Genomic DNA, 1,148,083 nt, shown 5'->3' with positions numbered 1-1,148,083 from the left:
CTCTGCCTCTCTGTCTCTCTCATGAATAAATAAATAAAATCTTTAAAAAATAATAAAAAATTAATTTCTCCTGTATCTTTTTACTTCTTAAACTGTGACTCTGTGGCTTACATGACATTCCTATTAGACAGTGCTGCTCTGACCTTTTCATTTTGTATATAACTTCAGCAACTACTGAGAGTGCTCCAAATCCCATCCATGGGCCCTTGCCCCAAATTAAGAATCTCTGAGTCAGAAATGTCATTGTTTCTACTAGGCTCAGGATCAACCACATTGTCACTGTGCAGATGGGGAAACTGAGCCCCAAGCTCTCCTTCTAGTCCAATCAGCTGAGTCCTGGGCCCCGGGCCTCTGGGGATGTGGGGGTGCCTGGCCCTACTGTACATGTGTGAAGGGCTGGGACTAGGGGTTACCTCATGGAAGGTGATGCAGCAGCTCTGCCTCTGTAGCTTCCCCCCGACAAGCTGGTGGTTGGTTCCAGATGAGGCCCCCATCACTTCAGGAGACGTTAATTCACTCCTCAGCAAGAAGTATTTCTCAGGACTCCTGCAGTCCAGGATGGCTCTGAGACTGGCCCAGGCCTTGGAGGATGGGCAGGCTCCAGGCTAGGCTAAGCCCAAACTAGGGAAGGGGACACAGACTTTTAGTCCAGAGAGCGTAATCCGGGGCTTTGCCACTCACCAGCTGTGCAACTCTGTGCATTGCTTCATGTATGCCCCACTTTGAAATATGCTGTTCTTCACAGTTTTCTACACTTTACATCAACTTGTTCATTAGATTTTACAGCTGGTTCATGCAAATTGGAAATATTTCCCATTCAATGATTTTTCACTTTTTCATAGACTATTACTAATTTTTTGTTTTTGGCCAGTTTTGTAATAATACTTTTTAGATCTATTTGTACTAATTCAGTTTCATTTGCCTTGAAAAACAAATCCTATTGTTTCACAACTGAATTCATGTCATTTCAGGAGAACCCTTAAAGTTGTTGTGGATACTAAATAGTTTAAACAGGTAACTTCACAAAGTTTTCTTCTGTAATATTCATAGTCTAAAAGTTCCCTGATTGGTCTCTGCTACATTTATTACAAAGTTTGCCATTTGAGTCTAATGGAAATCCTCTAAACTCCTCAGATGAGCCAAAGGGAAGGAGTGAGGGTATAGTTGAGGGTGAAAGGCTTAGAACCAGAGAGTCTAGAGCCCCCCTGTACTCTCCAAGTTCTGGTCAGGACATGCCACGGTGACTGCCTTTATTATGATACCCAGGATCCTGGCTGCAGAGAGCTGCCAAGGTCAGGCCTCTTGTCTGCTCTCATATGTTCAGCCCTCCTCACTAGGAGGCTTGCCTGGCTCAGGCTGGGGCTGGGCTGCAGGGTTTCCACAGTTCTGCCCCTACCCTGGCCCAGACCTTCAGCCTCAGGGGAACCAGCTTCCTGCCACTGCTCCTAGGCCTTGTCCCCTCTCCTTGCAGCATCTGCAGTCCTGATGCCCCATGTCTGAAAGGGGTGTTCCACCTGCGGGTCCTGGAGCCCTGCCAGGAGTTTCTGGAGATGCTGGTTGGCCCAGCCTCTTGGGGAAAAGGAGAAGATGCTAGGCTAAGGGAGTGACCCAGGGGTGGAGCTCTAACCTGTTTATAGGATCGTGGCTCCTCGGAGGCTGGCAGAGTCACAGTCCTATCCCATTGGAATAGTTGCTTCCAGCCAGCCAGGGAGCTGGCAACTTGGCAGGAGCTGGTCCTGGAGTGGATCCAGAGGGTTGGTATGGAAAGACTGACAACTAGGGGACCACCTGGCCATCCTCACCAGGTAACAGTGTCGCCAAGCCCATGGGCATCACTCAGGGCAAGGCCTGGGGCTGGGGTGCATTATGGGAAGCGTGACACAGTTAAAACCAAAGTGATTCTGGCCTCTGCAGAAGGCCCGGGTACCAGAGCTGGGGTCTCTGACAAGGCAGAGGTCAAGATGGGAGGCAGGGGATAAAAGAGTCTATGCTTGGGGATGGGGAGTGGGTGGGGTAGGTTGATGACCAGCATCCATAGAAGTGAGGGCCTGGGAGACCAGAGCCTACCCTCTCCTCTATGAGTGACCAGCCAGCCTCCCCCTTAGAGCCTCTCACCCTCCTCTCTGCAAAAGCTCACATGCCGCGTCAGAGAACACAGTGGCTGCGTGTCACACAAGGACGCCCCACCAGGCCCACAGTTCATCACTGCAGGTAGTAGACTTTCTGGAACTGGCTGGGGCCAAGGAACCACCCTGTGTGTCTCAAGAGTTTTGCCAGGCCAATTCCCTATCCACAGCCAATTACTTACTGGGCCAAGAGATGAGGCTGCAACCAGGTCAAATAAGTCTACAAACTGCTAACCCCACTCCTTCCACATGCTTCCTCTCAGCCCAGATTTCTCATCCTCTGCTATGGACCCCGGCCAGAGGGACTGGCTCTTCAGGTCTCTCCTGATGCCCTACGCAGTGCCATGAAAGAGGCTAAGTGTATCAAGCTCACTATCCTCATTCTCAGACTTTGCCAGGTTTCTGGAAACCCAGGCCCGAGTCAAATCCAGTCAAGCAGCTCCAGACTGGTGTCCCTGGAGAAGACTTGCCTGGCTCAAGCCAGGTACCAGGCAATCCTAGGAAATATAGAAGGGACCCCTCCATTGAAGGACAGCACCTGCTGCCCCAGCCCCTATCAGCCTGAGGTCTAGAGGATGCCCCCACCCTCCCTGCACGGCATCCACCCACCAAGGTGGACACCAGTGAAAACGCTCTGATGGGACTCTGGGAAGAATCCAGGGCTGCAGGAGCAGGGTAGTGGAAGGGCTGGACAGCTCTGGCTCAATCTGCTCCTCCCATCAGGGCTTTGAGCCCCAGAAGCCAGCTGTGGAGGTTTCTGCAGTATCTGTCTTCATCCTCATCTTCCTGGAGAAGTCTGGGCATCATTTTCCTGCTGCCCTCTGCCTGCCCTAGACCCAGCCCAGTGGCAAAACTGAAGCCTATGGTGCAGTGACCCTGGGAGCTTGAGTCTGCCCATAGGCCTGGAAGGTACCTTGTCTCCAGCTGATGTTGTTGGGACTGGTTGAGTCTCCAAGATCAGGACTTAACCCTCAGCCTTCAAGTGGGTTCCTAGGGCAGCCTCGGCAGTGGCTTCACCCAGCCCTTTCCTGCTGGAGCTGGGCTGGCAGGGCAGGCCTGCCATCTAGGACTTGCTCTGGGACAAGCCTGCTGTGTGATCCAGGACCATCAGCTCAGCATGACTCAGGAGATATGGGGCCTGAGGCTGTTCTTGAATTTTCCACTCCTCCTCCCTCCAACTTCCCCTACGACAGTGGGCCAATGGAGGCCAGCAGGCCGAAAGGCAGCTTGCTCATTTTTCTCTTTCTGGTGAAGACCCCATGGTACAGAGCCCATGGTCTGGACTCCTGTAAGGGGACTCCAGCCCTGTCATACTTGCTTGGGTCCCATCCCCTGTGATGGGCAAGAGCCAACACTGAAGCTCTACACAGGGAGGAGGCTAGAGGAGGCTCTGGGGTCCCTGCATTGGGAGAAAAGTAGCTGAGACTCTCAGCAGGAAAGTACTCTCAGGATCCTACAGGAAGTGGGGGGGGGGCGGGGATCCATGTTGGAAAAGCCCTCCCTCCATAGCATATAACATTCAGGATCAGTCATCAATTAAGGCAGTATTTCAGATGGGGGAGGGGCATTTCAACAGAGAAAGGGAAGCCCCAAAGCCTTCAGGAGAATCATATTAGTTAGTTCAATATTCATATTGGTCTAAAACAAAGCTGTGAAATTCTACTGTTTAGATATCTCCAGGGCACTGGAGGAAATTTGCCTGCTTTTACAAAGGAGCAAAATCCTGGGAAGGTAGAACAGCATAGGAGATGTGAGCTCTGGCCTTGACCTTTGTGACCTATGGCAAGCTGTCCTTTCTGAGTCTCAATCCTCTCATCTGTAAAATGGGAGGAAATGAGAGTATCACTTGTATGTACCACCTTAGGAGGTTGTCAGGAAGATAGATTAAGTTGGGATATGTAATCAGCTTAGTGTGGCTCCTAGAAATATGACAAGCACTGAATAAATAGTAATAAGAGCAATTATCTAGAAACTGCTTTTTTTTTTCTTTTTTTTGCTAAGCATTCTATAGGAATTAATACATTTCGCCTCTATTAACTAGTCCCACTACATTTGAGGAAATGGAGACACTGACAGGTTCAGTGACTTGTCAGGGTCACACAGCAAGTAAGCAGAGTACCAAGGTTAAGGTCCAAATATCCTGGCTGGGAGCTTGCCTTGCCCACTCCACTCCACCTCCCTGAGTAATGACCTGACATTGTATTTATTGTCACAGCCCATCCTGTGGTGCTCTGTGCTAGTGATGGTTTTAGAGGTGATGAGAAATGGGGCTTCACCCTGGGGAAAATATCCTGCCAGGGGACAATGGGTTTCCTAAGGTTGAGAGGCTTTGGTGACCAGACAGAGAAATGGACAATGATGCTCAAACTGGGTATGGTGACTGGCTGGGTAGGAGCAGCCGGGTGCACTTGGTAGCCCTGGGTGGCTCTAGAGCAGCCCACAGGCTATGGTCTGGAGGAGGGGGCATCTGGGCTGCCTCTGTCCTCCACCCTCCCCACCTCCAACCTCCCACCCCCACCCCACAGCTCCCTCCCTCCAGGGCCACAGGATCCTGGCCAGCACTTTCTCTGTGGCAGGCAGTGATGGAATCTGGGTGCAGGGAGGAAATGGAACCAGGGGTCTAAAAAGCCGTCTCTGCCATTTATGAGCTCTGGCTTAAGGCCTGTAGAGTCAAAACATTGCACTGGAGTTAATCCCCAAGAGGGGAGAAACGAGAATACTTTTGAGGGGCAGGGGGAGGATGCAGAGGGTTGGGGCATCACTAGTGCTCTACCAGAAAGTTGACAGGAATGATAAAGACACTCGGCAGGAAGGCGCAGGAGAGTGAGGCGGGGACCCACAGGGCACTAGTCCTGAGTGCCTCTGCTGGGGCCCATCGTCCTTTAAATTTCTCTATGGGAATAGAGAGCTGGTCGTGCAGACTCAGCCAGCCCTGTGCAGAGCCCGGGAGGGTTCCTGGCAGGAGACTCTGGGGCCACAGGCACGGAGGGGACCAGTGATTGGAGGGCACAGGGCAGAAAAGCTCTTTGGTTTAATCACAACACCGTGTGATGAAACCCCACGAGGCCCCAGGAGGCCACAGGTCTGTCCCACAAGCACAGTGCTACCTTGGTCTCTGATCACAGGGGTTTTCCATAAGAAACGTGTGCAGGGCGCCCAGAAAAAGCTACATAGCTAGGCCTCAAGAACAGAAGCCCAAGGCCCCAGAGTTCCAGGCAGTGGCAAGGGCATCAGCAGTAGGGATTTGAGGAGAGCCCCTTTGTGCCTGTCCCCAGAAGGACTTGGCACTCCCCGTCTGCCTTCCTTCTCCTTCAGCACCTCTGCTCCGTCTGCCCCCATGAGCTTGTGCCCTCGCAGTTTCTTCTTCCTCCTTGTCAGGCCTGTCAGTGGGCAGATGTGGCCTCCAAGGTGTCTGAATACACAATGGCTTCCTGTTCACCATAGTGGCCTGATGCTCCTCTAGTGGCCTGATGCTCCTGCGGTTTCCTGTTTCACACCCAAGAGAGAGGGAGTAGCTCAGCTTGCCTGCTAGTCCCACCTCCCTCCAGGGCGCTGGGGGGTGCAGCAGAGTCCTGTGCTTCACCAAAGGGCTGCCTTCCTTGGGAGCTCTGGGGGTGGGCAGGCCCAAACTGACATGTCCAGTGTGGTGGCCACTCCTTAGGCCCTCGTTTCCCTGCTTTCACCACCATGCTGTCCAATTCTGTCCCGGCAGGGGAGGGGAGCCCCACAAATTCTACCCCTGATTGGTCTGCCATGCCCAGAACCACGGCCCTGAGGACAGTGGTGGCAAAGGCTGGTCCCAGAGCTCCTGGCAGCGTTACTCAGCTCAGAGTGGTGGGCCCTGTCATGAGTAACAGGAGGGACTGAGCCGTCTGTTATTTCTCTACAGGGGGAGGCCTCTGCCTGCTGGCAGCTCACTGTGAGGGTCCTGGAGGCACGGAACCTGGGCTGGACTGACCTGTGTGAGTAACTATTTCTTGGGCTCCAAGGGTATAGTGACAACCCGGTCCTATGGGAAAGGCCCACCAGAACCTGGCGGCTGGGCTGGGCTGCCCACAGGGGCTGCCAGGGTCGTGGTAAGAACCTGGTGAGGCCCCTAGGAGAGGAGTGTAAGGATTTCTCTCTCCCCCTGGTCTCTTGACGTTGGCAGTGAGCCAGGCAGACCCCTATGTGACCCTGCAGTTGCCAACCGCACCTGGAACAAAGTTCAAGACCAAAACGATCACCAACTCCAGCCATCCTGTATGGAATGAGACCTTCAGTTTCCTAATCCAGAGTCAGGTCAAGGTAAAGGCCAGGACCCTACACTCAAGGACAGGCTGTACCCTTCTTTGGGAGCACACTCCCCTCCCACCCCCAGCTTAGAGGCCCTGGGGATGAGTGTCTCTGTTCCCAGCCTGGGTGTGCCGTTTGGGAAAGAATGTGGGACCCACTGTGTGGTTGTGAGCCTAACCTCTGGCAAGTTCCTGGTCCTCTCTGTGCCCATTTGTGGAATGGAGACAGTAAGAATACCTTTCTGATGGGGTTGTTATGAGGTTAAATGACATAATGCATGGAAGACTCCTAGTACAGTGCCCAGGACATGTGGTGCCTTGGGAGCATGTAGGGTACAGAGGTGAGGGAGGGCTGAAATAATGTTATTTTTATAAAAACAAAAATTAGCAGGGGGAGATTAGGAACTCTGCTGGATTTCTTTCAGTGCTTTTAAGTTTTACTATTATTTTTATTTTGAAGTACAAAGTGTGCAGGCCTAATGATCTTTTCTGACCCTGGGTATCAAGTAAAGGCTCAACAGGTATGAAGTATAGTAATGGGTAAATGAGCTAAGTTGCTGTTTGCGGGTCCCCAGAATGTTCTGGAGCTAAATGTCTATGATGAGGACTCAGTCACGGAGGATGATGCCTGCTTCAAGGTTCTCTATGACGTCTCAGAAGTCCAGCCAGGTGAGCTGCTCCGGAAGACCTTCTCCCTGTGTCCCCAGGTAAGTGGGGAGGTCCCACCCCTCTGCACCCCACCCCTCTAGGCCCCAGGCTGAGGAAGTCACACAGCTTCTCCCTTCCGGTGGGATGCTGCAGCCTAGAACTCTTCCTCAGCAAGAGGGAAACCCCTCCCTGAAATATTTGCATTTTAATAGGAAAGGAGAAGCCTTTACTAGACTGTTAAGGACTGAATCACTCAACCGAGAGCTTTTAGCCAACTGTGGGAGGAAGGTTTCTAGTGGTGATGAACTTAATGTCAATGGAAACACAGCTCAGTGTAACTAACCCTTGGGGCAGTTGGGACATGGCTCCATCTCTCCTGCCTCAGTGCCTGAGGCCACTCTATGAAGGTCTCTGCTCCTTCTCCAGCAGGTGAAGGCTAGGGAATGGGAGGCAGGGTTCTGGGGTCAGGTCCCCCCTCGAGAAGAATGGGAGAGATGGGCCCTGGGCATCCTTCAGCCTCTTTTGGGGGCACCTGGGTGGCTCAGTGGTTGAGCATCTGCCTTCAGTTCAGGTCATGATCCCGCAGTCTTGGGATCGAGTTCCACATCAGGCTCCCCTCAGGAAGCCTGCTTCTGCCTTTGCCTGTGTCTCTGCCTGTGTCTTTCATGAATAAATAAATCTTAAAAAAAAAAAAAGCCTCTTTTGGCTTGTGCTCTTCATCTCCTTCAGCCCTGCCAGAGGGAGACCTGTTCTCTGCAGACTTCTCAACTTGTGGGTAACCTGGGCAAGTAGCCCATCTTCTCCCCACTTCTCAATCTCCGCGTCAGCGAAGTGGGAAGAATCGTAATACCGCGCCCGCCCCGGGGACTGCTCGAGATGAGACAGTGCCTAATCCAAGAACTGTCAGCTCCAAAGATATGTGTAAAAGTTGATGACTTGCTCATCTTTGATTTCAGGGACAGGAGGAGCTGGACGTGGAGTTCTTGCTGGAAAAAACGTTAGTAATCATCACACAGCCCAGGGAGTGTCTCAAGACCCAGGCTTTACTGAGGGAAATGTCTTTGACCCAGATTCTCTGTCCCTTGTGTCTCCACCACTGGGGGGTCCTCTTGCAGGGATGAGGAGAAGGGGGTCACTGCTTCCTTGGCCCCACTCTCCCCCTCTCTCCTCACCTTGCACTCTTGAGAAGTACTTCCCTCACCCTGAATGGTATCTTAGGGTCCCTCAGCATCACCCAGGGAGGCCCTATGGGTGCTGGGGGCAGCTCAGTGCAAGCAGCATTTGCTGAGCTCCAGGTGTTTTTATTTTTCCAGGTCAGACTGCCCAGAAAACCTCATCACCAACAACGTCCTTGTGGTAACCACCCCCCCACCCTCCCCAGGCTTGTGAGAGGGAGCAAGGGACAGGGCCCCAGAGCACCCACTGAGGTGGGCGGTGCAGAAAGGATAGGCGGGGACAGGACTTTGTGGTAAGACCACCCCCGGGCCTCCCAGCTGGGTGGTTCCCTGGGGCTGGGGCCTGTCAGAAACATGGAGGGGGGGAGGCCCAGTCTCTACTGGGAGGAGCTTCTGGCCCAAGATCCAGTGGCTGAAGGACTGTCGGGGCAATTTTAGGTGCTCCTGATAGTGTTTCGTCACCTGTGATGGACTCCTAGTTCTTAGACTCAGAAGGTAATGAGGAAGCCACGCAAGCCGGGCCCAGCTGGGATGATAGCACTAAAGTAGCAGAGGCTCAGAGGGAGTTTCCAGGGCGCTGTGCTTCCAGCCTGGGGACTCTGGGTAAGAGGCAGGGGGTCAGTCAGCTCCTCCTTGAGATGGTAGAGAGTCTTGGTCAGCCCTTCTAAAACAGAGCAAACTCACAAAGCTGCAGTGGACAGGAATGGGTGATAAAGAATGCACTAGAAGCTTTCTACTCAGAGGTCGGCCAGCATCACAGGCATGATCTGGGGGAGCAGAGCCAGTCTTAATGTGAGATAAGTCACCTAGAGCCCCAAACTGCAGGAGGCCTCTGCCCTCAGGGTCGTACCCATGCCTGTTTGATGAACTAGTATTAGTTTCAATAAATGCACATTAAAATCGTCATACCTATGGCAGCTGCTTTTTATCTGAGATGATGAAGACCAGTGGTGGGTTGATAAACTCAGCAGGTAGATGGGAGAGAGTCAGTCAGGAGCTGGGTGTGCTCGGGCATCAGATGACATGCATTGCAGCGAATGCAGCAGGCTCACTTGGCAAGCTGGTCAACGGCAGGCCAGCGGGAGATACTCCCGTTGCTAAAATGTTAAGGGCTTCCCTAATCGTTCCATCATCCCGTAGACCCATGGTTTGCATATTACTGTTCTGGGAGCAGTTGTAAAAGGCACCCTCCACGCTGAGTCCACAGAGAAATGCAAGGAAGGCCAAACGGTGCCTGAGGGTTGGGTGGCCTTCAGAGATCCCTGAAGTTTGGCAAATCTTGGAAAGATTTGCTGGGGGTGTGCACGGGGTGGAGGTAGGGGTTCTCCTGGCTGCTCCAGAACATCTGACCTAGCAGTCGTAGCAGATTGGGGGTGGAGGGTGGTAATTCTGCCTCCCATCCCACTCTGGCCCCCACTTCCTGTTCTGTGTGTGGTGGATTTGGGACAGTGGGACTCAGAGGGTGAATTTGAGGGGACCTCAGCTTTCTCTGCAGAGCCCCTTGCCCATGATTTGGTCTGCCCTAGGCCCGAGAGCTGTCATGCCTGGATGTCCGTCTGGACAGTGCCGAGAGCACAGCCCAGGTCACAGGTGAGGTCTGCTCAGAACCAGATCCGGTCTCTGCTAGATGGGGTGGCTGGGAAACCTGTGCAGGGCAGAATGTGAGCAGCAGAGCTCAACCTCTTTCTTCTTGCTCACACAGCACAAAGGCAACAAGTCTCCTCTGGGCAGGAGGGTCCCCTGACCTGGGGGAGGGTGTGTTGCAGGAGGTGGGAGTCCAATGGGGGTTGTGGGAGGGCCCTTTCCAGAATCAGGTCTACCATGGTCCAAGCTTCTAGGTCCCAACCCTGTTGGAGTAGTGCTGCCAGTTTCCTGGGGTCTGGGCTCAGAGGCCTGGCTCTCATTCCCCTCAGGCTAATCTGCCCACTTGCTATGCTACCTAGATGAGGAGCAGCTGGAGCTGGAGCTGGTGCTGAAGGGGTCATATGAGGACACGCAGACATCTGCCCTGGGTACGGCCTCTGCCTTCCGCTTCCATTACCTGGCAGCCCAAGAGACAGAACTGAGTGTGCGGCTGAGGGTAGGTCTTGCCTTCGGAGCTCTCCTACTTAGGGCCAGCTCCAGCTGTCATGGCCCCTCTCAGGCCAACGCTATCTCCCCAAGTTAGGTGCTAAGCCCTTGGCACACAGGGAGACTCACTAGGAGCCCAGAGCGGGCACAGGGGCTGCTGTGCCTCGTCAGCCTCTGTTTGAACCTTTCAATGGCTCCTGCATCAATGCTCTTCGGATAAATGCCCTCTCTGTGCCTGCCAGGCTTTGCATGGCCTGGCCTCTGCCCACCTCTGCTCTGCTGCCTCATCTGATTCCACACTCCCCCCCTTTCACGATGCTCCAGTGTTTGTCTCTTTCCCAACATGCCAAGTGCTTTCTGTGTTCTGTCTCTCCTCCCAAGGCTGCCAGCTCCTCCTCCTCCTCTTCTCCTTCCTCCCCTTCCTCCTCTTTTAGATCTCAGCTCAAAGGGGGTCTCTTCAGGGGGGCCCTCCTTGACCTCCCACACCCCACCTTTGGTTATTGTATCATATCACACTGCTTATTTCCTTTACAACATTTTTTTTCCTTTGCGACATTTGCTAACATCCATTCGTTACCTATTTTGTTATAAATTCATATACATACCTCAGAACAAAAATATTAGCAAGTATTTTAATAATTAGCTATTATAATAATTAGAATTATAAAAATTGTAAGTGTTGTGATTATTTTTCTATTATCAGAGAGGGACTCTGTCCGGGTCACTGTCTAGATACTCAGTAAGGATTGGTTGAATGAATGAATATTTCCCTCCAGAGCTCTGAAAACAATGACTGGAATTCAGACAAGTCAGCTGGGCACCTCACTGTGCCCCTGAGGTCCTTGGCCATGGGGAAGGAGGTGACTGTTAACGTTCCTGTTATAAATGTAAGTGGCCTCAACTGCATGGGAAGTGCCAGTGAGAACAAAGATGGGGAGCCCAAGCCCCCAGGGGATACCCACATTGCCCCCAGGGTCTAGAATATTTTAACTTGATCTCTTGCTTTGATTTCAGACCCCAGGAGTGAGGCTGCAGCTCAAGGCTGAGGGCTGGTAAGGGACATCCCTATCTGTGGGGGACCGTGCAGGGTGGTCCCGAGGCAGGGGGGTGCTGTGGAAAGGATGGCCCCTGGGGTTGGGAGCAGGGAGGTAATTTGGCAGCTATCGTGGGCTTGGCCAGTCAGCGGCTGAGCTCTGTAGTGCCCCCTGACCCTTGGATCGTCTACTGCCCCAGCCCTAAGGAGCTGGCTGTGCGCCTGGGCTATGATTTGTGTGCCGAGGAGAAAGCTTTCCTGAGCAGGAGGAAACGAGTGGTGGCCAGAGCCCTCAAGCAGGCCCTGCAGCTGGACAGAGACCTACAGGAAGATGAGGTTTGGGGGTACAGGGGAATGTGGGTGCAATACCTTGGAATGGCCTTAAGGAAGTACCTGATTCCTCTGCCCTCTCCAGACACTCTTGTCAGCAGAGATGGCAGTGGACATGTGGGGGTGGGGGTAAGCTTTGGGGTTCTCACTCCCTTTCAGGTCCTGTCCAGGGATAAGAGCTGTCACTTGCTAGGGAGGATTGGGGTGCTATGTCTAACCCCGACTCCATCAGGCCTGACCACAAGGTCCCTTCCCTGGAGCCAGGAAGCAGCTCCATCCTGGTCCTTAAGCCAACCAATGTCTGTGTATGGTCCAGGTCCCTGTTGTGGGCATCATGGCCACAGGAGGAGGTGCCCGGGCCATGACCTCTCTCTACGGCCACCTGTTGGCCCTGCAGAAGCTGGGCCTCCTGGACTGTGTGACCTACTTCAGTGGCATCTCAGGCTCTACATGGTGAGGGCCCTGGGGACTGGAAGAGTAGAGAGATCAGGTCTCAGAGGAGATGGGGTAGACACTAGAGGAACCCTCTATGGTGGAAGCCAAGTGGGTGTGAGCAGTACGGTTTGATGGGTGCCAAGTGGCTTTCTCAAAAGGGAGGAAGTATATATCACAGAGGTCCTCCCGTGAGAGAGGCATTGTAGGACATCCATTCCACACGACAGAAGAGGTGTGAGTAAGGCAGCTGATTCAGAAGGAGCTAGGGTTTGAGTTTCTGCAACAGCACTTACTGGGCAACTTTATTTCCTCTGATTCTCAGTTGACTCATCTCCAAAATAGGTGTGATAGTAGTACATACTCCATAGGATCGTAGTAGGATAGCCCAAGTAAAACACTTCTACCTTGTCTGACATGTACCAGGAACCCCAAATTGGTAGCTCTTTTTTTCTTTAATCATTATTACCTCATTTAAATCCACATAACACTCTCTAGGGTAGTTTATTATTTACTGTCCCTATAGTATAGATGAAGAAATTTCGATGAAGAGATGCTATCTTACCCAAAGACAACACTGCCTCCCTATACCCGACCCTGATTATAATGAGGTGGGACTTTTCACTGTTAGAGATTCATTCCTTTGAGTCTTATTGAGATGTGACTTTAAGTAGTAAAAGAGGAGTAAATTCAGGGGACTTTAGGTGATGGCTATTGACAAGCAGAGTCTTTTTTTTTTTTTAATTTTTATTTATTTATGATAGTCACAGAGAGAGAGAGAGAGGGGCAGAGACACAGGCAGAGGGAGAAGCAGGCTCCATGCACCAGGAGCCCGATGTGGGATTCGATCCCGGGTCTCCAGGATCGCGCCCTGGGCCAAAGGCAGGCGCCAAACCGCTGCGCCACCCAGGGATCCCGACAAGCAGAGTCTTAAAAGGCTTCTTCAGGACAGGCCCATGAAGATGGGTGTAGGGTCTAGATCTGCTCTGTACAGTGGAGTAGCCGCTAGTCACATGTGGTTATCAACAAACTGAAATGTGGCTAGTCCAAATTGAGATGTGTTACAAATATAAAATTTGAAGACTTAGGTTGAAAAAAAACACATTTATGTTAATTTTTTATGTAGATTACATGTTGCAATGAGAATTTTGGATACATCGAATTAAAATATACTATTAAAATTAATTTTTATAGCTCTCTTCTTGCTTTTTCAAAATGTGGTTACTAGGAAATTTCAAATTACATATGTGGCTCACATTATATTTACATTGGACAGAGCTGATCTGAGAGAAACCCCCAAGACACATTTTCCAGATGACAGGGCCTGGGCTGCAGGAGCACCATGTTGGGAGAAGAGGGACAGTGGCAAGGAAGAGTTGCAGCGACCCAAGCTGGGCCTCTGTCTCCCACCATACTGTCCCTTTATTCTCCCAGGGCCATGGCCCACCTCTACGGGGACCCTGAGTGGTCACAGAAGGACCTTGAAGGACCCATCAAATATGCCAGGGAGCACCTGGCCAAGAGCAAGCTGGAGGCCTTCTCCCCAGAGCGCCTAGCAAGCTACCGCCAGGAGCTGGAGCTGCGGGCCAAGCAGGGCTACCCCACAACTTTTGTGGACCTGTGGGCTCTCGTCCTGGAGTCTATGCTACATGGCCAGGTAGGGCACCGATGCTTGCACAGCAGGATGTGAGCACACCAGCCTCGGGGCTAAGGCAGTTGCACCCTTAGCTATTGTGCGTGCGCATATCCTGCAGGGTGCAGGAGGCTGGGATCTGTGGGGAAAGGACATGGGGACCACAGTGTCTCAGCATCTGCTGTACTTTGGGATGCTGCCTTTTTGTGTCAGGCTATTTTTCACTTCATTGCCGTGAAATAGAGATTTCTGGATCTCTCAGGAGCTTAGGGATGAGTCAATGCCTGAATCAGTTAAGTAAACAAAACTTTCACATTTTGTCAGTGAGATTGCCTGAATATTTTTAATTTTATTAATACTGCAATATAGAATGTCTTCTTCTATATCTTCATGGTAGTGTTAAAAGCACAGACTCCAGGGGCACCTGGGTGGCTCAGTGGTTGAGCGTCTGCCTTCAGCTCAGGTTCTGATCCCGGGGTCCTGCCTGCCTCTCCCTCTGCCTCCCTTCTCTCTGTCTCTCATGAATAAATAAATAAAATCTTTAAAAAAAAAAAAAAAAAGCACAGACTCTGGAGCCAGATTCCCTGGATTTAATCTCAGTTCCTCTTACTAGCTATGTGTTCTTTTTTTTTTTTTTTAATTTTTATTTATTTATGATAGTCACACAGAGAGAGAGGGAGAGAGAGGCAGAGACACAGGCAGAGGGAGAAGCAGGCTCCATCCACCGGGAGCCCGACGTGGGATTCAATCCCGGGTCTCCAGGATCGTGCCCTGGGCCAAAGGCAGGCGCCAAACCGCTGCGCCACCCAGGGATCCCGCTATGTGTTCTTTAAGTGACTAGTTACAAGCTACTAACCTCTTCCGGACTCAGTTTTCTCATCTGTTCAGTGGCAATGAGTGAGAATAGTACTTTGATCTCACAGGCTTATTATGAGCATTCAGTGGAGCTTTGGCTTAGAGTTAGCATTGTTAGCTATTATATTTTTTTACTGTTTATTGTAACACGATGAAGACCAAACTGAGCAGAAACATTTTTTACAAATTGCTTCTTTAAGGAAAGTTTAGTAAGTCAATTGCTAAATCTTATATTAACTGATAGAATTATTAAAATCAGTAATTTTTTCTAGTATTGTTTTACCACATATAATTATCTGAACCTTTCTTTTTTTTAATTTTTATTTATTTATGATAGTCACACAGTGAGAGAGAGAGAGGCAGAGACACAGGCAGAGGGAGAAGCAGGCTCCATGCACTGGGAGCCTGACGTGGGATTTGATCCCGGGTCTCCAGGATCGCGCCCTGGGCCAAAGGCAAGCGCCAAACCGCTGCGCCACCCAGGGATCCCCTGAACCTTTCTTTTAAAGCATTTGGAACAATTAAAATGCAAAAAAAAAAAGTATCTTTAACATGCATAACAAATTAACAAATATATTAGCAGAGAAAAATATTCTTACCTTATCTTTGGGTGTCAGGAGTTTGACCAAGAAAGATTATCATGTAAACTAACCAAAACTGAATTTACTTTGAATTTTTTTTCTTTAAACTTTATTCTTGAGGCACCTGGGTGGCTCAGTCAGTTAAGCATCTGCCTTTGGCTCAGGTTATGATCTAAGGGTCCTGGGACAGAGCCCCACATCAGGCTCCCTACTCTGCAGGGAGCATGCTTCTCCTCTCCTTCTGCCCTCCCCATTCATGTCCTCTCTTTCTCTCAAATAGATAAATTTTTTTAAATCTTTTTAAAAATTTTATTCTTGCTGGTAAGAACAATGCTACTTGAAAATTACCAACAATTCTTATTTATTAGTTTAAAAATATTTGTTATAAAAGTAATATTTATTATTAAATGTTATAATAATCTTCAGATCTAAGAAAATGCATAAAGCGTAAAGAATAATGTAACAAATATGCATGATCTTACCAACCAGCCTAAGAAATAGTATCTTACAGAAAGAATTGAGGCCTCCTGCGGATGCCTCCCCAGTCCCATTTCCCTCCCATCCCCAGAAGTAACCACTACCCTGAATTTAGGTTTATCATCACATTCATATCTTCAGTCTATATACATTATCATATTATATAATACATAATGTATAATTATATGACATGCTTTATTTACCTTTATTATATATTTTATTATGTATACCTTTTATTATACATCCTTAAGAAAAATATGTTACTTGTACAAATGGTTTTGTACAAGTCTCCTTGTGCACAACTTTTAGAGATTCTCTGAGCCTTGAAGATACATACCTGGCAGTGGAATTGTTAGGCCATTGGGTACACACATCTTCAGCTTTCCTATCTGTTGCCAAATTGTTCTCCAAAAGGTTTCATTAATTCACACTCCCACCATCAGAGTTTCATAGTTTCTTTTTCTCTACACATGCTTCAGACTTAATTTTTTGTTCATTTTATGGGTGTTATACAAAATTTTATTGTAGCTTTCCATTTCCTTGATTTTTAGTGAGACCGATCATATTTTCAAGTATATTTGTCATTGGGACTTCCTCTTCCATGGATCACCTACTCAAATCCTTTTCCATTTTTCTATTAATTCATCTTTAAGATTTTCTGGAAACTCTTTGTAGAGTCTGGATATTAATCCTTTATCTGTTCTTCTGGATTTCTATGTATAATTTTAATATAATCCAGTGTATCATTCTTTTCCTTTATGGATTGTGCTTTTAGGGTCTTCTTAGAGAAATCTTTTCCTCTCCTAAAGTTATAAAATATCTTCCTATGTATCCTTATAAATGTTTTAAAGATTTGTTTTTCACAGGACTTCACTCAGAATATATCTTCAAATATTATGTTAACACAAATCCCAATTTTATTTTTTTCCATATGGATAGCAAACTTTCCAAATGTCACTTATTCTTTTTTCTCTACAAATCATATTACTACTTATGTCATATGTCAGGTTTCATATATTCATGGGACTTTTCCTGCGCTTTTTTCCATTCTAATGGGACTGATTTTCTGAACACGTGCCAATACTGTACTGGTTTAGAGACTCTACGTTTGTAATATATGTTGGTATCTGACAGGGCAGATTTAACCCCATCTTTCACCTTGGTTTTTCTCAGAATTATGTTGGTTCCTTTTGGCCCTTTGTTCTTCTATACGTGTAATGGAATCCACTAGTCAAGTTTCACGAGACATGTTAGAAATTTTATTCAGGGGCACCTGGGTGGCTCAGTTGGTTAAGCATCAGACTCTTGGTTTCTGCTCAGGTCATGATCTCAGGGCCCTAGAATCAAGCCCCTTGTATAACACCCTACTCAGCAAGGAGTCTGCTTGTCTCCCTCTCTCTCTGCCCTTCGCCCTCCTCGTGTGCTCTCTCTCTAGATTAAATAATTTTTAAAAAAATTTTTATTGAAATGGCATTTAATTTATAAAACCAGTTAAACTACTTGAAATGTTGTTTGTCTTGTTAATATATCCTATGTATTCTTTTGATCTACATTTTAAGCTAATGATGTTCATTTGTGAGGATATTGTGTTTTGTTAACGCCTTTTCTGCGCAGTGGAGGCAATTAGTTACTATAGAGTTGGGAGAAGCTTGTTTTAACTGTTTACTTTATGAGGTGCTAAAAAATCAGTTTGATCTGAGGCTATAGAGAAGACTTTTTATTTAATTGCAATCTGATCCTTCAGGTAGGACTTAATGCATGGTGTTATGCATAAGATTTATAGTCATTTTTAAAAAGACAATAAGGTTTTGATTCACAAGAAAAAAATCTTGTATTATTGAACAAACAATACATCCTTAAAGATGAATGCTCACATGGTTTTAAAATTTTTGTCTCAATATTAGAGCTTTTCAAATATTCTTTAAGCTATCATGCTTTATCTCTTAAAGCTAACATTCATTGTATGCTTTTTAAAATAATTCTTAAATCAGACAAATTTAGTGAGTATTTCCAATTAGTTTTCAGGTAAAAGCATTTATTATCTCTATTTTATGCTATTGAACAGCTCCAAAAGTCATTTTAAATGTCAGAAAATATAACTCCATAAGAAATCACAATGTTATTAATATTATTAGAAAAATAGTATACCTTGAACTTTACACAGAACCTTATTAGTCTACACCCTTCTATAATATTGCTTCAGTTTTTTTAAAAAAAATTGTTTGTAAAATATACCAGTTCTAATCAATGGTTCTCAAACTATGTCTTTGAAACTTTTCTTTAACCTTTTGCTGGCAAGTACTAAACTGCTTAGAAGCTGCTCATCATGCCTCAGGAAGAAACTTCTAGTTTTTCTCTTGTCTTTTCCTGAATTAAGAAGGTCTTACATGTTTTCCTTCAATTCTGGCCAGAAAGGTTTTGCCTTTTGCCCCCCTGCCCATGTAATGCCTAGACCTTGTCAAGGCATCGCCAACACTGCACTCAGCTTCTACACCTCAGGGAGTCCCTTGAGTCATCATAGTGGTACTCTGCAGGATTGTGCAGGGTTGGGGATGCTCATTTGGAACAGGACGGGGGGCTGGGGCTGGGGATCCAGAGGCCTGCCACCACTGGCGAACTATTAAAAGGAAAAAAGAAAACTGGGTATTATTTCAGTAGATGGAGGGGTGTGCTGACCCTTTACCCTGGGTCAGAAATGGTGCATCTGGAGTAAAAGGACACATTTAACCTCATCATATGTGTCAAAAGAGCAGGTAAACAGGATTCCTGAACAAAAAGACTTTGAGAAGATAAATTGCAGTTATTAATCAGGCTCCCTCCCTCTTCAGCACATATACACATTCATACCTGCGAGACTGACGTGTAGCTGACACAAGGTGCCAGGGGCTTGAGCAGTTGGGGATTTTTCCTGTAGGTACCACTGTAGAGCTGGCGGGCAGGATGACACATCAGTGACAGAGGGCTGCAGGAGGAGGAAGGATACTGGGGGATGCTGGGGCCTTGCCACCGCTATGGGAGGGGGACTCCTCATTGGAAAGGTGGGGCTAGAATCCCGGGACATACACTTGGCTGATCATCAGAATCACCTGGAGAGGTTGAAGAAAAAAATAGATTCCTCAGTGGCTTCTGCTGATTCTCAGGAGAAACCTAGTAACCTGTCTATAGCACATTCTATAGGTAAATCAGATAATAAGGGCTGATCGGGCAGTTTGGGAACCCCCTAGGTCTAGCTGCTGAGTGAGGTGCCTTCCAGTTGAGAGAGCCCAAGACAGGGATGGTGCATGTGTGGTCCCGCTCTATCTGAAGCAGCCAGGATCTGTGGCAGGCTCCTTCCCGAGGCAGGGCTCCAGGCAGCCACCACCATTAACCCTGCTGATGCTGGAAATGAACCCTATTGGCATCTCTGGTCCGCATAGAATGAGACCTTTCTGTGCCCCTAGAACTCTGGGAGGCTCTCCCAAAAGGCAAGTCATAGTTCTTGCCATCAAGGCAGAACCTTGAGTTTTACTGAAGAGAAAATTGGAAAGACGGGCAAGAATAAAACAATGGGGTACAGCTTCATACTGTGCAAAGCAGGAAAGGGGGGGCAGGCGAGGAGGAGGCAAGGATGCCTGGAAAACATTTCAGAGGGGTTGAGACCTGGACTGCATTCATGTGAACCTAGAAGGGGCAGCCCATCCCCTGACAGAGCTTACAGCGTATACTAAAAGGGGATTCTTGTCCTTTCTGGAAAGCGATACGTGTGTGTGCATGTGTGCCTTTGTGGCTGTGCATCAGGTTCCACATCCCCTCCACCCTTCAGCCCCAAAAGATGGGCCATGCACCACAGGAACAGAGGTGGAGTGTCACTGTTGACACTGTAGTCCTTGTGAATGGCATTCTCTTGAGATATGCAGTGTGCAACCTCTGTAGGCCTACATGGTGACCCTGCATCTGGTCAGAATATGGGGGTGGGAGTGGGAACCGGATGGGTGCACCCACCCATGCCACCCAAATTCCAATGGTGAGCTGCCTCCTCACGCTCAGCCTGTGTCCCCCCCCCCCCAAGTCCTGGTAGGGTTGCTGCCTCTAGGGTGCTCCCAACCACACCTAGAGCCTCATGCCTCCCACCCCAGGTGATGGATCAGAAGCTGTCGGAACAGAGAGCAGCACTGGAGCAGGGCCAGAACCCTCTGCCCCTCTACTTGAGCCTCAATGTCAAAGAGAACGATCTGGAGACCCTCGACTTCAAGGGTACAGTCTTTAGTCCCACCCACGTAACCCTCCAACACACACATACTCATATGGACACCCACACATACATGCCTCCTGTGCACCCCACTGGTTTTCAGAGAATTCAAGCAGCAAACTCCTGACAGATCGCTCAGCCTTCTGGAAGGGAGGCAGTTCTGATGGACAGATGAGGCAGGCAGCAGAGCTCACTGTCCTGGTGGTGTGGGTGCTAGGGGGGAGTGGTCAGCCCAGGAGTCAGCCAGGCAGGGAGGAGGCTGGGGCCTGCGGGGGTGGGCAGTGTCTTTGGCCCCTGTCAGAGCTGGAGCTCCCCCCAGCCCACTCTCCTCTCATCCTGCCTCTTGCCTCTGGTCCATAGAGTGGGTGGAGTTCTCCCCCTATGAGGTCGGGTTCCCGAAGTACGGAGCCTTTGTCCCTACGGAGCTCTTTGGCTCCGAGTTCTTCATGGGGCGGCTGATGAGGAGGCTCCCGGAGTCCCGCATCTGCTTTCTGGAAGGTGAGTGGTGGTTACTCCCAAGATTCTGGCCAGTCCTGAGCCAGGCTCCCTTGACTGCGCACGGTTCCTGCTCTCCGGTGCGGCAGGCCCCGGGGCAGGGGCCTCTGGGCCTGGGCGCTGCTGGGGTTGGGCCTTGGGGAAGAGCCATTGCAGGAGCAGCCCACCTGCCTCCCATCTTCCACCCGGCCCTCGGCCCTCGGGGGTGATGGGAAGTGGAGTGCTGAGGCCTGAGGTTGACTTCCGGGGGTGGTTGGCCTTCAGGTATCTGGAGCAACATTTTCTCCCTGAACTTGCTGGATGCCTGGTACGACCTCACCAACTCTGGTGACACCTGGAAGCAGCACATCAAGGACAAGATCAGGAACCTGGGTAAGAAGTGGGTTGGGAGGGGAGCCTGGAATGAAGCCACTTCCTCTTCAGATGCTTGGGGGAGGGGCGCTATCAGAGGGGAGGCAGGCCCAGGCATTTCAGGGCCTTTCACTGGACCAGTGTCTTTCTCTGAGCCCAGAGGAGTCTCCTGCCTCCTTGACGACCTCCTCATGGCTGTCGGCCTCATGGCTGGAACCTGGAACGGCCCTGGCCAAGGCATTTAAGGGCTTCCTGACAAGCAGGCCACTCTACCAGCACAGCTGCAACTTCCTCCGGGGCCTCCAACTGCACCAGGATTATTGTAGCCACAAAGATTTCTCCACTTGGGCAGGTAAGGGCCCCTGTCCTGTATCCCTAGGTAACAAGCTTGGGCTCCTGGTGGGGGTTGGGGGATGGACCATGGTTAGGACTGGCAGAGGACTTGGGGGTGCCAAAGCATCCCCTTCTGGGTTGGCCAGCAGAGGGTCTTGGGAGGGGCTGAGTGGCATGTGCATGCAGAGAGTGACACCAGAGGTCAGAAGGAGACTTGGAAGCAAATGCAGTCGGAGTCGTAGATGATCTGTGGCGGAGTGGCTGCCCCTGACTGCCACTGCCTCCTCCATCAGACTGCCAGGTAGACTCCACCCCTGGCCAGCTGACCCCTCAGGAGCCCGGCTCTGCCTGGTAGATGTTGGCTACTTCCTCAACACTAGCTGTCCCTCCATGTTCCGGCCAGGCCGAAGGCTGGACCTCATACTCTCCTTGGATTACTCCCTCTCCGCACCCTTTGAGGTGGGTCTGGTTGCCCCCTGGGAACCCCAGACATTCTGCAGGCCAGGCCATGCTGCAGGGCTCTTGGGTCCCCACAGGGAGAGAAGGGAGACAGGCTCCTGTCAGAGTCCTTGGTTGGGAGGAGTTGTGGGAATGCTGGGGCCCTGGGCTTCCAGGACAGGTGGGCAGGGAGGAAGCAGGACACACCCACCCCAAGAAGAACTGCTAGATGAAGCTGGGAGGAGCCCCTGGCTTGCCCACATCCATCCCCTCAAATCTTCCCTGGGGACTTAGGAGCCAGGGCGGTGGGGGTGGGGGTGGGCAGTGAGGGGAGGATAGGGTCCTGGTACAGAAGTGGGTCCCCTACTGAGGCCCTCTAGGCTATAGGATTTGAATAACCTAGCAACAGAATCCCAAATGGGAGCAGGAGTGCTAGGTCTGTACCCCTCACCTAAAGATTTTGACCAAACAACATTGCAGACCACTGGAATCCTTCACCTCCCTCTGAGGCACCGTGTATCTTAGCTGGTCACACACAGGTCAGGACCACGTTGTCTCAACACTGAGCAGTCAGTTTGGGCTAGAGCTATCGTAGCACTTTCTTTCTTTCTTTTTTTATATAAATTTATTTTTTATTGGTGTTCAATTTGCCAACATATAGAATAACACCCAGTGCTCATCCTATCAAGTGCCCCCCTCAGTGCCCATCGCCCAGTCATCTCCACCCCCTGCCCACCTCCCCTTCCACCACCCCTAGTTCGTTTCCCAGAGTTAGGAGTCTCTCATGTTCTGTCTCCCTTTCTGGTATTTCCCACTCATTTTTTCTCCTTTCCCCTTTATTCCCTTTCACTATTGTTTATATTCCCCAAATGAATGAAACCATATAATGTTTGTCCTTCTCCGATTGACTTACTTCACTCAGCATAATACCCTCCAGTTCCATCCATGTCGAAGCAAATGGTGGGTATTTGTGGTTTCTAATGGCTGAGGAATATTCACTTTCTAGAGCACTGACCTGAGATGACCAGGAAGTAGCTGGTTCTCTCTGGGCTCCCCTCTCCCCAACCAGGCCCTGCAGCAGACTGAGCTATACTGCCGGGCCCTGGGACTGCCATTCCCTCGAGTGGACCCCAGCCCTCAGGACCAACGCCAGCCGACAGAGTGCCACCTCTTCTCGGACCCCACCTGCCCTGATGCCCCTGTCCTGCTGCACTTCCCGCTGGTCAACGCCTCCTTCAAGGACCACTCAGCCCCTGGTAAGGCGTCCCCTCCCCTCCTAACAGCCTGGCAGCTTGGACCTTCAGAGGCACTGGCTGCACCCTTCCCAGAGCTCCTGTGGCCAGCAGAGGGAAGAGGTCCGCAGGCTAGTCCCACCCCATTGGGACACATCCGTTGGGGATGCCACATCCCTGCAGGGACTCTCTGCTGGCAGAGTCACTGTGCTGCTGGCCCAGGTCAGGACCCCAGGCTCCTTTGCCACCCCCCACCCCCTGCCGATCCCCTGCCCGCACACCCCAACTCCACCCGGGCTCCTCTGCTCTCCTGTTCTGGGGTGGTGTGTGGGAACCCTGTATCCAGAGGCCCTCCTGCGTTGTGTCCTGTCTATAGACATTTCTACCCCTGCCCGGGCACCGTGTGGTTGGAGGGCTAGACAGCCAGGGCAGAGTGGCCCCAGGCCCCTGGCTCTCAGGTTCTCCTGAAGCTACCTGGGATTGCAGTTGGCTTTTACCTTTCCACCCTGGCCCAGCTTGTGGTCTTTTCTCAGGAAGCTGGGCCTCTACTCTGTAAACCATCATCACATGCATTCCAATCCTTACCTCCCGCCAACTGCTCAGGCCCTTTTGGTGGGAAAGCCTATTTTCTGTTTTTGTATGTGATTCCTGGCTTTCTGGTTCCCACTCTAATTCCAAACCTTCCAGCTTTACCCTTAACAAGCTCAGCCCACATCTTGGAATTCTCTGTCTCTATCTCTGTCTCTCTCTTTTGACCAAAACTGGTTCTTACAAAACAAAGATCCCTTTGGCTTTCAAACTCGTGTTTCCATCATGAGATTTCAGAAATCTTCACTAGCCTGAATGATTTTGTTGTCCAGCTGTTTCTACCTTGTCCCTGAAGGTGATACAGAGAGAGATCATGGGGTCGCCCACGTAGTGGAAGTGCATCTGCTACAGGGAAGTGTGGGGAGCAGCCAACCCTTCATATCTCCGAACAGTACCCTGCTATCCACATTTATATTTCTAGGCAAAGGAACAGAGGGCTGGGTGGTGGGGAGTGAGGAGCCCCTTCAGGGAGGAGCAGCCCAACCCCACGACCAGCCACGAGGCTTCCTTCTACTCAGCTCAGGGAGCCTCTGGGTCCTACCCCTCACCCCTCTCACCCTTGGGCAGGTGTCCAGCGCAGCCCTGCAGAGCTCCCAGCCAGCCAGGTGGATCTCACTGGGACCACCTCACCCTACTACCTGTTCAACATGACCTATAAGGAGGAGGACTTTGATCATCTACTGCAGCTTAGTGACTACAATGTACGGAACAGCCAGGGCGCCATTCTGCAGGCCTTGAGGACTGCCATGGAGCACCGGGCCCTGGGCACCAGGCCTCCAACAGCGAGGAATTGAGGCTGCTCAGGGACCCCAGCGCTTTGATGACCCTCCAGGGGCTAGGGCCTTAACCCAAGCACAGCTGGGTACAGCCACAGCCCTCACTGGGCTGGAGTTCCCGGGCTGTCCAGGCCTTGGCCTCTTCTGCAGTGGGTCTCACGGCCCAGACGGGCTGCTTGGTACCCCAAGTTCTCCCTTACTTTCATCACTGGCTTGGGAGGAGCTGAAAGTAACTCCTCACCAGATCAGTGTGTAGAATATCTGGTCCGACCAGACAAATGTTTACATGTGATTACTTTCCTGCCAGGCAAAACAGATTTGGGGTACAAGCTGCAGGTGTCAGACCAGGAGTGGGGGCAGGCAGGGCAGGGCATGGCCTGACCGAGAGGTGGCTCCAGACATCAGGCATCATCATGCTGTGTCCTGAGAATCTCCTCTTCATCCCCTCCTCCTCTCCTCGCTCTTCTATTATCTTTAAGCAACTTTAGTGACGTGTAATCCACATACCACATAATTTGTCCATCTATAGAGTACAACTCGATTGCTTTTACTATGTATTCACAGAGTTGTGCAAACCTCCCCACGGTCATTTTGAGATTTTCATCACCCCAAAAAGAAACCCTTCACCCCTTAGCTGTCAACCTCAACCCTCCCTCCCGAGCCCTAAGCAATGACTAATCTACCTTCTGTTTCTATAGATTTGCTTATTGTGGACATTTCCTATAAATGGAATTATACAAACATACAGCCTTTTGTGTCTGGCTTCCTTCTCTCAGCATGATGTGTTCAAGGATCATCCATGTGGTAGCAAGCATCAGTACTTCATCCTTTCTATGCCTGAATAAAATTCAGTTGTGGATGGCCCACATTTTACCTTATGGTCATTGGGTTGTTTCCATTCTTTGTTACAAATAGTGTGGCTATGAACATTCACGTACAAGTCTGTATGTGGACAATGTTTTTTGTCCTTTTGCACGTCTACCTAGGAGTGCACTTGCTGGGTTATAATAATTCTCTGCTTCTCCTTTTGAGAACCTGCCAACCTGTTTTCCAAAGCTGCTGCTCCACTCTCCATTCCTGTCGGCATTGCAGGAGGGCTCCAATTTCTCCATGTCTTTGCCCACATTTGTTATTGTCTGTCTTTTGATTTTAATCATCGGAGTGGGTATAAAGTGATATCTTATCTGCATTTCCCTAGTGGCTAATGATGTTAGGGATCTTTTCACATATGGTAGGCCTTTTATAGATCTTCTTTAGGGAAATGTCTATTCAGATCTTTCGCCCATTTTCATTGGGTTATGTCTTTTTCTTATTGTTAAGAATGCTCTATATTTTCTACATACAAATCCCTGATCCAATATACGACTAGCAGTTTTTCTCCTAATCTGTGGGTTGCACAAAAGCTTTCTTATTTTGATGGTGCCATTTATATTTTCTTTTGCTACTTGTGTTTTTGGTGTCATATTTAAAAAAACATTGTCTAATCCAAGGTCATGAAGATTTACAACTGTTCTCGTTTAATAGTTTTATAGCTTCAGCCCTTACATTTAGATCTTTGATCCATTTTGAGTTGACTCTTGTATACAGTGTGAGATACGGGGTCAATTTCATTCTTTTGCATGTGGGTATCCAGCTCTTCTAGCACCATTTGTTGAAAAGGCTGTTCTTTCTCCATTGAATTATCTTGACGCCCTCACTGAAAATCAATTGCCTGTGGTTGGGAGGGTGTATATCTGGACTTATTTGATTGATCTATTTGTCTATCCTTATGTTATACCACACTGTTTTGATTACTATGGTTTGTAGTCAATTTGGAATTCAGAAATTGTGAGCCTTCCAGATTTGTTGGTGGGCAAGAACAAGGGATAAGCAACTTGTGCAAGATCACTAAACTCAAGAGTGGCAAAGTCAGGACTGGAACTGGAGGCTTTAAAATCAAGCCAGACTTGGGGCGCTTGGGTAGCTTAGTCGCTCAGTCCCAAGTCCCCATACTTGGGATACTTGGGCTCAAGTCATGATCTGGGTTCCTGGGATCAGGTTCCCCACTCAGTGGGATGTCTGCTTCCGTTCTGCCTCACTCTGCCCATCACCTTGCTTTTCCTCTCTGTTTCCCTCCATCTCTCTGTCTCTCTCAAATGAATAGATAAAATCTAAAACAATTTTAAAATATTTTTTTACATCTAGCCAGGCTTCTAGCTGTCACACCACACTGTATCTTTGGGGACTTACTTTATAGCATGCCCTATTATACAATGAAGAATTAACCTTACCTAAAGAGAGGTCTGGCCTTTGCTCTGGACTACCGAGGAGTGATCTCTGTGCCCCTCGAATGGCGTGCCTGACAGGAGTGTCCATTTGCCTGGGGCTCTGGCCACTGGACAACCTCACAATGTGATTTGCAATGGGAACTCTGGAACAGTCTGTATCAGCTCCCACCTCCAGGTGAACTAGAACTAAAGCCATGAGCCTGACATCCCAGAAGGATTGTAGACCCACAGTTCAGCCACATGGGCAATATGTGATTGAGCCCCAATAAAAACCCTGGACACCAAAGGCCCAGGAGAATTTCCCTGATTGGTAATATTCTGTGGATGTTGTTGCACACCGTGGCTGGATGGGGGCAACACTGCCCATGACTCTAAGGGGTGAGAATGACTAGAAGCTCCCCGTTTAGACCCTCCTGGACACAGCCATGTGCATCTCTGTATCCTTTCATTATAAATTTTCATCAGTAATCCTAAGTACAGAGCTTTCCTAAATTCTGTGAGTTATTCTGGCCAATTATCAAATCTGAGGTCCTGGGGGACCCCAGAAATGGCAGCCAGCTGGCCTGAAGAGAGGGTCGTCCTGGGAACCCTGAAGGTGTGGCTGATGTCTGAAGCCAGGGCCCTATTGTTTAGGGGCTGTCCCCCCAGGCGGTAGTTTGATAAACAACTTGTAAGCAGGGTCAGAAGTCCTGGGCAGACTTGGCAGTGTGAAGGGACTCTGCCCTCAACTTTGCAGTTTGGCTGATTCAGGGCCCCTCTGAAGTGAGAAGGGCACAAGTAGAAAAAAACAAAGATGTGTTCCATTTATGACTTTCCCTAAAGCCAGAGAGAGGGCCGAGGAGTTCCATGCAGCCCCAGAGTGGGCAGGGCTGAGGCTCAGGGCCACACCTGGTGCATGACCCCAACCCCTTGACTAGCCAGCCACTGATCCGCAGGTTCCCTGACAACCTGAGGTCTCATCCTAGTCTGAATGGGGACTGCAACTCAGGCAGCTGTTAGGCCCACCTGGGCTCCACAGAGATTGTGCAAGGCTTTTCCTGCAGCCTGTGGCCCCCTCCTAAACCCGGCCCAAAGCATGCCTGAGGGGCAGGAAGGCCCTCCAACTCCCTCATCACTGCTCCTGGGCCTGTGCTGGCAATCTGCTCTGTTCAACACAGGTGGTGGCAGTGGGAACAGCAAAGAATGAATTGAAAGATATTTCATTTTCCTGTCAACTTTTACTTAACAATGTGTAGACCAAATGAGAATAATAATGTAAAAGTAACTGCTTGTTAAAATTCAACATAAACTCAAGATTTATGAAAAGTTCTTCATAAATTAGAGATGGAAGCACATTTACTTAACCTGATAAATGGTATCTGATGGTTAATTGTGTCAACTTGGCTGAGTCACAATGCCCGGATATTTGGTCAAACAGTATTCTAGACGTTTCTGTGAAGGTTGTTTTTGGATGAGATTAACATTTAACGGTGACTTTGAGTATAACAGATTACTCTCTACAATATGGATGGGTCTCGTCTAATCAGTCGAAGGCCTTGATAGGACAATGACTGACCTCCCCTAGCAAGAGGGAATTCTTCCAGCAGACTGCATTGAAACTCTTGGACACCTTGAAACTCTTCCCTGAGTTGCCAGCCTGTCAGCCTTCCCTGCAGATTTTGGATTCACAAAGACGCCATGACTATATGAGGCAATTCCTCACAGTAAATCAATCAATATCTGTCTCCCTCTCTGCCCTCCTCTTCCCCCCATATATATTTATATACGTATCACCTGTTGGTTCTGTTTCTCTGAATAATGCTAATACAGTATCTATTAGAAAAAGAAAAAATGCCTTGTCATTCTGAATTGTGAAATCTTAGACTCATTTCCTTACAGTTCAGGAACAAAATCAGGATGCCTGCTATCTCCATTTCTTGGTAACCATTTCCTGAAGCTCATTCTGTTTCTGTTGAGCTGGGAATCCAGGCATGATGTAGCTGGGCCCCTGCAGTCAAGGTGTCAGCTGGGCCATCACTATCACTGGTATCAGCTCAAGGCTCAGCTGGGGAAGACTCTGCCTCCCAGCAACACATGTGGCTGCTGGCTGGACTCAGGTCTCCATGAGCTATTGGCCTGAGGCCACCCCCAGTTTCCTTTTACTAGGTCTGTCCACAGGGCAGGGCCCAACATGTCAGCTGGCTTCATCAATGTGAGCAAGCAAGGAGAACCACAGAGAAGCCTGAGGGACATTCTAGAGAAAGAAAGTGACCAAACTTTACAACAGACCAGATTCAGGGACGTAAGGCCAGTAAAGATCTACAGAAGAGGCTGACGGAATTTGTAGCCTGAAAGAATGGTGGTGATGAGCATGATGAGGTGCTATCTAAAGACTTCTGGCCTTGTGGTGGGCTTGGTTTGAGAAATTGTTGTGTGGCAAGCTACTTCCGAAATCATATTGTCTGCCAGAGGAATGTGCTTAGAACCACAGTCTGGCATTTTTGAACGTTCAACTTGGGAAATGCTCTGGAAGACTGGAGCAACAAATGCTAACACAAAGTTCTAAAGAGGTCAGGCCCAGCTGTGGGTTTATTTGTTTATTTATTTATTTTTTAAGTAGGCTCCACACCCAACATAGAGCTTGAAATCATGACACTAAGACCAAGAGTTGCATACTCTACCAACTGAGCCAACAAGACACCCCACCAGCTGTGGTTTTAAATGGCCCAAGAGTAGCAAGGAGTCACAATGACAAGGCAGCCAGAGCCCACAGAGAGTCCATAGGCCTCTGTCATCAATCATCACTATCACCCACAGATAAAAGAAAGTAACACCTGATGATGTGATTTAAAAAAAAAAAAAAAGCCTCTCATCGAACTACTATCTCAACCCAATAGCCCTTGGACTCTCTCTCTTTATGGCTAAGGATGTCCACCAACAATAAAATGGATAAATAAATCTGGGTGTCATCATGCAATGGAATGCTATGCAGCTATAAAAATGAGCACTGTGCCTTTACACACAGCAATATGGATGGATTTCATCAACATCATGTTGAGTGTAAGAAGCCAGGCATAAAAGAAGAATACTGAATGACTGCATTTATATAAAGTTCCAAAATAGATGAGATGAATTATGTTATTAGAAATCAGATTACTGGGATGCCTGGATGGCTCAGTAGTTGAGTGTCTGCCCTTCAGCTCAGGGCATGATCCCAGGGTCCTGGAGCCTTCTTTCCCTCTGCCTGTGCCTCTGCCTTTCTCTGTGTCTTTCAGGAATAAATAAATAAATCTTAAAAAGAAAAAAAGAAATCAAGTTACTATGTACCTTTGGAGTTCAGGAGAGCAGTGCATAAGGAGGGTCTCAAGGATACTGGTAATGTTCTGTCTCTTGCTCAGAATACCGATTCTGGGGCAGCCCAGGTGGGGCAGCGGTTTAGCGCTGCCTTCAGCCCAGGGCGTGATCCTGGAGACCCGGACATTGAGTCCTGTGTCGGGCTCCCTGCATGGAGCATGCTTCTCCCTCTGCCTATATCTCTGCCTCATTCTCTCTGTGTCTCTCATGAATAAATAAATAAAATCTTTAAAAAAAAAAAAAAGAATACCGATTCTGTAGGTGCGATCAACAGTGAAAATTCACTGAACTGCACACATACGATTCATGCACTTTTGTGTTTGCACACAAAGCTTCAAAGGAGAGTTTATTTTAAACACTGGGGATACCAGCATCTGTGTAGCAAACTATGTTCTACTCTTCAATTTGTGCTCACCTAGTAAGTGTTCCCACCACACTTCCCTGTCAACAACCCCTGCCCAGTGGCCTCAGGTGAGAGGGTGTAACCAGGACTGACCTATCACAGTATGTCTTCTTGTTGACACTGGGATTAGCCAAGGGGCTGAGACTGAACTAGAGCCGGCTGATCAGAGTCCTACCCTAGGATAAGGGTGCCTGGTGAAAAAACTTCTCCCCTGATGTGGGGCTTGCTAGGTTTGGACTGCCAAGACTGTATCCCCCACAGGCGGAAGGGGACTGTCCACATTAGGAGAGAATGAGGTCAAAGGGAAAGAGAAGCAGAGGAAGAAAACATGGAGGCAGGACAGAGATAGAGTTCTATTGCTTCAAATCCTGCATTCTATCCTTCCTCGGCTTCTAAGGTCTTCATTTCCCAATTTTGTGAGCTAACCCAGTTATCTCTCCCAGTTTAGCTGAGGCAAGAAATTGCTCTTTATGCTTAAGCTTGCTCCTGATACCTACAACTGAGACAGTCCTGACTAATCCATTGAGCAACTAGGTGAGTGACAAAGCATCTAGCTACTGGAGTAGGTCACAGGAAGAGGAGGGGCACTCTCTCGCGGAAAAAGTATGAGCATCATGAGTCCATCTCTTCTGGGAAGGCGATGAGAGCACTTCTGGATGTCAGGAAATTTTCATAACTTTTTAAATGATCTTTATCTAAGGAGGGGTGATGATTAGTGCCCAGAGTGATAGCATATAATCACTCTCCTAGCTGAGATGATATTCTTTATTTTTATTTTTTAAATTTTTAAAAAAGATTTTATTAATTGATTTGAGAGAGAGGGGGGGAGCACAAGTGGGGGGGCATGGAGAGAGAGAGAAGCAGGCTTCCTGCTGAGCTGGAGCCTGACATGGGGCTCAATCCCAGCACCCTGGGACCATGACCTGAGCCGAAGGCAGATGCCTAACCAAATGTGACAGGCTGAGGGAGAGGGAGAAGCAGGCTCCCTGGGGAGCAGAGAACCCCCCATGGGGCTTGATCCCAAGACCCCTGGGATCACAACCAGAGCTGAAGGCAGAGGCCACTCAGGAGCCTGTATATTCTTTTTAACTATCAAGGTAGTTGACTTCAATCCTTTACCTAGTCCAGCTTAGAAATATGTCTTTACTGAGGGCACCTTCGTGGCTCAGTCAGTTAAGCATCCAACTCTTGATCTCAGCTCAGCTCTTGATCTCAGGGTTGTGAGTTCAAACCCCAGTATATGGAGCCTGCTTAAGAAGAAAAAAAATGTCTTTCCTTCCTGGATTTCTCCCATCAGTGATAACCACAAAATCACCAGGGATGCTTGCTGGTCCAAAGGTGGGGGCGGGGGGAGGGTCTTGGCCATTAAAATCTTGAGGAGAGGGGTACCTGGGTGGCTCAGTGATTGAGCACCTATCTGCCTTTGGCTCAGGTCATGATGTCTCTGCCTCTGTGTGTCTCTCATGAATAAATGAATAAAATCTTTAAAGAAAAAATCTTGCAGCGAGGAAACTGGACAACCTCATTTTAGTGAAGATTTTCAGCTTTTTTTTCTCTCAGTGCCACATGGTGTCACTGTGGAAGCACGGGCAATCCCAGCTCAGTCTATGGCCTCCTGCTCTGGTCCTGCAGCCCTGATGGTGAAGTACCAATGCTGCTCTGGGGTTGTCCTCCTTGCCCACAGCCACTTTCCCTAAGGCCTGATGTGCCAGGGTGGCAGGGTTCAAAAGTTTTTCTAGACCACAGCTTTAGGCACACACCACCCTGAGCTACCATCCTTTCCCTCTGTCTGCATTCTGGCCCCTGGAATGAGGGAAATTTTAACTCAAGCCAAACTCTGTCCCATTTCCTGCTCATCAATCAAGAACTCCTCATCAGACTTCCCGCAAGGAGCCTGCTCTCCCTCTGCACCTCTCTCTCTCTCTCATAAGTAAATAAAATCTTTAAAAAGAAATAAAAATAAAGCATCATTATATTAGGAGTCTCAACAGAACTGTAATAGTTCTATGAATCAATTCTGGTATTAAACTGGGTTATCATGACGTCTGGGTGGCTCAGTGGTTGAACGTCTGCCTTCAGCCCAGGGTGTGATCCTGGAGTCCTGGGATCGAGTCCCGCATTGGTCTCCCTGCATGGAGCCTGCTCTCCCTCTGCCTGTGCCTCTGCCCACCCACCCCCCTCTCTCTGTGTCTTTCATGAATAAATAAATAAAATCTTTAAAAAAATAAAAAATAAACTGGGTTATCAAAGCTGCACTTTCCATGAAGGGAAACTGGACAGAAAAGGGACTGACATCGATGGCAGCCTACTCTTTGCCAGGTGTCAATTCTCACACTTCTCTGAAGCTGGCATCATCATTATTATCCTGTTTTATAAATGAAGTGACCAAGGCTCAGAAAGGTTGGGAGCTTGCCAGTAGTGTGTTCTGGAGCTGTGGGAACTTCTTCCCTAACCTCATGCCAGCTTCTTACAGGCTTGCTCCATCCAGTTTGGCACCAAAGGCTGCAGGAGAAGCAGCAAGCCTTTTGTGACTTTCCTGATGTCACCCAATACTTTTTCTATGGACCTGTAAGGAGATATTCTAATTGATTATTACTTTCCTCTTTCTGTGGCTGAAGACAAATGATCTCCTTTTGATAAAGTCTTTTCTGAGCCAAATGAAGTGGGCTTTTGTTGCCTGAAACCAAAATAGCTTCCAGAGTGCCAGCTTCCGGAGTGCCAGCAGCCCACTGCTAAGGGCAGTGGCAGCTGCTGTGCTCTGGGGGCCTGCCGGCCACGAGCTCTACGCTGTACCCTTTACAAACATAGCCAGCTCCTTTTGGGGTAAAGAGGAGATAGTTATTATTTTTCCCAATAACTGTCCCAATTACTCTGTCAAATTTTCCTTTCTTGATAGATATAGATATTGGAGAAAAGACAGTCCTCCAGACAATATGAGATGACCATTGTTCACTTCAATAACATGCCTTATTAGGTGTTATGTTTCTATTTGTGAATTTTTTCATTTCCCTAAAACCGAAGAGCCCACGGGTAGATGCAATGCTTATTAAGTAAGTCCACTGCTCTCCAAACCTGGACATACAATATTGCCTACACAATTAATTAGTTAAATGTGTCATGAGCTAATTCCAAAAATTTTAATGTAAACACCAGTGGGTCTAATTTTAACACCATGGATTGACTTGATATCACTGGACTGTTCGACAACCCCTTTCTTTCTTTTTTTTTTTTTTAAGATTTTATGTATTTATTCATGAGAGAGAGGGAGTGAGGGGGCAAAGACACAGGCAGAGGGAGAAGCAGGCTCCATGCAGGGAGCCCAATCCCAGGACCCCAGGATCACGCCCTGGGCCAAATGCAGGCGCTAAACTGCTGAGCCACCCAGGAATCCCCTAACAACCCCTTTCTCTACATGGTTTTCTCCCTCTATATCCCATATGGGGGCTTTCTTGTTGGAAAATTTCTTTCTGGGATGCCTGGGTGGCTCAGTGGTTGAGTGTCTGCCTTTGGCTCAGGTCCTAATCCTAGGGTCCAGGGATTGAGTCCCTACATTGGGCTCCCCGCAGGGAGTCTGCTTCTCCTTCTGCCTGTGTCTCTCTGTGTTTTCCTCCTGTTAATTTGTCTATTACAGAGTTCCAGTCAAGAACTTAAGACAGTCATCAAGAAAAACCTTGTCCTCCCCTCCACTATAATAGATACAATTTCATGGTCCATGGAAAAGACTTGATTCCAATGAAAATAAGTGGAAAAACAGCACAATGTTATTCTATTGAAAATCAATAAAGAAATTCAACTGGCTTCATTGAATTTGCTCTGGAAAGTACTTTTCCCCCTTTCTCTCTTATTTTAAATTTAAAAAATAGGACCCCGTGGGTGACTCAGCGGTGGAGCTCATCTGCCTTTAGCTCAGGGCATGATCCTGGAGTACCAGGATCGAGTCCCACATCAGGCTCCCTGCATGGAGCCTACCTCTCTCTCTGTCTATGTCTCTGCCTCTCTCTGTGTGTCTCTCATGAATAAATAAATAAAATCTTAAAAAAAATAAATTTAAAAACACATTCCCATTATAAGCAATTGGAACAGAACAAGAATATACAGCTTCCCCCTCTACTCTGATTCCCATTTCCCATTCCTATTATCAGTTTTATGCTTTATTCCTAAAACCGTTTCTAGATAAAAATTCGTCAACAGGGCAGCCCCGGTGGTACAGCGGTTTAGCGCTGCCTGCAGCCCAAGGTGTGATCCTGGAGACCCAGGATAGAGTCCCACATTGGGCTCCCTGCAGGGATCCTGCTTCTCCCTCTGCCTGTGTCTCTGCCTCTCTCTCTTTCTCTCTCTCTGCATCTCTATGAATAAATAAAACCTTTTAAAAAATGGTCAACATTAGTATACCTCTCATTAAAATGCTTATATTTAACAGGGCAAAGTCAAAACTTCCTCCACATTGTAAAGCAGATGCATATTTTATTAAAATTTTTTTTTAGGATTTTATTTATTTATTCATGACAGAGCGAGAGAGGCAGAGACACAGGCAGAGGGAGAAGCAGGCTCCATGCAGGGAGCCCGATGTGTGACTTGATCCCGGATCTCCAGGATCATGCCCTGGGCCAAAGGCAGAAGGCATAGGCTCCACTGCTGAGCCACCCAGGGACTCTAAGCAGATGCATATTAAGGCCATGCATAGGGGTCAGATGGCTGTCCCTGGTAACTGCCTCAGTTCATCCTTCCCCCTCTCACCGTTAAATGCTTTTACTTCTGTGAATCCCCCTCTGTCTTCCCACCCTGCCCTTTCTCATTAGCACTTACCAAGCCCAGGCCAGGGATTTTGCTCCAACACAGCCTCTTCCCCCGGGTGAAGGAGCCGGCTACACACGCACACACACACTCACATACACACAGAAGTGAGCACAGCCAGACTAGCACTGTCGTGGGAGCCATGATAAATATTTGATTGTGTATATTTAAGTTCAGAACACACTTTTGCTTAGGAACCACGCTTAGGGACTGACCATGCTGCAGCCATCGGTGGAGAGGGGGCTTTCTGCAGGCCTGCCAGGGAGGGGTCTCTCAGGGATTTGGGGGCACAAACTGCCCAGGGAAAGAACGTATGTTTTGGCTGAGGTTGAAGTTCATGTGCAGGCCTTTCATTTGTAATATGCAGCAAGTGGATGTATCAGGGGACTAAGCTAGAGGAAGCCCGGAGACATTCCTCACAAACATTTCTTTTTTAAAGATTTTATTTATTTATTCATGACAGATACAGAGAAAGAGAGGCAGAGACACAGGCAGAGGGAGAAGCAGGCTCCATGCAGGTAGCCTGACGTGGGACTCGATCCCCGGCCTCCAGGATCACACCCTGGGCCAAAGGCAGGAGCTAAACTGCTGAGCCACCCAGGGATCCCCCAACTCACAAACATTTCTAAAGCAAAACACACTCAGATACTCCCTGACACAGATCTGGGATCCAGTCTGCTCACTAGGTTGGGGGGGTGGTGAGAGACCCTACCATTACTATGCCCCTGAGGGTCTGCAGCGGTGCCCCAGGACTCAAATATAAGCCACCATAGAGGCTGTTTCAGCTACTGTGACACCAAGGACACTGCCCAATCACCTTCTGCCTCATTTTTTTTCCAGCTTTGTGGAGATGTGATTGACGAATAAAAATTGTATATATTTAGGTAGTTTGATATTATTGTTAAAAGGTGTACAATGTGATGATGTGATATAGGTACACATTGTAAACCGATTACCATAATCAAGCTAATTAATGCATCAGTCACCCCACATAGTTACCATTGTGTGTGTGGACGTTCATGGATGAGACAGGATTTATTCTCCTAGCAAATTTCAAGTACACAATACAACATTCTTTACTATAATTGCCATTTTCTGACTTGTGTCTCGAAAAGTTAAGAACCCATCTTAATTTCACCTCCTCTCCACAATTGCTTCTAATAAAAGTGTTCTGGCCAAGATGACACTCTGAAAAACAGACCTACGTCCCAGCCTCCTCCCTGACCCACATACCCCTGCAGCAAATTGCATGCAGGAATTGTAACTCCTAAGGTCTGGGCTCCTGGAGACACAGATGCAGGCACAGAAGGCCGAGCCTAAGGAAATGTGGTCAAATTGGCTTCATCTGCCTCTGTCTTTGAAGAAGAGCTGTTTTCAGCATTTCCTCCTGGGAGCTGAAGCAGTGTGATTCAGTGAGAAGCTGGTGTGGGCTGCAGTGGATGAGGCTGAAGCCTTCTAGACCTGGAGAAAGGAGAGGAAGGCACCGTGAGGGGAGGGTTCCCCAGGATGTAGTTCTGGAACTACATCCTTAGTGAGTTCCGGAGCCGACGGCCAAGAAAGAATTCTTAAAATGTCTTTGGTGCAAAAGATGATTTTATTAAGGCACCAGGACAGGACCTGTGGGCAGAAAGAGTTGCTGCTTTGGTGTTGTGAGGAATGGCTGATTATATACTTGGGAGTTGAGGGCGGTAAGGAAGAAGAAATGTGTCCAGGAGGGCTTTCACATGCTAGAGAAGACTTTCTGGGTACTGAAGGCTTGGCTACCATCAAGTTAAGGTTGTTTTTGCTTCTAGTAAGGTATTAACATGAAGACAATTGGGAGCTTCCTGGAGGAATGTTACACTCTATTATTAAAGTCCTGTCAATAGGCTGCGGGTCACAAAGAAACTCAACTCCCTTTACATTTTCTTCTGCCCCTTTCTTTTCCCACATCACTCTTGGAAGGGAGGGTGATGTTAGAGCTCCAGGAAATTGAGTGATGGGTTAGGCTATTGATAAGAATGCTTTTTCCTTGTAAATCACTGTCATCGGTACACTCATGTCTTGCAGGACTGTGAGCTCTATGAGTTGACCATTTGTTTTTCTTTTCCCTAAGTTTTAGGGCAGCCAGGAGTGCCTGAGGAATGTCACACAGATCCCATGGGGGTGCAGGGGGTGTGGGTGTCAGATTGTGCTTCGTCCTCAGTTTGCCTTCTGCTCCCTCATCATCCATCTCCTCCCTCACCTCGTCTCTTCTGTCACCATGTTCCTCCCTTGGAGCAGCCCTGAAGTTAGGACCATGTAAGGAGAAGTTCACCAAGCAAGGAGAGGGTCTTTGAGCGCAAGAGGAAGGGAAGTCAGGGTAAGGGAAACCTCGGATCTCCTCTCTGCAGCCCCACACCCAGGCCTCTGAAAAGGCTGCTCTCTCTGCTAACTTTTCAGTGAGCCACAGCTTCTACTCTGCTAGGCCCTCAGCTCTGTAGAAGCTCAGCCCATCAACTAGCATCAGGTCAGCCTCAACCCAGGATGTGACTGATCAGCTGCTTAGAATCAACACCCATTCTGGGTCTCACTCCATGGATGGGAGCCTTGGATTCATGAGCCATAGCAGCCCCTTCCAGGTACCCTCCAGGATGCTCTGGGCAAGGCAGAGGGCTCTAAATGGCTGTGCCTGGGCCCTCCTTTTGCCTTGACTAAGCCTGAAAAATATTGACCAAAAAAAGCTTTAAGTTATCTCATTCTAATATCTATATTTATCTTTAAAATTTATAAATTGTAGGGTAAGATTAAGAAAATGAGAACAAGGGGCATTTGGGTGGCTTGGTCGATTAAGGGCCTGACTCTTGGTTTTGGCTCAAGTCACAATCTCAGGGTCATCAGGTGGAGCCCTGTGTTGGGCTCCATGATGGGTATGGAGCCTGCTTGAGATTCTCTCTCCTTTCCTCTGCCCCTCCCTCCCTCAAAAAAAAGAGGGGAGGCACCTGAATGGCTCAGTGGTTGAGCATCTGCCTTTGGCTCAGGCTCAGGTCATAATCCTGGGGTCCTGGGTTGGGTCCCTCATCATACTCCACGCTCCCCACTCCCTGGAGGGAGCCTGCTTCTCCCTCTGCCTCTGTCTCTGCCTCACTCTCTGTGTCTCTCATGAATAAATAAATAAAATCTTTAAAAAAAGAAAGAAAGAAAGAAAATGAGAAACACACATACAATTAGGTATTTAATTCACTAATCTTCAACTATCATCTGCCAGTACCTAATCTAGTCCAGGCTTCTCCCTGGCATTCTAAAAGTTCACCTACAATCAGAAGTTCTTTTTGGGTCACACAGACGGCTTTCTCTTGGACATCAAGGAAACTTGGCTTTAAATGCCCTTGTAGACTCTATCTCTATCCACAGAAGTTTTTTTCTTTCAGTCTTGAGCTTCCTCTCTTTTGTGACAAAATGAAAAGTAAAGTATTATAGTCATACCTGGCATCTGCACCCTTACTCTACAAATAAATGCTTTTCCCTCAACCATTTGCTGGCACTGGCTTCTAATACAGATTTCCAGAAATGAGGCCCCTCATAAGCGGGCCCTGCTTAGTAACTTGCTGAACACCATGCTGGGAAGAGATCCAGCGACTCTGCAGGTCACTTCCCAGCCGCCTCGTTTGTAAAGGGACCCGTGAGTGTGCTTGCTTTTATCATTATTATTACTGCCGTTCAGGCTATTATTTTCAATTAGCACAGTAGTGGACAAAAAAAAAAAAAAAATCTCTTCCTCTACCCATCTCCGGTTCTCTGCCTGGTGTCCAGTAAATCCTGTAAATAAGACTGACAAAAGACAGATTAACGAGAAAAACTAATAGAAGTGCATTAACGTGCGTGTGGTCAGGGAACACTTGGGGCACGTGGTCAGGAGTAACTCACTGGGTGCTTAGTGTTTAGGCTCACATGGCACCTTAGCAGAGGAGCAATACACGTGGGTGTTTTTTTTTTTTAAGAGTTTTTATTTATGCATTGAGAGAGAGCCACAAGCAAGGGCGCGAGCTGGGGCAGGGGCAGAGTGGGGAGGGGCGGGGGGCGGGGGAGGGGCAGAGGGGGGAGGAGAAGCAGGCGCCCGGAGGAGCGGGGAGCCCGAGGCGGGGCTGGATCCTCGGACCCTGAGACCCTGAGACCCTGAGACCAGGACCGAGCCGGAGGCAGAGGCTGCACCGCCAGAGCCACCCGGGCGCCGCGAGCAGCACATTTCTAGAGAAGTGACAAGACAAAGGACGGGGACCTTGCATTGCGAGGGTGGCACCCGGCGGGCAGACAGACGCGGGGGGGACTAATGGAAGGTAAGGGCCACGTAGTCAGTTCGTTGTGAGACTTCCTCTGGGCCGATGAGGGTGGTGCTGTCCCCGCTGATGGACAGGTGGGGAGGGGGACACCTTTGTGAAGGTACGTCAAACGGGGGTGGGGGGGCAGCGAGCTTTTCTGTGACCTGCTTCCTCTCGGTTGCCTTCAGCCTAACACCCCCCTGCCGAGGGCGTGCGGGGCGCGGGGGCGCGGAGAGCTGCGCCAGGAGGGCGCCGGCCCCGAGCGCAGGCGGAGGAACCTGCTTTCCGCGCGCGACCTTCTGCTGCGTGGGCCGGTGGGTTGCTGGGCCCCTGACAGGCCGCGTAGGCCAGAGACCGTGCCCCCTGGAAAACCACAGCCTCGGGGAAAAGAGACCGAAAACACACGGGGCGCCCCCACCTAGGGAGGATGCTGGTTCCCCCAGAGCCGACACCTAGAGAAACTAGAAAGATGCACATTTGAACGGACATTTAAAAAAAATTTTTTTGTTTAGGTTTTATTTATTCATGAGAGACACAGAAAGAGAGGCAGAGACATAGAGGGAGAAGCAGGCTCCTTGGGGGGAGCTTCATGTGGGACTCGACCCTGGGACCCCCCGGATCATGACCTGAGCTGAAGGCAGATAGATGCTCAATCACTGAGTCACCCAGGTGCCCTTTGTTATTATCTTTTTTTTAAATTTTTATTTATTTATGATAGTCACACACACACAGAGAGAGAGAGAGAGAGAGAGAGAGAGAGAGGCAGAGACACAGGCAGAGGGAGAAGCAGGCTCCATGCACCGGGAGCCCGACGTGGGATTCCATCCCGGGTCTCCAGGATCGCGCCCTGGGCCAAAGGCAGGCGCTAAACCGCTGCGCCACCCAGGGATCCCCCCAGGTGCCCTTTGAATGGACATTTTAAAACCCTCGACAACAGGACACACGGAGTGTTTGGGTTTTGTTTTTAGTTGAGCGTTTTAGTTTTTACCATGAAGCTATGACGCATTCTCTCTCAGCTGCCAGCATCTATTAAACTAAAAAAAGAGCTCAAATGAGAGAGTAAATTATTAAATTCTATTCTGGCCCATGGTCCCCCCATCAGCCCTGAATGGCAGGCCAGGTATTTATTTTCAGGGCTCAATGGAGAGATGTGGGGGTGTCAGCTAAGAGCCAGAGAGTGGCTTCGCCTCGGTCAGGGCCTGGACAGCCTCAGCCACCTCACCTCCAGGCCTGCCTCCTCCGGCCCTCCACACTGACATATTGAGTTTCACGACATTAAAAATAGCTGCTGAGCCATGAGGAGCTATCTCTGAGCCTGGATCCAGCTCAGAAATGCAGGCAGGCCTCCCTGAACCCGGAGCCATCCTGGGTGAGCGTAATTCTAGCTCCCTGCTTACTTTTCACACAGCACAAGAATGTTCTCTTCACCAAAATAGGTCCAGATTGTTTGAAATATTCACAGAGATATGGGACTCCTTTAGCTAAGCCCTGACTTCTATCACCTCCTTAATAATTCATCAGGCTTATTTCTTTTCCTGGAGGAATCCAATGGCATTGTTCCACATTTTTGCAGAACTCCCTTGAAATTTCCCGAGGATGTCCAGATGCCTCACTCTGAAGGACCAGCCTCAGCTCCACAAGGGCTGTCCTGAGCCCCAGATAGGGGACACAGCCAGAATGACTCTCCAGAGCTCGGGAGGCTATCCTGGCCTGGGAACTGATGCATTCATTCCACAGAGCCCACAAGAGGCAGAAGAAGAAGGCAGGTCAGAAAGAAATGTCAGTGAGTTTGAGCATACACAGGACCTGGAGACTCCTAATCTCCCACCTCTGCTTCCGATGGCCCTTTGGGGCTCTCAGGTATGTCTGCGTTCCTGGGGAGAGGGCTCCTACCCCTTAAATTTTACCCCCACTTTGCTAATTTAGAATAAGATCACCTGCATTGCTGTAGAGCTAAGAGGTTGTGTTTTTGTTCATTCTTCCTTTCCCAGAGGAATCCCTTCACTCAATCCCTTCATCCCCATCACCTGTCCTTACCTGTCTCCTTGACCCAGTGACCCTGTTGCCAAGGGCATTCTAAGTGCCTGACACTCTGCTGCGGAGGGATTAGCATCTCTGTTTGTTGAGAAGACTGAGGCTCAGAGGGTTTAAGGTCACCCAGCTAGTCCGTGGAAGACCTGAGTTGGAAGCTCTTGCTATTAATACAATACTGAGAAGAGTGGACAGGACCTAGCAGGGTGTCTGGCACACAGAGCTGCTGAAACCATGCAATCTAGCGTAGTGGTGCGGCAGGGGTATAAGTGCTGGGGGAATGCACCCAACCAGCCTCCCTCAGGAACTGTACCTATTGGTCAGTGAAGAGAAAACCTTGAATAAGTAAATTCCATGGGTAATTTAGTGGGCTACAAAAACTGAATAGTGTCTTTAGGTAATTATCAGCAGACCCGGATCTACCCATGCTTCTACTTTGGGGGCATGTGTGAGCTTGTAGGTGCCCGACAATTGGAGAGGAAACAATGTTCCTGTGTCCCTCTGGCAGCTATGGGCTCGGCAGTGGTGCCAGGCTGATTTCTGCAGGGGTAAGCCTCTTCCTCCTGTGGGCCTGGGCCTCGCTCATAGGGAGCACTGGTCATGGTCCCTTTGCCTCCTATGGACCCCTCTGTCTGGCCCTGGATTGGTGGGTCTATCCTGGGCCTTGACCATTAGGTTCACCTTGCCTGACCCTAGTAGGTCCCACTTCATAGCTGTGGTTGTCAACCAGCATCTACTACCACAAGGCACCTGAGGGCTATGGGAGGATGACCAATCCTCCCAAAGACACAACTCTAGCTCTTGACGGGGCTGACTGCCCCATAGAATCACCAGGATCCCTGCTAGGGACTCCTGTCAGAGTTGGAAGTGAAGAGTGATCAAGGGTCCCACCCCCGTGCTTCCCTCAGCCTCCCTGCCCCACACTCTCTCATTCTTCCTATAATCTCCCAAACCTCAGTTAGCAGGCTTTCTTCCCCTACCTCTTCCTGACTCTACCTCCTTTCCAGAAGTCTCTGGTCCAATAGACTACCCCTGCTAATATGCTGCAGTGGGAGGAGATACGCCCAGCTCTTGCCCTGACAGAGAAGTCAGGGCCTGCCTCTGCCTCCCCTGGTATCAGAAACCTCCTGAGGACTCACACTTACAGGTGGCTGGCCAAAAGGTTACAAAAGCCATCAACACATAATGGTTCAATATTTGTGAGAATGCTGTCCTCACTGGTGTGGTGTAGAGCATGGGCTGTGGAGTCAGACTGGGGTTTGATACCTTTCGCTGTCCTTTGCCAGCCCTATGACCTTAGGCCAGCTCCTTAAGCTCTTGAAACTTGAGTTTCTTCACCTAAGGGGAAAAAATTATGCAGAGTAAATAACATGCTTAGCAGAGTACTTGGAGCCTATGAAGTTGGAACAATTTGACCATTAGCGACTTTATGATTCTTTGTTCCTTTCTGCTCTCCTCATCCCCATGCCTGACATGGTTCAGGAATGAGGCTGCACTCATGGCACCTCCTCTTGTTCTAGCTGCTTGAGGGAAGAATAGAAAGGCCTGCGAAAGAACCAGCCACACAAAGACATTGTATTTAATCTTAATATTTTCATTTTTGTATATATAAAATAATTTCAGAAAGTGTTTGGAAACATAAAGGAAAAATCCATCATAATCACTGAATACAACAACTGTCTCTTATAGTCTTTTTTCTTCTTGGATAATGTTGACATAGTAGTGCTTATAATATTTATACCAGACCTATGTCCTGGGCTTTTTTTCTTAACCTAAAATTATAGTCAAATAATTTTTAGGTTGATACTTAAATTTCCCAATTATCACTTCAATGCCTAAAAAGTATTTCACTGTGTGCCTATACTATAATTTATTAAGATTTATGGTGAAATGAGTTTTTAAAGGTGCTTTATTTTTGCAAACTTCTGTGCAATCTCTCAGAAACTGGTCAGTTGGTCATTCCCTAAGGCCTTCTGAACTATCTAAACAAGATAAGAAGTAACACAGCTCTGCAAGAGGGGGTTTAATGTTAGGGAGTATATGTATGATGAGGCATGTATGATTGGGGAGGTTGTTTGTGCATTTGGTGACAAAGAAGTCCTTGATGACTTACATGATAAATTTAGAGGGAACCAGAAAGACCCACCAGTCTTTAAATAGCTTCTCATCTGCCCTCTGTTTTGGTCCTTAAAGTGTTTCCCTCCAGGACTACCATGTGAATTATGCCTTTGTCTTTCTAGGGTCCCATTAGAGGCCAGCATTACTGGGTAGCATATTGTCATCCAGCAATACTTCAGCCAAAATTGGTTTATCAGATTAGCTGTAAATCAGTTTTCAGAGTCCCCATTTCCTGCACTGCATTCTTAGGTAACTCTTCCTGTGGCTTGTTACATATCTCTCATCTCAAGAAGACCAAGAACCACATCTAGAGCATTTATTCATTCATTGAACAAATATTTATTGAGCTCCCACTGTGTTTCTCGTATTGTTCTAGCAGTAGGAAATAAAGCACTGAGCAGGTCAGACAAGATCTAGCTCTCTTCGAACTTATATTCTAATTGGGGAAACAGACAATAAGTAAATAGATGACTATTTCTGTGTCACAGATAACAGAATAAAATATGTGATTGTGAGGGACTGGCAGCAGGAAAGAGACCATTAATAGGATGGTAACATCTGAACCAAGACCTGAACGATGAGAAGACTAATGAGAAAACGTTCCAGAGAGAGCAAACTCTAAGTGCAAAGACCCTGAGGAGGGCATAAGGTTGAACTGTTCTGGAAACAGAGAGAAAGCCAGTGTGTCTGCGGAGCAGACAGCAAGGAAAGAGATGAAGGAGCTGGTGGTAGAAGCGGAGGTCAGACACTTGCTTATGCTGGGCCGATGCTACAGAGGCAGCTTTTGTGTTGTTCTGAAGCAGTAGTGAGCCAGTGGAGAGTTTTAATCCGAGGATTGGCTTTATCTGATTTGTGTTTTACACAGTTCACTTCGGCAGGTCTGTGAAGACTGGGCTGGCTGGCAGACGAGAGGGGACACAGAGAGACAAGTGAGGAGGTTTTTACTGTAGTCCAGGAGGAAACAGCGGGGGCTTAATTGGGGTGGTCATGGTGGACAGCAGAAGTGGACAGATTCTGGATTTTTCTGGAGGTAGGGCTTACGGGCTTATTGTTGCTTGGATGTGGAATGAGAAATCAGTGATGCCCTAGGTTTTGCTTTAATACGTGGGAGGACCCTTACTTGGCTGGGAAACACCAGGGTAGAAATGGGTCAGGGTGGAGGGGACTGGAGGTGTCTGTCTTGGACATTTTAAATTTGAGATGCCTGATATATACCTAAGTAGAGATGTTAGATGGGCAGTTGAAAATACAAGTCTGGAACTAAGGAGCTAGGATAGGGAGATAATCTGTTTGAATACATAAAGCAGAGTATAGATGGTTTTTAAAGCCATAGAGCTGGATGGGATCCATTTCCAAAGGTTGGGATGAAGAGACAGAAGAGAAGAGGCATAAATCTGTGCCCTCCTGCTCCCTACCATCTGGATCCTTGATGGAGGCAAAAGAGCCATCAAAGGAGACTGAGAAAGAATAGCCCATAAAGCTGTAAGAAGCCAAGGAGGTGGTTGTCCTGAGAGCCCAGAGACTTTATAAGTGTCCTATACTATTATAGGAGCAGGTTGTTAGTTAAAAGCACAAGCTTTGTGCCACTTGTTCATGTCTTGTCTATCACAGACCTGGAACGTTGAGAGATGGGCCGTTGGCTGGCTGGCTGCTGGCAAGAGCCCACAGGCTCCCATTTTATCTCTGACATCAAGGCTGTTATCTCCAGTTGGCTCCAGAGGCCTGTCGAAATCAGGCCCCACCCCTGGCACTTCCCTACTCCTGTCACACACCCTGTGGCCTGGTGCCCTTCTTTTCTCCTGGCAGGGCTGGCTCCCTCGGTGCCGCCTACATGGCATGAGGCAAGCTCGTTCCCACCTCTTCTCCTGGATTCTGCTGCTTCCCCTCCCAGAGAACACTTCCATCCTCCTGCGGCTTCTCCTTTCAGGCCCAGCTCAAGCCTCAGTTTCCCAGTCTCTCCCCACCTACCCTGCACTTCACTAGGTGGTGGACTTCCTTTCAGAACCACCCCTATGGCTACACCTTTCCTTGCCAGGTGACTGAAACCCACTGGACATCGCCACCCTGCCCTTCATATCCAATCCGTCTTCCTACTGTGTAGGTTCTGTCCTGAAATCCCTCTTGAATCCCACCACTTCTCTCCATCTCTGCCCCTCTTGCTGGCCCAGTTCACCATTTTCCATCTGACCCACTGCAACTCCCCTTCCCACCTGCAGTCTTGTCCCCTCCATTCTCTACACAGTAGCCAGCGATCTTGTTCATGTCGCTTCTCTGCTTAACATCCGTTAATGGCATCCAGTCCCTTAAGATAAATACTCAATCCTTACCAAGTCTTCAAGGCCTCATGTGATACAACCAACTACCCACCTTTCCAGGCATTTCTCACCTCTCACCTACATACCATGCCCCAGACACACCTGTTCCGCTCCTAAATGCACCAGCTTTTACCACCTCTGGGCACCTTGTGGGGCTAACTCTGATCTTTCTTTAGGTTTAGCTTTTTAAAGTCTGCTTCCTCCAAGAGCTCATCCTTGATTCCTCCCCCAGTTGAAATTATGTACCCTCTGCTAGTTTGTTTGTTTATTTATTTAGCCTAGTATCTTTAATAGCACCCTGTGCTTTTCCTTGACTAGACTATCAGAATTTATTATTAGAAATTTCTTATCACTTATTTGTTCATTGCCTAGCAACTGTACTTCACTGCTCCACAAGAGCAGGTGCCACGTCTGTTTTGATGCCCAGAACCTACAGTATAACATAGCATCTAGCACTAATAGGGGTTCATAGGTCATTGTCATTAATAAACAAAGCTTTCCTTGACTTCTCTTACTCAAACTGACTTTTAGGTTCTTTGCTGTTAGTTCTTCCCAATTTATTTGTCTCCAAGCAGAAACATTAAAAATAGCAATAGCTACAATATATTAATAGGTTTATTATATGCCAGACTCTGTGTGCCACTCATGTATGCATATGTGTGTATGTGTGTGTGTATCTTTACAATAATCCTATGAAATAGATACTATTAACCCCATTTTACAGATTAGGGAAATGAGTCTCGGAGAGATAAAGTAATTGCCTAATGCTACCCAGCTACACTTAGCCAATGTAAGTGTCACTGGCAAGATATGAATTCAGGCCTCTCTGACTCCAAAACTCTTAATCTTTTCTCTACGTTTGTCTGTGTGGGTGTTGTTTCCAGCTAGTCTGAAATTTTGTTGTTGCTGTGTTTTGTCAGTGGCCTCTTTGGTTTGTGGTTGTTGTTGTTTTTTTGTTTTGTTTTTGGGTATCTTCCATCTCTGTGCAGTGGGTCCCCATAAGTACCTGCCACTTATGAGGGTGTGTCACCGGGCAGGTGAGAGCCACCTGTGTGAACAGGAGTTCCGTATTTCTGTCAAAGCCGCCCTGTAAGGGGAGTGCTAGGGCTAGATCTAAGAAAGGGAGGGCAGATGGCCATCTACAGAACCTGACTTATGGGGGCCCAAAGGCCCACCTTCTCCTAATATGTCTACAACCAGGCCAGGCTGGCTGTGTCCCACCCTCTCCTCCCTGCCTGGTGAAATTCCCATCACGAGGGTTGCTTATGTGTTAGGTGACAAAGGTTGGCCTGATCTTCAGAAGGCCTCTCATAGGCGTTTCAAGCAGCTGAAGGGATTAGTGAACTGTCTCCTGGATCAAGGGCCTGGATGGGTACAGAGTAACAGAATCTCAAAGCTGAAGCAGATGAGCTAGATTTTAGAGCAACCTCCTGTGTAGTAGAGGAATCTCTTCTGTGGCCCCCAGGCATGTACCCCTTGCATAATTCCAGTAATGAAAATTTAATACCTCCCATATGACCAAGTTCTTCTTACACTGAGGTCAAATCTACCCACCCATAAAGGCCCATTTCCACTGCCGGCCGTGACACACATCAGTCTAATCCTCTTCTGGACCCAACAGGCCTTTATGTACTCTGAGTTAGTTTACATACTTGGCAGTTTCAAGACTCTGCTATCCTAGACTCCGCAGTGTACTCCAGTCAAGTTTTCAAGGAGCTGTGGCTTGGCTCCCTGCCTCGTCCCCTTGTGGGTGTTCCAGCTGGGGAAAAGAGGAAAATCCAGATGCTGAGCAGTAGGCCAGCTGCCTGGTGGGAGGAGGAGAGGACTCTGAGCACTTGAAGAAAAATTCCTCTCTGACCCTGTCCTTGCTCAATGCTTCCTGCTGCTCTCAGGGAAGAGGCACAAAGGAATACACCTGTGTACTCTTTACAATTAACATGTAAACATCTGGTATGATGACAGCACATAGTTCGCATGAAATCCAGTAGTTTTCCTTCCCTGTCTCTTTATTTACTTAACATATAATAAGTTATTTAACACACAACCACTTTATCTATTTATTTAACATATAGTAATTCTACTTTTTTTTTTTTTTTTTTTGGGATGTCTGCCTTCGGCTCAGGGTGTGATCCTGGTCTGGGGATCGAGTCCCGCATTGGCTCCCTGTGCAGAGCCTGCTTCTCCCTCTGTCTGTGTCTCTGCCTCTCTCACTGTGTCTCTTATGAATAAATAAATAAAATCAATTTATTTATTTTCAATGGTATTTATTTATTTATTTATTTATTTATTTATTTATTTATTTATCAGGCACAGAGAACCTGATTTTGGACTCGATCCTGGGACCTCAGGATCATACCCTGAGCCGAAGGCAGAGGCTCAACCACTGAGCCACCCAGGTGTCCCAGTAATTCTACTTTTTTAAAAAATTGGTTTTCTATCAAGAACATGTAAGATATTTTCAGGATTGATACTAGAAAACTTTTTTTTAAAGATTTTATTGATTTTATTTATTTATTCATAAGAGACACAGAAAGAGAGGCAAAGACAGAGGGAGAAGCAGGCTTCCTGCAGGAGAGTCCTGATACTGGACTCGATCCCAGGACCCCAGGATCGTGACCTGAGCGAAAGGCAGATGCTCAACCACTGAGCCACCCAGGCATCTCAATACTAGAAAATTTTTTAAGTATAATAAAGAAAATAAACATTCACAATAATCTTATCATTCAGAGATAACTTCTTGAGCCCTTAATATATTTCCTTTCAGTTCTTTTCTTCTAGGCACATATATACATAGAAATCAGTTTTATTTATATATACATGCAATATTGAGCTCATATTGTAAAAGTTTTTTACCAATCAGCAAATAGTAATCGTTTTCCTTTGCCATTAGAAAAAAAGGTTTTAATCAATGGCTATAATTATCATCACATCATCTAAGTGTAGATGTAGTGTAAAGCCTAGAAAACCTGTCATTAATCTCCAAATTACAATAATTCCTCTCTCCTCTTTGCCAAGTTGGCAGAGATTTCAGTATTTCCCCATGATTTTTCTCCAGGCAACTCAGAGAATTCCCAGGCTGCTGTCCTTGTCCATGAGGCAGATCCCCTATCACTTTTCCACTGACTCTAGAATTCTCTACAGAAGAATCTCTGCTGATTTCCCCAGGTGAAGGAATGTGCCTGCGTGGTCAGGATTAATGAGGAGAATCCCCCAGAAAAGTTACTGGGTTACAGCTATCACTTGGTAATAATAAGGCTCTGTCAACCCATATATGCCGGGAATTAACTGCCCCTTAGAGAGACCCATGGTAGCAAGGTAAGCAAAGAAGTTTTAGCATTATTCCTATACCTTAGAATCCAATAAACTAAGCCCTAATATTGAGTCTCAGACACCAGTCCAAACTTCTCTCATCTTTATGGGCATTTCCTCCCTGGGACTACTCCCATTGTCCTTCCCTGTCACCTGACCTCAGTGGGTGTCTTGAGGTCTCTTCAGTTCATCATATACATTTCAATAATTTGAATCCCTAGTGTGAAGGGGTCAGGATCTCTACCTCCTTTTTCTACCATAAGGCTTCTCCGCTCCTATACAAGTTTATGGAGGCAAACTGGATTCCTGAGAGGGTGCTACCCAACTCTACTCAGCAATGCCCAAGGCCCAAATGTCATGGATGTATTAAGAAGCAGATGACTGCTACCTCTGTTCATCAAAGACTTCTAAGCCATAGCCCCTGTTAACCTAAATAAACAACAAAAATGAAAAGCAGTTACAGGAACAATGCTACATCGAACATCTTTGAAGATTTGTAGAAGAGTTTATGTACAGTCAATTCCTAGAAATAGAATTGCTGGATGTAAGTTCATGCAAATTTTAAATAAAGATTACCAAATTGCCCTCCAAAAAGTTTATGCCAATTTGCATTTTATCAACAAAGTCTCCTAGAGTCTTCCCCACACCCTGACCAACGTGAAGCCTTATCAACTTCTCATCCTTGCCAATCTGATAGATGAAAAATAGCATCACTGTGTTGTTACAATTTACATTATTATTATTAGTAATAATATTTTACAGGCTTATTGCATATTCCAATGATCCTGACGTTGTTGAACATCAGAATCACCAGAGAAACTTTTTATTTTTAAAAGATTTTATTTATATATTCATGAGAGACACAGAGCGAGAGACAGAGACATTGGCAGAGGGAGAAGTAGGTTCCCTGCAGGGAGCCTGGTGTGACTCAATCCCAAAGCCGTGGGATCAGGACCTGAGCTGAAGACAGATGCTCAGCCACTGAGCCACCCAGGCGCCCCAATAAGGATTTCTTAATTCAGAGATTTTTAAATGTGAAAAAAGCATGCCTTAGAATGGAAGAAATATAGTAATAGCAAAAATTTAGACACAACTTAAATGTCTACCACACAAAACTATATAGATAAACTGTGGTATACTTTACAGCTCTGAAAATGAATGAGCCAGTTCTATATTTATCAACATTAGCAAATTATATAAACATAATATCTAGTGGGGGAAAAACTAAGTTTACTGTAGAATACACATCTTTTTTTTTTTTTTATAAATTAATTTTTATTGGTGTTCAATTTACCAACATACAGAATAACACCCAGTGCTCATCCCATCAAGTGTCCCCCTCAGTGCCCGTCACCCATTCACCCCCACCCCCCGCCCTCCTCCCCCTCCACCACCCCTAGTTCATTTCCCAGAGTTAGAAGTCTTTATGTTCTGTCTCCCTTTCTGATATTTCTCACACATTTCTTCTCCCTTCCCTTATATTGCCTTTCGCTATTATTCCTATTCCCCAAATGAATGAGAACATACACTGTTTGTCCTTCTCCGGTTACTGTGGCCAAGTTCAAAAAGGGTGTTGCCTGAGTTCTTCTCTGGGATTTTGATGGAATCTTGTCTCACATTTAGATCTTTCATCTATTTTGAGTTTATCTTTGTGTATGGTGCAAGAGAGTGGTCCAGTTTCATTCTTCTGCATGTGGATGTCCAATTTTCCCAGCACCATTTATTGAAGAGACTGTCTTTCTTCTAGTGGATCGTCTTTCCTCCTTTATCGTATATTAGTTGAGCATAAAGTTCAGGGTCCACTTCTGGGTTCTCTGTTCTGTTCCATTGATCTATATGTCTGTTTTTGTGCCAGTACCACACTGTCTTGATGAACACAGCTTTGTAGTACAACCTGAAATCTGGCATTGTGATGCCCCCAGATATGGTTTTCTTTTTTTAAAATTCCCCTGGCTGTTTGGGGTCTTTTCTGATTCCACATGAATCTTAAAATAATTTGTTCTAAGTCTCTGAAGAAAGTCCATGGTACTCTGCGCCTTTTGATGGGGTCATTAAGCCCATTCACGTTCAGAGTTACTATTGACAGATATGAGTTTAGTGTCATCATGATATCTATTTAGACCTTGTTTTTGTGGATTGTTCCACTGACCTTCTTCTTAAAGGGGAGTTTTAAGAGTCCCCCTTAAAATTTCTTGCAGAGCTGGTTTGGAGGTCACATATTCTTTCAGTTCCTGCCTGTCTTGGAAGCTCTTTATCTCTCCTTCCATTTTGAATGAGAGCCTTGCTGGATAAAGTATTCTTGGTTGCATGTTCTTCTCATTTAGGACCCTGAATATATCCTGCCAGCCCTTTCTGGCCTGCCACGTCTCTGTGGAGAGGTCTGCTGTTACCCTAATATTCCTCCCCATGAAAGTCAGGGACTTCTTGTCTCTTGCTGCTTTAAGGATCTTCTCTTTATCTTTGGAATTTGCAAGCTTCACTATTAGATGTCGAGGTGTTGAACGGTTTTTATTGATTTTAGGGGGGGATCTCTCTATTTCCTGGATCTGAATGCCTTTTTCCCTTCCCAGATTGGGAAAGTTTTCAGCTAGGATTTGTTCAAATACATATTCTGGCCCTCTGGCCCTTTCGGCGCCCTCGGGAACCCCAATTAAACGTAGGTTTTTCTTCCTTAGAGTGTCATTTATTTGCCTTAATCTGTCTTCGTGGTTCTTTAATTGTTTATCTCTTTTTTCCTCAGTTTCCCTCTTTGCCATTAACTTGTCTTCTATGTCACTCACTCGTTCTTCCACCTCGTTAACCCTCGTCGTTAGGACTTCTAGTTTGGATTGCATCTCATTCAGTTGATTTTTAATTTCTGCCTGATTGGATCTAAATTCTGCAGTCATGAAGTCTCGTGAGGCCTTAATGCTTTTTTCTAGAGCCACCAGTAGCTGTAGAATAGTGCTTCTGAATTGGCTTTCTGACATTGAAGTGTAATCCAGATTTTGTAACTCTGTGGGAGAGAGGGCTGTTTCTGATTCTTTCTTTTGAGGTGAGGTTTTCCTTCTAGTCATTTTGCTCAGTGCAGAGTGGCCAAAAACAAGTTGTATTGGAACACGGGGGAGTATCACTGGTCCGTCCAGCTGGTCTTCTGGGGAGGGGCCTGCTGTGCTGATTTTCAGGTGTTAGCACTTGGGGGAGCTGCTCTGCCCCTGCCTGCTGCAGGGCTCAGCGGGGGTTGTTTACCCCGCCAGGCCCCAGGAGGAACAGCAGCAGTTGCTACGGCAACTCTGGAAGCCTGGATTCAGCCTCCGCAGGAACTACCGGGCTCGGGGCTCTCGGCTCTCCTTCCGCAGGGCCTGGAGGCTCCGGGGCGGGGCCGCTGATCTGCTCAGCTCGGGGCAGGAGCGTCCTCGCTGTCTCGGGCCCTCCCGGCCTCTGCCTGTCCCAGGGGGAGGCCGGATCCTGGGCTGTGTCCCGGCGCCCTGTGCCCCGGGGCCTGCGCTGTGGGATTCGCGCTCCCGCCCCGCAGCTCCCTCCCTGGAGCCGCTCCCGAGCCCCTCCGAGCTGCTCCGGTCGGTCCCCGCCGTGCGCGCTGCAGCCCTTAGGGAGCTCGGAGCACTCCCCTGCGCTCGCAGGTGTCTGTTAGTGTCCCCGGGAGCCCGAGGGCATCCCCGCCCTCCTGGGTCCTGCTCCAACTCCCTGCGAGCCCCTTTCCGCCCGCCCGGGAAGGTTGGTGCAGCTGCTGCTCCTCCGGGACGGGGCTCTCCTGTCCTGGGGACACTCGCCCCGGCCTCAGCCCGGCTCCTCGCGGGGCCCCTCCCCCTTGGAGGCCTTTTGTTTCTTTATTTCTTTTCCCCCCGTCTTCCTACCTTGATAGAAGTGCGAACTTTTCTCACTGTAGCATTCCAGCTGGTCTCTCTTTACATCTCAGGCCGAATTCGTAAATTTTCCGGATGGTTTGAAGGTTATCTAGGTAATTTGGTGGGGACAGGTGATTTGGGGACCCTGCTCTTCCGCCATCTTGCCCCTAGAATACACATCCTTTATGTGATAACTCTTATATGAATTTTAAAACATGTGAAGTCATACAAAATGGAGCTTAGAAATAAAGACATATTTAGAAAAGGAATAAAGAGATGCCGCCAAATGATGGCTAGAAATGCAGGGTTGTGGTTACCCCCAGGAGAGGGAAAATGACCATGTGAGGGGCACACAAGAGGACTTAACTCTGTTACCACTGTTTTATTTTTACTCTGGGTAAAAAGTTTATGGATGTTTACTTTATTATTCTCTATACATTTTGTATGTCATAAAATAGCTTAATACTTTTTTAAAAGAAGAAATCAGAGGGAAAAATAAGATAATCAGAGAGGGAGACTCTGAAACAAACTGAGGGTTGCTGGAGAGGAGGTGAATGGGGGGTGGGGTAACTGGGTGATGGGTATTAAGGAGGGCAGGTGATGTAATGAGCACTAGGTGTTATATGCAACTAATAAAACACTGAACTCTACCTCTAAAATTAATAATACACTATATGTTAATTAAGCAAATTTACATAAAAATAAAATAAAAATTTTTAGAAAAAGAGGAATTCAAATTAGAAGCTAAGCCAGGAAGATGTGCTTTGTTGGGAGTCTGTTTAATATGGGCAGGACAGCAATGTTTTCCTCCCTCCTCCCATCCTTTCCCAGCTAGATGTCTCTAGGTTAGAAGGTCATCCTGAAGGTCAAGTGTTGAGCTCACTGTGAATTCTTATCCTGACTTGCTTAGGCTGTGATTTCCATTTCCTGTGGTTTTGTTGCCATCTGCTTCTTCCTATGCATTATCTCTGTGCCGGCCCTGTCTTGCCTGCCTTCCCCTTCCCTCAACTCAGCCTTACTCACTGGGAAAGGATGGCTGCCTCTTTCCACTCCCAGACGGAAGAAAGAGTGAGGCTCCTCTACCCCAGCTCTAGGCAGGGACACTAACCAATGCTCTTTCTCCATCCCAGTTTACCCTGTGTTGAAATGGAATGACGAAGACAGTGGTTGGTCCTCCCATGACTAGGAAAGGCTTTATCTATGCTAGGATGTCATAAAGGCAATAGGCATGTGAGTGGGAGGTAGATGTATTATAGGGTTGACTTCCAGAGTCGAGGACCAATAAGAGATCTCAATAGATCCTTGAAAACATGGGGAGGAGTGGGAGAAAATGAGAGAAAGAACTTGGAAGAGCTCTTGCTTCATTACCCCCAAAAAGAGACCCCTGAAGATAAGAGCACAGACATGTACCTCCCATCCTAGATGTTTCCTAGGAGATATGGTTTTCCTAATCTAAAGACATAAGGGTTGCAATTCAGGAGACAGAAGAGGACCCAACCTTGGGTAGTCCTCCCCTCCCCTTTCCCCACTGGAGACCCCCAAATAGAATCCTGCCACAGAGGTGGTGGCCAGGTGTATTAGTCAAAACCCCTTCAACCACAAGTGGCAGATTAATGGAAACTGGATTCAAGAAAGCATAAGGTGTGTTGGGTCAGGGGTTGCCTTTATCATCTCATGTAATTGATAAGTCCAAGAAATATATGGGCTTTGGGCATAGCAGGATCTAGTGGTCCAGACCGCATCCTCAGAACTTTCTTTTTTTCCCTGTCTCTTAACTTTGCTTTTTTCTATATCAGCCTAGTTTCTTATGCTAAGCAAGCCCTTCATGTGGTGATAACTCAAAGCTTACATCTTCCTTAGAGTTCATAATCTAGAGAAAAGAATAGTGTCTCTCCCTCTCACTGATTTTCCCCTCCTCTCTTATAATCCTAAAAAGAAAAAGCAGGAAAAGATCTAATTGTTCATGAACCAATCACTAAATCTAAGCAGATAGGAATGCTGACTAGCCTGGTTGACCAGGGGCCCACCTTTGAGGAAGGAGGAAGATTCCCCATGATTGACAGCTCCATAGGATCCCAAGCGCTCTCTTTTTAGAGGAAGGGGAAAAGAATTCTGGGGGTCATTATATCCACATACCAGGATCCCACACACTCAATTCACCCCCTAACCTCAGAATTGACTTGAATGCATGAAATTGTTCCATATAGATTTGTTGTTGTTCATATATTCCAAAATAAAATCATAATACAATCAAATTATTTCATTTCAAATAATTATAAAGCCTAGGAGTAATTATAAATACCCATAAGTACGAATAATTACAAATTGCAGGTCTAGCATGCCAAGTATGTCTCTGCTTTAAAAAATATTTTCAAGGGGCCCTTGGGAGGCGCAGTCAGTTGAGCTTCCAATTCTTGGTGTTGGCTCAGGTCATGATCTTGGATTGTGGGACCCAGCCCTATGACAAGCCCCCTGTCAGGTTTGGGGGCTCAGCTCAAGGCTCAGTGAGGCAACTGCTGAAGTTTCTCCCTCTCTCTCTGTTCCTCCCCACATGTTCTCAGGCACATGCTCTCTCCCTCTCTCTCTATCAAGTGGATAAATAAATCTTTAAAAAAATTTTTTTTTCAAGAAGAGTTTGAAATAATGTAGTCAATTATCCCACTTGGCCCAGGATTCTGTTTTAGCACTGAAAGTCCCTTGCCCCAGGAAACCCTTTGTCCTTTGGCCAACTGCACTGTTTGTATACCCTAAATGAGTCTTTAGTTATTGTTTGCAGCAAACGGGAGCTAAGGGCTCCACGCCAGGTACAACAGGGGCCTGGTTGGCACTCTTGGAGCCCAAGTCCTTCTCTCTGAGGATTTGCATCACCAGAAAGAGGACATCACCAGAAAGGGGTGCACCTACTCCCATCCATTGCACCCCTACAAAGGCATGTACACAGAGGGAGGACAGAGGTGTCACCTGCACTTGGCAGAAGATGGCTGTGATGCTGTCAGCTCCCACACACTCGGAACATGAGGCCTGAACCCTGCCCCCTCCAGGGCCCGCTCTGGACAGAGCTGGAGGGCCCAGCTAGCCACAGGAGGCAGGCAGGGAGAGGGCTCCCACCCCTCTATGCTTCTCACAGACCCAAGTGTCCCTTCTGCTTGCTGTGCTTGGGTCCCATATCTTCAGGCTTGCCCAGGCACAGCCTAGATTATAGCAACCCAACTGCAGAGTCAGCCCCAAGTGCCAGCCCTACCCGCCCCACTGCCCAGAATGCCCTTGGCCTCAGTGCATGCTCCTGCAGCTCCCCTCTGCTCTCCAGGCCCAAGTGCTGCCACCAACCAGCCAGAGCTTGTATGGAGCCTGGGCGGGGGCAGAGGAGGGCAAGCAGCCAGGGGGAAGTGGGCCTCCCAGAAGTCACTGCTGTGTCAGTTACCTGAGCCACTCACCACTTCCTCGGTGCAAATTCTCTCTCTCTCTTTTTTATTTATTTATTCATGAGACACACACACACACACACACAGAGAGAGAGAGAGAGAGAGAGAGAGAGAGAGAGAGAGAGAGGCAGAGACACAGGCAGAGGGAGAAGCAGGCTCCATGCAAGGAGCCTGATGCGGGACTCGATCCCCGGTCTCCAGGATCACGCCCTGGGCTGAAGGCGGCGCTAAAACACTGAGCCACCAGGGCTACCTTGGGTGCAAATTCTTTAGCTCAAACCTTGATTGCTATGCAAAAATCAACCAAATATCACTAAAAAAAAACCCTTAGTGTATTTTGCCTGAACCAGCTACAAGGCTTATATGAACCCTGAGTCTGGCAGAGCAAGCAGGGCTGAGGCTCGTGGGGACAGTTGGAAATGGATCTTTTTTATTTTTTTAAGACTTTATTTATTTATTCATGAGAGAGAGAGGCAGAGACACAGGCAGAGGGAGAAGCAGGCTCCATGCAGGGAGCCCGATGTGGGACTCAGTCCGGGTCTCCAGGATCACAGCCTGAGCCGAAGGCAGATGCTCAACCCCAAGCCACCCAGGTGTCCTGGAAATGAGTCTTTAGGGTCACATTCCAGGACTCCCTGGGGCTGATGACACTAATCCAGTGGCACAACAGGACCGTATTCTCCAGTGAGCGCTCAGGGATGCCCCCACCCCCAAAAGAGCACATGTGTCTCCCCCTCTTGAACCTGTACACACACACTCATACGCTCACACACACACACACACACACACACACACACACACACACACACACAACTGGGGATGGAGTTGGTAAGAGGAATCACCAGCTCTGGATCCTGCTGGGTATAGGCGATAACCTCTGTTTTCACTCACCATCCCCAATGCCCCAGCCCCCCGCCCATGCCCTCCTCATAAGGTCTCCCATCACTCTCACCAAATGTCAGCCAATTTTTAGTCACTTTGAACTCCTCCCTGGCCATACTTTGGCTGCTCCTCTTTTCTGGCATCAGACACACCATTTTTACAATTTGGTGTGTCTGTTGTATCTTATTCAGAAGAACCTGCAGAATCCCCCATTTATTTTCATTCTGAGCTGATGCCCCAGCATAGTGAGGCCTCAGTGGGCAGTACGGCAGGCCAGATGCCTGAAGGCACAGCAGTAAAAGACTCAGAAGATTCCCAGTTCTGTGGTCTTGCTGTAACTGTGTCTCACACTTACCTGAGATGATGAAAAAATACAGATGCCAGGCCCTGTTCCTGGGATTCTGGACTCACCTAGTCCAGCCTTGCATTGTACAGAAGGGGAAAGTGAGGCCCATCCTGCAGAGTTGGAACTGGAGCCCACGACTCCTGACTTCCAGGCCCGAGCTCTGCCCAGCACACCACAGTGCCTTCCTGAACATGAATGGGCATTGACCTTGAAACCAATAAGGAGCCAAGGCATTCCTCAGCTCTGCTGGGCTCTGTCAAACCCAAGGCTTGATATGAAGGCATCTGCTGCTCACAGACCTCGCAGGCCAGTACCACCCCAGCCTTCATCTCCTCTGCCTTGAGACCTGCTGGGGAGCAGCTCTCAGGAAGTGACTGCAGAACCTTGGCTCAGGGGCTTGAACCAGATGCAACCAGTGGGAAATTATGGTTGTTGTTGTTATTGTTCTTTTGTGTGTCAGTTTCCACATATAAGTGAATCATGTGAATTTGTCTTTCTCTGTTTGACTTACTTTATTTAGTGTAATGCCCTCTAGATCCATCTATGTTGTTGCAAATGAACATTCCTTTTTATGGCTGAGTAATATTCCATTATATATACACACACATACGTATACATATACATATACACAGCACCTCTTCTTTATCCAGTCATCTAGGGATGGACACTGACGTTGATTCCATAGCTTGGCTATTGTCAATCATGCTGCCATGAATATAGGGGTTCATGTATCCCTTCTGACCGGTGTTTTCATTTTCTTTAGATAAATACTCAGTAGTGGTATTACTAAATCATATGGTAATTTTATTTTTAATTTTTTGAGAAACCTCCTTACTGTTTTCCACAGTGGCTGTGCCTATTTACATTTCCAACAACAATATATGAGGGTTCCCTTTTTTCCACATCCTCACCAACACTTGTTATCTTTTGTCTTTTTGGTAACAGCCAATCTGACAGTTGTGAGGTGATATTTCATTGTGGTTTTTATCATCATTTTTTTTTAATTCCTTGGTAAATCTTTGGTTCTCAGGAGAGCATAGTTCCTAATCACAAAGTCCCTTCCTTTGCAAGCAATGTCTGTTCAGAATCTGTCTTTCCAGAATCAGAGCCCAGTGCAGAGCGAATGTTCTCCCCCAATGTAATGTCATCTGTTGCAGGTACCCAGGGCCATGTGGGCTCCAATGGCCAGGTGACTTTTACCCAGCGTGGCCTCCATCAATATCCAGCCTTGTGTTCAAGAGGCCCTCCCAACCCTGTAAAGCAGCCATAGGGAAAGGCAGTGTCTGCCTGTGTAGACTTAACCCCTACCTAACCACAGATGGACAGGACTCAGCTCTGGCCTGGCAGGGCAGACTGAAGGCAATGGAATGAAGGGAACCTACAACCCCACCTCCCACCACCTTCCTCTGATACTTACAGCCCTGCCTGGAGTCCTCCTCTCCCTCCACAGATGAGCAGATCTTTATCTTTCCCAAGCCCCAGCCCCTTAGGTCCAGAGTGACAGCTAGAGGATCTGAAGCCATCTGCAGGCACTGGAGCCACTAGGGCATGTGGATAAGACAAGACCCAGAGCATTCTTCACAGGTGAAGAGGAAGAGGTATATAAGAGGCCTTTTGCAGACCCTGGCCTGCCCTGAGGGTCCATACTAAGCTAATAATGGTGGCACACCTGCCTTCCAGCTCACCCACACTACACAGTGAGGATGGTCACCCGTTCTACCCCTAGGAGGGGAATTTGCTATCTTTCTCAAACTGCCAACAAAAACCATGATTCTTAAACTTGATACCCAGGACTTCCTCTCATCTCCTTTCTGAGTCTTTGTACCCTTGCTCATGTTTTCTCACCTGAGACAAATGCCCCTTCCTGCTTTATTCATCAGGCTCTACCCTTCAAAGGCAAGTGCAAGTTCTTCCTATGCCAGGCAGCCTCTTCTGACCTCCCAGGCCCTGGGCGGCCGTGTTTTCTGAATGGCATATTTTTCACACCTCTCCTCAGATGTGACAGGTTCATCCTGAGACCACTTGAGTGACCTTCCTGTCTCACCAATAAAACAGGAGGGAGCTCCTTGGACAGGAATGATGTCTAGGTGTCTCTGATAATCCTGCGCATCACACCTCTTTGGTGAAACCATTGCTAACTGAAGATGAGCCATGTGCTGAGCGCATTATCTCCTTTAGTGTCTGTAACCAACCCATGAGGTTGAAATCCTTATGCTTTCCATTTTACAGATGGAGAAACTCAAGTTCTCCAATCTTCAAGTGTACAGGGATAAATTGACCCAAGTTCATGCAGCCAATAGGTAGCAGAAGCCACGCTCAAATCCAGGTCTATGAAACTTTAAAGTCTAGACCCTTAACCCTTAACCCTACCGTGTTCAGTCAAGTTTGAGACAATGGCCACATCATTCTCACTGACGTGACCAGGGACAAAGTGTGAACGCAGTGTGCAAAGTCTCCAGCCAATCTTGCTCTGTGGGAGAGAGTCAGGAGCTGGAAAATAATAAACATCTTGCTATAAAGGGGAAGAATGGAACATATTTGTGAGCCAGATCTACTGTCAACACTAAGAATATAAGGATTACCTACATTGGGATGAGGGTGCTTTCTTGTCATGTTTATACTTATTTTGTATTTCCTCATCATCCTAATGGAATCATGTCTAGCTTGTTGGCCAGAGGTTCTTACACATCTGGACATACTAACATACATCTCCTGATGCATGTGTTTTTAGAGCCAGAAGTTCTGAGGTCAGACTGACTTGCCTCCCAAACCTGTCACTTACCATGGTGACCCTAAGCCACTTACTTCTCCTCTCCATGTTTTAATCCTTATTTTAGGGGCACCTGGGTGGCTCAGTGGTTGAGCATCTGCCTTTGGCTCAGGTCATGATCCTGGGGTCCTGGGATCGAGTCCTGCATCAGACTCCCCACAGGGAGCCTGCTTTTCCCTCTGCCTGTGTCTCTGCCTCTCTCTGTGTGTCTCTCATGAATAAATAAATAAAATCTTAAAGAAATCCTTCCTACCCCCGGATCAAAACTAGATTCTCTTATGTTGTCTTCTATTAACTTTATAGTTTTGCATCTCAGGTGTTGATCCCATTTACAGCCCATTTTTCAAAAATATGGAATTAAGTGGGGATACTGTTTAATTTGTTCTATTTTGTGAGCCACTCATGTCCATATCATCTGTTAAATATCTATTCTTTCCCTATTGATTTGTGGTGCCGACTTTATCATTGATTCAGTTTTCTTAAATATAGGGCATGTCTCTGATCCCTCAATTCTATTCCATTGGTCCAGTTCTTGCCCCAACAGCATACTGTTTGCTTAAGTGTAGCTTTATAGTTTATCTCAGAATCTGGTAGGGCAAGACTCTCCTCTTTACCATTATTTTTTTAAGGGTGAACTTGTTACACATGGATATTTATTAAGAGGAGGAGATTTAAGATGTATTTTGCATGTAGCAGTGTGCTTGTGGCATCTTTTGCTTTACTGAAATTTTATGTTTCTGTATTTCAAATCTGGTGATATATCCTTATTGGCTTATTTAGTAAGATTCTCTTCATCCCAATATTATATTAATATTCTCCAATATCTTATTTTAAATCTTCTCTAGCTTTATTTTAATCGTTAGGTATTTAATCTGTCTGGAATTTGTGTAGTTATCAAGTTAGGAGCTAACAATTTTATTCCAGTGGCAAGCTAGCTTTTCCAATAATGAATAGTCCACCCTTCATCCCTATTTGAAAGATTTCCTTTATCATATACTAAAATGCCACATACACATAGGACTGTTACTTGCTTTAAGGAACTTGTTGGCAAAGGATGGCTAAGCATCGGATGCATTTGAGCAGGAGAATGGCAGGTTGGAGGGGTGGTTACAAAGTTCACTGGCCAGCCAGGTGTGTGGGGGAGGAATCCCGGGGAGTCAGAGGAGGCCAAGAGACAGATGCCACTGACAGGATGGGCATAGATACCAGAGGCATCTTGAAAGAAGAAAGGGGAGGAATTTATCCTTGCTGAATTCTCGGGGGAATGCTGTCAGTTGAACCACTGGAACAAATGTACTTTTCAATGCTGGATTACCTGAGGCCAAGGGGGCTGCTGGTGAGAAGCAAGTCCAGGTCACCCTGGTCAATGGGAATCGGTGAACAAGGCCCCAGACTCCGCCACAGGCAGAGGCCTCCAAGGACACAGGTTGAGGGCTCTGTGGAGATCTCAGGCTCCCTGCTCATCAAGGAGGAGAGGGGTGGGATGGGAAGGAGCATAGTCCTTTCCACTTTGTGCAGCAGCAGCTTTGGAATTTCCACCCAAAGTGACTCTGGGACAAGGGGAGAATGGGAACCTGGCTTGGAGCATCAGCTGTTTAGCAAGAGCTTAAGTTTTAGCTTAAATTGTATGTTCCTTAGAGGCCTGTTAGATGAGAAGAGGAGGTTTATGCGCTCCTTCCCCAGTCACAGGGACTGGCACTCATTACCTTCCCAGCACACTTCCCACCATCCCCACGGAGTCCTCTTCCCCTCCTGCCCCACACTGGACTGGTTACCCCTGAGTTCAGCTCCCTCTTCTCCCCTCACTAGATCATACATTCTTCGTTGTTTCCTTCTCGACGGCCCTGAGCAATGAGTGCAGAGCTGGGCACACAGCGGGCAGTAAGTAAGTGCCTGCTGGGAGGTTGGTCCACTCAGTTTGCCACTGCACCAGCTCCCACCTGGGTCAGAAGCTATGCAGAGGGTGCAGAGGAAGACACTCCAGTTCACCTCCTGTGAGCCTCCTATTCAGTTTGATTCCATTCAGCTAAAAATGAGGCCCTGTTCTCAAGGCATTTATGGACGAGGAAATACAAGGGTTGGAGACCTAGATTTTTCCATGTATTACCTTGGATGGATGGAGAGGGGCATGGCTGGGCTTCTTCAGTGAAAAGAGGATCAAGTACCAGGCTTTAGGGAATGCTCTGGAGTTTGGGGCTTGCCCTGGGCCTATTTGATAGGCAAAGATAAAGGAGTGGAGGGAGGAGAGACAGGAGGGAACCCCAGTGAGGAGGTGCCCCAGAACTCACCATCCCTTCATCCCTCACTTTCAGGGCACTGTAGTGCTGTGGGTTGGGTTGCCCACAATAGCAATCAGTGTTGCCTTCGTAAAGTTCAGCTCTGATTGCATTGCTCTCATGCTCAGAAACCATCTATGGCTCTTCATTGCCTACAGAGTAAGTTCAAATTTAAAGCTTGGACTTTGAGGGTCACAACTATTGGGCCCTAATGTATCTTGCCAGATTTGTTCCTTCACAAAGCGTCCCTTCTCTCTGCTCAACTTCCACCATTCCCTGTATCCCGCATTCCACCCCCACATCTCCTTCCACACCTTACTACTCTGACACCAGAGTACTTGCATAGCTGAGCATACCCTGCTTTCTGGCCTCCCTGCTTTTGCTCATGCTATTCCTTCCTCCTAGCATACCTTTCCCACCTCTCATTAGCTTTTGAAATCCTAGCTGTCCTCTAAGACCCAAATCAGGTGCTACCTCATCCATGAAGTCTTCCCAGATCTACTCTTTCACCTCCCAGCCAAATCCACCTCCTATTTTCTGGGCCCCCTAGCCAGTTATTAGCTAAGTGACAGCTCTGTAGACCATGGATGTTTACAAATGTGAAGGATTTGTATTACTTCTTCTAGGATGTATTGCTTCTTCTCCGTTACCATAGGAGACTTGGACCTCAGCCTCTGAGGGGTTGAATGCATTTGTCCCACCCACCCCCACCCACCATCACCTGGACTATCAGCAACTTCAGGCCTTGAATTTCCTTTCTTAGTAGCATGTATACAGTTGGTACTCACTAAGTGTGTGAACTAAATTGAATTTAATGGATTCCACTGAGGGGTTGGGTACTGAGTCTGTGTCCTTGGCAGTGGGGTAGATGGGAAGGGAAGGGAAGGATGCACACTAAGAGGGGTCTAGGCTAAGGCCCCATCTACCTTCTGGAGGGCCTGACAGGCAGAGGGGAGCAGGGTGGAGGCACCTCTGCCTGGCACAGGAAAGGGTCCCCCAGATACCACCGATTGGGTTTCATCCATGCATTCGGGCCTAGTCAGCCCTGTGTTCAGATCTCACCCTCGATTTCACAAAATCGCTTTAATATGTGGGCCAGAAAAGCCGGTTGTAGGGCCTCGGGCGATAGCTCAGGCAGGAAACTCCCAGTGTACCCAGCTGGGCAGCCAAGCAGGCGAAGTCACCTCACCAGGCCTCTGAGTGAGCCAGCCATCAGGCCGAGATAGAGATCAGTTGGGTGGAACAGGAGCATCCTCTAAGCTGCCCTGATATAGGCAGAGGCTGGGCACACCCTCTCTCCACTTGGCCTCCCAGGAGGGAGAGCTGGGGACACTTGCACTTGACCCTTTCCTCACCAAGGATTCAGGCAATTATTTTTTCTTCTCCCTCTAACTTTGGGAGCCCTGACCTCCCTGCCTCCCACGAGGTCCCTGTCCACAGCTCCTGGGTATGAAGCTGTGGGACTAAGTGGAATTAGGAGGGAGCATACCACCCCCCATTCCCCCAGATGCCCAGAAGGGCATCTCTGAGCCATGATCTTGATAAGCTAAAGAGGGAAAGCTTTCCCAAATCCTTGCTGGGCTAACCTGAAAACTGTGAAGGTTCTGCATGCTGTTCTCACCACCCGTGCCCTTGGACAGCCAGCTGGCTCTGAGTTTCTGGGGGCCAGCAGACTGCTGACCCCAAGGGCCAGGACCTGGGGAACCCTGCTGGTTCCTGCATTTCCAAGATCTGAAGGCCTCTGAGTCCCTTGATACTAAAGAGTTGAGGCCCCCCACACCCCCCATCCGCCTACCCACCGTAACCCCTCCCCATGCAATCCCAGCCACAGCAGAGAGGTGTCCAGAGGGCGGAGCTCTGAGTCAGAATATAAATTCCCAATCTTGCCACCCAGCTGGAGAGCTGCCACGATGCTCCAGAAGCAGATGCCTGCCTGGCTCTCCCACTACCTACCAGACCTATGCCAAGCAGAAGATGGCAAGCCTTCAGCCCCCTGTGCCTTGGAGGTGAGGGAGAAGTGCTGGGTGGGTGGGGCTGGCCGCTGAGGGCAGGAGGCAGGCACGGGGAGGGCTGGGAGAACTGTAGACTCCAGACACGGAGCACTTAGGCTTGGGCAGCCCCCACCTAGCACTGGGGGTGTGGGCTGGTCCAGTTGGGGCTCCTGGATGGATGGCTCAGCTGAGGGTACCCACAGACTCGACAAGGTGCTGTGTGTGGCACAGGGCCATCTGGGGCCAGGTCAGCACCCGGGTAGACGGTGCTCGGAACTGCCAGGGGTGGATCCATGCTTGCCTGAGCTAGCGGTGAACGGGCATTTACCCTGTGGACATCCTTGCCATGCTGTGCAAGTGTGCGGCATGGTGTCTCATGAGGATTGGTGGCATTGCCAACCTGTCATATCAGCCAGGAAGTTCAGCTGGATCTGTGGTCAAGACTCCTGGGCCCACCATCTGACTCCTGAGGGCCTCCTAGAGAGACTCTGGGTTCAAGGCCAGGATTCCAGGGCTCCGGACCAGCTCTACCTCAGCTTTCTCATTTACCTCAAGCTTCCAATTTGCCATGGGCATGCCATGGCCAGGACTGTCAGCAGCTACTTCTTCCCGGTTCTCCTCTCCGGGCCCTTCCCCCAGGCCACACTGACTCACTGAATGAGATGAGCAATGGCCTGAAAGTGTCTTGTCCTTTCGGGGTGGAAGATGGAGACCCCACTCAGCCTCCAATGAGCCCAAGGAGGAGAGCTCCGAGCTGCATGGTGCCTGGTGCCCTGCTGCCATGGTCAGGACAGGTACCACCTTCGGGGGGCGCCCACGTTTCCCCACAGCACTCAGGGGACTGGAAGAGCCTTTGGTCAGCTGTTGTTCCTGCCTCCCCAGTCTAGTTGAGCCCCTGGAACCTGGGCTGGGGGAGAGCTTCCAGAGAAGCGATAGAGCATCTGAAGCAGGGAATGAAGCAGCTGAGAACAATGCCTGTCCCTCTCGGGTCCCAGAGGGTCTGTGACTCAGAGCTGGACTTCTTGCCCTGACCCTCACCTAGCCTGTGTGATGCAAAGGGAAAGAGCCATGGTAGCTCCTCCCAGGAACCCCCTGGTCTGGGATGTTGCTCAGACAGCTGGGAAATGTTCTGAGGTCCCATAAAGTCCTCATCCCAGTGATGTCCTTTGAGGGAAGGCCCATACATACTGGAAGCTATCACCAGGCTATTCGAAGCTCTGACACAGATGTTGCAAGGAACTGGTGGGATGTATATACCCAGCTCTCTGGGGAGGAGGCGGCGGCATCACCAGCCAGGCCTGCCTCGAGAAGCCCTGAGGAGGGAGTTCCCACAGGCTCCCTGGGAGCTGTCTTGCCCTCTCCTGCACCCAAACCTTGTGGGCTGGTTTGGTTAGGGTCCACCTGGCCTGGGGGTGGGTATCACACCCACCACTTCTGAAACATGATTGTCAGACCCAACCTCCCGAATTCCCACCCCAACCTGGGAGCCTGCCCCTGGAAGCCCATGGCTAACTTCCAATGATGGATTTGTGGTGACAGCTAGACCTGGGGTGCAGGGAGAGCCCTGAATCAGCAACGGAGGGCTTACTCCTGCCTCTGCTGTTAAGTAGTCCAGTGCATGACCCAGAGCTAGCTTTAGCCAGTTTGGTTAACTCACTATGAGTGCCCGCGCCCCGGATGCCACCCTGCTGTCAGGTAGATCTGCACCTGAGTCCTGGCCCTGCTGCTTCTATACTGTGCCCTTGTGTGAGATGCAGTCTCTCTAAACCCAGGCTTCTCCACAAAGTTGGGATAACACCACCCTCCTCAGAGTGTGGTTGGGGGGCTAAATGAGAACAGATGTGGTGCGCCTGGTCGGGCCCAGGGCCTGGTGCATAGGAAGAGCTTAGGCAGTTGCGCTCCCCGCCCCCACCAAGGTCCTACCTATAATTATGGGGATAGGAAGGGGGACTATTGAATTGCCTAATAGCCAGTCCTGAGGGTCAAGGCGGGACATCTTTTCCATGTGAGCTGGCAAGATCTGCCTGTCCTGAGTAGGTCTCAAGGGGAAGTAGAGTCCTGGAAAGATCAGCCCCAGGAATCAAGGCCAGGGAAGAGGCGGGAGCCAGAGCTGGGTGTGTCTGTGGCCTGAGCTGTAGAGCCCTTTCTCCCACGTGGCTTCCCTGAAAGCCGTCAAGCCCACCCTTCCACGCAGCTGTATTGGTTATTACCATATCTGAATACACTTCTGTACTGTTTGCCAAACAGTCCCTGCCTGGAGCTCCAAACCCTGAGTGCTCCCTGGTCCTTACCCAGGACCCTCTGATGCCCCATGAACTGAAGGATCCTCATCCATCCCATGGCTAGGCATCATCCCAGCTGGCATGATGCCTAGCCATGGCTGTCATCAAATATTTTGATTTTCTCCCTGATAACCAGCCAAGGCCTCCCATCCTAGGGACAAGCTTGTCTGAGTCCTTAAAGTGGCTCCCCTTACCACACGGTAAACTACCCCATAAGTTTGGGTCCCGTAATATTGCTGGTTTCTGGTTCCCAGCTGTACAGCCACAGACACTGTGCTTTGTTCCTTTGGATCTTTTTACTGTATCAATTACCTCTGGGGCCATGAAATTTCGCTTATCTCTAGCACCACTTCAGTTGAGCTGGTTATTTATATCTGAAGCAAAATGGGTACATTCATTTCTATCCAAGATGGCCATTTTTCACCAACCTGGTCATCGGAATCATCTGGGCCCAAGACTTGAGTCCCATGTTCCCACTGCCTTCCTCCCAGCCTGACCCCTCTGAGCTATCTCTCAACCCCCTTGCTGGCAAGAAAGCACTTTGGAATTGGGTCTCTCCTATAAATTGCAGAGCTAGAAGCTGTGATTTGAGACTCAAGGTAGACCACACGGGAGCCTTCTGTGGCTCCTGGGAGTGGAACTCCTTCAAAAACCCTTAGGCTCTGGTGGGACTCCTTAAAAGAGGGAGGTTGTGGAATATGTTGGCAGGAATGTAGCCAGTGAAAGCATTACAAGTAGAAGGGCTATCAGAGTTTGGGGGTTATTTTGGAGCCTGGGGGGAATTCAGAGTGAAAAGAAGGAAAAGAGTTTCTAAGAGGAAAAGCTGGAGGAGGAAGAGGACATGAGGGGCAAGCGACACCTGTCATTGTGTTGAAAGGTAAAGGTCATTTTCAAGTAAAGTGACACCATGGTCGTGGTTATGAGCTTGAATCAGAACTAGATTCACACTTAAGGTCCTCTTGATTCTAGCTGAGTTTCAGACGTCGAGAACTCAGGCTCAGATTCGCCATCTGTGAAGTGAGGCTAATAACTGCTTCGCGGGTCATTGTAAGGACAGAGCAAGATGGAATGTAGAGATTATACTCAACGCCCAGCATATAGCAGACGCTCAACAGGTCATGGCTGAGGTGGTTAGCACTGCTGGGTTAGAGTGGGAAGAGGTGGGCAGCCTCACTGGAGGGCACCTGGGCTACGTGGCAGCAGCAGACTCTTCCTGGAGGACAGGAGGACCTCGAGTGAGGTCCTGCTGGAAGCTGTGAATGCTCCCTTCCAGACTAGACATAAGGGGGCCAGGCAGAGCAGCCCCTCTGGGAGGCAAGAGAGGGACGGTGATGGCCGAGAGCCCCTCAACACTAGGAAATGCCCTGAGGCCTCTGGCGGCCCATGTGAACTGTCGTTGCCCTCTGAGAAAGTAGGCCAGTGGGAACAGGCTTTGCCACAACTGTTCTCCTGGGTGAAAACTGACACCTGCTTCCTCACCAGATCAGACCAGGACACCAGCTCTGCCAGCTCGGGAGTGAGAAACGAGGAGCCCATTATGCCCAGAGTGGGGTCTGGCAAAGGCCTAGCCATGTTTCCAGAACCAGGAGAGAAGTGGTGTGCGTGGCCTTTGACTTGATCACATAGCTAAACAGAATCCTGTGAGATCAAGTTATTAATTGTGAAGATACCCAACATTTCAGAGCTAACCTCACCAAAGGATTCCTCAGGCCTATTTATAATGTCAGTTTGGCTTTGGCTCTGATTCTGAGGAAACTGTTGGGGATTGAGGAAGAAGAGGCCCTAATTCTATCTCAGGGTCTAGGTAGCAGCCTTTCCAGGTGTCGTTCTATTGTGGCTGTTTAGAAGGAAGCCCCAGAAGAGGCTGCAAGGATAGACATCAACATGATGACAGTTCTCATGACAAGAAGAAGATCATTTTCACTATAATGTTTTCACTATAATGAGTATTAACTAAACTCATTGTGGTAATCATTTTGCAATATCTGTATATCAAATCATTATGTTGTACACTTAAAACCAATATAATTTTGTGTGTCAGTTTTATCTCAATTTAAAAAGATTAATATCTCAGGCACCTGGGTGGCTCAGTGGTTAAGCTTTTGGCTCAGATCATGATCCCAGGTCTTGAGATCAAGTCCCACATCAGGTTCCCTGCAGGGAGCCTGCTTCTCCCTCTGCCTGTGTCTCTGTGTCACTCATGAATAAATAAAAATCTTTTTAAAAATTAATATCTGTTATAAAGATCTTATGAAGATTTAAAAATGTAAGAATAGTGTCTGGCAAATAGTAAGTGTTCAGTAGATGCTAGCAAACTATTGCAATGTTGTCTCTGATAATAGCCAAAACAGATGAACTATCTGTGTACAGTTTGAGTTGAAAATAAAAATAATTATAACATTAAAAAACAAAAACAAAAACAAATGATAATAGTGATCATCAGTAATGGGATGCTGGAGACTTTTTCTTCCTGCTTTTATGGTTTTTCCAAAACCCTAATAATACTTTTTTAAAGATTTTATTTATTTGAGAGAGAGGGAGAAAGAGGATGAGCAGAAGGAGAGGGAGAAGCAGACTCCCTGCCCAGCAGGGAGCCTGATGCAGAACTCGATCCCAGAAACCTGAGATCATGACCTGAGCCAAAGGCAGACTCTTAACTAAGGCACCCTCCAATAATATTTTAAATAGAGAAGAATTGCATCCTTTTAAAAAGTTGTAATGTGATTTTGGCAACATAGGGTGAACTATGTGGAGTGTAAAGGGTTCTATAGTTCAAAGGCCTCTATAAATATGGTCTTTTGGTCAGCTGGAGGAGTCCAGTGTCGTCTGCCATGGGTACAGGCTGGAAGTGGATGGTAAATAGACTCCTCTAAGCCTGGGTCAAACTTTCAGGGAAGGGGCTTCAAATCCTGAGATTCAAACAGATGAAGCGTGAACAGAACAGGCCTGAAGCTGTCCTCTTCCAAGGTGTGTTGGCTCCTAGCAGTGGGGCGAGGAGAAAGCCCCTCACCTCGCAGCCTTGGGGACCAGTGATCCTCTGGGGCCCAGAATGCGGATTGAATGGGAGGAGACTTCTTGGGAATGAGCAGTGGGAGCCCGTGGCTCTGGAGCTGCTGAGTAGTCATAGTCTGAAGAGTGTCCCACTATCCTCTCCAACCACAGGGTGGGCTGTCTCCATGCCATCTCCTGACCGTGAAGGTCATCCGGATGAGAAATGTCCGACAGGCTGATATGGGTGAGTATCCTCCTGTCTTCCTTCTTTCTCTGCTCATGGGACCTGGATTGAGTCAGGCCCTGGCTGGAGAAACATCAGAGGAGTGGCGGTGGGGGTGGGGGTGGGGGGTGGGGGTGGGGGTGATTGCTATACTCGGGTAGTATTCCAGGCTTTGGGGTTTATATCATTTTTCCAGGCCCCTCCTCTCACCTGCTACTTTGGCACTACTGGCCCCTGCAGACCACCTGGGTCTGAGAACCGTGTTCACCTCACTCTCTCTTCCTTACTCCCCCTCCTCTAGCACCCATTGCTAGGAGCAGCAGCTTCTCCCATGGTGGGCCCCTCTTGCTTCTGCATGAGTTTGTGGGCCGCTAGAGGTGGAAGGAGAGGCCCATCTGTCAGCCTAGTCCCAATGCCCCTTCTCAGTGCATGGGTCCTAAATTGGGTTCTGGGGTTCGTGGCAGAAGCCACATAGCACCAGCTCTGCAGTGTAGCCCCATGGATATGGTCGGACTCACCAGGGCTGTTTGTGCAGTGCTTTCTTGTAGACTTAACTTCACTTTCAACCCAGTCTTGCCTGCATTCCCAGATTATGGGGGCCCTGGGAAGTCTTTGGCTTAAGAGAGAAGTGAAGGTATCTGGGTGGGCAGGATACTCCCCTCATGCTTATCTTTCGGATGGAATTCGAGAAATCAGGAGAACCCAGATCTCCTCCCGATGCTGCTCTCAACTTGCTCCATCCAGAGTGAAGCTTGGCCCTCAAGAAGGAAAAAGCTCTGTGTCAAAGCCCCATGGCTTAGGTGTCCCTACTGACTGGTGACTACACAGGCATGGCCTAAGAGCCACCAAGCTCCCCCAGAGTTCCATCATTTTCCTCTTGCCCTCACCCTGGGATTCAGCTAGGTAGAGAGAGCCTCGGGGAGACAGAATGCAGAGAGCCATGTTACCAAGTGTGCATTTAACCCAAAGCAATTATAGACTAGTAAGAGGAGATGACATTCTGAACCTACCACTATAGAATTTAGGACTGGGGGCCCTTGGGTGGCTCAGTCAGCTAAGCAGTTAAGCAGTTAAGCATCTGACTCTTGGTTTGGGCTCAGGTCATGATCTTCAGGTTCTGAGAGCGAACCACACCAGCACTGGGCTATGTGCTCAGCGAGGAGTCTGTTCGAGATTCTTTTCCCACCTCCCTGCTCACTTTCTCTCTCTCTCTCTCTCTCTCTCTCTCTCTCTCTCTCTCTCAAATAAATAAGTAAATAAAATCTAAAAAAAAAAAAAAAAAAAAGAACTAGAGGAGGACATTGAAAGCCGAGAGTAGCTAAGGAAGGCTTCTCTGAGGGCCTGGGGTCTGACAGGGGCAGACCAGAGGTCCTGGGCTCCAGATCTGCGGGAGAGGCCATGTTGAGGGAGAGAGAGAGAGGCCACAAGGCATCTGTGTGCACGGCCAGGGGCAGGCCTCCAAATAGCACTTGCTCCTTTGAACAACCCCAGGGTAATGCTGAGGCCCATTCTGCACACTGAGGCTAAAGATTGCCTAAAGTGGAAGCAGTGTTTGATCCCAGTGTTTGGACTCTGGGAAGGGGAGTGAGGTAGAGGGGATAAGCAGGAGAAGCAGGCTGGGGCCAGGCAGAGGAAGATTGGGAATCCAAGTGATAGGGTACCTGAGTTCCTAAGGAAGGGGTTGCATGACTTCCTGGGGTGATAGGCATAGGTGGGGAGAGGCTGACAAACTGTTGCCACTATGCCAACAGAAGTGAGAGGGCCCTGGGGCTGAGGGAAAACCAGGGCGTAGGGAAGGACTCCAGCTGGCCCCCCTGGAGGCCAAAGTGTTCAGAGCCCATGCCAGCCAGTGTCAGTTTGAGCCTGGCTCTGCCAGGAGGCTGGCAAGAGACCAAGGGACTTCTCTGGTTTCTCGGGGCCTCCCAGGCCACCAGAGAGTGATCTGAGAAGTGTTCCCTGGGCAGGGCCTGGCCACTTCTTTTGCCTTTCTTGCCCATGCCACAGTGGGTCACACAGATACTTCACTCACCCCTGGGCAGAATTCACTCACTCCCCTCACCCCTAGGATACCCACAGCTTGCACTCCTCTGCCTCCACCCCCCCCCAGGTGTGTCTGTCCCAACCCTGTGGGTCACCCAGGCTGCACACTTGTGGCACGCCTGCACCTGTGTGTGCAGACCTTCCCTTTGTCCAAGCTCCTTCTGTCTTCTCCAGCCACACCCATCCCCTGTGCATCCCAGAGGTTGGGGTGGGGGGTAGGGGCACAGGCAATCAGACAAATGGGCTGAGGTCTGGCCCCCCACCCTCCTCTTCCCTTTCCCCACAAGCCCCTCTGGCACAGAGGCTGCCTTTGGGAGGTTTCCAGATCCCCTTTGGGAATCCCCTCAGCTGAACTCTGTTGTTGCCTTGCCTGATGAGATTGGCAACTATCCCAACGTCTTCTGGGTCCTGGGTTACTCCTGCCCCAAACTGTTCCCTTCTAGCTTCGATCAAAAATGAGCTCCACACTGGTTCAGTCCCCAAGTGTGTGTCTGAGTTTCCCAAGATTTCAAGGAGTCTGAAAGGAATGAGATTTGGGGATGACTCCCTTGTCAAGGAGTGCTCCACCCAGCCTGGGGCCAGGACAAGATGGAGCCCTGGAAACCTCCCAGGGTCCAAGAGCTTTTATTCCTCTTGGGAAAATCAAGTTAAAACTCAAGCCAGTACCCCAACAAATGTGAGGCAGGTGTCTCCAGAGGTATTAGGAAGATAGTGTCCTCAACATCTATAGATCTCACTGAGTCATCTTTGCCACCCATATTCTGGGAAAGAAGGTGTGTCATTCAATGACCAAGCCCTCTATCACTCCAAGAGGAACAAGGCTTAGAACCATCTGTGCCTAGGAAATCCCCTGTAGTCTCCGAAATCCTCAAAATTGGGTCAGCATTGCTTAACCGTTCATCATAGCCAACATGCCGATCTCTCTCCTTCTAGCTAATGATGCCTGCCCCAGAGTATCCTCTGGGCCCCTGCTGGCCTCACTCCGTCAAGTGATCTCTCCCTCTCCCAGGATTTCCCCCTCCTTCAGCTGTACTCTCCTTCCCCTTCCCAACCTTGTGGATAGAAGTGGGACCAGGTCTCTTAGAACTGAAAAACAAATCAATGCTGGAACTGTGGGTATCCGATTCATCCCTCTCTTCCAAGTCACACCTTGCCTAGAGATTTAAAACTTATGCCAAAAATACTGAGATTTTATTTAATGGGCTTAATGGGAGAATTTTAGGCATGAACTGATAATAGGAAAGGGGTTTTAGAGGCAAAGGGGCCTTCTCAGGGCCAAATTATGCTAAGCAAATGGGTAGAGAGTTAGCGGGATCCCTGCCTGCAGGTTCCCTACCATACAGGAGGAAGACCCTAGGAAAGTATTTCAGGTTGAGGAGGAATGGGGGTTGTCCAGGAGGGGTCCTGGGAGATCCCTGGGGAGTATCCCTATAAGCAGAGCAAATAGAGATCTGAGCTGCTTACCTATGTCTGTGGTGACCCAGCCCAGAATTTGATACAGTGCTCTAAAGCAGGAAGTTGGGCTTTTCCATTCAATTCATCTATTCAACAAATTTTTAGCAAGTGCTGACTCATGGTCTCCAGGCCCTCTCAGCATTTGGGGCACAGTGGAGGCAGGTGCTCTGACCTGCACTTTGGTCCAGTATAGCCAGTGCTCTGCCAAGAGAAGAGCAGAAGTTCTAAGCTGTGTGTGTGTATAAGGGGGACACCTGGCCAAGACTTGGGGGCTCAGGGAAGGCTTCCAGAGGAAGTTCCTTTTGACACCTGAAGGGGCTAGCCAAGGGAAGGGTGGGGTGAAAGTGGAAGAGAACCATGTTCTAGACAAAAGGAATGGCAAGATAGCATGGCACTTCTGAGACCACACATGTTTGGGTTTGACTGGAATGTAGAGGGTGAGTACAAGTGCTTGTGTGTGTGTGTGTGTGTGTGTGTGTGTGTGTGCATATGTGTGTGTTTGGGGGCAGGACAGGGGCTGGGTGATAGGGAGGTAGAAGAGGAGGTTCAGGCTGGGGAAGTGGGAGAGGCAGCCATCTTGAGTGCTTGGGACTCCTTCCTGAGGGCAGATAGCAGATGTTGAAGGATTTTAAACTGGGAGTGACATGGTCAGCTCTAAAAGGATCCCTCTGATTTCTCTTGAGAGAAAAGATTAGAGTAGGGCAAGACAGGAAACAGGGTGCCCAGTCGGGAAGTAGCAGCAGAGGTGATGGTGCCCTGCACCAAGGCAGTAGCAGTACAAGTAAGAAGTGAATGAGCCAGAGAGCTCAATGGAATTAAACTGATGTCATGTAAGAGCCAAGGGTGATACTTGGCGTCTGGCCTGGCCACCTGAGTTGATGGCAAGCAGGAGCAGATTGGCCATGGAGGGGATGGGTGGGGACAATGAGGTCATCATTTTCTGTAGATTACTCTGGGTTTTGGTCATTCTTTGTGTCTGGATTAAGCAATTATGACCCCTAAGAGGCAATGCCATCTTACCTTTATTCAGTGGGAGGAGGGCCATGAATTCCAATTCCCTTGAACGTCGAGCCCTCAAAGATTAATCAGACATCGGAGAGGAAATCAGAGGCTAGGGATGCTTATGATGCAAACCATGGGTGGAGAGTCAATCCCAGGGGACAGCCCGGGTTTACTCTCACCGGGCATTGCTACTAATAACTTGAACTAGTAGTTTTGGTCAGGCCTATTAGAACAAAACTCCTATCTTCACACCAGTTCCACCATCTAGAGGATTCTCTGACACTGGAGACTGTATTGACTTTTACCATTTTCTACCTGCCTGCTGTGTACCCTGGGAATTACCCCAGCACATTGTCAGGAGAGTGACAAGGGCCATCATGGCACCTGTTTCTCTCTCCTCCCAGGTAGAATGGAGGGAGAGAGCCACACTAGGCTGCTATTTTTTTTCACCTCTATGCCTTCTGCTGCTCCAGCCAGAAGATCTGAGAGTCCTTCCCCTACTTTGGGAGGGATTTTTAAGAACAAAGCCTTTGGGACACCTGGGTGGCTCAGCGGCTGAGTGTCTGCCTTTGGCTCAGGTTGTGATCCCAGGGTCCTGGGATGGAGTCCTACATCAGGTTCCCTGCAGGGAGACTGCTTGTTCCTCTGCCTATGTCTCTGCCTCTCTTTCTGTGTTTCTCATGAATAAATAAAATATTTTTTAAAAAAGAACAAAGCCTTTGTCCCTTCTCCGGAGCACATCCCACAACATCACATTGGAGTTGTTCATTTCAAGAGAGAAAAAAAAAAGTACATGGCCTTAGATGTGAGAGGGTTTCTTGGGTCACATGCCTCATGCTGGGAGACTAGTGTAGGTATGAAGAGCCTGGCTAGGTGCAGTAGAGACATTAGTTCTATGTAAATGGTGGTCCCTGCTTCTAGATTCTCCTAAACTCTTGTTCCACCCAAGTCTTTTCCCATCCTGACCCTCTGGGCAGACTCACAGCAGACTATGTCCCCTTGCTTCTCAGCAGCCCGAAGGAAGAGCAGTACCTTACTGTGGTTTCCCTGGTATCTTGGGCTAAGGAAAGAGTTGGACTGGACCCTGTGGAGCTTGTCCTCCAGATATTCCCCTGGCAGAGGAAAAACCGTATAGTCAGACCTTGTTCCAATTTAGCAGGTGTTAGCTCAGAGAGCTGGGATGCTTCTGAAAAGAGCCAGAGGCTATCTGTGTCCTTGAGAGTGATCAGTGGGACCTGAATCCCCCTCTGAAAATTTTCTAGCCTGCAAGCTCTAGCCTTCTCAGGGGTTCTGGGAAAAGGTCTCTGGAGAGTCAGATCCATGAGTCAGGAGGGGAGACAAAGGCCTGAAGACAAAGGCTTGCTCTGAAAGTGACCTGCCTGAAGTTTCCTTCCGACTCTCTCCTTCCTGGACCCAGGCTGCTTCCTCACCCTTCCCCACTCTTGTCTTCCTTGGACAGTGAGCCAGACAGACTGCTTTGTGAGCCTCTGGCTGCCTACCGCTTCTCGTGAGAGGCTGAAGACTAGGACCATCTCCAACTGCCCAAACCCAGAGTGGAATGAAACCTTCAGCTTCCAGATCCAGAGCCAAGTGAAGGTGAGACTTGCAAGACACGCTGTGTCAGCCATGCTGACATTTCCAATCCCACCCCATGCCTGCTTTTCCTTCTGTTTGCCTATGTGTCCTTCTTCTATTTGTCTTTCTTTCCACCTACTTCTCCTAGTGACCCATCTTCTCACTCACCCACTCCTTCATTAGGCCTGCCTCATGTTTGTCCCTCTAAGTCTATTCATCCTCTATCGTCTTTCCTTTCTCTCTCACCTTCTACCTAATTGTTGCTGGAACCTGGTGGTTCCAGCTGCAAAAATTGAGCATGCTTGCAGAACATGCTTCTAGTAAGAAAACACATGGAGGGGAAGGGCCATTCTATTCACTAGGTCCAAGGCCAGTCTAATTCCAGCCAGAGGATTTTCCCTATCTTAACTCCTTTTTAGAAGGCTTTATTATTTCTAGCTCCTTGAGTATCTGTTCTTTCATTTGTTGGGCTGTTGTTTCATGGTGTTGGCCTTCTTCAGATTATGGTGACTCCCCTGTGGGAGAATTCTCCCTCAGACATGCTGAGCTATAACCTCAGCAGAGTGCTCTTTTTAATTTTTCTTTTTCTTCGCCTTTTTTTTTTCTCCATGCCCAGCATTCCAGCATAGGACTGGAACTCATGACTGTGAGATCAAGACCTGGGCTAAGATCAATAGCTGGATACTTAACCAACTGAGCCACCCAGGCACCCCCTCGACAGAGTGCTCTTTAAACAAATTTGGCCTCATCATGGAGGTATCAATCCCAGTCTTGGGTCACTTGAGGCTTCACATCTCCAGCTTATTGCTTCCATATTTTAGAGTGATTCTTTATTTCTGGTTCATGATAAGTCCTTTTTGCTTTCAAGAAGGGCTTTATATTGGTTACTAGAAAACTATCTCCTCTATCATATGTATCATTTTGGTGAGGAAAGGGGATCTTGACTTGGGCTCAGACTCCATCTTGAAATCAGAATTTGGACTTCCTTTGTCTAAAGATCTATGGGGCTGCTCGTACGAATCTATGCAGTTGGTTCTGGGGCACGTCCATGTTTCTAGTTATTACAAGGTCAACAGATCTCATTCAGCAAGGAACCTCCAGCTATCTTTTAACCACCTGATAGGGACTAAAGAGGCAAACCCGGTCCTAACCCACATCTCCTAGGATCCTTGGAATAAGAGACCTCAGAGGCTAATCCACATCACCTAAAATCACTGACTTCAGTGTTCAGTTAGATGTTATAGTAGCCGCCCAACTCTTGCCATGCAGCTTTGGGACCACCCATGAGACTTCCTTAGGGGCTGATGAACCAACGGGTAGAGTTCAAACACTTCACTCCAAGCTCATCAAGTATGAGAATCCTCATAATTTGCCACATCACTCTCCTGGAGCTTTAAGATGTTAGCTTCCCAGAATTGGGTTGTCTAGCACTTAATGGGCTCTCTTTAGCATCTAGGGCCCCAGTGCTGAACAGCCTATGACTTGGCAAGGGTCTTGCTCCCTCTGCCCTTCCATCATCCCCCTAGAGGGTCAGGAAGTCTTCAGAGAGTTGGAAAGTAGAGTATAGACACTATACCCTCTGAGCTCATTTTTCTACAAATGACTCTCATACCTGAGCAGGGACCTCTGTGCTGATCTCATACCCAGACCCACATCCTTGCTAGGGAAATGAGTCCATGTAAACAAAGTAACCAGACTTGTATCCTCTCTTCTCCCCTAGAATGTGCTAGAGCTGAGCGTCTGTGATGAAGACACACTGACACCAGATGACCATCTCTTGACAATTCTCTATGACCTCAGCAAACTCTGCTTCCGAAAGAAAACCCATGTGAAGTTCCCACTCAACCCAGAGGTGGGTGCAGGTATCCAGACCCTCAGCCTCCTGCCTCATGAGGAGCAGCTGGTTATTTCCATGGCTCCACTCTAGGGGCTTTTCTCTATGTCACCAAGTCAGGAAAAGATAGTACTGCTGGTTCAGTCCTGGTGCTATGCTTATTGGCTGTGTAACCTTGCAGAATCTATTTAATTCTGTGTTCTGTTTCCTTATATGTCTAAGGGCAATGATGATACCTGGCAGGGTTGTTGTGGCACCAAAATGGGAAAACATAATTAAGGCACTTAGCACCGTTCACAGTACAAAATAGGGATGGAGTATGTGCTGGCTCCTTTACTTCCCTGACTCCTGCTGCTAAGATAGCCCAGGGGACAGAGGACAGATGAGGGTAAAGAAGGTAAAGTCTGCAAATCAGAGAAAACCAGAGCTGAAAAAGACCAGGATGTTATCAATTCGATCATTCAACAAATGCTTGATTTCCTACTATGTATGAGACACTGTCCCAGGCCCCGGGGACACGGCAGGGAACAAGTATTCCTGCTCTTGCCTGGCTTACATCCTGGCAGACAAATTAAATTCCAGTGAAGTCACAGCTTCCTAAAATTGTGCGACAAGAGGTATGAAGGAATAGATGAGGGAAGGGGCCCCCATTCTTCTAAGTTGAGCTGGCTGGAGATATTATCTCAGATCTTTGTCCCAGGTGCTGAGCCCTTTGAGAAGGCAGGAGAGTGATGGGAAGCTGGGGTGAGGGTAGACGCTGGGGTGAGGGTGACATGTTTTGGGGCCAACAGGTGCAGCCCCAGCACACAAATGCTTTCCCTTTATCCACCTGCCAGGGCATGGAAGAGCTGGAGGTAGAGTTCTTGCTGGAAGAGAGGTGAGTAGGCCACAACCCCCTAGGACCCCCCCAAAGTCCTGATTCCCAAATGGCTCTGGGCAGGCATTTCAGAGCCTGATCTTCCTTTTTGCTGCCCTCCTCTCTCCCATTCTTAGCCTTGGCACCCCATCAGGGGAGGGAGCTTCTAAATACTGTTGGTGCCTCGGCCCCACCCCTATTCATCCTGTTCTCCTGACATCAGAATTGCTTCAGAGATCTAGAACTCTGGCCAAATTGCATTCCTGAGAGTAGCCTCTGGGAAGAATTCCTGCCATGTGGTGATGGGGCCTTGTAGAAGCCAGGCTGAGAAAGAGGTCAAGACAGAGGATCACCTCTTTGACCCTGAACTGTTAAACTCCCCCAAACCCTGGCCTGAAGTAGCCTGTCCCCCTCTGTAGCCAACTCTGAACCATACAAGGAGATGCTCAGATCCAACATGTGGGGTTATTAACCATCATTTTCAATTAAGAAAATAACCTAGGGTCCTAGGGATATGACTAGGCTGGGTACTCAAGTAGAATTGAGCCCCCAGAGCTGGAGGATAGGAAGGAGAGGAGAGAAGGAAAGGGGAGGGTAGAGAGGGGAGAACCCTGTTCAGGATGGTTAGTGTGCCTTGTGATTGGGCAGCTGACTCCTCTCCATAGTCCTCATAGGGCTGAGCCCCTGGATTTAGGATAAGCCCAGGAAAAGGGGGAGGGTGAGGGGCAAGAGCTAGAACAAGAAAGCATGTCAAACTCCACTCTGAGAGAGTCCTCTACCTAGGGGCTCTTGGAACTCTTTGGGGTGCCTCATTTTCCATCATCAGCTGATTAACAAATTAAAATCAATTTTATCTCCCACTGAGGAACATCTGGGCTCTCTCCTCCAGTTCTTGATTCATCAAGACTTAAGGAAAAATTCCTGGTAGCTTGCAAAATGAAACATGTCAAAATTGGTAGTAAGTGTTGATCTGGAGATATAATCATCTTAGGCCTAATTTTGGCATGGGGGGCTGTGGACTCCCCTAGGCTAATTGTAACCTTGAGGGCTTATATTCTTGACTATATAACATGAAGACATTTTCTATATACCAGTCTCCTCTCTGGCTGGGTCAGAACTGTTCATTAAATACATGAATTAAATAAAGCACAGAAAGGAAAACGGGTCATTTCTGCCACCAGAACTGTTTATATCTGCTGCAAGTGGCAGGCTCAGGCCTTTCTCTGCCACCTGTTTATCTTCAGAGCTCCTTACAGTTGGGCATAGAGCACAGGTGGGCATCTGATTGGGCATAAAAAACAGTTATCCCTTTTTTAAAAAATGGCACTCTTCTCTTCCTTCCAACTTCTATATTTTTTCCCTATTCTATTTAAAATGTATGCCACTTTTTTCCTTGACAATCCATAGTTCTAAGGTTTCATTATTTTTTTTTAAGATTTTATTTATTCACTTGAGAGAGAGAGCATCAGGCGGGAGTGGCAGAGGGAGAGGGAGAAGCAGGCTCCCTCTAAGCAGGGAGCCCAATGTGGGGCTTGATCCCAGGACCCTGAGATCATGACCTGAACCGAAGAAAGCCACTCAAACGCTCAACCAGTGGAGTTACCGATAGCCCCCATGCTAAGGTTTCTTAAGCTGCTATTTTTCATAAGTATCAAGGAGGCCATGCTACCTCATTATTGACCCTATACAGGCTCTTTAACACCTTTGTGAGAAATCAAGCAAGAATAATATAACTGACCAGGCATTCTCATTTTGTTTTCCAGTCCCTCTCCACCTGAGTCCCTCATCACCAATGGTGTGCTGGTGGTAATTGTCCTTCCGGATTTCCGTAGTTCCAGAGGCCACACTTGGCTGCTGCTCTCAGGGGAACAGAACCATGGGAGAGAACATGGGCTCACCTGAACCCCTGTCCTGAAGCATGCCAGGAACCAGGCTAACTAAAGCAGGCCAATGGGGAGCTTGGACGGGTGGAGCAGGGGCTGGGCCCCTGCTTCTGGGGCAGAGGGAGCCGGGGCATCTATCGCCCTGGATCCCGTACCCCACAAGGACGACCTCTCCCCTTGGGAACCTCCCCAATTAAAGTACCTCCTTGGGAACAGCCTCCTCTCTGATTCAGCCTCTGTCCCATTTCCCTTCTATAAGCACAAATCCGATGTTTAAAAGATTTTCATAATTCAGCTATCGGTACAGATATTTCAATTAAATTCATCTAAAGCCTCAGGATTTGAGATCTCTCCCCCAGAAATCAGTCGTAGGGAGTTTGTGGTAAAAGAATCTGACTTCTAGAAGACTATTTTGTTGAAAGTTCTCACTTCCAAAGCTCACAGTGGAATGTTCTCTCTTTTTTTTTTTGTTTTGGACCAAATCACTCAGCTTCCATCTCTGACCTGTAGCTGAGAGCATGACCCCTAGTAAATGGTGACCATACATCCTAGATTTTTCGGGATGGATTCCTTTTCACAACCATCTCTTAATGAGATGATAAGCCTTGATTGGGTTCAGAAAATGTACTTGGTACACCCCAGAGTCGGCCCAAAATCAGACCAGCGCTGAATTTATGCCCTCATTCATCTCCTCCATTTGGCCTGGCAGAGGGAGGGGGCAACTGGTGCTCAGACTGACCCTCCTGTCCTTTTTTTTCAGGCTCGTCAAGTCTCCTGCCTAGAGGTTCACACAGAATGCAGGCAGCAGAAGAAGAGCAGCAAAGGTAAGTCCTGTGACCTCCTCTGCTGCTGGGGACCGAACTGCCACATGGCTGCCTTGGGCTCAGTCTGGATTTAGCTTGGCCAGGGCTCCTCAGGATCAGCTCACCTTCAGGGGTCATGAACCCCTGGTCTCCCTCCTGCTCTGTAAGGAGCATGCTCTTTCAGGCACCCACGTGACCCTCAGAACCTCTCGGGCCTGACAAGCACTGTGGGCAGGGGCCTGTGGTACAGCACTGCCCACCTGGCCCACTCGGGTCTGCGCTGCACTCCTGGTCTGCTGCAGTGGCCAGTCTCAAGGCAGGTGGGCTCTGACAACACCCAGGGCCCCCCTACCTGTGCCTGTTCCTCTGGTCGGATTATAATTCATAGAGGGTCCTAGCGTCTTCTGGCCGGTGGGGACCTAAGAGATCCACAATTACAAAACTCTTCAGTTCACCGCTCCATCCCATCTTACTCATGCAAGGCTTCCAGCCCTGGCCCAAGAGAAGAGAGCAGCATAGCTACACAGACGTGGGAGAGGGAGGGAGGAAGAACCCACGCCCCCAAAATCTGGTGGTATGGTGAAGGCCCATTTTCAATGCAGCAGGAGGATGACCTTAGGGCACCTCCTGGAAAAGCAGAACCTAGCAGGGCTAGTCCAGAGGATTCAGCATCTCAGGGCTTTCTAGGGACCTCATTTGTCAGCATCACACACAGCCTTGTTAAATACAGATTCCTGGACTCTGCCTGACCCTATGGAATGAGACTGAGGCATTTTAACCAGTACCCTAGGTATCTGCTTCTAAACCCCTGTCCTGGGTTCTTCCAGCCTGGCTTTTTCCTGGTTCAAGTTGGGGTGTGGGGGAGGTCAGAGGCTTCTAGGGGCTCATCCCTCTTGTCCTCTATCCCAGTGAAGGACCTCCTGGTGACAGTGAAGGAGTCCTTCGAGCACACCCAACGCGTCTCACACTGCCGGGAGCCGTGCTGCCCAAACCCGGCCTGCTTCCACTACCCCAAATACTTCCAGCCCTGGATGCACACGGAAGTGCCCAAGAGCCAGTGGAGCCATGGGGTACAAGACAGTGGCAGTGGGGGAGTATAGGGGACTGGTGCAGGCGGGGCTGCCAGAAAGCCCCTCACCCCTCACAGAACCCATCCATCCTTCCAGCTTTGCTGCTGCTGTGCACACAAGAAGAACAGCCTTGTCTGCCAGCCCCTTGATTGCCTCCCTGATGGCCAGACGGTGACCCTGCCAGTGGTAAGGGCCTGGGAGTGAGAAGGAGCCTGGGAGCAGCTTAGCCCCAAGCTCCCATGGGAAGGAGATGGGGAAAGCATGGGGGAGGTGATGCATGGGGGTCTCTCAGGCAGGTCAGGGGAGTCTTGTGGGGTAGGAAACTGTGGGCTGTGGTGTAGAGCCAAAGAGAGTGTGTAGAGGCTGAGTTGAGGATCGTAAAGGGAATCCAGAAGAAGGAATGAAGGGTGTGTGTGTGTGTGTGTGTGTGTGTGTGTGTGCGCATGCATGTGGGCTGTGTGTCCTGAGTCGAGTCAGGGTGGACAGTGTGGTGAGACTCCACTTCTTTGGTTAGGACCACTTGGCTCTAAATTGTCATCCCTGAAAAGCTGTTCATCTTTCAATTCCCAGGGTGAGAACTGCGCATTACACATGAAGACTACACCCTGGTAAAGCACCCTCTTTCTGTCTTTCTAAGTCAACTGAGGGAGTGATATGTCATTTTGATTTGCATTTCCCTGATGGCTAATGGTGTTGAGCATCTTTTCATGGGCTTATTGGCCATTTTTATATCTTTTTTTGGAGAAATGTCAATTCAAATATTTTGTCCATTTTTAAAGTGGGTTATTTGCCTCTTATTGTTAAGTTGTAAGCATTCTTGTTATACTCTGGATATAAGTCCCTTGTCAGATATATGATTTGAAAATATTTTCTCCTATTCTGGAGGTTGTCTTTTTACATTCTTGATAATGTCCTTGGAAGCAAAGACATTTTTTTAAAGATTTTATTTATTTATTTTTATTTGAGAGAGCACAAGCAGGGGGAGGGGCAGAGGGAGAGGCAGAAGCAGGCTCCTTGGAGGGAGTCCAGTGCAATGTGGGGCCGATCCCAGGACCCTGGGATCACAACCTGAGCCTCTGAGCTGAAGGCAGATGCTTAACTGACTGAGCTACCCACCCCGGCACCCTGGCAAAGACATTTTAAACTCTGTGAAATCTAGTGTATATATATTTTTTCTTTTGTCACCTGTGCTTTTCATATCATATTTCAGAAACTATTGCTTAATCCAATAGTTGTGAAGATTTACTCCCATGTTTTCTTCTAAGAGTTTTATGATTTTAGCTCTCACATTTAGGTCTATGACAGATTTTGAGTTAATTTGTGTATACAACGTGATATAGGGATTCAGCTTAATTCTTTTGAATGTGGATATCCAGTTACCCCAACACCATTTGCTAAAAAGACTATTCTTCCCCCCTTTGAATTGCCTTGGCACCCTTGTCAAAAATCAAGTGACCATTTACAATTTGATTAACTATTTGTCCTTGGACAAGTTATTTAGCCTCTGTAGGTCGGTCGCAGTTTTTCTCATCTGTAAATTGGAGCAAAACCAAGAGTACGTGTTGCCCTGAGGATCCAGTGTGAGAACACATGGGAAGTCCTCAGTGATCTGCAAGAGGGACACTCAGTAAATATCAACCAGTGTTATTACTGTTGTTTTATTATTTATTTTTTGTTGAGGCCAAGGAAAGAGTTATTTCTTCATAGTTGTGTCTGTAGGCCCATGTTCAACCTGGAGGGAACATGATGGCAAGGCTGCCAGGCTCTGGTTTCAAGGACATGTGATCTGGTTGGGGGTTCGGGCCACTAAGTAAGACTCAGGTCAGAAATTTGTCAAAGTCCATTCACCTGGAGTCCCTGGGGAACTGAGCCTGGAAGGACACTAGGGATGTACGTAGGCAGAGGGAGGAAGCTTCTGGTGAAGGCAAGGGCTGCGCAAAGGCTTGGAACTGAGACTGCTTCTGGGCTCTGAGAGCTAACATGCCCTTCCGAGAAGTAGTGAAAGATGAGGCTGGACATATCATGTAGGGTTTTGGCTGCCAGGCCAGGAGCCTGGACTTGTCCAGGGCAAGGATGTGATAAAAAGAAGACACGTGTTGGACACACTATGGCAGCTCCTGCCCACCTGCCTTGCAGATCTATGGAGATGAGAGGGTGATGACATCAGGAATATGAAAGGTTTTTGTCAATTGCACAAACACACAGAGGAGTATTTACTCCAGGACCAAGAAGAACTGGCTAGAGAATGTGAACTCCACAGAAGAGCCCTTATTGTAAAGCCTGGTCCAGAGAGATTGACCCAAAGGATCCCAGGGCTCCTTGTCACTGCTGTCTAGCCTCGAGTTATGGAAGATACCTGGAGGAAGCCTTTCTGGACTTTCCAGATAAGCTGAGGATGTAGAGGATTAGATTAGTCCCTGATTTTGTTGAGGCTCTGCTGAGAGTATGTCATCTAAGGCTTTAGGGGCTTTCCATTTGTCAATCTCATGAAGTGCTGAAGACAGTGCTGAGAGTTAAGCACAATTAGCCCCATTTTACAGATGAGAAAGCTGAGGCCCAAAGTCTTAGAAATGGTATATGGCAAAACCAGGCTTCAAGCTGATGACCAACTGACCCTAAAACCTTATCTTCGTGGTGGTGAAGCCTACAGGCCTACTTATCAGGCTCCTCTGTCTGCTTAGCCCTCAGACGCTGGATGTGCGGCTGGGCTTCAGCCTGTGTGCAGCAGAGCTGGAGTTCCTGCAGAAGCGGAAGGTGGTGGTGGCTCAGGCACTGAAACAGGTGCTGCAGCTGGAGGAGGACCTGCATGTGGATGAGGTGTGTAAGCAAAGGACTGCCAGCCTGGGAGTAAGTCCCCCTCTGAGCCGAGCTTGTCCTTCAGACACTACATCCTGCCAGCCACCTCCAAGTCCTACTTTGCCCCTGGGTGACCTCGCCACTACCTTTCCTGGGTGCCCAGCTGAGGGCTGTGCTGGATGTGATTCAATCGTGGGTTTGCAAGGGTAGGGAAGGGCAAGGTAGGGAGTGAAAGCAAGGAGCCGCAGCTGCTCCTCCCCATGCACTAAGGGATCCTGAGACGTCTTACTTACACAGGGACAAAAGGGCCTGCTCTCCCCAGCCAGGAAAACATCTAAAGCTCTACCGCCTTTATCCAAAAGGCTGTGGGCTCTTCTTCAATTATCTCTTCCCCCAAATATGCACACATACACAACCCCCCAGAAAAAACATCAGTTGGAAACTATAGAGAAGCAGCTTCCCCTTGTAGGGCCAGCTTTTTCCCATAGGGCAGAAAGTGTGCCTTTGTTAGAGCCCTTTGTCACCTCCCTGGTACCGACTGAGGCCCACACCCCCCAGGCAGCAGATCACTAGTCCAGTGCCTGCCTCCTGAGGCTGACCTTGGGCGAGAGGTTGGAGACCTCATGCCTGAGGAGGACTATGATGAGACTTTAGCTGATAGAAGGATCTTACTGTCCCTGCTCAAATAAAGAGAGTACATCTTGGCAAAGGTCCCTCTCCCCACTCTCCTGTCTTGACGGGAAAACACCAAGGACATCTCACACCTATGTAAATCTAGAGGTGACATCTCTACTCCTTCCCACGTCAAGAATACAGTGATTCCTGCTATTGTTCATATGGTATATATTGAGCACTTATCATATGCCAGGTCTGGGCCTGGTGCCCTAATATCATATCCTTGTACAGAAGGAACCATTAGGGAATCACACACTAGCTGGGTTCTCGAGGGAGTTTCTCAACCCTCTGGACCCCAGTGTCATCATCTGTTAACTGTGGGCTAGGCTAAGAACTCTTCCAGCTATGGTGTTCTGATTAACCAAGCCATGTAAAGCTTCAGAGCCATTTACCCTCCCCAACTGTTGGGTTTGGAGCTAAGATCTAATTCTAGACCTACCCGATGGCCCATCACTCTGGGAAAGGCAGTTTTCAGGTCATTCGACACCTCACTATCTATGATCAGGTCCCTCCTCCACCGTTCTTTCTGAGCATCTATATGCCAGTCCATGTCTTCTCCTACCCAGCACTACTCCAACAGCTCTGTATGCTCCCAGGTACCACTGATAGCCATCATGGCCACTGGGGGTGGAACAAGATCCATGACCGCCATGTATGGCCACCTGTTGGCGCTGCAGAAGCTGAACATCCTGAACTGTGCCAGCTACATCACGGGCCTGTCAGGGGCCACCTGGTAAGGAGCTGGATGCTGCTGTCTGGTGGAGCCCAGAGCAAGCAGTAAACAGGCCAGCCTGGGGTCTCTGGTGAACCTCTCTCTGTCCTAAGTTAGAGTGTCTTGCAAAACCTGGGCAGCTCTACCACTTACAGCCGTGTGACCTTGGGCAGCAGCTTCACTTCTCTGAGTCTTTAGTTTCAGAATCTGTAAGTAGTTAACAATGGCACTGCCCCATGGGGTCATTGTGAGAGGCTCTCCCAGTACTGGGTACCTTGGGGCTGTGGCCGGGACCCAGGAACACAGTGGCTAGCACTGAGTGAACCACTCCTGCCATTGACCCATCCTGCCCAGAAGATGCCTCCCTCCGCTCTGACCACACCAGCTCTCCTAGGGTGGGTAAGCTGGCCCAGCTGCTCTGGCTGCCCACGCTCCAGCCCACCCCCATCCTGCCCCTCCCTCTGCCCTGGAGGCTTCCTCAGGCTCCCACCTCCTTGCTCCCTGCCGGGGAGCAAGGAAAGTGAGCCCCCCAAGGTGATGCCAGTGTGAGGCCAATGTCTCCATGGGAACCACTGTGCCTAAGGCCCACAATGCTTGTAGAGGCCCACAAAAAATGTTTTACTTTCTCTTAAGAGTGTGGGGGGGGGGGAAGAACGTCTAGGTTGAAGGAAATGTTTTAATAAATAGCATGATCATATTTGTTTTTATACAATAACTATAAAACATACTTTTTAGTATTTTTATGGTGGAAGGGGCCCACTGAGGTCATAACACAGCTTGGTCCAGGTTGGCAGGGGCCTCTTGACCACCAGGGCTGCATCTTCTTCTGTCAGGGGCTCTGGTGGGCCTCTGAGCCTTGGAGGTCCCAAGCTGGGCCCCTCATCCTGGAGGAGCTCTAGGTAGCTTATATTTGAGCAGTGGACATGAACTTGCCCTAGGAAGGCTAAGGGCTGCTGGTGCATCAGGAAATCCAAGGCTTCAGCCCAGATGAGACAGAAGGATAGCTGACGTTTATTGGCATTGCCCATGGATGGTACACTAAGGAGATAAAACTTGCTTCCATCAGGGCAGAGGGGTGCCTGCATCCTGGCAGTGCTGGGCCCAGCAGGAGACTGGGAGGAGCTGAGGGGCCCTGGGGGTGGGGGGAGGGAAGGGGATCTCCTGGCCTGGGAAAGCACTGGAAGTATTCTTTTAAAATCAATCATTTATAATGGTTTTGAAAGCTCTTTCAACATATAAAAGTAAGAGTGAATCTTATGGAGAGCAGGGTGCTTTTTGTTGATGAAATCTCTTGACCAACCCCCACCTTCCCAGACCAGAAACAAAGCCTGTGAAGGAAGAGGCCACTTGTTCAGACAACAGGGACATCGCAGACTGTGGAGTACAGGGTTCCCGGGTGCTTTCCCGGGTGCTGTTCTGACAGAGACAGAAAAGCTGGGTCCAGGCCAACAAGAGGCAGTGATCCAGGGCTAGAGGGATCTCCGTCTTTGTTCTACTCCTTCCCACTGCCCACATTTAAGCTAAGAAGAAAAGGGGGAAATCAATCTTTACCCAGCATCATTATTGTGGGAATTGTGGCAGAGTGGAAAGAGTCCAGGATTTGGAATCAGCCAAGCCTGGGATCAAATGTTGGCCTCGCCATGCCACGACCCAGCAATTACTTTGCGCTGGCTACTGTTCTAACCACTTTAAATTGCATTAACTCATGTAATCTTCTCAATAACTCTTTGAAGTAGGTATAATTATCATTTTCCCCATTCTACAGATGGGAAAACTGATATGAAGAGCGGTTAGATAACTTGCCCAAGATTACACAGCTAGTGAGTGGCAGAGTCTGGTTTTGAACCCAAGAAGATCTGGGTCCAGAATCCTCACTCTTGTTTTTTTTTTTTTTTTGTTTTTTGTTTTTTGTTTTAGATTTTATTTATTTGAGAGAGAGAGAGAGAGAGCATGAGCTGTGGCGGGAATGTGGGGGGGACAAGGGGCAGAGGGAGAGGGAAAGCAGATTCCCCACTGAGCAGGGAGCCTGATATGGCTCCATCCCAGGATCCCGGGATCATGACCTGAGCCAAAGGCAGACACTTAACTGATTGAGCCCCCCAGGCACCCCCAGAATCCTCACTCTTAAGCAACATGCTATACCTGGCACGTGGTAGGCAGTCAAGAAATGGTGGCCACTGTGACTCTGAATAATAATGCCCCCTCTTTCCCTCCAGGCTCTTCTCCTGGTGGGTTAGGGTCTCCCATGATCTGTCCACCCTCTCTATAGCCAGATTCCCGTGTTCACTGGACCAGGGCTGGCTCAGTTCTATCCCCATGCGTGTCTCTCTCTAGGACCATGGCTACCTTGTACCGTGACCCCAACTGGTCCTCCAAAAATCTGGAGCCTGCCGTACTTGAGGCACGGAGGCATGTGGTCAAGGACAAGATGCCTGCCCTGTTCCCAGACCAGCTCTCCAAATTCCAGGAGGAGCTTCGGCAGCGCAGTCAGGAAGGCTACAAGGTCACCTTTACAGATTTCTGGGGCCTGCTGATTGAGGCCTGTCTGGGGGATGAGGTAAGTGCTCAGCATCTTCTGAGGTCCAGTGTGCCCCATGGATGTCCAGCTCTCTTTCTTCATTGGGGAGGGGGTGGGGGTTTAGACTTACTTCTCAGAAGGAAGTTAGCTTAGATCTGCAGATTTACTTGTGGACTGTAGGAGGCGTGAAGTGCCCAAGTGCATGATGGAGGAAGATGGTGGAACTGTCTCCCCACATCCCTTTAGTGACTGAGACCCCTGTGGTGGGGATGGCTTAGATGCTGTCCTGCAGAGTGGCAGCGTGTCCTCCTTGGCCAAGACACCAGGAGAGAACATGGGGAGGGAGCTGGAGGAGACTGGCAAGGCATTAGACTGTGATACAAGTCTGACCTCAAGTGGAGGAGAGAGGGAAGAAGGGCTGTGAGAAGCATCCTAGACTGCTGGTCTAGAAGGTTCAACAAGGCCCTTGGAGAATCCTCTAAACAAGTTGTCTGTCAGGAGTTTGGTGACCTCCGTGGGCATGAATGGGCCTGCCTCAGGATCCCTGCTGCTCAGTCATGTGCTGGGAGCTGCCCAATGGGAAGTGTGACCCCAGCGCAAATTCAGCCATGGATTTCAGAGCACAGCAGCTAATGCCCTTGAGTCGATCATACTCCTTGCAGTTGAAGGTCTGTAGGGCTCCTTCTCATGGCCGCCTCACAGAGGATGGGCCCAAGGAGGTTCCTTTCTGCTCTGAGATCCAACAATCTGCATACTACGTGCCCAAGAAGAAAAGCAGTCTGTGCTGGTGCTCTCAGCTGCTGTGAGCACCATGTGGGATGTGGGCAGCAGTGGCATCTGCAGGGGACGCCATGGTCCTGGACATCAGGGTGAGCTCAGCAGACACCCAGACCCTTCTAGCTGCACAGGCCCCAGGGAGGACCGACTTTAGCTGTTGCTTGGCCCCAAAGCAGAGCATCCCACCTAGTTTCTGTCCAGACCTATCTCTGGATCTCTGCCCCACTCCCAAAAGTATCTGAGGAGTTCTGAACTCAAAACGGAACTTGCCAGGAGACGGACGGTAGCAAATTATTTTCTAGGAGGTCCCTAGATGAAGTCATCCTGAAAATGAAAGATGACCTGAACCTCATCTTCAAAGTGCATTCATTCCTTTATTTTTTTTTCTTTCAAAAAAAAAAATTAAGTGCCTCCCACATGTCAGAAAATGCTAGGCAATAGAGATTCAGAACTGAGGTACTCACAGCTTTCAATGGATCCCACCCACTCTCCCCTTCTTCATAACCCACCATCTAATCTGTCCTTATGATGAAGCAAGGCAGGCAGAGACTGAAGGTGTTGGCTTTTGGATTCAGGCAGGTTGGGGTTTCAATTCTGGTCTTGCTCTGTGCTATTCCTTAAATTACAGCAATAAGTGGTAGTTAATATTTCTGATAATATTTAGTGCTCCGTGTGATGAGGAAGAAAGCACCAAGGCTTTTGATAACAGAAATCTGAGTGTTGCCTGGGGTTTGATATGGGGAGGGACTTTGGCTGCCATCAGGTACACATTTCCAAACCTTTTGTTTGAATTTTTTAAAAAGCAGCTTTTTCTCCCCCTCCCAAGTAAATTTTATGATGGAGCCCAATGTGCAAAGCGGATAAGAAAAATGGACCTGCTCTAATGTATGCGGGGTGGAAGATGATGGGGATGAAGAGGGACAGTGGTGGCCTTTTCCACCCCGACCTTTTCATTCTATGGTCCTTGAGACATGGGGAGATCCTGGGACTCTGAGGGATAGCCCTAAACTGCAGATTCGGTCCCACTCTCATCCATATGTCTGGGACGGTGAAGAGCCCAGGGATGAGTGAACATTCTACAGGTACATTTTAAGAGCAGGTTTGACTGGTATTGCCTGGGACCTACATAGTGACCTGGTGAGCTCAGGATGCAGGAAATGGCCTGCTGGAGGTCCAGACTGTCCCCTAATTCTGCTCTCCCTCTAGGCTGCTGCTTCTCCTTCACCATTTCATTTCCCCACAGAGAAATGAATCCAAACTATCAGATCAGCGTGCTGCTTTGAGCCAAGGCCAGAACCCCCTGCCCATCTACCTCACCATCAATGTCAAGGATGATGTAAGCAACCAGGATTTCAGAGGTAACACTGGTGGCTAGAAATTTATAAGGGTGTCCCTTCTCAGCAGGCAAAGGTACCCAGTACCCCAGCACACACACAACCCACCACACACTTTTGCCGACCTTCACCTTGATTTTGCTACCTCTTCTTTGTGGGTGGACTAGGCTGGTGGGGTTTCATGGCTTTTCTAGGAGCAGAGATTTGATGGGACAGAGGTAATCAAGTTAAGAAGGGAAGGGGTTCTAGATATTTCCTAAGGTACCCAGAATGAGGGACTCTGGATACCTATCCTGCTTTAAAGTCAAGTGTGGTCTCTGTTTATCCAGTTTGTGGAGCAAATGAGCCATGAGGGTTGCAAAGCGGTGTTTTGTCTGGCAGCAGAAGCCAGTTGTGGGCGCCCCCATGTGTCCTGTGGGGGAACTGTGGCCTCCCTGTGCCAGGCACCCCCAAGGCCCAGGACCTGTAGGAGCCCTGAGGAGGGAGGGCTGGGCTGTCCAGGCCTGAGCCTGACACCCTGCCGTGCTGCTTCATGTGCAGAGTGGTGCGAGTTCTCTCCCTACGAGGTGGGCCTGCAGAAGTATGGGGCCTTCATCCCCACAGAGCTCTTCGGCTCCAAGTTCTTCATGGGGCGGCTGATGAAGAGGATCCCAGAGTCGCGGATGTGCTACATGCTAGGTGACTCCTGGCCTGGGAGGCCTGTGGGAATCCTTTCAAGTAGAGGAGTAACAGGGAGGCATGCTCTATTCCCCCACAATCCTGTGCTGGTGCTGGTTTGGGTTACCCCTTGAGCAGGTGACCCTCCTGCATTTGCCAGCATGCCCTCATCAGTCATGGGTGTCCAGCTGCACAGTGGGGAGGGAAACCAAAGTCTGTCTCACCCCCTGAGCAGCCCAACTTGGAGGGAACATCAAGACCAAGGTAGAAGCAGTCGATCTTTGGGGTCTGGGGGCTCTGGGGCAGAGCTGCTCACGGCTGGCCCTGCTCCCTAGGCTTGTGGAGCAGCATCTTCTCCCTAAACCTGCTTGATGCCTGGAATCTGTCCCAAAGCTCGGAGGAGTTTTTCCACAGGTGGACGAGAGAGAGAGTACACGACATCGGTGGGTGACCCCACTGGCTTCCCCTCTTGGTTGGGCAATGCGGGGAGGGGCGGATCACAAACACAGGACCAGTCCACCTGCCACATGTTTCAACGTCATCTCTGTGGTTCAGAGATGACACAGTAGCTAGGGTTAGATAACCCTTGCCTGGAGAGGAGGGTGACTGGAGGTCAGTCACAAGCTTCAGGGGCCAGCTCCGGCTGACTAGGGGTTGGGGAGGGCTGGTAGAGGGCACAGTGCCGAGGAGAGCTAAGGGGGTGGGGATCTAGGAGCACAGTTACAGGTGGCTGATTCCCAGTCCAGATTCCCTGTCCTCTCTGGGACTCCCCTTACCTGTCATCACCCCTCTTCTCCACCACCCTGTCCCTGTTCTCTCACCTGAATCCTCCTGACTCCAGTGCCAGGATCTTAAAACCTAGGCAAGGAAGGTATGAGCGGCACTCACAGTGGCTGGCCCTTGGGTGCCAGGTAACAATGCAGTGCTTCACCTGGGCAATCTGGGGACCCCAGCTCTTATGACTTGCCTTCCATCCTCCCTCTCCCCCACAGAAGATGAGCCACTCCTGCCTGAAATCCCCAAATGTGATGCCAACGTCTTGGACACTGCGGTGGTGATCCCAGGGTCATGGCTGTCCAATACTTTCCGCAGCATCCTCACCCATCGGGCCTTTGTGTCTCAGTTCCACAACTTCTTGTTGGGACTGCAGCTGCACACAGACTATCTCCAGAACAGCCAGTTCTCCATATGGAGAGGTAACCCTACCTGGCTGCCTGCCTCTGTTCCCATAAAGGGGGAAGTGCATGTTGAGGCTGCCGTGGAGAAAGGATGACAAAATTCCTCTGACCATGTTCATGGGTCAGAGTGTATCCCATGGTGTATTCCATGTTTGGTGAGGTTCTGAATGGCAGATGGAACAGTGTTAATATTTAATTAATTGAATTTGTACAACAATCCCAGCAGGTAAAAGTTGGGACCCTGGTGGGGAAATGTGGGTGCTGACTTTCTTTAATTATACTCTGGGGGCACCTTTTAATGTGAATGGTGCTCCCTAGAATTGGGCAGGGATGACCCAGCTCAAGAACTCCCAAATAGTAAGTGGCAAAGCCAGGTCTTAAACTCAGTACCTCCTCCCCATCCTGCTGAGGCTTGAAGGTTGACTTGTTGCCATCTTTGGTATTTCCCTTGACCACAGCCTGTAAATGGCTGCTTTGGCCTGGCCTAATGATCCTCATGCTCACTGTCTGGGGATGAAAGGGCAGGGCTCTGGGCTTAGGGTTTGTACTAATTTATGATATTCTTACAACCCTTTTTTTAAAAAAAGATTTTATTTATTTATTCATGAGAGACACAGAGGGAGAGAGAAGCAGACGGAGAAGCAGGCTCCACGCTGAGAGCCTGATGTGGGAGTTGATCCCGGGTCTCCAGGATCACGTCCTGGGCTGAAGGCAGCGCTAAACCGCTGAGCCACCTGGGGATCCCCTCTTACACCCCTTTGACCCCACAAGCTCTGTGGCTGAGTCAGAGTGGGTTTTCTATGTGTGTTCCATTAAAGACTTGCTACAACCCCAAGATAACGCTGTTCTTCATCAGCACACCCCAAGGGGCACTGGGACTCACTGGGCATCCTGGCTAGAAGGGGGAAGGATCGAGGCCCAGGCCCAGGTGAAGGAGCTCCAGGCAGAGCATTGTGTCCACACCAGCTGCCTGTGACCATCCGCTGAGATCTGGTCACCAGGGCATGATAGTAACTGGAAATCTTGGCTTTCAGACACAGTGCTAGATGGTTTCCCGAACCAGCTGACAGAGTCCGTGAACCATTTGTGCCTGTTGGACACTGCATTCTTCGTCAACTCCAGCTACCCGCCCCTCCTCAGGCCTGAGAGGAAAGTTGACCTCATCATTCACCTCAATTACTGCGCTGGGTCCCAGACAAAGGCAAGTGTAACAAAGAAGGTCTCCTGCCTGAGCAGGAGCACAGTGCCTCTTCTGAGACAGGCCACTGACCGAGCCCCACAAAACTGGGAAATGGGAGAACATGCATTCCCCGCAGGCCCCAAGACTTAGCATCAGAGAAACTCAAGCTGCTTTACTTGATGTGAGGTTAGCCATTCAAATCTCAGGGGGCAGCCATCTGGCCCTCACATGGGCTTTAAGTAGTCTCATGGAGCAAATTCTAGTTTTATTTCTGGGCAATTTTATTATCTGAGCATTTGCTGTATTTGGCAATTCATCAGAAGAAAGAGAAAGAAAGCAGAAAGAAAGAAAGAAAGAAAGAAAGAAAGAAAGAAAGAAAGAAAGAAAAGAAAGAAAAAAAGAGTTTTAGAAAATAACCTTAATAGAGTCCAGTCAATTCTAAAGTTTTGTACCACTTTGAGATCTTATAATGTCCTATTTTCAAAATAATCACATTACCCCTTTGCCCAGGAAGTATGACCCTCTGTGTGATTACATTAAAAACCAGGACCAGAGGTTTTTATTTTTTATTTTTCTCTATTTACCTTTGAAAAGTTCTGGTCTTTTAAGGGGAAGAAATTCTTTTTTGGTTTCCTTTAATACAGTCCTGTCCTGAAGCCCAGGAAAGGGGAGTACAGACCAAGGAGAAGCATGACACCAGTGATAATGACTCAAGTTCATAAATGAGTGACAACGTGCTTTCCTACACATGCTCTCACTTGATCTTTACACCAGCTCTTGGAGGTAGATGGCCCAACTGCTATTATTCCCGTGTCACAGGTTAGGAAACTGAGGCACAGAGATGGGAAGTGGCTTGTTCAAGATCACTAGTGAGCTTGCAACAGAGGCCAGAACTAAGGGGATTCTGACACTCTCAGTCCACAGCTCTTTCTGTTAATGTCACATTTATAAAGATGCCCTTTCAGAGTCCTTTCCAGCCTTGTGGCCCTCTGGCAGTTCCAAAGGCCATGCACCTCCCGTGGGAGCCTGGCCAGACATGGCTCTACGCAGCATAGCTCCAGTCACCCTCAGGCTGCCACTCACATCTATCAGGTCTGTGTTTGGGTGAAGTGTCATTGAAAGGGCTTCTGTCTACCTTCAGGAGCTTGCAGTGGACACACACCAACCTATTGCCTCAGGCCCTTTGTTCTAAAATTAGCGCAAACAGGCAAAGTAGTTGCAGACCTGAGACTTGGCTGGGGAAATCAGGAAGCTGCTTCTAAGAGTCCGGGTTTCTTACCACCACCACCACCCCCAATACTCAAACATGTCCTGTGATATTCCAGCCCATGAAGCAAACATGTGAGTACTGCACCATGCAGAACATCCCCTTCCCCAAATACGAGCTGCAGGAGGAGGAGGACAACCTCAAGGAATGCTACTTGATGGAGAACTCCCAGGAACCGGATGCCCCCATTGTGATTTTCTTCCCACTCATCAATGACACCTTCCAGAAGTACAAGGCCCCAGGTATGCGGCCTCTGAGCTCTGTTCCCACCGCCTACCCCCACTCCTGGCCTGGGGCCGACAGCTCCTATCGTTAGACTTGTGCAGTCTTCTGACTTTACTAACAGGGAAGCCAGGCTTAGCTCTAGTTTGAACCAACCTGGGTTTTGGGAAGAAAGCAAAGCCCTCCAGCTTGCATTAGCCAGTAATGTCCCCCTCTACTGTTTCAGTCACCCACCATTTACTGACATCCCACCATGGGCCTGGTGCTGTGTCATGCTAGGGAGGCCCCACAATGGGCAAGCTGCATCCCTGTCCTGAGGAACTTGGAGGTGTGCATGTGCATGCGTGTGTGTGTGTGTGTGCATGTGTATGTGTGTTTTCATGCAGATGTGTGTGTCCATGTGTGCTGGGACAGGCCACGGGGATAGATACAGACACAAGTCATTACAACCTTCCATGTATAGCAAGTCCTTCTGCTGCCTCCAGGTGTGGAGCGAAGCCCTGAGGAGCTGGAACAGGGTCACGTGGACATTTATGGCCCTCAAACTCCATATGCTACCAAGGAGTTGACATACACAGAGGCTGCCTTTGACAAGCTGGTGAAGCTCTCTGAGTACAACATCCTGAATAACAAGGACAAGCTCCTTCAGGCCTTGAGGCTGGCGGTGGAGAGGAAGAAACGCCCGAAGAGCCAGTGTCCATCCTAAGTCCCAGCCTCACTAATCCCATCTGCTTCTAAGGTTGGGGGCGAAGAGCCCATTAGGGCTGACCGGCCTGCACAGCCATCTCTGCTCTCTGGCAAGGGATGTAGGCGGGCTGACCTGGGCTTTCTATCAAAAAAAAAAAAAAAAAATCAAAAATTTTTAAAAGTTGAGGGAGATAAAAAGAGAAAAAGGAACATAACACAAGCATGTGTCAGAATTATATAGCCACAGGTATTTTTTTAAACCTTTCCCTAAAGGGAAGGGGGTCCATTAGCCACAGGGTCCCATGCATGCCCAAAGTGTGGAGAATAAAAATGTGGCTCAACGAAGAGACTGGTTCCCCAGAAACCTCAGCCTATGAGCTGGAGCTCAAAGCCCTCTCGACTCTACTCCTCTCTGCCTCCTGGAACAGGGGGCCTCCAGGAATAAACAAGAGGACCTGAGGAGGATTCTGGGTTCTCTGGGGGAAAAAATGCCTTTGTTAAATTTAAGGCAATTATGTTCTTGTGATTTTTATAGGCTATTATATTTTGTGGTTTTCATTTTTATGAATCAGGGTATCGATAAATAGTATGAGGCTAGAAGGTCCAGGCAGAGCATTAGACCGAGCGCTAGTCTCATCAACAACAAAGCCAAACAAGTGACTGATGGGTTTCAGCAGGCCCTCCCTAGCCACTCAGAGCCCCAGGAATGGTGATTCCCTGGGATCTCCATCAGGCAGCCTCATCTGAGCACCCAGATCCAATGAAATACCAGGCAAAGCCCAAATCTGCAGCTCAGGTTCACTGAACAAGGATCTGGGATGTAGCTCAGGGACATCTGAGCAGGTAAATGGAGTCAGGCATCAGGCCAGTGCTCACTGACCAACCTGCTCCAGGGGCTCTCCTCAGTTCTCTTCTCACCTTCTAGATGGTTTCTCTGCCCTGCCCTGAGGGTTTCTAGATGCGATTATTTATTTCTAAATGGGATTCCCTTATTTATCATGTAAGCACTGTGGCCAGTACATCCCACCTCTTGGAGAGTTGCCCCAAGAGAAAAAAATAGGAAGAATCAACCCTTAAAGGAGTAGGTTAGCCTTGAGGAGGAAGCCCATCCTTGCAGAAGGCTTGCAGATAAATCACTGGGGACACAGAGAAGCCCCGTCAAAGTATCCAGGTCTCCCATCAGGCTAGGAACTTGACTAAAGAAATATATAACCTGAGCCACTGAGATGCCCAGGCTGATAGAAGGTGTGACCAGAATGGCATGTGGTTCTCATGAAGCCCAGCAAATCTGGAAGACTTGGCCGTCTTTCTTGGCCTCTAAGAAAGGCCGTGTTTCTTGCCTCCCTAAGCAGCCCTTTGGTTGTTAGGAAATGAGTGGTGACAGGTAATGAAAGTTCAGAAAAGTCAGCTTCCAAAATCCATCCTTACTACACAAAATATGTGGAGGTGTACTGGTTAGTAATGCAGAACCTCTGGCCCCACCTGAGGTCTGCATTTTAGGGAGATTCCTACCTCCTTTGTGCTAAACCTCCTATCCCATCCTCAAGATGGCTACACATACTAAATTTAAGAGGTATGGATTTATGCCATACTCTCCTATAAGCTTGGAAAGCAGGACTCAATCAACTCCCCTAAGCTACTGGTAAACAGGGCTCCTGGACCTGTAAAACTGGTCCCCACCCTCAGATAATGCCGACCTGGGACGCCACTCACCCCCTCCATTTGAGCAGCCAACAGCTTCCACTTCAACATCTTTTCTTTCCATCTGCAAAAACAGGCTCTCCTTAAATTAGAGTGAGCCACGCTGTAAGACCTGTTTGCTGCAACAGTGAAGACAGCCCTGCCTTGGATTCATCCAAGTGCGTACAATGAGGCTCATAAAATCATTGTATTATTTGAACACAGAATAAAATGGCCATGTGGGGTAAATGCTGTTGACTCATCTTTATTCATTATCCAATGCTGCAAAACCAGCCCAACTCCTGCCCTCATCCTGCCTGGGCTTCTTGCACACCACTGCCAGCAGTATGCAAAGGCTATTTCCATCCATCCCCTTCCTCCTCTGCTGTCTTGTGGTGGGGCGCTCCTCTGTTTTTATGAAGCCGTGTCAGCCACCAGTAGAGCACCAGCTCTTGCTGCCTGATGCTGTTTGAAGCTCAGATGGTTTTCAGGACGCCCTGAGTGAGAGGAAGGATGGGCAGCCAGCACCAGCTGAGCACCTATGGAGCTCGGCAGTCGCCAAACATTCTCTGCTTTTCAGGAACTTAAATTTGAATTGGGATGGAGTGGGGCGAGGTGGGGGGACATGAAAAGATTTGTATATGAATTTGAGAAATTAAATAGCGACTTAGCTTCTAAAACAATGGTGGCAATGTCACAGAGCAGGAAAGGAGCAGGGGGCACACAAGGGATAAGGACAGAGTGTTATCAACTCTGAGAGGGCAGGGGCACAGTCCTGGGGAGGTCAGGGAGGCTCCCTTGTCAGCTTCCCTGCTCTCTGTCTCTAATATAATAAAATAGGAAAAATTAAATTCCTCTCACCCTCCAGTGTCTCTTTGCTCATTTGCCCTTTCCTTCCCAAGAGAGCAGCCAACATGCCACCCTGCCACATGGCTCAGTCACCCTGCCCCCCAGCAGATGTTTTCTGTCCCTACATCCCCATGAAAACACTTCTCCCCAAGGTTACCAATGTCCTAATTGCCAGATACACTGAGCCAAATGGCACCAGTTCTTTACAGGCTTTATCTTATTTGATTGTTCTCGATATTTGGCACTGTGGACCACTCCTCCTTCCTGAAACCCTCCCTTCCCACGACTTCCTTGCCAACAGCAGTTCAATTCAACTCCACCTGCAAATATTTCTTGCCTTCTCACTACATGCCAATCACTGTTGTAGGCACTGGGACAACAAAAATGATTAACAATTGACCCCATACTTCAAGGAGCTTCCTTCTGGTCCCACGTAGAAGGACTTCAGAAAAACAGAGCCTTGCAAAAACAAAGGGAAAGTTCCATACTAGCTGTGTACACATGGGGAACGCATTAGGGGCTGCCAACTAATCTCCCCCTAGAGGGAAGGGGCTGAGTTTGCTGGACACCATCCATCCTGGATGTTTTCCCACCTTCCAGTCCTTCCTGTGGTCTCACTCTGCTTTCCATTAGCTGCTAGTATTCCCTGAGGTTCTCTCCTTAGCTCTCCTCTCTTTTCACTCCATACTCTCCAATCTCATCTACACTCAGGACTTCAGCTACCACTCCTATCTTGAAAATTCTCTAGCCTTTAGCTCTAGACAAGCCAGTGTCCTAAGTTCTCAATTAATGTATTCAAATTCTATACCACTTAGCATTCCTTCCTAACAACATCAAAAAGATCAAAAAGTTAGAGTATCTTGAAGAAGATAGAAGAAGTGTATTTCTCTATTTGATACCCAGCCTCCTTTCAGCTCTTGTTTCTGCCATCATCAAGTTTGCCTTCTGGACCAATATGGCTGCTGGAGTTCCACCCATCATGTCCACATTCCAGGCAGCAGGAAGGATAAAGGGATCTGAATTCCTCCTGACAATGAACACACCAGACTAGCCCTGTTCTGCCTAACTCTGGATTTCTTTTCTGTAACAGAAAACTAAACTTTTACCTTAACCAGATAATGAGAATTGTCCCAATTGTCTATGAGCAGACAAACCCCAAATATAATGGCATAAAATAACCACCATCTGATTACGCCTACAGATTCTATGGGTCAGGATTTAGAAAGAACACAGCAAGGACAATTCTTATTCATGTGTGGGGCCTCTGCAGAAATGACTTGAACTGCCTGGGGAGGACTCAGATGCTGGGGGTCTAGAATAGCCAGAGCCAAAGGATCTACCTCTGAGATGGCTCTTTCATTCACATGTCTGGTGCCTGGGTGAGAAAGGCCAGGAAGGATAAAGGACAGGCTCAGTTTGATTGACTGTCACAGCACCTTCATGTGGCCTCCCCAGCATGGTGGCTTCAAGATAACCAACCTTCTTAAATGGCAGCTCAGGGCTCCAAGAGTAAATGTTACATAGTGGCAGGTGCGTGGTATATTATGATCTAGTGTCAGAAATCACAGACATCACTTCCACAGTACTCTTGGCAGAAGCACTCACAAGCCAACCTAGATTTAAGTGGATGGGACCAACATCCCATCTCAATCGGAGGCATGTCAAAAAATATGTGTGGCTATATTTCAAATTCCAGCCTGATGTAATTGAATCCTTTTTTTTTTAATGTTACTTATTTATTCACGAGAGACACACAGAGAGAGAGGCAGACATAGACAGAGGGAGAAGCAGACTCCTGACAGGGTGCCCGATGTGGGACTCAATCCCCAGACCTGTGATCACAGGCAGAGGTTCAATTGCTGAGCCACCCAGGCATCCCAGTAATTGAATCTTTAATGTTGACCTTCCCTCTCTTACACTACATGAATGTCACATTTTTGGTATCTGTTACTGCAGATTCCATTTCTGGTAACAAATTCAGTGTAAGTTAGGAATTCCTTTTCATCTCTGATAGCAGAGACCTAACAAATAGGAGCTTCAAAACATTCATGAAAAAGAGCCCACAGGGAGGCTGTCCAAGACTGGCATGGCACTTCCCTGATACATCAGGGATTCTGTTCCTTCCAGCTCTGATTTACCATCCCTTGTGTATGTAGTCCTTGGCCTCGTGGTCCGAGACAACCCTGGATGCTCCAGCCATCATATCAACATCCCAGACTACAAGAGACAAGAAGGGGAAAGCAAGATGGAACTCTTTTCTTTCTAAAGAACACTTCCTGTAAACCTCACACATCCTTCACATATCAGCAACCAGAACTTGGCCTTATGATCACACTTAATTGCACAGACACTGGAAAATTTTGTTTTTACTTGGGTGGCAATGCGCCTGGCTAAAAATGAGAGTTCTGTTGCTGAAAAAAGAACAACTTATAGGCAGCTGGCAGTTTTACTGCAAGTACTTACTAGACATATTCACCTGCATGTGCCATAAGCTACATCTCCAAGTGGCAGCAGTGACCTGGGTATGTGGCCACAGAGAAAGGAGAGGTGTGTCTGAAAAGGAAGGGGGCCCTTGCAAGAACAAAGTACCTCTCTAATCTCTTTAGTATGTGTCTCTCAGGCCTTTAACCACTCTGGGATTTAAAAATATCAGAATATTTGAGTGACCCAGTCAGTTAAGCGGCTGCCTTCAGCTCAAGGCATGATCCCCAGGGTCTTTGAATCGAGCCCCATATCAGGCTCTCTGCTCAGCGGGGCATCTGCTTCTCCCTCTCCCTCTCCCTCTGCTGTTCCCCCTGCTTATGCACTCTCTCTCTGGTAAATAAATAAATAAAAATCTTTAAAAAATAAAATAAAATATGAGAGTAAGACAGTGAACTTGGTATGCATTTAGAATCAACCACTGAACACAATTTACTGCAAACCTTATGAGAGGTACCTGGGTGGCTCAGTCATTTAAGTATCCAACTCTTGACTTCAGCTCCAGTGGTGATCTCAGGGTTGTGAGATGAAGACCCATGTTGGACTCCATGCTGGGCATGGAACCTGCATAAGAGTCTCTCTCTCTCTCTCTCTCTCTCTCTCTCTCTCTCTCTCTCTCTCTCTCTCATTAGAAGGTCTTATAGAGGGCAGCCCCGGTGGCCCAGCAGTTTAGTGCCACTTTCAGCCCCAGGTGTGATCCTGGAGACCCGGGATCGAGTCCCACATCAGGCTCCCTGCATGGAGCCTGCTTCTCCCTCTGCCTGTATCTCTGCCTCTCTCTCTGTGGGTCTGTCATGAATAAATAAATAAAATCTTAAAAATAAATAAATAAAAATTTCTATATAGCGAATATGGTTGTTGAGTCTTATTATCAAAATACTTATTTCAGGAATTATTTAATCTAACAAAAATCCAAGGAACTAATGGCACTCTCTGTAAAACTGCCTGAAATAGGATTTAACTTGAAAAAAAAAAAAACACCAATTGGATTCAGATGAAGAGGTGACTGCAATTGGGATAGTTGAGGCTGAAGAAAGAAAACCAAAAGAGGATCACATCTTGCAAATGGATGCAAGATGACTATCCTCAGGAGCACCAGTCACTCCCCTGCTCCACTAAGGACAGATCAAGAACAGGGAATCGGCGACTGCAATTGTATGAAGACAGAGAAGGAAGAAAAGTAAGACATTATGATGTGTCCTCTGGGCCCGGCTCTTTCAGGCATTTCACTGGATTTGAAGACTAAAGACAATTTTTTTCTTCCTTCAAATTTTTTTCTGATTATAAAACAAGAACACGATTATTGTGTAAAATCTGAAAAATGCTAAAGCGCATAAGGAAGGAAACTAAGATCATTCCTCATGCCAAAACCCAGAGATCATTACTTTTTTGGGGTTTATCTTTCCCATGTTTTCATTTCCTTAGATACTTTAATTCTTTTTTCAAAAGTACAAAACCCTATACATTCACTTTTTAAAAATTGTGGTAAAATATACATAGTGTAAAATTTACCTTCTTAACCATTTTAAAATATAGTCCAAGAGTGTTAACTATGATCACATTGTTGTGATTGCCTGAATTTTTTCATTTTGCAAAACTGAAACTCTATACTACTGAACAACTCCCCATTTCCTCTTGTCTCCAGCCCCTGGTAACCACCATTCTACTTTCTGTTTCTATGAATTTGACTACTTTAAGATACTTCATATAAGTGGAATCAGATGCTACTTGTCTTTTTGTAACTGGTTTATTTCACTTAGCATCATGTTCTCAAGGTTCTTGTAGATTGTGGCACGTGACAGGATTTCCTTCCTTTTAAGTCTGAATGATATTTCATTGTACGTATATACCACGTTTTGTTTATCCATTCATTCATCAATGGAAACTTGGGTAGTAGCATCCATCTCTTGGCTGTTGTGAATAGTGCTGCTATGAACATGGATGTGCAAATATCTCTTAGAGATCCTACTTTCGAGTTTTTTGGATGCATACCCAAAAGTAGGATTACTGAATCATATGGTAGTTCTATTTTTAATTTTTCAAGGGATTGCCATACTGTTTTTCATAGTAATTGCATGTATTCTCTTCTGGAATCTGTCTTTTTTCCACTTAAAAATATATCCTGAGTATTTTCCCAGGTCATTATCATTCTTTTTATATGACTACAATTTTCAGAGACTGCATGGGAAGCCATTATCTATCTAACTAATCCTCCATGGGGGAACTTCTAATTACAGCTTTTCTCTATTGTAAGTGTTATACTGATAAACATTCTTTAGTTAAAGCTTTACATTGATTATTTCCTCAGGATAAAAATTCCTGAGTCTAGAAGTATGGGCACTTCTAACAACTAATTGACACACAATAAACTACACATATTTAAAGTGCACAATTTGGTAAGTTTGGGCAGATGTATACAACTGTCAACCATCAACACAGTCAAGGTAACGAACAAATCTTTCACCCTCAAAACTTTCCTCATGCCCTCTGTAATTCTTCCCTATACTCTTTCCCTACTGGGTCATATGGCAGGTGTATGCTTTATTTTTTAAGAAATTGCTAAACTGCTAGGATCGAGCCCCGCGTTAGGGCTCCCTGCTCAGAGGAGAGCCTGCTTCTCCTTCTGCCTCTCCCCACCACTTGTGTTCTCTCTCTCTCTCTCTCTCTCTTTAACTCTCATTCTATCTCAAATGAATAAATAAAATATTTTTTAAAAAATGAATTGCCCCCCCCCAAAATGAATTGCCCAATTGTTTTCTGAAGGAGTTGTCTAATTTTACGTTCCACTATCAATGTATGAGAGTTCCAGTTGTTCCACATCCTCACCAACGATTGGTATGGTCAGTCTTCTAATTTTAGGCATTCTAATAGGTATGTAGTAGCATCTTGTTGTAGTTTTAATTTGAATTTTCCTAATGACTACTGATGTTGAACATCTCCTTATGTGCTTATTTGCCCATACATCTTCTTTGGTGAAGTATCTGTTCAAATATTTTTTTCCATGTTTTCAATTGGGTTGTTTTCTTATTATTGAATCTTAAGAAGTCTTTATATATTCTGGATACAAGTCCTTTATCAGATAGGTAATTTGAAAATATATTTTCCTAGTCTGTGCCTTATCTTTTCATTCTCTTAACAGTATCCTTCCAAGGTCAGAAGTTCTTAATCTTGCTGAAGTCCAATTGTTTTTTCTCTTATGGATCATGCTTTTGGTATCACCTAAGAAACTTTTCCTTACATAATGTCCAAAGATTTTCCATTGTCTTCTAGAAGTTTTATAATTTTAAGTTTTACATTTATGTCTATAGTCATTTTGAGTAATTTTTACATACAGTACAAGGTATGGATCACAGTTTATACTTTTGCATATAAATATCCAATTGGTCTAGCATTATTGACAAGATTTTTCTTCATCCATTGGGTTGCCTTCACACTTCGTCAAAAACTATATTGACTATATGTGGGTCTATTTCTGAACTCTATTTATTTCATTGATATATTAGTTTATCTTTATATCAATTAATCTATCTTTATACCAATACCTCACTATCTTGATTTCCATAGCTTTATAAGTCTTGAAATTAGGCAGTGTAAGTCCTCCAACTTTGTTAATTTTTTCAGTTGTTTTGGCTATATTTTTTGCATTTACATGTGAATTTTAGAATCAGCCTGTCAATTCTGCTGGAATTGCACTAAAACTATACATTAGTTTGGAAAAAATACATTTAACAATATTGAGTCTTCTGATACATAAACATTGTAGATGATATATATATCTCCATTTATTTACACCTTTTTTATTTCTCTCAGAAATGCTTTATGGTTCTCATTGTATAGACTTTATACATTTTCTTTTTAATTTAATTTAATTTAACTTAATTTAATTTAATATAAGATTTTATTTAGTTATTCATGAGAGACACAGAGAAAGAGGCAGAGACACAGGGAGAGGGAGAAGCAGGCTCCATGCAGGGAGCCCAATGCAGGACTAGATCCCAGCACTCCGGGATCACACCCTGAGCCAAAGGCAGATGCTCAACTGCTGAGCCACCAGGCGTCCCTACATATTCCTTTTATGAGAGAGAGCACACACATGAACAGGAGGACAGGCAGAAGGAGAGAGAGAATCTTAAGCAGGGGGCTCAATTTCATAACCCTAAGATCATGACCTGAGCAGAAATCTAGAGTCGGACGCTTAACTGACTGAGCCACCCAGACGCCTTTAGACTTCGTACATTTTTTATCCATGTTTTATCTGATTTATCCTTAAGTATTTCATATTTTTATGCTACTGCAAATGACATTGATTTTTTATTTCACTGTCCAATTGTTCATTTCTAGAATATAAAGATGTAGCTGGTTTTTCTATATGTGTATTGTATCCAACACCCTTGCTAAATTCACTTATTAGCCGTAGTAGCTTTTTTTTGTGGGCTCCATAGAATTTTCTACATAGATGGTCATATCTTCTGCAAATAAAGGCAGTTTTACTTATTCCTATCGAATCTGGATACTTTTTCTTTTTCTTGCCTTATTGTACTGGTTAGAACTTCTAGTATGACATTAAACAGAAGTGATGAATAGATATCTTTACCTTGTTCCTGATCTTAGCATTCAGTAATTTCACCATTAAATGTGATGTTGCAGAAATCTTGAATGTGCATTTCAAGATTTTTGATAATTATGGACTCCATTAAGGTGGCAATTTACACCATATCTAGCATTGTGTGAGATGGTAACTTTTTCTACATTCTTGCCAACATTAGCATTATCTTAGAAAGATAAAAGTCTGCCATTCTTAATGTTACCTATTCATTTTAAATTTATGTTTTTTGATTATTAATGGAGGTTGACATCATTTAATGCTTATTGGCCAACTGTATTTGTCTTGTTAGTTGTTTATGTCCTTTGCTTATTTTCTAATGAAGCATCATTTCTTTCTTAATAATTTTAGTGGCTTTTTAAAGGTCTAATATCCTTAATTAAATATATCTATTGTATATGTCTGTCAATATTTTCCTCAATTTGTCTTTTGCCTTTTACCTTCATTTACAGATTTATTTTTTATATATACTATTTTTAATAGAATGTTTTAGAGCAGTCTTAGATTCACAACAAAATGAAGCATAAAGTATAGAGTCTCCATGTACCCTCTACCTTCCCAATACATAGCCTCCCACTATCAATATCCCGTACCAGCAATATTCTGCACCAGAGTGTAATTGATTCATTAAGATCAATGAACCTAGTCTACACTGACACGTTATCACCCAAATTCTACAGTTTACATTGTGGTTCACTCTTGATATTATATGTTCAATGAGTTTGGACAAATGTATAATGACATGTGTCTACCTTTACATTATCATAAAGAATTATTTCATTACCCTATAAATCTTTTTGCTCCTCCTGTTCATCCTTCCCTCTTTCATAACCCGTGGCAATCACTGATCTTTTTACTTTCCCTCTAGCTTTACCTTTTCCAGAATGTCATATAGTTACAATCATACAGTATGCAGCCTTTTCAGATTGTCTTCTCTCACTTAGTAATATGAATTTAAGGTTTCTCTGTGTCTTTCGATGGCTTGATAGTTCCTTTCTTTTTAGCACTGAATAATATTCTATCATCTGGCTGTATCACCCCAGAATGTATCTAGTGAAGGACGCAGGGTTGCTTCCAAGTCTTGGCAATTATGAATAAAGCTGCTATAAATCCCCATGTGCAATTTTTATGCAGACAGAAGTTTTCAGCTTCTTTAAATAAATACCAAGGGGTACCATTTCTGGATCATATGGTAAAGAGCATGTTTACATGGATTTGTATTTTTCAGCTGCATTTTTTTTAATTTTTATTTATTTATCATAGTCACAGAGAGAGAAAGAGAGAGAGGCAGAGACACAGGCAGATGGAGAAGCAGGCTCCATGCACCAGGAGCCCGATGTGGGATTCGATCCCGGGTCTCCAGGATCGCGCCCTGGGCCAAAGGCAGGCGCCAAACCGCTGCGCCACCCAGGGATCCCTGGATTTGTATTTTTTTAAAATACACTAAAGCTTTTACTCTTTTGTTGAAAAACCTGTCAACCTTTTCCTTCATAATTTCTGTCTTTGGTTTTGATCAGAAAAGCTTTTCCCTTTCAAAATTTTGTAAATCTTCACCTGTAGCTTCTTCTAGTAGCTCTATGTTTATTTTTATTTTTTTATTTTTTTGGGGGGTATGTTTATTTTTATATTTTAATCTTTGTTTTATTCTGACATGAGGCAGATATCTAAGTTCATGTTCCTTTGGGTTTCTTTTCACTTCCCTAGTTACATACAGCTTCCTCTAAATATTTGATCCACACAACTTCCAAGGAGTTTCCATTTTTACAAACAAGGAAACTGAGGCAAAGGGGACACTCATTGCATTTAAGGCCACATAGCCATTAATTTATGCAGTCAGGATTCAAACCCAGATCTTCTCTGCCAAGTCCTATTCTATCTTCACCACAGCCCTGACACTGAAAGTATAGTCCATAGTCAAACAGCATTGGAAACACCTGAGAACTTGTTAGAAATGTAGTCTGGGGTTCCAACCCACACCCCTGAATCAAAATCTGCATGGCTATCAAGTTAGAGAAGTATTGTTGTGCATCATAGTTCCCCAAATTTAGGGTACATCAGAATCACTGGGGAGTACTTGTTGAGCTCCATTGCTACTCAATATTTTAACTCAGTGGGCTTGGGGTGACAACCAGAAATCTGCATTTCATTATTTTTTTTAAGATTTTATTTATTTATTTATTTATTTATTTATTTATTTATTTATTTATTTATTTATTTATTTTATTTATTTATTTAATTCATGAGAGACACAGAGAGAGGCAGAGACCCAGCAGAGGGAGAAGCAGGCTTCCTGTGAGGAGCCTAATGTAGGGGACTCCACCCCCCGACCCCGGGATCAGGCTCTGAGCCAAAGGCAAAGGCTCATCCTCTGAGCCACCCAGGCGTCCCGAAATCTGCATTTTAACAAGCATCCCAGGTTATTCTTACCCAGGCGACTTCATGGATCACACCTGAGAAACGGTCTAAAACAACTGAGACATATTCTCAAACTATTAACTAGAATACCAGAAGTGGTGGCTGATTATTTTCTCCCGGTCTCCATTTATACCTGTCCTTTTAACCTGAAAAAGAGAGAGCTAGGAGGTAATGATAACTCCTTTGCGTGTCAACGTGTGGTAATAAAGTTGTAATAATGAAGATGAGATTAAATCTTCAATTTTGCATTAAATCAAATAAAGAAAAATACGGGCAAAAGGCCTTCCATCGATCCAGAATTTAGCGGAGGCCGTGCGAAGTAGAAGTACCTCCCCGAGTAAATTGGAGTCTCCTTCCCCTTATTCAAATCTTGTCAGTCGGTGAGTCAAGGTCTCTTCACTAATAAAACGAAGGTAAATAGCAACCTGCCAGCAGGTAGAAAGAACCTGCCTGTCAACTTTCTGCACTTTTGTCCCCAGCCCCATAAGGCTGGGAGGAGTAGACTTCCTGGGAGACTAAGCAGGAGCCTCCGGAGGCTCATTTTGCCAGCTCCGATTTGCCCGGAAGGGGACGCCACCTGGACAGAGGCGGAGCCCCGGCGACCTAAGTGGGCCCCTCCGGTGACCCGGCGGAGCCACGCTCGGGAGTCACCCTTTCCCCCGCCCAGTCCCGCGGAGAGACTCCGTCATCAATAATTCATTAAGAACCTCCTCTCCATTGGCTGACGCCACCACCCGCGCTGGCCGCGGCCCAATGAGGAAGGACTTGAGCGAGCCTTCTGAATAGTGAACGAGCTGCCGTGACGTCCCGCCCAGCGATTGGCTGCGACGGCACGAGGCGGGGCCAGCTCGGGCGGCGGCGAGTGCGGCCGGGACAGCTCAGTGCGAGCCGGGGAGGGCCGAGCCCGGAGCGGGGTCTGACCGCGGAGGCCGACTCGGAGAGGGCGGGCGCCGAGCGCGGCCCGGCTGCAGGATGTTCAGCTGGATGGGGCGGCAGGCGGGCGGGCGCGAGCGCGCGGGCGGCGCGGACGCGGTGCAGACGGTGACCGGCGGCCTGCGCTCGCTCTACCTGCGCAAGGTGCTGCCGCTGGAGGAGGCGTACCGCTTCCACGAGTTCCACTCGCCCGCGCTGGAGGACGCCGACTTCGAGAACAAGCCCATGATCCTGCTGGTGGGCCAGTACAGCACGGGCAAGACCACCTTCATCAGGTAGCCCGCCCCCGCCCCCGCCCCCGCCAGGACCCTGCTCGCACCACCTGGGTGGAGGCGGCCCTCCGCAAGCGTGCGTGGGCTCTCACCAGCCTCCCGCAGCCCTCCGACATCCTGCGGCCCCGCTCCCCACCCCCGCCCCGGTGCGGAATCCCCTCGCTGCTGATTCCGCCTCCAGCACCCGCGTGACCTCAGGTGGTCGGGTCCCAGCGCCGGGAGCCCGCAGCCTCGCCCCGGGGCGCGGCAAGCCCTAGAAGGGGCTGGCCCTCCCGACGCAGGCGGGCAGGTCTCCGGAGCCCTGTCTCGGGTACTCGGAGCCCTCCTTCTTTGCTCTTGGCGAAGGACTCTTCCGACTGGGTTTGTCCTGTCACCCTGGCCTGGGGACCCGGGGAAGGGAGGGAGGAAGAGGGAGGCTATAATAAGCATCTTCTTGATGAGCGAGTGAGGCCTAGGGCTAGAAGTGGGGACGGAGGTGTGTGGGATCCGAATGGGCTATTGAGTCATAGTTGGAGAATTAAGCCCCGAGCGCATGACTATTGAATGAATGAATGAATGAATGTCGACAGTAGAGGGTGTTTCCAGTGCTCCCTTCCCTTGAGGTGGGTCCTCGTTCGCCACCCCCAGCACAGTGCTGGGGGGAGCCGGTAGAGAGGCCGCTTTTATTCAGCTCTTGCACAGCCCCGCCTTTATATGGCCATAGGAAGTTTAACTGTGTTGCAGCCCCAGCCGGCGCCCTGTGGAACTAAGGGGGAGTGTCGTATTACTGTCCGTTAGTTTCCATTTCTTAGGTGGGTCATTCCCTCCTCCCTTGACAACTGAAAATATTTGTCAGGCTTCCTCTGTCTCCAAAAGCAAACGATTACCGTGCATTTACTAGGGTTCAAATCATATAGTTTCCTCTGAAGTGATTTTTGTTGGGAAATAATTTACATTGAAACAAAATGCTTTTTGAAGAAACCCTGTTCCTTTTCTAAAGCAGAAGTAAGGCACTTTGAAGACTCTCTTTCTTTCGTTAGGAGACTTATTTTCCTGGATTTAAACCCTGTGTCAGTTAAAGTGACTAATCATTAAAGGTTTTGGTCTAGGGCTTGGGAAATTGTAACGATCTCTTCATCATTGATGTTCAACAGGTGTTCAGAAAACTGCATCTATATTTGGATATATGCCATTTCTATTAAGCAGCGTCCTCCTTTTCTCCATCCTAGTGACCTAAATAGTTCCTACAAATAGAGTAGTTGTCATTACAGGAAATGTGTTCAATCCAGACGTGCAGATACACTATGAATGAATTCAGCAAAGCAAACACACTAGATTAAAATATAGTTCCAGATAGTGAAGTGAATGTGAAGGAAGACTGAGAGAAATAATTTTTAAATTGACTGATTTGGTGCTTATTAATTAGGTGAAAAAAGTATTAAATATATTACCCCAGATACTCAAATCATAGAAATGTTACAGTAACTGGTACCGTGAAAGATGACAGTACCTTTAAGGTCTCAGTAATAACCAGTTTTTAAGTACATGGGATAATGGAGTATTGTGACCAAGTGGTACAAGAATGGGAGGTGGGCCTTTTGAAATACACAGATAAAGGATAAGAAGCTGGCATTGTCATATTTATTTGTTTATTTTTAATTTTGTTTACTTATTTGAAAGTGCACAAACTGGGGAGGGGGGATGGCAGAGGGAGAGGGAGATGCAGGCTCCTCACTGAGCAGGGAGCCCAACATTGGGCTCTATCATGATCCAAGCCCAAGGCAGTCACTCAACTGACTGAGCCGCCCGGGCATTGTCATAATTATAATCACTGCAGACATTAGCAGTGGCATGCTCATAGTCCCTTGGGCTGTTCCTCCTGTCTGTCTTTGCCACAGGGCTTTACTGTGCTATGTGTGATTAAGGAGTGTTGTTGCTGCTTTACCCACCTGGATGTGATGTGGCCATCTCTGCTCACATAGCCTCACTCTTCTCCCTTTTTCATCATTTGTGGGCAGCTTTGTGGAATGGCTAGGCGTACTTTTAAAAAAGATATTGAGATTTGACTTCATCCAAATTGACCATTTCTCGGTAGGCACTGGAGCCATGGGCAAACTCAGGGTGAGGGAGGAGTCTCCTTACCAAGAAGTCACTTGCCCTTGAGACCTTCCCTGGCCTAAGTGATTTGTCCTTAGGCAGTGGGGCACAAAGTGGACCTGTTAGGTTAGAAGGAAATCAAGGTGGACAGGAAGCTTGGTGAGCCGCCAGAGACCAGAGTTTGGTTTCAGAGTGGAGCTGGGAGGAACAGACTTAATTCCTAAGAGGAAAGCCCCAAACAAAAAGGCAGCTACCCTCTAGAGCCTGCCCTGAAACTGGAAAGCAGTGGAGTTAGCCCAGGTTGCTGGCCATTCTGGATTCTGCCTGCATTTCTCTGAAGCTGGTTGGTGCCTTGGTTGTTTGTTTCTAGGCACTGAGCACTAGAAGTTCATACTTGGCTATGGGGTGACTTACATAGTCAAAGATTCCCATCCACCTGGCTTCTTGTTTATACCAAGAGGTCACTGGTAAAACAGTCTGCACTGATAGGAAGGAAACTTCTCTCATTCTAAAGCCAGTCAGCAAGGCCTTTTTTATGCACTGCATACTTTTTAAAATATTTATTTATTTATTTGAGACACAGAAAGAGAGAGAGAGAGAGAGGCAGAGACACAGGCAGAGGGAGAAGTAGGCTTCATGCAGGGAGCCCGATGTGGGACTCGATCCTGGATCCCCAGGATCAGGCCCTGGGCTGAAGGCAGCACTAAACCGCTGAGCCACCCAGTCTGCCTGGCAAGCTGATTCTAATATTCCCTTGGAAACGTGAGGGATCTAGAATAGCCAAGACTGTCTTGAAAGAGAACAAAACTGGAGTTCTCCTACTTTCTCATTTCAAAGCTTGATACAAAGCTACAATAAACCAGACAGTGTGATAGTAGCATAAGAATAGACATAAAGACAGAATAGAATTAAGAGTACAGAAATAAACCCATATGTCTGGTAAACTTGTTTTTCCAAGAGTTCCAACACAATTCAATGGGGGAAAGAACATTCTTTTCCACAAATGGTGATGGACAACTAGATATCCACATTGCAAAAGGAATAGAGAAGGACAACTAATGGGTACAGAGTTTCTTTGGGGGATAATGAAAATGTTCTGAAATTACTAGAGGTATTAGTTGCATGACTTTGTGAAAGTACTAAAAACCACAAAAGTGTACCCTTTAAAAGGGTAGGTTTTATGAATTTTGTCTCAATTCAAAATATAAAACAATTCAGCCTTCCAACAGTTCAGCATCCTATGATTTCTTTAATCTCCATAATTCTGCAGTTAGTGCCAGTCAGATAATTTCTGCATCTGTATCCAATAATTTAAAATAAAAAGGATTGCCAGAAAAAAAGGCAAACCAAAAATCATGGAAATAAGCCAAAAGAACCCATGGACAAAAGGAACTAAGGAGTATAGCTGAGGGAGAAAGGGAGTACAGGAGCACCTGTTAAGTGTCTGACTGTTGGTTTCAGCTCAGATGGTGATCTCAGGCCATGAGATCGAGCCCTGTGGCAGGCTCTGCTCTGAGTAGAGTCTGCTTAAGGCTCACTGTCCGTCTCCCTCTGTCCCTCCCCACTGTTGGATTTCTCTCCCTCCCTTTTTCTCCCTTCTTTCTCTCTAAAATAAATCAATAAATCTTAAAGAAAGAAAGAAGGAAGAAAGGAAAGGGGAGTACAAATAGCTATCACACAATCCCTATATTTTCCCCCCGTATATTCTCGTCAATGTATAAATAAGTTCATTCTTCCTGACACTCAAATTAAGCTAGTAAAATCAAAGTATAATATTTTCCTATAAAATACTTGATAAAAGGGATCCCTGGGTGGCGCGGCGGTTTGGCGCCTGCCTTTGGCCCAGCGCGTGATCCTGGAGACCCAGGATCGAATCCCACATCGGGTTCCCGGTGCATGGAGCCTGCTTCTCCCTCTGCCTGTGTCTCTGCCTCTCTCTCTCTCTCTCTCTATCTCTGTGTGTGTAACTATCATAAATAAATAAAAATTTAAAAAAATACTTGATAAAGTAATTGTGTTTTAAAACTTTAAATATCAGGAAGTCTGGCTGGCTCAGTGGTTGAGTGTCTGACTTTGGCTCAGGTCATGATCCTGGGGTTCTGGGATTGAGTCCTGCATCGAGCACCTGCTTCTCCCTCTGCCTATGTCTCTACCTCTCTCTGTGTCTCTCATGAATAAATAAATAAAATCTTAAATAATAAAACTTTAAGTATCATTTAAATATAGTGTAAATGGGGGGAAAGAGGACACGAGCTCCGTATGCAAGTGTGGAAACAAGGCTTATGGACAGTATGGAGTATTAAGAAGCTTGTAAGCAGGTTGGGAAGGTGAAATTGCCTCAGCCAAGAAAAAGGCCTTTTCCGGTTTGAGCAGAACAAGAAAAAGAATCAGGAAGTGATAGGCCCACCGCTCCAGACTCTTGCTGTAGCCTTTCCAGGAAGCGAACTACTCAGCTAGTATCATCGTCTTTTTCCTTTTCTCTCAAAAGCAAACAATCCAGAGATGTGAAAGGGACCCCAGCCAGGTGGGAGGGTGGATCCCAGCCCAGTGTATGAGAAACCCCCCAAGGGCTGCGCAGGCATGGCCCAGTAAATACCTGGGTATAGGGTGGGAGTAGATGGCAGGGCCAGATAGCAAGAACTTATACTTGTGCTCAGAGAGTTGTCTGGTGATTTTTAAGAAGTGATGAGAATATGAGGAATATCAGAAAATTTGAAGCAGGCCAATGTCCCACTTTTCAGAAAAAAAGGGGGAAATAGATTCTATTAAAGAACAAAGCTCCACTTCATTCCTTTGGTAAGCCATAGACTCTGTTATTAAAATGACGGGAAGCAAGGGTACTCACCAGGAAGCAGCCTGGTTTACCCATTAAAGAAAATCCCATTAAGAAAACACTGTGGGCCCAGTTGGGTGGTTCTCACTGTCAGCCTGGCCTTGGAGCCCCTGAAAATGATAGTCTTCTCTGCCAAATACCATGCCCTTTGTAGATCTTTCTGAAATGTTGAAATACTTAATTTTTACAGAAGAATGGACTATCTGTAATATGCAGTATAAGATCATACTAGTATAACCCAGCATCTGTTTATTCAAATAATAATTGATTTCTGGGAAGGGTCTGGCTATCCCAGAACTTAGAGTTTCATGGGGAATATGGATAAGAATTCACAAGCCAGTAGGGCTCTGGGTTTCAGGAGCTGTGACCCTAGAAGCACAGGGTGGGATGGGGGCATAGGAGGGACCATTCCTTCAGTCTGGAGGGTGGAAGAGTCCTCCCTGATGACACAACCTAAAAGCTGATCTCTGAGGAATGAGCCAGAATTAGCTGCCCACATGAGACCAGGAAATGAGGGCAAGAAGTGTCATGATGAAGCCCAGGTTTCTTGGGTAACTGGGTGGGTGGTGGAGCTATCCACTGAGATGAGGGACACACAGAGAGGAAGAGTGGGGGCATAGTTATGAGTTTAAATTTAAGCCCATGTTTGAGTAGACACTCAGGTGTAAAGTCCAAAAGGGGTTGGATATACAGGTCTGGAGTGAGAGGAAGATGAGCTTGTGGAGACCCAGGGACAAGTCACCAGAGAGGTGCAGTAATGTCACAGGAGGATGGTGATTTAGAGCCATCATAGGGCTCTTTTGGTTGTAACAGAAACTCAACTGAAGAAGGCTTAAGGAGAAAGGTACATTTTCTCATGATCAGACCCTGATCAGACCGGGGTGTGCTGGCTTGAGGCCTGGCCTAGGACCCCCAGTGGTGCCATCTGGTCTCTGTCTCTCAGCTCTGCTGCCTTCCTCATGTTGGCTTCCTTCTCAGGCAGTTGCATCTCATGGATGGGCAGGTGGTCATCTCTGACTCCAGACTCACCTTCTGCCAGCTAAGCAACCCCAGTGGGGAAAAAAGAGAACCTCTTCCCAACCATTTCCGCAAAAGTCTTAGGTTTGAGTCTCAATAGTTAGACCTTGGCCGTTTACCCATCCTGAACCAATTCCTTGAGCCAGGGGAATGGAATACCCATGCTTGCAGTGGGTGGACAGCCCCCAAGCCATGTGGTAGCTCCTCAGGGTGCTGCTATCAAAAAAGGGAAAATATTTGCTAAATAGGTGAGGCATCAGGTAGCCCCCACAAAAGTCAGGGAAAGAGGGGGCATGGTCAACAGGGCCAGATACTTCTGGGGAAAAGGTTGAAATGGATCCAGTAGATTAGCCATCAAGAGCCAGGATGACCTCAGCAAGAGCCATGCCAGTAAGTGGTGGTGATGGAAGCCAGGTGGCAGTGGGTTGAGGAATGAATGGGAGGTGAAGCGTCAAATATAGAAAACTCTTAGCAGCTGGTTACTGAAGGGAGGTACTGTGGCCTGGTGACAGGCGTTCTGGGGAAATGGGGAAATGTTGATGGAAGGGGCCCGTAGACAGTGAGCAGCTTTTTAACCTAAGAGGCAGGCCTCGGAGCAGGGGTTTGGGGGCTCCAGGGCCAGGTGGTACAGTGTGCGTGGCAACAGTCACGCAGAGAGACCCTGCAAGGCGACCTCTTGTCCACATACTACATCACCTGCCTGATGGATGGGAGTAATGTCACAGGATTAGTAGAAGTATAAGGGGAGATAGGTTTGTGTTGGTTGTTTTTTTTTTTTTTTTAATTATAAAATTCTCTTCTTTAACTCACATCTAGAAGTTTACTTCTAAAAGTTTACTGAAGAAGTTACTTCAGTATACTTTTCAAAACCTTGGAAAATTATGAACTAGAAAGCCATGGTTCCTGGATCTGGCTGTAGGTCAGAATCACTGGGAGCCTGAAAACAGATTTCAAGGCCTCAATCCCAGACCTCCTGAACTGGAATCTCTGTGGGAGAAGTTCAGAAATCTGGTTTTGGTTTGGTTTTTATAAACCACCTCCCAGAATCATTCTTAGGTAGCCTCCCCCAGGAAGTATTTGGGAACGATTGATAGAGGAAGGTTCATGATAGTTGAATCTTTTAAGCATGAAGCGGGTCGGCCTCAACCCAGAAGAGAAAGGCTCGCTTTGGTGGCTCTTCCATCACATGTGGTCCAAGCTCCATCTGTTCACATTCTTAGTGAATGACCTAGATGAAGACATAGAAGTCATGCTTACAAAACTGGGAATTATGCAAAATGCAATTTAATAAACAGCTTTTTTCATTTAATATGATATGATGAACTTGTATCATGAAGTAATCTTCAGAAATAGCTTTCATGACTGTATCCTAGTCTATCCTGCAGCTTGGAACATTGTTTCTAATTTTATGCTGTTATCTATAATATTGCAGTGGACATTCTTGGCTGTAAACCTTTGTCTCCTTTTTTTCCTTAGAATAGTATGAATTACTGCATCAAAAGGTATAAGTATTTTTCAAGTTTATGTATATTGCTGATTACATATATACATACATATGTATATATTTTTTATATAAAATAAAACATATATTTTATCCTGAATATGTATATACACATATAGTCCTTTTCAGAAAAGTCATTCCAAATTAGATTCCTACCACAGAGTCTAATATGAGGATCATGATTTCACAAACTGTCAGTAAAACTATGTATTATTATTTAAAAACATAAGTGTGCAGGAAAAAATTTCTTTTAATTTGCTTTTCTTTTCCCTTTTACTGTGAAGTTGAACTTATAAAATATGTAGCTGTCATCTGTTTCTTTGTGAGTTATCTGTGAACTTTGTCCCAATTTTCATTTGGAATATTAGTCTTTATGTTGTAGGTGTTTAAATATTTTGCTCAATAATGTTTGTCAGTCTTTTGTCATAATTATTATTTTTCCAGTTTGAGGTTTGCCTTTTTAATTTTTATGATAATTTTTTGTCATGGAGATATATTTAATATTTGTGAGCAACTCTTAATATTTCTTTCCTCTTGGATGATGTCTTTTATGCCTCTAGAAAATCCTTAAATATTACGGAATCCTTAAATTTAAAAAAATCTTTAAAATAGTTAACTTTTGGGGGCACCTAGATGGAGCAGTAGGTTGAGCATCCAACTCTTATTTTCAGCTCAGGTCATGAACACAGGGTCATGAGATCGAGCCCCTAATCAGGCTGTGCACTGTGTGGAGTCTACTTGGATTTCTCTCTCTCTCTCTCCCTTTCCCTATGCTCTCCACCTTTGCATCCCCCCCCCCAATATATAAATAAATATTTAAAAAATAAAATAAAATAGTTAACTCTTTAATCTACTTAAAATCTCTTTTGAAAGCATTCATTTTTTTTTATTTTTTAACACTATTGAATAATCCTACTTTTTCCACTACCACATGAGGCTTATTCATATGCTAACTTATTAAATATTAGAATCTTTTGGAACCTTTCTCTCCTGTCATATTGCTCTGTTGGTAGATTCTTATGCCCACATCATACTCTCTTAAGGACTGTCACTTTAAAACATTCTTTAATTCAATGGTAACACAGACCCTTCTGATCTCACTTCTCTTTATTTTGCAAATTCTGTCAATCATCATTTCCTGTTATTCTTTCAGAGGAACTTCAAAATTACTTCATTAGATTCTTCTCAGAAAATACCATTCGGATCTGTTTATATTGGAATTGCACTGTATTTTGGTATTTGTTCTTTCCAAGCAGGAACACAGCATGGCTTTAACTCAGACCTCTTGTAGACCTGAGAAAGGTGTTTGATTTACTTACATAGGTTCTATATACTCATATTAATGTTTTTCCTAGATATTTTATAATCCTTCACTCTTGTGAATCAGATTTTTTTCCTTTTTATTTTCTAGATGGATATTGCGAGAATGTGAGATAGCTAATGATTTTTAGGCATTTCCATTTTGTATCTGCTCATTTGATTCAAGTTACTCTGAGAGCTTTTCAGTATTCTTTTGGATTTTCTAGATAGATAGCTATATCAATGACATTCATGATCACTTTGTTTCCTCTTCTGCTTCATATTTGATTGTACTGGGAAGTGATCATCTACATCAAGCTTTTAATTGTGACAACAGTGCTTTTGTTATTTCACCTTAAGATATATTACCTGCTAGTTTAATATTTTATAAATTAATCACATTAAGAAATTATCTTTTTAATAGTTTAGAAGAATGTCATTGGAAAAAACTAGAACAGATGTTGAGCTTCATTAAATGCCTTTTTACTTTTTCCTTTAACCTGTGTTCTGTGGAAGGTAATTCTGGGAGATTGTTAATAGATGTTTAAAAAGGGTCCTATAGTTAAGGCACTTGGGGAAATGTGTTCTGTAGCCTTATCATGACGCTTGCCAGTGTTCCCAGATCAACCTAAATTCTGTTGTCTGGTTCATAAATTACAAGTCCTCACTTAATTAGATCTAAATTGCATGAGCAAATGAATGATTAGAGAAATTAATGGGGCTATAAAAAATTGGGAAGCATATTGCCATGGATTCCAGTGAACTTCCTCCCCCTTTCATCTCCTTCCTTTCCTTTCTCTTTCTTCCGGCCTCCTTCCAGAATAGCATGGAAGGCAGAGTGGAGCAGCTCTTGGTACTGGCACAGGTTAGACACCACTGTGCCTTAAGCACATCTCAGCCCTGCATGATTTAAATGCCATTCATAGCTGGAAAAATAGAGCTGTGAAAAGGCTTTATCCAGCAAATTCCAGTTTCTTGATCCCACAGGCTAATGTAGATTCCATAGTAGGCACAACAGTTTCAAAGGCGATGTCACTTGAACAAGCAGCCATGGCCATAACATGTCTGTGATTTAACTAAGGGAAAAATAAAAATGAAAATAAAAGTTAGGTTTCACACTTAAGGAAGACATTGAATTTAAAATGCAAGTGAAGCTTGGCCTTAGTTTTTCAGCAACTCAAAGATTAAAATTTTAAAGAAAGTGAGATATTTGTGATATTTATCTCAACATTATTTATAAGAGCAAGAAATGGGAAGCTATTTAAATGCCCAAGAGTAAGGAAGTGGCAAACTAAGTTATTAGATATTCATCTTAGAATAGTCTGCAGCCACTAAAAATTGATTTCAAAGAATTTCTGATGGCCTGAGGAAAAACTAATGGTGGAAAATCTAGATGCAAAATTATTTAAACATTCTGATCCCAATTTTATAAAGAAAAAAATTATCCTCACAGAACAACGACAGATGGAAATAGATCAAAATGTTGAAAGTAGTCATTTTCCTGTGCTAATGTGGTTTAGTGCTAGCTGCTTACCTTGTCCTAAGCAGGGATAAAATCTCTGCTCCAACAACAGTGAGGGCAAAGTGATAAAACGTGTATGAAGTGCCTTATAGGGACACCTGGGTGGCTCAGCGGTTGAGCATCTGCCTTCGGCTCAGGGTATAATCCCGGAGTCACAGGATTGAGTCCCACATCGGGCTCTTCGTGTGGAGCCTGCTTCGCCCTCTGCCTGTGTCTCTGCCTCTCTCTCTCTCTGTCTGTCATGAATAAATAAATAAAATCTTTTCTAAAAATGCCTTATAAACTGTACAGTGTGGTTTCATAATAATCTATTGTTCGGTGGTGTCCAGAAGGGGTAGTGGTGGTGGTGGTGCTTACTTGCTAAGAAATAATTATATATTCTTGACCATTTTCTAAGACTTTAACGATAACAAATGTTCGATTCTTCTCCCACTTGCATTTCTTGGTATTAAACACAAGGATAAACAAAGGACACTGCTTTAAAACATCATTTCTAGATTCAACACAAATCAGTTGAAGGACTAACCCTTTCTTTTCATTCACTCTCCTAGTGAAATAGTGGATCAAGTACTAGAAGTAAAAAGTACATTCTGTAAAGCTTTCCAACACTTTAAAATGAAGTGTATTTAAACTCTTAGCCCTGGATTTTAAAATAAGGAAATATAACTGCTTCTCCACTGAACTCAAAAGTTGTACCTTATATATTTCTTTCACATCTTATGACTTAAAACCTTAGTAACTAATGCTCAAAAGAACAAAATGACTGTTTGAGATAGTTAAATGCTCTTTTTTAAAATATCCTACTCCATATCAATGAATTGAATTTTCAATTGTTCCATTGCACAGATGCCAATGTATGCACAAACATTTCTAAAAATTTCATCGTCACACAAGCCATTTCTCTAGATTTGGGCTTGAGTATTAAAAAATAATGCTCATAAAACACCCCGAATTATATGTGCCATATTACTTTTTAGAGTGCTGATGTAGTTATTGAATACCTACTAAAAAGTCTGAGATCTGTATGTTTGTTATGATTCACAGAATGCATTCCTGTAAACGCTTCTGTTGCAGGCTGATAGCCTCTCAAGCTATGATTTAGGGCAGGTAGTGTTCTCACAGGACGGGTAAGACATTTAGGTTCTAATAAACCACTTAATTTATGTGAACCTTAGTTTTTTTTCATTTGTAAAATGGGGATAAAAATAGTACCAACCCCATAAGGTACTTAGGATGAAATAGATTTATTCATATAAAGACATCAGCACATAACAAATCCTACGAAGTCAGATATACAGTAGCCGTCCCTTATCCGCTCTTCTACTTCCATGGTTTCACTTACCTACCATCAACCGCAGTCCAGAAGTAGATGATTCTCCTTTTGACATATGGTCAGAAGGTCAGTAGTAGCTAATGCTACATCACAATGCTTATGTCATTTTCCTCACCTCATCTTGTCACATAGGCATTTTATCATCTCACATCACCACAAGAAGGGTGAGTACAGTAGAGCAAGATACTTTGAGAGAAAGAGAAAGACCACATTACATAATTTTTATGATGGTATATTTTAATTGTTCTATCTTAGTTATTTTTGCCATATATTGGCAAAATATTTTTTGCTGAAGATTTTCCTCTTAACACAAACTACATTTTTTGCTACGATGTTAAAAAAAAGTTTTTTTTCTAGCCTAAGCAACGGAAGAAAAAAGATACTGTCCACATATACCCTTGCATGCAGTCAGCTCCCTGATCTGAGGCTGGGCAAGTGTGTCCAGGAGCCACCTGGACGAGGAAACGCCATGGCCTTCAGCAGACAGGGACAAGCAAACATTGGGTCTCCCATCCTCCCCACCAATCCCTCTGCCCCGCTGCTTGAAATCCTAGATGTCTGTCTGTTTTTTACGTTGATGGCTTAGAGCAGTCACCCCTGGAAGTGGCAGCCCTTTCTGAGAACACAGGAGAAGGAGAACAAGGTGGAGCCAGGGACAAAAACCCTTTCTAACACACAGGATGCCTGTGCAGTGGGCTCTTGGCTCAAAACTGTGGCGATGCTCTTCTGTAGTCTTCCTGTGGCCTCTTGGTCCTTTGAATTCTTGTTATTGTGGATAACACCACAAACTCTCCAGGACTCGTAGCTCTGGGAAAGCCTCTGGTACGGCCAAGTTTAACACAGTTGATCAGCCTGGTGCCTATAGGTGACCTGTTTTTGTATGTCGAAACTTGGGATCTGCTCAGACTTTTCAAGGTTGCTGGTTTTGAACCTCGTCACTTTCTTCACACTTTGTTCACGTCAGATACTCTGTGTCCTGGTTTTTCTTAGTTCCTTAGTGCCTGCCCACCTGGCAGTGTGACCTAAGCATATCTGAATTTCCCCATCCCCCCATGTAAAACTTTTCTGGGCAGTCAGCTTAGAGCATTATATATTAGCTCATATATCCAACGGGTCCTACTTAGGGCAGACACCAGCAGCTGGGGGCTACATGGGACCCCAAAGCTACAGGGCTGAGCTTGATGTAAAAGCAAAAGCCTCGGGCCAAGAGAGAGGAGCCCTGGGAAATAAAAGCCTTGCATGGCCAGTAGTTAGTCTGACCAGCAAGTCCTTGATTGCCTGCTCGAATCCTCAGTCTCTTCACCTGTAAAGACATGGGTTTGAGCCAAATGGTTCCTAAGAGAGTTTGGGACTCGTGTGTGGATTGTGCCCTGCCGGAAATGACAACCTATCAGAAAAGAGGAGATCGGCCCACAAACAGCACTAATACCGGGTGTTCCTGAGAAGCTCCACAGCAGAAAGTGGTCAGAAAAAAAGGTCCTGGAGTGCTCAGGGAGGGAGGACTGCCCAAAGGAGGTGACACTTTGTAAAGTGACTGAAAGAGCGGGTAGGCTAGATGGTAGAGATCATGAGACATGATTCCCCACCAGACAGAGGGAATGAAGTAAGGGAAGTCAGGCGCAGGAATTTCAGGCCTGGAAGAGACTAATCAAGGAGGGAAGAAGGCCTGCAATAGGTGAGGAGCAAGATCCCAGAGTGCGAGGCAGAAGAGGGGTGCTCCTGGGGTCCCGGAAGGGAAGTCATCTGGGAAGGACTGGGTGGTTAGTGAGGGCTGTCTGATTAAAGCTTTAGAAAAACAGTCTCATCCTGCAGGGCAGATGGGGAAGAAGGAGGCTGGGAGGCAGTTGGACAGGACCAGAGTGACCCACATGAGGTGGGATGAGGAGGCAGAAAAGTGAGGGAGGGAGGCCAGGGCCAAAGGGCCACCTGGATGAGGGCTCAGAGAAAGCCAGTCGGTCCCCAGACACTGGTTCCACACCTACTATGTGCCAGATGCTGTGTTGGATTCTACGGTACAGTAGTGAGCCAGACAGACCAGGGCCTGTCTCAAGGTGCTCCTAATATCCTGGGACGACATGCCAACAGGAAAGTGTCAGCTATTGGATAAGTGCTCTGCATATGTAATGAGGGGGAGGGACAGGGAACCAGACTGGAGAGCCTCCTGCGTCAGGGTGCTCCCCAAGGAAGTGCCGTGTGACTGTGCAGGGATCTGGGGGAGGGCTTTCCAAGCAATCCCCAGGTGGGAATGGCCTTGGCCTATTGAAAAGGTGGTACAGGGCCTGGGTGGCTCAGTGGTTGAGCATCTGGCTTCGGCTCAGGGCATGATCCGAGGTCCTGGGATTGAGTCCCGCATCGGGCTCCTGCTTCTCCCTCTGCCTGTGTGTCTGCCTCTCTCTCTCTCTGTGTCTCTCATGAATAAAATCTTCAAAAAAAGAAAAGAAAAGGTGGTACAGAGGCCAGTGTAATCACTCATCCACTCATTATTTCAACAAGTATTTATTGAGCACCTCAAACATGTACCAGAGATTGTTCCAAGCTTGTGGGAAGCATTAGTGAACGGAAGAGAATGAAAGCCCTGCGTTCCTACACCATATACCCTACCAGGTGGAGGGAGCAAATATGTCATAAATATAATAAGTGCATTTTATATTATGGTAGAGCCATGGGAAAGAGAACACATTTTTTTTCTAAATTTTTTGCTGTTCTGGATAATGCTGCAATGGACATCTTCACACAAAAATCTTTTTCACATATCTAGGATTTTTGCAAAGGACCGATTTCAAAGAGAACTACCTCCATTTTAAAGGCTTTTAACACAAAGTATCAAACTGCTTTTCAGTGAGGTTATACTAACTGATTCTCCCGCTGATATATATAATATATAATAGAGTGTGTATTTTACTACACCCTTACCAGAGTTGGGTATTAGGAGCTCTTTAAAGTGTTAATACATTATGCCTTTCATTGGTGTTGCTTTGATAATGAAATTGAACGCTAAGTTTTAGCTTTTAACTGTGGGAGAAAGTATTACTAAGCAAATTAACAAGGTAAGCAAGCTACAGGATAGCCCTTCCTAGTTCTACTTCTCTTCTATGTCTGGGACCCAAAAGTGAAGTGATTTATCAAAGTCACAGTTCAGAGGCACCTTTTACTTCAAACTGATTCACATTAGCAACATACTTGAACAATTATTTGTCAGATGTAAACCAAAATATATTTAAGTATGCTTTTTTTTAAGATTTTATTCATTCATTCATTTGTTCATTCATTCATTCATGAGAGACACACAGAGAGAGGCAGGCTCCATGCAGGGGAGCCTGATGTGGGACTCTATCCCGGGATTCCAGGATCACACCCTGGGCCAAAAGGAAGCACTCAACCACTGAGCCACCCAGATGTCCCTATTTAACTATGCTTAAAAAATAATTTGTTAAAATTCTGTCTGGCAGGGTTGCTACCTAGGAAGTTCTAGCTTCAATTATATTATGAATTTGAAAATAAGAAACACCTGCTCCTCTTTAAACAATTTCATATTTTAGGTTTTTCACTGAAACCTCTGTTATTCCAGAATTAGTGGTGTTTGTTGTGCTTTTATATAAACCTATATATATTTATATAAACATTAAGAAGCAATTCGGGCTCTCCTTGGCAGTGATGGCCTGGCTTACACACCTTTACATGTGAGTTACTTCCCTGCTGGGGACTCACCACTGAACCACCGCATCCACAAGCCCCTCCACCCCTGCCTGAGCCCCATTCTTACCTCCTGACACCTGGAGCAGAAGGGTCCTCCTCCTGCCCAGGCCTGGGAAGGTGCTGAGAAGGGGCAAGATTGCAGAGAGCCACCCAAGGTGGTACCCAATACTGGGTTTTCGCCCAAAAGGTAGTGCTATGGTTCTTTTCTGGTTTGTCTGTTTTATTGGCGTGTGTGACCTTTGTAGGCTATCTTGCAAGCCAACCCTTGCTGTTAACATTGATTCCATGGGACAATGCCGGTTAAGTTTCAAACCAGCACTTGGACCTAACCCTTTCATGAGAACTGCATGTGCTGCAGGGAGCCTGGTGACACTGCTGTTCTTCCAAGCCCAGGCCCTGCTCCTCAGTGGTCCACCTTCTGCACCCTGGATCTCCTGGCATAGCATCAGCCAGGCAGGCCACAGGGAATGAAAATCAAAGTGGACTCAGGAGGGGTGTGATGTGGACTTGAATTCTAGCTTTGCAGATGAGTGGTTTCAGACTTGAGACCGCAAGTGGCTGTACCACCTAAATTCATAGATGTATATGAAATCCATGCACTCTGCATTCAGTCTACAAGCGTTGGTGTTTCACAGAGCATGAGATGCTGTTGTTGCTGGCTTCTACCAGTATTTCTAAGATTTGTGTGGAATTTCATAAGAATTTGTAAACATGAACATTTCTGCTCCCAAGGATATTTACGAGTCTACTCAGTACCTGAAAAAGTTTTGAATTTTTTTAAAAATTAAATTTGAACATGTTTTGAAAAGTAGCTTCTTCTCTCCCCAGCTTTCTCTAGGGAAAACGGAGAGAGCTGTCCCCTTGTTGTTAGGGCAGCCCCAGGATCATGCAGGAAGGCAGTGGGGAGAGCTCTTCTCCTCACTTTTGAGGAGATACAGGATTGTGGTGTCTATGGCCAGTGGCACACCCTGCATGAGGCCCATGAACTCCCCTTGTGCTCCTCATCTCTGAGCAAACCACCAGCTCAAACCCAGGTTTAAAACATTGTTTGGAGGGGCTCCTGGATGGCTCAGTGGTTGAGCGTCTGCCTTTGGCTCAGGTTGTGATCCTGGGATCCAGGGATTGAGTCCCATATCAGGCTCTGCTGGGGAGGTCTGCTTCTCCCTCTGCCTGTGTCTCTGCCTCTCTCTGTGTGTCTCATTAATAAATAAATTAAATCTTAAAAAAGAAAAGAACATTGCCTGGAGACAGCGCAAGACCTAGAGTCCCACTGCCTGCATTCCATTTCCACTGAAGCATACTTATTGTATGACCTCAGGCAAGTTGCTTAGGCTCTCTGATGCCCCAGTTTTCCCACCTATAAAATGGGAATAATGTTACACCCACTTCAGAGTATTAGGGGGATTACATACATGAATAGTTGTGCATGTGGAGGGCTTTGTGCTCCAGGGAAATAATGAGCACTTGGTAAATGCTGGGTGTTATTAGCTGATTGTTTTGTTTTGTTTTGTTTTGTTTTGTTTTGTTTTCACATTCCCTCAAAATTTAGGGGACCTATTTAAATGTCATCTATTCTGGTGCTCCACAACTTCAGAGAAATGTAGAAACTTTGGATGACACTAAAACTAGTGATGAGATCCATTAAATATTCAGAATACAGCCTGCTAAGTTTTCAGTTGTATTGGCATAGAAAACGTAGGTGTCAGGGATGGCCTAATTTCTTATTCTTAGAAAGATGGCAAAATTGTGTTGGACAGTTGATAGTGCAGGTCGTTCTGTCCCAGAAAATAAAATCAAAATTTTGATTTTATCAAAATAAAATTTCAGGGCTGAAATTTGATCAGTTCAGGACATATTAGAAATAAACAAATAGCTTGGTACCAAATCGGTTGTTAGCTGCAGGAATGGGAAGCCAGAGAACTATGCACATTTCTGCCCTTGAGCTTCTTTTCCAGGGTGAGAGCTTAGCCCCTGGCGGGGTTGGGACCTGGGACCTCAAAGAGGCATTTCTGTTCACTGCTCCCCACCTCCAGAACCTGCTCCCAGTCACTGTCAGGCATTCTGTGAAGGTGTTGCATTTCCACCTGCTCCTTGGTAATGAGGGAAATGTATCCCAAAATATGCCTTTCTTCATGTTCCCCTTGGCTGCAGAGAAGGAGGGAGGAGTCTTTGCCCTGCCCCTCCCACCATATATATGCATAAATACACGGAAGTGTGTTCCTTCTTGGAAAGGAAATCTTGGTGGGGAGGGAGGGGCTCTGAGTGCCTTTAGCTGAACAAAGTGCTGGTGGAGAGAGGGGTGGTGGAGAGGAGCTATGTTAGGGGCTCAGCCCTTTGCCACAGAAAGCAGACTTTCCCCACTGCTCCACCTCTGGCTGCTTTGCCTCACCCCAGCCATATCACTGAGCCAGTCCCATATCAACTGGCTTCCTCAGCCCCCTGAAGAGGAACCCTAAGTGACATTTGCTAGGCCCACGTGCATAGTGGTGCAGGTTAAACTACACGAGGGCACAGGGCAGGGGAGTGTGTTGGGGGGTAAAATCTAGCTAGCTTGCTAAGCTGTAAACCCCGGTGCAGGGCTGGGTCTAACTGGAGAAAGGGGCATCTTTTTCCAATCTGCACATAGAGCTAATTCCTGGTGGTATCTAATCTGAACCTCTCCACCTCCTTTGGCCCCCACCCCCCCATAGCAACCTCTGTTGCTGCTCAGTTCTTTGGAGATGGTCTTTCATGGCCATGACCTCCAAAAACCCGAGGGAGCTGTAAAGTGTGCAAGGGATGATGTGCGGGCCTCAGTAATCACCAGTAAGAAGAAGAGTTAGTTCATTCTAACATTCACTACACTGAGTGCGCTCTGTGGGCAGGCACAGTGCTGGATGTGGGGGGCTATGCATCTGGCTGTAGGCATGGGCCTGCCCGCGAGGGCCCACAAACAGAGAAGTGCAGTGCCCCTGGTGAGCACCATCATGGCTGCAGGTACCAGGTGCCCCGGGCCCACAGAGCAGGTGTGCCCAGCACCCTGGAGGGAGGGGGACACTTCCCAAAAGGAGGTGGGCCTGAGTAGGTTCCAGCAGGATTGCACAGGAGCCGGCTGGGTACACTTCCCTGGGATGGCATCTGTGGTGCCCAGATCAGGAATTGTGCTAAGCAAAGGTACCTTTTCAAAAGATCCAGAAAGTCTGCAAGATGCTTGACCTGTTACTAGGCCTCAGAGGGTGGCGGGGGTGGGAGTGGGGGGCACCATGCTTAGGTCTGTAGATTTTAAGCTTCGAAAATTTGCAGGAGAGTAAAATGCCAACCATTCTCCTTTTCTTGGTGTTTATATTTCTAGGCTCTTAAATGTTTATGTTAAAAATTGGTAGTCCCAGAAAGCTTTCTGGCCTCTTGCTTTGTGATAACTTGCTAAGTTTCTTTTCTTTTTCCCACTCCCAGATACTTACTGGAGCAAGATTTCCCAGGCATGAGGATTGGTCCAGAGCCCACCACGGATTCCTTCATCGCTGTGATGTATGGAGAGACTGAGGGTAGCACCCCAGGGAATGCATTAGTTGTGGATCCCAAAAAGCCATTTCGAAAGCTTAGTCGCTTTGGAAATGCTTTTCTGAATCGGTAAGCACGAGCAACCTGGCATTGTTGGTCAGGTTGTTTGTTTGCATGTTTATTTTTAAGAGTTTATTTATTTATTTGACAGAGAGAGAGAGCACAAGCAGGGGGAGCAGGAGAGGGAGAAGCAGGCTCCCCACCAAGCAGGGAACCCAACATGGGGCTTGATCCCAGGACCCTAGGATCATGACCTGAGCCAAAGGCAGACGCTTAACTGAGCCGCCCAGGCGCCCTGGTCAGATTTTCTTTGAATTCTTCTTTGAATTCTTGCCAATTACATATAAAGTTTCAAAAACAGAATGGAGTATGTCTGTTTTAGAAGAGAGAAGCTATAGAGAATATGCTTATTGTGTTCAAATATTTGAAAAGATTATTATAAAAAATGATCAGTTATTACCTATTCTGGGCGGCTTCAGAGGATAGAGCTAAGGCCTGGGATTGGTCATTATAAGGCCACACAGTACAGGGAATACATTTCTAATAATTTCAGCAGTCCAGAAATGGATCAAGTTGCCTTGTGAGGAAGTGTGCTTCCCGTCACTGACAATGTGAAGTGGTGACTGGATGGCCACCGCTCAGGTGTGGTATGCTGAGGACTCCTATACAGGGAACTCAGCCCAGAGGACCCCTGAGGCTTGTCTGACCCCCAAATTCAGCCTGTTGATATTCCTGCTTGGCTGCCCCTTATGCTTCTCACTCCCATGCTTTGAGCTATCTCCTCATTCATTAAGGCCTGTCAGGAGAAATAGAGGCAAAACCACACAAAAACTTAAATTGGTTATTTGGTTGTTCTGTTGCAGAAGTGAAGTTGTGGGATAGCTGAGGTTCTATCTTAGGTGGAGATGTGTTTTGTCTGTATTATCCTCTCCCCTTTCTCCAGTGCTCCCAATGAAACAGAGGGCTGCAGATGAAGCAGGTCTGGATGCAGCTTTGCCCTCTTAGACATGACCTGTTGTCCCTTCCCTTGCCTTCCTCCTCTTTGCCACTTCTAGCTTTTTTTAAACCCCTTTTCTTTTTCTTCTCTCCTGCCATATCCCTCACCCCTCTACTCCCCTCTTTTATGAGTCTCCTGATTTAGACCAGTTACTCTGGGGGGTGGACTGTGGGGGTGCAAAGCCAAGGAGGGGTCATCCAAACAAAAGAAACTGTACTTCTTTTTAGATGGTTTAAAAGATAGGAACAGATCCTCCCAGGCCATTGCCACCCTCCCAAAGGCTGAGATGTCTCATTGCACAACTCTGGGGAGTTCCATTCGCAAGGACTAGCGGAAGGATGATGTGCTCAGGTACTGAGCAGTGACTCTGCCAAGGGCAGCCCATGCAACCTCCAGAGATGCCTCTGAGAAAAACTGGACTCTAAGGGCTTTTGTATGCTCTCATCACAAATCAAAGGAGGCATCCAAATGGCAGCCAGAAAATGTGGCAGTAGGAGAAATAGAAATGCATAGATGATGTAGATGGAGTCACAGAGAAATCCTGTCTTTTTGCTGACAGTGATTTGCAGAATACTGTCCAGATGATTTTCTCCACCTGCAGGATGCTCTCAGGGAGGAGTTTCCTCCTCCTCTCCAGAGCAGCCTTGGTTGGCACCAGAGCCTCTCCTGTGGGAGAAGTAGGGGTTGAGCCCATGTGGGAGAGCACCAGAGGGTCTCCTGAGACAATTGAAGGGCAGTGGAACAAGAAACTCCCCCATCAGGGCCTCTTGGGGAGCCCTGGTCATGGAGCAGGCAAACAGCCAGGCTTCCTGTCCCAAGATGGGCCCTGGAAGGTTCCGGAGGCCTGGAAAAGTGCAGGGCACAAGGTCCTTCTCCATGAAAGACTGCCTGGAAATCCCATGGTTTCATTACCACTGCCTTTTTGGCTTTCTTTTTGCCCAACAAAGGCTTAAAAAAGAAATAAGCTGCCACTTTTTTCAAATTCCTATTTTGTGAAGTCCATATTCACAAGGGGAAACCCAGGAAGAATGGCTATCGGCTTCTTTTGAACAGATGATTTGCTTTCCTGACAAATCTTTTCAAATGCCAAACATACAGCAGATGAGTATGGAAATTTTGAATGGCAAGTTTCATTATCTGAGTTTTTTTTTTAAGATTTTATTTATTTATTCATGAGAAACACAGAGAGAGAGGCAGAGACACAGGAAGAGGGAGAAGCAGGCTCCACGCAGGGAGCCCGACGTGGGACTCGATCCCGGGTCTCCAGGATCACACCCCGGGGCCAAAGGTGGCGCTAAACCGCTGAGCCACCCGGGCTGCCCCATTAGCTGAGATTTAAAACTTGCTGAAAGTCATCCATGTATTATGTAATCAAGTGTTAATTAAGTTGAGAATACATAGAAAAATGTTAGCAAATATTAGTATAGCCTTTACTGTGTGTCAGATACAGTTCTTGACTTTACTTGTATATTAGCTCTAAATCCTCATCAAGTCTCTGTGACCTACATGCTACTATTATCCTCCACATAGACAGGAGGAGTTGATGCATAGAAGTTCATTTGACTTCCACAGGGCCACTCAGGTGAGAAGTGGCAGTACTGGTTTAGGAACTCAGGCCATCTGGCTCACAGTCCCTACTAGTGCCCAATATACTGCCCAATGGCATGAATGACACTTGGACTGAGGATCGCTCCTACTGTCCCCGATCTAACTTTGCAGGCTGTCCTTAATAAGGCCCCTGAACAATGAATATGATTATGTTCCTAGTTAATAGATTAAAAATTTCACATACACTACTTTTTCTGGGTTAATAAGACAGTGCTACTATGGCCATTTTACAGATGAGAAAGCTGAGAGCAAAGTAAAATGATTTACCCATGAAAAGGCCAAGACAGTGTTAGAATTCAGCTTCCTCTTCCCTTCTGTCCACCACCTTGTACCTCATGAAGCAGTCTCAGAGAAGAGTTTCTGTTCCAGTCCTGCTGGTGGCCATGTATTTGTGAGGGACACACTTCATTGCACTTAAGAATAAACAGCATGTCTAAAGTCATATCCATACAACAGTGCTCTTGTTTCACCCATTGCTTGGGTAAGAAAAAAGTCAATTAGTGTAGGGCACTCAAACATGTGTATGTAATTATAATGTCCCTATGGGAACACCAGGTGGGCTAGCTCTAATGCCGGGCAAACTCCTCTTTACATAGCATACTTCCTGCGAACAAGGTCAAAATAGAATACTTAGAGGAATGGGGATTGATTGTCTGCAGGGAAGAACTTTCTCCTCCCCACCCACCGAGCAACCACCAGTCACCCTTGGGATAGGTCTGGCTTATTACCCTGGCCTTCTCATTGTGGAGCATTGGCTTGAGGCCCTGCCCCCAGGGGCGTCTTTAAAAGTGGTTACTACTTCATGAGGTGGTACCAGGTGACACCTGGTGGGTGTCAGCCTAGAAGCATTAAGCAAACCAGTGCAGCCTGAGTTTTAACACGTAAGGCTGGTTGCTGAGAAAGTAACAGAGGCTCTGCGGTGCTGTTCTGAGAAAAGAAGGCAAATTCCCAAAAAGGCAGCTCCAGATTATGGACATTCCACACTTGAACAATCAGAGGAGTTGAGTCTAGAACAAAAAGAGTTCTATGGAAATAACTTTAATTCTATTCCATTCTGAAAGTCCACCATGCTACCTTGCTTTGGAGAGGAATTCGCAGTTGGGCTCGTCTTGGGAATGTGGTTACTGAGGCTCCAGTCTGTTACCAGGAGACAGTTCTAACTCCCCCAGGAGGAGATGGGTGACCAGCAGGACCCGAGGGCATGTGGCCTGGGAGGCTCAGCATCTTGGTCAGTTCCAGAAGTGTCAGGATTGACTCTGACATTTCCACTCCCTTTACCCCCTGGTTTTGAACTGGATGTTATGTTTTTCCCTCAATCTCCTTTTTTTTTTTTTTAAGATTTTATTTATTCATTCATGAGCGAGAGAGAGAGAGAGAGAGAGGCAGAGACACAGGCAGAGGGAGAAGCAGGCTCCATGCAGGGAGCCCAACATGTGGGACTGGATCCTGGGTCTCCAGGATCAGGCCCTGGGCTAAAGGCAGCACTAAACCGCTGAGCCACCCGGGCTGCCCCTCAATTTCCTTTTCTAAACATGGTAGTCTTTTGTTTGTTTGTTTGTTTTGTTTTTAATCCAGATAGCTGCAGGCATTGTGTTTAGTTTAGGATCTAGTTTAATTTTAAATCATAGTGATCCACAGAAGAAATTCTTTTTTTTTTTTTTTTTTTAAGATTTATTTAGGGGATCCCTGGGTGGCGCAGCGGTTTGGCGCCTGCCTTTGGCCCAGGGTGCGATCCTGGAGATCCGGGATTGAATCCCACGTCGGGCTCCCGGTGCATGGGAGCCACAGGCAGAGGGAGAAGCAGGCTCCATGCAGGAAGCCCGATGTGGGACTCGATCCCGGGTCTCCAGGATCACACCCTGGGCCGCAGGCAGCGCTAAACCGCTGCGCCACCGGGGCTGCCCATGAAATTTCCTCATTGCCTCTGTTTACTTTTGAAAAAAAAAAAAAAACTTTAACCAGTAGCCCCAGGGATTGAAATTTGGAAACTTTCTTTCAAGCTAAAGGAATCTAAATGCTGCTTCCAGTGCACCTGTCATTTTAGCCAGGCCTGAGAATAGTGATGATAAAATACAAACCCATTCTCATGTTGGTGAGATGATTTAGCAATAATAGAATACATATGTGCATTTTGTGGCTTATATTCTGTTCGTCACCTCTCTGTAAGTAAATGAAGCTTTAATAATAGGCTTTTTAAATATGAATATTACAGTCACTTAGTACCATAGGGAATATTTTTCTAACTGACTTACTACAAGTATACAGCATCAGTCTGGACACATACCGGCTTCATCAGCTAATTTAGATGCATAGATTAAGGAAAAGAGGCTTCTGCCAAGAATCACCAGCAAATTTGTTGTTTTCTTTTTAATCTGAGTGATGAACTGGTATTGTTTGTTGATTTGTCCATTTTGTGGTGTGCTTATTCATCATAAACGTATTGAAGCTCTTCCCATTAGTCTAACCTCAGGATTTGTGGTGGCTGCCAAGTCATTAACCATTGTTCCTCCCTGGCAGCCGCCTGTACGTACGGTCCTGGTCCTGACATTCCAGAAAACCAGCTGTGCTCCCTGGATTCAGGCAGACTTTCCCAGCACTGGGTACACTGCTGTTCCCCACTCTGGCAGTCAGGAAAGAGAGGCTTGAAAAGTACATGTTTAGGTTGCACGCCATGAAATTGCCAACATTCAGCCATCCTTTACTTGTAAAAGTGGTAATTCTGTAAGATTCCATCTAAGCAGGTAACTGTGGCCTTTTTTATAGGCTGGATGTGAAATTAAATTTCTCCTGGGCCGTGCAAGGTTAGATCAGCCGTTTGTGGCAGGACCATGTAATAATTATTATCAGGGGTTGGTTGTCAGAGGCTTTTTGCATATCGTGTGCTATTTATGATGGCATCTTAGGAAGTCATGTCATCTCTCTGGTCTCCCTCTAATCAGCATATGAGTTGAGGTTAAAGGAGGTGCTTTGAAACTGCACCATACTCTGTCCACCATAGGCATCCGCTGTTATCTGAACCTGAAGACACCGTGGGAGTTCTCAGGCTGCTAGAATTGCTCAGATACCTAGAACTTGCAGAGTTAGTAAGTGAGGTCTTCTGCCTTCTGGCACCTCTGCCCTCCAGTAGTAGGCTGGAACAAGTCATGAGGGAGCCTCTGGTGGGGAGTTCCAGGGCTGTGGCACATCACTCCCTTGTTTTGGGATGTTGCCGTCTGTGACAAGGTACACAGTAGTGGTTCAAATGCACTAAGTGGTGGTAGCAGCCTAGTAGTCAAAAACCCCAGGCCCAAGTCTGAACTGCTGGGTTAGCATCCCAGCTCCATCACTTACCAGCCACGTGACTTGGCAAGTTATGGCATGTGCCCCTCTGTGCCCTAGTCTCCTCCTGTGTAAATGGCAGCACACATCCCCTACCTTTCAGATTTTGATGAGGATTAAGTGATTTAAAATGTATACAGAAAGTGTTTAGGGATGCCTGGGTGGCTCAGTGGTTGAGTGTCTGCCTTCGGCTCAGACTCATGTCGTGATCCCGGGGGTCCTGGGATTGAGTTCCGCATTGGGCTCCCCACAGGGAGCCTGCTTCTCTGTCAGTCTCTGCCTCTCTCATGAATAGATAAATAAAATCTTTAAAAAAAAATCTTTACTATATGTGTTAAGACATATAGTAATTGGGCAGTAAATATGCCATTTTATTATTGCTGTAACTACCAAATATCACTACATTGTTAAAATCAAACAGCATTAAAGTACCACCTGGTTCTTTCAGAATGTTGGTCATCAAATTGGAATGTTAGCATTTAGAGGCAATTTTAAAATCCCTAATCTTCTCGCCTCCTTGTTTTACTATGTAGCAAGACCTTACACCCAGACTATTCCTTCACCCAGCCCCTTTTCTGCTACCCCTGAGCCTTCTTTGGGTGTGGGGGTGGCAGGGAAGGGGGGTGAAGTGCAGAGTTGGCGTCCTTCTTCCGCTCCTTTTATCAGACAATGAGATGCATCAGGTCAGCCCTGGGCGAGAAGATGCTTCGTAACAGCTTCTGTGAGGCTCCTGGGCTTAACGGGCACACGTCTGTGATTTTCATGGGAAATGTAGAAGGCAAGGCACAGGTACACTTTTATGTTAGTCACTCTAAAAAGGAGGAGGAAGTCCATCTTGGCACAGCAAACCTGTGCTTGGAGACATTTCAGCACGCAAACATAAGCAAGAAAAGCCTGACCTAGGGCTGACTGTAATAGACCCAATAAATAACCTTGCCTTTCACCTTCCTTTCTTGGAGCCTAACAGTAAGATAGGTTTGCTGTAACAGCATTGCATTAGGGTGTTTTTCTGATTACAATATAATTACTTAAGAAAACATCCATGGGGGCCTGACTCCTCCTGTATGAGGCCTGCCCCCACACAGGGGTCTGAAAGCTGACTTGTGCTCTGTGCTCCCCTGCTGCACCCCTCCCTCCACCCCTGCACACCCTCACTCCCCTACCTCACAGGCTTTCTTGCTTTCCTTCATGGAATGTAGCCAGGTTTTGCACATGCAAGCCAACCACCCCCTCCCAGGGTGCACCTGGAGAGCTCTCTCCTTCTCCCCCTCCTCCCTTTTTCTGCAGTTATCCTTGTGGGCCCCTCTGGTGATCCCTTGTCTACTGTGTGGGAATGTGGTTGTCACCACATTCACCACATCTTGTTTTGTGGCTCACAGATTTCACCTCTGCTGTTGTGTCAGAAGGCATGGGAGTTGTTGGAAGTTTATCACTCTGCAGAGAGGGAGTGGACAATTTATATATTTTGAATCCCTCTGTTAACTCCACACTAGAATCCAAGGTTTTGTGTTTTGGAAAAATTGATATCGAGTGTGAGCTTGTGGTTTTGGAGACAGGTCAGTCTCTCAGGAATACTTTACAGTGAATAGTTTCACCCATGTGCAATATTTCAGCATTGCCGAATGTCTCAAGCCATCCAATAAAAAGGATGGGACTGGAATAAGAGACAGAATCATCACTGACAAGAAATGCAGTCTACCACAGATGCATTCAGAACTCTTCCTCGCTCAGTTCTAGAGCATTGAATGGGGTGGTTTGTTTCTCTGTGTACTTACAAAGAATGAATGCTTAGTGGTCTCTGTGTACTTTATTCTCAGAGATCTGCTCTCCCAACATTGAGCAGTGGGGTTTATTTAAAGGTCTGGAGGGTGCGTGAGGGGTGAGAGAAAATCAGAAATAAGTAGTTCTCTTAAATTAGCTTGTCCCTTTATTTTTAACGTGGTGAGATTTTTAACTTTATGGATTGAGTTCTACTCAGCTGACATCAGAAATTCTAGATTGTGGTCTTTGGCCAGCCATGCATTAATGGTGTGACCTCAAGATGTCATAACTACTCTGTGCTTCATCTTTTCCAGCAGCAAAATGATCATAATATCTTTTCCTACATCTCCATGGGCTGACTTAAAAATATAGGAAAGAATGTGTGGGAAACTTGTCCTGAGCACTTCAAAGATGGCTATTTTGAAATGTCAGTAATTGTATCTCTTGCTCAGGACTGCCCACCCCTGGCCGTGTGGCCAAGCCCCTACCCTGCCTGTGGGGCTATGCCATCCACATGTGTACTGTGAGGGCTGGCATCGCCTCCCTGTCTTGCATTCCCAGCATATTTACTTTCTGAGTGATCCCACCAGTTCCACTGAATGGAAGAATTGAGCTTTTACTGAGAGTTTTCCAGCTTTCTGCCCACACCAATACAGAAGTTAGCCATTTACAATAGAGAAGAGGAGAGACACTCTATAGTTTTCGCCTTAAAACAGACACAGTGCCTACCAGGGATCCACCTTGGGGTCTGCTGCCTGGGTGAAAGTATCAAAGTGTTTCCCTCTGCTACTCTAGAGTTACTTACCATAAAAGCTAAAAAAGACCTCACTGGTCCCCATCCAAGTGTCTCCATTTATACATAAGGACATAGGCCCAAAGTTGGGAAGCCCTTGTCCAGGGTCCCACAGCAGATTATTGGCAAATGTCAAGCTGAACCTGAACCCAGTCTGCTGATCCACAGGTCAAATTTTCCTCCCATTCCACGCTGCTTCCGTGAGGCTGATGCCAGGACAGCTGAAAGCAGGGGGATCAGGATGAGAAGGAAGAAATGGTATCAGGCAAGTGAGGGCCAAGGAGGGAGGCTTGAGATGCCCAGCCAGGACTCTCCCCTGCCCCTGCTACTTTGTCCACTTTTAGGGTACACCTCAGATTCTGAGGCACCTGGAGGATTTGGGGTATTTCTCACAGGTGCTTGCCCTGTGCTGGGTCTGAAACCACATGGGCACCAAACTAGATGCTGAGTCCCCACGGCATCAGTGAAAACAGGCCCTGGTATTTCCACCATCACACCAGGGAGTGGGCAACACGGCCAGACAGGGAGCTTAGGATACTCCAGCACAGGCATCCCTGGGTGGCTCAGCGGTTTAGTGCCTGCCTTCAGCCTAGGGTGTGACCCTGGAGTCTCAGGATCAAGTACCACATCAGGCTTCCTGCATGGAGCCTGCTTCTCCCTTGCCTGTGTCTCTGCCTCTGTCTCTCTCTGTGTGTCTCTCATGAATAAATAAAATCTTTAAAAAAAAAATGATACTCCAGCACAGTGGGGCAGTGACCCTGAAGGAGGCATGATATTCCCTGGGAGAAGAAGCCCAGGACGCTTGGCCAAGGAGCAGTATAGGGAATGGGTAGGCAAGGCTGATGGGCTTTGGATTGGGCTGGCCTGGGTTTAAGGCCCAGCTCTGAGTGATGCTGAGTAAGTTACTTCTCTGACATTAATAGGAATTTCTTCCTCAAGGGGTTCCTATGAGGAACAAATGCGATGATGTTTGTAAAATATCCGAGTATTCAGGGGTGCCTGGGTGGCATAGTTGGTTAAGCATCTGATTTCGGCTCAGGTCGTGGTCCCAGGGTCTTGGGATTGAATCTGGCATCGGGCTCCCTACTCTGGTGGGGAGTCTGCTTCTCACCTCCCTCTGCCCCTCCTCTGCACTCGTGTGTTCTCTCTCCCTCTGCTCTCTCCCTCAAATAAATAAATCAAATCTTTAAGAAATATATCTAAGTGTTCAGTAAATATCAGCTAAAATCAAAATTAATGGGTAAGGATCTGGTGGCAGGTAGCAGGCAGGTGCCAAGGTACCTTCCCATACCTGCCCCATGGTCCAACATATAATCCCCATGGCACCAGTGGAGGTGCTGTAAATCCCCTGCAACCCCCCACTTTACAGACAACGTCAGTAACCTTGAGAGGCCAGGGAGCTCCTCAGAGCTTGGAGATGTGTAGTTCCTGATCCCGCCTTTGATCCCTTTTTTCAGATTCATGTGCTCCCAGCTGCCCAATCAGGTCCTGAAGAGCATCAGCATCATCGACAGCCCTGGAATCCTGTCTGGGGAGAAGCAGCGCATCAGCCGAGGTCAGTGCCCACCCCAGGCCCACCCCTACTCCGGGGCTGCTGAGGCTCACTGTCAGGCAGCAGAGGATTTCTGTTTCTAGGAGATTCTATCCACCCCCCAGGATGCCTTCAGCGGCCCTGGACAGCCTGGGGGTCCAGAACTGGAGGGGCCCCGAAAAACAATCGGGAGGCATAGATAGCATCAGAGGTTCTGCATTTCAACTGAGAAACTTCTGGAGTGTTAGCTAAAATCTCTTAGTCCCTTTAAACGCTGCCGTCTGGGATCCCTGGGTGGCGCAGCGGTTTGGCGCCTGCCTTTGGCCCAGGGTGTGATCCTGGAGATCCGGGATCGAATCCCACGTCGGGCTCCCGGTGCATGGAGCCTGCTTCTCCCTCTGCCTGTGTCTCTGCCTGTCTCTCTCTCTCTCTCTCTCTCTGTGTGACTATCATAAATTAAAAAAAAAAAATAAATAAATAAATTATAAACGCTGCCGTCTGCCACTAGTACCCACCTCAGATAATTCTTGCGAGTTTAAGAGGTGACATACATATCGCTACTAACCATTCCCTTGGACATGTATGACAAAAAATAAAGGAGATGAGTAGTCACTGCAAAGGAGAGAAGCCCTGCCTCCCACTCTTCCCCCCTCCCCCGTCAGCACACATCCCACTGTCCCACACCGGGGCCTCTGCAGCACCCTTATGCATCACCCTTTGTTGTGGTGCCAGACACTGTGCTGTATGCTGGGGATGCAGCAAAAACAGGCCTACTTTCTGCCCTCATGGAGCTCTTGTTCTAATGGGGAAGACAGACACCAAGCCAGTGATCACAGGGAGATAGAAAGTGAGAACTGAGATGGAGCATATGTTAGGGTGGAAAGGGGAACTAGCCTGGCCCTGGGATGTTGGGAAAGACTCCCCAGTGGAAGTGACATCTGAGCCAAGACCTAGCGTATGAGTAGGAATTACCTGAGGGAGGCCCTGCAGTGGGGAAGGAGAGACTAGAAGGCGTTCAGAGGAGATCTGCGGAGAATAGAAAATGCTTGAAAAGTGACATCTGGGCTTCTTTGACCTTCAGAAAATGAGGCTGAGCCATAAACAATATCTAGACCTGTAAGCCATGGTTAAGCAGATGAGCCTGCTGTCTCCTCCACCCACCCTGGTGAAGGGGCCATTGGGTGGCCTGGAGGGCACAGCTTATTCAGAGTGAGGATGCCTGACTGGGAGGACACTAGGGTGGATTCCTGCAGTCACAGAGGCAGGTCAGGTTCCCCTGACCCTTGAAACAAAAGACGGTCCTTTGAGGCTCTGCTGGGAGGGAGAAGATGGAGCAGATGAATTGCTGCTGTCACTTGTCCCTGATAAGTCTTCACGACCCCTTGGATAGCAAGTCCATAGAACTGTGTCTAGAAGTACCAAGGTTGAGCAGGGATGTGTCTGGGGTCATGGCCTCTGGTTCTGGCCAGATGGTGAACTCCCCCGGCACCCATGGAGCAGAAGTGCAGCTACATAGGCCTTGGGGACACTCCCAGGAGCTAGAAAGCAAGGTCCTAAGATGGGTAAAGAAAGGCCAAGGCCTATAGGCCCTCCTTTCTCATGGCATTTCAGGAATGCTGACTTTGCAGCCTCCATGGACTCAGATTGGTGGAGAGCTGAATCCTGCCTGTGCCTTCACCTATTCAGTCAGGGACTCTGGACCATTAGGCCACCCTGAGGCCTCCGAGAACATGCTTATAGAAAAAAGCATAATACTCTTCTTCTCTCATAAATATATGTTAGATTTAGTTTCAGTTATAAAAATAATGTTTGTTGTAAAAGATCCAAGCAATGACTAGGGGTGTACAAAATCTGTCACAATTAACAATTGTTAATGGTGTTCTCCCCAGCTCCTTAGAGACTTTTTCCTGTGTGTGTAAAATTTTTAACAGAAATACAATTTCCTGACTACAACTTGATTTTTTTGCCATAATGGTCTGTCACAGACATCATTCCATGCTGGTATTTTCAAATTACTTTATTCCTCTTAATAGGTGCTTAGTTTCCATCAAAGGGACCTCACATAGTTTATTTAACTAATTTGTGGAAATTGTGATGGTGAGTAATTTTTTACTGTTACAAAGAGTGCTACAAATAGACATCATTTTTGTATCTTTACACTTCATTGCCAATAGATTTTTTTCAGAGCCAGTTTAGGACCACTCATCTGGCCCCATAAAAGTTGCTCTGCAGAAAAAAATGTTTTGTTTTAAAAGGAAAATAAAGCAACCCCACTCCCCACAGCTTTTCTAAGCTCTCCATGTTTTATTGCTGCTACCAGTTGGCCGATTCTAATCATCCATGTTCTTCAGGGCTTCTCCTTTGCCTAGTAATTAGAAGTCTTTCAAACTGTAGCTCCTTTATAGTAGTGTCGCATAGCATGCTGCTTTCAGGATGCTTTGAAGACCAGTTCTTTTTAACACTATATAGTAATCTGACTCATATCCTGGTCCGACTTACTAGGGCATGTACTTACTCACATCCTCTGCACAGAAATAGTACACATGGTGCCAAGGAGTCGGTGCTCCGGCAGTGCCTGCCACCCTGACAGCTAGAGCAGCTGGTGGGGAAGGACCTAGAGCTGCAAATGGTGATGGCGCTCTGCACCGGAGCTGATGTTCCCAGGCTTCAGTACCAGGCTGTGTTTGGGACAGTTGGTGGCAGGAGTCACTTAGCTGTCAGTTTCAACATGTTAACTCCAAAGAGTCTATACAATTTTAAAGCTGCTTCTGCTTAAACTGTTGCAAACAGTGCTGTGTTCCCACTCACACCCTGCTTCCTCCTTCCAGCTTCATAAATTACAGCACCACCTTCACCAGGCCCTTAGGTCAACACTGGATGAGGGAGTAGGTATGAATTGTGACCCCGCTGAATATTTGAAACATCTGCCACTGACTTTATTATTAGGACTCTGACTTCCTTATGGGTGTTCTGTCTATGAAAGAGAGAAAAGATGCCAGCTGCTGTGCCTTTCCTTGTCCCTTGCTGCAGCTGATGGATTAGCCCTCAAGAAGCAGAATCTCATCAGGGAGATTCCTCTTACACATCTGCAGAGTCTTTTTAGGTGTGTATCCGCAATAGCAGTATAAGAACAGCCACCATATATTGAGTCCTTGTTATATGTCTACACTGTGCTAATCACTTGGGATTTGCCATCTGTGTTAAACCTGTTATACTCATGCACTGACATGAGTGCTCAGTGCCAGTGCTCAGCCCTGGCAAGTAAACCCCACTTGCCCTCACTCCCCTGGGAAAGCAGAGCCTTCCAACGACTATGAGAGCTCTTTCCCCACCTGCTAGGCAGATGAGTGACTGAGCTTGACAGAGTAAACACTATTGACAGGGTGCCACTTCTGGAGAATAGGTTCTGAGGACGAGTGCTGGACAGGCAGGCAGTGCAGCTGCAGGAGGAGGTGGTGACGGGTTGGCGACTGCTGAACACCCCAGGAAGACCTGCTGACTACACCACACACTCAGATCTTGGCCCATTAGCATGGGACAGGGAGGTGACAGTGGGATCGTGGAGCTTTGTGCTGTCTTGCTAGGGATCGAATGGGGAAGGAGGGACTTGAACTGGGGAGCTGGCCTCACACCATCACTGACATCCCCCAAGCACCCCTAGGGCATTGCCCAGGTGTCCAGAGCTCTGAGGACCAGATGGTCAGTGAGGGTGTAGCTCCAAGAAGGAATCCTGATGCCTTAGTGGTGAGAGCAAAAATGGGGACTCTGAAACATGGGGTTCAGTACCATTATCTTACCTCCCCCATGGCTCCATTCTTCCTGACACATCCCTCTCTCTCATGACATCATAAGCCTGGTTCCTTTTCATCTGGTGCTGAGGAGAGAGGTAAGTGTGATTACAAGGAGGACATAGTGTTCAGTCATGGCTCTTCTCTAGGCCAAAGTCATAGGGGATGGAAAGAAACTTGACATTTCTAAATAATAGTTCATAGTTTTTGGTGTCGGGTTTGAGGGATAACACGGCAGACCCACTCTTATGTTGGAAGCACATTTACCAGACAAGTGTTGGTGAGGATGTGGAGAAAAAGGAGACCTGTAGCATGTTGGTGGGAATGCAAACTGGTGCAGCCACTGTGGAAGACTGTATGGAGGGTCCTCAGAGAATTAAAAAGGAAGCTACCTTACAATCCAGTAATTAATTGCACCACTGGGTATCTACCCAAAAAATACAAAAACACTAATTCAAAGGGACACATATACCCCTATGTTTATAGCAGCATTATGTACAATAGCCAAATTATGGAAGCAGCCCACCTGTCCATCGATAAATGAATGAATAAAGAAGATGTGGTGTATATATGCGATGGAATATTACTCAGCCACAATAAAAAATGAAATCTTGACATTTACAACAACATGGATGGAGCTAGAGAGTATAATTAATGCTAAGCAAAATAAGTCAGAGAAAGATAAACCATATGATCTCACTTATATGTGGAATTTAAGAAACAAAACACAAAGAAAATAAAAAGAGAGAAACCAAGAAAAAGACTCTTAATTATAGAGAACAAACTGATGGTTACTAGTGGGGAAGGAGTGGGGGGATGGGTGAAATGGGGGATGGGTGAAATAGGTGATGGGGATTAAAAAGAAAAGAAAGAAAGAAGTGACCTTTACCAATTAGGATAGGTAATTTTTCTCAGCAGACTCTTAACATTGCCCCTAGAAGTCAGATCACTGGACCCCTTGTCTCTCTGCTCTGCTTCACAGTGAAACAAGAAAAGAATACATAGTGAGAGCATTTGGGGAGAGTATTACCTAAATTTACTTGGGAGCTCTATAAATAAAACCCACCAAGGTGATTGATTTTGGAATAATTTTTAGTATATTCCATATGGAAACCCAGTACCCTTCAGATGTTCTTTAGTTTAGTTACAGTTAGCAAAAAATCTTTAGGAACAAAGGATTGAGCTTAGTTACAAAACTGTAGGTTTCTTGGCTGACATAAAAAATATCAAGCATGGATAAAAATGTTCTAAATATTTATAATAATAATTTTATTCTAATCAAGTAATAGCTAACAAAAAAATAGCTTCCTAATTCTTGTAGCCAATAAAAGAATGTTTGGATTCTTAAGATTTTCTAAATTATTTTCTTGAGAGTTGCCTGGGGGGTGTCAATGATGATGTGAGGCCAGCACCCCAGTTCAAGTCCCTCCTTCCCCATTCGACCCCCCAGCAAGGCAGCACAATGCTCCACCACCCCACCTGCCATCTGCATTGTCCCATGCTGACAGGCTGAACTCTGGGTGTGGTGCAGAAGTTACCTCTTCTCATACTTTCTAAATGTGAGTTGGTTCACTCTTAATCCTTTGCCCCTGATGACAGCATCCAGGTTTTTTACTTTCTACGATGAGAAAACAGAGCACATTTACCCGCACACCCTTATTTTCATTCCTGCTCTTTTATTATTCTGGTTCGTGGCCTGTTTACTTCCTAAAATACTGTTTATTCATTCTGATCCTAACCATTATCTGGGTCTGGACCATTATTTCTGGACTCCGGTATTAACACAAGTATGTTCCCAACTCCTAGTATGAATGAATCTCTGGCCTCTGGCTCTAATCATAATGCGCTGGTCTGACAAGGAGAACTCTGAAAAATTCTAATGTGGCAACTGGTATACTTGTCCACCTATTTAACATATAAGCATGTGGAAGGCACTGTTTTAGCAGTGAATAATTATTCCTGTGGTTTCCTGAAAGGATGAGGCTTTGTGTAGCCTTCAACAGACTTCACTTTGATAACAAGATTAGTATAATTTTTCTCTCTTAAAAATTTAAATAACTCCAAAAGAAAAAAGTCGTTGTGGTCTGAATTTTCTGACAGCCATACCTCTTCCTCCAGAACCAGGACCTTGTCAGTTAAAAATCCGAGAACAGCTTCTTCTGATGTTTAAGTCCTTTATTTTATAGGTCCTTCTCATTTTAAGTCCATAAATGAAACTGGGAAGATAGAGAAAAATAAAAAAGCAGAAAATGTCCTGCTAGGAAAAGCAGTAAATGATAGTAATGCATGCAACAGAAGGATCAAAATATGCTTCAGGTAACATAACAATCACAGCTTCAAAAATCATCAATTTGTGTTTTAACATTTATATACTGTCATCCTTAAGTCTTCTTACTTCTAGCAACATTGAGGAAAGCCTTCAAGAATAAAAAGGGTGGATAGGACACCTGGGTGGCTCAGCGGTTTAGCACCTGCCTTCCGCTCAGGGCGTGATCCTGGAGTCCCTGGACCGAGTCCCATATCGGGCTCCCTGCATGGACCTGCTTCTCACTCTGCCTGTGTCTCTGCCTCTCTCTCTCTCTCTCTGTTTGTCTCTCATGAATAAATAAATAAAATCTTTAAAAAATAATAACAAAAAGGGCGGGGCGCCTGGGTGGCTCAGGTGGTTAAGTGTCTGCCTTCAGCTCTGGTCATGATCTCAGGGCCCTGGGATTGAGCCCCACGTTGGGCTCCCCGCTCAGTGGGAAATCAGCTTTCCCCTCTCCCTTTGCTGCTCCCCACTGCTTGAGCTTGCTCTCTCTCTCTCTCTGTCTTAAATGATTAAAATCTTTAAAAAAATATTTTTTTTAAAAAAAGGGCATCTGAAGACATGACAGGAACTATGAACAGGCAGTTTCAAGGGTCTCCCAACTCAGCAAAAGTGCCCGAACATAATACCACATGAGAACTGACAGACCTGGGGAAAAGGGCTGTGCAACTCCAACCTGGAATTAATAAAGCTGCAGAAAAATAGAAAAGGTACAAACAAGCCACAATCAAGGAAGCATAGGCACAACCACTTGAAAGACAAAAGGCCAGAGTTTGAAGGCTGCCCAAGAAAGGAGAGAGAACATTTAGAGGTGTCCTGATAAGAATGACTTGCCCTCTTGGGCTTTGGGAACCACAAGGCCTAGAGAGGAAAACACACATGCACACAAAGAGGAAGGAGTCTTCCCCCTAAAAGACCAAGAAGACTTGAAGGAAGATGTTAGCCATGTTTGACTGCAGCAAAGACCCTTCTAAGAAGCTTGGGGAGAGCAGAGAGCTGAAGAGACTTAGGAGGCCAGCAACATCCTCCCCAGGACAGTGATGGCAGGTGGATCCTGTCTTTAAGGTGGGCTGTGCAGTCTCGGCCGTGGGTGTGAGCGTGGAACTTCATGAAGACTTTCTGAGAGGGGCCTCCTAATGCCTGCCGAGTACCCCTGGAGCAAGGATGTTCAGGCTTTACTTGGATAGAAATAATAATTCAGTAAAGAGGGGGGTGGGTGTGGTAGCATTATCCTCTCCCTCATTCTGGTCACCACCCAATTACTGATATAGCTCAGGACCATCCCAGTTTTTCTGCAGGACCAGAGGCTGCAGCCACATGAGCTCACTGGGCATGTGGCCCCCAACTCCCCATCGTGTGGTTGCTACAGGGTTTCTTGACGTTTTGTTTTGTTTCTTGGGGTTTGGGCCTAACCATAGTTCATGCTCTCTTAGCTCCTCTCCTTGTTTCCTGTGGCTCCTCCCAGCTTCAAGGCATTCCTAGGCTTCATCAGCATCCCATTGACCTTTACCCTTGGATCCAGAAGTTGGGTGAACAGAGCCCAAGGGCAAACCTTGAGGCATGCCAGTAGAGACTGCCCTCTGGGTTGATAGTATCTCATTAAGGAACAAGTTCCATTGAGGCGAATTGAATTCTTATGTGCCAGGTGCCAAGCTAGAAACTGGGAGCATAAAGATGATCAAGTTACTGCCCCTGCCCTGGAGTGGCTACAGCCTAGTGTGGCCATCCAGCCAGTCACTGATGCACCAAATTGTTATATAAGAAAGGTGTCACCTCAATAAACTTATTATCTGGTCAACAAACAGTAGGTTAAAAATTGGACATGGTCACTGCCCTTATGGAATTCATGTTCTAGTAGGAGAGTCAGGGCAGGTAAACGAATGAATAAATCATTGTAATTAGTGGTGAGGGCCAGGAAGGAAACAGATGAGACACTGAGCTCCATGAGAGGAGCTGAGGTGGAGCTGCCCGCTCCCGGGAGGTAGGGAAGCCTGGGGCTGAAAGCCCAGAGGGACCCGGCCTTCTCAGTGGTGTGGGACAAGGTTTTGCAGGTTTGGGCTGCATTGTCTATTCAGATATTTCCCACTTGATATGAAAAGGATACATAAAATAATAGGTACTCAGTTGTCAGATGGATATGCATGGATTTCAGTTCCTGAAGATTCGTGTTTTCTTTCTCCCCACACCCCATCCCCCAGGTCTTTTCTGTGACCGACATCAATCAGTCTGTAGACCCAGAATCAAACAAATTGCTTTCCTCAGTCCAGTCAAGGGATGGAAATCCTGAATGTAGTATAGCGAGAAGCATGGGCAATAACTTTGGATTCCCTGGGTTCAACTTACCCGTGTGCTGCTTGCATGGCTTCAGGGAAGCTGTGAGTCTGTAAAAGGAGGGAAATAATAGTACCTCATGAGTTCATATTGTTGTAACTGAATTAATACATTGAAAGCAGAAAACGATGCCCTGCCTAACACACAGTAAGTGCTCAATATATGTTAGCTCTTCTTACTATTTTCATCATCTCATTGTATCATTGTTGTTATTGTTGAAGGACAAAAGGTTCTCAAAGGCTGAGTTTTTGGGGTTTTTTTTTAAGGTTTTATTTATTCATGAGAGACATAGAGACATAGGCAGAGGGAGAAGCAGGCTCCTTGTGAGGAGCCCCATGTGGGGCTTGATCCCAGGATCACAACCTGATCCGAAGGCAGACGATCAACTACTGAGCCACCTAGGTGCCCCTCAAAGGCCGAGTTTAATCAGCCTTTATATTGGTTTCTGGCTTCTTAAAGTCTTCTGTCTCATAGAGTAGGAGCAATTTTAGTCAAGTTATCTGCAATGTAGTTTGTTGCTCAGGGGCTGTATATTCTATTTTTATTTTTTTAAAGATTTTACTTATTCATGAGAGACAGAGAGAGAGGTAGAGACACAGGCAGAGGGAGCAACAGGCTCCATGCAGGGAGCCTGATGTGGGACTCGATCCTGGGACTCTGGGATCATACCCTGAGTCAAAGGCAGACACTCAACTGCTGAGCCACCCAGGCGTCCCTGATGGAAAGAATTTTAAAAGAAACAGACATTGTGTGCATGTGCGTATGAGTGTGATCTTTTTGGTATTCTTTTATTTTAGAGGTGATGGTATAAAAACGTGATGCATAGTGTTAGAGGCATGCTAGAGACTATTCTTCAACACACATTTATGTTGCTTATCCACTGGACAGTAAGCACTTTCCTGGATGCCAGCGTTAGAAATGAGCTAGACACAGGCCTTGGCCAGGGCGCTCATACTCAGTTGGAGTGGATAGACCTGCAAACAAGCCAGGTCTATCCTGTGTGTTATAGAGGAGTTCTGATCAAGAAGTATAATGAGCAGGGGACCACCAGGCCCCAGTGGGAAGTGGGAGGTAGGTGATCAATGAAGCTACTAAGAGAAGAGGTTCTTCTTCCCCCTCCTTTTTTTGGGAGGGATTTGCATTCTCTCCCTCTGTCTCTCAACAATTTAGTAGGTTCTTTATATATTTACAAAATCATGTAACCATCACCACAACTAATTTTAGAACATTTTCATCATCCTGAAAAGAAAGTTTATACTTATTAGCAATCACTATCAGTTTTTCCCCAACCCCCAGACCAACCACTAATCTACTTCCTGTCTCTATGGATTTGCCTATTCTGGACATTTCATATAAATGGAATACATGGCCTTTCTATCTGGCTTTTTTCACTTAGCATAATGTGTTCAAGGTTTATCCATGTTACAATAGGTATCAGTACTTCATTCCTTTTTATTTTTTTTTAATTTTTTTTCATTCCTTTTTATGACTAAATAGCATTCTGTTGTATGGCTCTGTGACATTTTATTAATTCACCAATTGATGGACATTTGGCTTTCCACTGTTTTGGCCATTTTGAATAATGATGCTGTGATCATTCATGTACAAGTTCTTGCAAAAATATACATTGTCAGTTCTCTTGGGTATTTACCTAGGAGTAGAATTTCTGGGTCATGTGGTAACTCAGTGTTTTGAGGAACTCCGTTTTCCGAAGTGGCTGCATCATTTTACATTCCCACCAGCAGAGTACAGGCATTCCAATTTCTCTACATCCTCATCAACACTGTCATTTTTATTAAAACCATCCCAGTAGGTATGAAGTGGTATTTCATTGTGTTTTCAATTTGCATTTCTCTGATGGTTAATGATGTTGAGCATCCTCTCGTGTGCTTTGTTAGCCATTTGTATATCTTCTTTGAAGAAATGTATATATAGATGCTTTGCCTATTTTTAATTGGATTATTTGTCCTTCTATTGTTAAGTTTTAACATTCTCTATGTACCTCTATACTAGTCAGATATATGCTTTGCAAATATTTTATCTCATGTCCTGGGTTGTCTTTTCATTGTCTTTATGGTATCATCTGAAGCACAGACATTTTTCATTTTACTGAAAGCTAATTTATCAATTTTAATTTTTGTCACTTCACCTAACCCAAACTCATGAAAATTTAATCCTATATTTTTTTCTGAGAGTCCTAGTACTTACATTTAGGTCATTGTTGCATTTTAAGTTAATTTTTGTATATGGTGTGAGGTTGAGAGTGCACCTTGTTTCTTTTGCATGTATATGTCTGGTTGACCCAGTACCATTTGTTGAAAAAGACTGTATTCTCCTCCACTGAATTGTCTTGGCACCCTCACTGAAAATCAGATGGCTATAAAAGTGAAGGTTTATTTCTGTACCCTCAATTCTATTTCGTTGATCTGTATGTCTAACCTTATGAAGCAACACTTCTTGATCAGGGCTTCCAGGTAAATGAGTGAGTTCATTAGCCAGCAAACTCAAGACCTTATCAGATAGGGTGAGAATGCAGTAAGATGATGGTATGAAGCTCTTACCACAGCACCTGAGTGGTACGTAGTCAAGGGAAAGATAACCATGGCTGCCTTTAGTATTGCCTGGAAGAGGCATCAGAAAGGGTATGTTCAAGATGTGTGAGCTGGGGCCCTTTGAAAGAACGTACATTGTGCAAATGGCTGGAACATGGACATGTGATGGGTGGGCACTTGTGACAGGAGACTGGGTTTTGTCCTTAGGGCTGCATGGAATACTGAGGAGTGCAAGGCAAAGGATGACATGGTAGAGAATTCTGTAGAACAGAATGTATGTCTTGAGGCTCAGATCCCGAAGCCATTTTTATATTTAGAGCTTGAGCTCAATGCTTGTTTCGGAGCTTTGTTTGAATTTGGCAGCAACAGAAGTGTCTATCCCCAGGGACTGGGGCTGAGTACCGATGATTTGTCGGCAGATCCTGTTTTCTGTCAGTGTTAAGACCAGTTGGAGTGTGAGGTCCTGGACACCACTCACTTCTTGGGCCTCCAACAGGAAATCCTGGTTCCTTTTTGTTTTGGGGAAGTTTGCTGACAGACGCATTCATGGCTCCTTTTCCGCCACTGCCACAGGAAATTCCACACCACAAGTGTGGCTTCTGTCCCTGATGTGAGCCCGTCATCGCCATGACTCAGAATGGTATTCGCCAAGCCCTGGCAGTTATTTTTAGTTTTTGTCAATATTTAAATGCATACTTGATCATGAGGAATGACTGCTTCTACTCAGACTTTAAACCTACCTAGACTTTTAAATGAAAAACAATTTTTTTTGGTAGAGAGAATATCACTTATCTTACTGTCCTCTATGGAACACCTCATGACCATGTAACATTTCATAGACATTGGGATACAGAGATTAGTCAGAGAAAAATTTTGCTCCTTACTCTTGAGTAAGTAATAATAATAATAGCTAATACTTAACACAGCGCATTGTGAGTTGCTTTCCATATATTTTTAACTCATTTGCTTCTCACAGGAGCTCTATGAGGTAGGAACTATAACTACATTTCATAGGAAAGAAGACTGAGGCATAAGAGGTTAAGTAACTTGCTCACAGTCCTATAGAAGTATGGTAGATAATCTCAAAAGATGCCTCCTACTCACACCACCATGTACAGTGCCTCCCAATATTTATACCCTGGTGCAGTCTCTTCCCCTTGAATCTCAGGTGGCCTTCTGATTCACTATTTGATGAGTAGAATTCAGTAGGAGTGATGCTTCATGACTTGCCAAGTCTCAGTCAGAAGAAGTCCTGAAAGTACCAGCTGGATCTATGGGCAGCCAGCCAACTGACACCTAAAAAGTCCAACTACCTGGAGACCAACATACAGTGAGGGAAGCCCAGGCTGGTCACATGAAGAAGCCAGGAGGCACAGGCAATCTTTAGACTAACTGAGGTGTGAGTGAAGAAGCCATCAAGGACAATCAGCTCCACTGAGCTCTCAGATGGTTCCAGCCCCAACTACCATCTGATTGTCACCTCATGATATTCCCTAGTTGAGAACTACCCACCTGACCCCAGTCAATGCTCGGACCAGAGAAAATAGTAAGTAATTATTTAAGCCACTAAGTTTTAAAGTGACTGATAACCAAAGCAGCTAGTAAGTAGCTGAGTGGGATTCAAACTACACAGCCTGGTTCCAGAATATGTGCTGTTAACCACCAAGGGACAAGGACACAAACCAGGAAAATCTCTCTTTGTCTCTCTATCACTTTCTCTCACTGTCACTCTCTCTCTCTCTCTCTCACACACACACACACACACACACACACACACACACACGGCAGCACTGGGCAAGAGGTACCAGTTAGGCCAGGTTTCCATGTAATTGACGCTCTCTGCCTTCACCACCAAACTTCCTGGGTTTTTTACCTTCAGCAATTGTTGATGGTTGCCTTTGGGAAAGACCGTATACAGTGCCCTACATTCTCATTCAAAAGGTAGCAGAAAGGAGAAGTTTTCTTATATAGAATATCTGCCATGCACCAAACTCTGCTATGTTCCTCCTGGTCCATTTCTTGTGTCAGGTATTAGGTACTTCTTTACTTTTAACAGAATGAGATAGACTCTGTCACACTTTACTGGAGTATACACTGAGGCGGATGATGGATGAGCAGAAATACAAAACAAATGCAAGTTGAAACCAAGACTTGGAGAAAGTAATTGCTGAGTCCCACAGCAGGGGCAGTCCTACTTTAGATAGGGCATCAGAGGAGGTGTCTCTGAGGAGATAACATTTAAGTTAAGACCTAAAGAATAAAAGGACTAGCCTGGCAGGGCATTGGGGGAAGGACGTTGTAGACAAAGGCTAAGGGTAGTTAAGAACTGGCAGGTCCAGGGAAGGCTAGAAGCTGGTGAGTAGCTGGGAAGTGGTGAGCAGTGAGGTCGGGAGAGTTTGCTGGGGGGAGCTGTTGGCCTTAGGGAAGGACATGGGCTTTATTCGGAGAGGAATAGAAAGCCACTGAAGGATTCTTTTCTAACTTTTTCTTGATTATCCAGAATTATTGCTGTTGAGCATCCAGGGGTTCTTGTACTGAACAGTAACAGAACGAGCCCTGGGTCTGCCACTCCGCTTCTGTGGGTTTGTTTGGTTGGTTTTCTCTTCCCCGGTTGTTGCTGTCATGTCTTCTTCTGGGGGACCTGTTCTCAGGTCACCCTCTCTCCGCCCTCCTTCTGCCCTGGAGTTGATGAGTCTCTGAATGAGGCCATGAAGCCCTACTGCTGTGATTCTCCAGCAGGCAGACCCCCAGCAGGGAACTTGTTAAAACAGGCTACTTCCTGGCCTCAGCACAAATAACATGGGAGGTGTGAGGTAGAGCCCAGAAAGCAGCCGGTCCAGGGTGCTGCAGCGCACTGGTCCCCACTTGGAGGAATCTGGGGTGGTGCTGAGTCTGCTTTGGAGCCTGCCCTTTCCTGTGCACCCTGCCATCCCCAAAGCCAAGTGAAAGAAGAGATGATTACAAATTGGGAAACCAACCAAAATGGTGTGCCCCATATCTCTGTTCTGCCAGCGTGAATGCTGCCCTCTTGGAGGCCAGGACAGAAGATGTAAGGGGGTGGGGGGGGTCTTTGAATGGGGCAGGAGCAGCCTGGCTGGGCTCTGTGACTAACCAACATCCTCCCAGGCGAGGGCTTTGAAAGGAAGGAGAGGTAACGGTAGTTACCATAGTGGTCCCTGGGTGACCCAGTAACTGCGGTTGTGTTAGCTCGAGAGTGTCTGATAGGGAGTACTGGCCTGACGGTGCTGTCCTCTGCCTGGGCCTTCAGCCCATGTCAGAACACCCCCAACATTTTATTTTTTTAAGATTTTATTTATTTATTCTTGAGAGACACACTCAGAGAGCGGGCAGAGACATAGGCAGAGGGAGAAGCAGGCTCCATGCAGGGAGCCCAATGTGGGACTCGATCCCAGGACTCCAAGATCACGCCCTGAGCCGAAGGCAGACACTCAACTGTTAGTCACCCAATAGTCCCAAAAGAAGGGATTTTTAAAATATTTCTCATTTACATTTCAGATGTTTAATAAGTTCACTGCTATAATGAGGACATTCTTGTTATATAACCTCCATCTCCGTCACTGTGCACTGGACCCCCAGACTGGAGAGTGGGAGGGATAGATTGAAAATGCAGGATTCTAGGTGGAGATGGAGCAGGATAGTGCCGAGCAACACTGACCTGCAGCATTTTTCTATTTCTCGAGTGCTTCTGCTTACCAACTGGGTGACCTGGGCCACCCACCTTACTCCGCGTCTGTGAGCCTCAGTCTCCTCCTCTATAAATGGGGAGAAAAGTGCTTTCCTCAGAGAGTTAGATCTTGTGAGGATCTGAGTGATTGGTGTAAATGCCTAAGTGCTCCACAGACGTCAGTAATGAAGCATGCATAGAGTGAGAGGATCCAAAGTGTCGCCAGAAGTCAGGTCTCATGTACCCCAGCGCTGCATGGCTAGGCATCTCGAGCCAGTAGATGTAGATACGTGCTGAAAATAGCAGCACTTTCAGGGCATCTTTGCTTTCCATGGAAGCAGAGAGGGAGGTGGTGAGATGCAGACAAGCTCACTGTGAGTCCTGGAGGAGGCTGACATGAGTTCAAATCCCAGCACTCCCCTCCCACCTACTGTGGGAGCCTCAGTTCACAGTTTTATAAAGGTACAGGATAAATTCTCCCTCCCAGGGTTGTTTGAAGATGAAGTGACGTAACAGGTATTAACCATTTGGCAGGGAGTCATGGTGGTTTAACTTCGTTCACTTCGTGGAATTGGATGGTCCCAGAATAGGTGGCTCAGGATTGCAGGGTCAGCTCGGCTAAGGTCTCCAGCATTCCCCAGGGAGAGCAGATGGTGGCAAGTCCTGGGACCTAGACCAACAAGAACCTGGCTCTTCCAGGAACCCAAAAAAAGGAGAGGGGAGGATAAAGAAAATATGTGGGCTTGACAATAGACCTGTGCCAGGAATGATGTGAGAATGCAGCCCAGGAAGGAAGCTGGAGGAACCTGCTAAAGACAATGACCCAGAGGAGGTGTTCTCTTGTGGCTGAGGCCCCAGCTCTTGTCACTCTTCCACTTCTTGTTGCCATTATCTTCTTTCTGGTATCTGGGGATATTTCTCACATGTGCCGTGACGCAGTTTCCTTTAGAAACCTCCACGTCGCCTGGTTTCTTTTAGTCTCATTCTCAAAATCACCTCCTGTTTGAATCCAAATCACAGAGTAAAGCACAACCCAGACCATTATTTAGCATTTCATCTTTCCAAAGTCTACTTCCGTCCTACCACCATTTTGCACAAGTGTGTGTACATACTTGAGATGAAAAATTGAAGTTACAGAAAGATGGTGAAGAGTATCCCAGCTGCACACCCAGTTCCTCCCCCAGAGGAAACCCTGTCGGCAGTGTCTCCCAGAGCAGGAGGGTCCCACACACTGCCTTGCACCCAGAGTTTTCCACTTAGCAGTAAATCTTGGAGTGAGTCTGTGTCAGGACCTTAGAGCATTCCATCATACAGGTCCACCCAAATTAACAGCCAGTATCCTTTTGATGATTTGCTGTTCCAGACTGTGCTACAGAAGGTAGTTTTGTACACAGTGCAAACACGTACAGTTTGCACACTAGGGTGCAAATGGAACTCTAAGATACAAAACAAATGAAGAGAGAAACAAAAAATCAAACAGACTGAGGGTCTGTTTGCCAGAGGGGAGGTGGGTGGAGAATGGGGGAAACTGACAAAGGGAAGTGAGAGGTACAAACTCCCAGTTATAAAATGAATAATTCACAGAAGTAAAAAGTACAGCATAGAGAATATAGTCAATAATATTGTAATAACATTGTATGATAAGTGCACTTAGTGTGGTGAGCATTGAGTAATGGACAGAATTGTCAAATCACTGTGTTGTACACCTGAAACTAATATAATATCGCATGTCAGTTAAAAAAAAAAAAGATGCAGGCCTAGTAGTGAAATTACTGAGTCAAAAGGAACTGTGGTCTTTTTACTGAGTTAACTGATGCCAAAATGCCTTTTCTAGAAGATGTTCCTACTTACATTCTCACCAACAATAGAGTAGTGCCTGTTTGCACACATCCTCCCCAACCAGGAGCATTACTGATTTTTTCCCCTTTATCTTCACCTTATCTTTGATAGGTGAATGGCATCTCATTCAAATTCAAATTTTCATTTTTATTATTAGTGTGATTGAGCACCTTTGCATATTTACCAATATTTCAAAGTATTTCCTCTCTGGAGTTATTTGACCATTTTGAAATGCTGTTGGTAACTATGTGAACTTTAATTAAATAAGTGAGTCATTTTTTAAATAAGGAACCCAGTGTGGATTCACATGGTCCCCATTGACTTGATCTACCTCTCCATCTGTGATATAGACCCAGAAGTAACTATCTCTGGGTAATAGTTTGGCTTTAAGAGCAGATTAGCTGATAACTTAGTGGCTGGCACTGGTCTTCATGACTGGCTGTTGTCCAAATGCTCACAGAACACTCACGCAATGCTGGGATTGTTTAAAAGGAGCACTAGGGCAGGGCAGGCCAGAAGTTGCTTGCAAGCTGTTTGTTGATTCCAAAGTTGTCATCTTGTTTTAACATTTCTCTTTAGAAAAGTGTAGCTTGAAGAAATATTGTCTTTTTGCCCTTCTGAACCACAGAATGACAGAATGTATTGTCAAGGTAGAAGCCTTGATTGTAAACATTTAGCCTCATCACACTTGGGTGGAGACTGTGTCTCATTGGCCTTTTGCCTCAAGAAAATCCAATACAAGTACAAACTGACTGTCTGATTTATAGATGTATTGTGAGAGACTTTCTTGCCTGAGATACACAACACCCACTCGAAAACAAGAAATGGGCTATCTCCATAGGCATGACACTTGATTTCTGGATTTGCTTACTTCTATTATTATAAGTTTGGGTCTGATGATCTCTTGAGCATTCTGAGACTTTTCCTTGGGTAATTTCTTTCAGCATAGACTTGCAGTTGGGTGACAAATTAAACTTCAGGGCAACTAGAGACCCTTGTAGAAATATGCAAGGACCTTCAAATCAGCTCTATGCGCCATAGTTCAGGAGTCCAATGGAACAAATAGAGTAAAATTAGACTTGTTACTTGATCATTTTTCCCCCTTAGATTTAGTCTTTGGGTATTCCTATAACCACCTGATTTATTCGTTTATTTATTTATTCATTTTTTAAGATTTATTTATTTATTCATGAGAGACACAGAGAGGGAGGCAGAGACATAGGCAGAGGGAGAAGCAGTCTTCCTGTGGGGAGCCCAATGCAGAACTTGATCCCAGGATCCCGGGATCACAACCTCAGCCGAAGGCAGATGCTCAACCACTAAGCTACTTGGGCATCCCTGGTTTTATGTTCTTATGCTGGTATTGTAGCCATCTGATATCTACTATAGTTAATTTAAAATCTGTTAAAAAAATTCTTACTGATCATCTAACCCATCTGATTTATTTGGAAACTGAGGCCCAGCAAAGCGAAATGGCTGAACCAGGCTCCAGAACCTGTGGGAATTTCTTGGTAAATTCCCACCAATCTCTCTCTCCGGCAAGGAACACACAGGGGTGCTTTAGCTAGGGTCAGTGCTCTTTAAATGGACCTGCTTCTTTTTTTTAACATTTTTTTAATTTTTATTTATTTATGATAGTCACACACAGAGAGAGAGAGGCAGAGACATAGGCAGAGGGAGAAGCAGGCTCCATGCACCGGGAACCCGATGTGGGATTCGATCCCGGGTCTCCAGGACCGCGCCCTGGGCCAAAGGCAGGCGCCAAACCGCTGCGCCACCCAGGGTTCCCTGGACCTGCTTCTTAACCTAATTTTTAGTCTGAGTTGGAAAATGAGATATGAAACCCAATTTCCCCTTTGACATAGTCATGTGACCAGAGGCCATGGTGTTCATCAGGCTGAATATTCAAATGGAGCCTTTCTCTGTTCCCCACCTATGTGCTGTACGGTGTGATCCAGTGATGTAAGGGGCCTTTGGGGTCACATGGCCCCCATCTGCCCCAACGTTATCTTTGCAGCATCCCCAGAGGGAAGAGAGACAGGCTGTGGGTTTAGCTTGTTTATTTTAGGAGGAAACAGGCAACAATAAATTCGTTCACAGAGTTTGGACTAAATTCCAAAGGAAGAAGGAGTTGGGAGAGGAAACAGAAGATAAACAACACCAAGCCCATCCAAGGACAGATTCAGTCCTTGGTTTTATTTCAACTATGGTATGTTCAGTGGCTGAACCCCCTTCAGGCCAGGCACAGTGAGACAGGGAACTCTGTAATCATGGGAATTTTCTTGTAGGCAATTACACTCTAAGAGGTGGCCACTAGCAACTGAACACTTCGAGGCAGACACACACTGAACCTCCATAGTGTGTGCCTACATGGAGGCCACTTTTCTTCTCTGGCAGTCTTATTCCATCTCCAGGACAGGGTTTAGTATCAGTGCCTCCCCATACCCACCAGGAGCCTGGACCCATGCCCCCCCCCAACTGCTACCCCCACCCACCCTACCTATGCCTCTGATCAGCTTGGGGCGACACGAAGTAGAGAGGGCAGCAGGAGCAAAGTGTCTGTGACTCATCTCCATACCAGCTTGTACCTGTTGCTCTGGCAAGTGTAGCTGATCAAGGGCTGACTCTTCCCCCAGAGGTTATGTGTAGTTGCAAAGACACTACTTCACCCTCATGGTTTCTTGAGATGGTGATAGGCTAGAAAATGCTAGAAATCTAGACCCTAGCTAAACACCATTATAGAAGCAAAGGAAAGCCTTGCTCAGTAATATTGTTAGCCCAGTCACATGTGGACCAATAATTTTTACAATATGCTTATTATTTTTTATTACAAAAATATGTTTATTGTAGAACACTTATAAAACTACTTTACTTTTAAAAAGTTCAAAAAGAAGAAAACAAAAATCACCTCTAATGCTACCACCCTGGTGTACATGTGGTGCCGTGCAGTGGATAAAAGCACGGGCTCTGGGATGATTGAATCCTGGCTCTCCTAGGAAATAGCTGTGTGACCTTGGGTAAGTTATTTAACCTCTCTGAGTCTCTATAGCCTCACCCGTAAAATTGGTATGATAATAATACCTGTTTCTTTTTTTTTTTTTAAGATTTTATTTATTTATTCATGAGAGACACAGAGAGAGGCAGAGACACAAGCAGAGGGAGAAGCAGGCTCCATGTAGGAAGCCCAATGTGGGACTCCATCCCAGGACTCCGGGATCACGCCCTGAACCAAAGGCAGATGCTCAACTGCTGAGCCACCCAGGCATCCCACAGTACCTGCTTCCTGGGGTTATTGTGACGATTACACGAGATTATGTTGATTAAAAGTGCAGGAATGTTGAGAGAACTTAGTAAATATTTGCTGCCATCATTTATTTTGAGCAATCATTCCACACCCAACCCCAGTCATATTTTCAGAAACAACCTTTTCCAGCTGCAAAGTAAACTCCACCTGGAAACAATACAAGGACTCCTTGCACATGTTTAACTGAAGTGGCTGTTATTGTTAACTGAAGTGACTATTTTTGAAAATGTATATTTAATACCTGAGTAATCCCAGATATTTGATGTTTATTTTGAGATTATTTGTACTTCCTATTATTAGTAACAGCTCTTTTTTTTTTTAGAAACTCACAGCACTATTGAAGCCTTGCCCTCTAACTTGCAAAAAATCAGTTATACTTCTTGTTCAAGTCAATTCACTTAATTAATCAAATTTATTTTATTGTTTTAGATTTTACTTATGTATGTACATATGCAATACATATGTATATGTATTATAGTAAAAACACTTAAAATGCAGTCTATCCTCTTAAATTTTTAAAAAAGATTTTATTTGTTTATTCATGAGAGACACAGAGAGAGAGGTAGAGACATAGGCAGAGGGAAAAGGAGGCTCCCTATGGGGAGCCCGCCGTGGGACTCGATCCCGGGTCTCTAGGATCACGCCCTGGGCTGAAGGCAGCGCTAAACCGCTAAGCCACCCGGGCTGCCCTAAACCACATTTCTGTTACTCATTTGTCTGCCAAAGGACATTAAGGTTGTTTCCATATCTCTGCTATTGTGAATGGTGATGCAGTAAACATGGGAATGCTAATACTTCTTTGAGATTCTAATTTAAATTCTTTTGAATTTAATTCTTCTGAATCCCCAGAAGTGGGATTGCTGGGATCATATGCTAGTTCTATTTTTGGTTTTTTGAGGAGTAACCCAAATTTATTGAACATCCTCAATTGTAGGTACCGAGTACTGGGTATACAGTGGTAAACAGAATGAGAGATGGAATCTCTACCCTCACAGAGTTTCTGTCTTATAATCACCAAAAAATATAGCATTGGAAAGTGTACGTGTTACCAAAGAAAAATTGTTGGTGGTCTAAGAATAATCCATCACAGGGAACCTGATTTAGATAGTACAAATTTCTGTGATGGGCTTTTGGAGGCCAAGTATGATTAAGATTTGCCCCCTGCTCTCAGGCTGCTTATAGTTTATTGACTGAGCTGTGGCTCCTGAGAGTTCTCCCTCTCAGGAGTAAATAGGGAGGGAAGGTCTATTCTGCTCAGGTGGGGGAAGGCCTCTTGGAGGGAGGTGACCCCGAGGGATGCGTAGTTGGAGATGAAGAGAGAGCAGGGCATTCTGGGCTGGGCAGAGGTGCAGAGGCACAAGACTACAGGATGCTTTTGAAGAGGGGCAAAGAGCCCCAGCATGGTTTATGGGGTGGAGTAGGGTTTAATAAGAGACCTTGAGAAAAAGCTGAAGAGGTAAGGTGGGAGCTAGTCACAGAATTTATAAACAATTATTCTAAAAGTAATCAGGGCACTCAGAATTCTGGAGGTTATCTCCAACTCCTGAGAAGAGGTGGGGACCATTTGAGGGCTAGATTGGAGAGGAAGGAGCCTGGAGACAAGAAGTGCAGTTAAGAGGTACTGTTCACATACTCTTAATGCCTGTCTGGACAGTCTGCATTGGACAGCCAACTAGGTCCTCGAGGGACACAAAGATGGACATGATGCCCGGAGAAAGGCTGATGATACCCCAACAAACAGCACAGTCAGAGCTGTGGTAGGGGAATGAGTGCCCTGGTATGGACAGGAGCTGCAAGCTCTAGAAAGGCCAGGCCAGTGCCCCACCAAAGATGGGAGGTCTGAGCAGAGTCCTGGTCCATGTCCAACTGGGCAAGTGGCTTCCCCCACCCCAAAGATGGGGCCAGAGGCATGGACAGGGAGAACCTGGCCTCTGTTCTGGCCGTCCTCCATTATCTTGCATCCTTTTATTGACACATGTCTTGTTTAAAACTCATGTAATTAGCAACTTGGCTCTGGGAAGAAATTTAAGCATTTTTTTCTGTTCTATTAAAAACAGACTGCCAAATTTGTTTTCTCAAGGCCCCCACCCTATATTTACCCGAGCCAGGGGGCAACTGTTCTAATCTCAGATGTCATTTCCTGGTGGGTCCCTTTGGATGGAGACCACAGCTTCCATGGAGGCTGTGATGAAAGCTCCTGATTGGGTAGAAGGCGCCCCTTCCTTCCTGCCCCCTCCCTTTGTTCCCAGAACGTGGAGCCAGGATGCCAAGCTGGGATCTTCCACAGGACAAATTCTCTTTCTCAGCTGCCAATGCTATATAACTTGGGCGGGGAGGGTCCTTTTGTGAAGATAGAAACTACATTTTTAACCAGTTGGGCTGATGACAGTTTTATTCTAGAATAATTAAAGTTCCATTAGAAGGTCTTATAGAGGGCAGCCCCAGTGGCTCAGCAGTTTAGCACCGCCTTCAGTCCAGGGCGTGATCCTGGAGACACAGGATCAAGTCCCGCGTCAGGCTCCCTGCATGGAGCCTGCTTCTCCCTCTGCCTGTGTCTCTGCCTCTCTCTCTGTGTGTCTCTCCTGAATAAATAAATAAATAATCTTTTTTTTTTTTTTTAAAAAAAAGGTCTTATAGAATTGAAATGTCTATAATAGAATGAATAAATTTTAAAAATACAGGGCACCTGGGTGGCTCAGTTGGTTAATTGCCTTCAGCTCCGGCCATGATCCAGGGTCGTGGGATCGAGTTCCACATCGGGTTCCCTGCTTAGCAGGGAGTCTGTGTCTCTCTCTGCCTTTTTTTCTGCTCATGTTCTCTCTATCAAATAGATAAATAAAATCTTTTTTAAAAAAAATTTAAAAATACATTGAACACCATGGGGCAAGTCTGTCACGATACTGGTTCCTATGCCTTCCATAAATACTCATTAATACATACATGCACGCACTACCCCCACATGCGTGTACACACACACACACACACACACACACACACACACACACATAGGTTTGTAAGTGCCCTAGGCTCTGGTACATTCTGCCTAGCTGGAATGGATTCTCATAAACTCAGAGCATCCTCATCCCTGACCCATCACTATGAGAGACTCTCTTATCACCTTAGCCAGAAGGTATGAATCTTACGAAATTACACCACTGTCAAAGTTCCAGTGGATGAGCCAAATTTTACATTAACCTCTTTGATGAAGACTGATTTTGGAAAAAAAAAAAAAAAAGACTGATTTTGACTAAAGCCTAGGGCTCCTGCTTCAGCTCCCTTCAACTCTGTTCCCAGCCAGATGAGCCATATAGTACTGTTGATGAGCAGATTTCAACTTCTTGGTCCACCCAGCAGTTTGTGGAGATGCATAGCTTGAAGCAAGTTAAGCAGCCTTGAGTCCATTCTCTTTCCTTCTTTCTTAATTTTTTTTATTTTTAATGCTAATCTTATTGAAGTATAATAACATAATGCACTCATTTTAATTGTACGGTTTGGTGAGTTTTGACCAGTGCACCTTAGTGTAACCATCGCCATCAAGAAGTAGAAACTTTCCATCTCCCTGAGAAGTTCTTCCTCTGTCCATGCCACTTTGCAGTCAGGCCCAGCCCCACCTTCAGCCAGAAGCAACCACTGACCTGCTCCGGTCACTGTAGCTTGGTTTTGCCTGTTCTAGAATTTTGTATAAATGGAATCCTACAGTGCATACTATTTAGCCTCAGGCTTCTCTCATCACTCAGTGTGGCATTTCTGAGATGGCCCCATGTGGCTGCGCATGTCAGTAGCTCATTCCTTTTCTTGCTGAGCACTATTCCACTGGTACAGTTTATCCATTCACCTGTTGCGGGACATTTGGATTGTTTCCAGTTTGGGGTTAGTATGGATCAAGCCAGCAGCCTTTGTTTTATAGATGTCCCTCAGCAACCATTCCAAGCACATCCTAGGCATTTGGTAATCATTAATGAATCCCTTTTTAACTTTTGTATTTGAAATGTATTGTTGAATTTCAAAATGTTTAGTGTACTTCTAAGTTTCAGAGACAGGTGTTCCAGAAGGTTGTTTAACGCCAGTTCTGGGAATTGTGAACACAGTTTTCCACAGAAAACACTCAGGCCTTCAGGAAGTATTTATGGAGGCCCGCTCTTGGTGAGCACTGCCTTGGTGCTGTAGGGGTAAAAAGGGCCCCTCCCCTGGGGCTTCAAGGCCCCCTGGGGGAACCGCTGTGACCTCAGATGGTACAGTTTTGTGGGGAGCTATAAAACCTGTGCGGGGGCCGGGACCTGGGAGTGGCTTTTCAGAGGCAGAGTTGGGTCGAGTCAGAGTTGTGGTATTTCCACTCAGAAGGGGGCACCAGGTGGAAGAGGCTATCTGTAAGAATTACAAAGCATGTTTGGACCAAAAACAGGCAATTCCAAGTGTAAAGACACTTGTATAGGCCAAAGAGAATAGCAGCGGAGGGCCCATTCTGTGTCAGGGCCCCTTGTTTTCACTTCGCTTCAAGTAGTTCTGTCACAGACCTCCTTAGCATAGTGAGGCTGAACTCTATTTGCTAATGGGGACCTGACCACCCTCTGTACCAGAATCTTTGGGAAAATCCATTACTCTCCTACTGGGTACAGTGGATGCCCTGATTATCCCGGCCAGTATGACTGCACAGCACTTGCATAAGCCAGGGTGTATATGCAATTAGAATCATAGCTTTAGGGGCACCTGGGTGGCTCAGTGGCTGAGCATCTGCCTTTGGCTCAGGTTGTGATCCCGGGGTCCTGGGATCAAGTCCTGTGTCAGGCTCCCTGCATGGAGCCTATGCCTATGTCTCTGCCTCTCTATGTCTCTCATGAACAAATAAATAAAATATTTTTTTAAAAAAAGAATCATAGCTTTATTTTAGGAGCAACCCTGGGCCTTTAAGACCGGCTGGCAGAACTCCATCTGCTTCACAAGGAGAAAAGAAAGGCCTCTGGACCTTCAAGGGCCCACTAGCTCTATTTATAAAATATGGACTGTTCTCCGCTAAGTTGTATCTTCTATTAGCTATCTTCTGAGCACTGATTCTTTCAATTGGCTCAAGCATCATATCACTGTCACCTTTACCCTTATTCACTGTGTTTTCTCCATGGCTGCAGACTATACTTTGCCCCAGCCATGCATCCTTCAACATTTATTGTGCTCCCACCATGCAGCAGTTGCAATGGCTTTTTTGGGTTTTTTTTTGGGGGGGGGGCGGGGTTAATGATTGTATTTATTTGAGAGAGAGTGCAAGAGAGAAAGATTGAGCGGGGGAAGGGGAGAAGGAGAAGCAGACTCTCTGCTCAGGGAGCCCGATGTGGGGCTCGATCCCAGGACCCCAAGATCATGACCTGAGCTGAGAGCAAACACTTAACTGAGCCACCCAGGTGCCCCTGCAAAAGTTTTTTGAATAACCAGTAGATAACATTTCAGAGACTTTCTAGATGTCAAGATGACTCAAACGTTTCTCATATGTTAACTCCACAGCCCCATGTGATATGTGGATGCTATCATTAGCCCCATTTTACGGATGAGGATATGAGGCAGAGAGAGGTTAAGTAACTTGCCCCAGCTCACAAAACTAATAAATGATGGAGCCAGGATTAGACCCAAGGCAGGCAGCCTGAGTCCAAATATACTTTTTTTTTTTCCTGAGGCATAATCGACAAATAAAAATTCTGTATATTGGGACGCCTGGGTGGCTCAGTGGTTGAGCGTCTGCCTTTAGCTGAGATCCTAATACCAGGCCCCTGGGATCAAGTCCCACGTCGGGCTCCCTGAGCCTGCTTCTCTCTCTGCCTATGTCTCTGCCTCTCTCTCTGTGTCTCTCATGAATAAATAAATAAAATCTTTTTTAAAATTCTGTATTTTGGAGGTGTTATGACATGATTTAATGTACATATACAGTGAAATGATTCCTACAACTAAGCTAATTAACACACCCACACCTTACCCAGTTACCATCTTGTTTCTAATTGTGTATAATTTGTATTAACTTTACACAGTATAGAAATATGTATTTGCAAAACCAGTGATGTTGAATGAAACTATAATAATACCTACCCCAGACTTGTTGTGAAGATTAAATGAATTAATGTGTGTACACTGATAAGAACAAGGCCTTGGTAAGCATATTATTAGCATTAGCCATTATTATTGTTATATTTAATTTTCCAATTTTGATCGCCCTTATACTTACTGTTAAAACAGAATTACACTTGGCCCTCTTTACAAGTTGATCATAAAGTTTCCTATCATTAGTAATGTGCTAACTTACATCACCTTAAATAACTGATAATGTACTCACGAGCTCAGGAAACAAAACCACTAGATTATTTTTGAGTTTATGAGTAATGATGTGATAGTAGAATACCATGTGTATAAGTGTATAGAGTTCTCTTAGAAATTCTAGAATGAGGAAATTCATATATGCTACCATCAATACACTTCACTGCAATTGTCTCCTTTGTTCTTTCTCCATTCTTTGTTGGAGGCTTGATCTTTCCTAAAGGAAGATAAGAATGTGTTAGGCAGGTAAGCCTCAAAAATCTTATCCTACGTGGACAACAGTAAAAGGAAAAATCTGACCACTGCTTTCCACTAGCTTCCTGTGAGGAAACTGCTTCTGACTCAGGGTTTGTTGGTTTTGTTTTTGTTTTGTTTTTTTAATTGGAAGCACTTTTTCAAGAATAGATCTCTTTGAATACCTGAAACTATTACAATGTCCTGTGTCAATTATATTTCAATTTTTTAAAGCCTTGAAAAAAGAATATCTATGTCCATCTCTAATGCAAGAATGAGGAAGACATGGTCCCTGCATTTAAAGAAGTTATGATCCAATGAGAGAGACCCATTTATCCGTCAGATTATAATATACTCTGTAAAGTATAAGCAAAGGGCTGGGGGTGGGGAGTGGTCAGAAGAAGGAGCTTTTAAGTCCATGTATAGCAGGGGTTGGGGGGACAAATAATAATAAAAGTTTATATTTATTGGAAGTTTACTAAGTTTCAACACTATATTGAGCATGTTAAGAGAATTTTCTCATGTAATCGCTCAATGGCTCAATTTTACAGATGAGAAAATTGGGGCTTAAGAAAGTTAAGTGACACGGAACTGAATCAGGGTCTGCTCAGGTATTTTGAAGAATGATGAGAATTAGGCCAAATTTCTGGGTCCTAAGCCCGAGGGGAAGGGCTTGCCAGGACTTGCTAGGCTGAGATCCAGCATGAGCAAAGATGGGGAAACTTTAATAAATTTAAAATTCCATCTTCAAATAAGCAGATTTAAATTCCACGTTTCCTCAGTTCTATGATGTGCCATCTAAGCATCTATTGGTAACTTTTTAGAATAAAAGGAAGCTATTTTAGATGCGTTTAGACCGGTAATAAAATAGATCTATCTGTGCCATCCTATGAGTTAGTATTCAGTCTAGAGTAGTGGTCCTTAAACTACCAGGCATTCCCGACTATCTGGGAGGTTTAAAAAAAAAAATGCAGATGACCAAGCCCAGCCTCGGAGATTCCGATTCTGTGCTTCTAGGGAGAGGTCTGCAAATCTAAACTTTGGCGTGCACCTTCTTTTTCTGAGTCTAACACGAGACCATACTTTGAGATTGAGTGATCTGAATCTCAGGATCAGTAGGTCCTTCTGAGTCAGTTTTCCTTCAACAGATAGACTAAATAACATCATTAAATTAAATAATTTCTTTAAAATCAGATGGAACTTTTCAGTAGATAGGTACTTTTCGGTAGATAGGTACTTGGTGCCTGTCATATAGCATGAAGATATAAGAATTGAGCAGACCTATTCAGCCTTAAAAAGAAAGGAAATTCTGACAAATTCTACAACATGGATGGACCTTGAGAGCATTGTGGTAAATGAAAGAAGCCAGTCACAAAAAGATAAATACCCTACAATTCCAGATGTATGAGGTACCTTAGAGTAGGCAAATTCATAAAGACAAAATAGAATTGTGGTGGCCAGGGTTGGAGGGGGCAGGGAGAAATGAGAAGTTAATGTTTAATGGGTACTTAGTTTCAGTTTGGAAGATGGAGAGTTCTGGAATGTATGGTGGTGATTGCACAACAACGTGAATGGGCTTAATGCCAATAAATTGTACCCTTGAAAAATGGTGAAAATGGGGAGCGTCTGGGGGGGTCCAGTCAGTTAAGTGCCTACCTTTTTTTTTTTTTTTAATTTTTAGGATAGTCAGAGAGAGAGAGAGAGAGAGAGAGAGAGAGGCAGAGACACAGGCAGAGGGAGAAGCAGGCTCCATGCACCGGGAGCCCGACGTGGGACTCGATCCCGGGTCTCCAGGATAGCGCCCTGGGCCAAAGGCAGGCGGCAAACTGCTGCACCACCCAGGGATCCCCAGTGCCTACCTTCTGATTTTGCCTCAGGTCTTGATCTCAGAGCTGTGAGACATGAGCCCATGTCAGGCTCTGTGCTCAGTGGACAATCTGCTCCAGATTCCTCCCTTTGTCCCTCTCCCCCTCTAAAATAAATAAACCCTTTTAAAAAATGGTTAAAATGGTAAAATACTAATAACAACAACTGTGTATGAAAAAAAAAAAGACCAGATCAATCTATCCCAGCTGTGGTAATTCTTTGCTTTCTCTTGAGACACTTGGTGATTTCATCTCCTTTGTTTATACTCTATAAGGTATAACAAATCATCATTTTACACCTGCTGAGTGACAAACAGATGGAACACAAATTCCATCTACCTGTACTTCTTAAACCTTAAGTTTTCCTGGTTACTTTAAAACAAGAAAATATGGGATCAAATTTAAGTGAAAGTGTAAATATGGGTACTGTCAAGGTCAACCATTCAACCTGGATGGTCCTTGGAGAAAGAGATTCGTTTCACCGTGACTGAATTGACACGTGTGGGTAGTGACAGCGATGGGGGTGCCAAATTTCTTTTGGCACTATTTATAAAAGTATTGTGGGGAAAACTATTTACCAATCATGATTCCTGGTAGCAAATCAAGGAAGCTGATTCTGATGTAAGCAGAAAAGGAAATTTTCGGAAAATCAAGTTATTCACAGAATTAATGGATAGGTTGGAAAGCTAGTCTCAAACACTAGGTTAGGAAGCCATCACCACTGTACTCTCAGTTTAGCACTTCTGCCATGAAGAAATTCTCATTTTCCCTGTGTCTTTCCTTCATTCCCTCAAGATTCAACACCCCACTCTGGTGGAAGGAGATGATCCTCTGGTTCTAGATCACCTGTCCATACCCAACCTGACAATGAGTCAGGTAAGGGACTGCCTGTTACACCTTCAGCTTCTATGGCCCACATGGAACCCCTCACCCAATAGGAAAGGTGTTCAGCAAAATTCAACTGCTTTCCCCTCCAGTGTCCACACACACGTCCTTTTGGTGGTCAGTTCTAAAACATCTTCCTGGCTCCCAGGGCACAACACCATCATTCATCTGCTGAGATCTGCTACCCAGTGTCTGGGGCTATCTGACTGACCCAGGTCAGGCTGGAAACAGAACCACCTTGGGAGGCAGTTTGTTCTGGCCCTGCAAGGACAAAGCTGAGAGTGAAATCTTGAGGCTGAATCTTTACGTACTACTGTACGACCCCATTCAACAGGTCTTTAGTTTTCCTCTGTTCTCACCTGACTGCTGATCACAATGAAAATAAACTCTGGCTCACATTCCCACAACTATCTTTGCCCTCCTTGTCCCTAAGGAATCAGGGAGTGCCATCATGAGACAGAAGAGAGAAGTGAAAAGTATGAACAGGAAATACACAAACGTAATGATATAAACACCACGTTCAGGGCAGTGCTTTCCTCTGGGGAATGTGCTTGGTCCCCAAGCACACGGGGGTGGAGGGTAGCATTTTGGAATGTTTTGTTTCCTTATTAAAACTGTCTAAATCCCTTTGTTCTTCGTCTACTCCCCTTACACCTGTTCTTCAAATTTATGGGAAGTTTAGTTCATCAACTACCTTTATTTTTGAAAATAGATCATCCTAGATGTTTTCCCATCTACCTTAGATCCTTCAGAGTTCATATCCAAAATTAGCGTTAATATTTGTGCTGTAGTCTATAATCTGTTGGCTTTTGAGTATTGCTTTGTTTTTTAACATTTTATGTGAGCGTTGTCATGCTGTACATATCTTTTTTTTTTTTGTACATATCCTTTTGAAACTGATTTTTTACTCCCCAGTCTTTTGGAGATTTGCTGGTGTCGACAAGTGAAAATCTAATTCATCCTCACTGATATATGAGATTTTGTTATATAAAGAAAGAACACTTAAATTCCTTAAAGTATCTGAGGCAAATAAGGCCAAGAATCAAAATTTATTAAAGTTATGTGATGGGGGGGCAGCCCGGGTGGCTCAGCGGTTTAGTGCTGCCTTCAGCCCAGGGCCTGATCCTGGAGACCCGGGATCGAGTCCTGCATTGGGTTCCCTGCATGGAGCCTGCTTCTCCCTCTGCCTGTGTCTCTGCCTCTCTCTCCCTCTCTGTGTGTGTCTCTCATGAATAAATAAATAAAATCTTTTAAAAAAAAAAAGTTATGTGGTAGGTATATCAGCATTCATCATATTATTTTCTAGACCTTTATGTCTGTTTGGAAGTTCTCAAAATCTATAAAAAGAGATGATAGAACTAAAGTAGGGGGTCAGGAAAGGTGCCATCTCAGCTCTAATTGGGCTGTACCTACCCTGAGCCCATAGCTCATCAGACTGAGATTAAAAATAAGCCTTGTGGGACTGGTACTCTGTTGTCTGCTTTTCATGGGCCTCTTCCTCCCCAATGGGGGTGCCCAAAACAGGCCTTGACCACGGTCTGCAAAGAATGTTTATGGAGCTGCATGATTTGGAGCATATTGGCGCACAGCCAGAGCAAGCTCAATAATTTGTTGTGGGCCTAGCAAATTTTACAAAAGAAACTGGCAAGAGACCATCTCACACAATGGCTGTGAGACGTGGTTTTTAAAAAATATTTACAACTTACTTAAGATATAAATAGCTCAAATGATAAATATTGGTCACAGTTTTGTGACCAACCTTTGGCCTCCTTAACACTCTTAAATACGTAGGATAAGGGAAGATAATTCATCTTGTGTTGTGCGTACTGGGCACCCCATGGGACCTTGAGCGGCCCCTGGGTTTTCTTCCCTCTGCACCTCTGCTACTTTCAGAATAGCAAGCCTTTTATTTTTTATTGGTGTTCAATTTGCCAACATACAGAATAACACCCAGTGCTCATCCCGTCAAGTGCCTCCCTCAGTGCCCATCACCCATTCACCCCCACCCCCTGCCCTCCTCCCCTTCCACCACCCCTAGTTCGTTTCCCAGAGTTAGGAGTCTTTATGTTCTGTCTCCCTTGCAGAAGGGAGAGCTTTTGACCAGAGGTCTTTGGTTTTACAGAGCTGTTGATCCAATTTGCTGTCAATCCCAAGAGCCATACCAGGTGAAGTAAGGGGCTTTATGAGGACTGCATGAAATCACAGGTCTGGGAGTGAGCGATGCCCAGTCAGAGCGATGCCCTTCTCGGGCCCTGTTTCTTTCTCGGGAAGGGCTCCTGGGACCCTCCATGTTAACTCCTAAATGCGTCCAGCCCCGGAGGGGCTCCTTTGAAGTGATATTCAGGCTGTGAAGCCTCGGCTGCCTCCCTGGAGGTGGCACTCTGTCCTTGGCCGCTGCCAGGGACCCAGCGAGTCCCCAGCCCCAAGCAGCCAGCCACACTAACGTGCCCTTCTCTCCACCTAGGCTACGACTTCTGCCAGGTGCTGCAGTGGTTCGCGGAGCGCGTCGACAGGATCATCCTGCTCTTCGATGCTCACAAACTGGACATCTCAGATGAGTTCTCGGAGGCCATCAAGGCCTTCCGGGGCCAGGATGACAAGATCCGTGTGGTGCTGAACAAGGCTGACCAAGTGGACACACAACAGCTGATGCGCGTCTACGGGGCCCTCATGTGGTCCCTAGGCAAAGTCATCAACACACCCGAGGTGCTTCGCGTCTACATCGGCTCTTTTTGGGCACAGCCCCTACAGAACACTGACAACCGCCGCCTCTTCGAGGCAGAAGCCCAGGACCTCTTCAGAGACATCCAGAGCCTTCCCCAGAAAGCGGCCGTGCGCAAACTCAACGACCTCATCAAGCGAGCGAGGCTAGCCAAGGTGAGCCAAGGAAACACCCCGGGCAGCAGGGGACCCTTCCCTCTGTCTCCTCTCTAAGGGAAGGTGGGCATGGGGGAGGCTCCATTCACATGCCCTAGGGAATGGAATGTGGAAAAGCATAAGAAAAGAGCCTTAAGATCAGAATGCCTATTTTTAGATTCTGGCTCCTACTCTGTGATCTTAGGCAGATCCTGTTTCCAGTTTCCAAACCTGTTTTATAATCTATGAAATGGAACCAATAAGAGCACATCAGAGGATGCTTGTGGAGATCCGGTGTGACCTTACCTGGAGGGCACACAGGGAGGGATCAATGCACCCACCACCTGGAGCTGCTGTTTTCTTAGGACAATGGGAATGTAGCCAGCTGAACCAGAGTGGGGTGCTCAGATGCCACCACCAGTCATCCCATGCCTAAGGCACAGAACCCGATGTGTGATATCACTGCCTGGAGCCAGAGTCACCCTGGGAGGAGGTTGGTTCAGCCTGATGCACTGAGTGTGCTGCCCTGAGGGCCATACCACATCCCCATTCAGGGTGGTGGCCTGCAAGCATGCACACTGTGGCTCTGGGCTCCTCCACCTTGTAACTGAGCCGTTTGGCAGGCAGCCCCAAGGCTGTGTATTACCCGACAGGGTAAGTGGTCATCTGCTAACCATCCTCAAGTACTATAGTGGACTCTGTCACATCTCTGAAGAGAGAAAAGTGCATGACTCCTCTAAGAAAAAATAAGAGGGAAAAGGTTCTCTAAAAGCTGTGTGCACATTTCATAAAATCCTATTCCTCAAATGCTAGAAGTGCCTCCAGAGTTTCTCAAGTGTCCGTGATCATGTAAATGTAACCTAACCAATGTATAAATTCCCAGGCCCTGCCCCAGAGCTTCTGATTCAAGTGTGTGTGTGTGTGTGTGTGTGTGTGTGTGTGTGTGTGTGTGTGTGTAAAGCTCCCCAGGTGATTCTGATAATCAGCCACATTTGGAAGCCAGAGGTCAACCACTCCCTAATTTTAGAAGGACAAGCAAGGTCTTGTCCAAGGTCACCTAATCCAGGAGTAACAAAACTAGGACCAAAAGATGGCCCTCCTGCTCTCAACCTAGCCCTGTCATGTCAGCTAAAACCAGTCCACAGGCCTGCCTTGCCAAATCCACTAGTATCCTGGTTGGGAAGGGAAGGCAGCTTACTTCCCCTTCGTCTTCTGGTGGCAAAGAAACCATGCCCCCTCCCTTACCTTCTAAGTGCACAGAAAGTGACTTCTGGTCTGGCCTTGGGGGTCCAGCAGGCCAGCCTTCTGGAATCTACCACCTCTTGGCCTCATTCAGGCAGCATTTGCTCAGCACCCCTGGGTCAGGGCCGGGGAGCCTAGCTGGTGGAGGAGGAGGTCCCAAACGCCCTATTACAGAATGCTGAGTCATGTGCAGAGTCGGGTGTGGACACCATGCTCTGAGGAGGGGACCTGGCCGGGGGAGGCAGGGAGTAAAGGCACCCTTTACTGAGGGTGACTGCTGGGCAGGCTGTCAGCCTTCTCACAGTCCATCATCACTGCCCAGCAACCTCCGTCTTCATGCCCACATGTTCACCCAGCAGCTGCCCTCCTGTATCCTAAGAGATGCCTCACTGCTGCTGCGGCCCCATAGTTAGGACCTCCATCCGCTCTTTCCCCCTCTGCTCAACCTTCTGTCCCAGTGTATGCTCACACATACTCCCATCTTGCTCAGCTGATCTGTAGTCCCAGTGCCCTGTGAGGCACCGTTCTTTATCCTGTCTCCTGGTCCAGGCTGGTTCCTTTCTGGAGCTACAGCCACCTTTATTGCATTTCCACAAGGCAGTTGTGCTAACCAGTTTGTAAATCCACTTATTTGCAGCTTTCCTGATTTCTTTCATGTGCCAGTCCCAGGCCTAATGCTCAGTGGCAGGAAGTCTGGTTTTACCCCTTTAGTAGTCCCTTGGCATGTAGTGTTTCTCTTCTTCAGCTGATTCATCTGAACTTACACTTGAGGGCACACAGTACCCAAGAGTATTTCATAACCAAGGCTGGTAAATCACGTACTAGCATTTGGAGATCTCAGGATTGTTTTGGAACTATTAATAAATGCCCATGGACATTTCTATGTTACCAGCCCCTGCTGAAGGCCCAGTGACCCAAGACGCAGCTATATTCGGTCAGATAAATAAATAAAGAGCCAAGAGTTCCCTGGGAGCACCAAGTGCCTTGGGACTCCTCTGCCCTCCTTGAGCATAATTATGCCCTCTGAACGCGTGGCCCAGCCTGGCCACAGAATGCTGCTCTGTCCTGACACTGGGAATAATGAAAGCCCTTGTATCAACGCAGGGGGTGGGGGGCCAGAGCAGCCAACTTGCTGAGCTTACTTCTAGGAAAAAAAGCTTGTCTTTTTTTTTTTTTTCTTCCTAAGAATAGTATCTGGCTTGTTCCTTTTCATAAAGGAAAACATTTAAGAATGGATGTTTCCAGCTTGAGCAAGTCAGTGCCAGTGTGCTCCCGGGGCAGTACCATCCCGCGGAGGGGACAGGAAACGGGCTCAGGCAGAGAAAGAGCAAAACTCAGCACAGCAGCCTTAGCTACCAACCAATGGCATCTGCTTTACACCATCTGCAGTCTGATGGCCCTTTATGAACTTGTTGCTTAAATGGGCAAGAAGTCACCCGAGTTCTTCTCTTTGCGGTGTTTATATTTCATGAAAATGCTCTTTGATTTTGGTGTATTTGTCTTCTCCTTTTGCTTTTGCAAGCCAATCCTTACTGAGGGTCTGCAGTGTTCCAGAAACTCTAAGATTTGCATTACATGTGCTATTTCATCTGAGCCGGTCCAGAACTGCACAAAGTTGGGCATTATCTTTGTTTCTTGTGTAAGGGAATGGAAGCTCAGAAAGGTGAAGGTAGAGTACCTGGGTGGCTCAGTCGGTTAAGCATCTGCCATCAGTTCAGGTCATGATCCCAGGGTTCTGGGTTGGAGCCCTGCATCGGGCTCCCTGCTCAGAGGAGAGTCAGCTTCTCCCTCTCCCTCTGTGCTCTCTCTCTCAAATAAATACAATCTTTTAAAAAAGAAGAAGAAGAAAGAGAGAAAGGTAAAATATCTTGCCCAAGGCCTCACAGTGTGTGAGTGGCCAAATATAAACCCAGACCTTAGTTGGTTTGACTCCTGAGTCTGGAAAGCATTCACCTGAAATGCAGAGTGGACAACATCTATAGCTTCCCACAATGTCCTTGCTTTTTGCGTTTATCTGTCACTCTGTGTAGTCTATAAAATGGTTTATCCACCGGAACCTGCAAAGTTTAGAGGTTTATCAAGCTGACATTTTGAAAACATGCAAAGGATAAATTTTCAGATGCCACCTAGGAGGTGTCAGATCTGAGTTGGGGAGTGGAATGTGTCTATTTATAGAATACCTTCCTTAGACAAAATTCACGTCCCATCCAGAAGTAAAGCAAGCATGTCCTGTCATTAATGTCCTGCTGGGTTCTGCAGTGATCAAACTCAAGGTACCATAAAAATGACACTTTACTAGAAAAATGGCACCAAGGATCTCTTGAACTTTAATGATTTCCTTGCTTTTTCCTATATATATATTTTTTTCAACAACTGTATTTCAAGGAACAAGAAAACTTCAGAGTGGGTTTTTTGGTTAACCTCAAAGATTGCATCTCAGTGATATCAGTAGTCATCCTTTTTTGAAGACTTTACAATCTGAGATGCTAATCATGGTTCATTTCATAATTCTTTAAGCTATTTTGGGAAAGCCCAAAAAAGTGTTTAGAAAATATGATTTAGTTTCACTCAGCTATCATTAGAATAGCCAAATTGAAGATATTAGGCTCTTACAGACCAACCCCAAATAATAGTACTTTAATGGAATAAATGAACAAAAAAAAAAGTGAGGACTCCACCCTTTATAAATGTTGCCCAAGAGTAGGAAAGGTTCCCACCCCTTTAGTAATCTTCACTCAACAGAAAAATGAGTTAACATTTGAGGAAGGAACAGCTAAAAATGAGAAAGAAAAGGAGAGGTCAGTGATTTTTCAGCATCCACCCTAGGTTTGTGGCATTTAGTTTCATCTTCAAAGAGTATTGGTCTCTAGTCACGTGTAAAGTGCAGAACTTAGTTTTCCGGTCTGTCTGCACTGCAGTTCCTTCTGTGGAGAAGTTAGATGTTTTACAGTTCACCACCAAATGGACCCAGGCTAAGGTGTGAAGATCCTTCTACAGTGGCTGATGACACTCCACTAATGCTTAGCCCACCAAGGGGCTTTTAAAAGGAGCTCAGTCAGCTGTGGATATGTGTATCAGTTTTGCACCCATGTGGGGAAGCCTGTCTCTTTGAGGGTTGAACTCACATGAATAGGTGGGCCCCCTTGAGTCTCCTTTAAGCTCTTCAGAATTACATGCAATGGTGGGTGCCAGCTTTGATTTCAACAGAAGAACAAGACCCTGCTTGAGAGGGAACCAGTGAGCTGCTTTTCTCTGCCTCTTAAAGTCCATGGTCTTTAAATCTGATGGGTCTACCTTTTAGGTCTCTAGTTCATTAACTGACTTTTTTTTATATATCATCATATAAACTCTCCTTTAAAATGTGCTGATCGCTTGATGTTTAAATGCTATATGCAAGTTTTTAGCTGGGCCTACAAAGATGCAGGTCTCCGACAGATTATGTTAGCTAGCAGATGAGGTTGCGTAGTTCTTCCAGCCTGAATCCCCCCCCCCCAAAACTACTCCCCAATATCCAGATTCCATGAGGATTTCCACTCCTACTGACCATGAGCACTGGAAGCTTCCAGCACTCACTACCTGGGCTTACCCTCCACGCCCAAGGTGAATACATCCATCATCACCCTGAGTACATGCCTCTCTTCATCTTGGATATACATGAACATTTGTCACTGGACACAGTTCATGAAATTGTCGCAGAGTATATATGTTAACTAGATATAAATTCATATTCATTTAAAGGAAAGGACATCTCTTTCTGCTCATTGAGTTATTAGCCCAGAGAGAAACTGACATTGTGATTCATTTGACCTCTCCCAAATGATCAGTATTGGGGCTTTCCCAGTTTTATGCAAAGGAAAGGGTGAATTGAACAAGATTAGAGCCCCCAGGGTTCAATGTCACATACTTGTGAATGAAGGGCTTGAGGCCCAGATTCATCATATTACTATTCAAATACATAGAGCTTACTAATTTTTTCAATAACTACTAATGACTCAGTAAGAGTTTATTCCTTATTCGGAAAGAACTAAACAACCACAAGACTTCTCTGGCATACTAACCCTCTGACTGTTGGTCTTTGGCTGTTAGGTAATGACAAGTAACATTCTTACTCTGCTTTTTTAGTACAACCAAATACACGCCCTCTTTTGATTCTCATACTAACAGCCCTGTGAGGTAAGAGCTAAAATTTCCATTTTGCGCGTGAGTAAGCCGAGGTGGGAGACTAGAGTCGCCTGGCATTGCTCAATAAATGCAGTGGTAGAGGGCTTGAACCTGGCCTTCCAGCATGGGGTCTCATCATGCCTCCTCCTTCTCCTCTTTCCCTTCCCCCTTGTCTCTCCTATCTCCCTTCTTTTTGATTAGTTTTCTCTCATTATAAAGAACAAAAATCTTAGGCTGTGTCCACCTCCCTCCCCAGGGACCATCGCCTGGTCTGGCCCTCGGTCTTGTGTTTATCTGGAAAGACTTCTCTGATACAGAAGGGCAAAAATGAGCCTCCGGGCTGTCCCCTCCGTTTACCAAGAGTCTTTAGAAAGTTATCTTATAACTTATGCCCACCTGCCAGAAGATTGCTGTCTTCACCCTCATCCTACATGGTGCTCATAATGTCGTGTGCCATAATGTATGTGTTTTTTGTGTATGGGAAAGGAGGCTATATATGACTTTCCTGAAGCATCCCTGGGACTGAGGGACAATCAAAACCAAAAACTCAAGTCACAGTTTTCCACAGGATAATGGTTCATTTTCAATTCCAGATTTCAGCAGCTTTAGTAAGATTTGTTAATGCATAGACACAGATAGCAGTGGACTCTAATGCCCTGTAAGGACAGGAATGAGGCAATTGAATGCTGATGCCAGCTCCACACCTCCTAACTGGCTGTATGACCTTGAGTTAAGTCACATAAATTTAGTGGGAGTTCAGTTAGATACAGATCCCAGATGTAATGTGCCGCAATGCTAAGGATTACGATTTACCTTATAATTTGATAAGTTTCCTAAAGGCAGGGTCCAAACATCGTATCTGACCCTGGGTTATTGTCAGGATGTCCATGGAAGGGCAGGAGGGGGTGGTCATGCAGAAGCAGCACAACAGGGATCCCTGGGTGGCGCAGCGGTTTGGCGCCTGTCTTTGGCTCAGGGCGCGATCCTGGAGACCCGGGATCGAATCCCATATCGGGCTCCCGGTGCATGGAGCCTGCTTCTCCCTCTGCCTGTGTCTCTGCCTCTCTCTCTCTCTCTGTGTGTGACTATCATAAATAAATTAATTAAAAAAAATTAAAAAAAAAATAAACCAGCTGAGCAGCTGCTTTAAAAAAAAAAAAAAAAGAAGCAGCACAACAGGAGACTCCCACAAAACAGGCCAGTAGAACTTTCTGAAAGTGGAGGTTGCTGCTGAGAGCAGCCTGCAGCATGAGCAGAGTACCTGAGGGTCATGACTCAGATAGTGCCAGGCAGGGTGGAAGGATGAAGGAATTGAGGCCCAGTTTCTGTCAGGGCACTAGATGCCTGGTATCCAAGGACAGCCCACCATCCAGCAGTCTTGGTCACCAGCCAAAGAACACCAGGAGGGCCAAGATGAGGAAGCAGATGCCAGGCCATGGGTGGAGAGCAGTGGCAGGTGCATATCACCTGCAGTCAGGCCAGGTAAAGCAGGCCCCTGGGCATCAGGCAGTGTTCAGAAACCGGTGCCAATCCTAGTGGGGAGTCAGGCTTCCCTGAGCAGAGGCCTGGCAACTCGAGGGATCCACATTAGTGAGGGAGCCTTGGGAGCCCTGCAGGGGTCTGGCAGCTGCCCCAAGCCTGTGCTCTGAGGGTGAGGCTCAGTAACAAAGCATGTAGATAGTTAGACTAAGCAGCTTGGGAGTTCGTTTCAGTTGGGGTGGCTCCAGCTCAGGGCAGACCTGCTCATGAATGGGAGAAGTATCCACAGGCCTAGTCTAGAAGTTCCGGGAAGACCTGGAAATGACACAAGGACAGCTAGTGAACATATGGTTCTCCCAATTGGGTACGGCAGTCCCCCTAAGTGCTTCCTTGTGATACAGTGCCCTCTTTCAGCGCCCCCAAACCAAGCCAGGCATTCACTGTCCAGGGCAAGGAAATTACTAGTCTTAGCCACTTAATCATCATATCCTCAGGAATGCAGTTAAAGTCTGACACTCAAACAATTCCCAAATTTGGGGTTTCTCTATATCAAAGAATCAGTTTTAATTTGAAAAATAGGTAAATAAGTTTACTAGTGACAGAGAGGCTTAGACACCTCTGTCCCCATCCGTACCTGTAGCAGTAGCCAGGCAGCACAGTGTGTGCTTATGTTGAATGACCTTTATGTAGACGGAAACGTTAGTGTTGTCTGGTCCGAGGCCGTCAGCATTTACATTATGCACTTATGCACTTATTTTAGTATTCAGATCTTAGCAGAATGTTTTGGGTTGTACCCAGTGTGTATCTGTACACAGAGGCTCTCAGCTGAGGTAGAGGATGTCTCTGCTTACCCCCTTTAATCAATTTCCATTTTTCCACAAGATTATAGGAGTCTGTTTTCTTCAATAAAAGATTTTCCATAACTGCACAGTCATTTTCTTTCTGTAATCACTGTTCTGCTTGTCATCCATTCCTATTTTATTTTCTTGACTTCTAAATGACTCTATAGAATTCTGACATACAAAGAGAACTTTTGTAACGAACGTTTCTTCATGTCCTAAAGTTGGAAATCAGCAGAAGAGTGGAAATGTTAAGGAAGGGGTTGACACAGCCAAACAGAACCCCCCCCCCCCAGCAGGGTTCACCAACCCTCAGGTGACGGTCCCAGTCCTGCTACTGCCAGCTGATCGGGGTTTCTGGAACTTCCCCTTCATGTACCAGGGGTCCCTCTCCTAGAGGGAGCTTCCGCCATCCAGCCTGGTCCCATGCAACCGATCTCATGCAGAAAGAGCTTCAGTGCCATCTCTAGAGATCCTGGAGTTCAAACTCTCCACAGGGAGATTACAGGAATTTTCATCTCTCTGTTCACTGGGCACAGATTTCCATGCAGATTAGCCACTTACGTCAGATCAGCCATTTCCATCAGCCTCCAGTTTCGTTTCCTGGTGCTCCCGGGCACCAGCCCTGCTGAAACTTTCTTTAGGTCTTCTGGTTCATCACCAGAGCTAGGTCTTTATGCCCAGGCCTCACCCACCCTGCTCACTCCCTGCGCAGACTCAAAACAGCAGCTCACAACTCAGCGCCACAGACCCCCCAGGTCTGTCTGCCCACCCCAGCCCACTTTGAAAGCAGGGAGCTCACGGAGCTCCCTGCACTATTCTGACCTCTGGTCTCCCAGACCTTTCATCAGCACTGCAGGAGGTTAGCGGAGGCTCAATCTAGTCCTGCAGCGGCTCCTGGCACCCACAGCAGGCTGCCTTCCCCACCTGAGATGTGCGCAGCCACCCACGGCACTGCCCCAAATACGGCCCCCCAGTGTGTTACCTCCCCTCCGCTGTCCCCGCTTTCCTCTCTCCTGCCTGGCCACAGCCCTCCCTAACATCCTCCCTATCTACAAGGCCCAACTCAGGTGTCCCCTCTCCCTGGCCCTTCTCTCTCACAGCCTTTATCTATCACTGTCCACACCCCAAGGTCTTTTTCTGGCTCCTCCTCCTCCTCCTGGTCCTTCTTGGGAGCGGTTTTCTCTGCTCACTTTCCCTTGGTGGTCTCAACCACTCCTGTGGCTCTGGCCACCACCTCAGCTCCAGCTCTCAAACCTGACCCGCCAGGCCAGCTCTCTCTCTGGTGCTCAGAGCTGGAGGAGGGCCTCTCCCCAGACACCCATAGACAGCACCATCCAGAGGTACTTCATATACCTCACATTCTACACACCCAGAGGCAGGCTTGTAATGTACTACCCAAACCCCCATCTCTGATCCTCACCCTTCTGTCTCAAGGACCATGACCCTGCATGGGTACCTGTTATGTGTTATGATACCTTTAAGATGCCATCCTGTTTATCTTTCTGGTGCAGTTCTAAATAGCATATCCTTTCTATAAACCCCTTCAGGTCCATGCCTACATTATCAGCTACCTGAAGAAGGAGATGCCAAGTGTATTCGGAAAGGAAAACAAGAAGAGAGAGCTTATCAGCAGATTGCCAGAAATCTACCTTCAGCTGCAACGAGAATACCAGATTTCTGCTGGGGACTTCCCAGAAGTCAAGGCAATGCAGGTACTGGAAGCCCATCGTAGCATCATGGGCAAGTGATGGAGAGGCAATGCCACCTTGTCTGGCTGGTTGCAGGGTATGCATGAGGGTTTCATGGTTTAAGGAGAGAGAACACAGGGCACTGTGGTGGCTCATTCAGTTAAGCGTCCAACATTTGATTTTAGCTCAGGTTATGATCTCAGGGTCATGAGATCAAGCCCCATGTCAGGCTCTGCACTGGGTGTGGAGCCTGCTTAAGTCTCTCTCTCTCTCTCTCTCTCTCTCTCTCTCTCTCTCTCTCCCTCCCTCCCTCCCTCTCTCTCTCTCTCTCCCTCCCTCTCTCTCTCCCTCCCTCCCTCCCTCCTCCCTCCCTCCCTTCCTCCCTCCCAAATACACCTTTAAAAAAAGGATAGAGAATGCAATGAATGCATCTTCCTGATGGTAATCCATGATAATAGGCTTCTATGAATAAAGCAGAGATTGCCTGCCTCCCAGAACATTTAACCAAAAAGGGACACATTTCAAGAAGTAAATTTATCCAATGGAATATTACTCAGCCATCAAAAGAAGGAAATCTTGCCATTTGTGATGATGTGGCTAGAACCAGAGGGTATTATGCTAAGCAAAATCAGTCAGTCAGAGAAAGAAATTTACTAGATGATTTCACTCATGTGGAATTTAAGAAACGAGAGATGAACACAGAGAAAGAGAAGGAAAAATAAAATAAGATGAAAATAGTGAGGGAAACAAACCATAAGAGATGCTTAATTCTAGGAAACAAACTGAGGGTTGCTGGAGGGGAGAGGGTGGGGGGGATGAGGTAACTGGGTGATGGGCATTAAGGAGGGCATGTGATGTGATGAGCACTGGGTGTTGTACACAACTGATGAATCACTGAATTTTACCCCTGAAATTAATAATACACTACGTGTTAACTAAATTGAATTTAAATAATGAATTTTTTAAAAAGAAGTAAATTTAGGTCATGTCAAAAAATCAGATGAGCGGCCCTCTTAGGCTGTGCTCAAAGTTGTTTTGGCATTAAGTGACACCTGTTTTTTGGATTCCCAGAACCTTAAGGGAATTGGAGCTGACAGTGACCATGGAGGTCATTTCAGGTGGCCTCCTCGGGCCTGCACTGCCAAGCAGTATGGGAGTATATACTCAGGCAATATTGCGGTTGCAGCCTCAGAACCCTAATCAGAATCCATGGCTGGACTCCACTGGGCACAACAAGTTGTGCTCACTAAAGATTTTGCTTACGGGTTGCCATTGGTCAACTTTTGGCCTGATGTTAGAGTCTCCCGAAGTGTGTCTGAGCAGCCCCAGATAAGCCCAGATGGGTGCTGCATGTAGCCACCCCGGCCTGACCAGTATGTCTATGTCTACCGCCCCACAGTAGTGTTATTTAAGGACATCAGTGCTGACCATGTCTTCCCAAGTGAGGCTACGCCACCTGGCTCCTCACAGAGCCAGACTACCATCTTTTTGTCCAGAGCAAGGACCCATCTGCACTAGAGGCCACAGTCTTCCCTGGAAAGCAGACCACCCAGACTCAGATGCCGGTGGCTCATGAGGCAGGCCAGGCAAAGCAAAAGCACATCTCCCCCTTAGACTCTCTCTTGTCTTCCCACATTTGATGGAGATGTGGGTTTTGAGAAATAATGATTCTCCTAGGAGGAAAACAAGTCTGCAAGTACAGTGAGAACTTATGAGGGCCCACTTTGGGGCAGAGCAGGGAATCTGTGCCCCACTTCAGTGTGGCCACTACCTTGAGGGAACACAGGCCTGGGTGATTTTTGCAAGAAGCTGCAAGTCTAGATTTGCGTGTAAAGTCCTCTGGTTTTCAAATTGTAGCTCCAACTTTCAAAGAGCACTAATTAAGCTGGACAGAGCATCCTGCAATTTTGGCCACACCCTGGAGGCCTCCAGGGACCATCCTCTGCCTTGAGCCACAGAGGAGGAGGGGGCAAGAGGAAGAGAGGTCGAAGACATGCAAGTTGCCTGGCTGCCTCAGGAGGGCATCGTAGGAGGAGAGATGGAGCAGTGGAGGCGAGGAGCGACAGGCAGCAGGAGGGGAAGCTTCAGCCTTGGCAGCTTTTTAATGCAAACTTTCCGTAAAGGATACAGTAACATAGGAGTGAGTCATACTGTCGTGACAGCAGGATTCAGGCTGATAAGTGCATGTGGAATATATGATGTGGTCACACATGACTTAGCTGGCTTCAAAATAAATCCAGAACATCTCTTTTCTTCCAGGAATGAAATAGGTATTCTTGTACTCAGTGAACAAATTGTGGGGGCAGCGAGCCATTCGGATCCCACCATGGCTAATTGGAGGGCTACTGGGCCTCCAGAGTAGTCTTCCTCAGCAGGCCCAGCTTCACGCCCTTGGGCTGTGCCCTGCACCCCATGACCAAACTGAAGAACAGCGGTTTCCTTGCAGCCTTCAGATATTTTTTTTTATGGAAAATTAGTTTCTTGACTGAAACGAAAGCTCTGGATAAGTACACAGTGCACACGATGGGCTACTGGGGCTTCTGTGGTGGCTCATTAGGCTAACGAGCCACCACAGTGCCCCACCCACAAGAAGGTGCCCCATCCCCAGACCCGAGGCACCACTCAGCCCAGCAGAAAGCCACCGTAAGCCTCCTTTACAAGACCTGCAAACCTGTCCTCAGGTGAACTCCCATAACTCAGGTAGCACACTGTGACCAGAGGTGCTCATGGCCATGTTAGCTTTGGCCCAGCCGTGTCAGAGGAAACCCAGGCCTCTCAGAGCTGGAGCAGAGGGGCAGTCCCTGAGGAAGATGACAAGGAAGCCGCGTGCCCCACTTCTAGCATCTCAGGAGAGGCCTGAGTGCCCTAGCACTTGGAACAAGAAGTGCCACCTGCTAGGTACCCTCATTCACCTGTGTGCATTTACTCACCAAGAAATATGAATTGAGTCTGCCATGCCTGGCACTGTTTTAGGTCCCTGGAATAAATCAGCGAACAAACAGCAAACATCCCTGCCCCTACGGAGTGTACATTCTGGATTACAGTATCTGCCACAATGACTGTGGCTGGCAGTGAAGTTTTGGCAGCAGAGCCTGTTGTTAGGATGTATGCTCTTCATTACACTAGTGCTGTTGTGCTTCAGCATAACTCATTTATTTATTCAGTGGCTCTCTCCCTCATAAGGCTCCATGAGGCCAGCCACCCATGTCCTGTGCACTGCCGTACCCCCAGCACCTGGGATGTGGCCCAGTGAATTGTTAGATGAGCTCATTGGTAAATTAGTGTGTGTTTATATCCTAGCAGCTGTAGGGTTGTGAAATTCTCAGATCCTGACCTAGCCCTGATGCCCACACAGCTTTTAAGAGACCAGCAGTTTTCAGAGCAAGTCCCAGGAAGCTGGGTAGGCCCTGATCACACCACCCCAGTCCCTTCAGGAAATCCCCAAAGAACAAGGCAGTCCTGGATGCTTGCCATCACCTGATACTTCAAGCTAGTTTGCTGTCACCTAGGAAGTTTTGGGGGCTTGAGGCTGTGGGCCAGGGCCTCTGTCATCTTGGAATCTGTTGAGCATCTGACATCCCCCCCAACACAGGTGTTCAGCCTCACGTCAACTATGCTTGGGACAGCAGCCGGGACATAAGTTGGGAGGTAACTTTGTTCTGATCATCACATAGCTCAGAGAGCTCCCCGATGCCAGCTTAGGTCTCTGCTCTCCCTGTGTGCTCAGAGACCAAGCTGGTTGGGGTGACTCTGCTCTAGCAGTGAGCTGAATGTATTTTGAAGGCTTTTGCCCAGTGCTGGGAGAGGCCTGTGACCTACAGGTGAAGCAGCCTGTGTCTGCCCTGCATCCTCTCGGGAGGGCATCTGACTTACTACACTGATGTGTTCAGACCAGAGAAGGAGGACACCAGCAAGGTCCCCTTTATCACAGACTCAGTTTCCCTCTTCAGAGAATTTGCCCCCCTCTTCAGCTGATGAGTTGGCAGCATTTCAACAGCAAAGGGCAGCAGAGCCACCCCCACCTGCCCAGCCCAACTGTAAATTGAAAAACTGCTCCCGGTGAATGCTGGGAGTGGGCAAGAGATAGCCCAGAAAAGACTGGGCTTGGAACTGACCTTCATAGCTTGGGAGGGAGAAGTTCCAGGATCCCCCGCATGGTGGTTTTGATGGATAGAATTGTTGATGGGTAAATCTTTAAATTCCCCAATGTGTATTCATCCCAATACAAAGATTTCTTTTCGGAGCAAACTTGATGGAAGGCAGGGGCAGCAGTGGTTTAACTTGTACCCCGCATTCCCTGGTCAGGCCTCGGCATCAGAGTGTAGGGTTTACTTCCTCTGTGCCCTCCAGGCAAGGGTGGCTGCTGCTCTTACTTCCTGTCCACCCCTGCAAACATGTGGCCGTTTCCCCTGCCAGCTTCCCAGAGGTTTGCAGTCTGAATCCACGTACCCTGCAAGCGGATGGAAAGTTCGGGCGGACACCGCCCTCATTCGTCTGCATGGCCAGACACAGCAGCTTTGTGTGTGCTCAGAGCTCAGGCTCATTCACGAGGAAGCAGGGTAGGTGTCTGTGCACCCAGGGGAATCCAGACTTGTTTACCCCAGCAGCACTTGGATTTTTGTGTAGGCTGCCTGGTCTCCTCCTGGGCTTTCTTGTCCCAATCCCCTCGACTGACTGAAATAGTGGCAGGGGGAGCCCAATGTGTTGGCAGTGTTGTTTAGTCCTGGTATTGGAGTGGCCCGTGGTGACTTGGCACGCAGTGACTCTGCTCTGTCAGTGAGGATCGATGACACGCAAACCAGAATGGGTTTAGAAACCAGGCCCCCCCCACCCTGCAGCTTCCAGCTGAGCACAGGCTGCCCACCAGGTGTCAGCCCAGCCCAGCCCAGCCCAGCCCTGCCCTGCGTGGTTTGAGGGCGTCAGAGTTCGCTACTGAGAAGAGTGTTGGAGGTACCTCTCTAAAGATCCATCAAGCTGTTTAGCTTTTAGCTCTGTCCCTCCATCTGAAGCTCAGGGCCCCACTTCTAAGTGATAGCACAGAATGTCTGCCCTGCTGGGACCCTCTAGAGACCCACATTTGATGCTCTATTGGAGACACGTGCAACCACATGGGATAGGGTAGAGGAAGAATGGCCCAGCTGTACAGTTTAATCTTACACAGCTATTAAGAATAAGGTTGCATAAAAATTATCCTCAGGGAAAGATGTGATACATTTTTTTTTCTTAAAAACGCAGGTTGTCAAACAGTGTGGTCTTATTTCAGTTTAAGTGTGCTTGTGTGTGTGCATGTACGCACATATTTATAGAAATGGCTAGTAATGGGTGCCCAAAGAATATTAGCAGAAGTTATTGCTAGGTGATAGAATTATAAGTGATTTAAATTTTTTATGTTGTCTTTCAGTTTTTCCCCAAATTTTTACAATAAAGATGTGATATTATGATTACACAAAGTTTTGCCCTTTTTCCCCCCTGACTGTCCATGACATTACTTCTGCCAAGAACAGTCAGGTCTGTGGGGTATATGAAAACCTCCTTTACTTAAGGATCTCCCTACTTCATCTCCAGATAATTGCACATGTGGATGACCCCTTGCTGGCCTTCTAGAATTTTCCTAACAGAAATATTTCACATAAAGCCCATATAAGAAATGAGAGGTAGTAGCCTACTTTCAAGAAGGGTTTGACTTAGCTTACAGTGGAAAAATGATAACATGAAATAGAAGAAAGTCATTAGAAAAGGAAAAGTTACATAACTAAGAGGAAGAAGAAGGAGACCATTACATCAGACATCTAAGGTAAGAAAAGCTACTGCTCCTCAAATACCCTGCCTGGGGTGCTGGGGCTACACCCTCTCGTTGTCTAAGGGAAGAAACCACCTGTTCATTGCAGGAGACAAACTTGTTCTGAATTGTGAGAGTTACCTGGGGCCTTTTATGACCTTTGGAAAATGTCTTCAACAGCAGTTTTGCCATATAAATGCAGATAATTCCAAGTATGGAAGTTTTTATATGGGCTTTATGTGTAATATTTCTGTTAAGAAAATTCTAGAAGGCCAGCAAGAAGTTGTATTCCACGCATCTCGTTTCTTATTCCTAAAGCTGCTCCTGGATCTGGTGAATTCAGATGTGGGAACCTTACCAAAGAGAGAGCTCTGGAGCGGCCCAGGGATGGGATGGGATGTCTGCCTATGGAAGAACTCTGCCTCCAGCTCTTCCGCTTCCTGTCTGTTTCCTGAAGCGAGAGCACGTGACCAAGTCTGTGGTTTCTCCTTTTGCAGGAACAGCTGGAGAACTATGATTTCACCAAATTCCACTCGCTGAAGCCCAAGCTGATCGAGGCGGTAGACAACATGCTGAGCAGTAAGATCTCATCCCTGATGAACCTCATCAGCCAGGAGGAGATGAGCACGCCCACGCAGCTCGTGCAGGGTGGTGCCTTCGACGGCACCACCGAGGGCCCCTTCAACCAGGGCTATGGGGAGGGCGCCAAGGAGGGCGCCGACGAGGAGGAGTGGGTTGTGGCCAAAGACAAGCCCGTCTACGACGAGCTCTTCTACACCCTGTCGCCCGTCAATGGCAAGATATCAGGTGTCAATGCCAAGAAGGAGATGGTGACATCCAAGCTGCCCAACAGCGTCCTGGGTAAGATCTGGAAGCTGGCCGACTGTGACTGTGACGGCATGCTGGACGAGGAGGAGTTCGCGCTGGCCAAGCACCTCATCAAGATCAAGCTTGATGGCTATGAGCTGCCCAACAGCCTGCCCCCACACCTTGTGCCCCCGTCCCACAGGAGGTCCTTCCCGAAGGCCGACTGAAGGGTGGGCTACTCTTGGGGCAGGCAGTGGGCAGGAGGGATTGGGGGCCCTGGGCCTGAGGCCCGTGCTGCCGCTGACTCACTGACCCTGGCCATGGCCTCAGTTTCCCCACCTGTGGAATGAGGAGGGCAGACACTGGACACTAGCTGAGGTTCTTTCACCTCCAAAATTCCCTGAGTTTCTATTAATATTGGGAGGAAGGAGTGGATAAGGAGATTAAAGGGTTGAGAAAAAAGAGGAATTGACCAAAGAGTACTTGGAAGCCTGGTAGACGGAGGTGGGCTGTGTAGAACCCCACAACCAGAGGGGGTAAGCTGGGGGCTCTTCCGGAGCAGGCGAGCCTGTGCTGCACTGGACCACACATCATCACGCACCTGCCTTGGCTCCTGTCTGTCCCTTAGAGGGTACGAGGAGGGAGCAAAGTTAATCTTATTTATTTTGTTTCCTGCTGTAATGAGAGTGGAAAACAATAGAGCACAGAAGGTTTCTGTTCTCTCCAGACCGTCTACCAAAGAGAAGACTGTTTCCCCTAGGTTTGAAAGGAGGGCTCACTGTGCCTTTGTATGCACCCATTCCTCCTGCAGGCTCAAACAGAACAGATAGCCAGGCCAGCAGAGAGCATCTGTGACACCCAGCACCCCCCTGACTAACCCACCCAGAGCTCCCCCCACCCTGACCCCTCCCAGCAAAGTGGTATTTGGTTAGGAATTTGGAAGTCAGAATCTTTATTGGCCCCTGGCAAAATTTCTAGTATTCAAGTCATGCTGAAGTCTTGAAGGTCAGCTTTTCTCACTGGCCTACCCAATAATGTGTAGCTAAGTCTATTTATCATATTCAACCTACAGTAAAGGAGAGAGGTGGTTCTCCACAGTCGTCAGTGTGGTGACATGTCCCCAAGGCTCCTTGGTCAATGGCAGGATTTAAATTCAGCAAAGCCGTCCCTTGGTAGCTGCAGTGTGCTGAGCCTAGGGACACAAGGAGAAGGAGAGGCAAGCCCGCCCCAAGCTGTCAGGGAGAAAAGGTCACTTTCTAGCTTTAGACACTATTTTTATTTTTTTTAAAGGCATTTTTATTATGTCCAGCTTTTCTTTCTTATAGGAAAAGCCTTTATACAGAAACAGGATGGACTCTTTCATATGAAACCTTTTCTTCACAAGGCAGGATTTAGTGCAGGACAGAGATGCTTGAATAAAAGTCACTGATGAAAAAATAAAAAGAACATGGCAGGATTTTGGTAGATACCTGCCCATTGATTCCTGAGTGTTCTCTTTCTGAGTCTTGGTATAAACCTCTCCAGTTCACTGGCTCAAATGCCCGTCAGGTGGAGGTGGTTAATACTCATTGTCACTGCCCCTCCTCTGTGCGCTGCAGCTTAGGGATTCATTTCATTATTATTTATGCAATACAAAAGAGAAGTACAACATGACAATGGCCACATGGCACCAAAGTGAATCAAATCAGAACAGTGCACCCTGAGCCTTCCAAAAACCACTTTTTTTTTTCTCTCTGATATCACCTGTGAGTGACATCAGGGTCAGAAATGCAGACTTGAGAAAATTTATATTTGGGAGGAAGCTTTTGTCCAGATGCCAGCCCTCACGCTCTCTGGTTTACTTCCTAAATAATGTCATTTTAAGAGAAGTAAATTTGTAATACGGTTTTTAATCTTAATGAGCACTTTTAAATTAATTTCAAATTAGTTACAAACACAACAAAGAAAGGTTTATGTCAGTGCTGTCATATAAACAGATGGTTTGGTGAATGCATGAGGACTGCCCAAGTGTGTACCCACCAGGGGGTCCACTAAAGGGCAAAACAGAAGAAAAGAGAATTCATTGCTCCAAAGGTTTAGAGATGCCAGGGTGAGCTGATTTTCCATTCAGAATTATCCTGCTCCTTTAATTCTTCTCAATCATCATATATAAAGATATACACACACACACATACACCACATGAGTATGTATTCTTGACACTTGTCAATGTGTAAATATGCAGATATGGCCAAGCTTTGTCTATGCAGAGATCTATAGGAAAACTTTTATTAGAGGGCCAGCAGACTGAGGTTTCTGCCTTCTACATGGAAGGAAGCTTCTCAGGGCATTGTGATCACTACCCCCATGCAGTCAGGTAGGAGAACATCTGGCAGCTGCTAAGAAAGAAAAAAAAAGAGAGAAATCACATGCCCATTTTTCTTAACGTCTTTTCTTACGACATGAAGTCATTCATTTTGAAAAGTGGATTGGAAAGAAAAGCACTAGAAAACATTAGGGATCACTGCCGAGGATGAGGACCCTTATCTTCCCAGGGTCCACACAAAGCTCCTTGAGTCTGTGTCCACAACACTCATTATCCCACCTCCCTGTGCCACGGGGCTGGGGGACAGCAGAGCCCTCTAGAATTCTGTTCGTATTGCCCGACCACATGGTCCTCCCACGCTGCCCCAACTTTCAAAGCACCCCATCCCGCGCATGTTTACAGGTGGGCAGGAGGGTGGAGGTAGGTCAGCTCTAGGACTGTGAAACGAACTCTCCATGCTCTCCACAATTCCACAAAAGAAAATCTAAAAATCCTGAATCTATTTTCCATCCAGCATGTGATACATGCAACAAACCTCCGCAGCCTTGAGTTTAGGGGGAAAAACAATTTTGGCCTCCTCCCAAAGTCAGTTCCAAGCCATAAGCCTGCTCATGAGGCCCTGCTGACCCTACCTGGCAAGAAGTGTTGCTCCAAGCCCTATGGAAGCCATCCAGCTCCGTGGCGACATGCAGGCATCCAGCGCTCACTGCACCCAGGAATGGCCTGGGGGTCACCCTGCAATGGGGAGGGCCGTTCACTTGGCCGACTTTCGCCTGTCCAGGGCTGGACTGGGTCCTCCTCGAGATGTTTGTCCTGCAGCGAGAGCATCTTTAGATCTGGAGCCGTGCTTCCTCCCTCAGGATGGTGGGCCTTTGAGGAGTTGAATTCCGTATCACGGGACTGGGTGTCCAGGTGGGTCGGAGAGCACGTGAGGAGACGCCAATGCCTCCTGCCCTCCCCTCGACCCCTACCCCGATGACCAGCCCGCAGGGAAGCCTCCGAAGAGCCCTGGCCCCACTGCCCCCGACCACCCCTTCCCCGTTTTCTGCTGAGTCTCCCGAGTTGCCGCCTGTCCACCACACCACACTGCCGTCCCCCGCCCCGCATGGGGTTCACCGCCACTGGGACCTCTCCACTCTGCGCCATTGCACTTCTTCATTATGCCCAGACCGATACCCGGGGAAATTGCCCTGAAGATAAGGAAAGCGATTTATTTCCTCTGTGGAATGTAGCAGAGGAATAACATTCTTAGGACAGGTAACCGCTGAGTTTATTCAGGTAAACATGGGCCTAATTTGAGAGTGTATCAAGTTACATGTCAATTAGCCAATGCCGTTAATACACAATGCTTCTATTTTTTTGTAATCTTGTTTAGAAGTGTCAAAAAAAGACACAATCTATTGATCAATAAATTTCTGAAAATATTCACTACCTTTCCTCCGTTGGCTCTGGTTTTCCAGTGACCCAGTTGTCTCAAGGAGTAAAGCAGGGATCTGTCGGCTCCCTGCTGAAATGAGGCCGAGGGGTTAGTGGGGAGGGCGTGCCCCTTGTGCGGTGACCATCCCGCACGGTGACCCCCAAATCTTTGCAGATCCTCTAGGCTGGGAGACTCCCAAAGTGGGGCTTTTAGCTGGCAAGTAGCTGCATCTGCTGGGGGCAGAGGCCAGGTCTGGAAGCAGTCCCCAGCTGAGGATGACTGGAAACCAGGATAGAAGAGGGGGCCCTTCGGAGGCTGGGAAGGGCATCACTGAGCGTGCTCAAAGGAGATGGGTGCCTGCTGCCTGGTGCTCTTCAGCACGGAGGCAAGTCCCCGTGCCTGATAGTGAAGTGGCGCTAAGGTTGGAGCCCCCTACCTGGCTGGCATTGCCCCTGCCTCCTGTCACACACACACCCCCACCCCCACCACAGCAGACATCTGGGTTTTCCCCACTGTCCCCCATCTACCCTTGTGGTGATCCAGACCCAGAATTTCCTTTGCAGAATGCTCCCTACTTCCCCACCCTCCATCTGAGCCATGAGGTTAAGGGTGAGATGGACACTTCTCCTGACTGGCTTGAACCACTTAGAGTTATTTCATTCCCCAGGTCACAAAATTGGTTTAGGAATGGACATGTGGTTTAATTCAAGCCTGTGAGAGTCAAGCCCCTTGGACTTCTCTTCTAACTCTTGAGAGAGACGTCCTCTCTCTCTAAAGAAGTGAAACTATTGCTACCACATGAATGGCATTGAGAGGAGTGCCCAGAGCAACTGGGGGCTGAAGATTGAGGTTAGACTAACAGCAACCACCTCCTGGGGCATGAAGGTGAAGGAAGCATTGAGGACAGAGTCCAGGCCTGTGGTGGCATCATTTGAACTGCTGGATCAAACTTCCCCTAAAGTCCTCTTCCTGCCAGACATTTCAGTCCTCTGGATCAAAACATTCCTTTTATATTGTTTATGTTTGTTTGACTCAAGATTTTAGTTACTTGCCACATAAATAATCCAAAACTGTATTGACTAGCAAGGGATTTTCATTTCAGCAGGGGCTGCAATCAGCCGCAGCAAAAGAAGAACCAGTCCCTTTGCCACATGTGCAATGGCTTTAGCTACATCTGAGCTAAGGAGGAAGAAAAGCAGTTCCCCAGCCCCACTCAGCAACCTAATACAATAATCTCTGTTGAGGTTTGTGTGCAAAGCATCATGCAATTCATCATAAAAGATGCCCTGGGCCAAGGTTATTAATAGGAGGAGAAATAAGCTGGGAGCAAGGGGCGAGGAACCTGCTAGAAGGAGCAAGATTTTAACTGGGGCTGATAGGATAGGAAAATGTGGACGATGAGGAACAGAGAAGACATTCTAAGCTGAAAGAACAGCTGAAGCCCCAGTGTGGGCAGGTAACCTCTGGTCGGGGCAGCCCAGGTGGCTCAGCAGTTTAGCGCCGCCTTCAGCCCGAGGTCCTGATCTTGGAGACCCACGATTGGTCCCACGTCGGGATCCCTGCATGGAGCCTGCTTCTCCCTCTGCCTGTGTCTCTGCCTCTCTCTCTCTCTCTCTCTCTGTCTCTCATGAATAAATAAATTTAAAAAAAAAAAAAAAGGAAAGTTCTGGTCCTGTTCAGGCAATGAGGAGTCTTCATAGGCATGAGCAGAGTTGTGCTCTGAGAGGTTAACTGGTGGGCTGTGCATAGGCTGATGTGCGGGCAAGACGTTGAGTCGGGGAACCGTGATGGGGCCGTGCAGGAGCAGTGCAAGTAGACCAGGTGGGAGGGTAGACCATGGAGTTTTGGGGAGCAGGTAGCAGCCGCCACTGAGGACTGACTGGATCTGGGGTTATGAGCGAGGAAGAAGCTTGAGCTCACTCCAACTTTAGGAATCCAGCCAGGGGCAGGAGGGACCTAACAGGGAGAGGGCAAGGGGAGGATGCTCCTCTCAGATGCAGGGGAGCTACACTACCCCAAGGGCACCATGACCCTCATTCCCAGCCTCGGGCATGGAGTTCTGGAGTGCTTTGTCCTGCCCAGCTCTGGAGGGCAACCTGCGGCCTCCCCTCCTCTCACCAGCCTTGGCTGTCAAGGACACCTGCCTGAGGAGAGCTGCATCTCCTCTCAAGAGTCTCCGTGGCTGCCGGGTGAACCTGCAGTACCGAGTTTAGCCAGAACATTTTGTGAAGCCACCCGAGTTAGAACTGTCTCCGGCATGCAGTTCCAGATTGCTCAGGGAGGGAGAGCGAGTTGCCTGCAGGCTCCCTCCACAGCTCCTGCCCTGAGCCCCGAGACCCAGACAGCTCTCTGGAAGCACAGGTGCTGGGGGCCTGACCGCAAACCCCCCAAAAGCGAACACCACATCTCCAGCTTTGGAGGAGACTCTCATTTCCACCACCTTTGCAGCTCCAAGTTACCCCTTCCCAGGGAGACCCCCCTTCAGAAAGTGGTCCCCGGGCATAAGGGAGCACCCACTGTGGGTGCGCCTGGGCCAGGTCAGGGCCTGGAAGGCCGAGCGCAGGGCCCAAGGACTCCCCTCCGTCTATGCGGCATGCCCCTGGGCAGGATGAGAGGGCATGCTGCCTCCCACCCCCCAGCCCACCCCCACCCTCGGTGCTGCAGGGGTATAGAAGAGCAGTCCCAGACTGGGAAGGGGGTACAGAAGTTTCTGTCCAGAGGCTCTGCCATGTAGGTGCCTTTTACGTGGACTGCAGCACCCTCGTGGCACCCCCACCCAGAGCCAACCTGAGACGCATCCCACAGGCCTCTGTGTCTTGACAGCCAGGACCCCCATCTGATGCTGGGAGCATGGGAGGTGGGGGGAAGATGAGGAGGAGATCCTGGAGCCATAGGCTGGCACATTCCAGAGCCACCCCCTCCCAGTCTGGGCCAAGCCCTCTGGCAGGTGGGAGGACAATGTCCGGCTGTGTGCGGTCACCCCAGCCCCTCCAGCTCAAGAGGAGGGCCTTGGCCTCTCCTGTGGTTCTCTCCCTCCCAGCACAGCCCCTGCTATCTGCTGCTCCCTTCTGTCCACTAGGGTCTCTTTCCAGGTACAGACATCGCCAAGGTGAGCAGTTTCCTGTTTTCCTTCTGCCCATCCTTTCATCCCAAGGAGCAGGGGCCAGTCCTGGTGTGGGGTGGGGCAAAGGGCTCTGAGGGCACCAACGGGAGCACCAGAACCTTACCTGGCTAGGCCCCGAGCCACAAACCCCCCACCAAATATGAGGACCGCTCGCCCCTGCCCCAGCCTCCACACCCCTCAACATCTCCAGCTCAGGGAAGCATCCGGAGGCCCCTCGTCCCTAAAGGGCTGCAGGCCCGATGGCTGGTCAGCCGCACAGTCCCCAGCAGCTCCTTGGGGCTACAGGGCACCTGAAGCAAGAGGCCAGCCGCAGAGCTCCGGGGCAGCTCTCCCAGGCCCGTCCCACCATGGACTCTGCCTACGAGATGAGCCTCGTTCGCAAGCTGCAGGCGCAGCACACACAGATGCAGGAGAAGACTTTCACCAACTGGATCAACAACATCTTCTGGCATGGCCAGGTGAGTGTGCCGGCGGCTCCCCACAGCCCACCTCTACTGTCCCCCTCACTCCCCGGCCAGCAGACTCAGGGCCAGCTGTGAGGTCACCTGGCTGCAACTTCGTGCAGACCCCAGAGCCCAGCTGAAGCCACTTCTATTGACCCTCCGGCACAGCTGAGGCTGTGCTTCCCTGAGGAAGCTGCTCTGGGCTGTACCTCCTGGGTCCTGGGATCCACCAGACGTGTGGGGGGTCGGGGGGCGCTGACCCTGTGCCTTTACCCTACCTTGCCTAGGTGGGCATCAAGATCCAGAACCTGTACAGAGAGCTGGCCGATGGTACCCACCTACTTCGGCTGCTGGAGCTCATCTCGGGGGAGGCCCTGCCACCCCCCAGCCGGGGCCGCATGCGGGCACACTTCCTGGAGAACAGCAGCCGAGCTCTGGCTTTCCTTAGGGGCAAGGTGGGCACCGGGGAGACCGCTTCTGGACCGGGGCAGGCAGCCGGGATCGGCTGGAGTGCTAGGTCATCCTTCTGGGCTGGCCAGGGCAGAGCAGAGGATTGGGAGCCTGACTCCAGGAATAGCAGCTGGGGACAGAGGTCCAGAAAGTACAGCCTTTCCTTGAACAGCACTCCCAGGTTAGAGGGCACCAAAGTGGCTGCAGTGGGGGGGACAGCCTTCGTATGAAATGCGCAATTGCCTGCAATGAGAGATTTGCAGGATTCTAAGCTGTAAGATTCAGTGTACTCTTTTTTTTTAAGATTTTATTTGTTTATTTGACATAGAGGGAGAGAGAGTGCACGCATGAACAGGGGGAGGTGTAGATGGAGAAGCAGACTTCCCGCAGAGCAGGGAGCCCCAGTGGGGGCTTGATCCCAGGACCCTGGGACCATGACCTGAGCTGAAGGCAGGCAGTTGACTGAGCCTCAAGGCGCCCTGATTCCCTTTTAACTTTCTCCTTTCCTAAATAAGGAAATAATTTACCAGGCAAGACACATGGTCAGTGGGCCAGCAGAGTCTGGATGCAGGGTTGTGGGAGGCAGGCTGAGGGTAGGACACAGGAGAAGAGCCCTGGATACTGAGCCACACAGTGGAGGGAAAAGAGGCAGGTCTGCCTTGGAGAGGTGCTTCGGTTAGCAGGGAGGGGCTGGAGGAGGGAGCCACAGTCTCCTGAAAGAGATTGGCCAAAGAAATAGTCATTAAAAGAGGCAAAAACCCCAGGGACCTGTAAGGACCTAATAGCCAGTGTTGGAGCAGGTAGGCAGGGGTCATTTTACTGACAGCCAGTATTTGAGAAGCCCACAGGGCACCTGGCCTCAGGTCCTGAAGCCATGAGGTGGCTGTTCCTGGAGGCTGCAAAATCACTGAGCTGGGTGGAATTGGCTGGGCTGAACCTGTGTGTGCCTGTCACTTACATCCTGGGTTGGAAGTCACAGCCCCCGGGACCCTGGCATGCTTGAGAGGGGCTGGGAAGCTTAGAAGCCAAAGCTAGGGATGGTGGTACCGTGGTCCCTGAGCAGAGGGAGGAGTAGAAAGCTGACAGCCACAGAATGCCAGGCCCTTTTTGGTCCCAGGTACAAGAGCCTGTGAGCCAGCCACCTGTCCTCCAGGTACTTGGAAAGACCGGGAGCCCTGTGGCCCTTGTCAGAGGCTTTGCAGCTCCCCTCGAACTTTGATACACAGCATGTCACTGATACATAGTCAATGATAGTGACAGCCTTGTCTCCTCTCTACTATACATACTGTTGCCCCCACACAGGGTTAAGGAGTAGCAGAGTGTGGAATGCACTCATTTCTGGAGACCTTGTCATGTGCTGGATACTCCATGCCAGGCTCTGGGGACCACACTCAGCAAAGCAAGGCACCTGCAGTTTCAGGGAAGACAGTTGATTTGAACCCAGATCAGCGTGTGCTGCTAAATGTTTAACAACCAGCTCTGAGAGCAGAGGGAATAAAAGCCCTCGTTTGTAGCATTTGCTAATTTCTGCAGCATCAATACCTCCACCACGGCTGATTCCAAGCTACCAGTGAGATATCACTAAACACAAAGTGGGAAGATCAGCCTTCGCAAGCCAGTCTGAGCAGCCTCCAACACTCCACTGACCAGCTGCTCCAATTACAAGCTGGGGAGAATGCCAAAGGGCTCTGATGTGCCAGGAGAGGAAGGCTGAGCACGGAGTAGATCCTTCAGACCCCAGGCAGATAAAACAAAGGGTACCCAGGGACAGTACCCAGAGGTGTAGCCCCATCCACCAGGCAGGTGGTTGGCAGAAGCCAGCTTCCCTCCAGGTCTTATGGAGAGACTTCGCCCTTCTTTCTCCATTCAGTATGTACTTATCCACTACCCATTATATGCCAGACGCCTGACTAAGGAGACATCAGGGAACAAAACCGAGATCCCCACCCAAGCAGGGTGAGGGGGTCAGGCAGGTGTGTCTGAGCGGAACAGTCCTTGGGCTTGGATTTTAAATAAGGTGGCTAATGAAAATACTATTGAAAAAGTGATTATTTGAGTAAAGACATAGAAGAGAGGGATGTAGCCATGTGGCTACTGGGGGCAATATTTTCAGACAGCAGGGACAGCCAGTACAAAGACCCCAAGACCTACACTTAGAATCCCAAGGAACTCCTAGAATCCCACAGGCCTTGGAGCCCTGTGATCCAGGAGAGGAAGATGGAGCCCAGGGGTGAAAGGGCTCCTGTGAGGCTTTGATGTTTATTCCGTTCCTTTCTCCTCTCATTCACTCCTCCTCCCTGTCCATGTGGGCAAGATCTAGGGCAGCAGGTTTTCAACTTTAGGGCCAGGAAAACCGCTTGAGGACTTCATCCAAATGCAAAGTCCCAGGCCCTGGCCCAGGAGAGTCTGATTGGGTGGAGCTTGGGAATCTTCCTGTTTAACAGGAGATGGAACACTGATGAAGAGGGCTGAGAGTGAAGTGGGAGCCAAGGACCCAGGCACTCCCTGGACATTCCAAGATGCCCTGTGAGATGGAGGCAAACAGTTGCTGTTATCCATTGAGCTCATACATGGACTGTTATGACCCCTCATTTCCAACCCCCAGGGCAAAGCCACTGATTTTGACCCATGTTTATCTATAGCCCACATACAGGGAGCTCCCCACCCCAGCAGTCCAGCCCCTCCCACCAGGCTGGGGTTTTGCCCGGGAGGACCTGAGTCTGAAGCTGCAACCACTTAGAAAGGCTTCACCTGCTTGGCATTGTGCCCTGCCTTCTTCTCCGCTGGGTACCTTGGAGCAGGATGGATTCCAAGACCCTCCCATCTGGCAGCAGACCCCCTGGATTTTTGGTTACTCTGAGTCTTCTCTGGCACATGGGCTTCACAATTGAGTCCAGCCCACTGTGCCCACAGGTGCCGATACCCTTCATTGGGCCAGAAAACATCGTGGATGGAGACCAGACACTCATCCTGGGACTCATCTGGGTCATCATTCTGCGTTTCCAGATTTCCCACATCTCCCTGGACAGGGTATGTCCCAGCTCCCAATTGCCCAGCCCAGCCCTGGCCATGGATCTGGGACAAACCCAGGAAGACCCTAGAAATCCATCGTATGAGTGTGAGCCCCAAGACAGGGGCTTTGCCCAGATGTGTCCCCAAAGCCTAGCATCTATGCAGTGGATGAAGTGATGGATGAATCTCATTTTTTTATTTAATTATTTATTCATAAGAAACACACACAGAAAGAGAGGCAGAGATACAGGCAGAGGGAGAAGCAGGCTCCCCACAGGGAGCCTGATATAGGAATCAATCCCGGATTCTGGGATCACGACCTGAGCCGACCTGAGCCGTAGGCAGGCGCCCAACTGCTGAGCCACCCAGGTGTCCCTGATGGATGAATTTCTAACTGGCCTCAAGTCCTTCCATGCAGCTACACTTCCTTCCTTGGTCCCCTAAGCCAGTCCCAGTTGACACATCTGCTTTCTCTTGGGAGCAGTAGGTGTGTCATCCCCTGACCAGTCACCCTGCTCCTTGACTGGCTCAGGCTCTGCTCCCTGCAAAACAGATGCCCCCACTCCCATGCTCACACCCCAGACCCTCTTCTGGTTCGTGTCTGCCAGCCTCGCCCTGCTGCTGAGTGCATGTGCTCTGGGCCCCAACACTCCCCCTGCTCTGCTGCCCCCAGGCCGAAAGGACAAGGGAGGAGACGCAACCTGCCCTATTCTGACATTTTGGGTTTATAAGCAGGAATTGGTGGAAGGTGGAGCAAATAAGAGGAAGCACAGAGTTGGGAAGGAAGAAGAAGAGGAGACTTTGGGTTGGGAAGGTGAGGGAGGGAGTGGGTGGAAGGAGAGTACCACTGAGGGAAGGACAGGGACCAGGAATGGAGACTGGAGGAGGGGGAGTAGCAGGGAGGAAGGGGGTGGGGAAGGAGCACTGAGGGGGAGGAGAGAGAGCAGGGCAGGGTGGAGGCAGGTGGAACAAAGAGTAACGGAATAAAGGAAATTCTCAGTAAGAGAAACATGGAGGGTGGAGGGGGTTGCAACCAAATGAAAATGTCCTTGCCCTAGCCTGGCCTGAAGAGGCAGCACAGGCTCTGCCCTCAGCAGCTCTGTGAGCCATTAGGGTGGTAGACAGGTGGGCTCACCAACTGGAGGTGGACTGTCAGTCGGTCCTGGTCAGGGAAGTCCCTGCCCTATTGGTGGAGGGACACTGAGCAACCTAATTGCTCCTCTGTACCTCCTTGCATCATCCCTAGAAGGTAAACAGTAACAGGGCCACCTCCTAGGGCCGCAAGCATGCACGGGCCCTGTGCCTGGCTGGCAGACAGCCCACGGGGCCCAGGAGCCATTCTAACAAATCCCAGCCTCAACTCCCTGAAGCCCATTGATAGCACAATGCCCAGCCCATCAGAAGGGCTGGAGAAACAGGAGCTCCTGCTCCTGAGGTCATCAGCTGTGACTCAAAGCCAGCTGCTCAGACGTGGCAGCTTTCAGGCGCCCCACTTCTCTGGAAGGACCATCTCTCTCAGCCCCAGTCCCCAACCACTACAAATGAAATCCAGTAAAAGCAGGTACTCTGAAGAGAGAGCAAGCTGCACCTGCCTCCAGGTGGGGGAGAGGGATCACAACCCGGCCCAGCCCCCCTCTCCCACGGCCTGCCTGCGGGTTCTGCTGCCTTCACAGCTGTGCCTGCATGGTGACGTACTGTCCTGCCCTACCAGGAGGAGTTTGGGGCCAGCGCAGCCCTGCTATCTGCCAAGGAAGCTCTGCTGGTCTGGTGCCAGCGGAAGACAGCCGGCTATGCCAACGTCAACATCACCGACTTCTCCCGCAGCTGGAGTGACGGGCTCGCTTTCAGTGCCCTCATCCATGCACACAGGTGCGCACCAGGGAGCACGGCCCCAGCACCCTCTCAGCCCCGACCGGGTCTGGGGCCGGCCTCAGCCTCCCTCTCAGAGGCCCCCACCACTGACCAGGGAGAATAGGCTGGGGTCCTCAACCTGCCCATCTCCCACATCCCCCTGGCCCCTGCACCCTGGGCACAGAAGTGGAGAAGGCTGAGAGCCGAGGCCCTCCCCCTTCACTAGGAAATCCCATGGAATCAGCCGTGGACCCCTGCCTTTCTCCACTTTCTGTGTCCCTGACTCTATTCTCAGTCCTCTCCCTGCCAAGTACCTGCCCTTTTGGAGCTTTTCCCCCATAAGCCTGGTCCCTGAGGAGAAATTAACCCTCCCCTCTCCATCAGAGCCCCATTCCTTCATTAGGGGCTCAGACTACCGCCAGGGGAAACTAATGTGTGGGTAAGATGTGAATGGCCAATAGGGCCTGGTTTGCCTTTTTTTTTTTTTAAGATTTTATTTATTTATTCATGAGAGACACACAGAGGCAGAGACACAGGCAGAGGGAGAAGCAGGCTCCCTGCAGGGAGCCCGATGTGGGACTCAATCCCGGGATGCCCTGAGCCAAAGACAGATGCTCAACCACTGAGCCACCCAGGTGCCCCTGGTTTGCCTTTTTAACAAGTCCCTTAGACTGAAGCAGTAAATTACTCTGGCGAAGAGCTCTGCTTACCTTCTGTCCAGGCCAGAACTGCTTGACTACTGCTCCCTGCATCCCAAGCGCCCACTACACAACCTTGACCTGGCTTTCCACGTGGCTGAGCAGGAGCTGGGCATTGCTCAGCTGCTGGACCCCGAGGACGTGGCGGCCCTCCAGCCTGATGAGCGTTCCATCATGACCTATGTCTCCCTCTACTACCACCACTTCTCCCGCCTACACCAGGAGCAGACTGTCCAGAGGAGACTTGCTAAGGTTGGTGACCAAGGGAAGGTGGCACCACAGAGAGGTACGGTGAGCACGGGTTCTGGAGGCAGACACATCTGGCTTTGAAGCCTGCCTCTGCCACTTTCTAGCTGTGTGGCCTTGCCCGTGTCCCCTAACTTCACTGTGCTTCCTCTGTCATATGGAGCCGATAGTACCTGGGGTAATAGAAGGCTGCCATGAGTGTTGTGCCCAATGCCCAGCACAGGGCCTGGCACACAGGGAAAGCCAGGTGAGCATCATCCCCTCCTGTCCCCACCCCTCCCCCCTTAGGTTGTTAAGCTCCTAATGGGATTGAAAAGCTCGGACAGTCAGACTCTAACAACAGTGCACAAGCAGCTCTGCTGCTCAGTCCATGTTTTAGGGGGCTCCCTTACCCTCTGGGCACAGTGGCAGATGTGGAGGCCTGGGAAGGCTGTTCTCAGGGTTGGTGTCTCAGTTGGGGAGGGGAGAGATGATCGAGGCCAAGGGCTTGAGCTGCTTTAGGGATGCCGGGGCCTTAGGGAAGGGAAAGGTGGCTCACAAAAAGGACAGTATAGACCTCACCCAGAGGTGAGGCCTAATGGGGTAAAAGAAAATGGAGGAAGGCAGGATGGGTGTTCCCCCACTCTGGGGTCTAACGTGCAATGCAGGCAGACACGCTTCTCGGGGGGCTGGGAGAACCCCCACTTTAGTGCAACTTCAGGGCGGGAGGGAGGAAGCTACCACCACCCCCCCCCCCCCCCCCCGGCAACCCTGGCAGTCACTCAGCAGTCAACAGGGCCATGCTCCACTCCAGGGCCTGCTCCAAGGTCCTGCCCTGCACCCTTCTCTTGCCTCTTCCAGATCCTGCTTCAGCTGCAGGAGACGGAGGAGCTGCAGACCCAGTACGAGCAGCTGGTGGCCGACCTGCTGGGTTGGATTGCAGAGAAGCAGGTGTGGCTGGAGGCGCGGGATTTCCCAGACTCCTTGCCTGCCACGCGCCAGCTGCTGGTGGCCTTTGCCTTCTTCCGCACCCAGGAGAAGCCCCCGCGGCTGCAGCAGCGAGGGGCCACAGAGGCCCTGCTCTTCCGGCTGCAGACCGCGCTCCGGGCACAGAACCGCAAGCCCTTCCTGCCTAAGGAGGGCCTGGGCCCTGCAGAGCTGTCCCAGCGCTGGGCAGGCCTGGAGCACGCAGAGGCCTCACGGAGCCAGGCCCTGCTGCAGAGGCTCCTGCAGCTAGAGCGGTTGGAAACCCTGGTCCGGCGCTTCCAGCGCAAGGCAGCCCTCAGGGAAAGCTTCCTGACAGACACAGAGCACATGCTGGACCAGGCCGCAGCCGCAGCCCCGCCAGCCAGCCTGGCCGCAGTGGAGGCAGCTGCCCAGAGGCTGGGAATGCTAGAGGCCAGCATCCCGCCCCAAGAGGCCCGCTTCCAGGCCCTGGTTGAGATCTCAGACATCCTCCAGCAGGAGCAGCACCATGACTGGGCAGATGTGGCCTGCAGGTGAGCCCGGAGCATGGAAACCATCCTCAAGACAGGCTAAGGCCTTCCTGTCATACCCCTATCTTTACATGTGCCCATTCCCAGCCATAGAGGTATGATCTATAGGTTCGAGGCTCCCTTTAAAAGCTGTGCCTCCCACCAATGCGTGAAGTTCCAGCATCCATAATTGACCCCTTTTGGTAAGGCACTGCCCTGTCTAGATATCTCTTATTAATTCTTTCACTAAACAAACATTTATGTCCCAAACCCTGTTTGAGGTGCTGGAGATTTAGTAGTGAAGAGGGCAAACAATAATCCTTCTGCTCACAGAGCTTACACACTACTAAGGAAAACAAAATATGCATATGGTACCTGAGATAGTGATAGAAAAAAAATAGTAATAAAGCATAGAGGATTATGAAGTGCCAACATGGGGGGAAGGAGTTAGATTGGGTGGTCAGAGGAAGTTCACTTTTGAGCAAAGACCAGAAAGGAGTGAGGGAGTCAGCCATGCAAATGTGGGAACAAACTATTCAAGGCAGAGAGAATGGCTAATGCAGTGTGCCAAGGTGGGCACATGTCTGGCATGTTTGAAAAATAGCATGGAGGCCAGCGTTGAAAAACAAGAAGTCTTAGAGGTCAAAAACAAAGAAAACAAGTAGTCTTAGAGGTCAAAGAAGTACAGGGGCAAAGGGTAGAGGCAGATAACATGCTATGATCTGTAGGGCACAGTAAAAACTGGATTTATTCAGAGGAAGATGGAAAACCAATCACAGGAGGCCTTCAGCAGAGGAGTAGCACAGTCTAACTCCTGTGCTACAATGATCATTCTAGATGCCATGTTGGGAACAGACTGAAGGGGCAGAAGCAGAGAGACCAGTTATGAGGCTATTGTAATCACCTAGGCCAGAGAGAAGCAACAGAGGCCATGAAAAATGGTGGGATTCTGGATATATTTTGAATCCAAGAGGATTTACAGACAGATCAGAGATGGGGTGTGAGAAAATGAGTTCTTGAGATCTTAGCCCAGGCTCCTAGAAGGATAGAGTTGCTATCTATCATCTGAGATGGGGACTGGAGAGAAGGCTTGGGGCCCCTGAAGACCTGAACCCCACAGACCCTCCTTCTGGCTTCTCTGCCTGTGTCTAAGAAGCCAGAACACAATGTCCCAAACCACCCCAGGCTAGGATGCTCCAAGCTCCCAGCCACCAGGCACAGGATCCTCCATGACCGCCAAAACCCCCTGTCCACCAGCTGCAGACCCTGAGGTGGCTTCCTCCCCGCACTCCCCCCACCCCACCAGCCCAGTAAAGACCACCCTTACTCTCATGCCCTCCAGGCAACTAGAGATCAGTGGGCGCTGGGAGCAACTCCTTGAGCGTCTCCAAGGGCAGAAGAAGCAGATGGCAGATCTGCAGGCTGTGCTGAGCTTGCTGCAGGGGGTGGAGAGCACCTCCAACCAGCTCAAGGAACTCCAGGTGGGTCCTGCACCAGCAGATCCCGAGGCAACACAGCAGGGTACACCTCCCTGGCACTCACGGGGCACTCTGGGACCACAACGATCACCTGTCCATCCCTGGCCAGGTGCTGGCCAGCTCCACAGCCTGTGGGCAGCAGCTGGCAGAAACAGTGGAGCTGCTGCAGAAGCATGACCTGTTGGAGGCCCAGGTCTCGGCACACGGAGCCCATGTGCACCATCTTGCCCTCCAGACGGCCGAGCTGGACTCCTCCACGGGCGCTAGTGTGGAGGTGCTGCAGGCCGAAGTCCAGGCACTCGCCCAGCTCCACCAAAGCCTGGTGTCTCTGGTCAGGGCCCGGTAAGAGCTCCCCCCCTTTTACCTTCTCCAGAACTTTGTGAGCAACCCACTGTACCTCCTGTCGGGGTTAAAATACTGCTGACTTGGCAACTCCCTCCACACTGACCCTCACCCCTGAGTCTTCTGGGTCCCCCATTCAGTTATCCAGGAAAAGAAAACTGTTTAAGGGGAGGTGTCTGAGCCTGGTGGGGAGCGCGCGCGCGCGCGCACACACACACACACACACACACACACACCCGCCCCCCGCCACCAATGTCTTTGGTGCCCCTCGCCATCCCTCAGACGGACCCTGCTGGAGCAGACCCTGCAGCAGGCAGAGTTCCTGGACAGCTGTGAGGCGGAGGAAGCCTGGGTGAGGGAGCACGAGCGGCTGGTGGAGGGTGAGGCCCTGGGCAGGGACCTCAGCACCCTCAGAGCGGCCCTGCGGAAACACAAGGTACCTGCCGCCCCGCGCCCTGCCGTCCCCACCTTGCCGCCACCGCTCTCTGCCCTCGCACCCAGCGGCGACTGTGCCCCCCAACCAGGCCCTGGAAGCCGAGATCCGCCACCACCAGGCTGTGTGCGCCGACCTCGTGCGGAGGGGATGCGACGTGGGCGCCCCCGGACTCCCCACGCGGCCGGGTCCCCGCGAGAGGGCCGAGGCGCTGCAGGGCGCGGGGCAGCGGCTCCGGGCCCGGGCGGCCAGCTGGGGGGCGCGGCTGCAGGCGGCGGCGCTGGTCCGGCAGGTAGGGGCGGGCGGGGGCGGGGGCGGCGGGGGGGGGGCCGGGGGGGCGCGGGCCGGTGCTCAGCCTGCCCTCCTCCCGGCAGTACGCGGCGGACGCGGCGGACGCGGCGTCGTGGCTGCGGGAGCGGCGCCTGGCGCTGGAGGGCGCTCCCCGCGGGCGGGCCCGGGAGGCCGCCGAGGCCCTGCTGCGGCGCCACGGGCGGCTGGAGCGCGCGGTGCACGCCTTCGGGGCCGAGCTGCGGCGGCTGGACGAGCAGGCGCGGGCGGCCGCCACCCAGGTGTCACTCACGGTGCGCGCGGCGGCGGGGCCCAGCCCTGCTGCCCTGCTGCCCTGCTGCCCTGCTGCCCTGCTGCCCTGCTGCCCTGCGCACACAGAAGGTGCCAGTGGGAGGGCTTCTGCGGCGCCTGACCTGGGCATCGTGGCCTCCCCCCACCCCGGGGCTTGGGGGCGCCCCACCCTCCTCAGCCGCATCCTACCCACGGCCACGCTTACGGAGCTCAGCCGAGGACGAGGACGGTTTGGCTTTGCTCATTTTGCCCGCCCGTTCCTCCTGGAACGCCCCCTTTACTCTGGGTAGCCCAGGTACAACCCCGCGCCCCCCGAGCCTTCTGTGCCTAGGGGAGCCCCCTCTGGACATGCTGCCCTCTGTTCTGTCAGCACAGGTGGTGTCTGCCCTGAGCTCTCTAAAGAAAGGCCGGAGGAACCCGGGGACCTGGAGTGAGGTTTCCTGCCGCTCTGGCCCCCTGGGAACAGAGGAGATGGCCCTCTCTGCTGAGCTCGACCCTTACTTTGACCCTAACACCATACTCCAGACACAGGACTGCTTGAGGCGGGACTACGAGGGTCTGCGGGTCCAGGCAAAGGTAACACTCTCGTTCTAGAAAATGTTCATGGAGCAGACCCTGAGCTATGAACCCAGGGACAGAGCAGTTACTGGACATGCACGCTGCCCTCAAGGAGCTTCCGTCATGGCAGAGAAGATGAGAAGTCATTAGGTGGCTGTGGGCCTGATGGGAGCCCAGGTCAGGCTGTGAGTCAGGGAGGGCATTCTGAGGGGAGGACATAGGCTGAGCCTGGAACAAGGAGAGGCTAAGAGCAGGGAAAGCCAGAGGGAGGGCAGGGGAGACTGGGGCGGGGGGGTGTTCTGGGGAAAGACCATGCCCTAGGCAGGACCTATACCAAGGCAGGAAGGAGGCCCTGAAGGAGTTAAGGCCAGAGTGCCTGGAGCCCAGGAGTGAAGCCGGGAGTGGTGGGTGGTAGGAGAGCCTGGAGGGATGGTGGACCAGGCCAGACAGAGCCAGGTCCCACAGAAGTAAGGCTGTCCCAAACAGCCAAGCTAGATCAAAAGGGCACACTCTGCCAGGGCCCTTGACCTGATGCTAAGCTCTTGTGAGCTCCGTCTCCTGGGCCTCTGACCGAGGGCGCTGGGCCCAGCAGTGGGGCGGGGACCCTCTCTGGCCCTGGCTCTGAGCTCTGCTGGTGAGGGAGTCAGGATGATGGGACTGCTCTGAGGGCCCTATGGGGAAGCTGACCCTCACCCCAACCTCTGGGCCGGCCTCTCCTCAGCACCGCAGGGCACATCTGGAGGAGGCAGTGGCCCTGTTTGGATTCTATGATTTATGTGGGGAGCTTCAGTCATGGCTGGAGAACCAGACAGCACTGCTCCAAACGCTGCAGCCCCAGGCCGACGATAACGTGGAGGTCGCGCAGCTCAAATATGAGGTACCGCCCCTGTGGACCCGAAGTGGGGGTCTTAGCTGCTTGATCCTTCTGCCTTTCTCATTCCTATCCTCCTCCCTCCCTGCCGGCTCCTGCCTCTCTGTTATTTGCTCCTGTGCCTGATTGTCCATGTTAGTTGGCTTCCTGTCTGGGAAGAAAGAGCAAGGGATCTGGCCTTGCATTTTTAATGAGGTATAACTGATATGTGACATTTTATCAGTTTCAGATATGCAACATAATGATATTTGTATATATTGTGAAACGATCACAATAATTTTAGTTAAAATCAATGTATTATATTATTAACATAATGACTCAACACATGTGTATGTTGTAAAATGTACACCACAGTAAGTCTAGTTAATGTCCATCACCCCACGTAGTTACAGAATTTATTTCTTGGGATGAGAACTTTTAAGATGTACTCTCTTAGCAACTTTCAAACACTGCAACACGGCATTATTAATTGCAGTCCCCAGGCTTACCTTATATCCCCATGGCTTATTTATTTCATTTTTTTAAGATTTTTATTTATTTATTCATGAGAGACACAGAGAGAGCGGCAGAGACATAGGCAGAGGGAGAATCAGGCGACTCTCAGGGATCCTGATGTGGGACTCAATCCCAGGACCCTGGGACCACCCCCTGAGCCAAAGGCAGATGCTCAACCACTGAGCCACCCAGGCGTCCCAACTTATTTATTTTATAGCCTCATTACCCGTTTCACCCACCCCTTAATTCCCCACCTCTGGCAGGCACCAATGTGTCTTCTGTCTCTATCTGGTTTTATTTTGTGTTTTTAGATTCCCCCATACAAGTAAGATCATCCAGTATTTATCTCACTCTACCTCATTTCATTCAGCATAATGCCCTCATGGTCCATCCACGTTGTCCCAAAGGGCAAGATTTCATTCTTTTTTTATGATATGAAAGAAATATTTATTTCTGTTGTATGTGGTGTGTATATATACCACATTTTCTTTGTCCATCCATCAGTGGACAGTTAGGCTGCTTTCATATCTTGGCTATTGTAAATAATGCTGGTACAAATGGGAGGGGGGTGCAGATACCTTTTCAGATGAATGTTTTCATTTTCTTTGGATAAATACCCAGAAGTGGAATTGCTGGACCATATATTAGTTCTATTTTACATTTTGTTTTTGAGGAACCTCCATATTATTTTCCATAGTACCAATTTACATCCCTAACAGTGCACAATGGTTTCCTTTCCTCCACATCCTCACCAACACTTACTTCTAGTATTTTTGAGAAGAGCCATTCTCACAGGTGTGAGATGATCTCTCGTTGCAGTTTTGATTTGCATTTCCCTAAAGATTAGTGATGCTGCGTATCTTTTCCTATGTCTGTTGGGCATCTGTATGTCTTCTTTGGAGAAATGTCTATTCAGGTCCTCTGCCTATTTTTCAATCTGATTATTTGCTTTTAGTGTTGAGCATTTTGAATTTATTGCTGTATATGGTGTAAGGTAGGGGTCCAGTTTCATATTTTGCATGTGGCTGTCCACTTTTCCCAGCACCATCTATTGAAGAAACTGTCCTTTCCCCATTGTATATTCTTGGCTCCTTTCGTAAATTAATTGACCTTGTGTGCATGGCTTTATTTCTGGGCTCTCTATTCTGTCCCACTGATCTATGTATCTGTTTTTATGCGAAGACCACACTGTTTTGATTACTATAAATAATTACTGTAGTTTAATATAGCAAACTATATAGTTTGAAATCAGGGAGTGTGATGCCTCTGACTTTCTTCTTTCTCAAGATTACTTTGGCTATTCAGAGTCTTTTGTGTTTCCATATAAATTTTAGGATTGTTCTATTTCTGTGAAAAATGCTATTGGAGTTTTGATAGGGATTATATTGAATTTGTAGGTTGCTTTGAGTAGTTTGGACATTTTAACAATATTAATTCTTCCAGTCCATGGGCATGATAGATCTTTCCATTTGTTTGTGGGTTTTTCCTAATTTCTTTCATCAGTGTCTTAGAGTTTTCAGTTCAGTATCTCATCTCTTTTGGTTAAATTTATTCCTGGGTATTTTAGTCTTCTTTTTTTTTTAAGATTTTATTTATTTATTCATGAGAGGCACACAGAGAGAGAGGCAGAGACACAGGCAGAGGGAGAAGCAGGCTCCATGCAAGGAGCCCGATGTGGGACTCAATCCCAGGTCTCCAGGATCACACCCTGGGCTGCAGGCAGTGCCAAACCGCTGCGCCACCGGGACTGCCCTATTTTCTTCTTCTTTTTTTTTTTTTTTTCCTATTTTATTCTTCTTAATGCAATTGTAAATTAGATTGTTTTCTTAATTTCTCTTTCTGATAGTTCATTATTATTGTATAGAAATGCAAAATGCTCTTATAAATTGATTCTGTGCCCTGCAACTTTACTTAATTCATTTATTCTAACAATTTGTTGGTGGGGTCTTTAGGGTTTCTGTGTATAATACCCTATCATTGACCACTAGTGACAGTTTTGCTTCTTTCTAATTTGGATACTTGGCTTTGAGTTTTTAAAGGGCCCTCCAGGGGGCCCTTTAAGGACAAAGATCTCAGTCCTTTGAGAGGGATGAGGCTCAAACACTTATGCATCAGAGCATGTCTGAGGTCATTTGTAGTCTTGAGGGCAGTATGGGAAGAGAAGCTGCCTCAAGGCCTGGGTCTTCCTTTCCCCAGAACTTCCTCACTGCCCTGTCTGTGAGAAGGGGCTGTTGGGCTGAAGTCAGCAGCTCTGCTGAGCAGCTAAAGCAGAGATATCCTGAAGACACCCCCAAAATCCAGCAACAGCAGGAGGAACTGAGCTGGAGGTAAGAATGAGGGAGTGCAGGACAGTGGAGACAGATTGGATGCAGCTCCTGGGCCTGCGCGCCTGCTTACCTACATCCCGAAATGCCAGGAGGAAACACTGGGCATGTCAGATACAGGGAGCAGAGGGTATGGGGTCAGCCAGCCTAGTGGCAGCTATTGTGTGAGCCCCTGGCCAGGGCCCCAGGATGGATGGGGATGTCCCTTTGATGGAGACATCGCTGCTCCCTCTGCACAGGTGGGGGCAGCTGGAAGCCCTGAAGATAGAGAAGGAAATGCAGCTGGCACGCACCACAGATGTGTGCAGTTTTCTGTACCAGTGCAGATCCACACAGGTCCAGCTGCAAGACCTGCTACTCCAACTGGAAACCCTAGAGCTGGGGCAGTCAGAAGACAGCCACCGTACCTTGCAACTGGTCCAGCAGAAGATGCTAACACTGGAGAGGAGTGTCCACTACTTGCAAGGGGCAGCCATAAAGTACAGCCTGGGTTTGGCACAGCGATGGGGCCCTGGGAGGCAGGGAGGACCGATCAGGGCTGTGGAATGAGGAACAGGACAGGAATTGGAAGATGGGCAGGATGCACTGTGTGGCGGGCAGGGGTGCAAGTGGGGGAATGGCATGAAGAAATACTCACAGGGAAAGGGTGAGCCATGCAGGCTTGCTGTCCCCAGGCAAGGAGGAGGTGGGAGGGCAGGGTCATTTTCCCTGGGGGAGTTCAAGCCTGGACAGCAGGCCTGGGCAGGGCACTGACTAGGCGGGGGACCCCATCTCCCAGAGCCAAGGAGTCAAGCCCTACCAAGAGCCAGTCCCTGCAAGAACAGGTGGAGATGCTGCAGGGGCTGCTGGAGCGGGGACAGCAGCATGTGGCCCAACAGGCCAGGGCCCAGGCTGAAGCACAGGCACGGCAGAGCTTCCTGCGGGAGAGCCAGCAGCTGCTGCTGTGGATGGAAGGTGTCTGGGCTCAGCTGCATAGCGAGGAAAAGGTGGTGGACATGGCCTCAGCCCAGCAGCTGCTTCTGGAGCACAGCAATCTGCTGGAGGAGATCCGGCTGCAGCAGGAGAGGTCAGGGTGGGAGGACATACAGGGTGTGCTCAGGCTGGCTAAGGCCTGTGGGGACAGGCCACCAGAAGGGGAGAGGCAGGAAGCAAGATGTTACCCAGGGTATTGGTCCAGGCTGGTTTCCAGCAGGTGCTTACACAAGGTTTTGAGGAGGATGTAACTAAGAACTAGTCAGGCATCCTGCATATTTGGGGGGTGGGGGTTGTAGGGCACAATCTGAGTTTCCTGAAAAGTTTTGTGAGTTTGGGCTTGGCTATACCCCATCCAGGTGAGCCTGGTGGATTGCTTTTTGTTGGGGCAGCCTAGCCTTCCAAGCCATTCTGGATAATGCAGATCCTGCAGGCTCCTGGAGTCAGATGGCTCACCCTATCTCCCCGACTCCCCCCCCCCCCCCCGCCACCTTGTAGGACTAGGACACCTACCTCCTCAGTATGGCAAGACCTCTCCTCCTGCAGGGATGATGGTACAGGTCCATCAGGCAGGCAGTGTCACCATGCACAGACTATAAGCTGTGCCCTGTACAATGGGGCCTGAAGGCAGCCGAGTGGGCAGTGAATCCATCTCACCCTCTGTTTGCCAGATTCTACTAATGCTTCAGGGCCGCCTCACCTCAGAGGAAGTGGAGCCTTTTTCTGATCCACACAAGGGTGTTACCTGTCCCCAAGCTGTGTGCCTGGGCGCTCAATTCGCTGAAAGAGGCACCCTTCCTAAATGCTCATGGGCTGGCACTGGCTTTTCAGGCAGGCATGTATGTGGTTTGAGGGATTTTTCTACTTGCCTGGGCATCAACCAATAGGACAGTGTTCTGGAGCAGCGGTGTGATGTGGCAGGGAGCATGACAGCTGTTAAGTAGTGTGCTAGGCCCATTACATTCTGTGTGTCAGTAGTGTGCCAGGGCACAGTTCTTCTATGGGGCCAGTGAACCTGCAGGGAGGGGCTTACCAGCCTCAGGCCCCTGCCAGTTACCCTTTATCAGAACTCCAGAATGAATGAGAAACTGAGAGGGGAGGAAGGATGGGGTGAGAGGAGTGGGTGGGGTTTGACCTTCTGCCTGTCATTGTGGACAGGCTGCAGCAGCTGGAGGCTCGGGGCCAGCCTATTTCAGCCCTGGACTCCCCAGACTCCCAAGAGGTGGCCCATGCTCTGGGGCTCCTGAGCCAGCAAGGCCAGGGCCTGCAGGCCGCCTGGGAGCAGAGACAGCAGCGGCTGCAGGAGGGACTGGAACTGCAGAGATTTGGCCATGATGTAGATTGTTTCACTGCCGCCTGTGCCAGCCGCGAGGCCTTCCTGGAACTGGACAACCTCGGGGTAGGGAGCCAGGGATACGGGGCTGCAGTGCCACTTCCCCACCACTGGAGGGGGCTCTGAAGCCAACAACCATGACTCCCCATCTCTGCACCCCTAGGAAGATGTCGGGGAGGCCCAGCGCCTGCTGCAGCAGCACAAGGAGTTTGGGCGGCTGCTGAGCATCCTTGGCCATCGAGCAGAAGCTCTGCAGGCACGCGGGGAGAAGCTGGCCCTGAGCCAACACCTTGCTGCGCACAAGTGAGTCCAGGCCTGTCTGGGCAGCACCTGCCCCCCTCTCTCGGCCTGCACAACCTGCTCCTGGAGGCTGGGAGAGAGTGCGGGGCGTGGGGCCGAAGCGGGCACACCATGGGCGGCAACAGGCCTTGGGCAGAGGGGAGCCTCCCTGAGCCTTCCCTGATCCGGCCTCCAGGGTCCTGGAGCAGCTGCAGAGCATCCAGACACAGTGGACCAGGGTCCAGGAGAGGAGTGAGCAGAGGAGGAGGCAGCTGCTGGCTTCCCTCCAGCTCCAGGTGAAGGGGGGCCAGCCCAGGGGCACGGGGCCTCCCCAGCAGGACTGCCTTGGAGTCTACTGCTATGCTCACCCTTATGCACAATGCAAAGCTCTTTACAGTTTGCAAAGGTCTTTCCCATGTGTTATATCATGGACCCTCATCACCCCTCTTGTGAGACAGACATTCTGGCTCTGAATTTTCCAGATGAGAACAGGCTAAGGCCATACTGTTCAGAGGCAGGACTGGACCTGAAGTCCTATAAACCCCCTTGCCCTCCCTCATCCGGCAACTTCCCTTCCTCATCATTTCTGGCCACGCTCTAGGTTTACCCATGGGCACCAGCTGCAGACCTCGGCTTTGTAAGATATTTGTTCAGCCCAGGCTCTGAGCTGGGCCTAAGTAGCATAAGCCTCTTTGGGGAGAAATGGCTGGACATGATTTAAGGTGGGTTGGAGTAGTGGGAATGGACCAAGTGCTCTTCTTCTCTCGGCACAGGACACCATGGGGCCAGGCTGTCACTCCCTGGGCTGCCTCCTACTGTGAGGGGGAAATCTTTCTCTACCAATCTCAGCTTCCCTGTCCCTACTTGCAAGTGGTCACCCCAGGCCCCACCTTGCACACTAGGATTGGCTCTGGCTCCTGCTCTTTCCCATGGGGGTCCATGAGACCCCCTCACCCCTGCTCGTGAGACCCATTTTCTTCTTGTTCTTGGGCAGAAATGGAAGCAGGATGTGGCAGAGCTGGTGCTGTGGATAGAGGAGAAGGGACAGAGGGCAGCAGATGAGCCTTCCCGAGAGCCCAGCAAAGTCCTGCAGCAACTCAGGCAGCACGAAGCAGCTGAGCGCGAGTTGCTGGCCACCCTTGGGCACGTGGAGGGCCTGCAGCAGGTGGGGGCACAGGCCAGAGGGTGCAGGGCCTATTCCTCTTCAAATTCCCAGCCCTGGTGTATGGTGTGCTTTCATGGAACAAACTCCCTGAAGGAAGAATCATTCTTCATTATCTCAGAATTAGGATCCCACAGACTCCTCCTCCACTCAGCTGGGTACCCCTCTGCCTTGGTCCCCAAACAGCCCAGAATGTTTCCATTGGCTCTCCCCTCCCCCCACCTGCCCCCAGCTCTGAGCGCGGTTCCAGTGCCTGCTGCCTCCACCTGAACAAAGCCTTCCCTACCGCAGTCTGCTGCCCGCTCACCTGGCTCTACCTGGGGGCATCAGAGGAAAGCCCGCCCACCTCTGCCCACAGATTTGGGGCCATATGAAATGCTCAAGTGCTTGCAGCCTGTAGAAAGCAACCTGTAGCCAACTACCCCCGCCCACCTCTGCCACTTGAGTCCAGCCTGCTATGGCCACTCACGGTACCAGCAACTCAACAGAATTCCCTTGGTCTTTGTGTCCACTCCAGGTTGGGAGACAGCTGTTGAGCAGCAGGCCCCAAGCACAGGAAGATGTGCAGAACAGCCTCCAGGACCTGAGGAACAAGTGGGAAGCAGTGAAGCGCAAGATGGCAGAGCATGGGGACCAGCTCCGGCAGGCGAGGCAGCAGGCCCCGCTTCTGGGGCTGCTGCAGGTGGGCCGAAGGGAGGGGTGGGGCACAGGAGGGAGACTGGGGCTGTGCTGGGCTAGGCTGGGTGGGAACAGGCAGGAAGGAAGGGGAGGGGAAGAGTCTGGGTGTTCTGCTTACTCTGGAGTAGCCCTCTTTAGAGGCCTCTGGCCTGTGGCGAGTTGAGCCTGGCTTTGCCAACTTAGAACTGTCTCCTGTGTGTGCAGTGTGTAGTCAGCACAACTTGAATCCCCACAGAGGAAAAAGCACAAGGGGATAGGAGTGTTGGCGAGGCTCGGGGGGAAGGTGGTAGGTGGACAACAGCAAGGTTAACAGTCTCTAGTAGGTCCTCCGTGAATCCGGTGAGCTGCAAGCAGTGTGGGCTGCTGTACTGCAGAGCCTAATCCATACCCTGCGCCTTCCCCAGGATGCCAAGAAGAAGATGGAGCAGCTGGAGGGGGCCTTGCAGAGTGCAGAAACTGGGCAGGACCTGGGCTCGAGCCGGGGGCTGCAGAGGCAGCACTGCCAACTGGAAAGGGAGAGCCAGGCACTGGCCAGCAAGATGGCTGCTCTCGTCTCCCAGGCCCACCAGGGGCTCACTTCCCAGACCATCATGGAGGAGACCCAAAAGTACCTACTGAGGTACCCACCTGCTTTTCCATCTTCACCCCATTGTGTGCCACCCCCAGCACATGAACATTAGGATGGTTTTTACCCAGTGAGCCCAGCGGCAGCATCCATAGGACCTGAGGTGGTCCAGACCTCCTTCTCTTATGAGTAAAGTCATTCCCAGAACAGGAAGGCCAGAGACCCCAACCAGGCTTCCTCAGCACCCCACAATCTGAAGTCAGGCAGCTTGTCTGGGTGAAAGGTTGGGCCCCAGGCCAGCTGCCTGCCAGTCATCAGATGAGGCTTTCCTCTGTCCGCTACTTTGTTCCTCATGGGTCCCTGGTTGGGCTGTGGAAAGCCCCACCAGGGGAAGCCACCTGTTCCCAACCACCACCATCTCTTCTGCCTCCACCCAGGTTCGAGTCCCTGCAGGGCCATCTGGCTGCCCGGCGCCTACAGCTGCAGGCCTCAGTTGGGCTGTACCAGTTCTACCAACTGAGTAACCTGGAGCTCACTTGGGTGACCGAGCACATGCCCAGCGCCAGCTCCGCCAAATGCTTGAGTGGTGCCCAGAGCCTTCGCCACAAGCACGAGGTAACGGCCCCCTTTTCAACTCTCCAGATCCCTGACATCCCACTCTAGACCTCAGAAGCCTTCTGTCATGGAACGGTGTATCCTGATTTCTAAGTCTCTGCCCCCAGTTATTCCCTGCCCAGGAGTTTTGCCCCTGTGGGAGCCAGAGCCGCCTCCATGGCTCTGTTCTAGTCTCCCTGTGACTGAGGGCGGCAGCCCCTCATCCTGTCCTGTGGCAGGAGCTCCGGGTGGAGGTGAAAGCCCACCAGGGACAGGTGCAGCAGGTGCTGGGTTCTGGACGGAGCCTTGCAGCCTCAGGGCACCCCCATGCCCAGTGCATCGTGGAGCAGTGCGAAAAGCTGGCAGGCCGCTGGGCAGAGCTGGAGCAGGCATGTGAGGTGCAGGCCCAGTGCCTGCAGGAGGCTGTCGTTCTGCAGCAGGTAGGATGCAGCGAGCACCAGGATTGGGGGGAGTGGCGAACGTCAGGCAGCCGCCATGAGTGAGGCGTGCAGGGGCTGGCACTCTCAGAGCAGTGGGTCAGTTGTGAACACCCGGGCCCAGGACCTGGCTAGTATCCAGTAGGCACAGAAACCTCTTTGTGCTGGCTTCTGGGGAGCTTCCCATGATGTCCCCAGGGGGTGGTGGAGGATCCCATCTGACATCATCAAGGTGAGGTGTCCTCATTCTTGGCAGTGTTTTCTGGCTGCATCCGAGCTGGAGGACTGGGTGAAGGCAAAGCAGCCACTGGTGAGCAGTCAGGACTGCGGTGGAGACCAGGGAGCCACCATCAGGCTCATTGAAAAGCACCAGGTACCATGTCCTGGGCAGCCTCCACACATCCTGGACTGGGATGACGATGATCCACAAGGGAAAGGCTGTCACCCTCCCAAAGGGCACATCCTCCTTCTCAGAGCCCCACTTTTTCTTCTGGAAGACATGGCCAGCTTCCTTTCCTGCCAGCCCCCCAAGTCTAGCAAGGTACCCTGCCCATCCGCAGAGCTCCCTTTCTGCAGAGACAACCCTTTGAAGAACTCCTGTCCCTTTCTTTTGTCTCTTGACCAGTTTATACCCCTGTGACCTCAGGATTTCTCTGGCTTCTTCCTCTCTTGTCCAGCACTTTCTCCTCTCTTGGAGTCACCTATTTTAACCCACTCCACATTTTCCACAGGGTTCTTCCTCTCACACTTTGAATGTCATCCTTCAAATTAATCAAGTGCTCTCCTGAAACCTACCTCCCCCCACAAGCAGCCCCTAGTTAAAGAGCGGGAGGCCTGGAGTACCCTCCCCTTTCCGGAATTGGACTCTCAGGACCACACAGCTCTGGGCCCCACAGCAGCTCCAGTTCTGGTTGGCACTGAAGCATCCTTGTCTGGATATGGTTTTCTGTAGAGCCTTAGTGGTTGGTATTTCCATGTCTTGTGACTGAGGACTCTCAGCCATTCCTACAGGGTGTGCCTGGAGCTATGACCTTGTGGTGCTCTGGTATTCCAGACATCCTGGGCAGCTCGCTTAACCCTGGCCATCTCTGTCTACTCTATTGGGAGGGTCTATGCAGTGCCTCTAGTACCTTCCTTTCCCTGGCCCCAGTTACCCAGCATTTACCCTTCCTTGCTAAATAGCAAGCCCTCTGAGGGCTATGTCCTCACTTTTCTGGAACAGTAAGAACTCCATCAGTTTTGGGTAGGTAGATGATGGATGGACACATGGATGGGTTAAGGATGAATGGATGGGTAGATCAATGTATGGGTAGATGGGTACATGGATGGGTCTGATGTTCAGGGGTGAATGGATGGGTGGGTAGGTGAATGTAGAGGTGAATGAGCCACCCAGTCTGAGACTGGCCTGGGTCCATGTGTACTGGCAGGCCCTACAGCAGGAACTAGCTCTTCATTGGAGCTCCTTGGAGGAGCTTGACCAGAAGGCCCAAATCCTGGCTGGCCCTGGGACCGCTGAGCAGCTGGGCGTGGTACGAGAGAGGCTCCGGGAACAGCTGCAAATGCTGCAGGAGTTGGCCGCCAAACGGTAAGGAGCACTGTACCCACTCTGGGTAGGGGGGCCTAGCCACAGTTGACTGTCCCCATACTGTGACCCTGAGTTGGAAGGACACTATGGCTCCAGGCCTACAGAGATGTGTCAGATGAGTCCTTGCTGGGTGATACCTCCTTCTGTCAAGTCCTGAATGAGGCCCACTGGCAAGAACTCAGCCCACCAGATCCCAGCTCCCATTTCTTCCCTGTAGATGCACCCGCTGCCCTGTACTGTCCTCTTTGGGTTTAGTGTTCCCTGAATCCAGAGCCACAGGCTTATGCAGACCATGAATAAGCTCCTTCAAGGTGCCCCCTCCAGTTGGGCCAGCTGTCCCCAGGGGAGTGGGCAGCTCACCTGGGCGAACTGGGCTGTCCCCACAGGGGCTGTGAGCTGGAGGGGACACTGAAACTGCACGAGTTCATGGAGGAGGCTGAGGAGCTGCGGTGCTGGCTGGCTAGCCAGAAACAGGCAGCCAGGCCAGAGCAGAGCCTCGGAGAAGACCATGAGCACATCCTGGTGAGAAGAGAGCTGGGGCTCTGAGGATACCCTCAGGTGGAAGGCTGGGGACAGTGGGCCAGCCTATAGGGCCATGGAGAAGGGGGCTGTGGCGGTCACGAGTGCTGGCTGAGGACAGGCCCTCTGAGTAGAATGTGGAGGCACAGCGGTTGTCCCACCCCTCATTGCCCAGACGGTCAGGAGGCACCTGCTCCCCAGGCTGCTTCCTGCCCTGCCAGTGGGGAGCCATTATGTCACCCACTCCCCTCTTCTCTTCAGCACCTCCGTTCCAGGTTTGCAAGGTTTCAGCACCAAGTGGAGCTGGGTGGCCAGCGGGTGACCACCTGCCAGCAGCTAGTAGAGAGCCTGCTGGAGCTTGGGCACAGTGCGGCCCCCAATGCCCGTCAAAGGCAGCAGGACCTGCAGTGAGTACCCAGTGGGCTAGGCCAGGGGTGCAGATTTGGGAGAGCAAGCTGTGCAGGCAGCTCCTGGGATGTTGAGAGGGCAGGATGCTCTGAGGGCCACACTGGCTCTGCCTGCCCACCAGGTGTCTGGAGAGGGTGCTGGTCCTGGGAGGCGGCTGGGTCAGCCTCTGGTGACCACGGCGTGTGCAGGGAGGCAGGGCTGGGTGTGCAGGTCAGGGAGTCCTGCCCAGCCCCCCCCCCCCCCGGACACTTTTCCAAACACTGGTTCCTGGACTTGGGGAAGGAGATGTGTAAAAACTGCCTAGCTGCCTCCAGGCTGCTGTGGGCACCCCCAGCCTGTGCGCTCTCAGGCCAGGCTGAACTTGTCTGTGGAACCTGGCCCGGTAGAAGTCTTAGAAGGTCAGTGAGACTTGGCTGAGTAAATAAGGAATGGAGAGAAGATGCGGCTTCTGCCCTTGAGCGTTTGTAATCTGATTGACATTTGAGACTGGACTACATAAGCTGGAAGAAATACCACAAAGCGTAGAAATCAGGCGCTGAGCAAGAGAGTGGTGAAGGACTGAATTCCTGGTAAAGGCGCACAGGCTCCAGGGAGGAAGGTTTGCAGGCAGGCCCCGAGGCAGGACAGGGGCTCAGAAGGGGAGCTTTGGGCCCGTCCTGGATGCAGCCCGGAGAGGAGGAGGCTGATGAGACTAGCGAAGGGTGGACTGACCTGTCGGTCTTCCACATGCCTGTGGACAGGGCTGCCTGGTCGGAGTTATGGGAGCTGACCCAGGCCCAAGGCCACCTGCTCCAAGATGCCGAGGTCACCCTCAGAGTACACAGAGATCTGTTGGAAGCCCTCACGCAAGTCCGGGTATGAGCCTAAGGGGGAGAAAGGGGATTCTTTCTAGAAGTGGATCCACCCCAGGCTCAGGTGCCCCACCTTCGATTCCTCAGGAGAAAGCCACAAGCCTCCCCAGTGATGTGGCCCCAGACCTGCGTGGGCTGGAGGCCCAGCTGAGAAGACACAAGGAACTGGAGCATGAGCTGGTGGGCACTGGGTGGCAGGTGAGCCATGCAGGCCCCTACAGGCCCCCTCAGGCCTGCCCGTGTCTTCCTCTGGGTCTCCCACACTCCCACAGGGCCTCCAGTTGGACCTATTGTGCCTGGCAGGGCATGGCTTAAGGAGAGGTCTGTGGGATGGGAAGGCCCTTCAGCCTCTAGGAAGACATGACCCTTCCCTCCCTATGCTCCACCCTGACCCCAGCTGCAGGAACTGCTAGAGACTGCAAGCACAGTACAGAAGCTGGGGCCAGGGCCCCAGGCCCAAGCCGTACAGCAGAGGCAGCAGACTCTGATGCAGGCCTGGGAGGCCCTGAAGCTACACGTGGAGCAGCGCCGGACCCAACTGGAGCGGGCATGCCTCCTGGCCCATTTCCACAGAGCAGTGAGGGCTCCTTCCTCTTGGGCAGCGTGTGTGCGTGCTTGTGTGCGTGTGTATGTGTGTGTGTGTGTGTTTACCATGCAATGCACTTGCATGTACTAATGAGGCCCTCAAGCTCTGGAGGGAAACCCAGTGTGGACATGAATTAGAAGAGCGTGGGTACGCCTGCATATCTGGCTGGCTGGTCACAGCACTGAGCACATGGGATGTAGCAGTGACTCCTTAGGTTTGAGTCAACAGCAGCCCAGGTGAGTAACAGAGCAGTCAGGAGACAGGGGCCCAGCTGGGCCTGGGGAGGAAAAATAGCCCAGAAGTTAGAGATCCAAATGTTCTAGACAGTGACGTCAGGATCAGCTAGCATCTATTTAACATCTGTGTCTCACCATCTACTGGGTCCCATGGGTAGGAAGAGAAGGCTGATGACAAAGCTGCATTAGATGGACTTGCTGCCCTCATGGAGCTGATCTAGCCAGGAAGATCAGCCTAACACTCCAGAAGTCAGATTGGGATGGGGGCCCTGGCCACAGGCTATCCCGGGAGCCCCCAGATTTCAGTGCCTGGTGAACCAGGAGGCGCAAACTATGACACCACGAATAGGCTCGATTTGAGGGATCTACCTCTGCTACTTTCTAGCAGCGTCAGTTTGGGCTAGGCACAGAGTCTGAGTTGTCGCCCTCTGTGAGGACCTAGAGCTTGCAAACCTCCTTCATACACATTGTGACCCTTCTTCACTTATGCAACGAGGTGTTTGGACAAGGATCCAAGGCCCCTCCAGCTCTACCATGCATGTGTACACAAATCAGCAGAAGACACTTGATAAGTATTAAAGTAGAAATCCCGAGGACAAGGTGACAGATGTCACAGTGCCAGGGAAGCCTTCAGGATGCAAACAAGGCTTGGCCGTTGAGGAGCAGATAAGCTTGGAGGAGACAGAAAGGAGGAGAAGGAGCTTCTAAGCAGGAGCAGCCCCAAAAGCAAAGGGTGATAAGTCTCGGTGAGGGTGCTGAGGAGGCTGCAGATGTGGAGATTTCGTGGGCCTGGAAGGATGAGGCTGGATGAGAGCAGAGGAACCAAGAACACAAGGCCCCAGGAGCCTCAGCTGAGGCTCTGACCTGGGACAGCTCAGTTACTCCAGTGAGCGAGCAGATGGGGGCGGGCTGTCCTTGGGCCTCAGAACCCGGGTCTCTGCCACCCAGCCCTGCCCTCACCCAACTCTTTCCTTCCATCTCCTGGGGACCCAGGTGCAGGACTACACCTCCTGGGCGGCCGCTGTGCGGCGGGAACTGCAGGGAGAGGAGAGCTCCCGGGAGCCCAGTGGGGGCCTTCTAACGCTCGGCGCCCACCAGCAGCTTCGGGCCGAGCTGGAGGCCCGTGAGGACCTGCACCAGAGGGCTTCCCAGCTGGGCCAGCAGGCGCTTCTGGATGTAGGGACACCTATGAAGGAGGTGGGCCCATTTGTTGGTGCCCCCCGAGCCTGCCCTGCCCTAGTCTGATCCTGCCCCACTCTGCCCCACTGGCTGCTCCACGGGGGGCTTCCCTCGGGATCTTTCACCTCGTCCACACGGCTCTCCCCACTGCGGGCTCCCACCTGCCCATCCTCAGGTCCAGGAATGGCTGCAAGCCCTGCAGGATGAGCGGGAGCAGGTGTTCCAGGCCTGGGAGTGGCAGGAGGAGAAGCTGCAGACTGTGCACCAGGAGCAGCTCTTCCTGAGAAAGTGTGACCACCTGGAACAGATCCTCACAGCCCAGGAGGCAGGTCCCCCTCACCCCACAACATACATCCCCGTGCACACGGTCTACTCCCTTTCTTCTCTCCCCTTACTCATTTACTTGCCTCCTGGGATTCTGGGTTGTTCCCTGATAGGCACAGAAGCTGTGCGCTTCTGCTCAGCACAGATGAGGCAAATGGGGGTGGGGAGGCCCAGCTGTCTGGGTAGTCCCTGATGGCCCCTCTGACTTTTCCATGGGTGATCCAGGCCTCCCTGAAAGCCGGTGCCTTGGGGAGCTCAGTGGAAGAGGTAGAGCAGTTGATCTGCAAACACAACACTTTCCAGAAAGTTCTGACTGCCCAAGATGAGAAGGTAATAGGCTCTGAGAGAACTGGGCATGGTCAGGAATCTGGGATGGGGTAGGGGAGAATTGGGCGGAGTCTAGGAACTTTGAAGAGTTCGGAACAAAAGATGGAGTGCTTGGTGCGCACTCACAGGTAATGGTGTCATACGGTGACAGCCTGTGGGAATAGGGGTGCCTGGTTGCAGCTGACTGAGCAGAGTGGGATGTATAGCTCAAGAACAGGGCCACAGGGCAGGGATGCCAGGGCCACTTGGCTCCACATGATGAGGTCACTGGGGAGCTACGGGTTTGGTTCTGGCTCTCTGGGAGGACCAGCCAGCCCTGGGCCGTGCTGGGCTGAGGGAAGGGCTTCCCTGTGGGCCCTGCTCCAGCCTCCTGGCATGGGGGAACAGTAGACTCTGCCCCTGCCCCCCAGGAGTCAGCTCTGTGCGAGCAGGCAAAGACACATGGGGACCCCAAGGTGCAGGAGCGGCTCCACGCAGTGCTAGAGCATCGGGCTCGAGTGAAGGAACTGGCAGAGGGCCGGAGACAAGCCTTGCACACCTCACTGCTGATGACTGGCTTCACCAGGGCTGTGACTCAGGTCAGAGGGCCACCCCCAGCCCCATGCCTTCTGCGTGGGCCACCTTTTACGGTGTACAGATGACCTTAACCTTCACAGGCGCCTTCAGGCCTCACCACACCCCTGTGATGAGGACACTGAAGTCTGGAAGGTTAAATGGCTTTCCCAGAGCCCTCGCTGGGACCCACAACATTTGATTCAGAGATACAGTGGGCAGAGACCTGACTGCTTACTGAGCCTGTGAGGGCCAGGCCTGAGAGAAGTGGGGAGGCAGAGGGACGGAGCCAAGCTTCTAGGGCCTTGGAGCAGGCCAGCCTCACCTCCAAAGGCCCTGCCAGCCCTTCCCTGTGGCTGGGGGCCAGCTGGCCCTGGCACACGTCCTCCTGGGCCAGAAGCACTGGATCTCATCTACCTGGCACTGCCTTGCCCAGCCCTTGGGGCTGGCAGTCAACTACCTGGGCACAGCAGAGAGTGGGTGCGTGGGACATTGTCACGGGCTGAAGCAGCATCGGCATCATGGGATTCGTGTCCCCACCCCCACCAGGCCCAGGACTGGATGGAGGAGCGAGTCCAGCAGCTAAAAGAGCCAATCCCTCCTGGGGACCTGAAAGATAAGTTGAGGCTCCTGTGGAAACACCAGGCCTTCGAGGCTGAGGTCCAGGCCCATGAGGAGGTCATAACCTCTGTCACCAAGGTAACAGCCAGGCCCTCGGCCCCCGTCTTGCCTCAGAGTGTGGGCTCTCAGGTGGCCAAGGGGGAAGGTCTCAGGTGGGGTGGGATGGGGGCGGTGACAGGCAAGATCTCCCGGCATCCTGTCTCCCAGGATGGCGAGGCTCTCCTGGCACAGAGCCACCCTCGGGCAGGAGAGGTCTCCCAGAGGCTACGGGAACTGCAGGAGCGCTGGCGGAAGCTGAGGCAGGCGCTGGCTCTCCGGCGCCAGGACCTAGAGGACGGGTGGAACTTTCTGGAATTTCTGAGGAGAGCTGACCTTGCAGATGCCTGGATCCAGGAGATGGTAAGACCCAGCCAGCAGAGTCAGGGATGGGGCCTCGGGGCTGAGATATGGGGGCAAGGAGCCCTGGGCCTGTGGAGCCCTGGGCCTGTAGCTCCCCGGATCCCTGACAGGTGGAACCCCAGCAGGAACTTCCCAAAACTGCCCCCTGCACCCGGTGCTGGGTGCCCCCGGTGCTGGGGCTCAGACACTGCCCCCAGGTCCTCACCCCTCGGCCTCCACAGGATGCCATGGTGAACGTAGGCAACCTCGGCCGGGACCTTGAGCACTGTCTGCAGCTCCGCAGGCAGCTCCACCAGCTCCGAGGAGTCTGGGCCCAGGTAAGGGGGCCCTGGGGGGAGAGGTTGGTCAACAGGTCCCCAGCGGAATCAGGACTGATCAGAGAAGTGATGAGCGAGGCTCAGGGAAGGGATCCAAACTGCCGCTCCGTGCTTACCACCTGCGTGTGCTCGGGCCCCCTCATCTCGCCAAGCCAACTAGTAGTTACTTTAAACTGGGGATGAGGCCTGCCTCCTAGGTAAGGGACAGGGACGTGTGGTGGTGGCTACATGAATCTGCATGTGATAAACCTGCAGAGAACTGTACCCCCCGCCAACACACACAGGGGCACACATGCAGAAACTGAGCAACTCTTAAGCCTGTTGTCTCGTTCATAGTGATAATGTGCTTTCCTGGTTTTCATTTTGTGCACCAGTCATAGAAGACTTTACCCTCAGGGGGAGCTGGGCGGAGGGTACAGGGGACTTTTCCCTACCACTTTTGCAATTTCCCGTGCATCTGTAATTGTTTCAAAATTTAAAAAAAGAATGCACGTATGCCTGGATGTAGTGGATAATCTATCTGCAAACTGCAGCTGCCCGTAACCCTCATCCAGCCTCTCAGCTTCTCATCACCACACCCCCACATGCACCCCCCAAATCCCTTTCTCTTTATGCTATAGATGAAAGAAATAAGACCGACGTAGTCATAGTCAGGTGTTAGAGACAATACACACTAACCTCCTCCCTCTGGGGGAAGCATGTACGATTTCTGCAAGGCTGCAGTGCTCCACCCCAGGCTCCCCTTTGCTGGTAAAGGAATTCGCAGCCTCCGCCAGGTGCTGTGGTAGAAGAAACCAGAGAGACTCAAGGAGCGAGGCTCAAATCCTGGCTCTGCCACACGTTAGCCCCGGTAGCCTCTGACTGTTCTGAAGAACGTCTATAGGAGAGGAACCCCCTTCCTTGCCTAGCTCGTATGCGACCCTCCTAGGGAAGCGCTTTGGAGACTTTAACAAGCCCTAGGAACACAGGCTGCTTTTGCTAGTGGTAGGACCCCCACACTCCCTCCCACTGCCAGGGGCCCCGGCTCATGGACCCAGAAGCCCCTGTCACTAAGCAGCCCCAGCCTGTGACTCCTAGGGGTGCAGACACTCAAACACCAGGAGACCCAAGCTCACCACTTGCTTTACTTTTCTTGCCAATTCTTATTCTCAGTTCTTATTCTTGCTTTCTTATCAATTGCTTTTCTGAGCAATTTAACTTGAAGGCTTCCATTAATCCTTGCCGGCCGGCCCTGCCACCCTGCTCAGTTTTGACCCAGGAGCATTTTTCTAGCCTTAGAGAGGACGCTGGGGCTGCAGGCCTTGAGTGTCTCTTGCTCACTGCCCCCGGCATGGGGTGCAGCTGCTTGCACTCCCCAGTCACACTGCTCCTCACCCTCTTTCGGGCCCGGCCAGACCCTCCGTGTGCTGACTGCTCGGGGTGGGTGTCACAGGTGCCTTCACCCTTCACCCTCACAGAACACGGTGGATGACACCCACATCAGGAGCATCAGTGACTTGTCCCTGAAGCTCGAGAAGCTGGACCCTGAGCAAGTCAAGACCATCCACCAGCGGCGACATGAGCTGAACAGCAGGCCAGTCCCAGAGTGGGAGGCAGTGGGGCCAGGAGAGAGGGGGCTGGAGGGCCGCCTCACCTCAGCCTTCCACCCTCCTTGCCAGATGGAAGAGTTTCCATGGCAACCTACTCTGGTACCGGCAGCAGCTTGAGGGAGCCCTGGAGATGCATATATTGTCCCGAAAACTGGATGAGCTCACTGAGCGGCTTAGGGAGAAGGTAAGCAGTGAAAGGCCGTAACGGCCAGCTGGGTGCCCTCACCCTGAGTTTCCCAGGTGTCTTGCCCCTAGGCCTCCTCTCCTCCTCAGCTGGGGGACTGAAGATAGATGCCACTAGGGGGTCCTTCAGAGCTGGGGAGAGGGATCTGCCAGGGGCTCTCAGGATATCAGCTTTGATATCCCAGAAGCCCCCATGCCAGGCTTGGAGGCTGACCCACCTGGCTTCCAGAAACACCCAGCCAGAGGCCAGAGCACTGTTCCCCCAAGCACGCTTCCCTCCATTGTCCCTGAGCAAGCCCAGAGCACACAGGAGGCTTGCCCTGGACCATGTCAGCAACCACAGAGAAACGTGCTGGCAGAGGTAGAAGTGAAGAAACTGCCCCCCAAGAAGTCCCGCATGACACAGACAGGGCCCTGTTCTGGCCATGCAGGGGGCTGTGGCCTCACTGTTTTCACTCCTCTGGTTCCTGCTGCAGCCAGAGGCTTGGCTGTCAATGCTCGGTTCCCCCCAGAGGAGTAAGAGACAGACCAGACGAGGTGTGTGGAGGCACCACACAAACAGATCACTGTGTGAGAAGAAACTCTGTCCCCAGGCTCTCCTGGGAATCTTCCTCCTTCACAGAAGGAAGGAGCCTGTGGTTGGTGGGGGGCATGGGGAAGGGAATCAGGTGGGGGTACGTGCTTCTCACACAGAAACCAGTGGCTGGTGATTCCTCTGCAGTGAGGGAGGAGTGGGGGCAAAGGCAAAGCCAGTAATGCCGCATTCTTTCCCAGGCTGCCCTGGTCCAGGCCCTGGACCATGGGAAAGATCTGGAGAGCGTGCAGAGGCAGATACGGAAACACAAGGAGTTGGAGCGGGACATGGGCCTCCTCCAGGCCCAGGTGGAGGTGTGCAGCTGGGTGTGGAGGTGGGCCCTGCCCATGATGCCTCCTCTGGGGTCCCCGGGCAGGCACATAGGGCAGGCCGGCCTTGTGATCTCGAGAGCCGCAGGGCCCATCCTGCAGTACAGCCCCTCACAGGCCAGGGGCCCTCCTGCAGCCCTGGCCCCCCTGAGTACATACAACCTGCCTCCTTCCCACAGCCCCTGGAGCGAGAGGTGGGCCGCGTCTGCCAGCAGAGCCCTGGAGCAGCCAACAGCCTCAGCCCCAAGCAGCGGGAGATGATGGACAGTTGGTGGCAACTCTGGAGGGAGGCCCAGAAGCGGTAGGAACCCCTGGGCCTCCTTCCCTCCCTGCCTTCACAGACTCCATCCCTGTGGCGTCTCAGTCTCTGCACTTCCCTTTGACCCCAGTTTCCCCTGAGAGCCTTTCTCCATCCTTCGAATAACCGTTGGTATTATCCAGCTATTAATTCCCAGCCCAGAGGCCCTTCTTTGGCTAAGGGGGTTCAGGGACAGAAAGCACTGGTTGGGGGTGGGCAAGAGGATGGTCTCAGAGCCCCTAGGACCAGCTGATGAACCCTTTGGGCAGGAGGGAGTCACTGGACGCCTTGCACCGAGTTCAGACCCTGCAGGCCATGCTGCAGCACTTGTTGGTGTGGGCGCGGAAGCTACGGGTGGAGATGGACACCCGGAGCGCCCCCCGAAACCCCGCGGAGGCCCAGCGCAGGTTGGAGGAGCATCAGGAGCTCAAGGTGAGGGCTGGGCCCCTGGGGCCTCGCCTCCTCTCTGCGCTGCCCCCTAGGTGAGCCCAGGGATCCCTGGGCGCCTTTCTCCTCTGCCTCCGCCCCCCATTTGTCTCTGTTCCCCCTCCCGCTGTGCCTCCTGTCCCTGAGGAGCCTCAGCCCCGGGGATCTGAGGCCAGCCTTGTTCCAGGCCGAGCTGGACTCCCGAGCAGACAGCATCAGCCTGGCGCGAAGCACCGGGCAGCAACTGCTCGCAGCCAGGCTCCCGTCCGCCGCCGCCACGCGCCAGGCCCTGGCTGCTTTAGACCAGGAGCTGAACAGCCTGGAGGGCGCCTGGCGGTTGCACCAGCGTCAGCTGCAGCAGGACCTGGAGCTCCAGGCAGGCAGCCTCATCCTGCCCCCATCCTAACCCCACCGCTAAACCCAGGGAGGCTGCCGTCTCGGGGTTTGCCCACCGCTCAGCCTGTCCGCAGCAAGTCTTGCCCGCTGCGGGCTCATCCTCTAGAGCCAGGTGTCTCGGTCTCCGGTTTCTCCTCTGGACCCAACAGTCACTCCACCTGCAGCGACGGGACCCTCCGCTCATGTCCTCTGCCTTTTCCTTTCTTGACAGCTGGTTCTGAGTTCTGTGGAGCAGATGGAAAGCTGGCTCTGCAGCCAGGAGGCCTGCCCAGCTGGCGACGGTCTGGGGGTAGGTGCCGATGAGGGTTTTACAAAAGCAGCAACCAGCGCTGCCTGGGCTCCCCCGACCCAGGAGGCTCTCCCTGCCCTCTACTACATCGGTCACTGGTCTCTCAGCCGTCCACAGGTGGCTCTTGTGCACCCAGGGCTGGGCCCCACAGGGGATGTCCCGGGGGCTTAGGGGGGTGTGCGTGGCCTTTGACCCCCCCTTGCCTCCTTCCCACAACTTCCCACCTCTGTGTTCCTCACTTCCCTGCACGGAGGTTTGCTCCAACCACTTTCCCAACCCAGTGGCAGGCTAGCCTAACTCAGGGGAGACCTCAGAGAAAGCGGGGGCTGGCTCGACCTGTGCTGACGCAGTCTGACCGGAATGCAGAGGAGGGGGTAGTCCTATTATGTGAAAAAGCTCCACCTGCCTTGAACATTCTGACATTGACCCTTATCCCCAGTACCTTCCCTGGCTAAGATCACTGTCCTGAAGCCAAGTGCAGCCCTGAGAAACTAGAGGGATGTGTTTGGGCAGAGCACTCACCATGTGGGTGAGTGAGTGGTGGCACAGCTGTTCGGCAGGGCGAGCAGATAGCCTGGGATGGGAGGGGCAGCCCTGTGGACATATCGGCTTCCCTACTCCTGCCAGGACTCTTTGGCCAATGTGGAGACCCTCCTGTGGAAGCACAAAGGGCTCGAGCGGGACCTGGAGGCACAGGCTGAAAAGATCAGCACCCTGGAGGCCGCAGCCCGCAGCCTGCACCAGAGTGGGCACCCTGATGCCCAGGGTGCCCTGGGTCGGTGCCAGGCCATGCTCCTCAGGTACCTCTGGCTCTGGGCTGTGGGCGGGATGGCCACACTCACCAGCCTTTCCGAGGGCTGAGGTCAGTGCCAAAACCCCAGCACCCCTGCCCAGCACAGCGTCTACCAGCAAAGTGAAGGAGAGGTGACCTAGTGGAATGACGGTGCCAGAGCACAGCGGCTGGCCACTCATGGTGGGACTTGGGGCAGATGCCTCTCAAATGCCAGGTCTACAAGGAGGAGGTAACAATACCTGCCTCCTCGGGTAGTGGGGAGGATTGAGAAGGTACCCTTAATGTCTTAGCACATTTCTCATGCTCGTTTAAATGAAGCTGGCACAGCTTACGAGATACCAGGCTCTGCCTTTTTTCCTCATAAAAGCCCATCTGGTTCAGCTGCCTCCCCCAGCTCTTCTCAGGCTCTTACCAAGGCAGATTTAGCCAAAAGCCGGGTCTCAGACTGGCGGGGGTCCCTGTCTTCCCCAGAGAGCCCATCAGTGTCCTTGTGTGGGCACCGTGGCCGGGGCAGGGTGGGGCCATTCCCTCCTATTTTCTGCACGTGGGACCCCACCTGGCCACCAGGAGGCCTGTGGGGGGACAGATGACAAATGTTGGTTTGCTGGATTCCATCACACCCTCCTTGCCTGACCCCCAATCACCTTAAGTGGTTGGTGGCCAGCCTGGCTGTCCCTGAGCATGGTGCCACGTTGAGCCCTCCCTGCTGGCTTCTGGCATCCTCTGTGGGGGGCGGGGCAAGGGGGTTCCCTTTCCATCAAGCCTCTCTGCATCTCCTCCTCCCCCCCACACCGTTTGGTCACCCCAGCAAGGGTTTCCACTCACACCGGTGTGGAAACTGTATAGATGCGGGCAGTGTAGGTGATTTTTTCCTATTTATTTATTTTTTAGATCACATTTCTAATTTCTATTTTTGTGCATATGGCAACGTACCTGATACAGTGGTACAGAGGTAGGCGCATATACAAATCAGTAGACACCACACAAAAATACGTGTGTGTTTTGAGTGGACACTGCTCGAAGTTCTTCCTAATAGCAGCATGTGATCAAAGAAGTGGGTTTAGATGCTGTACTAGTTGGTGAGCGCTGCCACAGCAAAGTACCACAGATGGGTGGCTCCGACACCAGAAATGTATTCCCTCACAGTTCCGGAGACCAAAAGTCCTCAATCAAGATATCGGCAGGGTTGGTTTGTCCCAAGGCCTCTCTCCCTGGCCAGCAGACGGCCGTCTTTTTCCTTCTTCACATGGCTGTCCCTGGGTGTGTGCCACCTGCTGGAGCACGTTAAGATGTACCCTCATGATCCTTTTTAAACTGAATTCTTTAAAACCCTGTCTTCAAATACAGTCACATTGTGAGGTACTGTGGAGGCAGATTCGACATAAGGATGGGGGGACAGAGTTCAGCCCATCACAGGCACTAGTGACAAGGGGGAGTAGAATGTCTCTCCAGTTCAAAGGGACCCCCAGACTCAGGGTGTGCTGATGCAGAAGGGCCGTTGCCGGCTGGAAGGGCACACACATGCACACCCCCTGGAGCAGCCCCAGGTCCAGTGGGGGGAACTGAGGGCCCATGAGCCCCTCCTTCTGGCAGGAAAGAGGCACTGGTGGAAGGAGCCGGGACCCGCCGCTGTCAGCTGGAAGAGCTCCGGCAGCTGCAGACTCTCCTGCAAGAATCCTTTGAGGTTCCCCTTGGCTCAGGGTGTGGGTAGTGGTTGTGGCGGGAAAGGATCTGCTCCTGACGGGGCCACCCTTGCTCCGGGCAGCCCAGGGGTTTGGGGGAATGGGAGGCCCTGAGGTAGCCAAGCCTGGTCCTCTGCATACATCCAGGTGGCCATGTGGCTGAGGGAGAAGAACTCAGTGGCCCTGGAAGAGGGCTGGAGGGACCCAGCTCTGCTGCAGGCCCAGCTGTGGAAGCAGCAAAGTCTCCAGGCTGAGCTAGATGCAAGTGTCCACAAACAACAAAGGCTGCAGATGGTGAGCCCCTCGGGCCTGTGGGACAGTCCTGCAGGCCAGAGCATGGGGAGACCCCGCAGAGCCCTAGTAATGGATGGCCAACATTCACTGAGTACCTTCTGTATACAGGCACCATGCTAAGCACCCAAGGGTAGTGAGAAGCAGTAGCTTTCCTGGGGACCCTCTCCAAAAACAGTACCTTTTCAAGAATCTTAAAGATGACATTTTGACGGATAGCTTTTAAAGCCATCTTGGAAAGATATTAGGGGATGGAGGAGGGCATAGCTAGCAGTCCTGTGGGTAAAGGAGTCAAAATGTCACATCTTTTAAATTTACCCTCTCCTACCTACAAAGGGCAGGTCCTGACCCCAGGCTGGCTCCAATATAAATTGTTCTGAAAAAAAAAAATTTCTTTTTAAGATTTTATTTGAGAGACAGAACAAGCAAGATGGAGAGGGAGAAGGAGCAGTAAAAGCAGACTCCCCACTGAGCAAGGAGCCCAACATGGGGCTCAATCCCAGGACCCTGGGATCGTGACTGGAGCTGAAGGCAGATACTTAAGCAACTGGGCCACCCAGGCGTCCCTAAAAAATTGTTAATGTTTTATCTCATTTAAACTAAAGAACCATTGTTCACTCCATTATATAGATAAGGAAAATGAGCTCAGAGAGGTTAAAGAATTTGAGGTCACACAGCTAGCACACAGGCTGGTGGGCAGAGCCGACACTAGTCCCCTGGCACCAGCAGTCCTGAGTCCATTGCACAGTATTTGCTGTAGGAGGGGCAGAGGCTGCTGCAGGAGGGCCACCCAGCCTCAGAGACCATCCAGGAGCAGCTGCGGGAGCTGGGAGAGCTCTGGGACGAGCTGCAGGCCAATAGCAGGAGGAAGGCAGCTGCGCTACAAGAGGCTTGCAAGGTGGGTTCTGTGTGCCATGGAGCAGGCTGGAGGCGGTGCTGGGCCTCTCCTTGGTGCCCACCTCACATTCTGCCCCAGGCTCTGCGTCTCCGGCGGAGTGTGGAGGACCTAGAGAGCTGGCTGGAGCCTGTGGAGATCAAGCTGAGAGCCCCCATCGGGGACCAGGCCCAGCCTGAGCTGGACGAGCTCATGGGGGCCCAGGGGGAGCTGGAGGCAGCGGTGGACCGGCAGGCCGGGCAGGCACAGTTGCTGCTGGGCCAGGCCCAGGTCCTTACAGGGGAAGGCCGCTGCCTTGCCCAGGATGTGGAGGACCAGGCCCGGCGGCTGCTTCACAGGTAGATCTGCCCCTGTGTATCCCCCTTGCCCTCTTCCTCCCCGCTCTCCAGCTTGTGTCCTCAGGGCTCCCCCTTCCCTCAGGATGAGGGGCACCCAGCAGGTGAGCTCCGGGCCTGACACCGATGGCTGATGGCCCGGGGCGCCTGCCCTGGTCCCACCCTCCACTGCTGCAGGTTTGAGGGCCTGCGGGCGCCCCTGCGGGAGCGCAGAGCAGCCCTGGAGGCCCGGAACCTCGTCCTGCAGTTCTTCAGGGACGCCGATGAGGAGCTGGCGTGGGTGCAGGAGAAGCTGCCCCTGGCCACGGCCCGGGACTGCGGGCAGAGCCTGAGCGCCGTGCGCCGCCTGCAGGAGAAGCACCAGGTGTGGACCCTCCCGCCTCCAATGGGGAGCAGGGGCTGGGGAGCCTCAGGTTGAGCACGAGGCTCTGTGAGCCAGTGGTGCTGGAGGCGCCGTGCCCCCGGGAGGCCGCTGGCATCCCCGGCCCTGTCTTCCTCCGCCGCTGCAGAACCTGGAGCGTGAGCTGAGCAGCCACGAGGCCCTGGCCCAGGCCGTGGTGGACACGGGCCGCCGGCTTGTGGAGGCGGGTGCCGGCCGCACCGTGGCTGCCCGCGCGCAGCAGCTGGAGGGCGCCCTGGGCTGCCTGCGGGCCGAGGTGGCACAGAGGTGGCGGCGGCTGCAGCAGGCTCAGGAGGCCCAGCAGTTCCTGATGGAGGTGAGGGGCGGGAGGGGACGCGGGGCTCGGCAGAGGACGAGGGCCCCCAGCTCTGTGCGCTCTGCCCCGAGCTCTCCCGCCAGGGAGCACGGCCCCTCCCTGGGGTCAGTATTCTTTTGTTTTCCTTTCCTTCTTCTAAACCGGTGGTTGTCAATCATCACGTTCCCGATGACCTGGAACTTTCTGGAAATGCTGATACTCCCTTTCCAGTCCAGGCCAGGCCAGAGCCCGTAGGGCGGAGAGCCAGGCACAGGGAGCGAGAAAGCTCCCCGGGGGGCTCCCGAGCTCGGCCACGGCGGAAACCCCTGCTCCCCGCTCGCGGCCACCACCTCCGAGCGGGAGCCCTGGAGGCCTCCTCCCAGGGAAGACTGTCTGCTCTGCCCCCCCAGCTCCTGGAGGCGGAGTCCTGGCTGCAGGAACAGGGCTGTGCGCTGGACATCAGGGATGGGGCCCAGAGTGCTGAGGCCGTGCGCGCCTCCCTGCGGCGGCTGGAGGCCACCAGGGGACACCTAGAGGCATTCGGCCCGCGCATCGAGAGCCTGCAGCAGAGGGCCACCCTCCTCGAGGGCAGGCAGCTCCCCGGGAGGTGGGTGCGAGGCGCGGGCGGGCTCTCCCCACAGAGGCGGGGCTGTCCGGCCTAGCGGAGAAGGGCGGCGGCTCGGTTGTCCTTCCTGCCACAGCGCCCAGGTGCTGGCCCGGCTGCGGGCAGTGGGGGAGGCCCATTCGGGGCTGCTGCGGACGGCGGAAGGCCGAGCCCGGGGCTGGCGGGAACAGCTGCAGTTCCACCGCGTGGAGCGGGAGGCCCGGCTTCTCGAAACCTGGCTGGCCGGCAAGGTGGCCGCCGCCGAGTCCCAGGACCATGGGCAGGACCTGGAAGCTGTGGAGGTGAGTCTCCCCTGGGTGAACCTGGGGAAGAGTGGACTGCGGCTGAAAGGAGCAAAGGAAGTGTGCGGCCCCGGGCGGGAGGAGGTGAGGGGGTGAGCAGAAGGGAAGTAGGGGGCTCTGGGTGGGTCCCTGCGGTATGGAGACCGAGCCCAGGACCTCATCCAGTACGGACCAGGGGACTGTCAGGGACCAGGGGACTGTCAGGTACAGCGTGCGTGAGCACGAGCTGCGGGACTCCACCGCCAGAGTGCCCCTCGCTGGCCCTGTATCCTCGCAGATGCTGGAAAAGAAATTTGAGGCTTTCAGAAAGGAAGTTCAGAGCCTGGGCCTGGCCAAGGTGGAGGCCCTGAGGGAGCTGGCGGGCTCCCTGGAACGGATGGCACACAAGTACAGTCCCCAGATCCAAGCCCAGAGGAGTCGCATCGAGGCCACTTGGGAGAGACTGGACAGGGCAATGAAAGCCCGCACACAGGTAAATGCCCCCAGGCCAGGCCGGGGCAGCCCAGGGGCTGGAACAGCTCTGCCTTCTGCCTGGGTCCAGGACAAGCAGACACGCCGGTTGTGTGTGTGTGTGTGTGTGTGTGTGTGTGTGTGTACACGCATGCGCGCAGGGGGAGATGGCTGCCTCTAATTCCCAGCATGGAGCAAGTGGGCAGTCTCAACACCTTGCACTTCCACCCCACCTCAGCCCTCTCCTCCAGTTTGGATTCCTGCTGGTGCAGTTCGCACCTCCAGGGAGAAACAGGAAGCATGTCTGGCCAGCTTCTGAGCCCCTCGAAGCCTCCCCTAAATACAGGCCTCGGGTTTTAAGATCCACCCTGTTCACCTCTCCTCGACCCCACTCGCTTAACCGGCTCCTTCACGCCACTGCCTCGCTCTTCTAACCCCGGGCCCTGCGCGGGTGGCTTCAGTGCTGCTCCACAGCCTGTGTTCGCAGCCCTTTGCTGGTTTCTGTTAAAGCAGGCTGCTCCCTGAGCCCCTGGCCTCGTAGGCAGCCTCCTGAACCCACCCAAACCCAACTCTTCCCTCACGTGGGCCCCTCCCCTGCTGCTTCATCGCCTCCTTTCTGCTTTTCTCGAGACTCACACATCAAAGACTCTCATCACAGAATGCCCCCCTGAGGCCCTACTGCATCATCAGTAACATCCCACATTCAGAAGCACCTGCCACACCTGGCGCATTTTATGTACCTGCTGGTCACTACCAAGTCACTGAGCCCCACGGTCCTCGTTATTTAAAAGGAGGTGGCCCACAAGGTCATGTCTCCAGGGAGAAAGGACCCTAGGAATGAGCTCAACCCAGAGCAGGCCCTCCCCCCTCTCCCAGAGCCTGGCCACAGCCCGGGAGGTCCGTGGTTTTGAGCAAGCAGTGGCCTGGCTCCAGAGCTGGATGCAGGAGAAGGCCACCCTGATGGCGAGAGACGTCTGTGGCCACAGCCCGTCATCAGTGCAGACCTTGGAGCAACAGCACAGGTGCCTGGAGGTGAGGGCTCATACCCCATGGTCTGCCTGTCGGAGCCCCTCCCTGCAGGTGGTAGGTAGCACCACCACCACCCCCCGCCCCGCCCCACCCCAGCCAGGTAGGGCTGGTCCAGGCCGTGGAGCAGTGGAGTTGGCTTGGGAAATTCTGGGAAACAGATCAGAACCCCTCAGAGAGGACTGGATGCTCCCAAATGAGGGGTATGTGTCAGGTTGACGGGGGTGAGACCTGATTGTGTGTTCTGGTGGCAGAGGGAACTGGCGGCAATGGAGAAGGAGGTGGCACGGGTGCGGATGGAGGCCTGCCGGTTGGGCCAGCTACACCCCATGGCTCAGGATGGCCTGTCTGAGCAGCTGGCTAGGGTGGAGGAGGCCTGGGCCACCCTGGAGGTGAAGGCCCGGGAGCAGGGCCAGAAGCTGGAGCAGGCTGCCCGGGGCCACGCCTTCCTCGGTCGCTGCAGGGAACTGCTGTAGGTGGCCTCCTGCCCTGGCGTTGGCTCAGCTCCACCCTGTGGGGTGGGGGTCACCCCAGCACATCGGAAGCCTGACCCCCCTTCCCTGTGCACATCTCATGCCCCACCTCCCAAGGCTGCTCCCCACCCCCACCCTGACGGCAGTTTTGTCTCCGTCCCCAGAACATGGGCTCAGGAGAAGCAAGCTGTGGTTTCGTCCGAGGAGCTGGCCGGGGACCTGGTGGGAGCCGAGCGGCTCCTGGCCCAGCATGACGAGCTGGGGCGAGAAATCAAGGAGCACTGCCTACAAGCCCAGGATGTACAGAAAGAAGGGCAGCAGCTGATAGACAGTGGCCACTTCATGTCCCTGGAGGTACGAGCACGAAAGTGGACCTGGGGTTGAGCTGGGGATGGAGCTCAGCTACCCAAGGCCTCAGAACACAGAAACCCTCAGTGGCAGGCCGGCAAGGAGCAGAGACAGAGAAGCAGAGAAAGGAAGGGCCTGGGCCTTCCCTGGACCCCTCTGCTGGGCACTCCAGCCCTGCCCTGCCTCAGTGCTCCTGCTCATGCATGTGACCCATAGCACCCCTTTCCACCAGGTGGCAGGGTGTCTGCAGGAGCTAGAAGGGCAGCTGCAGGCACTCACAGAGGCCTGCATCCTACGCCGGGAGCGCTGCGAGGAGAACTGGGGCCTGCAGAAGCTGCGACAGGAGCTGGACCAAGCTGAGGCCTGGCTGGCCTCCCGGGAGGGTCTACTGCTGGACCCCAACTGCGGGGTGAGCCAAACCCCGCCGCCCCCCACCCCACCCCCCGCCCGCCATTAGCCAGCTGTACCAGCCCGCAGCTGCAGCCGAGGGTAGATCCTGTTACTCCTCTGCTGTCTGACCAGCTAAGCGGGTTGGGGACCAGGATGGGGAGGCTCTCCACACCCCCATGGAGCTGGGCCTCACCCTGGCTTTGCTTCCCCGCAGCACTCTGTGCCTGATGTGGAGTTGCTGCTCAGCAGACACCAGGACTTAGAAAAGTTGCTGGCAGTCCAGGAAGAGAAGTTTGCCCAACTGCAGAGAAAGACGGGAGTGAGCAGAGGCCGGAGGAGGATTCCCTAGCGGCGAGGGGCCCGAGGGCTGGGGGTGGGAGCATCCTGGTCTCAACCTGAGACTGGGGCCTCCCCAGTACATGGAGCCCATGTGTGACCCCTCAGGAGAGCCCTGTTCTTTGCCTGGCAAAGCTGCTGGGGCCTATCCCCCCCCCTTGTCCAGGTAGGCCAGAGCCCCACTATGGACTAGGATGACAGGGGAAGTCTCTTAAGCAAGCTGAAGTAGGAGGAGATAAAGAGCAATGAGGAGACAGGGATTCTCTCCGGGTGGAAGGGCTTTGGAGAGGAGAGGCAGGGGCATGGAGCCCTGCCCTGGCTCACCTTCCTCCCCTCTCCAAGGTGGAACAGAAGCTGCTGCAGCCGGGGACAGGGTTGACACCCAGCAATGCTGGCCATGGGCTCACCTCCCTCCAGCAGAGGCCCTTCAGAAGCTGGTGGCCAGGAGTACAGCTGGCTGAGACAAGGGACCTGCAGCCAGGTGGCCCTGTCAGCCCACACATACCCTCTGCCACCACTGTCTCCCTGGAGCGGGCAGCCAGGCAGCAGGAGCCCAGGGGTGCCAGGGCCATGGGGGTAAGGCCCACACCCTGGAGCCAGCACTGAGGCCCTGGGGGTTTGGGGCACTAGGGATAGGAACTGAGAGTCCTCAGGAATGAAGTGGTTGGAGAGGGGTAGATTCCTAGCGCACCTTCCAGAGGGGGCCTGTCCTCTGTTGCTGGATGTTTCCTGGGCCCCATCTGGCACTTGCAGGATACAAAGGGTGCCTTCACCACGGAGGGATTTTTGGAGCTCAAGCAGCAGCTCCTGCCTGCAGGGAGGCAGGTAAGTATGAGGAGATTCCTTCTCCAGGCACCTCTCCTCCACAGAACCACTCAGCTCAGAGGGACTATCAGGGCCTGGCATCCTGACGTGATGATGGATAGCCCCCCCACCCCCAGCCATTCTTAAGACAGTCTCCTTTTTTCTTTAAGTAATCTCTACCCCTCAATGTAGGGCTTGAACTCACAACCCCGAGATCAGGAGTCACAGATTCTACTGACCGAGCCAGCCAGGCGCCTCAAGATAGTTTCATTCTTTACCTACCACACAGCTTCTGCCCCCAACCCAAGTAGGGTGGGGGGAGGGTGAAGGCCCTCTTCCTCCTCTTGCTGGTCTCCCCGCACATCATCCCCTGGCTCCCTCTTCCCCGTGGACACCTCTGTCCAACCCAGGACTTGGCCTGAGAGCCTCTCAAGACACAGGCCTTCCCAAGGCCAGGCTGCAGCCTCCCCTCCATGCCTAGCTGGTGCAGCCTCACTGCCCTCTCTCCACAGCCCTGCTCAAGCTCCGGGGATGGCTGCCATGGCACCTTGGGGGTTAGCTCCCTGAGCCTCCTCTGGGACAAGAAGACAGCAGCAGAGGTACTAGGCAGTGGAATATGGAGGGGGGGGGGGCGGCTGAGCACAGGCCCACAGAGAAGAGCGGACATGTTCATAGTAACCCCTTGCTCATCTCTTCTCAGAATATGGCCCCAGTGGCCACCCTTGACCTCAGAGAAGCCCAGTGTGAGAGGCTGGGCCACCAGCATGGCAGGAAACCCACTTTCTCCTTAAAGTGAGTGCTACTGCAGAGGGAGGCAATAGCCCCAGGACATACTGACCCAGTAGGCACAGCCTCCCAGAAGCAGCCACCTGGATGGGGCTGGATGCAGGGGTTCACCCATGTGGGAAGTGCAGAGATTTGACCCGTGGCTATCTGGGTGGCAGGTTGAGCAGCGAGGTGGAAACCCTGCTTGCAGCACCATCAGAAGGGCAGGCTGAGAGCCGGCACCGTGTCCTGAGCCGCACAGCTGGTAGGCGCCACCGGAACCTAGGGAGGGACTTGGGTGTGAGCCCCTGGGCCCCAAGCCGCTGTTTCACACACCCTCAGCAATCTCGCATCTAGTACCTCTAGAGCCTGAGGTGTAGTTGGGACTTAGTGTCTTCTCAAAGAATTTAAGGCCCAGAAAGGGTAAACCACTTGCCATAGATCACACGGCTCATCTAATTAGTACCAGAGGTAGGGCCAGGCTTGCCCCCAGCTGCTGCCTGGTCCCTTTGGAGTCTGTCTCTGTGACTCCCCTGAGTGCTCCTAGGCTTTGTTCTGTAACCCTGGGACCTTCTCTAACCTTCCAGTCCTCAAAAAGTTCTGAATGCACTGCCCTTGGGTATCTTGTGGACAGTGGTCAAACCCAGTTCTATCAGGAGGGATGCCTGGGAAGCACCCCTGCACCAGGTATCTGTCGGTGTGGTCGGACAGGCTCCACCTGAACAGCATGTTCAGGTCATGTCCTCAGGCTGCCGGGAGCCCAGGTGGGAGTCCTTTCCTGTTCCTCCCAGTCTCTCTGGGTTCTTGGCTCCATTCCTTGCACTGTCTCTGGTCCCCTCTGAGCCTGTCCTTCCAGAATCCCAAAGGGATCTGAATTTCTTCGGGATCTCCTCCAGACTGAGCCTTTCTTAGCCTGCATTCAGACTTCTAGGAGGCAGGGTGCACTGGGGGGCCTGCCTGGGGGCTGGGCCTGTGTCACACCTCCGCACAGGCAAGGCTTGGTGCATACAGAGTCTCCTGTGGTGGGCACATCTGTGTTTGGGCCGCTTTTTTTTTTTTAATTTTTATTTATTTATGATAGTCACACAGAGAGAGAGAGGCAGAGACACAGGCAGAGGGAGAAGCAGGCTCCATGCACCGGGAGCCCGATGTGGGATTCGATCCCGGGTCTCCAGGATTGCGCCGTGGGCCAAAGGCAGGAGCCAAACCGCTGAGCCACCCAGGGATCCCTGTTTGGGCCACTTTTAATAAAAATATCAGACTGGGTAGGTTATAGACCAGAACCATTTATTTTTACAGTGCTAGAGCCTGGCAAGTCCAACATCAAGGCACCAGCAGATGGGGTGTCTGGTAAGTCTGAGTTGTGCGTGACACCTGCTTACTGTGTCCTCACTTGGTGGAAGCAGTCAAGTTGTTCTCTGGGATCCTTTTTGTAAGGACTCCACCCTCCTGACCCCATCACCTCGGGGTTAGGATTTCAACATATGCATTTGAGGGAAGACACAAACATGCAAGGAGGCTGCTGTCTTCAGAGGGCCTAGCACCTGCACCAGGGCTGACCACTGAGCTCCCTTTGCTCTGCAGCCCAGAGTCTGAGCCTGGAGCTCAGAGCCAGACCTGTGGGCTTCCCAGCTGAGCACACTGCTGAGACGGTGTCCAGCCCCGCTGCTCCGCTCAGGTAGGGCACCTGGGTATGTGGGGGCGGGGGGGGGAGTCCTGAGCCCCCAGGACTGATATAGCTGCTGCTGTCTTAAGCCAAGATCTGGAGCCTCAGACCTATGCTGCTAGGGTATGGGGTAATCCCCATAATGGAGACCCTCAGCAATAGAAAATCCTAGCACCCCCCCCCCCACTGCGTACAAACCCCTGCTCAGTGTCCAGGTCCTGAGACTCCCTTTTCCCACAGGCTCCATGGCTGTCCCCTGACTTCCTCACTGAGGGGTATGCATGTGAGTGCCGATGGCCAGCTGCAACCCTTGCAGTTCCTGCCGGCTGCTGGCCCTACCCAGGCACCTGCCCCTGGCTCCTCATGCCTTTCCTGCCCAGGCCGGGCCCAAGGTGCAGACTCCCTCGGTCTCCCCATGTCACTCACTCCATGGCCTCTTCTTCCTAAGACAGAAGACAGGTTGCAAGCCAGCCCCCTCTGACCTGCCCTCTGCCCGCCACCTCTCCTGCTTTCCCCTGCTCCAATGGGAAAGGGGAGATTTACTGTCCTAGAGCAGGCCAGCTATCAGGCTGTCACCCACAGACACACACCCACAGACTCAGGCACAGACAGAGCCCTTGCAGCACACCTGAGGGCAGCCACGGCTGCACAAGCCTGCTGCACAGGACCCACGGGCTCCACTTTAGGATTCAGATGACCTGTTAACTTATCCTGGATGGTGGCTTCTAAGGCGGCCATTTCTTCCACTGTGACGCTAGCCACATGCCCAAGGCAGGGCCCAAGAATTGGTGGGCCAGAGCAGACAGGTAGGGGGAGTTGAGTCACAAGAACCTGTTTCCTCCCACCCACTAGCCTCTTCACACCCCAGTCAGACCTGCAGCTACCTGTCAGCAATCAGTATCCAAGTAGCACAGCAACATTAAAAGAAGGTGGAATGTTCGAAGGGAGGCCAGGCCCTGCGTTCACTCTGCCTTCCTGTTACCCCCAACGGATCTAGGCCCTGAAGCAAATCCTGAGCTGGCACCAACCAAGGACAACCTCTAGAGAACCAGAACAAGGCTCTGCTACCCAGCTACTCAGGACCAACTTCTGGAATAGACTGTTCCTTGTTAAGAGGCAGCCCTCACCAAGATCACAACTTACTGAAGTTAAGCCATTGGTGCTTGTCCCTTTGGCTGCTCTGATCCCACCCCTCCTGTGGAACAGGAAGCAGCCCTTTGACAGGGAGAAGGACAGGGGTGCTGGCGCCACTCCCTGTGCATCCAGTCACCTGCACAGGGCCAGGATCCAGCAGCAGCACCCCCCAGGCCATACTGGCCTCCTCCCTACTTGGAGAGTGTAGCCCCAGTGGGGTATACACAGCCTGTTCTCCCTCTGCTAGCTAGCTCTGTAAGGTGCCTGGGGGGAGGTTTTTTCAAACCAGTCCTTATTATGTGTAACCAAGAGCCCAGGGTGACCTGTCCTTCCTTGACAGCAATGACAACCCGCTACCACCGAACCCCTGAATGTTCTTGCTTGAAGAGGACACGTCTCTGGCCTGAGGAGACCAGGCCCAGCCCTGTTAAGCCCTCAACCCCCATGCCTGTGTAGGTGGCAAGGCTGTGGGGGCCTGTCAGGGTGGCGCTGGGCACTGACCCTGGCATAGCCATTCAGAGGATGAGAGGGCCGGGGCTGGGCCACTCAGGCCCCAGAGGCTCTGGATGATCTGGCGAGTTGTCTCTGCCCCAACTCACCCAGAAGAGCCAGGGGGCCAGGGAGTGAGTCTACCCAAGTGGCAGGGGAGGGGCGGTAGGAGCCCGGGCCAGCCGCCCTCCTGCGCCCTCACTGGGGGTGGTGCTGCTGCTGCCTGCGCTGCCGCCTCCGCTGCACAGCTGCACGCAGGGCCTCTAGCAGCTGCTCCCGGTTGTTGCAGATGTTATAGTGGGTCAGGCGCAGCAGCTTGTCCGTGTCCTCTGGGCTGTAGGTCACCTTGGAGTAGTGGTAGGGGGAGTCGGAGGAAGATAGGTTCACCTCCCCCGCCGCCTTTTCCTCTGGTGTCCGCCGGATGCCTGGTGAAAGTGGGGAGCTTGGCAACGGGGCAGCCAGAAGGTGGGGGGGAGCAGGAGGAGGGGTGGGGGGCTCACCAGGGGCCGAGTACTCCTGGAAGGAGTCATCCACCAGAGGGAAGTGCAGCACAGCTGGGGCCTCGGGGCAATCTGGGTCCAAAAACGAGTGGCACTCTCCTGGCTGCTGCTGCTCTCCAGTGCTGGGTGAGATGGGCGGGAACGGGATGCCCTGCTCCTGGCACCACCGGCCCAGGAGCTGCAGTTGCTGCAGGGCAGGCACAAGTGCCGTCAGGGGCAGGGCCCACGGGGCTCTCTGAATGCAGAGGCTGGCTGAGACCCCTGGGAGTTAGAGCCCGGTTGCCAAATCTGACCAAGGTCCACATCCAGGGCCAGGCCGGGGAAAGCGCCATGACCCTGACCACCCCTCTGCTGCGGCTCCTGGGAGCTCCATGGCCCAGGGCTGCTGATGGCTTCCAGCTTCCACAGCAACCTTCACTGGACCAACACAAAAACTCACAGCACAGGGTTCCCGAGGCCCAAATGAGGACAGGTGCCCCAAGTATAAAATACACAGAAAACATCCCCCCCCCCCCGAAGCAGTTTGGGAAGCAAGACTAAACGCTATACCAGCTACATCTCCCGGGCTTCCTCCCAAGCACTCTTGATGGAATATTCTCCAGGATTATCTATGACCATCTGCAGTTATTAGGCCCTTCAGGACCCCTTAGGACTCATTGCTTTGCTTTCCAGCTACCTTAACTCAGAACCTTATTTATTGTGAGATGATAAAATCATGCACGTGCAGGTATTGTCTTAGCCATAAAATGCTATTATTGCTGGTCCCTAAATGTAAATGACACAGGAAAGCTATTTCGTAATGACAGTAAATCTAATGTCTGTGTAAATCAAGAACCAGAAATCTGAACTCTACCTTTTGGCTAACTCAAAATTGTTGTCATTGTGATAATCAGAACATGGTTTTTATGCTTTGTCTTATTACAGTAAATTTTGCTAACAGTTTAAAAAAGAAAACCTCTCCCTTGTCACTTCAACTTCCTGAGCAGAGTAAGTTCCCCTGGTGGTAAATTCATGGGATCCATATTCACATGATGTCACTGTCTCAGCCCCTAATGGATGCTGGACCACATACTGGACTCGAAGGTAGATCTCCCCTAAAGCCAGAGCCAAGATGCCAGGCCCAGCTGGTGTCACCACTGCCTCCCAAGCCTGCCCCTTAATCCACCTGAAAGGCTCCTTGGAGGTTGTAATCCAGCGACAGGATGAGGTCCACATCCCGTGTGGGCCGCAGAAGGGGCGGGAAGCTGGTGTTGATAAGGTAGCCAACATCCAGCAGGCAAAGGTGGGGCTCTGCAGGTGTCAGCTGGTTGGGGAGCCCATCCAGTTTGGTGGCTGGAAAGGTTAGGCGGGTGGGGTAGAAAAGCAGCTGTCATTGGTATGGAGCACAACAGACCCCTCTACCCTAATGCTAGCTCCTTGCCGCTGGCAGAAGCCAACTCTGCCCTCTAGTCCCTGATCTCTCCTGCCAAAGTAGCCCTGCTACTTCCCAAGACCCCACAGATGGGCCCTGATCCACAATAAAAAGGAGAGGAAAAGGGTTGCCAGTCCAGGCAGCCCAGTGAACTAAACTCAAAGGAGCTTAGGGCCCAGGGGTTGGGTGTCTGGACCAGGGATCTAAGGCTCAGGTGGCCATAAGCAGACCTTGGAGTGCTGGGACCAGGGAGAGAAAAAGATACCTTTCCAGGTAGAGAAGTAAGGATGTTGGAAGTAGTCCTTGTGGAAATGGAGGCCATGCAGAAAATTGTGGGTGGCCTGGGCCAGTGGGCGCCGCGTCAGAAGGTCAGTGAAAAACTCAACAATCCTGCCAGTCCCAGTGGGAGGCTCTTCTATCTTTAGAAGAGGGACCTGCTCCTTGTCTGCACAGTCAAGAAAGGGGAAAGCGGAGTATCTTTTAGGAAATGGGGACCCCTGAACTTTTACTCCAGCTTCTGTGGACTGCCAAAGGCCATCCCACCACCCCCAGACACCCCAGTGGCTGCCTCTGCACCTCCTTACAAGGAACCCAGGCACCTACCCAGGTTGGCCTGATCCTGTGCCCAGCGGTCCCAGAACTGACTGGGGTCTGAGGCCCAGTATAAACTATCCTGGAGGTTGGCTGCATATAGGTTGCTCCAGATACCTAAGAGAGGGAACATAAGGGGAACAGAGGGGACACAAGGGGGAGAGTCCCCCACCCCATCACAATCTGACCTTTTCCCACAACCCATCCTAGACCAGGACATGTCCCCGTGAGCTGAGAGGTGGAGGCCTGCCGTCTTCCCCAGGCCCATTCTCCCCACTACATTAGCTTCCCTAACCTTCCAAGCTCCTCCCTCTCACCTTCGAGGAAGCAGATTCGGGACTCAGGAAGCCGCTTGGTCAGGCGCCCCATGAAGAACTCAGAGCCGAAGAGCTCAGAGGGGATGAAGGCACCATACTTGGGAAAGCCAACCTCATAGGGGGAGAACTCACACCACTCTGTGAGGAGACCATACAGCTTCACTGTGGGGTTCAGAACCCCAGGATCCTCTATCACCACCGGAGGCTCAGGCTGGTCACAGTCACCCTGACCATGGACCTATAGATCCCAACCCCATCCCAAAGCCTGAGTGACTCTGGTAGGATGACAGTCTCTGAAAAGCATGGGACCTGGCCCAGAAGCAGTGGGTATAACACCCACCTCCTCCACAGAGGCCCCACTCCCCCTCACCCCACCAGCCACAAGAGCGCAGCTCTCAGCTCCAGGGCTACTCACCTCCAAATTCAAAGGTGCTCAGCTTCTTCTCCTTGGTATTAAGGGCACAGTAGATGGGCAGAGGGTTCTGGCCGTGACTCAGGGCCTCTCGCTGGTCTGAGAGTGTGTGGTTATGGGGCTGGTGGTAGGAGAGGATTTGAACCTAAAGCTGTGGCTTTCTGGTATCTGAGACCTTTCCTCCTTGCTGCCCAGGGCAGCTCCCCATCTCCAAACCATACCCTGGCCCAGCAGTCCCCACACCTCATCGTGCAGCAGTGCCTCGCAGATGAGGGCCCACAGGTTGGTGAAGCAGGCTGGATGGCCCAGGCGGGCACGCTCCCCCAGCTCCCGCTGGTACCGCTGCAGCTGGCTGGGAGCGAGTACACCCAACTTGCTCTTGGTCACCTGTGTCTTCAGTGACTCGGTCGGCCCTGCCAGGTCTTTCTGAGACCATTCCGGGTCCTCGTAGAGGTTGGCCAAAGCCCTGAGAAAAGCCAGAGCCCGGGCGTCACAGCAAACCATGGGCTCTCTGTCCTAGGACAAGAGTCTAGTAGGCACCTTCCAATGGTCCCACTGAGTGGCTCTCCCTCTGGCACGCCCTTTCTCCCAGCTCTCCCAACTGGGCCAGAGGCACCTATGGATTCTACAAGAGCCTTACCACTGCCACCCCCGGACTCCTGCACCCAACCTGCTGCTCACCAGGTGGAGCCTGAGGCCCCTGTGATATAGGAGATGCAATCCAAGAGACCCAGCTCCCTCAGTCCAGCCAGCTGTCCATAGAGGGAAACCATTGCCCGGATGCCACCGCCAGTGGCCATAACTGCTACCACTGGAATCTGAAAGCGAGAACAGCCACGTCAATCAAGACCTGGTCAGGGCTCTTGGAACCAGTTCTTGTCAGGCCTACTGAGGAGGATCTAATCAGAAGTAGCCTCTCAAGGGTTGGGGCTTGTCTGGTTTTAAACACTCCAGGAAAAATGGGCAAGTTACAGGCCTCATCTCCTCGCCCCTAGCCCCTGAGGAGTGTCATGATCACTTTCTGGAAGCCCCACAGCCACCTCAAGTCTCCCACACAGCCACCCTTTTTCCTCTTGAAAGGAGAAGTCATTTCCTTAGGAAATTCCCCAGGCTGATCTGAACCTCCAAGGACTGCCCCGGGCCAGCGGGCAGCCCTCACTCTGCATGTCTCATGGACCGGTCAGGTTGGACCCAAGTCCCAAAATATGGACCAGGCCAAGAATCAAGAAACAACAAGAAGGAAAGTCAGCCTGGTGGGGCAGAGCTTACAATCAACCACCAGGTGCCTAGTGCAAAGCTCTACATTTGATGGCATCAGGCTCCTGTAAACATCAAGTGAGAGGGAAGAGGAGCAGGGGCAGAGAGACAGCAGGCAGGGCCAAGCTCTGGCCTGGTGAAGATACAATCATTCAGCTAGAGCAAGCCTGAGGAAGCCTATCCAGTGCAGTTCAGTCCACAGACCTCGTCCTCCTGCAGGTCTTCACCCAGCTGCAAGACCTGCTTCAGGGCTCTGGCCACCACCCGCTTCCTCCGGCTCAGGAAGGCCTGCTCCTCGGCACACGGTCCGCAGCCTAGACGCACGGCCAGCTCCCTCGGTCTGGGACGAAGGAAGGGATCATGAGGCAGCTCTTGGCCTCATCACAGAAAAGGAAGCTGGGTCTGCTTGCCCTGAGAAACCCACTGTCAACCCTCACTCCTCTCCCCACCCCTCACTCCTGCCTGGACCAAAGTGTGACATGTGTGGATGTAATGGGGAGAAGGTGAACCCAGACCCACGTGGGAACACTTGGGAATGCAACAAGGACCAGAAATGCTGGTGCCTAAAAATGCACCTCCAGGGTCCCAGGTAGGCTCCTTGGTGAGTCTGACCACCACAGATCTACTTCCCCACTCTGAGCTTTTCTGTCTTCCCCCACCCAAAAACGACTCCAGAGGAGACAAGAAACTCTTGTCTCCCACCTCTTTGTGGTGAGAAGCTGGTCTCCCAGGCATGTGAAGGGTGGGCAACTCCTCTCCCGTCTCATGAAGGTTAGCTAAGGCCCACCCACGATGACTGCCACCTAAAGGGAGCGCAATTTCTCTCCTCTGATAGTTCCCTTGCCCTATCTGTGCCTCAACTTCAAGCACAGGTGGTGGCCCGCTCCCTCCCTCCCTGCCCTCTCCCAGCCGGCTCTCACCCTTCTTCTTTCCTCAGCTCCACCCTCATCAGGGGCTCCTGGAAACCATAAACACTTCAGTCACAGAAGTCTGCCATCATGTCCCTCTCATCTCATCCCAAGCCACACCCTATGATGTCCCCCATACTCCCTTGGGCCTCTAGCCATCTCCACAGGGGCAAGGCCTGAGGCTCAAAGGCAGGGCTGCTCAGAGGACCCCTCTCCCCAGAGCCTAGCCCAAAGACCCAAGCTCCTACCAAAGCAGGCTGGCCCTGCAAGGCCTAGGGCCTAGCCCTGCCCACACTTCTGACATTCTTCCTCCGGGTGATCAAGTACCTGGGATGTAGGGAAGACAAGCCTCACCACTTGGCCAGAGGGCAAGGCCCTGAGGGGCACCTTCAGTTGCTCGCGAGGGGCATCCTGCAGGGAGGATGAAAGAAGACCTCAGAATCTCTACCCTTCTGTTCCAGCAAGGACCTCAGCCATGGGAGTGAAATAAGCAGCAGCAGGAAGGGAAACAGGAGGCTAACGTTAACCCTACCTTTGATCCAGGAGGCCTGATTCTGCCAGAGAGTGATGGGGCGAGGGACTCAGCACGAGGAGAGGGACAAGCTAGGAGGAAGTGTGAAAGGAAGGAGGGAGAAAGACCCTGTAGGCTCTGCCTCATATGAGGGAGCAGCGCACTACCTGCAGAAGAATACCCAGCTCCTGCTCCCAGCAGGCTGGGCAATGGAAGCAAAAGGAGCCAGCACCCACGGAGGCATCCTGTGAACCCTCACAGGACCCAGGAACCACAAGTTGAACTCTGCCCTCTGACTCTGGAACAGGAACCGGAACAGAAAGGTTAGGCATAAGGTCTTGGCCCACAGAGGCCCAAGGCTGTCTTGCATAAGGGGTCTGGGGGGCACTTTCCTCCGCCCACTGAGAGGGAAGACTGACATGGGCCGAGGCCGAGAGATGGAGCCCCAGCATGGATTTGCCCCAACTTCTGCTGCCTATGACAGCAAAGGGCAGCTAATGTTAAGGTCCCTTCCAGGGTCCCCTTAGGAAGGGGATGACAAGGATGGAGGACTGGGGGCTATCCTAGTAGGTTGGGGACTTACGTTTCTGGTTCCCTGCCTCCTCCAGTCGAACGTGCAAGCAGGAGAGCTCCCGGGCCTGAGTCATTACGAAAGCCCCTCAGACTCGCACTCTTCCCCTGTTAGAGCCCCACCCACCCACAGTACCCTGGTTTTGATCCTCAGCGCTTTATTACATTGGCCCTGAGTCACCAAACATTTGCTTGAGGTTGTACCCTCTTGAACTGAAATCCCAGGGGCCCCCAATTCAGCTCTACTCCCGAATCCCCGATGGGGCCCCAGGCTTCAGGCCCAGGAAGGAGAGTGGGAGGGAGGGGTTCTGGACTCACCACCAGGATGCCATTGCTGACAAGCTGCTCGGCACAGTCTGTCCTAGAAACAGCCCCCAGTGACCCTCGGTATAAGTCCCGCTTTCCATGCTCTCACCCCTCAAGGACGACAGGACATTCCTCCACCAATACTGGATATCTCCCAGGGTATACTGGGCTCTGTCCTTCCCCCAAAGAAGCACTGCCACCAAAGGAAGCATTCCCCAAAAGGAATTGCCCCATGGCCCCGACTCACAGTCTCTGCAGCCAAAATTCAACTTCTAGCCGCTCCTCGCCCTGGAGAGATAAAGCAGCAAGTTAGAGGGGTGAGGAACGTGTGTGTAGGTTCCAATGCAGACGCCATCCTGGGGAAAGTGGAGAGAGCCAATGGCCACCTCCAGGGTGCCCTGTCCACCTTCTCTGGGTGGCTCCTAGAAAACTGTTACTGGCTTAAGGGCCAAGAAAGAGGGTCAGAGATGGCACTGTTCCTCTAAGGACAGCAGGGGCCTCTGGGATGCCAGGGAAGCCTGGCCCACACACTGCAGAAGAGGGCCATGTACCCAGCTCCACTCCAAAGCATTTGCCCTCCCTGGGTTCAGGCTCACTGCTACCCTGTTGCACAGCCTTGCCTGAGGGTTCAATGAGAAGCTCTCTCGGCGGAACTCCCCAGCCTGCAAAGTCCCCACGTCAAACAGCACTGACAACATGGGGTCATCACTGGTCAGAAGGTCCTGGTCAAAGACTTGCAGCTGTAAGACATTCTGGAAGGGAACAGAGTAAGGGGCTGCAGGACAGAGGAGTGGAAAAGGAAGGTGAGCAGAGCCAGAGCAGGGAAGGAGGGCTGGCAGGGGCAGTGGGCAGGGCAGGGGCTGACGTCCGGCCCACCTTGAGCTGGCTATGGATTCGAAAGCGAAAGCTCTGATTCCAGATGGGATTTCTGCAGTTCTTGACTGTGCGAGTCTGGAGCCTGTGGCTAGAGGCTGTGGGCAGCCAAAGGCTTACGTAGCAGTCAGAGGGGGTCACTGCAGGAAGAAGGAACAAATGGCTGCTGATGGCCAAGAGCCCTACCCAGCCCAGCTGCCAGTGTCCACGACCTTCCATCACAGGCAGCCCTGTGCAACTTAGAGACCCGTGCAATGGAGCCAAGTTGGGAGGCAGGAGGAGCAAAGGCTGAGGTGCTAGGAGACATTCCACCCAGCACCTCCTCTTGGCCCCCTCTCCAGGACCCCCTGCATGCCCAGTCCTAGTGTCTCTTCCCACTGCCCTTCTCCCACTCTGAACCTAGCTACACGGCCCTTCCTGGGCCCAGCACTCACCTAAGTCCTTCGAGGGCAGGCCATGGGCCTGTAGGACACGAACGGTGAGCAGGCAGGTCCCAGGAACCTTTGCCTGCAGAGGAGGGAGAGGACAGGCCTGCTGCAGGCTGCTGAGTCCAAAGGGACAAAGGCCAAAGAAGAGGCCAGGGTCACCCCTCCAGGAATAATCCTGAACCAAAGGGCCCAGCCCTGCCAGCCACCTGGCTGCACTCCACCCCGTCAGAATCCTGAATGGAAAGGCAGCTGTGGTAGCTCCTGATGATCCTGCCGACACTTACACAACACTTTGGGCCAGCTCTGGTCCAAGGGAATAATGAACGCCTTTACACACATTAATTTGTTTAGTCACACAGCTACCCTGTGTGTAGGGACTACTTATTATGAGCGATCCCACAAGGAAACAGAAGCACAGAAAGGCTAGTCACTTGCCTGAGGTCCAGGGCCAGGACTGGACCAGGCTGGCTCGATTCATGCTCTCTTAATCCCACCCTTACCTACTTCCAGTTCTTGCTATGGTATCTTTTAGTCTTTCCACCCCACATCCCCAGTTAACCCTTGCTAAGCAGTCTTGAGGTGGGTCTTGGGTGGCAGGACACCTCGGGGATTAGACGGCTACAGAGAGAGAAGAGGCATGTTAAGACCCAGCCTGGCCTTGGGTGCCTTGGTGGGGCTGCTGTCTGGTTAAACAGCTTAAATGGAGACATGCTCCAGTTAAGCAAACTATTTGGAGAGGCAGGAGCGAAGAGCACAGACTTGGTTTTTAGACAGCCTCTCCGACCCCTGGCCAGGAATCAGTTCTGGATTCGGGCCCTCTACTTGGGAGTAGGAACAGTAATTAGCAGCTCAGACCACCCACAGGTTTTCAAGTCCTTCAGGTGCTATAAAGTCAGGCTAAAGAGGGTCCCTAGGTGGATCCAACCAAACCCACGAACATGGGTCTGGGGATATAAACCATGGCAAGTGTGCCAGAGAAGCCTGTATTAACTAATCTTTTCTTTCTAGCCTTCAGCCCTGCCTCCAAAGGGTCCTGATGGATGGAATCTAGGGACAGAGCTGAGGAAATTCATCTATCAGTGTCTACCCTGGGGGCCCCCACACTCCACACAACTGAATCAAGAACATTGGAGAAGCCACTTTCTGGGAGCCTGAGTTCCCAGGGCCCAAATCCATGGGGCCAGGGAACTCTGTCTGGAGCCCATCTCTAGGGCAAGAACTCAAGACAACCCCTAACCCCTAGACCCCACCTGTTCCCTAGTTACTGCTCACCACTCTGATTCAGTGATGGCCAGCTCTCCTCTCTACACCTGGAGAAACTCATCGCTCCTCTTAAGAAATAGTATTAACTTGGCAGGCAGGGGCTGGGTGGCTCAGTCAGTTACGCATCTGACTCTTGATTTCGGCTCAGGCATGATCTCAGGGTCATGCAATCAAGCCCCATATCAGGCTCCCTGCTCAATGGGGAGTCAGTTTGGGATTCTCTCCCTCTGTCCCCTACCCCACACACAGATGCTCTCTCAAATAAACAAATCTTTAAAAAATAAAAAGAAATAACATTAACCAGGCCCCAGGGTGATCAAGGGTCAGAATGGGGGCCCAGCGGCCTAGCAGGTCTTACCAGAGCCATGAGGCTGATTGTCCTCAAGAGCCACAAATGGCAGGCAGTGGGTGCAGGACCAAGGACTGCGGGCTTTTTAATCCAGAGCCAGTGATGTACCAGCAGGCCCCAAGCTCCTCCCTGGTCCCTCCCAACTGCCTCCACTCCACCCAAGCTTCACACCCACTCCGGGACAAGCCACCTGCAGAGTAAATGAGGAACCTTAAACCTATATGAAGACCCAGACACCCCCCTGATGGGGGCCTACCACCCAGAAAAGAGCCATTCCCTCCAGCCGTTGCCAGCAGCACCTATTCCACCCAGCCCTGCTCTTGTGCCTGGACCTAGACGGGCCAATGACATCTAGAGAGCAGGGAGTGGGCCCAGGGAAGCAGCAAATGGAAGAACCTTGTCCCCTGTCACAGGGTCTTTCACAACCTTCAGTGCCAGTAGGACAGGAATGCCCAGTCCTGACTGAAGTGCTTGGCCAATCTGAGGGGAGTGCCCCAGGCCCATCACAACCTGGCAGGGGTGTGGTTTGTTCTGTGAAACAGCCCTCTCAAGCCAAGTGCACAGCTGTCTCCACCCTGGGAGCTGGGTGGCTGGGATGAGGAGGCCTCCGGGTGGCATTCAGGAAGGTCTGGGTTGGTGCAGGGAGGGAGGGAGTCTGAATGTGGAGACCCCTGTGGAGGTGAGGGGCAGGGGTTTCTGTCAACCCCCACAGCCACCTGTCCTTGTTGTGAGAGAAGCAGGGCACCAGACCCCAGCAGCTGCCTGGAGCTGGAGGTCAGCAAACAAGGCCAGAGCAAAGCTGGGTACAGCTGTATGGGCCGAGTCAGTGGGGCCCGCCTGGAAGGGCTGCGATTGCTCTCACAGATACAGGGTCTTAGCAGCAGAGAGCTCCTCAATCCTGGGTCTGGACCCAGGCCTCAGCCACAATCAGAGGAACACTGAAATGTTTCCAGCCCTCACCAGACCACAGAAGGAAACTTCGAGAAGGAGTCTTAGCACACATGAATCACAGTCATCTTTTATTATACATTTCCCTCCATGCCAGCCCTTATGGTCCTTAAAGATCTTTCTCCAAGCCTCACAACCGTGGGGTAGGATCCACCATTTTCTCTGTTCTACAGACAGGACACCAGTGCTCCAAGGTGGCAAGTCGCCCAAAGCCACAGTGTTGGTGAGAGGCAGCACTGCACCTGAAGCTCCACTCCTCCTCCAGGAGAGGCTGCTGCCTCACCAGTGTGGCAACTTCCTGGGAGCCCACACCCAGACCTGTCTGGCCCCAAATTCCCCAGCGATGATCCCAAGGCAAGCTGGGCTGGCAGCCAGCACCCTCTGACTCCAGGTTGCCTCTGGAAGTGACCTGGCCAGGGAGGGCCACGACCTTTCCCACAATTGTCATTGGCAATGTTCACCAGAGCTCCATCAGTCGAGGCCGGAGGCCTTAGTAAGGGAGTCAAGCAGCTGGAAGTAACTGTACTTAAGGTCATACTCCATGTCATACCAGTAGTTCACTGTGGGGGAAATAGAGACCTGAGCATGAAGGTACCCCCCAACCTACTGCCTCCCCAACCCATCCCCCAGCTGCCCTCTGGGCAGCTCCTTACCAGCAATGCAACCATGGGACTGCTGGACGTGGTGGAACCACAGGGCCGGCAGGTAGAGCATCTCACCGGCCTGCACCGTGCAGCAAAGGGCCCGGGCCTGACTGTAACTGGGGTACCGGGCCAGATCTGGAGCCAGTGGGTCCAGTGGGATCCAGGGTACCTGGGGACATGATGGATGCCAGGGAATAGGCCCAAAGGCCCCAGGCCCTCCAGCTCTATCCCTTCCAAAGGTAAACACCACAAGCCCTGCCCTGTTAGCACCAGGAGAGCCCAGACTTCGGGGTCTTTCAGAGCCAGGTGCCATCTCCCCAGCTCTATTGTAACTGTTTCTCCAAGATCAGACTCCTACCCTCCCCCTACCCCAGGGCCCGGGAAGGAGGCAGACACCTTCTCCATGGCTTCTTCATCCACCATCTTAAAGGAGCCCTCCTGGGTTAGCTGGTATGTTGCTGGTGTGTACAGCTCTGAAACCAGAGAGAGAAAAGTATGGGGACACTCAAACAGCCTGCAGCTTGTCAGCTCCTCCCACTCGTTCTCTGAGCACAATGGCAATGCTGTGCCCACACCTCAGGCCTGGCGCACCAGCCTGCCCAGGGCCCCCACTGCCCTCCCTCTACCTTGGGCCACCAGCTCTCCAGCACTTAGAGGCTGAGTCCCCTACCATAGGGGATGAAGGGCCGGTCGCTGGGTGGATGTAGCAGGAAGCGTTTCTCCCCTGAGACCACACAGTAGAGGTTTTCGTAGTGGTCCTTATGTACTGCCAATACAAAGAAGCCCCAGTGGGCAGGGTTAAGAGGGGGCAAATGATCGCATCCAATGCCCTGCACTTAAGACAGATGTGACAGGGATCCCTGGGTGGCGCAGCGGTTTGGCGCCTGCCTTTGGCCCGGGGCGCGATCCTGGAGACCTGGGATCGAATCCCACGTCGGGCTCCCGGTGCATGGAGCCTGCTTCTCCCTCTCCCTGTGTCTCTGCCTCTCTCTCTCTATCATAAATAAATAAAAATTAAAAAAAAAAAAAAGACAGATGTGACAGATAGTATAACAGAAGAGCACAAAGCAGGCTCCAGGGGATGCTGAGGAGCTGGGCAAGCATTTGGCATTTCCGATCTCTGCCTGCCAGCGACTGGATGCTCACCAGATCCTGCGCTCATTACTGCCAAGAGGGGAAATTCAAGCAAACAAGGTTCTCCTGAGTTTACCCCTGACCTAGCTGGCCTATGGAGGGCTTTCTAGAGACCTAGAAGAAACAGTGCCCTCTACCCCAGTGCCATGGGACCTTCCCTAACCTGAGCTACAGGGAAGCCCTCTGTCATGTCCAAACCCCAGAATTCCAAAAGAAATCTCAGAGAATAGCCCATCTAACTTCCATCCAAACCCAACCTTCCACTCTTGGCCTCCTCTTCCCTCCTCCCCCACCTCTGTATTCCTTTGACACCTACAAGATGTCACTGCAGCCGCCTCTCCTAGCCAGAAATTCACAGCATCAGGCATCTTTCCTGCAGGTCAGAGGTAAGAGACAGAGTTAGGACGGGTCATTCTCAATAGTCAGGCTGGGAATAACTACCATACGGTGATGCCGGACCAGAACCGGGGGGCCGGGGGGTGCTGAAGGGAGAGAGAGAAGGAGCAGGCACCAGAAGCTCACAGGGAGGAGCAAACAGGGAGAAGGCACAGAGGAGGGTGAGCTCCAGGAGGAGTCTCCTCCCCTGGGGTAGAAAGGAGGGTAACAATGTTCAGTAGTTCAATACAAAGTTGTGGCCTGGAGACTTGAGCATTTAGTGCACAGCACTTGACCTTGAGGGCCCGAGTTTGGCCAAGTCATCACCAAAGGGAGAAGCAGCAAGCAGAGTTGACTCCTTCCTTCCCATTCCTTCCCTGCCTGGCCCATGCCATGCCTTCACTCACCTAGTGCCTCAGAGGCCCAGGGCACGTGGGGCTCTAGATCAGACAGCAGCTGGGGCAGCTCAGTGGGCAAGTTGGAACACTGCTTCTGCACATAGAGGACTCCCGGGTGCTGGGCCTGGCCCTCGAGCACATCCAGCACGCAGCTCAGGGGCAAGCGGCGCTCAGCAGGCATCACAAAGCGATTCCCTCGTACAGCATCTGCATAACCATCTGGGGTCACAGCCACACTCACCTCTGTGGAGCCCACTGTGGCTCTGGAAGAAAGGACTTTCAGCCTACCCAGAGACCACAAAGTACCACCCAACACCCCCCAGGGGAGCCCCCACCTGAGATAAGGGAAGGACCACTTCTGCAGGGCTGGCCAGTGCTGCAGGGCGTTACGGATGATGCAGGGCCTATTGGGGCAGACCCAGTCTCGGTAGAAGTGCAGTGGAGTGGGGGGCTTGTCCAGGTAGGGCACAGCAAGAGGCACACTGAGCTCTGAGAGAAAGAGGAGGGTTGAGGGGCTGAAGCCAACAGCACCCAGTTGCTGCCCCACTGCCTACATAAGAGATGCATTCCCTGGGCAGGACATGCTGTTACCACTGGATAATGCCCACTGATGACCAAGGGACCCCAGACAACCAGGAATTGAAGAATGAGGGAAATTTAAGGGAGAAAGCATGAAGCACCCACAAACACATCGAGCTGGGCTATAAGAGTCCACAGGGCCAGGGGATGCTGCTTAGCCTAAAATCCCAACCGTCCTTGAGACCAGCCCTGTACAGTGAAACCTCGGCTTTCACACCCTGCAGTGCCCAACCTCCTGCCAGCCATCAGGAGATGCAGCCAGTTAGACAGTGCAGGGAGCTCCCGAATGAGTAGCACTGAGGCCCCAAGGCCACAGGCTGATGTGGGTGAGTCTAGACTTTAGAAAGCACCCTCCAACACTGATACTGAGTACCTAGAATGTACTCAGCACTTGGTTTAGCCAATGTGGAGGTAAAGTGATGATCCTAGTCATCTCAAGAAGATTACAACCTAAGATTGGCACACAAAACCGTAAGAGGGAAAGCAAGGGCTGAACTGTGTCTCTGATCTTCCTAAACAGCATCAGCGTCCTCAGACACTCAGCACTACCACATGCATTTATGCAGGTCACGCAGTATGCCATCTGCGCAGATGTCTACAGTGGCCCTGTGTCGATTCTCTCAAATCTTAGTTCTTCTTTCTCCCTCACTCCTGTCACTCTACTGATGTTCACGAAGTTCTAGTGATTCTACCTTCTGTCTCTTAGACTATACCCTCCTTTCCTCTGCCAGTACCTACCTTTAGATTACTTCCTCAGGTCCTCAAATATTACTTCAACGAGGCTTCCTTCCCTGACAACCCTTTTAAATCGGAACCTGTCCCCAACAATCCTATACCCCTTGCCTTTTTTCCCTTCTCTACCCCTTTTGTTCATCACCATGTAGTGCACTATGTATTTCACTTGGCAAAACTGTCCATTAGTCTCTCTTGCTGGCATCAAATATAAGCTCCATGGAGGCAGGGATGCATTTCTTGTTCTCTGATGTATCCCTAGGACCTAGAAAGGTCCCTAACATACAGCAGGTGCTCAGTAAATATTGGCTTTCTGGTTCAAAGTCTCTAATATCTCCTGGCTGGCTGGTTGCTGTAAAGAACTGGTTCCCTTGGCTCAATTCCACTCCCTCTCAAAGCATCCCTCACCCTGGCCCCAGTCATCTTCCTAAAATACAATCTCATCTTGCCATACCCCTAGTTAAAAAAAAAAAAAATCCTTTGATGGTTTATAAATTATAGTCCACTCTGGCATGCATTCAAGGTGATACATGATCATGATCAGGCCCAACCTACTTTTCCAGTCTGGTTTCCTCCTGTCTGGTGCCTGCCCCTTACCACACTCTCAGGTGGAGCCAAACTTCGTTCCTGCTGCTCAGACTGAAATGCCTTTCTCCTAGCGTCTATAAAGGGTACACAGGGCTTGACTTTTAGTTTCATCTGTGAGATCCAGCCTGAATCCCTTGGCCCCAGTGGGAGGCCACTGCACTAATTTTCACCTCTGAGGTCACGCTCTCTCTCTCAAGTCAGTCTGCACACTGGTCATCTTTGCTTTGCAGTTGGAAAGGAAATGTCTTTAGATCAAAAAGTGGGAAGTGGGGAAGTCTTCTCCAAGTGGGAAGATGCTGGTGGACTCAACAAAACTGAAAAGGAGAGAGATGGCACATATACTTACTTCACCGGCCGGAAGGAAAAGAGAGAACCTGCCAAGCTGATAAGGGAGCAAAGGACCAGCCCAGTCAGGCCAGCCCATCAAAGCAGTCACATTGGGAAGGTGATTTGGGGTGCTATAAATCTCCCTCTTGTTCTCACTGGGATTCTTAAAATATGCGGAAACTTCCACTTTTTTTTCACCTTCTGTATTTTCTGCAATTATTTCAGCTTTACTACCTCATCAATGAAAAGACCTATAGAGAATGGCTACTGCTCCCTTCAGAGGCTTCAATGTGAGAGAATTTCAAAAGGGACCCAAACAATTCCTTTGGCCTAACAATTCTTCTGCTAGAAATCTAACCAACAAAAATACTCATACATGTACACACTGGCCTTTTCACTGTTCCGTGAACACACCAGGCACACTTCCACTTCAGGAAGTGGGCCCGAGTGCCCTCTATCTGCAATGCTCTTCTCTCAAATGTCTGAGTGGCTCACTACCTTCCTCTCCTTCTTCAAGCCTGTGCTCAAACATCGCTTTATCAAGGCAGCCTACCTACCCTGACCATCTTACTTAAACTTAGAACCTGCCCCCTAGGGGATCCCTGGGTGGCTCAGTGGTTTGGTGCCTGCCTTTGGCCCAGGGCGTGATCCTGGAGTCCCAGAATCAAGTCCCACATCCTGCTTCTCCCTCTGCCTGTGTCTCTGCTTCTCTCTCTCTCACGAATAAATAAAATCTTAAAAAAAAAAAAAAAAAAGAACCTGCCCCTACCCCATCCCTGGCATGAGACCTCTTATTCTGCTTTACTTTTTCTCCCACATTTATCTTCTAATCCATCTCTTCAACTGTATAATTAACTCATTTAGTGTGTCTAGCGCTGTCTCACCTGGAATGTAAGGTCCATAAGGGCAGAGATTTGTTCACTGATGCATCCTAAACACATTGAGGTGCTTACTATGGAGGTGCTCAAAGTATTCATTGAAGCATTAGTAAAAAGAAAGACTGCAAATGACCTAAATACCTGTCAATAGTAGGCTGATTCAGTAAGTTACCACACTAGTACACAGGTGTGAAAAAGACTGAGGAAGAGGGATATGGGGTGGTCTTCAAAATACATAGTGCAAAAAAGTGTTTAGCAGGCTACCATTTGTATACAAAAGGAGATACACAGTTGTGCGTGTGTGTAGATTTGGAGTATTTCTGCTTCTGGGAGGATGCAAATTGGAGCCTAGACCGGGAGGAATGCTTACATCACAAATACGTTTTTTTAAACCACGTGCCTGTGTTGCCAATTAACGGTAAAACAAAATTGGGAAGGAGGGAGAGGGGGAACCAAGGAGAGAGAAAAATAAAACGAAGCAGGGGAAGAGCCAGGGATTACTTGTACAGTTGCCTACGATTCTCCTAAAGCTCTGCACCGACTCGGAGAAGTCCGCTCCTCAACAGTGTTCCAGCAGGGGTTCAGACAGGGAGCTGGAAAGGCTGGGAGGGGCAAGAACAGACCGCCCCATTATCCGGGCCCCGACTGTGGGAAACACAGCAGGGGGAAGACTGGCCCGGGCCCTGGGGGTAAAAGCGAAGAGTCACCCCAGAAAGCCACAAGGACATGCGAACACGGGAGCAGGGCCGCTGAGGGCCCAGTGATCGCAGTGGGCCAGCAAGGGGTCAGGTGCCCGAGCTTCTGCGCTCCTCGAGGGCACCAACTAGGCGGACCGATGGGGTCGGCGGCCCAGCAGGGTCAGGGCGCACCCGCCTCGGGGCCCCGGCTCCCGCAGCCCAAGGTCCCGCCCGCGTCCCGAGGCTGCCCTGCGCGCGCCCACTCACCCCTTGCGGCGGCCGGGAATTCTCGTAACTCCCTCCGCACCGCGTCCAAGGCCGCCTCCGCCATGACGCCGCCGCCGCCGCCGCCGCCGCCGCCGCGGGGCCACGCGTCGGCCCTGGAAGCCCCGCCCCCGCCGAGGCCCCGCCCCCCGCGCGCCCGGGTTCTGCGAACCCCAGCGAACCCCGCCGCCGGCGAGAGGCCGCGCCTTCTCCCGCCCGCCCCACTCGCGGGCATCCTAGAGTTAACAAATGATTGTGTTTATTGACGAGTTCATACATCAATACAAACGGACGAGTTAAAAACGGCTCCTGCCCCGTGAGACCTGGGGAAGAGGGAAGCGCCAGGGCCTGGACAAAATATAAAAGTTATAAATAAGGGGGGTAAGGGTTCAAAACTGGATCAGGGCAAATCTGGTTGGGGGGGCGGCAGTTGCCGGTGGCCTCAGACATGCAGAAAGGGGCGGGCGTTGGCCGACCACAAGACCCCCCTTCCCACCCAACGCTCAGCCGTGGGTGGGGAAGGGCGGCCACCTTCTCACAAACCTTACCGGAGTGTATCTCCCTCCTCTGAAGGACTGGCTGGCTGAGGTTCAGAGAGAACCCAGCCCGAGGGCCAGGCCTGAGCCTTTTTGGGCTGAGCTGTGACTAGCGTGCCAGTGGGGGGAGTGGGAGTAGACTTCCAACCCTCACCAAGGGCAGCTGTAGGACTTCTTTGCAGTTTGGCTATGCAGGTGGTGGTGTGGTAGTACCGAAGAGTGAAGGTGAAACAGGTTTCATCTGTGCTGGGGCATGCCTGGCTGATGCAAACAAGAGCTGGGCACTCTACAGAAACCTGTTTCTTTCTAAGCTTCTACCTATAGAACCAGCAGGGATGGCCTGTCCGTGGAAGAATAGCTTTTTCTGGCCCAAATCTCCAGGAAAGCTACCCAGACTTACCTGAGGCAGAGGGAAGCAGTAGGGCCCAGAGACACATGTTCTTCAACCCAACAACTGCTCCACTACTTGGTCCCACTCTACCTGCCCTCTGTGCCCTATATCCATCCCCTTACCCCTAACAACTGCCCTTCTAATTCTAATCTACCCCCTTCCCCTCTACCACGTACCTGTCCCACCTACCACCTTTCCTGGTGTCTCTTGACCCCTTCTGCAGTCCCATGTGCCTCTCCCCTCCCCTCAACTTCCGGTATCCAGAGTATCCTGGGTGCCCAGCACTGCCTTTGAGGAGGTTCCTTCCACCCAAATCAGAAACCCACAAGCCATCTCATATTGACTAGGTTGTGGACACCAAGAATCCAGAATTCGGGCTAGCATCCTTTTTGTGTTCCTTGATAATTCCACATGACCCAGGGTGGTAAAGCAGGAGTAGTACAAGAAGGGAAACCAGGCACACATCAGCCAGCCAGGTACTCTAGCCATGAACACTCAAGTGTGTGTGTGTGTGTGTGTGTGTGTGTGTGTGTGTGTGTGTGTAGACTTCATCTGTGGCCAAGGTCCTTAGAGGTGGGCTGGTGCCCTGTAAACCTTGAGGGAAGTTCTAACACAGTCATCTCTCAGGATGCAAGCAGAAGGTAGCCTCTGGGTCTAACAGTCTGCTGGGGATCAGGACCGGGCAGATAGGGAAGACCAAGGGGCTGAGAAAAAGAGGCCAGGGCTTTGTTTGCCCAGCAGAGGGCTTTACTGTCCTGCAGCAACATCCCACAGCTGTCTCCACAAGTTCTGGCCAGGAAAGAAAGGGGGGTGGTACAGGGAGAGAGATAATGCTAGGGCTCTCTTAAAGGGAGAATGGGAGTGGAATGTGGAGGCTCAGGCCTTGATACCACTCAAGCCTCCTGATGGCTGGAAATGCCCTGGAGGGCTAGAGGGCTTTGCCTTTGGGAACTGCCAGGAATTGGGGAAAACAGATAACCCCTGCTCTGGCAGTCAGGGGAGTGCAGCTGGTATGGGAGGGGAAGTGGAGGTAGAGGTGAAGCTCCGCTGTTGGCTGAAGGGCACTGATACCACATGGCCTCTCACTTCCACCCCACTGAATACCCTGTGTGTGCTCCACCCCAGGGAGCTGATCCCTGCAGTAATTTCAAATGGCTTCTAAGAAGAGAGGGCCAGCCCTTCCCAATTTCCCCCAGATGGGGCAGGCTGCCCTCCTACTCCTCACAGCACCAAGATGACAAAGATCCAAGACCTACCCTGCATGAGCCACTAGACGGGCTGTGGAGGCAGGATTTCCAAAAAAGTGAGGCAACAGTCAGGGAAATAAATTAATAAATACAGGGGCCCCATGAGAAGTAGCTGGGAAAGCTGCTTCCCCTCTGAGCACTGATCCCTGCTTTCCACTCCAAGTATCCCCACGGGTTCTGGAGAGTGGAGCAGGGGTTACAGTTTGGAATAGGGGGAGCATTCACTTGGAACAGGATTCTGAAACTAGAGTCTGCGTTCCATGCGCCGCTCCACAGCCCGAAGCAGCAGCTCTGAGTATTGCTCTAGCAAGGCCTGTGTTTGCTCAGCCCCCACAGCCCCAGGGCTCCCGCCTGGGCTGCATAACACTGCCCCGGCCAGGGCCTCTAGCTCCTGCCGTACTGAAGAGAAGGTGTTTCTGAGGAGCTGGGTGATGCGACTTTGCTCTGCCGAGGGTGTCTTGCAGCCAGCCACCTGTAGGAGGACCCAGGAAGTAAGTCAGAGGAACAGTGGAAGAACCTCCTGTCAGTGGATATACAGAGGGGAGGGGCCCACTCGGGTCTAGCCTGCCCCCAAAGAGGGCCCTGCTGGACTGTCCCCTATGTCTACGGTGGCCAAATCATTTTTGAATATGACAAGGGCTACTATTAATAATTATACTGGGACAACAGGCATAAACTGCGATGGTCCTAGGACAAACTAGGACCTATGGTCTCTCCACTTATACCCCTCCAGTCAGGAAGTCTCCAGCTCTTAGAAATGACCGATAGGTGCTCAGTTCAAGAGGCCTGGCCTGACTTCTAACTCCCTTGCCTACTCTGCCCAGGATGTTCTTGATTGCTCCACCCACCCATCTGTGGAAGAGCCTTATCATGGTTGTTCTGGGTCGTCAGCTAGCACTCCTGACATGCTGTCTCTCAGACGGTGGGCACCCAACACGTACCAAGTGGTAGAGCCGCATAGCCTGGCGCATGTTGCCCTGGAGCTCTGCCACAAGTTGTTCGCACTGCTCCAGGCTCACTGCTGGCTCTGGGAGGGACACGTATAACTCAGGCCCAGCAAAGCTGCCCTTTCAGGCCTCCCCTCACAACCCAGGGGCTACTGAGAGCAAGAGAGCCCTACCCCCAGGATGATACCCCCTCCATTTACCCACAGTCCCTTTTTCCCAACACTGCTCCCCACACCACACAGAAAACAAGGTTCAGAGGGGAGGGCCAGCCAAGAGGCCAGAAGGCAAGGGAGCAGGAGGTCACAAGGAGATCATGAAGATTGGTGGGAGTGTCTCACCATCAGGGGTGTGACTTATGAACCAAGACAGGAGCAGACAGGACGAAAACACCAGAGGCTGGACGCACAGAAATGGGATGGAGCCAGAGAGCAGACAACAGAAACAGGAGAAAGAGGACGGGGTGGGAGATGAAAGCTGGGGAGCTGTGCACACCTGAGTCCTGGCTCAGGGCCCCTGGCCTGGTGCATTCCATGGGGCTAGGAGTCTTCTCAGGGGGTGGGGGCTGCAAGTTCTCAGGGACTCGGAGGAGGCTGCTGACCGGCAGTTGCTGGGCACAGGGGCTGTTGGGCCCAGGCTGAGCCTGGCACTCTGTCCTAGGCTTGGCACCCTCCCCCAAACAAGCCCGCCTCTCAGATGTACTATGAGCCTTTCCTAGGCCCATTGAGGAACCAGGCTGTTCCACCTCACCAGGGGCCCTGCCCTTGGTAGCAGGTGAGAATGTGGCCAGGGTAGGACGATCCGGCAGTGGCTTTGGGATGTCCAAGACCAGGTGAGCCCTGCTGGGCAGGGCTAGCTTGCTGAGCGGTGAGACTCGAATGGGAGCAGGAGCCTGAGGTTCAGCTGCCAGGCCCAAGTTCTCCCCAACAGAGATGCTGCGGGAAATCTTGGCCACGGAACTGGTGGTGGGGTTCCGGTAGGACTGAGGCTGAGACAGATGGCTGTCAGCCTGTGGCAGGGAGTGCAGGCCCCCCTGGGCCTCTGTCTCCCCTAAAAGCAATGGGCCTGGTGGTGGGCCCTCATCTGCAGAGAAGACAGACGGACACAAGTCAGATGGTGAGGAAGGCATCCCAGGTGCTAGGGCCCAGCTCCCTAGGAGTTGCTGTGCACTGCGCATACCCACTGAGGGACACCCAGTGGCAAGCAGAGTGATACATCAGGGCTAAATCAGGCCCTCCTTCCTCTAGCATGCTCATGTGCTCCATAATCCCCACACCCTGGAGTTGGGCCCACCAGGCTCCTCACCCTGCAGCACCAGACTCTGCACAGACCGGGCTTTCTGGAGTCCACCTAAAGGGCTGCTGGCTGCAGCCACTCTCTTGGGAGCCCAGCTACTGTCCAGGTTGAGACGGCGTCGTGGCAAAAGCACAGGAACTGCCTGCTGGGGGCCGGCATTTCCAGAGGAGGTCTCTGCCTCTGGGGGTGCTCCTGGAGGACTGGCACCACTGCCTCTTAGTTGCTCACCCGAAGCCTGCAGCATCTGGACTGGTCTCGATGTCAGTGCCAGGCTTGAGGAATATGGGGACAGTTCCCTACAGGGAGGAAATGTGGAAGAAGGCCCAGAGAAGGCTGAGGAGTCCTTCCTGCCAAGACGGGGAAAAGCTCTCACAACACCAGAAGCTCTGGGAGAAGGGCAGGCACAAAGCCAGGCACAAAGCCACTTGTCCCAAAACTTGAGAGTGCAAAATACTCAGCATGCTGCCTCGACTAGCCCTTTGGAGAGTGCTGTGAGGTCAAGTGAGCCACAGCTCCTTGTAGAAGAGTGAGAACTGCTGTAGGGAGAGGTACCTGAGCGGGGGAGTCTGTACTTGCAACAGGAATCGTGAAGAGATGCTCTGAGACTCTGTCCTCTCTGGTACCCGGACTGGGCCCCCTACCAAGAAGACAAAAACCATGAATTGAAGCAAGCCCTTGCCCCAGATTCAGCCTCCCCTAGAAGGAAACCCTAGGGCATGGCCTGCCATTAGACCCTCCCTCTCAGCCAGGCAAGGAAGGAAGAAGGGCAGACAAGAGTGACCATATACTGGCCCTCTGACCACACCTGGAGCATCCCCATTGGCCAGAGTCTCAAAGTGCTGTTTTAGAAACTGCTCCTGGTCTGGGGTATGGGGACTGCCCTCCTGCAGTCCATAGGAGCCAGTGCCTCCCTCTTCTTCCTCCTCTTCCTCATCACCATCAGCTGGCTCTTCGAGGTCTGAGGAAATGCCATCCACACTCAGGGGCTCCGTGCTCTCAGAGTCTGGATGTGGGGAGGGGAGAAAAGCATCATGCTGCACCCACCCATTGCCAGAAGCTCCACTCTCACCTCAGTCTACTGACCTCCCTCAAAGCTGCGGCCTCACCTTCATTGGGGTGCTCAGGACTGGAAAGCCGGCTGCTACTATAATCCACAGAGCAGGCACTGTCAGGACTGTGCTTCTCGGAGCCCCTGCTGCCTGGATACACTCTTCCCAGGGTCCCTCGGGATGGAGCCTGAACCTGAAACTCACTTCCAGGAAGGCGAGCAGAGGAAAGAAGAGGCAGTTAGCAGGACTGAGCAGCCTCACTAACACCTGGCTTCTTTCTTCTCCCCAACCTGGAAGTGGGACTGGAGATGTGGCAGGGGCAAAGTGGTGAGCGAGCCCTGAGGAACCTGAGCCAGTCCTCCCCTAACTAAGGAACACTCAGGGAAGGGAAGTCTGGGAAATACCGCATGGCCCCTGAGGTCTGGTGAGGGAAGGACCCTTGCCTGGTATCCAGGGTGGGGCTGTCACTCGGCTCCGGGTAGACAATACCATCTTCGATGGGTGCAGGCTCCAGATCTTGGGCAAATACCCCTTCCTCTTGGGACAGCAATCGAATAATGTGGGGACAGGAACAGGGTTGGGAGGCCTGAGGCCGAGGGGGCTTTTCGTTCTGGGAACACACAAAGAGGCGTTAACTGAGGTTGCTAATGGGAAAAGACGTGGAAGTGGGCAAGGATTTGATGTGCATCAATTCTGGAGGAAGCTGAATATTCCAACCCTGAGGAGAATTCTAGCTAATGTTCTTGAGTTTCTCGTATAATAATCTGTCATACACCAGGCTACCAACCTCTAGCCACCACTTAATATGATGAGCCCTGCAAGAAACCTGGCCCAGGACAAAGGGTACCACCCCAATCACCAGACCATACAACTTAGCCAGTGTGAACCTTTGCAATCCAGGTTACCCATGTGCCACAGGAGCAGAGCAAGCAGAGCTGGTCCAGTGCTCAGGCCCCAGATTTTGGTATAAGGCTGGCTAAGGCTGCTTGGAGATCTCTAGGCTGCTAGGAGAAAGCTGGCTCACCTGGCTAGTATGTGAGGTCTCAGGGGCCTGCTGACCATGCTTCCCAGGACAAGATGGGGTCATCGCCAGCAAGTCTTGGCTAGCGCCTCGAGGGCTTGGGGCCATTGTCTCTAGCTGCCGCAGGTCCAGCATGGAGCGGACACTCAGCTCCACACCTGGCTGAGCCCAGCGGCCCCTTCTTCTGGGTCCTTGGTTGGCTGCAGGCACTGGGGCCAGGAACTCCACCGTCTCCTGTGCCTGATGTGAGGCAGGGGTGGGGGAGTGGTCACAACCACCATACAGTAGTATCAGCAAACACTAATAGATCACTGTGTGCCATGCACCTTATGTACACATATTCACTCATTTAATCCCCACAACCCTATGAAGTAGGTTTTATTATCCTCATTTTTATAGCTGGGAAAACTAAAGCACAGTTGGCTTAGGTAATTTATCTAGTCCCACAGACAGTGAGTGGCCTGCTTGTTTGAGGTTACAACTCAAGTAGTCTGGCTCCAGAGTTCATGCTCTTAGCTTCAGTCTCTGCCCTTAGACCTTCCAGTCTCAGCCTTCACCTGGTGTCACAGACATCTCACAGCTGGTAATCTCTAAAACGTCCCTTTTTCTGAGGACAGCCCCAGGTCTAGTCACAGCATCAAGGACAAACCAGTAGTCCAACCTTGAGTCCCTGGCTTGGTCAGAAGGCACTAGAGGCCCCACAACACCACCAATCCACAGAACTGCTACTGACAAGGAAGGTGTTGCCATGTGAAGTCTTGACAAGGCACAAGTGAGGGCTGGACTGCTGTGGGACTTGCACAGACAGCCTTTATCCTCCTTCTGGCTGCTCTGAAGTAGCAGCCCAGTTACTGGTCCTCTCATGGCCCTTTCCCTCTAAATAACTGCTCTGGAAGTTCTGACCTCACCACCAACCTAGAGTCTTTAGAACTACAGTTTCTCAAGATTTCCACTCTTTGAAACTTTGATGTTCTCGAACTTCAGGTTTTTAAAAATATTTTATGTATGTGTGTATATATTTATTTACTTATTTGAGAGAGTGTGCACACGTGCATGCATGGGCACAAGGGGGCGGGGCAAAGGAAGAGGGAGAGGGACAAACTCTCCTCTGATCTAGTGTGGAGCCCTAAGCAGGGCCCAACAAGGGGCCCAAAATGGGGGCCCTTGGGGCTCGATCCCATGACACTGAGATCATCACAAGCTGAAACCAAGAGTCAGACGCTTAACTGAATGAGCCACCCAGGCGCCCCCCTTGAACTATAGCTCTGTTTGGCTCAGGCCCCCCTTGTCCACTCCTTATCTCAACCTGTTCTTCATTCACATTTACTCCCAGGCCCCCCAGGCAGCTGAATAGATGGAGCACTTCTTCTAGTGGTGACTAGCCTTTGCAGGCCACCCCACCTGGCCCACAAGAAGGAGACTCCCGAGGCTTCATCATCCCTAATCTGGGACCAGCCAAGCTGCTCAAACTCTCCCACAAGGCCCTTCCTTGGACACGAGGGGTACAACATGCAGGCAAGCTCAGAGAGACCTGCTTTTACCCTCCTCCAGCCCTGTGACCTTGGAAGGGCATTTTTAACAATGGTGACTCACCCGACTCATCTCCCAGTGGGACAAGCTTCGGGGCAGGGCTGGGCTGGGCACTGAGGCTAGACAGAGACAGGCAAAGCAGTCAGAGAGAGTGTCTCCTGCCCACACACCCAGAGCCCTGGCACTGCACCAGCTTATACCCCTGGGTGGCCACAGTGATGTTCTGGTTTCCGCGGCTAGCCCTGCTCTCCACCCCCGGCCCCAGAAAGGGCATATGTAGCTACTGTGCCAACTGGTGCCTATCTGGCCCTACTCCAGACATCCACACACCTGGCTCTTTTTTGGTACCCTTGGCAAGGATGGGCAGAGCTGGAAGCTCTTCTTCTTCGGTGCCCTCATCTTCTCCCTCCTTGTCACTGTCTGATGACAAAGCTGGTCCAGGAGATAGCATCGATGGCGCCTCGTGCCTGAGTCCAAGACAAGGAAGGCCATGGAGAGAGGAAACTCAATGCAGGAAGAGGAACAACCTTCGTGGGTCTTCAGGTAAGAAACAGGTGTTGGGCGATCCAGGAGTCAGGAGGTACAGGTGAATGGCAAGTCCAGAGCAAGAAGGGGAAGCACTGAGGCAGCAAGCAGTCTGGATGACCACCCACCACTAGCCCATATCCATACTCTGTTCTCACCTGTTGGGTCCTGCAGCTCTTTGGGGAGAGGATGGTCCCTGCTGCTTGCCTCCACGCTGACGCTGGCGCAGTTCAGCCAGACGCTGCCTCATACTGATGGTCATCTCAGAGCTCAGGCGCCACACAAATATACAGCTGGGTAGAGCCACAGAGGCGGGTGAGGGAGAGAGAGGTTAGGCCTCTGGAGTGGAACACCACTAGTTCCCCTTCTCTATGGGTCAGCAAGAAGACCAGAGCCACCCTCCAGTGCCACATCAGGCCCAACCAAGAAATATCCCTGCTCAGCCCTATTTCCAAGAGACATCACTAATGCAAAGAGAGGGGAGGGGGAAGAGTGTGTGTGTGTCTCAGGAAAAATCTGTATGTCAGGGAAGTGGGCTTCTGCTCACCTGTCTCCTGACACAGAGATGAGATGTTTGCAGTCATTACTAAACTTCATGCCAGTGACAATCTCTGTGAGGAACAAAGAATATGGCCTCTGAGCTTCCCTAAAGTCCCAGCCAAGCCCTGTCCCAATAGTGGAAGTGGATGGTTGGTTGGAAGGGAGGGGCAGACAGCTCTGCTAGCTCCCAAGAAAGTAAAAGAAGAAAGAGTAAAGTTCCAGCAGTAGAGTACTGGGGCAACGACACTCACCTGAGTGGCCAAACATGGTGGCCACGCACTCGCCTGAAGAGAAGTCGAAAATGGAAAGGTTCTTGTCAGAACAGCTGGTGGCAATGTAGATCCCCGAGGGGTCTGTCTGCACCTAGGGATGGGACACACAGCTGGCAGAGGACAGGGCAGCACCAGTCCCTTTCCACCTAGTTTATCTGTCATTCCTTTCTCTGGCCCAGGGCAATTCCTCCTGGGCCCTTACCTTAATCAGAGTGCCGTCCTCACCCTGTGACCCTTTAAACAGCTTCTTTTGCTTCCCACTGCTGATGTTAAAGATCCTGTAAAGAAGCATACTCTTGCTCACATGAGGAGGCCATGATCAAGCACAGCTGGGTGGCAGAGACCCCTGCATTCAGTCCCAGCCCTGTTTTCTCTGGGAGCCACTCCCCAACACCAAAGGGGCTACACCACCTCTCAGGTATGCAAAGTGCCCTGTAGGTTCAAGGGGGCACAAAGACCTGGACAAAAAAGATAGAAGTGGGGAGAGAGCTGCCTAGAGCTGACCCCCTCGGGCATGAAGGAATGCAATCAGATGGTTGGAGAAGAGGATGCCCACCGAATATTTCGGTCCTGGCAGCCAATGGCTGTGTACTTCCAGCTGGGCTCCACATCCATATCATAGAGGGTCGTCTTCCGTACCACATGGTGTGTCCGTGTAAACTGTACTCCATCTCCAGACTGCAAGGGTAGAGCGTGTGGGCCCAACAGGCCCAGAGAGCCCTGCTTTCACCCCCCCTTCAACTCTTACAACCTCAGCTGGGGAAAAGGTAGAAACCCCCACCTCCCAACCCCTCCCCATTTAGGGAAGCCCCATACCCTCACCTTCTGTGCAGTGCGGAAGTAAATGCTCTTGTCTGCTCCACAGCTGATCATGCGGACTTGCCCATCGCTGGCTATGGAAGAGGGGGTCCTAGCTCTTCCCACTGCTTTCACCACAAGGGGGCCAGCCCTTCCTCTATTACCCCACTGCTGAGCTTTCTACATGACCCAGACAACTAATTAAATCAGGATGCTTCTCTCCAAACCTAAGCTAGCCATTCTCTATCCTCAGGCAAGCTGTCTGCCTGAGGGTTCCCTAGACAAAGAGTCTACATTCCACTCGCCTTCCTGGCCCCAGGCCTCCTAGCTGCTGTCCAACACCCCCCTGTGACCTGCACACCCTCTTCATGGAGGCAGGAGGCTGGGGGCACTTGGGGTGGGGATGGAGGATGTTAGTGGTAGGTGGCAAGATGTATCTCAATTGCCCTGCCCCCACCTGCAAACTTGACAGCAGTGATGGAGGATGAGTGCTCATCCAACGTCTGCTGCAGGCTATACTCACGGCCAGCATCTAACACATGGATGAGCCTGTCCCGGCTCGCTGATGCCAGCAGCTTCAGACCTGGGGATGAAAGAACTCCATCAGCCTGTGAGTGCCCAGAGCAGGCCTCCATCTGGGCCCAGCAAAAGGCCCACAGGACCTGAGCCCCATAACTCTAAGCCAAGTGAACCATGGAACAGGAAGGGAGCTGTCCTCCTCTAAACCCACGAAGACACCCAGTGCTTTAAACAATGTTCAGTCCTACATTCAAGAGCCAGGACAGATGCAAGTGGCACTAGCAGGACTAGAGGAGCCCTGTGCCACTCTGGGCTAGATACCAGGCATCCTTCTTACCTGTGTCTGGCTTAGAGTACTCCAAGCACAGAATTTCTGAGTCATGGGCCTCTACCTTTAGCATCTCACTCAAGGACTGCAGCTCATGCACCCTGCAAAGGTGAGTAGAGGGAAGAGGTCATTGCCAGATTACAGCAGGAAAGACTCACCCTCCATCCTCTGCTCTATCTTCTCCCTCAAACCTGTTTTTAAAATTACATTTTTATTTATTTTCGAACTGTTAGGCATACAGAAGAGTGGCATTGAGTACAGAGATTTTCCATGTTAACAGTTCAAATATCAGAACCAGGAAATTTCCGTTGGTACAGTGCTATTAATTAAAATTTTATTTTAATTTCACATTTTTCCACAATCTTTTTTCCTGAATTCAGGATCCTATCAAGAGTCCAAACTGTACTTAGTTATAATTTCTCCTTAGTCTCCTGTAGTCGGTGACAGTTCAATCTTTCCTTATCTTTCATGACCTTGATGCTTTTGAGGAGTATTGCTCACTCTCCAATACTCTTTGGAACAGTACTGATGACTCTGTCTTCTGAGTCTGCCTGGTGTTTCCCCATGATTAGACTGAGTTTATGCATTTGGGACAAGAAAACCACAGAAGTCCTATTACGTCCTTCTTAGTGAGTCATATTATGTACAGGCTTTGTGATCCTGATATGGGGATGCTAAGCTTAATCACATGGTTAGGATGGTTTCTGCTGGGTTTCTTCATCATAAAGTTATTATCTTTCCCTTGTATATAGACATCTTGTTCCCCAATCATTTTGAGCCAATGTTTCTAAAGCTCTGTCCTTCAGGACCTCACCCCCTCCAGCCTGCGCTGTGGGAGGCAGTCAGGACCACTTCAGGCCTGGCATTACCTAAGCGTGCCTACACGGTCCCCAGAAGCTAGATGCTGTCCGTTGGGGCTGATACACACAGAGCGGATGCCCACACGGGGATCCATCAGGGACGTGTCGGCTTTGTCTCCTCCAGGCAGCTCAGTGTCCAGCAGGGCCTGAGTGTTCCCATCCACATAGATGATCTTAATGAGGTCCTAGTGGAGCAGGCCAGGAAGGGAGGTGGATAAGGCAGGCCTGACCTAGTACAGCTGCAAGGGGGAAGAATGCTGGACAAGATAAACCCCTGGCCCGAGGAGCCCGGCCAAATCCAAGCTGGGTAGATCAAAATCTGGGGACCCAGTTCCTGAGAAGGAGGTATGAAGGCTGAGGGGATATGAGGCCTAAGTATGGAGTTGGTGCCCAAGGCTCACATTGCTGAGGATGTTTCGGTGCAGGGTGGAGCCGTGCACTCCGGAGCTCTCCATATTCCACAGGCGGATGGTATTGTCTGAGGAACAGGTGATAAAGGAACTTGGGGGCAGGCAGGCCTGGTTACTGTCCTTCACTTCAGGGTAAACCTGAGGGCCAGAGGGAACAAAGTCAGCTCTCCAGTTAGGGGGCAGTCCTTTACCTGCCTGAAGACATGGAAGAGAGCGAGGTTAAAGAGAGAACACTGGCTGGCACTTAGCCCAGTGTTTGTCACATGGTAAACAAGCCATTATATCAGATACTCTCTATAATCACTACAGGCAAACCACTTAGCCAAGCATCCTTCCACGTCTCCATTAATATCATTTCAATTAATTCTTAGGACAACTAGATAAATCAGATACATCAATTTATAGTTCAGGAAATTGAGACTGAAGTCAGTAACTTGTCCAAGATCAGCCAGCTTAGGATGAGGCAAAGCTAAGGAGAGACAGGCATACAATGGAAGAAGCCTGAGATACATAAGCACTAAAATTCAAGCTCAATCCATGGCACCCATCTGAAGATTTGTGGATACACAAGAATGTTGCAGGAGAAACAAGGAGGCAGCAGGAATATAACTTTATGCTCAGGGATCCCCAATTCCCACCTCACATAGTACCCCAGCAAACCTGGTCAGTCCCAGGCCAAGCCAGCCCAGCCCACATACATACCTCCACACTCCAGACGCAAGAGGAATGATAGAGAGCCGAGTACACCTTGCCCACTTTTTTGGGGTCCCTCACATCCCAAACATAAATGCTGTGGTCGTTGTATACACAAGACAGCCACTGATTGGTAGGATCAAAGGTCAAGGCAATGGTATCTGGATACCTGGCGTTGGCCACCCCAGAGAAGAGGCGACTGTGGGGAAGAGAGGACAGGGCAAATAATGAGTAAAGAGCTGATGACATGAAGGATTGGGGGTGCCTGGGTGGCTCAGTTGGTTAAGTGTACATTTTTGGCTTGGGTCATGATCCTAGGGTCCTGGCATCAAGCCCCGCATCGGCTCCCTGCTCAGCGGGGAGCCTGCTTCTCCCTCTCTCTCTCCCCTCCCTCCTGCTTGTGTGCACTCTCTCAAATAAATAAATAAAATCTTAAAAAAAAAAGAAAAGAAAAGAAATGAAGGATTGAAAAGAATGAAACAAGCCAAACCACAAAGGAAGGAGAGTGAGCATGGCAAGCCCTCTCCAGACCTGCAGGGGGTAGTAACTGCTTGAGAAAGAAAAAAGCAGCCTCTGACAGCTGTCAGTAGGGAGCTAATCTGACACTGGCTGTTGGACCATCGTGTTCTCATGAGAAACACAAACAATGCCAAGAACACCAAAATCAGACGAGGTAACTCTGCGGCCATGACAGTCGAACAAAAGCAAGACACCCCCCACCCCATAATCGTGTCTGAGAGTGAAGATAAATGCACATCACTGTACAACAAACCACTAAAATGACCAAACATTTCCATTCCCATCTATCGTGATTGACTGCTGCTTCTTTACCAATTACAGCTCTAGCCCCACACCTTCCCTTCTACCTCGTAGATAAAGATTATTAAGATATCCAATTGTGGAACTGCCTCGACTTCCTGACAGCACCTAACCAGAGCAAAACTTCAGTCCCTGGAACCATTCCTAAAATCACCGAATTCAAGTCCAGATCATACAATAAGCCCTAACACCCACTTACTGAGAAACTCCCTGGTTCCCCACAGTGTGAGGTCTCCTCAGTGGCAAACAGTATCCATTAACCAAATTTGTAGGTCTACAGAGGTGTTCCTCTGGCAATCACTGGGGCACTGATACACTCTTCACTTTGTTTCCTGAAGCACAACCAGGGAAGGCTGGGCCCAGAGTGAGGATCTGAGTGGAGGCAGCAGACCCACATAGCTCACCTGGCCTCAGTGACGCTGGCAATGTCTGTCCCCAGGGCATGGGGCCGGGGCAGTGTGCTGAGGAAGTGCAGGTTAGAGGGATTGAAGAGGCGCACGGTGCCATCAGCACAGCCACAGAAGATGTAGTCTTGGCTCACAGAGATGCAGTGTGCCACAGTGGTCTGCAGGCAGAGGGGCTCAAGTCAGCAAAGGTCACCTGCCCAATCCCTCCATAACAGTCGCCTGCCAAGAGGACAGACCAGCCGAGGCAGGAGCAAGGAGAAAGCTGCCCAGCTGCTCTGGCCTGAGCCCCTCAGCTGTTATCTAGAGATGCCCCTCCCTCCAGCAGCAGGTGGCCAGAGGGCCCACAGCCACGTGCAGTTGGGGGATGAGGGCCAGGGACCCTTCTAAGGCACAAGAGGTTTTGACAAAGAGGACAAAGTAGAAAGAGACCAGCAAAGAGAAAGAAACAGCATGAGAAAGACAGGAGGATCTAAGCACCACTTACTGTGAAGCTGTCTGTATTCTGAGCAGAAGAGGGAAGCAGGGAAAAGAAAGGTGGAAAGAGAAAGCAGAGAGGAGGGAGTTATATAGATCTCCATGGAACTAGGCCAAGTTCTGGCTCCCCCCAAACTCCTCTCTCCTGCAGTCTCCTGCATGCATGAGGCATGAGTCCCCTGCTACAGAGCCAGAAGCATCAGATCTCCCCTGAGCTGACAAATGGGCAGCCAGCCCCTACCCATGGGGCCAGAGGTGCTTACTCTCAGCTCCACCCACTTATCCAAAAGCCTCCTGTCGCTGAACTCGCACAGCAGCCCCGAGGATGTGATGCAGAAGGTGCTGTCAGCCTTCTTCCCTCGGCCACACGCCACGTCAGTGAACAGGTTGTTCCGAAGCTCTCCCAGCAGCCCCGAACGGCCTAGCAGAGGCACGGTGGCATTCACCTGTGGAGATGCACCACTGCTGCCGCCCATCCACCCCGGAGCCTGCCCCAGCAAGCTAGGCCCTGGGGAGAGGGAGGAGGAACAGCGAGCACCCCCTCTCTCTCTTTGAGACCACTCCTCAGCCCACACAGCACCTGGCTCACCCAGAACTTCTATACAGCTGCTGAGAGGGGCCCAAGTGATCCAGGGTCTCCCGGGAAGGGCCAAGCAGGCTCTGGCCCTGTGGCTCCATCCAGCTTCAGCAGCTCACCTTTGAGGTCTTACTGTCATCAAGGTACCAGAATTTGATATGCCGGTTGCCTGCAGTGACGAAGTAGCTGCAATCTTCAGAGAAGGACACTGCTGTCACCCGACTGGACACCTTATTGGAGGCCACCACAATGTTTTTCTGGAGAGAAAGCCAAAGGAACAATCAAAATTGTGCCCCTTGGGGCTAAGAAGAAAGAGGCCCAGAGGATGGAGGAGGGGCTAGATAGGATCTGCACTTTAAAAAAATGGTCCTTGGGCAGCCCAGGGTGGCTCAGCGGTTTAGCGCCGCCTTTAGCCCAGGGTATGATTCTGGAGACCTGGGATCGAGTCCCACGTCAGGCTCCCTCCATGGAGCCTGCTTCTCCCTCTGCCTGTGTCTCTGCCTCTCTGTGTGTGTGTCTCTCATGAATAAATAAAATCTTTTTTAAAAATTTAAATAAATAAATAAATAAATAAATAAATAAATAAATAAATGGTCCTTTCGGGCAGCCCGGGTAGCTCAGTGGTTTAGCACCACCTTCAGCCCAGGGTGTAGTCCTGGAGACATGGGATGAGACCTGGGATTGAGTCCCGAATCGGGCTCCCTGCATGGAGCCTGCTTCTCCCTCTGCCTGTGTCTCTGCCCCTCTCTCTGTGTGTCTCTCATGAATAAATAAATAAAATCTTTAAAAAATAAAATAAAATAACCTTTCCAAGATTTTTTGGTCAGAAAAAGAAGGGAGAGAGAAGACTTTCTTTCTAGAAGAATTGAAGAGATTCCTTTCCCCTGGAGATCCTCAAAGACATAAAGCTAGCCAGCTCCCTTCTACCAACACACTTGGCTACACAGTTGCTTTTTTCTGCTTCAGGCTATTTTCTGGAATGAGATCAACAGAGTGAAGGGGTTCAAATCAGCAATTTCCTGGCTCCCCAACTGGCCCATGAACCCCCATGAGGCTGTCAGGCCAGCCCACCCAGTCCACTCACCTTCCAGGCCCAGACATTGACGATCATGTCGTGCTGGTAGCCCACAGAGACAATGTACTTGGCGCTAGGGGAGAAGGCCACACAAGCCACACCATACTTATGCTCCTGCAGCTCTGCCACCTGGCTATGCTCAGCCACATCCCAAACACGCACGGCAGGCATGTGCCCACTCTGCAGGGAAGCAAGAACTAGAAGTGAGGGCAGACGCATATAACCTCCCCAGGCCTTTCAGAGTGAGGGCCCTTATCTCCCCAACTACTACACACAATCTCTCTAATGACCCTTGGCCAAGAGTCAAGAACAGAGTGCTACACAGGGCAAAGGTTTAAAAAAAACAAAAAACATGATAAATATCTCAGGACAACAATGATTATCTGGGGGAAAATAGCCCCAGATTTTGTTCAATATCTCTGTTTCAGGGTGTGTACCTCTGTATTTGTTCAAAACTCCTTGAGTGATTCTGATAACCACTACCACTCAGGCCTATTTCTCTGCCTCTGCCTCCCCGCAAAGCCTGAGAAGGTAGAGGTAGTCCTCATGTGCCCAGCAGGGGGCCTCCGGGGATAAGGAACATTTTAAGGCCATGGTTTCCAAAGCCTGCTTTCCAAACCAGCAGAGTCAGCATGTGGGAACTTGTAAGAAATGCAAATTTTGTGGTTCCATTGCAGACCTACGAATCAGAAACTCTGGGGGTAGGCCTGGCAATGTGCACTTCACCAAGCAATCCAGATGATTCTGGTGCTCAGTAAAGCTTAAGAACCACTGTTTTCAGGTAGAGCAAAAACTAGAATTTAGTATCTGTCCAGGAAGCCAAAGCGGCAGCACTCCTAACTAGGCAAAGAACCATATAGCTCTCTGCTGAGGCCAGGACACCCACCCTTCTCAGAGGACTGCAGCCTCCTTTCTTCACTCACCTCTCCAGTGACCAAGTACTTGCCATCAGGGGAAAAGGCGAGGGCAGTGATGGTCTTCCTACAAGACATGAGGCAGGCTCAGAAGGGCATTGACAGCCTGGCCTAAGCCTGGCTCCCGCAGAATCCCCTCAAAAGGCAAGATCAGCAAACATCAATGTACATGTGCCATTTTGTTATCAGTCCTGGGGCCCAACCAGGCCCCAGTCCACAGAGCTACAAAGACCCCAGAGAGTACCATTCTCACAGCTCCCAGGGAAGGGAGGTACTCCCTGAGGGCCCAGACCCATTTACCTGGAACTGTTGAGGATGTGGTGCTGTTTGTGTTTCCGGGGATTGAACAGCACGACCACACACCTGGGAAGATGAGTGAGACAACAGACTTAGCACCAAACCATAGCTCCCTGGGAGCACCCAGGGTACCTGGGAATTCCGGTCACTCAGCACAGGGAGCTGCACAGAGCAAGTTCAGAGGAGCTCTGCTTGCCACCAAGGGCAACTGATTGCTTTCTAGCAACCTATTCTTGCTTCTCTTCCCCACCCACCAGGGCCTATCTCTGCAGCCTCCATCTGCAGGATGGAGGCTCCCTGGAAGCCTATCCCACTAGGTCCCTAAGCACCAGCACCATCTCTGGTCATACCCACAAATGGCAGCAAGGACTCCAGCTGCCCCATAGACCTTACACAGAGCTCAGGAAGGGGTGCAAGAGAGAAGAGTACATGTGTTTTGAGCAAAGCAGGCCACAGGCATACAGCCAGTTCACAGGCTTGGAGCCACATGTATGACAAGCATTTGTGCTCCAAGGAGGGGTTAGGCCTCTCAGGTGTGCACCCACATGTGTACCTGGCAGGAGTAGACCCCACACCCTCTATGTGTCAGATGAAGAAGGGGTTGGAAGGCAGGAGGCTGGAACTGCAGGGAGGCTCAGTAAGACTAGGAGGAAGGGCAGAGAGAGCCCAAGAGGGCCTGAGGAGGCCTGTTCAGTGCCTTGGAACTCCTGAGCCCCGCCCTGAGAATCCCATAAGGGCCCTCTAGACTACCAGAAGACAATCAGAGACTTCACCTGCCTGCCTGCCTGCCTGCTTAAGGAAGTACCCTCTCCAACCAGGCAGCAAGAGTGGACAGGATCAGGTTCAGACTGACTTTCCAGAGGCAGTTCCAGGTGGTAAGAGCCTCCAGAGGAGGCCAGGTGGTAGGAGTCATGGCCGGAAGTCCAAAGCTGTAGCCAGGCAGTGTTCTCCCTTAGGCTCCGTGGCTGTTAGCAGGCCTGGGCCCATTGCCCCTCCTGCCTCACTGCTTCATTTACTAATGAAGTAGCTGACAGGAGCAAGCGTGGGGCCTGCTATGCCAGGTCAGGGGATGAGGACAGAATGAGCCGAGGGCAACATCCCCCAGACCAGTCTTGTTTAACTGGAAACCCACTGCCTGCTAGAAGCTTGAAGTTTGCTTCAAGTACAGCAAGTACTTGGCAAGTACAGCTGCTGGTGAGTGCTTAGCGTATTAGGCTCCGTAAACCATTTCAATATGCACAGTCCACAGGTAATCTCCGGAGACGCAGGGATCTCAGAGGTACACTAGGTATGTATGCCCAGAACTGCCAGGCTGAGCAACAAACAGCTTTGGAATTCTTGAGTCACATCTCCTCTAACCCCTCCCCAAATCCGTCCTGTTTCCTTTCTTCTCTCTCCATCTGCTCATCTTTCCTTGTTCTCCTTTCTCTCCTTACACCAACTTCTAGTCTCCTGCTTCCCTTAAACATACAACAAAAGTCAGATGGCCTTGGAAACCCATCACTGGGTTTCCCAGTGCCCCATCACTGTCCCTCCCCCTTCCCGAACACACACACCCCCATGCACACTTGCCCAGCTTCTGTTAGGGGCAGTCCAGGATACAAGGAGCCTAATTCCTCCAAACAGATAGACTCATAGAACCTTAGAGCTGGAAGGAAGGACGGAAGGAATCAAATGCACTTGTGCTAGATGACTAAATTTCACCTAGTCCAACCCTCCAGAATTTTGAGATGAGGAAGTCTAGGCTCAGAAAGTTCCTAGAAAGAGCAGAGCCAGGACTCCCAGACCTCCTCCTGACTTCCAGTGCACTTCATATTAAACATACATGCATGTCTGATCTGATTGCATCACTCCTGGAAGATGAGCCCTAGGGGGCTTCTAAAACCAAACTCCTTCAAGTACTCATGAAGGCCCTGGGTGGTATGACCCCTGGCCACCCTACGGCTTCACCCTGAACCATGCTCCAACCAGTCTTTCGCTCTCTTTAACCTGCCATGCCCCTTTACAGGAACTGTTTCCCTTATCTAGAACATTCTTCTCTCCCTTTTCCAACTAGTTAATCTTTAGTCCTCCTTCAGATCTCAGGTCAAATGGCCTCAGTATATTATAGCTCTCATAACAAGCACAGTGTATCAATCTTTTGCAACCTTTATCAGAGCTGTAATTTTACATTTATTTTTGATGACCCTCCCACCAGACCATGCCTTTTGCAAGAATGGGAACTGGGTCTGGTTCTCCTGACGGCTTTGCCTCTTGTGCCCAGCAGAGGCTGGCTCACTGCAGTTGCTCAAGAACCATTTGAATGGGAAAATGCCTCCCTTGGTCCACTAGCTTGGTCCTGTGGGGCATCAGTAGGCCCAGATCTCCCTACTCCATGCCCCACTTGTCTTCTTTGGAAAGAGGGACTGCAGACCCCTGGATCCTCAGAGGCACTGTTGGGGCAGTAGGGATACTGTACGCTTCAGAGGCAGAGACCAGGGTTTGAGCCCTTGTTTTCCTATGTACAGCTCGGTGACCCTGGATATGGCACAAGCATGCTGACTTATATCTATAATAAAGGAGACACTCAGATCTAGCTCTAGGACTTCTGTGATGAATAAATGATTTTTTCTGATACATAGTAGGAGCCAAACAAGTGGCAAATCTTAATATTACTACTACTTAAGCATGGAAAGGAGGCTGTAAGGGCCCCTGGAAGTGGGGAACGAGGTACTAAGGGACTGTCAGGTTTTTCCTTTGGAAGAATGGAGGTAAATCCTGTTAGGACCTCAATAATGGTAAAAACTTCAAAGGAGGCTTTATTTTTTGTTCTGGGAAGGCAGCCAAGGAAAGGAGAGCTAGATTAAGCTTAGGAAAAGAAAATATCTGCTTTTTCATTCTCTCAAGGTAGCAAGGAAGAGATGGGGGGAGTGCTGAAGAGAGAAACTAAGTGTCTAGGACAGCAGCAGAGAAGCACAGAAGGAAAATGGAAGTGCCATCTCCTAGCTAAGTTAAAAAGCACCACATAAGAGTTCCAGTGAACTCTAGGGCACCTGGGTGGCTCAGTCGGATAAGCGGATAAGCGTCTGCCTTCGGGTTCAGATCATGACCCCAGGGTTCTGGGATCAAGCAGGCTCCTGGCTCAGTGAGGAGTTGTTGCTCTCCCCCTCTCCTGTTGTTCTTCCTCCCCACTGATCATTTTCTCCCTCCCTTTCTGTCTCTCTCCCTCTGTCAAGTAAATAAATAAAATCTTTCTTAAAAAAGTTTCAGTGAATTCTAAACATGAAGGCTTCCAGTTCCTTTAGTAACCAATCCTCTGCTCTCGCTCATGGGGCTTGGTAATAAGAGTTACCATTTATCAAGCACTTTCTAGGTAGCAGACACTCTGCCAAGCAGCCTGGATGTCTGGTTTTAGCTAATCCTCAACAATAACCTTGTGGCTCTTAGTACAATTATCCCCACTTTACAGATGGAGAACCGAAATCAGAGCAGTAAGGTAGCTGGCTCAAGGGCACTTAGCTAAAGCCAAAGGGAATAAGGATTCCAGAAGCAGTGCTCTAGGGAATGCGGAGTAGAGTGAGTTGAGGGAAGAAGAGAAAAGCAAAGTTGGAGATGAGAGACGTGAAACACACTTGACCTAACATGCAGGGTGCCGGGCCAGGAACCTGTGAGAAGAGGGAAAGAAGATTGGGGCACTTTGAGGGTAAAAAGGATTTGGGCTACAGGATTTGGAAATCAGAACAGGGCAGATGAAAGCGATGGCTGTTATAATCCCAAGGTCATAGATTTTGATATTTAGATTTTAATACTTTATTCAGTGTATGAAAAATCACACACACGCACGCACACACCAGCCTGCCACCACCATGAAGTTTTTGGGCCAACTGATGTTTTCTAGCTTTCTTGTTATCTGTGCCGGCCTCCGTTTCTACAGGCTCATCTCTCTAGCAGTGACCTCTAGTCTGAGTGGTTACAAGTTACCTAACTTCCTGAACAGCTACACACAAACCATGGCACGGGGCTTCAGCTGAGAGCTGATCTGACTCAACCCAACCTGACACAAATTCCAACCAGCCAAATTCCAAATCCAGAAAAATTGGTGATAGGCTCTATAATACACTTTTGAGTTTTCCTTTAAGCCCATCATCCCGAACCAGCATCGTGACTTTCCAAGGGTAGTGCATCAGACTGCTTATACACTTTCTAAGTCACTGCACACAAATTCTGAGTCTTGCTGGACTACAACATCTTGTTTCAACCTCCTGGTACGTTCAGCTCCATGATGGGAGGAGGAAGGAGAGCAGTGAGTGTATGTAAAAATACGGTGTAGAGAGGGAGATGACTGGCTGTAAGGCAACCCTTCCCTTCTCTGACTCCCTCCCTCATACACCTCCTCCAGAATAGCCTGGAAAATTCTCAGGTACTGCATGGAGGAGTCACACAAAGGAGAGAAATGTGCAAAGGAGGGAAACACACAGACATAGATCTCTAAGCTGAAATTTTTACTTTTAATTATTCAAATATGGAAACCTCCCAACACAGAGGAAGAGGAGGAAAGAGCTGTATCACAGCTCCACTTGTAGGGACAATAATGCAGATGCCCACCCAAGTGAGGACAGAACTTGGCAAAGACATCCAAGGTTCCCACTGTGCCCCGCTGGCTGGGGTTCTCCCAAGAGAAGAGACCTCAACGACCCTGATAGAGGAGCCACCTCAATCTTCTCCGACCTTGAGCAAGCTCCCCAGTCTACTGGGGAGAGGAGGGTGGGGTACAGTTTCATCAGTCTTTGGCCTTCCGCCTCAGTGCCCCCACCCCAGTGTACCCCCCCTCCCCGGGGGACTCTTGCCCTCACCCAGCACTGCAGGCAGTCATTTGCACGTGTGCCCTGTAGCACTGCTGGCCCAAATCCATGACAAGGGCTAGGCTGGCCCAACCGGCTGAGTCCTATAATTCAGAACCCCAGGGTGCAGGTGCAGAGAGACAAGGAGGCCTCAGTCCCCCGGGGCCTCAGCCCGGGAGTCACGTGGTGGAGCCCCAGTACCAGGTGCTGGGCCCATTGCCCAGGAGCTCCTCTGAACCGGGAAGGGCCAAGCCCTCAACACACCCCTTCCATGGACAGGTCCAGGCCTGCTGCCATCACCAAGAGCCCAGCATTCCCACAGGATCTGCCTCCTACCACTCTCCATCTTCCAGAAGGCAGAAACAAAAGGAGCATGGGATGAGCAATGAACACAGCAGCACGTATTGGCAGCAGGACACAAGAAGTTCAAGTGGAGACCCTGTGCCCTGGAAGTTCTTCTTTCATACCAGGTAAAATCAGGTGACTCACACAGGGACAAGAGGTCCTTCAAACCTTGCTCAAATGTCACTCTCTAGCACGATTTAACATTACAACCCCATAGCCTAGTGCCATTCCCTAGTCCCTCTAGCTGTTTATTGCTTGTATCTTTTCCAAGCACACATCAACTTGCAATATTCTATAAAATTTACTTTTGGGGAGAGAGGAGATCTATCTTTATCACTAGATTGCCAGCCTTGAGCAGGCGGTACCTTTATCGGTTTTGTTTACATCCCCAGGGCCTACAAGATAGGCACTCAATAAATACTTGTGAATGGATGAATAAATCATTAAGTCACTAGCCACCAGATCTCAAAGTCAAGGAACCTCCTGATCAGCAGAACTGAGAACAAGGGCCCCAGGATAGGTGCATGGTCCTCCCCTACCTTGGGCTTTTAGGACTCACTGACACTTGAGGACAGTATGATGATGAAAAGAACAAGAAAATGGGCCAGCCAGACCTAACTGCTAGCATACTGTGTCATCTTGGGCATATTCCTTAACTTCTCTGAATCTCAGCTTCCTCATCTATAAAACAGGAAGAATAATATCTACCTCACAAAATTGGCTGTGGGGACCGAAGAAGACAATGTGCAGAGTAACCAGCATGGTGCTCCAAGCTATCTTCTTGACAGGTACTCTGCTACACCACTAACAAGGAAAGCGCGATCCAGGGGCTCAGCATATACAGCACGAGCCCCAACTATGGCATCCCATACATGACCTGCTGGACACCACTGACTCATTAGAATCCTCACCCAGATGTGGAATTATAAACTGTCCCTCTGGACTAACTCCCAAAAAGGAAATCTTATAGCTTTAATTATTCTAAGAGAGAATAAGTCTAAGATGTTTCCGAGGGCAGCCTCGGTTGTGGTCCTCTTTAAATGCCTACAATCTAGGACCTTCCAAATAAGTAATCCTCTTAGGCAGGTCATGGGACCCACTGACATTTCTGTTTCTGGGATGTTTTACAAGTCCCTCTTCAAAAACATAAGAAAAGGCAGAGAGTAACATGGGTTCCAGTGGAGAGCTACTAGTACTTCTCTCTGCCCAGAGGGCTCTAAACATATTCCCTTCGAGAATAAGAGATGAATCTCTGTGGGCTGCAAGACTTATAAGCCAGGTCAAAATGCAGTGCCTGGGCCCCCATCCTCTCACTTATTCTCTAGCCACCACCACCACCGGTTAGCCCCTCAAACGAATGAACCGATTCTTCGTCTCCTTGGCACCCTTACATTTGAGGCTTCCTCCACCTGGGTAACTTTGGAGTCAGATTCTCACCAGTTTGTTCCTCTTGACCATTCAGATATCAGCTGAATGCTACCTCCCTCTAAGTCTTAACTACCCAATCCTAAAGTAGGCCTCTCGGGCCCCACCCCCACCATGCACCCCACAAGTTACTCATTTACTCTCCTTTCCATCACTTGGTTTTACTTTCTTCAGAACATTTACCATCTCTGATATTATCTTGCTCATTTATGGACTTACATGCTTATTGTCTGCTTGCCCTTCTTGAACCTAAATCCCACAAAAATGGTCACCCTTCCTGTCCTGTTCACTGCTACATATGATATGCCTGAACAGTGCATGTTTTCAACAAATAACTGTTGAACAAATGAAGGCATCTATGACCAAATAATCTGAGGAAGAACTCAGGGGCCTCAGTTTCAGGTATGAGACCTGCAGAATAACCAGAAGACAGGCACTGAGGGGACCGATGCTTGCAAGTACCCCTGCACATGACTCACACCCACCAGAGCACAAAGTCCAAGCATCTTCTCTCTAGTCCACCTGCCGTCTCCACAGACCCACACGCTCCCTGGCAAACCCACCACACAGGGCTTGCCACAGACAGTAAGAAGGCAGTTCTGTGCTCCTTTAGCTCAGATGGCACCAGAACACAGTTCAGGTTGAGATACTGTGATTTCACACCTGGTCCAGTGCTTTGGACTGGGGGCCTCAGCATAACTTCTAATATGCACTGAGTAAATGGAGAGCCTTCTTGGGAAATCTTGGTTTCCCCTCCTCCTCCCTAATTCCCTAATTAAAGCAACCAAGAGGTCTCCTCTGGGCTGCTGGCTAGGGGTCAATACCTTTCCAGGACACCGCCCACTCTAGCAGCTGCTCTACCCAGAGCATTCACCCAGGCCAGGCCCTACACTTTGGCACTCGGGATCAAGAGAAACCCATTCTCAGGACGGACTAGCTCCACTGTTGCAATGGGGGCTGTGCTGGGTTCTACAGCACCTGAACTCCTTACCAAGCCAACTACGGAAGGGGCCCAAGTCAACTACAGATGTTCAACTAAATTGAGTTCTTCAAAGAGGCTACCTGGGGACCACCTGGCCTCCTGGAGCAGGGAGCTCAAAGTGTGACAGGTGAGGGGCAGGCTTTCTGTGGAGAGAGCAGCAATGGGGGAACTATGGAGAAGAGACGCAGGAGCCACTAAAACCGAGGGGTCTCTGCTCAGAGACTTCACCCACCTCGGCCTGACACACATCTCCCTCTACCCCACCCTCTCGGAGCTGTTTCATTTCCTTTCAGAAAACTTTGTTTTGGTTTGATATTTGCCTCTAGGCCTCCGGGAGTCTTTTCTGAGTTTTGTTTTTCTTCTTGTTTCTAGGATACCTGAGCCGCTCCTAGAGCAACAAGCACAGTAGGAACTAGAGAGTGGGGGGTGGGGTTAGGATCACCAGATAGGAAAAGAGGAGGGAGAGAAAGAGCCTGCTTGGCTCACACAGACTTCAGTGGTCCCCAGACACCTCAGAGGCACAATGGGGACCCCTAGCACAGAGCAAAGTGAAAACACTCAGAAAGGGGCCATTTGCAAAGAGGGAACTTGAAGTTCTAGGAAATCAAAAGGTCAGGGAGTAGATCATGTCACTGCCCAGGGCTCACCCAAGCCAAGCACACTGAGGGAACCTACTAGATGACACAGAAGAGAAGCTTCCATATACCACCTGGAAGGCTAATGACTCCCAGGCACATGTGCCAGGCTGGGACCTGCCCACAAACAGAAACACATATCCTTAAAGCACCAAGCCTGGGGTCAGGGGCGTGAGGGGAAGATGCAAGGAGCACAGCTCCACAATCCCTAGGGCAGGCACACTAGGCTCAACACATACCAAGCAGCATCCCAAGTCTTTCCTGCCCATCTCACATCTAGTCCTAGTCCCAACTCCAACAAGAAGGAACCTGGCTTTCCCAGGCAGAGGCAGGCACGAATGGAAATCCCCTGAGGCGGGCTGCACAGGGTGTCCAGCAACAGAGGTCATTCATCAACTCGCTTCTGGAGTGGGAGAAGGAGGCCAACTTGGCCTCCAGAGTAAAGCCGGTATAGCTCTCATAGCACCCCACCACAACATTCAATGCCAAAGGGGCGTTCAGGAAAGGCACTGACCCCAGAATCCAGGGGCAGAAGTTTACCTGGTATAGATTAAGATGCCCATAAATTGGGCTCTTCTCATTCACATGGCAGGTAGATAGCTACACAAAAAGGAGCTTTTCAAAATAAGCAGAAAGTCAGGTTTTCCCCCATCCCACACCATTTTAAGATTAAGGAGCTTTGTAGTCAGACTACTTGGGTTAAATCCCAATATAGACAGTTACTAGCTGTGTGACCTTGAGCAAACTGCTTAACCTCTTTATCGTAGTTTCCTTCTCTAAATGGGATAGTAATAGTACCTGCCTCACAGGGTTGCTCTGGGTATTAAATAAAATCATTCCTTGCAAAATACTTAACAATGTGCCTGGCACAGAAGAAGTTCTTGATAAAGGCAGATTTTTGATGGGATGATAAAACTAAGAAAATCATATACTGGTACAAAAACTACAAGAGCTGCTGTGGAAATCACACTGGGAAACTTGGCATTCCCAAGCTGACAGCGGGGGAAGGAAGGTAGAGCAGTGCAGACTTCCCATTTTTGTGCTCTCATGCCCAGGAGCAAAGTTGACAGAGAGAACCAGAAGCAGCAAGAGCACCAAGCCTCCCAAAGAAACACTTCTGCAGAAACCTAAAGAAACTACAGCTGGGGGTTTCTCATCTGCAGAACAGAGGAGTGAAAAGGCAGCAAGGGATAGATGAACACCAGTTCCAGAACCCTACTTTTCTTCCATGGCACGGACATGTTTCCAAGTGATGAGACTAGGCAAATGTTCAGAGTGGTATTTTTTATAAAATAGCCAGAAAGTGGAAACAACCCACATGTCCATCAAGTGATGACTAGATGAAATGTAGGACATCCACATAATGGAGTATTATTCAGCCATAAAAAGAAGTGAAGTACTGATACCTGCTATGACATGTATGAACATCAAGAACATTATGCTAAGTGAAAAAAGCCAGTCACAGAAGATCAAATATTCTACCTATATGGAATGCCCAGAACAGGTAAATCTATAGAGACAGAAAGTAGATTAGTGATTGCTTGGGGCTGAGACTCTTGAGGGGAAATGGGGAGTGCTGCTAATAGGTATGGGGTTCTTTTTTCAGGGTGATGAAAATGCTCTAAAATTGATTGTGGTGATGGTTCCACAACTCTATGGAAATGCTAAAAAAAAAAAAAACCACCAAACTGTACATTTTAAATGGGCAAATTGGTACATGAGTCATATTTCAATAAAGCTGTTTTTAAAAGTGACTAGGAGGTAGACATTAAAGATGGTGTTGGGAAGTATGTGTAATATAAAGTGTGAATCTGTATGTATGGGTGGCTGGCCACAAAACAGGACAGGATGGCAACAAGGACAACATTCAACAAAAACCCTTGACCTGACCCTGTATCTCCTTTACAAAAATGTTTACCAAAACATTAACCTGAAGATATCAGAAGAAACCAAAAAACCCCTGCCCATCCCAACTGGTTTTGCATGGTTATAAACTCCCATGCAATAAGCCTTCTTCCAACGTACTCACCCGGCAGGGTAGGCAACTAAACCCGATCGAGGGTCACAGGCAAGTCCTCTGCCTCCAGACACTGTTATTCCAAGGACCTTCTCCAAGGTTACCTGTTAGAGCAAGACAGAGAAGTGACATATGGACAGAGTGGGCAGGCCTGGGAAGAAGTGCTAAAGGTAGCCACGACCATCCAGCAAATGCTGACTACTTTCTTCAGGAAAATGGGGTTATTGACTTCTCCAGAACCTCCAGAACCTGGCCACAGGCCCCTTGATCACACAGGAAAAAGCCACTGTCTGCCGCAGGCTTTTAACAGGGCTCAATCTGTGGGGACCCTGGGAAAGAAAATGAAGAGTAAAAGCTCAGAGAAACTTCATGGCCACAGAGAAACAAGTACTCTCCCACAGTCCAGGAAGGCTCAGTTTACAAGATAAAGCCTTGGGTCCCCAGACTGGCTTCTTGGGTCTCTGAGAGTCAGGGGAAGTCACTGATCTTCGTGCCTCGGCAGGCATAAAGAAAGGCTACTCTGATCTACCAAGAGTCAGAGGAATGTTAGGTATTAATTAGGTGACTCATAATATCTCTGATCTTTGCATCCCATCACGTTCTTCCCCTCCATCAGAGAACTCTACCCACCCCAACCATCTGTCAGTTCATGCAGACCATGAGCCTAGGAGACAGAAACATGGCTTAATGTTGTATTTAGCATAGCACAGATGCTCACAGTACCCTAATTATGATGATTAAGCCCCACTCCCACAGAGATGAAAGGGAAACTTGTGTAAAGTGCTCAGAGATTCTGAGAGGACATGTCCACATGCAACATTCACCATCACTCTCCCCATCAATATTGTTACCCCACACTGGATGCAGCCCCAGGGCACACATTGAACTAACCTCAAATTAGTTCACTGGCCTTTCTGCTAGATGATACCATGGGAGATTCAAACTGCCCTGGAACCTCTCCTCACTCCACTTCACTTCTGATACAGAACATCTTGCTTGCCACCCCAGGTCCAGTACCCTCAAGTACTGTCTGGACTCTGTACTGGCCCTCCTCAGAGATGTTCCTGGTCTCTCCGTTGGCTCAGAGAGAAAGACATCTGAATGCAGAAAGGTCATATAAATAGGCTAGACTGTACTCTGCTTAGAGTCTCAGAGGCCCAGGGTGCCTGGGTGGCTCAATTGGTTAAGCATCTGTTTTCAGCTCAGGTCATAATCCTGGGGTCCTGGGATGGAGCCTCCATCAGGCTCCCTCCTGGGCAGGGTAGCCTGCTTCTCCCTCTCTCTCTCCCCACTGCTTGCACTCTCTCTCACTCGCTCTCTCTTTCAAATATATAAATAAAATCTTACCAAAGAGAGAGAGAGAGAGAGAGAGAGAGAGTCTCTGAGGCCCTAGGAGGGTGGTGTGAACCAGAAATACTTCAGAAGTATTCATGTCTGTGGCAGGGTGGTCTACTCCTAGTTCAGTTTCTAGAGAGGGGAAACCCAGAATCAATTAGGGTGATTAGGATCTCTCCTACTCTCTCCTATATCTCTTACTGCCCCAGTTGGAGAATTCAAAGTCCTTCTAGAGGGCTGGTTTAAATTCTTCTCTCCTAGAACCATTTTAGCTTGAATTAGGTTGGAAAGAAATGCCTTATGGTGGCCAAAGACCATGATAAATCCCCTAGGACATGACAGTTAAAACCTATTCCCCAGAAAGGCCCCCAAGAGTCTTCTGTGCTTCTTGGGGATGTGCAGCAGCAATTCCAACATGTGTCCTCTCGTTGACAGACGTGGTTTAGTCCCATGGCCAACCCACAGCCACCTGGCAAGCACCAGACATGCCAGTTACCCTGGAGACTACCTGAGGCACTAAACCTAGTGTGGGATAAACTAACTGTAGCCTACTCTCTGTGTTCTTGGTAGTTTGCCCTAACTAATGCCTCCTTCTTCACTTTTTCTTAGCCACATGATGCCTTGGCACCCAGTCACCTTTCTGAAAGGCCCAAGCACCAGACACACTGACTGGAGAGCACAAAATACCCCCGGGGAAGTCCTGGGGATACTCAGTTCAGTGCACTGCTCCCCATCCTGGCACTGTGCCTCCAGCTCTCCCAGAGGGAGGGGTGCTTGGGAACATTCATAGTGCACTAACTGCCTACTGCAGATGAGAGACAGAAAGAGAGAGAGTGAGGAACCCAAGGCCAGCATTACCCACATAGATGGGAAAGGTCACAGAATCAAGTGCAGTGAGCTAAAAGGCTGCTCAAATCCTATTCTCTTCCAGTGAATCATTTTGGGCAAATCCTTTGGATTCAAATTTGCTTCAATCCCTCGCATATGCTTCAGCTTTGATCCCAAAGAATCAGACCAGTCTGTTCCTTCTCAGCTTTCCTTCTCTCTGACAGAAATTTGGGTAGGTATTTTGTGGACAGATCAACTAGTTCCATAAAGGATTCATTCCGAAACTAGCCTGGACTTTTCAACAGCAAGCTAAAACAGGAAAGGGATGTGAATTACTCGTACCTTTAAGACCAGTTTTTGGTTGAACATTTTTGACCATGACTCATTGTAAGAGTGAGAGTTTATAAGTTTAAATCATGAGTCTGTATAGAGATACATGTACACATGAATGTGTATGCATGTGCATAAAACTGAAACAAAAGTTTCACAAAATAATACTTATTCTTACTGCATGTGATATACTCTGTTTTTTATTATGTTCTGTTTCGTTAAAAAATGATTTTGGGGGGATCCCTGGGTGGCGCAGCGGTTTGGCGCCTGCCTTTGGCCCAGGGCGCGATCCTGGAGACCCGGGATCGAATCCCACGTCGGGCTCCCGGTATATGGAGCCTGCTTCTCCCTCTGCCTGTGTCTCTGCCTCTCTCTCTCTCTCTCTGTGACTATCATAAATAAATAAAAATTTTAAAAAAAATGATTTTGGTCTTGGCCCATTTTGTTGATTTCATTACCTACAAATGGGCTGGAAGCTCATTTTGAGAAACTGCTACAGACCATCTTTTCCTGCTATGCTTGGGTTCCAGGCTCTGATCTCTGGCAACTTTGTGTTCCTCAGGCACTTTCCTCCTAGGACTCTTGGCAGGGGACAGACATCCGGGCTAGGAAACCCCACGGGCAGAAGTTTGCCTGGGCTCAAAACCTGGCTTACTTTCAAAGGATTTATGGGTTTTGGCTTTTTCTGACTTTCTGCACAACTATCCAAAGACAAAAAAAAAAAAAAAAAAAAAAAAAAAAAAAAAAAAGGCAGTTTCCTTTGGCTCTGTGGAGTGGGAGGAGCAGAGAAAAACATTCAGGGGCATCAGCTGGTTTTTATTTTATGTTCTAACTCAAACCAGCTTCCTGTTTGCAGGGAGGTTTGGGGCTGAACTCCACTTTCAAAGGATCTGAGGGAGTCCAAAGCTCCTGCAAGGCCTCCAACATCTAGGCTTATTTTGAAAGGCCCCAGTATGATGGAAATTATAAATGGACTCTCTCCCTGACATAACCTCCATTTCCTCTCCTTCCAAAAAAGTGATGCAAAAAAACAAAACAAAAAAAACAAAAACAAAACAAAACAAAACAAAAAACACAAAAAAGTGATGCAGCTTCCATCCACCATAGAAAATGGAGACAAACTTGAATGCCCCCTGCAAACACATCACTGGCTAAACACCCAAGGTCAAGCAATGGTTTGCCAAAGCTAGCTTCCACTGGCTCATGACAGCTGACTGTGCACTTCCTTTCTCACCTCCTCAACTGGTGGCTTGAAATCACCACAGTGGGAGTACTTACCATGGAAATCACCAAATGCTACAAATCAGGGCCCTTTCTTGTCCCTGAGAGAGCCTGTAAACATCCAGCAACACACCAAGTTCAGACCACTGTTGTCTCTCACTTGGACTATACTTCCCATGTGTTGTGTCTGCTTCAGACCCTAGCCCCTTTAGTCTTCTTCTCAACATGACAGGCCACAGTGTTGTTGTGGTGGTGTTTTTTAAAAATGTATATGAGATCATGTCATTATTCAGCTCAAAACCCTCCATGGGCTTCCCATCCTTAAATTCAAATTCAAATACTTTACCCTGTTTACAAGTCCTTAAATCATCTGGCCCTCTGGCTCCCTCTCTGACCTCATTTCCTACACTCTTCCCCTCTTCCTCCACCTCAGCTACCATGGCTACCTCAAGCACCTCAAGCAGATTCTAGCTTCAGGTCCTGCATATGCTATTCCTTCAATTAAAATGCTCTTCCCTCAGCTATTCACATAGCTTTTTTTTTTTTTTTTTTTTTTTTTTTTTTTTTTTTACATAGCTAATTCACTCAGATCTTTGCTCAAAGTTCTCCTCCTCAGAGAAGGGTTTTCAAACTAGCTTTACTGTTATCATTCTATACCTACCTTACCTTGTTTTATTTTTCTTCATAGCACTTAGATGCAGATACTGACCCAACACTGATCATATTTCCATCCACATACTTACTGTCTTACTGCCCACATGAGGATGAGCACAAAGGGAGCTTAATGGTACAGGTAACATTTTTTTTTTTAAATCAATTTTAATTTTTTTTTTGCGATAGTCAGAGAGAGAGAGAGAGAGAGAGAGAGAGAGGCAGAGACATAGGCAGAGGGAGAAGCAGGCTCCATGCACTGGGAGCCCGACGTGGGATTCGATCCTGGGTCTCCAGGATCATGCCCTGGGCCAAAGGCAGGCGCTAAACCGCTGCGCCACCCAGGGATCCCAACATTTTGTTTCTTAAGCTGATAGCGGGCACCCCATTGTTTATTCTATTTTCCATATATCTTTACTGTATGTCTTAAAAATTGCATAGTAAATGTTAAAAAGAGAGAAAAGATACAGTCTGGGATGTGGCATGGGGCTCAGTACCTCATGAGCAACATCTTTCTATAATTTACGCCATGGAAATCACCAAATGCTACAAATCAGGGCCCATCTTTCTATAATTTACACCCCTAATTCTCTCTTCATCCTTAAGCAATGGCTTTTTACACTCACTGACCCAACAATGTTGGGGGAAAGGGTACAAAGAACTCAAGAATGTGAGTTTTTGTTTGATTAGGTTTCTCACTTAAGTGCTTCTAAAACTGCACATTTTTATGATGCTCTGACATGTTGCTTCCAGTGGAAGCTTTCAAGAACCACTATCCCTTCTCCTGACTACTAAGCATGGCAACAGGTAATGAGATAGAGCCCCCTCAGCCTGGGTCCCTGAGTAACTTTGATGAACAGAGCTCCTGTGCTGACCCACACTGAATATGAGCATGAGCAAGAAATAAACTGTTAAGTCAGGGAGATTCTGAGGTGATTTTGTTACCACAGCATGACATAACCTGGCAATTTTCATACTTTTTGGTCTCTTAAACTTTGGTTTCTTTACACTCAGAAATTATCAAGGACCCCAAAGAGCTTTTGTTTTATCAGTGTTTAGAAATCACAATGTAAATAGCTTAAAATATTTGTTAATTCATTTAAAAATAACAATAAACTCATTCATGTTAATGTTTTTGATAAAAATAACTCTATTTTCCAAAATAAAAAAAATTCAGTGAGAAGAGTGGCACTATTTAACATTTCTGCAAATCTCTTTAATGTCTGGCTTAATAGTAAACAGCTGGATTCTCCTATCTGCATCTGCATTCAATCTGTTGTGATATGCTATTCTAATTGAAGATAAAGAAAACCTGGCCTCATTTGGATATGTAATTAGAAAAGGGGGGAATTTCATAGATCCCCTAAAAGGGGACTGTAGTGAGAACAAATGACCTAGCCTCTCCTGAAAACTATAGCATTTTTCCACATAAGGAAGCAAACCAACCAGTGTGAGAGTTCTGGCCTCAAGCATCGTTGAGGAAACTGAGGCAGAGAAAAGGTTCTATGAAAAAAATAGCTGACCTCAAAGTCTGAGATGGGACCCAAGGTACTGACCGGAAAGTCAGTTATAGACTCTCACAGCCCGAATGCTGGTGAAACCTAGCCCAAAAGACAACCAGACCAGGTAAGTGATTATGTCCAGTGACTTGGGATACAACTACTACAGGCAGCTGGCACCCTGATATAGCCACACAGTTCTAGGGAACATCATTTCACTCAGAAGTGAAAACAGAAGACAGCACCCACATCGTACTCTGCAGTGATCTCCTCCACAACCAAAACACAGCCTAGAAGCAGAGAAAACACTCAAGGTGTAACCCAGCCTTGGTTTTGGCAGATGGAGAGTGTTGAGATGGAGGAAAGCCTACACCAGCCTGAGAGAAGGTGTCATTTGTCCCCAGAAGCGAGGCTGTAGAAGGGCATAATTACTATGATATACTGTGAAGGAGGGCTTGAATAGCCACCACTCCCAGCATGCACTAGGCAGGGCAGGATTGTACCCTCCCTAGAGAAAGAAGGAGAGAAAAAACATCCCTCACCTTAATGAGATAAAGGGATAACTTCATAATAGCCTATTTCCAAGAGAGAAGGAAAGAATAAAGTCAACTGTTTAAGTGCTCTTCTGGCTCTCATTAAAGTAGATGGAAAAAACAGGTAGCTCAGGGGCAACAGATAGGACAACTCACTTATACTACGTAGAATAATATTTTCCAAGCATGCAGACTTCAGTTTATTAATAGGACTTGAAATTGACTGATTTAGTGGGAAATTAATAAATAGAACAGAACACAAAACAGATCTCATGGCACATAGTAAGGGTAAGTACTGACCATGAAATTTTGTTTAGGGAGATGTGTATTCTGCGTCACAATATAAAATGTATTTCTTTTCTTCTTTTCTTTTAAATATTTTATTTATTTACTCATGAGAGACACAGAGGAAAAGACACAGGCAGAGGGAGAGGGAGGCTCCCTGCGGGGAGCCCGATGTGGGACTCAATCCAAGAACTCCAGGATCACCCCCTGAACTGAAGACAGACGCTCAACTGCTGAGCTGCCCAGGCATCCTTAAAATGTATTTCTTAATGTGGGTCATTCTCAAAGAAGTTTGAAAATCACCAGGATGTTATAGGAGATCCTAAGACAAAGAATACACAGACTCTATCCTCTATTCTCAAAATCCATTAGGGAAAATGAATGTTATATTACAAAGCGATCCAGTATGTGATAAAGATCATAAGAAAGATATAAAGTGCTCAAAGAGAAGGAAGAGAAATGATTTCTGAACAGGATCAGGAAAAGAAAGCTTTCTTGGAGGGTGAGATGGTATTTGGGCTGGGCCTTACAGTGAGGATAGGATCTTGACAGGTGGAAATAGAGAGAGAAGGGAATTCTCAGTAGAAGAAGCTGCATGAACAAAAGTTGGGCAGAAGGAAACAACAGAGCAGGTGAGCAGTGGTGAAAGCTGACAGTGTTAGGAGAATAAGTAGACTGCAACCAGACCAGAAAGGGTCTTGAATGCTTAACTAAGTGGGGGTCATCTATAGGCTCTGGGTGGCCACTGAAGGACTTCAAGCTGGAGACACAAAGCTATGTTTTGGCGGTGATGTATATGAGAAAAACAACACAAGAAGGGAGCCCAATCAGGAGGCCATTATAATAGTTCAGATGAGAAGTAATGAGGATCTAGACCAGCATGAAGATAGTAAGAGTAGAAAAGATATGATGGATTCAAAAGTAATAAAGCAAATAGAATTGGCAAGACTGGGCACCAAACAGCTGTGGAGGAAGAAGACAGAAGACTCAAATTTTGAACCTCAGAGATAGGGAACATGAAAAGAAATGGTGTCAGGATCAGAAAGCAGACCTGGGTTTGGACAAAGGAGGAAGGATGGGAGCCAGTGATGTCTGTTTTATGCATGCTGAATCCAAGATACTTCAGCGATATTTAGTAAGAACCACAGAACATTCACTTTAGCACCATAAACATGGAATAAATGCTTGGGAAAGAGACCAGGGCTAGAAATAGGTATCTAGGAATTATTTGCATGGAGGCGAAAACCACCACTGAAAATACAAGAGAAGATGGGAAGGGAGAGAGAGGCTGAGGACAGAACTATGAGGAATACCTATTTTTAAGTATGGAGAAGATGAGATGCCAGGCAATTAGAAAGAAAGGAGGAGACCCAGGAAGCCAGTGAAGAGGAGAGCTCCCAAAAGGAGGGGTATTTGATGTAAGTGCCAAACAGAAGTAAAGGAGGCAAGGAAAGGACTCTCCAGAGTCCAGAGCCAACACGGGTGGCACAGCACAAGATCCCAAGCAGTCCCAGACCCCTAAACACACGATCCCAGGAAGCCTGGGCTGGGCTGTCTAAGCTTTTCTAGTCTCTCTCTCTCTCTCTAGTCCCTAGATCTGATCAGTCCCTAAGCTAGAGTAGAGGCACCAGAAAGTGAATGAAAGATCCAGTCTGTGGAGCCAAGACAATGGCCTTGCTAGAGAACGGCTTCTTTTTTTTTTAATTTTTTTTAATTTTTTAATTTATTTATGATAGTCACAGAGAGAGAGGGAGAGGCAGAGACACAGGCAGAGGGAGAAGCAGGCTCCATGCACCGGGAGCCCGACGTGGGATTCGATCCCGGGTCTCCAGGACTGCGCCCTGGGCCAAAGGCAGGCGCCAAACCGCTGTGCCACCCAGGGATCCCCGAGAGAACAGCTTCTTACTTAAGTCCATGATATAGCTGGTTTGGATTTGCTCTTCCTTTCTTAGTGTGAGGTGCCACTACAGGGAGTCTTCAATACCAACTCAGACTAGCAGCTGCTCCCTTGAGGAAGAGAACTAAGAGGCTGGAGCCACAAAAGGCCATGGTCATTTAGGATTCAGCTGACCTCAAAATGGTAAAGAAACCCCAGCAACTGGGAGGAAGCCAATCTCTGTTTTTGTTGCCACAAGTTTATTTCTTCCCCCTTCTCCCTTTCCCCACTTCTCAATCCCACTAATACAAGTTATAAATACCTGAGTTATAAGTCATTCCAACCAAACCATGGGCTTGCTATTTCTATAAACAAGCATGTCAGAGACCTGTCCACAGCAGAGCACTCTCCGCCTTCCCCTCCCTTCCTGCAGGTTAAGAATAACTATGCTTGTCTCTTACCCACGCACTACACTCTAATCTCACAGAGCAGATTCTCCAACAGATTCTGAGAATTGCCACTTATGCAAAAGCCACAGAGGAAGCCCAAGGCCAGCAAGCTTTATAGCAGAGACTTAGCCAGCTGGGCAGAGACCCAATGCCTGGCCTGGGGAGGGGGAGGGGAAAGGCGAGTATCATGCCCAAGCTCACTCCCTCCTGCTCCTTCAGAGTCCAAAGTGCCATTTGGTCAGAGACAGGAAGGGATACGATGGCCACTCTAAGACTGTTGAACAGAGTTTGCCTCTCCATTCTGCTCCTGTTCTCTATCCTATCCAGCTGATTTACAGTTCTACTGTCTATACCATGAAGGCTCCCAGAAACAAATAACTTCCAATATGACAGAAAAACTGGGCTCCCAAACTTAGAGAACAGCATTAGTTGGAGCTGAGCCAATTCTCTGGTGCTGGGATTAAAATAGCCTCAGCTTCTAGGAAGGTAAATCTGCCACCACTTGGGAGGAGGTGACCTTAGAGATCCTCAAGCTATAAACCCCTGGAGACTAGAGAACAAAGGTTCTCAATCCTGGCCTACCAATGGAATTAGAGAATTTAACAAGTTTTTTTCAGATTATCAGTTCTTACTCTATCCCCATCCTTTGCCTCCACAAGGTTCTCAATCAACAGATATGGAGTGGAGTTCAAGAATCTGCATTTAGGGCAGCTCCGGTGGTGCAGCGGTTTAGCGCCGCCTGCAGCCCGGGGTGTGATCCTGGAGACCCGGAATCAAGTCCCACATCAGGCTCCCTGCATAGAGCCTGCTTCTCCCTCTGCCTGTGTCTCTGCCTCTCTCTCTCCCTCTCCCTCCCTCTCTCTCTCTCTCTCTCTCTCTCTCTCTCTGTCTCTATGAATAAATAAAATATTTAAAAAAAAAAGAATCTGCATTTAAAGCTCTCCAGGTGGTCTAATGATTAATCAGGTAGGGAACTACAAAATTAAAGCATTTTGCCTTTTTATTTCCAAATTTCACCCCCTCCTGGGACTAAGGAGAAAAAAATGCTCCAAATGTTCTTATAAGACTATCCAGACCCATGGGATACAAAAGGTCTTGTGCAGAGAAAGGATCTACAGCTATAACAACTACCACTTACTGAATATGTACTCTGCTAAGAACTGTGCTAAGCACTTACAAAATTAGCTCATTTAATACCCTTGGCAACACTTTTTTTTTTTTTAAGTAAGCTCTATGCCCAATGTGGGGCTTGAACTCATGACCCTGAGATCAAGAGTCACATGTTCCACTGACTAAGCCAGCCAGGTGCCCTATACCCTTGACAACTCTAAGAAGGACAAGTATTATCTTCATTTTACAGAAGGAAACAGGTAAGTAGTGTGTGAAAGAACCAGGAATTAAACCTAGGTCTGTCTGCCTGGTTCCAGAAACTTTGGCAACCTAAGGAGGGAGTTCAAGTTCTCCAAAACCATCAGAATGGTGCAGTTTGTGAAAGAGCATATGGGGAAATCACCAGGCCTTCATGGGAGCACCAGGGACAGGTCTGAGAACCAAGATAGAAGGCAGAGGGCCCAGAATGAAGTAGTGGGACAATATACAGTCATCTCCTGCTAGTTTTAACATTTTTTTTAAATTAGCAGGTCTTATCAGTAGCTGAAATGGGTCTAAAAAATGGGTTCTGACCTCTCCTCACTGAATGGTTGCAGAGAAAAAGAAATAGACGGTCTTCTAATGCCAGAGTATTCCCCCTGGCCAGAGCTTGCTCATGTCCAACCAACACTAGAACCTATAGTCCACATGGACAGCTGACACCCATTTCCAAGGCAGATGACGTTATAGTGTCCAAAGCAGCAGAATCTGATTTCATGTACAGATGGAGAAAGAGGTGAGGACAGCATCAGACGTCAGACCAAAGTTCTGGAAATCACAGGCCTGTAGCTAGAGGACTCAGTTATGATACCACCATCGGCATGCAACACAAGTCCAAAGAGCAGCTTTATCAATACAGTGCCTGGTACAGAGGAAGTACTTCTACTCTCTCTCTTCCAGCTACCAGAAAGGCAAGGATAGGCGGTACCTCAACTTAAGCAACCAGAATAAGAGAAAAAATTTTTTCCTCTCTAGCATCAGTTCTCCCTACAACAAGATGAGAATCACAAACAATGCTTTTATAAGCAAAAGTCTAATTATAAAGAATGGTCTGATTCCTCCTCATTCACCAACTCCACATGCCTGAGTTTTCTTAATCTCTTAGCTTCCAAACTTTGTAACCAAGGAGAATACTAACTATTCCTTATCTGGACTAAGTGCGCGATGTGAATGTGTGCTCTTGGACAAAAAGGAGAGTGGTGGGAACTCTTGGTACCCCTGTAATCATGCCAGCTTGGGCCAGGAGACTCCCCTGGTAAGAAAGGTTTCTTCAACTGTTATTCTCTATAAAATGCTCACTTTCTTTCCATTCTGAATGCCAACACCCTGGATTAGGCCTTCAGCACCACATTCCTATATATAGCAGTAACTTTCTAACCAATTTTCTTACTAGAGGACCCTGTCCTCCCCTCCCTCAACCTGTAAGAATAATCTTGCCATAGCACAGCTTTGATCACATCCCTCCCCTGCTCAAAAACTTTCAATGGCTCCTCACTGCCAACTAAATAAATTATGAATGTCCTAGCCTAGCAACTGCAGCTCTCTGTCAAGTGATCCTACCTTTCTTCTACTTCCTACTACTCACCTATATGAATCATGTGCATTTGTCAATCTGGATTATTCATTATTCTGGAAAGGCACTTTGGGGCTTTAGTTTATATTCTCTTCTACCAAGAAGTCCTTCCCTTCCTTGAAATCCTTCCATTCCTTTCAAGGATCAGCTCAAATATCACATCCCCTGTGATTCTTTTCATGATCACCCTAGCCAGGAATGACTTGTCCCTCGTTGGTACTCTTATAGCAGCACTTATTTGCATCATTCACATGTCATATGCTACTTAGTATCTCGTATAGAAGTTCTTTATGGATCTGTCATTTCTATCCTACTAGTCTCCTAAAAGGCAGAGGCTGTATCTACAACTCTATGCTTATAGCACAAGGCATGGTGTTTCATAAATATTTTTTTAATGTTTTAAAAATATTTGTGAATACTCTGGCTCATTGTACCCAGTAAGTTCTTTAACCTCCTAGAGAATTCTCCATCTACCACAGCCAACCCTAGAAGTTGGAGCAGGAAGAATTTTGATGCCTTTCCAGAAAGAATGGAGAAAGCCTGAATAATCCATGTACTTTAAATGATTACAAAAAACCTGTTTCATCCTTGACTTTAGTAAATATATGTATAGCGTGTCTCTTCAGAAATCTGACTTAAATTATAATTAACAACTAAGTCTAAAATGATCAGAGGTTTTACGTATGTATGTATGTATGTATGTATGTATTTAAAGTAGGTTCTATACCCAGCATGGAACCCAATTCAGGTCTTGAACTCACCACCCTGAGATCAAGACCTGAGCAGAGATCAGGAGTTGGACATTTAACCAACTGAGCCCCCCAGGCACCCCACTGAGGTAACCTCTTAAATGAAAGTGACAATATTGTTATTTAAAAAGAGCTTTACTTGTCCTTTATAATCAGAAATGGATGTGGCTATAAGTAGTTATTCTAAATGTTGAAATTATGAATGACTTTTCTTCTTTATGTTTCTCTATATTACTTGTGTAAAAAAATCTTTTCAGAAAGCACATGTACTTCAGAAAGTATTTTAATTTTTTTTTTTTAATTTATGATAGTCACACAGAGAGAGAGAGGCAGAGACACAGGCAGAGGGAGAAGCAGGCTCCATGCACCGGGAGCCCGACGTGGGACTCAATCCCGGGTCTCCATCCCGGGTCTCCAGGATCGCACCCTGGGCCAAAGGCAGGCGCTAAACCGCTGCGCCACCCAGGGATCCCCTCAGAAAGTATTTTATTTTATTTTATTTTTTATTTTTTTAGAAAGTATTTTAAAATGTTGTTTACCAAAGCTAACCAAGACAATATTTCTGAAGATGCAAAAATGAATTATCTCAAATTCAACAGTAATGAATTTGTGAGAAAATATTTTTGTGTCCTATTATTACTAAATAAGAAACCCTATTTATCATTTCATATATTTTTCAACATTTGTACCTAACTTTGTGCTTCAATGAGTATAGATTCTTAAACATTTTAAATTTAAATATGAAATACACATGTTTAAATTGGAGACTTTTATCTTTATTTTTTCTACTTACAAAAATAATACAGACTCATTGTAAAAAATTCCAACATTACAGAAATATAGAAATGTAGACAGCGAATGTCCACCATGATCTACTAGCCTTCCCTGAGGTGACCAATATTAACAACAGTTTGGTATTTATAGCTTCACTTTTTTTTTCTACGCATATACATATACTAACATACAGGTTTTAACAAAAATATAAATAATCATTAACATAAAAACACTTGTATGGTTTGCTTTCTGTCACTTAATATATCTTGTATACCCTTTCATATCAGTAAATATAGATTGACCTCATTCTTTTCAGCAAGTACAATGTATTTCATTTTATGGATTTATCCCAATCCCCTATTGATGGCTACCTGGATTACTCCAAAGATTTCACTCTTGTGAATAACATAAAAAAAATTTTTTTTCAAAAAAAATATTTCAGTTATATACACTTTTATGTGGTGTGAATGTTTGCATAGAACAGATCCCAGAACTATAATTGCTATATTAAAAGATATGAATATATTAATGCTTCTTCTAATTGATATCACCAAATTGTCCTCTATGAAGGCTGGATCAATATATAACAGTATATAATACCACATCCCATCAACAGTATAAGGGTATGAGTGCACTTGTTTCCTCACATCTTCGCAGATATCTTCTTTAAGCAAACATTATTTATATAGAATATTTTACCCTTCTTAAATTAGAAACTTAAAACAATAGGTTATAAAATTAACACGTTCTCACTCTGCCTTTAAATTCTTAGTCTGAAAGGAAGCTCCCAAATTATTTCTCAATACAAGTGAATTGGCCCCTAAAAAAAAAAAAAGCATGCACATCACTCCAGTGATTTCTATCAGACACAGTAAATTAGGATTCCCCCCTCACCCCTGGTTCACTGGTTTGACATTTTAGTTCCACAAAATCATATTCATGGCCCTGAAATAATAAATTACACAGTATTACTATAAAAAATACTTGCTAAGCCTTCCTCTTGGTCAGTATTGTTTACATAAGTTACAATACTGGCAAGAAAAAGGTACTGAAGATAGGTCACAATAAAAAGCTGCCCGAGGAGGATGATTAAAGGTCAGAACAGAAGAAGCTGAACCTGCAAAAAACGACTTCTCACAAATGGAAACGTGAAGGAATAAAATCTTGCCAGCAAATTAGGAAAAAATTCCTGAATGTTCTAGAAATCTATGGACTCTGATAACATTAGCAACCCCTTAACAGCTTATAAACTTATTTAGACCTTACAGTGTGCTTTCACATTCATTAGAGCTCCTTTAATCCTCACAACAGCCCAAGATGCTAATTTTATAAATGAGACAGAAGCCAGCTCGCGCTCTCTCTCTCTCTCTCTCTCTCTCTCTCTCTCTTTCACACATACACACACACACACCTGACTACTCAATGTAGAGCCCAAGGAAATGCAGCATGGGCATCACTTGAGAGCTTGGCTGAACTGCAGAGTTCCAGGGTAGGCCTGAATCTGAATCTGTATTATTAATTATTATTATTATTATTATTATTATTAAATATGTATTTTAACAAGACCACTGCCTCTTTCCCCTACCCACTAATCTGCCTACACACTCACTCTTAGAAACCCTGTTCACGGGCAGCCCAGGTGGCTCAGGGGTTTGGCGCTGCCTTCTGCCCAGGGCATGATCCTGGAGACCCGGGATTGAGTCCCACTTCGGGCTCCTGGGATGGAGCCTGTTGTTCCCTCTGCCTCTGTCTCTCTGTGTCTCTCATGAACAAATAAATATAATCTTAAAAAAAAAAAAAAAAGAAAGAAAGAAACCCTGTTCACCAGCCAGTTCTGGGTTTGCTATGAGGAGTAAGAAGACTCTAAGACAATTGCTGGGGGTTGCCTCAAGAGACCAAAGCAGCCTGGGGAAGGAAGGACAACATAAGGACAAAGGACATGTTCAGAAAAGTCTGCAACAAGTTACTATGTCATAAGAAAACAATCACAGATACTGTAGACTTTCCCAAATAGAAGATAACCAATGAGCATCACAGTAACTAAGAGAGGGAGGCCTACAGCCTGCCTGTTGCATGTTTAGTTCTGACAAGCAGCTGCTTGCTTTTCTCCAACAGTTGAGAGGTGGCAAGGGTCAGAGTTTCTGAGCATGCTCTGAGCTCCTCCCCCATAGTCACAAACTGCCTGTGGGCTGCCCTCCACCCAATCCACCTGGCTTGGGGCTTCCTCTCCTCAGACTAACCCGGGCAGCTGCAGGAAAGCATGTATTAAGATCCCATGCTTTTGCACCCATAACGTCATCATCATTGCCTATTTGACAAAAGAAATCCAAATAATACAAATCTGAGATCGGGGAGACAAGACACTTGCTCAAAGAACTGAACAACCTTGGAGCCTGCCCAACCACACTTAGTCAGGTGGGCAAATGACCTCATTTTTGCTTTTTTTCATGTTCACTGAACTCCAGCTGTCATCATCCAGATAGGCTCTGGCACAGGGCATTTTAGGCCCAGTTTTTTTCCACAGAAAATAGGCATTTTAACTCAGCAACTCTGCACAGCTTCAAAGACAAGGTCAGTTGTGAGGATGGACAGGCACAGAAATAACAAAGAGGTGGAATACAGAGATAAACAAGGAGAGCCCCAGGGCAGGTAGAACTAGCAAGCAATCAAGAGTGTGAGCTCCACCACCAACTGCCAATCAAAAGCAAACCCATAAAGGCCCATGAATCTCACACACCAAAACAAGCAAGGCATCTGCTGGTCTCCACTCCCCCCCACCTTACTCCAACCCCAGAGAGAAGCAGCAACTACTTGTGGCTTACGGTCATCTGACACCACATAACTGCACCCTGTCAACTTGACATTCACGTACCCACAGAACCACAAGTTGTACTGTACCTAATGGTACCACAGGGCAAGGAGTTGGGGGTGGAAAGAAAAGCAAGGATGTAGAGGGAAAGGAAGGTTATCAAATGACAGCTCTAAAAGACTCTGAGAAATCATCAAATCAACTTTGATGGGGAAAAGTATGTTTTTCAAGGTACTGTGTTTTTCCAATCTGAATGCACACTGTAGCTCTTGGCTACAGCAATGCTAGGCATAAACTGTGTTCAGTGTCACCACTGTACACAAGAAGACTCCCTGGAAGGAGTAAAGAATCAAGATTAAGCGTGGGCTTTGGAGTTAAGATGGCTGATAAATTAAGGCAGTCTAAATCTCAGCTCCACCATCTACTGGCTATGTAACGACCAGCTACTCACCTGACCTCTTACCATCAGTTTTCTCATCTACAAAATGGGGACAGTAACAGTATGGATAGAAGGGTGGTATGAAATGTGAATGAGATGATATATGTAGAATGTGTAGCACAGTACATAGCAAAAGCCAATAAATGTTAGTTATTATTAACACCACAAATATTATTTCTAGTATGATTTTAGAGATTAACATAAGGGCAGGTAGCACTAACAGCAAAAATTGGAAAAAGTGAGAACACTGCCTGAAAATGTTGAATGGCACAAATCCATATTACATGGAGAAAAAAAGAAACTTGAAAAATAAAATAACAAATAGTCAAGATCAAGTCCTTGGAGATTTACAAAAACAAAAACATATAATTACCTAAAACAAAACCTCATCTCCATCCTCACTCACTTTGATGACACTGTTAGCATCATATCCTTCAGAAACTACCAACATCTTGGCAGTGTTCTATTTCTTGACTTCTGGTGGTGATTATGAGAAAAACTGTGTTATAATTAAAGTATTATATTTCATAAGCTTTTATATATCTGTTATATTTCATAATTTTTTAAAAATCTGTTTTGCTTTTTAAGTACCAGCACCTTTCATGAGGTCAGCTGAGCATTCGAGGAAATGATCAGAGGCACCACTAAAGGAATACAGATCTCAAAGCCTGATGAGAGGTGTGACAGGAAGTCAGAAACTGTAGTTCACTCAGCATGAATGAGAAGCAATGCTCAAATTCAGAAGAACCTTAGAAACGTCCTTCTCAGGATTCCTCCAAAAGAGAATCTGACACAGTGAACAAAAAAAAATCAGCCATGTGGTTTCACCAAGTGTTCCAAGATCTTCAAGCAAATTTAAATCTCAGCTATGAAAGAAGGGGCAGGGAGGGGGAAAGATCTTTAGTTTCATTCCAGTTTTAGGAAGAGAGATAAAGTATATAAACTTAGAAATCTAGTCTAAAAAAAAAAGACTGTTTTACAGACTACAGAAGCAGCAAAAAGCATTATAAACATTCTCTGTGATAAAAATGAGAGGGGGTGGAATTTACTCCCTAGAAGTCTATGAGGAGATACTCATCCTATGATGTGAACTCATTCTTTTGTAAGTGCCCTTCAAAACCAGAGGAAAATGTTGTAGCGACACTGCAGACTTGGTGGGAGGGAGGAAACCAAGATGTGGAAAATGCGAACACTCAAAAATACCAACCCTAAAGATCCACACTGCCCAACCTGTCTGTCATACTCACTTTATTTCTTGCCCTCCCCTCCCCTTTCTTTTAACTTTAAGAGGTTAACAGAAGTTAAGGTAAAACCCACAATGTGGATTTGATACAGCAAACATCCAAGCCAGGGGGAAGCTCTACATTACACAACTCCACTGAGAACTGCTGCAGGAGGAAGCCGACAGAAAACCTGGCCTTCTCCCGCATTAAACAATGGAGCCCAGAGGAGAGGCGTAGCTTGTAGCAGTGGGAATGTGATGTATAAGACAACAAATCCTACTGAAAACACTGTAGCTTTTTTTCTAACCAACACTGCAGTGGGCCCCTGAAGTGAAACCAACAGATACTCCAAGAATAAGGGTGCAACAGACCATGTTCCCAGATAAACTTGGTTTGTATAAACACAGTTCCAAATTTCAAGCCTTGGACTGTTTTCCCAACAAAGGGGCAGTGGTAACAGCCACAAGCCCAACTTAGATTCAGGAGGTTGACAGGTTGCAGAAGTCAGGCTGAAGGCTCCCTTCTACCAATGTGTTTTCATTAGTTAAGAGATGAAAAACACACAAGCGACAAATAGAAGAGAGAAGAATAAAGAAATGCCAAGGGCCCCAAAGATATTCAAAAATACAGGCAGGAAATAAGACAGTGACTCAAACTGACCCAACAGGGGAAACTTGCCTTAAATTACAAGCTGAGGGAGGGAAAAGAAACTTGGAAAGCCACAGGGCTGTTAGACTCTGAAATGAGGGGGACCAAGTAGATGAGGGAAGGCTTGCAAGACAACTCAAGAGGTTGAGCTATTTTAGACAGCAAAGGAGGAGTTGCACTGGGAAGACAAGAACCCGCTCTCTCCAGTGAGAATCACTTTGAAGGCTGAGGGCAGCTGCAGGCACCAGAAGGAGAAATGAAGCTGAGATCAAAGGAACAAAACCAGGAGAACACCTCACACTTTTCACTGTACACCACCTGTTCTGAGGATCTCCAGACACTTCACATGCCTAATTTGAGGAATATATCAGAGATAGAAAACTCAATAAGAAGTTGCTCAAGGTCATTCACAAAGGCAGGTGAGGGACCAGGCTTCTGCCCACAGAGGCCTTCTACCCTTGGCCATCTAATTCTAGGTAGAGAGCCCAGATAGTATGTATTAAATACTAAAAATTCTTGGTTCCTATGAGTGCCAAGGGTAGTGGGTAGTGGAATGATGACATAAAAAACTGGCCAGGACTCAAAGATGTTTTCATAAAGTTTCCTATTCCTACCCACAGAGGAAATTCCTGCTAATCTGTCTTAGTAAGGCAATTATCAGTTCCTCATATCTGACCCTACAACAGGGCAGTTCACTCAGATCCATCTCTGACATAATAGTTTTACTGGGCCATCAGTCTAATAGACTCAGTGTAGATAAGAACTTACCTAAGGAGAAGAGTATGCTTACTGGACTAGCTTTCTATACCATCAAGAAGCCTCAATGAGGACTTGGGTATGAAGCCAACAGATTTCAGAGTCCTAGCACTTAAGCCACAGGTCTGTAACACAGAAATGGGATTCTGGTGGAACTTAATATATACATAACTACCAAACTCTAATATATACACAACTTCCAAAACGACCAAACTCTACCCCCAGATAGCTAGGATGGGGCCCAGGAGTGAGTATTTTTAAAATGCTGCAAAAATATTCCTACTGCTGTCCTGACCCCTCCCCTGAGTCAAGAACCACCATGCTTGAGCCACCAAGCTTGAGCCAATGATCCACAATGCTTTGAAAATGAATATGCTTGGGTGCCTGGGTGGCTCAGTTGGTTAAGCATCTGCCTTTGGCTCAGGTCCTGATTTCAGAGCCCTGGAATCAAATCCCAAGTCTGGCTCCCTACTTGGCAGGGAGTCTGCTTCTTCCTTGACCTTCCCCCCTGCTTGTGTGTGCTCTCTCTCTCTCTCCTTCTCTCTAGTGTGTGCTCTCCCAAATAAATAAATAAAATCTTAAAAAAAAAAAAAGAATATGCTTTCCCACTACCAAACAGGCATATTAAAGAGTCTCAGTACTAACACCTGGACTCAAACACTAAGCAAAAGCTAAAATTAAGATTATTCCCAGTTTTTTCTCTTCCATGAAAATTCCCTACACAAATTCTACTTAGAGCCACATATTAAAAGGCTCAAAGCACTACCATACAACCAGACATGATAAAATTTTGGGAAAAAATGAGAGAAAAGAGAAAGAATACATTAGACCTTGTATCCATAAAAACTGAGAACTAGAAAAAAGCTGCAAGTCATCTTCCCCATTGTTTCTAGAGGAATAATACATAACCCAGATTGGACAAATGGCTATTAAGGAGGAGGAGGATTTCAAAACCTCTTCATTTACTTTTTCAAAATCTAACAACTCTCCAGACAGGCAATCCTTTTGTATCCCTAACTTACATCGTGCTGGCTCAGCTTCATTCCATTTCTGTCCTTTGTTAAAACAGAAAAATGACCCAGCTCCCTCCACATAAAAATCTTCGAGAAACTTTAAGAAAAGAGGGGGAGGGCTAGCTACCCAGAACACACATATGCTTCAGGAAAACACAGCCTCAGCTGAGATGAAAGGCAGAACTGACAATTGTCCAGAATTTGAAGTTTGAAGGGTGTTTACAACTGGTAACTTGGAGTTGTACTTCATCAAGACTCAGCAGATCTGGCAATAAAACCTCAAATTACTCTTTTGTAGTTGTATCTCATTGTAGAGACTTCCTTCCCTCCCTTAGAGTTTAATACAAATCTTAGCTCTCAATTCCCCATTTCTCAATCAATACTCTCAATCCCCATTTTTACTGGCTCTCATTTCAGCTTTTAACCATATTTCAACTGTATTTTTAACTAAGTCTCTTCTGAGTCAAAAGTCTTTAATGAGCAGTAATTTCTGCATATATACACTTCCCCTCCCCACTTGTGCCCTTCATTCCTAAATAGGCTGACTACATCTCTACTTTTTTTTTTCAGACATTTTATTATTCCTAATTTCAATTTTTCTTTAAAAACATCACAAAACTCCTCCTGATTATCTCCTATTCTTCTGGAGTTCCAAGTTTATCCTTATTCTATATGTCTGACATCATTAAATTGTTTTCATTCATTTATTCACTTAGGATTTACTGCATACCTTACACTCTACTAAATAGTGTAATGTAAAAGAAATAAAGAACCTTAGGAAATGGCGACATACATAAAAGAACAATTAGAGATTGGTTCCAAGTAGTGGGGTTACTCAGAGAAATCCCCGTGACTCCAGTAAATGTAGAGCTGGATGTAAAAGTAAATGGAGAATTTGGTGAAAAGGCTACTTTAGACAGGAGGAACAGTATGACTCAAAGTAGCAGGCCATCTGAGGTAAGAGCTGCACAAAGGCCCTCTGTCACTTCCTTCTTCATCCTCTCCTCCCCATCCTCAAAGGCATACATCTTTTGGTCTTTAAATTTTATTTCAGAGTTAGCTATCCATGAATCACAAGCTTTCTGATTGTTACCATGATTACCCACAGCCACCACATATTAGAGCAGCTCACAAAGCTTTATACATCAGGTCCTATGCAGATTACTACTGGGCAGACTTTTAGAATTGTCTTAAGTCAGGACTTCAATAAGGAGTGTAGGGAATCGGGCATCTGCCAGATCCTGGGCACACAAAGACAGCATCTACTTTTGGATGTTAAGATAGACACCAGTACTCTTGCTCTGTTAGACTACTCGTCTGTTAGACTACTCATTCAACTTCAGCTAAGTATTTCCTTCATTCACAGCTCTAGGACAAACAAAGCCATTTAAAGCAGTCTGAAACACTGAATTCCTATTTGAAACAGGGATGTTTAATGGTGATGCCACGGGGATGTTCTTTTTCACTGTTTTCCTAGAGAGCTTCTCCTCTTCTCTGTGAGCCTCAGGACTCACAGTTCAAATGTCCCTACCTCTGTGAAGTCTTTCCTAATTCCCCTAAACTGACAGGTTCCCTCCTCTGTGCTGCCCTTAACACCTTTATACTTACTTTTAGAACAGCACTTAACATACCAAGTTGTAATTATTTGTTTATATGTCTGACTAGCCACAAGATCTTTGATGGCAAGGATGTTTTTATTCATCACTGATTCCATACATAACAGGCACATAATAAACATCTGCTGAGTGCATAATGATGAGTGATATGGGAAGTTTTTAAAAAATGGTGACTGTAACTTCTGGACTCCAGACCAAAATTATAGTAAGTATTAACACTGAAGAATAAACGCCCATCATACATTTCTACTACCTATAGCATTCTTGGCCAGAAAAGGAGGGCAAAACATAATGAGAAGATTGCTTTAATAATGGTGGTCACTGTCAAGTCACCAGCCAAGAACAAGAGAGCTTGCAGTACTAAATGTGATCCAACACAGTAAATGAGTGAGAGTTAAATCTAAGACAGTTTCTAAGTTCCAAGCTCATTCTCCTACCTCTGGAGAATATGAACAATGAACTCCTATTAAAGCCCTTGAAAAGGTCACCATCTTTACTGCCATGGAATCTTGTGACTAATTTCAATTCAATAAGACCTCTGCTGAAAATACAGATGAAAGCTCTTCCCCTGACCACATCTAAGCAAGGTTCTGTTAAAGGACAGAGATCTGAACAGAGACCTACCAGAATCCTTCCATGTTGTACGTGAGCACTCTAAATCATTCCTCATTGGCTCTTCTCATCCTCTGAAGAGATACAGGTAAGGCAATAAAATGCTGCTGTCTCCAATGCATCTCCCTATAGCAATCCTGTACCACACAAGGCTACCATGTTTATAGGCTGCTAATATGACACAAAAGTCTAGTCTGATCCTGTGGGAAGAAAGCCCTAGATTCCTTCAAGGATTAAATGAATTTAGTCTACTATTGTAGTCCCAAAGTTGTGAGGGCTCAATGAAGTTGAAGAAAGCATAAAGTGAGGGGATAGAAAGGGACTGGTCTCTGAGGAACTTCTGCAGCAGGATGGGATGTGGCGCTTGGCATAGAGTGAATAAGACAGGAAATGTTCAAGGACAAACCAGGAGGACTGTTTTGCTGGCAGATACTTGGCTCCTTGCATGCTATCATTCCTAAGCTGCCAAGAGGCTCCAGTTAAATTAATTTAGGCTTCTTGAAGAGACAAATTTGTTTTGACCCCAGGCAAAAGCATTTAGCAAGCCAATTCCTCAAACTAGGTGTTCTTTCTGCTACTACCGTCTTGCATAACCTCAGCTGTGACACTAACACCTACAGCTACATTAGTCACAATTTAGCCCCTCACATGGTCCCACTACTCTCTTCCAAAAAGGGAAACTGAGTCATCAGTTATGAACTGGCTTCCCCAAGCACAGTCTTAGTTTGTAGTGAGGCCACAACTAAACCCAGCTGCCTTCCTCCTATTCCTTTTTGTGGAGAAATCTCGGCATGTCCACTCCTCCTGCTCTTTTCCCTTTAACCTAAAACTAAAGCACTCCTTCCTTGAGGGGCAGAAATGGGCACACTTGATCTTGTAGAGCCAACAGGAGCTTCTGGTTCTCCTCTTTTCCAAAAAAAGAGGAAGGCCAAAGAACACGGAGGAGGAGGAGGGGAGGGCTAGAAAGGGGTGCCTCCCAATACTAGGACTCACCTTGGAGCTGAGGTCCTCTCGCCGGTTTCCCGCCTTACTCCTGCGTAATTTGATGGATGGCGATCGCAGCAGGTTCTTGATCCGGCTGGTTATTGTCGACCCTTCCATAGCCATCATGATGAAGAGCCCCCGGGGACAGTTCCTGGCCCAGTCTTGGAACTTGTCTCAAAAGCGGCACTAACTCTGGACTCCACAGGTCCTTCCAGGATGCTCTCCCACTGACCTGAGATGGCAGAGGCCACCTTACCTTCTGCCTAGCCGTGTTTGTAGTTCTTATCTCTAGGCATTACCCTCTCCCTTCTCCTCATACCTGCCTTCAAGCCCTGCAACCATCTGAAGGCCAAACCCATGAGCAAGAGGGGAGAAAAGGCCTGAGCTGCAAAGAAATGCCAGGCCCACGCCTGCCAGAGGCGTTCAGCCTGAGGTACGGGATTGGCCCTGGTAGGGCTAGTGGTTGGTCTGGTCTCCCTAATTCCCAACTGTTCCCATGGCAACTGCGGTGTCCTTTAGAGGAGTCCCGCCCGGGGCTTGGACACCTGAGCCGGCGGCCGCAGGGACACTCGGCGCGGCGGGGCTCGCCGTGGCCCGGCAACCCGTTCTGCCACGGGAGCCTCCCTCCCCCACCCCCGACCCTCGGGAGCTCGCTCTAGGCCCTCCGCAGGGGCTCCGGACCCTTCCCTTTCACCTCCCTCAGCAGCCCCAGCTACTCTCCAGCGCCCCCGCTCGGGCCCAGCCTCACCAGCCCCAGGGCGCGGGGGCCACCCCGCTCACAGCGCCCTCAGGCATCGCGCTCGGCGATTTCGGCTCCGCAGCGGTAGCGGCGGCAGCGGCGGCAGCAGCTATGGCGGCACGAGCGGCTCAAAACGCGAACTACCGCCTGGGCCAAGCTACGGGCTGGTGAGGCGGAGCCGAGGCGAAGGGGTGCGGTCTGTAACGAGGAGGGCGTTCTGAGAGTGGACCAGTAAGGCCTACGGAGGCGGAGCCAACGACAGGGCCTAGGAAGTAGAGATGGCACTTGTAAAACTGAAGGTTCCGCACAGTACAATCGCGGGGTGCGCTCCTAAAGGAAGGTCAACGGAACGTGGCTTCAGAATCTAGAGAGCCAGCCTTTTATGGTATTAACACGCCTGGCTCTCCAGGGAAATGCACGTCCCAGAGCCCCAACAGGACGGTAACCACGCCCCCAAGGTGCTGCGGGTGGCAGTTGATAGGCCTGAGGGACCCAGGCCAAAACTAATTCCTAGCTCACAATTAAAAGGTTGAGGTACAACTAGAAGGCTCGGCTTCCATCGACCCCCAGCGCTGGGATTTAAAGCGGTCAGAATCGTTTTCTGCTCGCCGCCTCCTCGGCGCGCTGACTTTCGTGAAATGACTCTAGATAACAAGTGTTTTGAACTGGGCGACCTGATTGGCCACGAGCGAAAAAGGGGCGGGAGATGACAGCCTCCAGCTGAGCTTTTTGGTGTGTGAGGAAACCCGAGATGAGTGAATGCTCCTCCACAGCATGTTTCTTTTTAGGATCCAGTGTCCCACCGCGCGCTCTCACCTGGAGTTAACAAGGACTTTATTAATCCAGATCTTTTCCTACTTTGTCAAAATTTACTCCTTTTCCCCGGTACTGTTACTTTAGCGAGGCCCCCTTCAAGCTTGCCGGCACTAGATTTAGTGGTATAGTTTTTCTAGTCCGTTGTGGGGGTGAAGAGTGGCGCGCACGCACAGATACTCTTTTACATATTACTTCATAGGTGCTTCGGGGGTGTCTCAGCCTCGGTTTGTTTTCTAGAAGCCTCTTGGCCTCGTTACTACTTCAAGAAATTACCTACGAAAAGGTTTACGTAAACCAAAAAGACTTGGATCCCAAAGCGTTCGCCGATATAAATCTTGTGTCACCCTATCCAAATCTTTAGAACCCCAGGGGTTGACGTATTAGCAAAAGGGAAGGAACCCTAAACCCATTGCTGTGGGTGCCCCTTGGACAGCTTTTTGACAAAAGAGGTACGTACTTGTGTGTATTGTAGCCATTGTATTAAAAACAAGATCTGAAAAGCCCACAAGTTCAAACAAAAATTTAAAAAGTCACCTCCTGGACGACCAACTGGCAAAAGCTACCAGGCATGAGGCTTCCTTCTCTTCCATCACACACTGCAGACGTAATGCAACATAAAATGGGATTTTCACATTTATTTCTCAAATTTGAAGGAAGGAGGCAAGGGTCAACCACAAGAGTATTAAATGGGGAGTTGGTTCCTTCAATACATTGCTACTCTATTTTACCTCTATGGGGGTAGGAACGAATTTTACATTAATAAATGGTGACACCTGCTGTCCTTGCTTGTGCATTACATGCCCCCAGCAACTGCCACCTCCACCCTCAAGTTGTCCCTAATTCTCTCCGTATCATTTTTGTGTCCACTAGTTGTTTTTTTCCATCACTTGTGACCCCAGGTGAATGGGTTTACAAAGTGTACATTGGTCATTTCCCATCCAAAGTTAGCCTGGTTTACCCCCGCCCCTTAAGAGAAAATGTTCCCCAAATCACTCTCATCTGAAAGCTAAAGTTGTAGAGGCAAATCCAAGCTCCTTTCATTGTCTAAAATGATGTAGGTGAAAAACTGAGAACAAGTGTAACTAAATCTAGACTCTGGATACTTCCAGTCTAAGGCCAACCAAAACCACGTATCTTTAATTCTTCACCATTTAGTACATTTATTGTCTAGGTATCATGCAGCTTTTGAATTGTCGATACAGGAATAAGCTGTAGGCTGTTCCCATGCTTCATGAATTAATCCCTCAGAAAACAGTAGTCCTAGGTCCAGTACCAATAAAAGTGCTATCTCATAGTCTCCAAACTAAGTAATTGCCAACCCAACCCCCAAATGCAGTTGACCCTTACATAAGTATTTCACCATCCATACACTATTTCACTTTTTATTCTGCTTGTATATGTCCTCAACACACATGGTTGTCAGATTCTAAAATCATAGATGTCTAGGAATAGATGCATATAATTGTTTTGCACTATGCTCATTAGATCAGATTTTAAAATTCACCTAGGCTTAACATGCAAAAAAGGTGCAATTTTAAGATCCTGGAAAACTAACAGGCTGGAGTAAACATTTGCTCATCAGTACAAATATTTATTGAGCACCTTTACATGCAAGGCACTGTGGGACAGCTGAGATCAACGCTTGCAGTTGGAAAACAGGATGGATCTCAAAACAATGCTTCCAAGACTGCTTTCGTATTTAACAAAATCTCTTCTAACAGTAGAGTTTGCAACGATAGAAGAATTCAGTAGAGCTTAGATTTGTCTCAAAATTCCCAAATCATCCCATGGTTTAGCCGCCTCACTCTCCACGCACGCCTCCATCACACTATTACTCAACACTTATGCATCTCTGTAGAGCAGTTCAGTCATACTTAATATACAATCATACCTCAGTTCAAGTTGTATATATCAAATTATTCCCCTCTTAGTTTCAAAAATGCATTTATTTTTGACTTTTTCTCCAAATGGCAGTGAGTCTGTATAACTGTTTTAATTTTCTCTGTATCCAGCCATTTGCCTTCACGTAGTATTTCATTAGAGATAATACCGTAACATGAAGATTTGATGCCCTTACAAGCATTTTCTTCAAAATCAACAATTATGTGCAAGTAATGTATTCAGATTCTTGTTTATCCATCATTCTCTATAAAAGTACCCGAAAATGTGCTGCCTACTCTGTGCATTATTTTTTCATCCAGGCGTGAGGAATAAGGGTTATCACCATTTTTCAGACCCGTCTTCAAAGTGCATTTGCCACTCAATTCACCTGATCCCATTCGATTATCTTAACCAGTATAATTAGAAGAGGGAAAAAACTAAAAACATACTACTAAACACTGCCACAAATAATATATGGATTATCTGCCTTGCATCTGTGTTCAAAACATTTTCAAATTTGTTACAGAAGGGCTTCTCAGGTATTTCATCCATAGTTCTAGGGGAAAACCCTGCATTTACTATAAATTTACCCAAAGTAATCGGCGTGGTTTATATAAATGGACTTGATCTATTCGTGATCTTAGAGTAGTTTCAATGTCTAAAGAACTCCTTTAATAAAATTTTTTTATGAATCAGGATACTAGTTAGTTAACAGGTACCTTGCTTTAAGAACATTTATTGTCCTTAGCCCCTGAGACTGTGTTTATGTCTGGTTATTCTCTAAGGTAACGTGTATTACCTTGCACACATTATTATGAGGCTAGCCTTTCTTCACTGTAGAACTTCTTGAGACAAACACTTGCTGTCAATTTGTATAAAACTTTGGAAGTCTTCATGTAAAACATGCTACAATTAGCAAAAATCTCCCCCCAAATGGCATGTCAGAACCTTTGAAAACAGTAAGGAATTCCTATGATAAAATTACTTCAGTGACACCTCTCTCAAATGACTCAGGGCATTAGATTTCTCTGCTTCAACTCAGCACAAACCTCCCAACACCAAATCCTGCTTTAACTATTATAACTGATTTATTTATTTCAAGTTATAACATTCTGCCTTCCACTCACCAAACTTCTGTTCTTATGTCTAAAAAAATAGTCATTTCTCAAAAGCAGAAAAGGAAAGATATATATTTAATATATAAAAGAAAAGGCTAAATCTGACATAATTATATTCTTAAAAACATTCCATTTATTTACAGATGTATAAAAAGGCGAATTATTGGTCTACTGAGATCATGCTTCTTATAGTGTTAGGGTGAGAGCTCACTATCCTCCCAATTTCTCAACTCCTCTCACTCAACTACATCTTTCATAATCACACAAGTCATTTTCATAGATCAGTTTGTCCTGCGGTAAGGTTAAAGGGTAGGAGTTTTTGGAAATTTGAGATTTCTGTCAAGACTGCAGGATTGTTCTGAAGACTGAGCCCTCCTTCAAATTAGCCTTAAGGTCTTGAAAATAACCATTATCTTGGGAGTTCGTAATGACATCTGCAGCCTTTCTTAAACACCTGGAATCATCATTTCCATCTTTGTACAACTCTTATGTCAAATATCTTCCCATCCAGAACGATTAATACCTGTTTATTTTCTTCTAAGAAAGGGAACAGTGTTCAGAATAAGAATGGTCCTTTTCCTGAGGATTATTCACTCACTTGCCTTCTTCTCCTTGGCTGACCCTCAAAAGCCATAACAAGAGCCTTGGGAAGTCAGAAGGAAATGTGAGGACGAGGCAAGCAAGTTAATAATGGGAAACTGCTATACCTGGATTAAAGTATTAGGATCTCCAAGGACAATTATTAGCAGGGGAGACAGGTGCTGGACTCCTTGGCTAAGGCATTGAATGAAATCTGCTGAGTAAAGAGTGGTAGGGATCATGAGAAGCTGACAGGCACTCATTACCTACTTCAAGCTTCTTCAAAAACCTTTAAGGGAGGGAAGGTCGAATGCTGATGCACAGGTCTAGAAAGGCAAGTAGCAAAAAACCAACAAAGAATTTGCTCTCACTGCAATTTGCAAAGGAAAGTTTTCCACCCTTTTACAATCTACTGATTACCAGAGATACTAGAAAGGGTACCAACCATGGAAGTACTAATTCACTGGCTAGAACCATTTCAAAGCTGGTCTCACAGCCTACGTCTGAAGATATGTTGAGTAGGATTTGGCATAAAGAAGGCGCGGGGGGGGGGGGGGGGGAGGCGGGGGAGATGCAGAAGAAATAGCATCACCTAGGCACAGCCCAGGCACTGGAAGCTCTTGTGTTAGTGTTTCACAACACAAGCAAATCCTGTCAATGAAGACAGAACAGGGGTTACATTCCAAAATATAATTATTTAAGAAAGGCAAAATGCAGCAGCTAAATCCCAATCTATACATTTTCAGAATAGTGATTCTTGCCCCCAGGAGTTTCCAAGAGACCCCTCAAGTGCACCATGATTATTTACAAACTAGATAGGAAACATCATTTCTATACTCAATACAAATCTCATCTTCTAGGTTGAAAACTTCAGCCTTTGAGAAATCTATGAAAACAACTATACAAAAATATAAATATCTTTATCTTTACAGGCTGTCAGTCCTTCATACCCTGACAGTTAATGAGTGAAAAAGCTCTACAGATCATTGAATCCATGGTAGCAGATAATAAAAAATATATCTTGTGATTCAAATACTGCCTCATTTCCCTGGTAAAGAGTGCCTACTGTGACTTTTCTTTTCTTTACATCCTGTGCAGGTAATAGTGAATGAAACCTTCAAGCACCAGGAGGCTGGTTTGATTTAGGAAACATCCAGCCCCACAATTTTTGTTTTGGCCACTGTCTCTGGTCTGGGCAGGGAATGCTTTTCAGTTTAGCTGTCTCTTGAGTGATGGGATTTGTGAAAAGGGGAGGGCTCCCTCTATGCCTACTTCCAAAATATGTCTTCCAGGTAGAAATCCCTGGTACTGTGAAATGTCTTTTCAACACCCAGACAGTAAGGGAGAACTAGAACTTTCCTTAACATCTCAAAATAATCACCTTTGTAAAAGCATTCCTACTTTACCAGAAGGCTTGGATTTATAGTTGATTGAAAAGATAAGGGAATGGAAGCTACTTGGGATATGAAAGAAGAGAAAATTTTGCTGAATGACACAAAGTGTTTCACTTTGGTATTCCATGGTACCCATCCTCTCTCCCACTACTCTTGAAACACCAACTAAAAACTCTCTCTTCTGAATCCCTTCACACAAGTGCATCACATTCCTTGGATTTCAGACTTAAACCACTTAAAACAACAGCTATCCACTACAGTTCAGCGCATAGCAACTCCAAAGTCTCAAGCAGCTTTTTCTCTGGGAGGGAAGAACTAGGAACCACTATGGACCTAGAGTCTTGTTATGAATTCCTTGGGTAAGAGGGGCACCTCGTGTTCAGTAATGGATCACATCTTCTTAGAGAGGATGAGGAGACCCAGCACCACAAGTGAGGTAACACATTTTAACATGATCAGAATTTCATAGTAGTAATTTCTAATACCGAGGTCAGCACCCTACCCCCCTTTCTCTACCATCATCCACCACATCAAAGTCAAGGATCACAGTTCCATGACACAAATAAACAGATGCCTACAGAGAAAGGAGGTTTCCCTCATAGCCTGGCTTCTGCCTGAGGACAAATAAGTTCATTTCCCTGCAGAACTTGGTGAGGCCCCAGAGTTGCCCAATTTGGCCACAACAGGTGCCAGTGTAGGCATCACCTTGCTCTCCCGGCATTCCTGGTCATTCCCTATTAAGTTCATTTTGTGTCCAACCGATCCAACTTTGGCAGCTACAGGTGCCAAACAAGGCATCACCTTGAGACTCTGACCATCTGCATCAGTAGAAGGATTAGCTACTTTTAAACCTAGAGGTGCCAACTTTGGCATAGGCCTCCACAAAGTATCTGTGCTGCTGTTCTCTACGCCAGCCTTCATGTGTAGGATGGGAGGCGAGGACACACTTTCAGGCTCTGCAGGGATGCCAGAAGTACTCTTCCCTCCATCACTGGCTTTCCTGTGGGAAAGGAGGGAATCCTTTATCTCAGAGTCAATAACAATCTTAAGGACATCTGGCTCAGAGGCTGGTTCAGCAAGCTGTTTTTCAGTCTCAGAAAAGTCATCATCTTCCAAGTGCAAGAGGAGAGGACTGACAGAGTCATTCTCCCTTTGCACATCAGGCAACTCTTTCAAACCACTTCCCAAGTGGCCAACCTGGAAAGTTGCTCGGTTACCAGAAGGAAGCTTACTGATAAAAGCCCGTCGAGCATCCCCTGTGAACTCTGTATCCATTGAGCTGGGCAGTTCAGCCAGGCTAACAGAGTCATCATTTAGTTGCTGATTAAGAAAGGCAATCTCATTGAGTAGAGAAGTCAGTGTCTCATCAGTATCATCCTCATCTTCCATGTTAGTTAGCAGTTCACTGGGATCTAGCGCTGCTTCCTCTATAGCAGATGCTACCTTTCTCAGTTCCATCTCTATACTTGAGTCTTTGAGATCTTTCATCTTCAATTTATGAAACGTAGACTCCTTTGGCTTTGGTTTCTCCCGTCTAGATTCACACTCTTTCCACTTGTATTGAATACCTCTCACTTCACCAGAAATCTTTTTGGGTAAGAACTCTTGTGCTTCTTGCATACTGGAAACATCAACTATTTGTGGAAAACCAGAATCTTTATTTGCCAGAAAAACTGGTGTTGGACCCAATGCCATTCTGCCATCTCTATGGTTGCTTCTGGAAGAGATTCTACCTGAATCTTCAAAGGAGTTATCATCATTCCTGATAGTACTTTTCAGGTGGTCAGATGGCTTGCCATCAGGAACTTCATGAGAATATTTGCTGCCACCCATATCTACCAAACCTCCCTCTGTGGCCAATGATGTCACATTAACAATTCTTGGCATCATAAATAAATCGTCGTTTTCTGGGGGAGGAAAAAAATTTCATTTAGATCTACGTGGTAAGCATCCCTCTCTCATCCCACCAACCAGAAATCTCAGAGAGTTAGTCAAAATTCACCAGTTTACTTTTATCAAGAAGATGAAAGAAGTATTAGCTCTTCAAATTATGGACCTAGCCTGGGACGCCTAGGTGGCTCAGCGGTTGAGCATCTGCCTTCAGCTCAGGGTGTGATCCTGAAGTTCCTAGATGGAGGCCCGCATCGGGCTCCCTGCATGCAACAACCTGCTTCTCCCTCTGCCTATGTCTCTGCCTCTCTCGGTGTCTATCTCATGAAGAAATAAAATCTTTAAAAAAAATTATGAACCTAGCCTAACAAAGTAAAAAAGTAATAAGTAAAATCTAACAAAAGGACTCCACTATTCTTTGTTCTATTTAATTATTTTACAGAAATGCTCCCCAGTGAACTCTTTATCCTGAGGCAAACCTACATCTTGATTCTGTTCACCAAATTAACTGCTACTCTGAGGGTAAAATGAAGCCCTAGAGGCAGCACTGTAAAAGAAAGGATGACCCCACCAGAATGAGTTTAGTAGTAGTAGTAGTGGTAAAGATGCCCCTTTTCCCTTTTTTTTTTTTTTTTTTTTAATTTATTTGAGAAACAGAGAGGCAGAGACATAGGAAGAGGGAGAAGCAGGCAGAGGGAGAAGCAGGCTCCGTGCAGGAAGCCCGATGCGGGACTCGATCCTCGGTCTCCAGGATCACACCCTGGGCTGAAGGCGGCGCTAAACCGCTGAGCCACCCGGGCTGCCCATACTTTTAACCTTAATAGAAATTTGGGTGCCTAGAACCTAAATCACCAACTGAGACTTCCTTTTCAATTCTACTCCTTATCCCCAAAAGGGAGTAGTGCTCAAACTGAATCAGGCTGGCAAAATAGGAGTCCACCATCTCCAAATACAGCACAAAACTGGCAAATACCAACATCAAAAACTAAAACAATCACTTCTCATCTTCCTTTTACTTTCGTATCTTTTCGATGTTTTTCCTACTTAGAAATAACTAAATATCACAAAATAGTTCCCAATCCCAGGTTAAAAAAAAAAAAAAAAAAAAACAGAGCCACAGATGTTCGAAAAAGAAAATGCAAATATAACAGATCTTTAGCATTACGGCACACATTCAAAGGCTTTCTCTGTTGTGATATACCAGGGATAATTCTTTTTTGTCTGTTGTTTTTTGTTTTTACCAGGGGTAACAATTTTTCATTACCCATAGAGGACAACACTTACAACATACCTGATTGAGCCATAGCACTGGTGGCAACTTGAGGCTTCAGATCTGATTCTAAGAGAGGAGAAACAGTTACCACTGGTCCTGAGAATAAAGGACCTTTTAAGGTGAGCAACTGCCCTTGCGGAGTCATCACGATGTTGGCAGAGGTGTGTGGAGTGTTAGAAGGTGAGGTATTTTCTGTAAGGAGAATCAGAAATTAGTTAAAAATAAAAGATCTTCAATTGCACTGATATAGCCTAAGAGTCTAGGAGATATCTCTAAAACCACACTCTGACTTAAAAGGCAAGAAGTAAATTTCAAATGTAGTTGGGGTACCTCAACTAGGAATTTACTTTTTGAAGCACTTTTCACTACATAACGGGTTACATTGTCCACTGATTCTCCTAAGGCATAGAACTTATGTTCAGGAAAACCCAACATGGAACCATTTTTTCCATGGAATGGTTCCAAAGGTCTTGACAGTGAATCAGGATGAAGGCACACACAACACAATTCTATCCCTACTCTTTCTTTCTTTCTTTCTTTCTTTCTTTCTTTCTTTCTTTCTTTCTTTCTTTCTTTTGCTTGCTTTCTTATATAGCTCTAAACAAAGTACTTCAAGTTTCTAGCCCTCAAACTTTGTTTTTCCATCTATAAAATGAGGTGAACTAAACTAAATGATCATTAAAATTCTTTCTTACCAAATTTAAAACTAACTCATATTTTAGTATCCCTCAGTACTTTCTTAGATTTCCTGGTTCATACACTGGGCAACCCAAAAAGTAAAAAAGATATACTATTCCATAAGGGTAAAACGAGTTACATAGCCTCACTTCCAAAATCAATATAGAAGAGAACAACTTAAAACCAATTTACTTTGTTCCTGAGCAGCAATTCGTTGATTGACAATCTGATGAACATGGAGCCTAACTCAACAAAATTAAAAATTTTTTTTAATTCCAAATTATTTGTCTCAACAAGACAAATAAAGACCCAAACTTCCTCAACTCATGAGGAGAACTGCAAGGAAATCAAGAGTTCAGGTGTAAAGTATGAAAGATGGCAGCTTAGAAAAATAACTCCCTGAAATAGAATAGCATGACTACTATCAGAAGTAGGCCTCACAGGCTACCATAACTGGTAACTAAAATCTAATGTATAATGTAGTTAATGTATAATGTTAATGTACAATGAGGTTCTTTTTATACAACCTATCTTTAGTTCATTTAACTAACTCTAGAATTGTGGCCAAGAGAAGACTCCGTCCACTGAACTAAACTGATATTCACCTATACATTAAGGAAAGCAAAAAATGTCCCTCCTACCTGTGGCCTGGTCTCTTTTTCTGGAAAGAATCAAAGGTTTCCCCTTCCTGTTATTTATAAACATTTGTCCAAGATCTACAGATGATGCAGAAGATCCTTCCTGCTGTTTGCTAGTTCTGGGAGACACTTCAAACTCATCTGATCCCATCTTCTTTTTTCTTTTTTGTGCCTCTAGTGCTTGTTGTTTTGCATAAATATACTCTAGCTTCTTCAGGACCACTTCTTCTGTCTTACCTATAAGTTGACAGGGAATAAATTGCCACTCTTTATATGACCCCACATCATAATGAGAAATAGAGTCAACTGAAATCCAGTTGATTTAACTATATTCTCCAAAACTATGGAAGGCAAGAGTGATTATAATCCACAAGAAATGTCCCACCCAATTAAAATGTAATTCTGTTAACTCTAGGAACCAAGCCATAAACTAAGAAGTATCTGAAAATCTACTGAGGATTTCCCTTCACTAAAGATGTTACACTCATTGCCAGAGATCATTCACAAATCTCACCTGAAAGAGATGATACTTTCCGTATCAAAATATTCCGTTTTCGAGTCAGAAGATTTTTCTGTCCTATCAACTTGTCTGCCTGATCTGTTAGTCCCTGAATTTCGCTGAATGCCTAGAAACAAAAAGTTATCATGTGAATCAATTTGCTCTAAGAACAGGTAAGGCCTACAAAACTTCTTCAATGAAAAAAATTTAATCTAATACTTTAGAAAACTTTCTAATCCCATTTAAAACCATTCTTAGCGGTGCCTGGGTGGTTCAGTCAGTTGAGCATCTCCCTTTGGCTCAGGTCATGGTCTCAAGGTCCTGGGATCATCCCAAGTCAGGCTCCCTGCTCAATTGGGAGTCTGCTTCTCCTTCTCCATCTGCCCCTCATCCCCCACCCCCACTTGAGCACTGTCTCAAATAAACAAAATATTTAATAAGTAAATAAAACAATTCTTAATGCTTATTGTTAAACTATAGGAGGTTTTCTGACTTATATTTCTAAGAATCATGATTATTTCCAAAGAGCATCACTGAGTGTTTCACAAGTGTTTCTACTACAAGGAGATATAAAACATTTCACGCTGCTTAGATTTTAATAATCAACTTCAAAATCACCTCCTAGATTAAGTAAAATCTGGCTGAAATAACTGTTCTAGATGGATATGAATGCTTGCCTTTTACTCCTCCAACTTCTACTTAACAGTAATTTAAATGAAACTACCTTAGATACTTCAGATCTTCTTTTGAAATGACTGGCAACTGTTAAAAACTATGTTAAACTATCACTTATGTTGTGCTTTTCCCTGTGGTAAACTATTCTACAGGTGCCTGGGTGGAGTAGTAGGTTAAGCATCCAACTCTTGGTTTCAGCTCAGGTCATGATCTCTGGGTCATGAGATCAAGTCCCATGTGGGACTCCACGTTCAGCACAGAGTCTACTTAAGACTCGCTCCTTCTGCCCCTCCCCACCATTTGCTCTTGCACTGTCTCTCTAAAACAAATAAGCAAACCTAAAAATATATATATATAATGACTGGCAACTGTTAAACTATGTTAAAATATCACTTATGTTATGTTTTCACTGTGGTAAACTATCCTAAGTGCTATGGAGAACACCAATGTAAAGCGATTGTGGTAAACAGAGCTAACGAGTGTTTGTTTGACTTAATGGTGAAGACAGGTAGACTGGCTAAGAACTGGACATACTACTTTGACTTATCATGAGGGCTTTCCCCCCTAAGAGATTTGTTGGGTGTTCACTCGTCCACATTCATATGTTAAAATACAAGTGCTACTTCAATCTCTCTCTTAGGGTGAAGATTCTCTTAGTCAAATTCTCATTTGTGGGTCATTTATAGAGAACACTTACCCTAGTGAGAATGAGACTTTTGGAAACCTTGGAAGAATGAAGTAATCCCAATGTGATCTTCAATTTCTCAAAGAGATCCCTCATTTCACCACGCCGGCGACGCTCATTGGCAGTGTGTGTCCGGCGATAATAAGCAAAAGCTTCTGCTTCTTTCTGTAGTTTTTCACTCCAGTAATCAGGCTTCAGTTTTAGAGGAACTGGTGGAGCCTATCCAAACAAAAGATTGCCACCTAATTATCTTTCATTTGTACCTGTGCTCTTCCTCCATTCCAAAAGACACTGTTCCATAGCAGATACCTACGGTCTTTGATCTGGACTATTCTTTTTTTTTTTTTTTTTTTTTTTTTTTAGGAACCTTAATGTCCAGTGAAACGATATGGACTATTCTTAACAACCTCTTGATAATGGTCAACTATCTGTCTATCCTTCCTCCAAATCTAGTTAACTTCAACAGTGTAAACCACTTCCCAGCTCAAATTTCAGTGGTTCTCAAATGAGGAAGAATTCAAGGAGAGGGAAATCTAAAAAAAGCTTACCCATATAATTTATTATTAAAACTTGTTTCCATGACACAAATCACATGAAAAATTTCAAAATCTTAACTGATGGAAAAGAGTTTTAAATTTTTCTTAAATGCCTTAAGACCCTTCACAATTTGGTAATTGATCAACTGCCTTTCTTCCTAAATCATCATTCTCTCCAACCATTCCAAAGTGCTAGAAGTTTCCAAAACACCCTATGCAAGCAATCTCACATCACCCTGCCATTATAGACTGTTGCCTGAACTTATCCCTCCCACTCTATCCTCCAAAACTTAACATCTGAAAGTCAAACTTTGTGTTTTTTTCAGGAAAGTCTTTCTTGGCCCTTATTATGCCATAGGCTTTCTTATTTACTTTCATTTTTAGTAATTATCTACTAAAAAAAAATAGATGCACATAGGGTTTTAAAAATTTATAATGAAAACCAACTATGCCCTACATTTGTACCTAGACACTTAAAAACAATCACTTTGATTCTTTTAGAGGCTTCTTCTGGTCCTTAAATCTATAGTCTAGGTAAAAAAACAGTAACATAAGCTTATTAATCTTTTCTATTTTCAATGCTATCTACTTTCTGCTATGCAGAAGATTTAGCTCACACCACTCTAACATCTCACAATTCAATCTTCCTAATACAGATACATCATTAATTTTAATTCTTTATTGATCCCTTTGCAACTTGAAAATAATTCTATCTCAATTTTTCATTTTATCAACACTGTATCTCTTTGTAAAATAAGGATATCAGCACTTGTATCCTTCATTTCTTCTTCCCTCTTTCACCTCCCAATTTGTCATTTGTATTTACACATTTTTCAAGATAAGTCTTCCATATTCTATTCAGATTATGAAACCTTGAAAAAAAATAATTAACAGTGGCTACCTTATATCAATGTGAATACTACTCATATGAAGTGAGTCATAATTACATTGTGTCTCCTATATAGTTTCTTGGTTTTGTGTTTTCCCCCTCTGATGTTTCTAACTTTTTTGACACTATTGACCTTTATCATAACCCTGATAGTACCCGAAAACTTGTATATAACATCATTGTCTTTCTAAAGTCAAACTCCTCGTGCATCGGTATAGTATGGGAAAATAAAAGATACAATAGAGAAACTATCAAGTGTAAATATAATAAGACACTACAAATGATTTGTATATAATAATGAGGGTACAATACAGTGGGGCTTATGTATATAGGATATTACGAAAATTCTTACATCTGAAAAATGTTTTAGAATGAATGAAAAAAATAGCGATATATGCAAAATGATTACAGTCATGTAAATATATACCACCCAAAACCAGACCAAACCCAAACCAATCACCCCAGTGTTATCTGAAAAGACTTGAATACCACTCTCCACCTCAACCCCATCTCCATCACTGTTTTATCACTTAAATTAAAAAGACGGAGTAACAAGTAGAAAATGGTTTAAACAACCAAACTCTCTACCATTTTCAGCCTAAGAATAAAGGAAAAAAACTTTGCTTTATTATGGTACCATGGTCATATACTGAAATACATCAAGAAAATCAAAGAGGGTTCATAATATACTAGCTACGTGAATTGCTAGCCATCATTCAGGGAATAATAATTAATTTTTTAGGTCGCTGAAAATCATGAGCCTAGACAAGAAAAAACGCCAGCCTTTCTTCAGATCACACAATTAATAGTATAGGATTAGTTTTCAAATAAGCTTTATCAATTTTTATCAACTCCATGCCCATTTTTCTTGTTTTGTTTTTTAACTCCATGCCCATTTTAATTCTTCTAAAATATTCTATTTAAAAGTAGAGAAGAGGGGAAAAGCATTTTAATAGTAAAATTTCATTAAGAAAATTTACTCAATTTACTCATTTCATTAAGAAAATTTACTCATTGGTAAAAAAAAAAGTCATAGTTAAGACAGTAAATGTTATTTTAAATCCTAATGACAAATATTATCAATTTTGTTAAGTGAGTAATTGTCATTAAATATATCGTAAATACCTTTCGACTCCTTTCAGCAGCTTTTTCATCTGTAGAGATGTGGGTACGGCACCTAGGTAAAGACAATAGTTTCCAATGTCTTACTGAAATTCAGTAACCCAAGACCTATTTCACAGCTACACTAAACAAAACCATCCCAAATTGTTTACAGTATAAACAGCTTCCTTTTGCCAAAGTCTGATATGTGGCAATAAGATTTATTTCAACAGTATGCTTTTTTCTCTAAGTATACAAATAGTCCCTAAAACCGGAAATTATTTTTTAATCATGAAATATTTCATATATACAAAATTGTATAAATAAAAATGTATAATGAACATCTGGGTGCCTAGCACTTAGTTTGAGAAATAAACATTTCAAATATACAGTAGATCCTTTTTTTCCATTTCAAATTTTTATTTAAATTCTATTTAATTAACATACAGTGCAATACTGGTTTTAGGAGTAGAATTCAGTGATTCATCAGTTACATACAACAGTCAGTGCTCATCATATCAAGTGCCCTCCTTAATACCTATCACCCATCTAGCCCATTCGCCACACACATTCCTCCATCACCCCGCCCCCATAGATTCTCTAAGAATCTCTTATGGTTTCGCCTTCTTTCTTTTCTCTCCTCCCATATGTTCATGTTTTGTTTCTTAAATTCCACATGAGTGAAATCATATGGTATTTGTCTTTCTGACTTATTTTGCTTATCAGCACAATACACTCTAGCTCCATCCGTGTGGTTGCAAATGGCAAGATTTCATTGTTTTTGGTGGCTGAGGAATATTCCATTGTGATATATATATCTGGCTTATATATATGTTACACGTTTTTGATTTGTGTTATTTTTATGGTATGTTATACACACACACACACACGTATACAAATCACATCATCTTTATCCACTCATCAAAAAAAAACAGATCTATGTGCAGCCCACCCCATCACATTTTCTTCCTTTCTTCTCATAGGTGAAGATTCTCAAAATAAGGGTGTTTAAGAAAAGAAAAAGATTATTTATTTTGAGGGAGGAGGGAAGAGAAGGGAGAGAGAAAATAGAAGAGTATGGGGTGGAAGGGCAGAGGGAGAGAGACAATCTCAAGCAGACTCCTTGCTGAGCAGAGAACCCAAAATAGGGCTCTATATTATAACCCTGAGATCATGACCTGAGCCAAAATTAGGAGTCAGACATTTAACCAACTGAGCCACCATGGTAAAAATGAGTTATCTTTGTAGTTTTACTAGGAATATATGTATCCCTAAACAGAAAATATTATGTAGCATTTTAAACATTATATATCTTTATCTGATTTCACTCAACATTATATCAAGAGACAGTGATACACACAGTTCTAATTCAATCATTTTAACTGCTATACAGTGTTCCAAGGTATGAAATTTCCAAAATTTACTTTTCAGAATTCTAAAAGTTGTTTAAGGTTGTTTCCAAATCTTCTTTTTTTTTTTTTTTTTTTTTAATGATAGTCACACACACACACAGAGAGAGAGAGAGAGAGGCAGAGACACAGGCAGAGGGAGAAGCAGGCTCCATGCACTGGGAGCCCGACGTGGGATTCGATCCCAGGTCTCCAAGATCGCGCCCTGGGCCAAAGGCAGGCGCCAAACCGCTGCGCCACCCAGGGATCCCCTCCAAATCTTCTCAATGGCAAACGATGCTACAATGTATAGTCCCATACATGGCCCCTTGTACATTATGTGTGAACTTTTCCAGATACATATATCTAGGAGTGTAATTGCTAGGTGGAAGAAAGGTGTGAAGTCAACTTCAGTCATATCACACTACTCTCCCAACTGGTTTTAACAGTTTACACATGTACCTGCAATATGTTTCATTGCTCCACAACGAGACACAACAGTACGATCACAAATCACAATTTTTGCCAATCGTATGGATGTGAATTAAATCACTGTGGTTTAATCTGTATACCCCTAATTACTTGTGAGATTAAATAAATTTATATGTGTTTACTGGCCATCCAGGTTTCCTCTTCTGTTAACTGCCTGTGATATCCATTACATTGTTACCTACTCCATCATTTTCTCACTAAACAATTATTTTACATCCTTGATACTACTACTAATCCTTTGTCAAACATGTACTGCAAATATTTTCCTTATAGTCTAAGTTTTGCCTTTTCACAGTTTTCATGGTGTAATGAGAGAAATTTTTAAATGTTTAACAATCTGTTCTGTTCCTTTACAATGCATGCTGTTTGTGTGTTGCTTATTCTTGGCCCTGTATTCTCTCAGTCCACTGAGATGGTATCTTTCCATTTATTGAATTCATCTTCAATGTCATTCAGTAACATTTTATAAGTTTTACATACTTTTGTTACTATTATAAATGATATTTTTAGATTACATTTTTTTTTGGTTTATTGCTATTGCTCAGAAAAATCAACTTTAGTATAATCAACATATCCGGCAATACTGCTAACCTTAAGTCTAATTAATTAAATTGTTAGAAGATTTAAACCCTTTCAACCTTAACAAATAAGCAACTAAAGTAGCCTCCAAACAGCTGTGGAATGAAGAAAATTAGACCTATTTCCCCATCCCTTGACTTTCTCAGCATCATCATGGATGAAGAATTACTCTATTACTCTTTCTCATTGCTGTTTTACATGGTGGTTAACGAGATAACAGGAAAAGCATGTCTGGCACAAAATAAGGACTCCTATCTTCTTTTTCCATCTTTTTCTCTACCCCAATCCCTAATCAATACAAGGCTTATTAATTCCATTAATACTTATTAATGGAATAAACTTTCCTAAGTCATCACACTCTATTTTCATCTCATCAGCTGAACACATAAAAATTTTCCTAATTATCTCACCTGTTCAACCAGTAAAATAACCAAATTCAGAATTTTTTTTAAAGACTTTATCTATTCATGAGAGAGGCAGAGACACAGCCAGAGGGAGAAGGAGAAGTAGGCTCCCCACAAGGAGCCTGATGTGGGACTCGATCCCCAAATGGGGATCATGCCCTGAGCCAAAGGCAGACGCCCAACCGCTGAGCTACCCAGGCATCCTCCAAATTCAGAATTTAATGCCTATTTTTAAAAGATAAAGGAACTAACTTATGTTGAGTAACCCACTTATGTCACTTATCCTAGTTGCACACATTATCTTATAAAACACTTCAAATTGAGGGCATTTTCCTCATTTCACAAGAATCTAAGACTCATACAGATTAAAGACTTGCCCGAGGTTAAATAGCTACAAACAAAACTAGCATTTTAATACCCATGTGTCAGGCTCCTCCTAAAGCATAGATTATTCACACTCACACATGGTCTTCTAGTAATAACCAAGGCAAGTGAATTACCTCTGAATTCCAGCTCCCTCCTCATCTACTAATCAGAAAAAAGCTAGAGGAATAAAGAAAGCAGATCAGTTACCCAAAGCTCCTAAGCAGAATATTTAATTTTGTTTATGGTCAGAAAACAACAATAACAAAAACCAAAATCCAAAGAGAATGACTCACGGCTGTTTGAAAGTCTGTGTCTGGGCAGCTGTGGTCTTCATGTGGGCAACATTAATTTCCTCAGAGAGGTCTTCCACAGTCTCAATGTCCACCTGTTCCTCATCATCCTCAACGTATTCTACACAGTTATTCTGAAATAAAGCATTCCAACAGTAAATCAAGTCAGGGAAGCAAATACACCTAAACTTTTCAATGCTCCCTTTGTAAAATCAACCAGGACCAAACATCAATTTTATACCATGAACATTGATGATTGTAAACTTGTTCATTATAAGAAGAAATTAAATTATGAAAACATATGCTTAGAGGTAACAACGAAGTACTACATTACGAATCATAGATATATACTGAACAGACATCACTAGATTGAGTAGAGTCTCAAGAGGGCTGTATTGATGTCTAGTGGACAAAATTCAGGTACAATTATATTAAAGCTTCATAAATCTTAAGATTAAATAGCAGTAAAGTAAAATCTGGTGAAAGGGAAGGGGGAAAAGAAGAAAAATTCAGGTTCTATTTTAAGAGTGCTTCATGGCTAACCCCATATCACACACCCATAAAAACACACTCAAAGCAGATATGAAAACAGAAATATAGCCCAGAGTCAGTCTTCTAACTCTTAATAATCCCACACATGGAGAGCTTCTGAAGAATTTCAGGTATTAAAAAGCCTAAACTTACTGTACATCCTTATTTAAAAAAAAAAAAAAAAAAAAAGGTTGGGATGCCTAGGTGGCGCCGGACTCTGAGCAAATAATCCTTGATCTGGGCTTAGGTTGTGATCTCAAGCCCCATGTCATGTTCCAGGCTCAGCGTGGAGTCTGTTTGTCCCTCTCCCTCTGCTCCTCCCCCATTCATTCTTTCTCTCTCAAGTAAGTAAAATATTTTAAAAATAAAAAAGGCAATCAGTGAGCATTTATTGAGTACCTATCATGGAAACTCACTGTATTATTTTACATAAACAGTAGAATATACAGATTATAGTGTGTGTGTGTGTATATATATATATATATATATATATATATATATATATATATAAAGTCCTCCTTTAAAAGTAGTGTTTAACTGTGCCAGAAACTTAACTAGGAAAATGTTATCTGTCTATAATAGTACTATACCTAAGAGGCACAACTTAAAATGAAGCATCCCAATCACCTTAATGAATTCTGTTTAAACTTGATGGAAAAATTACTTACCCCCATGAATTATACGTTCCATAAGGCTGACAGACACTAAATGCAAGCCATCACTTATGTTCCCCAATTTAAACACAATTTAAACAATGTATATTAAATTTAAACAATGTGAATATATATTAACTCTAGGAAGCTAAATCGACAGAGTCCTGACAGAATCTAAAGAGTTTGAATTATAATGTAGACAGATGTTTTATGGTATTTAAATTGAAGAATGTCTCCCTACTGCATGGCTTTAATTGCAGGCTTTATAAATAATATTCAATAAACTTCACAATGGAGGATTTAAATTAAAGAGGCTACTCACTACTTTCCTTACACTATTCTGGTATAATGCTAATAAACACATGCACAAAAATATCATACGTGTCAGACAGGTACAGAAATACAATGTAAAATTTAGATTTTAGATATCATTTAATAAATTTGTCCATACTTTTTTTAAAAAGGCCACTGTACCTTTACGTCAGATTCCCTATTAGGAAATCCAAGCAATGTCACCCTTGATTAAGATACTTTGAAGCTTCTGTTAAGTCAGTTCTACTGACAGCAATAGTTTTCACTGGTTTTAAAGTTGGACTGTCTTTGGTGTGATGCTTACCCAGGCTGACTTAAAATGGGAGATTCTGCAAAAAGCACAATATCTGCAATCTAACTCTTAAACTCAATGAATTCAGATTCATTAGCTACTCACAGGTACCTGTCCTCAAAAAAGGATGAGGCTATAGATAGAATATAAGGCAAAGTATATAGAATTATCTAAGAGTAGAGCTATATCCTCATTTTACAAGTGAGACAATGAGGTATAGAAATAACCAACACAGGAACATAAGAATATTTAAACATTTTAGAGCTTTAAAATACTAATAATTTTGTTGTATTTTATCTGCATTAAGGCAGTGAGGCATTAACAGAGAAGGATCAGATAACATAGAGGCTGAATCTCATGAAGTGAGATTCTGTAACAACCAACTCCATGCAATCGCCACAGAGGGCCATATTATCTGCATCTAATGAGAGGGACACCATTTAGATTTGAGGGCACCCTACAAGCAGCTGGCTACAGTTTTACACTAAACCCCATTGTCAGGAGTCAGCAAACCAGTCTGTCACCTGTTTTTGTAAATAAAAGTGTTATTGGAACACAGCCACACTCTTTCACTTACTATTGTTTATGGCTGCTTTCACACTATTAACAGCAACTGAGCAGTTCCAACAGCAAGCCATTCAGCCAGCCAGCAAAGTCTAAAATGTTAACAATATAGCTCTTTACAGAAAAAGTTTGTCCAACTCCTGCCCAGTATCATATCTGTTTCTCACTTAAATAAGGTTATAACCTTAAACAGGAAGACTACAAAAATGACTTCAGGAAAAAAAAAATCTGTAAAACTTACAAAGGTCATATCACAAAGGAAGATGACCAAAGTTCTGAATATAAACTCTAAAAACTAATTTTAGAAGATAATTAAAAAGCAACTTAAGGCAGGGTGATTTTAAAATATTAAATGGTATTTTCCATTTTTATCCAAAAAGAGAAACATCTCTCTAAATGTAGGTAGTTATGTCCTCTTCTAGTTCTAAGGTCACCCAATCCCTATTCTTTATACATCTACCAAATAGGCTATAATCACTTCACACAGAAAATGTCGAAACAAAAAACAAACAACTAAATGAGAGCAAATGGGAATAGGACTTTCAGGATTCTTTTTTTAAACCTAACTTGAAAGGGACTATCAAGCATCTATCTCCCAAAAGCATAAGCCAGCCTTCCCATAATAGCAGGCAACTGTCAAAGAACAATATAAGCTCAATAAATGTTACCTGACTGACACAGCCTAAAAAACTACAGTCATTTAATAATGATCTAAACCTAGGCATCCAATTCAGGTCTTAGTGATCTTCTGGAAAAGCTAAGGTCTCTAATAAATCATTTAAATTCTTGAGGTTTCAGTCACAACAAAAATGGGCTCACCACCTTTTCTACATCATCAACCTCCTCACTCTGGTAGTCAGAAACAACATCCACAATCTCATCAATAGAATCATCGGTTTTCTCATTCTCATCTTCCTCGTCCTCATCTTCCAAATCCAAAAGAGTCAAGTCAGCACTGCTTCGCCCACCCTTCTTCTCTTGCTTTGGTTGTATCTGTTCTGACAGCAGTAAGTGACCTTGAAAATGTCCTTCCCCTCTGCTCCCTTTTGTAGCTCTCCTTGGAACAATGGAGAAGGCTGTAGGACTAGAAATCCTACTCCAAGAATCACATTCAGTTTTTAAAACTCTGACATTTTCAGTAGTTCCACTTTTTCCAAGTAGATCAGGGATGCCTTCTTGTTGAAACATATCAGAATTTTCCTGACAAGTCTTTATTTCTTTAATTAACTGCTCATCTGCCTCTTTCTTGCATTCTTGTGAAGTTCCAACACATTTCTGGGTCAGAGGGCCCTTCAGGTGTTTTCTCCATCTTTCCCTAATATCGTCCTTTTCCAGAGAGTCTCCACATCCCTTCTCCTTGCCCTCTGGCTGTGGAATAGATTGCTGCTCCACAACTTTGTTGCCTGATAATTCAAGTTTACTGTCTTCCTTAGAGATGATTGGAAATTCATTCGATTTTTTCTCTGGATTTTCTAATCCTTTCTGCTGTTCCACTTTTACATCACCAAGCTTTTTAAGCTGTACACTATTTACACTTTGGACTGTCACATTGCTGGCTTTTTTGGAAACAGTCTTAACTTCTAGGAGAGTCCGCTTTTCTTTGGAATTATTTTCATTTCTAACCCCATACTCTTCATCATCTTTATAGTCTTCACCTACTATGTGTGACCCAGTGATACAGGAGTGCTGAGAAGGTTTAACAGTTGTAGGACCCTCTTCTGTAAGGGATTCTTCATCTAAATGATCACCCCCATCTCCCAAGGAATCATGTAGGATTTCTTCTGAGGCAGGAGCTCCTGAGTTTTGCTTTATTATATTAGCTTCAGAATCTATAGCTTCTCCTTCTGACTGTAGAGTCTTCTTAGTGTCCTGCTGCTCTCTTTTCAAAAAGCTTGTTTCATCTTTCTGGTCTGCACTCTGGGACTCTCTCTTCATCTGAAGAGAAGCAACATGTTGAAGAATGGAACTGGGAACAGGCTTTTGTCCAGGGAGCTGCAACAAAGCAAAACTACCAGACTGGAGAGGAATAAGACTGGCTGTACCAACAGGCTGCCCTCCTGAGCTATAGGTTATTTTGGTTTCAGAGCCTGCTTTACTTGCAAAGCTTTGTGGTTCAGGAGGGGAAATCCTCAGGGTCAATGTACCAGACTGAGACACAAAACTAGGTCCAGAAGAAAGCAATGATGGTGCCTGAGTGATAACATTCACTGCTGGAGAAGACCCAACAGCTTGAATTACAGGATTCATAACAGAGAAAGCAGAGGATGAAGCAGAAGATGGTGGAGTCTCTGAAGGTTTGGAAGGAGTGGGTAACCGGATTCCCATCACAGAGCCTGGTAAGAAAAAAAATTTCTTTGAATTATTACCACTCCATATCAAGACTTCCAAGCATATGCTTTTCTTTTTGGACTGGTTAACTCAAAGAGACTAAGAAATCCTGGTGTATTAACAAGCCATATGGCCAAATGATTCAACAAAAGAAAAATTCATCAGAAAGATCTCCAATTTTATACCTGGGTTCCGAAACATGACAGGCTGTAAGTTGGGCTGGGTATTAGAGCCTCGAAGCTGATGCAAAGGGAGTAGCTGAACAATCTGCCCATTAGGATGCCTGAATAGATTCATTCCACTTGGGCTCCTAACAGGCTGCAAGACCATCCGATGCCCCTGAAGTTGTGTGTTTGGGACAGGTCTAAGAGTAGGAGAACCTTGCTGCACTGGAATCAGTAACAATCGAGGTCCAGTACGTTTCACTGTGTTAGGAGAGACCTGGGGAGTAGCCACTGGAATCTGAGGGGCATTTTCTGAAAAACAGGAAATGGAAACATAGTATCAGAGAATTTCCCTTTAATACATGTAGGAAAAAATTATTATGACATAGGATTTGACCACATTACAAATAACTTCTAATTTGATTTATATAGTTGGTGAAATCCTACATCTGTATCATACATTACTTAATAGTCCTATGGCTGAGAACAATTTATCTTAAAACCAATTATCAACCAGACATTGTAGGACCTTACATTCAGAATGGTTTAAAAAAAAAAAAAAGGAAGAGAGAGACAGAGAGAGCTCGTGCATCAATTGTCAAGAGGTGCATTTAAAGAAACAATGCCTCTGCCTAATGAAAAACACAGCAGGTCTTTAAATCTGGATTCTCATTAAAATTAAACACGTCATTCTTGATAAAATTCTCTTCTTCAACCTTGTAATTCAGGTTGTTAACACTTACTAGAATTATGACTTCATTTCACAGGTCATACTCAAGTAAGATAAAGTCAAGGACTAAAAGTCATGAGGCATAAAAAAATTCCTTGGCTTTTAAAATTCACTGACAAATAAAGCGTAAAGATCTGTGGAAATTATTTTTCAGAAGGAAAAAAAAATACATACCCCCAAAAAATGGAATGAAATTAAGAGACCTCAAAGAAGCAGGGAAATAAAGCCTGGTTAGGAAGAGGCAAAAGATAGTTTTAAAACAAACAGAAAAAGCAAAAATTTAATGCAGAAGATGTGAATTTAAAAAAATCTCAAACCATTAATAGCATCTAAAGACCCACTTTAATGTTTGGAAGAGATATTTAGAAATACTGAAGACACAGAAAAAAAGATTATGAGTAGTCTACAGATTTTGGCCATGGGGATAAAAAGGAGTAGTGATAATAGCAAGCAAAAAGGAAACTAACATTAACATTCAAATTAGTGAACTTAGTTAATATTATTAAACATTTTTATTAGTTTGTCACTAAATAGAAAAATCAAACAATCAACCAAATCAGTTTAACACATGACATTCTGTTAGATAAGAACTCATACCCACAAAATGTATCAGGTAAGCACTCTACCCACAAAAATATCAAACTTGTAAAAGGAATTTATGCTCCTAACATTTACATGACAAATTATATATAAGATCCAAAACTACTCTTAAAAATAAAATAAAATGCAAAGAGCAAACTGTTCGGGGCGGGGCAGGGCGGGGAGGAGTATGCAATTTAAACAAAAAACATTAAAAAAAACCATTTATCTTATGTAAATTAAAAAACACATGAAAACATTCTTAATTTCCTGAACATTTCTATTCAAAAAACATTTTAGAGAGTGATTCAATTCCAAAGTACTCTAATTCAGAGAATGAAAGCAGCCTTTAGCACATACACTAAATATGTGATTATTTATTCACATGCAGGTAAGGGGAAGAAGGGAAAAGAAAAAAAGGGAAGTTAAATGAAAAAGTCACAGATGTCTAAGTGCCCAAGTTGAGATCCTCTTTATAAACCTAGAACAAAATTACACATAACTAGAAATAGAAGTTACCAGAGTCAGCTCCACTTTTAAAAAGCAGGTAAGAAAATTTGTTAATATTAATAGTTCCTCAAGTGGTATTATGGAAAATATTCTTAGATGGATACAGAATAAGAATACCACCATATCACATTGTCAGAAAGTATTTTCTTTCTCAATTTGAATCTTCTGATTATATACAGAAGAAAATACTAGTCTTTAAAAAAAAAAAAAAAAAAAAAAAAAAAAAAAAGAAAAAGAAAATACTAGTCTTTGATATCGTATCAGCATTTTCTAGCTTTCTTCATTAACAGTGCAAGCCACATGTTAACATATGGTAGCTAGCTAAAATATATTTCTTACTATAATAGTTTATAATAGAAACAATAATTGTTTCTAGTGTATTTATGGAGTGAACCTCTGTTACTCAAATAATGGTTTCCAATTACAGTAAAATTGCTCCTTTTAAAAATACATTTAAGGAAACAAAGGAGTTGACTTAAATAAAAATATTGAGTCAATAATAATACAAATGAGAATCAGAGCAAAATACCTGAATGTATTGAGGGACTGAAATCTGAGAACCAGTGAACTATAAAAAGCTACTTTATAGTTTCAAGATAGAATTAAAAAGGATAGAATCCGTAACATTTAGAACATCTGTTAAAATGACAAGATATAAACCTTTGAGATTCAACAGAAAATCGAAACAGCTTCAAACAATCTTATTTCTGAAATTACATCTTAAACTAACCATTTCTTATATGTTTACATATGGGAAGAAGAAGACAACCAATTTAATACCGTGATTCATTTATCCTTTCAAAAAACCTTCAACTTTAACTCCCAAGTCACTTCATTCCTAAAGTATCAATGGAGATTTGGGCCATGTCACTAAAGGCAAAAATATTTAGTTGGAAAAATATCAATAGCCAAGACAGAATTATTGTTTATTATTTATTTCCCCTTAAATCCTTTGAAGTCTCACTCTTCTACACAGTAAGTCTCTTTGAGTACACTAAGAGAACTATTTATTTTAGCCAGCTGAATTAGGATATAAAAATTAGTGAAGTGTAGGATATTTCTTTTTAGAATTCACTTAACCAAAACCAACTAAAGACAAACTAATTTTAACTGAAAAGTTGATGATCTTAACAGATTCCTAACAAAGAAATATCCCTCTTTATTTCTGTTTCAATCAGTTCATACAAAATAAATAAATAGAAGAATAACGTGAGTAGTATATGGGAGTTGGGCTGATTCACAAATGATTTTTACCAGGTAAAAGTACCTAGAATTTTAATTTTCAGCAAGGAGAGAGAAAAAGCTCTTAGCCTGGCTGCAGCATGGCAAAAGACCTCTGCTCTCTCTTTTTTTAATTAAAAAGAAGCACACAGCCCTACCACCCACCTACAAGGAACACCTACATCTGGGTTTCCTCCTGAGAGGGATGCACCTCTAACTCTCAGCACACAGCAGTGCACTTCCTCCTGTGCCCACCTTGAGGGCTGCTCTACTGGCTCAGAGCTCCACTCTAACATGCATTATTTCAGTATCCTTCAGATAGTATTTCCATTATGATGTCTTTGAGTATTTTTAATCTCCTAAGAAAATCTCTATCCCTACACTAAACCATCTGTTAAGGCTGTTCATTTATCTCCAAAGTATCAGTTAACAGTTTTTATCACTGCTCTGGTTACAAAGCTGCATTGATTTTCAGTGATTTGTCCTAATCCTGTATTAACCATGACCTCTATTTTTTTTTACTGTTCAGTTTTATAGGAAGGTTTTCAGGAATACATGTATCATGTTATAGTAGAAACACCTACACTGTTACCCTGATATATCTGTAACCCTATCAAAGCCATAAGTTTTATTAACAGCTGTACGGTAAACCAGCTAGTAACATCTAGGCCTTACCTGGTCTCTGGCTCACTGGTGGACTCCCATCAATTCCCGAGAGTATAATGGGAACAGAGCCCAGAGATGAAGTTGGTGTGGTCACCATGGAGGAAGATGCAGCTGTGGTCACCACGACTATGGAGGTGGAGGCAGTGGAAGCAACAGGAAGAGTTATAGTTGGAGGAGATGCTACCAAAGACTTAGGAAAAGCAACTGAAGCCACAGGGGTGGTTATCCCAGTCGTTTTGATAAGGTTCACAGTGGCCGTAGACTGGGTAGGTGTTATAGGGGTGCTGGTATTAGTTTCAGAAACCTCAACAACCCCTGCAGTGGTGGCACCAGAAGAATAAGTAGTTTCTTTAGTTCCCACGTCAGAAATAGTAGTCATAGGTGTCACAGCAGTAACATTCTCTAAAAACACTTGAGGGGTGGTGGTAGTGACAGCAGCAGTCACAGGGCTGCACACCTGAACTGGCTCAGAAGAAACCACAGGTGTGACGACCATTACTGGAGAAGGTCTGATACTGAACTTCTGTGGCCCTGTTAGGGGTTGGGGTGTGCTAACTCCAGGTATCTTCTGCTGCAGGGCTCCAACTTTACTCATCACAAACTGTGTGAACACACCACCAGGAGAGGGTCGAGCCGCTGCAAATAAAAATTTGCAGGTCAAAAATCTTCAGTTCTCATACTTTATCTTCTTAGTGATTGTGTTTATCAACATTTATTGTGCACCACTGGGTCAATTTTTTACAGGTACTACCCACCTGCATGATATGTGCCAATTTCCACCCATAGAAATCAAACACTTCTCTCAACACAAACCAAACCTTTGTAATACTACAAAAGGGGTTAAAATTGGGTGTACCTACTAAGATTCTTTTGACTGTGCAATATAGCCAAATTGTCAGGACACTAAAAAGACAATACAGCAGCACACAACTTCATCATCTAAACAGTGAAGAAAGTAAGGAGTTTTTTTTCCTAACTCTAATTTTAAAACTTGTTTTCACCACTTCCTCCTGCCCCAGCACCTCCACCTCTTTACTACTGCTATCCTCTTATGACAGTTAAGTTTTACATATTTCTAAAACATATAAAGACACTTTTCAAAAGAGGGCATGATACAACCTAAATTCACCAGTTAAAGCTACTTAAAAAAAAAAAAAGGTAAAATGGAGGAGAAAAAAATGGAGGGGTCTTTTAAAGGCATACAATGCTTGTCTTCCATCTTCATACAACTCTAGCATTCAGCCAGTTATTTCAGAGGAATAAGAATACAGCAATGGACACTTATACCTAATATTCCTAAATAGATTTAAGCAAAAGAAAGAATTCAATAAACTTACTATATACACTCTAAATGCTAAAACACAAATGCTTTCAAGAAGGTAATTTATTACAGACTCTAGCACTGAAATGTTAAAAGAGGTTTTCATTCACAAAACAGGATGAATAGAATAAAACAACGCTCCCTAACTTATGTTTTACAAGAGCCCTTTATTCTAAGCCTCTACTACAAACTCAATCCACTTTGATTTGCTAATAAGCTCCTTGGTTTTGTAAGTTCAAGGAACATACATAGGATTGGTTAGAAAAATATCAGTGCCCATAAAAGAAATATTTATTAATTAATGAAGTATTTAAGATTACATCTTCCCTTTTTAAAAACAAAAATAATCTAATAAGCCTTTTCCGTATTAATAAAACCAATCTAAAAGTCTGGAAATAACTAACTAGAGTTCAGTTCATCTACTATCATGAGATCAGGAAGAGTTATCAAAAACAGAAAAAAGGTAAGACAGACATTAAGAGTAAGAATAATAAATTCTACTTTTCTCTGATTTTCACAACTTCCACATCTGTACCTACTGGCCAAGTACCAAGGCACAGGACTTTTTAAAACATATATACTGTCCTACTTACCAATTGGTCTTTTTGCTGGGACAAATGCCTTCAGATTCTTCCCAGGGCGATTTGTTGTAGCGCCAGAGGAGGATGCCATTTTGCAATTGGATGTTGAAGGCAACAGGGTACGTGGTTTCCTGGATGCAGCCACCTTGGCATTGGATGCTACCTTGGAGATGACAGTACTGAGGGTTGAGAGGTCCAGGACTGAGGGTCGCAACCTGCCTGTGATATAAGCAGCTAGCCTATTGGCTGGATGCAATGCCCCCATCTGTCCCAATAGCAACTTAGCCTGCGGGTAACTCTTACCATTAACCTGAAACAAGTGGCAAAGAGAAATTCTGTAAAGATAAAATTCTCTTGCTAACTTATCTCCCTTGACAGGGGTTTCATTTTTACAAGGTTTTAAAAGTCTACTTTTTAGATTTCATGGGGAAAGAAATGGACTTTTTCCATTTGATATATAATCTAAGTATTAGAAGGTGGGGGAAAAAAAAGCTGCCATCTGATATTCTGAACTAATCTTATCTTCAGTTTGGTAGTTTGGAAACAATCTTAGGAACCCATCATATCTGCCCCTTAGATATGTGTTAGATACAGTCAAATCTAAGAAATCATCCAACAGTTTTACTTAGTAAGTAATTTTTGTTAAACTATGAACAATCATCAGCAAAAAATGAGTAACTATGTTCCACAGAATCTCTCTGACAAAACCAAAGAGGTATAATAAAGCCCTCTCAAGAGTCCTGCCCTTTCAAGCATCCTTCATACTTTGAAAAACATATGGTGAATCTACTTTTAAGTCATAAGAAAGCCACTGTCGTAACATCCTAAGCCAGAAGGTCCCCTCAGTTTTCAAAAAACTTAACTTTGAGTTAATGTCATCTCTCGGACAAAATTCGAGCTCAAGATAAATGCTAGGAGAAACTCAATTATAACTTTAGAAACAATCACTGAAGCATCAGAAGAAAGTGATCAATAAATGAGGTAAAAGATTTTTCTTTACTCCCTGAGTTGACATGTTACCCATCTGGAGCAGCACAATTGTTTTTTTAAAAAAGAAAGAAAAATAAAACGTTCCCTAATTTCTTCCCCATATTCTCAAAGTCCTATTCCACGGTGACTAGAGAAGACATCCTTTTCCATTCCTCCTTTCCATAATTTAAAAGTTAGGTGGAAGAGGATCAAGTGTGGGGGAAAAACTGCTCTCTAAATTAGTAAGAAATTGGTAAAGAGAATAGCTACAGCAAACGACTCTTTCTTCAAAGACACAAAGCAAAATTACTCTTTACTACAAGTGAACCTAAGATTATTCCCAGAGAGATCAAGAATACCTACCTCTGCCTTGAGTTTGATATAAAGAATGTGATCTTTCCATACTAAAGGAAAGTTTACTATAGTTTTTCACGACAGTCTCTGGAGGTCTAGGTCAGATATCCCGATCTGCTCCTTTGGGACCTGCTCTGAAGACTATTTAACAGCTTTGCCAAAGCCTACATTATAGTGGCCTGACTGCTTATGCAAGTTCACATTTTATGGTGGCTTTCTGAGTCCTAGACAGGAGAACACAAATTTCTATTCCTGTATCTCAGAGGGTCAAGTTTCTGTTCTCAAAGTATCAATCAATAAATGAAGTAAGAAGAAAACACTGTTCTCATTAAGAGTTTAAGAAATATCAACAGAACCAGTTATAAAGCACCATCAAGAATAAACTGCAATAAAAAGTTTTTAATTAAGTAGATGTCAGATCATTAATGGGGCAGTCCATAGCCCAGAGAAGTGATCAAGCTAGTAAAGTCAAGTAACCTTAGCAAAAATGTCAGACACTGCTACCTATTTGCTACTCTGACATAAAAGTGCACTTAATGTCACTGAGCAAGAGGAGGAAATCTTTTAATTATCGTTACATTTTAATTCAAAACTTCTTTCAAAAGATTTTCTAGATGCCAGTGTAATTATACTAATATATAGCCTGCCTGAATTACTAAACAGCAAGGATATATTTGCACTATGACAATGATTTTATTAGCAAAAACCCTACAATGGACCAAATAAATAGTGAACTGTGGGGCTCAATTTTTTAAAATTTTATACATGTAACACCTTATAAATATATACTGCTACCTTAAAATCAATTTCACCTTGTTTTGTTTTGAAAGCTATATGCTAATAATAACCCCAAAAACTAGACTGAACTCCTTAGTATCCTTGTTTAGTTGCCAAAGTATTACTAGAGCCCAAGTAATAAAATTTTAAGAGTAGGAACTTTCTGAGAAGACCAGAAATAAAAAAAGCTAATATAGGACTCTACATTTCCGTTTGTAAATGTGTCAAAAATTCACTCTAGGTATGTGCATCTAAACTAGGCCTATTACAAAAAGAGATGGTTTTGTCACCCAGTTCCCAGGAAATGTGAAGATAAATTATATAAGGCCCACAAAGGGCTCTGAAAAATCAAGATGTTATCTAAGGAGATAAAGGTGCTACATCCAGATTAAAGATAATTCTCACCTGGATAAGCCCAGATGTGCTTGAACTGGGTTTACGTTTATAGGCCACAAGCTTCCCTGCAGGAGAAAGCCCTGCATAAAAAGGCAGACCTTTGCCTCCATGTAATCTCTCCCTCACTGAATCCAGGGCATCTGTCTGCACAGGAGAGATATCATCCATTTTCCCAGGGGATAATGGACCATCAGGAGTCTCTGATCCAGATTTCTCAGCCATATCATCTTGATCTTGGCATGATGGCATAGATATTTTCACACGAGAAGAATAAACAGGAGGGTTCTTCTCACCCCGGCTCTTTCGCTGAGAAGCCAACTCAATGATGAAGCTGCCCACCTTAAGTGACTGTGGCATGTTGCTATTGATGTGCTGGGATAAGATGCTCAAAATCTTGTTCCGATCCTCCTCCCAGTTGCAGTCTGAGATGATTTCTATCAGTTTGGTGGGACCACCTGGTGACCTCTGATGCACATAGGAGGTAGAGGATTCCCCTTCATTGCAGGAAGACTTCCAGCTTTTTTCTGATAAGGAATTGAAAGATATTCCTGCATCACAGCATTTTGTACTGAACTTCAAAAGATTTTTATTTTCCCTAGATTCTCAAAGAAGTGCCAAGGACACAGAAATTGAGCAGTTGCCCAGTGTCTGAATCCCAGTTACTTCCAGTGGTAATTTAACTCTCACAATTTGGGGCTTTCCAATAAAAAGAAATATTCCAGAGAACCAGACTATAATAGGATAACCTGTTGTCTGGGGTCCCTAATAAAAAGGGAGTCCTACCTTAAGACTGCTCTAAAAAGCCATGACTATTATATAAGAAGGTGTTATCTTGCAAACAACCAAGGTTAAGATGTGATATAGTTTAGTGCTCTGCTATCCATACAGGAAAAGCAAGGACATATGCAACATGCTTTGTGACATGTGATGATAGAGTCAATCCTAAAGGACAGTAAGAGAGAATACTATGGTTTTAAAAAGAAAGTGTTCTATTTCTAGTTTCTACTGCAAATACTTCTGTATTACTTCTGTGACTCTGGATAGGACTGCTCCACTTCTACATTATGTATCGGTCATTTAGAGCTCACCAGGTATTTATATTCATGGCAGCTTGTTAATTGGATGTCTGTTTCACTAGATACCTAGATTTCTACAGTATAGTCTCCCAACCAATGTGCTAATTACAAGTATGTCAGGATACAGATACCCTCAGCCTTCAAGGTGGTTGTGTTCTCAGACAGGTTCCCTTCACCCTAGTAGCCTCCTCCATATACCTCAGTATGCTACAGAAACATTTATCACTTTTTGTGTGTATTAAGCCATTTTAAAGGGGGGGAGTTTGGGGGGTCCCTGGGTGGCTCAGTTAAGTGTCCCACTCTTGATTTCATCTCAGGTCATGGTCTCGGGGTCCTGGGATCAAGCCCCACATCAAGTTCCACACTCAACTGGGAGTCTGCTTGAGGATTCTCTCTCTCCCTCTCCCTCGGCCCCCTGCTTGCACACTCTAAAACTAAATACATCTTTCAAGAGAGAGAGAATCACTAGCCTTACCCTAAACATCTCTTGTAATAACATGGTGTATCAACATAAGTGAATTTTATTTCTTAGGAGTGATAAACAGACCAAGTAATAGGAAAAGACTTCTCTATCATCTCTATTTTTAGCAGAAGCTTAAAAAGGGGTAGGTAAAAATGTTTTGGGGTGTGTGCCCCCCATAATTACTATTAAATGATTTAAGACTTAATTTTCAAACAAACCTTGTGATTTATCAGAATCATCCTCTAGGTCACAGGTGATTGGTTTCAAGGGCTGCTGTTCAGAGTCAGGCTCCTAAAGAAGGGAGTAATACAAATACTTCAATACGTAATTATTATCAAGAGAGACTAGGACAAAAAAAAAAAAAGAGAGAGAGAGACTAGGACATAAACATTAAATCTCTCAAAGAAGCCTAAAACAGCAAAGAAACTTGTCAACATCTTCACATCTGCACGCACAGCTGCCTTACTATTATATAACCCTTGGCAAAAACAAGTGGCCTTGCTTTCTAATGTCCTTGACAGTAACTAAGTCACCAAGAAAAAAATTTACACCAGTGTATTCTAGTAAAGGAAAGGTATTTGATGTTTAATGGAATGAGCTTCAGTTAATTTGAAAATTCACCAATACAGATACAAATCCTAATAATCACAAATAAATGATTTACTAAAAAGTAGAAATGCGGGGATCCCTGGGTGGCTCAGCGGTTTAGCGCCTGCCTTCAGCCCAGGGTGTGATTCTGGAGTCCCGGGATCGAGTCCCGCGTCAGGGTCCCTGCATGGAGCCTGCTTGTCCCTCTGCCTGTGTCTCTGCCTCTCTCTGTGTCTCTCATGAATGAATAAATAAAATCTTTAAAAAAAAAGTAGAAATGCTTAAACTTTTAAAAATTATTTCAGCTTCAGAAAGAATAATACTTTAAATAACCTTAAAGGACTCTTCTCTAGAATAGGTATGCTGAGAAACAAATTGATACACAGAGCATGTAAGATTTCTCTGCCCCACAAGAATCACTCCAAATTATTCTGATAGTAATGTAAATTCTAACACGAGCAACAGGGTAATGGGAGGTTAAAAAGACAAATTATGCAATTAAGTAAATCACCTTTACACTACAGTTCTCAGGATTAGACTGACATGAGCCCTGCTGCTGAAATGATGGGGACAGTGATGGTGTCGGTTGTCTCTGTTCCTCTTTTTTTCGTTCATATACGCGAACTCGGGCACAAGTCATCATACTTTCAAAGTACAAGTAGACTGGATCCTTGTCCTCTTCCCGAATCTGTAAGTTTCATACAACAAAACATTCCATATACTGGGGAAAAAAACATCCTAGACTCAAAAGAAAAAGGATGTTTAATCTTTATTTCTATTACAACATTTGAAATTTTTAAACGCAAACTTTAACAAGTACAGTTAATATATGCTGAATCTTGGGCAGTCAGAAAGGATCTGGTTCTCTATCAAGAAATCTCAGATCACATTAGAGCAGTGCTTCTCAATTTATCTGCAATGAGGAAACACTTAATTACCAATCCAACAAAGACCAATCCTTTTTTAAAATAAGTTTTCAGAAAAATGAAAGACATGTAAAATACAAGTCCAAGTTGCTTAGTATTAGATTTAATACACATAAAACTATTCTATCAAGTTGCTATAAAAAGTTTCTAAATATTTACTCTCATTTTCTATATTTATTTCACAGCCTTATAACAAATAGTTTTGGATCAGCACAAAGACCACATTGAATGGCACTGTACTAAAGCATCTTTCTTCAAGAAGACTGAGATTGAGATGGACGTAATCAGAAATGCTTCAGCTCTTAAAAGAAGTATCAGCTTTTATCAATCAGCCTTCACAGTCATCAACTTATTTAAATCCTTTACTGTTACTGTATATAAAGAAGTCAGTTGTAAAAAGAGGAGTTACTTCCTAAAACTTTCCTTAATGCTTTCCAACTAATACTCAATATTCCACACCATGGGAATAAGTATCTTTAAAAGACCTTTGCTAGTCATGTTTAAAAACAAAAACACAACTTTATATGCTCTTCCTGAAGAAAGATTTGGCTATCCTTAAGAATTACTACTATTCACTCTACTTTTATGACATTTCTAAAGTGTCAGCAATTAAGATGATTAAATAAGAGTGATGTTTACAGACAGGTTACTTAAAAACAAAATGATTCACAGAATATACACCAAAACTCTGATTGAAATCCATTATCTTTCCAAATGATTTCTGTAGCTTGCAACAAAAGATGAAACTCTGGGCTTACCACAGGATTGGGTTTAGGAGTATATGCTCTGGCAGGCTTAATTCCAGTGAGCACTTTGCCCTTCACAGTAGTAGGTAAAACTTCTGGCTGAGGCAACAACAATGGCTTCATAGGCTCAATGACGGAAGGCGTTGGGATATAAACTGGCTCTGGATCTACTTCACCTTCTACTTTCACCCATAATGGGTAATGTCGAACAGGCTGTTCAGGCTCTGTTTCACATATAGCTTAATAAAAAGAAGGAGAAGATTTTAAGTGCCTTATAGCTTAATAAAAAGAAGGAGAAGATTTTAAGTGCCTTTAGCACTACCAAAACAAAATGTGCTCCCTTACAGAGAGCAATAACTCACTAAAACAATCTAACAGATGCCCCCTAAAAAACCTTTAGTTGCCATCAAACACCTTGATTTATCAATTATTTGTTGAATATCTATTGTAAGTCAGATACTGTTTTAGGCACTAGAGGGAAAACAGCTATGAATAAAACAAAGTCCTTGCCCTTATAGGGTTTATAATCTAGTAGGAAGAAGCAAACTTAACATTTAATATCAAGTAATGCTAAGTGTCACATAGAAAAATATACCAAGGTAAGGGATGCAGAGTTAATAGGAGATATTTAGCATGATCAGAAAAGGTTTCCCTAGTATCCTGGAAAGACAATTGTTCAATACTACACTTTTTAATTTTACAAATAAAACAAGTATTGGGAAGCCTGGGTGGCTCAGCGGTTGAGCATCTGCCTTTGGCTCAGGGTGTGATCCTGGAGCCCCGGGATTGAGTCCCACATCAGGTTCCCTGCATGGAGCCTGCTTCCCCCTCTGCTTATGTCTCTGCCTGTGTGTGTGTGTGTGTGTGTGTGTGTGTGTGTGTCTCTCATGAAGTCTTTTTTTTTTAAAAAAGTATCTATTGAACCTTACTATGTACCTATTTTAAACACTTAATATGCTTTACACCTCATTTAACTGTCACAATAGCCCTTGAGACATTATTATCCCCATTTTGCAGAAGCTGAGATTCAGAAGTCAAACAATAAGAGGCAGAACCAGGATCAAACTCAATCTGGCTCCAGAGACACAGCAGTTACTGCTGCCCCGATGACAAAAACGTATTCAAAAAACAGCCTGAACTCAGCATAGGAACAAAATGTATTAATGGAAAAGCAATGAAATCATACTATCAAGGTCTACACGAAGTAAAACAAGTATTATTCATCAAATTAAATGGAAGATCTAGGTTAAGAGGAAGCTGGCTTTATTCTCGAAGCAAGCTGACTATTCCCATAAAGCAGACAGCTGAAGAGAAAACAAAGATTGTATTTTACATTTTAATGGTCCTCAGGATGAAGCCAGTTCTAAGTCTAAAATCCAAAACCTCTGCCTATGGTCAACTAAAATATGACTGAGCAGCATTCACATTTAATTCAAACATTTGGCTCAATCTTTCATAACAAAGCTGAATCAGAACTGCAACCTGATTTCATAAAGTATATTTGCTTTGAATATTAAGACTCCACTAAAACCCAACTTTATCTAAAGGGTTCCTAAGACTAACATCATTCAGAGCATAAGCACAAAATGCTGAATAAATATCTGAAGATTAAAATAAGGAGGAAAAACTCTTCAGAGAGAAAGTACTTGACCCAATAATTCTGCTAGTTAGCAGTCTTTGTGTAGGCAGACAGGGTTGGGGGGGGGGGGTTAGGAAGACCAGTCATAGCTTTTTTAAGCTAAGAGAAGTTCTTTTAAGGCCCCCAGTCATTTCGTGATCTATGTCCTACCCACACTACTTGCCCAAGCACAATTCTGCAGAACTTCCTAGGTGTTAGAATTATATATTTAAAAAAAAAAAAAAAAGGCAAAAACCTCCACAGTTAGGAATTTTAACACAACAGAAGGAACGCAAAAACTAAGTCTCTACCAGACCAGGAATTAGCCTAACCCTATCAGAGACAATAAATCAATGATAAAGTTCCCAGTACTGTTTCAAAAGTAAACAATGACCTAACACACATTCTTGAGTCATTTTTGCAGGATTCAAACCTTTTTGAGCACTCCAACTGTGGACTAACTGAAACAGAGAACTGATGGTGCCAACCGTTGCTGGACCTATCGCTTCAATCAACTAGGACCTGGATTCTGTCAACCTAGGATGACTTTTGTCCCAATTCTATATGGAACTCTTTGTCAAGCCCCTTCACAAATGTGCATGTGCCCTTAGCTTAAAACTTCCACAATTTTGTTGTTCCTGTTGACACTGCTTTAGGAAATAGTCCTGCTATTCTCTTTACTTGTTGCAAGTAAAACCCTTCCTTTCCTTTTCTTCGGCTTGCTTGTGTTTTTTTGGCTAGATAACCAAAATATCAAACTCAATTTCAAGTAGTATCCATCGTCCAACTTTTATAACCTAGTTCATTTATTCAACATAATTCACAAAGGCTTCTAACACCCTAGTATTCACAGATTTCTTTTTTTTTTTTTAAACCACAGTTCTTTTTAATCTCTGCATCAGAAATGCAGGAGGACACATTATTTCAATGTTTACTATGTATAAGACTTCACAGAGTAACGAAAAAGATTGACAAAAATCCCTGCATTCCCGGAGCTTACGTTTAAGTTGGGGGAAGAGGGCAAAACAGGCAATAAACAAGACAAATACAGAAAATACATTGGATTGTGGTAAGTGCTTATAAGGAAAAAAAAAGCAGAGACAGGAAATAAGTAGCATAGTGAGCATGTTTGACTATGCATTTTGAGGAGAGAGCGTCGCATTTTTAAAAGGGTAACCAGAGGTGCCTTCACATGGAGGTGGGTATTAATAGAGGTTCTACCACTCTTGATAAAACTTTATCGCCTAGTGTTGCTAATTATTTCATAAACATATTAATTCTATGACAAAAGTAAAACTGCCTTCAAGACAAACACTACAGCCTTTGACCTCTTTCAATCATCTTTAAGGCTTTTCTAAGCCTCCAAAAGTTAAGGATTGCACTAAGGTCCCTTTTCCACTTTTTCTTTTGAAAATAACAGGCTACAAAACACACAGTACAATACCTCAAAAGAAAACCTCTTAAAATATTTTAAGACATCTTAATCACTCATAGGAAATCAAAGACAACTCTAAAGTTTCAACTGTTGATAAATGGAAAAATGGTGTTCCAGTAAATAGGGGAGTTCATAAAAGGAGCTGATTGGGAAGGGTAGAGTTCAGTTCTCTTTAGGGCATGTAAGACTAAAATGCCAGCAACATAATCAAACAGGGGACACGATATAAATCAGAAGAACTGTCAGGCACCTGGCTGGCTCAGTTGGCAGAACATGCAACTCTTAATCTCCATGTAAGGGGTTTGAGCCCCACGTTGGATGTAGAGCTTACTTAAATGAAAATATAAAAACTTAAAAACAAAATCAGAACTGTCATTGTCAGGGACTACATCTGAAGCCATGAAAATGGACAGACTCCACACAAAGGCAAGAACAAACCAATTCCTTATACTTCATTAGCCCACTGTCCACTTTGATTCCTTTACACTGCTAGGGATGGATCCAAGATACAGCACTTCCCTGTTCCCCTTCACAATATACCAGGGATCCTCCTACTCTTCACCTGAAATCCAGGGGTAAAAAAAAAAGCTACCAAAGGCAGAATTAAGGGGGAGAACCAGAATAGCGCATATTCACTGAAGCCAAGAACAGAAACTTGTTTCAAGAAGAGTGGTATCCTTTTTTCTATTTAAATGCCTCCCAATATTACCTCACCAAAGTCCTCTAGCATTATCACTGCCTTCTGGGTTCTCAATAAGCCTATTGTTTATGACACAACAGTATGGCATATTTGTAATTGTGGAACTTAAAATTACAATAAATAGGAGCACCTGGGTGGCTCAGTCGTTTAAGTGTCAGACTTCGGCCCTAGTCATGATCCCAGGATCCAGGGATCAAGCCTTGAGTTCAGCTCCCTGCTCAGCAGGGAGGCTGCTTCTCCCTCTCCCCCATCCCCTGCTTATGATCTCTCCTCCTCTCTAATAAATAAAAATCTTTTTAAAAATTACAGTAAATACATATCTATACATTTCCCACATACCTGTTTTGTGAAACTGAGTGTAATTAATCTCTTAGAGATGGACTTCATTTTAATTGTCTTTATCTTACCTCCTATCACTCTTAGCAGGGTCCATAGCAGTTACTCCACAAATGAATAGCGTTAGACAAAGAAGTCTTAGAAAACTGCTATGCTAATAATCTGCATAGTATATTCCCCTCTCTCCCATTTTTGTATGCATTTTAAGCCTTTTTATTGTGAAATGTAATATCCAGTAAGTGCAAAAACAAAATATATACACACAACTCAAAATATATAAAGTACATACCTATGTAAATATTACACAGGTCAAGAAATGAAATACTTTCATCAACCCCAGGAGCCCTTGGATGCTCTTTCTCAATCACATTTCTTTCTCACAAGAGAAATCACTTAAATGATAACTACCTCTACACATTCCTTTTTTAAAGCCAAAATACATACCCCTAAATATCATGGCTTAATCTTGCCTGATTTTGAAATTTATGTAAATGTAACCATAGAAATATACTATTTTGCTTACATTTCCTCTTTACTCAGCATTGTATTCGTAAATTTATGCTGTTGCACTTACCTAAATAATTCATTTATTTTTACTGTGATGTACTCTAATTATTCATAGTACTGCTTATTCAATTTGTTATTAGTTAAATCAATTTCATTTCTATCAGCAGTGTATGAGTTCCAATTTATCAACATTTGATAATACCATAAAATTTTAATTATAACCATTCTGGCAGGCATGCAGTGGAATCTTGCTGTGGACTTTGTACTTCTCTGACTACGAATGAAGATGTTCGACATCCCCCGCCCCCCCTTCATGAAATACATCTCAAAGTCTTGCCCATTTTTTATGGGATTTTTTTTGTTTTGTTTTTGTTTTAATTTTTATTTATTTATGATAGTCACACACAGAGAGAGAGAGAGAGGCAGAGACACAGGCAGAGGGAGAAGCAGGCTTCATGCCGGGAGCCCGACGTGGGCCTAGATCCCGGGTCTCCAGGATCAGGCCCTGGGCTGAAGGCGGTGCTAAACCGCTAAGCCACCTGGGCTGCCCCTGGGACTGTTTAATTCTGATTATAGACCTCTCTACATGTTCTAGATATAGATTCTTAGATGTTGCAAATATCTGTTGTCTCACTGTAGTGTACATTTTCACTTGCTTCATGTGTTAACGAAATTTCTCATTTTAACTTTTAAGGATTATTTTCTTCTGTCATGCTTAAAAAATCTTTACCTAATACGAAATCATATGTATATTCTTGTATGTTATCTTCTGAAAGTTTATTATTCAGCTTTCCACAATTAGGCCTATAATCTCATAGAAATTATTTCTATGTATAATGAGGAATAAGTCAAGTTTCACTCTTTCCCATGTGAATATTCACCACAGTTTAAGATTATCCCTTCTGGGGTGCCTGAGTGGTTCAGTGGTTGAGCTTCTGACTTTGGCTCAGGTCGTGATAAAATATCATCCCTTCCATATTCCTCTGCAATATTCCTCCAATTAAGTGCCCATATATGTCTGAATCCATTCTACTGATCTATTTACTTTATACTCAAGCCAATATCACCCTGTATTACATGTGGTCATTTTATAAGTTTTGACATCCAATACAGCAAATTCTCCCACCTTCTCACTATTCAAGATTGCCTTATTTCTAGGTCCTTTGCATTTCCAAATAAATTTTAGAATTAGATTTTGAAGTTTCACATAAAGAGCCGTCAAGATTCTGATTAGGACTGCAATGAAAGGGATCCCTGGGTGGTGCAGCGATTTGGCGCCTGCCTTTGGCCCAGGGCGCGATCCTGGAGACCCGGGATCGAATCCCACGTCGGGCTCCTGGTGCATGGAGCCTGCTTCTCCCTCTGCCTGTGTCTCTGCCTCTCTCTCACTCTCTCTGTGACTATCATAAATAAAAAAATAAAAAAACAAAAAAATAAAGTTGCATGCTAAAAAAAAAAAAAGGACTGCAATGAAATTACAAATTAAAATGAAACATGACACCTTTAGCAGAATATTGAGTCTTACTTGCTTCCCCAATCAAGAATTGCTCCCAAACAAAAATGGATGTTGAGAGAATTCCAGGAAGATAAAAGAACAGGTAGCACCTGGAATTCCATTCATAAACAACAAATGCACCAGCAGAATCTGCCTAATATAACTATTTTGGAATTATGGAGTCAAAGGCTTGCTTACAAATTCCAGGGAAGACTTGGGACAGTAAAATGGCCATTGACTGTGATCAATTTCAGCTTTCAGCATAACAGTAGCTGCCCATTCCCCATCCTCCAGTCACCAGGCAGGTAGCTGTGTGTGTGTATATGTTCCACAAGTAAGCTTGTAGCTTGTGGGAGCCAGGCAAAAAGGGTTCTGTCCTCCAAAACATCAGAAATCTCTGACTGCTGGCTGCTTCTAATCAAAGGTGCAAAGAGGGTAGGCAGTCATTTTTGTTGCACCTCCCCCAACTACTGCAAGCCCTTCTTCCTGTCTTAAGCGACTTCCAAGGAATTTCGAAGGCCAACACCCTTCATTCCCTTCAGTTTTTTACTTTTTCCCCTCTCAAGACCCAGATATTAAAGATGAGGATATTCAAAACCAAATGACTATGCATGAAAACAAAAAGGCTCAAAGACCAGAAAACAGACCAAGGTGATCTTTAACAGAGACTACCTAGGATAAAATAAATAAAAATAAAAATAAAAATAAAAATAAAAATAAAAATAAAAATAAAAATAAATGTAAATGTAAATAAAAATAAAAATAAAAATAAAAAAATAATAAAAATAAAAATAAACTCTGGGGAAGAAGGAGAATTTGATTTCCAGAGTTACAAATTATTAGATTCAAATGTCCAGTGCTGGGGATCCCTGGGTGGCACAGCGGTTTGGCGCCTGCCTTTGGCCCAGGGCGCGATCCTGGAGACCCGGGATCGAATCCCACATCGGGCTCCCGGTGCATGGAGCCTGCTTCTCCCTCTGCCTGTGTCTCTGCCTCTCTCTCTCTCTCTGTGACTATCATAAATAAATAAAAAAAATTAAAAAAAAAAATCAAATGTCCAGTGTTCCACAAAACACAAAAGGCATAGAAAGAAAAAGTATGGCCCATTCAAAGAAAAAAAAAAAAAAAAAAACTAACACACTGTCCCTGAAAAAGAGCCACTGGTAGATATACCAGATAAAGACTTTTAAAAAAAAATGTCTTAAACATATGCCCAAAGAAATAAAGATGTGAAGAAAGTCAAGAAACTTACCTATGAACAAAATGGAAGTATCAGTAAAGAGAGAAAACTTGAAAAGAAACCAAAATCCAACCCTGAACTGAAAAGGACAATAACTAAAATGAAAAAGTCACCAGAAGGATTTAAAGGCAGATTTGAACAGGGATAGGAAATAAGCAGGGACACCTGTGTGGCTCAGTGGTTGAGCGCCTGCCTCTGGCCCAGGGTGTGATCCTGGAGTCCCCAGATGGAGTCCCACATTGGGCTCCCAGCATGGAGCCGGTTTCTCCCTCTGCCTATGTCTCTGCCTCTCTTTCTGTGTCTCTCATGAATAAATAAATAAAACCTTAAAAAAAAATCAGTGAACTTGAAGAGGAGACTGTGAAAATAATGGAATCTAAGGAAAAAATATAAAAGACATTAAAGAAAAACAGTGCCTAAGGGACCTACGGCACACAAGAGGACCAACATACACATGATGGGAGATCTAGAAAGAGAAGAGAAAACGAATGGGGCAGCACAGTAATTATTTGAAATAATAATGGCTGAAAACTTCTCATATTTGAAGACAGACATAAATATAACATCCAAACAGCTAAACAAACTCCAAGATGAACTCAAAGAAACCCACACTGACACACATTATAATCAAATTTTCTAAAGAGAAAGATATGGAGGAAACTTTGAAAGCAGCAAGAGAAAAACAAAAGGGATCCTTAACAATATGAGATTACTCCTTGGAAATTTTGGGAGCCAGCAGACAGTGGACAAACATATTCAGAACACTAAAAAAAAAAAAAAAACACACACACACAAAGAAACCGTCACCTAAGAATCCTACATGTCTGGCAACACAACTGTTTAATTTAAAAATTTAAATTTTCAGATAAAAACTGATGTTCATGACCAGTAAACCTACTTGCAAGAAATGTTCAAAGCAGTCTGCAAGATGAAAGGATGCAAGACAACATAAAGCCGTATCGAAAAAGAAAAATCTTACTAAAATTAAACACATTAAGAAAATACAAAAGTTTAAAAAAATAAAATAAAATAAAAATAAAATTTAAAAAAACAAAAAAAAATAATAAATAAAAAAGAAAATATAAAAGTTAGTATTACTATAACAATGATTTGTAACTGTACTTTGTTTCCTACAGTACTTGAGGCTAATTTTTTTTTAATTTTATGTATTTATTCATGAGACAGAGAGAGAGAGAGGCAGAGACACAGGCAGAGGGAGAAGCAGGCTCTATGCAGGAAGCCTGACTTGGGACTCGATCCCGGGTCTCCAGGATCATGCCCTGGGCTAAAGGCAGCACTAAACCACTGGGCACCAGGGCTGCCCCAAGAGACTAATTTAAAGGAAAAAAAATCCATTATTAGTGTAAAAGCTACTATTACTTTAACTTTGGTTTATAACTCCAAATTTTGTTTTCTAAATAATTTGAATGGTTAATACATTTTTTTTAAATTTTAGTTTATCTTTTCAAGCATGCAATGTATAAAGTTGTAAAACTGTGACATCAATAACTGAAAGGAGTAGAGATGGAGTTGTAAAGGGGAGTTTTTTAATGTTATTGACGTTAAATTACATAAAAATCAACTTATAAATTTAGGATGTTAAACATAATCCCATGGCAACCAAAGAAAATAGTTCTAGAACACACATTAAAGGAAATGAGAAAAGAAAAACAATTCACTACAAAACACTAAAAATACCTACTAAACACAAAAGACAATAAATAATGCAGGAAATAAGGACCAAAAAAGGCTTCAAGGCATATATAGAATATACAATGAAAAAGGAAAAGAAAAACACAATAACAGAAGTTCCTCCTGTCATTATCTTAAATGTAAATGGTTTAAATTCTCCCATTAAAGACAGATTAGAAGAACTGATGAAAACACATGATCTAATTATACCTTGTCTACACAAGACTCATTTAAGATCCAAAGACACAAACATGTTGAAAGTGAAAGGCTAGGCAAAGATATTCCCTAAAAATAATAATCAAAAGAGAGTAGGAGTGGCTACACTAGTATCAGACAAAATAAGTATTAAAATAAGCCAAAATGGTTGGGGCACGCGGGTAGCTCAGTGGGTTAAGTGTCTGACTCTTGGTTTCAGTAACAATTATAAACATGAATATACCTAATGACACCCTATCAAAATATATGAAGCAAAAATGATATAATTAAAGGCAAAAATACATAGGTCTGCAATAATAGCTGGAGAGTTCAACACCCCATTCAAAGTAACGGACAGAACAATCAGAAGATAAGCAAGGAACCAGAGGACTCAACACAAAAAGACAACTAGATCTAATAGACATATACAGAACACCTTACCCAACAACAGACTACACATTCCTCTCAAGTGCATTTGGAACATCTTTCAGGATAGATCATGTTAGGCCACAAATTACGTCTGAATAGATTTTAAAAAGACAGATATCATGCAAATTATCTTCTCTGACCATAACAGGATAAAGTTAGAAATCAGTAACAAAAGGAACACTGGAAAATAACTGTGGAAATTAACACACTTTTCAACAATCAATGGATTAAAGAAATCACAAGGGAAATTAGATGATACTTAGAGACAAAGGAAAACAAAAATGCAACATACCAAAACTAATGACACAGTACAACTGTTTCTAGAAGAAAAATTTAATAGCTCTAAATGCTTAAAAAACATGAAAGATCTCCCAAATCAACATCTACCCAAGACTACATCACAAAGAAAGAGCCAATTAGAACAGACCTAAAATTAGTAAGGATACTGAATTATTAATCAAAACCTAGCAACAATGAAAAGTCCTGGACCTGATAGCTTCACTGGTAAATTCTTTACTAAACATTTAAAGGACTAATAACCTTAATCATTCTAGAACTTACCCAGAAAACTGAAAGGAAGGGTACATTTCCAAACTCATTCTATGAGGCTAGAATTACTGATATCAAAGCCAAATAAAGACATTTAACAAACAAAACTACAGACAATTATGAACACTGTTGTAAAATTCCTCAACAAAATACCCAGCAAACAAGATTCAGCAGTTTATTAAAATGATTATACACCATTAATAAATGTGGTTTATTAATGATTATACACCATTAATAAAAAAGAGTTCAACATATAAAAATTTATCAATATATAATATGCCACATAAACAGAACGAAGGTAAAAAAAAAAAAACCAAATGATATCTCGATTGATACAGAAAAAGCATTTGACAAAATTTAACATCCTTTTACGATAAAAAGAATAAAAAAAATAAGAACAGGAAATTACCTCAACATTAATAAAAGCCATATATGAAAAAGTCAAAGCAACCACCACATTCAATGGTGAAAGGCGGAAAGGTTTTCCTGTAAGAGCAGGAATAAGGCAAAGATGGCCACATTCACCACTTCTACTCAACACTCTACTGTGTTTGACTCAGGGAATTTGGTAAGAAAAAGAAACAAGAGGCATCAAAATTGAAAAGGGACAAATAAAATGATCTATTTCAAGGTAGCGTGGCTTTAGATACAGAAAACGCTAGAGGCACCTGGGTGGCTCAGTCAGTTAAGTGTCTGCCTTTGGCTCAGGTCATGATCTCAGTGTCCTGGGATCAAGCCCCATGTTGGGCTCCCTGCTCAGTGGGGACTGCTTCTTCCTCTGTCCTTTCCCCTCTCCCCCCACACCCCATGCATGTACTCTTTCATGTGCACACACACTCTCTCTTGAATAAATTTCTTTTTAGAAGCTGAAGCTCGCTCTCTAACACACACACAGTGAGAATAAATGAATTCAGCAGGAATAAATGATTCAGCAGGATGCAACAGGATACAAAGTCAACAAAAATCTGCTGCATTTATATACACGAACAATAAATCTGAAAAGGAAAGGACAAAAACAATTCCATTCACAACATCAAAAAGAACAAAATACTTAAGACATTAACTTAAGGAAATAAACTCATACAATTACAACTACATAACATTTCTGATAGAAATTAAACACAACATAAGTAGCAGCACATACTATGCTCATGATTGTCAAGATTTAACGCTATTAAAATGTCATTTCTACCCAAAGCAATCTCTAGATTCAATGTAATACTCATCAAAATCCCAATGACAGTTTTTGCACAAATAGAAAAACCCATTCTAAAATTCGTATGGAATCTCAATTCATATGAATAGCCAAAAAGAATCTTGAAAAATAATGAAAAACTGGAGTATTCACACTTCCCGATTTCAAAACTTACTACAAAGCTACCATAACCAAAACAGTGTGGGATTGGCACAAAGGCAGACAAACAGACTAGTAGATACAAAAGACAGCCCAAAAATAAACTCTTGCATATATAGTAAATTATTTTTGAATAAGGGTGCCAAGACCATTCAGTGATGACGGGACTGTCTTTTCAATAAATGGCGCTAGGAATACTAAGTATCCACATGTAAAACAGTGAAGTTGGACCCTTACCTAATACCACATACAAAACAATGAACTCAAAATGGATCAAGAACCTAAGTCAATAAAACCCTTAGAAGGAAAAAACAGAACAAAAGCTTCATGACACTGGATTTGGCAATGATTTTTTTTTAATTTTTTTTTAATTTTTATTTATGATAGTCACACACACAGACAGAGAGAGAGGCAGAGACACAGGCAGAGGGAGAAGCAGGCTCCATGCACCAGGAGCCCGACGTGGGATTCGATCCCGGGTCTCCAGGATCGCGCCCTGGGCCAAAGGCAGGCGCTAAACCGCTGCGCCACCCAGGGATCCCCGGCAATGATTTCTTACATGCAACATGAAAGAGACAGGTAACAAAAAAAAGACAAGTTAGAATCATGAAGATTTTTAAATTTTTTGTATCAAAAGACACTAAACAAAAAGTAAAAAGGCTACCCACAGAATGGGAGAATTATTTGGAAACCACATCTTGATATGGGATAATGTACAGAATACAGACAGAACTCCTAAAACCTAACAAGGAAACCAAACAACCCAATTCAACAATGAGGAGAGAACTTGAACAGGCACTGCTTCAAAGAAAACATACAAATGGCCAATAAGCACATGAAAAGATCCTCAACACCAGTAATCATTAGGGAAATGCAAATCAAAACTACAATGAGATACCATCTCACACCAATTAGGATGGATCTTATAAAAAAAACAAAGTAAGTCCCGGTGAGGATGTAGAAAAATTAGAACCCTTGAGCACTATTAGTGGGAATATCAAAGAGTATAGATGCTATAGAAAAGAGTATGATCGTTCTTCAAAAAATTAAAAGTAGAGGGACGCCTGGGTGGCTCAGCAGTTGAGTGTCAGCCTTCAGCTCACGGAGTGATCCTGAGATCCAGGATCCAGTCCCACATCGGGCACCTTGCAGGGAGCCTGCTTCTCCCTCTGCCTGCGTGTGTCTGCCTCTCTCTCTGTCTCTCATGAATAAATAAATAAAATCTTTAAAAAAAAATAAAAGCCAAATTACGATATGATCCAGAAATTCCATTTCAGGTTATATACTCAAAAAATTGAAAGCATAGTCTCACAAAGATATCTATACATAGCAGAATTATTTACAATAGCTATAACAAGAAAGCAACCACAGTGTCCATCATCAATGGATGAATGGGTAAGCAAAATGTGGTAAGACATCAATGAAATATTATTCGGCCTTAAGGAAGGAAATTCTGCAATAAGCTGTAGCATAAACCCCAAAGATACAATTTTAAGTGAAATGAACCAGTCACAAAAAGACAATAATGAATGATTCCACTTATATGAAGTACTTACAGTAGTCAAAATCATAAAGACAAAGTAAAATGGTGATTGTCAGAGGCCGGGGAAGAGGGAAATGGGGAATTATTGTTTTAATGGATTCACGGTTTTAGCTTCATAACATAACGAAAGTTATGGTGATAATGGTTATTACATAACAGTGTGAATGTATTTAATACACTGAACTGTGTGCTTAAAAATGGTTAAGATAGTTAAGTTTATGTTGAATGTATTCTACCACAATAAGCAACCTTTTAAACAATGGATGTTGAATTTTCATCAATTTTACAGCATTTCCTGATAACATAAAATTTCTCTCCTTTAACCTTATTAGTGTTCTTAAATATTTTATCATTTTAAATAATACTGTATCCCTTTGTAAAGATACATAAAAATTTAACCTAGATTTTACAATAAATTTCCCTTGTTTTTTCAGTATTAAACAGTCTGTAGTAGTCCTATATAAATAACTAAACCTGTTTCCTTTTTTTCAGTTTTATTGATCTATAACATAAAATACACATACAACTCGATGAATTCTGACATACATATACCTCTGTGAAACCATCACTACAATTAAGACAGTGAGGGTAATCATCAATTCCAAGATTCCTTGTAATTCTAATTGGATAACATTTTTATAATCTCTCCATCTTTCCCTCTGCCACCAATGTCCATCCCAAACCTGTCCAAGCAACCACTGATCTATATATTGATTTGCATTTTTTTTCTTTTACATAGAATAAAGATGTTAACTTGGGGGGGAAGGTTGAAGCCAACTGCTTATCATTCAGTATCATTATTCTGAGACTGATCCTTGTTGCTAAGTTTATCAATTGTTTGTTTTATCCTATTGCTGAGTAGTAGTATTCCACTGTTTCTATCTATACCAAATGTCTATCCATTCACCTGATAGACAAAGGTTGTTTTGAATTTTCTTGCTATTATAAATAAAGCTGTTATGAATAACCACATACAAGACTTTATATGACATATACTTTCATTTCTGTTGAGTAAATGCATACAAGTGAAATGACTGTATTGTAGGACATATTCTTAACATTTTAAGAAACTATCAAACTATTTACTAAAGTGACTGTACCATTTTACATTCCCACCAGCTATGCATAAGAGTTCCATAAGTTCTATACTCTATCAGTATTTGATATGGTCCGTGTTCTTAATTTTAGCCAGTTAAAGTAGTATCTCCTTGGGTTTTTTTTTTTTTTTTTTTGGTTGGGTACAGTATACTTTATTGATGGGAATAGAACAAGGTAGGACTCCCTAGGCCCCTATTCTTCTTCAGAGAATCTGTGATTAAACTGTAAAGACTGAGACATTCTCAGTGTGCTGAGGGACGAACTGGAGCAAGGATTCCCCACCTCTCTCTTCTTGCTCTTGCTGGGGCTGTTGTTCCAGGGAGCTCTTACTCCTTGGAGGCCAAGCAGATCATAAGGTCCACCACCTGGTTACTGTAGCCAAATTCATTCTCATAGCAGGAAATGAGTTTGACAAAATGGTCAGTAAGGGCAATGCTAGCTCCAGCATCAAAGATGGAAGAGCTGGTGTCAATGTTAAAGTTGCAGGAGAAATCTAGTCTTCAGTGTGACTCAAGATGCCCTTTGGAGGCTCTCAAAGCTAATTTACTTCGACCTTCACCATCCTGTCTTAGGGACAGTGTTGGCAGTGGACCAGAAGATGAGGCTAGCTGTTGATGAGGGATGAGCAAAGAGCCTCCCTTGTGGTTTTAATAAGCATTTTTTTAAATGACTACTGATGTTAAGGATCTTTTCATGTGCTTGATCTGCTGTCTGTATACCTGCTAATAAGAATCCTTTTCACTTTTCTGTTCGTTTTTTTAATTATGTAGCCTGCCTTCTGAGTTTTTAGTATTCTGAATGAGTTTTAAGAATTCTTTACTATAGGGGACCTGGGTGGCACAGTCGGTTGGCCATCTGACTTCAGCTTGGGTTGTGATCTTGGGGTCCTAGGATCTGGTCCCGCATATGGCTCCCTGCTCACCATAAAGTCTGCTTCTCTCTCTCCTTCTGCCCTTCCCCCAGCTTGTGCTAATAAATAAAATCTTTTTTTTTTAATGAAGTTTTCACTTTCTTTGGTGTCTTTTTTTTTTTTTTTAAGATTTTATTTATTTATTCATGAGAGACACAGAGAGAGAGGCAGAGACACAGGCAGAGGGAGAAGCAGGCTCCATTCCATGCAGGGAGCTTGATGTGGGACTGGATCCCGGGTCTCCAGGACCACACCCTGGACTGAAGGCGGTGCTAAACTGCTGAGCCACCCGGGCTGCCCTAATAAATAAAATCTTAAAACCTCTTTATTACAGCTACAAGTCCTATGTTGGCTGGATATTTTTTATAGTATTTCTCTTAGTTTACAGCCTGTTTTTAAATTTTAACAGGTCTTATGGAAGAGCAAGTTTTTATTTTGAGAAATTCAATTTCATTACATTTTTTGACGTTTACGATTGTGGTTTCGGTATCCTGTTTTAAAAATCTTTATGAGCCACAGTCACAAAGGATTTTTTCCTTTATTTTTCTTCTAGATACTGTATACCCTAAAGCACTTACATTTCACCTAAGACATTAACTCTTAAATCTTGAGATAGTTTTTTATATATAATGTAAAGTCATGACTGAGGTTCTCATTTTATTTCTGGAGGCTATCACACTATTCCAGATCCATTTGTTGAGAAGATAATCATTTCCTCATTAAACAGACTTGGAATTGTGCCAAAAATTCACTGGCCTCCATTTTTGTGTATCAACTTCTGAACTCTGTTCTGTTCCACTGATCTACAGGTCTTTATCCCAAACACTTCAGCTTTAGAGTAAGTCTTAAAATCAGGTAGTGTAAGTCTACCAAATCTACCGACTATGTTCTTTATCAAAATTGTTTATCAACCACTCTCAGTTCTTTGCTTTTCCAAGTAAATTTTACAACTTGTCAATTTCTTCCAAGAAACTCCTACTGGGATTTTTCACTGAGAAAGCATTTATTTATTTATAAATCAATTTGTGGAGAATTATATCTTACTAAGAGAGTCTTCAAATGTGCAGAAACAATCTACCTCTCCGTTTATTTAGGTCTTTTTAAAAAGTGCTCTCAACAATGTTTTGTAGTTTTTTGTAAAAGGTCTTAGGCAACTTTTGTCAGATTTATCCTTAAGCATCTCATTTATTTGGATGCTATTTTAAATAGTACATTTTATTTCAATTTCCATTTATTGTCACATATACAAATATATATATACACACAAACATACTACTAGTATTATTGTAAACTCACTAACATAATTCTAGTAGTTTTGTAGATTCCTTAGATTTTCCAGTCTACGAATAAAACCAATTTTACTTCTTTCTTTCCAATCTGGTTACATTTTCTTTTTCATGCCTTACTGCACTGGTTAGGACCGTAAATAGGATTTTAAATAGACATGGCAAAACACATTTTCTTCATTACTAATCGCTGGGGGAAAGCGATCTTTCACAATATGTTCTTTGTAGAGTTTTTCATAGATGTTCTTTATCAGATTGAGAAAGTTTCCTTCTACTGTGCTTAAAAATTTTTATCAGAAATGGATTTTGTCAATTTTTAAAAATATCTATTGAAATGATAACATAGGAGGCACCTGGGTGGTACAGTTGGTAAAGTATCTGTCTGCCTTCAATACGGGTCATGTTCCCCAGTTCCCTGGACCAAGCCCTGGATCTAGCTTTCTGCTCAGTGGGTAGTCTGTTTGTCCTTCTCCCTCTGCTCCTATCCCTGCTCATGAACACGTGCATGCACATGCACTCTTTCTCTCTCTCTCTCTCTCGTTCTCTAATAAATAAAAGTTTTAAAAAAGAGAGATTAATATGGCCCCCTTTTTCTGAGTCTATTATGATAACAGTAAACAACACTGATTATTTTCAAATGTTAAATCAACCATGCACCCCTTGGTAAATCCCACTTGGCCATGATTATCCTTTAAATATATTCCAGATTTTATATGCTAAAATTGTATGTATAATCTATACATATGCTCGAGAGGATTATCGCTCTACCATTTTCTTGTAATGTCTTTTTCTGGTTTGTATATCAGAGTTATGTTGGTCTCATAGAATGAGATCATTTTATGGAATCATTTGTATAAAATGGGCATTATTTCTTTCCTAAATATTTTGAGAATTCACCAGTGAAGGCATCTGGACCTAGAGTCATTACTGTGGAGTTTTTCACTACATGCTCATATGTGTAAGGGTAAGCAGTTACTTTTTTTTTTTTTAAGATTTTATTTATTTATTCATGAGAGAGAGAGGCAGAGACACAGGCAGAGGAAAAAGCAGGCTCCATGCAGGGAGCCCTATGCGGGACTTGATCCCGGAACACCAGGATCATGCCCTGGGCTGAAGGCAGGCACCAAACCGCTGAGCCACCCAGGGATCCCCTTATTTCTTCTTGAGTGAATTTGGAAACTTCATGTCTAACAAAGAATTTGTCCATTTCATCTAATTTACTGGCATAAAATTGTTCCCTATTAACCTTTGAACATCTGTAGTAATGTCATTTTTCATTCCTGATTTGGTAATTTGTGTTTTTCTTTTTTCCTAATCAGTCTGGCTACAGATAACAATGTTATTATCTTCCCTTTACATTGGTAACTTGTAGATACACGTGTCCAACAAACTCTAAGTGAGCTAAAAAAGCAGGGATGTCATGTTTTATCTTTCTCTTGGTACCACCCCACTGTAGCTAAGCACAGTGTCTTTATATCATCAGCAGTATTTTGACAAACAAAATGGTAAACAGATGATAATCAAGTGAAGGCCAAATTTCAAAACTTGTATTTTATACAGTAGAAAAAAACATGAAGATTTTCAAGTCAGAAAAACTTGGGTTTAAATCCCTTACCACTCCCTTAATACCAAGCTTATCTTGGGGAACAAGTTACATAAACTCTGTAAGCACTTAATTAATGCATTTTGTAAAATGGAGAAACCTAAATGATGTAACTCTCATAGTGTTCTGCAAAAAGAGAGGTGGCCAATGGACCATGAAAAGATCCACAGTATCACTCATCATGATACTGGGAAATGCAAATCAAAACTACAATGAGGTATCAATTCACATCCTGTCAGAATGGCTAAAATCAAAAACACAAGAAACAAATGTTGAAGATGATGTGGAGAAAAAAGGAATCCTCTTGTGCTGCTGGTGGGAATGCAAACTGGTACGGCCACTCTGAAAACAGTGTGGAGTTTCCTTAATAATTAAAAATAGAACTACTCTATGATTCAGGAATCACACTCCTGGATATTAACCCAAAAAAATACCGAAACACTAAATCAAAGGGATATATGCACCCCTATGTTAACGGTAGCATTATTTACAACAGCCAAATTATGGAAATAGCCCAGTGTCCACTGACTGATAATATATAAGGAAAATGCAATATATAATATATACAATGGAATATTCAGCCGTAAGAAAAAAGGAAATCTTGCCACTTGTAATGAATGTTCTAGCTGGAGCTCGAGAGTATAAAGCTAAGTGAAATCAGTAATTTGGAGGAAGACAAATACCATAGGATCTCACTCATGTGGAATCTAAGAAACAAAAAAAATAAAGGAAAACAAAAAAAGAGAGACAAACCAAGAAACAGACTCTTAACTATAGAGAAGAAACAGATAGTTATTCAGAGGGGAAGTGGGAGGGGGAGAGACAGGAAAAATACAGATGGGATTAAAGTGTACACTTATCAAGATAAAAAAATTAGTATTTTTAAAAATCTAGTGTTAATTATTGATGATGGTGATCTCTTTGACATCAAACTAATTTTATATCATTCCTTGGCAGAGTCGTTTCTCTTTAAAAGAATTCAGAATACCTTCTTTATTCTTAATGTTACAAATGTCAGGAACATGTGATGTGTCTAGATAGAATCTTCTTAAAGTTATTATTGCCTACTATTCAGGGGACCTTTTCAATCTGAAATTTCATGTCCCTCAGAGATAACTTTTCCATCATTTGAGTATTTTCTCTCTCATTTTCTTACCTCTACAACTCCTCTAAATCATCAATAATTTTTTCCTCACCTATCTTTTTTCAAAACAGACTAAAAGATTTCTTCATCTTTTTCCAGTTTTTATATATATTTTTGTTTGGTTTTAGTCTCAGCAATATTTTTGCCTCCAAGAACTCTTCCCTGTTTCTATTCCTTTTCCATACCAGTCCTAACAAAAATATCTTCCCTCCTTTCCTCATCTTCCCTAATAGTGTAAGAAAATTGATGGCTCCTAGAGCATAGTAAGCCATGTTTTTTATAATGGCCTAATACCAGTGAGAAAAACAAAAAAAAAAACTTTAATAATTGGCTGGCTTTTGGAGTTAATTCAGATCAAGGATAAGACACAGGGTAAATACACTAACCAAGAAAGCAAACTAAAAAAGCCTAACAAATACACAGTTTTCATACTTAATGCGGCTTCTGTAAGTTATTCTTGTTACTTCCAAATGGAAAAGTGCTGCTCCAAGTGCAAACTGGGAAAAAATTCAATAAGGAAATATAGAGAGAACCAAACTAATAATTCTATATTTCATTTTAAGCCTTTTAAATATTTTATATAAAGATCATTTAGGTAGGGCAGCCCCAGTGGCACAGCGGTTTGGCGCAGCCTGCGGCCCTGGACGTGATCCTGGAGACCCGGGATCGAGTCCCACGTCGGGCTCCCTCATGGAGCCCACTTCTCCCTCTGCCTGTGTCTCTGCCTCTCTCTCTCTCTCTCTCTCTCTCTCTCTCTGTCTCTATGAATAAATAAATTTTTAAAAAAAGATGATTTAAGTATATGGAGGCAGTATCTTATTTAAACACTGAAATAGCAATTAAAATAGCCTAGCACAAAATAGATATCAGAGACCAGAAACAGACCCAGACATAAATATTTTTCAATTTACTAAATGACAGGTGACATTTTAAGCCAGTAGGTAAAGTAATTCTTCTCAATTAAGTAATGGCAAAACTGGCTAGCCATATTGGGGGAAAAAAGATTCCCTACTACAAATTTCACATCAGATAAACCCCAGATCATACTATGTTTAAGCCCACTTATTAATCTAATTAGTATGTTTTTTAATCTTGCAGATGAAGAAACATACTCCATGCAAGACTCCAAAGACAGAAACCATAAAAAACTTTTAAAAAAATTAAAAAGACCAGTAGATTTAACCATCCTCACTTTTTCCTTTTTCAGAGGAAGTGAGGGAATAGGGAAAAACTTTTAACAAAACTAAAATACAAATTACAAAATTACAACCTGTGAAAATGAAGCTCTTAGAAAAATGTTTTTTGCTGTTCCCAAAAAAGCAAAGAATTCAAAAAGGCAAATTTACAGAAGAAAGTTTATGACAAATGGTCAATAACCTCCTACCTGAAGAAATTTAAGTTTTAAAACAAAATATCAATTTCTATCAGTTGAAATATCCAATATTAAGAGTACAGAAAATCTGGTACTATCCAACTACTGGTAAATGTGTATTTAGTACAACTCCAAAAACATCTATAAACATTCAAAGTGCTCTCACTGGTACAGCAATTCCACTTCTAACAGCCTATCATGAACATGGATGTTCATTGCTGTACTGTTTATAATAGAGAAAATATAAAAAGGCTAAATGTGAGCCACCAGGGTGGCTCAGCAGGTGAGCATCTATCTTTGGTTCAGGTCACGATCCCAGGGTCCTAGGATCTAGTCCCGCATCTGGCTCCTCAGGGGGAGCCTGCTTCTCCCTCTGCCTATGTCTCTACCTCTCTACGTCTCTCATGAATAAATAAATAAAAATCTTAAAAAAAAAAAAAAAAGGCTAAATGTCCAACCAAAAGGACTATAATATGAAGCCATTAAAACCAAAATTAAAAAAAAAACTAAAATTAAATATAGCTCTGTATCTGTTGATATGGGAAACAAAGCATGCCTTTTAGATAACAAGTTTCTAAAGGTTATGAACCACATACACAATAGTTCCATTTCTATAGGAACACGTATGTATGCACACAAGTGTATTAACAGAAAATCCTGGAAGAATGTACACTGAAATATTAAACATCCATTATAACTGAAATAAGTACATGGCAAGCAACAGTGAATGTAAATATAAACTACCAAAAAAGGAGTATCAGTCCAATAAACTAAGAAGCAAAAAACTCTTCAATTGTATGGCAAAAATAAATTCAATATATTTGAAAAAAAATTTAAAATACCATAGAAAGGAAAAAAAAATCAAGAATGATATAATATGTGATTTGGTGGGTCTACCTAAGATGTTATCAAAAAGGAAACATAAGCTTTTCAAAATAGTACATAAAGCTGGGGCAGCCTGGGTGGCTCAGTGGTTTAGCGCGGCCTTCAGCACAGGGTCTGATCCTAGAGACCCGGGATTGAGTCCCGCATTGGGCTTCCTGCATCGAGCCTGCTTCTCCCTCTGCCTGTGTCTCTGCCTCTCTCTCTCATGAATAAATAAATAAAAATCTAAAAAAAAAAAAAAAAAGTACATAAAGCTTATCCTGTCCCCAAAACTGCAACCATCTGTTGAATGGGTCAAACCAGGACCAGAGGGTCTTGTTACAAATTTCTTCTTTTAGAAAATAATGATCTGTACTAGTTGACTTGATTCTAATAATCATATCACAATATATACATAGACCAAATTGTCATGTTGTACACTTGAAACATATGCAATTGTACTTGTCAATTATACCTCAATAAAAGCTGGCAGGGAAAAGGAAAATGATGGATTATACTCATCATCTGTATATACAAAGAATATGGGAAGAGAAGGGAGACAAAAGAAAAATTCATGAAGTTTCAAAGGCATTCTGGAAGTCCAAATGAGAGGATGATTCAAATGTAGCACAAGAAAGCCATCTTCAAAAAAAAATTACATTTAAAGCAGCTCTGTGTTTGTGTATATGAAGCTGTGTGTGTGCACACATGCATGAGCACACACACATTATCACACAAACCACAAAGAAAGAAGATATAAGGATGGTAATTTCTCAAAATTCTTACTAGACCACTGATTAAAGGATTAAAATAAGTAACAGTAACATTTGAAATAACCAAACTTTTCTAAAAAATAGAACTATACACTTTTATCTCTCAATAAATACTCACTATATTCTAGCTTCTTTCTCCTCTTTTTCTCTTTCAATTGATCTTCCTCCTCCCTGATTCCCTCCTCTTCTTCTCTTTGTTCCTCTCCCAAAGCATCATAAAATACTGGATCACGATGAGTAGCTTTCCTCTGGAAATGTTTAGCCTTGGATCCTCCTTTAACAAGTACAACTTTTCTTTTCAAACAAGTGCAGCCAAACATGCAGTCTGGTCGGCGGCAGTGAGCAGGCTGGCGCTTCTCCAAAGCTAGACTGGAACACACGCAACCCAATCGACAGAAGTCATTGTTGCATGGAGGGGCTCGTTTTCTTATGATTGTGTGGATAGGTTTAGTTTTGAGAGATGCCTAAAGTTAAAATAGAAAATTGTAAATCTACTGAATCATGCCCCAACACCACTCACTACTTACAAGTCATATATTGGTCTGCCTTTTTGGACTCTGAACACTCAGTACTAACAGCACAAGATTAGAAGTATATTTAAAGGATGGAACATGAATATAACCAGGACTCTGAACAATCGGCCATTCTAAAAAATAGTACAGGGATCCCTGGGTGGCGCAGCGGTTTGGCGCCTGCCTTTGTCCCAGGGCGCGATCCTGGAGACCCGGGATCGAATCCCACGTCGGGCTCCGGTGCATGGAGCCTGCTTCTCCCTCTGCCTATGTCTCTGCCTCTCTCTCTCTCTCTCTCTCTGTGACTATCATAAATAAATTAAAAAAAAAATAGTACAGACAAGAGAATATTTAAATTAATTATGAACCAAAATATCAACGATGAATTTATTCTCAAAAAAAAAAAAATCGCACATAATGTTCTAAGGCAGGAGTTGACAAGACCCACAGGCCAAATCCAGCCTGTTTCATAATAAAGCTTCATCAGAACATATAGTGTCTGTACCATTGTAACAGCAGAGTTGAATAAATTCAAAAGTGTGTGTATGGCCTAAAAAGCCTAAAATATTTATTACCTGGCCTTCAAATAAATAGTTTGCTGACACTTGCTATCTAATAACTAATAAAAAGGGAATAGGATAATAGGTACATAACAGTCTTTAGGAATGATTAATAATAAAGGCCACATTGTGTATTTAATCCCAACATCTGATGATCTTCAGGTCTAAAATTTAGTCACAGAATTTAAAAATGGAAGGTAAGGTACATAATATTCATGATCAAAAAAATAATTGGCACATGCTGTTATCATTTCACATGCACTCTCAGAGGCTGTTAAGATGAGTAAATCAATAATAATTGAAAAATTCTCAATATAAGATTTTATAAAACTTTAAAAGCGGGGCAGCCTGGGTGGCTCAGCGGTTTAGAGCAGCCTTCAGCCCAGGGCCTGATCCTAGAGACCTGGGATTGGGTCCCATGTCAGGCTTCCTGCATGAAGCCTGCTTCTCCCTCTGCCTCTCCCTCCCTCCCTTTCTGTGTCTCTCATGAATAAATAAAATCTTAAAAAAAAAAAAAAAAAAAAACACTTTAAAAGCTTTTTCTCAAAAGGTTTAGGATTTTTTTTTAATTCTGTGAAACGTAGTACCTTTTAAGGAAAACTTTCAAAGCTATTTTAACGAGATTAGCAAATACACTTGTCCACATACTAGAGAATGAAATTAGACGTTTTCAGAATGGCCAGCTTACTTTACATAAGGTGAGAAACATTACTCAAAAGCACAATTGTATTGTCTACCTCTGCTGGCAGGAAGGGATCTACACTGACATGTGTAGTTACAAAGAATAAAGACAAGATAATCTTAGTTATCCTATCACTAAGGTGTCCTATCGTCCTGCCAAAAAGCCCATTCCCATTTCCCCTCACTAACTTAATTCTTTCCAATCATGAACGGGATCCAATCATAATATGCCTTTAGAAAACCAACAGATACTTACCTGAGCAGTAAGCAGAGTTGTTAAGGATACATCTGCTCGCTCTTCGGTGATATAGGTCCTTGGTTTTCCTTCCCAAAGTGCACAGTCTTCCAGGTCCATTAGTTTCACTTGAGATTTAGACAAGCCTGGAGGGCGAGTTCCCTGTTGCTGTTGCTGCTGCTGGTGGTGGTGTGCCTGGCGCAAACTAATTTGCTTTGGAAATGTATTTTCATCTAAAGTTGGCACAACAAAGTTATTCACCTGATTTTCTGAGATGGTACTTGAATTCTTGGCAACCTTATCGCCAGGAATTGTATGAGCATGTTTCTGCTTTGGTGAAACAGGGTAGGGTAAAATGGACTTATACGATGATTTAGTTCGGCCACCAAAAGTTGCCTGTTTGTTTTGAGACTTTGCCTTTCGAGAGGCAGGGGGCACAGAATGAGGCTTCAAAGAGTAGGAGGTAGAAGGGGAAATGGTAGATTGCTTCTTTAGTACACTATCAAGTGTTCGTACATAGCTGGTACTCTTGGTAGGAAGCTGATATACCACAGGAGATGTAGGAGCATTAGACGAGAAACCCATACTTGTTTCCATCAGCTTGCCTTCATTTTCCAAGTATTCATCGAGCTTATCACTGCAGAAAGCAGAACGGTTTTTCAGTGGACCTTCTGGATTTCCACCTACAAATAAAGAGATGCAGATACTTAAAGAAATATATGGCAGATCTTTGGATCTCCAAAAAAATACACTAAAAAAGACCAAGAACACTAAGTTATATACTACTGAATCTTCTAAACTGTCCCTCCTCAGAACAAAGGAAAAATATATAATATTAAACCAAGTGAAGAGATGGAATCACACATTAATTACATCAAAATCCATTATCTGGGGCAGCCCAGGTAGCTCAGCGGTTTAATGCCGCCTTCAGCCCAGGGCCTGATCTTGGAGACCCAGGATCAAGTCCCATGTCAGGCTCCCTGCATGGAGCCTGCTTGTGTCTCTGCCTGTGTCTCTGCTTCTCTCTCATGAATAAATAAATAAAATCTTAAAAAAAAAAAAAAAAAAAACATTATCTAAACTTATCTCCTTACATATATTTACCATTAATTTTTCCAAAGTGCTAACAAAATAATTAACACTAAGATGAGAGTCTACAACCTTTGACAACTTATGATCTTAGCAGAAAAACCACATTTAAGTAATAAAAACATACGAGCAAAAATTACTTAAGTCAAACCTCAACAGAACACCAAGAGATTATTAAACAGTTTGCAGTACCTGGACTCTGTTATAAAACACAAGAGAAGAGGTGAAGGCACAAAAGTATAAAATTTAGTTTTTAAGGAATGAAAAAGCAAATGTAGCAGACAGATGAGCATTATACTATTATAACACTGTACAAGGATTCAAAGATGAGAAAAACTATTTTGGAAACATGGTAAATTTATCTGGCTAGAATGTAAACTGCAAGTAAGTGCAGGGGGAAAAGCACTAAGAAAGGAGACCAACAAGTATATAGTCAAAATGTTTGGATTAGAAGTTTACTTGTAAGTGTAATGCTGTCAGGAATCACTCTACAGCTCTGAAGTATAGGGTTCTAAAATAATATTTGAGAATGATGCTTATCATAACTGCAGGAGTAGAGAGCCTAAGTGGCTTATCGCTTAAGCATCCAACTCTTTGATTTCAGCTCAGGTCACCGATCTCAGGATTGTGAGATCTGGCCCCCACATTGGACTCTGCACTGAGCATGGAGCCTGCTTAAGATTCTCTCCCCCCCCCCCAAAAAAAAGATTCTCTCCCCTTCTCCCTTTGCCCCAAACACCTCCCCACAAAAAAATCAAAAATTAAAAAAAAAAAAAAAAAAAAAAAAAAAAACGATACGAGTAACAGGAAATGCAATTTTAAAAGGGTACAAGGATTATTTAAGCTTTCATTGGTTAGGGATATGGAACATAGGGAATAACAGGCACTGGTAAGACCATTATTTTGTTTATTTTAAAGCATGTAAAGAGACGAAGAGGGACACCTGGGAGTCTCAGTGGCTGAGTGTCTGCCTTCAATTTGGGTCATGATCCCGGGATCCTGGGATCAAGTCCTACATCGGGCTCCCCACAGGGAGCCTGCTTCTCCCTCTGCCTGTGTCTCTGTGTCTCTCATGAATAAATAAATAAATAAATCTTTAAGAGAGAGAGAGAGAGAGATGAAGAAAAACAACCAAAACTTATTTTTAACAATAGGCTTTGGGCCACATCTTTCAGAACATATTGGTAATTTTTTAAAAAGCTGATTACCTTCACTCCTAGATGCAGAAGCACTGTGAAACTTTCCCCTCCATCCTTTGATTTTGGTGAAGTCATTGGTCTTCCCTGTCCTAGAAACAAAGGGAAATCCCGCATCTATAAAAGAAAAAGTAAAAGAGATGACCAAAATTCAAGCCAGCTAATATTTAGTAACTAATTAGATACTAAAACTTAATCTAAAATGCGTGAATCATTATGACTATGCTAAGTAAAAAAAATAAAAAATAAAAAAATAAAATAAAAAACCTGCCTCAGAATATCCTAAATGTCTCTAACAAAGGTATTTTCTTATTTCTATCGCAACTGACTTTTACAAATGCTACACACTCACCAGGAGAGGAAGGGTTGGTTCCTGTAAGGTTCCAGAAAGGAAAGCTAGTGGCTGGAGCCAAAGGTAGCTGTACACCCAAGTATTTAAGATCAATGCTCATTGTCGGATCCACTGAATTCAATTTTAAGCCCACTACAAGGAAAAAGAACCACAAATTATATTGTTGTTTTTTAACTTTTGAGGTGTGGGGTGAGAATTAAGGAGAGCAAAAATAAAATAAAAATTAAAAGGGGCAGAGAAACTTTAAGATGACCCCATGATCCTCACCTCCTGATATTACATATTTGTGTACTCTTCCCTCCTCCTTCTCCTATGAGTGTGGATAGGGCCTGTGTTTTATTTTTAACAGAAAGTGGCCAAAGGGATGGGATGTATGTGATTTGTGTGCATGTGATAATATGAGTGTGTGTATCACCCATCTTGCTGAAGCTGCAAGTATATAAATTCTGCCAACAACCTAAGGGAAATTGGAAGCAGACTGCTCCCCAATCAAGCCTCTGATGAGAAACCACACATCTTAACTGCAGCATCGTGAGGCACTAAGCAGAGGACTCAGTTAAGCCATGCCCAAACTCCCAACCCAAAGAAAACGAGACAGTATGTGTGTTAAGTTCATGATAATTTGTTAAGCAACAAAAGATAACTAATACATACAGCAGAATTAGTATCTTTTGTACTTGAATCCTTTGTGATCCAGAGACTTTCTAGGACTTTTAATACAAATTTGACATAGACTAAGCTTCTGGCTTGAATTATGGCTACTAATTCCCTAGTTATTATTAGTAATATTTAAGGTAAATTGAGGGATCCCTGGGTGGCGCAGCGGTTTAGCGCCTGTCTTTGGCCCGGGGCGCGATCCTGGAGACCCGGGATCGAATCCCACGTCGGGCTCCCGGTGCATGGAGCCTGCTTCTCCCTCTGCCTGTGTCTCTGCCTCTCTCTCTCTCTCTCTCTCTCTCTCTCTCTCTCTCTCTCTCTCTATCATAAATAATTAAAAAAAAAGTTTAAGGTAAATTGAGCCTAATAAATATTATAACTTATTTGTAGGTTAAGAGGTAATCTTTTGGGAAAGTATTTACTTCACATATCCTTTGCAGATTTTGGTGGCTGTTTTTTTTCCTTAACATTACACATCTGAGATTTGTCTATGTTAACAGATTTATCTCTTGAGCATTTAACTGCTGTACCTACTCAAGATTATGAATACATAGTACTCCCAATTTATTCACCATCCTCCTACAGAACAAGATTGTTTCCTAAATTTTTTAATTTTTTAGTATAGCTGATACACAATGTTAAATATATGTTCCTTATGCTGCACCTTTCATCCCCATGACTTATTCATTCCCTAACTAGAAGCCTGGATCTCCCATCTCCCTTATCTACTTTAGCTGTTTCTTATTTTTAACAATTACAAACAATGCTGCAGTGTAAATATTCATTGTGTACAAGAAATATACATCACACACGAGAACATGTGTGAGAGCTTCTCTAGTGCATTTAGCTATTCCTCATGGCACTTACCCAGGAATGGAATTGCTATATGATGGGGTATGTTCATCTTTCAATTGTACTGGATATTGTGAGTGCTCAACATATTTGTGGCTGCCAAAAATATTTTAAACACCCTTCCCCTGTTACTTTTCTCCATTGTACCTCGAACCTTTTCAAGATAGGTGTTAGGAAAAACTCATTTTCCAACTTCCCTTGCTGTTTATGTGCAGATATGTAACAGAGGTTTTGCCAATCAGCTGTACTCATGAAAGACTTCATTTGAGGAAAAAGCACCACAAAGAAAGGGATACTACGTAGAATTGTATAAACTAGGATGACAGTGTTTGGCCGAGTTAAGAATTTTTTTTTTTTTTTAAGATTTTACTTATTCATATGAGAGAGAGAGGCAGAGACACAGGCAGAGGAAGAAGCAGGCTCCATGCACGGAGCCAGACGCGGGACTCGATCCCGGATCTCCAGGATCAGGCCCTGGGCTGAAGGCAGCACTAAACCACTGAGCCACCCGGGCTGCCCTAAGAATTTTTATTTTTATTTTTTTATTTTTTTTGAGTTAAGAATTTTTAGAGGTAAAAGTAACCAAGGCCCTAGATGCCCATGTACTGTGTTCAGTATCCATACTGAAAATGGTGGTGATGGTCCAATGTGGAACTGCTTTTATGAGCATTCTGCAAAAGTAATGTGGGCATTTTTCCTGAGTGCACAGTCCTAGGGTGTGTTTTCCTGGCTTTTCAGGAGTTTCTGTAAGTCATCTGATACTTTAATAAATTCATCTGTTTCATCTACAGAGTCTGATATTTACTGCTAAGTTGTTTGATGATACATTTAATCTGCACAATGGCACATAAAAAAATGGTAATTATGCAACACCACACTGGGATAAACCTGCTTTATCCCAGGCTGTTTATAGCTGGAGGCAACCAGCTCTACAGTATTTATTACCCTTGGTCAAGCTTAGCCATTCTGAGAAGATCACTATCTCAAGAGCATCTTATCTATCACACATCATGGATAACCGCATCCAACAATGCATTAATTGAGAATCTGTGCACCAAATAATGCCAAATTACTCTCAATTTATACTTCCTCCAGTAGAGCATAAGAACTCTTGCTGATCCAATTTCTCTTCAACATTTGAGGTCACTGGACTTTAAATCTTATTCCAGGGATGCCTGGGTGGCTCAGCGGTTGAGTGCCTGCCTTTGGCCCAGGGTACGATCCTTGAGTCCCAGGATCGAGTCTCATATTGAGCTCCCTGCATGGAGCTTGCTTCTCTCTCTCCCTGTGTCTCTGCCTCTCTTTCTCTGTGTCTCTCATAAATACATAAATAAAAATCTTTAAAAAATAAAAATAAAAAAATAAGTTGGTTCCAATCATTTGCTTTAAATTTACATACAATTATTCTTAAATTTCTACTTTTCTGTTACTGGTGACCATCTTCTAATCTGGATTTACTCATCTGTGAATTGCTGGCTTCATACTGCTATGCAGAAAAGTATCTAACTTAAATTTTAACAAAACTGAAGCCAAAAGGAGTTCCAAGCATTAGGTATTATAGCTGTTAAAAGTCATAGGTATAGGTTTCTAATAAAAAGGCTTACATAATACTCCTCTCATGAAAGGTGAAGGTATTAGATAGGTCATGAGCCACAAACTCTTATGGCTAATCTGTGTATTCTCCACACTGAACTTACCTCAACAGAAGAGATTAAATCACTATTCTATTTTAGTGTGTAAGTCCAGTTTTTTAAATATTTTACCTTATTTTTATTTTATTTAATTATATGATATGATTAACATTAACATCAATAAAATATTCTTTCCAGGGGCACCTGGTGAGCTCAGGAGATGGAGTGTGCGACTCTTGATGTGGGGGTTATGACCTCAAACCCCACATTGGGTGTGGAGATTGCTTAAAAATCTGAGTTTTCTGATGTTTTTTTTAAAGATTTTATTTACTTCTTTGGGAGACAGAAAGTGCATGAGGAAGTGGAGGGGCAGAGGGACAGGCCCACTCCCCACTGAGTGGGCCAAATTTCTCTTATCTTTCAACTTCCTCATCAGTAAAATAAATACCAATCCACCACAATGGGTTTTATGTTTAAGAATTTATTGCACCTTCTCTATGAAATACTCTGTAATACAGACGGTAATAAAGATAAAAGACATCTCTCAGACCTCAAGGAGTATTAATGTTATTTTCCCAATTGACTCATTAGTAGTTATAATAGTGTAAATAAGTCCCAAGAGAGGTAAGTAAAAAGAAATGACACTTGAAAAGCCCAAGGGAATGTAGTAAAATTTTACTGATTGTGTAATTCTTAAGTCAGGACAAGTAGAATTAAGTAGGAAAGGTGGGACGGACAGCAGAGTGGAACCAAAAAGCAAGATACTGCAGAAATTCCAAGTAAGAACAGCATCCTAAACAAAAGATAACATAAGATAGCCTAGCGCTTTAAGAGAAAATCATCTTATTAATCACAAAAAATGACAGAACAGCTCCCTACATAGATGGTAAAAGGAAAGGAATTAAGGTGATAAAAAAAATATCCATATATAGACATGCAAAATCTAGACCCCACAAAATCAAATTTAGATATTGTTTTCCCTATTTTCTTGTCTGTGTTTACTTGTATTTTAAACTTCCACTTAAAAGTGAAAACAAGTTCTAAAAGCAACAAATTTTTTAATTGACAAAGAATTGACTTGGTAGCAATGAAGTAGATATGCTTCTACAAAAATACCTTTAAAGTTCAAAAGCAGATGATAATTTCAGGTTGATAGGAAATAAATTAATTTGGATGTAGTAAAGATAGTACAGGAGACAGAAAAAATAAGTTTTGAAAAACAAAATTAAAATTCTTATTTAATTTAGCAACAAGACTACCACCACCAATAAAAATACTTCCTCAGGCTTAACATTTCTTCCACAACTTCAATGCATGCTCAAAAATCTTTTCAAGTTTTTCGAGCTTTCAGCTCAAAAAGATTTTTCAGTGCTTAATTCTAAAAAATAATACAACTCCACAGTTAATAGAAAGGCAAAGAAATATGACATTATTGAAATGAAATTTAACATTCTTTCAATCATCAATTTTTAGAGAGGGACCTTAAAGGGACCTGTGATTGGGATCACTCAGTTATTACAAATACTTAGCCAATGTAACTTATTCTTCTAAAATTCTAAGTCTTAAGCAAAGGTTGAGAGGGATATCTGCCAAAACAGAGAAAAAATCCAAAATAGATCTCTACCTGACAGCTTATAAATTGTACCATATGTATTACAGAATTAACAGCTTTTTAAAAAACAATAAAACTATGTGGGATGCCTGGGTGGCTCAGTCCGTTGAATGTCCAACACTTGATTTCAGCTCAGGTCATGGATTTCAGGGTACCGGGAATGAGACCTGAGTCAGGCTTCAAGCTCAGACCAGAGTCTGCTTCTCCTCCTCCTCTGTTTCTCCCACCACTGCTCTTTATCTAATAAGTAAAATCTTTTTAAAAATATAAAAATAAAACTATGTAAGAATACAGTTGAATTAGTTTTAACAACATGAAAATTAAGTAAAAACATATATGACACCAAATGCAGAATTTGTAAAGCAGGTAAAAACTGATCACTGGCTCACTCACACTTTGTTTTGCTCAGTATTTAAAGCTTTGCCTAAAAAACTATTATCAGCTTCTACCACTTAGAAATTGAGCATCATTACATAAAAATGCTGACTTCAGTTTGTTTTTTTTTTTAATATTTTATTCATGAGAGACAGAGAGAGAGAGAAAGGCAGAGACACAGGCAGAGGAAGAAGCAGGCTCCATGCAGGGAGCCCGATGTGGGACTGGATCCCCAGTCTCCAGGATCACGCCCTGGCCTGAAGGCGGCGCTAAATCACTGAGCCACCCAGGCTGCCCTGACTTCAGTTTCAACTGAACAATGAGAATTTTTAAAAATACTGGGCCAACTTTTCCATATGACAAATAATCCAAACATGCGATTGCCCCTTTAGAAGAGGCACCTGTGTTCCAGCCAACCTTACACACAAAATCAGGCTAATTTCATTTGGTTACCTGCTTAGATCCAGGAGCATTCAACTTTAAACCCCAATTACAAAGGAAAAATACGAGATTTGACTATAATGTATGTAAGGGAAAGAAAAAACAAACTCAAACCTTAACTAGCCAGGAAGTAATAGGCAAACAAACCAGAGCAAAAAGACCAGCAGGGAGCACTGAATATATTTACCTCTATAACTAAAACTAAAACAAAGTTAGAGATTAGGTTGAAAGATACATTATTGAAATACATAATAAAACAAAACAAAACAAAAAAAAAGAAAGAAATAGGGAGAAAAAATATAAAGAAAAAGTGACAGAGGTGAGAGAATACTATTTAAATAAAATAGCATAATGAAAGCGACAATAAGTAATGTTAAGACTATTAGACCATTAAGACTATGATGTGATTGTAACTATCCATTATAATCCATAGTACCCCTCTAAGATCACTGTCACACAATCAGTCTCATATTAAAGCAAAAATTCTTCAAGTATTACCAGCTGATTTAGAAACTGATCGTTTTATAATCGTTGTTAGTATATAATGCTTAGACTCTCATATAAATGATTTGTTATATAATGTAAATCAGCTTGACAGTTATTTGAAAAAAATATTGACTAACAGTCAAAAACTCAATAAACTACTCTAAAAAGTACACCTAAAATCAAATATACAAGAAACTAAAAATTATGGCATGGTTTACAGATCTTATTTATGGCAAATAGGACAGTCAGTAGTATATACTATGATGGTAGATACAGCAGTCACTTCAAATCTGCAGGGATATATTTTAAGACCCACAGTAGATAATTTTTTTTAATTTTTATTTATGATAGTCAGAGAGAGAGAGAGAGAGAGAGAGAGAGAGAGAGAGAGAGGGGGGGGGGGGGCAGGCAGAGACACAGGCAGAGGGAGAAGCAGGCTCCATGCACCGGGAGCCTGACGTGGGATTCGATCCCGGGTCTCCTGGATCGCGCCCTGGGCCAAAGGCAGGCGCCAAACCGCTGCGCCACCCAGGGATCCCCACAGTAGATAAATTTTAAGACCGTCAGGAGGTGCCTGAAACCACCTAGTACCAAACCCTGATACACATACACACACAATGTTTTTTCCTATATATACTTATGATAAAGTTTAATTTATAAATTAGGGACAGTAAGAGAAAACAATAATAATAAAACAGAACAATTATAACAATGTGTACACATTTTTATATAGTAAAAGTTATGGAATGTGATCTTTCTCTCTCAAAATAAACTGTGCCCACCATTCTTGTGATGATGTGAGAGATGATAAAATACCTAGCTGATAAAATGAACCAAGCTGAATGATGCAGGTGTTGTAACATAGTGTTAGGCTACCACTGACTTTCTGACCATATGTCAGGAGGAGGACCATCTGCTTCCAGTAAGTGAAACCACAGAAAGAAAGATCTCACATGGGAGGGAGAGGGTGAAAGCAGGGGGGATGAGACTACTGTATATTTCAGTATTAAAATACAGGATTAAACAACATAATCAAAGCCAAGATAATTTATTACAACAAAATAGAGAAAACAGTGAAAATTTAACTGAAATCCCAAGCAATGCATGAAACACGCAAGTGTTTACAGCCACACAATGAGAAAAGTATTATTTACACACTTACAAATTACTAAGTATGTAAGAATAAGTAGGAACTCTTCCCCCTCCAAAGAAAAACCCCACACATAAACAAAAGCAACTAAAACTTAAAAATGAGAAATACAAAGGAAAATACTGAGTTCCAAGACAGAAAACACATCACTTTCTTATTACGACACAGTTTTTAAATGCTTAAGATATTATGCTTCACAGAGACAGTAGCTTCATTAGTTGAAAAGGTTTTTGTTATGATAAAAGAAACCTAGAGAAGTTTTTAAATTAAGAGGAAAAATCACAGAAAAACACAAGCTGAGAAAAGGTACACTAAAAGAAATGAAATCAAAGATAGGGAAAAGGAGGAAAAACAAAAATGGGGAAGAACAGGAAAGGGAAAGAAGAGGGAAAGTAGAAAGGACAGAAAAAGATAACAAAATTTAAAATTGGCTTGTATGGTTTTTGTTTTCGTTTTTTTTTTAAAGTAAATATTACCTTCTTGAAGACCAGGATGTATCACCTGCTTGTGCCTCAAGGCCTTCAAATCTTCTATCAATTCCTTTTCCAACTGGGAAATTCTTGCTCTGCAACCTACTCAGAGAACAATGACAAAATAAGCTACTATACATTACAGAAAAAGGAACATTGCAACTTTCACTTCTAGAGCCAAATCTCAATTATCTCTCCTTTTATACTATTATTTAATACCTGGGTCATTTGTGGTTGATGCCTGAAGACTACAGGGTTCTTCAGCTGTCCCATCAACAGCATGAATGTCAAGGGCTTCCTATATAAAAAAAGAAAAAAGTTCATATCACTCGTAAAAGTTTAAATGTAAACCAGGAACCTATTTTTTCCTGATTCTTTTGATATTTTCTAAATGTTCTACATTAACACCATTTCAATGATCAGAAGAGGAAAAAAATGCAAACAAAAAAAAAAAACCTGAATATGCTCATAAAACTGTTTATATCAGGGTGCCCATTGGGCACCTTGTTCAGCAGGGAGCCTGCTTCTCCCTCTCCGTCTGCCTCTTCTTGCCACTCTCCCTGCTTATACTCACTCTCTCCAGCAAATAAATATCTTTTTAAAAAAAATCTGCTTATGCCAATTTACATACTGATTTCTTAAGAGTCTATGTAAAGATAGCTTACTCAGCAATTAACAAGGAGGGAAAAGATCAGCTAAAGAGAATTCAACTTCTCGGTAACCAAATACCAGGCTTCTATAAAAGATCGAAAAGAAAAATAATGTTGTTGAAGAGTTGGGAGTAAAATAAACTATCCATGAGTGAGACAATAGAATTTCTAAGAGTCGATATCTAGTTCTCCAGTGATACTCTGCTATTGTTGATGAAAATCAGAGGATGTACCTCAAAAGAGTTAATTTTTCATGTATTTATGCCTTTTTAAAAGTCTATTATAATATAAATTCCAGTAAGATACAACAATTTTCAAAATTCCAGCTAAATGTAGTGCAAATATCATGAACTGAGATGAAAGCAGACATTTAAGTTCATTCAAACAAAATACCTTAAGTGTTGCCTTCTAATTAAACCAAACATTTTGGAGACACTCCCCTCCCTTAACACATACACCCTCACTGAACGGTTGTACTAAAAAAAAACTAGATTCTAAGTTAGTTATCACCAGTATACAATTCCAGAATCACTATTTGTCCTCAAAAGGAATGCTAAAAATTATCATCTTACCTTTGATTCAAAAGAAACAAAGAGAACACCATCCACGTCTTCCAGATCAGGCTTCACATCTGGAAAGGTATTCCCAGGACCCATAGGAGTGTTCTTTGTAGAAGTTAAAGATTTTCCTGTGTTTTTAGGTGGTCGACCTGCCTTAGAGAGTTTCAATTTTCGTGGCCTTCCTCTTTTTCCAGGGACATTTGAAGGAGCATTCTGATTTGCATTCACAACCTTGGAGGCTGTTGAAATCTTAAGCATAGTTGTTCTCCTTCTGCCCAAGTCCTCTTTTCCTAAAAATGAGTCCCCAGCTGAACTCTTTGAACTGTCAGGTATTCTTTCTGTGTTAATGCTGTCAGTTATCTCAGGATATTTCCACTGAGGCTCTTTAAGTAAGGGATATTTCTGTACCATTCTGAGATCTGGTGAATGTTTTCTAAGACCATTTTCTGATTCCTTGCCTAAGCAGAAGGCAGTTTCATTGGAATTTTCAATGTAAGTAGGCAAATAGTCTAATTCTGTCAATACAGAAGACTTATCCTTTCGAGATGTGGAAAGCATGTTATCAGGGAGCTCAGAAATCTTCACTGTGCTTTTGGTGACAGCACAGGGCTCCAGATAGACTACTGGCATCTTTCCAGCATCTAACTTGAACATTTTAGCTTGAGCAACACCTGATGGGCTATTTGGTAGCCATTTAGAAGATGGATGGTCAGCTTCTAGGTTATCAACTTTATTGTGCCTCTTTAGCTGTTTCTCTAGTATAGGATCATCATCACTGTTTGAGTATACATCTGTTTCCTCATCTGTCTCTTCCTGTTTTATGGTTACCCCTTCCGGGCACTCGGCAAGTTCATATTCATAATCATCTACAGGCTCCTCTTTAATAACAACATTGAAGTTTCCATTCGGGTCTAATGGTGACACTACATGGGAACCGTCTTCAAAATTGTTGGCAACAAGACTGAAGAGACAGGGGAGGAAGGTTAAAAACGGCAAAATTACCAATAAGACTCAGGAGGAAAAAAGAAAGACTGCTGGGAACCAAGTGACACATCAGATTTCATGAGCCATTCTTCAAAAAACACTGTATAACTTAACAAGGTTCCCAAAAGCAGTTTATCAACATCACACTTTTTACACTTTCCATCAATTTCTCATAAAATAAGAAGTAAAGTTTTAACATGTAACCTTATCACTAAATCAAAAGCGAAATATAACACTTATTTTAATGGTATTTTTCAAATAAACTCAATTTTGAAAGTCAGTTGGCACTAACCCAAAATCAAACTCTAGAACTAAAGAACATATCAATTAACCACTGACAAATAAAAAGCAAACAAATGTCCACTACAATTAAGAATTGCAGTAAAAAAAAGAATTGCAATAAACATCAGGAAAGAACTTTCAAACTGCCTAAACTGTTTTAATTGAGATAAAATTCATACAACATAAAACCTAACTGGCTGTCTCAGCTCGTAGGGCATGTAACTCTTTATCTTGGGGTTGTAAATTCAAGCGCCCCATGTTGGGTACAGAAATTACTTAAAAATAAAAATCTTAAAAAAACATAAAACATAACATTTTAACAATTTAAAAATGTACAAACCCATACATTTTTAGTATATTCACAATGTTGTTGCCAGGTGATTTTTGACTTTAAAACAAAAACTCAATGTTATTAGTCCACCATTAAGTCTTCCAAAATAAGAGGGTATGGTAGTTGAAGACAAGTACATTTAACCCGTCAGTATTTATAATTCATCTTTAAAAAATCTTTTTAGCTTCTCCCTCCTCCCAGTTAACCACTGAATGCATATAAATTTTAACAATGTAACTTGACGACATGTTAGAACTACTAACACACACACACATACACACAAGAGAACTACTAACACAATTATAGTCACTTGTCTTGGAAAATTTTTTCATTAATCTCAAATACACACAAAGCAACCCTTACAATGTAGTTACTCACTTCTTGCACAACTTAAGATCTTGACCTTACTCAAAAAATCCTGTCAAAGGAGGACTTCCACTTCTAGTTAGAATGTGAAAGATCAAGAAAACAATCCATTCTGTCAAAAACAATTAGAAAACACTAGGTAACATAAAACCCTTTTCTTCTTTAAACACACTGAAGACCTCTAGTCACAAATTCAAATTAACTGAATTCTAGAGGGACCTGACTTCTCTAGCTGGCTCACAGATTAAAACTTCTTTAAACCATGAGTACCATTTATATTACCTGAAGCATAGTGCACTTTGGGGGGGGGGGGGCAGTGAAAGACAAAGAATCTTTAGTGGGACGCAGAGAAATCAATCAAACTTTTAATGCCTGAGTGTAACACTAAAACGTAAAGAAGCCCAAACAGAAAACTAGTCCCGCTCCCCAATTACCCTCCGGAGCACTTATGCAGAGTAAGCAGCAGTGATGCAGGAAGTTATTAGCCTGAAAACCAAGAACCTGTAGTCTCCCAGCACTTAGATTCCAAATTCCTGTTGCAGTGGAGTCCAATCCCACCCCTCAACACATCTGAACACATCTGAAACCTGAAGCAAGCTAAAATTAAAGTAAATCACCTAGACTGAAGGATACCAAAACAAAACAAAAAACAAACAAACAAAAAAAAACAGTGTGTGTGTGTCAGAAATCTGTGGGACACCACACCAAATGATCCTACATAGTAGTAATTGTACTCCCTAATAAAAGGCATAAGAAAGAAAGAACATTTGGAGAGAAAAATTAACAAAAATATCCCCAAAAGTCAAAGATTTTAACCCACAAATCCAAGAAGCTCAGCCAATACACAGAATAAATACAATAAAAGTCATACAGGCACGTAAAGGTCAGGTGGCTGAAAATTAATAATCAAGAGAAAAGTCTTAGAAACATCAGAGGAAAAAATACATACTACAGTAGAGAAACAATAAGAACAGACTGACTACCACTGGAAACAATGTAAGCCAGAAAACAAAGGAATGATAGTATTCAAAGAGTATTATATTGAAAGAGTCAACTGAATGTTCAGATAAACCAAAGGCTTTGAAGATAGACACTTTCAGACAACTAAGAGAATTGAGACTGCATAAGAAATACTAGCTCCTAAAATCAGAAACAGAGAAGAATTTAGTTAACTCTCACTCACAACTTAGACTCGACTGTACTAGAGGTTCCACAAGGGTGATCAGGAAAGGAAAAGAAATAAAAAACATCCAGAATGAAAAGGATAAAGTAAAATTCTCTATCCATAGATGATATGATCTTGTATATAGAAAATCCTAAGGAAATCACCAAAATCCTACTGGAACTAATAAACGGGTTTAGCAAGAGTATCCAAGATCAATACACATGCAAAATGTTATTTCTACAAATGAGAAGTATCAAAAATGAAAGGAAAAAAAAAACTCCATTTCCATTTACAACAGCATCAATACGAATAAAATACTTAGGAACAAACTGAACCAAAGAAGTATAAGACTTGTACACAGAAAACTACAAAACATCATTGAAAGAAATTAAAAACAACCTAAATAAAAAATACATTTATGTACTGTAAGAGTTAATACTGGTAGAACAGCAATACTCCCCAAAGGTGATCCATAGATTCAACACAACCCCTATCAAAATCCCACTGGGACTTTTGTAAAAAAAATTCACAAGGGGACCTTACATTACTTATGAAAATTCAAGGATCTCAAAATAACCCCAAAAAATCTTGAAAAATAGGAATGAAGTTCTCTAAAACTTTTTTCCTAATTTCAAAACTTACTACAAAGCTACAGTCATAACAGTGTGTTCATATTGGCATATGGCCAAAATGAGACCAGATGAACATAATTTGGAGTCCAGTAATAAATACCCGCATTTCTATCAAATGGTCTTCAACTGCCAACAGTATGAAAACAATTCAGTGGGGAAGAATGGGCTTACATTATTCATAACAACTAAAAAGTGTAAATAACTTTATTGTCTATCAACTAATCAATAAATGCATAAAATGTGCAATATCCATAGAAGATTATTTTTCAGCAATGAAAGAAACAAAGTACAGATACACACTACAACATGGATGAACCTTGAGAAAGTTATGCTAAAAGACAACACATAAATAAATAAATAAATAAATAAATAAATAAATAAATAAATAAATAAATAAATAAAAGACAACACATATTATATATAAATCCACTTATATCAATGTCCGAAACAGACATTTCCATAGACAAAAAGGAGACTTATGGTTGTATACTAATGGGGGTGGGGCTGAGGAGGGGATGCAGAAAAATGAGAAATGACTAACAGAGGGCAAAGGGTCTCTTTTTGGGGTGATGAAAAAGTCCAAAAAAAAAAAAAATCTGTGGTCATGGCTGCATAATTCTATACGTATACAAAAAAATCACTAAAATATACATTTTAATGGGTGAATTTTAGGGGCACCTGGGTGGCTCTGTCAGTTAAGTGTCTGATTCTTTTTTGTTTTTTTAAGATTTTATTTATTTATTCATGAGACACAGAGAGAGAGAGAGGTAGAGACACACAGGCAGAGAGGGGAGAAGCAGGCTCCATACAGGAAGCTCGATGTGGGACTCAATTGCAGGACCCCAGGATCATGACTTAAGCAAAAGGCAGACCCTCAACCATTAAGCCACCCAGGTGTCCCTAAGTGTCTGATTCTTTTTTTTTTTTTAATTTTTATTTATTTATTATAGTCACATGAGAGAGAGAGAGGCAGAGACATAGGCAGAGGGAGAAGCAGGCTCCATGCACCGGGGGCCCGACGTGGGATTCGATCCCGGGTCTCCAGGATCGCGCCCTGGGCCAAAGGCAGGCGCCAAACCACTGCGCCACCCAGGGATCCCTAAGTGTCTGATTCTTGATATCAGCTCAGGTCTTGATTTCATGGTTATGAGTCCAAGCCTTGCACTGGGCTCCACATGTGGAGCCTACTTAAAAAAAAATAAGAACAAAAACAAATTTAAAAAAATAAAAGGGGGTAGCCCGGGTGGCTCAGTGGTTTAGCGCGGCCTTTGGTCCATGGCCTGATCCTGGAGACCCGGAATCGAGTCCCACATCGGGCTCCCTGCGTGGAGCCTGCTTCTCCCTCTGCCTGTGTTGTGTGTGTCTCTGCCTCTCTGCCTCTCTCTCATGAATAAATGAATAAAATCTTAAAAAAATAAATAAAAATAAAAGGGTAAATTTTATGGTGATGAATTAATCTCAATTTTTAGAAAGTTAATAAAAATATACTAAAAGAAGTTCTTCGAATGGACAGGAAATGAACCAACATGAAAACGGATCCAGGAATTAATGAAAAATAAATAGGTGAGCATTTATAACACTTTCACTTTTCTTAGATTTAATTGACTACTGTTTAAAGCAAGTAAAATAATAATGTTCGGGGAATTTTTTTTTAAGATTTTCTTTAATTATTCATGAGAGAGAGAAGAGAGAGGCAGAGACAGAGAGAGAGAAGCAGGCTCCCCGCAAGGAGCCAGATGCAGGACTGGATCCTGGACCCTGGAATCATGCCCTGAGCCACAGGCAGACACTCAACCGCTGAGCCACCCAGGCATCCCTGTTTGGGGAATTTATAACATATGTACAAAACATGACTTATAGAGCCATCCATATAATTAGCTGTGTGTACATGTACTGTTACAATTAATTGAAATCTACTTTATATATTAAAGATACACATTATTATCTTTACAACACTGCAATGGACTGAACTGTGTCCTTTCCAAATTCTTATATTTAAGTTCTAACTGCAATGTGACTGTTCATGGAGAAGGAATCTTGAAGACATAATTAAGGTTAAATGAGGTCATAAAGGTAGGGGGTCTCTCCCCACTCTACATGAGGACACAGCTCAGAAGCATCTGTCTTCAAACCAGTATGAAAGCTTTCAAAAGAAACAGAACCCTGCAAAAACCATTACCTTAGACTTTCCAGCCTCCAGAATTAAGAAAATTCATTTTCATTGTTTAAGCCACCGTCTATGGTATTTTCTTACAGTAACTTAAGCAGACTAATAAAACCACTTTAAAAAAAAAAGAGGCATTGCCTAAAGTGCAATAGATAAAATGTACAATATAAAACACTCAATCCAAATGAAAACAGGAAGTATAACGAAAAAAACATAAGAAATGCAGAAAATACCAAGGTGCGAGGCTTAAAAAAACTAGCCCTATCAATGTTAATATTAAATGTAAATGAACAAAATAATCCAAATAAAAGTCAAGAGATTTGAACACTGAACAAAGAAAAAGTTCCAACCAAATGCAGTTTAAACACACACAAGTTTAAATCCAAGGACAGAACAGATTCAAAGTGAAAAAAGGGAAAAAGATAAAACCCTCTAAACAGAAAATAAAAAAAAAAAGCCAAGATGGCTCAATAACACCAAAGTAGAAATTAAAGTATAAGTACCAAAAAAAAATAATAAAGTATAAGCACCAAAATAAATAAATAAATAAAAATAAAGTATAAGTACCATCCAAGATAAAAAGGGACCTTATAAAAATTTTATGAACTCAATTCATCAAAAAGACAATCCTAAAAATATACCTTATCATATAGCTTCAAGATACTCAAAAGAAAATTTCATAGTACTATAATAATAAAACAGACAAGAGATCGTAGATAGAAAAAAAAAGAGATCGTAGATAGACAAATTGAGAAAGATGTGAATACTATCGTACTTACCTAAGACTACAGAACACTACATCCAGTAACTATGTAACAAATACATTTTCAAGTGTACATTTAGTATTAATCAAAACTGACCATATGCTAGACAATAAAGCAAAGTCATGATAAATTTCTATTTCAGAGGTACCTGGGTGGCTCAGTCCGTTAAGCATCTGCCTTCAGCTTGAGTCATGATCCCAGGGTTCTGGGATTGAGCTCCACATCCCGGATGAGCAGGGAGGGAGCCTTTCTCCCTCTCCCTCCGCTGTTTCCCCTGCCTGTGCTCCCTAGCTCTCTCTCTCTCTCTCTCGCTCCTTCTCTTTCTCTGTCAAATAAATAAAATCTTTAAAAAATCAAAAATTTCTGGGCAGCCTGGGTGGCTCGGCGGTTTAGCGCTGCCTTCGGCCCAGGGCGTGATCCTGGAGACTCGGGATCGAGTCCCACGTTGGGCTCCCTGCATGGAGCCTGCTTCTCCCTCTACCTGTGTGTGGGTCTCTGACTCTCATGAATAAATAAAATCTTTTTTTTAAAAATCAAAAATTTCTATTTCAAAAGTTTTAAGTCACATCTTCTCTAACAATAGAATCAAGCTACAAATAGGAACAAGTATCAGTACAACATATCAATATTTTAAAAAAACAAACAGCATATCAAAATTTGTAGAAGACACCTAAACCAATACTCAGAGGAAACTTTATAGCTTTAAATAAAAGGTCTAAAATCAATTATCTTAGTTAGGGGTTGATAAAGTTTTTGTTAAATGCTAAATGGTAAAATTTTTAGGCTTTGAGATCCATATAGCCTCTATTACAACTATTCAATTCTGCCACTATACCATAAAAGAATACATAAACAAATGAGCATAACTTTTCCAGCAAATGGACAATGTAATCTGAATTCTATATAATTTTCACATGTGACAAAATAGTACTCTTCTTCTACTCTTTTTTCTCTATTGAAAAATATAAAAATCATTCTTAAGTCTTCAGGCCATAAAAAACAAATGGGAAGCTAGATATGGTCCACGGGTCTTAACTGCCAATCCCTGTTCTAAAAAAGGTAAATTAAACCAGAAGTAAACCGAAAGAAGAAAATAAAGATGAGAGGGGGGGAAAAAACAACAACGAAACTGAAAATAGAGAAACTGAATTGTGATTTGAAACCTGCCAACAGGGATCCTTGGGTGGCTAAGTGGTTTAGCGCCTGCCTTTGACCCAGAGCGTGATCCTGGAATCCCAGGATCAAGTCCCACATCGGGCACCCTGCATGGAGCCTGCTTCTCCCTCTGCCTGTGTCTCTGCCTCTCTCTCTCATGAATAAATAAAATCCTTAAAAAAAGAAAAAAAAAAAAGAAAAAGAAACCTGCCAACAAAGAAAACTCCAAGTTTTCCTCGATGAAGTCTATCAAACACAAAATGAAAAAAATACTAATCTTGTACAAAAACCAGAAAAATGCAGGAGAATGCAAAAGTTTACAACTTGTTTTATGAAGAAAACAGAATCAACATATGATATGTTTCTGATATGAAACCAACATATCAGTAATAAAACTCTTAAGTATCCATCTGAATTGAGGTCTAAAAACCCTCAACAAAATACTAGCAAACTGAATCTGACAATATTAAAAAGGATGCTACTAAGAACCAGTAATATTTATCCCACAAATGCAAAGCTGGTATAATATTTCCAGCCCTTAAGATAATTTTGTTCACAGACAACATAATTGGGTATGTAGAAATTCCAAAAGAATTACAAACTAGGGCAGCCCGGGTGGCTCAGTGGTTTAGCCCCGCCTTCGGCCCAGGGCGTGATCCTAAAGACCCAGGATCGAGTCCTGCATCTGGCTCCTTGCATGGAGCCTGCTTCTCCCTCTGCCTGTCTCTGCCTCTCTCTCTCTCTCTCTCTCTGATGAATAAATAAAATCTTTAAAAAAAAAAAAAAAGAATTAGGGATCCCTGGGTGGCGCAGGGGTTTGGCGCCTGCCTTTGGCCCAGGGCGCGATCCTGGAGACCCGGGATCGAATCCCACATCCGGCTCCCAGTGCATGGAGCCTGCTTCTCCCTCTGCCTGTGTCTCTGCCTCTCTCTCTCTCTCTGTGATTATCATAAATAAATTAAAAAATTTAAAAAAAAAAAGAATTACAAACTAGTACGTGAATTCAGCAAGGTAGTAAGATACAAAATCAATTGTATTTCTAAATACAATCAAAAGTTGAAGGATTACATGACTGGATTCCAAGATTTATTAAATCTAATGTCCTCAAAACCAAATGGTAAAAAAAAAAAAAAACCCAAATGGTATTGGCAAAAGAATAAACAAATGGAACAAAACTTAGTCCAAAAGTAGAATCACCTGTATATACAGTCACCTGATTTTCCAAAACATGATACATTTTAAAAGCTCTTAAAAGGATCTTTACAGTAATCTTTTCAAATAAATGATTGTAGCCATTAGATATCTGCATGGAAATATATGAGCTTTGACCCTCTTTCTCACACCATACACAAAAACTAAGACAAGATGGATTATAGACTTAAATACAAAAGCTAAAACAACTCCAACTTCCCCCTTTCAAAAACTTCACTTAACTGGTAAAAAAAATAACTATGTTTTTTTTTTTTTAAATTTTATTTATTTGACAGAGAGAAAGAACCAAGGAGCACAAGTGAGAGGAATAGCAGAGGGAGATGGAGAAGCAGACCCTCCACTGAGTGGAGAGCCACACATGGGGCTCGAACCCAGGATCCCGAGATCATGACCTGAGCCAAAGGCAGATGCTTAACTGACTGCGCCACCCAGGTGCCCCTCTTTATGTTTTTTTTTTTAAGTTTTTCTTTTTATAAGTTACGTAACAAAAAAATTTGCCCCCCATTTTTAATCTCTTTCACCTATTTTGCCCATCCTCCCTACCAACCTCTCTCACCCCCACAACCACAAGTTTGTTCTCTGTATTTAAAGTCTGGGTTTTTTTGTTTTCCTTTTTTACTTTACTCAATTGTTTTCTTTCTTAAATCCAATTATGAGTGAAACAATATGGTATTTGTCTTTCTGATTTCACTTAGCATTATATCCTTTAGATCCATCCATGTTGTTGTAAATGGTAAGATTTCATTTTTTACGGCTGAATATTCCACTGTATATATTTATACCTTATTCATCCATTCACCTATGAATGGGCACTTGAGTTGTTTCCATATCTTAGCTATCGTAAATAATGCAGCAATAAACCTAAGGGTGGCACATACCTTTTGAATTAGAGTTTTCATGTTCTTTGGGTAAATATCCAGTAGGGGAATTACTGGATATAATTCTATTTTTAATTTTTTTAAGAACTCCACACTGTTTTCCATATTGACTGCACCAGGCTACATTCCCATCAACAATGCTGAGGTTCCTTTTTCTCCACATTCTCACTAACATTTATTTCTTGGACCACATTTCTTACACCATACACAAAAGTAAACTCAAAATAAATTAAAGACCTAAAGGTGAGACCTAAAACCACAAAATTCCTATAAGAAAACACAGGCAGTTATCTCTTTATATTAGCCATAGAAACATCTTTCTAGATATGTCTTCTTTGGTAAGAGAAACAAAAGCAAAATTAAACTACTTGGAGTACACCAAAATAAAGAGCTTTTGCAGAGCAAAGGAAATCATCAACAAAATAAAAAAGACAACCTACTGAATAGGAGAAGATATGTGCAAACGGTATGTCCCACTGGGGGTTAATCCAAAATATGTAAAAGACTTACACAATTCAACACCAAAAAAATTAATAATCCAAATAAAAATGGGCAGAAGACATGACTATTTTCCTAAAGAAGACCTACAGATGCCCAATAGACACATAAAAAGATGTTCAGTATCACTTATCAGAGAAATGCAAATCAAAACCATAATGATACCACTTCACACCTGTCAGAATAGCTAAAATCAAAAACAAGAATAAAATGCACTCGTTTTAAGTGACAACTCAAGGATTTCCAATAAATCTAGTTTTGCAATCCAGTTTCCTTCGTCTGTTTTTAAAAGGTTAACAAGTTCTTTCTCCTCTCTTTATTATGTCAGTTTTTATATTAAGTTCATATAGAAATGCCATTCTATATCAAGTAATTGAGGATTCACATTTAATGAAGTTATCTCATTATATTCACATTTCAAGACATTAACTTCTGAAATATAGAAAAAATCCGTATCTTCTTTTCATTTAACCTCACAACCTGAATTTGTTTTCAGTATCTGAGAACTTCATAAAGGTAGATCTTGGCGGCTACTGCAACAATTGCTTTCACATTTTCCTGAAGAATTAAATTTGCTCAGTTAGAGAGGTTCTCAGAAAATATCCCCCCTTATTTTCCCCAAAAAACTTTATGCATAATACATGAAAATTTGTCTTGGCGGGAAGATTTTGCAAACAACCCTGAAGTTTCATACATCTAAGAAATCTCTATCCAAATAAATGAGGTGAAAGATTACTTAAGAAATCAAGCAAAACCAACGATTTGTTACATTTAAAGAAAAGGGTTCCTTTTTTGTTTAGTATATAATTAATGCAACAAATAAATATGACCTATCAGTCGCTCTGAAGCACAGTTTAAAAACTTTAAGGGCAGCCTGGGTGGCTCAGCAGTTGAGCATCTGCCTTCGGCCCAGGTTGTGACCCTGGGATCCCGGGATCAAGTCCCACATCGGGCTCCCTGCATGGAGCCTGCTTCTCTCTGCCTGTGTCTCTCTCTGCCTCTCTGTGTCTCTCATGAATAAATAAAATATTAAAAAGAAAAAAGAAAAAAAAATATACTAAGTTTTGGCAAAGATGTTGAGCAACCTCAATTTTTATTCACTGATGAAGACTAGGTTAATAAAACCCTGCAAGAACTTATGCTAATGCTAAACATATAGGGATACCTTGTTGGCTCAGTTGGTTAAGTGTCTGCCTTTGATTCAGGTCATGACACAGGGTCCTGAGATGGAACACCCCCAGTCAGAATCCCTGCTCAGTGTGGAGTCTACTTCTCTCTCTGCCTCTGTCCCCAAACCCGCCTCACTCATGCTTGCGTGCACTCTCTCCCTTTCTCTCTCAAATAAAGAAAATCTTGGGATCCCTGGGTGGCACAGCAGTTTGGCGCCTGCCTTTGGTCCAGGACGCGATCCTGAAGACCCAGGATCGAATCCCACGTCGGGCTCCCGGTGCATGGAGCCCGCTTCTCCCTCTGCCTGTGTCTCTGCCTCTCTCTCTGTGTGACTATCATAAATAAATAAAAATTTATAAATAAAAAAAATTTAAAAAAAAGAAAATCTTTTTTAAAAAGAAAACATATGTATATCATATGATTAAACAATTCCATTTCCAGTATATGCTCCAAAGAAATGCACTCATATGTACACCAAAACCAGAATATTCCTGCTATTTAAAATGGTCAATGCAGTAATTATAATGGAAACTATCCAAATGCCTATTAACATTAAAATGACTAAAATGTGGTAATCTGAAAAGTGGAATATTGCAAAGCAATGAGAATAAAACAATCTACAACATTATGCAGCAACATAGATGACTCTCACAAACAAATGTAAAGCTAAAAATGGTAGAGAGGAATACATACTCTGTTATTCCTTTTACATTAAAGCAGGCAAAAAAAAAAGCAGGCAAAATATCTGTACTGTTAGAAGATAATGATCATCTTGTTAGGGAGGAAGGAAAACTGAAAGAAGTCTTTAGAGGGGCTCCTGGTATGCAGATATATTTTTTGTAATATTAATGCCGGTAATATGATTATGTTCCATTTATGAATATTCATCTAGCTGTTCTGTATGTATATATATATCACATTTCAATTTAGTAAGTCACACAATAATAAAGAGAAAATGAGAGAATGATTAGAGAAATGGTAAAGAAAAAAGTGTTAAATTTGGTGGCACTACGCAAGAGAGACTAAAAAGAGAAAAATAATAGATAACTTAGGAATAATTGATAGGAATCTGAACAAGAGTGATTATAAAAATAAGAATACAAATCTCAAATACTGCAGAAGAACCAGTAAGACATGGCAGAGTAGAACAAAAGAGAAAAACAAAATTTTTAGTCTCAAAATAAACTATAATAATAGTCTGATATAACTAAATAATGGAGCTGGATAAAAGTTCTAAAAATGGAAAGAAAAAAAAGTTCTAAAAGTGGAGCCCTTTGAAAGTTAGCACTATAAGATGATTAGAATCACAAGGAAAAATGCACTAAAAATTATGGTATAAAGAATTAAAAAGCAGAATAATTTTTTAAAATACTCACCGTGAAGGCTGAAAAGATAATGTTCTAAGGAGCAAAGGATAAGGATAGCATTATCTAAAGAGAAATGAAAAGATTTTGCTCACTAAATACTGTCAGAATACCGATAACAAGACATAAACAGGCTGATCAATCTGTTAAGTGGATCACACACATGATGTTTAAGAGAGCAAGTACAGTAATGTGACCAGGAAAGGTAGACTGCAAGGGATATTGAGAAAGAAATAAGTGAGGAACTCCAGGCAACAGGTGGAGATTACTCAATCAACAACACTGGCCACAAATAAAAGGGAGGGGAGGGTAAATTATAATGGAAAAAGACAACTAAGAAAAAACTTTGTCATGTCTTTAAGAAAAAAAGAAATGGTAGGAAGTAGGAGAAACTAAAGATCCTGGAAAGAGAATAATGTAAAAGCATCATCCCTCAATAAGACACTCTAATTTCCAAAAGGTAAAATACTCTCCCCTAAAATTACACTGAAATATATTATAGCCTTACACAGAAACATATCAAATGACAAGTTAAAGATACTGCTAATTATTCAAGGTAATAAAAAAAAAATCAAATGAATGTTCATAAATGGTATTTCTAACATTCCAGAAGTTTCATTTCACTGACGCCATTCAGGTTTTCGTTAAATTACACAAATTCAAGTATTTATTAACTATGTGTGGAATTACCATTCTAGGATTGAAGTATCAGTAGCAAGTAAAACAAGATCCTTACTCCAATAAACCTTAGAAGCTAGTGGGAAAATCAGAGTACAAACTAGCCAAATGAGAGGATAGTTGATGAATGTTATAAAAACCCTAAAAGACCAAAACAGAGACATTCACTAAAAATAAAATGATGGATTTAAAGAAAGGGGGGGGGGGGGCATGAGACTAGACCTGAATGATGAGAGGTTACCAACAGTATAAATGCAAAAACACTTAAGGCATTAAAAGCTAAGGGAATATGAAAAGAAAATGGGTGAACTGAGGTGGCTGATATATAACACACTCAGAAAGTATAGTACAAGATTAAGTCCAAAGAGATAAGGCAAGGAGACTTTTAAGTATAATAGTAAGCCACTGAAGGGTTTTTTTTTTTTTAAGAAGTAATTCAGGATGGTATTTTTTTTTTATTTTTATTTATTTATGATAGTCACACACAGAGAGAGAGAGACAGAAACACAGGCAGATGGAGAAGCAGGCTCCCACCGGGAGCCCGACATGGGATTCGATCCCGGGTCTCCGGGATCGCGCCCTGGGCCAAAGGCAAGCACTAAACCGCTGCGCCACCCAGGGATCCCACACTGAAGGGTTTTAAAAGGAGAAGGACATAATCTAATTCACACTTTTCAAAGAACATTCAGTCTGCTCAGTATAGATTGTAGGAAGAAAAAAGAGAAACAACCAGGAAACCAGTTAGATGGTATGCAGTGAGGATGGTGTTATGGACTACCATGTTAGCAAAAGAGAATACAGACGTCAGTATGCTCATATACTATGGGTGGAGATGTAAGTGGTTTTAAACTTCTGCAATCTAATTTGGTAATCAAATTTTAAAACCTGTATACCCTTTGATCCAGGCAGTACCATTCCTATGAATTGATCCTTGTATTTGGGAAAGTGTCCAAGAATATGTGCATGAGAAATTTTACTGCTCTATTATTTGTTATGGCTGAACAACTGAAATAATCTCAAAGTCCATCAAGAGGCCTGATTAAATTCATTTTATGGGTACCAATGTGGCCCTTTGAAAACACCTAACATAGGCATTTTGAGATTAAGATTCTATACCACAGAACACTCTTGCAAAACCATTTTCATATATGTCTAATTTTGATACTTGTGACTTAATCTTTTCTTTCCTATTAAGTCGGAGTGGTTCTTCTCTATAATAACATCATTCTCACTTGCATTCTGGTGTGCCTTCTTGGGAAAAAAATATATGTGCCAGTGATTCCAGGTACACTCATGTCAGTGTACAATTAACCAAACATAAAAATAACTAAGAACTATGCCACCCATGGAAAAGTTGAAGAATCTGAGTGTTTAGGTTGGAATTATGAAGATAATATCATTCAGGCAGGAATTATTCTGGTTGGGGCCTAGAAAAGTATCTGAAAACTGAAGATGGTCAGTGCATTTAGTTAATGCCTAAATAAAGAAGAGAACTCTTGAACAGATGTACATAATTTTTTGTCCAAATGTTTAAAGGACACTCATGTAAAAGGGATATGGACTGACTCTGCCCTCTAAAATTACAAAAAAAAAAAAAAAAAAAGTGGGGGCAAACTTACAAAAGAGGGAGCACAAAGATTTAAAGATACAAATGTCAACTTGCCCAAAATAAGGAGTCATCCAATAATGAAATTAGCTGCCTCAAAAATTTGTGAAACCAAAACAGATAAAAACAAAAAAGACTATGTAGACAAAGATGTGGAAGTAACAGGAACTGTACCTGTACATTGTTGATATAAGTATAAATTGGTACAATCATTTTGAAAAACATGGCACCATCTACTAAAGTACAGCAATTCTATGCCCCAGCAATTCTTCTAGATGTGTAACAAAGACATCAGTGTACATGTCCACCTAGTCATTTTCAAGAATATCCATAGTAGCTTTATTACTAAGAGTTAAAAATAGACACAATCTAAAGGTCCATCAACAGAATGATACTGGATTTGTGGAGGGAGGCAAAAATAATATAGATTTCCTTTAAAAAAAAAAGACTATTTATTTATTCATGAGAGACACAGAGAGAGAGAGAGAGAGAGAGAGAGGCAGAGACACAAAGCAGAGGGAGAAGCAGGCTCCAAGCAAGGGAGCCTGACGTGGGACTCAATCCCGGGTCTCCAGGACTCAATCCCGGGTCTCCAGGATCACGCCCTGGGCTGAAGGTGGCGCTAAACCACTGAGCCACCCTGGCTGCCCAATATAGAGATTTCCATTTTAAATGACTATAATAGCTAATACCAAAGAAAATATCTTAAGATGAATAAAATTAGCTGGAGTTGGCAATTACAATGCACACTGTAGATAAATTGCAGGAGCCAGGTTGATCTAAAGGTGTGAAGCTAAGAACTTGAATCTAAGTTAAACATATACTAGTTATTATTAACTTCCAAAATAGTATTACATAGAAACAGAAGACAAAATCAAGGATAAGATCCTAAAAACAGAATACCTGGAATTTCCAATATTTAATAAATGGCTGAATATATTAAGAGGAACCAATGAAGATGGTTGGGGGAAAAAGGAAATATCAGAAGTTAGGAGAATCAGGTGAATGGTATAAAGAATCAGGCGAATGGTATCGAGTTTAAACTAGTAGGAAACGGTCAAAAAATAGCATATGTAACAAAACCTGGATAATGGTCAGTAAATTCTCTAATAAACCCAATGGGGGATGGAGGGCACCTGGGTTGCTCAGTGAATTAGGCATCTGCCTTCAGCTCAGGTTGTGATCCCAGGGTCCTGGGATCAAGCCCCAAGTCAGGCTCCCTACTCAGTGGGGAGTCTGCTTCTCCCTCTGTCCCGTGTCCCCTGCTCATGCTCTCTCAAATAAATAAAATATTAAAAAAAAAAAAGAACTCACTGAAGATACTAAGTGAAACAAAACAATGACAGAGAGTAATCATATTTCAGTGGATTCAGCAGAAGAGAGACAAGGAATAAAAATACGTATGTATAATTTTTTTTAATTTTTTTAAGGTTTAAGGTTTTTTTTTTTTTTTTAAGATTTTACTTATTTATTCATGAGAGAGGCAGAGACATAGTCAGAGGGAGAAGCAGCAGCTCCCTGTGGGGAGCCCAATGCAGGACTGATCCGGGACTCCGGGATCATGACCTGAGCCAAAGGCAGATGCTCAACCACTGAGCCACCCAGGCATCGCTAAAAAAAAACTTTAAAATCAACAAATTGAACACTGGCAAACTTTTCTTCAAAGAGGCAGACAGTAAATATTTAAGCCTTTGCAGGCCTCATAGAGTCCCTCCTTACATACTGTCATGTTCATACAACACAGGCAATAGGCCAGATTTAGCCAACACCTGCTTAAAAATAATCTGAGCTCCCAAAACAAGTAGTTGGAGATAAAATTTGCATATAGCTAAATATTTTCACAACTGAAAATAATGCTGTATCTTGGAGCATGCGCTTCAAGTTTTTTTTTTTCTTTCAGTGAGGATTTATGTATTTGTAAATCTGAACCATTTTCTTGATCCATTAAGTTCAAAAGCTCAACCATGTAACACCCAAAAACTGCTGTCTATACACCTGACCCTTTCAGCTAACAAACCCCTCCTCACCCTGGCTTCCAAGATAATTTTAAAAATAACTTATCTGGGGTGCCTGGGTGGCTCAGTCAAAGCATCAGACAACACACTCTTGATTTCAGCTCAGGTTATGATCCCAGGCTCTTGGATTGAGCCCCAAGTCAGGGGCCAACCCCCACCCCCCCATCAGCAGGGAGTCAGCTTGAGGATTCTTTCCCTCTTCCTCTGCCCCTCTCCCACACACTCCAGCTCCCAAGTGCACAGGACTTCTCTCCCTGTCTAAAATAAATAAGTAAATCTTTTCAAAAAATAAACATAATAAAAATAAATTATCCATTATCTAAAGATAGATTAAACCTCTTTTGGATAATAAGCTTAAAAGTACTGGTAGTGAACTGTTCAAATTTTTAATCGTGCTGGGTAATTAAGATGGTTAGAACTGATTGGAAAATCAGATAGTGAATAGATGGCATTCACTAGCTGCAACTATAAAAATACACCAGTTAATAAGCAAAAACTTTACAGTATTCAGAACTTTCCCTCTTGATGAAAAAAAACAAAAAACAAATTGCTTGAGTAGCACTCACTCCAAAACAACCCTTAGAAAAAGCAAAGCACTAATTTATCCATAAACAAGTCGAGGGGAACTCATGTGCGAGGGGAACTCATGTGCATGGGGATTCCAAACTCAAAGAATAGTAACTGTTAATGGGATACAAATAAAACGAGAAAGAAAAGGACAAACACTAGGCTGGGTTTTATTTCTGCCGTACTTGTGTTCTAACATTCCAAATAAGGCAAGTTTCTGATTTCTAGTTCCACACGTAAGAAGCTTGGAAGTTGCCACTATGTCCTATACAAATAAAATGCTAAACAGACTGAAAAATCAACTCTTCTTGGATCTGTAAAAGAGGTGAAGACACCGTGCAAACTACTGAGAGAGACCAGTCAATCAATAAAGGGGGTCATGGCTTTAGAGGAGCAGAGGCTAACAAGTAAAAACCACCTAAGGAACCATTGCCAGGGTGGAAAAACCTGAATTATAACTGACAGATTGCTAGAGGCTCAACGTGATTAAGTCTGAAAGTTAAAAACTCCAGTTGAACCCAATCACTGAAGTGCTCCCTACACTTTTGAGTTTTACTCACCAGGAGTTAGACCAAGTTATCACAGTAGATACTTCTCATGAAAAAAAAAAAAAAAAAAAAAAAAAACACACGTTGCAGGGCAGGGGGAAGCACTCTTCCTAACAAGAGGCCTGACCTCTAGAAAAAGTATTTAAGCAAAGCCTAACCTGCTAGAGTTTTACCAGAGCCTAACTGATCTGAGCAAAGAGAAATACCCAAAAGCTGCTACTTTAAAAGATCAATAAAATCAATAAGCCTCTAGTGGCAGCTGGCTGGCTCAGTAGGTAGAGCATGTGACTCCTGATCGCAGAGTTGTGGGTTCAAGTCCCAAACTGGGTGGAAAGATTACTTAAAAATATCATCTTAGGGATCCCTGGGTGGCGCAGCGGTTTGGCGCCTGCCTTTGGCCCAGGGCACGATCCTGGAGACCCGGGATCGAATCCCACGTCGGGCTCCCGGTGCATGGGGCCTGCTTCTCCCTCTGCCTGTGTCTCTGCCTCTCTCTCTCTCTCTCTCTGTGTGACTATCATTAAAAAAAAAATTAATTAATTAAAAATAAGTTTAAAAAAATATATCATCTTAAAAAAAAATCAATAAGCCTCTAGCCAAGCTTAAAAAAAAAAAAAAAAAGAGGGCACAAATTAATCAGAACTATATAGAGGTGCTAGGTGGCTCATTCCGTCAAGTGTCCAACTCTTGGTTTTGGCTCAGATCACGATCTCAAGGTCCTGAGATGGAGCCCCACATGGGGCTTGTGATCAGTGCAGTCTGCTTATCCCACTCCATCTCCCTCTGCTAGTGCACATGTGCATGCACACACATTCTCTCAAATAAAGAAAATCTTAAAAAAAAAAAAAAAGCCTGTAATCAGAACAGAACTACATCTACTAAAGAAATTCAATCAATAACTAGTAACCTTCCAAATTAGAAAGCACCAGGCCCAGACAGGTTCACCGGTCAATTTTCCCAAACATTCAAGCAAGCAATTATATCAATTCACTACAATCTCTCTCAGAAAATATAAGAGAATAACTTCCTAACTCATTCTATAAAGCCTGCATTAACCTAATACCAAAACCAAAGATGTAAGAAAATGACAAGACCATCATCTCATCTCTCATGAACAAAGATGCAAAAATCTAAAACACAATAGCAAATTGAATCCAACAACGTATAAAAAGAATTAAGAAAAAAATAATTTAAAAAAAAGAAAAAATAATAAATAAATAAAAGAATTAAGACACCTTTAGCAAATGGGATTTATCCCACGTATCCAAGGCTGCTTCAACATTTGAAAATCGATTAATGTAATCCATCATATCAACAAACTTAAGAGGGGGGGAAAAAATCAAAAGACCATATCAATAAGATTGAGAAAAAGTATCTGACAAAATCCACCACCTACTTGCAATAAAAACTCAGTAAACTGGGGCAACCTGGGTGGCTCAGAGGTTGAGTGTCTGCTTTGGCTCGGGATGTGATCCCGGGATTGAGTCCCGCATCTGCTTCTCCCTCTGCCTGGGTTTCTGCCTGTTCTCTCATGAATAAATAAAATCTTTTTTAAAAGTTTAAAAACTCAGTAATCTAAGAATAGAAAGGAATTTCCTCAACTTGATTGAGAATATCTACAAAACACTTAAAGCTAACATCATACTTAATGGTGAGAAAATACCAACTTTCCCAAGAAGATCAGGAACAAGGTTCCTCTCATACTCCCATTCAATATCATACCAGAAATCCTAGTTAATACAGCAGAACAAGAGAAGGAAATAAAGGGCATACAGATTGGTTGGGGGCAAAGAAATAAAACTGGTTTTGTTCACAAAGAACACGATCATCTAGGGAGAAAATCCAAAAGGTTGACAAAAAACTTCTGGAACTAGTAAGCTATTTAAGCAAGGTTACAGAAAACAAGCTTAATATACAAAAGTCAATCCCTTATATATACCATCAATGAACACATGGATTTGAAGTTAAAAAGAATGTGAAATTAAAAACACAATACTATGTACCTTATCACAAAAAAAATGAAATGCCTAAGTATAAATCTAACAAAATATGTACAAGATTGAGGCACCTGGCTGACTTAGTAGAGCATGGAGACTCTTGATCTCAGGGCCATGCATTCAAGCCCCGCACTGGGCCCAGAGCTCACCAAATTTAAAAATAAATAAAAAATAAAAACAGCCACAAAAAGAAAGAAATTAAAGAGCTAAACAGATAAAGATGATGTGGTGTGGGTGTGTATACACATATACACACGATGGAGTATTAGCCATAAAAAGAATGGTATCTTGCCACTTACAATGACGTGGATGAAACTAGAGTGTATTAACCTAAGTGGAATAAGCCAGTCAGTGACAAATACCACAGGATTTTACTTATACGTGGAATTTAAGTAACAAAACTGATTAACACAGGGGAAGGAAAAATAAGATAAAAACAAAGAGGGAGGCAAACCATAAGAGACTCTAAACTATAGAAAACAAATAGTTGCTGGACAAGAGGTGGGTGGAGGGATGGGGCAATTGGGTGACAGGATTAAGGAAGTAATGAGTGTAATTACAGTGGATGTAATGAGCATTGGGTTTTATATGCAACTGATGAACCACTAAATTCTACCCGAAAAATAATACACTATAGGTTAACTAACTTGAATTTGAATTAAATAAATAAATAAATAAATAAATAAATAAATAAATAAATAAATAAATAAATAAATAGCTAAATATGGCAGCCCAGGTGACTCAGCAATTTAGCACTGCCTTAGGCCCAAGGCGAGATCCTGGAGAACCCGGGATCAAGTCCCATGTTGGGCTCCCTGCACGGAGCCTGCTTCTCCCTCTTCCTCTGCCTCTGTCTCTGCCTCTGTCTCTGCCTCTCTCTCTCTCTCTCATGAATAAATAAATTTTTTTAAAAAGCTAAATAAATGGAAAGAGATCCCATTTTCATAACAAACACACTAAATATAGTCAAGCCATCAGTTCTTCCCAACTTGATCTATAGTTCGATACAACCACAATCAAACTCCCAGCAAGTTATTTGTGGATACTGACAAACTTATTCTATGGTCATATGAAGAAGGAAAAGACCCAGAATAGCCAACACCCAACACAATGTTGAAGAAGTACAAAATTGGAGGGCTGACACGTCTCAACTTCAAGCTAACTATAACACAGTAAAGTTTGTGGTATTGGTGAAAGAACAAATAGGTCAATGGAACAGACTAGAGAGGCCAGCAATAGCCCCCCCATAAATATGGTCACCTGATCTTTGATAAATGAGCAAAAGACAATACAATAGAGCAAAGATCATCTTTCTCAACAAATGATACTGCAATGGCAAGACATCTTGCAAAAAACTCCATCTAGACACACACCTTCTACCCTTTACAAAAACTAAACGAATCAAAATGGATCATAAACTGAAATGTAAAACACTAAACTAAGACACTAAACTAAGACTCCTTAAAAGAGATCAGAGGAGGAAGCCTAGACACAACCTTGGGTATGGTAATGACTTTTTAAATACAACACCAAAAAAATAAATAAATAAATAAATAAATAAATAAGTAAATAAATAAATAAATAAATAAATAAATAAATAAATAAATAAATACAACACCAAAGGCAAGATCCATGAAACAAATAATAGGCTGAACTTCATAAAAATAAACTGCTCTGTGAAAGACACTATCAAAAGAATGAGAAGAGAAGCCACAGACTGGGAGAAAATATTTGCAAAAGTCACATCTGATAGAGGGCTGCTCTTCCAAAATATATCAAAAGAAAAAAAAAAGGAAAAAAAGCTTTAAACACACAGAAAAAAAATCTAATTCAAAAATGGACCACAGGGATGTCTGAGTGACTCAGTCAGTTAAGTAGCTAACTCTAGATTTTGACTCAGGTCATGATCTTAGGGTGGTGAGATTAAGTCCCATATTAGGCTTCAGGCTCAGTGCTCAGAGCAGAACCTAGTTGAGATTCTCTCTCCTCCCTCTGTCCCTCTTCCAATCATGTGCTTTCTTTAAATAAATCTTTTGGGGAAAAACAAAAACACCACAGACCATAACAGATACCTCATCAAAGAAAATATACAGATGGCAAATAAATGTATGAAAAAGATGCTCCTGGGACGTCTGCATGGCTCAGCAATTAAGTGCCTGCCTTCGGCCCAGGGTGTGATCCTGGAGTCCCAGGATGGACTCCCACATCAGGGTCCCTGCATGGAGCCTGCTTGCTTCTCTACCTGTGTCTCTCATGAATAAATAAAAATCTAAAAAAGATAAAATAAAATAAAAAAGATGCTCCACGCTGCCTATCACCAGGGAATTACAAATTAAGATAATGAGATACTACTACACCCTTATTAGAATTGCCAAAATCCAGAAAACTGACAACACCAAGTGCTGACAAGGAAGTAGAGCAACTGGAATTCTCATTCACTGCGGCTTCAAATGCAAAATAGCACAGCCATTTTAAAAGACAGCTTGAGGGCAGCCCCGGTGGCGCAGCGGTTTAGCGCAGCCCTGGGCAGCCAGCAGCCCAGGGCGTGATCCTGGAAACCCAGATCGAGTCCCAGAGTCCCCCGTCAGGCTCTCTGTATGGTGCCTGCTTCTCCCTCTGCCTGTGTCTCTGCCTCTCTCTCTATGAATAAATAAAAATAAAATATTTTTTTAAAAAAAGGAAATGAGAAAATCAAGGAAACATTATTTAAATAAAAAATAAATAAAAGACAGCTTGAAAAATATGTAAATAAATAAATAAAAGACAGCTTGAGAATTATTTTACCAATCTAAGCCTACTCCTACCATATGATCTAACAATCAAGCTCCTTGGTTATCTACTCAAATGACAGGAAAACTTGAACATCAATGTTTATGGTAGCTTTATTCATAACTGCCAAAACTTGGAAGCAACTAAGATGTCCTTTAGTAGGTGAATGGATAAACTGATAGATAGAATGGAGTATTATTTAGCACTAAAAAGAAATGTGCCACCAAGCCATGAAAAAGACATGAAGGAAATTTGAATACTTATTTACTAAGTAAAAGAAGTCTATGCAAAAAGTTAATGTACAGTAAGATTCCAACTATATGACATTCTGGACAAGGCAAAGCTATAGAGACTATAAAAAGATCAGAAGTTGCCAGAGGTTGAGGAGGAAAGGGAAGAATTAACAGGTAGAGCAGAGGATTTTTAGGCAATGAAAATACTACTGTGATACTATAACAGTGCACACAGATATCTTTACATATCTTTCCAAACTAAAAATGAACCCTAATGTGATCTATGGACTTTAGATGATTATGATTTATCAATGTACCTTTATAAACTGTAACAAATATATTACTTTTAATGAGGAGTGTTAATAATGGAAGGAAATGAGAAAATCAAGGAAACATTATTGATTATGCAATGCATGTGTGGCAGTAGCGGGTATGTGGGAAACTTCTACACCTTCCTCTCAAATTTTGCTGTGAAGTTAAAACTGTTCTAAAAAAATTAAGTCTCTAATTAAAAAATAGTAATAAAGGGCAGCCCGGGTGGCTCAGTGGTTTAGCGCCACCTTCTGCCCAGGGCATGATCCTGGAGGCCTAGGATCGAGTCTCACGTCGGGCTCCCTGCACAGTGCCTGTTTCTCGGCCTCTTTGTGTCTCTCATGAATAAATAAATAAAAATCTTTATTAAAAAAAATAGTAATAACTCAAGTTCAAACAAAAAAAAGACAACAGCATATTATGCTATTTTAACATGTAAGAACTTTAGCTTATTTTTTAGTCAACTTGTGGATATTAGCTGCCATAGGGTAGTAAATTCTTAAAGTTTACTTTGAATCCCTTCTGCGCCTCATTGGGTAAGTTGTGTTTCAGTTATGATTTGGGAAGTCTTTTCTTTTCCCTTCCCCAATTAATCAAAGGTTCTATGTATATTGCCAAGTAATAGTCATGCATGATCAACACAATCATAAACCTATAAATTCTAAAACTCTAAATCTAAATGAGCAAATGGTCTTAATTCTGAAAAACCATCTAAGTTGCCTAGAATTCTAAATCCTAAACCCAAAGGACATTCATTACAAAAAAATGAAGCGTCACTTCACAAAATGTGAAAGCACTTACGGTATATCTGATAGTAGCTTACATTTATCAATTTCTCAAGTCAGTAGTCAACAAAACCAATACATTAAATCCATAATCTTCCTTTTATCTCTAAGAACAGAAAGCCTATTACCTACCTTTCAGAAACTTCTTGTTTCAATTGAGGAACTTCACCAAGAGCTGAATCGATATCCATGAAACCAAGAAAGTCCCGTTTCATACTAAGAGAAGGCTTCTCCAAACACTTGCCTGATGTTTCATGACCCCTCAATAAAGGATCTGAATCAGTTAGCTGTATCTCTGACCCCTCACCTTCTGTAAGACGGACCCGCTGACCAGGAGAACTAGGAACACTATTCCCTTCCTGGTCAGAGCTGTTCTTTTGCTTTCCATCTCTCTGGGGCTTACTATTCAGCCCATCATCTCGGAAGCCTTTAGCAAATGGATTGTAATCTATTTTCAGCTGGGTAATCTGAATGTTCTGGTAAGCTGTTACTGCAAAGAATTCAGTCTGTGGAAAAGTAAAAGTGTGGACACCAGGGCCATTTAATTGTATCACTTCAGTAGCCTTTTCTGCAGGCACTAAATGAAGCCTTGGCAAGTACCGATGCATAGAGTGCAGGATGATATGCCCTTCTTGGTCCAGTGTATTATTGGTAAGTTTGAGTTTATAGAAAGATACTGGTTGATGCATCCAATAATGACCCGTGGAAGGAGATTCTGGATGAATAAAAACCCTCCCCAAAACATGGGGCTCAGCCTTCCCACTTGGTTCCCACCAGCGACCATTCCACTTATAACGATGGTTATCCACAGGAGATATATCCATGACAAGGATATACTTCATATTTGAATCTAAACCTGTTATCCAGTAACGACAGTATGGAAACATGCGTCTTCCCTGCTTGGTCAGAATCATCTCTGTGCTTCTATGATAGAATTCATTCCACATACTATTGTTATCCAGGGTGACAGTGATTCCTCCCACAGTACAATCAGCTGGAAGACAAATCTTCCCTCTAGATTTTCCTGGTGATGACACACTGCTAGCTAAAGCGCAGGCATCCCGATTAGTAACCAAAATTCCTTGATCAGTTTTGCCATTTCCTGGCTGTTTCAGGATGACAAAGAAGGTAGGTGCTGTTCCTGCCACTGTTGCACCATCTTGATTACCCAATATAATCTGCTGTTTCTCCTCCATGATTCCGGTAGGAAACTCAGTTGTAAGATAATTGTAGTCACCACATAGTCACAGTGGCCTTTCCAGCCTGAAAGAAAAAGAACAAACCCCCTTTAATCAAGTGAATGGGGCAGCCCCTGGTGGCTCAGCGGTCTAGTGCCACCTTTAGCCCAGGGCCTGATCCTGGAGACCCGGGATCGAGTCCGGCGTTGGGCTACCTGCATGCTACCTGCATGGAGCCTGCTTCTCCCTCTGTGTCTCTGCCTCTGTCTCTCTCTGTGCCTCTCATGAATAAATAAATAAAATCTTTAAAAAAAAAAAAATCAAGTGAATGTTTGTTCTGTTAAAAATACAAGGATGATTATGTTATTTCCAAACTATATCCCTCAACTCTTTGAAGACTTTGCTTCTACCGTTCTCTCGATCTCTGTAAGGATATTCACTCCAGAATATTTAATTACCTTTTTAAAACTCATTTTAGGAGAACCTGGGTAGTTCAGTTGGCTAAGCAGCCAACTCCTTATTTTGGTTCAGGTCATGATTTCATGGTCAGGAGATACAGCCCTATGGCTGTATGCTGGATGTGGAGCCTGCTTGGGATTCTCTCCTTCTGCCCCTCCACCTGCATTCTCCTAAATCAATTTCATTTCCTTGAACAACTCAGGGGTTAGGACCTCTAACTCCCTTCGCTGCACACAAGTGAAAATCATGTGTAACTTCTGACTCCTCAAAAACTTAATTACTAATAGTCTACTGTTGATGGAAGGCTTACCATAATAAAAAACGTTGATTAATATATTTTGTATGCTGTAGGTTTTATATACTGTACTCTAAACAGTAGAGAAAAACTAAGTCACAAAAAAGAGAAATTTATAGTATTGTACTGTACATAAAAATGGATAAAGATAGGAAAAGCAAACACCTATGAAAGTGTATATAATGTCAGAATAAGAGAAATGCAGATTAAAACCATTACAACACACAGTTTTTTCCCCTATCACACCAGGAAAATCAAAACTGGTAGAAGTGTTGGAAAGGTTGTAAATCAACCAGCATTCTCATCTAACAAGATGCTGAGACTGTAAGATGAAAGAATCTCTATTACAGAGGGCACCATGAAAGTATCAAAATTACAAATGCCTTATCTCCTACAAAACACCAGTTCTTCTAAGACCTTATCTTAAACATGCATGCACATGCACACACAGAGATACACCCATGATAAATGACACATACAAGATTCTTCCCTGTTATTTCCATGTAGAGCCGCAAAAGACTTTGGGGATGTGGAATAATCCATCAAGAGAGGCTGCTTAAATAAATGGTGCTACATCCATAGAATGGAATACTCTGCAGCTAAGACAGAATGTACAAATTTTATGGACTCATTACTCTACAAGATATATTAAAGGGAAAATGTTCCAGAGAGTTGTAGATTATGCTACACTTCTTGATAAAGTTAAAAATCTAAAACCAGAAAAAGAAAATACGTATTTGCCTGACATATATAGACTATTTATAGATAGGAAAGGAACTAGTAGTGTTGCTGTATCAAGGGAAAACTGGGAGGATGGGAAAATACTTTCAAGTTTTTTACCTTGTGAAAATACAACCTATTCAAAAAGGATTAAAACCAGTTAATTTTTAAGAGTTACAATGAAAACTCCCACATATACTGTATGATTTCATGTACATGAATGTCCAAAATAAGTAAATCTATGGAGACAGTAAGTAAATTAGTAGTTGCCAGGAGGAGAGAAGGATAACCTGGACAATTGCTAATGGGTATGGGATTTCTTTTGGGGGATGACAAAATATTCAGGAACTAAAAACCAGTGAAATGTACCCTTTAAAATAGCAAATTTTGGGGTGCACAGGTGGCTCAGTTGGTTGAATGTCTGTCTGCCTTTGGCTCAGGTCGTGATCTCAGAGTCCTGGGATAGAGTCCCACATCAGGTTCCTTGCCAAGTGGGGAGCCTGCTTCTCCCTCTCCCTCTCCACTCTGCTTGTGCATGCTCTCATGCATGTTCTCTCTCTTCAATGGCAAATTTTGGGACGCCTGGGTGGCTCAGTGGTTGAGCGTCTGCCTTCAGCTTGGGGCATGATTCCAAAGTCCTGGGATGGAGTCCTGCATCAGGCTTCCAGAGGGAGCCAAGCTTCTCCCTCTGCCTGTGTCTCTGCCTCTCTCTCTCTCACTCATGAATAAATAAAATATTTTTAATAGCAAATTTTATGTTATGTGATTTATATCTCAATTAAATTATAAAGAAATCTCAGGTTATTAAATTCAATTGATGTGCTCAATTACCTAAATATTCTACAAGATATAGTTATCATCCCCAATTAGCTTTTACACAAAAAAGAGACGCTACATCACTACTCCTGGGTAAGTGGGTCACTAATTTTGATTAATCAAATCAGTCTTTTATTGGTACTTCTCATTTTAATTAAAAAGTCTAATTTTATCTTTCATCAGAACCATTGGCAAGCAGTAAAATCATTTGATCTGAACTTTACCTCTTTTTAGAAAACTGACCACATGACCAAAAAAGCTCCAAAACTTAAAATATTCACAATTAGCCTGAGGATAATAGATATTTTAAAAGTCAAGACTTCAAAAAGGTTGGCTACTGTTTCCTATTATGACTAGACATAAAAATAGAAACCCACTTCCTTACACCAAAGCATTAATACCCAGGAAAGATGAAAAAAAAAAATCTCTTCTCTGATTTGGGATTTATTTCTAAGAAATAAACTTTAGGGTGATTCTTTTCTAAAGAATTGCCTCAGGCTTACAGCAATTAGGCATATTGGTTTCCTAAAACAAACAAGTTTAGGCAACACCTATCAAAGATTGATAAAGCAAAATTTAAGCAGACTTAGAAATCAAAATTAAGGTAATTGTAAAAATAGTAAAGCTTAGTTCACATAAACTATGTCTACAATGGCATATAACTTAAAATGCAAAATCCTGTACTTAGTTCATAAAGTTCAAAGTTTTCTCACAAACCACCATTTTGTAATTCTGTAAAAATACTCGTTTTAAGGAACACCTGAGTGGCTCAGTGATTGAGCATCTGCCTTTGGCTCAGGTTGTGATCCCGGGGTCCTGGGATCCAGTCCTGCATGGGGCTCCCCGCAGGGAGCTGCCTGCTCCCTCTGCCTGTGTCTCTACCTCTCTCTTTCATTAACAAATTAATAAAATCTTTAAAATATATATATTATTTTAAGTACATTTAAATGTAACTAAAGTGGCAAATAACTACCTGAAAAAAATTTTATCTATTCCAATCCTATGAATATATCAAAGGATTCAAAACTTCTTAAACAGGGGATCCCTGGGTGGCTCAGTGGTTTAGTGCCTGCCTTCGGCCCAGGGAGTGATCCTAAAGACCCGGGATCGAATCCCACATCAGGTTCCCTGCATGGAACCTGCTTCTCCCTCTGCCTGTGTCTCTGCCTTTCTCTCTGTATCTCTCATGAATACATAAATGAAATCTTTAAAAAAAAAAAAAAAAACTTCTTAAACGTTATCTTCTATAATATTAAAATCTTGGTTTTCAGATCATTACAGTAAACCTAAGGCAAAAATGTTTTAACTGATGCTTTAAAGAGCACTCTTACGGGAACCTGGGTGGCTCAATCAGATAAGCGTCCAACTCTTGATTTCAGCTCAGATCATGATCTCAAGGTTGTGAGATGGAGCCCAACAGGCTCTGCACTGCCCATGAATCCTAAGATTTTCTCTACCTCTCCTTCAAAAAAATGGGGGGGGGGGGCATCCCAGGTGGCTCAGCGGTTTAGCACCGCCTTCAGCCCAGGGCGTGATCCTGGAGACCCAGGATCCAGTCCCACGTCAGGCTCCCGGCTTGGAGCCTGCTTCTCCCTCTGCCTCTCTCTCTCTCTCTCTCTCTCTCTCTGGGTCTCTCAGGAAAAAATAAAATCTTAAAAAAAAAAAAAAAAAAAACGAAAACCTTAAACACTAAAGATTCAACTGACAGAAATCCCATTTAGTTTCATAAAACACATATAAATTTTATGCTAACTTCATATGTACATATTTCAATATTTTTTTGCCTATACAAAAAAATTAAATGTAGAAAAGTCAGCCTGCTCTATTTGAACACTGTGCACAGATAACTAATATAAGAAAGACAATGTAAAAATGTGTAGGAAGACAGGAAAAAGAACTTTCAGACTTATGATTTGTGTAAGATCTTTTTTTAAAAAATCCTCCAAGCCATCCCGTGAGTTGATGAAAATGCATAAAACCAAAAACATAATTTATGACCAAAACAATCTATTTCTTTAGCCACATACTACTATTACTTTAGGAACAAGAAATTAAGTTCTTCTTCTCTACCAATCTTTAAACACAGACTCTACTATAAGCATGCCTGCACTTCTGGAATCTGTATAGGATCTTACTTACAGTAAGAAGATAGTCAATTCAGCATATACAGATACTTTAGACAAACAAATAACACTCTAAAGTCTAAGGCTTTAACCAAATGCAAAAATTAAATGTACTTTAGGAAGGGTTAGGTTACTCATAAAGAAATAAATCTATTCCCAGCAAGATTCTAAAAATACCTTGTATTTTGGCTCTCTAAAAGCTTTAAGGAAGACCACAGTTTTGGTACATTTACAGCTAATATTTTAAAATCTCAGTTCAGCTTTTCAATATCAAGCATTTACCTACACAATATAACTGTAATAATAAGCCAAGGAAGTTCAGTTCACTTGTGGATAGGAAATAACTTAATATCGTGAAAAAGTCCCATCAGCAAGGCAGTGGACACAGAGAGGCTTTCAGAAAGAAAGCTGTTTCCAGATAAGTAATGTGGCAAGTGTCAAATTGTTACAATTTCAGAGTCCCTATTCTAAATGTCTTTTCACCAATGACCTCTCTGGGAAATGTTTAACTACTAAAGCCATGACCCTCATACAACTTACAAAATACACCAGTTAATCTACTAGGTAGTTACCTAATTCAATGATTCATGTACTGCTCCCTGCCCCCTCTTTCACCTCTCCAAAAAAACACCCAATCAAAATTACACTACTTTAAAAACACACAATATTCAAATGCTGGTCAACCTATTCTGAATGTTTCCGAAGTTGCTAAAAATAAGCATAACCTTTCACACAACAAATGCATTACTGTGTGGCAGGCACCAAAATGTTTGTTCCTTAATATAATCACTCACTACAAAAAGAATAAAATAAACACTCACTACAAAAATATAATTTAAGTTAAACTAAATTTCTGAAACAAACTGTAAGAGAATGGGTTCATCTAAATGTCGGTATTTACCAATATACAATGGACCCAGAAATTCGAAAAATCCTAAGAAAAACAGAATTTGTGGGCAGCCCTGGTGGCTCAGCGGTTTAGCGCCGCCTTCAGCCCAGGGTGTGATCCTGGGGACCCAGGATCGAGTCCCACGTAGGGCTCCCGGCATGGAGCTTGTTTCTCCGCCTCTCTCTCTCTGATGAATAAATAAAATCAGAAAGAAAAGAAAAAAGAAGAAAAGAGAATTTGGATATAATCAGAAAACAGGACAGCGAATGATGACAAAGAGTAAAACAGCCAACTACCAATTCTTAATCACTAAGTTGATTTTAATAGTAAGTGAAACTTGCCATCTATTAGTAAGCACTTACTTCAGACCAGACAACATCGCCACAACCCTGAAATAAATCGCAAAGTACTACCTGAAATACATTAGGTTTTAAGGCACAGAACTGCATTTGCCTAGGACAGTATGCCCCCACCCTTCTCTTCCCAGATACCACTAATCAATGCTAACTCCAGGAGCATTTTCTATTCCTAGGAATGGTCCCTTAACTACAATTTGGGGTAAGCAAGCTCCCAGGTCGCCGCAATTGCATAAACAGAATTTGAAGAACTATTAGGGCAAAAGCGGACAGTAATTAAACAGCCACTCTACCCTAGAATAAGTATGACAAAGTACCCAGGGCACTGAATTTCCTCAAGTCCTAAGCTTGTGTTTTTTGTTTGGTGAACTCAACCCACTCTACCCACACAACTGCTGAAAACCTAACCATTAGGAAGCAAGAAGCACTAGCCTTGATCCGATACTCTTATAAACGAAAAAGCCTCCTGCTAGTCCCAGGGAAGAGCAATCGCCGTCGACTATCAAGGGCCCAAAAATCATCGCTTTTTAACTGTAGAGGCCAGCTGGCCGACAACCACGTGAAAAAACGCCGCAAGGAAAGCTCTTCCGGAGAAGAGTCCCGACAGATCACGTGCGCCGCCGGAACCTGCCGAACACTCTGCGGGATCCAGTCGCCTTCTGTTACCGTGGAGACTACAGAACCAGCTACCCTGCCCTCTGGGGCCAGCCCCCTTCCCAGCAGCCGTCACGCCGCCTCCAGGCACTTTCCCTGCAGCCTAGCCGCGGCGTCGTGCCCAAAAAGAGGGAGAGCAAGCAGTATTTGCCAGGGATTATGCCGCAGAAACCCGAAAAACTTCACAACACCCACTAGCGGTGCGCGGGTGGGCTCGAGAGTTCTCTTGATCCACGTGTCTGTTCTGGCGACGCGAACCCTGAGAGTGGTCTTCTCAGAGAAAGCTGCACTTTTTTCACTCACGTTGTTCCGCCATCAGTCACCCCTCCTTTAAGACCTCCTTCACCCCTCCCTGTTTGCATCCGCCCCAGGAGGCATCCCCAGGGTTCCCAAAGCAAAGCAAAAATCTCCACAGCAAGACATTACCACTTTCCACTCTCAACCGGGTTTGAAATCATCTAACTTCCCCATATTCTTCGCACAGAGATCCTTCAACTTTGGTTACTGAAGCTCGAATAGATTTAGCTAGATCCCAGACCCACCTAACACTAAGGGCAGAGACCTACCTGACAATTTTACCGACGCGGGAAACCTCATAAACAGAACTAGCCAAAGGCTGCCCACAAAGAAAAAGAAAATAACACCTGCTCTTCCCACCTGTTTTCCCCGCCCTCGTTTCTGCACTTACTGGCCACCGGTCCTTTGTTTACCAAGTTCCCACTCCTGTACGGCTCACTTCCTCGCCCTCCTCCTTTATTAAATTCGCGCGCGGTCCTGCCTCAACAACTCGCCCGGAAATTACATGCTAAAACAGAGGTTTACACAGGTGTCAAAACGCTACACACAAGATCCTTAAAAAGCGACGTCAGCACCGTTTCCCTCAGAGTTTTGGAGCCCCGAAGACCTGAGCTCTAAAATGCAAAGCGCACAAGCAAAGCTCTCGACCTAAAGCCCCGCGCCGCGCCGAAAATCATCACGAGGATCGTACCATGCGGAGCGGCACCCCACGCACGCGAGGGCAGGGCCGCGCCAAGGGCGCTTCTCACCCCGCCCGCCTCGTGGTTTCTCTCTCGGGCGTCGATGTTCCCAGTTAGTTCGCTGCGCGACGCGGAAGTGAGGCCGGGGACGCGCGCGAGGTGACATGCGCAGCCTCCCTCAGGGGACCACAGGCGTGCGCCAAAGGCAGCCCCGCGCAAGGCCCGGCCTGGCCGGGGCGTGCGAAGATCACACAGCGGAACGCTTCTCACGCTGTTCAAATCTACAAGCGCTTCAAACTCACAAAAAACTCCAATAGGGCCAGTCCTAAAGCGACGCCATCCACCCAGGCCCGAGAGTTACCGTGCGGGGCGTGGCCGGCTTCACCCGGAGTCCTTCACATCCCGCTGGGGGCGGGTTATTCTGTTCGGTTCGCACACCGTGTGTCCGCTCCAGCTGAAGAGCCTGCGCGCGCACCGGACGTCCACGTCACCGCGCACGCGCTCCTACCCGCTCAGAGCCCGCTGCGCAAGCGCAAAAGGAGGCGCGAGCAGCACCTCCCTCGCCCCTCCCCCAACACCAGGAGGCCAAACGGCCCGGGAGCAGCGACAAGACCCTTGGGACCCGCCCCTGGAGCTGAAGCCGCTGCTTTTCCGGGTCCCAGAAACCGACAAAAGCCTAATGAAGCTTCCGGAATCGAAAAAGGCTAAGGAAGAAGAAGGCACCCGAATTCCCTCAGCCTCGCACACGAAGGCTTCGTGAAAACTGTGAAACCTTTGCCCGCGGGCTTTCTCGACTGTGCCCTCCACCCTTTCCCTCGGGCTTCTCGGCGGCCCCGCCCCTGCCGCACCCAGCCCCACCCACATCTAGCTCCACAGCCCCCAGGGCTTCACAAGCTCGTCAAATGAAGCCGCGGTAACGCCAGACCCTCGGGAAACCTTGAAGAAAAGACTTGGGAGAGATGGGTGGTCGAGTCTCCAATATCCATGATCGAAGAACACTAGGAAAGTAGGAAGGAGACCGAAACTCCACTAAGTATGAAGGGAAGAAGAGTCGCCACTAACTTGCCTGATATAACGATGAAAGATGTCCTAATAAAACAGTAAACTATGGAAACGAGTTTTTTGCACGACAGAGTACTATCCTAAGTTCTAATGCCTTGATCTTGTGTTTTCAATTTTTGTTCAAGATATGTTTAACCTGTGAAGTGCAAAGAAAAAAATTACTGAATATTATGTTTAACCTGTGAAATGCAAAGAAAAAAAATACTGAATATTATGTCAGGCAGTCGCTGAACTAATAAGTTAACCAACAGTATTCCTCCCAAACATCAAAAATTATTCCTTCTTCCCTACCCCTTATCACCTGCTCCTTCTTCTGAGCTGCTAACACTCAAAAGAGGGAGAGTTGTTTAAAGTTGAGAAAGAAAAAATAAAGTTGAGAAAGAACAGAGACAAAATAGAAGTCGGTAGATAGAGCAGAAATTGTGGTTCATGTTTCCAAACGATTCTTCCACTCTTAAAAGAATTAGAAAGTACTGAGAACATATTGCTAGGTGATCTAATACAAAACACTATGAAAAAGGAGAATGAGGGGGGTTGGTTGAAAGAAAGGAGCAAAGAGAAAGAAGCTTATCTAACATGATTGATCAGAGCTGGGCCGGAAGCATATTAGGAAGAAAAGTATTCTTTCTCTTCGTTCTGCTGTTCCTCTGTCACACCATTGGAAGAAACTGCTGGAATTAGTATGGACTGGAAAATGTGTAGGCTAAAGATTACAAACTTCTGAAGTTACTCTGAAACCCCCATGCAGCCATTGTCAACAAGAGCATCACAAGTGCAACTAATGAATAATGCCCAAGATTCTAGGCAAAACTGAAAAATACCAGTTTCTTTAACACCTTCCTCCTCTTCCCTGACCCCAAAAACCTCTTTTCCTTACTTGTCGAAATCTTCCACCTCTTCCAAGAATGCTTTCCTCTCGAGGGTCTAACGTTTCCTCATACAAAATTAAAGGCAGAAATGTGTTGACTTAGAATTAAACCATCTGACTCTAAGATGTAAATGACTAATGACTGGTTAACAACCTGTATCTAGTGGTAGCTGCATCCCAAAAGAGACAAGTTAACATACCTCTCATTGGAGAATCTCAGAGGACAGCTTGGGGGGTCTTGGGGAAGTAGAGATTTTCTTTGCTACTTTTCCGCTAAGCCAAGCAAACATGAAATGCCAGATCCTTTAAAACTACCATCAGGGGCGCCTGTACAGTGCAGTTGGTTAAGTGTGGGATTCTTGGTTTCCACTCAGGTCATGAACTCAGGGTTATGAAGCCCCGCATCTGGACCTACACTCAGCACAGAGTCTGCTTGAGATACTTACTCTGCCTCTATCCCTCCCCCCACTCACATATGCTCTTTCTCTTAAAAAAAAAAAAAAAATCTTTTAAAAATAAAAGGCATCCTTATATAACCCAAGTTTTAAAAATGCCCAGCTAACTGCTAAATCTGACACTCCTGTGTTTCACCTTGCTATTAGAATTCTCTCATTTCAAAGGGGCACTGGGTGGCTCTGTCAGGCATCGGACTCCTGGCATGAGCTCAGGTAGTGAGCGATCTTACGGTCCGTCGTGGGATCAAGCCAAATAGGGCTCTGCACTCAGCATGGAGCCTCCTAGAGATTAACACCTTCTCCCTCTTCTCCTCCTGCTCATGCACACTCTCTAATAAAATCTTTTTTAAAATTTTCATTTCAGTTATAACTAACCCCTGTTCATCAGCCTAACACAAAATTATTTCCCTTGGTTTCCCTTGGTTGAGCTTTCAAAGATATTTTAATAAATATAGGGAGGTGGGAATAGAGAATGCATGGAAAACAAACGCAGTCTTGATCTAAGATTGCTCCATAAACACATAGGCCCTATTCCACTTAATGCACATTTTCCCTTTTCAAATATTTGAATGCCTTGTATGTGCTGAGGATAAGGGAAAGACTGGCACTTCTTGCACTGTTCAGATGTCTACACTAGAACTCTGAAAAGTTGGCACAACGTAACAGAATCCACCAACAAAACCTACTATATTCCTTATCCAATCTACTCAGATGCCATCTACTCAATTCCAGTATCTACTAGTGACCTACTTCTCTCAAATGGCTAAAATCTTTGGTCTTCATCATCTCAACTCTTTAGACAAAAACTCACCAAACACACCCCAAAACCCCTGGATTATGGTCTTATTTACAGTATTCTTAAATCAACACAGTAAAAACCATTCATAGAAGAGCTACATACAGACTAGGTTACCAAAAAAAGCTTTTTACAAAAAGTCCTACACTTGCAATAAACTTGTGTGCTAGGCAGCAGAAAAAAAAGAAGGAATCATGTTAGCTTATACACAACTCCATTTAGTACTGCCTACCATTTAGTACTGCAACTAAAACCAACTCCTATCTAGGGGCAAAGTATGACTAGCTCCAATATGTGAAACATGGACTAAGGAATTAAAAAGCGGAAAAAGTCCTACCTTCAAGGAGCCAATAATCAATGAAGAGCTCTAAAAGTTTCTTAACCAGCATAGTAATGTGATTAAAAACATGTTTCAGAAAACGTCAAGAGAGGTAAGGATGAAAAAGAGGACAAATGTGACAGAATGCTATAAATGTTCATTAAGAAATACCATTCCCTCTTGCTGCCTCATATCTCAAACCCACATAATCATGTTCCTTACCCTTTGCTAAGATCTTCCCAGATGACTCAAACCTAACTGCTATTCACTTACCCTTCATACATAAGTTTGTAACACTTTCTCAGGAAACTTTTCTTAACCACCAAGGAAGGATCAGATGAGGTTTCCTTGTAATATACTCTCAAAGTACCCTGTATTTCTTTATAGCACCTGCCACAACTCTATTTTTAAAACTATGTATTAATGTCTTGCCCACTAGACTGTCAGCTTTAGTAGGCACTCTGTTCTAGTGCCTACCACAATGCCTAGAACACAGCAAACACAATCTGTTAAATAAATCAATATGAAACCATAGGTCCCAGTTTTCCAGGCAAGTCCAAATATCAAATACTGATTTCCTGTCTAACAATTTGGGATTTGGAAAACAGGCTAAGTACACATTTAACCACACTCATGTTATACATACAAACAAGCATTCTGCTTTGATCAATGTTTTCCAAAGGGGGTACACTTTTAATTAGAAAAAACTAGTACCACTATCATCACAAATTATTTCTCCTTAGAGGAAAGGTAAATATTACTGATAGATACTAAAAAAGATAAGAATACTTGCCTAGGAAAGTCTAATTACTTATTTTTTTTAATTTATTTATGATAGTCACAGAGCGAGAGAGAGAGAGAGAGAGAGAGAGAGAGAGAGAGGGAGAAGCAGGCTCCATGCACTGGGAGCCCGACGTGGGATTCGATCCCGGGTCTCCAGGATCGCGCCCTAGGCCAAAGGCAGGCACCAAACCGCTGCGCCACCCAGGGATCCCAGTCCAATTACTTATTGACTGCTTTTTGCCTGAAAGACTTTCAACTGAATATCACTTAGAAAATCAACAAAGGCAAAGAGATTCTTTGCATTGTAAAGAAATATATGATTCTATAATTTACCATCTGGTAATAAAAGCAACAAGTTGTAATGAAATCTGCCATCTGCGTATACTCATCTACAAGAAAAAATTAGTAAATATCTTCAGAATTAAAGGATACCTTAGTAACAGTGAATTTGTTTTACTAAAACCTAAAAGAAAAATGTCAAAAATCAGTAATGTAAATGAAGTTTAAAATGCTAGTTTCAGATGAATTACAAAAAACAGGTCTAAAAGAAACAAACAATGAAAGTTGTCAATGTATTACTGAACCCTTACAAGAAACACCTTATCTGGAAAAGCATAAAAAGAAAAACAGAAGAAATTTACATAACTAAGCCTAGAGCTACACAGAGATTAAAATGCCTGAGGAGGGGGGGGGGGAACCGCATGAGAACGTACAATAACAGAAAGCAGAACTACTGGCCAAAGAAGAGAACTCGGAAACAGCAAGTAACCTTCAAGACTGGAAATCAGGGATCCCTGGGTGGCGCAGCGGTTTGGCGCCTGCCTTTGGCCTAGGGCGCGATCCTGGAGACCCGGGATCGAATCCCACGTCGGGCTCCTGGTGCATGGAGCCTGCTTCTCCCTCTGCCTGTGTCTCTGCCCCCCGCCCCCATCATAAATTTAAAAAAAAAAAAAAAAAAAAAAGACTGGAAATCAGGCAAAAAAATCAAGAAGCCTATGACAGAAAAACACACTGAGAAATTGCCCGCAAATGCATATGAAAGAAGTCATGCTTACTTTACATGAAGGACCATGATGCTTCATGGAAATGAGCTATGGTCAACAGAGCAGTTCCTAAACTACTGGACAGTACAGATCAGTAAAATTTCCCCTCAAAAAAGATTTAGTTGACAATCAGAAAGTGACCAAATTTTTATATTATAAAGCATACTGCCTACTATTACCATTCTTTCTTAAAATAACGGATATTTTAGGGGCTCCTGGGTGGCTCAGTTGGTTAAGCATCCAACTCCTAATTTCAGCTCAGGTCATGATCTCGGGGTCCTGGTATTGAGCCCCACATCCGGCTCCCCGCTCAGCAGGGAGTCTGCTTGTCTCCATCTCCCTGTGCCTCCCCAACCGTGCTCACCTGGCTCGCTCTCTCTCTCTCAAATAAATAAATCTTTTTTTTTAATTTTTAAGTAAATATTTTAAAGCAATAATAAATATGGATATTTTAAGACTAAAAATCTAGGGAGAACATAAAATGAGTAATAGTCTTTTATTTTGAATATTTAGATAGATGAAAATTTTACTACATTATCCTTATTTCATGATATACTATTGAAAACTGCAGCAGGTATTTAGAAATAACTGCTAGCCATATATAGCAAGGCTCTCTAGATAGCTAAGATTTGATTTCTGAGAAAAAATAACATACTAAAAGGCACAGGATGGGGTATGTCACCTTGCCAAGAAATCAAGAGTCAGCCTATCCTCATCAATAGCAATAGAGGAGAAAAGAATGTTAGCCAATAGACTCCAGCCAGACTACAGGAAGACATCCCAATCCAGCCTAAAGGACAGCCACATGGTTATTAGCAAGCTACTTTTCAGTGTGTGATGGGAAGAGAGGAGGGAGGAAGGTTTCTGAAAACAAGATGATAGGTAGCTTTTGCACTGTAGCAAAATCCTAGAACCCTGCTAGAACTACCTGAGAATAATGTAGTAAAACCAAGAACCAAGGTCAGAGTGAGTGAATCTCCTAACTAATCACTGCATACTTAAAAACTGTGGGACACATGGTGGCTCACTTTGGCAAAAGAACAGGCAGATCAAGCTACACTTAGATTAAGCTGGGCTTCAGGCATATTAGACAGAAGGGAAAATGGGGGGGGCACGGTTTTATCTGAAAATTAATGGGATATTAAACATGACTTAAAAAGAAACCATAAAAGGATTTTATGACCTTTACCTTTACTAAATATGTTAGCCATGATCTAACCACTGGAGGGCAGGGAACACCTGTTAAAGAAGAGAAAACTATACTGAAATAGAAAATATAGGGATCCCTGGGTGGCGCAGCGGTTTGGCGCCTGCCTTTGGCCCAGGGTGCGATCCTGAAGACCCGGGATCGAATCCCACGTTGGGCTCCCGGTGCATGGAGCCTGCTTCTCCCTCTGCCTATGTCTCTGCCTCTCTCTCTCTCTGTGTGTGTGTGTGACTATCATAAATAAATAAAAATTTAAAAAAAAATGAAATAGAAAATATAAAGATTACTCAGGCAACTTGAATGCAGTGTATTATCCAAATTACCCATCTACAGACCATAAATTAGAGAGACAGGGACAATATTTTTCATCCCAATACTATTTCCACCCAACATTCTCTGGGTTATCTAAACGCAAAATAAATAAGGATACAATTAGTTCAGTAAGTATTTGTTAAGCACCAACTAGGCACTGAACCAGGGTTAAAGGAACAAATAAAAGTAAGTTCCTTCATGAAGCTCAAGTTCTAGATAAAGAGACTGGATGATCACATTGCAATACTTTGGTGGCAGTTTCAAAAAAGCCCTCTAGAAACACTGCAGAACATACACAACCTAGGTAATCTACAAAAGTTACAAAGATGAGTGGACTTTTGAGCTGGTCATGAAGGAGAAATAAAATTAACGAGAAAGAAATGGGGGCATTGCAGGTAGCCAGCATCCACATAGTAAACGAAGAACTATAATAAATTATCCAGAATTTGGGGATAGATAGGGCTGCCTTTATAGAACAATGAAGTTACAAGTCAATGCAACAGGTAAGACTAGTACCATGTAAAAGTAACCCACCCTGTGAAATGGAATTGGACATTTAAGAACTATTTATCCAATCTACAACTCCATGATGCTCATGATATATATATATATATATATATATATATATATATATATAGAGAGAGAGAGAGAGAGAGAGAGAGAGAGAGAGAGAGTGTGTGTGTGTGTGTGTGTGTGTGCAGAGAGAGGGAGAAGCAGGCTCCCTGCGGAGCAAAGAGCCCAACATGGGGCTCAATTCCAGGACCCCAAGACCACAATCCAAGCTGAAGGCAGACACTGAGCCACTCCAGGCACCCCTAAACATTTATTTTTTTATTCAAGTATAATTAACATACTAATGTTAGTGCTATATTAGTTTCAGGCATTCAATATAATGATTCAACGATTCTATATATTTCTCAATGCTCATCAAGATAACTATACTCTTAATCTCCTTTATCTATTTCACCCATCCCCCCCTCTAGCAACCACCAGTTTGTTCTCTATATTAAGTCTGTTTTTTGCCTCTTTTTTTGTTTGCTGGTTTTGTTTCTTAAATTCTAGATATGGCTGAAATCATAAGGTATTTGTCTTTCTCTGACTGACTTGTTTCACTCAACATTATACCGTCTAAGTCCATTCATGTTATGTAAAATACAAGATTTCATTCTTTTTTATAGCTGAGTAATATGCCATGGTGTATGTTTGTGTTTGTACACACATATATACACCAAATCTTTATCCATTGATCTACTGATGGGACACTTGATCTCTACTCTATACTGTCAAATATTTACCAGGGTATAAAAAAGAAAGCTATAGAATGACAATGGAAGGACAAACTGTCACTAAACTATCAAATAAGGCTTAGTGTTGGGACGCCTGGGTGGCTCAGCAGTTGAGCATCTGCCTTTGGCTCAGGGCGTGACCCCCAAGACCTGGAATCGAGTCCCACATCGGGCTTTCTGCATGGAGCCTACTTCTCCCTCTGCCTATGTCTCTACCTCTCTCTTTCTCTCTCTCTCTCTCATGAATAAATAAAATCTTTTTTAAAAATCGGTTTAAAAAAACAAATAATATTGGCTCAATAATAAAGGATGTCTAGAAGTTGACAAAGCAAAGAAAGCATTCTAAAGAGAACAATTTATACAAAGGCACACTATATAAAAGCACAGAGTATTCATTAATTCCTCAAGTCAAACATTTATTGAGCATTTATCACATACAGATCTTGGAACACAGATAAGACATTCATACTCTCAAGAGCTTGCAATCAATTATCAGACAACCAATTTTCACATAACCTATAATCAATAATGAAGCAAAAACTAAAGAATCCTATTTGTAAGAATGGCTCTCTGCCCAGAGTACAAGGGAAGCACAAACAAAGGGCAGCTAAATCAGAGTAAGGAAGTCCAAAAAAGAATTCCCAGAGAAAGCTAAGAATGAGTAGAAGTTAGTAAGGTATCAAAGAGCAGAGGCAGGATGGGTACAGAAGAAAAGCATTTCGGAGAGAAAGCAACCTATGTAAAGACAGAGGAACGAGGGGATCCCTGGGTGACGCAGCGGTTTGGCGCCTGCCTTTGGCCCAGGGCACGATCCTGGAGACCCGGGATCGAATCCCACATCGGGCTCCTGGTGCATGGAGCCTGCTTCTCCCTCTGCCTGTGTCTCTGCCCCCCTCTCTCTCTCTCTCTCTCTATCATAAATAAATAAATTTTAAAAAAATTAAAAAAAAGACAGAGGAACGAGAGAGGGAACACATTCAGGGAGCACAATTACTGTAATATGGCTACAATTAAAAATGCCCATGATCTGTGGAGGAACAAAGCTATACAGGACTAGAAAAGGCAAAGGGAGCCATATTATACAATACACCTAGCAATCAAGAGTTGAGAATTCATCTTGCAGAAAAAGAAGAGCCATCAAGGGACCATAAGAAGATCTATGACAAACTCATGTGTTTTAAGAAAATTACCTGTGGCCACTGCTTAAGTTGGTATGGACATGACCAAACTAGAAACCAATCAGGCTTCTCTCTGTATCCACATAGTTGCTCACATCAGAATCATAGTCATTCTTTTTTTTTCTTTAATATTTTTATTTATTAATTCATGAGAGACACAGAGAGAAAAGCAGAGACATAGACAGAGGGAAGAGGTAGGCTCTTCACAGGGAGCCCGATGTGGGACTCGATCCCAGGCCCCGAGATCATGGCCTCAGCTGAAGGCAGCCACTCAACCTCTGAGCCACTCAGGCATCCCTAGAAACCTAGTTATTCTTGATACCTGTCTCTTCCTCATCTGGTCCCTGAATCTAGTAAATCACCAAATATTCTTGTTGATTCTACATTCCTGACCCTCCTATGATATGCTGTCAAAACACCACATACCTGTTCTTACAACTTACCACAGATCTAATTTTCATATTTATTTGTATAATTCTTTCATTGTCTTCTCTCTCTCCCTCATCCCACCAACACTACAAACTAGACTACAAATTAGGAATTGTAACCTTTTAAATAAAAATTTAAAAAAAAAAAAAAGGGATCCCTGGGTGGCGCAGCGGTTTGGCGCCTGCCTTTGGCCCAGGGCACGATCCTGGAGACCCGGGACTGAATCCCACATCGGGCTCCGGTGCATGGAGCCTGCTTCTCCCTCTGCCTATGTCTCTGCCTCTCTCTCTTTCTCTCTCTGTGACTATCATAAATAAATAAAAATTAAGAAAAAAAAAAGGAATTGTAACCTTTTTAAACTCTACACTGTACCCTCAGCACCTATTATAGTATCTGGCACTTAGAAGCACTCAATTTAAAACACTTTAAATCCAGGGATGCCTGGGTGGCTCAGTGGTTGAGCGGCTGCCTTCGGTTCAGGGCGTGGTCCCAGAGTCCCAGAATCAAGTTCTACATAGGGCTTCTCCCTCTACCTATGTCTCTGCCTCTCTCTCTCCCTGTGTCTTTCATGAATAAATAAAATATTTTTTAAAGCAATAAATAAAACAAATGTTTCAAGGCATCTGGGTGGCTCAGTTAAGCTTCTGCTTTTGGCTCAGATCATGATCTCAGGGTCCTAGGATCTAGCCCCACGTTGGGTTCCTTGGCTCAGCAGGAAGTCTGCTTCTCCATTTCCTTTTGCCCCTCCCCCGGCCCAAACCCCCTCCCCCTCAAGCTCTCACTCAAATAAATAAATAAAATCTTAATTAAAAAAAAGACCAGGGGGGGATCCCGGGGTGGCTCAGCGGTTTAGCGCCACCTTCAGCCCAGGGTGTGATTCTGGAGACCCAGGATTGAGACCCATGTTGGGCTCCCTGCGTGGAGCCTGCTTCTCCCTCTGCCTGTGTCTCTGCCATTCTCTCTCTGTGTCTCTCATGAATAAATAAAGCCTTTTAAAAAAAAAAAAGACCAGGGCACCTGGGTGGCTCGGTGGTTGAGCATCTGCTTTTGGCTCAGGTCATGATTCTGGGGTCCTCTGATCCAGTCCCACATCGGGCTCCCCACAGGAAACCTGCTTCTCCCTCTGCCTATGTCTCTGCCTCTGTGTGTCTCTCATGAGAAAATAAAAAATTAAAATAAAATTAAAATTAAATTTAATTTAATTTAATTTAATTTAAAAAATAAAATAAAAATAAAATAAAATAAAAATAAAAAAATAAAAATAAAAATAAAATAAAATATAAAAAATAAAATAATATAAAATATAACATATAAAATACAAAATAAAATAAAATAAAAAATAAAATATAAAATAATATAAAATAAAATAAAATATAAAATAAAATAAAATAAAATAAAATAAAATAAAATAAAATAAAATAAAATAAAATAATAAAATAAAATAAGACCAAAGACCCCTCAGGAGTCCATGGAGGGGTTCTGAGTGGGAGAGGCAGAGGGAGAAGCAGGCTCCATGCAGGGAGCCTGACATGGGACTCGATCCAGGGTCTCCAGGATCACGCCCTGGGCTGCAGGCGGCGCTAAACCGCTGCGCCACCAGGGCTGCCCAGTGTTGTAGGTTTAAAATATAAAGTAGAATAGTGCAGAGTGAGAGATACAGACTTCCACTTATGGAATAAATAAATCACCAGAATAAAAGGCATACCATAGGATATACATTCAGTGGGATTATAATAATATCCTATAGCTATAGGTAGTAGTAGCTACATTTGTGGTGAGCATAACATAATATATAAATTTGTCCAAGCACTATACACTGTATACCTGAAACTAATGTAACATTGTATGGCAACTATACTTCAATAAAAAATAAACAGCCATGAAGTAGAGTATTAAAATAGGACATTCAGATCACCAGGAAGTAAAGGTATATGAGGGTCTAGTGCTCTAGAGATACTCAAAGACTGGGAAATCACCGATGAATTTGGAAGAATTTAAAAAAATGAAATTGGGGCACCTGGGCAGCTCAGTCAGTTAAACAGACATCTACCTTCAGCTCAGGTCATGATCCCGGGGTCCTGGGATGGAGACCCACATCAGGCTACCTGCTCTGAAGGGAGCCTGCTTCCTTCTCCCCTCTGCCACTACCCCTGCTTGTGTGCTTGTTTGCTGTCTCGCTCTCTCTCTCTCAAATAAATGAAATCTTTTTTAAAAAATAAATGAAGTTTTTCAGGGAGCTCATCTCATGGTGGGGCTCTAATCTGGAATCCATGAATGATCTTAGGGGAGGATGTCCTATGAAACTCCCAAAATTTAAAAAAAAAAAAAAAAAGGAACTCCCAAAATTATGAGAATTTTGTGTAATGTATATATGGTAGCAATTTTCTAGAGTCCATTAAGTTTTATAAAATTTTCAAAGGGGTATGACCCCAAAGAAAGGTTAAGAACCATCAGAGCTAAAAGAAAAAAGAAGGGCGAGCAAGAAAGTAACTCTGGAGAATATCAACAATAAAAATCCCTGAAGTTCATCAAACGAAATTAGCAAATCTAAAGAACTAAAAGTATATGGGAAGAGAGGCAGTCTGCATGGAACTCAGAAAATAAATAAATTAATTAATTAAATTTGGTGTTATACATACTATGTAAGTATTTCTCAAACGTTTTCGTGATTCAAAGTGAAAAAATACATTGCTAACTAATGTACACAGATTCCAAAAGTAATTTTCCAGTACCCTGGAATGATCACAATACTTATTTGCTAATATATTGATCAGTAGGAATAAGGGAGAAAAGATTGGAGCTTATGAAGAGTAGGTTATTAAGGTCTTGGACTTTTGTTTCTGCTTTTTTGGTTGTTCTGCAATGTCTCTAACATTTAGACATTTATCTTTAACTTAATTTAACTTAAATCTTTTTTTTGGGATCCCTGGGTGGCGCAGCAGCGTGAGGGTAGAAGGAGGAGCAAGACTCCTCATTGAGCAGGGAGCCTGATGTGGGGCTAGATCTCAGGACTCTAGGATCATGACCTGAGCCAAAGGCAGACACTTAACCAACTGAGCCACTCAGGAACCCCAAGCACCCGACTCTTCATTTCGGCTCATCTCAGGGTCACAAGTTCAAGTCCTGAAGTGAGCTTCACACTGCTTGTGGAGCCTACCTAGTTAAGAAAGCGGAGAGAGGGAGGGAGGGAGGGAGGGAGGGAGGGAGGGAGGGAGGGAGGGAGGGAAGGAAGGAAGGAAGGAAGGAAGGAAGGAAGGAAGGAAGGAAGGAAGGAAGGAAGGAAAGAAGGGGATCCCTGGGTGGCTCAGCAGTTTAGCGCCTGCCCTTGGCTCAGGGCGTGATCCTGGAGTCCCGGGATCGAGTCCCACATCAGGCTCCCTCCATGGAGCCTGCTTTTCCCTCTGCCTGTGTCTCTGCCTCTCTTTCTCTCTCTCTCTCATGAATATACTAAAAAAAAAAAAAAAAAAAAAAAAAAAAAAAAAACTTAAAAAAAGAGTAAAGAAAAGGAAGAAAGAGAACTCCTACTTCAAAGAGCTGTTAAGAGAATTAAATGAAATACAAATATAAAAAAGAGAGCAAGGTACATGTGCCACACAGAATATTCATTCCATAACCATTAGCCATGGTTTAATTCCTTTTTCTCTTTATTCTTTTTTTTTTTAGCAATTTTTATACCCAATGCAGGGCTCGAATTCACAACCCCGAGATCAAGAGTCGCATGCTCTATTGACTGACCCAGCCAAACACCCTAATAACTGTTAGCCATTGTTTAATTCTTTTTTTTAACCAATGTTTAGTTCTTAACAAATTAACTTATAACTTTTAAAATACTGCTTATGTATTATATTTTTAAAACAACTACATAAAATAAAACGTTTAAAAGGTCAGTCTCAAAAAATATTTTACACTTTTAGAAAACTTAGCACATTTAAGAGTTAACATTCTTCAAAAATCACCACTCTAAGTTAATGTACAGAGCAAAATTTTTGTCCTTTACTTGGATCATATGATGTACATTTAAATATTTTTCTACATTTAAATATATTCTCATATATTTTCTATATATGTAACAATTTATAGTAAATGTCAAAGAACCCTAAATTTATGTCTTTTATATTCATTCTGAAAATTAGGGTTGTTTTTTCCATTCTCCTAAATTTAAAATGTCTTTTGGTCTTTCTTTTTTTTTTTTTAATTTTTATTTATTTATGATAGTCACAGAGAGAGAGAGAGAGAGAGAGAGAGAGAGAGAGAGAGACACAGAGACATAGGCAGAGGGAGAAGCAGGCTCCATGCACCAGGAGCCCGACATGGGACTTGATCCCGGGTCTCCAGGATCGTGCCCTGGGCCAAAGGCAGGCGCTAAACCACCGCGCCACCCAGGGATCCCTCTTTTGGTCTTTCAATGACTGTGAAGCTGGAAAAATTCTGGCCAGGCTGAGGACATAGGATCTCATTGTCCTCCTCCCTTTTGACCTTTCCCTGAAGCCCCTCAATAAAATGGTTTAATCCCCACCCCTCCCCAAAAAAATGTCCTTTAACATCCAAGTGTCTAACAGACACATGAAAAGATGTTCAACATCACTCCATATGAGGGAAATGCAAATCAAAACAAGATGGGGCACCTGGGTGGCTCAGCAGGATAAGCGTCTTGCCTTTAGTGCAGGTCATGATCTCCAGGTTCTCAGATCCAGCCCCATGTGGGCTCCCTGCTCAGTGGGAAATCTGCTTCTCCCTCTACTTCTGCCCCTCCTTACCACTCTGCATGCGCTAGCACTCTCTCCCCTCCCCCAAATAAATTAATAAAATCTTTTTAAAAAACTACAATGAGGGGATCCCTGGGTGGCGCAGCGGTTTAGCGCCTGCCTTTGGCCCAGGGTGCGATCCCGGAGACCCGGGATCGAATCCCACGTCGGGCTCCCGGTGCATGGAGCCTGCTTCTCCCTCTGCCTATGTCTCTGTCTCTCTCTTTCTCTCTGTGTGACTATCATAAATAAATAAAAAATAAAAAAAAAAAAACTACAATGAGATATCACCTCAAATCTATCAGAATGGCTAAAATCAAAAACACAAGAAACAAGTGCTTAAGACAACGTGGGATAAAAGGAACCCCCTTGCATTGTTGGTGGGAATACAAATTGGTGCAGCCACTATGGAAAACAGTATAGAGGTTCCTCAAAAAACTTAAAATAGAACTACCCTATGATCTAGTAATCACACTACTGGGTATTTACCCAAAGAATACAAAAACACTAATTCAAAGGAACACTTGCACCCCTGCTTACAGCAGCGTTATTGACAACAGACTATGAGAGCAGCCCAAAAGTCCGTTAACTGATGAATGGATAAAGATGATATGGTAGGCTCAGTTGGTTAAGCATCTGGTTCTTTTTTTTTTTTCTTTAAGATTTTATTTATTTATTCATGATAGACACAGAGAGAGAGGCAGAAACACAGAGGGAGAAGCAGGCTCCACGCAGGGAGCCTGACACAGGACTCGATCCTAGGCCTCTATGATCACACCCTGGGCTGAAGGTGGCGCCAAACCTCTGAGCCACCTACACCCAAGCATTTGGCTCTTGATCTCAACTCAGGTCTGAATTCAGGGTCATGAGTTCAAGCCTCTTAAAAATAAATAAATACATAAAAATCACTTACACTTACACAGCTAACTTCATCAAAACATAAACTTTCTGGGCACCTGCATGGCTCAGTTATGCGGCCAACTCTTGATTTTTGGCTCAGGTCATGATCTCAGGGTCCTGGAATCAGGCCCCACATCCCGCTCTGAGGGAGTTTGCTTAAGGAATCTCCCTCTCTCTCCCTCTGCCCCCCTCCCCTGCTTGCATGCGTGTGCAAATTCTTGCTCTAAAATAAATAAATCTTAAAAAAAAACCATAAACTTATATTTGTATTGATTCTTATCTGAGGTGTTAATTTAATCTAATGCACCTCTAACCATTAAGCTAGAATAGCCTGTCTATCAAAAATCCATTTTCGGGGGCACCTGGGTGGCTCAGTTGGTTAAGCATCTGCCTTCAGCTCAGGTCATGATCTCAGGATCATGAGACTGAGCCCAGAGTTCAGCTCCCTGTTCAGTGGAGAGTCGCTTCTCCCTCTCCTTGTGCTCCTTCCCCTGCTCATGTAATGTGTGTGCATGAGCTTGTGTGTGCGTGCATTCTCTCTCAAATAAATAAATCTTAAAAAACTCATTTTTTAAAATTAACAGTAAAGAATGAACAATCACCACCACGGACATACACACAATAAGAAGAAACAGAAGATTATGTGGTTTTTTACTCAATCCTAATAAAGGATTATGGACCATATCTATAGTAAAAGTATATACCTAGCTTTCCTGAATCATCCCTAGGGCTAAATTCCATCTACTCATAATTTCATACCATTCTGTCAAAGTTTCTACAACCTCATAATTTGTTAAGACTGTAGAAACAAAAAGTTATAAAAATAAAAACTTTATTTCCTATTCTATGCAAAATCAGCCAAAATTAAAATTACAAATCAAAGATAGAAGCACATTCAATGGGAACCCTGGGTGGCTCAGCAGTTTGGCGCCTGTCTTTGGCCCAGGGCATGGTCCTGGAGTCCCAGGATCAAGTCCTGCATTGGGCTCCCTGCAGGGAGCCTGCTTCTCCTTCTGCCTGTGTCTCTGCCTCCCTCTCTCTCTGTCTCTCTCAGATAAATAAATAAATAAATAAAATCTTAAAGAAAAAAAAAAGAAAAGTACATTCCTTTTTTTTTTTTAACTTATTCTAGATTTACTAGTAGGTCAAAAATCTTAAACACATTTTTGTTATAGAAAAAGAAAATTCATATTCACGTAATATTTTCACATAAAAACCTAAGATTAGAAACTCCGAAGTATAAGAGCTCTTCAGGCAATGCATAAAAAACACAAAATTGTACAAGTCTTTCCTTAAATAAGAAAAAAAAATCACATAAATTTTGAATCGTTTTCTTTCTAAGATGATATCAATCCTGACACAAACCTGTCCAAATAGTATGATTTTAAGGGTTGTCAAAATGTCAAGAATGATTTTTCTCACAGACCTACCTCCATCAGCATGATTTTCCTCCCATCTATTTTATGGTTTTTCTTTTAATTAATTTATTCATGAGAGACACAGAGACAGAGGCAGAGACATAGGCAGAGGCAGAAACAGGCTCCATGCAGGGAGCCGGATGTGGGACTTGATCCCAGGACTCCAGGATCACGCCCTGAGCCGAAGGCAGGCGCTCAACCACTGAGCCACCCCGGTATCTCCATTTGACTATTTTGGATTAAGGTAGAAGTTCGCAAACTATTACAACCCATACAGGCCAACTAGGGCCTGTTTTTCTTCAGTCTATAAGCTAAGAATGGTTTTTAGATTTTTAAATGGATATGGTTGGGGAAAAAATCAAAAGAGAAATGTTTTAGGGATTCCTGGGTGGCGCAGCAGTTTGGCGCCTGCCTTTGGCCCAGGGCGCAATCCTGGAGACCCAGGATCGAATCCCACGTCGGGCTCCCGGGGCATGGAGCCTGCTTCTCCCTCTGCCTATGTCTCTGCCTCTCTCTCTCTCTCTCTCTATCATAAATAAATAATTTAAAAAAAAATCAGTTTAAAAAAAAAAAGAGAAATGTTTTATAATAATAATTTCATGAACCCATATATAATTTAAGTGTCCATAAAGAAAGCTTTATTAAAACACTGCCACATTTATTTCTGTATTGTCTATGACTGCTTTTACAGTGGCAGACTTCAGTATTTACAAGACCATATATGGCACTCTGATGGTTTTACATTGCTGCTCAGAACACTAGAAGTAACCGTAATGCAGTTATAACTTGACAGCTTTTTGAACACTATACTTACTGCCATACATTTTATTTTTTATTACCAGAGCATATCTTTCAAGTCAAAACAAGAAAAAAAGATAAAAAGTGGGCTTCAAATATACTTTTAAACACATTATAATTTCATTATCAAATTAGATAATAAAGCATTATGTTTATCATGCACTGACACTACAGCTGTGCTGAGAAAACAATATACATCAGCATTACCAGACTATTCATCACAGTATTTTCATTTCACAGGAACACAGTCAGAAAAATTAGAAAATTTAAACAGTAGATCTCATCACAGCTGAATTTCTTCACAAAAGTAAAAATGAGTATGCAATCAAAATAAGCTTCTGAGCAGCTCATTTGTTAGCCAAAGGAAGCATTTTATCAACAGTGAGTTAATTAAATCATGTTTATAGAAGCCAAAGAAATGCATCAGAAAAATAAAATCTATTTAAGATTATAAGCCTTTTGGCAAGAACAGTCGTTCAAAGAGTTGATAAAATTAAAAAAAATTATTTTGCTTATCAATTAAGAGAAGGGAGCCTGGGGGATCCCTGGGTGGCGCAGCGGTTTGCGCCTGCCTTTGGCCCAGGGCGCGATCCTGGAGACCCGGGATCGAATCCCACGTCGGGCTCCCGGTGCATGGAGCCTGCTTCTTCCTCTGCCTGTGTCTCTGCCTCTCTCTCTCTCTCTGTGTGTGTGTGTCTATCATAAATAAAAATAAATAAATAAATCTTTAAAAAAAAAAAAGAGAGAGAAGGGAGCCTGGAGGGCTCAGTCAACAGAGCACTCAAATCTTGATCTCTAAATAAATAAATAAATATATATATATATATTTTTTTTATCTCAGTATCACGAGTTCAAGCCCCAAACTGGTATAATCAATCACACAATATCAAGGCAAACGATTGAGTGTTTCCTTGACTCTTGATGAATTGACTGGAGTTAACAATACTTCTCAGTTATTACCATTTATTTGAGAAGTTAATACAAGCTTTAAGTATCTAAGCAATTACAATCAGCCTAAATAAATAATTTACATGGAACAACAGGCAAGATTTTCAAAAATCCTGGGAAAATACTAATTCAGTGCAACCGAAAGTGGAATCTGCTAAGATGCGTTACAACTGATAGTGGTAAAAATACATGTGGGCAGAAAAAAGTCTTAACTGAACAAATTTACAAAGCTCATGAAAATGTTCAAAGCCTATGGTAAAAAAAAAAAAAAAAAAAGCCTATGGTCATTCATTGCAACATTTATCAGGAAACAGTCTGCAGAAAATCTCTATCATGTGTTATTCAACCAGCAGTGTCAACAGTTAACTTTGAAGAAAAAAAGTTAACCTTGCTCTCATGGACTTAACTATCCTTGATTCCATGAATTTTTGTCAGAAATAGAAGATGTGGGCAGCCCCAGTGGCCCAGCGGTTTAGCATCACCTTCAGCCGGGGGTGTGATCCTGGAGACCTGGGATCCAGTCCCTGGTCAGGCTCCCTCTGCCTCTGTGTGTGTGTGTGTGTGTGTGTGTGTGTGTGTGTGTGTGAGATGAATAAATAAATCTTTAAAAAAAAAAAAGAAATAGAAGATGTATATCCTGATTTGCCTTTCCATCAGGAAGCTGACAGGTTTAGCAGTGGTAAAGTTTTACTGCAATTTTTCTAGCTGAAATTTTTCTGAATGAGAAGAACCACCCCTTAACCACTATTACTGAACACTAAAATAGCTTTGGAAATTTAACTTTTCCTATAGACTGGATAATGTTTCTCAATGAAATCAACCTAAAATCAAAAGGCAAAAGTGATTATGTGGAAAACTTATACTGCAACTAAGTCCTTTGAATGAAAATAAACATGGTTTGAATCCAAGTAATGTCAAGCTACATGTGGAAAACTTATACTGCAACTAAGTCCTTTGAATGAAAATAAACATGGTTTGAATCCAAGTAATGTCAAGCTACATGTGGAAAACTTATACTGCAACTAAGTCCTTTGAATGAAAATAAACATGGTTTGAATCCAAGTAATGTCAAGCTACATACACACACACTGTCAAGAGTTAGGACAATATAAAAAAAAAAAAAAGAGGACAATATTCAAGATGTTCCTTCCCACACCTCACATCTATTAGGATGATTATCATCAAAAAGACAAAAGATAATAAATGCTAGCAAGAATGCAGAGAAAAGGGAACGCTGTGCACTACTCACAGAACTATAAATTGGCATAGCCACTATGGAAAATATGGAGGTTCTTCAACAAACCAAAAACAACTACCATAGCATTTCCACTTCTGAATATATTATCCAAAGGAAAGAAATCACTGTATGGATGAGATACCTGCACTCCCATGTTCACTGCAGCATGATTTCTCATGGCCAAGACATGGAAGCAATCTAAGTATTCATAGACAAATGAATAAAGAAAATGTGATATATATTTGTGTACACACACACATATGTAATGAAAAACTATTCAGCCATAAAAATGAAGAAATCCTGCCATTTGCAACAACATGGATGGACCTTGGGGACATTACACTAAATGAAAAAGGCAAATACTGTATCTTACTTATATGCTGAATCTTTAAAAAAAAAAACAAAAAGAGAGAGAGAGACCAGATTTGATGTTACCAGGGGCAAGAGAGTTGCCAGGGTAGAGGAACAGGGTGCAAGTGGTCAAAACATACAAACTTCAAGTTGTAAGATGAATGAGTGCTGGGGAATGTCATGTATAAGATAACTATAGTTTAAAAAAAATAAATAAAAATTAAAAATTAAAAAAAGTTAACTAAAAAAAAAAAAAAGTTAACTATAGTTAACACTGATACATGGTATATTTGAAAGTTGCTCAGAGATCCCTGGGTGGCGCAGCAGTTTAGCGCCTGCCTTAGGCCCAGGGCACGATCCTGGAGACCCGGGATCGAATCCCACGTCGGGCTCCCGGTGCACGGAGCCTGCTTCTCCCTCTGCCTGTGTCTCTGCCTCTCTCTCTCTCTCTCTGTGTGACTATCATAAATAAATAAAAATTAAAAAAAAAAGAAAGTTGCTCAGAAACTCAATCCTAAAAGTTATCATAAGTAAAAAAAATACTTTTCCCCATTTTGCTTTTTTTGTATCTATATGAGATGGTAAATATAACAACCATTGTAATCACTTCACAATATATGTCATTACGCTCCACACCTTAAATAGTGCTTCTTATATATTTTATATCTATTTTATATCTCAATAAATTGAAATTGGAAAAAAAAGTAAAAATGATGTCCATTCCTATACAAATTCATAACAGATCTACATTCCTAGTTCAAACTATAGTTTCACCAATGATTTTCAGACCTCATTACAAATGAAAATCTATCTACCTATGCCTGTGCAGCTAAGGATTTCCACTTAGCCTTAAATTGAAGTGGGTAATATGTAATTCATATTAAAAGAGAAGTATCAAGAAGAAAAATCTGGCAATTCTCTAAATGCCTTCCAAACAATGTACATGCTCAATTAGAAGCATGCCAGTGAACTGTTATCAATATTTGGCAGTAACTTTTTGTGTAAAAGACATTTTCAAAGATGAAATACTGGGGGACCTGGGTGGCTCAGTCAGTTAAGTGTCCAACTCTTAATTTCAGCTCAGGTCATGATCTCAGAGTTGTAAGATCAAGCCCAGCATCCGGTTCCACCAGCATGGAGCAAGGTTAAGATTCTCTCTCCCCCTCTCTAAAAGAAAAAAGAAAAAGAAACACAAAACTTCAAACAGATCAATGATAACAGATGAATATTTCCAACAAGTTTTGATGCTATGAAACACTGATTCTGAACCTCAATTAAATAAAATGTTACCCAAAAAAATTAATTAATTTAAAAAATGTTACCCTCCCCAAAAAAGAAATCCATTTTCCTCATCAGTATTACCCCCCCCCAAAAAAGACTATTATTACATTTTAAATTTCATTAATAAAACAAATTGTGGAAATTTGTTTTTTCTCATTACAGATGTACCTACATAATACCCTATTTTCCTCTTGTCCCACAAAACCTAAAATATTTACTATTTTAGGTTTGTGGGTCCTCTACAAAAAAGGTTTGCTAACCCTTAAGTTAAAGCATTATCTCTACTTGATAGCTATACAACCTTGACATCAATTAACTTCTCTAAGTCTCTGTCTTCATATTTATAAAATGAGGGTTGAATAAAATCTCTATGGTACTTTCCAACCTTAATATTCCATAACTAATAGCATCTTCTATATTAATTTCATGTAATAGTATTTTGAATGGGAGCTTATACCAGTTTATAAAGTATGAAGAAATGTCCTACTGCTTAAAGTATAAAGAAATATTTTATCAAATCACAGAACACCAACAAGTGATTCTGAGACAATCGGCTACATAATATGAAAGTGGACCCCAATTTCATACCATATGCAAAAATTAATTCAAAACAGATCTACAAGAAAAAAACAAAACAAAACAAAAACAGATCCACAGGGCAGCCCGGGTAGCTCAGCGGTTTAGCGCCACCTTCAGCCCAGGGCCTGCTCCTGGAGACCCAGGATGGAGTCCCACGTCAGGCTCCCTGCATAGAGCCTGCTTCTCCCTCTGCCTGTGTCTCTCTTTCTCTCTGTGTCTCTCATGAATAAATAAATAAAATCTTTAAAAATAAATAAATAAATCTTCAAAAAAATAAAAAAGACAGATACTAACAAGTACTGATGAGAATACGGAAAACCTGTGACTTTCAAACTGTTGGTGGAAATGTAAAAAGATACAGATGCGCTGGAAAACAGTTTGGCAATTTCTCAAATGGTTAAATATGACTCAGTAAATTCCACTAGCAGGAATTACTCAAGAAAAATGAAAATATGTTCACACACACAAAAAAAGTACATAAATGTTCCTGTTAGTATTATTTATAGTAACCAAAAAGGGGGAATAATGCAAATGTTCACCAACTAAAGAATGGATAAACAAAATGTGGTATATTCAAACAACTGAGTATTATTTAGCCACAAAAAGGAATGTAGTACATGTGCTACAACACAGATAAACTTTGAAAACATTGTAAGTGAAACTCAAACACAACCTCATATTGTATGAACCTACAGAGACACAAAGTAGAATACTGGTTGCCTAAGGCTAGGGATATTGGAGGGGGATGTGGATAGAAAGGGACTACTAATGGGAGTAAGGTTTCTTTTTGCTGTTATGAAAATGTTCTAAAATTGATTGTAAGAATAGGTGTGCAACTGTGAATATACTAAAAACCACTGAACTGTATACTTTAAATGAATTTTATGGTATGTGAATTATATTTTAAAATGCTTTTTTTTAAATGCTTTTTTAAATCACCAAAGTCTTACAAATAAATGAACAACAGAATACTAATGTCACAAAATTAAGATTCAGAGGCCATACAATCTGGACAAGAAAAAAAAAACAGTTCCCTAAACTTCACTCATTTGTAAATTCTCATAGTGATTTTAAAGTTAGTGAGAACTTCAAGAATTAATATCGTGAAAATGTCGATGCTACCCAGGGCACTTTACACATTCTATGCAATCCCTATCAAAATACCACGGACTTGGGCAGCCTAGGTGGCTCAGCAGTTTAGCGCTGCCTTCATCCCAGGGCCTGATCCTGGAGACCCGGGATCAAGTCCTGCGTCGGGCTCCCTGCATGGAGCCTGCTTCTCCCTCTGCCTGTGTCTCTGCCTCTCTCTCTCTCTCTCTGCCTCTCATGAATAAATAAATAAAATCTTTAAAAAAAAATACCATGGACTTTCTTCAGAGAGTTGGAACAAATAATCTTAAGATTTGTGTGGAATCAGAAAAGACCCCAAATAGCCAGGGAGATATTGAAAAAGAAAACCAGAACCGGGGGCATCACAATGCCGGATTTCAAGTTGTACTACAAAGCTGTGATCATCAAGACAGTGTGGTAGTGGCACAAAAACAAGACACATAGATCAATGGAACAGAATAGAGAACCCAGAAATGGCCCTTAACTCTATGGTCAACTAATATTCAACAAAGCAGGAAATACTATCCAACTAGAAATAGGACAATCTCATCAATAAATGGTGCTGGGAAAATTGGACAGCCATGTACAGAAGAATGAAACTATTCTCTTACACCATACACAAAGATAAACTCAAAATGGATGAAAGATCTAAATGTGAGACAAGAATCCATCAAAATCCTAGAGGAGAACACAGGCAACACCCTTTTTGTTTTTTGTTTTTTGTTTTTTTTTTTTTGGTTTTTGTTGTTGTTGTTGTTTTGTTTTTTTGTTTTTTTATGATAGTCACACACACAGAGAGAGAGGCAGAGACACAGACAGAGGGAGAAGCAGGCTCCATGCACCGGGAACCCGACATGGGATTCGATCCCGGGGTTTCCAGGATCGCGCCCCGGGCCAAAGGCAGGCGCCAAACCGCTGTGCCACCCAGGGATCCCGCAACACCCTTTTTGAACTTGGCCACAGCAACTTCTTGCAAGATACATCTATGAAGGCAAGGGAAACAAAAGCAAAAAATGAACTATTGGGACTTAAGATAAAAAGCTTTTGCACAGCAAAAGAAACAGTCAACAAAACTAAAAGACGACCTACAGAATGGGAGAAGATATTTGCAAATGACATATCAGATAAAGGGCTAGTATCCAAGATCTATAAAGAACTTACTAAACTCAACAGCAAAGAAACAAACAATCCAATCATGAAATGGGAAAAAGACATGAACAGAAATTTCACACAGGAAGACACAGACATGGCCAACAAGCACATGAGAAAATGGTCCACATCACTTGCCATCAGGAAAATACAAAACAAAACCACAATGAGATACCACCTCACACCAGTGAGAATGGGGGAAGTGAACAAGACAGAAAACAACAAATGTTGGAGAGGATGTGGAGGAAGGGGAACCCTCTTGCACTGTTGGTGGGAATGTGAACTGGTACAGCCACTCTGGAAAACTGTGTGGAAATTCCTAAAAGAGTTAAAAATAGAACTGTCCTACGACCCAGCAATTGCACTGCTGGGGTTTTACCCCAAAGATACAGATGCAGTGAAAAGCCGAGACACCTGCACCCCAATGTTTATAGCAGCAATGTCCACAATAGCCAAACTGTGGAAGGAGCCTCAGTGTTCATCGAAAGATGAATGGATAAAGAGGATGTGGTCTATATTATATATAATGGAGTATTACTCAGCCGTTAGAAACAATAAATACCCACCATTTGCTTCAACGTGGATAGAACTGAAGGGTATTATGCTGAGTGAAGTTAAGTCAATCGGAGAAGGACAAACATTACAAGGTTTCATTCATTCGGGGAATATAAAAAATAGTGAAAGGGATTAAAGGGGAAATGAGAGAAATGAGCCGGAAATATTAGAGAGGGTGACAACATGAGAGACTCCTGACTCTGGGAAACGAACAAGGGGTAGAGGAAAGGGAGGTGGGCGGGGGAATGGGGTGACTGGATGACAGGCACTGAGGGGGGCACTTGAGGGATGAGGACTGGGTGTTATACTACAAGTTGGCAAATCAAACTCCAATAAAAAATATATATATACCAAAAAAAGAATGGAAGTATCTAAAGGGTCCATTATAAAATCATGATCAGGAGAGAAAAAAAACTATAAAATAAATACATAGTAACTATTAAAAAAAGAGAGAGAGAGAGAGAGAGAACTTCAAGACCCTGAACAATGAACACCATGTTGTTGCACCTCAACTCCTTTGCTTAGCATAAAAAGACCTCAATACTACAGATTCATCTTTCTTTCTCATTACTACTGTTTGCTGGACTAAATATGCCCCATACTTTTTTTTTTTTATCTAAACCTTTTGCATTTACAATTTCCACTGCTTTTAGCATCTTCTCCCTGTCTTCATAGTCTATCAATATCATTCTCCCTTATCTCCTCTTAGAGAAAACCTCTCATTCTTAGAAGTCTAGTGCTTTAGAGTAGCCCCAGTGGTGCAGTGGTTTAGCGCCACCTGCAGCCCGGGGTGTGATCCTGGAGACCTGGATGAGTCCCACGTCAGGCTCCCAGCATGGAGGCTACTTCTCCCTCTGCCTGTGTCTCTGCCTCTCTGCCCCTCCCTCCCTCTCTCTCTCTCTCTCTCTCTCTCTCTCTCTCTCTCTCTGAATAAATAAATAAAATCTTAAAAAAAAAAGTCTAGTGCTTTCATGGAGCCTATCTGGATGCCCTTGCTGAGGTAAACACTGGTCTTCTAGGCAATCTAGTTCTTACCAGACTGGTCAACAAAATCACATTTCCTCAAGGTAAAAGTTCTACCGACAGCCCTATGCATATTAAAGAGCTGTGGGGTGGCCTCTTATTTTGTGTTATCTCCTAATCTCCATATAATTACCACATGATCCTAGCACAGGGGCACATACCTAACCCAAAGGTCAACAGTATTACAGAATGGCCATCAACCTAGAAGGAAAGAGCCTGCTAAGAGCTTAGCCTAAACAAGTATGATGACAGATTCTCTTAGATGCAAATACACTCTCACTCTCTCAACTGAATGGGAAGCAAGAACAGAATCTGAACCAATTGCCAGAGAAGAGGCCTTCAGATAACCCAGACCATACACAAGATGACACTGTAAGGTAAGAAAAAGCATATACAAAGAAGAGGATGGAGTCAGGGGATGGTTGAGACAGGAAGGGTATAAACAGAGTTCCAAAAAAGACATTAAGAGGTCTCCGGTGGCTCAGCAGTTTAGCGCCTGCCTTAGGCCCAGGGCGTGATCCTGGAGTCCCGGGATTGAGTCCCGCATTGCATCGGGCTTCCTGCATGGAGCCTGCTTCTCCTTCTGCCTGTGTCTCTGCCCCCCCTTCTCTCTCTGTCTCTCATGAATAAATAAATAAGATCTTTTTAAAAAAAGACATTAAGAGAACACATAGCAAGGGCACCTGATTGGCTCATGAGTAGGCAGAGCATGAGATTCTTGATCTCAAGGTCTTGAGTTCAAGCCCCATGTTGGGCGGAAGGTTTACTTTAAAAAAAAAAAAAAAAAAAAAAAAGAGGGATCCCTGGGTGGCGCAGCGGTTTGGCGCCTGCCTTTGGCCCAGGGCGCGATCCTGGAGACCCGGGATCGAATCCCACGTCGGGCTCCCGGTGCATGGAGCCTGCTTCTCCCTCTGCCTGTGTCTCTGCCTCTCTCTCTCTCACTGTGTGCCTATCATAAATAAAAAAAATAAATAAATAAATTTAAAAAAATAAAAAAATAAAAAATAAAAAAAAAAAGAAACCCTAATGCAGGTCACTAGAGCCTTGAGCTGGGCAGCATTCTCTGCCACCACTTCCCCCATCAGGGACAGTATGGGTACCTCAGGTAACCCCAGTTTCTGGCCTGGGTCTCCTCCCATTGACCAGGTCCAGTTCTACCACTCACCTGCCAACCTGGCCCAGGGAGGGCTCGGCTGAAGAAGAGCTGGGTCTGAGGGGAGCTCCTTAATATACTCAAGCTCCTGTAGAGTTCTGGTCTACCAGGCCCACCTTGGGTCTGCACCAGGACTACGGAGAATGCGCCAGTGAGTCCTCACCCCATGGACTTGTGCACACGGACCCGGCCCCATGTCTCCTCCCCACCCTTCTCTCCTTTCCTCATCCTAAGTGCCTGGCAGATGAAGGAGTTTTCAGGAGCTTTTGACACTATATAATCCGCCCTTTTTGTATGCACCATGGGCGGCTTTTGTATGTACTTGCAGTGTGGGGTGGGGGGCATGGGAGGGAGGGGTGGACCCTGGAAGAGGTGGGGAGGATGGGCCACCCTGCCTCACACCTGTATTGTTGTTGATGTTCGTTTGTTTTTGTTTGTTTGTTTTTTAACACTCGCTGCTCTCAATAAAGAAGCCTTTTTTACAAAAAAAAAAAAAATAACAAATTCACATGCTGAAAAGGCTAGAAGAAAACATATTCTCTATAGCTTCAGTGGATCCCTACAGTTCCCATACAACATTCCAGTTTCTGTGGAATGGATCCACACTGCTCATCTTGGATTATTATGGCATTCCAGGCTCCCTTTTACCATGTAGATCTGTGTAATGAACAACCACTTCTTAAAGAAATCCAAATATCTCTTTATTACCTGTGATGGAAAAAAGCAAACCCATACCAATAACCCTACTAAGCAGTCACCTTGAAAACAAAGACTAGGTTTATTCATCTTAGAATTGGCAAAAGTACCTCAAATTGTGCCTTTCACAAAGCTCAATACTCACTGCATTCATTGTAGAAATACTAAATGGATAAAATCTCAGATATTCTGATACAGAAGCAATCTACACGTAAAGGAAAAACCAGACATACATGACTATTCCTCTGTACACATAAAGGGGTCCAAAACAGGAGAGACAGTGATCCAAACCTGTAAGCACTAGTAACTTAGATACAAATAAATCATAGCATCACATTCCCCAGACTGTAACACATGGACACATGGACCCTGTCATTGACAGTTATGCATGGGACTTTTGTATGAGTTGCTAGATGAAGAGAAGTTCTTTCTACTACACTTGAACTGTAAAGGCAGCAACTGGAGCTGATATTTCAGTCGCCTTGCTGCCATATGAAACCTAAAAATCAAATAAATTAACACACAGTGAAGGGCAGATTTGAGTTCAGAGAAAGGAGAAGACTAGGTCCTGGTAACATCACCTAAACTACAAAAGCCATACGTGAAGCCAGTGCTTGCCCTAGACTTTTCAGTAACATAAGACAAAGTATTCTCTTTTTTAGGCAATTTGGGTTGGATTTTCTGTCACTTGCAACCAAAATTCCTAATTCATAAAAAAAATAAAGATAAAAAAAATAAAACAAAATTCCTAATTCATATAAAAGCTCTCCAAAAATCCATAGTTGTCATTTCTCCTTAACTTTTTTTTACAAAAGTTCTAGCACATTTTAAAATAAAAAATTAACCTATGTCCCACCATCCTAAAACAAAATTTCCATTTGCTTCTAGTTTACATACACAAGCCATTCAATTTTAAACTTATAACCACTCTATTCTAAAATAATCCTTGTCACCACATCCCCCACCCCGGCATAGGTTTATAACCCTTGTACAAACATCACAAGGGTCCTTGGACACAACCAGTCCTTGACCACATTCCTCCTGAGAGCCCTTCTCTAACAAGCAAAACTTGAACTTTGCTTAGGACATCAGTTTCTCACCTGAATATGGTCTTTGTTGCCCTTGCTATTAAAACTCTATAAAAGACTTTACCACCGCTATGAAATGAAGTCACATAATTTAAACCAGTTTCTGTACCAAAATAACCTGTATCAAAGTTCAGACAATAGAGCCCAATCAAAAACTTCCAGCATTCAAGGCAATTATATCCCCACCATGATCTAATTTCCTTGTCTAAATGTCCTCAACCCTGATTTCTCCCATAATGTCACATGTCCAAATCTTTTCCATTATGCCCAAGAAAATAATCATTCTCCCATTACCAAATCCTAGGCTTCCTCAATCTTTTTGAACGATACTGCATCTACTTATTTACCTTAACTTAAACCTGGATCTCCCATGAAGATGTTCTCACAGCTCTCTCTACTCCAGTCCATAATTCCACAGAACCAGGACTAGTATTCACTTGCCTTTCTACTGCAATTTCTAGATCATGATCATCCTCCTTTATGATCTCACGTTCAAGATATATCTTTTCCTCATCACTACTATCTTCTAGTCCTTTAGTCATGACTCTTCATTCACTGAAGACCAAAGCGCCTTCCTTGTTCAGAGTCTTTCTCACTAAACCTCCTATCACAATCCTGGAAGATTTCAAAGTCCATGAAGATTGCCCATCCAATTACTGTATATTAGAATTCATACGTCTCTTTAGTTCTAAAGATTTTTAGCTCAACTTTTTTAAGAACCTATCCTTCAGTTCTTTACTCTAGATCTTGTCATTTGAAACTGCTCCTCCTTGGGATCCCTGGGTGGCGCAGTGGTTTGGTGCCTGCCTTTGGCCCAGGGCGCGATCCTGGAGACCCGGGATCGAATCCCACATCGGGCTTCGGGTGCATGGAGCCTGCTTCTCCATCTGCCTGTGTCTCTGCCTCTCTCTCTCTCTGTGACTATCATAAATAAATAAAAATTTAAAAAAAATAAAAAATAAAAAAAGAAACTGCTCCTCCTTGATTACTCTAATTGCTCACAAAACTTACTCTGACCATACTCACTCTCTACAACTTTATAGAAACCTCCTGTCTCTCAAATCGAATTCTCCCCACTCCAGACTCTGTAGTTGGACATCTAAATCTCTTAGGAGGAACTTCTTATTTGTACTGTGTTCTCTGAACCTGACCACAAAACCACAGCTCCAAGTCAATACTGTTTCTGGGTAGTGAGACATTCTAAAGAAAAATCATACTAGATACACTAAACATAATATAAAGTCTGCAACCTTAGACCTTTAAAATAAACTTAACAAATTCCCTCTTCCATTTCTCCTCAACTCTCTTTTTTTTTAAGTAAAGATTTTATTTATTTATTCATGAGAGACATAGAGAGAGGCAGAGACATAGGCAGAGGGAGAAGCAGGCTCTATGCAAGGAGCCCAATGTGGGACTCAATCCGGGACTCCAGGATCACACCTGGAGGCGAAGGCAGACACTCCACCGCTGAGCCACCCAGGTGTCCCTCTTTTTTTTTTTTTTAAGATTTCTTTATTTATTTTAAGGAGACAGTGAGAAGGAAAGGGAGAGAGAGGATATTCAGCAGAATCCCACTGAGCAAGGAGCCTGAAGCAAGGCTTGATCCCATGACCCTGAGATCATGACCTGAACAGAAATCTAAAAGACTGACACTTAAATGACTGAGCCACCCAGGTGTTCCTTCCCCTCAATAATTCTTTCAATCATTTTCTCAATTCAACCCCTCCAATCACCCTTGTCCAGGCCCTTCATTAGCAACCAACAACCTTGCTTCTGATCTTACACAAAGATATACAAACTACCAGGAATGCCCTCCCTCTACCCTTATTCCCCTACCTATAACCTTATCTGTAGTCAGACATCTCCTTACCTACTTTTATTACAGTCCCATAAAATGAGGCATTTCTCCTCCTGTATAAAGCCAATCCATCTGTCTCTATCACTGACCCACATCATGACTCCCACCTGCTTCCTGCCTCATTCAACATCTTCCTCTATCAGACACACCACATCCTGAATTTGCAACCTCTCCTTCCCTATTAGTACCTTTCCCTCAGCACATATACAAGTTTTAATGTTTAAAGAAAGTCCTTCCTGACTCCCATCCAGCCTTCTCAGCAAACCTTCTCACGGAGAAGTTATTCATTCTTCTTTTTCTCTTTTTTCCTTTCCCCATTTCCTATTCTCTTCTTCCTTCCCCTCCAACTCTCCCTCTCTTACCCCCCCTCACTACCGTGCTCCCTTCCCCACTCCCTCTCCCCTCCTCTATCCTCTTCTGGTCCTCCTTTATCACCTGCCAGTTCACTCTTCTACCAACTGTAAAGAGTTTACCTTAACTCCCTACTGATACTACTTTTAGGGTCACCATGACTTTTTTTTTTTTTTAAGATTTTATTTATTTATTCATGAGAGAGAGAGAGAGAGGAAGAGACATAGGCAGAGGGAGAAGCAGGCTCCATGAAGGGAGCCCAACATGGGCACTCTAGGATCATGCCCTGAGCCGAAGCAGACACTCAACCGCTGAGCCACCCAAGCTTGCATCCCGGGTCACCATGACTTCTTCTTAATCACCAAGTCAAATTAATATTTTTCTTGTCTTTATTTTTCTATACCAATGTACTGTATTTGGCACTGTTACTGTTTCCCTCTTAATATTCTCTACTCACTAGCATATGGGTACCATACAGTAGGCACTCATATATTTGAATAAATTAACAGGGGTACAAAATGAAATAGTATCATGCACTTTGTCAGGGAATGAGTAAGAGTCAATATCCCATGAAATGTTCATGGTAATTAACTACACTAACAAGGGCCAAATCAGACTAAGCAGCATGTATGAGTAGTGGAACAATTAATTCAATTATATGGTTTTCTCAAGTCATCTTCAGCACCCAGAAATCATAAACAGAAATTCAAGACTGATGCTAAACAAAGGCAAAGGAATGGAAATGCTAACAAAATCTAGAGTGCTAAGAAAATTACAGTACAAAAAAAAAAAGCACACAATACAAATTTTTTTTATTAAATAACATGTGACAGACTCCCTACATATAAAAACTCTATGTCATAAGGATACAGATAAAGCAGAAAAGAGCTGATGCACCAAATCAATCAGATGCATAAAAACTTGAAATTTAGTATTCTCAAAAGTTTGTGGGGTTTTTTCCCATTGAGGCATTTCATCTGCACGTGTGTATTACAACCCTAGAAAGAATCCCAGGATTTTCCCTCCTGTATGTTTTCATTTTGCTTCTTCATGGTCCATGATGCCAGCTGAGGTCAGTACAATGAAACCAAATGGGAGTAGATTATTCTGCCATTTTTCTAGATCTTTGAGTTGTACATTAAATCTGGGGCTGATCACTCCGCACTTGTTTAACCTGCCTGTGAGGGTCACAACAATTTTCCCAGCTCTGTGATCATCAATTTCAAATTCGCCAGTGTAACCATGCTTCATCATCACCATTAGAAGCAATGACTTTGGAGCATGGCCTAAAAAGAACCTGGTGTTTGCCTTTCTCTTCAGCATTTTTAATGCTCTTGAGTCCATCTGCTAGGACATTCATGTGCACCTTTACAGCCACACAGAAAGATGGCAGAAAAGAGCTAAGCATATTAATCTGAGGCACCAAATCCTTAAAAGAGTTCACAAAAACTTCAAGTTTAGTTTTTTTTATGTTTTTTCAAATGTTTTCAGAAAAGAACAAGCAGAAGACAAACAAGAATGTAGAATTCCTGCAGTCTCATGCCTAATTCAAACTACTGAAAAATTCACTTTACTTTGTTTCTAGACAGATTTCTTCCCACACATTTTCCCCTAATTATTCCCATCGTCAACATTTTAAATGATTTCAAGTGCTAATATCAGCAGCAGTTCTTATTAAAACACATTCCTGACTTGCAAAGAAACCTTTCCAGAGGGCAGCCCGGGTGGCTCAGTGGTTTAGCACTGCCTTCAGCCCAGGGTATGATCCTGGGGACCCAGGATCGAGTCCCACATCGGGCTCCCTGCATGGAGCCTGCTTCTCCTTCTGCCTGTGTCTCTGCCTCTCTCTCTCTCTGTCTCTCATGAATAAATAAATAAAATCTTAAAAAAAAAAAAAAAAGAAAGAAAAGAAAAAAGAAACCTTTCCAGATATAAGGTAAAGCCTGAGAGGCCTAAGACTCTCACATTACAGCCCTAAAACACCAGAATCTCCAGCATCTTCTTGCTATTTGAAACATTTTTAGTAAGTTTTAAAAAAAAAATTTGAAAGGGAGAAAGAGTGTGTGCGTGCACGCACAAGGAGGAAGTACAGAGGGAGAGGGAGAGAGAAACCCAAGCCGACTTTGCGGTGAGCAGGGAGCTGGAAATAGGGTTCCATCTCATAACACTGAGGTCAGACCTGAGCCAAAACCAAGACTAGGATGTGTAACCCACTGCACCACCCATGCCCCCAGATTTAGTAAGTTTTTTTTTTTTGAAGATTTATTTATTTATTCATGAGAGACACACACAGAGAGAGAGAGAAGCAGAGACATAGGCAGAGGAAGAAGCAGGCTCCCTACAGGAGCCCGATGTGGGACTCAATCCGAGAACTCCAGGGTCATGCTCTGAGCCAAATGCAGACAGATGCTGAGCCACCCAGGCATCCCTAGTAAGCTTTATTTTTTTTTTTCCTAGTAAGCTTTATATACTCTATACAAAGCATATATAACTTTCTCTAACATATTATTAACAGTAAGGTACAGATTTACATGGTATTTTAAGTTTCTAAAGCATTTTAACACATACTTTGTTCATTTTTTTTTTTTAATCTACACCTTTATTTACTTTTCAGTAAGTTTAAATCCTTGAGGGGTACAGCATCACACGGATTCTGTGGCCAATGGCTTTCGCAGGAAGGTTGCTTCGGAATTTGGCACGAACCATGTTTCCATGAGCACGAGTTACTTTTCCCCAGATTACTCGGGTTTTGTTTGGTTTGCCACCAGGAGTTACTGTGTTGTTCTTTGCTTTGTACACATAAGCACATCGCTTGCCGAGATAGAACTCAGTTTCATCTCGAGCATAAACACCTTCGATCTTAAGTAGAGCTGTGTGCTCCCTCTGGTTCCGGAGACCCCGTTTATAGCCGGCAAAAATGGCCTTGGACCAAAGCCTTCCAGACATAGTCGTCGCTTTAGGAGTCCTGTTCCCAGCAGGCCTCCACAGGCTCCAAGATGGCGGAAAGAGAGAAGCCTACTTTGTTCATTTTTAACTCACATGAAGTCTCTAATACAGTCAAGGCAAGCATTAATATTCTTTTACAGTAAGGAAACTAAAACCTAAGTTGTCCACTGATTATAAATCACATAGCTAAAATGTGACAATGAGGCACAACCACCTCCAATTCTTATCTCTCCTACTCCTTTGTCCTCAATCACTTACCTGCAACCTTCCTATCCATCTTAAAGGAAGGAGGTAATCTCTGTTTTCTAAAACCAGTCCCCACCCAGACCCTTAAGCCTAGAACTCCCAAAGCCTGCAGAATCTTCAAGTAACTCCTTTTTCCCACCCACAATATCTCCCTTTCCTCTAACCACATCTCCACATTCTATAAATATGATCAACTCTTCCTCTCCTTAAAAAAAAAAAAAAAAATCCTCAACTCTGCCTATCCTACAAAGTGTGATCTACTCTTTCCATCCTTTCCCTGTTTAAACTCTTAAAATTTGACAACTGTAGACACCTGTATCACACTTTTATCTCTCCACTAAAACATTTATTAAAAATAATAATAATAGGGGATCCCTGGGTGGCTCAGCGGTTTGGCGCCTGCCTTTGGCCCAGGGCACGATCCCGGAGTCCCGGAATTGAGTCCCACATCGGGCTCCTGGCATGGAGCCTGCTTCTCCCTCTGCCTGTGTCTCTGCCTCTCTCTATGTATGTGTCTATCATAAATAAATAAATCTTAAAATAATAATAATAATAATAATAAAATAAAACATTTATTAATTAAAGGTCACCAGTGAATTTTTAGTGGCCAAACCCAATAATCACTCTTCAGTTCTTATCCTTAGGTGTTCAGTCTTTGTCCTAAGGTAACAGACACTACCGATCACTCTACCCTTCCTAAAACTTTTGTCACCCCTGAGCTCTAGGTCTTTCTTTCATTTTCCTACCACTGACTTCTTTTTAACCTTCTTTAACTTATCCTTTGCAAATTATCTACCTACACATTTCTGCAGAGGTTCCCCTCTCCCTGCCTTTTCTCTTCAGCTAAACACTCTCCCTGAACAATCTCGTCAATGCCCATGCCCTCAATTACTAAGCATATGGCTACGATTTCCTAAACTTTATGGTCTCAACAAACACTTTTTTTTTTTTTTTTAGGAGAAAGTTAAAACAAAACCAAAATGAGTATTTATCAAATCTCTGGGCAAAAAAAAGAAGAGACAACCATTTTGTAAGCTTGGAAACAAAGAAAACACAAGGGCACCTGGGTGGCTCAGTAGGTCAAGCGTCTACCTTCAGTTCAGTTCTTGATCTCAGGGTCCTGGGATGGAGCCCTGCATGGGGCTCCCTGCTCACCAGGGAGTCTACTTCTCCTTCTCCCTCTGTGTGCTCTCTCTCAAACAAAAAAATAAAATTAAAAAAAAAACACACAGATTTGACTGTACAAAAAATTTAAAGTTCTATAAGCTAAGACGAACAACATGTGAAATAAGGAAAATATGCATATTACACACATATCCATAAATATATAACTTGATAAATAAATGGAAAAATAAGGATATTTAGAAAGAAAGCAAACTGTTTCTAAAAACCACTAAAAATGTTCAACATTACTAGCAATTAAAGAAGTTCACTTCAGGCCTATTTTTTTTTTTTTTTAAGATTTATTTATTCATGAGAGACACAGAGAGAAGCAGAGACACAGGCAGAGGGAGAAGTAGGCTCCCTGCGGGGAGAGACAGAGGCAAGACTCCACCCCTGGACCCCGGGATTCTGACCTGAGACAAAGGCAGACACTCAACCACTGAGCCACCCAGGTGCCCCCAGGCTATTATTTTTTTACTACTGGCAATCCATATAGCTTTCATAAAATTTTAAAACTGTCCTTGAATCCTCCAAATCAAGAATTACCACTACTCTAGAGGCACCACATGGCTGAGCTGGTAGAGCATCCGACTCTTGATCTGGGCTCAGGTCATGATCTGATGGTCATGAGATGGAGCCCCAAGCCCTGCGGCTGGCTCCTCACTCAGAGGGGAGTCTACTTGAAGATTATTTCCCTCTGCCCCTCCCCACTCATGTGTGCCGGCTTTCCCTCTCTAAAATAAATAAATAAAATCTACGTTAAAAAAAAAACTACTACTATTCTAGACACATCTCTATTCATGTCCTAAAACTGCATTACGTGGTGTGGGGGAGCTTTAGAACTTTGACAATCAGCAGTTAGTTCTCATCCACAACTATCTGCAGATTTTTTTTAACTGATGACAGAAACATAGGTAACCAATATACAGAGCTTATTTGGTGAATCTTCAACATTACTCTGTTTTCTGGACAAACACATATAGATATGGTATGGGACATTACTAATTCCCTTTGCCCAGATAGATTTGTTGAGCCTGGTGACAACACACACATCTGGAGCTCCCCTCTCCTTCATGGCAAATTTCTGGGTCTCTTTAAGTGCCCAAAGGGCACACTTCTTCAAGTCTACTCCATGAGTGCACTTGCTAATGGTGAGAGTGTGTCCTCTGGTCACTACATCAATGATGGCAGAATGGCCCTTCCTTTTCTCACCACCCTTTGAGCTATGTGTCAGGTTTCAGTTGGAAAGAGCTAAGCGTCAGGGATCCCTGGGTGGCGCAGCGGTTTGGCGCCTGCCTTTGGCCCAGGGCGCGATCCTGGAGACCCGGGATCGAATCCCAAATCGGGCTCCCGGTGCATGGAGCCTGCTTCTCCCTCTGCCTGTGTCTCTGCCTCTCTCTCTCTCTCTCTGTGACTATCATAAATAAATAAAAAAAAAATTAAAAAAAAAAAAAGGAAAGAGCTACGCGTCAGGTCTCAGTTGGAAAGGAAGAATGTGAGATATTATTGCATTAGCTTTTAAGTAACATTATGCTATGTTCTTAAGGCTCATAGTCATACCTACCACATGTCAGGCACTCTTCTAGGTGCTAGAGGATACAGCAGTGAGCAAAACAGATAAAAATCACCGTCCCAGGGATCCCTGGGTGGCGCAGCGGTTTGGCGCCTGCCTTTGGCCCAGGGCGCAATCCTGGAGACCCGGGATCGAATCCCATGTCGGGCTCCCGGTGCATGGAGCCTGCTTCTCCCTCTGCCTGTGTCTCTGCCCCTCTCTCTCTCTCTCTCTATCATAAATAAATAAATTTTAAAAAAAATCACTGTCCCAGGATCCCTGGGTGGCTCGGCAGTTTGGCACCTGCCTTCGGTCCGGGGTATGATCCTGGGGTCCCGGGATCGAGTCCCACGTCAGGCTTCCTGCACAGAGCCAGCTTCTCCCACTGCCTGTGTCTCTGCCTCTCTCTCTCTCTCTCTCTGTCTCTCATGAATAAATAAATAAATAAAATATATTTTTTTTAAATCACTGTCCCTCTGGAGTTTTTACAGGATTCTAGTCTAGGGATGGGAAGAAGAGACAAATAAAATAAAATATGTAATATGTATGTTATATGGTGACTAAATGCCATGGAAATAATGTAGGAAAGGAGATTAGCATTGTTGAGAAGGGTTATAAGTTTAAATAGTGTGGTTAAGGAATCAATGAAAAGGTGACATTTAAGTAAAGGGAGGTGAGGGAATAAGCCACATCTGAGTGAATATTCCAGGCAAAGGCCTGCAGGTAGAACCTTTCCCAGAGTGTTTGAGGGATAGCAAGGAAGTATTAAAGCTAAAGAGAAGTGATAGAGAAGAATAATAATTGAAAATGAGATCAGGGGATGCCTGGAAGGCTCAGCGGTTGAGCATCTGCCTTTGGCTCAGGCCGTGATTCCACAGTCCTGGGATCAAGTCCCACACTGGGCTTCCCGCATGGAGCCTGCTTCTCCCTGTGCCTATGTCTCTGCCTCGCTCTGTGTCTCTCATGAATAAATAAATAAAGTCTTAAAAAAAATGAGATCAGAGGAAATAATCGGGGGAAGAGGAATCAAATTACTTAATGTCCACCATGGGTCCTGAGTATGCTAAACCACAAGGCTTAACTGTCCTCTAATTTCTTTAAGATTTTATTTATTTGTGAGACACACAGGGAGAGAGAGAGAGTAGCAGAGACATAGGCAGAGGGAGAAGCAGGCTCCTTACAGGGAGCCCAACGTGGTACTTGATCCCAGGTCTCCAGGATCAGGCCCTGGGCTGAAGGTGGCGCTAAACCACTGAGCCACCGGGGCTGCCCTCTAATTTTTTTTTTAAGATTTTATTTATTCATGAGAGACACAGAGAGAAAGGCATAGACATAGGCAGAGGGAGAAGCAGGCTCCCTGTGGGGAGCCCAATGCAGGGGGGTTGGACACGACACACAGGACAGGGGACAGGACTCCATCTCAGAACCCCAGGACCATGACCTAAACCAAAGAACCAAAGGCAGATGCTCAACCACTGAGCCACCCAGGTGTCCCTGTCCTCTAATTCTAAGCCACTTCTATGGCTACTCACATCGGGAATTAATAAGTAAGACAAGGTGACCGACCACAGCTTAACTACTATATATGACTGCTCGCTCCAAGAGGATGTGTGGGGAGTTGGGAGATTAGGGAGTAAAAGGAGATCAGGGCTCAGTTTTGGACAAATTTAAAATCTATTAGACATCTAACAAGAGATGTTGGGTAGATAACTGAATTGAGTCCAGATTTCACAGAAAAGGCCAAAGCTGAAGATATAAATTTGAAAGTCATCAGTATAAGAAACTAAATGAGCTGAAGAAAACAGTTTTGGTTTTGTTTTTTTGGTTTTTTTGTTTTGTTTTGTTCTGTTTTTAAGATGATAACCACACTGTGAGCCCTGGAGGAATCTAACATTACAGCAGGAAGGACAAACCCTTAGGAGTAGACCTAGGAGAATGTGATGTCCTGGAACCAAGTGGGAAAGTGGTTTGGTTCAAGGACAAGAAAGTAATCTACAGTGGCACAGTTGCTGAGAGATCATGTAGAATGAGGAAGGACTGCTAGATTTACCAATGTGGAGATAAATGGTTATAAAGTATAATTCTAGTGGCTCAATGGGTCTAAGTGGCTAAGGGTCCATCTTCAACTCAGATCATGATCCCAGGGTCTGGGGATGGAGCCTTACGTGGGGCTCCCTGCTCAGCAGGAAGTTTGCTTCTCCCTCTGCCTCTGCCTCTGCCCCTCCCCCTACTTGTGCTCTGATTCTCTCAAAAAAACAAAATCTTAAAAAAAAAAAAAAGTATAATTCTAGAGAAGCAGTGGGGACAAAAGCCTAATTGAATTTAAGAAAAAATGGAAGATTAATTGAAGACATTGAACAAGAATTTCACTCTAAATAAACATACATTTATTGAATGAATGATGGAAAAATGCAAGATGTTTAATCCTGTCAAGTATGCAGTGAACTGACATACTTTGCTCATGTTAAAATAAAACAGAACCACCTCTGGAAAGAGCCCAAACACAAACCTCAACCGGTTTTTAAAAGTGTAAGATATACAGATAGATAATATCTATCTCCAGAAAAAGAAAAAAACCAAAATGTTAATAAAGCAGCATTATAGCAGCATTTTGGGATTAAAGCTGACTTTAATTTTTTTTATAAATTCCTACATTCTTCAAATGTTCTACAATGAACATGTATAACTTTTATAATAGATTTTTAAATTTTCATATCTTCTGCCCCAGAAGCTAAATCAAAGTATTGCTCCTAAGAAAACACCTTGAAACCTAGAAAATGTTTTATGCACCAAAATTTTTATCCTTTTTTTAAGATTTTATTTATTCATCAGAGACAGAGAGAGAGAGAGAGAGAGAGAGAGAGAGGGAGGGAGGGAGAGAGAGGCAGAGACATAGACAGAGGGAGAAGCAGGCTCCATGCAGGGAGCCTGACATGGGACTCAACCCCGGGGCTCCAGGATTAGGCCCTGGGCTGAAGGCGGCACTAAACCACTGAGCCGCCTGGGCTGCCCTCCGGTCTCTTTAAACATTAATAACACCCAGTTTCCAACAATAGGGGCCAGTAAAAGTTTAAGGTAGGTTTTCTCAATTTAGAAGAATGTTAATTAGGGCAGCCTGTGGCCTGGGGTGTGATCCTGGAGGCCCCATAGTGTCCCGCGTCCGACTCCCTGCGGGAAGCCTGCTTCTCCCTTTGCCTGTGTCTCTGCCTCTCTCTGTGTGTCTCTATGAATAAATGAATTTTAAAAATCTTTAAAAAAAAAAAAAAAAAAGAAGAATGTTAATTAACTGGAAAAACGTTTATAATAAACTGTTAACTAAATAAAACTAAATAGACTCATCAGATATGCTTGTCTCCCTAATCTCCTCTAAATCAATGGTAAAATCTCTTTTAAAAAGGAAAAAGAGGGGATCCCTGGGTGGCGCAGCGGTTTGGCGCCTGCCTTTGGCCCAGGGCGCGATCCTGGAGACCCGGGATCGAATCCCACATCGGGCTCCCGGTGCATGGAGCCTGCTTCTCCCTCTGCCTGTGTCTCTGCCTCTCTCTCTCTCTCTGTGACTATCATAAATAAATAAAAATTTAAAAAAATAATAAAAAAAATAAAAAGGAAAAAGATGGGACACCTGGGTTGCTCAGTGGCTGAGCATCTGCTTTTAGCTCAGGGAGTATTCCAGGGTCTGGGGATGGAGTCCTGCATCAGGCTCCCTGCAAGGAGCCTGCTTCTCCCTCTGCCTATGTCTCTGCCTCTCTCAAGAATAAATAACATCTTAAAATAAATAAATAAACAAATAAAAAGGAAAAAGATGACAATGAAGTCTAAAGAAAGAAAAAGAAGGGACAAGGGGATTAGTAAAGGACACAACAACAAAATATGTAAACAAATTTTGTCATTTAGAAAAATGTTTAAGTGATTACAACAGAGGAAGGGACTAATTAAATGCCTGGGCTCAGTGGGGGGGGGGTCCCCAAAATGAACAGCCCATTGTACTTGAGTAAATGTTTGAAAGCAATTGTCTATTTACATTCTTTCACTTCATAAATGTTTCCTAAATGCTTTCTAAGTGCCAGATTCTATAAAGTATAAAAAAATGAAAAAGTCCGTTAAGTTCACCTCCTTATCATCTAAATTGCCATTTTGAAGTTTGTAAACTAAGCTAATATTTTATGCCTGTCACTTAAACCAATACTGTCAGAAAGCTAGAAGAAATGCTGCAATGAACACACCAACTCTTTCTAGCTAATTCTAAAAAGTGATACAAAATGTCATTACACACATCCTCAGGAGGTACATAATTATAATTACTCAGATCAACAGACCTCTTTAGCAACCCTTAAGACGACTCTGTACTTAGGTTAAAAATTTGCCTATTAACACATTTAGTGCTTTTCTTTTAGTGTCCACTGCTTTGAGTTTTCATGTTTCTAGAGATATTTATGATGTATTTATTTTAGAGAAAAATTGAATCTTCAATATTCTGGGGCAACTTGATGGCTCAGTTGGTTAAGTGTCTGCATTCCACTCAGGTCAAGATCTCAGGGTCCCTGCTCAGCTGATGCCTGCTTCTTCCTCTCCCTATGCCCCTCCCCCAACCCCACTCATAATCACCCTCTCTCTCAAATATTTTTTAAAAAAACAAACTTTAATATTCTATCTTATGCAAAAGTATTATTTACTTCATTCCTCTTTTTATCAGGTAAGCTACAATGGAAAATATTTACATTCCGAGTGACCATGAGATTACAGGATTGCTAAAGTGAGCTGGGTTTCCATTAATAACATTACAATTCAGGGTGCCTGGGTGGTTCAGTGATTGAATGTCAGCCTTTGGCTCAGGTCGTGATCCCACAGTCCAGGGATCGAGTCCTGCATCAGGCTCCCCACAGGGAGCCTGCTTCTTCTCCCTCTGCCTATGTCTCTGCCTCTCTCTCATGAATAAATAAAATCTTAAAAATTAAAATTTATCTGTATCAATGAACTGGAGAAAGACAGAAGTAAAAGGTTAAATACAAGGTGGCCATTATTAAGTACATCCTTAATCAAAACTAGAAAATAGGGAACCCTGGGTGGCGCAGCGGTTTAGCGCCTGCCTTTGGCCCAGGGCGCCATCCTGGGGACCCGGGATCGAATCCCACGTCGGGCTCCCGGTGCGTGGAGCCTGCTTCTCCCTCTGCCTATGTCTCTGCCTCTCTCTCTCTGTGACTATCATAAATAAATAAAAAATAAATAAAAAAATAAAAATAAAAAAACTAGAAAATATAATAGAAATAGCTCCTAGCAGCCCAAAAAAAAAACAAGGAACAGAAATAAAATTATTATTTCCATCTTCCAGATGGAGATATACAACATTTGGATAACTTATAATAGTGGTCATATCAGAAAAAAAAATCTGTATGAAAAATTAGAGCCAGTCATCCCCAACTAAGTGATTCCCCATATTATAACTTAATAGTTAATGTCAATCTCCTAATAACAAGGTCCTTCCTACACAATTTATATCAACAGGTGATAAATTAAGTAAGTGGTAGTGATGAATTATCAAGAGCTTTTGCTTAAACCCAAAGGACAACTGAGAGATTTACTAGATTTAAAAAGTGGTGGTATGGAGATCCCTGGGTGGCTCAGCGGTTGAGCGCCTGCCTTCGGCCCAGGGCATTATCCTGGAGTCCCCGGGGATGGAGTCCCACATCGGGCTCCCTGCATGGAGCTTGCTTCTCCCACTGCCTATGTCTCTGCCTCTCTCTCTTTATCTCTCATGAATAAATAAATAAAATCTTTAAAAATAAATAAATAAAAAATAAAAAGTGGTGGTACATATGTCCATGGATTGGAAGAATACTGTTAAAATGTCCACACTACCTAAAGCAATCTACAGACTCAATGCAATCCCTATTAAAATATCAGTAAGACTTTCCATAGAACCAGAATAATCCTAAAACTTGTATAGAACCACAAAAGACCCCAGGTAGTCAAAGCAATCAAGAAAGAAAAACAAAGCTGGAGGCATCACAATCCCAGATTTCAAGTAACTATAATACAAAGCTTCAAATCAAAATACCGTTACTGGCACCAAAACAGAACCCATAGATCAATGGAACAGAATAGAGAACCCAGAAATAAACCCACAATTATATGGTCAATTAATCTACCACAAAGGAGGCAAGAACATACAATGAGAAAAGACAGTCTCTCCAATGAATGGTGTTGGGAAAACTGGATGGCTGGCTACATGGAAAAGAATGACACTGGGCCACTTTTTTACACCATACATAAAAATAAGCTCAAAATGGATTAAAGTCAGGGTGCCTCGGTAGCTCAGCTGATTAACCATCCAACTCTTGATTTCGGCTTAGGTCATGATCTCAGGGTCATGAGATCAAGCTCTGTGCTCAGCAGGGAGTCCGCTTGAGATCCTCTTCCTCTTCCTCTGCCCCTCCCTCTGCTCACTCACTCTCTCCAAATAAATGAATCTTTTTTTTAGTTTATTTTTTTTTAAGATTTTATTTATTTATTCATGAGAGATCCAGAAAGAGGCAGAGGGAGAGGCAGGCTCCATGCAGGAAGTACAATGCAGGATTTGATCCCAGTACCCCAGGATTATGCCCTGAGCTAATGGCAGAAGCACTTAACTGCTTAGCCACCCAGGCACCCCAATAAATCTTTTTTTAAAAAATGAATTAAAGACCTAAAGGTAAAGCATGAAACCCTAAAACTCCTAAAAGAAAATACAGGCAGTAATCTCTTGGATATCAGCCTTAGCAGTATTTTCTGATCTGTCTCCTCAGGCAAGGGAAAACAAAAGCAAAACTAAACTATTGGGACTAGATACACTGAACAAAAAGCTTTCACACAGTGAAGAAAACTATCAACAAAACAGAATGGGAGAAGATATGTGCAAATGATATATCTGATAAGGAGCTAATATCCAAAATATGTAAAGTACTCAAAACACCACCAAAACAACCACCACCACTTACTACAAACTACAAAATGGGCAGAGGACTCAAACAGACATTTTTCCAAAGAAATACTGATGGCCCACTGACACATGAAAAGATGTTCAAGTCACTTATCAGGGAAATGCAAATCAAAACCACAATGAACAATCATCTCATACCAGTCAGTATCAAATACTCTCAAAAAGACAAGCAACAACAACAACAACAAAAAAGACAAGCAACAACCAGTGCTGGTGAGGATGTAGAAAAAAAGGAACCCTTCTGGACTGGTGACAGAAATGTAAACTGGAGTAGCCGCTATGGAAAACAGTACAGAGGTTCCTCAAAAATTTAAAAACAAATACCATATGACCCACCAATTCCACTACAGAGTATTCACGCAAAGAAAACAAAGACACTAATCCAACAAGATGTAGGTAATCCTGTTTATTGCAGCATTAAGTACAACAGGTGAGATACGGAAGTAGCATTAAGTTTCCATCCATAGATTAACGAATAGGGTAGCAATACTTACATCAGACAAAACAGACTGAAACAAAGGCTGTAACAAGAGACAAAGAAGGGCATTAAATAATGATAAAGGGATCAATCCAACAAGAGGATATAAAAATTGTAAATAACTAGGGACACCTGAGTGGCTCAGTGGTTGACCATCTGCCTTTGGCTCAGGTCGTCATCCTGGAATTCCAGGGATCGAGTCCCACATCGGGCTCCCTGCATGGAGCTTGCTTCTGCCTCTGCCTCTGTGTCTCTCGTGAATAAATAAATAAAATCTTTTTAAAAATTGTAAATAACTACACCCAACATAAGAGCAACTAAATAATGCAAATACAACAGACATAGAGAAACTGATGGTAATACAATAATAGTAGGGGACTTTAATTAACATCCCACTTAGATCAATGGACAGATCATCCAAGTAGAAAATCAGTAAGGGCACAATGTCTTTAAATGACACATTAGACCAGACAGACAGGTCAGATTTTCTATACATTCGAGGGTATATGGAACATTCTCCAAAACAGATCACACGCTAGGCCACAAAACAAGCCTCAATATATTTAAGAAAACTGATATCTGAGCATTCATTTTTTCCAACCACAGTGGTATGAAAATAGAAATCACATGAAAAAAAAATGGGAAGAACACAAACACATAGAGGCTAAACAATATGACATTAAACCACCAGTAAGTCAAAGAAGCAACCAAAGACAGATGAATGGATGAAAATATGATATATACATACAATGGGATATTATTCAGCTTCAAAAAGGAAGCAAATTCTAACACGTGCTATACTATGGATGAACCTAAAAATATTATGCCAAGTAAAATAAACTACACACAAAAGGACAAATATTTTTTTGAAGATTTTATTTATTCATGAGAGACACAGAAAAAGAGAGGCAGAGACATAGGCAGAGGGAGAAGTAGGCTCCATGCAGGGAGCTCAATGTGGGACTCAATCCCAGGACTCCAGGATCACAACCTGAGCCAAAGGCAGAAACTTAATCGCTGAGCCTCCTAGGCTTCCCAGGATAAATATTTTATATGAATCAACTTATATGAGGTACCTAGTGAAGTCAAATTTATAGACACAGAAGGTAGAATAATGGTAATTACCAGGGCCTAGAGAAAAAGAGAATGGAAAATTTGTGCTTCATGGGTACAGAGTTTCAGTTTGGACAGATGAAAAAAGTTCTGGAGACAGATGATAGTGATGCACAACAATGTGAATGTTTTTTTTTTCTTTTAAAATTTTATTTATTTATTCATAGACTCAGAGAGAGGGGCAGAGACACAGGCAGAGGGAGAGAGAGAAGCAGGCTCCATGCAGGGAGCCCGATGTGGGACTCGATCCTGGGTCTCCAGGATCACACCCCAGGCTACAGGCGGCGCCAAACCGCTGCGCCACCGGGGCTGCCCAATGTGAATGTTTTTTGTACTATTATGTACTATTAAAAATGGTTAAATGGGTAAATTTCATGTTATGCATATTTACAATAAAAAGTGGTGGTAACATTCTCAAACAAGCATCATAGGTAAAATTTGAGTAGAATTGCTAAGATAGGACCTTATCCTCTCCTTGGAAAATAACCTAGTATATTATGAGGATTAGCTAAGGCTAAATAACCTTTGTAGGAGCCTGTGGGTGGCTCTGTCACTTAAGTTCCCAACTCTTGATTTTGGCTCAGGTCATGAGATCAAGCCTGCTTAGGATTCTTTCTCATCCTCTCCCTCCAAACCCCACTTGCACTCTCCTCCTCTCTCTCAAAACAAAAACAAAAAAATCTTTGTAAAGAACGAATAAATCGTAATGCTGCACGTTCACTCACTCATCTCAAAGAATGATCCTTTATGTATCTGAAGTTTTATTTTAGTACAAGGTTTATAAAAGAAATGAATTATTTTCATCTATCCTCATGTCCATTCATAGTCCTGATTTTCAAGATAATCCACACTGTGGTCTCAAAGAGCTCCTTCATCTTCTATTTACCATCATTTCCTGCCATAAATATTCCCCTCAATCCCACTGGTTTACTACTATACCCTGAACATACTTTATACTGACCTTCCTATGTAAACTCTGCTTCTCCCTTTAGAATTTGTTTCTCCATTTTTATTTTTTTTTAAGATTTTATTTATTTATTCATGAGAGAAACAAAGAGAGGCAAAGACATAGGCAGAGGGAGAAACAAACTCCCTGCAGGGAGCCTCATGTGGAACTTGATCCCAGGATCCGGGCAGATGCTCTACCATTGAGCCACCTGGGTATCCCTGTCTATTTTTAATAGCACAGTTGCTGAGTTCTAGAACTTTGAACCAAATGGTCTGAGTTCAAATCCTTCCTGCACCACTAGTTAACTATTTGACTTTGAACAAAGTGCTGGGAAAGCAAAACTAGAATTGCCTTGTCACCACCATTATGAATATATGTCACATCCCATAAGTAGGGGAAAAAAATACTTTGCACTTTGAAATAAATAAAAAAATAAGAATCATACTCTCTGTACTTCCAACCTTCCAAATAAAATCTTGAATTGTTGTTGCTGTTGTTTTTAAAAGATTTCATTTATTCATGAGAAACAGAGAGAGAAGCAGACATAGGCAGAGGGAGAAGCAGGCTCCCTGTGGGGAGCCTGATGCAGAACTCAATCCCAGGACCTAGGATCATGACCTGAGCCAAAGGCAGACACTCAACTACTGAGCCACCCAAGTGCCCCTTGAGCATTTTCTATAAAATTTTTCCTTAACTTTTACAGTGCTGGTATCCAAAACAACGCTATACCCTTTGTGGATATAATAATCATGTTAGAAAACTATTTTTCCACCAGGACAAGCTAATGTAAACTCAATAACTGGTGATTTCATGTTTTTTCCCAATAAATACCATCTATTTTTAAACTTTTTTTTTTTAAAGATTTTATTTATTTGAGAGAGAGAGAACACATGAGCAAGGGGAGGAGCAAAGGGAGAACCAGACCTCCCTGCTGAGCAGGGAACTCCACATGGAGCTTGATCCCAGGCCCCTGAGACCATGACCCAAGCCAAAAGAAGACGTTTAATCAACTGAGGTACCCAGGCATCCCAAGACTTTTTTTTTTTTAAGATTTATTTATTTATGAGAGAAAGAGAGAGAGGCAGAGACACAGGAGGAGGGAGAAGCAGGCTCCATGCCGGGAGCCCGACGTGGGACTCGATCCCGGGACTCCAGGATCGCACCCTGGGCCAAAGGCAGGCTCTAAACCACTGAGCCACCCAGGGATCCCCAGACTTTTTTTTTTTTTTTAAGTAATCTCTACACCTAACGTGGAGCTCAAACTCAACCCCGAGATCAAGAGTCGCATGCTCCAACTAAGCGAACCATGTGTGCCCTTGTATTTTTTAATTCTTATTCTTTTTTAAGACTGTATTTATTTGAGGGCAGCCCCAGTGGCCCAGCGGTTTAGCGCCACCTTCTGCCCAAGGTGTGATCCTAAAGACCCAGGACTGAGTCCCGCATCGGGCTCCAAGTGGAGCCTGCTTCTCCCTTTGCCTGTGTCTCTGCCTCTCTGTGTGTCTCTCATGAATAAATAAATACAATCTTTAAAAAAAAGAAAAGATTGTATTTAGAGAGGACTGCACACATGCACACTTGCGTGGACTGGGGTAACAAAAAAGGAGGGAAAGGGAGAGAATCTGAAGCAGACTCCCTACTCGGCACTGAGTTAGACAACACAGGACTCCATTCCACAATGCTGAGATCATAACCTCAGCCAAAACCAAGAGTCTGATGCTTAACTGACTAAGCCACCATACACCACTTTCCAGATGTTTTTTTTTTATGATTTTCATACATATATATGGACTCCATGAAGACATAAACTCTAATCTCCAGTTTCCTCATTTCTACAACAGGAATGGTAACTTTGTCTCATAGGGTTACTATAAAAGATTAAATGAAAAAAAAATTACTAAAATGTTATGTGCATAGCCAGCACAAAGAAAAATCCCATTCATCTCTTAAGGTCCAACTTAAATTATACCTTCTTCATCAGACTATTCAAATGTTAGTAATTTTTTTTTCTTCAGTCAAGTTTCTCCAACATGCAAGGGCCATGTCATATAGTGCCTTGGGTCATGGTCCATCCTACAGCTGGCAAACTCCTGGAGAGCAGAAATTCAGTCTCTGTATTTTTCAGAATTGACACAGGGATCTACACAAAGTAGGTATTCAATAAGTTAAAATAGTGCATATTTCTAAGAAATAGAAACCTATATAAGGTTTCTTTCCAGTACATCTAGTACTCAAGTGTTGCCAGACTCTGAACTATGTAAAAAGGAGCTGTCTTATGTTACCAAGTATATAATAAAAGCCAACTGCTTTAAAAAAATAAAATAAAAAATAAAATAAAATAAATAAAAGCCAACTGCTTTGCTATTAAATACATAAAATCCCACTGATAAAGCAGTTTGTCTATTTTTTCTCTCCATCCAGAGTTAAGTGCTTAAGAAGAAAGCAAATCTAACAACTCTATTTTATTTATGTATTTCAATTTTAATGATCTTATCAATTTTAACAATTCATCAATTGGGGATCCTGGGTGGCTCAGCAGTTTGGTGCCTGCCTTTGGCCCAGGGCGTGATCCTGGAATCTCAGGATCCATCAGGCTCCCTGCATGGAGCTTGCTTTCTCCCTCTGCCTGTGTCTCTGCCCCTCTCTCTTTCTGTGTCTCTTATGAATAAATAAATATTTTTTTAAAAATTCATCAATCAGGCAGCATCCAATGTAGCAAATAGAAAGGAGTTCCAAGGAGGTATACAAAATGAAAGACTTTTACAGGGAGAAGGGAGAGGAATGAAGAAAGTTACACTATGCAAAAAAGTGGTTATGGTAAGGTCACTGTATTCAGGGATGGCAAGGGTTTATCAGGCAGATTATCTAACTAGTGCTGATCAGGTGATTCCTGATTGGTTTAAGATTCCATTTCTGGAAGAGCCAAAACTGGATTAAGATAACTCTCCATGCAGGTTAGCATAAGTGACTGTCTTTTGGCCCTATTTGTGATCTTGTTTTTTAACAATCCCCCCTTCTAATCAGACCTCTGTCTAACAATTTTACTTTTAGTAATGAAATACAGTTGGCCCTTGTACAATGCAGGGGATAAGGGTGCCAAACCCCATGCAGTCAAAAATCCACATATAATTTTTGACTCCCCAAAACCTTTACAAATAGCCTACTATTGACAGGAAGCTTTAGCAGTAACATAAACAGTTAATTAACACGTGTTTGTATATTACATGTATCATATATTGTATTCTTACCACAAAGTAAGCTACAAAAAGAAAATGTTATGAAAATTATAAGAGAAAATACATTTACAGTACTATACTGCATTTATTGAAAAAAATTTGCACGTAAGTAAACTCACACACAGTTCAAACCCATGTTGCTCAAGGGTAAATGTATATGCAAGTGTGCCTTAACAGTAAGTTAAGCTTCCAACTCTTGATTTTAGTGCAGGTCATAACCTCAGGGTCATGGGATTGAATATCCAGCTCCACACTGGGTTTTTGTTTAAGATTCTCTCCCCTCTCCCTCTGCACCTCCCTACCTCAAAAACGCACATGTGTGCACGCTCTTACTCTATAAAAAAAAAAAATTAAAAATTGGGATGCCTCGGTGGCTCAGCGGTTGGGCGTCTGCCTTCAGCCCAGGGTGTGATCCTGGAGACCCGATTCGAGTTCCACATCGGGCTTCCTGCATGAAGCCTGCTTCTCCCTCTGCCTCTGCCTATGTCTCTGCCTGTCTTTCTGTGTGTCTCTCATGAATAAATAAAATCTTTTAAAAATAATAAAATAAATAAATAAATAAATAAAATTGGAAAAATAGCCTCTACTGTACCATCAACCCAAAAAGGTAAAAGGGGACAAAGCAAAATGAGTTATTTAAAGTCCATCATATCAAAAAAAAAAATAAATAAATAAAGTCCATCATATCTAGTCAGGAAAACAATTTTGGGTATTTATTCTGAGAGCTTCACAAAAGTAAAAATAACCAAACGAAATTAGTTTTAATTACTACTAAGAAACAGGTGAGACCAATATGAAGAAAATAAATTTCTAAAAATGATAAAAACAGAAAAGAATAAATAACTATCTCATATTCTAGGATGGTAGACTCAATTGTGAAGATATCCAATTGTCCTCAAATTATTTTATAAATCCAAAACAATTCTAATCAAAATCACAACAGAACATTTTCTGAAACTGGGTAGCCTGGGCAGCTCAGCGGTTTAGCGCTGCCTTCAGCCCAGGGAGTGATCCTGGAGACCTGGAATCAAGTCCCACGTCTGGCTCCCTGCATGAAGCCTACTTCTCCCTCTGCCTGTGTCTCTGCCTCTCTCTCCCTCTCCCTCTCTCTCTCTCTCTCTCTCTGGGTCTCTCATAAATAAATAAAATCTTTAAAAAATAAATAAAAGAACATTTTCTGAAACTTAGTAATCTAATTCTAAAACCTAACTAGAAATCAAAATGAGAATATCCAATAAAACTTTTAAAAAGACACCGTAGGGGATGGGCCGCCTGGATAGCTCAATCAGATGAGCATCTGACTCTTGATTTTGGCTCAGGTCATGATCTCAGGGTTCTGGAATCATGCTCCACATCAGGCTCCATGCTCAGCGGGAAGTCAGCTTAGAGTCTCTCTCCCCCTTACTCTGCCCCTCCCCTTGCACTAAAATAAATGAATGAATGAATGAACGAATGAATGAATGAATGAATAAAACTTAAAAAACAAAGAGTAGGGATGCCTGGGTGGCTCAGCCATAGAGTAGCGTCTGCCTTGGGCCCAGAGCGTGATCCTGGAATCCTGGGATCGAGTCCCACATCAGGCTCCCTGCATGGAACCTGCTTCTCTCTCTGCCTATGTCTCTGCCTCTTTCTCTGTGTCTGTCATGAATAAATAAATAATTAAAAAAAAAAAGTCATTCTTTAACACAAACACATCTTTAAAAGGAAAAAAGAGTAGGGGAGCTTTCTCCATCTGCTCTCCAAAACTATAAAATAGGAATCTGAAATGGTATGTAGTATTGATGCACAAATATACAGAAGAGAAAGACTCCAGACACTAAATGGGAATTAAATATATAAAAAAAGAGGCAGTTCATCAGAAAGACAAAGTATAATGGTAGTGGTGGTTGCCAGATTCAGGCAAGGGGATTATTTTTATAATAACCATAGAGTTTCGGGCAGCCTGGGTAGCTCAGGGGTTTAGTGCCACCTTCAGCCCAAGGCCTTCTCCTGGAGACCCAAGATCGATCGAGTCCCACGTCAGGCTCCCTGCGTGGAGTCTGCTTCTCCCTCTGCCTGTGTCTCTGCCTTTCTCTGTGTCTCTCATGAATAAATAAAATCTTTAAAAAAAGAAAGAACCATAGAGTTTCAGTTTTACAAGATGACAAGAATTATGGGGAATGGATTGTAATGATGATTTCACAATGTGAATGTATTTAATACCACTGAACATTTAAAAATGATTAAGATGTTCACCATTGAATAAGGTATTGAACTGTTGAATCACTATGCTATATACTTGAAACTAGTAACACTGTGTGTGTCAACTATACTTCAATAAGAATATATTTTAAGTAACAATAAACATATAAAAAATAAATTTTTTAAAAATGGTTAAGATGGTATAATTTATGCTATGTGTATTTTACCACAATTTTTTTAAGGGGGGGGGGAAGCACAGTCAGTTAAGTGCCCAACTCTTGATTTGGGCTCAGGTCATGATCTCAGGGTCTTGAAACTGAGCCCCCTGTCGGGGTCATGCTGGGCATGGAGCCTGCTTACAATTCTCTCTCCCTCCTCTATCCTCCCCCGAACTTCTCTAAAATTAAATAAATAAATAAATAAAAATTAAGGTGCATTCCGAGTTATTAACAGCAGTACTGGTGAAGAGGAAAAAGACTGGAGGGAAGAAGGAAGAGCAGGATAGATACCATGCGGTATCTAGAGGGAAGAAGGAAGAGCAGAAAAGGAAGAACAGAGAAGATACCATGAAAGGAAACTTTCCTTTTCTAATCTATAATCTCTTATAACATTTTTTTACCATACCTGTTTCAAAAAATGAAATTAAAAAAAAATGAAATTAACAAAAAAAAGTTAATATGGTTCTCCCTCAATCAAAAATCTCAGAAAAGAGTTATGAAAAAATTGAACAAAACCAAGAATAACACTAGGAAGTATACAGAATTAAATAATATCATGCTTACATTTTCTGAATCAACGCTGTCTGATGAAGACTATAAGAAAAAAAATAAATGTGAAAAACTCATAGAAGTATTAAACTGCATTTAATTATACATTTGACAAATCATCTTTGCTGAAAAGAAAAATATTCACTGAAATTAGACCCCCCCCCCCAGGGCATTTGCTTTTTCCTGGTTATAATACTTCTTATATGTGATTACCTTGTAAGTCTCTCCATGACCCAGAGAAAAGGTATTATAGAAAACAGAATTTCAGCTTCAGGTACATACACAGCTATTTAATTTTCAGTTGAACTGGACAGCCGTCCAACTCACCTTCATGGGCTCATACTGTGCTACCTTCAAGTCATACAGAAAAACAAAGTCAATATCGTATTTCTTCATTGTATTTGCCTGCCTGATACTAAAATTAAAAGCTGCCCAGAGGGGATCCCTGGGTGGCACAGCGGTTTGGCACCTGCCTTTGGCCCAGGGCGCGATCCTGGAGACCCAGGATCGAATCCCACGTCGGGCTCCCGGTGCATGGAGCCTGCTTCTCCCTCTGCCTGTGTCTCTGCCTGCCTCTCTCTCTCTCTCTCTCTCGCTCTCTCTCTATCATAAATAAATAAATAAATAAAAAGCAGCCCAGAGAAAAATCAACTACCATATGAGATTCATTTAAAAGAATATGCTGGGATCCCTGGGTGGCGCAGCGGTTTGGCGCCTGCCTTTGGCCCAGGGCGCAATCCTGGAGATCCGGGATCGAATCCCACGTCGGGCTCCCGGTGCATGGAGCCTGCTTCTCCCTCTGCCTCTGTCTCTGCCACTCTCACTCTCTCTGTGACTATCATAAATAAATAAATAAATAAATAAATAAATAAATAAATAAATAAATAAATTTTAAAAAATAAAAAAATAATATGCTAATGAATGAATGAATATGCTCAGGGGGTATCTGAGTAGCTCAGTACAGACTTGGAGAAGAACACTCTAGGCTAAGAGAAGGTAAGTGGAAAAGGCATTAAAGTCAACACAAACAGCCCATTCAAAGAAAAAAATCACCTTGTGTGGCTACAACTTAGAAAATGAAAGGAAGAATGGCAAGAGGTAAGGTTGCAGAGATAGGCAAAGGTGAGATCACCTAGCATGTTGCAGGCCACATTAAGGAGTTTGGATCTTATAAGCCATATTTTTTTTTTTTTATTTAGTTATGATAGTCACAGAGAGAGAGAGAGAGAGAGAGGCAGAGACACAGGCAGAGGGAGAAGCAGGCTCCATGCACCGGGAGCCCAACGTGGGACTCAATCCCGGGTCTCCAGGATCGCGCCCTGGGCCAAAGGCAGGCGCCAAACCGCTGCACCACCGAGGGATCCCTTATAAGCCATATTTTAAGTATCTGATCTCTGTGCTTTAATTTGTGCTTTAACTTCTCAATTTCGGCCCTTATTGCCTCACTTCAGGGCTATATCATTCTAAATCTCCTAAATTTCCTTCCTAATTTTAGCCTCTTCCCACTCAAACCCATTCTCATCACCACAGCAAAATCAAACATTTTTATAAAAGCAGTTTTATACATTATCACTCTTCTGCTCAAAAGCCTTTGAGGGGCAACAAGATAAAAAACACCAGTTTCTTAATCAGAAGCTCACAGCTCCCTTAACAAGGCTATAATCCTCTCCCTCTAATTTTACCTTCTATCATACCCCTAAATAAAACCTCATTCTAACCAAACTGCTCCCTGAATATACATGCATTTCCCACCATAAGACTTTAGCTCACAGTATTCATCCCTCCATCTCCCCAAACTTTATATCCTTGACTCCTCTACATCACATTTCTCCTGCAAAGTTCTACCTAATTAGGGGGCAAGAAAGAATACTCCCTCTGAGGAAATAACATGAGGGAAAGAATAGAAGCTTGAATAGTACATGATAATCACACAAAAATCATGTCTATGACTGAGCAAAGGCATGGTGAGATATAATAGAAATAAAGACATTCAACAGGATGGTTAAGAGCTATGTGACCTTATGCAAATTATTTAACCTATCTGGCCTTCAGTTTCATCATCTGCAGACTGAAGGCAGTAACAATGCCCGTGTCACAATATTGCAATTTATTCATTCATTCAGCAAACATTTCCTGAGCACTTATTCTGTACACCAGCATTGTTCTATGAACGTGGAGATAGCAGTGAATAAAACAGACAAAAATCTCTGTCCCATGGTACTTAAATTTTAGTAAGGGAACCATCAAACAAGCAAAATAAATGAATATACGATATATGGTATCTAGTGAGAGAGGAGACAGAAAACTAAATAAAGCAGAGAGAAGGGGGAAAAGAAAAAAATTAAAATTTGAATCAAGACATAGAATTGAGGAAACAGCCATGCAGTACCATACAGAAGAAATCAGAAATGAAAGGGCATGATCAAGGAAAAACAATGAGGCTAAAGAGCTGGGGCACAGAGTGGAGGGTAAGTGGTAAAAGATGAGGTCAGAGAAGTTATGGGAGGGTGGGGGTCGGGTCAACAAAGAACCTTACAGCCACTGCAAAGATTTAGATTTTATTTTGCTAGAAATAAGAAGACAGGGCAGCCCGGGTGGCGCAGCGGTTTAGCGCCACCTGCAGCCCAGGGCATGATCCTGGAGACCCTGGATCGAGTCCCACGTCAGGCTCTGCATGGAGCCTGCTTCTCCCTCTGCCTGTGTCTCTGCCTCTCTGCGTGTGTGTGTCTCTATGAATAAATAAATAAAATTTTTTAAAAAATGTAGAAGATCTGAAGGTCTGCTCCTGTCCACATCTTTAGTAGTAAGCCACTCTAAATGCAGTATCCTCAAAACAAACACACACCCCAAATTAAGGAGAATTTTAGGAAACAAAGTATGCTACAACCTAAAAATATTTCAACCTGGAAAAATCTGTTCTTTTCAAATCTACTATTTCAAATGGCACCAATACTGGCTACCTCCATTAATCTAATTATCTTAAATTCTCAGAGGCGATACAAAATGCTGGTTGCAAGAAATGGAACTATTTAAAATAAAAAGGCATTTATAACACTTTAATAGAACTGCAAAGTAAGGGCACCTAGGTGGCTTAGTCGGTTAAGTGTCCAGCTCACATCACGATCTCAGGATCATGTGATAGAGCCCTACTTGGGGGCTATGCTGGGTGTGAAGCCTGCTTAAGATTCTCTCTCTCCCTCTCCCTCCCCCCACCCCACGCTTACCATTCTCTCCTTCTCTTAAGGAAAAAAAAAAAAAAAAACAACTGCAAAGTAACCTGCAGTACTGAAAAACTTTCATTTTGAAAATATAAATACAGTTAACAGCTTGGAAAACTATGACTGATAGTCATGAATAATAATCCTGATAAGAGGACATCTAGGTGGTGAAAGATACATGTGTATGTACTCTGTACTCTGACCTCTCCTTCCCAACCCAGAAAATACAAATTAGAACCAAATTCCTATGTGACTCTAATATCTTTCTTAGGCTCAGGGCTACAGGACTATCCCATTCCTATTCCTTAACCTTAAATTGTTCTGGTAATACCTCAAGCATTCCCAGACTTTGACTATAAATCAAAACTCCACACCACAGGAACCCCACAGTTGCAGGAAGTAGTTATATATGGACTGCCAGAAGCACTGAAAAAAAGCATTTCAGTTTACAAGATGATGATTATATTGATACTAATAGCAACAACTATTTAGTAAGTGCTTACTATAATGCCAAGCATTGTTTTTAGCACTTTACTTTATCTAATTCTCAGAATAAGCCTAAAGTAGATATCATAATCCCCATTGTACTGATAAGGAAAAGTGGTGGGAACCAAGAAAAGTTGGGGGATGGGGCAAAGACAGACAAAAAAGACTAGTTGAAACAAAGCAGCAAGAAATCAGAACAGCAAGGGACTTCTCAAAAGGAATATTGGAAGTTAGAAGCCAGCCCTCCAAAAATTCTGGAAAAAAAATGACCTCCAACCTAGATTTCTATTATTCTATTCTCATGGATGGTAAAGGTGATGGGTCTATGATAGGGGTCATCAAACTACTCAGCCTAATATTTTTGTAAATAGTTTTATTGAAACAGCCACATTCAACCTGGCTGGCTCAGTCAGTAGAGTTTGCAAATCTTAATCTTGGGGTGGTGAGCTCGAGCCCCACAGTGGGTATTACTAATAAAAATAAATAGATTTTTAAAAAAAGAAACACAGCCACACTCATTCATGTATCATCTATGGCTGCTGTAATACAATAGCACAGATGAGTTGCTGAGGCACAGACTCCGTAACCCATAAAGCATAAAATATTTACTATCTAGTCCCTTACAGAAAAAATTTGCCAAACTCTGGCCTATGAATACAAAAGCCAGTAAGAACCAGGGAAATGAAGGACTGATGGCAGCTGAAAAGAGTTTGAATATAATGTTGGAAAAGCAGGGTAAGACTATAATGCATATTTTAGATTTGCAATGCTACTTGAAGGGAGTGCCAAAAGATCAGTTTTCTGATTTTTATCCAGATACTTACCAGCTACCATTTCAGGAATTCTGAAGAAGGCACCTAGAAAATATACAGTCATAATTAAATTATTTGGAGAATAATTATAAAATATATAGATTTCCAGAGGTTTTGCTTCTTTTATTCTCTGGTTGCCCATCTTTTGAATGTTCTACTACCTTTTTTTTTTTTTTAAAGTAAGCTCTACACCCAACCTGAGGCTTAAACTCACAACTCTAAGATCAAGAGCCACATGCTCTACCAACTGAGAGAGCCAGGCACCCCGAATGTTCTACTACTTATTAGCACTTCCAGTGAAAGTGGACAGGGAAAACAAAAATATGTGAAAGGTGGGACACCTGGATGGCTCAGCAGTTCAGCGTCTGCCTTTGGCTCAGGGCGTGATCTCGGAGTCCCGGGATCAAGTCCTGCATCGGGCTCCCTGCATGGAGCCTGCTTCTCTCTCTGCCTACGTCTCTGCCTCTGTGTGTGTGTGTGTCTCATGAATAAATAAATCTTAAAAAAAAAAAAAAGGAATAACATACTTATATACTAAAAAAAATGGACCAGCCACGCCCGGTGGCTCAGTTGAGCATAGACTCTTGGTTTCAGCTTGGGTCATGATCTCAGGGTCCTGAGATAGAGCTCCTAGTCCAGCTCAGGCACTCAATGAGGAGTCTACATGCCCTATCCCTTCCCTTTTGCCCCTCCCCCCATTTGCGATCAAGCTTGCTTATGTGCTCTCTGTCAAATAAATAGATAAAACCTAGAAAAGAAAAGGGCCATATCCAAGGACTCCAGGCAAAACCCCAGATATAAAAAGAATTTTCATTAAGGTGAGAGTCAAGAGACATGGGGTTCTATTCAGGAACCCTGGTTGACTACTGGCAAGGAGAGAATCCTCTGGCATGCTTGCACTATGTGATAGTGCACTACCACACCCAGAGAAACTTTTCTCAAATTCCTTGAAAGTCTATGCAGAACCAACAAATCGACATTCAAAAACAGTCATGAACCACTGAACAGTCCATGAGGATTTGCAAGGATTTAATGACAAGTCTCAAAATCAGAGACAATTTTCACTAACACTGCCTAGAATATTTAAGATGTGGGAGTGGATTATGAAGATAATCTTTTTTATGAAGATAACTTAAAGGGTCATTTGAACGTTGTCACAGAAGCGCGAATAGACTACTCCATATGCTCTAGAGGATCCTGGAATGGAAGTTTCTGAATGGAAGATTTCATTTCAGTACAAAGAAAAGTGGTAAGCTCTCTATCATCAGCTTTGTAAAAGAGAATCAGAATCTGACTGGGGTTTTTTGTTCTTATTCTTTACCAATTATATTTAATTTTAGTTTTGTTTTTATCAAAGTTATCCATGAACAGAGACTAAAGAGGTGAATAAATACAATGGCTTATTACCAAAGATAATGATCCTTTACTCTAACAACTTCCCAATTCCCAGAGGCAAATTTTCAACTTTTACGGCTGAATCTTTTGGTATATAGTTCCACACCATTATATACTTTTTTTCTTTTCTCCAGTTTTAGGCAATATTAACTTCCCATCATAGATTAGAATTTAGCCCTCTTTCCTCTTCACATCTCTTACAGATGTGCACACTTCCCATTCCCTAGTCTTCCTAATATAATTATTTAATTCTTATTAAATCAATACTCAAGGTTCATATAATCCTATTCAAAGCTGGGGATGCAGCATACTTCTTAGACTAGGCTACACAAACAGATCCCAAAATATCAGCCTGGAAAGTGAATATTTAGGTCATTAAGCCAGTTCTCTTGCAGAGTCATCCCAGGACTCAGGCTGACAGTAATTCTGCCATCGTGACTACAGGCTTTGGTGGCTGTCTCAGATGTTGCAGCCAGAGGAGGCTGACAAAACTGGAATACATGAAGGAGGTCACGACTACTTCCACCAGAGAAAATAAGTCATATATCTAATTAAACTGTAATAGAGACTGGGGGATTCTGACATCATACCCAAAGAAAGGGAAAGCAAATTTGCATAGTTGGTGGTCTTTGCCACATATGCCATGATTACTTTTTCTCAAAAAAAAAGTAAAAAAAAAAAAAAAAAAAAAAAAACCTGTAATGAATCTTAGAAACAGATGGCAGAAAAGGGAAGAGAGGATATAAGGGAAAATAAGTCAGTTAACTAAAGAAAGATTAAAAACATCCCACAAAAATGGAGGAAAATTAAAAGATTAATTTATTTAAGAAACACTCTCCTTTTGTTATATACCACAATCCACATTAAGTACAATAAAAAAAGATATGCATTAAATGTAATGTAGTATCCTCAATTTGATTCTGGATCAGAATAAGGACATTAATGGAACTAATGAAATCCAAGCAAAAGGAAAGGAAAGAAGAAAGAAAGGAAAAGAAAGGAAAAGAAGGGGAGGGGAGGGGAGGGGAGGGAAGGGGAGTTTACTAAGAATGATGTACCAACATTGATTTCTTAGTTTTGAGAGATGTACCAAAGTAATGTAAGATTTTTTTTAAGATTTTATTTATTCATGAGAGACACACAGAGAGAGGCACAGACATAGGTAGAAGGAGCCTAATACAGGACTTGATCCCAGAACCCCAGGACCATGACCTGAGTCGAAGGCAGACACTCAACCACTGAGCCACCTAGACATCCTAGTAATGTAAGACGTTAACATAAGGGGAAACTGGGTGAGCTATATACAGAAACTCTTCGTATAGTCTTTGCAGTTTTTCTATAAATCTAAAATTACTCCCAAAAACCTATTTTAAAAAAAACACTCAGTAATAAAAGTGCAACCACTGCAGTTCCTCAAAAAAATAAACATAGGGATGCCTGGGTGTCTCGGTGGTTGGGCTTCATGCATGAAGCCTGCTTCTCCCTCTGCCTGTGTCGCTGCCTCTCTCTGTGTCTCTCATGAATAAATAAATGGAATCTTTCAAAATATATAAATAAATAAACATAGAATCATGTGATCCAGCAATTCTTCTAGATATATACTCAAAAGAATTGAAAGCAGAGACTCAAAGAGATGTCTTTACATCCACATTCACAGCATCACTATCCACAATAAACAAAAGGTGGAAGCAATTGAAGTGTTCATCAACAGGTAACAAGTTTTTTTTTTTAATGTGATATACACACACACAATGGAATATTGTTCAGCATTAAAAAGAAATTCTAACACATGCTACAATATGGATGAACCCTGAAGACATTAGGCTAAACAAAATAAGCCAGTTCCAAAAGGACAGTATTTTTGTAAAATTCCACTTATGTGAGGTACCTAGAGTAGTCCAATTCAGAGACACAAAGTAGAAAGTAGAATGTGGTTGCCAGGGACTGGGGGAAGAGAACAGTAAGCTAGTATTTTATGAGTACAGTTTCAGCTTGGAAAGAGGAAAACACTAGAGATGGATGGTGGTAACTGGCTGCACAACGTGAATGTGTCAAAGATCTGTACACTTCAAAATGGTTACAATGGTGGGCATCTGGGGGACACACCCATTAAGTGTCCAACTCTCAGTTTCGGCTCAGGTCATGATCTCAGAGTCAGGAGACTGAGCCCCGTCCACTGATTGTGGAGTCTGCCTGAGATTCTCTCTCCCTCTCCCTCTGCCCCTCCTGTTTGTGCATTGTTTCCCAAAAATAAATTTTTGAAATATTTTTTAAATGGTTGCAATAGTATATGTTATATATTTTTTACTACAATTTTAAAAAATACAGCTAGGGGCACCTGGGTGATTCAGCCAGTTAAAGATGTGCTTTCTGCTCAGGTCACGATCCTGGACTCCAGGGAATGAACCCCCAGCCCCATGTCAGGCTCTCTGCTTCTCCGTCTGCCCCTCACCCCGCTCATGGTCTCCCTCTCTCTCAAATAAATAAAATATTTTTTAAAAATATCGCAATATAAGCACATTGATAGAGGTTTGAACAGAATATTTCCATCACCAGAAAAAAGATCGAAAACAAATTCTGACTTCCCTGAGACTATGACATCTAAGGTAGTTTTGAGCAAGACAGTCATACTGGGGAAGGGAATGGGAGGTGGGGGATATTGAATAAAACAGAAGCACAGTCAAGTATGGCAGTCTAAAAAAAAAAAAAAAAGATGGCAGTCTAGAACAGGGGTCAGCACACTGCAGCCCCATAAACCATGTTTTGCCATAGGCTTTTGTGAAAAGTGAAAACTTTTTCACATTTTTAATGTGAAAAAGGAAAGTTAAAATTGAAAGTTGAAAAAAAGTTAAAATAGTGGCATCTGGCTAGCTCGGTTGGAAGAGTTTATGACCCTTGATCTCAGGGTCATGAGTTCAAGCCCCACATCAGATGTAAAAATCACTTAATTTTTTTTTTCCGAGTGTTAGAAACAAAATTTTTTTTAAAGATTTTATTTATTTATTCATGAGAGACAGAGAGAGAGAGAGAGAGAGAGAGAGAGAGAGAGAGAGAGGCAGAGACACAGGCAGAGGGAGAAGCAGGCTCCATACAGGGAGCCCGACATGGGACCCGATCCCAGGTCTCCAGGACCAGGCCCTGGGCTGAAGGCAGCGCTAAACCGCTGAGCCACCCGGGCTGCCCACAAAATTTTTTAATTAAAATAAAATGGGGATCCCTAGGTGGCTCAGCGGTTTAGCACTTGCCTTCAGCCCAGGGCGTGATCCTGGAGTCCCAGGATTGAGTCCCACATCAGGCTCCCAGCATGGAGCCTGCTTCTCCCTCTGCCTGTGTCTCTGCCCCTCTCTCTCTCTCTCATGAATAAATAAAATATTTTTAAAAAATTAAAATTAGGGATCCCTGGGTGGCGCAGCGGTTTGGCGCCTGCCTTTGGCCCAGGGCGCGATCTGGAGACTCCGGATCGAATCCCACGTCGGGCTCCCGGTGCATGGAGCCTGCTTCTCCCTCTGCCTATGTCTCTGCCTCTCTCTCTCTCTGTGTGTGTGTGTGTGACTATCATAAAATAAATTAAAAAAATTTAAAAAAAAAAATTAAAATTAAATCTTATGACATACAAGAATTATATGAAATTCCAACTTCAGTGTCCACAGTTTCCCTAGAACACAGCCATAATCGTTTGTTTATATAATGTCTATTGTTGCTTTCACGCTACCACAACAGAGCTGAATAGTTATGACAGACATAATAAAGCCCACAAAACTTAAAATATTTACTTTCTTGCCCTTTACAGAAAAAGTCTGCCAATCCCCATCTAGAGGCCTGAAAGTAGTACGTTTAGTATGCATAAATCAATGATATATATGAGGGAGACACAAGGCAAATGAGATAAATCATAAGGTAGTGGGCTTTAAGTCCTAAGCTAAAGAATCTGAACTTGTCTCAACTTGATTCCATTTACTATGAGAAGCCACTGTAGAACTGTGTAGAAAAGTAACTTGATCAGATAAACCTTATACAAAGACAATTATCCACTTGCTTTTAAAGGTATCTGAGCTATTCATTTACTAAAAAAACAAAACAAAACAAAACAAAAAAAAACTTTGCACTAAAAAAAAGGGGGGCCTTAAAAAAATAAAACAAAAATTTAAACTTAAAAATAGCCTAGAAGCATATCAATAAGGTTAACAGGGATAGCATATTAAAACTTTTTATCTCTGGGGGAGCCTGGCTGGCTCAGAGAATGGAATATGCAACTCTTAATCTCAAGGTTGTAGGTTGAACCCCATGTTGGGTCTAGAGATTATTTAAAAATAAAATCTTAAGGGGGCAGCCCAGGTAGCTCAGCAGTTTAGCGCCGCCTTCAGCCTAGGGCATGATCCTGGAGACCCAGGATTGAGTCCTGCATCGGGCTTCCTGCATGGAGCCTGTTTCCCCCTCTGCCTGTATCTCTGCCTCTCTCTGCCTGTGTCTCTCTCATGAATAAATAAAAATCATAAAAAATAAAAATGAAAATAAAAATAAAATAAATAAAACAAAACAAAACAAATAAAATAAAATAAATCTTAAGGGGATCCTGGGTGGTTCAGATGGTTAAGTACCTGCCTTCGGCTCAGGTTGTGATCCCAGAGTCCTGAGATCAAGTCCCACATCAGGCCCCCTGTCCAGTGGGGAGCCTGCTTCTCCCTCTCCCGGCCCCTCTGCCCCCTGCTTGTTCTCTCTCTTGCTATCTCTTAAATAAATAAATAAAATCTTTAAAAATAAAATAAAACCTTAATAAAACTTTTATCTTCTTCTTTGTGCTTATCCATATTTTTCAAATCCTCAAATCTGAATTATAAAGCTCCTTTTATAAACCAAATACAAAATTCAGTATTTTTAAACTCATTCATATGCACACATTTGTTTTGTATGTTCTGTAACTCTTCTCCCCTACCTTAAGTAGAAATGTCTAGGAAAACCCAGACATAGCAAAACTATGAAAGTATCCCTCTGTCACACTTGCAAAGGATAAATGACATACTACCTTTTCAAATTACATATTTGCTTCATAAACATGGAAGAATAAAATGTTTGAACCCAAGTATTGGCAGGGCACTCACTTCCTACAAACGGCTTTCATCACATCTATCAAATAGCCAAATCATATCTTAACGAAACTAAAAATGTTAAAAGACAGGAGAAAACACAGAGCTTGAAAATCAAGTCAAAATGTTGAAAATTGGGCAGCCAGGGTGGCTCAGCGGTTTGGTTTAGCGCCGCCTTCAGCCCAGGGTGTGACCCTGGAGACCTGGGATCAAGTCCCACGTTGGGCTCCCTGCATGGAGCCTGCTTCTCCCCTCTGCCTGTGTCTCTGCCTCTCTCTGTCTCTCATGAATAAATAAAACCTTTAAAAAATATATTTTATTTATTTATTCATGAGAAACAGAGAGAGAGGCAGAGACACAGGCAGAGGGAGAAGCAGGCTCCACCCAGGAAGCCCTATGTGGGACTCAATCCCCAGTCTCCAGGATCATGCCCAGGGCCAAAGGCAGGCACCAAACCTCTGAGCCACCCAGGGATCCCAATAAATAAAATCTTTTTAAAAAATGTTGAAAATTGATGTAAGATAAGACTTTATATAACCCTGAGAATAGAATTATGTGTTTAAAGAAATGCAAAGTCCTTGATTTATTTATACCACACAGTACTTTGCACTTAATGATACACTACCTGTTAAGATTAAATTTTTTTTAAGTTCTGTTTCAGTTCTTCCACTAAATTGTCTGAGATTCGTGTGCAAAGAACCATGTCTTTTATTCCTTTGTATGTCCCCCCACAGCACCTCATCCAGTGCCCATATATGGTAGGTACTCAATACATGCTTACGATTGAATGACAAAATAATAAACCCTACTTTGAGCTAACAGACTGAAACCCTCACACCTACAATTCACATCATTAAGCCTCCCTCTACCCAACAGTTCAAAGAACATTCCTGGGGCGAATACTGCTGATTCTACTGGATTTATTACATTAGGTTTCTTCTCCAGCAAAGAGCTCAAAGTACACATCTAATGTTAAAATAGAATTCCTGACTACTGAGAAGGTGGGTGGAAAAGTAGGCAAGTGAAGGAAGAATCTTATAATAGCTTGCCTCCAAAGAAATGAGTATTCAGCCCTAGAGATTAAAACATTCCTAAAATGTCTTTGAACTAAGACCCCTAACTGACATCATTTCATTAAACTTTGTACTAGCTAAATTCTATCACAATGAAAATCACTGAAAAGAAAAATTCACTATTAAAAAAAATCCTAAAAATCTCGGCTAACAATCCATATGACTGTGTATTATAAGATCTAGTTGTAATTATCTACTCTGCCAAAATAAAACTTCTAAACTTTTTCAAAGCATTATGATTGAACATCTATACGTGCTTAGTACTAGAGAAACAAATGCATAAGAAAAACAGTCAAAATATCAACTGATTTTGTATTCTGCTATAAATTAAAGTACTATCAATAGAGCTGAGGAAGTACCATGCAGTGAGGAGCCAACTCCTATCTGTGGAAATTTGGGGAAATTACATACCAAATGTAAGCTGGACACTGAAGACTTGAGTAGGAGTTTGAGGCAAAGAGCAAGGAGAGGGGGAGAAAGTATTCCTGGCAAATGCAGAGTTATACACAAGCAGCGTATGTTGGGCATGACAGAGGAGAAAGAGGTAGGGTAGAGTTAAGACAATGATGGGTCTGGTATGAAAGCTATGAAAGTTGGAATTTATGTCCCCAGGTAATGGACACAGCAGAAATCTTGAGGCAGGCAGTGACAAAAACCTGAAGAATCAGTTCAGAAAGAGCCTAGGTCATATTAAAATTATCACAAAGGCATGATTTAATATTACAACATATACACATAGCTCTGTAAATACTGCACTGATGCAGATACAAAAGATATCTAAGTATAATCTGTCCATGCCTTCACCTGAGTCTCAGGGCTCAGTCACTGACCCTCTTTATTTCCTGCCTGATCTTACCAGACTTGTGTTTTTAAAACACTATATGTTGATGATATATTCACAGCCCTGACTCTGAACTCCAGACTTACACAGTCAACTGCTTACTCAATGGTTATTCCTAGATATCTACCTGTATCTTAAACTCAACATTATCCAATAAAACTCTTCATTTTAGGGGTGCCCGGTTGGCTCAGCGTTAAAGTTAAGCATCTGACTCTTGATTTCAGTTCAGGTCATGATCTTAGGGTCATTGAGATGGAGGCCCACGCCCCTCACCATACACTAAGTGGAGAGTTGGCTTGAGATTCTCTCCCTCTGCCCCTCCTCCACTCTCTAAAAATAAATAAATAAATCTTTAAAGTAAGTTAAAAAATAAACTCTTCATTTTAAATCCCAAACTAGTTCCTTCCAGTTTCTATCTCTGTATGCGGCACCAGTTTCTCTAGCTAAAAACCTTGTTACATCTGTGATTCCCTCTTTCTCTCACCTCTAATTAAACTGCCAGCAAACTCTATTGGTTCTACCTTCAAAATATACCCTGAATTGGATCCCTTCTCATTGCCTCTATCACTGCCTCCCAGATACTCCCAGAAGCATACTTCTGCTTACCATTCCACTGACTTCTAAGTGGTTTCCTACAGTCCCTCTTGTCTCTACAAGAGTTATCTTTTTAAAAACAAAGTTATCTTTTTAAAAACAAAAATTTGGGGCACCTGGGTGGCTCAGTGGTTGAGCATCTGCCTTTGGCTCAGGTCCTGAACCTGGGATCCTGGGATTGAGTCCCACATCAGTTTTCCTAAAGGGAGCCTGCTTCTCTCTCTGCCTATGTCTCTGCTTCTCTCTGTCTCTCATGAATAAATAAAATCTTTTTAAAAAATTTTTAAACTAAAAAATAAAACATAAATTTGACTATCATTTTTCTTCATTTAAAAAACTGTCCAGGGCAGCCCCGGTGGCGCAGCAGTTAAGCGCCGCCTGCAGCCCAGGCGATCCTGGAGACCCTGGATCGAGTCCCACGTCAGGCTCTCTATATGATCCTACTTCTCCCTCTGCCTGTGTCTCTGCCTCTCTCTCTCTCTCTCTCTCTCTCTCTCTCTCTCTGAATAAATAAATAAATAATCTTTAAAAATTTTTAAAAATAAATAAATAAAAAATAAAAAACTGTCCAATGAATCCCATCACACTTAGAATAAAATCCAAAGCACTTCTCGTCTACCAGACTCTATACCATCTGAGATTACAAACTACCCAGTATCATTTCCTAACATTGTATCCCACCACTACCACTTCCAATTATCACCCCAGCAATCTCCAAACTATATAGCATGTATCTTTTTTACACGTCCTTGAAAATTGCAAACTGATTCTCACCCCAGAGTCTTTGCATTAGTACTCTCTCTCACCACTTGAAATGCTCCACATTGGCATAGCATGCCCTTTATCATGCATCTCTCTTTATGCTCAAGGGCTACCTCAGAGAAGCCTTACCTGACAATCTACCTAAAACAATCACCATGGAACGCCTGGGTGGCTTAACAGTTGAGCATGTCTGCCTTTGACTCAGGGCGTGATCCTGGAGTACTGAGATCAGGTCCCACACTGGGCTCCCTGCATGGAGTCTGCTTCTCCCTCTGCCTGTGTCTCTGCCTCTGCCTCTTTCTGTTTCTCTCACGAATAAATAAAATCCTAAAAGAGCCATCAAATCCACCACCATCACTCACTATCCTCTTATATTGTTTTCTTCACAGCACTGTGATAATACCGGAAATCATATTATTAGTTTATTGTATGTTTACCAGAGTATAAATTCCATGAGAGCAGGGACTTTGTATTATTCACTGTTCAATCCCTAGACCTGGTATGATACCTGGCATTCAATAGAGCTTATTAATTTTTTTAAGATTTTATTTATTTATGATAAATAAAATCATGATCTGTCTCTCACATAAATAAAATCTTCAAAAAAAAGAAAAGAAAGAAAGAAAGAAAGAAAGAAAAGAGAAAAGAAAAGAAAAGAAAAGAAAAGAAAAGAAAAGAAAAGAAAAGAAAAGAAAAGAAAAGAAAAGCTAAGCTCATTTGGGCACAGTCCTGAAGGCCAACCTTTTTGGAGGCGTTTCCCATGCAAGGGAATTTTGCTGGAAAAAGTAGCAGTTGAAGCCAAACAGCTAAATTATGCCATCAGGAAGTGTGTCAGAGTCCAGCTGATCAAGAATGGCAAAAAAAAAAAAAAAAAATCACTCTTTGTACTCAATGATGGTTGTCTGGAGGAAAATGATGAGATTCTTGTTGTTGAATTTAGTTGTAAAGATCACACTGTCAGGGCAGCTCTGGTAGCGCAGTGGTTTAGCGCCGCCTGCAGCCCAAGGTGTGATCCTGGAGACCTGGATCGAGTCCCACATCAGGCTCCCTGCATGGAGCCTGCTTCTCCCTCTGCCTGTGCCTTTCCCTCTCTCTCTCTATCATGAATAAATAAAATAAATCTTAAAAAAAAAAAAATCACACTGTCAGTGTCATTCCTGGAGTTCACTTCAAGTTTGTTCAAAGTAGCCAACATCTCCCTTTTGGGCTTAAATAAGGGCAAGAAGGAAAGCCCAAGACAGTAAGTTTTGATGGTGAAAATTCGACAGTAATAAATTTTCATATGCTAAAAAAGAGTCTGAGAAACTATTATAACCAAGAAGATCCCAAGGGGACATAATTATCAAAAGTATTGTGGCTATGTAACAGTTCTGAAAGGCAAAGCTTCATATGAACTCTCTGGAGATACCGTGGAAGATCAAGCAACCAGCTTTGTTTGCAATGAAGCTACAGCCATCCTGATAATACATCCCTTGTTTGTTTTTACTTTTTCCTGACCTAACTTCCTTTCCCCCCCCTCATACCTTCTTCCCTGGAATTTTATCCATTAATAGAGCATTAGTATAGCAGCATTATCTACAATAGCCAAATCATGGAAACAGCCCAAGAGTTCATCAATTGATGAGTGGATAAAGAACATGCGGTATACACAACAGAATATTTCTCATAAAAAAAAAAGAATGAAATCCTGCCATTTGCAACAACATGGATAGAGCTAGAGAGTAGAATACTAAGTGGAATAAGCCAGAGAAAGACAAATACCATATGATTTCACTCATATGTGGAATTTAAGAAACCACAAATGAGGAGCACCTGGCTGGCTCAGTCTGTGGAACATGCGACTCTTGATCCCAGAGTTGTGAGTTCGAGCCCCACACTGGATATAGAGAGTACTTACGTAAATTTTTTTTTTGGGCGGGGGGGGGGTGGGGTGGGTGGGAATCCCTGGGTGGCCCAATGGTTTAGCGCCTGCCTTCGGCCCAGGGCATGATCCTGGAGTCCCGGGATCGAGTCCCACACTGGACTCCCTGCATGGAGCCTGCTTCTCCTTCTGCCTGTGTCTCTGCCTCTCTGTCTCTCATGAATAAATAAATAAAATCTTTAAAAAAGAGTAATACTTTTTTTAACGAGCAAAGGGGCAAAAAAAAGGGGGGGACAAACCAAGAAACAAACTCAACTATAAAGAAAAACCTGAGGGATATGGGAGGTAGGTAGGGGGATGGGAATAGGTTATGGGGATTAAGGAATCCACTTGTTTAAAAAAAAAAAAAAAGTGTTGGGGATCCCTGGGTGGCGCAGCGGTTTGGCGCCTGCCTTTGGCCCAGGGCGCGATCCTGGAGACCCGGGATCGAATCCCACGTCGGGCTCCCGGTGCATGGAGCCTGCTTCTCCCTCTGCCTGTGTCTCTGCCTCTCTCTCTCCCTCTCTCTGTGACTATCATAAATAAATAATTTAAAAAAAGTGCATTTGTTGTAATGAGCTCCGGGTGATGTACAGAAGTATAAATCATTATATTATACACTTGAAACTAATATTTAAGATGTTACTTATTTTTTTGAGAGAGAGCCTGGGGTGGGGGAAAGAAAGGGAGAAGCAGACTCCCCACCAAGCAGGGAGCCCAACATAGGCTTTGATTTCAGGCTCTATCCAAGGACCCGGAGATCATGACCCAAGCTGAAAGCAGCTCTTTAACAAACCAAGCCACCCAAATACCCCTAAGGTTTTAAGTAATCTCTACTTCTGGTGTGGGGCTCAAACCCAAGATCAAGAATCATATGAGCCAGCCAGGTACCCCAACTAACTGTAATTAAAACAAAAACTTTTTAAAAATTGGGATGCCTGGGTAGCTCAGCAGTTGAGCATATGCCTTTAACTCAGAGCGTGATCAAAGAGTCCCGGGATAGAGTCCCACATCAGGCTCCTGCCGAGAGCCTGCTTCTCCCTCTGCCTGTGTCTTTGCCTCTTTCTCTGTTTCTCATGAATAAATAAATAAACTCCCTTTTTTTTTTTATTTAAAAATGTTTTAAAGGGCAGCCCCGGTGGCGCAGCGGTTTGGCGCCGCCTGCAGCCTGGGGTGTGATCCTGGAGACCCGAAATCGAGTCCCACATCGGGCTCTCTGCATGGAGCCTACTTCTCCCTCTCTCTCTGCCTGTGTCTCTGCCTCTCTCTGTGTCTATGAATGAATGAATAAATCTAAAAAAGTTTACACTTTTTTTGGCGGGGGGGAATCCCTGGGTGGCCCAATGGTTTAGCGCCTGCCTTCGGCCCAGGGCAGAAGTTTAAACACTTTTAAAAAAATAAAATAAAGCATTAGTACATTTAAAACAAAACAAAAAAGTATTGCTATCCTGGATGGAATACTGGAACAGGAAAAGGACATTAGATAAAAACTAAAGAAACCTGATTATAACTATGGACTTTAGTTAAAAATTATGTATTAGGGGACGCCTGGGTGGCTCAGCGGTTGAGCATCTGCCTTTGGCCCAGGGCGTGACCCTGGAGTCCTGGGATTGAGTCTCACATCGGGCTCCCTGAGAAACCTCCTTCTCCCCCTGCCTATGTCTCTGCCTCTCTGTCTCTCATGAATAAATAAATAAAATCTTAAAAAAAAAATGAGGTGTTAATATTTATTGGTTCATTCTTTACAGTACATATATCATACTAACATAAGATATTAACACAGAAAACTAGGTGTTGGGTGTATGTAAACTCTATATTATCTTTGCAGTTTTTCTCTAAATCTAAAACTGTTCTAAAAAAAATGTTTATGGGGCACCTGGTGGCTCAATCGGTTAAGAATTTGCCTTCAGTTCAGGTCATGATCCCAGCGTCCTAGGATTGAGCCCCACATCAGACTCCTTGCTTCTCCCTCTGCCCGACGCTACTCTTACTCTGTCAAATAAATAAATAAAATATTTTTTAAATATTTGTTTTTTAATTAAATTCATCCAAAACCTTGGGACACCTGGGTGGCTCAGGTGGCTCGGCGGTTAAAGCATCTGCCTTCTGCCCAGGGCGTGATCCTGCAGACCTGGGATCGAGTCCCACATTGGGCTCCCTGCATGGAGCCTGCTTCTCCCTCTGCCTATGTTTCTGCCTCTCTGTGTACCTCTCATGAATAAATAAATAAAATCTTAAAAAAAAAAAACTCTACCACTCAAATAAAATCACCATTAGTTTACATCTGATGTATACCATTTTAAACTTTTATGTAAATTTTAGACTTTTAGACACATATAGGTACACTGCTACAAAAATGCAATCTTCCTACACATTTTGCTTGACAAAACATGCTTTCCAAGTAATTAGAAATCTATGTCTACTAGCTACAAGGTATTACCCTTCCTCTATAAAAGTTCCATATTTATTAACCAACCCTCTATTACTTAACATGTAAATGTTTCCAAGTTTTAGCTATTATTTTTAAGATTTTATTTATTTACTTAGAGAGCATGAGCTGAGGGAGGAGAGGCAGACTCCGTGCTAAGCAGGGAGCTCAGTGTGGGGCTTGACCTCAAGACCCTGGGATCGTGACCTGAGCTGAAGGCATATACTTACTGGACTGAACCCCCAGGTACCCCTCAAGTCTTACCTATTATAAAAAATACTACAAAAACAACTCTTAAACATCTTTAGGAACTTACAAATTAGTGCCTTAACCAAGAAGAAAAGCTGCGAGTGCAGCATACAGGTTGGAATGCTTTCAATAGGTACAGCCAAAATATCCTTCAAAATAGATGTTCACGTTATTATATACTAACAACAGTGTATGAGTGTGCCAATTTCCTCACTCCTGTGACAATACAATATTAACACTTATTATGTATATGAAAATCTGCCCAACTGGGGGGAAAGAGTTGTTTTGTGTTACTTTGCTACTAGTAAGTGCTTTATTGGTTATTTCTATTTCTTTATGTATGTGATCTACCTATCTATATCTTTTGCCCATCTACTAGATATTAAAGTCATTAAATTTATAAATCCAACACATGGTGCAAATTTTTTTCCTCCACAACCTGCCTGGCATTGCTCATCACTGGATACCCTACGCCTGAAAAACTGCCTGGCACATAGTAAGCACTCAACAAATATGTTAGATACTTAGCAAATAAATCTCTTTTAATGATATTTTTGCCAGCTACAAGGTTATTTTACGCAATTTTTCAAACAACATCTGCCTTTATGGATTCTGCCTTTACAATCATGCTTAGAACAGCTCATCCCATTTCAAGACAGGAAAAATATTTACCCAATTTTTTAAAGTAGCTATTTTCTGACTTCACTTTTTTTTTTTTTTTACAGATTTTATTTTTGGGGATCCCTGGGTGGCCCAGCGTTTTGGCACCCGCCTTCGGCCCAGGGCGTGATCCTGGAGTCGCAGGATCAAGTCCCACATCAGGCTCTCTGCATGGAGCCTGCTTCTTTCTCCCTCTGCCTGTGTCTCTGCCCCTCTCTCTCTCTCTCTCTCTCTCATGAATAAATATTTTTTAAATAAAATAAATAAAAAATATTTTATTTTGAGTAACCTCTACACCCAACGTGGGGTTCGAATCAAGAGTTGCATGCCCTACCAAATGATCCAGCCAGGCACCCACTGACTTCACATTTATATTTAACTATTTACTTAGATTTTATTTTACTTACATTTTAAGGTAGGACTCCATTTTATTATTATTTTTCAAATGGTTAGCCAGTTGTTCTAACACAATTTTGAAATTCTCTCTCCAATAATGTGAAATTCCACCTTTATAATGCTAAATAGCTTTATATACTTCTAAATTTACTGTTCTGTACCACTATTGTCTATTCCAAAGTTACTACTCATTATTTTATCATAGTTTTACTTGTATACTCACTAATACAAGTCCCCAAACACACACTCTCTACTCTTTCAAAAGTTTTCTTACATTACAGATTCATTCTTCCAAATGAACTATGGGATCATTCTGTCAAATTTTCAAAATGCGTTATGGTTGGAATTCTGTGAAATGATCAGCCACACAAGCTAATGCAAGTTACTTAACCTGTCTTCTATTTTCTTTGTTGGTAAAAGAAAAATAATAGTACTTACCTCAAAGGCTTAACAAAACTAAATGAATTAAGACATGTAAAATATTAACCTAGAAAGATTTTAACTATCATAATTGTTCAGAAGTGGTAACTTGTTATAATGCTTACTCAAAAAATGTGCACCCACAAAATTCAAAGGCTCTTTAAGATAAATCAAAGGGAAGCACAAAACGTAAGCAGTGATAGGAAAAATACATAATTAATGCCTGCTCATTTCACTAAAGTCCTAACCCTTGACAAAATGAAGTGTTGGAGCTGGGAACAGAAATCTATGAAAAACATCAAAGACTGGTGGCAAGGAAACCTCAAAAATTTTACAAATACTGGCCCACCCAGTGGAGGAGACAACTTCTAGGAACTTTTAGTCATAGCCTTACCGAGCATCAGCAAGTGTCTTCTAATTACTTGTTCTCCTAGCTCCACAGTTAATAGACTGTACTAATTTCTTGATTTTTTTTTCCAGGAAACACATAGAGCCTAGCCCTCTAAAAGACAGAATACTTTTCAAATGACAGAGGGAGAAGGCACAGAGTATAAACGCAATCGATAAATATGGACAGACATGCCCAGATTTTAAGAAATTACCTCCAGGTTTCCCACATCGCTAATGATGGGGAGATACAGTGTGGGGTTTTTTTTTGTTGTTGTTGTTGTTGTTTTCTTGTGGAGAAACGGAATGGTCTCACTTCATTCTTTATTCTTTTGTTATCTGCATGACATTAGGATTAGGTAGAGGTCACCTGCCATAAAGAAGCCTTAAAAAAATCTTCCACAGAAGTAATACAAATGAGAAAATGGAGGCCAGGAGCGGCAACAGGGCTTGCTCATTACAAAAGTAGCCAAAGGCCTAGACCCCAGGTCCTCTAATTCCCAGACCACAGCTCATTACACCACATCATACAGCCTCTCGCCGACGACTGCCACGCTTCGAGGTGGGAGGAGCAAAAGCAGAGGGATCACGCCGCAGCAAGGACACTAGAGAAAACCACAGGTCGGCGCAGTAGACGGCACGTGACTGGCCACGCCTCTGCCTACCGTCCTCCCCCTTCCCCGCGCCAGCAGCACGCGCTGCCAACCTCGTCATGTGACCTTCACGCGGCCCCAGCGCTCCCCCTGCTAGGCGACTCTTTCCAGCAGCCATTTTGCCGAGAACTTGTCGTCCGTGCTCACGGCAGGGCAGGACGCCACGAAAACCCGTGGCCAGATTTTACAGGCCGCACACGCGCTTCGAAAGAGCGCTCAGACCGTGAGGGCTGAGCCGAACCTCACTGAACACGTCGCACCCCGGGGCGCCGGGGAAAGCTGTGGGTGCGCCTCAGCCTGCGATTGGCTGTGGCGTCCACGTGACGCCGCTGCCCCCCCATTTCCCCCTTCCCCCCCAAAAAAACACCCAAACATACTCTTAACACCTCGCGCCAAGTACAAGCCACGGGGCGCGTGGGGACTAACGGGGCGCATGGCAACCAAGGCGCCTGCGCGTACCTGCCAAGGCCGACCGGAACGGGCCCACGCACCGCTCGGCTCACCGTCCCGGAATCCTCGCGCTGCCGGACCACCCGGCTAGTCATTGGCTGTCAGGTTTGGTCACGTGTTCAGCTCAGGCCCGCCCCTAACCGCTAATCACCTGGCACCGTGCTCGAAGCGGCGCCGAAAGTCGTTCGCACGCGGAAAGGGAGGGTGGTTAGAGGACCTCCTTTTTTGCCTCTTTAGGGTTACATTCCTAAAGGGGAAACGAGAAATCCGGGTCTCAAAACTAAGGAAGCTCACACCTACCGGTTTAACTTCGCGTGCCTCTCCAGGAGCCGGGAACCGTCGCCCTTGGGCGCTCCCCGATGCACGCCGGGATACGTCTGGCGCCCCTCAGTGGGCTGCAGAGCATGCCGGGAAAAGCACCTCTCCCGGTTTCCTGGCTCTCACCTCCGGGGTGTTCCTTTCATGTCCCCTTGAAAGCCCGGTTCTTGGGCTGGGAATGAGGCGGTTTGAATAATTATGGGAGTGTGACTGGGTGTAACTGGCACTTTGAGTGCCCCTTCCCCCACTTGTTACTCCGTGTGGTCTTGGGGAAACCGCTTAACCTTTCTTCGTGGAGCGTGCATTTAGAGCCTGCTGAGTGCCTTTGTGAATATTGCAGAAAAATAGCAAGAGCATTTGCCTACAATGAAACTATTAGCCTTTCATGGTTAGTGGAAAAGAATACTAATTTAAATACGGCTTAACTACAAACCCCACTAGGAAGTGGAAATAATACTTGGCGTTTCTCTTAGAAGACCAGACTTTTTATGGTGACCTTACGGCTATTGTTGGGGAAAGCGGGGGGGGGGGGGGGGGGGGAAGCAGGAGGCATTTTAAAGGGTACAAAGATGTGGCTCTATTACATTTTCTGGTTCAACTTGCCCTAGGTATGGTATATTAGAACCAAGAAAAAACACCTATCTGCTAACGCTGAGAAAAGGTGGTCTTAGATCAGAATGAGTTAATTTTGTAGTATTCATAGATCGACCTCCAGGCCAAACCCTCATATTTTGCTCTCCTGAAGCCACCAATTAGAATAATTCATATCTCTTTTTGCTTTGAACTCCATTCCTCAGCTATTCTGATTTCAAAGCTATTTTTTCAGTTAACAAAAGGACGATTAAGCTTGGGGAATTTGACTAGTGGTGGTCAGACTCACAGGAGTGCTGATTTATAAACTAGAAACTAAATGTATTAATTCATAATGTGGTTACTGAGCCGAACACATAATTTTGGGCGCACTTTTCTGGTTTTAAAATACTCATTAAGCCTAAATAATAATCAGAAAATTGTTTTCTGACTAGAAAAACAAAAGAAAGATAATTTGATGGTCACATTTAATAAAACCACTCGGGTCTCTGGCGGGTTCAGTAGATAGAGCATATAACTCCTGATCTCAGGGTTATAAGTTCGAGCCCCATGTTGGGTGTAGAGATTACTTTTTAAAAAACCTTTCAGGAATCCCTAGGTGGCTCAGCGGTTTAGCACCTGCCTTCTGCCTGGGGCGCGGTCCTGGGGTCCTGCATCCGGCTCCCTGCATGGAGCCTGCTTCTGCCTCTCTCTCTCTCTTTCTCTCTCTCTCTCTCTCTCTCATGAATAAATAAAATCTTTAAAAAATAAAACCTTTCAATCATAAGCATAACTATGTTAAACTCGAAGTTTATAAAACACTCCAATATGATTGATTACATTTAAAACTAGTAACAACCGTGAGAACAAAGTACTATTCTAATATTACCATCTCCTGAAACAATATTGAGTGGGAAACTGGGAAATGTATTTTAACATGTTCTCCCAGGGGCACCTGGGTGGCTCAGTGGTTAAGCATCTGCCTTTGGCTGGGGTTGTGATCCCAGGGTCCTGGGACCAAGTCCCACATTGGGCTCCCCGCAAGGAGCCTACTTCTTCCTCTGCCTATGCCTCTGCCTCTCTGTCTCTCATGAATAAATAAATACAATCTTAAAAGATAAAAATGTTCTCCAAGTGATTGTGATGCACAACTAGGTTTGTGGTCTATTGGCTATAGGTGAAAAGAGCTGTGTCCTTGAAGTCATACTCATCTGAGTGAACCTGCAGTTCTCTCATTTACTGTACTTTGACCTTGAACAGGTTTTTTAACTTTCTGAGCCTCCGTTCCTTTAACTGCAAATTGGAGCCAATCCTACTCTTGGATTGTATTGATGATTCTGAGATAAAAATATTTAAAACACCTGTCGCAGTCCCTGATGCTTAGGAGGCATTCTGTAAACGCAAGTACAAGTTAGTGGTAAAGGTGGTATTTTAACCAGCATCCTGTATTCTATCCAACAGCATATTCTTGAATTCTTTTTTTCCCCCCACTATTCTGTTTCTCCCCTAGACAGTGCTAGAGGCACACTAACAGATTCTTACACTGAAGATCTTTTTTAGATTCTCTGGTGACTGTTGACCATCTGTTGGTGCATATTGTTACATTATCCTGCCTTCAAGTTTTTATTTCTTTTAACATGTTAAGATACTGAACTGTAGATGTTATTGAAGTAAAATAATGATGATACAGAAATAGAGTGGAGGGGGCACCTGTGCCTTTGCTTCAAGTAGGTTAAAAATTGTTTACATTTAAATACCTCAGAGTAAGACACCCTCAAAATTCACTCTTCGCTTATGTAACACAATGTTTTAGATGCTCCCTTCCCAGTCTCCTTCTAGTGGTTTATTTTCCAATATCTTCATACATTTATAACAAAAAGAGGATTTAGCTAAGGCAGAGTTTCCCATAGACATCTGAAATTTAATATTTCCAAAGTCAAATTAATTTTCCAATCCTTCACTCCATACACCAGCTACCACTGCATTACCTTATATAGGCAATTACACCACCATTGCAAGAAGTCTTCCAGTCTAGGAAAACTTCATTTTCCTTCACTGCTCCGTCTTACCAGTTTTCTACATTCAACTGGTCACAATGTTCTGCTGTTTCTAACACTAACACATCTTTTAAGTTCAAACCCTACTTTCTATTTCTTTTACCATCTCATTAGTTCAATGCTTATTTTTATGAGACCCTACAAATATACAGATTTCATTATAATGATAATAGCATGTTAATGTTGGTTTCAGAATTCAAAACGTGTCATTTTAATTGTTTTACAATAGACCATTAAAAGGTTTATAGTAAAAAAAATTAAAAAAAATAAAAGGTTTATAGTGTCCTACACAGGGAATATCTTAGTAAGAATGAGTGAAATAATTTCTTTGATATAAACAAATGTAGCTATACAATATAGGAAGTTACAAAGTCTAGAAGTTTTGGACATGTTTTACTGAGTGCTAAGGAGCATTAGTAGTGATCTTGGAAGTAATTGTAGACACTTATGCTATTCTCAAATATTTCTGGTTCACCCAACTTCCTAGAACATCATATAATTGTTTTTTTTTTTTTTTTTTTTTTGCTCCCTTAGGAGTGACTATTCATTTGGCAATGATGTGAGTGGAAATGAAATGTATTACTTCTAGAAAGAAGGTTTATATACCAACATCCATGGGCACCTAGGTGGCTCAGTGGTCGAGGGTCTGCCTTTGACTCAGGTCACAGTCCCAGGGTCCTGGGATCAAGTCCTGCATCAGGCTCCCTGCAGAGAGCCCGCTTCTCCCTCTGCCTTTTCTGTGTGTCTCTCATGAATAAACAAAATTTAAAATAATAATAATAAAATAAATACCAATGTCCAGTTATCCACTTCCCTTTCCTTTTGCCATAGCTACTAGCAACACGATAATTGATGATTACTCAGCCTTGGTCCCATAACATGGATGACACAGAGCAAAGATCCCCAGCAAGCCGACAGTGAATATATAGTATGAACAAGAAATACCCTATATTGTTTTGAGACACTGGGATTTGAGATTGTCAGTTAGCACATGTAACCTAGCACACACCGATATACAATGGAGGAAGTTGCTAGAAGTACATTTTGTTAAGGAAGACTCCAATTGCCAATGACCACGATGTGATATAAATTTAGAAACAGAAATGTGGGGAACAACTGCCTGATTGTGATAGAAAAGAAGAGCCTGAAGAAAGATCAATCATTGGAACCTTGCTTTTCATCTCCCCCTACTACATAATCATTCTTCACAGACCAGCCAACAATTACTAGTGATTAAACAATAATTTAAAGTGATTGTTTAAAAATATTAGTGAGATCTTATGACTCCTGTCTTTCATAGTTTTTTGTTTTTTAAGATTTTAATTATTTATTCATGAGAGACACAGAGAGGCAGAGACATAGGCAGAGGGAGACAAAGGCTGCCTTCAGGGAGCCCGAGGCGGGACTCAATCCCAGGACCCTGAGATCAGGACCTGAGCCACTGAACCACCCAGATGTCCCTGGCTCCTCTCTTTGAAACTGGCCAATATGGGACTCCTGGGTGGCTCAGTGGTTGAACGTTTGCCTTCGGCTCTCAGGGCATGATCCTGGAGTCCCAGGATCAAGTCCCACATCGGACTCCCTGTGGCAAGCCTGCTTCTCCCTCTGGCTGTTTCTCTGCCTCTCTCTTTCTCTCTCTCTCTCTCTCTCCCTCTCTCTCTCTCTCTCTCTCTCTCTCTCTGCCTCTCATAAATAAATAAAAATAAAATCTAAAGAAAGAAAGAAAGAAAGAAAGAAAGAAAGAAAGAAAGAAAGAAAGAAAGAAAGAAAAGAATAAGAAACTGGCCAATGTTTCATATTACACTTAAGATAAAATTCACATTGTTTACCTTGGCCTATGAACCTAACTAACTGATCTGTCCCTTGCCTCCTTATCATTTTTGTGGTTTGTGCACTCTTAATCATTATTATCGTCTGTACTTTATGGTCTTCACCTAGTTGTGCCCTCAGCCTGGGATCCATCCATGTGCATGGATCCTTCTCAGTGGTTCTCATCAGCTCCATTGTCACTTTCTAAGAGAAAAGTCTTAACTGACTATCCTATTTAAAGAGGACTGCATCCACTCACTGGTCATCTCTATTTTATCACCCTATTTTCTTTTTTTTTTTTTTTAAGTTTATAATCTATACACTCAACATGGGGCTTGAACTCACAACCCTGAGATCAAGGGTCACATGCTCTTCCAACTAAGCCAGCCAGGCACCCCTCATTTTATTTTCTTTATGCCACTTCTCATTATCAAAGGACCTTATTTATTCACTTTATTATTTCCCTTCTGCCTCTACCCAAGATAAGAGTAGAAGCCTTGTTTCTATTCTCAGCATCCTGAAAAGTATCTGGCACATAAAATACAGCAAGTGAAAAAATATCTGCAAACCATATATCCAATAAACATTTAATATCCAGAAAAAACAAAGAACTCTTACAATTCAACAACAGCAATAAAAACTTGATTAAGAAATGGGCCAAGAGGGTGCCCAGGTGGCTCAGTAAGTTAAGCATCTGACTTTGGCTCAGGTCACGATCTTGGAGTCCTAGGATTGAGCCCCACATCTTTATATGACAACTCCCCTTTACTCTCTTCCCCCAGCCCCTAGAATCCACCTTTTACTTTCTGTCTCTATGAATTTGACTACTCTAGATACTTCGTCTAAGTAGAAACTTAAAGGATTTGTTTTTTTGTGGCTGGCTTAGGCTTATTTCATGTACTGTAATATCCTCAAGATTCATCTGTGTTGTAACAGGTGTCATATTTTCCTTCTTTTTTAAAGCTGAATAATATTCTATTGTATGTATATACCATATTTTGCTTATCCATTCACCTGTCTACGAACATTTGGGCTCTATCTTTTGACTATTCTGAAGAATGCTGCTATGAATTGGGGTGTACAAATATTTCTTCAAGATTCTACTTTCAATTCTTTTAAGTATATATTCATTTTTTTTATTTTTTATTTATTTATGATAGTCACACAGAGAGAGAGAGAGAGAGAGAGAGAGAGAGAGAGGCAGAGACATAGGCAGAGGGAGAAGCAGGCTCCATGCACTGGGAGCCCGACGTGGGATTCGATCCCGGGTCTCCAGGATCGCGCCCTGGGCCAAAGGCAGGCACCAAACCGCTGCGCCACCCAGGGATCCCTTAAGTATATATTCAGAAGTGGAATTGCTGGATTATATGGTAATATATTTTTAGTTTTTTAGGAACTGCCATACTATTTTCCATAGTGACTGCACCATTTTGCACTTCTACCAACAATGCACAAGGGTTTCAATATCTCCATTTCCTTGCCAACACTTGTTACTTTCTGTTTTAATTAATTAATTAATTAATTTATTTATTTTTATTTTTTATTTTGAGAGGGAGGGCAGAGGAGAGGAAGAGAGAGAAAATCTTAAGCAGGCTCCATGCCTAGTACAGAGTCCACCATTTGGCTTCATCTCATGACCCTGAGATCATGACCTGAGCCAAAATCAAGAGTCAGATGCTGAACTTACTGAGTCAACCAGGCACAGGTATTTTCCGTCAGCCCTCACTCAAAAGGACATCACAGGACAGCCTCAGTGGCTCAGCGGTTTAGCGCCACCTTCAGCCCAGGGTGTGATCCTGGAGAGCCGGGATCGAGTCCCACGTTGGGATCCCCGCATGGGGCCTGCTTCTCCCTCTGCCTGTGTCTCTGCCTCTCTCTCTCTCTGTGTCTCTCATGAATAAATAAAATCTTAAAAAAAAAAAAAAAGGACATCACATAACGGTGTGAATACCAGGAGGTAGGAATCATTGAGGGCCACCTTAGAGGGAGGTGACCCTACCACAACATTCTTTTTCAAAAATTAATTGACTACATATGTTTGGGTTCATTTCTAGGCTATTTGGCTATTTTGTTTCATTGACCTGTTTATTTTTCCATATACTAGTGCAATGCTGCCTTGATTTCTTGGCTCTATAGTCAGTCTTGAGGTCAAAATGACTTTTCTTAAGTAATCTTTATACCCAATGCAAGGCTCAAACTCACAACCCCAAGATTAAGAGTCAGATGCGGGGATCCTTGGGTGGCTCAGGGGTTGGTTTGGCGCCTGCCTTTGGCTCAGGCCGTGATCCTGGAGATCGGGGATCGAGTCCCGCTTTGGGCTCCCTGCATGGAGCCTGCTTCTCCCTCTGCCTCTCTCCCTGTCTTTCATAAATAAATAAATAAAATCTTTAAAAAAAAAAAAAAGAGTCAGATGCTCTATCAACTGAGCCAGCTAGGCCCCCTTTTCAAAATTGTTTTGACTATTTTAGTTCCTTTGTATTTTCACATACATTTTAGAATCTGCTGGTCAATTTCTTTTTTTTTTTAAGTACCTTTTTGTATTTTTTTTTAATTTTTATTTACTTATGATAGTCACAGAGAGAGAGAGAGAGAGGCAGAGACACAGGCAGAGGGAGAAGCAGGCTCCATGCACCGGGAGCCCGATGTGGGATTCGATCCCCGGTCTCCAGGATCGCGCCCTGGGCCAAAGGCAGGCGCCAAACCGCTGCGCCACCCAGGGATCCCTGCTGGTCAATTTCTAAGAAACCCTGTCCCCTCAGTATTTTAATTGGAATTGAATTGGCTGCATAGATCAATCATTAAATACCTTATTCAACAATAACTAATACCTTAATTATATTGTCTTCCAATCCATTAATATGTAGTCACAAAACAGACATCCTACAAAGGACAAATCTTTGGAACATACAAAGAACCCCTCATAACTCAATAATAACAAGAAGAGCAACACAATATTGTTTTAGATGGGCAAAAGCCTTAAACTGACACTTAACAAAAAATATCTATAAATGGCTAATAAGCACTATTATTATGCAAAATACGATTATCATTGAAGTACAAATTAAGATGACATGAGAGGCTGCTCATACTCCCCAGAATGTATAAAATTAGAAAGACTTGACAATAAGTGTTGACTGGATTTGGAGCAACTGAAACTCTCATACACTGCAGCTGGCAGTATAAAATGGTACAATCCTTTGGAAACTAGTTTGACAACTTCTTAAATTTTAACATATACCAGGGTGCCTGACTGGCTCAGTTGGTAGAGCATGTAGCTCTTAATCTTGGGGTCATGAGTTTAACCCCCACATTGGACCTAAAGGTTGCTTTAAAAAAACTAAATAATTTTTTTAACATATATCTACTCTATGACCCAGAAATTCAACTTCTAGGTATTAACTCAAGAGAAATGAAAACATATATCTTCAAAAGAAATGTTGTCTGAGAATTTTTATACCAACTTTATTCATAACAAACAAAAACTAGAAATAACCCAAGTGTCTATCAACAGAAAAATGGATAAACTGATTGCTTATCAATGAACTATTACTCAACAATAAAAAAGAGTGAACTACTGAAATATACAACATGGTAGAACCTCAAAACACATGTTGAACAAAAGAAGCCAGATATATGACAATCCACACTGTATGATTCTGTTTATATGACATTCTAGAACCAACAAAACTAATCTAAGATATGCTAGTATAAAGATGGCCCAAATTCTTGCCATTATCCTCACTGAAAAGTGAGATTGATTTCTCCACCTCTTTGAATTTGGGCTGGCTTTGTGATTGCTTTTTTTTTGTTTTGTTTTGTTTTTGAGAGAGAGAGAGAAGGAGAAAGAGACAACACGAGTGGGAGGGAGAGAGAACATCTTTAAAAAGCTCCACTCAGCACAGAGCCCAACATGGGGCTCAATCTCATAACCCTAAGATCATGACCTGAGCTGAAACCAAGAGTCAGTGGCTTAACTGACTGAGCCACCCAGGTGCCCCATGACTGCTTTGACCTATAGAATATGGCAGGAGTGATGCTGTACCAGTTTGGGGTCCAGCCTTTAAAAGGACTAGCAGCTTCTACTTCCCCCTTCTTGGAACCCATGCTGTGAGGAAGTCCAAACATCATGAGGAAGAAAAACAAAGTTAGGGGCAGTTCTAGCTGGCCAATCCCAACTTGCCAGCATGTGAGTGAGTCATCTTGGAAGTGGATTCTCCAGCCTCATTCAGACTATCTTAGCTGATGTCACAGAAAGCAGAGACAAATTGATTCCACAAAACCCTAAGTTGCAACATCAGTTAGCCAATAAAGGATTTTTATTGTTTTAAGTCACTAGGTTTGGGGATGTTTTACATATCAATAAATAACCAAAACAGATAGAAATAGAACAATCATATCAACAGTTGCCTTGCGGAAGAGGTAGGATCAATTGTAAAACACAGGTGGATTTTCAGGAATAATGGAAATGTCCTATATCTTGACTGGGGTAGCAGTTATAAGGATATATACATTTATCAAATTTTTTGAACCATAGACTTGAAATCTACAAATTATAATGTATTTATTTTATACCTAATGAAGTTATATAAAAAAAAACTTTAAAAAACAACAACAACAACAAAATAACTTTGGTGACTCTATTAACTAGAATATAAGACAGATCCTCAGCTTGCTTGGAGACTCTTCACAAGGGAGCCCCAGCCTGAATTTCCAGTATATTCCCTTCCCACCCTTTACACTAAAGTTAAACAAAATGATTTGCGTTCCATATGGGCCCAGGCTTCTTTGGGTTGTTCTGTCTTCCTGGCTCATCACTCCTGATCTCAGGCTGCCAAAGTCCCAGTCATCCTGTGAAACCCACCTTTACCCATCCATGTGCTGAGAGAATCTTAGTCACCACCTACTCTTGCCCAAAGAATATTTTGTGAATACTTCTATTATAATTCTGACTACAGGGCAGCCCAGGTGGCTCACCGATTTAGCACTGCCTTCAGCCCAGGGTGTGATCCTGGGACCGGGACCAAGTCCCACATCAGGCTCCCTGCATGGAGCCTGCTTCTCCTTCTGCCTGTGTCTCTGCCTCTCTCTCAATCTCTCTCTCTCTCTCTCTCTCTCTCTCTGTGTCTCATGAATAAATAAATAATCTTAAAAAAAATACTACATCCTCGTGTAAGTTTTTGTTTACATGTTTTTCTACTAGGCTCTAAATTCCTTCAAGAAAGAGACAACCTCTGATTCATTTTTATGTCACCATAATCTAAGTACTGGGCAGGTAATAAACACTCAGCACATGATGAATGAATTATTATACATTAGCCAGGAGCTCCTTTTGGTCTTGTCATTATTTTACTCATCTTTTCCAGTCTTCTATGGTATAGGTGTCTCTTGAGTCTCCATCCACTGCCATCCTCCATTACCTCCTTTTCTCTCCCTCTGTCTCACACCCCTTTGGAAGTCTCTAAAGTCTTCTAATGCCATGGCTGCAATCATTTCCTTCACTACAGATATTTCTAAAATTCAGCCATAATCAGTAACTGTTTACTGAGCATGAAGGATCTACAAAAGAATCCAGAGGACTTGAGAATTTGAAGGGTCTTGAATGTTGGAGAAAAGAGAGAGAAGGAATCAAGTATCTTCAAGAAACTGATCCTGTGTACCTTAGAGAATGAGGAAGCATTATTAAATGGCTAAGTATGAAGGAGGAATTGGTATGAGGAGAAAAATAAAGATTTTTTGTCTTAGCCATATGCTATTACATTCGAGCAAAACTATAAATGCTATAAATGGAGATACAGAATTTTATTCATTTTGAATGTCTCTCCTTCCCCTCCCCGCAAAAATATAGTTTTTGCCTTCATGAGACTTATTGAGGTAACCGACATAAATCAAAGAATTATTTAAATAAATATAAAATTGCAATTTATAATAAATATTGCAAAGAGGTACATATTGCTATGAAATGTATATAGCAGGAGGAATTGACCTGCTCAAGGAAGTTAGCACTGATTCCTGAAGAAAGAAGTTGACTAGGGGTGGGAGGGAACAGGTTCTAAGCAAAGGAATAGTATGTGTAAAAGCCTATAGCACAGAGACAGAAAGCAGATTAGTGATTGCCAAGAGGGAAGGAGGAGAGGGAGTGCCTGTATAATGGGCATAGAGTTTCTTTTGAGGTGATGAAAATGTTCTGAGATGAAATACTGATGATGATTGCACAACTGTATGAATACATTGAAATACACTGAATTGTATACTTTGAAAGAGTGAATGTTATGGTATGTGAATTACATCTCAGTATTAAAAAGAGAAAGAGATTACAATAAGGATAAAGATGAGCACAAGTTAAATGCCACCAATATCATAAATCCTACATCAAAGGGGTCACGGCACCTTCAAGAAACTAAAAGAAGGTCAGCCTGGCCAAAACACAGTGAAAGTAAGCATGATGCAAGAGGAGGCTACAAAATACCAAGAATGATGAAGGAGCTATACTTAGAGAAATAATTGTAAGGCATGAGACTATGATCATGATCAAAGAGTAAGAGTATAGAGACAGATCAAGAGGTCGCACGTTGATCCTCTCCCCAAGTCCACGCTGAGGAGCCTAAAGACAGAAATGGAACGTGTAAAAGGCATCAGACAGCGAGGCCACAGGGGAGGAAAAGCAGCAGCACAACAGACTTGCACACATGCCAAGAGAAGAGACAATTCCTCAGAGCAGATGATGGTCAGGAATACTGATCACGGGATCCCTGGGTGGCGCAGCAGTTTGGCGCCTGCCTTTGGCCCAGGGCGCGATCCTGGAGACCCGGGATCGAATCCCACATCGGGCTCCCGGTGCATGGAGCCTGCTTCTCCCTCTGCCTGTGTCTCTGCCTCTCTCTCTCTCTCTCTGTGACTATCATAAATAAATAAAAAAATATATCTTTAAAAAAAAAAAAAAAAGGAATACTGATCACTGCAAAGGAGCGAGAGGATGGAAATCGAGAGTAGTCCTCTTGAGTCTGGACACGAGTGACCAACGACATAGCCATGTGAGAGTGGGTGTGGAAGGAGCCAGATGGTGGAGGAAGAAGAAGAGGATGTGTCAGGAAGACATGGAGGCATACCGGATTTGTCAGTGAAAGGAGGAGGAAAAAGGGGACTGCAGCTTAAGGAGAGTGGGGTCAGAGGGAGCCCTTTTTCAAAGTAGGAGAGACCTGAGCCTGTCTGAGAAAGAGAAAGTTGAGGAAAGGAAAAAGGAATCCATTTAAGATGTGAGGGAGAGGGGTGCCTGGGTGGCTCAGTGGTTGAGCATCTGCCCTTGGCTCAGGTCATGATCCCAGGGTCCTGGGCTCAAGTCCCATATCAAGTCCCTGTGTCTCTGTGTCTCTCATGAATAAATAAATAAAATCTTTTAAAAAAATAAAATAAAATGTGAGGGAGAAAAGAATTCACTCAACAAGTCCCCTTGAGGAGATAGGAAACGACAGACTCCAGTCACAGGTGGAAGGCACATTCTTCCTTACTCTGAGGTAAGGACGGAGAGTGAGAACATTTTTCTTTTAAGATTTTATTTATTTATTCATGAGAAACACACACACAGAAGCAGAGACATAGGCAGAGGGGGAAGCAGGCTCCCTGCAGGGAGCCGAATGTGGGACCTGATCTCGACCCCAGGATCATGACCTGAGCCAAAGGCAGCCGCTCAACCACTGAGCCACCCAGGCATCCTAATAGCACTTTTTTTTTAGGGAGTGGAGCTTGGATGGGGTGGGCAGTATTGGCCTCTGTCTTCTCAGGAATATTAAGAGCTACCGGGATCCCTGGGTGGCACAGTGGTTTAGCGCCTGCCTTTGGCCCAGGGCGCAATCCTGGAGACCCGGGATCAAATCCCACGTCGGGCTCCCGGTGCATGGAGCCTGCTTCTCCCTCTGTCTCTGCCTCTCTCTCTCTCTGTGTGTGACTATCATAAATAAATGAAAAAAAAAATAAGAGCTACCATTTATTAGGCAGTCACCATTGCACTGGCCTAAACAAATTTTATATGTTTTTTTTTTACTTTTTTTTTTAAATTTTTATTTATTTATGATAGTCACACACAGAGAGAGAGAGAGAGAGAGAGGCAGAGACACAGGCAGAGGGAGAAGCAGGCTCCATGCACCGGGAGCCCGATGTGGGATTCGATCCCGGGTCTCCAGGATCGCGCCCTGGGCCAAAGGCAGGCGCTAAACCGCTGCGCCACCCAGGGATCCCCAAACTTTATATGTTAATGCGTATCATCCTCACAGCGACTTCATAAGGTGGGTTCTGTTGTTATCCTCTCTTCCAGGTGCAGAAAAAGTCACCGAGGAGTGAAGTAACTTTAACAACATGACTAAGATAATAAATAGCAGAGCTTGTATTTCTTCCCATGAGGTGTGGAGGAGGAGGGGAGTTCGCCAAGATTAAAAGAGGAAGCGGTGAGGAAGGAAGGAAAAAGGGAAATTGGGGACTTGAAGAATATAAGAAAGTTTACAAGAGCCAGGGTGAAAAATTTGCTACTGAGGGCGCTGTTAAAGTCAGACTTCTGAGCAGTAGGTGCTTATTTTCTCCTGCAAAACAGAACCTTACCCCTTGAAGATTCCACAACCAAGATTTGTGTAATTCCTCACTCAGTTGTGGGTGATTCAGCCTCTCCTTTGGAGTTCCTGGGCCCTGCGTCTGCCCTTGGGACAGGAGTCTCCCAGTAAAGCTGAAGATGGCAGGAAACTGTCCTGTCAGAGCTGGGGCCTGAAGCCACCCCCACACCTGGGTGGTTTTCCTGAATCCCGGAAAGTGCACATTTTATATCGCCATTAGAATGGGGGTCTCCGTAGGCCCTGTCTTTCAGGGAAGATTTTCTAATTTAAAGTGAGTCAAACAGAAAAAGAGAATTTCTTGCTGAGATTCTTCCTGTAGCCCTTATCATAGGTAACTAAACCTGCTTTTTCAAAACCAAATCTGAATTTGCTAAAAACTTTTTATATGTTCCATAATTATTTACATCACCAAGGAAACAGGAGTCTTTACAAGAAGCCAAACTGTCTCTATTCTCTTCCTCAAATGTCAGTGGTGTGTTGGCAAAGATTCTCACAGCAGTGAGAACAGAAAAGCAGCAACACGAAAAAGCCAAAAAACCTCCTCATATAGAGACATCAATCAAAAAATGCCACAACCCAAATTTTATTTCACAGAAAGGCGAACTGGATTCAAAAGAGTTTCCGGGCAAATTTGCATTGTTGCCGTTACTTCCTCCAGCAACGTGCGTAAGTATTTTTTCACACCCAAACGCTGTGAAGAGCCAGCGACTTCTTCATAATAATTCTCCTGAGGTATGGGCCTTCCCACCGTTCAAGACTGCAGGTCACTGCACGGGCTGAGCAAGCTTGCTGAGGTCTCACAGCTGGAAAGGATCAACCCGGCACAAGCACACCACAAGGCCGGCAGCCTGGATGTTCAGCCGCACGACCGACCGGTTGGGACTCCCGCTCAGATAGCACGACGTGGACGGCCGTGGACGGCCGCTGTTCCCGAGCCGCGAACGAGGAGCAAACAGAGCACAGGATGGAACCGGGTGTGAGGATGTGTCATGTGAGTCCGCCCACGGACAACTCTGGGAACTGTTCCTGAAATGGGAGGAGGCTGTCATCACCTCTCCCTCGGTAGCACCGTGTGCCACGGAAATCATTTTCGTTTTGGAAGTGCCTTTTGATACGCTGTCTCCCTCCCCCCGTTCCCCTCCTCCCCGCTCTGGGAGCTGCCTGGAGGCTCACCTCTGCGTTTGCTGGCGGGGGAAGGAGTGGAGACGCTGTACGAGCCCCCGGGGGCGGGCGGCCCCCTCAGCCCCGCCGCAGCTCTGGGGCGGCCGTGCTCCCCGGCTCCTCCCGGTGGACGCGGAGCGAAGACTAACCTCGGCGCGAGGCGGGAAGCGCTAAACCGCGGGCCGCAGGGACTCCCGCGGGTCGGGTCCAAGGGGCTCATGGGTACGTCCGGACCAACTCCGTTCTTTGCGGACCGACGTAAGGCTGACGAATGGCAACGTCTGGTCCTTTGCTGGGACAGGAAGCCACAGTCTCTCTAACTGTACCTCGTGAAGGCTCAGGTCAGGAAAGATCGCCAGTGCCTGACACTAAAGCTGACACGGTTTAGACCGTCAAGACCACTCCATTAACCACTCACCATTGTTATCCAGCCGCAGTCCTCGGGGCTCCTCCCCTAGCCCCCCTAGCTTGAAATGGAAGAAGGCAGTGTTCTAAGTACTAATTGTTTCTAATCAGAGATAGATGTTATGCATCCTCACAGACTGAGGATGACTTGTGATCATGCCGTTCAAACTTATGTTCGCTTCATGTCTTTTCCAGAAGATTCTATATTGTCCTGAAGACTGAGACATACAGATTACAAAAGGCTGTCTTTCCCCTGTTACTTTTGCTGCCGGACAGGCCAAAACTCTCTTTTTGAGTGTTGACATCATATTGAATTCCCTCTTAATTTTCCCTATTAACTACATAGATTTTGACTTTACATTTCTACCAGAAATCAGCTCTTCTTTTCTCTGTTACTTTGTTCTACTGTCCTGTTGGTTTAGAGTGATTTCACTACAATTATATGGAAAGCTACTCCATCGTTGCTACTCCATCGTTTATTTCTGTAGAAGTTTCATGTTCATGACCCTAACACACATATACACACACTCAGAATTTACATGGAGTCCAGATGTTCTGGGCCCAAGCAGACTTACTCTAAATGGGTATGCAGAGTCTGAATCCGTAGCTCTTGGGGAATTTGGCCCTAGAATGAATACCTGCTTACCTGAATGGAGAGCAAAGCTGTGAGTTGTAAAGATGCAAGGTGGACCATTGTCCTAGAGCCAAAAACAAGGCCAACTGAGAAGAGAGACTTCATGTCAACCCCAGTGATCCACTAGTGGTTCAAAGTTCTCATTAACATTTCTTGCTGACTTGGGAGATAGTGAAATTCTGAAAACATACCAATAGCACCCTTCTTGACGATCAGAATGAGGGATTGGAAGCTTGTGTGTAAGGAAACCAACTTGGTCCTAATTGCAATACTTGTGTTGTAATTTGCGATATGCAAAACATTTTATGAGGGCTGATCTGATCTTTGCAGCATTCTAGTGAAAAGGCCAGAGAAAGTGTTCTTGAGTCGAGAGTGTCCACAAAAGAGGACACAAAGCAGAATGAGTGGAAAAATTCAAGAAAGAAAGAGATAAAGTGAACTGTCTTCAGAGAGCTATTGACATCTCCACCTTGGTGATACAGGGGACCCTCTGCCTATATGGGGGTACAAGAGTGCAGCAAAGAAAGCCTCTTGGTTTGGCTAATCTCCCCAGTTCTGAACTCCCAGGCATTTTGCAGAAGAAACCCGGGAAGTTAGCCCATAGCTCTTTCCAGAGCTGGGGACCATGGAAACACTGGGCTTTATCATTGATTAGAACTGCAAGCTTCCTTCCTTATTTCCTAAGCATATTTCATGGGTCACTATAAAATGTTACCCCGGAATTCAGATTAATATTGTTATGAGCAGAACTCTGCCCTTCTGCCTTTCCCTCCCGCCCTCACATTCCCAATTTTTTTGTGCTTCCGCTGCTGTTGCTGTTTGCCTTTTTTTCCTCCCTCAGCATCACTCACTTCCGCTCCCTCTTCTGCATGAGTCTTTCTCTCCCCACTCCTCCTCCTCACTGTTTTCCTCCTGTGCTCCTGGAGGAACCAAACAGCTCCACTGTAAGGACTCAGAAACCCAAGGAAGAGCCTGTGGCTCACTGACCTGGTGAGTGGAAGACATCACAGGATAGCACACTGATATCCTAAGGCCAATCAACCTGGGTTGGGCTGGAGTTCCCCTACTGTCCTATTGGCAGCAACTCCAGGGAGTCCAGATGGTTCTAGAAAAATCTCTGGTCCTGTGATAGAAAGGCAGGATTAGTTTTAAACCCCCAGAAACGTAGAATTGGAATCAGGTTGAATCTGGGACCCCCTGACAGATTGAACATAACCTAAATCTACAGGGTGTCCAATGTGGCCTCACTCAAGGGTCAGGAGACCCCAGGATAATGCTGGTGGGAGGAAAGTCAGTGCTGGAACCGAAGACTGGGAGGGACATAGGCCACTTCTGGATGGTAGGAATGGGAAAAGCCCCGAAACTTCCTGTCAGAAAGGAATACGGTTCAGGATAAGTTCCTCTACTCCCAGGGACCTCAGGAAGAGACCGTGCTGGGCTGAACACATCTTCTGCATACTTCTACTCTTGCTTGGTGCCAAATTGCTGTCCTGAGGCCATTACAACAGAGATGAGCACATGCACACATCTCCTTGTAGAGAAAGATGCCCTTTCTGGCATTGGGAACCAATTATATTCTCATTTAGCATTTATTTTAAAGTATTATAAAAGGTAACACTGTGGCCTTATGGAGTCCATTTTCCACTTCCTCACCCCAACCGAGTGGTTGCAGCTAAAAAAAGGGATTGCAGCAGTGAATGGCCAGGACTGAGGGCCATGAGCCCCACCTGAGTCGTGTGAATCACCAGCCTTGAGGTTGGAACAGAGGAACTGCCAGAACAGCTTAGACAAGAGAATCTAAAAGACAAACAGGGAGAAGGCTTTTTTCTTTAACCCAACTAAAAATGACAGTAGAAGTATCTGGGATCCCTAAAGGCAAACAACATGGTCAGGCCATGGGCAAATAGCAATTATCCTGACACCAGTACCTTCTAGAGCAAATAAACTGCAGTCGGGATTAGAATAATCCAGTAGAGAGATCTGATTCTTCATCCATGAAATGACTCTAAGAATTTGGCTGGAGAACATGGTAGAGACAGAACAATCTCAGAATCACAGAGCTAAGAAGGAACCTAAAGATCATCAAGAGTGCTTTTTATTTACAGGACTAGGATATACTGGGGTAGAAGGGCTACAGACAGGGTATTTCAAGTCAGAGAGGTTACAGGGGTCAGTAAAGGAAGTCGTGATCCTGACAACCCCAGCAAAAGGCAAAGCAAGCTTCTGGCTTCTGCAAGATTAGGAACCTGAAGTCAAGGCAATCCATTCACTGAAGATCTAGAAAAGGAAGGGTGCCTGGGTGGCTCAGTCAGTTAAGTGTCTGCCTTCTGCTCAGGTTATGATCCCAGGGTCCTGGAATCAAGCCACACATCAGGCTTCCTGCTCAGCTGGGAGACTGCTTCTCCCTCTCGCTCTGCCTAGTGTTTCCCCCTTCTTGTGAGCTCGCTCTCTCACTCTCTCTCTCTGTGTCTTATTTGACAGGTATTAATATTTAATAATATCTTTTTTTAAAAATCCAGATAAGGGGCACCTGGATGGCTCAGTTGGATAAGCATCCAACTCTTGAACTCAGCTCAGGTCTTGATCTGGGGGTCTTGGGTTCAAGTCCCATATTGGGCTCCATGCTGGGCACTCACAGCTGGGTCAGTCTTCCTGGGGCTTTTGTGTGCTCAGGGAAAGCTCTGGCCATGGAGAAAGGCCAACAGTTTGAACATAGATAAGAGCTAGAACAAGATCTAAATGAGAATAGGCTCTCTCTCTCTCTCTTTCTCTCTCAGACCTTTTTTATTTTATTTTATTTTATTTTATTTTATTTTATTTTATTTTATTTTATTTTATTTTTTGGATCAGACCTTTTTTAATTCAGAATAATCCTCTCTGTGTATTCCTATGTGTATACTTCTGCCTTTTGACCATATAGCATTTGCTTTAAAATAATAATTCTGGGACACCTGGGTGGCTCAGTGGTTAAGCGGCCCCTCGGCCCAGGGCGTGATCCTGGAGTCCTGGGATCAAGTCCCATGTCGGGCTCCCTGCTTCTCCCTCTGCCTGTGTCTCTGCTTCTCTCTCTTTGTGTCTCTCATGAATAAATAAATAAAAAAAAATAAAAATAAAAAAACAATGATTCTCAAGGGGGTAGAGGGTGAGGAGAAGGCAGAGCAGATTCCTTGGGTAGACCAGAAATTAACAGGTAGTGGGCATTCACAGTTTATAAGATTACTCAGCTGACTGTGATATGTTCCTCCCTCCACCTCTTTGAGAACCACCGCACAAGAAGTCACCGAGAGAAGAAAAGAAAGAAAGCTGCTTTGTGGGGGGTCAGTGTGCCTTCTGTTGGCCCACTCAGAGCGGTAGCAAAGGGAATGTAGTTTAAATTTATGATCATATCAATGGTGCATCCAATCTGGAATTATCTCAAACTCTTTTTTCATGCTGCTGTAACAGAATATCATAGACAGTGTGCACCATAAACAACAGAAATTTATTTCTCACAGTTTTAGAGGCTGAGGGTCCATGGTCAAGGCACCAACAGATTTAGTGTCTGGTGAGCACTCACTTCCCGGTTCATAGAGAGTCATCTTCTTACTGTGTTCTCATATGCTGGAAGGATCAAGGGAGCTCCCTGGAGTCCCTTTTATAGGCACACTAATTCCATTTATAAGGGTTCCAGCCTCATGACCAAATCACTTCCCAAAGGTTGTGAATTACATTTCAACATAGGAATTTTGAGGAAATACGATCACCCTTTCAATCAATCTCAAAACCATTTTAGCATCATCCCCAGGAATTCCATGTTATTTGAGATATGGGTACCTTACAGGGAGATAGTATGATCCAAACTAAATTTTCTCTCCTCTAAAATTAGAAGGATTTGTTGTTGTTGTTGATTTTGTTTTGTTTTGTTTTGTTTTTACTTTTTAAAACCAGAACGTTTATTTTGACTAATCGTTGAAATCCTTAAGATAAATTGGATGCTGCAACAGCTGCCCTCTTGGGCTTAGGTGTCATTCCTTCACGGCATCCATGCCTGAATCTGCGGTACACAATTTTTAGGTGCCTCATTCGACCGGTCCCAGTGGTATTCCGTCTTTTAGCCTTGGCACTCCAGTTATACTTTCTCTTCCGCTTGGCAGGGTAGCCACAGTTGCCGCAGGTGGACTTCTGAAGGTGGTAGGCCTTAGAGCCACAGCGGAGGCACAACGTGTGCGTCTTATAGCGACGCTTTCCGAACGACGACGTCCCCTTCATCATCTTGTTTCCGCGGCAGACCCCCTAGAAGGATTATTATATTTTTTTTAAAAAAAAGTAGTAGATTTGTCCTTGATTCATTAGTTCAGGTAGCCAACAAGTATTTGTTCAAGACTCTACTAGTTCTCTATTTCTGCTACAACAAATCACCAGAAATTTAGTGGTTTAAAACAACATACTTTTGGGGCACCTGGCTGGATCAGTCAGTAGAGTGTGTGACCCTTGATCTCAGGGTTGTGAGTTTGAGCCCCACAATGGGTATGGAAATTACCTTAAAATAAATAAATGAATAAACTCTAAAATAAAATACCACTTTCATTATCTACAGTTCTGGAGGTCAGAAGTCCAGACTGCGTCTCACTGAGGCCAAAGTCAACGTCTTGGCAGTGCAACTTTCTTGGAGGCTCCAGCAGGGAGTCTGGTTCCTGGTATTTTCCAGTTTCTAAAGGCTGCCCACATTGCTTTGCTCATGGCCCCTTCCATCTTCCAAGCCATGTATAGCAAAGTCAGAGTACTTTTCACATCATTTCTGATTTTCCCTCTTCTGCCTCCCTCTTCTACTCCCACAGATTCTCTTATAATCCAGAATAATATGCCCATATCCAGGTAGTTGATTAGCAAACGTAATTCCATTTGCAACCTTAATTCCCCTTTGGCACGCTACCTAACATATTCACTGGTTCCTTGAGATTAACAAGTTGGCATTTTGGGAGCCATTGTCTTGCCTACTACAAAGACTCTGACAGCCTGGGTAATATTCCAGGGAATGCTCCAGAGAGTAGTACTTCTGAGTAGGACTAGTAAGTGGCAGTCGAAGTGTTTAGTTTGTTATTGTATGTAAATTATACCTTAATAGCTTGACATTTAAGGCCCTCCATAATGCTTATAAGGGTTATGGGTACTATCTATTAAGAGTTTACTGTGTCTTTATATACATTATCAACAATTATACTCATTAAACTCTCTGAGGCAGGGGATACTCTATTCCCTTTCTATAGATGAAACTAAGGCTCAGAAAGGTGAAATGAACTGTCTAGGCTCACACCTCTAGTCATTGGCGGAGGCGGGACTGGAACTAAATCTGTGTGAACTCTACAACCTGTGCTCTAACTTCCAGCGTCTTCCTGTAGTACACCCTCCACACTCCACCAAGGCAGCCTGTGCTCCAGGTACCAGGATGGTGTCCCCAAACTGCCATGTCCACTCTCACAACCACATCTCTAAGTGACCTGTTCTAAAGCCACTACTTCTGAGGAGCCTTCCTGTCCCCCTCTCTCACAAATCCTTGCTTCTTCCTGGGGGCTCACAGCTCTACAGATCACTTTCAAGAGAGCAGTTGTCTGTGTGTTTTATGGTGGTATGTTATGGGTCACCTTCTTTCACTGGATTCTTATCTTTCCAAGTATGGGAGTCTTTCTTTTTCTTTCTTTCCTTTTTTTTTTTTTTTTAAGATTTTATTTATTTATTTATTTATGAGACACAGAGAGAGAGGCAGAGACACAGGCAGAGGGAGAAACACGCCCCATGCAGGGAGCCCAACGTGGACCCGATCCCAGGTCTCCAGGATCATGCCTTGGGCTGGAGGCTGCGCTAAACTGCTGAGCCACCCAGGCTGCCCTGTGGGAGCCTTTCTTATTTGGTTTTGTGCCCTCTCAGGGCCTTGTCAGTTTGTTGTGTATTGTTCATTCAAAACTGCTTTTTGAGATATTTTGAGTCATGGTGGCTCTGTGAGTTCACTCCTTTGCTACTCCCTCTGCTGTAAATACATAGCAGGGATATAGATAAAACACAAAAAGAAAATACCAAAATGATAGTGCTGAGTTCAAACATGAGATTATAATCTCTGTGGCCCTGAACTAAATAGAAACATAAAGTCATGAGCAGGACTGAAGCCTCCAGGGCTGTGAGGATCCTCTTAGAGATGCAGGGGAAGCAGCCAGGCACATTACATGACAAAAAGTACTTTAGTCTAGGTCACGAACTATATAGTCAGGCTCAGTGATTAAAGCCAGGGCTGGGGGCAATTCTCCACCCAAGGGAAAAGACTGACAAACATAGCTGTTAAAAGTGTTCAGAGATGTAATCTATTTTGTTCATGAAGGAAATTTGTGTAAATAATAAAAAATTTAGGGTTGGATGATAATAAATGCAATATTTGGAAAACCTAGTGGAGTAAGGGAAAACTACCACGGCAGCAAAATGCACCTGGGACAGCATACCAAAGGCTCATGGATAAGAGCTCCACAAACCTGGGTAGCAAGACATTCGTCTGAATCCACAAATTCAAGCTGGCAAGAATAAACCCTGTCAGCTACAAGACTTGTGTGGGATCAGAATCTGTGCAGAGGGAAGCAAAGGGAAGGAACTCGGCTTTTGAGTACTCTGAAAGCAGGCATACCCCCAATTGGCAACTCTTAGTGGAAGCCAGGAGGGGATCCTGCAGAGTCCAGCTGGCCAGTGAGGGCAAAAGGACCATAAAGAAGCAAAAAAGTCTCAGTGATGGAGTAGACTGGGTCCTATAAACTCTCAGTCCTATAAACAAAGCTCCTTCCAAAGCACTTCAGCTCTTCAATGAGGACAAACTGCTGGGAATGAAATCCCAGGGGTAGGGATAAGTAGGAGGAAGGTCCAAGTAAAAGTAAGGGAAGGAAAAAAAAAGTAAGGGAGGGAAGCAGAAGAGACAAATTTCAGAAAATATAAGGCAAATATAAGGCTGACTTGGGGGTCGATCCCATGACCCTGAGATCATGACCTGAGTTGAAATCAAGAATCAGATGCTCAACCAACTGGGCCACTCAGGTATATATATATATATATATATATATATATATATATATATATATATATATAAAGATTTTAGTTATTCATTCATGACAGACACAGAGAGAGAAAGAGAGAGGCAAAGAGAGAAGAAGGCTCCATGCGGGGAACCCGACATGGGACTCGATCCCCGGTCTCCAGGATCACACCCCAGGCCAAAGACAGCACTAAACCGCTGGGCCACCGGGGCTGCCCTGGCACCTCTAAATATTTTTAAAGCCACTATGTGACTACAACCAAAAAGGGATCTCTACTCTAGAACTTGGAACTGTGTATTGAAAGAGTGTGACATGTATCTGGGTGAATGGATCCAGAATGGTAAATAAGTGTTCTATTGAAACTACTAGACTTGAAAGAAAAATAAATGGTTATTGGCATCCAGGCAAAAAAAAAGACCAAGGGGGAAAAATATTATAATTTTTGTTAGTTAACACTTTATCCAGAAAGTAATAGAGTAACATATTTAAGACAAAGACAGAAAATGTGAACCACAGATTCCATATCCAACCAAACTGAGCTTCCAGTAGAAAGGCTACAGAGAAACTGTTAAGAATACTGCAAACACTCAGAGACTGCTATTCTCATGGGTTCTTTCTGAGAAATCAACCAAAGAAAGACCAGAGAGACACAGACATAAAGACTGGCAGCTAGAATCTAGTCGCATGAGTAACCCAGCTTTGACCACACCTAAGAGGTCAGCACCTTAGGAAAATGTGGGCCAACAAGATGGAAGGAATCTGGGTCTCTGAATCAGCAGCTGAAACAGAGCTGCCCACAAACCTTAGAAGACTATTCACCTCCAGACAGTAGGATGAGAGTGAAAGAAATTACTATTTTGTTTGAGCCTATATTTATATTTATATTTTATTTATTTATTCGTGAGACACAGAGAGAAAGGCAGAGACACAGGCAGAGGGAGAAGCAGACCACCTGTGGGGAGCCCGATGCAGGACTTGATCCCCCGGACCCCGGGATCACGACCTGAGCCAAAGGCAGACCCTCAACCACTGAGCCACCCAGGTACCCTGAGCCATTATATTTTGTAATCTCTTTGTTATATAAATTTACCCTATAATCTAAAATGTAGAAATTGGTACATGGAAGTGGGGTTACTACAACAAAAATCTAAAATACGGGTTTTGATTTATTGGTAAGGCAGGCCATGACAAACAGATTTTGAAAGCTAGATATTTGGTGATACATCAAATTTTGGAAAAATTCTTCCCTGTAAAGACTTGGAAGACAGACCTATGGAACTTTTAGCTCCAGGGGAAATGCCTGGAAAAAGCTGTAATGTTAGCCAATACTGCTCTTTCACCTGCCAAGTCAGCTCCCTGCCACGGGCATTTGCCTGCCTCCAGAAGCCCATGCTTTGATGTACTTTCCATTAGTGGGAATGGCTGAGGCCACAAAGGCCAATCAGGTAGAAAGTCCCAGTTTGGAACCAGGTCCCACAGGGGTTTAGGTGACCAGAAATGCCTCCCTCAGAATTTTCTAAATTCCCCTCTGATACCTGGGATTGGCCAGGACCAACAGCACCATCTAGGGAGTGTGCCTGAGCCCAGACTGGCCCTGGCTGGCCCTGGGATGTATTTCTCCCCTTCAGAGCTCTCTCCAAATCTCTACACCCACCCACACCCAGGCTATAGTTATGTGGGTTTTTCAAATTGAATTGTTCTTGTTTGGTCAGTAAATGATGCTGGGATTAGATATGCATAGGAGAAAAAATGAAATTACCTTATACCATTCACAAATATAATTCCAGGTAAAAACATTGATTTGAAAAGAAAATCTTCAAAAAATTTTAAAGAATATACAAGAGGGGCACCTGTGTGGCTCAATCAGTTGGGCTACTGACTCTTGGTTTCAGCTCAGCTCATGATCTCAGAGTCATGAGATTGAGCCCCAAGTCAGGCTCTGTGCTTAGCTTGGAGTCTGCTTGGGACTCTCCCCATCTCCTTCTGTCCCTCCCCCCTGCTCTCTCTCTCTCAAATAAATAAATCTTAAAAAAAAAAAAAAGAATATATAGATAGAAGACCAACTATATGACCTTGGGGGTAGGAAATAATTTCCTGAACAAGTCACAAAAAGCTATATAAAGTAAAACATTAATACATTTGACTACATTATCATGTACAAAAAAAAAAAAAAAGACAAAGTGAAAACACAAGTTGCCAGAAGATTGTGTGCCTCATATATAGCTGATATGTGATTCGTCTAGAATATGTAAAGAATTTCTTTTTTGAAAGAGAGAAAGGGTATACACAAGCGGGTGGGAGGAGAGGGGCAGAGGGAGAGAGAATCTCAAGCAGCCTCCATGCCTAGGGCGGAGCCAACCAGGGTTCCACCTCACAACCCTGAGAAAATGACCTGAGCAAAAATAAAGTTGGACACCCAGCCCACTGAGCCACCCAGGTGCCCCAAGAATAGGTAAAGAATTTCAATAATCAGTAAGTAAAATAAAAATAGGCAGACTATAGACAAATCAAAAAAAGAAAAGCCCAGTATTCCATAAACACTTATAAAGATGCTCAGCTTCACTAATAAGTTAAGAAATATAAATTAAGACAGAAATGGGATATCAGGGGTGCCTGGGTGGCTCAGTTCATTGAGTGTCTACCTTTGACTCAGGTTATGATCCCAAGGATCTTGAAGGGAGGCCCCCGTTGGGCTCTCTACTCAGCCAGGAGTCTGCTTCTCTCTCTCCTTCTGCTTCTCCACTCAACTCATGCTCTCTCTCTCACTCTGCGCTCTTTCTCTCTCTCAAATTAATAAAATCTTTAAATTTACCAAAAAGAAAGAAAGAAAGAAAGAAAGAAAGAAAGAAAGAAAGAAAGAAGAAAGAAAAAATGGGATATCATTTCACACCCATTACTTTTTTAAAAATTAAAACATCTGACAATACTATACTATTGAGAATGTGGAGCAAAAGGAACTCTCAGTTATTACTGATGAAAATGATACTTTTACAGCCACTGTGAGAACTTAGCAATATCTAGAAGAGTTAGAGATGTATATTCCTGAAAACAAAACTGAAACTCTCTCATGTATATAAGGAGACCTAAACAAGAATGTTCATTGCAGCATTATTCAAATTACAAAAAGTAGAAACTAAAAGTCCATCAACAGGAAAATTAGGAAAATTATGGGGCAGCCCTGGTGGCGCAGCGGTTTAGCGCCTCCTGCAGCCTGGGGTGTGATCCTGGCGAACGGGAAGGAGTCCCGCATCAGGCTTCCTGCATGGAGCCTGCTTCTCCCTCTGCCTGTGCCTCTGCCTCTGTGTGTGTGTGTGTGTGTCTCTATGAATAAATTTTTAAAAAAATTATGTTGTGATCATACTATGGAGAAATAGCAATTTAAATGAATGAACTAAATCTATATATCAAAGTGGATAAGTCTTTTTTTTTTAATTTTTTTTTAATTTTTTATTTATTGATGATAGTCACATAGAATGAGAGAGAGAGAGGCAGAGACACAGGCAGAGGGAGAAGCAGGCTCCATGCACCGGGAGCCCGACGTGGGATTCGATCCCGGGTCTCCAGGATCGCGCCCTGGGCCAAAGGCAGGCGCCAAACCGCTGCGCCACCCAGGGATCCCTAAAGTGGATAAGTCTTAAAAATAAATTGATGTATTTATATTTTGTTTATGGGTATATGAGTGTAGTAAGTATAAAACACGCAGGGGAAGATAGATACCGATTTCAAATAATACATATCTGGGGAGAGAGGAGAAATAGGAATGAAATCAGGGAGGAGTCCATGGGGGCTTCAACTGCATCTATGTTTTATTTTTTCAAAAATATCAAAATGAAATATGGAGAAAGACTGAGATTTGTTTTTGTTTTTGTTTTTAAGATTTTTATTTATTTATTCATGAGAGACACAGAGAGAGAGAGAGGCAGAGACACAGGCAGAGGGAGAAGCAGGCTCCATGCAGGGAGCCCAAAGCAGGACTCAGTCCTGGGGCTCCAGGATCATGCCCTGGACCTAAGGTGGTGCTAAACCGCTGAGCCCCCCAGGCTGCCCTCAAAATATTTTTTTTTTTTAAGATTTATTTATTTATGATAGAGAGAGAGAGAGAGAGAGAGAGAGAGAGGCAGAGACACAGGAGGAGGGAGAAGCAGGCTCCACACCGGGAGCCCGACGCGGGACTCAATCCCGAGACTCCAGGATCGCACCCTAGGCCAAAGGCAGGCGCCAAACCACTGAGCCACCCAGGGATCCCCTCAAAAAAAAAAAAAAAAAAATATATATATATATATATATATATATATTTTTTTTTTAAGTATCCACATAATTTATTTTTAGTCACATGTGAGCCTTCCCGAGGAGCCGGGAGGCGGCGGGACTCACACCTTGGGCGGCGCAAACACCTTCCAGCCCTCCAGCTGGCCCATCTTGAGCAGCGCGGCCGTCATGCCCATGTACGCGCAGGCGGCGGCTCCGATCCCGTAGCTGTGAGTGCGTGCTCCCAGGGTCAGGCCTCCGGCGCAGCTCGAGAAGTAGTTCAGAGGGTCATCGGGCTTCTCTCGGACCTGGGCGCTGATGCAGGAGGTGAGGCCAAATATAGCACCGATGGCGGCTGCAGAAAAATATGGAACGCTTCACGAATTTGCGTGTCATCCTTGCGCAGGGGCCATGCTAATCTCTGTATCGTTCCAATTTTAGTATATGTGCTGCTGAAGCGAGCACTCAAAATATTTTCTAATTTAAAAAAAAAAATTCAAGATTGGGGCACCTGGCTGGCTCAGACGGTAAAGAATGTGACTCTTGATCTTAGAGCTGTAAATTCAAGCCCCATGTTGGGTGTAGAGATTACTTAAAAATAAAATCTGGGGTGCCAGGGCAGTTCAGTTGGTTAAGCATCTGACTCTTGATTTCATCAGGTCATGATCTCAGGGTTGTAGATCAAGCCCCACACAGGGCTCTAGCACTGGATATGAGGCCTGCTTGGAATTCTCACCCTCTGTCCCACCCCTCCCAACAAAACAAAACAAACCACAAAGTAAACAGTTTTGTTCACTAAGCTAAAACATACTATGGTTGAGGATTAAAAATAATAAAATTTGCAAAGGTTAGTACCTGGTATTTAGTATCTGCTTGAACAGAGGCTATTAGGAACAATGATTCTAAGTGTCATATAGTTTTTAGGTATCAAAAAAGGGGCCATGATCTGATTAAAAGAAAGAATAGCCGGGTTGGAAGAAGGCTGCCCAGTTCCAATAAAATTCGTTGTATTTCTAGAAGACACTATGGATGCACTGCAAAGCTCAGTTTCTTTCTTTCTTTTTCTTTCTTTCTTTCTTCTTTCTTGATTTTATTTATTTATTCATTAGACACGCAGAGAGAGAGGCAGAGACACAGGGAGAGAGAGAAGCAGGCTCCATTCAGGGAGCCAACGTGGGGACTCGATCTCCGGTCTCCAGGATCACACGCTGGGCAGAAGGCAGGCACCAAACCGCAGAGCCACCCAGGCGTCCCCACAGCTCAGTTTCAATGAGGTTTGACACCTTCCTCATTCGAAGTTTGCAACACAGGGTAATGTGAAATAGTGCTGGTAGAAATGCACGCTCTATCCATGTTACAATGGAAATTTTGACAAGTAACAAATGATTCTGGCCACCCCCCCCCCTTAATTTGTTTTTTTCTCAGTGGCCAGACCAAGGTCCCTCCAGGTACACTGAAGAAAGTATTTCCTAACAAGATTTTTTTAAAAGATTTTATTCATTTATTCGTGAGAGACACACACAGAGAGAACGAGAGGCGCAGAAACACAGGCAGAGGGAGAAGCAGGCTCTACGCAGGGAGCCGGACGACGCGGGACTCGATTCCGAGTCTCCAGGATCACACCCTGAGCCTAAGGCAGCGCTAAACCGCTGCGCCACCCGGGCTGCCCAGAGTTAAATGTTTTGAGGACCACATACATTTTCGTCCATTTTATATACTGACATTATACATATTTCATTTTAATAAAAGATTTCTGCTACAAAACAGTAAAAAAAAAAGAAAAAAAAACCACGAAAAATTGCTGAACTGGATTGTGTCTTTTTGGCTTCAGCAATTTGCGCCGACTCTTCAGCTCCGTTTTGCCGGGTCAGCATCTGCAGCGTCTCCAAGCGGCATCCCCACAGCTCCAGCCACCCGGCTAGGCCATGTTCCCGCCTCGCAGTGCCCCGAGGGCTCCCGCCACCCCCTCCTCGGCCCTCCTGCTGTCCGCGCTGCTCCTTAGCTCTTTCTCACAAACTCAGGTGCTTCCCTTGTTCCCCAGATGCCTCAGCTCCTAGGGCGGAAACACTGGAGCTCCCCGGTTCCTTTCCTACTCCTCGCGGCCCCGCCAAGCCTTGCGGAGAGAAACCGCCTCCGGAGGAGACCGACCTCGCACAGCTCTAGCGGGAGCCGCCGCGCGGCCCCTCCCCGCGGCCTGCGCGCCCCACCGCGGGGCTGCAGCTGCGGCCCCGCCGGCCCCGCCGACCCCGCCGCGCCGCGCACAAAGGCGCCTGTGTTCCGCCGCCCGGGCCGAGCCTTTCCCCGCCCGCCGCCGCGAGGCCGGGGCGGAGCGAGACCGCACGTGACCCTGCGAGTGGTCCGGGCCCTCGTGGGGCCGCGGAGGCGGCGCGTCGGAGGCGGCGCGTCGGGCCGCACTAGGCCGGGGCCCTGAGCCCGCCTTGTCGGAACCCGGGTGTTAGGACCCTCACCTGGCGTCTCCGCGACCCCTGCCGCGCAGTTGAGGCTAGGCCCTCGGACTTGGGGCCTTTGGGTTCTCAAGGGTCGACATGTAAAATCCCTTTCTCCCCTTTAGTGATCCACGGTTTTCCTCCACACTTCTCTGTCTTAGGGCACAAATAGCTTCTCCCTTTTGTTTTACCCCAGGGAAAAACAGTAATTTGGGGGGAAAGGTCAGAAATTGTGCCTTGCATTTACTGAAGCTTGGCTACACGCCAGGCCCTCTTAGGGGCACACTTTGTTTTAGTTAATCCTCAAAAGGATTTGTGAAATATTTTTCCCATTCTTTCCATTTTTAGAAAACTGAGGTTAGGATTTGGTGCTGAGGTGCTATGGGCATTGCAATAAATAAAACAGGCAAAATCCTGTGCTCACTCAACTTACATGGGGGAGGGGGTAGATAATTGCAACTAATTAATTACAAAAGGGGAATGAGAGCCCTGAAGATCCACCCCCCCCCCTACCCTGTGCTGAGGGATGGGACTTTATAATCAGAGTGGTATGGCCTGGCCTTGGGTTGGGAGAGGTCTGGAAGCTACACTCCAACTCTGGGGTTATTGGAAAGATATAGAACTAGGTAGATTCATGGGTTCTCCTGATTGTGCCCCTCCTTGGTGGGTGACATCATGGACAAATCACTCTGTAAAGCCTTGGGAGACCCGCATTCCTTCATTAGACTGCTGGCATGCTGTGCTCTTTGATGGTGTTCCTTAAATCTTAAGTGAACATTTCAAAAAAATCCAAGAGGGACATGTAGGAAGACTGCAGCACACATCTACCATAGTGTAGTAGTAGTGGTACTGGTGCACGGAAACGGGATACAGAGCCTAGAAATAAACCCAAATACACATGTGAACATAGTTTATGACAAAAGAAGTAATATAAATACATGGAGATGGATTATTAAAGAAGTGTTCAGAAAATATAGATCGTTCAATATACGATGTTGAGACAATTGTTAGTCACCTGGAAAAAAAAATTTGGATCCGTATCTCACTTCTCTTAGAGGACTCAAAATGAAACGCTGAAAAATAAACTTTAGAAGCACTAGAAGAAAATGCAGGTTTCTAAAAATATTCTTGGAGTACGGAAATCCTTTTAACTATGACACAAAACCTAGAAACCACACACATAAACATTCATACACAGACACATTCAAACAAACAACCACAACAAAAAACATCATCTACACCATATATCACACAGGAGTACTTTTCTTTATATAAAATGAGCACTTACAAATTAGTAACAAGGGACCGACAACTTAGTAGAAAAGGATGTGACAAACGGTTCACAGTAAAGATCAAAATGGCTCTTAAACATGAAAAGATGCCTCACTTGTAATAAGAGAAATGGAAACTGCAATTATAATGAAATACCATTCTCACCAAATAGGCAAAACTCACCCCTGGAAGGCAACTTGGCAATATTAATTTAAAACATAGATTCTTTCAGCAACTTTTAGGAATTTTTCTATGGATACATTCCTACAAGTATGGAATGAAATGCTTAAAAATTCATTGCAGCACTATTTGTATTAGCAAAGTATTAGAAACAACCTAAATGTCCATCAATAAGGAACTTGTTAAATTATGATACATTACACAGAAGAGTAGAAATACAGATGTACAGCTAGGGAAAAAATCTTCATAATATAGAGGCTCTAAAGGATGTCCTAGATATGAATTATTTCCATAAAATAGAAACAATAATGCTACTGTACAAGGTTGTTGTGGAGATTAGAGTTAAAATACCAAAAGCAGGCAGCCCAGGTGGCTCAGCGTTTTAGCGCTGCCTTCAGTCTGGGATGTGATCCTGGAGACCCGGGACTGAGTCCCATATCGGGCTCCCTGCATGGAGCCTGCTTCTCCCTCTGCCTGTGTCTCTGCCCCTCTCTCTCCCTCTGTGTCTCTCATGAAAAAATAAATAAAATCTTTTTAAAAAATGAAATACCAAAAGCACTTAGAATATCCAGAATATAACCATTAGCTATTTACTTACTGCTTTTTTTTTTTAAGATTTATAATTTTTAACCTCTACACCTAACGTGGGGCTTTAACACACAACCCTGAGGTCAACAGCTGCACGCCACACAGACTGGGCTAGCGAGGTGCCCCACACAGTGTTAATAAAAAGAGCAAAGGCACAGAACAGTTGTACAATAACCTACCACGTGTGCAAAAGAAAAAGAAGTGTATAGGTTATTGAAATTTCAAATTTCTAGGTTGCTTCTAGAAAAGAGAAACTGAGGGGCCAGCGACAAGGTAACTTATTTTCAGTCTACCTTCCTCCCCGCTCCTCACCATCTACCTTTCTAAACTTTTAAAATTTTTTTACCATGGGTATTTGACATCTTTTTGAAAGATAAATTATTTTATATTTTAAAGTAGGCTCCATACCCAGCATGGAGCCCAGCGCAAACCTTGAACTCAAGACCCTGAGATCAAGACCTCGGTTGAGATCAAGAGTCGGATGCTTAACCAACTGAGCCACACAGGCACCCCAATAAATTAATTTTTTTGAGTAGAAAAACATCAATCAGAAACACATGAAGAAAAAGTAATTAAATATTATAAGATGTAGACATGAAATAATGCTCCAATCTTTTCCATTAGAGTTATTTTGTTAGAATGATCATACACTAGAGGCACTGAATGATTTTTCAAATACTTGCTGCACCCTTTCAAATTACTGATGGAGCACAGAGCTTGCATCCCAAAGTGTGGACCAGTGCAGCAGCAGCACCTAAGAACCTGTTAGAATGCAGAATCTCAGGCCTCACCCCAGGCCTATGTAATCAGAGTCTACGTTTTAACAAGATTCTCAGGTGATTTGTCTGGAGGATCTTGCAGGTAGGAGAGGCACTGACCTAGGCACATAATAAAAAGCAAAAACATAAAACAGAGAAACACTGTTCTACTCTTGTCTCTCTTTTTTGACTGCCACTTCTCAAAATTGCTATGTTTAAATGATTCTGAAAAATATATTGCAGGATGCAAGAAAGCAGACATATCATTATCCAGCCTATATGATTCTATGTGAACTTTAAAAAGAGCTACTTTCATCCATGATGCTATAAGTAAGGATAGAGATTATCTTTGGGCAGGAGAGACAAGGCAGAGGCTAGGGCAGGGCCTAAAGGGTTGCTTCTAGAGTGCTGGTAATACTGTCTCTTGATCTGGTTCCTGGTTATTTGGATCTGTTTGTGAAAGTTTTTAAGGACTGTGCACTTCCAATTGCCGTTTTTGGGTGTGTCCCAAACTTTAAAAAAAGGTTTTCAAAAACTCCACTATTATCACCTACCTCAAATCCTTGACCATGGAGGAGCCAGGATGCTTGGGGAAGAGAGACTGAGCTGAGAAAATTATTTACATAGATTTAATTACTGGTAGGTAACTCCCACCTAACTACTTTGTCACAGACACACACAGACACACAGACACACACACACACAGAGAGACACACACACACACACTCGTAACAGAATTCCTGTACTTACTTTTTTTTTTTTGAAGCAGGCTCCATGCCCAATGTAGAGCCAATGCAGGGCTTGAACCCACGACCCCGAGATCAAGACCTGAGCTGAGATCAGGAGTCAGACACTTAACCAATAGAGTCACCCAGGAGCCTCCTGTACATTTTAAAAGGTGTCTACTACTAACTGCCTTCACCCAAAAGATAACACGACCATGACAGCTGCTTCAGGATGCTCTCTGGAATGGTAGGGGGAGAAAGAGCACAGGCTCTACTCTCTGGCTTAGTGGGTTTCAAGTCTGAATTGACCATTCATTAGCTACATAACCTTGGACAAGTTACCTACCCTTCATTTCTGTCCTACCAGAGGATGATAATTATATTCCCATCTTATAGGAGTACTCTCTGTATTATGTGAGATAATATATATGAAGTGCTTGGCACAGTGCCTGACACATAATAGGAGCCCATTAATGATAGACAATTATTTGAGAGTAAATCTCTTCTCAATCAGTAATTCCCAGACACTACCTTGCAGATAATCATTACCTGCAGTTAAAGCTAATCATAGCAAGAAACATTCTGAAAGCCACTTCCGAGGAAGTGAACTCTGGTCTTACGATCCACGTGGGAACCAGAATCTGTAATACCAGCAACAGGTTTTTCAGGATATTTGCTTTCAGAAGCACCCGCCCCATTCCATTGCCCTCAGCCAGCAGGGCAATACCTATGTCCCTCCCTGTGTTCCCACACCCCTCCACAGAGAGGAGCCAGGTTCTCATGACTCCTGCTAGATGTTCCCATGAACTTGCTCTCAAAGCTTCTAAACTAAAATTTTCAGGTGGAAATACTTGGAAGCAAACTTCAGGTTTCGTTTCTTTTCTTTCTTCTTTCTTTCTTTTCTTTCTTTCTTTCTTTCTTTCTTTCTTTCTTTCTTTCTTTCTTTCTTTCTTTCTTCCTTCCTTCCTTCCTTCCTTCCTTCCTTCCTTCCTTCCTTCCTTCCTTCCAGATTTTATTTATTTGAGAAAGAGAGAAAGAGGAAGAGGTAGTGGGAGAGGCAGACTCTCTACTGTGGAAGGAGCCCAATGCAGGGCTTAATTCCAAGGATGCTGGGATCAAGACCTGACAGAAGGCAGACCAGACGCTTAACTGGCGCCCCAAGCTCTTATTTCTAATGCTTAAGAGGCCCACCATTCTCTTTGCCATTTCTTCCCAGAGCTCCCTGTTGGCTCCCAGCAATGGTGTAAAGGTGAGAACAAAGTCTTCACACCCAATGATAGAAGGAAAATGTGATAGAGGAGTAAAAGACAGCCAAAGCAGTCTTTGTCCTTATTCCAAAGAACTTTTTAAAAACATTTACATTTTCAAAAGGTCAAGAGCACTTATCTGTCGGTGGTAGGAATATAGGTACTTGGTACTTTAAAAAATGATTCCCTACATTTTCCTAATTGTACAATGGCTATGTATTTATCTTTAATGTGATAACATTCTTTGGGGTCTGCTCTAATTACAAAAGCATTTTGTGCTCAATGCAGAACACTTGGAAGGCACGAAGGAAAAACAAGTCCTCTTAACTCACATCATGTAAAGTTAACAGCTGTTAACATTTTGGCATATGTCTTTCCAGATTTTTCTCTATGCAGAGATGCTTCATTTTCGTGATCTGGAAAAAAGTAAACAGTTAAGAGACAAAGCCTTTGGTCTTTAGTTCTCAATTTTATTTCTGTTTTTAAACAGCTTCTAACAGCTTGGAAATATCCCTAACAGCAGGGGCCTGCCCCATGCAATCCCGGGGGGCTCCCCTAGCCAGGGCTGGGGTCCGGACTCCAGGAACTCCCCCTCATCCACGCCAGCCATCAGGCCTATTTTCTCTCTGTCTCTGGAGACTTGGGACAGAAGAGGGTCTCCAGTGAGAGGGAAAATTGGGACTAAGCTGCGTGGAAAGATTGAGCTCAGACACAGCTGCCTTTGTTAGTGTTAGGATATTTTGGGATTTGGTAGCATGCTCAGACAGACTGTGGGAGGGCGTAAAGAGGGGCTCCTGGACTCCTCTCTGGCCTCACGTGTTCCTGGGCAGGGCCTACAGTACCCCTTCCTCTTGCCAGGCTGGGTGCACTGCCTTTAGAGGCTGGGCAAATGGTAGCCTGCAGAAATTCAGCATGCCTTGCTGTGACCTGGTCAGCTGCACTTGACTCCTGGCCTAGGCGCAGTGGGCCTTCAGGAAGCGGACAACCGTTCAGACCAGACAGTGCCCCACTGCCTTATACCACAGCACTTGGGACCTGACTGTATCAACCCCTTACCAACCCTCACCAAAAGGGGAATAATACAAGGGCATCTCTTTGTGAGGAGGAGCAAACCTGGGCACTTAAACCCCAAGCATGGGCAGGGTTAGGCCCCCCGAGTCAGAGGCACCTCAATGCATGCACTAAAGCCGCAGGGGCAGCTCAGCCAGAGAGTAGGGGCCCACAGGGCTGGTTCTACCCTCCCCCAACTCCTCTCCACACCCATGGTAACCATGGAAACATAACCACCCCCTCCAGCCAGCTGCCTGGGTTTAAACAACCAGGCCTGGCCCACCTCCACCCAGCCCAAGCCTGAACTGATGCCAGGCAGGCCAGAGTGGCCACAGGAAGAACTGGGATTGGGCCATTTGGTCAGTCCAGGCTTCCAGTGCAGCTTGGGAGGACTACCACAGGAGCCTCCACACCGTGCTGCCTGGGCTGGGGTCAGACAGGGCTTTGTCAGCCAGCAGCATGGCCCCAGACGCCCTCTGCCTGTGGGCTAACAGCTACTGTGGGGCAGTAGCCCTTGCTGCAGCAGCAGCAGCCTCTGGGCCTCACCGACAGGGCTTTCTGGCTGCTGCTCCTCCTGCCTGGGCCGCTCCGCTAGCCCCCCAGGGCTGAGGATGTACCGATAGTCACTGGGGGTGGCCCCCACTGCCCCCCCACCATTGCCATCCCCAGCCCCGCTGCTGGCCTGGTCCCCGCCAGGCAGCTCCAGGTGGCCTCCCTCAGCAGGCTCCTCAGCTCTCTCCAGGTTGATGTACAAGGGGTCCTGGCTGGTGGACAGCACAGACAGGTGGCCCAGGATGCTCTCCAGCTCCATCCGTAGGCATGTAAAGCTCGGGCGCTGCTTGGGGTCGGCACTCCAGCACTGGTACATGAGCTCATACCTGGGCAGAGAGAAAGGTGAGGGGAGGTCTCAGTGAAGAGCCAGAAGGGGAAGCTGAGGATTTTGAAAGAACCAGGATTCTGGGGCGCCTGGGTGGCTCAGCGGTTGAGTGTCTGCCTTCAGCTCCGGGTGTGATCCCAGGATCTGGGATCGAGTCCCACATTGGGCTCCTTGCGGGAAGCCTACTTCTCCCTCTGCCTGTGTCTCTGCCTATCTCTCTCTCTCTCACTCTCTGTCACTCATTAATAAATTAAAAAATCTAAGAAAGAAAGAAAGAACCAGGATTTTGAACACTTTTCTTTAACACACCCATATATAGGATTTACTACGTATCAGGCACTCTTCTAAGTGTTTTACATATATTTATTTCTCACAGCAACCCTATGAAAGAAATGATGCCTATTTTATCGATGTGGAAACTGAGGCCCAGAGAGGTTAAGAACCTTGACTAATTCACCAAGGTATAAAATCATAAGTAAATAAAATTAAAAAAAAAAGAAAGAAAGAAAGAAAGTGATGGTGGAGCTGGCTCTTCAGAGTCCTTCCTGGGCTGTGTTGGGTACTAGGAGTGTTTTTGTCTTGAGGAACACAGCAGGAGTCAGTGTTATTTAAATAGAAGCATTTGAACAGCCGCCCTTTGTCCTAAATCCTCACCCACTCAGGCCCGACTTAAATCTTCATTGTTCATAGACACCTTTGAATCTAGAAAAGCTTCCAGCCCTCTCCCCCCAGGAAGGAACACCTTTTATATACACTTTCAGGAGCCTTACAGGTTCCCTGAGGTCTTATCCCAGTTCCCTGGGAATGCCTCAGGCTTCTCAGGCTTAAGGAAAAAAAAAAAAAAAAACTAATGTAAAGGGGTTGAGACCAGATGCAATCAGAGCAAATGCCTGACTCTAATGTGCCCATAACAGAAGACCCAAACACTCTCCCACACACTAGCCCCTTCTGACAGGCGCCCCTAGTGATGGGAGGAATGGTGCCAGACATCGAAGTCCGAGGCCATGGATATGTGGCCAGGCTGGGATACATTGTCAAGGCTGTGCTAGGAGCCACCTGGCGCCTGTCCACCAGGCGGCCTGGTAGGAGGCCAGCGCTCGCCCTATTGACAACACTAACTCTGGCCTGGGAGGAAACTAAGCCGGGGCCTGGTCCCACTGCCCAGCAGAGCCTCTGCAGCTCCAGATGCCCAGGCAGGCTACAGTGATAGGGTGGCCTGAGCTCCTGCCCCTGCCATGTCCTGAGCTGTGCTGCATGAGTAGGAGGGGTAGGGCCTGGCTCTGGCACTCAGATTTCCCTCTCACCCACGGTCCAGGTTCAGGGCCCTTCAAACCCACTGCCCTAGAGAAAGAGGACCCCACCACGCAGGCCGGGCCTTCCTCTGTCTGTCCATGTTCTTGGACCTCTGGTGGTTCAACCCCACAGCAAGAAGTAGGGAGTAGATTCCTTCCCTCCTTCCCTGGATCACTGTGGACTCCTTTCCCCTGGTACTAGTGAAGAGGTCCTCCAGGGCCCCAGGGAAACTCTGGCTTGCACAGGGTGGGAGACCACACTAGAAGAGACAAATTACATTTGGCGGCGGCATCCAGAGGCACATCTTATAAAATCACAGGGCTCTAGGTTCACATCCCAACTCATCTACTTAATAGTTGTGTGACCTTGGCCATGTTACTTAACCTCTTTAATCTCAGTTCCTCATCTACAAAATGGCGATAATGATAGTCTTTTCCTTACAGGGTTTGAGAGGGATTACCTGAAAGAAAGCCTGTAAAGTACCCAGCTAATGCTAGTAACACAGTCTTCCAGTCTTCCAGTCACGAGGGGTTCACTGACACTCCCCTGTGCAGGGGGGATATCCACCCTACCCCACTCCCAAAGGCTCCAGGCATGCACAAAGGAAAGAAAGCAGTTCCCCCTCCCCGGGATGTTAGATCTTCCCACTCCCTCAAGAGGAGGCCACCATCTACCTGCAGCGATGCCCCCTCCCTGTCTAGGGAGGAATGCGATGGAGCAGCAGTTTTTGTTTTTGTTTTTTTTTGCCCGGATGCAGCCCTCTCTGAGGGGGAGGGAGGATCTAGGCCTAGGAGGTTTTCTTAGACTAGCTGGGGACTGAGAAGGAGCAGGGGTGGGGAGGAGGCACCATTGCTCAACCTGTACCTTCTGCCCTCAGGGTTCCCGGTTCTCCCTGGAAGCTGGAGAAAATGGAGTGTAAGAAAAGGTGGAACAAGAAATACTGGATGAGAAAGTGGTAGAGAAAGCAAACAGGGAGGTGGCAAGATGGAGAGGCAGTTTGGGGTGGAGGCTGGCCTTCCCTCTAAATACAAGGACATTTCCACCAAGAAACACAAGGTCCAGTTGAGGTTCTGAGCTCCCACTGGACCCGCAGCTGTGGTGGCAGCCAGCACCCGAAGCCCCAGATTCCTCTCTCCTCCCCGGATCCCCTTCCCGGGGCACTCACACGTCTTCTATACACTCTGGAGGCTGTTTCAGGCGGTTCCCGCCGATGAGGTAGTTGTAAATCTCAGCGTTCTCAATGCCAGCATATGGCGTCTGCCCACGAGTCATGATCTCCCACATGGTCACCCCAAAGGCCCACTGGGACAGACGCAAGGTGGAAGGGGAGACGTCATTAGGTTTTCCTGAGCTGGGCAGAACCCTAACACAAGCACCAGGCACATCTTAGGGCCCAGAGGTCTCATGAGGGGGCAGCCAAAAACCAAAGAAGAGACCTGGCAAGATCCCTGAGGATCCTAAAGGGCCTCCCATGCATTAGGCTACGGTGCTTGCGTTCCCACCAAGCCTCCCTGTGCCACCCTGCTCACCACGTCACTGTGCACGGTATACAGGTTGTCAGCCAGGCTCTCCAGGGCTAGCCACTTGACAGGCAACTTGGAGGCACAGCCCTGGCGGTAGTAGTCCCCACTATAGATCTTCCGGGAGAGCCCAAAGTCAGCTACACACACTGTCATGTCTTCTGCCAGCCTGTGAGGGGTGGTGAGGGATGGAGTCAGCCTTCCCCCATGCTGGCAGCCTTACGAAAACCAAGGCGTCTTTGCTCCCCAGCTGTCCCCACGCATAGCACATGCTATCCCTGATGAGAGCTGACCATTAGCTAGTCCGACTGTCACCACCTACTCCATCCCACCCAAGTCCTCCAGAATTCATACATGCAATTCCGAGCAGCCAGGTCTCGGTGGATAAAGTTCCGGGAGCTCAGGTACTCCATGCCACAGGCAATGTCCACCATGAACCGGACCAGGGTCTGCAGGGGCAGGTCCTGGGGGGCAGACAGGGCAAGCTCAGGCTGGATCTGCCCACCCAGGCAGGGCCGGATGGATGGGGTTCCCTGGCCAGAAAGCCTGAAGACTGTGCTTGGAATTACTGAAAGGAGGGGGACAAAGGGGCTTCTCAAGGTTAAGAGGCTTTGGCAGATCTGAGAGAGTGTCAAGACACTCCTAGTGTGGGGATCCAAAGGTCTCTTCTTCCAGAATGGGCCCTTGCCCACACTAAAATTCCCAGCAGGGCTTTGGGAGGGTGAAGGAAGCCTTCTGACATAAAAAAGGGTCAAACCCAGCCTGCCTCTTAACCAGCTTAATGATCCCTGCCCACCAAGCCAACCTCTCTCCCAGGGTCTCTGTCCCTTTCCAACTCCTGGCCATTACACCCCAGGCACTCACAAAGGGGTTCTCTCCAATCCGGGAGGCAAGGAGGAAGGCATGCAGGTCTCCATGCTTCATGAAGGGCAAGATGACCATGGGGATGGGGAGGCGGCCTTTGGCCCTGCTACGGAGGCTCACCCCTGGGAACAAGGGAGAGTCAGGAGCAAGGCACATAACAGTCAAGAGACTGCTTGGGTGTCTGCACCAGTCCCCAACCTGCTAGGTCCTAACTCTAGCCCTGGCTCTGCTACCTCTTTTCCTGGAAGTTCACAATGGGCTGGTGATACTTAAGATTTGGCTGCCCCCAGATCTCTGTAGCATCTACTTGTCCCCTCCTCTGCTCACACGAGCAGTCTTCAAGTATAGACTCTTGGTACAGAGCCTGCACACTATGCACCTTACCTGGAGTCAGACCAGATTTCAGCCAGGACCCTCCTTGCTCTGTGGCTCTCTGCTTACTCTCCAGTTAAGTCCAAACTTCTCTCCTACAGGCTCCCCTCCCACCTTGGGGGAGCACAATTTCAGCCCTATTGTCTATCTCCCTCCTCTAGGAAGGGGCTCACCAACAAGCTTGGCCACATGTGGGTGGTCAAATTCCTTCATGCAAGCTGCTTCCCTGAGAAACTCTTCAATGTCGCTTGAAGCAATGATGTCAGCTGGAAGAAAAGGAGGGAGAGAGGGAATAAGGGAGATGTGCCCCCAATTCTAACCCAAGACTCCAAGGCCTTGTCCTTCCTGGACTGTCAGGAAACACTCTGGCCACAGAAGAAACCCCCATGGAGTGGGACTATCCAACAATTTCTCCACTTGCTAATGGTCTTCCCTTTGGTTTGGAAAGACCAGCGTCTCCAGCAACCAAAGCTTTAATCACCCGGAGTGAGCCCCAATCACTGCTCATGGCTGGGAGCAAAGGCTAGGGTGCAAACGTGTGTGGGCTTATGCTTTTGACTTATTCACATGGCACATGTGGCATCCTAGTTAGTGCTGGCTAATTCTTCTTGGAAAGTCCAAGGGCCCAGGAGAGCCTGCTTCCAGATCAGTCACCCCTTCCACTCCTCACCCCATGTCTACTATTTTCCACTCACCTTTCAGCATCTTGACGGCCACTTTCACAAAGGAGCCATCCTCCTGCTTCAGCTGGGCCTCCCGCACTGAACCAAACTCTCCTAGGAACCGATTAAAATGATGGTGAGGCCCTTTACCCTACCGCCCCCACCCCCTTTTCTCCAAGATGACCCTCCACAGGGACCTAAATCACTACACTCTGGGGCCACTGCAGGAGGCTCCCTTATCTGCAGCCAAAGGAAATACACTGGGAGTGCTCCCCAGCTTTCCTCCTCCCCAGCCATCATTCCCCTCAAACATCCCACATCCAGGAGTCTACAGGCACTTCCTGTCTATAGGAGCTTCCCCAAACCCACACCCCTGAAGTGACAGGAGCAATCAAAGACAAACTCCACTCCTGCCAATCCCCATGCAGCCCCACATACCTTTGCCCAACATCCGGCCCAGGGTGAACTGCTGTTCGGGGATGAGCACATCCTCCAATTTGTCCTTGAGTTCATCGCTGATGCCCAAGCTGTCCACTGTGGTGAGAAGAGTGTTGAGAAAGAAGAGGGGCCTGTCTACTGACTCGCACCCCAGGCTCCACCCTCAGGGCAGACATGAGCTTAGTTTGGCTCTCCCACAGCTAGGACGGCAACCTCCACAATGATAGGTCTGTGCCTTTTCTACTACTGTGTGCTCAGGACTCATCAATGTTTGGACACACTGGTCAAATTAATGAGCTAGCAAAAAGAATACAGACAGGGGTATGAAGACAGTCCATTTTTCCTACAATTCCTCACACTCACATGTGGCCTCGATGCGCTCAGGCCTCTCCCGATTGAAGGAGCGGGCTGCCCGGAAGTGAACGGCCGGCTCCCCCCGGGCCATGACACTGTCAAAGGCTTGCCTAAGGAGAAACCCAGGACTTGGAGTCAGCTCCAACATGTTCAGTCACCACTTGCCTCTCCCTCCATGTCCTTACCCCCTTACCCAAACCGTGTCTCCTTCCGCCTCTTTCGAAGCAAGATGAGGGCCAAGGCAGCAGCTGTCACCAGGGCTGTCAGGACACCCAGGACTACAGGCACCCAGGATGTGCGGCTGTGGGGAGGGCCTTGCTGGCCTATGGGAGATAGGGGCAGTGGCATGAGCTAGGCTGACATCAAGGAGTCCCTTTAGAAATTTCCAATGGCAGCCATCTGGCCTGGTCAAGAGGTTCTTCAAGTCAATAAAGGTCCCGAGTGGAAAGAAGCTCCAAAGGAAGTTCCAAGAGTTCCTACCCTGTCAGAGATAGTCCCTGGCTGTTGGAACCTACAACTTGACCAGGGATTTCAATGCTGGTTCTGGGGCAGGGGGTGGAGAATGCCATATAGTTCAAATACCAACCCTGGCTTCAACTGCTGAGTCTTTGGGTCTATTAGGAGCAAAGGTGCTGCCAAGCTCCTTCCATCAATCTAGATTGTCCTTGAAAGCCTTGATCCCCTGTTCCCTTCCCCTACAGGCCTCACCTGCATGGTCATGAGAAGAGACCACCAGTGGCTGACTCCAGGGCCCACAGCCAACTGCATTGGAGATGCACACACGCACAGTCAGGTCCTTTTGAGGATCCCAGCCTGTCAAGTTGGCCCTGGTCCCATCCACCGTCAGCTCACCCTGCAGCCAGGAAAAGCCCCCATCTCACATTGAGACTGAGGAAAAGGTCTCCAAGTAGGACCTGAATGCAGCAAAAGGTCTAACTAGGAGGCAAGGGACACTGTGGGTTCAGGAACCTCAAGATCACAACCTGCTGGGAGTCATCACATTCCTGTTCCAGCCTGCAGAGGCCTCCCCGGAACACAAACAGGGCTCAGTGCAGCGAGTGGAGGGGGGATGGGAGGAAACTAGGCTGGGAATAAGACAGCCTTATCGGTGCCCTCCCTCCCCCAGTTTGCGCCCTCCTCCAGTTTGTGCAGGAATGTGCTTCCTGCTTTACAAACAAAGTGGCCATCAGATGCAATCCAAACAGGAGACACAACCCAATAAGGAGAGAAGCCTGCAGGGGAAGATGGGAAAAGTGGACTCTCTGGGGTGGTGGGAGGCCCAGCCCACCAAGGACAGCCTTTCTGAATCTCTGAAGATCTTAGGAAAAAAAAAAAAAAAAAAAAAAAAGGTCTTAGAGTCAGGAGAGCTGACTCTAGTACACCTGGAGGGTACAGACTTATCTCCCCTTATGTGGGTGCCCCTTACCTGGGTTCCGTTGTCTTGAACCCAGGACAGTTTGTAGGGTCCCAGGGGGCCTTCCAAAGGTCCCTCTGGAATCACTTCTTCCCACTCCAGGATGAGGCCTGAGTCTGTGCGGATGGCATGGAGGTTCTGGGGAGCGATGGCTGGGGCTGTACCCGAAGACAGAAGGCCACTAAGAGCCCTGCCCTTCCCACTCTCACTATCCCATACTAGCCTTTAAAACCAGCTCCCAAAACCTACACAGCTCAGAGAGCTACAGGTGTGGGTTAGAGCTTGCCAGTGAGTTCTGACTGCTCTCACCTATAGTCCTCTGGAGGAGGGTGAGCAATGGTAGGACCCATAGCACCTTGCTAGGGCTGCTCTTGGTTACTGCCTCAGCAGTGTCCTTCACCACTTCCCCCTCATTAGCCCCACCAGCATTTTTGCAATTGCTAAGAGAACTCCAAGTTCCTGCCACAGGATCTTTGCACTTGCTGTGCCCTCTTCTGCAGTGATCTCCCCTCCACCCAATGTGGCCCATTCCTTCATTCAGACCTCAATCTCTTTATGGGGGTATGCCTGGACCACCCCGGGGGCACTCTTCAACACCAAATTATCTAATCTTTTCTAATTTGCATACCTACTCCACCCTCTAGAACTAAAGCTGCCTCAGAGGTGGCTGGATTCATCTAGTTCATAGGTATGCAGCAGAAACTCTGTTTGCTGAATGAGACAGGAACCTCCCTTTCCAGTAGCCTCTCTTTCAAGCAACTTCATTCAGAACTGGAGGCAGCATGGCCTCTTCCCTACTCAGGCCCTGCCCAGCCACTCTGCTCTGTAAGCCCCTTACCTAGACCCTTTGTCCGAAAGGGTACCCAGTCAGCATATGGAGAAGGCCCCAAGGCGTTGGCACAGCGCACCCTGAGGCTGTAGTTGGTGGCAGGTGCCAGGTCCCGGAGCAGGCAGGTAAAAGGTGGCACGGGGACCACAACAGCCAGGACCTCCCAGCCTCCTGGCGCTTGTGTCACCTACAGAAGGGCAGTAAAGTAATGATGGAGAGGAGGGAGACGGAAGATAGGATAGGCATGGGCAGGAGCAGGGGGCCAAGAAGGGGGGGTGGATCTTGACTTAATGCCTCCTCTAAGCCTATCAGCAAGAACTTGCAACCCACTCCCTCCCTCCGCCTTCCACTCCAATAACACACCAGCTTCCACACCTCCATGCCATTGCAAATGCTGTTCCCTTGCTTGGAATCACCAGTTCTTCCTAGCAAAGTCCAGCTCATCTTTTAAGACTCAGTGTAAATACCACTTCTTCTGTCAGAGATTTTCCCAACTACTCCAGAAAACTCATACCTTTTTGTGCTTGGTAGAATAGTTACCATTTACTGTAACTACACACCAGTGCAAAGTCTCAGTTTCTCAAGGGGTGGGACGTGTCCTCAGGAGCTAGATGGGCATAGGCATATCCCCTGGTCTCTACGGATTCCTTGCCCAGGGGTAAGGGGTACACCCAAAGGAAGGCCAGAGTGGGGCCCTCTAAATGGTACAGCTCAGAGAAGGGGCCTCTCCTGCCTGGGGGAACTGCCCAGAGCAGTTTCAAAGGTGCTCATTAATACCTTTGAGTAAACACATGAAAATAAATAAGGCTGCATTGCCTTTTGTTTTTGATATTACCTTACCCAGGTTTTCCCCTCGCTGGGACTTAGAACCCCTTCCAACCCCCTTGTTCTCTTTGGCATGCATGAGTCAGGGGGTGCGGCGCAAGGGTACAAGGGATCAGCTAAATCAAAGGTTTGGGGTTTTGCCGACATGAGAAAAACTCTTCCAGGCATCCCAAATCTGTTCTAGTGATCTGCTTTCCAACCTGAAGAATGTACGGGTTGAACCAATTTGCCAAGTCACTTGGTTGCCAGAGCACCCTATGATGAGAGGCTGCGGGCTGGGCTGTTCCCGATAAGGGAGCAACACGTGAAGAGAGCTGGTGACCAAGCCCCACAGACAAGCACAGGTAAATGTGATACCGCTGTGAACAAAGTGCCACCGAGGCAGCTGCAGAACGAACACGGCCAGGATAGCCTGTCCTTCCTCTCCCTACCTGGACAGTACAGGATTGGAGCAGGGCCCGGCCATCAGCACCTGGCATCCAGGCCACACTAGCGTTGCTGCTGGAGAGCTTTGTCACTGTAATGTTGAAGGGGGCTGCAGGCAGTGCTGTGGACAGGGAGTAGGAGTCAGTGCCCTGGGAGGATAGGAGGACGCAGAACGCATGGGAGTCAAGCCTTGAGTCCCTCCCTAGGGTTCAGGCTTCCCCCCATCCTGACAATGGCCACTCAGCCCTCCCAGGACCACAGTAATATATGAGCAAGAAACCAGTAGGGGATGGTTGCCCATACCAGGGAGTGTGGGCTGCAGAGAGAGGTCGCCTCTCTCTGAATCAGGGGTTCTGTCTGACTGAGGAATGGGATAAGATAGTGGGTGTGGTGGGGGGACAGAACCTTGGCCTCAGGAGATACAAATGAGAGGCAGTCTCTCCGGCCACAACCCATTCCTCCACACACTGGCTCTCTCCCTCCCCGTGTGCATGCCAGCCCTTTGGATCTCCACTATCATCCTGCCAGGCTGTATTCCCCAGCTCCATTCCCTCCTCAGGGACTGGCAGAAGCAATGTTGGGCATGAGCCTTGACCATCTCCTGCTGGCTCCCTCTCCCTCTCGCTCTCGCGCACTCTCTCTCTCTCTCTACTCCCTCCCTCTCTTCCTCCCTCCTAAGGACTTTGCTTCGTGATGGGAAATCTGCTGTGACGTCAGGTTTCTATTCTCATCTCAGCCATGGCAGGGTCTCAGGTGCTCTCACTAGGGATGGAGCTCTGCCAATTAACCCTTTATCTCTCAGGTCCCAGCAGGGCTGCAGGAAGCTGGAGCACCCAATGATTTTAACTTCACCCACTGCTGGACAGTGGGCTGAAAGCCCCCCAGCCTCACTCACCCTCCCTCCCCCCTGCCAGTCTTCCTACCTTGAAGGCGAACAGTGGCTGGGCGAGAAGAGGCCAGGCCTTTAAGGTTGTGAGCTTCACAGGAGAACTCGGTGCTCTGGGTCACCCCTGACGCCAGAAAACCTCAGTCAGCACCCCCCAAGCAGCAATTCCCATTCAGTCTGGGACCCCGGGAAGGGGGTTATGTAGGCTCTGGCTTTGAAGATCCTAGAAGTCTCTCCAGCCAGAGGAAGGGGCTAGACAGTGGGTATGTTGGACCGAACAGAGACTTTGGAATCTAATGAGCCTGGCTATAAACCCCAGTGCTGGCGCTCTGCCCTCTCATCTCCCAGACTGGGAGCATTGGGAGAAGTGAATGATATAACACACATAGAGTGCAGGGCACACAGTGAGCACTTGAGAAATGCTGTACTACTCCCCCTGCCTCAATTCCACCTCCCACAGATAGCACAAAGCTGCTTCCCTCCGCTGTTCACTCCTCTATTGTACATTCCCGAGCCCTTCTGTTTGCTCTACGCTGCATCATTGTATTTGCAGATTCTCTGCCTTGCAATAGTTCTCAGCTCCTTAAACATGTGTCTTGTCTCCCCAATTACACTAATTCCTTGGGGGTTGGACTGACGGCTTCTATTTTTTTTGTTTCCCTCGTTCCCCCGTGGTGCCTAGCACAGTGTGGTGTGTGGAGTAGGAGGTCAGTGAGTGCTTATTATCAGGCTGGCTGCCGGAGGGTCTCAACCACGCACATCTGGAGAGAACTGAACCAAACCTTCCCTCTAATCAGCTCCAACCCAGCACTTCCTGAACAGACCATCTCTTTTCAAGATTTATATTGTTGGGGAACTTGGCACGTCAGAACCTATCCCTCCCCCCTTCCAGTACGTGAGACCAAGCTTCAGTCTCCCAACTTTTTTGGTCAGGTCAAACCTCGACCAGGAACATTAGCTTTATTTCACAGATAAGTGAGCCTCACAAGCCTCAGTATGTGCCTAAGGATCTTGGAGTCCAGGTGGGTGTGCAGGCGTTGCTGCTTTGGGTCTAACTGTGCGGAGGTATGGATAAATATAGTCATTTGAGAAAATGTCTAGAAATTTCTGGAAAGGCCCATTAGGAGAGGAGGCTCTTGTTTCTTTGTGCTGCACACCACCGCCCTCCCCGCTTTCTTTCTCCCTGCCATTCCCCACTCTGCAGCCCTAGACTCTTGTCTTCTAGGCAAGTCTGCCAGACACTCCTCCTAGCTCTGCGTGGGCTGGTTCCTGGCTCCTTCCCTTGGGAGGGGTGGGGGAAATGGGTGCCCCTGGTTTCACACGACTCATCTCCCAGGGCCAGCTGTGCACGAGGCCTGGACTACTGTGAAGGATGGAAGGAGGCTCTGGAGGCCTCAAGCACACCTAGCAGGATCACTACGAATCAGTCCACCTGGACAGCCTGGTACACCTGACTAATGAGCTTAGTAATGGTGCAGCTCACCTAGCCAGGCACCGGGGTGTGCTCTGGCCACCACCAATAGCATCCTTGGGCAATGTGCATAGATTTGCACTCTGCCAGCCTCACCACCCCTACTCAAAGCCCCCTCCTGAGGCTCCTCACCTGTTACATTTAAAACAGAAGGAGAGGGAGCGGGTCCCCCAACCTTTGTGCCTCCTCTCCACCACACAATGGTAACAGGTTCAGGGGGACCCACGGCCTCACAAGACAGTTGGAAAGGGGCATTGGGTGGCACTGCCAGATCTTTTGGCTCCACAGTGAAAAATGGCACACCTGGGGAGAAAGGGAGGTGGGGAATGAGCCTTGCCACCTCTGTTTCCAACTACCCAAACCACAAGTTTGCTACCATTTGCAGCCCTCCGTGCAGAGGTCCTAAAGCCCTTATGATTGAGTCAACTGCAGAAAAGGCATCTAGCTTGAGGGGGAAGCTTCTCTTCTTTGGGCACCTTAGGAATATCCTTTATGCTGTCCCCTTGGGCATAGTAGATTCTCTCTTCCCAGACTTGTTCTGACAGCCCTTCTCAGAGCAGGGGAGGAGGGAGACGGTGGGGAGCTGGGGGGAGGGTTACAAAGGGAGGGGGAGTGGGCGGAAGCTTTAGCAGAGTTCTGCTGGCAAGCCCCAGATCCCCGTTCAGGGCCCTTTGTTACTTTCTTAGTCACTTTGTTTTCCTGGGCTGAACAGCTCTGAGCTCCCGCAGCTGCGGATCCTTCCTCCCCTCCCCCATCCCTCCCCCTCCTGGCCTGGCCACTTGGCAGGACTGGGTCCAGCCCCAGATGGGTGCTTGAGGTTTGCTGCTCAAACAACTGGAATGGACTGCACCATGGGTTCTGGGTTCTTATTGTCCCCTTGGCTGTGAAATACCCAGACTCCAATGAGTAAGGTCTCCCGATGTCTGGGGTAGGCCTGGAGCCTGGTGCAATCAGGGCCCAGAGGGCAATGGGGCAGCCCAGCTTCCACTGAGCTTTTTCTCACTAGCAGACAGCACCTGCTCCAGGCCAACATGCCCACCTGTATCTCTGCTTCCTCACCTTCTACTGTGAGCCATACTGGTTGGGAGGTCTCCGTTTCACCCCCATCCTCCACCTGGCACCAGTACCGGCCTGCATCAGAGCGCTCCACTGACTTCAGGCTGTAGAAACAGGATACCAGGCTCGCCTCCCAGGGTTGGCAGGGGGGGGCGCTGTGCTGGGCCGACTCAGTGGGTTCAGCCTACCCCCACTTCTGGAAGTTTCCATAGGTTGCCAAATAAAAAAACCCAGACTTCTGGGCATCCGCATTGCCCCCAGCTCCCGAGCCCCAAGGAGAAAGCACAACGTGCCCCCAGGCTGGCATGCCACACCCTCCCCCCTGGCCCTGCACCTGAGGAAGCCAATCCAGTGCTGCTCACTGACTGGGATGTACACCTGATCCACACTCTGGACCACAGCCCCGTCCTTCACCCACTGTATCTCAGGCTCCTCCATTCCCTCCACACTGCAGTTGAGCTTCACCGGCTGCCCCTGAGACACAGTCAGCTTCACTGGGGCTCCCATGAGCTTCAGGCCTGAGAGGTGGGAAGGAGAAGGTGTCAGCCTGCTTGACAGGGACCCTGCCTCTGGAAATATCCCCCCTCCTCTTCCAGAACCTAGTGTCTGGCTCACAGAGCTTATTCTCAACTAATGGTCAAGAAAGCAGAGGTTAGACGTGGGAGGGAGAGAAGGTGGCCGGGGCCTTGGCTGGGGGATGAAAAAAGACAAGCTATCCAGGCACCATTTCTGCCACTGCCAAGCTTCCCCCAGCTCTATGAAAGTGCCCTCTTCCCCATGCCTCCCGACTGGGTGATGTGAAGTTCAAGCCCAACCATCAAAAGGAAGGCAGGCCAAGCTAAAAAGATGGGGCCCTCTCATCCATCTCAAGGCAGGTACTGCCTTGAGAATGACTGCTGCACGCATGGAGTGCAACAGGCGGCCAGCTCCCTGCCTCTCTAGGTGTCCGGCCAGACTTCAAGCTGCTGCTGGCACCCCCTTGCACCCCACCCTGGCAAATGAAACGAGGCTGAGAAAGAGAAGGAGGGGGTGCTCCCCTGAAGTGGAGAACATATGGCTGCAGAACCACGTCAGATCAAACACATGGCAGCCTTCCTGGCAGCCACCCGCTCTATTAATACCTGAATGTGTGCAGGGGCGGGTGCTAGGGAGGTAGGAGGTAGAAAAGAGGAGAGGGGCCCTGAACAGAAGCCCAAGACCCCTGAGCTACTGTCACACCAGCAGGAGCCACCTTGCAGAACACTATCCTCTGCATGGACACGCACACGCACACACACACACACGCGCACACACACACACACACACACACACACACCTCCTAGTCTCCTGGCATATTTTTAAGCAGAGGGGCAGGTGAACTATCCAAATAGTTGAATCCAGTCCTGCTTCTCCCTGCCCTTTGCTGTGTGACTCTAGGCAAATTCCTGGGCTCTCTCTGATCCTGAGATACACACCTTTCAGCTTGTAAATACTTGTCACTCTTTTCCTTCCCTAAGAATCCCATATCGCAGGGAGTACAGTCTCCAAACAAGGTGCCAGCTCTGTGGCTGCTGCTTTTAGCCTGTGTCACAGGGCCAGTCACAGGGCACAGAGGGATAACCTCACACCCCATACACACCCAACAGTCCCAGAGGGTTGTAGTGTGAACTTGGAGACGCAGGGTGCTGCGAGGAGCACTCCTACAATGGGCAAATGCCTCAGGGGCCATGTGGGAACACAAGGCTGACCCCCACAAAGACCAGCGACCTCGCTCCAACCCATCCTCTCCAACGTTCTCCGTTTCAGGAAGCTCTGAGTGGGTACAGGAACTAGAGTCTGTCCAGATGTTTTCTGTGACTGGGCACCCTCACAGCCCTTGTACCTAAATGGTGTAGGTATGCCTCTTGGTGCTCAGTCCAGCCCCTGTGGTTTCCGAGCGGGACTTTCTGTGTAGGGCGGGCTGAAAGGGGTCCCCAGGACTGCGAGGGGAGAGCAAACAACTAGATACGTCGAGGCGGGAAAATCCAGTCCGGAACAGCCCCCTCTGACCACTCAGCCCACGGCCCCACTCCTTTCCCTTCCACCCCGCCAGAAGAGCCCCGGACGCGAGAAAGTTGGGGGTGGGGCCCCTGCCGGAGGACCCGCAGCGGACGCGGCGCGGCGCCCCCTCCCCCAGCCCCCAGCCTCGGCCTTGCAGCGTGGGTCCCCCCACCCGAGTCTCCGGGCCCAGGCCCGGGGCTCGCTCCGCTGCGGCCCCTGGGCGCCCACCCGGCCGCGCCCCTCCGCAGCCCCCCGGGTTCCGCCGCCTGCCGACCAACCCCTACCTGCGGCCGCGGGCTCCGCGAGCAGCACAGCGGCCAGACCCGCCAGCAGCAGCAGCAGCGGCGGCGGCGGCGGCGGCGGCGGCAGCGGTGGGAGCCCCGGCCGCCCCATGCTCCGCCTCAGCGCCATCGGCGGCGACGCCGCACCATGCCGGGCCCGGCCCGCGAGCGACCAGGGAGGAGGGAGGAGGGAGGAGGGAGGAGGGAGAAGGGAGGAGGGCCGGAGGAGGAGGAGGGCCGGAGGAGGAGGGCCGCCGGAGGGGCGGGGGCCGGCCCGGGGGCGGTGCTGGGGCCCGCGCCTCCGAGACCCGCGCCCGCTGCGAGCCGCGGCGGCGGCCGTCAACTGCGCGCGGTCCCCGGGGCCGCCCCTGGGCCACCGCGCTCCTTCCACGGCCGTCGCCGCCGTCGCCGCCGCCGCTGATTCATGTTCTCCGAGCCGCCGCCTCCTCCCCAGCCCGCCCGCCCGCCCGCAAGCCTGAGCTCGTACCGCCCCCCCGCGGAGCCTCGGGCCGCGCGCTCCGAGCGCCTACCCCGCCGCCGGCCCGGCCGGCCCCTGCCCGCGGGCCTCCCCCCAGCGCCGCGGCACCCCCGCGGGCTTCCTCCGGGCCCGAGGATCGGCCGGGGCCCGGGGCCGCACCCAGCCACGCCCCTCCATCCCCGAAACACACTCCAGCATCCTTTCAAACCCAGCACTCCAGATCCTGCCGTCCAACCTCGCTAGAGCCTCTACCGCACCCCAACTTTTGTCCGGGGTGTGATGCCACAATCCCGTCCCCCGTCTCAGGACAGAAAGCATCTCAATCCCCTAAATTCCCCACCAATCAGGGCCCCCGAAATCGTGACTCAAGGCTCCCCACACAGGACCTACTAACACCCCTTCCTGCCTCTTTCTTGAGCCTTTCCCTGAAATTTCCCATATTCGTGCTCCATTTCCCACCCAAGATCTCCAGGATCTTGGGGCTTGGTCTCGAGTGTTCCAAGATCTTTTTGCTAATCCTCAGGTTTTATATCTGACATCCCCACTGATAGGCCAAAGCCCCGTTGCCCATATCTTTTGGGGCTGTCATTCTTACTAGCTGCTTCCTCTGCTTCTACCCTCCCTGCCCCCATCCCCTAGGACATGGTGTGAAAGTTGGCTGTGTCCTCACAGTATCCAATAAAACATTTAGCTATTATTAGTAGACCACCTTGCACACAGTAGGCATTCCATAAATAAACAGACAGATGCCTGTTAAATTAATGAATAATTGCCTCAGAGCTTGGCCTGCCCCACAATCAGTAATCATGAGGGTGGCTGTGCCCAAAGACATCCTGTCAGGCAGATGCAGAGCTGGTTCCAAACGCAGGCTACCAAGCGTTCTCCCTGGGCCTTTGCTGCTACCTGTCCCCTGGAGCCCACTCCAGAGGGCCCTTCCTAGAAGTCCTGCATAGGGAAGAGGAACAGGCTACTCAGCCCCCTGTTTCCTGAAGCCTCACTGGATCTTTCCAGGGGTTCTCCCGAGCAGCAGGGGCCTGCCTCTTCCTCCACTTGGCCCCATCAGTGCTTGCTTATTAATTATACTAATGATAATAACAACAGCAGTGCTGGCGGCACCCTCAGACCCAGCTCCGGGCGCCCTCAGGTGGTAACACAGGGAGAGACTCCAAAAGGACTGTCAGACTTGGAAGGCAGGGACCTGAGGTCTCCGCTTAGCTGGGCGCTCTGCCAGTTTTCTTGGGTACTGTGGGTGGGCTCTAGGACCCTTTTTTAAAGGAAAAGATTTGCTCTGTTCCAGAAGCCACAGCTTCTAAGTTTGGGCTGAGTCGGATCGGGGCAGGCAGACAACAGTCGGGCTGAAGCCAGGTTCGCCAGGGCAGCGCTACTGCGGCAACATGGCTGCTGCAGCTCTGCACTCCTGGAGGCCTCTCCCACACCTCTCCTCTCTCCAGGGGACTTCAAGTTTCCAGTGAAAAAAAGCCTCCTATGACTCTAGTCGATGTTGGAAAGACCTCTCCTAGAGGATGTTGAACCCGAAGCCCAAACCCAAACTTCCACTTCTTTTTCTTCCCTCATTTCCTGAACTCTGACAGGGAATCCCAGCCCAAGGACCACCTTTGCCACCAGTCAAGATGGGCTTCTTGGACATGTCATGGATTCCACTGCATTCTGCACTCAGAGCCTAGACGAACTTCCTATTTCAGGGCAGGCACATCACTTTTGCCCTGGGGCAGCACACTTTCCTGGAGAGGCCAAGAGCTCAGAGTCTCTGCTTTCTATATTCCTGCTTTTTTTTTCTTTTAAGATTTTATTTATTTACTCATGAGAGACACACAGAGAGAGAGAGAGAGAGAGAGACAGGGAGAGAGGGAGAGACACAGCAGAGGGAGAAGCAGGCTCCATGCAGGAAGCCTGATGTGGGACTCGATCCTGGGTCTCCAGGATCACACCCTGGGCTGAAGGCGGCACTAAACCGCTGAGCCACCCAGGCTGCCCTATATCCCTGCTTTTGAACCCTTCCCAATTCTTAGTATTTCTATTTGCAGGGTGGGGAGGGACTATGGGGTCCTGGTCTGTTGACTTTCTAGCGCCCACATTGAGTGCTTTCCTTCCTGAGCCCTAGCAACCCATTCTTACCTCTCTCTCTCACGCGCTCTCTCTCTCTCTCTCTCTCAGCATGGTATAGGAACGTGCTTTAAGGGTATGTGAGCAGGTGTGATTTTGTGGAAGAAGCATGTAGGTGGGTGAGAGGGTGTGCATTGTGATGTATGAGGGAGGGTGTGCATTTGTGCAAACTCTAAATGTGACTGACACTTTGTGGGTGGATGGGGAGAAAGTGCGTGTGTGTGTGTGTGTGTGTGTGTGTGTGTGACTGAAGGAGGTTGGCTGGCTGTGCAAATACATGCCTGCAAAGCCTCCCTTCCTTTTATAAACACAGTGCTTCGAAGGAAACTAATCAAATCAACAGGAAATGTATTTGACATAATGCAGAAGCAGCTGTCCCAGGAGTTCCTGTCCTCAGAACAGAACCAGAACCAGCTATGATCTACCCCAGGGGAGTAAGAAGAGACCAGAGGGGAGAGGAAGGGCCAGCAGCAACCCGTTTTATGGATGGAGATGGGTTGGGCCTTGGCATCTCCCTACTTGGGTGAATTATGTGCCTATTCTATCCAGGACTGCCCAAGGAGGCCAGTGTAAGAGAGAAAATACAAACCTGGAAATAAAAACCATCTGTCCAGGGATGCCTGGGTGACACAGGTGGTTGAGCGTTGGACTCTTTTTATTATTATTATTATTCATGAGAGACACACAGAGAGGCAGAGACACAAGCAGAGGGAGAAGCAGGCTCCCTGCGGGGAGCCATGGGGAATACATCCCAGGACCCCAAGATCCCCGTTGGACTCTTAATTTTAGGCTTGAGCCATGATCTCAGGGTCTTGAGATCAAGCCCCTAGGTGGGCTTGTGCTGGGCTGGGCCTGGAGCCTGCTTGAGAGTCTCTGTCTCTGCCCCTCCATCCCCTCTTTTTTTTTTAAAAAAAAAAAAAAAAAAGATTTTATTTATTTATTCATGAGAGACACAGAGAGAGGCAGAGACACAGGCAGAGGGAGAGGCAGGCTCCATGGAGGGAGCCCGATGTGATACTTGATCCCGCGACCCTTGGGTCACACTCTGACCCAGAGGCAAACACACCCAGGCATCCCAGACCCTCCCTCTCTTTAAAATAAGCATACAGGGCAGCCCAGGTGGCTCAGTGGTTTAGTGCCGCCTTCAGACTAGGGTATAATCCTGGAGACCTGGGATGGAGTCCCACGTCGGGCTCCCTGAATGGAGCCTGCTTCTCCCTCTACCTGTGTCTCTGCCTCTGTCTCTCTCTCTCTCTGTGTGTCTCTCATGCATGAATAAATAAAGTCTTTAAAAAAACAAACAGATACAACCCATCTGCCCATAGTAGCAGAATCCTTTTTTTTTTTAAAGATTTATTTATTTATGATAGACACAGAGAGAGAGAGAGGCAGAGACACAACACAGGAGGAGGGAGAAGCAGGCTCCATGTCGGGAGCCCAACGTGGGACTCGATCCCGGGACTCCAGGATCCTGCCCTGGGCCAAAGGCAGGCAAACTGCTGAGCCACCCAGGGATTCCCCAGTAGCAGAATCCCTTGATGGCAAATTCCATTAGTCTCAGGAAGCAGCTGTTTCAGCTTCTTCAGAGTTAGGACCCTCTCCTCCGGTCCTCCCCACTCTCAGGGAAGGGGCTGTATGGACTGAGAAGGGACAAGGTGAGCCATGGGGATCAAGGTAGCCTTGCTGCCCTATGATCAGGGATCCATTCTTTCTGAGCTATTGGTTAAAGAAGTGAGTTGGGAAATGCCACTCGCAGAATGGGCGGGCCACGGACTGCACTCCCCATCACCTTAGAGAAGCCAGGGAGTCCACTCCTTTGGGCCTTGGAGGAAAGCTGCCTGCAGGTGTGATGCCAGGGGCACTGGGGATGGCTGCTGCGCCTGCCAAACATCCCTTGCCTGAAATTCCTGAGTCAGAAACAGTGCCACACCTTGCCCATGCGAAGATGAAGCAGAAATGCAAATACCTAGGAGAGATAGAACTGTGATGTATAGTCACAGAGGGACTTTCAAATGGTCAGACTTCTCCCCCAAAAGCAACTTAGGAGGCAGGAAGACAGCAATAAATTTGGGGTTTCTGAAATGACAGATGGGTCCAAGCATGTGGAAGAAAAAATGTGTCTCCTTCAAAATTTTACCTAGGGATGGATGGCCCTGAAAGGAAGAGGTCCATGTGTGAGTGAGGGCCCTCATTAGCTGAACAAAGGAAATACCTGTGTGAGTGTGAGGATATTTGAATGCCCTATATCTAGCTGTCTGTTTCTCTTTTTGATCCTCTTTAAATATAGCCTGGCAAGTGATACTTTACTGGTTCTATTTTTTTTTTTTTTAAGTGGGCTCTATGCTGGGTGTGGAGCCCAATGCAGAGCTTGAACTCATGACCCTCATGACCTGGGCTGAGATCAAGAGTTGGATGCTGGAAAAAAAAAAAAAAAAAAAAAGAGTTGGATGCTGGGACGCCCAGGTGGCTCAGTGGTTGTGCATCTGCCTCCAGCCCACGGCGTGATCCTGGAGACCCCGATCAAGTCCCACATCATGCTTCCTGCATGGAGCCTGCTTCTCCCTCTGCCTGTGTCTCTGCCTCTCTGTGTGGTGTGTGTGTGTGTGTGTGTGTGTCTCATGAATAAGTAAATAAAATCTTAAAAAAAAAAGAATTGGGTGCTTAATCAATTTAGCCCCTAAAAAACTTTTATTTTATTCTTTTAAGATTCTATTTAGGGATCCCTGGGTGGCGCAGCAGTTTGGCGCCTGCCTTTGGCCCAGGGCGTGATCCTGGAGACCCGGGATCGAATCCCACATCGGGCTCCCGGTGCATGGAGCCTGCTTCTCCCTCTGCCTGTGTCTCTGCCTCTCTCTCTCTCTCTCTGTGACTATCATAAATAAATAAAAATTAAAAAAAATATATGGACTTTCGTTAGTAATGAGGTGTCAATATTGGTTCATTAATTCTTTTTTTTGAAAAGACTTATTTATTTATTTGAGAGAGAGGGAGCATATGTAGGAGCAGTGGGAGGGGCAGAAGAAAACGGAGAGAATCTCAGATTCCTCTTGAACTAGGAGCCTAAGGTGGAGCTTGATCCAAAATCAAGAGTCAGATGCTTAACCAAGTGAGCCACTCAAGTGTCCTGGTTCATTAATTCTAATAAATGTACTGTATTAATGTTAGATATTAAAAACAGGGGAAACTGGGACTCTTGGCTGGCTCAGTAGTTCGAGCATGTGATTTTTTTTTAAATTTTTTTTAAAATTTATTTATGATAGTCACACAGAGAGAGAGAGAGAGAGAGGCAGAGACACAGGCAGAGGGAGAAGCAGGACCCATGCACCGGGAGCCCGATGTGGGATTCGATCCCGGGTCTCCAGGATCGCGCCCTGGGCCAAAGGCAGGTGCCAAACCGCTGCGCCACCCAGGGATCCCTGAGCATGTGATTCTTGATCTCCATCTCAGGGTCCTGAGCTCAAGCCCCACATCAGGCATAGATCTTACTTTAAAAAATGGGTGAAGGGTACCTGGGTGGCTCAGTCAGTTAAGTGTCTGCCTTCCACTCAGGTCATGATCTCAGGGTCCTGGGATCAAGTCCTGCATCCGGCTCTCTGCTCAGTGGAGAGTCTACTTCTCCCTCTTACTCTCCCCTGTTGCTCTCCCTCAATCCTTCTCTCAAATAAATAAATAAAATCTTTTAAAAAAATGGGATGGGGGTGCCTGGCTGGCTCAGTCAGAAGAGTATTGACTCTTGATCTCAGAGTTATGGGTTCGAGCCCTACTTTGGATGTAGAGATTACTGAAATAGACTTTAAAAAAATGGAGGGTGGGCAGCCCGGGTGGCTCAGCGGTTTAGTGCCACCTTCAGCCCAGGGTGCGATCGTGGAGACCTGGGATCGAGTCCCATGTCAGGCTCCCTGCATGGAGCCTACTTCTCCCTCTGCTTGTGTCTCTGCCTCTCTCTCTCTCTCCTCTCTGTGTGTGTCTTTCATGAACAAATAAATAAAATAAAACATAAAAATAAAAAATAAAATAAAAAAATGGAGGGTGCCTGGCTGATTCAGTCAGTGGAGTGTTGACTCTTGATTTTGGGGTTGTGGGTTCAAGCCCCATTTTGGATGTAGAGAAAGATTACTTAAAAGTAAAATCTTTGGGGTTCCTAGGTGGCTCGGTCAGTTGAGCCTCTTACTCCTGATTTTTGCTCAAGTCATGATCTCAGGATTATGGGATTAAGCCCTATGTCAGGCTCCGCTGTGGGACTGCAGCCTGTTTAGGATTCTTTTCTCCTTCTTCTTCAACCCCTCCTTTCCCCCCACTCTCTCTCAAAATAAATAGATTAAAAAAAATCTTTTTAAGAAGTGAGGAAACTATGTTAGGGTAAATGGAAACTCTTTATAATTTTTCTGTAAATTTAAAACTATTCTAGGGGCTCCTGGCTGGCTTAGTCAGTGGAGCATGTGACTCTTGATCTTGAGGTCATGAATTTGAGCTCCACATTGGGGGCTGGAGATTACATTAACAAATAAATAAATAAAGGGGTACCTGGGTAGTTCAGTTGGTTAAGCCTCTGCCTTAGACTCAGGTCATGATCACAGAGTTCTTAAACCCACATTGGGCTCCCAGTAAAGAAGGGATTCTGCTTCTATCTTTCCCTTGCCTCTCCCCCTGGTTCATGCTCTCTCTCTCTCAAATAAATAAATAAAATCTTAAAAAAATAGATAAATGAAATCTTAAAAGTATTCTAAAATAAAGTTTATTTTTCAAAAAAATATCTTCATATTGAATAATTTTTTTAAAAAATCCTTATTATCATATAAAACCCAGTTTGTGTTTAGTTTTCCCCAATAGTCTCAAAAAACATCTTCTTACATTAGGCTTGTTTGAATCAGGATCCAAACAAGGATAATATATATATTTATTTATTTTTTGGATCTTTTTTTTAAAGCTCACATATTTAACTGATAGTCTCTTATGTATTTATAAATCTATGAAAGGTCCCCCTTCTATCCTGGACAGGAAATTTAGATAATAAACTTGGTTATTTGTAGAATTTTCCACAACTGGGGTTTGGTTCATTGTATCCTTGTGTTATCATTTAACATGTTCTTCTATCACCCATATTTCCTGTAGATTAGTAGCTAGATCTAAATCCTTCACTAGATTCAAGTTCAATTTTTTTGGCCTGAAGGCTTCTTGGGAGATGTTTTGTACTCCCAAATGCATCAAATCAGAAGCAAAATATGTCCAGTGGTCTCACTTTTAGCTGACCCCTTGATGTTCATAAGTTGTCAACCTGATCCATCATATGTAAGAGCCTCATCGACCTTTCACTTAATAGTTTTATCAATCATTGATGATCATTGCCTGGAGCGATGATTTTATTAGCGGTTGCAAACAATGATTTTCTACTATCATTCTTCCAGCATTTCTAGCTCTAGTTCCCTTTCCTCACTCCCCATAATTTCTGACCAGCTCCAGTACTATTTTGGATCCTAAGGATGGCTAAAGCCTAGTAGCTGAAATTTACTGCTGCAGTTGTGACCAGGAGAACTAAAGAAAGATTGTATAGAATTCCTGGGAGCTTTTACAAATGCAAATTTTTGGATCCTGTCCAAGACTTACTGAATCCTAAAGTCTTTTTTTTTTTTTTGAATCCTAAAGTCTTGAGGGTGAGGCCCAGTAATTTGTTTTAACAGGCCCTCAAAAAAAAAAAAAAAACAAAACAAAACAACAACAACAACAAAAAAAACAAGCCCTCAAGGTGATTCTGATGCCTGCTAAAATTCAAGAACCAATGGACTAACACTGGCTGCCCTAAGATAGCCTTCAGTCAAGCAATGATTTATTAAAGTCCTAAATTCATAGCAACATCCTGGTTGCTGAGCACTACTGATGCATAAAAGAAGGCCTGGTGCCCCCAAGGAACTCACAGTCTATTCAAGAGAACAGCACATAGTCTTGTGAAAATGTGACCAGTGATAGCTGATAATTGGCAGTGCATTCCCAATGAGCCACACAAGTGGTAAAGTGGAAGAGTTCAAGGAAAGCTCAGTGAATAGGCCTGGCTGACAGAGGGTTGTGTGTGTGTGTGTGTGTGTGTGTGTTTAATATTTTATTTATTCATGAGAGACACTGAGAGAGAGGCAAAGACAGGCAGAGGGAGAAGCAGAGTTCTTGCAGGGAGCCTGATGCGGGACTCAATTCCTAGACCTTAAGATCACCACTTGAGCCAAAGGCAAATGCTCAACCACTGAGCCACCCAGGTGCCCCCTGGCAAAGGTTTTAGAGTACACTCCAGCTAGGACTTAAAGGAAAAGAAAGACTCTGTGGGTAGGAGGAGGGAGAGAAAAAAGGAAGGATTTCCAAGAAAAGACATTTTCATGAGCAAAGGCAACCAGGCTGTTTTCTTCTCTCTTCTCACTAATACCATTCCTACAGTGTTTCTCGCCTTTCCTTTTACATGCTTATCTTCTTGCTCACCCACAAATCCAGTGGGGCGGTCATCTTGGGTACTGCCCATGGGTTTAGGATGTGATCATCCGGACTGGTGAGCGCAGAGGGGCGTCTGAAGTACAGTTTGCCTCTGTCACGGGTGTCGTACGTGCAGAAGAGCCTGTGCCTGCTGTACATCCGAGGGATGAGTGTTTTAAGTGTCAGCACAGAGCTTACGTGGTGGGGTAGAGCAGGAACTAGCCGTATTTCTTCGGCGCTCAGGGTCCCCAGGGCAGGGGCACCCGGCTGGCTCAGTAGGAAGAGCTTTTGCGACTCTCCAGCTCCGGGTGGAGCTAGGGCCCTACGTAGGATACAGACTTTACTTAAATAAAAAAAACTTGGGGAAAAAAAAAAAAAAAGTGTGCGTGCGTGCGTGCGTGTGTGTGTGTGTGCGTGTGTGTGTGTCCTCGCGCTAAGCGAGCAAACCCCAGAAGGGTGGAGCCAGGCCAGGGAGAGGCGGGGCTGGGTTGCGGGGCGGAAGCCCAGACCTGGTGACGGCGGAAGTCCGGCCCTTGCGGGGCAAGATGGCGGAGTCCAGGCGGTCCTAGGGCAGGTACAGGGCCACGCTGGAGGGATGGACTTCAGGGTTCCCCGGCGCAGGGCTCTGCTATAGGGTATACAGTTCCTTTGTCGGAGCTTCCCAGAGTGTCTTTGCTTTGCACTGGAGTGGCCGCGGCCTCTTCGGTGTGGAGATCCCGACTACGGCCTTCCATCCGCGGGGCTGCATGAGCTGAAACTCGGTGATTTCTCTGCTGATTCGGGTGGTCCAGAAATGTATGCGACCGCAGAGTCCTAGGGGCAGTTGTGGGGCTCGACAGAGTGTAAGTTTTGTACTTATTTGGTGAAATTTATTCCCAAGTGTTTTACTCTTTTTGATGCGATTGTAAGTGATACTGTTTTCTTAATTTTTTCTGATTGTTCTTTTTGTTGGTGTATAAAAATACAGATGATGGGATCCCTGGGTGGCGCAGTGGTTTAGCGCCGGTCTTTGGCCCAGGGCGCGATCCTGGAGACCCGGGATCGAATCCCACGTCAGGCTCCCGGTGCATGGAGCCTGCTTCTCCCTCTGCCTGTGTCTCTGCCTCTCTCTCTCTCTCTGTGACTGTCATAAATAAAAAAAAAAAAAAAAAAAAAAAATTAAAAAAAAAATACAGATGATTTTTATATGTTGATCTTTTTTAGCGCAAGGTTGTTTTGTTTTGCTTTTTAATAATTTGAACACCTTTAGGCCAGGCATATTCTCTCAAGTTTGATACAGAATCATTAGTCCCTGGTATGACATTTATCTGCCTGACTCCTTTTTTTTTTTTTTTTTAATTTTATTTATTTATTCATGAGAGACACACACACACAGAGAGAGAGAGAGGCAGAGACGCAGGCAGAGGGGAGAAGCAGGCTCCATGCAGGGAGCCTGACATGGGACTCGATCCTGGGTCTCCAGGAACATGCCCTGGGCTGAAGGCAGGCATTAAACCGCTGAGCCACCTGGGCTGCCCTATCTGCCTGACTCCTTTTTTTTTTTTTTTATTTTTATTTATTTATGATAGTCACACACAGAGAGAGGGAGAGGCAGAGACACAGGCAGAGGGAGAAGCAGGCTCCATGTACTGGGAGCCCGACGTGGGATTCGATCCCGGGTTTCCAGGATCACGCCCTGGGCCAAAGGCAGGCGCCAAACCGCTGCGCCACCCAGGGATCCCTCTGCCTGACTCCTGATGCCCTTTTTCATAGGTCCCCTACAGTTATTTCTGAGAATTTTTATCATCCACAGATTGTAAAGAACCTTAAGTTGGCAGTAAATATTGTTAGGCTGATGACATCCAGGAGGGGTAATACGGAATAGCAGTAAGGTATGAATGAAAAGGAATGCGTTGATGTGAACCTAAGAAGTGTCTTCTCTGATGCACAATAAAGAATCAAGTTCAATTGCAGAGGGCCCATCAACTTTATTGCTTATAGGGGTGAATGAGAGGGAATCCCCACACCCAAGCAGTGTTGGAAAGAATTGCACAAGAGAAGCAGCTGGTGTGTCAAGATGCTGTCGAGACCAAAGCCAGGCGAGTCAGAGGTGGATTTGCTGCGCTTCCAGAGTCAGTTTCTTGCAGCTGGTGCAGCTCCAGCAGTACAACTGGTGAAGAAAGGAAATAGGAGAGGTGGTGACACTAACCTGGACCAGCCTATGCTGCAAGATCATCGGGATATGGTGACACTGGACAGTGAGTGGCTGAGGAGGAGAGAGGGTATGGCCTCGGGATCCTCTCCCTCTTCCTGATGTGGCTGGATTTTCCCCCTTCATTATTTCAGATACTGTGTAGCCTCTGTTGCTACAGCCCCATTTTGCATGTGAAGAGACAGTGGTTCACAGAGTTTAAATATCTTGTCCAGAGTGACACAGCTTGGGCCGGGGCTTCATAGCTGCCTTTCTTTCTTTGGTTTCCTCCTGCCCTCACATCTGGTTTTTTTCCTTTTTCAGATCTCCCAGATTTACCCCCAGCTTTGGTTCCTGCTCCTTCAAAGAGAGCTAGACCCAGCCCCGGCTGTCTCCTACCAGAACATGAGGACCCTGAAGAGAGGCTGAACAGGCATGATCAGCACATCACTGCTGTCCTGACAAAAATTATTGTGCGTCTCACCCTGGTTGGGTGGGATGAGGCATCCTAGGTAGCAAGGGTTTTGGTTGGGGGTGGTGAGCTGTATGAGTAGAGGGTGATTCAGAAAGGTGGGACTTAGGGGCGCCTGGGTGGTTCAGTCAGTTAAGTATCTACTTTCAGCTCAGGTCATGATCCCAGAGTCCTGGAGTAGACCCTTGCATTGCGCTCCCTGCTCCTTGAGGAGCCTGCTTCTCCCTTTCCCTATGCCACTCTCCCTGCTTGTGTTCTGTCAAATAAGTAAATAAAAATCTTAAAAAAGAAAAAAAAAAGGTGGAACTTTATGTTCCTGCAGTCCATTTGGGGCTGTTTTAGAATCACTGTACTCAAAAAAGGAAGGTGGGTCCATGACTCCCTAGAGATTCTAGTCATACAGAATTGGGGCCAGTAGGATAGTGTCCAGCCTGGGGAAATCTTAATATCTTTACTCCTTTGTGCTTTGTTGCTGCAGGAACGAGATACAAGTTCAGTGACAGTGAATCTGCCTGTGCCCAGTGGTGTTGCTTTCCCTCCTGTGTTCCATCGCTCACAGGAGAGACAAGTAGGCAAAGTGCTTAGATGGTACTTGGGAGACATTAAGTGAGCCTCATAGTGCATCTTCCTCAGGCAGATAATCTGAATAATAAGCAATTTTCTTGTTAAGGTAGCACCATGCTAAACCTGGGTGGCTCAGGGGTTGAGCATCTGCCTTTGGCTCAGGGCGTGATCCCGGGGTCCCAGGATCGAGTCCCACATCAGGCTTCCCAAGGGGAGCTGCTTTTCCCTCTGCCTATGTCTCTGCCCACCTGACCCCCCTGTCTCATGAATAAATAAAACCCTAAAAAAAAAATCAAATCCTCATAACAACCATGTAAGATGGATATCATCATCCCCATTTTTCAGATGAGGAAACTGAGACTCTGAAAAGTTAAGTAAATTGTCCAACACCACACATCTAATAGAAGAGCCAGAAATCCAACCCAAATTTGTCAGATTTCCGGACCAGTCCTCCTATAGAGCCCTGCTTTTCTGAGGACTAGGGTTGTAATCCTTGGAGATTAAGCAAGTCCCTTTGTTTCAGTAGCCTTAGAGAAAAGAGGTTAAGAAGTGACCAGGGTAGTAGTAGTCACCTGGGTTTTCTTTTTGTCTCATAGGGGAGGTCAGCAATATCTGGCAAGAGAAGCATCTTTGCCCAAGAAATTGCAGCAAAGAGAGCGTCTGAAGCCAAGGTTCCACCAGTTAGAGAAGTTGTGTCTTCCCTGGATCCACCAGAGGGTAAGCTGGGGTGGAAGAGGCTTGGGCAGGGCAGCCCCAGTGGCTTAGCGGCTTAACGCTGCCTTCAGCCCAGGGCCTGATCCTGGAGACCCAGGATCGAGTCCCATGTCCGTCTCCCTGCATGGAGCCTGCTTCTCCCTCTGCCTGTGTCTCTGCCTCTCTGCCTCTCTCTCCTTCTGTGTCTCCTAAATAAATAAAATTTTAAAAAATGAAAAAAAAGAAGAGGCTTGGGCTTGGCCTTTTTGTAATACATAATCGTAGACTCACTTTGCGGTATATGTCTTCCCTACATCAAATATGAAGGCATATTTAGATGGCATTTGAGCCATCTAAAGAGGAATCTGTCCCCATTTACAGGATTGAGTTCGGGTGGCTTGGGTTATATCTGGGTCTTAAGTACAGGGAGAATGCCGGCTGTTATTCTACCCTAGGAGAAAAGAAAGAGACGTGTCTGGCAGAGACTGTAAAATAAAGATGAAGGCCAAGATTCCTTTAACAATGCAAAATATTAGCAAAAGAGCTAGGGACAGGCTTCTGGAGGCAGATGGCTGCCTGAATATCCAAGGGAAGAGTCAGAAAGTAGGATATTTCTTAGGGAAACATCCCTCAGAAAGAGGAAAAAAATGAGTGGAGAGGTCACCACCCAATTCAACCTGTGTTTATGTTATGGAGGGTAGGGGGGAGGTGTCTCCATGCTGTGCCTAGGAAACCTTTGGGGCCTCTGTCTGTCTCCAGGGCTAATAGGATTAGGGAAGAGGGCTAGAAGGCCCAGTTGGGATGAGGCGATGAAACTGATCATGTACTTCTTCCAGGTGCTGTGTCCTATGAGGCACTCGCACCCAGGGAGCAGGGCTGCCAGCTTCCATGGGGCAGCCCTGGCTTCCAGGGACCCCATCTCGTCACAGGGAAGGGGCTCAGGAGCCAGGATGCTGAGCAGGAAGCCCAGACCATCCATGAAGAGAACATAGCAAAACTGCAAGCCATGGCTCCTGAGGAGATCCTTCAGGAACAGCAGCGGTTGCTGGCTCAGCTCGGTACGGCATACCTGGCTTTCCTCCTGAGACTGGGCTGGGAAGGGACTGCTACTTGCTGATGAAAGCTTACTGTGCGTGCCAGGCATATTGCTATTTGAATGCATTATTCCATTCTGTCTTCAAACATTTCCTCTAAGGTAGGTAGTACTAACTTCATTTACTTATTAAAAAAAAAAAAAACACAGAGTCTCAGAACTTGAAAAAACTCTCCCCCAGGTCATATGGCTGGTAAGGAACACGGATGAGATGTAAACCCAGGTTTATCAGGTCTAACGGGCCCTGCTCTCAACCACTGTATCGTGTATGCTGTGCTAGTGTAGTCTATGCTAGATTATAGCTGGTGCTCTCTGGCACAGTTATGAATGTCCTGGTATAGCATGATGTAGCAGAGGTATAGCATGCTAGAGCGTGCTATACCTCCTTCCTAGTTTCTGTTCACCAGAACAGTAGCACCAAGTCAATCTTTTTCAGACTGTGTATCTAGCATCTTCATAGAGCATATGTAGATTAGGTTTCAGTAAATATTTGTAAATAAGTCATCTAGAAGTGAGATAAATTATTCCCCTAAATCCCTTCTCTTGGCCCCAGTCAGCATTTATTCATTTATTCCATAGCCCTTCTTTTGGACCTCTGACCTGGAGCCAAGCACAAGGATGGGCAGGAACCTGGGCGGGCCAGGGGACTGTGAAGAATGGAGAGGAGGGTGGGGGGGCACATCCAAGTGACAGGTGTGGGTCATTAAATCCCCAAGAGCAACTAGGGTGCTCAGGCCAGGGTTGGGAAATGGCTTGTCCTGATCTTGGCACCAATAGGCAGAATTCAGGTTTCAGGTCTACAGGAGGCTGGGGAGGATCTGCCACCACCCACTTTCCCTTCCATCCTCTCCTCTAGATCCCAGCTTGGTTGCCTTCTTGAGGTCTCGCAGCCGTACCCATGAGCAAGCAGGAGAGAAGGCCACAGAGGAGCAGAGGCTAGGAGGACACTCTGTTGAGGTCACCGGAGAGGAGCTCATTGTGCCAATTTCTGCAAAGGAACCCAGACAGGAAGATGATCTGGATCCAGGAGCCCCAGGTTTGAAGGAAGGGGAGCATCTTTTGGAGAATAAAAGTAGAAGAAAGTATCCCTTCTCCTAGGCCTGGCAGATGGGAAAGAATCTTCTCTGTCCTTGGACATCTAACATTAATCTCCATTATTGTCTGGAAGTCAGTCTTCATTTGCTGATGTGTATGCTCTTCCTGTATATGTTTCCTGTTTTCTTGTCCTGTTACTGCTCCTTCTCCCCCTTCCCTGATAAGCGACAGCAGGGTGTGATGGCTGACCCCTCCCCCAGCAGATCATGTCCATCTTGCCTCTGCAGTAGCTGTGCCTGCTCTGGCTCTGTCCATCCTACAGTTTTCTGCCTCTGCTGTCCATGTTGGGGGGAAGATGGCAGGGCCAGGGCCATGGGAGAAGAGTCTGACACAGGTCTTACGAACATGCCAGACTTCAAGCAGAGAGGCCAGTGGGAGCACTCATTTCCCAGGACCAGGATTATTTTATTAGTGATTAACAAAAGAAATCGAATTATGAAAGCCAGGAACCTTCTGCCCCTCAGTGAGCCCTGGGCCAGCTGAGCAGGTCAGGTGGGGATTGTGGGAGAAGAAGGAGGATGTCTGGGGTGTGTGTTTACGTATCTTGGCCCCACAGAAGCAGGATGGCTGCTTCTCATTGCTTCACTCCCCTGCTTTTTTTTTTTTTTTTTAAAGATTTATTTATTTATTCATTCAGAGAGAGCAAGAGAGAGGCAGAGACACAGGCAGAGGGAGAAGCAGGCTCCATGCAGGAAGCCCGATGTGGGACTTGATCCCGGGTCTCCAGGATCACACCCCCAGCTGCAGGCGGCGCTAAACCGCTGCGCCATCAGGGCTACCCCACTCCCCTGCTTCTTTAGGAGGTCAGTACTAGGGCCGCCTGGGTGGCTCAGTGGTTGAGCATCTGCCTTTGGCTCAGGGAGTGATCCTGGAGTTCCGGGATCGAGTCCCACATCAGGCTCCTTGGGGAGCCTCCCTGCTTCTCCCTCTGCCTCTATGTGTCTCATGAATAAATAAATAAATCTTAAAAAAAAAAAAATACTGGGATCCCTGGGTGGCGCAGCGGTTTGGCGCCTGCCTTTGGCCCAGGGCGCGATCCTGGAGACCCGGGATCGAATCCCACATCGGGCTCCCGGTGCATGGAGCCTGCTTCTCCCTCTGCCTATGTCTCTGCTTCTCTCTCTCTCTCTCTCTCTGTGACTATCATAAATAAATAAAAATTAAAAAAAAAATAAAAAAAAATACTGTCTCCACAGTATAGACAGTGGAGAACTGTGTTTACCCTGATATATATGGTCCTCTCTTCCTCGTCTGCTACCTCTCTCCTTTTCTTTACCTCCTCCTCTTGCCCCTCTCAGCGAATACTTGGGGTCAGCAACAGGCTAAAGCCCAGGACTAGGTGTGTTCCGCCATATCGGAGATATTTGCCCAGAGCCCAGAGTGGCTGTGCCACTTAGACATAGCCAAAGGCACAGGCTGCTAGACCCTTGGACAGAGGTAGGTGTGGCAGCTGCAGGGTCACATCTGGGACCCCTTTGGGTCAGTGAGCTGAGCTCCTTAGGGAATACTACTCTGCTTTCATCTTCCCAGCTCTGGCGCTGCCTGTGAACCCCCACAAAGAATGGGTGCACATGGACACTGTGGAGCTGGAGAAGCTCCACTGGACCCAGGATCTGCCTCCGCTCCGGAGGCAGCGGACGCAGGAGGTGAGGAGGGCCAGCTGGCCTACAAGGGGTGGAGCGGGCTGGGAGTGGCCACAGAAGCTCTACCCACCCCCAGAGACAGCATCACTTTCCATGCCCCCCTTTCTCATTCTCCCATGCTCCTACACCTGAACACAGGCCCCTTTCTTCCCTGGAGCTTGAGAAACATTTCTCCTTTGTGCTTCTCCTCCTCTCGCATCATCCTGCCTGGCCCCTGGCCGGGGAGTTCCATTTCCACTCAGGGGTAGAGTCAGGACTGGAGGCCTGGGATAAAAGGTGAGGAGTAGGTGTAGGGAAGTTGCTGTGTTTCCAGCCTATAGACTTCTTTTTCTTCCCATTAGAGGATGCAGGCCCGATTTAGTCTTCAGGGAGAGCTGCTGGCCCCTGATGTGGACCTGCCCACCCATCTGGGCCTGCACCACCATGGAGAAGAAGCAGAGGTGAGGCACGGGGCCCAGTGAGGACTGGGCAGCTCTCAGCAAGTGCTTTTATCTGCCATGTGGAAGAGGCCTCTGGTCAGCTGCCTTGGACCTTCTGTGTATCCTGTTCTATTTCCTGACTTTGTTCTCCATAGGTTCTTAGGCTCAAAATGTTTCTCCTTGTTCCTTCACATTCCAGTCACTTGCCTGGACTTGACATTTTTATGTCTGTCACCTCCCCTGATGCTTTCTAGAGAAGAGCCCTGCTCCCTCTTACCTGTTCAGCCACCACATCTTCCACTCTCTCAGCCATGCCATCCGTCCCTCATGCGGCTGCCATCCTGATTCCCTCTGGCCCAGCCTAGGCCATGTCCTGCCTTGGAAAGTTTCCTGGCTCCCTTCTGCTCACAGAATAGTCTTGGCTCCTTAGCCTGCTGAGACAGCCCTGCTGACCCTACAGCTCTTCCTTCTCACTCTTGCTGCACCTTTGTGGTGCCCTCTCCCACATACCCTGGGGGCTCAGGGACCTCCAGGCTCACTCAGTTCTTCAGGCCATGGAAGCTCTGCCCACCCACTGAGATCATGTCCCTTCTCCATGTCCCCCTTTTCTTTCTCTCCTATTATCCTCTTGCAAATTGAACACTGATTACTGCATTCCTCCCTGTCTGCTTTATGCCATGGTTACTGTGTGCAAATCTTAATCTTCTTTACCAGTTTGACAATCCATGGAGAGGAGAGGCAAGAGATACCACTTGCTTAACTTTGTCCTCCCTTTGACAACTAGCTCAGTGCCTGGAATAATCGGGGTTTCTGTGGATTGGTTGGGGGATGCCACCCTGTGTCTTGGCTCCTTCTGATTTCTTGTCCCTGCTCCAGAGAGCAGGATACTCCCTACAGGAGCTATTCCACCTGACACGCAGCCAGGTGTCCCAGCAGAGAGCACTAGCGCTGCATGTGTTGGCCCAGGTCATCAGCAGGGTGAGTGGACTGCTGGCCTGGCCTTGCCTGCCCCCGTGCCTCGCCAGCCCCCTGCCCCCACCTTAGACTTCCCCACCTCCTATCCTTTTTGTTCCAGCCCAGTAGCCCATACACCAACTGTCTCTGGGGTAGATGGGGAATGGGACAGACCCAAGGTCATAGGTGGGCAAGTGAAGGGTTTAGTAACTTCAACATCTTCAGCAAGGTTTTATCCTTCCCCCCAAGGCCCAGGCTGGTGAGTTTGGGGACCGGCTAGTGGGCAGTGTCTTTCGCCTCCTTTTGGATGCTGGTTTCCTCTTCCTGCTGCGCTTCTCCCTGGATGACAGAGTGGATGGGGTCATTGCAGCCGCCGTCCGGGCGCTTCGGGCTCTGCTGGTGGCTCCCGGAGATGAGGTAGGCAGGGATAGGAATGGGGCTTTGAGGCATCAGGGTCCTTGCTCCTGTTGCTGGGCATGCCCCTACTGCACAGGCTTTGCCAGGCAGAGCAGAAAATGGGCTGGCAGCATCACCATCTTTTCCTAAGGGCCCCAAAGCCCAGCAGCCTTCCCTTTCTGTTCTTGGCAGGTGGCTTCTGCTGACTACTCCTAGACCTTTTTCCGGACCTGACTCCTTCCTCTTTTTGCCACCTTCTTCCCTATGGCAGGAGCTCCTCGACACCACCTTCTCCTGGTACCACGGAGCTTTGGTGTTCCCTCTGATGCCCAGCCAGGAAGACAAGGAGGACGATGAGGATGAAGATGAAGAGCCTCCAGCAGAGAAAGCAAAAAGGAAGAGCCCTGAGAAAGGAAACCAGCCTCCATCTGATCTGGCTCGACGTGACGTCATCAAGGTAAAGGTGCTGGGGCAGCTTTAGGGAGGGGGTGGGGGACACAGAGAATCCCAAGCAGGCTCCACACCCAGTGCTAAGCCCAGTGTGGGGCTCAGTCTCACAACCCTGAGATCATGACCTGAGCCAAAATCGAGAGTCAGATGCTCAACTGACTAAGGCACCTCGGCACCCTCATAGGGCAAGCACATCTTAGGCAAGAAGGGTCATCAGGGTTTGGGGCCCAGCTGCATTTGGCACCAGGTTTATCCTTCTGATCACCAGGGGCTTCTGGCTACCAATCTGCTGCCTCGGCTACGCTACGTGCTAGAGGTAACCTGCCCAGCACCTTCTGTGGTCCTTGACATCCTGGCTGTGCTCATTCGTCTGGCCCGGCATTCCCTGGAGTCAGCCACAAGGGTGAGAAAGAGAAGAGAAGGAGACAAAGAATAGGCAAAGAGCCTAGCTGGGTCTGAGCCTGACCCTCGGCCTCCCCACCTCCCTTTTCTTCCTGTCCCTCAGGTCCTAGAGTGTCCTCGGCTAATAGAGACTGTGGTTCGAGAGTTCCTGCCTACCAACTGGTCTCCTGTGGGAGTGGGGCCTGTCCCCAGTCTACACAAAGTGCCCTGTGCCACTGCCATGAAACTACTTCGTGTCCTGGCCTCGGCTGGTAGGAATATTGCTGCCCGGCTGGTGAGCAGGACAAAGGGCAAGGGATGAGGGACTTAAGACAGGGCTGGGTTGAAGGCTAAGCATGGCCTCTGGACTCTGGGTAACCAACTCATGCCATCTTCCTCTTCATCTCTGATCCAGTTGCTTAGAAATGCAACAGAAACCATGAGCCAGGAGCCTAATCACCTGGAGTCTAGTGGATCCTATAGGCCTACTGTGCTTTCGTTACCTGAAGGGAGGGCTCCCTCTTCCCTGGATCCAGACCAGAAGAGCCACATATAGATGGGCAGCCATCACCCCTAGCCTGGTAGCCCTAGAAAGGGTGCCTAGTAAGTGCTTGCTAAAAAGACAGAGGAGAAGGAGTGATGGATGAGTTGGTTTCATCTTGGCCCAAAGCTAAGACCCCATGGCCTGAGAGGGGCCTGGAACAGGGCTGAATTGAGCTGTGGTCATAATAAGAGACCCTGAGGCCACTTGGGCCCCCAGCTAAATGTGATGCCCAGACTGCTCTCTTCGCCCTCAGCTGAGCGGCTTTGACCTCCGGAGTCGCCTGTGCCGCTTTTTAGCAGAGGCTCCACAGGAAATGGCCTTGCTCCCAGAGGAAGCGGAGATGATGAGCACTGAGTCCCTCCGTCTGTGGGCTGTGGCTGCCTCCTACGGCCAGGGTGGTGACCTTTACAGGTGAGGAGAGCTGGACTGGACTGGATGCCTCCAGTTCTGCACTCTGGCCACATCTGATAACAGCCTTGCTCAAGGTGTCAAGCTCAGAGGGAAGCTAAGGAGGAGAGGATTCTGGGAAGAATGAAGAGAGCTTGGGGGCCAGGGGGCCAGTAGAACAAAGCTGAATTAGCCACATTCTGTGCACAGCAGCCTTAGTAGCTTGGTGAAATCAGATTTAAATCCCTGTTGGGAGGAAACCTGGAAGGTCTACCTCCTTCCTTTCAGCCCCCAGCCTGCCTTTTCTCTGAAGCCTTCCAGGAGTGCCCATCCCTGGGGCCTCTCCCTCCCAAGCCTCCTTAACCAAACTACAGATCCCTGGGGCAGCACCCTGCCTTGTGTCTTCTGTCTCCATGTCCAATGTCTTTGTATGCTGAAAGACTGGGATTGTTCTCCCCCAGGGAGCTGTACCCAGTGCTGATGCGAGCCCTGCAGTCTGTGCCAGAGGAGCTCAGCACCCAGCCCCCTCAGCCCCTGTCTGTACAGCGGATAGCCTCCTTGCTCACTCTCCTCACCCGGCTGACCCTAGCAGCCAGCAGCACTGCCCCTAAGCCCAGCAGGTAGGTCATAGCTCTGAGCTCCAGAACAGGCAGCAGCACTCCTTCAGAGGAAAAGGGTGGTAGAGCTTACGGGAGAGTCGAGGCGGCTGGACCTTCATTGTGACCCCTTTTGGCATTCCTGTAGTGACTGTGCTGAGGCCAGTCTGTCGGCCACCCCTTCCTCCATCACTTGGACACAGGTGTCTGGGCTCCAGCCTCTTGTGGAGCCCTGTCTCAGACAGACCTTGAAGTTGCTGCCAAGACCCGAGGTGTGGCATGCCCTGGGCCCAGTGCCCACTGCCTGCCTACTCTTCCTGGATGCATACTACCAGGCCTGGAGCCAGCAGGTGAGTGTCGCTTGCCTGCCTTCCTCTGTCCCCTGGGTGCCTGCCTCTATCTTGACACACCACCCTCTACCTCCTTCTCTGTTTCCACCTCCCCACCCTACCTCCCCATTCCACTTTTTCCTGCTCTCCACCTTTACCCCCCACCTCTCTTCTTCCCTCCCCCCCACCCCACCCATATCCATTGGAGCTGCCAAGGAGCTGTATTGGTGGGGACAGAGAACCCCAGACAACAGCATTGTCTCCCTGGAGCCTTCATGCTCTGAGGATAGGGGATGTCAGGGCAACCTTGGAGTCTTTTCTCTCTCCAGAGGGTCAGAGGGCAGAAACCTCCAAACACTGACTCTTGGGCTCTTAGAGTAATGGGCTTAGCCTGGGGACACCGTGTCTAGGAGAATGGGTATCTTGGGCTGTCAGCTCAGTGAACCCCTTGGTCCTCCAGCCAAATCTGTGCCCAGAGGATTGGCTTCAGGATATGGAGCGCCTGTCAGAGGACCTGCTGCTACCCCTGCTGCGCACACCCTCTCTAGGCAGCCTGTGGGATTCTCTTGGGTATGTACTCTGTGTGTATACAGTGTGTGTGTGTATAGTTGGGAGGGTGGGGGCAGTGGGAAGGAGGTAGCTTCTCTCCCTGTGGGACTCCTAGGTCTAGCTCCCTGTTCCATCCCAAGTAGGACCTGTCAGCTGGAAGGTCCTAAATCCCTAGCAGGTAGCATGTGAGAGCTCTGAGGAATGTGGGTACTGGTCCACATAGCCAGGCCCCTGCTGGCCCTGGTCGCAGCCCAGGCAACTCTTTTCCAGCCCAGCACCCATCAGGCCAGAGTCCCCCTGAGCTTCTTCATTCTGCCTCCAGGTGCTGCTCCCCTCTCTGCAACCCACAATTCTGTGCTCCGGCCCCTGAAGCCGTCCCCAACCTCGTGTCACTGGGCAGCGCAGGAGGCCGCCCCTCTCTCTGGCTGCCTGGCTCAGCCTCACCCTTCCCATTCCTCACGGCCCTTCTCTCTCTTTTCAACACCTTGGCCCGGATCCACAAGGGGCTATGTGACCAGGTGAGACCTAGGCACCTGGTTAGGGGTCAGGTAAGGGAGGGGGGACGTGGAGGGGCAAGATGGGAGGAGTTAGAAAGAAAGGGTAAGGGTACTACTAGGGGAAGGGAGGCCTCTCCTGCCAGCACCTGTTTCTGTGAGTTTGTCTAGGCAGCCACCTGAGGAACCCCAGGAAAGATCAGTCACTTTTAGATCTGAACAAGTTTGCTTTTCTTCAGCTGGCCACCATATTGGCTACCCCAGGACTCCAGAACTACTTCCTCCAATGTTTGGCTCCTGTGGCTGCCCCATTCCTCACACCCTTCTCTGCGTGGGCCTTGCGCCATGAGTACCACCTGCAGTACCTGGCACTCATCCTGGCCCAGAGAGTGGTAGGTGCACCCTAGCCTCCCATACCTCTGTCCACTCTCCTCACCCTCCCCCATTAACCCTACCCGGCATCTGGCAGTCCATGCAGTTCCTACTTTGCTCTAGATATGCCCAGGATCTGTGCATCTGTCTTCTTTGCATCCTCACTTCTCTCTGCTCTGTCCCCTCTCACACACACACACCCGCCCCAATCCCTTCTCTGTTCATAGGCAACAGTTCAGCCAGCCGTGGTCATCAATGCTGCCCTTCATCATAGTATGGTCTTGGCCCTGCTGAGCCGACTGCTGCCCGGAAGTGAGCACCTTGCCCACGAGCTCCTGCTGAGCTGTGTATTCCGACTGGAGTTCCTCCCGTGAGTCCAGGGTTGGTGACATCAGCTCAGCCCTTTGAGGGGCGGCTGTGGCTGTTGATGGAGGAGCCCTGAATTTGGAGGCAGGAGACCTGGGTTTAATCCCCTCTCTTCCATGGATTATGCTTTACCTGTCAGAGTTTCATTTCTCATCAGTAAAGCAGGGATGAAGACACCCACACTAGAGAATTATGAGACTTCAGTGTGACCGTCCAGCTAAGAAGTGGCCTATAAACTAGCCATACACACATAACAGCTAATGGGGACTGGGTGCTTACTCTGTACCTGGTGGCTTCTTCAGGATTTGTGTTCTGTTTTCCCTGTACTATGAGATAGGCATTGTTGTTATTCCCAGTTTACTATGAGGAAACAGGCACGAGAAGCCCCATCAGCCTGCCCCTAGGCAGCTGACTCTAGTGTCTACCCTCTTTGCTGCACACACTACATAGAAAGTGATTAGGGGAACAGGGAAGAGCACAGTTGGACCTAGGAACCTCTGGGAAGCCCTGGAGCACCAGCATGGTGTTTAGAGGGTTTTGGTTCAAGTGCTCATTTTTGGCTTTTGGGTTCTGTTGCAGGGAAAGAGCATCAGGGGGTCTGGAGGCCGCCGACTTCTCTGACCGGCTGTCCTTAGGGAGCGGCAAGGACTCTGGGTGTGGGCGAGGGGCTCTGCTGGCTCAGGCTTGCCAGGACCTCCCCAGCATCCGCAGCTGCTACGTGACCCACTGCCCACTGGCCCGAGCCAGCCTCCTAGCCTCTCAGGCCTGGTACCGAGGGGAGCTGTGGCAAGTCCCAACCCTGCTGCTCCCTGTGCCTAAGGAGCCACTGCTGCCTACTGACTGGCCTTTCCTGCCACTGATCCACCTCTACCACCAGGCCTCAGACACTCCCTCGGGGCTCCCTCCTGCTGACACCATAAGCACGGCTGTGCGGGCCCTGCAGTGGGTGCTGGTCTTGGAGAGCTGGCGCCCCCAGGCCCTCTGGGCTGTACCTCCTGCTGCCCGCTTGGCACGGCTCATGTGTGTGTTCCTGGTGGACGGTGAACTCTTCCGGGAGACCCCAATACAACATCTGGTGGCAGCCCTCCTGGCCCGGCTCTGCCAGCCTAAAGTCCTGCCAGACCTCAGGCTGGATTGCCCCCTTCCCGGCCTTGCATCTTTCCCTGACCTCTATGCCAACTTCCTGGAGCATTTTGAGGCTGTCTCTTATGGGGACCACCTCTTTGGAGCTCTGGTTCTCCTTCCCCTGCAGCGTCGGTTCAGCGTCACTTTGCGCCTCGCCCTTTTTGGGGAGCATGTGGGAGCCCTGCGAGCTCTGGGCCTGCCTTTGACCCAGGTACTTTGTCAGCAGAGCCTACCATGGCTTTCTGGTACTGGGCCTGAGGGGCAGTGAATTAAGAGAATCCACTGAAAGGGTTTAACAGAGTACCTGGCATATGGTATATATTGGTTATTATTAACAAGCCATGACTCATTGCTCAGTGCTACAGTCTAAATAAGAGAGCTACTAAAAACCAACATAGTTCTAAGTTATTCATATTTTAGGTGATAGGGCAGGATTCAGAAAAGGGAAAGACCAAAATGGGCTTACCATAGGGAGAAGGCTTTGGGGAAGAGGTAGGGATTGACTTGGGTACTGAAGGTTAGGTAGAATTTGATTGTGAGGTGAAGGACGGATTGTACACACCTCACCAATGGTGGGATTGGTGGGACACCATCAGCAAAATGGTGGAGGGAGGAAGGATTATAACAGGGTGGGAAGAGAGAGTTTAGAACAGATTTCAGTTTAGGAACTTGTTGGAAACAGGCTAATAAAGTCTTACAAGGCCTCAAAAATCAGGCTAAAGGGTTAAACTTACAAGCTGTAGAGAATTACTATTTTTTAAGTTTTTTTATTATTTTCATTATAACTTCATTATAACATACTTCATTATAACTGTTTCATTATAACTTATTTTTTTAATTAATTAATTATTTATTTATTTATTTATTTTTATTTATGGTAGTCACAGAGAGAGAGAGAGGCAGAGACATAGGCAGAGAGAGAAGCAGGCTCCAAGCACCGGGAGCCTGACGTGGGATTCGATCCCGGGTCTTCAGGATCGTGCCCTGGGCTAAAGGCAGGCGCCAAACCGTTGCGCCACCCAGGGATCCCCATTATAACTTATTTTTATGTTCATTATAATTTTAAGTAAACTTAAAGTATAAATATTTTAATAAATACATTTAGCATGTATATAAAATACATAGAGAACTAAAAAATATGTAAAATATTTTTAAAAATTAAAAAGAACAGGGGCACTTGGGTAGCATAGTCGGTTAAGTGTCTGCCTTCAGCTCGGGTCATGATCATCTCAGGGTCCTGGGATCCAGGCCCTAGTTGGGCTCCCTCTTCATTGGGGAGTCTGCTTCTCCCTCTCCCCACTGCTTGTGCACTCTCTCTCTCTCTCAAATAAATAAAATCTTAAAAAAAAAAAAATTATGGTCATCCATAATCCCACTGCCCAGTAGTAACTGTTTTGATTTTGATTTATTTTCTTTTTTAGTCTTTATATGTGCATATATATTTTTATAAAATTGAGATCCCTTCATAATGTTTTCTGCATTTAATGTATGATAAACTTTTTTCAATCATTAAATATTCTAAGAAATCAACATTTTTTATTACATTATCATCCATTGTATAGGTGCATCCTTTTCTCAGAACCCCTTGGTGAGCATGAAAATTGTTTCTAATTTTCTGCTATATGAAGTAACACTATGATAAACACCACTGGATATAAACTTTATCTCTTTTGTAATCTTTTTTTAGAGATTTTATATTTTAAAGTAATCTCTACACCCAGCATGGGCTTGAACTCAAAACCCCAAAATCAAGGGTTGCATGCTGTACTGAGCCAGCCAGGTGCCCCTCTCATAATCATTTCTGCGTGGACTTAAGAGTGATTTTCCTTTTTTTTTTTTCTTTTTTTTTTTTAATTTTTTTTAAATTTTTTTTATTTATGACAGTCACAGAGAGAGAGAGAGAGAGGCAGAGACACAGGCAGAGGGAGAAGCAGGCTCCATGCACCGGGAGCCTGATGTGGGATTCGATCCCGGGTCTCCAGGATCGCGCCCTGGGCCAAAGACCGGCGCTAAACCACTGCGCCACCCAGGGATCCCTTTTCTTTTCTTTTTTTAAGGTTTTATTTATTCATGAGAGGCAGAGACACAGGCAGAGAGAGAAGCAGGCTCCATGCAGGAAGCCCGATATGGGATTTGAAGCCGGGACTCCAGGATCACGTCCTGGGCCGAAGGCAGGCACTAAATTGCTGAGCCACCCAGGCATCCAGAGTGATTTTTTCTTATAAAGAGAGTTACTGGTCCGAAGAAAATGAACTTTTGGAAGGTTTAATAATATGGAGCAGTTGAATGTGACTTTTTTCAGACTTTTTAATTTGGGCAGCCCGGGTGGCTCAGCGGTTTAGCTCCGTCTTCAGCCCAGGGCCTGATCCTGGAGACCTGGGATCGAGTCCCATGTCAGGCTCCTTGCATGGAACCTGCCTCTCTTTCTGTCTCTGTGTATCTCTCATGAATAAATAAAATCTAAAAAAAAAAAAAAAGACTTTTTAATTTATTTATTCATGACAGAGGCAGAGACATAGGCAGAGGGAGAAGCAGGCTCCCTGCAGGGAGCCTGCTGGGGGACTGGATCCCAGAATCCTGGGATCATGGGGATCATGACCTGAGCCGAAGGCAGACACTCAACCACTATGCAACCCAGGTGCCCCTGAATGTGAAATTTTGAAAGTTTTTATTTTAAGGCACATAAACAAGTAGTGGTGGGCAGTAGAAATTGACTACTGCTTCCCAGTTTACCCTGCTTCCAGCTCTTGTCTTTAACCTCAATCCTTGTGATAGACAGGAATGGATGGTCTGTCCAAGACCTTCTCTTTCCCCTCACAATATGGTTCAGGTGACTATCAAGCACCCACCCTGTTGTCCCATGATACACATTCCCACCCTCACCCTCAGCATGTCTCATTCGCCCTGTCACAGTTGCCTGTGTCCTTGGAATGCTATACGGAGCCTCCTGAAGACAACCTGGTCCTCCTTCAGCTCTACTTCCGGACCCTGGTTACTGGTGTGCTCTGTCCACGTTGGTGCCCTGTGCTGTATGCTGTGGCAGTGGCCCATGTCAACAGCTTCATCTTCTCCCAGGACCCAAAGAGCTCAGTAAGTTACATCCCCATCTCCAAAGACATGCTGCGAGACTGCGATTGAGCTGCCTCCAGGTCAGCTGGGGAGGAGATGAGAGCCAGTGAGGCTAGTGGTAGGTATCAGCCATCAACCCAGTGCCATCTTTTCCTCTGTGTTCTGCCTCTAGGATGAGGTAAAGGCTGCCCGCAGGAGCCTGCTACAGAACACTTGGCTGCTGGCAGATGAGGTAGGGGGGCTGGAGGGTGGGAAAATAGGCCTTGGGGGACAGAGATCTCAACAGGACCTACTTGATAAAATTTCTTCCCTTTTTGCAGGGTCTCCGGCAGCACCTTCTCCACTATAAACTCCCTAATTCTGCCCTCCCAGAAGGCTTTGAACTATATCCCCAGTTGCCCCCTCTGCGTCAGCAGTACCTCCAGAGACTGACCTCAGGGATGCTCCAAAATGGGCTATCAGAGGCCTAGTATAGTTGCTACAGATAAAGACGTGGGTACATTCTCCTGGGGTTCACTGACATCTGCCTGGCCAGACAAAAGGATTTTGTTTCCTAAGGGTGAACAGGAGACCAAGGAGTAGGAGGCTTGCCGTTTGAGTTTTTTTGGAGCAGGGTGAGCCCTACCATTACGTTCTGATGTCTGAAGCCCAGGATCTGGGCCTTTTGAGGGTCTGTATTGGGAGTGAATGGTAACATAACTATTTACCCCTCTTTTGGGGACAAAACAGACTATGTACATCTCTCCTCCTTCTCCTGCTCCAGACCAGGATATATGAATGCTACAGATTTGTACAGAAATAAATTTTTTTTATTATTATTATTTCCTGGTAACCTGATTTGGACTGATTTAAGACATGGTGGTTTAGGATTGTATGGAGGGATGGATTATCCCACTGGAGAAGCAGGACCTCTATGAGAAATGGGAGAAGTAAGAACTGAGTCCACATCTGGGACAATTAACATGTGGGTCCCAGTTCTGGAGCACAGCCAGGCCAGAGTAATGCTCTTGGGAAGGAGTATTGCTGAAAGGACTCTCAAGGAGTCCACTTGGAGTATAAGCATCCTTAGATCAACGTCTTGTCTTATGGTCCATTATCTATTATCTATGCTATCCTGAGATACAAGGAAACCAAAAATCAGACTGTGCAGCAGCTGTTTCAGCTCTTTGGGCTGCTGTAACAATACCATAGACTGAGTGGCTTATAAACAACAAATTTATTTCTAACAGCTCTGGAGGCTGGGAAGTCCAAGCTCAAGGTGCTGGCACTGTTGGTCTCCAGTGAGGGCCCACTTTCTGGTTCCTAGACAGCCCTCACATAGATGAAGGGACATGGGAGCTCTCTGGGGTTTTATAAAGACACCCACCCTGGGGCACCTGGGTGGCTCAGTGGATTAAGCATCTGCCTTCGGCTCGAGTCATGATCCCAGGGTTCTGGAATCAAGCCTCATGTCCAGCTCCTGACTCAGTGGGGAATCTGCTTCTCCCTCTCCTCTCCCTCTGCCACTCTCTGTGCTCCTTCTCTCTTTCTTTCTCAAAATCTTAAAAAAAAAGAGACACTAACCACATTCTACCTATGAGGGTGGAGCCCTCATGACCTAATCACTTTCCAGAGGACTTACCTCCAGATATCCTCACATTGGATATTAGAGTTCAGCATGAGACCTTGGCTGGGGGCAGGAGGCAGGTAGGGGGAATAGGTCACAAACATTCAGTCTCTAGCACTGTCCTACAACCCCTCCATTGTGAACTTCAGTAGTGGTAGGTGAGGCTGGGAAGGAGTGGATCAAACCATGAACTCTGGTTCATCTCTTTTGGTAGAGTTTTTAATGTTCTTTTGTCTAAATTCTGACTCTTAAGCTCTTACAGTGTCATTTTCTGTGTGGAATTAACTGTGTTTACAGGTCATCAGAATGAGTACAGTGTGCCCTGTCAGTAGGTAGAGAGAACCCGCTTGCCATAAATGGAGCTACTGAACACAGAGTTATACAGGAAGTTTTCTAAGCAACTACTGCATCTGCAAACAGCAGTAGTTCCCAAACTTATGTGACAAAAATCACCTGGAGAGTGTTAAAACAATTCGCTAGGCCCTTCACCAGTTTTTCTGATTTAGTAAACCTAGGGTGAAACCCGAGTATTTGCATCTGTAACAGGTTTCCAGGTGGTGCTGAGGCTGCTGTCCAAGCCCAAACACATGTTGAGAACCACTTTTTTTTTTTTTTGAGAACCACTTTTTATTGGCTTATTGGAACCTTACCAAGTAAATTCTGTGACCTCACAGTGGGAATACCCAGAGAGTTAAATAGAGCATGGGTACTAGAGTGCTACAAAAAGTATAAAGTAGCATCTTTATCTAGCACTATATTCTCAGAGACAACCAAATAGCTAACTACTATCACTTCTTTTTTTTCTAGTGCTTTATATTAAACATAGGCCTCAGCCTTTAAAATTAGTATTAACTATTATTAGTAGTATTTAAAAATAGTATTTTGGGGGATCCCTGGGTGGCGCAGTGGTTTAGCGCCTGCCTTTGGCCCAGGGCGCAATCCTGGAGACCCGGGATCGAATCCCACGTCGGGCTCCCAGTGCATGGAGCCTGCTTCTCCCTCTGTCTCTGCCTCTCTCTCTCTCTCTCTCTGACTATCATAAATAAATAAAAATTAAAAAAATATATATCTTAAAAATAGTATTTTGGGCAAAAGAATAAGGAAGACACAAAACCAACTGAAGACTGAGTGACCTTCACAGTTACAGGGTCCCTTGTGGTTTGCAGAGCAATTCCCCTGCATATGATTTTATAGGTGGTGGGGAAACTCTCAGAGCAGTGTGACCTGTGTACCATCACCTGTTGACTAGAAATGCTAGTACTAGCACTTAGATCTTTGACATCAGGATCCAGGCTTTCACCCCATCACAGTAAGAAATTGTGCAGAGAGTTAAAACAGACAGTGGAGGGCACCTAGGTGGTGCAGTCAGATAAGCATCTGCCTTTGGCTCAGGTCATGATCCCAGGGACTGGGGATCAAGTCCCGCATCGGGCTCCCTGCTCAGTGGGAAGTCCTCCCCCCTGCTCCTGCTCTTGCTCTCACGCGCGAGCATGCGCGCGCTCTCTCAAATAAATAAAATCCTTAAAAAACAAAACACAAAAAAACCCATGGCTCAGTTGGTTGGGCGTGGCTCAGGTCATGACCCACATCAGGCTCTCTGCTCCAGGGAGAGCCTGCCTCTCCCTCTCCCTCTGCCTACTGTCCCCCTGCTTGTGCTCTGTCAAATAAATAAAATAAAATAAAACCCCCCACACAAGGGAGATATATGAGGTAAACCTAGAGACCCATGTTTCTGAGGGTTATCTGGAGGTTCAGCCTTTCAGTCACAAAGGTACTGAAAAGACACAAGTAATGCCAAGTAATGATACCTTACTTGGGGCAGTTTAAAGAGGGCTTCCTGGGACACCTAGGTGGTTCTGCTGGTTAACTGCTGCCTTCTGGGGTCCTAGAATCGAGCCCCACATCAGGCTCCCTGTTCAGCATGGGGGTCCACCTCTCCCTCCCCCTCTGCCCATCCTCACTGCCTGTGTTCCCCCTCTCAAATAAATAAAATCTTAAAAAAAAAAAAAAGCATTTCCTATATGTGCACACCCTTCCTATACCAGCACACCCACAACTTACCACCAATAAAGCACTCACCCCACTGTTCCTGATATGAGAGCGCTAGAAAGCCCTAGAAGCCTGGGCAGGGTATCTAGGGTATGGCTTGCCATTATTTTCACTCCTGCCTCAAAAGGGGCACTTCCTCCCCTACCTTGTACCCACCCTATCGTCTGAGGCAGCCAGCAGCCGACCCAACGGATCCAGACAGAGGACCCTTGGAGGGATGCTTGCAAGCCTCTTCCAGGAAGCCTAGGGACCTTGCTGCCCACATGCCCTTCCCTTCCCTCCCTCAGCATCCCAGGGTCTGAGGTAGGAGTGGCCAGGTCGCTTTAGGACTGGCAGTGTCTAGTAAGTGGCTGGACCTTGCTATAAGGGGCAGTCAGGCTGGAGTGACAAGGTCTGAGTCCACAACCCTGGCTGTGGCAGGCTGAAAAAGCCATGGGCTGCTCCAGCTGGCGGCTGCTGTGGCTTGGATGGGTGGGTAAGTACCCCCTGTTGGTCCAGGAACCACCCGTTTAGAGGTATTTTCCTAGGCTTGGGAACAGCAGTTGAGAGAGACCAGTCCTAGTGGCTCCCCCGGAGGCCCAGAACCCTCAAGGCCAAGGATTCTGGGTCAGTGCCCCTGGAGAGTGGGCCCAGAAACATGGTGCCTGCCTGAATTCAAGGTTTCCCATCACCCAGCTTGGGAAGGAGGGACAGGCCCTGAGGTCTCAGCACTGCCTGGGGATGAGATTACCCAGGTTGAGGAAAGGATGGGGGCCTGTAGGACCAAACTCAGGGCTGCCCTCAGGTCATTCACTGGGAAGGGGAGAAACTTGCAGAGGTATCAGCAGGTATTCTGAGGGGCTGCAGCAACTAGAGGTGGCTGGGCAGGTTTCCAGGTGCTGGTGTGTCCTGACTGGGTGAGGTTAGGACCGAGACCGCAAAAGGCAAGGGCCGGCTGTTGAGAGGTTCTCTCTATTTTTATCTCTGGCCCCCGTTAACATCATGCCACCTCTCCCAACCTCACTGTCTCGCTGATACTTTTCAGGAGCCATTCTCTGCTCTAGCTGGGTGTCCCAGGCACCTTTTCCGCCATTCTTGCCCCTGCAGCTTCCAGCTGCAAGCCCCCAAGAAGCCAATGTCAACGCCCCACCTAGTGGCTTAGCGCCAGCTTCTCCCCTAATTACCCCAAGTGAGCTCCAGGCTCTTCCTCCCTTTACCTCTGCTCACCTTACTAGGCCAGGGCAGATGCTCTGACCCTTTCCTCCCTCCCTGCTCCAGGGCACTGAAGGGCCTTGGGTGTTCTCTTCCTACAGGGCCAGCGGACAACAACCCACACAAACGCCGTGCAACAAGGCCGACCCAGGCAGCAGCGCGGGGGGGCAGTGCAGGCCGCTGAGCCTCTGAAAGGCCTGCAGTTGTGGTGGGCCCGACCGCGGCGCCCGACCTGTAACTGTGGAGCAGGGAGACGTGGGTGGTGACCTGAGAGTCTGAGGTGCTAAAGGCAGGGGATCGAAGGCCTGGGGCACGCCACGTTGTCGTAGGGTATCCCACGACCCAGAGCGCCCTGGTGGCTTTGTCCCTTCTTCCAGCAGAATCCGGGAAGGAGGCAATGGTCGACGCTGGATTACCTAGGAGCCAGAGCCCTCCAATGGAGAACCCGTGACCAGCGGCGCGCCAGCGGGTGGCTTGAGCTCCCCTCATCTCCATTACCCTCCTAAAATAAGTGTAAAATCGAATTTCCTGGTGCACAGAGCTAGTCTCATCATTTCAAAATCGACTACAGCCTCTTAAGTCCCTCAGACAGAAATTCTGGAGCCAGTTTTGTCACCAGCCTCTGCGTCAGCCGGGCGGCCTGAGGACGGAAGATCGAGGGCCAGGGACTCGGCCGCTTCCCGCAGGATCTCAGCTTGCGGAGCTGCGGGGGCAGAGGCGCCAAGAACCACCCGTGGCGGGGATCCCTGGGAGGCGCAGCGGTCTGGCGCCTGCCTTTGGCCCAGGGCGCGATCCTGGAGACCCGGGATCGAGTCCCGCGTCGGGCTCCTGGCATGGAGCACCCCCCCTCTCTCTCATAAATAAATAAAATATTAAAATAAAAAAAAAAATAAAAAGAACCACCCGTGGCGGGCGCGGCGGCCTCGTCCCCGCCGTCTTCCCCCTCGGCCGGCCGGGGAGCCGCTTTACATCCCAGGGGCACAGCAGGGAGAGGGCGCCTGTCCCGGAGGAAGCGGAGCGGGGGAGAAGGGCTTCCCCGCTCAAGCCCCGCAGGGCCGGCCGGGGGAGGGGCGCCCCGCGCGGAGGCGGCCGCGCTGCCAGCGGAGCGCCCGGGCCTCGCGGAGGGCACAGCGCCGCCCGCCCGCAGGGGAGCCGAGAGCCGCTCGGCAGCCTCGGGGAGTCAGGGCGGCGGAGGGGCCACGGCGTCTCGGGGCGGCGGCGCCGGGAGCGGCCGCAGCGGTCCGCGTGGGCTCCCACCTCCCGCCGTGGGCTCTGCGTACGGGCCTCGGGGTCCCCCGTCCCTCAGGCCGCGGCCTGTGCCGTCCTCGCCCGACGGCAGGCGCGAGCTCCTGGACGCGCCGCTGGCCCCGGGCTGCGCGCCCGCGAGCTGCAGCCACTGCTGGCGGCGGCCGGAGGCGGCGGGTGAGGGCGCGGGGCCGCGGGGCCGCGGGGCCAGGCGCGCGCGCTCCCAGCCACGCGGCCGGCCGGCCCGCTGTCGCCCCGAGGTGGAGCGGGCGGCTGGACGTCGCGGGCCCAGGCCGGCGGCTCGGGGGCGGCGGCGGCTGCCGGGGTAGGCGCGCTCTCCAGGAGGGCGGCTCGGCCGCTCCCGGGGGAAGTGACGTTGCAGCCTTAGCACAGGCCCTCGGAAGGAGAGGTGGGAAAGCGGTGCAGCCCCTTTGCTCCGGGCCCCAGAGCAAGCCGAGTAACGGCTCTTAGAAGAAAGATTAGGGGGTCCCGGGTGGCTCAGTGGGTTAAGTCCTGACTCTTAGTTTCAGCTCAGGTCCTGATCTCAGGATCATAAGCTCGAGCCCCTCCTCGGGTTCCATGCTCGGTGGGGAGTCTAATTAAGATTCTAAGATTTGGGGCAGCCGGGGTGGCTCAGCGGTTTAGCGCCGCCTTCAGTCCAGGGCGTGATCCTGGAGACCTGGGATCAAGTCCCATGTCAGGCTCCCTGCATGGAGCCTGCTTCTCTCGCTGCCCCTCTCGGTGTGTGTCTCTCATGAATAAATAAATAAAATCTTAAAAAAAAAAAAAAGACCCTCGCTTTCTTCCTCTCTCCGGCTCCCACTCATTCTCTCTCTCAAATCTTTTAAAAAGAGGGAGAGAGAGATCAAGTAAGTTGCAAAACATACAAGCAGACAAGATTCCCTTGATTTTCATTTAAATCCAGGGCTTTTTTCATCACAAGTCTCCTTGCTCTACAGCAATCCCAGGAACTTAGAGCTGGCTGAGTTAGCAAACTAAGCAGAGAGGCAGAAAGGCAGGGATAGTTTATTTACTACTTTTTATTTTATTTTTTTTTTTGAGAGAGAGGGTGCATGCAGAGGGGCAGAGAGAGAATCTTAAGCAGGCTTCATGCTCAGAATGGAGCTAGACGTGGGCTTGACTAGGGGACCCACAAGGGGGCTCCATCTCAGGACCCTGAGATTAGATCCTGAGCTGAAATCAAGAGCGGTACACCCAACTGACTGAGCCACCTAGGTGCTTCAGGCAGGGATAATTTAATTTTTATTTTTTAAAATTTTTATTTATGATAGTCACACACACACACAGAGAGAGAGAGAGAGAGAGAGAGAGGCAGAGACACAGGCAGAGGGAGAAGCAGGCTCCATGCACCGGGAGCCCGACGTGGGACTTGATCCCTGGTCTCCAGGATCGCGCCCTGGGCCAAAGGCGGGCGCCAAACCGCTGCGCCACCCAGGGATCCCCTGGGATGATTTAAATAAGTAGTTCTCAAAGAGTGGTTTCTGAACCAGTAGCATTAGCACTAAGAAGTTAGAAATGAGAATTCTCAGTCCCTCTACAACCTACTGAATCAGAAAGTCTAGGGGAGACTCCTAGCCATCTGTTTTAATCAATCCTCTGGGTGATTTTAATACACTCCAGAGTTTGGAAATCACTGGTGTAGAGACAGAACCTTCGGGTCTGTCTGAGCCATACTGTTCATAAGTACTTTATATACATCTTTTCCATTATCACAAAATGGAACATGTGGATTGGGCCTCTCCCATTTTATAGCTGAGGACATGAAGTCAGAGGATTTCAGGCAGACAAGGAGGTTGTCCAGCCAGCCTTGGCCAGGCCTTCAGGTTCCAGCTGATTACTTTGCACCCACCTCCCTGGCTCCCGGCTCCCCCTTATGAGCTGGCAGTGCTGTATTGCAATGCTAGTATAGAGAGGGCTGTACTGGGATTTACACTGGAAGACAACAGCTTCCCAACTGCTCATAAGCTAGCTTCCCATCTCTGTGTCCCTTCCTCCTCCCATTTTGTAGCCAAACCTTCTATCACTTTCAATTTCCAGGTGGCGATGTCTCAGAGAATGACATGGGTTGATGGGGAAGATGGGATATCCTTCATACACCCCAGCAGTGAACCCTACCTGCAGCCTCTGGCAGGTATTAGCCACCCCTACTCCTACCTGCCATTTCAGCCTGGCCTAGCCTTATTCCTCAATACCTGAGCACACTCCCATCAGAGCCACCAGCTCTATGCTGTGAACTATCTGGTTCTTGCACAGCACAGAAATACTCGAGAGAACTAGGCTATCAGTTGTGATGCCAGAATGAGGGCATTCTGGGGCACTTGTCAAATATCTCCCTACTATGAATTTTCAAGCTCAATCCTGCGAGCTCAAAGATCCCAGAAGAGGGAGTATACAGGCTCGACAAGTCTTCTAGGCCCTCCCTCCACCCCTTAAATGCCTGGTACTGCTCATTGTTCCAAAGTCCAAGGCTAGAATTAACCAGGTAGCTGGAAAAGTAGATCTGTCCCCCATCCTCACCCTGCAGTATCAGTTCTTTTATTCATAGTCATCGAGAGCCATGGAGAAGTGGAGATCCAACTGCACCTCAGCTATAGTCATTGCCTCTTGTTTTTTATTTAAAGATTTTATCGGGATCCCTGGGTGGCGCAGCGGTTTGGCACCTGCCTTTGGCCCAGGGCGCGATCCTGGAGACCCGGGATTGAATCCCATGTCGGGCTCCCGGTGCATGGAGCCTGTTTCTCCCTCTGCCTGTGTCTCTGCCTCTCTCTCTGTGTGTGTGACTATCGTAAATAAAAAAAAAATAAATAAAGATTTTATCTATTTATTAGAGACAGAGAGAGAAAGAAAGAGGCAGAGACACAGGCAGAGAGAGAAGCAGGCTCCATGCAGGGAGCCCAACGTGGGTCTCTATCCTGGGACTCCAGGATCCGGCCCAGCAGTGCTAAACCGCTAAGCCACCAGGGCTGCTCAGTCATTGCCTTTTAAAAGACTGCCAGAGGCAGGCAGAGCTGGGGTTAGTCAAATGCCTATGCCCAGAGGGCATGGAGCTAGCTGCAGATAACATCACTTGCGTGGGTAAGTACTGCCTTTGTCCAAGGTCTAGACACCTCTGGCTGGGGGCTGGGAGGAGCAATAGGATCCTGGGAAAGATGACTGGTGTGTGCCAGGCACCATTCTGGGTGCTGGGCAGGAGACTGGTTATGCATCAGTGTATGCTCTACCTTCAAGGAGCATGTAGACTAGTGTTCTAGTATGGGAGGGATGATACCTATCTATCATCTCTACCTACCTATTATCTAGATATGTATCTAGGTTTAGATATAGATATCTATTAAAGTGGCAATTGCCATGGGAGGCTTAAAGTGTTTTAGGGGTTCTCAGGAGGGAAAGGTTGCTTTTATCTAGGACAAGCGGGGAAAGCATCAAGGAGAAGTTAACACTTGGGCTGAGTCTTGAGTCAGGGGTACAACTGGGGAGGGGGATATAGAGGAGCTTCCCCCTGGAGGTGTCTGTTTCTCCCTAGCCCTGCCCACCCAACCAGGCCTTTTGGTTCTGTTGGTGACTGTCATTGTGACCTCTACACTGAGCCTCCTTATGGTGTGTGGGGTACTGATTCTGGGTAAGGAGCATCCAGCCGGCATGGCTGATTCAAGGCTGCCCACCTCTTCACTGAGCTGTGTGGGGTCCCAGGGAGAGACATGGCTCATTTCAAGACCCCTGCTTCCAGCACAGCAGTGGTGGATTCCTCTGGGATTCTAAGCAGCTGTGGAATCCCATGGAAAACATTTACCTTAATGGGCATCTGGAGAGATGTCCTGGGCGGAGGGGTGGCAAAGCAGGGTGGGCCAGATGGGCGGGTAGAGAGTTTGGTGTTCTTCCTCAGTCAACCATAAGCGGCAGGGCCTGTGGGGGATGAGGCTGCCAGGTCCTGAGCTGAGACATCTTCAAACCTCCACCAAGACAGTTCTCAGCCCCTACTACTGCCAGCTGGGGTTTGGCTTGGCCCAGCACCTGGCCTCTGCCTCCAAGGCTTACAGAGGTTTCCCCAGCCAATGTCACTCTGTTCAGGTAAGTTCTCCCCCTCCTTCTGAGAACCTCTGTGCTCTGAATCCCTCCCACTTCCATCCCCATCCCCATTCCCTGCTGTGGTGAACTATGGTTCATAGAGCACTTGTGGCCCCAAACCTCTGTGTGGAGGAGATAGAGATCAGAGAAGTTCCAAAATGCAGAGTAACTTGTCCACAGTCAGCTCGGCCAGCTGTCATCCCCAATTCTGGGATGGTAGGGACCCTATGATTCCTTTGGAGTAAGGGTTGCCTCTATCCAGGGCATCTGCAAGGACAAACGGAAAACCTCGTCACAGACCCCCACCCCCACCCTGAGCCCATACCTTCTCTCTCTTCTGCCCTGCTTCTGTGCCAGTCAACATTGCCTCTGTAGGGCTTGTACTTGGGGAGATGCCAGGAGGCGGAAGGGCCTGAGTCCTCAGATAGGGCCACCTGGTTATATAGGGGATGGCAAGGGAGGTAAAAGAGGCACTAGACCCTCTTAGGACCCTTTGTCAGGCCTGGCCACCCACTCTTTTCCAACCTGTCTTCCTGCAGAGCCCTGGGCCACGGTGGCTTTGGAGAAGTCTATGAGGGACTGGTAACTGGCTTTCCCTGGGACCCCAGCCCCTTGCTGGTGACTGTCAAGGTGAGAGGGGTGGAACTTCCAATTGCTGGAGCTAGGGTCAGCCTACTCCCCTGAAGTGTCTCGGGGAGCTCAGGAGCCCTTTTCCTCCCCAGACCCTGCCAGAACTCTGCTCTCAGCAGAATGAACTGGATTTCCTCATGGAGGCCCTCATCATCAGCGGCACCCGGGCCACAGCCAGGGGTGGAAGGTGGAAGCAGAACTGCCTGCCAGGCCAGCTACTCTCACCCTGGGGCTGAGAGGTAGCAGGTGGAGGGATGTAGAGCCTGTCTCTAGTTTTGTGGACCCTAGAGCCTTGTTTCCCTCCCTGGTGGCAACTGGGATGTGTGCACCTCTCCCTCAGCAAGTTCAGCCATCAGAACATCATGTGCTGGGACACCTGTGTGGCTCAGTGGTTGAGCATCTGTTTGGCTCAGGGTGTGATCCTGGGGTCCCGGGATCAAGTCCCACATTGGGCTCCCTGCAAGGAGCCCGCTTTTCCCTCTGCCTATGTCTCTGTTTCTCTGTGTCTAATAAATAAATAAAATCTTTAAAAAAAAAAAAAAAGGAACATTGTGTGCTGTGTGGGGCTGAGCCTCAGGACTCTCCTTCGCCTAATTCTGCTCCAGTTGATGGAGGGGACATGAAGAGTTTCTTGAACAGCCAGCCACACTTGGTAAGACCCTTCTCCCAGCCCTCTTGGCCCATCTAAAGACCCTGTCCGGGGCGCCTGGGTGGCTCAGTCAGTGAAGCATCTGCCTTTCGCTCAGGTCATGATCTCAGGGTCCTGGGTTCAAGCTTGTGTGGAGCTCCTTGCTCATTGGAGAGTCTGCTTCTCCCTCTGCCCCTCCCCCCACTCATGTGCACATGCACTCTCTCTCCTTCTTTCTCTCTCTCCTGTGTGTGTGTGTGTGTCTCTCTCTCAATTAAATAAATAAAATCTTACAAAAATATAAAAATAAAGACCCTGTCCACATGTCCCCAAACAAGCATGGGCTAAAAATGTACCCTCTGCCCTACCCCAGTCCAGCCATCACCTCTGGCCATCTGGGACCTGTTCCAACTGGCCCAAGACATAGCCCAGAGTTGCCACTACCTGGAGGAAAATCACTTCATCCAAAGGTTGGGAGTGATCCTGGCCAGGAGGGAGTGGGGGAGCAGCCCAACTCTCTCCCCAAGAGAGAGAGCACCTGGGTGGCTCAGTGGTTGAGCATCTACCTTTGGGCTCAGGTCAGGATCCCAGGATCCTGGGATTGAATCCTTCCTGGGGCGCCTGGGTGGCTCAGTGGTTGAGCATCTACCTTGGGCTCAGGTCAGGATCCCAGGATCCTGGGATTGAATCCTGCATCAGGCTCCCCACAAGGAGCCTGCTTCTCCCTCTATGTCTCTGCCTCTCTATGTCTCTCATGAATAAATAAAATCCTAAAAAAAAAAGACTAGCTCTTCTATAGAACTTTATGGAAATAGATGAGGGCCAGAGCATCTAAGTTCTGGCAGTGATTTTTTTTTGCCTGCAGAGACATTGCTGCCAGGAACTGCCTGCTGAGCTGTACTGGGCCCAGCTGAGTGGCCAAGACTGGCGACTTTGGGATGGCAAGAGATATCTACAGGTGTGGCGTCTAGGGAGCTGGGGAAGGCCACCTCTCCAAGGGAGTTTACCAGCACTCTGGTAGCATTTGAGCCACTCATCACTCCCCTCCTCCCTCCTATAAGCCAATTATTACGGGGGTGGGGTGGGGTGGGGGGTGAGATACCTCCAGAGGCCTTTCTGGAGGGTATCTTCACATCCAAGACAGACTCCTGGGGATAACACATCCAACCCCCTCCCTGGCCTTGAGCCACCTCATGTGAGGGAAAGGGGAGGCTGTGCCTGATAGGCTTCAGTTTTCCCCTCATGATGCAGGTCTTTTGGGGTGCTGCTCTGGGAGATCTCATTAGGCTACATGCCCTACCCTGGGTGGACCAATCAGGACATGCTGTACTTCATCGTTGGAGGGAAACGCATGGGCCCTCCCAGGGGCTGTCCAGGACTTGTGTGAGTATGGAGTGTTGTCCAGGGAGGAAGGTCCTTCACAGCCACAGGTAGGACAAACTCCTGCCTCTCCCCCAGGTACCATACCGTGATGTAGTGTTGGCAGCACCAGCTTGAACTCTGCCCCAGTTTTGCTGGCATCTTGGAGCATCTTCAAAATTGCATTCAGGTGTCCCCCCTGACCTGCCTTGACCATCTTGATCTTGAGGGTCAAGAAAGCAGCCATAAAACAGGGCTGTGGCCCCCTACTCTCCTGCTCCCCCCATTACAGGACCCTGATGTGCTGAACTCAGCCCTGCCCATGGATCTGGGCCCACCCTGGAGCAGGAAGGGACTTCTGGGCTGAGGAGCAGGTCTTTGGAGGGCCTAAGATCCCGACAGGCCCAGGAACTGAATCTGGAGAGCTTAAAGAGCTGGGGCAGGAGCCTTCTTTGCACTGGACTCAAGACCCTCAAATCCAAATTCCAACCTCAGGGGAAATTCCAAAGGAATCTGCCCTATGGCTCTTGAGCCCCAAGGGCCCTGAAAGCGAGGACTGAAAGCAGGCACTGACAGTAGCAATGGTTCCTCCCGGCACTCATCCCCAGGCTTCTAGGTAGCTAGCACACTTCTCTGTACTGCGTGTCTGGGCCTGTTACAGGGCTGACCTGACACCACTGGACCCTCCGTCCTGGAAACCGGCTTAGGCTCCCTGGAGAAGAGCTTGGCCACTCCCAGCCTTTGATCTTTGGGACCAGACGTTGAAATTGTCTCCTGCAGAAAGCCTTCTCTGGATTACCTCTTCCCCCATGAGCATCCTTGCATCCTTCATCTGGGCAGCCCCCAACCCTTCAGATGTCTCTAATAAAGAGCTCTTCTCATACCCTCCAGTGATCTGAGTGGACATGAGGGTGCCAGGGAAGTGAGAAAGGGACCAGAGGAGGAAGGAGATGAGGCCTGAGTCAGCAAAGCTGGTGTCTTTGAGTTTTATTGGGAAAGGCTGTCCATTGTAGTGTGGGAGGTTAGACCAATAGATCTAGTGCCTGCGAAATAAAATTCATTATCTGGCCTCTCTAGAGAGATACGCAGCCCCCCTCAGAAGAGCTGGGCTGAGGAAGGAGCCCATTGTCCCAGCCACCCCTCCCCCACCCTGTTAATTAGTGCCATTGGTTCTCAGAACTCTGGGTCTTGTATGGGGGACAGCCCCCAGCTTTTGCAGTGCGTCCCATAGTGGTTGGCACCTGGCCCTGCAGAACCGTGTGAACCACCCCGCACCGCGGGGTTTCAGTCTCTGCCGCCAGCATGCATGGTGGGGACGCAGCCGCAGGTCCATCTGTTAGAACCGGGGCCCAGCCTCATCTCTCAGCCAGGCTGGCCAGGATGCTAATGAGATTGTCCAGCCCCAGCAAATAGCCGTCCTCGCGGTTGCCCTCCTCCCAGGGCCGCCGGTGGTCCAGGGTCTGGCCGTCGGGGAGGGGCGTGGTCTTGCCGAAGTCGATGAGCCACACACCCGCGCGATGGCAGTGATCATGCACGAAGAGTAGCGAGCTGCCAATCACCTGCCGAAATGCACAGGGTCAGGCCACAGCCCTTTCCTGGAGAAGCCCTCATCCTATTACTGCCGTAGCCCTCAGAGATCACAATCCCCGCACCTGAGCCTACCCCTCTTACCTCGTGCCTCCTAAAGAACTCAGAGACCTCCAGGGTGTCCCGGATCTGCAGCAGGCGGTTCAGATACCTCCTCTGGAGAGGGCAGGATAGGATAGGAGGGCAGATTAACTACATACTAATTGCGCCTCTGTTAATATTAGGGGCCATGATGCATGCTTGGCTTGGCAGACACCGTGCTGAGGGAGACACAGGCCCCCAGGTGCAATAAATGCTACGATGGGAGTCACAGGCGAGGGCACCTGACCGGATGACGTAGGGGCACCCTTCGGTTTCGGGTTCCCCAACACCTCAGGGTTCTAGGATCCGGCGCTCACCAGCACTTCTGCATCCCCTTGCACAAACTCCTCGAAGACGCGAATCACCTGCTCCCGGCTTCGTGTGGTCTTGAAGTCGGTGCTGCAGGAGCCGTCGGCTTTCTGAAGGAAGTGGGACAGGAAGTCAGGGTCCCCGTGTCTCTCCTCTGCTTGAGGGGAGGGGATCAGACCAGAGTAGCGGTACCTCCCGGGACGTCGGCTGCCAGGGGCTGAGGGAAGGCCGCCGCAGGGTGCCTCGTGGGGGGGTGGTCAACAGGGAGGGCAGACACCGCGCAGTGGGGTTAGGGCAGAGGGAGGGCCAGGGCGCTGCAAAGCAAAGCGGGCCTGGCCCACCTTGATGCCTTCGATGCGGAAGCCGAGCGTGGTGCTGGAGCTGATGCCTTCGCGCCACTGCATGTAGCGGGGCTTGGTGACGGCGCGCTGCGCGTGCTCCTCCTCGGTAGGTGCCGCGGGGTCTACCGCCAGCATCTTCTTGTACATGTCCTTCCGCAGCTTGGGCCGCTCGCGGGCTTTAGTCAGCTCCTCCTCCAGGTAAGTCCTGCGGAGGCGCGGGCAGCGGTGGGGCGGGCGTAAGAGGACGCAGACCCGGGCCCGTCCGGCGCGGCTGGGGGCACCCGGCAGGGCGCCCATTCCCGCCCCGTGCCCCCGCCCGGACCGGCAGGGGACGTGTACCTGACGCCCATCTTGCAGTCCAGTACGCAGGGCCCGTCGAAGCCGTCGAGCAGGTCCTGCAGCTGCAAGTAGCTCTCGCCGTCGCGCTCCACCTCGCCGTGGAAGGCGGGCACGCAGCCGCGCAGCGCGTCGGCCATGAGCCGCGCCAGGCAGTAGCGCTCCGGCTCCGAGCTGCGCTTCAGGATCAGCCCGCTGGTGCCAGCCGCCTTGAAGCTCCCTGCAGACCGGCCCCAGTTAGCCCGCCTGGCCCCCTCCTTCCCCCAGACCCCCTCCCGCGCGTCCGCGTGCTCACCCGTGTGCCCAGCCAGCTGCACCCAGGCGTAGCGCTTCTTGAAAGGGCTCATAACCGGCAGATTCACCATGGTCCGGATCTTCTGCCAGTGGCTTTTCTGAAAGCGACAGGGTCCCGGCCTGCTCGTTGGCGTCTCGACAATGCATAAGCCCTCCCTCTTCCGGCATAGGGTCTCCTCCTGCCCCACCTCACCACCAGCAGCCGGGGCCACCAGAGGTGCACTCACTCACTCACTCACTCACTCACTCACTCACTCACTCACTCAAGGAAAGTTAATTGCGAGCCTGTGTGAGACACTGAGACAGGCACAAGATGATGACAGATACCCAGCTTCTCCATCGTGCTGAAAAGAGCCCTGGCCATACTGTTAGAAGGCTCAGGTTTGCACCCCAGCTCTGCTACCCCAGCTGTGTGGGCAGGTTACTAAAGTGCTCTGTCAAGGATTTAGAACTTTCCTGAGCATGAGAATCACCTGATGGTCACCCATGTTAAAAAATGCACACTTCGGTCTGCCTCAGGGAAATTCTGAGTAGGTCTGGGTGGAATCTAAAATTTGCATTTCTAACAATGCCTCAAGGAGATCCTGGGGCCCAAGAAACAAGCCTCTGAGTGTCAGTTTCTTCATCTGTAAAATGGGGAAATAATCACTCTGACTGGGTTGTTATGAGTAGTAGTGAGGTCTGAGTGTGACAAGCTCCCACCCCTCTGACCTCGGAACCCCATTCCTTGGCATGAAGCGGAAGCTGGACAAATCTGGATTATTGTTTAATTCATTTTGAACCATTAGGTTACTCTCATTTAGGGAGACAGACAGGGAAACAAACCTTTGCAAAAGCACTGGGCAGAGAGGCTAGCCTGGCAGGGCCTGGGAAAAGAATGACTTAGGGCTCCCCAACATCCTCTTGCTATTCCTGGATGCCATATCACTCCTCACCAGTTGACTAGGGCTGGGGTACCCTTGGTCTTCTTGATCTAGACCCAGAAACCTGAGCTTTGAAAGTGGGATGCAGAGTTGAGAGCCTGTCATCCCAGATGAAACTGGGAGGGAAATGTAGATTGTGGCGTACCTCCTGCCTCACAATCCTGGCTTCTGGCCTCCACCCAATCCTGAGAGCATCTCATACTCTGGACCTTCCCCTTTCCCATTCAAAACTCATCAGTCCTGGCTGGGCAGCCCTGGTGGCACAGTGGTTTAGCGCTGCCTGCAGCCCAGGGAGTGATCCTGGAGGCCCCGGGATCGAGTCCCATGTTGGGCTCCCTGCATGGAGCCTTCTTCTCCCTCTGCCTGTGTCTCTGCCTCTCCCTCTGTGTATCTCTCATGAATAAATAAATAAAATCTTAAAAAAAAAAAACCTCATCAGTCCTGTGCCCAACCTCTGAAGTATTCAGGTTTGCTCATCCAAGCTGTGTGTCTGCTGCCTGCTTCCAGGGGTGCTTGCCTCTTTTTTTTTTTTTTTCACAAAACATGTTTAATATGGGCCCATTTATACATTTGTGGAAAGATGTGAAGCTATATACAAGGATGAGGAGTGGTAGCACCATTTGTTCCTTACTATGAGCGTGTGCAGGGGGAGCCCTAACAAGGTCCCAAAGTGGAAAAGAATATGAGCATAAGAAGCAGTCACCATGGAGTAGGGCTGGCCTATCCCCTCCTAGAGGACACAAGCCAGGCCAGAAGCTGGAGCCCTAGAGCTGTGGAGGAGGACCAGGCCCATCTGGAGAGGAGGAAAGGTGGGGGCCGGGAGTAAACTGCTGCAGGTACCCATCCTGTCTACCTGGTGGCCAGGGCTGGGGTGGTGGGTAGGGATCAGGTGGGAAGGAGGGAGGGGACAGGTGGATGTGCTCCTGGGAGGAAGGGGGGCTCCCTGGCAGGGACTCTGAGGAGTTACATATGTGTTGCAGGAGTTACAAGGCTAGAACCCAGAAATCCAGCCGCCTCTATCAGAGGAAGTTCTGTGAGAGAGAGGGAGAACTGAGGCAATGGCCTAAGTGGGGAAGGGGGGAGGCTGCTGGCCAGATAGCCCTTTCCATGGGGAGGAGATTTGGGTTAGTGACAGAGCACTGGAATCAGGTGGCTCCATCACTTTTTAGCTGAGTGATCCCAAGTGAGAATTTGATCTGTGTGAGCCTGTTTCCTCTGGGAAGATATAGCTGCTGCCATAACACGAGCCACCATTTACTGACCGCCTACTGCCTGCCAGGCGCTTCTCATCTTCCATCAGAAAGCGCTGCTCCTGCTTTCCTACTGAAGTCCCTACATGGCACGCTAGGGTGTGATCACATGTCCAACCCCCAGGGATCTGGGGGTGTAGCCAGAAGCAGCCCACTGGAAGCATGACATCTCTTTCAAAACTCCCTTTTTTACTCTTTAAATACATACAAGGTTTGCATTCTGCTGCATAATAAATCCAAGTTTTATTATAAAACTCTCCCACCTCCAAATCCTCAAGTAAAATTCCAGGAAGATGTATGTGCCATGTGTATTCAGTGGCATCATCTTCTCCCACTCATGATTTTCAAATCACGCACATGCACATCAAGTGCATGAGGTGGCAGCATTATTGCCATTTTACAGAAGGAAATCAAGGCTTAGAGATGTTAACATCCCCTCACTCCCTGACTCCAGTATCCCAGGCCCTGACTAAAGTTCTCTACCAGCCCAACCTCCTCCCCAGGTTCCAAATACCCAGCAGTTTCCAAAATCCATGCTACCACCCCCAATCCCTTTGGGGGTCAAATGGGACCCTGCATGAGAAAGAGCTTTGTAAGGGGTGCCTGGGTGGCTCAGCTGGAGAAGTGGAGAAGCTGCTGGCTCTTAATTTCAGCTCAGGTCATGATCTCAGGGTCATAAGATCCAGCCCTTCATCTGGTTCTGGGCTCTATGCTGAGCGTGAAGCCTGCTTGGGATTCTCTTTCTCCTTCTCCTTCTGCCCCTCCCAGCTTGTGCTTCCTCTCAAACTAAATTAAATGAAACAAAACGAAACGAAACTAGCTTTGTATAACATGAAGCAATTTGCAGCCACAGGGTGGTGTGTCTGTTCTCTGGGGAAACACTGAGATCTGCTTGGGGGCCCCCTCTCTGTTGGCTGGACACCTCTGTGTTCATTCAAAGGAATGGGATTAATGGTATGGTTTCAGGCAGCTTTGGGGGCCTAGTGGCAGAATTTGGTGGCATTGGGACCAGAAGGGATGTAGAGGGTATATCTAGTTGTGTGGCCACCCCAGTGGAAGAGGGAGACAGCCTTGGGTGAGGTGAGATGGGAGAGCTACCTTATCCTTTCTGAAGGAGCAGTGAGTGGAGCTGGAAGGTGGGAAGTGGGCCCAATAAGAGAGGATTTAGTCCCTGCAGTCCTGGTAACACAGCATTGACTTGCTTCCAAGCTGAGGTAAAATGCCCCATCACCTACTCTCCTCACTCCAACTTTGTGAGGATCATATCAGCCCAGAGCAGCAGCAACTTCATCTGAGCCCTCCTAGCCACCTCCTGAGCTTGATAGAACAGGATTTAGCTCCCCTGCCAGTGATAGATATGGTCAAACGTGGAAGAAGTTTATGCAAGTATCAATGAACTCACCACCATCCATCTTAGGGAGCTACCTCCTCCAGGGAACATAATGCAGATAAAAATGCATGTATCCAAAAAGGCTCCTGAAGAGTCATTCTTCAGTGGGTGGGTGGGGATTTTGGCATATGAACAACAGCAGGGAAGATATTTTTGAGCAGGTAAGATTTTATTGTATGGATATCAGAAAGCAGATTTGTTATGTCAGAGAAGGAAAGCTAGCTGGGAAGAGGGCCAAGGCCCCAAACTCTGGCCTGACCTATTCCCCCACAGAAGTCTGGGAAACCAACTCACAGCCAAAGTCTTGCTGGGTATCTTGGGGCAAAAACCCCAGAAGAGCTGACTATATCAAAGAGTCTTTGAGGAAGCCACAGGGGCACCTTCTGATCCTCACACCAGGGAGGATCTCTCTCTCTCTCTCTCTCTCTCTCTGGGAAGGGCTTGGCTGGACACTAAGAAGCCTCAGACCCTCCTTTGTCCAAGCTCCATGTGGAAGCCCTGGGGACTACTGCTTCTTATATCACATCAGCAACTTAATGTATCTTCTGCCAGAATGGACCTTGGGTTTTTGGTCTTTGTCCCTATACTTCCTGACTCCCTACCTCTAATCATTCAGCCTCTGGCTGAAACACTCTGCCAGCCCAGCCCCCTCCTAATGTTCCCATTGCCCTATCAAACCAGCACTCCCGGTGGTGGTGGTGGTGGTGGTGGTGGTGGTGGTGGTGGTGGTGGTGAGAGCAATCAGTTTAAATTTATAAAATGATTTGCACCAAGGTATAAGTGACCCACGACTTCACCCTCCCAGGGGCATTTGCTTTTTAAAAAGGAAGTCTGTTAACCTAAATTCTGCTCTATAATTAGTGAAAAGTGAAGTGTGGGAGTTCTGGGTCCAGGACAGGATGGCATCCAGGTCTCCTTACCTATCCTGGAGCACTGAAAGAAGAGAAACAAATGAACAGGAGCCAAACGACCTCTCCTCTGCTAGGCAACACCCCAAAATTATTTTAAGAGGCAGGGAAGGCCCAAGATACAGTCATGCCAGCTGCTCTTGGGCACAGGCCCCCAAATCCTCTCCTGATCATCTGGGTGTCCCTGCCCATGACTTTCTCCTCTACCAGAAGAGGGGCCCCAGGAGGGAGGGTGGCTGCCCAGTTCCAACTACCCTGGAGGAAGCCCAGCTCTGGGCTCTGGGCAGGCTGTGCGGTGCTCCTAGGAGAAGGAGCATCTCCCTCTTGAGTGAACCAAAGACACACTCAAGACACCACGTGCCATGTGTATGTGCCGGGCAGAGGCAAGGTAGCCGCTTCCAGGGCCGCCTCCTGCTCTGAGAGATTCCGTTAGGAATCCAGGCCCGGGAGTAAGGGGCTGTCAAGTTGGGAGCTCCGAGGGCCGCTGCAGGACCCTTCTCCCCGGCGCGGCGCATCCTCGTTCTCCTGGCCGGGGAAGCCCTAGGGGCAGCCCGGGCGGGCGCTCCGCAGCGGCGAGGCAAAGTCCGCGCGGCCCCTCCACGCCGACGCAGGCCGCCTCTGTCAACAGCGACCGGCTTATCTGCGGCCGCCGTGGCTGTTTGCCTTCGGGGAGGCCCCGGCGGGCGGGGGTTGGGAAGGCCTGGGAGCGGCAGCCTGGGAGCTGGAAGGGCCCCCAGCGGCCATCTGCTCCGGCTCCTGGCCGCGCCGGAAGACCGCGAAGCTCCGGGAGGGAGAGACCGGCCGAAGACGCCCGCGGCACAGCTGCGACCGGTCTCGGGAGTCTCGACCCCAGCGGGGCCGCCTACGTTGCAGGCAGGCTTCGGCCGCGGGACCTCCTCGGGCTGTGGGCGGCGGGGGAAGCCGGGGCTGCCCTCCTGGCCGCTTTGTCCTGCGCTCGCCTCTCGGCTGTCAGACATCTGACCCGGCGGCGCTCCGCATTCGCATTCGGAGGAGGTGGGCAAGGAGGAGTCCTCTCATTGCCCCACATTCCACCGCTTCGGAAATCCCTCGGTGGCACCCGCATCCCTGCAGGAGCCAGGCTTGTGCTAGGAATGATCCTGGATCGGGAGTACCCCCACCTCCGGGGGGAGGGAGGGACTCCCGCACCCTACACCTGACGGCAGAGGCGTGTGCGCGCGCGGGTGTGCCTGTTCTAGGAGCCCCTTTCCCTCGTGTCCCTTACAAACAAATCATGCTGTCCTTTGGGTAATGTGTCAGCGGGTAACTGAGTCACAGATCATTGCAGGTCCTTACAGGGTCTCCCCTGCCTCGTCCAATCCGAAGGAGCGCCGAAGCCCAGGCTCTGCAGGCGGAGGCCGCGCCTCAGGGCTTCCCGCACCGCGCCCAGGCCGCCCCTGCACGCGGCCGCCGCACTCACCGCCCTTCCGGGCCGGCTCGGAGCTACCAGAGCCTGCGGGGCGCCCTTCGCCTCTCCCTGCGCTCCAGGGACACTTGCGTAACGTGGATCTAGAGCAACTCCTTCGCATTGACCGCGGGTAGTTATTTAGAATATTTGGCCTTGGCTAATAAGAGGGGACAAGATGGCCATCCGGGCGCTGCACACCCCTAAGGGGCAGGAACTGGGAATGACTTCGCTGCACTCTGAGCCGGGTTATCCGAGGGTCAGACCTGGCCCCGGAACAGCCAGGTTATCGGAGGCGGCAACCAGCAGGGGGATCCAGCCCTTTCGACCTCAGCCTACCTTCCCCCGGCTTGGACGAGGAGCGCTAAACCGGGAGGAGGGCTGCATCGCGCTCCCCGCCCGAGCCGAGCCCCCGGGCCCGAGCCCCTCCCTTCTCCGCGTCCACGCCTCGTGCGGGCGCCGGGAGCAGACGGCGGCGGCTCCCGAGCAGAGCCTGGAGCGCCGCTCCACTCCCACTCAGGAGAGGGAAACCGTGGCAACGGCGGGGGTGGGGCCTCCGCGCGGGAGAGGGGGCGGGGAGAGCGGGAGACTCGCTCGCCCCTGCGTCTCCGAGAGTTCGCGGGGCAACTCCAAGCCCCTCGGATCCTCCGGCCCCACCTGGCGGCCAGCGAGTCACGATCTCCACCCCCGCCCCACCCGGGCCCACGGCCGGTCGCAGACTCCTCCTCGTTCTCCGTCTTAGACGCCCTAGGGCCCGGGCCGCGACCCGCGACCCGCGACCCGCGGTGGAAGCCCGGCGCCTCCCTGCGACCCCCGTGCCCCGGCCCGACTGCGAGGGCCAGACCCTCCGCGGAGCCGGCGAGCGCCGCAGGCAGAGCCCGGCCCGCCGCGCGCAGCCCCCGCGCCCCGCGCTGGCCCCGCCCCCGCGGCCCGTACCTGACCCGCGTCCTCGCTGGCTTCCAGCTGCACGTTGCCGCGGCTCCGGCTCTCGCTGTCGCTCAGCAGATCGTCCTCCGAGTCCTCGGGCAGCGACGAGGAGCCAGTGGAGGAGAGCGACGAGGTGGAGAGTCGGCGCGGCTGCTGCAGGTGCGAGGAGCCCACGGCCGGGAGCCAGCCGCCCTCCGGCTCCGGCGGCCCGGGGCTGGCCGGGGGCACGTCCGGCTCCTCGGCTGTCACGGTCAGCTGCGGGATCACCGGGGCAGGGGGAGCCCGCGGCAGCCCGTTGGGGACCTGTCCCCCACGCCTCTTGGCCCCGCGGGCCCGGGGCTGCCCTGCGGCGGCGGCGGCGGCGACCGCCGCGCAGCGCGCCTCGAAGAGCAGGCGCAGCTCCCCGACACTCCGGCGCGGGGCCCGCTCCAGCCCCGGGCTGCAGGGGCCCGCGCCTCCCGGCCGCGCCATGCTCGTCGGGCCCCCGGGCAGGGTCATTTCCCCGCACGCGAGCCGCGGCGGAGCCCACCAGCCCGCGGCGCGGCGAGGAGTGGAGGCGCTCGGCGCCCCCGGCTCGAGACTGCCCCGAGGCGGAGCCTGCGCCGCCCGCCCGCCTGGGCCCCGCCTCGGCCGCGCCCCCCGCCCACTCCTTTCACTTTCAGAGAAAGCGCGGGCCTCCGAGGGCCCTCGCCCGGCCGGGAAGCTCCCGGCTGCTCCTCCAGAGGCCCCGAAAGTCCAGACCCCGCGGACCCAACGCCGGGCCCGGACCTCACGCCCTCTCGGTGCCCGCCCTCGAGGAGCCGGGAGGAGTCGCCCCGCCCCTGGGCCCTACGGCCCCGCCGCTGGTCCTGCTCGGGCTCTCGCACCAGTCGCTCCGGCTTCTCGCCGCGTGCCGTCCATCCGGGCCGAGGCTCCCAGGTTTCCGGGCTTTCCTCCGCGCCCGGGGCCCCTGCGGCCCAGAACGAAGGAGCCTCACTCCAGGCCGTGCGCCCGAGCAAGGACTCCGCCCGGGCACCGCCTGAGGCTTCTCCCCTCCAAGCTCCCCACTTCCCAGCAAGGTCAGGGGGCGGGGCCCGAATCTCTCCGCGCGTCCCGGGGAGTCCTGGGAACCTCCCAGGGCTACTGGCTGGCGGGGGGCGGGGGGCGCGGGGTGGGGGAGGGCCGGAGCCCTCTTCCTCCTTTCCTGTGAAATCCCGGAGCTTGGGGTCTGCTGTGTGACCATGAGCAAGTCATTTCACCGCCTTGAACTGCTGATTCTCCTCTGCAGGGTGGTTGGCCACCTCGCAGGATTGCTATGAGAATAAAATAAAACGGAAGATGTAAAATCTATAAAACATTAGAGTAGTTTTCGTGTGGGTGGTAGAAAGAGCCAATCTCAAGTTCGTCACACTCTAGATGTGATCTTAGGCAGTCTCCTCCCTTTTTAAATTTAGGAAATCTTCACCTGCCTTAGAGCTGTGGCGGCACAGGAGGAAGAGACCCCTGATGCTGGTAAGACCTTTCATCTCTGCGATGTGCTCCTCGGTGGCATCCTGGTGCTGGGTCATCAGTCACTTCACAAGTTGGTGGTCAGCTAACTGCAAGGCTGCTTTGAGTGTAGAAGTTTGTATTTCACAACATTCCTTGTCTTCACCCCAATGCCACAGCGGAGAATCCCTCGTCAGGTGTTGGGTGCCTCAGGACTGTTGGGGGCCCTGTGGCAGGGTGGACCCTGACCCCGGAAGGATTGCCTCTGATGTTGATGAAGACCAAAAGGAGAAACTTTCCTTATCTCCCTTCAGCCAGATTCAAGGATGGTCCAGGAGGAGAGAAAAGGAGGGTTCAGAGAGAACAGGAAGCTTCAGCAGAGCACAAAGAAGATCCTGGGGGAATTGATGAAGAAAGTAAAGGTGTAGAAGGGTGGGTGGAGGCAAGGGAGGAATGCAAGAATGAAAGAAAGGAGTACAACAGTTTGAGTAAGTATACGTATTTCAAGTCCTGGGGGGAGAGCCTGAGAAATCTCCTGGCTACCTCTCCTGGGGCACAGAGGTCTGGGGAGCCTGCGTGTGTGTGTGTGTGTGTGTGGGGGGGGATACTCTAGAGCTTGATAGTCCTTCTGCACTCACTTCCCTCCCACTTTGGGGGCTGCCCTGGTCTTTGGTAGGAATGGCACTGCCCTCAGGGCAGGAGAGAGCTGGGGGCAAACCCTGTGTGGGGAGAACCAGTAAGGACCTGCCAGACCCCAAAAGGTGGTGGAGAGGGGATGAGAGAAGGGAACATGTTTTGTGCACCTGTCAATGTTTGTGTGCTAGTCAATGTATGGAAAACATTGGAAGCACAAGCAAGGCTGGGGCTGGGTCTCAGTCCTGGCTGCCCAGAAAGAACTCAGGGGCAATTACTTTTCTTCTTGTCCTATGGCCACCAACCAAAGAAGAGCTCTTTGCTATATTGCCCAGGTATCCCTCAGTGGAAAGGTAAAGGCAAACCTGGGGATGGGTATTGAAATGAGAGCTCATTCAAATGAGAGCTTCGTAGACTTTTAGAGTGGGAAGGGCCTTCAGATGCATCCTATTCTCCTCAAAATACAGAAGTAACAAAGGAGTTAAATTGCTCAGCCCCCAGAGGTGAAGGTCTTCCTTTGCACAAGGCGACAGAGCTAGTTGGTGGAAAAGTCAGAGAGCGTCTTGGCGAGGTCCCCTGAGTTCTCTTCCTGGGCTATGCATACTTTCTTCATTAACATCTTGTAGTTCTTGGTCTCTAGTTCCTTATCCAGTGAAGGTAGAGTCTGCCTCCACCTACCACAGGCAGAAGGCATAGGTGCACATATTTGGGGACAAGGTCAGGGCTCTCATGCCCTTCCGGTTGAGCCAGGAATAATGACCTTTCAGATCCTGGAATCCTGTTGTTTGTGCCTCAGTTTCCACAGTGCTTGAGGCTGTGAGTGGATGGCTTCACGTAGAGCACTGTGAAGAAAAGAAAACTACCATATAGATGGACGAATGGCCTTTTGGGTGCTGCAAAAATGGAACCAGGAGCATAGAGGAATGTTTCAAGGTTTTGATGGTCATGAGGTGGCTGATCTGACATAGGCCATGTGCGTCCCTCTGTCTTATCCACAAGGCCAGCTATGTGTCCACGTGTCCAAGGAGAAAACTGATCTTTCTTCTTCCTGTGGCATCTCAATTTGGGGATCCTCCTGTACCCCAGAGGCCTGTTCCCTGGAGTGTCTGCATCTTCACCCCTCTCCATGGCCTTCAGGATTTATCAGTCTTGGGAGCTCCATCCCTCCCTAGGAGGGTAACATTGGGCACCAAAGCTGGGAAAAGGGGAGGCCTGGAAAATGGGGTGTGTGAGGTGAGGGTCTTCTGGGGGCCTGCTATCACTCCCTAGCCAGCCTCATTTTTCTCTGCCCCTGCTCCCTCCACTCCCAGGGCAGCACCAATGGCCCCAGGGGCAAGAGTAAAATCACTTGCTCACAATCCCCTGCCAGGCACAGTTTTCTTCTTCTCAAGACCCAGAGGCAGGGAGGGAGGGAAAAAAAAGGATGGAACACAGCTTTTGCTTTGAGAGAACTTGAAAGCTTCTCCAGAGAGAGCAGAGCCTCTATGGTGTGTGTGCATATGTGTTTTGAGGTGGGGCAGGGTGGTGGCAAATCTTCCTCTGGACCAAGTGATCCAGGGTCTCATTCTGGTCAACACTCTGAGACATTCTTTGTGGGACCTGGTGTCCTCCAAGGGACTTTCTGACCTGACTGCAAGATTCCAATGTTTTGTGACAATACTTGTGGTTTATTCATTCACAGAGCAAATTCCCCTGAGTAGCTTCCTCAAACCAGGCATTGTCCTAGGTGAAAAGGATACAGGAACCGAGTAGCTCCCATAATTGAGCTCCCTTCCTTACTTGGAGTGACGGTGTATCACTTCACATTGTCTTCTGGAGAAAGGAAACCAGAAAGGACTCAACCAGAAAACAGGCCCCAGGCCCCATGCTAAACGGACTGTCAGTGAGACTTGCCCTTTCTGCGGTGCATGGGTCCCAGCCACCCCTAGGCCCCTCAGTCTGAGGCCCTTCTCTGCCCAGAGCGCGCTAGAGAGGGCCCTGGAGTGCTGGCCAGAGGGGGCCCGGATGGCACCTTGACGCTGGGAAAGAATGGAAGGTTTCCTTCCCTCCTCCTGGGTAGAGCAGTGAAAGGCTGTTTTCACCTGACAACCCCAGACCCTCTTCCTTGCCCCTCCTTCGCACGCGGTGTCTCACCTCATGAATATTCTGGATTTGCTAGGATCGTTGAGCAGGGCTAGGGGATCCAGCAGTGTTTTTTCTGACCCTTCACCATCTGAATCACTCTGGTTTAAAACAAACGAAATGTGTCACCACGCCTGTGTATGCGCAGTAAGAACAGTTTCGCTCCTGACACACTTCAAAAACAAGGTTTCCCATCCCTCCCAGGAGACTGTGTTCCCGTGGTTCTCCGTCCTCCCTCTCTCCAGAACGCACAGAACCCACAGGATCTCTCCCAGTGGCCAAGTGGAGGCCGAGGGGCCCGAGAGCGTCTGAGGTCAAGGATGCGGCTGCCGGTGGAAGGGACTGCTCCGAGAACGCCGGGGTGCCCATCGGCCTGCGTCCCCCATGGGGGGGGGCACCAGGGCACCTCCCGGATGGCGTAGGTGACCCCGCTGGTTCCATTGGCGACATCCCTGCCGGTCCGATTTCCACGCCGGGTGCCCGGCCACCGAGTCCACAGAGCATCGGGGGGCGGGGCGAGGCGAGGCGCCCCCGGGGAGCTGCGCGCAGGCCGGGTCCCGGGAGCTGCTGCCGGCTCCTCCTCCGCGCCGGCCGCGGGGGCGCGGGGGCTCGCGGGCTGCGGCCCTGCTCCCGAGTCCGGGAAGTCGCCGGGCCGCGCCGCCCGCCGGGGTCCACGCCCGGGGGCGCGCGTGCCCGCGGCGGGGCCGAGCTGGCGAGCGGAGGCCGAGGCTGGTGGCGCGTCGCGGGTCCCACTGCGCACGGGCCGGGCGGAGGGGCCGCTTGCATCTGCCGCAGCCGCGCTTCTCGCCGTTCCGGGTCTTACCCAGCGGACCCGCAGCCTGGGTCTCAGGCCCGCGGGCGCGGCGGTCGGGGACAGGATGGAAGGGACGCGTGGGATCGAATGCCCCAGAACCGGCGCCGCCGCTGGACACCCGCTTGCTCCCCCTTCCCTCCACCACATTTATGGGGCATTAGCTAAGTTCCGGGGGCGCTGGGTGCTGGGGATACGCGCCAGACCCAAGTAGCTTCCAGGCTGAGGGTGGAGGCTCCTAACAGTGCAGCGTAGTGAGTTCGGCGCTAGGGAGAGCCAGAAGGCGCTCCCAAATTGGAGTGGGAGGGGAGATCCCGGAAGGCTTCCGGAGGAGGTAACCTTTGGGCTCAGCGCTGAAGGGTGAGGAGAAAGCAGGGAAAATTGTTGGAGACAGACCAGTGCATTCCTGGTGAGAGGTGAATGTGTCTGGGCTGAGCAAGATGCCGACCACACGCACTTTGCAAAATAGGGCCACTGACAAAAAAAAAAAAAAAAAAAAAAATTTAAGTAGGCTCCATGGGGCTAGAACTCACCACCCTGAGATCAAAACCTCAGCCAAGATTAAGAGTTGGCTGCTTAACGGACTGAGCCATCCAGGTGCCTTATGATAATTTGGTATTTTAAAGAAGGTATCAAGATAAGTCATCGTGGGAAGGATCAGAACATTTTGTTAGTCTTCTTTACACATATTTTCCGGTTTGGTACAGATTTATGTTTTAATTACTCTTGGTAGTGGTGGTGGGTAGGTGGAGCCTCACGATTTTTCTGAGCCTGCTGAGGCAGTGGTGAGGTGGGGTGGCCTTCTGAGCCACTTTCAGATTGCCTGGTCTGGAGAGAGGAGCTGCAAGGGCAGGCTAGAAAGCAGCTCTGCTCCTCTGGGCTTTCCCCAGGCCAGCCCCAGTGCCCACCCATCAGAATCTCAACCTCGAAGCAGAGTCTCTTAGCCCAGGAGGTGGAGGCTGCCAGGAATTTCTGAGCTGAATTCTGGTAGCCACGCTGTCCCACTCCGGCTGGTCTCCTTGCACCATCCCCCTTGACTTGCTGCCCACTCCATCCTGACCCCTGCCACTCTGCCCCTGCAGCCTCTCCTCCCAAACCCAGCAGCCTCTGCTCTAACAACAGCATTTATTGAACCCCTTCTGGGGAAAGGTACACTTAATCCTTAACAGGATCCTATGTTAAAGATGGGAAATTTGTGGCTCAGAGGAGTTAAGTAGCTCAGCCCTAGGCAGTAAGCAGCAGAACTGGGATGTGAACCCTACACTGAGCCTGTGGTGCCTTATGGCTCTTGGCTCTCCCCTAGGTCCAGAGCACCTTCTGGAATTCCTAGACGTGCCTATGCCGCAGTAGCTAAGCCACTAATCAGGGCCAGGAAACCACCTCCAGGTTCTGCTCAGCCAGGACTGGGGCTGGCCTGGGCAACCTTGCAGAGAAGGCAGGCTGCCCCATAAGGTCCTCCAGCCCAACACTTTCCTCCTCAAGGGAACTCAGAGGTCCCCAGGAAGCAGTGATGTCACACAAAACTCCATGCTAGGGGTTGATGGTTTGTTGGCTCCCAAGAATTGCCTGACACTGCCACCAAGGAGAAGTCCTCGCACAGCAAGGCCCTAAGATTAAGTTGACTGACTGTACCTCTCTCCCCTCTGCATCCCTCTGCCTATGGCAGTTTTTTTTTTTTCCTGTCCCCAGGTGTAGTTGCCCCTTGGCACTGGATCTTGGGAGATGGACAGATAAGCCTGTTCTCTGCTCAGAATCCCTGCTCTCTAGGGCCTAGGGAGCCCACTGTTCCCAGCAGTGAGGTGAGGGGAGTGTTAAGGAGTTGGAGAAAACTTCACTGGGTACTGGGTGAACCCCAGGGGCCCACCTCTTCCAACACCAAAGGTAGGCTTGGACTGGGCTATGTCACCTCCCACCCTCCCATCTCTAAAGAGGAGTAGATGATCCCGGATTTTGCTTCCTAAAATATAGAAAGGTTTGAGATACATCCTCAGTGAGTGGGGTTCGGGAGACCTTACAGATTTCCCTAGTTTGGGAGATTGAGGAAAGGATTTTCCCCCATAGCCTCTGGTCCCTAGATCCCCCGTTCACACTCACAGCAGGCCGGAAACAGAACAGTAAAGGAAGTGTGCCTAGGTCAACTGAAAGCTGGAAGCACCAACCTTTCACTGAGGTTAGGCAGTGTTGTCAGGGTCCTACCAGATTAAAGCTTGTTGGTATCTTCCAAGGTAAGAAGTAGACCAGGCCAACTAGGAGGGCTCCCTGGCTCTAGACAGCTACCATACCAGAGATGCTTCTGGGGAACCAGGTTGCTGAAGACTCCAAAGCAGCCACTTTCACTTTTGGGGGTAGTATCAGACTAAGAGAAGGGGAAGAAGGGAAACCAAGCAAAAGAGAGGCTCTCCTGGACTTTGAAAACATGACTTTGAGAGTTGCCACTCAGGATGCAATCCTTGGACTAAATCTGATCCCCTTGTTAAAATAGGGTATAAAGTTTATTTACAAATATCTGTACAGTTTCAGTGACAGGTCAGGACTTCACAGAAACAAAACAAAAGCATTCTTTTTGAAGGGAAGTTGTAGGCAGTAGACTTGCCCTGCACCTGTCAGAAGCAAGACAGACAAACAGACCTATACATCATGAGCTAGGCTTATGGACATTGGCCTTTTTGCTTCTTGGAAGGAAGTGAAAAATATATAAAACAGCCTTAGGTGCCGCACCCTTCAACACTGAAACCACATGGAAGGGAGAACGTGTGGAGCAAGGAGCAATGGCAGCAGCTCCCCAGCATCAGAAATACCGTGAACTGCCATGAAACCCAGCTGGGGGAGGTTGGGGGCAGGAGGGAGACAAAGACAATGTTTTATGCCTGGTCAATCAAGATCTCCAGTCAGAGGCTCTGCCTCAGTTGAGATTGGAGACAAGTTCTCAGTCCTGACTCCAATCACCAAGGAGACTACTCAGATGATAAGTTGGTTGGCTTTTCTCCTTGCTGTGTGTTGGTGTCTCAGAAGAAAGCTGCATGTGGGGAGGTAGTGGCAAAGTGGCTACAGTGTGATGCAGTTTTAATAAAAATTTTATTACACAGCCATAATGTAATCGACACTTCTCCAAATCCAAATGATACTAAATACAGATCTACATGGTGGATAAGAATGACTCCAGCAAATTATATGGATTCTATAATTTCATGTCTTTTAAAACCAGAAAGAAAAAATAGTCCAGGTTCGTCATGATAGGAGAGGTCCCAGCAGCTTCCAGGACTCTGCCGGAGTCCGGGCAATGTTTAGCAGTCTGTGATTCCACATTTACACAACAGTCTATAAAGGGTTTCGGTCAATGGACTATTCAAGTATATATGATTTTAATGAGTCCATTGCCCACCTTTGCCCAACTGAACTGCGTCACAGCTACCACAGAGCTATGTTACAGTCACAGTTCACCAATTTTACAGTCACAATATTTTTTTAAAAAAAACCATCCATTGCTGCTTTTTTTTTTTTAAATAAAAAAGTGTAAACTAAGTTAAAGCAACACCGAGGCTCTACTAAACCCAGAAGAGTCACCAAGTTCATTTTTACGTTTAAATACAACTTAAGTCCATGATTTCCCATCATCCCACTTCCTTACAGAAAAGTAGGGTGAAGAAGCACAAAGCAAAGCTTGTAAGTTCCTCTCCCTCTTGTGGGACTCAGCGGCTCTCAGCTGTTTCTTTAGCTTAGTTCTTGGTATATATAGTCAGCTGTACTTTGTTCTGAAAAGATTTGTTAAATGCCACTTTTATTTACACTTGGAGCTTTACACCTGAGAATGATTATCAAGCAGTCAGCTTATCTCTTTTCAAACATTTCATAAAGACATACACACTTCTTTGCTGGCTTCACCCTAGCTGCACAATATATATGCTTACCATATATATATGTATACACACACAAAACTGCACATGCTTGTAACATCTGCAACCTAAATCTTTTTGTGTTCGTTCTCTCCACATTCACGTTGAATACTTTCTCTTAAAAACAAAACAAAATATTATTCTTTCTGAAACAGCAAAAACAGAATCACTAGGAAGAGACAAGTACATGGGGGCGGGGAAAAGACACACTATGTTCAGCCAAGAAGCTGTGGGCTGTACCCATGGGTTGAGCAAGACACCTGCACTGCCCTATCTGGGTACCTGGTTGTGGGCTTCCCTCCCACCTGCCGGGACACAGCCTACAGGGCAGGGGCCAAACTAGGGTGCCTTCCCTGAGGTGGGGGGTGTGTGTGGGAGGAGATGTCACACAGCTACAGCAGTCAGGCCTGTTTAGTAAGAAGAATCACATTTAATGAGTTTCTTTCTTGCAGTTTCAGATGCTCGAGTACAGCTGAAAAAAAATCTGAAACAGCTACAGACCCATGACAGACTGATACAAAGAGTACTGCATTTTAAAAAAATGATAAAAAAATTCACACTCACAGACACACACACACACACGCATACACATACTCGCTCGCTCAAATAGCCCCCCCCCCCCCACAAATGTACACTTTTTGGAAACTAAATTGGATTTGAAAACCTCTCTTCTGCAGAGATGGGAAGAAGAGGAAGATGAGGAGAGAGGAAGGAGGACTGCAGGTGCCCAGTCCCCACTCTCTCCACGAGGGTCCGGTGCCAAATGTTCAATGGTTGGGTCCAAGGCAGCCCACGGAGGTGGCTGCCTAGTGCTGCTGCTGTCGCCACCAGGGGCTCCAGCAAGAATCCCAGCTCCACGCTAATACTGAATGTGTGCAGAGTGGCCAATGAACTGTGCTGGTTTAAAAAAAAAAAAAACAACAAAAAGAGAGAGAAAAAAAAAAAGGCAAACACAAATCTAAAGACATGGATAAAGCCCAAGAGAGCCCAGGCCCACACCGGGTGAGAGGCCTGGGGGGTGGTGGGAGATGGTGCAGACAAGGGAGGTCTATACAGCAAATGGTTTATATTACAGATGACTGGCAGTTTAGAGTCTCTTCCCAGTTCTACTGCTGCTCCAGCCCAAAGAGGGCAAATCAAAGGAAAAGAGGACACTGTGATGGGGCATGCAGGGTCAGAAGCAGCAGGCTGGGAGCGCTCAAATAAGCCCTCGTCGTTTTTTGTAGTCTTCCAAGTTTAGAGATCTCCTTGGAGCCCCATCTTTGGCGGGTGGAGCCTTGGAGGTGATGGCCAAAGCCTTTGACTCTGTGGGAAAGAAGAGCAAATCAGCATCTAAGGAGCCTACAAAGCCTTCTTCATCTTGCGTTTCACCCCTTCTGGTTGCTTGCCTGCCTGTCCCTACTCCTCCCAAAATACACCTGCGCCCCAGCTTACTCCAGTCTCTGTAAATACTGAGAATCAGACACTGGCACTTCTTCCCTAAGGCACTTCAAGGCACTTCTTCCTAACAACGGGGCCCCCTGCTGGCTGAGGGAGCCATGGTGCCCTCTGGTCCTTAGCCATCAGCATACCCCCACACCTTCACCTACCTGAGCTGGGAACTTGTAAATCAATCTTCACATCAAAATCATGTACTTTGAACAAATCTTCTGAGAGGTCACTGGCTGACTTAGAATTCAAATCCTTATCCTTGCCCTGACCCTGCAATGTGAAGAGAAAAGCTAATTATAGAAGTATGAATGCAAGTGGACTTCAAGAAGCAGCAGCACTAATGGAAAAAAAGCTCTTGCTCAAGTTCATCAGATCTCTTTCCTAAGGCCCTTTTTCTGATTCTCTCAGAGGGAAGACAGGAGAGGCCGTAAGAAGGTTTCTTTTCTGAAGCCTAAAAGAGGAAAGGGAAGGCTCGTGTCTATAGTGTGGGGGGCTGAGGAGGGGGTCAGGACAATAAGCTACCTTCTGACCCAAGATTTCAGAAATTCCTGGGACAGTTTGGGCTCCACAGGAAAAGACCTAACTTACACACACACACACACACACACACACACACGCACACACACGCAACTCCCCCACCCCAACAAACAAAAAAAACCCCCAAAGAACTCTGCTTCTAAATGGGCAGTTTCTCTGTTTAACATTTTAGTTTTCAAAGAGCTTTTCATCTTTACAAACATCTGACCCTTATGTGTCATCAGCTTCTCCTAATCATCCTGTGAGGCAGCAGGATAGAGTATTATCCCCATTTTACACACGAGAAAATGTGGATCAGAGGGCTAGATGTCAGTTGCCTAAAGCTGTAATCAAGGCCTTAGTTTAATTTTTTTTAAATTTCTTTTAAAATTTATTTATGATAGTCACAGAGAGAGAGAGAGAGAGAGAGAGAGAGAGAGAGAGAGAGAGAGGCAGAGACACAGGCAGAGGGAGAAGCAGGCTCCATGCACTGGGAGCCCGACGTGGGATTCGATCCTGGGTCTCCAGGATCGCGCCCTGCGCCACCCAGGGATCCCAAGGCCTTAGTTTAATAGTGGTGCTGGGCTTAGCATTTAGGTGGCTGACTAAAACTCAGTAGCTGTTTATTACAATTGTAAAAAATCAGGATGGAGAAAGGGCTGCAAGTGGGATGCTAATTCCTCCACGTGGGAACAATCAGGCCTAACCTAGGCCAAGTGTCTGGGCCAGTAGCCTTGCTCTGCAGGCCACGGGGCAGTATTGCACTTGCCTTGGTCATTTCCTTTGGAGCATCTGGTAACACTCCAGAACCATATTTTGCATTCAGCTGGGCCAAGATGGCAGCCTGAACAGCTGGGTCTCTGGACTGAGAGAGAAATTGAGTTATTTTAGAGATTATTTAACACTCACACAGTGCTATGCCAGATTCTTTCCCATCGACTACCACTAACATCACAAGCACCACGGTGGACCCATCAGCAGCTCAGTGGGGTTTTCTTCAAGGCAGGAAAGAGAGGCAATAAAATCTTTGAAGCCCAGCCCAGGCCAGCCTGGTCCTAGGTGGCTCAGCCTACATGTTCCTAATGTCTTGCTGCATTGGTAAACCCACCCTGACACAGGAGGGGTTAGGCCGTAGGTTTCTACAAATCCATGTCAGGTTTTCGCTACCTGTGTCCTATAGCAAGATTAAAAAAAGGAGGTAGCCAGACCCAAGAGTTTGAGGTAAGCAAATCCCACTAAGACAACATTATTTTTAACTTCCTTATTAATCTCCTAATGGAATTCATTTTATGTCCTAGAATCTAGGTCCTGACTAAAAACGTCCTCTTTAGGCACTCACATTAGAAACGATGGTAGGTTTGCACTGCCGCCTGGTAAAGGGATCCATCTGTTGGTTTTTCATGTTGTGACTTTCAGCCTGAAACGGAGAGCATACATACAGAACTGTCTCCTTCTCCTCACCTTTCGTTTATCTTAAGCTTACATATAAATAACAGTCCTTGCAAGGGCTAAAAAAAAAAAAGTCAAAAGTCTATTATCCTCTTTCCTTCAAGAACAGCAGAGCAGATATGGGGACAACACCTGAAAGAACAAAACTAGAAGTCCCTAAAGATGAACACCTGTGGAGTAGAAGCTAAGGGGCAGGAAGGGTGAGAAGGGCAGAAGACTATTGCTTTTCATTATTTATCAATACATCCCATGGGTATATGTGTGCCCATAACATGCGGAGGCGAAGTGTACATGTTATTCAGTAACTAAAAAAAATAAACTGGAGCAAGGTATATAGAAGATTTTGTATCATTTTATTATTTTTTTTAAAGAATGTATTTATTTATTTGAGAGACAGAGGGAGCATAAGCAGTGGGGAAGGGCAGAAGCAGGCTCCCCGCTGAGCAGAAGGGAGCCCGATGCTGGGCTCAATCCCAGGACCTCGGGATCATAATTGAGCTACCCAGGCACCCCTCGTATCATTTTATTAATTAAAATTGTTTTCAGTGATCCAAATCAAGTTGTCTTACTCACCACAAGGGCCTTCTCAGACTCCACAATGTTCCACTCCCGGTTCCGCTGGTTGATGTAACTGTGGGTGAGTAAAAGGGTGAGTCAATGGGCTGTGGTAGGAGGAAGGGAACCACTCAGCTCTGACCCTGGAGCCAGACGGAACCAGCACATGTGTAAGGCCACAGGCTCGGCTGATAACTGTGGCAAGGTCTGTGGGTCCAGAGTAGGAGCCCAACCGAAACAGGCTCTGTAACACACCTGATAGCAGATATGTTTTTGGTCCGCTGACGGTCCAGGGCCTCTGCTCGCTCCTCCAGCTCATTCAGCTGGTCTTGGATCTGTTTGGCCTTGTCCTGATCCCCCAGGTCCTCAGCCATGGCCTGCACACAGAGACATATGTGAGTTGTTGGCTATGATGGGCTCTGTATCAAGTGACCCCTTACTTCCAGCCCAGGCAAGACAGCGCAAGTGACAAACAAATGACAGGAAATACAAAAGAACATTGAAAACAAACTATACAAATGCAAAGTATAATTCTTATTACAGCACTTAACACCTTGCCATATAGCTAACTGGCCCTGGGCCTCTGGCAGCAGCAATTTGTAATATTAATCTTAGAATCCAGGTCTCTTGGGGCTCACTCACCCTAACAAGGCTCAACCTTATCCTGATGTGAAGAATGGAAAGTCCCCACCTCAGTTGGGCTTGGCAATATCATTTGTTCAGACCTAGTGTTGAGAGGACCCTGAGTTCTGGCTTATTACACATAAAACTAAAGGGACTAGGAAGTAACGAGAATGGAATGGACACAATCAGTTTCAATTTATAGAAAGGAAAATGGCCAAGGGATGCTGCCCAGGTGCCAAGAAAGCACCATGTTGCTTATGCTGGAGCCCAATCCAGCCACCACTAACTGAGCAGAGAATGAACAAGTCTGATTTCCACATCTTACAGGACAAGGAAGGGGGCTCACATGCAAGTTCTCACCTTTTCCTTTAGCAGCTGAGTCTTCTTCATAGCATAGTTGGGTGGAGCTTTCCTGAACCTTTCTTTCTCTTTTACAATCTGTACCAGAGAGGAGATACCAGCAGTGAGGTATTCCTAAACTATTTCTGTAGACAGGCTAAGTGAGCCCATTTGGAGGCAAGCAGCTAGTTAAAAGGGGGCTGGCTCTTCCTACAGCAGTGTCATGCCCCAGAGAGAGAGAGAGCGAGTTCATTCCAAGGGATACTATGCTGTTTCCAGGGTCACGGAGATTCTTCTGGGACAGTCTGAAGGAACATGCACCAATAAACAGCAGCAACCCAAGGACCTGGTACTGTAAGGCTAGCCACTGTCCAAGAGAACAGAGATCAAAGAACTTTACCAAAATGTTTTGGAGAAAGGAAACTCTTGAAGGACCAAGCCTAGCAGAATACAGATCCCTGAACTCCAAATACACTTCTTTACTCTATGACTTCAAATGAGAATAGAGAGAAAATCTGGATGAACAATAAAGAAGGTAGTAACATCAATATTCTCCCATCTTTTTTTTTTTTTTTTTTTTAATATTCTCCCATCCTTATGCAATAGTAGCACAACTAAAAATGTCAAGATACAGGGAAAGAAAAGAAAGTCATGATGTTCTCTTTCTCTAACACTAGTTCTTACTGAACCTCTAGTCTCTGGGGTACCAGGTTTCTTACCTCTTCAATGTCCTGATCATTGAATTTATAATTAAGAGCTTCTTTAATAGACAATTCCTTTTTATTGATTTCATCGAGAGTAGGCAACTGCATGCCAGCAGAGAACATCTAGACCAAAACATAATAAAAGGTTATTAGTAAGAGATTCTGGAGACTTTCTCAGGGTTTTCATGAACTGCCAGTGTTATCTACCCACTTACCGCTTCTTTCCATTTCATGAATTCGCTTTCAGTGAATTCCTGGTTTGAGACAAACTCTAGACGGAATACTCGTTGGTCGTTGCCATGCCTACACAAAAAAGAGACAGCATCTCCAAGAATGGGTATGTTACCTGCAGTAACAGCAAAGCAATCCAACCAGACTATGAACCACCTATCTCTGTGGTTCTCAATCCTGGCTGCACTTTAAAATCACCTAGGAAGATCTGTGAAAATTCTAATGTCAAAGCACCACTCTAGTTCAACTGAATCAGAATCTCTGGGAGTAAGAGCCAGGCAATGAAATTAAATAAACAATACCTCCCAGGCTGTTCTAATAGGCAGCCAGGATAAAAGAATCATAGCTAGCACTGGGGGAAAAACTGGACTTGGCCAGTACTTCAAAAGTCCATTTATAATAAAATCTGTCATAGTCAACAGGCATCAATAATATAAAATATTATGTAGCTCTCTGAATGACAAGGAAACACCATTCCCTAGAGAGAAGGCACATTACCTTCTGACTGACCCCTATGCTGGTGAAGTTAGGTGAGTCAGTGCCATTCTCCTAGAGATAGTCATTCTCTGCATGTCATGGTCACTGCCTATCTCAACTGGCTCTTTTAAAGCAGCCCTGGAAAGATGGTGGGGACAGGAGAAGGGAATGGAGACCACAGAGACTAAATTAGGCCATGGTACAGCTGAATCTATTAGCTGCTATTTGCAATGATCCTGGTAAACTACTTCTGTTCCTTTTGATACAGGGTCTCTAGAATATTCAGGCTCCAAGAGGGCAGGGATTTGTGTGTGCCTACTATATTTCTGCCTCTATCCTGATGCCCAGAACCGTGGCATGTAGCAGGCACTCAGTATCATGTGACTGAAAGGAAACCAAGTCCTGAAAGGTGGCTTGACTCGACTCGTCAAAGACCAGGTTAGTTAGTGACAGAGCCAGGACCAGAAGCAGGCCACCTGACCATGGTCACCAAGGAATTGCCTGCAGGGATCTGGACAAGGAGAGCTCACAACCCACCTTTTTCCTACTCTATGTCCTACCATTTCTTGTCCTGGATTTCCCGTGTGACAGACAGAGATACCCTACCTTTCCCTACAGGCAAGGGCAGAATAAGCTTCCCTCCAAGTCCCCTTGGGGAACAACAGAAATTCACTGAAACATCATACTGGGTGAGCATGGCAGCCCAAACAGGTAGTGCCTGTGCACAGCAGAAGCAGAAGCTGCCACAACGGCACCTCCCCTACCGTAGCTGTAGCCCTTTGTTTGTTCTGGTGCCACCAAGCTGGTAAACTTTAGCGGTTTCCACAACACCCGTGATCTCAGCCACCTATATGAAAGGACAGAAAAACAGACTCTTTCAGAGCTCTCCACACCACCTTCTCTTTGGCTCTACCAACCTACTGTGGACAAGTGACCCTGCACTGAGAGGACCCCACAGCTGCCAGGTATTCTAAACCTCCTCAGGTTTAGAACCCAGATGGCCAAGCATCAGAAGTCCTGCACGCAGAGTGCGCAAGCGCCAGGAGAGGAGGCAGTTAGCCTGGTAGGCCCGTTAGGAGCTTCTCCTCCCACTTACATTCTATCTTACTATGTGGACATACTTGGGATTTCAGAGGTCAGTTTTATCAACCAAATACGAAGACCATGGATGTCAGTTTCTGTTTGTCAAGCTTTCTGGGACACAGAATGGCTGCTGGTCCTCACAGAAGGAGATAAACACCTAAAACCATACACCCCACGCTAAACCAAACAAAAACAAAAAGGAAAAAAAAAAAAAAAACCTAAGTGGCTATGTTCCAGCCATCCAGATCATAGAAGCAGTCCCAGAACTCACAAAACAACCTCCTTTAAGTTGGAGGGTGGTTTTTCGTGTTTTTGTGTTTGTTTTTAAACCTCAATATAATTCTGTTTTAGAAGTCACTTAGTATGTAACATGGAAAATTTTCATTTATTTTTCAAATGAACAAAAAAGCTTCCAGATTATGTAACTCCCAATGAATACTCCCTAAATGTCTCCCCCTTCTTGCTTTTATATGAAAGGAAAATAAAGAAAGTTATTGTATGTCCAAGCCCCCCTCCACTGAGCTCCAAAGAGTCTCTCTGGCAGCAGGTCATGCATGATCTCTGGTTACCTCGGTGTCATTATTCTACAGGCATCTCAATTAGAGTCTATTTTCCCATCAAATAGTAGAAGAAAAGTGACAGACTTATTCAGCAGTTCCTACTCCCAGTTGAGAATCATTATATTTAAAACATGGACAATTGTCCATGGAAAGAAACACCAACCCGGTAAACTGGTTTGCTGTTGTGGTTTCCAATGCCAATCCGTACAAAACATCCTGTGACCGTTTTAGCAAAGAAGGGCATGTGACACCAACGCTCTAGCTTATGCCGTGATAATCGAACCCGATTCAATTCCTCGGGTAAGGAGACTGGTTGTGATTTGGGAGGGATCTCTTCTTTCCTGTGAGGAATAAAGGGCAATGGGAAAAGTGTTCCTCATAAAAACAGATCAAGGGGCGCCTGGATGGCTCAGTCTGTTAAGTGTCTGACTCTTGATTTCAGCTCAGGTCATGATTTCAGGGTTGTAAGCCCCATGTTGGGCTCCATGCCCAGCATGGAGCCTGTTTAAGATTCTCTTTCTCCTTCTGCTCCTCCTCTCCTCACCCCCCCCCCCCCCCGCCCCGCATGTGCTCTCTGTCTTTCTGGGGAAAAAAAACACATCAGATCAAGATACATAAATACTACCAAGTTCTTAAAACTTAACTCAACCAAACTACATGTGATTAACCATAGGAGAAATAAATGAAGCCACAGAAGAAGTGGTAACAGCATCCTGCTCTTAACCAGTAGTATGAACTGTCTTCAATGAAGCTGTCATTCTAGATAAGCTATCAGAATAAGAAAACTAATGGAAGCTCCAGGCCAGTCTGAGGGTGACACAAAGTCAGTTTTTACCTGCCAGGCCTGGACAAAATGTCCAGGAGTGGAGGCTGGGAGCCAAAGGTAGGAGCATATGTTTGGGCTGATGTGTTGGGGAACTCAGCTCTGCAATTCAGGGTACTGAACCAAATCAAAGTTCACCATCCAAACAAGAACATTTTGAAAACTACACTAAGTTTCTCCCCAAAGAGCCCACTTATTCTGACTACTAGACCAAAATATACACAGCTTACTCCTCTTCTTCATCAGATGACGATGTTCGGGATGAGCGGTCTGACTTTTCACTGGACTTGTCATCCTCTTCCTCTTCTTCATCATCGGAGTACACCTCACTGGTTTTTAATGGCTGTTTTTTAGCAAGGAGTTCAGCTAAAAAATAAAGGGGAACGTTTACCCACATTCTCTCAATAAAAAACAGAAACATCTTTCATCCTTGAAAAAGAACTGGGATATGGGAAGGGACTTAACAGACAGCCCCATCCTCTCTAGATTGCACTGTGATTACTTGGGCTACATACAGGACCCAGTTAAACCAGAGTTAAAAACATCTAGGCACCAAATGTCAAGCTTCAGGGTGCCTGGGTGTCTGAGTCAGTTAAGTGTCTGCCTTTGGCTCTGGTCATGACCTCAGGGTCCTGGGATCAAGCTCCAATTTGGGCTCCCAGTTCAGTGTGGGCATCTGCTTCTCCCTCTGCCCTTCCTCTCACGCATATTCTTTCTCTCCCTCAAATAAGTAAGAAAATTTAAAAAAAAAAAAGTCAATGGGGATCCCTGGGTGGCTCAGCGGTTTGGCGCCTGCCTTCAGCCCAGGGAGTGATCCTGGAGTCCCAGGATCGAGTCCCACATCGGGCTCGCTGCATGGGGCCTACTTCTCCCTCTGCCTGTGTCTCTGCCGCTCTCTCTCTCTGTGTGTCTCTCATGAATAAATAAATAAAATCTTAAAAAAAAAAAAAAAGTCAAGCTTCAATATACCAAAAAAAGGGCCAGGCAGCCCGGGTGGCTCAGCGGTTTAGCACCGCCTTCAGTCCAGTGTGTGATCCTGGAGACCCGGGATCAAGTCCCATGTCGGGCTCCCTGCATGGAGCCTGCTTCTGCCTGTATCTGTGCCTCTCTCTGTCTCTCTGTGTCTCATGAATAAATAAATAAAATCTTAAAAAAAAATTGCTGGAAGTTTATTGCTAAATGGGCAGAAAGGGTCAACAACTCTACTGAGAGTTTTATTATACTCAAGATGCCTGAAGACAGGCAAGAAAGATGGACAAAAATTTTGTGGTATCTTCAGAGGGTCTCAGAGAAAAACTTTATTTTCAATTTAAGGTACTATTTGTAATAACAGAGACTGAAAACAACTCAAATGTTTGCACAGGGGAGTGGCTGAATCACCTCTAGTACACCCACCAAACAGACTACTCTGCAGCTACAGAAAAGGAATGAGGGGCACCTGGGTGGTGCAGTCACTTGAGTGTCCAACTCCTGATTTTGATTTTTTTTTTTAAAGATTTTATTTATTTATTCATAGAGACAGAGAGAGAGAGGCAGAGACATAGGCAGAGGGAGAAGCAGGCATCACACAGAGAGCCTGACATGGGACTCGATCCAGGGTCTCCAGGATCACGCCCTGGGCTGCTGGCAGTGCTAAATTGCTGTGCCACCGGGGCTGCCCGATTTTGATTTCTTTTTTTTTTAAAGATTTTATTTATTCACTCATGAGAGATACACAGAGAGAGAGAGGCAGAGACACAGGCAGAGGGAGAAGCAGGCTCCTTGTGGGGCGCCCGATGCTGGACTCGATCCTGGATCTCCAGGATCACACACTGGGTCGAGGGAAGGCGCTAAACCGCTGAGCCAGCCAAGTGTCCTAAAATTTAACACTCTTAGAAGAAAACATAGTGGAAATGCTTCATGACACTGGATTTGGCAATGATTTCTTGGATATGACACCAAAAACAGAAGCAAAAAAAAGAAAAATATTTTTAAAAATAGATTTTAATAATTTATTCATGAGAGACACAGAGAGAGAGGCAGAGACACAGACAGAGGGAGAAGCGGGGCTGCTCACAGGGAGCCTGATGTGGGACTTGATCCCCAGACCTGGGATCATGCCCTGAGCCAAAGGCAGACGCTCAACTGCTGAGCCACCCACGCATCCCAAAAAAAGAAAAATAATTAAAATTCATCACTTCATCAAAATTAAAAACTTTTATGCACCAAAAGGATACTATCAAGAGTGAAAAGGAATCTATAGAACGGAAGAAAATATTTACAAATCACATATCTGATGAGGGATTAATACTCAAAATATTTGAAGAACTCACAACCCAACAGAAAACAAAGAATTTGATTAAAAAATGGGCAAAAGACTTGAAGAGACATTTCACCAAAGAAAGATACCCTAATTGTCACTAAGCACATGACAAGAGACTCAACACTACTAATCATTAGGAAAATACAAATCAAAACGATAATGAAATACCACTTCATACTCACTAAGATGGCTATAATCAGAAAGACAATAAGTCTTGGTAAAGATGTGGAAAAAGTGGAACTTTATACTTTGCTGGTGGGAATGCAAAATGGTAAAGTCTCTTTTGAAACAGTCTGGCAGTTTCTCAAAAGGTCAAACATAGAGCTACCATATGCTTCAACAATTTCACTAAGTAAATACTCAAGAGAAATGAAAACATATGTCTACCCAACAACTTATACACAAATGCTCACAGCAGCATTATCTATAATGGTCAAAAAGTATAAACAACCCAAATGTTTATTAGCTGGTGAATGGATAAACAAAATATGTATATCCATTAATGAACTGATATACATTGCAACATGAATAAATCTAGGAAATATTATGCTAAGAAAAAAAGATTATATATTACATGATTCCAATTATATGAAATGTCCAAACAGGCAATTCTATAGAGATAGAAAGTCAATTAGAGGTTGCCTAAGACTGGTGAAGGATAGATCTGAGGGGTGGTGATGGCTAAGGGATATGAGTTTCTTTCTGGACTAATGCAACATTCCAGATTTATTGTTTTATCTCACAGCTTTGTGAATATACTAAAAGCCACTGCCTTATACACTTTATTTTTTTTAAAGATTTATTTATTTATTTATTGGTGATAGACCAAGAGAGAGAGAGAGAGAGAGAGGGGCAGAGACACAAGAGGAGGGAGAAGCGGCCCCATGCAGGGAGCCCGACATGGAACTCGATCCCAGGACTCCAGGATCACGCCCTGGGCCAAAGGCAGGCACTAAACCGCTGAGCCACCCAGGGATCCCCACCTTAAACATTTTAAATGAGTAAGCGGCATGTTGTCTTTGTTTTAGCTCAAAAATCTTTGCATTCTGATTCTGAAATGGACTTATCAATATGAAGCTCCTAAGGATAAAATTTATCCTTAAAAAAAAAATCCTAGCTTTGTGTACTGGAAGGCTTACAACTAATAGCCAACACAGTAGCATGAGCCCTCCTTATGTTTAGACTTTAATAACAGTTTTCAATGAAAAGACTCCTTAGAGAAATGGCTAATTCCAAGTTCAGAAAGCGAGGAAGCTATTGAGGATTGCTGGAGTCTCACATCAAAAGGACTTAGGCTACCAGTAATTGAAGATGGGACAATTTGAGAGTCAATAATAACTGCAATGGATTAAAATACACAGAAGGATGTTTAAATCCTTAAGTTCACAAAGATATTCAAGCTAAGTGAACAGAGGCGCCTGGGTGGCTCAGTCAGTTAAGTGTCTGTCTTCAGCTCAGGTCATGATCTCAGGGTCCTGGGATCAAGCCCCACGTCAGGCTCCCTGCTCAGCAGGAGTCTGCTTCTCCCTACCCTCCAACTTGTGCTTTCTCTCTTGCATGCTCTCTCTCAAACAAATAAAATCTTAAAACACACACACACACACACACACACACACACACACACACACACAGCAAACAAACCTCACTGGTCACCTTTGGAAGCTAAGGTACTAACTCATTCTTTTGAAAATTAGTATATAAAAGGAATAAAAAATCCAGCATTTACTCTGCCTTTCCTATACAAAGTATACCTGATAACTTAATAGCTGATGAGAAGTTTCTCTTTATAAAAGTAGACAGGATAATAAATGAAGAAAGATTAGAATATCACCATTTTGCAACTCATAATGCATTAAATGATCTAGGTAATGATTATCAGTGACTGCTGGGACAGAACTTATTACTATTATCAAATTCTTCATCCTTCTCTGTATCCACACCCTTTGCTATGTGACTTGGTAGTCTTCCCAGCTATTTATGATGGGCTTGTCACGTGATTTGCTTTAGCCAATGGAATATGCACAGACCTGACACTGTCTGCCAATGTCAAGTCTGGGCCTCAAGAAGCATCTTATGGTTCTGCTTGCCCCTATTACATTCTGCCATCACCATGAGAGGAATGTGCCCTAGGTATACTGGTCTGAGGAGGGTGAATGATAGGTGTAACAGACCTGGTCCCAAACTGCAGCCTGGAGACAATCCCAGCTAATTTGAATACGAGGCAATCCTCTGCTGAACAGCAGATGTATGAGCAGGAACAAGTAAATATTTCAGTTTGGAGCAGTCTTTTTTTTTTTTTATAATTTATTTATTCATTTATTCATGAGAGATCCAGAGAGAAGAAGAGACATAGGCAGAGGGAGAAGAAGGCTCCCTGCGGGGAGCCCGATGTGGTGGGACTTAATCCTAGAGCCCTGGGATAATGCCCCGAACCAAAGGCAGATGTTCAACAACTGAGCCACCCAGATGCCCCTGGAGCAGTCTTTTAGTTCACATTATTGTGGTAAAAGCTAATTGACAGAGCTAATAATATCACAAAATGAGAGCCACAGATATTATGTGTCTCCTGATGGAAGTAATACCATCATCTACAACTTAGCCTTCTCCTCCAAACAAAAACCAAAACAGAAGCAAGACAAAGCGAATTTGTTTATTAATTCTCTAGTTCTAACTACAAATTATAAGAAATTCAAGAGACTACAGCAACACATTTAACACTTCCAATGGGATTTACCTAGCATCTGACAAATTGCAGGAGATTCAAGAGTCTACAGAAACACATTCAACATTTCCAATAGGATGCACTCAGCATCTGAGAAACTATAGGATGAATGACCTACTTTCTTCAAAATAAGCTGCAAGAGGGAAAAAGAGATCAATAAGAAACCTTATACAGATAAAGTAACTTCAGGGACATACTGACAAATCACAACGTGTGGATATTTTTAAGACCTTGATTCAAAAACCAAATTAGCATAGTTTAATTACATAACTAGAGAAATTTGAACACTGAGTAGATATTTGATAATCTTAGGAAAATTACAGTTATGATTTTTTAGATGTGATAGTAATATTGTAGTTATGTTTAAAACAAAAGAGTCCTTATCTTTTAAAGACAAATATGGAAATATTTATGGTTAAAATACAAAGATGCTGTAATTTATGTCAAAATAACCTGATCAAAGAGGGGAATGCAGATTTAACAAGATTGGTTATGAGTTGATTGTTGAGGCTCAATGATGGGTTCATGGAGGTTCATTATACCATTCTCTGTATGTGTTTGAAATTACCCATAATCAAGAGCTTAAAAAAAAAAAGCTGATAAAAGGGGGGAAAACATAAATGGGCATCAGAAAGTCAAATCCTATAATCACAGACACAAAGTAGATACTACATTTTCCCCACTGACCTGTTCTGTTCTTCCGTTTTTCTCGCTCTGCTTTTAGCTCCTCCATGGCTTGAGATTTCTTATCTAGTTTCTCATCCCGTTTGGAACGCCGTTCCTTGTTGTGGGATGTTACCTGGGAAGGAAAAATATGTGGGATGGCTCTTTTCATTAACTGCCAACGACAACATTCTCTATACCTAACAATCAATTCAGTTTTCCAATGTGAATCTTTGTGGGGTACAAAAATGGAAACTTGTTTAAGGGAAGAGAGCATCCTCTAGTGGACAAAGAGGATAGCATAAAGCCAGCCCCTGCTCTTACCTGCCTAATAAACAGAAAACCTAAGAATTACAGGAATAAACACTTTCTGGAAGGACACCCTAGACATGGCTAATATTTGTTGATATTTTCAACAAGCCTTGTGTGATGAACGCAGAGATGACTAATTTTTGCAGCTACATTTATGACCGAGTCCAGGATGACACACACCTGAATAAACCTCATAACCAATCCAGCTACCTGGGACAGGATGTCTATCAACTTTCCCTTAAGGAATGCTCACACACCAGTGAGCTGTTTTTTTAAAAGCAGATTTGAGTGAAGAATTTCTAAGGAATTAAACAGCCTGGCTAATGGTGAAATGCTATGAACAGAGGTTAATGAACCTGCAAGATAAAGACAGCATGTCTTGTACTAACTGAACTAGGTTGATTAATATAAATCTTTTTTAAAAAAAATCTTTTACATAAACACACACACTCAAAATTGAGGTTTATTTTTGATAATAAGGATCCCTGAATTTCCTACCTGAGATTCTTGAATCTGTGTCAGCTTTTTCTTTTCCTGCTCCTCTTCTTGCTTTTTCTTCTTTTCTTTCTTTTCTTTCTTTTTGGCTGTTTTTAGTTTTTTCCTGATTTCAAATCTGGTTAAAAGATATTTTTTTTTGTTTTTAGGTGGCAATGAAGTATTTACAAAAACTAATTTCTATTAGATAGGATAAAGGAGGAAGTAAGTAGGGGGGAGGAAAAAAAGTGAGGGGGAGGAGTTAAACATCTTGGTTTCCTGCAAGAAACTCCAATGTCCCTTTTTTTTTTTTTTTAAGATTTACTTTATTTATTCATGCAAGACAGAGAGAGAGAAAGAGAGGCAGAGACACAGGCAGAGGGAGAAGTAGGCTCCATGCAGGGAGCCTGACGTGGGACTTGATCCCGTGTCTCCAGGATCACACCCTGGGCCAAAGGCAGTGCTAAACTGCTGAGCCACCTGGGCTGCCTGAAACTCCAATGTACCTTATAAAAATATTAAAAATATTGAACATAAGTACATCAAAAATACTTGAAAGCATTAAGTTGGAAGAGACTTAAAATGAGAGAAAACATTCTGGATATTGGTGTATCCTGTTGGTTAACACACAGCTCTTCTTCAACCTTCACATAACAAGAAAATAGATGATTTCTGAATTAACTGCAATGATGTTCCATTAGATACAGAATGAAACCACAGACAGCCACTGTCACATTTTTTAAAAAAGATTTATTTATTTATTTTAAATATTTTATTTATTTATTCATAAGAGACCAGAGAGAGAGAGAGAGAGGCAGAGACATAGGCAGAGAGAAAAGCAGGCTCCATGCAGGGAGCCCGATGTGGGACTCGATCCCGGGACTCCAGTATCACGCCCTGAACTGAAGCCAGATGCTTAAGCACTGAGCCACCCAGGTGTCCTGAGATTTATTTATTTTAGAGAGACAGAGAGAGAGCAGGGGAGTGGGGCAGAGGGAGAGAGAATCCCAAGTGGACTCCACACCGAGGTTGGAGCCCGACTTGGGTCTCAATCTCACAACCCTGAGATCACGACCTAAGTCGAAACCAAGAGTTTCACCACCCAGGTGGCCCCACCGTCACCTTTTTAAGGTGGTCAGGACAAACACTGTATCTTAAAAACACCACTCTTGGGATGCTTGGCTGGCTCAGTTGGTGAAGCATGTAATTCCTGATCTCCAGGTTCTGAGTTCAAGCCCCACACTGGGTGTAGAGATTACTTAAAAATAAAATCATAAAACAAAAATAAAAACAACAAAAAATCACTCTCCATCTTTCTTCATGAGGAAAAATGCCTGCCCCCTTCCCCAAACTCCACACCAGCAAATATAATGAATAAATACGTAGTGAATACACTATTCTCTTCAACAAATGCAATCTAGAGACATCTGGGTGTCTCAGCGATTGAGCATCTGCCTTTGGCTCTGGGTGTGATCCTGGAGTTCTGGGATTGAGTCCCATATTGGGCTTCCTGCATGGAGCCTGCTTCTCCCTCTATGTCTCTACTTCTCTATGTCTCTCATGAATAAATAAATAAAATCTTTAAAACAACAACAACAACAACAACAACAACAACCACCCACCACACGTAACAACATATTCCTAAATAACCAATGGGTCAAAGAAAAATCATAAGGGAGGGGGATCCCTGGGTGGCGCAGCGGTTTGGCGCCTGCCTTTGGCCCAGGGCGCGATCCTGGAGACCCGGGATTGAATCCCACGTCGGGCTCCCGGTGCATGGAGCCTGCTTCTCTCTCTGCCTGTGTTTCTGCCTCTCTCTCTCTCTCTCTCTCTCTCTCTCTCTGACTATCATAAATAAATAAGAATTAAAAAAAAATCATAAGGGAAATTAGAAAACAATTTGAGGACTGAAAATACACACACAACATAATAAAACTTATAGGATGTAGTTAAGGCAGTGCCAAGAGGGAAATATATAGCTCTAAATGCCTATATTAAAAAAAAGAAGATAGGGGTTGCTGACCGGCCGGTTGAGTTTGGTAGAGCATGGGACTCTTGATCTTGGGATTGTGAGTTCGAATCCCATGTTGGACACAGAGCTTATTTAAAAAAAAAATATTTCAAACCAGTAACTTTACCTGAAAAGAGTGGAAAACTAAATGTAAAGCAAGCAGGAAAAAAGAAAAGAATTAATAACAATTAGAGCAGGAATTAATGAAAACATGGAATAGGAAAACAATCATCAATGGAACCAGAAGTTGCTTCTTCAGAAAGATCAACAAAATTGACAAACCTCTGTCTAAATTGGCCAAGAAAAAAAAGATAGAACACTCAAATTACTAAAATCAGGTATGAAAGAGACATCACTATCAACCTTATAGAAATAAAAAAAATATATCATAAGGGAACACTATGAACAACTATATGGCAACAAACTAGGTAATTTGGACAGAATGGGAAAAATCTCTAGAAAGCCACAAACCGGGCAGCCCGGGTGGCTCAGTGGTTTAGTGCCGCCTTCAGACCAGGGTGTGACCCTGGAGTCCCGGTATCAAGTCCCATGTTGGGCTCCCTTCATGGAGCCTGCTTCTCCCTCTGCCTGTGTCTGTGCCTCTCGCCCTCTGTGTCTCTCATGAATAAATAAAATCTTAAAAAAAAAAAAAAGCCACAAACCACCAAAGCTGACTCAAGAAAAAAGAGAAAAATCTAGATAGACCTGAATAAGACATTGAAATAGTAACTTTAAAACTTCCCCAAAGAAAAGCTTATGCCCACATGGCTTCCCTGGAGAATTCTCCTAAACATTCAAAAAAGAACATCAATTCTTCCCAAATTCTTTCAAAAAAGAGAAGAAACACTTCTCAAATCATTCTATGAGGCTATTTTTATCCTGATACCAAACCAGACAATAACATTACAAGAAAAGTATAGGTCGATATCTCATGAATACTGACATAAAACTCAGCAAAATAGCAGCAAATTAAATCCAGCAACTTATAAAAAGTATGATATACTATGACCAAGTATAGAATTTATCTCAGATATGCAAGGTTGGCTCAACCTAAGAAAGTCAATCACTGTAATATACCTTTTATTAATAAAGTACAAAAATATCATGACTATCTCAACAGACCCAGAACAAGCATTTGACAAAATCCAACACCTATCTTGATAAAAACTCAAAAAACTGGGGGATCCCGGGGTGGATCAGTGGTTTGGTGCCTGCCTTTGGCTCAGGGCGTGATCCTGGAGACCTGAGATCGAGTCCCACATTGGGCTCCCTGCATGGAGCCTGCTTCTCCCTCTACCTGTGTCTGCCTGTCTCTCTCTCTGTCTTTTATAAATGAATAAATTTAAAAAATAAAAAAAATTAAAACTCTCAAAAAACTAAGAATAGAAAAGAACTTCCTCAATAGATAAAAGGTTATCTATGAAAAAACCATAGCTGGGGGATCCCTGGGTGGCTCAGCGGTTTAGTGCCTGCCTTTGGCCCAGGGCGCGATCCTGGAGACCCCGGATCGAGTCCCACGTCAAGCTACCGGCATGGAGCCTGCTTCTTCCTCTGCCTGTGTTTCTGCCTCTCTCTATCATGAATAAATAAATAAACAAATCTTTAAAAAACAAAACAAATTAAACCATAGCTAACATAATACTTGATGAAACACTGAATGCCTTTAAAAAATAGAAAGGAACCAGTAAAATTTATCTTTTTTTGTAGCTCACATGATCTTATATATAGAAAATATGTATTTTTAAAGATTTTATTTATTTATTCATGAGACACAAAGAGAGAGAGAGAGGGAGGCAGAGACACAGGCAGAGGGAGAAGCAGGCTCCATGTAGGGAGCCTGACGTGGGACTCGATCCAGAGTCTCCAGGATCACACCCTGGGCAGAAGGTGGTGCTAAACCACTTAGCCACCCGGACTGCCCTACATATAGAAAATCTGAAAGAATCTACTAAAAGCTATTAAAACTAATAAATGAGCTCACCAGGGTTGGAGGGGACAGGATCAATATACAACAATTAATTGTATTTCTATATACTTACAATGAACAATCTGAAAATGAAACAAAGAAAACATCAATTTGTAATAGTACGAAAAGAATAAAATATTTAGGAATAAATTTACAGGTGCTAGCCTTTTACACCCAAAACTGTAAAACAGTATTTAAAGATATTAAAGAGTATCTAAATAAGTAGAAAGATAGTTCATAGATTGAAAGACTTAATATTGTTAAGGTGGCAACGCTCCCAAATTTGATCCACAGATTCAACACAATTTCTATAAAAATCCCAACTGCTTCTTTTGCTTTTGCAGGGAAAGCTGATACTACAATTCATATGGAAATGTAACAGGCCCCATATAGCCAAAACAATCTTGAAAAAAAAATTGGAGGACTTGCACTTTCCAAGAACTGACTACAAAACTACTGTTAATAAAACTGTGTAAGACAGACATAGAGATAAATGGGAATGATCTCAAAATAGACCAGTGATCTAAAACTATAAGACTCTCACAAGAAAACATAGGGGTAAATCTTCATGACTTTGAATCTAGCAATATTCTTAGATATGACATTAAAAGTTTCAACAAGAAAGGAAAAAAATAAATTGTACTTCATCAAAATTAAATGTTTTTGTGTACCAAACAATACTAGCAAGAGAGTGAAAAAAATACAACCCACAGAACTGGAGAAAATATTTGTAAGTCATTTATATAAGGGTCTGATAAGCAGACTATAGGACAGCCTGGGTGGCTCAGCAGTTTAGTGCTGCCTGCAGCCCAGGGCGTGATCCTGGAGTCCCAGGATGGAGTCCCATATTGGGCTCCCTGCATGGAGCCTGCTTCTCCCTCTGCCTGTGTCTCTGGCTCTCTCTCTTTCTCATGAATAAATAAATAAAATCTTCAAAAAAAAAAAAAAAAAAGGAGACTATACAAAGAACTCTTACCACACAACAGCAAAAAAAACCAGTTAAGAAATGGGTTAAGGACTTGAACAGACGTTTCTTCAAAGATAGATAAATGGCCAACAAAGATATCATAAGATGCTTATCATCATTAGCAATAGGAAAATAAAAATAAAGACCACAATGAAATACTACTTTACATAACCAGGGTAGATATTATCAAAATGAGGGGAAAATAAGAGGTGTTGGCAAGGATGTGGAGATATCTATACTGCTGGTAGATAAGCAAATCATGCAGCTGCTGTGAATGACAGTTTGATGGTTTCTCAAAAATTAAACATAAAATTATCAAATGACCCAGCAATTCCACTCTTAGATCTATATCCAAAGGAACTGAAAATAGATACTCAAACACATATTTGTATATGAATGTTCATAGTAGCAATATACACAGTAGCAAAAGGTGGAAACAACCCAAATGTCAATCAACAGATGAATGGATAAACAAAATGTGGTATATACAAGCAAAGAAATATTACTGAGCCATAAAAAGGAACGAAGTACTGATATGCTATGTGGATGAACTTCAAAAAATATGCCAAGTGAAAGAAGCCAATCACAAAAGACTACATGTTGTATGATTCCATTTACACAAGATGTCCAGAAATAGGCAAATCTGTAGGGACAGAAACTAGATTAGTGGTTGCCTAGGGCTGGGAGGCTTGAGAGGAGAGAGAAATGACTAGTAGTGATACAGGATTTCTTTCCAGGGTGATAAAAATGTTTTGAAATTGTGAGAAACAGCTTTGTGAATATATAATGGCCACTGAATTGTACACTTTAAACAGGTGGATTATTGTATACAAAACGTATCTCAATAAAATTATTAAATGAGATCCATATAAAGATTTTTTATTTATTGATTGATTGGCTCCACACCCAGGATGGAGCCCAATACAGGGCTTGAACTCAACACTCTGAGATCAAGACCCAAACTGAGCTCAAGAGTCCATGCTTAACTGACTGAGCCACCAAGGAGCTCCTATAAAGACTTTTATTAAGTGAATAGGAAAAAGTTTCTGAGTTACTATAATGTGCTGCCTTACAGCTAAACAAATGAACTACAAAAAAGTATCAATTTTCTGTGAATGGCTCTGAACTTCTGTTTTAAGTTATCATCCCTGTAAACATTTCTCTAGTCACTGAAAAAAGGCACTGACTCAGCCAACTGTCTCATTAGTATGAGGTGAAAACAATAAAACCCAAGTCTGATATGAGCCACCCATTATTCTCTAGCTACTCTGGGATTTTACCATAGGGCCCTACTGGCCTTATACAAGAATCTCATTAGCTCACCACAGTCCAGAAATACAAATTTTAAGCCATCTCTAACCACCGAGCAACACCAGCACAGTTTCTTCAGTCCTGTTTGTTCCAACACAGGTAACCTTAAAAGTATTTATAATCAAAACAAATGTTTACTAGTTGCTGCTGACTGAAAGCTAAATATTCTTGTCCAGAGTAACTTACTACATACTTAATACGGTCTCCAAAAGGAACAAACAGGTGCCCCAGATGAAATGCAACTAACTGCAGTCAGAGAAAATTCTATTTTTCTTTCATGTTATTAGGTAGGTAGAAAAGGCTCCTAGTTCTGAGGACTCTTATTTCTAGAAACAGAAAATATATTTATTTTTACTCTGAAATTCTGTTATAAGGAAAAATTTTGGCCATTTAAATATGGCAAAAGTAATTCAGGAAATACTGAAGTAGATTTTGACTATCAAAAGACAATTTAAGGGGATGCCTGGGTGGCGCAGCCGCTGGGCGCCTGCCTTCAGCTCAGGTCATGATCCTGAGATTTGGGATTGAATCCCGCATCGGGCTCTCTGTTAGGAGCCTGCTTCTCCCTCTGCCTGTGTCTTTGTCTCTCTCTCTCTCTGAGTATGTCTCTCATGAGTAAATAAATAAATCTTAAAAAAAAAAAAAAAAAAAGACAATTTAAGGGCAGCCCAGGTGGCTCAGTGGTTTAGCGCCGCCTTTGGTCCAGGGCGTAATCCTGGAGACCCGGGATGGAGTCCCATGTCGGGCTCCCTGCATGGAGCCTGCTTCTCCCTCTGCCTGTGTCTCTGCCTCTGTGTGTGTGTGTATTCTCATGAATAAATAAAATCTTAAAAAAAAAAAAAAAAGACAATTTAAGGGGCACCTGGGTGGCTCAGTTGGTTGAGCATCTGCCTTTGGTTTGGGTCATGATCCCTGGATCCTGGGATTGAGCCTTATGTTGGGCTCCCTGCTCAGCAGAAGAGTCTGCTTCTCCCTCTCCCTCTGCTCCTGCTTATGTGCTCTCTCTCTCTCTCACTCTGTCTCTCAAATAAATAAATAAAATGGTTTTTTTTTAAGATTTTATTTTATTATTTATTCATGAGAGACAGAGAGACGGAGAGAGAGACAGTGAGGCAGAGACACAGGCAGAGGGAGAAGCAGGCTCCATGCAGGGGGCCCGATGTGGGACTCGATCCCCAGTCTCCAGGATCATGCCCTGGGCTGAAGGCAGCGCTAGACCACTGAGCCACCGAGGGATGCCCCTCACTCCTTTTTTTAAAAGGCAATTTAACATTTGAGTTAAAAAAAAAAAAAAACAAACCACCATGCTGGAAGAATAGTCAGATACCTCAGAAACTATTAGAAGTTCTAGGTTTTGAATTCTGGGAAGACAGGGCTCCAAATGTGAATTTTATTAAGGAATTACAACCTTACCTTTTTTTCAACACCTCCCTCTTTTCTATGCGGTTGAACAGTTCTTGCTCTCTTTCTTTCTCTGTCATCTGCTCCAGACGGGCCCTGTCTTCCTCATCACCCATGAGGTCTTCTCCATAGCCATCATGGAATTCTTCATCTTCTGAGGAAGAATCTGAATCTGAACTGGAGGAGGAGCTGTTGCTGTCAGAATCTGATACTTCACCTACAACAAGGCCCAAACATAAGATTAGGCTATGCTACAGAAGACTGAGGCCATAGAGATGACCCTACAGGGTTGATAATCATTACCCCTATGCCCCTCCCCCCACCTTATTAAACTAAGCTCTATGCCCAATGCAGGGCCTGAACTCACAACCCTGAGATCAAGATCTGAGCTGAGATCAAGAATCAGATGCTCAACCACATGAGCCATCGAGGCACTCCTAAGACTCATAATTGTTAAGTAAATTAATTATTACCATAATGGTTAAAAAATGGTGATTTTCAATCATTTCTTGTATACTTATTAGTTGACATTTAAAAAATTCAATGTTTTAATGAGTCATTACAACGAATGGTGAATTCTCAAGGAAACTGGATCCTTACAGGATAAAGGGTAATAGAAAAGGCAGTATACATTACAAATGAGTATTAAGTTAAACTAGCAATTTAGTAAAAACTCTGCTTGATTCAGTTTGAGCTAACATTCACAGACATGTGCTTAAAACCAGGTTTGGCCAATTCTATAAAGGCCAGTTTGTACATAAATGTTATTTCTTAAAAGAAATGTTAAGTTTATCATTCTAGTCCTGGAACAAGTTCAATTTTATCCTAGTGTTAGCAAAAATTCTGGAGCTGATTTCAAAGTAAGAATATATATATATATATTTTTTACTGAGTTGTGTATCTGTTTTGAGGATTTTCCTCCTCAGCCAGACCATGCATAAGCAACCAAGAGAAAGGGTAAAGTGAGTTGAGGCTCTAATGCAGGGACTCTTCATGGATGGGCTCCAGGGGCCTCACTAGCCCTTTGGAATTATATATTTTTCTTGCTTCATTTAGATTCTCAAAGGACCCATGACCACTGAAAAGGTTATGGACCAATGCAATAAAGATGGAGGCCATGCTGTAATTCAGGCCCATGCCCACCTCACCACCATCTCTGACTCTGTAGCTTCAACCTGACAAGAATGGGAGTTCACCCCAGGTCTGGGCCACTGGGCTCACCTTCCTCAGGGGCTGAGCTCTCAGCAGAACTGTCTTTATCCGAACTGCCTGAGGAGGCAGTTTTATTGGCTTGTTTCTTCGTGGTTCCTTTCTTCTCTATTTTTCTGGCCTTTCCTTTCTTCTTATTTTTATTGCTCCCAAATGTCCACTACAAGGAGAAAAGAAAAAAGAAAACTGAAACGGACTTTATTGGGAAAAGCTGGAAAAGTCAAGAGTTGAGTCCCGGATATTCATCAAAATGATTATGAGTCTTTACTGCTTTCAAACCAAAACAAAAATACTTTATATGAAGAAAGATATGGATTTTTGAAACCTTGGTTAAAACTTCCTAACTTTCAGTTTGTAATTTCTTAGAGATAGTAAATAGATAATGTATATAATCAACATAAAATTTAAATAATGTACTTTTCATCACAATGGAAAAACATATGAACCTTATGGCAAATCAACTGAGCTAATTAATTAACTCAGTTGGTACAGAACACAGCTTCTAATGTTTCCTAGGGCAGTAATTGCTAGGGGTTGGTATATCTGGGTTTCATCACACAGAAGACAGTTTAGTTTTGGGGTGGGTCCCAGGAAGGCAGGGAATAAAGCTTGGTAGCAGGAGAAAACTGTAGAAAGCATAGGGGGAGAAGGATGAAGGTCAATTCCTGGCATGGATGGTAGCACTGGTACCAACTGCATGGAAACAGAGTGTAAACAAGATTATTAATTAGATATACACGTGTATCTCTCTTTTTTTTTCTTCAAGATTTTATTTATTTATTCATGAAGGACACAGAGAGAGAGAGAGAGAGAGAGAGAGAAAGAGAGAGAGAGAGAGAGAGAGAGGCACAGACACAGGCAGAGGGAGAAGCAGGCTCCATGCAGGGAGCCCAAAGTGGGACTCAATCCTGGGTCTCCAGGGTCATACCCTGAGCCTAAGGTGGCGCCAAACCGCTAAGCCACCCGGGCTGCCCTCTTTCTTTTTTTAAACTGCATATTTAACACTACAATATAATGTTTAAATTGGATCATGAACAGGAGATACTATGTCTAAACATAAGGAGCTTGCAATTTGGGTTAACAAATAACAGGCAGGCAATACATAGTCACCTCAAGGCCAGTAACATTGTCTTTATCAAGCACTTTAATTATAAAAATGAAAGACTATATATGATTGTTTTAAAAATTCACAAAAACTATTTTGGTTATAATGGGGTACCTGCATGGGCAGTATCTGCATGGGGCAGTATCTGACTCTTGGTTTCAGTTCTGGTCACAATCTCAGGGTCGTGAGATCAAGCCCAGTGTTGTGCTCCACACTCAACACGGAGTCTGCTTAAGACTCTCTCCCCCTCTTCTTCTGCCCCTCCTCCTCCTCCTCAAATAAATAAACAAATCTTTGGGGGGAAAAAAGGCTGTTAAATTCTATTTGGTTATTTGAACCACACCTCCTTTGATATTTTAACTCATCAATTTTAGGAGGATGATTTTAGGTGAAAAATACATTACATACATTACTTGGGAGCTTTATTACATACCTTACTTGGGAGCTTTATTTTATGTACTACAAAAAAATCACCTTCATTTTTTTAGCATCACATTGAATTATAGATCTGGTATTAACAGAAACTTTCTACATCTACTATTTAACAAAAATACAAAGTCTTTGCTTCTTGTATAATGTGATCATAAGTTAGTTTCCTACCTCAATAGTTAAGATCAGAAGCAAATTTGTTTTGGAGGGTTTTGAGGGTGGTAGAGGAATAGCTCTGGCAGGGTTTTTATCTTAGAAATGTTCCTTATGAGCTATTCTTAAGAGCCCTTAAGAGTCTGCCAGAATAAAATATCGAAAAATCAAAGGATTAAAGTCCTTTTCACATTTTAATTTACTTTATTTTTTAAAAAGATTTATTTATTTGAGAGAAAGAAAGAGAGAATGCACAGCGTGTGCATGTGTGAGCAGAAGGGACAGAGAGAAGGGAGATAAGCAGACTCCCTGCTGAGCTCCATTCCAGGACCCTGGTGATCCTGACCTGAGCCCAAGGCAGACACTTAACCCCTTAACCGACTAAGCCACCCAGGCACCCTTAGTTATTTTTCCTATGTGTTGTTTTTTTTTTTTTAAAGATTTTATATATTTATTCGAGAGAGAGAGAGAGAGAGAGAGAGAGAGAGAGAGAGAGAGAGAGAGAGAGAGGTGCGCAGACACAGGCAGAGAGAGAAGCAGGCTCCATGCAGGGAGCCTGATGCGGGACCTGATCCCAGGTCTCCAGGATCACGCCCTGGGCCAAAGGCGGCGCTAAACCGCTGAGCTACCCGGGCTGCCCGAAACCTTGGTTATTTTAATTGCCACTTATTTTTGTACTTAAGAGTCAGGAAGAAGGGAAAAGTGGGAAAAAAAAAAAAGAAAAAGGTCACATGTTCTAGAATGATCTATTAAATGAGTGAACAGTAACTTTTTTTTTTTAAAGGACTTTTGAGGTCATGATTTTTTTAAATTTTTATTTATTTATGATAGTCACATAGAATATAAGAGAGAGAGAGAGAGAGAGAGAGAGAGAGAGAGGCAGAGGGAGAAGCAGGCTCCATGCACTGGGAGCCCGACGTGGGACTCGATCCCGGGTCGCCAGGATCGCGCCCTGGGCCAAAGGCAGGCGCTAAACCGCTGCGCCACCCAGGGACCCCGTAACTTTTTTTTTTATAAGTGAATTTACCTCTCAAACTAAACATTTCAACACCTAGATCATTATTTAGGAATCCCAATGCTTTTCCTCTAAAGCCTACTTTTCAACATATCAAACTTTAATCACTCAGGGAAGGTAATTTTTAGGTTAGTTTGAAAAAACCCAAAAGAGGCCAAAAGGTTCAATTTCTTAGTCAACTGAGCTAAAATGTATCAACTTCCTGTGCTGACAATACACATATTTCCACAGGCAATAATGTATAAAACACCTTTTGCACAGCTTTGGTTATAAGAAACAGCACAACTACAAACATAATAAGGAGTCAATATTTATTGGCTGGTTATTAAACCTCTTCCAAACAGGTGTCTTCTTGGCCCTTTGTACTTCTACCAATGGGAATGTGAAGAGGCCAAGAGGGTAAAGGTCGAGCTACCAGTGTCACATGTGTGTTAAGAGTGGCTAGGTCTATTTCTGTCTACAGATTTATGTTTATCATGTGCAACAGAGCCAATTCTGAACTCCCTAGAAGAAGAAAAACTGTGTTCACGAGAGCAAAAAAGACAAATATCAAATCAAGTCCCACAAGTGATTTGAATTCAGGAGGTGTCAGGAAGCACTTTATCCTTCTATCTGCTTCAATCTGCCACTGCCTGAGCTTAGCAACTATCACTCATGTGTAGTCTATGATGTTTATCCCTCGGGGTAAAAGGAGGAAAGATAACAGTAAAAGTAGAAGAAAATAAAATGTTTTGACTTAAAAAGGGTTTTCCTGGTTAAATCTGAGTGTGGGAATGGATTCTCATTTTTTTCCTTCCAACAATCTCAAAAGAAATGAGACAATAAAGTGACCTCATCTTCCATGACCCGGACTCAATAGAGTCTGTCATGCCCCTGGTAAACAACCAGCTTCATTTATATGTGACAGGATTTGGGGGGAATTATAATAATGTATGTGACTTTACTTTAAAAAATACTAAATTCTTGGGACACATGGATGGCTCAGTCAGTTAAGGGACTGACTTGATTTGGTCTCATGTCATCATCTCAGGGTTGTGAGATTGAGCCCTACAGTGGGCTCCAATCGGCTCCTTGCTCAGTGAGGAGTCTACTAGAGATTCTCTCTCTCTCTCCCTCTACCCCTTCCCTGGCTTGTACTCTAAAATAAAAATAAATAAATATTAAAAAAATAAAAATACATATTCTTATGAATATGGCTTTTATTTTTTTAAAGATTTTATTTATTTATTCATGAGAGACACAGAAAGAGAGAGAGAGAGATGCAGAGACACAGGCAGAGGAAGAAGCAGGCTCCATGCAGGAAGCCCGATGTGGGACTCGATCCCCGGTCTCCAGGATCACACCTTGGGCTGCAGGCGGCGCTAAACTGCTGCGCCACCAGGGCTGCCCAAATATGGCTTTTAGTACCGAGAAGCTGTTTTAAGCCGTTTGTATATTTACGTTCTAAAAAAGTATCTTATTTTTGATAAACCTTTATTTAAATTTAAAATCTAATTTTAAAAACAATATATGCTCTTTATATGAAGCTTTGAAGACATAGGAAAATACTTTTAAAGTTAAAAAAAAATCATTTGGGGATCCCTGGGTGGCACAGTGGTTTAGCGCCTGCCTTTGGCCCGGGGCGTGATCCTGGAGACCCGGGATCGAATCCCATGTCGGGCTCCCGGTGCATGGAGCCTGCTTCTCCCTCTGCCTATGTCTCTGCCTCTCTCTCTCTCTCTCTGTGTGACTATCATAAATAAATAAAAATTAAAAAAAAATCATTTGGGGGCACCTGGGTAGTGCAGTTGGTTAAGCCTCAGACTCTTGGTTTTGGCTCAGGTGGTGATCTCAGGGTTGTGAGACCAAACCCCCTAATGGTTTCCATGCTCAGCACATAGTCTACTTGAAATTCTCTTCCTCTCCCTCTGCCACTTCTGCTCATGCTCTCTCTAAATAAACCTTAAAAAAAAAATTACTTGTATTTTACCACCCAAAGATATACAATCACTTAAAATTTGGGGACCAGGGGATCCCTGGGTGGCTCAGCAGTTTAGTGCCTGCATTTGGCCCAGGGCCTGATCCTGGGGTCCTGGGATCGAGTCCCACATCGGGCTCCCTGCATGGAGCCTGCTTCTCCCTCTGCCTGTGTCTATTCTCCAGGGGAAAAAAAAAAAAATCTTTGGAAGATTACTAGAACTCATTTGAGTGTCTTTCTCTATATTAAATAGTAATACATAAATAATAATGAGACTGGTCCCCCCATTTTTTTTAAAGATTGTATTTATTTATTCATAAGAGACAGGGGGGAGAGAGGGGGAGAGAGGGGGAGAGAGAGGGATGGAGGGAGAGGGGGAGAGGGGGAGAGGGGGAGAGGGGGAGAGAGAGAGAGAGAGAGAGAGAGAGAGAGAGAGAGAGAGAGAGAGGCAGAGACACAGGCAGAGGGAGAAGCAGGCTCCATGCAGGGAGCCCGACGTGGGACTTGATCCCGAGTCTTCAGGATCACGCCCTGGGCCGAAGGTGGCGCTAAACGGCTAAGCCACCCAGGCTGCCCCAAACTACAAGTTCTTGAATGCTTTTGGTCTAAGCACCTATTTGAAATATTTGCTCAACATCTCTTCTCCCAAGATGACAGTCTCTGATAAATCATAAAGGACAGGGTCAAAGCTTATGGCAGGCAACATCAATACAGAAATATCTTAATCTAGTTATAGAGCTCAGAGGTTGCTTCCCTGTCCCTGAAAAAGTCTTATTCAAAAGTCTTATTCTGTTGACCCTAAGACAGAGGTATGTGAATCCTTCTTTCATTGCCAGAGTGTGGTGGTAAATGGAGTCTGAAGAGTAAAGGACAGGATTTTTTTTTTTTTTTTGTAAAGGACAGGATTAAAGGGATGCTCTTAGGCTTTCCTCATCCAGCAGAGAGTACAGGAAGTGACCTGGCATTTAATTTTAATTTTTTAAAAGTTTTTATTTATTTATTCGTAAGAGACACAGAGAGAGGTAGAAACATAGGCAGAGGGAAAAGCAGGCTCCTTGTGGGAAGCTCGATGTGGGACTCAATCCCAGGACCCCAGGAGCATGACCTGAACCAAAGGCAGACAACTCAACCACTGAGCCACCGAGGTGCCCAATTTTTTTTTTAAGATTTATCTTACAGAGAGAAAGAGAGAGAAGGGGGGGGGGGCATGAGCACACATGCACTCACAAATGGGGGGAGGGGCAGAGGGTGAGTACCTCAAGCAGACGCCCCGCTGAGTACAGAGCCTGAGAGGTAGGGCTCAATCTGCCAACCCATATGATCCTGACCTGAGTTGAAACCAAGAGTTGGATGCTTAACTGACTGAGCCCCCCAGGTGCCCCTGACCCAGCATCTTAAAATTGTTTTGGGAACTGTGACTCTACTGAAAGGCAGGCTCTGCTGTGACCTTGAAAGTGCCCTAAAATGTACCATACAGAAGGTGAGAATGAGAAGATAAGCGCCTGCTGATGGGCATCTGAGTACAGAAGCCAGAGTATCCCCCAGTGAGAGCTATTCAAAAATAATCTGGGAGACGCCAAGGATGTGCTGCCCATCAGGACTGTCATACACATGACTACCTGTTCTCCTGGGCCTTCTATGTGGAGGCAGGCCCACACATATCACCAGGGAAGCATCATGTATACAAGTAGTCAGGAAAACCTCAAACAGAGACTGGAAAGAAGTGCTCTTAACTACTAAATTAAAAGAGATCAGCACTTTGACTCTCACTGATGTAACAGATAGTATAATGGGCAGCATTATCTAATGATACAAGGAAGGTTAGTACTATACAACCCTGTGCCAGCTTGAGTGTGTGGGGGTGGAGTAAGCAGGTCCTACTCTGGGAAGCAGATGACCTTACTGGTACTCAGCTGACAGATCAGAAGGAACATGGGGTGGCAAGTGGTTGTTTTGGACTTGGGTAGCATTGAGATGCAGGATTTTTAACATCTTGAGGCAGAAAAGCAAAGAAACTTCAAGATTTCATAGAGGTTATGTCTAATGGGCAAGGAAGATCATATTCTAGGTCTCAGGATCCAGAGTAGAATCCACAGCAGGGCATTACTCTGAAATGAATTTACAAGTGAAATGAAATACATCGAGTTAATTAGGGTTCAAGAACAGCTGGGTTAGTGATAAACCACACTGGACTTAGGGGTTAAAAGAACTGGAATACATCCCAAGCCCTTAACCTGAGAGTGTTTCCTTATCTGTACAGTAGGAATAGTAATATTACCTTGATTACTTATCAGGGTAGTTTGAGACTCAAAGGAGAGAGAATAAGAGAAGTACAGAGACCACATCAGAAACCATGAAATTCTATATAAAGGTAGGATACTATTTTATGATAGGAAAAGGAACTCTTTAAGCCTGTTTTAATATCTGAAAAAGGGGAGTCCAGATGATCTCTATGAATCCTTGGATTGATTGATTGATTGACTGATTTGAGAGAGAGAGAGAGAGAGAGAGAGAGAGAGAGAGAACGAGAACAAGCTGGGGGGAGGGGCAGAGAGCTTGACCCCAAGATCATGACCCGAGCCAAAGGCAGAAGCTTAACCCATTGAGCTACCCAGGTGCCCTGACCTCTTGGATTTTTAAAGTTGTAGGATTCTTCATGAACTGAGTGGAATACTAAGTCAAAGCAACTATCAAAAAGATTCTGTAGTCATTATTCTAGACCTTGATGGGGACCAGCAAAGAGGTGTGTGGGGGAAGACATGGTTCCTGATTTTGGTGTTTTGTTTTTTTTCTGAAAGTAGAGAAGGATCAGCAGAGTTAAAGAATAAATACAATTTAACAGAATATTAAAGAGTATGAAAGATATGAAGAATATGAAGGATAACTAAAGCTTTCTTTTACCTTCTACTGTGTAACTAATCAAAGTACAAACGATACTACTGTATTCTAAGACATCCCATATGTTTCTTTTTAAATTTTATTTATTTATTAATGAGAAACACATAGAGAGGGAGAGCGAGGCAGAGACACAGGCAGAGGGAGAAGCAGGCTCCACGTAGGGAGCCTGACGTGGGACTCAATGCCTGGGCTGAAGGCAGCGCTAAACTGCTGAGCCACCCGGGCTACCCCATCCCATATGTTTAATTGGAAAACACACAGAATCCCTACACTCAGTCACAAAAACTTACAGCCTAGTTTTGGAGAAAAAACAAAAGTGAATCAGCAATCATACAAAAAAATGTAAAAGATAATCAGTACTTCCATTCCCCTGCTTGGTGGAAGTGTCAGAATGTAAACAAGTTGAACAAGTGGTCCATGAAAATCACTTCATTTTTCTAAATTCTTTTTTTTTTTAAAGATTTTATTTATTTATTCATTATTCATGACAGAGAGAGAGTCAGAAACATAGGCAGAGGTAGAAACAGGCTTCTCGACATGAGCCTGATGTGGGACTCAATCCCAGGGACCTGGGATCACAACCTGAGTGAAAGGCTGACGCTCAACCACTGAGCCACCCAGGTGCCCCCATTTTTCCAAATTTTTACGATGAGATTTTATAGTGTCTAGGTAAATCAAGTGCTACTGTCTGTTATCTACATAGCCAAAAGCCAAGAAGTATGTAAAGAAAGAAAAAAAAAAAAGGTTTGTAAGGAATCCACATAGCTGTTGCTAAAATCAAGTACTAAAGCAGAGCATTCAGACTTAAACTACAGCGGGTCACCTGGGTTCCTGACCCCAGCGCAGATCAGATGCAGGAAGCTGAGAGTAGAGAGACTACCAAAAGAGGAGAAGAGGTGGTGCCTGGGGGCTCAGTCGGTTAAGCATCTACCTTTGGTTCAGGTCATGATACCAGGGTCCTAGGAACAAGCCCCAAGTTGGGCTCTCTGATCAGTGGGAAGCCTGCTTCTCTCTTTCCCTCTGCCTGCTTGTGCTCTTTCTCATTCTCTGTCAAAGAAATAAATTAATTTTTTTTTTTAAAGAGGAGAACAATAGCCACTCCTTACCTACATTCACAGAGGAGAAAGAAAAGATGTAAAATGCACTATCACACAGTTCAATATTCTGGAAGTCCTTATTTCACAATATAAGAAACTGCCATTCATAATCATGACTAAATCAGCAAGAAAAACTATATATAATAATACATATCAAAAAATTTCAAGTATAGTGATTTTCTAGATTTTTAAAGACTTAGTTTCAGTACTAGGGTAATTCATCTAAGTGGAACATCTTGTTCCAGAGGTATAGTGTGTATGAAAACTCCACTAAACCAATATACACACAGGGAAATACTAGCTTAGCAGGGAAGGCCTTTCTTGAGAGCTTGTGCTAATTAGGTATTATCTGTATGATAAAGCAATCACAAAATGCTCTTGGATATCTAGGTTGACTTCCCAGAGAAGTTGTTACTAAATGAATTTATAAGGAAAAGTTGTACCATTTTCAAAATGTTCTATTAATAAAAATACTGGAACCAGTAAGCGATAACAGAGTGGGAATAGGAGTGCAACTAGATCCAAGTGAGAGAATCTGAAAGATCAGATAAGAAAAAAAAGAGAAAGAAGAAGCTTCAGAAAGAAAGTAGAGCAAAATGAAATGGGGGAAAAGCAAGAGAAGAGCAAAGTCTTCAAAGACGCAGTGGGGGCATAACTGCCTCCAGAAAGAAAGGGAGAAATTCTAGGGAAGAAAAAACAGGTGTGACAAGTACTGAACTACAGGGCTGGGCCAACTGCTTTTATTTCTCAAAAATGTTGAAAACAAGACCATACAGGAAACTTTTAAAAAATAACTCTCGCTTAGGCAGAGGGTATCAGATAATTCAGGAGTTTCCTTACTTTGTCTAAGGCAGTTTTATTTGATTTTGAACAATAAAAAAAGGGTTTTCTTGTTTTTTTTCAATGTGATTTTTACTAGTAACAAGTAAGCTTTTTTTTTTCTTATTCAGCATAGCTGTTTCTATGAGATATATCCTTTTTTTTTTTAAGATTTTATTTATTTATTCTTGAGAGAGACAGAGAGAAAGAGAGGCAGAGACACAAGCAGAGGGAGAAGCAGGCTCCATGAAGGGAGCCTGATGTGGGACTTGATCCCGGGTCTCCAGAATCATGCCCTGGGCTGAAGGTGGCGCTAAACCGCTGAGCCACCGGGCTGCCCCATGAGTTGTTTTTTTTTTTTTTTTTAAAGATTTATTTTTAGGTTATCTCTACACCTAATGTGGGGCTCAAATTCACAACCCTGAGATCAAGAGTCACATGCTCCACCAACTGAACCAGCCAGGTTCCTAGACCCACCAGATTTTTAAGAAGGATTCTGAGGGTGCCTGGGTAGCTCAGTTGGTTAGGCGTCCAACTCTTGTTTTTGGCTCAGGTTAAGATCTTGGAGTCCTGAGATCGAGCCCCATGTAGGGCTCTGGACTCGGCAGGGAGTCTGCCTGAGATTCTCTCTCTCCCTCTTTCTCCCCTTTGCCCTTTCCCCCTACTTACTTGCTCTAAAATAAATAAAAATCTTAAAAAAAAAAAAAAAGGATTCTGAAACACTTGGTTTAGGACTCTGTTCTTCTTAACAAACGGACATTTTTGTTTGGGTCATTTTCCCCGCCCCCATCTTGTGAATGAGCAATAGCTAGCTCTCTCCTCATCATTTTTCCTCCCTGCCACTCCTATACCCACTCCTAGTGATGCTTTTCCTATCAAATGCTTTCAGGGACAGGAAGGGATAGCACCAAAATGCCACACCATGGCACAATGACCTACTATTGAGGTGTGATTTCCAATTTCCCAAGCTTGGTCAATGTAAATAAACCTTACAGAAAGAGTCCTGCATCTTATTTTTACATGTGCCCCCAAGATAGCATTGAGAATAATCTCTTCACGAATAATAATACACAAGTATATTTTCTTTCATTAAATTTAGGTTTTCCTCCCTGCAAAGATATTACACATGAAATATACACCATTCCCTCCCTCCCTAAACCTTACATTTTATGTCCAACGTGCCCACTTTTTTCTGCATAGGAAATAACTTTTCTCTCTCTTCTTCACCTGCCCCTGATCAATTAGCTAGATACCTTCTGGCTCTGAACTCAGAGCGTCTCTCTCCTTCTAACAAACTACCCATTAGCCTTCTAACTCAGTTCTTTTTTTTTTTTTAAGATTTTATTTATTTATTCATGAGAGACACAGAGAGAGGCAGAGACATAGGCAGAGGGAGAAGCAGGCTCCATGCAGGGAGCCCAATGTGGGACTCAATCCTGGGACTCCAGGATCATGCCCTGGGCCAAAGGCAGGCGCTAAACCACTGAGCCACCCAGGCGTCCCTAACTCCATTGTTCTTGACCAGTTTTCTGTCCTAGCAAATCTGAAGGGACCAACATACTTCTACCAGCATTTATGGCTTATAAATTACAATAAACAAGGGGTGGAAGGGGAGAAGGGGTGGGATATGTATTTTTTTAAAAAAGCTCCAGAGCAGTTTCTGACATAGGAGTTAGATCATAGATTCCACCTGAGAATTGCCACTTGAACAACCAAACTTTAAGAAGACTAGGTTGTAGATCATACAGATATAAGCACCATGGCAGGAATCAGAAGACATAGTAAATTACTTCAGTATGTGGTTTTTACCTACAAAGATGTATGAATATCACAAGAGAGGGGAAAAAAGCAAGAGCCTCTGTCTCAAACTTCACATATTAAGGATCTCGGCAGAAGTCCCCTACCTACCTTAGAATATCTTTAAGGCAGCCATAAATCTGAGTTCATGTTACACCACTGAGTTCTCCAGTAGTTTCCAGGGTTTTAAAAAAAATTTAAATCTTTTTGGACAGTCTGCTTAACTGTCCAAAATAATGAAATACCTGAGCTTTGAGGTGATCTGTGCTAAGCTAGTAGCCTAGGCCAAAGACTGATATGATAATGCAAACCAAGGAGGCACCTTTCAGAATAACCATGTTGTAGAGGCTGCTATTCCAGCAGGAGGTGGGGAGAAGGAGACTGGAGTAGAACTCTACATAGCAGGTGGACCTGGGACCCAGAGGCAGCAGTAAGAGCTAAGAACCTTGTGGGGGGAAGTTATTCCAAGTCTCATCCCCACTGAGCAGGGTGCAGCTTATGTGTTAGCTTATTCTCTAACAAGCACATAAGCAGTTGGGTAGCATTCTAAGATGAGGACATTTAGACTTGGTTAAGTAGCTATGAGTGACAAAGGGAATTATAAGCCATAGAAGCTTTTAGAACTGGATCTCTGCTAGTACAAGTTTTGGACTCCTCTAATGCTATGAGGTTGACACATACTCTGCCCTTCTGGTAGAAGCAGCTAAAAATAATAAAGGGAATCCCTATAGTAACTGTATACCCAGGACTCTGATCTAATAACAGGAATATGGAGAACCAAATACTTCAAAGGAACCCACAGAAGCCAACTTTGGAAACATGAAAAATAAAAGTAGTTCGTGTAGGAATAGTGGGAAAAGGAATTACCTCAAGATTTTCCCGTATTGTCTATGCATTTTTTAAAAAATATTTTATTTATTTATTATTCATGAGAGACAGAGAGAGAGAGAGGCAGAGACACAGGCAGAGGGAGAAACAGGCTCCATGCAGGGACCCCGACGTGGGACTTGATCCCAGGTCTCCAGGATCACGCCCTGGGCGGAAAGTGGCGCTAAACCGCTGAGCCACCCAGGCTGCCCTGTCTATGCAATTTTTTTTTAAAAGAAAAACAAAAAAGCAAACTATTACTTCATTGAGCCCACTGCTTTTCTAACAGATTGAGTCATTTTATCAGTTTGAGAGGAATTACGGTTCCTCTAGTTAATATAGTATATTAAAAATAAACAAAAGAAAAAAACTGTGTTCACTACCTCTTGCTGTGGAAAGCAATTTCAGGCCTACTGAATTACTTACAATTAAGAGAACTTCACTACAGTCAATCAGAATGCAATCATTCCTAATTTGCATATGTAGGCACTGGTAAATACTGTTTTAGCTGTTAATTAAACTTCATTATAATAAAAACACTTTTGACTTTAGTGGAACTTTAAAGCAAAATAAGTATACTGTTAAAAATATTTACCTAGGGGTGCATGAGTGGTTTGGTCGCTTGAGCATCCAACTCAATCTCGGCTCAGGTCTTGATCTCAGGGTTGTGAGTTCAAGCCCCATGCTGGGCTCCGAAACACACACATACACACACACCCCTCCCAACTGCAGGCTATGAGATACAACAGAACAGTGGTATCTAGCCTCTCTTTAGGAAATTACTAAAAGGAAAAAGAGTATTTTAAATCAAATGAGGAACATGTAGGAGGGCTTCAAGCCCTTTCCCTCATTTCCTCTTCCACTAAGGTTCTAGATCTTTCAGGGTCTTGTTTGGTGGTGAGCAGTTTGGAAAAATCACTTTGGTTTAAACAACCAACAGCTAAATTTTCCTCCTTAAAAGTTACCACTACCACTCTGAAGGTGCTGATTCAATCTATCCAAAGAAAGCTTCTTGTCTTGCTATTTCCCACTAACATATGGCATTCTTTTTTTTAAAATTTTTTAAAAAGATTTTATTCATTTATTCATGAGAGAAAGAGAGAGACAGACAGACAGACAGAGACAGAGACATAGGCAGAGGGAGAAGCAGGCTCCATACAGGGAGCCTGATGTAAGACTCGATCCCAGGACTCTGGGATCACGACCTGAACCGAAGGCTGATGCTAAACCATTGAGCCACCCAGGCATTCCTTTTTAAAAATATTTTATTTAGGGGATCCCTGGGTGGCTCAGCGGTTTGGCGCCTGCCTTTGGCCCAGGGCGCAACCCTGGAGTCCCCGGATCGAGTGCCGCGTCAGGCTCCCGGCATGGAGCCTGCTTCTCCCTCCTCCTGTATCTCTGCCTCTCTTTCTCTCTATGCCTAAAATAAATAAATAAATAAATAAATAAATAAATAAATAAATAAATAAATAAATAAATAAATAAATAAATAAATAAATAAATTTTAAAATAACTAACTAAATATTTTGTTTACTTTTTAAGCCATACCCAATGTGGGGCTTCAACTGAGGACCCTAACATCAAGAGTTACATGCTCCACTGACTGAGTCAGCCAGGCACCCCAACATATGGTATTCTCTTATTTTTTTATTTTTTAAAAAGATTTTATTTATTTATTCATGAGAGATAGAGAGAGAGAGAGAGAGAGAGAGAGAGAGAGGCAGAGACACAGGCAGAGGGAGAAGCAGGCTCCACGCAGGGAGTCCGAAGTGGGACTGGATCCCGGGTCTCCAGGATCAGGCCCTGGGCTGATGAGCCACCTGGGCTGCCCTCTCTCTCTTTTAAAGATTTCTTTATTTATTTGAGAGAGTCCTCATGTGCAAGTTGAGGGAGGAGCAGAGGGAGAGAATCTTCAAGTAGACTCCTTACTGCATGCAGAACCTGATAAGAGGCTCAATCTCACAACCCTGAGGTCATGACCTGAGCTGCAACCAAGAGCCAGACACTCAACTGACTGAGCCAGCCAGGTGCCCCAATATATGGCATTCTTGACAGAATTTCCTTTTCCTTTTTTTTTTTTTGTTTTTTTGTTTTTTTGTTTTTTTGAGAGAGGGAGAGGATGAGTGCGTGCACAGTGGGGAAAGGGCAGAGGGAGAATCCCAAGCAGGCGCCATGCTCAGAGCCGGGGGGCTCAATCACAGCCCTAAGATCATGACCTGAGCCAAAATGAAGAGTCTGCTGCCTAAAGGACTGAGCCACCTAGAGGCCCCCAGGATTTCTTTTCTAACATGAAAGTGGAATAAAAAAAATGAAAAAAAAACCCCGATAAAACAGAGATGAAGGCTAAGAGGTTGTGCCTCTGCTTTTGCAACAGGGCTGGAAACAAGCAACTAAACAATAGCCACAAGTGCCCTGCAGAGGGGCCCACTAGGTAACTGACCACACATGGAAACATGACAATTCAAGAGCTTTCCTTACACAATTCTTTTTTTTTTTTTTTAATTTTTATTTATTTATGATAGTCACAGAGGGAGAGAGAGAGAGAGGTGCAGAGACATAGGCAGAGGGAGAAGCAGGCTCCATGCACCGGGAGCCCGATGTGGGATTCGATCCTGGGTCTCCAGGATCGCGCCCTGGGCCAAAGGCAGGCGCCAAACCGCTGCACCACCCAGGGATCCCTCCTTACACAATTCTATTTCCCTAAGAAGTTCTGGTAGGTCTTAGGCAGAAACATCTCAGTTTAAGGAAAAGAAGCTGTCAGGAGTCACCAACTCGGGACCTTCGACTACTGCTCAGTCCCTGGGGCCAAGCCCATCCACACCCACCTCATCATCACTGTTGGACGTCTCAGAGTCTGAGGAGGCTGCAGGCTGACTCACAGGCGGCTCCTTCTCCTCAGAGTCACTCCGCTTCCGCTTTGCCAGAGACAAGAGCTCCTAACAGGGCAGAAGCAGACACATGAGTTTTGCTCAACAAAGAAAAAAACATTCAAGAATAGCAAAATGCCCACCTTACCTAGGTCTCTTCTACCTCTGTGCTTTCAACTAAAAATCGTCATCACAGGGACTTTTATCACACAGATACACTGCCAGTGTTCCTAAGCACTAAAGAAATGTTTTCAAAATCTGTCCCTTTCTTCTTAATGGGAGATGTATATCTGAAATGGAAAAATGATTATAAAAGTGAACTGCAGGCTACTCCCAAATTGTCACTATTTCCACTATTTCCAGCTACAGGAGTACTGAATCTTAGAAACTGATATGAGACCCATGTTTTCAAAGGTAATTTGTTTACTGTTTTTACAAGTCTAACTAATATTCCAAGCATCCTCTTATTGTAATTCATGGAAAAAATTGGCATTTGTGGGATTGTTCTGAATAAGCTGACAAACTACAAGATTTTTTTTTCCTGGTGATTTATGACAGATTACAGCAGGAGGGATGTACCACTAAGAGTTATGGCTAGAACCAGAATTTGCTCTCACATGGTTCCTCTCTTCTGTTACTTTTTTTTTTTTTTTAAGATTTTATTTATTTATTCATGAGAGACACAGAGAGGGAAGCAGAGACACGGGCAGGGGGGGAAGCAGGCTCCACGCAGGGAGCCCGACATGGGACTCAATTCTGGGTCTCCAGGATCACACCCTGGGCCGAAGGCGGCGCCAAACCCCTAAGCCACCAGGGCTGCCCTCTTCTGTTATTTCTTATCAACTTAGTTCAGTAACTCAAAAATGCAACAAAAGGAAATTTCTCTGGTTCTTGCTCCCTGTAGTATCATTACCAATCCAAAATTATTCTGTACTTACTAAGCACCAGGTACTTTTCTAAATATCTAATATTTAATCTTCGTGACAATCTTTTTTTTAAAAAAAAGATTTTATTTATTCATTCATAGAGACACACAGAAAGAGGCAGAGACACAGGCAGAGGGAGAAGCAGGCTCCATGGCAGGGAGCCCGATGCGGGACTCGATCCCGGGTCTCCAGGATCACACCCCAGCTGTAGATGGTGCTAAACCGCTGCGCCACCAGGGCTGCCCTCTTCGTGACAGTCTTAAAGTATGTATTGTCATCATCCCTATTTGAAGATAAACTAAGCAGCAGGAGAGGTTAAAAATTTACTCAGGGTAACACAGCTAGTACATGACAGAGCCAGGATTCAAATCAGGGCAGATAGAACCCTAGCTCAAAATTCAGTCATGGTTTATCAGTCTAAAGCATGTTTCCCTTCTGCCAAAAAAGAGAAAACTACTACTAATAAATACTAGTAGTATTATTTCTTGATGATGATGGTGTTCTACAATTAAAGGTCAAGTGCCAAGATGTATTTTAAAATAATAGACTGCCTACAAAGTATCTGTTTTCTTCTTCCAGTTTCTATTTTAGGCATAGACTGGCCAGAATGAGAATATGACCTTCTCAGATTAACAGCTGACCCACTCTTCTCCTTCATAAGCAGTCATGAAATGTTACTCTTCTCATTTCACTGATGAGAGCTACCATACCAACTTCCTGAAAAGGCTGAAGATCATAAGAACGTCTACTTTTTCACTGTAAATATTAACTCGTATAGACAAAATGCAAATTACAGCAATAAGTGTGTGTTTACTGTCTTTTAAAAACTTTAGGGGGCACCTGACTGGCTTAGTCAGTGGAGCACATCTCTTGATCTTGGGTTGTGAGTTTGAGCCCCACGTTGGGTACAGAGATTACTTAAAAATAAAATCTTTAAAAACAAAACCAAAAAACAGGTGCACCTGGATGGCTCAGTCAGTTCAGCATCTGACTTTAGCTCAGGTCAGGATCTCAGGCCCTGGGATTGAGCCCTACATTGGGCTCTGCACTCAGTGGGGAGTCTGCTTGTCCCTCTCCCTCTGCCCCTCCCCCTACTCTTGTACGCATGCTCTGGGAAATGAAATCTTTAAAAAATAAATTTGTGAAAAAAAAACACACCTTGAGGTATAATTTAGTGCATTTTATTTTTTCTTACGTATAAATTCTAAGAATTTGACAAATACATAGAGTTTAACCATTTCCACAATTAAGATATAGGATAGTTCCATCATCCCCACAAATATTGCTGTAATTTGCATTTGGTTAATAGGAGTTACCGTTGTGATACAACACAATACAAGGGTGTTCTTATGAGCTTCAGGCTAACTTCCAGGAAGTTAGTGCTCTTTATATCCCTTCCTCCATCCTCTGACAACCATAGACCTGTTTTCTGTCCCTATAGATAGATCTGCTTATTACAGAATAACATATAAATAGAACTGTATAGTATGTAACCTTTGAGACTGGCTTTTTTACTTAGCATAATGCATTTGAGATTCATCCATGTTGTAGCATATATTAGGAGCTTGTTCCTTTTTATTGTTAAGTAGTATTCCATTGTGTGGATGTATCACACTTTATTTACCAGTTGAAAAATATTTGGGTTTCCATTTGGGAGCAATTACATGTTCATATACAGGTTTTTGTGTGCATGTAAGTTGTTGTTTTTTAAGATTTATTTTAGGGGCACCTGGGTGTCTCGGTTAAGTGTCTCCTCGGTGGGGAGTCGGCTTCACCCTTTCCCCCTCTCTCATATAAATAAATAAAATTTTAAAAAAAGAAAAAGATTTTAGAGTGTGCATGTGAGATAGTGCAAGCAGGTGGGTGAGGGGTGGTGCCAGAGGAAAGAGGAGAGAAAATCCTCAAGCAGACTCCTTGCTAAGGGTGGAGCCCAATGTGGGGCTCAATCCCAGGACTCTGAGATCATGACCTGAGCTAAAATCAAGGGTCAGATGCTTAACCAACTGAGCTAAGTGTAAGTTATTTCACTTGGGTAAATACCTAAAAGTGGGATTGCTGGTAATTGGCATATGGCCTTTACTATTATCTTTCCCCCTGAATTACCTTAATGCAAATTTATAAAGTTTAGAAAGATTTCTGTTAAGTGATCTCTTTCCTGACCCTTTGAAATTCACAAATGCACTAGAAATCTGTTTTAACACCAACTCATTATCAACTGGGATTTGGAAACGTATCCATCAAATCCTGCCCTGGAACATTAACAAGTGGTAGACAATCATTAAAAATTACTGTAACTAAAGTGTTAAAATGTTAATACTCCCTTCCTGATAAAGTTCCACTCCATACTAAAAACCTAACAAATGTCTCTCCTTCATCCACAAACAACTGCATCTGATAGTCCTTCTTCTCCTATGACATAAATACCATATTAACAATAGTATGGTGACAGCAAAGACATTCTTAACAATGTGAAATATACAAGTTAAGAATTGTACAGGAAATTACTGGGGAACATATGGCAAGGTTACTCTTTATAGTTAAGTCCCCTAGGCTACCGAGGGCTCCTAAGTACAGCCAAACAGACCAATGTGCAACAGAAAGGTCTTTTCAACAGGCACATGTGAAGAGAGCTACTATCTGTAGGGGTGACTGATCCAATAACCAGGACTTGAAAAAGCCAATCTAAAACTGATCTGTATGGGGATCTCTGGGTGGCTCAGTGCTTTAGTGCCTGCCTTCGGCCCAGGGCGTGATCCTGGAGTCCTAGGATTGAGTCCCACATCAGGCTCCCTGCATGGAGCCTGCTTCTCCCTCTGCCTGTGTCTCTGCTTCTCTCTATCTCTCATGAATAAATAAAATCCTTAAAAATAAATGAATGAATGAATGTGATCTGTGCACAGGGTATAGGTCCACCTACAGCTCTCTTCTGCCAGTCCAATTCAACAGTACCATGCTTGCTGAGACGTTTCTGTGTGTCCAGTGATGCTCTCTCATCACTATCCCTATATTTCAACTCATCCAGTGAAAACCTTCCCTATTTTTCTTGGTGTTTGTCTAAGGGAATGGCAGTTGGGGGTGCCAGCATGGTATATCAAATTTAAGCTGAACTAAAGATCTGCTTAAATTAAGGCCAATGCCCAATATACTAAAGATATGGCTGTGTAGGACACCACATCTGTTTTCTAGAGCAGTTTCATTAACATTGTTTAAAAGCCATATTTAACATTAAACTAGACTGTCAAAACTGAGACCCTAAAGTAAAGCAAGCCTAACTACACTAAGGTAATGTTTGTTAAAACAGTATTATTCTGGTTAAGATTAGAATTCTAATCCCATCAATACATGAAGACTCATAAACCTTAAGATTTAATTCCCCTACACCATCATTCACAATGTACTTTTTGTGAGGTTATATCAGGGTCAATTGGCAATAAGGCAACTTAGCTCCCTCCTACTTACTTAAAGAAAATTAAATCTCATCTCTTTAATCAAACCTCCCGTGATCACATGAAAGTGGGATACATATTCTATACCCCAGAAATGAGACTAAAAGCCCATATGGATAGGCCTCGGAGGTTTTTATGGCTAATTAGCATGCTGAGCTCTTTTCCCCTTATTCATGCCACAAATATAACTACTGTAAATAATTATTACCAGCTAGCATGACCAAACATCTTGGTTTGCTCAGAACTGTCCTGGTTCTAGCACCTGAATGTCCTGAATTCTAGAAACTCCTCAGTTCCAGGCAACCTGGCACAGATGGCCCTACTACCGGCACCTATTATGTACCACCAAGCCATGGGTAGACACTCATGAAAAAAGGAGACATTGACCTTGAGTTTAAAAATGAGTGAGGGAGACAATAACACAAAACTTGTTATATCTCATGATAAGTGCTAAGAAGGAAGTGAATCAAGTGAATGAGGAACATATCTGTGATAGGGTGATCCACGGAGGCTACTCTGAGGCAACTGCATTTAGGATGAAGGAGAAAAGAGAGGTGCAGTTTTCTGGGCAGAGATCTCCAGGTGGAATAGCTAAGGCCATGAAGCTGGCAACAGCTTGGCCTGGTCAAAGAACTGAAGGAGAACCGTGTGACTGGAGCTTAGAGGGCAAGGGGGAGAACAAAGTAAGGCTGTTTAGAGGTAAGAAGAGACCAGATCATTCCAAGTTTATAAGGCAGGATCAGGAGCAAGTGTCTTATTTGAAGGCAAAGGGAAGCCATCAAATGGTTTTAAGGGGAGTAACCACTCCCAGAGGGTTTTTTTTAAAGAGCACTCTGACAGAGGGGCCAGGGTGGGAGTGGAGGAAGGAGTCATAAGGAATCCAGAGCAGTGTCATCAGAGGGAATGGTGACCTGGACCGGGGAAGTAGCCACAGGACAGAGAGAGGGAGGACTAGAGAGATAGTGAGATAGAGGAGTAATTCACACGGGTTGGTCATTCATTCATTCATTCCTGAGAGAGACACACACAGAGGCAGAGACACAGGCAGAGGGAGAAGCAAGCTCCATGCAGGGAGCCCGATGTGGGACTCGATCCCAGAACTCCGGGATCATGCCCTGAGCCAAAGGCAAACGCTCAACTGCTGAGCCACCCACACGTCCCCACACAGGTTTAAATCTGAGATGTGGGGGCACCTGGATGATTCAGTCAGTTAAGTGTCTGACTCTTGATTTGGGCTTAGGTCATGATCTCAGGGTTGTGAGATGGAGCTCCAAGTCGGGCTCTGCACTGGGCATGGAGCCTGCTTAAAATTCTCTCTCCCTCTGCTCTTCCCCATCTCTTTCTCTCTCTCTCTCTCTCATTCTTCTCTCTCTCTCCCTCCTTCCCCACCCTTCCAGAAAATGATATGATATGATATGATTCTTTCATATCAAAACTATAGGCAGAGGAACAGGATTCCAATGGTGGATACTTGGTTACCTTTCAGATGTAAGGAATGGAGCCATTGTGTGTATGTTTTTTGGGACAGAATGGTATTTGTTTTGTTGGAACTATTTTATTTTATTTATTTATTTTTTTAAATTTTTATTTATTTATGATAGTCACACACACACACACAGAGAGAGAGGCAGAGACACAGGCAGAGGGAGAAGCAGGCTCCATGCCGGGAGCCTGACATGGGATTCGATCCCAGGTCTCCAGGATCGCAACCTGGGCCAAAGGCAGGCGCTAAACTGCTGCGCCACCCAGGGATCCCCGTTGGAACTATTTTGAACAAGCATCTATTATTTTTATCATGTTTTTGAAAAGATTATTAATTTATTTGAGACAGAGACTGCACAAATGGGAGGGGGGGCAGTGAAGGAGAGGAGGCGACTCCCTGCTGAGTCCCAGGACCCTGGGATCATGACCTGAATGGAAATCAAGAGTCAGATGCTTAACCAACTGAGCCACCCAGGTGCCCCTCTACTATTTTTATTGAAAGAAAAATAAAACAATGAACATATATACAAAAACCATTCTGAGTTTTTTAAAACTTTTTATTTTTTATTTTTTTAAGATTTTATTTATTTATTAACGAGAGACACAGAGGGAAAGAGAGACAGAGGCAGAGACACAGGCAGAGGGAGAAGCAGGCTCCATGCAGGGAGCCTGACATGGGACTCGATCCTAGGTCTCCAGGATCACACCCCGGGCTAAAGGCAGCGCTAAACTGCTGAGCCATCCGGGCTGCCCAAACCATTCTGAGTTAATTCCAAAGTGGCAGTATAACAATCCTTTATATTTCACATGATTCCCAAATAATTATAATTGTAGTTAAACTACTGAGTTGTATAAATGCCCACAGTTATAAAATTGACAAAATCATTTTCCAACCCATTCAAAAACAAAAGGCACATGAATTTTCTTTTAATTCTACTATTGTTACTGGTTTTTACTTAGTTCCCTTTTCTAATATACTTTTTAACTAATGCACATTTCTTCTTCCCTTAAAGAAGGGATATCAGTATTACAGTAGAGGAGTCGGAATAAGAACTTAAGAACTCCTAAACTGACAGTCTCTTATCTCTGAGTAATCCTGCTGTAACCAGAAAAGTCAGAAAACTTTCCACCATGGATATGCCAAGTAGCATTTGCATATTCAACAAAGATTTATTAAGTGCTTACTCTGCATCAGGTAGGCATTATTTCCTTTCTTTAAAGATTTTATTTATTTGATAGAGAGAGAGAGAGAGAACATGCACACATACCATCGGGGGGAACAGGAGAGAGAGAAGCAGGCTCCCTGCTCCCAGGACCTGAGCAGAAGGCAGGTGCTTAGTAAACTAAGCCATCCAGGTGGCCCTTCTTTTTCTAAGATTCTATCTATTTATTCCAGAGAGAAAGAGTGTGCAAGCAAGAGTGAGCCAGGAGGAGGAGGAGCAGAGGGAGAGGGACAAGAAGATGCCACACTGACAGTGGAGCCCAATGCAGGGCTCAATCTCAGACCATGACCTGAGCCAAAGCCAGGTCACCCAGGTGCCCTAGGCAGGCGTTATTTTCAACTACCTATTTGACATCTCCACTTAGATTAACTCAAAGACAACTTTTTTTTTTTTTTAAGGTTTCATTTATTTATTTGAAAGAGAGCATGTGCACAGGCACACAGGCAGGGGGAGTCTTAGAGGGAGAAGGAGAAGCAGACTCTCCACTGAGCAGGGAGCCAATGTGAGGCTCCATCCCAGGACCCTGAGCCACTCATTACAACAACTTTCATTACAAACAACTTTCAACTCCACATCCATGAGGGAATTCATACTCTTCACCTTTATACCTAATCTTCCCCTAGCCCCATCTCATGCTAGGACTTCCTCTTCCTCACTCCCAACATCCAATCAATCATCAAGTCCTCTCATTTTATTCTGAATATTATGTCCAATCAAATCTACTTCCCGTTGCCTCTGTAAGCACTGTACCACTCCAAGTCAGGCATTCATTCAGCAAACATTGACAGGGTACCTGCCACATACCAGCCACTGTCTTAGGTGCATGGATACTATAGTAAACAAACAGCTTTGCCTTCCTGGAGCTTCCATTCTAGTGGAACTTAATGCTTTCTACCATCTCTCACCTGGACTCCTCTTTCTACCACTTAACTGGTGTCCCTTTCTCCAAGCTACTCTCCACCTGACAACCTAGGCAAACTTTTTAAAAGACAAACCTGAAACCTTTTCTAGCTTAAAATCCTTCAGTGGTTTCTCATTACCCTCAGAATCAAGTCCTTTAACATTACCGACATGGCCCTACAAGTAACTTTAGAACTTTTTAACCCCAGCGCAGAGTAAGACCAATTATATCTCATGAGCCAGTATATGTACAAAATACACGTAATAACAATAATCCTTTTTTTTACAATAATCCTTGTTACTAAGACTGATACATGATTGATTTCTTTCTTAAGATTTTATTTTTTTAAAGTAAATGCTATAAATAAATAAATAAATAAATAAATAAATAAATAAAGTAAATGCTACTACATTCAACATGGGGCTCGAACCTACAATCCCAAGATCAAGAGTCACATGCTCTACCAACAGAGCCAGCCACGCGCCCCTGATGTTTTCTATTTGATTCAATTTCATTTTCATTTTTAATGCTGGTTGTTATTCACTAAACTGACTTTCTCATCTTCAAAGGGTCCAAACAGGGACTACTACAGCTTCATTTGTACCTTCTCTCTCTTCAACCCATTAAGTTCCAGTCACTGTGTGTTTCTTTCAGTTTCATTAGGGTGCTAGGTCCTTCCTGCCTCAATGCTTTTGTACATGCTAGTCCCTCAGCCATGAACACTCAACATGCCTCTACTGTTTAGCCTAATCTTTTCCTTAACACATATTCCAACTCTGTTTAAGTATTACTCCCTCCACCGTAGTATAGCATCACTTGTCACACTCTCACAATATCCTTGCTCTTCGCTCATAGCCTCTAGTCAAACTGTGAGAAAAAGACCCTGAGCAAAGCTTACCCCACACTCACCACCCCCTCTCTGTCTCCTCTAAGCTCCTTGAAGGTGGAAACTGCTTCCATTTTGTTCACTCAATAGCCTCGGTGCCTAATACTGTCTAACACATTTGTTGCAAGATAAACAATCTCTGCCCTTGGGGAACTTACAATTTAGAAAGGGAGCAATAAGTACACCAATAGATCTGGTGCTCAAAGATGGGTTTTGAATTTTTCCTAAAAGCCTCTTCGCTAAAGCTCCCAGGGGACTCAATCTCCCCTGCACAGAAAAGGTAAGTGAAATTAGCAAATGAGTTACATCAAGCTGGATGCAACATGACACAAATTAAAACTTCACAGGTTAACACTTGACACTTCTCACAAGTTTTTCATCTTAGACTTCTATGAAATTCTGCTCTAACATAAAAGAGGGACAACTTTTAAATTTCCCAACTTTTATGGGGAAGATTTATGGAAGGATACTTTATAACAATGATATTTTTTACATTTAATATCTAAAAATAACTCCCAGAAAATACTTAGGGACCTATTTTTTCAAAGACAAATTTAATTATTGCTACTTCAAGTATCATGAGCAGAGAAGAGGACATAGCAACATCACCATTTTAAATAAGAAAGGAAATTATGAAATAAAGCATTCCAGTATGCAAGTAGCTCATTGTTTTTCTTGAGAAAGACAAAGTAAAGTTTTCAGAAATACTGAGTTATACTGATCTGAATAGAGAACTCTTATTCCTTTATTATCTTGGATGCTTTTCATTTTATAAGACCCACAGCATAAATATTATTCCACAAAAAGTGACATTATTTCCAAATAAGTATGTGATAGGGTAAAAACAAAACAAAACAAAACAAAAAAATCTAGGTTTGCTTCAAACTCTTTTCCAAGAGGTCCCAAAAGCAAGTATCTTCAGGATTTGCAACTTTAAAATGCTGAAGATGGGGCACCCAGGTGGTGCAGTGGGTTAAGCATGTGACTCTTGGTTTCAGCTCAGGGTATGATCTCAGGGTTGTGAGATGGAGCCCTGCTTCCAGTTCCATGCTGAGTGCAGAATCTGCTTGAGATTCTCTCTCCTTTACCCTCTGTCCCTCCCACTCAAGGGTTGTCACTGGCTTGCTTGCACGCTCTCTTTCTCTCAAATAAATAAATCATTAAAAAAATGTTGAAGAAAGGGTGTGCCCAACATAAAAAAAAATAAGGTCACTATCGGGCCACATTTTAAAAGAAATCCTTCAAATTCTCAAAGGTCTGAGTTTTTAAAAGTTAAAGCAATTTTAAACTACTTCGATTCAGTTCCTACACATCTCTTTTCCCATCATGAAGAAAGGAAAAAAGGAAATAGGCCTCAATAAAAAAGCATCCCAACAATTCAAATAGCTTCAGAGATTCAGAACAGCCAACAGCTCTGCTACCTCAAATACGTCCATCAAGTTTCTTCCATTGTGCACACACTATAGCTGGGTCAGGAGGCTATTTCTCTCCCCAACTAGAGTATCTTACTAAAAAGATTAACTTGCAAAAAAAAAAAAAAAAAGATTAACTTGCACACAGACAATGGTCTCGATCATTAACATAAATAAGTACCTGGACTCTATCTGGTAAAAACGCAGAGTCCAGGGCTCTATCTCCTGAGAGTCTGATTCAGTAGGTCTGGGATGGGAGCCCCTGCAAAGTACATTTATTTATTTTTTAAATTTTATTTATTTATTCATGAGAGATACAGAGAGAGAAGGCAGAGACACAGGCAGAGAGAGAAGCAGGCTCCATGTAGGAGCCCGACGCGGGACTCGATCCTAGGACTCCAGGATCATGCCCTGGGCCAAAGGCAGGCGCTAAACCGCTGAGCCACCCAGGGATCCCATTTTAAATAAGCAACTGAGAGAGTTTCTGACACAGGTGGTCCTCCTTCCACCACCAGGAAGAATCAGTATAGTAGGCTTACCTGCCTTACCTTCAGCAAGGACTAAGTTGGAAATATTTCTAGCATAATGGCTTAGAATCCCTTCTGGAAAACCCAGGAACAAAAGACCTCCTTTCTAACTGCTTCACTCTCACACTAGACACTTAGATTTGTTATGGTTTTGTCTTTTCCACAAGGACCTTACACTAGACAGCAAATATGACGCTATACCCCTAATGAAGACCCAGAACTAGGTGGAGCAGCCAAAGACATCTTGTTTAGAAAGGCCCAAATGCATTAATTTTGTTCTGAGGATTCCAAAGACCCCCAAACCAGCCTGATTTTGAACTTCTGCTAAAGGTCTCTGGTGAAAAGTTCTAGAGGGCAGACTGATTCCTCTGAGAGCCTAGAGCAACACTAAACAGATAGAAGGCACAGGTACCTCTGTTAGGATATGCAGGGAAAGGGAATTTTGATCTGGTTCCCATCTAAGAATGCCAGTAAGTGGGGATCCCTGGGTGGCTCAGAGGTTTAGTGCCTGCCTTAGGCCCAGGGCGTGATCCTGGAGTCCCGGAATCGAGTTCCACGTCGGGCTCCCTGCATGGAGCCTGCTTCTCCGTCTGCCTCTCTCTCTCTCTCTCTCTCTCTCTCTCTCTCTCTCATGAATAAATAAAATCTTTAAAAAAAAAAAGAATGCCAATAAGTGTAGTTGAAGAGGAGAAAGTTGAAATTGGTGTTAAATTAGGTATCAGGTATTACTTACAAATTTCATGCTAATTTCTTTTCATAAACAGAACTGGGTTTAAGTTGAAACCCCTTCCAGTGTCCACTCTGGAAGAGCTCATTGTGGATCAGGTAAAACCTCTCTACCACAAAAAGAAAACTCTGAACTCATTTCATTTGTTAGAATTTTGTGGAAAATCATTAGAGTAACTTGCAACTTTATTCATCACAGGAACAGAGGTCTCAGAGTGCTTTACCAAGGAAGCTCCCATATAATCTCTTTAATTGATGTAACAATTCTCTCCAAATTATTCAAAGTACTTTACAAATACGAATTCTAGCAACATGGAAAATGACCATTAAACATCTTTCTCATTTTGCACTATGAAAAGTTAAAAGACTAATAGATTAAGTTGGTATAGTGAAGAGTATGTGCCTTACAATCATGCAGATGTGGAGTTCAAATTTCAACTCTACCACTAACAAATTGTGTTAATCTAGGTAAATGACTTCTTCAATCTCCATCTTCCTCATATATAAAATGGAGAAAATAATACCAACTCCACCATAATTTGAAAACTTGACAAGGTAAATAAAGCACTGATTGAGGGGACTGGCTCACCCCAAGCACTATGTAAATGGTAGCTGATGTTTTCACATTTCTAGATTTAAAAAAAAAAAAATTCTAATCCTCCCAAGTGCCAGTCTAAAATTATCAACCAAACTTTTCCAGCCAAGAATGGATTTTTTATAGTTTTGTAAATTTCAAGAGCCTTTCAGCCAGAACATTTTCAACTTTTAATTCCTATCCCCAAACAAGATTTTCTCCCTTTGATAAAGTTCCACTATTTTCCCATACCACCATTTTCAAAACAGTCCTCTTTTCTTCAATACACTTCCAGTCCCTCCTCCTTAAAGTCCACCCCTTTTAAGCTCTAATACTTTAGTCCTGAGACCTGTGGCCTAATACAAAGAAGCAGCCATTTACACAAAAGCCTCGGTTTGCAAGTGCTTGTACCAATATTAATTCTTACAAATACTTGATCCTTGTAATAGTCCAATTAGATACTCAAGGCTAATGTACCTAAATTTTAAGGTTACAGACAAAAAGATACAAAGCGAGAAAAACAGCACAGCCAGCCTAGAACTCAAAATTTCAGATTCTAAGTTCAGTACTCTCTATTTAACTTATAAAGCTACTACCTCTAGCATATTCTTTCTTTTTATTATTTGTTCACAAAACACGCGGGGGGGGGCTCTCTTTAAATCTAGTATCACTAGAGCATTGTTGTAAAGGACAGCTTCCTCCCTACAATATTTTTTAGAGTATAAAAACAGTTCAACCCCAAGACAGTGAGACCAAAAGTTACTTTCAAAGGTTCCTGCGCAATCTTCAAGTAAGAAAGCATTCTGGGATGCTGCATGAAAAGAGCCAAGAGGCCTCAATCCTAGTCCTTCCAAGCCGTCCTATATATTTCTCCACTTCTGCCCTCTTTCCTCCTCTCAAGTTTTCTTTGGTTTGACATCTCAACGGGCCTCTTTCTTCCTCTCAAGTTTTCTTTGGTTTGACATCTCAACGGGGACCCTTCTCAACCACAAACGACCCTCGTTGCCAAATAGATTTGTGCCCAAAGCTTAAGTTTTTCTCATTAAGCACGACAGAGGTTCCCTAGAACTGTTTAAGGGTGTCTCTCCTCCAGGTCCACATCTCTTGTCTGAAAAACTTCATCTTCCAGAGCCTGCATCATCTCGCCCCCCCGCCCCCACCACCCCACACTCACCCTCGCACCTCCTCCAAAATCTCCCAGGCTCCCGGGTTGGCGGACGATACTTCCTATCTCTCTGGGCCCGGATCGCCAGGCCTGCAGCCCGCCGCTCCGATCTGACCCGAGCAGATCACGGACCCCTCTGGTCCCCCAAGCCCGAGGCCCACCAGCCTGGTCCCTGCCCCGCCTCCCCGCCCAAGGCGCCAAGTCCTCGGGGCTCCGTCTCCAGGCCCCGGCCGGACTCCAAGGACCCCGGGCGCTGCGGGGAGGACAAGAAAGAGGTGGCAGCGGAGGTCAGGGTGCGGGGCGGGCCAGGAGCTCGGGCCAGGAGGCCCTGGGCCCGGCCGGCTCCAGGCTCCGGTGGCCCGGACTCAGCCCTCTCGCTCCGCCGGCCCGCGCGTTCGCGGCCTGCCCTCACCTGATCCAGGTTCTCATCGCTGCCGCTGTCCTCCGTGTCCGAGTCGATCACGACGCGGCCTTTCCGCTTCTTTACCATGGTGGTCCCCCGGCTCCCACGCCGGACGCCGCCCGGACTCCCCTCTTGCCCGCCTGCCAGTGGGACCGCCACCGCCGCCGCCGCCGCCGCCGCCGCCGCCGCCGCTCGACCCACACAAAGGCGACCGCGCATGCGCGCTCCGCTCCGCCCCTGGCCCCGCCCCCCGCTCGTCGCACGCCGTTCGCCGGCGCCCGGCGCCCCGCCCTGCCCCACCCCCGACGCAGCGTGGGAGGCGGGCCCGACGAGGTTGGGTTCCGGACGGTGGACAGCGGTCGCATACCCTGCGCGGGCCTCTGGAAGCTTTGGGTGTGTCTCTTCTGCGGGGCCGAAGCTTGGTGTGCTACGTACCTATCGTGGACTGGTGCTGCAAGCATCTGGGTCCGCTCTGGCAAGCCTTTCAACTGCTGGAGTGTCTAGGGCGACTTCAGGGCCTGGCCGCCTGGAAGACACAAGTTGGATGGAGGACCACGCAGAGGGCACTCGTCCAGAATAAAGCCTGCCTACCTGGGTTGTGCAAGGTTCCACCTTGAGGATGCATCCGAGTTACCCAAAAGAAGAGTAGATTTCAAGAAAGGTGTTCCAGGGATCCCTGGGTGGCGCAGCGGTTTGGCGCCTGCCTTTGGCCCAGTGCGCGATCCTGGAGACCCGGAATCGAATCCCACGTCGGGCTCCCGGTGCATGGAGCCTGCTTCTCCCTCTGCCTGTGTCTCTGCCTCTCTCTCTCTCACTGTGTGCCTATCATAAATAAATAAAACAAAACAAAACAAAACAAAAAAAAAGAAAGGTGTTCCAAGCAGAGAACCGCGTGGGCAAAGAAAGACCCGTAGATAATTGGGGGGAAAAATGGGTTCAGGGAACTGGAAGTTTATGGAACAGAGAATGTGGTGTGTGTGTGTGTGTAGGGACGCATCGGCCACATCCTTTAGTGCCTACTAGGCTATATTCATTACGTTGAACTTTTTTAAACGGAAGAACATTATTAGAAAGATCACTCTGGGCGCAGTGTGGCGAATAAATTAGAAGGGAAGTTAGGCTGTTGGTGTCATCATGGCAAGAGATGATGGTGCCCCAAACCAATGAAGAGGCAGTGCAAATGGAGAGATGTGGATGGATTCTGGATAATTTGTAAGGAAGAATTCCCAGGACATGAATATTAGTTGGAAGAGGGGGTAAGGCAAGGTCCCAAACACAAATGATGCTTAGGTCCTGGCTTGGGAAGGTGGTGGTGAGGGGCCCTTCATCACAATAAGAAACACAAGTGTAAAGGAAATAAGTTCAGTTTTTTTAAAAAGATTTTATTTTATTTATTCATGAGAGAGAGAAAGAAAGGCAGGGATACAGGCAGAGGGAGAAGCAGACTCCTTGCAGGGAGCCGGTTGGGGGACTCCATCCCAGCACCCCGGGATAATGCCCTGAGCCAAAGGCAGACTCTCAACCACTGAGCCACCAGGCATCCCAAAAAGTTCAGTTTTTTGCCTGGTGAGGTCAGTTGATTAAAAGGGACTTCAGAGGCCCCTGGGTAACCCAATTGGTAGTGTATACGACTCTTGATGATCTTGATCAGGATCATGAGTTTGAGCCCCATGTTGGGCAGAGAAATTATTTAAAAAAAAAAGTCAATGGGGATCCCTGGGTGGCTCAGCGGTTTAGCGTCTGCCTCCTGCCCAGGGTGTGATCCTGAAGTCCCAGGATCTAGTCCCACATCCGGCTCCCTGCATGGAACTTGCTTCTCCCTCTGCTTGTGTCCCTGCCTCTCTCTCTGTATCTCTCTTTTTTTTTTAAATTTTTATTTATTTATGATAGTCACACACACAGAGAGAGAGAGAGGCAGAGATATAGGCAGAGGGAGAAGCAGGCTCCCTGCACCGGGAGCCCGACGTGGGATTCGATCCCGGGTCTCCAGGATCGCGCCCTGGGCCAAAGGCAGGCGCCAAACCGCTGCGCCACCCAGGGATCCCTGTCTCTGTATCTCTTATGAATAAATAAATAAAATCTTAAAAATAGGGCAGCCCGGGTGGCTCAGTGGTTTAGCGCCTGCCTTCAGCCCAGGGCGTGATCCTGGAGACCTGGGATCCAGTCCCACATCGGGTTCCCTGCATGGAGCCTGCTTCTCTCTCTGCCTGTGTCTCTGCCTCTCTCTCTCTCTCTCTCTCTCTCTCTCGAATAAATAAATAAAATCTTTAAAAAATAAAATCTTAAAAATAAAATAAATTTAAAATCAATTTTATTAACATATACTATATATTAGTTTCAGAGATAGAATTCAGGGCAGCCCAGGTGGCTCAGTGGTTTAGCGCCGCCTTTAGCCCAAAGCGGGATCCTGGAGACCGGGGATGGAGTCCCATGTCGGGCTCCCTGCGTGGAGCCTGTTTCTCCCTCTGCCTGTGTCTCTGCCTCTCTCCCTCTCTCTCTCTAATAAATAAATAAAATCTTAAAAAAATAGAGATAGAATTCAGTGATTCATCATTTGCATACAACACCCGACTCTTAATTAATGAGTTCAGAGTCTGAAAACTAGCTTAGATCCAAAAGTGGGCAAAGGATGTCACTTTTTATTGGGGGAACTGCCCTCACCCCCTTAATCACCCAACCTTGATTTCTTCTGATTGAAAATTGAGGATTAGGCCTGTTGGCCCTTGGAGATGTTATATTCTGCTATATTCTGCTGTATATATTCTGCTATATTCTGTTAAGCATCTCCATAAGTCTTGGAGGTTCAGGCCTCCCTGACTGTCATTCTACCCTTTCTGCTATTATAATAATTGTATCTACCTTGCTTCTAGTAGTTAAGTGCTGCCATCTGGCCTCTTGTTTCAAGTTCTATCACACCATTACTGTTGTGAGCCTAGTTTTGTAACAGTCTCCCCTACTGTCAGTCCAGGCCTGTATTTTTTGTATGTAGTTAAATCTCAGTGACGCTGGGGCACTTATTTACCATTTATGGCCTTGGTAAATGGAGCATCCTCTTGATCTTCCATGGATCATAATCATGCGGTGGGATTTCCAGCCTTCCTACAGTACATCTACTTCATTGTGTTTCCCTGACTTTAAAAATCTGTTCTCATACTATCCATCTTGGCAATTCTGACTTTTTTTATACTTCATGTGGGTTGTCATCTTCCATGCTTTTAAGGGCCATCCTGGGAGCAAATTTGCACCATTTCCTGGGTCCTTGGTAGAGTGATAAATGCTGTATCTCAGGAGAATGCTTCCAAATAAATAAACTCTCCCTAATCCAATTTTATGGTCAGGTCCTCTTGATCAAGCACTTGCAGAATCCAGTCCCTTGCTAGTCTCCCAGCTCCTGCCACTTTATGCGTGGCTAGTTCTTGTAGCTCCTTTGGGGGATGATCCCTTAATGACTCCCTCCCTTATATGGCCCAATATGTCCCCTACTGGGTTATGTAGTGTTTTAAGCCTGATTATCAGCCTAGTATCCAGGAGGGAGGTAAAAGCAGATTCTGAGACGGGTACATGCAGTTTTACAGGATTTAGTCTTTCACCTTGTCTAGAGGGAAGCACTGGATGATGGGTCATTTCTGCATGATGGGCCATTTCTACATATTCAAATGGTTCAGGGGAATCTGGGAGTTCAAGATCTTTGGGGGCACCCATCAGATACCTCCATCCCAGATGGTATATTCCCATTATTTCCAAACTAGGGTCTTTAGCCAGCTTGCCTTGCTTGGGAGTTTAACATGATTGGATCTTAGACTATTCTGGTGATGATCTTGGGCTTCAACTTTCCCTGCCCTCCCACTATCGGGGATGAAAACTTCTTCACATGCCATTAAGGAGGCCTTCTGGCATCACACTTGGCTTTCAGTCATAGTCTCCTGATTTCACTATTTTTTTAAGATTTTATTTATTTATTTGACACAGACTGAGAGAGAGCACAACTAGGTAGAAGGAGAAGCAGGTTTCCCACTGGGCAGGGAGCTTGATGCCGGGCTCCATCCCAGGACCCTAGGGTCATGTTCTCAGCCGAAGGCAGCCGCTTAACTAACTGAGCCACCCAGGTGTCCCCAGTTTCACTATTCTTATGGTTACTATGGCCCCCATATTTTATCTGGTACATCTCACCAGCTAGTACATTCCTTTCTGTCAGCATACCATCCCTAGTCACCAATGATAAAATATTTAGCAATTGGACCACCAGATCTTCATTTCCAGCTGTGTGTTAAGTGACTCTGCTTCTCTTTTTTTAAAGATTATTTATTTATTTATTTATTTATACACACAGAGAGAGGCAGAGACACAGTCAGAGGGAGAAGCAGGCTCCATGCAGGGAGCCCAATGTGGGACCCGACCCCTGGACCCTGGGATCACACCCTGAGCTGAAGGCAGACACTCAACCACTGAGCCAACCAGGCATCCCAAGTGACCCTGCTTCTAAACATCATTTTAGGGACCCTGCTCCACTCTCTGTGTCTTTCATGAATATATAAATTAAATATCTTAAAAAATAAACAACATTTTATTACCTGCTTTCTCAGATCACTCCTAGCACCGATCATTTTAGGTTGGGTTCTCTAAGAAGCAGACTCTAAGATGGAATTTAGCGTGCAGGATATTTATTAGGGAGTGTCCTTGGGAATTGACAACCATAGAAGGAGGGAAAAGTGGGAGAAGTTGAGCTGCAGTGTGTACCTGACAACAGTGTCAACTAATTATATGGATAATCTGAAGCCAAAACAGATGGTCAGTTGTCCCACACTGAACTGAAATGGCCAGACTTTTATCACCCAGCCTCAATCATTAAGTAGATGTCAGCCATGTGGGAAGCCCATGATCTTGAGTACAGGATCTCTCTGTAGCTTAACCAGATGAAGTATCTGAAAGCTAAAAGCCATCAGCTGGGCCAGTAAGTCCCTTCTTACTGGATGTCACATCTCTGTGTCCTTCTAGACACTGAGACACAGAGAGGTTTGCAAAGCTACATAATAAGTAATGGAACATGTCTGACTCTAGGGTGGTGCTCTTTTTTTAAAATTTTTATTTATTTATTATAGTCAGAGAGAGAGAGAGAGAGAGAGAGAGAGAGAGAGAGGCAGAGACACAGGCAGAGGGAGAAGCAGGCTCCATGCACTGGGAGCCTGACACGGGATTCAATCCCGGGTCTCCAGGATCGCGCCCTGGGCCAAAGGCAGGTGCCAAACCGCAGTGCACCCAGGGATCCCTAGGGTGGTGCTCTTAACTGCTGTCAGTAAATCTTTGCCTCTCCTTGGTCTGGTAGGTAAGTAACTACAGCCTGCTTACCTAAAGCAATCAGGAACCAGCACACTGGAAATAACTTTAGTGTAAAACAGGTAGAGGAGCAAGATCATAAATATGGTTGAGATGGGGTAGGGAGATATAAACACAGTAGCCAGAAGGGGGGCTAGGCAAGGGAAAGTTTTCTTTTCTTTTTTTAAGGATCTTACTTGATTGACTAGAGAGAGAGCACACACACACCTGTGCCCTCGAGCAGGGAAAGGGGCACAGGGAGAAGGTGAAGGAAAGAAGCAGACTCCTGAGTACGGAGCCTGACACAGGCCTGACAAGGAGCCAGATCTCATGACCCTGAGATCATGACCTGAGCCAAAATCAAGAGTCAGATGCTTAACCAGCTGAGCCCCAAGGGAGAGTTTTCTAGTGCATTTCCAGTGTTGCAGAAGAGAGGGACCCCGAGCAGCTGCCATGTTCTGTCCATCATCCTGGGAGTCCACAAGTGACATTCCAGACTTCTACAGTTGGGAGGAAATGTCACTTCACAGGTTCCAAATCTGTCTGCATGAAGCCCCTGTTCTCCAAGCAGCCCCCTAATCTAAGAAGCCTTACCTATGTAGGAAGAGGCTGTATTGCTTGTTTGACAAAAGTATTCTTGGCAAACATACTTCTCATGGTAGGTTGTTAGTCAATCTTCTAAACCATTCTGTCTTTGGTTAGTAGGAACTGGCTCACCAGAGTCTGATTAATTCCCGATGACAGACTGAGCAACCAGACTTTGAGGAGAGAATAGAGGTGGCAGCCTGGGGAGACTCTGAGTTCAGTGTTCCCCTCTGCATAATACCATGCTTTTCTTGCCTGGTTTCTTCCTTTTTCTCCTCTGTCTCTTACTTCTCTGCCTTGGATGGATGACTCTACTTTTCCTAAAATCATCCCTTAATTCCCCATTGTGTGTCTGAAATCATATTTTGCTACCCACTAATCTCATGTACTTCTGTGTTTCTGTATTACTACTTAGAGGGTAGCATGGTAAAACTCCTTTGCTGCATTCTGCTGTTCTTGTTGTTATTGTTTCGTGTTGTTGTTTTAAGAGGAAGAAGATGGAGAAGAGGAAAAAGAGGAGGGGAAAAGGGGGGAAAAGATGAAATCAAAAGGAAAGGAAGAAGGCCAGCTTCTGCTGTGTTGAGGGCAGAGTTTAAGGCCAACGTTACTTTTGATGTCTCCTCTAGGCTCCCTCTTTATTCATTCAGCAAGTGTGGTTTGGATGCCAATGAGTACCTCACATGTTTCTAGGTTCTGTCCTCTTGAATAAAGTATAATTTAAAGAGTTGGGGGAGAATGTGAGGGATGTTTCAATTACTCCCAGGCCCTTTTAAATTGATGTTTTGAAGTACAAAACTAACATATGCCCACTGTACATAACAAACCCAAACACAGAGAAGTATTTCCTTCCAAAAAGGAGGCTCTCACCCTAATACCCCTTCTCTCCCAAATTCATTCCCCAAGAATAACTTCTGGACCAATTTGGTATATGTTGTTCCAGATCTTTTTGGGATATGTTGGTAAACACATCCAAAAACAAGTTGTGCAACAAGTATTAGTAACCTCTCCCAGCAGTGTTAGATTGGCTTGATGGCCAGGCCCAGGGGGCACAAGGGGGTTTGAGAAAATGCTGTGTGAGACTACAAGGTAATGTCTACAACCAACAGCCTGTGGGCATGATTAAGTTGTGCATGTCCAATGTAACCTGGGTTTCCTTGCATTTGAGTGTTCCCTCTGCTAAGTGAGAACTGATTTTAAGATGGTATGAAGTCAGCCCTCTGGCCTCTCTCAGTTTAGCTGCATGATTCATAACCTTTTGTTCTTATCTCAGCACACATAACAGATGCTGTCTATATTTGATATGTACATACTCTGAATCGTCCTCCATACTAAAAAAAAATGAAAAAAAATAAAAACACCTCAAGAAAGATGTCAGAATGTCAGGGAGTGAACAGGATGTTCCCATAAGGATGACTTTATATCTTATTTTTTAGATTTTATTTATTTATTTTGAGAGAGAAAGAGTGAGAGAGTGAGCAGGGGGAGAGATAGAGGCAAAGGGAGAGAGAATCTCAACCAGACTTCAACTTAAGCACAGAGCCAGATGCAGGGCTTGATCTCATGACCCCGAGCTGATGACCTGAGCCACAACCAAGAGTCAGACACTTAGCCAGCTAAGCCACCCAGGTACCCCAATAGCCTTATATCTTTAAAATTATTTTTATAGGGGATCTCTGGGTGGCTCAGTGGTTTAGCGCCTGCCTTTGGCCTAGGGCGCGATCCTGGAGTCCCGGGATCGAGTCCCGCGTCAGGCTCCTGGCATGGAGCCTGCTTCTCCCTCCTCCTGTGTCTCTGCCTCTCTATGTCTATCATAAATAATAAATAAATATATAAATAAAATTATTTTTATAGGTTAATGATTTGCCGACTTTTTAAGGTCTGATTAATTATTCATTATTCTAGATGAGACCTATATCAAAACTGATTATAACATGTTCAGAAACACCAATACAAATGAATTCTATAATTAAAATTTTTACTTTGTCAAAAGCCAAACTCATGGCTTATTTAGCAACACAGGATTCCCTGACTTTTTTTTTAAAGATTTTATTTATTTATTTGTGAGAGACACACACACACAGAGAGGCAGAGACACAGGCAGAGGGAGAAGCAGGCTCCATGCAGGGAGTCCGATGTGGGACTCGATCCCGGGTCTCCAGATCACACCCTGGGCTGAAGGCGGCGCTAAACCACTGAGCCACCCAGGCTGCCTAGGATTCCCTGACTTATACATTCAGGTGTCAAACATTCTGTTGTGCACTACTCTTTGTCAGGCACTGAGCCAGGTGCCAAGGAAACAAAGGTAAACAACATACCATTCTTGTTTACGAGCTAATAGAGTGGTTATTGAACTCTAGTAAGAAGAACAGCAAAGCTTCTTTTCACTGTGGATCCACAGATACTCTAGGGTCACTGTCCTCTTTTTGCTGGATTAGTGATGCAGGGTGTTTCAATGTTGTGGTGCAGCCATCTCACTATGTGCTTTCGCAATAACTGCAGCAGGGGAAGAGAACGTTGGATGGTCTTGAAACTGAAATGAAATGCTTTGGCCTGAAATTGATAAATGTCACTTTTGCTCATGACTCATTGGCCAGAACTAGTTGGATGACTGCCTAAAAGAAGGAGGCAGAGAAGTATCCTCCAATATGCCTGGAGGGATGGAAAACGGGATGTTGCTGAACACTAGAAATTCTACTTTCTCTTAATACATAATAATATATTAATAATTATATGACTTGGTCATAATACATTTCATTTCTTACTGTGGGTCCCAGTAAAAAACTTGTTGAGAAACTGCTCTATCGCTTCCTTCTCTCTCTGTCCTCACCACACCCTGCAGTCCAAAGAAGTGCATAGAGTTAGCAAATGTGCATTCAGGGCCCAGGTCTACTACCTCCCTGCTTCTGTGAACGTAGTCAGGTCACCTAACCTCTCTAAGCTTCACTCTCCTCAGAGGTGAAAGAGGGAAATAGTATCTACCTTGCAAGATTGTAGTAAGGCCAAGAGACATAATAGAGTAAATATCTGGGATCCAGACTTGACTCTGTGTGTAAATTTGGTCAATAGAAATTGTCACCATTCTGTCAAACGAATTTCTCCAGATAGAATGTGTGTTGCATAACTCCATGATTTGGGGCATGCATGCTTCCTTCCCTGGATTGATTTTCCTCTGCTCATCTGCCTTTTAAACACCTTATCCTTCACTACTCAGATCCTGTGCTTCCTCTAGAACTTCTCCCCAAGGTGAGCAAATAATGATAGAGAGTAGCGGATAAGGAGCATGTACTGTGGAGAGTGGCAGATGTGGTTTGAATCCCAGGCTCCACCATTTCACCAGCTGTCACAGGCATCCAAGTAGCAAGTTACTTAATATCTCGAAGACTCAGTTTACTTAAGGTAAAAGTAAACTGTGAAATAGGTACCTGTGAAATAGGTATAAGTAGCTACCTCACAGGGTCATTGTGAGGATTAAAAGGGAAAATGCCCCCAAAATGTTAAGTTCAATGGCCGGACCATCAGTGTTCATTACATCCTTCTTTGGGCCACTCCTGTGCATGCATGGTACCTGCCTCTACTATAATTCCCCTCATGCTGTGCTGCCATTATTTGTTTGATGCCATGCCCTGTACTAGAATATGTACTTGCTGAGCACTGTCTCAGAGTTCAACAATAATATCTAGCTTTTTTTGAACAGTTAGAAAAAAATGCCAAGGATTATGCCAAACATTATGCTAAACATGTTATCTCATTTAATGTTAACTGGAAACTACATCAAGGTCCCGAAACCTACTAAGGTTGCCCAGGGATGGACAACTCCTCTGCTTCTTTTTTTCTCTGCAATGTTGGTGACTGCAGGGCTTCACTCATTCATGTCCTGATGGGTGACAGCTTCAGTGTCCTCTGGTTCTGGGTTTTCAAATGATGCTTTTAAGGTGCATTTCACTTTGAGTAAGGGAGCTTCTTTTTGTAGTGGCCAGTTCTTGATCTGCTTCACTTTGTTCTTTTGTCATATTATCATTTCTTGGCATTTGGCTGCCCTGTGTCTACAAATAGATAAACTGTTCTCTCTTGTTTCCATTTCTAATTAGGGTGGGTTTCAGTTTTCTTATGAACAAAATTACATTTAAGCTCTGGTGAAGCCCACTACCTAGGAGCTCCAGGGAAGCTAAAAAAGAAGGCACAGACCTGGCTGGGTTAAACTAAATAATCATTTCCCTCAACCCTTTGTCTTTATTTCCCTCCCATAATACCTCCGCCCTCTTTTTTGTCTGCTGTTCTCATGTCCTTCTTTATTTTTTTAAAGATTTTTTTTTAAATTTTTATTTATTTATGATAGTCACACAGAGAGAGAGAGGCAGAGACCAAGGCAGAGGGAGAAGCAGGCTCCATGCACCGGGAGCCCGACGTGGGATTTGATCCCGGGTCTCCAGGATCGCGCCCTGGGCCAAAGGCAGGCGCTAAACCGCTGCGCCACCCAGGGATCCCTTTTTTTAAAGATTTTATTTATTTAATAATGATAGACACACACAGAGAGAGGCAGAGACACAGGCAGAGGGAGAAGCAGGCTCCAAGCAGGGAGCCTGACGCAGAACTCGATCCTGGGACTCCAGGATCACACCCTGGGTTGAAGGCAGTGCTAAACCGCTGAGCCACCCAGGGATCCCCATGTCCTTCCTTTTTGATTCGATCAGTTTCCCTTCCTTCAGCCTCACCTTCCCTACTGCTAATGAATACACATGGGGTTTCCTATACTTAAACAGTTAAAGAATAGGGAAATGCAAATCAGAACCACAATGAGATACCACTTCATACACTTCAGGATGGCTCTTATAAAAAAAAAACAACAGAAAATAACAAGTGTGTTGAAGAGGTAGAGAAAATCAAAATCTTGTGCATTGCTGGTGAGAATGTAAGATGGTGCAGTCACCGTAGAAGACAATAGAGTAATTTCTCAATTTTTTAAAAGCGTGTCCACTTGAATAATGACCCTGAGATCAAGAGTTGCATGCTCTACTTACGGAGACAGCCAGGTGACCCTGATTCTTCAAATATTAAATATAGAATTACCATGGGTTTAGTAACCAAAAGAAGTGAAAGCAGAGACTTGAATAGGTAATTTGTACACTCACATTCATAGCAACATTAATCACAATGTGCAAAAGGTGGAAATAAGCCAAGTTGCCATCAATAATGAATAGATAGGGACACCTGGATGGTGCAGTAGATAGAATCCGATTCTTGGTTTTAGCTCATGTAATGATCTCAGGATTGTGGGTTCAAGTCCTGCACCAGGCTCCATGCTCACCAAGGAGTCTGATTGATTTTCTCTCTCCCTCTTTCCCTGCCCCCTCTCTCTATATAATAAATATTTAAAAAGTAATGAATAGATAAAATGTGGTAAATATATTCAATAGAATATCATTCAGCCTTGAAAAGGCAGGGAATTCTTTTTATTTTTTATTTTATTTTTTATTTTTGGGAATTCTTTTTAAATTACTTTTTTAAAAGATTTTATTTATTTATTTGAGAGAGGATGCACAAGTGGGCAAGTGGGGGCAGAGGGAGAGTGACAAGTAGACTCCCCACGGAGTGGGGAACCCAGTGTGGGGCTTGATCCCAGGACCTGGGCTGAAGGCTGATGCTTAACCCACTGAGCCACCGAGGCACTACAGAAAAGGAAGGGAATTCTGATACATGCTACAGTATGGTTGAACCTTGAATATATTACACTAAGTGAAATAAGACACAAAAGAACAAATATTGTATGATTCTACTTTTATGAAGTACCTAGAATAGTCAAATTCATATAGACAAAATGATGGTTGCCAGGGATGAGAGAGAGTGGGGAATGGAGAGTTAATGTTTAATGGGTACAGAGTTTCAGTTTGGGGAGATGAAAAAGTTCTGGAGATGGATGTTGGTGATGATTACACAACAGTGTAAATTGATTTAGTGCTGTTGCTACATACTTAAAAAATGATTAAAATGGTCAATTTAATGTAGATTTCATCACAATTTAAAAAGCATACAAACTTGGGATCCCTGGGTGGCGCAGTGGTTTAAAAGGCGCCTGCCTTTGGCCCAGGGCGCGATCCTGGAGACCCGGGATCGAATCCCACGTCGGGCTCCCGGTGCATGGAGCCTGCTTCTCCCTCTGCCTGTGTCTCTGCCTCTCTCTCTCTCTCTCTCTGTGACTATCATAAATAAATAAAGAAAAAATATTAAAAAAAAAGCATACAAACTTAATGAAGATCAGGCCTGGAAATGCCAATGAGAAATTGGAGCTATTAAGTCTGTCCAATTCTTGCACCCTAGTAAGGGAGATTAAGCCAAAAGCAGTTCAGGTTGAAGAAATTTGTGATGGTACGGTAGATGCAGCAGCTTTTTCCCAAATCCAAGTCAGGAAGGGACTGTGATAGAGCCTCCTGGCTTGTGACTGTGATTGTAAAGGAGAGTGAGTAGAATAGCCTTGGTGTAAAGTGACTGTCATGCTCACGTATTGGTGGGGGATGGATTGGGGTTCCCTACCTGAAAGTCAACTAAGACAAAAGCCATAGAAAAAGAACATGCCTGGGGTGCCTGGGTGGCTCAGTCAGTTAAGCGCCTGCCTTTGGTTCAGGTCCTGATCTCAGGGTGCGGGTAGTCTGCTTCTTCCTCTCCCTCAGACCCTCCCTTCCCACTTGTGCACAGCTCATGCACTCTCCTTTCCTCTCTCTCAAGTAAATAAATAAAATCTTTTAAAAGAAGAAAAAAAGCATGTCTGTGTTCACAAATTTCTTTTTCTCTTTCTTTCTCTTTTCTTTTTTTTTCTTTCTTTTTTTCTTTCTTTCTTTCTTTCTTTCTTTCTTTCTTTCTTTCTTTCTTTTCTTTCGTGTTCAGAAATTTCTTAAAGTGGCACCACAAAAAGCTTGGTCTTCATGCTGCAGATAGAAATAGCTCCAAAAGAAGATAGAATTATTTTGTTTAATGGAAAATCTGCCTGACGACTATCAGCTCTTTCTAAATATGTGACCCTCCTCACCTAATAGTCTGGCTTCCCCATCAGGAGGGATTGTCCTGGGTAGATGGCTCTCAAATTGGCCCTATTCTTTGTTGTAGATGAATAAACAGACATTCTGGCTTGTTATTTCTCCTCCTATGAACTTGCTTTTTTTTCTTAAAAAAATCTGAGTAAACAGATACAATTAAGTTCCTGGACTAGCAAAGCAGAGAGCCAACCATGGATCTGTAGTGATACCACCATGACCCCAAACTCCCATGAGGTAATATTCATTTCTGAAATACTTCATTTCCTCTCCCTAGATTATGCCCTCACCTTAAGCTTGATTAGACTCCACAGAGAGATGCAACTCTTGAATCATATTTCGAATCATGTTGAAATATTCTTTGCTGACCTGTGTCACCACAGCCCTTCCTGAAGATTTTCATGATATTTGTCTTTTGTTTGGCCTCTTGAGGCAGTATCCACTGGTCTAAAATTGTGCAGATTAGTGTAGAGGATATATATTTTAAAGTATATGACAAAATTACTACTTTTAAAGTTTTTACCCTCCTGGTCAAGAGAAAAGGCTTGTACACATAAAGGAATGAATGAGCAGTTTAGGAATGTTTATTTTATTTATTTATTTTTATTTTTTAAAAGTATTATTTTTTAAAGATTTTATTTATTTATTCACGAGAGACACAGGCAGAGGGAGAAGCAGACTCCATGCAGAGAGCCCAATGCGGGACTCGACCCTGGGACTCTAGGATCATGCCCTGGGCCAAAGGCAGACGCTCAACCGCTGGGCCAGCTAGGGATCCCTAGGCATGTTTATAATCTAGTTTTCATTTGAACACAGTTAAGTGCCAGTGTCCCAATATAAAGCATAACTATTATAGGGTTTCAGAAGGACAGCAATCATTATGAAATGAACCCATTAGGGAAAATTTTTAAAGATTTTATTCATTGGGGGACGCCTAGGTGGCTCAGTGGTTGAGCGTCTTGCCTTCGACTCAGGGCCTGATCCCAGGGTCCTAGGATCGAGTCCCACGTCGGGCTCCCTGCATGGAGCCTGCTTCTCCCTCTGCCTGTGTCTCTGCCTCTCTGTCTCTCATGAATAAATAAAATCTTTAAAAAAAAACAGATTTTATTCATTGGGACATTGTGGGGCTCAGCGGTTGAGCATCTATCTTCTGTTCAGGGCATGGTCCTGGGTCCGGGGATCGAGTCCCTCATCGGGCTTCTTGCAAGGAGCCTGCTTCTCCCTTTGTCTGTGTCTATGCCTCTCTCGGTGTGTGTCTCATGAATAAATGAATAAAATATCTATTCATAAACACACCTAGAGGCAAAGACATAGGCAGAGGGAGAAGCAGGCTCCCTGCCGGGAGCCCCATGTGGACTCCATCCCAGGACCCTGGGATCACGACCTAAGCCAAAGGCAGAAGCTCAACACTTGAACCACCCACGTGCCCTCAGTAGGGAAAATTTTAAAGGAAAATGGGATTTAAGGTGTATTCAGAATAGGTGTAGTCAATTTATCAATTAGGACTTATTGGTTGCAAGTGGTAGAAACCCAACTCAGATTAATTTAGGTAAAATGAATTTATTGGTGCTTAGAAATCAGGGAAAGGCTAAATGGCCAACCCATGGAAAGATCATAGAAGCAGCTGAGCCTCAGAAACAACTGAAACTGGCAATATAAATGCTGCATGAGACTTCTTTTATCTCCCATTACTGTTTCTCTCTGCACCTTGATTTTATTTTCTCTTGCTTCAAATCATTTTCCTTCACAGTATTACCAGCCAGCTCCTGAGTGGAAATAGACACACTGTTGTGTCCAGAGGAGGGCAATCAATAGACTGAATGTCAGTTTGTATAAGGCAATAGCTATGGAGGTATTACTGGGTTTGGAGGGAAGGAGTGAAAGCTCAGACAACAGAACTCAGCATTTAGGGTCCGTGAGAAGAGGTTTAAGAAAAGGTTTTAAGGGGGGGGGGCTCTGGGGAGCTCAGTCTGCTTCTCCCTCTGTCCCCTCCCCTGCCCCCACTCATTCTCTCAAATAAGATCTTAAGAATAAGTATACCTTCTTTGGAAAAAGAAAAAAGGTTTTAAGGCAAGGATCTCCAGTTTAGAAGGATGTGGGCATTTACAGAAACAGGGACTATAAGAGGAGTTAGTGCAGGTAAACTTGATACATTCAGTTTTAGACATAGAGCATTTGAGATGCCAGTGGTGTATCCCTCAGCTGGAACTGCTATCAAGAAAGGTTGGAAATATATGCTGGGATTTAGGGAAGGAGATAAAATTGTATAGAACTCCTATTTGAAACAAGAAACGAGGAAGGCACAAACTGGGCTTTGGAGACAACCCACATTTCAGGTCGTAGAGTCAGTGGAGGAGGCAGCTGGGAGAAGGCTGGAGACGGTAAGAAAGAGAACCGGGCAAGTGTAGGATCCAGAAAAGTCAAAGGCAGAATTTCAAGAAAGAAGAGGTGGTGGCATGGAAACAAGCGGTGGAGAAACTTGGAAATGCCAGTGTCTTTCCGAACCTTGGAGAAGAAGGGAGTTAGCTGCCAGGGGCTACAATTCATTCACATGGTAGCTGAGAGCTTAATTCCTACTCTTAGGAGGGAACAGCGCGGTTCTGGACGCGAGAAGCTCACCGCGTGGCAGAGGAAGTGAGAAGCGAACGAACACTTCAGATACAGCGTTGCAAGTGCTTAAACAGAGGTGTGCGTAAGATCCCGCAGAAGTCGCCCCGCCGGGCGGGAGGCCGGGAGGCCGGGAGGGCCGGTTTGCTTCCAGGGGCCGGGTGGTCTCCCGAGGTTCCGCGGGGGCCAGTCCAGGGGGTCGGGTCCTCTGAGGCGGTTGCGGGGAGCGACGGCCCCCGGGGACCCCGGAGCCCGAGGTCCCAAGGACGTTAGCAGTATCTAGGTCCTATTTGAAACATGCGAGGTGGAGTTTGCAGCCTGAGGGAGGGATGCAGAAAGAGAAGAGCTTCATCTAAATTCTCCCTCCTGCTTTCTCAGAGCAGAAACGATCAGGAAGGGGTCGTAGCCGAGGCTTTTGCCATCGGCGTCGCAAAAGCCTCAATTCGCCGGACTCTGGGAACCTTGTCACTCTTCTCCCGCCTGTATGTCGGCGGAACGCTAGTGCCGTAAGGCCTGGTTCGGCCGGACTGGAAAAGCAGATGGACCTGCACGAGGAACGTGGCGTACCCGGCCGGGGAAAGTGGAGGACCGGGAGGAAGCCAGTGTGGGGCGCCGGCGGCGGAGACCGGCTGTGGGCGCGCCGGGGTCTCGGGGGCAGCACAGCCCTAGCAGGTGAGGGCCAAGGGGGTCACCTCGCCGCGGCAGACCGCCCGGGCCGCTCCCCCGAGTCGAACCGGGAGTTAAACACCGGGGCCGGGAGCCGGTTTTGCCTCTTACAGCTGTGTGACCTCCGGTAATGTATCCTTGGACCCCCTGTTCCTTGCCTCTGATCGCCTCTCCCACGGCTGCTGTGAGGAGCCGGCGAGCTGTACCTAGAGCGCTGTGGGCGCCTCGTAGGCCCTGCGTGTACAACCTCGACGGAGGCTGCGCTCTTCGCTCCGGGTTACGTTGCGGTCAGACTTGGCCTACCTCGGCCCCGCGTTTTACTTTATGGTTATTGGAAAAACTACGAAACCTATTATATTTGTTGAGTCTTAGAGAAGTAACAGCTTTACTGAGGGCTTGGAAAATACTCTGAATATATTACTCATAATTCCATCAGTCTATATACACGACTTTAAGCTTTTTTCTCCCTTACATCTTTTTTTTGGTACACATTGATGCTTGTAATATTAGTATATATGCAATTTTGATTCCTTATTTGCCACGTAGTAGTGTAGCCTACAAATGGGGCTCACGAGAATCCCTTTTTTTTTTTAAGATTTTTTTTACAAGATTTTATTTATTCATGAGAGACACAGAGAGGGAGAGACACAGGCAGAGGGAGAAGCAGGCTCCGTGCAGGGAGCCGGATGTGGAACTCCATCCCCGGACTCCAGGAACACGCCCTGGGCTGAAGGCGGCGCTAAATCGCTGAGCCACCCAGAGAACCCCAACCCAAATTCCTTTATATGTAGAAGTAAAGCTACTAAGCACAATCAGCGAGGGAAATTGAAATATTACCTATGATTCCAGGACCTCAGTTCAACTGTTTTTAATTTTCCTGCCCTTCTATGTTTTTTTTTTTTTTTTTAGGATTCATTCATTCATTCATTCATTCATTCATTCATGAGAGACACACAGAGGCAGAGACACAGGCAGAGGGAGAAGCAGGCTCCATGCAGGGAGCCCGATGTGGGACTCGATCCTGGGTCTCCAGGACCACGCTCTGGGTTGAAGGCAAGCACTAAACCGCTGAGCCACCCAGGGCTCCTCTCCCTGCTTCTTTTCTTTCTTTCTTTCTTTCTTTCTTTTTTTTTTTTTGATGTTTTATTTGAGAGAGCAGAGAATACAAGGAGTGAGAAGCAGAGGAGAGGGAGAAACAGACTGCCTGCTGAGCAGGGTGCTTGATATGGTGCTTGATCCCGGGACCTCGAGATCATGATTTGAGCCCAAGACAGATGCTTAACCAACTGAGCCACCCAGGCGCCCATATTTTTTTTTTTTTTTTAAGATTTTATTAGAATGAGCATGGAATCAGGGACGGGGGAGGAGAGAGGAGGAGGAGACTCTGGCTGAGCAAGGAACCTGTTGTAGGGGTGGTGGCTGCAAGCCTGGAGTACAGTAATTGAGAAAAGAGAGAGTGGTGATCTAATGTGGGGAGTGAGGGAGGAGAGGCATTCTAGAAGGCTGACCACCTTTGTGTTGTAGTTTAGTGGTCTGGGTGCCATTTTGATGTGGACTCTTGGGCAATTGAAGCAGGTGAGCCAATTGTATTGTAGGATTTTGGCATGTTTGAGGCTTTCTGTTTTTCTTTTCAGTGTCCTCTTTAGTCATTTAGCGCCATGTTCTGACTAGTGGGTGAATTTTTGTATTTCTTCTCTCCTGGTCTTTGGGCCAAGACAGGAGGAAGACAGAGAACTTGACATTGCATATTTTATTCCTTTTAGGGGTAGATGGAGTAAGTAGGAAAGATGACTATTTAGCCAAAGTTGTTATTTTATTAGAGCTATAGAATTTATATTTCTGATATTTTACGTGTAGAAGCAGGAGCATGTAGTAGAAGGACTTCAGGCTAGGGTTCTAGTTCTAGCCTCCATAGTGATTAGTATTGTGAGCTTAGGCAAGTCACTTCACCTGTTGTTGTCTTAGCTTATGAGATAATACATGTCAGGTGGTTTGAAGATAATCAAAATAGTATTTAAATGTGGTATTAGTGTTAATGTTGTTTAGGTTCTATCTTTGTGGATCTTGGACTAGCAGCTTGTTAGAAATGAAGAATCATGGGGATTTTATCAGACTTGATCAGAGAATGCTCTTAGAGCTGTCATTCCATCTGATCTTCAGAAGAATCCTTTAAGGTAGGTAGAGGAGTTAACAGAGCCTTACCCCCAAGGAAATGGAGACTTCAGAAGATCAGTAGCTTTACCTGAGGATAAAGAGCTTGACTAGGTTTAGCAGTCTGAAATTGCCAGTATTCAATATACTCATAACCTAATAAGTGGGCACGTTTTCTGACTCCACATACAATACACACTCTAGTTCCTCTTTTTATAGATGAAGTCCTAAAGTGTTGTCAGCTTAGATCTGGAGCGAATTAGTTGAATATTCTATTTTAGGAATCACTGATTTCTTTAAAAATCCAGCATCAGGGGTGCCTGCATGGCTCACTTGGTTAAGCATCTGCCTTCAGCTAAGGTCATGATCCCGGGGTCCTGGAGTCAAGTCCTGCATCAGGCTCCCTGCCAAGCCTGCTTCTCCCTCTCCCCTCTGTTCATGCTGTCTGTCTGTCTGTCTGTCTCTCTCAAAGAAAATCTTTTTTTTTTTTTTGAAAATCTTAAAAAAAAAATCCAGCATAAAAATTTGCTTTAAGATTGACACAACCTTATGAAGTGCATAACTGAATTGTTTTGGGGTCAATAATTAACTCCGTAAAGGGGGTCTTTGTTTTTTTGCCTGTTGGTGTTTTTTCACAAGGCAGTGGGATGCTTCACGTACAGCACAAACAATATTCTGCTCATAATAGGCTCTGGGTAAATGTTTACAGAATTAGAAAATAAGTTGCTGAATTTCACAGCGCAATCTGTGTTGCATTTGAAATTGTGATGCATTCATTGCTACCCTCGTAACTGTTCAATGTCTTTTCTGTTCTAGGTGCAATTGGGGTGTTAGAAGCTTCTTTCCATTATAGCCCAGGGAGAAATTTACATTTGGACTTTATCGTACCATGGCTTTGGTTCTCAAATTTCTGAATGGTACTTATATTTTCAGAAAATGCCCAAAGCCAAATGTTGCCTCATGTCCATTTTTGGGTACTCATTTTGTAGACTATTGTTCTAGTAGTCTTCAGAAGCCTGTGGCTGCTCCTGGCAAAACCTCCTCTCAGAGGAATTCTGAAGGAGATTTGCAGGGACATCACCAGAGAGAAGTTGCTTTGGATATAACCTCTCCTGAGGAGAAGCCTTTAATTAGTTTTGATAAAGCAATTAAAGATGAAATAAAGGACCAGTTGAGGCGTTTGAAGGATGATATTGTGAATCATTGGATAGGCCCTGAAGGCCGCCCTCTGCATGAGGTCTTGTTGGAACAAGCCAAGGTTGTCTGGCAGTTTCGAGGAAAAGAAGATTTAGATAAGTGGATGGTGACTTCTGATAAGACTATTGGAGGCAGAAGTGAAGTGTTCCTGAAAATGGGCAGGAATAATCAGAGTGCATTGCTGTATGGGACTCTGAGCTCTGAGGCACCTAAGGACGGGGAAAGTGGCCGCAGTGGGTACTGTGCAATGATATCCAGGATTCCAAGGGTAAGTGAAGCCCCAGAGCCTGTTTTCTAGTGAACTGGGGTGAATTTCATTGTAGCATGAACCGTAGCATATGGGTTTTGTTTCTGTAAATCAACACTCCTGGCAGGTCATTTGTGAATGGGGTTAAGTAACTACTGGGCACATGTGTAAAGCAGAAGCATAAAGGGGAAGTGGTTCCTGAGAACCAGAATGGGGCCGTTCTTATGTTTGAGGAGCCCTGAGAAGTCAGACATTTAAACAGTTGATTTGGGGAGATTTCTCTAGTAGGCCACACACCCTGTGATGGCCAGAGGTTCCTTAGAGTAGATGTAGGTTCAGCCTGTTGCTTTTTTTTTTTTTCTTAAAAGTAAACTTTTTATTTTAGAATAGTTTTAGTTTTACAGAAGAATTGTACAGATAGTACAGAAAGTTCCATATGCCCCTCATTCATCTTCTCCAACTCTTGCCACCTTACATTGATGTAATACATTTGTCACAACTGAGAAACCAACATTGGCGCATTCCTCTTAATTCCAGACACTATTTGGATTTCACTAGTTTTTCTGCTTAAGCCCATCTGGGACACCACATTACATCCAGTTGTCATGTTTCCTTAGGCACCTTAGTCTCCTGGTCTGTGATAGCTTTTTAGTTTTTCCTTAGTTTTCATGAGGATTGAGAAATTCTAGTCTGGTATTTTGTGGACTGACCCTCAATTTGGGATTTTCTGATGTTTTTCTCCCTGTAAGACTGGGTTTCTGGGTTTTTAGATAGAATACCACAGAGTTGAAATACCCTTCTCATCACTCCTATTGGGTACATGCTACCAGCATGACTTAACACGAATGTGTTCGCCGTGATCACCTGGCCAAGATAGTGTTTGCCAGGGTACTCCATTGTTAAGTTACTTTTTTCCCCCTTCTTTTCATACTTTGTTCTGTAGAAGCAAGTCAGTAAGTGCATCCTACATTCAAGGCATGGGGTAGGGCATGGGATTAAGTTGTATCTTAATCCCAGGGTGGAATTTACATAATTTATTTGGGATTCTTCAAAGAGGAAAATTTTTTTCTCCCACATTTTTTATTTAGTTAGACTGTCATTTTGTATGGACTCAAAAATCTGGTTATAATCCAATACTAGGTTTTTTATTTTGCTCAGATTCTTCCAGCTTTGGCAATTGGCAGCTCTTTCAGGTTGGCTTTTGTCCCTTTGACATGCCTCCATTTTTTTGTTTGTTTGTTTTTTAGTACTTTCTTGCACTACAAGATCTGCTCTAAGCACATCTTGTATTTTATGTAGAAAATTCCATAGAATTAGCCATTTCTTGAAAAAGCCCTGATTCTTCTTTTTGGAGATCTAGGCACTGGTTTGTTTGTTGCTACTGGGTTGACATTACCTCCAGGACCTCTCAGTGGCCTCAGCAGGAAATACAGGGATGTGTACCAACCCTTTGGAAACATGTCTCTAATTGTTTCTATATCTGTAGTAAACTAAATATGAGTTTATACTGTGCTCGAACTCTAATCCAGTAGTACCATGTGGTTCATTCTGGGCTTCTCCCTCTTATCTATAATTTTCCTCTCTGATAGTGAGAAACCTGTCTCCTATCACTTGCCATCATTTTATCTATTGATTCATCCCCAGTGTATGTAGAAAGCAGTTTCAGAACTTTTAGCCCATAACTCTGTGAGAAACCATTTTACCAACCAGAATATAGTGTTTATATATAGTTTCTTTTGTCTTTAGCCTTATAGTTTCTAATCAGAGCAGTTTTCCACTTAGATTGGCTTCTTTGTCTCATCATCAACTTACGTCTTTTTGCAAATTTGCTGATGAGGTGTTGTTCCAGGGCTGCCTGGACAGGCTTCCATGCCTGGCCTTGGCCACAGCCCTGGGGTATTTGCTTGGGCATTGTGCTTTACAGAGAAAGGCAAATGATAGGGATGGTCTTAGGCTCCCTCCTTCCAGATGAGAAAGAAAGGTATGTGTTCTTTCAGAGACCTGTGCGTACAAAGGGTGTGTGTGTTTGTGTTTCAGTGCCTGAAATCCACAGAATGGATTGGTCATTCCACAGTAGAAAATACTTCTATAGCTAGATACACCTGGGGGGTATTGCAAATAGGTGATAAAATTTATTTAGTGTGCTCTGCCAGTCCTTGTGCTACTTCATATACATTTACGTATATACATCCCTTTAATTCCTCACAACTATCCTCTAAGGTATGGTCATCCTTATTTTACAGATGAGGAAACTGAGGCTTTGGGAGATTTAGTAACGACTAAGGTTATACAGCTAGTTGAGGCACCTAGGTGGCTCAGTTGGTAGAGCAGTGGACTCTTGGTTTCGTCTCAGATTATAAGGGTGAAGTTGGCCTGTCTTCCTCTGTCCCCCTTTCCTCTTCTTCCCTCTCGTCCCACTCACGTGTATGGTGTGTGCAGACTTTCTCTCTTTAAAAAAAAATTTAAAAAGACAGCTAGTAAATAATAGTTCATATGTGAGTATTCTTGAAATCAGATTATTTTTGCGATTGGTCTAAACAAACACCTTTGTTAATTAATACTACAATTCACTTTTCCTGAGACAGTATGGATAGTTCTTAAGAATACAAATTTTGGGGCAGCCCCAGTGGCACAGTGGTTTAGCGCTGCCTGCAGCCCAGGGCGTGATCCTGGAGACCCGGGATCGAGTCCCGCATCGGGCTCCCTGCATGGAGCCCGCTTCTCCCTCTGCCTGTGTCTCTGCCTCTGTCTCCCTTTGTGTGTGTGTGTGTGTGTGTGTGTGTGTGTGTGTGTGTGTGTGTGTCTATGAATAAAAAAAAATACAGATTTTGGAGTTAAATGGCACTGGATCTACCACTGCCTAGTTGAGTGCTCAGTTTCTTCATCTGTAAGATGGAGCACAATGAAAGTATCTCATAGGGCTGTGAAGATGAAATTATGCCTGTTCAGTGCTTAAGGTAAGTTTTCAGTGGGTGTTATAAAATAGCAGGTTTTTTTTTAAAGATTTATTTATTTATTCATTCATTCATTCATTCATTCATTCATTCATGATAGACCTAGAGAGAGAGCGAGAGAGAGAGAGAGAGAGAGAGAGAGAGAGAGAGAGAGAGAGGCAGAAACACAGGCAGAGGGAGAAGCAGGCTCCATGCCGGGAGCCCTACACAGGACTCAATCCCGGGACTCCAGGATCGCGCCCTGGGCCAAAGGCACGCGCCAACTGCTGAGCCACCCAGGGATCCCCCAGTTTTTTTTTTTTTTTTTTAAGATTTTATTTGTGAGAGAGAGTGAGAGAGTGCACAGGGGGAGGGGCAGAAGGAGGGAGAGAAGGGGACGCTCCTGCTGAGTAGGGAGCCCAACTTGGGGCTTGATCCTAGGACCCTGGGATCATGACCTGAGCTGAAGGCAGACACTTAACTGGCTGAGCCCCCCAGGTGCCCCTAAAATAGCAGTTTTAAAACTTGAGCTCTTTCATAGTTTTCTGATTTCTGGGAAGGCAGCTGTCATGCCCACTCATGTTCCATAGGATGGGGGAAAAAAGGTACATACAGTAATTCATTTTCATTCATTGATACAAGTGAGTGCCTACTACACATCAATACTGTCCTGGGCCAATCATGTCTTGAACATTACCTTAGAAACATAAAACTGTGTCAGTATTTTGTATTAAAATAAGAGTCACCAGATATATCTGCCTTCTTGTGGTAGAAAGCCAAAAAGACAGAAAAATGCCTAGTGGATCCTTTTGATGCTGCAAAAAGATGTTGACTCACATTTTGCTAATAGTGGAAAATGAAATGAAATTAATTTTCCTTTCTGTACCTTAGGGCCCTTTTGAGAGAAAGAGGGCTTATGATTGGTCCCAGTTCAACACTCTGTATCTCCGTGTACGTGGAGATGGTCGGCCTTGGATGGTGAATATCCGAGAGGACACGGATATAATGCAAAGGAAGAATCAGATGTACAGTTACTTCATGTTCACCCGTGGGGGTCCCTACTGGCAGGAGGTCAAGGTAACAGCACAAGTCTTTACTGTGAATGAAAATGAAGACTTTTGAGATCATGGTTATTCTGTAGTTTGGTTCCTTTGTTTTCCTTATTAATCCCTCTTGGAAGGTGTGGAAAGGGAAAGAAGGAAGATGACTTAGGGGTGAGATTTATATAATTGAGTTTTTCTTTCCTTAATATAAATGTTAGTTTCCTAACCAGTAAATACTTTTGATAAGGCTGTGGCCTGGTCCATGCTAAGTCACGGGTACATCTCTGCTCTGGGCGAAGTAGATGTTTAAGTTTCTGCCGTATCCCCTCTTCCAGGCAACTCTACTAAGCTAGTACTCCTAGCCTAGTAGAAAAGCTCCCTTAAGAGCAATAAATACTTCATATTTTACAATCATGAAATTTTAATTTACTTCTTGGTAATATAATACTTTGTGAGAAGAAGCTTTGAGAAGTTAATATATATATATATATATATACGTATATATATGTATATATATATACATATATATACGTATATATATATATATACACATATGTATATATATATACACACACACACACACACACACACACACACACACACATAAACCTGGAGGAAAATAAGTAGAAATTCAGGAAATGAATTTCAACTGCCCATTCTTTTTTTCTGCCTACTGAAGGTTTTTAATCCATAAGATCAAAGGAAAGTCCTCATTTTGCTTATAGTTAAACCTGTGGGTCATTCTGGATTCCCTTCTCCCTCATCCCACAAATAGCCTGTTAACAAATCCTGTCACCTATACTTCTGAAATACACCCAGAGTCTGACCATTTCTGTCTCTCCCACTGTCACCCTAGTCCAGGCCTTTGGATTACTACAGCGGCTTCTTTATTGACTTCCTTTGTTCTCTTGCCTCCTAAAATCCACTCTCTGTACAGCAGTCAGAGATGATCTAATGCATAGTGCAGATTACAGCACTCACATGCTTAAAACCCTCCAGTGGCTTCCCCTTACAAGTAGAATAAAGCCCAAACTCCTCAATACGGCCTGCTGCGACTACAGTATCAGACCTCTGTCTTTATCCTCCGTCTCCCCGCCTCCCTCCCTCCTCCATACTGGCCCCTTTTCTGTGTATCATACCTAACAAGCTCACCTCCATCTCAGAGCCTTTGTGCTTCGTATTGTATCCGCTGGTGTGTGTGCTTGTATCTTCACCTGCTTCCTCTCCTCTTTCCTGTCATTCACCCCTCAGCTCAAAATTTACCTCAGAGAGGCCTGACCCCTGTAGCTAGAGTTACACCTCTAACCCAGTCACTTTGAGTAACATTACCCTGTTTCTTTTTTTTAAGACTTACTTATTTAAGAGAGGAGGGGGGAGGGGCAGGGGGAAAAGAGAATATATTTCTAGCAGCCTCGTCACTGAGCAGGGAGCCTGATGGGGGCTTGATTTATGACTCTGAGATCATGACCTGAGCTGAAATCAAGAACTGGACACCTAAACCGACTAAACCACCCAGGCGCCCCTCTGTTTAATTTTTTTCATGAAACGACTTACTAGGTAAAATTATTTTGTTCCTTAACTTTTCCCTTTGTTTATTGTCACTTTCTACCCTGGAGCATAGATTCTGTAAATTCTGAGAGCAAGGATCTTGTCTGTATTGTTTGTGGCTATTTGCCCTGCACCTGCAACAGTGCCTAGCATATAATAGGCAGTAGGCACTGGATACATATTTCTGCAGTAATAACGATACATAAAAAATTATTATGTAACACTTGTTTATAAATAATATATATACTGAGTTAGGAAAACATGGATTTCATATAGAAAATTTGAAAAACAGCAAAAAGGAAACAAATGTAATACCACCACTCAGAGGCAAAATACTTCTGGTGTGTACCTTAAGATTTTTGTTATACTTTTTTTTTTTACTAAGATTTTATTTATTTATTCATCAGAGACACAGAGAGGGGCAGAGACCTAGGCAGAGGGAGAAGCAGGCTCCCTGGAAGAAGCCTGGTGCAGGACTCGATCCCAGGACCCTGGGATGGTGACGTGAGCTGAAGGCAGATGCTTAACCAACAGAGCCACTCAGGCGACCCTATTTTTACATCACTTTAAATTACCATGTATTTTACTATATAAGTAGACCAGAATTTACTTAGTTCATCCTGTATTATTGTACATTTAAATTATTTTCAGTTTTTCACTGTTGTACCAATTTTTTTTTTAAAGATGTATTTATTCATGGGAGAGACAGAGAGAAGCAGAGACACAGGCAGAGAGAGAAGCAGGCTCCATGCAGGAAGTCTGATGTGGGACTATAGGATCATGCCCTGGGCAGAAGGGAGGCGCTCAACCACTGAGCCACCCAGGCGTCCGTGTTGTACCAAATTCTGAAGTAAATATCCCTATTTCCTTAGGAGATATTCTTACAAATAACATTCCTAAAATAAATGATATGTACATTTTTAAGGCCTTTGCACAGAGTCAAATTATTCTGTAGTATTATTACCATTTAATTGTTAACAATTTCTTCCCTGAAAATACATATAATCTTAATCTTTGGAATCTAGCTGTTCCAAACAGCTATTCTTTAAATTATTGAGGGAAAGTGTTGGAGAAGAGATTTTTCTCTAATTGAAGTATTATTGAGGTTCAATGTTACATTAGTGTCAGATATACAGAATAGTGATTCAGCATTTATATACATTACTCAGTGGTCAACACCACAAGTGTAGTCACGAGATTTTTATTTTTTTAAAGGATTTTATTTATTTGAGAGAGTATGCATGAGCAGTGGGGAGGGGCAAAAGGAGATGGAGAAGCAGACTCCCTGTGGGGCTTGATCCCAGGATCCTGAGATCATGACCTATGTCAAAGGCAGACACTTAACTGACTGAGCCACCCAGGTACCCCAAGAAGTTTTTAATTAAATGTTTCTAACTGCTTTTCACTTCTCCCTGAATAATTCTGTAGTAATAATTCTCCTGTAGAAGCAAGATGCTCAAATATTTAATTATAGAAAATAGGAAAATTATGGGAAAATTATATAGTTTACTGCCACTTGTAGAGAGCAACTGGTCATCTTTTTTTTTTTCTTTTAAAGATTTTATTTATTTATTCATGAGAGACACACACAGAGAGGGGCAGAGACACAGGCAGAGGGAGAAGCAGGCTCCATGCAGGACGCCCGATGTGGGACTTGATCTTGGGTCTCCAGGATCACGCCCTGGACTGAAGGTGGCGCTAATCCACTGAGCCACCGGGGCTGCCCTCATCCTTTTCTTTTAATGTAAGATTTAATGTTCTTTCTTAGCTTTATTCTCCAGCTTAAAAAAATCCATTTCCCTTGGTGTAGACAGTGGTCTTATAGAATTACACGTCAAAGACAGAAGAGATTAGTTTGAGGGGATAGTGCGGGATGTGACACATGCTCCTTGAATGGCAAGCTGGTAGCCTTGATTCTATTTCCAAAATGTTTTGAATAATGAGGTAGATGAAGTGCCAACATAGGATGCAAAATGAGAAGTTGATGGGGGGAGGAATCTCCTCCAGGTTTGTTTGACAGGAATCAAGGGAGCAGGTGAGATAGGATGTGACCATATTTATTTATTATTGATTTATCAACTTATTTAGATTTATTCAGAGCAAGTGAGCATGAGGGGTAGGGGTAGAGGAAGCGAGAATCTCAAGTAAACTTGATGTTGAGCAGGTAGCCTGACATGGTGTCCGTGTCCAACTCCGACTCGGGGCTCAGCACAGCACTCACTCTCACCACCCTGAGATCATGACCTGAGTGGAAACCAAGAGTCCAGTGCTTAACTGAGCCACCCAGGCGCCCCTGGATATGACTGCATCTAAAGCTGTTGTGTGTTGAGGGGATCCCTGGGTGGCTCAGCAGTTTAGCACCTGCCTTTGGCCCAGAGCGTGATTCTGGAGACCCGGGATCGAGTGCCGTGTCAGGCTCTCCACATGGAGCCTGCTTCTCCCTCTGCCTGTGTCTCTGCCTCTCTCTCCTCTCTCTGGGTCTCTCATGAATAGATAAATAAAATCTTAAAAATAAAGCTGTTGTGTGAACAGTGTGATCTTTGCATAGTGGTGGGTTGGAATCAGTTTTGAATTGAGTTTTTATGTCAACAGGTGCTTTTGGTGATAACCTGAACACATTTTTTAAAAAATTCATTTTTGGGCAGCCCGGGTGGCTCAGAGGTTCAGCGCCACCTTCAGCCCAGGACCTGATCCTGGAGACCTGGGATCGAGTCCCATGTCAGGCTACCTGCACGGAGCCTGCTTCTCCCTCTGCCTGTATCTCTGCCTCTCTCTGTGTGTGTCTCTCTCATAAATAAATAAATAAATTAAATAAAAAAAATCTTAAAAAATCCTTCTTTTTGGTTCAAAAATCAAAATTTAAAGTGATGTATAGTGAGAAGTCTCACTCCCACTCATGTCCCTGTCTACCCTATTCCTGCCTACGCTCTATAGGTAGCCACTTTGAGTAGTTGCTTGTGTAACTTGGCAGTTTCATTATGCATATAAAGCAAATGTGAGTACATAATCTTATTTTAATTTTTGTTTCACTCAAAAATAAAAATAGCATGCTGTGTGCATCTTGTGTGCTTATTATTATTTTTAAAGATTTTATTTATTTACTCATAGAGACACAGAGAGAAAGGCAGAGACACAGGCAGAGGGAGAAGCAGGCACCATGCAGAGCCTGATGTGGGACTCGATCCTGGGTCCCCAGGATCATGCCCTGGGCTGCAGGCAGCGCTAAACCGCTGTGCCACTGGGGCTGCCCTGTGCTTATTATTTTTATTTTTATTTTTTTATTTATTTTTTTTTTTTTACTTATTTATGATAGGCACACAGTTAGAGAGAGAGAGGCAGAGACACAGGCAGAGGGAGAAGCAGGCTTCATACACCGGGAGCCCGACGTGGGATTCGATCCCGGGTCTCCAGGATCGCGCCCTGGGCCAAAGGCAGGCGCTAAACCTCTGCGCCACCCAGGGATCCCATATTTTTAAAGTTTAAATCCTAGGGGTGCCTGTGTGGCTCAGTTAAGTGCCTTACTCTTCATTCTGGCTCAGGTCATGATCTCAGGGTCATGAGATTGAGTCTAGCTGGGTAAGGAGCCTTCATAGAATTCCCTCTCTCCCTTTGCCCTCCACCCCTCTAAAAAAGAAGTAAAATTTAAATCCTAGAGAGCTTCCGTATCACTGTGGAATTCTCCATTTTTTTATTGTTTGGTATTTTTTATTATATGGAAATTCTGTAGTTGATTTCTCTATTAACAGAGTTGTTACAGATTGCTAGTTTATTAGTTTTTTTTTCTTTTTTTTCTGGTGTTTTTAAAACTTGTGTTTATACTGTGGATTCTGTCTAGATCTTTATTAATACATTGTAGAGAGGTCTTTCCACTGTATCCTGTGTAGATCTGCATTAAGAAAATAGCTGCATAGTGTCAGTTGTATGGATGCACCACAACTTAATCGTTCCCCTAATTTTTCCTTTTTTTTTTTTTAATTAGAAAAAGCTACATCTTTATGTATTTGGGAGAGTTTATCTGTAACATAAATTCCTAAAAAAAAAAAAAAAAGTGAAATTGGTAGGTCAAAGTTACAGCATTTCAAGATTTGCTTAATATTGCCATTAGTTTTCCATATAAAATATTAACATAAACTTAGCAAGCTTCACATGGCCCACTTTTTTTTTTTTTTTTTTTTTTTAAGATTTTTATTCATAGAGACACAGAGGCAGAGACACAGGCAGAGGGAGAAGCAGGCTCCATGCAGGGAGCCCGACGTGGGACTCAATGCAGGGTCTCCAGGATCACACCCTGGGCTGCAGGCGGCGCTAAACTGCTGTGCCACCAGGGCTGCCCATGGCCCACGTTTAATACCTCAGTTTTTTTTTTTTTTAAAGATTTTATTCACTTATTCATCAGAGACACAGAGAGGCAGAGACACAGGCGGAGGGAGAAGCAGGCTCCATGCAGGGAGCCCGACGTGGGACTTGGGTATCCTGGATCAGGCCCTGGGCTGAGGGCGGCACTAAACAGCTGAGCCACCAGGGCTGCCCCATAGCTCACAGTTCAATAGGTCATGATTTGCGACTTAGTATGGCTGCATTCAATGCTCAGGTCCTTAGAAGGCTGAAATCAGGGTGTTGCCTGGGCTGTATTCCTTTCTGGAGGCTCTAGGGAAGAATCCACTTACAAGTTCATTCTGGTTATTGGCCCGATTCAGTTCCTATGATTGTAAGACTAACATCTTGGTTTCTGTACTGGTTGTCAGTGCCACTCTTAGCTCCTAGAAACTGCATGCAATCCTTGCCATTTCACTTCCTCTGTCTTCAGAGGCAGCAGTAAAGAATCTCTCCCAGGGAGATACTTTTATCTTTTGCCAGTCCTTCTGTGGACTCACGTGATTAATTCAGGCCTACAGAGGGATAATTTTCCCTCTATCAAGGTCAGGTGCTTTGGGACTTGACTTTACACAGTCCCTTCTCAGCATAAGAGGTTAGCGTGAATACCTGGAAGGTGTGTGGACAGAGAAGGTAGAAATCTTAGGGCCGTCTTAGACTTGTCTCCCAGTTGCTGGCCACTCTCTTAAGAGTTGTACCATTTGCACACCTGTCGTATACAAGTGTCCATTTCTCCCTTTCCCCATGTTTTCCATTTTTTTTTTTAATTTTTATTTACTTCTGATAGTCACGGGGGGGGGGGGGTGGCAGGCAGAGGGAGAAGCAGGCTCCATGCACCGGGAGCCCGACGTGGGATTCGATCCCGGGTCTCCAGGATCGCGCCCTGGGCCAAAGGCAGGCGCCAAACCACTGCGCCACCCAGGGATCCCCTCCATTGGTTGTTAAATCTTATCTATGAAAGGTTGTGTTTAGGATACTAGTTTTTTATCCATAAATGTTGCAAATATTTTTTCCCTAATTTATCCTTTGTTTTTGCTGTCGGAAGGTTGAATTGTACTGTATTTTCCTTTGGGATTTCTGGCTTAGAAAGCTTTTCATCTTTTTTCTTCTATTTCATTAAAAAAAAAATTGTAAAAAAAAAAAGTATCTATGACCCAAATGACTAGCCACTTGTCATAATGCCATGTATTAGAATTGTTAGAATTAAAACGTTAAACTTATTGCAATTCCATATAAATGCCTCATTTGCTTACATTTTAGCTCTGAAGTAAATGGTTTCTTTTTTCAGATTCCTTTCTCCAAATTTTTCTACTCTAATCAAGGAAGAATTCGGGATGCTCAATACCAGCTTTTGCTTGACAAGGTAACATTTTCCTGTACTTTCACTCAGAACTGTTATCTTTAGTGAACTAGAACTCCTTTGAGGATGATTTCAGTCCATTTTTGAGGGCTGGCAAATGAAAGATGAAAATGCTTATCAAGGCCACACCTGTTATTCCCACACAGAGATTGACTCAGACCTATTCTGTGAGCCAAACTCCCATCTTGGAGGACTTGCAGTATGGTCATCCTTTCAGGCTGCCTACATTTTATTTTAGCTGCAAAATCAGAACAGTATTCCAGTTCGGGAGGGCTTCAAGGAACCTCCATTAGGCATCCATGCTGTCCTCACCAGTCTTAAGTGGCACTACTTCAAAGAAAGGGAAGAGGAAGTAGAAAATCAGCTCTGCACTTCCTCTTATGATTTGCTACAGCATATAAGAACGGGGTATATATGCTAAGGGCTGATAGTGTAAAGACCCAATTATATTAATCACCTCATAGAACTTGAAAACTTAGAACAGTATCAGTGTATGAGAGTTTAATTAGTTTGTTTTAAATATAGATCTCTTCTATTGGATTCACCCTGGCTGATAAAGTAGATGGTCCATTCTTCCTGGAAATAGATTTTATTGGAGTGTTTACTGATCCAGCCCACACAGAAGAATTTGCCTATGAAAATTCTCCAGAGCTTAACCCAAGACTTTTTAAATAGAGATGGTAATTTTGTACTATCAAATTAAGTATTATCTATGATGATATGGACAAAATAAAGTATCTTCCAACCAACGGCTGGTATGTATTCCTTGAGACAAAGCTAAATGCTATTGCCAAAGGGCCACATGGAAGAAGACACAGCATGACACTAGGTTCTAAACTGTAACTTAATCCAAGCCCTGATGTGAAGGTATAAAGAACTGTTTTTGGGTTAAAATTATTCCTGTTAGCGAAACTTCCTACACACACAGATGTTGCCACAGCAGGTAGTCATGAAGAGGACTATTGATACCATTTTCCCTACTCTATTCCTTGTAGGTTTGTGTTTTCTAATCCACCATTTGAGGAAAGGAGATTGCTAAAGGTTGCTATACAATTCAGTGGCTTTCTGGTACTCAAAGAATTGTCAGTTTTTACTACAACATTAGAAAATTTCTATCTGGCCTAGAAACGTTAATGCCCCTTTGCAGGCACTCTTAACTCCCACTACCTCCAGCCCCAGATATCTACTGATCTACTTTCTCCATAGGTTTAGTTTCTCTGGATATGTCCTATAGTCATATGTGATCTTTTATTGTCTGGCTTCTTTTCACTTAGCATAATGTCTGTGAGATTCATCCATGCTCTAACATTAGTACTTTTGTGTTTGTTTTTTTTTAAAGATTTTATTCATGAGAGACCGAGAGAGAGAGGCACAGACACAGGCAGAGGGATAAGCAGGGAGCCCGACATGGGACTCGATTCCGGGTCTCCAAGATCACGCCCCGGGCTGAAGGCAGCACTAAACCGCTGAGCCACCCAGGCTGCCCCGTGCATTTTTAATCTATTAATGGACAGCTGGATTTTCTCCATTTTTTGGCTATAATGCTCCTGTAAATATCTGTGTACAAGTTCTTATGTGGACACGTGCTTCTATTTCCCTTGGGTACATACCTAGGAGTAGGAGGTCATGTGCTGCTTGTGCTTCAGTGTGACCCATGCCTTTGCTGGGGAATGTGGTAGACATATTTAACTTTAAAAAAACTACCAGCCTGTTAACCAAAGTGATTCTTTTACCTTCCCAGCAGCAGTTTGACAGTGATTTAATTGATCTCTGCCTAATAGCAAAATATGAATTTATTCAGCACCCAGGAGTATGCCAATGTTCTGTGAGCTCATAGATCTAAGAATAAGAGTCGGATATGTGCTGCGAAAAATACCAGAGGACGATATGCTCATTTATTCTTCGTGTGAGAAGAAGTAGTCAGGACAGGATGCACGGAGAGTACAAGTCAACTGGTGTTAGTCTTAGCTGCTCAACTCAATCTGGAAGTCCATTTATTTGCAAAGAATCTACCATCATGAGAAAACATTCATGAAAATCTTCATCAGTACAAAGCCCAGAAGCTCCACTTAGGGGCAGCAAACATGGCTGTGATGCTGAACAACTCTGGTCTTTCCCATAAAACAAGTAAGATCTAACTGACAGAGTATACTGACCCTTGAAGCAGCAACCCTTAGGTTTCAATATAGGCCTGGGTATTTTTAAATAAGTAAGGCTAGAATGAGCTATGGAGTTTTTAAGAATATATTGAGTGATAGATGGTGATTACATCGGGTGATCTGAACAGACCTGCATAGGTAATAAACCACGTCACACAGAATATGCCAGTACGGACGTGTATTGCTCCCCATTTCAGTAAGACTATGTGGTCCTCTAGGGGAGGAAGAGGTGGCCTTCTCAGCTTTTTATTGGTCAAGTTCTACTAAGGCTTGTAGAATTACCTACCATCAGGTCAATGCTTCTGTCTAGAAGAGGATTCCAGTTCTGTCAGCAGAGGAAACTAGACATTAAAAATCTAAGTCAAGGTTATATATAGGATGAGTCTCAGAAAACTGAATTGTACACTTAGGAAAAAAACATTTCAAAGAATCTGAGCGTTAAGGTTAATAAGGTCTTTTCAGAGATGCAGCCTGTGAAGAACCCCCAACACTACATAGTGAACAACAAACAGCAGAAGGAAGTCTTGACTCAAGTGAAGAAGACAGAAAAATATTTACATTAAAGAAAGGGTTCAGAATGAAGTAATATTTACAGGATGCTAAAAAATTAATCTTCAGCCATAATGAGGCCTCTTCGAGCTCCCAAAACCTTTGCTTTCTTCTCCTTTCGTCTTTGTTCATGTTGCTTCCGTTGTTCTTCCCTAAAGAGGTACAGGTACTCATTAGGCTCTAGTGAAGCTCTATAAGAGTCCACTTTAAAGCACTTGTCATCAGACTAATGTCCAAGCTTAAACTGAAATCCAGATACTTGTATAAAATATTCTTACAGAACACTGTGCTCTAGCTAGTGGGCTGTCTGTGGAAGCCACACCTGTAAGTCACTTGTGTTACAGGGCTACAAACTGGTATTTCCCTTTTTATGTTAATGCAGCATTCTAAAATTAAGCATGGAACTGGAACAAAAGGTACCTCAGTACCTTAATTTGTTTTAAATGAGAAATCTCTCCTTTGGAAGTCAAAGGTCAGGCTCAAAATCACGTAGTCTAGTGGAAGTGCTGGAATTAGAACCAGGTTCTGCTGACTTAAGCCACTGTATCTTTCTGGAAGGGATTAGGGATTGGTAGGAGGGGTTTGGGGGGGCTAGGATTATATTGAATAAAACTTAAAAACAATTCATCAAGGATTCTATACCCAATGTGGGGCTTGAACTCAGCCCCAAAAACAAGAGTTGCATGTTCTTCTGACTGAGCCAGCCAAGCAACCCTATGTTAACAATCTTAATGGCAAATATAGTTACTGAATGTCTTGGTGGCAGCTGGATATAGGGAAGTCAAATGATGGGTAATCCTGTATTAGGATGGTTTTATGCAGCGAATCAACTCGATCAGGACCAGCTACACCCCACAGCAAGCTCTGGCTTTAACTTGGTTTTCACATGCAGAAGGAAGCCTCTAAGGATCAGCTGGGGATTTCTTCTGGGGTAGGGCCTTGAAGCCTGATTTCCCTGGGAGTGAAGAATTTACATCTGGGCACTTGGATTGGTGTCTGGAGGGATAGCCAGATACACTGGGATGGTAGGTCATGTGAGAACAGGGTTCCCTCCTGAATCACCTATAGAGCTTTGGAAACCGTACAGCTGCTTGGACCCCACCTCCCAATTGCTGAATTAGAAACCACTGCGGTGGGGCCTAAGCACATGTACCTTTATGAAGTTCTAGATATGATTCCATGACTCCCCCCCCTTTTTTTCCCCCATGACTCCCTTTTTCTTAAACACCACTATTACTGAAACTCTCTGTACTTCAGAGGCTTTGCTTTTAAATATAGACTTTTAAAATTAAAAGAACTATAGAACTGGTTAATTATATACTCACCGAGTCTGGAGAGGAGGTTGTTTATAATTTTTCTTGTGGAAGCTAACTCTATTGGCATGTTGCTTGAGAGAACTATTTTCTTTAGGTTGACCCCATGGTTTCAGTTTGCCTAGTTTAGGAGAGACAAAGATTTAAGATTTTTCTATTTATATTCCCAATTTTACTCATTTGAGGTTATTTGCTTGTTACCAATATTTATACTTTATAGACATTTGCCAGTATAATTGTATTAGTTTTAATTTCATAGTCCACAAATATAAATGATGTTATACTTTTTTCCCCTAAAAATAAAGCTTTTTAAAAAAGATTTATTAAGAGACAGAACATACATGCATACACAGGCTGGTTGGGCAGAAGGAAAGGGAGAAAGAATCTTAATCACATGGTGCTGAGCCCAGAGCCGGATGCAAGACTCAATCTCACGACCGGATATCTTGTCCTGAATTGAGTCGGACGCTTAACCAACTGAGCCACCCAGGCACCATGTGTGTTTTACTTTTTAATCCTTGGAAACTCAGTTTTATTTTTTATTTTTATTTTTTAAAGATTTATTTATTCATGAGAGAGAGAGAGAGAGAGAGAGAGAGGCAGGCAGAGACACAGGCAGAGGGTGAAGCAGGCTCCATGCAGGGAGCCCGACATGGGACTCCAGGATCGCACCCTGGGCCAAAGGCAGGCGCCAAACCGCTGAGTCACCCAGAGATCCCCAACTCACAGTTTTAATGCTATTAAAAAATCTTAATACTAAATCCAATTACATAGCACATTAAAAAAAAGTCATCACAACCAAGTAGTTTATCCCAAAGTTGTTTATTATTTACTTATTTTTAAAGATTCTATTTACTTATTCATGAGACACACAGAGAGGGGTAGAGACATAGACAGAGGGAGAAGCAGGCTCTGTGCAGGGAATCCGATATGGGACTTGATCCCAGGACCCCGGCATCATGACCTGAGCCAAAGGCAGATGTTCAACTACTGAGCCACCCAGGCATCCCTCAAGGTTTCTAGGTATTTAATATTAAAGAATTTCATCTGAGCAATTTGTTATTACTGTTCCCTAGTAAAATGTATTTGGAATGGAATAAGTGGATTTTATTAGCTTTAGACCTGGGACCAAATTTCCAGATGTTTACATATTTTTGTTTAGTTTGTTTAGTTTATGAGCTATTTTTTTTTAAGATTTTTATTTATTTATTCATGAGAGACACAGAGAGAGAGGCAGAGACACAGGCAGAGAGAGAAGCAGGCTCCAGGCAGGGAGCCCGATGCGGGACTCAATCCCGGTTCCCCAGGATCAAGCCCTGGGGCGAAGGTGGCGCCAAATCGCTGAGCCACCCGGACTGCCCCTATGAGCTATCTTTGAGTGCCAAAGATTATTTGCAGTTTCCCATTTTATAAAAAGGACTTTCACACTGCTGATGTAATATTTGTTTTCTTTTCCTTAAGACACTAAATGACTTGTCTAGGGTATAAAAATAATAAGCAGTACAGATGAAGCTCTCAGCCAGATTTTCTATTAGAAGTTAGTTGTGGCCAGAATCATTCCCCAAATACTTTCTGAGCACCTGGTATAGTCAAGAACTTTTTTAGGGGGGCAGCCCCTGGCTGGCTCAGTGGTTTAGCGCCAGGATGTGATCCTGGAATCGAGTCCCATGTCAGGCTCCCTGCATGAAGCCTGCTTCTCCCTCTGCATGTCTCTCATGAATAAATAAATAAAATCTTTTTTTTTTTTAATTTTTTTAATTTATGATAGTCACAGAGAGAGAGAGGCAGAGACACAGGCAGAGGGAGAAGCAGGCTCCATGCACCGGGAGCCCGACGTGGGATTTGATCCCGGGTCTCCAGGATTGCGCCCTGGGCCAAAGGCAGGCGCCAAACCGCTGCGCCACCCAGGGATCCCAATAAATAAAATCTTAAAAAGAAAAAAAAGTTTTATTTATTCATGAGAGACACAGAGAGGGAGGAAGAGACACAGGCAGAGGGAGAAGCAGGCTCCATGCAGGGAGCCCGATGTGGGACTCGATCCCAGGACTCCAGGATCATACCCTGGGCTGAAGGCAGGCACTAAACTGCTGAGCCACCCAGGGATCCCGAATAAATAAAATCTTAAAAAAAAAAAAAAGGATCTATTTCAGAGGTAGAGCTGAAAGGACTAACTGATGGACCTAGGTATGGGGTCTGAGAGAAGGAGCCAGATGATGCCCAGGTTTCTCCCTGACAACTTACTTAGTAATATGTGCCAGGGCCATGTATAGGAAAACCGGGCATAGGGGGCAGTGTGGTGTGTGAAGAAAGAAGTTTTGTTTTTGTACAATTGATTCTTACTTCAAAATAAGATTTTTCATTATATTTGTTTCATTAATGTAATTTAAAGATAAACACTGTTAGAAGAATATGATTTATGGAAAATCATCTTGTTTTAAAGTAATTCTAGAATCACAAGCCACCTGAAGTATTGTTTTTTTTTTTTTTTAAGATTTTTTTTTTTTTTAAAGATCTTATTACACATACACAGAAAGAGAGAGAGGCAGAGAGGCACAGGCAGGCTCCATGCAGGGAGCCTGACGTGGGACTTGATCCTGGGTCTCCTGGATCTCCACCAAAGGCGGCGCTAAACCGCTGAGCCACCCAGGCTGCCCATATTAGTTGTTTTTAAAAACTTTTTATTGGTATTTTATTTTATCATTATTTTTTTTTAGTATTGGTATTTTAGCTGGAAATACCGATACTTTAATACATGCCCAGTTTATATGGGCATTTATATGACCAATAAATTCCCAGGTTGTTGGACTGGGTGGATTCCAGCCTGGGATCCTTTGAAAGTTGTAAAGAAAACATTAATTTGCCCATAGGCCAATTTCCAAATTTCTTGATTTTGCCTGCTATTATTTCTTTGCTATAACACTGATTAGAAGTTAGGTCTTTGATTAGCAGAAATGTAAGTGAATCATTATTTAGTATTTGCTTAGTGGATAGTTTTTAAAATTATGGATCATGTGGAGCCAGGGGAAGAAATTCTAGGTGATTCAGTATGGCTTTCCACTGAGGCACTAGAATCTTTCACATCCTGAGATGTAGAACTATTTAATCCTAAGTCTTTGGCACGGCTTTCTAAGAACATTGGCACATACCTTTGTGTGGCTCATAGTTGAGGGGACGAGACAGACTTGCTTTGAGATCAAACACTGGTTTCTTGTTGGAGACTGGAGTCTGTGCTGCCTCAGTTGTCAATTTGAATGGGGTAACAACTATAAAACCAAGGAACAAAACCCCAGGGCTTAATTAGGAAAAAAAAAAATGAAGTACCACTTCTCAGTCTTAAATATATCATCTATATGGACCGTCTCAACCATGTAGGGTTAAAAAGAAGAATAACCAAGGAAATCTAACCACCAAGACTTGCTTCTCTTGTGAGCTCCCCAAACAGTCTCAATATTAGGTTTTTTCCTTAGGAATCAGCTGGGAGTTGAAAATCCTGTGTAAATAATCGACTGGGTAAATTTTTAGGCTGTGTCCCTGATATTATTTACCCTTTAAAAATATATTAGTAACATTTTCATTCATACAGATACAAAGCCTGCAAGGAACCTAACCACATACAGATGAAAAGATATGTGGCTCTGGTTGTTATTTAATAAAAGCAGTTATTTATGGTACAAAAATTCACATATTTAAAGTTAATATACCAGGATGGTAGGATTCAAGTAAAGCCAAATTTTTGCTACAGTTGGGCATCATATATTGGGCCTATTTTGTAATTCTTTCCCATCACAGACTATTGTTGAATGTTAGCACTTGCATGTATATATGAAGAAGTAACCAAGACCTAGGACCCCTCAGTTAAATCAGAAAAGCACAAAACCCTTGTGCTTAAGCAATCCCATTGCGTTGCTATCAGGTGCCAGTAGGGAGGGGAACACTGGGGCTGTCTATAACGCCAAGTTTAAATAAGTACAATTCAACCTGTAGAGTAACTGCAACCCTGCTACACACGCCAGCTCATCCTAGGTCTAGAGAAGCTCTTACATGTGTACAGGAGACATAGTTAAGAATGGTCATAACAGTATAATAATAAAAGTTGGAAATATCCACATGGTCAATAAGCATTAAAATGCATAAATTGAAATATATCCATATCAATGAAAATGAATACATTTTATAGCTCATTTGTCAATATGGATGATTCTTCAAACATTATGCTGAGTGAATGAAAGCAAATCATGGGGGAAAAAAATCATACAATTGGTTTCCTTTACATAAAGTTCTTATCTGATAATTGGGGAAAAAAACTATCCCATCCTAACTGGGCACACCTCTGAATTACCACGAGGAGAAAAGTCAGAATATGGTAAACATTTAGTTTCTGCCTCAAGTCCTCTGTGAGCATTTGTGAGTCCTTTCTCATTACGAGGTAAGTGGCTGCTACCCAGTGACCCCAGCTCTCTGTAAAATAACAGTCCTATCTTAGACAAGTCCACTCCACTTTTAGCACTGTTTTCTGCCCAGGCCCCTTTCTTCCCATACTGTAGGGAGATATAGAATGTTACGAACTTTTTGCTTTTGATTTTATAGTTATGGAGAGAGGCTTTAAGTAAACAAATACACTTAATAATTTCAGGAAGTTACATGGCTTAAAGATGAACCAGGATTTTTCTTTTGTTTTACCAGAAGCAGAATTCCCCTTTGCGGTCTTTAACTTGCATGTCCCGAGCACAGCCTGGCCTTTTGGGGTACTCCCACATACGGTCACATGTGGAGACTTTCTGGCTGGAGTCTTGGTCAGTGAACGCTTATGTTCATTATCTTTGGTAGCAGCTGAAAACCTAAACAGGACAGTAGAGTACCAAACATGAGTGCTTATGTCATGAGTAACTTGTAGCAAGCTTACGTGAATAAACCACTTTTGCAGAATAAACATTTTACAACACTTTATTTGTAAAATGTGGTTTTGTCTTCTCTGCTCTCCTTGCCTTGGCCAATGACAGGACAAGACTGTGGGGCTCAAATTACAGTTTAGGAGGTACTCTGAGCACTCTCCTCTTTCTCTTCTGGTGACGGCTTATCAGAGGGAACAGGAGACTGCTATGCTCAGGAAGTAATGGGAATAGACCTTATGTCTTCCTAGTAGATGGTCATTCATTTGAATGGTCCATAAGGGGATGCCTGGGTGGCCCAGTGGTTGAGCATCTGCTATGGCTCCGGGCATAATCCCAGGGTCCTGTGATCAGTCCCACAATGGGCTCTCTACAGGGAGCCTACCTCTCCCTCTGCCTATGTCTCTGCCATGAATAAAATCTTAAAAAACAAAAAAGTCCATAAGCCCATTCTCCTAGCAAATTGCCATAAGTTTATCTCATTGATTAAGATGCATAGTTTCTCTGCATTTTAATGTGTGAAATTGGGATGTGTTCTGTAATTAGTAACACACACATCATAGTTGGCAGTGATTCTTCTCAGTGGTTCATAAAATAATGGTGATTATCCAGCTGATGGTGTCTTAGTCAGTGAAAGTCAGGAAGGACAGATCTACATGGTGTGGCTGTGAGGTTAACAGAAGAGAACTTCTGGACTTGTAATGAAAATGTGGTGGTAATCCTGAATCAACACCCAAAATTATTATGAAATATTCTACAACCCAGTTAAGACAACTGCATGTTAGGAGAGGTGCCATGAAGGCCAGGCTGTTCTGTACACTGCAGTGGAGCAAGAACTTGCCCCAACCATGGTGTTCTTAAATACTATTAAATACAAACAGAACTGCCAAGTAGAGGCACCTCATACTCAATTCTAACTCAATAAATAGAATTCCAAACTTAAGGTCATTTTTAAGCTCTAAAAACTATGTCAGATAATTGAATGTGTTGGGCAAGTGTTACCAGGCACCTCACTATTAGATGCTGCAAATGCACTTAAGAAAAGGAGATTAGGAGCACCTGGCTAGCTCAGTTGGTAAGCATGCAACTCTTTTAAATTTTTTTTTTATTTTTTTTTAATTTATGATAGTCACACACACAGAGAGAGAGAGAGAGAGGCAGAGACACAGGCAGAGGGAGAGGCAGGCTCCATGCACCCGGAGCCCGACGCGGGATTCGATCCCGGGTCTCCAGGATCGCGCCCTGGGCCAAAGGCAGGCGCCAAACCGCTGCGCCACCCAGGGATCCCAGCATGCAACTCTTGATCTTGGAGTTGTAGGTCTGAGCCCCACAGTGGGTGTGGAGATTACTTAAAAATAAAAGCTTAAAAAAAAAAAAAAAGCTTTAAAGAAAAAAAAAAAAAGAGGGGTGCCTGGGTGGCTCAGTTAGTTAAGCGTCTGCCTTCCACTCAGGTCCTGCTCAGTGGGAGTCTGCCTCTCCCTCTATTTGTGCTCATACTCTCTCTCTAATAAATAAGTAAAATCTTAAAGTGCTTGCTTCGGCAGCACATATTCTAAAATTGGAATCATACAGAGAAGATTAGCATTGTCCCTGTGCAAGGATGACACACAAAATCTTAAATTAAAAAAAAAAAAAAGGGAGAGAATAAAATTTCTGTATTAAAGAAAGGGGGCCTGAAGATCTTCATCTCTGGGATAGTTATAGTTGGGGGCTACCCTGCTATTGGACAAGGTACAAGCAAAAAAAAAAAAAAAAAATCGAGGGATCAGTGGGGCATAGGATAGCTAGGGTACTGCAGTACCCACTGGGTTACAACACTTCCACTTTAGGATGAGTTAACTAATAAGTTCATTGCATCGAGAAGTTTTCTGCAGGAATTTAGCTTCAACTTTACATTTAAGTCAATGGGAAAATTTCTCTTTACATATCTTTACAGGCATACATTAAACAAATAAAATGAATATCCATGTATACTTTATTTAAGCCAAATGTGAGCTTAGAGATATTCGATAAGAAAATCCAATACAAGTTTAAAGAAAAAATATTAGGTTATAAAAACCATCTGATTTTCTCTCCATTCTGATCCTCTTTTGCCTTCTTTTTCATCAACATAGCAACATATTTGATGTCATCCACCTGAAATGCACAAGAAGCATTAAAACTTTGAAATGGGGATCCCTGGGTGGCGCAGCGGTTTGGCGCCTGCCTTTGGCCCAGGGCGCAATCCTGGAGACCAGGGATCGAATCCCACATCGGGCTTCCGGTGCATGGAGCCTGCCTCTCCCTCTGCCTGTGTCTCTGCCTCTCTCTCTCTCTCTGTGACTATCATAAATAAATAAAAATTAAAAAAAAATAAAACTTTGAAATGGTCCTTGTAGTTGATTACATTTCGGAGTTCTTACCTGACGTTCATCTTCGTTGCTGATAGAATGGAACGCTTGGCAGACCCCTTCCCACACAAGGTGCTCTGGCCTGTAGGGCCCAGGGGCTGGCCCTGTGAGTGGCGCTGGCTGGAGGGAGTTCGAGCCTCAGGGAGCCTTCCCCGGAGAGGAACTGGAGTCACCACCACTTCTTTGGTGACCAGCTGCTTCTGCACAAAGACACAGGAACCATGTTCAAGTTTGGCTTCTTAGCACTGTCCTCAGAGTGCCCCCATTCATCTCCTTGTTCCATCCCCATTTTTAACCGCACCTGTTATCTTTCCTTCTCACAGCCTCATCCTATTCCTACCTGCCGGGTGGGCTGCGCAGTTCCTAGCACCTGTATTGGTACGGTGACCAAGTTATGAGTAACTTCTGGTTGTGCTGAGTCGTGGGTTATAGAAAGCCTCTCCTAGCTGCCATGAACCCAGGGATTGGGACACCTGGGTGGCTCAGCAGTTGAGCATCTGCCCTAGGCTCAGGGTGTGATCCCGGGGTCCTGGGATCAAATCCCAGATTGGGCTCCCTGCAGGGAGTCTGCTTCTTCCTCTGCCTAGGTCTCTGCCTCTCTCTCTCTCTGCCTGTCTCATGAATAAATAAAGTCTTAAAAAAAAAACAAAAAAACCCAGAGATTTTCTAAGGAATGTGGCTGAACAGACACATGAAAATGTGATTAGCAGTTTATTAAATACAAACTCAAAGAACAAATATTACATAAATAGCACATGGAATCTACAAATAATTCCACTCTTATCCTCATGACCCCCCCAATGGCTTCTTAAAGTTTTTAAAAACAAAACAAAACAAAAGAAATAGGGAGGGAAGGAATTCTCCCTTTGAAATGACTGGAGAGGGATCCCTGGGTGGCTTAGCGGTTTAGCCCTGCCTTCAGCCCGGGGCATGATCCTGGAGTCCTGGGATCGAGTCCCACATCAGGCTCCCTACATGGAGCCTGCTTCTCTCTCTGCCTGTGTCTCTGCCTCTCTCCCTCTGTGTCTCTCATGAATAAATAAGTAAATCTTAAAAAAAAAAAATTAAACGACTGGAGAGGGTCCACTAAGGTTATCATTTTTTATATACTGTCCGGGCACAAGAATAACAATGTCTTCCTGTCACTGGTTTCAGTTTTTTTTTTAATTTTTATTTATTTATGATAGTCACACAGAGAGAAAGAGAGAGGCAGAGACACAGGCAGAGGGAGAAGCAGGCTCCATGCACTGGGAGCCCGACGTGGGATTCGATCCTGGGTCTCCAGAATTGCGCCCTGGGCCAAAGGCAGGCGCTAAACCGCTGCGCCACCCAGGGATCCCTGGTTTCAGCTTTTGCAAGCAGAAGAAATATAATACAACTCTGCTAACTAACAACAGTGGTGGGTCTACTGACATCGACAAATTCTGGTTATGTCCTAGGAAATACAAGCACTCAGAGAAGAATGTCAGCTTCTCAACATACAAGCAGAAGAGATTCTAATGTGACACAAAGTTAAAACACAAGGGTAAGAATTACTATTTAGTAAAAGGACATGGATACTAGAGGGCTGGCGGGGGGTGGTTAGGTTAGAAGTATTAAGCATACTGTTCTATTTAATCACACTTCTTATGCCTCCTCCTGTCTCTCCTCCAAGATTCCCACTTTCCATGCTGTCTCTCTTCACAGTTCACTTGGTGTCAAGACCATCAACTCTGCATCTTTGTTTTAAGCTACTTATGATGCAGGAATGAGTCTACTAGCCCTTAACTATTTGACTTTTTTTCAGGTTGAGTATTAAACCGTTGATTCTAGTAGTACTAACTCATTTTGTCAGTAACGTATGTAACCAATTTCTTTTAGTAATAAAAATCCTGTTCAAAAAAAAAAAAATTCCTGTTCAATCCTAACAAAGAGCTCAATCGTACCCCCCAAAAAATATTATAGGGGGAAATAATAAAAGCAGGAAAAATAAATGTAAGAGCTTATTTTTATGATCTTAGAATAGGTAGGGTATGACAAAAGAAACCTCAGACCCTTAAAAGGAAAAATTGGATAAATTTAAGAAAAAACCTTTCACAAGATAAAAGACACCATTAACATGGTTAAAAGATAGATTGTAGGAAAGTTTTTGTAATATAGGATAGCATTAATATAAATGGTTAATAGACGGGTAAAAAATTAAGAAAAAAATTTTCACAAAAAAATCCCAGCCAATTATATAAACCTAGAATAAGCAAAGAAATGCCAATTGTAATTTTTTTCTTATCATATTAAAGATCTAAAAAATTCATCATTCCTACCATTGACAAAATAATCAGGCATCTTGGGGCACTGTTTCTGATGTTTGTAGAGGGCCATTTGGCAACTAAATCAAATAGATCTGCCAGTTCTAATCATGAAAAATCAAAGAGACAGGTCAAAGCCAGGATTATTCTAAAATCTCTTTATTATCCAATACTATCCAACGACCAATCCTGAAATATGTCAACTGTCAAGAAAAGCTTCCTATAAGCTATGGTGAAGTCACTGTAATTTTTTATTTTCCAGTTTTCAAATAGATAATACCCAATAACCTATCTGATAGATCTATTCCTTAAACAGTGGGGAGTCAGGTTCAGATTTTAGAACTAAGCTCATTCAGGTGGGGTATCGGTAAAAAATAAGATAATCTACTCATTTATTTAACATATCTCCAGGATTTATAAAGTCAAGTTTATGGTTGAGACACTTATTCTGTCCTAACTTTTTTCCTGGGAAACTAACACCTGTATTAGTATAGAAAACTTGACTATCAGGTATTTAAGCAGACTCAGTTTCATGGTAAGGAAAATGAGTGGCCCTGCTTCAGGCATATTTGCTGCTAGCTTATTCTTATACAAAAAAAAGAAGAAAAGAAAAGAGAAAAGAGAGAGAAAAGAGGAAGGGAAGGGAAGGAAAAAGAAAAAAGAAAAAAGAAAAGAAAAAACTATAGGTCCATTTTATGTAAATCCTCAGCATGGGCCACTTGTCTAGGTATTCCACTGCCAATACAGTGATACTTAGCCCTTATTAATATTAACAAAGTATTACTATGGGCACACTGAGTGTCTCTTCTCTGATTTTCCATCCATGCTGTTGGATTAGTATGCAGGAATGGAGGCATTCAAATGCCATGGGCTTGGCTTTGTTGCTGTTAGCTAGTTCATAAATGGTGTCTTCAACTATGTTAGCAGGGGTTTTATAAAGAGTTAAAATGAATGTTAGTACTCTAGATTCAGCCTTTAAGAAGTTTATAGTGTATGTTTCTTTAAAAAAATTATTTAAAACTTATTACCTAGTGTGTTTTTGTACTGGTGTATCAGAAAACCTAAAACTCAACTGACTGATGTAGCAGATACTGTCCCTGCTAACAGTGGTCATGTTCTGCCTCTTTCAAATCAACTTTATACTGTTTTGTGTTGTAATACCACAGACTTGCCTCCAATTCTTCTTCTTTTTTTTTTTTTTTAAGATTTTATTTATTTATTCATAGACACACAGAGAGAGAGAGGCAGAGACACAGGCAGAGGGAGAGGGAGAAGCAGGCTCCATGAAGGGAGCCCGACGCGGGACTCGATCCCTGGTCTCCAGGATCATAGCCCAGGCTGCAGGCGGCGCCAAACCGCTGCGCCACCAGGGCTGCCCGCCTCCAATTCTTTTTGGGAAATAAGCAAGCTATATGTATTAAATTCTGGAGTAAATGTTACCCAGTCTTGTATGTGGCACCTCTTTAACACTAGATACCATATAACATAACATAAGGATGTTATCAACTCACTGCTCTGCTAATTCAATGTCAGGGTTGACTTCATCACCTTTTCTTACTTGAAGGGACCTTGAGTAGAGCAGGACCTAGACTGAAGGGTCCCAGGAGTTCAGTTTATCAGGAAGCCTCTAAGTTAGCCACTACAATTCATTCCTTTTTCCTTTAGGTGAGAGACCAGGAAAAGAAGATGGCTTCACCCATAAATCAGTCCATCCTCAACAAAAGTAATAATGAAAACAGAACTTATTGGCACTTTGGAGTTAGTTCTTTATAGCGAGGACTCCTGATTTTATTTCGATGGTTCTGAAAATTCTTATGGGGGGGGGGAGCAATTTCAGATAATAAAGATAAATTAAACTCAAATCCATTCCACTGGAAGAGTAATAAAAAGGCTGGCTGTATTAGCTAAGGTATTAAAATCAGAGAGTTCAGTCCCATTGAAAACATAATTCTAGGGGTGCCTGGGTGGCAGTTAATTGAACATCTGACTCTTGGTTTCAGCTTAGGTAGTGATCTCCGGGTCTTCAGATCAGCAAGCTTAGCATTGAGCTTGCTTGGGATGCTTTCTCCCTCTGCCCTTCCTACTTGAGGGCACACTCTCAAACAAATCTTTGAAAAAAGAAAAAATTTTATCAGCATACCTTCAGTTCATTAAATGAGTTGTGTTCTTCAAAATGTTTCTTTTTCCTTTCAATATATTGATCAATGGACTCCATTTCCTTAAAACGAGCCTCATGAAGCTTCTTAAAGTCTAGAATGTTCCCCAAAATATGACAATTAATAATAAGACAAATACATTTACTCACCTTTCTTTTGTCTTTCTGTTAATACTTATTCTCTTCTCTGCATCCCTGATATTCAACTTCAACATCATCTTTGCTAAAAATCTAATTTCAAATCTTTTAGCTTCTGGAAACTCAGGGACAGAGTATATTCATCTTATCAACTATCAAACACCATGTCTCCACTGTCCATTTCCCCACTGACAACTTGGTTTAGTCCACAGAACAATCACAGATTTGTCCTCTCCCCTCACCAATTAATCAAATGGCCTTTACCTTAATCATAAATTTGAAATATTTTAATGTTTAGAAAGCTTTATAACAAGGATTGGCAAACCTTTTTTGTAAAGGGTCAGACAGTAAATATTTTATTTAGCTTTTGTAGCCACATCTCTTTAATACAATCCTCTAAAACTATAAAGGCCATTCCTAGCTTAAGGGTTGGAAGACAGACCAAGGTGAGTAGCAATTTGCTGACCCCTGCTCTGTGCTATTCTGATTAAGAATATACTGGGGGTGCCTAGCTTGTCAGTCAGAGGAGTGTGTGACTCTTGATCTTGGGGTTGTGGGTTTAAGCCAATGTTGGATGTGGAGATTATCTTTTTTTAAAAAATATTTTATTTATTCATGAGAGACTTAGAGAGAGGTAGAGACACAGGCAGAGGGAGAAGCAGGCTCCATGCAGGGAGGTCGACATGGGACTCGATCCCAGGGCTCCAGGATCATGCCCTGGGCTGAAGGCGGCGCTAAACTGCTGAGCCACCCAGGCTGCCCTGATGTGGAGATTATCTAAAACAAACACACAAACACACATACAAGAAAACAAACACAACACTTAAAAATTTTTTTTTAATAAAAAAAATTCTAAATATTAAGCATATGCTTTTCTAATATATGCTGAGCAGCACTTTAAGTACTATAAACATACAACACTTAACATTGTATGTGCCAGGCAATAGAGAACAATAAATTACATATTTAAATATGGAATCTCGAGATGCCTGAGTGACTCAGCAGTTGAGTACCTGCCTTTGGCTTGATCCTGGAGTCAAGTCCCACATTGGGGTCCCTGCAGGGAGCGTGCTTCTCCCTCTTTGTCTCTGCTGCTCTCTCTCATGAATAAATACAATCTTTAAAAGAAAATATGGAATCCTAAACTTATTATTGAAAAAAAAAAATTAAGGGTGCCTGATTGGCTTAGTCAGTAGAGAATGGGACTTGATTTCTAGGTCATGAGTTCAAGCCCCATGTTGAGAATAGAGAGTACTTAAAACAAAATTAAGAAAAAAACCCTACAAGGTGGACATCATTCCAAATACTTTATAGACATTCATTCTCAGATATTTACTGAATACCTGCCATGTGCTAGTTGCTATGTTAGGTAATCAGAAGTTGAAAAATAGTCTCTATATACAAGAATACCTTGGCTTTTTTTTTTTTTTTTAAGAATACCTTGTTTATTGCACTTTGAGATACTGGGTGTTTTTGTCTTTCGTTTTTACAAATTGAAGGTTTCCTGCAACCTTGTCAAGCACCATCTTTCCTACCGCATTGGCTCACTTCATATCTCTATCACATTTTGGTAATTAGTTCAATATTTCAAACTTTCACTGTGGTCATATATTTGCTATGGTGCTCTATGGTCACTGATATTGTAATTACTTTGGAGCACCACAGGCAGTGCCCATATAAGATGGCAAACTTAATAAATGTGGTACATTCTGACTTCTCTTACAGTAGCCTGCCTCTAAGTCTTCAGGTGAAATGAAGAGTTGCATATCTCTCACTTTAAATCAAAAGCTAGAAATGATTAAGCTTAGCAAGGAAGGCATGCCAAAAGCCAAGATAGCTAACTGGTCCCCTAGTTTTCAGCCTAAGTTGTAAATGCAAAGGAAAGGTTCCCGAAAGAGATTAAAATGCTACTCCAGAGAACACCCGAATGCTAAGAAAGTAAAATAGCCTTATTGTTGAAATGAAGGAAGTCTGAATGGTCTGTGTAAAGATCAAATCAGCCACTGTATTCCCATAAGCCAAGGCCTAATCCGTAGCTAGGCCCTAATGCTCTTTAATTCTGTGAAGGCTGAAGGACTTAAGGAAGCCACAAAAGAAAAGTTGGAATCTAGCAGAGGTTGGTTAATGTACAGTCCATGACATAAAAGTACAAAGTGAAGCAGCAAGTGCTGATAGAGAAGCAGCAAGAAGTTATCCAGAAGATCTAGCTAAGATCATTAATGAAGGTGGATACTATACTAATTAATAGATTTTTAATGTAGAGGAGACAGCCTTCTGTTACAAGATGCATTTGACCAAATGATCAAACTGTAGTGGATGAAGCATTGCTTCTTATGATGGATAAGCAAAGAAAGTAGTTTCTTGAGATGGTATCTACTCCTTGTGATGATGCTGTGAAGATTACTGAAATGACAATGAAGGGTTTAGAATATTCCACAAACTTATACTTGATAAGGCAGTGGCAGGGTTTGAGAGGATGGCCTCCAGTTTTGAAAGAAATTCCACCGCAGGTAAAATGCTATCAAACAGCACTGCATGCTACAGAGAAGAAATCATTTGTGAAAGGAAGTCAACTATGGTGGCAAACTTCACCATTGTCTTATTCTCAGAAATTGCCATAGCCACCCCAACGTTCAACAACCACCATCACGCATCACTCAGCAGCCATCAACACTGAGGCAAGACCCTTGGCCAGCAAAAGGAGGACCACTCTGGGGCAGCTCCAGTGGCGCAGCGGCTTAGTGCTGCCTGCAGCCTGGGGCGTGATCCTGGAGACCTGGGATCGGGTCCCACATCGGGCTCCCTGCATGGAGCCTGCTTCCCCCTATGCCTGTGTCTCTGCATCTCTCTCTCTCTCTCTGAATAAATAAATAAAATCTTTAAAAAAAAAAAAAAGGGAGGATCATTCTGCTGAAAGCTCAGATGGGGAGCATTTTATAGCAATTACTTTTTTATTTATTTATTTATTTATTTATTTATTTATTATTTAATAACTTACTATTTAATTAAGATATGTGCATTGTTTTTTGAACAAGATCACATACTTAACAGACTACAGCATGGTGTCAAACACAACTTTCACATGCACTGAGGAAACAAATTCATTTGACTGACTTTTCTGCAGTAATTGCTTTATTGCAGTGATCTGGAACTGAAGGTGCAACATCAGGTATGTCTGTATCAACCTGATGAAATAGGTAGTATACCCACTCCCACTGTAAACCGAGGAAGCAGGCTGATTGAGGATAAGATGCCCATGGTCTCAGAGCTAGTGAGAGAATGAAGATGCAAGGCCCAGTTAGTGCATTCAAACTTTTAGCTGTTCTTGTGCACTGCCTATTTGGCATTAGCTTAAGCAGCCAACTATTATTTTGTTTGTGTGTAAAACTTACTTGGAGTAGCACTTATAGTTCTTTTACTTTTTCCAGGTTTGGAAAACCCATCTGCGTAGAGAGGCTTCTTTCTTTCTGCAGGTACCTTTGAATCTTCATTACCTGCATCCAAAGATACAGAACTAATCAAAGATTTTGCAACAAGTTCTCCCTATTAAGAAACATCTAGAAGTTGGGGGTGCCCAGCTGGTTCAGTCGGAGTATACAACTCTTCGTCTCAGGGTCATGAGTTCAAGTTCCACAGTGGGTGTAGAGATGACTGAAATAAAACTTAAAAGAAAAAAAGAAGGTCTAGAAGTTAACATGGGGGCATTTTCATGTGGAGTCTGCCAAGGTGATAGAAAAAATGAGCACAAAGAATGAGTTACAGTATCACTACATAGATCATATGCTTCAAGTAGGCAGAAATTTTATGCTTCCTGTATAGAAGTTACGTAAATATATGAGAAATGGAAGAACACTTTTTCAAAACTTTTCCTATGAATAGGTTATTGTAACTAGAACAATAATCCTATAAATCCTGGGGTGGCTGGCTGGTTCAATTGGTAGAGCATGCGACTCTTGATCTGAGACCCAAGTTAGGGAGAGAGATTACTCAAAAATAAAATCTTAAAAAAAAAAAAAAAAAAGAAAAAGAAAAAGATTCCACAATGCCACCCACCTAAGAAACATCCTTACTATTAGCATTTTGGCATATTTCCTCAGGTCCTCTACTTCCATACTTGTTTTCATTCTTTAAATCCAGCTAAAATCATGGTGTTATGTATTGGCTATTCTTCCTCACAACCATATTTTGGTATCTTTTTCAACTTGAGGCAATTTACTTAAAAATATCAAAGTGGGGGCAGTACCTGGGTGGTTTAGTCAGATGTCTGCCTTCAGTTCAGGTCATGATCCCAGGGTCCTGGCATCAAGCCCCACATCAGCCTCCCTGCTTGGCAGGGAGCCTGCTTCTCATTCTTCTCCCTGCTCATGCTCTCTCTCACTCTCTCAAATAAATAAATAAATAAAAATCTTTAAGGGCAGCCCCGGTGGCGCAGCGGTTTAGCGCCACCTGCAGCCCAGGGTGTGATCCTGGAGACCCTGGATCGAGTCCCACGTCGGGCTCTCTGCATGGAGCCTGCTTCTCCCTTTGCCTGTGTCTCTGCCTCTCATTCTCTGTGTCTCTATGAATAAATAAATAAAATCTTAAAAAAAAAAATCCAAGTGGGTTTTCAAGAAATATTACTTATAATCATACTGAAGGTTTCCCAATGCATCCATAAAACATAAAAGAATAACTGGATAGAGCAGGAGGGGCTGGAGCTTCTTAGACCTTGGCTCTAAAACCAGAAAGGTAAAGTTTCATGCAAAACAGGGTATTTGGAATGGAATAGAAAATGGAGAAAAAAACAACTTCACAAAGAAGCAACTCAGCAGAGTGATAAGCTGCTAACAAGCCACGACTTGTGCCTTCTGGAGGCAATGACTGACAATCACTCTGTGGAATTTCTGCCAAAAGTGCATGATCTAAATCTAACCCTCAGCACATATTAGACAAACCAAGGCAGAGACACCCCTAAAACTGGCCTGTGTTAAAAAATGTAAAGGTCTAAACAAAAAACAAACAAAAAACACACAGGGCAGCCCCGGTGGCACAGCGGTTTAGCGCCGCCTGCAGCCCAGGGCGTGATCCTGGATCGAGTCCCATGTCAGGCTCTCTGCATGAGGCCTGCTTCTCCCTCTGCCTGTGTCTCTGCCTGTGTCTCTGCCTCTCTCTCTGTGTCTCTATGAATAAATAAATAAAAATCTTAAAAAAAAAACACACACACACACATACACAGAAAGGGCAACATCCTCAAAGATAAAGGAAGACTGAAGTTAGACTAAACTACTCCAGGCTATAGTAGACTAAAGAGACAGCAGGATGAAACCAAGATTTTCCTTTGCTTTAATGGCCACGACTAGAATAAATCATGAAACCTAAATAAGGTCGTATATAGAACCACTTAGCAATTCTCACACTTCTAGTCTCAGGGTTGTGTTATATTCTTAAAAATTATGGAGGACCCTCCCATTTTTGTTTACATTCTATTTATCAGTATGGGCCATTAGATATTACAATCAAAACATTAAAAAAATCTGATATACTAAAAAACAATGTTCTTGTATGTTTAATAAATTTATGAAAAATGGCTAAGATTTTTTTTTAATTTATTTATTTATTTATTTACGATAGTCATACAGAGAGAGAGAGAGAGGCAGAGACACAGGCAGAGGGAGAAGCAGGCTCCATGCACCGGGAGCCCGACGTGGGATTCGATCCCGGGTCTCCAGGATCGCGCCCTGGGCCAAAGGCAGGCGCCAAACCGCTGCGCCACCCAGGGATCCCCGGCTAAGATTTTTAAAACAAAAATAGTGAGAAGAGATATTTTCACAATTTACTTAATGTCTGATAGCTGGATTCTGTTATTTGCTTCTGCATACAGTATGTTATGATATAGAAGTATAGATGAAAACAAATCTTGCTACAAACAGGTAGTTGAGGGAGGAGAGTACTGTAATACTAAGCCTTTTCAAGTAACTAGATATTCTTCTGATACGATGTTAAGTACCACTTGACAAGTGGTAGTTTCTTAAAGGTTAGTTGCAATGTGGAATATGAATCCATACCAATGAGATTTTGTATTTTGTATCCCATATATTTGTGAGAAAAAGTCTTGTGGGTTGGGACGCCTGGGTGGCTTAGCGGTTGAGTGTCACCTTTGGCTCAGGGAGTGGTCTTGGGGCACCGGGATAGGGATCGAGTCCCACATGGGGCTCCCTGTGGGGAGTCTGCCTCTCCTTCCTGTGTCTCTCATGAAATAAATAAACTCTTAAAGACAAACAAACAAAAAGTCTTGTGGGTCTATTTTTGTTTGTTTTATTTTAAGCTCTACGTCCAACATTGAGCTTGAACTCTCAATCCTGAGATCAAGAGTTGCATGCTCTACCAACTGAGCCATCCATGCAGCTGAGCCTAACATACTTTAAGAAACAAACACTGAGGGGCACCTGGAAGGCTCAGCGGTTGAGCGTCTGCCTTTGGCTCAGGAGGTGATCCCAGGGTTCCGGAGTCAAGTCCCACACTGGGCTCCTTGCAGGAAGCCTGCTTCTCCCTCTGCCTGTGTCTCTGCCTTTCTCTCTCTGTACTTCCCATGAATAAATAAATAAAATTGTAAAACAAAACAAAAACAAACACTGAAGTATTTAGGGTTAAGGGGCACATTTCTGTAACTTACTCTCAGGGAACAAAATGTATACAATACCTATATGGATGCATATATGTATATAAATATAGAGAAGGGCCAAAGTAAATGTGGCAAAAACATTAACATTTCAGACATCAAGAACATAGCAACACTTGGTACTATTCTTGCAACTTTAAGTCTGAAATTATGTCAAAATAAGTTTAAAAAAGACCTCTCACCAGAAACTATGTGATCCTATTTTTTGCTCTTCAAACAGCCTGTTTTTTTTTTTTTTTTTTTAAAGATTTTATTTATTTATTCATGAGAGACACAGAAAGACAGAGAGGCAGAGACGCAGACAGAGGGAGAAGCAGGCTCCATGCAGGGAGCCCGATGCGGGACTCGATCCTGGGTCTCCAGGATCACACCCCAGGCTGCAGGCGGCGCTAAACCGCTGCACCACCGGGGCTGCCCCAGCCTGTGTTTCATTACATGAACTTAACATGTCCATGCTTGTTTCTCCATGCCCTTGAACCTGGGCCCTGCAGCTAAGTCTCCCTGACAAGACGATTGGTGGAATAGCAGATACCAGTATTTCCACCACCACTTCTGACTCTTTGTCATTTCTATCTTGCTGTAAATCATGAGTTTAAATAGGGCTTATGAGGAATATTCATCAAAATTCCCCAGGGTGTTTATTAAAAATTGAAGGCTTGCAGGCTCAGTATCAGACACTCTACCTCTGGTAACTTTCCAAATTTAGTAAGACATTCAAAATTCTAGGGAAGAAGGGAAGGCTCAGCATTAGAAATTCTGCACAATAACTGCACGGTGGCCATGGAAGTGGGTCATCTCCACCCCTCAGGCTCTGCCTCAGGTGCGCAGACACGGTTGCTGGGGGAAAATGGACACAGAGACACTGTGGGAGTTGACAGGGTTCCCAAGGAACGAAATCATAAAGCGTCAAATCCTGTTAGGTCTGGGGGGACTGAAGTTTTCTGGTCTTATTAAAACAAACTTTTAGTTGATAAACTTTAGGGGAAAAGTTTTTAGAAAGTTAGAGACTAAGTATACGTTTATCATAATAAAAGAGGCAACTCTACTGGGAAGGTAGACTTTGTAGCCCCCTTTTAACGGTCTTTGTTGAGAAGACCATCAGCTTTGGGTACCTGGGTCTGGAGTAGGCCAGAAAGAGCTAATGGTGATGAGCAGAGCCCTCATTTTGTCAGAATAGAGATTAACTTCCCTGAACTTTCCAGCTGCCAATCTTACTCTGTTTTTTTCCACAACAGTACTAAAGATGACTTGATGGTCTACTGTATCTGGTTTAAACTTTCGCTTTCATTGCAGAACACTTAGGAGTTCTAAAGCATGGTCTTATGGGTTGAACTGTGTTCCTCAGAAAGGTATGTTGAAATATTTTTTTTAAACTGTTATGACTCATTTTTTTTTAATTTTTATTTATGATAGACACACACACACACACACAGAGAGGGGGGGGGGGCAGAGACACAGGCAGAGGGAGAAGCAGGCTCCATGCACCGGGAGCCCGATGCGGGATTCGATCCTGGGTCTCCAGGATCGCACCCTAGGCCAAAGGCAGGCGCTAAACCGCTGCGCCACCCAGGGATCCCTGTATGTTGAAATATTAAGGGTAAGAAACAGTAATAGGACTTCAAGAAAAAACTTCTAGTTTGTTATGGTAGTCCTAGGAAATGAACACACATGGGTCCCCTAGGAATATCAGGGTTTTGTTTTTACTTATTTGGCATACCATTTATTCTTCTTTTTCCTGTGGAAACTGCATTCTCCTCTCCTTGGTTCTCATCTAGTGGTGAAGGAACTTCTCCAACAGTTCTGAAATCCTGGTTTTCCTGCTTCTCTGGATCCTGGAAGTCAGTGTGATCACTTATTTTTATCTCTGAATGATCCTGCTACAAATGTTAAAAGGGAATAAATGATAAAAAGTCACCACTGCCTTCCAAATATAAGCACCCAAATTGACAAAGGGCTAAAGGAAGTAGGAGAATTAGATTTCTGAGTGGCAGAGTTGGGAATAGGACATACTAGGACCACTAAAAAGCATAAATGGCAAGAACAGCTCTCTGAGAGATGAGAAATTATCTGTCTAAATGGATAGTCTAACAGCCAATGGATTATAGGGAACTAGAAAATAAAAATTAGGACTGTGAATCTTAAAAAAACGGGGGGGGGGGGCAGGGGGCAGCCCACGTGACTCAGTGGTTTAGCGTTGCCTTCAGCCCAGGGTGTGATACTGGAGACCTGGGAGGGAGACAAGTCCCACGTCAGGCTCCCTGCATGGAGCCTGCTTCTCCCTCTGCCTGTGTGTCTGCCTCTCTCTTTCTCTCTCATGAATAAATAAAATCTTTAAAAAAAAAATTAGGACTGTGTTTTGTAAAGTTACATTTGGATGAGAGGATAAAAAAGAATAAAATCAGAGTCCTCTCAAAGTAACTGGAGGGGTGGTGGGCACCTGGGTGGCTCAGTGGTTTAGCATCTGCCTTCGGCTCAGGTTGTGATCCCGGGTCCTCGGATCGAGTCCCACATGGGGCTCCCCGCATGCAGCCTGCTTCTCCCTCTGCCTATGTCTCTGCCTCTCCTGAATTAAAAAAAAAAGTAATGAGGGAAGTGCGGAAGTGCCTGGCTAATCCTATGACCATTCTGCTGAATGACCAACTGAAGAGTGATCACTAGATCAAAGGCCAGGTTGAAAAGAAAAAAAAAAATAAAAATAAAAAGAAAAACCTTACTGACACTGGTTTCTCTTTCCTTATTATCCCTCACTTAAGTGAGTGTTTAATTCATTTTCATATTTATTTGACCAATATTGAACTTGTGCTTAATCCTTAGTGAGTGTTTCCAAGAGTTAGCACCCAGGGTGTGAGGATGACCAGCGTGGCCTCAGGTCTGTGATTTCATGGAGCTTACAGCACACAGTTTACAACCATTTGATACCAAAGAAATTCAGATAGAAAGTTTCCTAAGAATATACCAATTTTGGCACAGGTGGTGGTCAAGATTGGTACACGTCCATTCACCTGGGAGTCAGGGTTCTTGCACCTTCTCCTGGTTTTGATGATGTGGCCAACTGGCTCCCTCTTAGCTTGTTCCTGGCTGCTCATCTGCATCTCAGTCTCATCCCAGGAGGATGCAGAAGTTTGAGTTCCATTCTAAAAAGAAAGACATTAATCTTCCATGTCCTATTTTTAGAGTTATAATGTGCAGGAAGAATCAGAATTTAAACTGAATAAAAACCGTATTTTACAAAAGGTAATTTTAAAACTGTCTTGTACTAAATTATAGGCCTGAAGAAGAATTTTAGAGGGTTTGAGAAGAAGCAATCTCATTTAACAACCCCAGCTTAGTGGCAGGTTCGCATCCTCCCAGTGGATGGCAGCTCCCCAGTGGCGGCTGCTTGCTTGACTCGGTCTGGGTCCTGTGCCAGACTTTGTCCCTGGCATGCATAGCCCCATCCAGGAAGAAGCTCTGATGTGTGAATCGTGAGTTTGCTCAAGCAAGTCAGACACCTCCCACGGAATAACTAGACCTGAGGACTAAGATGGAAGAGCTGGACCAGTAGAAGGCCAGGGCCAGCTCCCAAGCCCCCCAACAGGTCTCTCTCAGGAAGGCCGTGGCTGCTGCCCTGGCCCTGAATGGGGAATCCACAATGGGTTGCAGGAAAGAGTCCCGCCCAAAATCTATCATCATCTACTGGTCAGAAAATGAGAAACTGGAGGAGCCTGGGGAACTAGAAGGTGGAGACCAGCCTGATGAAGAGGAGGGAGATGATTTTCTAGACTATCCTACAGATGATGATATATGGAACATGCCCGTGGACAGCCGCTATGTCACATTAACTGGCACCATCACACCACGAAAAGAAAAAGGGCCAGATGGTAGACATCCACGTCACACTGACAGAGAAGGAGCTGCAAGAATTGACCAAGCCTCAAGGGTCATCAAAGGAGATAACACCTGAAGACATAAAGGCCTGCCAAATGGGAGGAGACCGTGGGCCCCGTTTGGTCCTCTGGACGCTGGTCGGTCTGCCTGTGGTCTTTATTCTCTCTTTTGTTGTCTTTCTTTTCTTTCTTTCCTTTCTTATCTATTTATTTTTGCTGTTGTCTCTTTCTACTATGGCACTATCACCTGGTACAACATCTTCCTTGTGTACAACGAGGAGAGGACCTTCTGGCACAAGATCTCATGTTGCCCTTGCCTCATTCTCTTCTATCCAGCGCTCATCATGGCCATGGCCTCTTCCCTGGGCCTCTATGCCACTGTGGTCCAGCTCTTATGGTCCAGGGGAGCATGGTGGCAAGCTGCCCGGGACATGGAGAAAGGCTTCTATGTTAGCTCTGCAGCAAGCTAGGTCTGGAGGGCTTTTCTCCCTACAGCATTGTAGAGTTGCTTAAATCGGACAATATTCCAGGCAATCTCTCCAATAAGGACCCCACCCAGGAAGTAGAAACTTCTACTGTCTAAACTTCCAAAAACTTATGTCCTTCTCTCATCTCAGTAGCCTATATGTTGTCTTCCAATTGCAGAAGATTCTTCCTTTAAATTAGCCCCCTACCTCTCTCAGTTCTGGAAAATTGTAGCCACACTATTCTGTTCTACCATCTCAGTGGTTCCAGGAGGGCAGGGAACAGAAAAGCAATTTATGCCAAAGCTGTCTATCCATGGATGAATTCTCATTTCCTGCTCTAAAATAACCATTGATCTGGGACAAGGAGCTCAGTTTTAAGTTCAGGAGTTTGAAGATGTTACCGGTCCCTGGAAACCAGGGGAGTATGTGACTAAATGTGACGGGAAAACGGAGGCTCCAGGGAGACCAAGTTCACCAAAAAGATAAGTAGGATGGAGAGAAACACTTAGGACAGGGCTACCACAGTACAGCAGGATGTGAAGATTTTTGTGCATTACTTAGATTTTAATATAGTGGCATGTAATTCAAATCCTAAAATATCAGTGGTTTAAACAAGATAGAAGTTTCATTCTTTCTTGTGCAGAAGTCTGGAGGCCGACCATCGGGGTACCTGACCAAGTCATCCAAATCCCAGGCTTTATTCCCCTACCATTAGGAGGATGTAGCTGTTTTTTTCTTTTAAGGAGACTTCTTTGGGGAAGTCTCACTCAACACTTCCTATTATTTCATTGGCCAGGCCTTAGTCACATGACCTCACAGGCAAAAGAGGCTGAGAAATGTAGTCTTTTGGTTAAGCAGCTATAGTCTAAATATATGGGTTCTGCTAATTTAAGCAAAAAAAAAGAAAACATGGCTATTTTGGTAGGCATAAAGAGTCTCTGCCTCCTGGTAATTATTTAAATATATTCAGATCCCAAACTGCTAATACAGTTGTGTTTATTTATTTATTCAGGACTGAATGTTACATAGAGAATTTATAATAGATACTAGCTATATATACTTTGTATATGCTACCAATAGATATTAGCAGCTCATGTACTTTGCAATTAGTCTGTAATGTCATGTGGTTTCAGGGTTTTTAGAAGGGAAGAGTTGAATATAATTAGTAGCATAACTTTTTTCCTGTAGTGAAGGTAGGACTGGGGAGTGATTATTTAATGCAACCTACATATTAAAGACTGTGGAGGGAGGGATTGCAAACTTCCCCCAACAGGTTTCAGTAGCCCTAACTGCTCAAAGACAGGATTAGCTTTCTGTTGTTTGGCAAGACCTCACAGCCTCATTCACTCAGACTCTGCTGGAATATTTTGGCTGTGCTATGAAAATTGTGTCCTCCTGGCCACTAAGGGGTGTACACCAGATGAATCTAGATTCATAGAATCTGAACTTTTTTTCCTATTTAAATTTAGTCCAGAGGGTGTCTAATTTCAAAACAAATCAAATCCCAAGAGATGAAGCAGATTTTTTTTTTTTTTTTTTTTTTGGAGGTTTGGGTCTTTACAAGAACACCTGATGCCCATTTCTTGTTAACGTCTCAGGAAGAAGTACTGTTAAGAACTGTGAATCAAACCAGATGGGTCAGTAGTGCTCTCCTACAGAAGGACAGGGACATTTGCCAAAAAAGTATGCTGAACACCATTTTCAGAAGAACGCCTTTTAAAAACAATAGAAACAACAATTATAATTAGTTTCACACAAAACAAAACTGCCCAGCATTTTGAAAGTAAACTTGGTGTTCTCTGGTGCTTTTGCAAAAATGTAAACAATTGAAATGAAGACAAAGAAAATAAAAATGAATTTAAAAAAAAAAAACAAAAACCCCAGCTTAAAAATTAGGCTAAGAAAGCATTCAAAGTTTTCTTAGTTGAGTAAATAAGCAAATTAGCATTAATTTTTTTGGATAGACACACCGTGCTCTAATAATTAAAACTAATATCACACCTTGTAATATTGGGGTACACATTCACATGAGTTATCTCATTTATTCCTCAAAGACTATGAGATAGGTACTAACCTTATTCTCAGTTCACAGAAGGGGAAACTGAGGCTTGGAGTCTAACTCATCCAAAGCCAAAATAAGGGAGTTAGTGAGACTGACAACTGTACAACCATACACTAAAAGAGCTACATTATCAGAACAGCATGGTACAAGTACCAGAATATCCCATACAGACTTATTTATATAAGAACTCATCGTTTGATAACAGTTGTCCTTCATATTAATGGGGGAAGACTAGATTCATGATTCATATCTTTTTGGTGGGGCAAGGGAAATGAACCTTGATCCTTTTTTTTCCACACCAAAATGCAGTCTGGATGGGTAAAAGACTTAAATGTAAAAAATCAAACTATGGAAGCACTAGGGAAAAAAAAATAGGTGAGGCTTGGTTTGCTTTTGGTGTTTTTGTTTTTATACATGAATTTTAATTTTTTGAAATAGACTAATATTTTATACACATGTGGCTAAAAAAAATTATGAAGTACTGAAGAGATTATAATGGGAAGCCTCTGCCCTGGCCTCCCATTTCCAGGGCTTCGCTGCAGGTGGTTGCTTATGCAGCACGTGCAGTTTGGGGGGGGGGGGCACTCATTTGTATTTGCAGCAGCCATTTGTAGCGCCTATCGTGGGCTGCAGCTTAGCTCACTGGTCCCAGTCTCCTCTCCCATCTTCTCCCTGAGAGCACCACACCACTTCACTCTATTAGCTACCTTTGCTGCTTTAAAGACTCTGAAAACTTTAAATCTCGTCCCACAGCTACAGAAAACATCCTGTAAGATCCAAATACAGAATCCTTCTACTTTTTCACCTCTTGTCTTTTCTTGCTCAATGTCTATCATCTATTCTCAAGTTGTTAACATTAATAGCTTGTTATATAACCTTAATTGAATCATCTGTGCCTTGTCTGTGTAGCTTGATTCCAGTTTATAAATCATTAAAGTTCTTGAGGCTTTTTTTTTTAAAGCTTTTGTTTGTTTTCTGTGTCATCTGGGTCTCCTTTAGGGTCATCTTTTTATTTATCTTAAGCTCTCTCACACTGCAGGCTTCCCCTCAAATGTCTGCTGTTGGCTGTCTACCCTATTTCAAAACAAGAAAAACCTCGTTAGGGGCTTGGATGTGTGGGAGGGCCTTATCTGGTGGGGTCAGATCTACTAAGGTCCTTAGGTGAGGAGGAGGCTGTTATGCAAGGGAATCCTTGAATGCCAGACGACAGGCCTAAGCTTGATAGTATTGAAATTCCTTACAGAGAAACCTTCCAGTATTTTAAACAGTACTGACAACTGGCACTCTCACATGGAAGTGGTGGGTAGAGTGCTTTGTATCCTGATTTTTCACTTCATTTCACTGTGGTGCCTAGACCCCATCCTCTGAGAGCTGATTTAGTTGGCTTGGGGCTTGATAAGGCCTATATATATATATATATATATATATATATATATATAACCATTTGTAAAAAGCTCCCCAAATGATTCTCTCATATATCCTGCAATGAGAACCACAATATAAATATAAAATGTATGTGTTGAAAGTCAATAAGGAGGCTTAGAAAATGGCACGTTTAGACTTCTGTATGTTACAGAAGTGAAATAGTTCTAAGTGATATAAAGTCCAGGATGAAGACTGGCAAGGAAAGTTACAGGAGCTTAGGGCACCTGAGTGGCTCAGTGGTTGAGGGTCTGCCTTCAGCTCAGGTAGTGATCCTAGGGTCCTGGGACTGAGTCCCGCATTAAAAAAAAAAAAAAAAAAAAGTTACAGGAGCTAAGGAACAAGGAAACAAGGGTGGTAAAGGACATCTAGATGTACCCATCAATTCACCCCAAAGAAGGTCAGCAAATGAAAGGTGAAAACAGGTAAACAAATTCAAAGGTGGGATACATGAGAGTAGAAAGATGCTATCTGGATCCCACTTCCCAACTCCCTGGATAGTCATATGGAAGAAAAAAACTGCTTCTACTATAGAAGTGACATCTTTGGGTTACAGGTATTGTTGGAATATAGAGACACTTTTAAAGTACTTATTTAGGGCAGCCCCAGTGGCTTAGCGGTTTAGCGCCACCTTTAGCCTGGGGCGTGATCCTGGAGTCCCAGGATCGAGTCCCATGTTGAGCTCCCTGCATGGAGCCTGCTTCTCCCTCTGACTGTCTAATAAATAAATAAAAATCTTAAAAAAAAATAAAATACTTATTTAGCCTTCCTGCAGGGACTCCATATTAGCAGAGTGCAGGACAAGTCTGTTAGCACAACTCTGGAGATTGCTTGTTTTAATCCCATGCATCTTAAACACACTGATGTGTGGGAGGCTGACCCAGATCAACGAGGAGGTGTTCAATCCTGAATGCACCATGATGTTCCTGTAATAGACTTGTCTAACTCCAACTCTGACGAGGCCCCCTGGTTAGAGCAAGGGAGTCCTTGGCACACAGCCAGACTGACCCACATACAAAACTACTCCAACTCATATAACTAAGGCTGACCTACAGTGCAAGAACAAGGATTCCATAAGATACGATGTCCCACTCACTCAGATGTAGGGGGTCTGGAAGTTTGCACATCTGGTCAATTCTTGGCAACATCAATGATCTCTTTGCTATGTACTTGGACTGTGTTGACTCCTTCTGTAGCCTTAGATTATTAATAAACTCTGTGTCAGGTCTTCCTAACAATCTAAGCTCATTATTGAGGGGTGTGTGGGTGGTTCAGTCCTTTGAATGGTGGCTCCTGATTTCAGCTCTGGTCATGATCTTGGGGGTCCTGAGATTGAGCCATGCCACCAGCTCTCTGCTCAGTGGGGAGTCTGCTGAGAATTCTTTCTTGCTCTCTACCCCGCCTCCTGTAACCGCTTATGTACATGTTTTCCCTAAAAATAAGTCAGCCTAAAGATTTATTTAAGATGTTTTTGAGAGAAAGAGAACTTGCAAGCGAGAGCGCACAAGTGGGGTGTGGGATGAGGGGAGGTAGGATGGCGTAGAGAGGGAGAGGGAAAAGCAGACCCCAGGCTGAGGAGGGAACCTGATATGGTGCTTGATTCCAGGACCCTAGGATCATGATCTGAGCTGAAGGCAGCCGCTTAACAGGTTTCACCATCCAGGTGTCCTAAGCTCACTATTGATAGATTCAACACTTAGGAACTCTTTATCTGACTGAATTTGGACTATCATCATGCTTTTATGAAATTTTTTCAAAATGGAACGGCCCTGGGATGCCTGGGTGGCTCAGCATTTGGGTGTCTGCCTTCGGCTCAGGGCATGATGCTGGGATCCAGGATCTAGTCCTGCATCGGGCTCCTTTTGGGGAGCCTGCTTCTCCCTCTGCCTATCTTTCTCTGTGTCTCTCATGAATAAATAGATAAAATCTTAAAAAAAAAAAAAAGGCCTTTAAGATGAATTCGAAATACACTAATTTTAGTCTATTAACTACCATCCAAACTAAAATCTTGATTTCAAATGGCTCTAATCATGTATCCTTATTAAAAGAATTATATATACATATATATATATAATTCTCTATATATAGACAGATTGAGATCTAGTTGATGTAAATTCTTAAAGCTAGAATTCAAAATTAATCCTTTTTTGTTATTTTACGTTAATTAAACCTGGAACCAAAAAAAATTTTGCCTTACATTTTAAAAAATTTATGTATATTTTTTAAGTAGACTCCATACCCAGCATGAAGCCCAATGCGGGGCTTGAACACATGACCCTGAGATTAAGACCTGAGCTGAGATCAAAAGTTGGATGCATAAGCAACTGAACTACCCAGATGACCCAAAACAAATCTGAGTATTAATGATTTTAAATGTTTATAACTTGGAATATAGTTATAGAAGTAGTAAAGACAGGGAGGGGGATGAGGGAGGCCAGTGGCTAGATTTTTTATTCATGTTTATATTTACCTTCATTTCCAGATAGATAATGGATGCTCTTCAAAGCCTAGGGCTTAAGATCTTTCTGGATTTTCCTCTATTTTGAGTTTAGAATCCTGGCCCTAACACTGCACCCACGGAATATGTCAGGCCTGAGGCAGTGATGAGAACTTCCTCCCCTATTATTCTGGTTTACAGTTCACCAGAAGCCACTTTTACAAGCCCTATATCATTTGATTTTTCTTTTTTTTTTTCATTTGATTTTTCTTAACATTGAATTTAGCAAAGCAGATGTTGTGCCCATTTTAAACAATAGGAAACTAAGGCATTTGAGTTTTCCAAGATCACATAAAAAGAAATGACAACAGCTACTTAACCTGGATTTTTTTGGGCTTCAAATCCTGTTACTTCCTTGCTCACACCAAGCTAGCTCTTGTAATGTTTGGCAACTAGTAATTAATTAGCCTTTGCATTTTTATGAGAACATCTTATTCAACACGTTACTCACTACTAGGCAGTTGCTCTATAACAAATAGTTATTATGAAAGGATTTATTACCAATAATGATTTCTTTGGGGATAAACAGCATGTCTTGAGTTTCACTAGTTGTCTTTTTTTATTTTTTATTTTTTTTACACTAGTTGTCTTTACCACTCATTATTTAAATATAGTTGCTGTAGTAATAGGTGATAAAAAAAAAAATCTTACTTACCTGACTCTCATTTTCTTTTTTTGCTTCATCTTTAAGGTAGGCTTTCAAGGCTTTTAACAACTTGTCTGCCTGCAGGAGAGTTAAAGTAGGGCCAGAAATCAAGTAACCAAAACAGATACATTATTAACTTTCCTGTTTTTGAGGATAATTGTTTTCCTGTTCTTATATTCCTCCAATGTCCTCTGGGCAGGCTCTGGGAACAGAGGGACAACCAAGACAGAACTGGCCCCACACAGATTTCACGGGCAAATGGGGAAGTCAGGCAGGGAAAGAGCCATGACGACTGAGAGCTGAGAGCCAGCATGAGGAGGCCCAGACTGTGGTGCAGGAACACAGATAGGCTCAGCTGCCAAGGTCTGGGCTGGCGGGATAGACGTCATCAGGTAACTGGACATGCCAGTTCTAAGATGAAGGCACAATGTCTGTAGTTGCTGAGGTCTGAAGGATGAACACGACAGCAGTGGCCAGAGGGACGAGGTAAAGATATGGCACGGGAAGGCAAGGAGGGTGGAGATTGGGGAACTCAAGTTCAGTGTGGCTGGAACATGGAATGGTTAAGGGAAAGGGAGAGAAGACACTGTAAAAGGGGGCAGGGGCCAATCCTGCCAGGCCTTGTAAGCCTGTAAGAGTAGGAACCCTCAGAGCAAAAGGCAGTGTCTGAAGAGTCTATAGCAGTGCCGTAGGGGGACTAATTTTGCAGTACTCTAGCTGTACAATGTGCCAGATGCATTTGATGGCAGAAAGACAGAAGTCAGGAGAGCAGCTGGGAGGCTGTTATAAGGAAACCAGAAAGGACCGTGGCCTGAGCTGGAGTCTGGGCTAAGGCAATTATGGACATATTAGAAACCTTTTTAGGAAGTAAAATCAGTATGAACATAGGGGTTGAGGAGTAGTGAAACTTTATTACACCCAGGTTTCTGGCTTGGACAGCTGATGGAACATGCTGAGGGTCTCTCAGATGGGGAATGCCAAACACAGGCAGGCTTGGGAGGAGGATGGTTACAGGTCCCTGGAGCAAAGGGACCCCTAGTTTCTCTTCCTACCACAAGAAACCTTCCCTTTCTGAAAGAGATAGACTAATCTGATTGATTATATTTTCTTGTGCTTTTAAAAAGTCAAGCACATTGGTTGGGTTGTCTTTTCCTCCTCTTCCACTCAGCCATGCAGCTGAGAACCAGATATTTTCTTTGCAATGTGGGCCCAGCCACCACATCTCATACCATTTATTACAGGCCATGTGTCCAGGAGAGGGGCAGAGATCCAAATTTGGTTTGGGCTTTAGGTGACAGGTGTGAAGCACATCCCCCAGCCAGTTTACCAGTACGCCCTACATCAAGTTCTCAGGCACCATACCAGCTTGTAATAAAGTGGTGCTTATTTCCTATTTGCTGTTGTTCCTTGAATCTCTCTTGGGATCTTCTCTGTGAAAGGGGTGATTGGCAGGGCAGAATTCAGCTATTCTTGGTTCTTCAATAATTTTTTCCCCAACTACTTCATTTGTTGACATATAAAAAGCTATAGATATTTAATACATACAATTTCATGTGTTTGAAAGTAAATGTATACCTGCAAAACCATTATTACAATCATGAGCTTCTTTGTCACAAATAGTTTCCTTCTGCCCTCTTTGGGTTTTGTTTTTTTCTGGTTTTAAGAACACTTTGCGTAAGACCTATCTTTGCACATTACGTATACCATACAGTATTATTAATCACAGGCTCTCCATTGTACAGTTTCCAGAACACTTTCTTAAAATAACACAAAAACCTCATCAAATATGTGACAATGATGAAACAAGGTACCTGTGGCAGGGCCAAATCAGGGCATGTTAACAGGTTAAATATTATGGGGTGATGCTCAAGAGAGCTGAGGAGGAGGTACAGATGTTAGTATCAGTACTACTCCCTCATCCCCTTCAACAAGCATTTATCATGTTGCATACTGTTCCAGGCAACGCAGAGGCAGTGATGAACCAGAGAGACAAGGTTTCCACTCTCTAGGAACTTCCAGGGGTGGGCTACTGGGGAAAGAGCCTATTAATGAAATGAGCTAAAAATAAGGGATATGACATCAGGTGCTACCAGAAAATTAAACTGGGGACTGGGGTAGGTTGCTACCTGAGTTAGAAGAGTCAGGAAAGGCCTCTCAGATGTGGTGACTTTTAAGTGGAAATGTGAACAAGCAGCAGGTGAAGATGTGGGGAGAGCATTCCATTAGAGGGCACATCAAGCCCTGAGGTGGGCTGGTGAACTGAAGGACAGAAAGAAGCCAGTGTCGTGAGCATGGTGAACATTGGGGTGAACCAGAGCAGAGAGGCCAGAAGGAACCAGAGGCTGGGTCAAGTAGAGGGGTACAGGCCACAACAACATGTGTTTCTTCCTAATAACTTTTTATTACAAAAACGTCAAGTCCACAGAAAAACTGAAACGTACAATAAACACTCTTGTTCTCCACACCTAGATTCAGCAATCACTAATATGGTCTCATATTTGCCTCATGTATATAATATGTATTTCTTGCCAATCTCTTTGAAAATAAATCCCAGTCATCACGATATTTTCCCACTAAATACATCAGCCACACCTCCTAAAAATAAGGGGCTGTTCTCCTATATAACCTCTAATGTGTTATCATATCTAGGAAAAATATTAATTTCCTAATATCCTCTGATATGTAGCCCCAAATCAAATTTCCTCAATTGTGTCAAATTTTAACTTTTTTCTTTTTTAAAAATTTTCCTCCAAATCAGGAGCAAACCAAGTTTCTCACATTACATTGGCAGGAGTCTGGATTTTATTTTAGGTGTGAGGCACCTAAAATAATTAGGTAAGAGCAATTTCAGTAGAAAAGAAAAAAAGAAATTGAGCAGTAAATGAAAGACAAATGGTCAGGGAAGAGGTTATTTTTTTTCTTAAAGGCTATTAAGGCCTGATTGCATGCAGTTGAATGGGAGAAACTGATGTGGGAGAGGAGCTAATTGCAGGTATGTAGCCCTAGAGGTGGGAACAAGGATCCCCAGCACAAACAGCAAGGCTGCCTTTAGGCAAAGGTAGAGTACAAGGGGACAGGTATGTGATGGCCTGAGGGTTTGATGGTGGAAAGGTGCAAATGCTCAGCTGACTGTATACATTTTTCCATAAACTATGAGGAAATGTCATCAAGGGGAAAGGGAGCCAATTTGAGGTGAGAAGATAGTAAATAATTGTCCTCAAAAACGGGAAGGTTAATGACTACCAAGGAAGCATAGGAGAATCAAATGCCCATTTTACAACTTATGGTCATAAATTTAAATCCATTCAACAAGGTTAGGGGATTTTCTACAGGCAGGGTCAGCTGGTTAGGGAGGGGAAGGAGAGGGACATAACCAAAGTACCTTATTATACCTAACAAAATTAAATATACCTTAATTTGATAACTAGTCCAAGTTTAATTTTCAATTGTCTCAAACGGGTCTTTCTATATAGTTGCTTATAATAATGCCTTATATGGTCAACCATGGGAAATAGTACCTCTCAATAAGTATTTATCAACACCCACTGTGTGCCAGGTACTGTGTGCTAGAGAGGCAATGGGGTCTATAGAGACCAGAAATATTTTACTATTCCACTCTATGAAAACAGGTGATAATTGGCTAACCCAGATCAGGTACCTGAAGAGAACTACAAGAGGGACTTTTTTTTAAAAGATTTTATTTATTCATGAGAGAGAGGTAGAGGCACAGTCAGACAGAGAAGCAGGCTGCATGCAATGAGCCTGATGTGGGACTTGAACCTGGGAATCCAGGATCACACCTTGAGCCAAAGGCAGGCACTCAACCGCTGAGCCACCCAGGCGTCCCTACAAGAGGGACTTTTAGAAGAAGATCTCACAGGCAGATCTCAGCAGTTTAGCGCCGCCTTCAGCCCAGCGTGTGATCCTGGAGACACGGGATCCAGTCCCGCGTCAAGCTCCCTGCATGGAGCTGCTTCTCCCTCTGCCTGTGTCTCTGCCCCTCTCTCTCTCCCTGTGTCTCTCCCCCTCTCTCTCTCCCTGTGTCTCTCATGAATAAATAAATAAAATCTTTTTTAAAAAAAGAAAAGAAAAAGATCTTACTTTCAGTAACTCTTCAGAAACCCAAACGGTAATTGAGGCCTTAATGTAATCCAGAGCTCTGAACTTAGGAAGCCTCCACTGTAACTCTCTTGCCACTGTCTGGAGCATTATTCTAGCACTGCCAACAAGCTGAAAATAATTATCCAGCATCTCCTATATAAGATATACTGTGCTTAGTGTTGTAAAGACCTTCCAAGGAGCATGGATAAGATTCTTGTTCAAGAAACTTAACTTTTAGTGGAGAGGATAACACAATACACAAATAACCAGAGTGCAAGGAGAAAGCTTACAAGTGCTCAAAGAGAGTACCTGAAATTAAACTGCTTTATTTTTATTTTTTTTTTAATTTATGATAGTCATAGAGAGAGAGAGAGAGGCAGAGACACAGGCAGAGGGAGAAGCAGGCTCCACGCACCGGGAGCCCGACGTGGGATTCGATCCCAAGTCTCCAGAATCGCGCCCTGGGCCAAAGGCAGGCGCCAAACCGCTGCGCCACCCAGGGATCCCTTAAAGTGCTTTAAAAGCGTATAGTGGGGCAGCCCGGGTGGCTCAGCGGTTTAGCGCCACCTTCAGCCCAGGGCGTGATCCTGTAGACCTGGGATGGAGTCCCACGTCAGGCTCCCTGCATGGAGCCTGCTTTTCCCTCTGCCTGTGTCTCTGCCTCTGGGTCTCATGAATAAATTTTAAAAATCTTAAAAAAAAAAAAAAAAAAAAAAGCACATGGTGTTCCTGGGATTACAGGGATGGTGGGCCTGTGACCAAGGGACTGAAGAGGAGATGAAGTGCCAAGGCACGGATACTTCTGGTAGACTCTGAAGAGCAGCTGGAAATTATTAATGCAAATAAAGAAGAGAGAGAGAAGGGAATTCGAGGCCAAAAGGTCAAAATTAGCAAAAGAAGACTAAGGACCAGGTGTACAGGTTGGATGCTAAGCTGTCTTGAATAAGATTCCAGCCAGACTACAAAAAGCTTAAGGGAACTAAGCTAAGGAATTAAGGCTTTGTTTATGAAGTAGTATTGGGGATGCCATTAAAAAAAAACTACAGCTCAGGAGCAGCTGGGTAGCTCAGTGCTTGACTGTCCGCCTTTGGCTCAGGTGGTGATGGGGGTCCTGGGATCCAGTCCCGCATCAGGCTCCCCACAGGGAGCCTGCTTCTCCCTCTGCCCAGGTCTCTGCGTCTCTCATGAATAAATAAAATCTTACCTCCAAAGACACTCCTTTACTATTAAGCCCTAACAGGTACCTGGGCACTGATTAGTTTTTTTTAAATCTCTTAAAAACATTTGTAATGCCTGATTTAGGCATTCACGCAGTGTACATACCACGCCCTGCAGAGCACACCTCCAGAGTACCCGTAAGTATTCTGTGGGAAAACTCCACTAAAGAACATAGAGGCCCCAATTCCAAATTGCATCCCCACATTTTCCCCTCAACGTTTTGCAGCGTCGGAGTCAAAGGCCTTACCAGTTCTGAAACAGAACACTAGCACAATGGTAATAACAAAATAATGATCAATTCTAGGTCAGGGCTGCGTTATAAAAACTTCTCCAAGTGGTGGTCCTCTAAAAAAGTCATCCTTTCTTCCAGGTCCTCCAATTGAGTATTAAGGGGTTTGGGGCTCATTTACAATTCACAGAATTGTTGCTGTTTCGATTTTTCCAAAAGCCAAGACAATGATTTCCGCGACCGCCTAACGACCTGAATTAGACACAGCATCCCTGAGCCTGCATTTCCGAGATTAACTCCGGAGTACTTCTAATAAAGCCAAACCAAACAAACCTTTTTGAAGTCAAGGCCTGTGTGCTCCCCCAGAAAAGTCAGCCTCAAAATAAGGTGGATACTATGGCCCCCTCTCCGTTCTGCGTAGCTGGAGGGACAGCTAGCTCAGTCCGCACGGGGCGGAGCGGGCTCCCGTTCAGTCCTTTCCCACCAGGTCTCCCGGAGGCCGCCCTTAATGCCCGGCCCGTTACCCGCTTCGTACCCTCAGGTTAGCCCGGAGGCCGAGACTCTTGGCCAAGTTCTGCAGGTCGCTGTACTTGAAGGAGTCAAGCTCCTCAAGGGAGGGTATGGCCATGGCGAGCTGCATCCAGGCGACCACGCAGAGGACGCGTACCCCACACACAGCAAAGCAGTTCAAAACTCAGGCGCCACAGAGAGCGTTGGCCAAACCGAACTTTATAGAGAGTTTAAATTGAAAATACTGCACTCCTATTGGTTAAAAATGCTGTGAAGGCGGGGTTTCCTGGCGCTGACCAATAGAAACAACGATGCTCCACCCATCAGACGCCTGTTTCCCCCACCCCCAAAAACGCTTCGGCGCCGAAGGGCGTGTCCAGGCAGTGGGGCGGGACAGAGCGCCCGGCTCACGACGTCCAATGAGGATGCAGGAATTGTGCTTGGGCGGGGCCAGGTGCGTGTTTGCAGCGGAGGCGCGGGCTGCGGGAAAATGGCCGCTCGGCCGCGGCGGCACCGTTTGCGATCTGCAAAGCTTCCGCGGGGTGACTTTTGTGACGGCGCTAAGAAGACAACTGACGAATCTTGTACGACTTCTATGGAGTGGGACACGCAGGTAGTGAACGGATCCTCGCCGCTTGGCCCCGCGGGCCTGGGTGCGGAGAAGCTGCCATCCGGCCCGCGGCTGCCGTCGTGGCTGCAGCCCGAGAGGTGCGCCGTGTTCCAATGCGCACAGTGCCACGCCGTGCTCGCTGACTCTGTGCACCTCGCCTGGGACCTGTCGCGGTCCCTCGGAGCCGTGGTCTTCTCCAGTGAGTGGGGGCGGAGCCTGAGGGAGGTGGAGGAGGGCCAGAGTGGGGGTTCCCTCTCTCTCACGGGATGGTCCAGAGCGGGTGGTGAAAACTGCGGGGTGAAGATTTGGAAGGAAATTAACCCCACTGCCTGGCAGGGGTGGTGGCAACTTTTCATGATTTTTGTGGCCACGATGAGTCTACCTGTAGCGGGTAGGTTTTCCCTTTCAAGGCTTCACAGGTACTCCATCTGACCCCTGTTTGTCTTCTTAGGAGTCACAAATAACGTGGTTTTGGACGCTCCCTTTCTAGTTGGCATTGAAGGTTTGCTCAAAGGCAGGTATGTACTGAGATCTCGATTGGTTTCTAGTCCCTCAGTAAGACTGAGGAACCTAGAACCGACATGTAGAAGGGGAAAATAGTTCTTATTTGCGCTAGAGGAAAACTTTATTCAGTCCTTACGCTGTTTGAAGGATGTTTCTTTTACCTGTTTGAGACTTGTAGGAACTCGATGTATTAATGAAATGGAAAGGTTGTGTTTGTGTGTAGATTTTAAGATCTTTCTGAGGGCCACATCTCTAGTGGCTTGTGCAAATGAAGTAAGGCTAAGAAAGTTGTGTCTAGTATGGGAAAAGGGAGAAAAGTACCTTTGCTGTGTAGTGAGAATCACTATAAAATACAATCCTTTGAAATAACTAGGACTTTTAAATTTGCATTTTACCTGGAGTTTGTAATAAGCCATGGTAGGACTAATTCTTTTGGAATCCAGGAAACTTGGGGAAGAACACAAGTTGAATGTTATGTACTTGAATACTGCGGGTAAACTTTGCATTTAGTCTGTGCTTTGATCTCCAAGTGACCATAAAATATTCAATGAATATAGTATTACAAGGCTCCTCAATTTTGAGTGTTGGCTTAACAGCAGAACATTCTGACCACAGTTCTGTTCAGTTTTAGGGTTAAATAAGGTACAGGAATTTTTAGTTGCTTTACTTAGTATACATGCCAGAGTGTCCTCTTTCCACCCAAAGGGTATAGGGTGAAAAAGAGTGGTGGCTTGCTTGGAATTGGGTCATTTGGGGCCAGACGCAGGAGCTCTCCAAATATCTTTCGTAGAATAGGATAATGCATCTAGACACATGCTGTCAAATACTGTAACCATTAGCCACATATAGCTGTTGAGCACTTAAAATATGGCCATCCTGAATTGAGAAATACTGTGAGTGCAAAATACACACTGGATTTTGAAACTTGATACAAAAAAATTAACAGTTTAAAAATATTTATGGGACGCCTGGGTGGCTCAGCGATTAAAGCGTCTGCCTTTGGCTCAGGGCATGATCCTGGAGTCCTGGGATCGAGTCCTACATCGGGCTCCCTGCATGGAGCCTGCTTCTCCCTCTGCCTGTGTCTCTGCCTCTCGCTCTGTCTCTCATGAATAAATAAAATCTTTAAAAAAGGGATCCCTGGGTGGCGCAGCGGTTTAGCGCCTGCCTTTGGCCCAGGGCGCGATCCTGGAGACCCGGGATCGAATCCCACGTCAGGCTCCCGGTGCATGGAGCCTGCTTCTCCCTCTGCCTGTGTCTCTGCCTCTCTCTCTCTCTCTGTGTGACTATCATAAATTAAAAAAAAAAAAAAAAATCTTTAAAAAAATAATAAAATAAATATTTATATGGTGAAATGATATTTTTGATATATTGGGTAGTATAAAATGTATGAAAACTAATTTCACCTGTTGCTTTTGAATTTGTTTTTAACAAGACTAATAGAAAATTTTAAATTACTTATGTGGCTCTCATTATGTCTCTGTTGGACAGTACTAATCTAGATAGTTTGTAAAACACTGGAGGGAAATTCTCATCTGTTTGTGTACTTTTAGAATTAGGAGAGCCATGGGATTTGGCAGGAAGAGATGTATTATCAGGAAATGGTTCAAGTGATTATGGAGGGTGAGAAGTCCCAAGAGCTGTATTTGGTAAGCTGGAAACACAGGAGAGTCAGTGGTTTAGACCTGGTCCAAGTCTTTGGGAGAGCCAAAATTGTAAGTTCCAATCCAAAAGCCAGAAGGCTCTACACCAGAGAAGAGCCTACATTTCAGTTCAAATTCAAAGGCAGGTAGTAAAAAATGGCTTAGCTTAAAGCAATTAGTCAAGAGGAGTTTCTCCTTACTCTCACCCTTTTTGTTCTATTCAGACCTTCAGTTAATTGTATGAAGGTCACTCAAATGGGGAAACTCTGCTTTCCTTAGTGTACTGATTCAAATATTAATCTCATTCAAAAACACTCTCACACGGGAATCCCTGGGTGGCGCAGCGGTTTGGCGCCTGCCTTTGGCCCAGGGCGCGATCCTGGAGACCCGGGATCGAATCCCACATCGGGCTCCCGGTGCATGGAGCCTGCTTCTCCCTCTCCCTCTGCCTCTGTCTCTGCCTCTCTCTCTCTCTCTGTGACTATCATAAATAAATAAAAAATTAAAATAAATAAAAATTAAAATTAAAAAAAAAACACTCTCACACATTCAGAGTGGGTACCATGTGGCCTAGTAAAGTGGACACATAAAATGTAACCATCACTTGTTAACCTGGCACCCACATGTATCTCCTAAAATTATAACTTAATCTCCAAATAAAGACAATAACAAGGGCAGCCCAGGTGGCTCAGTGGTTTGGCGCCGCATTCGGCCCAGGGCCTGATCCTGGAGACCGGGGATCGAGTCCCACATCAGGCTCCCTGCATGGAGCCTGCTTCTCCCTCTGCCTGTGTCTCTACCTCTGTGTGTGTGTGTGTGTGTGTGTGTGTGTGTGTGTGTCTCGTGAATAAATAAAATCTTAAAAAAAAAAGACAATAACAAGGTCATAATTCTAACATGTTACAACTATCCTACATACAACTGAAAACACACTAACTCCTTCTCTGGAAAAGGAAATAAAGTCCTTAAGTAATGTTTACATTTCTCCTTGATCTCTCATAACTTAAATACTGTGATACAAAATCAATAGTACTTAAAAATTTTTTAAAATACTTTATTATTGGGATCCCTGGGTGGCGCAGCGCTTTAGCGCCTGCCTTTGGCCCAGGGCGTGATCCTGGAGACCCAGGATCGAATCCCACGTCGGGCTCCCGGTGCATGGAGCCTGCTTCTCCCTCTGCCTGTGTCTCTGCCTCTCTCTCTCTCTCTGTGTGTGACTATCATAAATGAATAAAAAAAAAATTAAAAAAAAAATAAATAAAATAAAATACTTTATTATTTATGAAAGACACAGAGAGAGGGGCAGAGACATAGGCAGAGGGAGGAGCGGGCTCCTTGCAGGGAGCCTGATGTGGGACTGGATTTTGATCCCCGGAGCTGGGATCACGTTTGAGCTGAAGGCAGATGCTCAACTGCTGAGCTACCCAGGTGTCCCTAAAATCAATAATACTTAAATAGAATGATATAGTATGATACAAAGTATGATCTTATTTATATAGTAAGGGAATAAGCGAAGAACAGAGATAAACCGACACACAGACCTACTCATAACAAAGCAAGGAAGAAATACTCATGATAGTTACAGTCCTCATTTCTGTAACCGGTCACCTGGTCAGAGCTGATATTTATAACTACCTTCTTCCACTACCCATCTGTATGCCTTATTCCTTTAGCAAACACTCTGCTAGTCATAGTTCTTTACCTGGTGTGGTAATGCAAATCTTCATTTTTGAAGGAATTGTGACCCATTAGACTAATATTCATTGAAATATTTTATATTGTACACATAAGCAGAATTTGGGAATTTTTTTTTTCACATTTTGCCCTGTGTCATATATTAGTATCTATCAGACATTTTTCTGTTGGTACTGTGCTTTGTCTGATACCATTATCCCTACATAGGAATTCATTCAAATTAATGCAACTTTATTTCATGGCTTTCTTTTTGGTTACCATATTCACAAAAATACAGTTCTACATGTGTGGAATAGGACTTAATTTACCAATTTGAGATGTTGTGTTGCTTGGGGTTTTTTTTATATCCATCGACAAGAAATATTTTTCTTTGTAGTCATGTGATTTTTATACTGTTAGTGCAGTTTTTCTGTATAGTGTATTATATTTATACAAATAATTTTTTCCCTTACCAAACCGCTTTAAAATTGTTTTCAGAGGGTGCCTGGCTGACTCAGTTGGAAGAGCATGCAATTCTTGATCTCAGGGTCATGAGTTTGAACCCCATATTGGGGACAGAGAATGAATGAATGAATGAATGAATACATACATACATACATACATACATATAGTTTTCAGTACATGCCTGATGAAACATAGTTAATTTTTTCTTAAAATATTTCTCTGCAGTATTTGGATATGTCTTATGTACCAGCAAATATGGTGAGTGACTTACCCAAGTGGTGTAACTAGAATCATTACCTATTTCCTCATCCAGTATCTTTCAGATAAAAGAAAAGGAAATTGGGCAGCCCAGATGGCTCAGTGGTTTAGTGCAGGCTTCAGCCCTCGGCCTGATCCTGGAGCCCTGGGATCGAGTCCCATGTCAGGCTCCCTGCATGGAGCCTGCTTCTCCCTCTGCCTACGTCTCTGCCTCTCTCTCTCTCTCTCTCTCTCTCTCTCTGTGTGTGTGTGTGTGTCTCTCATGAATAAATAAATAAAATCTTAAAAAAAAAAAAAGGAAAGGAAATAGATGACGTGCTAGAGTAATAGGATTTCTTTTCTTTTTTCTCTTTTGGCATTTTGTCTGGATTTTTTTTTTTTTTTACATATGCAAGAGAAAAATTCTGATTCGTGTTCTATTAATAAATTTTTTAAAAGGTTTTTTATTTATTTATTCATGATAGACAGAGAGAGAGAGAGAGAGGCAGAGACACAGGCAGAGGGAGAAGCAGGCTCCATGCAGGGAGCCTGATGTGGGACTTGATCCCCAGTCTCTAGGATCACACCCCGGGCTGGAGGTGGCACTAAACCACTAGGCCACTGGGGCTGCCCAATAAATTGTTTAGTAAACCCCAACTTGATTATTTTTCTCAATTTAGAAAGTGGTTTAATGGTAGCTAATTTATATGGTCATGTGTAGTTTTATATGTTTAAATGTTAATATGATTAGTTAGCTCTTTTTCTGCTTTTCAAATGTGGATTATACTATAAGTGACAGTTGGACATCCATAAGAATCTAGGATGTAATTATATTGAAGGCTGAGTTAACCTTTCTTGAATATGATGCCATTTCTTCGGTTTCAGTCCTATTAAAGCGCAGTTTTTAGGAGAACTGGTTTCAGAGACTGGTTATTTTATACTTCTTCTCTGATTTTCATACCCACATTCTGTTTTTCATTCCAGCACTTACAACCTTTTATTCTGTAATTCCTGTGGTGTTCCCATTGGTTTCCATTTGTATTCTACCCATGCTGCTCTGGCTGCCTTGAGAGGTCACTTTTGCCTTTCCAGTGATGAAATGGTATGGTGAGTAGACTTAAATATTCTTTATCAAATACATTTTTTAAAAAAAATCTATGCACGAAAGACAGAGAGAGAGAGTGAGAGAGGCAGAGACATAGGCAGAGGGAAAAGCAAACTCCACACAAGGAGCCCGATGTGGGACTCTGATCCCAGACCCCAGGTTTATACCCTGAGCCGAAGGCAAACTCTCAACTTCTGAGCCACCCAGGCATCCTTATCAATACATTTTATTTTTATTTTTTAAAGATTTTATTTATTTATTCATGGGATACACACACAGAGAGAGAGAGAGAGAGAGAGAGAGAGAGAGGCAGAGACACAGGCAGAGGGAGAAGCAGGCTCCATGCAGGGAGCCTGACGTAGGACTCGATCCCGGGACTCCAGGATCACACCCTGGGCCGAAGGCAGGCGCTAAACTGCTGAGCCACCCAGGCGTCCCTTCATTCATTCATTCATTCATTCATTTATAAGAATTTTTTTTTAAAGATTTTTATTTATTCATGAGAGACACAGAGAGAGAGAGACAGAGACAGAGACACAGGCAGAGGGAGAAGCAGACTCCATGACATGGGACTCGATCCCAGGTCTCCAGGATCAGGCCCTGAGCTGAAGGTGGCACTAAACCGCTGAGCCACCTGGGCTGCCCTCAAATACATTTTATTTTATTTTATTTTATTTTATTTTATTTTATTTTATTTTATATTTTATTTTATTTTATTTTATTTTATTTTATTTTATTTTATTTTATTTTATTTTTTTATACATTTTTATTTATTTATGATAGTCACAGACACAGAGAGAGAGAGGCAGAGAGACAGGCAGAGAGAGAGATACAGGCTCCATGCACCGGAGCCCGACGTGGGATTCGATCCCGGGTCTCCAGGATCGCACCCTGGGCCAAAGGCAGGCGGCAAACTGCTGCGCCACCCAGGGATCCCCCTCAAATACATTTTAAAAGAGCTTCTAGAAAAGGCAGAATACTTGTACCAAAAAAGTGCTACAGCAAGGCACTATTACTCAAAAAGAAGGTCAGTTGGGCCAAAATATAGTTCATGACATTATGCTCATTTTAGATGTCTTAGATGTTTTAATAAGCATACCATGGGATAAATGAGAGGGTGTTCTTTTGTTACAGAAATTTCTGGAACGTAGGTTTTTGCAAAATAATATTGTAATAGATACTGGGCTTGTGCCCAGCCCCTATTTTTTTTCCCCATAGAGTGGGACCTTGTGGCCATGTTTTTTATCATGTGTGATACTACTCCCAGGTGATGGGATCAAGAATGAATATTTGACCTAAGCTAAGCCAGTTAGGCTTTCTACTCTAGGAATTTGAAATAAGGACCCAGAGACACTGGTCACTTGTAGATGGTACTGGTCTCAAGTTGGGAAATGAAAGCTCTAGGTTTAAGGTAGCTATTTTCTGTATTATGCATGTAGATGCAGTGAAATCTTGTCTGCAGAAAAGAATAAAGCAGATAGATACCCCAAAAAAGTAAAAAATAATGACGTGGCCTAATAGATAATGTACTGTACTTCTTGTTCCTCTTATGTAGTACTTAGATATTTATCTTCCTACTACTACTGTCACTTGAGCTTTTTTGTTTTTTATTTTTTTATATTTTAAAAATTTTATCTATTTATTCATTAGAGCCACACACAGAGAGAGAGGGGCAGAGATACAGGCAGAGGGAGAAGCAGGCTCCATGCAGGGAGCCTGATGTGGGACTCGATCCCAGGACTTCAGGATCACACCCTGGGCCAAAGGCAGGCGCTAAACTGCTAAGCCACCCATGGATCCCCAGCTTTTTTCTTTTCTATGACAAACTGAAATATCTATCATAGTTTTTACTTGACCATTAAAAACAAAAACAGGGATTGATGACCTAGTTTGTGCCAAGCATTATTCTTACCTCACTGAGTCCTTTTTTTTTTTTTTAAAGATTTTATTTATTTATTCATGAGAGACACAGACAGAGAGAGGGGCAGAGACACAGGCAGAGAAGAAGCAGGCTCCATGCAGGGAGCCCGATGTGGGACTCGATCCTGGATCCCACGACCACAACCTGAGCCAAAGGCAGGCACCCAACCGCTGAGCCACCCAGGCATCCCTCACTGAGTCCTTTATATGAGAAAACTGGGACTCAGGTGGAGAGCTAAGATTTTCATCTGTGTCTTAACTCCAAAGCTCATTTTTGTTTCATTAAACATTTTCTCTAATGTGCTTAGATCAGTGTTTCTAGCTGAGCTATATATGACTAAATAATAAAACTCATAAATAACAATGGTCCTTTTTCATTCATAAGGTTGTTCAAAGTGTATTAGGTATACTCTTTGTTCTTCACTGCAATTTTTTCTTTCACTGCAGATTTTCAACAGGAAATGTACTTGAATGGGATTGATAATTTATCAATTTCTAATTTTCTCTTAAATAATTTCTAGAATTAAGTTTAAAGAGGGGAAAAATATTTTTTGTTTTTGAAATATAAAGTTTATTTTTAATTTAAATTCAATTAACATAATGTATTATTGGTTTCAGGGGTAGAATTTAGTGGTTCATCAGTTGCATCCATCACCCAGTTACCCCATCCCCCCACTCCCCTCTTCTCCAGCAACCCTTAGTTTGTTACCTATGATTAAGAGTTTCTTGGGAATCTCTGGGTGGCTCAGTTTTTTAGCGCCTGTCTTTGGCCCAGGGCGTGATCCCGGAGTCCCGGGATCGAGTCCCACGTCTGGCGCCCTGCATGGAGCCTGCTTCTCTCCCTGCCTGTGTCTCTGCCTCTATCTGTGTGTCTCATGAATAAATAAATAAAACCTTTAAAAAGAAGAAGAAGAAGAAGAAAACCTTACTGACAGTGGCTTCAATAAGTAAGGGGTGGAGTGATTGGCCACTCCAGGAGTCTTCTAGTGGCTCAGCCACAATTGGGCTCTGGATCAGCATCTCTGGTTCTCTTGGTCTTTTTCTCTTGGCTGCTGCTGCAAACATAAGCATTGCATCCATGGACAATAGCATCTCCAACCAGAAGGAAGCGGATATGGGAAGTGGGAACACAGGGAATGGTCTCTATTTTATCATCAGAAATGTCCTTATTATTGGCCAGAACTATGTAACATGATTGCCTTAAGGTAGGAAAGCAGATATGTGTCAGGAGGGAATAAGATTGCCACACTTGGTTTAGAACAGTTATGATTCATCTCCTGGGACTGAGCATACTCCTGTCCTAAACAAAATCTGGGTTCTGTTGCAAGAAAGAAGTTAGGAATGGCTACTGGGTAGGCAAACAACAGTGTTTGTTACCATATGATTACTTTTCTTCTAACTGCTATACAGTTTAGTTATTCATAGGACCCTTGTTTTTGTGTTTAGTTTGTTGTGGGATAATTTTGTCTTATGTATTCCCGGCTGGCAGGGGGAGGATGAGACGGTCTCTAATGATTTCTTAACTGAGAATTTGTTTTTCCTACAAAATGCAATACAGATGTTGAAACAAATCTGTAAGAAGGTTGTCTTTGCCTGACATTGCTTTAGAGGACAAGTTTGGTTCATTGATCATCTTAACTGATACTAATATTTTCTCTGTATATTTTCTATCCAGCTATCTCTTAAAAACAAAAGCCATAGTAAATGCATCTGAGATGGATATTGACAACTTGTCTCTACCAGAAAAGGTTGCAGAGGTAAAATTTCATGGTGGTTGTATGTTTAATATAGGCATACCTCAGAGATATTGTGGGTTCAGTTCCAGACCACTTCAATAAAACAAATACCATAATAAAAACAAGTCAAATTATTATTTTGGTTTCCCACCATATATAAAAGTTATGTTTACACTATACTGTAGTCTATTTAAGTGTCTAAAATAATGTACATACCTTAATTAAAAAATACTTCATTGCTAAAAAAGCTGACCATCGTCTGAGCTTTCAGAAAGTTGTAATTGTTGATTAGTGATCACTCTAATAAATATAATAATATTGAAAAGTTTGAAATATTCTGAGAGTTGCCAAAATGTTACAGAGCCATGAAGTGAGCAAATGCTATTGGAAAAACGATGCCAATAGACTTTCTCCCACAAGGTTGCCACAAACCTTCAGCTTATAGAAAACATGGATCTTTGTGATGAAGCAAAGCACAATAAAATGAGGTATGCCTGTATAGACAACTCCTGGCAGTTTATTCCAGTGAATTTGGTGGTGATGACATGGTGTAATACTCCAATAATCCTTTATACCTGGTTTGGCATTTCTTATTGAATTTGTGACACAAAGCCAAATATTGTAAGGTCCAGTTCAGGAGGAGGAAGAAAGCTGCTTAGATCCTGTATTTCCTATACTACGCTCCTCTGCTGGGAATGGATATTGGACCTTTCATAGATCTGTCCTTTTTTTCTCTCTTTTTTAAAGATTTTATTTTTACTTTTAAATTTTAAAAAAAGATTTTATATATTTATTCATGAGAGACACGGAGAGAGAGAGGCAGAGAGATATAGGCAGAAGGGAGCAGACTCCTTGCGGGGAGCTGGAAATGGTACTTGATCCCAGGATCCTGGGATCACGACCTGAGCCAAAGGCAGATGCTCAACCACTGAGCCACCCAGGTGCCCCTAAAGATTTTATTTTTAAATAATTGGCACCCAGCGTGGGGCTTGAATTTATAACCCCAAATCAAGAGTCACAGGCTCCTCCAAAGGAGCCAACTTGGTACCCCAGATCTGTCCTTTCCATAGCACTTCTTGTTTAGATGTCTCAGGAAAGAGTGGTGAAACAATCATTAGGAATTCTTATTTAAATGAGTTTTCTAGCTGTTGATGGTTTTGAAGTTGAAAAAAGCAACTTTGTTTCGGTAGCTTACTGATGCATTCTGAGTGGAAATTTGGCTATAACTTTACTTAAGCTCAGAAGACCAACCTGAGAATTTATCATTCATTTTGTTTTTAGTATTGTTAATATATTACTCCTTGCTAATTATACATTTTGTAACCGGTGGTGTTTTTTGTTTTTGTTTTTTTAAAGTTTAAGTATCTTTTAGGACAAGGAAAGAGTGATTTTTGAGGGTGTTGTTCTGCATAGCTAACTAAGCTTATGAAACCATGCTCTAAGCAAGGTGTTGGCAACTTTTTCTATAAAGGACCAGATGACAAATATTTTAAGCTTTGTGACCATTCTCAAGTGCTCAACTGTACCATTGTAGTACAGAAGCAGCCACAGTATTATAAACAAGTGGGTGTGGCTGTGTTGCAGCAAAACTTGATATAAATGGGCAGTCACAGTTAGCTAACCTTTGCTCTAAGCAACAAAGTTGATGAGAGGGGTCAGTAACTTTTCACTCCTGTGGGAGATAACTTCGGGAATGGCAGCCAGAGGAGCTCCATGGACCTCCTTCCCCCACCCCCAGCAAAACTTCCATAACTGAATAAAATTACAAAAAACCCCAACCATTTTAAGTCTGTAGGAAATGTTCTTCAAGGAATAAAGCAAATGAAGAGATACTTACTTTAGAAAATGTACTTAGGGCAGCCCAGGTAGCTCAGCAGTTTAGCGCCGCCTTCAGCCCAGGGCGTGATTCTGGGGTCCGGGATCGAGTCCCACATCGATCCCACATCGAGCCTGCTTCTCCCTCTGCCTGTGTCTCTGCCTCTCTCTCTCTCTCTCTCTCTGTGTGTGTGTGTGTGTGTGTCTCATGAATAAATAAATAAAATCTTAAAAAAAAAAACATATTTAACCTCAATAAGAACAGTGAAAGCCTGTGGTATTTGTGCCACAGCCTGCTCGCTCCCTCTCATACCTCTCTACCTTAGAGAGAGGGCAGGAGGCTCTATCTGGGCTGCTGTAGCCAAGAACACAGGGATCCTTTTTGCCGTAGCTCTCAGTTGAGGGCTGTGATATCTTCCAGGAGTGGCAGGCATCAGTAATTCTCATCAAAAGCTCTATTCCAGTCAAAAATGGCCATTTGTAGGTACAGGTTCTATCAAAGGCACAGCAAGCTAAGTATTAGGAACCCATTCACTCTTGCCCCAGCTTGCATGTAGAGCAGAGGTCTCACACTGGCCGAGGTAAGCCAAGAAGATGAGAAGTGGCATCTATACCCAGCACTCTGCTTGTAAAGTAAGGGTGTCATTCCAAGAGACACTGGCCCCTAGGTTGGGAGGAGCTGGGCTAAGAGGCAGATTGTAAAAACAGAACTCCAAAGTGCCCCCCTCCCCTACCACTCAAGGGAACTGACTTTATTTGAAACAAAGCTTGGGGACATTCAAGTCTAAGAGTACAGTCCAAAACGGACATTTTGAGGTAAGCAATTAAGAGGAAGCTGGTAGTTCCATGAGAGCAATAAGCTAAACCATAGATTAGTTAGAAGTTTACCAGATAGAATCAGAGAATACACAGCTAAGAAGAGCTCCCCTGGGATCAGAACAACAACAAAAAGACTGGCTACCAGTCTTTTAAAAGACTAACCTACAAAGGTGGGGCCTGAATTTAATTGGATTAGACTGATGAACAATTTATGTCCCAGGGCATTGTCAAAACCTGGAGAGCAATCAGCCCAGGAACTAGGGAAGGCTGGGGTATGATGCCAGCAGAGGCTGACAGCCTGACATTGACCAAGGCAACATTGAAAGACAGCTTGCTGAACCCACTGTCCTCTAGGTGACCGCACCTGCCCAAGGCTTTGTTCTCTGTGGACTGGCAGCATGGTCTCCTACGGTGGGGGAAGTAGATAGCAGTGAAATAGTCTAGCCAGCTCACTAAAACAGATAAATAAAGGACAATAAGAAGCTGAAGAGTGGGTGTTTAGTATCCACAGTTGGCTATATTACTTAAAATGTCCAGTTTGTGGGGCACCTTGGCTGGCTCAGTTGGTGGAGTGTGTGACTGTTGATCTCTGGCTTGTGAGCTCGAGCCCCATGTTGGGTGTGGAGATTACTGAAAAAAAAATCTAAAAAAAAAAAGATGTCCAGTTTGCAACAAAAAAACGAGAAAACACTCAAAGAAGAAAGTATAACTTATAAATAGGATAAAAAGCAGGCATCTAAAACTGCCTAGGAAAGGGCCCAGATGTTAGACTTAGCAGACAAAGCCTTTGAAGCAGCCACTATAAATGTCCAAAAAACTAAAGGAAACTGCTTAAAGAAGTCAAGGAAGGTATGATGACAATATCTCATCAAATAGAGGATATCCCCAAAGAGTTAGAAATAGGTTGGAAATCCTGGAGTTGAAAAGTACAATAACAACAACAAAAAAAGGTACAATAACTAAAATAACAAACTCACTAGAGGGGCCCAAGAACAGATTTGAGCTGCCCAAAGAATCAGCAAATTGAAGACAAATTGATGAGACTGAAGGGAAAAAATGCAGGAAAGTGAACTGAAGAGACCTCTTCGACACGATCAGGCATACCTAAACATTTTTTGGTAAAGAGAATAAATACCAAAAGGAGTACAGAGAAGTAGAAAAGATATTCAAAGAAATAATAGTAGAAAAATCCCCAAATTTGATGAAAAACCTGAATTTACATATCCAAAACCTCAATAAGTCCACATAGGATAAACACAGAAGAGATAATACCCCAATACATCATAGTAAAAATGAGGAGAGTAAACAATCTTGAAGGCAACAGAGAAATGATTCACCACATCCAATGGTACTGCAATTAGACTGGGAGGCTCTAGGGATGCCAGGGTGGCTCAGCAGTTGAGCATCTGCCTTTGGTTCAGGGTGTGGTCCCAGGGTCCTAGTATCGAGTCCCACATTGGGCTCCCTGCTTGGAGCTGGCTTCTCCCTCTGACTGTCTCTGCCTCTCTCTCTCTCTCTCTCTCTCTTTATCTCTGATGAATAAATAAATAAAATCTAAAAAAAGGGGGGGGGCTCTAGAGTTACTTCTTTAATTTAAGCAGCATTTTTTTTTTAAGATTTTATTTATTTATTCATGAGAGACAGAGAGGCAGAGACTTAGGCAGAGAGAGATGCAGGCTCAATGCTGGGAGTCCGGTGTGGGACTCAGTCCCAGCACTCGAGGATCATGCCCTGAACCAAAGGCAGAAGCTCAACTGCTGAGCCACTCAGGCGTCCCTAAGCAGCATTTCCTAATGAATTTGGATTATTCTTGTGTCTTAAATGATAATATAAAGCATATTTTATGGATGGTGCAAATTATGTTCAAATTATGGTTTGTTTGTTGTTGATGGTGTTGTTAACCCGTCTTCAACAGAAGGTTGTTATCCATAATTCTGTATTCCAGGATAACTTTATTTACTAAGCTGAATAATACCATTAAGTTTGGTTCCTGATAGAGCTATTCTTAGGTGAAAGAACTTGTCAAAAATAACCTAATTACCACAAACACAAGTACCTAACCCAACAACCAGGGCTACTTTTGAAGACAGGCATTTGTTACTGTGAACAAAGAAAAAAAAGTTAGATTCTTGCCCCTAGAAAAGGAGAGGAAGAGTAGTTGAGGCTCTTCTCCACAAGCTTTCTTACCCCACCTTCTTCTTGTCTTCCTTCCTTCCCAGTATTTGGCACTTAAACCTGGCGATAAGGGGTAGGAAGGAGGGAGGAGGAGAAGCAGTGATGCTCAGCAGTGGCTGGTCTTTTTTTCACATGAAACTTTGTATCTGAGGATCTTACTGCGCACTTGAGGTTTGTTGCATAAAGTTCTTTCAGAAATAGGGCAGCCCTGGTGGTTTAGCGGTTTAGTGCCGCCTTCAGCCTAGGGCGTGATCCTGGAGACCAGGGATTGAGTCCCACGTCGGGCTCCCTGCATGGAGCCTGCTTCTCCCTCTGCCTGTGTTTCTGCCTCTCTCTCTCTCTAATAAATAAATAAAATCTAAAAAAAAAAAAAAAGAAAGAAAGAAATAGGACAAGCATATTTATGTAATGTGTTGAGACATTACCAGCTATCAACCACTGGTTTAAATTTGAAGTGGCTTCTAAAATCATCAAAATAAGTATTAAGCTCAAGATGCCCTGATACTGATTTATTTTTCTTCCCAGCTGAAAGAGAAGATAATGTTAACACATACTCGTTTATATTCACTGATGAAGATTCTGAAGGAAGGAACTCCTGACCAGCCCAAGCCAGAAAACTGATCCAGGATTAAAGCTTAACTAGGTTCAGGTCTTATTGCTGTCTTCATCAACAGGAGTTCTCAAGGAAGAAAGATTGGCTAAGAAGAGATGTGAACTCTATTCTCACCTTGAGGCTGATTTTCCAAATGATTTGTGAAGCTTTGTCTAGAAAATGAGAAACAAAGGAAACCCCTACCCAGGTTTCATAGCTATTTGCCTTAAGAACTTATTTTAGCTTATCAATTTCATAAATGTTTGTTTCTGAATACATATTTTACTGCAAATGTAGGTTAAGAGGCAGTGTCCTGCAAATGGTCTGATATAAAGATGCACGGCTGTTATGAAAACAGAGTTGTATTTCATGTTGACTACTTTATTCCTACATGGAGCAGTTGTGATAATGAAGACAGAAAACATTTTCTTTCTTACATGCAATATAGGTACAAACATACTCTGTAGGTAATATTCAGTAAGTTAACTGGAAAATATACAATTTATCTTTCTCTTTTTATTTCTAAACTGAGCCTACCCAGGTAATAATGAGAGAAATGATAAAACATTCACCAAAATGCTGTTTTTTTCATATTTTGCTTTATATACCACTTACACTCAGTACCTTGTCATATTATTCATTTAATAAAAGTCTACTAACTTTGGGGATAAAAGGTAAGCAAAAAGAGCCACTCTCTATCTGCACAGAGCTTTTAATCTCATTAGAGGTGGACGTTTAAATAACCACATGAATACATGTGAAATTATTACTATAGTAAAGGTTTTGAAGAAAAGAGACCTAGAGCTACCAGCACATGAAGCAGCTACCGGACCCCTGGGGTTGGAAAGGCTGCTCTGAGGAAGTGGGATTTCAGCAGTGGTCTGAAAGACTAGGAGTTAATTAGGGAATGGAGGGGGACCCATGGAGAAGCCCTTAAAAGAAGGCCTGCAGGAGGTGAACTAGTGGCCAGAAACCAGAGGGTACAAGGACTTATTGGATGATGTTGTTGTTGAAGATTTTATCGATTTATTCATGAGAGACATAGACACAGGCAGAGGGAGAAGCAGGCTCCCTATGTGGAGCTGGATGCAGGACTCCATCTGGGACCCCCCAGATCACACCCTGAGCTGAAGGCAGATGCTCCTCTGCTGAGCCATTCAGATGCCCCCCTGGATGTTTGTTTTTATCCCAAGAACAATGGAAGCCTTGGTTTCACTTTTGTAGAACCTTGCTATGGTTAGTGTCTTGTGGAGAAGGGGTTTATAGGGGCAGAAAAGCAAGCAGACTACTGAGGGGCTGGCAAGAGCCCAATCCAGACAAGAAACAGCCAAGTGGTGGTGTCTAGAAAAGTTGACTTGGTTCAGATGTAGCTGGCAGCCATTTTTAAAGTTCTTTCCATTCTTTCTACTTTATATTGCATAAAGCCATTTCCCTTTAAAAATATTTTAAACAAGAAAATTCTGATTTGCTCTATGCTTTTGAGTTGCAAAATTTGATTCCATAAATAAGGGTGAAATCTTTGGCAACAACTAGTACCAGAGGGAACCTGAGTGGCTCAGTGGTTAAGTGTCTCCCTTCGACTCGGGTGATCTCAGGGTCCTGGGATCGAGTCCTGCATCGGGCTCCCTATAGGGAGCCTGCTTCTCCCTCTGCCTATGTCTCTGTTTCTGTGTCTATCATGAATAAATAAATAAATAAAATCTTAAAAAGAAAAAAATACTAGAAAAACGCGTATTTTCTAAATGGACCTAATAAATCAATACTATATTAAATCATCCTGGGATTTTTTTTTGTGTGGGTATGTTCTTATGTAGCTATTTTTCGTAACCTCTGGACTTGCTGATTTGGCAGAGTTCAATAGAAAATTACATGCTTGACATGTGCCTTTGGCTCAGGTCATGATCTCAGGGTCCTGGGATTGAGCCCCATCTCCGGCTCCCTGCTCAGCTGGGAGCCTGCTTTTCCCTCTCCCCGCTGCTCATGCTTTCTCTGGCATGCTCTCTCTCAAATCTAAAAAAAAAAAAAAAAAAAAAGTAAATGTTTAAACTTAACATCAAATTAAGCTGGCTGGCTTTAGATATTTTCCCCCTAAATACAAATTACAGTAATGCTTACTATAGAAAAAAAATGCAGATATAAATAGAAAATAAAGGGTGCAAAGTACACTTCCCTTTCCATCTTTGAGAGGCTTAGGATAGCATGCTGGGAAGCTCTAGAGCCAAATTATTTATATTCACATTGTGTTTTGGATCTTACTAGCCATGAACATGAAGAATTTACTTCAACACTTCTTGTAAAATAGGGATTAAAACTAGGGCTGGTTTTGGGGTGCCTGGGTGGCTCAGTTGGTTAAGCATCTCCCTTCAGCTCAGGTAGGTCATGATTTCAAGGTCCTGGGATCGAGCCCTACATTGCATCAGGCTTCTTGCTTTGCTTTCTGGCTCTGTCAAATAAATAAAATCTTAAAAAACAAAACAAAAAACTAGGGTTGGTTTTTTCCTTTTGGGGAGGACGGCATCCACAGGCATTCAGAATGGTCCCAGCATTTGACATACTATCAAAGGCTGTCCTACAATACAGCCTCCAACAAAACTAGGCTGGTGATAGAATCACCCTGGTGATAGAATCGTTTACCTTTATACCAGGAAGATTGGGAAAGCCCCCAAATTCACATGTAGCATGTGCCTAGGCTGACTTTAAGAAGTACATGCTGTGAGACCTGCAATTCTTATTAGGTTCTCTACAATGAGAAAATGTGTCAGCAGGGCCTAGGGTGGCGGTTCCATGTGTGTGTTCATGATGGGATCAAGTATGCTTTCCTTATTGAAGAGCAGAATATCATTGTGAAAGTGTTGAAAGCACAAGCACAGCGTCAGAAAGCTAAATTAAAAACTGAAGCTTGGGGCAGCCCGGGTGGCTCAGCGGTTTAGCGCTGCCTTCAGCCCACGGCCAGATTCTGGAGACTTGGGATCGAGTCCCATGTCAGGCTCCCTGCATGGAGCCTGCTTCTCCCTCTGCCTTTGTCTCTGCCTCTGTGTCTCTCATGAATAAATCTTTTTTTAAAAAATGAAGCTTTTTTGAGAAATTCAGGCTTATTCTGTTTAAAAGAAAAAAAAAAAAAGCCAGGGGTGCCTGGTTGGCTTAGAAGACCATGTGATTCTTGATCTCCAGCCCCCACAATGACTGAAGGGATTACTTAAATAAATCTTTAAAAAACAGCGAGGGCTGTAGTGAAGATTCAATAAATTAAGAAATACATCTAATGTAATTACAGCAGTGCTTAGCACATACTAGGTGCTCAAAAGATATCTTTATGCATGTGGATGTTCATGTATTAGACATAAAACAAAGCTTTATCTTTCAGTATTCTGCAACCTGCTTTTCACACAATAAATATCACAACTTTCCACACCAGCCCATATGCAAACTATTTTATTTAAGACCTGTATGATTCAGTGATGTGAATGTATCCAAACCTAACCATTCTTGTATTTGACCCTTGTACCTATCTTTGCAAATCTGTACTGGTATTTCTGTAAGAGTGAGTCCTAAAGTGGGAAAGTCAAAGGCATGTATGTGCATTTACAGTCTTGATTTTATGTCTCCCATAAATGTTACACTGATATTCTAAATGGTGGGCTTTTTAATTCCCCTTTTAAAGGACTCTTTGGGTGGTATAAGAGTTCCTATGAGGGACGCCTAGGTGGCTCAACGGTGGAGTGCTTGCTTTCATACCCAGGGTGTGATCCTGGTGTCCTGGGGTTGAGTCCCACATCGGGCCCCCTGCATGGAGCCTGCCTCTCTCTCTGTCTCCCACGAATAAATAAAATCTTAAAAAAAAAAAAAAGTTCCTATGAAAGTCTAACAAACATCAATGATTTATATTAAGATACTGTCTACTTTGCTTCAATGTGAAACCATTTAGCATTGTATATATGTTGAATACAGTATTTTCAAAATTCTGTAGTCATAAGAATAAAACTGCATATTGAAATTCCTGAGTTGTAAACTTTTAAGCTCCTGAGTTAACAGTAAAGACTATCTCCATTTTTGTAACCCTAACATCTAGCACAGTACCTGGGATTGGAGTATATCAGTGTGTGCTAAATGAATGGTCATAAATCACAGGGAGAACTATTAGATTAGTGATTATACCACAAAAATGACGTAGCTTAGCTTCTTCTCCATTTGAGGATAGCCAATCCCAAGGAAGTTTAGAAGATCTGTTTGTTTTTTTTTTTTTTTTAAGTAGGTTCCACCCCCAGAGTGGAGCTTACTCACAACCCTGAGATCAAGACCTGAGCTGAAATCAAGTGTCAGATGCTTAACTGACTCAGCCGCACAGGCTACCACCCAAGGATCTCCGTGTTAATAAGCCTCTTTAATTAATTTAGCTAATATTTAAATATTCAATGTAAAAGCATTTAAAATGCTTTATATTATTTCAGATAGGAAGGATTCCCTGCAGTGGTTTTATTAGTACTATTACTGTACTTAGCTATTTCCTTACCAGAAACTAAACATTTTGCTAATTACCTAGCATAAGGTTGGCTCTAAAGGTGGGAATACCTAAGTTTAAATGGAATGCCTCTTTGTTCAGATGGCTGCCAGTTTCCTTGGACTACAGCAGAAACTGCTACAACTTGGTATCAACACCCAAATCTTTGGTCTTTTCTGCTATCTGGAGCCTACCTCAGTCCAGGTCTCTGCCTTGGCTCTTCCCATCTCAGTAACTTACTGCATGATTAGAAATTACCCAATCCAAGTAATGAGTAACACAGTGAAGTTTCAGTGCATTCTCAGCCCATGCTGCTTTATTGCCAAAAAAAAATATATATATATATATGTATGTAAATATACACACACACACACAGGTGCAGAGTTTCCAACTTGTACAGCAGTCCCCTTTTACATCAAAGAATAAAATTTCTGAAATCCCAAGGATGCATAGATTAAAAAGCTGCCTTTTGTAATACTTATAAACATTCAATGAAATTCTTTTTAACATTATGTACCAATGGTGTAGTGAAAAAATGCAGAACAGCAAGTACAAACAGCAACAACTGTACTTATAGGACAATAAATAAAAACAGGTGAATCACACTGTGACTCTGTAAGCGATGAGTGTTTTTTTTTTTTTTTTCCCCCTCGATGGGTGGTTTTAAGGGAAGTGCCAAGACTATCACTGTTAAGGACTGGTGATAATGTATTACTCAGAATACCATTCTTACCCCTGGAAAGAGGAAAATTGATGGCATGGCAAACTATCACCAAAGGAGATAAAACCTTTTGAAAATTGTCAGTAACCTTATAATTCTTTTGATTTTAAAGGAGGTTGAGAAATAAAAATTCCTAGAGAAATCTGTGATGTTTGTTTGGTATTTAAACTATATGCTTTTGTGGAATAATGGGAACAGAGAGAAACTCTTATTCTATCTTTACTGGTTTCATTAGTTGGCGGATGTAATCAGTAAGTGAGAAAATTCACGTATGAGATACAGTATTTTACTTCCTGTACTTAAGTGGAGTCTAAACACTGCAATGACTGTAAGTCTACTTCAGTTCTGAACTACTGGAAAGTTACCATTTACACTTAAAACAGTCCCAAAGGTGTTTGGAGTGAAATCCTACAGCAAAGAAAACAAGTTAAAATGACTTTTAAAATTTTATTTTTCGGGACGCCTGGGTGGCTCAGGGTGTGATCCCAGAGTTCTGGCATCAAGTCCCTCATCAGGCTCCCCGTGGGAAGCCTGCTTCTCCCTCTGCCTTTGTTTGTGTCTCTCAAAAAAAATTATTTTTCAATCACGTAACATAAAACCTGGGAGGGGCCTAGTGAGAATCATCTAGTCTAACTCTGAATTCTCTTCTGTTTAGGCCACTCATGTAGGAATTCCATTTGTACACTATTTGTCATGATCATTTGTACTTAAAAGGGTTATTTCAAAGTCAGGAATCTTCTCAAAAATTTTAAGCTACTACAATAAACTGATCTATTTTCTTCATCAAGTAAAATAAATGGCATTTTTTTCAAAATGGGAAAACCTGCTTCTGTTTACCTGGCATTAAAAGCTTTAGGCAACAAATTACACAGTCTGAGTAAAATATCATGGATAAAGCCCTGGCTATAAGATTTAAAAACACAAAACATTTATATGATACAGTAACAAAAGAGAATCCAAACTACAGACTTGTATTTTTAGCAGTTTCCAAAAAATAATGCAGTCTCCTTTGCTGTGGGGAACGAACTTTATGGCTGGTCGGTACCAGTACCATCTAGAAGAGTTGGCTGGTTATCTGAAAATCCTGGAATATCAGAAATAATGTCCATATTGTTTCCATTCATTTCCAAGACACTAGTTTTAAGAGATCCAAACATGATAAATTTTATCAGACAAACCCCATACTTAGTTATTTTATATACTCTTCACTGGTAATTCCCTACTTTCCTACCTCTTCTGAAACTCTGCACCTTTCTGATTATTATAGCCATAGCAGCTTATTTATTTATTCAACATGCTTAGTTTGTGCCTTTGTTTTGTTTTCAAACATGCTAGGGGAATAAGGGAACCAGGCAAGAGGTTAGAGGGTGAGCACTGTCATGTTCTCTATTCCTGACAGTTTGAATGTCTTGTGGTTGCCCCTTTTATCTTCTAGCTCCCATTCAATGGAAGTTAAGATAATCTTTAATTAGAAAATGAAAACTAATAATCCAAACAGTAAATTCAGGCTATTGGTTTAAGTCTCTATTGCTTCATTAATAAACGTGTATATATACATATATATGTATATACGTATGTACATACATACATATATATGTATACACATATGTACATATGTATATATATGTATGTATATGTGTATGTATCTACTAGTCACCACATAACACTGGACATTTTCAATCATGCATTAGAATATTAGTATTCTAAAATCAACACGTCTGGGCCTGCCACTATTGCTTGCATTCAGACCCAGTTTTAATAAACATGCAGAAAAGACCCCCTTGATTCAGAGGAATTAGGGGAAATAACAAGCATACAAGTTTCAACTGAAAATGTTGGTTAATAAAGTGATTGCTTAGAAATGCAGGCAGGGCAGGTGCTCCACATCACAATGCTGCTTCAGAACAGAGGTACAAAAGTCACACATAAAGAGGTTAAAATCAGTACCAAAAGGCTTAATTGCAAATCCTGGCCCTTTTGGGGAGAGAGTGATGTAAAAACTCTGGGAAAGAGAAAATTGAGAGATGTACAGCGTTTTGGAGCAGTAAGTTTTCTTGGCCATTTATTGACAGCTATAGCATAGAAGAGCATAGGTGGCACAGGGATGGTGAAGATGCTCTTAGGCAGAATGGTTTGTGATTCACATTAATGACCTTTATCTGCACAGCCCCCGGGGAAAAGGAGTTTATGAACAGCACAGCTAATATAATGTAAACTCAAAATCAATGCCCTGAAATTTCGCATAGACTTCTGCTTTTGAAAACTATTGGCCAAGGGATTCTTCCACATAGCATATGGTTAATAGCCAAGCAATGTTCTGAATAAACTAGAAGTAATTTGCTTGCACCAGCAGCACCATGAGAATGTAAACTCCTGGAGGCCAAGGGTCTCTTCATCTTTTGCATATCACAGGTACACAAAAAGTAAACATGAGACAACAACATTGAAAAATAATAACCGCGTACTTAGAGACTACAAAAACTTGTAGCTCATTTTAACATTTACAACTGTTAACGTGGCTGTTAAGGGGTAGTCTTTGTTTTAAGTAACTAAATTGTTGACATCACTATAATACACAGCGGTGTCCTCATGATCTTGCAGATGACTGAATATTGCTTGGTTATTCCAATGTCTCTAACACCAACTGATGGTGTAGGACATTTAAAGAGGAGCTATAATCAATTTCATAGCCTTCTCCCTATCCTCTGGAGTTGACATATAAGAATTAACTATTCAAGAGGCACTATTTTCTTAAATCCACACCATTTTTAGTTTTTACCCTTGAAAAACAAGGGAATATAGACCCAATCTTTTCAGGGACCTTCAAGGTGCTAAATGGCCAAAATGAACACAAGGTAAAAGGGAGCAAGAAGTAAGCTTCCATTCTACTACTACATCCTGATGTGAGGTGTGTGATTCCTTAGATCAAGAAACTAGTTTGCTGGGCTCTTATTAAAATAAAGAGTCAGAGACCAAAATCCTCAGCATAGCTACATCAGGCAAGGTTTAAAAAAAATCAACATACTGTCTTTGGCTATTCCCTTCAATTCTTTGCTTTACATCGTTAAATTCTAACTCCCCTAAACTAACCACAGGCATAAGGAAAAGCCAGCTATTCAAGTTCTTGGTTTGTTTTTAATCCAAACATACACACACAACAAACTTTAAAATGCACCCAGGGGGAAAAAAAAAAAAACTAAAGGAGAAAAGAAAAGGTGACAGAGTGTGCTACTCTGTAAATGCCTATTGCTGAAAAGAGTATCATAAGCAAAATCCCCACATGATAGCTTCAGTGGGGCTACATCAGTAGTACATTTGTTTCCAGGTTAACCACTAGAAAAATTTCATTCAATGGCTCTAACCCTCTGCTATAGGAAACAAATAGGGTATCTAACCTTTAAACTTACACAAAAGTTGCTATTTCTCACACAATGATATATTCACATACATTCAGTTTTAAAAGTACCTTTTATGTTCTTTGCCTAAAACATCTTCTTCCTTTTGTGCAACTCTGTTGGTCACATCACAGAGCTTCACCAAACTCAAGTAGTAATATTTATTCTACTGTACAACTTTGCTAATACAATGTACTATATATGCAAAACTGTTATTGCTACTAAAATTCTACCTCTTGAAAATTATTATTCATTTTATGGCTTTTATTTATTTTTTGCAATAGGAAATATCTTTTCCTATATACTGTGCTATTTTGCATTCATCACCTTTTCAGAGGTATTTTTTTAAATGTTTAAATGCTTTTTGGATTCTCCCAGGCACTAAACTACTTGAGCCAAGAGTACAACTACTTTAAGTACACTATGAAAATCTAAACCTGGGTCCCTGGATACCTGCTGCTGCAGAGTCTATTTGTTTAAGCTTGCTTCTGTACAGGAGACATACCACATTAGTTTTGCATTTCATATCATAGTAACTATACAATCTCTTTCAATAAATCCTGAACTCTCCTAATACTGAGATTTAAAAATCACCTCAGAAAACTGCCCGTTTCAAGTTCTCAAGGCAGCTTTTAGAGGAATTTCTTTTCCACAGAAAGCTATCTTATGCTTTCAGAACAAAACAACTTTTATGTCTACACAGAAAAAAGTGAGCGCTGAAGTGGTTTACTATAACCAAGCAAAATAGATAGTTATTACATGATAACCTGCATCGGCTCCATCTAGCTACATAGCTACATTCCAATTCTCGTGAAAAGGTCTGGAATCCTATCAACACACAATTCAGATCATGAAATAGGAAAAGTCTGTGACAAATTAATATAGTACACAGAACTACTGATCAGTGTTCTTCCTTAACAATTAGCATGCTGCAAATAGGAAACATAAATGGTCTGCGGATAGAAAAATAATACTCGACTAGACTAACATAACATCTCAGTAAGACATGCAAAATAAAAAATAATTTCTTGATGCAAAAGGAGTGTATTAAATAATAAACCTACAAGACACACAATGTGAAAACAGCATAAAAACAATACTTCAAACTAAGAGAGCAAGCAGAATCATGAAATGGGGCCTCATTTTGATTTGATTTGAGGTTTCATAAGACATGAAGGCAGCTGGTTTCCAGCTACCTCAGAGAAAGCTTATCCTCAAACACAATATCTCACACTGTGATCCTACAGTTCTATTCATAAATGAGTCTTTTTGGCCTTAATCTCCTTTCCCCAGGGAGAGTATAACGATTCAGATATTTATGAAAAAAGAAAAAGTCTCAATTTCCACTCATTTTACACTATTGGTTATTATCAATAATTCATCCTGAAGTTTAAATTATTACTAGGCTCATGCACTAACTAATCCCTAACATGGCACTACAATATGCTACCAAGCACTAATGCTTACAAAACTATACACATCTCAAAATGGAAGACATTGGTGATTTTGTTGTTCTTAAACAACTTGTAACATTTGTCCACAAGTATTAAAATATACATATATATATTTCTATTGCACATATCCCGTTTTTATTTAACTTTTTAAAAGAAAAACTGCCAGCTGACATAGATGAGCAAAGAGAAGGAAGTAGGCACAGCTACTGATTGAGGTGTAGTCCTGCCTAAAATTATAGCTTTTCTCATCAAGAAGGGGACAAAATAGACGAGGGGAAAAATGTAGGCGTATTAAGTAAACACTGGGTTAGTACACCCTGGCGTATACACATTTTGTTAGATACTATCTGGTGACAACCATTAAAGATACAAAGAATAACTTCAACGAGAGAATTCAGTGGTTATTATAGCTATGAAATAAAAAATAAAAAGCAACTGGAGAAGATGAGTCTGATACATATTCAAACAAATGCGCCAGAGATGGTTTCACTGGTACTGACAGTATGAAGTCCCTATTCCCTGCCAAATGATCCTACCCAAAAACACTGCAAAAGGGATATGAGGAAGATGGGTAAAAGACAATTGAGAATATAAATTCTCAACCTACCAATAGGACTCATGTATGTAGGTTCCTTTCTGTCTTTAACAAATTCTAAGACGGTAAAAGAAAATATCAGGAAGTTGGCAGAGAAGTTACTTAGAGAAAAATTTAAGTTACCTTTATCCAGTTACTTCTATGCTTTACAACTATTTGCCCTCAAAGGAAATTGTATCTATATTATATAATTATTTTACTAAAAAGCTTTATGTCCATTCAAATAGGTTGACCAATTTAACCAATCATTTAGAGTGCTCAACAATTTCCATTTTGGGCTATTTTTATCACTTCTAAATTTTGGTAAATCTGCCCTAAGTTTTTAGCATCACATCATGTATGACCCTAGGCAAATTCCCTAAATCACAGATATGATCTAAGATAATTTGTTCTTAATTACACCTAAGAAGTTTCAAATTCTTTCTCACAAAGACTCAAAGTTTCTTTCCTTTTATGTAAAGAACTGACAATGCATATACTCTGGTCCTCTGTTGATTCAGAAGCAAGAATAGCTTTACACTATAGTCTGTTCATCACATGGTTTAAGTTTTAAGGGGAAGAAAGAAAATCCACATTTTATTGAACTATTTTTCTTGTTCGAGGTTTTTTTCTAGACCCTGAATTTCTTCTAAATCAACTACAAAATTTGGGAACACTGCGAATGAAGTCCACTCTTTGATGAGAAAGTTCAGTTCCAACTGGGGAAAGTTACCTGAGTCCCAGCCTTTATAGTCTAACATTACACCTCACTTGGAAAAATAAACCAAACATCCAAGTACCCATCTTGGGTCAAAGGAAAAACGTTATGTTTTTAGAAAACTGGAGCTACAGAATATAAAATGCCATGAAGTCAGATCGAGCTGCATAAGGCATTTTTGCTTCTTTTTCACTGGAAACTCCCCTCCCCTTCTTCCATGCCCAAAGTTGAAGGCAGGTCATACTAGAGGATCTGCCATATTTTCTGGATAGAAAAACCACTTAAGCCACATTTGTTCCTGCCTTCGCAGCATGGAAAACCAAGTCTCAAGTACATGTAAGAGTCCAAAAAAAGAATGAAGTTATTTGCAATATAGCAGCCTCTCTCATCTGAGGGAGGTGAACAGGGTTCCAACTGGACTTGAAACTAGCTGTTTTGTTTCCCTTTTCCAACCTTTCAGTAAACCCAAGCATGCATTCATAGAGTTAGCAAATGTACAATGTGATCCTTCCTTAGGAAAATGAAAAATCATTTAAAAATGTCCAAAGACTTCTGAGATAGAAGCCAACAACAACTTCCTTCTCTAGGAGAAAAATCCCTCTTCTTGTCCAAAATGTAGATTTACACATGTAAAGATGTGTATTTTACAGAGATTCTGTTAACCTCACATTATCTTGTCTTTATGCTTCTTTGTCACATCAAAGGTTTTGCTGCAAAATTGGACCTTTGTTCTTTTCCAGCAAATGTACTTCACAGGATGAGTCAAGATTTAGATATTTAATATCTGTAGTTTTTAACCATCTCTTTCATTTCATATTAGAACGCACATTTGGAATTTACTCCTTGCAGACTCAACTGTGCTTATGACAGTAGCTGAAACTAGAAGACATTAAAAAAAAAACAAAACCTGATGTCATCCATACTTGCTATTTATTTAGTCTTCTTGTTTGGAACAAAAGGTAAAGAATTCACAAACACCAACATCTAAAAGCACCGGTTTCAAATTTAACATCAGCTTCAGCTTCCAAAATAATTTCTTTATAATTAGGCAAAAAAGCAGAACAAGCAGGTCAGTTGCTTCTTTCTTCTTGGAGAACTGAGCAAGACAATTGCATCCTAGGAGCTTCTCAAGGTTGAATCTGAGAAGTGGAACAAAAAGAAAAGCAGCCTTTTCTGATCCAAATCATGGAGGTAAAAATGTGTAGAGGAGAGATCCACATTTCAAGAATAGGGAAAGTGGCTGGATAAAAAGGAGGACTACCTACTCCAGGAGACAACAGAGAATCCCTGGAAATACAAAATAAATTTAAAACAGCAAGGTTAAGACAGGTAGTTCTGCATGAGCTTACTTTTAAGAATGATATTTAAAAACACACAGAAATTATATTTTAGATTACACATTGTCTACAAGAAAATGTCCAACCATAACACCAAATTCAGTACTGTCATCAAAACAGCAGCAATAGTCAGAAAAAAATATTTAAGTATAATACAAAAGTTATATTTATATAAAAGCTTGTGTTATAGAATAAGAGATATTCGTATCTAGGGATGCTTACTTAGGTGGATCAATTGGTTAGGACATCTGACTCTTGATTTCGCTCAGGTCATGATCTCAGGGTCATTAAAATGGAGCCTTATGTTGGGCTCCACGCTGGTTGTGCAGTCCGCTTAGGATTCTCTCTCTCTCTTCCTCTGCTCCTTCCTCCTCCTCCCACTCCCCCTTGCATGCTTTCCTTCTAAAAAAAAGGTACACATGTCCATTTTCTATTATGTAAATAATGTACTCCAAGTTTTTACAGCCATAAAATGATTCTACACAGAACATCTGTATTTAAAAGCAGTTGTACTCCAAATCTGATGTAAATACTTATACTCAAAACCATGTATATCATCTTACTTTGAATTACCTTCAACAACATAAGACCAACAGGAAAAACCTTGTAAAATAGGGGTGCCTGGCTGGTTCAGTTAGAAAAGCATATGATTCTCGATCTCAGAGTTGTGAATTCTAGTACCATGTTGGGTGTAGAGATTACATAAGTAAATAAAACTTAAAAAAAAAAAATCCATTTTTTTTTTTTTGGTAAGATATACTCACAAGTAAAATAGTGTGTACTACACCATGGTCACAAATATAAACATGTAAAAACATTAGCAGTTCATTGCTAAACAAAACATTTTTAAAACTGCAAATATTGGGACACCTGGGTGGCTCAGCGGTTGAGCACTGGCTCAGGGAATGATCACGGAGTTCTGGGAGTTCTGGGATCCAATGAGTCCCACATCGTGCTCTGTGCAGGGGGCCTGCTTCTCCCTCTGCCTATGTCTCTTCCTCTGTGTCTTTCATGAATAAATAAATAAAATCTTAAAAAAATTTTAAAAACCCGGGGATCCCTGTGTGGCTCAGCGGTTTAGCACCTGCCTTTGGCCCAGGACGCGATCCTGGAGTCCCGGGATTGAGTCCCACGTGGGCTCCTGGCATGGAGCCTGCTTCTCCCTCCTCCTGTGTCTCTGCCTCTCTCTCTCTCTCTCTCTTTCTCTGTGTCTATCATGAATAAGTAAATAAATAAATCTTTAAAAAAAAATTTAAAAACCCTACAAATGTTTACAAAATAAATCAGACAAACAAGGACAAATACTGTGTAATTCCATATACATGAAGTACCAAAAATAGACAAAGAAGAGGTTACTAGGAGCTGGTAGGACAGTGGAGGGGGAGTTACTGATTGATGAATTTCTGTTTGGGATGATTAATAAATTCTGGTAAATAGGTAGTGATGATTGCACAACAATATGAATATACTTAACATACTTAATGCCATACAACTGTACATTTAAAAGTGTTAAAATGATAAATCTATTTTTCTTTAAAGATAGCAGGCCCTTTTATTTTTATTTTATTTATTTATTCATGAGAGACACGGGGTGGGGGGGCACAGACACAGGCAGAGGGAGAAGCAGGCTCCATGCAGGGAGCCCAATGTGGGACTCAATCCCAGGTCTCCAGGATCACACCCTGGGCCGAAGGCAGTGCTAAACCACTGAGCCACCCAGGCTGCCCTAAAATAATTCTATCTAAACCAAACAAGCACCAAAGAAGAGCACCTTTTCTAAATCCTTGGAATTTACAGTAATGAGCAAGTAGAAATTAAGTAACAGAGTCTTTTTTTTTTTAAGATTTTATTTATTTATTCATGAGACACACAGAGAGAGAGAGGCAGAGACACAGGCAGAGGGAGAAGCAGGCTCCATGCAGGGAGCCAGACGTGGGACTCGATCCCGGGTCTCCAGGATCACGACCTGGGCTGAAGGCGGCGCTAAACCTCTGAGCCACTCAGGCTGCCCAATAACAGAGACTTAAATAATTAATAGGTCAAAGAAGAAATGACAGGGGAAATTAGAAAATACCTTGAGATATATGAAAACAACACAAAACCAGAACTTATGGGATGTAGTGAAACCAGTGCTAAGAAGGAAAATTACAGCTATAAATGCTTACATTAAAAAAAGACCTCAAACCAGCAACCTAACTTTAAACCTTAGGAACCAGGATGCCTGGGTGGCTCAGCAGTTGAGCATCTGCCTTTGCCTCCAGAGTTGCTGAATTGTTTTTTTTTAATTGTTTTTTTTTTATTTTTTTTATTTATGATAGTCACACAGAGAGAGAGAGAGAGAGAGAGAGAGGCAGAGACACAGGCAGAGGGAGAAGCAGGCTCCATGCACCGGGAGCCCGACGTGGGATTCGATCCCGGGTCTCCAGGATCGCGCCCTGGGCCAAAGGCAGGCGCCAAACCGCTGCGCCACCCAGGGATCCCCAGAGTTGCTGAATTGAATCCCACATCGGGCTCTTGCATGGAAGCCTGCTTCTCCTCCCTCTGCCTGTGTCTCTGCCTCTCTCTGTGTCTCTCATGAATAAATAAATAAAATCTTTTAATAATAATAATGATAATAATAATAAATCTTAGGAACTAGAGAAAGAATAAACTAAGCCCAAAGCTAGCAAGAAGGAAGGAAAAAATAAACATCAGAGCAGAGATAAATAAGAGAACAGAAAAATAGATAAAACCAATGAAACTAAAATTCGGTTCTGACAACCCCTGAATTTGCAGCCAATTGATCAGAAGTGCAGGTGGCCTGGGAATCCTCCTAAGTGTGCCTATCTCCTACAGTGAGAGCAGTCTTGGGGCACCTGACTGGCTCAGTCTGTAGAGCACGTGACTCTTAATCTCAAGGTCATGAGTTCAAGGGTATTGAACCTACTTAAAGAAACAAAAACAGCAAAACCTCCATATAGTAAAGTGAGGGCAATCTTGCTGGGACCTGTGCATTGACTTGTGGGGTCTGCATCAACTCTGGATGATTAGTGTCAGAACACTATTGCAGTATGCTAATTGGTGTGAAAATAGTGACCACCTGAACGAGGAAGAAATGATGAATGACTTCTGAGACAGTCATAGATGGGACTGTGACTTTAGCACTGTTCTCTTGTGCTGCTTATTCTGGGAGAAGCCAGATAGATGCTGTTATCAGGAAGACATTCAAGCAGCGTTGGAAGAGGCTGACAATGGAACAAGGGCTTTCTACCACCAGCATGAATACATCAACCATGGTAATGAACCACCATGGAATTAAGTACTGCCATCCCAGCCAATATCTTGACTGCAACCTTAGAAGAGAACCAAGCCAGACCCACATAAACTGTGAGAGATAATATATGTTCACTGTTGTTTTAATTTTAGGTAATCTGTTATGTACCATTAGATAACTAATACACTGCTTCCTTTAAGGACAGGAAGAACAATCTATCAAGGGAGTTAAGTACTCCATTAAAAAATAAAAATTCTTACTTTGCTATATAAATACAGAACATATTTTACAAAACACAGTGGATATCCTTATCATTCCAGTTAAGTTTTTAAGTGCTTCATTAAAATTCTACTGGGCCTCCTGGGCAGTTTCTGCCTCCAGAAATAGATAGACTCTCCTAATGTAAAATCACTGCCTGAGCAAAAATTTAACTTCTCAGCCAATCAACATTTATTGAGTGCTTCTATTCTTTGAAAATTTTAAATTATTTATTTGAATAGGTAACAAAAGCACATAATAAGAAAAGGTACAAGCGGATATACAATGTTTCTTCCATATCCTTTAGATATTCTAAGGTTATGTAATATCTGTGTAAGTAGATTTATTTTCTCCCTACAAATTAAAGTATACTATACATACACCTTCTTCTGCACCTTGCTTTTCCCTTCAATGTATATTAGTGATCATTCCATATCATTATTAAAGCGATCAGTATTAAAGGTACCTGGGGTACCTGCGTGGCTCAGTGGTTGAGCATCTGCCTTTGGCTCAGGGTGTGATCCCAGAGTCCAGGATCGAGTCTCATATGGGGCTCCCCGCAAAAAGCCTGCTTCTCCCTCTGCCAGTGTCTCTGCCTTTCTCTCTGTGTCTCTCATGAATAAATCTTTAAGAAAAATTATTTATTTGAGAGAGAGAGAGAGACAGACAGAGAGAGACAGAGAGAGAGAGAGAGGGTGAATGTGTGGGCATGGCACACACACACAAGTTTGAGACAAAGGGAGAGGGAGAGAGAAAATCCCAATCAGCACAGAGCCTAACATGCGTGGGGCTCAATCTCACAACCCTGAGATCAAGACAGGAGCTGAGGGATCCCTGGGTGGCACAGCGGTTTGGCGCCTGCCTTTGGCCCAGGGCGCGATCCTGGAGACCCGGGATCGAATCCCACGTCGGGCTCCCGGTGCATGGAGCCTGCTTCTCCCTCTGCCTGTGTCTCTGCCCCTCTCTCTCTCTGTGACTCTCATAAATAAATAAAAATTAAAAAAAAAAAAAAAAAAAGACAGGAGCTGAAACTGAAACCAAGAGTTGGACACTTAACCAACTTGCACCACCCAGGCGCCCCCTATCTAACTGGATTTAATTAAGTCTCTAAATTCAAGTAACAAAGCCTCTGCTGTGAAGTCATGGTACTCTATCACCTAAAGTTGTCCTAACAGTTTTTATTCCTTTTCTTAATATTGTAATACAGATCTTCCTTATGATCTGATAAACCCATCCTATGTTGAAAATATCCTAAGACAAAAATGCATTCAACACACCTAACTTACCAAACCTTATAGCTTAGCCTAGCCTACCTTAAATGTGCTCAGAAAACTTATATTAGCCTGCTGTTGGGCATATTTATCTAACCCAAAGCTTATGTGAAAATAAATTATTGAATATCTCATAGAATTTATTGAATACTGTACTAAAAGTGAGTAACACAACCATTATATGTGTACTGCCTGTTTACCCTCATGGAGCACATGGCTGACTTGCAGCTATGGCTTGCTGCCAGTGCCCAGCACCATAAAAGCATCATACTACATATTGCTACCCAGGGAATAGGTCAAAATTTAAAAACTGAAGTATGATTTCCACTGAATATGTACCATTTTCACACCACCAAAAAGGCAAAAAACTGTTGGGATGCCCGGTGGCTCAGTTGGTTAAGCTTCTGCCTTCAGCTCACGTCATGATACCAGGGTCCTAGAATCGAGTCCCTCTCCCTTTGCCCCTCTCCCTGCATGTGTGTTCTCTCTCTCAAGTAAATAAATAAAATCTTCTTTTAATAAAATCTTTAAAAATTTTTTTTTTCCTTAAGGTGGTCCCGGGTGGCTCAGCGGTTTAGTACCGCCTTCAGCCCAGGGCGTGATCCTGGATACCCGGGATCCAGTCCCACATCAGGAGCTGCATGGAGCCTACTTCTCCCTCTGCCTGTGTCTCTGCCTCTCTCTCTCATGAATAAATAAATAAAATCTTTAAAAAAGTTTTTTTCCTTAAAGGCAAAAAAAATTGTTAAGGGGTGTCAGGGACTATCTGTATAGCTGGAATTTTCTAATTACTTATTTTTCAATTTGTTTTTATTGTGGTAAAATACACATAATTTAAAATTTATCACCTTCACTCCCCCCCCCTTTTTTAAGATTTTATTTATTTATTCATGAGAGACACACAGAGAGAGAGGCAAAGACACAGGCAGAGGGAGAAGCAGGCTCCATGCAGGGAGCCCAACGTGTGACCAGATCCCCAGTCTCCAGGATCACGCCCTGGGCTGAAGGCGGCGCTAAACTGCTGAGCCACCAGGGTTGCCCCATCTTCACCCTTTTTAAGTATTCAGTTCAGTGGTATTAAGTACATTCAAATTGTTGTGCAAGCATCACCACCTTCCACTTCCAGAACTTTTTTCATTTGCAAAACTGAAACTCTGCCCCCATTAAATAATAATTCCCAATTTCACGTTCTTGAAGCCCCTGACAACAACCATCCTACTTACTTGTCTTTATGATTTTGACTGTTCTTAAGTACCTTTTAAGTGATATACAATATTTTAATCCTTAAAGCTGCTGTACATTGAATGATTTCCAAGTAATACAATCAATGTACATGACTAAGTAGATCTTATAAATTGAACTGTGTCCTCCACAAATTCACAAATTGAAGTCCTAATCCCTAGTACCTCAAAATGTGACCTTATTCGGAAATAGTCATTACAGGTATAGTTAAAATGAGGTCATTCTGGAGCAGAGTGGGCCCCTAACCTGACTAGTGCCCTCAAAAGAGAGAACTTAGGACACAGACATATACACAGGGAGAATGCCATGTGAAGACTAGAGTCATACTGCCACAAGCCAAGGAACCAACAAAAGTTAGAAAAAGGGCCTGAAACACATCCTTCCCTCGTACCTTCAAAGGGACTATAGCCCTGCCAACACCTTGATTTTGGATGTTTTATCTCCAAAGCTGTGAGACAATATCAATTTATTTCCGTTGTTCTAAGTCACCCAGTTTGTTATGGCAGCCCTAGGAAACTAATATAGTAAGTATGAACCCGATTTTACAGACAAGGTTATTATCAATTATAAAAGCATGTATCACCGCTTGCTCTTTGAGCAGAAGAACATACTTAAATCTGTGGTAAATTTGGAAAACGACACTTGGCATAGAATAGACTCACATCTAGTAACGGCATACTGAAAAGGCATACTGAAAAGCTTTAGAAATTAAAGATTAAAATATCAATATTTATCTATAATTCCAACAAGTGAACATATTCTAAAATTTCCCTAGTGGGACACCTGGGTGGCTCAGCAGTTGAGCGTCTGCCTTTGGCTTAGATGCAATCCCTGAGTTCCGGGATTGAGTTCCACATCAGGCTCCCTGCGAGGAGTCTGCTTCTCCTTCTGCCTATGTCTCTGCCTTCTCTCTGTGTCTCTCATGAATAAATAAAATCTTTAAGAAAAAAAATAATAAAAAGATATTTCCCTAGTAACATTTATATTTTATCAGTTGATCTCCAATTTAATTAAATCTGTACCTTTTTCTTTATCCAATAAAAATTACTGGTTTGGGCAAATGATCAAGTTTTTCTTTTCTTTTTTATATTTGATATGTTGCCTTTACTGAAAATATAAGATTTAGCTTAAATGTAAATAATTTCTAGTCATTTTTGATATTCATTTTCTGAAGAAGCTTACTGTTCTATCTAGCTATTTTTCAAGCTGCTTAAACAGTATCTGGAAGCATTAGCCACTATTATTACTCACTTGCCAAATCCTGAGTTCAGAATTTTGTTTTCTTCTCAAGACGAATACCAAAGCACCTGGACGCCAAAGAAAATGTTCTTCCTGTGATAAGGAAAAATATAAACGTTATATGCTTCTGTGTAAAACTATTCAAATAAACCAAACTATTTGAAAAAACATCACCATGGGTCACCTGGGTGGCTCAGTTGTTTGAGGGTCCAACTCTTGGTTTCCGCTCAGGTCATGGTATCATGGGTCTTGGAATCTAGCCCCAGGTAGGGCTCCAACCTCAGCTGTGTGTGTTTATGTGTGCCTGCTGGATTCATTCCTTCTGCTCCTCCCCCCACTCATGCTCTCTCTGGCTCTCTCCCTCTCTAAAATGAATAAATAAATCTTTCCAAAAAAAAAAAAAATTCAGACGAATAGTCAGAGGGATGCCTGGGTGGCTCAGTGGTTGAGCGTCCACCTTCGGCTCAGGACATGATTCTGGGGTCCAGGGATTGAGTCCCACATTGAGCTCCCTGCATGGAGCCTGCTTCTCCTTCTGCCTATGTCTCTGTCTCTCTCTCCTTGTGTCTCTCATGAATAAATAAATAAAAGCTTAAAAAAAAAAAGGACTAGTCAGAAGTTACTCTTTACCTACACTGGAACTAATTTAATAAAGATGTCAAAGCTCTTCAATTAGTGGTTCCCACTAAGAATCTGATGATGCTGTGGTCCTTTTTCTCACAAGAGACTTTTGCTTCAATATAGATGACCACACCCGTTATAAGATAGGAAAGAATAATGTTCTGTTCCTTTCCTCTGCCTGGTGTATCTCTCTTCTGCTAGATGAAATTGAAAAAACAAAAACAAAAACAAAAACTGACTAAAGCCAATGAAAGGTCTTATTTATAAGGAAGCTATTTCTTTACAAAGTATTTCCAGTGTGGCTAAATCAAGGACCAGCAAAGAGCATACAGAAACACTCATTCCTATTATGACACATCAATTAAACTGGATCCAACTAACATGCCAATTTTATTTTTTATTTTTTTAGCATGCCAATTTTATTTTTTTTTAAATATTTATTTATTTATTTATGATAGACATAGAGAGAGAGGCAGAGACACAGGCAGAGGGAGAAGCAGGCTCCATGCACCGGGAGCCCGACGCGGTACTCGATCCCGGGACTCCAGGATCGCGCGCCCTGGGCCAAAGGCAGGCGCGAAACCGCTGAGCCACCCAGGGATCCCGTAACATGCCAATTTTAAATAGGCTTCACCAATTCAGAAACCTAGTAACAGGAAACTTTCCAAGAATTTAACTGAAGGAACGAATGAGGGGTTATAAAAACCCAAATTACAAAAGAAAACCCCAATAAACAAGAACCGAATACAAACGACTGACAGTAATTTTTTAAATATTTTTTTATTCGAGAGAGAGAGAGAGGCAGAGGCATAGGCAGGAGAAGCAGGCTCCACGCAGGGAACCCAACTTGGGACTCGATTCCCGGTCTCCAGGATCACGCCCTCGGCCGAAGGCAGCGCTAAACAGCTGAGCCACCGGGGCTGCCCCAAATGACAGTATTATACTTTGCAACCCCACATTACACAAATTACATTCTTCCCCAAACTCTTTCTCATTATCTCTATAAATAATAAATAAAAATTGAACACTGGCTCCTTTAATTCTGGAAAACAACAGTGAATTCTGTGGGGACCTAGACTCAGTCGAGAAGAATGCGCCATTAAGCAATTACCTGGTCATAGAAGGACAAAGACGCTTGCTCCGATCTTAAAAGTTTGAAGGGTGGGAGTGGTAACGAATGGATAGGTAGCAAGAGAATGTGAACGATACACACAAATCCCGGGGGAGAACCTGGTACATCGAATCTCAAGGTCAATGGACCGGGGACACAAATTAGGGCCCCAACAGAACTCGACTGATATCGGAGACTCAGGCAAAACAGTGGGCACGAAGCCGTGGGGCGAGGAATTTTCTTTTTTAAAAAAAATCAATAAAATAAAGGAATTCTTCAAAACTGCTGGACGACGCAGCGACCGGCAGATATACACCTGTGTGGGTGCAATCACCTGGGAACAAGCCGAAAGCACAAAGGCAGCTAAAAAAAAGCACCGAGAAGGGCAGCGGCGGGTAGAGGACGAGGCTTTGGTGCGACACACCCCGGAAGGCTTGTACCGCCGCCCCGAGGCAGCGCGGAAGGAAACCCGCGCCAGGCCGAGGCCCGCGCCGGCTGCAGGCAGGCTCCGCGCGCTCCCGTTCCCCGGCCAGGCTGGGCCGCGCCACCTCCTGCTACTTCCCCGTCGCTGATTCTCTCCGCTTACCTCAAACCCACCAGAAGCTCTGCACCGTCCGGGGGCTTTATCGCCCCCGGCCCAACGGCCGGCTGGCAGCGGAACGTCTCACTCCGCCATCTTCGCTCTTTTCCAAGTCCTCCAACCCTGCGGCGGCCGTTTCAACAAACCCCGCCCCCACCACTGCCGCCGGGTCCTGATTGGATAAGGACTTGCGCAAGCGCACTCTCTTCCCTCTGTAGGCTGGTTAAGTACGTCAGTCAGTACTGCTGACACCACTCTTGGAGCCTCTTTTTTTTTTTTTTTTTTTTTTGGTCGGATTGGGTCCCAGGGATAAGGTAAGCGGGGAAAACGTTTTTGTAGTTCACTTGTTAGAAATGTAAAATTATTTCCGCGTAGAAGCTGTATCACTTCGTGAAAAGGTAGTCTGGCTAGGTCGCATGACAATTTTTTTTTTAATTTCATTTATTTATTCATGAGAGATACAGAGAGGTAGAGACACAGGCAGAGGGAGCAGCAGGCTCCATGCAGGGAGCCGGACGTGGGACTCGATCTCAGGTCTCCAGGACCACGACCCGGGCCGACGCCGGCACTAAACCTCTGAGCCACCCGGACTGCCAGGTCGCATGACAATTTTAAGCCATGGTTAGGTTCAACTGTACTGCTAATAATTTAATTCTCCGACTGGGAGCTTTTAATCCTGGGCATAATACCACACCTATGCAGACAATTTAATAGCTCCGGCTTGCATCTGATTCTGACTCATTTCCACTCGTAAAGGGTCCAAACGTCAGACCGCTGTTTCCAGCTCTGGTCAGTACAGAACAAATTCTTTGAAGATTCTTCTGCCAAATGTCAAACCGTTATAACTGAGTTTTGTTGCTTCTTACACTTAGCTGTAGGGCTCTTGAGATCCTTTCTATATGGGTTGTTCCAGGAGAGGCAGGAAGGGTAATTAAAAGTTGCTATTACAAGGTGCCACGGGCGGCTTTCAGGTAAGAGATGTTAAGTCCTCAAACACCACTAAGGCTGTTAAATAGGCTGCTTCCTAGAAGTACGGATTCCTAAGATCCAATTCCCAAACTCCTCGGATGAAGCCAAGGAGTCTTATTTTTACAGAGATTAATGATAAAGGGCAACTAAGGGAAAATCTTCAGTTAAAATGGAGGTGCCTGGCTAGCTCAGTCAGAAGAGCATGCTACTCTTGACCCCAGACTTCTGAGATCAAGCTTAGCTTTGGGCATGTAACCTACTTAAACAAACACCATACTTAATACTGAGACTTCACACTGTCCCTTTAAGATCAGAAACCAAGCAAGGACAGAGGCTTCCTTCACCTCTATTCAACATTGTACTGGAGGGTGTAGCCAATGCAAAAAGGCAAACAAAAAGCATCAAGACTGGAAGAAACAAAACTGCCTTTATTTGCAGGTGGGTGATGTGATCCTCTGTTGAAAACCATAAAGAGCATGCATGCGCGCACACAGAGCAAAAACAAAAGTACTGGTATTTCTAGGTTAAATGAGGTTGCAGAATACAAGCTAAGTATACAGAAATCAACAATTTCTCTACACTAACAAAAAATGAAATTAACAACTGCATTCACAATAGCATCAGAAAATAAAAAAAAAGAATACAATACTTAGAAAAAATTTAATAAAACAAATTCAAGATATATACACCAAAAGTATAAAACATACTGAGAGAGGGACACCCGGGTGGCTCAGCAGTTGAGCGTGTCTTCAGCCCAGGGCATGATCCCAAAGTCCCTGTGTCAGGCTCCTTGCATGGAGCCTGCTTCTCCCTCTGCCTATGTCTTTGCCTCTCTCTCTCTCTGTGTGTGTGTGTGTCTCCCATGAATAAGGAAATACAATCTTAAAAAAAAAAAAAAAATCCTGGGTTGCCTGGATGGCTCAGTTTAAGTATCTGACTCTTGATTTCGACTCAGGTCATGATCTCAGGGTTGTGAGACTGCACCCCACACTGGGCCCCATGCTGGGTGTGGAGCCTAGTTTAAGATTCTCTTTCTCCTTCTTCCTCTGCTCCTACCCTCACCTCTAAAAAAAAAAAAAAAAGTTTCTAAGAGGGGGTCCTGGCTGGCTTATTGGTAAAGCGTATTACTCTTGATCTTTGGGGCTTCAGGTTCAAGTCATACATTGGGTATAGACATTACTTAAAAATAAAATCTTAAGAGATCCCTGGGTGGCTTGGCGGTTTGGCACCTGCCTTCGGCCCAGGGTGTGATATTGGGGTCCCATGTCAGGCTCCCTGTGTGGAGCCTGCTTCTCCCTCTGCCTGTGTCTGCCTCTCTCTCTCTTTCTCTCTCTGTGTCTCTCATGAATAAATAAAATATTTTTTTTTATTTTTTATTTATGATAGTCACAGCGAGAGAGAGAGAGAGGCAGAGACACAGGCAGAGGGAGAAGCAGGCTCCATGCACCGGGAGCCTGACGTGGGATTCGATCCCGGGTCTCCAGGATCGCGCCCTGGGCCAAAGGCAGGCGCCAAACCGCTGCGCCACCCAGGGATCCCCCTGAATAAATAAAATCTTAAAAAAAAAATTGTTTCTAAAGAGATTGTGTGTTTTAGGGAGTAAGAGATTTTCTGTGAATAAAACTAAATGTTTAAAATGGTGCCTGATATCTATTATAGCAGCCAAGAGAACTTTTTGGATTAATTTTTATTTCTGCAGCCACATTCAGGTACAGGAACATAACAATTCATCTACCTGGTTCAGTTTTGTTATTTTTTTAAAGATTTTATTTATTGGGACGTCTGGGTGGCTCCGTGGTTGAGCATCTGTCTGCCTTCGGCTCAGGGCATGATCCTGGAGTCGCGGGATCGAGTCCTACCATCTGGCTCCCTGCACGGAGCCTGCTGCTTCCTCTGTCTCTCATGAATAAATAAAATCTTTAAAAATTCATGAGAGACAAAGAAAGAGAGGGTGTGAGAGAAGCAGGCTCCCCACTGAGCAGGGAGCTTAACATGGGGCTTGACCTTGAACCCTAGGGTCACGCCCTGAACCAAAGGCAGACATGCTCAACAGCTGAGCCACCCAGGCGTCCCTGGTTCAGTTCTTAAATAGATTGTAAAAGGTGGTGTAAAGTGTCAATACTATCTCTCCACGGTCTTTCTAGTTTTGACAAGAGATCAGAATCTAGTATGTTGAAGACTGAATAGTATAGAGAAAAAAAAACAACTGAGTCTTGGCATCTCAAGACCAAGTCCTTGATCAGCTTATACCTCAGGTAAAGATGTCAGCCTAGTTACTTATTCCATCTTAAAAGACATGAGGCTCATTACTGTCTGCTCCATCCCAGAGCTGGGAAGAAATGGCCTGCAGTACTTCACAAACTTACAGGTAAATCTCCTATCACTCCTTGGTACAGAGGAAAAGAAAGTCTTTAAGCTTAAGTTTCTACTAAACTAGATGTTAAAGAGATTTGTATTAGAAAATACCAGCTATATTTAATTTGAATCATTTGACTTAAAGCTAAGCCAAAATAATGTGAATTTAGGGAATTTCAGTCCAGTAATGATTTCCTTCCAAGCAATTCTACTCTTAGTGTTTGGTAAACAGGATAAATACATGGTTTGTAGTATAAGAAACCAAATGTAAAGATAGTCTTCTCTGAGGCATCTTTGCAATGAATGCTTGCTCTAAGTCCTAATCAACATGATCAATTCTAATAACTTTTATTTTATTTCTAAAGGTTATTTAGTTTTAGAAGATGCAATAGAGTGGGGGAGGGGCAGAGCCAGCCACAGGGTTTGATCTCATGACCCTGAGATCATGACCTGAGCCAAATCAAGAGTTGATCACTAAACCGAGACACCTAGGTGTGCCATATTCTAGCCAACTTTTAAAAATATTTTATTTATTCATAAGAGACACAGAGCGAGAGGCAGAGACATAGGCAGAGGGAGAAGCAGGCTCCCTGTGGGGAGACGGATCCGGGACTCGATCCTAGAACCCCAGGATCATGACCTGAGCAGAAGACAGACAGAGGCTCAACCACTGATCCACTCAGGTGCCCCTATTCTAGTAAGATTTTATTATTTTTTTAAAAGATTTTATTTATTTATTCATGAGAGACACAACAGAGAGACGCAGAGACACAGGCAGGAGAAGCAGGCTCCCTGCAAGGAGCCCAATGTGGGACTAAATCCCAGGACCCCAGGATCATGCCCTGAGCCAAAGGCAAGTATTTTATTTTATTTATTTATTTTTTCCTAGTAAGTATTTTAAACACAAAACTTGATAACAGGATTCTAAACACAATTTGAAAAAAAATAGATGACAGTAAAGAATATTCTGAAAAAAACACTGAAGGTAAAAAAGTAATTCAATTACTTATGGCAGTTTGACATTCATTTCTTTGGAGACATATCAAAAGCTCTAAGTATATGACCAAAATTTGACCTAGTAATCCCACTCCTGTAAAATCTTTTCAAAGAAAAAAGTTATGTGCAGAAAGGTATTCACTGTATCATTATTTTTTTAAAGATTTTATTCATTCATTCATTCATTCATGAGAAACAGAGACATAGGCCGAGAGAGAAGCAGGCTCCCCACAGGGAGCCCAATGCAGGACTCGATCCCAGGACCCCGGTATCATGCCCTGAGCTAAAGACAGACGCTCAACCACTGAGCCACCCAGGCGTCCCCCTGTATCATTATTTATAACATAAAATTGGAAACAATAAACAGAGTAATACTTAAATACTATATGAATTTAGTAAAATATTATGTAAACATTAATACAAAGTAGGAAGAACAGATCACATAGGGAAATATGTTAGTTTTTAAAAACTGATATAATCTTTGTGTTATGTTCCTTTTATGTTCAAATATGTAATGTATGGATAGAGCAGAAAGGAACAAGAGAAATCAAGCTGGTTAAGTGAATTTTCCTCAAACTATTTAATGCTGTAATGTTTTTATAACATTTTTACAGTATTATTTTTAAAAGATTTATTCATGAGACACAGAGAGAGGCAGAGACACAGGCAGAGGGAGAAGCAGGCTCCTCGCAGGGAGCCCAACGTGGGACCCAATCCTGGATTCTAGGATCATGCCCTGAGCCAAGGCAGATGCTCAACCACTGAGCCACCCAGGCGTCTCACATTTTTACAGTATTATGTTCTACTTTTTTATTTTAAAAAGATTTATTCATGAGAGACATAGAGAAAGAGGCAGAGACATAGGCAGAGGGAGAAGCAGGTTCCCTATAGGGAGCCTGATGCAGGACTTGATCCCAGGACCGTGGGATCACGACCTGAACCAAAGACAGACACTCAACCACTGAGCCACCCACGTGCCTGATTATGTTCTGCTTTAGTCACAAGACTGCTGTTCCTTTGGCCATGGTCAGTAATACTGTTTTTTCCAAAATGGACTGCTTGGTCATTTCATCTAGTTTCCTCCTTGACTGAATCCTAACATTAGACTCAAAGTGAAACATAGCTTAACCACTGTGCAAGCCATTTGGAATGGAGTTTTGAGGCAGATAGATGGGGAAAAAAACACAATTCTATTCTATTGTGATAGAATTTGTATAGGTGATTCCAGCTATTATTATTGCTTTGAGGCCTGTGGCATGCCACTAAACCTTAAGAGATTCGTACCCTCCAGACTAAGCAGTCACTGAGTCTTTTTTTTTTTTTTTTCTTAAGTAGACTCCATGCTGCGCATGGAGCCCAACTCGGGGCCGAACTTGAACCTGACATCAAGAGCAGATGCTTAACCAGTCTCCAAGAGTCATTGAGACTCGAAGATGTGAAAGGCCATGTAATAATAGCTGGGTATAATACGTCATTGAGGCTGCAAATGCATGAAGAAGTGGATGACTTAATAACAAGCAGTAAACATATATCCCACTTTTAGTCCTTTTCTGTATTTAAAAAGGCAGAGAGTCAAGAACAAAAATGGAATCCTACCTGGAGTGGGAAGTGGCCAAGGTAACACTTGAGAGCACACTCCAGAGCACATAGTGCTGGTCCCTAGGTGAATACATCATATGTCCAGGCAGCAACAGAGCAAACATGCATTTGATAGCACAGACATAAACCTGAGTAAGGGAAACACGGTTTGGGATTTCAAACTTGAAGTGGACTGAGTTATATAAAATTCTTATAAAGCGCATAGACAAAATTGACCCAAGTTATTTTAACCACAAGTATTTATTGATGGATCAAAGAATACAATTTAAATGGAACAATAAGGCACAACTGTGGAATAAAACAGTTTGCTATACAGCCAAAAGGAGGAAAAAGCCATTATCTTAGGAACTTTAAATATGTAAAAGTCCAGGAGTCTCTGAAGTACCTCTCTAACAGATCAGTGTCAGAAAGTTATTCCCTTTTATGCATTTCCTATATTACATCACTTGATGACAAAGTCAGACTAATACTTCATCAAGAATTTCTCAGTCATTTATACTTGAGTCATCCAGCCTGGTCACTCCTGATTCCAATTCTTCCCAATCCCTTTTGCAGTGTCTTGTTTTTAAGCAATTCCCTTCCTAAAGTAGTGTGTATACATCTTGGATAGCCTTCCAAAGCAAGGAAACAACCAAGCAAGCAAGCAAGCAAGCAATGAGTCAGAGAAAATCAGCCAAGAGCAGATATATAGGCGAAGAGACTCCCAAAGACAGATGACAGCAGCTTAATTCACTGAGGTCTATACTAAGTTGGATAGGCAAAGAAGTTGGTGTGGCAAAGAAGGGTCTGTGTTGCCACCTCAGGTTGTGCCACTGGTGCCAGACTCCTTGCTTCTAATAGATTACTAGCGGTTTACAAGAGGCGCTAGGAGGTCAATGTAACCAGGCAGATTATGATAATAATACATTCAATGCTTTGGACCTCTTTTAGGAGCTGACTATGGCTTCCAGCATTAACATTTGCCAGGTGTAAAATTTATTGAGGATTTTGTGCAAAACTTCAAGACACGGAGGACAATCTTTAAATCTCTTGGACTGGGATAAATTAGGCACTTTCATTAACACTGCTCATCCTATTTGGAAATGTGAAGTGAAAAATGTACCAGGGCACATAACACTGAGGCATAAACCATGCTGCAGAAGTAGGGATACACCAGGCTTTTAAAGTACACAGGCTCCTTCAAAAAGCCATGAAAAAAGCCCTCAGCTTATTGTCAGGGCAGCCATTCTGGTGGTGATGGTATCACAAAACTAAGCAAACCTGCAGGCATATGGCTATTTTCTGGAGTCAACACTGTACTAACAAGAGTAGCCATGTGTTATGTATGTTGAGAATCAGAGGCCAGAGTTAGAGTGACCTGGGCAAGTCACCTAGAAGTCTTGGCTCTACACCTCTCACCAAGGCCACCACCTTTCAACAGGAACATTTTCAACCAACAGCCTTTTGATGACAGAGCAGAGTGCAGGGGACCAAGAGATGATCTTTCTTCTAAGAGAAATGTTGGTTACAGAAAAGCTCCTGGAGAGGCAACATCCCAGAGACCCATTTAAGAATAAAGGTAGACAAAAACTGCCAGACAACTGCACTATCATGCCAAGTCAGAAATACATTTAACAGGTGTAGCTTCGGGTGCCAAGTAGAACAGAGTGACTAGAGCTTAATAAAAAGCAGGGAGACTTAAGAACTAAGAGAATGGTAAGTTGGGTGAAAGAGAAGAAGCAAAGGACATATAAAAAGGATGAAGGAGCATGCCAAAGCCCGGCTGGAGGGAAGGCAGCATGGCTGTAGTCTACATCCAGTGAAAGAGCTTTGCTGGTTGGTTCTTGGCATGGATTCCTTCTCTCACTTTCTCAGACTGGATGGACATGTGGCCTTCAGCAGCGAACCAGGGGAGATACTTAGAAATGGAGATAACTGGTGACTGATACTGAACAGAAATAGACTGGTGTACCATTCTTTAATGCCCTGTTTATACACCAAAGGCAGGTTTGTGTTGACAGAACATATTTGGGGTTGTCATGCAACAGCAGTAGTACTTTGGAAGAAGGGGAATGATGGGGTGGAGATGGGGCTAGTGGATAGGAGGACCCTCAAGTTCCAGTTCTTAAATACTAGAAAGCAGGGAACAGTTTGGTCTCAGTCCTTCAGTGAAGAAATCGGATGCTCATTTTCTGTTCTACGTCTACTTTCTCCAAAACCTGGAGGGGGTGGGGGGGGATGAAAAACACAATTTTGGTGATGAAGGTCAAAACAGGAGCTACTGTCTCAAATTCTTATCTCAATGTTTTTCTGCCTCCCTCCTGAAAATTCTCTGCAGAATTTTCAAACTTCTTCATATTTTCAAACCAAGAGGTGACTGACTGACCTTAACAAATTCTGTGAAAGATATGGCGCTGTCTCCATCCTGATCAGCCTCCTGGATGGTCCTGTCTGCAATGCTGCCCAGCTGCTCATCTGAGATATTTACTCCGACCATCATACGTAGCACCTAGAGGACCAAAAACCAAGAGTTACAGGAGATTTGGGGGCCAGGGGGTCTCTTTTACTAAGATAAAAGAAAAAGCCCACTCCCACCCTCTTTTCTTTTGATTTGTCCTCAAATATGACAGCCAGAGTGGGAACGCTTGTCTTCTCATCTAAGCCATTCTAGACAATGATAATAAGCAGAAGTCTCTGGCAAGGTCACTGGATAGGAAGGCAAAGCTTCACTGGGGGGTGAGTCCTTTGGATTTTCTCTTCCCATTCTTTCTGTCTGGAATATAGAGATGATGCTTTGGTGGTATAGCAGCCATTCTGGGACTGTGAGGTGAAAGTCCTCTGTGTTAAACACACCAGAGCAAGAATACAGAAGCCTGTTCCTGGACATCACGTAGGTTCTGTATCAATCAAGATAATCTAGCCCCAGATTTCTTGTTGCATGAGGCAAGTCAGTTTGGTAGGGCTTTCTAGGAATCCCACATGAATGCACTCCTCTCTGAAGCAGCGCATTTACCCAGCTATCCCTAAAGTATATCCAAGAAACATAAAGATCTTTGAAGAGTTAAATATAAAACCCTTCTTTTTAGAAAAATAACAAGCACATTTAAAGGGCTTTAGTAAAGAAGATTGAACACTGTTTCACCAAATTTGCTCCAAAAATAACAATGAACCCCTCCCCCCAATTCAGCTAACATCTTTAGGCTGTAAACATAACTTTGAAAATTGCTACTTTAGGGCAGCCCGGGTGGCTCAGCGGTTTAGCGCCAACCTTCAGCCCAGGTGTGATCCTGGAGACCCAGAATCGAGTCCCATGTCAGGTTCCCTGCATGGAGCCTATTTCTCCCTCTGCCTCTGTCTCTCTCTGTGTGTCTTTCATGAATAAATAAATAAGAGTAATAAAAAAAAAAAAGGAAAATTGCTACTTTAAACAAAATAAGCAACTGTAGTGGTACAACCTCTTAGTATGAAATGGGGGACAGGGTGCTTTTGTGATGCCTTCCATCACTGTAGTCAGTCACCTCTGGCTTCAGAGGTAAGAGCTAAGCTTTCCCATTGAAAGACTTTGTGGCCCATCTGTTCATAGGCCTCCTTTTCCTCACTCCTTTACATCCTTCTCCAATCTCATGACACAGATTTTTGAAAAGTAATTACAGGATTTTCTGAAAAGAAAAAAAGCTGAAATACTAATTTGCATCAATACTGGTTTTTCTTTTCACAAAATATTTTTTTAAGATTTTATTTATTTCGGGGATCCCTGGGTGGCACAGCGGTTTGGCGCCTGCCTTTGGCCCAGGGCGCGATCCTGGAGACCCGGGATCGAGTCCCGCGTCCGGCTCCCGGTGCATGGAGCCTGCTTCTCCCTCTGCCTGTGTCTCTGCCTCTCTCTCTCTCTGTGTGTGACTATCATAAATAAATAAATAAATAAATAAATAAATAAATAAATAAATAAATAAATAAATAAATAAATAAATAAGATTTAAAAAATCTTTAAAAAAATTTAAAAAAAAGATTTTATTTATTTCATGAGAAAGAGAGAGAGAGTGAGTCAGGGAAAGGAGAAGCAGGCTCCCTGCAGGGAGCCTGATGCCAGACTCAATCCTGGGATCACAACCTGAGCCAAAGACAGATGCTCAACCACTGAGCTACCCAGGTGCCCCTCACAAAATGATTCTTGAAAATTGGAAGTTGTACATTTGGAGGTACAAAGATAGACAAATTGAAAGATCAATAAGGAGGCAATCTGGGGCACCCGGGTGGCACAGTCAGTTAAGTGTCTGACTCTTGGTTTTGGCTCTGGTCATGATTTCATGGCCCTGAGATGGAGCCCTCTCTTGGGCTCTGTGCTCAGCAGGGAGTCTGCTTGAGGATTTCTCTTTCTTGCCTTCTCCCCCTCCCCCATTCACACAAGTTCACAAGCTCTTTTTTCCCCTCTTTTTCTCAAAACAACAACAAAAATATTAAAAAGAAAGGCAGTCTTGGCAAAAATAATGAACAGCCAAGCCATTTGCCATCTTCTGATTGTGTATGGCTGACTAGACAAGTCCATCTTCAAATAGCAGCTTCTTCAGGTCTCAGTCCAATTATTCTCTGAAGAGTTTTATTTTTACAATTAGAGAACTGAGCATGTGTGCCCTGTGGGGAGAGGAATGGTGTTGTCTGAAGAATCACTCATTCAATCTGTTAATGAGGACAATAGGGCCTAGAAGTGGCTTGATCCAGGTCATAGTAACCAGTGGTTCTCACTGTCTGCCAGGCCTCTGCACCCAGTCAGTATTCCAGAGCCATTCAGGGTTCTAGTTGGAAATTCATTAGCAAATAGGACTTCTATTATTACTACTTTTTTTTTTAAGATTTATTTATTTATTAGAGAAAAAGAGAGAGAGAATGAGCAGAGGGAGAGGCAGAGAATCCTGAGCAGACTTCCTGATGAGCACAGAGCCAGACATGGGGCTTGATCCCACAAACCCAAGATCATGACCTAAGGTGAAATCAAGAGTTGGATGCTCAACTGACTGAGCAAGGCACCCCTGTCATAACACTTGCTAATATCTGGTAAGGTTTGTTGTACATTCCTTACATCAGTGTAAGAAAGCTCCCTTCTATCTGTTTTTCTAAGACTTTTTTTTTAAGAAATATGGAATGCTTCACAAATTTGAGTGTCATCTTTGTGCAGGGGCCACGTTAATGTTCTCTACATCATTCTAATTGTACTCTATATGCTGCCAAAGCAAGTACTTGCTAAGACATTTTTTAAAAATCATGAATGGAGGGGATCCCTGGGTGGCTCAGCGGTTTAGTGCCTGCCTTTGGCCCAGGGCGCGATCCTGGAGTCCCGGGATTGAGTCCCACGTCGGGCTCCCGGTGCATGGAGCCTGCTTCTCCCTCCTCCTGTGTCTCTGCCTCTCTCTCTCTCTCTGTCTATCATAAATCAATCAATCAATCAATCAATCTTTAGAAAAAATCATGAATGGAGGGATGGCTAGGTGGCTCAGTGGTTGAGCGTCTGCCTTTGGCTCGGGGCGTGAACCCTGGGTCCTGGGATCAAGTCCCACACTGGGCTTCCTGCACGGGGCCTGCTTCTCCCTCTGCTTATGTCTCTGCCTCTTTCTTTCTCTGTGTGTATCATAAATAAATAAATCTTTAAAAAAAATAACCATGAATGGATGATGAATTTTATCTAATGCTTTTATTCTGTGGAAAAGACAACTCAATTTTTCTACTTTAATCTGTTAATGTGGCAAAATATATTGATTGATTTTCTAATTTTATTTTTTAAAAAAGATTTTATTTATTCATGAGAGACACAGAGAGAGAGGCAGAGATATAGGCAGAGGGAGAAGCAGGGTCCCTGTGGGGAGCCTGATATGGGACTCGATCCCAGGACCCTGGGACCATGACCTGAGTCAAAGACAGAAGCTCAATTGCTGAGCTACCCAGGGGTCCTTGATTTTCTAATTTTAAAGCAACTTTGAATTCCTGAAATAAACCCACTTTGGCTAAAGTCCAGCATCCTTTGTATAACTGCTGGACTTAATGTATCAGTATTTTGTTTAGCATTTTTACATCTATGTGAATGAAAGAAATTGCACTGTAATGTCCTTATGCAGTCTTTACAAGGTTTTCACATCAAAGTTACGCTAGTCTCATAGAGTAGAGCAACTATCATCTATTGCAGCATAATTGATATATACAATAAACTATACATATTTAAAATGTGCAATCTGTCACGTTTTGACATATGTAGACACACATAAAACCACCACCACAATCAAGAATAATGTACATATCAAGCATCCCCCAAAATCCCCCCAAATCCCCAGGGCTTTTTATTTAAAAATCACACTAGGAATAGCCACTTAACCTTCCCTTAGGATAAACTCACCATGAACTTTTAAACATCCACTGAATACTTAAGGACTGTATATCTCCAAATATTTTAGACATGGCAGTGCCTAGAAAGGTGAACTTTGTTTTCTTCTCACGTTGGTAAGATCTTCATATCCTCTTTCTGCTAGGATAAAACTAGCTCTTTGACATGATAGTCCACGAACATATTTGTCCTAAAGTCATTTTGAGCCTGAGGAACACTCTAGTGGCACTGACTGGCACTCTGGCCATATATATGATCTCTCTACTCCTTGCCTCTCCTTTTTTTTTTTTTTTTTTTTTGCCTCTGGCTTTTAAAAATCCTAACAAAAATCAATCTACCACTCCAAAAAATCTTTCTGGCAGCCAGATTTGGGCCAGCGGATGAAAGCATTCAACTATAGAGGGACTACCTCTGTCTTTTTTCCTCAGAACTTAGCCCATATATAGCAATTTTCAATAAAGTATTTCTTCTCAGTGAAGAAAAAGATATCCCCAACTCAAAAGCAAAGAACAACAACAAAAAATGCAAAGAACACTAGCACTGACCTGCAGACTGTTTTGAATTTTGCTCAGACACAGAAATATAGGAATACTTTAGGCTGGTCCTTAATCTGGCCAAGTAATCCTCAGCTTGGGAGACTCCTCAAAACACTGAATGAATTCAGATTTCCTTTGGGGTGAGTGGAACCCACTTTACTTTTTAGGTGTATCTTGAAATAGAGAAATCTCCCCAGGAAATTCCTGAATGTATTAGCTTCCTAGGGTCCTCCAGACTCATAAATATTAAAGAAAAGAAAAAAAAAAAAAAAGAGAAAGTGGGGGAGAGAAGAAAAAGAAAAGGAATGGAAAGAAAAGGAAAAGGAAGAAAGGAAGTGGAGAAGGGAAGAGGAGGGCAATGCTAAGAGGATGAAATGCTAGTCACTGCTAGTGGGAGGACAAGAGCAACAAAGGACAGTGAGGAGTCGGCTCAGCGTACATCGGCCTGGCAACAATTCCTTGACTCTTATGTCAAGCCCAGGGACAGACAGGACAGAAGCATTTACCTAACTATCACCAGAATTACCTGGACATCAATAAACTTGATAAAGCAATAGTTGAACTATCTGAATTAGACCATCTCGCATAGTTTAGCTCTTCCAGTCAGCACCTAAGAGACATTTAGTTGGCTTTTAAATAGCAAAGACATCTGGCTTGGAGAACTCAATGAGCCATTTCACGTTTCCAGCCATTTCACTGGACTGTGCACCAGCATGTGTTAAATAAATGCTTACTGAAAGAACAATTTCCGCTCAAAAGAACAAGCAAACAGAGCCCAAACAAGTTGTACACATGCATGGCAGCTCTCCCACCTACCTGTAACAGTTCATCACGGGAAATCTTGTCATCTTTATCCAAGTCATAGAGTCGAAAAGCAACTGGTAGGGGAAAATGAGAAGTTACTGGAAATTAGTAGTGTTTTGCCCTTTCTCAAGGAAGTAAATATGTAAAGACACCAGACAGAAAACTGACAACAAATAGTTTTTCAAGAACAACTGACATGACTTCTGGATCTTTTAAAGACATTATGACATTTAAGAAATTGAAATGTATCTCATAACTGATGGCATCTTAACCTTGATAAAATACGACCCCTCTTAAGGCAAATTAGAAAGCTTAATAAAAAGAAAAAATTAAATGTACTTTTTCTTACCTTAGAATGTTTACACTTACAAATCTGTAAGTGGTTCTATTTTTTTTTTTTTAAGATTTTTTTTTTTTAATTTTTATTTATTTATGATAGTCAGAGAGAGAGAGAGGCAGAGACACAGGCTGAGGGAGAAGCAGGCTCCATGCACCGGGAGCCCGACGTGGGATTCGATCCCGGGTCTCCAGGATCACGCCCTGGGCCAAAGGCAGGCGCCAAACCGCTGCGCCACCCAGGGATCCCTCTATTTTTTTTTTTTAAGATTTATTTATTTACTGATGAGAGACACACAGAGAGAGGCAGAGACCTGGCAGAGGGCAGTAGGCTCCCCGTAGGGAGCCGGATGTGGGACACGATCCTGGATCCTGGGATCATGCACTGAACCAAAGGCAGACTCCCAACTGCTGAGCCACCCAGATGTCCCTGTAAGTGGTTCTATAACATGAGGTCATCTCACCAAACCCATCAAGTCTATTTCATACCGTTCAGAGGGAGGCAAGAATAGGAGCCATGGAAGCAAAGGAGCTGCTGACTATACAAAATACTGCTCTTGGAAAATGGCCACTTTTGGCAAATTTGTGCCAAGTTTCAAATAACTTGGAGCCCTGAAAATAAAGAACTTCAATTTCAAATAAAAATGCTAAGAATTTGATGGTCTCCTGGCCTTATCATGTTTCTCTCTCTTTAATAATATGTAAGTCTTCTAGAAACTAGGATATATGAAAGAATTCAGAAAAGCAAAAATCATTCAGACAGTGCCATGTTGCTGAAGAGCTACCATGTGAAGAGTGTGTGGCAGTTATGCCTTTCTGGTTCAAGTAACATTTGAACATGTTCTGAAAAGATAAATCTGCTATTGGGTGGCATCCTAGGTAGAGCTCACACTAGGCCCAAAGGCATTAGAACATGGTGAACATCTCAGTGTTTAAACATCATCCCTCCTCCACCTCCTATCCTTGCCAAAAAAGGAGTCCACTAAAAATTGGAAGTAAAAATTTTAGAAAAATTTAACTTCTTTGCTGTGAGATACATATCAGAATTCTAGAGGGGGAAGGGCACCTCGCTGACTCAGTCCGTATAGCACGCAACTCTCGATCTTGGATTTGTAACTTCAAGCCCCACACTGGATATAGATTACTTAAATAAATAAATTTCAAAAAAATTCTAGAGGAGGGAATTACTGGGAGACTTTCTCTAATGCTTGTTTTCTTTAATTTGGTTAGTTAACTTTATCAAATTTGAGAATTTATATGCTTAGGAGGTTTAGATTGCAAAGAAAAGAAGACCAGGGGCAGCCTGGGTGGCTTAGCAGTTTAGCGCGGCCTTCAGCCCAGGGCATGATCCTGGAGACCTGGATCAAGTCCCACTTGGGCTTCCTGCATGGAGCCTGCTTCGCCCTCTACCTGTGTCTCTGCCTCTCTCTCTGTGTCTCTCATGAATAAATAAAAATCTCAAAAAAAAAAAAAAAAGACCAGGATCATTAGTATTCCTAAAGGAATATGTGTTTATTTTTTGATAGTTTTTTTTTTTTAGATTTATTTATTTATGATAGACATAGAGAGAGAGAAAGAGGCAGAGACACAGGCAGAGGGAGAAGCAGGCTCCATGCCGGGAGCCCGACGTGGGACTCAATCCCGGGACTCTGGGATGGTGCCCAGGGCCAAAGGCAGGCGCGAAACCGCTGAGCCACCCAGGGATCCCCGGAATTTGTGTTTAATATATTCCCCAGAGTGAACAGACACACACATACCCGTATATGTTGTTAAGTTTAAAATACATAAAATGTGTTATCTACTAAGCACTCTTAAGGATGATTTTAGAATGGAAATCTGTTTGCTATGTAACCCACAAATAACGGTTTCTGAATTTTTTTAAACTATTTTATTTTTTAAAAAGTAATCACACCCAATGTGGGACTTGAACTCATGACCTCAAGATCAAGAGTAGCACGCTCTACCAACTGAGCTAGCCAGGCGTTCTGGTTGCTGAATTTTTTAATCAGCTGTTATAAACATATCCCTTCTGTCAAGGTACTTACAGAAGCCTGAACTGCTCATTTTTTTTTAAAGATTTTATTTATTTATTCATGAGAGACACACACAGAGAGAGAGGCAGAGACACAGGCAGAGGGAGAAGCAGACTCCATGCAGGGAGCCTGATGTGGGACCCAGGTCTCCAGGATCAGGCCCTGGGCTGAAGGCGGCACTAAACCACTGAGCCATCCAGGCTGCCCTAAATTTTTTTTAGATTTATTTATTTATTTGAGAGAGAGAGAGAGAGAGAGAACGCACAAATGTGGGAGCAGGATGAAGGGCAAAGGGAAAGAGAGAATCTCAAGCAGACTCCTCACTGAGAGCAGAGCCTGACATGGGGCTCAATCTCAGGACCCTAAGATCATGGCCTAAACTGAAATCAAGAGTCAGGTGTTTAACTGACTGAGCCATCCAGGTGCTCCCTTAACTGCTAGTTCTTAAAACTCAGCTGCCAAGGACTAAATGTTTGTATCCTCCCAAAATTCTTATGTTGGAACTCTGAATCCCCACTGTGATGCTATTAAGGGATGAGGCCTTTGGGAGATAATTAGGGTTTGATCAGGTCATGAGGATGTGGCCTTCATGATGGAATTAATGCCCTTATTAAAACTAGAGACAGAAAATCTCTCTTCTTCGCTGTTTCCACCTTCCTCCCCATGTGAGGATACAGCAAGGAAAGGGGGGCTCCTCTGGGTAAAGCAGGAAGACCCCCACGAAGAACCTGACTGTGCTGGCAACCTGTTCTCAGACTTCCAGTCTCCAGAAATGTGAGAAATGTCTGTTGTTTAAGTCACTCAGTCTATAGTGTTCTGTTACAGCAGCCTGAGCAGAGGAAGACATTGGCAGAGATGTAAAAGCAGAGATTACCTGATAAGACCTTTGAGAAAAAAACCACAGCATTAGTTGTTGTTTCTTAACTGACTTGGATTCCTATCAGGCAGTTCTGGCCCTAAACCAGCAAAGACATTTTTGCCAAGATAACAAATGCTCAAACGACTGAGCCATTTGTTAACATTTCTGTCTTTCCTCTTCTCATCTCTCTTTTGTCTCCCCATTCTTTGGTCCTATGATTTGGACTCTCCTAATCCAGAGCTGTCTTCTTGCTTTAAATGCTTTCTGGTGCTCACGATTCTCAAATGTGCAACTCCAGCTTAGACCTCTCCTCTGAGCTCCTGACACTGATGTCAAAGCGATATGGTACACTGCTTAAGACTCTGGCTCTGCTTAATTCTGGCTCTGAGGGTTACTACCTATGGAAACGTGAACAAATTATTTGACCTCTTCATGCCTCATACACCCAAAAGGTGTAATCAAAATGAGGATAACAGAATCCACCACATAAGGTTGTGAGGACTAATGAGTTGATACATGAAAGACACTTGAAACAGTGCTGGGCACACAGTAAGAGTTCAATAAATGTCATCTACCTTCCATTACCTTTCTATCCTCCTTTCAAACCACTCACTACTTTCTTGGTTATGCTTTGTTTTCTGAACATTCCAAGTATTTATTTACCCCCATTGTTCCCTGTGCCTAGAGCTCTCTTCTGTTCTTCTCATGTTCTGCTCTGTTTAGCTCAGAGAGGCTTTCACTCAAGAATTCTTCTAATGCAGCGGCATTCCCTATCACTTTCAATTTTTTTTTTAAACTTATTTATTTAAGATAGTCACAGAGAGCGAGAGAGAGAGGCAGAGACACAGGCAGAGGGAAAAGCAGGCTCCATGCACCGGGAGCCTGATATGGGATTCGATCCCGGGTCTCCAGGATCGCGCCCTGGACCAAAGGCAGGCGCCAAACCGCTGCACCACTCAGGGATCCCTCCCTATCACTTTCTCATCACACCTTATTCGTTTCCTTCACAGACCTTGCCACGATCATAAACGTTGTTTCTTCATCTTTTTTCTTCTTCTTCTTTTTTAAAGTAGGCTCCATGCCCAGAGTGGGGCCCAACACAAGGCTTGAACTCATGACACCGAGATCTAGACCTGAGCTGAGATCAAGAGTCGGACACTTAATTAAGCCAACCAGGCACCCCATCTATATTTTTCCATGTGGTCTGTCTCCCTTATTAGATCGTAAGCTCTATGAAAGCAAAGACCTTATCTGATTTATGAATCATTGTATCATGGGACTAAATTAGTGCCTGGCATACAGGAGGAGTTGCTCAAACATTTGCTTAATGAAAGACCAATGAATGATCTCAGTCAAATCTTTACCTTTTAGACACTGATTCTTCTTTAAAAAACAAAAAACAAAACTGTGGTGAAATATACATAAAATTTACCATTTTGACTCTTTTACAATGTACAGTTAAAGTACTTTCACACTGTTGTGTAAACACCACCACCACCACCCATCTCCAGAACTTTTTCATCTTCCCCATGAAACTCTGACCCATTAAACAAGAACTCCCCATTTTCCCCCATCTTTAGTCTCTGACAACTTTCTGTGAATTTGTGCTACTCTAGGAACCTCATATAAGAAGAATCAAACAGGGGCAGACCAGGTGGCTCAGCGGTTTAGCACTGCCTTCAGCCCAGGGCGTGATCCTGGAGTCCTGGGATCGAGTCCCACCGTCGGGCTCCCTGCATGGAGCCTGCTTCTCCCTCTGCCTATGTCTCTGCCTCTCTCTATGTGTCTCTCATGAATAAATAAATAAAATCTTAAAAAAAAAAAAAGAATCAAACAATATCTATCCTTTTGTCTGGCTTGTTATTTTTTTTTTAAGCCTGAGTAGGTTCATCCCCATGTAGCATGTGGCAGAATCTCCTTTTTCGAGACCAAATAAGTCTCACTGTCTGTATGTAACACACTTTTTGTATCCTTTCATCTTTCTTTCTTTTTTTTAAAGATTTTATTTATTTGAGAGAGTGACAGAGCAAGCATGAACAAGGTGGTGAGGGGATGGGCAGAGGGGGAGGGAGAAGCAGACTCCCCTCTGAGCAGGGAGCTGATGCGGGGCTTGATTCCCAGGACCCTGGGATCATGACCTGAGCTGAAGGTAGATGCTTCACCACCTAAGCCACCCAGGCGCCCCCTCCTTTCATCTTTCAATGGACATTTGAGTTGCTTCCACCTTTTAGCTATCGCAAATATATTGCTCACGGTTTCTTCTTGGCTACTCTCCCTAACTCCACTTTACAATATTTCCTCATCATTCAAATATAAGAGCTCCATGCAGGCTCCTTATTTCCCACATCATTCATTATGTGTTGTAAAAAACTTCAGGGGTGCCTTGGTGGTTCATTTAGCGAAGCATCAGCCTTCGGCTCAGGTCATGGTCCTACAGTCATGGGATTGGGCCCTGAATGAAGTTTCCTGCTCAGTAGAGAGTCTACGCCCCCCTGCTCATGCTCTCACTGTCTCAAATAAATTAAAAGTCTTTTAAAAAAAACCCACAAAACTCCAATCATCTAAGACAATTAGAATATCAACAGGGAAGTTTATAGATCTCTCCCTTATTTACCACACATACCCTGGACCACTGTAAGGTTGGGTTGTACCTTTCATGTAAGACATAACCTCACTGATCTGAAAAGGAGAGCAATTCAGAACAATTCCTTAAAGACAAACACATCAGTAGTACTATGTGTGCTTGGGCCTGTGCCTACATAGGTACAGTTAAGCCTTGGTGGTTGTCCTTGACATTCTTTCACTGGAGCATAAAAAAAGAAATAGAACCGAATGTGCTGTCAGAGTTCCTATTCTATGTAAAAGATGGATCATAATCAAATTTGGTTCTAGAAACTCATATTTTTAAGTAGGTAAATGTGGAAGGTAAATGTGTCTTAATGGCAAATATGTTGCTAGATATACAATGTTCAATTGCTCTTAGTTTACACCAAGAGGTGCCATCTTGCTTGATTCTTTAGCTCAGTAGCAAATTCAGAGAAAACCGATATACAAACAGAAGTAGAGACACAAGACTCCTCCATGGCTTTGGTTTCACTGATCTAATCACATGAACATGATCCCAAAAGATAGAGTGCATGAGAATTCTAATTGGTTTTCAGCTTCCTGTGAAGTTGGTCTGAAATTCAAGACTAAAGTAATGGAAAAACTATGTATAACCTTCACAATACTTTGCTATTATTTTATCTTATTCTGAAGTTTGCCATTTCTAGGGGCACCTGGCTAGCTCAGCTGGTAGAGCATGCAACTCTTGATCTCTGGATTATGAGTTCAAGCCCCATATTGGGCATGGAGCCTACTTAAAAAAAATAAGAAGGAAGGAAGAAAGAAGTAAGGAAGGAAAAGAAACGAAGTTTGCCATTTCTGTGTCATTCTGTGCCTTCCTTCCTTCCTAAACAGACTCTCATCCACAGCTATCTCTCTCCCATTAGATGTGAACAGGGAAACATACAGCCTAGTTGCTGATGAAAGCCATCATGTGACCACAAGGAGCCATGCCTTTGGATGAAGCAGATCATAAGGATGGCAGAGCAGAGCAACAGAAACAAACACAATAAACTCTGACATCTGCCTCACCTGATTTGTGTTTGTTTGTTTTTAAAGATTTTATTTATTCATTCGTGAGAGACACATAAAGAGAGGCAGAGACATAGACTGAGGGAGAAGCAGGCCCCCTGGCAGGGAGCCTGATGCAGGACTCGCCCAGATCCCAGGGTCACGCCCGGGGCCAAAGGCAGACAGTCATTAAGCCACCCTGGCGTCCCTGTCTCACCTGATTTGTAAAGTGCGATAATATGCTTTCTTATTGTTGAATCCAGATGAGTCAGCTAAAGGTATATCCTAACAGATATACAAAGTAACTATGAAATCTGTTTGGAATATTTTCTTCAAGGTCAGTGTGAATTAAGGCACACAGACCACAGCAATTTATAAAGGAAATGAATTACAAAGAAAGGACTCTAATCCATATATTGCATAAAATATCTGGATCAAGACATGGGAATACAAAGCTGAAGAAGTAGAATTTTTTTAACTGCTTGGTAATTTGAAAGGTCTATAATGCAGAATTTTTAAAAAACCACAAGGGGTCCAATTTGTTTTACCTACTAGTTTTTCTTTTTTTTTTCTATTGGGGTAAAATACACATTGACGTTGTTGTACCATCATCCATCCCATAACTCACTTCATCTTGCAAAACTGACTCTATACCTATTAAATTACTCCCCATTCTCTCCTTCCCCTATCCTCAGCAATCATCATTATATATTTAGTTGATTTTGACTACCTCTAAGTACCCATATCAGTGGACTCATACACTATTTGTCTTTTTGTGACTGGAATCATGATCTCAAGGTTCATCTGTGTGTGGATTATTGAAATTTCCTTCCTTTTTAAGTCTGAATAATATTCAATTCTATGTATATACCACAGTTTTGCTTATCCACTCATTTATGGATGGATAAGGAGTTGCTTTCTCTTTTAGCTATGGTGAATAACGCTGCTAAGAATGTGGCTATAGCCACATCTTTTCAAGACCTTGCTCTCAATTCTTCTGAATACATAACCAGAAGTGGAAGTCTGAATTATATGGTAGTTCCATTTTTAGTTTTTTTTTTAAAGATTTACTTATTTATTTATTTATGATAGACAGACAGAGAGAGAGAGAGAGAGAGAGAGAGAGAGAGAGAGAGAGGCAGAGACACAGGAGGAGGGAGAAGCAGGCTCCATGCCGGGAGCCCGACGTGGGACTGGATCCCGGGACTCCAGGATCGCACCCTGGGCCAAAGGCAGGTAGGTGGTGCTCAACCGCTGAGCGACCCAGGGAGCCCCCATTTTTAGTTTTTTGAGGAACCACCGCACTGTTTTCCACAGGGTTATACCACTTTACATTTCCACCAACAATGCACAAGGGTTCCAATTTCTCTACATCTTTTTAAAAGATTTTTATATATTTATTTACAGAGAGTGAGAAAGATCACAAAGGGAGAGGGAGAAGGAAGACAAAACTGACTGAGCCACCTAAGTACCCCCAATTTCTCTAGATCCTTAACACCTGTTATTTTGTGTTATTTTGTTTATTTTTGATAATAGCCATCATAACAAGTATAAGGTAGTCTTCATTTGCGTTACCCTAATAATTACTGTTTACCATCTTTTTTTTTTTTCTTAAAGATTTTATTTATTTATTCATGAGAGACACAGAGAGAGGCAGAGACACAGGCAGAGGGAGAAGCAGGCTCCATGCAGGGAGCCTGATGTGAGACTCGATCCTGGGACTCTGGGACCAAGCCCTGGGCCAAAGGCAGCTGCTCAACTGCTGAGCCACCCAGGCATCCTAAGCATCTGACTCTTGATTTTGGCTCAGGTCATGATCTCAGGGTTGGGGGATCAAGCCCCACTTCAGCTCCACAGGGCTCCTCCTCCTGCTTGCACATCCCCCATCTCTCTATCTCTAAAATAAATAATTAAAATCTTTTAAAAAAAAAAATTTTCTTTCTGGGGTACTTGGGTAGGGGGAGCTCAGTCCCTTAAACTCTCAACTCTTGATTTTGGCTCAGGTCATGATCTTAGGGTCCTGAGATAGGACCTCAGAATGAGCTCTATGCTCAGCAGGGAGTTTGCTTGGCGATTCTCTCCCTCTCTCTCTGCCCCTCCCCATGCTGGAGGATGCAAGTGTGCCTGCATTCTCTCTGTCTCTCCAATCAATCAATCAATCAATCAATCACAAAGAAGCACTTCTACTCTGTCACAAAGTTGCCTTAATTTTTTTGTCAATTGAATTTCAATATAATTGGTTTTCTTCATAGTCCTATGCATTTGATTTTATGCTTTCAAAAATATTCTGAGATGGGGTCAGTATGATTCAACAGACTGCCAAAGGAATTCATGACTTAAAAAAAGTAGAATCTCCCCACCCCCAAAAGTAGAGCCCATGCTAGGCAGGGAATTCAGGTAATAGGTATGTGTTAAGTCTAATGACCTTTAAAGTCTTCTTTAATCCTGGATTAGAAAAGCAAGCATAGTTTCATTCTGCGCTTTCATAAGAGCACAGAATGTCTCTTTACTGTCTTCTCCTTAACCAACTCACTTGATTCACGGATTCTCTCCCTCCGTGATTTGCAAATCATTCCAAATGATGTGATGGCACACAACTTGTAACTAATAGGCAACACCTGAGTCTACTCTACCAGCTGAGTTGTATGCTGACCAAGAGCCAAGTGTATACACTGCCCTAAAACTGTGCTATTTGTACTTTTTTTAAAAAAAAAAACTATATAATTAATAAAAAGCAAAACATGTATGTGAAAAGTTATTGTTTCTGTGAAAATTAGACAAATTAGGGACACCTGGGTGGCTCAGCAGTTGAGCACTTGCCTTTGGCCCACGGCGTGATCCTGGAGTCCCGGGATCAAGTCCCACATTGGGCTCCCTGCATGGAGCCTGTTTTTCTCTCTGCCTCTCTTTCTCTGTGTGTCTCTCATGAATAAATAAATTTTTTAAAAAAATTAGACAAATTACTTCTGAAAGACTCAAAATTAAGTTACTGGAAAAAATGTGTTAACATAAATATGGCAGAACAAGTTTAAGAGATGGAGGAAAAATGTAAACAACAGAAAAATTCTATTTTTGGAATGCTTTACAAGTATCTTTAAGCTCTTTTTCCACTTAAAAGAAACTGTAACCAGAAATCTTAGACATTATAGATGTGCTCTATACAAAAACATCACATGACTCCCATCAGCAGACTTTTATGAAAATAAACCAAAAAAACTCTTAGTCCCACACTGTACAAAAGATTGTACAGTGAATGTGTTCTTAAATATTTTAAGGTAAAATAAAATGTTAAACCATATATCCTCTTCTGTGATTCTATGTTATAGCTGGCTTTTTCAATTATTATTAAATTCCTGGTCTGACAATAATGAATAAGAAAATTTCTATTATGCTAATGTCAGAATCAGGCAAACATGTACTAAACAAATGCTGAAACTCTGAAAACATTGAGACTCAGATTTTGTATCAAATGGTATTTAGTCTTGAAAGAAGAAATTAGAATCCATTAACATAAAGTATTCAATACATTTGAGAACTATCAGTGTTCTATTTTCTTCTACATTATTTTCTTTGTACTTAGTTTTCTGCTCTTCATTAAGGTATCTGATATTGTGGTAAAGAAGAGCAATATTTTACTGTTTGGGTTCAAAAATCTTCCCTGTCCTATATAACAAAACTTATTTCAGCGCTGAAACTCTTTACCTAAAATATCAAGAGAGGAGTAAAGTCATAGCCCCATAACCAGGGAAATCTGAGGATGTGGCCCAAGTTAAAAGTTTAAGTCTTGGGGCATCTGGGTCTGGGGATTGAGTCCCACATCGGGCTCCCTGCAAGGAGCCTGCTTCTCCCTCTACTTATGTCTCTGCCTCTCTGTGTCTCTCACAAATAAATAAATAAAATCTTAAAAAAAAACAGCTTTTTATTTTTCTTTAAGTCATCCAATAAAAACTTGATGGGTCCCATTTATTCTGTGGCTTCAAAGATTTCTCTGTACATCACTGTGCACTCTTGTAAGAGAAGCCTGGGTTCAATCAATGTAATACATTTCCATTTCAACTTGTGTTGAATGAAAAGAGAAGTTCAATTTCAATTTCTGGAAAAGTGTTATAAGGGATTGAGCAATCTCATAGAGAAATCAACAAGGGCAAAGGGAAATCTAACAAATAGCCAAGGAAAGGAGGCAAGAGGCAGGGGGACAAAAGTTAAATATTGCACTAAGCCAGCTGTCTACTCCTACTTAACTCCTATCCAGTATCCATCAAATTCTAAAATAGGCTGAGCATGGCCATTCTTCCTTGTGATGGGGCTAGGTCTTATTCACTGTTGTTGCTCTAGGACTCACTACACTGCTTGGTGCATGGTAAGCATTCTCTGAATTTTAAAGATAATATTAGCTGCTAAGTTCTTACTCCTGGGCACTATTTCAAGCATTTGACATATTTTAACTAATTTAATCATCACAACATCCTTATGTGAAACCCCTTAACTTCCCATTTTACAGAAGAGGAAACCAAGGCCCAAAGATTTTAAATAATCTGCCCCAAGTCACATGACGAAAAAGCGGCAGAGCTGGAAATCAAACCCAGTCAGTGTAATTCCACAGTCTTGAGCTCTTCATCACTATGCTCTTGTAAATGCTCGCTCAATGAAGGAATAAGTAAATAAATGATTTGTAAGGAATGAAAGCAAATATTTTAAGCCAGAAAACTTTATCTCCTTACAGTGCAGTTTGTTGCTTCGGCTATTGAGTGGCTCTGGTCCATTCACATCTTTGCTTTTTTCATTATCCTCAATGGGTCGAAAATGAGCCAAAGTTCTCATGAATCCACGGAAGTTTACCTGGTCCTCTCTGATTGGGAAACAGAATAAAAAGAACACCATCTCAATCGGGGTGATTCTTAACTCAATAATATACGGGCAACAGTTTAGCTAGAGTGGCCTGAAAGTCCATTTAATGACATCTTTCCCCATATGCACGATTCTTCAGGGCTCATAAAATACCTTTGTTAAGTGTCACCCCAACCTTGTGGGGCAGGTATTATTTTTCCCACATTATAAATGATTAACCAGACTTAGAGAGGTTAACAGAACTCAACACAGTCACCTACTAAAGTTCCTTATAGCTCTTTTTCCCAAAAAGGATTTCAAAGTAGCACCAGGTATGTTACAGGCAAGCCAGGACTTGAATTCACTGCTCCAAACTCTAGGGAGCAGTAAATTAGCTATGTCAACCCAATGACTCCTCAGCCTCAGCCACCAATCATGTTTCCCCTGCAGTCACATACGCCTAGTGATATGTTAAGGTCAAAGTATCCTATGGAAATGCAGCTTTTAAATAAATAGTTTATTTATAATAATAGTTTATATTTATTGCTTTTATAACAAAAATACATTTTTGGAAATTTAGGGGAAGTAGAAAAATAACACTCTTAGCTCTATCAATTACAATTATTGTTAACATATTTTTTTCCATTTATTTTTCTAAGCTTTTTGGATAACTGTGAACATACTGCATATACAATTTTCTATCCTGCTTTTTAAAACTTTTAAGCATGTCTCCAATCAATATAAACACTTTGAAATATTTTAAATGTCTGCAAAATAATTGTGTTACTTATGATATTATTATCCCCTCATAATTGGATAGATCTTTTTCCCATTTCTCATGATCATAATATTTAGGAGACTTATGTATAAAGCTTTTCTGGTACTTAAGACTAGAGGAAATCTTTCTTTCTTTCTTTTTTTTAGAGGAAATCTTTCTACCATGCCACAATCAGTAAACCTATGAGAAATAATTCTAAAACTTGAATGAACAACATTCTTTAGTATTAAAAAAGAATATCCCACATGACATAGTTCTTTATTTATGGCAGTCATGGAAAGAATAGGTTGCCTGGTTAAGTAAATCCCAGTTTTTCCTTGCCTCACTGAATAGTTGAGGTATGTCAGGTCTCTTAAATGCCAGGCAGACACACAGATCAGACTTTCTAAGGGTAGAGTTCAAAAGCTAGGTCATGAGCCCACTGTACTCAAAGGAATGACTGTTAGTTTCTCAAGTTAGCTATATTGCTAATGTAGCAGTAGGTCTAAGGAATAATGTGGAATGAGATTTAAGTCATATGCCAGAACAACATATTAATGAGTACAAATATTACTGATATACGTCTCTGAGTAAAAGGGAACAAAATGCCAATACTTCACTTTCAAATCTCATTTTAAAAAATTCCACTTGCACAACTTTAGATAAAGAAACAAAAAACCTAGAAATGGAATATCTGTATCTTATTACAGCAGGGAACAGAAGGGCAGCTTGCTAAGAGTTTAGTGGTGCAGCCCTGTGTGGGCTTCCTCATGTACACTTGCCTAGTGTCCTTAGCAGAACATTGCACAGGACAGCAAGCGATACTGTAATCAAAAAGCTTCCCACAAACTGCTTTTTCTAATAACCAATGGTTACTATGGAACTCGGAAAAAAATGTTGGCAAAAAGACTCTATTGGGTTTACTTTTCATTGCAAAAGGTTTGGACACAAACCATAGTTGTGAAAGTTATCTCTGGACAGGGTCAATGCTTTGCATGGGTTAAGGAGGAAGTAGAAAAAAACTCAAGAATTCAGCATAAAAACCACACCTGAAACAAACAGGGTAGTTTATGGAGAGAAAAATGAAGATGGGCAAGAGATTCCTCATGGTCAACATGAATGCGAAGACAGCAAGTGTCAGTTTGATTCGATTCCTGTCTTCACATAAACTAGCTGCTGCTACTCTTCTCGCTCTGTCACTCAGCTTTACTGAATGCCCAACTTTTCAATTTGCAAATTCCTTTGTTCTCAGTTCAGAGTTCTTAAATTTCCTCTCCATTTTATCTGATAATATCCTCACTGACACTTAGTGTCATTATTAAAAAATTGGCAACCACTGAACTTTTTAAAGTCCTTTGGGTCATACAGATAAGTCTTGAGGAACCAGGAAGAAGTTGTTAAAGAGATTACTTAATATAATATAATAAGCTTTATTCAGAAAAAGGTACCTAATCAAATCAATAAATATTTACTCAGTAATCTAAAGTCAGTGTATTAGGTACTGAAACATATCAGGGGATCCCTGGGTGGCTCGGCAGTTTGGCGCCTGCCTTTGGCCCGGGGCGTGGTCCTGGGGTCCCGGGATCGAGTCCCGCGTTGGGTTCCCAGCGTGGAGCCTGCTTCTCCCTCCTCCTGTGTCTCTGCCTCTCTCTCTATATATATGTCTCTCATGAATAAATAAATAAGTTTAAAAAAAAAAAAAAGCTTAGTTCTACATTACACAAACCCAAATCTATTCAACAAACTGTGTGTGTGGTAGAGAGGACTATATCCTTAGCCAATGTTGTAAAAGAAAAATAAAGGTTGTGGAAATGTTCCACATTCAAGGAAGCCAAAGAGACATGAAACTGACCCAGACTGGATCCTATACTGGATGAGAGGAAAATGACATAAAGGAGATTAAAATTGGAATATGATTGATATCAGGACGCCTTGGTGGCTCAGTGGGTTGAGCGTCTGCCTTCAGCTCAGGTCATGATCCCAGGGTTCTAGGATGGAGCCCCATGTTAAGCTCCCTGCTCAGTGGGGAGCCTGTTTCTCCCTTACCCTCTGCCTGCCACTCCCCTCTGTTCATGCTCTCTCTCTCAAATAAATAAATAAAATATTAAAAAAAAAAAATCTCCGGGACACCCGGGTGGCTCAGCAGTTTAGGCCCTGCCTTTGACTCAGGACATGATTCTGGAGTCCCAGGATCAAGTCCCATGTCACATTCCCTGCATGGAGCCTGCCTCTCCCTCTGCTTGTGTCTCTGCCTCTCTCTCTCTCTCTCTCTGTGTGTGTCTCTCATGAATAAATAAAAATCTTAGAAAAAAAAGATCTCAAAGACTTTATGTTAAAAAGAATGTAATGTATTAGTAATTTAAAATATTGATTATATATATATATTTTTAATATTTATTTACTCATGAGAGACACAGAGAGAGGCAGAGACATAGGCAGTGGGAGAAGCAGGCTCCATGCACAAAGCCCGATGTGGAACTCGGTCCCAGGATCACACCCTGAGCCAAATGCAGCCACTCAACCTCTGAGCCACCCAGGTGTCCCAAAATATTGATTATATATTAAATGATATTTTAAATATATTGGAAAAATAAAATATATATTAACGAAGTTAATTTAACTTGTTTATTTTTTACTTTTATGTGGGTACTAGAAAATTTATAATTATATATGTGACTTGACTATATTTTCATTGACTTGAATGGAGAGACAGACAGCATAAGCCATTGAGGCAAAATGTTAATGATATAACAATAGATGTGTCTGGGTAAAAGACATACAGGAGTTCTTTGTATTATTTTCAGTTTTAGCAACTTTTCTAGAAATTGGAAATTATTTCCAAATAAAAGTTTAAAAAATTTTTAGTTTTACATAAGGGTAAACAGAGATTAAGGACAGAATTTTGAGGGCAGCCCAGGTGGCTCAGCGGTTTAGCGCCGCCTTCAGACCAGGGCGTGATCCTAGAGACCGGGGTCGAGTTCCATGTCGGGCTCCCTGCATGGAGCCTGCTTCTTCCCCTGCCTTTGTCTCTGCCTTTCTCTCTCTGTGTCTCTCATGAATAAATAAATAAAATCTTTAAAAAAAAAAAAAAAGGACAACATTTTGAAAATAGGCTCATATACCTATTTGAAGAGATATTCTATATATGATCAAGTTAAGGATGCTCAATATAATCAGTAGGCTCATGATCTAAAATGACCCAACCAATGACATTATTCCAGACTTGCCTCAGAAAGGAAGCCAACAACTCACAGACTCACCCCTCTGGAAAGAAGGCATTAATGATCCGGTCCCCCAATGGGTTGATGGCAAGTTCCGGAATTCGCTGGAAATCTTCCCGGCTGCCAAAAAAACACCTTGAGTTAAAAAAATACTGGCCCTTAGCATGTACTCATTCAGTCATGCAAGAGTACAATCTAGCAAGAATATTACCTCATGGAATTTACTTCTGTGGCAAATTACACCAAATAACTGCAAAGAATAGCACTTTAGTAGGTGCCAAGTGTTTCTTGTACCAACTCAGGAGTGGAAGAAGCCAGATTTGACTGTGCTACATTCCAGGGAATTCGGCACACAAGTTACTTCAATAAAACAACTGACAAGCAAATACTGAGCAGTCCCTGTAAATCATTCTTTGAACATTACCATTTTGTACTTAGTTATTAAGTTTTAAGAGTGAACACCAATGCAAACCACAGAGCTTATGTATGGTTAGCAAATATCCTGTACCCCTGTAAGACCTACAACAACTATGAATTCCAAGGAATTCTTAGGCAGTGTCCAAGGAAATAATAAAGTGTGACAATTTCCATATTTCCATGCTCTGAATATGGCTTTTTCTCCAATGTCTTCTACAGACTCAGAGCTAGAGAAGTATTTAAGCCTGGAACCTTGCAAGAGCAGTCATCCTCTCTCAACTTGTAAGTTATGCTGAAATGAATATTATTAGCTGCCATTCACTGTATACACATCACGTGGCACTCTGTTTATACACATTATCTAATTTCTTCAAGCCAACATTTTATCTGTACCTTTTGAGTTGAGGAAACTGAGAGTGAGATAAAGTACAGAAGCTAGTAAGTGGCAGAACTATGGTTTAAATCTAAATTTAAGTCAAAGGTCATGTTCTTTTTTTCTAAAACAAAACAAAACAAAAAACACAAAACACTTCTGAGGCACCTGGCTATCTCAGTCAGTGGAGTGTGACTCTTGATCTTAGGGTTATGAGTTTGAGCTCTATGTTGGGTGTAGAGATTACTTAAAAATAAAATTTGGGGCATCTGGGTGGCTCAGTGGTTGAGCGTCTGCCTTTGGCTCAGGGCATGATCCCAGGGTCCTGCATCAGGCTCCCTACAGGGAGCCTGCTTCTCCCTCTGCTTCTCCCTAAGCCTATGTCTCTGCCTCTCTCACAAATAAATAATTTTTTAAAAATCTTAATAAATAAAATAAAAAAAAACCCAAACCACTCTTCTTGGGGTGCCTGGGTGGCTTAGTTGGTTAAGCATCCGACTTCAGTTCAGGTCATGATCCCGGGGTCTTGGGATCCAGCTGCATCAGATTCTGCACTTAGTGGGGAGTCCATTTGAAATTCTCTCCCTCTGCTCCTCCTTTGCTCATGCATGCTCTCTCTCTCTCATATAAATAAAATCTTTTTTTTTTAAGATTTTATTTATTTATTTATTTATTCATGAGAGACACAGTGAGAAAGAGAGGCAGAGACACAGGCAGAGGGAGAAGCAGGCTCCATGCAGGGAGCCCAACATGGGACTTGATCCCCGGTCTCCAGAATCAGGCCCTGGGCTGAAGGTGGCACTAAACCGCTTAGCCACCAGGGCTGCCCAAAGAAAATTTTTATTTTTTGTTTTATTTTATAATCCCCACTGTGCAGGGAGCTTGACTCCGCTAGATCCTAGGGCCCTGGGATTATGACCTGAGGCAAAGGCAGATTCTCAGCCAACTGAGCCACCCATACACCTTAATAAATAAATCTTTAAAACCAGACAGACACACATGCACATACTTCTTTCCCATATTAAACTTCCTCAAAGGTACTCTCCCAAAAATGTTCAGTAAGTATTTTCTAAAAACACCTTAGTTGATATTTTGTGCCAAGAATATAAAGCTATTATATATCTGTGCTGTATTCCTCAAAAAAATGAAAGTCATGAAGGGCATAGAAAGGCAGAGGATTGTTTCAGATCATATGGGGCTAAAGAGACATACAAAACCAAACTCAATGCACAATCTAGACTAGGAAAAACATTGCTACAAAGGGCGTTACTGAGCCAAGAGGTAAAAACAGAATACAGGCCGTACAGAATAATGGGATTATATAATAGTACTATATCAATAGTACTATGTACTAGTACAATGCTAATTTTTTTTAAGATTTTATTTATTTATTCATGACAGAGAGAGAGAAAGAGAGACAGACAGGCTCCGTGCAGGAAGCCCAACGTGGGACTCGATCTTGGGTCTCCAGGATCACACCCCAGGCTGAAGGCGGCACCAAACCGCTGGGCCACCAGGGCTGCCCAAAACACTAAATTTCTTGACTTTGACACAACAATGTCACACTGAAGTATGTGGCAAAATATTAACAATTGGTAAATCTGGATTTCAGGTATGTGGACTTTCTTTGTATTCTTCTTGGAATTTTTCTTTAAATTTGAAATTATTTCCAGACAAAAAAGAAAAAAGGAGAAAAATAAAAATAAAATTCAAATAAACCTGATTCTTGCCTTCAAGACCTTTACTAACAGAAGAGAGAACATTTATTTCTCTGTCCCCTTTGTACTAAATGCTAATGAAGGGGATCCCTGGGTGGCTCAGTGGTTCAGCACCTGCCTTTGGCCCAGGACTTGATCCTGGAGTCCCGGGATCAGTCCCGCATCAGGCTCCCTGCATGGAGCCTGCTTCTCCCTCTGCCTGTGTCTCTGCCTTTCTTTCTTGCTGTGTCTCTCATGAATAAATAAATAAAATCTTTAAAAAAATTAACAAATGCTAATGAAATTGTTCCTATTTTTATCCAGAAGCCTTTAATATTAATACTCTGTTTCTCTTAGAATGGTTTAACATTTAGATGGTCCTGAATTAATTCAAGAAGCTCATCTCCAGCACATCTGGTAGTGACACGTAGGTAGAAACTGACCTACGGGACTGAGTACAAAGCTCTGAAATAACTCTAGATTCTAATCTTCCTTGATCACTTAGGGTAATGTTTACATCAGTGAATGAACCAGAAGAAGCCATTGCTTAAGATGATAAAAGATAATTACTCAAGTCCTGATTATTTAATTCAACAAACACGTACTAAGCTCTTATTACATAATACGTTCCAGTAATACAAAGTCCACATTATCACCAAAAATGGTTCCTCTTCTTTGACAGAGGTTAAGAAACAATGACTACTCTCTTTTAAATGAAGATTAAGGCTCATTTGAATTGCAAAGCCACATACTTCAGCTTAATGTCTAACAAGCTGGAGTAATTTTAGCTGAAAAAAAGGCACAGTTTAAATACTGGGTCTAGTCTAGTATCAGGTGGTGAGTGTATAACCTAGCCTGAATTTCAGTCTTAAAAGGGATCCAGTCTTGAAATTCCAACGTCAGTAAGACCTAAACCTGTCCTTTAACACTTAAAAAAAAAAAAAACCAAAACTCTACTCTTGCAATTTAAATTGTATATACAATGCAGTTCTATAAGACCAAGAGGAATACTGTTGATGGTATCAAACTTAAAATGAAAGAGTACAAGGGCACCTGGGTGGCTCAGTGGTTGAGCGTCTGCCTTTGGCTCAGGTCTTCATCCCCGCAGGGAGCCTGCTTCTCTCAATCTGCCTATGTCTCTGCCTCTCTCTCTATGTCTCTTATGAATGAATGAATGAATGAATGAATGGAGTAAATAAATAAACAGTATAAAACAATCTTTGTAAACTCCTAAACAATACACAATACACAATACACAATTAATTGTTCTATAGTAGAAAGGAGATCATCTGGGCAATTTTTCTAAAACTTAGCTTCTTAAATTTGTCTACTAACTTAATAGAGAAAAATATATACTCCAAGCAGCCCATACACAAGTAAGATTTGTCCAAAATGTGTACTCATAAAAGAGCATGTCAATATTATATTCTACCTTATAGCATACTTAGGAAAATCTTCCTCAAAGATATTTATTCCATGGGCGCTGACCCAAAAATAAAAAATAAAAAAATTAAAATTAAAATAAAATTTAAAAAAATAAAAAATAAAAGATATTTATTCTCCTCAAACATATCTTAAAAAAAGATATTTTAGGGGTGCCTGGGTGGCTCAGCAGTTGAGCATCTGCCTTCAGCTCAGGGAGTGATCCCAGAGTGCCAGGATCGAGTCCCACATCAGGCTCCCTGCATGGAGCCTGCTTCTCCCTCTGCCTCTGCCTCTCTCTGTGTCTCTCATGAATAAATAAATAAAATCTTAAAAGATATTTTAACTGGAAGTAGGCAAGTCTGAGAACAGAATCACATTTAACAGAATTCTTTGTGGATAAGAAATTCCCCAAGAAGAGTGGTTTTCCAGACCTTCATAGGCACAGAAATGTTTGAGAGACCTTTAGTAACCAGAAGCACCAGCCCTCTATGCTGATCTTCACTATGTGGAGGTTCCTTCTCTTACTTGGAAGAATCAGTCTCACAGCTAACTTTGTATTTCAGGACCTGGGCCGATGGTGAGATGACATATACATAATGAGGATATTAAAATCTATTACTTGTGGGATGCATGGGAGGTTCAGTGGTTGAGCATCTGCCTTTGGCTCAGGGCATGATCCCGGAGTCCCAGGATCAAGTCCCACATCGGGCTCCCTGCATGGAGCCTGCTTCTCTCTCTGCCTGTGTCTCTGCCTCTCTCTCTCTCCCTCTCTCTCTCTCTCGGAGCCTGCTTCTCTCTCTGCCTGTGTCTCTGCCTCTCTCTCTCTCTGTCTCTCATGAATAAATAAATAAAAGTCTTTTTAAAATTAAATAATTAAAAATAGAATTTTGTTGTCTTGATTGGATTGTTTTAATGTAAACTGTCAAAAGGTGCCAAATCCAGTCTTTGCTAGTTGTTTTAGCATTCCAGGGTCAGACTGGCTAATCTGCAAGGCTGCATGTGATTTTTTTGGTTGAACACAGTGGCAGTGGGCACGTACACATTTACCTTCTCTCATTCTCTAAAACCCCCTGAAATGTCAGCAGAAACATACAAATGGGAATATATCCCTGACATAAACAACCAGGGTGGGAGGAGTGTGCTAGTAAACAACAGATTGTGACAAATTCTGGAAGTCAGAAAATAAATGCAAATGCAGTGACAATTAGGTCACTCTAGTTAGTAGAGGGCCCATGAAAAGGCTGCGGCAGAGTTAACAACCATTCTTCTTGCAGAATTTCAACAAGGTACCACACTAAGGTGCCAGGTAAGGGAATAAGTATTCAGAATAATTAATTTTTTTTTTTAAATTTTTTTTTATTTATTTATGATAGTCACACAGAGAGAGAGAGAGAGGCAGAGACATAGGCAGAGGGAGAAGCAGGCTCCACGCACCGGGAGCCCGACGTGGGATTCGATCCCGGGTCTCCAGGATCGCGCCCTGGGCCAGAGGCAGGCGCCAAACCGCTGCGCCACCCAGGGATCCCCAGAATAATTAATTAAAGGAATTTTTAAAGAACAGACCAGCTGCCTGCTGCTATCCTAAGAATATAAAACCATCTGTCCCCAGGCAAAAAGTGGAGAAGTGTTTCGGAAAGAAATGGGAAGACCAACCTGGACAGGGCTGCAACCAAATATGGGAGGTGGCCTCCAAAGAATAGTCCTTTTATTTGGGGAAAGAATATCATAAATCTGTTCCTTTCCTCCTTGACCACATACCCTAAAGGGAAGTCTACCAACTTACTAGCCCTGCTCAGAGAATAGAGGGCTTGAAGTCAGCCCTTCTATCCAGGAAAGACCTGTGGAGAAACCAACCATAAACAAATCTATGCCAGTTTTCTACAGTAGTCCATGCAGGTGTTTTCATAAATATGAATGGACAACCAAAGCTCACTAGATCTTTTGGGAAAATTAATACCACTAAAGAGTAGGATCAGGCAGCCCCGGTGGCGCAGCAGTTTAGCGCCGCTTGCAGCCCAGGGCGTGATCCTGGAGACCCGGAATCGAGTCCCATGTGGGGCTCTCTGTGTGGTGCCTGCTTCTCCCTCTGCCTATGTCTCTGCCTTTCTCTCTCTCTGTCTCTATGAATAAATAAAATAAAATCTTTTTAAAAAATAAAAAATAAAAAAAATAAAGAGTAAGATCGAGACAAATGGAGATAATGATAATTCAGGGAACACAACAAAGTTTTGAAAGATTCTAATAAGTAATTCAATAGACACTTGATAGATTTTTGCATCTATAAAGCAAAAATAAGCTACTATGGCAGAACAGAGATCAGAGAACAAGAAAGGTTCTTAGAAGTTAAAAATAAGACTGTGGACTAATAAGAAAGTTCGTCAAAAGGACCGAAAAAAAAAAAATTCAAGGATTTCTTCCAGAAAGCAAAGGAAAAAGTCAAACAGTCAGGAATTATGAGTGAAAAGCTGTCTTGGTGGTCCAATAACTAGCCATTAGATATGCCATAAAAATAAAAAAGGAAGAGGAAATAATAAAAGAAATAACAGAAGAAAACTTCCCAGCTAAAGGACATATTTTTAAGATTTTTTATTCATTTATTTGGTCAGAGAGAGAGAAAGAGAGAGAGAGCAAGCGAGCGAGTGAGCACATATGTTGGCAGAGCAGCAGGCTGAAGGAGAGCAAGAAGCAGGTTCCTTGCTGAGCAGGGAGCCGATGATGCAGGGGCTCGATGTGGAGCTTGATCTCAGGACTCCAGGATCACAACCCGGGCCAAAAGCAGACACACTCAACCAACTGAGCCACCCGGGTACCCCTAAAGGACAAATTTTTGGAGTAAGAAGATTCATCTAACACTGAGCAATGAATAAGGAAAAATAACCCACAAAAAGGTACATTTTTGTGAGGTTTCAGAACATCAAAAGGAGATTCTTTGAAGGTTTCAGAGAGGAAAAAAAAGATTATCTATTATAAGGTGAGAATTAGACTGGCATCACAGTTCTCATCTGTGAAACTTCGTTCTGATATGACTGATACAAGTGTGAACAAAGCAAGTGATTGTGCAGGACACTGAAATCATCTGTCCTCTGGATAAACTAACAAGAAAGTGAAACTCAAAAGCACTCAGTGTTAAAAAAAAATTTTTTTTAAAGCAGCACTCAGTGTTTGAGGAAATAAATGGCTATCATTCAGGACACAAGCTCCTGAAATTTATAGGTAATCCTTTCTTAAGTGATATGTAACAATACAGCCAACTAGCAATTTTCAATAATAACTTACTTGCAGAGTTTAGTTGGTTTGCACTATCCCCTGTAGGCAATTTAACCTGCATGATTTAATATCCAGAAATATTTTTCATCATGGTAAAATTTGAGAAAAAGTATTATCTGACAGAGTCAATATTAAAATTGCTCAAAAAGGGAATTTTTTTTTCAAAAAGGGAATTTTTTAAAGTAAACTTTTACTTAAGTGTAACAGAGACATAGAAAAGAGTACAAATCACAAGTATATGGCATGATGAATTTCAACCAAGTTAAGATTATAACCAGTACCCAAATCAAGAAACAGATTATGATCTGTCCCCAAACACCTCCTTCATGCTCCTTTTGTCTCTAACTGCTACCCTCTACCATGGGTAATCATGATGCTGACTTCCAACATCATACATTAGATCAGTACAGAAGGTATTAGTTTTTCTTTTAAAGATTTTATTTGAGAGAGAACACACAAACCTCAAGAGCCAGCATGGAGGTTTGGGGGACACAGACGGAGAGGGAGAAGCAGACCTCGCTGAGAGGTGACGTGCATGGGGCTTGATCCCAAGGAACCTGCAATCACGACCTGAACCAAAGGCAGACACCTAACTGAATGAGCCCCCCGGGTGCCCCAGTACAAAAGATATTTTAACTAATGAAATTATCTTTGTATTCAGATGCTGACCAGATAGATTCTCATTTGACCTGACCTACAAAGGATTACTGCAAGACCCTTTATAGGACAGATGCCATATCAAGATCAATTTCAACAACAGTGGTAGAAACACGTTACCCAAAATAACAGCATCTGAAGGATTTGTGAGGTTATAGTATATTTTTATATTTTATGAAATACCAATCTGAAAGATGATACATGTAAAAAGAGAGTCTATAGGTAAACTGCAAATCATTGGCAAATACTGTTTACAATACTCCCTTCTTGGGATGCCTGGGTGGCTCAGTGGTTGAGTGTCTGTCTGGCTCAGGGCCTGATTCCAGATTCCCGGGGTCTGGTCCCACATTGGGTGCCATGCATGGAGCCTGCTTCTCCTCCCTCTGTCTGTGTCTCTGCCTCTCTCTCTCTCTCTCTGTGACTATCATAAATAAAATTTAAAAAAAAATCTTTAAAAAACAAAACAAACAAAAAAATTCCCTTCTTGAAGGGGCCCAATTCACTTGAGCATATTAAAGATGCCAGGAAATCCCGTAAAAAAAGAAGCCTGTTAAACCTTGCTTACCAAACTTTGCATAAAGTTTAGTTGATAATTTTTTTTTTAAAGATTTTATTTATTTATTCATGAGAGACACAGAGAGTGAGAACGCAAGAGGCAGAGACACAGGCAGAGGGAGAAGCAGGCTCCATGCAGGGAGCCCAACGTGAGGCTCGATCCCGGGTCTCCAGGATCACACCCTGGGCTGAAGGCAGTGCTAAACTGCTGAGCCTGGGCAGCTTGATAATTTTTTTTTTCTTTTTATACAATACCTATTGGTAGACCAAGAAACTAGTATTCTATAAAATATACTTTGGGGCAAATTTTTTTTTTAAGATTTTATTTATTTATTCATGAGAGACACGCACACAGAGAGAGAGAGGCAGAGACATAGGCAAGGGGAGAAGCAGGCTCCATGCAGGAAGCCCGATGTGGGACTCAATCCCAGGACTCTGGGATCATACCCTGAGCCAAAGGTAGATGCTCAACCACTGAGCCACCCAGGCATCCCGCTTTGGGGGAAATTTCTGAAAGCATTTTGGAGAAGCTCCATGTCTAACCAAAGCCTTGCATAGTTTCTGCTTTATGTTCCCACTGGAACTAACATTAAAAAGGAATATAAGTATGCTACGAATAGTAGTAGAGCCTTTTGCTCTCTAGAATTTGGCTTCTGGTCACAGACATGGAGCATCAGGAAAGTGAAGAAAATGTAGAAAGGAAAATATTTCTGCTAAAAGCCATCTGAAGAAAACCTGGGCCTGTTCCAGATAACAAAAGACTGGTCACTTGCATTTGGCTAAGCACCCTGATAGGTTCTAGAAAGGTCAAGAAAGGACTTGAGCTGGGTTTGGCAGATAAGGCTAGAAAGAGCTATATCACACATACTATAGACTTTAGAGTGCCACAGGGATTCTCTAAGGCTGGAGGGAGTAGAAGAGATGTGGCTGAGGAAGGGGACAGGACAATCTAACAGATGGCCAGAGGCAGAGATAGCTATTGTTAGGAAGCAAAGCCAGAGTGAAACCCATGATATGTAAAAATGATTTACGTATAATGTGTTAGTTGTTTACTAGGTGGTATAATGAGATAATTTCTTCTTCTACTCAAGGTGACTTGCGGCTTCTCCCATATTTGAATCCACACCACATGGAGATCAAAGCACAAATTTAAGACCTAGTGCTTTGTAAAGCTGAGTACAAAAAATTAGTTAGATCAAGGTAACTATGAAATAAAAAATTATGTCATCACTTTCTACCACTTCTTCCCAAACCAAGAATGCATAGAAACAAGCACTGAGAACAGTGCCTAGCACATCCAGTCAATAAATACATATCAAATGAATGAATTAGCCCACTAACTGGCTTTCCACAGAGTATGAAATGGTATTTTAGGAATTGAGCAAATCTTAGCTAGATTTTAATGAACAAGTAAATACTAGCTGACACCTGCAAAGTTTTCATTCTAAGAGCTCCTTTTGTAAGAGTCTTTCCATTGTTTTCTAGCAAATAATTGAAAGTGATTAAAACAGACACACACATTTACATATCTTTCAGTTTCCACAAAGAGAAGGACTCAAAATGGGGGTGTCTGGAAGACTCAGTTGGTTGAGCATCTGACTCTTGGTTTTGGCTCAGGTCATGGTCTTGAGTCGTGGGATAGAGCCCTGAGTCGGGTTCTGTGTTCAGTGCGGAGTATGTTTCAGATTCTTCTCCCTCTCTCTCTGTCCCTCCCCTGCTCTCTCAATCTCTCTCAAATGAATAAATAAAATAAAAAAAAAATACCAAAATGAATGTGAATTCTATATCTTTACTCAGTGGTTAAATCTGAATTTATGAGGGAGATGTAATCCCAAACTCTAGTAAATTACTCAAGTATTAGAGCTTAAAAAAAAAAAAAGACCTTTGGGACCCCTGGCTCTCTCAGTCCTTAGAGCATGCAACTCTTGACCTTGGGGTTATGAGTTTGAGCCTCATACTAGGTGCATGGATTACTTAAAAATAAAATCTTAAAAAAATATTTCTAGTCTGGTTCATTTTTTTTTTCTTTTTCTTTTTTTGGTTAGGATTTTACTTATTTATTTAAGAGAGAGAGTGCACAAGTGGGGGGAGAAGGCACAAGCAGACTTCCCACTAAGGCTGGAGACCAACGTGGGGCTCGATCCTATGACCATGAGATCATGACCTGAAATTAAGAGTCAGATACTTAACAGCCTGAGCTACCCAGGCACTTCTGATTTATTTTTTCAAGTGCAAAATTACATAGTCCCTTCAACAAATGGTACTAGGACCGGTAGATATCCACATGCAGAAAAATGTTTGAATATATACATATATTTAACATATACATGTAATATATATATGTAACATGTATTATATAATGTTATTATATATTTTATTAAATGTGTCAAGGACCTAAATAGAAAAGCTAAAACTATACAACTCTTAGAAGAAAATATAGACATAATTTTCATGACCTTGGATTTGGCAATGGTTTCTTAGATATGACATCAAAAAGCACACAGACCAAAAGAGAAATTAGATAAATTAGACTTCATCAAAATTTAAAACTTTTGTGCTTCAAAGAATCCCTGGGTGGCGCAGCGGTTTAGCGATCCTGGAGACCCGGGATCGAATCCCACGTCGGGCTCCCGGTGCATGGAGCCTGCTTCTCCCTCTGCCTATGTCTCTGCCTCTCTCTCTCTCTCTCTCTCTCTCTCTCTCTCTCTCTCTCTCTGTGACTATCATAAATAAATAAAAATTAAAAAAAAAAGAATACTACAAAGGGAGTGAAAAGATAATCCACAGAATAGGAGAAAGTATTTGCAAATCTCGTATTTCATAAGGATCTAGTATCTAGAATATAGGAAGAACTCTTAGCACTCAATAACAAAAAAAACAAACCAAATAAAAAATAGGGAAAGGACTTGAATAGGCATTTCTCCAAAGAAGACATACAAATGGTTAAGCATGAGAAGATGCTCAATATTAACAGCCAGCAGGGAAACACAAATCAAAACCACAATGATTTACCATTCACACCTACCAAGATAGTTAGCATTAAAAGACAGTAAGACAAAAAAATAATAAAAAAATAAAAGACACTAAGTGTTGAAGATGTGGAGAAGTTTGAACCCTCAATACATTCATTGCAGGTGGGAATGTAAAACAGTGCAGCCTCTGAGGAAAACAATTTGGTGTTCTTCAATAAATTCAGCATAAAATTACCATATGGCCCACAATACTACTCCTTAGGATAAGTTGAATGAGAATTAAAACGTATATCCACACAGGACGCCTGTGTGGCTCAGTGGTTGAGCGTCTGCCTTTGGCTCAGGGCGTGATCCTAGATTCCAGGAATCGAGTCCCACATCAGGCTCCTTGCATGGAGACTGCTTTTCCTCCCTCTGTCTGTGTGTCTCTGCCTCTCTTTCTGTGCCTCTCATGAATAAATAAATAAAATAATCTTAAAAAAAAAAACAAAAACAAATGTCCATACAAAAATGTTCATAGAAACACTATAATAGTCAAAAAGTGTAAAAAACCCAAATGACCATCAACTTATCAACAGATAAGCAAAATGCAATATAGACATACAATGGAATATTATTCAGCCATAAAAAGGAATGAAGTACTGATACATGCTATATTGTCAAAGAATCTTGAAAAACACCATGTTAAATGAGAGAAGCCAGTCATAGAAGGCCACTTACTGTATGATTCCATTTTTTTTTAAGATTTTATTTATTTATTCATGAGAGATACAGAGCGAGAGAGAGAGAGGCAGAGACACAAGCAGAGGGAGAAACAGGCTCCACGCAGGGAGCCCGACATGGGACTCGATCCCGGGCCTCCAGGATCACGCCCTGGGCTGAAGGCAGTGCTAAACCACTGAGCCACCAGGGCTGCCCTGTATGATTCCATTTTACATGAAATGTGCAGAGAGAGAAGAAAAGTAGACTAGTGGTTGCCCCTGAATTACAAATGACTGCTTATTGGGTACAAGGTTTCATCTGGAGTGATGAAAAGGTTCTGGAACTAGACAGTAGTAATGGTTATACAACAATATGAATGCACTTAATGCCAATGAATCGCATACTTTAAAATGGTAAATTTTATATTATGTGTATTTGCCTCAATATAAAAAAAGAAGAAAAAGCGCCCAGTGTGGTCTTTGCACATGGTAGGCATTCATAGTTGTTGACATTAATGATTATACAGTATACTTTGAGTCCATCCCAGCTTCCAGTGAGAGCAAATTTTGGCCTGCACAAACACGGTCCTATGGATTTTTTTTTTTTTTTGGCCCTATGGATTTACCAGCATTCTCTAGCATTTCTGCCTGAGGAGTATGTACAAAGGCTTAGCAACTATATTCCTTCCCTCTTTATACCACATCCCACAACTGTGCTAGAAGTCTTCCAAAGAATTCCTAAACTACCTCTTGCTTCCTGCCAGCCATTAGAAAAGCTAATAGCTTCATTCTATATTAGTCAAAGCTGAGCTTGCTACTGAGAGTTGGGTGGGAGGTAATGGTAAGGAGAAATTTCATTGGACTATAATAAGTCAAATATGAAGTGGAACAATATCACATTACTCTGAAATCATGTAATTAACTCTAGACCAGAGTGTCTTAACTTTGACATATTTGATATTTAGAGAAGAATAATTCTTTGTTGTGGGCAGGGGATAGGGGGCTGTCCTGTCTAAGACTTTTAGCTGCATTCCTGGCTTCTACATACCAGACATCAACATCACACCTCAGTCATGACAATCAAAAACATCTCCAGATATTTTGTTGCCTAGGGGCAAAAGAGCTCTCAGTTGAGAACCACTGCTCTAGACAAAAACACTCAATATCTTATCTAACATTAATATATACAGAGTGGTGTACCTTAGGATTATGGGGCTGGATTTGGAAATGAGAGGAGAGGGTGAAACAATCTAGACCACCTTGGATTGCTATGTATGAGCCAATCTTCTGAAAGCTAACATGTTTGATGAAAGGTCATGGGAAAACTCAAGCAGAGAGAGCTGAAATTCTCAAAAGGATGTTCCCAGGACCAGAACAATGACCACTCTCAAACCAAGGAGAGTTTTTATTTTGTTTTGTTTTTTTAAGATTTTATTTATTTATTCATGAGAGACACAGAAAGAGAGGCAGAGACATAGAGACACAGGCAGAGGGAGAAGCAGGCTCCATGCAGGGAGCCCGATATGGGATTCGATCCCGGGACTCCAGGATTACGACCTGGGCCGAAAGCGGATGCTCAACCGCTGAGCCACCCGGGCGTCCCACCAAGGAGAGTTAAGAGTAAGGCAGAAGACACTTAGTGATAAATGTAATGTCATTCTTCTGCTTAACTGAATTTCCTTCTGAATCCATGATGCTCAAAGACAGGGAAGAGAAATGGTTCCTGCTCTCTGTGCTCTAGATGCCTATCACCTCTACCCTGGGGATAAAGGCACCTGGTCAGACATTGGCCCAGAAAAAAGATGGGAACTGCCTACCTGAGAGTCCCGTTCTCTCCTTTGTCCAGGCTGGTGAACCGGCTGTAGAGGCGGGTGATCTGACTGTGGGAAACTAAAGAACACAAAATTAGTCCCATTGGGAGAAGTCACCCTCCACTCAAACTGAACTCAAGCATGGCCCTTCAGAAGTCAACTACCTTTCTGGTCCCAGCACACCACCATACATTTCAGAGAGAATAAAATGGGGAGATATCTCAAGTCTAACTCCTTTCTAGAGTTTCAAAACAGAAATTAAAAAGCTGGGGCAGTCCTGGTGGCTCAGCGGTTTAGCGCCGCCTATGGCTCAGGGCGTGATCCTGGAGACCCGGGATTGAGTCCCACATCAGGCTCCCTGCATGGAGCCTGCTTCTCCCTCTGCCTGTGTCTCTGCCTCTCTCTCCTCTCTGTGTATTCTCATGAATAAATAAATAAAATCTTAAAAAAAAAAAAGAAATTAAAAAGCTAAAGAAAGAAGTTAGAAAATAAATTGAAAGCACTCAAAATTCTAGGTTTTTCATTAGGATTTAGCCACTTAAAATGTCAAGTGGCTAAGATTAACAAAGCCGAATTTAGTTTAAAAGGAAACTGTGAAACTTTCACCTTTTATTTTTTTGACCTTTTCACTTGACTTGGAAGCTCTGAAAATGGATGCTTTGATTAAAAACATACCAATTAGTTTGCTGTTTCAGGCTGGCAATATCAGGCTGGTTGACGACACTTAAAGACTGGGGCAGATTCTATTTTTATTTTATTTTATTTTTTCAAAGATTTTATTTTTAAAGAATCTCTACACGCATGGTAGAGCTTGAATTCACAACCCTGAGATCTTGAGTTGCAAGCCCTACCAACTGAGCCAGCCAGATGCCCTTCAGGCAGATTCTATTTTTAAAATCTGGTTTGCTCCTGTACCAACCATCAGTGGCTTTCTCCTTCCTTAGGAACTGACATTTAGGTAAAAGATCACAGGGTCATGTCAGCCTCTTTTCTGTAATTACATGAGCTCCACTAAGCTCCCAGTAAAGGAATGGGCTCCCAGAAAGCAAATTAGGCAATCTGTAAAAAGATCAGGTTATCATCAGATGGTATCTACAAGGAAGCTTTTTTTCCTCATTTTTTAACTCAAGCACAAGCTGGCCATTAAAATGAGGCAAGAAGCGCAGATACACAGTAAGAATTTGAAAATACAAAAAAAAGAATTTCTGCGGAACAGTTTAGCTTCTTGGCTGATGGGAACTAGGAGGGAAGAAAAAGGAGAATTATCAAAAAAGAAAAGACAAAAGCCAAAAAGGGTGTGGTAAGTGTGGACTTTGTCCTCCACTGTGCCTTTAGGGGTTTAAGGGGATGGCTAAAAGCATTCTGATAGTAGCCCTCCTCCCCCAGTTCAACAAAACCTACTTGCAGTTTTAGGAACAATGGGACAAAGTAAACCGGGGCACAGCGGGAGAAGCAGGAAGTGAATGGCCTAGAGCTAGGATGAGAGGACACACTAGGCGCAGCAGTGAATTCTTCAGCATCAGATTTCATTCCAAGCTGGGCTGTTGGGTACTAGCTCTCCAAACACAGCAGAGAAGAATCAATCCCAGCCAGCAAGGAGCCAGCAGGTGCCAGGCACTGAGTGGACCTACTGCCCGGCCAAGCTCTCTGGTAAGGGTCAGGTAACAGACTGATCCCATTCATGGCACCACCGCCTACTTAGGGGTGAGCAAAAGGGGCTGTGGAGAGAACTACATCAGTCCAGGAGAGGAAAGGGCTTGGCAAAGTGTCTAGTACAATGTAAGAACTCCAGATTAGCCATTATCATCATCATCCTTACACTCTGAGCCTGGAGGTACAGTTTTACTGCTGCACTAACTAATCTCCACCTTTCTCCTGACTGGCAGCTACAGACATTTTCTTCAGGAACCTGACCTGTTTACCCTGGCTGTGGCCTCTGGCCTCAAAGACTGCTCTAGAACTGAAGTTCCCTTTAGTTTAACAAAAATAAGTCAGTTAAAGAATGACTAACTTTCCCAAAAGATTTTTTGAAAAACAAAATTTGTTCACAATCTCAATACCACTGTTTTCATTTCTTTAAGTACCATCTAATATCAGTCACTTGTATACTTTCCATACTTGGAATAGTTTTTCATTTATTCACTCATTATTTTTCTATATTCCTTTGGAGTACTTCTTAATAATGGCAGAATATTTAGTCCACTGGATCAGTTTTCATTTTTTTTAAGAATTTATTTATTTATTTATTTATTTATTTATTTATTTATTTGACATCAAGAGAACATGGGGGAGAGGCAGGCAGAGAGAGTGGGAGAAGCAGGCTCCCTGCTGAGGGGGTGAGGGAACCCATGCAGAGCTCAATCCCAGGATGCTGGGACCACGACCAGAGTCAAAGGTAGATGTGCAACTAACTGAGCTACCCAACCACCCCTGGATCAGTTTTTAGTACTTAGACTACTGTATTTTTCAGATTCCTTCTAATAAGGAAAACATTCAATTGTATTTCTTTTTATACTAATTTGGGTTTTTTTTTAAGATTTTATTTTTAAGTAATCTCTATACCCAACATGGAGCTCAAACTCACAGCCCTGTAAGAGTCACAAGCTCTATGGATTAAGTCACGCTGGTACCTTTTTTTTAATTTGAGAAGATAATCCATACACATAGTAAATATGCAAATAGTACAAGAGTGTACAAAATGAAGTCTCTTTAACAACCAAATCCCCCAGTTTCCCTTGCCAGAAGCAAACACTATTACCAGTTTTTTGTAATTTCTTCTAGAAATTCAGTATGTGTATATATAATATGTATAGCTATCAATAACAATTTTAAAACTGGCTGGAATGTCGTCATTTAGTCCAACCCCTTTAACTAACAAATGAACCAAGATATCTTTCTAATCTAAATTATCTCAAAGAACTAGACATTGAAACCTATTTAAGTATGATTCTGAAAATTTCCTTACTAAGTGCTGGTATGGTATTACATTCCAGATTTCAGAAAAAAAGGTTAGCTTATGGCTGGTTTCCTTAAAAATATGGAATGCTTGGGGCACCTACGTAGCTTTGTCAGTTAAGTATCCGACTCTTGCTTTTAGCTCAGGTCATGATCTCATGGGCTGTGGGACAGAACCCTGCAAAGCACTCCATGCTGGGGGGTGGAGAGGTATCCTGCTTGAAGATTCTCTCCCTTTGCCCCTCTTTCCTCACATGTGCACTCTCTTTCTGAAATAAATAAACAAACAAACAAACAATCAAATAAATAGTTTAAAAAATATGTGGAATACTTCACAAATTTTTGTGAATGATAAAACCTGTGATCTTCTAGAAGGAAGGGGGTTACATGGAAATCGGTGGAGAAATGTACAACCAGGGCAGGGGTGCCTGGATGTCTCAGTAGGTTAAGCCTCTGCCTTTGGCTCAGGTCATGATCTCAGAGTCCTGGGACTGAGCCTCTGGTGGGAGTCCCTGCTCAGCAGGGAGTCTGCTTCTCCCTTTGCTCCTCCCCTTTGCTTGTGTCCTCTCTCTCTCAAATAAGTAAATAAAAATCTTTAAAAAAGAAATGTACAATCAAATGTCCGCTTTTAAAACAATATGGTCAAATGTCAATCTATGTCCTAAACTTCAGAACTAATGTTTAATAAGAAGAAAAGAGAAGGAGGAGGAGGAGGAGGAGGAGGAGGAAAGCAAGCTTTAATTTACATGCTAAATTCACCATGACAGAGAATAAAAAGCAATCTCCAAGGTATAGAGCTGAGAGCAACTTCAAGGAGCAGAAAAGCATCGGACCTGCCATAAAAGAAGGCAGGACAAGATTCCAGTAAACTATTCTCACCAGACGGCACGACGCTAACAGGAAGGCGCCCTAAACCTGCACCAATTCTCAGTAATTCAAAGGAAGTCTCTTGACTTTGCACATGGTCATGTCTTGAATCAAGCTATATTTTTCTCCCCTAATGGGCACATAATTATTTTATACTGTTGAAAGATTACTTGAAAGATCCTCCCAATTTGACTACAAATCTATTATCACTACCTCATGCTCAGAAGAGGAAGGCATTTTAGAGAAGTAGCAAGCACTAGGCAGGAGTGACAGAGAGAAAAATAAAATGAAAAGGGAGTAAGAAAGGGAAGCCTGGGTGGCTCAGCAGTTGAGCATCTACCTTTGGCTCAGGGTGTGATCCTGGGGTCCAGGATTAGGTCCCGCATCGGGCTCCTTGTGTGGAGCCAGCTTCTCTTCTCCCTCTGCCTGTGTCTCTGCCTCCTCTCTCTGTGTCTCTCATGAATAAATAAAATATTTTTAAAAGACATTAAAACAATGTAACAACAAATCACTTTTTTATAATTGGGGAAATCTGAATATGGACTAAATGGTAGATAATATTTTTAAATTATTGCCAATTTTCTTAGGTGTGATACAGTACTGAGGTTACGTAGAGAAAAAATTCCTATTCTCAGGATACATGAAGAAATCTATACCTTTAAAAAATATTTTATTATTTATTTATTTATTTATTCATGAGAGACACGAGAGAGAGAGAGAGGCAGAAACATACGCAGAGGGAGAAGCAGGCTCCATGCAGTCCACCTGACGTGGGACTCGATTGGATCCCGGATCTCTGGGATCATGCCCTAAAACTTACTTCCAAAACCTGTTCAACTTTGTCCCCATACCACATGACACATACCAGAACTAGAGACTAAAATTAAATGAATGGGGACCTGAGCTGAGGATCCCTGAGGGTTGGGAGATTATGCCTTGCAAAGGGCTCCAAACTGGGTGTGGAGACTACTAAAGATTTTCTCTCTCTCTCTCTGCCCCTCCCCCTACACAATGGCAATCTCTCAAAAAAATTTTTTTTAATTAAAAATGTTTTAAGGCAGCCTGAGTGGCTCAGGGGTTTAGCACCACCTTCAGTCCCTTCTCCCTCTGCCTGTGTCTCTGCCTCTCTCTCTCTCTCTCTCTCTCTCTCTCTCTCTCTCTCTGTCTCTGATGAATAAATAAAATCTTTAAAAAATAAAGTTTCAGATTTTTTTTTTAGATCTTTTTAAAATTTATTTTTATTTATTCATGATAGACAGAGACAGAGAGAGAGAGAGAGAGAGAGAGAGAGAGAGAGGCAGAGACACCGGCAGAGGGAGAGGGAGAAGCAGGCTCCATGCCAGGAGCCCGACACAGGACTCGATCCTGGGACTCCAGAATTGTGCCCTCGGCCAAAGGCTGGCGCAAAACCGCTGAGCCACCCAGGGATCCCCCTAGATAATGTTTTTTAAACTGTTAGCAACATCAAGATTTCCATTCCTTTAAATGTTTTATTTCTAGAGCTGGGGAAATGACTTATTTCTAGTCCAATGGTCCCTGAAAATAGGAAAAGCATAAATGCTGTAACCTCTCCACTTATATAGCCCTAGACAGTTTTATAACTAGCACATACAAATATTTTCCCAATAAGATGATTATCATCTATGGTTCAAAATAATAGCTGACACTTACCTAGTACTTAAATATCAAGCACTATTCTAAGTAGTTCACATAATTTCTCTCATTTAATCCTCATAAGAATCCTGGAAAATAGGTACTATTATTATTCCCATTTATAGATGATGAAACTGAGGCTTACAGGTAATTCTTACCTAGAATGAGTTTGCCAAACACTTAAGAGATTACATTTCAAATACCGGCTAAACCAGTCATGCATGAATTCTAATCAACTTAAGACTGCCTGGAAAAGATGTTTAAATATAATCATCAATTCCAATGCAAAGCTTTCATATTGAATATAAAGTCGGTTTTGCTCAATTATGCCACATTCTCTTACTGGCAAAGGGAGTAGTGAAATGTCTTATTACTTGTTTTTAACTGAAAATGTTTCTGATAGTCCCCTAAACTCTTAACGAAACAAGAAGCATATGAAAACTGGACAAATTCTACTCCTCCACCTCACCCTCAGGTATCTTGTTTTTAGTTTTCTAAGCCTTTTGGATCATGTTAAAATTACTGTTTTAAAAATCAACTCTGCTCATGGACACCAACTGGATAAACTGATGGCTCAACTCCCAGGGCAGAGGAATGACTGTGTAGCAGGCTAGAGAAGAATGCTCCTGGAAGCCACCCAAAATGTCCTAGATTAATTTATTTAAATCGAATTCATTCATGCACGTATCAGGGTCCAATTTCTGTCTTCTCCAAGACCAGCCCACAGACTCAGTCTTTCTTGAGCTCTGAAGGTGGGTGGCACACAATTTCAGCTACCTTACATCGTAATGCTAATCCTAACTCTTGTGGGCATCTCTTGTCACCATCTGCTTTGAGCACCTAGCATAGTACTAAATATAGACAATGCAAAAATTCAGTAACTACTTTTTTTATTAGGCTTTCTGGCTCAACGTACATTGGCACTGGTTGCGGCTGATAATCTCCCTCAGATTCTCCTTTGATTCACTTTTTGGCAACTAGGAAAACAGTTCTCCCTGGAGTAAGAGCCACATAGTAAAATAACTCCAGTCCTATAGAGTCTAGGGTCTATTTTGTCAAATGTAAATAAGCCCAAATGGGATTAGTGCTCCCTTCATCTTGACGCAAAAATAGGTTTTTCCCATCTTCACTAAGGCTTACACTTCCTCATTTTGTGACTTTTTATTTTAAGTATGAATACTTCAACTCTGGTGTCACTTTAGACCTAAAGCAATTCTTATATTTACAAGTGTGGCCAGAGGTCATGGCCACAAAATTTAATAAAATGCTTGCTGAATCCAAATGGACTATACTTCTACCTCTTGGAGTCAGTGAATCATCAAATGACCATAAGGTGAAGAGGCCAAACAACTATTACACATCATAAGCAGCTCACTGCTTTTTGCCATTCATCTGAAACCAGTAGGTGGTGTGCTCATAATCCTTAAAGATATTTATGAAGAGGCTACCTGCCTGCCGTGTGTGTGTGTGTGGGGGGTGGGGGGGTGCTGAAAGCAGTAAGCCAATCCGACAAGGTTGGGGGCTAGATAACATCCCTTCCAAATTGAAGATTCTGGAAAGTTAAATTTGTCAGAAAGCACAGGACAGCATTCAATTTCTCTCAGGTCACCACTGCCTGTGTAATTCTGTAGTTCCCCCAGGACCCTTCAACATTACCTGCATATGGGCCACTGAGTTACTTACCGGTCATCTCATTATTAAAGACAAGTTACCGTGAAGCGACAGCTCAGACACTTACATAACCCAAGTAAAATACAAGAGTCATGATGGATTACTGAGAAAATACTGTATGCATTATACAAAATTGTGTGGTGATGTTACACAGAGCTTCTGAATTCCCAAAGCCCTGCTGCCCCTATGTTCAGGTTAATGAGGAAGAGACTGGACTATAAAAAAATCAGTTCCTAGTACAAATTCGCACTGAGATTTTGGAACACATCCAATTTCCATAGCGACTGCATAAAGTACACCAGCATAGTAGAAATCAATATATCTGAAATTAGGACAGCAAGCATCCTCAGTGTAAGTAAAAGAAACAAACAAAAATCTGGTAGTCACAGTATCTGCTTTTTTTTTTTCCTCCACAGGTTCAGAATGAAAGAAATCTCACAGTCTCAGACTCCTCATTCTTTAAAGTCTCCTGTCACCAGGTCACGTCTTCCAAAGCCTTACTATACGATCTTGCTTTCTAGACTTATTTTTCCAGTTGCATTAAGAATTTATTTGTGATTTCCCACAGTTGACAGTGATTTTAAGTGCTTGCCCAAAAACGTCACAGGAACATATTATGTTTTCTATAGGATCCATCCAGAGCTCTTGAATTCGAGGTTGGTGCGAGGAAAGATAAAAGAAAGGAGTTAGGGGACTTTCATGAACAGAGGGAAGAGAAAAGAGCGGTGCCTGTGCTCTAAGGGTGATCGCGACCCCTGCCTTTGAGGGGAAGGACAGCCCCCCGCTCCGAATAGCCGTAAGAAGAGGTCCTCCAGCCTTCGGCCACGAAGCTCCTGGGCTGGAGGCTGATCAGTACCCGGTAACCTCCAGGCACCTCAGCTCCGGACCTCAACGACAGCCACCCTCGGTTCTGAGGCCAGCCAGAAGCGCCCGGCCGCTTTCCCACCCCCTACCCGAACTCACAGCCAGTCTCCTTCTTGATCTCCTCGAGCTCTTCGTCCCGCAGTAACGTGGAAGCCCGAGAACCCATCACCGAAGCGGGAGCTCCTTGAGGGAGCAGGGGCTCCTGAAGCAACGACGGCAGCGGGAGGGAGGGCAGAGGGAGGGAGAAAGGCCCAGGGGTCAAGAAGCGAGAGGGCAGTATTTCTACTGCGGACCCGGGAGGGAACCCAGGGGTGGCAAGAGGGGGAGGGGGCGGTCCCCGAGAACCAGCCAATAAGGAGTGAGGCTGCGCCCGGCCCAGGAGCCGACGTCGACGCTTCCAGCACCAGCCCCCGAATGAATCAGCCCAGCGCAGGGCCGGGTATTCCTAAGGACGGGCCACGCCCCCGGAAGCGTGATGTCACCGGCCTTAAAAAGGCAATGCCACTCTGGCTCTAGCGACCACAATTAAAAGGGCAACGCCATCGACCCACAGTTTTACAATGAACTAACCGGCTTGCAGACAAAGTAGCCAACCCGTTTCTCACAGAACTCTAAACATGGAAGCGCCACCCACAGGTGGCAGGGATTGCAGAGAGAAACTATAAAAATAGACCAAACGCCTCTTGGGGCGACTCTAGGGTGTGTCTCTTGGGAACTGCATGCTGGGAGTTCCACCTCCTCCTTTTTTCTGGAGGTCCTCCCGCCTCCTGGCCGCTGGGGGCGCTCGGGAGTCGGCGTCCTGGCCGCGCGCCGATTGGCTCGTCAGGAAACAGCCGGGACCTCGGGTTCCGCCCTGCTGGCGTCCGCGTCTGCTCGTGGGCTTTCGGTGGGGTGTACTTCTTCGTTTTTTCCAGCTGTGTCATTTGATAACCGTCAACGCCGGCTTCGAACTCCCGAGAGTTCTTCCTTAACAGCAGTACCTCTTTTTTTTAGTTCAAGACTGAAGCTCGAGGAAGTCCCCATTGGGCTGAAATTGAGACAAGATTTCCCAACTTCCTTCGGGGGAAAAAAAAATAACGGTGGACGAGATTCAGTTCCTAGCGTATGGCCCGCCGTGTATTTGAAGTTTCTTATTTTGCCCTAAGAATGAGGAATTTTGCATTTTATTTTTATATTTTTGTTTTCTTGAAAATGTTTAAGCCATTCGTTAACTAATTTAACCCTCTCCGGTGAAGTTGTTTTCCTGTGGCTTCTAGTGCCTTTTCACCCCCTCCCCCACCCTTCGTGGGTTGCTTTGTGCATGACAGATTTGAGATACGGAAGAACCAAATTCTGACCACTGTGATTTAGTCCCTAAACTACTCTTAAGCTTTACCTAAGGTTTTGACGACTTAGCCTAAGGCCAAGGTTCTAGTCTCACTGAGTTGTTTTCATGACTGACCTGCTCTTCTTGTCTATCTAGTGTCCTCTCCCTTCAAATGCGCTCAATTGGCAGCCAGATTGCTCATGCATACGTTGGGATAATTCTAAGTCACCTGTGCTTTGGTTGGTAACAGTGTCAAACTCTGGAAATGTTGTTAACGTAGAAGAGGCCAGAAGAACTTAGATCCCAGATATTTCTGGGTGAGCAGCTTGTGACCGCATGTACTGGCAGATATTTTGCCAACGATAGTTTTTAAATTATTTTAGAGTTTCTTTCCTTCCTTCCTTCCTTCCTTTATTTATTTGGGTTCGTGTTAAGATATACGTGTGACCATTTGAGAACCTCTGAAATGTTCTGCTTGTTCTAAATGAAAGGTAGTATTACCCCATTTTAAATACAACCCAAACATAGGGTGCCTGAAGTCTTACGGGCTTTCAGTTTCCCATGTATAAGTCAGAATTGGTGCTTGCAATGGTCCTTTTCTCTTTATCGTTCTAAAAAGATGAGCAAAACTGAATTATTCGCATATTTTTCTTGTCCCTTCCAGGCATGGGGAAAGGGAAAATAGCCTCATTTCCCAAAAATATTGTTTAAATCATAGACCTCTTTTTATTTTCAAGTGTTTGGTTACTTAAAGAAGATTATTTGAAGACTGCTTTTGGAATCAAATAGCATGGATCCCAGCAGTGACTACCATTTCCTCAATCAGATTTTGTGGAGAAGGGTGAAACTCACGTTGGTTTGCGGCATCTTTGAGGGAGTACTCCAGCATGTGGACCCTAACAAGATTGTTGTCCTGAAGAAAGGTCTCTTTACTTGTTATTATCTTCTCCCTTTTAAGAAATTAATAGTTAAATTTGGATGATGGCTCTGGGGCTTCATTAGCAAGTGGTAGGGAAGCATTCCTATTTCAGGGAAAAGGTAGGAGGAAGAATAGAATGTTTATTTTCCCTAACAGAAAAAATGGTTGCATCTGTGGGCTTGTCCTCACATACTTTTATTATCATGACAGTGGAAATTTTCAATGTATGGATTCTTTTTCATTGGATACTTCTTTTCTTACCATATGCATCTTGAAGTTAAAAATAACCACTCTACTAGAGAGAATTTTGGCTTCAACAAATTCACAGACAGTAAGGGATTAATTTTTGTCATGCAAAAGGAAGTCCAGAGATTGGCTGCTGAGGAATAGTGCAGTGGCTCATAGATGCCAGGAGGAACCTGGTGTCTTGTAGGTTTTACCACCTCTAATCATGTATTATCCTCATAGTTACACCTACCAGCTTCAGTTCTGTTCATGGTAAGGGATGCTACACAGGAACAGCCAAGTGGAAGAGATGCATAGGGCAAAGTCCGTGGGGGCTCAGAGTTTCCATGCGCCCCTGGGTGTAACACTCTCCTACTTCCTACATGTACTCACTTTTAAGCTCCAATATACAATTTTTATTCAGCTAGAATATTGACTCGGCTAGGGTAGTTGTTTACCTGGCATTAAGTTTTAAGTTCACAATTGAAACATGTATAAATGGCATTTGAGAGATTGGTGTTACTGTTATAAGTTAAAATAGACCTTTGTGAACCTGTGTGGGACTATACCAAATTTTTACAATATTAATTCATTCAGTAATCATTTATTGGTAGTTTTGTATCACAGGCACTGTGATAGATACCAGGGATATAGATAAGAGTAACATAGTCCTTGTCCTTAAAAAACTTAGTCTAGTAAGGAAACAGATGAGGAAGTAGAGATGTATAATGCAGTGTAATATCCTTTCTAATATAGAGATGCACAAGATGCTATGGAAACACAACGGTTCAGTTAATTTAGTTCTGGGAGTGGTACGGTTAGGCTAGTGGGGAATGTATCCCAAACAGGAGTAAGATTCAACTGGGTGAGGAAAAAGAGGGAAGGTATTTTAAGCCAGTGGTTCTTAAACTTTATCTGTATATGAGAATCACCTGGGGGACTTGTTAAAATCACAGAATACTGGGCCACCCTCCAGGAGTTTCTGATTTTTTTTTTTTAAGATTTTATTTATTCATAGAGACACAGAGAGAGGCAGAGACACAGGCAGAGGGAGAAGCAGGCTCCATGCAGAGAGCCTGACGTGGGATGGGACTCGATTCAGGGTCTCCAGGATCACGCCCTGGGCTGCAGGCCGAGCTAAACCGCTGAGCCACTGGGGCTGCCCGAGTTTCTGATTCTTAAGGTCTGGGGTGGGGCCCAAGAATTTACATTTCTAACAAGTTTCCTGGTGCTGCTGATGCTCAGCTGGAGAACCACACCTTGAGAACCATAGTTTTTCACAGACGTAGCAGCATGTACAAAATATGTAGAGATATGAAAACTTGGTTCATTCAGAAAATGTAAGTAAATTTCTGTATGGGGATATAGTGAGACTTAAGGCTGGAGAAGGAGGTATGGGACTGATCGGAAGGCCTTAACATATAGTATTTGGATGCTTCTGAAAGCCATGAGGAACAGTTTGAAAAATTTTTATTTTTTAATAGGCTCTAGCCTGAACTCATGACTGTGTGATCGAGTTGCTTGCTCTACTGACCGAGCCAGCAAGACGCCCCACAATTTGAAGGATTTTTAAGTGGGAGGCATCTAAGTTTTTGAGCTTGTTGCCTGAAATTTTTAATGCTATGTTTGTTAGGAACCATGTTCAGCTGCTGGAAACCTATGTCAAACAGTTTAAACAAAGCAGGAGTTTATTCGCTTATATAAAGGAAGGCAGCCCTCCCAGGGCTTCTGTGGGTCTTCCCAGAGTTGGCAGAGATCCAAGATTCTTCATCTTTCTGCTCTACCGTCTACATGGCTTCAAACCTGAAGATCATGTGATGGCTGGTAGAAATTACATATGGGAGGAAAAGGGGTAGGGAGGTGTTCTCCCAGATGAGACCGTCTTCTTCAAGAGATGCCCTGGAGGTCCAGGAAGCCACCACTGTCTGTGGAGAGAGTACGCTCGTTGCCAGCCTGAAAGAATGGCATTGAGTTGACAATAATTAAGATATGCTACATGCTTGTTCAACAAAGCATTCAGTCTAAATGAAATATTTTTTTAAAATATTTATCCATTCATGAGAGACACACAGAGGGAGGCAAAGACAGGCAGAGGGAGAAGCAGGCTCCATGCAGGGAGCCCGATGTGGAACTAGATCCCGGGACTCCAGGATCATGCCCTGAGCCGAAGGCAGATACTTCAACCACTGAGCCATGCAGGTGTCCCTAATGGCTAAACTTTTATTTAAGTTTTTTTTCTTTTTTTAGAGAGAGTGTGCATGCGAGCAGGAGGGAAGAGGGAGAGAGAGTATCTTAAGCAGGTTCCATACTCAGTGCACAGCTGAGGTGGGGCTCTATCTCAGGACCCCAAAATCATGACCTGAGCTGACGTCAAGAGAAGGACATTTAACTGACTGAGCCACCCAGGGACCCCTATTAGCTAAACATTTTAAAGCAAAAAGCTTTAAAGACTTAAAAATATTAAAAATAATAATAAGTAAATAAATAAAAATATTTATTATAGGGGTCTCTTGGGGCACAGGCAGTTAAATGTCTGCCTTCAGCTCAGGTCATGATCCCAGAGTCCTGGGATGGAGTCCTACATTGGGCTCCCTGCTCAGTGAGGAGTCTGCTTCTCCCTCTCCCTCTGCCCCTTCCTATGCTCATGCTCTTTCTCTCTCTCAAATGAATGAATAAAATCTTAAAATAAAAATATTTATTATATTTTATAATTATAAAATAAAATTTTTGTCTATTATGTAATTATACATTTTTACAAAATATAAAATACAATATAATACTTATAATTTGTAATTATTTTCATAGTAGTTCCTATAAGTGAAATTATTAGGTAAAAATTACAGATACTTTAAATATATTTTTTCAAGATTTTATTTAATTTTTTTGAAAGAGAGTAAGAAAGAGATAGCAAGCAGGCAGAAGGGCAGAGGAGAGGGACAAGCAGACTCCCTCCTGAGAGGGGAGCCTGACACAGGACATGATCCCAGGACCCTGGGATTACGACCCAAGCCAGAGGAAGACTCCCAACCGACTGAGCCACCCAGGTGCCCCTACTTTAAATATTTTTGACGCATATTTCCAAATAGTTTTTCAAAAGGATTGTGTCTTTTTACTTTACTACTAGTATGAGTGAAATACCGTAAATAATCTAAGATTGGATTTTTTTAAAAAATGGTGATGTGCATATTTCCTAAGTTTTTGCTAGTTTTATAGGTAGAAAGTGGTGTTTCATCTTGGCATGTTAAAAAATGTTAAAAAAATATTCCTAAGGAATTTGAACATATTTCTTTACACTTGTTTACTAATTTTATGTACTATTTGAACAAAGCAGGGAGTATTTTCACTATGACAGCTATGTGAAGGAAGGACTCTAGTAGAGAGAAACTAGAGGGAAAGAGCATAGACAGATCTTGACAATCAACAGATCCAATAAAGGAAATATGAGGGCAGCCCCGGTGGCGCAGTGGTTTAGTGCCGCCTGCAGCCCAGGGCATGATCCTGGAGAACCGGGATTGAGTCCCGCGTTGGGCTCCCTGCATGGAGCCTGCTTCTCTCTCTGCCTCTCTCTCTCTCTCTCTCTCTATGAATAAATAAAATCTTAAAAAAAGGAAACATGATGGGGGTCAGAGCTAAGGCTCAGCAAGGAATGGAAAAGAGAAGACAGATTTTATTTATTATTTTTTCAAATTTTATTTTATTTTTATTTTATTTTTTTTTAAATTTTTATTTATTTATGATAGTCACACACACAGAGAGAGAGAGAGGCAGAGACATAGGCAGAGGGAGAAGCAGGCTCCATGCACTGGGAGCCCGACGTGGGATTCGATCCCGGGTCTCCGGGATCGTGCCCTGGGCCAAAGGCAGGCGCTAAACCGCTGCACCACCCAGGGATCCCTATTTTTATTTTTTTTAAATTTATTTATTCATGAGAGATGCAGAGAGGGAAGCAGAGACACAGGCAGAGGGAGAAGCAGGCTCCATGCACCGGGAGCCCGACGTGGGATTCGATCCCGAGTCTCCAGGATCGTGCCCTGGGCCAAAGGCAGGCGCCAAACCGCTGCGCCACCCAGGGATCCCTATTTTTTCAAATTTTAAAAATACATAAGAGATGGGATAAGTAACTGGTAATATGCTGAGTGAAATAAGTCAATCAGAGAAGGACAAACATATGGTCTCATTCATTTGGGGAATATTAAAAATAGTGAAAGGGAATAAAGGGGAAAGAAAAAATAAGTGGGAAATATCAGAAAGAGAGACAGAACATGAGAGACTCCTAACTGGGAAACGAACTAGGGGTGGTGGAAGGGGAGATGGGCGGGGGTGGTATCTAGAGAAATGATACCATACTGTAGTTATGATATTTAAACTTCTTGTAACTCTTACTTGCTCACAGTAGTAGCCCTGTATTTGGGCCAGGAGTTAGATTATTGTCCTTGACCATATTTTCTAGCAAGTAGCATGGCATGAAACAGGGTATGGACTCTAGAAGTAGTCAGCTGCCTTAAAATTTTATCTGAAATTAGGTGTGGTAAAAATCAATAGAAATATAATAAATAGGGCAGCTCCGGTGGCTTAGCGGTTTAGCACCGCCTTCAGCCCAGGGTGTGATCCGGGATCGAGTCCCTTGTCAGGCTCCCAGCATGGAGCCTGCTTCTCCTTTTGCCTGTGTCTGTCTGTCTGTCTCTCACTCTAATAAATAAATTAAAAATCTTTTAAAAATATAATAAATAGTTCTTAGCATCAAGGCCTTAGAATATTCTTTTTCTTAAAAAATATTTTTTATTTATTCTTTTAAGAGAGAGCATGCGAGTGAGAACATGGCAGTGGAGAGGGGCAGAGCGAGAAGTAGGCTCTCTGCTGAGCAGGGACCCAACTCGGTCGGGTCCTGAGATCATGACCTGAGCTGAAGTCAGACGCTTAACCAACTGAGCCACCAAAGTGTCCCTAAGATGTTCTCGGAAGAATTTAAATTCATCATCCTGCTGCCGCCCTTTACGTTCTTGGACCATTCTAAGGTTCCCTCTGTTCTCTGTCCTACTTGTTTAAAGGCTATAGCTTTGTAACCTATTATTAACTCTTCAGTTCTTGGGGAAAATAATTTGGAAATTTTTGTAAAACTCAGGTATGACACTTTTTTAAAAAGATGTATTTATTTATTTTAGAGAGAATGAGTGAATGGATGGAGGGACAAAGGAAGAGGGGAAGGGAGAGAATCCTCAGACTGTGCACTGAGTGCAGAGACAAATGCAGGGCTCAGTCCCAGGACCCCGATAACCTGACCTGAGCCAAAATCAAGAGTCAGACACTAAACCAACTGTGCCACCCTGGTGCCCCTAGATATGGCATTTTTGAGAGGCATTATTTTCTTATGATTTTTACTAACTAAATGAATCATTTTCTATAACAGTGAAGAATGTAGAGACTGGTCGGAGCGTTCCAGGAGTAAAGATGTTTTTTGGGTACGAGATTGTGAACGGTGAGAGCTGCATGTTTCCTGACTGTGGATATTGGGATTTGTAGTAGTAGTAGTAAACCCACTGCTCTGCTTCATTCCAGTTTTTGAAAAACTGAGATGCTGTATTGCCTTTAATATTGCATTGATGAACTCTTACAGTGGGTATTGGAGAATTGACCTTTATCTTAATTTTTTTTTGGTGTGTAATATGAGCAGAATGTCATAAAGAGTTTTAATCATCTAGGGTTTACAATGTGAGAACTGCTGGTGCCCGTTACTAGACACTCAACCAGTGGGCAGTTAAGAATCTGAACAGAAAGGAATTGTCTTGCTCAGCAATTGAATTTAACACTACAGAGTCAAAGTATATTCACAGCCCCTTATATGAAACCCTGGAGTCCAAATGTTTCAGAATTCAGAAACCTGGATTTTTGGAAAACAACACTATATACTCTTCATATTATGTAACATCTCAAGCAGGTTTGGGAAGCACTCTGTAATAAAACATTTCTACAGGGAAATGTGCAGATAATCATTCTAAATGGAATAAACTAGGACCATAAATAGTATGTCAGTTAGGTTTTGCTGCCAAAAGAGTTACAGACAATTTTTAGTTTTCAGAGAGTTTTGGATTTTGGAATTGCAAGACATAGCTCTGTTCTTTATTTCTGCCAGCAAAAGCCATTTAGCAAGAGTAGGTCTAACTGTTTGCCAAAAGGAGTAAATACAGAAGCTCTTCTGGTCAGTTGCTGCAGATAAGCCAATTAGGATAAAAGAAAAGGGAAGCAAGAACTGTTCTTTTCAAGAATTCAAAAGCAGAAAGCGCTCCAAGAAGGAGTAAAAATCAGTCTGGGATGGAGGAGTGAGGAGAACAAGAGATCTGGGACCTTAAAGACCTATTCATTTCTTACCTACAGGAAAGGACTCATGTAGACCAGAGACTACTGCTGCTTGAAAGATTACTTTGTTTTATGAGATAAGTAGAATTAAGAGAGAAATGAAAATTCACCAAAATAATGACTGTCCATCCAGACCTACTTCAAGACACACAGTTCTAGCCAGCTACCTTTCCTTTCTGATTGAGTATGCTACTATAAACATCCCTTGAACACCTCTCTATCCCTTGAACACCTTTTTATAATGGCTCTGAGGGTGGTAGTAGTAGTAGGATTCTTTTTTTTTTTTTAAGGTTTTATTTATTTACTCATGAGAGACACAGAGAGAGAAAGGCAGAGACACTGGCAGAGGGAGAAGCAGGCTCCATGCAAGGAGCCCGACGTGGGACTCGATTCCGGGTCTCCAGGATCACGCTGTGGGCTGAAGGTGGCGCTAAACCGTTGAGCCACCCGGGCTGCCCAGTAGTAGGATTCTTTTTTTTTTTTTTTTTTTAAGAATTTATTTTTAAGTGATCTCTATACATAACATAGGGCTTGAACTTGAAACCCCAAGATCAAGAGTTGCATGCTCTACCAGCTAAGCTAGCCAGGTGCCCCATAGTTGAATTCTTACTGTATTTTAACTGTTAGTCTCTGCACTGCATCAGAGCTCTGGACTGAACAAAGGTAGGCTGTGAATGGGTTTGTAAAGAGAAGCAAAGGAATCACTAAAAAAAAAAAAAAAAAAAAAGTATGGGTTTGTAAAGAGAAGCAAAGGAATCACTACTTTAAAAAAAAATGGGGGATCCCTGGGTGGCGCAGCGGTTTAGCGCCTGCCTTTGGCCCAGGGCGCGATCCTGGAGACCCAGGATCGAATCCCACATCGGGCTCCCGGTGCATGGAGCCTGCTTCTCCCTCTGCCTGTGTCTCTGCCTCTCTCTCTCATTCTGTGTGACTATCATAAATAAATAAATAATAATAAAAAAAGAAACATTGTTTAAAAAAAAAAAAAGGAATCACATCACTACTACCATCTCCCTAACTTAAGCAGAGCCTGTTGACCAGCTTTGTGAACTGTACACATGGATTTCATCTCTTCCTAAATTCTTTCTCAAGACGTGGCTTTTGTTCATAATTTTTAAGTTCAAAGAACAGACTTCTCCTTCTTTTCCCTGTGGTTCAGTCAGCCCTAGATTGATACTTTTTCCCCCTCTCCCTGAAAAGCACTTTGAATAAAAATTATTAAAATGAATAATACTAACTGAAATTTAAATAAAACCTTGAAATAAAAATAAATTTAAAAAATAAAATGAAAAATAATTGACTAGTCAGTATTTTTAGTGACTTTCACTTTCTCTGCCCCAGACTCAACAACACCCAGATAGCACAGGGGAAAGAAACATTTGAAACATAGTGGGCTCTGAGTGGATCCTCTCTGAATAGTAGCTAAGTATACTTAACTGACTTTAAAATGTCATTAATTATGAAGTTCATTATTTTTGCATCTCAAGAAAGAAAACGTAGCTGCCAATTAAATTGTCATGTACTTAACTGTAAATCATATCTGATTTTGGAGCTGTTTAAAATGTGCACCTTAGAATCAATGGTATACAATATTATCCTACATTCCCTGCACTGTTAGGTTAAAAATAAAATTTTTTGAAATCTGTGGAATATTTCATATTTCTTTTGTGATTTCTAGTCTAGCTTTAATTTCCTTTCATGTCACTGAACTGTTTCAATTAGCAATAATCACGCCTCAGATAAATCTCATTGGCTACGACACTGCCACTGTACAAAATTCATGTCACTGAATTGTTAGTACACCAGCCTGTGAGAGTGAAAGGAACAGATTTGTGAAAGGTCTGAGAGAAAATCCCCAAACACTACACAGTGGGAGGGAAGATGCATTATAGTGGGAACGAATAGGAAAGAAAATATATGTCTTGAACAAATCTGCATGATGACAAAGGTGCCTTGTAAAGAGCTTTCTTATCCTGCTGAATGACCAAAGAAGCTAGGTAGGAATATAATATTAGATGTCTTCAGGACTTTGGATAGGCTCCTCTGCTCTATTTATTCCTGGCCAATGAAGGCCTCTGTGGGCCAACATTTCATGTCCAATCATTACTTGTGGTACCTAGTCATCAGACTGCGAGTATAAGGAGACAGGGAAGTGGTTAATTGCTTTCAGATTGGAAACTCTGTTGGAAGCCATTTGGTTGTTTTACAGTGGAACTACTGGATGAAGTGGAACAAGGAGCAATGAGAGAAAAGACATCTTCTGTCAGGTATAGTGGAATAATTTTCTTAATTATGATTTTACCCAAATGTACACATTAGGGTAGAAAGACTTAACACTAATTCATTAGCTATGTAATTCCTCAAATGGCCTGAGGTAATAGAAATGAGAAGAAATAGGTGGATGTTTTCTTCCATCTTTAGATGGTATCTTCAAATCAATGTAAAAACAGTGGATGAGTGAGTCCTCTATGAAATGGAGGTCCAGATTCCTTACCATTGATATGTGGCAAAATCTGTGTACACATCAACAACAAAGAACAAGTTCATCAGAGTGTTGTTTTTTTGTAAGCATAGTGTAAATACAGAAAGAACCAAGATGGATAAAGATGAAGACCTAAACATATGTGAGCCTCTTTCTCTTGGCTCTGAGGCACCAGCCACCACCCTGCTGAATGACCTCAAATACAGCCCATCAGGTAAGTACTGGGGCTCTGAATTGTCTGAGTTCTTTTTATTGTGGTACAGAACCCTTGAGAGTTGGCATAACTCCAACTTAAGTTTCTATATGGAATCCTCAGGCCATTGTTTCTAGGCTCTGAATTAAGACAAAATATTGTGATTCATTTATTTATTTAATAATTGAGGATACAAGGGTAAACTACATGCCAGACATTGAGGATACTGCCTTCATTGAGCTCTGGTGCAAGAAACAGACACTAAATAAGAAAAGGAGTATAACATACAGTATGTTACTGCCAAATGCTGAGGAGAAAAAAATAAAGAGAAGCGTGTGAAGAGTGGTTTTATAATTTTAGGGTGTTAAGGATTGACCTCACAAAAATGGGAACATTTGAGCAAAGGCCTGAAGGAAATAAGGGATTGAGTTGTATGGATATCTGAGAAATGTTTGTGGTTTTGTTTTTTTTGTTTTTTTTTTTTTTCAAGATTTATTTATTTGACAGAGAGGAGCACAGCAGGCAGAGGGAGAAGGAGAAGCAGGCTTCCCACTGAGCAAGGTTCCTCATGCAGGACTCAATCCCAGGACCTTTGGATCATGACCCAAGCCGAAGGCAAATGCTTAACCAACTAAGGCACCCAGATGCCCCAGGAAATTTTTTTTAAGGATTTTATTTATTTATTTATTCATGAGAGATGGAGAGAGAGAGAGAGAGAGGCAGAGACACAGGCAGAGGGAGAAGCAGGCTCCACAGAGTGAGCCCAATGTGGGACTTGATCCAGGGACTCCAGGATCACGCCCTGGGCCAAAGGCAGGTGCTAAACCGCCGAGCCACCCAGGGATCCCGGAAATGTTTCTTAGGCAGAAAAAAGAGGAATATAAAGGCCCTGAGATAGGAACATGTCAGGTTCTTGAAGGAACAGCGAGATCAGTGTGATTGGTATAGCTGGAGCAAGGAGAGAAGCAATTGGAGATGAAGTGGGACAGGCATTTCATGGAGAACATTGTAGATCATTGTAGGGACTCAAGCTTCTACTCTGAAGTGAGAAGAGAAACCATTGGAAGGGGATCCCTAGGTGGCGCAGCGGTTTGGCGCCTGCCTTTGGCCCAGGGCGTGATCCTGGAGTCCCTGGATCAAGTCCCACATTGGGCTCACTCTGTGGAGCCTGCTTCTCCCTCTGCCTGTGTCTCTGCCTCTCTCTCTCTCTGTATGACTATCGTAAATAAATAAAAAAAAAATTAAAAAAAAAAAAGAAACCATTGGAAGATTTTTGGTTTTATCATTTCTCTAATGACTAAGTATATTTAAGATCTTTTCATATCCTTATTTGCTAGCAGAATATCTTTGGTGAATTGTCTGTTTATATATTTTGTGCATCTTCTTGTTGGACTGTTATTATTCAGTGTTGAGAGTTCTTTATATATCCTGGACATAAATCTTTTCTCACATACATGCTTTACAAATATTTTTTCAAGTCTGCAGTTTGTCTTATTTATTATTTATTTATTTATTTATTTATTTATTTATTTATTTATTTATTTTTTGGTTTGTCTTTTTATTCTCCTAAATTATCTCTCAAAGAGCAGACATTTTTAATTTTGAAAAAAGTGCAGTTTTTTTTTGAAAAAGTGCAGTTTATCCATTTTTTTTCTTTTATGAATTGTGCTTTTGATATCATATCTACAAAATTTTTTCCTAACTCAGTCACAAAGATTTTCTCCTATGTTTTCTTCTAGAGGCTTCATGGTTTTAGTCTACCTTCAGGCCTGGAATCCATTTTTAGTTCATTTTTATATATGATGTGAAGTACAGATCAACAAATTTCTTTTTATATGTATATATTTTTAAGATTTTCTTTTTTTATTTGAGAGAAAGAGAGCACAAGCAGTGGGGAGAAGTAGAGAGAGACGCAGACTCCCCACTGAGCAGTGAACCCAACTTGTGGCTCCATCCCAGGACCCTGAGATCATGACCTGAGCCAAAGGCAGACGCTTAACCACTAAACTGGGCCACCCAGGTGCCCCCAAGTATGTGTCTCTCTGTCTGTCTGTCCTTCTTTCTTTTTGCATATGGATAGGATAGCCAATTGTTCCAGCATCCTTTGTTGACTGTATTTTCTCCAATTACTTTTGCACCTTTGTCAAAAATTAGTTGTCCATGTATGTGTAGGTTCATTTCTGGATACTATACTCTGTTATAGTGATCTTTTTACACCAACCCTAGACTGTTTACTGGGTTTTGTTTGTTTTTTTAGACTGTTTTGTTTACTGTTGTTTGATGATAGAGCTTAAATCTGGTAATGTTAGTTCTCCAACTTTGTTCTTTTTCAGAGTTTTTTGGCTATTCTGTGCTCTTTGCATTTCCCTATGAATTTCAGAATCAGAATGCCAATGTCTATAAAAAAAAAACCCACTGGAGTTTTTACTGCAATCACAATGAATTGATAGATCAATTTAGGGAATATTGGCATCTTAACTATATCGAATATCCCAACCTATTAATCCAATATATCCCTCCATGAGATCTTTAATTTCTCAACAGCATTTTGTACTTCTTGGCATATAAGTCTTATAAATCTTTTGCTGTGTTTATCCCTATTTCATATTTTATGCTATTATAAATAGCATTTTTAAAAATACTTCTACTTCCAGGCAGCCCAGGTGGCTCAGCGGTTTAGCGCTGCCTTCGCCCCAGGGTGTGATCCTGGAGACCCGGGATCGAGTCCCACGTTGGGCTACCTGCATGGAGCCTGCTTCTCCCTCTGCCTCTCTCTCTCTCTCTCTGTCTCTCATGAATAAATAAATAAAATCTTAAAAAACAATACTTCTACTTCCTATTGGATAGTTTTGAGCAGAAGAACAACATGATCTGACTTCTGTTTTAACAAAGTTACTCTAGATATTATATGGATATTGAGAGGAGGACGAAGGTAAAAGCATGAATGCTTGTTAGACTATTGAAATAATTTTAAGGCAAGTTGATATGGTGGCTTGGACTCTCGTGGTAGCCATATGTTGGTAAAAAGTGGTGGGATTCTGGATGTATGTTGAGGTGTAGCCAACACAGTGTACTAGTATATTAATGTGGTTTTGAGTGAAAGAGGAGAATCAAGGGTGACTTCAGGGGCTTCAGTCTGAGTAGCCTGAAGTATGGATTGCTATTCAGCTGACATGGGAACAGTTCTGGACAGAATAGGTTTTGGGAAGATGATTAAGAGTTTAGGTCCACCTAAGTTTGAATGTCAGACTAGAGAGGAGGAGAAAGGTCTGAGATGGAGATAGAAATGCAAAAGTTAGCTGATAAATGATATTTACAGCCTTAAGACTAGATGAAATCACCAAGAGAGTGAGTGTGGATAGAGAAAAAGAGGTGTGCAGACTGTCCTTTGCCACTCCAAAGTTTTAGAGGTTGGAGATGAAGAAAAAATGTTATGCTATACCTCTAACCTTTTAAATGATTTTATTTTTATTTATTTTTAAAAAGATTTTATTTATTTATTCATGAGAGACACAAAGAGGCAGAGACACAGGCAGAGGGAGAAGCAGTCTCCTTGAGGGGAACCCGATTCATGACTTGATCCCAGGACCCCAGGATCATGATCCAAGCCAAAGGCGTAGACGCCCAATCTCTGAGCCACTGAGGCATCCCTAAATAAACGATTTTAAAACATAATTAAGGACCCAGAGAATTCCAGACGTGTGGATTATGGCCCATCTCCAGGCCTAATTTTATTTTAAACCATTATTTTTTATTATGAACATCTTTTTAAAAAGTACATGTCTTAAAATATTTAAGATGTAAATCTATGAGGAGGGAAACATTACTGGATGTTCACAGGAAATGATTAAATAGTTGTATTCATAAGATTTTCACTGGTGAGGCTTTTGTTTATTCTCATTTGGGAAACAGGATGCTAGAGTGTTCACTGTGTGTTGAGATAATGCAGGTGATAATGAAATAACATTAGACCTTTGAGTTACAATACAGGAGGTGTTTATGAGGATGGCTAAAGTGAATGAGAGGCCAAGGAAGACAAATATATCTATTACCATCATTCTTGTGCAGAGGAAGAGGTGGTGACATACACAGTCATTGATCAGTTCCAGCAGAAGTTTGGTGCTGCAGTAAGTATTGCCCTTAATCATTCTGAGTGTTGTCTGCATATGGGTATCATGTTTCTGTCTCATGAATTTTTCTCTTATTATGAGATCATTGATGTTTTCCCTAATAAATTCAACAAAATATCTGAGTGCCTGCTAAAGGTCAGGCATTATTCTGAGGTCTGGGATAAAATAATGGTAAAGACAAAGTTAACTATCAAGGAGTTTACATTCATTTCTTTTTCAAGATTGATTTATTTATGTATGTATGTATGTATGTATGTATGTATGTATGTATGTAATCACTACACCCAGGGTGGGGATTGAGCCCACAGCCCCGAGATCAAGAGTTGCATGCTTTTCTGATTGAGCCAGCTAGGCATCCTAAAGAGTTTACTTTTATTTTTAATTTTTAAAAAGATTTTATTTGTTCATGAGAGACATACAGAGAGAGGAAGACATGACTAATGACACTGAATGTCTTTTCATACTTTTGTTGATAATATGATGTACTCTCTTATGAAGTATTTATTCACATTTTTTAAAATTTGTGTCCTATTGAGACACCTGGGTGGCTCAGCAGTTAAGTGTCTGCCTTTGGCTCAGGGCATGATCCCGGAGTCCCAGGATCGAGTCCCATATTGGGCTTCCCAATAAAAAATAAATAAATAAATAAATAAATAAATAAATAAATAAATAAAATCAATAAATAAAATATTTTTTAAAAGTTGTGTCCTATTATACGTTGCACCTAATCTTATCTTTTAATTTATTCATGAGAGAAAGAGAGAGAGGCAGACACAGACAGAGGGAGAAGCAGGCTCCCTGTGAGGAGCCCCATGCGGTATTCCTTCCCAGGACCCCAGGATCATGCCCTGAGCCAAAGGCAGATGCTCAACAGCTGAACCATCCAGGTATCCTAGGAGTTTACATTTCAATGCAAGAAAATAAACAATTATCAGCTCCTGATAAGTACTGTGAAGAAAAATAAAGTGTGGTTTGAAGAGTAGAGTAATACGGAATTCCTATTTTATATAAGGTGGACAGAGAAAACCTCTGTGAAGAGGTGATATTGGAACAGACATCTGAAAGAAGTAAGGAAGCTAGCTCTGTGGATATTTAGGTAAAGACCTTTAAAAAGCATGATTAGCAAGTGCAAAGGCCCTGAGACTGAAACACACTTAATCTATGTGGAGGAATAGCAGGGAGGCAGCACCACAGTGAAGAAGAGTGGTAGGAAATGGAAGGAGTCAGGAGGCAAATCAAGCAGGGTTTACTAGACATGGTTAAGGATTTTTAGTTTGATTGAGTAGGATGGAGAGCCATTGGCAATTTTTAGAGAAACTTTTTTACTTGTTTTTAAAAATCCATTCTACATATTCTGCCTAGGCAACTTCTCGATAATCATTTATTAATTTCAGAGATGACAGTAACTATTGAGCCTAGCATACAGTTCACAGACAGACTTCAGGGGAGTCATTAAGCTTCCTGTTTTTTTTTTTTTTTTTTAAAAAAGCTTCCTGTTTTGTTGCCAGCTTATGCTTGTGTAAACAGATGGATTTTTTTTAAAGGAAGAATTAGCTTTCCACAGATTCTTTTTTCTTTTAACCACTTAACTGAGATATATTCATATACCATTAAATTGACTGATTTAAAATGTATATAGTTCACTGGATTTTAGCATATTCACAGAGTTGTACATCATAATGAATTTTAGAACATTTTAAAAAAGATTTTTGTTTGTTTTTTAAGTAATCTCTACACCTAATGTGGAGCTTGATCTCACAACCCTGAGATCAAGAATCACACGCTCTACTGACTAGCCAGCCAGGTGTCCCTAGAATATTTTTCATACTGACAAACTCTATGCTTCGAGGCTGTTACCTCCATGCCTCCCTAGTCCCCCAGCCCTTAGCAGCCAAAAATCTATTTTTTGCCTCTATTGATTTGTCTGTTTAGAACATTACATATATTATTTTTATTTAGAGAACACAAACATGCAAGTAGGGCAGGGGGTTGGGGGGAAAAGAGCAGAAGGCAAGGGAGAGAGAATCTTAAGAGGACTCCATGCACACTGCAAAGCCCAATAGGAGCTCTACCTCACTACCCTGAGATCATGACCTGAGCTGAAACCAAGAATCAGACGCTTAACTGACTGACTGGCACCCCTAGAACATCTCATATAAATAGGATTATACAATATATGGTCATTTGTGACTGGCTGCTTTTGCTTAGCATGTTGATCTGTGTTACAGCATGTATTAGTATTTCACTCAATTTTGTTGCCAAATAACATTCCTTTATATGTATATATCATATTTCATTTATCCTTTCACCATTTGGGTTCTTTCTAGTTTTGGCCATTATGAATAATGGTGCTATGTACAATGTTCATATATGTACATATATGTACAAGTATAATAACTCTATGTTTAACATTTTGAGAATTGGCCATTGTTTTCCAAAGCTGCTACATTATTTCATATTCTCACCAGCAGAATATGAAGATTCTGGTTTCTCCACATTCTTACTAACATTTGTTGTTATCTGTCATTTTGATTATGGCCATCTTAGTGGTGTGAAATGCTATCTCATTGTGATTTTGATTTACATTTCCCTGATGCCTAATAATGTTGAGAATTTTTCATGTGTTCGTTGGGTGTTTATCTTCTTTGGAGAAATGTCTATTCCTTTGCCCATTTTTATTTTTATTTTTAAAAGATTTTACTTATTTATTCAGAGACACAGAAATTGAGAGAGAGGCACAGACACAGGCAGAGGGAGAAGCAGGCTCCATGCAGGGAGCCCGATGTGGGACTCAATCCTGGGTCTCCGGGATCACACCCTGGGCTGAAGACGGCGCTAAACCGCTGAGCCACGGGTGCTACCCTTTTGCCTATTTTTAAAAGTAAGCTCCATTCACAATGTGGGCCTTAAACTCACAACCCTGATATCAAGAGTCCCATGCTTTACCAAATGAACCAGCCAAGTTCCCCTTCTTTGCCGCCCCTCCCCCCTTTTAAGAAGGCTCCACACCCAGCATTGGAGCCCAACATGGGGCTTGAATTCATGATACTGTGATTAAGACCTGAGCTTAGGGATCCCTGGGTGCCGCAGCGGTTTGGCGCTTGCCTTTGGCCCAGGGCGCGATCCTGGAGACCCGGGATCGAATCCCACGTCGGGCTCCCGGTGCATGGAGCCTGCTTCTCCCTCTGCCTATGTCTCTGCCTCTCTCTCTCTCACTGTGTGACTATCATAAATAAATAAATTAATTAAAAAAAAAAAGACCTGAGCTGAGATCAAGAGTTGGACGCTTGACTAACTAAGCCACCCAAGTGCTACCTTTGCCCATTTCTAAATTGAGATGTAAGAATTCTTTATATATCAACACATTCTTTAAAGGGTCCAATGAGGGGCAGCCCCGGTGGCGCAGCAGTTTAGCGCCACCTGCAGCCCAGGGTGTGATCCTGGAGACCCAGGATCGAGTCCCACATCGGGCTCCCTGCATGGAACTTCTCCCTCTGCCTGTGTCTCTACCTCTCTCTCTTTGTATGTCTCGTGAATAAATAAAGAAAATCTTTTAAAAAATAATAAAATTAAATAAAAAAAAAACGGTCCAATGATGGGACACCTGAGTGGCTCAGTGGTTGTGGCTCAGTGGTTGAGCATCTGCCTATGGCTCAGGTCGTGATCCCAGGGTCCTGGGATGGAGTACTGCCTGGGGCTCCCCAGAGGGAGCCTGCTTCTCCCTCTGCCTCTCTCATAAATAAATAAATAAATAAATAAATAAATAAATAAATAAATAAAATCTTTTTTTTAAAAAAAGGGGGGGTCCAATGACAAAAAATGAGATAAGACTGGAAATTTGGGGCAGCCCCGGTGGCGCAGCAGTTTAGCGCCGCCTGCAGCCCAGGGCGTGATCTGGATACCCTGGATCGAGTCCCACGTCAGGCTCTCTGCATGGAGCCTGCTTTTCCCTCTGCCTGTGTCTCTGCCTCTCTCTCTCTCTCTGCATCTCTATGAATAAATAAATAAAATCTTAAAAAAAAAAAAGACTGGAAATTTGAGGGATGCCTGCGTGGCTCAGCGGTGGAGCGTCTGCCTTTGGCTTACAGGATCAAGTCCCACATTGGGCTCCCTGCGGGAACCTTGCTTCTCCCTCTGCCTATGTCTCTGCCTCTCTCTCTTTCTCTCTCTCTCATGAATAAATAAATAAATCTTTAAAAAAAGACTGGAAATTTGAAGAGGTAGTTGGAAATTCTTGTCAATAGAGAAATACAGCTTTTGTTCCTAGTTTTGCAGCCTTCTTGCTGTTCTTGGGGGTAGAACTGAAATTCAACCCCCCTTTTTCATAATTGATAGAAAATACTCAATGTAGAAGCACTCTGTGCTGACTAAAGGAAGATAGCATGCTAGTGAAAGTCACCATGCCCTTCTGTTCTTGAGTAATTTACCTACCTGTAAAGTGGGGAGAATCTTGTATCATGTAGATATTTTCATAGTTTATGGGTTAAGGATTTTAGAATTATATAATGTTTTGAAAGAGGATAAAATTATAGATAATCAAAAGATCAGCATGTGTTCCTGGAATACTGCTATATCAATTTTGAGTAACTTGACGAATCTAAGACTTTAAGGGACCTCTTGAGTTCTTGTTCCTCTCATTTTGAACACTGTACACTGTGAGACTCAGCCACTGTGTGAGTTCCCTTCAGTTATAGTAAATTTCCCTGTGTTAGGGCATTGTTCTTTGCTTGAGGAATCTGGTCATAGACATAGAAATCTTTTGCATAGCATTAGTGGTAACAAAAGGTTTCTGAGGGCAGCCTGGGTGGCTCAGTGGTTTAGCACCGCCTTCAGTTCAGTTCTGGAGACCCAGGATCCAGTCCCATGTTGGGCTCCCTGCCTGGAGCCTGCTTCTCCCTCTGCCTGTGTCTCTGCCTTTCTTTCTCTCTGTGTGTCTTATGAATAAATAAATAAAATTTAAAAAAATTTTAAAAAGTGAGTTTTTCAACTCTTATTAGCATTTAGGATATGAATTATTTATGTTCCAGTTGTGCTATAATTTTGTAAAAACTAAAAGGATTTAGAAACAATGTGCTGTGTGTGCATGTGTAAAAGAAGGTGACTTGTGTTTTGGATTAGTCAAATTTTGCAATTAAAAAATATTATCCACTTTGTTAATCGCTAGCCATTTTACTTGTGCTATTCATGATATCATGGTAGCAATATTTATTCTCTGGAGATTTTCTTCTTTCTCACCAGATGCTCCACATCAAGAAGCAGAGTGTCCTGAGTGTGGCAGCAGAAGGTGCTAATGTGTGTCGTCATGGGAAACTATGTTGGCTTCAGGTAAAAGATATTTTCAACTTTTTATTTTGAAATAATTGTGGCTTCACTGACAAATTGATCTTAATGGTCTTCTTTATGTCACCTCAGTGTCGCTATCTTATAATTTATTTGGAATGTCTTTCACTCTTCTGAGTTTATCCTTTTCAAAAGCAAAGAGCTTCTGTCTCTTCATAATTTCACTTTTATAATCATCATTGCTGGGATCCCTGGGTGGCTCAGTGGTTTGGCGCCTGCCTTTGGCCCAGGGCGCGAGCCTGGAGTCCCGGGATTGAGTCCCACGTCGGGCTCCTGACATGGAACCTGCTTCTTCCTCCTCCTGTGTCTCTGCCTCTCTCTCTCTCTCTCTCTCTATGTCTATCATGAATAAATAAATAAGTCTTTAAAAAAAATAATCATCATTGCGGTCTCACAGGCTCTGCTTGAGGTCTTCTTCCCCAGCTCTTTTCTCTCTCTTTAGATATATGGAAAATTTCAGGAGTGGCTGGTTGGCTCAATCAGTGGAGTGTGCAATTCTTGATCTTGGGGTTGTGAGTTCAAGTCCCATGTTGGGTATAGAGATTACTTAAAAATAAAATCTTTAATTTGATTTAATTAAAAATTTAAAAAGTATTTTATTTATTCATGAGAGACACAGAGAGACAGGTAAAGACACAGGCAGAGGAAGAAGCAGGCTACATGCAGGCAGCCCGATGTGGGACTCAATCCTGGGACTCCAGGACCATTCCCTGAGCCAAAGGCAGGTGCTAAACCACTGAGCCACCCAGGGATCCCCTAATTTAATTTTTTAAAGTAATCTCTACACCAATGTGGAGCTTGAACTCACAACCCTGAGAACAAGTGCACGCTCTACCAACCACTGGGCATCCTCAAAATAAAATCTTTTTTAAAAAAAGATATGTGAAGTTTTGGGGTTTTTTTAATGAAGAAATTTTATCTTTCCTTCTGGTTGGTAGCATTCCACAGCAGGGTTCTGTCACATTTTCATTTTCCTGGACCTGGGAGATGTCAGGTGAGGGTCCCCATTGTGTCGAAAGAAGTTTGTGGTGAGCCTTGACTAGCTGTAGGATAGACAGCCACCTTTGGATCAAACTCAGCAGTATCAGTTTTTAAGGTGGGCCAAAAAAGCAGGCTGAATCCTCCACTAGTGTTTTCCATTATTTGAGTCAGGACCTACCTCCACCTACTGAGAGAATAAAGTTTATTAGGATTGGCAATTTGCCCACTTCTCAGGGTTACATCGATCAAGGTATCTACACTAAATGATTCAAAATATGGAAAAAATTGGGCAGCCCAGGTGGATCAGTGGTTTAGCACCGCCTTCGGTCCAGAGCATGATCCTGGAGACCCAGAATCAGGTCCCACGTTGGGTTCCCTACATGGAGCCTGATTCTCCCTCTGCCTGTGTCTCTGCCTCTCTCTCTCTCTCTCTCTCTCTCTCTGTATCTCATGAATAAATAAATAAAATCTTTAAAAATATATGAAAAAATTATGTGAGAACCTAGTCATCTTGGCATCATTTTATGGTGAAGAATCAGAAACCACTGAGGTAGTTAACAAATAGAAATTACTATAGATTTGATAGACTTTATACAGCTGCCAAAAATTAATGACAAGTGCAATGCAGAAAAATGTTTGCAGAGTTATGAGTAGAAAAAAGCAGGATATAGATTGGAATGCACATTATCAGAGCCATATACATTGTTTGCATATGAAAAATGGAAGGGAGTGTTGTATGGCGTGTATTGGCTTGCTGAAGAAATGTCTAAGCCATTCATCGCCCCAGTTCTGTTCTAGTTGATGCATGTACAGTGGTGAATCCAGTGTAATCTCTCTTCTCACAGAGTTTTCAGTCCAGCAGATAATTATTTTTCAAACTTTTATAATGTGTCTATTCAGTTTTTATAATTAAGGAGGTAAAGAAAAAGAAGTGACTATTTTAGGTGTTCTATTCTAGCAAACAATATCAAAGTTCTGAAAATGGATATCAGGTAGGACTGCCAATTTTAGCTATACCAACACTTAGCTCCTCAAATGACAAATATGGCATTAGACTGCCATGTCTCTGGCTCTCTAGACCAATTTGGATGTCTCTTTGCCTTCATTCTCTGACTCAGTAGATTATCCAAGTATAGTATTGTCTTTGTGAACTTCATGATCAGAAACAATCTAAAATTCTTAAAATTGTATAAAATCGATCTTAAAAACAGTGTTTCACATCCTACCACTTGTGCCAACTTATTTGTTGCCTATTTAAAATTGCTAGAGAGCAGGAATCTTCTGAGTGATTTTATGTAACACCTAACACAACCATGCATACTATGAGACTCTGAGAAATAGCATTTTGTGTTAATAACAATGAAATGCTATTAATTCCTCGTAGATCCTTGGTGTATTAAAATGCTGAGGGTGAAATGTCAAACATTAAATTTGGGACTGTAAAAAAGCAAAGGCTAAATCCACCAGCTTGTCTATTTCTGTCCTCTTGAAAAGTTACAATGAGGGCTGCCCAGGTGGCTCAGTCGATTAAGTGCCTGACTCTTTTTTTTTTTTTTTGAAGATTTTATTTATTTATTCATGAGAGACACAGGGAGGGGCGGGGTAGAGACATAAGCAGAGGGAAAATCAGGCTCCTTGCGGAAGCCTGATGCAGAACTCAATCCTGGAGCCCGGGGATCACGCCCTGAGGAAAAGGCAGACACTCAACTGCTGAGCCACCCAGGCGTCCCAAGGGTCTGACTCTTGATTTCAGCTCAGGTCATGATCTTGGGGTCGTGGACTTGAGCCCCATGGTGGGCTCCACTCTTGGCAGTGCAGAGTCTGTTTGAGATTGTCTTTCTCCCTCTCCCTGCTCATGCTCGCTCTCTATCTAAAGATCACAAATGATAGTTTCTTAAGATTTAAACTTGTTTTCCCTAAGAATCACTGAATGACTATTGTTTTCTTTAAGAGTGAGGATGTTAAATATTTTATCATGTATCTTTCTTGATCCTCAGATCTTCTTCCTTAGTTCTTTTCTTCCTATAATATGTATGTCTGGATGGTCTATTATAGGTGGCCACAAATAGCCGAGTTTACTTATTTGACATTTTCCTTCTGGGAAGTCGTGCTTTCAACAATGGACTTCAGATGGTATTAGAAGACAAGAGAATTTTGAAGGTGAGTGTGTAAACTGATTTCCCTGCTAGTAAGATTAGCAACCAGGTTCTAATTACTCTTAATTTCTTCTGATTCCTTAGGTTATCCATGATTGTCGTTGGCTTTCTGATTGCCTCTCTCATCAGTATGGAATTTTGCTGAATAATGTCTTTGACACACAGGTACATGCATGGATTAGATATGCCCCAAAAGCCTATTTTGGTCAAAATAGTCTGATTATAATATGATTTTCTCTGCCCTAAAGAATTCTAGGGTAATGAGAAATCCTTATTCAATACTAGCTAGCTCTTAGACTTGATGTAAGTGTCTAGTTTGGCTGTGAGAGTAGTAAAACCACTAGTTCTCATTATATCTTTATATCTCATTATATCTGTTATGTTCTTCTAGTCTTCTAGGTTTAATGCTTGTCAAAGGTACATGTTGAATATCTAAGTCTAGATCCCTTGGAGAGGGGTTAAAATAATGAGTTAGCCAGTTATTTATTTTTTTAAGTAATCTCTACACCTATAGCCAATTATTTTTTAGCAGAAATTCGTTTAAAAATTTTTTTTGTATATTTTATTTATTCATGAGAGTCACAGAGAGAGAGGCAGAGACACAGGCAGAGGAAGAAGCAGGCTCCATGCAGGGAGCCCGACATGGGACTGGATCCCAGGTTTCCAGGATCAGGCCCTGGGCTGAAGGCGGTGCTAAAACACTGAGCCACCCAGGCTGCCCCATCCAGTTTGCTCTTTATGTATTTGCCCACAATGAACTTTACGCCACTTCTCTTCTTTACATTTTCCTTGGGCCTTCTTTCAGGATCTTTCACTATATAGAGATTATTTCTAGCTTACACCAAAATGTAAGAGAATTGCTCATTGTTCCCCTGAGGCCATTAGGCTTCTTGATGAGACCCCATATGAAGATATTGGCAAATCTTTCCATACTTACTTTTCAGATTTCCATAGTACAAGAAGCAGTAATTCAGAATTTTTCCATTTTTTTCCCTTTAACACAATGCATTATCTTCCTGTTGATATTGTACAAATTACCACAAATTTAGTAGCTTAAAATAACAGAAATATACTCTTAACAGTTCTGAAGGTCAGTAGTCTGAAATCATTTTCACTAAGCTAACATCAAGTTATCATCAGGGATGATAACTTTTGAAGGCTTTAAGAGGAGTCTGTTTCACTGCCTTTTCAGCTGACACCTGTGTTCTTTGGCTTGTGGCTTCTGCCATCTTCAAAATACACCACTGCGGTCTGTGCTTCTATCACCTATTCATCCTCATCACCTCCAGTGACTGTAGTCAAATCTCCCTGTGCCTCCCTCTTATACATTTAGGACCCACCTAGATAATTCAAGATAATCTTCCTATCTCAGGAGTCTTAGCTTGATCACTCCTGCATGGGCAGCCCGTGTGGCTCAGTGGTTTAGTGTGCCTTCAGCCTGGGGTGTGATCCTGGAGATCTGGGATCGAGTCCCACGTCAGGCTCCCTGCATGGAGCCTGCTTGTGTCTCTGCCTCTCTCTGTGTGTCTCTCATGAATAAATAAAATCTTTAAAAAAAAATCACTCCTGCAAAGTCTGTTTTACCATATAAAATAACATTGACAAGTTCCAGGGATTAGGATGTGGATGTCTCTGGGGGCCATTATTTAGCCTACAAACACATAGATAAATAATTAGTTCAATTCTTAATTTTTTAAAAGATTATTTATTTATTTATTTATTCATGAGAGACACACACAGAGAGAGAGAGACAGAGACACAGGCAGAGAAGCAGGCACCATGCAGAGAGCCTGATGTGGGACTCGATCCCGGGACTCCAGGATCACACCCCGGGCTGAAGGCAGGCGCTAAACCACTGAGCCACCCAGGGATCCCTAAAAGATTTTTTAAAAAAGATTTGTTTGAGAGACAGTGTACACTGATAAGCAGGGGGGAGGGGCAGACGGAGAGGGAGAAGCAGACTCCTCATTGAGTAGGTAGCCAGATGTGGGGCTCCATTCCAGGGTCCTGGGGTCATGACCTGAGCTGAAGGCAGATGCTTAACCAGCTGAGCCACCCAAACGCCCCAAGATTTTACTATTTTTAAGTCATCTCTTCACCTAACATGGGGCTCAGACTCATAACTGTGAGATCAAGAGTTATATGTTCTACCAACTAAGCCAGCCTGATGCCCCTCCAATTCTTAATTTTATTAGCTTTCCTTAGCAACATTTTGCCAAAGTTGCTGATAAGTAATACAAATAATTCTTGAAATTTATCTTCCTTTCCCCATTGCCTAAAGGCACCAAAGAGTAATAGATAACCATAAGGCAGGCAAACAAAAGAAATGAAAAAGAAAAGAGACTAGGATACATTAAAATTGAGTGAGCCTTTTCTTTTTTTACTTCTTCCCTTATTTTTCAGAATAAGTTGAACAATTTTTTGATGGCATTTTCTATCATATGGGGCTTTGGGGAAAATGGTATTTAAAGACATTTTTCTAAAAATATATCTAGGCACACCTGGGCAGTTCAGTGGTTGAGCATCTCTGCCTTTTGCTCAGGTTGTGATCCCAGGGTCCTGGGATGGAGTCCTGCATCAGGCTCCCTACAGAGAGCCGCCTTATCCCTCTGTCTGTGTCTCTGTCTCTCTCTGTGTGTTCCTCATGAATAAATCAATAAAATATTAAAAATAAATAAATAAAATTAAAAAATTTAAAGTATCTAAATTTCTAAATATTTAAGAATGTCTAAAGACATTTTCTAAATATATATAAATCTAAATATTTCTGCCATGACGTAGCTTTCTATATATTCTACAGACAGGATTTTTTTTTAATTTTTTTTATTTATTTATGATAGTCACACAGAGAGAGAGAGAGGCAGAGACACAGGCAGAGGGAGAAGCAGGCTCCATGCACCAGAAGCCCGACGTGGGACTCGATCCCGGGTCTCCAGGATCGCGCCCTGGGCCAAAGGCAGGTGCCAAACCGCTGCGACACCCAGGGATCCCGTGTTTTGTTTTTTATGTCACAGGTAGCAGATGTCCTTCAATTTTCCATGGAAACAGGTGGCTTTCTTCCAAACTGCATCAGTTCTTTAAAGGAGAGTTTAATCAGACACCTTAAGATGGCCCCTAAATATCTCTCCTTTCTGGAAGAGAGACAGAAATTGATTCAGGTGAGTATTAAAGTGTGTGTATCAAAAATCACATGACACTGATTTTTCTAAGTTTTGTGAGCAGGATCATCAGTGTATTATATAGACAAATGACAGCTGCTATGTAAGCTTATGGGCATTGCCAAAATCTTAGCTTTTTCAAATGGGAAGTTTGTGATCTCAAGTGAATAAAAGCAAGGATTCAGATTTGTTGGTTATGAGAAAATACTCTGAAATAAATTTGCAATCCTTCAGGGGAGGATTTTGTTGGAAATGTGGATTAAGGTGATGGAACAAAAAGTTTTCATCCTGGGATGCCTGGGTGGCTCAATGCTTGAACGTCTGCCTCTGACCCAGAGTGTGATCCTGGGATCCAGGATTGAGTCCCTCGTCAGGCTTCTTGCAGGGAGCCTGCTTCTCCCTCGGCCTGTGTCTCTGCCCCCTCTCTGTGTGTCTAATGAATAAATAAACAAAATCTTAAAAAAAAAAAAAACACCTTTTCATCCCAATTATTTCTCCCAAAGCAAGATAAATTTTCCTTAGCTCCTAATACCTCACATGCACACTTAGATCATGACCATATTGACTACAGTTTTGGTCCTATAATCAAGTCTTCTGTCTTCATTTTTGAATGAGAAGCCTTGATTGATCTGGATTGATCTCTCTCTCCATCCCTCCCCTGCCACCCCATCTTTTCCCTCTCACACATACATATTCACTGTATACATACATAAGGAGTGTGTGTGTGTGTGTGTGTGTGTATTTTCAAAAATATACTGTCATTGAAGAAAATGACAGTAATGTTTTAAGTTAAACAACCCTTTAACAGTTATTTAAATTTTGCTTATTATTCAAATAAATTTGTTTTGGTGTCTCTAGGAAAATCCAGAAGTGTGGTTCACACGACCTCTTTCACCCTCTTTGCTGAAAATTTTGGCTCTAGAAGCTACCTACCTACTACCCCTTCGTTTGGTACTCCTGGATGATATGATGTCTGATCTAACCACCCTTGTGGACGGGTACCTAAACACCTACCGAGAAGGGTCTGCAGATCTCCTGGGAAGCACAGAGGTAGGTGTGGCTCTCTGTGACTATGTTTTTAGAACTTCTATTCCCATCCCATTCCTCATGGTGGGCACAGTGATACTCCCTCTTTGTAACTACAGCAAATCATGAGGCAGACTTGGTAATAAATATTTGAAGGGACTATAGCTTGGGCTTACTTCATCTCCTTGAGTACTTTTTCACAATATTAAGTTACATTCTGTCAAAGAATAAGTAAATTGAAGATTTCATTACTAATTTCTAAGAAGCCAGCACAAAGTAGCAGAACTATAGACCTGGAGTTGGCAAACTATTGCCATAAGGCCACATCTGGCCCATAGTCTGCTTTTGTACAGCTTATGAGGCAAGAATGGTCTTCATGGTTTTAAAGGATTGTTTAAAAAAACGAAAGTGGGGCAGCCCCCGTGGCCCAGCAGTTTAGCGCCGCCTTCAGCCCAGGGTGTGATCCTGGAGACCTGGGACGAGTTCCGTGTGCGGCTCCTTGCATGGAGCCTGCTTTTCCCTCTGCCTCTCTCTCTCTCTGTCATGAATAAATAAATAAAATCTTAAAAAAAAAAGTGTATGCAACAGAGACCATTTAGCTATAAATATTGATTATTTGGCCCCTTACATAAAAGAGTTGCAATCTGGGGACACCTGGCTGACCCAGTGAGTGGAGCGTGTGAATCTTGGTCTTAGGGTTTTGAGTTTGAGCCCTGAGTTGGGCATAGAGATTGCTTAAAGATAAAATCTTTTAAAAACAAACAAAAAAGTTTGTAGTCTGCTGTTACTAGCCATTCTTACTTAGGAATACTGAAGCAAAATCCTAAATAAAATAATAGCAGTTTTTATGTGATCCCTAGTTAGGTATATTATACTTCTAATGTGTTATTGGTTTCTACTTGCAATTATGATAAAGTGTTAGGAAATTCTCCATTTTCCTAGAACAAAGAAAGTCTTATGATAATCTCATATATGCTGAAAGAAAAATGTAACCTTTCTGTATTTTGCTCTCACTGTTTTAACAAGAAAAGAGCAATATAAAAATCCTTGCATATCTTGTTCGACTGGAGAATTTAAATGTCTTTCATTTATTGTTGTAAAACTAAGGAATTTTGTAACTTTTTGTATTTTGCTTTTACTGTTTAATACTAAAAAAATTAGATATTTTATATACATTACTGATTAAAGTTGGAATACATGATAAAACATATCTCAAATAAGAAGTCTACATAATATTTGATTGGGAACACTAAAAGCATTCCCATTAGTGTCAAGAAAATATAAAAATTGTGACTACTACCACTTAAACATTTTTTGAAGCTATTAGCCAATGAAATTTGAAAAGAAAGAAAAGACAAACTATAAAAAATGAATAGGAGGAATCAGAATTATGACTTGCCTATGATACAGCTGAAAACTGTAGAAAAGCAAAGGAAAAAGATTACTACAAACAAAATAACAATTTAGTAAAATGAGTACAAATGTAACATCAAAATTGATAGTTTTCCTGCATCCATATACACAGCAAGATAATACAATGGGAGAAAACATCCATTTATAATTGTAACAAAAAGATAGATTACCTAGAAATAAATTTTACAAGAAATGTGAAATATAAAGAAAACATTAAAATATTACTGAATGGGGATCCCTGGGTGGCTCAATGGTTTAGAGACTGCCTTCAGCCCAGGGCGTGATCCTGGAGACACGGGATCGAGTCCCACATCAGGCTCCCTGCATGGAGCCTGCTTCTCCCTCTGCCTGCCTGTGTCTCTGCCTCTCTCTATGTCTCTCATAAATAAATAAAATCTTTAAAAAAATAATAAAATAAATAAAATTACTGAATGGAACAAAAGAAGACTTAAATGAATGAGAACACTAAGCATTTTTAGCTATCCATTACTTCCAAACTGACTCCTGAATTTACCTCTATTCCAAAAAAATATTAACACCAGCATTATTTTGGCAAACTGTGATTATAGTGTTTATAAAGATAAATACATATAAATAAGAATAGTCCTGTTGGATATTAAGTCCTATAACTCTACATTAAATAAAAATCATTTTTGGGGCACCTGCATGGCTCAGGTAGAGCATGGTAGAGCCTGCAACTTTTGATCTCAGGGTTGTAAGTTTGAAGCCCATGTTGGGTGCAGAGATTAGTTAAAAACAAAACAGTGGGGATCCCTGGGTGGCGCAGCGGTTTGGCGCCTGCCTTTGGCCCAGGGCGCGATCCTGGAGACCCGGGATCGGATCCCATGTCGGGCTCCTGGTGCATGAGCCTGCTTCTCCCTCTGCCTGTGTCTCTGCCTCTCTCTGTCTCTGTCTCTGTCTCTCTCTCTCTATCATAAATAAATAAAAAAATTAAAAAAAAAAACAGTGGTTTGTGACTGGTACATGTATAGGCAGATCAATTGATCATAGTACAGAACCCAGCAATAGATATAATAGATATCTGCCAATATAGGGGCGCCTGGGTGGTTCAGTCAGTTAAGCGTCTGACTTAGGCTCAGGTCATGATTCCAGGGTGCTGGGATCCAGCCTTCATTGGGTTTCCTGCTGAGCAAGGGAGCCTGCTTTTTCCTCTCTCTCTCTCTCTGCCCCTCTCCCCTGCTCATGCTCTTTCTCACATGTGCCTTCTCTCAAATAAATGAATAAAAATCTTAAAAAAAAAGATATCTACCAGTATGGTTGGGATAAAAGTGGAATTTCCAACTAATGAGAAAAAGATAATCAATAAATGGCTTTAAGTAATTGACTAACGGGATCCCTGGGTGGTGCAGGGGTTTAGCGCCTGCCTTTGGCCCAGGGCGCGATCCAGGAGACCCGGGATCGAATCCCACGTCGGGCTCCCGGTGCATGGAGCCTGCTTCTCCCTCTGCCTATGTCTCTGCCTCCCTCTCTCTGTGTGACTATCATAAATAAATAAAAATTAAAAAAAAAGTAATTGACTAACCATTGTAGGGGAGGAGAGTCAGAGTTGGATTACCAAAAAATACCCCTCAGATCAAGTATTTATGTAAACAATAGGATTATAAAATTATTAAAAAAAAAAAAAACAAAAGAAAATTATTTCGGGCAGCCGGGATGGCTCAGCAGTTTAGCGCCGCCTTTGGCCAGGGGCGTGATCCTGGAGTCCCGAGATTGAGTCCCATGTCGGGCTCCCTGCATGGAGCCTGCTTCTCCCTCTGCCTGTGTCTCTGCCTTTCTCTCTCTCTCTCTGTCTCTCATGAATAAATAAATAAAATCTTAAAAAAAAAATAAAATTATTTCACAGTAAGAAATGCTTTTCTAAAAAAAAATGCTTTTCTCCCCTTTCCAATTCACTGAAGAATAATTGATCAAATTAATTTTATATAAGTATACATTGTGATAATTTGATATATATAATACATCGTGGAATGATTATCAAGACTAAGCTAATTAACATATCCATTACTTCACATAATTAACTTGGTGTGTGTGCTGAAAATGCTGAAGATCTTCTCTTAGCAATTTTCAAGTATATAATACTGAATTATTGTGGTAAATATGCAGCACTTAGAGTTTATTTGTTTTTTTATAATTTATTTTTCTTGTAATTGAAAGCTTGTACTCTTCTACCTACATCTCCCCCTTTCTCCCCTCCCTCCAGCTGCTGGCAACCTCTATTCTTCTTCTATGAAATAAGCTTTTTTAAAAAAATAATTTCACATATGGGTGTATGATACCATACAATGTTTGTCTTTTTTTAAAGATTTTATTTATTTATTCATGAGAGAGACAGAGAGAGAGACAGAGATACAGGCAGAGGGAGAAGCAGGCTCCATGCAAAGTGCCCAATGTAGGACTCAATCCCAGGTCCTGGGATCATGCCCTGAGCCGAAGGCAGACGCTCAACCGCTGAGCCACTCAGGCATCCCTGCTTGTCTTTCTTTGTCTGGTTTATTTCACTTAACCTAATGCCCTTTAAGTGCATCCATTTCACAAATGGCAGGATTTTCTTCTTTTTAATGGCTAAATAATATTCCATCGTGAGTGTATGTATATATTATATATATATACCTCACATCTTTTTAATCCATTCATCTATTGACGTACACAGGTTGTTTCCATATCTTGGCTATTGTGAGTAATGCTACAATGTAAAGGGAGTGCAGATATCTCTTAGTGATAGTAATTTCATTTCCTTTGTTTATATATCCAGATGTGGAATTGCTAGACTTCATGGTACCTCTTTTTGTAATTTTTTGAGGAACTTCCATACTATTTTCCATAGTAGCTGTACCAATTTCTCTTCCCACCAACTGTGAATAAGGATTCCCTTTTCTCCACATTCTTGCCATCTTTTTGACGATAGCCATCCTAACAGGTGTGAGGTGATAATTCATTGTGTCTTATTTTTTATTTTTTTTAAAGAGGTATTTATTCATTCATGAGAGAGAGAGAGAGAGAGAGAGAGAGAGAGAGAGAGAGAGGCAGAGACACAGGCAGAAGGAGAAGCAGGCTCCACGCTGGGAGCCCGACGCGGAACTCGATCCCAGGACCCCATGATCACGCCCTGGGCCAAAGGCAGGTGCCAAACTGCCAAGCCACCCAGGGATCCCCTCATTGTGTTTTGCATTTCCCTGATGATTAGTGATGTCAAGAACTTTTTAATATACCTATTAGCCATTTGAATGTCTTCTTTGGAAAAATGTCTATTCAAATCCTATGTTCATTTTTAAATTGGATTACTGTTTGCTTTTTTTGCTATTGAATTGTATGAGGGAATGCCTTTGTAATGCAGGAATACTCTGAACTCATAAAAGATTAACAAATTTGACTTTGAAGTTTTCCTTTGGTGAAAATACTGTGATGAAAGTCAAAGCAACCTGGGAAAAATTACTTGCCTCATGTAACAAAGAGGACATTTTCTTAATATATTCTTTACTATAACATTATGTAATGACAGGCTACTGGAAACAACAAAATATCTATCCAGGTGGATTTGGTTAAATAAATTATGGCATATCCATATAGCTCTTAAAAATATTAATGTGGAAAAATCTCCAAGACTAATTTTTAGTTTAAAAAATCAAGATGCAGAAGAATATATAAGACTGTGTTACCATTTGTGTAAAATAATTTTTAGAAAGAGTCATCAAAATAAAAGGTTGGAAGAAAACTAAAATTGAAAAATGCAATGCAATGAAAATATAAACATTTAGTAACATGTACACAAACATGATCACAGATGCACAGACTATCTTTGGGAGGCTATGTAAGAAACTGCTTTTTAGAAGATGTACTCACTAAGGCAACTGGGAGCAGGTTGGAAGGGACACTTTTCATTGTATAATCTTTATACATACACACATGCATAACAATGCACAACACACACACAAACTGTAGATTCAAAATATTTAACTTGATCAAAAAATAGTACTACTATAATTGAATACGCTAGAGGGAGCCATAAGAGCACATTTGAATTGATCCTCACCAAATTCTGGTTAAGTATAGTAGAAGTGATTTTAAGGACCATATTCAGAAGTTTACTTATAGTACACTTATTTTCTTGTTTTTTTTTTCTTAGCCTACATGTATGGAGCTTCCTGAAGAACTGCTTCAACTCAAGGACTTCCAGAAGCAGCGCAGAGAGAGAGCTGCAAAAGAATACAGTATGAATGCACAGGGACTCCTAATAAGGACAGTGCTACATCCAAAGAAATTGGTGACAGAGACAGGAGGGAAAGGGGGGAATGAAAGGATTTCCTTACTTTGTAAAAACTCTATGCTAGATGGAACGCCAAGTTTTACATCTCATCGGGATGTAAATTTGCTGAAAGAAGAATCTAAAAATAAACAAGCTTTGACAGAACCTCAGCATCTACCTACCACGAAGGAAGAAGCCAGTGAGGATTTTATCAACAAACTCATTTGCCCTGAGTCAGAGGTGCCAGAGGAAGAGGGAATAATAACCCAAAAAGAACACAGTAAGATCCTCAAACTCAAAGAGTTTCAGACAAGTTTATCTTTGAAAGAGAAGATAGCACAGTTACTGATGGTGGAAAACCAGGAAGATCTAAATTGCACAAAACAAGATGTTTCAGTGTCTCCTTCCCTTCCTCAGGAAACCGAAGTATCTCCAAGTGACACCTTTCATCCTTTTAGAAAAGCTGTGCTTCCCACACTTCCTCCCTGTCCAGCCTTGGAGAAAACCGATTCTTGGATAAATCTGTCTCCACATTTATCTTAGAGATGTGCAATTTATTCTTGAGACCGTGAACGTGGCTCATTTCCTCTGCCAATAGGGCCTTCCTCAGTGCTTCAGTTTGTCATGTTGTAAATTTATTTTTGCCTCAGTCTCAAAGGAATGAAGGCTTCAGGGAAAATTATATCTTCTTGCTTATATGCCTAGAATTTGATTAGGAGGGAATGAATAAGTTAAATAATGGGAGAAGAAAAATTTTTGATTATGTCACTGTGCAGAAATGTTCTCAGTGGTCACAGCGAATAATTTATCATAATTTGGGTTTAGAGGATTTGAGAAGGGGAAAAATCTTGGGGCTAGTCTCTGGAAGAATCTATACTTTTAAACTTTTTTTTTTTTAATGTAAGCTCTATGCCCAAAGTGGGGCTCGAATTCACAACCCCAAGTTCAAGAGTTACATGCTCTACTGACTGAGACAGCCAGGCGACCCTGACTTTTAAACTTCTGTTGTATTTTTTTATTTGAAGGGGGTTGGTAAAACTTGTATCAATAAGTTTAAAAAAAATTGGTACCTGGGGCAGCCCTGGTGGCGCAGTGGTTTAGCACCGCCTGCAGCCCAAGGCGTGATCCTGGAGACCCTGGATCGAGTCCTGCGTCGGGCTCTCTGCATGGAGCCTGCTTCTCCCTCTGCCTGTGTCTCTGCCTCTCATTCTCTCTGTGTGCCTCTATGAATAAATAAATTAAAAAAAAATTGGTACCTGATAACTTTACCAGTACTTTTTTCTTTCTTAAAATACTAACTTTAATTTATCAATTATACCTCAAAAAAGCTGAGAAAAATTCTTTTTTTGAATTTTTTTTATTTTTTCTTTTTTTGAATTTTTAATGTCTGTCTTATGTCATAGACAAACACTAGTCAATGTTATTATAGGAATCAATATCCCAGTTTTAATTTCTTTTGATTCCATTTACTTCTAGAAGATTTTGTCCATTTTTGTAACAAAGCAGGGGCTTTTTATGAGTATGTCTGTTATGTAAACTTGAAGTTTGATTCCCCTTTATTTTCCTGGAGTTGGTATACTTTTTTTTTTTTTTTATCTAGGTTCCACACCCAGTGTGGGGATTGAACTTAAAACCCTCAAGAGTTGCATTCTCTACTGACTAAGCCAGCCAGATGCCCCAGTTTGGTATACTTTCTTAAGTGAAAGAAGGCACTGAGCCGCCCTTTTTATAGTGAATACTTGCAAGTTGCTCACATTCATTTGTGTACAATAACCAATAAACCTGTTGCGTCATTGGGTTATCTCTTTTTTTCATTGGGTCACAATAGGAATAAGTTGGCATATGTCTGGATTTCTAGGTCTAGAGTCTGGTTTTAAAAATCTGTAAGTTGACTCTTATATAGAACTCTATTGTGCTTATAGGAAACTTTGGGACAATCTACAATTAGGAACATCCTTGTCTGCATGTGCCGAATCGGAGTGCCACTGAACGAATGACTGTGCCCTTCCAAACTCCAGAACCCAGATCTAGTCTAAACTAAAGATATAGGCAGGTCTAAGAGCCGTCAGCTCATCCCTGCACTTGTTATGTTTCACTTTGTCCTTAGTCTAGAAGGTCGCTTGAGGCCAAGGTTGTTTCTGGTTCATCTTGGGTGAATACATCTTCAGGTTGAGCCCAGAATGTGGTTAATCCAAGTTTACTCTGGAAAGGGCATGAATTCTTGTAAAATTCCTAGAATTGATTTAACTTCTTATGGAATCATTAAATTACCACACACAACATATATCCATAAAGGCTATAAAGAAAAACAAAATATACTTCATATTCAAAAGAAGAATTCTTGTTTCTTTAGGTATGTTTGGCTAAATTTAAGAAGAACCAGGGTGCCTGAGTGGCTCAATTGGTTAAACGACTAACTCCTGATCTCAGCTCAGGTCTTGATCTTGCAGTTGTGAGTTCAAGAACAATTCCATCGTTTGAGAAAGTTCTATTGGACAGTGTTAGTTGAGAGGTACTTTGACTCCCAGAACTAAATGAACCTTTTGGGTTTCATCACAGTATTTTCTCAGTGAAAGATTCATGTACCTGGGGCAGCACTGTTCTCCATATTTTCACTCTAGCCTGGAGAGCCAACTTAAACTTCATGTGTACTCCTAGCTCCTACCATGAAGTTCTGTTTTAAGTAGAGTAAAAAAAATCACTGCATTGGTCAAGCCCTGCTGCTAGTGCTATGTGCCATTACTCAGACTTCTTGTTTAAATTTTGCCCAGGGGATCCTGGGTGGCTCAGCGGTTCAGCGCCTGCCTTTGGCCCAGGGCATGATCCTGGAGTCCCGGGATCGAATCCCACATTGGGCTCCCTGCATGGAGCCTGCTTCTCCTTCTGCCTGTGTCTCTGCCTCTCTCTCTCTGTGTCTCTCATGAATAAGCAAATACAATAAAAAATAATAAATAAATAAATAAATAAATAAATAATAATAAATTTTGCCCAGAATGAGTTCTTCGTATTTTTCTTGAGTGTTGATAAGCCACATTACGTGGTTTCCCAAACTCTTGGGGTTTTGTTTCAGCCTACACTAATTTCATGCATTTCTTCTACTCAGGTCTGACTTTTCTGATATCACCTTTATATACATGACCTATAATTAGAGCTTATTACAAGTAATCTGACCCTTTTACTTTGGGAATTAGGAAATGGAGTTAAATGATTTCCTTGGACAAAAATGCAGAGAATACAACCAGTGTTGTTTTTTGTTTCCATTCAATATTCTTTCAACTATATGATGAAAAGTCACTGCAGCAGCTTGGCCTCCATTCTAGCTGTGGGCTTGATAAATCCTAATAAGACACAATAGAATTTTATTGGTGGTATTTTTAATTTTTTGACACAATAGAGTTTTAAAGCCCTATAGACCTCTCATTGTTTTGACACAAGGCACGTCCCAGTAGCAAGCTGAGATAAGATGAGGCCTAGGGCAAAGTAGAGGGCCTTGGAGTGATTAGCAAGGTATACTTCTCAAAAAGGCATTTATTATAATAGTAACAAATAAATACAGGACGTTTAGAGAATAAAGAGAAAAAAATAACTATCATTTCACATTATATGACCCTTCCTAGTATTTGGCTTTTCTCTCTCTCCATCTCTCTCTCTCTCCCTCCTTTTCACTTCTCTCCTCTCTACCTCTCCCCATCCACACACACACTTGACAGTCATATTGTAATGTAAATACACTTACTGTGCTTTTTATACCACATATTTTTCTATTTCATTATCCTAGCACGTTTTTAGTAGGTGTTTAATTTTTTTTTTAAGATTTTATTTATTTATTTATGACAGACACAGGGAGAGAAAGGCAGAAACACAGGCAGAGGGAGAAGCAGGCTCCATGCAGGGAGCCTGAGGTGAGACTCGATCCTGTGTCTCTAGGATCGCGGCCCTAAACCACTGAGCCACCCAGGATGCCCAGGTGTTTAATTTTTAAGTTTGTATATACTATTAAATAGAATTTAGAAAATACAGAAAAATAAGAAAAAATTTACTCTTATTTCTCTAACAGAAAAAGCAGATAACATTTTTGTGAATTCCAGTGTTTATGCATAGGTTCCCCCCCATCATTGTAATCATACATATATGAATATATTCTACCTTATGTCTTCCTATGCTGTTGCACAACCTTTGTAAAGAATTTTAATGATTGCATAGTATTTTTAAAAATTTATTTATTGCTTGAGAGAGAGAGAGAGAAAGAGAGAGAAAATCTCCAGCAGACTCCCCGCTGAGTGCAGATCCCCAACATGAGGCTGAAACCAAAAGCTGGCTGCTTGACTGACTGTGCCACCAATGACTGCATAATACTTTTTTTTTTTTTTTTTGCATAACACTTTTAAGAGAATGCTAATGGTTTATTTAACTATATTGTGGTACATTCAGTTTGTTTCCATTTCCTTATTTCATGCTTTTTCAAAGCTATCTCAAAGCTTTTTCCATATTTTAAATCATTGTTAAGAGTGAAATTGGCAGAAATAGAAAGAGCAGGTCATAGAGATTTTCTTGTTTTCATTATTACAAAAAAATTTTTAAAGCTCTTGTTAAGTTACTTTCCAAAAGTGTTAACCAATTACATTGCCACCTCCAATTTTTGTAGTAATGATGTACCATTGAAAGCATTAGATTTTTTTTTTTCTTGAGAGGCATGGTATACTTTTGACTTTCAAAATTCTAACTTCTTCATTTATACATGTGAAAGATTTCTTGTCATAGTTTATAACTTACCTGCATTGAACATTTAAGATGATTAATAAGAACATAAATATTGGGGATGTTTGAAACCCAGTAATTATCCCTGATCTCTAAGTAAGGACAAGTATTGTAGGTAAAATATTTAAACCATAGGAACCCTAAAATAAAACCAAAGTCTATAGATTCATGATTAAATGTATCTTTGTGTTTTTAAAAGATTTTATTTATTTTTTTGAGAGAAAGAGAGCAGTGAGAGCATGAGCAGGGGATGGGAAGGGGCAGAAGGAGAGCCTGAAGCCGCAAGCAGATGCTTAAACCAACTGAGCCACCCAGGTGCTCCTGAATAAAAAAATCTTCAAAAAATACAATTTTTTTAAATTTCTTTTTTTTTAAAAGATTGTATTGATTTATTCATGAAAGACAGACAGACAGAGAGAGAGAGGCAGAAACACAGAGAGAGAAGCAGGCTCCCCGCAGGAAGTGCAAAGCGGGACTCAATCCTGGGACCTGGAATCATGCCCTGAGCCAAAGGCAGATGCTCAACTGCTGAGCCATCCAGGCATCCCTTGCTTTTTAAATTTCTAATCTAGGTTATAGCTTTTATTTTTCTTTCCTTATTTCACCTAGTTAATAACTATAGTATATGCTGAAGTAGTGAAATCGGATATTCTTTCTTTGTTCTACATCATATGAGGACAACATTCAGGCTTTCAACTTTGTAAGTGTGATGTTAGTAATAGGGCATTTCCCCCCTAATTTTAAAAAATGTGGCAAAATACATATACAATTTAACATCTTGTTCATTTTACATGTTCAGAGGATTGATGTTAAGTACATTCATATTGTAGAACTATGACTACCATCAATTTCTAGAATTCTTTTCATCTTGCAAAACTGAAACTCTGTAGCCATTAAACAGTAACTATCCCTTCCTCTCAGTCCCCAGCAACCACCATCTACTTTCTGACTCTGTGATTTTTACTATTTTAGATAGCACATATTTGTTTTTTGTGACTGGCTTATTTCACTTAACATAATGTCTTCAAGTTTCATCTATGTTATAGCATATGTTAAATTTGTTTTTGAGGGATCCCTGGGTGGCACAGCGGTTTAGCGCCTGCCTTTGGCCCAGGGCGGATCCTGGAGACCCGGGATCGAATCCCACGTCGGGCTCCCGGTGCATGGAGCCTGCTTCTCCCTCTGCCTGTGTCTCTGCCTCTCTCTCTCTCTCTCTCTGTGACTATCATAAATAAATAAAAATTTAAAAAATTATAAAAAAAATTTTTTTTGAAGCTAAATCTTATTCCATTATAGGTGAATATCATTTTGCTTATCAATTCATCTGTCAATGGACATTGGGGTTGTTTCCATGTTTAGGCTATTGTGAATAATAGTACTATGAACATGGGGTACAAATATCTTTTCAAAACCCTGTTTTCAATTCTTTGGGGTATATACTCAGAAGCAGAATTGAAGGATGATAATTCTATTTTTAACTTTTTGAGAAAACACTGTACTGTTTTCCACAGCAACGATACCATTTTACATTCCCACCAATAGTGCATAAGGGCTCCAATTCCTGTACATTCTCACCAATACTTGCTATTTTGTTATTTATTAGTATTTTTTTAAAAAAATATTTATTTATTCATGAGAGACACACACACAGGGAGAGAGAGAGAGAGAGGCAGAGACAGGCAGAGGGAGAAGCAGGCTCCATGCAGGGAGCCTGATGTGGGACTTGATCCTGGGTCTCCAGGATCATGCCCTGGACTGAAGGTAGTGCTTAAACCACTGAGCCACCGGGGCTGCCCTATTATTATGATTTTTTAAAAGTAAATTCAAACTCATAAACCTGAGATCAAGTGTCACATACTCAACCAACTGAGTCAGCTAGGTGCCCCTATTTTCTTTTTGATAGTAGCCATTCTAATGGGAATAAGCTATAGTTTTGATTTGCATTTCTCAGTAACTATCAGTACTGATCATTTTTTCATGTGCTTATGGGACATTTATATATATTCTTTGGAGAAGTGTCTATTCAAGCCTGTTGCCCATTTTTGAATCAGGTTGTTTTATTGTTGAATTTTAGGAGTTCTCTATATATTCTGGATATGAATCCCTTATCGGATATATGACTTATAAATATAACATCCCATTCTGTGGGTGCCTTTTTTACTCTCTTAATAGTGTCTTTTGATGCACATATTTTTAAAATTATCAAAGTCCAATTTCTTTTTTCTTTTGCTGCCTAGACCTTTTTTGTTTAAGACCTTTGTTTTTTTAAAACCACTTTATTAGGTTAAGGAAGTACTCTCCTAATCCTAGTTTGTTGAAAGTTTTTCTTACCATGAATTTGTTGTGCCCAAGATTGCAAATCCGAGAAACCACCAAGGAGCTGTCACCCATGCAAATGCAAACACACACACACACACACACACACACACACACACACACACACACGAGGGTTTATTTACAAGCTCGAGCTTGGGTCCAAGTATACCCGACACAGCGGAGCAGGGACTTGGACCCCGAGACTAAGAGGCTTAGCAACTTTATAGGGGCCAGTGGCCAATGGGATACGCAGAAAGTTGCACAGTCATGCTGGTCCACTCGCAGGTGGCCGATTGAATTACATTTTACCCTACAGTATCCATTTGAACTGGCCTATCACTGAGCCGATTTCCGATTAGGGTGTGCCCTGGTCTTTGACTAGGGCGGGGCAGTATCACTGAGCCGGATTTCCGATTAGGGTGTGCCCTGGGCTTGACCACGGTGGGGCAGTGCCCTAAGTAATAAGCAGGTCAGCACAAGGCGGGTGCAGCACAAAATAGAGTCAGTCCTGCTCTGCTTGTGGGGATTTTGTTAAATTTCCTGGGTCCCACAAATTGATGTATAATTTTGTTCAAAATATCTTTCAGTAGCTATCAAGATTTGAATGTGGTCTTTCTCCATTGTTCTATTAATATCATGTATTGTATTTTCATGTTAAACTACACTTGTGTTCTTGGGATAAACTCCACCTGGTCATGATGCATTATCCTTTTTATGTATTTCTAGATTCTTTTTTAAAAAATTCTATTTATTTATTCATGAGAGACACACAAAGAGAGGCAAAAACACAGGAAGAGGGAGGAGAAACAGGCTTCATGCAGAGAGCATGATGCAGGACTCAATTCTGGGACTCCGGGATCATGCCCTGAGCCAAAGGCAGACGCTCAACCACTGAGCCACCCAGGTGTCCCTATTTATTATGTATATTTATATTTATGTATATTTATATGTGTATAAATACATATATATATTCCTAGGTTCTATTTGCTAATATTTTGTATTTTGTTAAGGACTTTTTCATCTATGTTTGTGAAGAATATTGGAGTATAGTTTTCTTTCCTTGTAATATTATTGTCTAGTTTTGGTATCAGAGTAATACCAAATTTATGGCCTCAAGAGTTGAGAAGTGATAAAGTGATACCTCCTTTTTTATTTCCTGTAGGAATTACTATCATTGCTTCCTTAGATATTCACCAATAAAGCTATCTGGGTATGAAGTTTGCTCTAGGGAAAGTTTCAAATTATGAATACAATTTGTTTATTCAATTTAGGGCAACTCAGGTTTTCTATTTCTTCTTAAATCAGTTTTGGTGATTTGTATTTTTCAGTGAATTTGTCCATTTCACCTAAGTTGTTCAATTTGTGGGCACAGAATTGTTCATAGTTATCCTTTTAATATATTCATTATCTGTATTAATAATCTCTTTCTCATTACTGATATTGGTAATTTATTTTTTTTTATCTTGCTCAGTATAGTTAAAGTTTTACCAATTCTTAAAAAGATTTTATTTATTTATTTGAGACAGAGAGCAAGTGAGAGAGAGAGAAAGCATGAGCTGGGGAGAAGAGCAGAGGGACAGGTAGAAGCAGGCTCTGCTGAGCAGGGGGCCACGATGCAGGGCTCAATGCCAGAACATTGGGATCATGACCTGAACCAAGAAAGATGCTTAACTGACTGAGCCACCCAGGCAACCCAGGTTTAGGAATTTTATTGATATTTTCAACCAATCAGGTTTTGGTTTTATTGATTTTCTGTGTCACTTTTAATTTTACTAATTTCTGCTCTTATCATTATTTATTTTATCCTCTACTCACCCCAAATTTACTATTATTTTTCTAGCTTAAGATAGAAGCTAAGATCATTGACTTTAGATCTTTCTTGTTTTATTGTGTATTTAAAGATAAAAATTTCCTTCTATGCTTATCTATAGCCGTCTTTTTTACTGCAACTAACAGTAAAAGTACACATACCCCAGGCATACAACCAAGAAAAAAAGTTTCACAAAACAATATTTTCCCTTACTTTGTGCAAGGCACTCTGATATTTTCTATTCCATCCCACTGTTTAAGAAATGCTGCTCAGGGTCCCCGGGGGGTGGGGGGGATTAAAAAAAAAGAAGAAATGCTGCTCATGACTGACTAGATTGAAACATAGTCTAGCCTTCTTTTTGCAATGATTTATGTTATTTTAAAATTGGGTTGCTGGTTATGCCTTGATTACAATTTAACAGCTCTTTCTGTTTGAGGAGGTGTACTAAATTGTAGAGTCATAGGTTCACATCCTAAGAGTATGTGGAATATAATGTATCAAACTTTGTCTTAGAGTGAACCTACCAATTTAGCTAAGATTCTTGATTCATGTAGCAGTAAACATCACTTTCTATGATATCCCTAAAGAGAGCTCTGAAAACATTTCAAAGATACATTTTTATCAGGACACATGAGTGGCTCAGTCTGTTAAGCCTTTGCCTTTGGCTCAGGTCATGATCTCAGGGTCCTGAGATAGAGCCCAGCGCCCCTGCCAGTCAGGCTCCCTGCTCAGCAGAGTCTGTTTCTCCTTCTTCCTCTCACTGTCTCTCTCAAATAAATAAAAAATAAATAAAAATATTTTTTATTTATTCATGAGAGACACAAAGAGAGGCAGACACAGGCAGAGGGAGAATCAGGCTCCATGCAGGGAGCCCAATGCAGGACTTGGTTCCATAACTCCAGGGCCATGCCCCAAGCCAAAGGCAGACGCTCAGTTGCTGAGCCACCCAGGCATCCCAAAAATATTTTTTGAAAGATTTTTTATTCATGAGAGGGAATGAGAGTGCACAACAGTGAACACAAGCAGGGTGAGAGGGAGAGGGAGAGGGAGAAGCAGGCTCCTCACTGCTGAGCAAGGAGCCTAATGTGGGGCTTGATTCCAGGATCCTGGGATTACGACCTGAGATAAAGGCAGACACTTAAATGATTGACCACCCAGGCCCCCCAGTAATATTGTATTTTTACATGACATGATCAGGTGCATATGAAATACTAAGAAATCTAGAAAAAGCCACTAGAACCCATAAGTAAATTTGGCAATGTCACAGATACTGTAAATACACAAAAATATGAATATATAAAAAATACTAACAAAGAACATTCAGAAATTGAAATTTAAAAAGAGTACTGTTATAATATCCAAAAACATGATATCCTTAAAGATACATTTAATAAAATATGTGCAAGACCTATGTATATTGAAAACTATAAAATACTACTGAGAGAAATTAAAGATGTAAATAAATGGAAAATATACCATGGAAGGCTCAGTATTGTTAAGATGTTGGTTATTTCCATATTGATCTATGGGTTTATTACAATCACAGTAAAAATGCAAGCAACCTTTTTTTTTTCTTGGAGAGTAATAGTTTATTTTCTTTTGTGCATTTGTTATAATAAAATATAATACTTATACAATGCTGGACATAGTACCTGATAAGAAAACCCCAATGCTGGTGGCATTTATTATTATGATTATTTTTGTTTACCCTTACTGTGGGAGAGGAGAGTGTCTACCCTCCTTGCCCATGCAAGAAGAGCCCTGTGTATCAGTGTCCAGACACATTCATGTGATGGTCCCCATGGCCCATAGGTAGATAACACATTCTTAGACAAAGCTGATGGGATGCACTTCATCACATGGGGGCAAGCAAGCTTTTATGTGGAAATTGACAAAGTGATTCCAAAATTTATATGGAAACACACAGGATTTAGATAAGTTGAAACAATTTAGAAAAGGAAGAGTAAGATTTTTTTTTTTAAGACTTTATTTAGGGCAGCCTGGGTGGCTCAGCTGTTTAGCGCTGCCTTCAGCCCAGGGCGTGATCCTGGAGACCCAGGATCAAATCCCATGTCGGGCTCCCTGCATGGAGCCTGCTTCTCCCTCTGCCTGTGTCTCTGCCTTGTCTCTCTGTGTCTCTCATGAATAAATAAATAAAATCTTAAAAAAAGAGACTATTTATCCATGAGACACAGAGAGAGGCAGAGACATAGGCAGATACCCTGTAGGGAGCTGGATACAGGACTTGATCCCAGTTCCCCACTAGGATCATGACCTGAGCCAATGGCAGACACTCAAATACAGAGCCACTCAGGCATCCCAGAAAGAGTAATGTTGAAGGATTTGCATACCTGATTAAAAGAATTGAAAGCAACATTAATCAAAAGGTATAAGGTGGTCCTAATATCAATGGAAAAGAATATGGAGCCCAGAAATAGAGCCCACATATAAGGCTATTTTTTATTTTTGACGAAGGTGCCATGGTAAATTCAATGGGAAAAGAACTGCCTTTGGAACAAAAGCTTGCCAAAACAACTAGGTATCCATCTGAAAAAAAGGAAGCCAATCCTTATCTCATACTATACAAAAATTTAACTCAAAACGAATCATAGACCTAAATGTAAAAGCTAAAATTATAGGGAGTACTTGGCTGGCTCAGTTGGGAGAGCATATGACTCTTGATCTCAGGGTAATGAGTTTAAGCTCCATGTTGGGTATAGAGATTACTTAAAAATGAATAAACTTTAAAAAAAAAAAGCTAGAATTATCAAAAATGTCAGGGAAAACAGAATTCTCATGACTCTGAGGTAGACAATAATTTTTTAGTATACAAAATGCACAAACCATAAAGGAAGAAAAAGCCAGTATGAATAGATATCATGTAAAATCTTAAATTCTGCTTTTTTGAGAGATTCTTCAAAGAAAATGAAAAAGGAAGCCACAGATTGGGAGAAGTATTTGCCACATATATATTCTGACAAAGGGTTTGCCGTCAGTATATATACAGAAATCTTATAATTCAGTAATACAATCTAATTTAAAAAAGGACAAAAGATTTAAACAAAAACATCACAAAAGAAGATATAAGAATGGCTAGTAAGTCTTTAAAAAAAAAAAAAAAAAGGAATACCTGGCTGGCTCAGCGGTTAAAGCATCTGCCTTTGGCTCAGGTCGTGATCCTGGAGGCCCAGGATTGAGTCCCACATCGGGCTCCCTGCATGGAGCCTGCTTCTCCCTCTGCCTCTGTCTCTGCCTCTCTCTCTTTCTGTGTCTCTCATGAATACATAAATAAAATCTTAAAAAAAAGAATGGCCAGTAAGCACTTTCTTCTTCACTTAGTATTATTTACTATCAGAAATACAAATTAAACTCACAAGATACCAGCATGCACTCACTGTAGTGGCTAAAACTTAAAAAAACCTAACACCACCAAATATAGATGAGGATGTGGAGCAACCAGAGCTCTCATGTTGGTGGGAATATAAAATGGTAGAAATATTTTGGAAAAAATTCTGGCTATCTTTTTTAAAGATTTTTATTTATTTATTCATGAGATACACACACACAGAGAGAGAGAGAGGCAGAGACACAGGCAGAAGGAGAAGCATGTTCCATACAGGAAGCCTGACATGGGACTCCATCCCGGATCTCCAGGATTAGCCCTGGGCTGAAGGTTGCGCTAAACTGCCGAGCCACCCGGGCTGCCCAGTTCTAGCTATTTCTTAAATATTCAATATTCTCTTACCAAACAATCTAGAAATTCAACTCTTAGGTATTTATACATCAATATAGTTGATTTTTTAAAAAAGGTTTATTTATTTATTTATTTATTTATTTATGAAGGAGGATCTGGGTGGGAGGGGCAGAAGTAGAGGGAGAGAGAATCTCAAGCAGATTCTGCACGGAGCACGACACAGGGCTCTATCTATCTCAAACCCTGAGATTACTACCTGAGCTGAAACCAATAATTGGATGCTTAACCAAAGGTGCCACCCAGGTGCCCCAACAGCCTTTTTCTTAGCCAAGACTGGGATCCAAAGTTCCAACAACAGGCAACTGGATAGGAAAAATTTGGTATATCCATACAGTAGACTAGTACTTAGCAATAAAAAGGGACAAACTACAATGCACACAACTTGAACAACTCTCAAAAACTTTTGTTGAGAAAAGCAGCCAGATGTAAAAGAGTATATCTACTACATGAGTCCATTTTATGAAACTCTAGTAAAAATCAAATTAATCTATGGTAATAGAAAGCAGATCAGTGGTTGCCTGGACTAGAGGGTGGAGTTGAAGATTGATTACAAAGAGGCATAGGGTATTATTTCCGGTGAATGAATGCTACATATGTTGATTGTGGTGGTTACACCAGAGTATACATTTTTAAAAAATATTTTTTTAATATTTTTTAAATTTATTCATGGGAGACAGAGAGAGAGAGAGGGAGAGAGAGAGAGAGAGAGAGAGAGAGAGAGAGAGGCAGAGACACAGGCAGAGAGAGAAGCAAGTTCCCCATAAGGAGCCTAATGGGGGACTTGATCCCGGACCCTGGGATCATACCCTGAGGTGAAGGCAGTCACTCAACTGCTGAGCCACCCAGGCATCCCCAGAGTATGCATTTGTTGAAACCCATTCAGCTGTACATGCATTAATATTATTGTATATAAACTGTGCCTCAATAATATATTTTAAAAACACTTAGAAGCTACTGGTCTAGTGCATAGAGGGGAAATAACCATTAGGATTACAACATCCGGGCAGCCCCGGTGGCGCAGCGGTTTGGCGCCGCCTGCGGCCTGGGGTGTGATCCTGGAGAATTGGGATCAAGTCCCGCATCGGGCTCCCTGCATGGAGCCTGCTTCTCCCTCTGCCTCTCTCTTTCTCTCTCTGTCTTTATGAATAAATAAATAAAATCTTTAAAAAAAAAAAAAAGATTACAACATCCTAAATGGCATCCTCATGACATTAAACGATGTCAATGAACAGAAGCAAATATATATTGCTAATGTAATCAGATAAAATTCACGCAAAATTTAAGAAGAAATAGTAATATGTGCACAAAGTTATATAAAAAAATACAGTACAGAAGGGCTTATGGTGAAAATGAATACCCCTGTGCCCCATCTTTTCCCAGTCTTAGCACTTTTTCCCCCAGAGGCATCCACTTCTAATATTTTAATTTCCCCCTCTTTTTCCTCAACAAACTAGAGTGTAAAGTGGTAGATGTGGAACAGTTGATGAAATGCACTTAATTGTGATGTAAACCAGAAGGGCCAATAACATCCTGATTCTGCTCATCTCTCCACATTGCAACAGTAGCCTCTCTGATTTGTACGAGATACTTCCACATTCTGGAGTTCTCAAATTCCCCAGAGTGCTTATTGTTTATAATTTGAAAGCCACCTGATAGCTAAACTTTGAGTGTTTTAAATAAAAGCTTTGTAATGGAAACAAATCTAATGAAAACATTCCTCAGGACAAGCCAAAATGGCAAGTTCCAGGAATGAGGGAGATCAGGGAAAAAGCTCTCCTAGTTATTGTGTAACTTGTCGCGATGCCATCCATAGTTTGCTTTTTAAGAAGCCATTAAAATAGAAAACTCTTTATAGAGGCAAGGAAACTTCCTCAGTCCTTCTTTCTGAGAAGGCATAATAGGTGCATAAAAGAAGTAAAATAGAAAAGAAAATATTACATGTATAAGCGGCTCATACAAATAGTTGCCTCTAAACTATTGAACAGAGCACTGTGGCTGTGAAGTTGCCTTCACAAATGCTCATTTTCTCATTTATTAGCAAAAATCCTGGGCTGCCTTTTTGGAGTCTGGCACTGGGCTGGCTAGGGGAATCTGATAAAAAAGACACAGTCCTGGGGTGCCTGGGTGGTTCAGTCGGTTAAGTGTCTGCCTTTGGGTTGTGATCTCAGGGTCCTGAGCTAGAACCCAGAGTTGGGGCTCTGTGCTCAGTGGGGAGTCTGTTTGTTTCTCTGCCCCTCCCCCTCCTTATATGCTCTCGCTCTCTCTCGCTCAAGCTCTTGCTCTCCCTTTCTCAAATAAATAAATCAATCTTAAAATTTTAAAAAGACATAGTTCCCTAGAATAAAGTCTAGTGGGATACCTGTACAAAATATTGTAACTGAAATAATAGTTATATTCAAGATGTACCAGTGCATTGGTGGGAGGGGGAGTAGGGAAGACAGAATAACCTTGGAGAGGAGATAGCACTTGCCCTGGAATGAGATGTGTGTCAACAGGCTTCTTAAGAGGTAGGGAAAAGGTGCTTTTTGGGTAAGGGAACTACAAGGAGTTCATTATAATGAGAGGGGGGAAACATATAGGCTATGATGGTGAGAGGTAAGGTTGTGAAACAAGGTCCATGTGTCTGTTTTGTGGTCATAAGCAAAAAAACAAAAACAAAACAAAACTGACTTGGCTAATGTGAACAAAAAGAGAATTTATTGGAAAGATTAGTGGCTTACAGAATTGACGGGAAAGCTGGAGAACCAGGGTTGGAAATAAGATCAAGGGCAGCTGAAGAACTCTGGGCAGCAGGAACCATTTAACTGTCTAAGGGAATGATTGCCAATGTATTTTTTTCCCCCTTCACTGCATAATTCGACTCAGGATTCAAAATCCTGAGACAGAGTATAATTGACTTTATATCATGCACCCACCCATCTAGGTCACCTTGATTTATTGTCCTACTAACATTGCCAACACTAGGGAAAAGGTAATTCCCAAAAGAAATCTTAAGTGTGCTGCCAAAGGAAGAGGTAATTGAGGATACGTCTTGTTGAATTTAGGTTTTATCCTGTAGGCCATAGAAAACCATTGAAGAATTATGAACAAGAAACTAAGATGATCAGAAAAGTAGATTTTAGATCATCCTGGTTTAAATTGGAGGATGGATTGAAAAGGGTCAAGAATAGTATGAAGAAGAATCATACAAAAACTCTTGTTTCAGGTGGGAGCAGGTGGGAGATGGTGAATGCTTCAATTTTTATAGGGATACAGATATTTAAGAATGAATAGTAGAATGAACCAAATGACCAACTGAATATGGGTGGTAAAGGAGAGGGAAGATTCTTGGTTTATTTCCAGGTTTCTTACGTTGGAAAGTTGGCCATTACAGACAATGCACTGAGAGGGCAGTTTAAAGAATAGTGACTCCATAAGTGAGATTCTACATATTTGCCATTTAGGATGCATTTGGAACTTTGAAATGGATATGCTTAATAGGCAGATGGATATATAGAGGCAAGGAGAAGAAAAAGATCTGAGCTATAAAGATTTGGAAGATATCACCATGTAACTACTCATTTGCTTTATCAATTTTACACATGCACAAGTTTTATAATATTGATAGTAGTACCACTACCACTACCAAATTATGATTACTAAAATCAAAGAATATTTTTCTGCATATATTTCCCCAATCTCCCTGTTCTTTTTTAATAGTTGTATTATTTCTACATTGTCAGATAGTGTAGGTATTATATACTATAAATTACTCTTTCAGGGGCAGCCCCGGTGGCGCAGCGGTTTAACACCACCTGCAGCCTGGGTTGTGATCCTGGAGACCCAGGATCGAGTCCCACGTCAGGCCTTCTGCATGGAGCCTGCTTCTCCCTCTGCCTGTGTCTCTGCCTCTCTCTCTCTCTCTGCGTCTCTATGAATAAATAAACAAAATCTTAAAAAAAATTACTCTTTCACCTTCATTTAGTCTTAGTTCTATAAGAAACCATCTTGATTGGGATGCCTGGGTGGCTCAGTGGTTAAGCATCTGCCTTTGGCTCAGGTCATGATCCCAAGGTCCAGGGATCAAGTCTCAGATCAGGCTCTCCATGAGAAGCCTGCTTCTCCCTCTACCTATGTCTCTGCCTCTCTCTGTGTGTCTCTCATGAATAAATAAATGCAAGCTTTAAAAAAAAATAAACTATACTGATTAATGTTTACTCCCAGCACTTATGTCTATGACTCTCTAGTCATTTTGATCGTCTGAAGCTCTTCCTCTAGTAGATTCATTTGCAGAGGCTCATGGAAGCAACCTTCCCTGAGTTCTTGCATGATATAAAAAATTTATCTGTGCTTTATATTTAAAGGTCAGTTTTCCTGGATATAAAATCCTTGATTTGCATTTTCCTTCTTCTAGTATCTTACATATATTACTCCATTTTGGGGGGAGAGGGGCACAACATGTTTCTATTAAATTCTAAATATACTAATCTAACATTCTTTCCTTTTTTTGAGAGAGAGAGAGGATACACATGCACATGCATGGATGTGCACACATGGAATGGAGAGGGGCAGAGGGAGAGGGAAAGTGAGAATCTTAAGCAGGCTCCATGCTCAGTGTGGACCCCTGTGGATCGGGTGGGACCTGATCTCACGACTCTCAGATCATGACCTGAGCCAAAATCAGATGTCAGACATTCAATCATTTGATCCACCCAGGTGCCCCTAACATTACTTCTAATTTTATGTCACAAGGTCTTCTTGCCTGGATGCTCAAAGTATTCTTTTTCTTTTTCTTTAAAGCTAAATAATTTTTAAAGGATTTTAACTAATCTCTACCCCCAACATGGGTTCAAAATCACAACCCCAAGATCAAGAGTTGCACAGTCCTGAGACAGCCAGGTACCCTTACAGCATGCCTTTTTAATACATAGCTTTAAGTTCATTTTTTAAATTTCAGGAATGCTTTCTTGAATTATATTTTTAGTATTTTATTCCCTTGTTTTGTTTTTATTCTTTGAATGCTTCTACTTTTTTTTTATAAGATTGTATTTATTTACACATTAGAGACACACAGAGAGATAGAGAGCCAGAGACACAGGCAGAGAGAGAAGCAGGCTCCCCGCAGGGAGCCAGATGCAGGGACTCGATCCCAGGACCCCAGGATCATGCCTTGAGCCAAACGCAGACACTAAACCGCTGAGCCACCCACACGTCCCAAAATGCTTCTATTTTCCATGTGTTGTATTTTCTTTGCTTGTCTTTATATTTGTCACTTTCTCTCAAATCATTTCTTTCTTCATTTCTTTTTTACTTAAAAAACATTCCTCTTTTACTTGATACATCACTTGGGTTTATTTGCTTATGTGTTGCTTCTAATTTAGTCTTTATTTTTTAAATGGCTTATTAAACTGCATTTCTAATTCTCTTTCAGGTTCTGTCACCTCATTTCTGAGTATTTCTAATTTTTATCATATTCTTTCTTATAATATATATATATATATATATATATATATATTTATATTTAATAGGCTTCCTGTCCAATGTCGGGCTTGAACATAAGACCCTGAGATTAAGAGTCAGATGCTCCATCAATTGAGCCAATCAAGCACCCCTCTCGTATATTTTTAAAAATATTTTATTTATTTATTTGAGAGAGAGAGAGAGAGAGAGAGAGAGAGAGAGAGTGAGCAGTGGGGACAGGCAGAAGGAGAGGGAGAGAATCTGAAGCAGATTCAGTGGTGAGTGCAGGGAGCCTGACACAGGCTCAATTCCATGACTCTGAGATCATAACCTGAGCCAAAGTCAAGAACTGCTCACTTAGCTGATTGAGCCATCTGGTTCACCCTTGTATAATATTTTTAATAACTTTCATCTTGTTATATAATGGTATATTTGAGTGTTGTTCTGCTTTTTAGTGTATCTCTTTGGCATGATTTCTTTGGGATATTATTCTGTTTTTTATTCTCTTTTTTCCCCATACTTGTATAGAATTTGAGTGGCATGCTTTTTGTTGCCCATGTTTATGTGAAACTAGTTTTCCTAAAATTTTGATAGGAGGCTGATTCAACTGGTTTTTTAACTCCACAGAGCTCCCTCTTTTCTTGTTTCTGTATAATGTTAAAACTATTGTGATTTTCTTTCTGAGATTTCCTGGCCCTATTTCTCTGCCACATTTTTATCTTGAGTTCCTCTTTCCTTCTTGTCTGTTGTCTGTGTACTGCTCAGTTTTGACTCCATTTCTAGCAGTTTCTCATCAGTGTAGGTCACTGTTCAGGAAGGGAGCCATGGTAGGTTATTTTCTGGAACATAGGATATAGGCTGTTCCAGTTGATATAGACCTTTACATTGTGGGTACCTTATAGTCTTTTGCTACTGGAGTGGGCAGAACCCTCTCAGTTTCAGCCATTGTTCTCAAATTGACCCTTACTTTCTAATGGATAAAAATTGCCTATTTTAGGGGCTTCCTTTCAGGTCTGTCACATGTCCCATTTATCCCAATAGCTTTTGGTGGCTTGTCCTCACCAGCTTGTAAGGTTTACAGGATACTTTGCCACTGAGTTTTGTTGCAAGTATTTTCAAGAGTTTAAGGTTACTTATTCTATTTTTGTGGGGGAATTTTGGAAGATTTAAAAACTATACCACTGCTGCCATCTTCCCAGAATCTTGGTATACACTTATTTTCACTAAAAAGTCTAACACTGGCTTCCTTCTTGGATGCACTCTCTCAGATCACTTGCTCTGAGGTAAGTCAACTGCTATGTCAGTAGGACACTCAATCAGCCCTATGCAGAGGTCAACCTAGCAAAAAAACTTAGAACTCCCACCAATAATCTTTGAGAGACTGTACTGTGCCAACAACCACGAGTAACCTTGGAAGTGCATCCTCCCCAGTTAGGACTTCAGATAAGTTGCAGCCCCAGCCAATAGCTTGAGTGGAATCTCATGAGAAACTCTGAACTATAATTACCCAGGTAAACTGATCCTGGCTTCCTGATCCTCAGAAATTATGAAATAAAAAATGTTTGCTGCTTTAATCTGCTAAGTTTTGGGGTAATTTGTGGTCCAGTAATGGATAACAAATATAAACAGATGATCTCATTTTGTGGGCCTAGATGTCTTGCTGAATTCAGCGATGTTTTTCTGATACTTTGTTATAAAAAATTTCAAACATACAGCAGAGCTAAAAGATTATATAGTGAATTCCCATAGACCTACTACCACCTAGGTGCTATCAACATTTTTCTCTGATTTTTAATGATATATAGAACTTGTAGGAAACATAGTGTTTGTAATAATAGTTCAAAATATTTACAGAATCATGGGTTCCAAGTTTGCCACTTTTCAAGGTAAACTGTTCCCCTTTTTAGATAGTTTATGTATATTTAAATGTTCTTCTTTTAGTTGAACTTCATTTTACTGAATTTGCCATCTCTTGATCATCCCATGGTGCCATAGCGAATAAATCCTTTCCTTCTCCCAAATGATAACCCTTTGACTTTTTGGAGGTGTTATGACTTCTCTGAATCCCCCTTTCCTCCCAAGTGCCTCCATTTCTTGCCCTTTCCATGTTCTCCTACTTGTGCTATTTTACAGCTGGTTCTGGCTAATGGGAGGCACCGGTGGAAGAGGGAGGGAGAAGCCCAATATTCAAGCCCTTCCCCACTTTGCACCCTTGGTAGTGTCTCCAAGTTGATCTGTGGCTTCATCGCCAGCCTGCCAGGCTTGCCATGGTTTCAGCTTCTATAGAATGATTCTGGCCCCAATAATACCACTTCCTCTCTTTGTCCCTCCAGTGTAGGTGTAGTAAAGGACTCCTGCTGTTGATCATCTCTGGACCACTTCACCATCCTCTGTTAACTTCTCACCTCCTCCATCAGCTATGTAACTAACTTCTTGCATCAAAGTCCCTCTGTTTCAAATACTTAGAGTGTTTCTGTTTTCCTAGTTGAATCCTGACTGATATAGGGCTCTACCACATAATTTTTGAGATATATCATAAGAGGGCACCTGTAGTGCTACCACAAGTATGTATAATTTCTCCCAGAGACAGGAGATGATATTGCATAGATTTATGTTGTATTATATGTGCCCTACCACCTATGTCATGCCTAAAGGCATAAGGGAAACCTTGTTTTCAGATATGCAGTTAGAATTAGATGAGGAAAACTTAAAATGATGATATTTTAGGAAATGGTATATTAATGAGTTGTAACTAGTGAAAAGGAAGTAGTTTTTGGAGTGATACCCTATAAATGAAATCAGAAGAAACTTGATAACCAAAGAGGAATTAGGAATTTAAAATCAGGGAGATTACTAAAGGCTGAATGTACATTGAAAATCTCCCTTCAGGGGTGCCTGGGTGGCCCAGTCAGTTAAGCATCTGCCTTTGGCTGAGGTCATGATCTCAGGGTCCTGGGATCAAGCCCTGCTCAGGATGTCTGCTTGTCCCTCCCCCCCGACCCCATCCCTGCTCGTGCTCTCTCAAATAAATAAATAAAATCTTAAGAAAGAAAGAAAGAAAGAAAGAAAGAAAGAAAGAAAGAAAAGAAAATCTCCCTTCAGTAAGGAAAAAAAAAGGCCCAGTCATGATGGAAGACAAACAGCAGTAATATTGTATGACTCATTGCTCGTGTTTAAGGACAACAGGGAAATCAAAGCATCATCCATTAGTACCATTTCTCATCATATGACATTGGTTAAATATTCTTTTTTTTTTTAAGATTTATTTATTTATTCAGAGAGAGAGAGAGGTAGAGACCCAGGGAGAGGGAGAAGCAGGCTCCATGCAGGGAGCAAGACGTGGGACTCGATCCCGGGTCTCCAGGATCACATCCTGGGCTGCAGGCAGCGCTAATCCGCTGCGCCACCGGGGCTGCCCTAAATATTCTTTTTTTTAGAAAGATTTATTTATTTTTTAGAGAGGGAGAGAGAGAGAGAGAGAGCACATGCAAGTTGGGGGGGAGGCAGAGGAAGAGAATCCCAAGTAGGCTTCCCACTGAGCGCACAGCCCTACTCAAGACTTGATCTCATGACTCTGAAATCATGACCAGAGCCAAAATCAAGAGTCAGGTGCTCAACTGACTGAGCTACCCAGGTGCCCCAACATTGGTTAAATATTCTATTGTAATTTTTATAAAATTTTAGCTGTATATCATGATTATTTTCATTCATCTCCATCTATACCACTGGTGCTAAATGAATAATAGGGATTAGGAAAGAATGAGGAAGGGGCACCTGGGTGGCTCAGTGGTTGAGCATCTACCTTTGGTTTGGGTCATGATTCTGGGGTCCTGGGATTGAGTCCCGCATGGGGCTCCCTGCAGGGAGCCTGCTTCTCCCTCTGCCTATGACTCTGCCTCTCTCTGTGAGTCTCTCATGAATAAATAAATAATTTTTTAAAGGAAAGAATGAGGAATAAATACGTGAATTAAAAAAAATGTTTCTGGAAATCACCATCATGCAAATATGATCTCAACATTACATAAAATAGTGGAATAAATATTTTAAAATAAAAATATGTAGCCTCTAAAGGATGAAAGAATTTTGACTAATCATCAGCAATGATGAATTATAAATAGTAGACCTTGCCAGATTGGTGTGAATGGTTTTCTGGGGGGTTTTTGGATTATGAATTCCAGGAACAAGAGAAGTGTTAGATATTCTAGATTGGTCTATCAGTAAGGCATTTTGATCTGGCATCTTGTGAAATCTCAATTACGAAATTAACTTACAGTGATTTCCAGGTGAGAGTGGTAACTGGAAAGTTTCAAGGAAGACTTAGAGGAACAAATGAGCAATGACAGGGACTTTTTAAAAACTTTTTTGTTGTGAAATATACATAGAAGTTTATATAATGAAAACCCACTGTTTAAAGAAAAATCTGAAGTGAACACCCAATGCAAGAACTAGAACATTTCCAGTACCATAGAGTCTTACCTTGTATCCATTTTCTATTACAACTCCCTTGACAGCCCCGTCCCTGCAGATAACCATTATCCTGACTTCTACGACAATAATGTCCTTGCTTTTCTTTACAGGGTCACCATCCACCTATGAATTCCCCAACAACCAAGTAGCTTTGTCTGGTTTTGAACTTTATGTACATAAATTATAAAATATGCATTCTTTTGTATTGGCCTCTTTTTATGCAATATTATTTTGTTGTTATATGTTGTATATGGCTATTTCTCATTAATTTTCATTTTTGGTATGTAACATGAGTTATCTATTGCTGTGTCTGTGATGATACTAGTCAGGAGGGAATGACAGGAATTTCTACTAGTCAAAGATTATTTCTCAAGTCAGTGTTTTTCAAAGTCTGACTCAGGGTTGTCAACATCACAACCACTGTGTGCTGATATAATTTTTTTTAATTTTTTTTATTTATTTATGATAGTCACACAGAGAGAGAGAGAGAGAGAGGCAGAGACACAGGCAGAGGGAGAAGCAGGCTCCATGCACCGGGAGCCTGACGTGGGATTCGATCCCGGGTCTCCAGGATCGCGCCCTGGGCCAAAGGCAGGCGCTAAACCGCTGCGCCACCCAGGGATCCCTGTGTGCTGATATATAATGCAGATTCTGGGGCTCCTCTCAAGCCCTTCTGAATCAGTTTCTGGAGCTGAGCTCAAGGGATCTGCCCTTGAAAGGTTCCCCAAGTGGTACCCTAAAGTGAGTTCCCTGTAAAAATTTACTCCATCAGACTGGCTATGTGTGAAGCTTCCACCCTCTACAACAAACAGACTTAGGGCTCTGTGCTCAGAGACAGGTTCTTCTATAAGTTTAGGGTGAATTCTGAGAATATATGTAGTTAAAAAGCAGGTGCAAGTCCAGCAAGCACAGAGTATATTTGGACATACCAACTTTTCCAGTGTGACTGGCAAAAAAATGGATTTTTTCCCTTAACAATTTATGAAAATAGGGGATCCCTGGGTGGCGCAGCGGTTTGGCGCCTGCCTTTGGCCCAGGGCGCGATCCTGGAGACCCGGGATCGAATCCCACGTCGGGAGCCTGCTTCTCCCTCTGCCTGTGTCTCTGCCTCTCTCTCTCTCTCTCTGTGTGACTATCATAAATAAATAAAAAAAAATTAAAATATTTAAAAAAAACAATTTATGAAAATAGTCATGGAACCCTCTCATCTATTATATTTTCAACCAGTCTATTATTTATTTACTTTATGCAAACAATGTGCTAAGTATTGCAGGGAGAAGTAGGAAGATAAATTAGACATAGATTTTATGCTTTTTAATTTTTTTAAGTAATTTCTACACTCATCCTGGGGCTCCAGCTCACAACCCTGAGTCACATGGTCTTTCAACTGAGCTAGCCAGCCCCCACCTCCATGTTTAAGGCTCTTACAATTGGAAAAATAAGATGTGTGGAAATAATTGTAATGACATGGCTCTCAGATTCACATGTTGGGACCTTCTAGTAAGGACCTTAGAATAGGGGAGGCCAGGATGAAGTGGGGGGTCCCCCTATTCTATTTCATTCAGTCCAAATAAAATTATTTTGGGGTCAGAATCTGAAGATCCCAAAGTAAGGGGTTCAGGACATGGTGACAGGATTCGTCATTAGCACATACTGGCCAACAAGTAGAAGAGAAAGAATCACATGAGTCAGAGTAAGTAATGCTGCATAATAGGGTGGTTAGAAACTTTGCAAGGGGTCAGAATGTTGACTGAAAAACAGGCTTCAGGGGCAGGATGCAACTCTGGAAGGAAACTAGAGTGAGAATCAAGGACTGAGGCCGGAGGTTTTTGTCTAGACTGATCATGCACATTGGAGGGGTAAACAGGAAGACTCCATTCACTGTTCTTGCAGACGTCCAATGCTCTCCCCACCAGGCCAAGGGCAGCAGACTAGGAAAAGGAACAGGAATTGTGCCAGGTGAGGTCATCTTTAGTTTGTGGCTGATGGATAGAATCTGCAAGTAGCAAGCTCTCAGTGCCTACAAATGTCTGGGGCAGGGGCTGGAATAAGCAGGGAGCAGTTCATAAGAATGTGATTTGATCCAATTTGACTAGAGTTAACAGGAGAGAAGGAGGAATCAGAAAAAGTTTCATGGAGGAGTGAGAATTTGTAAAGAGCTTGTGCTAAGTAGGGAAAATGATACCTACTGGTCAGAGTTAACAAGGTCACTTCTGGAGCCCTTCTCAGGATTAGGAATTGTGTAGCAATTCATCAAAATCTTGGCTCAGTGACAAAGTTAAATTTTTTCACTATTTTGTATGCAATTGAATCCTAGAATTTTTAGAGATCTGGAATGTATGCCATTTGATTCCAGTGACTTTTTCCCTGGTATCTTATTATAAAAATGTCAAACATAGACACAAACTATTTTACAGTGAATACTACATCCGTTACCTAGACTCTACAATTGCCATCTCATTGTTTGATACTTTTCAGAGTAAGTTAGAGATAACAGAACACTTTGCCCAGACATTTGAGCATACATAATATTAAGTAGTAGTCAGTATTTGGTTATTTTTTTAGATAAAATTTACATACCACGAAAGGTACAATTATAAATATACCATTTGATGAGTTATGACAAATGTACATAGCTATGTAACCCCAGACCTCTATGAAGATTCAGAAGATCTTGAGCAATCTAGAAGGTTCTCTCATGCCCATTCTCAGAAACATTGCCATACCCTCTAAAGGCAACATCTGTTCTGATTTTTTCCATCATAGATTAACTTTGCCTATCCTAGAACTTCATATAAACATACTGTACAACATGTACTCTTTTATTATTATTATTATTAGTTTCAGGGGTATAGTTTAGTGATTGATCAGTCACATGTGTTGACCATTTGTAATAACATGTACTCTTTTGAGTAAGAGTACATTCTCCAGTTTCCTTCCAGGGTTGCAGCCTTGAGTAAGGCTTCTTTTATTCAGTGTAATGTTTTTGAGATTCCATGTAGTTTGTTCATTTTTTGCTGAAGAACAGTTTTTCATTGTATGATTATACCACTGTTTGTTTGTTTTTTGATTTGCATGTTTTTTTTATTTTGACATAATTTCAGATTACAGAAAAGTTACGAGAATAGCACAAAGAACTCCCAGATATCCTTCATGTACCTTCTCCAACTGTTAACATTTACCTATACTTGCTTTATCTCTTTGGCCCTCTCAACTTTTTTTCTGGATTATGTTAAATTGCATACATGATGCCCCTTTCCTCCCTAATACTTCAGTGCATATTACCTAAAACAAACAAGAAATTCTCTTATACTACCAGTGTACATTTAACAAAATCAGGGGATGAGAGGGATGCAATATGATTTTGTAATCTATAGGCTTTGTTTAAATCTTGCCAACTGTCTCAATAATATCCTTGATAGCACAAGAAAATCCAAGATTATGAGTTGTCATGTCTCGTTAGACTTCTTTATTCTGGATCAGTTCCTGAATCTTTCTTTATATTTCATGACATTGACTTAAAAAAAAGATTTTATTTATTTATTTGAGAGAGAGAGAACACGGGCTACGGTGGGGGGTACAGAGAGAGAGGGAGAAGCAGACTCCCTGCTGAATAGAGAGATCGATCCCGGGACCCCAGGAACATGACCTGAGCTAAAGGCAGACACTTAACTGACTGAGCCACCCAGGTGCACCTATTTTATGACATCAACTTTTTTTTTTAAGAATATAGGTAAGTTATTTTTTTAATTTTTTAAGTTGGCTCTATGCCCTACATGGGGCATGAACTCATAACCCCAAGATCAAGAGTCACATACTCTATTGACTGAGGCAGGCAGGCACCCCTAAGCAAGTTACTTTTTAACTAAGTTTTTATTTTTTTAAAGATTTTATTTATTTATTAATGAGAGAGAGAGAGAGAGAGAGAGAGAGAGAGAGAGAGAATGCAGCAGAGACACAGGCAGAGGGAGAAGCAGGCTCCATGAAGGGAGCCCGTGGTACTCGATTCCGGGTCTCCAGGATTAGGCCCTGGGCTGAAGTCAGCACAAAACTGCTGAGCCACCTGGGCTGCCCTTAATTAAGTTTTTAATGAGAGATAATTATAGAGTTGCATGCAGTTGTAAGCAATGTTATAGAGAGAGCTCATGTACCCTTTACCCAGTTTGCCTATTTGGTAACATCTTGCAAAACTGTGGGATAATATTGAAACCACGGTATTAACATTGATACAGTCAAGATACAGAACATTTCCATCACCAGAAGAGTTCTTCATGTGGCCCTTTTATAGCCACTTTCATTCGCCTCCAACCCCTACCTCCTCCTTAGTCCTAGAAAGCAGTACTCTGTTCTCCATTTGGATAATTCTGTTGTCTCAAGAAAGTTATAGAACCATACAATATGTAACCTTTTGTTTTTGTTTTGTTTTTAAGATTTTATTTATTTATTTATTCATGAGAGATACACAGAGTGAGAGAGAGGGAGAGGCAGAGACACAGGCAGAGGGAGAAGCAGGCTCCACGCCAGGAGCCCGATGCAGGACTTGATCCTGGGCCAAAGGCAGGCCCTAAACCGCTGAGCCACCCAGGGATACCAATATATAACCCTTTGGATTGGCTTTCTTCACTTAGCATGGTTCTCTAGAGATTCATCTAGGTTGTTGCATGCAGCAATTTTTCCTTCTTGCTGAGTAGTATTTCATGATATGGATCTGTTGAAAGACATCTGGGTTGTTACCAATTTTTTATTGTTATGCATAAAGCTACTATAAACACTTGTATACAGGTTTTTCTGTGATCCTAATTCTCTGTTTCTTTGGGAGAAATACCCAGGAGTGCAACTGTTGGATTGTATGATAATTACATGTTTAGTTTTTAAAGAAACTGTCAGTTTTCCAAGTATACCATTTTGCATTCCCAGCAGCATTGTATGAGCAATCCAGTCTCTCCAAATCTTCAGTAACACTTAGTATTGTGTGTATTTTTTATTTTAGCAGTGTGAATGGATTGAGGTGATCATCATGATTTTATTTTGCATTTCCCTGATGGCTAACAATGTTGAACATTTTTTCATGTTTTTCTTTGCCATCTGTATTTCTTCCTTGTTGAAATGTCTCATGTCTTTTGTCTATGGATTCTTTGCTTTTGGTTGTTTGCTCTTTAGAGTTTCCTATTTACTGTTAAATTTGTTGTTCTGTTGTTCTCTCTCTTACTTAAAGTACCAAGAGCTGGCATTGTTTGTTTGTTTTGTCACTAGATGTCTTGGATGAGCCATTCATGGAATATCACTTAGTCCAAATTGCTGCAGCCTATCCCTTTGCACACTGATGCAAACACTGGTGTCACTTAATTGAGTCCTTATTTCCAGACCAGATTGTGCAGATTTGAGCAAAGATGGCAAGAGTAAGAACTATGCATGAATTCTCATGAGTGGCTTCAATAGAACTGTTGCTAACCCATCTTGTTTTCATGACTATGACAAGGCAAAAGGGTACCATTGAGTTTTGAGGACTGTTAATATATTTTAAAGACTTGTCCTTGGATGGATATGTGGTTTGCAAATATTTTCTTTCAGTATGTAGTCTTTTTTTTTATCCTTTTAATGAAGTCTTTCAGAGTTTTTCATTTGATGATGTAAAATTCAGCAGTTTATTTTATGGATAATGCTTTTGGTTTCAAATCTAAAAACTATTTGCCTTGTCTTGTATCCCAAAGATTTTCTGCTATATTTCCCGAGAGTTTTGTAGTTTTACAATTTACATTTAAGTCCACAATCCACTTTGAGTTAATTTATTATATGGTGTGAGACTTAGGTCAAGGTTCATTTTTCTGCCTATAGATGTGTAATTACTCCAGCACCATTTATTGAAAGGTTATCTTTCTTATAATGATTTGCTTTTGTATTTCAGCTGGTCTTTGTGACCTTGGATAAGCAATGGTTGCCTAGATACCATATTAAAAGCGCAACCCATGAAAGAAAAAAAGTAGAGGGGGTGTCTTGCTGCCTCAGTTGGTGGAACTCTTGATCTTGGAGTTGTGAGTTTGAGCCACATGTTGGGTGTAGAGATTACTAAAAAATAAAGCCTTAAAAAAAAAAAGAATATATATGAATTGGACTTTGTCAAAATTAAAACTTTGTGCTTTATAGGGGCACAATGCTAGATTTATACATTAATATTTCTTTTTTTCTGAATGGTCTAAATGGTATTATATTTTAATCTAAGTATCAACATGTTCATTGCTAGTCTATAAAAATACAGTTTATTTTTATATGGTTATCTTATACCCTAAGATCTTGCTGACCTCGCATATTGATTCTTACTTTCTTTGGTAGATTTCCCTGGTTTTTCTATGTAGTCAATCATGTCATCTGCAAATAGAACACTTTTATTTCTTCCTTTCCAATTGGAATGCCTTTTATTTCCCTTACTTGCCTTAAAGTACTTATAGAACTGCCAGCATTCTGCTGTCTCAAATATTTTTTCTATATATATTTAGAACATCAGACAGTGATTATTTTAGTCTATTTGGACCACTATGACAAATTACCATAGCCTAGGTGGCTTCTAAACAACAGAAATTTATTTCTCATAGTCCTGGAGCCTGGAAGTCCAAGATCAAGGTGCCAGCATGTCAAGTTCTGGTGAAAATCCTCTTCTGAGTTGCAGGTTACTGACTTTCCACCGTGTCCTCACATGGTGGAAGGGGCTAGGGAGCTCTATGGAGTCTTTTTTATAAAGGCCTACTTCCATTTATTAGAGCTATGACCTCCTGACCTAATCACCTTCCAATGGCCCCAGCTCCTCATACCATGACCTTGTGCATTAGGCTTTCAACATATGAATTTTGGAAGGACACAACCAACATTCAGCCCATAGTAGTGGTATAATTTTTGCTCCAACTGTCAAACATAATCAGGAGGATTATGTATGACAAACATACCACAAACACTAAGTCAAACAAAACCAAGAGAAAGAAAGCCTTACATATATATATTTTAAAGATTTTATTTATTTATTTGACAGAGAGAGAGAGAGCACAACTGGGGGGGGGGTGCTGCAGAGGGAGAGGAAGCAGGCTCCCCACAGCCTGAGATGGGGCTCAATACCAGGACTCTGGGATCATGACATGAGCCAAAAGCAGAAGTTTAACCCTCTGAGCCACCCAGGCACCCCTGCCTTATATTTTTCTTTTTTCTTTTCTGATGTCTGAAGGTTCCTTCTTTTATAATCTATTTTCTGTTTAGAGAACTCCTTAAACCATCTTAGTTTTTCTTCATCTAACAATATCTTGAATTCCCCTTCAACCTTGAAAGATATTTTCACTGAGTATAGGATTCTGAGTTGCCAATTCTTTAACTATTGTGCCACTTTCTTCCTGCCTCCATGGTTTCTGATAAGAAATTCACTGTCATTTAGGGGTACCTGGCTGGCTTATTCAGTAGAGCATGTGACTCTTGATTTTGGGGTTATAAGTTTGAGCCTCATATTGGGTGTAGAAATTACTTAAATAAATACAATTTTAAAAAACAGATTCACTATCATTTGAATTATTTTTCCTGAATAGGAAATGCGTCATCCCTGTCATTTTAGTGTTGGCTCTATTAATTGTCTTTTTTTAAAATTCAGTTAGAAATCTTGATTCTTGGTGATTTTCCACTGAAACCTGGACTTTTTATCTGTCTTCAAGTATGATTCTGGATCTTATTTAAGCCTGTTTTAATTGGCCTTCTCTGGACATCACTCCACCAGGGGGAGAGAGAGAGAGAGAGAGAGAGAGAGAGAGAGAGAGAGAGAGAGAGAGTGTGTGTGTGTGTGTGCTGTCTTGTTAATATCAGGTGGAGGTAGAAATCCAGGTTCTTCACTTGGTTTCCATTGATATCTGAATGTGGGGGCTCCCTGTTAGGCTGGAGGGAGGCTTGAGTTCCATATCACCTCATGGTCTCCACTTATGCCTTGGGGTAGGAGTCCTTGCTACTCCTAGATTGGATGAAAGTCCTGGGACCCTACTTGGGTTTCTTTGATGCTACCTCATAGGGATATTGGGGCACCTTGTTATAGTTGTAAGGGTGAAAGTCTAGACTCCCCAATCAGCCTTTGCCAGCACAGATGTGAGCTGGGCCATAGTTTTTTGTTCTGTGTTACTTGGTTGGAGTAAAGTGGTATTGTGTAAAAATTTTCTGTCTTGCTAAGCTGCCCTATTCCTAGTTCTTTGGTGTGAGGAGTGGGCTTCTGTTGGGGCTTTTTTGTCTGTACCTATTGGTTTCAAGTCTACCACTACCAACTTCTTCAGATCCAAACCTGGTATCTGAGCAAAAACAAAAACAAAAACAAAAGTCAGGGATCTTGCCACCATGTCATTCCTGATGTCCTGAGGTTCCTTGCTGGTTTCTCTTCTCTCCACCATTCAGTCTTTTTTTTTTTTTTAAGATTTTATTTATTTATTCATGAGAGACACAGGCAGAGGGAGAAGCAGGCTCCCTGTGGGGAGCCCAATGTAGGACTCAATCCCAGGACCTCCAGGATCATGACCTGAACTGAAGGCAGCCGCTCAACCACTGAGCCACCCAGGCACCCCTCCACCATTCAGTCTTATGTTTGTTTTCTATATAGTATTTCGGGGTTTTAATTGTAATTAGTAGGAGGAATAGGGAAGTTTGTTTACTCACTTTCCTGTAAACCTAGTTATTTTTTGAGCTAATGCCTTTCAATTTGACTTTCTCTGATATTAGATACAGATTATAGTTCCACAGAAATGATTCCAAATTTTTAGTGCAACTTAGCAGAAGGCTCACTGTGTCCATTAATACAATTACGTGTGATGTTAACTTCCCTTGCTTTTGTCCACTTGGTTAATGTGATGTTTGCCAGGCTTTTCCAGTATGAAGTTACTTTTTTACCTTTTATGGTTAATAAGTATTTTGTATGGAGGTACTTTGAGACTGTGTAAATATACTCTTACTTTTTGAACTTTCACCTGCTAGCTTTAGCATCATGCATTGATGATACTTGCCCGAGTCAAATATGATGGTTTTTCAAATGATGATTTTTCAATCTATCATTCCATCCTCATTTATTAATTTACATTTATTTCATTTATTTTTTAAAAAATATTTTATCTATTTGACAGAAAGAGAGAGAGAACAAAAGCAAGGGTAGTGGCAGGCAGAGGAAGCTCCCCTTGGAGCTGGGAACCCAACGTGGGGCTCAGTCCCAGGACTCTGGGATCATGACCTGAGCTGAAGGCAGAAGCTTAACTGCCTGAAGCTCTCATACACCCCTATAATTCCATTTTTAATACAGTGGTCCCCCCCTTATCTATGGGTATATATTCCAAGGCCCTCAGTGGATGCCTGAAAGTGTAATAGAATAATTATAATATACTGTAATAGAAATTAAATGGTGGTCTCTCTCTACTGTACTATATCTTGTGATGATGTGAGATGATGAAATGCCTACTTAATGAGAGGAAGTGAGGTGAATGACATAAGCACTGTAACATTCATAGTGTTAGACTATCATTGACCTTCTAAGGATGTGTCAGGAGGACCACTGGCTTCTGGATTGCAGTTGATTGTGGGTAACTAAAACTAACAAACTAACAAAACTACAGACAAAGGGGGACTATTGTATAATATATTTTTTTAAGATTTTATTTCTCTATTCATGAGAGAGAGAGAGAGAGAGAGGCAGAAACAGGCAGAGGGAGAAGCAGGCTCCATGCAGGGAGCCTGAAGTGGAACTCGATCCTGGGTCTTCAGGATCACGCCCTGGTCTGAAGGCAGGCGCTAATCCGCTGAGCCACCCAGGCTGTCCTATTGTATAATCCTTTTGTAAATTATAAAGAGTAATAACAGATACTTTTTAAAAACTTTAAACAAATCAGATGTGTTAAAGTGATAAGTAAAAGTCCTTTAAAAAGATGCTGTCAGGGACGCCTGGTTGGCTCAGTGGTTGAGCATCTGTCTTAGGCTCAGGGCGTGATCCTGGAATCCGGGATCGAGTCCCATATCGGGCTCCCTGGGAGGAGCCTGCTTCTCCCTCTGCCTGTGTCTGCCTCTCTGTGTCTCTCATGAATAAATAAATAAAATCTTTAAAAAAAAAAGATGCTGCCAATTTAGACATCTTTAGTATATATTGGTGCCTGTATCTCCTTGGCCTTCCCTGTACTAAGCTTAATCTTTGCTAATTTGGTAAGTGAAAAATAGTATTGTTTTTTTTAATTTTTTTAAAAAATTTTTATTTCTTTATGATAGTCACAGAGAGAGAGAGAGAGAGAGAGAGAGAGAGAGAGAGAGGCAGAGACACAGGCAGAGGGAGAAGCAGGCTCCATGCACCGGGAGCCCAACGTGGGATTCGATCCCGCGTCTCCAGGATCGCGCCCTGGGCCAAAGGCAGGCGCCAAACCGCTGCGCCACCCAGGGATCCCGTATTATTTTTTTTAAATGATTTCTATTTATTTATTTGAAATAGAGTAAGAGAGAGAGCATAAGTGAGGAAAGAGGCAGGGGAAGGAGAAGCAGGCTCTCTACTGAGCAGGGAGCCGGACATGGGGCTTGATCACAGGACCCTGAGATCATGACCTGAGCCAAAGGCAAACACTTAACTGAGCCACCGAGGCACCCAGTATTTTGATTTTTTTAAAGTATTTGTTTATAAGTGAAGTTGAGAATCTTTTCTTATATATATCAATGTTTGATATTTATTTTTCTATGTTTTTTCTTTACTTTTTAAAGGATTTATTTATTCATGGGAGACACAGAGAGAGAGGCAGAGACACAGGCAGAGGGAGAAGTAGACTCCATGCAGGAAGCCCGATGCGGTACTGGATCCTGGGACCCTAGCATCACACCCTGAGCCAAAGACAGACATTCAACTGCTGAGCCACCCAGGCGTCCCTAATTACTATTTTTTTTTTTAGATTTTTATTTATTCATGAGAGACACACAGAGAGAGGCAGAGACACAGTGGGTGAAGCAGGCTCCATGCAGGGAGCCTGACGTGGGACTTGATCCCAGGTCTCCAGGATCACACCCTGGGCTGAAGGTGATACTAAACCACTGAGCCACCAGAGCTGCCCTCTAATTACTATTTTTTAAAATTGTGTGTTTTTAACTAGGCTCTACACCCAACATGGGGCTTGAACTCACAACCCTGAGATCAAGAGTTGCATGCTCTATTGACTGAGCCAGCCAGGCACCTCTGTTGTCTTTTGCAAAGTCACATCTCCAGTGCCTAGAGCCAGGCCTTGCATTCCTTAAGCATTCAGCAAACACTTACTGAACAAATGAATGGTTTTCTCTTCTTTGCCTCTTTTCCTAGTAGGCTGTTACTTTTTTAAAAAGATTTATTTATTTATTTATTTATTTATTCATTCATTCATTCATTCATTCATTCATTCATGAGAGACACACAGAGAGAGGCCGAGATACAGGCAGAGGGAGAAGCAGGCTCCATGCAGGAAGCCCGATGCAACACTCGATCTCGGGACCCTGGGATCACGCCCTGAGCCAAAGACAGACGCTTAACTACTGAGCCATTCAGATGTCCTTAGGCTGTTACTTTTTAAAATTTGGCATATAAGTGCTCCTTGTATAGTAAGGAAATTGGCTTCTTTAGGTGATTTATGGTAATTTTTAGGTTGGGTTATATTTTTTATATTTATCAGCCTTTTCTTTTGTGACTTCTTTATGTCATCCTTTTATGGCAGGTTTATCAGGAATACTTCACTCCAAGGTTAAAATAATTAATCAGTGTTTTCTTCTATCACCTTTAAGGTTTTCTTTTTCCATTTTACACATTTTTGACGACCCAGAGGAGCACCCTGTATTTTTGGAAATCTTTTGTCCCCCTCTACAATCTGATGGTTCTGGTAGTGACTGTCTGTTGTAATCCACTGCTCCAGTGGGGATCAGAAGCTCCTTGCATAAACATAGGAAATTTCCTTGGCATACTGTATGTCTTATTACTGATGTTTACCTTGAACACTTGGTTAAAGTGATTCTGCCAAGTTTCACCATTGTAAAGTTACCACCTTCTTTTTTGTGCTAAAATAAGTCTTGGGCGAGACACTTTTAATCTATGTAAATCCTCAAATTTTCACCCACTAATCTAACATCCATCAGGGGATTTTGTCTGCAACAATTACTACTGTGATGTTTGCTTAATAGTGATTTTTGTTAGCTCTTTTACTTTCTACATTTATTAAATGGAATTCTCTGCCTATGTCTCTGTCTCTCTCTGTGTGTCTCTTGTGAATGAATAAATTAATTTTTTTTTTTTAAAGGAAGCTGTCTCGGGGCACCTTGCTGGCTCAGTCAGGAGAGCATGTGATTCTTGATCTTGGGGTTGTGAGCTCAAGCCCTACACTGGGTGTAGAGATAAGAAAGAAAAAAGAAAAAAAGAAGGGAAGGGAAGGGAAGGGAAGGGAAGGGAAGGGAAGGGAAGGGAAGGGAAGGGAAGGGAAGGGAAGGGAAGGAAGGAAAGGAAAGGAAAGGAAAGGAAAGGAAAGGAAAGGAAAGGAAAGGAAAGGAAAGGAAAGGAAAGGAAAGGAAAGGAAAGGAAAGGAAAGGAGCCGGCTCATCTACCTCATTCACTTAAATAACCAGTTATATCAGGGTGGACACATGAATACTAAAAATAAATAGTTGTCATAATGCAACGCTATCAGTAGGTACTGTTTTGGCTATTAGGAGCTCTTTCAGGTTGGCTCCTGTGTTTTTGTGATGTCCTTTTTAAAGTATTGTTTTCTGGCATCAAAAGATATTCCAGGTTCATCTTGAATCAATCATTTCTTCAAGGTTCTCCTTGTTCTTTTTATTGGAGAATTGTGTTTAGAAATCAGTATCTGTGCACTAAATATGCTCCTTGCTTGTAGATACTCTCAGCAGATAGAACTAGCAAATATAGGGGATGCCTGGGTGGCTCAGCAGTTGGGCGTCTGCCTTTGGCTCAGGGCATAATCCGACATCAGGCTTCCTGCATAAACCTGCTTCTCCCTCTGCTTCTTTCTCTCTGTGCTCTCATGAATAAATAAAAAATCTTAAAAAAAACTAGCAAATACATACACACATGTATTTGCAAATATATTAGTCCCTACATAGATATCAATCTATACTTCTGTACCTGTACATATATTAGAACCAATAAACTTACACTGATACCTCAGATTCCAATCCAACATCACAGGCTTCATTTTACCTTTCCTATTTTCCCTAGTTAATAACTTTTTCCTTCAACATTGAGAAGTTCAACTCATGATCTAGAATATATTTGTTTAATTTTAGCATACATATTAGTTTCAAATTGCTAACCTACTTCCCCATACTCCTGTGAAAAATACTTAGTGCATAGACGAGGACATTTCTGTACAGTTCATTTGGTCTTATTTTTAGGTATCCAGTCATTATACTATTTATCTCAGTTTCTTAAGTGAGTTCCTTTCTTCCCTATCCTCTACAGAGTAGCTAGGTTACTCATTTGTAATACAGTTGATTCCAGTATTTTCAGTTTGGGTCTCTCCCCAACCCCACACACTGTAGTTTTTATTTTTGTTTATTGCTTTATTATTGGTAATAAAATATATATCCTAAGTCAACTACACTGTTTCCTGAAAACTATCATTAAAAAATATTCTGTATGTTTTGGGGTCCCTCACTGGCTCAGTCAGTAGAGGATGCAACTCTTGATCTCAAGGTCATGAGTTCAAGTCCCACACTGGGCATAGAATCTACTCAATTAAAACAAATTTTAAAAAAATTCTGGGGGTACCTGGGTGGCTCAGTTGGTTGGGCATCTGCCTTCAGCTCAGGTTGTGATCCTGGGGTCCTGGGATCAAGCCCAGCATCAGGCTCCCTGCTCAATGGGGAGTCTGTTTCTCCCTCTCCCTCGCCTGCTGCTCTGCACACTCGAGCATGCTCTCTCTCTCAAATAAATAAAATCTTTAAAAAAATTTATTTTTTAATGTATTCTAAACATTACCCTGATAAAATTAAATACTGCATATTGAATGACTGAACAATATTAAAGCCAATGGAGACTCCTCCATTTGAATAGAAAACATTAAAATGAACATTAATAGAAAATCAAGATATTTCTGGAAAATATTAAATCTCAGTTTGAATACAAATTACCAAGAAATCATGAATTAAATTTTATATGATGTACTAAATCTCTGAGGCAAAGAATGTACACACTTTTAATCAAGAATGTAAGAGTAGGGCACCTGGGTGGCTCAGTTGGTTGGGTGTCTATCAGCTCTGGTTGTGATCTTGGGGTCCTGGGATGGGCCCCACAATGAATTCTCTGCTCAGCGGGGAGTCTGCTTCTCCCTCTCCCTCTGCCACTCCCCCTGCTTGTGCTCTGTCAAATAAATAAGTAAAAAATCTTAAAAAAAAAAAAAAAGGAAAACAAAAGAAGAATGTAAGACTGTAGGAGTGCCAGCCTGGTTCAGTTGGAGAGCGTATGACTCTTGATCTTGGGGTCGTGAGTTTGAGCCCCATGTTGGGTGTAGATATTACTGAAAAAAAAAACTATAAAAAATATACGACTGTATTAGAGAATGGAAAAAGCTAGACTTTAGTGTGAAAATCACAGATGAAAACATAGAGTTGTACTTCAGAAATTCTAGGACATATGCAGGGAGCAGAATATTGCCCTCTCCCCAAGGATGTCCAGTAGTATCTGTGAATGTTAGGTTATATTGCTAAGGGGAATTAAGGTTGCAAGTGGATATAAGGTTACTATTCAGATGATTTTAAAATAGGGAGATTATTCTAGATTATCTGGGTGGGCGTGATATAATCACAAGGATCCTGAAAAGGAGCTGTTGGTTGGATATGATGAGAAGAACCCAACCTGTCATTGCTGGCTTTGGAGATGGAGGCTTTAGAACGGAAACCCAAAGAATGTGAGCAACCTCTGAAAGCTGGAAAGGGAAATAATTCTGCCATAGAGCCTCCAGGAAGTAAGGCAGCCCTGCCATCAGGGCTTTAGCCCAGTTTGAGACCTATTTCAGTCTACTGATCTTTAGAACATAAAATAATAAGCCTGTGTTATTTTAAGCCACTGCATTTGTGGTAATTTGTTAGCACAGCAATAGAAAGGAAATAAAAGAGTCAACCTACATTTGAACTTTAAAAGATTCTACATCTTGGTCCCTCTAGAGACTTACTGATTTTATTCTCTTTATTCTTGTCCTTTTTGTTTATACTACAGTCAGTTCACTGTTACTCAAATATTTTCCTAGTTGGTTTTAGGAGTTTATTTTTGGGGGGTATGTGAAACCTAACTATGGTTCTAAGAGTCCTGTACAATATTTGCCACTCCCTCAATCCTGTTACCTTTTTCCCATTCCTCCCCTTAATCCTACCCTTCTCATCTAAGACACCAATCACTTTAATTTCTGGTTTACTAAATGCCCCCCTCTACCCTGCCTAAATGAACAAATACTTGTCTTCTTATATCCCTTTCGTTCTCACACAAAGGGTACTATCAATATTTTTGCCTCTAAGCAAAACTAACTTTCTGAAGTGCAGTAAATTTAGCACAAGAAGGCTACTGAATGACCTTAAGGAAATGCTCTTCTGCTTAAACGCTAAGGGCCAGATTGCAATGAATTAAAGCATTAAATGTGAGGGAACCAAAATACTACAGCATAGTTAACATTTAAGAAAATCTAATGCTCATCTTCAGTTAGGTTTACACTAGGTACTTCTAATCACAGATCCTGGTAAATGAATCTCACTAACTTTAGTACACGTGGCTAGCAGGGGGCTTGAACTGTGGAGTTGGAACAGACAAATCAGGCTCATTGGGAGGGTGTGAGAACAGGAAGACATTTCTAGTAACAGGTCTTTCTGTTCCCAAGTCCTAGAATCCTAAAGCTTTCACTTCTATGCCACAGCATTGTGGTCTTGGTCCCTAAGCCTTAAAGGAGAGCCCAAACTGTACTGTACTGAACGAGCGGCTCTACGCAGCAGGCACTTTCCCAACGATGCATAACCCCGCCCAAAGTGGCCACAAACAAGATAAAATACCACACTCGAACCTAACCTCTCCCTCAAGTCATCTCAATGTTCCGTGGCCCCTAACAAACTATTCACAAGCACCCTCCTAGCTCCTGCTTGCGGAAACGAACATTCCCAGGATCCCGGCCGTTTCGATTGACGTTACTTCCGGGGAAAGTAACCTTTCTCCGGCGGTTGCCGGACTGGAAAGGTCTCGCGACATTTGCTCCCGCGAGATCTGCTTGCTCACTCTAGCGACGACATCCTCCTCCTCCTCCCCGCCGCCTTTCGGCAATCTTCGCCAGTCTCAGCCTCGACCAATCTGCACTCAGATGGCATGGATCAGGGTCTCCCCCCGAACCCCAGTCCACACTGGGCGTCAGGCGGCAGCGGCGGGGTGCGAGCTGCACGAGGCCGACGGCAGCGGCACTGCGGGAGGCCACGGGCTGGCGACGATCTGTGAGCGTGGGCGGGGCGGGGGTAAGCTAGCTGAGTAGCGGCTCGATTGTTCTGGCCTGGCTATGGCGCCTCTCCTCCCCCCCGCCATGGCTCCCCGTGTCCCTGCTCCGCTCCTCTCAGTGAGTGAAAGTGGCCGCCGCCGCCGCCGGCCCAGCGCCCGCAGCCGCCTCAGCGCCGCCGCCATCTTGGGGTCCCAGGAGCCGCCGAGGGAGCGAGCTAGGAGCGTCCACGCCCAACGCAGTCACCGTCCCACGGCCTCAGAGAGCGAACCGCGGCTCCACCGTCGGCGGGGCGACCCCCCCCTTCGGACCCCGCCCGCACCCCGCCCGCACCCCGCCCCCCCTCCGCCGCCGCCGCGGCGGCGGGGCCCGGCGGCCCGAGGTGAGGCGACTAGACGTGGGCGGGCGAACGGAAGGGGGGTTTGTGTAGGCCCCGTTGCGCCCCTCTCTGCGGGCGACGACTGGGCCGCGTCTTAAAGGGGCCGTCGCCCCCGGCCCTTGGATTTGTTGGGGTTAGTGGGGAGGATGGGTGTGGACACTCCCCGTAGGGTTGGGACCTCAGGGACCTGGGCCTCGTCCTTCCCCCTCTCATACCTCTACAGACCTGGGGTCACGCGGTGACCTCAGATAGCCGAGGGAGCCCGTGGGGCGCCCACACGTGGGGACTGTGTTACACCAGGTGCACGTGGGACTCGGTGGGGCGGTGTCGGGCTAACACGTGTGTGGGTTTGGGGGTGGGGTGGGTCAGGGCGGGGGCTGGTTGAGCTCAAGTAGGAACCCTGTGAGGGCTTTATCTGTCCTCTTAAACAAATAAGATCTAAGAGCTTAAGAGTATGCCAATTTATGGGGAGCAAGTTGGGATATGGGTAAATGGAGTATGCTGTTTGTTGGTGTTAGGTGGGGACAGCCTAACACGTGCACATATTTAGGAGTGTGTAGGGGACACCCATTGTGGTCTTTTAGGTTTTTGTAGAACGTCTAGGCAAGTGTCATCCAATTTTGACATTCCTACTTGAGCTTGCTGGTGAAAACTACTACTTCCGTAATCAACTAGGGTGGAAGCCCCCTACAGTTTGGGAGTGATAGAGCCTAAGAAGGCACTCAACTATTTTAGTTTACAGCCAACTGTGCCCGAATTCTTTGATTCATACACTGTTTAGTTTCATGTTTGAGTACTTGTTGGTAGGATTGGGAGATGGAATTAGGAGGTTGACCTCGAAAAAGTCACAGGTAACCAGCTTACTTTTCCAATCAGTGGCTTTCATGATTTTCTTTTCCAAGGAGATTTTCACTGTGGTTTGCTAGTGGTGGCGTTTTATTTATTTTTAAGTAACCACTTTATTGCAATATAATTCACATACCAAAAATACTGTTTGGTGATTTTTTACTTTTTAAGATTTTTAAATTTATTTATTAATGAGAGACAGAGAGAGGTGCAGAGACACAGGCAGAGGGAGAAGCAGGCTCCCTGCAGGGAGCCCGACGTGGGACTCGATCCCAGGACTCCAGGATCGCGCCCTGGGCCAAAGGCAGGCACTAAACCGCTGAGCCATCCCCAGGGATCCCCTGGGTGATTTTTAATATACTCAGAGTTGTACAACTTTCACCACTGTGTAATTCATCACCCCAGAAAGAAGTCCCATTAGCAGTCACTCTCCCCTCAGCCCTTTCCCTGGCCCTTAGCAACCACTAATCTATTTTCTGTCTTTGTAGATTTGCCTATTCCGGATATTTCATACAAAGGGAATCATACAATATGTGTCTTTATGTGACTGGGTTCTTTCACTTAACATGCTCTCAAGGTTCTTCCATGTTGTAGCATGTATCAGGATTTTGTTGCCAAATAATATTCCATTCCCTTTGTGTTTTATGCTTGAAGTTCTCAAGCTCTTCCTATAAATAAATAATTTGAGGTTATTATATGGTAAAAGTCACATTCCTACTACGTAATAAAATAAATTTGTATTTTTAAGGGTTAAATTCTGTTATTCTAGTCTACTGTGTTCTTTTTATTTTGTTTCAGTAGAATCCAAACTAATTTTTAAAGATCGTCGTCTCAAAAAAAAAAAAAAAGATCCTCGTCTCTTTTAATAGGAAAAAATTATAAAGAGGACAAATGTGATTAGAAAAGTTTATGACTAATAAAAACATTTTTGAGTACATCAGGGTGGAAATGTGATGTCTAAGCAACAGACCGTAAACTATGGTGTTATAATTTCACTTAAATAATTGCTTGTCTTTGTATTACCAAGGAATGGTATTCCTAAGAGCCTTTGAGTGCTGTTACTTGTGTAGACACAGGGCTAGGGAGGGAGTAATAGACACCTCTCTGCCCTCAAGAGGATTAAAATTGGCTTGGGGATTTAACATCAACATAAAGTTGACACAAAATATAAATGCCGGGATCCAGTGAAGTTTTGAGAGTTTGGAACAGGATAGGGTTAATAGGATACTTTGAATTTGTGTGGCAAAATAAATGAAGTTGATGACAAGTTTTTTTTTTTTAAGATTTTATTTACTTATTCATGAGAGACACACACAGAGAGAGAGAGAGAGAGAGAGAGAGAGAGAGGCAGAGACACAGGCAGAGGGAGAAGCAGGCTCCATGCAGGGAGCCTGACATGGGACTCGATCCCCGGTCTCCAGGATCACACCCCGGGCTGAAAGGGGCACTAAAGCACTGAGCCACCCGGGCTTCCCTGATGACAAGTTTTAAGTTGAATCTTAAGCATGAACATTTTGATATGATAGGCTGTAGCGTGCAGAGGATGAGAAGAACATAGTTGCTAATAACTTATTAAACACCTATTATGGACACTAATCCTAATCATGAGGGCTCTGGTCCCACCTAATACCATCATCTTTGGAGTTGATTTCAACATATGATGGGAGGGGGCACAAACATTCAGACTATGGCGGTACATTAAGTTAGGAATTCAATTAGAGAGCATTGGATTCGCTTCTAATCGTGATATAGTAGGTTTGCTTAGGGTTCAAAAAATCACGAAGCTTAATGCCTGGCTTTAATAAGTACATAATAGAGATTTCTGTATATGTTAGGTTAGAAGTAGGAGATTAGTAATAGTAAATGTAGTTGACAAATTAGATATTAAAAAATTATTGGGATTAAATGCTATTCATACTTTTTTTTTTTTAAGATTTTATTTATTCATGAGAGAGACAGAGAGAGAGGCAGAGACATAGGCAGAGGGAGAGGCAGGCTCTCTGCAGGGAGCTGGATGCAGGACTTGATCTGAGGACCCCGGGATCACAACCTGAGCCAAAGGCGGATGCTTATTCACTGAGCCATCCAGGTGCCCCATATTGATACTTTTAATGGACTGAAAGACAGTGAATCAACTGTGTGAGGTGCTTTTATAAACTTTCACTACCAAGGATTGACAGCCTGTGTGATGGTCTGTAAAGCAGAGTTCTTTTTCTTTTTCTTTTTCTTTTTTTTTTTTTAAATATAGGCTCCATGCCTGGTGTGGGGTTTGAACTCAGAACCCTGATATCAAGGGTCACCAACTGAGTCAGCCAGGCACCCCTATAGAGCAGAGTCCTTAACGTTTTTTATGTGCCCTGCACCCCTTTGCAATTTAAAGAAGCTTGTGAATGCCTTCTCAGAATATGAGATATATTGTATATATTATACATTTAAATATATAATATATAGTTCCCATATTTAAAAAGTAATTTATGATGTAAGAAATATCCTTTTTATTACTGAATTAAATAACTAGTGAAAGTCTAATCTTGCTGGGCTGTGTTGCCTACCTTCAGAATTGAAGGAAGGAAATGCTAATTTCAGCTATAGGTTACTGAAAATAAGGATGCAGATTTTTATTTATTTGTGAGAGAGAGAGAGAGAGAGGCAGAGACATAGGTAGAGAGAGAAGCAGGCTCCATGCAGGGAACCCAATGTGGGACTCGATCCCGGGACTCCAGGATCACATCCTGGGAATGAAGGCAGGCACTCAATTGCTGAGCCACCCAGAAGTCCCAAGACATTGTTTTTTATTTTTTTTATTATTTTTATTTTTTAAAAAAGATTTTATGTATTTATTCATGACACACACACACACACACACACACACACACACACAGAGAGGCAGAGACATAGGCAGAGGGAGAAGCAGGCTCCACGCAGGGACTCGATCCGGGGACTCCAGGAACACGCCCTGGGCCAAAGGCAGGCACACTAAACTGCTGAGCCACCCAGATGTCCCTGAGACATTGTTTTTAGACTAAGAAAGATTTGAGTTTGAGTCCCACTTAACCACTGGGTAGGCTACTCAACTTTTTTTTTTTTTTTAAGATTTATTTATTTTAGAGAGAGAGAGCACTTGGGAGTGTGTGTGTGGGGTGTACAGATGAAAAGAATCTTTAAGCAGACTCCCTGCTGAGTGTGGATCCCAGGACCCATGAGATCATGATCTGAGCAGAAACCAAGAATCAGACACTTAACCAACTGAGCCACCCAGGTGCCCCAAGCTACTCAACATTTTTGAGTTTCAGTTCTCCTTATCTGTGAAATGGATGGGGATAATAATTTTCACTTCTGAAATTAAATGACATATTAACTGTAAGATAGCATAATAATGAAAATTGGTTTATTTTTGTCTTTGAAGAAATAAATACTCCAAAGACCATGACATACATTCTATTCTGATTTGGGAGAAAGGAAACTATTTGTTATGTAGTAGGAAGGAACAGCCTGTATGGGATATAGGATCTACTCAGGGCATTCAAGCATAGAGTTCATCTTTTGGTAATGGTACTAAAACTATTCTTGTAAAAGAACAAATAAAGTTCTTTCAGGTTTGCTTGAAAGAACTAGCTTTCTTTGTAAGAAGTTAGTAGCTAAGTAGAATAAACTGTGGGTAAATCTTTCATATTTTTGTGCATGAACAGACAAACAACTAGTGAACATAAATATGGTAAAAAGAATGTTTGGGTCACTTTATTCCTGAGAATGTTGCTGAGTGTTGCCAGAAAGCCAACAAAATGTTAGTCATTCCCCGGAGAGGTATGAAAAAGAAAATATAAAAATGGACTGCATTAATTATCTTGGTACAAAACCACAATACAATCCACTCTTAGACTATAGAATGGATTCCAATTATTGCACCTCAAGGAAGAATAAATTAAGCAGGAGGGAAGTTTCCAGATAATGGCAATATAAATGATGAAGGCAATGGTAAGGCTTTCACATGAAGATAAAGAAATTTGACTCCATGATGGAATAATGAAGACTGGGATGAACTGTGATTAAATTAAGTTGAGTTTGGAAAAACATGAATTATAATCCTGAAAATTGAGAACTAGTTTGAAAGATGAATATTGCTTACAGGTATATAATGAGTTGTTTGTTTATGAAACTTATTAGCACAGAAGGTATTTAAGGCTCAAGAACAAACCAGACACAGTTGTAAGGGTTACAAAGCCAGAGACTTTTGTGATCCAGTCCTAGTTCATTTCAGGTCAGCAAACCATTTAATGATGCTTGTACCTAATGGTTTATGAAACTCCTTATTTTGTTCATTCAGTAAATATTTATTGAACACCTAATGAATGCTTTTTGACCCTCCCAACAACAATTTGTTGAGCACCTGCCACCCACACTCAAGGGACTATGGTAGACTCTGGGGATATACAAGTGAATTAATGCAGGTGTGTGTATATGCATGGAGAGTATAGAGGGTCTCTGCAAAGATAAACACATGTTTTTTGTTTATTGTTTTCTTAAATTTATTCACGGGAGACACAGAGAGAGAGGCAGAGACACAGGCAGAGGAAGAAGCAGGCTCCATGCAGGGAGCCCAGTGTGGGACTTGATCATGCCCTGGGCCGAAGGCAGGCGCTAAACCACTGAGCCACCCTGGGGTCCCCCGCTGAATGTTATTCTAATGTTAGTAATAGTTTGCCTTTTTAAGAGTCATTTTTATTTATTTTTTATTTATTATTATTTTTAAAGATTTTATTTATTTATTAGAGACACACACACACACAGACAGGCAGAGGGAGAAGCAAGGACGTAGGACTTGATTCCGAGTCCCCAGGATCATGCCCTGGGCTGAAGGCGGCGCTAAACCACTAAGCCACCAGGGCTGCCCTAGAGTCATTTTTAAAATGTAATAATAGATCCAAGCCCTGGGCTGAAGGCGGCGCTAAACCGCTGAGCCATCTGAGCCATCTGAGCCATCGGGGCTGCCCGACACATAGTGTTTAATTGCTATATGTTATCATCTAATTGAACCCTCTCACTTTACAAAGAGGCTTGTGGGACCTTGAGAGGATAGCCAATGTTCCTAAAGTCTGTCTGGCTTGTAAATAGCATTATAAAGTCACAGCTTTTGACTTCAACTTCTCCATCCAACCATGTTGCTTCCATAGAGGATTGTAGTACCTTGTAACATCATTTTTTTCAAGTAGGCTGGCTCCATGTCCACCCTAAGATCAGGAGTTGCACGTTCTACCGACTGAGCCTGCCAGGTGCCTCTAGTAGCATGTAGTTTAGTTAAAATACTGCTTGATAAAGGTATTCTTTTGGATACCATGATGGTGGCTATGACATGAAAATTTTAAAACCCGTAGGGCTTTATAGCACAAAATTAATGTGTAAAAATTAAACAAAAATCATTTAGGAGGTAGAGAGGTCCCATGAAGGAATGTAGAAAAGAGAATCTAATTGTATTAGAAATGTGTGAAATAACCTTACTAAAAAGGGAAGAAGGGGCATGCTGACCTAAGTAATCTTGGAAACGAGTGGAATCTAAGACAAAAGGAATTGTACATAAGCATTGTAGTCTAAATGATAAAATTGTATCCCGTGAAGGTGCGGGTTAATTCTGATACTGATATGTATGTATACTACAATTGAACAATTAGTAAATAGATGGTAAGAGATGGGCTCCTCACTGTTATTGTGTGAATTTACAGATAAGGGGAGGAGGCTAGAATGATTCATGTGGTAGATTAGAGTTGGGAACATCAGCATGAACTCATGTTTAGCTTAATACAGATGGTTACATATTGAAATATTTGTATATGTGTATACATGCTTGTATTTATATACATATATAATATACAGTATATTATAAATATATTACATATACATATTACATATTATAAATATATTACATATTATATAATAATACATATTATATTATAAATATTATACATATATTTCTGTGGTCTGTCAGCTGAAGTTAAAAGAAACTCAGGAGCAACACAAGATCTTAGTTTCCAATACCATTATTTAATACAAGGAACAAGAGCTCCTTGGAAAAATGGCTGATTCTAGGATGGGGTAGGAAATATATAAGATGAACCTAGAACATCTTGTAGTGCCAGAAAGTAAGGAAGTGCTCTAACAACAAAAACCACTCACCACCTCCACCACAACACAACCCCATGAGGAGGAGGGTATGTCAGGAGCCAGCTGAAAGAGCTCTCAGTGGCCAAAACTGGAATGATTTGAGCAGCAAAATAAACTAAGCAGCATTGGATTATAACCTGTAACATAAAATCAATATTTTTGAGTCTATAATGCTCTAAATAATGATTGAGTAAATGAATATACTGTTTGAAATACTGCCTTAGCGTAGTTTTATGCCCTAGGAGCCTCTGGTTTGCTTGAGGTTGTTCAGACAGTATTGAAGTTGAAGTATGTGGGACTTTGGAGTCAGACTTCTTGGATTTCAGACCTGGCTTTGATATTTCTGGCTGTGTTCACTTTCTGTAAAGTGGAGGTTATAATAGTGCCTAGGTCTTTTTTTTTTTTTAAGATTTATTTATTATTTATTTATTCATGAGAGAGAGAGAGAGAGAGAGAGAGAGAGAGAGAGAGGGGCAGAGGCAGAAGCAGGCTCCATGCCGGGAGACCCTGACGCAGGACTCAATCCCGGGACTCCAGGATCGCACCCCGGGCCAAAGGCAGGCGCCAAACTGCTGAGCCACCCAGGGATCCCCAGTGCCTAGGTCTTAAGTGCGGGATACTTGGATGTGTCTCAGTGGTTGAGCTACTGCCTTCAGCTCAGGCTGGGAACCTGGGATCCTGAGATCTAGTCCTGCATCAGGCTCCCTTGCAGAGAGCCTGCTTCTCCTTCTGCCTATATCTGTGTCTCTCATGAATAAATAAATACAAATGTTTAAAAAAGGATTAAATGAGTTAATGCATATATAAAATACATATGCATATAAAATGTTTGGCACATAGCTCTCAATAGAATGTTAATCTGTTGTATTTGATACAAGATCAAAAAATTTGGAATCGCTTGTAATGGAATCTCCCTCCCCACCTCGCCAGACTTCTTAAATAGAGGAAAAAGTCTAACTTCAATTTAACAAGTGTTTATTGAGCACCTAGTTTGATGTACATAATATCTGCCTTGTTCTAATTGACTGTATAATGAAGAGAATGAGTAAATATATTTAGTGTTAATAAAATCATTACACATCTAAGTGACTAATAGAGGATTAACTATTGAACTGATAGCTAAAATTTCCCAGCACTTGGTGAGGCATCTCTTTTTCACAAGTAACCATTAAGCAGGCTAAAGCTATCTTCCCTTTGCTGAGGAATGAAATGAGTTGCTCAAGTTTTCTGGGCTGCTGAGTTCAGTCCTTTAATTTCTCTCTTATATGAGAACATCTTTTTTCTGAGCTGTATCATTCTCTGGAAAAGGTAAGCGTTTTCATGAATCTAGCTGTGAAATTTGTTGCAATAACTGGCTCTTCGGTAAGAGAACATCAGCTATGTTTTCAGGTTTTTAATTTGATAAATTGTTATTAAGTGAGTGCTTTTCACTACAAGACTTATGGAAATATAACCGTATGAAAATATAACCTCTAAAATAGCATAACTTGGACACCTGGGTGGCTGACCGGTTGAGCATCTGCCTTCGGCTCAGGGCGTGATCTTGGAGTCCTGGGAGTGAGTCCCGCATCAGGCTCCCTCTATGGAGTCTGCTTCTCTCTGCCTGTATCTCTGCCTTTCTCCCTCATGAATAAATAAATAGAATCTTAAAAAAAAAAAAATCATAAATTTTTTTTAAGTTACCATGTGGAAAGGTCCAGTAGATACCTCAGGAAACTGTTCCTCCCTTTTGGATTTTTTGGTTTAGTAATATATAAACCCTAAATGCTTAATAAATAGGGTTTAAACTTATTCAACCTAAGGTTCTGTCTATAGTGTATACTGCAGAACTCCATAGAGGCAGTTGTGCTAGTAAAGATACTTATTTTATTATTTCAGTAAGATGTTTTGTTCCCTGTCTTGGTGAAGATACTCTTTTAGGAAGTTGAAATGATACTTTCCTAGAAGAAAGCAAATGCATTGTAATTGATTTTTAAAAAATCTTTGTTAACATACTTCTTTTTCATATAGTAGTGTAATGTCATTAATAACAATAGGGAAGGGAAAATGGGTAGCATTTTTTTCTTCCTCAATATGCCTTTAAGGTAGGCCAAAATATTTTCTTTGCCATTTTAGGAATTTATGAAAGGGCCATCCTTTTTTTTAGCTGGGAGCATTTAAAATGCAGGTGTTATTATTTCTGAAACTGTTTTGGGTAAACTCTGGGCTTGTTAAATTGCTAGACTGTGCCCATGCGCTTTTTTTTTTTTTTTTTTAAGATTTTATTTATTTATTCATGACAGACACACAGAGAGAGAGAGGCAGAGACACAGGCAGAGGGAGAAGCAGGCTCCATGCAGGGAGCCCGACGTGGGACTCAATTCCCGGTCTCCAGGATCACACCCCAGTTGAAGGCGACGCCAAACCACTGGGCCACCGGGGCTGCCCTGTGCCCATTCTCTTGTAGTGATTCCTTTGAGCAGATTGTTTCTGGCCTACTTGTAGAGGGCTCTGTTGGTCTTTGTTATTTGAGGACAAGGTCTTTTCCTCAATCAGTGTCTGGTATATAGTAGCCTTTTAATGAATATTTGATAGTCTGAAAGAAAAGTTTTGGTTCAACTGGGGTTTTATTTAAAGAGTGCTTTGGGGGGGTGCCTGGATGGCTTGGTTGGTTAAGTGTCTGCCTTTGGCTCAGGTCATGATCTCAGGGTCCTGGAATAAAGCCCAGAGTTGGGCTCGCTGCTCAGCAGGGAGCCTGCCCCTCTCTCTACCCCTCCCCCTGCTTGTGTGCTCACTCCTTCTCTCTTTCTTTCATAAATAAATAAATAAAATAAAATAAATAAATAAATAAATTTAAAGGGTGCTTTGTGATTTATTTACATCTTATTTGCCATGTCTTAGGGTGACCAAAAATTATTGTTCAAATGTGGATACTTTTGAAAATGAAGGGCAACAGACTATTTGTGATTATGCTTAGGACAGCAAACTTATGGGGTCTTGGGCAAACCAAGTAGGAGGTATGCCCAAGTCATGAGGCTTCTTTGTTTTTGTTATAGCAGTCTGGTGGTGAAGATTTGGGGATTTGGTGTCACAGTAGTAGATCTGAGTTCTGATTCTAGCTTGGGCAAATTATTTAGCTTAACTGAGAATAAGGTTTGAGTAATTGTGGTGATTAAAAGGGCTGGTATTATGAAAGCACCTAGGACAGAAAAGCTCTCTACACTAGTGTGCTCTTATTCATTGTAGATTCCTTGTCCTCTCCTCCTATCTTGCCATACTAGAGTTTTTACTTTTAACAGAGGCTCGCTCTGAAAGCTTTTTTAATGGTTAAGATTAACTGAAACATTTCACTAAAACATTTTAGTGAATGCAGGAATGTTTCTTAAGCCATTGAACTTATTTTTTGTTAAATTGTGTAATATGGTGAGTGGGAAATGAATATCCTATGAAACCTAATTACTGTTACTCTTTCTCAAAATATTCGTGAAAAACTTTTTTTCCCAATTATTTTTTGCAGAATTGCTGAAAGATATTTAATAGTTTCAGTTTGGCAAAATAGTCACTTGTAACCTTTATTTCAACTTAATGGATTCATACAAATTTTAATGGTTAGAGAAAAAGTTTAAGTGAGAATTTCACTAAATTTCTTATTAGTATATATTTTAAAGATTTTTACTTATTTGCTTGAGAGAGAGAGTGCGTGAGCACAATCAGGGAGAGTGGCAGAGGGAGAAGTAGGCTCTCCACCTAGCAGGGAGTCCAGCATGGGGCCCTCTCCCAGAACCCCAGGATCATGACCTGAGCCAAAAGCAGAGGCTCAATCAACTGAGCTACCCGGGTATCCCTCTTATCAGTATTTGTACTGTGTAGAATTATTTTTTCTCTTTTGGTATTTGAGTTATTTTCCCCCTATATTTTTTGAAATTTTCTAATTTAGTCAATTTTAATTATTTGTGATTTTCTAAAGGAAATTAAAGAAAATCAGTTTTCATAGACTTTATGCCATAGTATAGGCATCCACACAGTGACCAAAAGAAAGTATTCTGGTACTAAGACTTCCAGCTACTTCTGGTGTTCCATATGATTCCTTATTTACCAAACAGCATATAAGATAATGTTCAAAAGACCTAGAGTTAAGAACAATCACAATGATATAGATGTAATTAAGAGAAAATATTAGGGAAGACATTCTTGTTTATCAGTAAGGGATACTAGTTAAGCACAGCAGATGTTATGCAAGCTTTTATTTTTTTATTTTTAAAATATTTTATTTATTTATTCATGAGAGAGAGGCAGAGACACAGGCAGAGGGAGAAGCAAGTTCCATGCAGGTAGCCTGATGTGGGACTTGATCCTGGGTCTCCAGGATCATGAAGGAAAAACTTCTTTCCCTGTTGGATTGTTTCTCAAGAATCAGTGTGACCAGGGCACCTGGGTGGCTGAGTGGTTAAGCATCTGTCTTTTTCCCAGGTTGTAATCCTGTGGTCCTGGGATGGAGCCCTGCATCAGGCTCCGTCCGTGCAGGGAGCCTGCTTCTCCCTCTGCCTGTGTCTCTGCCTCTGTCTCTTTCTCTGTGTCTCTCATGAATAAATAAATAAAATCTTTAAAAAAGAAAAAAAAAAAAAACAAAAAAAAACTGTGACCATGTAAGTGCGGATCTTTCTTTGGACTCTGTTCTGTACCATTGATTTGTCCTTCGACCAATGCAGTATACCATCTTGATTACTGTAACTTACAGCACGTCTTTTTTTTTTTTTTTTTTTTTTTTTTTTTAATTTTTATTTATTTATGATAGTCACACAGAGAGAGAGAGAGAGGCAGAGACACAGGCAGAGGGAGAAGCAGGCTCCATGCACCGGGAGCCTGATGTGGGATTCGATCCCGGGTCTCCAGGATCGCGCCCTGGGCCAAAGGCAGGCGCCAAACCACTGCGCCACCCAGGGATCCCTTTTTTTTTTTTTTTTTTTTTTTTTAGATTTTATTTATTTATTCATGAGAGACACACACAACACACAGAGGCAGAGACACAGGCAGAGGGAGAAGCAGGCTCCATACAGGGAGCCCAATGCGGGACTCGATCCCGGGACTCCAGGATCATGGCCTGGGCCAAAGGTGGGCGCTAAACTGCTTAGCCACCCAGAGATCCCCTATAGCAAGTCTTGTAGTCAGATAGTGTGAACTCCGAATTTTGCGTATCTTTCTTTCTTTCTTTTTTTTTTTTTAAGATTTTTTTTATTCACAAGAGACAGAGAGAGGGGCAGAGACATAGGCAGAGGGAGAAGCAGGCTCCATGCAGGGAGCCCAATGTGGAACTCAATCCAGGGATTCCAGTATCATGTCCTTAGCAGAAAGGCTGTCACTCAACCACTGAGCCACCCAGACTTCCCTGCTTATCTTTTTCAAACTTGTTTGGACTATTTTGCTTTTCCATATAAATTTTAGGCTGAGTGTGTCAGTTTCTTCAAAAACCCTCCTGGGATTGGATTGGAAATCTATAGATAAGAGAGGATATATGGGAGAGAATTGACATCTTAATAATGAATATTTCAATCCGTGAAAATTTAGTAATACGTATGTTTGACAAAGGAATTATATCTGTAATAAATAAATGACTCCTATATAATTCAACTGTAAAAAGACTAGTTTTTTCAAATGTAGTAAAAAAAAACTTTGATATGTCAGAAAGGATGGCCAATAAGCATGTGAAAAGGTACCCATCAGTCATCAGGGATGTAGAAATTAGAATAGCAGTGATAATACAATTATAATACCAAATGTTGGCAAAGATGAGAAGCAACTAGAACTCCTATTCATTGTTGGTGGAAATGTAAAATAGTGGGACCATTTTGGAAAATTGGTGGTTCATTATAAGGTTAAACATATGTCGACTCCCTCCCCAACCCCCCCCCCCAAAAAAAAAAACCATATATCTACCTGTTGGCATGGTAGTTCCATTCCCAGGAATTTATCTAGAGTGGACCTAAATGTCCATGAAAAGATTAATTAATAAACTATGGTTATATTCATAGCGGAATCTGATTCAGCAACAAAAAGGAGTGAATTCTTTGATACATGCAGTAACATGGGTAAATCTCAAAAACATGCCTTACAAAAAGAATGCAGACACCAAAGTGTATGCAATATGATTCCCTTTCTCTAAATTTCTATACTAGAAATTAATTAATCTGTGGTGGTAGAAATCAGAACAATGATTGCCTCTGGTAAGAGTAATTGGAAAGAAGCACAAGCCTGAGAGAACTTTCTGGGGTAATGAGCTATTCTTACATATCTTGATAGGGAGATAGATTAGTCATGTGTATGCGTATGTCAAAACTCCTCAAACTATTTAGTATTTGTTCATTTCAAAATGTAAGTAATCCCTCAATTCATAATTTTTCATTTGAAAAAATTACATGCAGTATGTAGTAAGAATTTTGAAAAATATTGAAATTAAAAAGTAGAAAGTAGAGGTCCCTCTTAATCCAGTTCCCAGAAATAAACACCTTAAGTTGCTTGGGATGTAACTTTTCAGACATTATCTAGTCTTACAATGTAATGGCTTTAACCATTACATTGGTTAAATGAGGGCTTGGGAGTCAGATTATCTGGATTCAAATCCACATTCCCTGTTAAATTGTACAACCTTGAGTAAGTTACTTAAAGTGTGTAAGTAACATGATTCCTTATCTGTAAATGGGATAATAGTAACAATCTCTTTAAACAGAAAATTAATGGTTGGGTTTTATGTTCTTAGGGATTTTATAGTACTGCAGGAATTTTATAAGAATCCTCGGTATGACATTTAAATCGGTAAAGTGTTGCGAACATTTTTCACAATTTATCGTTTACCTTTTATCTTTATTGTTTTGTCCTGTTCAGAAATAGCACATTTTTAACATGTTTACTGAGATAAAATTCCCAGTCTGTAAAATTCACCGATTTAAAGTATTATGGTTTTAGTATATTCACTGGCTTTAATATATTTCCAGAGTTACAACCCCTACCACAGTCTAAGTTTAAAACATTTCCATCAGCCCAAAAAGGAACCCCTACCCATTAGCAGTCACTTCCTATCTTGCCACTGCACAGTGCCACAATCCACACCCTTTTCCCCATGCAGCCATTGACCTGTTTCTGTGGAGTTGCGTTTTCTGGTTATTTCTTATAAATGGTATCATATGATGTGAGGCCTTTATTGAAGAGCTTATTTACCTAGCATAATGTTTTCAGGGTTCACCCATGTTGTTACATCAGTCAGTATATCCTTCCCTTTCAGGTGCCAACAAGTATTCTGTTATGTGACTATATCACATTAATCCATTCATCACTTGATGGACATTTAGGTTGTTTCCACATTTTGGCTATTGTGAATGTTGCTATAAAGATTTATATCTAAGTTTTTTTGTGGACTTATGTTTCCATTTGTCTTGGGTATTCCTACAAGTTACATATGGTAACTTTATGTGTAAACTTTTGAGGAACTGCCAAACTTTTCCAAAATGGCTACACCATTTTACATTTCCACCAGTATATAAGGGTTCCAGTTTCTCCATGTCTTTGTCATCTCTTACTATCTTTCTTGTAATTGGACCAGTAGGTGGTAAGCATTATATCATTGTGTGTTTGATTTACATTTCCCTATGGCTAGTGATGTTTAAACTTCTTTTCATGTGCTAATTAGCTATTGGTATATCTCCTTTGGAGAAATGTTTATTCACATTCTTTGGGCATTTAATTATTGAGTTTTAAGAGTTTTTAAAAAAATACATTTGGGATATCATTCCCTTATTAGTTATATGATTTGGAAATCTTTTCTCCCAATTGTTGGTTTTCAGTTTCTTGATAGCTTTGTTTATAGCACTAAAGTTAATTTTAATGAAGTCCAGTTTATCTATTTTACCTTTTGTTTTTTTTTTGCTCTTGGTATAGCTAAGAAACCATTACCTCATTCAAGATCATGAAGATTTACCTGTTTTCCTCTAAGAGTTTTATAGTTTTAGCTCTTAAATTTACATCTGTGATCTCTTTATGGTTAAATTTTGTGTAAAGAAGAGATCCAACTTGATTTTTTTGCATGTAACTGTCTAGTTGTCACAGTACCGTATGTTGAAAAGGCTGTTCTTTTCCCATTGAATTATCTTGATACCCTTGTTGGTAATCACTTGACTCTGAAGGTAAGGGTTTATTTTTTGGAGACTCCATTCTGTTCCATTGGTCTATATATCTAGCCATATATCTTAGCACACATCTTATATACTGCAGCTATATAGTAAGTTTTAAAATAGGGAGTGTGGGTCCTCCAGCTTTGTTCTTCATAGTCAAGATTGTTTTGGCTATCCTAGGTCCCTTGCACTTCCATATGAATTTTAGGATCAGCTTTTCTTTCTGCAAAACCAGCTTGGACTTTGATAGATGTTATATTTAATCTATATACCATTACCATCTTCAGAATATTAAATCATTTGATCCAAGAACCTTGGAATCTCTTCTCATTTATGTAGTTCTTTAATTTATTTGAATAATGTCTTGTTTTCAGTGTATATATGTCTTGCAGTTATTTGGTTAAATTTATTCCAAAGTATTTTATTAAAAAATTTTTTGGGGGGCAGCCCAGGTGCCTCAGCGGTTTAGCGCTGCCTTCGGCCCAGGGCCTAATCCCGGAGACCCAGGATCGAGTCCCACATCAGGCTCCCTGAAAGGAGCCTGCTTCTTCCTCTGCCTGTGTGTCTCTGCCTCTCTGTGTCTCTCATGAATAAATAAATAAAACCTTTAAAAAAATTTTTTTTTAGTATTTTGTTCTTTTTGATCCTATTGTCAATGAAATTATTTTCTTCATTCTATTTTCAGATGGTTCATTGCTAGTATATAGAAATATTATTGATTTTGGTATATTGGTTTTATACCCTGCAAGATTACTGAGCTTGTTTGTTAGTTAGTTAAAATCATTTTTTAGTGCATTCTTTAGTATTATCTATTTCTGTGTAAGAATCTTTAAGTAAAAATTTTACTTCTTTCCAATCTGTATGGTATTTATTTTAATTTGCTTTGCTTTGCTTTCCTAATTGCTCAGGCTAGAACTTCAAGTACAGTTTTGAATATGAGTTATAAATGTAGACAGCCTTGTCTTATTCCTGATTTTAAGGGAGATAACATTCTGTCTTTCACCATTAGAATGATGTTGTGGGTGTTTTGTAGGTGCCCTTTATCAGATTGAGGGAGTTCCCTTCTACTTCCAGTTTGTTGAGTCTTTTATTTTGAAATGGTGTTGGATTCTGTCAACTCATTTTTCTGTTAATTGAGATGCTCAAGTGACTTTCATCCTTTGTTCTATTAATGTGGTATAGTACATTGATTGATTTGAAGATGTTCTACAAACCTTGCATTCCTAGAATGAATTCTACTTGTTAATGGTGTATAATCTTTTTTATATGTTGCTACATTTAGTTGTTAATATTTTATTGAGGATTTTTGTTTCTGTAGGGATATTAGCCTGTACTTTTCTTGTGATGTCTTTGGGTGGCTTTGGAATCAGGGTAATTAATGCTGGCCACATAGAATGATGTGGCAATTGTTATTTTTCCTCTTCCGTGGTTAGGAAGAGTTGGTGAAGGATTGGTATTAATTCTACTTTATTTATTTTTTAAAGATTTTTATTTATTAGAGAAAACAAGTGGGGGTGAAGGGCAGAGGGAGAGGGATAAGCAGACTACCTGCTGAGCAGGGAGCCAGAGGTGGTGCTCTATCCAGGACTCTGAGATCATGACCTGAGTCGAGGGTACATGCTTAACCAAATGAGCCATCCAGTCACCCCAATATTAATTCTACTTTAAATGTCTGATGAAGTTCACCAGTGGAGTCATTTGGCAAAGGTGTGCGTTTCCTCCCTCCCTCCCTCCCTCCCTCCCTCCCCTCTCTCTTTCTCTCTCTTTCTTTCTTTCTTTCTTTCTTTCTTTCTTTCTTTCTTTCTTTCTCTTTCTTTCTTTCTCTTTCTTTTCTTTTTTTCTCTTTCTTTCTTTCTTTCTTTCTTTCTTTCTTTCTTTCTTTCTTTCAGAAGTTGGAAACCTTAAAAGTTTTTTAGATTTTTTAAATTTATTTGAGAGCGAGCATGAGCCTGGGGAGGGTCAGAGGGAGAAACTGAATTCTCTGAGGGAAATAACTTTGTCTACACTGTGCTTAGAGTTCAGCAGTTGAGTGGCTGAGTGAATGAAATACCACTCTAGTGTTCATGTGAAAATTACATATCACTTCTTTTTGGTCTTATTTCCATCTATTAAAATATTATCGAGTTTATTTATTTGGCCTGGTCTTGCTATTTGTGGTCTAGTCCTACAAATTATCAGTGTAACCTATTGATCTGATTCAGTAGATCAAGTTCAGTCATAACAGGTTTGGGCTACAGAATGTCTGAGTTACAGGGGAGCAGAGATAGGAAATTCAATTAATTTGTTCTCTTAATATTTGGCCTTTTCTGTAAGCTAGAGCCCATTACCTACTATAGTCCTGCAAATGCTTTAAAGCTATGTAGTTCATTTTATAAGAGCTATACTTTTATTTAGCCTTTTCTATATTAGTCTTGGTAAATTGAAGAATTACTTCTTAAAGGGAGATATATTTTTAGGTATTTGACTGAATCATTGATGACCTATCTGGTCTTCTCTGAGCTATTTGGATAGGTATTTTACCAAAAAATGATCAAATAAGCTTGGAATTCCTCTTGGAGAGAGACTGAGTACATCAGCATATTGGAGACTAAAACATTTTAGGCCTAACCTAATGGCCTTTAATAATTTTTAATATTAATGGACATTTGTTAATATCTTGATCTAGTATTCAGAGAAGTAAACTTTGGGAAATGCTTCTATAAGTGATTGGTATGAAACCAATTTTGGGCAGTGTCAATAAAGAGAAAACAAGTGAAAATAGAGTTAAGTGTGGAATGTTTAAATGTGTAGGTCTTAGGAGAAATACTTGTTAATGGCCATCATTGTAATTGTAGTACTTTATGAGGTGGTCATCATATATCATGTTTTTACTATTACTGGTAGTGAGAAAGATTAAAAGTCAACCCTTCTCTATTTAAAAATAAAAAACAAATTTTTTTTTTAACCAAACTAAAAACTGTTAGATTAGGCTACCCAGAAATAGGGTGATTTTCCCTCCAAATAGTTATTTTGTTAGGCTTTTCATTTGGAAGAAGATGAAAATCCTATCCTTAGGTAAGAATTAGCAGGTAGGGCAGGTGTCCTTCAGATTCTTGTCTAGAAGTAACACCATGATCTCCTCTCACCTCCCAGTATTTATCTAAAGCTTGTCTGAGAGACAGTTTTTTATTTTTTATTTTTTTTAAAGATTTATTTATTCATTAGAGAGAGCGAAGAGAGAGGCAGAGACACAGGCAGAGGGAGAAGCAGGCTCCATGCAGGAAGCCCGATGTGGGACTCGATCCTGGGTCTCCAGGATCACACCCGAGGCTGCAGGCGGCGCTAAACCGCTGCGCCACCGGGGCTGCCCAGTTTTTTGTTTTTTTTTTTTAAGATTTTATTTATTTATCCATGAGAGACACACACACAGAGAGAGAGAGAGTCAGAGGGAGAAGCAGGCCCCATGCAGGGAGCCTGATGCGGGACTCGATTCCCGGGTCTCCAGGATCAGGTCCTGGGCCAAAAGCAGCGCTAAACCGCTGAGCCACCCGGGCTGCCCCTGAGAGACAGTTTTTATGTAGAATTGCCTGAAAGATTTTTAGTACATGCATTCACACACTGTTCAGTAAGTATGGATAATGAATGATTGAACTCATTCTGTTTAACTTTCTACTACCGAAGTTTTGTATCTTTTCATTTCTTTTATTTAAACTTTCATCCCCAAATCATGTGTCCAGGATGGAAGTAGAGGCCTATGGTCATGAACTATAGATTGTCTTTCTGTAGAATAGAGTTTTGTAGCCTTCATCTTTGACATGGTACATAAAAAGGCAGAATAATGTGGTTATTTGCAAATATCAGAACCAAATAGATTCATGAGATAGGGACTTTTTTGCTCAAGTACTGTATAGTTTAGTAAGGGAGATAAGACATGCATAAGTTGACTGTAGGATCATTATAAGTGCCAGGCTTTCTATAAATAACCATTCAGAGGGCAGTCTGGGTGGCTTAGCGGTTTAGCGCTGCCTTCAGCCCAGGGCATGATCCTGGAGACCCAGGATCGAGTCCCCTGTCAGGCTCCCTCATGGAGCCTGCTTCTTCCTCTGCCTGTGTCTCTGCCTCTCTCTCTCTCTCTCTCTGTCTCTCATGAATGAATAAATAAAATCTTTTTAAAAAATAACTAGAATAGTAGAGAAGAGTCTTAGCTAGGAATAATTAAAAAGTATTGTTGGAATGGGGTGTTTGATTTTGTCTTTGAAGGATTTTGGTTCAACTTGGTAAGACTTCTTACAGAAACATTTTTCACAGGACAAGGGCAAGACAGCTTCCATAAAGACATAGCAGTAACTAGAGAGCGTAAATCAGTTAGTCTGGGATCACACATGGACACAGGGAAATACATTGTAAGTGTGAGTCAGAAACAGACAATTTACTATGAATATCAAACTGTAGTCAGGGCCACTGAAGTAGGATCAAAGTTCAGTTGGAGGATAACTGGGTTTAAAGAGCCAGAATTCAGAGTATGAACCAAGCTAGTCAATGGTGAATTGCTCTAACAACATATGTTTATAGTCCTTCCATCCTTCAAATGGTAGCATGACCTTGTGGTCAGATGAATTTTAAAGAGCTCTTCATTTGATGATTAACATGAATCTGACAGGAAGTTGAGACATCTTCAGGGTATTCTTAATTTATCTGGAGTGTAGGGATATAGTAAAAGATTAAATTGGAAAGGTAACTTGGAGCCAGATGATAAAAGTCTTTGAATTTCAGGTTGAGGAATTTAGACTTTATTGAATTTGGAAGCAAATTGGAAAGCTCTTGAGGGATAACGGCATAATCAGAGTGATATTTTGGGGATACTGATCTGACAGTAGTTGCAAGGATGGATTAAAGTGAGAAGAACCTAGAGGTGGAAGCCAAATTAGGAAGTAGTAGTCTAGGTGTGAGATGATAAGAACCTAATAAAAACATTAATAATAAAAGAGGACAGATTCCAGACATCATCCCTAAAGAAGAATTAGCTACACATTGAGACAGATTGGATAAAGAGTAGAGAGGAATGTAAAAACTGATTCGTAGATTTGAGTCTGAATAACTAACTGTTCTATAAATAGGAAAGACAGATGAACTAGATGGTATAGGGGCAGTTGGGAAGTTTTGAGTTTGAAGGGGTCAGTGGTATATCAAGGGTGGAATATCCAATAAGCATCTAGAAATTAGATTGTGTATTTTGTTAAATGGAGGCCAGAAAGTCAGCTGTACAGCAGTATTAATTCAAGTCTCCGTAGTAGATGAGGTTTACTAAGGGATAAGGATGGATAAAAGAACTTTAGTGGACTCCACATTTAGAATAAAGACGTTTCCATTACAGAAGTAAAGAAGGAATAGTCCAAGAAGTTGTCAAAGACATGGAGAGTGTCCAGAAAGCAAGTGTCAGTCAACAATTTTGATTTCTGTTCATGCATTTTGATAAAGTTTATATACTTAAAAATTTTAAAAGCAGTATGATGCCCCAGCTGTAATATAAGAAGAAAATATAAGCATCATAATAACACATGTATTTTATGTATTTTAAAATGTGAATGCATGGGCATGACCCACAGTGGATAACATAATGAAGTAGTCCTGTCTTTGCACCAATATATAGAATAACGTTGACTAAAGAGTTACAAATGTAGACTGATAAAGTCTACTTGTATTTGTGGCTCAAATATCATGAATAAGAGAAGAAAATAAAGAACTATAGTGTAATAAAAAAGAATGGAGAGATTTGCTCCTCAGGCTCTTCTAAGATGAGGGGGAATGAGTTCAGAATTTTGAGGAAGAGGGAAAATGTTTGAAATAATCTTTGTAGCGAGTTTATTTTATTTTATTTTTTTGCAGAGAGTTTAGAAATAATTGATACAAGGTGGGTAAATGGATTCTTGGGAAATGTCATCTGCTGTGTTGAAGTTGGATAACAGCTGGTGGGTGAGGTTAGCATGGCCCTGTCGTTTCCTTGTGAAGAGTGAGAGAAAGACAAGCCTAAGAGATGAAAGTATGTTATTAGACAAAGAGTTTTTTTTTTTTTTTTTTAAGATTTTATTTATTCATGAGAGAGTCAGAGACATAGGTAGAGGGAAAAGCAGGCTCCTCGCAGGGAGTCCAATGCAGGACTCCATCCTGGACCCCGGGATCACACCCTGAGCCAAAGGCAGACACTCAACCGCTGAGCCACCCAGGCATTCCTAAAGATACTAGTTTTAAGTAATCTGTTCACCCAACATGGGGCTTGAACTTACAACCCTGAGATCAAGAGTCTCATGCTGTACTCTCTGATTCATCCAGGCACCTAAGAGAAGCAGCTTTTACCAGATTGGCCAAGGCAAATGGGTTGAATAGAGAGACCACTAGTCTTCAATTAGCAATAATCGCACCTCAGATTAAACCTCATTAGCTATGATACTGCCACTACGCAAAGCTGAGAGGCTGCTAGTCTTAAACATGGTTAAATAAAATGATTGAGGGTGCGGTAATGGATGATTGGCATGACTTTTTGAGTGTACCTAATGCCACTGAACTGTATGTACACTTAAAATGATTAAAATGGTGAATTTTATGTTATGTATAGTTCACCACAATAAAAGAGATGGTAATTGAACACTTTAAAAAATACTCCTTTACTCTTCAGATATCATAAGACTACATGTGGAGATGTCAGAAACTTCATACTTGAAGTACCTGCCTCCTCTGTTTAGCCTTGTGGAAATAAGGGAGTGCATCATGCTTGCCATTTCAGCTATGTGTGGTGATATGCTACAAAATGATTCTGGGAGAATCAGACTATAGGATTGATGCATACTGGGAGTCACATGGGGACATATATTAAGCATTGTGAGACCATAGAAGTAACTGTGACGTTTCCTAGACAAATTGGTTTGACTTGGTGTTCATATACAGTTACTTAGGAATTATTTCTGAAAATAGTTCTTTTTGAATCACCGAGTATTACTTTATAGTCATATCTTCATGCCTCCTTAATTAGGACCATTTTCATTATCAGCCGAAATAAGTGCATGAGATCAGTTATTTTTTAATGAAACATTAGGAGGGAGCTGTGCAGGATTTTATATGCTTTAATTTATATGTATGTTTATCCGGATGAATTAAATGTTTTCTCTTAGAGAATTTTGCTGTATTTTTAAAACTTTTTTTTTTTTAATCTTTTGGAATGGGTGCATATTAGGTCTCACACTGAAAAGTAGAAACTATTGAAATCTTTTTAAAAAAATCTTTTAACATTCTTTTCTCTTTAGCTGTGTTAATAAAAACTATTTTATATTCATGAAATTTACCTAATTTATATGTACAATTCAGTGATTTTTTTAACAAACTTACAGAATTGTACAACCATCAATACAGTGTGCATTTAGGACATTTCCAACATCCGTAAGAAAGATGTCTCATTTCCATTTATAATCAGTCCCCCTTTGTGCACCCAGCCAACCCCTAATCTACTTCCTGACTATAGATTTCCTTTTCATCTAAATGGATTCATACAAGATGTCATCTGGCTTTTTTTTTTTCTGTTTTCTTTTTTTTCCCTTAGCATAATGTTTGTGAGGTCCATTCATGTTGTTGCATGTAAAAACTGTTTATTCCTTTTTATTGTTAATAATATTCTGTTGTGTGGATATACATTTTGTTTATCCATTCTCACCAGTTGATAAACATTTGGATTGTTTTGCTTTTTGTTTTTTTTTTTTTAATTTTTATTTATTTTATGATAGTCACACACAGAGAGAGAGAAAGAGGCAGAGACACAGGCAGAGGGAGAAGCAGGCTCCATGCACCGGGAGCCCGACGTGGGATTCGATCCGGGGTCTCCAGAATCGCGCCCCGGGCCAAAGGCAGGCGCCAAACCGCTGCGCCACCCAGGGATCCCTTGTTTTGCTTTTTGATTGTTACAAATAGTGTTACTGTGTTCACATTAAAGGGTTTGGGTGGGCGTATGTTTTTCTCTTGAGTAACTAGGAGGGAAGTGCTAGGTCATATGGTAACTTTATATTTAAATCTTAAGAAAGTACCAAAGTGTTTTCTGTAGCGGTTATAGTAGTTTACATATTAACCAGCTGGTTAAAATGTCTGGGGTTGTAGTTTTTCCACATCCTCCCCAACAATTGTTATAATCTTTTATTATAGCCATTCTGGTGAGTATAAAGTGGTATTTCACTGTCATTTTAATTTGCATTTTTTTATATTGAGCATCTTCGTGTGCCTATTAGCCATTTGTATTTCTTTGATGAAATGTCTGTTCAGAGTCTTTTGCTCATTTTTCAGTTGAGTTGTCTACTTATTGGGTCATAAGTGTTCTTTATGTATTGTAGATACAAGTCCATTTTCCCCCCTTTGATTGAAACCTAGTAATACTTTTTCATATAATTCACTTGAATACAAAGTTTAGATTAAATAGGATAGATAGTGAAGATTTTTGCTATCCGAGCAGTCAAAAAAATCTTAGCTTTATGAGCTTTAAGTCTTGCCACCCATCTTACAGTTTTTAAATTCTCCCTGTGAGATTCTGTTTGGACTTAAAGTAGATTCAACCAAGCATCTGAAAGGTTTGGTTTTTGTTTTGTTTTTTTTTTTTAGCTTATATATTTTAGAGAGAGATCGCAAGCAGGGAGAGGGACAGAGGGAGAGAGAATCTTTAAGCGGACTCCCCACTAAGTGGGGAGCCTGACATGGTGTCTGGATCCCAGACTAGAGATCATGACCTGAGCCAAAATCAGGAGTCAGCCACTTAACCAACTGAGCTACCCAGGTGCCCCCTAAAGCATTTTTTTTTCTGACATGTAGCACTATAAACAAATTAATGTATTGCCTATTTAATCTAAAAATTAGGGGATCCCTGGGTGGCTCAGTGGTTTGGTGCCTGCCTTCTGCCCAGGTTGTGGTCCTGGGATAGAGTCCCATGTCGGGCTCCCTGCATGGAGCCTGCTTCTCCCTCTGCCTCTCTCTCTGTCTCTGTGTCTCTCATGAACAAATAAATAAAATATTTTTTTAAAAATCTAAAGATTATCCCAGTATTCTCTTCAATAATTCCAGTCTAAATTTTTACATTGAAAATTGACCCTTAAGTGTAAGAGTTTTTTGTTTGTTTTTAAAGATTTATTTATTTCAAAGAGAGTAAGAGCATGCAAGTGGGGGAGGGAAGTTTGTGAAGGCAAGGGGGAAAGAACCTCAAGCAGACTCTGTACTGAACACAGAATCTCACGTGGGGCTTGATCTGATAACTTGAGATCATAACCTAAGCCGAGTCAGACGCTTAACCAACTGAGCCATCCAGGCATCCCAGTTTTTTTGTTTTTTGTTTTAAACACAACTATTCTTGTTTCCTCTTGTTTTCAAGTAAGCTCTGTGCCCATTGTGGAACTTGAATTCAAGACCCTGAGATCAAGAGTTGCATACTCTACCATCTGAGCCAGCCAGGTGCCCCCGAAGGGTGTATTTCTGGAGTCTCCCGTCTGTTTTTTGGTCTGTGTGGTTATCCTTATGCCACTATCACACTGATCTTATTACTGTGGCTTTATAAAATAATATAAAATCAGGACGTGTAAGTTATTCAACTTTTGTTTTTTTAAGTTTTTATTTATTTGAGAGAGAGCACACATGAGTAGGGGGCAGAGGAGAGAGGAGGGAGAAGCAGGCTTCCCACTGAGCAGGGAGCCCATTGCAAGGCTCAATCCCAGGACCCAAGGATTATGACCTGAGCCACCCAGGTGCCCCAAACCCTCTTGTTTTTCAAAATTATTTGGCTATTTTGGTTTCTTTGCATTTCCATATAAATTTAAGAATTAGCTTGTTAGTTTCTGAAAAAGAAGAGGAAGCCTGCTGGGGCTTTTTTGGAGATTATGTTTGATCTGTAGTCAGATGGAGGAGAATTTTTAACATGTCCTTTAAGAAGAAAGATTATATTATATAGAAAACTTTAAAAAGGGATCCCTGGGTGGCGCAGTGGTTTGGCGCCTGCCTTTGGCCCAGGGCGCGATCCTGGCGACCCGGGATCAAATCCCATGTCGGGCTCCCGGTGCATGGAGCCTGCTTCTCCCTCTGCCTGTGTCTCTGCCTCTCTCTCTCTCTCTCTCTCTGTGTGTGTGTGACTATCATAAATAAATGAAAAAAAAAATTAAAAAAAAAATAAAAGATTCTAAAACCCATTCATTTGGACTTTTTTTAAAAAAAAAAAAGAAAACTTTAAAAAACTATAATAAAAAAAGAGGACAACTCAAAAGTGTTATGGTTTCCTTTAATACCATAAAGTAGCAAAGAAAATGCTCAAGCTCTACACCTTTGTTTCTCACTCTTTCTTCTACTCTCTTTGCTCCATTTTTTTTTTTTTTTTGAGATTTTATTTATGTATTTGTGAGAGCAAGCCAAAAGCAGGTTGCAGGACAGAGGCAGAGGGAAAAACGGACCCTTCACTGAGCAGGGAGTTCAGTCCCATTATCCTGAGATCATGACCTGAGCCGAAGGCAGACTTTTTTTTCTTTTAAAGATTTTTATTTATTTATTCATGGAAGATACACACACACAGAGAGAGAGGCAGAGACACAGGCAGAGGGAGAAGCAGGCTCCATGCAGGGAGCCCAGTGTGGGACTCAATCCCGGGATTGCGGGATCACACCCTGAGCCGATGGCAGATGCACTTAACAGCTGAGCCACCCAGGAGTCCCTCTATATCTCATATTTTAAAGAATGTTTACGAGTGTGTAAAATACTCTGACAATATCTCTCTTCCCTTGTAAACGAAATACTTCACACATATATATAAATGTAAATACGAAATGAAAAAGGAAGCAGCTGTTTTGAAGGTGATACTGAGAACAAGTGTTCCTCTATGAAGTATACAAGAGAGTTTGTGGTGTAGATTTAGATAATTGTGGGTAATTGTTAATGGTAGGACAAAAGGTAAATGGCTCTAAATTTTAAGGTTCTATTTCAAAAAAGTAGAATATGAATTTTTGTTGTGACATAAATAAGACAATATTTCTATATTTTGATATTCTCATTCTTTTAACTTCTGCTTTTGCATTAGGAAACAGTGCCTAATGAGAACTTTATTACGATCTTTCTACAGACTGCTCTTTTAATCTTGTGTTCTAGAAGGTCTGATTTCACATTGATAGCAGGCAGGTAAAATAAAGGGAGAATAAATAATAATTTGTCTTTCATTGTTTAATCTCCATTCTGCAGCCGAGAAGTCGGAGACCCTTGTGCATGAAGACAGATTTGTTCTATGGCCTCGGAGTTGGGTGCCGGGGACGATGGCGGCTGCACTGAGCTGGCAAAGCCCCTCTATCTTCAGTACTTGGAGAGGGCCCTCCGGTTGGACCATTTTTTGCGACAAACATCAGCCATCTTCAATAGGAATATTTCTAGGTATGCGATTATGTATTTCTAATATAACGTTTGACCACTTTCTGATTCCAGTTATCTCTGGTTTAAGGGTTAAAGTATTTTATAATTTTTTGGTATGTTTGATATTTCTTTCTTCCTTCTTTCCAATAGAACACAACTTATTTAAAGGATTAGTCTCTTCTGTCTGCTGACCATAAATTACAGTGTTTTACTGGATCAGTTGTGATTATAGATTTATCATTCTTCAATTTATAGTGATGAGAGTGAAGATGGACTGGATGACAGTAATCCTTTATTGCCCCAGTCTGGGGATCCCTTAATACAAGTTAAGGAAGAACCTCCAAATTCATTGCTTGGTGAAACTTCTGGAGCAGGCAATTCTGGAATGTTAAACACATACTCGCTGAATGGAGTTCTACAGTCAGGTCAGTGTGGTGTGAGATCCCTCTTTGGACCATCAGTTCTCTTGGGGCAGTCGTCCTTTCATTTTTGTTGTTCTTTATGTTTCTTTACACAGAATCAAAATCTGACAAAGGGAATTTATATAACTTCTCTAAGTTGAAGAAAAGCAGAAAGTGGCTAAAGGTAAGAGTTAAGGCAAATGTTTATAATTCATATAACCCATTAAAGTTACAAATAGGAGAGGAAGTTATTGACACATCCTGACACATTAGCAGAGATTTTTCTAGACATGAGTCTTCTATTGTGGGTATGATTTTTTGAAGTGATTACAGAGAAAAATCTAGAGGCCTTAATGGAGTTCATTTTAGCAAACATTTTTGAGTATAAAGCACTGTGTAAAGGAGTAAAAAAATAGGTAAGATCCTTGTCCTCACTGGCTCACATTGTAATCAGGATTATTAGTGTTCTCTTCATTAGTTCCTGAGTAGTTCATTCATTCAGTGAATGTTGATTGAGTATATTCTACCTGCCAGATACTGTTGTAGACAGACAGGGTTCCTGCTCTGTAGAGCTCACATTCAAATGGGAGGAGGCAGTGAGTAGGTCTGTAAACAAAGAAAGAAATAAAAATTACTTCATTAAAGAGGTGACATTTCAGCTGATTTCTGAATGATTAGAACCATGTAAATGTTTAAGTAGGACCATTTCAATCAGAAGGAACATAACTGCAAAATTCCTGAGAAAGGAAGCAACTCAGAATGTTTGGAGAAGACTAGTGTAGCTGGAGCACAATGAAAGAGGAGATGATAGAAGATGAGGTTAGAGAGCCTGATTGTGTAGGGCCTTGTACACCATGTTAAAGAATTTGTATTTTACTCTGGTAAGTTTCTGTAAGTGTTTATAGGGAGGAACAGAGTGTTTCTATATTTTCTGTGTTTGTCAGCAAGGAAATGGAAGACTCTTATTTACACTCTTAAAAGATTACTGTCATTGGTCCAGCTGAGTTAAGGGTAGCATTTCTTCTGTTGAAACTAATTATTTCTCTATTGCCTTCTTTTATTGTGAAGAGCTCAAAGTAATTTAAAAGTATTCTTTCATTATAATTGTGAGGTCCTTTTAAATTTTAAAAGCTCATGTGTAGAAGGCCTGTTTGCTTCTTATCAGTGAGGGTTTAAGCTATTGGTAATAAAGAAATCTTTGTTTAGCCATCACATTCTTAAAAATGGAGATAAAATTCACATGCCATAAAATCTACCCTTTTAAAGTGCATGTTGTAGTAAAGTTTTATGCAGCCATCACCACTAATTCCAGAACATTTTCATCACTCCAAAAAGAATTTCTATGATTATTAGCAGTCATTTCCCATAGGCCCTGGCAGCCACTGACTGTTTTCTTTCCCTATGGATTTGCTTATTTTGGACATTTCATTTAAATAGAATCATAATAATCTGGTTTTTTGTGCCTGGCTTCTTCCATTTACCAAATTTTCAAAGTTCATTCATGTTGTGGCGCATAGCAGTACTCCATTCCTTTTTTATGGCTAAATAATATTTCATTATCCGGATGATAACAGAATCAATAATTTTTTGGGGTATTTCTCCTTTATTAGTCATCACAGCTTGCTTTCTATATTCCTTTATACCCTAAAGGGTTTTTTTTTTTTTTAATTGTTTAGTTTTTTTGCCTTGGTGTTTGACAGTTAATATATCCTATGTGTATTTGTAAGTACTTGGTGAAATCTAGCTTTGTTGCTCTTTATATAGCATTTCCATTATGTTAATTCTCTTAAGTTCATGCCCACTAAGGTCAGTTGGTGTCCTTTTCTTTTCTTGAATTGGGAGACTGGAGTGACTGTGTTCTGTCTTCCAGCTGTTTTTGTCCTTGTTCTGGGAAAGATGCTTGGGTTATAGAAGGAATTGGCTCCACAGCAACAGGTTCCATTCCCATTTCCTTCGGTTTGCAGAGCATTCTGCTAAGTGATGAGTCCAGTGAGGCAGATTCTCAGAGTGAGGACAATGAAGAAGAAGAGGAGGAAGAACTCCACCTCAGCAGAGAAGAACTTCATAACATGTTGCGGCTGCACAAATACAAGAAACTTCACCAGAACAAGTATAGTAAAGACAAGGAGGTAAGAGAATGTTTCAGGGAAAATCTCAGGCTTTCATGCTGGGTATTTAGCCTATTGTTAACATTCATTGAAGACTTGTCATTTTACCTTTATATTTAGGTGATGGTGGTAGTGGTTCTAATACAAGTTTTATTGAAATATATTTCACATATCAAAAATATTTAGCTTTTTTTTTTTTAAATTTAGCTTTTTAAAGTGTACAATTTAGTGGTTTTTAGTATATCATAGAGATGGGTAACTATCATCACTATATAATTCCAGAATGATTTCTCCAAAAAGAAACACCACTCTCCTTAGCTTTTGTCTTTCATTTTCTCCATTTCCCTCAACCCCTGGAAACCACTTAGCACTAAAAGTATGCCTGTTCTAGACATTTCGTGCAAATGGAACAACATGTAGTCCTTAGTGTACATCTTCTCACTTAGCATGTTTTCACGATTCATTCATATTATAGCATGTATCTGTACTTAATTCATTTTTATTCGCATATAATATGCCATTGTGTGGACATACTGCATTTTATTCATCTGTGTATCACTTAATGAATTAATTGGATTGTTTCCATTTTTGGCTGTTATGACTAATGCTGCCATGAAAATTGTGTACAGGTTTTCAGTATGGACATTTGTTTTTATTTCTCTTGTGTTTTGCCTAGAAGAGGAATCCCTGGGTCATATGATAGCTCTGTACTGACCTTTTTGAGGAACTGCCAGACTGTTTTCCAAAGTAGCTGCACCATTTTAAATTCTAGGGGTTCGTTTTTTTTTTTTTTTTTTTTTAATAAGATTTTATTTGTTGGGATCCCTGGGTGGTGCAGCGGTTTGGCGCCTGCCTTTGGCCCGGGGCGCGATCCTGGAGACCCGGGATCGAATCCCACGTCGGGCTCCCGGTGCATGGAGCCTGCTTCTCCCTCTGCCTGTGTCTCTGCCTCTCTCTCTCTCTCTGTGACTATCATAAATAAATAAAAATTAAAAAAAAAATAAAAAAGGATTTTATTTGTTGGGGCACCTGGGTGGCTCAGTGGTTGAGAGTCTGCCTTTGGCTCAGGTCGTGATCGTGGGGTCCTGGGATCAAGTCCTGCATCAGGCTCCCTCCAGGGAGCCTGCGTCTCCCTCTGCCTATGTCTCTGTCTTTTTCTGTCTCTCATGAGAGAAAGAGCATGTGCACAGGAACAGAAGGGGGATGGGAGAGGCAGAAAGAGAGGCAGACTCCCTGCTGAGTGGGAAGCCCCATGTGGGACTCCATCCCAGGATCCTGGGATCACGACCTGAGTTGAAGGCAGATGCTTAACTGACTGAGCAACCCAGCGCCCTAGGAGTTCCTTTTGAATGCATTTGCTCTTTGGAAGTGTCCCTATCTTGAAAAAACTCTGTTTTTTTTTTTTACATACTAACATTATATTGATGATAGTTTTAAGTGACAACTATTTGAATACTGTTAACAGAACTTTCTGAGTTTTGTCGGAGTGTGGTGCTTTGTACATAATGAACAACAGCATATTTGAAGACCTAAAAACTTTTTAGCAATTGGTTAACATCCACAATTAATTCAGAAAGCTTTGAATAATATGCTGAAAGTTGGGACGCCTGGCTGGCTTAGTCCATTAAGCATCCAACTTGTGACTTCAGCTCAGGTCTTGATCTTAGGGTTGTGAGATTTATCCCTGGGTCAGGCTCTGTACTGGACATGGAGCCTGCTTAAGATTCTGTACCTCTCTTTCCTTCTACCCCTGGCCCATGCTCACTCACTCACTTGGGCGGGGGGAGATATATGAAGGTTATAAAACCACAGAAGTAATAAATAGTTAACTGACTGTTTTGACTCAGTTACTTCTTAAAGTACAGTGCTGGGCATTTGGTGCTTTAAATATTTGGGTTTGTTTTTTTTGTTTTGTTTTGTTTTGCTTTTTTAGTATAGTTGACATAAAGTTTTAGTTTCATTTGTATAACATAAGTGATTTAACATCTCTATACATTATGTTATGCTCACAGGTACAGCTACCATCTGTCACCATACAACACTATTATAATATCACTGACTGTATTCCCTTTGCTGGTCCTTTTATTCCCATGATTTATTCATTCTATAACTGGAAGCCTGTGTTTTCCACTCCCTTTCCTATTGTACCCAATCCCCATCACCCTCCCCTGACAACCATCAGTTTGTTCTCTCCTTAGATCTGATGCTGCTTTTTGTTTATTTTTTAGATTCCATATATGAGTAAAATCATGTGGTATTTGTCTTTTTCAGTCTGATTTACTTCACTGAGCATTCATGTTGTCACAAATGGCAGGACTCATATATATGCATACGTGTGTGTGTGTGTGTGTATGTGTGTGTATACACCACATTTTTATCCATTCACCAGTCTTTGGACACTTATGTTGCTTTTCTTTTCTTTTCTTTTTTTTTTAATTTTTATTTATTTTATGATAGTCACACACACAGAGAGAGGCAGAGACATAGGCAGGGGGAGAAGCAGGCTCCATGCACCGGGAGCCCGACATGGGATTCAATCCCGGGTCTCCAGGATCGCGCCCTGGGCCAAAGGCAAGCGCCAAACCGCTGCGCCACCCAGGGATCCCTTATGTTGCTTTTCTATCTTGACTATTGTAAATGATGCTGCAGTAAACATAAGAGTGTACATCTCTCTTTGAATTAGCGTTTTTATTTTCTTTGGGTAAATACCCAGTAGTGGAACTGTTGGATCATAAATATTTCCACTTTTAATTTTTTGAGGAATCTCCATATTGTTTTCCAGAGTGGCTGCACCAGTTTGCATTCCCACCAACAGTGCATGAGGATTTTTCTCCACATCCTCACCAACACCTGTTATTTCTTGTGATTTTTATACTAGCCATTCTTACAGGTGTGAGGTGATAACCTCATTGTAGTTGATTCGCATTTTCTGATTTTAAGTGATACTCACCTACTTGGACCCCAAAAGATACTCAGTATCTTTCCATGTATGTTGGCCACCTGTATGTCTTTTTTGGGAAAATGTGTATTCAGGTCCTCTGCTAATTTTTTTTTTTAAGATTTTATTCATTTATTCATGAGAGACACAGAGAGAGAGAGAGGCAGAGACACAGGCAGAGGGAGATGCAGGCTCCATGCAGGGAACCCGACGTGGGACTCGACCCTGGGTCTTCAGGATCATGCCCTGGGCTGAAGGCGGCACTAAACCGCTGAGCCACCGGGACTGCCCTAATCACACTTTAAGTCACATTGTTTTTTTGGTGTTGAATTGTACAAGTTTTTGCATATTTTGGTTGTTAACCCCTTATTGGATATATAGTTTGCAAATACCTTCTCCCATTCAGTAGGTTGCCTTTTTGTTTTGTTGATGCTTTCCCTTCACTGTGCAAAAGTTTTTTATTTTGGAATAGTCCAGTAGTTTATTTTTGCTTTAATGTTGCTATGACTGACATCAGAGAAATTACTATCTCTGTTCTCTACTAAGATTTTTATGGTTTTAGGTCTCAAATTTAAGTTTTTTAACCCATTTTGAGTTTTTTTTTGTTTGTGGTGATAGAATGGTCCAGTTTCATTCTTGTTCATGTGGCTGTCCAGTTTTGCCAGCACCATTTATTGAAGAGACTATCTTTTCCCGATTGTATATTCTTGCCTCCTTTGACATAGATTAATTGGCTGTATAAGCATGGGTTTATTTCTGAGTTCTCTATTCTGTATTGTTGAAAAAAAATTTTTTAAGTAAGCTTCATCTCCAGCAGGGGCTTGAACTCATGACACTGAAATCAAGAGTCACATGTTCTACCAACTGAGCCAGCCAGGTGCCTCTCATTTCTGGTTTCTCTCTTCTGTTCCATTGATCATTGTATCTGTTTCTCTGTTGGTACTATTCTGTATTGACACTGCATCTTTGTAGTATATCTTGAAATCTGGAATTGTGATAACTTCCAGCTTTGTGTTGTTTCTTCTAGTTCTGTGAAAAATGCTGTTGATATTTTGGTAGAGATCACAATACTTGGTCTTTTTAAAATTGAAATAAAACATATGTATAGGAAAGTTCATAGATTTTAACTGTATAGCTCAATGTATACTCATTTAATTTGACCATTGTGATAGTTCTCTGTCATTCTTCTGTCCTAGTTTTAGTTCTTGGACTATCTACAATCTAGGAAAGAGATTCAACAGTGGACTGTTTAATTTTATATTCATATTTTTCCATTAGTAATAAGTGAGACAGAATTAATGTGAGCTTTGAGGGTCAATTTAAATGCAGTGTTTGAAAGGATCTCAGAAAAAAAAAGTTATTTGTATGTTAGAATTCTGGCAGTGTAGGCATTATCCTTTTTTATTTTTATTTTTATTTTTTTATTTTTTGGCATTATCCTTAATATTGTCATCATCTTTTCAAGTGAAAAGACTTGAAAGGGGAATTGGGATGACTAGTGACTCTCTGAACCAGATAGAAGACCAAAAGCCAGAATAACAGGTATCAAAACATTAGTAAATATGAGGACCTATTCATAATAGAAATATGGTTTATTTCTTGTTGATGAGTTCCATGCAAAGCCCTTTCTGCAGTTAGTTGTATCTCTCAAATATGTGTCAGGATCAAGCAAGTATTCTGGTGGGAATTGAAGCGTTTTCCTTTCTTAAGTTATTTTCAGCAACTTGCCATGTATATAGCTGATGAACCCATTTTGTTTTGAAGTAAGGAAATAATTCACTTTGAGGTACTAAATCTTTTTTGGTCTTTTTGTGGGATGAATACCATATTTAGGAACTATGGTTTTCTCTGGCTTAACTTTTTGTAATAAAGATGATTTGAAAGGCCGTCTTAGAACACAGATCAGCCCTTCTAAGCCTCCCTATCTTTGCCTGCTTCAGTTGCAGCAGTACCAATATTACAGTGCAGGCCTGCTCTCTACATACGACCCTTTCTATGAGCAACAGCGACACCTACTTGGACCCAAAAAAAAGAAATTCAAGGAGGAAAAGAAACTTAAAGGTGAGCATATTGACCTGCCTTCCATATTTACTCATTCTTAGTTTCAGTGTTGTATGTAGCCTATTGTTACATTTGGACATTTGAATCCATGAAGTAGAAACTCGCTTTATCTGAAAAACCCTGGTCTCCTCTAAGTAGTATTATTAACCTTATTTCATATTTGGTTTATGATCTTTTCTAAAATTATAAAGACATAAGGACTACGGATTCTTAGCCAAAGGTTTAAGCCAGTTTATTCATTTTTTCTACATACTCTTCCAAATGTTGAAAATGTTCTAAGAGAGGAAGAAGTTGGTATTATGCAGAGAAAAGTATGAAGAGCAACCTGAAGTGTTGGGAATAAGTTATAATTGTTGCCATACGTGGAAATTTAAAATAAATCACTTCTTGATAATCTTGTATAGCACTTGTTTGCATGTTTGCCAGGAAGTGTGTTTTCCTCCCTTACTAAAGCTCTAAGCAGCTGGAAATCAGGAAGGAAATAGGAAGGGAAAGTTTTGAACTATCTGTACAAGGCGGATTTTATTCCCCTGAAGGTATGAACTCTATCAGAAATTCTTTTCAGCCTTCTTCCCTTTCTCCCACATCTTCTAGTTTATCTCTATTTTCTCATCCTCTACGCTTTCCCCCTACAAATTAGTTTTTTGTTCTGTGTGCAATTTTTCTCTTCACAGGTTGGAATGTCCTATTAGAGTGCTTTTTTCTTTCTTTGTTCTTTCTCTTTAATCACCTTACATTGCCGCCAAGTAGAAATGTTTCCTTCCTCTTGGCCATGACTTGAGTTCGAGGTACTTTGTAAGTCTCCCTTCCTGTTGTTGGGTTCAACAGAAATTCAGTTTTTAGGTTTTATTCTGTGTTTCTCTTTCATGTAAACATAGGGAGTATCCAGTATTCTTTTCCAAGGTGGTGAGATCTTCCTCTTGGAATATTAATGGGCCTAAATAGATAAAGAGATAAACCTTGCCAGTCTCAGGTAGAATGAGGAAAACACTTTGAACTGTCTTAAAGTGATGAGGTTGTTTGTGATGTCTTCTGCGGAAGGGCAGAAATGCATGGTTCTCAGGGTCCATTTTCCTTTGCAGCCAAGTTGAAAAAAGTGAAGAAAAAAAGGCGAAGGGATGAAGAACTCTCCTCTGAAGAATCTCCTCGTTGCCATCACCACCAGACCAAAGTCTTTGCCAAGTTCTCTCATGATGCACCTCCTCCTGGCACCAAGAAGAAGCACTTATCCATCGAGCAGCTTAATGCTCGTCGCAGGAAAGTATGGCTCAGCATTGTGAAAAAGGAACTACCAAAGGTACGTGAGTGCCTCCAGCATAGGAGATGGCAAGAATATTTTGTCTCCCACCCCTCTAAAGAGGAGCTGTGAGAGCTTAGATATCGTCACAGTGTTCAGAAAGGAAACTGATTTCTTGGAATGAAGATTATGTTGAAGAATACTCTCGTCAGTCAACTCTTTTTCTAGATTTTGATCAGAATTCACAAGACAGTTGTATGATGTTCCTTGTCCAAAAAATGGAGGGAAACCTCTTTAAGAAAGGAGAGCAGTTTTCTTATTAATAGCAGTAGAGATGTGATAGCAAATTGATAGGTGGTAATAGAGGAAATCAAAATGGTGAAGTTGAGTTTCTTGGAGAATTTATACTTTGATGTCAGTGAATAATCACAGACATTAGGAAAAAATGTGAATGATGCAAGAGAAAGATGTATAAGCATTCTTTTTGCTCTTCTGATTTGTTTGGTTTTGACATTTTATTTTGATATAATTTCAAACTCGAAAGTTCCAAGAATTGTACAAGGAATGTCCATATACTCTTTACTCAGATTCACCGGTTATTTGCATTTTACTTTGTTAATTGCCTTATAAATTATGTGCAATCCTAATAGAAACATGAACAGGATATTTTCTGAATTTAGAAAAATTGATACTAAAATCCAGGATAAGGTCAGTGTATAAGAATTGCTGGAGAAACACTGAAAAAGCCCCATCAAACATTAAAATATACTATAAATCTCTATTATTAAAACAGTGTAGTGCTGCCACATGAATAGGTAAATAGACCAGTTGAGTAGACTAATGAACTTTTTAATAAATTGTGCTGGAACAACTAGGTAGTCATTTGGGAAAAGATAAAATTAGATGTTTCTCACACATACACTCCTAATGTATTATGGTTCTCAATGTAAAAAATGAAACCATATAAAGATTGGAATAAAACCATTACCTTTCTATTTAACCTTGGTATGGGAAAAGTTTCTTTCTTTTCTTTTTTCTTTTCTTTTCTTTTCTTTTCTTTTTTTTTTTTTTTTAAGATTTTATTTATTCATAGAGAGTCAGGCAGAGTCACAGGCAGAGGGAGAAGCAGGCTCCATGCAGGGAGCCGGATGCAGGACTCGATCCCCGGTCTCCAGGATCACACCCCGGGCTGCAGGCAGCGCCAAACCGCTGCGCCACGGGGGCTGCCCCACTGCATTATTTTTAATTGCAAAGTAAAGCAAACAACTTCACTGCCTATATGTGGGGCTTGAATTGAACTATGATAGATCTGCACAGTGGATTATTATGCTGTAGTTAAATAATGTTGAGGACCTTTCTAAGATGATACAGAGTAATTTTTAGGTTGCACTGTTAAGTGAGAAAAGCAAAACAAGAAGGACAAACATTATATGGTTTCATTCATACGGGGAATATAAGAAATAGTGAAAGGGATTAAAGAGGAAAGGAGAGAAAATTAGTGGGGAATATCAGAGAGGGTGACAGAACATGAGAGACTCCTAACTCTGGGAAACGAACAAGGGTAGTGGAAGGGGAGGTGGGCAAGGGGTTGGGGTGACTGGGTGACAGGCACTGAGGGGGGCACTTGGGATGAGCATTGGGTGTTATACTATATATTGGAAAATCAAACTCCAATTAAAAAATATACAGAAAAAGAAGCAAAACAAAAATAGGTATCTATAGTTATTTATCTTTGATATAAGCAAAACAGGAATACAAGAAAACACGCAAATAAATCGTCATTCATGAAAAAGAGATTCAAGAAGGATAAACTAGAAATCAGTTTTTTATAGGGTACAGGTGGGGAAAGTATAGAAAGAAGGGAGGGAATGGAATCAGGTTAGTAGCAACGTTGGGGGGCAGTCTTCAGGTACATCTTTTTGTATGTAGGGCTGACTTTCAGAATCTTAGTAATATTTCATATACTTCTCACATACCCCAATAATAAAACAATTAAAACCAATCAGGATGTGTGTGAAGGAGGAGGCTGAGGGGCCATGTGGGCAAAGTGGAATGAAGACAGGAACAAATGTTAACTGTGTTAGAAATGAGTAATTAAGTTTCAGGGAGTGGGGAAAGAAAAGAACTCACTGAAGTAACTGAGGACTGAATATGTAAGGCTGAAGACCAAAAGAATGGTACATAAATGCTATGATTGACATAGTAAGTGTTTCTTATAAAGGAGTGGGTTAGTAATTTTGGAACTACTTTATATGTATACTGAAATTGAACAAATAATATGTTGTAGATAACAGCCAGTTTCTCAGTGTTGGGAGCACTAAAGTGAAGCATTTGAAATTTGATTGAAATCAGAGCTATCAGTATAAATTCTTGGAGATATATATATATATATATATATATATATATATACACACACACACACAGATATGTACAGAAATACAGTTGTGTGTGTACACATACGCAAGTATGCGTAAATACTTATTTTCTAGCTCTTTGCTAAGAATGCCTAAAAGCAGTGAGACCCTAGTAACAGTGAGTATATCTTGTACCCAGATCTTGATTTCTAAACGCCTTTTCCTTTCTAAAAGGAACCAGAGCTCCTTGGAAAAGTAGTTTATTCCAGAATTTGGCAGGGAAAATAACAAGATGGGCCTTAAACATCTTGTAGTGCCAGAAAGTAAAGAAGTGCCTGAAGAAAGATGGGTATGGGGAATTGTCAAAAAGAATACAGAAGCGGGATCCCTGGGTGGCGCAGCGGTTTAGCGCCTGCCTTTGGCCCAGGGCGCGGTCCTGGAGACCCGGGATTGAATCCCACGTCGGGCTCCCGGTGCATGGAGCCTGCTTCTCCCTCTGCCTGTGTCTCTGCCTCTCTCTCTCTGTGTGACTATCATAAATAAATAACAAAATTAAAAAAAAAAAAAAGAATACAGAAGCAATCTGAAGGAGCTCTTCAGAGTCAAAGTCCGAATAATTGAGCACCGAAATTGATAATGATAATGAGCACCTGGGTGGCTCAGTTGGTTAAGCATCAGGTCTTTATCTCAGTGTTGTGAGTTCAGGTCCCACAGTGGGTTCCATGTTGGGTATGGAGCCAACTTTTAAAAAAAGGAAAAGATAGTACTGAATTTTAACACCTAGATTAAAAGAAATACTTATGAGTCCATACTGTTTTAAATAAGCAAATAGGTAAGGTAGAAGGAGTAGCTCTCTTCCTTGCGGTAGAATTCAAGTTAATGAGTGCAGAAGGAAAGAAGGAAGTAGAGAACCATTATTATACAAATAGCACAGAGATAATTGTTGCAGACTGGATCCATTGAGGAAGGCTGAAGTTAGAAGAGAAAGGTTAGGGGAGAAACAGTTTGCACAAACTAGTTTGCACAAACTAAAAGCCTCTACTCAGCACACATATTAGCACAAAAAGAGTAACTATTGTGGTGAAAATTGGGGCAGAATCGACCTTACTCAAATGATCTAAATAGCCACTAGTAAGATAGGTTTTGATATCATGAACTTGACATGAGACACAGAGAAAAACACATTTCTGTGGTATTCTTGCCAGCATGCATAATGTCATTCCAATCATGAGAAAATACCAGAAAATCACAAATTTTTGAACATTCTGCAGAGTAACTGATTGGTGCCTTTCAAAAGTGTTCAGTATGCCATAAGAGAAAGATTGAAGAAATGTGACATACAGGAAGAGACTAAGGAGAGAAGCAACTAATAAATACATCATGAGATCCTGTTACAGAATCCTGGAACAGGAAAGAGGATTTTAGTGGAAAAATTGTTTTTTTTTTTATTTTTTTATTTTTTTATTTTTTTATGATAGTCACAGAGAGAGAGAGAGGCAGAGACACAGGCAGAGGGAGAAGCAGGCTCCATGCACTGGGAGCCTGATGTGGGATTCGATCCTGGGTCTCCAGGATCGCGCCCTGGGCCAAAGGCAGGCGCCAAACCGCTGCGCCACCCAGGGATCCCAAAAATTGTTAATATTTAAGTAAGACTTGTAGTTTGGTTAATATCTTACCAGTGTTATTTTCCTTTTTAGTTATTATATTCTAGTTATATAAGATGCTTAAACTAGGAAAAACAGCAGGAGGGAGGATGGTAAGGGAACTCTATTATTTTTTGCAACTTTTCTGTAAGTCTAAAATTTGTTCAAAACAAGTTTTAAAACGATATGGCAAGAATAATGCAAGGAACTGCTATGTTACTTTTACTCATACTTTGCAATTGTTTGCTTCCTTTGCTTTTATTACACATATGCCTACCCCCCACCCATTTTGAGGTTTAGTTTGACACTTTGTACTGAATTTCCTTGTAGTATCAATGTGTGTTTAAGAAAAAGGGCATTCACTCATATGGAACCACAGTGCAGTTATAAAAATTATCTAGTCCACAGACCATATTCAGATTTCATCAATTTTTTCTATAACTTCCTTCATAGGGCTTTTATTTTTTTCTTGATTCAATCCAGGATCCAATCTAGAATTCCACGTTTCATTTAGTTGTCACATCTCTTTAATCTCCTTTAAATCTGACACAGTGTTCTTTCATGATGTTTTTATTTTTGAATAGTATACCCTTGTTATTTTGTACAATGTTTCAGAATTTGGGTTCATGTGATTCCTCATGGTAAGATTTGGGTTTTGCATTTTGGGCAGGATTACCAAAGCCCTGATATATATCCTTTTTATGACACATTAGGAGGCACATGACACACCTATCCCAGTATGATGATACTACTTCTATTCCTTGGTATGTTGGTGCTTTTCTACTTTATAATTACTATTTTTCTCCCCATTCCAATTAATAAGTATTATTGGAGAAAAAAATTAGATAGGAATATTCTTTTTTTTAAATTTTTATTTATTTTCTGATAGTCACACACACACACACAGAGAGAGAGAGAGAGAGAGAGAGGCAGAGACACAGGCAGAGGGAGAAGCAGGCTCCATGCACTGGGAGCCCGACGTGGGACTCGATCCCAGGTCTCCAGGATCGCGCCCTGGGCCAAAGGCAGGTGCTAAACCGCTGCGCCACCCAGGGATCCCTAGATAGGAATATTCTTTTTTTTTTTTTATTTATTTATTCATTTATTTATTTATGATAGTCACAGAGAGAGAGAGAGGCAGAGACACAGGCAGAGGGAGAAGCAGGCTCCATGCACCGGGAGCCCGATATGGGATTCGATCCCGGGTCTCCAGGATCGCGCCCTGGGCCAAAGGCAGGCGCCAAACCGCTGCACCACCCAGGGATCCCGATAGGAATATTCTTGATATAAGTTATGGGGAACCCCTCTTTGTATCTGGTGAAGAGGCTTCAAAATGATGCCCTTCTGGGGCACCTGGCTGGCTCAGTGTGTAGAGTGTGCAACTCTTACCCTCCAGGTCCTGAGTTCCAGTCTCTCACTGGGTATCAAGATTTTTTTAAAAAACAAATAAAAATAATTTTTAGGAAATGATGCTCTTCTGATGATCAGGAATTCAATAGAAGTATTTGAGATTGTTGTCTTTAAAGTGGCAGTAGTTGCTTAAGCATTAGTAAAAGGAAGTTTTTGATAAAGGGCCTAAAAATTCCCATAAGCAGACAGTCTGAGGTGGGAATTTTGTAGAAATGGCATTTTGGCCATCTATAACTTTGCACCCATTATTTCTTCAGAACTAGGGAGAGTGTTCTTTAACAGTTAGAGACTCACTCACTCAGCTGTGCCTATGCTTTGTCTTCTCCCATGTGGATCATCATGGAAATCAGGTTTCTTTATTGAGTTTTTTGTTTTAACTGAATTAGAAGACAAAATAAGCAGCTCATGACTGGTTTGTTGGCTGCGGAGTCATCTTGTGTTAGATCTGCCTTGGACTTTTTGTTTGAGAAGCTGAAGCTTAAGTGTTGGCAGAAATTCATAGTAACAGCAGGTTTGTCCTTGCTGAAGGATAGAATCACAGATGGAGAGGCTAGTTTACCCCTCTCCTAACAATTTCTGCATATGAGTGCCTGCTATCTCAGCTTCTTTGCAGATTGGCTCCGGAAAGCAGTGTGTTTTATTTAGTCAGGATGGTGTATGTTGGATATGTTGTTATATTTTCCTAGTCCACTTCAAGCCTTAAATATAACTTAAATTCTTTCCAAAAGCATACAAAAGACTCTATTTAAGGCAACCACAGCACTAGCTTATTTTTCTCAATACTACTTTGGTAGCTTTGTATGTGTTTCTGAGTTGGTATGTTTGGATGACTTTATTTTTTTAAACCTTGAAGACTGGAATAAAAGACCGTGTCTGTTTACATAATCTTATTTCAGAAGGACTCCTAAATGAAATAATTGTTTTTAAATATTTTAGGCCAACAAGCAGAAAGCTTCAGCTCGTAACCTGTTTCTCACCAATAGCCGAAAGGTAAATTTTAGTTTTATATTTCCCATTTTATGTTATGCTGCAACATGTTAATGTTTGCTGCATTTGTCTCTTGTGACCTGTCGATAATAAATCTAGTGACTAAGGGGATTTCTAAATGTTTTCAATTTATTTTATGAATAAAATTACTTTTCCTCACATTTCTGGTATTTGAACCTTTTTGGATGAGACCATAGCCTGCTCTGATACCTTAGGCAGATTGTGGAAGCTTCTTGCACTCAGTCTCAGTCTATCTAAGAAATGATGGTGTTAATATCAGTACCTTCCTTTTAGAGGGAAGTAACACAACTTTGAAAGCTGTGAGATCAGATGAGGTAATGTTATTAGTTCTGTTTCCCTGGGCTAGTCACCCATCCTTGGTTCCCTCATCTGTAAAATGATGTTGATACTACCAACTTCATAAGGAGTTTTGTGAAGAATAAATTAGTTTAATATATGTTAGGCTTAGAGTGGGGCCTAGCATATAATAAGCGTTAATAACTATTATTATTAATGCATGTAATAATACTTGGTAACTTCCCACTGTATCTCAGATCATTATACTTCTTTACTTCATCTACTAAGGCTATAAATATATAGTTTTCTCATTCCATATATTGCCTTGGGGTCTGGATCTGGGTCATAGTACCATGTGGGGACATGAGTCACATTGGGGGAGAAAGAGATGTGACCCTAGGAAGTCTGTGTGCACTGAGCAGACTGAGGAATGCTGTGGTTTAGAGCTCAGGGAGAACTGGCCCTGCTGTTGGGTGTTCTCTTTTCTGTGAATGTTGTCCTCTGCAGCTTGCCCACCAGTGCATGAAAGAGGTGCGTCGAGCTGCCTTGCAGGCCCAAAAGAACTGTAAGGAGACCTTGCCTCGTGCCCGCCGCCTCACCAAGGAAATGCTTCTCTACTGGAAGAAGTATGAGAAGGTGGAGAAGGAACACCGCAAGCGTGCAGAGAAGGAGGCCTTGGAGCAGCGGAAGTTAGATGAGGAAATGCGGGAGGTAGGACTGTAATATAAAAATTTGAAAACCTTTATTGCTGCAGCCATAACTGGAGATTGGCATGTACTACATACATTACAAGTTAATCAATGAAATCATTGAAAAATCATTTAAAGGCATAATTTTGAGGATAGTAACTTCAGTAAACTGATTTTTATCCTTTCAGTGAGGTCCTCTTTCTAGCCTTCACCTCTCTTTTTCTATGCGAAGTTTTTCTGTTCTTTATAGCCTTATTCCTCTGTATATTTCTGAGGACCAAAAAAAGAAAAAAACAGGGATGAACCAAAGAAAAAGAACACCGCATACAGCTTATCTTGGCTTGGTTCCAGGTACTGGCTGCAGTTTCTACCTTGTTGGAAGAGCAGAATTTGCTGCCAAATTTAGGGCCAGATAGAAACGATAAACAACTAGTCCAGTTTTGAGACCCATCCCCCACCTGTTTCACTGGTTTAACTCTCAGCCAGTATTCTTCTAAGCCTGATATCAGCTGATGTAGGTGAGAAGATTGTTTGGGGAAGCAAGAGGAAAGAGTAGGAGAACAAAAATCCTGTGCTGCCATGGGCAAACCAATTGTGATGTATGGAAGGAAAGTTAAGGTCTGGAGGAAAGGAATCAAGGGATTGGTTGATGTTTTCTTTCAGGTATGGGTAGAACTCCTATCAGAGCAGAGCTGTGAGCTGTGGCCTTTTCTGAGCACTTGATCATCCCTCCTTTATCATGTCGACTTTGTCCAGTTCTCTTAAGTCCCCTGGGTAACCTTTATCTTCACATGTAAGATAAACATATTAGTGTGTTAGGAAACATTTGATGCTATCCAGAATACCTACCAGATTTAGAAGCATTTGAGAGTTAGTCATAGATCTTGAAATTTTTCAAGCAGCCAGACCTGTAGTCTAAGTTTGTGAGACATTCTGTCAGTTTTGTTGATAGTTAACCAATGAATTTCCTTCATGGTTATGTCTATGTCTTTCTCCAGTCTTTTGGAATAAAACTATTTGTGATGGAACTTTATTATTCCTTTAGGCATGTAGCAGTTGACTTTTTTAATATTAAGGGAGATATTTTTTGTTTTAATTAGGAAAGGTTTTCTTGATAATACATTAGCTTTGCTAAATACTAAACATAAACACCTGTATCCATTATGAAAAATAACTCCCTGTTCTGTTGAACTGTTCTTTTAGATTTCCTACTGATTTGAATCTGGCTCAAGTACTGCAAAACCTTAAAAAGAAAGCACAGTTTTATGTACCATACTTTAGGACTGGTCTCCTTTCTTGGCTAATAACCTCCTTGTTATGTTTTTATTTTTCATTTGGGGAGATAGTGGATCAAGGATAAGTCAGCTGTATGTCATATGAATTTTATTATAAAATAGTTAATGCAGAGTAATGACTAAGTATGTATTTGTATGTTTGTATTTGAGCTATATTCATATTTTGTAGATCATTATCACAGATTGGTTTTGAGAGTGTTTTCTTCTTTTGATTGGCTTCTTATTCTCAAATATCTCCTGCATTGACTTTCAGAATAATTCATAGCTCCTGGTCACTTATTTTGACTTGCAGTGATGAAGATCTTTTAACATGTTTACATTTTTTAAGATACTAAAGCTATACACATGTATCTACACCCAGGTTATGGAATAAAATGCATTGGTTGAGTTTAGTTGGTGTCTCAGTGCCACTCTAGGAAAGTAATATAGTAAAGAAATAAGTATTTTATTTTAAAATTTTATTTATTTATTTTAAAGATTTTATTTATTTATTCACGAGAGACACAGAGAGAGGCAGAGTCATAGGCAGAGGGAAAAGCAGGCTCCCCATAAGGAGCCCAATGTCAGACTCAATCCCGGAACTCCAGGATTATGCTGTGAGCCGAAGGCAGACACTCAACCACTGAGCCACCCAGGCGTCCCAGGAAATGATTTTATTTTATTTTATTTTTTTAATGATTTTATTTATTCATGAGACACACACACACACACACACACACACACACAGAGGCAGAGACATAGGCAGAGGGAGAAGCAGGCTCCATGCAGGGAGCCCGATGTGGGACTCGATCCCGGGACCCCCAAGATCACGCCCTGGGCCAAACCGCTGAGCCACCCAGGCGTCCTGGAAATAAGCATTTTAGACAGAAGTCTAATGAAGAAAAGATACCATGTTGTAAATGAGAGCAAATATATGTTATTATTAGATATAAGTGAAAGCTATTCTTTGCTGTAAGTCCACTGACTTGATGATAGTAAAATTGTGCATTAGCAGTTATTACTTTTCTAAAGGTAAAGAATGTGTAAAAGAATTACATGCAAACTATATATAAGATTTAGTGAATTCTATTGATCACATCTTGTATGTGATTGATGATTTGACTCTATTTAGTGAATAACTTTTTTCCCCTTTAGGCCAAGAGACAGCAGCGAAAATTGAACTTCCTAATCACCCAGACAGAGTTGTATGCCCATTTCATGAGTCGCAAACGGGACATGGGTCATGATGGAATTCAAGAAGAAATCCTAAGGAAACTGGAAGACAGTTCTACCCAACGACAAATTGACATTGGTGGAGGGGTGGTAGTTAACATCACACAGGAGGATTATGGTGAGTCCTGAATCAGGAAGTAAGGAAGTGGGTACCCTCCATTTTTTTATATCTGAAGTTGTACACATTATTATTATTACAAGCTTTATCTTGATCAGTAGGTAATGATTAGTAAAGGGGAATTTATTGCACTGGAGTAGGGAAAGTATAAGCAAACATACAAAATAACTTCTGTTTTTTGTTGTTTTTTTTTAATTTTTATTTATTTATGATAGTCACAGAGAGAGAGAGAGAGAGAGAGGCAGAGACATAGGCAGAGGGAGAAGCAGGCTCCATGCACCGGGAGCCTGATGTGGGATTCGATCCCGGGTCTCCAGGATCACGCCCTGGGCCAAAGGCAGGCGCTAAACCGCTGCGCCACCCAGGGATCCCACAAAATAACTTCTATTAAAGAATTTGTAAAGGAAAAAAGGAAAGGGTGTGTTTATATGATCTTGTAAGTTTGGGAATATTTTATATGTTTTGATTTATTAGTAGAAATGGAGGGTTTTGGGGATCCCTGGGTGGCGCAGTGGTTTGGCGCCTGCCTTTGGCCCAGGGCGTGGTCCTGGAGACCCGGGATCGAATCCCACGTCGGGCTCCCGGTGCGTGGAGCCTGCTTCTCCCTCTGCCTGTGTCTCTGCCTCTCTCTCTCTCGCTGTGTGTCTATCATAAATAAATAAAAATTAAAAAAAAAAATATTAAAAAAAAAAAAGAAATGGAGGGTTTCGAATCTGTCTCAGCAGAGAAAATCACGTCACATATCAAGATTCTTGGTGATACAAGTCAAGCATGAGAAGGAGACTGTTGAGTTGTGGAGTTTTGTTTCGTTTTGTTTTTTAAGATTTTATTTATTTGTTTGAGAGAGAGAAAGAGCACAGGCGCAGGAAGAGAGGAAGACAAGCAAACTCCTTGCTGAGCATAGGCTAATGTGGGGGGGGGGGTCTATCACAGCACCCTGAGATCGTGAGCTGAGCTGAAGGCAGATGCTTAACTGACCCAGTCATGATGCCTCTCACTTGTATTTTTATGACCACAAGGGAAGGAATGAATTGGGGTGAAGTTTGAGGGGAATTTTACAGAAACTAGTGATCAAGATCACATTGAGCTCAGAATAAAAAGAATGAGCATGCTTGCAAGGATCTTGGGGGATGCACATGTCTTTATTTCTTCTTTGGGAGTAGTTTCACCCAGCAGAAATCTATCAATTTTGAGGGATGCCTGGGTTGCTCAGTGGTTGAATGTCTGCCTTTGGCTGAGATCATGATCCCAGGGTCTTGGGAATCAAGTCCTACATCAGGCTCCTTGCGTCTGCTTCTCCCTCTGCCTTTGTTTCTGCCTCTCTCTCTTTATCTCTCATAAATAAATAAAATCTTAAAAAAAAAAACCTATCACAATTTTGAATCCTTATTGTTTTGCTTTTCTTTTTGTCATTGCTTTGTGCAAGAAACCCAGGATGAGGAGATGAGCTTAGTTTCCTGGTGGCTTCTGTGAGCTGGCTTGGGCTGCTAGAGATCATGGCAACCCTCTGCCTTCATCGCCACTTTTAGGTCCTTACCTCTGTCATGTAATTTGAACTTTTCTGCTCTCTCATCCTCTGTGAGCTTAGGGATGAGTAAATTGAGGGAGTTAGGGATTGACAGTGTTGTGTGAGTTGTATCTTTGAAGGAGATCAGTTAGGATGTGATAATCTGTAAGTTTTCCTTTTCAGATAGTAACCATTTCAAAGCCCAGGCCCTGAAGAATGCTGAAAATGCTTATCATATTCATCAAGCTCGGGTGAGTTAGATTGAATTAAAGTAAGTAAAGAAAGTAAAGAATATACAGCATAGGAACCCCATGTAATAGCATCCAAGGCAGTATAAACTTGACCTTCTCCCACCAGCCCCATCCAAACAAATTTTATATTAGATTTTTAACAAATTCCTTAATGAAGCAGGTAGTCATGTAATATGGCTTAGTGGCTTCTCATCAAAAGCATATTCTTAATTTAATTGTTAATTTAAAAATATTAGTAATATTTCATACATTGTACTTTATACATAATATATTATATATACATATATACATAATATTATCAGAAATTTTGTTCCATTTACCACAAGGTAGATATATTGTCATTATGAACTTTATTTGAATTTCATTTTTCCCTCATATTTTCTTCTAATGTGTTTTTATTTTCCAGACAAGGTCATTTGATGAAGATGCAAAAGAAAGTCGAGCAGCTGCCCTACGGGCAGCAAACAAGTCTGGCACTGGGTTTGGGGAGAGTTATAGCCTGGCAAACCCATCTATCCGGGCTGGGGAAGATATTCCACAGCCGACAATTTTTAATGGCAAATTAAAAGGCTATCAGCTGAAAGGCATGAATTGGTTGGCAAATCTCTATGAACAGGTGAATTTTAGAACTGTCATACCCACTCTCTTTCATTACTTGGTTTCCTAAAGTCGTCAGTTCAGTGTATTATGAAATGAGCACAAGACAATGCTTTAAATTTCGTCCCTTTTGAAAAGCTTTACCCTTTGACAAGGGTCAGAAAGATGTCTTTATATTTTTAATGTGAAATTTTATTGGAGAATGTTTGTATCCTGTACATAGTTTGTCTTCGGTGGTCTTGGTAAACCTGATTGTTTTTTTGCCTGGATGAAATTAGCTGAAAACCTGGCTTTGGCCTCTTCACCTCAGATATCATGATTCATAGTTCTAGCTATGGAATTGGGAAAAGTAATCATCGCATTAGTGGGTAATAGTGCTGAAATGATATTTCTAATCACTTCTGTTTAAATAAGTCTTATAGTTTGGTTAGTTCTTTTGAACAGTAGATTGAACTCTGTGTAATGGAATGTGAGAGGTATTGACTGTATTTTTTTTTTCCAGGGCATTAATGGCATTCTTGCAGATGAAATGGGCCTTGGTAAAACAGTACAGAGTATTGCCCTTCTGGCCCATCTAGCTGAGGTGGGTAAATGCAGTCTTTCTGTCTTCCCCACTCTAGATTCAGGGATGAGAATCAGCCATTATCAAGTGCTATGCTAGGCTTTGTAGCATATGAGGACAGTAGGACTAACTCCTTGCCTTCAGGGTCATTACAGGGTGACATAGTGTGGTGAAGCATTTTGGTTTTCAAGAATAAAATAGTTCTTGAGAATGTGTGGTTTGAAATATTGCCCCCTGTCCCCTGTCCAGAGCCTTTAGTATAGGGCAAAGACATTGTAGTTAGTTAGACTAGAAGACCCAAGTCCGCATCTGAACAATGTGAACTTGGGCAATTCAATTCATCTAATCTCTTTTGTTCTGACTTCACTTTAATTCTCTGAGGTTAGTTTCTACTTCTACAAACTGAGGATAATATCTACTTTGTAGGAATTCTGCGAGAATTAAATGGGAAAATATGTATAGAAGAAAAGCAAAAACTCCAATAATAGTAAAATTGTTACTATTTTAGGAAAATAGTAACACATAAAAGGGAAAGCAACACATAAAAGTCAGGATGTCAAAAAAAAAAAGTCAGGATGTCATAACTGCTTGGTAAATGATAGAAATTAGGACCTCTAAGTGGTGAGGGTGGGACTAATTTCTTGGTATTTTTTCTCAAGATGTTTTCTGAGCAAATTCCTTGCTGTGTTATTATTAACATAGGATATTATACTAAGTATGCAGATGTGGGAGCTAGGCACCATTTTTCTTGTTATAATGTATTATTCTTAAGCTGCGCTTGTCATTAATTATAATTTTGAACTAAATATCTTCAGTTTTCCTGCAGTTAGCTGACCCAGTTTTTGTCTTTCAGAGAGAGAACATCTGGGGACCTTTTTTAATAATTTCACCTGCTTCTACACTTAACAATTGGCACCAGGAATTTACTAGATTCGTTCCTAAATTTAAGGTAAAAATCAAAAATTCCTGTTCTTTATTTTATTTTAAAGATTTTATTTATTTACTTATGAGGGACAGAGAGATAAAGAGAGAGAGAGAGAGAGAGAGAGAGAGAGAGAGAGAGAGAGAGGCAGAGACACAGGCAGAGGGAGAAGCAGGCTCCATGCAGGAAGCCTGATGTGGGACTTGATCCCAGTTCTCCAGGATCAGGCCTTGGGCTGAAGGCGGTGCTAAACTGCTGAGCCTCAGGCTGCCCTTTGTTGCTCTTTAAAATAAACTTTCTGACTTTTCTTTTGCTGCCTTACTAATTGGTCTGCGTTTTGAATTTTTTCCAAAATACTTTGCATTCAGCCCCTTTAAAAGTTACTGATGGGTGGAGCTCATCAGTTGGTTAGGGGTCTAGCTCTTGACTTCAGCTCAGATCATGATTTCTGGGTCCTGGGCTCCATGCTCAGTGGGAAGTCTGCTTGAGATTCTCCCTACCCGTCTGCTTCCTCTTTCCCTCACTGGCTTTCTCTCTCTCGTACCTGTGTGTGTGCTCTCTCAAATCTTTTTTTTTTTTTTTTTTAAGTTACTGATAGGAGCAGTAGGAGAGTGTATTACATCATTACATTTCCTAAGTGAGAAAGCTAAAGTCCAATTTCAATGATTTGCTGCATTAGCCACATGGATTGATGCTCCTGGTCAAATAGTAGAAAATATTTTAGAAAATATCTATCTTATTGGTTTAACAGAGATTTTGACAGGACATCTGGATGACTTAGTGGTTGAGTGTCTGCCTTCAGCTCAGTGTGTGATCCCAGAGTACTGGGATCAAGTCCCATATCGGGCTCCTTGCATGGAGCCTGCTTCTCCTGTCTCTGCCTCTGTCTCTGCCTCTCTCTGTGTCTCTCATGAATAAATAAATAAAATCTTAAAAAAAACCTAAAAAACTAGATTTTGGCAAATCCTATTATTAGTGCACATATCCTGTAATTTATGGCATTGTTGTGTCCCCCTCCCCCCGGATATATGCATAAATAATCCATTTTCTTGATACTTTTAAAGTCAGATCTTTCAAACTAGTCCAGATTATAATGTCTAAGGTAGATAATGAGAAAGTTGATTTTAACTAATTTAGAGGGAAAGAAGTGAGATTGAGGTCAAAAGTAATCAGCAGGAAAGTATGTTGCGTTAAGTTGGGTAAGAAATGGGTAAGATTTATTAAACAGGTTTAATTGTGGAAAGTTACTGAGATGAGAAAGAATGGGTAAGATTTATATTGCTTGCAAGTATAACTGGTGAAATCAGTTAAACATGTGTTCTGTCCCTAAAGTAATGTAATGATAATGAGGTTGCATGGTGAAAAAGATTTTATGGAAATTCTATATCCAGAGTTATTGTTATGGTCTCCCTGATTTGGGGTCTCCATAATAATACTGGGTTCCATGCAATATAAAGGGCACAGGATAAGGTGGAGATGGGAGTCAGATGTTTTTTGGCTTATGTATTGTAAGGAATAAGGACACGCCTGGGATATTCCACTTTGGGATACCTTTGTGGCTGTAGCCCCACCTCTCTGATTGTAGATTTAAAAACGGTTTTCAAGGCACATTAAGTATATAGCTTTTAACTTGGCTAACTCATTTTTGAATTTCTAAGATGATGAGATCATTCTAAGGGCGCCTGGGTGGTTCATTCAGGTAAGCGTCTGCCTTTGGGTCAGATCATGATCCCAGCATCCTAAGATGGAGCCCCACATTGGTTCCCTGCTCAGCAGGAAGCCTGCTTCTCCCTCTCCCTCTGCTGATCTCCTTGCTTGTGCTGTCTGGCTCGCTCTCTATCCCCACACCCTCTCTCTGTCAAATACATAAATAAAATCTTTAATAATAAATAGTTTTTTTCAAAAAGATTATTCTATGTCAATTTGTTGATTATTTCTGTAGACTTGTTTGCCATTTGGAATATGGAGCTGCCATATTTTTTCTGCATTCAGGAAGTCAGGAAGCTGAAAAATTAAGTCTTAAAAATTTCCACCAAATCACTTGAGTTTTCAGTATTAACTTTACTGCTTTTTAGATGGCAATGCGGTACTGCTTGCATCATTGATACCTGTCCTTTAATTTTGTTTCTGTGCCTGGAACTGAGCTTTCATTTGCATGTTTGAGCTTCATTTTGATATTATAGGGATCCATAAAATATGGCCTTTGGGCCTGTTCCAGTTGCCACTTTCGTTTGTACTAATTTTTGTTGTTGTTGTTGTTGTTGTTTTTAATTGTGATAAAATACACATGCATAGGGAGAGCACCTGGCTGACTCAGTTGGTAGAGCATTCAACTAGATTTCAGGGTTGTGAGTTCAAGCCCCACACTGGGTGTAGAGATTACCTAAGAAAGAACAAAAAACACATGCATAAAATAGACTAATACAAAGTGTACAGTTACTAACATTAAGTACATTTACAGTATGATGCAATGATCAGTGCTATCTGATTGCAAAATTTTTTCACTGTCCCAAACAGAAATCTTTTCCCCATTTTTTTTTTAATTTTTATTTATTTATGATAGTCACACAGAGAGAGAGAGAGAGTGAGAGGCAGAGACATAGGCAGCGGGAGAAGCAGGCTCCATGCACCGGGAGCCCGATGTGGGATTCGATCCCGGGTCTCCAGGATCACGCCCTGGGCCAAAGGCAGGCGCCAAACCACTGCACCACCCAGGGATCGGGAAACCTTTTCCCCACTAAGCAGTCACTCCCTGTTTTCCTTTGCCTCCAGCCCTGGCTACCACAGATCTGTTGTCTCTGGATTTGCTTATTCTGGATATTTTATCTAACTGGCATCATATAATAGGTGGCCTTTTATGTCTGGCTTCTTATTCTTTTCACATATAATATCTTCACGTTACAATATGTGTCAGCATGTCATTCTTTTTTACTGTTGAATAATACATCATTATCTAGACACACATCTATTTTGTTTATCCATTCATCTCTTAGTGGTATTTGAGTTGTTTCTACGTTCTGGCTATTAGTAGCACTGTTGGGAACATTCATGTACAGGTTCTCATTTGAACACCCATCCTTTTTTCTTTTTCTTTTTTTCTTTTTTTTTTTTTTTAAGATTTTATTTATATATTCATGAGAGAGACAGGCAGAGGGAGAAGCAGGCTCCATGCAGGGAGCCTGATGTGGGACTCGATCCCGGGTCTCCAGGATCACATCCCAGGCCAAAGGCGGCGCTAAACTGCTAAGCCACCAGGGCTGCCCCCGTCCTGTTTTCATTTCAGTTATTTTGGTATGTACTTAGAAGTGGAATTGCTAAGTCATTCTGAATTTAACTTAATTAAGGAATCTGCCACCTGTTTTTTTTTTTTTTTTTACAGCTGCAAGCTAAAAATAGTTTTCATGTTTTTAAGCTATTGATTTAAAAAGAGCCGTATTTCATAACTAATGGTATATGAAAATTAAACATGTATATGTTGAAAAACAACCATGCTCTTCTGTTTGATATTTATGGTTGCATTCTTACTAAAACAGCAGAGTTCAGTAGTTGTGACCGAGATCATATTTCCTGCAAAGCCGAAAATATTTATCATTTGCCTGTTTACAGAAAAGGTTTGATGACCTCTGCTCTATCAACTCACTGTTTCTTCCATTACTCTGTTGCATTGTCAGAAATATGTTCACTTCCCTACAGAACATAGTTAAATACAGACTCTTCTCAGTTTGAGTTCAAAAGATATTTAGATCTATGATGAGAACATCTGAAAGTTCATTTTATTTGGCAGGTATCTGAGTAACATTTGTTTTATAATTCTAGTATGACCAGTGCTTCTGACTTTCTTTTTTCCCCCCAAGAAATATGGTTTACATTTTTTCCATAGTTAATGTTCCATTTTCATTCCTAAATATGGCTATTTTGTGTGTTTTCTATTTCATTTCTGCTGTTTTGTTATTATCTACTTTTTTTGTGCACTTTTTTCTTTTTCTAACATCTCAAGATAGAGCTTAGATTGTTGATTTTTAGCTTTTTCCAGTTAGTATATTTAAGGGCATTTATTGCTTTCTAGAATGACTATAGCCACCCAAGGGTTTGATGTGTTACATTTGCATTCTTTAATTTAAAATAATTTCTAACTTCTATTTCAAGTCCCTCTTTGATTTCTGACTTATTTAATAGAGTGAATCTTGCGCCAGGCCAGCAGTTGGTAGAGCATGCAACTCTTGATCTCAGGGTTGTGAGTTCAAGCCCCACATTGGGCCTGCTTTTAAAGAAAGAAAGAATGAACGAAAGAGAGGTTCTTAATTTCTAAGCAAAGGATGTTTTTCTAGGTATCTTCTTGTTACTGATTTTCAGCTTAAATCCACTATGATTGAAAAATGGGCTTCTTATGATTTTAATCGTTTGAAATTTGTTGAACTTTTCTTTTATGGCCCACCATATAGTCAGTGTTTAGAAATGTCTTGTATCTGTTTACAAATAGTAGATATTGTGCAGTTGTTGAGTGTAGCGTTGTATGTGTTGATTAGCTCAGGGTTTTTTCAGCTCTTCTGTATCTTTACTGATTTTTTTGTCTGCCTGTATAATTACTAATTGAAAGAAGTATGTTAAAATTCACCACAGGGGCACCTGGGTGGCTCAGTTGGTTAAGTATTTGACTTCAGCTCTGGTCAACTCATTGGGGAGTCTGCTTGTTTCTCTGCCTCTGCCCCTCCTCTGCTTGTGCTCTCTCCTATCTCTCTCAAATAAATAAGTAAAATCTTAAAAAAAAAAAAAAAAAAAAAGAAAGAAAGAAAAAAGAAAACCACCAATTAAGGGTTTATGCATTTTTCTTTTTTTTTTAATTTTTTAATTTTTTTTATATTTCTGTTTTCTTCTGTCCATTTTGCTTTATATTTTAAGGCTGTAAGTTGTTTTACAAATTTACAATTATTTTATCTTCCTGATGGATTGAACCTTTTATTATTATGAAATTCCTCTTGTTAAGACTTTCTGCCTTAAGCCTATTTTCTCTGGTATTAAATAGATTAGCTTTCTTTTGGTTTTATGTAGTATCTTTTTCTTTCTTTTACATTTAACCATTCTGTTAACATTTAAGGTTTTTTCTTGCCTTTTATTTGTAATATTTATGCTGACTTTACGTAGTATTGATGCATGAAGTTTAAATCTGCCTTGCTGTTTGTTTTCCGCTTCTTCTACTTCTACATCTTTCCTTTTTCTCCTTTCTTGTGTCCTTTGGATTGATTAGAATTTACTACTCTTTCATTCCTTCTTGGTTTGCTAATTATGTATTCATTTTATTCTTTAGTAGATATCCAGGAGAATACCCAGAAGTCAAGGAACATGCATCCCTGACTTTTTGTTACTGTTTCCTGACAGTACAAGGGCTTTATTATACTTCTTTGTTTTATGTTGTTTTTCAGGGAGTGTGAGAGAGAGCCTGTGAGTGGGGTGGGGTCAAGGCAGAGGGAGAGGGAGATGGAGAGAGAATCCTGAGCAGGCTCCACATCCAGCTACAGACCATGGACACAGAGCTCAATCGCACAACTCTGAGCTCATGACCTGAGCCAGAATTAGAGTCGGATGCTTAACCAACTTAACCACCCAACTTAACGTGCATGGTTATTGTTATCTATACATTTTAAATTTATTTAAATATATTCATATTACCTACTCACTATTTTCATTGATCTTCATTTCTTCCTGTATTTTTATATTTCATTGTAACTGAGATTTTTCAAAAAACAAAAAACATCAAGCTACAGATCCAAGAAGCACTTTGAAAGAAAACCACATCTAGAGAAACATCACAGAAAAAGTGATAAATTTTACATTCTTTTATTTCTCCATGCTTTAGTCTAAATATTTCCTTCTGACCTGTTTCACTAATATTCTCTAAGCTGCATCTAATTTGTCATTAAACCCATAATTGAATTCTCAGTTTTAGTTATATTTTTCAGTTCTAAAAATTTCCTCTGGTACTTTATAGTTTCTAGTACACCACTGAAATTCCCAAGCATATCTTTTCATTCCAGGAACAAATTAGCAACTATTTTTAAAAAGTCTCTTTCTGATATTTTCATCATCTGGGTTTATTTCCTGTATGTGTTTTTTATACTGGTTTTCAGTCATGGAATCTAGTCTTCCATGTGTCTGGAGGGTTTTTTGTTGGTTTTGTTTGTTTGTGTTTTTATTGTATACTAGATATTATATAGGAAAAATTCTAGAGATAATTGTGGGATCTGTTTTCTTCTTCTTCCAAGGAGGCTTTATATGTGTTTAGATTTGGTTTTGTCCTCTAGTGATTTGGTAGGGTGGGGGCAGCACTAATAATTCAAAGTCCCCACCTTAATCTAGTCAGGAATTGAAATGATTCAGAGCTGGGATTCAGTACTTGTTAAGGCACATCTATGTGTAGCTGCCCTTTTATGCCCATGGGTATGTATCCTAGGATTCCCATCGTAAGGCCAGGAAGTTGGGTGGTTATCAGAAGTTTTCCTTCTTGAATTACAGTTTTTGTTCTGTAGACCCTGCATCTCTTCAAAACAAAACAAAAACAAAAAATTCTGCTCAACTTCTTAGTTTCCCAACTAGAACTTTTGGAAAGGATCAGTCAACACCTTTAAGAAAGACATATCCCAGCTGTCAGGCTTTACTTTCTGGATGGACTTTCTTTTCTGGATCTTGATCCTCTCTGATTCTGCTCTGCCACAGTAGCGTTCTGAAGCCTTCAAACAAATGTATGTATGCTTTAATTCAGTCAGCAGGAAGAGTGCTAACAGCAGTGACAGAAGAGGAATTCTATATTCATTCTTTACTTTTTTTTTTTCTTTTTTGCTTTAGGTTCTTCTAAAGTCCTTCTGAATAACATTTATAATGATACTTTTTAAGATTATAAGTAGGAAGTAATCTGTATAATGGTCCTTTTTCCAGGTGCTACCGTATTGGGGAAATCCTCATGATAGAAAAGTTATCAGGAGATTCTGGAGTCAGGTAACTTTTAGCTTAATGCATATACACAAACGCCTGCATATTATATACATACACTATACATATGCCATCATTTCTCCATTTTATTTGAGTAACTTCTCATGTATAAAATCTTATATATATTTCTAGACTCTAGGCAAGTACACTTTTTTACTTCTATAACACTTTTCCCATTAGAGACATCATTTAGACTCTAAGTCCAGGATTAAATAAGAACTCTTAAATAAGCTGAAGACTAATTTTTAATATGATCTGTAATTAAGGTAAGTACTTTAAAAGCAGTTATGGTTTAATTCACTACACATCTACCATGTGGGAGAAGCACATCTTCAGTAGGACTGTCTTAAACTTCTTAGCCTTAGAAAATAAAGTCCATTCCTCATTATCTTATGTATTATTAGGTATTTATTTTCATTATTCCCTTCTTATATTTACAGAAGACCCTCTACACTCAGGATGCCCCCTTCCATGTGGTTATCACCAGCTACCAGCTGGTGGTGCAAGATGTAAAGTATTTCCAGCGGGTCAAGTGGCAGTACATGGTGTTGGATGAGGCTCAGGCACTCAAGAGTAGTTCCAGGTAACACAATTAATAGAAACCAAACTGTAGACTGAAGCTGTATAGATATATAGATATGTGATACAGATAACATATGATACATACATATACCAGTGAATAAAGATCAGAGAGGTTTCAGAACATGGTATGATATGGTCTACATATACCATGTATATGACCAGAAAAAAATTACCTTTGCATTTTACATGGAATACAAACAATGTTTAGAAACAGGGTTTTTCTTAACTTTTATTTCTCTACTCAATAATTATTGCATCTTAACAGGTCTTTGTTCTTCAGGGAACATTTTTGTGGGAGAAGGCTCATTGCCCTTTGATTCAGAGATTATTTTGAACAGGAAGTCTTAATAGGAAGTAGAATATTACATTATACAGATTGTAGATTCTGTTTTATGCAGGTTGTCTTGGTCTCTGGATGGTTATTAGAGCCACAGGATCTTTTTATTGTCAGTTACATGTTTAAAATATCCTCTTATACCTTCAAAACTACAAACTAAATAGTCAATCAGTACTTGACCTTAAAGTGTTAGTGGTATTAAATGTTGCTTTTGATGCATTTTTATTAACTCTTGGTGAGCCCATAAGACTTTTCTTAGAGATCCATTTTAACTGACAGGGTGGTACTTTCTATCCTCTGTCAGACATTACTTCATATTATACTCTGTTGAAGAAGGACATGCTTATAGCCAGGGGCAGTATGTTCAGTTTGCATTTTCTTCTCATACTCTTCCACTGTCTCTCCATTGATCTCTCTAAACCCACTGGAAGCACATATATTAATAATCATAAAGCTTTCTACTACAAGATAAATACCTTATGATTAAATGGCTTGTGTCAACAAAACTGACCAAAGATAGTAGAGTACTTTGTCAAACCAGAAAGGATCTTATTCTGCCCATTTGAAGGCTATTTTTTCTAAACCTAATACCAGGTTTTCAGTTATATAGGCGTCATTTCCTGTCCTCAGCTTTGTTGAATAGTATTTTTCACTGTGTACATGGTGGAGTATTTGATTCTGGGTGTTTGGTAGTTTTTTGGAAAGCATTTTTTTTCTTTTCTTTTTTTTTTTTTTTTGGAAAGCATTTTTAGAAGTATAAGGTCTTAATAGGATGAAGAAAGATTTACTGCTAACTTGGAATTTGTAATTCATTTTACTGAACAGTGTTCGTTGGAAGATCCTCTTGCAGTTCCAATGTCGGAATCGGCTTTTGCTAACTGGAACCCCAATTCAGAACACCATGGCAGAGGTAGGCAATAGTTAAGGCTTCAGTTTTATGCCTGCCTTAAATGGAATGGTTCTAGCACAGAATAGAATTCTTTTCCATGCCCACTTGGAACATGAAGACCCTCTACAGAAGGGGTCTTCATGTACAAATTAAAATCCACACTATAAAAGGGAGAATTTGACCATAGCTTGCCTTCAGTGGGTTTTTTAGGCATCATTCCTATTATTCTCTGGCATAAGCAAATAAATTCATGTATTCCTTTGTACTTATGGAATAAATAGTGACCACATTAGGAATTCTATCCATCTAATGCAGAGAAGTTTTTATGATAGATTGAGAAGGTAATATTCTTTGGCACTGAGAGGAGCTAAAATTCCTTATTTAGAAAAGATAATTTTTCATCTAGAACAGGGATCAGAAAACTTTCTGTAAGAGCCAGATAGCAAATTTTTTTTTCGGATAGTATATATTTCAGACTTTGCAGACCATATAGTTGCTATTGCAGCTACTCAACCTTGCCATTATAATATGAAAGCATCCATATATGATACGTAAAGAATAGGTGTGGCTATGTCCCAATAAAACTTTAATTATAAAAATCGTTTACAGAAATGTTTAATAAATAGTTGGCAGACCAGCTTTGGCACCATAGGCCATAATTTACTGACCCCTAATTAAGAGTTATTATTAGCAAGTTATTTTACCTTAGATTGTGTTCAGTTGTGAAATGAATATTTTAAATATATAAGATCTTTAAAACTATCCCACTGCAAAATCTGAGCAGGACTTGTACTTTCCAACTTTTAGTTTGAAATTAATTGAAAAATAATCTCAGTTTGCTTATAGCACCTTATAGAATTAAGGTTGGTTGATGAGGCATGTTCTTACACACTCATTCCTTCTCACCCACTCACTCACACTTACACCTATACCTAGACACAGACACATACACACACCTGCAACTTTCACTCTCCAAACCCTCATAATATCCTCACACACTGTCATTTTGTTGTCCTACGGTTATTTCACTTCTTTTGTTTCCAGCTCTGGGCTCTACTACATTTCATTATGCCAACATTATTTGATTCACATGAGGAATTCAATGAATGGTTTTCCAAGGACATTGAGAGCCATGCCGAAAACAAATCTGCCATTGATGAGAGTGAGTGCTTTTATGAACTTTCTTTCTGCCTATCAGTGTAGGCAACCACATAATTGAGTATTTGCTTCTATGTGAAGAATTTTTCTTCTATTCGTAGAACAATCAGGATGAGGAGAATGTTTCTCTTATAAAGTAATTATGTGCTTTGTTCATCTTTAAAAGAGCCAAAAGGACTAATACAGGTGATGCTGCTGTACTGTTGACTATTTAATCAAGGTAGAACAGGTAGAATTCATAAAATACCATATTTTGGCTCTAGAATCCTCATTTTCTATGTCGTTTCTAAAAAATTCATATCAGAATTCTTTATGGGATGAGGGAAGGTTTTTATCCTGTGATAAAAACAGAAATATTAGAGGGCTCATTTTTGTTATTTTTTTTCTATATTAGGATTTGTTTCTACTGAGAATATTTTAAGCCTTATTTATCAATACGTTTGACCTTGTTGAATAATGAATTTTAAGAGCCTTATGAGGGGGTCGCCTGGGTGGCTCAGTGGTTTAGCACCACCTTCAGCTCAGTGCGTGATCCTGGAGATCTGGGATGGAGTCCCATGTCAGGCTCCCTGCATGGAGCCTGCTTCTCCCTCTGCCTTGTGTCTCTGCCTCTCTCTCTCTTTGTCTCTCATGAATAAATAAAATCTTAAAAATAAAGAGCATTATGAGGTATTTATTACATAGATATGAATGGACATCTGCCAATTATTAGAAAAGTCCTAAAGTATTTTCCTATACTACAATTTGTTAATTTGCTAACACACTTTGAAAAAATGATTTTGGGGGAACACCGGGAGCCCCAGATAGCTTCCATTCAACCACTATGAGAACTCTGTCAGATAGCTTCCATTCAACCGGTATGAGAACTCTGTCCTTGATAAAATGATCCTAAAACACTCTAAAGGTGAATTCTAATAAAAATAAAGTGGTCCTTATTGGTCTGAGTAAATGATAGAAAAATGCATTTGCCCCATCAACTATAGGTGGATTCTGTGAAAATTCAGACTCTTTGATTTCCTATTTAAGGAAAGATTAAATTTTAGTCTTCTTTTAGAGGTTCATTAAGCCAAAAGTTAGAAGAACAGTTTAGTGAGTTTAGAGATGATCATGATACTTCTTTTGTTTGTGTTAAATCAATATAATGTGTTATTTGTCTTGGGCCTTTTGGCATTTTAGATCAACTCTCTCGCTTACACATGATCTTGAAGCCATTTATGCTGAGGAGAATCAAGAAGGATGTAGAAAATGAATTGTCTGACAAGGTAAGGAAAGAAGACTTCATTAGTTTAAGACTTAATAGGCACCACCTTAGGGTTTCAGGACAACCCCCCCTCCCCCCAAAAAAAACCCTCCTTGGTAAATATTTAGTTGAAGGGCGAATAGTTTGAGAAAAGACCATTAAACTTTAGTGGATCAAAGAAGGCTTAAAATGAGTCAGACAAAAAAAAAAAAAAATGAGTCAGACAACCAAGGCAGGTAATATTTTTTTCTTTCTTCTTTTTGTTCTATACTTTTTATTATGATGAACTTGAGACATTATAAAAGTAGAAAAAATAGTATACAAACCCTCTTGTAGTCATACAGCTTCAACAGTGATCAACTCATTTCCAACCCCATCCCTCTAGACTATTCTGAAGCAAGTCTCAGATGTCTTCTTTCATTTGCAAATATGTTCTTATATATCTTTAAAACATTTCGTCTTTTTTTTTTTTTTAATTTAATCCTTTAAAAAATCCATAACTATGGGGTGCCTGGGTGGCTCAGTTAAGTGGCTGACTCTTGATTTTGGCTCAGGTTGTGATCTCAGGATCCTGTGATCAAGCCCCAGAATCGGGTTCCTCATTCAGGGAGTCTGCTTCAGGATTCTGGTCTCTCCCTCTACCCCTCCCCCCACTTGTATGTGTTCTCTTTCTTTCTCTCAAATAAATAAATCTTAAAAAAAAATTAGACATAACCATATATTATCACCTCTGCTAAAGAAAACAATAGTTCCATTGTAATGTCACGTATCCAGTCATTGCTCAACTTCCCCATTTTTCTTTGTGTGTTTCTCTTCCCTCCGTTTTCCTCCCAACTTATCCCTGCCTCCCTCTTTTCTCTGTTAAACAATTAAAGAACTTTTGAAATTGCGATCCGAGCAAGGCCCACACATAGCATTTGGGTGATACCATGTCTTAATTATCTTTTAATTCCTCCCTACTGTTTTTCCCTGTTGAAGAAACTGAGTTACTTTTCCTAGAGTTTTCCACATAGAGGATTTTGCTAATTGCATCATTGTGGTGGTGTTTAACACGTTCTTTGGTCTCCTCTATTTCTGTAAACTGAGAATTAGATTTAGAAGTTGAGTGTGCTTCGGGTTGTAATATTTTTTCTTATACTAAGCCAGTAATTTTGGTGTGTTAGGGTGCCTGGCTGGCTCAGTCAGTGGAACATGTGACTTTTGAACTTGGGATAATGAGTTCGAGCCCCATGTTTGATGTAGAGATTACTTTAAAAACTACATTTTTTTGGTTATAAATATCTTTTTTTGAATCCTTATCAGACTTACATTATTTTTTTCTTTATCTCCTGTGAATCCTCTCCATATTCTGCTTTCTTCTTCTTTCCTCCCAGTACCTAGTCCTTCAGAGTTTTTCCCCATCTTCCATATATCCCACCTGTTTCTCACAATTCTACTCTCTACCTACAAGGCATCTTCCAGGGTTCTTGATGATATCAGGCAGGTGGTTCTCCTATATCACTGTCAGAAGGTTTGATTATTTTGAGATTGGTAACTCTCTTTGGAAGATTGTAGTGGGGATGTACCTTTAAAGAGAAGAGTATCCTTGTACTTTTTTTTTTATTTGTTTTTAAGAAAACTTGATGACTGTTTTGTGAAACTGGCTGGTTTTAACTAAAGAGCACAGATATACCTGATAGAAGGAAAATACTATATAAAACAATGAATTCTTTTATATCAGAAGGGGCTTAAAAAACTAGCAGTGTCATAATTTCTGCTACTTGGTGAGTGGGGATGTGGTTAGAAGATGTAGTATAATTCTTAATCACTATGCATAGTATTTTTCTTAAGATTTCTTAAACATCAGTATTGTTTCTGATCTGTTTTTAAATAATACATTTCTTTATTAAACTCTTATTGCCTGCTAGCCACTGGTATATAAAGATGTAGTGTCCAGGTTCCATTCAGGTTCCATTCAGATTTCCAAGGGAGATAAATATATAACTAAACTAATATTGTATCATAAGAGATACAGTGATTGTCTATGTGAAGTATAATAGGAACACAGATAAGGGAATAGTTCTGTTAAGGAAGGTTAGAGAAGGCATCAAAGCAGAGATGACATATGTGAGCTAGGTCTGGAATGGTAAATTGGCATTTACTAGGAAAATGTGGCAAGGAAACAGGTGGATGCTAAGCAACCAGAGCATTGTGAACAAAGGTAGAACAACATTCACATATGCAGCATGTTTAGCAAACATTATTCAGAGCATTGTTGGTAAGATATATAGGAGGACATGGTGATGAGGAGACTGGGACAGTTGTGGTTGGTTAGAGTATGGGAGACCACCTCTGTTTCCCAGAGAATTTTTGATGTTTTACTATAGACAGTAATACACACTGAAGGTTTTTCAACTTTGGAATCACCTTATAAGATTTATATGGAAAGTTTCTTAGAACCAGTAAAGACTGTAGGCAGAAAGACACTCCTCCCAGATAGTAGCAGTCTAGATTAGATATGATGAGATTCTGCAGTAAGACAATGAGAGTGGTCAGAAAGGATGATTATTAGAGGCTAATTTCCAGGTGGACTTGAGGGATTTAGGAAATGACAGAACATGGGCATTGAGAGAGAAAGAAAACCCAGAGCTGATTCAAATTTCTTTTTCGGTTACTGAGTGAATGTAATGCTGTTAATTAATTTAGTAAATTGTGGAAAAGATTTTTTTTTTTCCACTGACTCCCTGACTGGTACTATTATAGTGGGTAGTTGAAAATATGGGGCTGAGAATGTTCAGGAAAATACTTTTGCAAGGTACTGCAATGGATAGCAGTTGGTGCTATTGGAAATGGAAGAGCTTTCTCAGGGACAGTATGCAGAGTAAATAAATGACAGGGAAGAATGTCAAGAAAAGAATATTTTTCTGGATGATTAGCCATATCACAGGTTTATAGAGATACTGAGTTTCTAGAGATATGGATATTGTCTGTTCAATCATAATCTGGCTTGCATTTGTTTCTAACGGTGATGCTGAATTCTCTTATAAACTTCAAAATATAAATGTCCTTTTTGATTTTTAGATTGAGATTCTAATGTATTGCCAGCTGACCAGCCGACAGAAGCTGCTATATCAGGCACTAAAGAACAAAATTTCTATTGAGGATTTATTGCAGTCTTCTATGGGCTCTACCCAGCAAGCACAGACCACCACCAGCAGCCTCATGAATCTAGTCATGCAGTTTAGGAAGGTAAGATTGTAGGTCAGCTGCCTTGGAGTTGTCTTCATTAACCCATTTCAAGAAAAGGGCTCTAACCCTTCTGCCAAATAAACAAAGGCTGTTAAAAAGAGATGAAATGAGAAAGTATATATTCACATAGGTGAATATAAAAAGAGATGAAATGAGAAAGTATATATTCACATACCTGAATATTCAGAGTTTGGGATGCCTCATCATTTCTGCGCATGACAGTGGTGTCTCATTTTCCTTCCTCTTTAGGTGTGTAATCACCCAGAGTTATTTGAACGACAAGAAACTTGGTCTCCGTTTCATATTTCCCTAAAGCCATACCAGATTTCAAAGTTTATCTACCGTCATGGACAGATCAGGGTCTTCAACCATTCACGAGACAGGTGAGTACATGCTGTTTACTCTAAGGTTGTTTTTGTAATTTGAGGTTTTGTGGCTTAGTGCTCTTGGAGGTTTAGTGGAGAGTATCTGATTTCCCCAATAATGAGATATTTAAGCATATGATGGACAGCTATTTATTGAGAGATGTTGTAATAGCAATCTGCACAGTATCAAGGGTTTAATTGGATGTCCTTAACTGCTGTAGCCATTTCTGGTTTCCATTTATTTATTTTTTATTTTTTATTTTTTCTGGTTTCCTTTCTGAATGAGGAATACACATGTGTCTGTGAACATGTACCAAGAGAGATCACTAAATGTCTCCACTCCAGTACTGAACTTGTTTTGTGGTGCCTTATTTTATACTGGGACTAGCACTTGTGGGATAACTGATTGTATTTTAAGTTAATCAAATTTATCTTCCTCCTGGAATCAGCCATGACAGATTTAGTAAAGGTGAAGTGATTGTTAATATAATATGCTAGAGACCAATTCCGTTCAGAAAATAGGTGTATAGGTTCATTCTATGCCTGTAAGTAAGGATAGCCCTGGCTTCTGGATTTTTTGACAAGCTCCCAAAGGATTCTTATGCACATCAACATTTGAGAATCCTAGATTTGGAGAGTTCCTTCTATAGAGAAACAGTATAAGCAGCATTATCAAAATAATCAATATTTAGCCTTATGAATCTGAAATTGAGACACATTTCTTGGGTTTAATTTTAAGAATTCATTGTCTGTGGGGTCCCTGGGTGGCTCCAGTCTATTAAGTGTCCAACTCCCAGTCTCGACTCAGGTCATGATCTCAGGGTCATGGAACTGAACCCCAAGTCAGGCTCCCCGCTCAGCGGGAAGTCTGCTGGAGATTCTCTCCCTCACTCTTTCCTCCTGCCCCTTCTCCTATGCTGACGCTCTCTCTCTAAAATAAATATATTTTTTTAAGATTTTATTTATTTATTCATGACAGACACACACACAGAGAGGCAGAGACATAGGCAGAGGGAGAAGCAGGCTCCATGCAGGGAGCCCAATGTGGAACTCAATCCCTGGTCACCAGGATCACACCCCGGGCTGAAGGCGGCTCTAAACCTCTGGGCCACTGGGGCTGCCCAAAAAAAAGTCTTTATCTGTGATAACTCCTGGCTATTACTCAACTAGATGTGCAGGGGGATATAGACCAGAGCTATAGTGCTGTTTGTTTCATATAGTATATGGTAACTTATAGCTTTAAATTGGGATTCTTTGAAATAAAATTGAGACTATTTTAAACTTGTATTGTTTTCTTATATCTGTATTAATTACTTAGTACTTTCTGACATTTGTGCAATGATTTTTGCCTAGCAATATGGCAATAGGCCTTTTAAAAGTAGAAACAGGGGCAGCCCGGGTGGCTCAGTGGTCTAGTGCCACCTTCAATCCGGGGTGTGATCCTGGGGACCCGGGATAGAGTTCCATGTCGGGCTCCCTGCATGGAGCCTGCTTCTCCTCTGCCTGTGTCTCTGCTTCTTCTCTCTCTCTGTCTCTCATGAATAAATAAATAAAATCTTTAAAAAAAAAAAAAGTAGAAACTGTTTCAAATCTAAAAGATTATTTTTAGTTTTGAGCCTCCAGTCTAGTTAACTTCCCAATATTTATATTTGGGTTGGATTTATTTTATTTTATTTTATTTACTGATTTTACAGGTGGTTAAGGGTTCTTCTTTCTCCATTTGCACCAGACTATATCCAGGAGTCTCTTTTTCACAGAAGAGGTAGGTGTTTTGATTTGGGGGAAGGAAAGTAGGCCAGGGTTTTACAGAATGCTCTGTTTTGCTGAGTGACTTATTTTCAACTAGCCATAGTTTTGCCTCCATGCTAGGTCTTTATTATAGAGTCTTGATAAGCTTTAAGTAAATTAGTTGTCTTCATCTGTAGATGCTATGAGTTGCAGCTATAACAGGAAGCAATAAAAAATCATTATACTGACCTTCCATCTTTAGTTTATACCTGCCTCTTAAGAGTTTCTTACACCCTTGAAACTTGACATAGACAATGCAGGAGTTTCATTAATGTGACTTGGTTCCTTCCTCCTTAGTCTAAGAGAAAGGAGTAGCTCAACTTTGAGCATTGTCCAGAGAATTAAGGCAAAGGTTCAGAATCTTTTAGCTCTATACTTTTCTTTTTCCTACCATGATAAAAAGAGAAAGGCAGTTAGCCAAGAATCCAAAAAGCCCAAAGGTAGCTGATAAGCCAGTTCCACTCTGGCTCATGTATGCTATATCTCATAGGTTTGCCTCTCCCATTTGGGGTTGTAGTACAAAATTATAACACCCTGACTTCCATCATTGGGGCTGGGGCGAAACCTTATATATCTTTTCATTGTTAAATAAAACAACAGCAGTTCAGTAGTTTTAGTTGACTGTTATCTCTTGGTTTGCTTTTGGATTTCACTTTGTCCTTTGATATTCCAGGTGTTAATGAAGAAAGTTGTTTCTCCTTCCTTCGCTTTATTGATGTATCTCCAGCAGAAATGGCAAACCTCATGCTTCAGGGACTTTTGGCCAGGTGAGAAGTTTGCTTAATTTGATGAGAGAGCAGTTGGGAATAAACAGGGTGAGAGGTTGAACTGTGAAATTAAATACTTAATATTATATCATCTTAGCAAGCCTTTTATTTTTTTCTTGTTAAGAGTAAAAATTTTTATAAGGGAATCATAATTTTCTTTTGATCATTTAATAATTGCATGATGCTTCATGATATACCTTAAATAAAAATTATTTCGACTCTCCTCCCCAGATACTACCAGAAGGTCTTTAAATCTTCTTAATTTCTAGTTAGTCTACTGTGTTGTATCTGCATCTCTAGGACAAATAGTGGCCAGTGAGTCCTTTAGTTGTTAGTAATTGCAGCATAGACTGCCTTGAGTATTCTGGGAAACTTAGTTCTGTGTTCTTTTTCTTTGGAATAATGGCTTTCACTTATGTTACTATTTTGTATTTATGTGATAAATAGTGACCTTGTTAGAAAAAGCTCTCTCTCTAATATGAGGATGTTTTTATAACAGAATTTTTGTGATAGAGCCAAATATTCTTTAGCACTGAGAGGAGCTTTACGGAAGATTTTAGTTTTCATAGTAGCAAACCAAGTCATGCCAAAGAATTTATAGAAGAAAAGTGTGAAATAGCTTCATCTGAAAGTAGGAAAGAACTGTTTCTAAAATACTCGAGATGTACAAAAAAGACACGTGAATGAAAGACAAGGTTCCTCGCTGCTCTGAACTACCCTCAAACCTCCATGGAGCACTGAATAAGCATGTCTGCTGTGGTCTGTTTCAGATGGTTAGCTCTTTTCCTGTCTCTGAAAGCCTCCTACAGGCTCCATCAGCTGCGCTCCTGGGGAGAGCCAGAAGGGGAGAGCCAGCAGAGATATCTGAGAAACAAGGATTTCCTTCTTGGGGTTAATTTTCCACTCTCCTTTCCCAACCTTTGCAGCTGCCCTTTGTTAAAGGTAAGCACTTAATTTCACCATCAGCTATCTGTTGTGGTACTTCCCTTCCCTTCTCTTTGCATCAGTAAAAGGAATAGTAAAATCAGTGATAGCCTCATGGAGCCACAAGTTCCTAGAGTGGGAGCAGTGTATTGAGTTACAGCTTTACTATTACTTCATAGGCATTCTGTATGTTTATGGATCTATATATAAAAATAGTGTGTGTACTTGTGCCTGTGTGTATATTTAACATGTATTTTGCATATATTACTGTAAAGTATACAGAACTTTTAAATGTACAATTCTTTGAATTTATCCATGTGTATGCACTTGTGTAACTACTAGACTATATACCTAGATTAAGGTATAGAACATTTATTTCCAGCACCCAGAAGTCTCCCTCATGCATCTTCCCATTTAGTACCTCCAGTTCAGAATGAACCAACAAAACAACTCTTCTATCACTGTAGCTTATTTTTGCCTGTTCTTGACCTTAATTTAAGTGGAATTATCCACTGTGTGCACTTTTGTGTCCAGCTTCTTTCCCTCAGTATTATGTCTGTGAGATTCATCCACATTGCATTGTAGCATTTTTTGTAATACTATGAAATAGTCCATTGAACAAAGAGACCACAATTTTATAACCTGTACTACTGTTGGTGGATATTTAGGTTGCTTCCATTTTGGAGTTATAATAAATAAAAGTGCAATGCGGGATCCCTGGGTGGTGCATGGGATCCCTGGGTGGCGCAGCGGTTTGGCGCCTGCCTTTGGCCCAGGGCGCGATCCTGGAGACCCGGGATCGAATCCCATGTCGGGTTCCCGGTGCATGGAGCCTGCTTCTCCCTTTGCCTTTGCCTTTGTCTCTGCCTCCCTCCCTCTCTCTCTCTCTCTCTCTCTCTCTCTCTCTCTGTGACTATCATAAATAAATAAAAATTTAAAAACAGGGGATCCCTGGGTGGTGCAGCGGTTTAGCGCCTGCCTTTGGCCCAGGGCGCGATCCTGGAGACCCGGGATCGAATCCCACGTCGGGCTCCCGGTGCATGGAGCCTGCTTCTCCCTCTGCCTGTGTCTCTGCCTCTCTCTCTCTCATTCTATGTGACTATCATAAATAAATAAAAATTTTAAAAAAAATTTAAAAACAAAATTTAAAAACAAATATTAAAAAAAAAGTGCAATGCATATTCTTGTACATGTCCTTGATAAATATAAGTACTAGTTTCTTTGGGGTTTATATCTAGGAATGAAATTACTGCATCATCAGGCATATGTATGTTTATATTTAGCAGTCCTTGCCAAGCCTTTTTCCAAAAAGGTTTTAGAAATGTATACTCCCACTAGCAGTGTGAGAAGTCTGTTGTTCATCCTCCTTGCCTATACCTGATATTGTCAGTCCATTTTGTTGCATTTGTAGTGTTACCTCATTGTGATTTGAAATTATATTTTCATGAAAAATAATGATGTTGAACACTTTTTCATATAACTGTTTAGCCATTGTAGAATAGGTGAGAAAGTGACAGGAAATAAGGTTATAGATAAAAGTCCACATCATAAGAGATATCATCACTTATTGCAAGGACTTGGGTTTTATTCTGAATGAAATGGGAAACAGTGTAGAGTTTTGAAAGTTTTGAAAAAGGATTTGTCTATTTATATGTTGCAGTCCTTCAACAAAATCAAAACTTAAGAAGACAGGGCGTTTTCCTTGTGTTCGCTAGAAAATTAATGGTCATTAGTCTTACAGTTAATTGCTATTGAATATTGGACATTCTTTTGTTGGACCTGGTATTTGCCCCCTTACACTGAAGAACCCATGTGATTTCCTTCTGTTTTCCCTATTGGTTTCTCAAGCATTGCTTTATGTACTTTTTTGGACTCTGGAGAGATTGGTAATGCAAAAAGGAGAATAGAATTAGGTTCCAGTCCTGTTGCAATAATGTAGTCAGTGGTGGCAAGGCCATTTCTTACTAGTGAGATATTGCTATACCTGGTCAAGTTGCCTGACTTCCTCCTATAGACTGGTTCAGCTACATTTGGTAATTTCCATTACTATAGTTATAAATCATTGCTAGCTTTTTTTTTTATACAGGAAGCACCATTCTCCTAGAGGCTTATTATGCCTTCTTATGTAGACACCTATATCTTACTTAACTCTTAAAGATCTTCCTTCCCTTATTTGTATTCTTCTTTTTTCTGAAAATAAAGTAGTGTATTCACTGTATCTGTTCAGTGAGGTCCTTGTATCAGTTAATGAATTTCCTGAGAAATTGAGATATGGCAGTATGCCTTATGGGGAATTGACACGGAAATCTATAAGGTTATCTAATTGAAGTTAGATTCACTTTCATTTCCTTTTTAATTTTATTTCATGTTGTGGATGGACATTTGCTGTCATAGGGACTTACCATGTCCATAACCAGTGGGTTGCAGGTAGCTGAAAGCTAATTCTGTATGCTTAGAAACACTAAGCATACAAAAGCTCTGCTTTTGAATTCATCATCCTTATCACCAACATGTATATATTGAGGTATCAACCAGGCAGTGTATTTTGCCAGTTTGTTAATCTGTCTTAAGAAATTACTGCTTTCGGGATCCCTGGGTGGCAGAGTGGTTTGACGCCTGCCTTTGGCCCAGGGCATGGTCCTGGAGACCCGGGATCGAATCCCACGTCGGGCTCCCGGTACATGGAGCCTGCTTCTCCCTCTGCCTGTGTCTCTGCCTCTCTCTCTCTCTCTCTCTCTCTCTCTCTCTCTCTCTCTCTCTCTGACTATCATAAATAAATAAAAAATTTTTAAAAAAATTACTGCTTTCAATTAAGCAGAATGATCTTTACATAGTATCTTAAAGGTTGCCCTAACTTCTGAATAAGGAATTATTTTGTTGAGTCTCCATGTGTAACAATTAATAAAAGTATAATAAAGTCCATTAGATCTGTGGCTATTGAAGTGTAACCATAACAGGAATATTTTTTTAAAGAATATTTTATATCACAACCTGGTGTTATAGATAAACGAAATACTGCATATATATATATATATAAATTTTTATAACAATATTCACAAAATATTTAACCTTCATGTACAATGTATCCTGATTTTTTCCTTTTGTTCTTTTTTTTTAAATGTTAGTTGGAACCTACTAAAAAATTATTTCATGACCCTCACTACTCACAGTTTGAGAAATAGAGCATTATATGACCTTATAGTATTAATAGGCATAGTATTAATCCCCACGTAGACCATTCTGGATCATTCTTTTTAATAGTAAGAAAATAAAGAAACTAACATTTGGAACTTAAGGAAGAGTCTGACTTTCTGAATGTGAAAGAGAACACCAGAAGTTGCTCAGAGAGCTGAATGCACATTTCATTGTAGTAACTCTGACATACAGTGAATAGTCAAGGTCCGTCTCTGTCTTAGTATATTCTGGTATGTAACTGTTATATCCCTGGGATTCGGAGATTGTATAAGTAAAGATAACTAATTTAGAAGAACCCAAGGGATCCAAGCTTGAGCAAAGTGATTTATTATGAGAATTGACCCCCAAAAATGGCTTTGTTAGAATATGCCTGTCACCATGACTGTCCTGTTTCTCACACTGGTTTATCTAACCTAAGTTTTTCTTATTCATGAAGTATTTATCTAGAGAACACTGGTTTTGTCTGTTATGCAAAGAAGAGTAGAAAATGAAATTTTGGACACATAATCCTTTAGATTTCCAAAATTCATTAGTTAAGAATATAAAAGTTAAAACTTAAGATGCATGATATTTTAGCATACATACACACCTGAAAGCCACCTTTTGAAATTTCATAGTCTGCTCTGATCCTGCCAGTTTTCCATTAAAAAAATTTTTTTTTAATTTTTATTTATTTATGATAGTCACACACAGAGAGAGAGGCAGAGACATAGGCAGAGGGAGAAGCAGGCTCCATGTACCGGGAGCCCGACGTGGGATTCGATCCCGGGTCTCCAGGATCGCGCCCTGGGCCAAAGGCAGGCGCCAAACCGCTGCGCCACCCAGGGATCCCCCCAATTTTTTTTTTTTTTGACAAAAAAAGTCTTTAAAAAAAAATAACTTGGGCAGCCCTGGTGGCTCAGCGGTTTAGCACCGCCTTCAGCCCAGGGCGTGATCCTGGAGTCCTGGGATCGAGTCCCACTGTCGGGCTCCCTGCATGGAGCCTGCTTCTCCCTCTGTCTGTGTCTCTGCTTCTCTCTCTCTCTCTCTCCCTCTCTCTATGTCTCTCATGAATAAATAAATAAAATCTTTAAAAAAATAAAATAAATAAAATTCCTCAAAGATTGGCTAAGGATGCTAAGACTTATAGGTTATGATTATCTGTTCTGATGTTTGAGTTTTTCAGTTAATTTTAAATATAAAGTCTTGGACTCTCTTGTTCGGGATAAATTCAATATATGTGTTTTGTGCATCTCATGCCTGATATGACTTGTTTGCTGTTTTTGAGGTCTAGAAAAATATTTCTGGCATTGTTAATATAATTTAGAATCCTATGGAAGATCACTTTATTTTTTTTTTGAGCTTTTTTTTTAAATTTTTTTATTTATTTATGATAGTCACACAGAATGAGAGAGAGAGGCAGAGACATAGGCAGAGGGAGAAGCAGGCTCCATGCACCGGGAGCCTGATGTGGGACTCGATCCTGGGTCTCCAGGATCGCACCCTGGGCCAAAGGCAGGCGCTAAACCGCTGCGCCACCCAGGGATCCCGATCACTTTGTTTAAATAGGGATTTTACTATTGTGGAATCAGAGTTTTTATTTTCACTGGAAATAGACTTATAACTATGCTTACTACATATTTTTTTAAAGATTTTATTTATTCGAGAGAGGCAGAGACATAGGCAGAGGGAGAAGCAGGCCCCTGTGGGGGACTCCATCCTAGGGTCCGGGAATCATGACCTGAGCCAAAGGTAGAAGCCCAACCACTGAGCCACCCAGGTGCCCCTACTATTTTCAGTAAATGTTCCAATAATATAACTCGAGAAATACTATAATTCAGATGGTGAGTTACACTTAAGAAGGATGAGAAAAGTCATGAAAGATTTGAAAAGGACTGACATAAATGTGGGGTCCATCTTTAAATCTTGTGGGGGTAGGAAGAAAATTTGGGCATGATAACCATTAAGTACCCTAATGAAGTTATTAGGCAAGTTAAAAAAAAAATTTTAGTTAGCTACTATATGAACTCATGATTCTAAGAAGCAGCTAACTTGATTCTGAAAAGATGAGCATTTGCTTTGCTTTAGTAGATAACAAGCCAAGTACATTAGAGACAGAAGTAATAAGTGTAGCATATTAAACTTTTTATGTCTTCACTTTTGTTGCCATGGCTGTCCTAGAGATACTAACACACATATGAGAAAGTGCACAAATTATGCAGCTGTATTACCTCAGATACACTACTGGAACTCGACTCCAGAAATGCCTTGTGCCCATTACCATTTACTTTTCCCTCTCCATTGCTATGTCCTCCTTGCTTTCTTTTTTTTTTTTTTTTTTTTAAATTTTTATTTATTTATGATAGTCACAGAGAGAGAAAGAGAGAGAGGCAGAGACATAGGCAGAGGAAGAAGCAGGCTCCATGCACCGGGAGCCCGACGTGGGATTCGATCCCGGGTCTCCAGGATCGCGCCCTGGGCCAAAGGCAGGCGCCAAACCGCTGCGCCACCCAGGGATCCCCTCCTTGCTTTCCCAAGAGTTGCTGTGGGCAAATATTTGGGTGCTTTCTAGTTTTTGTTATTATAAATACTACTGTTGTGGGTATTACCATACACATCTTTTAGTGAAAATTCATATGTAATTTTGTAGAGTATAGATCTAGTAGTCAAATGGCTGGATCATAACGTATGCTTATGGTCATCTTTAATAGATAATGCCAAACAGTTTTCTGAAACAATTGGACCAGTATTTTCACTCTCAGTAACAGCATGTGAGAGGTTCCAGTTGTTCCACATCTTTGCCAGAATGTAATGTTATTTGTTCATTTTAGCCCCTCTGTGCCATGGTATCTCGCTGAGGCTTTAAATTACATTTCCCTTATGAATAATGATATTGAATACCCTTTCTAATGCTTATTAGCCATTTGGATAACCTCTTTTATGAATTCTTTTTTTTTAAGTATTTATTTATTTATTTATTTATTTATTTATTTATTTATTTATTTATTTATTTATTTATTTATTGAGAGGGGGGGCAGAGACACAGGCAGAAGGAGGAGCAGGCTCCATGCAGGGAGCCCGACGTGGGACTTGATCCCCGGCCTCCAGGATCACACCCCAGGCTGTAGGTGGCGCCAAACCACTGTGCCACCGGGGCCTTCCCTCTTTTATGAATTCTTATTCAAAGATCTTATTTTTTTATGAGGGTGTCTATGTTTTCAAAGTGATTTGTAGTCTTTATGTATTGCAGATTATCTTCAACTCTGCAGTTTACTTTTGCACTCTCAGTGGTGTCTTTTGTTAATAAATAGTTAACATTTTTGTGACCTGTTGGAAGAAGTTTTTGCATATACAAAAGGTCATGAAGATAATCCTCTGTGTTTTCCTCCATAAGTTTTTTTTAATTTACCTTTCACATTCCAACCTACAAGTAATTGTGGTTTTTTTAGTCTGTGGTAAGGATTGTCATTTATTGTCCAATTATTGAAATGATTTTCCTTACTGCCCTCAGCATTGCTTTTGCTAAATAGGTGGTTGTATATGTATGGGTCTGTTTCTGGGCCCTTTTCTGTTCCATTAGGAAGTCCATTTGTCTATCCTTGAACCAGTACCACTCTGTCTGAACTATATATAGCTTCATAGGTTTTGATAACTGGTAGCATAGGTCTTCTGCTTCATCTTTCTTCATTATTGCCTTGGCTCTTCTTGGCTCTTTGCATTCTTATGTAAATTTTAGAATCAGCTTATAAATATTTTAAACTCTTCAACATTGTAGATATATAGACTACTGATCCCAGATGTTTTTTGATTATTTCCCCCTGTTACTAAATTATGCTTAATTCCATTTTGACTACTTTACCTGTGTATTATTTTCTTTAAAATGATACACTTTAACTAACATGTTAATATTATTTACCTTACTAATCTTGGCTATGAGGCTTTCTTAGTAGACCACTAGTTTGGATAGTAAAAGAAGCTTAATTGAGTAAGGAATGATGATAGAGGGAAGGGCCCAATATTGGGGGAAATACTCCTTCTCCTTCACACACTCTTCTTTCTCTCTCCATACTGTTTTTAATTGTTAAATACCAAGGGCCAGTTGCAGTGAATGGGTGAATTGATCTATATGTCAGAAGAACTTATTGATTGAATGAATCTCTGGTAGTAGAATGTGATCTTGACTTAATGATCAGGGATTGTCTAATGCTCCTTTTTCTCTGCTGGTTCAGGCTTCCTTTAGAATAGCCTCCTCCCAGAGAAACTTGAGTGGGGAAAAAATTAGAGAGGATGACAAACCATGAGAGACTCCCTAATTCTGGGAAATAAAGGTTTGCAGAGGGGAGGAGCGTTGGGGGATGAAGTAACTGGGTGACTGGCACTAAAGAGGGCACTTGATGGGATGATCACTGGGTATTATATACTGTATGTTGGCAAATTGAATTTAAATAAAATATTTTTTAAAATAGCCTCCTCCCAGTGTCATTCTACTCCCACAGAGAGCATATATAATTAATGCTAACCTGTCAGGTAGTGTCTGCAGTAGGCAGGGTGCGTTAACAGGCATGGTCCCTGTTTTCTGGTTTGAAAAAGCATTCACCCATGTAGTAAACACATACACGCACACTTAAAAAGACCTTATATATATTATTTTTTAAGATTTTATTTATTTGTAAGGAAGAAAGCACGAGCAGGGGGAGGGGCAGGGGAGGGTAGTAGCCAACTCCCTGCTGAGCAGGGAGGCCCAATTAGGAGCTCAGTCCCAGGACCCTGGGACCATGACCTGACCTCAAGGCAGACACTTAACTGACTGAGCCACCTAGGTACTGCTATATATATATATATATATATATTTTTTTTTTTAAAGAGTGCATAGGGGTGAGGGGCAGAGAGAAAGAGAATCTTGAGCACATTCCCTGCTGAGCTTGGAGCAGGGCACAGGGCTTGATCTCATGACCCTGAGATCATGACCTGAGCCAATACCAAGAGTTAGACACTTAACCAACTGAGTCACCCAGGTGCCCTAGAAAGACTTTAAAAACAAAAATGATTCAGTATAAAAGTTGGAAGAAGACATAGTTAATTGCCAGATTGATGGTGGATAATTAGTAGTAAAGTTCAGAATCGGAAATCACTTTAGATTGAAATGGACAAAAGTCTTTGTAGAAATGGTGTTGTTTTAGTTGAACTTGGAGTGATAGAGATAATGGGTAAGAGGAAGGCTATTCCAAGTCAAAGACTGGAGCTAAACAAGAGAAAAAGCCAGAAAGGAATCTTTAAATGCCAGTCTTTTGGGATTTAGTTATTAAACCAGGAGTCTTAGCCTTTTTTTTTAGTTGCATTCTTCCACAGATGCTATAATTGTAGTCTTGGGGAAATAAACTTGGTAGCTACTGTGAAGCCGTTAGAAGGAGTAATCTGGTAGCCAGTTGCAGGGACGTCTGGGTGGCTCATTTGGTTAAGTGTCTGCCTTTGACTCAGGTTATGATCCCAGAGTCCTGGGATCAAGCCCCATATCAGGCTCCTGGCTCAGCGGGGAGCTTGCTTCTCCCTCTCCCTCTGCCAGCTGCTCCCTCCTTGTGCTCTCTCTGTCTCTGTCAAATAAAATTTTTAAAAAGAAGAATAGAGAGGTATTTCAGGAGGGACTCTGGGTTTAATCAAAGTTGAATTTGTGGGAAAGCGGAGACTCAGATTTGAAGATTAAAATGGAAGAAGACTGCAAAGAAGGAAATTGAATATGCAAGAGACAGACAATTGGGGAAGCAAAGTGGTTAGCTACCTTTTTTGTTGTTGTTGTTGTTTTTGTTTATTCATGAGAGACACAGAGAGGGAGAAGCAGGCTCCCTGCCAGGAGCCCGATGTGGCACTCATCCTGCATCCTGGGATCATGCTCTGGGTCAAAGGCAGACGCTCAACTGCTGAGCCACCGAGGCGTACCCTTTTTATAAGGTAGAAAACTCCACTGAATATTGGTGCGAGCTCTGTAATTAATGGAAAGATACTCTCTGCCACAAAGAAAGTTTTACAGTTTCTGGAATCTCTGAAACTAAGCTTAACATGACATAAAAAATGTGCAAAAGCACAAAGAAGAGCCACAATGCCTTTTGGGAGTTATGCTAAGAGTAGAGAACTAGGCTCTACTTTTGAAGAGAAAGTTACCAGTTACCAGAGAATTTATGAACATATCTTAAAATGACCAGAGCCTCTTACTGTTGGGCTTTTATATTATTTCATTATAAAGTTTGTTTTGATATTCTCAGTTCTGATATTTTGGCCTAGGCTATTGATGGCTTCTGACTGTGACATCATGAAAGTTCTTAAATTGGTTAAAGGATGTTGGTATCTCTCCCTGCTCTTTGTTACTCATTTTGTTCAGTTTTATTAGCCACAGCAAATGCTGGCTGAGAAAAATAGTAAACACAGAATGACATTTGACTTTTATCTTCAGGAATTCATTGGTCATAAGCCCTAAGTCCTTGTGAGAAAATTTTTTTTCATTGCAATCTCAATAGTATTCTGTATCTTGTATTTTTATTTGATTTGCCTACTTAATTCTGATTGTATAACCTTGATTATTTATAAACATAATGAAGAGATACTATTTCTCCAACTCTGCTTTCTTTTGTGGTGCTAGATAGTAGAATAGCCTTGTTTTATTATGCAAAGTAAATAAAAATTATATTTCAAAGTTTTGTTGGAAGTGGGCACTGGCTGGCTCAATCTGTGTCTTGGTGTTGTGATTTTGAGCCCCATGTTGATTGAGTGTGGAGAAAAAATAAAACCTTTAAGACAAGAGCAACAAAGTTTTGATGGAAGAACATGCAAGTTGATTCCATGTTCAAGATCAGTTTTTAAAGGTGAAGTTTGGGGGTTTTTTTGTTTTTTTTTAAAGTAATCTGTGCCAAGCATGGGGCTCAAAATCACAACACTGAAATCAAGAGTCACTTGCTCCACTGAGATCAAGAGTTGAGTGCTCTACCGACTGAGCCAGCCAGGCACCTTTGGGATTATTCTTGAGTGGACAGACCTGAGAGCAAAGACAAGGGGAAGTGCTAAAATTGGAAGCAAGTGTCAGAATTATTTCTCTGGTACTATTCAAATAATAATTTCACGTAAAATTCTTTTGGAGCTATCAAATTAGCTTTGAATTAATTTTTCCACATGCAGCTTTGTCTTCTTACTGCAGGAAACCCTTCATTCTCTTCTGTGCCTTCATTTGTTTTATAAAGAGTGGTAGTTATTGTTTCAGCAGCCTGTCTCCTAAGTACAGCTTTTAGAAGACAGGTAATGAATGTTGACTTAGCTATTTGTTGTCATCTTGTTCCCAATAAACTACCTCAGCTCCCATACTACTGAGTCATTCGGCAGTCTGACCCAGTCTTCTCCTCTTTCTTTCCCACCATGGATATGAATAAATCTAGACAGAAGCTTTTCCGCACCTCCCATGGTGGGAGGTGCACCTGTAAGATCCTGTTCTCACTCTGCAGTGAATGTTAGATTTGAATTCTGTGTTAGAGAGTTCGAGGAAGTAAGTACCTTTCTCATAATACTGGCTTTGGAATGATATATAAATATCAAGGAACTAAGGAACTAGGCTAAGGACACAAATCAGATGACACTTAGGGATGTTTTAAACAAAGTTTAGCGCCTTTTAAACTCTCTTATTTGTTGTGAATGCTTGTCTGATATTTTTTTCTTGTGATACTTGTGGAGAAGTCAGAATGGTTCACTATGTTCCACTTAATTTTATTGTGCTTCACCCTTGCTTTACTGGTGAGAATTTTAAGAAGGAATAGTAGTTCAAATTTTTCATGAATTCGTTTTCACACACCTCCTTCCCCCACTGTGAGCTCTGGCTAGAGTTCCTTTCTTGTATAGTTTTGTAAGGATTAAAGAGTACAAGTCTTACACATAAGAATCTTTTTTTTGGGGTATCCCTGGTGGCTCAGCGGTTTGGTGCCTGCCTTTGGCGCGGGGCGCAGTCCTGGAGTCCCAGGATCGAGTCCTGCATCGGGCTCCTGGCATGGAGCCTGCTTCTCCCTCTGCCTGTGTCTCTGCCTCTCTCTCTCTCGCTCTCTATGTCTATCATGAATAAATAAATAAAATCTTTAAAAAAAAATCTTTTTCTTTTTAATTTTGTTTTGCTTAGAAGAATAAAGACAAAATCCAGAATCTATAGAATATATACCATGTAGTCATCTTTTGAGGAGGCAAAGCAGATTTTATGCTATAACCAGTTAAAAATGATGATTGGCAGAAGCAGAGTTCAGAGTGTCCCCCACTTTTCAAAAGCTCGAGGTTATTCCACTTTGCTTTTAAGACCTACATTTGTACCTCTTTCACTAACCAAAAGAAATCTGAAGAGGACTTTTACTTTTACCAAAAAAAAAAAGGCAAAAAGGGGAAATAGCATTCAGCATTTGTTTTGCACTGAGCCATTTAGGCCTACGTGTACCAGAGCGGTGAGAGTGGCTCTGCCAAGCTCCTTCCCCAGGAACTATACCTAGTATCGAGCTGCCATAGGTGTGAACTGTGTTTGGGAGCATCTCTGTTTTATCTTCATTTATTTTGTGTGTCTGTTAGCAAGAATTGTTTTTAAAAAGAGTGTTGTGTGTTTAAGTTTTAAACATTGTCTCTATTAAATGCTTAGAGAGCTTTGGCTATTGATGAAGAATTGCAGACAGGAAGTTTTCAAAAACTCATCTGCTAAATGTTAATTTGCAACTACAGTATTTATATCTGTCGTTACTTCATGAGATCATGAAAGCTGCCAATGCCCTAGGAAGCCATTGTATTCAGCGTTTTCCTGTACTTTATTTTCTCCCTTTCTGTTTAGTCACTTAAAATATCAGAAAATAGAATCCATGTAGTCTAGTGTTTGGTCTATAAACACTGCACCCACTACACCCTTTCATTTAAAGTGAGACCTCGGGCAGCCTGGGTGGCTCAGCGGTTTAGCGCTGCCTTCAGCCCAGGGTGTGATCCTGGAGACCCAGGATCAAGTCCCACATCAGGCTCCCTGCATGGAGCCTGCTTCTCCCTCTGCCTGTGTCTCTGCCTCTCTCTCTCTCTCTCTCTCTCTCTCTCTCTCTCTCTCTCTCGGATAAATAAAATCTTAAAAAATAAAATAAATAAAGTGAGACCTCTCCTCATAGACTCTTAATTATAGAGAACAAACCGATGGTTGCCAGAGAGCAGAGGGCTTGGGGGAAAGTTAATGGGGATTAAGTAGGGTACTTGTCATGATGAGCACCCAGTGAATTATGGAATTGTGGGTACTGAATCCATATTGTACACCTGAATCTAATATAACACTATGTTAACTAACTGGAATTGAAATAAACACTTAAAAAGCAAAATAATATAATAAAATGAGACCTTTGTCTATACCTGTGTTTGATGTATTCTTTAAGAACAAAAGCAGAAAATTAATTTCTGAGCAATGAAAATCTAATGGTAACATAAATGTTCCTTTTAATTTTAAATAAGACGAGAATAAAGTATGGCCCCTTGTTAAATGGATCTGTATCTGAGGGGAAAAACATTTGTATGTTTTCTGTGCTGTACTATGCCAGGAAGTTTACAGCTGTGAGGTCTATCTTCCTGCCCAACTTATTTTCAGTTGAGACTTTTGCATAGTGCCAAAAGACTCTTTACAAAAGCCTAACCTCTGCTATGTGCATATTGTGATTCTGGTAGCAAGACACACACAAAGCTGCCAATGCCTACAGGATAATGAAGACACTCGAGAGCATGAGGAAGGGACAACAGAACAGCAAAACCTGTGCCCATATCATAACCAAATCATGTCTCCCATAGTGTGACATTGTCTTTTTTTCTAATTTGTTTTAGTCCAAAACAGACTAAAGCAGTAATGAACCTTTCTTTCTGTCCCTCCCCCGCCCAGGTCTTAGGTATTGGCATTTAAAGTGTCCCTTATTGTGTTAAGCATTAAATTTTTTTGTAGGGAGCAGTGTCTAGTTCATGTCGTTATGTGAAGGGAATAGTGAGTAATGTTGCATTAAAGGACCATCTGTACTGAGGAAGAATTGATGGAACCACTGTTAAGAGAAAATAATGTAAAAAAAGTATAGAGAAAATAATGTTAAAAAAGTATAGATTGAATAAAATATGCTGGAGGTTTTCAGGATTTCTCTAAAGCTAAGGCTGTGTATGAGCATTTTGAGCTAGTGGGTTTTGGTTTTGTTTTTAATCTTAAAGCTACAAATCACCTTGCCTTAGTGACTTCCAATGAGAATCTATCTTAACCTAGCTCATTTAAGACAAGTGAACATATTTTAATTTGTGAATGACCACCTCTGGGAGTAGAGTTATCATTAGGCTTTTTCCAGAAAGGTATCACAAATAACATTGTGTTAAAAGGACTCTCTATAGCTAAAACGTTAACTTTCTTATTAATAAATTGTGTTGATGAGAAGATAACTGAAGGAAATATTCTTTCATTTTTCAACTTTACATTTTAAGAATGAAGTAAGGAATAGGCTTTGTTTAATTTTGCCATTTGAGAATACTTAAAATGAGGATAACTATCTCTGGCAGAGATGTTACTTAGTACTCTAGAAGTTGGTAAACAGTTCAGAGGTCTTTAGGTCAGCTGCTGCTGCCTCAGCCACCTGGATGGCTCTAGGCACCCCAACTAGCAGTCCTGAACCTACTACAATTGTAATTTGATGACATGAGCAGTAGCCACTAGACTCATCTCTCCACCTCCTGGGAGAGGGGTAAGGGGGCTTACCACCAATAATAAAAAAATGTGCATGCAGAAAACAAGAAAAATGACTACCTTCTTTGCAGTAGGAATAGGATTTTTTTTTTTAAGTGTATGTTCTTAGCTATCTAGTATCAAGTATTGGAAGAACAGGATGATACCTGGTCTAATCATCTTTGCAATGATCCTCACCTTAGGCATTCAGAAGGTAATGGACATAAATATATAGTGAGGTGGATGAACTTCAATGTACATGCTCACCAACATAAAGATGAGAATGCAGATTACTGTTGAAAAACTATTGGAAGGTTAAAATTCTTTTCTGGGTAATGACAGGGACGTCAACATCCAGAGGAAAATATTAAACATGCCAAAGCTACGTGGACCCAATGTTGTGATAAAGTATTGTAAAGACTTCCATTTAGTGTGGTTAGAAACCATTGGACATGGCCCAACTCCCCTGGAAACAGTTTTTTTTTTTTAAATTTTTATTTATTTATGATAGTCACGGGGGGCGGGGGTGGAGACAGAGACACAGGCAGAGGGAGAAACAGGCTCCATGCACCGGGAGCCCGACGTGGGATTCGATCCCGGGTCTCCAGGATCGCGCCCTGGGCCAAAGGCAGGCACTAAACCGCTGCGCCACCCAGGGATCCCCTGGAAACAGTTTTAAAGCCTTTCAGTTTGTTCATGACTATTACTTAGAAAATGCTGATTGGTTCATGGAAATGGATTATGATACACATATTCTGCTAGACAACTTGAGATGGCTTCTCTGTAACCATGATCCTGAAGAGCCCATTTATTTTGGGAAAAGATACCTACAGAATAAAGAAGCCTTGAAAGAGATTCAGTCCTCGAAGATTTTGGTACTGGAATTATAGCGATTCTTCTGTACAGAGTCCTGTTTACTGTTCTCTTGCAGTTTGTTTTCTTGACCTTATAACAATGTATAAATTTGACTACCTTGTGTATGTATTATCTTCATCCATATAGTTATTCAGGTTACAACCTGCCTTATCTGAGAAAAAAAAATAAAGAAAAAAATGAAGTAATCAAGAATGAAGATCCAAAGATATAATGTCTAGCATTGCACTGAAGAATTGCAACTGTAATAAAGAACACTATAATCCCACTGACACATTCTTTTATGTGAACATTGCATACTTTTAAAAAAATCTTTTGCATGAATGCCTATGAACTGAAGTTTTAATATGAACTTTTAGTCTTGTTAAACTGTATTGATACAGTAATTCAAATGAAGAATTTATACATATTTTTAAGTGGTCAGATAAAGGAACTAAAGCAATATTGTTTTCTTTTCCTGACCTCTTGTATTGATGTCACTGAATAAATAAGACAAGCTAACTTACTAGAACTACAGTTGATCCTTGAACAATGCAGCAGTTAGGGATGCCAACCCTCTTTGCAGTCAAAAATCCAAGTATAATTTTTGACTTCCCCAAAACTTAACTACTAATAGCCTACTGTTGACAGGAAGCCTTACCAATAACATAAACAGCCAATTAACACAAATTTTGTATGTTATCAGTGTTATAGATAGTAAACTGGAGAAAAGAAAATGTTATTAAGGAAATCACAAGGAAAATACATTTACATTTGTATTTGCATTTTTTAAAAAAATACATGTGTAAGTGGACCCACACATTCCAAAACCACGTTCTTCAAGGGTCAGCTGTACACTGCACTGTTAGTATACACATGTGATGCTAAACAGGCTATGCCTGGCTGGCTCAGTCAGTAAGTAGAGCATATGACTCTTGATCTCAGGGTTGTAAGTTTGAGCCCCACTTTGGGTATAGAGATTACTTTAAATCGTAAAAGGGAGGGCAGAGCACCGGGGTGGCTCAGTGGTTAAGCATCTGCCTTTGGCTCAGGTCATGGTCCTGGGGTCCTGGGATTGAGCCCTGCATCAGGCTCCACACAGGGATCCTATTTCTCCTTCTGCCTGTGTCTTTGCCTCTCTCTGTGTCTCTCTCATGAATAAATAAATTTTTTAAATGTGCCTTATTGAAAAATTTAGAAGGAAATATTGTTGGCCATCATGTTTTTAATGCAAGACATGAGTTTGTATTCATGGTATAACAAATGAACCAAACTTCCCCCTCACATATACTTTGTTTTGTCTAATGAAAGTTTTGCTCTATTTATAATTAACAGTATCTCTTCCATAAAAAGATAGAATTAGAAATGCCACTTGCTTACAGTATATTAATAAAACCATGTTTTTAAAAATTAACATGGACCTTGACTGTATTATGCATTTGATTCTAATTACTGGTTTATTATCTATTAGAATTAACAATATTCAGTAAGAAGAATATGTTTAAGCCAGACGTTTAATATGTGACTTTTTTTCCATTTTGCTTGCATTAAACTTGTAATGACATATTTGCCAATGACACTAATTTGCATTTTTTGTTTTGTAGTCACTGGTTTTCAGCAGCCACTGCAAAGCAGTGAGTGGCTACTCAGACCAGGTCATCCATCAGCGGAGATCAGCTACCTCCTCGCTTCGTTGCTGCCTGCTCACTGAACTGCCATCTTTTTTGTGTGTGGCCAGTCCACGAGTAAGTGCCACAGGAGGGAAGAGACAAAATAGATACTTGAAGAAATAAACCAACTTTTAAGAGATCCATTTCTTAAACAGAACTGTTTTAAGCTGTTTGGACCTTAAGAAACATAAATCTTCAGTATTTAGGAGACATATGTGGTCCTGGCTTTCCCAAGACAGTATTCTTTCCTTTAAATTGCATTGGTTTGAGAACTGTTGTATGATAGATGGGAATGACTTCTTTCCCTGGCAATGTCTCTCCTGTGTAGTTCCTTTCATTTAGGCAGGGGCTCTAAACTACCATGGGAGCAAGCCATCTGTCAGGTAGATTATCACCAAGCAGCAGGGTCAGGGACAGTGGAATATTTGAAAAGGAAAGAGAGCCATTTGTTACCTGCATTGAGGTTTTTGAGGGTTTTTCAGAGGAGGGAGCCAGATTGGAAGGGAGATTTGATCTGTCCTTATCGCCTTGGTACAGTCTCCAAATAACAAAAGGAAACATAACACTCCAGCATCAAAAAATTTGTTCCTCTGGTGTTCCATCACTTTCCTCAGCAGCCCTGCCTAGACTGTGGTTCACAAGTATGTTCCCTCTGAAAAGCGACTGTTGTGCTGTATTCACCATTTAGCAGTCCTAGTTTTATTTGCAGGTTGGGAGCAGTTTCTGTTGTGGTTTCAGCATTGAGCATCTGTTAGATCCTTCATAATACTCCATTTATGAAAACAGGATACTCTGATAATTGCCAATACCATCGCTGCAAAGGCTCCCCTTTGCACAATGCAGTGTTTTTTTACTCTACTTACCTCTTCCTCTCTTTCCTGTCATTGATCAGAGCTAGACAGAAGCTCTCTTACAGTTCTGAAGAAGTATATGAAGGGAGAGGGACAGAGTAGAGATGTGCCAGACTCTGGTTAGAGCAGAGAACACATTTCTGTCTTCCTGGTTCAATTCCTTTTGCTGTAAGGGGCATCTTTCAGTTAGCCAGCAAAATTCTCTAGAGGCCAACATTTCTTATCCTTCTGTGTTTCACCTTGTTTTCTCCACTTATTCTACACTTACGCTGTGTTCATAGTTCTATTTAAAGAAGGTGGAGCCTTTTGAATCTTCCTTGGTGATATTTTTCTGTCATTTTTACATCAGTTTGTATCTTTATTAAGTTCTCAAAGGTCAGAATCTGGCAGAGGGTCCCAAGAAAGCTGAATGGAAATGAGATGGTAGGGGCAGCCCCGGTGGCGCAGCAGTTTGGCGCTGCCTGCAGCCTGGGGTGTGATCCTGGAGACCCGGGATCGAGTCCCACGTCGGGCTCCCTGCATGGAGCTTGCTTCTCCCTCTGTCTGTGTCTCTGCCCCTCTCTCTGTGTTTATGAATAAATAAATAAAATCTTTAAAAAAAAAAAAAAAGGAAATGAGATGGTAGAAATGAGTCCCATTGACTCCTGCCTGCTTTCCCTTCTTTCTGCTGACCCTGTACTACATGAACTTGATTCCCAGACCACTGTCAACTTTGATATATATTGGCTATCTAAATAGAAAGTATTTAGATTTTCTTTGTATCCTGTTCTTCCAAAGCATTTTTGGTCTTTGAAGCTTAAGTAGATGCAAGGAAATGCACCTTTTCTAGAAAACATCTAAAGTCAGTTGCTTCTGTGGAAAGTGGTCTTCAGGCTTCATAGTTGTATGGTTCATTTTCTTCTCACCCTCCCGATCTGATGTGTATATACTGAGTGGCCTAATAAGAGGAAGTTTAGATTTCAGAGAGGAATATCCAGATAGTTTGATTTCTCATATCCCCAGTGATTTATAGAGCCAATTAAAAAGCAAGCTGCCTTAGGCTGTCATTGCATTTACTGGCATAAAAATTCTTCATTTGTTCCACTCATAGCTCTGTAGCCAACCATTCTAAAGAACCACCTCACTTTCCCACCATCCTCATACCTGTAATAGCCCAACAGTACAACTGAAGACTTGTTTTCTGAGGAGCCCAAAATCTAAATTATCATGCCTCGTGCTGCTGTTTCCCTAAAGAACAATAAATGGTGACTAGCTTGAAGAAGGCTAGAATACTATAAAGGTGTGTTGGCGGGCAGAGAATAGGGGACTTTTTATCATTGGCTGAAGTGCTCTTCCCCAGTACCTTCCTTTCCTACTCAGCTCCTCTTTCCATAATTCTTTGTAGTTTCTTCACATAGCAGGTTCCAAACCTGAAATGAGAGTAATTAATTACACTGTGGTTATGTGGACAGGAAGAGGAGCTTTAAATATGTCAATATTTTATACATTCATACATAAGCTTTTACTTTTCACATCAGGTCTGGAGTGTGAATAATCCTGAGATACCTTGGCTATCTTACATTGATTTCTAACCCATTTAGGGATGGGAGGTGCTGATTTCCTTTGAAGTCTTAACCTTGGCCTTGAGCTAAAACAAGTTCATGTCCCTATCTTGTGCTATGGAAACTTTAGGGTCAGTTCTGGAAGAACTGTGCTACTAAGGAAGGAATCACAGGAGCTTTTTCTCATTAGCTGAAGAAATAATCCTGCAGGGTTAATAAACTAAGATCCTGGAAATCCATCTTACCAAAAAACTGAAGCGCTTGGAATGGTCACGCTTTCTAGAGCTAGAGCAGGAGTATACATGTCCTCAGGAAGGAAGGACGCACTAAATGCTTGAGGAGACAGCCCTTGAAGATACTATAGTTTAGGAAGTTAATGAAGCAAGAAACAGAGGTTAGTTCATATGAGACTGAAGGGAGTATACATTTCCATTTGTGCGGAGGGAAAAATGGTATGTCATGCTTCATCTCCCCCCTGCTTCTGAGCAATCAGGAAGGCCACTTGGGGTTAGCAGAATGGGTGGAGGCTGTCTAGGATAGAGCTCACTTGGGAAGCACAGTTTAATTAGAAGTGCCTTCTTTTGGACCTCATTGAGTTCACTGCTTACATATACTTATGATACGACATTCTGTGATTCTGCATATATTTTGATCCAGGGCTCCTGCCAAAGAAGCTTATCAAAACATTAAAAAATATGTCCCTAAGAACTGGGCCTCACATACCTCCTAGTTTTCAATCCTGGACTTGGAAGAATATCGCAAAATGAAATTGGAAAATATGTGAAAGTTTATAACTAGAAAAAAATTGTTTTGTTTTTAAACTATAAAAGGGCCTAGGAGTGAGTTCTAGGCAGGAAACACATTTTCCTTGTGCCAGTGTTCCCCTATTCCTTCATGCTGAATTACTGGCTTTTGACTTTTCATCTGGAGAATTGGGCATGAGGCTTTATTTATGTATTTATTTACATTACATTTACCATGTGCAAGAGTGAGTGGGGGAGGGGCAAAAGGAGAGGGAAAGAGAATCTTAAGCAGGCTTCATGCCCAGCGCAGAGCCTGATGAGGTACTTGATCTCACAATCCTGAAATCATGACCGGGTCAAAATTGGAGTAAGACACTTAACTGACTGAGCCACCTAGGTTCCCCCTGAAGTCTATATAATTGCAGTGTCAGTTCTGCTTTTCTATAAAATAAACAACAAAAATAAAAACAAAGCTGTTATCTTTGAGTGTAAAATTGGTCAGTATGAGTCTCTTATTGGAAACGACTAAATATGCTTTACTCATCTAAGAGTATATGTAGTATATAGAACCAGTCATGCTTCTGTAGTCCAACCACAGCTGCTTATATCACTGTTAGGAAAGTACAGCCACTATTGATTGTGAGGCTCTAGGACTCATACCCTAGATGGTAGAAAGCTGCTTGAGCTACTGCTAGGACAGGCCATATCAGGAAAGATCCAGTTTTTATCCACCTGTGTTTTATATCTGTCTTCATTTGTCTGTGCTCAGCTTTTGGTGCAAAAAAGGAATAAGTTAGAGGCAACAGAACAGACTCTTTTTGGAGTGGGTAAAGATGATAGGAGATTACCAACACCTGTGTCTAGTACTGCATGTGAAGGTGATTTGTGTGTGAGCCTGTCTGGGTTTTGGAGCTGCAAGGGGCCCAACTTGCTGTGACCCTCCCTGTAGTTTTGTGTGTGGACTGTAGATGGCACTGTTCTCTAGCAAACTCATTTTTCAGCTTCATCTAAACCAGAGTAGAGGACCCTGTGGTTATTAGTAAATGATGCTCTTTCTCTTGTTTTGGTATCCCATAGTTTCCAGCAGAGGCATCTGCAGCCCCATCATCAGCTAGCTGATTGTTAATGTACCCTAGGGCAGTATTAAGGCTTGGCCTGAGGTGCTCATTAAAAGCCTAAAGCTGTTGGCTTCTCCGTTAGACCTTCTGGATCAAAATCTGCATTTTAGATACGCTCCTACAAAGATTCTTATGTGTACCAGAACTTGACAACCATTCCATTGCCCTAAAGATTGATGGGCATGAAAGTAGAAAAATTAATAGCAAGATATATTTTCCTAAATGTCTCACTTCTGGGAAATAATAGCAACAATAGAACTAGCTAACTAGGTACAGCCTGTGTTTTATGTTCTGATCTCTCTCCTTCCTCTGCCCTTGCTCCTTATACCCAGTTTCTCCCCATCTCTTGATCTGGCTCCAAGGTTTTTCTGAGCAATTTACTGTGTATAATGGGACGTTAGCATTTTTATCAACCTGAGCTTGCAGATAATCACAGCGTCCAAATTTCAACAGAAGGTAACTCAGGCTTCTAATCAGGTGATTTCACAGCTATCTGAATACACAGATGCTTATTAGAGTGGGAATAGACCCAGATCACTAAAGGATTAAAAAGCCTGTTTCTTAATTGGCTGGAGCCTTCTATTCCATTGGGGGGCCGCATTTCAGTGTTGTTGCACCTTGTGGGGAGATAAGAATTTGTGCATAGCCCCTGTCCTAGCCAAGAAATGAATCCACTACTCTCTGGCAATTGCTTTCTCCACCCCTCCATATCCCAGCTTATGGCCTGAAAGAAAGATTGTCTTCTCTTTCATTAGGCTTGTCAGTCAGCAACCAGGTCAGGGAAGAGGAGAAAGAAGTTTTCATAAACTTGAGAGTTTTGCCACAAAAGCATTAAAGACAGCTTTAAATTCATCAAGCCGATAACTCTTTTCATTCTTTAATAATGACTGCATAGTTGCAAGTCCCTTTCTGATCTCACCAGTCTGTGTATAGCTAATAGAACTTTGCTAGAAACACTATCCAGCAACGAGGGGAGGTGGCAGAGTGATCAGATATATATACATCTGTGATAGAATTATTCCTGACTGGTATCCCAGTTTTTCTGCAAACTCTAGCACTCTTTGGATCTTTAGTTTGCTGCAGATACATACTATAAGAGGTTGGCCTTTTACCTGGACCAGCTCACTAAGTCAGTTATTATTAGGGGCTGCTTATTTGTCAGAACAAGGAAGGTAAAACCACTAGTCTAAGAATTAGCCACATTTGTCTGATTTCAAAGTTGGGGTATAGGAAATGTGCAAGAGCTGTCTCATGAATATTTCACTGCAGGTTACCGCAGTGCCATTGGATTCTTACTGCAATGACCGAAGTGCAGAATATGAGCGGCGAGTGCTGAAGGAAGGAGGGAGTCTGGCAGCCAAGCAGTGTTTGTTAAATGGGGCCCCTGAACTAGCGGCAGATTGGCTAAATCGACGATCCCAGTTCTTCCCAGAGCCAGCTGGAGGACTGTGGAGCATCAGGCCTCAGAATGGCTGGTCTTTCATCAGGATTCCAGGTAAGTGCTCTGTTCTTTTGGGAATGTGTTCCCAGCTGTGGCAAGGGAGGAAGAACCAAAGAGATACTCCATGTGGTGGCTTTAGATATTTGGAATTCAGTGTTCTTGGGGTTTGTTTCCTGTTTTGCCCTTAGCTTTATAGGTAAAAATACTTAAGTAATTTATGACTTAAGAGAGAAATGTTTTTCAGATTTGTGCTTACGTACTCTCCTTTGACAAGCTTACAGCTGAGAAAGGAATGCTACCCTTTCAAAAAAGTGGGGGAGGAGGCGTAAGAAATAAAGTTGGTAGGAAAGGCTCCAGGTCGAGTGAGTACAGTTGTCTTGTGCCATTGCCAGTAGAGTGAATGAGAATGTCGTCACTCTCAGAAAGCCTGGTTGAAGTAGCATAAACAGTATCCTGCACGGAGCACTAGAGATCTGAATGATAACCAGAAGAAAAACAGTGTGTTTTGTGCCAAAATTCTAGCAGATTCCCAGACCTCCTAGGGTCAAGGTCGAGGGTTGAAAGGAAACTAGGTTTTCATCTTTGCTTGAGTGAGACTACTTTTAAGGAAACTGAACACAGGGTTCATAGGCTTATGTTCTTTGCTTACACCTGCTGGCAGATTGGGGTGGTAGTTGAGAGCTACCCTGTTAGTTTTGGTTGTCCAGATTCTCTGATACTTTGTATTCTTTTTACTGGATATAATGGAAATAAACTGGAGCTCTGCATTCAAAAGAGAGAATCTGCCATGTGTCAGGAGACTTTGAGTCAGCCTGATAGTAGCTGTGGAGGTGCTTTGAACTAGAAGATACCATTTTGAATTTATGAGAGCAATATGGATGTGGCATCAAAGTATAAGCAGACTTAGAACACCTGAAAGGGGTGAGTGAAGGTGTATTGTTAGAAAACAAGAGGAAAGTCCAGTTGTAAAGGAGACTTAGCAGTGGGAATAGAAGGCTAAAATCCAACAGGTCTGGAAACCACAGAATCCCAGGCAGAGGATGAGCACAGGTGTTGAAAGAAGCAAGACAACACCTTATTTATTCTTTCTCCCTTCTTCACTCTAGCTCCTAAGTTCCCAGTACAGGAGTAGAAGGCTTATTGCTGGCGCTGTGGGAATCTCTTGTGGCTTTTCCTGTTCTTTGAAAGAAAAATGGACCTTGTTTAAATAGCAGGAAGTGTCTGAGTTCTTTTCGCATCGATAAAAAGCGCCAGCCTCACTGGCTGTTTACTGTGAGAACCAACCAGCTCCTCACTAACCCCATTGTACTCTGTAGACTGGCTGGGGCAGGGCAGCAAGGCATCGGGGGCTGGGGGGGCCACTGAAATCTGTATTTTATCTCTTTTTTTTCCTGTACTTTTGCATTTTCTATTTTCTTGGGAAGGATTGGTTCCAGTATAGTCCCCCAAAGAACAAAATCTGGATTTCACACCTTGAATGCATCTCCCTGTTTCACTAGGAGAAAGATGTATAGTCCTTTCAAAAGTCTCCTCTTCTTGGAAAAAGTATGTATATCATCTTTTACCCTAGTTTTACTGCTATGGGATATATTCATTTTGTCTCTAAGCAGGCTCTTACACTGCGGCCAGTAAGAACTTGTGTCTTAATAAAAATACTGTAAGATTGTACTATAGGATCATAGAAAACATTGCAAGAAAGTAGGATAGGGTCTGTACAACAGTTTTTGAGATCCTGTTTTAAAGAGAGGTTTGACTTGGCATAATCAGCCTAATTTCTAGGGAATTGTGCTCTTCTTGGCTCTGCGCCCTGCTTAGCAACAGGTGGTGCTGTTGTCTGGTGCAACTTTGATAGCTCCTAAAAAATTGGGTAATGGATACCAGGCCCAGAAGACAGCAGTGTGTGCAGGGAAAGAAACTCCTTTTTTCTGTGTATCTTTCTAAGGACAAGTACTGGGTGCTAACTTAACACACTTAACAGAGAAGCAGAAATATTATTCGTTGTTTAAATATTCTAAGGCTATCGCTACAGTCTCTTTGTGCTTAGGCCTTTTCTTTCAGGATAGTCCAAAGAAATCCAGTCCATCCGCTTTCACTTCCCACATACACAGAAACAGCTAACAACACGTGCCACTCTTGCCTCTTTCAGGTGCGTCAGAGTTCTGTCCTTCAGGACCTGTGTGAGTCTTCATCTCTGAGCCTCCTAATCTTAGCATCAGATCATTGTAGTTGGCAAAGGAAAGGGGATGTGAGAAGCAGAAATGTGTGAAAACCACTGAATCATGATTTTGAGATGAAGCTTCTCAGACTGCAGACACGATACAGATTTCTATATGCTAAAATATTTGTGTTGAGGGAGTAGATGTGAATGGAGAGTGAAGATAAGCAGGCTGCAGAAATCTGATGAGCTTAGCTTGCTCACTCTACTCAAGGACTAAAAAATATACGGCCTTCTCTTTTTTTCACCTTCCTGTACTTTTAATGAAAAAAGAAACTAAAGCTGATGGGTAGCTCTGTGGGGAATGTCTAGGAGCTATCAAAATTGAAGGATCCCAGGGAATCCAGTTAAAGGAGAAAGTTAATCATGACCAGAAGAAAACGTTAAAGTTGTTAGGAAAGCGTCACTGCCTGATCAGACTTGGAATTCATACAGATCTCCTTGTCTGGTGCCAGGGAGAGGGCCTAGCATTTGGTTCTGTCCCAGCTGCAGTCATTTGATTGTGTTGGTAAGGCGATCAACAAAAAGAAGAGCATTTCAATAATCTAAACAAAACCAAACAAAGAAGCTGAACAAAGGTGTGTGCCACAGCATCAGGGAGGGGGTGGTGGAGGGAGAGATGTGGCCTGGCAGTGTTCCGAAGGTGGGAAAAGGCAGGCAGCAGTACAGAGGAGTAAACATCCAGGGCCTGTGGCTTTGTAGCAAAAACAGAGTGGCCGATGATTTGTTATGGTGCTGTCAGCACATCCGTTCTTGTTTGGTTTATACAATGATTGTGCACTTGGCAAATAGTGGCGAGAACAGAGAAATATCCATTGAGAACTCTTGGATTGCTCTCAACAGTCAGCCTCTGCAGTTCTGAGGGAAAAAAACTATGGGTTCAAACCTAGAAACTAGGGATAGACCTTGGTTGTTTTTTTTTTTTTTTAATCGTTTCCTTTTTTACTTTTATTGCCTAATTGTGCAGTATGTCTATACTTTGTCTCTCCCTTTTTGCATCCCACAGCTATTTCCACATACACTCTTAAATCTCCCAGCTCATTCAGCCTCATTTCTTCCCCTCTTAGTAGCAGCGATTGTTCAGGGCATGTTTATGGACCAGTCTGCAAACAGGAAACTCTGCTTCCTGAAATGTGATGGGAGTTGAATGATACTGAATGGATAAGATGAAAATTTGAGAGTTAAGTGTTTTATAAAGATCTCTAGCTAAAATGTTCCCTTTTTTTTCTTTTAATGGAAAGAGGAAAGAGAAAACATAAGTCAGTGAGTAAAAGCAATTTTCATTTCACATAAACCCAAAGTCACTCCTTCTGAGAAGTTGAACAAATCTTAGTGTCTTTATTGAATTACAGTTTAGGATAATGACTTTTACCAGCCAGCCTATTTGAAATCATCCAGGAGAAGGAGTTTGGATTTAAAAGGGGACAGGAATGGATATATGTGTTTGCATTTCTCGGTATTTAAGTGTCTCAAGGGACAGACAAGAGTAGCCTGTTTCTCTACATTCTCATGCTTTCAGGAGGTGTAACCATTTAGCCACGGAACTAGCAGAAGCAGATATCTAGAGATAGGATGAACAGGAAAAACAAGTTTCTCGGGTCATTTAGAGCAGATATGACATGGACCTCACTTTTAGATGTCCATGTGTACCTGCTGTCCCCTGAGTAAGGATGTGGAGCAGAGAAGGTTTCAAATGTCTTAGCAGCAGATATCTGATTGGGGGCTGTCAGCTGGAAGGGAACCTACACCTCCCTCTTTCAGGATACTTCTTCCCGGAGCACTACTGGATCTTGATTTAACAGTGCTTTGCTTTCTTCTCTGGAGTACTTTCCTGCTCTCGGGATGACAAGCATCCTGGTTGTAGTAATTTTGGCTGCATACAGCTTTGCAGTGAGTGATTTTGCTGCTTCAATTAAATACAGTTTCCTCCTCCTCCCTCCCTTTTCTTCTCCCCAGGCAAGGAGAGCCTCATCACTGACAGTGGAAAGCTGTATGCCCTTGATGTCCTCCTGACTCGGCTCAAGTCTCAAGGACATAGGGTCCTTATCTACTCCCAGATGACCAGGATGATAGACCTGCTGGAGGTAGGAGAAGGAACCTTGGGGATCCTAGGACACCTTGACATTTAATTTGCAGGAATCAGATGTCTATGACTAATGGTCGGTCCTGCTTAATGGAAACCCAAAACTTGTCTTTGTGATTTTACTGTCCATAAAGGGAAGAGAAGCAGCTCATGGCAGATGTGAGAATGTACAAAGGACTTTATCTCCTTCCATACACCAGTGAAGCAGAACATCCCCTATTCCTTCCATTACTAGGGAAGAAATTCCCTAATTTTGAAGGAGATAAGAGCTTGAGAATTATTTAAAAAGTCCTCTGAAATTCTGTATGGAAAATAAAGATTTAGGATTAGTTCTCTATATAAAAAACAGAGAACAGCTCTGATTTAATTTGGTCTGATTTAAAATAGTGGTCTCAACTTGACTATATGTTGCATTCTCCTGGAGGAGCTTTAACAAATATTCATGTCTCGCCCCATCCTCAGAGATTCTTATTTAATAAGTGAGGTGAGGCCTAATAATAATGAGACCTAGACATCAGGATATTTAAAGCTTGTGAGGTGATTCTAATATGCAACCAGAGTTGACAACTATTCATTTATGGTAAGATACAACTTGTTTTACTGTGCAGGGCATCTTCTGTTTCTTTAGTTACTTCTGTGTTGACGTTTTCTCTGCTTCCTTGTTGTCTGAGTGGAGGCTAATTATTTGAGGGAGAGGAAGTCATGGACATGGAAATGGGAGAGTGAAAGGACAAATCATCACAAACCACCAGTTAGTATTTAGTGCTAGAAAGTTGGAAAGCCGCTGGTCAGGGAGCTAAAGCACTTGGATGTAAGTAGTGTATAAATATTCGCAGGTTTTTCCATGGGCTTTATATAGCTAAGACTTCATATCCTAATCCTGCTATTCCAGGGAGTAGCTGATAGTAAATAAATGGAAACTGGACCATAATTATCCCTATTTAGGAATAAGAGAGAAGGGATATCAGCACAGAAGGAATAAAGGATAGCAGAGAGAAGAAGTTGTAGGTTTTTGGAAGCCAAGTTTGGCTTTCTGAATTTCTCTGTCAGTGGGATGCCTGGGTGGCTCAGGGGTTTAGAACCTACCTTTAGCCCAGGGCATGTTCCTGGAGTCCCACATCAGGCTCCCTGCATGGAGCCTTCTTCTCCCTCTGCCTATGTCTCTGCCTCTCTCTCTCTGTCTCTCATGAATAAATTTTAAAAATCTTAAAAAAAAAAAAAAAAAGGATTTCATAGTAATTTGTTAATTCAGTAGTAGGTCTTTTTAATTAATTTGGCAGCTTCTTTTTAGCAAGAGACATACATAACACATGATATTTGAGATCAATTTAATCAGTAAGTTTGGCATTTAATACAGGATTGGTTTAGCCCCTCAAATGCTGTCAAGTGGCTGAATTTTCTGTCTTGTCCTATAAAACAGGCCATCTATTTCTAAATGATGGAAAACGTACTGGTGACTGTAAATCACTGTAAAAGAAGTGATTAAGCCATCATGTTTGATGCAGATCTTACCTATGTAAAAAGGTCCTAACAGTAATAATTCAAAATAAAAAGACTGCCTGCATCTTTAATGTTCTGTCCAAACCAAATGATGCCAACAGTCTAAACAATATGAGTAACTCTTCTTCACTGGGGCTCTTTTTAGATAAAATACACTTTGCCTTGTCCTGAAGAGTCAGGGAAGTACAGATGAAGTAATGATGATCTTGCACTGCTCTGAATTATAGAAAAAGCAATATGATAAAGATTTTGTAAGTGATGGGACACCTGGGTGGCTCAGGGGTGAGTGTCTGCCTTTGGCTCAGGGCGTGATCCCAGGATCCAGGATCGAGTCCCACTTCAGGCTACTTGCAAGGAGCCTACTTTTCCCTCGCCTATGTCTCTGCCATTCTCTCTCTCTGTATCTTTCATGAATATGTGGATGAATCTTTAAAAAAAAAAAAAAGATTTTGTAAATGATTTTTTTTCCAAGGCTATATGTCAGTGTATTTTGAAGTCCTAAAGGTTGCTTCATATTAAAGGGGGAAGTTCAGGAGTTAAGTGAGGTAAGCTACCAAAAAATAAGCTAGCTCTGGCAGATGAAGAGGAGTGTAGATGGTTTAGATTTCATACAGTCCTACATTTTGGCTCCTCATTCTGTGTATTATACACTATAGGTACTCCTAAATATTACCAAAATAAGTGATTCAAAGTATGATAATGAGCTTTGCTCAGGATGAGTGCTATAAACCGTACCCACCAGGTTGCTTCCTATCTCTTTCTAATCCAGCAGATTTATTGGATACGTTTGAGAGGACGTGGACGTTGTGGGTAGTTTTTGCAAACATGGCAGCTTGAGAACCTTATCTAAATGTAGTTGTATCTCTGGACGCCTGGAGGTGGCTTAGCCGTTGAGTGTCTGCCTTCAGCTCATGATGTGATCCCAGGATCCAGGATCAAGTCCCACTTCAGGCTCCTTGCAGGGAGCCTGCTTCTCCCTCTGCCTGTGTCTGCCCCCCCCCCTCTCATAAAATCTTTTTAAAAATTAAAAAATAAATGTGGTTGATCTCTCTATGGAGAATTCTAAATTAGGGAAAACTGAATTTCACAGCTGCTAACATTCCTTAGCCGTATGGATAACATGCATCTAGGATGCTAAAGCCAGAAAATGTTGCAACTGTTTACATGTTTTACTGAAAAACTAAAATGAAACTGTTGTCTAGTTTCCTTTATACTATACTATTATTTTTCCTTCACATTACATTTCCTGAAAGTTCATTCATCCGTTTGGTTTGGTTTGGTCTATCTATTTGTTTTAATACTGTTTACTCAAATGAACCACATTCTATATTTCAAGAAGTTAATCCTCAATTTTTATTTTGTAGGCATGGAGTTAAAATGCCCACAATTTTAATATATATCTAATCATTTATTGAAATGTTAATTTAGTGTGGATCTTAGGACAGTACAGGATTCGGTCTACATTTCTTTACCTTTCAAAGAGTTATTCTGGGTTTTTTAGTCACTGTCATAATAGAAGCTTTCACTATAAACATTTATTAGAGCCATGTTTCAACTTTAAGACATGACCTGGCACATGAACCTAAGGATCATGTTATAGAAAGGCCCTTCTGTATAGTTGCTTTCCCTTGAGCACAGTTGACCTTTTCTTTAAAAAAATAAATAAATAACCTTGACCCTTGCCTTGCTTCTTCATTCTCAATGTGTTGTGGGGTTTGTTTGGTTGGTTAGTTTTAGATTAAAAATTTTTTTTTTCAGGATTCTCTTCATACCTTGACAGTCTTACACCTTGTATATCAAAGAGGGAGAGAAAAGCTTCCAATAGAGCAGAAGGTAGAAATTCACATGGGCACATTAAAGCTCTATTGAATAATTGTGGAGCACATCAGCATCTCTTTCATAGAACAGCCTCTTTGGGCTTTTTGTTCTGTGCTTTCAACTTGACTCTGTTTCTAGGACTCACAAGAACCAAAAGACAGCAAAAATCCATATACTTCTGTATGGCCAGGTTTCCATTTTGAGAGAAATACTAGTTCTGTGCACTTAGTATTTGGTCAGTATTTTTTGAAGTGATTGATAGCGTCTTTCTCTTGGGCAAAAATCTGACGTTAAGTGTCTTGTGAATATGTCAGATCTTACTCCAAATAGAATTCTGTATTCAGAAATGTCTTATTCTTTCTCATGGTATCCAAATACTATTTCTGAGTGGGGGATAAAAAAGCAGACTGCTAAACTTACAGGGCCAGGAATTTTTAGTGTGCCACAGGCAGAAGTCAAAGCCATAGATAGGGGAGGATATGTTTAATCACTAAATGTTATGTTATGGACCTGTAGGGTCTTTGCTGGTGGAGGTACTGTGGAAGCAGACATAGCCACGGTGCAGTTGGGATGATGGTGTCCAGCTGGATGTCAGACAAAACATTTCCTACCACCACCATTTTTACCCTAGTTTGGAACCTCCCCACTTGCTACCACTCGCTACCACCATATTCTGATAGTTGCAGAAAGCTTTTAACTCATTGCAGATGACTTACATTATCTCTGAATTGTCTCAGTTGAGGTTCATTCCTGTTACATCAAGCAGCTGAGTCTGTAATTTAAGGAAATGTCAGTATTTTCTATGTAATACAAAAGTACTTGGAAAGGGTCAGCCAGCTGGTACTGTATGTGGTGTGATTGTTAAGCACTGAAACCCAGACAAATCTTGAACTGCACCAATGTATGAAAATAATGCAATACAGAATTAACTCCAGATAATGTATAGTGAAGGATGACATTTGAGAACACTAGGTTTTATAACTTACCCAATCAACAAGTATTTCCCTTGGATAAGATTCATCTTGAACAGACATTCTATCATTTATGAGCTGGCTTCTCTTAGAACTCCCAGTTACCTTTGGGAGCTGTGATTGTGAGTACTCTGGGAAACTGGGTATTCTAAAACTGTCCCACAGAATGAAAAGCAAATTGGGGTCACTGTAACTAGCATTTTGGTTAGGCTTTAGGAGTGGTGGAAGGAAATGTGTCAGCTTACAACTACATTCTATTTATTCCATTTCATTCATTTCTGTTCATGCTGAGCAAGAGGAAGGCATTGTGCTAGGCATTGTGAATATAAGTTAAATGTGGTCTTTGACTTCAAGAAATGTATCTAGTGGGGGATATCACATGCACACACACACACACATACATACACACACCTGTCAACTGTACCCTGATATCAGTGCCCAAAATGAACTGTAAACAGATGGGATCCCTGGGTGGCGCAGCGGTTTAGCACCTGCCTTTGGCCCAGGGCGCGATACTGGAGACCCGGGATCAGATCCCACGTCGGGCTCCCGGTGCATGGAGCCTGCTTCTCCCTCTGCCTATGTCTCTGCCTCTCTCTCTCTCTCTCTCTCTCTCTCTCTCTCTCTCTGTGTGTGTGTGTGTGTGTGTGTGTGTGTGTGACTATCATAAATAAATAAAAATTAAAAAAAAAACAGCTGAAGACAGTAAGACAGATACATTTATTTCTAATTGGGTCACTTGAGGAAGGGTTCCCATAGATAGTGATATCTGAACTGAAATAGAATTTCAACTGTCAAGGAGAAGGGCATTCCAGACTAAGGAAGCCAGCTGTAAAAAGGCACAGAGATGGGAAGGTGCAAGACATTTGGGCAGGACTAGCTTGGTGTGATTGGAGCATATGGTTTAGGAAAAAAGGGAATAACACAAGTAGAGTGAAGGCAGATTATGATGGGCCTTGTATGCCTTGTGATTAGGTCTTGCTCCAAAGGACTCTTTGTATTAGGTAAGGGAAGGATGGCTGCCATTGCTGGTGATACACCTCAAAAATGGAAAGTGGCATGTTCGGGAAATAAAGTTAGACCAGGTCTGCAGGTTTGTGGATCATACTGAGCCTTTCCCCCAAATTGTTTTGGGAAAGTAAAATCGGATTGAAATGAACAGAGGCAACTTTGAAATAGAAAAGAAGACTCAGAATGGGAAGTTCATGTTAAAGATATACAGACATTTGCCTTTATTTTTTCAAATGCCCAATTATCTTTTTTTTTAATGATGGTAATGCATGAAGGTTATGGATAGCATGTATTAATCATGTGGCTTCTCGACACACTACAACCACATTTTTCCCTGGTGGTGGTAAGCTTCTGTTCTATTTGGAAAGCAGCAGAGGAGTTAAGCCAGAGGCTCTGGCACCAATTAACATGAGTTCCAATCTAGCTCCGTTACCTACTTATGTAACTTTAGGAACATCTACAGGAACAACTTAACATCTGTAACATGGGAGTGCCAATAACAACACCTAAAGACTACTATAGTGAGGATTAGATAAGCAAAACCAGGTAAAATGCACAGAATAGTGTCACTTAGTAAATGCTCAGTAAATACTAACCACCATCGTTACTACTGCTTCAAGATGAACTTAGTTCCTTTGTCATACACCCCTTGGTGTCTGAATGTTTGCTTTTATTTAATGTACTTTAAAGGAGTGAGAGATACTTGTGGAAACTATTTTGAGTTATGCTGATACCTGTGCAGCCACTATTTTAAAAGTAACTTACAGATATGATCCAGTGCCGCTCTGTCTTCTTAATATGTTTTCCAAGAATGTTTTTCAAACTGGTAGGGCAGGGTAGAGGACAGGAAACCTAGGTAAGGATTAAGCAGGTAGGGCTCTGGACTCCCCCTTCTTCATCAACCAGAATAGTAATGGCCTTTATCCTATATTAGAGGGGCTTTTTTTTTTTTTTTTTAAGATTTTATTTATTCATTTGAGAGAACATGAGCAAGAGGGAGAGGAGAAGCAGACTCCTTGCTGAGCAGGGAAGCCCTATACACGGGGCTCGATTCAGGACACCTCGATCATGACCCGATCATGACCCAAGCTGAAGGCAGACGCTTAATTGAACCCGTCAGGCGCCCCTAGCAGGGTTTCATATAAAATTTCACTTCGGGGGAGGTGGGTGGGGAGGAAGGAGTGACTAGGCATTAAGGAAGGCATGGGATGTGATGAGCACTGGCTGTTATAATATACGTTGGCAAATTGAATTTAAATTAAAATTAAATTTCATTTGGGGGAAAAAAATTCCATCGCTTTTAAAATAGTATAAGGATATTGTTCTGCAATAGTGTTTCTCTCTTTTTTTTTAATTTTTATTTATTTATGATAGTCACACAGAGAGAGAGAGAGGCAGAGACATAGGCAGAGGGAGAAGCAGGCTCCATGCACCAGGAGCCCGACATAGGATTAGATCCTGGGTCTCCAGGATCGCGCCCTGGGCCAAAGGCAGGCACTAAACCGCTGTGCCACCCAGGGATCCCTACAATAGTGTTTCTCAAGCATAAATGTACTTGCAAGTAGTAATACATGTCAAAACACAAATTCTGATTTATCAATTATGGGGTGTATCCCTCAATTCTCCTTTTTTTTTTTCAAGTAGGTTCCACGCCCAGCGTGGAACCCACCATGGGGCTTAAACTCACAGCCTTGAGATCAAGACCTAAGCTGAGGTCAAGAGTCGGAGGTTTAACAGACTGAGTCACCCAGGTGCCCCTAGATTCTACATTTTAACAAACTTTTGAGGGCCATGCTGTGGTAGCAAGATCCTGAAGGACCTACTCTTTGTGTAGTGGTGGTTCTCAGCTACAGATATAGGGTATCTATTGCACTCATCTTTGGAGCTTTTTAAAAATAAACCACTCTGGGCCCTAGCCCAAACCTAGAGTCTGAATCCCTGGGGTGGGTCCCGGCACATGTATTTTTAATCCTGGTTAAAAATCACTACTCAAATACCAAGAGCACATCTTGTCCATAACCCCGTTTTTGGCTTCTTCAGTGTTTTTAAAAATAGTATCTACTAGGACTGTATAGCTCTCAAGTCTTAAATGTTGAAAAATTGTATTAGTTTAAGCAGTATTAGAATATACTTTGGTTAATGCTTATTGATCCACAGGAATCCACTTGAGTACTGATGTTCATATTTATTTAATTAAAGGAGGATACTAAATTATGAGACCTGGAAGAGGAAGGTCTATATTTGGTTTCTCTTCTCTCTTTGCTTCTTTAAGTGGTGGAGCAAAAAGAATTACTTTACAAGGCTCCAGGAAATTTAATCATACTGGTGGATCATTTTCTAAGTCGTTCCTGAATACCAAAAGGGACTTGGGTGAAAGAGATCCTTGGTGTCTACAGAGTACTTTGTGTAAGAAAGGACTGGATAATACCTGGTGTTTCTGTTCCATAAGCCCTCTTTGGTGCACAGGAGTGCTCATCATGACAGTTCCTACAAACTACAGTAGAGTCAGCCAGCAAGTGGTAGTCAGCAGTGGCCCTGGATCTTACAAAACCTTATGATGTCTAGATTGTTGAGAGAGAGAGAAAGACTTTTTGAGATAGCTTTTTAAAATTTTTGAGGGGTGCCTTGGCTGGCTCAGGCACAAGAGCATGTGACTCTCATCTCAGGGTCATGAGTTCGAGCCTCACATTGGGTGTAGAGATTACTTAGATATAAATAAAGTGCTATGACTTATCATTTATTTTTTTTAATTTTTTTTAATTTTTATTTCTTTATGATAGTCACAGAGAGAGAGAGAGAGAGGCAGAGACACAGGCAGAGGGAGAAGCAGGCTCCATGCACCTGGAGCCTGACGTGGGATTCGATCCCGGGTTTCCAGGATCGCGCCCTGGGCCAAAGCCAGGTGCTAAACCGCTGCGCCACCCAAGGATCCCTGACTTATCATTTATTGTTAGAATTTGTGTTATGTTTTTAACAAAATTGAATTCAATTTTATGCTAAATCTTTAGATGTTTTTCAGATCATAGGAAAGCTGAACTAAGCATAGAAGTGGGCACAAATCTTAAAATTAGCAGTTGGAAGAAATTAGGCATTTCTTTCCAGATTAAATTAAGTATCTTTTCTAAACCACCCAGAATTTCAGAGAAACCTCTAGAATAGCTTTGGTATAGCCAGAATTTGTGAATGAAGGAAATACTGAATTGCTTTTTTATGTCTGCCTTTATATTTTAGCTGTCTTTCTGTGGTGTGAGGATGTAGACATTCCTCTGTTCTGCTTTTAACTGCGTTTTTCCATGTCCATTTATTTGTTGTTTTGAAGCTATTTACTGAAATCGGATCTAAACTCATCTAAGCCTTCTGAAATCTCACTGCTCCCCTGGGTGGGAGAGCAGAGGCTTAAAGCAATAAATGGAAAAGATTCACTTCTGTTGCCTCAATAACAGGCTCTCTGTAATCAGCATTGGTTTGATTATGGTCTAGGATTAATATCTCTGGTGTCATGCTGACCTTGATATATAACTGATGTAAACAGTAAGATCTACAAGAAGATTGATTCATCAGTGCTTTCACTGAAGTTAGAAGTTCTAGTTCAGAAGACAAAAATGCCTGTGTAAAAAGCCCACCTTGTGGTAGAAGTCCAACCTATGGGATGTCTCTGTGTGTAATCTACTTATTTGGTTGTTCTGGATGGTAGCATCCCTGATTGAATTAGCTGCCAAGCTAGAGTGAGCTCTAAAGACCATCATCATGTTCTCATTTTTCATCTTTTTTCCTGAATCCCTCCTTATCTAAAACACCCCCTACTCTTCTGCCATTAATCTAGTACCTTTATAGGACTATACTACTAAATATAAATTTGAAGCTCTTCTTTGACCAAATATGTTCTACTCCTTTTTGATTAAAGAACCACTTGAGAAAGAAATAGTAAAAATATATACACACCACAATGAAGATGTGTGCCTCAGTGAGCTTGCCCACTTTGTCGACCAGCTTTACTTGGTAGGCAGAGACCTCTGCCTAGCCATCGGAGTTTTGGTACTCACTCTGAGAGTAGGCTGCCACATGCATTGCACCAGCCATACCCACTGTAGCAATCTTGTGTGCTGAAGTACCCAGCCAGGTATAATAAGAACTACACAAGAGAATATTGCAACAAACGAACATTTGATTGTAGATAATTAACACAGACCTCTCCCAAATGTAATAACTAGTCTTTTTCAATAGGAAAGAGTTATTTTAGAACTGAAATATTGTTTCATGATGTTTCTTATAAATAGGCAGCTGTGTTGAGTTTTTGATAATGGCTCCTCTACAAATGGACTTTTTGCAGCTAATCCATATAATTAGGAGTAAGAAAGAGGAAATCGGTGCTCATTTGGACATCATCTATAAGAGAAATTGCAGCTTCAGAGAATGGCACTATGTTCTCTCCATTGCATCTCTTGAAGTTTCTTCTCCAGTCTTAAAAAGTTGTAATTCCTCGGGATACCTGGGTGGCTCAGTGGTTGAGCATCTGCCTTCAGCTCAGGGCATGATCCCAGGATCTGGGATCAAGTCCCATATCGGGCTCCTTGCAGAGAGCCTACTTCTCCCTCTGCCTGTGTCTCTGCCTCTCTCTGTGTGTCTCTCATGGATAAATAAAATCTTTAAAAAAAAAAAGTTGTAATTCCTCTTACAGATGATGTCCAGAACATGCTCTGCCGTGGAAAGTTACCTTGTCTTCTGTTCACTCAGATGCTTAGGCTTCCCTTAACAATGATGCATGCTCTGCTAGGAGAAGGAGACTTTGGCTGTAAATTCAAAGATATTGCTCCGCAAGGATAGGTTAGGGAGAAAAACACTAGGGTGAGTTACTTACAGAAAGAACACTGGATATTGTGTAGCTGTGAGAAACATCTGGTCGCTGACTGAAAGGCCATTTTTGTTTGGAAATTTCATTTTATTTTGTTGATTTATTTTCATGAAACCTACTGAAATCTGCAGGAATGAGATGAGTTTCAAAGTTGAAATTGTGGGTGGCTGTAATCTTCACAGTACCCTCAATTCTGACATACTGGCAATAAATTCATTTACAAGTTAAGTTCTTGCAATCTTCAGATTACTTTCTCCTTCTTCTGGATATAATTGCTTGCCCCCAGTATGGATGAGATAGAAGGTGGGTAGATGTTGTGGGAATTAGTAGACAGTAATTTTCATCAGACTTACATTTTTTACTCTGATTGGCAGGAATACATGGTTTACAGGAAGCATACCTACATGAGGCTTGATGGCTCATCCAAGATCTCAGAGAGGCGGGACATGGTTGCTGATTTTCAAAACAGGTAACATTAATAGAAATTACAGAAATTCTCATTTGATTTTCCTCTAGTGCTTAAGATGATGAGTTTAAAAGAAACATCCAACACATCTCAGATTGTTAAGCAGTCATGATATCGTTATTTTAAGACAATAGCTAAATTTGTTTATATTGGTTCAGATCTATATGCAGGGAGGAAAGAGAGAAAATGTGAATACTTGATAATTTTTGTATTCAAAGTACACTTTCTGGGATCCCTGGGTGGCGCAGCGGTTTAGCGCCTGCCTTTGGCCTTAGGGCGTGATCCTGGAGACCCGGGATCGAATCCCATGTCGGGCTCCCGGTGCATGGAGCCTGCTTCTCCCTCTGCCTGTGTCTCTGCCTCTCTCTCTCTCTCTCTGTGACTATAATAAATAAATAAAAATTAAAAAAAAAAAAATAAAGTACACTTTCTTACCAAGTCAGTACCCTTTTATTTGGGCAAAAAGAGAAATTATTTCTTAGTATGAACCCAGATTCTCCTTTATGTAGATAATATATTATGTAGAAAGTCCGTAAGACTGTATTTCTAAATATTAACAGTGGCTATCTCTGGATATTGATTTTTAGTTTATTTTGCTTACCTCTTTTGTATAAGTTTAAAGAAAAATACCTTGCTTTTTCCTGCTTTCCCTCTAGCATTGTAGTAATAGAGTACAGTATGACAAATGGGAGTGGTGCACAATCTTTTCAGCCAGCAGCTCTGTTACAGTTCTTCTCCCACCTGATAATGAGCCTATGAAATTTCAAATACTGCCTGCTGGGTGCTGATGGCTTGCAGGGCCATAATTATCCTAAGTGCAGCTTCTCATTGTAATAAGCAGAGTCTGGTTACTGCTCCCTCCAAGGAGAAAGCCAAGCTCCACTAGCTAGTCATAGGGCTGCTGAACAGCACCCTTGAATTTTCTTCTTTAAACTGAGTAACTAAAGAATAAGGGAGATCTTACTGTGCTGTAAATCACAACAATTCTGGATTTTTGAACTTTAATTGTATAGTTTATTAATATTTAAGTTTTGAATTCATGGGAAGAAAACTAAGCACATAGTCCTTTGTATTTAGGTTATAATTTTTAATTTCTTTCATTTCAGCTTTAAAGCATGGTTTACTTCAGATATAAAACAATTTTCCCTAAAATTCATGGTTTAACATAGAGTACCCTCTGATTGATAATTTTTGCTATTGCATAATGCTTTATAATGAAGCATAGGCAAGGAGATAAACCTTCTTTTGGTTTACGGTTTTATACCCAAGCCAGTAACTCCTAAGTTGAAACTATACATCTGAATTCAAGTGGTTGTTTGACCAACAATGGAAAGGGAAGATCTGCTTTGAACCTACTTTGCTTTGTTACCTTGGAGTAACTAACTGTGTGGACGACCTAACCTAGCTTCTCACCAGCAGAAGCTATTGGCAGATTCTTAAATTGATTCTTTGAGACATGTATTAGCATAGTACAGTTACCCTCAAACAACATGGATTTGAACTTCGCAGGTCCACTTATACATAGATTTGGGTTTTTTTCTGATAACTATAAAACAGTACTATATAGTAAATGAATTTACTCTTTCTTAGGCTTTTCTTAATAACCTTTCTCTAGTTTTCTTTATTGTAAAATTATAACATAATAAACATGACATAAAAATATGTACTTAATCAACTGCTTGTATTATTGGTAAGGCTTCTAGTCAGTAGGAGTCTATCAGTAGTCACGTTTTTGGAGAGTCAGAAGTTATATTTTCGACTGTGCCAGGAGTTTGGCTCCCCTTACCCTGCTACATTGTTCAAGGGTCAACTTCCTAACCCCATTATGTTGTTATTCCCCCCAGAAAAAAAATCTTTTGCCAGCTGGTCTTCTTCTTTTCTTAATTCTAAGTGGTATATATTTTTTAAATTTTTATTTATTTATGATAGTCACAGAGAGAGAGAGAGAGAGAGAGGCAGAGACACAGGGAGAGGGAGAAGCAGGCTCCATGCACCAGGAGCCCGACGTGGGACTTGATCCCGGGTCTCCAGGATCGCGCCCTGGGCCAAAGGCAGGCGCTAAACCGCTGCGCCACCCAGGGATCCCTCTTTTCTTAATTCTAAAATCAAATAAAACCTATTTTACTTTTTCCTTGCCTACTCCAGCCTGAGTTTCAACTCTTAGATATATCCCTCTGGTCTTTAGTATGTGTGTGGTTATATTCACATGTTGATACCGTATTGTAGATACGATTATATGTCCTGATTTTTTACACTTAATATTATATATATTAAACATTTTTCACGTATCATTTAAAAAGTCTTTGTAATCATTTTTTGGTAATCATTTTTAATGACTAATACTCTTACACTGGATATTTATACCACATATCTGTTGTTAAAATGTTGAGTGAATATCTTTATTTACAAAATTTTGTCACCATTTTAGTTTTTTTAATAGAGATGCAAACAAGAAAAACTGCTGAGTGAAGGGATATGAATATTTGTCACATTGCTCTGTGGAAAGTTTTGCCAACTTAGAGTCCCACCAGAGATGTAATACATTGACTTGTAATGATTCAGTCTTTTGAACAATAAAGGTACAGCTTTTTCTAGCTGACCCAGTGGACATGAGATCCCAGGTCAGTATATTTACAGTCTTTTAGCAGAAAAGACTAGTAGATGTATCTAACATATTACTTCTAAAAACTTCTATTTATTTATTTATTTAGTTATTTTTTTATTTAAGATTTTATTTATTTATTCATGAGAGACAGAGAAAGGCAGAGGCAGAGGGAGAAGCAGGCTCCATGCAGGGAGTCCAATGTGGGACTCGATCCCGGGACTCCAGGATCATGCCCCAAGCCAAAGGCAGACGTCCAACCACTGAGCCACCCAGGCGTCCCTAAAATCTATTTAACTTGTGGAACAGTCGTTTGGGCAATCCCAGTATCACACAATACTTTTGAAAAGCTTAGCTCCAAAAGAAGGATGTTTTCACCATTAAATTATACTAGATCTGGGATGGCTGGGTGGCTTAGCAGTTGAGTGTCTGCCTTTGGCTCAGGGCCTGATCCCGGGATTCTGGGATCAAGTCCCACATCAGACTCCCTGCATGGAGCCTGCTTCTCCCTCTGCCTATGTCTCTGCCTTTCTCTGTGTCTCCGATGAATAAATAAATTAATATTTAAATAAATAAATAAATAAAGCTAGATCTGCATAGTAAATGCTCACTTTTCACAACTTTCTTGGGAAACCTTACTTGAGCATCCAAACCCTACAACTGAAAGTTACTTAGGGAGCAGTGACTTTTTTGAGATTCCACATTTGAGTAAACCATCTCTTTACCACCTGCATCTAATACTACGCAAAATGGGGGAAAAAAAAAAAACAGACTTCCCTGCCTACGTGATGAGGTAGATAGTTGACTAGAGTTAGAATTATGAGTAGGACATAATCTCCTTTTCATATAAAGAGTCAGAACTGCACCTATGCTGATAAGAAGCTTATCTGATAGACCCCTCCAAATGGGAAGAAATTTTCAATTTATAAATTTGAGTGGCTGATGTAGCCAATGTAGAGAAAAAGACAGGTGTTTTTGAAAACAAAAAAAGCATTCCTTGCCAAATATTTTCATTACTATTAATGAAAAGACATCAAAAGAAAAAAATGTAGTTTCAACTGGAAAGCCCTGTGGCTCAAAGGTCAGCCAGAGTAAACAAGAACGCCTATAAAAAGCCATTTACATTCCCTTCATACAAGATTTATTTATGAGGGATCCTTCCAGGAAAGAGTCCGACTGAGACTAAAGACTGTTTGGCCAGGATGTCCTGACTGGGCAACATTCAGAACATGTGATCAGTGCGTGATTCTAGAAGCCATTCACAAGGTCTTTGCTCTGGAGTGTCTCGGCCTTTGCTTCCCTTCTTGATACCCCATGACATTTACCAAATGGATCCCACTCCGCGCCCCCCCCCCAATCACCTGGTCCCTCAGGGTAATAACCCTTTGGAAAACATGAGAAAAAGTGAGTGCAGCATCAATTTTTTTTTTTTCCTTGAGAAGAGTGTTGTAGAGTCCCAGCCTCTTCTTTCATTCTGGCTCTTTTTCAGTTATTGAGCAAGTCTTCGCTGTAGTCGGTTAGGCTACATGCCCAGGGACTATTTGGGTATTTTGGTGCACAGTGGCCTTAATGGGTCATTAAATAAGACTAGGAGTGAGACCTAAGCATGCTTTGCTACGTGATTTCATGGGCTCCCTCACAGACCACCCAGAAGCCTGCTCACTAAGGCCTGTTCCAACCAAAACCCTGAGTGGAAATTTTCTCTCAGCCCCCTAGAGGGCACCCAAACCAACATTTTGCCTTCAGGGATTCTGTTTTCTTCCATTTAGGCGGAGCCCCCCAAAACAGTAATTCCCATGATCAATACTAGATTTATTAAGTTGAAAGGGACTTCTCAGCAATTTGATTTAGATGTTTTTGTTTATAAATGATCCAGCAGTACCCAGTGATCGAGGGTAGACAGTAATTTATTTTAACTCAAGATTTCCATAATTTTTATTTTCCCATTACAATATGATGCAATTTTAAAAAATTTTAAAAATTAAAAAAAAAACAATATGATGCAATTAGGTTGAATTCAACCAAATCTTGCTACTTACTACGTTATCATTAAAAGGCATTCTTCTCAATACAAAGTTAATACCAAAAAAAAAAAAATGTCTTCTACTGTTAAAATTTCTAAGTTTTGCTACTGATTTATTTTTACCCAAATTCCCTTCATTATTCTTTCTCTACATGGTCCCTGTTTGTAAGTGATTGCCATATCTGGGGACTTGTCTCTGGCTATCCAGACTATGGAATTGACCTATCTTTCTGCCTTTACCCCTTTAAAACAAAAACAACAAAACAGGCTTGAACTCAAGACCCTGAGATCAAATCAGACACTTAACCAACTGAGCCACCCAGGCACCCCTGCCTCTACCCTTCCTTATATTGCAGTTTCCAACTGCTTTCTACCTCCCTCCTTGTCTCATCTCCCATCCCCTACCCCCACACCTTGCTCAGGCTCTAGACTTAAAGAATTATGAAGAATCCTAACCATTGATTGGTTGGTTCCATCTGCTCTCACACAGGTATTGGAGAGAAGTATGAGGAGGAGCAGAGAGGGAAGGGTCAGAGAGGGAAGGATTTTTTGGTAGAGATTAATATAGGCCTGGAAAGCTGAATCAGTTTTTATTTGCAGCCTCACTGTGGTCAGATACCCTCCTCTGGGCTGTAAAGTGTCAACTTCCATTTACATTATTTCATATCTATAGGAAAATGTGTTGCAAACTAGCATGTACCTTTTAACTTTTTGGTTTGCCCTATATATGTTGACTATAAAAGAGAACATTTTATAAAGTAAATAAATAAAATTATGAAATACTAAACTTGATAAAATCAAGGATAAACTAGTAGAATTTCAGTGGGAGTATAGAGCTTTTGGAATCTGGCCTTGTAACAGGCTTGTAGACAGACTTTGTTACCATTCCTGCCTTTGGGAACCTAGTATTTAACTAAATGCAAATAATGGACAGATTTCTACGAGGACCAATACAGCTTAGTGATTAACCAGGAGGCTTCTTTCAAAATAGTTCCTTCACTGATACTCATGTTTACTGTTGATGTGTCATCACTTAGTCACTTCAGCTATATTCGGAGCATCATCATTTTACAGTCCAGGAAACAACAGAGCTTCAGCAGTCAAATGACTTTACCAAGGAAGAATAGCATCAAGAGATGAGAATATCTTGATATCACTGTATTTCCTTTCTTTCTTTTTTTTTCTTTAATGGGGTAGGAACCAGCAAAATAAAATTCATTTTACTTTGGGATTTAGTACCTCTATGCCATATCTGAAACTTGAGTTGTATGTTCTTCCAACTGAGCCAGCCAGGTCCCCCTGTATTAAAATATTTTCTAATCTATTCTATTCCTGTCTTTAATTTGCTTCCTTAATGTCCAGATCTACCAGACTGATTTCATGACCAGTAATAGGTGTGACCTGCAATTTGAATAACACTGGTCTAAATTAATTTCTAGCTGTACTCATCATTTTAGTCCTGAAGAAAAGAGATTAGCAGCTTGATTTAAAGGACTGTAAAGTTTGCTAACTAGTATAATGCAGTTCCTTTGTCTCTGAAATGTTCTGGAAAATGATCTTGAGTGGCAGGAACATGAAAACGTAAGAGAATCTTAAAATATATGAAGAATTGGGTTCAAACTGAGCCCATAATTGTATGTTTGTACGTAGATAAATCTTGTAGTCCAAACCTGCTCTCTGTGTTTTGGCATGACCTTTGTTCCTAGAAGGTATTCAGTAAATAAATATTTGTTGTGTGAATGAGTGACAGTGGGACCTACTGGTTTAGTTATAATTCTGGCTTTTGTTAAAAGGACGAAGGATGTCAAGGGAAACTGAAACAACTCTGTCATCAGAGCTATGTTGCCATTCATTAAAAAATGCTTTAATTCCAGCATGTCTTCATAGATTGATCTTAAGTTTACCTTAATACATAGAAATCATAACCTGGGTCTTAATCCTGACCTCAGGGTCATTTTTCTGGAACTGACTTTATTCATCTGAAAAATGAGTGTTTGGGAATTGTAATCATTAGTTCCCAAATTATTGGAAGTCATGATTCCTGGGAGAATCACCAGGGAATACTGCTTTTTGTCCCTTCTGTGTTATGTGATTACTTCCATGATAACATGTTTCTGTTATATTTGCTACATGTTTATAATTATATTGCCTATCAATCAGTATTAGTGTGCAGCAGAAGTATATCTGCAAATTTAGATGACAGCCATGGTTTCATTTTAACATCAGAGCACCTTGGTACAATGTGTCAAGAAATGTGGATCAGGCCTGGATATCCCTTTCTAGTCCTAGACACTATTTGTTTTCAGAAATCCATCTTTTGTGACATGCCGTTTTTCTCTTTTAGAATTCCCTCTTAAAAAAAAAAAAAAAAAGAATTCCCTCTTAATGTATCTTCTTCCCTTTTCTATAGGAATGACATCTTTGTGTTCCTGCTAAGCACACGAGCTGGAGGACTGGGTATCAATCTCACTGCTGCAGATACAGTAAGTAATGAGAGCACAATATACCAGATATGCAAGTTTTCTACTATAAATGTTGTTCAGTTGGTATTACCCTTTGCTTTGTGTCACACTTTTTATTTCTTTGCCTCGTTATGTTAAAAGACATTAGTTGCATTTTGGCTGGAACTAGGACTTTTTAGCTTTCCTTTTGGACTTTTCTGTCCATTCTCTTAGAATATGTTTCTTACACATTCATTCAACAAAGATTTAGTGAATGCTATGTGTCTGAAACTGTTCCTTCTTTTTTTTTTTAAGATTTTATTTATTTATTTATGAGAGACACAGAGAGAGAGGCAGACACAGGCAGAGGGAGAAGCAGGCTCCAAGCAGGGAGCCCGAGGTGGGATTTGATCCCGGGTCTCCAGGATCACGCCCTGGGCTGAAGGTGGCGCTAAACCGCTGAGCCACCCGGGCTGCCCTGATACTGTTCTTAAAACAGTTGGAGTATATCAGTACATAAACTGACTTAATCTGCCCTGGATTGACAGTTTCTTTTTTAGGAGCCATAACTGAACAAATCAGAAATGATTGTTTTATTGCTCTTATGCTTTATTCTTCCATGGGAAAAATTCCTTTTTTACCCCAAATTTCAAAAGGTGTTTGGAGAGCAATGAAATTGGTAACTTAAAAAATAAAAATGGGGGACATGGGGGACACCTGGGTGGCTCAGCGGTTGAGCATCTGCCTTCGGCCCAGAGCATGATCCTGGAATCCTGCGATCAAGTCCCACGTCGGGCTCCCTGCATGGAGCCTGCTTCTCTCTCTGCCTGTGACTCTGCCTCTCTCTCTCTGTATGTCTCTCATGAATAAATAAAAACCTTAAAAAAAAAAATGGGGCACCTGCATGGCTCAGTTAAGCATCTGCTTTGGCTCAGGTCATGGTCCAAGGGTCATGGGATGGAGCCCTATATCCAGCTCTCTGCTTGGTGGAGAGCCTGCTTCTCCCTCTCCCTCTGCCTGCTGTTCCTCCTGCTTCTATTCTCTCTCTCTCTGTCAAATAAATAAATAAAATCTTAAAAAAAACAAAAAACAAAAAACCAAAGACATTGTATCAAATGAGCTATCCTTTCATACCCAATCTCCTTGGAAGAATACTTAAGTTGACTGAAATGGAAAAGAGCATTCCTTTTGAATCTCAAAATTATTCCCAGTGTTCAAATATATTTAATAACAATTTCAGTAACCTTGAGACATAAGAATACATATGTGGGAAATTGTAGAAAGTATGATTCTAAAAATGTCATTTTATGTGGCTGTTGCATGCAGTGCTTCTCTGTGAAATAGCATGAAAATTCCCAGAAATGGGAGGAGGATGCAAGCCCTGGAGAGTTATGGAGAAATGAGGTACAAGGGAGAAGAGGCCTGAATAGACTCACAAGCTGCAGAGCTAGAACTAGAGCCTAGTCTCCACTCCAAGGCTGTGTCCACTCTCTCCTTACTAACTACTGTACCTAGAACTTCAGTACAAGAAAGAAGAGCAGATTCTATAATGTCACTAAGTAGCATATCAACCACAGGACTCAGCTGTTACCTTCTTTGGCATGTAAAGTTCATCAATCAGTTAACCAGGTTTGGACAAGGCTCCAGGGCCTGAGGACTGCTGGAAGCCTAACAGGGTAGATGTTGGATCTAACGTACATAATCAGCTTCCGGCTTCTTTAAGGGCAGGTTGTAATGGGTGTTAAGTGTGTTCTTGTAAGTTCTCTGACATGGTGGTTCACTTCGTACCACATCAGATAGCAGAAATCTGGCTGTCTTTACTTCTTAGTTCTCGGCTCTGTTTTTTTTTTTAAGTATCTCATACAGTCCTAACTTAGTCATACTCTCAATGTGAGTACCAGAGTCGTCACTTTCTCTTTTTGACTCCAGTTGCAGCTCCTAGCCCCATATTTATTCTCTTGGTTTATTTATGCCCTCTTTATTAACCATGCCACTCCCTTTGCCCAAAACTCTCAGGGAATCTCCATCATCTCACAAGATAAAGGATAAGCTCCTTTACATGGCATACAAGGCTTTCATTTTGTGGTCTTTATCCTTTACAGTCTAATCACCAGATTTCTCCCACCTTCCAAAATTTATGTTCCAGAAATAATGATTGACTTCTTGTGCCTGAACATACCATACTGTATTACACTGTTGCATGAACTGTTTGTTCAGCGCCTCTTTCACATGGTAAACTTCTCTCTGTTCTTCAAAACCCCATTCATGATCAGGGGTTGTTTTATATGTGCTAGTGTAGCTTCTCTGATAAAGTGACGCTTGAGCCAAGATCTGAAGAAAGTGAGGAAGCAAGCCAAGCATATATCAGGCATAAAGAAGAGCATTCCAGGCAGAAGAGATAAATGCAAAGCCCTGAGGCGAGAACATGCTTGGCATGATCAGGCCATAGAGAGCAGCCCTTTGTAGGTGGAATAGAAAGGATGAGGGGGAGAAGTTGTCAGATAAGTGTTGTGAAACAGATGAGATGGGAGGCCACTGGAAGAATTGGAACAGAGTGGTAATATGATTTGGCTTGGGTTTTAAATGTGTCCCTCTGGCTTTGGGGGAATGAGATGGGAAATCTACAGGGAGAAAGGTAGAAGCAGAAAGTTCAGTTAGGAGTTAGATGCACAAAACCACAAAAAAGGGGGGGGGGAGTTAGACACAAGGTGATGGTGATTTGGACAAGGGTTGAAGCAGTGGATGTGGGGAGAAATAATAGGAATTCGCATTTAATTAGGAGGCATGGTACAGCCCTGGTGGCTCAGCGGTTTAGTGCCGCCTTCAGCCCAGGGTGTGATCCTGGAGACCTGGGATTGAGTCCCACATTGGGCTCCCTGCATGGAGCCTGCTTCTCCCTCTGCCTGTGTCTCTGCCTCTCTCTCTCTCGAATAAATAAATAGGAAATCTTTAAAAAAAAAAAAATTAGGCATGGGAGGTAGGATTTGCTACTACATTAGATACGGGAAGTGTAGGAGGTGTCAAAACTTCAAGGTGGGGATCCCTGGGTGGCGCAGCGGTTTGGCGCCTGCCTTTGGCCTGGGGCACGATCCTGGAGACCCGGGATCGAATCCCACATCGGGCTCCCGGTGCATGGAGCCTGCTTCTCCCTCTGCCTGTGTCTCTGCCTCTCTCTCTCTCTCTCTGTGACTATCATAAATAAATAAATAGATAGATAAATAGATAAATAAATAAATAAATAAATCTTCAAGGTGTTTGACCTAGGCAGCTGCAATGATGGAGACATCAGTTACCAATTAAGGGGAAGATACAGAGAGGAATGGATTTGAGAGAAATCAAGAGTTTGGTTTGGGGTGTATTCAGTTCAGGATTCTTAATAAACGCTTAAGGGGGTCACCCAGGCTGCAGGGTCTGGAGTTCAGTAGAAAAATTGAGTCCAGGGGCACTTGGGTGGCTCAGTTGATTGAGCATCCAACTCTTCATTTCATTATGGCTCAGGTCATAATCTCAGCTCTTGAGATCGGGCTCCATGCTGAGCAATGAAGCCTGCTTGAAAATCTCCCTCTGCCCCTCCTTTCCACCGCTACTCACGCACACATGCATGCATCCTCTCTCTAAAAAAGAAAAAAAGATTGAAGCTGAAGATGTACTCTTGGAATCATTAGGTCCTAGATACTTAAGGCCATGAGTCTGGGTAAGGTTACCTGGGAAGTCTAGCATAAATTCATGTGATTAAAATGTATTTCTCTTCTCAGTCTGCCTATCTCAGGTTTGATCTGTGGTTTCTTAAGGAAAAGTTTTTGGGGCACCTTGGTGGCTCAGTGCTTTGAGCTTCCAACTCTGGTTTTCAACTCAGGTCATGATCTCGAGGTCTGCTCAAGGCGAGTGGGGTCCATGTCTCTCTCTTCCGCCTTCTCCCTTTGTTCACGCATACTCTCTCTCTCAAATAAGTAAGTCTTGGAGGAAAAAAAAGGCATGGTTCTAGCCATTTATTTACATGGCCAAAAAAAAAAAAAAACAGATTTGAGTGAGGAAATCCTGAATTCTGCTTCCAGTGTACACATAATTTGCCCGGTGGAGGTTAGGAGTTCCTACCACCCACAAAGAACCCAAGTAGGCCTAACCCATAGCTAGAGAAGTTGAAGTAGGAATTCCTTTTCATCCTAGGGGCTAGAGAGAAAGGCTGAATATTCTGAGTTCCCAGTTCCAAAATAATTTACATTTAATTTTGAGGGGAAAGCTTGGGGAATCACTTGTAAATTAGAACCTCCTGGAATACTTCTCAGTAAACTGAGACCACAAGACTGAGTTTCTAGGTTCTTTTGTGTGAAGTTAAAGTGTGTGCATGCGTGTGTGTGTGTGTGTGTGTGTGTGTGTGTGTGTGTGTTTAGAGAAACAATAGGCTTAACTCCTTGCCTGGCATTCTTCCTTTGTCCTGAGATTTATTTAGCTTTGGAAGATTCCCCAGAACCATTTATGGACAAAGAAGAGGTTAGTCAGCCTAAATGTCAGGAAAAACTTAATGTCTTATGATTGAAAATGTATATATAGATGTATATCTGTAAACAGTGGACTCTGGCCCACTCTGTTAGTAAAAACATGATTTTACCATGTGATTGATGGCCACGTACTGCCTGGTTTTGTTTTTGTATATTCTTCCTAGAGTAGGGAATTTGTGCATTTGGCTGTGTTTAGTGAGGGGTTCTTACAAACTGCACTGTTTTGTCCCTGTGTCAGACCTATACTAAATACTCAAATGTAGAGAGAGGAGGAGCTTTTTTCTCTCTTGGTAGAAGTGTGATCCTATGTGTCCCCTGAGACAACATGGGACAGACAGTTCAGCCCTCCCAAGGAACTAAGGTTCCACTCATTCTCTTGAATGCGAGTTTTACCCTCCAAGTATTGGTCCACCTTTTTCCAGTTGTTCCTCTCAAAATTTTCCTGTTTCGTAGTTCACTCCCTCATCCCATGAAGCTCCCTCTCAGTGACCTGTAAAGCCGGAGGCCTCCACCCCCTCTTAGCTCTCACCTCCCTCTTCCCCCCATGGCTGTCCAGCTTGGCATGTACAACTTCATGAAGGTGCTATTAATATATTTCCCCTTAGTCATTGCTGGGTTGTGCTTTGTGGCCATGCATTGACTTGCTTTAATCTTTCCTGGCTAAGTTAGTTGTTCTTATCCTTTAATTGTTATTTGTTTCTCTCTAGAATGTCTCACTGAGCTCCATAAACCTGATTACCAAATCTCAGTGTCATTTTTCCCCACCATGGTGGGCATTGTCTCCCTTGCACTCTCCTCACTGCCCCCAGTTCATGTCCTGGTTGATTTCAGTGTTCATTTCATTGTCAGGTTAGATAATAACCATCTGTCTGGCTTGGTTTTTAGTTCTCTCATTCTTGTTGTAACTTACTAGCTTATACATATCCATACTCTTTTTCTTTCCCCCGGATACATAGTTTTCTTAATAGAATCTTATTTTATTCTAGTCCTCACAAATTCCCCACCTCTTTTAACCCACTTAAATGATAATTAGCCACTAAATATGGGGGTTGTCTTGAAGTTAAATTGCAGACCTGTCTCCTCAGCTGTAATTTACCTTTTATGAGCTAAAAAAATAAAAATAAAGAAAAACCCAAGTTGAATCAGGTCTGGTTGCCACTGAGTCTTCCAGGAAAAAATGTAAATGTTAAGGAAGCACCCGTGAAATGATTCATAGTATAGAACTCCCCATTACAAATTCCTACTGAACCATTGCCTCAGGCTCAGGTAACTAACTAAAGGTACTATCTTTTAGATGGGACATCAGCTGTCATTTTCTAGTAGTAGTCATTTTAGCTGTGTTGGGTAAGTAGTGTTTCTCCCCAGTCCAATTGGAGGCCTCCTTTTCATTAACTCTGTCTTCCCATCCTGTTCTCTCTGAAAGTTGAAAGTAGATTTTCTAGAATTTTGCCTATCCTATTGAATCTCCAAAATATCCTATGGTCAGATTTGCTCTGCTCCTCTACAAATGGCAAACATTGTGTACTTCAAAATCCTAAATCTGTGGACCACTATGGATTAGCAGTAAGTTTTCCCAGTGACTTTTTTTTTCTTTGGGAGGCAGCTGGTAATTTTCTCCCCAAGGATTCTGACTGATGCTAAAAATTGTGGGATTATACCTCACATAAAAGCAAGACAAAAGGAGCAGCATAAGAAAGAGCCAGTGGGGGTTTTACTGTTATAGGCAAGAATGTTGAAAATGCAGATGCCTTTTGTTCATCTTCACTCAAAGTCTGAATTCTGCAGAGAATAAAATTGTGTCCAATTTTAAATGAAAGAACAAATAAATTACTTTGGGGTGAATCACTCAGTTTACATTTTTGGCTTGATCTAATGATGATCAGTCCCCTTAGAGATTCTAGTATCAGTTGACTAGTATTTGTGGAATTCTGCTTTGGAATTCTTTTTTTTTTTTTTTTATGGGTGCTGTCTGTCCTTCAATATGACTAGATAGGGAGATTTTTTTTTTATAGATTTTTAATTTATTTATTAGAGACAGAGACAGAGAGAGACAGGCAGAGGGAGAAGCAGGCTCCATGCAGGGCACCTGATGTGGGACTTGATCCTGGGTCTCCAGGATCATGCCCTGGGCTGAAGGCGGCACTAAACTGCTGAGCCACCCAGGCTGCCCTAGATAGGGAGATTTTTAAAATAATACACATGAATTAACTGGACACCCATAGAAGATAGTCTGTGATTAAGTGAGAACTTGGACCAGGATAGGCAAGGTATTGTTAATAGTGCAGGTTATGGAAGGAGACTGTTAGGACTGTGAGCTTAAGCCGTCTCTTCCTGATTGGTAAAATAAAGGAAATACACAAGGTTTTTGAGAAAATTTAGTGAGATATGTATGCACAGTAGTGCCAGATACATTGTAAGTGCTGAACAGATTTTAACCATTATTATTTCTAGGAAGAAACCATGAGGAATAGGGGAAAGGGACATTGTTAGAGGCAGGAGAAATCAGGGAGGCCTTCCTGAAAATGGGAAGCTTGAATTGAACCATAAAGGACCAACAGAGAAAAATTGAGGGACTCCAGGTCAGAAAAACAGCTTGAGCAAAAAGTGGTGCAGACAAAACATGAGTGAGGAGCCCTGAGGAGACTTACCTGAGAAAAGGGAAGGGGCATGTTTATTATAGAAAAGAATAGAAATAAAGTTGGCTCAGTATAGCAGGGCCTGATTATTGAGGGGAATTTGGACTTGGTGTGTTACCACATTAACTGGCAGGGAGATGGAGTGGCCTACAGCAGTACCCCAAGTACACTGAAGAAGAGAAGGACTGATCTCTAAAAAGCCTGCTGGTCTGACAGAGCAAGCCAGGCGTAGGTGATGAGGCCCAGTGCAGGACAGAGACAGTGGGACTGTAAAAAGGAGAGATTCATTTCTGAAGCAGCAGTGGCTGGATTTGGTGACTTGCTTGAATATGAATGAGGACTGAGAGAGATGAGCACCATTTGGAACTAGTTTTCTTTCAAGAAGTCCCCTATATTCTATGGCAGCCTCAGGGCTGAGGACCCAGGAATCTGTTGACCATAGGATCACTTGTGGGGTAGAGAAGAGGAGAGTACATTGTTGTTTATATTTGTTGCTTAACAAACTAAAAGTAGCTTCCAGGAGGCCCTTTAACACTTCTTTGCTGAATTTAAGGAATAGAAAATATGGGCCGGAGAATACTGGGAAAGCCATTCCTCTCCCTTAGCAAAGTAGGCTGTGTGAAAGAGAAGGCTTTCAGGGATGCCTGGTTGGCTCAGTTGGAAGAGCATGTAACTTTTTTTTTTTTTTTAAGATTTTATTTATTTATTCATAGACACACAGAGAGAGAAGCAGACACAGGGAGAGGGAGAAGCAGGCTCCATGCAGGGAGCCCGACATGGGACTCGATCCCGGGTCTCCAGGATCACACCCCAGGCTGCAGGCGGCGCCAAACCGCTGCACCACCAGGGCTGCCCAGCATGTAACTTTTGATGTTGGGGTTGTGAGTTTGAGTCTCACGTTGGGGGTAGAGATTGCTTAAATAAATAAATAATAAATACATACATACATACATACATACATACATACATACATACATACTTAGAGAGAGAGAGAGAGAAAAGGCTTGGCTTATATCCCCACTTTGTAGGCCTACCACTTACTTAGGCTCTCTGACCTTGGATAAATTCTGTAATTCCGGGGAAGCCCAGGTGGCTCAGTGGTTTAGCACCACCTTCAGCCCAAGATATGAACCTGGAGACCTGGGATCGAGTCCCACATCGGGCTCCCTGTGTAGAGCCTGCTTCTCCCTCTGCTTGTGTCTCTGCCTCTCTTTGTCTCTCTGTCTCTTATGAATAAATAAATAAAAATTAAAAAAATACTGTAATTCCTATGTGCCTCACTTTCCTCACCTATAAAATGGGCGTCTTAATAGTACCTAAATCATAATGACTGTGGGATTTAAGTGAGTTCATACACTAGAGCAACTAGAACAGTGACTGGCAAATAGTAAACACTAAGGGTTAACTATTAATATTATTGCTGTTCCCTATTTTTAAATGAAAATCCTGGGGGAAAAAAGCTTAGGGTATGTCTTTTTGCCCAGGGCAATGAAGGAATGGCTTGGATTTTTTGAGAGGGTATCTGCTCGTCTTAATATTCTAGGAAAAAATCTGACATCAAACTACAAATAACAGGTGGCCAGGTTACCTTCAGAATTCCTGGTTTTGCTGTAAGAGTGTCTCAGTCTTTGCTGTATTCTTGTCCTGCCTGTACAGGTGATTTTTTATGATAGCGACTGGAACCCCACTGTGGACCAGCAGGCCATGGACAGGGCCCACCGTTTGGGGCAGACAAAGCAGGTTACTGTATACCGGCTCATCTGTAAAGGCACCATTGAAGAACGCATTCTACAGCGAGCCAAGGAGAAGAGTGAGGTAAGCGCCAGGCAGAGGAAGTACTATAGAGGAGAAACTGGAAAGTCCAACCACATTTACTGGGCTAAGATTCTTGCCTTCCATGGATCAAGAAGGGGTGAAAACTTCTTCTGAATAGAAAATAAAATCAAGTCCTATACTGCCCTGGCTGTTCATTCTTCACTCCTTTTCTATCTGAATGGTATCTACAGCCTAGATTGGGCTGTCGTTCATGTGGGGCTCAATACCAGTCATGGCTCTCCTATTTCACATACTTTCCAATTCAGGGGAAGAGGGAATGACATTTGAGCTCTCATCCTAGTACTCTTGATTTGGTAGCCTCTAAGCTGTATGGCAAATTTTCTGGTTTCCAAAGAACTGATTATTTGGGGGTTTGTTCTTTTAATCTTGATTTCAGTATTATTGGATCTTCTAACTATCAATTAGCAGTTACAAGTAAAAGTAGTTCTCATTATTCTTTCTGTTGGACAAATAATTGGATGAGCCAGTGAGATGATTGAGAAGAAATAGGGAATCAAGGTGCCAAAGGAGCAGACTGGGAAAAATATTTCCTTCTTTCTGGATATTAGCCAGAAGGAAATGGTTCTTTGGTGGTGATGTTTTGATCTGCTTCGTATAGATTCAGCGGATGGTGATTTCTGGTGGAAACTTCAAACCAGATACCTTGAAACCCAAAGAAGTGGTTAGTCTTCTTCTAGATGATGAAGAACTGGAGAAGAAATGTATGTAGTCTAAACCTCTTACTAAAGCTCTCTCCTTAAAAAAATAAAAATAAAAATAAAGCTCTCTCCTCCCTACAAAAGATTTTTATCTGGCCCCACCCCTTTAAAAATGATAGGGGCCCTGGGCTACGTGCCAGGGGTAGGCAAAGCCAAAGACCATATTTGGGGAAAAACATTTTTTATGTTAATAACCATGGCTCAGTGGTTGAGCATCTGCCTTTGGCTCAGGTTTTTATCCCTGGATTCTGGGATCGAGTCCCTCATTGGATCCCCACAGAGAGCCTGCTTCTCCCTCTGCCTATGTCTCTGCCCTCTCTGTCATGAATAAATAAAAATAAAATCTTTAAAAAATAAAGTGGGGGGGATCCCTGGGTGGCGCAGCGGTTTAGGCGCCTGCCTTTGGCCCAGGGCACGATCCTGGAGACCCAGGATCGAGTCCCACATTGGGCTCCCGGTGCATGGAGCCTGCCTCTCCCTCTCCCTCTGCCTGTGTCTTTCCCTCTCTCTCTTTCTCTCTCTGTGTGACTATCATAAATAAATAAAAATAAATAAATAAATAAAAATAGATAAAGGGGAGAACGCCCGGTGGCTCAGCGGTTGAGCATCTGTCTTCGGCTCAGGGCATGATCCTGGGGTCCAGGATCGAGTCCCGCATTGGGCTCCCTACAAGGAGCCCACTTCTCCCTCTGCCTATGTCTCTGCCTCTCTCTCTCTCTCTCTCTGATGAATAAATAAATAAAATCTTAAAAAAAAAAAGAATGTGTTAAAGAGTAGAAGGTTAAACTCCAGTGTATTTTAAAAGTACTGTGACTTTGAATAAATTTGCCACAGGGAAGCTATAACCCTAGAGTCCTCGGCAGTAATGAATTTACTTTGTTCTGCTCAAAGAAGTGTTTTTATGGAGAGGTTGGAGAAACACGCTGTTGTAGCACTTGTCCCATGAGTTGCTGGTTTTTGAGAATAATTGGTTTCAGAATGACCTTGTGAGCCCCAGAGGATGTCATAGCATCACATCAGGAAATATGAAGGTCCTTTCTCACAGTGATGATATTTGCCACCATCTTCTAAAACCCTTTCAGGAGTCTACAACCATACTTGATTTGTGCAGTGCAGAGATATTAAAAGGCTGAAAAGAAAAGGGAAAGAATACAGGCAAGGAACAGGCCATGACAGTTAAACTGAATGATGGTTTGAACCAGAAACTGTTAAGAATCCAAGAACTTTGTTCCCTCTCCAAGTTAAAAAACCACCAGTACCTGCCTTAGACAGAAGTCCTACCCTAGAACATAAATATCAGAGGGTTCGGCCACCTTAATTTCAGAGAGTGAGCATTATGATTACCACTAGTACTTCATCAGATCTTTCTTTCCTTTAATTTTCTTGATAGTGAGACTGCGGCAAGAAGAGAAACGGCAGCAGGAGGAAACCAACCGAGTCAAAGAGCGCAAGCGCAAGCGGGAAAAGTATGCAGAGAAGGTATCTCAAGCTTTGGGTGCCCAGCAGAGACCAACGGGGGGTGGGGCTGTGTTTACAAGAAAGTCTTTGGGTACATGGCTTGTCATCTTGGTTACTGGTTGATACCCTGCTCCGGCTGTCTGTGGTAAGTAACAGTTCTATACTGAATGACATTTGATCAGGAGAAATGCAGCCTTCGTAGACCAGTAGTCCCTACATAGACCTACCCTGTTTGTGATCCCACGTGATTATGGAAACCATTTGTCAGGGTTGTTGCAAAGTATAAGGCTAAATGTGGATAAGAAGGATCTCACATTATCAGATTTATAAGATTCCATAGAATCTGAAAAAGGGCCTAAGAGATCATTATATCCAGTCCTACCTTAATTCTGCTACTATTCCATTCAGTGTGTGTACTCTATCATTGGAAGAAGAAATCACTGGCCAGTCTGCTCATCTCTTTTTCTCTATACCAAAGATTTGAGCTGTTTTTTGTCTCCCATCTGACATTTCCCACTTGATCTCACCAGGTCAGCTGCAAAGTGGGATGTAGTTCCCCTTCCATCTCTCCCTATCTTGTTGTTTCTACCAGAGTTTGATTTTAGCGATCCATACTCCTGGTCCTTTTTGACAATAAATCAAAGTGAGGCCTTCAGGATTTTTTTTGTTTTAGGAGTCAGCCCATTGGTTCTGACTGGGTTCTCAGACCTAACACTGAAGGATTGTTGGTTAGAAACCACTTTACCACCTTCAGAGAGAGTACTTCCTAATTTTTTCTGGTGGTTTTGGCCTAACTTTGGGTTGTGCTGCCCTTCCTAGCTTTATCAGCCCTCATTGGGCCCCTGGTCTTGAACAAGATAGCTACCATGAGCTTCAGGCATGTTGGTAACTCTGGATCCTCACCCAACAGTTGTCCATGCTTCATTTCTCTGGACTGTTTGGTTTGTGTAAAGCATATTGCCTGGCCACATGTTAAAATTGATTCTGTCTTAAGTGGAGGTTGACTTCTCTTCCCCTTCTCCTAGCTTGTACTGGACCTCATGTCCCTTGTCCCTTTGGCCATATGACCTTATTATGGTCAGCAGCCTAGGAACTTGTCTATATTATTTGGTCATCTTCCAGTAGATACACCAACTCTTCCTTTTATAAAATTCACCCCCTCTGCTAAGTAGAACTATCTCTAACCTGAAGGATGCTCTGATATTCACTATATTTATATAAAGTTGAAAAATCCAGGAACTATGACTCCACCCTCAAATCTCTAACTTACTACTTACGTACTTAATTACTACTATTTAGAATTAAAATGGTTTTATTTTTTTTTAATATTTTATTTATTTATTCGTGAGAGACCCAGAGAGAGACAGAGGCAGAGAGAGAAGCAGGCTCCATGCAAGGAACCCAATGCGGGACTCGATTCCGGGACTCCGGGATCATGCCCTGAGCCAAAGGCAGATGCTCAACCACTGAGCCACCCAGGTTTCCCTTAAAATAGCTTTAATATTCAGAAACAACATCAAAAAAAGAAAAGGTGGCTTTCTAATATGGGACGTTGTAGGGTTTACTAAGTTTGCATCAGAATCTATCCCTAGGGAGCCCCGGTGGCCCAGTGGTTTAGTGCTACCTTTGGCGCAGGGCGCGATCCTGGAGTCCTGGGATCGAGTCCCACGTCGGGCTCCCTGCATGGAGCCTGCTTCTCCCTCTGCTTGTCTCTCTCTCTCTCTCTCTCTCTCATGAGTAAATAAATAAAATCTTAAAAAAAAAAAAAAAGAATCCTTCCCTTTTCTGAGTAAAGAAGTTTCAGATAAATACCCAGTGGTAGTAGAAACTACACAAAGGTATTAACCCTAATATAGGAGTGGATACATATGCAATTAGATGCAGTGAGTGGATGTGATTCCCAGAGTTTTCTGAGCACAGTCTACAATTTCAGGTCCTTAAACTGTGACAGAGCCCTACTGAACTTGGTTCTAGACCTGCTTAATGTAGCTCAACCCATAAGCATTTACATGTAAACTGAGAAAATAATGACAAAAGCAGCCCATTATGTCTTGGGTATGATGAGAACCTTTGTTCTCCGTATGCATATTTAAAGAGGCAGAGTAAAAACAGATGTGCAGAAAATACAGTAAAGGCACTGGGCCTCCCTCTTATAGGGGTGAATCAGTTCCCCTCCATGAGTGCTACAGCTCAGACATGCTGGAAGCTGACTGTGCAGCTTGCCCCTCATGGGTCCAGGTCCGGCTTGGTGCAGCTCTGATCTTGTGTGACTATCCTGCCTCTCAGCTCTGTGTTACTGGAATAGAAAGTCTTCTTTAGCTGTTCCTTTCTCCTTCCTTAGGAGTTTTTTCTTCTTAAAATATGCTAATTGGAAAAAAAAAACTGGAAGTTTATAAAGAGTCAGATTTCTGTCCTCTCTTTTCCAACCCCACTTTTCTTTTGGTGCCTATATTCATGCTTTTTCCCTATTTTTTGATTTGTGTGTTCCCAGAAGAAAAAGGAAGATGAATTGGATGGGAAGAGGAGAAAGGAGGGTGTGAATCTAGTGATCCCATTTGTTCCCTCGGCTGATAACTCCAACCTCTCCGCTGACGGGGACGACTCCTTCATTAGCGTGGACTCAGCCATGCCCAGCCCTTTCAGTGAGGTGAGGTTCCTTTTAGATGCCTTCATGCCATCAGTGGAGAACATGTTCTAACCTCATAGCCTTTGCTTCTCCTGGAGTTCTCCTGCCTTGGGAAAGGGGGCTGCACATGGAATCCATAAGTAGAAAGGGAAATGAGGACAGGCTGGCTTCTCTGAAGCCAAAGCAGGGGATCCCACCCTCAGGAATGAAGCCAACCAGGAGAGGGAAATAGTGATGCAGCCTGAGAAACACGTTCTCACATGGGTATGAGGGCCATGAGCTAAGGGCATTAGGAATGGTGGTGATCTTAACCCTTCCTCCTCCAGATCTCCATCAGCAGTGAGCTACACACTGGCTCTATCCCCCCTGACGAGAGCAGCAGTGATATGCTGGTCATTGTGGATGACCCAGCCTCCTCAGCCCCCCAGTCTCGGGCCACCAACTCTCCTGCTTCCATAACGGGCTCTGTTTCAGACACCGTGAATGGTGAGTGACTCTGTGGTCTCGTACAGTTTGGGTCTGGTCCACTGCCTCAGGAGTAGCATTGGTTTGGTGCTAGATAAAGTCCTAATTCCTTTTAAGATCATGGATTTTTTTTTTTTCTACTGTCTGTAAAGAAGGGTGGAGGGGAGTAAAGAGGAGAATTGATAGGCTTATTCTTTCAGTAGTCCTGTCAAGTGAAAAGGATAAACTTAAAAAGATTTCAAACTTTGTTTTCTAGTCAGCACTATCTTTCATATTTCACCTTTATTTTTGCTAGTTTTTAATTAAAATTTGCTTCTCTGGGCTTTTCCTCACTTTGTTCTTTGGGGCCCAGTGTTGCTACTATTTCTTGAGGCCCTCTAGCTTTAAAACTTGGGAGTAATTTGACTCTTCAGGGCAGGAGCTCATTGAAATACACAGGTAAATTACAGGAAGCACACCCATGGGGTTCATTTAGCAATGAACCAGTTGAAAGAACAAATTTAGGAGTAATGGAACCACTCTTGAAAAGCAGCTTAAGGAGTTAGGCTGTTTGAGCTGTTCAGAATTCTTACTAACTCTGTGGCTCCCTCCCTGGGAGTCCTGAAACACCCCTAGAGCCAGTCTTCCCTGTCTGGGGAAGATTCTGTTAACATGTGAAGAGATTGACTTTTCTTTTCCCTCTTGGCCCATTTGTTCCCACAGGAATTTCCATTCAGGAAATGCCAGCCGCAGGACGTGGTCACTCAGCTCGAAGCCGAGGCCGCCCCAAAGGTTCAGGAAGCACAGCCAAAGGAGCAGGGAAAGGCCGGAGCCGGAAGTCCACTGCAGGCAGCGCTGCCGCAATGGCAGGAGCCAAAGCAGGGGCTGCAGCAGCCTCCGCCGCCGCCTATGCTGCATACGGGTACAATGTGTCTAAAGGTGCGGAGGCCCAAGGGGGCACGGGTGAGCTGCAGGCTCCATTCTGATGGGGACAGTCTGGAAGTTCTGTGGCGTGTTCTGCCCAGAGAGCAGGTAGGGCACGCACTAGGCTAGGAAGCTCCTTCCCAGAGGCCACATTGGATTCTGCTTGTGTGCTGAGCACTCCTGCCCTTGCGCTTGTGACTTAGTATAGTTTCACCATCAAAGTAGAAGTAGCGATGAAAAAAGAGCTGAATTTCTGGACTGCACTACTTTATTTTTTTTTATTTTTTATTTTTTTTAAAGATTTTATTTATTTATTCATGATAGTCACACAGGGGTGGGGGGGGGGCAGAGAGAGAAGCAGGCCCCATGCAGGGAGCCCGACATGGGACTGGATCCCGGGTCTCCAGGATCACGCCCTGGGCCAAAGGCAGGCACTAAATCGCTGCGCCACCCAGGGATCCCTGGACTGCACTACTTTAAACAATCACATCTCTTCCTGCTTAGAGAACTGATGTTTTTTTCCAAGATATGCATTTCAGTAATTATATTTCAGTAATCCAGGCTAGCATAGTCGATATTTACCATCACCTGTGCTGTGTACGGAAGAGTAGAACACATGGACCCCACTCTGGAGTGTGTAATAGAAGTGAGAAGGGGGAGCTGTCAGTATTCGTATACTGAATGACAGAAGAGGGGAGGCCTTAATTGGAGGCCTTAATTGTAGCTGTAGCTCAGCAGACAGAGAAACCATGGACCTGAAGATAAAGTAATTCAGGCTATAATTCAGAAAGAAGTAGAAGGATGACAAAGGATTGGGTATATCTGGGGTCACCAAGCATGTCGGTCAGGCTGTGCTCTAGAGGAGTAGTAGGAGTCAAGAATGGAAAGACATGGCAGGACCTGATGGACAAGAGCTTATCAGGTGTGTGATGAGAGGCTCTGGAAAATTTGAGAGGGGAGGTGGCTGTGAGCATGACATGTGGAGGATGATTATAAGCGTAGCCTGTAGGAGAACTGCGAGTGGTAAGAAGGGGAGCACCATTTACTGATCTCTTTCCACATTGACAGCCTGGGCTTGGTATTTAGCTGATAGTGGTGTGTAGCAGGTATGCTCATTACTGGATAGAAAGTGTTTAGTATGTGTTAGTCCCTCTCCCCTTCCTCCTATGGCAGGAATCTTGGCTTTCATTTATTCATTCAACAAATATGAGGTATAATAGCTGTGTACAGCCTTTCTTAACCTTTAGTCAGCTCTTCACATCCTTGAAAAACAATCACACCAGCAGTCAAGGCTGCTGTGGCAGGGTCTCGCCCGGGGACGGGCAGGGCAAGACACCCATCAGGCTTTCTCCTGGAAATCTGGTCTAAGAAGGGGCAGGAGGGGTGAAGGAGGCAACAGGGGCAGAGTGTCACAAGAAAAATCCACGATGCTTGGTAACTGGGAATGGAAAAGCCAGGGAAGGCACTGATTCAGAGATGGGAAGAGACAGTGTGTGCCCACTAAGCAGTTAGTATGTTTCTTCAGGAAAGTCAAACCAGTCTGCAAGAAACATTTGAAGCATATTAGACAGTGTTTATCAGGTATCAGTGGATTTGGCTCTTACAAGGAAGAAAGAGTTGTCACCCTGGGAGCCATTACTATGGAGCAGTTTGAACTGGGTCTTTGACACAGCAGAGCTTGGAGAATAGAGGACATCTTGTGAAGTGAAGGAGGAGGTAGCTGGGACATCTGGGTGTCTCAGCCATTGAGCATCTTCCTTTGGCTCAGGACATGATCCCTGGGTCTGGGGATCAAGTTCCACATCGGGCTCCCTGCAGGGAGCCTGCTTCTCCCTCTGCCTGTGTCTCTCCCTCTCTCTGTGTGTCTCTCATGAACAAATAAATAAAATCTTAAATTAAAAAAAAAAAAAAGGAGGTAGCTAATCACAAGTGGTGTCTCAAGAAGGAAGAAGGAACACGTAAGAAAATACATTAGTGCCTAAGAAGATACACACCATCCTGCAGCCATGGCTTCCCCATGTTATATAACAGTGTGCTCTGTCCTTTATGTTTTTTTTTTTTTTTTAATTTTTTTTTTTTTTTTTATGATAGTCACAGAGAGAGAGAGAGAGGCAGAGACACAGGCAGAGGGAGAAGCAGGCTCCATGCCCCGGGAGCCTGACGTGGGATTCGATCCCGGGTCTCCAGGATCGCGCCCTGGGCCAAAGGCAGGTGCCAAACCGCTGCGCCACCCAGGGATCCCTTTTTTTAAATTTTTATTTATGATAGTCACACACACACAGAGAGAGAGAGAGGCAGAGACACAGAGGGAGAAGCAGGCTCCATGCACCGGGAGCCCGATGTGGGATTTGATCCCAGGTCTCCAGGATCGCGCCCTGGGCCAAAGGCAGGCGCCAAACCGCTGCGCCACCCAGGGATCCCCTAGTGTGCTCTGTCCTTGAGCACCAGCATGACATCTTTCTCCTTGTGGCTGAGGTGATGGGAAGAAGGCTGGGTAGGTATCGTTTTTCCCTGAAAAACACATCCCTCTTACAGAAAAGACAGTTGACAAGAGAACAAGTAAATGTACTAAGATGAGGTTGGCAAGGAGTGGGAGGGGTTCCCCACAACCTCCCCTCCAGCCCAGACTCCAGTAACCAAGGTCAGGCATTGGGGTGACTCAGACAGGCCTGATGCTTATACTCTTCTCTTTCTCCAAACCAACAGGAATCTCTGCCAGCAGTCCTCTGCAGACGTCTCTTGTTCGGCCTGCTGGCCTTGCTGACTTTGGACCTTCAAGCGCCTCTTCTCCCTTGAGTTCCCCTTTGAGCAAAGGAAATAATGTTCCTGGGACTCCCAAGAGCCTCCACTTGACCAGCAGCCTAGCCCCAGACTCCCTGGTCCGAAAACAGGGCAAAGGCACCAACCCCTCTGGAGGACGATAACCACCTGGACCCTCTAGCTTCCTTCAACCAAACCAGGGGCTAGTGTCCTGGCCTACAAATGGTCTTTGGATGGCTTGCCCAGTGCAGCATCTTACATCCCATGTCAGAGGGCTGAGATGACCAGTTGCAGCAAGGGAAGGACAAGCAGGTGGTCGGTGTGAGCACTTTTTTCACCTGTGTCTCAAGAGGAATGTTTTGGGGGACCTATTAGGAAGAAGGCCCAAGAACAGAGATCAGCCTTGCAGCATCTCAAGTGAGCTTGACAGCCACATCTTAAACCTCGCACTGGGAAAGGGGCTGACAGAGACCCCCCCCCCCTTTAGATGCTCAGGCACACAGTCTCCATCCCCATTCTACTCTTGGGCTCTGGCCATGTCCCTTGCAGAGGTTCTGCAAGTGCTGTGGAGAACTTTCCACGGTGGAGACATCTCTTTAGGGCTGTGATTTCCTGTAGAGCTAGGAAGGGAGGAAATCATGTATCTGGCATCCTCGGTCTTTGGGCAGCTCCCCGTCTCCAGACCCCATTTGCCAGAGTATCAGCACTGAAGAGATCAGTGAGCGCAAGAAGGTTAGTGGCTTGTGAGGGTGACAGAGACTAGAGGAGGTATGCCTGGAGGCACTTGTTTTCCCAGCATTTCCTCCCCTGTCCTGCATGGTTCACGCCAGAGAACCTTCAGGTCCCACCAGCAACCATAGCAGCAAGCTTCCACCCCGGGACTCCCAGAAGCCAGTTAAGAGACCAGGAGCCACCTCAATCAGCAGGACATCCTCACTGCCCCTCTTGCAGACTCCCCTTGCCCTTCCTGAATGCACAGTCTCCCCACCCCTGCCCTTCGGCCCCCTGCTTGGCTGTATGCACTGTCTGTTATTGCACTGAGAAAGGAAGGGAAGCAGAAATGAGGCAGAGAGGATGGAGAAAGGGGAAAGCTCAGCACCAACCCTCCCAGCCCCAGCACCACCCACCTGAGCTTGCTTCCCCACCCCCCGAGAGAGGCACAGGGTGGTGGTTGCATGGGAGGTGTGTCTACCTGCCCCCAGCCTGATGTCCCTGGTGGAGCAGGTGCTTCTGGGCAGGCCAGCCTCTAATTTGCACACCTGAAAATCGCGGAATTGAGTTTAGACAGATTGATTTTTAAAACTTTTTTTTTTTTTGGAGTAGGGGTGGTAGGGGAATCATTTAATTTAAATCATTAAGATTCCCCTGCCCAAACCCAGACTCTTGTGTACAGATGCTATTTAGAGGGAATCAGAAAAATGCCAAGCCTTTTTTCTCTTTGAATGTGCTGTCTATTTTTATAACTGAACTTGTACATATGTATAAAGAGAGACACATCTTTCTTTTACTAACTGGAGAAAAGAATCTTAAATAAAATGGAGTGAGATAATTTTATGTAAATCAGGGTGTCTGTGGTCTTTGCAGCTGCCTCTCGGGGACATAGTAGGGTTCTTACAGGAATGTGGCAGGGTAAAGTGGAAACAGCCCCCACATCATTCCTGTAGTGAGAGGACCAGTCGTCATTGGGACAAGGAGCGCTCTGTGGGCATTTCCTTGGCATTTTTAATTGGGTTTAGGAATTTGCCTGTAGCCATCAGAGAAGAGATCTGACCAGTGCCTGGCAAGCCGAGGCCAAAGCCCTGGGGGTGTGAACTCATTTTGATGACTCAGGACCTAGACCCTAAGACGCTGGTGAGGATGGCTTGGCCTGGTCTATTGTCAAGATAGTTTTATAGTGGTAATCTATTTAAGACTGACAGGCTCTTTCTCCAAAAACCACAAGTGAGAGATGATCCTGGCAATGTGTAATGTATCAGATCCCCAACTAATAGGAACTAGTTTGGTCCCAATTTCTAAAACTGTGGTGTGTGTACACAAATGTGTGTATAAATGCCAGAAACCAGCCCCTTGGCAGTAGTGGTACACTACACTGTGGGTCAGTTAAGGCAGTGGAAACGAACAAACTGAATGGAATTTAGCATTCGCAAAGTTAGCTAGGCTTGTAAGAATCATGAACGAAAATAGTGAAATGTGTTGCAATGATTCCAAAGACATCCACACTTTGTAAACTTAGCTGTCCCATCATTTGGTAAAAGAGCAAGTTCCCAGCCTGGACTGGCAGTTGGTGTTTCTCTGATTGAGTGAAAACACATACTCTTGCGTCACCTTTGAGCAGGGCTCGTGCTGTTCCCTACTGTGCTGGCTGCATGGCCTCGCGAGTCTTGGCTCACCCTGTATACCCTTGATTGGAGTGGGCTGGCTCCTGAGTAGTGGCTCCTCATCCAGTCACAGGGTCAGCCTTTTCTTCATTTTGTTGATCTCTGGTAGCATTGTCCTGTACACTGGGTCTTGTTTTCCCTGCTGGTAAACTTGACCAAGGCCTCACACAGAACAGACCAATGCCAGTTTCCCAGTTAACCATGCTTTCTTATCATCACTACTGTGGCTTGTAGTCACAACAAGCCCACTAGGATGGGTTCTCTCCAGTGCTCATTACTCAGCATGGCCCCCAGTGACATTCCTGCTGGAGCCTTGCCACAGTTGGCAGTGGCCATCTCTCTGAAGATCTGACAACTCGGCCTCTCTCAGTTTTGTCCAGATGTGGGTAGGCTAATGCCTCTGCTTGAAAAGCATGTTAAGTTTTGCATCAGAGACCTCTAGTCTTCTTGGTCCCCAAACATAGCATCCTACTCCCTTTCACCCATTTTTAATCTAGTCCCTGAAGAAACACAGCTAACATTTCATAAAGAGAAACACTCACAGCCCTAATGTTCCTCCTCACCTGTCGCTTCCCTGAGGATAGATGAATGGGACTTGAATCTTAAAAGTGAAGGCTGCAAGCTCATTAACCAGTCCCCAAGTTACGAGTCAGACTGTCTACCCACTTTCTGAAGACTTGACCATCTCCCCTATGAGAGAGCCCAGCTTTCTTAGGAATGTGGGGAGCAGTCCCCAAAGGCCAGGGAGGGCTCCTGCCTGCTAAAGGAAGTGTCCTTCAGGAAGCCTAGAAGCCTGGGCATTGGAATGCAGCTCTGGCCTGGATCACATCGAGGGCTGTCCTTTGGCTAGGGTGACCTTGGCACATGAGCCAACCGTGGAGGTAAGTGAATTTTGAGACTGTGGGTCTGTACATGCAGCCCTGGAAATTCAGGGTCTGTGGTGGGCTTACAATCCGCTTTCTATGCGTAGGGGTTTGTTAAGGCACCCAGGACTCTGGACACGCACCAGGGCTTTCTTGTGTCTGTGTGGTCCTGAGGTTGGGCTGGGCAGAAAGCAGGGCAATGCAGACTGAGCATTGAGCTGGGTTCTTATGCACAGCTTTGTCCTAGTGTTTGCCAGCATGCTCCATCTATAGAGCCTTGCTGGCTTGCAGGTACAATCCACACCCCTCACCTATGCCCCTCACAGCAGGCCATCTGTCAATAGCAGATCTTCCCAGGGGCAGCTGGCTGGCTCAGTCTGAAGAACATGTGACTCTTGATCTTGGAGTTGTGAGTTCAAGCCCCATGTTGGGTGGAAAGATTTTTTTTTTTTTTTAATCTCCTTAGCTCCCATCAATGCCAAACTAGGAGGTGAGATGAGATTAGCAGGTTATAGTTGATTTCAAGTTTTAGAGATCCTCAGATGTACCTCAGGGCCTGCTGTGAATGAGGAGCCAAGGGGCATGGCCACCCAAAATAATCAGCACAGTTCTGCTTTTACTGCCAGGTAAAGATTTTTGTGTGGAGTTCAACTGTAGGGAAAGAAAAGAAATTGAAACCCGAATCCTCCTTTAAGGCAATATTTCTCAAATTTAATAAACATGAGTCACCTTGGAATCTTGAAGACTGAGTTTTTAGAAGGTCCAGCGTGAGACTGCACTTCTAACACCTAGGTGATAGCCATGCTGCTAGTCCTTGGACCACACCTGGAATAACAAGGCCTTAGAGCACCACCCCTCCAGCCCTGCCAGTCTGAGGAAACTATCTTTGTTTATATGTCCCCACCCCAGCCAGGAGACCCTGTGCAGGAAATACAACTTAATTTTTTCCCTTATTCCACTTAATCCATCTGATGACAGAAAGTGAAAGCCCAGTATTTCCAGGAAATGTTGGTCCCCATATGTATTTTCTCAGGGTTTTTTGTTTGTTTTTTCATTTTAAAACTAAATTCATTATTTTTACCATCACCCTTCCCCTCTGGGTAGCACCTCTGTTAGACGTATTAGGTATGATAGATCTCTGATCTGCTTTTACTCTGCCCAGTGTGGCTTCTGCCAAGATCCAGCCTCCTTAGGTTGCTGGCAGTCACTGGAGGGTCTGCGATCCCTAGACTCACTTATTGTGCTGCCTGTCTTCTTGTCATGGCCACCAGAATCCCCCAGGGTCAGTTAACTTCCTTAGCTCACTGCTAAGCCCTTCTCAAGGGCGTGCAGAAATTTGGCTGCTCCTCTAGCTTCTCAGAGACTACTGGCTTGTGGGAAGCCATGGAGCTTGGGAAGCAGCTGTGGTCAGTGATGTCTGCCCTCTGGCATTTGCACGATGCTCATTCAAACCACTCATATAGAAAAGGTGTGTGGAGGGCAGGGTCTGTTCTAAAGAAAGCAGGGCCTCTGGCTGTCCTAAAACCATGCACCTGTGTATTTGCTCTATGGTAGCAAATGGTGCTGGGAAAGGCTACTGCGTGGAGACTCCTGAGGACTGGTGGTAGGAGCTTGGGCTCAGTCCTCACATAAAGAACCCACTCATTTGTCACCTTGAAAGTGTTTGGGACAAGCAGTGCCAGGCCTGGGCTATGGAAATACCAATCCCAGGTAGCAGTCACCTGGCTGGGTTTAAAAGGTGGAAGGAGGGGGATCCCTGGGTGGCACAGCGGTTTGGCGCCTGCCTTTGGCCCAGGGTGCGATCCTGGAGACCTGGGATCGAATCCCACATCGGGCTCCCGGTGCATGGAGCCTGCTTCTCTCTCTCTCTCTGTGACTATCATAAATAAATAAATTTTTTTAAAAAATTAAAAAAAAAAAAAAAGGTGGAAGGAGGGACGCCGGGGTGGCTCAGCGGTTGAGCATCTGCCTTCGGCTCAGGGCGTGATCCTGAAGTCCTGGGATCGAGTCCTTGCATTGGGGACTGCATGGAGCCTGCTTCTCCCTCTGTGTCACTGCCTCTTTCTCTGTGTCTCTCATGAATAAATAAATAAAATCTTTAAAAGGGGGGGGGGCAGCCCCAGTGGCGCAGCGGTTTAGCGCCGCCTGCAGCCCAGGATGTGATCCTGGAGACCGGGAATGGAGTCCCACATCGGGCTCCTTGCATGGAGCCTGCTTCTCCCTCTGCCTGTGTCTCTGCCTCTCTCTCTCTCTCTCTCTCTCTCTCTCTCTCTCTGTTTCTCATTAATAAATCTTAAAAAAAAAAAAAAAAGATGTATCGGGGATCCCTGGGTGGCTCAACGGTTTGGTGCCTGCCTTTGGCCTGGGGTGTGATCCTGGAGTCCCTGGCTCGAGTCCCACATCGGGCTCCCTGCATGGAGCCTGCTTCTCCCTCTGCCTGTGTCTCTGCCTCTCTTTCTGTCTCTCATGAATGAATAAATAAAATCTTAAAAAAAAAAAAAGATGTATCCCACATCTCTCACCGAGTCTATGGTTCCTAGTTCCTGGCACCTTGGGTGAGAGAAACAAGGATTCCAGAGAGAGAGGCTCCCCAACTCTTTCCTTCCTCTTAGAGAAGAGTTTCTTCCCAAAAGGCAGAGGAATGTGCTCCTGTGAGCAGCCCTGCAGGACCTATGCCTCTGCTCCTCCCTGTGGGATTTCTTTGTCTTGGGACCCAAAGCTCAAGAATGAACGCTGGACCCCAGGTGCTGGAGTGGGCTCTCTGGGTCTGACCTGGACTGGGCATTAGGCTGTAGCAGCCTCCCAAGGCGAAGAGGGCTAAAGTCACAGGAGACAGTGGCGAGTATCCTAAGCTTCCCCATCCCCAGCTGGTGACCCCCGAGAGCAGCTCCATGGGAAAAGATCCAGGAGCATTCTGAACGTCTTACCTCCTCTACCACGGTCACACAAACCCCACCCTGAATCAGGCCCATCTGTGGCTGTTCCTTCTACCAGACAAGAGAGAAGGGGCTCCCTTCCCATTTCCCAGTGAGGGGTCCTGGAAGACCCTGGGTGGGTCTGTACCTTGTACCCTTGAAGTCCTGGTGCCACCTGCCTGGGAATGTCTGAGGAAGACGGAGAGGAGGGCTCAAATCCAATGGCTTGCTGGGGCCTTGTGGCTTCAGTGGTCTGTTTGCCCTCAGTCAAATGGATTTCAAAAGACCTACATAAATTCTGTTACCCACAATTTTTCCGAATAGCTAAGTCTTTCAGAGAACTGTCATTTAACCCTTTGAAGAACTCTAAGAGATTTTAGGAATGTCACAGCTTAAACACACCATACTAAACATATCTTAGCATTTAAGTCTATTTTCAACAGGACCTGTGCTCCATCACTATTTTTATGCCAATATGAGGTAGCCCTCCCTCTTCTACTTTACTTTTTCCAAATTCTGGGGGGCGTGGAAACCATTTTTACCTAATCTGGAACTTTTGAACCAATGAAAAGCACTTAACCAACTAGGAACAGCTCTGCCAAGGAGTCTAGTCAATAGATTGGTGGCAAAAAATAAAAAATAAAAAATAGATTGGTGGCATGCTCACTCTCAGAAGGCAATCTGAAAGTTCTATAAGCAAAGGTAGTCCATCATCCAAGATTAGGGAGAACAAGGAAAATGAAATGGGTGATCTCAAAGGCCGGTGTCATTGAACCTGATCTCCTGATCTTCTCCACTACCCTGTGCTTCATCTATATGGGAACAGCCTCATCATCCCTAAGGACTAATCGCAGATGTCCACTGGTTAAACCATAAATCCTCTGGCCAAATAATATCATTGCTTACATTGGTTAGGATAGAAAACACTGGCATAACTGAGACCCCAAAATAACAATGGCTCAAATAAGTTATAAATCCATATTTCTCTCACATAAGAGTTTGAATTCATATCTGTTGCACATAATCATTTAAAGTCCCGGTTCCTTTCATCCTGTTTCCTGTCACCTCCATGCGTTGTCCTCATCTGCATGGTCAATGCTGGCTTGCAAAAACATAGAAAGAGGAAAGGGCTCGGGAGGGGGCTTACCAGCTGCCTTAGGAGTTAGACCCTTAAGTGGCTTTACAGCACTTTGGTGGCTCACATTCTCAGAACAAGCTTTAGACGCAAAGACCCACCCAACTGCTGCAAAGGAGTTGTACAATAACAGAAGAGAGCAGATGTGGATGGATAGCTGTTGGTCTTGGGCACAATACTCCAAAGGAAAATGACAAAACCACTTATTCAAGCTTTCTTTGTGTTAATTTATTTATTAATGAGAGACACACACAGGCAGAAGGAGAAGCAGGCTCCAGGCAGGGAGCCCAATGCCGGACTCGATCCTGGGTCTCCAGGATCACACCCTGGGCTGCAGGTGGCGCTAAACTGCTGAGCACCCCGGGCTACCCTCAAGCTCTATTTATTAACCATCTTATATATGCCGGACCCTCTACGTGCATAGAAACTGCACTCACACATGCAAATGTTAATAATCATACAGGGAAATGTTCAGCCTCAATAGTCAAAGAAATACAAAATAAAACGATGAGATTCCAAGCTTTTCCTATCAGAATGGTAAGATTTGTTTTTTCTTTTTTTTAGATTTATTTTTTTAAAGATTTTATTTTTTTTTTTAAGATTTTATTTATCAGAGAGAGAGAACAAGCAGGGGAGGGGGGGCAGAGGGAGAGAGAGAGAAGCAGACTCCCCACCAAATAGGGAGCCCTGTACAGGACTTGATCCCAGGACTCCAAGATCATGACCTGAGCTGAAGGCCAATGTTTAACCGACTAAGCCACCCAGGCACTCCTTGAGATTGATTGATTATTTGAGAGAGAGAGAGACTGCTCAAGGCACAGGGTGGTTGGAGGTAGGGGCAGAGAGAGAGAGAATCTCAAGCTAACCCCCTGCTGAGTGCGGATTCCCCACTCAGGGCTCAGTGCAGGACTCCCATCTCACAACCCTGAGATTACAACCAACGCCAAAATCAAGAATTGGACGTTTAACTGACTAAGCCACCCAGGAACCCTGAGATTTTTAACAACACTTGTAAGAGTTGGGGAAGATACAAGAAAATGGGCCTTCTCACAAATTCCTGGTATAATCAGAGGCTGATTTACTGTGAGATATTGTAGTTTAAGCTTCAGGACACCTCACTTTGTAGGGCCCTCCTTTGCACAGATGCCACGGAACACTGCTTCAGTCTAGGGGAACCCCTCGGCTTTGGAGGAGGTAGTCCTGGGGCTATTCTTCAACCTCTAGTGAAACTCTGCCCTTGGCCTTCATCCAGTGTTCAGATCTATTGTTAACCCCAAGGAGAGTGATCAGAACAAGACACTATTCCACCTTGACCTGGGCTTCACAGACAATAAGATCTCCAGGAACTGGCATGGTGGGGGGCACCAGACCAGTAAGGCCTTGGCTGGCTGGACCATGGGAAACCATGTTTACTGAGATCAGTGAGTAATGCCTAGCCAGAACAGGCATCTCGGAGGAACTTACAGAGGTAGCCATGGGATGCTTTCCAAAACGATCAATTAAAAAAATGTATATTAAACACTTACAGGGTCCCTGGATGGCTGAGTCAGAGGAGCCTAGTGCCTTTAGTGGATCTCACAGTCCTGAGTTCAAGCCTGATTCTGGCGTAGAGATTACTTAAATAATTTTTTTTAAAGACATTTTCTGGGGCACTTGGATGGCTCAGTCCATTAAATGTCTGCCTTTGGCTCAGGTCATGTCCTCGGGTCCTGGGATCCAGCCCAGAGTCAGGCTCCCTATTCAGCAGAGACTGCTTCTCCCTTTCCCTCTGCTCCTCTCCCGACTCATGCTCTCTCACTCTGTCTTGCTCTTCCTCTCTCCTTCTCTCAAATATAGTCTTTAAAAAAAAGGGGGGGATCCCTGGGTGGCTCCGCGGTTTAGCGCCTGCCTTTGGCCCAGGGCGCGATCCTGGAGTCCCGGGATCGAGTCCCGCATCGGGCTCCCAGCATGGAGCCTGCTTCTCCCTCTGCCTGTGTCTCTGCCTCTCTCTCTCTCTCTCTCTCTCTATGTCTATGAATAAATAATAAATAAAATCTTTAAAAAAATAAAAATAAAAAAATTTTAAAAGACATGTTCTTCCTTTTCTTTCTATAGAAAGGGCAATTGCAGTATCATCATTGCTTGAAAAGACAATCAAAGAGTGTGCAACCCTCCACACCCACTAGAATGACTATAATTAAAATGACCTGGGACTCCTGGGTGACTCAGCGGTTAAGCGTCTGCCTTTGGCTCAGGGCCTGATCCCAGATTCCCAGGATCGAGACCCATATCGGGCTCCTTGCAACCTGCTTCTCCTCCCTCTGCCTCTCTTTCTGTGTCTTTCATGAATAAATAAATAAAATCTTTAAAAATAAATAAATAAATATATAAATAGACCTATAATAACAAGTGTTGATGAAGATGTGGAGAAATCAGAATCCTTCATTGCAGGAGGTAACATAAAATGCCACAGGTTCCTTGGAAAACAGTTTGGCAGTTCCTGAAAAAGTTCAACATAGAGTTTCTGTGATGGTTGGTTTTATGTATCAATCTGACTGGGCCACAGAGTACCCAGACATTTGGTCATTGTTCTGGGTGTTTCTGTGAGGGTGTTTTTTGGATGAGCTGAACATTTAAGTCCATAGACTGAGTAAAGCAGACTGCCCTCATTCAATAGATGGGCCTCATTCAATCAATTGCAGGCCTGAATAAAACAGTAAGTCTCACCCTCCCTCCAGTAAGAGAATTAGTCCTGCCTGCCTGCCTTTGAACTAGAATGTTGGCTTTCTCCTGCATTCAGTGGAACTGAAACATTAACTCCTCCTGCCAGCTCTCAGATCTAACTACACCATCAGCTCTCCTGGGTCCCCAGCTGACTGGCTCATGGCTCATCCTGCAGATCTTGAGATTTGTCAGCTTTCATTATCATACGAGCCAATTATGCTAGATCTATCTTATCTATTTGTATGTTAATCTATTACACAGATCGAGAGACCTATTAGTTCTTTATCTTTGAAAAGCCCTAATAATGTGACCTGGGACTTCCATTCCTCCGTATAGTCCCAAGAGAAATGAAACCCATTTCATACAAAACCTGTACACAAAAGTTCACAGCAGCATTATTCATAGTCAAAAAGTAGAAACAACTCGGGGCACATGGGTGGCTCAGTCTGTAAAGCCTCTGCCCTCAGCTCAGGTCATAATCTCAGGATCCTGGGAATCCAGCCTCCAGTGGGGCTCCCTGCTCAGCAGGGAGTCTGCTTCTCTCTCCCTCTGCCCCCTCCCCCTTCTTGTGCTCCTCCGTCTCTCAAATAAATAAGTAAAATCTTAGAAAAAAAAAAAAAAGTGGAGCAGCCTGGGTGGCTCAGTGGTTTAGTGCTGCCTTCAGCCCGGGGTGTGATCCTGGAGACCTGGGATCGAGTCCCAGGTCAGGCTCCCTGCTTCTCCCTCTGCCTTTGTCTCTGCGTGTGTGTGTGTGTGTGTGTGTGTGTGTGTGTGTGTGTGTGTGTGTCATGAATAAATAAAATCTTTTAAAAAGAAAAAAAGTAGAAACAACTCAAATGTCCACCAAGTGATGAATGGGTAAATACAATGTATTACCCAGCAGTAGAAAGGATTAAAGTATTGACACGTGCTACAACATGGATAAAGTTTGAAAATGTTAAGACCCAAATACCAAAGATCATGTATTATAGGATTGTGAAATGTCCAGAATAGGCAAATCCATAAAAATATAAAGTAGATTCAATGATTGCCAGGGTCTGGGGACATTAGGTGGTAACAGGAAAGGGACGTGAAGTTTCTTTTTGGATGAATGAAAATATTCCAAAGTTGACTGTGGTAGTAGTTGCACACCTCTGTGAGCCACTTAATTACATACTTTAAAGGGTGAACTATGTGGTATGTGGATTATAATTCAATAAAACTGTTGGGGGGTGGGCAGAGAATGATATAGCCAAAAATGTAGGGGAAAAGTGTTAGTTTGAACATGAAATTGTTATCCACATGTGACTTTTTTACCTACAAATATGGCAATTTCATATGTGTCAAGCTACTGATAATTTAAAATAATGTTACTTTCTAATGTTTGAGGTATTTTTAGCTCTTTTATTATTCTAAATGTTTGCTTTTGTATTTAATTTTGTATTCTTTATTTTAAGATTTTATTTATTTATTCATAGAGACACAGAAAGAGAGAGAGAGAGAGACACAGGCAGAGGGAGAAGCAGGCTCCACACAGGGAGCCCAATGTGGGACTCAATCCTGGGTCTCCAGGATCACACCCTGGGCTGCAGGCAGTGCCAAACCGCTGCACCACCGGGGCTGCCCTCTTTTCCTTAAAAAAAAAAAAAAAAGATTTATTCATTTATTCAATCTCTCTCTAAAGATTGAGTGCAAGTGGTAGAGAGAGGCAGAGGGAGAGGGAGAAAAAGAATTCTTAAGCAGACTCCTCACTCAGCACAGAACCCAATGGAGGCAGGGCACTGGATCCCACAACTCTGAGATCATGACCCCAGCAGAAATCAAGGGAAATCAAAAGTAGGGTTCAACCTACTGAGCCACCCAGGTGCTCCTGTATTCCTTTCCTTAAACATTAGCATTTTCCAGTGTTCACAGCAGCAATATCTATAATAGCCAAATTGTGGAAGGAGCCACAATGTCCTTCGACAAATGAGTGGACAGAGAAGATGTGGTCTATATATACGATGGAATATTACTCAGCCATCAGGAAGTGTGAACACCTACCATTTACATCAATGAGGATGGACCTGGAGGGTATTATGCTGAGTGAAATAAGTCAATCAGAGAAAGACATGTGGTTTCACTCAAATGTGGATTATAAGAAATAGTAAAAGGGAGCAAAAGGAAGGGGTGGGGGCACTGAGTGGGGAAAAATTAGAGAGGAAGACAAACCATGAGAGACTCCAAACTCTGGGAAACAGGGTTGCAGAAGGGGAGGTGAGTGAGGGGATAGGATAACTGGGTGACGGTCTTTAAGGAGGGCATGTAAATGATGAGCACTGTGTTATATATGTTGACAAATTGAATTTAAATTAAAAAAAAAAGATTAGGGTTTTCCCATGGGCACTTGAGTGGCTCAGTCAGTTAAGCTTCTACCTTCAGCTCAGGTCATGATCTCAGGGTTCTGGGATGGAGCCCGGCTTCCAGCTCTCTGCTCAGCGGGTGGTCTGCTTCTCCCTCTCCCTCTGTGTTCTTGTGTTCTCCCTCACCTGTTGCGCTCTGCAGCCCCCCCCCCAATAAATAAATCTTTTTTAAAAAGAAAAGATTAGAGTTTTCCCAAATTGCTTAAACTTTAGACCTCTCATACCCGGGGTAGGAATGTAAAGTGATAGCCTTTATTACATAAGACAATTTGACCATGTGTATCATGAATTTTAGAAAAATCCATACCCCTTGACCCAGCCACTCTACTTTTAGGGATCTATTCTCAGAGGATAATCAAGTTTGCTGTAGGGCAGGTCTTCTCAGTTTGTTTTTTTTTTTTTTAAGATTTTATTTATTTATTTATTTATTCATGAAAGACGCAGAGAGAGAGAGAGAGAGGCAGAGACACAGGCAGAGGGAGAAGCAGGCTCCATGCAGGGAGCCCAATGTGGGACTTGATCCCGGGACTCCAGGATCATGCCCTGGGCCAAAGGCAGGCACTAAACCACTGAGCCACCCAGGGATTCCCAGGTCTTCTCAGTTTTAATGCACAATCTCATGATGGGGCTCTTATTAAAATGCAGACTGCTATTCAGTAGGTGTGGGGAGGTCCCTAGATTTGCATTTCCAATTAATTCCAGAAGATGTGGAGGCTGCTGTTCCCGGACCCCAGTCTGAACAACCAGACTGCAGAGGACATTCTTTGGCTACTTAGCCAGCATTTTCCCTTCCTCCATTTGTGCAAAAGCCACAGGGGTAGGCTTAATTCCCCCAAACACACCCCGTCGCAATGACCTGGCAAAGGTGGACTGGAGCCTAAGCCCAAGGCAATCAGAGCCTAGTCTCCCTCCCTCCTGGCTCTCTTGTCATAAACTGGACAGAGAGTAATACACCTTGAGTCCCCCCCCCCCACCCTTTCTCATTCCTGTGGGTGTGAACTTGAAACTCGGGGCCTAAAGGTAAGGTGAGAAAAGAAGCCAGAAGCTCTGACTGAGCCTTGCTTGAAGCTCCCTTCCTTTTAACTTTTGGGTTTTGCCAGTAAATTCTATTTGGCTTAATTAAGCCCACTTGAATTAGATTTTCCGTTGTATGCAACTAATGTAAGTGGTTCATAGCAGCATAAACAAACTTGCAAAAGATTGGAAACAACCCAGATAGAAGCTATAGGATTTGGCATATAAATTTCTGTATGTTGATATGACGGAATATTAGATAGGCATTACAAATCATATTTTCAAGAATATTTAATCACATAGGAAAATCCTAACAATTTAATCTTACTTAGGTGAAAAAGTAGGACACAAAATAGTAAAGTGTGGTTAGATGGGTCTTTTCACTTACCTCCACATATAATATAGGTTTTTAAAAAATTGTTTCCATTAATAAACTTTTTACTCGGGAGTGATTTTAGGTTTACAGGGAAGTTACAGAGGTAGTACAGTGGGCTCCTGTACCATCCTCACTCAGTTTCCTCAAATTAAAATGTAGGTTTGGGGGTTGTTGGTTTTGTTTTGTTTTTTAGATTTTATTTATTTATTCATGAAAGACACAGAGAGAGAGAGGGAGAGAGAGGCAGAGACACAGGCAGAGGGAGAAGCGGGCTCCATGCAAGGAACCTGATGCAGGACTCGATCCCAGGACTCCAGGATCACGCCCTGGGCTGAAGGCAGGCACTAAACCCCTAAGCCACCCAGGGATCCCCGATTGTTGGTTTTTTAAAGATTTTATTTATTTATTCATGAGAAACACACAGAGAGAGGCAGAGACATAGAGGGAGAAGCAGGCTTGATCCCAGGACCCCGGGATCACGACCTGAGCCAAAGGCAGACAGATGCTCAACCAGAGAGCCACCTAGGTGTCCCTAAAATATAGGTTTTAGTAGAGTAGTAAGAGAGCCTACTAGAAGGAAGGAAACTTCTTGGATGGCAGAGTTGTGAATGAATTTTTAATGCTTTCTATCATTCTATATTTTCCAAATTTCCCACTGTGTTTATTTGATGTATAATTAATTATTAATTAAAGAAGTATATGTTTCTTAGGGAAATTCAGGAAAAAACTCAAAAGCAAGAAGAAATACTTCCCAGAATAAAGCTCTTACAAGCTGTCTCCCTGGGACACCTGGGTGGCTCAGTGGTTGAGCCTCTGCCTCCGGCTCAGGTCCTGATGCCGGGGTCCTGGGATCGAGCCTGCTTCTCCCTCTGCCTGTGTCTCTGCCTCTCTCAGTGTGTGTCTCTCTTGGATAAATAAATAAAATCTTAAAACAAACAAACAAGTTGTCTCCCTGTTTCAATTTGGTTCACATGGTAACATAGTCTGTCGTCCCCCACCCCCACCCCGCCTGCCCCCGCCCCACACACAATAATATTTTCAAAGGAACTTTAGAGAAGCATACTTCAGGCAAAGGCATGGGCTGGCATTTCACATACCACGGGGAACTAGTCTAGGGAGGGCAAGTCCTTTTTCATGCCTCAAATTAGGTTCTGAGCATTGATAGGGTCCCTGCTTCTTCTCACAAGGCTGATGGTCTGCTTTACCTGGGCATCGGGCCAGCTTTTCCTCTGGGTGGGGAAGGGAGCCCCCTGCATGGCCCACCACCCAAATAAGTGCTCTTCTCAGCGTTGGTTCCACTACCTCTTTATGCATAGGCCCCTTTTCTTTTTTTCAAATCTGCATTTTATTCCATATTTGACTTATTTACATATGAATAAGTAATACATTTATATCGTTTAAAATGAAAAGCATACAAAAGGGCACAAGAAAAGAAAGTCTCTCTCTCATTCCATCCCGGGTTTCTAGTTCCCCTACTGGGAGGCAAACTGTGTTGACAGTTTCTGGTGATTTCTTCCAGACATATTTCTATGCTTTTTAAAAGGCATGATTGTATTCATAGTATGTAACTTTGTATGCCTTTTTTCCTTGACATTGCCTTGACATTATATGGTAATGTTAAGAGAGTACTGTATAGTAAGTAACAGTAGGAAATACTCTTCCTAAATATTCAAAAAGCCTATAACTATGCCATCGAAGCAGTGTGAGCCATTGGATTGCCCTACTGCTGGACAGCAAGAGTTTCCCTCCTAAAAGCCCTCTGATTCTGTCCAAATGAAACTACTGCTTGGGTGCAGCCAGTAATTGCATCTGGTTTGGACACTGATTGGCCACCGGCTCCCCTGGGACACGGGACTCAGAGTGAGGATGAGACCCAGGGCCCAATCCAGAGGGACAAAAGGGTGGTCCCTGGCCTTCAGGGGCTGGCTGTGTGGTCCTGGCCAGCAGGGGAGATATTTTTAGCTGGGTCAGAGGCTGCTGACTCTGTCATGACCCAAGAGGACTGTGCTGTTGGTAAACAAGCCAGAATGGAGTGACTTCAGCCAGCCTCCTTCCTCCTTCCTCTCCCCAACTTGCTGACAGGGCAAGGCCTGAGAGAGGTGGGGGAGGGCCCTGGTCCGGGAACGGGCTCACACAGAGGCCCCCCATTCAAGGCACCCAGCAGTGGAGTGACCTGTCTCCCTGCCCCAAGTTTGGGTCTGTCATTTCCCTGCTGGCCTTTCTTCACCTGCCCTCCCCAGCTTGGCACAGCCGGGGCAGCCCAGGGAGCACTCTCTTCCTCCTCTGCCCCCTCCCCCTTTCCCCTCTCTCTCTCCATCTGGTCAGCCTCATGTGTCCTAGGCTCTGTGAAGTAGCAGAGTTTCTTTATGTAGTCATTCATCCAAGTCAATTCATTTATCTGTTTATTTGTCCAGCAACGATTTTTTTTGAGGGCCTAAGATAAGCCAGGCTCTATGCTGGGCACCAAGGGTGTAGCAATGAACAGGAAGGTGTCAGGTCTGGCCCTCATGGAGCTTACTTACCCTCTGGTGGGGTTAGAGATAATCCAGTAGTTCATTAGATGTTGGTGAAAAATAATAATATTAAATTATAATAATAAGCACCATTCACATAGTGGTTTCAAGTATACAGTTTTTCACTGAGAGCTCATCTAGTCCCAAGAATGTGACAGGGGACACCTGGGTGGCTCAGCGGTTGAGCATCTGCCCTTTGGCTCAGGATGTGATCCCGGATCAGGGGATCAAGTCCCACGTCGGGCTCCCTGCATGGACCCTGCTTCTCCCTCTGCCTTGCCCGTGTCTCTCCTTCTCTCTCTATGTCTCTCAAGAATAAATAAATAAATAAAATCTTTAGTAAATAAATAAATAGCCTGGCCAGGAGCCTGGTTCTTCAGCCCAGTCCCTCTGCCCTCAAGCCTGTGTTTCTCTTGAGAAAAGGGAAGCCCCTGGAACTGGTTGGGAATTGGCAGCTATTCGTTTTACCTTTGCAGAGACGAAGGCCCAGAGAGAGGAAAAGTGCCTTACCTAAGACACAGCTTAAAACGGGACTAGTGAGGGGGGGCAGGGGGGTGCCTGGGTGGCTCAGCTGGTGAGGTGTCTGCCTTCAGCTCAGGTCATGATCCCGGGGTGCATCGTAGGGCTCCCTGCTCAGTGGGGAGCCTGCTTCTCCCTCTTACTTTGCCTGCTGCTCCACCTGCTTGTGCTGTCAAATAAATAAAATCCTTTTAAAATTTTTAAAAAATAAAACCTGGAACCTCTGGATCCCACGTCAATGCTCACTCTGCCTCTGAACAGCTGTTTGATGCCCTGACTGGGCCCTGGTGAATTTGGAATGCAGAGTGTCATGGTAGGTCCATCTCCTCCCCTCCCCTGCATCCCTTACCCAGCTCACTCTCTCTGCTTTTATGGGAAGACAGCTCAGAGTGCCCCCCTAGCCCCCCACTTTACCTTTACCAGTGCCTGCTTTTCCAAGACTTTTGTTTAACAAATGCAACATGAGCACCTACCCTTTGCAGGCTCTGCTGGGTGCTAAGAGGCAGGTGAGAAACACAGTGCTTTCAAAGCTGCAGGACCTGTGTCCCCCCTGGTGGCTCATTCAGAGGAGCATGTGACCCTTGACTTCAGGGCTATGAGTTCAAGTCTCATGTTGGGTGTAGAGATTACTTGAAAATCTTTAAAAGATAAGAAAAATAATAAATTAAAAATAAATTTTTTAAAAAAAGGCTGCAGGAGAAAAGCACAGATATCAGAGACACATGACAGGGCCCCAAAGTCAGGCCTTGGCAGTCAGGCAGAGGAGGGTCAGGGAAGGCTTCCTGGAGAAGGTGACATCTGAACTGAGCCCTGAAGTCTGAGTCACAAATTGCCCAGGCCAGAGCTGGCAGGGCGGAGACTTTCAAGGTGAGGGACTGGAGGTTTCAGAACAGAGTAAGAAGTCACCCTTGCGTGTCGCAGGCACGTTGCAGGCTTCTGTGAGGTCAGCTCCCATCTGTTCACTGTGTGTCATGCCTCTCAGGGCTGCAAGTGGCCTGTGAACAGGAACTGGGTCTCCTTTCCGCTGGAAACCCCCGTGGGCGAGGGCCTACCCATGTGGACAGATGACTCAGACACCCCACGTAAGCAGCCTGTCATCATCAGCTTTTGCCCACAAGGGCTCACCATCCCTCCCACCAGAGCCCCTGGCATGTCGGACCCTCCCCATGTTCTGCATCCTCCTGACCTGGCACAAACGCAGCTCAGCCTAGGAGGGGCTGGGCCAGGCTGGAGGCTTTGACTGCAGTGTGGGGGAAGCCAAAGCCTTAGGCGGATATATTACTGTCCCCATGCTTCCCACCATCCCCCCGCCAATACCCTCAGGCTGTGCCTGGGAAGGCCAAGCTCCCCGTCCTGTCCTGTGGGCACAGGGAGCAGCACCCCGGAAGCACAAGCCACCCCTCTGGCTTAGTGCAGGGAGGAGCAGTGAGGGCTCAGAGGTTGCCCCGGACTATGCGGACTATGCGTGCCGAAACGTGGCCCTTCTCTCCTGGTGAGGGTTTAGGGCCTGGCCGCTCTCAGACAGACGAAGGGGGAGAGAGTGGCCTGCCCAGGATGGCAGCCACCAGCGCGGGTCAGTACTGCCCCAGTCAGGTACGTGCTGGGGCTGCCCATGCCCGGCTGGTCCGCCCTTGCCCTTGGGACTCCCTGTCTCACATTGTCCCACATTCCTGGGCTGTGCACATAAATATTCAGACCGAATATGAGCAAGAGGAGGCCACTTGGCACTTTCCTTCAGCTACAACTGAGGTTTTCACGTGGTCTTTCCCTCCAAAGGGACATGTGACATTGCTTTCAGAAGAGCGTCCTATTCAAACCCCTTCCCCTGAGGTTCCCTGAGCTCCTCTGCGGCCGGAGCTGTGCTAGTACTGGGATGCACGGGCTCCTGCCCTGGAGTGGGGGTGGGGGGTGCTCACTTTAGTGGGGCAGACCTGCAAGCAGATGCCACCCAACCGACCTGCTGGGTGCAAAGCAGAGGTGGGGAGCCTGAAGAGGGACACCAGCCAACCGGGGGCAGGGAGCAGTGCGGAGGGCTGAGGCCTCTTGCATTGCAGTTTACATTATGGAAGTGAATATCCAGGGGGAAGACGGGAAGGTGGATCAGTTTGGACTCGAAACAATGGTCCAGGGAAGGAGGGCACGCGTCAGGGCAGGTGATAGGGCGGACATCTGAAGCCCTCAGATCCCAGAACGTGGGAGGGTTTGAGGAAGAAGGCCTGGCCCCACATTCCAGCTTGTAAGACGGAAGCATTCACTGGACTCTACCTTACTGGTGGCCGGTCTCCTGGGAGGGGCAGGATCCAGAACAAAGCCGAGGAGGGGCTGAGGCTCCAGGGGCAGGATCAGGGCATGAGGGGTGAATCCAGGCCTAAGGAAGAGGGTGTGTGGGTGCAGAAGGAGCCCTCTCCCTCCAGTGAGCAGGGAGCCGCTGTGGGGCTGAGCCTTTAGGATGTGTCAAGTTGTCTCTCACAGCCCAGGAAATGCCCAGGCCGAGGGGAAGCGCAGGTGCAGACCTGACCCGGGAAGGGCAGGGCTGGTGGGGATGCTCCAAGGGCAAACCAGGAAAGGGCAGAGGAGAGTGGCCTCCCCAGGGTGCTGGGCCAGGGGTGAGGGTCCAGGGATGGGATGAGGCCCATCCAAGCTCTGGTCAACCCCCCCCTAGTAAAGCAGAACTGCTCAGTCCCAGTTTGCACAGCCACCGTACTATCCAAACCTGGATGCTTTTGCGAGTGAGAGTGACAACAGGAGTAGAGTAGGCCTGTCCTGGGCAGAGCGGGCTGAGCTACACATGCTAGCCATGCAGCATGAGGCTGGTCCTCACACTAGGACTCAGGCCTGCAGGGACACACTTCCTGTGACTGTTGCCTCCCCTAACATAACCCTGGGCACTGAAGCTGGACTCACACCCTGGAGCATCCCCCGCCCTGCGATCCTCCTCAGAGTCAGGCCTGTGGAAAGGAGGGGTCTCTCCCATTCCAGGTCCATCTCCCCATACCGTCTGCTTTTCTGATGACTGACATGGGTACTGCACTGTCTTCAAGGAATTAACAGCCTCCAGAGGACCATGGTCCTTTCTGGGGCCCAGTGGGGGCTCCTGGAGAATCCCTAGGAGCCTGCCCTCCCTGGAAGGGTGCCAGAGTGAGGTTCACCGACTCCCCCTGCACTGTCCCTGCCCCCCACCTTGGGAATACCCTGCGATCCTCAGTCTCTTCCCTCCTGCTTGCCCCCTATTTCCAACCAGCTGCCAGGAGGTGTCCTCATATTCCTGATTCCTGGTTCTAGTTCAATCTACTCCAGTATCTGCCTGGACTGTCGCAAAGGGTGCCCTCCAGGGCTCGCAGCCTTCAAACCGTCTTCCCTGCCACAAGACGTAAACCGAAGCCTGAACACAACACTCCAAGTAGACAAAACAAAAAGAACAAAAACAAAGACCCTTCCGTGGGAGGAAAAACAAATGGGGGAAAAAGCCACATCACTATAGAGCTCCCTACAAGATACAGTCTAATACTTCCTCTGTGCACTGACTCCAAAGTGGCTCTCAGCTTTGTCCCCAACACCAGCAAGGCTTCCTCCACCCAGCGACTTACCAGCTACTCTGTGTCAGTTCCCCCTTTGTCCATGCCATCCCCACACACCTGCTGGATTCCTGCAGCTTCTTTAAGGCTCTCCCAGACCTGACCACCCCAGCCCCAGGACCCGCCCTTACCCCCAGCCCAGATGTGAGGGCGCTTCTGTGCCTTGTGTCTCCCACTGCGGGAGGTGGCCGACTACAGACTCAATACATAGCAGTTGAACCTGCTGATCCTGCTCACTCCTGGTTCTCCAGAAAGGTGTCCTCAGGGATGGACAGGATGATTTCTTAGTTTCCTTCTAACTGTGAAATCCCTCAATGCTGCAGTCTAGGGCTAGGCACTTACCCATTACTCTGTTTGAATCTCACCAAAAAAAAAAAAAAAAAAAAAAAATTTAATGCTGCTATACCTGAGGTCCAAAGACATGGCCCAGGGAACCCCTGGGGGTCCCCAAAACCCACTCGGGGGACCTGCAAAGTCAAAACTATTTTCATAGGAAAACTAAGAGGTTATTTGCCTTTCTGCTCTCACTCACAAGTATACAGTGGAGTTTTCCAGAACTATACAATAGGTGGATTTGCAACAGAATGAACGCAGAAACAAATGAGAACCCACTGCTTTCATCAAGCCAGACATTAAAAACAAAAAAATGCCATTCTTTTCATGAAATTTGTTTCAGAAAATAGAATCATTTTTCTTTAAAAATATGTTAACATGTAATGGATTTTTAATTTAATAAATATACTTTATTTTTTAAAGATTTTATTTATTTATTCATGAGAGACACAGAAGGAGAAGCAGGCAGGCTCCATGCAGGGAGCCCGATGTGGGACTTGATCCTGGGACTGTGGGATCGTGCCCTGGGCCGAAGGCAGGCGTTCAACCGCTGAACTTCCCAGGGTCCCTAATAAACGTTATTTTAAATTTCAGTTTTAATCTCAAATATGCTAAATGTCGTAGGGGCACCTGGGTGGCTCAGATGGTTGAATGTCTGCCTTCAGCTCAGGTCCTGATCCTAGAGTCCTGGGATCAAGCCCCACAAAGGACTCCCTGCTCAGCGGGGAAACTGCTTTTCCCTCCCTCTGCCCCTCTCCCTGCTAGCGCTCTCTCCCTGACAAAATCTTAAAAAAAAAGGGGGGGGGCAGCCCGGGTGGCTCAGCGGTTTAGCGCCACCTTCAGCCCAGGGCCTGATCCTGGAGACACGGGATCGAGTCCCACGTCGGGCTCCCTTCATGGAGCCTGCTTCTCCCTCTGCCGCTCACGCGCTCTGTGTCTCTCATTAATAAATAAAATCTAAATAAATAAATAAATAAATAAATAAATAAATAAATAAATAAATAAATAAATAAATAGGAAGAGTGACTGCTTCACTATTATATTCCCAGTGCCCAGGTCAGTGGCTGGCACATAGCAGTTTAGTAACTGCTTCAATGAAAGGCTTGAGAATGTGAGCCCTTCAAGGACATGCAGCCCTTCCCACCAGTACTCAGTAGAGTAGGGCTCTGCTCTGAGCACCCAAACTGGCTGGCTGGCCCCGCCCTGGCCTGGGAGGCAGCTGCCCATGCCTCCCTGCTACCCGCCACCTCCTCCTGCTGTGTTGCCAGAATTTGGCTGAACTCCACACTTCTCCCATCAATGGCCAAGACACGAGGCCACCAACACATCAGGCACAACGGCTGCCCAACTGGTCAGAGCTGACCCCACTGGGGACATCCAGACCCATCCAGGGCACCAGCCACAGCAAAAGCAGTAGCAAGACATACCACACAGCGTCCCAGTGTAAACTGATGCTCAGAGGGCTGAAGAGTTTTCTGGAGGTCACTGGGCCAATGGGAGAAGAGGCTGGGGTAGAGCCAGGCTCCTCTGCTATGCAAAAGCTGTCAGAGGAGCCCTGTTTCTACAGCTCTAGGAATAGAGGCTGAGCCCACTGAGGGGTAATTCTGAGATCCTGGGATTTGCACCTGGAGATGGGGGTAGGGGCTTGGGGTGGGGGAGAAGCAATGGGGGTGGGGGCAGGCAGAGAGTAAATACTAGCAGCCCAGAGGGCACCCTGGCAACTCATTCCCTACTGAGCAGGAGTCCTGGCCGGTTAACAGAGAAAGCACAGCCCACACCCCAGCCTCAGGAGGCAACAGTAAGCACCTGGATCTCGAAACCAAAAGGCCACTAGATCCTCCAGGCCACAGGTCTCTGCTATTGGCATTGTTGAAATCATCACCACCCTACAGTAACCCACATGCTCCTTTAGCAGGAAGCCAGGGGGGGGGGTACTTTTGCTGTCAGCAAGAGGCAGCAGCTAGAGGAAGACCTGGTCTGACCTCCAAGCCTGCCAGCCTCTTTAGGGCAGCTGAGGAGAGACGCAGAGTACCAGGTCAGTGGTAAGTACACTGCGTACGGGGCTGCCAAGTTGAGCCACATGGGCGGAATCCTGCACGACTCGGAGCACTTCTTGTCCGCACTAAGTCCCGAACAATGCCCAAGGGAGTGATGCAACCCTATCAGTAGCCCTGCCTGCTTGGCTGCTTTCTTCCTGGAAGAGAGGGATGGAGACAAAGAGGGGCCCCCTGACCCTCTTATGTGCCTTCCAGAGTTCGAGCTCTTCACTTGCCCCAACACCCCATCTGAAAAAAGAACCACATTCCAGCACAGATAGTAAGAGATCAGTTTATGGTTAACGGTATGGGACAGACTGGGAAGGTACCAGGGCCCATAGTAATGAGCTTCCCAGGAATAGACTGACAGACTTACAAGTAAACAGAGGGGCAGGGAAACAAAGCCAAATGGCTGAGAGACCCAGGCCCAGCCTCGGTGGCTGTACCTGGGCCCTAGTTCCAGTTCTGCCCTGGGAACCTGGGGGATGAGCAGGACCTACAGGTGCCTCAGTTCTTGTAAGGCTCCCATCTCCTCACTCCCTCCTGTCCCCTACCAGCAGGCTGGGACTTCTCACATGTGGTATATTTTCAGGGCTAGGGAATGGCTGGTCTGGGGGTGGGAAGGCAGAGGCCTGGGTAGTACGGGGTTAGCAGCAGCACTGGGGGGAATCTGGTCAGGCACCAGGTGCCTGGGGTGGGGCACCGCTCAGCAGGGCCCCTTTGTCCAGGGCAGGCCCCCCACCCTGCCCACCACACCAACATGGTGCAATATAGTTTCAAGTACTAAATCCGTGTCCGGCAGGAGAGCTGGAGGCTGGTGGGACAGGCAGGGGCTTATGGAGAGAGGCTCCCAGCCGCCCACCGAGTCTTCTCAGTGGGCTCCAGGTATATCAAGTCCACTGTGTGTGCAGGAGTGGTGACCTGGCCCCAATGTCTACGTGGACACTCCCTGCAGGGGCTCAAGCCCTCAGACCAGTGCCAAGGCCTGCTCTGTAGGGCAGAAGCAGGGCAGCATGGTGCCCACAGCGTCCACAATGGCTTCCAGGTGCTCATCCTGTGCCTGGGGCCCACAGAGCTGCATGAAGTCCGCCAGGCGCAGCAAGTACTCAAGGTTGTGGCCGGAGAAGCCACGGCAGGCCAGGATCTGTGTTGCAATGGCCTCCTCAGGGGCAGGGCCCAGATAACCAGGATTCTGTGGAGTGGCTACATAAGCCAAAGCCTTGAGTGGTTGGTCAGGGGTATCCTGGGGGTAGAAGGTGACTTCCTTGGTATCATAGCCGCCAAGTACTGCTTCCCGCACGTTCAGGTACTTCAGGGCCTCGCTCACCTGCTCACCTTGAACCTGGTATGCCACACCCCAAGTGCAGCCCTAGGAGGAAACATGAACACTGGGGTCACTCAAAACAGCTCCTGGCTAGTCCCACCCCAGGTCTGTGCTCTATTAGGAAAGTGGGCAGAGGACTGATGAGTTGTCAAGAAGCCACACATCAAGCTCATTTTCCCTTTCTTAACAAGGGTTGATAAGGTGGTCTGGCCCCAAGGCCAAGAGGATTCCTACTCAAGAGTGTGGTTTGAGATCCAGTAGCATCATTTGTATAATTAAGAGGAATCTGAGTTTCAGGCCACACTATGACCTTATTAAATCGGAATTTGCATTTTAAGAAGATGCTCAGGTGATTCTAATGAGAAGTACTTAGCTAGAACACTCTTACCCTCTGCCTGAGAGGCATCTAATCTACCCTATAGCCAGGGACTCGATGAGCTCTGCCTGCAACCCTTCATGCTAGTTCCCCAGGGTCTCTCTCTCTTCTCGACTCAGGCACTTACCTCATGATCTTCGAGGAGGGTCACCACACGGCCAGGCTGAGGAGGGAAGAAAGATTTTGAAAAAGACAAGTTAGGAATCAGCTGTCACCAGTGCCAGAGGAAACCCTTATTAACCCTGCTGGTCCCTTATTAACCCAGAGGGCCCCACTCATTCAGAGGGAAGTGGAGAGAGTGATGCATGGCTGCAGGAGAAATAGATACATGGCAGTGGCCCAAATTGATCATCAGAAATATCCATCAACATGGTGATCCACAGGACCAGATTCCAGCCATCACACTGATCCACGGGGTACAGAAATTGAAGCAACAAACCCCAGGCACAGGTTTACACACTTCCCCCACCAGCACGGAGTCACCCTCTGCCCAGAGAGCCCGGAACATTCCAGGGCACTGGTGCCCACTACCCTGCCCCCACCCCCTTCCTTCCCCTGGGTATGGTCAGATGCTCACCATCTTGTCGCTGCCCCGATGGAAGGTGTCTCCCTGCCAGAAGCGCCGGCTGTAGCCGCGCACGAAGCCCACACGGCTGTCGCTGTAGGCAAAGTCTGGCCTCCACACTAGGGAGCCGTACCCGAAAATCCACAGCGCTTGGGGGTCGCTGTCATCCCGGGGGTGCTGCGCGGGTGGCGAGGGGGGTGGCGAGGCGGGCGGGGCTTTCTGGGCTGTGGACTCCTGCTTCATGGTGCTGGGCACAGGGACGAGCCCGGCGGCCTCCGGGGCTGGTCTCCGGGGCTGGTCTCCGGCGCGGGCACGGAAGGACCGACGGACACGCACACCTGGCCTGGCACCGCTCAGTCGCTCCAGCTGCGCGGCCCCTCCGGGGGCGCCTTTTAAACCCTCCGGCCGGGAGGGCCCCGCCCACCGCGCCGGCTGCCGCGGTGATTGGGGCGGGGCAAACCCCCTTTTAACCAATCACCTTCCTGGTTTGCTTCCCGGTTAACCGCGCCGCCCTCTGAATGGGTAACTGAGCGGCCTGCCCCAGGCCCAGCGCGCCCGCTGATTGGCTCGGCTCCACCTCTGTAGCAAACCTGGCAGGAGTGATGCAACCGCGGGGGAGGTTTCCCCAGCTCCCGCATGCAGCAAGGGCACCTCGGATTGCGTCAGGCGGCGGGCAGTGGGCATGGGCACGGACGGGGACACTGGTCGACTCTCAGGCAGCCCCTACATGGCCTAGGCCCTTCAGGAACCAGCACCGGCGTGTCCCAGGCGGGCGGCTCCCCTGCAGCTCTGTCGGTGCACCTGGTCGGGTCACTGCCACCCCAGGCAGCACGGACTCATTAACAGGGCCAGTGCAGGGGACTTCCCGGAGGAGCTCTGTGGGCGGCGTAGATGCAATCTCTGGGGCTCCGCCGGGGAGCACACACTTTAGAGAACCTGTCGCAGGCACCCTCTGCATTCCGTACAGGTGCCTCACGCGGTTGGCCCGCGTGAGCAAATGGAGAAACTGAGTCACGGGGCTGGCAAGGGTTTCTGCAGAAGCTGCTACGCTGAGTCAGGCCGGGGGCCGAGAGCTTACCGGCCTCACGTGAGGGCTACTCCCAGGGCCATGTGTGGAACCCCCTGAGCCCAGGTAGGCTTGGGGTAGAGCCTTTCAGCGCGCTTGCAACCATCGCTGTCACTTTGGCGATGGTGTGGAAACCTGCGGAGAGAGGCCGGAAAGACAGGCATTTCTGCCCTGAGGCGATGGGCAGTTCAGAAGGGACCTGAAAGGTTTGCAACAATGGGGTCATCCTCAGGCGCAGAAGTTCCAGGAGCTTCCGGGAGCCGCAGGCAGGGCAGCCCAAGGCTTCCAGAAGGCTGCAAGCAGCTACCGGCTTTCTCTCCGGCTACTGGCCTCCTGACCCACGGAGGGCCGTCCGGCCGTCTGGGGTCGGCTCCCTAAGCAGGGGCAAGAGGCTGCCGCCTGGGGATGTTTCCGGCTGGACAGGGGGAACAGAGACCGCAGAAGGCCTGCCTCTGGAACTGCAGAACTGGCTTGGGAAACAGCTGCTGAGATCCGGGGTGAGCCCTCTGGCAGGCGAAACGAGCAATATTGCTTCTCATTAGATTCTAATTAGATATTTAAACTAAAAATTATCTGCACCCTTAGTCATTCCCAAAGTGTGTAAGATATATTCTCCAGTAGTAATGTACTACAGTGTGTATGGTATGAAGCTAGTTCTTTAAAAACAAAATAAGTTAGGGATGCCTGGGTGGCTCAGTCTATTGAGCCAGGTCATGATCAGGGTGTCGAGATCTAGCCCAGGGGTCACGCTCAGCGGGAAGTCAGCTTGAGATTCTTTCCCTCTGCCCCTCCCCCTGCACTCTGTAAAATAAAGAAACAAATCTAAAAAAAAAAACAAAACTACACATTAATATTTGTAAAAGAAGGGATCCCTGGGTGGCGCAGCGGTTTAGCGCCTGCCTTTGGCCCAGGGCGCGATCCTGGAGACCTGGGATTGAATCCCGTTGGGCTCCCGGTGTATGGAGCCTGCTTCTCCCTCTGCCTATGTGTCTGCCTCTCTCTCTCTCTCTCTCTCTCTCTCTCTCTCTCTCTCTCTGTGACTATCATAAATAAATAAAAATTAAACAAATATTTGTAAAAGAAATAATCTAGAAGAGGGGCATGTTGGTGTCTCAGTAGTTGAGTGTCTGCCTTTGGCTCAGGTTGTGATCCAGGGTCCTGAGATTTTTTTTTTTTTTTTTTTAGGGTTCTGGGATTGAGTTCTTCATCAGGCTCCCCAAGGGAGCCTGCCTCTCCCTCTGGCTCTGGCTCTCTGTGTCTCTCATGAATAAATAAATAAAATCTTTAAAGAAAAATTATGTGTTTTATTTGCATAGAAAAGAATCCACAAGAACACATGAAAAGTTTCAGTGATTACCTCTGAGTAGTAGGAGCACATGAGATTTGCACTTTTTTTAAGCCAATTCAAATTCTTTGGGATTTTTGAAGGGAACATAAACCACTTCTATTTAGAAAAGAAAGTCAAAATAAAAATCCATTTTGAAAACATTGTAGTGGGCAGCCCCGGTGGCGCAGTGGTTTAGCGCCGCCTGCAGCCCAGGGCATGATCCTGGAGACTCAGGATCGAGTCCCACATTGGGCTCCCTGCATGGAGCCTGCTTCTCCCTCTGCCTGTGTCTCTGCACCGCCCCCCCCCCCGCCGTCGCTCATAAATAAATTAATAAAATCTTTAAAAAAAAACAATGTAGTAAAAATGCCCGAGGCTGCATAGTCAGGCAAAAATGCAAACTATGAACTATCACATGCACTGTGATTAAAACTATTAAAACAACAACAAAAAAACAACAACAATAACAAGATACATGAGGAAAAAGATGGGGGGGCATCATATACCAATGATGGATGTGTTGAGGTATTAGGATTATGGGTGATTTTTTTTTAAGATTTTATTTATTCATGAGAGACACACAGAGAGAGGGGCAGGGACACAGGCAGAGGGAGGAGAAGCAGGCTTCATGCAAGGAGCCCGATGTGTGGGACTCAATCCCAGGAATCCGGGATCATGTCCTGAGCCAAAGGCAGATGCTCAACCCGCTGAGCCACCCAGGCGTCCCTATGGGTGATTCTTTTCTCTCTTTTTCAAGGCTTACAGAATGTAATTTTTAATTTAAAAAAAGTTACTTTTGGGATCCCTGGGTGGCGCAGCGGTTTGGCGCCTGCCTTTGGCCCAGGGCGCGATCCTGGAGACCCAGGATCGAATCCCACGTCGGGCTCCCGGTGCATGGAGCCTGCTTCTCCCTCTGCCTGTGTCTCTGCCTCTCTCTCTCATTCTGTGTGACTATCATAAATTTAAAAAAAAAAAAAAGTTACTTTTATTTTTAAAGATTTTATTTATTCATGAGAGACCCACAGAGAGAGAGAGGCAGAGACACATTTAGAGGAGGAGCAGGCTCCATGCCAGGAGCCCAATGTGGGACTTGATCCCGGGACTCCAGGATCATGCCCTGGGCTGAAGGCAGGCACCAAACTGCTGAGCCACCCAGGGATCCCTAAAAAGTTACTTTTAAAGAGTCATTAATAGTTTTCTGGTGGCTAAGGGGGCAGAGTATATCAGAATTACCTGGGGAATATTTTCTAGCTGCCCATTCACAGACTTCCTCCCATCCGAACAAAGCCCCATTGGTGAAATCATCAGGAACCAACTCTTGCTCCAAGTACATTAGGCACTTCCTCCTCTATGCTCCCACAACCCCTTACCTCACTTCTATTTATCTGTCCCCTTCACTTCATGCTTATAACAGAAACAATCGTTTGTTGAATGTTTACCATGAGCCAGGCATTGAGCTAAATGCTTTACATTCATTCTAATTACAAACTTCTCCCCTAATTTGTGAGGTAAATATCATTTCCCTGGTGAGCCAAATGCAGCACAGGTGAGCCAAGTGGAGCAGGTAAGCCACATATGGTGAAGCCCAGCAAGTCCTGGAATCCAGGTCTGAAGGCAGGTAGATCAGCCTCAGATCCTCCTTGCTGGGAGGCTTTGGATATCCTGCTTCCTGAGAACTCTTGAGAGCTCCTTGAGAGCAGATTTTATCCCTGAAGTCTCAGGGGGACCCACACAGTGCTGGCTCATGGAAGGTTCTCCACAAAACTACGCAGAAGTGGAGCTTTTACTTTGGAAAGGCCAGGTCACCCTGAGGTTCAGAGGAGGAGGAATCCTGAAAGGTACAGTTTCAACCCTGACCCTCTCAAAATAGGAATCCCCACAAAAGTTGGCCCAGGGGTCTTGGCCACCTTCCTGGGAATGTATCTTGCCTGTTCCCATTCCTCGTTTATCCTTGCCAACATATGTCTCCTTCCCGTCCAGTGGGACACTCCCGGGCAGTCAACCATCCCACTCAGCAGATTCCTCTCTAACTTCTGCAGCAGCCGTACCATCTTTCCTCTGAAAATCCCCTCAGGAAGGGGCTGCAGATGTCATGCCCACAGAAGTACCACCTCATGAGAGAGGATTACTTCCACCTCGAAGAGTGGCACATGATTTGCACATGAGGCACACGTGGTGGCTTCCTTTTTCGGGACCTTTCCCAAATTAATCTTTCCTTATTTTTCCCCTTCAGGCAATCCTTTCTCATTTCCTTATGATCTGTTCCTTCCCACTTCTCATTCCAGTCACCGCAATCAACCTCTGGCATTAGTGGGCACAATTAGTTGAACAAGGGAAGAGTGTGTTTTAGGAGCTCGGGGACTGTGTTAATTTATTATGCTAAGTGATAAGGTTGCTTTATAAAGCTGCCGATGCCCAAGGGATGAAAATAAAACCTTCCCAGACATGGGCTGTAAAGCCCCAATTGCCCAGATTTGAGCCCAGCTCCACCATTTACCATCAGGCCTACTGTCTCTGGTTCTCAGTTTTCTCAACTGTGAAATGGGGGATAATAGTGTCCACTTTGTGGGTTCTGATGAGGGTTGAAAGAATGTGGGAGCCCTCAATATACTTGGCTCCTTATTATTATTTTTACTATAGACTTTTCACTTTCCATTTTATCCAGGATAGAGCCCTAACCTACTATTGTGATTTATAATAAGAAATATATAGAGGTGCCTGGGTGGCTCAGGCAGTTGAGCATCAGACTCTTGGTTTCACCTCAGGTCATGATTTCGGGGTCCTGGGATCAAGCTCAGCATTGGGCTCTCCACTCAGCAGGGAGTCTGCTTGTTTTCCTCTCTGCCTGACTCCCTGCTTGCACTCTCTCTCTAAAATAAATAGATAAATCTAAAAAAAAAAAAAGAAAGAAAGAAATATAAATTTTGGCTTCATCCGGTTCCTGGCAGAGCTCTTAAAACCCTTGGAATTTCCTAAGTGATAAGAGTGATAAAGGTGCCTTTTGTTATTCATAACAAGCCCATATCAACCACACCTGAATTTAGTTAATGCGCAGGCCTTTTGGGAAGTCCCTAAGGATGGGGGGGGGGTTGCTGGTTGCCAGGGAAACCGACCGTGTGATTAGAGGGTTGGAACTCTCAGCCCCAACTTCCAACCTCTGGGCAGGGGAGAAGGGCTAGAGACTGAGTTTAAACATCAGTGGCCAATAATTTAATCAATCACATCTATGTAATGAAACCTCCATAAAAACCCCAAAGGACAGGGGTTCAGAGAACTTCTGGGTTGTTAAATACACGGAGGTGCCAGGAGGATGGCACTTCCCAAAGAGGACATGAAAGTTCCAGATCCCTTCCCACATACCTTGCCCTATGCATCTCTTCCATCTGGCTATTCCTGAGTTATATCCTTTTACAATAAACCAGTAATCTAGTAATCTGAGTTCTGTGATCCACTCCAGCAAATTAATCAAACCTAAGGAGTGGGTTGCGGGGACCTTGGCTCTACAGCCACTTAGAGGCACAAGTAACCTGGACTTCTGATTGGCATCTGAGGTGGGAGGCGGTCTTGTGAGATGGAGTCCTGAGTCTGTAGGATCTGATGCTGTCTCCAGGCTGGGAGCGTCAGGGCTGAGTTAAATTGCAGGACGCCCAGGTGGTGTTGCAGAATCGCTTGATATGTCGAAAAGCTACAGGTCTGGTGTCAGGAGGGAAGCAGTGAGGGCGCCTGGGTGGCTCAGTAGGTTAAGTGTCTGCCTTTGGTCCAGGTCATGATCTCAGGTCCTGTGTCAGGCTCCCTGCTCATTGCGGAGCCTGCTTCTCCCTCTCCCTTCCATCCCCCCATGCTCATGCATGCACACTCTCTCTCTCTGTCATAAATAAAACCTTTAAGAAAAAACAAAAGTGAAAAAAGGTCATAGGAGAGTATTGAGAGTAGATGAGATACACAGAAGAGTATGTTTTCCTTCACCCTACGTCTCCGTCTGACAGAGTTCAGAAGAATTGAGTGGGTCAGGAAAGTGGTCAGGGTATTTTTGATTCAATGGATGAAACCTCCAACTATCTCACCCTCCATTCTTGCCATGCAATTCCCAGATTGTTCCAGCAAAGAAGGTGCTAAAGGAGTGTTTTTAAAAGGCAGATGGGTGATAGTCTGCCCCAAAGCCACTATTAATAGAACAGTTGCTTGAGCAAAGAGATTTTCTGTGTATGTTTGGAGGAGAAAGATGTTAAAATAAGCGAATAAAATTAATAATCCACAATCAATAAGGGCTTTACCTCCCACAGACTTCTGAGGGATAAGTGTATCCTCAGGTCCTTGGCCCCTGTGCAGGGACATAGTTTCTGCCAACACTCTGGCAAAAGGATGGGAAAAAGGAGTAGCTGAATCTCTCAATACAGTCTGCCTCAGATGAGAGAGAGAAGACAGCTGCTCTGCTGGGTATGCCAGCTAGATCCTGGGCCAAGGCGGGAGGGCTCCTTGGACCCTTCTATAAGCAGGGACTGTAAGGATTCCCCCATGCCCTGACAGAGGGTGCATGGGATAGGAAAACTTGGCTCCATGTCTAGCTTCTAAGGAGGGAGGAAGACACAGCTGACAGGGTACCCTAGGGCGGCCAGTGTTCTCGATATTCAGACCTTGGGCCTTGTCCACCTGGAAGGGGAAGGACCAGGGCTCCAACAGAGGGTGGGATGGGATGGTGGAGCCTCTTTCCCAATTCCAAGGAGAGAGGAAGGCTTCCTTCATGGCAACAGCAAGTGGCTGGCTGCAGGGTTGAGGAGCATTTCAGTGAAGTGGCAGGGATGCTGAGAGGGGGACCATGGGGCCAGAGTCGAATGAATGTCAGACCCTACAGAAATGCTGCAGTGTGGTAGGACCCGGCTTAAAAGAACTCTAGAAAAATAGCCCCTGTGGAGAAGTATGGCTCAGGCCCCCAGAGAACCAAGGAAGTAAAGCCCCTTAAATGAGATCAGCTGGGACACCATCCCCCATGAGCCTACTGCAAATGGGAAGGAGAGAGCCGACTTAGATCTCTTTAGAAAGAGCCACTGGTGGAGGTGATACTGAACAGACCAGGCCTAGGATGCTGGGCCTGGCTTGATGTCTGCCAGTGTGGGAAACCGACAGCAACTCTTGGACAAGCCAAGTGGTACGTGCCTGTCTGCTAACCCCCATGGCTGGCTTTGCCTCCAAACTGAGCCAAGAAGCGGGAACACTGGAGACAGGCTGGCCATGTCTGGCAGGGCTTTGGCTCTGCCCTGCAGGGGGTGCCATGACACAGGACAGGCTCCTGCCCAGAGCCAACCTGTTGCAAAATCCAGACTCTGGAGATGCTCCTTACCTTGTGTCTGGCCATAGCTTTGGCTGGCTTCTTGGAACCTACATCGTAGACTCAGGGGGTCTTTGGGTATGAAGGGAACAGGCTGAGTCCACTCTTGGCCAGAGTGTTAGAAGGGTGCAGGGCCGAGAGGCAAGGGAAAAAATGTGGTGAAAGCCACTGTGACAGATCTCCAAGGGGAAGGGGAGTCTTGAGGTCCTGCCATCCCTTCCCAGAGCCAAGATCCCCCTTCCACTACTTCCCACAGCTGAAGTTGACCTGAACTAGAGGTGTTCCTTAAAGACGGAGACCACCTGGGATCTCCTCTGCCTGGTTGGTCCCAGAGCTACTACCAGGGTGATCCAGCCAGGCTCCAAGTCCTCTCTGGCCCACCTCCACCCTGTGGGCTGGGATGGTGGAAGCTCCAAAAAGTGGTTTGTTGCCATAAGCTTGAGAAGGATTAACCTACCAGTGGAGGAACCCGTTGCTCACAAGTATTTCATACACCAACTCATTTCAACCTCATAGTAACGTGCAATCAGCAATCTCTGAGAGGGTAAAGATAAATAACTGGATCGTTAGCCTCTTTGGGCAGAGACCGTATTTTATCGCCAATACCTGGCATACAAGAGGTACTCGATCAGTGTGGAAGGAATGAAGAAACGGAGTGGGGCAGCCCGGGTTTAGCGCCTTTGGCCCAGGGCGTGATCCTGGAGACCCTCGTCGGGCTCCCTCCATGGAGTCTGCTTCTCCCTCTGCCTGTGTCTCTTACGAATAACTAAATAAAATCTTAAAAAAAAAAAAAAAAAAAAAAAAAAGAAATGGATGGACTTGTCCCAGGTCATCTGGCAATGGGAGGTGCTGCTGCAAAGGAGCCTCATCCCCGCAACTCCGACCGGGTGTTCTGTCCAGCCCGCCCCCCATTCCCTGGCCTCGGGGTGCCTGCGGGGCAGGGGTGGCTGGAGCACCGAGGACTGCGAGGTGGGGAGGATGCTGTCTATACGCAAAAGGGCCCGGCTACTCTGGAAACCCTGAGGCGTCTTTAGGGTCAGCGTGGCACGGCTTGCTCCCGGGGGGTGGGGGGACTGGGGCCCACGGGGAGCCCTGCGGGACCAAGACGACAGCTGAACTCGCGGCCGCCGCGCCCTCCCCCGGCTCCTCCCCCCCGCCCCGGGAGGAGCCCGGCCGAGCCTCCAGCCCCGGCGGCGGGGAAGGCGGCCCCCAACGGCGCGGGCCCCCACGGCCGCGCAGCGCCCTCTGGTGCCGGGCAGCGGGCCCGGCCCTCCCTCCCGCCCGCTGGCCCCGCCGGCGACGCCGGCTTCCCGCGGCCGCGGCCCCGACCCCGCGCGGCCTCCCAGGCCCGGGGCGGGACGCGGGGAGGCAGGAGGCGGAGCCCGGCGGGCGGGGGCGTCTCCGAGCAACTCGCGGCCTTCGGCGGCTTCCCGGCCCGGGAAGCGAGCCGGGGTCGGGAGGCCGCAAACAGGAAGTCGGGCTGTAACAAAGAGCGCGGGGGGCGCGGGGGGAGCGCAGGACCTCCGGGGCGCCCGGCGGCGGCGGCAGGTGGAGGGCAGACCCGGAGAGCGCGCCGCACCTGCCTTTCCGCCGGGATCCGGCCGGGCCACGGGGCCGAACCGTGCACCTGGGCGCAAGGGAGGGTGCGGCCACCCGGGGAAGGCGCATCCTCTCCCCGGGAAGGGACAGTCACAGCTCCCTGAGTGAATCACTTCCATCCCCTTCCCGGAATACAGCAGGCCACGTGGGACGGAGGGCTGGGGTCGCCGATCCTGCGAACCCAGAACCCACGAGGAAGGGCTGGGAGAGATGCAGAGAGGGGAGAGCCTGTGTGTGGGTCTCCCGCGGAGGTGGAGCATCCATCTACACTGAGTTAGTGGTCTTATTTAGCTTGAGATGGGGGGCTGGGAGGGGGGCCCGGATAAGAGTCACTGTCTTTTTCATCCCTACCTCCTAGCCAGTCTGACCCTGGCACTGAGGCAGGAGAGGGGGCCTTGGTTGAATAAGATGAATAAAGGCATTCCTCGCGTCACAGCCTTTTCCTGACTCACCTCCCCACCCCACAGAGACACCCAGGTGGTTAGCAGCCAGTGGGCCCTGGAAAAGCAGCTGTCCCCAGAGCTGGAGTTCACCATGGGGTCAGATTAGCCTTTAGGCTGGGCACTGCCTCCAGGCTGTTAAGGAGCCACTAGACTGAATTCTCTCCTGAAGTACTCATACAAATTAAGCAGGCACTTGCTAAAGCCCAGAGAGCACTTTTCAGTGCTTCGTTTGGCCTTGTTTCTGCCAAGCCGGGGACTCTCCTGTATACCTGGACACTGTCAGGAAAGTCTTGGGTGCCTGACCTACCACAGGCAGTTGGACCCCCAGGGAGTGACCTCCAGGCTAGGGATGGAGGGCTTTCGCTGGGGCCTGCTCTCACCCCAACCCACTGGCCTAGCTCTGCCAGGTCACTGGAGGCGGAGCTACAAGTTGGAGCTGCCCAACCCTAAACTGTGCTCAGATCCCCTTTCCCCCAGAAAGCCTAGTGGTGGGCTCTCCAGCTCCCTGTCTAGGGGATCAGAGCCAGTGAGTGGGTTTAGCTAGCCAGCTCCCCTCCAAGGCTCTTGTCTGAGGCGCTGGCAGCCCATGAAGCCCAGCACAGCCTGGCCGTGTGGACGTGCAGGCTCGCGGGTGTCCTACCTGTCCCCCACATGGGAGCCTCGTCATCTGCCTTGTGTCCCAGCCCAGTTTCCCCAGCCCCCAGGGCCCGGGAGCCGCTTTCCTGTTTCATTTTGGGCAGGAAGAGTGAGGTCGTGTTGTTCTTCCCCCTGCTGCCGGCTCAGGCTGTGGGAACGGTTCCCTGAATGCTTTCCTGTTTGATACCCTGTGTGTGCAGTGAGGGGAACAGGAGGCAAGAGCAAGGCGTGGAGCATGTGCATGGGGGTGAGTGGGAATGAGCCGAGGTCTCTGGCTCCTATGTCTCTGGCATAAGCTCCCAGGTCGAGGGTGGGCATGCCATGTGCATGTGTCAGGGATAAAGAGGAAAAAGGAGGGCGGGTAGCACAGCATATACTTGGACTCTACAGGCAGCTCTGGTGGGCTTATTTTGCTTTACTGTGGACAGGCTGAGAGCTGGGAGCATCTACTTGACCTTTGTCAGTGGCTCAATTTTTTCATCATTTGCTCTCCGTGGCGTAGGTTTGTGGCTGTAGGGAGAGGACCATGGCCCCCTAGGGACCATCCTGCACCTTACAGGAAGACAGACATCAAGCAAAGACAAAGTGTCTCATTAGTGCCTTGGCCTGAGAAACCTGGACTGGGTGGGCGGGCAGTGCTAGGGGCAGCCCTGGTGGCTCAGTGGTTTAGGGCCACCTTCAGTCTAAGGCGTGATCCTGGAGACCCGGGATTGAGTCCCATGTCAGGCTCCCTGAATGAAGCCTGCTTGTGTCTCTGTCTCTCTGTCTCTCTCTGTGTCTCTCATGAATAAATAAATAAAATCTTTAAAAAGAAAAAAAGAAACCTGGACTCAAGAAAGGCCTCCTCCTCCTCCTCCTCTTTTTCCTCCTCCTCCTTCTCCTCCTCCTCCTCCTCCTCCTCCTCCTCCTCCTCTCCCTGCTGTCTTCAATAAATTCCTGCAGCTCTGGGCAGACCAGGTACCAGACCCTGTACCCAAGTACTCAGCACTCTTGGCCAGCTGCAAGGAGGATAGACCTAAGTTGAGCCCCCCTCCCCCAAGACCAGTGCCCTGCTGGGACTGAGAGAAGAGTAGGTGGGTGCCAGTCTATCTAAAACCCTGCAGTGAAAAAAAAAAAAAAAAAACCAAAAAAACAAAAACCCTGCAGTGGCAGGAGGAAAGACCCAGATGCCATTCTGGTTCAGAGAGCCCATTCTCCAGTAAGCAAATCCTTTTGAAAAGAGGAATGCACGCAAGAGCATACCCCCCCCCCCCCCCCCCCCCCCCCCGCAGGCAGCCCCGGTGGCGCAACGATTTAGCGCCGCCTGCAGCCCAGGGTGTGATCCTGGAGACCCTGGATCGAGTCCCACATCAGGCCCTCTGTATGATGCCCTGCTTCTCCCTCTGCCTGTGTCTCTGCCTCTCTCTCTCTCTGTCTCTATGAATAAATACAAAATCTAAAAAAAAAATTAATTAAAAAAAAGAGCATACCTTCCCCCAAATTCCTGTATTCTCCAAACTGACTAAGGAGCCTGAAATTTTTTTCAGGCTTGAGGAGAGAAAGGGGGAGAGATTCAGGTCAGAGGGCATATCCCCCAAGTTATGGTGGGAGCATAAGGGGGAAAGGGGAGCCACAGCAACCTCAAGCCAGCAGGCAGGGAAGGCTGGCCTAGGCCTGGGGTCAGATGTACAAGGTAGGGCTCTTCAGGGACTAGAAGGAAACAAGGGTTTGGAGCACAGCAGGCCAAGCTCAAGTGCATGCACGGTTCCCTGGGGGTTCTGGCAGGGGCAGCCAGCAGCAATATGAGGAGTCAGAGAGGACAGAGAGAGGATTCCCACTCTGCCATCAAAAAGACAGGACCCGAGAAGTAATAAACTCCTGTACACATCTGTTCCATATTATAAATACACATTATATACAAAATAATGTTATAAAATGTAGAAAGGTCAGTGCTTCTGATTCTTAAATTATTGAAATACTAGACTCCAAAATAAACTACAAAAAAAAAACAAAATAAAAACTCATATTATTGATTTCTGAAGATCGGCTTCAAGGGTGGTCTGGGAGCAGTAGTGGGTGTGGGCAGAGCCCCAGGCTCAAGGCTATAGGGCTGGTTTGAGGGAGGAAAGGGCCACGGTGGCAACAGCACCTGGTTTCTCCCTCACTGGAATTTCCAACATCACTGCCCTGAGCTCCCCGTTAGGCCTGGCTCTCTTGGCTGGCCAATGGGGCGGGCCTTTCACCTGTTTGCTCACCAAAATCCAGAGGCACCCAAGGCTAGAGGCTGTGGAAGCCAAGTAAGGCCTACCAACAGCCTTGCCCAGAGGGCCTCAGCCAGGGAGAAGCTGGAGTGGTGTTAGGAGCAAGGCCCACAGGCAGTGGTCAGAGGCACAGGGCAGAAAGTGCTCCTCCCGCTTTGGACACTCACCTCACCTGCAGGGCAACTCCTGCCAAGAGCCACCCTCAATGGTATCTTGACCCACAGATGGCCCTGCCCACACTGACCTCCTCTCTCCTCTCTGATTTAGACCCAGCTGTTGCCATGGAGCCTGGGCCAAAGGCACTTTTGGAAACACAGATGCCAGTGGAGGCCACAGCAGCTCCAGGCCCTGCAGGGCCACTGCCACTCCCTCTGGAAAAGAAGCCAGATCCCAGAGGGGCACTCAGAAGGCCACTGCTGGCAAGGCAGGTCCCAGTGGCACCTCTCCTCTCTGTTCCCCTGGCTGGTACGGCTGCCAATCTGATGCCAGACAGACACCCAAAGGCGTGGAAGGGTACTGCATCTCTTGGCAAGTTCACAGTCTGTCCAGGTCATGCCATTCCCTCTTCCTCCTGAGAGCAGCACGTTGCATATTAAAAATGTCCCATCCAGGATGCAATGTAAACAATGCAGAAGGAAGATCCAGCTGCTAGGGCAAAGCTGGGATGTGCTGGGAAGGCTCCTGCCTTATACCTGGAGATGACAGGAAAGCAGGGAAGTGGGTTACCCTGGAAGACAAGCACTCCCTCCACGGCTGCCCCAGGGCCTCTCCTAAAGAAGCCCATCAGGCAGGTGGGGTGAAGGGAAGGTGGGGTAGCCCTCCCCAGACTTCTGCCCTATTACACGCACATGCCTGCGAGCCTCTGTTTGTGAAGTGGGCCAGTGGAGGAAGCAGTGAGAAGAGGCAGGAGGGGCATGAGGCAACCACTCTCACCCACCAGCAGCTGGGAAGCAGTGCCGGGGAGCTGGCCAGGTGCCATGGCCACCCAGCCCATCACTAACGCAGCAGGAAGAGCTAGGCCAGCTCACCACCACGGCTCCTGTTTCACACCCTCTGTGGCAATGAGGCCAGCCGGGATCTAAGAGCCCCTGAACCTGCCCTGCCAAGGAGGGATCCCGACCCACCCTTCAGGATGGCCCCTGGGGTCGAAAGTCACCAGGCCACCTTCCCATTTCCGAATGGCAGGAGGGGACATGCTGGAAGGGAAGGTGAGCCCACCACTCACCTCTGTGGCAATGACACATTCGTTCCTCTCTTCTGATATCAAACACACAGACTGGTACATGGAGTCCCTGGGGGAGCATATCGCTGATATCCGACACTCTGGCTTTTCACTGAGGGAACACAAGACAGGCCGGTGAGGGAGGAATGGGAGAGGGCTGGGGGGCAAGCAGGGCACTAACTTAGACCCTGAATGGCCAAAGGACACTGGCCGAGGCAGCTCTGAGAGAAGACACAGGGACTGGGGATGCCCAATGTAGCTTGGGGGGCAGTTAGGAACAGGCCCTCAGCCACAGGCCCCCCAACCTTACCAGGGTCTCAGGCCTGGGAAAAGCCAGTATTGCTACTCTACATAAGCCAGGCCATGGAAAGATGGAAGTCACGGACAGTGTAGACCTTCGACATTTGTGAATGAATGAATGAATGAATGAATGAATGGGAAAGAGGGACAAAGGAGGGATCCCTGGCAAAAATCTTGTTGGAGGAGCCTCCTGTCAGTAGCAAAACCCCATTTGCTTAAAAGCAGTCAAGGGCCTGGTGCCAGCTTTCCACCTGTCCTGGGGAGCCTAGGGAGTACCATGCAGGGCTCTGCGGCCAGGCCCTGGCCTCCAGGTGCTGCTCACCTGTGTAACCGCAGCGGTGCCTTCTCCCCTAAGCTCTTATCACTGTGGGAATACTTCCCCAGCATGGTCCCTCGCCCCAGAGGCCCTGGGGCCAGATTATAGTCCAATGTGTGGTTCTGCTGTTTGCCACAGTTGGACTTATCCAGGCCACAGTCCACTTCAAGCTCCTTCTTCTGGTTTGTGTTCTTGAGCTGGGCGGCAGGGATCAGGTTGTCCTTCTGGAAGTCCGACAAGTTGTTCATGGCCTCCCTGCCACCATCGTCAGGCCGCCGAAGCCGCAGCTGCCGCACAGCCACTGCCACCATGCCCAGCAACACCAGCACCACCACCAGTCCCACACCCAGGGAGACAGCCACCCAGGGGAAGCTGGGTGGCATGCTCACAGGGAACTCGCAGCGGCTGCCCACAAAGCCATAGGGACAGTTGCAGACAAAGCTGTCCGGGGAGAGGCCAGGGTAGCAGGTGGCCCCATTGAAGCAGGGTCCCGAGGTACAGGCGTCGAGAAGTATCCGCACCTCGCATTGCCGGCCAGAAAAGCCAGCAGGGCAGGTGCACACGAAGCCATTCTCCAGGTCATGGCAAGTGCCGCCGTGGGCACAAGGCCTGCGGGCACAGTCGCTGATGTGGAGTTCACAGTGGGGGCCTGTGAATCCAGGAAGGCAGCGGCACATGCGGTTAGGACCGAGGCTCAGGCACCGGCCCCCTGTTGGGTACACATGGGGCATAAGTCAGCAACCACCTGGGAACCCCTCTGGTGCAGAGGGTGAGCACCCCATCAAGGATCCCACCACAAACAGCATTGTACCAGGAGTCAGGAGACCTGGGCTTGAGGGTGCCTCTGGCCTTGTAGCCCTCAGTGAGCACCTGTGTAAGAATGACTAGCATCTTACAGAGCTTCACAGTAGAACCGGACAAGTATGCTTGGGTCTGAATCTCAGCTGTGTCTCAAGCTGAAGCTGATCTGACACTTGTTGCTTTGTCTTATTCTAAGCCTCAGTCTCCTCACTTGTTATATTAGAGTATAATGCTATCCCCTCCATAGGAGATCTCTGACGGTTAGGCTGGATGACGCATGAAGGCAGGAGCCCATGCCTCATATATAGTAAATGGTCAAATAAATGTAATTATCAGTTAACAAAGTTAATGGAGTGATTAGCCAGAGAACAGACTCCATCTCAGCTCTTCTAGCCCCTCCCCTCTCCTGCTCCTGGGGCTTCTCCTGCATAGTGTTGTCCGCCTGCCTCACAGTGGGTCACCAGGAGGCCAAGGAGACAAAGATATCCAGTGTGCTTTGCACCCCAAAAGATGCTGAGCATTTTGGACACCTTGTGCCAATGCCAGGCTCCACGTGGCCATGGGGCAAGGCGAGGCCTTTAGAAGTAGGGCTCTGACTATGCCAGGCTGCCAGGCTCCCTCTAGGAGAGATACAAGGCCTCATATATCCCTTTCTCTAGCCCAGGACTTCTGGGGGAGGCTCAGAGGCCACCCCAGCCAGGAGACGGCTCCACAACATGCGAACAGGATGTGAAGCAGGGTGGACACCTCTCCTCCTCTGAAGGCCTGCAACCACAGCCAACCTGCTCCTCTTCCAAAGCCACCCAGCTGATTATGCAAGCTCTTCACCATCCAGAGCAGGTTGGGACCATCTCAGCCTGGCCAGAGGGACAGACCCAGCCTCTCTCCTCTCCTGACTCTCCCTCACCAGAAGGCTCTCTTAGTCCTAAGGCTGGCCCACCAGGGGAGCGAGGCAACAAGACTCACCATTGGCACACGGGTTGCTGGTACACCTGTCTACTTTCTTCTCACAGTTGGAGCCCATGAAGTTGGGGGGGCATTCACAGGCATAGCTGGCCCCCTGGCTGCGCTCCCGGCAAGAACCCCCATTGAAGCAAGGGGAGTCTGCACAGCTCAAAGTGCTGTGTTCACAGTGTAGGCCATAGTAGCCTGGGGGACATAGGCAGCGGTAGCCATCCTCCTGGTCCTGGAGAGAGACCAGAAAGAGGCAAAGTCAGACCCCAAGACTAGTGACTAGGATGTATGGCGGGGAACCCACCTGCCCACAATGCCTTTCATGGCTGTACCTCCACTGGCCATGCATGTGGGGCCACCTGGGCACTACCTCGCCAGACCTGGGCTGGCCTGAGGCTTACCTTACAGCTGCCTCCATTGCGACAGGGGTTGCTGTCACACTCGCTGAGTTCCAGCTCACAGTCCACGCCAGTGTAGCCTGGTCGGCAGGTGCAGGTGTAGCTCCGCTGCCCGCTATTGGAACATGTTGCCCCATTCTTGCACGGGGAGTGGTGGGTGCAATAGTTGAGATCTACAAAGACAGGGACCAGCCAGCTAAGCAGAGCAGTAGATTGGTCCCTACTTTCAGGCTCCTTGTAGTGCAAGCTCACTGTCCATGTGTGGCCCAAAGCCTGCAGCCCCAAGTCGTCCTGGCCTAGCCACCTTCATTCCTTCTCCAGTCACATATACCAAAGCACCTTGACCCACATCTGCCCTGTGCTACCAACCAAAGTTTAAAAAAAAATACAGTTGGCAGGTGCCTGGGTGGTTCAGTTGGTTAAGCGTCTGCCTTCGGCTGGGGTCATGATCCCAGGGTGCTGAGATCGAAACCTGCATGGAGACTCCCTGCACAGCAGAGAGCCTGCTTCCTCCTCTCTCTCTGTCTGCCACTCCCCCTGCTTGTGCTCTCTCTGTCAAATAAATTTATAAAATCTTTCTAAAAATTAAAAAAATACAGATGGACAACTGCCTGCTAGGTAAGGTCGCAACCACTGGCTGCCAGGGTAGAATGAAGGGAAGGAAGAGGAGCGGATGGATGGCAAGGCCACATGTTGAGGAGGAAGTCACAAAAGGCTTCGTGGAGGAGGGGCAGCTGAGATAAGCCTGGAAGGAGGGATAAAATTTTAACAGGTGGAAATGGTAGACAGGAGGCAAAAGCCATCATCAGTAGTGACCCAGTATTTTTTAAAGGGAAATGCATTATGAGGGTGTTTTGAAATATAAGTATTTGTTTTCTTATTTGGGAAGGACAGGGAGGGAGCAAACACAGCTCAAATATAGAGATTGGAAGGGCTGTGTTTGCATATGATGAGTGTATGTATGACTGTGTCACCTGGGAGCAAATGTGGGGAGAGGAACAGGAACGAGAATGGGCAGGAACCACAGGTGTGTTCTTGTGTTTGGGGTAGGGGAGAGGAGAGAGAAAGCCAGCCAGCCAGCCAGCCAGAGACACACACACACACACACACACACACACACACACACAATACAGGGGCTGAAATCCAAGCACGAATTGTTCCTAGCACGTCAGGGGCTAGGCAAGTTCTTTCCACCCTGGCAAGCCTCCTGCCCACCCTCCTGGGGCTTGTGCCCATGTCTCCATGGCAGCAGCCACCCTATTTGACCCTGAAAATGGGAGGCACGTGCTGCAGCTGGCTACCAGGATGAAAGATGAAGGAGCAAAGGCTTCCTCCCCCAAGGTTGAGGCCAGTAGACCCCTACGTAGCCAGAAGAATGACCAGTCGCCCACCCTGACCGAGAAAGAGACTGTGGGCCCTGGACAGCTGCCTGGCAAGTGCAAGTGGGAAAGAACGAGGGAGGCTATTTCTGCCTCAAGCCAAGAAGTCGGTTAGATGCCACTCCGCCCAGAGGCGCAGCTCACCCATAGCCTCAGGGCAGCTGGTGGGCACACCCCACCAGACAGCTGTTTAGGGGAGAGTTGCTCAAACAGCCCTGGCAGGTAAGCAAACACTTAGGGGGTTAATAGGTAACTACAAGGTAGAAAGAGGAACTGAGCCCTATCCCTCCTCCCAGGCCTTGCTGGAATTTGAGTATGAACTCCAGGCTGCCACCTTGTAGAGCTCCTGGCTTCTCCAGTCACCCTGCCTCCCCAGCACCTGAGCAAGAAGGACTCACTATCTCATTCTAGGCCAATCGTAAGATTCCTTAAAAGCTCCAAGCTCCTTGAAGGATAGTGGGAAAGCCAACTGGGCAGTCACCAACTGGGCAGTGACCACTCTGGTTCCCACTCCCTGCCCATCTGTCCCAACCCTTCTTCATCCTCTCTCTGCCCTGACTCACCCTGGTCACAGAAGAGGCCTCCCCAGCCCTCATCACAGGTGCACTGCCAAGGGATGCTGCAGGTGCCATGGCGACAGCCATTGTGGGGGATGCATTCGTTGCAGAGGCGGCCCTGCCAGCCTGGGCGGCAGCTGTTGAACAAAGGGGAGGCTGAGGATGAGGTGAGGGCTTGGCCAGGGGACAGCTCCCTCCTCATCCACTTCCTGTCCCCTACTCACATGCACTCCGCTGGCTTGCTACAGTAGCCATTCTGTTCATGACAGCCAGAAAGACAGACAGCTGAGGAAAGAAAACAGAGCGGGGTGAGTTTGGAATGCCAAGGACCCTGAAGCCCTGCTCTCCCTGAAGCCCCGCTCTCCCTCTCCTGGCCCTGGGGGGGCCCCAGCTCTCCTGGGCTCACTTCCCACTCCTGGCCTCCCAGAGGAGCCACGGGTGTTCTAAAGGCAACAGGGAAGGAGAATCCAGGCTGAATGGAATGCAGTAATGGGGTCCTTGTGGGCTCTGGCAGGATGGGGGAGGAGCATTAAGAGAGAAAGATCAGAGTCCACGCCTGTCCTAAGCATCCCCACCTGTTCCCGAGGCCCAGCTAGTGGGCAGCCCGGACCTGTTCTGTGAGGGAGGTTAGCTGTGGCTGAAAAGAGGCCACCGTGTTTGCTCCGGGGACCCCTGCCAGATAGGCAGGAGCTTGGCTGCTTACGCTCTTCGCAGTACTCCCCAGTCCAGCCGGGCAGGCAGGACAGGCTGCCATCTGGCTGGCACACGTAGTGGCCGAAGTGGTCATTGCGCTTCTTGCACAGGCGTGAGCAGCTGTCCCCATAGTAGTTGTCACTGCAGATGACCCGGTAAGAGTAGCGCAGCCTCGTGGGAGGGCTGGTCTGCTCATCCAGTAACCAGTTCTTGCCCACAGCTAGGGAGCCCTGGATGGCGATCTTGCTGATGAGCGCGTCTGGTGGCAAGGCCTCTGAAGGGGCAGAGGGCCAGGTCAAGGAAGGGCAGCCAGTCCCCAGGAGTGCCAGCAAGTGCTGGATCAAAGCAGCTGTCCAGATGACCCCCACCTGCCAGCAAGTGCAGGCCAGAGGAACCCAAGTGTCCCCACTACTTAGCTGCTGTGTGTGGGTGTGGGTGTGTGTCCATGTGTAGAAGGCCTGATATCATTCAAAAAGGGGACAATAGAAGGATATTAAGATATCCCAGTGTTCTGGAGGCAGAGAGACTAGGAAAGAGGTCAAAGTGGGGAAGAAAAAAAGGAAAGAAAGAATGAGAAGAGGGAGAAAGAAAAGAAAAAAGAAAAGAAGAAAAGAAAAGAAGAAAAGAAAAAAGAAAAGAAAAGAAAAAAAAGAAAAGATAAAAGAGAAAAGAAAAAGAAAGCCAGGCCGGGGTGGACTCTGAGAGCAAGGGGTCCTTTGGTGCCCATTCACGGGTTCTGCCCTCAGAGATGGGTAATGCTTTTCTTTTTCCTTTTCAAAGTGAGAATTGTTGTGCTGCTGAAATATCCTTTTCCTCTGTGTCAGAACAACATCCCAAAGCCATTATTCCCTTTCCAAAGGAGCGGAATTCGCGAAAGGTGTAAAATACAGGAAGGGGCCCGTCAGCGGCGCTGGCAGCTTCGGCCTTTCTCACCGCCGTGCTCCCCGCGTTCCCACGCCAAAAATAACCCGCAGGAAACGCAATTGTGCTCAGAGTCCAGGCAGCTAGCGGAATCCGAGCGTCCAGCGCGGGGCGCAGCTCCTGGCCCAGCTTAGCGTCCTGCCCCCCCACCCCCCACCCCGCACTTCCCCGCCTAGTACAGGTTAACTCTTTCGGCGCTGCGCCGTGTCGCCCCCCTGTGGCGGCCGAGCGAGCTACTCACCTGGCCGCAGGTCGTCTCCTGGCGCGTGCCAAGCTTCGATGATGAGTGAGAAGGTGCCCTGGAGGCCAAGGGAGGGGGCCGGGGAAGACAGAGAGAGAGAGAGAGAGAGAGAGATGAGCAGGGGCGGGGGAGGTGGGGGTGCCTTGCGGCAGCGGGTTTAATTAATCTAATTGCAGGATACAGTTACAGCTCCCGGGTCAGCATAACGGGTCTGCGCGCAGCATGGCGCGAGCAAGGAAGGTGAGAGAACCCAAGAGATGGGGGCCTGTTAGCGAGAGTCATTCCACGGGGGCAAACGCGCCGGGGTAGTAAGTGATGAAAATCACATCCCGAGTGGAGAGAAGAGAGGGCATAGAACTGAAAGAGGGAGACTGGTGGTGAGAGCTTTCCTGAGGATGAGGTCCCTGGAGAGAGTCGGAAGAAAGTATCAAAAAAGAGCGCCCCTTGTTTTGTTTTTTGTTTTTATTTGTTTGTTTTGTTTTGGTTGGAAGCGAGGAAATCTGGGGGGAGGGCTTTGGTCCCAGGGAGCCCCCTTCTCTCTTTCGTGACCTCCCAGTGCACCCAGGCTGTGCTCACCGGCCAGGTGAAATTGAAAGGCAGTTGGAGAGGGTTGCGTCCCCCGCCGCTACTGTCGTCCCCGACGGCGAAAGAGTTGGTGCCTAACACGGGCGTAGAGACGCTTCCGAAGGTGCAGCGCCCGGGCGAGACGACCGCCTGGAAGTGCTTAAGGCAGACGCGGAAGAAGGTCCTGCAGCCGGGTTCGCACGGCCGCCCGCTGGCCAGTACGCCCCGCTCGTTGGCAAACTCCTGCAGCTGCAGCTGGAAGACTCCGGAGCAGGCTGCGCGCTATTGCACAGGGACCGAGGGAAGGAAGGAGGGGAGCGGTCAGCTCGGCAGACGCCCGGGGCTCAGAGCGCGGTGGGAGGGGGTGGAGGGGGCGCGGGACGTTACCTGCTGCCACAGTGCCACCAGCAGCAGTAGCGCCCAGCCAGAGGCGCTACGGGACGCGACTGCCATCCCCTGGAGCGTCGCTCTCTCCCCGCGCCCGCCCTGTAGCTGGCTTCGTTCGGGACGCCGCTTTCCCGCGCGTCCGTCCGCAGGAGGGGTCCCTGCAAAGCCGGGCTCTTCTGGGGCTTTCCTCCCGCGTCGCCTTCTCGCTCGTTCTGCTCCAACTGCGGCGGTAGGTAATCCAGGTGAGGCCGGCTGGGCGGCGGCCGCGCTGAGGACGCGTCCTCGGGCTAATCCTGGGGCTGCAAGCGGGCCAGTGCTCGGTACACTGCACTGAGGCGGCTTGAGCTGCGGCTCTTAGCCTCGTGTTCCCAGCTTGCGCTCTGCGCCGCTACTGAAACCTGCGCGCTCGGGAGCCTTCCTTATATATATTGGCTCCTCTCTTCGCCGCCTGTCACTCAGAACCCATGGTCACTCTCCCCTCCCCTCCGGGCCTCTAGCGCTACAGCCCCAGCAGGGCCTGGAGGGGGCCTCCGCCCCCGCCACCCCCAGTCCCCGCCAGCCAGTCACGCACGGGTCCCCGCCCCTCGGTGCAGCTCTCAGACCCTGGGTCCCCTAACTCTGCGCATGTCAAGGTGACCAGTTCTCCGCGACAGAGGGGTTACGGTCCGAGACCCCGGCCCTGGGAGGAGGGGGAGGGCCTGGGGGAATGGGGCGGGAGGTGAGCGAGTGGTTCCCGGATGGTCGTGGAGGCGGAGACACTGGGGAGTCCCCGTGGGCGGTACGTCCGCGGCCGGAGCTAGTTACCTTCAGCCTTCGAGCAGGTAAAAAGAACCTAAGCTCGGAAAGCGAAAGCAGTGTCGAAGGACTTGGATCTCCTTCTTCCCCGAGCCTTGAAAGCTGTCGCCACCGCAGTTCCCAACCTGTGAGCGCCCACCCACCTCGCGTCCCCGGCGCTACAGAGAAGCCAGCGGACGCTTTAACCTCTCTGTGGCCACATTGCGCAAGGCGAGAGCCTCGAGTCTAAGACTCGGGGGCTCCCTCCCCCCTCCTGGTGGGCGTCTCCCTCCCCCCTCCTGGTGGGCGTCTCCCTCCCTAGTTGCGGGGGGCGTGTCCAGCGCGTGCCTTCTCCCGTCTGCCCCAGCCTGGGCTCGACTGGTGCCAGCCCCTAGACGCTGGGTCCGGGAGATGGGGGAAGGGGGCGTGGTCCCCGAGGTAGGAGAAGGGGGGCGCGTCCTCAGCTGTATGGTAATAAGGGTCTGGCCCCTCCTCCAGCGCCTCCCCTCACCTGGGTTCAGCTTCAGCTCCACTGACCACCGTCTCCCCCCACCCCGGCAGCCCCAAGCCCCCAACGCGTCCTGTCGCTCCGTTGGGGCAGGGAGGAACTCTCCTGGCTCCAGCGTCGGTTCAAGCCACTGGAGAGCCCTGGTGAGGGGCCGAGGTCGGGCAGACCCGGGTCCTCTCCTCATGGGGAGGACATGTAGGGTGGAACTGAAAGCGCGCGGACTAGTTTGGGTTTCAGATGGCTTCATCCGTCTCGCCTTCGCAGCTCCCCCGGGTGGCCCCACTTCTCCGAGCGGCGGCAGCTGCTTTCCCGGAACCCGGCGTGATCCCCAGAGGCCTTAGACCAGGGAGGGCCGGCTTCTCCCAGTCTCGGGGGGTGCCGGGGATCTCTCTCTCTGCGACGCTGAGGGCGGCGGGGGCCCAGTAGCTTCAGCTGTCAGCCGGCCCGCACAGCGATGGCTGTCGTCGAGCGATAAGATCGGCGCGCGGGCGGGGGGGGGGGAGCAGCGACGCGGTGCGGGCCCGGGGGAGGCCTAGAGGGGGGTGAGGCGCGGCAGTGGAGCACAACAGCTGCCTAGGCAGCACGGTCTGATTTTTTTGACTTGGGAGTGGTGGTGGAAGATTGGGGGGAGGGATGAGAAACAAGAGGTTGGGAGCGTGGGTTGGGGGAGGGGCGAGATGAGGAGAAGGGCTCCGGGGTCCCCCACGCACGGCCACCCCTCCCAGCCACCATCTGGCGCGAGCGGGGTTGGCGTGGGGAACCGAGGTGGGGCGGGGGCCGGCAGATGGGCCCAGGCTGCGCTCCAGAGTTAATGTAGGTTATGGGCAGGCGGAGTCCCCAGGCCCGAGGGAGGGGGGCCCAGGGCTTGCCTCACAGCGGTCCTGACAAGTGGGTTCCGCACGCTGGCTCCGCCCAAACTCTACGATCCCTAGACTTGCCTAGGGTGCCAAAGAGTGTCCCTCGCTCTCCTCTGCGCTGGCATCCTTCCCTACCTAGTTCTGTCTGCTTCCACCTCCAAATCCTGGCCTAGGAGTTCATAAGAACGCTCTCCTTTTCTGGCGCTTGCACTTGCCTGCCTCTCAAGGGAGACATCCAGTCCTACAGGATGCATCTTGCTCAATACTGGTAGATCTGAAACACTCTCTTACCCCTCTTACACATCCTGACTAATGTGTCCAAACGCACTTTGCAAACAGTTAAGGACCAAACAAAAATATTATTATCCTCAGAGACCTAGAAATCCTTTTGGAGGAGGAAAGGGTTAAATTCTCCTCATCATCAAAAGGCAATTATGAAGCATCTATTTGCTACCTGGGCCCTGTCCCAGAAGTTCATTATCCTGCTAAGATGCTAGCTGGGCCCTGAGTACCCACCAGCGCTCCAGTCTGCTGGAGTCCCTCTTTGCTCTCATTTGCTGAACAAGAATAGGTCCCGCTGGGGGCCCAGAACTGAAATGCCAGTGTCCACAGCTGGAACTCCTCCCTTTTACTCCTATTAGAGACCAGAAGAACCCAACATGTGTCCCGGGGGCTACCAAGAGCAGGAGGCTGTGAGGCCATTGGAGGCCGCAAATGACAGTGGAGTTGGACCCACCTGGACACCTGCTGACCCTGCCCCTATGCAGACGCTTGGGGATGCCCTAGAGCGGGAGCAGGGATGCAAAGTTCAACTGACCTGGACTACCCTGGATGGACTGTGGGCCCTCTGAAGGTCCACGGGTCCTCATCCCCACTCACACAGACAATGTCAGGAGTGGAGTAGGTTCCAGGCCTGGCTTCATGCAAGGCCCACAAGCCTCCCCTGCCAGGGGCCTTCTGCTTCTGTTGTTCTCTCCTCCTGGCCACTGCACACAGCACCCCCGCAGGCAGAACCCGCACCTGGGGCCTTAAAGAGCCAAGGTTGTCTTCCAGCCTCGCCCCTAAGCCGACCTCGGGTCGTCAATAGGCTTACAAGTGGGGCCGCATAGAGCCTCGGGACCCCTCCCCCACTGAGTAGCCCACCCGCCCCCTGCCCCGTCCCCCAGCCCGCCGCGCAGCTCCGTGGCTTCCAGCGTCGTTTCGCCCACCCCCACTCGCGTTCTCCGCTGGGCCGGCGGTGGGCCAGGCAGGAGCGCGGCGGAGGCCGGCCAGCGAGCCTCTCGGGCAGGCCGGGGCGGGGGAGCAGGCCTGGCTGGGGCGGGGCGCTTAAGCCTTGAGGGGCGCCGCTGCGGTCGCTGCAGAGAAGGGGCCACGTGCAGGGAGCCGCGGCCCGGGAGCTGCACAGAAGGCGGGGAGATTTGCAAACTGTTGCTGCCACATGGCTGCTCCTTTCGATCCATTCACATTGAAATGAGGCCGGCGCGTGCCTCATCTGCCGCAGGGCGCTGCCACGCGTCAGCCCGGCCCGCCGCGTGCCAACTGGGGCAGTGGGGCTGGCAGGGCCTGCCAGCCGTGGGGGCGCAGCCCGGGCCCTGAGGCCAGGAGGGGGGAGGGGAGGGAGCCGAGCTCCCCTAGCCGCTCAGGCGCCGCAGTTTCGCGGACCTTGGCCCTGCAGTTGGGAGCCAGCCGACGAGAAAGGACCGGGATGGACGGGTTTCGGAGGGGGGCCAGGATCGATGCCGCCGCTCCCCGCAGATGCGCCCCGGCAGCGCTACTCTCCATCTGCCGCTGCTCGCACCTGCCGGTCAATAAATCGATTTTACAATTTAATGCAGCAGCTTCCCGCCCGCCTGGGACAGATGCCGCCGCAGAACCACCTCCGCCCTCACCCCTCCCCTTGAGGGGCGCCAGCGGTTAGGGCAGGGATTCCCGCTCGGCAGGCGGTGCCCCGCGGAGCCTCGGTCACCTCTTTCTCGAGTCCCTACGAGGAACTGCCTGCTCAGGGTCTTTCCCGCGGAACAGAGTGGGTTTCCCATAGGACAGGCCAGAGACTGGTGAAGGAGTAAAAGATGATGACTTAGTGGTAGCCTTGAGGACTCATCTGGGGCCTTTATGGGGGAACAGGATGCAGTGGCTGATGATAAGAGAGATGTGAGAGCCCCCGTGAGGAGAGAGGTGTAGGACCTGGGGCATGGGCGCGAGAGACACTGAGTCCTGAAGACTCTGTGATAGTGATGTCTGGAGGGTTGAGCTAGAATGGAGCCTCTCCTCAGTGCCCCCACTGGCTGAGTCTGGTGAATAAACATAACATGGACCTGGCTTTTGGCACTCCTCAGCCACATAGTCTTGAGGCCTTGGGGCTTTTGTTTTATTATCATCATTATCATTATCATTTTAATTGGGGGAAAGGGCAAAGAGAAACTCTAGCAGGCTCTAGCTCAGCTCCCCCTCATTCAGGGCTCAGTTTCACTACTCTGAGATCATGACCTGAGCTGGACACTTAATCAACTGAGCCACCCAGGCACTCCTAAATTTTATGTTTAATCTCTATACCCAATGTGGGACTTGAACTCACAACCTCAAGATCAAGAGTCTACAGGCACCCCTCTTGAAGCTTGTAGTCTAAACCCCTGGGTTTTCTCATCTGTGCAATGGGAATAATAATAACAGTAACTTGGGAGGGTGACTGGGGGACTATATCTGATTACACATTTGCAGAGCTCAATAAACACTAATTTCCTTTCCCCCAGGTGACAACCAGGGGCAGACTTGGAGTAGAAAGGAGATCCCTGACATCAAATGAGGTGTAAGAGGAAGGCGAGGAAAAAGGAGAGCTGAAAGCAAACAGTGTAAGGGAGGAAAGCCAGGTGGATCATGGAAAGGAGGAAAACCTTGACTGTGAGGGCCTTTTGTGGGAAGGAGATAGGACAAGGTTCTTGGCTGGAGAGAGAAGACTGGAGCTTCGGGAATGGGTCTGGAGAAGAGATGAAGGGTAGAAGAACCAACTGCCTGTGGCCTTGGCCTTCCAGAGATGACTCTCCTGCCAAGGGTAAGTGTAGGTCTCAAGATGGCACCCCTCCTTCTTCCTGTGGTGTTTCAGAGTAGAGGTGTGTAAGAGGAAGGAGAAGTCAACTTCTGAATTGCCTTGGTCATTGAGGCTCCTGGTAGCTCAAGGGACTCAGCCCTCCCTACATCACCAAGAGGGCTGGACTGTCCACTGGCTGGCTGATGGTTTATGACTGGTGACCCAGTGTCCCAAGGAATGGATGCCTGGGTGGGTAAAAATCACTGAGCATGAGTCAGAGTGTGTGCTCAGGCTCCTTGTGAGACCAGGAGCATTTCCCTCTTTCAAGCTCCCTGATTTCCATATCCTATAGGCTAGCCCCATACAGTATCTCCTTTGCCTTCTGGAAAGACCAGGGCAGGGGACGCCTGGAGCTGGGGTAACTGGTGTGGACAGGGCCCTCTCCTTCTCAGGGAGAACACTTTGACCTGCAGAGACAATGAGCTCAAGACAGAAGAAGCTGAGTTCCCCTGACCTGAGAAGCCCCTTTCAACTGTCTAAGAAGGAAGCTCTCCCCAGGCCTCCTGTGTGATGAAAGGAGGGGCAGGGTCCTCACTGGTGGTGACCCAGCAGCTGTCCCAGCTTCGTTTGCCAAACCCAGGGGATGCCTGGAAAGCTAGGGCCAGGAGCCATGCAGCGGGTATTTCCAGACACCAACAAGTCCGGGGTTTATGGTAGCCTCCACGGCAACTTTCCCAGAGCCCCTGGCTTCCCCTTCCCTAGCTCCTTCCTGTCCCCACCCTAGCAAATGAACTGGGAGGCTGGGGGGTGGGGGGGTAGGGAAGGCTCAGGGAGGCCTCTACCCCCATGGAGACCCTCAGGCTGCAAGCCGCACCCCATCCTGCCCAGATCCCTCAGGGTGCAGAGGACTCAGAGAGGTGAGAAAAGAACGGGGCAAGAGAACAGAGACATCAAGAGTCTACAGGCACCCCTCAGGCACCCTCGCTCACGGGGCAAGAGGACAAAGACACTGCTCCAAGTGATGGGACTGAGACAGAACTTTTGGCCAACTTGAGCTGAAGGACTGAGGGCAGTTGGGCCCTCTGTCTCAGACCAGCTTCCCTAGCTGAGGTGTTTCTTCCTCTGTAGAAGCCTCCTCACTTACTTATACTCTACCCTGGCTGGCTAGCCTCCACTGTGCTCTCCTCTTGTCCCTCCCCAGCATCCAGGTCACTTGTTTCTGAAACTCTCTTTTCTGGAAACTTTGACAGGTGGGAAGCTCTCCGCGGCCCCACCCTTCCCTCAGCCCTCACTCCCCTCTTCTGGCTCTTCGTTGGCATCCAGGCTGGGCATCCTCCCTGACCTCCGGGTGGCCCCGGGTGCTTGTGTGTCCTTCACCTTCCTCCACCGAGCTGCAGCTCATCTCTTGGAAGGAACTCTGACCTCTCCTCATTTCTCCACATAGCATCTGATCTCTGATCCCTGCTGCCACCCAGGACTTGAAGTGAGCGAGAGATAGGGGACAGGCCGCCCCAGGAACCTGGGAGTGGGGGCTATTCAGATGGCTTCCCTGGGAGAAAGTGTCAGGCCTGAACCAGGAAGTGCTGTGTTTCAAATACTCTCATGTAGAAAGACCTCAGGGACAGGTGCCAACTCTGAACAGCTACCTGAGCAGGCAGGGCACTGTTCCCTGGAGAAGGCTGAGGAGGAATCTGACTGCCGTGGTCAAGTAGGTGATGGGTCTTAAGCAAAGGATGGTGACTGGCTGTCTCCTTCTCCCACCAGAGTCAGAATGAGAGGAAATGGGCTTCAATTGTGGCAGGAAGGATTTAGGTTAGACATATGGGAGAACTTCCTGTGACAGTGTCTAAGCTCTGTATCCCAGTTGTTCATCCAGATTGAACTCTCCCCTGGAGTTGATGAGAATTGCATGTTGATGCTTGCTAATGAGTAACTTGCCTTGCCTGTGATTAGCAAAGAACCTCCAGCCCACAGAATTTCTGTGTCCAGACTCTTCCCCAGGGAAGAAGTCCAGAGAGGCCTGGGAGGCACCAGGACCAGAGCCTCCTTTCAGCCCCAAGGAGTTTTCTGGACAAGCTTAGGCCACTTCCAGCCAATGTCACTTTGCCTCTCCTGCCCCTAGCCCTCTGGCCGCCACTCTCAGAAAAACAAGTCCTGTGGAGCTGTCCAGCTACAAGAACTTTGAGGTAAAGGGGCAGGCTGGATTTAAGGTCTGGGAGCTCAGAGAGAATTTCCACAGCAATGGTGAACACTCAGGATCTCCAACACCAGGGGCTTCAGTAAAAGCCTCAGTTAACTCTATATGTTTAGAAACAGGCAGGCTGGGACACTCATTGTGTCCACTCATCCCAGTGTCTTGAGTCCTCCTTGGGCAGCAGTGAATACTCCTGTTGTTGGAGCATTCTGCTGCCAAGATTCCTGTGTCACCTTGTGGCCAACTGCCCCCTCTCACTTCCTTTCCTTTCCTAAGTGGCTTGACCCCCTGCCCCATTACTGCAGCTCTTCTCCAGGTGGAGTGGAGGCTAGGGTGACCTAGGACAAATCCATCAAACTGACAGCAAAAGAAGAGGATGCAGGCAAAAGATGTGTGCACCCCATGGCTAGCTTTCCTGGGGCCACATGTGTATGCTGAGTTTGGGTCCATCAGTCAACCAACCGTGGATGAGTTCTAGCATGTGCCTGGCACTGGGCTAAGGTCAGTGAGGCCACTTCACTCCTGATGCCCATGGAAAGAAATGTGATGACCTATGGAACCAGGGTTCAGGGAGGGAGCGGGGGCTTCAAAGATCCAAAGACACTTTATGGGAGAGGGGGATTGCACTGATCCTGGATGGAAAAAAAGAGTGGAACTTAGAGAAAGAGAGGGCATTCCTGGCAGGGAGAATGGGGAGAGGAAAAGGATCAGGGTAGAATTGAAGTAGGTAGAGCTGGAACAGATTTCACACATGGAGGGGGAGACATGAGGTTAGATAGCAGGGTTTGGGGACCCAGTAGGCAAATTCAGATTTGACTGAGACGCAGTAGGGAACCTGTGGGCTCTTGAGCAGAAGAGGGTGTTCAGCCACCATCTGGCAGTGGCATGCAAGGTGGTCTAGAACAGGGAGGTACCAAGGGAAGGCCAAAGGCAGCTAGGAGCCTTTCTGTACTACTGGTGGTCAGGTGTGTACTGATGCCCCTGGGATGACTGGGCACCTGAGAATGCCAGCCCCCTGATGACCTGCTAGAAGAGGTCCCACACTTTTTTCTTCTTTCTTTCTTTCTTTCTTTCTTTCTTTCTTTCTTTCTTTTCTTTCTTTCTTTCTTTCTTTTTCTTTCTCTCTTTCTCTCTTTATTTACTTATTTTTTTTTACCAGCATCTTCTTTCCAGATACAGTCCTGCGAACATGACCAGCATCAGGACTCCCCAGCTCTAATACCGAGGGTGAGGGCCACTCTGGCCACGCCACTTTCCCTGCCAGTTCTCCCACTTCCTCCTTTTTCTCTCAGAGGCCTGAGGTTCTGCCTGAAAGCCCAGACTTGCCTAGAAGAGGATAAAGGGTTGGATCAGGCTTGGGTTCATCTAACCTCAGGCCTGGAGCTCCACAAAAAGAATCCATAGGTGTCTCGAGAAGCTCAGAGTGAGGTGAGCTCTCAAGGACACCTAGTCCAACCCCATATTCTGTGACCAAGAGCTTGAATACCTCCAGGGATTGGATCCTCACCCCCTCTCCAGGCCGATCCTGCTCTTTAGATAGTTCTGGTTATAGGCAGTGCATCTGCTTACTGATCCAAAAGTCCTGCTGTGGTCGGTGTGGCCTGGTGGCCTGGGAGGGCTCTGTTTGGACTGGGACTCGCCCAGGGGCCTTCTGGAATGGGCAGAGGGAGGGTCCACCCGCCTCTTGGATCTGGGCTGGCTCTGCTGGTCCTGTGAGCCCCCTGCTGTGCCTGCTTGGCGCCCTGGGCTGGCGCAGTTTAAGCGTGAGAAGTCCCGGTCGGTTCCCAGCTCGCCCCGGGGGTGGGGCAGCCAGGGTGAGGCCAGCCCTGGTCAGTCCTCCTCGGCCTCACCGGGGAGGCCAGGCTCAGGTCAGCCTGTCGCAAGGGCCGGCCCTCCCCAGGCTGAGATCATCGCCCTCCGGCCTCCATGGCAGCCCCCACCCCCAGCTGAGCTCACTGCCCTGGCCCGCTGGGGGACATTGTTGTCTCCCGGGCCCCTCCCCCCCGCTCAATGAGCTGTTTGTTGGCATGTCCGGCGCGGGCAAGGGGAGGGCGGGCACAGGGCGCCCGCACACAATGGGGATTCCGTCCATTCTGAGGTGGCTGCGGGAACCAGGCTGGCTTTGTCCCTGGGACCCTCATTCCCACCATTTAGCGGAGCCGGAACTTCAGGCGGAAGGCCCCGTATAAGAACAACAATGTCGTCACCCTGTCTGTGGGGGAGGGTGCTGGAGGCCAGGGCTCCTGGGGCTCAGGGGACCCATGGTCTGGGGCGGCCTGAGGGGCACTTGGGGGCACTTAGGGCTGAGGCTGTGCCGGAGACCTGAGGGCACCTCAGGAGGCAGTTGGGTGCCCCCCACCTGCCCGGCCAGGTCATCAGCAGCCTGTGGCAAGCATGGAAGGGGGTTCCCTGAAATCATGGGCCACGCTCCCCTCCTCTGTGTGCAAAGATGAGCCGTAAGGTGCAGAAGGGCTGAATGCATTCTGTAAGCCCTGTTTGGTGGTGTGCCATGGAGGGGCTGAGTTAGGGGCAGCCTGACCTGCAGGCCTTTCTGCATCCAACTTGGGCAAAGAACTTTGCTCAAAGCTGGGCTGAGGCCCATTTCTGGGCCACTAGCTTGGCTAGCCTGCCCCTTCGGAAGTAGCGCTGGCTGCTCAGACAACAAGTGTTTATTTTCTAGTGTGTGGGGGGGAACAGGACGTCATGGCGTTTCCCTCCTGCCTAGTGCTGCAGTGGTTCTCACAGTCTGGGCACTGGTGACATCACCAGCCTTTCCTCCTCAGTCCGGGCCTCCTTGCCTCCCCCTCCCACCCTACCCCAGGCTCTGGCCAGGCTACACAGCTCTGAAGCTCCTGCTTCCGGTGCGGGCACTTCTGAGCAGGTCCTCACGGAGGATGTAAGCAGCTGGGAAGTACTAGACCATCCCCTTGTCATGCCCTTGGCATTGAGGCTGAACCTAGGGATAGCCCCTCTGTGCTCACCCTCACCAGAAGGGTTGGTGTCCCACCCAGGCATGCTCCTAGTGAGATGCTGGCCCTTTAAGGGTCTTGGGAAGCCAGAACAACAGGAAATCCAAACGGCCTCATTAGGCAGCTCGGAGCTCAGCACAGTAATTAGTGCCCTGAAAACAAAACAAGGAAAAGCAGGTGGTGGTGCCCCCCCCCAATCTCAGCTGCCCCCGGCATGGCCTGTTAGTACCCAGAGCTAGGCAGCTGGGACTGGAGCCCCTCCCTTCTAAGCCCCCTCACCCCAAGCTCCTGAAGCCTGCTGCCCACTGCCCAGGCCAAGGGTCAGAGCCTAAGCTTCTGGGGAGCGGGCAGTGGTTTCTCAGCAAACTGCTTCCCCTGGGGCATCTGAAACCCCAGGGGCATGCATTGGGGCTTCCCCTCTCCACAGCCAGGTGGCTACTTGTCCACAGCATCCTCCACCTGTTTGAAAAATGCTGTGATGGGGGCTGAGAGCTGGGTTGGGCTCTTCCAACAGGAAAGGGGAGACCCCTGGGGATCCCAAGCCACGAAGGCCCCCTTAGGAGAAGGGAAAAGCCTGCTCCTATGGTCCTGCCTTTCAGGATCTGTGGTGATTCTCCAGGTGGGCAAGACCACTTGGGCAGAGGGGATGGTAACCCACATGCCCTCTGGACAGACCCTAGAGACTTCCAAGTCCCCTCAGTTGGTAAAAGCCTGGCTGGGAGCAAAAAAAGGGATCCTAGTGAGTTCTCTTGCACCAGGCTTGCCCTGGCTCATTTTATCCTTTCCCCCTCTCTTTTGATGCAATTAGAACCTCATCTTGTCCCTGACCCCTGAAATATCTCCTTTTATTTGTACAGCTAGGGGAGGGATATACTCTCCTCCACTTAAGAAACGAATATTCGAGGGATCCCTGGGTGGCGCAGCGGTTTGGTGCCTGCCTTTGGCCCAGGGCGTGATCCTGGACACCCGGGATCGAATCCCATGTCGGGCTCCCGGTGCATAGAGCCCATAGAGCCCGCTTCTCCCTATGTCTCTGCCTCTCTCTCTCTCTCTCTCTCTCTCTCTCTCTGTGACTGTCATAAAAAAAAAAAAGAAACGAATATTCGTTCAACAAACATTTATGGAGCGGTTGCTATACTCCCTGCACTATGCTGATAGAGGGTTCCTGAGAACGTTTCAGAGAACTCATTGTGATAGCTCAGTACAGTCCTTCTCTCTCTCTCTCTCTTATTAAGATTTTAAAAATTTATTTATTCATGAGAGACACAGGTGGAGGGAGAAGCAGGGAGCCCAACGTGGGACGCGATCCTGGGATTGCGGGATCATGCCCCGGGAGAAGACAGGAGTCGGGCGCCTGGGTGGCTCAGCAGTTTGGTGCTGCCTTTGGCCTAGGGCGTGACCCCGGGGTCCCGGGATCGAGTCCCACGTCAGGCTCTCTGCATGGAGCTTGCCTCTTCCTCTGCCTGTGTCTTTCCCTCTCTCTCTCTCTCTCATGAATAAATAAATAAAATCTAAAAAAAATAAACAAAATAAACTGCTGAGCCACTGCATCTCTTCTCTCTCTCTTTAAAGTAACCTCTATGCCCAACATGGGGCTTGAGCTCACAACCCTAAGATCAAGAGTCACAAGAGCCAGGTGCCCTGGTCCTTCCCTGTCTTGAGATGGCCTTTGAGTGGAAGGACTGTGGCTCCCTTCAGGTGTGTGTCTCCCCTTAGACCAGGCACTTAGGTGACTGCGACATGTTGACGAACAATCAAAAACGAACAAGGAATGGTCTCTGACTTTACTAGTTTACCAGCAGCAGTACCCTGGTAGGGCCCCAGCCCTTGGTGGTGATCATAGCTCCTGTGCTCATAGCCCAGACCTCTAGGAGCCCTAGGCTTTGTGCAGAGCTAGGGCTGAGGGCATATGGGGGAAGGAACCTCAAGTCCTCCTGAGAATAAAGCCAGCTATGACCCTGGGATATGGGGAGGAGTTGCCTGGGCTGCAGGCTCTATGAGGTAGGGGGATGTTGAGCTGAAGGGCTGAGCAGGTTGGATGTGGAAGGTGGCCAGCCTATGGCCAGTGAACAGGGCTGTAATTAAGCTGTGGGTAGGTTTCTGGTCACACTCCTGTTGGCCGAAAACAAAGGCCCCAGGCCTCATTACCCAAGAGGAAGAGAGCAGAGGGAAGGGGCAGCAGTAACTCAGATCCTCCTCTTGGGTTAGGCAGCTGGCCTCTGGCTGGTCAGCTAACTCTGCAGGCACCTCTGGAGGCCAACCGCTAGGTGGTAATTTGCCAGGGGCTCCAACCTGTAACTGAGGGGTCAGGGCTGATGGCACAGGTGGAGGGGACCAGCCAGCAAGTGACCAAAGGCTCACAGGGTCATGGAACAGGGGTTTCTCAGCCCTGACTGCACAAGAAACACCTGAGCAGCTCCCTAGAGGTTTTGATATAATTGTTCAGAAAAGAGGCCTAGGAGGCACTGGTATTTTCGAAATGCTCCCTACATGACCCCGTTGTGCACCTGGGGTTGAGAATCACTTCTCACTGGGAGCACAGGGCCCTGCTTTAAATCCTGAGGCCTCCCAGAGCCCACAGTGTTGAGAGGCCACACCCACTGGCCGCAGAGCGGAATAGCACAAGTGCCCAGGAAATGGGCAACACCTCCCCCTGGGCTTGGGGGTGGAGCCTTTGGAGAAGCCCACCCCTTCTTGATCCCCCAGCCCCCTCCCCCCAAGTTACCCTGGGCAGCAACTGGCAGGGCTGAGAGGCAAGGCGAAAAGCCTTGGAGGAGGGGTGTCTGTGGGGTGCCCATGGCCTCCTTCGGATCCCTAGCAGGGACCCTGCCACCAAACCTTCTAGTCCCTCAGACCCTGAAACAGCGACAGCGCCCTGCAGAACAGGCTGGGGCCTGGGAGGGAAGAGAGGTAGACTCGGAGCACCTGAGCTGATGGGGCCTGATCCCGGTTGGGATGTGCAGCTCCTGAATCATTTCCCGGATATAGCTCAATGGCCCAGACTTCAAGGTTTTGGGGGGGAAATCTTTTTTCCAAGTTCCTCGATCTGTCATCCCCTCCCCCGCCGGCCGGATAGGCCTGGACCAGTGTCCTCTTTCAGCTCCCCCTCAGCTTCCCAGCTCTAGCTTCTCCACTGAACTCCCTGGACATTGTTTCCCGCCTCAGGAAGTCTCTGATGCCCTGCGCTGGATTTTGTTTTCCTTGTTATCGGGACAACTAATATTTTTTCCTGTGCGGAAAAAAAAAAAAAAAGAGAGAGAGAGAGAGAGAGAGATTTTCCCAAGCAGATTACAGCTGTTAGTGAGGGGGGAGGGGGCTGAAGGTTGAGTCCTCCTCCCTTCGCCCTCCCCTTCTGCCACCCTTACAGGACCCATCCTTCCATCCTTCCGATCCTTTGAGTGAAGGAGGAAGCGAAGCCCTGGCCCCCCAAGCCTGCCAGGCCAACTGGAGCTGGGGGCAACTCTGGCCCTGGCCTGGGCAGAAGAGGGTTCTCTCCTCCCTGCTAGGAGGGTTGACCCATGGCTGGGTCACATTTTCAAGGACAGGGAGAAGGTCCTGAGCTTGTCTTCTCTCTAGGGGATGGAAAAGGCAGGCCACCCCACAGCTGCAGTGTGGCAGGACAAGAGAGAAACCCTAGGAGGAGGGGGAGCACACAGGGGACCCAGCTCTGTCAAACCCTGTAACTTTGGGCGATTCCCTCTCCTCCCTGTGCCTCGGGCTCCTCCCCTCCACCAGGGACATATTGATAGCTGCCTCACCTATCTAAACGGTTGGGTTGTGTGAATGCAGATGAGATAAAAGTCTATGATTCAGTGTCAGAGGTTCTTCTGACTCAGGTCAGAAGGGTTAATGGCAGGTGTCTCAGTACCTGTGTGACTTGCATGAGGCCCCAACAGCCAGCAGATCAGAAAACATAGGCTGAAAAAAAAAAAACAAACAAACAAAAAAAGAAAAAAAAAAAAGAAAACATAGGCTGTCCTTGAGCAGGTTCTGTTTGATTGGCACACCCCGGGTGTGTGTGCACACATGTACACAAATGTGAAACACACACACAGCACTGTGCATTCTTCCTTAATCCATGCTCACTTGCTGCATGGGGATGTTGTGGTTCTAGGGACAGGTTGCATGGGCCTTTGGGGTAGGGAACCATAGCAGAACCACCACTACAGCAAGAGAGCCTTATCAAAGATGACCAAGTTTCTTTTCAAGCGAACAGCAACACATAGAAAAGCTTCACATGTGGGTTACTCAACTGTTTGTGGTTTGCAAAGGATTAAGAAAATGAGCTGCCCCCATGCCCTGCACCCTCCGGCAAGGTGGGGTGGTCTGCTCTGAGCGAGGCTATCCTGCCTTCATCTGTCAGTGTGGAGGGCTCCATGGTGGGCTGAGTGCAGGAGTGAGCAAGGCCATCTGTCAGGAGGTGGGAGGAAATAGGAAGATTTCCATTTAAACATCTTTTTTAAGTAAAAAATAAATTGAAATTTAATAATATTTCATATGTGTTTTGACTATAGTGTGTAATTTAAACATAAATGTTCATAATCAAAACAGTTTGGAAACCACTACCCCGGGAGACCAAAGCCCTGTGAAGACTTTGTATTCCATTAGAAGCCCATTTCAGATTGGGTGCTAGGTGAGGGAAGGGAGCTGTGAAGGAGAGGCTGGTGAGCTCTGGGTACAGACTTGCTAAGGCCCTGTCAGATTCCTGGATGCCACCAGCAGTGTGGACCTTCCTGACTACCCTTTCAGGCCTGCTTATGTCCCCATAGGGTTCTAGGACCTTTGACTGCCACGCTTCCTGCAAGGGAGAGAGTGGTTCTGTGTGACACTCCCCTTACCCCCGGGGGACTGGCTAAAGTGTGGCCAGGGTCCCTTGTAAGCTGCCCTGTATGCTGTGTCACCCCCAGGAGAAAAGTCCCTGGCGGGAGGTGGCCTTCTGCCGGGAGGCTGTTTCCTCAACCAGCCAAGGTAAGAAGTGGGGGATTTCCAGCCCTGTCCACGGGGCTGACTTTATAGTACTGGGGGCTGCTCTCCTTGCTCATGCAGCCCAGACCAGGGTGAGGACAGAAACTCCGGAGTTAGGCCCACTTGTTGGCAGGCAGGTGTGAGGCAGCAGAGTCAGCCAAGCCCACAAGCCTCCAGATGCTGCTCTCTGCTTCTGAAGGAGCTGAGCCTGGGATGCAACCCCAGGGCCACACCTGGGACCAATAGGAACCAGCCCTGGAAGACCCAACAGGCATCTTGATGGGGAAGGGGTGCTGGAAATCCAGAGCCACGCTTACTCATGGGCTTGTGGGGAATGACTCAAATTGATGAATGCCCCTGCCTAACCCCAGCTTTCCCTAGTCCTGGTGGTAAGGGGAATGACATCTCAATCTCACCCTGTAAGGCTCCCCTAACTGGCTGGTACTTCCAAGGACACTGGAGCCAAAGAAACCAATGTGAGCCCCTCAGGTGGGTGCCAGAAGCCTCTATTCCAGACATCCTCCCCTGAAAGCTTGACCCCTAGGAATGGGGAGCCGTACCCTAACAGCATTCTCTGTATTCCTGCACAGTTTTCAGCTGACCAGGGAGGGCAGGTGCCATCCTGGTGATTGAGTAGAAAGACAGGTAGGTACTTGTGAAGACCCGGTGATGGTGGTACAGACAACATCCCAGCTCCTCTATTGTTCTACTCAGGCCCAGATAGGGGCTTAAGAAACTGGACTTGGGTGCCTGGCTGGCTCAGTTGGTGAAGCGTGCAACTCTTGATCTCGAGGGTGTGAGTTCAAGCCCCACACTGAGTGTAGAGATTACTTAAAATAGATAAAATCTTTTTTTTTAAATAGATAAAATCTTAAAAAAAAGAAAGAAGCAAACAACTGGAATCTATCTCTACCTTCATGGAGATTCTGTGCCTCAGACATCTGTGAGATTCATTTCATTATGCTTGACTTGTGTGTATTTGCCGTGTGCACGTGTGTCTGTGCTTTGTGCACACATACACATGCTTGCAGCTGGTGTGATTGAGGCATGCCTGGTGGAGGAATAGGCTGGAACTGAGCAGGAGAGTATCTGAGACGTGAAATCATAAATCCAGTCACCACCAAAACAGGCTAACAACATGCCCTGATAATGTGAGTGCGTTATCACCAACCTACACAGCAAACCAGTCTTCTGAGGAGGGTGTCATCACCTCCATTTTACAAATCAGTAAACTGAGTGGGGCTTAGGGAAGTTAAATGACCAGACTGAAGTCACATAATGACCACATTCATACATCCAGGTCAGAATCTGAACCCAGGTCTGAACCTAGAATTTGAAGGCCATGCCAGAGATCTCTCTACCAGCCTCTCCCCGCACAGTCTCCTTAATTACACAGTCCTCCATTGATTCTTGTCTCTGAGATCCTGCCTGCCCTTGTCTGAGGTAACAGGGCTTTCTTCTCCCCTTCCTGCCTCCCCTCCAGTCCAGGTGGGAAAATGGAGCGTGTTCAAGGCTGCTGGGAGCCCAGGATGCTGTGCGGAGACCTTCACATCCAGCCTGTCCTCAGTTCAGAGAGGGTCTGGCTGGCCCTGGGCGGGATCAGCTAGGGCTGAGTGAGCTAGGGCAGCTGTTTACAGTAAACAGAAAGCTCCTGAGGAAGGAAGAAGGGGAGGGGCTGGGGTCGCCATGGAGACAGGGACAGAGCAGCAGGGCTTCAGGCCTGATCTACTAGCACTGCTGGTGCATCCCTTCCCTTTCTAGAGCCAGAGGAGGCCCAAAGAAGGTCCGGCCAGGGCAGCCTGAGCAGGAGAGGCAGGGGCAGGCAGGTTAGACCCCAGAGCTGCACCTGCTAAGAACACACTGCCACCTCATTATGTATTTCTACTTATTATTAACAACTAATGTTTATTGATGTTAGGCCCTTGAGAATATGTTTTCTTATTTAATCCTAGCAACAACCAGGAGGTAGGTGTTCAATAGTCTCTAATTTATAGAGGAGAAAATCGAAGTTTAGAAAGATTAAGCCATTTGTCAGTCACAGAGCTTGTAAGTGACAGAGCAAAAATTTTGGTTCAAAAATTCTGTTTACCAAGGCAGGTAGGTAGATGAGCTAGCTGAAAGCTCTGAGTCCCTTAGCGGACGGGGAAACTGAGTCCGTTGGATACCAAGGGGACTTTCCCAGGCTTCTGGCGTTAGTCAAAGAGATTGCTGGGGACAGAACCCATGTGTTCCAGCCCTAACCACTAGACCACACGGCTTCTCCATGGCTTGAGCTGGGAAGGTCCAAAGAGAAACTCCCTTTCCAGCCCCAGCCTGGAGTGTAGACTCTTACCCAGCTAACAGGCTGCCTCTGTGGAGGCCAGGCTGGGCCAGGGTGCCGTGGGGGATGCTGGGGGGTTTCTGCCCACACATATGGTTTCCAGATTCCAGGGGATGAAAAGGAGGCCCTTAGGGGCGGAAATGGGGGATGTGTGATGACAAATTTAGACTGATTGCTTAAAAAAAAAAAAAGGCCAAGAAACCCTAAAAAATAAAAGCAAAAATTCCACTAGAATACCAAAGGGAATTATTTGATTGTGAAACTGAGTGCCGTGAGGTGCAGCATGGTTTAACATGGAACAGTATCAAGGGTCCTTTCAACTTTGACTGCACAGAGGATGGAGGGAGAGAAGGCTCTGTCTTCTGTTCTTGGCTTGGCCCGCTGAGCTCTGGGACAGAGAAGTCAAGCAAGACCGGGATGTCTGGAGGTCAGGAGTACTTGCTGGGGCCACTTTCCCATAAGGCTTAGGCCCTTCAGGTAGCGACACTTCAAGGATCCTACCCACTAGCTTATGACCCAGGGTCCCCACTGCCCACAAAGGGAGTATTGGGAGCAGCCCCAGGGAGGCTCCAGCTGGTCTGTACCAGACAGCATGTAAAAGGATGAGCTATAAAGTGGGAGTTTGGGGTATCTCTGAGTTCCAGCCTTAAAGGGAAATGGCCAGGAACAGAAGGTAAAAGAGAGGACAGCTGCCTGAAATTCTGGCCTGCACAGGCCTGAGGGGTCAAAGGTTGGGGGGGACAAGAGGGGCTTCCTGAAGCTCCCAGGGGAGTGCCAGCTAGCCAGCCAGGCTGTTGTGCAAGCTCTAGGATGGACCCTGAGGGCAGGCTGGCACAGGAGCCACGCCTGGCCCAGCTCCCTCAGCCTATCCTATCTGCCCCTGGAGCAAGAGTAGTGTCCTCTGTCCTCCAGGAAACCGGAACCCCACCCCCCAAGGCAGCACTCCTGTCCTACCTCAGTGGCCATATTCTTTTTTTTTTTTTTAAGATTTTTTAGAAGATTTTATTTATTTATTTATTCATGAGACACACATAGATAGAGGCAGAGACACAGGCAGAGGGAGAAGCAGGCTCCATGCCGGGAGCCCGATGTGGGACTCCATCCCAGGTCTTCAGGATCAGGCCCCAGGCTAAAGGTAGTGCAAAACTGCTGAGCCACCCAGGCTGGCCTCAGTGGCCATATTCTATATGCCTGAGGGATTCCTCTCTCAGGATCATCCTGAACCTCTTCCCTAGAATTGTCATCTTTTGAGAGACCAGAGAAGCCTTCTCAAGGAATCTCTTTCTTCCAATTCCTCTCTGCTTCCCAAAGAGAAGATCAGAGGGCTTTGTGAGGGAAGAGCCACGATAGGGCTTACAGGGTCCCAGTCCCAGAGGAATGAGGCACAGCATGAAGTGGAAGAGAAACAAGCCAACAGGAATTGTTCAGGGGCCTGGCCTAATATGCTGCACTGTTCTTGTCTAAGCTACACTTGAGCCTCCAAGTTCTGTAATATTTATTCACATTTTAGAGTGAAGATATTGGAAGTTCTGAGGGGATGGTTAAGCTGACAGCTGGTAAATGGCAGAGACTTAACACTTACTCTTTCCAAATCACTGCCCTTTCCTCAGCTCAATGCATTTTTAGCTAGAGATGGAGAGTGAGCACAGTGAAGCCAAGGACAGTGTTTGGCTCCAATGGGCATGGGGGGTCCTATGGTGAATCTCATGGAGAAGGGACGGGATACTGGCTACAGCTTCACGTCAGCCACCAATTTCTCCTCTGAGATTCAGTATCTGTTAAGTTCACGAGGTGGGATGGGCAGCTCAATGGTTTTCCAACTGGGTTCCTCTCAGCATCCTGACAATCCCACAGAGATTGGGGTGGAGGAATAGAGGACACTAAACAGGGGTGTGGAGCTCTCGGCCCAGCTTCCACCAGGGACGCTCAGCATTTCAATTTCAGGCACCAAACACCCATGAAGGCTTTTCTTTGAATAAGAGCAGCCAAGGTCTCGGCACTGTTACCTTCAGGAGGCATGTTCTAGGTAGTTCAGGTTCTAGGCTGGTGAGAAGCCAGAGAATCTGGTAAGGGAAGTGGGGTAGACCTCGTCTAGGCTTCCAGCCCTGTGGGAGGAAGGAGGTTGGAGGCAGAGCTGTGAGATTAGGCAGAGGAGGTGAGCTGCAGATACACAGCGCCTGCCCCCGCACCTGGGAAACAGACTCAGCTCCGACCATCTGGGAACTTCAGCAGCACCCGTTTTCCTGGGGCCAGACCAATGCCCCTTTCTCTTTTCCTGCTGGGCCTGCCTGGGCTTGTTCTCAGTGCACACTGGTTGCTGGTCACCAACCTAGGGCCACCCTAACCTCCCAGTGACCCTGTGTGGTTCCTGACTTCTCAGCTCAAGAGCTACTTCAAGGTAGAAGCTGAGAAACAGCAAAGAGCTTGGGGAGAGGAAAGCACCCAATCAGAGGGCAATCAGCAAGAAGGGCTAATCCCCTTGAGAGAAGAACCGTACTTTGTGCCTCCTTTATCAGCCATCCTAGACCAAAGTTGGCCCCCTGCCTCAGTTTCCCCTTTTGGAGACTGGGCGTGAGAATGGCGTTCCTCTCCTGGTGGCTTCAGCAGGTAGAGCTCCCTGAATAGCATCCTAGCCACATTCCAGGTGGAGGGGAAAGCTGGGGGCTCTGATTGCCCTGGGACTAGAACTACCTAGCATCCTCCTTCTAGCCCACTGCCCACGCCAGGCCTGCCTCTGACCACCATTCACCCTCAACCTGCTTCAGGCCCCAGCTTCAATCCACACAATCAAAGCTGCCAGCAGGGTCCTTTGTGGTGCTGCTCCCGTGTGGCACTGCCTAGGGGCCCCACCATGGGGCAACAGATGGACCTATGGTCTCTACAGAACAATGGTGGGGGAGGGGCTCTGGCATTGCCTGCCCCAAACAGGAAGCACTGCATGAGCTTCAAAGAACTGGCAGGGCCAAGGGGCTGAGTGCTGGAGCCAGTGCCAGGACTGGCGGCTGCCTGAAGAGATGCCTGCCAGCCTCAGGATGCCCAGCCTGCGGTGGGGGTGGGGCTGCAGTGGCAAGGGCAGCTGTGTCTTGGACGGAGGATGCCTTGCGCCCTTCTGGCAGCAGCCTTTGACCTAGAAGCAGGTTGAGAGAAGAGGCTCTGACACTAGGCTGTTACCCGGCTCCGCTGCCACTCATCAGCAGGGCTGCAGATTCTTTCCCAGGCCACAGTGGGTCTGGCCCTCCAGCAAGCAACCAAGAGGCCTGGGCAGGGCTGGCACCAAGCCGGCCGCCCACTCCCTGCCTCCTGCTCCCAGCTGCTCAGCTCGGAGCCTTTTCCTCTCCACTTCCTGTTCACACAGGGGGGGGCGGGAAGTGGAGGGAGGAAGCTGGGGGGAGGCGTGTAGGGGGGACCCATTGAATAAAAGGAATTAACCGTTTCCCTCCTCTGACCTCTGGGAATTTCCGCCTGTGAAAGTGTCTCGAAGAATCTGCAGAGCTCGGGGAGTGGGGAGGAGGTATGCCCCTCCTGGGCCCCTCCCCATCCCTTGGTGGTGTTGGGGCCAGATAACTCCCTCTGGGCCCCCTAACCTTTTGTTTCCCTGGCGCCAGGGGGGCAGCTCCAAGGGCAGCCTGGAGCCTGGTAGCCTCGGAGCCCCCTCCCAACCAATGAAGTCAATGGGGGCCCAGTGTGCAACCTAAGCTCTGGGGGCGGGGAAGGGGGATGCAAGAACAGGTGGTCCTGGGGGAATGAGCTCACACCCGTGCTGGCCAGCTTGGAGCCCCGTGCCCTACCTGCCAGGGTTAGTGCCCTTGTCCAGCCTGCCTTAGGGACAGAAGGGAGGGCCGCCGGCGGGGAAAGCTAGGGCTCAGACCTGGGTCGTCACACCCTCCGATGGCCACTCCCCGTGGAGCGGTGGAAAGGAGCCAGTGGTTTCGGGAAGCCAGTCGACAGCGCCCCCTTGTGCCAGCTGATGACTTGGCCAGGCAGCCCCCTAGAGCCCTCTCAAGGGCGCGCCTCAGGAAGCACCTGCTCCCCAGGACCAGTGACCGCCCTGAGTCTCCCCCAGGTGGCTTCCTTGTTTACGGGCCTCCTGCCCTGTTCTCAGCGTCACTGCCTGTGGCCACTCCTCCTATTTCCAGTGACAGCTCCAGGAGTAGCTCATTCATCTTGGTCTCTGCCCACACAGCTGCTCCCCCACCACACCCCCTTCTGGCCCTCCCCAGGCTTAGGGCCAAGGCCCCAAGGGCCTTCTCTCTCCCCTCCATTCCAGGCCTTGCTTGGTTTCCAGGGATCTAAGAGCTGTGGCTTCCCGTTGCCCTGACTCAACGGAACCCCATTCTGTCAGTGCCAAGGAAGCCTGAGGTCTTTTTTTCCAGGAAAGAGGAAGCAGCCTAGGACCAGATGGGCAGGCTCCAGAGAGGACAGAAGGGGGAAGGGCATCCCAGGCTGTCTTAGTCAAGTCCTCCGGGAGGAGGGAGCGATAAGGCAGTGTTTGTTTAACATGTATTAGGCACCCATTATGTGCAAAGACAGACAACCCAAGCTGTTCCAAGCAAGTGACCATGTAAGTGGCAGGTCAAAGTTTAGACCTAATACTGATAGTGGGGAACAGTACCCCTTAGTCCTCTACTGGGCTGGTCTAGGTATGAGGGGAGCCTTAGGCCACATGGGAAGAGGGAACAAGAGCCCTTTAAATCTTCTTGGTACACGAGGAACAGGATTAGGATGTTCTCAAACCACCCAGTGATTACCAACTGCTTCACATTTGCTCCCTCTTGCTTTAGGTGGAAGATGGGGAGTCTGAGGCTCATCAAAGATGGGCAGCTTCTAGCCTGTCCATTGGCAGAGGCCGCAAGGAGACACTGTTGTTCTAGTGGTTGGAGGTACCTCAGCAGGGCAAGACTTCACCAGGACTGCAGGAGGTGAAGGTCTTGGAGAAGGGCTAGTCTGCAGGGGAGAGAAAAGCCTGCAGTCACCAGTCAGGGGGCTTCACTCACCTGATTCTAGGAACACCCACTTATTTTGTTATTTTGTTTCAGTCTGGGCAGCTGATAGACCACACCCATACTGCAGGGCAGTGGACTGTGAACCCCAGTCCATGGAGCAAAGGGTGCTCTCTGATGTCACAGGAAGGCCCCGATCCAGGACTCCCTAGGGTAGCCAAAACTACCAAAGTGTAATCTGGACAGGGAGGGGCAGGTCACAGGAGTCAGATGAGGAAAAATCTATCTGCCAAACACCATGGATGGTGGCAGTGGCAGTCTCAAAGCTAGCAGAAGCTGGGGATGCAAGGATCCAGGCTGGCAAAGGGAAGGGCAAGCAAAATCTAGCAGGCCTAAGGGCTAATGGCAGGAAGAAGGATGAGGACTTAGATTCATGGTTAGGCAGTACAGACTCCCAGAACATGCTAGGGAGGAACAGACCAAGGAAGCAGCAGTGGAGAAGGTGACAAGCAATCAGTGTCCCCCAGTTCCCTGTGAAGGATTCTGTGGGGAGCAGCACCACCTGCCGGCCAAATAGAGAACAGTTCTTGCTCTGAGAGGATGGTGGGCCATGGGTCCCAGCTGAAGCCTGGAGTCAGAGAGGATGGAGGAGGGACAAGGGAGTGAGCAAATCACAAGAATAGCAAAATCAATTGGTCACATCTCCAGGTGAGGGAGTGAAGGCCATGGCTGGAAAGCGTTCAGGGTCCCAGCAGCCTCCCTGTGGTACCCCCCTGGAAATGACTCACACACTTCTCAGACCAGCATCAACACAAAGCCATCAAGTCCAGAGCCCCCAGTGCAGTGCAGGCAGTTTAATGCTCCCCAACCCCATCACCATCTCCCACTGGCCTCCATGAGGCCCTCTTCCCCAGGGCACCCACACACACCAGAGTCCCAGAAGGTGTACACGAGAGGCACCCACCACTGGCATCACCTTTCCCATCCTCTACATCCAGGGCTTGGAGGGGCTGTCTTTCGGTTTCTGGGACCTAGGGGCAGATATGGGAGAGGCCTTCCTCTGAGAGAGAAGGGCCATGAAGTGAAAAGAAAGAATGCTAGTCTCACTGTAGAAGTGAACAGGATGCCTGTGGAAAGTAAAAAGGAAAAGAGGACGGTTAGATGGAGGGGGAACAGTGATGGGGTCAGAATTCTGACCTCTCCAGACTAAGGCCCTCTACTGGGAGGCAGGCAGACGGCTTGGCATAACAGCAGCTCTAGAGCAGCTCTGAAGAAGAGCGCAGACAGGACAGTGGCAGAACGCACTCACGGATGGCACCTTACAGCAACAGCTATACTCCCACTCTCCCTGATGCTGTCACAGCCCAGCAGTCTCGACGACTGAGCACAGACCCCTGCGTGGCCTTCCCCAGAGGGGGTGAGTGCCCCTGGCTGCTTGCCACCCAGCAGGGCCACACCCTCCTACAGCCAACTGAGGTGCTCCTCCTCATAGCGCTGGGGGTCAATGAAGGGCCGGTCAATGGAGCGGATCATCAGCTCCCCACAGTACACGCACTCGGCCGCCACCAGTTCATCCAGGTCGGCCTTAAGCTGCTCCCGACTGGGCCCCGCTGTGGCTGCCCCTGCCTCGGCCTCCTTGGCACGGGCGGAGCCCTTGGTAGGGGCCGGAGCAGCTCCCAGCTTCCGCTGCAGCTCCTCCAGCCGGGCCTGCTTGTAGGCGGGCAGGCCCGGCCGCACAGCCTGCAGCAGGCAGTCAGCATGGAACATGTGGCCACAGAGGAAAAGGTAAAAAGGCCGGTTGAGCAGGGGGAAGTCGCAGGTGGCGCACTTGTCCTGGGGCTCCACTGCCCCGTACCGGCCCCGCAGTTCCTGTAGGTCTCGCCGGATGCGCTGGGCACTGGCTGTGGCCTCCTCCATCTCCCGCTGCAGCTCTTGGATGTGGTGGTTGTAGGCCCTAAGCGAGCTGCAGATCGCCTCCTTGAAGTGGTCGATGGTGACGAAGTCAGGAAAGAAGGGCAGCACATCCTCAATCTTGAGCAGGGGGCAGCTGGCCAGGCAGGCCATGGCTGTCTGCACATCTTCCTCCTCTTGCACCACGTGCCGAGCAATCTTCAGCCACAGTTTCTTACGCAGTTCCTCGTCCTCCTCAGGCAAGTCGGCACACTGTTTGGCCAGGTCCACATCCACCTGTGGGGAGACCGCAAGGGGTAGGGTCAAGACCCTTGCCCCTTGGAACAGAGACTGTGGGAGACGCAGATGCCCACGGGGAACCTGGGCCACAGGAGAGGTCCCAAGGAAGGATTCCCAACATTCTGGGCAGCAAGAAATGTGGGGGCTTCTGGGGGTCCAGAAAGGAACCTGTCTCAATCACAGGCCTGGCCCTGTCAAAGCTTTGTACAAGCTACCTACGATGAGGGGGCTTTGATTTGGGCAAATTTATTTTATTTATTTAAATATTTTATTATTTGAGAGAGAGCGAGTGAGAAAGAGCATGGGTGGGGGTAGGGGTGAGAGGCAGAGGGAGATGGAGAGGTAGACTCCCCGCTGAGCAGGAGCCTGATCTGAGGCTCGATCCCAAGACCCCGGGATCATAGCCTGAGCTGAAGACACTCAGCTGACTGAGCCACTCAGGCAGCCCTGATTTTTGGCAAATTTAAAAATCATTTAGGGAGCATATTCAAAATACAGATTTTTGGGCTCCACCTTCGACTTTCTAATACAGCAAGTCCTGGATTCAGACCCAGGAATTTGCATTTTCACTAAGCATTTCATATTATCCAAAGGCACGTGATAACTCATGATTGAAAAATGTAACTCAGCACCCTCCCCTCCGGCAGTTGTGACTGTAACGCAATTGCTAGCGCTAGCACATGTGTAGAACTTACCAGCAGGGCAGTCACTGTTCTGAGCACTTTCCGTATACACTATGCTCATCAACCCTAGGACGGAAGTACTAGAATATTATCCCATTTGTGGCTGAATGATCTGAGGCAAAGAGAGGGTTGGAAATCAGCCTGAGGTCATACAGCTTATTACGTGGCAGAACCAGACTTCAAACACTGGCCTCAGAGTCCACGTTCTTAAACTCTATACTATAGCACCTTTCCACAAGAGTAGCCAGCACCCTCTAGCCACAGCCCCCCACTCCAAACCCTCAGCATCTGATGAGACTGCTCTCCAGGCCCCTGTGCTGGAGGGGTCAAAACTCATTGGCTCACCTGCAGGGCCAAGTCCACGGCCTCCTCATACAGCTCTAGGACCTTGTAGACGTGGACACAAGCACGGTGGTGGCCGTGCTCAGCACAAAGCCGCAGCGCATACTTGAGGTCGTAATGCACACGGTGTGGGCTGGCCCCTGCCTGCTCAAGGTAGGCCAGCAGTGAGGCAGGCTGGCCTCGGGCATAGAGCGACAGCAGGTAATTGTGAATAGCCTGCTCAGTCTCGCCCAGCACATTCACGCAGAACTCCATGTAGCGGATGGCCTGGCTCACCTGCTGGGCCTCACCACCCTGGCTGTAGTTCACCAGGGCAGGGATGAGCTGCCGAGCATCCAGGCGGCTGCCCAGCTCAATCCAAGCATCTACCAGCTGGCGAGGAATGTGACGGATGAGGATGGGTGAGAACTTATAGAAGAGCTGGGGGTCACGGTGGCGAGCAAGCACAGCCAGGGCTTCCTCGTAGGCCTCATGCTGGCAATGGTATGCCACCACCCGCTCATAGTCCTGCATGATCACGGCAAAGTACACCATATGTTCCGTGTCCCCGTGGCTGGCCAGCAGTTCGTGGATGGAGGCCCGGCTGGCAAAGAGCCACTCTTTGTGGCGGGGACTGCTGAGGAAGGACCGGAAGCGCTCCCGTGTTTCCCGGTATAAGTTCAGGGCCTCAGGATCACCCTGTAGTGCTCCTAGCCGGCTCAGGTAAAGCTCTGTCAGCCAGGTGGTAAGCAGCGTGGCCTGGGTTCGCTCAGCAGGCTTCAAACTGGCCAGTTTTCGCTGTAGGAACTCAGCTAGAGCCTCCTCCTGTCGGGCCTCCAAGAACTTGAGGGCGATTTCCTCAAAGTAGCTCTGAGTCAGGGCATAGCAGCGGGCGCTCTCCAGGTAACGGCGTTGACGAAAACAGAAATCGGCCTCTCGGGCCAGGACAGTGTCCAGGCAGTCAGGCCGCTCTCGGCAATACTCTTTGGCCAGGTCAAAGCGGTTCATGTCCAGGTAGGTGCGCCAGACATCTCGGGCCTCCCGCTGTACGTGGTAGCGGAAGACGGCTCGCTCAGTGTAGGCCCACAGGTGGCCTGTGGAAGAGTCCTTCACCATGTGCTTCAGTGGCCCAAACTTCTCCAGGAAGTGATCCCGCAGCACCACCTGCCCCGTCAGGGTGCACACTGCCTCTACTCGGTCAGCCAGCAGCAGCAGGAAGTGGAACTGGGTCAGGACGATGGCCAGGGGTGGGCTGGCCCCAGGACCTACCCCCTCTGGGTACTCCCAGACACGCTCCTCGCTCAGCAGGGAATCGGGGCGCCCACAGTCCAATGCTCCATACAACACGCCGTCCCCCATCATCCAGGCAAAGGCCCGAGGTGCAGAACGCAGTTTGGGGGTATAGAAGGCCAACTCGCTGTAGCCCAGACTGCTGGGGAACTCACGGAATGGGGGTGGGTGGTCAGCGTAGGCAGCAAAGAGCCCCGAGAAGCCCTGGGCCTCAGCTCCCTCAGCTGCTCGGCCTATGAACTGGAAGAGGCGCTGCCTGGTGGTGGCGATCACGAAGCCACGCCCATCAGGGCCTCGCTCGGCCTCAAGGGAGCACACAGGTGCTGGACCCCCTTCTTCATTTAGAACATACAATGGGCGGAAGTAGAGATCTGGGGCAGGGCCAAAAAGCCCACCCTCACTGGCGGAGAGCTCTGCTTCGAAGATCTGGCCTTGGGCAGTGCCGACCAGGATGGGGCCTGTGCTGCTCTCACTGCCCAGTGCCTTGTTCCAGCCCACACTCTCCACCAGCTGCCCCTTCCACCGTGCCAGTGGCCGTACCTTCTGTCCATTACGGTTCACATAGAGGACCTCAGTGCTGCTCAGAGCAATCAGCAGGTGAGAGCCTGGAGTGGGGGAGAGTATGGCACCTTACAGAACACTGCCATTCCCACCCTCAGCCTCCTCCTTGCCTTCACCACTCTCAGATCCCACCTGCTCAGGCAGTGACCTACCCTCTGCTCCACTCTCCCTCCAACCTCAGACCTCCACCACCATTTACCAGTGTGGTCCAGAAACATCTTGTGAACCTTGGCATCATCCTTGCGCCCCAGCTCCACGTGGTTGGGTTCGTTTGCCTTGCCCAAGTCAATGCTGTTGGGACAAGAGTCACAGCATCACTCCAGAGAAGGACAGATCACTTTTTGGAATCACAAACCTCTTTATAATCTGATGAAAGCCACAGTCCTTCTGCCCTGAAATCTATATTCACACATAAAATTCTGCATACAATCCCAAGGGAACTCTGAAATACATACAGGGTCCTATTTAAGAACCCTCCACCCTGAGAATTCTTCCGTTTCATTTTGAGAAGTCACTAAACACAAGTCTTTTCCTCTTCTCAGGAGATCTGCAGTACGTCTGGGAAGGCAGGCAACCAGATTGCTAACAGTTACTGAGCGCTTTCTGTATACCAAGCACCATGCCAAGAGCTTAACCTAGTAGAGCTCAATTAATCTTCAGGATAACCATGGGGATAACCCGGGTGGCTCAGTCAATTAAGTGTCTGCCTTTGGCTCAGGTCATGATCTCAGGGTCCTGGGATCCAGCCTGGAGCCCCATATCCAGGGAATCTGCCTCTTTTTCTCGCTCTCTCTGCCCTCCCCCACCCTCATGCTTGCTCCCTCTCTCTTAAATAAAATCTTAAAAAAAAAAAAATCTTCATGATAACCTTGACAAGTGTTCCTGTAAGTTATATTTCCCTTATTAAATTCTTTTCAAATTATATGCTCATTCTAAACAAAGATGTATAGTGATTTCTTCTAAAACCTGCCATTCTCCATAGACAAAATTGGTTTTAATGTCTTTCTTCATGCTTACAAAATAGTTGTTTCCTCAGTTTTTATGTTTTTACAAAAAATTCTTCATGTTGTGTCTGTATATATACATATTAATTTATAACTTGCTGGGACGCCTGGGTGGCTCAGTGGTTGGGCGTCTGCCTTTGGCCCAGGGCATGATCTCGGAGTCCCAGGATCAAGTCCCACATCACTCGGGGATCCCTGGGTGGCGCAGCGGTTTAGCGCCTGCCTTTGGCCCAGGCGTGATCCTGGAGACCCGGGATCGAATCCCACGTCGGGCTCCCGGTGTATGGAGCCTGCTTCTCCCTCTGCCTGTGTCTCTGCCTCTCTCTCTCTCACTGTGTGCCTATCATAAATAAATAAAACAAAAAAATTAAAAAAATTAAAAAAAAAAAGTCCCACATCACTCGATTAAGACTGTGCCTGTGTCTCTGCCTCTCTGTGTGTCTCTCATGAATAAATAAATAAAATCTTTTTTTTTTTTAATTTTTATTTATTTATGATAGGCACACAGTGAGAGAGAGAGAGAGAGAGGCAGAGACACAGGCAGAGGGAGAAGCAGGCTCCATGCACCGGGAGCCCGACGTGGGATTCGATCCTGGAGACCGATCCCGGGTCTCCAGGATCGCGCCCTGGGCCAAAGGCAGGCGCCAAACCACTGCGCCATCCAGGGATCCCAATAAATAAAATCTTAAAAAAAAAAAAAGATACTCAGCATTTAAAAAAAAAATTGTAACTTCCTATTCTCACTTGATGATATTTCATGAACATTCTACTGTGTCAACAGATACAGTTCTAACTCACTATTTTAAAAACTGCATAATTTTCCCCTTTATGGTTCAACCATAATTTTATCTTTTTCCTGTTGATGGGCATTCAGTTTGGGTCCAGTTTTTCCTACTACAAATAATGCTGCCAGATTACTTTTCCAAAAACATGGTGGCAATTTACACTGTCACCAGCAGCATGTGAGAATCCTCCTTTGTGTGTTTTCACCAGCACTGTATGTTACTGTTTCTAATTTTTGTCAATCTGATAGGTTAAAAACATGGTACTGTACAACCCAAAGGCTGAAAATATTTTTAGATGTTTACTAGAAAGGCAGAGTTCTTCTTTTGTAAATTGCTGGTTTATATTCTTTGCCCTCCCTTTTCTCCTGAAGTGTCTTTTTCTTATTAATTTGTAAGGGTTTTTTTAAGGAATAGGGATGTAAATCTTTAATCATGTGGAAAAACATCATTTTCCCACCATCTTTGGCTGTGACCTGATTCAAATGCTTTTTCTTATAAGTTTATCATTATTTATTTACTTAACTTATTTTAGAGAAAGAGAGAGTGTGTGCACACTCGAGTCCACAAGTGGAAGGGGGTATGGGGAGGGACAGAGGGAGGGAGAAGAGAGTCTTAAGCAAGCTTTGTGCTCAGTCCAATGCAGGACTTGATCTCATAATCCTGAGATCATGACCTGAACTGAAATCAAGAATCAGATGCCTAACCAACCGAGCCACTTAGACACCCCTCTCTTATTTTTTTTTTATTTTATATTTTAATTTTTTTGAAAAAGGAGGGAAGAGAAAGAGGGAATCTCAAGCAAGCTCCATGCCCAGCACAGAGCTCAATGTGAGACTTAATCTCACAACCCCAAAATCATGACCTGAGCCCAAATCAGGAGTCAAACACTTTACTGACTGAACCACCCAGGTGCTCCCATTAAATATTCTTTTGACATTCAGTGTATTTTTTATATTTAAATCATTATTCTACCTGGAACTTATTTTTGTGATATAGAAGCTTAGTTCTGTTTTATCCCAGATAGTTATTCTGGATAAACGATTTTGCTTGCTGACACCTTTGTTATATATTATTTCCACTTAATGTATGTATGTATGTATGTATTTATTTCCAGTTTTATTGAGATATATTATTTCCATTTATAGTGGATTTACTTTAGGACTCTAGACAGTTCCCTGATCAATGTGACTAATTTGTGAGTTGGTACTATCTTTAACAGATGAAGGGACACATTTAGAGAGACTGGGGATGACTTGCTGGTAAGTGGAAATCTGGGATCTGATCCAGGTCTACCTGATTTAACTACATTAATTCTCTTTGGGAATGGATATTTCTGGAAAATTCCAAATCTACTATTTCATCTGCAGTGAAAGAAAGGCCCCAGTCAGTGATCAGTCCCCAAATACCACTAATCTACTCCCTACTCCTAAACCTTTTGGGCTCTCACTTACCGGAGTAGTGTGTCCTTGCCCAGGCTCATGCAGAGCTGATTACAAGAGACGACAAGACTGGTAATACGCTCAGAAGGGGTAAAGTCAATGCGCTGCTTCGTGAAGATGGGCACTTCCTTCTCTAGCTGGGCATTCACATACCCTACAGGAAAGGAGGGAATTAAAGCTTAGCTATGGAAAACATGGAGGAAGGACAAGGAGAGGCAACAAAAAAAGTTTCCACCCCACCTTCCCAACATATTCCTACCCCAAGCCCTTGGTTAAAAGTTTAATTATCAATATATCAAGTAGTCTTCTAATCACCTCAACAATAGGGATCCTGGGCTCTTTTCACACATAATGACAGCCCTGAGGGGTGGATTCTTTGAACTATAGGCCTGCTGCTGCACTGTCATGTACCTGCTCCCAATGGTACCGAGGGGGAAGGGTTGGATGTTTCCCCTTGTCAATCTTGGGCCCAGCAATCCCAGCTCAACTGAAGTATTCTAGATCCACTCTCTCCCCTCCTCCCTGCCCATGCAGTAATGCTCTGAGTCTCCAGAAGAATGAAGGCAGAGGGAGCCCTGGGGAACAGTTCCAATCAAACTACAGCTTCTTTCTCTCTAGCTTTTGCTCTCATGTTTTTACCACTGCACAAAATATCCCAGCACTTCAGACCCCTCTGCTCACTCTGTCCTACTTTCTACAAAAATTTCCCCTCAACACCAGGCCGCACCCAGATTTAGCAAAGGCCTAAAATAACTTCATTTTTCCCTGTTCAGTGACGAAATTCCCTCTAGAACCAGCCTTCCTTCCCCCTGCAACATTCCCCTTCCACCATTTTCTTTGACCACTCTCTTCCTCCCACCTCCAGATGGGGCCTGGTAGGAAAAGCATAAGCTCTGGCTGAAGCCTGAAGCCTAGTCTCAGTTCTCTCAACAGTGGCTCTGTAGACAAGTCACTTCCTTATCTAGGTCCCAGTTTCCTCTCAGGACCCTAGTGGCAGGGCGTAGATCACGAGGCTGCTCTTGCTGCTCTTTTCAAACTTCGACCATCCACCGGCTGGGGGCCGAGAGAGCCTGAGGAGAATCAGGGGCCTAGACCTGGACTTGCACCTCCGGGCGATGAACCGGACCTCTTGGAGTTACTCCCCTGATCGTCCCCCGAAGGTGCCAGGTGAGCGGATAGGGTGAGCGGCACCCTTCACTCCCTTACCCGAGTGGGGGATGCCCACGCTGGGGCAGCCCGGCTGCAAGACGGCTGAGCGGGACAGGGAGTCCTCGTATTCATCCAGGATGGACGCCATGGTGCCCGGCCTCTGGGCCCTCCGTCCCGGGCCCAGGGACTACAACAGGGCTTCCCCCAGGGATCCCCGTCGCCCTGGATTGGAAACTACGTCTCCCCAACCGCGACAAAAACCTGACAGATCTTGGCAATCCGCCGCCCACTCCTCCTCTTAAAATTCCCGAGGATTTTCTCGCTCTCGCCTTATAGAGCGAGAAGCCCGGGGAGCCCACCCCCTGAATCTGGCGCAGTCCTGCACCCCGCTCCCGCCCCCTAAAAGATCACTGGCTCCCTTCAGCCGCTTCCAGAAGATCCCAACCTCGCCCCGGCAGCTCAGCTGACTCCCGCCCCCGGGACGCGCGCCTATAACGTAACTTCCGGGTTCTCAGACCCCCCCCCACGTCTGCTCGCGTAGGAACGAATCGCGGCCGGCAGCTAGGAGGAGGGGAGGGCGACGGGAGAGGAGGCGGGGCCAGGGCGGGGGCGGGGCCAAGGCGGGGGCGGGGCCTGGCCTGGGCCCGGTCAGCCCCTGAGGGCGGGAGCCAGAAGTGCTGCGGGAGCTCTCGGCTGGAGGCGGAGCCCGGGACGCGTCAGAGAGGCAGTCCTGCTGGGGGCCGGGCTGGCCCCGCGGAACCCCGGCCCTTCGGTATAGGACCCTGGTGCAGTTCCGAGCTTTGACGCGAGGAGGCAATCCCGGCTTTTTTAGGCCCTTCCCTTACCGGCTCAGCGCCGTCCAGCCCCAGCCTCCGGGCCGGTCTCCGGCTCCTTGCATGCCCAGGCTTTCCTCCCTCGCACCGCTCAGCCTCCTCGTCCGGCTCCCGCTCCGACCTCTCCGAACAGGCCGCTGCCCCCGGTCCCCAGGAGATCCTCCCGCCCCTCAATCTAATCGCTGTCTTGATCCTACCGTCACAAGACAAAGGCAAGCAGCTCTGGGCTCTCCTCTCCCGCATAGAGGGGCCCACCAGCTTTCCGGAAGTGACAGAGCTGGTGGACTTGGCCAACGGAAGGCAAGTGCTACCTAACCTGCTCCGCAGTGACCAGCTCCGCAGTGGCGAAGGAATGGCCGAAAACGCCAAGCACAGCCCCGGGGTGTCGGACTGCTTCCATTCACGTCCATTCACTCATTCAAAACAGCATTGAGCACCTACTTTGTGCCTTGCCTTGGGCTAGGTGCTGGAGTCACAGATTAAGTACAATACCGTCCTTGAAGGTCATAAATCTGCAGGGACAATGAACCAGTAGATAATGCTAGAAAAGCGGTGGATGGATTTGTTCAGAAGCTCACTCCTTCACAAGTGAGTGCACACTCTCTGCCAGGCACTATTCCAGGCTCTGGGGGCCTGACAGACAAAAAAACAGACAAAAGTCTCAGCCCTGGTGAGGCTTACCCAGGGACATGGCCATACCGCTGTGGGACCACAGAGGAGCAAATACCTGGAAAGCCTGCAGGAATGAGGGACAAGTGATCTTGAAGGTTGGTGAGGAGTCCAAAGCCAGTGTGACTGTGTTTCAGTTTCCCTCTTCCACCTGCCTAGGTCACCCAGACAGAGTATGTTCCCTTCTGGGGCCTATGGACTCTACCTTGTTAAAGTGGAAAGCTACTGGCCAGGGTCACTGCCATCCTAGCTTTAACCGACAGCCTGTGCCTAATGACTAAAAGCTCCTCCTTTGCTCTCAAAAGTGTCCAGCTTTGCACTGTATATTGTGTGGTTGCACTACACAATATAGGAAGTTCAAGCTGAACTTCCTTGCCAAGCAGGCACAGAGGACTGAACGCTCACCAGCCTCCATGGAGGGCTTTCTGGACCTGGAGTGGCCTTGGCCTGGGAGGAGGCGACAATTTATGGCATCCAAAATAACTTTCGATCAGAGTGGGGGACACCTGGGTGGCTCAGTGGTTGAGCATCTGCCTTTGGCCCAAGGCATGATCCTGGAGTCCCGGGATCGAGTCCCACATCAGGCTCCCTGCATAGAGCCTGCTTCTCTCTCTGCCTATGTCTCTGCCTGTCTTCCTGTATCTCTTATGAATAAACAAATAAATAAACTCTTTAAAAAAAAGTCTCAGAGGGGCACCTGGATGGCTCAGTAAGGTTCCCACTTTCCTGTTGGAGTAGTCCTTCCCAGAACAAAATCACCAACACCTGAATCATCGACAAGAGCCTCCTATGTAACCTTAGGGAAAGCTAAGAAGATGAGGGATTCAAGAACAGAAAGACCAAGAAGTGCAGTGAACCACCTCTGTTTGGCTGAAAGTACCCAGCCTAGGATGACTATGGAAGAGAAAATGGAAAGAATAAGGAGACATCACGAAGCGTGCTTGAGGGAAGAGAAAAAAGGGTTAAATCTACTGCTTTAGACCAGTCACCCTTACAAAGCCCTTCAGGTTTAAGGGATAATCCATTCATGACTACCCAGCCTCGAAGAAGAGATGATAACATTAAGGAATTGGATACCATGGTTAGAGAAAATGATGTGGAGGGTCCCTGGTGGCTTAGCAGTTTAGCACGGCCTTCGCCCAGGGCGTGATCCTGGAGTCCCTGGATCAAGTCCTGCGTAAGGGTTCCTGCCTCTCTCCCTCTCTGTACCTCTCATGAATAAATAAATAAAATCTTTTTTTTTTTTTAAGAAAATGATGTAAAGCTGAACCACGAAACTCCTGCAGCAGAAATTGTTCGACTAAAAGAAGCTGAACCTCAAAACACAGATTCAGCAAAGAGTTAAACTGAGGACATTTTTTTCCAAAGCACTCTTGAAACCTGAACCAAATGGAGTAAGTTCAGAAGAAATGATGGATAAAGAGGAAAACAGAAAATGCCTGAGGATGTTTCATACAGCCCTCAGGATGAGACACAGATCATAAATCATAAAGCAGAAAGCCACCCTGAAGAAAATATGAAGGACAATATTCAAAAAGAAAAGGACAATATTCATGAGCAGGACGAAACTATTGGTTTTTTTAAAAAAGTATTTTATTTATTTATTCCTGAGAGAGACAGAGACACAGGCAGAGGGAGAAGCAGGCTCCACACAGGGAGCCCAACGTGGGACTCGTTCCTGGATCTCCAGGATCACGCCCCCAGTCGAAAGTCACGACCCAGGTGGAAGGCAGCACTAAACTGCTGAGCCACTGCTGAACCACCCCGGCTGCCTGAAACTATTGTTTCTTTCTTTCTTTCTTTCTTTCTTTCTTTCTTTCTTTCTTTCTTTCTTTCTTTCTTTCTTCTTCTTTTTTTAACTATTATTTCTTATGAACAAACTCCTGAAGCTTCTAGAGGAAGTCAAAGGATGGCAGTGAAAAGTCTGTCCCCATCTCCTGAGTCCTTGGCATTGCCAGTTCCAGCCACTCAACTGCAGCTCACAGAAGGATCCCATTTCATGTGTGTGTAGTCTCAGAAAAACTATACTAACTTCTGTTGAAACCATTCAAAGCTAAGGACACAAACCTTCAGCAATGTGAGAAGATATTTTACAGTATATTTTAAATCTATGAAATTCATAGTTCTGACGCTTTTGGCCTCCGAGCATCATTTTATCACTTCTAAAAAAATATTTATTCCAAACAGCTTTAATGGCTCATATGTACACTCTGTAATCTCAAGGTTGTTGTTCTGACACCAGCTTGCTGCTATGATTTCAGAGTACATAAGGTGCGTTTTTTTTTTTAAGATTTTATTTATTTATTCATGAGAGATAGAAAGAGAGAGAGAGAGACGCAGAGACACAGGCAGAGAGAGAAGCAGGCTCCATGGAGGGAGCCTGAATGCATGGTACTAGATCCCAGGTCTCCAGGACCAGGTCCTGGGCTGAAGACGGCACTAAACCGCTGAGCCACCCAGGCCGCCCTAAAGGTGCTTTTTTAATGTGTGATCTACAGCCAGAGCTTACTTAGTTGCTGATTTTTAGATTTTGATGTTTCTAAAGTTTAGGTGGATTTATATTTCTTTTTGGTTTTTCAGTACATAAATTTAGTTATTATTTCCAATGAAGCTTGTTTTCCTTCCCGTTTTGGCCACTGCAATGCTTTGTTTCACACTTGATTTGTAAAAATTTTATATATATATTTAAAATGTGCCATTTTATTATTGCTAAGTGAAGTATGTCCTGTTTTCTGCTATGATTATTTCTCAGTCAGATTGCAATGTCAGCAGTTACTGCCACACTCTTGTCAGCTTAAACACAAATGTTACCACTTACTTTTTCTTAAAAATACAGTTTAAAATGTAGGTATTTTGATGTACTGGGCTTATACTTTGATTGGGATAGATGTGTACAGCAATAAGCAGATTTTCAAATCCAGAGTCCCCCTTAATATTTCTTGCAGAGCTGGTTTGGTGGTCACATATTCTTTCAGTTTCTGCCTATCTTAGAAGCTCTTTTTCTCTCCTTCTATTCTGAATGAGAGCTTTGCTGGATAGAGTATCCTTGGTTGCATGTTCTTCTCATTTAGGACCCTGCATATATCCTGCCAGCCCTTTCTGGCCTGCCAGGCCTCTGTGGAGAGGTCTGCTGTTAACCTAATACTTCTCCCCATAAAGGTTAGGGATCTCTTGTCTCTTGCTGCTTTAAGGATCTTCTTTTTATCCTTGGAATTTGCAAGTTTCACTATGAAATGTCAGGGTGTTGAGCGGTTTTTATTGATTTTAGGGGGCGATCTCTCTATCTCCTGGATCTGAATGCCTGTTTCCCTCCCCAAGGTAGGGAAGTTCTCAGCTACGATTTGTTCAAATACGCTTTCTGGTCCTCTGTCCTTTTCGGTGTCCTCTTGCACCCCAATTAAATGTAGATTTTTCCTTCTAAGGCTGTCATTTATTTCCCTTAACCTTTCCTCATGATCTTTTAATTGTTTTTCTCTTTTTTCCTCAGCTTCCTTCCTTGCCATCAACTTGTCTTCTATGTCACTCACTCATTCTTCTACCTCATTAACCCTCATCGTTAGGTCCTCCAGTTTGGATTGCATCTCATTTAATTGATTTTTTATTTCAGCCTGATTAGATCTAAATTCTGTAGTCATGAAGTCTCTCGAATCCTTTATGCTTTTTTCCAGAGCCACCTGTAGCTTTATAATTGTGCTTCTGAATTGACTTTCTGACATTGAATTGTAATCCAAATTCTGTAATTCTGTGGGAGAGAGTACTATTTCTGATTCTTTCTTTTGTGGTGAGTTCTTTCTAGTCATTTTGCTCAGTGCAGAGTGGCTAAAAACAAGTTGTGCTGGAAAAAGGAAGGAAAAAAAGGGGGGGGGAAGGGGAAAACGAACAAAAAACAAGAACAAAAAACAAAAACAAAAACATAACAAAAAAAAAAAAAAAGGAGGGGTATCCTCTGATTCTATATACTATAAGTCCCTAGACTTCCCCTGGAGTTTTCCAGCACTGCTGCTAGGTGTAGAGCTTGCTCTTCCCCTGTCCTTCCAGCTGGTCTTCTGAGGGAGGGGCTGCTGTGCTGATTCTCAGGTGTGTGCACCTGAGGGAGCTGCCCCGCCCCCTGCCAGGTGTTCGGCTCAGTGAGAGCTGTTTATCCTGTGAGGCCCCTGTTCCCTGGCGTCCCCGCTCCGTCCCAGGCACAGGGTGACACAGGGAGGAATAACAGTGGCGGTGGCCAGCTCTCCAGCCCTGGAGTCAGCTCCCGCAGTAACTACCTCAGCTCCGGGTCTGCACTGGCCTGGATGCTCCGGGCGTGGCGCTGATCTGCACAGCTCGGGGCCGCCTCGGGGCAGGAGAGTCCTTGCTGTCCTGTGCCCTCCTGGCCTCCGCCTGGCCTGTCCGAGGGGAGCGCAGGATCCTGGGCTGTGTCCCCCGCGCCCTGGGCTCCCGGGCCTGTGCCGCTGGAACCGGCTCCCAGGGCCGCACAGCCCCCTCCGCGGAGCTGCCGCCTGAGCAGTAGTAGCCTGAGCTGCTCCCGGGGCCCCGCCGGGCGCACACTCCAGCCCTTTACCGAGCTTGGCCTGCAGGGTGTAGTGCGCTCTCCCCTGGGGCGCACCTCCTCTGTTAGTGACCCCCGGAACCTGGAGGCTCCCCTGCCCCTCCTGGGATCCTGCCCGAGCTCCCTGGGAGCGTCTTTCCGTCTGGGAGGATTGGTAAAGCTCCTGCTTCTCCCGGCCTGGGCTTTCCTGTCCTGGGGGCTCTCACCGCGGCCTTAGCCCGGCTCCTCGCGGGCCCTGCCTCCCTTGGATGCTTTTTTATTTATTTATTTTTCCATCTTCCTACCTTGATAGAAGCACGAACTCTTCTCACTGTAGCATTCCAGCTGTTCTCCTTTTAAGTCTCAGGCTGAATTTGTAGGTTTTCAGGATGATTTGAAAGTTATCTAGGTAAGTTGGTGGGGACAGGTGACTTGGGGACCCTATTCTTCTGCCATCTTGCCAGATTTTCAAATCCAGTACTTAGTTTCTGTACAAATGTAATTATGTTCATTGTGTATATATTATACAATGAGCACATGTGTTAAAGGTTATTTACTATTGTTTAATGCTTTCTTTTCTTTTTTTTTTTTAAAGGTTTTTTATTTATTTATTTACAATAGTCACAGAGAGAGAGAGAGAGAGGCAGAGACACAGGCAGAGGGAGAAGCAGGCTCCATGCACTGGGAGCCCGACGTGGGACTCGATCCCGGGCCTCCAGGATCGCACCCTGGGCCAAAGGCAGGCACCAAACCGCTGCGCCACCCAGGGATCCCTTACTTACTATTGTTTAAATATAAATGTTCATATCTCATTTCTTTTTTATGTTAAATAAATGTTGATGTTTTTAAACAAACAAACAAACAAAACCAAAATAAGTTTCAACTGCTCCCTGGTCCCATTTCTGCCCAGAACCTGCAGAGGGAAGTGGGTCTGCCATTCACGGGTGCTGCCCACAGGCTAGGTCCGAGAAGGGAAGATGCCAGAGGTGAGCCATAGACAAAAGGTTTCCACCCTGGGAAGAGAGATCCCAGCTAGGGAACTGCCCTGCCTTGTGCATAAGGCTCCACCCCAGATCACCTGCATTAGGGAAATACAAATAGGTCCAGCCTAAGGTCAGATATTAATAAAAGGTACATTTACTGGGTATCAACAATTTGCCAAGCACCACACTAAGTTCATAATAGTCAATATTACTTCATTTTACCCTAATGCTATGAAGCAAGTGCTGCTCTTTCCCTCACCTTACAAAATCAGAAACTGACATTCAGAATGATGGAACAATTTGTCCAGGATCATGCACGTGGATAGGAAACGGGGAAACCAGAAGGCAGTTTTCAAATACAAGCAGATGCTGAAGAGCTAACCACTGCAAACCACTGCACTGTCCTTTTCCCAATGCAAGCTGAAGGGAAGAGGGTACAGGTGGTTCCTCAGGTCTGGACTGTGCATAGAAATGCCCTCCTTGCACGGAGCCAGCCAATATAGCAGGGGTGTCTCAAAGACCCAAAGTCCTTCCAACTACCTCCTCACTGTCCCTCAAACCTCCCTCCTGGGTTTCACTGCTCTCTGGGATGTATAGGGTGGGGACTGAGTGGGCCTTGCTTACTACAGACTCAGTACATACTCCTTGTTGAGTTGATTATAGCAGTATTCCTCTGCACACTCATTCTCCCAACCTTATGTTGGACTTTGGTCCATGAGAACAAGACCAGCATTCTTATTCCTGCCCAATCACTCACTAGCTGGACACCGTGCACCGGTGATGCTCTTAGTTTCAGTTTACTCATCTACCAAAATACTGTAGATATAATTATATTTACATAATAGATCTGTATCAAAAAGTAAATGAGGTGATCTAAGTGGAAGCTCATTGCTATAGCATAATGTCCAACATAGAGCATATGCTCAGGAAACTCAAAATGTGGCTTTAACCTAACAGTCACTCTCAAGTCTACCTCCACCATGAAGCCTCCCTGCTACAACTTCACCATTAGAACTGTTATGGCTGGGAAGCCTGGGTGGCTCAGTGGTTTGGCACCGCCTTCGGCCCAAGGCGTGATCCTGAAGACCCAGGATTGAGTCCGCGTTGGGCTCCCTGCATGGAGCCTGCTTCTACCTCTGCCTGTGTCTCTGTCTCTCATGAATAAATAAATAAAATCTTAAAAAAAAAAGAACTGCTATGGCTTTTCTTGTCCTGCCATTTGCTGGTCCTTAATTAAGAAGTGTGGGCTTAAAAGAAAAAAAAAAAGAAATGTGGGCTTTTTTCTTTGATATAACAGAAGCTGATTGTGGAGAATACCCCAAACAACCTGTGCACAGGAATACTGAAGTGTCTTAAGGAACTCACAGGTGGGGATACAGTTCCACCACTAGCTCTTACCTCTTATAACCTGTGTGGTAGTTGCTACAAGATAGATAAAGGTTGACTGCTGGGCCAGGGAGAGAGAGGAATAGTGTATGAAAGTGGATGAATTTGAGCTAAGACTTGAAGTGCCTGCATGATTTCCAAGGGCAAAGAAGAGAAGGCATCAGGCAGGTGTCAAGAAACTGAAGAGAATAGGATAGGCCTGAAAACAGTGTCAGTTTGGGAGGCTGGGGTGCTGGAGCGTCAGGGAGTAGGGCAGTGTAGGAAATGGGATCAGTCATGGCCAGATTATGAAAGCAATTGAATGAGCCCTCAGAAGGCTTTGGCTGGGCGTGAGATCATCTGATGTGGGTTCTAGAAAAATGGGTGGTGGCTTGGGTGGAGTCCATATCAGAGAGTATGAGACCTGAGGCAGAAGCAGAGAAGTTGTGAGGGCCCAACCTGGAGAGAGAGTAGACTGGGAAAACTCTGGGGAGACATTTCTGAGGAAAAGCCCACTGGACTTAGTGATAAGTTAGATGTGGGGAAGAAGGAGGGGTTCAGGACAACTCCTGGGGTGACCTGGCAGATGGTGCAGTATAACCATTGTCCAGGAGGAAGAAGAGCTGGATGGGGTTGTGTGGCAGAGGTCACATGATTGAGCACAATCTGGACAGTTGTGCCTGAGGCCCCTGCAGGGCATTTACTCAGAGAGACCCAGCATCATGGGGCAGTCATAACTTACTAATAAATATTTATTAAACAATTGCTTAAATGACTTTTCTCATGCTTCAGTTTCTACATTTGTGAAATGAGAAAAATACTATAGTATTGTGAAAATTATAGGATATTATGCAAATCACTCAGGATTGTGTCTATATCTAGAAAATGCTCAATACAAGTTAACTATTAGTAGTAATTGTTGGGTAAATGAAGGCCCAGACCAAAAGGAGTGATTTCATTGCCTTAAGTGATTTTTTTAAAGTTTGTTTGTTTATTTATTTATTTATTTATTTTAAAAAGTTTGCTTATTTATTTGAATAAACAAGATTTTACTTGCTTATTCATGAGAAACACAGAGAAAGAGGCAGAGGGAGAAGCAGGCTTCTTGCTAGGAGCCTGATGTGGAACTTGATCCCAGATTCCAGGATCACGCCCTGAGCTGAGGACAGACGCTCAACTGCTAAGCCACCTAGGCGTCCCTATTTATTTATTTAGTAATCTCTACACCCAATATGGGGCTCGAACTCACAACCCTGAGATCAGGGACTAATGCTCTTCTGATTGAGGCAGCCAGCCTCCCCAAGTTAGGGTTTAAAAAAAAAATTTTTTTTTTAGATTTATTTGTTTATTTGAGCGAGAGAGAGAGAGAGAGAGCAAGAGCAAACGCAAGTAGAGGGAGAAACAGGAGAGGGAGAGAGAGAATCCCAACCAGTCTCTCCTCACTGAGCATGGAGCCCAATGCAGGGCTGGATCCCAGGACCTCAGGATCATGCCCTGAGCCCAAGATAGATGCTTAACTGAGCCACCCAGGCGCCCTTTAGGTTTTTTTTTTTTAAAGATTTTATTTATTTATTTATTTATTTATTTATTTATTTATTTATTTATTTATTTATTTATTAAAGACACAGAGAGAGAAAGGCAGAGATGTAGGCAGAGGGAGAAGCAGGCTCCAGGTAGGGAGCCCATTGCGGGACTCAATCCTGAGACCTCAGATCACACCCTGAGCCAGGGGCAAGTGCTCAACCGCTGAGCCACCCAGGAGTCCCTAGGTTTTATTTTTTAAATACACATTCTTTTTAGAAGTTTTAGACTTATGAAAAAAGTGAGAAGATAATAAAGGGTTTCCATGTACCTCACATTCAGTTTCTTTTACTATGAACATCTTACATTAGTATGGCATATTTGTTAAAATTAGTAAATCAGTGTATCGATACATTATTATTTTTTTAAAGATTTTATTTATTTATTTTTCATGAAAGACACACAGAGAGAGGCAGAGACACAGGCAGAGGGAGAAGCAGGCTCCATGCAGGGAGCCCGATGTGGGACTCAATCCCGGGACTCCAGGATCACGCCCTGGGCCAAAGGCAGGCTCCAAGCCGCTGAGCCACCCAGGGATTCCCTCGATACATTATTATTAACTAAAGTCCATATACTTTATTCAGATCTCTTCAGTTTTTTTTAAAGATTTTATTTATTTATTCATGAGAGACACACAGAGAGAGAGAAAGAGGCAGAGACACAGGCAGAGGGAGAAGCAGGCTCCATGCAGGGAGCCCGACATGGGACTCGATCCTGGGTCTCCAGGATCATGCCCTGGGCCGAAGGCGGTGCTAAACCACTGAGCCACCTGAGGCTGCCCCAGATCTCTTCAGTTTTTACCTACTGTCCTCTTTCCATCTCCAGGATATCACCTTATATTTAGTTGTCATGTCTCCTCAGGCTTCTCTTGAAAATGGCAGTTTTTTAGAATTTCCTTGCTTTTGATGATCTTGACAATTTTGAGGAGTATTGAGCATGTATTTTGTAGGATGCTCTCTGTTGGAATTTGTCTGATATGTCTTTTTCTTTTTTTAAGATTTTATTTATTTATTCATGACAGACACACACAGAGAGAGAGACAGAGACACAGGCAGAGGGAGAAGCAGGCTTCTCACAGGGAGGCTGATGCGGCACTCAGTCCCAGAACCCCAGGATCATGCCCTGAGCCAAAGATAGATTCTCGACTGCTGAGCTACCCAGGCATCCGTAGGAATTTGTTTTTATTTATTTTTTTAAAGGTTTTATTTATTTATTCATGAGAGACACAGAGAGTGAGGCAGAGACACAGGCAGAGGGAGGAGCCTGATGTGGGGGACACATCAGGGAGCCTGATGTGGGACTCAGTCCCGGATCCTGGGATCACACCCTGAGCCGAAGGCAGATGCTCATCTGCTAAGCCACCCAGGCATCCCTAGGAATTTGTTTTTAAATTTAATTTTTATTTTAATTATCATAAAAAGGTATAAATTTTAAAACAGGGCCATAAGACTTATTAAGGGAACTCATCAGTCCTTTTCCTCATCCCCCGTTAAACTCTATCTGACCTGTCTGTACTCATCTCTCAGTGTTCCGGATGTGCTGATCTAGGGATGTTCCCAAAAGGCACATGCCTCTGCAGACATTTGAGTATTTGGTCTTGGGAGTTTGATCCCTCTGGAAAGACTTTGCTGATATCCCTCCCCTTGCCAGCAATAGGGCCCTCTCCTAGGTGCTCCTCTAGCCTCTAGCACTGTTTGCCCATGTTATGATCACTCTGCATTACAATTGTCTGGCAGTATTTCTCTCTCTCTCTCTCTCTCCTTTCCTGTTCCTTCACTCTCTCTCCCTCTTCCCCTTCTCCTCCTCCACTGTCTCTCTCTTTCCTCCCACCCCTCTTCTACTTCTTGCCCCTTCCCCCTCCTACCTTTCCCTCCCCCACCCTGGGGTGGCTCTGTATAAGCTTCCTGAGGGCAGGGACAGGTGCACAAGTACACCCTCTCCTAGGACAGAGCCTGGCACATTCTTAAAATATGTTGAAGGGAAAAAGGTCCTAGCTAATGCAGAACACCTCTTCTCAATCCTTTATAAGAGATTGTAAATCTCTTCTCTTTCCTATTTGGTTCCTTTCCAAATGTTTTCAAACCTATCTGAATGGCCCCAATTTTCAAAAAGCCTTCTCCCCTCCCCGATACTGTTATTTCTCTTTCACTGAGTTAATGTCAAAACCCTACCCAAGGCATGTGTGGACCCAACCTACCTTCTTTCTTTCTGCTACCTTCTAGAATTATAGGCCCAGTGGTCCCAGAGAAGACACTAGAAGTCAGGGAACAGAGACACTTTTTTCACTTGTCTGTGTGGGAAATGAAAGCACTCTCAGTTCATTGGTTCTCAAACTGAGGCTCACACGTCCTTAGGGGTATGAGAGGCTCTCCCCAAGAGACACAGCGCCAAGGAAATCAGTGTCCTCAGCTTCCCTCTTCTATTTCCTAAATGTTATCAACAGAAGAAGGTACCTGGGAAGAATAAACAGGTTTTCTTCCACCTCCTCTGCTCCTACTTTTCAAAGAATAACACACCACTCACACAGTGGGATGGTAAAACCAAAACCCTCCACACGATGGTGCTTCCTTTAGGGCATAGAAATCTGCAGGGAGTCCAGCAAAGAGACCTCTGGAATTATTGCTGGTATTCTTACAAAGAACAGGTAACAAATCCTTTGTACATCAAATGGTTTTCGGTTCTCTAATTTGAGTACAATTTGAGAATCTAATCAGGTGCTGGCTTATTGAAAAAAAAATACTAACATTTTTGGCATATAATTTGGGATGGAGTCAAATAATCAGGTGACATTGCTATATCAAACCTTCTGTTCCCATCTGACGTTTATGTGAACAAGCTTTACTCACATTTAGATCAACACAAAACAAAAAACATAGGAAGATAATTGATGCTAAACTTTGTCTCATTCAAGCATTCTATCTATGAATAAATGAACTAATTGAAAAAACCAGGGGCACCTGGGTGGCCCAGTTGAGCATCTGGCTCTTGGTTTCCACTTGGATCATGATCTCAGGGTCGTGGGATTGAGCCCCGTGTCAGGCTCAGTGCTCAGTGTGGAGTCTGCTTGGGATTCTCCCTCTCTCACACCTCCTCCTCCCTCTCTTCTCCACCCCCCCATTCACTCTCCCTCTATTTATAAATAAATAAAATATTAAAGAAAACAAAACCTGGGCAGCCCAGGTGGCTCAGTGGGTTAGCATCAACTTCAGCCCAGGGCATGATCCTGGAGACCCGGGATCGAGTCCCACGTCAGGCTCCCTACATAGAGCCTGCTTCCCCCTCTGCCTGTGTCTCTGCCTCTCTCTGTGTGTCTCTCATGAATAAATAAATAAAATCTTTTAAAAAAAAGAAAACAAAACCAAAAAATAGCCCTATGGATCTCATCAAGAGATGTATTCCTAATATAATTTTACTTTTTATGTATAATTATTTTAATCAAACTGTATGTTTTGATCAGTTGAATAATAATTATAATGATAACTTCATTCAAAAGACAACAACGTTGACTTAGAACCTCACAGTAACAAGAAATATATCATTATAATGTTCAAAAACATTTATATACTAATTAAATATAAGGAAATCTGGCTGGCTCACTCAGTAGAGTATGCAACTCTTGATCCTGGGGTTGTGAGTTTGAGCCCCACTTTGGGTGTAGAGATTACTTAAAAATAAAATATTAAAAAATAATAATTAGGATAAGTCATCAATAAAAGTTTTTGATCATAACATATATTCTAGTAAGACTGGAACATTGAAAGAGAAAATAAATTATGTAAAATTTCCAGCTATTAAAAAGTAGAGCTCTGTCACATTTTTTTAGGTCACATATTTTTTATTTTTATTTATTTATTTTAAATATTTTATTTATGTATTTATGTATTTATTCATGAGAGACACAGAGAGAGAGAGGCAGAGACATAGGCAGAGGGAGAAGCAGGCTCCCCATGGGGAGCCTGATATGGGACCCTATTTCAGAACCCCGGGACCACAACCTGAGCCAAAGGCAGCCGCTCAACCACTGAGCCACCCAGGTGCCCCAGGTCACATATTTTTTAAATGGATACATTTTTAAATACATTGCTTTGGTATTTCCATGTCAATGCATAGTGTAAAAGAATGAGGTAATAGTTTTCTTTAAATATCAATATTCATTGACAAGAATGCTACAAGTGACATCCTTTGGAAGTTTTTGGTCTTAAGATGAAAAGTTTTAGTGGTCAGTAGAGTTGTTTTTTTTTTTTTTTTTTTTTTTAGTAGAGTTTTATAAACTTCTTTTAGAGGGTATTGGAGGCTTGGTGGGTCCATGCTTTGTCTCAGCACCACTTAGTTGGGACCCCTCCCAGGTTGGCTTTTGTTCTCCACAATAAATATTGATATTTAAAGAAAACTATTACCTCATTCAGAATATGGAACATAACAGTCAGTTGCTGCTAGACAAATCACCTACCTGCTCTGGGCTCCTCTCCTTTCCTTAGCTCTAAACTGTGAAGGTGGAACTAGACCATCTCTAACATTCTGTGGTTCTCTGAAAGCCAAACCATTGGCACAGTCCATTTAGGGACAGTGCCTAGGGAATAATGATTTTCAGGGCAATGTCTCAGAGCTAGTTGCTATGCTTCTTATCTATCCCTCAGTTTAGGAGACGTTTCAAAAGATGCCATAACCAGGAAGCCTTCTCTGATTAATGTAAAACCCAGTAAAATCTAACAACCAGCCCTCATCCTGCCTCCAACTAAATGCACCCATTACGTCATACCGCATACGTCTGAGCTAACTTGCCTGTAGACTCACCCATGTGGCCTCTTACAGAAACGAAAAACAATAGCAACGACACAACAATAAATCTCACATATTTTAGAAAAGCCACTGAAGGGTGCCTGGGTGGCTCAGTCAGTTAAGATGATTAAGATGGAGCCCTGCTTCTCATCTGGGAGGAATAAGAAGGAACTTTTTTAGGGGAGATGGAAATATTTTATATCTTGACTGTGCTGGTGGTGGGGACTATCACACCTTCTATGTAATATATAAATAAAGTTGATCACAATACAAAAATTTAAAAAGATCTCTGACCAAATGTTGGAATGTAATCAGTATTTACATGGCAAAAGATAAAACAATAGATGACCTGCTTTGTAGCCCATAGATAATTCTTTAATTTATTAATTAATTTATATATTAATTTTTTTTTTATTTATTCATGAGAGACACAGAGAGAGAGGCAGAGACACAGGCAGTGGGAGAAGCAGGCTAGTTGCAGGGAGCCTGATGCGGGACTCGATCTGAGGACCCCTGGATCATCACCTGAGCCAAAGGCAGATGCTCAACCACCCAGGCATCCCAGCACATAAATAATTCTCAAGGGGGAGGACTAAAAAGATAGTGGTGGTGGAGCACAGACCTGGGCTGCACAGTCCTGGCTGTCTCAGACTCAAGGCCTTGGGCTAGTCACTTCACCTCTAAGGAGACTCAGTTTCCTTATCTGTAAAATAAAGATCATAACAATACCAGGATGTTAGGATGATAACTTCAATAAAAGTGAATTTCTTTTCCTGTTCCCTATCTAGGTCTCAGAAGACAAAATCCTGAATCTTACCTTACTTGACAAATCTGTGCTGTTTACTCTCAGGCAGGGCCATGACTTCATCAGAAAAAATTGCCCTGACCCAGGGAGAAGATAATTATAATAATGGAGCACACTTGCAGAACACTTTCTATGGTCACCACGCTAAGCATTCTCCATAATTCATTTAGTTCCCACAACATTCTATGAGATAGGTACTATTCTAACCCCATTTTACAGGCAAGGAAACTGAAGAAGACAACAGCTAGTAGGTAACACAACCTGGATACTAATCCAGGTGCTGTGTCCCAGAACCCATGCTCTTGACCATCAAGCAAATATGTCACTTATTGACAAAATTGTAATTTGAGATAAAGGAAGGGAAAGGAATTTGACTTGGAAATACTAGCTTTATACAAATTTAAATGTGAACAAATCCCAGTACCTTTCATATTAGTACTTTCACAAAATTGTGAATGATTTCACGTGGGTCTGGAAAATCCTGCTCTGTTTCTGGTTCTAGCTGCTGCAGTCTTTCTGAAGAGCACGCTGGACTGCTAACAGGAGTAAAAAAAAAAAAAAGGGGTGACCAGCCCTCCTTTATTTATTTATTTATTTATGTATTTATGTATTTATGTATTTATTTATTTAGAGATAGTGCATGTGAGCAGGGCAGAAGGTGAGGGAGAAAGAGAATCTCAAGCAGGTTCCATGTTTTCAAAACTAGTGAAACAGACAGTGGGTTCAGGGAAGGGGGACAGTTAGTATAGGGTAGAGCAAAGTAGAGAAGTAGATGAGCCCTGTTTTGATCACTGCTGTGTACCCAGTACTTTCTACAGAGCCTGGCCCAGAGAGTAAGTTCTGAAAGAACCTCATGGAATGAACGAATGAAGGGAACAGACTATTCATAATCCTGCCTTTCATAGGTAATCATTATTTACTTGTTGGTGCATTTCCCCCTTTTTTCTAAATACACAAGAAATATATATTTTTAATTTCTTTTTCTAAAAAGATTTTATTTATTTATTCATGAGAGACACAGAGAGAGATAGAGAGGCAGAGACACAGGCAGAGGGAGAAGCAGGCTCCATGCAGGGAACCCGATGTGGGACTCAGTCCCGGGTCTCCAGGATCATGCCCTGGGCTGAAGGCGGCACTAAGCCGCTGAGCCACCCGGGCTGCCCTATATTTTTAATTTCAATAACTTTTTTCTGTACAAAAGTAACACGTTCATTGTAGAAAAAGAAGATGCTAATAAGCAACATATTATTAATAGCTAACATGTGAGGTGCCTGGGTGGCTCAGTAGGTTAAATGATTGACTTTTGATTTCAGCTCAGGTCATGATCTCAAGGTCATGAGATGGAGCCCTGTGTCAGGGCTCTGCCCTCAGTGGGGAGTCTGCTCCAGATTCTCTCTCCCTCTCCCTGTGCCCCTCTCCCTGCCATGCATTCTCTCTCTCTCTCTCTCTCTCTCTCTCTCTCTCTCTCTCTCTCTCTCAAACAAATAAATAAATAAAATCTAAAAAAGAAGAAGCAGCTGCTAAGCAATACGACTTATTTTAAAAAATGGCTATCATGTACTTGGGGCACATTGTATGTCAGGCAAAATAATCTTCCCACCTAGTGGTAATGATTCCACATTTTAATATACATCCTTCATATAGAACTCTCTTTTATTCTAACTGCACACTTTTTTTTAACACTTAGGCTCAAACTGTATATATAACTCATATCATTTAATATTATCTTTTAACATTTCCTCATGTCATGGAAAATTCTCTTAAGGATCGTTTGCAGGGGGGATCCCTGGGTGGCTCGGCGGTTTTGCGCCTGCCTTTGGCCCAGGGCGCAGTCCTGCAGTCCCCGGATCGAGTCCCGCGTCGGGCTCCCAGCATGGAGCCTGCTTCTCCCTCTGCCTGTGTCTCTGCCTCTCTCTCTCTCTCTCTCTATCATAAATAAATAAATAAATAAATCTTTAAAAAAAAAAAAAAAGGATCGTTTGCAGGGGTGGAGGATGTAGGATGCCAGGTAGAGACTCAGACACTATCCAGTGGCTAACAAGGCGTCATTACAGGCTTTGAGTGAGATAGTGACAGAATAAGTTTTCTGTCTTAGGAAGCTTGGGTGCACCAGCAATGTTCCAAGCAAAGATGGGAGGCAGACAGGAGGTGATTATTGTGGCAAATGATGCTAGAAGGAAGAGGGGAGTCCAGTACTCCAAAGAAAGGATTGAGGCGGTGCCTGGGATGCTTAGTGGTTGAGCATCTGCCTTTGGTTCAGGTTGTGATCCCAGGGTCCTGGGATCAAGTCCCGCATCAGGCTACCTGAGGGGAGACTGCTTCTCCCTCTGTCTGTGTCTCTGCCTCTCTGTATCTCTCATGAATAAATAAATAAAATCTCAAAAAAAAAAAATACTGGCCAGGGCTTGAGTGCAAGGTCTAGGTGAGTAAAAGGGATTTGAGGGGGGCAGTAGCAGTTGGAATTAACTAGGTATAGTGGAGGTAGAGAGAAAGACAGGGAGGAACAGAGGCTAAAGCTGAATTAGGAGGTGGATGCAGGGCAGGGCGGAAGCCTGAGCCTTGGGACATGGAGGACATGGATGGGGTTGGGTCGGAGAGCTGACTAGCAGGACCATGTCCTGGGAGGACACAATGAGGCCATCTCAGACCAGGCCTCTGAGTTTGCCACCAACTCCCTCCCAGGATGCAAGAACACCCAAGTATAGAAACCAGTTAAAAACCAATAACTGTGGGGGCATCTGGGTGGCTCTGTCAGTTAAGTGTCTGCTTTCTGCTCAGGTCATGATCCCAGCATCCTGGCATTGGAGCCCCACTGAGCTCCCTGCTCAGCGGGGAGTCTGCTTCTCCCTCTGCCTCTCCCCCTGCTCATGGTTCTCCACAAGTACATGCTCTCTCTCTCTCTCTTGCTCTGAAATACATAAAAGAATATTTTTAAAAAACCACCAATTAACTGTGCAGTCTATTTTTTGTATGTGTAGTTGTATCTTGTAAATAAATGTTGTTTTCCCCAGCTTTACTGAGGTATGATTAGCAAAGAAACGAAGTGTTAAATAGACAATTCTTTCCCAGAGCTCCTTCTGAGCAACAGACCTGAGTTGGAGGCCTCAGAGCTGAGTATGCATGGAAACTGGAGAAAGACTGCTCTAGGTGCATTTCTCTCACAAAAAGCCTGCACACTAAACTTGCTAAGTAAACACTACCCCACAACCAGTTTTTTTGTTAACGCCCTTTTCAGTAGTAGGAAAATCACAATGGTGGGGTAGGGGTAGATTTGTTTGGTTTGCTCTCGCTGTGGTTTTGCCGTAGGTATCTCAACATATGCAGGATTTTTAAATAAGATAAGGTAAAAACAGAAATGCCTAAGAACTTGACCACACCTGAAGACGAATTTGTAAAGTGTCCACCACTTACTGGCTTCTTTAATGTTGGGCAAGTCCCCTGTTGCTCCTCTGGGCCGCCAGTATATTGACCCTCTCCCCCAGCCATCTCACTTGGCTTCCTGGAAGACAGGGTAACTAAAGCACTTTTATAAGTCTAAGTCCCACATACTTGTGTCAGACATTCTGGAAATAAAATGTTATTCCTGCCATAATTCAATGTCAGGGCCATGTTTAGTTTTGGGGGTGTTTTCTTTCTTTCTTTGTTTTTTAATAAACTATTTTAGAACAGTTTACATTTACAGAAAAATTGACAGAATAATTTCCATAAACCTCCAACCCAGGTTCCTGTTATAAACATCTTGCACTACCTGGTTATATTTGTCAGAATTAATGAACCAGGGGCACCTGCGTGGTTCAGTGGTTGAGTGTCTGCCTTCGGCTCAGGTCATGATCCTGGGGTCCTGGGATTGAGTCCCACATCAGGCTCCCTGCATGGAGCCTGCTTCTCCCTCTGCCTGTGTCTCTGCCTGTCTCTGTCTCTCATAAATAAATAAATAAACAAACAAATATTTTTAAAAAAGAATTAATGAACCAACATGGATACATTATTACTAACTAAATTCATATTTTATTCAGAATCCCTCAGTTTTTCCCTAGTGTCCTCTTTCAGCTCCAGAATCCCATCCAGCGAACTACATTACATTCTCCTCAGGCTCCTCTTGACTCTTTCCAGTTTTTCAGACTTTCCTTGTTCCTGATGGCCTTGACAGTTTTGAGGAGTACTGGCAGGCAATTATAAAATGTCTCTCTAATGGAACTTTTAAAAAAAGATTTTATTTATTTATTCATGAGAGACACAGAGGGAGAGAGAGGCAGAGACACAGGTAGAGGGAGAAGCAGGCTCCACCCAGGGAGCCGACGTGGGACTGGATCCCGGGCCTCCAGGATCACGCCCTGGGCTGAGGATGGCACTGAACCGCTGAGCCACCTGGGCTGCCCCAATGGAACTTTTCTGACATTTTTCTCACGATGAGACTTCGGTTCCGGTAGGGAAGACCACAGAGGAAAAATGCCTTTCTCATTGCATCATATCAAGGGCACATACTATCAGCTTGACTTATTGATATTGATCTTCATCTTGATCACCTGGTTGAGGGAGTGTTTGTCAGGAGTCTTTGCTGTGAAGTTACTCTTCCTCTCACCCCCCTACTTTTTTCATTGTGTCCTCCTTGAAAGAAAGTCACTATGTGCAGCCCACACTTAAGGAGTTAGGGGTTATGCTCCTCCACAAGGTTTGAGTATCTGCATACATTATTTAGAATTTTGCACAGGAGATCTGCCTATTATTGTCTATAAATTCATGTATTCAATCATTTATATCAGAATAGACTAGTCAATATTTATTTATTTATTAAATATTTTATTTATTTATCATGAGAGACAGAGAGGGGTGGAGACACAGGCAGAGGGAGAAGCAGGCTCCCCACAGGGGAGCCTGATGCGGGACTCAGTCTCAGGACCTGGGGATCACAACCTGAGCCAAGGCAAGACGCTCAACCACTGAGCTACTCAGGCATTCCTACCTGTGAATATTTATTTCATACTTTGGGTTATAATCCAGTACTCCTTTATTGTGTTGTTCAAATTGTTCCAGATTTGGCCCTTGGAAGCTCTTTCAGTTGGGTCTGTGTCCATTTGATGTACCTCCATCTTCCCTTTGTTTTGTTTAGGACTTCCTCACTTTCTGTACCACAGAATGCTCCAGGCTCATCTTGTGTATTTTCTTCCCCAGTTCTTGGATCAAACATTTCTCTAAGGAGAATGTTAGGGCCAAGTTTTCATCTTAGCAAATGTGTGTCTGGCTGGAAGTTAGGACAGATGATCTGTTGGGTGGGCAGGAATAAGACTCAATCCACCTTTAGGAGGGGACTTTCCCAGCAGTAGCAGCTACAATTGCAAGTCCTTAGCTGAGAAACAGGTGACTCATCAGCTCCCAGGGTTGTCTCCACCCTCCCCTTCTTGCTGGCAAGACTGTCCCTAAACCAGCTCAGACAGAGGGACCTAGGTCAGAAAGTGTCCCCACCCATGGGGCCAGCTGTAGGCCAAGTCAGGGCTTTTTCCCCATGCCCAGCAGACAACTCCCCCCATTTGTGTATTATTTATATATACCCTCCATACCTGCAGAAAGGATTAAGCAAGATTACCCTCAAATTTACAACTACAATAAAACTATTATTAAAACTTGGGCAAAAAGACATGAGTTCTGTGAAGAAGAGCCTCTCTGTGTGTATATGTGTGTGAAGTAATTTTGTCCCAGACACCTGGTTCCCTGAATCACAGATTGCTAGCACCAGAAGGGCTTTCAGGAGCAAACAGGCTTCACCTGTCATTTTATAATGGTAAGATGCATCAGGTAATTTTTCGGGAATCACATAGTTAATGAGCTGAAGAAGTAGGCATACTAGATCTCCTGATATACACAGGTCTTTTCAAATCCTCATTCTTGCCTCCCTTTCCAGGAGATAAAAACAACAACAACAACAAAAAACTCCAAAAATAGCTTTTGGACCTCCTGGAGGATATAATGGCAAGATAACACTTTGGGGCCTCTTTCACTTGCTAGATAAATAAACTAATGTGGATATGTCTGAGGAGTCCCGGGGCTATAATTCGGGATTATTAGCATCCCCAGATACAGACGTAGGGAATGTAGGATGTAGACATTGGGATATAGAAGCAGATATTGAGGAGGATCCTACCATTTCCCACAATCAAGATTTTAATGGCTAAATCAGCAACTTTTGGGACACCTGGGTGGCTCAGATGGTTAAGCATCTGCCTTCGACTCAGGTCATGATCTCTGGGTCTTGGGATGGAGCCCTGCATTGGGCTCCTGATTCAACTGGGAGTCTGTTTCTCCCTCTCCCTCTGCTTCTCTCTTGTGCTAATGCTGTCTTGAATGAATAAATTTAAAAAATCTTTTTAAAAAGTCAGCAACTTTCTAGGTGTTGTCCCCAACTTTTGACAAGGAAGAAAGGAAGGGAGGCAGGAAGGAAAGAAGGGGAAAAGGAAGAAACATAAAAACCAGGGATCCTGAGACTTTCTCCAAGAGATTTAGAGATTTGGGTTTATGGATTTTTATACTACCAATTGTTTAATATTCATGGACTCCTCCCCTCCCAACACTATCCCTGCAACAACTCAAGAATGAGGTGTTCTCAATGATCATTGTATAAGCTGAGATGAAAGACTGCCTTAGAATTCAGAGAAAGGATTCTAGGCCTGGTGTCACTTGGTGTGTGGCTGAAATAAAGAGATGAAATTAGCTCTCTTGGTGACCTCACCTTCCTAGAGCTATCTGGGATATCTTGCCTCAGTCTGCAGGCTCTTTTTGGGGCACGGACAGTGGGTGGCCCAAAACGGCATCAGCAAATATGTAACTACTATGTGCTTTTGATGAGGATGATGATGATGAAGATAATATTAGGGACTTTGGGGATTTAGAAAACACTCAAATGGAGAATTGTCCTTGGAGACCCTCTCCAGCTAGATTCTCCAGCACCCCAAAGTCCCTTAGCAGAGTATAGTGAAGGTGTTTAAGTCCTCCTCCAGGCCTAATCTGGAAAAAGCTCTTCCCCTGGGAGTACAGTAAGTTCCTGATGTGTTCATGTTTGAGTTTATCTCCTGTCTTTTTACAATCTGTTTTGTTTTTTCCCTAAGATTTATTTTTATTTTTTTTATTTTATTTATTTTTTGATAGACAGAGAGAGAGAGAGAGAGAGAGAGAGAGGCAGAGACACAGGCAGAGGGAGAAGCAGGCTCCATGCACCGGGAGCCCGACGTGGGATTCGATCCCGAGTCTCCAGGATCGCGCCCTGGGGATCCCTGGGTGGCGCAGCGGTTTGGCGCCTGCCTTTGGCCCGGGGCGCGATCCTGGAGACCCGGGATCGAATCCCACGTCGGGCTCCCGGTGCATGGAGCCTGCTTCTCCCTCTGCCTGTGTCTCTGCCTCTCTCTCTCTCTCTGTGTGACTATCATAAATAAATAAAAAAAATTGAAGTCATCTCTACACCCAATGTGGGGCTTGAACTTACAAGCCTGAGATCAAGAGTTGAACGCTCTATCAACTGAGCCAGCCAGGTGCTCCCAGGACCTATAGATATATTTTTTAAAATCATCCATTAATTAAGAAAATCATTATCCAGACATTCCAAACTTGTGCAAACATCTATCTAGGTTTTTTTGTTTTATTTTGAACAAAGGTTTAATTTGAACGTGCTGTTTTATGTGTGCTGCAATTTGCTTATTCCTCCTAACAATAAATCCTGGATATCTTTCTCTGCCATGATACCTAGGTCGGCCTCATTCTGGCGATTCTTTGTCCTTCTACCAGTTCTCGTTCTGCCTCTCTTCCTCCCGGACGTTTGTGATTGCCGGGTCTCGTGGGGTGCACTGCGGAGGGAGGCCGGCAGGAGGCCCGGCAGGAGGCCCGGCGGTGGGCGGCGCCCGGGGCCGCAGGGGACATGCAGATGAGGTGGGCGGGGCCCCCGCATATACCCAAGGGTAGCGGCGGGCGGGCGCGCCCGGCCGTGACCGACCCAGCGAGAGGCAGCCTGCGGCACCTGCTTCCCCGAGCGCCGCGGAGCCTGGTCCCGGGCTGCCCCCGGAGCGGGCCATGCCCCCGCGGGAGCTGAGCGAGGCCGAGTCGTCCCCGCTCCGGGCCCCGACCCCTCCCCCGCGGCGGGGCAGCGCGCCCCCGGAGCTGGGCATCAAGTGCGTGCTGGTGGGCGACGGCGCCGTGGGCAAGAGCAGCCTCATCGTCAGCTACACCTGCAATGGGTACCCCGCACGCTACCGGCCCACGGCGCTGGACACCTTCTCCGGTACGTTCAGCGGCCCCGGCGGCCGCGTGGCTGGGGGTGGCGTTGTGCACCCGCTGGCTGGGGCCGGCGCGGGGGCGGGAGCGCAAGGGAGCCTCCCGGGTGGGAGGCGGGAGCGGCCCCTGAGGTGGCCCTGGTGAGGTCTGGTGGGGCAGAGGATGCGCTTCCTAACTCGCTACCCCCCGCCCCGCCCTGACCCTGTAGTGCAAGTCCTGGTGGATGGAGCGCCGGTGCGCATTGAGCTCTGGGACACAGCGGGACAGGTGAGAAGCTGGGAGCAGCCTCTAATGGTCTGGGAGAAGGTGGGCTGGAGGCTGGGAGGACCCTAGGTGGATAAGGAATGAAGAAGGTCTTGAGCCCTTTGGAGTCTCAGGTCTGCAACCCCAGGTCACAGATTCCCATTACCTGTGGCAAGGAATACCCTACTAATGATCAGGCCTTCCCATCCTAGGAGGATTTCGACCGCCTTCGCTCCCTCTGCTACCCGGATACCGATGTCTTCCTGGCCTGCTTTAGCGTGGTGCAGCCCAGCTCTTTCCAGAACATCACAGAGAAATGGCTGCCCGAGATCCGCACTCACAACCCCCAGGCACCTGTGCTACTGGTGGGTACCCAGGCTGACCTGAGGGACGATGTCAATGTACTGATTCAGCTGGACCAGGGGGGCCGGGAGGGGCCGGTGCCTCAACCCCAGGCGCAGGGTCTAGCCGAGAAAATCCGGGCCTCCTGCTACCTCGAGTGCTCCGCCTTGACTCAGAAGAACCTGAAAGAGGTGTTTGACTCGGCTATTCTTAGTGCCATTGAGCACAAAGCCCGGCTGGAGAAGAAACTGAACGCCAAAGGTGTGCGAACTCTCTCCCGCTGCCGTTGGAAGAAGTTCTTTTGCTTTGTTTGAACAGCCGTGGCAGCTAGGGAGTGGTAGGCCTAAGACCACAGACTTCTGGAAACTGGGGTACCTCCTGGGATCTTTGAGGGGGATACTGGCAGGACCAGACCACTCCAGGGGACTCAGTTCCATCTGAACGCTGTGAGGACACAGGCCTCTAACTGCCCACTCTAATAGGTGAGGGTGGGGCCAGGCTCTGATTTGGATTTCCGTGGTCAAGGCTCACAGAGAAATCCCAGCACTTTGATTCTCATGGGGGTGGTCGGCCACCTCCAAACAGTTTGGGATCCAATTCCCAATTTCTTATCATGAGCCCTCAGGTCGGCCCTGGCTGAATTAGGACCCCTAATTCAAGGGGTCCCCACCTTGGTGCAGGGTGGGGAGGAAGGGCCTGGTAAAAAGCCAGGCATTTTGGAGGGCAGGAGGGGGTCCAGTCCTGATTTGGAGAAAAGTGTGGGATGGACAGGGTGAGACAGAGGTCAAGGAGAAACAGAGGGAGCAGAAAGTAAGGCCTTGGAGGCAGGCTGGTGAGGAGGCAGGACAGAGGGCTAGGTTTGGAAGGAAGAGCAAGGAGAGCAGAAAAGTGGGGCAACTGAGGAGCAAGGCCGGCACCTGGGCTGCCCTCTGCCCCCAGGGCCTGGGAGGGCGGGGCCGATCCCTGGGAAGAACTGGGACTCAGGGCTCCCTAGGCACTGCCCAAACTGGCTGGGCCAGGAGCTGGGCAGGAAGTGAGAGGCAAGGCCCAGCAAGAGGAAGGGGGGAAGAGCAGCGACCTAGGGCCTGGATGAAGAAGGGGCTGGGGTCACCTCTTTCTCCAAGGCCACGGCCTAAAAGTTAGAGCAGTACAGAGTCTACAAATAAAGCCTTAAGTTACTGAAGCTGCTGTCTCTGTGTCAGTTCCTGGAGCTGTCTGCCCCTTGCCCCCTCAGAGCCCTCCTCAAGGCCCAGCAGCCAGGAGAGAGATGGGTTGTCCACCAAAGAACTGAGGCCAGACCAAGAGGTGGGGGCTGGACCTGATGAGACAGTGTGATGGGAACTGGACTGGGGGGGGGTGGCGGCAGGTCTGGGGCTTAGCTGGTTCCCAGGAGAGCTAGTGTGGGAAGAAGCCTAGGAACGGGTTTCCCCAGGTGTCAGCGCCAGAGCTACTTTCCCATGACCTCACCAGGCGGGTGTTGCCCCTCCCCTTTGCCCCTCCTTTCTAGAGCACCTCGTTCTCTTGGTGCTGGGGCTCTGCGGCAATGCTGGGCCCTCTAAACCTTCCTGCTCTGATCCTTCCAACTGTCCACAGGATCTTGGGGGTGGGGTGGTGGGGGCACCTCTTTCAGAGCCCAAGCATGAAGGGACTCCATACAGCCTAAACCTCAACCACTGGCCAGACTCCTGGGTCAATTTGATTGGACCTGGTCTTCAGTCTTGGCACTCGAAGTCCACATAAGGACCTATCGAAGGTCAAGGTGCCCGTTGTCAATAATTTAAATAGAAGTTTGGTCCCAGACAGAGGGAGAAGCAGGCTTCTCCGGAAGCCCAATGCGGGACTCCATCCCAGGATCCTGGGATCACACCCTGAGCCAAAGGCAGATGCTCAGCCACTGAGCCACCCAGGTATCCCCACTTTATTTTACCCATAAGGAAAGTGAGCCCCAGAGAAAAAAGGTGAGATGCTATTACCAAGTAGCTGTAAGAGCGCTTTGCGAACTCTAAAGTTCTGTACATGGGTAAGTGTTATTCTTGTGGAGAGGAAATTCTAAGGCACACCTGGGACACCTGCTAGGTAACTGCTGGGCCAGGTGAGCGTGAGCTGTGTCCCAGCCCAGCTGCATCTGCAGGAAGTAACAGCTGCCTGGGTATGAGACAGAGCAGGGCTGAGGGACAGAAACCCTAGCCAAGTGAAACCTGAGATAATCCCCGAATTCAGTTTTAGCCAAGACTGTCCAGCTCATGTCCCACCAGGGCCCATCCCACAGAGCCCAGCCATCTCCTCTCCCTTTGTGCCCCTGCTCCTCAGGTGGAGGTTCTGGGGCTGCAGCATTGCAGCCAGGTCCTGAGGGATCTCACAGCCCAGCTCCACGGTCTCTGATACCTCAACCCAGCACAACACACTCCCCACCACCCTCACCCCTACCCCACCCTGGGACAGACAACTGGGTTCGAGTTCGGGCTCTGACATCAACCATGACCTTAGGCAGAACATTTCCCTTCAGCTTGCCTCAATTTGCTCATTTGCAAAATAAAAGACTCAGAATTCTGGATTAGAGGTTGTCAAACTGCTTCAAGGTGGCTTAGAGGTGCCATGAGTAGGGAGAGGAAGTCTAAAGGCCATCTGTGAGGCTCCCCACTGCAAGCTTCTGCTCTGATTCTCTGTGATGGTATCAGCACATCCGTGTCACTCTCCTCTTCTGCTGGGTCACTAAGCCTGGTCAGCACCTCTGTCAGCCTTGCCCTCCTCATCCCTGCCACTACTGCCCTCCATCCAGGTGCCTTCCCTCTGGCACCTTTCCTTTTTGTTTTTATTTTTTTTTAATTTTTATTTATTTATGATAGTCACACACACAGAGAGAGAGAGAGAGAGGCAGAGACACAGGCAGAGGGAGAAGCAGGCTCCATGCACCGGGAGCCCGACGTGGGATTCGATCCCGGGTCTCCAGGATCGCGCCCTGAGCCAAAGGCAGGCGCTAAACCGCTGCGCCACCCAGGGATCCCCCTCTGGCACCTTTCCAACTCAGGACCGTCACCAGCTCTTGTGCCCTGTGATAAATTCCCAGGCCCTCTTTTCAACATTCAAGGCTTTCTCAAATCCAACACCAACCTGGACCAGATCAGCTGGTTCCAATGATCCCACTCCCTGATCCCCAGTTATTTTTTGACTTCTGATTTCTATGTCTTTGCTTTTGCCAAACTGTCTGGTTGCAGAGTGCCCCCCACCAAGCCCTGTTTCTCTTCTAACCATCTTTTAATACTCCCCCTTTCCAGGAAGTGTCTCTTACTTGTATTAGTGTCCACACAGCTCTCTTGGCACTTCGAGGGCACTCTGAATTTGGTCACTTACACAGATTGCATCTCTCCAGCAAAATAGTCCTCTTCAAGCCTCTGTGCTCCCACAGGGTCTTGGGCTCAGGCAATGTTAGCTGTTGGCCCTTAAATGCTTAAGATACAAAGCCAACCAGTGAGCCACGGAGGAGACTCTGAAGATCAGGTTCAGCTCCAGGTATGTATCACTGAAGCCTGGAGATGGGCATAAGAGCAATGGGTTGCTGGAAAGGCCCTTGGAAAGGCAGAGACCAAGCCTTTGAGACCTGTGGGACAGGTGGGATTTACCTCTGGTTCCAAACCCACTGACTTGTTCTGCTTCTGTTTCTCTCTATAATATCTGTTTTATCTTTTTCCTTACCCCCCTCTCCATTCTCGGATCTAAATTTAAAAGACTATTGATTATATTAATCGGATCAAATTATATGTTTCTTACATCTACATTCTTTTTTTCTTTTAAGATTTTTTTTTTATTCATGAGAGTCACAGGCAGAGACATAGAGGGAAAAGCAGGTTCCCTATGGGAAGCCTGATATGGGACTCGATCTCGGGACCCTGGGATCTCAACCTGAGCCAAAGGCAGATAAATGTTCAACCACTGAGCCACCCACTGAGCCACCCTTACATGTACATTCTTATATGGCCTTATGAATATAAGTTGTTTTTAATGTCTGTGTAACATTTAGCTGATATTTTAAATGTTTTATTTTTCCCATAATAAATAGTCATAGAAAAATTAGAAAATGCAAAAAACTTTAAATTTTGTAATAGTCTTAAACTACTGAAATTTAGTAATAGTCTTAACGCCCAAAGATAATCAGTAGTAACATTTTGATGTATTTCCTTCCAGCCTGTTCTATGCATATTTTTGAAGTTTTTTTGTGTGATCATGCTGTATATACAATTTTCTATTTTGGGGTTTTTTTCATTTAAAATTTTAACAGGGGCACCTGCCTGGCTTAGTTGATCTCGGAGTTGTGAGTTTGAGCCATATGTAGAGTATAGCAAACACTTAAAAAAAAAGTTTTTAAGGGGTGCCTGGGTGACTCAGTTGGTTAAGTGACCGACTCTTTTTCTTTTTTTAAAGATTTTATTTATTTATTCATGAGAGACACAGAGAAAGAGAGGGGGGCAGAGACACAGGCAGAGGGAGAAGCAGGCTCCACGCAGGGAGTCTTACGTGGGACTTGATCCCGGGTCTCCAGGATCACACCCAGGGCTGAAGGCGGCGCTAAACCTCTGGGCCACCCAGGCTGCCCAGTAGTATTTTTTTAATAAAGATTATTTATTTGGAGAGAATGTGTGTGTGTGAGTGAGAGAAGGGGCAGAACAAGAGAGAGAATCTCAGGCAGACTCCATATCCAGTGCAAAGCCAGACGCGGGGCTCAATTCTACTACTCTAAGATCATGACTTGAGCCAAAATCAAGAGTTGGTTGCTCAACCAACTGAGCCACCCAGGCACCCCTATTATTACTTTTTATGTAGGCTTCATGCTCGATGTGGGCCTGGAACTCATGGCCCTGAGACCAAGAGTTGCATGCTCCACTAACTGAGCCAGCAAGGTGCCCTGATAAATTAAATTTTAAGAGTTTTTCATGTTATTGTAAACTCTGACCAGAGGCTGTAACCATATGTGTATATTGGCTTACTATTTCACCCTGACCGTAATTTCTTCAACTAGATCCTGATTTGGAAGCATTTAGGTTGCTTGCCTTTAACTTCTTTTTCTATTGTCAATGAGACTATGTCAGCATTTGATTATTTTTTCCACCATGGGTTGGTGACCATCTACAGAAAAAAAGTTCTTCATCTTTGGTTTGGAGCCTGGACCCCATATAATCTCAAGTGGCTCTTAGGAGAAAGCTTGGGTTTCTGTGTTTGTATGACTCGGGGGGTGGGGGGTGGGGGTAGGGGCGCTTTCTGTTGGAGCATGACTAGCAGATTGTGGGTGTTCAATAAATACTAAATGATGACAAGGTGTATGTACATCGTCCATTTGTGTTCACACATATTTCACTGTGTCCCTGTTTTTGCTCTTGCATTTGTATTTAAAATGGTTATTGTCTTTGTGCAAACTCTGAATAATTCCATATATGTATCTATGTCTATCAATGTGGGTGTCTGTCTTTATGCAAGATATGCACAGCTCTGTATGTGTATGTCTGTGTACCCACATGATGTCTGCCCTTAGGAGTGTGTGCATGTGTGTGTTTTAAGATTTTATTTATTTATTTATTTATTTATTTATTTATTTATTTATTTATTTATTTATTTATTTATTTATGAGAGACACAGATTGAGAGGCAGAGGGAGAAGGCAGGCTTCTTGCAGGGAGCCTGATGCGGGACTTGATCCCAGGACCCTGGGATCATGACCTGAGCCAAAGCAGACACTCAACCACTGAGCCACCCGAGCGTCCCAGGACTATATATTATACACAAATCTGTGTGTGTGTGTGTGGGTGTGTGTGTTGGTCTCTGGGACCATGTGTGCACATCTAGGTTGGGCCCAGTTTCTTGGGGGCCGTGTGTCTCCGTATTTGCGTGTGCCTAGGCTCCACTCTGTGTGGATCTGTGAGGGGGTCCCTCTTCGGGTGCATCCTTGGGCAGGGCCCTGGCGAGTGTGTGTGTGCACCCCTGAAGCAGCTGGGAGCAGAGGGTGCCCAGGGCAGGGGTGACGCACCCTCGCTGAGCTCCCCCGTTCTCTTGGGAACCAGCTTGGGAGAGTGAGATGGAAAGCAGACTGCGTCAGGAGCACCAGCCCCTTTTGCAACCAGCCCAGGCCCCAGGCGGTTGGTAACCGCGGCTCTCACAGGTCAGACCTGCCCACTGTACTTGGCTGCCAGGAAACCGGGCTCCCAGCAGGCCTGCTCTGTCAGCGCCCTCCTTGGGTCCGGGCCAGATGGGCCACGGTGAACAGAACTCAAGTCAGCCGAGGGGCCACATGAGTCACCCTGTGGCAACAGCAGGGAGTGACTTCCTGGGCAGCGCTGGCTGTCCTGGGGAATCACGGCTCTCTGTCCCTGATTGCAGCCAAGCTGAGGCAGCCTTACCTCCTCCACTATCACCTTTCATTCTTACAACCGAACTTCTCATAAGTGCCAATTTTCAGCTGAAGAGACTGAAGCACAGAGCCCCCTGACCAAGGTGAAGGCCAAACTGAGCCTTGAATCTGGATTTCCTGACCCTGGGTCCAGGCCTCTTCCTAGTGAGTCACCAGGGCTCTGGGTTTCTATCCCCCTAGCCCTGGAAATGATTCTCTTAGAGGGCAGGGCCAGGAGTCATGGTTTTTGGGATAGATTCGCTTGTCCTAGGCTGGGGAGTGGGGCAGAGGGAGACCGGGCCAGAGGTGGGGTGTTGGGAGAGACGTTAGCACTGAACCAGGCCTGCCCTCCTCGTGGAACATTTTAAGGGCTTTCTTTTTTTTTTAATTTTTATTTATTTATGATAGTCACACACACACAGAGAGAGAGAGAGAGGCAGAGACACAGGCAGAGGGAGAAGCAGGCTCCATGCACCGGGAGCCCGATGTGGGATTTGATCCCGGGTCTCCAGGATCACGCTAAACCGCTGCGGGATCCCTTTAAGGGCTTTCTTAAAAAGCCCAGAGGAAGAACAGAGGATTTGTCCCATAACTGGGATGACCATGACATTCATTGTCAGATTCAGGATATTTTTGAGATTGAATGGGAGCTCTATTAATAGGCTGTCCTTATGGTCACCCTACTTGTAACCCCTTTGGAAGGCAGAGCCAGTCATTGGAGTTAACAAGGAAGTCTCCTTGACTCTCACCTGCACCAATCCACTTCTCTCCTAGGTGTCCAGGTTATTCTCTGGCCCCTCAGCAGTGAGGGGCATCAGTGAAGACTTTGGGCCCAGCAGGGGCATAGAGTCCCCTTGAAACTGGCAGAAAATCAGCCAGAACAGACCCTGCCCTGAGACACCTGACCCATGATGGCTTCCTTCCTCAGACCTGTGACCATGGTCTGCTGCCTCTGCCCATCTGTTCCCCCTCTCCAGTACCCTGTACTAGTTGGGGAGCAAGCAGAGCCTGCCCCCAGAGGTCTCCCTCTGGGGATACTGAGATCACTGTCCTGGTGAAACAGGGGACCCTTGATTCCTGGGGCACCACCCCACCACTGCCCAATGGGCCATGTGCTCTGCTGACCACCCCATCTCCCACGGGGCCTCCTGTTTAAGCCCAGTCCCTGACTTGCTGGGCGACTTTGGGCAAATTACTGCCTTCCTCCTTGTCTGAGTTTCTCTCCCTTGTGAAGTGGGGCTAATACTTTCTGCCCCTCCCTGGCTCCCAGGAGACCTGCAGGGATAAGCAAGATAATAGTGGGGAGCTGATTTGGAGGAAGCTATTGAGAGCCAAGTAAGTGGTATCAGTGCTGGCCCATGTTTACATGGGTGTAGACCTTGGGTTCCCAGCATCCTGGGGCTTGGGGCCAGCCCTGACAGCTTCTTGGCCTGGCTCCTGGCTCCTTTGTCCCACTTCCAGAGAAAGGACAAAAACCAAAGCCAGGAGTCTGATTGTCTAGAGAAGATGATGTCAGAGCAGTACATTCGGAGCTCAGGAATACTGGCTTTGCTCTGTCCCCAACCACTGGCTGTGTGACCTTGGGCCAGTCACTGCCCCTCTCGGCCTCAACAATGTGACTCTGGCAGCCTCCCTCAGCTCTGTACTCAAGGATCCCTAGTCTATACTCAGAGGCTGACATCATGGCTTGGGAGATACAAAGGACTTTGTCATCTAGTCCTTTCCTTTCCTTAGACTATGATGGGCCCCTTTTTGAGGGCCACAGACTAACCCTGCTCAATCTGATCAACCCAAGTCCTAAACTGGTTGCAAAGGGATCATTCGGGAGAAGGGAAGGGGGTGAGAGAAAAATCCGGGGGGGAAGACCACCCCAAGTGAGTTATGGGTCAGCCGTGTAGTCTCTCGTACTCTGTCAGTGTTTCTTTCACCTTGTACCTTCAGCCTCTCCCTGCACGCTTAAAACCTGGCCCAGGCCTCTCTTCCTCCCACAGCTGTCCATGGAAAAGAGTGCTGGCTCTTGTCCCCTTCCGCACAACACCTGCGACTGCCCCTGCCTCCACCTGCCGCCCTTCCTCACTTCCTCACGTCTCTGCCTGGCTCCTCTCCTCAGCTGGCTCCTTCCTGACCCTGGCAGGCCTGGACACTCTTCACCTTTGAACCGCTCTCTTCCTGGCCTCCCGCCTCCCCTCCAGCCATCCCTCCACCCACTCCTCCTCGGGATCCTCTCCCTCCAAGCAGAGGCTCTGTCTCAGCGTTCAGAGCAGCGGTTCCCTCTCCCAGCCATCTCCGGCCTCTGCATTCCCCCTCCCCCACCTGCTCCCAAACCCGGGCTCTGGACCCTCCCCACCAGGCCCAGACCCTCACAGCCAGAGTGAGGGCCTCGCCAGCACCCACCTCGCCAGGACCCCGCGGAGCTGACTGTGTGGCCCAAAGGCAAAAGAATTCCTCTGTTTTTGCCTCCTTCCTGGTCTTTCTCGGTGTTCTTTCTTGCTCTTTTTTTTTTTTTTTGTCTCCATACTACTTTATACTCACGTTATTTCATACTTTATAGACCTTTTTAAGCTGCCTTTAAATCCTTCCTCCGGAAGGCAAGGCATAAGCAAACAAAAACTAAGTAAGCAATCATAAAATCAATAAAAGCAGTCTCCTTCTGGTACCTGGGAGCCCCTCATCTCCTCTTTGGTTCTCTCAAAGCTGCCCCTCTTCCCCGGCCCCGTGTCTGCTGGTGGCTCTGTCGCCCATCCAGGCTCCCAGGACAGAAAACCTGTGTAGGCTCCACTGACTCTGCATACTCTGGCTACCTCTCTTCCGCAGATCTCAGAAGCTCTCTCTTCTTTTTACCCTCCCCACTGTCTCCATTCCATCCCATCACAGAGCTGCGTGGTCTGACCATTTCTTTCTTTCTTTCTTTCTTTCTTTCTTTCTTTCTTTCTTTCTTTCTTTCTTTCTTTTTGATGGTTTGTTTCTTACTGGAATAGATCTGAATACTTTTTCAAAAGAATAACTTTTTCTTATTACAAAAGCAATAGACAGGGATCCCTGGGTGCCTCAGTGGTTTAGCGCCTGACCAGCACAGAGCGTGGTCCTGGGGTCTCCGGATCGAGTCTCCCATGGGGCTGGGCTCTCTGCGTGGAACCTGCTTCTCCCTCTACCTGTGTCTTTGCCCCTCTTTGTCTCTGATGAATAAATAAACAAAATCTTTAAACAAAAAAAGCAATAGACATTTATTATAGAAAATTTAGAAAATGCAGGCTGACAAAAAGGAGAAAAAAAAGACCACCTGTAGGGCAGCTTGGGTGGCTCAGTGGTTTAGCGCTGCCTTTGGCCCATGGTGGTCCTGGGGATCCGGGATCGAGTCCCACATGTGGACTCCCTATGTGGAGCCTGGTTCTCCCTCTGCCTGTGTCTCTGCCTCTCTGTGTCTCTCATGAATGAATAAATAAAATTAAAAAAAAACAAGGAAAGAAAACCACCTGTAATGTTATCAATGAGAGGGAACATTTGGGTAAATGTGTTTTTCCAGTTTTGTTTCATTGTTCTAAACATATAACTTTTTCTTTTTTTTTAAACCTTGCAACAAGGAGCCTCTCGATTTCTTTCCCAGTTTATTTTCTTGGTCATTCTGGTTCCAGGTTCCACTGATATAACCCCAGGAGCCACAGTTGTCATGGGTTAGAGAACATAGTTATTCTGAGGGAGACTGTAGGAGAGTTTGGGCCACCCTTCCTCCACCTTCTCCCCTCATGCCCCCCACTCCCACCCTACCCCACCTGGACTTCTGGGTTTGGGGTTATCAGATAGTGCTATTGATAACAACCCCTCCCAAGGGGAGCTGAAAAATGTCTTCCCAGGTTGTAGCCTAGCAGTTGGGTGGGGAAGGGAGTGGTCTTATGCAATAGGGCAAACCACTCCTTCTTCAGGGCTGTTTGTTTAAGTGGGCAGGGATGAGTTTGGGAGAAACAACCCAGTTTTGTCAGTGTTTAGTTGAACTGTTGGGACCAAAGCATTTTAGAGAAAACTCCCTGATATGGGAAGACAGGTTGCCTCATAAGGGATAAGACGATGGGGGTCCCAAAGTTGAATGGCTGGGGTAGCAGGCTGGGAGGAGACTATGGATGGGTTAGTGCCTGCACAGCTCAAGAGGGCCCAAACTCAGTGCTAGATCGCTGCAGGAATGTGGGCCCCAAATGGCTGGTCTCCCAGGTTTTTACAAAAAGCTAGAAAAGTAGATTTTTTAGATATGAATTTTCCCGGGGATGCTGGGGTGGCTCAGCGGTTGAGCATCTGCCTTTGGCCCAGGGTGTGATCCTGGAGTCCTGGGATTGAGTCCTACATCGGGCTCCCTGCGTGGAGCCTGCTTCTCCCTCTGCCTGTGTCTCTGCCTCTCTCTGTGTGTCTCTCATGAATAAATAAATAAAATCTTAAAAAAAAAAGAAATGAATTTTCCAGACTCTTTAAGTGTTAGTAACTAATTTTTTCTTTTTTTATAAAAAAAAGAAATGAATTTTCCAGACTCTTTAAGTGTTAGTAACTTTTTTCTTCTTTTATAAAAAAAAAGAAATGAATTTTCCAGACTCTTTAAGTGTTAATAACTTTTTTCTTTTTTTTATTAAGATTTTATTTATTTATTCATGAGAGACACACAGAGAGAGGCAGAGACACAGGCAGAGGGAGAAGCAGGCTCCACGCAGGAAGCCTGATGTAGGACTCGATCCCAGGACTCCAGGGTCACACCCTGGGCCAAAGGCAGATGCTCAACCGCTGGGCCACCCAGGGATCCCCTAAGTGTTAGTAACTAATTAAAGAAATTAAACTATGGTTTGTGTCAAAGCATGGTTGGCTGCCAGCGTGCAACTTTTCGACAAGCCTTCACTGCACATCTACTAGGTACTTCACACAGGGTACTCTAATTTACTTTGTGTGGTTTTCTCCCTCTTTCACTCTCCTGTGGTAAGCCCTCTAGTGATAGGGCCTCTAAACCTAACCCATCCTTAAAGCTGAGTTGTTGTTTTTTTTTTTTAGGAAGTATTTTAGTTCGTAATTTTATTTTATTTTATTTGAGGGAGGGGCAGAGGGGCAGAGGGTGAGGGAGAGAATCTTAAGCAGGCTCCATGCCAGCATGGATCCCCACTTGGGACTTGATATCTTGCAACCCTGAGATGGAAACCTGAGTGGAAATAGAGAGTCAGCCTCTTAGCCTACTGAGATGTCCAAGCACCCCTTAAAGGTGAATTTGAATCACTCCTTCCCCTGCCCAAATCTGTCTTCCCCAGCATTGCCTCTACCTACCAGGCTTTCCCTCTCAGGGCTTGAGACAAACTGAGCAGCTTGTTGCACCCCAATCAGAACAAGACCCATGATCGCTGCTGCTTGGCTTTTTCTCACTATGATTTTGTTGTGCCTGGAACACCCACACCCACCTGCTCATCTCTTTTTAGACCTCCTCCACAAAACCATTTTTCAACCTCTGTCTTAATTTCCATGGCTCGACCAGCCTCTGCTTTGTTCAACCACCATTTGTTAGACTCCTTGTATTCACAGGTAGGGCCTGACATGGGGGATACTGAGGGAAATAAGACTCCAGGGACGCCTGGGTGGCTCAGTGGTTGAGTGTCTGCCTTCGGGCTCAGAGCATGATCCTGGGGTTCTGGGATCAAGTGCCTCATCAGGCTCCCTGCAGGGAGCCTGATTCTGCCTCTGCCTGTGTCTCTGCCTCTCTCTGTGTGTCTCTGGATGAATAAATAAATAAAATCTGAAAGAAATGGGGATCCCTTGGTGGCTCAGAGGTTTGGCACCTGCCTTCAGCCCAGGGCGTAATCCTGGAGTCCGGGGATCGGGTGCCACATCGGACTCTCTGCATGGAGCCTGCTTCTCCCTCTGCCTGTGTCTCTGCCTCTCTCTCTCTCTGTCTGTCATGAATAAATAAATAATATCTTAAAAAAATAAAATAAATCTGAAAGAAAGAAGAAAGAAAGAAAGAAAAAGGAAGGAAGGAAGAGAAAGAAAGAAAGAAGAAGAAAGAAAGAAAGAAAGAAAGAAAGAAGGAAAGAAGAAAGAAAGAAAGAAAGAAAGAAAGAAAGAAAGAAAGAAAGAAAGAAAGAAAGAAAGAAAGAAAGAAGAAAGAAAGATACAGCCTCCACCCCTGGGGCTCCTGACTGCCTCAGTCAGAGGAGCATGTGACTCTTGATCTCGGGATTGTGGACTTGAGTCCCATATTGAGTGTAGAGGTTACTTAAGTGAACTTAAGAAGGAAAAAAAAAAAAAAAAGACCCCAGCCCCAGTCCTGCCCAAGGAGCCTCCTCCCTCTGAGTGCAGAAATATGTACTACCATGGGCCATGTGCGGGCCCCAGAGCTGCACACAGCATGGGAGAATGGAGAGGGCATCAATGGGCTTTGGCTGGAGAAACAGTGAAGGCTTTTTGAGCTTCATCACAGGGTTAAGCAGAGGCTTACCAGGGCAAAGAGGCATTTGAGGAGAGGCAACAGCCTGTGCAAAGGAATGGAGGTTTGAAAGTTCTGAGACAGGGAGTTACTTGGGTGGGGATGGAAAAGAGGATGGCTGGGAAGGTGATAGAAACAAGCGGTTTGGGAACCAAACTGTTTTCTTACGGTATTTGCATTCCTTTTGCCTGCACTCCACAGTGTAGTTTCCAGAAGAGCAGGGGCTGCATCTCAGCCATCATTGCTCCACACTCGCTACCTGTCTGGGACTGTGCACCTTTGCTCAAACCCCTGCAGTGAAAACACTGCGCCTGGTAGTGGTGGGAGCGCCCCCTAGCGGCCCCTGTGCGATCCTTCCTCCCGTCGTCCTAGTTGACCTGCTGAGCCCTCCCTGCATCCCTGATTTCACTGGGAATGGCACTTGCCTGGCATCGTCTCACTTCATCTCCAACCCTCCCTAAGAGGAGGATGTTCCTTTCTGGCCAACAAACACTTATTAAGCATTTATTTTGTGTTGATCACTGTTGTAGGCATTGGGATACAGAATTTCTTGAGTCATCACCTCAGCCTTGGAAGCGCTTCAGAGATCTAAGGGATAAGGGGGGTTGTCCCCCCATTGTGAGCCTTGAAGGACAGATGAATGGCTGGCATGGTATAGGAAGTCGAAATTCAGTGCCCCATGGAACAGGAATGGCCAAAGCAGAGTGACAAGCCCTGCCCCTGCCATCTATCCACTACCATTTACTAAGGTCATGGAGGGGATATGGGGTGACAGAGATCCAGAGACGACTAAGATACCACCTGTTGTCTCCAGAGTTTACAACCCAGAGGAAAGACAGGTAAGTAAACAGGAAGGAGAAGGGGGCACTCGCTGCTCATTGTTCTACTAGCAGACACCAGGGTGTGTCTCCCACCTGAGTGTGCGTGGGAGCATTTGTGAAACAATTAGGCTGAAAGATGAGAAAGGAGGATGTGGTCCAGGCTGAGTGCAACACATACAAAAACACAGAAGTGAGAGTTAGCCATCAAAAGGAGGCCCAGAAAGGTTCTACTCCCCAACTCCCAAGATTTATTTGTCAGAGACCAAGAGTGAGAGAGCACAAGCAAAGTGAAGGGCAGAGGGAGGAGATTCCCTGCTAAGCAGGGAGCCCAATGTGGGGCTCGATCCTAGGACTCTAAGATCATGCATGACCTGAGCCAAAGGCAGATGCCCAGCTGACTGAACTACTCAGGCACCCCAAGGTTCTGCTTCTTGACCAGGGTGCTCATCTCCTGGGTGTGTAGTTATGGAAATTCATTGAACTGTACTCTTATAGGAGTCAAATATGTACCTTTACCTTCAGTCATTTGTAGCTCCCAACCTCACATTTTCATTTTTTTCTTAAGGTTTATTTATTTGAGAGAGAATCCATGAGCAGGAGGGGCAGGGGAGAAAAGAGAGAAAACCAACCAGACTGCACCAAGCACAGAGCCTGCTGATCAAGCACGGCTTGATCCCATGACCGTGAGATCATGACCGGAGTGGAAAGCAAGAGTTGGACGCCCAACTCACTGCCACCCAGGTGCCCCTCCACGTTATTTTTCTCTATAGCGGTCATCACAATCTAAAAGTATCTTTGGTAAGACTAGGAGTCATGTTGGGATTTGAATATGGTCTTCCAGTACCACTCTAGGACCCTGGGAGTCAGCTTTGCTGAGTCAGCTTCCTGGATTTGGGGGATAATATACTTTTATCACTGGGCTGTGTGCCAAGGCAATCACTCGAGATACATAAAGCACTTACACACTGTTTCCAGTGTGCGTATCTTGACGATATCAGACTGGCTGTGCGTGGCACATGGAAGCTCAAAATATAATTTGTTGAAGAAATGCATTAAAGGATGGCACGCCTTTTTTTTTTTTTTTTTAAAGATTTTATGTATTTATTCATGAGACACAGAGAGAGGCAGAGACACAGGCAGAGAGAGAGAAGCAGGCTCCATGCAGGGAGCCCGATGTGGGACTCGATCCTAGAACTCCAGGATCACGCCCTGAGCTGAAGGCAGACGCTTAACTGCTGTGCCACCTAGGCATCCACCTTGTTTTTTGACACCAAACAAAAAGTGGCAGAAATGAATGGAGGGGTGTGGGTTAGAATACCTCAACTAAAGGCTCGTAGGCCTTAATTCAGAGCCTGGGGAGCAGCTACACTCCTGTGAAGAAGCCAAAGCTTCTGTGGGTGGGCAGTGGTGGGCAGCGGAGGGAGTGGTCACCTGGGCCCCCACATGAAAAGGAGTGAAGATAAGGACCAGGGTGCAACCCTGTGCTCCCTCCCTCCCTTGAATTCTCCAGTACAGGCTCACTTAGGAACTGACCCAGCTACTGAGCAGGCTTGTTTACAGGCTCCAACCAGGAAGAAATGCTGCTACTGGGCAGCACTACAGCCTCCCCGGGCCCCTTCTACCCTGGCCCTCTCACCCCTCCCCTCTGGTGGTCAAATCTGGCAATTCTTTCCACCCTCAGGGGCTGGGGCAGTTTCGGGAAGGGTGGGAAAACCTGCTAAACAGGGTGGCCAAACCTGAACCGGTTGTACAGGGCGGTCCCATCTCCCCCCAGCAGCCCTGTCCCTCTCCTGGCCCACAGAGCAGAGGCAGCAGCCTCACAGAACCAACCATTTTATTACACTGTGGGTGTACTGGGGCCTGTGGAAGGCAGGGGAATGGGAGGGGTATGATACCTGAGAGCCCTGGGGCATGTGGGGAGGATACAGCACATCAGGCACCGCAGGCTAGGCCAGGCCAGACCCAGGCCTCACTCTTGGGCCAAGGGAAGAGGCAGCCTCTTCCCACTCCTCTTATCCATCCCCATGGCATTAAATAAACAAAAAAGCAACTCTATACAGCACAAAATATACAGGGAGGTCCTCCCCCCACTCCCCCGCCTTGGACCATGCAGAGTGGGAGCACCAATTTTGAAGGGCAGGACTGGGGTCCTTCAGCTTCTGACATTGTTCCAAGCCCCTTCCTGACGCCACAGGGTGGGGACAGGCAGCTTTGAACAAGAAAACAAACTCCAACTTCTTCTGAAATCCTAGGCAGACAGGTCCATCTGTGCATGGAACCCTGGGCTCAAAGGTTTTCTGTTCCTCCCAGACCCTGGAGCTTTCTCAGGAACGAGAAGCCTAAGCTTAGTTAAGACATCTCCCAGGCTGGAGGAGTCTGGTCCCAAAGTCTTCCCTAGCCCAGGCTTCCATCTTGGCAAGGAGGAAGCAGAGGGCTAGGCAAGAGCCGGAAAGAGCCTGTGAGAGCCTCAGGTTGAAGGGCCAAGGCAGCCCTAGGTTCAGAGGGGCCGAGTTGTGTGGTTATAGACCAGGTGCTCCGTGTCCTCTGTGGTGGAGACCGTGGAGCTGGCAGGGGTAGGCGGTTGGGGGTGGTGGTGGCGGCTGTGGCGGTGTCTGTAGAAGCTCTTTCTCTGGTTCTTGAAGAAGCAGTAACCCAATATGACCACCACCACCACGATGCAGGTGACCAGGAGCACTGCAATGACCACTTCCACAGAGCCTGGAAGAAGGGGTATAATGGAGGAGAGCTCCCAGGGCTCAGCTTGCACGCCTGCCCGCACTCTGTGCAGGAGGGACCAAGTCAAACAGGTGCCAGGTGTGGAATGACCTCCAGCACACAAGCAGCTGGGCTCAAGGAAAAGCTTGGGACTCTGGTGGCAAACACAGGACATGTGCTCTACTGTGCTTCCTTCCTCTACCCATGGCAGGTCTCACCACGGACTGTGGCACTGTCCCTTTAGCCAACCTCAGGATCCTCAACTCAGGTTTAGGCGGCCACAACCAATCACGTACAGTTGATCCCTGACAGGATAGCTACTCACCCATGAGAGAGCAGACCAGGCTTACCTATGTTGGGAATAGGGCTTTCGCGCCGCAGGCCGAAAACATCCTTCTCTACAAAATCATGAGAGAAACAAGAGAATACTAAAGGCTCTGAGATGGCTGCTCCTCAGTGCCCCCAGACCACCCTCTGCCACCCTGTCCCACTGCCATTCCAGGTACTCTGATGAACTGGGACCAGAGCAGAGTGCCTTTCCCTCCCCCAGCCTCTGCGCCCCACTGCCCAGCTCACTGGAGATGCCACGACAGGATGCAAGACACTGCTGCTCCTCCTCAAAATTGTTCTTGTTGCCATAACAACCACCATAGGTAAAACGGGCGCAGCGTTCACTGAAGGGGTTGTAGTACCAGCGTGGGATGTTCTCTAAGCAGAGGCCTGTGTCTGGCAGGTCCACACAGTGCCCTGGGGAATAAGGAGCAGGCCAGTGGGTGAGTGAGTCCATGGGGGGGGGGGCCTCCCTGCCATCATCCACCAGGCTCCACATGGTTGCTGCTTGCCACCTCCTGAGCTACCTCATGCTAGTCTCAGTGAGGGGCCCCAGCAACAGCTGGCCTTTCTGTAGTTTTGACAGAAGCAAAGAGAGATGCTGGACGACAATTTTAGGCGCAAAAATACCCACACTGACTCACGTAACTACTTTTTTCAATTTTCTTTCTTTCAGCTTTTCCAATTTTGTTAAGGTCTTGGCTTTCTCTCCAGCACCAGATGGTCTTCCCCCCGCCCAAGGATTTATTTATTTATTTATTCATTCATTCATTGGAGACACAGAGAGAGGCAGAGGCACAGGCAGAGGGAGAAGGAGGCTCCTCATGGGGTGCCCGATGCAGGACTTGATCACACCCAGGACCTCAGGATCACACCCTGAGCCAAATGCAGATGCTCAACCACTGAGTCACTCAGGCATCCCCGGATGGTCTATCTTTTCACAAAGAAGGTTCAAGGTCTGAGCCCTCATAGGCAACAATGTCCAGCTAAAATTTATTAGCATTGTTTTATTATAGTTATTTTAAGTTAATCTGGATCTGCAGCATGTCATAGTGGCTTTCCATGTATGCTAGTGATGTGAAATTTCCTTTAATACAGTAAGTTTATTTTTATTTTTTAAGTGTTATGAAGGTTTTTTTTTTTGTTTTGTTTTACAAACCAGTTTTTAAGTTTTATTTATTTATTCATGAGACACAGAGAGAAAGAGGCAGAGACACAGGCAGAGGGAGAAGCAGGCTCCCTGTGACAGGCCCGATGCAGGACTCAATCCCAGGACCCTGGGATCATCACCTAAGCCAAAGGCAGACGCTTAACCACTGAGCCACCCAGGTGTCCCTAATACATTAAGTTTAAAAAGCATTCAATATATAGGAAAAATGATAAGTAAATAACATCTCAGTGATATGCCGGCATGGTTAAATCTCTGAAGGTGTTAAGAGGAAGCCCAGTGCTTAGGAAACACAGAGCTGAAGAGAGCCCAGGAGCCCGCCAGCTTTCTACCCATAGCCTGGCACACCCAGCACACTCCTCGGGCACCCTGGAGCAGTGCATGAGGATGGCAGTGCCAGCCTCTGTCCTGACCCATGGGACCCAGGGAGGCTCTCACCTTTGTCACTGGGGAAGTGGATGTTCTGGAGCTCCTCAAAGCCACTGGTGTCTGCAAAACTGAAAGGTCAGAGGCCCAGGCCCCACGAGGGTCTCCCAGGGTACAGGGTGCACAGTCAGGCCTCCCCTCCGCAGCCCACCGACCTTCCCTCTCCCAGTCCTCACATTTCTCACAGGTGGCCTCATCGGAGGCATCAGGGCAGTCAGGAGTGTCGTCACACTCCAGGAAGCTGTCGATGCAGCAGCCGTTGCGGCAGCGGAACTCAGTGGGGTGACAGGTGCCAGAGCATACTGGGTGGGGCAGGATGGCGTTGAGGGTGAGATCAGGCTCGAGCATAGGTCACCAAGTACCAAGAGCCCATCATCTACCTGGCCTTCTCTACCCCAACATGGCATTATGACGTGTTCCCTGCTCCCCTCCCAGCACGCCCCGAGCCCTCCTACACACAAACTGAGCAGATCCTAACAGAGTGGGGGGCTGAAAGAGGTGCGGTGCTTGTGGTCCTTCCACGTCCAATGGGGGCAGGAATGGGCTGGGCAAAGGGAGGTGGAGCAAGAACAAAGACATGACCTGACAGCAGGGGTGAGGTTGATAGAGAAAGGAGCAAAGCTCACCTGGACGGTGCCTGTCCATGGAGGGGCCTGGGAAAGAAAAAACAGAGGAATGAGAGGAGTCAGGGCCAGGTCCCGGCAGGGACGAGCTGATGGGGGTGCTTGGGAATGGAGAATAACCCTGGCCGCTGCCCTGAACAGCAGAAAGACCACCCACCCTGAGGGAAGTCGCCTAAGTCCCAAAGCTGCCTCACAAAGGCCCACCTTGCACATCCCGGCAGGCTAGCTTGCACTCCTCTTCCCGAAGATAGTTGTTCTTATTGCCCAAGCAACCTCCGTAAACGAAACTCTTGCAAATCTGTTCTTTGGGGTCGTAGTACCAGCGGGGGAAGGAGCCGCGGCAGCGGCCCACCTTGTTGGATGCGAGGCAATATTCTGGGGGAAGGAAAGCTTGTGAGGGGCCCCTGTGGGGCCCCATCAACAGAGGGGGCTGGCTCCAGGTTCTGTCCCCCCACCTCCTCCCTCACCTTCTGTCTGCTTGGCGGACAGCACAGTAACTGTGACGTTGGCCGTGCTCTCTGGCTTGTCTGAGTCAGCCCCTGTCAGCTGGAACCGGTAGGTGCCTTCCTTGAGTCCCCACAGCTTCACCTGGTCCGGCTCACTCTTCTATACACAAGAGTAGCCATTAGGCCAGAACCCCCAACACCCTTCAGCTGCCCCAGGTCCTCTCAGCCACACAGGTATCCCCATAGGGAGGGCAGAGGGACTTGGTATTAAATGGATCCTCAGCTTCTACCCATCCCACCCACCTGGAACCTCAGGTTGGCCTGTGGCCCTGGAGAGCTGAGATGGGGGTCAGGGAGCCAGCCCAGTGTCTCACCTCTATTCTGACATCCGTATCACCCTGCAGGAGGTACCAATCTGTGTTCTCCACACCCTTCAGCACCAGGGGTTCCTGGGGCTGTACCTTCAAGTCTACGCCTGCCCAGGACTTGGGAATCCGGGACCCTGAGGAGGAAGGTAAGGTCAGGTCAACTCTCCCTGAATGGACCAGAGCTCTCCGGAAGTGGGGAGCAATGTGGACCACACGCACACGGAGACCAACCTGGGACTCAGCAGCCTGCCTGGGGCACAAGCAGGGGCTCACAACTAAATCAACATCCCACTCTCTCCTTAGATATGTCTTTGGTACACTGAAGGCATTTTTAATGTTGTAAATCCTACTTTCAGAAGCAAAATACTGAATAGCATGTGCTATTTGGTCCCATTTAAGAAAAAAATATATATGGGAGAGGAGCTTATTCCCATTTTCTATATAATAAGCAAGTACTTGTGCTAATTGCTTTTTCTTTTCTTTTTTTTTTGCTAATTGTTTTTTTAAAAAAGGCTAAAGTAAGGGGGCACCTGAGTGGCTCAGTCGGTTAAGTGTCTGCCTTAGACTCGGGTCATGATCTCAGGGTTCTGGAATCAAGTCCCACATCAGGCTGCCTGAGCCTGCTTCTCCCTCTCCTTCTGCTGCTCCCCCTGCTTCTGCTCTCTCTCAAATAAATAAAAATTTTTTAAATTTTTTTTTTATTTATTTATGATAGTCACAGAGAGAGAGAGAGAGAGAGAGAGAGAGAGAGGCAGAGACATAGGCAGAGGGAGAAGCAGGCTCCATGCACCAGGAGCCTGATGTGGGATTCGATCCCGGGTCTCCAGGATCGCGCCCTGGGCCAAAGGCAGGCGCCAAACCGCTGCGCCACCCAGGGATCCCAATAAAAATTTTTTAAAAAAAGAGTTAAAGTAACAATATTTTTGAAAAGCCAAATACATAAATATGTAATTAACTACTACCCCTCATTCTGCTGGTCTGGATTGCTGTTAAGAAGCCCGGCCTGGTAGAAGTCTGAAGCACAGAGTCCCTGGGCAGCAACGTAGCAAGCCTTGGTGGCTTTAGTCACAGGAGGAGGGTGCCTTTACCACCTGAGATAGACTCTGCCTCTCCATACAAGGGGTCTCTCGGGAATCACACCCTCCCTCAACCTGATAGTGCCCGGGCCTGAGGCTTCTTCCAGTGGCAAGTTAGGGGCCAGATGAGAAACAAGCACAGGGCAGGATTCCTGTCTGTAATGGAATGAATGGTGGGACCCAAAATATTAGGCTATGTCTAACTCCAGAATTTGTGAATGGGATCTTCTCTGGAAAAAGGGTCATAGCAGAAGTAATTAAGTTAAATATCTCCTTATGAGATCATTCTGGATTAGCTGGGTAGGCCAATCCAATGACACGTGTCTTTATAAAAGACAGAAGAGGAGAAAACAGAATAAAGGAAAGCCATGTGAACACAGAGGCAGGGACTGGAGTGATGCAGCCGCAAGCCGAAGAATGCCTGGAGCCACCAGGGGTGGCAAGAGGCAAGGAAGGAGTCGAGCCCACTCTTCAGAGACCGTGGCCCTGCCAACACCTGGATTTTGGACTTCTGGCCTCCAGAACTGTAAAACCATACATTTCTGTTGTTTGAAGTCACTCAGTTTGTAGTAATTTGTTTCAGCAGCCACAGAACTGATACACTGCCTTTGAGGGGCCTCCAGTCCAGCTGGACAGATAAGACCAAGCACCAGGAAGCAAATGCAGAGAAGAAACGCACCAAGACAGAGCAAAACACGGTGCGCGTCCAAGACAAGGAAGTGGATGCACAGAGGGGGTAGAGGCCACAGCAAGTTAGAGGAAGGATGGGAGGCTTTCTGGTGAAGGGAGAAAGGATTTTTTAATTCTTTCGTTTCCGCTTTTTTTTGTTGCTGCTGTTTGGTTGTGGGCAAGAATGTGCTGCGTTGTTGCTAACAGCAGAAAATGCGAGCAAAGGTCAGGAGCTGGGAATTTGCAAGGCAGGTCTGGCTGACATGAAAAAGGCCAGCGGGGTGAGACATACCTCAACGGGCCCTCAATGCAGAGCCAGAGCACGTGGACACAGCAGAAGTGACATTCAAATATTCAACAGCTGGCGCTACAGGAAGGGGTCAGACATAGCCATGAGCAGTGGCACAGATGTTGACCTCCTAGATCTGTGATCGAGGTCCAGGAGTCTGAAGGGAGGGTCCAAGCGCCTGGGCAGCAGGGGCACTCCTGAGCTCCAGGCAGCAGCTAGTTACCCCTCCTTCTGGAATGACTTCTACGGAGGAAGGCCAGAGAGTGGACTGGCACTGCGGTTCAGGCATGTGCGAAGGGAGTAGTCTGAATTAGAGGGATAGCTAAGGGCATGGGAAGGAGGATGTGAGAAGTGTGCTGGACACACTTGAGGTTTCCGTATCTGTCAGGCACTGTGAACTGTGCAGGAAGAATTGAGACACAGGCAGAAAGGAAACTAGATCTAGAGGGAACCTGGGGGTTCAATCAGAGAAGTTGAACTTGAGAGGGGGAAGACCAACAAAAGAAGTGACCAGAAGGCAGAGGAAGTGTGCATGCGAACTCCTGAGAGGCCAGAGTTGGAGAAAGATATGGGGTTGTGTCTATTAACAAAGCTGCCAATAGTTTAATGTGTGCTGGCCACCACATATCATCTCCCTGCATCGTCTACATTAAGAGTTGGCAAACTATGGCCTGTAGGCCAAATCTGGCCCACTACCTGTTACACTTTTAAATGGTTGAAAAAGGGGCATCTGGGTGGCTCAGTGGCTGAGTATCTGCCTTTGGCTCAGGTCATGATCCCAGGATCCTGGGATCAAGTCCTATGTCTGCCTATGCCTATGTCTCTGCCTCTCTGTGTCTCTCACTAATAAATAAATAAAATTTTCAAATAAATAAATAAATGGTTGAAAAAATCAAAAGAAGAGTATTTTGTGTCATAGGAAAAGCACCTAAAACTCAAAAAGATTTTTTAAATATTTTATTTATCTACCTGACTGGGGGGTGGGGAGAGCACGAGCAGAGGGAGTGGTAGGCAGAGGGAAAAGGAGAAGCAGGCTCCCCCAGGAGCAGGGAGCCTGATGTAGGGCTCGATCGCAGGACCCTGGGACTACAACCTGAACCAAAGGCAGGTGCCCAACCAAATGAGCCACCTAGGCACTCCTAAAACTCAAATTTGTGTCCATGAATGGGAATATAGCTTCACTTACTCGTTTAGATATTGTCAAAGGCTGCTTTCATATTACAGGAGAGCTGAGTGGCTGGGACAGAGATTGTATGGGCCACAAATCAGAAGATATTTCCTATTTGAAACCTTTTACAGAAAGTTTGCTAATCCCTGGGATGCCTGGGTGGCTCAGCGGTTGAGCATCTGCCTTTGGCTCAGTCTGGGCCTGGAATGGGCTCCTCACAGTCCCTCTGCCTCTCTCTCTGAGTCTCTCGTGAATAAATAAAATCTTAAAAAAAAAAAATAAAGTTTGCTGACCCTGATCTATGTTATGTACCTTCCTAACCATCCTGCCACAACTGCATTCTTGCCCCTTTCCAGATCAGAAAACTGACACAAGAGAGGTTAAATGATTTGCCCAGGGTCACTCAGTTTTTGAACAGCAGAGCTGGGATCTGAACCATGGTCTGACTCTATAGCTCATGGTCTTTCTAAAACTCTGTGCTACAGTTCTCCCACCTACTTAGATTTTGATTTGCTTTTTATAATCTCGGGTTGTTTTAGGTAATACATGTATATATGAAATAGACAATTCAAAAATACACACACACACAAAAAAGTACTTAAGAGTTGGGGCACCTGGCTGGCTTAGCATGGGACTCCTGATCAAGGGGTTGTAAGTTTGAGTCCCATGTTGGGGGTAGAGATTATTTAAAGAGTAAAATCTTACCTCCAAAAAAGCATAAAAGAGTAGTGAGAATTAAATCTTGTCTTTTCTTAACCTTTTTCTCCTTAATCTTTCAGGTTCATCTCACCAGAGGCATCTGTTCTTACTTTTTTAAAAGGTTTTATTTATTTATTTGAGAGAGAGAGAGAGAGAGAGAGAGATCATGAGCAGGGAGAAGCACACTCTCCACTGAGAGGGGAGCCCAATGAGGGATTCAATCCTGGGATCATGACCTGAGCTGAAGATGTTTAACCAACTGAGCCACCCAGGCACCCCCATTCTTACTTTTTATATGTGTGTGTATGTGAATATCAAGAGATAGTATTGAATTCAGAAGCATGCAAGTCCATCTTCCTGTTCTCCCCACGACACATTTTGGAAATAATTCTGTAGCAACATGTAAAGAGTCTCCCTTTTTTGGGTTGCACAGCACTCATTATGTGAATGCACCAGAACTTACAACTTGGTTAGCCAACACACCAGTCTTCTCTTGATTTAGATTCTTTTTTCTTTCTTTTCCTCTTCTTTTCCTACTAAGAGCTAAACCATATTGTCTCAGGTTTATTATTATTATTAAAACAGCACTACCATGTCCAATTACAGGATGTGTTGACGGACATTTAGATTGTTTCCAATTATTTCCTATTATAAACAATGCTACAGTGAGTAACTGACTGTTTAGTTGGTTTATGTACATATAATAGCTGCAAGATGAACTCCTACAAGTGGAACTGTGTTGAGGGTTATGTGCATTTACAGGGTTTTCAAAAAATTTTTATTTATTTATCCATTTAAGTAACCCCTACACTCAACGTGGGGCTTGAGCTCATAGTCCTGAGATCAAGAGTCGCGTGCTGTTCCCACCGAGCCAGCCAGGGGCCCCTGTTTACAGTTTGGATGAATACTGTCAAACTGCCCTCTCTTAAGGCTCTACAGAGAGTTATGCCAAGCCTAAGAGTGAGCTGAAAGGAAGAAGAGAAGGTAAAGAGATAAGAACAGTTGGTAGGACGTTGAGTCACAGATTCTTTTATGATGAGGCAGAGAAAGCAGAGCCAATGGGGAACTTATAGAGGGTGGACCCCAGGGGGAAGACCGGGACACACAGTGACAGTGAAGGGTTGGGAGGGGAAACAAATATTTCAGATGCAGGTGCAGAGGCCTAGAGGAATGAGCAAAGGAGGCCCTGGCTTCCAGGGGTTGGGGGGAAATAAAACCTGAAGAGCACGAAAGAAAAGCACCTGTCTGGACCGAACCTGCACACTGGTGGCTTGGCCGGCAATCAGTAAAGGGTCCAACAGGGGCAGGTTTTGGGGTGGCTTCTGAGAGACAAACCCCCAGGGGTGGCTCCCGCCTTACATTTTTCAGAAAGTCATCTGCTGAAGACAAGACCACTTGGCAGTCAGATAGGCTAGCCCCACCAGCCCCAAGGGTGGACTGCGGAGTGATGGGTCAGGCCTCTGGCCAAACCAGCAACAGCCATCCAGCCCCAGGCCCTGGGAGCAAGGGGCAGATGCCCCACCCTACCACTCCCTACTTCCTATCCCCAAGAGGGCAAAGGCCCAGAGGGGCAGTAAGGCCAGCCCCTCCCACAGCTGCCAGGCGTCTCCTGGAAACACAGGCTCCACCTCCTAAGCCACTCACTCCTCCAATAGAAGGAGGGGGCGGGCAAGTGACCGGAGAGAAGGAAGGAGCAGGGTGCATGGGAGGCTGTAGGAATCTAGACTGGACTGGCCTGGCCACAAACAGGGAAAGGGGAACAAGCCAACCCACCCTGGGGAGGATTTCTCTACCCAAGGCAAAAGTCAAAGGTTTAGATGACCTGAGCACCTGCCCACCTTGCCTGTCTCAATCCACTGGAGCCTCCAGGATGGCTTTATCCTCTTCTTTCCCATATCCAACCTCTAGCCAGACTCAGCAGAGAATGGACTCCTCGATACCAAAATAGCTCTCCCCACCCCGCAAAGCACTACAGCACCCTTAAAATGGTCTGGAGCTCACACTCAGTTCACATCCTACCCGGCTCCCTAAAAGACCCAGGAAATCCCCACTCCACCCTATGTTGTGCCAAATAGGCCAGTCCAGGGTGGGGTTTTGGGTGGGGGTGGGGGGGTGGGGGGTGGGTGTTCCAAATGAGGAAGGCTGGTCCCTAGATCATGTGGCCCCATGCAACTCATCTCCCTGACTGGAACCCAGAGTTTTAGGTTCTGGCCCTGGAGTGGGACTCCCATGGACCCTGCATCAGAGCAGGAAGATACAAGCAGCTCAAGTCAATTAAAGTCATCACCACCTACACTCTCTGCTACTTCCTTGCGGAACGGGCTCAGGCCCTGGCCCAGTGGGATTCAGAGATGGTGCCCACTCTCCACCTCCTGCACCCAGAAGTCCCATGCTACCTCTCCAGTAGAGCCAGGAGAGCTACTGGTAGGATAGGGAGATGAGTAGGTCCTTAACCTGAGAGAGAGCCTGGCCCAGGAAAAAGCTGGAAAGTCTTTTTCTACTTTCCAGAACTGAGCACCAGCCCAGACCTGGCCTCTGAGTTCCCCGTCTCTGGTTCTATTATCTGCTGGGCTATCTTGGGTGAGAGTGCTAGGTTTCCACCAAAAAGGATGGTCTTGTGTGGAAAAACAGCACGGGACTTTTGGAGATCCTGCCTGGGCTGAGTCCCACGTCTCCCATTTATGGGCAGTGCTATCCTGGGCAAATTATTTACCACAGGAGTCAGTTTCCTAACTTAAAAGGTAGGATGACAGCTAATAGCACCCTTTTTAGAAGTAGTTGTCGGGAGGCCTAAGTCAGAGGTTGAGTGGCACAGCAATCAGTAAACTATAAAGTGCTAACAGAAGTTATCAGTTGTGACCCATCCCTGCCCTGGAGCCCCACTTGGCCAGAACAGCAGGCAGAAAGAATGGGGGAACGAAGGTCCCTGGCGGGGCCCTGATCCCAGCTAACTTCTCAGTCCCAGGAGGAAGGAGGAACCTCCACTTTGCCCTTATCCCTTGAAGTAAACAAGGTGAGCAGACCTGGTAGCTTAGCTACCACATCCTAAGCTGGGAGAGCCCTGCCTGGCTCACCAAGTACACACACACACACCTGCCTGTACAGCTGACATCCCTCCCCTACCAGGTATACATACCAGTGGGCTGACTCACTGGGCAACCTCCTCACCCCCACCCCCAGGGCCTCTGGCTATAGTGCCCACAACACCACCCCTTCCCCTTTGAGGTCAACCTCTGACTGGGCTTGTTCTTCAGCATCTGGGGTCTGGCCACCAAAAGGCCAATAGGTGGGAAGAGGGGGTGCAAGAGAGAATGCTAACCAGTCCCAGTCCAGTAGTAGAGGAGCAGACTATTCTTGCCCAGGCTCACTTGACAGAGCCTCAAGGTGCCCAGAACAGTGCTTGGCCAGGGGTGCTTAGCTAGTAACCTGGTGGCCTCCGGACAACTCACTCCCTGACTCAGCCTATCAGGGTCAGCAATCGGGAATCCCGAGAGGAGCTGCCTCCTCTCTCCCAAACGCACATCACGAAGTACCAGCCCATTCAACATCCTGAATTCCGGACCTAGAGTCTGGGCTCTAGAGTGTTCTCTCTCCCCATTCACTCACGTAGGCTGCCCTTTTGTGTACTGTTTATACCGCCTAGTCCTACGGAGTCGGGGCAGAACGAGGCTGTCCTCCTCACTCCTTTCGGATGCTCGCCTCCCCCAGGACTCCAAAGCCAGCCCCTTTCTGAGTCTCCCTACATCCAGCCAACCCGTTCCCCTCGTCCTCACCGCCGAAGCCCTGGGTCCGCAGCTCGCGGTAGGAGCGGTAAACCTCTCGCGTGAGGTAGTTGATGAAGCCCTCCCTGGGCGCGAACTTGCACACGAAGTTCTGCTCGTAGAGGCAGTTCATTAAGAAGCAGGCGGCAATGGCGTCCTCCCCGCCGTCGGGCTGCAGCTCCACCAGCGCCAGGTTGCAGCTCTGGGTGGTGCAGCAGGCGCGCACGCAGTCCCAGCCGCGGCGCACGGTGGGGGAGCCCAGGAAGGTGGCCCCGTTGCTGACCGAGGCCTCGGTGTCGAGCACGAAGGCAGGCACCCCGGCGGTAAAGCGGTCCAGGCAGGCGGCTCCCGGGGGCGGCCCGGCCTCGGTACCCAGGAGGTGCAGCGCGCACAGGAGCCACACGGCCACGGCTGGGGCGCGGGCCCGAGAGGGGCGGACGCAGGCCATCGTCCTCCGCGGGGCCGTCGCCCTCCTCCCCACGGGGCTCGCCTTCACTCTGCGGGCCTCTGGGCTCCGAGGGTGCTAGCGACCTGAACGAGGGGAGGGGCGGGGCGGGCGGGAGACGCCGCGGGTCAGCCCGAGGCTCCGAGGGAAGCGGGCCGGCCGGCGTCAGTCGAGGGCAGGGCTGGGGAGCACCGCGCGCGGCGGGAGCGACGGGGGACGCCGGCCCAGCCCTCCCACGCGCGCCCCGGTGAGCCGGCCCCCGCCCGACGGCCCGAAGGACGGCTAAGGAGCTCACGTACCCGGACCCCCACCGCAGCACAGGACAAAGGGCCAGACATGCTCCGAGCCCGCTCCGTCCCCGCCTCGCGCTCCGGGGCCCGGGTTACCTGCGCAGGTGAGTGGGGTGGGGCCGGGCCTGCCGAGGTTCCGGTCCCGGCTTCCTGCGCGGCTCCGGCCGCCGCTTCCGCCCCGGTGCCGGGTGCGCTGGGGCTCGGCCACCTCCCTCCCCAGGTTTCTGGTGAAACTGAGTCAGTGAGGCCGGGGCGGGGCGGACCGGAGCCCTAGCACCGCCGGCCCCGCCCACACGCCGTGACCGCCGCGGGCCCTGCCCCGCCGACCTCCGCGCAGCCGCCGCCCCGCGGCCCCCCTGCGGGCGCGGGCTGCTCCCCCACAGCGGCTCCGAGCCCGGGCCCTAGGCGGCGTCCCTCCAGGCTGCTCTACGCCCGCTGCGCCGAGTCCAGCCTCGCGGCGGGGTCCCGCGCCCAGAAGTGCAGCCGGATCCCCGGAGGCCGGCACACGGCCGGGACGCTGCAGCGAAGTCGCCCGCTCGGGGGTCGGGGGTCGGGGGTCGGGCGCCGGGCGGCGGCGGCTGCCTCCCGCCCCCCTTTCCGGCCGAGGCCAGCATTCCCAGCCCCGGGCCCGAGGCGCTTGTGAAAGGGCTGGGGGAGGAGAAACGGGGGGAAGCCCGACACAAATGACCTCGCCGGCGTCCTCAGCCCCCGGGAAATCATTTCCATCTCGTGGCGGGAAGAGATCCCCAAAGCTGTGGGGCTGCACCTTCGAGAACTGGAATCCGGGACGCCTGCTCCAGCGTCACCGCCCTTGCCACCTCCGGGAAGCCCTCCTTCCTGCCAAAGTGAGCCACAGGCGATTATTCCCTCTTCCATGCTTCCCAGATGCACCTGCAGGAGTCCCATTTGGTTTAAGGTCCTTCTTTATCTTGTACTAAGTCTTACATTCTGGCTCTGTCGGAGTGGAGTCCTTGTTAGCTCACTATTCTGCTGCCTCCTCCCCTGGAACACAGGTTCCGTCTTCTCTCCCACCAAGAGGGTGCTCCTGGCCAAGAGCTGGTCACCTGCTTCTAGTAGAATGCCATCCTGGGAAGCTAGAGGTTCCAGCTCACCAAATTAGTTGAGATAATGACCTTCACAGAACCGAGGGCTCCTTGAAGAGTGGGTGAAGAACTCCTTTCAAAGACCATTCCTACAGAGCAAGATTGGTCCTAAGAATGCTCTTCCAAAAAAGAGATTCCACGTCTTTTCACAATGACTTAACAAACCCCGCCCAGTGGAACGTTCTTCCTAATTTCTCATCTAGAGGGGCTTTACCTACTAGGTCCTCTAGCCAATCCTTTGATCATTTTCCTGGCTGAACTGCAACATCCCCCCACCCCCCAGCTGCCTACAGTATGGATGTTGGGGGTGGAATCTGGGGTCTGTCCTTTGCATTTTCTGCTTTTCTTCCACTGCCCCAGGCACAGTGGTGGACATAGGGCAGTGATGTTATGCTGGGAATGAAGCAAATGATTGTGCAGTTACTGAGAAGAAAGGGTTTTGTTGTGAGTTGATTTCTGCCTCCCCCAATACCTTATACACACAAGAATCCTAACACAGGAGACTGTTACCTTATGCTAACATTACACAACCATAAATTTATCATTATATCCATCCACACCATTACAAAAACCTATATTTATCAAGCACTGACAATGCCCAAACCCTCAGGTTCCTAAGCACTTCCCACACATTGCCCCATATACTCAAACCAAGAAAGCAGGTTCTATTTTTATCTTCAATATACAGATGAACAGACAGGCTTTGACAGGTAATGTGGCAGGTGGCAGAGTAAGATTGGCATCCAGACAGGCAAATCCCATTGCTTTAGTGCCTAAACCCTGGGCTTTACTGCCTTGCAACTCTGACTTCAGCCAGACCTTCCACCCTCACCACAGATTTAACTTGCCTAAAGCAAAAACTCATTTTCAAGTTTCAAGCAACCACCTTTAGTTAAGATACTAACCAATGCACTTGACACAGATGATTGCGTATGCTCACAACCACTCTGAGAATAGTTTCCATTTTGCAGAGAAGTTTACTAGCTCCATCCAGGTCACAGAGGGAAGAGCAGGAGGCAAAGCTGGATGGGGGTTGAGTATGTGGCCTTTAGACTCAGGCTCCTGGGTTTAATTCTCATCTGCCACTTAGTGTCTGTGTGGCCTTTGGCAAGTTATCCCCTCTGTGCTGGTTTCCTTGAACATGATGTGGGGCCCTGTAGGTTATTATGAGGCTTAAATGAGCTAATACAGATCAAACATTTGATACCATGAGTGCCCAATATATGTTACCTGAAAAAGGTAACAGAGCCAGGATTTTTTTCCAAGTCTCTCTGACATCAAAAACCGTACTTTTCCCACTACCTTATGCTGCTTCCTACATATTGAAAAGAATAACTGCAGGAGACAGAGGAAAAAAGACTAGGATAGTCCACCCAAGTGGTGAAAGTGATGACATTGAATGGTGGGAAGATGGGGTAACATTTTCTTCTTTCTCGTTTTTAAATTACTTTCCAAGTTCCGTTTAGTGAGCAAGGAAGACTTCCATAATGAAGTCAGAAATATATCATGACAACCTCTACATTAATCATATTTATCCCCAGATCATTCCTCTCTCCACATTCTCTCCTGGCCTCATTGTCCCTGCCACTTTGGAGTTATCTGTGCCCCCTGCCTTTCCTTGCAAACAACCAGCCAGCTCCTGGGTCCTGACAGTCTTCCCTGGGAATGGATCCAGATCAGATTTGTCCCTGATTTGTTCAGAGACACAGAGAGAGTGTGCGGCAGAGATCACCTCCACACTTCAGGTCTCTTGACTACCCAGTCTTGGGCTCTTTACATGATTTTGCCCTGTCTTCCTGCAAAGTATTCCCAGATACCTCATTTTTTTTTAAAAGATCTTTATTTGAGAGAGACAGAGGCAGAGATAGAGAAAGCACAAGTAGGAAGGAGAAGAAGAATTAGGCTCCTCGCTGAGCAGGGAGCTGGATGTGGGACTCCATCCCAGGACCCTGGGATCACGATCTGAGCTGAAGGCAGACACTTAACTGACTGAGCCACCTAGGCGCCCTGGTTTTCTAATTGTTTATTGCAAGCCCAAGAGGAACTGTCTGGATGCGTTAACTCATTTGTTAAACCATGTGGCTTACCCTCCTCTGTGAGGCTGGGGAAGAGTAGGCCTGGGTTTCTGCTACAGGCTTCATTCTTATTTGCCATATCACTGGTACCAACCATTGCTCTTAGGATTGGGTGTTTTGGTGAGAATATTCAGTCCCTAACACGACTGCTAGAAAAGGAACACTGAGTGCCTTGTCCCAGATGGTGATCTGATGGTTTCTATAAGTAGGTGTGCTGGGTTGTCTACAAAGCTGGCCAGCAGGGGATCCCTGGGTGGCACAGCGGTTTGGCGCCTGCCTTTGGCCCAGGGCCCGATCCTGGAGACCCGGGATCGAATCCCACATCAGGCTCCTGGAGCATGGAGCCTGCTTCTCCCTCTGCCTGTGTCTGCCTCTCTCTCTCTCTCTGTGTGTGTGTGACTATCATAAATAAATAAAAATTAAAAAAAAAAAAAGCTGGCCAGCAAAGATGGTAGACCATACCTCACCTTCCTGTGTGTGCACACTGCTCCTCCCACCAAGAGGTGGTGTCTATCTTCCCTTGCCTTTGAATCTCTTTTCCTTTGACCAAAGGACATACAGAAGTGGTACCCTGTGACCATATGCTTGCATTTTTCCCTCTTAGAGCCAGCTGTGATATAAAGAATCTTGACTACCTTGCAGTAGAGAGAGGCCCCCAAAGAGAGCCAGCCCCTGGACGATGGGAGATGTGGAGGGAGTGAGAGGCATGCAGCTAATCTCACAGCCACCCTGGCTGAGTGAAGCCATCTTCTAGCCAGAGCCCCAGTTGAGCTCCCTGGCAGAGACAAGCTGCACCTGCCAAGCCCCACCCAAGATACAGAGTCATGAGTAAATAAGTGGTGGTGTTTGTGTTATACATTTACATTTTGGGGTGGTTTGTTATATAGCAATAGTAACTGCGATAGAGGGATATTTACAGAATAAATATTAGTTTATTTAATGATAATAAACAATACATTTTATAAATAAACTTCAGTTTGGTTTTTTAAAAATACTTATTTATTTGAGAGAGACAGAGAGAACATACCCGTGAATGGGGAAGGGGCAGAGGGAGAGAGAATTCTCAAGCAGACTCCCGGCTGAGCACAGAGCCTGAGGTGGAGCCAGATCCCAGGACCCTGAGATCATTCATTACCTGAGCCAAAACCAAGAGTCAGACATTTAACCGAATGATCCACTCAGGCCCCCCCTAAATAAATTTCAGTTTTAATGTTCTAAGTCAAAGCCCATGAATTCTCTTGATAATGCAGAACCAACAATTTTTAGTAAGGAATTTGGGGGAAAGTAATGCAGTACTTTTCAAGGTGAGGCCACTATCATTGGTTCAATCTTTTTTTAAATATTTTATTTATTTATACATGAGAGACACACAAACAGAGAGGCAGAGACATAGGCAGAGGGAGAAGCAGGCTCCAGACAGGGAGCCCAATGTGGGACTTGATCTGGGGACTCTGGGATCACACCCTGAGCCAAAGGCAGACGCTCAGCTGCTGAGCCACCCAGGCATCCTTATTCAATCTTTATTTTAAAAAGATGGGTCCTCTTGGATAATACCTAAAAGAGGCATTTTGAAAGAACTCTACTAGTGTCAGAAATGCTCACACAACATTCCAGTGTGGTAGGTGGTCTTTAAATGGCTACCAGTGGTCCAGACCTGCTGGTATCACACCTTTGTGTAATCCCCTCCCTTTGAGGGTGACTGGGCCCAGTGACAGGGCTTTTGGTGAATAGAATACAGCAAAAGTCATGGGATGTCACTTCCTAGATTAGGATACAAAAAGACTGACCTCCATCCTGCTTGCCTACCACCCTCCTCTTAGAGCCCTGGCTCTAGTGGAAGCTAACTGTCATGTGGTGAGTAGTTCTCTAGAGAGGTCCTTGTGGCAAGGAACTGATGTCTGTGACCAGCAGCACCTGACTTGCAGCCTTCTGAGAATCCCTGCCCCAGTGGAGCCAGCTAAGCCACCTACTAAAGCTGTGATATAGTAAATAAATAAAATCTTTTAAAAATAAAAATACAAAATGAAAAGATAAACTTATATCTTGAATAATAATAATAGTATTTAAAGTTTCCCAAATAATTACATATTGTATATTAGCATTTTCTCAACTGTGTTATATTTGCATAGATAAAAGATTAGAAAGAAATTTGCCAGAATGTCAGTTAGCAGGGGTGGTTTTTATGTGGTAGAATTTGGGGAATTTTTAATGTTTTAGAAAATTCAGAAGTGTTTCTAAAATGATTGTTTTTCTTTTATAAAAAAAAAAAACTTAAAAAAATTTTTAAGTAATCTCTACACCCAATGTAGGCTTGAACTCATGACCCCAAGATCAACAGTCACAACTTCTGACTAAGCCAGCCAGGCACCACTATAAATAATTTTTAATAAGAGAAGAGGCATTTAAGAATAGCCTAGTTCTGATGGTGTCTATCTGTGGCTCATTTTATCCCACCATGGGACCTAGGGCAGGCCAGGGGAGCAGGGCAGACACCCTCGCCTCTGCCCAGACTGGCACCCTCTTTGTTTGCCCAACCTGATATGGCCCTGTGGTCTTGGTGCTTTTTCTTTCCATGTTATCTTGGGGCATGATTCCTTTATCTTGGGCAAACTAACTGATGAATGGTGACGCGCGTATGTCAGTGAGAAGTGCATGAATGTAGAAATGGAAGAATGTTAATAAAGAGTCTTACACATAAATAATAGCCATAGCTCATTTGTGTGCCATTGAGCTTCACGGGAGCCATTCTGCATGTTCTTGCAAAATCTCCCCAACCTCCAGTTTACAGATGAGGAAACAGACTCACAAAAGCTCTATGCGTGACCTTGTCTGTGTTCCTATGTGGGCATC

The 1,148,083-nt window shown here is 44.5% G+C and overlaps 27 protein-coding genes, 2 long non-coding RNA genes, 3 other non-coding genes and 4 pseudogenes across 64 annotated transcripts; 13 read left to right on the top strand and 23 right to left on the bottom strand.

The window, feature by feature from the left end:
- Positions 1-1,681: 1,681 nt before the first annotated feature.
- PLA2G4D (phospholipase A2 group IVD) lies at positions 1,682-24,818 on the top strand. Its single transcript, XM_055316890.1, is given in 21 exon segments — positions 1,682-1,805; positions 6,016-6,088; positions 6,277-6,413; positions 6,976-7,107; positions 8,005-8,045; positions 8,362-8,404; positions 9,750-9,813; positions 10,167-10,303; positions 11,070-11,180; positions 11,308-11,345; positions 11,527-11,662; positions 11,973-12,109; positions 13,523-13,745; positions 19,750-19,867; positions 20,223-20,360; positions 20,622-20,729; positions 20,869-21,060; positions 21,335-21,379; positions 21,382-21,500; positions 22,549-22,735; positions 23,867-24,818. Coding segments are annotated over 21 exon segments (2,451 nt in total). The 5' UTR covers positions 1,682-1,760; the 3' UTR covers positions 24,094-24,818.
- Positions 24,819-64,373: 39,555 nt separating this feature from the next.
- PLA2G4E (phospholipase A2 group IVE) lies at positions 64,374-98,874 on the top strand. Of its 2 annotated transcripts, none has more exons than XM_055316800.1 (20): positions 64,374-64,469; positions 69,899-69,971; positions 75,907-76,043; positions 77,743-77,874; positions 78,693-78,733; positions 80,476-80,518; positions 81,356-81,419; positions 82,308-82,468; positions 82,565-82,654; positions 83,039-83,076; positions 85,150-85,285; positions 86,536-86,672; positions 88,986-89,208; positions 91,190-91,304; positions 91,821-91,958; positions 92,273-92,380; positions 92,930-93,133; positions 94,150-94,316; positions 95,621-95,804; positions 96,270-98,874. In XM_055316800.1, exons 1-20 carry the CDS (start codon positions 64,374-64,376, stop codon positions 96,488-96,490), a joined length of 2,508 nt encoding a protein of 835 aa, XP_055172775.1. In that variant the 3' UTR covers positions 96,491-98,874. The 2 variants fall into 2 exon arrangements, with proteins under 2 accessions (XP_055172775.1, XP_055172776.1); XM_055316801.1 differs by lacking the exon at positions 64,374-64,469 and adding an exon at positions 65,162-65,248.
- A 10,495-nt stretch (positions 98,875-109,369) lies between these two features.
- On the top strand, positions 109,370-190,199 carry EHD4 (EH domain containing 4). Its single transcript, XM_055316795.1, has 6 exons — positions 109,370-109,707; positions 128,414-128,590; positions 138,456-138,553; positions 170,079-170,491; positions 179,742-179,906; positions 186,159-190,199. The coding sequence occupies exons 1-6, from the start codon at positions 109,472-109,474 to the stop codon at positions 186,693-186,695; spliced, it is 1,626 nt and encodes a 541-aa protein (XP_055172770.1). The 5' UTR covers positions 109,370-109,471; the 3' UTR covers positions 186,696-190,199.
- A 3,352-nt stretch (positions 190,200-193,551) lies between these two features.
- Positions 193,552-238,213, top strand: SPTBN5 (spectrin beta, non-erythrocytic 5). Its single transcript, XM_055316606.1, has 66 exons — positions 193,552-193,770; positions 194,043-194,210; positions 197,119-197,235; positions 198,929-199,086; positions 199,790-200,018; positions 200,853-201,490; positions 202,809-202,947; positions 203,054-203,286; positions 203,569-203,722; positions 203,811-204,011; positions 204,094-204,300; positions 204,674-204,874; positions 205,578-205,733; positions 208,419-208,549; positions 208,786-209,025; positions 209,325-209,612; positions 210,677-210,917; positions 211,015-211,154; positions 211,327-211,426; positions 212,125-212,295; positions 212,810-212,974; positions 213,375-213,589; positions 213,973-214,150; positions 214,369-214,569; positions 214,823-214,939; positions 215,994-216,151; positions 216,538-216,673; positions 216,932-217,077; positions 217,819-217,933; positions 218,017-218,127; positions 218,327-218,506; positions 219,745-219,948; positions 220,106-220,255; positions 220,480-220,584; positions 220,992-221,159; positions 221,683-221,832; positions 221,962-222,153; positions 222,375-222,470; positions 223,928-224,043; positions 224,129-224,243; positions 225,017-225,130; positions 225,325-225,446; positions 225,713-225,875; positions 226,057-226,245; positions 226,477-226,554; positions 227,182-227,354; positions 228,941-229,031; positions 229,177-229,323; positions 230,081-230,218; positions 230,297-230,553; positions 230,728-230,914; positions 231,060-231,266; positions 231,656-231,852; positions 231,947-232,151; positions 232,429-232,623; positions 233,478-233,633; positions 233,882-234,099; positions 234,265-234,454; positions 234,681-234,857; positions 235,053-235,157; positions 235,517-235,750; positions 235,928-235,999; positions 236,491-236,577; positions 236,679-236,770; positions 236,923-237,008; positions 238,043-238,213. The coding sequence occupies exons 1-66, from the start codon at positions 193,552-193,554 to the stop codon at positions 238,177-238,179; spliced, it is 11,166 nt and encodes a 3,721-aa protein (XP_055172581.1). The 3' UTR covers positions 238,180-238,213.
- Positions 238,213-250,641, bottom strand: PLA2G4B (phospholipase A2 group IVB). Its single transcript, XM_055316607.1, has 20 exons — positions 249,738-250,641; positions 248,123-248,195; positions 247,692-247,828; positions 247,436-247,567; positions 247,063-247,103; positions 246,828-246,870; positions 246,523-246,577; positions 246,107-246,237; positions 245,756-245,839; positions 245,441-245,478; positions 244,725-244,860; positions 243,945-244,081; positions 243,507-243,729; positions 243,267-243,384; positions 242,852-242,989; positions 242,547-242,651; positions 242,209-242,388; positions 241,698-241,864; positions 240,533-240,719; positions 238,213-240,457 (listed from the first exon to the last, which is right to left on the bottom strand). Exons 1-20 carry the CDS (start codon positions 249,744-249,746, stop codon positions 240,231-240,233), a joined length of 2,361 nt encoding a protein of 786 aa, XP_055172582.1. The 5' UTR covers positions 249,747-250,641; the 3' UTR covers positions 238,213-240,230.
- Positions 250,642-250,730: 89 nt separating this feature from the next.
- Positions 250,731-257,365, bottom strand: JMJD7 (jumonji domain containing 7). 3 transcript variants are annotated; one of them, XM_055316609.1, is made up of 8 exons: positions 257,276-257,365; positions 253,563-253,716; positions 253,237-253,490; positions 252,771-252,827; positions 251,991-252,086; positions 251,717-251,793; positions 251,330-251,489; positions 250,731-251,236 (listed from the first exon to the last, which is right to left on the bottom strand). In XM_055316609.1, exons 1-8 carry the CDS (start codon positions 257,337-257,339, stop codon positions 251,148-251,150), a joined length of 951 nt encoding a protein of 316 aa, XP_055172584.1. In that variant the 5' UTR covers positions 257,340-257,365; the 3' UTR covers positions 250,731-251,147. The 3 variants fall into 3 exon arrangements, with proteins under 3 accessions (XP_055172584.1, XP_055172585.1, XP_055172586.1); XM_055316610.1 differs by having other exon boundaries at positions 253,237-253,446; positions 253,563-256,933; positions 257,276-257,340; XM_055316611.1 differs by having other exon boundaries at positions 253,237-253,434; positions 253,563-256,933; positions 257,276-257,339.
- A 144-nt stretch (positions 257,366-257,509) lies between these two features.
- MAPKBP1 (mitogen-activated protein kinase binding protein 1) lies at positions 257,510-309,245 on the bottom strand. 2 transcript variants are annotated; one of them, XM_055316698.1, is made up of 31 exons: positions 309,119-309,245; positions 308,380-308,602; positions 285,031-285,122; positions 274,798-274,860; positions 274,507-274,564; positions 273,593-273,763; positions 272,628-272,765; positions 272,195-272,377; positions 271,455-271,615; positions 270,241-270,430; positions 269,530-269,676; positions 269,138-269,313; positions 268,278-268,369; positions 267,879-268,004; positions 267,446-267,516; positions 267,180-267,301; positions 266,826-266,901; positions 266,603-266,714; positions 266,359-266,422; positions 265,970-266,104; positions 265,617-265,753; positions 265,350-265,405; positions 263,760-263,996; positions 263,179-263,345; positions 262,793-262,938; positions 262,492-262,689; positions 262,239-262,323; positions 261,696-261,982; positions 260,886-261,473; positions 260,388-260,473; positions 257,510-259,918 (listed from the first exon to the last, which is right to left on the bottom strand). In XM_055316698.1, the coding sequence occupies exons 2-31, from the start codon at positions 308,494-308,496 to the stop codon at positions 259,691-259,693; spliced, it is 4,509 nt and encodes a 1,502-aa protein (XP_055172673.1). In that variant the 5' UTR covers positions 308,497-308,602; positions 309,119-309,245; the 3' UTR covers positions 257,510-259,690. The 2 variants fall into 2 exon arrangements, with proteins under 2 accessions (XP_055172673.1, XP_055172674.1); XM_055316699.1 differs by having other exon boundaries at positions 262,492-262,644.
- A 252-nt stretch (positions 309,246-309,497) lies between these two features.
- On the bottom strand, positions 309,498-487,381 carry MGA (MAX dimerization protein MGA). 18 transcript variants are annotated; one of them, XM_055316681.1, is made up of 26 exons: positions 487,316-487,332; positions 469,736-469,768; positions 465,223-465,252; positions 404,290-405,420; positions 379,692-380,640; positions 378,689-378,767; positions 378,476-378,571; positions 370,796-370,927; positions 370,456-370,560; positions 368,180-368,841; positions 366,289-366,634; positions 344,040-344,266; positions 342,867-343,043; positions 341,986-342,058; positions 340,238-340,752; positions 337,745-338,042; positions 335,840-336,466; positions 332,146-332,436; positions 330,455-331,965; positions 327,284-327,414; positions 323,786-323,837; positions 321,248-321,454; positions 319,891-320,002; positions 319,380-319,613; positions 318,079-318,252; positions 309,498-316,804 (listed from the first exon to the last, which is right to left on the bottom strand). In XM_055316681.1, exons 4-26 carry the CDS (start codon positions 405,351-405,353, stop codon positions 315,528-315,530), a joined length of 9,339 nt encoding a protein of 3,112 aa, XP_055172656.1. In that variant the 5' UTR covers positions 405,354-405,420; positions 465,223-465,252; positions 469,736-469,768; positions 487,316-487,332; the 3' UTR covers positions 309,498-315,527. The 18 variants fall into 18 exon arrangements, with proteins under 18 accessions (XP_055172656.1, XP_055172653.1, XP_055172661.1 ...); XM_055316678.1 differs by lacking the exons at positions 465,223-465,252; positions 469,736-469,768 and having other exon boundaries at positions 487,316-487,381; XM_055316686.1 differs by lacking the exons at positions 465,223-465,252; positions 469,736-469,768 and having other exon boundaries at positions 335,840-335,956; positions 487,316-487,381.
- On the bottom strand, positions 444,593-444,994 carry LOC129504116 (40S ribosomal protein S15a-like; annotated as a pseudogene).
- LOC129504155 (60S ribosomal protein L35a-like) lies at positions 446,222-446,611 on the bottom strand. The gene has a single exon (XM_055316700.1). The coding sequence runs from the start codon at positions 446,546-446,548 to the stop codon at positions 446,222-446,224; it is 327 nt and encodes a 108-aa protein (XP_055172675.1). The 5' UTR covers positions 446,549-446,611.
- A 13,544-nt stretch (positions 487,382-500,925) lies between the features above and the next one.
- On the bottom strand, positions 500,926-502,111 carry LOC129504212 (uncharacterized). The gene is made up of 2 exons (XR_008663317.1): positions 501,540-502,111; positions 500,926-501,392 (listed from the first exon to the last, which is right to left on the bottom strand). It is a non-coding gene; the product is annotated as an uncharacterized LOC129504212 (long non-coding RNA).
- Positions 502,112-506,523: 4,412 nt separating this feature from the next.
- Positions 506,524-506,822, bottom strand: LOC129504265 (60S ribosomal protein L37-like). Its single transcript, XM_055316887.1, has one exon. The coding sequence runs from the start codon at positions 506,815-506,817 to the stop codon at positions 506,524-506,526; it is 294 nt and encodes a 97-aa protein (XP_055172862.1). The 5' UTR covers positions 506,818-506,822.
- Positions 506,823-513,919: 7,097 nt separating this feature from the next.
- LOC129504115 (NADH dehydrogenase [ubiquinone] 1 alpha subcomplex subunit 11-like) lies at positions 513,920-515,559 on the bottom strand. The gene is made up of 2 exons (XM_055316622.1): positions 515,519-515,559; positions 513,920-514,235 (listed from the first exon to the last, which is right to left on the bottom strand). Exons 1-2 carry the CDS (start codon positions 515,557-515,559, stop codon positions 513,983-513,985), a joined length of 294 nt encoding a protein of 97 aa, XP_055172597.1. The 3' UTR covers positions 513,920-513,982.
- Positions 514,222-514,325, bottom strand: LOC129504280 (U6 spliceosomal RNA). The gene has a single exon (XR_008663321.1). It is a non-coding gene; the product is annotated as a U6 spliceosomal RNA (small nuclear RNA).
- A 5,966-nt stretch (positions 515,560-521,525) lies between the features above and the next one.
- Positions 521,526-537,897, bottom strand: TYRO3 (TYRO3 protein tyrosine kinase). Of its 2 annotated transcripts, none has more exons than XM_055316767.1 (19): positions 537,718-537,897; positions 535,833-535,932; positions 535,418-535,518; positions 534,491-534,661; positions 532,925-533,011; positions 532,007-532,122; positions 530,760-530,937; positions 529,934-530,079; positions 529,216-529,360; positions 528,701-528,830; positions 528,517-528,617; positions 528,154-528,249; positions 527,749-527,829; positions 527,227-527,319; positions 526,682-526,803; positions 526,172-526,281; positions 525,827-525,986; positions 525,463-525,599; positions 521,526-523,005 (listed from the first exon to the last, which is right to left on the bottom strand). In XM_055316767.1, the coding sequence occupies exons 1-19, from the start codon at positions 537,842-537,844 to the stop codon at positions 522,615-522,617; spliced, it is 2,592 nt and encodes an 863-aa protein (XP_055172742.1). In that variant the 5' UTR covers positions 537,845-537,897; the 3' UTR covers positions 521,526-522,614. The 2 variants fall into 2 exon arrangements, with proteins under 2 accessions (XP_055172742.1, XP_055172741.1); XM_055316766.1 differs by having other exon boundaries at positions 535,749-535,932; positions 537,718-537,896.
- Positions 537,898-547,295: 9,398 nt separating this feature from the next.
- RPAP1 (RNA polymerase II associated protein 1) lies at positions 547,296-565,751 on the top strand. 5 transcript variants are annotated; one of them, XM_055316775.1, is made up of 25 exons: positions 547,296-547,343; positions 548,750-549,006; positions 549,264-549,412; positions 549,890-549,979; positions 550,572-550,692; positions 551,505-551,726; positions 552,618-552,797; positions 554,387-554,502; positions 554,841-554,939; positions 555,795-555,896; positions 556,122-556,289; positions 556,540-556,725; positions 556,987-557,121; positions 557,224-557,394; positions 557,897-558,054; positions 558,492-558,650; positions 558,775-558,976; positions 559,416-559,525; positions 559,827-560,022; positions 560,238-560,390; positions 560,598-560,740; positions 561,316-562,072; positions 564,775-564,951; positions 565,103-565,162; positions 565,251-565,751. In XM_055316775.1, exons 2-25 carry the CDS (start codon positions 548,826-548,828, stop codon positions 565,398-565,400), a joined length of 4,185 nt encoding a protein of 1,394 aa, XP_055172750.1. In that variant the 5' UTR covers positions 547,296-547,343; positions 548,750-548,825; the 3' UTR covers positions 565,401-565,751. The 5 variants fall into 5 exon arrangements, with proteins under 5 accessions (XP_055172750.1, XP_055172751.1, XP_055172749.1 ...); XM_055316776.1 differs by having other exon boundaries at positions 547,312-547,611; positions 551,598-551,726; XM_055316774.1 differs by having other exon boundaries at positions 547,312-547,611.
- Positions 565,752-569,017: 3,266 nt separating this feature from the next.
- Positions 569,018-578,255, top strand: LTK (leukocyte receptor tyrosine kinase). The gene is given in 22 exon segments (XM_055316621.1): positions 569,018-569,056; positions 569,672-569,753; positions 570,830-571,346; positions 573,051-573,101; positions 573,103-573,173; positions 573,588-573,635; positions 574,004-574,117; positions 574,566-574,661; positions 574,926-575,050; positions 575,052-575,110; positions 575,647-575,737; positions 575,830-575,904; positions 576,135-576,139; positions 576,282-576,343; positions 576,346-576,389; positions 576,744-576,835; positions 577,231-577,366; positions 577,464-577,515; positions 577,616-577,748; positions 577,824-577,914; positions 578,017-578,062; positions 578,065-578,255. Coding segments are annotated over 22 exon segments (2,220 nt in total).
- Positions 578,256-578,696: 441 nt separating this feature from the next.
- On the bottom strand, positions 578,697-588,530 carry ITPKA (inositol-trisphosphate 3-kinase A). The gene is made up of 7 exons (XM_055316576.1): positions 587,503-588,530; positions 580,674-580,770; positions 580,382-580,598; positions 580,043-580,247; positions 579,710-579,811; positions 579,396-579,467; positions 578,697-579,283 (listed from the first exon to the last, which is right to left on the bottom strand). Exons 1-7 carry the CDS (start codon positions 587,989-587,991, stop codon positions 579,080-579,082), a joined length of 1,386 nt encoding a protein of 461 aa, XP_055172551.1. The 5' UTR covers positions 587,992-588,530; the 3' UTR covers positions 578,697-579,079.
- Positions 588,531-595,581: 7,051 nt separating this feature from the next.
- RTF1 (RTF1 homolog, Paf1/RNA polymerase II complex component) lies at positions 595,582-649,442 on the bottom strand. Its single transcript, XM_055316821.1, has 18 exons — positions 649,233-649,442; positions 635,511-635,621; positions 620,561-620,708; positions 619,352-619,556; positions 611,708-611,822; positions 610,922-611,033; positions 605,441-605,576; positions 604,551-604,728; positions 603,509-603,591; positions 602,252-602,339; positions 602,052-602,159; positions 601,354-601,431; positions 600,625-600,746; positions 600,388-600,445; positions 599,705-599,782; positions 599,135-599,230; positions 598,008-598,119; positions 595,582-597,723 (listed from the first exon to the last, which is right to left on the bottom strand). Exons 1-18 carry the CDS (start codon positions 649,440-649,442, stop codon positions 597,617-597,619), a joined length of 2,145 nt encoding a protein of 714 aa, XP_055172796.1. The 3' UTR covers positions 595,582-597,616.
- A 15,842-nt stretch (positions 649,443-665,284) lies between these two features.
- NDUFAF1 (NADH:ubiquinone oxidoreductase complex assembly factor 1) lies at positions 665,285-681,021 on the top strand. Of its 2 annotated transcripts, none has more exons than XM_055316604.1 (5): positions 665,285-665,425; positions 668,387-669,035; positions 672,839-673,024; positions 680,201-680,275; positions 680,798-681,021. In XM_055316604.1, the coding sequence occupies exons 2-5, from the start codon at positions 668,460-668,462 to the stop codon at positions 680,945-680,947; spliced, it is 987 nt and encodes a 328-aa protein (XP_055172579.1). In that variant the 5' UTR covers positions 665,285-665,425; positions 668,387-668,459; the 3' UTR covers positions 680,948-681,021. The 2 variants fall into 2 exon arrangements, with proteins under 2 accessions (XP_055172579.1, XP_055172580.1); XM_055316605.1 differs by having other exon boundaries at positions 665,414-665,546.
- A 1,124-nt stretch (positions 681,022-682,145) lies between these two features.
- On the bottom strand, positions 682,146-720,118 carry NUSAP1 (nucleolar and spindle associated protein 1). 3 transcript variants are annotated; one of them, XM_055316598.1, is made up of 11 exons: positions 719,852-720,118; positions 713,778-713,846; positions 705,811-705,942; positions 704,526-704,640; positions 699,543-699,644; positions 695,998-696,107; positions 691,585-691,772; positions 688,974-689,131; positions 687,440-687,556; positions 684,306-684,414; positions 682,146-683,132 (listed from the first exon to the last, which is right to left on the bottom strand). In XM_055316598.1, exons 1-11 carry the CDS (start codon positions 719,954-719,956, stop codon positions 683,039-683,041), a joined length of 1,299 nt encoding a protein of 432 aa, XP_055172573.1. In that variant the 5' UTR covers positions 719,957-720,118; the 3' UTR covers positions 682,146-683,038. The 3 variants fall into 3 exon arrangements, with proteins under 3 accessions (XP_055172573.1, XP_055172572.1, XP_055172574.1); XM_055316597.1 differs by having other exon boundaries at positions 704,526-704,685; positions 719,852-720,115; XM_055316599.1 differs by lacking the exon at positions 713,778-713,846 and having other exon boundaries at positions 704,526-704,685; positions 719,852-720,116.
- Positions 690,711-690,817, top strand: LOC129504284 (U6 spliceosomal RNA). Its single transcript, XR_008663324.1, has one exon. It is a non-coding gene; the product is annotated as a U6 spliceosomal RNA (small nuclear RNA).
- Positions 720,119-720,121: 3 nt separating the features above from the next.
- Positions 720,122-736,896, top strand: OIP5 (Opa interacting protein 5). 2 transcript variants are annotated; one of them, XM_055316602.1, is made up of 5 exons: positions 720,122-720,635; positions 720,888-720,954; positions 725,944-726,066; positions 729,660-729,741; positions 735,055-736,896. In XM_055316602.1, exons 1-5 carry the CDS (start codon positions 720,317-720,319, stop codon positions 735,148-735,150), a joined length of 687 nt encoding a protein of 228 aa, XP_055172577.1. In that variant the 5' UTR covers positions 720,122-720,316; the 3' UTR covers positions 735,151-736,896. The 2 variants fall into 2 exon arrangements, with proteins under 2 accessions (XP_055172577.1, XP_055172575.1); XM_055316600.1 differs by lacking the exon at positions 729,660-729,741 and having other exon boundaries at positions 720,221-720,635; positions 725,944-726,061.
- Positions 736,043-739,323, top strand: LOC129504113 (60S ribosomal protein L34-like; annotated as a pseudogene).
- An 8,071-nt stretch (positions 739,324-747,394) lies between these two features.
- Positions 747,395-757,554, bottom strand: LOC129504091 (uncharacterized). Its single transcript, XR_008663307.1, has 4 exons — positions 757,400-757,554; positions 755,094-755,174; positions 748,041-748,220; positions 747,395-747,768 (listed from the first exon to the last, which is right to left on the bottom strand). It is a non-coding gene; the product is annotated as an uncharacterized LOC129504091 (long non-coding RNA).
- A 5,979-nt stretch (positions 757,555-763,533) lies between these two features.
- CHP1 (calcineurin like EF-hand protein 1) lies at positions 763,534-808,939 on the bottom strand. The gene is made up of 7 exons (XM_055316603.1): positions 808,634-808,939; positions 800,531-800,603; positions 786,689-786,769; positions 782,566-782,693; positions 771,014-771,075; positions 765,678-765,800; positions 763,534-765,510 (listed from the first exon to the last, which is right to left on the bottom strand). The coding sequence occupies exons 1-7, from the start codon at positions 808,698-808,700 to the stop codon at positions 765,457-765,459; spliced, it is 588 nt and encodes a 195-aa protein (XP_055172578.1). The 5' UTR covers positions 808,701-808,939; the 3' UTR covers positions 763,534-765,456.
- Positions 768,420-768,522, bottom strand: LOC129504285 (U6 spliceosomal RNA). The gene has a single exon (XR_008663325.1). It is a non-coding gene; the product is annotated as a U6 spliceosomal RNA (small nuclear RNA).
- Positions 808,940-810,630: 1,691 nt separating the features above from the next.
- Positions 810,631-843,719, top strand: EXD1 (exonuclease 3'-5' domain containing 1). The gene is made up of 11 exons (XM_055316780.1): positions 810,631-810,763; positions 816,392-816,460; positions 819,548-819,605; positions 819,913-820,034; positions 824,082-824,140; positions 829,382-829,468; positions 832,520-832,624; positions 832,705-832,785; positions 835,635-835,778; positions 836,637-836,828; positions 842,362-843,719. The coding sequence occupies exons 1-11, from the start codon at positions 810,631-810,633 to the stop codon at positions 843,022-843,024; spliced, it is 1,713 nt and encodes a 570-aa protein (XP_055172755.1). The 3' UTR covers positions 843,025-843,719.
- On the bottom strand, positions 819,049-819,117 carry LOC129504292 (U4 spliceosomal RNA; annotated as a pseudogene).
- Positions 843,720-881,729: 38,010 nt separating the features above from the next.
- INO80 (INO80 complex ATPase subunit) lies at positions 881,730-1,012,767 on the top strand. The gene is made up of 36 exons (XM_055316755.1): positions 881,730-881,867; positions 908,225-908,410; positions 908,645-908,814; positions 908,907-908,974; positions 910,755-910,919; positions 915,777-915,897; positions 916,980-917,194; positions 923,478-923,531; positions 924,333-924,536; positions 926,944-927,139; positions 928,830-928,897; positions 929,304-929,513; positions 929,997-930,077; positions 930,910-931,005; positions 937,909-937,968; positions 938,403-938,545; positions 939,707-939,791; positions 940,815-940,932; positions 942,105-942,190; positions 945,229-945,396; positions 945,646-945,779; positions 947,456-947,523; positions 948,223-948,316; positions 949,087-949,258; positions 965,591-965,731; positions 971,179-971,404; positions 975,522-975,649; positions 986,175-986,269; positions 993,302-993,374; positions 1,002,124-1,002,282; positions 1,002,902-1,003,004; positions 1,004,392-1,004,480; positions 1,006,951-1,007,106; positions 1,007,412-1,007,571; positions 1,008,253-1,008,468; positions 1,011,160-1,012,767. Exons 2-36 carry the CDS (start codon positions 908,268-908,270, stop codon positions 1,011,375-1,011,377), a joined length of 4,683 nt encoding a protein of 1,560 aa, XP_055172730.1. The 5' UTR covers positions 881,730-881,867; positions 908,225-908,267; the 3' UTR covers positions 1,011,378-1,012,767.
- On the bottom strand, positions 903,301-903,451 carry LOC129504291 (U4 spliceosomal RNA; annotated as a pseudogene).
- Positions 1,012,768-1,034,232: 21,465 nt separating the features above from the next.
- On the bottom strand, positions 1,034,233-1,036,653 carry CHAC1 (ChaC glutathione specific gamma-glutamylcyclotransferase 1). Its single transcript, XM_055316878.1, has 3 exons — positions 1,036,232-1,036,653; positions 1,035,782-1,035,817; positions 1,034,233-1,035,323 (listed from the first exon to the last, which is right to left on the bottom strand). Exons 1-3 carry the CDS (start codon positions 1,036,460-1,036,462, stop codon positions 1,034,922-1,034,924), a joined length of 669 nt encoding a protein of 222 aa, XP_055172853.1. The 5' UTR covers positions 1,036,463-1,036,653; the 3' UTR covers positions 1,034,233-1,034,921.
- Positions 1,036,654-1,048,461: 11,808 nt separating this feature from the next.
- Positions 1,048,462-1,057,962, bottom strand: DLL4 (delta like canonical Notch ligand 4). Its single transcript, XM_055316924.1, has 11 exons — positions 1,057,590-1,057,962; positions 1,057,215-1,057,484; positions 1,056,639-1,056,696; positions 1,055,487-1,055,750; positions 1,055,008-1,055,068; positions 1,054,790-1,054,920; positions 1,052,851-1,053,020; positions 1,052,462-1,052,681; positions 1,050,701-1,051,403; positions 1,050,082-1,050,190; positions 1,048,462-1,049,548 (listed from the first exon to the last, which is right to left on the bottom strand). The coding sequence occupies exons 1-11, from the start codon at positions 1,057,653-1,057,655 to the stop codon at positions 1,049,543-1,049,545; spliced, it is 2,058 nt and encodes a 685-aa protein (XP_055172899.1). The 5' UTR covers positions 1,057,656-1,057,962; the 3' UTR covers positions 1,048,462-1,049,542.
- A 23,018-nt stretch (positions 1,057,963-1,080,980) lies between these two features.
- VPS18 (VPS18 core subunit of CORVET and HOPS complexes) lies at positions 1,080,981-1,090,893 on the bottom strand. 2 transcript variants are annotated; one of them, XM_055316912.1, is made up of 5 exons: positions 1,090,409-1,090,893; positions 1,088,427-1,088,568; positions 1,085,386-1,085,477; positions 1,083,360-1,085,230; positions 1,080,981-1,082,328 (listed from the first exon to the last, which is right to left on the bottom strand). In XM_055316912.1, the coding sequence occupies exons 2-5, from the start codon at positions 1,088,453-1,088,455 to the stop codon at positions 1,081,603-1,081,605; spliced, it is 2,718 nt and encodes a 905-aa protein (XP_055172887.1). In that variant the 5' UTR covers positions 1,088,456-1,088,568; positions 1,090,409-1,090,893; the 3' UTR covers positions 1,080,981-1,081,602. The 2 variants fall into 2 exon arrangements, with proteins under 2 accessions (XP_055172887.1, XP_055172886.1); XM_055316911.1 differs by lacking the exon at positions 1,090,409-1,090,893 and adding an exon at positions 1,089,621-1,090,006.
- A 22,177-nt stretch (positions 1,090,894-1,113,070) lies between these two features.
- RHOV (ras homolog family member V) lies at positions 1,113,071-1,115,127 on the top strand. Its single transcript, XM_055316765.1, has 3 exons — positions 1,113,071-1,113,366; positions 1,113,568-1,113,626; positions 1,113,815-1,115,127. Exons 1-3 carry the CDS (start codon positions 1,113,159-1,113,161, stop codon positions 1,114,256-1,114,258), a joined length of 711 nt encoding a protein of 236 aa, XP_055172740.1. The 5' UTR covers positions 1,113,071-1,113,158; the 3' UTR covers positions 1,114,259-1,115,127.
- Positions 1,115,128-1,129,398: 14,271 nt separating this feature from the next.
- SPINT1 (serine peptidase inhibitor, Kunitz type 1) lies at positions 1,129,399-1,142,284 on the bottom strand. Of its 2 annotated transcripts, none has more exons than XM_055316763.1 (11): positions 1,142,152-1,142,284; positions 1,141,333-1,141,851; positions 1,133,665-1,133,792; positions 1,133,312-1,133,450; positions 1,133,049-1,133,219; positions 1,132,848-1,132,874; positions 1,132,398-1,132,523; positions 1,132,234-1,132,284; positions 1,130,874-1,131,044; positions 1,130,648-1,130,695; positions 1,129,399-1,130,300 (listed from the first exon to the last, which is right to left on the bottom strand). In XM_055316763.1, the coding sequence occupies exons 2-11, from the start codon at positions 1,141,766-1,141,768 to the stop codon at positions 1,130,080-1,130,082; spliced, it is 1,518 nt and encodes a 505-aa protein (XP_055172738.1). In that variant the 5' UTR covers positions 1,141,769-1,141,851; positions 1,142,152-1,142,284; the 3' UTR covers positions 1,129,399-1,130,079. The 2 variants fall into 2 exon arrangements, with proteins under 2 accessions (XP_055172738.1, XP_055172737.1); XM_055316762.1 differs by having other exon boundaries at positions 1,142,065-1,142,262.
- Positions 1,142,285-1,148,083: the final 5,799 nt, after the last annotated feature.

Source organism: Nyctereutes procyonoides, unplaced genomic scaffold, assembly GCF_905146905.1.
Source record: "Nyctereutes procyonoides isolate TBG_1078 unplaced genomic scaffold, NYPRO_anot_genome, whole genome shotgun sequence".
NCBI lineage: Eukaryota > Metazoa > Chordata > Mammalia > Carnivora > Canidae > Nyctereutes > Nyctereutes procyonoides.
The sequence above is the reverse complement of the archived record's forward strand: the minus strand, read 5'-3'. Positions and strand labels throughout refer to the sequence as shown.

Coding starts and splice junctions, on each gene's coding strand:
- PLA2G4B (XM_055316607.1), bottom strand. Junction 246,871..247,062: donor GAATTTTGGCTGCAGAGACT/GTGAGTCGGGGC, acceptor GGCTGTTTCTAG/GACAGACTGTGCCGAGCAGC. Junction 242,389..242,546: donor ACAGGATCAGGCCAACCTGG/GTAGGTGCCTGG, acceptor TTGACTGTGCAG/ACAAGGAGCAGGTCCCTCTT.
- SPTBN5 (XM_055316606.1), top strand. CDS start 193,552: ATGGCTGGTCAGCCGCACAGTCCCCAGCAGCTCCTTGGGGCTACAGGG. Junction 235,158..235,516: donor AACTGCAGAGAAAGACGGGA/GTGAGCAGAGGC, acceptor CCCCTCTCCAAG/GTGGAACAGAAGCTGCTGCA. Junction 236,771..236,922: donor AAACCCACTTTCTCCTTAAA/GTGAGTGCTACT, acceptor TCTGGGTGGCAG/GTTGAGCAGCGAGGTGGAAA.
- MAPKBP1 (XM_055316698.1), bottom strand. CDS start 308,496: ATGATGGCTATGGAAGGGTCGACAATAACCAGCCGGATCAAGAACCTG. Junction 273,764..274,506: donor AGTACTTGGTCACTGGAGAG/GTGAGTGAAGAA, acceptor GCTTCCCTGCAG/AGTGGGCACATGCCTGCCGT. Junction 272,766..273,592: donor TCAATGTCTGGGCCTGGAAG/GTGAGTGGACTG, acceptor CTTTCTCTCCAG/AAAAACATTGTGGTGGCCTC.
- RTF1 (XM_055316821.1), bottom strand. CDS start 649,442: ATGCGCGGTCGCCTTTGTGTGGGTCGAGCGGCGGCGGCGGCGGCGGCG. Junction 604,729..605,440: donor TCATCTGATGAAGAAGAGGA/GTAAGCTGTGTA, acceptor TATTCCTCACAG/GAAAGAAGAGATCCCTCCCA. Junction 601,432..602,051: donor ATGATCAGGACATTGAAGAG/GTAAGAAACCTG, acceptor TCTCTGGTACAG/ATTGTAAAAGAGAAAGAAAG.
- EXD1 (XM_055316780.1), top strand. CDS start 810,631: ATGGATCCCAGCAGTGACTACCATTTCCTCAATCAGATTTTGTGGAGA. Junction 816,461..819,547: donor TGGGTACGAGATTGTGAACG/GTGAGAGCTGCA, acceptor GTTGTTTTACAG/TGGAACTACTGGATGAAGTG. Junction 836,829..842,361: donor ATCTCCTGGGAAGCACAGAG/GTAGGTGTGGCT, acceptor TTTTTTTCTTAG/CCTACATGTATGGAGCTTCC.
- CHP1 (XM_055316603.1), bottom strand. CDS start 808,700: ATGGGTTCTCGGGCTTCCACGTTACTGCGGGACGAAGAGCTCGAGGAG. Junction 800,604..808,633: donor GATCAAGAAGGAGACTGGCT/GTGAGTTCGGGT, acceptor TGTGTTCTTTAG/TTTCCCACAGTCAGATCACC. Junction 786,770..800,530: donor GGAGAGAACGGGACTCTCAG/GTAGGCAGTTCC, acceptor TTTTTTTGGCAG/CCGGGAAGATTTCCAGCGAA.
- OIP5 (XM_055316602.1), top strand. CDS start 720,317: ATGGCCGCTCGGCCGCGGCGGCACCGTTTGCGATCTGCAAAGCTTCCG. Junction 720,636..720,887: donor CGGAGCCGTGGTCTTCTCCA/GTGAGTGGGGGC, acceptor TTGTCTTCTTAG/GAGTCACAAATAACGTGGTT. Junction 726,067..729,659: donor TCCAGTGATGAAATGGTATG/GTGAGTAGACTT, acceptor TTTTCTATCCAG/CTATCTCTTAAAAACAAAAG.
- SPINT1 (XM_055316763.1), bottom strand. CDS start 1,141,768: ATGGCCTGCGTCCGCCCCTCTCGGGCCCGCGCCCCAGCCGTGGCCGTG. Junction 1,133,793..1,141,332: donor GCGGACCCAGGGCTTCGGCG/GTGAGGACGAGG, acceptor CTTCCTCCTCAG/GGTCCCGGATTCCCAAGTCC. Junction 1,132,875..1,133,048: donor AGCCTGCCGGGATGTGCAAG/GTGGGCCTTTGT, acceptor TTTCTTTCCCAG/GCCCCTCCATGGACAGGCAC.
- TYRO3 (XM_055316766.1), bottom strand. CDS start 537,844: ATGGCGCTGAGGCGGAGCATGGGGCGGCCGGGGCTCCCACCGCTGCCG. Junction 528,618..528,700: donor CGGAAGGAGACACGGTTTGG/GTAAGGGGGTAA, acceptor GTTTCTCCTTAG/GCAAGCCTTTGACAGTGTCA. Junction 526,282..526,681: donor GGATTGGAGAGAACCCCTTT/GTGAGTGCCTGG, acceptor TCTGCCCCCCAG/GACCTGCCCCTGCAGACCCT.
- LOC129504115 (XM_055316622.1), bottom strand. CDS start 515,559: ATGTATGTGGTCCTCAAAACATTTAACTCTGGGCAGCCCGG. Junction 514,236..515,518: donor TTTAACTCTGGGCAGCCCGG/GTGGCGCAGCGG, acceptor AAATTCGTGAAG/CGTTCCATATTTTTCTGCAG.
- LOC129504265 (XM_055316887.1), bottom strand. CDS start 506,817: ATGATGAAGGGGACGTCGTCGTTCGGAAAGCGTCGCTATAAGACGCAC.
- RPAP1 (XM_055316775.1), top strand. CDS start 548,826: ATGCTGTCGAGACCAAAGCCAGGCGAGTCAGAGGTGGATTTGCTGCGC. Junction 549,413..549,889: donor CTGTCCTGACAAAAATTATT/GTGCGTCTCACC, acceptor TTGTTGCTGCAG/GAACGAGATACAAGTTCAGT. Junction 558,651..558,774: donor ACTGCCCCTAAGCCCAGCAG/GTAGGTCATAGC, acceptor GCATTCCTGTAG/TGACTGTGCTGAGGCCAGTC.
- NUSAP1 (XM_055316597.1), bottom strand. CDS start 719,956: ATGCAGCTCGCCATGGCCATACCCTCCCTTGAGGAGCTTGACTCCTTC. Junction 705,943..713,777: donor AAAAAGAAAATGAGAGTCAG/GTAAGTAAGATT, acceptor CTTTCTTTTTAG/AATGGAACTCAAACTTCTGC. Junction 684,415..687,439: donor CAACTATGAGCCACACAAAG/GTATGTGCCAAT, acceptor CTCCTAAACTAG/GCAAACTGAAACCATGGGGT.
- CHAC1 (XM_055316878.1), bottom strand. CDS start 1,036,462: ATGAAGCAGGAGTCCACAGCCCAGAAAGCCCCGCCCGCCTCGCCACCC. Junction 1,035,818..1,036,231: donor ATCGGGGCAGCGACAAGATG/GTGAGCATCTGA, acceptor TTCCCTCCTCAG/CCTGGCCGTGTGGTGACCCT. Junction 1,035,324..1,035,781: donor CCCTCCTCGAAGATCATGAG/GTAAGTGCCTGA, acceptor GTTTCCTCCTAG/GGCTGCACTTGGGGTGTGGC.
- RHOV (XM_055316765.1), top strand. CDS start 1,113,159: ATGCCCCCGCGGGAGCTGAGCGAGGCCGAGTCGTCCCCGCTCCGGGCC. Junction 1,113,367..1,113,567: donor GGCGCTGGACACCTTCTCCG/GTACGTTCAGCG, acceptor CTGACCCTGTAG/TGCAAGTCCTGGTGGATGGA. Junction 1,113,627..1,113,814: donor TCTGGGACACAGCGGGACAG/GTGAGAAGCTGG, acceptor TTCCCATCCTAG/GAGGATTTCGACCGCCTTCG.
- VPS18 (XM_055316911.1), bottom strand. CDS start 1,089,711: ATGGCGTCCATCCTGGATGAATACGAGGACTCCCTGTCCCGCTCAGCC. Junction 1,085,478..1,088,426: donor GGCAAGGACACACTACTCCG/GTAAGTGAGAGC, acceptor TTGTCCCAACAG/CATTGACTTGGGCAAGGCAA. Junction 1,085,231..1,085,385: donor GATGTTTCTGGACCACACTG/GTAAATGGTGGT, acceptor CCCCCACTCCAG/GCTCTCACCTGCTGATTGCT.
- ITPKA (XM_055316576.1), bottom strand. CDS start 587,991: ATGACCCTGCCCGGGGGCCCGACGAGCATGGCGCGGCCGGGAGGCGCG. Junction 579,812..580,042: donor TCCGCATCGAAGGCATCAAG/GTGGGCCAGGCC, acceptor CACTTCCTTCAG/AAAGCCGACGGCTCCTGCAG. Junction 579,468..579,709: donor AAGGGGATGCAGAAGTGCTG/GTGAGCGCCGGA, acceptor TGCCCTCTCCAG/AGGAGGTATCTGAACCGCCT.
- MGA (XM_055316678.1), bottom strand. CDS start 405,353: ATGGAGGAGAAACAGCAGATTATATTGGGTAATCAAGATGGTGCAACA. Junction 321,455..323,785: donor CTGCTGAAAGGAGTCGAAAG/GTATTTACGATA, acceptor TTGTTTGGATAG/GCTCCACCAGTTCCTCTAAA. Junction 318,253..319,379: donor AAAAAGAGACCAGGCCACAG/GTAGGAGGGACA, acceptor TTCTCCTTACAG/AAAATACCTCACCTTCTAAC.
- DLL4 (XM_055316924.1), bottom strand. CDS start 1,057,655: ATGGCAGTCGCGTCCCGTAGCGCCTCTGGCTGGGCGCTACTGCTGCTG. Junction 1,054,921..1,055,007: donor AGCAAGCCAGCGGAGTGCAT/GTGAGTAGGGGA, acceptor TTTGTTCAACAG/CTGCCGCCCAGGCTGGCAGG. Junction 1,052,682..1,052,850: donor GCAATGGAGGCAGCTGTAAG/GTAAGCCTCAGG, acceptor GTCTCTCTCCAG/GACCAGGAGGATGGCTACCG.
- EHD4 (XM_055316795.1), top strand. CDS start 109,472: ATGTTCAGCTGGATGGGGCGGCAGGCGGGCGGGCGCGAGCGCGCGGGC. Junction 109,708..128,413: donor GGCAAGACCACCTTCATCAG/GTAGCCCGCCCC, acceptor TCCCACTCCCAG/ATACTTACTGGAGCAAGATT. Junction 138,554..170,078: donor GAAGCAGCGCATCAGCCGAG/GTCAGTGCCCAC, acceptor CTCTCCACCTAG/GCTACGACTTCTGCCAGGTG.
- PLA2G4E (XM_055316800.1), top strand. CDS start 64,374: ATGCTCCAGAAGCAGATGCCTGCCTGGCTCTCCCACTACCTACCAGAC. Junction 78,734..80,475: donor GAGTTCTTGCTGGAAGAGAG/GTGAGTAGGCCA, acceptor TTTGTTTTCCAG/TCCCTCTCCACCTGAGTCCC. Junction 80,519..81,355: donor TCACCAATGGTGTGCTGGTG/GTAATTGTCCTT, acceptor CTTTTTTTTCAG/GCTCGTCAAGTCTCCTGCCT.
- INO80 (XM_055316755.1), top strand. CDS start 908,268: ATGGCCTCGGAGTTGGGTGCCGGGGACGATGGCGGCTGCACTGAGCTG. Junction 927,140..928,829: donor CATCACACAGGAGGATTATG/GTGAGTCCTGAA, acceptor TTTCCTTTTCAG/ATAGTAACCATTTCAAAGCC. Junction 930,078..930,909: donor TTCTGGCCCATCTAGCTGAG/GTGGGTAAATGC, acceptor TTTGTCTTTCAG/AGAGAGAACATCTGGGGACC.
- NDUFAF1 (XM_055316604.1), top strand. CDS start 668,460: ATGGCTTTGGTTCTCAAATTTCTGAATGGTACTTATATTTTCAGAAAA. Junction 669,036..672,838: donor TGATATCCAGGATTCCAAGG/GTAAGTGAAGCC, acceptor TCTGTACCTTAG/GGCCCTTTTGAGAGAAAGAG. Junction 680,276..680,797: donor ACCAGCTTTTGCTTGACAAG/GTAACATTTTCC, acceptor TTTTAAATATAG/ATCTCTTCTATTGGATTCAC.
- JMJD7 (XM_055316609.1), bottom strand. CDS start 257,339: ATGGCGGAGGCGGCCTTGGACGCGGTGCGGAGGGAGTTACGAGAATTC. Junction 251,490..251,716: donor ATGAAGAAGCCATGGAGAAG/GTGTCTGCCTCC, acceptor TCATGTCCCCAG/GTACCCTGGATCCCACTGGA. Junction 251,237..251,329: donor GTCCCATGGTTGCATTGCTG/GTAAGGAGCTGC, acceptor TTTCCCCCACAG/TGAACTACTGGTATGACATG.
- LOC129504155 (XM_055316700.1), bottom strand. CDS start 446,548: ATGTCTGGAAGGCTTTGGTCCAAGGCCATTTTTGCCGGCTATAAACGG.